Consider the following 900,184-nt stretch of genomic DNA (forward strand, 5'->3'; position numbering starts at 1 on the left):
TCTGCTGTAGTTTTCTATGGTTTTAATACAATCCTTTTCCTATTATAAAATCTTGAAATTACTTAGAAAATCATTCTGTTCACCAAACAGGATTCAATGATTTTTTTTCTGAAAATAATTTTCAGTAATAATTAGTTTCCCCAGTAGAGGAATAACAATTTTAATTAAAATTATTTTTAATGATTAACTAATTTCAGCTATATTACTAAACTGATAAAATTACCTCTGCCAAATTCAACAGGGAATAACTTTATAATGGAAAACAATACACCAAACCTTCATGAAATTAACCTTTATGAAGCTAAATTTGATAGTTCCCCAGAAAAGGCTCGTGCATTAACCTGGCCCATTTACAGTGACACAGACAGAATGTCAAATTTCTGTGATTCACTCATTGCATTGAATTTCACTTCCAGCTGGCAGCTGGTCTAACTGCACTGTTCATTTGCTTAATGCTTCCGCAGGGATCCCCCTGCCAACGGCATGGGTTCTATAACCGAAAAGCAACCTGAGAAACTGGTGCAAGAGCAGAGAACCCCCTGGTTTTTAGACATTGCAGTGGATGTTGGTAAAGAAAGCAAATAGGATAAAGAAGTTTAATAACTGCAAGGAATCAAGAAACCCTCCAGAAACTCACACAAAAGGCAGTGGACGCAGATATTCCTACAGATCAAAATCAGGAGTTAAGTATCCATGCTGTAAGTCAATGTACCAATGTGATTTGTCCTGATCAATGAATGCATCTCAGAAACAATGTGGCACATCATCCAATGTACCACCAGCAATAAATATCAGCACTCATTGGCTTTTCTTTTTAATGGAAAACCTATTTGACTATCCATGGTATTCAATATCTTCTGTTCCCTGTGCAGTTCCAAACCCTACCACACCCACCAAAACCATCAGCACTGTCTCAAGTCTACATGGTAGAAGCCCATACAGAGACTCTTATAAAACTTGTTGGACAGATTTTCTGCATTAGGAAAGGGTTATGAATCTCTAGCCTCATTATATCTGCTTGGTGAGCTTCAGACATGAACTGAATTTGATCCAGTAGACCAAACTAAAGCTTAAAATAGGCCCAGAGGCAATGTTAATGAGGCATGTTCATCTATTTACAGTCAAGGAATGTCTTAAAGCAGCAGAAGTTCAGGTTATCTTTTAGATATTGTAAATTCGCAAAGAAAAATTATTCAACACTTTATTGTCAAAGGTGAAAGTGTCAAAAAATAACTCAGCAGATCAAAGAGCATCTTTGGAGAGAGAAGCATAATTCAGAGGATGTCTTTAACATCTCTGAAAATGATCAAAGCTCGGACACGCAGATGCTACCTAAAATGGGAACTGAAATGTTCATGAACAATTGAAGCAATGGCAATGTTGTTTGAACAGACAAGAGTAGTCTGGCTAGTTTTCCCATGACTTGGAAAAGGCCCCCCTCTCTGCCTCAACTCCCCCCCCCCCCCCACTACAGTACAGTTTCTCGAGCTGATCCACATTGACATTTTTCATGGGCCCTGCTAATTAGAAACTGCACCCCTGCTAAAGTTATGAATGGCATTAAAGTTATACATGCCACAAATAAAATCAGAATAATTAAGTTTGCTGAGAATAAAACAAAGCTTGCAGAGCCATAGATAAATCATACACCACCAACTTGTCATATCAGAGCCAAGAGAGACAAGATCACAGTTCAACATGATTGTAGGGGAGAACAGGTTTGAGACAGCCTATTTTCACACCAATGTTAATTGCAAATCTTTTCAAGAAGGTGGTTCAATGTATTTTAAAACTCCAAATTCCAATCCTAACTCTTGCATGAGAGTTCGGGTTTAAATTTGCAGGGTAGACAAAGATTCACATTGAATCACTAATTCCCAATTAGCAGATTAGAAATTTAGCTTTCAGATAAATTCTCCAACACTACAGATACATCATGTGCTCACACTCCCTCATAAGAAGTAATCAGTCCTGTTAAGTCAGGCTCGAGAATAAATTAACCAGAAAGGCATGATCAGTAATAAACAGATCGCAATTGCTAATTAAAACAGAAAAGAACATTGGAAACATTCATTGAGTCATTGAATCCGACTGCACAGAACAAAGCCTTCAGTCCAGGTGGTGTTGTTCATGCTGACAAAGTTGACATTTTGGGCTTGCCTCATTTAGATGGTCCATTTTCTTCTCAACCCTTCCTTTTCATATATCTGTCCAAATGATTCTTGAAGGTTATAATTGTACCTGTTTTTATAGTTTCCTTTGGCAGCCTGCTCCAGATAGCCTTTGAGAAAAAAGTTGTTCGCCAGGTCAGCCAGCATCTGTGGAAAGAGAAATGGCATTAATGCTCCAGGTTAAAGACCTTAAAGACCTTTCATCAGGACTGAGTGTGGCTGCATTTTGAGTTCTCAATGCAATTGAAAATACCTGTATATTTGTGCTCGAAAAAAATTCTTACCTGCTTTCCAAATGTTGTAAACTTGGTTGGAGCAAATGCAGAATTTGCAAATTCAAAAATGATTTATCATAAAAAAGTAAGTCCAGGCCAGAGATAGTATTTGACTGCAAACAGCCCTGGTGGTGAGGATTCATGATTAGAGCCTTACCAGCTTCCATGACCATTTCAGAGACAGGGCCAGTCAGTTACGACTGAAAATGCAATGAGCTGTGTAGGAAATTAGCAATCAGTGTCCCCTTGCATTCGTTTGCCCAGAATACCACAAGAAATTGTGTCATTGACTGCACAAGGTATTTAATTTCATTAAACCTCCCAAGCTGTTGACTATTTCCAATCTCTATCATTCACAATTCATAGCTAACCTCATATACTCTGGACTCGCAGCTTCATGTTCATGGACACATTCCCCCTTTTTGGCTGTACAAAGTTCTGCTCAGTATGATATGGAGAGGAAAAGGTGTGTCCATTTGTTCTTTTATCGATAATGAAGACAATACTGCTAATCATTAGGATGGAAGTTGCTGAGGCTGCGACCAGTGGAAATGTTAAGTTCATCAATGATGGCCATGTCCTCATCTTTAATCCACAAGCGTTCATTGGAGCCAATATCTAAATGGGTAAATTTCCACATAGGTTTTCCAATCCACTGAACGTCTGACAGAGGAGCTGATCAGAAACCCAGCCAAACAGCATGAGGACTGCAGCAGAAAGAAAAAATGCTGAAAATTCTAAGCAGATCACTCAGCATCTATGACAAGTGAAGCATGGCATCCGTCTGATGAACGAGCGTCTGCCTGAAACAATCCCTGTGTTGACACACGGGAGATAGCGAATGCTGGAATATGGAGCTAAACACAATGTGCTGGAGGAACTCAGCAGTTCACGCAGCATTGGTGAGAAGAGACTTCCCCTCGACATGTTCCCCAGTCTTGACGAAAGGTTTCAGTTCAAAATGTCTACCATTCCTTTTTCTTCCCTGATACTGCTTAGCTCGTTGAGTTCCTCCAGCAGAGGGGTGATTCACGTGGCTGCACTCCGGCGCCAAACCAAGGAGCAAATTCTCATTCTGTTCATCAAGTCTCTGATCAGAAAACACTCTAAATGTAAGTAACACTAAAATCTGTTGGTCTACCAAGCAAGAGAACCAGATCATAGACATACTGTGCAAATAGGACTTAATGAATTCAGCAAGCCATAACATCGGGCTGAAGTGTACAACTGAAACCTGTGGAAAAGATTGTCAGAAATTGAGAACAAGGAACCAGAAGTGCGCTAAACATGCTATCATTCACGTAAGACTCAAAGCAAATCCAATCAGGCCTATGTTCTCAATGATTTTACTTGCAAATATACATTCTCTAGAAAATAAACTGGATTATCTGCATCTGAACCAGAGGAAAGTGAAGGGCTACAGATAGCTACAGAAACATGGCTCCAGGACTTCACTGGATACAGCAACCAGCTGGCGATATGTTTGTCTGATTGTTTCAGTGATGGTTGTGTACGGGTATTGTTTTTTCTAAGTGCCTCATGGTCCAGAGAAACTAACTTTTGTTGGGTTGTATGTACAATCAGAGGATAATAAATTTGAACTTAAACTCTGTTTATCTCTCCACACATTTTGCTCTTGCAAATACTGACTATGAATTCCATTGTTTCAAGCACCTTTGCCAGCATCAGTACATCCCAGCCAAACGCCGAGCATTGTTAAATTAGCGCCAGAACTTCAGAATTAGCTGAGCAGTATCCAAAAGTGCTGACAAAGGCCTCAGGCCCAAAACGTTGGCTGCCCTTTACTTCCTGTGGATGCTGTGTGATCTGCTGGGCTTCTCCAGCACTGTGTACTACACTAGACCCCAACATCTGCAGATTTACTTGTCTCCCTTCAGAATTAGCTGACATAAGCAAAATGGTAATTCAGCAAATACAATGCATGACTAAAGTTAAGTAACAGGAGCATAATGAAAAGAAAAAAGTTTGACTAACAGGTTTACCTTTAATCTGCATTGTAATGAATGTTGTGCAAGGTTCCCCTGTAGACATGAGCAGTTTTGACATGGGCATGAGACCAACTATCGATGAGACAACAGATGCTCTCAAGTGAAAAAGGCAATCCAGTTTTCACAAGCTTCCTGTCAACTTTGTTACCTGAAATAATTATGACAGCCTCCACAAGACACACTTGGGTTTTGGTGATCTAGTATTGGACAAAGAATGTCTCTCTTTATTGTTGAATTATACTGACAAATAACACTGTAATCATCCAGAAGTGACAACATAAACCTCTTTACAGGATCAATAATACAAGTTAATGATAATTCTAATTTCTACCAAATACCTTGCCAGTTAGTAGCAAGTCCTAAAAACCCTTAGCCTCCTTTGCCAGTAGAAAAACCTTTAAACCACAGGGATTTATTCTCTTTTTAAAATACTTCTATTGGTATATCAATTGAATGGTAAAATTATACAATGTGCTCCAAATTTTGAAAAAAAAATTGCAAATATGGTCATAATTAAAGATTTCTGAGGACATAATAATGAAATAAAACAACAACCAAAAACACAAAAGAAAAAAAAAGATTTTAAAAAATTCAAAGGTTGAAAATTGGCATGTATGAATCAAGTAACATTTGATTTTTTTTTAAATTCAAGGTTGAAAATTGGCATGTATCATTCTTGGAGAGGGACAACACACCACCACAATTCCAGAACAACATTAGGATTATAATAGTCGATAAATGAGCTCCATGTCTTTTGGAATTTAATATTTTAATCTTTGATAGCATCTTTTTTCTAGATTTAAGCAAGACCTAACATTTAGCCACTTTGCATGTGTAGGTGGGGTATTATCTTTCCATTTTATCAAAATTGCACGTCTGGCTATCAATGAAGTGAAAGATTAATATTTGACTCTGAATGGAAGCCAGTAATACATGATCCTCTTGATAATCCAAAAAGAGAAATTAAAGTGCAAGGTTCCAATTTTAAATTCTGAATCACTGATAGCGTTGGAAAAACATCCTTCCAAAATTTTTCTAAGCTAGGGCAAGTCCAGAACATTTGAATTAAAGAGGCAAAACATGTTTTACATTTGCCACATAAAGGAATTATGTCTGAATAAAAACGGGACAGTTTAACTTCAGACATATGCGGTCTGTGAACCACTTTAAATTGCAGCAAACAATGCAGTGCACAAAAGGAAGTAGTGTTAATCAAATTAAAAATAGAATCCCAAGCCTCAATGGAGAGTGAAAGGTTCAAATCGTGCTCCCAGGCATTCTTGATTTTAACTAATGAGGTTTGTCTTAAAATAACCACTTTGTCATAAATAAGAGATATTAAGCCTTTATAATAAGGTTGTAGTTCAAAACATGTATCAAGAACATTCACCTCAGGGATTACAGAAAAATCAGAAATATGTGATCTAACAAAGCACCACAGAGATTTCAATATGTAGAGCTTTTATCTTCTGCTATATTGTCTTAAATGAACATTACTGCTCATATTAAAGCCAATATATTTTCCTGCAGAGAAAATAAGAGGAAACACTGAAGCGATAACAATAGCCTAGTTTTCAGTGGTGTTGGCAATAACATTGCTTTGAGAAAGTTGAAATCTTTCTCTTTCACTGGGAAGAGACTTCAATTGGATTAAGTAAAGCTACATTGTTTATAATATGGTAGGATTGATTACACCCTCACTGGCATGTAGTAGGTCCTTTCTCTTAGCCTGAGCTCTCAGTTCATACCTGAAGCCAACTTTTTCTGTCACATCCCATCATTTGATAGTCCAATGGCACTAGTTAACAGGAGAGCAATGAGCCACAGTATTTTAATTTATAGGTCATTAACCACAGACAGAAGGAAGCTCCATTGTTTGTGGAAAGTATCCATAGCTTCCCAGTATTACCAGCAAACATGACTGTAATGGGAAGTACTTGTGTGGATACACTCATCAGTAAACTTCAAATCTGTAAATTTCAAACTAGAGTTGGGCCCTACTATGATCACATTGAGAAAATGCTTCATCACAGCTCATGTGGGATATGTGAACAGCTTTGACTGTATCTCACCTATGTCCTAGACCTCTTCTCTCTGCCAGACAAAGTTCCTCTGGCTCTCTCCTTCCACCCCTGCAGCCTCCACATCCACTATCAGATGTATCCATCCCTCTGGTGATACACCACTAGCCTACTGCAAGGGGCAACCTGTGTACCTGCAGAAGAGCACTGGAGGACAAGGCAACACCTGGCTGGCTGTCAATCAGCCGACCTGAATGGACCAAACCCTACCCGGTCAGCTGCCAATCACTCCCCGGGATATAAGTTAGATCTAGCCCTTCGAGGCCAGTCTCAGAGCTTGCAACAGCACTCTCACAGCCAACTCTGTGGAAGTTTATGTTGAATAAAGCCTGTAGAATAGACTTTATGTTTTGTGTGTTTGCTTCTTTTTAATAGCGCACCACAATTCCACTCTCTCCTGGAAGTTTTCCAGAGATACTGCTTGCTTCCTGACTCTCTGGTCCTCTCTTCCATCTCCACCAACCACTCCATTTCTCCTGGCATTTTACCATATAGCAACAGGAGATGCAACATCTGTTCATTCACTTCTCTGATTTAAGCAGTCCTTTGACATGAAGCAACGATTCACTGCACTTCATCTGTTCACAGCGTGGTCTCCTCTGCAGTGGAGAAACAAGCTCATCCAACCAAGCTTATTCTCTTCATCTGGAAGAGCTGTGGCTGCTTTGTTCATGGTTATGTTCTCGCAAAATGTTCACCTTTCTGCTTTGGCTTTTAGCATTAAGTGATTAATAGGAACACTATTATTCCCAAAAGGCTAATTTGCAGGTGCTAAAAAAATAATCATTTTTTGTTAAGGAGAATTTGTACCTATGACTGTATGGCTCAATACAACAATAACATCATGTACAAATTTGCTGACGATACCACAGTAGTAGGTTGTATAAAGTGAAGGGATGTGTCAGTATACAGGATGGTGATTGAAAACTTGCCCTCAATATTACCAAAACTAAGGAGTTGATTGTTGACTTCAACAAAGAAAAGCCAGAGGTATACAATCACATGTTTATTGGAGAATCAGCAGTGGAGAGGGTGAGTAAATTTAAGTTCTTGGGAGTCACTATCTCAGAGGATCTTTCCTGGGCCCAACATACTAATGGCATTGTGAAGAAAGCTCACCAGCACCTCTACTTCCTCAGGAGTTTGCGGAGGTTTGGTATGACACCAGAAACTCTTGAAAATTTCTACAGATGTGTGGTGGAAAGTGTGCTGACTGGCTACATCACAGTCAATACCTCAGAGTGTAAAATCCTCCGAAAGGTAATGGACATAGCCCAGGACATCACAGGCAAAACCCTCCCCACTACTGAGTACATCTACAGAGAATACTGCTGTTGAAGGGCAGAAGCAATCATCAAAGATCCACACCACTCAACCCATGCTCTGTTTTTGGTGCAGCCATCAGGAAAGAGGTATAGCTGCCACAAGACTCACACCACCAACTTCAGGAACAGCTGCTACCCCTCCACCATCAGACTCCTCAATGACAAATTCAATCAGAGACTCATTTAAGGGCTCTTACTTTGCACTTTATTCGTTTTCTTTTTTAAAATTCTTTGTATTGCACAGTTTACGTTAGTTATCTGTTTATAGATCTTGATTTGTTTACATGCATATACTGTGTACAGTTTTTTTTTGCACTAATTATGCTCTGCCCGCAGGGGAAAAAAACGTATCTCAGGGTTTGATAGTACAGATTCTATCACCAATGTGTATATGTACATAGTGTAGGATGTCTGTGATTGTCTGAGAGTGTAGCCACACCTACTGGCAAGTCTTAAAGGATTGCTCCTAGCCAGACCAAGTCATTCTGGACTGGTCGACTTACTTGTGATATGCTCCAGTCTTTTAGTTAATAAAAGCCTTGGTTTGGATCAACAAGTCTTTGGTTTTTTTGACACGCATCACACAGGGTTATATGGGATGTCATGTATGTACTCTTGACAAAAAATCAGAAATCTGAACACAAATGTAAGAAGATTATGCTTCAGCTGTAGTCCACATATAGAGTATTACGTGCAGTATTGGCCACCCTTTTTAAGAAGGATATTTAATGCATTGGAAGCGGTTTAGAGCAGATTTACATCTTTGAACTACTTCCAATGCATTAACATTCATTGAACACGAGGGATCTTTGTTGGGTAGTTTTAGACCAAATATTCTCTTCTTTGAATATATTTGGAACGATATGGTCACTTAAAAATAAGGGGCCACCCATCTAAAACCAAGACGAGATAAGAATGCAGACACGAGTTCACAATCAGATCACCTATTGAATGATGGAGAGGGCTTGAGGAACCTATTGATCTGCTTCTGCTCTTAATTTATGTGTCTTTATGTTCCTTTTCCTTCTCGTGGATTAAATTACATTCCTTTGTGTATCATCTCCACACTGAAGGTTTCCTGAAAAGCTAAATAAGTGAAATATTGAAAATTGTAAGTACCATAAAAGAAAAAAAATGAAATGTACCCAATCAATAGTCAAACCCCAGGTGAAAACAGAGAAAGGAGCGCAGCAACTCCCAACGATCAAGGTATGCCATCTATCAAATGCATCCTTCCCTACCTCAGGCAGAGACTGGAGATCCCATAATTGGCCTCGACTTCCATCTTCTAACAAAATAGCACTGATAAAAATGAAATCTTTTTGTTGCTCCACAAATTCGACCCAACCTTCTGAATATCTCCAGCATTTTCTATTTTATTTCAAGTGGATGCAAATCATCATCAACCCAGAGGGACCTGCTTAAGTAGAAAGTGAATCCTAATCAGAATCCTGAAGTGATTAAAGGATTTTAGTAAATTACATCTTCCAAGTAGTTCTGAAGTAATCAGTGGCCTTTACCTGTCACTGCAGAATTGCATGGTGTTTTAGTAATCCTGAACAACAATGTAATTAGTCAATCTGCAAAGTTGATTATGCAATTTGGACAGAATCAAGATTTCTGTCCACTCAAAAGATTTTGCTTAAATGGATGGTGGCTGCACTGCCCACTCACGGTCGATGGCTGGGGGACACCACGTCCTGTCTGAATGTGGAAAAGATTTGATATTCAGTTAATAATTCAGGTATAAGATTTCAGACGTTGTGGGGTCATTCATGGCTCACCTTCCCCCTTTATAATTTTTCAACATAGTTTGACTCTCTGACCTATATCTTTTAATTCCTTTTTTCTTCTCCCTTTGCTTTTATTTCATTGCCAGGTATATATAACATCAACAACGGTGGGAAGGGAACGGGTTGTGATTTTAAATTTTTTTCTTTTTCTCTTTCCCCTTTATTTCCCTTTCGCTTGAACATAATACACTACCCTGATTATGACGATGGATGTGTTTTTCAATTCATATACTTGTCTTTATGTTCTGATTATTTAATAGCCATGTATAATGGATTTTCATTGCATTTTTTTAAATTTGTATTATCTAAAACAAATAAAAACATATTTTTTTAAAAAAGCAAGTAGCAAGTTTTCCTATCAAAGCTTCTTCAGCAACTTGTTTGAGCAGATCAGTCAGTTCATATCCTCCCAAAAATTTAGAATCCCTGATCTTTGAAGAAGCACAGGCTCAAATTCAAGTCCATTCTAATTTATGGCTCTGAAAGGTCTTTAACAAATTTGCAAACTTCTTTCCAGATAGTCTGTGTTTCCTATTAGCATTACAAATGGATTAACTTTTACTATTTCGATGTCATCGCTGCGATGATTGTACCGATGTCAATTTAGCAAGAGTATGTATTAAAAGTAAGCTGTGCATATATTACGAGTAAATAATGTAAACCTTTGAATTATAAAGCAGCCTTATTCAGAAGGAAGGTAAAGAGAACAGACCTGGAAACAGAATCAAACAGCACTGTTTTTTAATGCTCTGTTGTTCAATTTCAATGTTTTTTTTTGCATGTAAATCAATGCAAATCACACGGCTCAGGAAATTCAATACTGCACCATTGTACTACAAATCATGATGTTAGAATGGCACCATACATGACATGACATTCATTTGGAGAGTTGGCAGCTGATGTTGGGTCATTTTTTTTCCTGCTTTTGAGGCATCATTAAGCACTCACGGAAAATCAAGTTTTCATAACACTGTTCGCTGCAGCCATTACCCAAAAGACTCAGCCTCTCGTCATTTATTCTGCAAAATTTCGGAAACTGCCTGCAAATCAGGAGGTGAATAAAACCTGCCGAAGTAACTTTGTGTGGGCTGTCCTGCAATCTCATTGGTTACTGTCTCCTTCCATGGATGCTCCTACAATAGTGCCATTGGTTATGCTGAAGGCACTGCCGTTTGCAGGAGAGATATCAGAATGGATGGGTCTGGGTGTACTGAGAATGGAGAAGAGGAAGGGCTTGTGTCTGCAGAGTCAACAGGAAGACACACTTCTCCCTTCAGTTCTCTCAGAAGCAATGTAGCTGGAGGGTAATGTTGTCTCAGTCAATGACGGTAGATATCTGTGACCTTCCCTTAGTAGAACATTCATCTGAGTACCTGCACCCAAAGTGCTAATGTTTCCGCCAACCTAAACTGCCAGCTTCCTGATAATTCCAGGCTGCAGCAGCTAAATTAGAGCACAATTCCCGCAATGCTCCTCTCTTCAGCAGTAAAGAGCAGCAAGGAGATCACTAATACTCCCTATTCCAGGAGAACAGGCCATCAGAAAGAGCGGATACGCAGATTATCTTCAACTCTGTATGTTGTATGAGGTTAATTAACAAGACATTAGAATCGATGCACCTTGCAAACTGTTTTCCATTGCAGTCTGCGTCTGGCTTCCCAAGGAACCTCACTGCTGGTTCGGGTCCAAAGAAAATACAGCTGCACAAATTTCCTCTGAGGGTTGAAATGATAAAAGGCAGGAAAGAATAATCCATTGACTCAGACAATGATATATAGGGAGAAACCACTAACATTAACGCTGCCTGACCCTGATCACCTTGCACCAAGCTCTAAGAAATTTCACTTTTCCCCTGCACCAGATTCCCCTTCATTGTCGATGAGGAACACCAAGGTTCTCTGGATTTTCACAAACTGAAACAATGAACACCTCCACTACTTTAACAATAGGGAATGACAAAGATCACCCAGAGCAAATCCACTGCACCACAACGCTCCACCATGTCAACATTTCTTTTATGACCCCATCTGAATTTGAAATGGTTGAAATTATTTGAAGAAAATATTTTAATTTAAAAACATTGAGATATCTGTGCCTGCGCAAGGGTTTCGTGGAGAGTGGGGCAATGTTGCAGTGTATTCCTCCTTCTCCTTTTCCTGCACCTTCTGTGGCATATTCCTCCTGTGTATTGAGGACAGGAGAAAGAGGTTAAGAGTGAAGGGTTAAGGAATATAGAGAAAATATTGTTAGATGGAAACCCCAGATAAATATTCATAGAATTCACAGTTCTCTGAAGGAGCCATAGAAGATTCCAGCACAGAAGTAGGTCCTTTGGCCCATCTAGTCTGTGTCAAACTATTATTCTGCCTGCAGCCATTCCTTGTCCCACCATACCCCTCCCACCTATGTACCTGTCCAAATGTCAAAATCAAGTCTGCCTTCACCTCATCAGTTGGCAGTTCATTCTACTCTCCTACCACTCTCTGTGAAGAAATTCCCCCTAATGTTCCCCCTTTTACTACTAACATGTCCTCTGGTTTGTATCTCAACTAACCTCAGTAGAAAAAGCCTATTTGCTTTAACTCTATCTATACCCATCATAATTTTGTATACAGCTATCAAATTTCCCTTCATTTTCCTACATGCCAGAGAATAAATTCCTAACCTGTTTAACCTTTCCCTATAACTCCATTCTTCAAGACATGTAAAAGATTCCAAAGAAAAATTCAAAATTTCTGCTCCAATGAAACATCCAGACCTGCTGATCCTTGGAACGAGAAGATCTACCTTCAGTTTGCAAGAACAGCTTCCTGCTGAGGCAACTTTTCCTGAATGCTAATTTTAAGATGCTGTCATGGCGATGTGAGATTGAGTATGTGATGTGTGCTTGAACCATCAGAGTTGTGTGAAAATGCTGAGACCATTAGGCAGCCAGGAACATTGTGGTAGTGGTGGTACAGCTGATGGCATTCTTGCATGTACAGGGGGAGGTGTGCATGGAACGGTTGCGAGTGAGGGGGTGCATGTCAGGGTGTGAGCGGGGTCTGCATGTGATGGGGATGAGTATGGGGCGGATGAGATGGTCTGTCTCTATCTCCATGTGTGCATCTGTGCAACAGTACATTGTTGCATTTGAAAGACATTTTGAGAGGTACATGGAGAGGAAAGATTCAGAGGTTTTGGGGCCAATTGCAGCAAACAGGACTAGGTTTGGTGGACAACTTGGTCACCATGAACATCAAGCCAAATGGCTTGTTTCAGTGCTCAAACTTTTCAGCTCTATATCAAATGAATGCTTAAAGTGTATCACAATGGTAACACTCTCCAAGTGTTCTGGACTCATACAGCACAGAAACAGTTTCCCTTGGTCCACCCTGTCCATGCCAACTATCAATGACTTATCTACACCATTCCCATTTACCAGTGCCAAGATTTGAAAAGTCAAATAAACTTCATCTTAAATTTCCTCTCCCTTGGCAATCCAAGTGTTCACCTAGAAACATCTTAAATTTTGTGAGAGTACAGACGCACAACCAGATATAACACATATACAGACAAATAATACATATCCAGGGCAAGTATTTTATCTACGAAAATAAATAAATAAATAATCCTGTGATGCAGCCGGCCAGGACACTCTCGATAGAGCTCGTATAGAACGTTGACATAATTGTGGCTGGTAGCCTTGCCCGCTTTAGTCTTCTCAGAAAGTGCAGACACTGTTGCGCCTTCCTGACAAATGAGGAGATGCTGTGTGTCCACGATAGATCACTAGTTAAGTGAACTCCAAGGAACTTGGTGCTCTCCTCTCTCTCTACTACAGAGTTGTTGATGTGCAGTGGAGGGTGGTCGTTCCTGGTCCTCTGACATCCACAATCATCTCTTTCATCTTGTCCACGCTGAGACCCAAGTTGTTACCTGTGCACCATTTCACGAGATTTTCCACCTCTTCTCTGTAGTGCGACTTATTGTTGTTGGTGATGAGGCCGACTACTGTTGTGTTATCTGCAAATGTGATGACACTGTTGAGTCTGGATCTGGCGATGCAGCCATGGTCAGCAGTAGCATGAACAAGAGTGGGCTGAGCACACAGCCCTGAGATGTGCAGTGCTCAGTATTCTGCTACTGACCCAGCCAGACTGTGGTCTTTCTATTTGGAATCCAATTACAGAGAGGGGTGTTGAGTCCCAGAGTGGACAGCTTCTACACCAGCCTCTGGGAATTGATCGTAATAAACACCGAGCTGAAGTCAATGAACAGCAGCCTGGCCAATCACAACCTCAGATATCTTCCATGGTTTGATCCCTATTAAAAGTGTAGAAAGAAGAATTTTATGAATTAATTTTATGCCTATACAGCAACTGCTCTTAATGTGCATTTTGGTCAATATTATCAAGAAACCCTATTGTCACCCAATACACACATACACTCCAATAGTACCCTAACACAAACATATACAAAAAGCAGGCTTTAGGTATTGTTTACTCCATATATTGTACAATACACCTTTTAGGGATTCATGGATTTGTGACTAACAAAGTAACTTTTATGTCATGGATCTATCCTAATTAATGCAAACATTAATCTTTTAGAAACACTGTAATTCAATTTCTATTTTATCTGCTTCAATCTTAGTAACACAATTCATTAGAGGGTAGAACCATTTTTCCCCAGGTTCTAGTGCTTGGCCTAAAGATTCAACTAGATAAGTTAATTGCCATTATAATTGTTCAGCAAATTAACCATGAAGACTGCACCATTACCATCCTCTTTTCGCAAAATTGCATCTGTAATTTATTTTGAACTTCTGTATGGTCCTTTGATCTAGGAGACAAATTTTGCTTGTTGTTTCAAGGCAGTTTTGTACTTTCAATTTACTATTGTGTGACTTCAATTGGACAGTTGATGAAACACCAAACAAGGAACCAATTATTTTTAAATTTGGAAGGAATACAATTGGTCATGTTCCTTAGGCACACAATTTTTTTTTAATCTTGTAGTTGATCCAGAACATCACAACTCTAACATTTTTACCTTCTTCTGCACAGACCCTTCTGTACTTTAGCCACAACACGTTTCTGCTAAAGATGTGAGTTTTTATTACATTCCTAACAGAGTTTTCGGTTCACTTTTAAAATGTTATTGCAGTTATTATCTTTTACAGCTTTATCAATTAGCAGGTTTCAAATATTAGCAGTAGGATTTATAAAGTTATTTTTGTCAAAAACACAATCTAACAAAAGAGATAAAAGCAGAAAATGCTGTGCAAATTCTGTCCCACAAAAGTGATAATTCAAGGTATGAAATATTACATGAAATTTATTTCTGCCTGCAAACAAAGAGACACCATTGGTATTGCCCATCGCCCCTTACAGTGTGAGGGGAAGAATAACAAAAGACAGTCCCTTCAGAGACTCCGAGCGTCCTTGGATTCGCTTCCAGCGCTCCCAGAGCCTCTGCAACTGGGCAGACTCCTGTTCAATCCATCAGCCACCTGAGCTCCAGTTCCAAAACTCCGATTTGATCATGAGGCCTTGAGTGCCTGAGCCCCTTCTGGAGCCCTTCTGGCCATCAGCACCCTCAGGAATTCTGGTCCCTCAATTGCAAGTCATCTGTAGCCTTTGTGGTTCCTTGGGCCTCTGAATCCCTCGTTGGTCTGCTGCCATGGTTACTATCCAATAGGGTCAATCAGCCGCTGAGTCCCTCACTAGTCTGCTGTCACGGTCAAAGTCCTGTATGGTCATCTCTGATTCTCCTTCTCAACGGTGAGTGTTCACCACATTTCTGGTGCCCTACACTAGCCTGCTGCTCCCCCGAATTCTGCAACCCCTCATGGTTGCTGCCAAGCATAGATGCCGCCATCCTAGGCACAAATTCCGCAGTTGCACGATTTGAATTTAAAATATTGCCAGCTTCTTTAACAGGCCATTTAAAACCTGCATGGAGCTTCTGGCATTAGTACCAGAGGGTTGGACCCTGCGAAGCACCACTATGTCTCCGCTCCCCGCACCACACCAGTAGCTTTGGCAGCGCCACTATTTTTTTTCAATGGTCATCTACAAGAGAGAAACTAACCATGTGTCTGTGATGTTAAATGGCATTGCCATCCCATCATCCACATCCTACAAGTTACTAATCACCAAAAATTCAACTCGAACTGTAACATAAATACCATGGATCCGAGAAAATGTCAGAAGTTTGGTTTCTTGTCATTCACCTTCTTACACCCAAAACCTTTCTAAAATCTACATAGCACATGTCGGAACGGTGATAGAATACTCTCTATTTATTTGGGTAGATGTAATTCCAACATCTTCCAAAATGCTCAACCTCATCCAGGACAGAGCAAGCCATTCACTGCCCCAAATATACAGGAAACAGGGTGGAAGGAGGTGTCATTCAGAGATGCAGGAGAGTCCGGTGTCACTAACCCATTCTCTGAGATGGAGCAAGGAAACTGAGAAAGGGTTTGGGAGAGTAAGAAATGGATCAGGTGGAAGAGATGACAGGAAGCAGTACCAAACACTTATCAAAGTAATCATGAAAGAGGCGAGGGAGGATGGCTGGGTGAAACTGAAGGAATATCCCACTGAGAGGACAAGAGCCAGATGGAATCCACTCAGAACTACTTAAATGAAGAATAGGATGGACTCAATACAGTGAAGCAATGAGGCATAAACTTGAGCCTGACAATTAATTAGTAGTTTCAATTAGATTCTGGACCTCAAAGCATGAGTAATACATATAATCTTTATTAATTTCTACCATGTAATCAGTAATATGACCAAAATCTACGCACAAACACATGATTTTAGCCCGAATCAAGCAATGGGCCACACACTTCGTGCTACATTAATCAATTAGGCATTCAATGTAGTTACGAGACAAGCCACCCAAGGCTGCTATTAAACTGGCTGCAGGCAGGTCTGGAGAACGTGAAGAGGGTTAATGAGAATAGGCCACAAGAGTCCATAGGAAGAAGTTTTAATGGTGCCAAGCCAAAACATTGTCTGACAATTTCTATCATGGATGCTGCCTGACCCATAGAGTTCCTCCAGCTTCTCATTGTTCACGCAGACAGTTATAATATTTTAATTATTGTGAAGGCAAGAATAATAGGAACCACCCCTCTGTTCTCCCACTAATGAGTTATCTCAAACTCCAGCATTATTGGATGGACCTTTAGGATTCTGGTTTGATTTGGTGGAACACCACAACCTGTCAGAACCATAGTATCCATATTTGCAGTAGGTCCACACCTAAAAGGAAAGCGTGGGGATTTGAATAGTGACAGTTCTTTCTGCTTTTTTAAAATTTATTTATTGCTCATCCTGTTTGAATTTTGAAAGCCTACAAATTTGGAAAGGGCTTAGGCTTTCATAGTTGGCAAATAAAGATGTATGCAAATTATTGGAAAGATTAAAGTAGATCTGTAGCCTATGGGTCTATTGGTCTCATTAAAATGCTATATTAGATTAATATAAAGTAACTAAAGTTTGAAGAATCAAGATAGCAGAGATCATGAAGGGAAGGGAATGAAGTGAGGGAAACAGGACACATGACACACAGGGACTAATATGCCAGTACCTCTGAAGAGAATTACATTGTGCAGCACTAACCCCGAAGATGAGCAAGGTCAACGTATGAGGACATCTGACAATTGCATAAATTTTGCATTTAGGGATGCATCCCACCGTAAACATTTGGTGCAAGTCACCTGTTCTAGAAGATGCCAGCCTTCTCCCCATTCTGGAAAGTGACACATGGTATGGACCTCTTTGAGGAGAAAGATGTTTGATGGAATCAATCTCTGTTTGTCATCAATGAGTGACAACATTGTCTGACTGGTTTAATGCAACCTAGATTGTATACCTAAAATGGATGAGGGGGGGGGTGGGGGGGTGGCTTGGGAGGAGGGAGGGGGGGGAAGAAAAAGGCACTGTATATGTGTGAAAAAGAAAAAGTGTATATCATGGCTAATGTGATTTATGGTGTGAAAAATAAAAAAAATTTAAAAAAAAAAGCAAGAAATCAATTGAACAGATCCAAATAATAATCTAACTGTTTAGCAAATAAAAAAAAACTGGCATATTTGCTTTATGAGAAGTAGTGTAAAACAGCAAAATGTGGTGCCTTGCTTATGGTCCTGGAAAATTCTTCAAATGTCAAAAGCAGAACTGCACATTAACCATTTAGACCCAGTCTGAAATATCCACCATAAAGTGACTGAAGTGGAATTCATCAAATGAATTCAATAGGTCCCACAGGAGTATTGCACATGGGATCACTTTCTTAAATAAATTGCAAACATATATAGACAAAAATAAATTACAAACAAAATGAGAAAGAAATGTTATTTGTCAACCAACTAAAACAATTATAACATGGGTATTCTGCCTGCTAAACTTTTAATTTTCATAGCAGCCTCAAAGAAAATGGATCATTACTTTATCTCTGTTATAAGCCTCAAGGCCTTCATCCATTTTACTCCACACTAAAATGAGGATGTTATTTTAATTGCCAGTTCAAACAGTTCCTCCCATACCTGGTACAGGTAGGTGGGGCAGCATCATATAGTGGGGAGGGTATGTAGTAGGGGTGAGAGGTTGAATGCCAATAATGGTGGAAGTTCTTCAGTGAGTCAAGGAAATAGCTACATGTTGAAGCTTCCCTTGTCCAGTCCAGAGGTAGACCCTTAAACAATATATTTTACACACCTACCTTTTTCGGGTCCAGATCTGCTTCATTATTGAGTGGCTCTGCCTCTCTGGCAGCTCGTTAAAACATTCCACTTTGACTCCAGTGATGACACAGGAAGCTGCCCATGTTTTAAAGGATCCTGTGAGCTGTGCCAATTATTTTCAGTGCCTGATCTGGAGAGGAGATGAAAATTGCAGCATGTGCTCTACTGCAAAATCCAGAGCGAGCAAATTTCATAACTTGAACAATTTTAAGTACCCCACCAGTCTGGAGTCTGAAAAATAGAATAACATCAACCCATTAATATGTTATGGAAGCTGCTATTGTAATAAGATGTTTTTGACCTAGAAAAAAAAAAGAAACAAGTAGAAAGGAGCAACATTATGTTTTCATAAGTGAAAATAATAGAGATAGAGTAAATGGCCATCACAGTGCAATCAACATTTGATCAAACCAGACAACATGTTCGGAAAGTAGATATGTTTACTGTTGTTGAGGGTCCATGATTTTCATTCATACTTTTAAAGTTCAAGTATTTGACAAGCAGAAATTCTATGTAATAATTCCAATTTAATAGAAATTTTAGAATTTAAAAATCTGTGACCCTGACCCTTAAAGATGGAAAGGACCTTATAAAAATGTTAATCCCTCGGAAGGCAGTTCAAATGAATATCACATGAATAGCACACAGAAAAGAACTAAAACAGTCATGTAAAAAAGGAAAATAACCTGATAATACTCCTTGTTGAGTCCCTGGTGATAGCTAAAACAACACAGCCAATAATAACAAAGTGGTTTTTTTGACTCGGTCATAATTTGCTGCAAATTAAGGAGCAAGACTAGATAGCATCTGGAAATTATAGGAAATTCTGCTTCATAGTAATTAATAATAGAGTCCAAGATGGACACACATTTCTGGTAAGAAATACACTAACATAGCAATGGAATTTGCCCTGATGGATACACACCTAACAAAATCCTCCAGTGACTACATGAAGAAGATCTGCATTAGAACACCACAATGATGTAACAATGTCACTGCAATTTTGTTTTGAATACCATACAGAAGCTGACAACCTCACAGAGCTGAAAATGTTCCTGAGAATGGAAGGTGCCTAAGAGTGCTATGTAAAAAGATTACAAATTACTTACAGGCCAATCGCTGGGTTATTTCTTCAGACTACTTCTGCAACTTTATTCATTTTTTTGCTGTTTCCTATATATTCCAAATGTTTGAATAGACTAATTCTGAGTAGTTTTTTTTATTAAATCTTAAAATATTTCGAGACTTGTGTAAACTCATTGAACATCTTGGAAGTGAATATAGCTGGGTTAAAGAGATTGTCCACAAGCATAGATCAGAACAGAGAAATGGAAGGAGGAGAAGAACTCTTGTCAGGTAGCAATATCCACCAAAAATATTAAGGCATCAGTTCTCTTACCCAAATTTCCTGTATCCTCAAGGACCCTCACCACCTAGCGCATGCCCACTTCTTACTGCTATCATCAAGAAGGAGGTATAGGAGCCTGAAGACGAACACCCAACAGTTCAAAAACAGTTTCTTCCCACTGTCATCAGATTTCTGAGTAGAACCACAGAACACAACAGCACAGTAAACAGGCCATTCGGTCCTTCTAGTTCATGCCAAAATATCATTCCGCTAATCCCATCGACCTGCACCAAGTCCATAACCCTCAAGACCTCTTCTATCCTTGTATCTATCCAATTTATTCTTAAAACGTGAGTGAACCCACGACGGCAGATCATTCCACACTCCCACCACTGAAGAAGTTCCCCCTAATTTTCCCCTAAATCTTTCCCGTTTCACTCTAAAGCCATGTCGTCTCATATTTATCTCTTCTGATCTAAGTGGAAAGAGCCTACTCGCATTTACTCAGTTTATACTCCACATAATTTAGTAAACCTTCATTCTTCTACATTCCAAGTAATAAAGTCCTAACCTTTCCCTACAACTCAACTCCCGAAGACCAAGCAATATCCTAGTAAATCTTCTCTGCACTCTTTCAATCTTACTGATATCCTTCTTGTAGTTAGGTGACCAGAACTGCATACAATGCTCCAAATTTGGCCTCACCATAACATCCCAACTCCTATACTCAATACTTTATGAAGGCCAAGATGCCAAAGCCTTTCTTTACAACCCTGACTACCTGTGACACCACTTTCAGAGAATTATGTATCTGTACTCCCAGATCCCTTTGTTCCTCCGCACTCCTCAATGCCCAACCATTTACTATGCATGTCCTACCTTGATTTGTCTTTCCAAAATGCAACACCTCACACCTGTGTGCATTAAGTTCCATCTGCCATATTGTGGTCCATTTTTACAGTTGGTCCAGATGCCTCTGCAAGCTATGAAAGCCTTCAATCTTAGTCCCATCAGCAAACTTGCTGATCCAAATGATCACGTTATCATTTCTTGCTTGATATAGACAACAAACAACAATGGTCCCAGCATTGATCCCTGAGTCACACCACTAATCACAACCTCCAGTCTGAGAAGCAATCATCCACTACCACACTCTGATTTCTCCCATACAAACAACTTCAATACCACTTTACAATCTCTCCATGGATACCTAGTGACTGAACCTACTGAACTAACCTCGCATGTGGGACCTTACTAAAGGCCTTGTAGACAACATCCACAGCCTTTCCTTCATCTAGTTCTTGTTAACCTCCTAAAAAAACTCTACAACATTCATTAAACATGACCTACCATGCCCAAAGCCACGCTGACTATCCTTAATCAGCCCTTGACTGTCCGAATACTTGGATATCCGATCTCTCAAAACACATTCTTATAATTTACCAACTACTGACCTCTGGCTCACTGGCCTGTAATTTCCTAGTTTACTTCTGGAGCCTTTTTTAAACAATGGAACAACAAGAGCTACCCTCCAATCTTTGGGCACCTCACCCATGGCTCAGGACATTTTAAACATTTCTACCAGGGCCCCTGAAATTTCTACACTCATCTCCATCAAGGTCTAAGGGAATATCACATCAGGCCCGGGCCATTTATCTACCTTTATTCACTGTAAGGCAGCAAGTTCCTCTTCCTCTTTAATCTCTATATTTTCCATGCCACAACTGCTTGTTTCCCTTCCTTACACACTATGCAAGTTTCCTGAGTAAATACTGATGCAAAAAAACTGTTTATGATCTCCCCCATCTTGTGAGGCCACACATATAGACCACCACTCGGATGTTCCATGGGACCAATTTTTGTCCCTTTTACTCTTAATATACTTATAGAAACCATTTGGGTTTACCTTCACATTATCTACCAAAGCAAGCTCATGTTTTCTTTTACCTTTCTGATTTCTTTCTTGAGGTTCTTCTTGCATTTTTTTTAACACTCCTCAAGTACCTAATTTGCTCCATGTTGCCTAAACCTGTTATACACCTCTCTCTTCTTCCCAATATATCCCTCGAAAACCAAAGTTCCCCAAACCTTCTAATCTGGCCTTTGATCCTGACAGGAACATACAAACTCTGTACTCTCAAAATTTCTCCTTTGCAGGTCCTCCACTTACCTCGCACATCCTTGCCTGTAAACAATTTATCCCAATCCATGCATTTTAGATCCTTTCTCATTTCCTCAAAATTGGCCTTCCTCCAATGTAGAATCTCTATCCGAGGTTCAGACCTATCCTTCTCCATAATTAACTTGAAATTATTGGGATTATGGTCACTGCACCCAAATTGCTCCCCTACTCTGTCTCATTCCACAATATAATATCCAGTATTACACTCTCTCTAGTTAGTACCTCTATATATTGATTTAGAAAACTTTCCTGAACACATTTGACAAACTCCAATCCATCTAATATCAAAGTCATTATGTGGAAAGTTAAAAATCACCTACTATCACAACTTTATGTTTCCTGCAGCTCTCTGCTATCTCTCTACAGATTTGCTCCTTCGATTCTCGCTGACTATTGGGCGGTCTATAATACAACTCCATGAGTGTGGTCATACCTTTTCCATTCCAGCCCTCTGGAATGTCCTGAATGAGTGTAGCTGTGATATTTTCCCTGAAGAGCAATGCTGCTTCTCCCCCTTTGAACCCACTCATCCGCCCCACCCACCCCGATTCCATCGCATCTAAAGCAACGGAAGCCCAGAACATTGAGCTCCCAGTGAATGGACAATTAACCACTATCTTATTTTTCTGCACTATTTTTTTTAAATGCAACTTATAGAAATTTTTTCACCTGTGATGCTGCTGCAAAACAACAAATTTTGTGACAATATATTCTGATTCTGATTTCAACGAGGACCAAAGCCTTCATTAAACAAATGAGGTCAGAGCAGAATCAGCCAGCTGCTGCAGCTACAACTGCAACCTGAGATGAGAGAGAGGCAGCATTGCCAGTAGTAGTTACAGTAGGCCTTTTCACACTGCAGAATTTCGGCAACCCTCCTGGGTCTTGGGTGAAGTTCCCAGGAAGGCTGCACCTCCTGGGTCTTTCACACCACAACCTTGCTTACCTAGAAAATTGGCGACTGGGCATTTTAAGCAGGTACTGCTCCCAGCAATGACATCGTGAGTTACTTGTTACGCACTGACAGGAAGTCGAATCACTCAGTTGTAATGGAGAATGGGATGAATTTACAGATGCTGGCCATACAGTTAGGAGGCAGGCAAGTAGACTGAACGTGGCATGTTGCAAACACTGGAGGAACAGGACTGCATATTTGCGAAATATACAATGATATAGTTAGAGGAGGAGAATAGGCAAGCTGAGTTGTCTGGTTGCAGACATAGGTGGATGGCTATTGTGTGCTTTTTTGAACACCAATTTAAAACTAGAGTAACATGGAAGATAGATAGAACACTGGGGCCTGTAGTCTGGGCAAACATCAGTTCGAAATTATATGATGTGGAGTGGCATGCACATTTCCGAATGTCATCTTTATATGCAAGCTCCGCAAGCCAGAATTTAAGTGCCAGGTAACAAACTTCAGAAGGCCTCTGGAACCTCAGGTCTGACTTGCCATCACCTTGTGGTGGTATGCCACCATGTGTGAGTATTGATCCATCAGTGTTCTGTTTGGTGTGGGAATATACACTGTATGGATGGTGGTTTCACAGGTGACTCTCGCTTTGAGGTCCACCTTTATGAAACTTTTCATACAGCTGCCAAGTGGTGCATGCCTGCAGGACACAATCATCGGGTTTGCAGAGAAAAATTATCCAATATGTGCTGGTCCCATCAATGGCACACATGTTCCTATAATTGCCTTACTGGAGGATGAATCATCCTACTACAAATGTGAGAAGATTTCTTTTGGTGAATTGTCAAATTTATTCAGAACCTTGGACTTTTATGAATGTATATACACCTAACACGGATGATGAGAAATTTATTCAAGATGCTTTTTTGAATTTGGTAGAAACAAATGGAAATATAATCATTGGTGGAGATTTTAATTGCTGTTTAGATCCAATTTTGGATAAATCTCAAAAATCTTTAATTAAAACAAAAAGTACTGAAAGAATTTTGATGTTAATGAAAGATTTGAATTTGGTAGATATTTGGAGAAAACTGAATCCAAAGGAGAGAGATTATTCATTTTATTTGTATTGATTTGACTCTTACTCTAGGGTAGATTTCTTTTTAATTTCGGCTCATTTGCAAGGAAGAATTGAATATGTTCAATATCAACCTAGAATTGTATCAGATCATTCACCATTATTGATGTCATGTTTAAGTTCTGATAAGATTGATTCAATTTATAGATGGAGATTTAATTCTTCATTATTAAAAAAATGTAGAATTTTGTAATTTTATGAGGAATCAAATACAAATATATTTAGATACAAATTCTAATTCATTTGATAATAAATTTGTCTTATGAGATGCATTAAAAACTTATTTAAGAGGTCAAATAATTTATTCAACTAAAATTAAGAAAAAATATCATAAAGAGGTAGATAAATAGAGAAAGAAATAGCAATTTTGGAAAAAAAATTACAAAAAGACCTGTCTGAGAAAAAGAGGATGGAATTAATAAATTTAAAAATGCATTATAATTCGATACAGATATATAGAATGGAGAAATTAATTGATAGGACTAAACAGAAATATTATGAATTAGGAGAAAGAGCACCATAAGGTATTAGCTTGGCAATTCAAATGGAACAACATCAAGAACTATTAATGCTGTTAAAAAGAATTCAAAAGTTACTTATAAACCGCAAGATAAATGATTCTTTTAAGGAGTATTATACCAAGTTATATACATCTCAGTCAGTAGATGATGAAGGAAAAATTAATGCATTTTTTACAGAAGATTCACTTCCATCTTTAAATTGTCAAGCTTGTAAGGATATAGATTCTCTGTTTATGCTGAAAGATGCTAGTAATGGGTTAAATTCTATGCAAAATTGTAAATCTCCAGGTGAAGATGGCTTTACGTGTGAATTTTATTAAAAAGTTTTAAAGATTTATTAATGCCTTTATTAGTGGATATATTAAAACAAGCAACTCAAACTTGTTCATTACCAGAATCTTTTTCAAATGATATACTACTTAAAAAAAGATAAAGATTTATTAAAACTAGAAGACTTTTAGACCTATATCTTTATTAAATGTTGATTATAAGATTGTAGCTAAACTTTTGGCTAATAGATCAAATGTATATTTATCTGAATTGGTTCATTTAGATCAAATGGGATTTGTTAAAAAAGAGATATTCAGCTGATAATATTGCTAAATTAATTCATTTAATTTATATTTCTCAGAAGAAGTCAGATTTAGCTTTAATTTTATCATTAGATGCTGAAAAGGCTTTTGATAAATTAGAATGGAATTATTTATTTAAAGTTTTGTAAAATTTTTAATTTGGATCAATATTTATTAACTGGATTAAGACTGTATAGAAATCCTTTAGCTAGAGTGGTCACTAATGGACAAATTTCTTCTTTCTCATTAACTAGATCAGCTAGACAAGGTTGTCCTTTCTCTCCATCATTATTTGTTTTGGCAATTGAACCGTTAGCACAATTAATAAGACAAAATGTTAGTATTAAAGGAATTAAAATCAATAAAGAGAAATATAAGAATAGTATATTTTTTGATGATGTATTAATCTATATAACACATCCTGAACATTTGTTATTTCCTTTATATAAGAAATTACAAGACTATGGAGAAATGCCTGGTTATAAAATTAATTGGGATAAAAATGAAGTTATGCCGTTAGTTGAGGGAGATTATGATCGATGTAAACAAATTGCTCAATTTAAATGGACACAAAATTCAATTAAATATTTAGGTATTAAAATTGATAGAAATTTAGATACTTTGTATAAGTTAAATTATTTACTGATATTTAATAAAATTAAAGATGATTTAAATATGTGGAATGATTTACTTATATCTTTAATAGGTAGAGTGAATTGTATTAAAATGAATATTTTTCCAATATCTTTTTCAATATCCTTTTCAGTCTATTCCTTGTCAAAAAAAATTTAAAGATCTTAATACAATTATTAGAATTTTTTTATGGAAAGGGAAAATGGCTAGAGTACCTTGGAGAAATAAATGGAAATTTGAACAGGTGTCTTACAACTTCCACATTTTCAGAATTATTATAAAGCTGCATAATTGAAATTTATTAGTGGAATGTTTGACTTAAATAAATCCTCAGATTGGGAAAATATAGAGTTAGCTAAAATTGATGAGAAATGTATGCAAGTATTTATTTATAAATGGAATTCAAAATTATTAATTGGTAGAGATCCACCAATATTGAAACATTTAATTGAATTCTGGAATAAAATTGAGATAGGTGGAAAAGGTAAGATTTCATCAAAAATATCTTTATGTCAAAATAAGCTTTTTCCTTTTACTGTTAATAATCAGTTTTTGAAGATATGGAATCAACTGTGGATTTAAAAAGTTGAAGATTGTTTTGAAGCAGGCAAATTTATATATTTTAATCAAATGAGGGAAAAATTTGAGATTCCTAATAATACATTTTTTTATTATCAAGTAAAAGCTTTTTTAACTGAAAAGTTAGGTCATAGTTTGGCATTACCTAGACAATCTACTTTAGAGTTATTACTCACTAAATTTATTTCTGAAATGTATAAGTTATTACAAAATAAAATGTTTAAATCAAATATTAATAAATCAAGATTAAAATGGGAAACTGATTTGAATAGGGAGATAGATGACAATGTTTGGAGGAATTTATGTAAAGATAATATGACTGAGTTACAAATGTAAGATATAGAATAGTGCAATATAATTTTTTATATCAATTATTCTTAACCCCTCAAATGTTAAAGAGATTTAATTTAATTTCTTCAGATTAATGTTTTAGATGTGGTGAAGAGATAGGTACTTTTTTTTCATTCGACTTGGACTTGTTCTTAAGTTAAGACCTTTTGGATACAAATTAAATTATTTTTGGAAAAAGTATTAAAAGTTGAACTTCTGTTTGATCCAATGTTGTTTTTATTAGGAGATATTAAGACAATTGTTTTAGGATTAAGATTGACTATGTATCAAATTGAATTTTTACATTTAGATTTGACTGTATCTAAAAAAATGTTTGGCTATTACTTGGAAATCTTATTTAGTTTTAGGAATGCAAAGATGGCATATTGAAATGAAATCTTGTATCCCTCTAGAAAAGGTAACATATAATTTGAGGGATAAATACCATTTTTTTGTAAAAGTACGGAGTCTATATTTAAAAATTCTTGATGTGAATATTTGAACTCTCAATCCATTCCGGTGTGGTGTCTTGGTTTCACAGCCAAATAATTGAATATATGTATAATTGATTATCTCCTTTCTTCTTTCTTTCTTAGTGGGTAGATATAGGGGTAGGAGGGTGGGTATTAGTGGGGAGGGAGAGGGAGGCCAGGGGGAGGGGGGGTGTCATCTGTATATTTTCTGTGTATGAATTTATTATAATCGGTTATTATGTTTTTTTTTTAAATAAATAAAATATTTTTTAAAAAAAGACTGTGCTGCAATAAAAAAATATATACACAGCACAGGGAATTTTGTAGCCCTGACTTAAATGTCATTTAACAAATATTTGTAAATCTTGCAATAATTTGTTAGACTGTGCTGTAATAAAAATATATACACAGTACAAGAAAATCTGGAGCCCTGACTTAATTCTCATGCCAGTATTGTATATAGGATGAGGAACGGGAGGGACTGAAAAATTCAATCTCTTCTACAGATTGAGGACTGCTCTCCTCCCCAGCTGCTGGATAGTACCCTTATACTGGGGTGGCAGATAGGTACTGAGGTTATTGAGCGGGGAGTTACACTGGATTGAATATGGTGGGTGGGCGTTGCTGAGAATGTGACAGAGGAATAATGGGGGGGGGAGAGAGTGGAAGGCAGATTTGAGAGGGCATGACTGTTGTGAGATAGAATAATTCATCAGGCACATCATTTCACACATCAATACAGCCAGCTCATGTATATTGTCCTGCACATTCATCAGCAGGCCAGCAAACCTGTCAATGCTGCATCCCACCGCACCTTGCCACTTGCCATGAAGACTCCAATACTGTTCCATCCTCCTCTCAAGCCTCCTCCATGCCTCTCAGGAAAGCACGCATCTCTGCAGTTACCTCCTGAGCCCGGGTGGGTCTCCTCTTCTTCCCCCTCCTCTCCAATCCTGCAGAGTAATGGGACACATGTGAAATGAGCCATATGACTCCTGCATGGATAGAAATACTGATCAAACACTTTGGGGGGAAAAAAGCACGAAACAGACATTTTGAATAAATGCTGTTCATGCACAATGCACTTTTACCGTCTTACTGATGTGCCTCTGTCCTTGGCATGTTGGTACCACATGAGGTGTCCTCAGTCCTGATGAAAAGTTTTGGCTCAAAATGTCAACCATTACTTTTCCCCAACTGATACTGCTTGACCCACTGAGTTCCTCCAGCTGATTGTGTTTGGTTGAAGAACACTGGTTATTGATTAAGGCTCGTGATGAGGTGAGAAAGGTATGCCATGTGATGATACATTCACTCACCTTGGGAATGTGTCACATCTTCTTGGACCAACACTCTTGATATTGACCAGCAAGCAGCTTGTTGTTTCTGCTGTTTCCCAAGCACATTGCTCGGCAGGCAATACAGCAAGAAATCCCTCGATTATTCCTATAAGTATGTTGCCTTCTGGGAACAGATTAAGTATGATTGGCAGATAGTTGATTGAGTTTAAAAAAATGGAATAATGTCTTTAAGACAAGTAGATTCTGACAAGAGTTAGTAGGTACATGATGAAGTGGTTCTTTTCTTTAGCTCATTTTTGGCTCATTAAGTTGGAATCGTCTCTCCCAGAGGACTGTGACAATAATTTCTTGAATATAATAAAAAGTGAAGTCAATAAATCTTTGAAGACAAAGAAAATTTGGGAAATGGGGTGTGGGTGTGAATGTGAAGATGAGATCACAAATCAACCATGCTCATTAAATGGTTGACAGTTTTACAGACATAAATGGCCTCTGTTGCTCCTTTTCCCTTTTATTTTTACATTCCTAAAGATGTTATACTCCACTCAATAAACAGAACATCTTCCTTTCTTTCAGAATTCAGATTTATTGTCAGAGTACATACATGACAACAAATTACAACCCTGGCATTCTTCTTTCTGTGGGCAAGGCACAATTACCACTTATTGGTCGTGCAAAAAAACTGTACACAACGCAAACACGTAAACAAGAACTGTAAATAGATTACGAGTGTAAACAAAGTGCAATAGAGAGAGAATAAAAAATAATCAATAAAGTGCACAAGTAAGAGTCCTTAAATGAGACCCTGATAGAGTTTGATGTTGAGTAGTCTGATGGTGGAGGGATAGCAGCCGTTCCTGAACCTGGTGGTGTGAATCACCTCTTTCCTGATGGCAGCAGTAAGAACAGAGCGTGTGCTGGGTGGTGTGGATCCTTGATGATCGATGCTGCTCTCCAATGGCAGCATTCCCTGTAGATGTTCTCAATAATGGGGAGGGTTTTGCCAGTGATGTCTTGGGCTGTATACACCACCTTTTAGAGGGATTTACACTCAGGGGTTTATATTCCCATACCAGACTGTGATGCAGCTGGACAGCACACATCTGTAAGACACATCTGTCTTACCAAACCTCCACAAACTCTTGAGGAAATAAAGATGCTGACATTCTTCATGATGTGTTGGGTCCAGGAAAGATTCTCTGAGATAGTGACCCCCCCCAAAAAAACAAATTTGCTCACCATCTCCACCTCTGATCCCCCAATGATCACTGGATTGTCTACCTCTAGTTTTCCCTTCCTGAAGTCAACAATCAGCTCCTTGGTTTTGGTGACATTAAATGTGAGGTTGTTGTTGGTGCACCATTCAGCCACATTTTCAATCTCCCTCCTGTATGCTGACTCATCGCCTTTATTTATACAGCAATGCCAAGCTGTAATTGATAAAGAGCATCCTGATGAATGCATCTTTGCTGTCCAGGTGTTCCAGGGCTTTGTGTAGAGCCAGTGAGATGGCATCCATCATAGACCTTTTGCTATGATAGGTGAACTGGAATGGATCCATGTCACCCCTCAGACAGGAGCTGATCTGCTTCAGCATCAGCCCCTTTCAAAACACTTCATCACTGTTGATGTAAGTGCTCCTAGTTGATAGTCATTAAGGCAGGTTCCTTTGCTCTTCACCTGAATACATTCGTAAGTTGATCCACACAGATTTTTAATACTCGGCCAGGTACTCTGTCTGGACCGGATGCTTCCCTTGGATTCACTCCCTTGAAGGAAGCATTGAAGGAAGCGTTTCCTTGGAAACGACAGGATGGGATCATCAGAGGATGTGGGGCTGTGGAGAGGTGGTTCTTTGCTGTTACTGTGGTAAAATTAGATGTAGAAGGCATTGAGTTCATCTGCCACCTGCTACCACACCTGATTTGGTTTGTAGCAGCTTGTGGCATTTCACCTTGTCACAGTTATCGGGTGTCCTCTATTGCTTCCATTTTCATCCAGAATCTCCATTTCATCCAAGAGATAGCTTTTCATAGGTCATACCTGCTCCTTCTGTATGGATCTCAATCTCCAGACTTCTGGCTGTTCTAATCTCTGGACCCTCTCTTTTTAGTCTCTGTCTGTATGAAGGCAAAAGGAGCACAGCCAGGTGATGCAACATGCCAAAGTACAATCTCAGGAAGGAACGGTATGCCTTACTTATCTTGGTGTAGCAGTGATCACGTGTCCTGGGACCTCTTGTACAGCAGATTACATGCTGATGGCAATGAGGCATGTGACCTCAGCAAATTACAGATTTCACTGTTCATGCAGGGCTTCTGGTTGGGGAAAACCCTGAACGATTTGATGGGAACACACTCAACCATAGCTGTTTTAATAAAGTCTGTAACAGCCCTGGTGTAATTGTTCAGATCCTCAGCTTAGTCCTTGAATACTGCCTAATCTGCTGAATAGTGGAAGTCCTGAAACACCTTCTGGCTGCTCTAATCTCTGGAGCCTCTCTTTTAAGTCCCTGTCTGTATGAAGGCAAAAAAGGAGCACAGCCAGGTGATGCAACATGCCAAAATACGATCTCAGGAAAGAACGGTATGCCTTCCTTATCTTGGTGTAGCAGTGATCACGTGTCCTGGGACCTCTTGTACAGCAGATTACATGCTGATGGCAATTAGGCAGGTTTTTCTTGACACAGGCCTGGGTGCTTACTCTTTCACAAATTTGGCCATTAAATCACCTGCCACTTCCTGCAGCTACAATGCGCCTCCCTCGAGTTACTCGCATAGTCTGACCTGCCCCTCCCCCCTTCCCCACCCACCCACTGTTGTCTGCAACTAATAAATAACATAGGTACAGCTAGCTACAAACACTAATTATCTGAAACAGCAGGGTACATGAATACAATACAGAAAATGTGTTCTGCTTAATTACCAGAATCCCCAAGTCCAGTTCAGGGTTTATCCAATTTAACATGCTGGGACCTCCATTTCCTTTACTAATGGAATTTTTATATTTCTTCTCTTCTTTTTAGGTACTGAAAGAAACTTCTCAAATTGTAGACCATTGCATGTTTTTAAGATCCCAAATCCTGTCAATCAAACTTTTTTGTAAAACTTCTCCAATGAAGCGATTTTCACAGTAGGCCAAAATGTAGCTATCCAAACAAATTTAAATGACCTTATGTCACTTTGAATCAAATACCATTGTGATTCACTTCATTAACTTTATTGATAACAGCTTTTCTCTGCCGAGATATTGGTGAAAATTATGAGCAGTCACAGCCAAAAGGGTTTTTATTCTGGCTGAAAGAATCCCTGATGTTTGTATGGATTGAACATGCAAACTGGTTCTCTCTCATAGAATTCCAAAGCCAATTCAACTAGCCTCAGTATTTCTAACCAGCAAACTTTAAATTGCTCCTATAAATGTTTATGATGTCTTTCATATATTTATCTTAATGATAGGTGTCAGCTGCGCAACAGTGAAAACACAGCAATTCAAACGGTTCAAACCCCAGTCCTAACTCCTAGGCCTTGGGAAAAATGGCGAGGTGGTAATGAGCACGACATCTGTCAACAGATGGTAAATCTGGAAACATCAGCAGGGATGCATCAATGACACGTTCTGCAGTGGAACCTCCATTAGATTTTTTTTCTTCCCTGCCTGGAGGTTCAGAAGGAGAAGGCTGGAAGTACATTGAATAGGAAAGTTTTTGATCTAGAACATGACATGTGGACTATTCCAAACAATGAGAAGATCTCCTATTCCACAAGGGTGGATGAAGTTCGAGTTTATTTTCATCTGACTGTACACATATAATCAGGTGAAACACCATTTTTCAGGACCATGATGTGTATGCATATGCATACATGCACAATACTTCTTCTTTGGCTTGGCTTCGCGGACGAAGATTTATGGAGGGGGTAAATGTCCACGTCAGCTGCAGGATAATATTTTGGAATCATTTACCCATTCCATTTATAAGGGACTCAGATCGCAGGATACAGTTCGACAATCTCATAGTCTATAGGAAGAAGCTCTTTACCTGCCTGATCTGTTGGATTTAGCAATTTCCACTCCCCTTCAACTGTTGTGCTTCCCACCCCAGACAAATCTAATTCATGGAAACTAACTGACATTACTTATAAATCTCAGGCATGGAGCCTCACATACGTAACATCTGTGAAAACATTTGGTATAGCTTATAATAATAGTCTCTGCAATAAAACCCTCCAGCAGTTTTCCTGGTGACAAGAGGTTGTGAAGTGTTTGGCTGATGGATGTTCATGGGAACCTTTGGTGATAGATGTGGTTTTCCATTCCTTCATATAAATATCTGTGTGCCAAATTCATCATTACAGATGATTCCTCATCCTCTTGCCTTTCTTATACATATTCTGTGAGTTAGGAAGTGGCCAAAATACCCTCAAAAGCAGCAGCCTTGTTTATGTGAATCCCAAATTCCCAGCTCTCTGACAGCAACTTTTATCAGGTCCACTCAAGAGGGATGGACCAGACCTCAGAACAGCTGGAGAGTGCAGATACATACTCCTACCTCCTTCTGGCCCATGATCACAACTACCAACATCAATTCCCAGTCTATCACAAAACACATTTTATCAGATCATCCTACCACCGATGCCCAAACCCTGCACTAACTGCAGGTCTGGATTAAACGTTAAGCACAATGTAGAGCTCGTCGAAAGAACCAAAGACTTGTTGATCCAAACCAAGGCTTTTATTAGCAAAAGACAGGAGCTCTTCACAGGTGGCCGACCAGTCTGGAATGATCCGACCTGGCTAGGGACACAACCCTTTAAGGCCCAGACAGTAGCTGCGGCTAAGCTCTCAGCCAATCACTGTAAGCACAGTCTAGATACTATAACTATATACATTGGTAATAGGTCTGTACTATCACACATAATAAGACATGTTTAGGGCACCAAGGGAAGGGAGCAACACAGAGTTCTTTCAAGTGCTGGATTTACTGTGGTGCAGCTGAACTAGGGCCCCCACAATAAACAGGAAGCTGATCAGAACAAAGGAGTTTCCATGTCCACACAGACAGGAGACATACCGAGTTATTTCCCCATGTCAATCAAAGTCAGACCTACCCACAAGTAGTATTTAAGTGAACATGGAGTTCACAAAACTAGTGACCCTATTGTGGACACAAAACATCTCCTCACTTGTCGGGAAGGCGCAACATTGACTGCACTTGCGGAGAAGTATGGTAGGCTGCTGCAGAGAAATGGATCAGAGTCAATACACAGGATCCAGGGTCGGTGCCAGAACAAGTTTTAGCAGGGGTCATTAGGGTAACCATGGGGGGGGCACAATCTGACTTTTGAAAACACACATGTGCGCCACTGCCGCCATCCCCCTCCCTCTCCCTCTGACATAACAAACATGCTGCTTTTATTGTGGGCTAGAGACTCTACACTACACTACATGCTAGTGACACTAGGCTGAGGGTGCGGGTCAATAGCCACAAGTGGGTGGGTGGGGGGGGGGTTATAGTACCTCTTTTGGAGGGTCAATGCTCGCGCGAATGCCTCTTGGCGCCTACCCTGACAGAATCATAAGAGTGGCAAAGAGGATGACTGCAGGGTTTCCTCCTCCTCCCCCCCCCTCCCCCCCCCGCCCCCCCCCCCCCCGCCCCACCCCAACGATGTGATCCACCAGGACCATTGCCTGAAAAGGTTGTGCAAAATCATTGAGGACCACTTCCATCTCACAAACAGTATGTTACAGGAGTATCAGAGCCACCAGTACCAGACTGAAAACCAGCTTCTTCCCATGGGCAGAGACAATGCTGAACAGCCAGGGAACTGCTCACATTAACCTTCCAAAAACTCACAGATTTACCAAACAATATTTATTTATTTATCTTGTATAGATGAAGACTTGTCCTGCCTATGTATTGCTTGTCTTTATATGTGTTATGTCTGGTTGTGTGTCTTTGTGTGGACCAGGAATCACTGTTTCATCATGTTGTACTTAGGCAATCAGATCACAATAAACTTGACTTCACTTGACTTGAGGAAAAGACACTTTCCAATTGGTTCTGTCCACCCCACCTAATGTCAAATGGGCCTACCTGGACCAGCTCCTTAGCCATTTGCAGGATAAAAACACAGCACCTGGTCCAGTTCACTCTCTTTTCCCCTTGAGACCATCCCTGAGCTCCACTCGTTTGCTAGTTGTGGGCAATACTGGAGGACCACTTATAAGGTGTATACTGATAAAGGTTGGGGTCTATTTGTATCATTGACGCAGGGGAGATTGTTGTGTCTTACCTGTTGTAAATTGCATCTAGACTAATATGCCTTTGCTAATTGGTGTGGCCTGCCTCCTTGTTGGGGGTGGGGTGGCAGGTACTGTTTGTTTTAGCCCTCTATGTACTATTGGGAGTTGCAATCATTAGTAGCCAATTTATATCCGATTTGCATAATACTGGGGGGTGGAGAGAGCGTGTGTGTGTGCGCGCGTGTGTGTATTCCTGCCCCCCACATGTAAATAAAAATAATGGGTTCGGTACTAACACGTGCCAAGGATTGACACTCTTTGTACCCTACAAATTTATATGCCTCATCACACCATCTGAGGAAGGGACCACGACCCGAATCTTTTCTTGTTTTATCTTTCTTTCCGCACATGGTGCTTGATGAGTTGAGTTCATCTGGCTTCTCAGTTTCTGTTTTCAGTTCCACCATCTTCAGTTTTATTTGTTAATGATAAGGACTTTATCACGATGCTCTTTAATGGCTACAGTTTGGCAAACTAATAAGCAAACTCCAAGAACAGGGCCTAGATACCCCACTACGCAATTAGATCCTGAATTTCCTTACCTTCAGACACTAATCATTGCGGATTGGCAAGAATATCTCCTGCATATTAATACAATCGTTCCCCAGAGGCTGGTGGAGAACCTGTCCTCACTGGGATTCAACACACCTCTCCATAACTCACGGCTGTGTACTCAGCCCATTCCTGTTCACACTACTGACCCATGACTGGATCACTTGATCCAGCTCCAACAGTGTCTTCAGTTTTGCAGATGACATGACAGTAGTTGGCCTCATCAGCAACAACAATGAGCCGCACTACAGAGAAGAAGTGGAAAATCTCATGATATGGTGCAAAAATAACAACCTGAGTTTCAACGCAGAAAAGATAAAGGAGATGATTGTGGGCTTGAGGTGGACCTTGAGTGACCGCCTTCCACTACACATGAATAACTCAGAAGTGGAGAGAGCACCAAGTTCCTCAGAGTCCACTAATGCGGTGACCTATCTTGGACAGACAACAAATCCTCACAAGTCAGGCAAAGCCTCCAACTATCTGCAGGAGTTTTTTTCAAGAGCATCCTGTCCATCTGCAGCAGAGTGCGATTTGGTTGCAGTAAAGCATTGGATTGGAGGTGATCCACAGGACATAAGATCAGCAGAGAGGATCACTGAGTTCTCCCTCCCTTCTTCTTCCTCCCCACACCCCCCCACTCCTCCATAATCTACCATTATTGTTGTGGAAGAGAGCACACAAAATCTTGAGGATAATTCTACCCCACATGCAGCATCTTTCAGCTACTACCATCAGAAAACAAAAGTATCAGAGCCAGAACCATCAGGCTGAGAAACAGCTGGAGATAGGGCTGGTGAGTCTGACATCAGTTGTAGGTAAGTTATTGGAAGGTGTTATGAGGGATTGGATATACAATTATTTGGATAGCCAGAAACAGATTAAGGATAGTCAATATGGCTTTGTACGTAGTAGGTGGTGTTTAACTAATCCTAGAGTTTTTTGAGGTGGCTACTAGAAAAGATGACTAATGAAAGGCTGTAGATGTTGTCTACATGGTCTTTAGTGAGGCCTTTGACAAGGTTCCACATAAGAGGTTAGTCAGGAAGGTTCATGTTGAAGTAGTGAACTGGATTCAACAGTGGCTGGATGGGAGAAGCAAGAGAGTAGCGGTGGATGATTGCTTCTCAGACTGGAGACCTGCGACAAGCAGTGTGCCTCAAGGATTGGTGTAGGGACCATTGTTGTTTGTCATCTATAACAATGATCTGGATGATAATGTGATAAATTGGATCAGCAAGTTTGCAGATGACACTAAAATTTGAAGTGTTGTGGACAGCAAAGAAGATTTTTCAAAGCTTGCAGAGGGATCTGGACCAGCTGGAAAAATGGGCTGAAAATGACAGTTGGAAGATAATGTAGACAAGCGTAAGGTGTTGCATTTTGGAAGGACAGAGCAAGAAAGGACATACGTGGTGAATGGTAGGGCACTGAGGAGTGCAGTGGAACAGAGGGATCAAAGAATACAGACACATAATTCCCTGAAACTAGCAGGTGGATAGCGTTGTAAAGAGAGCTTTTGGCATATTGGCCTTCATAAATTAAAGTATTGTGGAGGAGTTGGGATGTTCCAGTAAAGTTGTATAAAACATTGGTGAGGCCAAATATGGAGGACAGTGTGTAGTTTTGGTCAACTAACTGTAGGAAAGATATCAATAAGATAGAAAGAGTGCAGAGAAGATTTACTAGGATGTTGCCTGGACTTTCAGGAACTGAGTTATAGGGAAAGGTTAAACAGGATCGGACTTTATTCCCTGGAGCGTAGAAGAATGAGGGGAGATTTGATTGAGGTATTTAAAATTATGAGGGGGATAGACAAAGTAAATGTAGGTAGGCTTTTTCCACTGAGGGAAGGTGAGATACAAACTGGAGGACATGGCTTAATAGTGGAAGTGGAAATATTTAGAGGGAACTTCTTCACACAGAGAGTGAAGGAGTGCAGAATGAGCTGCCAGCTGAAGCGGTGAATGTGGGCTCAATTTTAACATTTCAGAAGTATTTGGACCGACCGGTACATGGATGGGAGAGGAATGGAGGGCTATAAACTGGGTGCAGATCAGTAGGATGAGGCAAACAAAAAAGGTTCAGCACATTAGAAGGACAGAAGAGTATTGTTACCGTGCTGTAGTATTCCATGGTTCTATGGTTCCTTCCCATAGGCAGTCAGACAGCTGGACAACTGAATGAACTGCTCAGGCAAATCCTCTGAGACTTTACTATTTATTAAATTGTGGCGACGCACATTTGCGATGACAAATCGGCCCCGCTTGTCATGAGCAGTCGGTGGGGCAACTGCGGCAAGGATGGTGTCGCGGGACCGTCTCTTCCGGTCCAGTCTGGAAGGTCACATATGTGCCTGCGTCACCAGGATGCAAGCACCGGACGTTAGGGGCAGGACCAAGAATATACTTAAAGGCTTCAGTGCAGAATTCAAAATAAAGCAGTTGTGATACTCGAGCTCACAGCCTGTTGTCTCAGTCTCTTTGCTGTGCTCACTCACAACCTGCTACAAAATAATATTTTTTTTTAATATACAGTGCCCTCCATAATATTTAGGACAAAGACTTTTTTCATTTATTTTCCCTTGTGCTCCACAGTTTAAATTTGTAATCAAACCATTCACATGATTAAAGTGAACATTCCAGATTTTATTCAATGTTATTTGTGTACATTTCGGTTTGACCATGTAGAAATTGGAGCACTTTTTAGGACGGGACTATGTATATCAGTCATGTTTAGTACTTTGTTGAATATCCCTGGCATGCAATGATTGCTTGAAGTCTGTGATTCATAGACATCACCAGGTGCTGAGTATCTTCTCTGGTGATGCTCTGTCAGGTCTCTCCTGCAGCCATCTTCAGCTCCTGCTTGTTTTGGGGGCTTGTCTCTTCAGCATATGGAAGGCATGTTCAATTGGAATTAAATCAGGTGAGTGACTTGGTCATTCAAGAATTTTCCAGTTTTTAAGCTTTGAAAAACTCCTTTGTTGCTTTATCAGTATGTTTGGGATAATTGTCTTGCTGTAGGATAAAGCATTGTCCAATGAGTTTGGAGGCATTTGCTTGAACTTGAGCAGATAAGTGGTTTCGAAACACCTCAGAATTCATTTTGCTACTGTCATCATCAACAAAGATAAATACACCAGTCCCTGTGGCAGCCATCCATGCCCAGGCCATAACACCCCCACCATCATGTTTCACAGATGAGGTGGATGCTTTGGATCTTGGGTAGTTCCTTTATGTCTCCACACTTTGCTCTTGCCGTCATTCTGACACAGGTTAATCTTGGTCTCCTCTGTCCACAAGACTTTTCTCCAGAATTCTGCAGGCTCTTTTAAATACTTCTTAGCGAACTGTAGTTGGGCCATCCTGTTTTTGTGGTTAACTAGTGGTCTGCATCTTGCAATGTAGCCTCCGTTTTTCTGTTCATGAAGTTTTCTCAGTGACATATCCACACCTGCCTCCTGTGCTTCTGATCTGTCAGAGGGGCATTTGGAGAATTTTCTTCATTATGATGAGAATTCTTCTGTCATCGGCAGTGGAGGTCTTCCTTGGAATACCAGTCCTTTGCAAATCCTGAGCTCACCAGTACACTCTTTCTTCTTAATGATGTTCCAAACTGTTGATTTTGGTAATCCTAAGATTTGGGTGATATCTCATTGTGTCATACTCGTTTTTCAGCCTCATCATGGCTTCTTTGACTTTGGCACAACTCTGGTCCCCATGTTGAAAAATGGCAACTACAGACTTCAAAGGTAATTACTAGCTTAGAAGCAAGCCTAGCTCTCTTATACCTGCAGCAAAGAAGCAATTAAACATACCTGAGTAATCACAAACACCTGTGAAGCCAAATGTCCCAAACATTATGGTGCCCAAAAATGAGGGGACTATGTATAAAAAGTGCTGTAATTTCTACATGGTCAAACCAAAATGTTTACAAATAACCTTGAATAAAATCTGGAATGTGCACTTTAATTACATGTGAATTGTTTGATGACAAATTTAAAATTGTGGAACAGAGGGTCAAATAAAGGGAAAAAAAAATCTTTGTCCCAAACATCATGTAGGGCACTGTATGGACATATATATGTCCTGCATGCATATCAATTGTCTGTATGTCTGGTTGAGTGTTTCCATGTTTCACACCAAGGGCCGTAGACGCTATATCGTTAGGTTGTACTTGTACTACTAGATGACAATAAACTTGATCATGTCCAACAGCATTGGAGCACCACAGAACTGTGTTCTTAGCTCCTGTTCTACTGGCTTTACACCTAGAACTGGGTGGCTCAATATAACAATATCACCATCTACAAATTTGCTGGTGACACCACAATAGTGGGCTGCATAAAAAGGAGCATACGGGGGTGGGGGGTGACTGAAAACTTGTCTGAATGGTGTATTAACAACTATTTTTCACTCAATGTCACCAAAACCAAGGAGCTGGTAAGAGACTTTAAGAAGGAAAATCCAGAGGTGTACAATCCAGTGATCATTGGGGCAACAGAGTTGGAGAAGGTGAGCAAATTTAAATTCCTTGGATTCATGATCTTGGAGGACCTTTCCTTGAGCCATCAGCTAATGTCGTCATGAAGAAAACACGCCAGAACCTCTCCTTCCTCAGGAGTTTGCGGAGGTTCGGTATGACATCAGAAACCTTAGCAAACCTCTACAAATGTGTGGTGGAAAGCGTGCTGACTGGCTGCATTACAGCCTGATATGGTTCCACTAATACCTCTAAATAGAAAGCCTTGCAAAAGGTAGTGGACACAGCCCAACACATCACAGGAAAAACTCACCACATAATTGACAAAGTCTACATGGAATTCTGCTGTCAGAGAGCAGCAGCAATCATCAAAGATCCACACCACACAGGACATTTTTTGTTCTTGCTGCTGCCATCAAGAAAGAGGTATAGGTGCCATAAGACTCATACCACCAAGTTCAGGAACAGTTGCTACCCCTCCTCTTTCAGACTCCTAAACATTAAATTCAATCAGAGATTAATTTAAAGACTCTTGCTTTGCACAGTATTTATTACTGAATTTTTCTTTTTTCCATATTGCAGTTTGTTCACATTTCTCATTTTTGTATTTGTATATTTTTATTGTAGTTTGGTGTTATGGATAAGTAGAAATTCTGCCTAGCCCGCAGGAGAAATTATCACGCATGTACTTTTGAAAGTAAATATGAACTTTGAATTTTGACTTTGTCACATACATTGTACATTGTACAAATTTACCAACATTCTTAATGTTGCAGCTGAACAGATATTTTGTAAGAAAAACCTACAATAGCAGACTTAATTTAGTTAAAAAGACCATACATAAAAAATATAAATAGTTTTTTCAAATTTTATTTTAAATTTTTTTTAAAAAACAAAATACAATCAAATAATAGCAAGAAGTTTTTAGATACATATTTAAAAAAAAACCTCCCCACCCTCCCAACCCTTCAGCTAGCTCCCTTAAGGGGAGCCAAATACAAAAACAAAACTGAATATAGAATATATAGAATATTTCAAAGTATTTTCAAATTCATATAGTCCAAATAAGATGACCACATATGAACAAAGAAAAATTATCATGCAAGTTACATGTAATTTTTTCCAACGGAATACAGGCTCTTAATTCATTATGCCATCGTACTATGTTAATCTCCACATTATCTTTCCAAGTACTAGCTACAAATTTTCGTGTTACAGATAACATTAAACATACAAATGCAATTTGAAATTTATCCAACCCCAATCCCTTGAAAGAAACCATAAACCCAACAAAAAAAAATCGATGGGTCTAATGGTAATTTAAATAATTTTTCCAAGACCAATCTAATTCCTTCCCAAAATCGTTGTACTTTAACACAAGACCAAACAGCATGTGAAAAAGTTCAAGTACATAATCCACAGCAAAAACAAGAGTCCGAATTACTAAACCCATATTTTTTCAATTTCTCTGGAGTCAAATATAACTGATGTAAAAAATTATAATTAACCATTCCATATCTTATATTCATCAATTTAGTTACACTGTCGTGACACATAACCTCCCAATTATCTTAAGGAAAAATATCATTTTCCCATTTAAGCCTAGATTTCTCCCATCCTGGTTTATCCATACTATCTTGTAACAAATTATACATATCTGAAATATAATCTTTCTTTGGTATAGAGGAAATCAAAGACTCAAATTTCATCCACATAGGTAAATTCATCTCTTTACCATAATTCTCTTTTATCAAAGCTCTGAGCTGATAGTACACAAATAAAGAATTTACAGATTTATCAAATTTCTCCCTCAATTGAGTAAAGGAAAGAAATTGCCCTTCTTCAAAGCAATCCTGAACTATCTTTATACCCTTAGAATTCCATCTCTTTAAATGATGATTAAACATTGAAAAGGGAATAAGTTGATTATGGTATAATGGAATTTTAATTGATAGTTTATCCTTCGACCCTAAAACCATATTTCTTTTACTCCATATCTTTAACAGGTGCTTTAATACCGACATATTACATTCCAGTAATAAATTCATATTCCATTTAAATATGAACTGATGTACCTCAACTTCAGAAATACAAGCCATTTCCACCTTCGCTCAACTCGGAGGTTGGTCCATATCCATCAATATACTAACAAATTTCAACTGAGCTGCTTCATAATAATTTTGAAAATTAGGTAATGGAAGACCACCCAATGCATATTTCCACATAATTTTATATAAAGCTACTTGTGCTAATTTCCCCTTCCATAAAAATTCCCGTACCATGCTATTCAAATCCTGAAAGAAACTCTTTGAAAGTAAACAAGGTATCGACTGAAACAAATATTGGATTCGAGGAAAGATATTCATTTTAATACAATTTACTCGACCAATTAACGTTAACGGAAGATCTTTCCATTTAATCAAATCCATTTTAATCCTTTTTAATAAAGGAACATAATTTAATTTATATAAAGATTAGTAATCTGCATTTACTGTTACTCCTAAATTTTTAATTTTATCTGACCATTTTAATTTTATAATATATTTATATTCTGAATAATCTCCTTCCCCAGCTGGTAATATTTCACTCTTATCCCAATTGACCTTATATCCAGATAACTCCCCAAATTTCAGCAAGCAATCTTGCAAATATTTCAAAGACTGTTCCAGTTCTGTCAAATAGACCAACACATCATCCCCAAATAAATTAATCTTATATTCATCATCTGCATTTCTCATCCCTTTAATCTTATCATTCTGTCGTATTGTCTGAGCTAACAGTTCAATAGCCAATGCAAGCAAGGCTGGTGATCATGGACAACCTTGCCGAGTCAACCGCGTTAATTTAAATGGTAAGGAAATTTGACCATTTGTCAATTGGTTGTTTGTATAAACCTTTAACCCAACCAATAAAATAAGGGCCAAAATTAAATTTCTCTAACACCTAAATTAAAAATTCCATTCAACCCTGTCAAAAGCTTTTTCCACATCCAGTGCAACCACCATTGGATGGTTGGGTTGCTGTCTAGATGTATTGACCAATGTAATCAATCTAAAAGTGTTATCAGATGCATTTTTATTCTTAATAAAACCTGTTTGATCTACATGTATCAACTGAGGTAAATATTTAGCAAGTCTATTCACTAATACTCTTGCCTTAATTTTATAATCTACATTTAGTAAAGAAATAGGCCTATATGAAGATACTTTCAATGGATCCCTATCTTTCTTTAAAATCACAGTAATTATAGTGCTCGATCAAGATTCTGGTAACATCTGATCTTCAGTTATTTGCTGTAGAACATCTCCAAATACCGAGGATATATCTTCATAAAATATTTTATAAAATTCAGCAGAAAATCCATCATCCCCCAGTGACTTCCTATTCGGCATCTCTTATATAGCTTCTTTAATCTCAAAATCTGTAAATGGAACTTCTAATTCCCTAACCTCCTCTCCTAAAACAGGTAAATTTAATTTAGATAAATAAGAATCAATAGAACCATCATCCTGCTTTCCCTCAGAAGTATATAATTGTTGATAAAATGAGCAAAACTGGTCATTAATTTCCTGAGGTTTATAGGTAACTATTGAATTATTTTTAACAGCATTAATAATTTCCAATGTCTGTTCTGTTTTTAATTGCCATGCTAACACCTTATGAGCCCTCTCACCTAATTCATAGTAATGTTGCTTAGATTGATTAATTAAACACTCATACTGATAAGTTTGTAGTGTATTATAATGTAGTTTTAACTTTGCTAAAGCTGCCTTTTTATTTTCTGTAACATTTTTATGAAATTCCTTTTCCAACTCAGTAATTTGTTTCTCCAATGTTAAGCTTTCTGCCAAATATATTTTTTTAAACTTTCGTAATATAACGAATAATTTGCCCACACAAATATGCTTTCAAAGCATCCCATAATACAAAAGTACTACTTTCTGTATTAATATTCTCAGCCAGAAATAAAGCAACCTGTTCCTTAACAAAAGTAACAAATTCTGGTTTCTTTAATAGCATTGTATTAAGCCGCCATCTATAAGACAATTGCACCACTTCTGGACTTGCACAGGAGAAAACAACCTAGAATGATCCGATGTGACCCAGCTTTTATATTCGGCTTGAAGAACTCTACCTTGTAAATGTGCTGATACCAAAAAAAAACCTATTCTAGAAAATGAATCATGTCTAAATGAATGAAAGGAGAAATCTTTCTCTGTAGGATTTATTCTCCTCCAAATATCAATTAAATTCAAATCTTTCATCAAGGCCCCTAATTGTATTGCCGTCTTTGATTTCCTTATACTTTTCTGAGACCTATCCAACAAAGGATCTAAAACACAGTTAATATCTTCCCCAACCAAAATATTTTCCTTGGCCTGATTTAACAAGAGAAAAGCATCTGACATAAACCTTTCACCATCCACATTAGGTGCATAGATTGACTTCCACAAAGTCAATGATTCAGCAAAATTTTACAATTCAACCTCAAAACCCTCCCTGCACTACCTTCAAAGGATTCTAATTCAAACGGTAATTTCTTATGAATTAAGATCGCTACACCTCTCGCCTTGGAATTGAAGGAAGAAGAAAATACATGACCAACCCAATGTTCTTTTTTGGTCAAATGTATCTCTTATAAAAAGCAATATCAACTTTCATTTTTTTTTATATATAAGCCAATACTTATTTACGCTTAATTCAATCCCTGGACATTAAAAATCACAAAATTCAAGTTAGACATTTCAGTAAAAATTTGACTATAAAATATTACTCCCCTCTCTAATTCCCTAAATATGCTAAACCTCCCCCCTATATAAAACTACCACAAAAACAAAAAAAATTATAAATTTCCCCTCAGTAAACTACTAAAAAGTAGTAACTTCCTAAAAATCTGGGTGTGGTTAAACCCACTAGTGGCAGACGACTATCAGGTCTCAATGTCATCCACATTCCCCCCCCCCCCCCAATCAGCCTTTCACAAAATAATTATACAGACAAATTCAACCCAACAATTCTAATCCCAATAATTGTTCCGGGTCTTCAATATCAAGAAGACTTTGCGTCAATTCAACCTTCTTTCCATTCTTTCTGTGTTTCCCATTCTTTCCATTCCCATTTCCATTTACCCTCCTTTTAGGCAACGATAATGGCAACTGACTATTTCCTCGCAAATCTGGTAACGAATTAGCAAATATTAATGCATCATGATCATTTTTTAAAAATTGAGACTGAAAATTCCCATAAAAAGCTTTAAGTACAGCCAGGTAATGAAAGGCAAACTTGTAACCCTTTCGCCACAACACTTTAGCTGAATTAAATTCTCAGTGCCTTCTAATAATTTATTGACTCAAATCTGCAAAGAAGAACACTCTGTTATTTTGAACCATCATTGGAGTCTGATTTCTCTATCTTGATATTTCAAACAACAAATCAAAATTGCCTTCGGTGGTTGACCTGGAAACGTTTTTTTCGTCAATGCTCTATGCGCTCGATCCAACTCCGAACCAAATGGAAAAAATTCCTTGCCCAGTACCTCAGGAATCCATTTCTTTAAAACCTTTACTGGATCTGAACCTTGCATATTTTCTGGGCGACCTACTATTTTTACATTATTTCTTCAACCTTGATTCTCTGTCGAGTCAATCTTCTTCAGTAATTCCTTCTTCTGAATCCCCAATCCACAAAAGAATCCTCCACTTTTTCCATTGTTTCTCTCTTACGATCCACTTGGTTCTTACATTCAAACTAAGCTTCTTCAATTTTAAAAAATATTATCTCGTACAGTGTTCACTGTTTTTATACATCTACTAACATCACTTTTAACTACAGTCATATCTTTCTTCATAGAGGTCATTTCTTCACACATATTGTTCACTTTAGTTTTAACTTCCATAAATCCTTAATTTATCTGAGTAAACATCTGCATTGACATATTTTCCATTTGATGAGCAATCCTTTCTAATATTGTAAACACAGAATCCAGTCCAAGTTCCATCACTTCACCTTGAGGCCTACCTTCTCTGGTCCCAGTCCCCATATATTCTTCCTGTGTGGATTCCAATAGTGCTGGGCTCTCCTCCTTTTCTGACACAATATTTCCTCTACCCATGCGGTTGCGGGTCTGGATACCCATCGACAGTGTGCCAACCTTGTCAGTCCGCCATCTTTCTGGTTCCCCCACAGCCACACTTTCTCTAATAAATCCTCAACTCGTGACGCACCGCGCATGCCCGGAAGAGTCACCGACCATGCAGGTGCATCCTCCGACACTACACTGCATGCCCCTAGACCACCAGGCATTACTGCGGGGCTCGTGTGTCTGTCGCCGCTCAGCCGATCCACCCGCACGCCTGGGCTCATGAGTCAGGGCTCATGAGTCAGGGCTGACCGAGCTTTCCCTCCCTCCCCTATACCCACCCCCCTCCAAAACCCATAAATATTCAACATATATGATATAATAAAACCATAAAACAATATCTTCAAACAAAGGAAAATAAACAAGAAAAATGCGTCATCTATTTATTACACACTGAATCTAGTCGTTTTGTCTTCTTATCATTTTAATTCTCATTCTAGGGGATGGAGGTTGTAGGCAAGCTCTTTCTGATATGTTCCATGTATGGTTCCCAAACTTGTTTAAACATTGTGACTTTATTTTTTAAATTATATGTTATTTTTTTCCAATGGAATACATTTATTCATTTCCATGTACCATTGCTGTATCCTCATGCTCTCTTCCATTTTCCAAGTTGATATTATACATTTTTTTGCTATCGCTAAGGCTATCATAATGATTTTTTTTTTGTACTTTATCCAATTTGAGGCCTAATTCTCTACTTCTTATGTTACTTAAAAGAAATATCTCTTTTTTTTTGGTATGTAACTTTTTTGTAATTTTATTTAGTATCTGATTTAGTTCTTCCCAAAACATATTCACTTTCGTACATGCCCAAGTTGCATGTAATGTTGTTCCCATTTCCTTCTAACAGCAAAAACATCTATCCAATAATGTTGAATCCCATTTTTAAAATTTTTGAGGAGTTATATACCCTGTGTAACCAATTATACTGTATCATGCGTAACCTTGTGTTTATTGTTCATAGTTCCAGAACATAACTTTTCCAAAACTTCATTTTTTATCTTTATATTTAGATCCTTTTCCCACTTCTGCTTAAAATTTCATTTTCCTTATCTTGCAGCTTAATGTACATGTTGGTTATAAATCTTTTAATTATCATTGTGTCTGTAATCACATATTCAAAGCTGCTTCCTTTAGGTAATCTCAAGCTGTTTCCAAATTTATCCTTTAAATATGCTTTCAATTGATGATATGCAAACATTGTACCATGAGTTATTCCATATTTGTACTTCAACTGTTCAAATGTTAATAAATTATTTGCCAAAAAAATAATTTTCTATTCTTTTGATTCCTTTTCTCTCCCATTCTCTAAAGGAAAGGTTGTCTATTGTAAAAGGGATTAGCGGATTTTGCATCAATAATAATTTTGGTATTTGATCATTCGTTTTTTTCCTTTCTAAGTGGATCTTCTTCCATGTATTAAGTAAATGATGCGGTACTGGTGAGTTTTTATATTTCACCAGCTTTTCATCCCACTTATAAAGTATATTTTTCGGTACCTTCTCCCCTATTTTATCTAGTTCTATCTTAGTCCAGTCTGGTTTTTCCCTTGTCTGGTAAAAATCTGATAAATACCTTAATTGTGCAGCTCTATAATAATTTCTAAAATTTGGTAACTGCAAACCACCTTGATTATACCTCTCTGCTAATTTATCTAATGCTACCCTTGGTTTCCTCCCTTTCCACAAGAATTTCCTTATTATTCTCTTTAGTTCATTAAAGAATTATTTGGTTAAAGGAGTTGGTAACATTTGAAATAAGTATTGTATCCTTGAGAACATGTTCATTTTAATGCAGTTTACCCTCCCTATCAACATTAGTGATAATTCTTTCCAATGTTCTAAGTCTTCCTGCAATTTCTTTATTAGTGGCTGATAATTTAGTTTGTACAAGTGGCTTAAGTTATTATCTAACCTGATCCCTAGATAGCGGATTGTTTGTGCTTGAAATTTAAATGGTGATTCTATTTTAAATTCTGTATAGTCTGCGTTACTCATTGGCATCACTTCACTTTTATTTGTGTTGATCCTGTACCCTGATATTTCTCCATATTCCTTCAATTTCTTATGTAATTCTTTTACTGATACCTCTGGTTCTGTTAGGTATACTGTGATGTCATCTGCAAATAAGCTGATTTTATACTCCTCCTTTATTTTTATCCCTTTTATTTTATTTTCTATTCTTATCAGTTTTGCCAAAGGTTCTATTGCTAAGGCAAACAATGAGGGGGATAGTGGACATCCCTGTCTAGTTGACCTACTTAATTTAAAGTGACTCGATACATATCCATTTATTGCTACTTTCGCCAATGGTCCATTATACAATGCTTTTATCCAATTTATATATTTTTCTGATAGATTTAACTTCTGTAATACTTTAAATAAGTAGTTCCATTCTACTCTGTCAAAGGATTTTTCTGCGCCTAGAGCAACAGCCACTGTTGGTTTCTTATTTCCTTGAACTCTGTGGATTAGATTAATAAGTTTACTATTTTTATGGTGTTCTGCCTACTATAATTTTCCAACATATCAATTTTCTGAGATAACAACTCTTGGGTTTCTTTAATTTTTTGTCACTTTCTTCCAATTTTTCTCTTAAGTCATTTACTTCAATTTCTACACCCGTTTCCCACTCTTCCACATTCTCTACTCTTTTCCCTTTTTCTGTCATTACCAATTCTAACCTTTGCATTTGATCTTTTGTTCTTTTCATTTTCCTTTTAATTGCATTAAATTCTAATGATAACCATTCTTTTAGTGATCTCATTTGTTCTTAAAAAAAAACTTTATCTATATTCTGTTCATCAGTTTTATCTTTTATTTCTCTTTGTCTTTGTCCATCAGTTTTATCTTCTATTTCTCTATGAAGATCTTGGTCTTCTTCTTCCTCTTCTTCTGTGTCTGTACCTGTGTTTGTGTCTTCTTCTTTGTGTCTGTGTCTCTTCTGTTTTCCCTGATGAGCTGCTTGTATCTCTTTGTCGGGCCTCTTCTTGCTGGGCCTCTTGTTGCTGGTCCTCCCCTCCTGGGCTGCTCATCTGTTGTGCTTCCTGACGTTGGTATTCTTGTCGGTCATCCCTCCGTCTATCTTCCATGACTGTTTCATCGCTCCCTCTTCTGCTGTCTTCCTCGTCCTCCAACTGGGAGCCCTGGTGTTGGGCGTCCCTCAGCTGTTCACACTGTGGCAACTAACTCCACTACTGAGCCCCCTCCCACGGGTGTCCTCTTTCTCCTTTGATTGAGCACTGTGCACTTTTGTTTGGCTCCGAGAGCCATTTTTGTAGTCCACCGGCTGGTGAGTCATGACTCCACAGAGCAGGCACTGACCTTGAGGGTTGGGTGCTCCTCACCACCACAGCGCCTTGTTCCTTCTTGCAGGTAAGGCCTTCTTTCTTCTCCGGTGACTTTTCTACTTCTTTTTTTCCCAGTTGTTCTTACTTTTTCCTTCTTGGAAGCCATTTTCTTTCTCTTCTCTGTATCTTTATCTTCTATTTCTTATATTTTATTTTTGTTATGCTTTGCTTTTTCCTAACTTTTTTCCTATTTTCCTGGAGAGGGCTGGTTTTCCCGACCGGCCACTACTCCATCACATGACTCCTCCTTAGCTAGGTTTGCTACCTTCTGGAAGCTATTGGGCATTTGAATTCACAAACCAGGCCAGGATGCAATCTGACAGTGTGCTTTTCTCAGTACATCTGTAGAAGTTTGATACAGTATCCGACAATATGCCAAAAAGTAGAGGCATTTGTGTACCTTCTTCAGGGCTTCCTCGATGTGCTGGCTCCAGGAGAAGACTTCTAAAATATGGATTTCCAGGAACTTGAAAGTTCTTTCTCTTTCAATATTTTTATTGCATGACAGTTTATGTTACGTTTTATATTGTATATAAATATGTTTTAAAAGATTAGAGAGAGAGAGAGAGAGAGAAGCTTGTGGAAAAATCACATTTTGAAGACGGGTTGTGAGTTCTTAGTTAAGTCTGGTCAAAGCCCTTGGGATCAATACAAGAGGAGATGGCTGGCTGTTTAATGTTGTGGTGACCTGAAAGAAAGAAGTTATCATCTGGAAAACCCTGATGAGGCAAGTTTCTTTGGCAAGACACTAAAGTGGTTGATCTGAAGGAATCAGTTGTGGGTGTCCAATGAGCAACAAATCTCTCTCTGAAAACTGACAAGAACCTTCCTGAGCAGTAACCATTTACCTTTCAAGCACCAAAGCCTGGTGAATTTCATAAATGTTAAATTTTGTGCACAGTATATGAATTGCCTGCAACCAGTGAACTTGGAGGAATGAGAAGTGAGATTGGACTGTAAATCAAAGAACCTTTTTGAACATACACACACATTTATATACACGTGTGCTTAGAATTAAAGGGGGTTAAGTTAGGTCAAGTTCATTTAAATAGTAATGAGTTGAAGTTTGATCCTGTTTTCATGTTTAAAGATAATTAAAAGCAACTTTTGTTTAAGTAACTATTTGTCTTGGTGAATATCCATTGCTGCTGGGTTTTGGGGTCCTCTGGTTCATAACATTTGAAATTGAAATTCCACATTAAAAAATACAGGGTACATAAAGAGACATATTAAAAGTGAAAAATAATACATTACTCTTAAATCATACCATTTCATCCAAGGTATCCTGCATTCTCAAACAAACAAAATATAGTATAGTAATATTTTATTATAAAATGAAAATCTAAACCCAATGCCAAAAACAAAGCTGTTCGGCAAACAGAGGAAAAAAAAAACTATTCCTTATCAGACTAATAAATTATCTTATTAACCAACACGTCTGCTTTAATATGAAATCAAAGATTTTGAAAGTAATTCAAAAAAGGTCCCCACAGTGTTTGAAAATTTAAATTCACATCAGAAGTTGAGCATCTAATCTTCCCTAAATTTAAACATGACAAAAGGTCACATAGAACTTGAAAGTTCTGACTCTCTCCATGTCCATGCAGCCAGATTAATTGTTTTTTCCTTCCCCAATGAACTGAAGACGTACATTTAGGCCCAAGGCTCTCATACTAATAACAAGTGCACCTGCAAGGCAAATTCCCACTGAGAGCAAGTTTTCAGGCTCTGTTCCACAATTCTGGGACTGCTGTAATCCACATGGTGTGCTGCATTCCCGAGAGGATTCAAGTGGATTCATATTCCTCACACCAGGTCATGCAAACTGCTTCTGACAGACCAAAGTGATGGCAAATAATGTTCTTCATCTGAAGACTGCCGCCTGCTTTCACATCAGCAATTTTTTTCTTCCTGCTCTGTAGCAAGTTTATGTCTATTCAAGGTACATCCCCGAATTCTGTGGTGTCAGTGATTCCCATCGGTTTTCTGACAATACAGTAGACATCTGAAAATCCAGACTGCTCAGGGATTGGGTCGGCCATGATTTTTGGCCTTTCCAGATTCTGGGGCAATATTTTTAGAATTAAAATTAATGAGGAATAAAAAAGAGATGAACAGTTAATTTTTCATAGCTTGTTCATTAACAAATACAGTATGCTTCAAAACAATCAATTTTAAAGAAAAATAAAGTCAACAAACGTGGTTGCTTGTTGCTGTTGTGCATCTGTGGCACTTACTCATGCACGCACACAAAAGCCCATTAAATTTAAAACATTTGAGAGTTTTTGAAAAGTCCAAATTTCTGGCATTCAGATTTTTGGACTTCTACCATAATCTTCATGGCATTTGAACCATGTTCCTCTGCACTTGTACAATTGAAAAACTTCCAACCACAATTACAGAGGAAATAATCTGCCTTGGCTTCTATGCTGCTCACATCCCCATCATAACTGAAGAAATTAATACAGCACTAACAAGCAATAAGTCTGGGATAACTGCCAGAATCTTTGGCATTTACCCAGAACTTCTTGATAACCGGGTCCAAAAGTAAAACTGTGCCTTGCCAAAATCCTTGACAATAGCCTGGCACAACTCCAAAGTCATCACTAACATGAATGCAAGAAACCCACCAGCCATCCCATTCTGAAAGGTAAGTTCTTTCCATGCAGTGCCTGACTTGCTGGATGTTTTCACCATTTTACTTCAGATTTCCAGCATCTGCAGTATTTTTTGAATTTCAATCCCAATAATCTTTTTGGTCCACAATCTACTATTTTAAATGGTTTTACCAGGTCATTCATAACCCAGTTAAAAAAACAGCATCTTGAATGAACAATCTTCAGAGGTAAGATATAATTCCAACCTGGCAGGGTGGGCTTTCAGAGGCAAATGAAAAGTAGAGATGACTCTGTGGATTTTAGCAGAAGACTCCAGTCCCACTCCTGAAGGTTTCACAAATCATCCAGTGATGCTGAAATCTCAGAATTACTAACTCCCTGATGCAAAACTCTAAGTTCTATAGATATGTTGGTGACTGCTTCCAGCAAAACTCAGTGGGCTGCTATGGGGGTCAGGACTTGATAAGTTTTACATAGAACATGGAACATTATAGTGCAGTACAGGATCTTCAGCACACAATGTTGTGCAGACCTCTGCAAACTTACTCCACACAACAATCTAATTTTTTCCTATGGCACACCCATATACCTCTATTTTTCTTACATCCATGTGCCTACCTAAGAGTCTTTTGTATTTCCTAATTATACCTCCACCATCACTCCTGGCAATTCATCCAGGCACCCACCACTCTCTGTAAACATGTATCTCTGCACTCACATTTCCTCTGGTATTTGTTAATGTTGTCCCAGGAAAAAAGATGTTGGCTGTCCACCCAAAATGAGTCCCTTATAATCTTATAAATTTCTCTTTAAGTCACCAACATTTTTAACACCTTTGTAGCATTTACCGAGAGGACCCGCCTCAAACCTAGAATTATATCCATACCAATGACATTGCTCTGCTGCCACAAGATCTACCCTTGATGAAGCAGGTAGGACACTAACAAGTGGACTTATGTTCCCAGGCCTGCTGCCTCTGGACCAATCCAGATAAAGATTGTTCCACCTAAACAAGAAGGATGTCAGGACAAAACTTAAGGATCACAACTGCAGACCACGGTTGACCCATGTATGTCATCCCAAATTCTTTAAATGAAGTATCTGAGGCCAGACTCTCCTGGGCAGCCCAATATCATCTCACTAAAACTGCCCAGAAACATAAAACAAGAGCAAATCTCATCCAGAATCTAGCTAGAATGCCATGGGGGAGAGAATGGTGAAGGCAATTCACTCCACAGTGTTTAGGCTCTACTGCAGAATATAACTGTCTCATGGTCACTCGGCCACCAGGTTCTGCATGGGCAGCTAAGAGATGCCAAGGTGACAGTAGCAGGGAGTGTTAAATCCATTCCAACTGGATTACCAGCTGCCATAATCCTCTCCTCCAATGGTAGGGAAAAAGAAATTAAGTGCACCATCCAGTGAGACTTGACAAACCTTTAAAAACTCCCGGGGAAATAGAGGCCAGTGTCCATGTTGTGTGCACAAATCTAATGCGCAAACCTACAGCCCAGATGGCACGAAACATCCATTGCAGGGAACAGATAACACATCACTTGACCCCACAGCAGAGATCACTGGTTTTCAACCTCAATGTTTTTCTTACACTATGGTAACTGAGAATATTTGTTATCATCTATCTTTTGTATTTATTACTGCTTTGACAATTTATAATATTGTCATTATTTCCTTTCTGAACTACCTTTTTGGCTGCAGCAAGTAATAATTTCAGTGCATATGTATATTGCACAATGTATATGACAATAAACTAATTGTACGATGTGAATTTTTTTTCAAAATTACTTTTGAAGCAGGTTGCACAGGTGAATTCCATTTTCTAAACATTGCCTGTGATTATGTTTCTGATCTCTTTGATGTCTTTCTTGATTATCTTATATCAGTGTGTATTGTTCCTTTTATTTTGCTGAGTGGAAAAGAATTATCACCACTCTTGATATTCTCATCTCAGATCATCAAGAAGATTTTGCTAAATTTTTTAGAAAAGACCAAAATATCATAGGTATTTAGAGCTACAGCTCACATTCATCGAATAGCCTTGGTGAATCACAGAATTGTAAAAGAGCTACTGTGTTGCTTAAGGCCAGTTAATCCATTGAATCTGTGTCAGCTCCATGTAAGAGGCATCCAGTTGGTCCCATAGATCAAGGCTTTATAGCCATTACCATTTATTTTGAAGCCTTGTTTTAAGCTTTGGGCAAAAGAGCAACCAAGCGTGGTTTTCACAATCAATTGAAACATAAAAAAAAACAATTTTAACATCCAACACTATCTGTTGAAGTATCAGCCTCCAGAAACAAGTTGGTGACAAAACAAAGGCATGGCAATAACTGTAATGAAAAGTACATCCTGACATCAATTCGGGGTTGTTTTTCCTGATAGTATAAGGAAGCTGAACAAACTTTGATATTATTTGTTTATATTAAATTCAATTATTATTTTCAAGAAAGGTTAAATTGTTGCGGCTGCAGCAAAATTAAATCTAGTCAATTTTCTGTAATTTTTTTTAATGCTAATTATTCACATTCATGAAATAATGATCATTCGTACTTTATAATAGAGGAGATTACAGTATATCCTAGCACAAGTCTAGTGCATCTAAAGGTACATCAACTGAATTTGTATCTCTTCAAGTAGCTTGAACTAAGCCATGATCATGGAATAAATAATTGGCATTTTACTTGTAGTTAAGGACACTTAATTTTACAATCTTGTCATTCAAGTGTCCTTAACTACAAGTAGAATATCATTCTCAAACAGGTCGGCTTTGTGTTTCTTGTCCTTTGGTCTCCATCAGTACTTTAACAGAGGTAACAAACATCAAAAATTTCAGGAGTACAATTGACCAAAATGGCAGTTGAGGGAGGAATAAAAGTTCTAAATTCCCATGCCCTTATATGTTACTTTGGTATGTGAGGCATCTTCCATATCTTGTGTTCAATAAAATGCAAGTACAATGAGAACTCAATATTTCTGTTTGTTCTAATTGATTCCCAATTCTGAAATCAAATTCATGTGATCACTGTAAAACTAGGATCTGTGAGATAAAAATGGATTGACTCGGTTTCCAGTGTCAAGTGCAAAATGTCTGAATAAAACCTCAAGGATGGAAAGTTCCATTACAATGTTAAATGAGTAGCAGTATGCATCTTATCTAAAGTACAAATTTACTAGCCAACCGGCTGTGGTAGGGAGAGTGAAAACTACCAAATTATAGGATGAAGTTTAGTTCTATTGTTAGGTCTGATGCTTTTGTAACTTTCTTTAAATTCTCATGATGTATTGAAAAATGTAAATATTGTCAAATTAAAAATAAAATCACTTATTGTATTTTGCAGGTTCAATCAGCCTACATCTGTAACTCTTGAAGATTGCTCTATTTGAGTAAAAAGTTTGTAGTTCTCTTAATTTTTATTAGAGCTGGAAAGATTAATTCCTTTCATTCCATGGAACATTTTATGACCGATTGTTCAGATTAAACTCCATCACCTATCTTTCGGTCTATTCTTATGTTGTAGAGCTCCCACCACAGTACAATCTTCAATCTTCCATCTTAATGCAGCTCTACAAAGAACCTGACAACACTAAGCCATACATCCTTCACAGGTCATGCAATCTCCTGCAGCCTAAGCTCTTAACCTGATTGTCCAAAGTTATGAATCACTGGAAAAACTTACGAGTTAAACTCAAATTTGGCTGCTTTCCCCAAAAATTCAAATTTAAATCAAACTGTAAGGGAAAAAAAATGAGGTCCCTTTGAAAGACATCAAAAATAACACTGAAAACATATAGATTTAGGCTTCATTTGAATTAAAAAGGTTTTTATATATCTGGTTTTCTTTGGTCTTTTATCAATCAGCAATTTGATTCTTGCCAATTTCTAGCAATTGATACTAAGATTAAAATAAGATTTGTGAACTCTTCTCATTTTTTAAAATCATCACCATTTTTATTAATCTGTTGAGTCATAAATCTGGAATCGTAATTATAGTTTATTGCCAAAATTGTTACCTATACAATAAGCAATTTTTAAAAACTGAAGCTTTGAATATTACTTGCTTGGAAATAAATATTAACATACATTTGTACATTGCATTGTTTTTGTTTGCCATTCCTCTGGCTCTGGAGTCGAGGAAGTAGAAACAAATAAATTGCTTTGACGCCAGAAATAATCACTGGTTGTTTAATTTTTCCCATGTTTCAATTAATTGAATAGCAGCAACTTATCTTTACAAACCATACAGAATCTGCTTAAAGGAAAAACAATTATAAAATATATTACACATTCATTAATTATGCCAATGATAACTACTTTTCATATGATAATTAGTTTAGTTTGATAATGTCTTTTTTCTACAAGTGAAATACCATAAATCTTTTCTTTATAAAATACAGGAAATATTAAAATAGATAAAATAGAACACAATTAAAATATGACAGTTAGGCTTAATTTTCATTTGTAAGTTGTATTTATTAAAAGATTAAATTAACTAAAAATTCTATGTTCATGAAGTAACACAGTATTGTTATTTAATAATGAGAACAAAGTGAAACAATGCACAAATTAAACATTTTAATTAAAATCATATATTTTTTAACTTGCATTCATATTCTTGTGTCATATTTTATATAATAAGCTATAATATGATTTGACTGTCTAATCCTTTTTTTGAACTTATATATGTAGAGCGCATCGCAAGAACCAAAGACTTGTTGATCCAAACCAAGGCTTTTATTAACTGAAAGACTGGAGCATATCACGAGTAGGTCGACCAATCCAGAATGACCTAGTCTGGCTAGGAGCAATCCTTTAAGACCTGCCAATAGGTGTGGCTATACTCTCAGCCAATCACAGTCATCCTACACTACAATCTGTCCATATACACACACATCCAAAGTCTCATCTTGACCTTCAGTGGCTCCCTCTCACACTCCACAGTACACAGCCCAATGACCACCCCTAGTCCACCTGCAGCCTCTCCACACTACAGGTAACCCCATCCCTCTTCAACTACCTTATATCAGACTGCAAGCCCATAGCTGCCAAGAGCAGGCACTATTGCACAGCCAACAGGGACTTCATTAAGATAGGAGAGGCAGCTTCTGGCAGAAGGTATCGTAGAGCCCAGCACCAATCCCTGGAGAGCTCGTCCTACTGGTAAAAGGGGGTAGCAAACTGAGGATGGGTTATTGATTATAGCCAGACCATAAAATGGTACACCCAACTGGAAGCCTACCTCCTAGCCCGAATAGCCAACATGGTCAGTCAAATAGCCTGCTATAAGGTCTTCTCGATAATTGACCTAAAATCGGCCTACCACCAGCTTCCTATCCACGCTCAGGATAAACCAAATACCACCTTCGAGGCAGACAGGTGCCTCTACCAGTTCCGCTGGGTCCTGTTTGGGGTCACTAACTGAGTCTCTGTCTGTCAGTGGGAGATGGACTGCATGGTAGACCAGCACAACCTAAGAGCAACCTTCCTGTACTTGGACAATATCATCATCTGCGGCCATGACCAGCAGGACCATGATGACAACATGGAGAGATTTCTCTGGATGGCCGAGGAGCTGAAGAGAAGTGTGTGTTCAGCACCACCTGCCTCGCCATCCTAGGTTACATCATGGAACATGGTGTCATTGGTCCTGACTCAGAACGCATGCGTCCTCTAACGGAACTGCCCCTCCCCCACCAGCTCAAGGCCCTCTGCAGCTGCCATGGGCTCTTCTCCTATTACTCCCAGTAGGTTCCCGTTTTTTGGACAAGGTCCACCTACTGGCCCAAGCCACCACCTTTCCGTTCCTCCCCAAGGCACAAGCAGCTTTCACTCACATCAGGCAGGACATCACCGATGCCACATTGCATGCTGTGGATGAGGACACCCCATTCCAGGAGGAGTGCGATGCCTCTGATGTTGCCCTCTTGCCACCCTCAACCAAGGGGGACAACCCGTGGCCACCTTCTCCAGGACCCTTCACAGTTCCAAGCTTGGGCACTCCACCATTGAAATAGAGGCCCAGGTGATCGTGGAAGTGGTCCGCCACTGGCGCCACTACCTGTCAGGCAGGAGGTTCACCCTCCTTACCGACCAACATACAGTGGCTTTCATGTTCAGCACCATTCATAAGGGCAAGATCAAGAACGATAAGATCTTGTACTGGAGAATCGAGGTGGCCATGTTCAGCTACGACATCTAGTATAGACCAGAGAAGTTCAACGACTCCCCCGACACCCTGTCCCGGACCTGCGCTAGCACACAGTGCGACCGCATGCAGGCGCTGCACAACACCCTCTCCCACCCAGGCGTCACGCACCTGTATCATTTCATTAAGTCACAGAACCTCCCCTTCACCGTCCAAGAAGTCAGGACCATGGCCGAGTCATGCAGGGCCTGTGCAGAGTGAAAACCATACTTCTTCTGCCCACCAAAGGCCCACATCATCAAGGCTTCTCGGCCCTTTGAGCAGCTTTGCATCGACTTTAAGGGTTCCCTGCCTTCCATGAACAAGAATGTCTACTTACTTGCAATCGTAGACAAATACTCCCAATTTCCCTTCGCCATCCCTTGCCCTGACACCTATACAACCACCATTATCAGACACTAACACAGACCTCCACCATGTTCACTATGTTCACACACCCAGCATTCATGAGTGAGGAGCTGTGCCAGTACATGGTAGTGTGAGGCATCGCATCTAGTCACATGACTAGCTACAACCTGAGGGGCAATGGGCAGGTGGAGCATGAAAACAGGGTGATTTGGAAGGCAGTCCTCCTGGCCCTGAGATCCAAAGGCTGGGCTGTTAACTACTGGCAAGAGGCACTCTATGCCATTAGGTCACTCTTGTGCATAGCTACTAATCAAAACCCTCACGAGCAGTCTCTTCTGAGTTTGTACTTACTTGCTGCTACCTCAGCACACCACACCTATTGCCCACTCTGGACGCAAGGACCTGAATAGTATGGTACTTCCTATCAGATGGCAGAAGGAAGAACAATTTTCATGAGGAGAGTTTGCCTTCCTTCACAATGTTTATTGCCTTTTGAGTGTTGTAGATGTCTTTCATGGTAGGAAGAGAGCCCCCAATGATCTTTTCTGCTAACTTCTCTATCCTCTGCAGGGTTTTGTGGTCAGAGGTGGTATGGCTTCCAGAACAGGCAGTGATGCAGGTGCACAGGATGCTCTCAGTACATCCCCTGTAGAATGTAGTGAGGATGGAGGGTGGGAGATGAACTTTCCTCAGCCTTCGCAGGAAGTAGAGGCACTGCTGGGTAAGATTTTCCACCAAGTGCACTCCAAGGAACTTGATACTCTTGATTACCTCAACGGTCGAGCCATCAATGGTCAGCAGAGCATGGTTTCCCCCGGGCCCTCCTGAAGACAACAACCATCTTTTTGAACGTTCATTTACAGGTTGTTGGCTCTGCCCCAGTCCATTAGCGACTGCACCTCATCTCTATACGCTGACTCCTCATTCTTACTAATAAGGCCCGCCACAGTCACGTCATCAGCGAACTTGATGATGTGGTTCACGCTGCGTTTAGCTGCACAAGTCATTGGTCAGCAGAGTTAACAGCAGTAGACTAAGCACACAGGCCTGGGGGGGGGGGGGGGGGACCTTGTGGTCAGTGTGATGGTCTTGAAAGTGCTGTTACTCATCTGGATTGCTTCACGTGTTAGGAAACTTGCATAACGAGCAGCAATAGACAATGAACCAGAGAGTGTTTAATTTTAAAACACAAATTTTATTTCTAACCCTTAAACTATAGTCTTAACTTTTAAACGATCCTTAACACTAAATATATCCCCAGCTATGTGCTCACATGTGCGTGATATATCCAGGACAAAATCTAGAAAGTTACTTCTAAGTTATTTCTTTTAAATTCAGTGTTGAAGTGTAGGCCTTTGAAATTTGATGCCCAGAAATAACGTTGAATTGATGAAAGACTGGAGTTGTAGCTGCTACAGATTCACTAATTCATCTTGCATTGCCTTTGAAGAAATGTCATCCATATGAGCTGTGGTCACAACACTCATGGTCCTTTTGGAGGGAATACTCAAACTGGGAGGTGTCCACGAAGCTTCCAAGACCCTGGTACCAGTCTCTCCAAGTAACTTCACTGCTAGTCACACTTAAAATGAAGCACCGATCAATCCACTGAAAAGGCCCAGTCATTCATAGAACATGCTTTGCCATGAATTTCACAAAATGGCTGGCCATCAGAGCTGCTTTCAAAGAGTTGTTTCCTCTCCAGCAGTCAGCATGGTTCTCTTTTGCAAATTGACAATGTCTATGCAAATGTATCAAATTCTGGAAGAGACTGTAGCCCCTTTCACACTTGCCAGTGATCCCAGGAATTAAATGCCATTCAGCTTTTAAAGTTGCAAGCGTAAAAACAAAATCTGCTCAACACCGGCATCAGATGACATCATCTCAACCCAGGGATTGCCGGCTTTGGCCCCTAGTACAATCTCCAACGTCTCCAGACACTGGCATTGAGATCAGGCAAGTGTGAAACGGGCAATTGCATTGCAGGCACTTCCTATTAAAGGTAGAACAGAGCAAACACTGGGGATAAACGCTTACAAGTGTGAAAGCGTTTAGTGTCCCAGTTAGGAGTGGTCTAGTGTGAAAAACCAAACCCCCCATTCCTATCCCCAGACACTGACGGCTGAAAGTATGAAAGGGGCTTTAGATAGGCTTTCCCTCAGATATTTCAATGTATTGAATTATCACTGGGCTGTGACTTGTGTTGCGTTTGTGTGAAATGTTTTAACTGTGACCATTCAGTTCCTCTTGTCTATATTATCCCTTACAGTGATAATCCCATTTTACTAAAACGAGAGCTCGTAATAGAGGTCTCCCCAACAGGAAGTCAAGAACCTATTTGGAGATGTTTAGGCCCAGGAGGCTCAATTTCCTTATCAGGAAGTGTTTACTTTTGTTTGCTGATAAAGGCACAAGAAGGACACCCCTGCCAAAAAGAGAAAGAGAAGGAAAACAGAGTCCTTTCAGAGACATCAAGTCTCTGTGGATCCTGCCAATTCCTTTGATGCCACTACCTCTTGTACTTTCATAACATCTAGCCTCTAATCTCTTCCAGCAGTGAGCCCAAGCTCCATACATCCAAGACACCCTCCTCTATCCATAGTTCGACAAAAGCAGTAAACACCCGAAGCATTTTCTCTTGCTTCATTTGTGACTGACAAATGTGATACTAAATCAACTGTAGTGACATAATTGCCATGATAATTTTGCTCTTGAGATAATAGCACAAGTTTATTTGAAGTTTGCTAGATTAATTTAAAAGATAATAAGAAATATTGAGTAAATATTGGCCATGCTTCATTCATATGCAAGTAGTTTAATATTTTATTTGTTTTTATATATAATTGCCATTGTTCTGGCTATACACATTAAAAAGTACAATTTCTAGTTTTCTATCAGCAATGTCCTATTGCATAGATTCTTATAGCTGGGCATATTTTAGTGGGGTGAAGGAATATTTTTGGAAATAATTAAAAAGTTGGTTTGAAAAAATAAACTCGTCATGTTGGTGTGAAAGTTGTGACTTGGCAACACTGTCAGTTCAACATAATTGTGGTAACTTCCAAGAAAAATCACTTTGTTTTTATTTTCATAACATGTATTTTTGCTCTTCTGATGTTTGCCTGTTGTTTCTCTTATTTGAACAATTGTTATCCTTGGTTAACATTATAATTATATTTTTTCTGACCGGTCTTATTATCATCTATTCCAAATTATCTCATTGGCAATGAGGATTCCAAATGATCTCAACAATCATGTCTCCATCCACACCCCTTTACATTTTTTAGTTCAGTAGTGAGTGAGGCCTGTATCTGTATCTATCTTTGTGCACTAGCATATGGGGGGGGGGTCCAGCCCAGGCACCAGCCTGAGGGGAATGCCAAAAATAGAAAAAAAAATTGGGACCCCAGAAAGTAAAGAATGAGGCTGGCGCCGTTTTGATGCACTCTCTGTGAGAAAAAATGTCAGAAACCACACTAGTGTTTTTTTTCCTATGTTTTTTTTGGGTCAGTATTCTTCCTTTGATTCCATCATTACTTTTATTACATTTTTCAATTCTAAGACATAATAAAATATTGATTAATCTGTTTCAGGAACCTAGTGCTGTTGTATATTCAAAATGAGCAGACCAAGCAAGCAAAAGGTACATCAATATTCAGTGGAGTTCTTGAAGTTTGGGTTTATACCTGCTGTACACGATGAACATGCACCTTTTTGCCTATTATGCCAACAGACTTTGGCAAATGAATCAATGAAAGCAGGCTGTCTTTGAAACTTATTTGAGGGTAAAACATACTAACCACGTCAATTCAAAACTGGAATATTTTAAATCACTGAAAAAGTTTGAAAATAGATCAAAAATCACTTCAATATTCGCTGCGCAAACTACAGCCCTGAATTGTACCCTTGAAGCTCGCTATGAAATTTATCTGCTGATAGCAAAATATGCGAAGAATCATATGATTGGGGAGGAACTGATTAAACCAATATCATTATTTCTCAAAACAGTTCTGCAAAAGCATGCCATTAAGTAATAGTACTGTCTGCAACAGAATAGATGAGAAAGGTCAAGGTGTTGAAAAACAGCTCATTGAGAAGTTGAAATCATACAACTGGTTGAATTTGCCAAATGGGACAGTGAGGCTCTATTATTTGCATACATGAGATATATTGACCAGGAAGAGTTTCAAGAAGAGATGTTTTGTGAATTGTTTGAAACAACTACTACTGCAGTTGCTATCTACAGCAAGCTCAAAAATTATTTGGATGAAAATGAAATATCAAAAGTAAACATTGTATCTTGTGCTGCAGAAGGTGCAAGTGCTATGATGGGTTAAAAAAAAGGATGTTTAAAATTAATAGAGGAAGAAAATCTAAATATGTTGGTTATGCATTGTGTTATCCACCGAGAAAACTTAAGTTTCCAAGAAAATTTCCCCTGATCTACAGGAGATGCTGCATTCTGTGATCAAGTGTATCAATGTCAAAGCTAATGCCAAATGTGAACATCAGTTTTGTGTCAATAAAAATGCAGAACATATGAGATTATTGCTTCACACTGAAGTAAGGTGGTTGACAAAGGGAAACTGCTTCAAAAGGTGTACAGAACTGTTTGATCTTCTCAGTGAGTTTTTGAAGGACAAACCTGAAATGAAACTCTTGGTAACAACAGATGGCAAAGCTTATGTGAGTTACTTGATGGACATTTTTGAGAAATTAAGTATATTGAACAAGCAACTCCAAGTAGCAAACATGATGCTCATTGATGCAAAAACAAAGATATTTGGACTCATGACACTTCTAGAATTATGCCAAAGTAATATTTCTGCAAGAAATTTTATTTAATTCTATTGGTGGAATAAGTGTGAGGTAACTAATGCTGCTACAAACGTCATTGTTGACCATTTGAAAATGTTGTTTACTGACTTCAATTATAGATTTTGTGATTTAAAGGCAATGGATTTTCCTTCTTGATTAACTCAGCCATTGCTGGTGGACTTATCTGAAGTTCCAGTGCAATACCAAGAGGAGTTATCTGAGTTGCAGTATGATGAATCTGTGAGAATTCTGTTCAAAGTGAAAGGAACCATTATGTGGCTGTCTAATGAGATCAAAAAGAAATACCCAAATTTGACTACTTTAGCAAGGAAACTATCGTTAACATTTTCCATCGTCTTGTTTAGTACAATGTGGCTTCAGTGCTGTTAGTGATTTGCTAAGAAAAACCACTGGAAATTACAAAATGTGGAGATTTAAGGTTGAAACTAGCAAAATTAGTCCCTTGAATCAAAAAAAAGCTGCAGCCAGCATCAGGGGCAACGTTCCCACTGAAGTGACGACAATTGTTGAATGTGTGTTTGAGATGGTTGACATATTGAAGTAGTAGTTGAATAGGAAATATGTGTTCCAGTGTATTCCCCACCTTAATTGCATTGAAATGCACTTGCAGTAAATTATTTAATTGAAACTTCTTTTGAATATGTAACTTTTTTCCGCTAATGGAGCGGTGTAAATTTTTTGGAAAAATTAAAGTGGGGCCTAGGGCAAAAAAGGTTGAGAACCATTTTTCTATTGTATACACTCTACAGAAACTAAAATAAGCGCAGTGGTCGTGCTCTAACTGGGAACTAGCTTTGACAGCAGCCTGACATCTTATTCCGTCCTTTAATCAAAATGTGCATGTATTTTGCAAGCTCTTTGCTTTTCCCATCTGAAAATCTACCTATCCCCCTACAACACTTTCCTCTCAACTCATAATGATGTCTCTATTTCACTTCCATAATTTATCTGTCTTTGTGGCTTTATAAAATTGGGAGCAGGATAAATCATTTTGGTGTTCTGCCATGGCAGGGTACGCAGAAGTCACTGCATGACCTGATGAGTTTCTCCAGCATGGTTGTGTACTGCAAGCAGGAAGCCACAGCAATTTTAACCACCATGTTACCTGCAAGAGCCAGCCTCAATATAAAAGGGCACTCATCAGTGTCAGTAAACCATAAGGGCAGCAATTTATCAGGCTATATCTTATGGTACATGAAGATTAGTGTTCGGGTTGCAATGTGAGCTACCAAGTGTCACTACGTGCTGAGATTCTTCCTGTGGTGATACAACCATTACACTGGCTGCACTCCTACCAGCCTACTGCAGGAATAAACCATTGTACCAGCAGGTAGGCAACCTGGGAGGCTGGTCACACCTGCAGCTGTCAATCACCAGCCCATATAAAGACTCGAGCCAGCCCCTTTGGAAGCAGTCGGGTACGAGGAGCCAGGAGTGTACAGAGATCTGGTGTGTTCAAGTTTAAGTAGATTAAAGCCTGTTGTACAGTCTGTGGCCTGTGTGTCTGAATTCTTTGCACAGCAGTGTTCACAATATAATCAGCTTGAAATTAAAAAGGACAATGGAGAAGTTCCTCACTATTGAGAGGCTGGATATTTACCCTCAACACTTGGACGCTCCAGCATACTTCGAGATCTGGAAGCATGCAATCATTTACACGGAGGCTAAGGTATACTTTTCTGGCTATCCGAGACTGCACGGAGTTTGAACCAGCAATGGCCATCGTGGAAGGCAATGTACCAGCTCCCAATGAACATACTCTACACCTGGTACCTGCTCAGCATCAGGGTACAGCAGCCAGGTGAGATGGCAGATGCTTACCTGGGGGCACTGCAAGAACTAGCACACCCATGCACAATCGAAGCTGGAGAAATGGAGCGATGCCTGCATGAGAGGGTTGAGATCAAGGGCAACTCAACAGAGACAGTTGGAGGAGAATAATTCCTCCCTAACCAGGATCATGGAAGTGATCCACTCCCTAGAAGCTGCAGTTCACCACATAGAGGTTTTTGGCACTCGCCTCCCCCATTCTCCTGCCTGGCCAATGTTGATGAAAGTAGTTGCTGAGGGGTCCCACGTGAAAGAGATGATCACCGCCACCGACAGTCTGCCGCTGTCAGACAGATGCTCCTGGAAGAACTGACCCATGAGGAACTCGCATTGCTCCCGATACACCAAGTGTGCCTCTCCAAACCCACTGGGAGCGCTGCAGTCATCCACGATCAACCGTGAACGCCTCTTGACCCTCTGGGTGCCCACATGTGCAAATACCGGGCAGCACCATTACTTTACCAGTCACTTCCACCCACACTGACAACGTCCCTTCTGGCCCAGTCACTGAACCACGCAGCTGCCATGTGCTCACCGCGGACTCCGCCATCTTTCATCGTCCAACTTCCACCAACACCAATGACATCACTTTTGGTCAGGTCACCAGAATACGCTGGTGCCATCATCATGGGCCAGCCAAACCCCACCCACCCAAATCCAGCTCTCTGTCTCACCGACCAGCCGACATGGTCAACACATGCACTTATGGAACCACACACTCGTCGCACCTCACGTTCCCAAAGATGCCCATAGACCACTACTCGCCACAGTTGGCTGGGAGCAGCAACTCTGACCCCAAGGCAGTCCTAGCATACACCACGCTATCGGAGGGCATTCCAGCATGGACTCAGGTGCTCGATGATGGATATTGCTGTCAATGGAAGGGTAATAAAATGCCTGCTTGACAGCATTAGTACTGAGAGCTTTGTGCACCCAAACATGGTCCCTACACTGGCACTCAAAGTATACCCAGCGAACTTCGCTATCGCATCCCAAGACAACTCCATCATATCTCTAGGGTGCTGCTCTGTGAACTTGTCAGTGAGAGGGGAGACATTCTAAGGGTTCAGACTACTGGCCATGCCCAAGCTCTGTGCCTTAGTTATCCTGGGACTAGACTTCCAGTGTCACCTCCACAGCCTCAACCTAGCCTTCAGTGGCCCACTCCCCTCATTCACTATCTAGCAGAAAGTCCAGCAACTCTCCATCCTACAGGTACCTCTCCATGGCTTTTCAACTACCTGACACTAAACTGCAAGCCCATAGGGGCCAAGGGCAGGCACTACTGTGCAGCCGACAGGGCCTTTATCAAGGTCAAGGTGTGACGTCTTCTGGCAGAAGGAGTAATAAAGCCCAGCACCAGTCCCTGGAGAGCCCAGGTCCTGGTCATAAAAGGGGGCAGTCCATTGATTTTGTGCCAACCCATGTATTCCTTAAAAAAAAGTACTGTACCCTGCCTACCCCATAACTCTCTATTTTTCTTTCATCTATGTGCCTGTCTAAGAATCTCTTAAATGACCATAATGTTTCAGCCTCCATCACTATCCCTGGCAAAGCATTCCCACAACTCTGCGTAAAAACTTACCCTGATGATCCCCTAAACATCCCTCCCTTCACTTTGTATGCATGTCCTCTGGTGTTTGCTATTCGTGCCCTGGGAAACAGGTTCTGGCTGTTCAGCCTATCTATGCCTCTCATAAGCTTGTAGACCTCAATTGAGTCTTCTCTCATCCTTCTATGCTCCAAAGAGAAAAAGTACCAGCTCTGCTAACCTTGTCTCCAATCCAGGTAACATCTTGGTAAATCTCCTCAGCTCCCTCTCCGTAGCTTCCACATCCTTCCTATAATGAGGTGACCAGAACTGAACACAATATTCCAAGTGGGGTCTCACCAGAGATTTGTAGAGTTGCAACATTACCTCTCTACAGTTGAATACAATCCTGTTATCAATGAAACCCAGAATCCCAATAGGCCATCTTAACTATCCTATCAATCTGTGCGGTGAACTTGGGAGATGTATGGATTTGGACCACATTATTAAATAAATGACCATTAACCCTTTGGTTTGTCCTTCCAAAATGTATCACCTCACACTTATCTGGATTGAACTCCATCTGCCACTTCTCCACCAAACTCTGCATCCTATCTATATCCTCTTGTAGCCTTTGACAATCTTCAGCTCTATCCACAACTCCTCCAACCTTCATATCATCAGCTAACTTATAGACCTACCCTACCACCTCTTCATTCAGGCCATTTATTTATTTATTTATTTATTTTTAAAATCACAAAGAGCAGGGGTCCCAGAACAAATCCTTGCAGTATTCCATTAATCGCTGTCAATTCTAGTATTCTAGGCAGAATACTTTCTTTCCAATACTACTCTCTGCTTTCTACCTGTGTTGTGTGTGGAGGAAAAAATGGCCTCCCTGGATGTCTGAAATGTGTGTACTGCAGCACCTGTCAGTCTAGGTTGAACTCTGGCCACCCATTAGTGCACACTATGAAGTTGGCTAATTTAAATCACCTAGGGTCATTAATGGTTAGATGCTCAGATCAGAACAGTATAAAACATTGATGCACAACACATTCTCTCTTTGCCTTGTGGTTCAAGCCCCGGACTTCACTCCATGCCAGGTCACTACTGTGGCTATTGCTGGAAGTGCCACAGGTACTGTGCACACTACACTGAAGTTGAGACATAGTACTGTAGAAGCCACACCCCTGTTTGTAGGGGAACCAAGTGTGTGTAAGAGTCTCTGTTTGTAGTGTGTCTATTCAAGTGTGTGAGTGTGTCAAGTACAAGTTCACTATTGTTGGACTCCAATCTAGGTCTGAGGTGAATGTTTATATCGTTGCTTAAGTGAAATAGTGGTTGAGTACCACTATTTGTCTGTTTGTCTCCCGTGTGTTAATTAATGTTAAATGTGATTGTAACACTCATGTCCACACTCATTTCTCTGTGAACTCAATGAACCTGAAACTCTTCCCAACACTACAATTGGCACAGCTAGCGGGTTCAAATAGTTTTGAATACACTTGGAGTCTTAACTATGTGGGAGTGGAAGATCGCACAATGTGGGAGGTCATGTTAACGGGTGTGGGTGTGGGTGTGGGTGTGGGTGTGGGTGTGGGTGTGGGTGTGGGTGTGGGTGTGGGTGTGGGTGTGGGTGTGGGTGTGGGTGTGGGTGTGGGTGTGGGTGTGGGTGTGGGTGTGGGTGTGGGTGTGGGTGTGGGTGTGGGTGTGGGTGTGGGTGTGCCGTCAGGTGCATGTGTGATTAGAGGCAGCAGAGAGTGACTCACAGATAGGGAACAGACCCCAGGACAGGATTATAAAATCCATCAGGAGTTCCGTCATTTGGCAGCATGGCTGGCAACCCACACCATGACAGTCAATTGGGTCAACAGTTGGGTCGCCCATGGTCTCCAACATGGAGTTACTGGGGTTTCCTGAGGCCGGGGGGTAGTTGTGGGGGAGCTCTATGGTTACTGATAGCCCTACTTAGGCACCAGTGGGGTATCATGTTTGAATTGAATAAACAGGGCACACAGAAAGATAAGGAAATAGAATCTCTACAGCATCACTGTTGAACTGCAAGAGGCAGTGCAGATTGCCCAACGGCAAATGACCAACCAAGAAATGGAGGCAGCTTCCAAGCTGATTGAAACACAGCAACTGCAAGTAGCTCACTGATCTGGCTTCCATTCTTAAGTCTTAAAACACAAGACCGAGCCCGCATTCACCGCATCAGATGGCAGCTCATTCCACACTTCCCTAACATTCCCTCAAATCTTTTCTCTTTCATCTTAAGACTATAACCTCTCGTATTTATCTCCCCCAATCTAAATTTAAAAAGCCTCCTCTCATAATCTTGTAAACCTTTATTATATGTCCCCTCATTCTTCTTCGGTCCAAGGAATAAAAGTCCTAACCTGTTTAATCTCTCTCTGTACTCAACTCCTGTGAGCACCCTTACCACCAACACCTGCAAGTAGGCAGTGCAAGGTCATCCATCAGGTGCCAAAGCCCTCTCTTGGCTTGCACATCCCACTCCTAGTTTTAAGTCTGAACTATTGTCCAGTGGGTTGGGGGGGTGGGGGGAGGGGATCAACACATGGTTGGCAGATGGATATGTGGGGATGGATTGTGATAACCATGAGGAAACTGAGTCCCACGACACACGTCCCCCTCCCTGGTGCCCGAGCCTGACCAGTGACTACACAGTTCCAGACCTGCATGAGGGCACCCTTCAAAACAGGGAAGTAGATGAAAATGGTGGACCTCAGGTGGGCACGTGCATGGTCACTGTGAAATAATGGAGACCCAGGACTACTCCACCAAGGAATTAACTGGGTTAGGAGACTGATACCATCAGTGGACAGACAAACACCTAGCCATACTGCTGCCATGGCTCTGGGATGAGGAGGGGGCCCAATGTCAACCTCTCTCATCAGGAGCACCCTGGGGAGTCTGTCTGAACAACAGATGATTGGGAAAGCCCTTGTAGGCACTGCCAGAAGGGGTCGATGATGGCATCACGCTATGGGAACGGGTGATAACAGCAGTCTGGGCCAGGTTCCCTGCCTACTAGAATGGGGCTTATATGGACAGTTCCAGTGGAGCACCATTGGCATGGGCAATGATCAAGGGCATCTTCAGGGGCACCCAAGGAGCACAAAGGTGACTGATGCCTTGATGGGCTATTTAGTCACCACCGCACCTTCTGAACTTAGAGGGGTGGTATTGCCTCTCATGGGACTGGCAACCAGGAAACAGTCCAAGAAGCCATTACCCTCCAGGAGGGATTGGAGTACACAGAGCAGGGAGCATCACCTCAAGTTTGCAGGAGTGAGAAGTTCAGTGACGTCACCCTACCGGTAACTCAGAGACATGCATGATCTCTGGACAGAGCATTGCAGGGGGAAGTCCCATGGGGGTGGAGCTTCCTGTGCACCATCCACTCCAACCTGGACCAGCTTCCCCTCTGATCTTCCCCCACCAAAGATGGCCCCTGACTATTCTATATTATGAGCTCTCCTAAACACCCTCCCTTACAGGAGAATGCCCTCCAAGCTGTTGTTCTTCTTGGTGTGAGGGTCTACGAAATGCTCAAAAGACTGCTGCGATCCCATCATTGATTTCAGCTAACACCACTCCAGCAAACAGCAAGACACAGCTTTTGTCACCTATTATGCAAAGAACTCTCAACAAGACAGGCAAGAGCTGTTGCCATGGAAACCTAAACTTCAGCATGGGACATTCAATTGCATCTATTGTTATTTGCATTTTAAATGGATTTTGTGTTGTTTTTCTCCTTTTTAATCACTCTGACTGTAGTAATGATATCTTTAAGCACACTCAGGGAATTGAAGTTACAATTTATAAGTAGTGTCACAGATTCAAAAATACAATTTATAAGTGGCGTGTCATTAATCAAACAATAGTAATAAATATTGTATATATTTTGTTTCATTTGAAAATAACAGCGTCACCCCAGAACTCCAATTAACAGAAACAGATACCTTATGGGGTGGGAGCTTTTATATAAAAATCATCAGTTGGCTAACTTTCAGTCCCATCTCCTCCTGGATCTCATTACAGGGATCCAACACAGGCACCTGTGACACCCATTTAAAAAGAGCTTGAGCAGGAATGACATCCTGGTGTCAGACGACAGCCCAGGAAAATGGGGTGCCCCAGGTACACCCTGGGGCACCCCATCTGCCAACCTGCCCTGTCTCACCATGGAATAGCACGCAACAGCCATCTAGGCACTGTGCTTAGGGAGCACCAAAGTGTGATGCCAAGGAGTGGGATGCGCAAACCAAGAGAGGGCTTTGGCACCTGATGGATGACCTTGCACTGCCTGCTCGCAGGTGTTGGTGGTAAGGGTGCTCACAGGAGTTGAGTACAGGGAGACATTAAACAGGTTAGGACTTTTATTCCTTGGACCGAAGAAGAATGAGGGGACATTTAATAAAGGTTTACAAGATTATGAGAGGAATAGGCAAAGTGGATGAGTAGGTTTTTTTTAATTTAGATTGGGGGAGATAAATACAAGAGGTCTTAAGATGAAAGAGAAAAGGTTTGAGGGAATGTTAGGGAAGTGTGGAATGAGCTGCCATCTGATGTGGTGAATGCAGGCTTGATCTTGTGTTTTAAGAATAAATTGAATAAATACATGAATGGGAGAGGTCTGGAGGGTTATGGAATGGAAGCAAGGACAGTGGAACTAGCGAGATGATGGTCGGCACAGACCAGAGGGGCCGATTGGACTGTTTTTTATGTTGTAGTATTCTATGCTATGTTGTAGCATTCTATGGTTCTGTTAAGAATCTTCTCCAATAGTTTGCACACCACTGACTTAAGACTCACTCATCTATAATTCCCAGGATTCTCCCTCTTACCTTTTTTTTAAAAAAAAACAAGGGGCTACATTTGCCATTCTCCAATCCTCCACCTCCTCCCCAGTGTCCAAAGAGGACGCAAGGATGATAATTACTGCTCAGCTGTCTGTTCCCTCATTTCCCACAGCAACCTGGGGCATATCATGCCTGGCCATGGGGACATATCAATATTAACGTTTTAAGAAGATGCAACACTCCCTCTTCCTTAATCTCCATATTATTCAGCACACAAGCCTATCTATTCCGATAACAACCTGATCAAGGTTCTTTTCTCTTATGAATACTGAAGCATAATATTCATTTAGGATTGCCCCAAACTCCTCTTCTTCCAAGCATAAATTACCTCCTTTATCCTTTAACGCCCCTTCCTTCATTCCTGTCATCCTTCTATTCTTCACGTATGCATAGAATGCCTTGGAATTCTCCTTAATCCTACATGCCAAGGCCTTCTCATGCCCACTTTGAGCTCTCCTAAGTCTTTCTTAAGCTCCTTCTTGACTACCATAGAACACATTGGCTTGGCTTCGCGGACGAAGATTTATGGAGGGGGTAAAAAGTCCACGTCAGCTGCAGGCTCGTTTGTGGCTGACAAGTCCGATGCGGGACAGGCAGACACGGTTGCAGCGGCTGCAGGGGAAAATTGGTTGGTTGGGGTTGGGTGTTGGGTTTTTCCTCCTTTGCCTTTTGTCAGTGAGGTGGGCTCTTCATAGAACACTAACAGCACAGAAAACAGACAATTCTTCCCTTCTAGCCTGCGCTGAAATATAATTCCACTAGTCCTACTGACCTGCACCCATTCCATAATCCCCCAGACCTCTCCTATCCATTTATCTATCCATATTATTCTTAAATCCAAAGAGTGAGCCCACATTCACCTCATCAGGTGGAAGCTCCTTCCACACTCCCACCACTCTGAGTGAAGAGGTTCCCCCTAATATTCTCACTAAAACTTTCCCCTTTCACCCTAAAGCTATGTCCTCTAATTTTTATCTCTCCTAATCTGTGGAAGGAGCCTACTCATATTTACTCTGTCTATACCCTTCATAATTTTTTAAGCAATCATCCACAACCAAACTCTGATTTCTCCCATACAGCCAATTTTGAATCCATTTTACAACCTCTCCATGGATACCAAGCGTCTGAACCTTCTAAACTAACCTTCCATGTGGGACCTTGTAAAAGGTCTTACAAAAGTCCAAGTAGACAACATCCACAGCCTTTAATATCTTTGAAAAACTCCATAAGATTAATTAAATATGACCTACCACACACAAAGCCATGCCGACTCCTTAATCAGCCCTTGACTGTCCAAATACTTGTGTATCCAATCTCTCAAAACACATTATTATAATTTACCTACTACTGATGTCAGGCTCACTGGCCTGTAATTTCCTGGTTTACTTTTGGGCCTTTTTTTTTAAAGAAACAGAACAACATGAGCTACCCTCCAATCCTCCGGCACCTTACCCACGCCGAAGGACTTTTTAAATATTTCTGCCAGGACCCCTGCAATTTCTACACTCGTCTCCATCAAAATCCAAGGGAATATCACATCAGGCCTGGGGTATTTATCTACCTTTATTCACTACCTTTATTCAAGCATTTCCTCTTCTAATCTCCATGACATTACTGCTGGTTTCCCTTCCTTACACACTATGCCAGTTTCCAGAGTAAATAATGATGCAAAAAAAAAAAACTGTTTAAGATCTCCCCCATCTCATGAGGCTCCACACATAGATGACAGATCTTCCAGGGGACCAATTTTTGTCCCTTACTATCCTTTCATTCTTAACATACTTGTAGAAACCCTTCAAGTTTACCTTCATGTTATCTGCCAAAGCAAACTCATGTCTTCTTTTTGCCTTTCTGATTTCCTTCTTAAGTATTTTCTTACATTGTCTATTCTCTTCTAGTGCCTCATTTGCTCCTTGTTGCCTATATCTGCTATACACCTCTCCCTTTCTCTTAACCAGACTGCTAATACCCCTTGAAAACCAAGCTTCCCTATGCCTGCCTGTTAATCTTGCCTTTAATCCTGACAGGAACATGCAAACTCTGCACTCTCAAATTTTCACGTTTGAAGGCCTTCCACTTACTGAACACATGTTTGCCAGAAAACAACTTATTCCAACCCTTTCTCATTTCCACAAAATTGTCCTTTCTCCAATTTACAATCTCAACTCAAGGACCAGACCTATCCTTATCCATAATTAACTTAAAACTAATGACATTATGGTCACTGGACCCCAAATTTTCACCTACACATACTTCTGTTACTTGACTGTTACCGTCTGGTTCCCTTATAGGAGGTCAAGTATTGCATGGTCTCTCGTTGGTACTTTTATATTTTGATTTAGAAAACTTTCCTGAACACATTTCACAAACTCCAAGCCATCCAGCCCTTTTACATTGTAGAAGTCCCAGTCAATATGCAGCAAGTTAAAATTCCCACTATCACAACTTTCTGTTTCTTACATCGGTCTGCTATCTCTCTACAGATTTGCTCCTCCAATTCTCTCTGACTATTGGGCATATTTAACACAACCCTATCAGTGTGGTCACATCTTTCCCATTCCTCAGCTCCACTCATGTGGCCTCTTTAGGTGAGCCCCCCTTTAGGGTGAGCCCTGTGGGCTGCCCTGTCTAAGCACAGTTATATTTTCCCTGACTAGCAATGCCACTCCTCCCCCTTTCATCCCTCTCCCTCTCCCTCTATCAAAATGAAACAACAGAACCCCAGAACACCGAGCTGCTAGTCCAGCCCCTCACTAAGTAATAATATCGTAATCTCACATGCCAATCCATGCCCTAAACTCGCCTGCTGTTCCAACAATTCTCCTTACATTGAAATAAATACCCAAGAACAGTTATATCATGTACCAACCTTTTATTGCTGTCGATCACAATGACCTTTATCCTCACATGACCTTTATCATACTCCACCTCATCTGCTCTAGCACTCTGGTTCCCATCCCCATGCTAATCTAGTTTAAACTCCCTGGAGCAGTACTAGCAAACCTACTTGCAAGGTTGTCAGTTCTCCCTCCAGTTCAGGTGCAAACTACCCCATCAGAGCAGGTCCCATCTTGACTCAAACAGAGCCCAATTGTCCAGAAACTTGAACCCCTCATTCCTCATTAGCCACGTATTTAGCTGCATTAAATTCCTAATTCCAGCCTCACTAGCACGTAGCACTCCTGAGATCACAACACTGGAGGTCCTGTCCTTCAACTTTGTACCCAACTCCCTAAACTCTCTTTGCAGAATCTCTTCATTCTTCTATCCACATTATTGGTCCCTACATGGATCATGACATCTGGCTGCTCACCCTCCCTCCTGAGATTACCAAGAACTCGATCTGATATATTGCAGACCCTGGCACCAGGGATGCAACAGATCATCCAGGATTCTCAATCTCTCCCACAGAGCCACTTATCTATTACCTAACTATCAAATCCCCTATCACTACTGCTCTCGTCTTTTCCCTCCTTCCTTTCTGAGGTGAGGGTCTAGTCTCAGTGCCAGCGACGTGATTACTACGACTTATCCCTCGTTGGACATCCCCACCAACAGAATCCAAAACAGTATAATTATTGTTGATGGAAAGGCCACGGGGTGTTCTGCACTGTCTATTCCCCTTCCCTCTTCCTGCCTCTTCAGGAGCTGAAGCTAGATGGTCCTTCAGCAGGTGTAGCCATCAGGGGTAATTATGGTGTTCCAGATTTCCCACATTCTACAATCATATACTTCTCATAAGCCCTTCTTTCCTACTTCCTACATCGAATGTATGCTAGTGGAATGTGTGTGTGAATATAGCACGAAGAATGTGAAAAGACTTTATACTGTTTTCTTTTGTATAAAATTTTATTGTGAATAAAGTTTATTTATGAAGTTAAAAAAGGGAGTTACATGTTTTGTTCTCACTACCTGGAGCCTAAATTAAGTGGCAAATGAAGGCCTGGTGGAAATCACATCCTGCTATGCCCCAAACTTAAATATCTGCACCCTGCTCTGGTTACTGCAAAGTGCCAAGAGAGTGGATTAGAGTCAGCCCATGGACAGAAAGAGAAATGGGACAAGAAGCTGGTCACAACGAGCAGGAGGAATATCCTGAAGGAGAATCTGTGTAATGAGACTGCTATAATTTTGTGAGATTAGTTATTTGAAATTTCTCAGCTGAGGCATTTGGATAGTCTCCAGCAATGTTTTATTTATTCTGAACCTTTCGAACTAAAGCAACTGTAGGACACATTTCAGTAGATTTGAATCTGGCTGCATGTTGGCTCACTCTTCCCATATTCTGATAATTACCTTGCTGAGGAGTTCAGAGACTCCTCCTTCATTTACTACAGTGGGTTTTGCTTTACTGGCTTCTAAGCTTCCTCGCTTTCTGGTGAAAAGCAATTTCTGTCTTTTCAGAATCTGCAACACCTCAGTTTTCCAACTTGGAAATGTCATTTGTAACTTCATGCCTCATTTCTCACCCTGACTAATGAGTTCATCGGGGAGAGCAGCAAGAGTTACAGGTAGTAATTTACTCTGATTTCCATGGCAATATTTAGTTTATGAGCTCCATACTTGGTCCTGATATGAATCCAATAACAGGACACAGACTGCGTCATAGCTGCTGGCTGGAAGATCATCAACTCGGTAAAAGATGGCCTTTGGTCTGCTGAAAATCTGTTGGCCTTGCAGCATACAGAGATCTCAGTGAAGAATTGCTGTCAACTGGCACATTCCAGGCTGTGGGACTGTGTGCAGCCAATGTGAAGGCTTTTGAGGGGAAGGACTACAGTTTTGGGCCTTCGTGCAATTCCTATTTTAAATACACAACAAATAAAGCCTTATATCTACAAATGAAAAAAACTATGGATGCAAAAAGATTTTGTATGAATTTCCTTTTCTACATAGTTTTATTGTGAATAAAGTTTATTTTGGGGAAATAAAATGTGGTTTTGATATGAATCCAATTGCTATCTCTCGCATGAATAATATCATAAAGCACTGATCATTTCAACACATTGTGACCATTTACCAAAACATTCATTCATAATACCCATTGATAGATTAAATATTGTTATCTCTTTGTTGAAATTTCCATGTAGCAGCACCAATTTCTGGATTGAATACCCAAATTCATGAAGTATTTTCACACATGCAACCTCTCCAATAATCTTAACAACTGGAGCAACAGCCTACAGATTCAAATAATATATCAAACCACAGGAGGTCCGTGTGTATTGGCAGAAGACCTGATGCTACTGTCATCCACAGTGGCTTCCTGAAACTGCAGAAGGGCCTGCAGCTTATCACTTGATTTAATACCCTTTGTGAAATCGCTTGGCATCTGACTAAATGCATTATGCACGCAGCAGTTAGTCTTCCACCCACAAAGTGGCTCCCATCTAAATGTAGCTAAATGTTAGTAATTCAATGATACATAGGCCTTTTAAAGTGAAGAAATAAGCGAGTGTAAAGGTGTATATTCTCCACCCTTACATCGCTAAACTTAGTTCCATAAAGCCTCCAAGGGCAGATCCAGCACTCGAACTCCTATCTGTCCTGAAGGTACAGTCACAAGTGAAGCACAGTTGCTCCATTTCATCCATAAAGGCACTGCCATTGCAAGTAGCTGTAAACAGGAAGGCTGATGATGTCGCAATTATGTCATCAGCCCATGATCCAGGAGCCACTGCCAGGGATCTCTTGGTGATTGGTGCTGGGGTTAGGGCTCCCTCCTCCCATCACCCAGACATATCCTCTTCCTGTTCCCCCTCCAACCCTCACTCCTTCACCAAGCCAGGCCAGAAGGAGGCAGACAAGTATGTGGCAGAGCCCAGCGGGGTGAGCCTCACTAAAGTCCGAGGCTGCTCTCGACATAATGTCAACTGCTCAATCTGCCTCCACACATTACCCCACTCCACTCACAATGCGGTAATTGGCAATGCATTTGCAGGCCAACCTCACTCCCTCACCATCCCAACAACCCCTCCTCACTACCCCAAGTAGTTCCTCCCAGTACTATAATCAGCACCCACAGCTTATCTGTAATGTATAAATGCCAGGGCCTGAACTTTCTGGTGATGTCATGAAAGTGGCCTCTGTGTAATTGACTTGCTCATTGAGAAACCCTCTTTAAACCAGCCATATACAAAATAAATACTGAGGCATATGCAATAATTCAAGTATTAATGATTAATTGAGTGTGATGAGCCGACGTCGGGTTAATGAGCACAGAGGAAAAGAGAGAGTGACGAATGAGGACAGATAAAGAAAGCACCCCACATGACAGTCGCTAAGAAAGAATCATTAATTCTCTCTGAGATCCCGAAGAACACAAAGTGGCCTCAAAAGATAATAAATAGAGGCTAGCAAGAGTGGAAAGATTTAACTGTTCAAATGGAAAAGCTGGAGGGGGAACTGAAGGAAATGGAGGACAGAGTAACCTCAACAGAAGACAGAGGAGTGAGACAAGAGGGTTATCAAGAATCTGTTACACAGAGAGGAGCTGGCGGCAAAACGTTTAGACCTGGAAAATAGGCTGAGACGCAAGAACCTGTGGATTAGACGGTATGCGACTGAGCTCTTAAAGAAATTGCTAGAACTGCCAGAAGACCGAAATATCTGTATAGAGAGAGCACATAGATCCCTTGCAGACAAACTGAGAGTGGAGCAAGCCCTACCAGAATCTATCATAGTCAGATGTTTAGACTATTACACAAAAAAATGTGTTGCAGCAGGCTCAGAAACAGCTGCAGGTAACATATGAGAGGGACAGAGTGTATTTTGACCAAGACCATTCTCTAGAAATTCAGAGAAAGGAAAAGGAGGTACAAACAGGTGATTAACAACTGTGGGAGAAAAACAGCAAAGCCAAGTCTCTATTCCTAGTGCAGATCAGGATTTTTCTAGACTTCAAGACACTGACTGAGACCCTGGAGAAGATGAGGATTCCCATCAGAATGGATCCCAGGGAGAAGCTGAATAGAGAACTGCTACAGGATTACTGGTCAGTTGTCAGTAGAGGAACTGGGGGCAGAGAGAATCATCAACTCCATTAGAGGAAGATCTTCACATTTTCCTTGGCATCACAGAAGAACTATAGACAGGTTTGAAACAAATACAGAAATGAGGATTGAATGGAAAATGAAAACAAAAGGCAGACAAGGAAAAAAAAAATATTCCAGGCTGGTATTTTATTTCTGTATTTTACTTAAAAGTAAAATCTAAGAGAGGGGCTGGAGGGGGATTTCACAGAACAGGGGGTTATACCGGATATTTACTTTATAACTGAGGATTCCTAAAGAGGGATTTTGAGCAACCTCATTTAGTTGCAACCACACAAAAAGTGGGCTCATTAAGGAGAGATCTAGTCACATCTCTTCTCCCCTGTACAAGGACCTGGTACACCAATTTATTCTGGGTGTCTAGTTGGATCAGTTAATTAGGAAGTACCTTTTTTCTCTACTTTTCTTGCATTAACCTTTTTGGCAAATATATATGGAGCAGTATTACAGCAAATTTTGTCTGAGATATTGCAATCATGTACAGGCCAACCAAAGCAAGAAACATAAATGGCAGCGTAAATTTTAGAATACACAAAGTTGGATAAAGATTGTAAGTTATAATGTTCATGGACTAAATCACTCAATAAAGAGGAGAAAATTCTTAGCCAACTTAAACATCTTGAATGTGGAGTGGCAATGATACAGAAAACCCATTTGGTGGACAATGAGCATAAAAAGATCAGGAGAGAGGCTGGTCCAGGTATTTAGTGCCTCCTATGGGAAAAGGAGAGGGGTGGCCATTTTGTTCAATGGGAGTACAGAAAAAGTGATTCAAGATACACTGGGGAGATATGTCATGGTAAACAGTACAGTAAATGGGAAAGATATATTGATTCTGAATATTTATGCTCCAATGGATGATGACTCCTCTTTCTTTGGAAAAATTGTGAATATAACTGCAAATAATGCTAAAGGTATGATCATTGTTGGTGAAGACTTTAATGCTGTTCTGGATGGAAGGCTGGATAAATCACCGATAATACACAAGCAATCAAAAAGATCTAAGACATTGAATAACATGTTAGGAGAGCTGGGTTTAGTAGACCCATGGAGACAAAAACCCAAAGGGGAGGGACTTTAGTTTCTTCTTGAATGTAGATGGGAGTTATTCATGCATAGAAATGTTTTGTGTTCCTAAACAGCATATGTATAAAGTAATAGAATGTAAAATAGACTCAATAACCATCAGTGACCACACACCTGTGGTAATACCACTATATTACTATTGGTTACCATCTATGTATGTATTGCTGGACTGCCTCTGTGCTGACTGTACCAGTGATTCCTCCCCTTGGAATCCCCTAATAAAGGTGGTTACACCTGGACCCCTCCCCCAGCAGGAGCTCTGGACTCTGGCCAAGCAACACAAGTGTACATACAATTTTAAGCAATTAAAAGCCTATCATTTTGGTAACTTCTAGTCTTTGAAGTTAATTGATATTGCATCAATTTTAACTGCTTAATTTTTTTTTCCTCATTTTGGCCAAGTTGCTGAGGCCAGACAAACTTGAAATCGATCCGCAATCGCCCGAAGCTTCGGCCAGGTTTGAACTCTGGCTACACTGCTTCAACAACTTCCTACTGGCATCTACCAAGGTCATTCAATCCAAAGAAGACAAACAGCGGCCAATGAGTCGCCCATTGTGTATACAGAATAGTCAAGATCTGCACAACATTCACAGCAGTTTTGGAAAAGCTGAAAAGGTCAATACCAGACACCTCCTGGCCATAGGCAAACAGCAACCCGGGGAATCTATCGACAAGTATATTCGGGCTCTGTGTGAGCTTGGGCAAAGCTATGGCTGAAGAAATGTCATGGCAGAGACTCATACAGACAAACTCATCTGGGATGCCTGTGTAGCAGGATTCCAATCGGATTATATTCACCAGAGACTGTTTGAGAAACATGGCGATCTGAATCTGCAGAGAACAATCGACTTGGCCAAAGCACTGGAAGTAGACATCTGCAATGTCTCTTGGCACTCTTCAAAGCTCTTGCAAATCCTCGGAGGCCCCAATATGTCCAGCATGGGGCAGAGTTCCAGTATTTCAAAGAAGATCTGTTTTAAAGTGTTTGTATGTGACCTGCTCCAACAAACCTTTCCCAATTTATCTGCCAAAAACATATCTATATGCTCTGTCACACAATGAACTGCCTGTCCAATACCAGAGACACAGAGTTTTATACTCCTTCGCAATGTGTCCAGTGAGCTAAGAATATCCATGGCCCAAACTCCCAATTGGCAGAGACCCACGGCTGTTGTAATGGCACAAAATATAAAAAATTTAAGACTTCTAATAAAGCCACAGCTCTCTGCGCACATGCTATGAGGTTAGATTTCCAATGCCAGCTCAGGAGCATCACTATGGAGTAAGATGGGACCCACAGTCCGCAACCACTAGTTCTTCAACTGCTCACCCTCTCCCCCACACCAGCCGGCCTGCAGGCTATCCACCCTCCAGGTTTCCCTCCCCCCTTGCTCCTGTTCACCAATCTCAACCCAGACTAGTTCATCACCACGAAGAGCAGGCAATATAGCTATGGGGACAAGGCTTTTATCAAGTCAGAAGTCCAATGGCTTCTGACTGAGAGGATTAATGAACCCAGCCCAAGCCCTTGGAGAGCTCAGGTCGTAGTGATCGAGTAGGGGAGAAAAAAAAAAAAAAATCACATGGTGATTGACTATAGTCAAACCATCAATTATTTCACACAACTGGAGACCCACCCCATTCCACGCATTGGTGACATAGTGAATCAGATCGGCCAGTACCAGATGTTCTCCACCATCAATCTTACCAGCTCTCCATACACCCAGAGGACCATCAGTACACTGCATTTGAGGCAGATGGACCCTTTCAGGGTCACAAATAGTGTCTTCATCTCTCAGAGGGAGATGGACTGAATGGTGGATGAGCATGGGCCACATTCACTATCTGTAGCCACGATCTGCAGCACCATGACAACAACTTAGCCAAATTCGTCCAAACAGCCAAAAGCTGAACCTCATTTCTAACAAAAACAAGTATGTATCCCACACTTCACACCTGGCTATCCTCTGATGCATTGAGGAACATGGAGTCATGGGCCCAATCCCAACCACATTATTGAAATATTGAGTAGAATAAAAGCAGTCAGACGTGGAAAGTAAAATAAAGGTACAAGAGTCAGTACATAAAAATAATAAAAAAGAACTCCTAAATGAATCAAAACAAAAAAGACACAAATTAGAGGAGCTTTTGACATACAAGGCTGGAAAGGGTAAAGGGGCAAAACTTTAGGTGAAATATTAAAGGATGCTTTTTCACTCAGAGTGGTGGCAGAATGGAATGATCTTCCAAAAGAGATAGTTGCAGCAGGGTTCCTTCTGTCATTTAAGAGAAGGTTGGTTGTGTACATGGATGTGAGGGGTTGGAGGGTTATGGGCGGAGAGCAGGAGGGGGAAGCTAGTGGAGTTGTTCAAGTGAACCGGCGTGGACTTGAAGGGCCGACATGGCCTGTTTCAGAGCTAGTTGTCTCTTGGCATTTCAGCTGCATAAAGAGTAAACTAATCGAGTGGCCTCCAAAGTCTTTCACCCAGCCTCAAGGAAGTTAGTTTCACAACCCAAAGAAATAGCAGAAGCATTTGCATCCTTTTCTGAAGAATTATAGGACTCTTCTGAAATCATAGATAAAGAGGGGAAGATAAAAACATTCTTTTCTAGATTAAATCTACCCTCCCTTCCCAAGAAGAGGCAGTAAAAATGACAGCATGAATAGAAGAGCAGGAAATAAAGGGAGTTATTAATAAACTAAAGAATAATAAGACCTTGAGGACTGATGGGATTCTGTGAGAATTCTACGTGTTATACGGAGGAGATCTCCGATTCTGGCTATAATTATGTCCTATTGGAAGGAAATCCTCCTAAATCGTGGACAGAGGGTATAATTTTCATTATTCATAAGGATGAGAAAGACCCCTACTAAGTGTGAGGTTATAGGCCAATAAGTCTTTTAGGTAATGATCAAAAGATACTTAGCGGTATACTAACAAAGAGAATTCAAAAGGTTATAACACAGTTGATACACCCTGATCAAACAGATTTATATCTGTTAAGATGGAGTCAATGACATCAGGCTTGTTCTTAACATTATGTCATGTGCAAAAGAAACATCAGACATTAATTTAGATGCATAAAAGTGTAGATTGGGTCTATCTCAACCAAGGATTAGATAAGACGGAGTTTCACCCAAAATTTATAAATTAAGTGAAAGTTTTATACTTAAAAGCCAAGGTCAAGAGTGCGGGTGAATGGATGTTGATCAGTTTTTTAGGTTAAAATGTGGGGTTCGGCAGGGAGAGTTTGAGTCTCCCACTCTTTGAAATATGCTTAGAGCCACTTGCTGAAATTATACAATGAGAGTTATATAAAGGGTATAAAAGATGATAGAGAGGTGCAAAATAAGATATCCCTATTTGCAGATGATGTCATGCTATATGCGACCGACCCGGTTTCTTCAGTGCCTCGCATGATGCAAGTTTTAAAAGAATATGAAGAATGTCTGGTTATAAAATTAATGACTCCATATAACCATTTACGGAGCGGAAACAGGCCATGTCAGCCTTTCGAGTCCGCACCGGTTCAAAACCTCCCGCTAACCGCCAATAACCCTCCAACCCCCTCACCTCCATGTACACATTGTTAGGTCTGCTTTGTTCATGAATGAGTGAGACAAACACCCAGACTGAGTCGAAATCAGGGTTCTTTGTTCTTTATTACCGGATTGTAACACTTGCAACTAACCATGTTAGTCGGAGAATGCATTCTGCCGTTATCAGCAAAATGGTGATTTTTTATACCCTTGGATACGTGCTTAGAACATCATCATATCATTACTTGTCCAATGACTAAAACTGTTGCTATCCTTTCCCTGCTAGCTTCCTGCCTCTCAATCCATCAATGTCTCTCTTATCTTGTAAGTACAAGGATGCATTCACATCTTGTAAAAGCCCTGTACAGGGTAACTCCTTACACATTCCCATCTCATGATGTTTTACCTTACAACATCCAACCTTCTTTTTAATGACAGAAGGGACCCAGACGCAACTATCTCATTCAGAAGTTCATTCCATTCTGCCACCACTTGCTGAGTGAAAATGCCACCTCTAATATTTCTCCTAAAGTATAGAATATATACGCATACAACCCAGTGAAACACAGCGTAGAACGATAAGAGGTGACTGAATAAATGTCTACAAGGTTCCAAATCAGAACCAATGATACTGTCAGGTACGTGGCCATCACAAATAGATAACCAGGTCAGGTTTCATTGGTATAGAGAGCGCTTCAGATACCCAAGCATTATTATTACTCCCTCCATCTTAAAACTGTATGAAGCCAATTATGGAAAGTTACTGAAGGAGATAAAGGCAGATATGCTCAGATTGAGAGATTCTCGCTATCATCAATTGGTAGAATTGAAACTGTTCAAATGAATGTTTTGCCTAGACTGCTTCTTTGAATTCCAATCTTTGCCAGTAAGAGTTCCTATGATAGCAATTAAAGCTCTTGACAAATTGATGTCAAGACTCAGATGGCAAAATAAGTAACCTAGAGTGAGACTAAAGACTGATTACCAAATCAAAAAGGGGACCTTAATTTGCCCAACATTAAATATTACTGCTGGGCAGCAGAGCTGAGGACCCTGATGACATGGATAACAAATGGTATGGAAATGGGTTGGGTGAGTATATAACACATTTCATGCCCCACTATTTCTCTAGAAGGGCTCCCATTCCTAAGCCAAGCAAATTGGAAGAAATTAAAAATAGATAATAAATGGATTAAATTCACAATAACCTTGGTTGGCTATTAAAGAAAATCTAATCCTTTTTAACTATATCCAGAGCACCAAAAATAGTAGCTATCCCAGAATTCCTACCTGGAAAACTAGACAACAGATTTAGCAAATGGGCAGATAAAGGGCTATTATTGTCGATCAGGTTTTTTTTTGGGGGGGGGAGTTGAAACCATATAAACATCTTCAGAGAAAATTTGGTTTGTCAGGGATGAATTTTTTAAAGATTTCTTCAAATGCAGAACTACTTACAGGCACATATGTAAAAAAAACCATCTACACTAGAAAAGATTTTCATGCTGAGTGAGTGATAAAGAAGAACCTGACAGCTCACTTATACAGATGGCTTCAAGATAACATAACAGGAAACAAAACAGAAATGGAAATAAAAATGAATATTTGTATTACAGATAAAATGTGGGAAAAGATGTGCCTTGTTGGACACAAGTTAACAAGTAGCCCTACCTAGAGGGAGTTTGAAAGGAAAATTAAAATGAGAGTATTTAAGACTCCTCAGATGCTGGTGAGATACAGAATTATATGGGGAGAATGTGGGAAGATTGGCAATCATACCCATAATTTTTGGGATTATCCCAAACTATATCAATATTTGAGAACTATTCAGGTGGAAATCATGGTGGTCGACCTATCTTTGGAGCCAGCATATTTTATATTGGAAGTGACTCCAGAGGATAACAGGTACAAAAACCAAATATGTTCACTTGTGGTGTTGTTTTAGAAAATAGAATTCTACACGTTCAAAATAAGGGGAGAGGAATGTTCATTCATTTCATATTTACTTCTCATAGGACAAGAAAGCACAAAGCTTCAACGTATTATGTTTGATTTACATAATTAACACATGCAGTGCCCTCCATAATGTTTGAGACAAAGACACATTTTATCCTTTAATCACATGTGCATTGTTTGATTACAAATTTAAAACTGTGCTCAGGAGTGAACAAACTCCACATTCCAGATTTTATTCATAGTTATTTGTATACATTTTGGATTGACCATGTAAAAATTACAGGATTTTTATTTTAAATACATAGTCCCCTCATTTCAGGGCACCATAATATTTGGGGCATCGCTATGTTATGTATATTAAAGTAGTCACGTTTAGTACTTTGTTGCATATCCCTGACTGCTTGAAGTCTGTGATTCATCGACATCACTCACCAGCTGCTGAGTGTCTTCTCTGGCGATGCTCTGCCAGGCCTTTCGTGCAGCCATCTTCAGCTCCAACTTGTTTAGGGAGCTTGTCCCCTTAAGTTTTCTCTTCAGCATATGGAAGGCATGATCAATTGGATTTAGACTGGGTGACTGACAGCCACAAGAATTTTCCAGTTTTTAAGCTTTGAAAAACTCCTTTGTTGCTTTAGCAGTTTTTTAGGATCATTGGATGGTACTTCATCCTACAGCTAAACAATGAATTTGGAGACATTTTCTTGAATGTGAGGAGATAAGATGTATCTATACACCTTAGAATTCATTTTGCTACTGCCATCAGCAGGAACATCATCAATGAAGATAATTGCACAGCCACACATGCCCAGGCCACAACACCCCCACCACTATGTTTCACCGATGAGGTGGTATGCTTTGGATCTTGGGCTCAATGTGTTGAGTCCTTTACACCTCAACACTTTCCTCTTGCCATCACACTAATATAGGTTAATCTTGGTCTCATCTATCTTGTCTACAAGACCTTTTTCCAGAATTCTGCAGGCTCTTAAATACCTCTTAGCAAACTGTAGTCTGGCCATCCTGTTTTTGTGGCTAACTGGTGGTTTGTGTCTCAGTGTAGCCTCTGTATTTCTGTTCATGAAGTTTTGTCCAACAGTAGTCATTGATACAACTGCATCTCCTTCCTGAAGAGTGTTTTTGATCTGTTGGGCAGGCTTTGTGGGATTTTTCTTCATTATGGTGAGAATTCTTCAGGCATCAGCAGTAGAGATCTTTTTTGAAAGACCAGTCCTTTGCGATTACTGAGCTCACCAGTGCACTCTTTCTTCTTAATGATGTTCCAACCTGTTGATCTTGGTAATCCTAACATTTAATTGATGTCTCTTACTGTTTTATTCTTGTTTAACAGCATCATCATGGTTTCTTTGACTTTCATTGGCACAACTCTGGTCCTCATATTGAAAATGGCAACTACAGACTCTAAAGGTGATCAAAAGCCTAGCTCTATTATACACGCACCAATGAAGCAATTAAACGTACCCGAGTACTCACAAAAACCTGTGAAGCCAAATGTCCCAACATTATGGGGCCCCAAAATGAGGGGACTATGTATAAAATGTGCTGGAATTTCTACATGGTCAAACCAAAATGTTTAATAAAATCTGGAATGTGCACTTTAATTTCATATAAATTGTTTGATTACAAATTTAAAACTGTGGAGAACGGGGGCAAATAAAGGGGGAAAAAAAGTTTATTTTTCCCCAAACCTTATGGAGGGCACTGTAAATTATTTGCTGGATCAGGGAGTTCACTTAATTGGCTAACCATTTGGAAAGTGGTACCACCTGCTCAAATTACAATACACCAATCCTAAAGGTTAGCTTTAAGCAGTAGAGTAATGGAGTCATTGACGAATACCACCTGCATTCAGGCCCTTCAACCCAGCATATCCACACCATCTATTAAACACCCCTTATACTCTAATCCTACCTCATCCCCATATACGTATATTAATAACTAGGATGAAAATACAGAAGGTATAATTTTGCAGGTAACTCAAAGATTAGTGGTGTTGTTGAGAGCAAGGGTAGTTGTCTGAAGCAGATTGTATGAAATGAAAAATTGGGTAGATGAAATTTAATCATGCAAGGTATGAAATAAATCCATTTTGGGAAGTCAAATTGGGGTAGTGTATATACAATAGAGCACTAAGCAATATTGATGAACAGAGGGACCTTGGAGTTCAAGCCCATCGTTTCCTGAAAATGACAACACAGATAGGGTGGTGAAGAAGGCAGATTGCATGTTTGCTTTCATATGATGAGGAACAGAATGTAAAAAGAAAATTATGGTCTTACATTGTATTGTTACAAAAGATTGGTTGGACCACACTTGGAGAATGGTGTGCTATTCTGGTTGATCAAACTGGAGGGAATGCAGAGGAGATTCACTGGGATGGTGCTAGGATTAGAGAACATTCATGATAAGAGAAAATGGATAGAGTGGATTTGTTTTCCCTGGAGCAAAGGAGGCCAAAGTGTGATCTGATTGATAGATATAAAATTATAAGAAACAGAGTCAAAATCTTTTTTCCCCATGGCAGGGGTATCAAATATTAAAGTACATAGTTTTAAGATGTGAAGAGTTCTAAATGGGGTTTAAGTAAGTTAGTTTTTTTTTAAAATATCACACAAGGAGGGGTTAATATCCAGAGCACAATGCCAAAAGAGGTGGTGGAATCAGATACAAACACTGTTTAAGAAACAGTTAGACAGGCAGTTAAATAGGAAAGGTACAGAAGGATACAGACCTAATGTGGACAAATACATTAGAAGATGAAAAAGCATTATGCTGTTTTACTCCATGGCTGCAAGGTTCTAGGCACATTTTCATTCAGCTCCCACCCAGATTCTATCACTCACCAACACACTTGGGGAAACTTACTGTAATCAATCAAACTGCATGTTTGGGATGTGGGAGGAACCCCACAATCACCGGGAGAACGTGCAAACGCCACAGAGGTGGTACACAAGGTCAGGAATGAACCCGTTTCTCTGTCACTGAGGGAATGGGTCTGTTGGCTGCACCACTGGGTCACCTGGTCCATGGCTTTCAATGATGAGATCTATTCACACAATGAATCTTCTACACACACGATGATCCTTCCATTTACACTCCCAGCCAATGAATAACATACTTACCTCTAGATGGATGATGGATTCATTATAAAGTGTAAGCAGCTGAAATTGAGACACTGCCTGCATTGGAATTAATTGGCATGACTAATCATGCATTGCATCCCCACATCTATTAGAGGAGCCATTAAATGTTGTGCCCATTAAACCCTGAGATTTATTTACATACTCTGATTTTGACTCCTTCCCAGAATGACTTCATTGCCAATGAGCCAGACAAAATTAGTGGAGCCCATGAATCAATTAATGGTAAAACAAGTATATTCATTCTATAAGAACACCCTTCCGTAGCCAAGCAGAGGTTAAAAATTCAATTAATTTAAAAGTTTTTAAATTTCCAAACTTTTTTTCTCCAAAAATATTTATTGAAAGAATAAAGTATCAAAATGACTGCAATTAGAAATGCAAGTTATTAGTAAGAATTTTTTTTTTACCACCTGGGCAACCAAGTCTGGCAGGGACTCTTGATCTAATACAATTCTACTAATAGCCTAAAAGCTTTATAGAGCTTTACAAGTTAAATCACAGCACTATGCAGTGAAGTACTGCCACCATTCAGAAGTTAATTAACTGAGCACTCTCCAGGGTAGCCATTAACAAAATAAAACTGATGTGATAGCTTATACTTCATTGTATAGCCTAAAGGCTACAAGCAATTGATCTACTCAGAGCAGATTCATATAACTTCTACTAGATTTTCCTGTTAGAATTTAAATAATGAAAGACAAAGTATTAGCTTACTATAATATGGGTAAATAACCTTCTCAATTACTTCTAGATTAACATTTTTTTTACAGCTCTCTTGATCTATATTAATGCTGGCATGGTAAACTTTCCTGCAAGATATAAACCATTGTCCATAGGAGACAAAGATATGTTGCCAACATTTCAGGTCTGAGCCCTTCAAGGAAGAAGCAGAATGAACAAAAACTAGGATACCCCACAACATAGACCATGCAGGCTGGGATAGAATAACAGAAGCTGTTATTGGATATGATAAGGGGAGATGTGAAAATTGATTATGCCTGTGTAAAAGGAGACAGGAAAAAGGGAGAGAGCTGGGGAGGGCAACGGAAATGAAGGAGGCAGAAATTTAACAAAAGCCAGAGAAGTGAATACAAATGCCATCTGGTTGGAGGGGGCCAGGTCAGAAGAGAAGGTGTGTTTTCTCCAATTTGTGGGTGGACTCAGTCTGACTGTGCATGAGACTATGGACAGACATGTTAGCAACAGAATGGGATGGCAAATTGAAATGGGTGGCTGCTGGGAGATCCATACTATCGTGGTGGACAGAGCGCCCAGTATTTCCAAAGTAGAGGAGACCACAACCATACAGTAAGTAGATGATCCCTGCAGATTCAAAAGTGAAATGTCGCTTCATTTGGAAGACCTATTTGGGGCCCTGAATGTTGGTGAGGGAGAATGCGTGGGCTCAATTGGAGCATCTCCTGCGGTCATAAGGGAAGTTACCAAGAGGATGATTGGTGGGGAGGAAGGAGTGGACAAGGGAGCTACAGAGCTACCTTCCTGTGGAAGGCAGAGAGGGGAGGGGAGGGCAATATGTGTCAAGTGGTGTGATCACGTAGTAGGTGGTGGAAATAGCGAGAAGGATGTGTTGGATGCAGAGGTTAATGGGGTGATAGGTGAGGACAAGAGGAATCCTGTTCTTGTTGCACATGGGGGAGAAGGGGGCCCAGGCAGATGTATGGTTAATGCAGGGTATGCGGGTGAGTACCAATTTTATGGTGTTAGAGGGAAAGCCACGTTGTTTGAAGGAGGACGACATCCCTGATGATCCAGCTTGGAAGTCCTCATCCTGGGTGCCTAGCCCCAGCCGGCACTGTCTGTATTCTGAAATTTCCTGTTTTTGCTCTTTCTGCTTATTCCTTGAGGGAGGGCTCAGAGCCAAAATGTCAGCAATAAATCGGTCTCCTATGGATGCTGAAAGACTGGCTGATTCCTCCAGCATTTCAATGCCTTTTTACTTCAATCACAGTGTCTGCAGACTTTCAACTTTTGTGTTTCACTCAGGTGTAAAGCATTTGTCTAATAGGTTCTATTTTCCCCCCCCCCCCAAGTTTACACTTGCTCACACACACACGTTAACAAATGAGTAAATTCAAGTAAAATCGAAAGCAGTCTTTGAAACAAGGATCTTATTGAAGACCTAACAGGTCTGTGGTTTCAGCATGCAGGATAGACCCAGTTAATTCCTCAGGATATCAGATTCAGTCCTGGCCTTGGATACTGTCTGCCTGGGATTTGTCTCCGAGGGCTCCAATTTCCTCCCGCATCTTGGGGATGTGCAGGTTGGCCACCTTACATTGCCCCCCTGCTGTACAAGTTCACAGTAGAGTAGAAAGGGATTGATAAAAATATATGGAGAATAAAAATTAGAATTAATACAGAAAAAACACGAAGCTGGAGAAACTCAGCAGGTCAAGCAATGACCTTTACATAGCAAAGGTAAAAATACATAACCGGCATCTGAACAAAAGAGTGAGGGGGGGGGAGAATTAATACAGGATTAGTTTAAATGGAGATTGATAACATGGATTCAATGGGCTGAAATACCTATTTTAATGTTGTCTCTGTATCTCTCTATGACTGGATGACAAGGACTACTTTCAGGAGTGTGAATCCAAGGAAGGCATCTGGTCTGGATGGAGAACCTGGGCGAGTACTGAAAACCTGTGGTGACCAACCTGCCAATGCATTCACGGACATTTTCAACATCTCACTTCAGCAGGGCTTGGTCCATTGCTCTCCTCACTTTACACCCATGACTTTGTGACTCGTTACAAAAATAACACTACCTACAAATTTGTTGCAGATAAGGTGATAGTCTATTATATAAAAGGGGGTGATGAGTCAGCATAGAGAATGGAGACTGAAAATTGGCTGAATGGTTTACTAACAATCTCACCAAAACCAAGGACCTGATCATGGATTCAGGATGGGAAAACAAGAGGTGTATGATCCAGTGATCATTGAGGGATCAGAGGTGGAAAGAATAGGCAAATTTAAATTCCCGGGAGTCACAATTTTGAAGGAAGTTTCCTGGAGCCAACGCTCGAATATCATCATGAAGAAAACACATCAGCACCTCTACGTTCTCAGGGGTTTGCAGAGGTTTGGTATGACATTGAAAACCTTGGCAAATTTCAACAGGGGTGTACTGAAAAGTGTGCTGACCGGCTACATTACAGTCTGATATGAGGGCACCAATACCTCAGAATGGAAAGCCTTGCAAAAGGTAGTGGGCACATCATGGATGCTACTAGATTCATACAATCAGATTCAGGGGCAGTTGCTATCTTTCCACCATCAGACTCCTAAACACAAACTTAATCAGAGACTAATTTAAGGGCTTTTACAGATTTTTTTTTTTTTTTTTTGCATTGCCAATAAGTAGAAATTCTGCCTATCCGGCAGGGAAATTAAAAAAAATGCAAGGATTGTATGTGAGGTCATGTATGTACTGATAATAAATCTGAACTTTGAATCCAAACACAGCAATAAGCAATAATACTAGGTAGCAAGACAACTTCTCATCTGCCTGTGCATACAATGGCTATATCATTCAAATTTGCCCTCAATACATGCTTCTTTAGCATGAGCTGAATTCAGTCTCTGAATAGGCTACACAATGCTTCAAGAATCTCAAACAATTTATCAAGTTTGAGCATGTGCATTAGGACCAAGCAAAGTGGTTCAATCCCCAGAACAGTGGTGCAAATTGGTTCATGAATCTAAAAGAAGGTGCAGCAGGTGTGAAGACAAAATGAGGAAAAGCCGAGCCTGGATGCGTCTTCATTTGGAAAAAGCTATTGCATTGATTTCTATCACACCGATGCCAATAGGATGATGAGTGTTTTAGTGCAATGTTTTTGGGTTGCTCACTTTGAACAAGAGAGACTTAAGGTGGGCAAAAAGGATGGATAGACACCAGTAGACTCTTTGGAGAAGAGAGGCAGGTAGTGGTTATTGACTGTCTTCTGTTCTAAATTAGCCACCTATATCAATATGGCTGAAAATGTTCAAAATCCCTTTTGCACTGCCAGACCAGGCCCACCGTAAATTGGAGGAGCAACACCTAATGTTCAGTCTGGGCAATCTCCAGCAAGATGGCATTAATATAGAATTCTCTGGTTCATGCAAGACTACACCCATTCTCCCTCTTTTCCCTGTCCCAGTCTGCTTTCCTCCAGCTCTCTACCCCTTCCCTATCCATTCAAGAACTATCCTGCTGCTATCTCTTGTGCCCTCTCATCCTTCTCCACCTCTTGCCTGTGAACTTGTGCTCTCCCTACCCCCCCCCCCACCATTTTATTCAGGCACCTGCCTACAATTTGCTCCTATCGTGATGAAGGGCTCAACCCTGAAAAGTTAATTATGTATCTTTATCTTTGCAAAATAAAGTAAAGTACACTATCTCTATATACTGTGTATCAGGTCTAATGTGGGTAATTACTTGAAACTATAATTTGATCAATGCCTGCAACCATTTTGCAACAGAGTTGTTGACAAAGTACATCAGAAAGGAGAGCAGAGATGGGCCTAGGAATACCTCAGGCTGCTCTATCATTGGATAAGATCATGCAGATCCAATCTTGGTCCTTCTCCTCCTATCCCTACCCACCTTTTTGAAATGTCTGTCAGTCTCCATCTTCAATTAGTTTGCCTACCCAGCACCCTGGACTATAGAATTCCAAAGATTCAGGATCTTCTGGGAGACGAAATTCCTCTTCAACTATATCTGAAATTATGCCAGTGAACTCTATTCACCATCATCATCCTGTCAGCATTCACCCTGTCAATCCCCTTCAAAAGCTTCTATGCTACAAAAAAGACCATCTCTCATTCTTCACCACTTACATTCACATGGAACCTCTTCATCCCAATAACCAACTTAGTGAATTGTCTCTGCCCTGCCTCTTATATAAAGCACATCCTTCCTTGACTATGTCAGCCAAACTCCTACGGGTCTCACCAGCACCCCGCAAAGTCACATCACTCTTTACCAACTTTTATGCTTTGTAGCTCTTTTGTAATAAAGGTCAACTTTCTGAATCATCTATCATACTTGTGTGCTAATCTTTTCTGTTTCATATGTCAGCACTCTAAATCTCAGGTGCCACAACATTCTGTGGTCTCATTCCATTCAAATTATAATTTGCTTTCACCTTCTTCCTCCAGTGGATAACCTCACAAATTTGCACGTTGTACTCCATCTGTTAACATTATTCCCATTCACTTAACCTTATCGGTGTCCCTTCACATGCTTTTTGTGTCTTCCTGTTTTTATTTCAGCATCAGGTTTGCCTTTGTACAGGCCATCAATATAGATGGCAAATAGATGCTGTAACTGTGCTGATTCCTGTGGTACCCCACTAGTTAGTGGTTTCTAATCCAAAAATGGACCAGTTAATCTGATTCTCTGTTTACAATTAATTAACCTCTCCCCAAGAAGTTCTGAGAGGACTGACAGGATGGATGCCGAGAGGATGTAATCTCTCAAGATAACTTGACCAGGGTATATTTTTTCAGACAGAAGCAATAAGGAATTTATTGTCTCAGAATATATTAATCCAAATACCAAGTACTTATGTGCAATGGCATTAGTATGGCTCCTTATCAAATGCTTTCTGGAAAAGACTTGATTAAAAAGCTTCAGTCACAGATCAATAAGCTTCAGCACTTTTAGTATTGTTCAAGCAGCTGCAGACTTCTTGTTTACCTCCTCTCTCATGTCTTTTTTGTGGACTGTGAGATATGGAAAAGGATAAAGAGGTTCTTATATAGGTTTGCCTTGAGCAGAGGCAAAACAGAGGATTCTTGGGTCTATGGGTTATTCGTATGCATGTAATACTGAGACGAGAATCAAGTGCTGTTCGATGATCATCAATTTTGGTCTGCCGGAAAATTGTTGGTGTTCCAGAACAACAAGATGACTGGACATCAATGCAGCCACTTGACATATTCCAAGTTGCAGGAGTGTTTGCTAATAAACATGCTGAAGCTTAGAACAGCCAATCCAAAGCCTTTGAGGGGGAAAATTGCAATCTGAAGTCCTGCTGCCACCATTTGCATTGGTGCTATGCACATAGTATTTACTAATTTGATGACACTATGAATGCATTGACTTGACAACGCATAAATGCATAGACTGGACAACACTATGAATATAAAGAAATCCATGTACTGTGTGCTATTTCTTGTATATATTTTTATGAATAAAATTAATTTTTGAAATAAAAACAAATCAGACAAGGAAAATGTATCAAGCAACTTCAGGAAAAGTGTAGCCAAGACCATCTTGAACTGGGGAGATATCTATCTATGGTACCTACTGAATGGTCTCACTATGATTTTCCATGTGGCAAGTCATTATGAGGGTCCTTCTGAATCTAGAGATTTTTTGAGGAATGGGATGAAACCTTGCATTAAGAAAATTTGACAACAGCTTTGGACCAATGTCACAGCAATGTCTGACACTGGTATTCTCTAAAATTGATTCTGTCATTAACCCATTGGTTAATGCCTTGGCTTGCATGCTATTGTGGATACAAATAAGAAAGATGAGTTTCCAAGGCATTCAGTGGTTCATCCAGATTGATATAGTTAAGGGATACAGTAAGGTTAATAAAGAATGTATAGTGGCTTGTGTTACTCCCCAAATAAATATACAATCCAAATAGAGGTACAACACACATGATCTTCTCTACAGGACAGCTATGGCAGAACTGTAACATTAAAGCTGCAACTTTGCCAAAAGGTGGAAACTTCTCCAAGTGAAGGCCAGGTTAAATAAATCAGGCCATCCTGAAAGAGAATTCACAGATGGGCAGCAGGATATGCTTTACCAGCTATTCAGTCTTATCTGGTATCTTACATTTCTACTTGTTTTTGAGTGCGAGTGCTTCATTTAATGTACATGTTAAGCCCCTACATTTAACTGATTCAAAAGCTTTGCACAATGAATCTTTTAAAAATCCAACACTAGCTACAATAAACTTACACCAATCATAGCATATTCATGCCAAATATATCGTTGTTATCTTAATTAATGCCCCGCTTGCAACTATATAAATTGTTTCTATATTTGGCAAGCACTGAAGAGGAGTTTGATGAAGTCTAGAGGGAAGGCAATAATTTCCTTTGTAAGATGGCCACCAAGTTTATTTCTCTTCCTTATTTTTGCACAAATGATCAGTGAAATAATAACATGGCTATTTAAATCAGATAATTCTTCACATTTCCTTTAGTTATCCATCGTACTTCTCATGACACCCTCTCCTGAGGATATGAGTTTTAAAGCATTAGGATTAAATTTAGGCAGACCACTGACACAAGGAAGAAAACTTGTGTGAAAGACTCGTCTTATGATTGCACTTTCCAAATCCCCGGTCAGGGCATCCCAAGGCACTTTTTGACCAGTGAAATTTTTCTGTAATGTATCCACAGTTAGTGACAGGAAATGTGAACAGAATCGAGCCAAGCTCTTGCAAACAGTAATTTGCTAACAATCAGTTCAGCTGCTTTTAAATACTGTTTCTAAGGGAAAATAATGGCCAGGAAAATGAGAATAAAGCCTTTATGTCTTCCTCAAAATAATAATATGAAATATTTACTTGGCAGAGGAGAAAGGGGTCTTGTTTAAAATTTTCTCTGAAAGTGAATACTACTGACCCACAGAAATCTCTGCATTGCACATCAGCATCAGTCCATTCTAGAGTGTTCAGTTCAGGTCATGAGAGTGAAAACAGAATTTGGAGAACAAACAGGAACCATATAAAGGTGCGTGTTTGTTCCATTTGCTTTAGCACTCAATAGATTTTAAGATAATGCCTTTCAATTTTGATTAGAAGGATTAGAGGCTTTCACATCTTGTGTACTGCATTAAGACATTTGATTTTGATCTGGATTGCTAAATGCAATCAGGCACTGTGCATGAATCGCATACTTTCAAAATGGTATTCCAGACCTGTGCACTTCTGCCGTGATCACATAAGGAAGCTGCCTGGTGAACTCTGCTTGGGAGCCTGAGATAGTGGTAGCCCAGCTATGAAGTCATTTTTAATTATTTTGTTTGTTGCTCTCTCACTCACAACTGCTTTCATTAACTCTAAAAAATTTTTAAGGCCATAGCCATTTTTCTGATTCTCTATTCCAGTTTCTGACCAGATTGAGGACTGGACCTTCCTCTCCTCTGTATCCTAATGTTTTAAAAGTTACCCCGCCCCATTACCAATCCTGACACTCCCTCCATTGTGCCTTCCCATTGAAATTTGTTTCTTGATGTGGTTCCTTTCAAAATTTCCATTAACCACCAACCCTGTATGTCTTTGTCTTTCCCTATCCCTCTTTCTCCCTTCCTCCAGCTCCCCACCCCCTTCCCAACCTTCTCCTATCAGTGAGCTACCCTCAATAGTCTCCCCATCACTTCTCATCTTTTTTTCCCTCTTCTGCCCTCCCACCTGTATCCAGCTAATACTTAATTCCTGTTAGCCTGTGCTCCTCCTCCTGACACTTTAATTTGAATAAATTTGGAATTTTTCTTTACAAATTTGTTTTCATTGCGACTTGCACCTAATTCAAGTGTTAATTTATTGGAACATATAATAGGAAGCAAAGACACGATCTCAAACTAATTGACACTTCTGAACTGCACCATTGTTTTCCACCTGGTTTGTTACACAGAATGCAATACAAATATTGTTGACTTTGATGGCAGAGAGACAGCAAGAGGAGAATGGTATTGATCTTCAGACTAATTTTGATTTTTTTTTCCCCCCATATAAACCGGTCTGGTATGTTTTCCTTCTCTATGTATTACAATTTCAATGTTTTCATTCTCCAATTACTCACATTCACTCACTGATCAGATAAACTTGTTTATAGCTTCACTCCAGTTTTACCTCAACCTTCCTACAGCTTAATTAGCTTCTTTTGTTTCCTGACAGATGTTTTCCACCTGAAACAGTAACTGTGTCTCTTCCCGTGGATTTAGCTTGACCTATAGAATGTTCTCATATTTTTCTCTTTTTAAAAAAAAAGATTTCCTGCATCTAGAGCAATGGTTCTCAACCTTTTTTTTCTTTCTGCTCACGTACCACTTTAAGTAATCCCTATGCCATAAGTGCTGTGTGATTAGGAAGGGATTGCTTAAGGTGGTATCTGAGTGGGAAGGGAAGGTTGAGAATCATTGCACTAGACCCAATTGTTACAGAAATATTTTGCTTGAGAAAAATTGTCATTGGCTCATTCCCTTTAGAGTTATGAAACCGTCCACATAACAAGTCAATTAGGTACGATCAAAACAGTGGTTTTCGACCTTTTTCTTTGCACCCATATACCACCTTAAGCAATCCCTTACTAATTACAGAGCACCTATGGCATAGGGAATACAAAATGCTACATGGGTAGAAAGAAAAAGGTTGAGACCCACTGATCTAGAGTTTTTTTTAAATATTTTAACTGAACTTATTCTCCCAATAATTCATCCCAAGTGATTCGACCGCCTACCTGTAATCGCACTGCATTAACCAATGAACTTACCACCTTGTCTTTGAAATGTGTTAGGTAGCTGGGAGGAAACCCACAGGGGGAGCATGCAAAGACCACACAGACAGCACCTGAGGTCAGGACATACAAGTGGAATTGGTATAACCATGTAATTTTCTCTATTTGAAAAACTTAACTTTGTAGCCAGCCAATAAAACAATCTTTACAATAAACACAATAACAGGGATAAAATTTATCACAAGAAAATCTTCCAAGGCACATAACAAAAGTATTAGCAAATCAAATCTTACACCACAAAGGAGGGCAGATAACTAAACGCTTGGTCAAAGAATTAGGTTTCAGGAGTGTCATAAAAGAAGTACGAGTTCAGAAACGTGGAGAAGTCGAGAGGTAGCACTACTGAGAGCACATCGCTCATTGAGATGATGACTATCAGGGATGAGCAAGAATTGAATAACTATGTGAGAGTACAGATTCAATCACCACTGTGTATATGGACAGATGGTAGTGTAGATGACTGTGATTGGCTGAGAGTGTAGCCACACCTACTGGGAGGTCTTAAAGGATTGCTCTAGCCAGACCAGGTCATTCTGGACTGGTCAACCTACTTGTGATGTGCTCCAGTCTTCTAGTTAATAAAAGCCTTGGTTTGGATCAACGAGCCTTTGGTTCTTTTGATGCGCACTACAATTTTATTAACTAAAAAGTTTTGAAGGGATGGAGGGTATGCTACGGCTGAAATGCCTCGACATTGACTTTAAGCACTGGGTGAGATGCTTCGAAACATACTTTCAGCTCTCTGACCCTGCCGTGATAGAGGACAACCATCAACTACTAATATTGATGACCATGGTGCCCCTGATAGTCTACCAGAGTGTCAGGTTGCGACCACTTACGCCGCAACCATGAAGGCGCTGAAAGGGCTCTACGAGCGACCGGTGAACAGGGTCTATGCTCAATACAAACTTGCTACAAGGAGGCAGCAGCCCGGTGAGTCCTATAGAGCTTATATTCAGGCACAAAGGGCAATGGGAAGGGACTGTGCCTGCCCAGACAGAACTGCGGTGGAGACAACAGACGATCTCATTCGGGATGCCTTTGTGGCCGAGGTTCGATCGAATGAGGTGAAGCAGTGTCTGCTAGAGCACAGGGGGAGAAAACCTAGAGGACATGATCCGGATCGCAGAGAAGATGAAGGCTGCAGTCTTAAGTATGGACATGTACTCTCGGGGCTGGACCCCACACTCTGATGTGAATAGGATGACCTCCCACTACCATACTACTGCCACTACACTGCCCGATGCAACCCCAAAGTTGGGGAAGGAAGGAACAAGCACAGCAGGTCCCAGTGCCCGGTGAGAAAAGCCAGGTGCCAGAAGTGCCTCAAAAATGGCCACTTTGCTGTAGTCTGTCACTGGGGCCTGGCCGCCGTCAAACACAGTGCCTCGTGTGAAGCCCAATCGCCACTCTCCATTTCAAACACTTCTTCCTCAGAGCTCTTGTCCAATAAGAGTGAGGACTCCACTACGAGGCTGCGCCTGACATCATGGGGCAGACACCGAGTGCGGAAGGTACAACCCACCCTCGCCACAAAAACGTTCACCCTACCTCACGAAGCAACGTCTGACCAGGCCCCAGCCCCAACATGAATAGCCGCCGGCCGGGGACCCGCAGCCGCCGGCCGGGGACCCGCAGCCGCCGGCCGGGGACCCGCAGCCGCCGGCCGGGGACCCGCAGCCGCCGGCCGGGGACCCGCAGCCGCCGGCCGGGGACCCGCAGCCGCCGGCCGGGGACCCGCAGCCGCCGGCCGGGGACCCGCAGCCGCCGGCCGGGGACCCGCAGCCGCCGGCCGGGGACCCGCAGCCGCCGGCCGGGGACCCGCAGCCGCCGGCCGGGGACCCGCAGCCGCCGGCCGGGGACCCGCAGCCGCCGGCCGGGGACCCGCAGCCGCCGGCCGGGGACCCGCAGCCGCCGGCCGGGGACCCGCAGCCGCCGGCCGGGGACCCGCAGCCGCCGGCCGGGGACCCGCAGCCGCCGGCCGGGGACCCGCAGCCGCCGGCCGGGGACCCGCAGCCGCCGGCCGGGGACCCGCAGCCGCCGGCCGGGGACCCGCAGCCGCCGGCCGGGGACCCGCAGCCGCCGGCCGGGGACCCGCAGCCGCCGGCCGGGGACCCGCAGCCGCCGGCCGGGGACCCGCAGCCGCCGGCCGGGGACCCGCAGCCGCCGGCCGGGGACCCGCAGCCGCCGGCCGGGGACCCGCAGCCGCCGGCCGGGGACCCGCAGCCGCCGGCCGGGGACCCGCAGCCGCCGGCCGGGGACCCGCAGCCGCCGGCCGGGGACCCGCAGCCGCCGGCCGGGGACCCGCAGCCGCCGGCCGGGGACCCGCAGCCGCCGGCCGGGGACCCGCAGCCGCCGGCCGGGGACCCGCAGCCGCCGGCCGGGGACCCGCAGCCGCCGGCCGGGGACCCGCAGCCGCCGGCCGGGGACCCGCAGCCGCCGGCCGGGGACCCGCAGCCGCCGGCCGGGGACCCGCAGCCGCCGGCCGGGGACCCGCAGCCGCCGGCCGGGGACCCGCAGCCGCCGGCCGGGGACCCGCAGCCGCCGGCCGGGGACCCGCAGCCGCCGGCCGGGGACCCGCAGCCGCCGGCCGGGGACCCGCAGCCGCCGGCCGGGGACCCGCAGCCGCCGGCCGGGGACCCGCAGCCGCCGGCCGGGGACCCGCAGCCGCCGGCCGGGGACCCGCAGCCGCCGGCCGGGGACCCGCAGCCGCCGGCCGGGGACCCGCAGCCGCCGGCCGGGGACCCGCAGCCGCCGGCCGGGGACCCGCAGCCGCCGGCCGGGGACCCTGTTTGCGTAACGTCATCACACAGGACTCCTCTGTCCCCAGTGCAAGTCTCTGCATCAATAACCCTTGACCAGGACTTCCCCAACCCCTCACAAAAGCTATGGAACTGATTAAAGTGCATGGACACTATACCATTATTTGACTCGGGGTCAACTGACAGTTTTATTTACCCAGACCTGACCCACCGTTGCAGACTGGCTGCACAGACAATTTCATTGGCGACCAGATCGCACTTGTCTGGGGTAAAGGGGTACTGCGCGGCAACCCTGAAAGTCCAGGGCATCACGTTCACAGACTTCAAATTATTAGTCCTTCCCCAATTGTGCACCCCTGCACTGCTGGGACTGGATGTTCAGTGCCAGGTTCCAAACAGATTCCCTGCACTTTGGGGGTGGGGGGGGGGGTCTCACGCTCCACTCTCTGTCTGTAATCACTCCACCCCGGAAGCCTCCTGCCAGCGGCAGCCCAAGCCACCCGCCCCCGCGCCCAGGGACCTCACCTGTAGTCTCTCTACCCTCCGAGTTGCTCCACCAGCACTTTTCGCAAACCTCACCCCTGGCTGGAAGCCTATAGCCACCAAATGCCAGCAATATAGTTATGAACACTGGAAATTCATCACAGGCGAGGTACGCAGACTACTGGACAAGGGCATTATCGAACCTAGCTAGAGTCCATGGAGGGCCCAGGTGGTGGTTGTTAAAAATGGGGAGAAGCCGCGGATGAAGGTTGACTACAGCCAGACAATCAACTGCTTCACGCTTCTGGATGCGTACATCCTTCCACAGATCATGGATATGGTGAATGAAATCACCAAATACCGCGTATTTTCCACCATTGACTTATGTTCAGCCTATCATCAGCTCCCAATCCGCCGAGAAGACCGACTTTCACGGTCTTCAAAGCGAATGGGTGGCTGTATCAATTCCTCAGGGTACCCTTTGGGGTCACAAATGGCGTCACGGTCTTCCAACAGGAAATGGACCGGATGGTGGACCATAACGGGGTGACTGCTACTTTCCCGTATCTGGAAAATGTCACCATCTGCAACCATGACATGGAGGACCTTGATGCCAACCTTGAGAAATTTTTTCAGACTGCAAGTCGGCTGAACTTAACCTACAATTTCGACAAGTGTGTCTTCCAGACCACTCGGCTCGCAATTCTGGGTTGTGGGCTGGAGAACGGGGTGGTTATGCCAGACCCTGACCACATGAGTCCCCTCGTGGACCCCCCCCCCCACCCCATACCCACAAGGCACTCAGACGCTGCCTGGACTTTTTTGCTTACTACGCCCAATGGGTTCCACACTATGCCGACAAGGCACGGCCTCTCATCAAGACCACCTCCTTCCCCCTGTCAACCAAAGCCAGAGCGGCCTTTGACCACGCTGCATGCCATCAACGAGTCCATTCCGTTCCAAGTTGAGAGCGATGCGTCCAACTTTGCACTGGCAGCCACTTTGAACCTGGCCAGCCAGCAGCCTTCTTCTCTGTCGAGAAGGAGGCCCAGGCCATAGTCGAAGCAGTGCGTCGCTGGAGACACTTCCTCACTGGCAGGCGCTTTACGCTGCTGACCGACCAGCGCGCGGTCTCCTTCATGTTTAGCAATACCTAGCGAGGCAAGATCAAGAATGACAAAAATCGCCAGTGGAGAATCAAGCTCTCCACCTTTTATTATGACATACTGTATCGGCCTGGTAAACTCAACAACCCGCCAGATGCACTCTCCAGGGGGATTTGCACCAACATACAACTGGACAGGTTGCAGAGACTCCACGAGGAGCTCTGTCATCCAGGGGTCACTAGGTTTGCGCACTTTATCAAAGAGGCTCTAAAAAGATTCTCCTTTACTTCTCTTCTTATTGGTGGGGTGCTACTTTGTATGCCTTTACAGCAGGCAAAAGTTGACAAATTTTCTGTATGTATTTATTACATGACAATCAAGGAATCTTGAAGTCAAGCCTAGCCAGTACTTCCACACACCTGGATGATAAATTAAATATGGCCCAAAAAGCTATTCTAACCCAATTAATTATACTTTAATTGAGCTGCAGGATAAATCTTCTGAAACCCTGTGTTCAGCTTTGAGGTTTGTTTCCACTCTGAACCAGGTCAGATGTTATTATCATAACTTTAATCTCAAACTATGGTTGTGTGACCATTTAGAAAGGTGAGCCCAAAAGCCAGTCTTTATACACAACTGCCTTACTAATTAGCTCTCGTAAAATGAGGAACAGCTGTTTAAACTGTCTCATGAGAGTTTTCCTTGGAAAAAGCAAAGAGAATAGAAATTATGGCACTTCATTGACTATACGAGATGAAATTTGACCCTACTTTTGAATACAGGGAGAGAACTATTTCTCAGTCCTTCACTGAGAATCTTTGCTTCTACCCTTGTAATTTTGTCAACTCCACTCCTGCCTCAGCCCTCACCTGAGGTTGAAACCCTCATTCATCATTAGGAACCAAAATTCAAATCCATTCCTGGCAGCATTCCACCTTACTCCTTCTGTAAAATTGAAGCCTTCCCAGTTCCGTCCCCTCACTTGCCCCAAATCCTATTTGCATGTGCCTGCTGTCTTGCTTTACCCCTCAGGCCAATAGTGACCTGATTTTAAAATGTTCATCCTTGTTTTTAAAGACCATTTTCATTATGCCCCTAAATCTGTGACCTCCTCTGGCCTTCCAACTCTCCAAGATCTGTGCTCTTCTAATGTTGGCCTCTTGTATGATTCCAGCCTTAACCACTCCATCAGTGCTCCAATTTTCATCTGCTTTGGAATTTGCCTCATCTACACCTCCACCTCTTCTTCTCACACACTCTTCACAACTTATCTCTTTCACTAAACATCTGTCCTCATATTTCCTCCCAAGGTTCAAAGTCAGATAGCAATTCCTTTGCAATATCTTGGTATGTTTCACTGTGTAAAAAGTGCTCTTCTTCTGACAATTTAATTTGCTGCTCTTCATGTAATTGGTAAAACAGAAAAATGGAAAATGCACGTCTAAAAAAAGCCTTAATCTCAAGTGAACTCCACCACCCCCCCCAACACCACCACAGTAAATAACTGTTGAAAGTCATACAATGAAACCTGCACTGAGGCTGAAGAACACACAGGCAGTGAGTTGTTGGTGACTCAAGGCAAGGAACCCAAGTAGGCTGCAGCTGCTGGCGACTTGCGGTCAAAGGACTCCCAACAGGCTGCGAACTGCTGGAGACTGGCTCAAGGAACCAATACAAGATATATATGTGAAATTTCTTCTTGCTAATCAACAATAGGAATTCCACATGCTTCAGAAACAGGGGTTGAGAGTTAAATTTCTTACAATAGCGGTACTTTTTCTTACAGCCTCAGCCACAATGAAATACAACCAGCTGCTGTGGAAATGATGGCAACAAATGAGTGCTTCCTGTAATGATGTGAGGTGTTTAGCAGAATCTTCCCAAGAGAGGACAGGAGCCTACACAAGCTACTGAAGAAATGCACATCAGGAAGCAGCCTCTTGCAAAGGGAGGAAGCTGTGTGGGAGTGTCTGTCAGGACCAAAGTGAATGCCTGGAACATTGAAGCCCCACACTGCTGCTAAATATCCCTTCCAGAACTGCATTGAAAAGTTGTTACCGTTCCAGGATCACACAGCTGCCTCCACTGCTGTCAAAGTCAGGATCATGTTCAGGGGCCTAGCCTTTGGATCCTTCCAAGCTGGGTCTGCTGAAAAAGGCCACTTTGCTGTTCACTGCTATAATGCAGAAATAAAAACATCTGCTACCAGCAAAGTGGGAACGCTTCGATTTTTGATCAATGTCGCATTTGCATTTGAGGTTTAGTTTTGTCTGACCTCACCTAAAAGGAGCATTTTTCCCGCAGCACCTGCTAAACATTTCCATACCAAAAATGACACTGGTTATATTGTGGTGCAATCCTTCAAGAATTCACTTTCTGAGATCAAAAATGTGAAGGAAAATGGAGAAGCTTCTTAGTGCCAACTGTTTTGTCAAATATCTCTTTCCGTTTTTGTTGCTAATTTCAAAGAAGAAATCAGAACCATGTTGTTTTGCTGGATTTTTTCTGGCATTTCAGGATACTTAGCTTTGAGAGGAGACAGCAAGGGATGTGGTGAAGGCAATTCCATTTTGGGCTGTAGAGAAATGAACAGCACTCTAAGACAACAGAAAAGATGCATCTGGGTCTGTAAATAACATTGAGTTTGAGCTTTACTTCCAAGAAGGTTCTTCTGTTAGTGAAAGCCTCCAGATATGATTCAGACTAATGTGGTTAAAGAAAGATAAACAAGGAAATCTACATATGCTGGGTTCCAGCACAGTGGATAAAAATGCCGGACAAACTCAACAAGTCACACAGAATCCACAGAAAGTAAAAGGCAGTTGACATTTTGGGCCTGAGCCCTTCTCAGGAGTGCCGAGAAACAGGCAGAAGCCTGAATAAAAATGTGGGATGGGGTTGGGGGGTGGGGGTAAGAGGTGGAGATCAATTTTGGTCATTGGTGGGGAGTTGACTGAATGAGGCCAAAGTGGATGACAATAAGACAGTACAAGGAAATGATAAAACCTTGATCAAGAAGGCTTCACAGTGGGGCAGCTAAAGGTGCCATTGGCTTACAGTTCCAGTGACCCTGCTTCAATCCTGACCTCTAGTAATGTTTGTATAGAGCTTGCTTGTCCTCACTGTGACGGAATGGGTTTCCCTCAACTACTGTAGTCATCTCCTGCATCCAAAAATTGTGTGAGTTGCTTAATTAATTGGCAGCTGTAAATTGATTCTAATGTTGTGGTGATACACTACCGGCCTACTGAGGGGGAAACCTCTGTACCTGCAGGAGTGTAAGGGGACAGGACAACACCTGGCCGGCTGCCAATCAGTCAGCCTGAATGGATCAAGCCCCACCCGGTCAGGTGTCAATCATCCTCCGGGATATAAGCCTGCGCCAGCCTCCCGAGGCCTCACACTGAGTTGCTGAAGCCACAGCCAGCCTGGCTCTGTGGAAGTCTTTGTGGATTAAAGCCTGTTGTTCAGTCTTTACCTTGAGTGTGTCTGATTCTGTCTAACAGCGCACCACAAATGTGTAGGTGAGTGATAGAACCTGGGAAAAGTTGATGGGAATGTGGAGAGAATATCTCCCAATGGTTAGCGCAAATGCTATTACAGCGCCAGCTGTCTATAAGGAGTTTGTACATTTTCCACATGTCTGTGGATTTTCCTCTGGTTTCCTCCCATCCTTCAAAGTGTTCAAGGATTGTAGGTTAATTGGTGTATTTAGGTTGCATGGACTCAATGACTATACCATGCTGTATATACAATTTAAAATTTAAATTTAAATAATGCAAGAAATGTGTAGGTTGAGTGTAAATGGATGACCAGCTTGGTCTCCACAGGCCAAAGGATCTGCTGCTGTGCTCTATGACCATGTCATATTAATGACTAGTGTTAACTCTCCCAGAAACATGCCCCAAAATTGATTAATGTGATGACTGCTGATGTGCAAACAACCTTCTAGGTCATTGTACAACTGATACAATAAAAGCTGGACTACAAAAAGAAATAAGCAAGGCACAAATCACCAGTTTTAAAGTACAAAGCTGTTACAGTCACACATAAAACAGGAGGATGAGGAATGGAAGGGATAATTGAATAAGAAGAGGAGACTATTGAATTAATGGGAAAGATATTAGATTTGAGGAGCATGAACAAGTGCACAATCCATCTGTTAGATACTACAATATCACATTTATGTGATTCACACCATGTTTCATGAACTGAAACCTAGTTTGTTCTTTAGAAACATCAACAGAAGAAGTTGCATTGGAATGAAAGCTGAGTTGCGACCCCAAAATCAACATTCCTTAGCTATATTTTAAAAAGTAAATGAATACTGGAAGCAAAAATGATGAAAAGATAATTTTTAAGTTCATTGCATTTAACTAATTGACTTCAACGGAGAAACATTCTTGGATTCCGATATGATAGCCTTCCATTCAGCCACTTGTTGCAAGATACTTCTGAAAACTCAGCAGATTCCCTCCTTCCTGCAGTCAGCTCTTGTGCTTGAGACAACGACTAGAAAATTTCTCCTTTCAGTGTTAGCTATGACCACTGACCCCTCATTCCCAGCTGACTCCCCCCAAAATAAAAATGATAAGGTCTGTCATACTCTGGAGACCTTATTTCATTTTTCCAGTCCAGAAAAATGTCACTTTCAGAGCTTTAAAATCTTGTGGACCTGTATCTAAAAGACTTGTATTAGTAACATTTTAATGCCCTTTACAACCCAATACAATACAGCTCAATATGTAGAATAATTAATTCAGGACACTAATTTTTGCCCTCGAGCTGCTGGATTGGATCTCTCAACCTTCTTGACTCCAGGGTAAGTGAGCTTCCATGAACGAGCAGCTAAAACTTTTGGAGCCGGAAATTCCATCACGTAACACAACAGATTTGCAATTACTTTCCATCAAACAACCAGTCTTTAAAGGTGATGAACTACAGTGCTGGGATAAAGCAGTTCTGGAACTTCCTTCCACTCCTACGAATAAACACAGTCCTAGAGATCATTATCTTTGAGATGGGTTTTCTTTTAGTTTTCTTAGGGTTTGCTTTCATCTTTCTGCTGATGAACAGAGGGTTCATGATCCACTGCCCAAATGATCTCCCTACTTTCCCCACCATTGCCTCGACTTTCAATTAATCCACAACACCCATACAATTTTGGTGGGGGAAAATCTGTAAAGTTGAAGTAAAAGGGCCAAAGAGAAAAGCCAGAGAATTGTTTTGACAATGAACCTGCATAGACATGATGAGCCAAATGACCTTTTCCTGCTTTGTAACAGCCCCCTGATTTAGTCACCTCTTTATAGGTCTGTATGTTTAGAAGGAGGTTAAATGTGCCATCTATGTCTAACTTTTAGGACCATAGAGCACTACAATGCAGAAATAGGCTCTTCAACCCATCTACTCTATACCAAACCATTGACCTGTACCCAGACCATAGCCCTTGCTAGCAGCTCATTCCACACTCACACCAATTTCTGTGTGAAGATGTTCCCCTTAATTCCCCTTAATTTTCTCTTTAAACTTTTGCCCTTTCACCTTTTCTCTTGTTCTTGTCTCCCGAACCTCAGAAAAAAAGCCTGCTTGCACTTACTCCATCTCTACCCCTCATAATTAATTTATACCTCTATCAAAAATCTCCCACAATATTCCAGTGAATATACATTCCAATCAGGACATCTATTTGCATACTTGTGGTAACTATCACAGCCTTAAAGTTGCTGATAATACAACATCTGCCAGATTTTGACAAATATGGTAGTTGATGCATCATATATTTGGAAGGCTCTTAAATTTCCCCTCCATTTCTCTCTGCATATCTCTCTCTCCATTTTCTTTTAGCATATCTCACTTTTTTCTTTGGTCACAGACAAATGCAGATCTGATTCCCAGCCACCAGACACAATGTCAACCAGATTGTTACCTTTCAGTTCCACAGTGAATCACAGTTCAGCTGCTCTGTATAGGGGCTGTTTAATTTCTCACTTCAACACCAGCATGTTTCTGGTGTTACCACTATGTGTGCAGGTGGATTTATGTATGGGCTGGCCCACCCCCTAAACTTGTGACTCCTCCCTCCCAGATATCCCCATAAAGACTGTCACACCCAAACCCCTCCCTCAGTACCTACCTTGGAATCGGGCCAGCAACATTCAAGCTGTGTAGACACTTTAAGGTGATTAAAGCCTATTAATCACAACTCTCTGTCTGATTGTGGTTGATTAGTAGCACAATTTAATCACCTTAATTTTAGACCAAGGTAGTACAGCGGATAGATTAGATACTGACCCTAAGGATCCGGGGGCCTCAACTAAATTCAAGCAGTGGGTACACTACCTCAACATTTTCATGAGGCGCAACGCTGTGCGAGGTGGGGAAGACAAGAGGGAAGTGCTCTTTGTTCAAGTTGGCCACTGGATTTTCCAAACAATGAGAGACTATGCTACTTACTCTGAAGCAATGGAGTTCCTGCAGAAGCAGTATCAGGCCCCAACGAACGTTACATATGCACAATTCCTCCTGGACAACCGAAAACATGTCGGGTGAGTCGATCGATGAATACATGCGGGGACTGTGGCAGCTGGGGCGAGCCTGCAGTTGCCCACCTCGAAGGCCTAATATGGGATGCGTGCATGGTTGGATTCAGCTCTGGCTACATCAGACAGAGGCTAATAGGAAAGGGTAATCAGAGACTGCAGGAGGTAGTGGACCTGGCAAAAGTGTGTAGACCTCAATCTTTCCCCAGCAGCATCACATGTGGCCAATAGCCGTCGCCATCTTGGACCTCCCCACTTCCTGCTCAACCACAAACATCATTTCTGGTGGCCAGGGACATATCAATGGGCCCTGGGGATGACAAGCCAGGGCGGCTCCACTTCCAGCGATGCAGGACAGAACCGCATGCGCGGCATGAGGGTGGCCATCTTGGTGAGCAACCCCAAACTAACACAGCAGTGATTCAGACAGCGACCACACACTCACCTCCATCATCCACGATCAAGGCAGTCTGCACCAACTAGCCAAAGCCATGATGAACGCTGAGGTAAATGGCCACCATACAAATTGTTTATTTGACACCGGAAGCACTAAGAACTTTATCCACCCAAGTACTGTACACCAATATTCCCTCATAGTGACCCTGAAGCAATGTAAATTCTCCCTGGCCTCCCAATCCCAATCAGCCAAGATCAGAGGCTGCTGCACTGTGACATGGATGGTGCGGAGCACCGAGTACAGGAATTTTAAACTCCTGATCATGCAACACCTCTGCATGCTGGTCAAACTGGGACTGGATTTCCAGTGCCAGCCACAGAGCATACACATGCAATACAACGGCCCCCATCCGTCCCTTACGGTCTGCAACACCAACCAGCCAAAACCCCCCGCCCCCCAAACATGACCTGTGGCCTCCCCATTCTCCAGGTCCCCCCACTGTCTCTGTTGGAGAACCTCACCACTGACTGCAGGCCGGTAGCCACTAGGAGCAGACAGTACAGCCCCAGGGACAGAGCATTCATTAAAGTGGATGTCAAATGACTCCTAGTGGAAGGAGTCATAGAACCCAGCACCAGCCCATGGAGAGCCCAAATAGTGGTGGTAAAGAGCGGAGAGAAAGAATGCTTGGTCATTGACTACAGTCAGATCATAAGCCGCTTCACTCTACTAGATGCCTACCCACTCCCCCGCATCGTCAAATGGTCAACGAGATTGTTCAATTCTAGGTTTTCTCGACCATCAACCTCAAGTCAACTTACTACCAACTACCAATCTGGCCTTCAAAGCAGGCAGCTGCCTCTACCACTTCCTCTGTGTCCCTTTTGGAGTCACCAATAGGGTCTTGGTCTTCCAAAGAGAAATTGTCCACGTTGTTGATGACTATGGAATCAAGGCCACATTCCCCTATCTGGATAATGTGACCATTTGCAGCCATGATCAGCAGGACCACAATGCCAACCTCCACAAGTTTCTCCGGGCAGCTCAAAGCCTCAATCTGACCTATAACTAAAAGAAGTTCATCTTTAGCATTTCAAAACTGGCTGTTCTAGGCTGTGTGGTGGAGAATGGCGTCATTGGGCCAGACCCGGACCACATGCACCCCATGCACCCCCTTTTGGAGCTCCCATTACCCCAGATCCTCAAAGCCCTGAAAAGGTGCTTGGGCTTCTTTTCCTACTATGTCCAGTGGGTCCATAATTACGCAGACAATGCCCACCCCCTGATAAAATCGGCCACCTTCCCCATGGCAGAAGCCCAAACGGCGCTCACACGCATCAAGGGCGACATCGCCAAGGTGGCAATGTGCGCTGTAGATGAATCCATCCCCTTCTAAGTGGAGAATGATGTGCCCAGCTTCGCCTTGGCTGCCACACTCAACCAGGTGGCCAAGCCTGTGGCATTCTTTTCCAGAACCCTCCAGGGCCCTGAGCTCTAGCACTCAGCCATCGAGAAGGAGGCCCAAGCCATAGTGGAACCTGTGCATTATTGGAGGCACTAACTGCCCAGAAATCCATTCACCCTGCTGACTGACCAACGTGCAGCAAGATGTTAAAAGGCCATCAGGTTTGTCTGGCAGAGGGGCATCAGAATCCAATCATTGGGGCCTGGTCACATCACAGGTTGGTCATGGAATGGAGGCTTTGAACCTGTTTGGACGTACAGGGCAGCAAAAAGTAAATGGTAATCATGGTAAACTTGCAAGATTCATGTATAGTCAACAGCTCACATTGATCCAGTTTCAGCAGCTACTGAAAAACAGTGATTTCACATCAAGTGAACAGCCTTGAAGTAAAATTTTCCCTGTCTTGTGTCTGAGAAAAACAAGGTAAATTATTTGCTTTTCCAGTTTAGCTCCTGCAAGCATTTTTATTTATTTTTCATAGCTACCCGTGGCATTGGTTGAAACCTTTACTGCTCTGAGTATTCCTCAGATTAACATCTGAGCAGGTCTTCAATTCTGATGATATAATCATCTTTTGGCAAATGTGAAATTAGTGGGAGTATTAAATAAATTGCACAAAGAAACTGTGAAATCAAAATTCTTTGTGTTAAAAGATGACTTCTGAATTCAGTAATTGCATTTTATTCATCTTATGTTTTCTTATGCTTAATAAATATTGAAGATGGTGCAGTTAAATTTTTGATTATTGAGTGATTTGCTTCTTATAAAAATGCTATTAAGCCTCTGCTATATTCAATGCAGGTTTACTGCAGCAATTTATGTAATCTACTTGCCATATATTTGCAAGGTAGTAAATCACCAAAACTTACAAAAAATGAATAAGCCACAAGAAATAATTACATTTAGAAAAAAAAGTCAACACATTAGCAATGGCAGGTACAACCGATCTGAACAACATCTATTAATATATTAATGGACTAGTTTTTATCCTGCATGGCTAAGTCAGACATAAGGAACACAGCTTCCAGTAGACGAAGCAGATGGTCAGCTGCATGAAGAAAATGTGCATCAAGTGTTCGCAGGCCTATTGCTGGAACAATTTCCAACAGAACTATAAGATCCTTTGCCTCCAGCAACATCATCCTTCTGGCAAATACCAAGATACCATCTGTATTCTGGGTTACTCAAAAAAGCAGTATTTCTGGATTATTATTCTTTTGAGGCAGAAGCCAGTTTTGTGAATTTTCAGGAAATATATAATCCCAGGAGATTTCCAATGACCCCATTCTGCATGCCTCCTGGACATATTCCGCTGTCTCCTCCCCAAGGGCTTTTTCTTTTTGATCATCTCACTTCATTCTACTGTCAGAGACTGGGAGGAAAACAGAAGTCACAAAGTACATTGGGATGGGGTTGGCTGGTTTAGGACTGTAGAGTTTGAGAAGACAAAAAAGAATTTTAAATCCCAATATATTTTCAACTTTCAGTGTGAAAGAAGGCATTTTCAGAAGGTTGAGAAGAGGTAGGAGTGAGTGGGAAGGTTAACATGAGGTTGCAACCATCACACTCTCAAGAGGCAGGCAAATCTACAATATCTTCTTCGACATTGCTGCCTTCATCTCAACAGGCTTTAAGAAATTTGTAGGCAATGTACTGCATTACTTGGAGGCCAGGGGGAATATGAGTGTTTCTTCAAGGCCCTGCAAACTTAATTCTGCACAATTAGCCACACCACAGTTCAGCAGCAATGTTTTTACACCTCTGATCCTACCCCTCTTTTCTTCCCCTCTGTTTCTACACTGTTTCTACCACTCTGCTTCAACTCCCGTGTGTCTACCCTCTGTTTCTGCCCCACTATTTCTACCCTTCTGTGTATACTCCTCTGTTGCAACACCTCTGACCCTTCTCTACTTTTACTACCCATCTGCTTCTACCACTCCATTTCGACCCATCTATTTCAACCCCTCTGTTTCTACCATCATCCCAATCCATCTGTTTCAACCCCTTGGTTTCTACCCCTCCATTTCTACCCCACTCTTTCTACTCATCTGTTTCTACCTCTCTCTTTCTATACTTCTTTTTCTACCCTGCTTTTTTCTCTTTGTTGCTACCTTTCTGAATTGACTCCTGTTTCTACCCCTCTTTCTCATCCACTGTTTCTATCCACATATTTCTACCCTCTGTTTCTACCCCATTGTTTTGACACCTATGTGTATACCCCTGTTTCTACTCCTCTTTTACTACCCATCTGTTTCTACCCCTCTGTTTAGATCCCTCTGTTTCAACCCCTCTGTTTCTACCCCTATTTCTACTCTGTTTCTACCCTTCTGTTTCAACACCTGTTTCTACACCTATTTCTATCTGTTTCTACTCTTTCTACCCTTCTGTTTCTACCCCTCTGTTTCTACACCTGTACCTACCCCTCTGTATATACACCTGTTTATACTCTTTCTACCCTTCTGTTTCAACTCCTATGTTTCTACTCTCTGTTTCTACCACTCTGTTTCTCTGTTTTGTACCCTGTTTCTACCCCACTGTTTTTATCCCTCTCTTTCTACCCTTCTCTTTTGAACCTTCTGTTTCAACTTCTCTGTTTCTACCCCTCATTTTGACCCCTCAGTTTTTACCCCTCTCTTTCTACCCTTATCCTTCCACCCCATCTATTTCTCCTCCATTTCAACTCCCCTGTTTCTACCCTTTTGCTTCAACCTGTTTCAACCCCTCTGCTTCAATCCCTCTATTTCAAACCCTCTATTTCACCCCTCTGCTTTACCCCGCTACTTCTACCCCTCTGTTTGTACCCTTGCTTATGCCATTCTGTTTTGATCATTCTATTTCTACCCCATTGTTTCTACCCTCTGTTTCTCTCCCTCAATTTTTATTCCTCTGTTTCTACCCCTGCTTTGTTCCCTGTTTCCATTCTTCTGTTTCTACTTTATTCCCTCTGTTTATACCTCTATGTCTCTTCCCCTCTGTTTCTACCCATTTCTTTTTTGTAATATTTTATCTATGATTTTAAATATATTTAACCATCAGCAACCATACAAAATATAAAACGTCAAGAAAACCCATCCCTCCACCATCCCACCTCACAGCCCCCCCCCCATATTAGTCTAAACAGAGAGAAGAGAAAACAACAGAAAGAAAAAAGAAACAGAAAAATCTCATTGTCAGTGTGTACGGTAAAACATATCGAGACATGATGGTATCACAATGTTAATATCTTTACAGAGGTCTGCTGGCTGGTCAGTAGTGATTATAACCCTATGGTGGTGCCAGTGAGGTACCTAAATATTCTAAATAGGGTTGCCAGATTTTTAGGAAGGTGTTATGACCCCTCCTGAGATTGTATGTAACCTTTTCAAGTGGAATGCAGTTGTTCATTTCTGAAGACCACCTAACATTGAGAAGATGGGAGTCAGATTTCCATGTTACTCCTCTACATTTCCTGGCCACACACAAGGCAATTTCTGTGAATTTAATTTGGAAATTAGTCAGTAATCTACTAACATTTGTAAAATTCCCCAGAAGACAAAGCTCTGAGTCTACTGGGAAAGTGACTGCTGTGATCTTATTTAGGATGTCACACAGGTCATTCCAGAAGGGTCTCGCGTTCATGCATAGTCAGATATGATGGAACCCACACCTAAAGCAGATCTCTGATAACTCGGGTTTATATTGATGAAATTTCTGTATGGTGAGGTACAGCTGATGGAGAAAATTATAATGGGCCAATCTATACCTGCCATTGACCGTAGCCAATAAACTTCCCTGACATAGATCTAACCAGAGTTGTTCATCAATTGTTATGTCTAAATCTGACTCCCATCTCACCCTAGATTTATGCAAACCTGCCTTTGGGTTCTCACCCATCAATAAAAAGTACTTTCCAAAAATAAATTTATGTACACTTCCTTCATTCTCCATTTCTCCATTTCATTGAGTCCTGGTAAAGTCAGGAAGGATCTTAACTTGAGGTAACAAATAGAAGGTCTTGTTGGGCAAGTTAAATTTCTTCTTCAACTGTTCAAGTGACATGAAAAGTCCTTTGTCATAGCAATCTTCCAGATGTTGTATCCCATTATAGTAACAGGCTACCAGAATCTTGTTCAAAGTTAATTCCTTTACTAAATTACAGACTTTATTAAAATCTTACAGCAAGGTTTAGGATACAAGGTAAACTGGGAACAAAGTGAAATTATCCCACAAACAAATTTTGATTCCACTGAGTAGCAGCAAACAAGCCCATTCAAATGGTCCTCAGGTAGCATTAAATATCTTGGAATAACAGTAGATAATGATCTTCAGAATTTATATAAACTTATTTACTTTCCGTTACTTAGTAAAATTGAAGAAGATTTCATTAGGTCGGTGAACTCTAATTGGCAGAGTCAACCACGTGAAGATGAATATATTGCCAAGACTGCGATAATTTTTCCAGTCCTTGCCCATTCCACAACCCAAACCTTTTTTAAAACCCTTAATAAGCATGTTGGCCAGTTTATATGGAACTGTAAAGTACCCAGAGTATCCATGTAAAAATTAACATGGGATGATGGATTTGGAGGCATCCAGTTGCCTAGTTTCAAAAAATATTATTTAGCAGCCCAAATTAAATTTATTTCTTCATATTTTGTGGGTGATGGTGCCCCCTCCTGGGTACAAATTGGATTGCACTGCCTTAAAGAGAAGGTCTACAATAATTTTATTTATAAATGCAATTCCAGAATTAAAGGCAACAGGACTGATAACCCCATTTTACGACATGTGTTTAGAATATGGTGTGAGACCTGTGGAGGTTCTGGACTGAAAAAGAGGATTGTCACCGAATACACCTTCAAGATAAAATGAACATATACCCATGACTTTGAACATCCCTCTATTTCTACCTCTCTGATTTGACTCCTCTGTTTTGACCACACTGTTTCTACCCTCTTTTTGACCCCTCTTTTCCAACCCTTTCTTTGAACTCCACAGTTTCTACCCCTTTGTTTTACCTCTCTGTTTTGTCACCACAGTTTACACCACTCTGTTTTATCCCTGTTTTTACCCCTCTGCTTTTACCCCTCTTTCGACCTCTGTAACACTCTGTTTCTACCCCTCTGCTTCTACTCCTCTTTCAACCTCTGTTTATAACACTCTGTTTCTACCCCTCTGTTTCAAAACCTCTATTTCTACCCCTTTGTATTGACTCCTCTTTCTACCCCTCTGTTTTGATCCCACTGTTTTGACCCTTCTGTTTCTACATCTCTGTTTCTGACTGTTTTGTAACACTCTCTTTCTACCACTCTGTTTTAACCCCTCTATTTCTACCCCTCAGATACTGCCTACCTATATCTACTTCTACCCCTGTTTCTACTCTGTTTCAACCCTCCATTTCTACCCCTCTTTTTCTCCTCTTCTATTTCTACCCTTCTATTTTTACCCCTTTGTTTCTACCCCTTTTTGTACTCCTCTATTTCTACCCCTATTTTTCTACCCCTCTTTTTCTACCCCTTTGTTTCTATCCATCTTTTGTTACCTTCTGCTTCTATCCCTCTATTTAAACCCCTTTCTTTCTACTCCTGTTTTCACCTCTCTGTTTTACCCATTTTGAATCCTGTTTCTACCTCATTGTTTCTACCCCTCTGTATCAACCCTCTCTGTTTTTACCCCTGTATTTCTACCCCTCTGTTTGTTTCTACCATTGTTTCTACTCCTCTATTTGAACCCCTCTACCTCTCTGTTTCTACCCGTGTCTACCTGTTTCTATCCTCTTTCAACCCCTCTATTTTCTCCACACTGTATCTACCCCTCTGTTTCTTCCCATCCGTTTCTACCCTTCAGTTTCTCGCCGCCTGTTTCTATCTGTTTTTTTTTCTGTAATATTGTATTTATCATTTTAAATATATTTAACCATAATCAACTATAGAAAATACAAAACATCAAGAAAACCCATCCCTACAACCCCCATCCCAAGAATGTCTATTTAAACAGGAAGAAGAGAAAGAATCATCACAAAGGAAAAGAAACAGAAAAATCCCATCATCAGTGCACATCGAGACATGATGGTATCACAATGTTAATATCTTTACAGAGGTCTGCTGGCTGGTCAGAAGCGATTATAACCCTATGGTGGTGCCAGTGAGGCATCTACCGTATATTTCAGCATATATGTCATGAAACACAAAAAATTTCTCAAAAAATGGGGGTCTACTTGTATGCCAGATATACTTTGAGACCTTAAATTCAGCTCAAAATCCAATCCACACTGATCCAGCATATGTCAACCCTTGCAAAACCGATTCGGCATATAAGTCGACCCTTGAAAAACCAAAACAAAGCTGACTGAATCAGATTTTCATTGAGATTTTTATTGAAAACCACAACACATTTAGAACCCTTCAAATTCACTCTCCCTATCATTGTCTGAAGCAAAAATGGCAGCAAGCTCATCCATACTCTCATTGTTTAAACAGTCATCATAAGGGTCCCAGTCTGTGTCTGGTGAGATGTTTTCAGCTTCGTCGTCAGTGTCCCACAATAAAACATCTTCCGTGCCATCAATTGCACAAGAGATAACGCACTTTTTAAATGATTTTATCACAGTCTCAACTTTAACTTTGTCCTATGTCTTTAGCACGAGTTACATAGCATACATAGGATTTCCTCACCATTTTTAAACTAGTTTTCTGCACTCAACATCCATGTCTTCCATTCCTCACGCACGTGGTCTTTGAATGGCTTGTTCAAGCAGACATCGAGAGGTTGCAATATAGATGTCAAACCACCCAGGATAACCACCATGTAAGTATGATGTGGGGCTAATCCACTTATAGTCTTCTCAGTTAAGTGGCTATGAAACATATCCCAGACCAACAAACTCCATTCTTTGCATAAGCTGCCTGGCCACCAGTTCCACACATTGTCTATTGATAGTTTTACACCATTTTCATCCATCCATACTTTTTCATGAAAATGTACAAAAATACCTGCAGGGAATTTCATTTTCCATTTAATTTTGCATTTGAAGATCACCATGGGTCTTAACTTTCTCTCGTCAGCCACCCACGATAACACCACAATAAACCTGCACTTTCCGTGGCCTGTACTTCTGGTTTTCACCATTTTAACTCCTTTCCATTCCACTGTTCTATTGCCTATCATGTCGAAATTCATGGGGGGGGGGGGGGGGGTTCATCCAGGTTTCCAATATTTGCCATTTCAAACTGGTGTTTCTGTGCAATTTTTGTTTTTTGGCACAATACCAGATTTTTCCTGTTCACTGTAGCCTCAAAATCATCGCTTAAGTTTGGATACAACTTGTAGTGCAAGTGTTCTTATTTTATTTCAAGTGACTATGGAGCAATCTTGCCTCTGTTCACATACCCATTTTCCAACTCTGGCCAATGAGTGATTCTTTTTCTCAAATGACATTGCCTTTTTGGTATGTTTCTTAAAGTTTCTTCCTTCTTCCTCCAATCTCTAACCAGCTTCTCATGCACATCAAATTCTCCTGCAGCAGCCCAGTTATTGGTTTTCTTGACCATTTCTATCACTTTCAACTTAAAGCTTGCATCATATTTTCGTCACACGCTGCATTGTGTTGATGGACCGTCCATGATAGTAATCACCTCCAGCCAACATCCAGCAGATCAATCCACACAATCTATGGAAATCAACGTATAGGCCGGTCAAAAGCGCATTTCAAGCATCACAAGCTTTGGGGGTTGATTTATACTCGGCACCTCAGGCAGCCAGAATATTGGGATCAACTTATACGATGACACTGGATGACATATACCCGAAATATATGGTATATATTCTAAATAGGGTTGCCAGATTTTTGGGAAGGTGTTAAATGTCCTCTCCTGAGACTGTATGTGACCCTTTTCAAGTGGAATGCAGTTGTTCATTTCTGAAGACCACCTAACAATGAGGAGATGGGAGTCAGATTTCCATGTTAATGCTGGCCACACACAATTTCCTGGCCACACACAAGACAATTTCTGTGAATTTAATTTGGAAATTAGTCAGTAATCTACTAACATTTGTAAAATTCCTCAGAAGACAAAGCTCTGGGTCTACTGGGAAAGTGATTGCTGTGATCTTATTTAGGGTGTCACACAGGTCATTCCAGAAGGGTCTCACATTCAAGTATAACCAGGCAGAGTGTAAGATGGAACCAATCTCGATCCCACTCCTAAAGCAGATCTCTGATAACTCGGGTTTATATTGATGTAATTTCTGTATGGTGAAGTACAGCTGATGGAGAAAATTATAATGGGCCAATCTATACCTGCCATTGACCGTAGCCAATAAACTTCCCTGACATAGATCTAACCAGAGTTGTTCATCAATTGTTATGTCTAAATCTGACTCCCATCTCACCCTAGATTTATGCAAACCTGCCTTTGGGTTCTCACCCATCAATAAAAAGTACTTTCCAAAAATAAATTTATGTACACTTCCTTTATTCTCCATTTCTCCATTTCATTGAGTCCTGGTAAAGTCAGAAAGGATCTACTCTGGAGGAAACAAATAGAAGGTCTTGTTGGGCAAGTTAAATTTCTTCTTCAACTGTTCAAGTGACATGAAAAGTCCTTTGTCATAGCAATCTTCCAGATGTTGTATCCCATTATGGGAACAGGCTTCCAGAATCTTGTTCAAAGTTAATTCCTTGACTAAATTACAGACTTTATTAAAAGCTTACAGCAAGTTTTAGGATACAAGGTAAACTGGGAACAAAGTGAAATTATCCCACAAACAAATTTTGATTCCACTGAGTAGCAGCAAACAAGCCCATTCAAATGGTCCTCAGGTGGCATTAAATATCTTGGAATAATGGTATATAATGATCTTCATATTTTATATAAACTTATTTACTTTCCGTTACTTAGTAAAATTGAAGAAGATTTCATTAGGTCGGTGAACTCTAATTGGCAGAGTCAACCACGTGAAGATGAATATATTGCCGAGACTGCGATAATTTTTCCAGTCTTTGCCCATTCCACTACCCAAACCTTTCTTAAAACCCTTAATAAGCATGTTGGCCAGTTTATATGGAACTGTAAAGTACCCAGAGTCTTCTTTGGCTTGGCTTCGCGGACGAAGATTTATGGAGGGGGTAAAAAGTCCACGTCAGCTGCAGGCTCGTTTGTGGCTGACCAGTCCGATGCGGGACAGGCAGACACGATTGCAGCGGTTGCAAGGGAAAATTGGTTGGTTGGGGTTGGGTGTTGGGTTTTTCCTCCTTTGCCTTTTGTCAGTGAGGTGGGCTCTGCGGTCTTCTTCAAAGGAGGCTGCTGCCCGCCAAACTGTGAGGCGCCAAGATGCACGGTTTGAGGCGTTATCAGCCCACTGGCGGTGGTCAATGTGGCAGGCACCAAGAGATTTCTTTAGGCAGTCCTTGTACCTTTTCTTTGGTGCACCTCTGTCACGGTGGCCAGTGGAGAGCTCGCCATATAATACGATCTTGGGAAGGCGATGGTCCTCCATTCTGGAGACGTGACCCATCCAGCGCAGCTGGATCTTCAGCAGCGTGGACTCGATGCTGTCGACCTCTGCCATCTCGAGTACCTCGACGTTAGGGGTGTGAGCGCTCCAATGGATGTTGAGGATGGAGCGGAGACAACGCTGGTGGAAGCGTTCTAGGAGCCGTAGGTGGTGCCGGTAGAGGACCCATGATTCGGAGCCGAACAGGAGTGTGGGTATGACAACGGCTCTGTATACGCTTATCTTTGTGAGGTTTTTCAGTTGGTTGTTTTTCCAGACTCTTTTGTGTAGTCTTCCAAAGGCGCTATTTGCCTTGGCGAGTCTGTTGTCTATCTCATTGTACCCAGAGTATCCATGTAAAAATTAACATGGGATGATGGATTTGGAGGCATCCAGTTGCCTAGTTTCAAAAAATATTATTTAGCAGCCCAAATTAAATTTATTTCTTCATATTTTGTGGGTGATGGTGCCCCCTCCTGGGTACAAATTGGATTGCACTGCCATAAAGAGAAGGTCTACAATAATTTTATTTATAAATGCAATTCCAGAATTAACTCCATTTTAAGACACGTGTTTAGAATATGATGTGAGACCTGTGGAGGCTCTGACAGGCAAAATCAACCCACAGAAAGCTGCTGGATGGATAATATTCCTAGCAGAGTGCTCAGGGGATGTGCAGCTCAGCTGGAAGATGTTCTCACCGACATCTTTAATATTTCCCTGAGAAGCGCTGTGATCCCAACGTGCTTCAAAGTCTCCACCATTGTCCCCGTGCTGAAGAAGTTGTCTATGTCCTTCCTCAATGACTACCTCCCTGTTGCACTCACATCCATAGTCATGAAGTGCTTCGAGAGGTTCTACATAGGGTAAATCAAGCTCCTGCTGCCTCCATCACTGGACCCCCTTGCAGTTCACATACAGATGTAACCGTTATATGGACAGTGCCATCACTACCGCCCTCCAACGAGCCCTCACCCACCTGGAAATTAAGGACTCGTATTTTTAATTGCTGTTTATTGACTTCAGTTTGCCATTCAACACAATCATACCTCAGTATCTGATAAGGAAGTTGAGTCTGCTGGGTCTAAACACATCCCTCTGCAATTGGATTCTTGACTTCCTATCAGGAAGACTTCAAGCAGCCGGATCGGTAACAGAACTTCCAAAACCATCCCACTGAGCACAGAGGCCCCCTTAGGCCTGCATGCTTAGTCCACTGATATTCACTCTGCTGACCCACAACTGTGCAGCTAAACACAGCTCTAACCACATCATCAAGTTCACTGACAGTACCACCATGGCCAGACTTTATAAGTAAGAATGAGGAGTCAGTATACAGAGATAAGGTACAGTCACTAACGGACTGGTGCAGAGCCAACAACCTCTATCTGAACATTAATTAAACAAAAGAGATGGTTGTTGATTCAGGAGGACCCAGGGGAACCACACCCCGCTGACCATTGATGGCTCAATCATTTTTCTTTGGAGTCCACTTAGCAGAGAACCTCACCTGGTCCCTTAACACCAGCTCCACAGCCAAGAAAGCCCAGCACCACCTCTACTTCCTGCGAAGGCTGAGGGAAGTTCATCTCCCACCCTCCATCCTCACTTCATTCTAAAGAGGATGTATCGAAAGCATCCTGTGCAACTGTATCACCGCCTAGTCTGTAAGCTGTACCACCTTGGACCATAAGACCCTGCAAAGAATAGTGAAGTCAGCAGAAAAGATCATTTGGGGCTCTCTTTCTACCATGAAGGACATCTACAACACTCGATGCAGGCAAAAGGCAATAAACATTGTGAAGGACTCTACACCCCACCTCATGTAAAGCGTTCACCCTTCTGCCATCCGGTCATTACATCCAGATTGGGCAACAGTTTTTCCCCCAGGCCATCAGGCCTCTGAATTCCCAGAACATATGTGGACAGTGTACTGAGAACTTTTACTGCATTTGTCTTAATATTTTAATATTTCAATGTGTTTAACTTCAACTCTAACATATTTATGTAAATATGCTCCATGGTCCTGGAGAAACATTATCTCATCTTTATAGTGTGAGCATGGTATGAGCAATAAATAAAGTTGACTTGACTGAAAAGAGCATTGTCAACAAAAGCACCATTAAGATAAATTAACTTATACCCATGACTTTGAACACCCCTCCGTTTCTACCCAATTCCACCCTTCTGTTTCTATCCCCCTGTTACCTCCCGTTTCTACCACTCTGCTCAACCACTCTGTTTCTATCCCTCTATTTATACCCCTCTTTTTCTTCCACTCTGTTTCTACCCCTCTGTTTCAACCCCCTCTGTTACTACTCCTCAGTTTCGACCGCTCTGTTTCTAACCTTCTGTTTCTACCATTCTTTTTCTACCTCTCTGTTACAACCCCTCTGCTTCTACCCCTGTTTCTACCCCTCAGCTTTGATCTCTCTGCTTTGACCCCTGTTTCTACCCTTCTACTTCAACCCTTCTTTATCTACCTCTCTGTTTCTACCCTTCTCTCTTCCCTCTATTTCTACCCGTTTCAACCCCTGTTTCTACCCTTCTACTTCAACCCCTCTTTATCTACCTCTGTTTCTACCCTTCTCCCTTCCTCTCTATTTCTACCCCTCTGTTTTTACCCCTCTGTTTCTTTTTTATGAATATATTATTTTAATTTTCACTGACTTACAAAATCCAATAAACAAAGTATTAATGTACATATGCATATCCAAAGTCCATATTTGTCCCAGCACCCACCCCCCTATCCACCACAGTGAATACATTCCAAAAACTTATTTCGATCCCACTCATTATGGGGCATATGACCCATATCAAGATCTGTAATGAAAGAAAATCACAATGACAATGCCATTCAAAGAAAACACTAAAAAGTAAAGAAACTCAAAAGAAAAAGAAAACTAAGGACCTGAAAAGAAAAGGGCAGGTGCATCATCTGCGCCAAGTCCTATTTCCATATTCACACCTCTGGCCGTACTGGAATAATTTAACCTTATCCCTATTTAAAAGGGGGTGGAATCAATCTCTCTGAGTACCAATGTACTGCAAGTAAGGCTGCCCTAATCTGCCGAATGTGTCATGTTTCCTCCTAGGCTTTATGTGATTTTCTCCAGGGGAATGCAGCTCTGCATTTCCATATTCCATCGTGTTGTACTTAGCTGGAATTAGGACTTCCACAAAACTGCTATACACTTCCTAGCTACCACCAAGGCAACCTTTACAAACAAAATTTGGAATTTAGAAAGTCTAAACTGCACTTCTCCAATATCCCCCAAGTGGAACAGCTCCAGGACCTTTGGAAAATCCACTCGTAATTTATTTTAGAATATCCCCGAGGTCTTCCCAAAAAGGTCTCACCTCTGAGCACAGCAGGTAAAATTGATGAAAGTTCCTACTTCCACATCATATCTAAAACACATTTCTAAAAACTCAGACTTTCATCAGTGTAGTTTCTGAGGTGTACGGTACAACTGGTGAAGGAAGTTATACGGCACAATCCAGTATCTGGCAATGACAATCCCCATCACACTGTTCAGACACAGATCCTGCCACCATTCTTTATTAATTGTTGCACCCAAGTCCGACTCCCAACTCTCCCTTGACCTTTGTAAGCCCAATTTCAGACCCTCATTTTGGAATATGTAATACATCTGAGAAATAAATTTACACACATTCCCCTTTCAAATTAGAATGTCCATGTCACTGCATTCAAGCAGGGTCATTGCTGGTGTAATAATAGCGATCATGGTTGCAAGGCAACAACCAATGCCTTACTTGGTTATACTTGGCTGCAACCAGGGGCTGACACAGAGCAGGAGACACACAGTATGCTGTATCTGTGATGGAGGCTTGCAGCCTCGTGGTGCTGTTCATATCAATTTTAAAGTCAAGAACATTTTCCTTCATCCATGTGTTGTCTTAAGAACTCACACGGGATATCCCCACCTTCCATCCAATACCTTGTTTTATCCTTTTCCACATCTGAAGTACATGTTTTAGGATGGGGTTATCAATTTCCTTTATTTCCTTTACATCCCATTTACAAATAAATTCTTCAGCTATCTCTTCACCTAATGAATGCAGCCCAATCTGCATCCACGCTGGAGCCCCTTCTCCCTCAAATAGCAAGACGATAAATCTTGCTTGGGATACCCAATAATATTTTTTGTCAGGTAATTTTAAATCCCACAATTTATAACCCTATGTTAACTTTTCCATGGAGATTCTAGCCACTTTCCCATCCCACTGAAACATCCTGACACACTCGTTATGCACCTTAAAAATAAAACCCCAAGGTAATGCAATGGGTAATGACTGAAAAAAATATTGGAGCCTTGGCATCACCTTCATTTTGATACAGTTGACTCTGCCCATCAATGTAATGGGCAGAGTCCTCCATCTGACCAGGTGTTCCTCAACCTTCCAGAGCAAAGGGATATAATATAATTATGTGTCCTTATCTACTTTGACCCCGAAATATTTTATGCCTTCCCTCGGCCACTCAAACTCACTGTAACGTTGATACTGATCATAATCCCCATTTGTCAGAGGCATAAACTTGCTCTTATCCAAATTTACTCTGTACCCCAAAATCTTCCTATCCTCCATTATGGTCCTCAGCCCAGCCAACAACTCCCTCTGGGATTGGTCAAATATATTAACACGTCATCAGCAAAAAGGCTGATTTTGTGTTCCACTTGGCCCACCTTGAACCCCCTTATGTCTGGATCCCACTAAATGGTCTCCACAAGAGGATCAATAGCTAGTATGAATAGCATCAGGGACAAAGTCTAAATCCAATTGATAAATGTCTGTCCCAGTCCAAATTTCTCCAGCTCCTTGAACAGAAAATCCCACTCCAGTCTGTTGAAGGGCTTCTCTGCATCCAAATCTATGGTCACTCCTAGGTCTGCCTTTGATTTGGCTAGATGTATAACAACAGTCTAGCGATGTTAAACCCCTCTGTTTCTATCCATTTTTACTCATTTTGAACCCTCTGTTTCTTCCCATTTCTATCCTTGTTTTGACCCCTCTATTTCTACCCCTCTATTTCTACCCCTCTGTATCTATCATCTGTTTATTCTCCTCACTTTCTGTTCCTGTTTCTACCCCACTGTTTTTATTCCTCTGTTTCTACCCATCTGTTTTGACCCCTCTGTTTCTACCCGTTTCTACCCCACTGTTTCTATCCCTTTGTTTCTACCCCTCTGTTTCGACCTGTGTCTAACCCTCTGTTTCTACTTGTCTGTTTCTACCCCTCAATTTCAAACCCTCCTTTTCTAACCATCTTTTTCTACCCCTGTCAGGTATTGATGGGTATTTGATTAGTTAGGGCATCAAGAGTTACAGGAAGAAGGCCAGGGAATGGGGCTGAGTGATAAGGATCAGCACATGATTAAATGGAAAAGTGGACCCGACAGACCAATTGGCCTTTTTGTGGCGCGGTATGTTATTTCATTTTTCTTTCTCATCAACGTTATAATGAAACATTGTTGAATGAAACAGCATTATTAAAGGACTTACTGTATTTACAGAGAGGAGAGCTGGATAATGTAGAGGTGATAATGTAGAGACAGGGGCGCGGTGCGCCTGTCTGACCTGGCTCCCTCCCTGTTCTCTGCACCCTCGGACATCCTTCCTCACTGTGTTATCCATTCCCCATGAAATCCCCACCCCCCCTCTCCCAACACATCAGTCTGTTCCTCCACTCTCCAACCACAGGTACCAGGAGAAAGGTCTCTTCCCAATTTATTCCCATGACCTCTCGTCCTTGACCCTTGTGGAGAGTTTGGCAGGTGGGTTAGCAGGAGCTTTACACCATCTTACCTGCCCATTTCCTGCTGTGGGAACCTGTGACAGCACCAGAAGGGGGAACTTCATTCTGTAAGCCCTCATTTTTGGTGGTTTATTTTTTTTGCTTTCAAATAATTTATTTAAAACAATAACAGAACACAAATGGACCACAATGCACTTCAGTTCCAAAATGTAACCCATTTTCATTCTTTCTGTGACAGAGCTCAACTTTAACCTGTGCCCGGAAGTGTGTGATGGGACAGAGTAGCAGGAGCTTCACTCTTAGTCCATCCCAATCCAGTGAGTGTGTGATGGGATGACGTGGAGGGAGCTTCACCCTGAGTCTATCCCGATCCAGTGAGTGTGTGATGGGACGATGTGGAGGGAGCTTCACTCCGAGTCTGTCCCAATCCAAGGAGTGTGTGATTGGACAATGTGGAGTGAGCTTCATTCTGAGTCTGTCCTGATCCAGGGAGCATGTAATGGGACAATCTGGAGGGAGCTTTACTGAGTTTGTCCTGATCCAGTGAATGTGTGAAAGGACAAAGCGGAGGGAGCTTCACTGAGTTTGTCCTGATCCAGGGAGAATGTGATGGGACAAGGCAGAGGGAGCAGGAAGGGGAGACACACATAAAAGGAATGTTTAAAAGTTGGGTGAATGGATGCCTGGATAGGAAAGGGCATCAGAGAACTGGGCCAAGTGCAGGTAGATGTCACTGTGACCAGGATTCTGTGTCACATGATCGCCAGTTTCTATTTTGAGGCCCGCAAATATTTGCAGCATTATCTGTTGTTACTTTAGATTTCCAGCAACTGCAGTATTTGAAAATTTCTTTCAACAGGAGAATTATATACTTAATGTCAAAGGTGGAAACAAGTCTTTTTTTAATGTTACAACTGAATGTTGAAAGAAAATCTGTGAATTTCTGAGATATATTGGGCAGGTCAGTTTCTGCAAAAAGGGAAACAGAGTAGATCATGGCTTTGCAAGATCATATTCATGCTTATTGTCACATATACCATGATGAAGCAATAGAAGTTCTTTTGCAAGCAGTCCGGTGAGGTATCTCATACATAGTGACATTAAGAAGGTGCATGGTGTGTTGGCCTCCATTAACCGTGGGATTGAGGTCAAGACCTGTGAGATAACATTGCTGTTCTAGATAACCTTGGTTAGACCCCATTTGGAATATTGTGTTCAAGCGCAACACCTTTACAGTGCCAGTGATCAGGACTGGACCGGAGTTTGAGTCCTGCACTGTCTCTATGGAATTTGTACGTTTTCCCTATGTCTGCATGGGTTTTCTCTGGGGGATCCAGTTTCCTCCCACTGTCAAAACGTACCAGGGGTGTAGGTTAATTTGGTGCAAATTGGGCGGCACGGATTCATGGGCTGAAATGGCCTGTTGTCATGCTGTAAGTCTAAATTTAAATTTTTTTAAATAACTTCTGCTCACCTCACTACAGGAAGAGTGTAGATGGTGTAAAGAGGATGCAGAGAAGATTCACAAGGGATGCAGCATGGATTGGAGAGCAGGGCTCATGAGGATAGGTTGAGTGAACTTGGTCTTAGCTACTTGTTGCTCCAATGAGAGACATTGATCGGGTGGACAGCCAGAGTCTTTTTACCCAGGGCCGAAATGGCTAACACAAGGGGACTTTGATTCAAGTTGCTTGGGAGTGAGAACAGAGGATGTAAGAGTTAAGTTCTTCACACAGAGAGTGGTAGGTGCATGGAAAGCACTGCTAGCAATGGTGGTGGAGGCTGGAGCAATAGGATATTTTAAGAGACTGTTAGATAGGTAAGAAGTTGATCCAATTGAGTCTGCTCCATTCTTTCTCTCCACCCTGGCTTTCTCTCCGTAACCCTTAATGCCCTGACTAATCAAATACCTGTCAATCTCTATCTTAAATACACCCAATGACCTCGCTTCCACAGCCACCTGTGGCAACAAGTTCCACAGACTCATGACCCCCTGACTAAAGAAATGTTTTCACATCTCAGTTTTAAATTCACACCCTTTTCTTTTAAAAATATTAAATTGCATATTAATATTAAATTAAAAATTAAATGTTTTAATTGTCACCGTTTTTATCCTGAAATTGTGCCCTCTTGTCCTCAATTTCCCTACTATGAGTGATTTTTCCGACAGGAGTTGGGGGGTTGGGGAAGAGAAGACAGTATGGCTGGGGTGGGGTGTGTCTTTTAATATTTAAATCTAGACATACAGCATGGTAACAGACCCTTTCAACCCATGAGCTCGTGCTGCACAATTACACCCAATTGACTGACAACCCCCCATACATTTTTTGAATGGTGGGAGCAACTGGAGGAATCCCTTGCAGATACAGGGAGAACGTACAAACTCCTGACAGACAATTTGTGATTTGAACTCCAGTCCCAATTGCTGATAGAACAGCGTTGTGCCAACCACTGCCTTAACTGCTGCACTAACCGGGCTGCTTTTCGGATGGAATACCAAAGCTTTGACAGGGTGGGGGGGTGGATGATGGACTGAGCCACGTTCACAACTCTCTGCAGTTTCTTGCGGTCTTGGGCGGAGCAGTTCCCATTCCACACAGACACACACCTTCGACATGATGCATTCAATGGCGTTCTTGTCACCAGTGTTAACGTTTTCATCCTACTGCAGTAGAAGCTTGGTTATTGGAACCATGCTCGTTAACCCAAAAGTCACCAGGAATTGTTGGTTACTGGAGCATGTGGTTAGTGAAGAGGTGGAAGCACTTGTAAAATGGTGCAGAGAGTAACAGTCTGAGTCTCAACACGGACAAGACAAAAGAGATGATTATGGACTTCAGGAGGAACAGAAGCGACCACCCTTCACTACACATTAATAGCTGGGTGGTAGAAATAGTAGAGTTCACTTAACATGTCACCTATCCTGGAGACCCAGCATCTCCTCCTGTCACTTTCTGAGAAGACTGATTTACAGGTTTAGACTGTGAAGACTGATTAAGGCTCATTTATAAATGATTGGATTCATGGAAATCCAACCATGCAAATTGCCTGGTACATTTTTAAGAGAATTTTTCATTCTGGTAATAATAAATGTTTCAAGGTATTTATTAATGATTGGACACAGTATATATTCTATTTGTTTAATTACAAACAGCATAAGATTCAAGATTCTTTTATTGTCTTGTAATAAAGCAGAAAACATATTACATGAAATTTCCTTTAGCCTGCCTTAAGGCAGACAAAGAGCCATTATTAATATTGCCCAATGCCCCTAACAATCAGAAAAAAGAGAAGCAATAGAATCCCTTCAGAGTCACTAAGTGATTATTCAATAAAATAAAATGAAAGAATTACAGTAAGTGAAAGTAGAGTGACATGACATAGGTAACTTTAGATGGCGGAAGTTTCTGACACAGAAATCAGCGAATGGGTATGTTACGAGTTCAGAGGACCCCAAAACCCAGAAGCAATTGAAATTCACCAAGACAAATGGTTACTTAAGTAAAAGTTGCTTTTAATTTTCTTTAAACAGAAAAAACAGGATCAAACTTTAACTTATTACTATTAACTTAACTTAACCCCCTTCTAATTCTAAGCACATGTGTATGTAATGTGTATATGTTCAGGAAAGTTCTTTAATTCACAGTCCAATCTCACTTTTCACTCCTCCAAGTTCACCAGTATCAGGCAATTCTTATACTGTCCACTGGTGCTTACAGGTAAATGGTTACTGCTCAGGAAGGTTCTTGCTGGTTTCAGAGAGAGAATTTTGTTGCTCTTTGGACACACAGAAAAAGATTTCCTCCAACCAGCCACTTCAGTGTCTCACTGAAGAAACTTGTCCCATCATGGGTTTTCCAAGTGATAACCTACTCTTCCAGGTCACCACAGAGTTCCTCTTGATACCCTAATTTCAGGAGGAACACTCTAGCCAACCGTTTCCTCTTGTAAGGACAACAAGGGTTTTCAACAGGTAGAACTCACAACCCGTCTTCAAAATGAGGTTTTAACAAGCCTGCCAGCTTGCAATATTTCAGCCTCAAAAGCCACTGCAGAACTCTCTCTCTCTCTCCAAAGAATCATTTTTTTTCTCTCTCTGTTTGCAAAACCACATGACCCTTCTTCGAATAGCAAACTGCAACCAGACAGATTGCTGGCACCACAATCAATTTCTTGAGCCTGGCCATCTGTTGTTTTAAAGACGATAGTCCATGTATTCCCCAGTCAGTCCAATAACACCTACTTGTGAAGTCTCCATAGGCACTCTTCAAAGTTTCTGCTTATGCATTTTTCATTTCAAATGAGATGTGAAATGTTAACATCTATTTGTGAACTGAGCTATACTAAACCTTCTTTTAAAAACATTTAAATATAATATAAACCATATCAGTTATCTTGCATGAACAGAACCCTTACAAAACCCAGGGACTGATTGCAATTAACTATATTATGTAATTAATAATCCAGATATCTAAAGTCAATCAAACATCATTAGGTTCAGTTAATTATATCAATTTGAAATAAAAAGTTAAAATCAAGAGTGAAATTTAAAAAAAAACTAATGTTGCAGAAGTTCTTGAGAGGATATCTGGTTTCCTCATCTGTTTTGTTCTATGTGACTCACAACAGCGTATTTGACTCTTAATTACTCTCCATAAAGGTTGAACAAACAGTTCAGTTCAACAGCAAATGGCATTTAATTCTGGCAGCTTCTATGATGCACTCATCCATGGATCAAAGCAGTTTATAGTCTTGCTTATGCTCAGCATAGATCGCAACCCAATCAAAAGATAACCACAGGTTTGGAAAACCAGTCTGAATAGTTTCAGAAAGTAGCTGTTCCACAAATTATGCTGGTCTGTCCAGGTCTTCCATTCCACAGCCTGGAACTTCCTCATGAGCTAAAAGCTTGCTTTGCACTGGTTTGAGTCACAAGCCACAGAACGTAGAAACAGGCCCTTTGGTCCACTACATCCATGCCAACCATCCAGTGTCCACCTACATTCATCCCATTTACCAGCACTTTGGTTCATAGCCTTTGGTGGCATAGCAATTTAAGTGCTCATCTAAGTACTTCAATGTTGTGAGGATACCCACCTCTGCCATCGTCTCAGGTGATGAAATCAAGGATCCAAGCATCTGAGTGAAAACTATTCTTCCTCAAATCACTTCCTAACCTGTTTCCTCCAGATGTGGATACCTTTATTATGAGGTACATTTTCATACTCTCTACCTTGCCATTTTGTTCCCGCTTTCACCACTCATTCTATTCACTGTGAATAAATCACCCGGAAGTGGCTTTTCCGTAGGTATTCCTTGTATTCACCCAGGACCCCTCATCCTTCAGAATCCAAATCCTTCTGGAGGAATGATGGGCAGAATGACCTCATTCTGCACTCTACTATTCAATTATGTTAAGCACGCACCTCAACATAACATTACAAGTACAAATAGGAGGCCTTATTTATTTTGCAACTTATCAAGAGGCAACCGGAAATTAAATAACTGATTGACAACAAAGATAGCGGCAAATGCTGGAATGAATTGTATATCTGTTGTCTGGAGAATCACAGGAGTGAGATATATCAGCTCATTGAGTGGTAACTCGCACTCAATGTTAGCAAAACTAAGGAACTGATTGTGGAGTTCAGGAAGGGGAAACCAGGAGAACACAAACCAGTCCTCATCGAGGGTCAGCAGTGGAAAGGATAAAGAAAGTTAAATTCCTGGGTGTCAACATCTCTGAAGATCTATCCCGGGGCCTTCATGTTGATTCAATCAGAAAGAAGGCTCACCAGAGGCTATACTTTGTTAGGAGTTTGAGGAGATTTGGTAGGTCACCAAATTTCTATGTACTGTGGAGAGCATTTTGACTGATTACATCACTGTCTCGAATGGAGGTGACAATGCAGAGGACAGGAAAAGGCTACAAGGTGTGAACTCAGCCAGCGCCATCATGGGCAGCAGTCTTCATTCCATTAAGAGGCGGTGTCTCTATACTGCCCTCTTCATACTGCTGCCATCAGCAAAGACCCTGACGAACACCCAATAGTACAAAAACAGTTTCTTCCCCTCCACCATCAGGTTTCTGAATGACAATGAACTACATACACCACCTCACTTTTTCTCATTTGCACTAATTTATTTTTTTTATAAATGTAATTTATAGCAATTTTTGCACCTGCAATGCTGCCATAAAACAATACATTTCGTGACATGTCACGACAATAAATTCTGTTTCTGATATCAGCAGCAAAGCTTAACATGGACAAAAAATACAAGTCATGGGTTTTCTTGAAGGAAACAAGACTGCACAAACTTGCATAATTTCAGTTCTTTCAACTCTAAAATGATTTCACTCTCCCATAGTCCAGTCAGAATACTTACTGTAAATTTCTCTTTTCACAAACATTGTCAACCATTAATGAATTTTCTTCTTTTCTTGTTACCAATCTGCCCACTACTCAAGCAGAGGTTATTTTTCCACCATCTTGTTCCCACTGGGTTCATCTCCTTTCCCCAGGCCCCGTATCGATAGATCGTACACTACTTCCTCTATCTTCTTCACATCATACTTTAGACCATCGTAACGCTTCCGCAGGGAGTCATTCTTCAGGTTGAGCAGACGGAATCCGGAATCCAACTCGTTGATGAAAGAGGAAATCCGGAGAGGCCGGGAGTAGTCACCTGCAGTGACGCTGTTTAGAGCTAGCCTTGACTGAGCCCAACAACCAGGAAAATTAATGGGAAATGGTGAGTTACATTGAACATTACAGCACACTGCAGGCTCTTCAGACCATGATGTTGAGCTGACCTATGTAAACCTACTCCACAACAATCTACTCCTTCCCTCCCTCACACCCATAAACCTCTATTTCTATTACATTCTTGTGCCTGTTTGAGTATTTTAAATGTCCATATTGTACCAGCCTCCACCACGGGCCCTGGCAATGCATATCAGGCATCCATCGCCCTCTTAAGTAAAAAAAAAGTAACTCCATCATCTCTCCTAAACCTTCCTCCATTTGTCTTAAACAGATTTCTGGTATTTGCTGATATTGCCTCAGGAAAAAGGTGCTGGCTGTTCACTCTATCTAAGCCCTCATGATTTTATGTACTGCTACCCTGTATTAAGTCACCACTCATCGTTTTTGCTTCAAAGAGAAAAGTTAACCCTGCTTCATGTGACACGTTCTCCAATCCAGGCAGCATTCTGTTAAATCTCTGCACCTTCTCCAAAGCATCTAGATCCTTCCCATAATGAGGTGACCAGAATTGAACACAATACTCCAAGCGTGAGTTATAACAGCCAGTTCCATGCTGGTTTTAATTTTCTCACTGTCCCTATGGTTAAGACCCTTCATATTTGGCACCCTCCCAACAATGTTCACCCTCTTTGCCCAATTCCCCATCCCAAAAGCCATTGAGGGTAGAGATCATGAAAGAGAAATGGTGGGAGAAAGGGAGCAATAGGAGAGGATGCAGCAGGAAGTTCAAGAGCAGAGAGAGGGGTTGCAACAGAAAAGCAAGAGAGGAGTGAGACGAGAAACATGGTGAGGAAGAGAACAGAGGGCTAGGGAAAATGGTCAGGGAATAGATGGAAAACATTGAAAGGAGAAACAAAGTGGAATGAACAGCAAAGTGAGAGAAAGGAACAACAGGAGAAGAGAGAACAAATATAAAGGGGGAAATGGGGAAAAGAAAGGAACAGGGTGGGGCACAGAGGAGGAGAGGCATTCATCCTTTCAAGAAAGAACACCAACATGCATTGACATTACAAAGAAAAACCTCAAGGTGTTGTTCATTGTTACCAAACAAAGAATTAATGTTCAGCCCTATACCAGGGCAAGAAACCTAAAGCTGGGTTCAAAGCGGGTTGGATTAAGGACTGTCAGAGTTGGAGAGGTTTTGGGAGGAAAATTCACAGCCCAGAGGCTGGGGAGTTAAAGGTAGAAGAACTAGTGGTAAAACAATTAAATGCTCAAGATGACAGTACTGAATCAGCTCAAAGATCTTGAAAAGGGGCAAGGGGGCCATCGACTAAAGGAGATTACAGAGTGTCTGGGAACGTGATCTGGTCTAGATGGAAAATTGGCTGACAAATGGAAAAGAGGCTGTTGGCATAAGAGAGTTTTACAATTTTATAAAAATTACTTGGAGTACAGACAGGTGGGATGGTCAAAAAGGCTTTTGACACGTTCTTCATCAGTCAGACTCAGAGTATTGAATATAAATCATGAGAGGTCATGTAACACAGGCTCCATTTGGAGTATTGTGTTCAGTTTTGGTCCCTGTACTGCTGGAAAGATGTTGTAAAGCTGGAGAGGGTTTAGGGATTTACAAGGTGGATGAAAGGACTCAGGGGCCTGAGCTATAGAGAAGCTGAGCCAGGGCTCTATTCCTTGGAGTACAAGAGGATGAGGAGTAATCTCATGGAGATGTACAAAATCTCAAGAGGAATAGATCAGTTGAATCAATGAAGTCTTTTGCCCAGCGTTAGGAAATAGGTAACCAGAGGACATAAGTTTAAAGTGAGGGGGAAGAGATTTAACGAACTGGAGAGGAAATTTTTATATATATACGCACAGAGTGTGGTGGTGAATGGAATGGGCTGCCACAGGATGTGATTGAGGCAGGTACTATTGTTTAAGAAAAACAAAGACAGACACCTTTATAAGATGTGCTTAGAGTGAGGATGGGTCAAACGTAGGCAGGTGCAACCAGTGTGAGTAGGACATTTTGGTTGGTGTGGGCCAAAACTGTATGACTATAACTCTAACTATTGAAATACCATTATGCCTGTCATTGAGTGGCAAAAAAGTGCACTCATGAGCAAGGCTTCATGCAGCAGCTTCAATCAGTCTTTGTGTGGCATTCCCATGAAGAGCTCTGTGCCTTACCAGTTCATTAGCTAGAATTAGCAGTCCTGATAGATAGTCCTCAATATCCAGATGGAAGCCTTTGTCTCGGTGCACTGCAACTGAATCCCAACCAGATACACGATTAGATGCAATATCTAATTATTAATTGTTTATCTTGAAAAACAAAAATCTGCAGACGCTGTGATTGTAGTGACATCACAGAAATGCTGGAGGAACTCAACAGGTCTTGTGACGTCCACAGGAGGAAAAAATATATAACTGACATTTATATATAACCATGATAATTGGACATGGATATTTGTCAGAGGGAGGGTGAGATGGGCCAGGGTGAGAGTTCACGTCGGAGGCTTGGTCCTGTAGGCTACCGGGGCTAGGGTGGGAGTTTGCATTTCTGAAGGCCATCCAATTATCACCTTTTGTCTATTAATCTGTGCTCCTCCCCTTCCCTTTCTTTCCTTCTCCCCAGCCTTTTAATTCATGTGCCTGTCTGCTTTTTCTCATGCCTTAAAGGGCTCAGGCCCAAAACATTGGTTATATACAAGAATCTTTACCTCCTATGACAGATGGGCCTCATTAACCAAGACTGCAAGACCTGCTGAGTTTCTCCAGCATTTCTGAGTTTTCATTATCTATTTATTGTCAATTTAACAGACCATGTTAAGACATACAAAGTTATCTAAAAAGCACTGGATGGATAAAGAGAATCCCCTTCCATTTTGGATGTTTCTTTCACACAGATGATGGTTGGAATCAGGAGCCTGATAGTGTGGTAGAGGCAGAGACTCCCTTAAGATTTAAGAAATATCCAGATAAGCACAGTAATAGATCCTTCCAGCCCATGAGCTTGTGCCCCCCCAAGTACACCAATTAAACTACAATTATCATATGTTTTGAAGGGAGGGAGGAAACTGGAGCAGAGAAAACATATGCAGACACAGGAAGAACGTACAAACTCCTTACAGACAAACCCGGGTCGCTAGCACTGTAATAGCATTGTGGCATGTCACCCCTTTGATTTGCCTTGACAAAGAAGGTCACGAGCCAAATGTTAGTAAGTGGGATGACCATGGTATGTATTGACATGATAGGCCGAAGAGCCTGTGATTGTGCAGTTCGACTCCATAGGCACTTTACTCAGGTGAGAAGTTGGGAAACACTTTTTTGTGGAATCTTAGAACATTTATACAAGTTATAGGTTGTTATATTTTATTGGTGTTAGATCTTTGGTAGGGTGGTATAAGGAGCCAAGGTAGCGATATGGAGTTAATGATTGACAGCACAAGCCCAAGGGGCTGAATGGCCTCCTCCTCTTTGTACTTCAGCAATTAAAAAAGATCCACAACTTTCACATGAAGTGACAATAAGAGATAGAAGCAGTATGGAGGGAAGTTTACGGGGGGGGGGGGGAGGGGGTTATAGATGCATCATAAATTCATCACACACTCATTATCCACTTATCTGGTCCAATTCACATGGTCTGTATAACAGTGCAACTGGCAGTTGTAAAACCCAGCTTTACATCCTCATACAGCACTAAATAAGATATGATGAATTAATCCCTATTGTGAATAGGCTTGCCCTCTCAACTCAAATTGCCATGATCATAAAGAAAAACCATTGTCCCCTATCTCTATGTAACTCTGTATCCACACATAGACAGGGGGGTGATGGCTCCTAGTTAATTGCTCCCTCAAACAGTGCACCAGAGAATCGACTTTCACAGAAGCCTGAGGAAATTTTGCATGCCCCAGGGTCTCCCACCAACTTTTATAGATTCACCATTCAGAGTATCCTGTGAGGAAGCATACCAGGTTGTTACAAGAACTGCTCTTCCCAATTTTTAATTCACACTTACAGCAGATAATATAATACTAATCAATAAATAAGACAATGGTGTAGGGAGTAGTGTAATATTAGACAAATAGTGCAGGACATGAAGAAAAGTATAAAAACATAAGGAATAGTGTATAGTTATTAAAACAGTAAAGGGGTGTCATCTTTTGCTAGTGTGAGATCTATTCATGAGTCTAATAATTAGGAACAAAACTGTCCTTTCATCAGGAGATTTGTGCTCTCAAGCTGATGTGTCTTCTGCTTGATGGAAGGGGAAAAAGAAAAGTGTAACCCAAATGGGATGGATCCCTTAATATTTTTGCAGCTCTCCTGAGACATAGGGAGGTATAGATGAAGTTGATGGAGGGGAGATCAGTTTGTGTGATGGCCTGAGCTCTCTTTACCACTCTCTGCAGAATGAGACCCATCCCATTCGGGTTACACTTTCCTCTTCCCCCTTCCATCAATCAGAAGACACATCAGCTTGAGAACACAAACCTTTGGATGAAAGGACAGTTTTGTTCCTGATTATTAGACTCATGAATAGATCTCACACTAGCAAAAGATGATGCCCTTTCACTGTTTTAATAACTATACTTTACACTATTCCCTATGTTTTTATACCTTTCTCTATACCCTGCACTACTTGACTAATATTATACTACTCCTTACACCATTATCTTATTTATTGATTAATATTATTATATTACCTGCTATACGAGTGAATTAAAAAATTATAAAATTTAATCATGCAACATGGTAACAGATCCTTCGGGCCCACAACACCCCCCCCCCCCCCCCCACCCCACCACCAAGTACACAGGATAACACAGAAAACCAAGCTTCTTACTGTATTTTTGTACATATAGCAATAAAGCAATTTATACATTCAATCAACAGACTGCCAACTTAAAGGAGGTGAGATGCCTTGCACGTGTTATTGGCACACCAGAAAAGCAACAGCAGAATTATGGCACAGTCGCTCAACATACTTCCCAGTATTCCTGCCACATCTTCCCGTGTCACCAGGGTTTCGGACTCCAAATAGACCACAAATGCAGCCAGGAAGATCAGGCGTTGCAGAACGAACCTCCAGTGCTCGTTGAACCTGGACAAAAAAATACTCAGCTTCAGAAACATGTTTTGGCCTCCCCTCAATCCATATCAATGTAGTGCTAACAAGCACCCAGAGAAAGATGAGGAATATGGATGTCTAGAGTTTGGATGCTGATCATTGGGACTAGGTAGAATAGTAGTTTGTGATAATAATAGAATAATAGTCTGGTATGGTCCTAAATATGGTCGTAGCCGAAGGGTGATAGTGGGAGCAAGCTCTAACTGCTACACAAATGCTCTTCATGGCGTGTGTCTCAAACAGCCTCTGGCTGAACAGCGGAGCTGTTCTCACTGACAGGAGAAGGGGGCAAAGGCGAGCCATTGGAGCCTTGAAACCAGTTGCTCTGTGCAGATGGGCCTCGTTAACTGCGGATGGTAACTCATCTAGGTGAGGGAAAGCTTCACTTTCAAACCTCCGCTGCCTTGTGGCTATACACACTCACGGGAAAGGCTTTGGGAGTATACCCTGAGGAAAAATCAAGAGTCAGAGTCCTGAAGGTGGCTGAATGCTGAACCCAGCCCTGGCACAGAAACTCCTGTGATGCTGCTGGCACCAAACTGTATCGACTTGCATCATTCCTTTGGACCTGTCATTGGCATGATGGGGGGGTGGGGTGGGGGGGCCACTGCATGAGCAACAGACGAATCTCCATATCAACTCTGCCCTGGCTTGTGGCCTGCAAAGGCCACTCCAGATTCACTTTAGGCACAGTACCCATGGCCAACCACTACCAATGGAGGCCACACACAGTCTGGTATACACCAGCTGGGTTGAAAGGCCTGTTTCTGTACTGTAGTGTTCTATAGTTTTATGATTTAAGATCTCTCCACAATAGTCTGAGACTTAATCTCACTTTTAAAAATAACTGGAAATGTGTAAGACTGGATCAGGAAAAAGTGATTAAATTTTAAATTTAATTCTTTTTAAACTTTTAAAATTTAGACATACAGGCCATTTCAGCCCATGAGTCTGTGCCACCCAATTAACCTACATCCCGATATGTTTTGAATGATGGGAGGAAACCGGAGCCCCCAGGGAAAACCCACAGAGACATGGCAAGAATGTACAAACTCCTTACAGACAGCACGGGATTCGAACCCCGGTCCCAATCACTGGCACTGTAAAGGCGTTGTGCTACATCAACCGTGCCACCTTAATTAACTTTTGCAAAAAGGGCTCAGACCTGAAATACTGGCTATATATCTTTGTCTCATATGGACACAGCAGGTCTTACCGAGTTTCTCCAGAACTTTTATGTATTTAAAAACTGTTAAGTCAACACCTTTCAAGGAAGTGTTCTGATGTTCTCATGTAATCCAATTCTACATCACGTTATGGAGGAACTCAGCAGGTCAGACAGCATCTGTGAAAGTAAGGGTCTGTCTATTTTGGACTGATTTAAAAACACAAAGCTGAAGAATCACAGCAGATCAAACAGTAGCAAAGATAAAGATACATAACCAATGTTTCAGGCTTAAGCCCTTCATAAAGGTATGAGCAAAATGTATGCAGGTGCCCAAACAAAAAGATTAGGGGATGGGTAGGATCACAGTCGCACAGGCAGGAGGTAATAGTGGAAGTGGAGGGGGGTGGCACATCAGCAAACAGGGGGAGGGGACACATCTGCAAACAGTGGGAGGGTGGATGGCTCTGTGAATTTAGATTAGACTAATGCTGAGTTATATTATTAATTCTTGCATGTGGCCTTGTGGAGGAGTGCTGAGAGGGTTGCAGAAGCCCAAGGTCTGTGGGGGTGGGTCATATGATGTGTGCTGCCTGGCAACAACAGTCTAGCTGATCATTTCCACTAGCCCCTGAAAATCATGTGACTTACAAGAGTGAGGGGAGCCAAAACTGTGAACCATGCCCGAGGGGAGGGGGACATGTCTCTGTGATTGGTCCACAATATGGTGCAACATGTAGATGGACATGGCATAGCTTAACGCTGATAGAATACTACTTACCACCAAGGTGGGAACTATTTTGAGATTGGTTTATGTCAGATAGCATTGGAGTACACAAATCCATGCATTTGTACGTTCGGGGAGCTCTTTGATCCTCTACAGAGGTGACGGACCTCCCACAGGCCTATATATTGATCAAAGGAAATTGGCTGAAGAAAACGAGTCCGAGTCCTTCATTCCCTGAGGGAGTATACTGCTGATTGAGATCTCACTCCAGAACATTGACAAGGTATTGTTACCAATCATACACACACCAGTGGAGAGTCGACATTTCAAATCGAGACTCCATTTCAGGATTTTATCCCAAAATGTCGACCACCCCTCTGCCTTCAAAGCCTCGTGTCTCCACTTATCCTTGGCATTGTGTCCTATATTTACTTACAATTAACATCATTAAAACATTATTACATTGGTGCATTGGATCTTGTGGGTGAAAATTAGCCACTGCACTTCCTACAACAGTCACAGTATTTCATAGACTCTAGAGCAATTTTGGATATCAAAACAAATGCAGTTTTCTTTTCAAATCATTGTACATCTCCACTAAGGCACTCCTTAGAGAAGTCTAATATTTCAGTTCTGCTGCAAGGTCTTTAACCTAAGCGCTGATCTCTGTATTTTCTCTTAAATGTTGCTGATGGATAGACTATTCCTTTCTGTTTTTTCCTACGTCAGCCTTCATTTCCAATCCATGACTAACCTGTAGTATTGGCCTGCAGGGAACTTGGTTTTCAGTTCTGCTAGATGTGTCTTCACAGTGTCAAAATATTCTCGTGCTTTTTGGCACTTCTGTGGTACTACAAGATAAAAATAATCAATCGTTTAGATTAATATTAATTTTTATTAATAAGGTTTCATCAGTTTAAAATGACAACGTTCGCTATCAATTCATCATTAAATCTCCTTTCACAGAAAAGCACTGACGAACCAAGGCCACCCATAAATTAGAGGAGCAACACCTAATGTTCTGTCTGGGTGCACACCAACCGGATGGCGTTAGCATCGACTTCTCCAGTTTCTGCTCGTCCACTTTCCGTTCTCCCTCTCTTCCTTATCCCTCTGTCTTCTTTCCTCTAGCTCTCCATACCCTTCTCTCTCCATTCAGCCACTCCCTCCCCAGTTTGCTGATGTGCTCTCATTCCCTTATCCATCTATTACCTCCTGCCTGTTGGACTCCTCCTGCCTCTTCCCCCCTCCCCCCCCAACCATTTTGTTCAGGTGCCTGCCTAAATTTTCCTCATACCTTGAGGCAAAAGCATAAGTTCACAATGTTAGTTCTGTATCTTTATCTTTGCTATATAAAGTATACTGTTTAACCTGCAGAGTTTCTCCAGTATTGTGTTTTTACTTCAATCACAGTGTTTGCAGACTTTCATATTTTACTCAAGTTCACTATCAAACTGACCCTTTCAAAGAGAAGGTGGGGGAGGGGGCTTCTCCTGTACAACATTTAAATCTTAACCAACATTTACCAAAGCAATTAATCTGATAATTAATACAGAGTTCTTGCGAGACCCATAGAGTCTCTGCCCCTTTTCCTGAATTACTAACTCGACATTAAAAGTGCTGCTCCGACTGCTTTCTGAGGTTATATAACATCTATCTCACATGGAAGTTGCAGCACAGAAATGGGCCTTTCATCCCATTGGTCCAGATTGGCCTTTATGCCCTATGCAAGTCTTCTGCATCCATCTCTCACCAGCATAACCCTCCTTATTTTCTGTGCCAAAATAATGTTTCTTTAAATAAATTCATACCACATCTTAGATCAGTTATACAATAGAATCAGAATTATGGTCATGTACAAGTCATGAAATTCTGTGTTTTGTGGCAGCATCACAGGGCAAACATACAGATTATAACCATCTTACGACATTACTATAAAAAATAAAATAAAACAATAACAACATTTATAGTGCACAAAAAGTAAGGCAGTGTCTTTAGTTCAGTGATTGTTCAGAAATCTGATGGCAGTGGGGAAGAAGTTGTTTTTATGCCGCTGAGTCTTTAGGCATGTGTACCTTTTTCCCAATTATAGCAGAGCGAAGAGGGCATGGCCTGGGTGGTGGGAGTCTTTGAGGCCAGAGGCTGATTTTTAAGACATTGCCTTATGTAGATGTCCTCAATGGAGTGAAGTCTGGAGCCTTTGATGTCACAGGTCAAGCTAACAACCCTCTGGAATTTATTCTTGTCCTAAGAATTGGCATCTCCATACTAGGCAATGTTGCAACCAGCCAGAATGCTCTCTGCGGTAAACCTGTTTACAAGAGTCTACGGTGACATACCAAACCGCCTCAGACACCTCACAAAGTATAGCCGCTGGCAAGCCTTCTTTGTGATTACATCAATGTGGAGGCTCGAGGACAGATCCTCGGAGATGCTGACACCCAGGAATTTGAAGTTCTTGACCTTCTCCACTACTGAGCCCTCGATGAGGACAAGTCATATTCCCCTGACTTCCTCCTGAAGTCTTAAAGTCTGGATTTCCAGATTGCTCGGGGATTGGGTTGGTCCGGATTTTTAGATTTTCCGGATTATTGGGCAGTACATTTAAAATTCAAATTTAAGGATAATAAATAAGAGATTAACAGGTAAATTTTGATAGTTTATTAATAAAACATTTTTCTATAAAATACAAAGTACAAAGAAATATTTATTTGTTCATTTCCACATCTGTGGCATTGACATGCAAAAGCCCGCTAAATTTTAAAAGTTTGAGAATTTTTGAAAAGTCCAGATTGTCGGCTGGCCAAACTTCTTGCATCCAGATTTTTGGACTTTCACTGCATTTGAGTGACTAGATTTAGTACTGTCCTCAGTTTCTCATGCAACCAGCTCCTAATCTCTTTACTACTCTGTGCGGAGATGCCACACATTATCCTACAGGGTGAGAATAAAAACAACAGGATTGGCATACTTTGGACTTCTCGTTCTGTCATTCTGAGTGCTGAAGCTGTGGAAAACCTGCCTCTATGCATCACTCATTGTCCAAACCAGTACCTCCTAAAGGAGGAAAGATTTATAGCCTGGTGTTTCTTTGCTGTGATGAAATGATCCAAGGTCATTTTTGACTGGCCAAAGCTTTTGCAATTGTTGCATAGAAGGAACTATGGAGTCGCAAATCACTGGCATATTATACCTGTGCAAATTCTCTGGAATTGAGGCACACTTGGTTTCTTTTCCCTGGTCTTTATTTTGTTTCAAGGATTTTAAAGAGCAAGAGGTCAGAATAGAACAAAAAGGCTAGGAAAAGGTAACAGGTCAGAGAAAACAGGAGAAGCAGGCACATGAAAAACAAATAGTGGATTTGAAGGAATTTTTTTTTAATAGAATAATTTATGACCTTTCCTTTCTTTGCCTCTCATACTTACTTTCTTTAAAGCCAGACATTTGATGGACAGTCTGTAGCAGGGTAAGAATCTCACGAGCTGTTTGTTCAAGGACTTGAACAACTTTTCTTATTTCCTAGAAATGTCAATAGAAATTAGAGAATGAAGTGAACACAGAACAGAGCAAATGTGCCCATCACCACAGCAAGCCGAAAGACCTGTAATTAGTCCATCCATTCTTCTTAACCTTATTATAGAGTCATGCAGCACAGAAGCACGCCCTTCAGCCCTACTCACCCTTCAGTTCTACTCGCTCTTCCTCACTTCAGTGTCTAGCTGAGCTAGTCTCTGAAAGTGTAAAACTGGCACTGCCGGAGCTGTACTCACTGGAATTTATAAGAAACGTATATAACTATGAAAGGCAGAGATGAGTTAGAGGTAGGTAAGTTGTTCCTATTAGTGGGGGAGACCAAAACTATGGGACATAGCCTCAAGATTCAGGGTAGTAGATGAAGGACAGAGATGAGGAGGAACTGCTTTTTCCAGATGGTGGTAAATCTGTGGAATTTTCTGACCATTAAAGCAGTGGAGGCTACCTCAGTAAATATATTTGACAAGGTTGGATAGATTCTTACATTGTAAGGTAATTGAGAGATATGGGGGAAAAGGCGGGTAGGTGGAGATAAGCCTATCATAAGATCAGCTGTGATCTCTTTTAATGGCAGAGCAAGGTCAACAGGGCGTTGGCCGATGCCTGCTCCTATTTACGTTCTTACGTGGACTGGCAATGTGGCCTATGACAGGTGTCATGTACTATGTATATTAAACTCCAATATTCTGAAGGGAAATTCACTGGATCAAGCTGAATCAGTGGGAGAAAATAGTTTTATTCACAGCAAGGTAGCCGATTCTCACCATTGAAACCTTTTTTATTAAAAATTAGACATAAAGCATGGTAACAGGCCCTTCTAGCCCATGAGTTCGTGTCGCCCAAATACCCCAAATTTGAAGGGTGGGTAGAAAATGAAGCACCCGAAGGAAATCCATGTTGACATGGGGAGAAAGTGCAAACTTCTTACAGACAGCACCAGATTCAAACCCAGAACACTGGCACCATAATAATGTTGCAGTAATCACAACAATCTCACCCAATTAACGTGCTACACCAAGCATTTTGGAGGGTGGAAGGAAACTGGAGCACCCGGAGGAAACCCATGCAAGTCACAGGAAGAATATTCAAACACCGGATTCAAACTCAGGTCTCTGGCACTGTAATAACATTGCACTAACCACGACACTAATTGTGCCAACTTGAGGATTCAACCCAAAACGTTGATCTTTTTCTCCCACTGATGCTGATCGACCCACTGAGTACTTCCTGCAGATTGTTTTTATCATCCTAGTTCGAGTTTCTCCGACTCTAATACTCATATTCGTTATGGAGGCACACAGGAGAGGGTAGCTGCTGGAATCTGAAGCTAAAGATGCTCTGTTGGAGGAACTCAATATCAGTGAGAGCAAAAGAACGGTTGATATCTTGTGCCAAAGTCCTTTATCAAAACTGGAGAAATGCAGTAGAGAAGTGGACAGGGTAAGAGGGGAGGGACAGGGGCCCCATGTGGGATTATTGAACCAGGTAATGGTGAAACATAACAGACAGAGGCAGTAGATTGGCAGATGCCAGACAAAGTGGGGGGGAGAGAGAGAGAGAGAGAGAGAGAGAGAGAGAGAGAGAGAGAGAGAGAGAGTGAGAGAGAGAGAGAGAGAGAGAAAGAGAGAGAGAGAGAGAGAAAGAGAAAGAGAGAGAGAGAGAGAGAGAGAGAAGAAAAAAAACAGCAGTTAGCGCAATGCCATTATGGTGCCAGTGACCCAGGTTTGAATCCAGAGCTGTCTGTAAGGAGTTTTTACTTTTTACCCATGTCTCTGTGGTTCCCTCCCACCCTCCAAAACGTATGAGGTTGTAGGTTAATTGGAGTTTTTAGGAGGCACGAGCTCAAAAGCCGGAAGGGCCTGTTACTGTGCTGCATGTCTAATTTAAAATTTAAATTGGGTCAAGTGGAGGAAGAGGAATGATTTTTTTAACCAAAATTATACTTAATTCGCAACAAATTTACAAAAAAAGAAAACCATCCAAAGTCTTTTCACACCCATAATATCATTCATAGCTAAATTTTCTCATCATTGTTACATTTGTTTGCTAAATATACCATTACCATCACTGTGGCATACTGTCATTTCTCCCTCCTCTGTTGTTTGAGGAGCTTCCCCTTGGTCTCAGCCCCCCAATGCCAGGTGACAGAAGGACTCTGTTGTCCTTCCCCACAGCACCCTCGCATTGGCTGCACCAAGCCTCAGTGCATCTCTCAGCACATACTCCTGCAGCCTGGAATGTGCCAGTTGGCAGCATTCCCTCACCGACATCTCCTTGTGCTGAAAGACCAACAGATTTTGGGCAAACCAAAGTGCATCTTTCAACAAGTTGATGGTCTCCCATCACTTCTGGATATCTGACTCTGTGTGCGTCCCAGGATCCAGCAAAGAGGGGGCATCTCCACTCCACTGCAGTCATCTCACAGACAATGTGCATTGTGGATGATGTACAAGAAGGATTTGACTGGGAGGGCTCCTCTCACCGCCAGCCAGGCCAAGACTTGGTGCTTGTTCATGAGCCCTGGCAATGAGGCATTCTTCCAGATGGCCTGGACTGTCTGCTCAGGTAACCACCCCACTGGGTTCATTGCGTCCTCATCTCTCAGTTTCTGGAGAACATTCCATACTGACTACTGCCTTGTGGTTACAGGTATTGGCCGAGTATGGCAAAGTCCAGCTGACTGGGATATTGCTCGGCAACCAAGCCAGGTTTATCCTTCGCTATACCTGGGACAGGTAGAACCTCAGCACATAGTGGCACTTGTTGGTGCCCTTGTACTTTGGTTCCACACACAGCCTGATGCAGCCACACACAAATGTGGTAATCAGGATGAGTGCCACTTTGGGTTCATCCTTGCACCATTATTTGGCAATGGACATGCCGATTGTTCAGACCCTTTCCATTTTGGAACCCCATATGGAAGCAAAGTGAAGAGGGCAATGAACCAAAGAGACCCCATCAGCCCACTACCTGATTTGCAGAGTTCCTCCAGCAGATTGTGTTTAGCTCATCGTTGTAGTTAATGCACATCAAACACACTAACTACAATTTGGCCCCTAGTCTTGCCAAAGATGCAACTTTAATACAAGCCTTTGGTTTTGGTGCCAAACATAGTCCCGATTTGCAAATTGGCTCTTGGGAGCAGGAGGCCTCGCCTGATTGGCTGCCAGCCCTCCAATCAAAGCTTCATGCCCGACTCCATGGACACCCACCTCTCTGATGTCCTGGTCGGCGGCCAGTGAAGCCTGGACCATGCCGAAGAGTTCGCTCACTGACATGACGAAAGCGGCGCCCAAAACCACGCCAAACAATCGACCCGAGACCCAACCGTCGCCGACTCGCCGCCGTCTCCTTCGCGCCGAACGATGTCGGGTCCTTCCACACGCCTCGACGCACGAAAAGCCGATCTCTACATCTGCCTGTTTTTTTTAAATATAAAGTTATCTTTAATTAATCATTATAATGTAATTATATAATTATAATGTATCTCCTCCAAAAAATGCGTCTAAAGATTCTTAAGGTGTTTTTATTTTGTAGTGTTTTTTTTAACCCAGCGGCATCGAGTTGGGCAGCTCAGTTCGACCCCTCCTCCTCTCTCGCCGTTCCGCCATTGTGGGAGTTGAAGGTTCGACCATGGTGAGTGCAATCAGGCGGCATCCGCCTCGACAGCGCCTTCCAACCGACAAATAATCGGCGGAGAAGGGGTCGTTGTAACTGTTGGTACTAGATTGGGGAGGAAATAACGATGAGGGTGGGTGGGGGGGAGATAGCGGCCGTGTTGTGTGCGGGATGACTGTCGGGCATTTATCCCTCTCTCTTTCCCCCCCACCCCCGACAGCCGTCCCACAAAACCTTCCGCATCAAGCGCTTCCTCGCCAAGAAGATGAAGCAGAACCGGCCGATCCCGCAGTGGATCCGCATGAAAACCGGCAACAAAATCAGGTGGGTGGCGGCCGGCCAGGATGGGTTCTGGGGACGACGTGCCCCCGTCTTCAGATTGGGTGGCTTTCTGAATTCAACCTGATTGTGGCTTGTTCATGTTAAACCAAGATGTGTCGTGAAAAACCTTTTGAGTCTCCGTACAGGGTCTGGACCAGAATTGTTGCCTCGCTGGATGCTGCCTGATCTGCTATTTCCCTTGAGCTAAAGCAAAGATCAAGAACACGACAGCACAAGAGCAAGTCTCTTCCACCCTCCTAGTCTGTCCAGAACTATTTTTCTGCCTAGCCCCATTGACCTGCAACCAGCCCATAGCCCTCCATACCCGTTCCAACCATGAACCTGTCCCAATTTCTTCTTAAATGTTAACATTGAGTCTGCATTCACCACTTCAGCTAGCAGTTTGTTCCACACTCCCATCACTCTGTGAAGAAGTTCCAGAATCAGAATAAGTCATGAACTTTGGTTTTTTTTGTGGCAGGATGATAATGCAAGCATTCATATAACCATTTTCTCAGCGTTAATTTTTTTTAAATAGTGCACAAAAAGGAAGATAGTCTCTTTGGTTCATTGCCCTCTTCACTCTGCTACCATTGGGAGTCTCAAGATGCGCACTCAACGGCACAAGGACAGCTTCTTCCTGCTGCCATCAGATTCCTGAATAATCAATGAAGCAAAGATGCTTCCTTTTCTTTTCGTGCACTATTACTTGATTTTTTTTTAATAGTAATGTCGTAAGATGGTTATAACATGTATATTTGAAATTCTGATTCTGATAATCGGTAAGGAGGAGACATTTCCAATTCGTACTGACTGCAATCTTCCAATGAGGAAATCAAGGATGCAGTTGCAGAGGGGAGTGCAGAGACCAAGAGTTTGTAGCTTCTTGACCAGCACTAAGGGATAATGGTGTTGAAGGCTGAGCTATAGTCGATGAAGAGCAGCCGTATGTACGATTCTTTCTTTCCCCTTTCACCCTTATCCCATGTCCTCTTGTTTGTATCTCTCCTATCCTCTGTGGAAAAAGCCTACTTTTACTCTGTCTTTACCCCTCATAATTTAAAATAACTGTCAGATCTCCCCTCATTCATCTATGCTCCAAGGAATAAAGTCCTAAATTGTTTAACCTTTCCTACTCACTTTTTGAAGTCCTGAGAACATCTTCTCTGCATTCTTCCAATCTTATTAATATCTTTCCTGTAGTTAGGTGACCAAGCTGCATACAATACACCAAATTTGGCCTCCCCAAAGTCTTGTACAACCTCACCAGAACATCCCAGCTCCCATACTCAATGCTTTGATTTATGTAGGGCTAATATGCCAAAAGCTCACTTTACAACCTTGTCTACTTCTGATGCCACTTTCAGGGAAGTATGTATTTGTATTTCCAGATCCCTCTGATCTACTATTTACTGTGTATGTCCTTACTTGGTTTGTCCTCCTACAGTGCAACATCTCATACCTGTCTGTATTAAATTGCATCTGCCATTTTCCAGCTGGTCCAGATCCCACTGCAGGCTTTGAAAGCCTTTCTTCCTGTCCATTTTTAGAAAAAAAATGTAGGTGGGCAAATCTTGATGAAAGGCTCAAGCCTGAAACGTTTGACCTGCTGAGTTTCTCCAGCACTTCAACCACTGTGTCTGCAGACTTTTGTTTCCCTCTAGCTTCTCACTGTTAACTACCAACTTTCTAGTATCTGCAGTTTCTTCGAGAAAACCTTTGTTTTTTTTCCCCAGAGGACGTGTACAAAATGAAGGGAGGAAAGTTTAGGAGAGATATCAGGGGTACGATTTTTAGAGTTGTGGGTGCCTGGAATACCTTGCCTGATGTGGTGGTGGAGCCTGAACCATTAGGGACATTTTAGAGACACTTAGGCTCATGGATGAAAGAAAAATGGAGGGTTATGAGGTTGGAAGCATTTAGTTTTTTTTTTGGTAGAAATATATTGGGTTGGCACAATATCGAGCGTTAAAAGGGCTGTTCTATGATTTGAGTGTCAACTTGAAAGATCAATTCATATTTAAAAACAAAAACAATTGGTATTGCAATTGTTAACCAATCGTCCAGGATATAAGAGTACAAATATAGTCTCAGTACTAATCAGGCTCTTGAACCTCCCTGTATTACCCTAAATCTAACGATAAACTACTCCAGACTAATAAAAAATCAGTCTTGATCAGGGGTTTTCACCCAAAATCTTGACTGACCTTTTCTGCTCATGGATGCTATCTGACCTGCTGAGTTCCTCTAGCAAATCTTTAATATTATCTTTGTCGTGCCAAATTGCAGTAATATAATTTATAGTATTGTTGATATCTTAAGTTCCTGTGTGGCTGCAGGAAGTAAGATTTTTGGTATGTCTGTACATTGTGCTCATGTACAGTATATGTGAATAAATTATGTTTTCTTTTGGGCCAAATACTAATCCAATCTAGTGCCATTAGCCTGTGTTAACCATTAAGCCTCTAAACCTTTCTTATCCATGTACCTGTCTGCAAAGAAAACAGTGAAAAAGCATCTTTTACCAAAGATCGGTTCTTTCAAGAGTTTGACAATAGTTAGAATAAGATAAAGGTATGAAACTGGGGGAAAATAGCAGTATATTAACTGTTGGGAAAATCATTCAACAAGGCGTTTAGGAAATCTTCCAACCAGGTTGACAGGCGTGCTTGTTTCATAGAACGTTACAGCACAGTTCTGGTCGTACAGCCCATGATGTTGTGTTATGTAAACCTATTCCACGACAATCTAATTTTTTCCCCGTGTCCTACCTATAACCCTATATTTTTCTTACATCCATGTGCCTATCTAAGTCTATTAAATATCCCCATTGTACCAGCCTCCACTACCACCACCCCTTGGCAATGCCTTCCAGGTACTCAACCACTCTTTTTTTTAAAAAAAAACATACCTCTGACATCTCCCCTAAATTTTCCTCCACTTGCCTTCAGCAGATGTCCTCTGATATTTTGCTGATGTTGCCCTGGGAAAAAGGTGCTGCTTGTGTACCCTATCTAGGCTCCTCATAATCTTGTATACATTAATTAAATCACCTCTCATCCTTTGTTGCTCCTTTTATTTGAACTTGTATAACAAGCAGGGGGGATTAAAATGAATCAATAATCTTGTATCCCGAAAACCGAACATTTTTTCCACGGATGTTATCTGCATACCAAAGCTCTCGTTTAGTGCCCAACATGACCCACCTCCATTCAGCGCCATGTCTCAGTGCTCCTACCAGTCAGACGTGCCAGGAGCTCAAGATCCCTGCTTCTGCCCGGAAGTCCGAGGCCACTTCTTTGACCCCAACGGCTGCTGGTCCCAGACTACGGTCTCTGCTCCTGCTGCAATCCTGAGGTCGCGTCTTGCCTGGAAGCTCAGTGACACTGGAAAAATTCTTTAAAAAGACTGCAACTTGAAGACGATGGTCACCATGTTTTCAGGTGTTTAGCTTAGTTTAAGCCAATTTATGTTTAAAGTTTTACTTAAAAATAAAAATTTTAAGTAAAACATACTGCTAGTAATTTTATGGACTACCTCACTTCATTATATTTTATTTCCTATAAAGACCAATAAAAAAAGATTGAAAATAAAATAAATCAGGAAATGTACAGGCAGTCCCTGGGTTACGAATGTCCAACTTGCGGACAACTCGTACTTATGAACAACTGAGGGTGGCTTCAGCAGTTCGTCGACTCTGGGAAGGAGAACGCTGTCTGATTTTTGAGACCGATTGTGTTGCCATTGACTTATCAAAATCAGTCTGTTAGCCTGTACTTTAGTGTAAGAAAATGCTCAAAGCCTTTTCAATGATTTAAAAGCTGAACGTAGGTACTTGCCTACAAATTCCACTTAAAAACACAAATTAGGAACTGATCTCGTTCATAACCCAGAACTGCCTGTATGGCATGAAATTTCCTTTAGTAGACAAAAGAGTCCCCATTACTATTGCCTGGCGTCCCTTGCAGAAAGAGGAGGAAAAGAGGGTCCTTTCAGAGACACTGAATATCTGCGGATTTGCCTCCAGCGCTTTTACAGTCGCACAGACCCCTGTCCTATCCATTGGTAACCTAAGCTCCATATGCAAAGTTCCAACATGATCAGGAAGTGTTCGGTGCCCAAGGCCCTTCTTGCCCTGAGCACCCTCTCAAATCCTGGTTCCTATAACCTGGTTCCCATGAACCAGTCTCCAGCAGCCTGTAAAAGTTCTTCGTTTGCAAATGGCCTGCAGCCTGTGTGGGTCCTTAAGCCTCTGAGCTCTTTGCGGATTCACTGCTGTGGATGCTGTCTTGCAGGGTGGTCTACTGTGCTTCTCAACTGGGGCTGTTTCTCCCTATTTTTGGTACCCTGCGCTGGTCTTCTGCAACCCCTCAAGGATGCTACCAGCACAGGCACTGCTATCTTTGGCACGAGAAAATTCTGTGATGTGGATGGAAGTATCTGTATGTTCTTGCAGATGAAATGAAGTAAGAATTTAGGTGCACCAAGTGAATAGGAAGACGAATGAAATGTTCTCTTTCACAAAGGGTATGAAGGTTGGCAAGTTTTGAAATAACTTTCTAGGATGTAGTAGCCTGTTCAGTTTTCTTATTTAGTGGAATATACAGTACTTAGACTGGAGGGAATCCTGAGAAGGTTTACTGGAATGAAAGAATTACCTTTATAAAGAACAATTGAGCAATCAGCGTGAAAAATTCTGATGGAGCTGAGAAGAATTTCTTTGTGGGGAATCTAAAACCAGGGGATGACAGCGGGCAAAAGTTAAAAGTATACAGTATCATTTATGTTACTAGCCATGAAAGACCTCAACAATGAAGACACTGTTTACATCCAGTACCGCACGGATGGCAGTCTCTTCAATCTGAGGCGCCTGCAAGCTCACACCAAGACACAAGAGCAACTTGTCCGTGAACTACTCTTTGCAGACGATGCCGCTTTAGTTGCCCATTCAGAACCAGCTCTTCAGCGCTTGACGTCCTGTTTTGCGGAAACTTGCCAAAATGTTTGGCCTGGAAGTCAGCCTCATCAGCCAGCTCCCCACCATGACTACCAGCCCCCCCACATCTCCATCGGGCACACAAAACTCAAAATGGTCAACCAGTTTACCTATCTCGCCTGCACCATTTCATCGGATGCAAGGATTGACAACGAGATAGACAACAGACTCACCAAGGCAAATAGTGCCTTTGGAAGACTACACAAAAGAGTCTGGAAAAACAACCAACTGAAAAACCTCACAAAGATTAGCGTATACAGAGCCGTTGTCATACCTACAGCTCCTAGAACGCTTCCACCAGCATTGTCTCCGCTCCATCCTCAACATTCATTGGAGCGACTTCATCACCAACATCGAAGTACTCGAGATGGCAGAGGCCGACAGCATCTAATCCATGCTGCTGAAGATCCAACTGCGCTGGGTAGGTCACGTCTCCAGAATGGAGGACCATCGCCTTCCCAAGATCGTTTTATATGGCGAGCTCTCCACTGGCCACTGAGACAGAGGTGCACCAAAGAAGAGGTACAAGGACTGCCTAAAGAAATCTCTTGGTGCCTGCCACATTGACCACCACCAGTGGGCTGATAGCGCCTCAAACCGTGCATCTTGGCGCTTCACAGTTCGGCGGGCAGCAACCTCCTTTGAAGAAGACCGCAGAGCCCACCTCACTGACAAAAGACAAAGGAGGAAACACCCAACCCCAACCAACCAATTTTCCCTTGCAACCGCTGCAACCGTGTCTGCCTGTCCCGCATCGGACTTGTCAGCTACAAACAAGCCTGCAGCTGACGTGGACATTACCCCTCTATTAATCTTCGTCCGCGAAGCCAAGCCAAAGAAGAAAAAAAGAATGTATTATTATGCAACAATAAAAGGTACCTTGAGTTTTGGAAAAGGGGAAGGTGGATAAATGCTCACACACACGTGAATATTTGCATTCTCTACTCTGGAGAGGCAGATAGTGGACTTGTAGGTAAGCAGTAAGGAATAGACAGGAAAGTGTAGTTGAATTTGAGATTGGCAAGCTGACTATATGAAAATAGAGCATTACTGCACAGTACAGGCCCTTCAGCCCACCTATGTTGTGCTGACCTGTGTAAACCTATTGCACAACAATCTAATTTTTCCCTCTTTTTCTTGTATCCATGTGCCCATCTAAGAGTATTTTGGTATTTTGAATGTCCCAATTGTACCAGCCTCCTCCACCACTCCTGACAATGCATTCCAGACACCCACCGCTCTGAAATTTTAAAAATATTTGCCTCTGGCATCTACCCTAAACTTTCTCCACTTGCCTTAAACAGATGTCCTCTGGTATTTGCTCTTGTCACCCCAAGATAAAGGTTTTAGCTGTCCACCCTACCTCTGCCCTTCATAAAGCATTAAACATTGTGAATATTTGTCTATCCTTTTATTAGCTTTTTCTCTGGTGTGGTAATTTATACTTGGTTTGTTAGCATATTTTGCATATCTCTGTGGCAAACAAGAATTCAATTGAAGTAAAACATGAAAGTCTGCAAACACTGGTTGAAGTAAAAATACAATGCTGAAGGGACTCAGCAGGTTAAACTACTTTATGTAGCAAAGATAGATACATAACCAACGTTTCGGGCTGGATCCCTTCATCAAGGAATGGGAAAATGTCGGTGAGCATCTGAACAAAATTGTGGAGGAGGGGTGGGGGAATTTAATTAAATCTTTATGGTATTTGCATATATGACAATCATCAAACTCTGGTTTCAGATAATCACCACCTCTATCACTCTCCCACCCATCTTCTTGTTACCTAGTTTCTTTTTTCCTCTCCATCTACTCCCATCACCCACATTTTCATCCCACTGGGTCACATGTCCCTTCCCTTTGGCAAGCATACTTCAATTATTTGGTTCCAATCTTCACCTTCCTTGTCAGATTCCATATTCTGCAGCTCTGTCTCCATTCTTTGTCACTATCCCCACCCTTTCCCACCTGCCAATCAACTCCTTCTGAATCCACCTATTGCTGGCCAGTTCATGCTCCAAATAATGGGTCACGACTGAAATTGTCCATTGTATTTCACTCGAAAGACGTTGCTGAATGCCTGAGTTCCTCCAACAGTTGGTGTTTATGCAGTCACTGTTTAAGACGATGCTGCCTAGTTACATAGAGGTTTACTCTTGTAAATGTTTGGAATTCTCAATTTTTTGCTGCTGGGTGTGTTCACTGCTGGACTGAAAAATACAGAAAAGATGACAATAAGATTAAATGAGTGCAGAGGAGATTTATGAGAATATTGTCAGTTCTTGAAGAAAGGTTTCTTGGAGCAGAGAGGAATGAGGTGAGCTATGACAGAGATATACAAAACTATGAGGGATATAGAGTAAATGCAAGTAGGCTATTTCTACTGAGGTTGGGTGAGAAAATTTAGGTTAAAGGCGAAAGAAAAGTTTAAAAGGACTATTCAAGAAGAGAGTGGTGGGAGTGTGGAACAAGCTGCAAATCAAATTGGTAAATGCAGCCTCAATGTAGACATTTAAGGAAAATTTGGACAGGGGTTTGGGTGGAGGTTAGAGGGACCAGGCAGAATAATGATTTGGCATCGGCTGGAAAGGATGAAGGGCCTGTTTCTGTGCTGACATGTTTTTATGGTGTATTGAAACTTTCTGGAGAGAGTTGGATAAATACTTGAAACCAGGGAAAGAAGAGGCACTGGGGGACAAAGCAAGTTAGTGTAGGACTAATATGCTATCTTTTTGGACTTGGCGGATACATTTGTAATTCCATCAATTTGCCTGGATTGCTCCCCCGCTGCCTTTGTTGAGTACATCATCGCCATCACAAGGTACCACGGTGAATCTCAATTCATGAAGGGATGGGACTGGCTCTAGAACATCAGGCAATAAATATTGGCTGTCAGCAGCTTGTTAATGTGTTGTTTACTGTTGGTCTTTGGGAAGGGAGCTGGCATTCGCGTTATTAGATTGAATGGGATCCTGTGCTATGCTTTAATATGATAGAAAGTGCACGTGGGGAGTTGGGAAGAAACTTGCAATCAGATACTGTGACCACTCCAGTCAGTACAGAAAACGTGCCTGAGAATGAAATATTCAACCTGTTAAATTCTAGCAATAGCTGTATTAGAAGTGGATAATATTGGTATGGTGTCTTTTGCATCCATTGGATTAGGCCATCCTGGCCAAAGATCCAGCCTGGCAAATCAGGTTTGAATGACGTTTTATATGAAGTTTCCTTAAAAGCAATGAAGGATAATACTCAATAATGACAGTCAGTCTGAACATTGCATTGAGTGTCCAACTATATCTACTTCACTCTACGTTTACTGAATATAAACTGTTCCAGAGGTTCATCCTAATGCAGAAACTTTGTTTCTGATCAATTGGCTTAATCCATAGGAAAGTGCCTGGGTGCAAGGCAGCTGGGTAGAGATGAGATACAACTTGTCTGATTTTTGTCAACTGGCTGAGGAAAGCTAGAGTTAAATGAGTTCCTTCACTGTGGCTTTTTTAAAAATCTTGCTCCAGGTCGTGAACTGTTGGCATCTGATTGATGGTGTAGATGGTGAGACTCTAGGCATGTAATAAATGCAGGTGCAGACCAAGCAATCTGTGGCAGTTGTAGGTGAATGAGTTTCTGTGGAGGAGGAAAGATGACCCTATCCTGCCATGACAGAGGGTTTCTTCTCCCCATAGATTTTGTGTGCACATTTCATAATGGGGACCCTGGCTTTATCATCTAACTATTCCGCCCAATGAAGTTTGGGCTGTCAGCTACACAGTTTTACATGGGGTGGGAAACTGAATGATTTCATTTTTTGGTTTTAATAAGAGAATAACTTGTCTGCAAGCAAGTCTTTTGGCTACATGAATCCAATTCTTCAGTGTGAAAGCAGGTCTGCAATTGCAGTGCCTCCTTCAGTGTTGTGCTGTCATTAATCCTGCTGAGATCAATTGCTGTCAATATGTTGTATTTTGTCTTGCCAACCCATGACAAGGTCAAACTTTTAACAGCTACATATCCATTAGTAATGCAAGTGTGTTCCAGTTGTATCTGGTCTTTCCTATTTGTTGCTTGCAATAGTTACATTTCCCCATTACTTCTGTTTGTAATAAAATTTAGAAAGATCCAAAACTGGCTTACCAACTGCTGTTTATTGCTCTTACAGGTACAACTCTAAGAGGAGACACTGGAGAAGGACCAAACTAGGCTTGTAATTCACCACCATCAAAAACACCTGTAATGGTTGATTTGTATCTTCTACCAAGTTGTGAAATTAAATCGCAGAGTTGATACATCACTGCAGGCCACAATCTATATTTGTTTTCTATTACAAAATAAAATTATTGAAATTTTTTGGCTGCTAATTGTGTGAATTCTAACAACTTTGGATGATATAGTTTCTCGGGTGTTTTGGTTCTCTGTTGCCTGGTTGAAAATCCACACTACATCCAGTACAGAAATTAGGTCTGAGGTTGCTATGTCATCCATGAAGCTGTGAGACTCCTATAAAGCTCAAGTACTGCAGCTATTGGAAATCTTAGCAGGTGAGGCAGCATCTGCAGAAAGTGTGTTGACATTGTTTTATTTCCTCTAGGACAGTGTGCATTCAGTTACTTTTTGGATCTAATGGCTTTTGATTCCACTTGCCTGCGACTGGAGTGACCCGAAAGCACCCATTTCCCTTATCCAGCCTCAATTTTGAATAGTACATGTGAATTAAATCTCTGCTCTTCCTTTTCCATCGAAAATGCATCCGACTGAGTGAGTGTTCGTGCCCTTAAATTCCTGACCCCTCTGTTGCTCATGTGTCTAGAATTGTGCATTTTTACCTGTGGCTCAGTTGCTGCATTAGAATCAAGAGCTGTGTGGTATAAGAACTGCTGTCATCCAAATATCAAAGTTAGCTATATATGGCCTTTTTGATAATAGCTTCAAAAATGTTCCCAATTACATAAAGCCAATTGGTTGTACATTTGCTTTCTTTATTAATCAGCTATTTTTAGTATCCTAAACAGACTTAAGCAAAACCCATTTAGAAATGAATCGGCAGAATCGCTCATGAAAGGCTTAGTTGCTGAAAAATTTGTCAACTATTGTTGCTTTCTAGAGTCGCTTGCTATTTCTCTGCATTTTCTAAAGTCTGTTTAATCTGATCTTTATTAAATCTCTTAATGAGCCTACAATTTTAATTGCAGTCAGTTACCTTGCTCATTGGCTTTTGTTTGAATAGTTCCTTGGCAATGTGATTGCAGACGGGATTTGAAATTATTTGCTCTCAATTTAGTCCTTTTGCCTCAAGAAATGTTTAGAAATGCAAAATTTCTATATTATAAAGCTTAATCTTGGGGAAGGATGTGTGGGGGAGGCCAAGAATACTGGAAGGTCAAACATCAACAGAAGAGCACAAGAGTTAACATTGAAGGTCAGTAACTTCAAAAGTTGGTTCTCCGTTGATACTTTCTGATGGGCAAATTATTTCCAGCATTTAGTCTACATGGTGCGCCATTTAAAAATCAGTGTTCACTTCGATTTGTGTTTCAAAAAAAAAAAATCACATTCTGATTTTTTTTTTGTTTCCACAGAGACCATTCTCTGGTCTGCTCTCTCCTGGCAAATTCTCCTAAAACACCATTCATCTGTCCCCTTGCCATCATCTGGGGACAGCCCTCACGAGAAGCAGAGTTCACAGGAACCTCCTTCAACTTGTATTCATGATGTGACAGCCTCCACATTTAGAGAACAAGTGAGACTAGTTTTGTAGTGCATTTGTGTTGACATCTCAAGGTTCCTGTTGTATGCCATTTTAATTCCATTCCATCACTGACCTGTCTGTCCTTGCCCTCCACCATTGCTTGAGAAAGGCAAAAACCAAAATAAAATAGAACATGGAATATTACAACACAATACAGGCCTTTTGGTTTGTGATATTGTGTCAACCTATACACACTTAACTAATCTTTCCCTACCTCACACCGATAATTTTCTTGCATCTCAAGTCTTCAATGTCCCTATTGTACCAGTTTCCACCACATTCTAGTCACCACTATTCGCTATGTATCTATTAAAAACATACCCCTGACACCTCCCTTAAACTTTCTTCTCTTCACCTGATATATTCTGGTGTTTGTTACTGACTCCGTGAACAAAAGCTATGCTCAATCTTGTAAATCTGTTAATTCACCTCTCATCTTTCTTCACTTCAAGGGAAGTTCAAATTTATTGTCAAAGTACAAACATGACATCATGTCCAAGATTCTTTTTCCTGTGCACCAGGCAGAATCTTTTTTGCATGACTGACAAGTAAAGGGATTTTCTTTTTTAAGTGGTGAGTGTGGAATTGGTTGCCTGAGGAGGGTGAGCCAGGTTCTACTGGAATGTTTTAGAAAAAAATTGGATGGATACATGGATAGGATGGGTTTAGAGGGATATGGAATTACACAGGCAGGTGGGACAGTGTGGTCAGCATAGGCAAGTCTGGCAAAATAACTTGTTTCCATGCTGTATGACTTAATTTTTTTTATTGGTTTTCACATGCAAAATACATAGGTACATGACAATGATAAATTAATGAGTTACAAATATAACAATGAACAAGGTACATAGGAACTCATGTTATTAATTGGGGAAAAAAGAAAAAACATTTCTAAACTAAGAATCAAACCCCACCCTATGAGGGCTGGCCAAGTTATAAGTACACTACTAATAACAATGGGGGTCAAAAAATAGATAATCTACAGATTTTGATAGTAATTGAAAAAAGGACCCCAAAGAGAGAGAAAGTTTAAATCCATTGTAGTAGTAGAACACCTAATTTTTTTTGGAGACACATGCCATCACATCTGACAGCCAGAGTATGAGGGGTAGCATCTTTCCATCTCGGCAAAATGGCCCTTCTAGGAATGATGGAAGCAAAAGCCACTACATGGAATTTTGAACAAGTCAATATTAAATCTATTAGTCCACTCACTCCAAAGATGGCAAAAAAAGCTAGGAGTTGAGTTAATATCAAGAACTAACGATAAGGTGCAAAATATCCCTCGCCAGAAATTAGAATGCTGTATTACTTAAGGACCTAGTCCATTAATACTGAGTTGCACAAAATTCTTGGGGTTTCCATCTCTAGATTTTTCTTCCACGTCCACATTAAACTACCTAAGGTATGGATATAAATATTTGAAAAAAGCAATAGATTGAAGGTTTTAGGGAACTGGCACAGGAGAGACAAGGCCAATATTGATCAGCCACAATATTGAATGGCTGGAGGTCTCTGCTGACCACCACTGTATCATCCTGCACTTGCTGGATAATGTTCATATCTTTGGTGCTGCTAAAGATATTTCTTCATTAATCTTATTTGATATTGGCAGGTTTGATATTGGCAGGAAGCATGCAAAAAAATAAAAAGACAACGCAAATGGGTTTTATTTTAAATAAAAATTATTACTTTATTATTTGAAAGAACAGAAGGCAATCGAAAACTAGTAAATGTCAGTCCAAGCAGTATGCATCATTCTTGCTGACATCTTGCATCTGATATTACAGCATTCACTGAAGGAATAAAATTAAAGGGTCTTGTGCAAATGGGGGAAAAAAAGCCCACGCTCCCAATTACAATAATTGAACAGCACACACACACAAAAGCAACGGTCACGTGAGAAAACCAACTCAGATTATTTTCTTCAGAGGGAAGGAACAAAGTAAAATAGAACTATAAACAAATCTTCAACATACATAATAGAATTAGGAATGGGGAAGATTGATTGGTTTCTATCTTATTGTGCTGGATATAAATAAGCAGATTTGGAAAGTGAAAGTTTGACAATGACTTCAAACCTAGTTTTGCAACCATCTTCGGATTTTCTAGCCTCAAATCTACTGAATTTAAAGTTCAAAAAAAATCTCCAATGACTTGAGTGTTAGGGGACACCAAAATTGAAGCTATATTTGATCACTTAAATCCAATGAACCATAATAGACAATTAAGTGGAGCCACAGGCACAGATGGAATTAAGGGAAAGTTATTTTTTTTTAAATACACAGGCCAGAAAAGAACAGATTGGTGGGATGATGTCTTACCATTGGAGGGCATTATTCATCATCAAAAATATGAACATTTTAAAGGGGTCAATAGAGAAAATGAAACTCCACCGAGACCAGACATTTTGCAAGGTGATGCTGCCACAAAACAATGAAGTTCAAGACTTTCTTAATGACAGTTTGATTTGGATTCCAAAGATTGAGCAATCAAGAGTGCTAGATCTACTCTGCAATGTACCAAGACTGCCTGTTGTGGCAGCAGAGTTCAGCTTCCAACACTAACAATTGCAATTGTAGAAAGTATTTGAGTGGTGGTGATTTTACTTTTTGAAAGATGCTTAAATGACAACAGAACCTCTACATCCTACACACCCCCTTCCCACCCCACCCCAATTTACTGATGTGATTTACAGCCAGAGATACAGATAATCATTGAAACCTAGCATCCTGGTGGTCTAAGTAATTCATCTGGAGTCATGAATATTACTGATGGATTCCTACAGGCACGGAGTTCCTCTCAACTCAGACACCTTTTAAGTGCAGCATGGGTGCACATCAGTTTGCTATTTACTATATTACACTGATTATGCAGTGGGCTCATTCCTAAACCTTTAGAATAAGATTAACCTATTTTTTCCCCCTCAACGACATGCCCGAAAATGTGCAATCAGATTGCATTTCCTACTCTGATGGCAGTGTACTGTTGCCATAATTAATTTGGGTCCAGGGAGAGGGTACAAAAGCGGGCTCAATAAGGAGTCACATTGCTCCATTTCAAATAACAGGTTGCAGAAGACACCTGCAAGTGTTTCACTTTACCTGTAGAACTGGCTAAAAAGAAAAGATTATAGTTTCCCTTTTGCTCCTCAACTCCTCAAAACCCTTCTGTAAACTTAGCATTTAGCTATAGGCTTGCAGTTTAGAGTCCTTGTAAAGTCCACGAAGGGGTGTGACTGCAACAGTTACTGGGTGGACCAACCATTCTAATGTTAACCTGACACATTGTGATCATGTAACACTGTTGATGGTGCAATGACCCTGATTGCTCAACGTATTTAGTTTAGGGAACAGGATGTGCTGTGGATTTGATGCTGATGGGGAAGAGGACTGTAGTTAGCTTCTAGAACTGCAAATAAATTAAGAACAATAATGAACACTAGGGAGAAAGGAATACATTTTACCACAAAACAGGCACAATGAGAGCTACAAATCCATAGAAAAACACAGGGTGTCACAGGACTGCGGATGTCACAGAACTGCAGTCCTGATGCATGCAACGATCTTGAATTTGTTGACATACCTTTCACAAAGCTTCATTGATAAAGGCAGAGTTGCTGAGCCCCATAATTTAATGCATAATGAACTCATACATTCACTGGACTATGGATTTCAACTACAAAATGGTCATGAATCCAGAACACAATGTGCTCAAAACACAATCAGCTTGATGCTTTACTTAATTCTTCCCCATTTCTGATTTATTGATTTCTAGTGAAGGGGTGGTGGTGGGGGGCAGTTGGTTAGAAGAATTCTTCAGTTTGTTTTTGGGCAACTTCAGGGCTCCATATTCACCATTAATTTTATACTCTTTCCCAACAATCTTCCTTTCCCTTCGATCAGAGCCCTGCAGCCAAAACTGACAAACCTAGCTTTATCCCACAAGCCTTTTCCACTGCTGTCCAAATGAATCTTTCACAATCGGTTTCTGGAAACCAAGCACCAGGACAAGTCACAAGAGTCCCGTTTTGTCGATGCAATACTATGACTGGCTGGGAAAGGAATGCTCATCTCAACTGATCAATACACATTGGTCCCACGACACTCAGATCAGACTATCTGCTAGTACAGGTGAATCCTGGACATGGCTATGTGTAAGTGAACTTAATGATGGACAGAGGCAGAGAAAGACAGAACTTAGGACTGGAAAAGAAATTCACACTTGATTTATTAATAAAGGTGGCAAGGAAGAGAGAAATAAACCAGCCCAGTGGGAGGCCAAGGGGGTAAAAGGGAAATCTCAGAGTACTGCATGTAGTGCAGTACTTCCATTGCAATATGTTACCTGCTAGATAGTATTCAGCACAATAACACAGAAACCAGTACACCTGCCTGGAAGTGTGGCCCAGTGGGCAAGCTTCAGAGCAATGGCTGCTGAAAATAGGTAGTGTGTTGCTGCGGGAGGGGCTGAGCCTGGGAGCCCATGTGGTAGCCTGCAGCCAACGACGCACTGACGGTAGTGTTCTGATAGGCAGACATGTCGGTGGTCAGGCCTGCTTGGCCCGTGTAGGAAGTGGCAGGTCCAGTTGAAACCTGCAGGCTTGTTGCTTGATTCAGGTATGTTGGTGGTGCTCCAGTGCTGTTGAACAAATTTTAAAAACATCATTGCCTGGTGAATGTGGGCCAAATATTCACAATTAAGAAAAATGTGGACTGGTACTTGGATGGAAGGGGTATGGAGGGCTGGGTGCAGGCCAGTGGGACCAAGCAAAATAATGGTTTGGCACAAACACAAAATGGAAGCCCCAAAGGGCCCGTTTTCTGTGCTGCAATGTTCTATTTCACTGCAAGTCCTGGATGGAAAGGAGATGATTAGATCATATGTCCAACAATTACATCCTTCTGCACATATAATTACAAGCTATTTGTTTAGTCATCATCTTGCTGCATTCTACTGGACAAACCAGCAAGGTGCACCTTTAATACTTGACTAAAACACAAAAATCTGTAGACTTGGCGGTTGAAGTAAAAGCACAATGCTGGAGAAAAAAAATACTGTGATAGCACTGATTTACCACACTTGCAAACAAATAAATACGTTCACTCATTTCTTTCAGACACCATGAAGTCGACTTCCTTATTATTCACTAGACAAAACATTGCATTCTTCAGCTCACCAAAAACCACCAACTAAACCCCTCTGAGCTTCTCATTGGCTCACTGTCACACGGGTGATCCTAACATTCTCACTCTCCCCCTCCTGTATCCGAGATTCATCATCTGTATGCTGACGCTCAACACACTTGCGCATGCGCACTATTACTCGCCCGTTGCATCATTTAGGTCATCAGCGGCAGCCGCACTGCTCCCGACGAAGGTAAGTACGCGACCATGACAATACACAACCAATATTTTGGGCTTGAGCCCTTCACCCAGATTCTGTTAACCTTTCCCATTAAATGTACACTCCCATATCTTAGAACCAGAACACAGGAACTCACTTGTCCCATCATTGGTGCCAGTTTGAAAGCACCAATTATACCAAGATTTATTGAACAAATGGCTCACTGCAATCTGAAATTTCTATCCAATATATGTATTGCTCTGCAACTCGGTGGATGGGGAAGCCCAAAAGTTGCCCATGTTGGAATCTTCAGCAAACAAACGAGCTGCTGAAGGGACTCAGTGGGTCAGGCTCCATCCATAGGTAGAAGTGGTCAACATTTCAAGTTGGGGGGTGATATTACATATATGAAGGGGGATGAGCCGATGAGCTAGAGAATTGGACAGACTGTGGGAGAGGTGTAGAGACAGATAGAGGGAGTGTCTACTAGAGGGGAAGAGAAAAGGAAGGAAGGAACAGGATAGGGAAAGGAAATGGAAACAGGAGAACTAGATAAAGGAGCGATTATCTAATTTTTTTTAAATCAACATTCTTGATACAGGTTTAAGATTTCCAAGGAAGAATATGAGTTTCTATTCCTCAAGTTCACATTTGGCCCAAGTCTGACAATGGAGATGGCAAATGACTGATGTAGTAATAGTTGGAGCAATTGGAAGGGTTGGCTACAGGAAGTTTAAGCCTAAACCTGCAGACAGAGCCCAGGTGCTTGGCAAAGTGGTCAACCCAAACTGAAGTTGGTCTCACCAGTATAGAAGAGGCTGAATGCAGTAGATCAAGTTGGATAACACGTATGTGAAGCTCTCCCTCACCTGGAAGGTCCATTTGTGGCTCTGGGGGAGAAGTTGTTTTGGGGGGTTAGAAAACAGGCAGTGACAATTTTGCATTTTCTGAGATGATAGTGGGCAGGGAGAGAAGAGCAGACAAGGGAGACTTGGTGAGATTGCTCCCTGTGGAAAGAGGTGGGGAGGGAAAATGTGGCAGGTGAAGTTGATGGAAATTTCAGAGGCAAATAGAGTGGAAAATGAAGACTACATGGGATTCTTGTTTTGCCTGGGAGAGGTGAGATGAGGGCATAAATACATACAAGAAAAGGGGAAGTGGCTCAGGCAGCACCCACAGAAATAAATGGTCAGTCAACGTTTTGGGTCAGGACCAGTCAACAAGATGGGGCCCCAAACTCAAAATTTCTCTATGAGAATGCTGAAGTTGTCCGACTGCATTTCTCACATTAGATGCAGTTAGGGGATATAATCATTAACCCATTAGAAGAGAACAGAAAAAAAAATCACAATGGAGTGTTTTTTTCCAATGCACTTTCCATTGTTCCTTATTCTTCTCTCCCTAGACCATATCAAGATCTACTCTTCAGATTTAAACAGAAGGTGAACTACAGTGAAGAGGCCAAGAGAACAAAGCTTTGGCTTCCATGATAAACCCCTGCATAAACAGAAAACCTCTGAAAAAATGACAGGACTCGCAGGACACAGCAGCACTTTAACGGGGCTGCATTCTCCAAGTAGTTTTCTGCAAAACTCAGGCTACATTCAGTGCTCCCAAGTCAGCACTGGTGCTTGAACCTACAAGGGCAACTACCTTACACCACGGGTAGATAGGGTTATAAAGAGACCCCTTGGCACGTTGGCTTTCATAACTCAAAGTACTGAGTATGGGAGTTGGGATGTTCTGGTGAAGTTGTACAAGATATTTATGAGACCAAATTTGGAGCATTGTGTGCAGTTTTGATCACCAAACTGCAGGAAAGACATGAATAAGATTGATAAGCGCCAAGAAGATTTACTCAGATGTTGTCAGGACTTGAGGAGCTAATTTACAGAGTAAGATTAAACAGGTTAAGTCTTTATTCCCTGGAACATAGGACAGTGAGGGGAGATTTGATAGAAGTATTCAAAATTGTGATGGGTATAGAGAGGATTAAATGCTTTTTCTTCTGAGGATGGGAGACAAGAACTAGAGGACATAGGTTAAGGGTAAAAATTGAAATGTTTAAAGGGAACATTAGAGGGAAGTCTTCATTCAGAAAGTGGTTAGAGTGTGGAATGAGCTGAAGTGGTAGTGAGCTTGTTTTGTCATTTAAGAAAAATTTGGATGGGAGAGGTATGGTCAGGATGCAGATCAATGGTTTATGCAGAATAACAGTTCTGTTGGACTAGATGAACTGAAGTTCTTGTTTCCATGCTGAACTATTCTATGGTTCCAGTTGAAAATGAAATCAAATGAGCTACAAAAGAAAAATGTCACATTTGTGTCTAATGGCAACCTACTGGTGATGCGATCCCAACATAGAATTTTGCACTGCTGTTTCCTACTCCCTAGACCACAGGAACAGAAATACTTGTTAATGTACATAGTGAGCACTTTTGGGGAAGCCAAAAGAAATGGGAGGTTAATCCTTTGCGAACACTGTACCTTAGATAGGGTGCTTGGTTAGCATTTGGGGGCAGTGATCTCAGTGCACCAATTTGATCTGGTCCTACACTGTAGCCCTGGCTTGCTGCCACCTGGGAGATGCCTGCAGTCATGTACGCCCCACTCTGAGACTGTCCTGGATACACCTGTGGAGAACAAAAGCAAGAGTTTTAGATCAACCTATCTAGAAAAGCAAAGCAGATAGTACTGCAGGGGTGATGGCAATTAGGTTACAGAATAAATAAACTGAGGATGTTTTATTGACTGAAAATTTGGTGTGGACTTCACAAAGGCTTCAGGTTAAGGACCATTGCTTTCCTTGGCTGAAAGGCTTTAGGATGTCCTGAGGAGAGTCATTCCCAACAAAAAAAACAAGTCTCTGAACTGCTCTTGTGATTGATTCAAACCCAGCAACAACTGTCAGTTGTGACTGTGACAGAGTATTTAGAGGTGGTTTGGGAGGAATTGTTAGAGCAGGTTGCATACAAACATTTTAAAACACAATTTTTGCAAGACTTTTGCAGAGTGCTATTTTGCAGAAAGCAACAAAGTAGCAACATTCAGCAGGGTGCCTGAGAGAGCATGTGATCTTTGCTGGCAGAAAAGAACAGCTTTGCTCTCAGAGAGGGAGAGAGCTGAGAGACACGGACTTCAGTTCCAGAGGGACAAGCTGGCAAACTTTGGAAGACTGCCTAGTCAAAGGAGAAGACTGGCTGTCTGAAAGGTGACCTGAAAGCAAGAGGATAATCTGGAGAACCCTGAAGGGGGCAAGTTTCGTCAGCAAGACTGATTAGAAAGGAATCAGGTGTGGATGACCTGGAACAACAGGAATCTCTCTCTCTCTCTGAAAACCAACAAGAACTCATTTGCCTGTTAAGCACCAAAGACTGGTGAACTTTATTAATACTAACTTCTGTGCACAGTACAAGAATTGCCTGCAACCAGTGAAATTGGACTGTGATCCATTACACACATCTACACTTTGTATTAGAGGGGGGAATTAAGTAGGTTAAGTAGGTTAAAGTTTAATTCTGTTTTCTTGTTCAAATATAATTAAAAACCACTTTTGGTTTAAGTACCCCTTTGTGTTGTGGTGCATATCTATTGCTGCTGGTTTATGGGGTCCTCTGGACACCGTAACAGTGACCTTCAGGCTGTTGGAGGGATGGACTCAGCAATAGTACTTCCACACATCAAGGACCAACTGTTGGATCCTAACTCGACAGGCTGAAATTGTTTGATTTTGGTGGCAAAATTATCAGTCCTTTCTTAAATGTTGAGCAGGCCTTGGTGCAAGCAGGGATTGGCTGGTAAATGCGCCGAGCAGTTACAAATGGAAATTCATCAGGCTCATGATGAAGCATTAATGACAGCTGAACACAATAGTGAATTCAACAAATTTGTGGCAGAGATACAAACATTCGTTTTTTCTCCATAGATACTGATTGCTCTGCAGAGTATTTCCAGCTTTCCTCACAACTCCACAAGAATAGGGAATTATTTTCCACATCTCACGGTTCCAAGACATTTTTCTCTCTTCTTTCATTTACATGGCACCAGACAGATCAGCAATATTTATATGGCATTCATTCCATGCTCAGTACAGAAACCTGGATAACAATGAATGTCTACCCCTGGACAGAAATTCCCCTTGTCCTCCCCACCCCTCTCTACAACTTAAAATACACTTATTTTCTCACTTTACTAGTTCCAATGGCTTGAAACGCTTAACCTTTTCTTCTCCATGGATATTTCCTTAACCTGTTGTGCATTTTCTTTTGCAGTCTGGGTTTTCAATGTTGGACTTTCAACATGCAAGGTCATTAAATGCATATTGAAGCTCCCCCTAAAATGTCTCCAAATGATTTCAGTTATAACATAGTCATATTTCCTTTCAATATTCTAGACTTTTAGAAAGGTAGATTGATAGTAAGGGTTTAGAGGGATATAGGCCAAGGGACAAACAGAACAGTGGAAACTTTGGCAAGACCGGAAACCCTGGCGAACTTCTACCAAAGTGTGGTGGAAAATATGCTGACCAGCTGCATCACAGTCTGGTATGAAGGAACCAATACCACCCACCCCCCTCCCCCCCACAAGCAGAACAATCTACAAAAGGTAGTGGACACACTATTACAGGACAACACACCCAAAACACTCCCCACCATAGAGAAATCATCACTGAATGCTGCCGTTGGAGAGAAGCAGCAATCATCAAGGATCCACACCACCAAGCACACACTGTTCTCGCTGTTACCATCAGAAAAGAGATATAGGTGCCATAAGACTCACACCCACCAGGTTCAAGAACAGCTGATACTTCTCCACAGACTCCTCAACAACAAACTCAATCAGGGACTCACTTAAGGATTCTTACTCTTGCACTTTATTGTTTGATTTTTCTCCTTCTCTGTATTGCACAGTTGTTCACATTTATTTTTTTGCACTACCCTTAAGTAGTAATTCTGCCTGGCCCGCAAAAAAAAAAATCTCAGAGTTGTATGCAATGTCATGTATATACTCTGACAATAAATCTAAATCTGATCTGAACTAGCTTGGATAAGCAAGGGGCCCATTTCCTTGTTCTCTGGCTGAAAAGCTGCCAAAGTTTTCTGGGTTCATTTCCAACAGAATCATCAAATTTGTGGATGATACAACAGCAGCTCTCTATCAGATTACAGAGAAAAGGATGAAAGGAGACTAAAATGGCACAAGAACAACAACCAGAGTATCAATGTGGACAAGACAGGGGAGTCACGTGATGGAGTAGTGGCCGGACGGTGAACTCCAGCCCTCTCCAGAAAAGTCGGGAAAAACAAGAGAAAACACAAAGGCACAGAAATAAAAGTTACAGAAAAGTGAGTATAAAGGTGGAAAGAAGATGGCGACAAAAAAAGAAAAGTCGAAAGCAACGGTAAGAAGAGAGGAAGAGAAGACAAAGGAAGAAAAAGGTGAAGGCCTTACCTGTCCGAAGAGGCCCGCTGCGGAGAGAGAAACCCGCTCCCTCAGGTCGGTAAATAATGGACTACAAAAATGGCTCGCAGAGCCGAACAAAAGTGCGCAACCGCGCATGCGCGAAACTTCGCGCATGCGCGATGCGAATGAAAAAAAACACACCGACGGGAGGGGGGACCAGCTGGGGAGTCGATCTCCACAGCCGGCAACGACAGCTGCAGAACACCTGCAGCAAGAAGAGACCACAGAAGACAATAGAAACAAGAAAGAAGAGGAGGAAAGGGCAACAAAGAAACAACAGATGGTCAACCCAGAGGAAGAAGAAGAGGAAGAGTATGGTGAAATAGAAGAAGAAAAGAGAGGCAAGGTAAAGGATATACTTGCTCTTATTAGAGGATACATGGAGTCATTTAAAGAATGGCAAACACAGGAATTTAAGGATTTAAGAAAAAGAATAAACAACACAGAGGAGAAAATAATTAAAATGGAGATGACCTTAACAGAAATGGGAAAAAAAATGGACAAGATGGAAGAGCGGGCAGTAGCAGCAGAAATGGAGGTAGAAGACTTAAAAAAGAAATTGGAGAAATCTAATAAAAAAACTAAAGAGACACAAGAACTACTAGCTCAAAAAATAGATACAATGGAAAACCATAACAGAAGAAATAACATAAAGATAGTGGGCCTTAAGGAAGATGAAGAAGGCAAGAATATGAGGGAGTTTATAAAAGAGTGGATCCCTAAGACCCTAGGATGTCCAGAACTACAGCATGAAATGGAAATAGAAAGGGCACATAGAGTATTGGCCTCTAAACCACAACCACAACAAAAACCAAGATCTATTGTAGTAAAATTCCTAAGATATACTACAAGAGAAAAGGTACTGGAGAAGACAATGGAAAAAGTAAGAGAGGGCAACAAACCACTGGAGTATAAAGGGCAAAAAATCTTCATTTATCCAGATATAAGTTTTGAACTCCTAAAGAAGAGAAAAGAGTTCAATACAGCAAAGGCGATTTTATGGAAGAAAGGGTATAAATTTATACTAAAGCATCCAGCGGTATTGAAAATATTTATTCCAGGACAGCAAAACAGACTATTCTCGGATCCAGAAGAAGCACGAAAATTTGCAGAACAATTACAAAAATAGACTGAGGGAGGAAGACGGGTAATGAGAGTTAAAATGATCACGACTGATATGTATGTGGGTAAAGACAAAAATAGACTGAGGGATGAAGACGGGTAATGAGAGTAAAAATGATCACGATTGATATGTATGCAGGTAAAGAGGTATAAGAGTGAATAGAGACAATGAGCATACATGAATGTATCTGTACTTAGAGGAAAATATAGATAGTATAGACAAGAATTAATAAGGGAAGGTAATGGAATAGAGAGAATAAGGAGGGAATTAAAAGAGGGACCTTTGTGACATATGAAAAGTGAAATCTTTTCTGGGGGAGGCGGGGTGGGGGGAAATAGCGGTCACTGCACAATCAGTTGACGCTTGCGAGTGGATTCGCAAATCCAAATGGAGAGGGGAGATGTGGTTGTCCGACAAGGGATAAAGGACAACTCAGGAGGTGAAGGGGAGATTGGGGATAAATAAGATAGAAATAGGAGAATAAGGAAAATGTTAGATGTTGTAGGAATGTTGTCTTATAAAGAGTTGAAAATAAGAAAACAGAAATGGAAAAGGAGGAAAGGTAATGATGGAAAAACGGAAAGAGAAGATAAACAAAATATAAAAGGGCTACGCTGAACTATATGTCTTTAAATATTAATGGAATACATAACCAAATTAAAAGGAAGAAACTACCAAATTTAAATGAATAAATGTATTCCATTAGAAAAAAAATAACATATTGGTTAAGAAATAATATTGAAATATTCGAACAAGTATAGGAGCCTTACATTAAATACAATAGCGAAAACCTACCGGGGACAAACATTACCTAAGTTGATGGAAGGAGAAGGAAAGAAAAGAATGGACTCAGTAGAATTTCTGGTGTAATTTTGTTGAATGACAACATTGTCTGACTGGATTAATGCAACCTAGATTGTATACCTAAAATGGATGAGAGGGGGGGGTGGGGGGGTGGTTTGGGAGGAAAGGGGGGGGGGAGAAAAAGTCACTGTATATGTGTGAAAAGAAATAGTGTATATCATGGCTAATGTGATTTATGGTGTGAAAAAAAAAAAAAAAAATTTAAAAAAAAAAAAAAAAAAGAAATTCATGTTTTCAGGACCTATTTTTAGCGTATTGGTGGATTTTCTCAGCAGTCTGTAGATTTCAATCACTATAGAGATTTTAATCAATCCAGATTGTCAGCTATAAATCGGATTTATATAAAGCATTTCTTGATGTATTGTAAAAAAAAAAAAAAAAAAAAAAAAAAAAAAAAAAAAAAAAAAATGTGGACAAGACAAAGGAGATGACTGCAGGCTTCAGGAGGACAAAGATTGACCATTCTCCACTATACACGGTTCAGTCGCGGAAACAGTGGAGAGAACAAAGTTTTATGGTGTGCTTACAAGGGATAACCTATGTTGGACTCAGTAGTAGGAAGGCGCTATAGTAAGAAGGCTGAGGAAAGCCTCATCTTGACATTTTACCAGAGCACTATTGAGAGTGTCCTGTCTGTATTATTGTGTAGTATGGTAGCTGCAAAGCATCAGACCAGAGGTCTATAGCCGAGTGAATCACTGGAAGACATTTACTGGGAGCGTTGTCCAAATAGGGCTCAAGGAATTATAGAAGACCCTTTCCATCCAGCTCACAGCATCTTCAAACCACTACCATTAAGGAGGTGGTACAGGAGCATCAAAATCAGGACCGCCAGGCTAGAGAATAGATTCTTCTCACAGGCTGAGAGACTGATGAGCAGTGTATTGTAACTGTGTAAATTATCGCATATATTTATATTTATTTTGATTATTTATGTAAATTTTATGTACCGTGTATTGTGTGTTTTTGTGCGTGCACCACGTCCCAGAAAGATGCTGTTTCATCAGGTTGAAAATGTACAATCAGATGATAATAAATCTGAACTTTTCTCATTGGTCTTTGGTACCAACCTGCACTGGCAGCGACCCAGATGCTTGAGTGTAGAAAGCCTGAGCTTGGGACTGGGTTTGAGGCTTGGAATACATGGAAGAGTACATAGGCACATCATTCATCAATTTGTTGTACAACTCCAGGGCTTCCAAAACTTTCACATTAAGTTCTGATAATTCAGAATGCTTCCTGAATAAGAGAACAAGATCACATGATAGGTGGACATTTTATACAAAGAATGGCCAAGAAAATACCACAGCAACTATTTATTGATTTCAAAATTTAAATTTTAGCTTTAACAAATCACCACAGAAGCCAAATCATTTAGGCAGTGAAAAGAACTATATGGATATTCCCATCAAACTTTGACCATGAACAGAATGCACAATAATTATATCTCTGAATATTATTTTTCGACAGATGTTACAAAAAAAAACATATGATGTTAACCAATTGGAATTTGTGTTCAAGTACAGTCCAACCAGTGCTGAAATATTTCTCAAACTAGCCTCGCTGTATTCTCTGGATTTCCCCTCCCTTCTGCTTCTAGTCTCAGACATCATTTATTCTCTTATACACAGCAATTTGACCAATCCAGAGTTTCGTGAAAAATTTGAAAAGGATTCACAATGAGAAAAAGTTAAAAGTGTTAAATGTTGGGCATTTTTGAAGGGTTCTGGACAAGGTTGAGTACTAGATTTAGTCATCTTGAGCAGAAACTGAGTACTTCAGCCTACGATTCCCACGCTGGCCCACACTGTTAGTGTGTGAATAGTTGAAGTAAAATACGAGATCAGGACAATTCAGTTGCTAATTACCCAAATAAGAATAGGTGCATGCAGAGGAGAACCCAGCAGGAAAGAATTTAACATCAGTGGATAGCAGTCTAAACATTGAAGTGAATAATCCAATTTTAAGATCAGAATAGGAAATGCTTCTCTTCCCGATGGTAATCCCTCAATACCCACGTAGCACCATCAGATTTCAGAATAAAGTATGCAATATTAAAAAAAACCAGAGGAACTCCAAGTCAAGAGCTTTTTGTCAAGAATTCACTCCAGTAGTTTATTTTTCAGGCAGCACAGTTAGTGCAATGCTATTACAGTGCCAGCGACCCAGGTTCAAATCTAGCGCTATCTGCAGGGAGTTTGTATGTTCTCCCCATTACCTGCATGAATTTTATCCAGATGCTCCTGTTTCCTCCCACCCTCCGAAACATTTGGGGTTGGTAGGTAAATTGGGTGTAATTGCTTCATGGGCCTGAAGGGCCTGCTACCATGCTGTATTATTAAAATTGAAACAAAATTTATAATTCTTGCTTTGAGGAGGGCAATGTCTACTACAACTATTCATAGTGAATGCAACTGTGTCTCAACACATTTCAGGAGATTTATTAATTTACATTTGGGGAGCACATGATGGAAGAAGAGATACCACAGGTTTGAATCTGAATGCCAACATCTGGCTAGCCCACATCAGGAATGGAGGTCATTAGAAAAAAAAAGTATTTTTTCTTTGCTTGAATCCTACCTGTCTATTTCTTCAAGCTTTTCATCAATAATTGGTCCCATTTGTTGACAGACATCTGGGGAAGAAGATACAAGAACAAATAAATCTGCAGGTCATTTCCAAAGTTTAAAGATAGAGAGAAAAAAAATCAAATAGGCTAATACACCAAGCTAGAGTACCAAATTTCTTGGAGTTCACTTAACTAGTGGCCTTTTGTGGACACTCTGCATCTCCTCACTTGTCAGGAAGGCTCAACTGCAATTGCTCTTCCTGAGAAGACTGAAGCAGGCAAGGCTACCGGCCACCATTATGTCAACCTTCAAAAGAGCTCTAGCAAGTATGTCCTGGTCAGCTGCATCACAGTGTGGTACGGTTGGTGCAGAGAAATGGATCTAAAGTCAATCCATAGGACCATTAGAGTGGCAGAGAGGATCATGGGTGTCCCTTCCCCCACCCCCATTGATGTGATCTACTGAGATCGTTGTCTGAAGAGGCTGCGCATAATCTTCGAGGACCCCTTCCACTCCACAAGCAGCATTTTTCAGCTGCTCCCATCAGAGAAGAAATAAAGGATTATCAACCAGGCTGAAGAACAGCTTCCTCCCAGGAGCAGTGTGAATGCTGAACAATCAAAGAAACTGCTCACGCCCACCATCCGAGACTCTCAGATGTACAATATTTTTTTTGTAATTGATGAAATACTTTTCCTGCATATGTATTGTTTGATCGGGTTGTACTTATACAATCAGATAACAATATTCTTGACAGAAAGGAAATCCTGAATTTATGGCCCCAAATTTACTATTGTATATACAGAGACAATTATTTTTATAAAAACAAAAAAAAAAAATCAGAGCAACACCTGCTCTTTTCATTTGACCTGGCACCCACCCACTCACAATTGCTCTACACATTCAGAATTGTTCGAAAGCTGCACCTGATACAAAAGCAGACCACTGGAACTTGTTTATTTAGTTTGCATTTCAGATACTAGAATCTTTCAGATTGTAATGCCACAGCTAATCAATAGATTGTTCATACAGTTGCATTACTATATACTATCACTGAGATAAGGTACTAGTGATTTAACCTGATGTTTCATCTATGAATGGGCCTTTACCAACATAGGGATTGCAGTGCCCAACCAAAACACCAACTATCCATTTGCATGGATGCTGCCTGACCATCTGAGATCCTCCAGCTTCTCCTGGTTGACACTTTAATAACAAAGTGCCGGTATTGAACAGGTATATAAACAGAAGCTCAGATACCACATAACCATTTACGGCACGGAAACAGGCCATGTCGGCCTTTCGAGTCCGTACCGGTTGACCAGGTAGAATGTAAAAAAGAACCTACTTCCTTATGAAACCTAAGACACCAGAACAGGAAAGAAAGTTTTTGTAGACAAGACCTAATTAAGATTAGAAGATCCAAGATGGATTTATCATGTGCAAATATATGTATTAGCACAATTGAGCATTTTTCTCTGATCAGCTAATGGGAAACTTTAACAGCAAATATGGAGCCATGTCCAACTGATAAACATAAGAAATAGGAGCAGGAGTAGGTCATCTGGCCCATCAAGCCTGCTCCACCATTCAATGAAATCATTGCTGATCCAATGAGAGGCTCATCTCCACCTACCTGCCTTTTCCCCCATATCCCTCAATTCCCCACTTCATAAAAATCAGTCCAATCTGAACTTAACTATATTTATTGAGGTAGCCGCCACTGCTTCAACCTTGAATTGAGATTTCACATAGCAGCCTGTACAAGACACGATCTCCAGAAATGACTGTGGGGAAAAAAATGATGAAATTGCCTTGAAGATTTTTGGTGGCTGAAGAGTCCCTAATTTGAGGACGTGGATTTAAAGAAACATCCAGACAGAGCAACGTTTTGCAACAGGTTGTTTAACGTCTAAACAATGGCTGGTAGGGTGGTGGGTAGAATTAATAGCAGCATTTATTAATAAATTGAATAAATAACAAAATTGCAGGGATATGGAAAAAAAAGAACTTAAATGTCAGCCCAAGTGGATTGTTCTTTAAAAGAATCTGTGGACTCAGCAGCCTTTCGATGCAGTAATACTGTGATTCTATGCTCTACTAATAGGTTTTATAGTCTCAGCATTTAATAAGATGTCAGATCTTACACCTCATCCAAGTTCCATGTCCAAAGCACATCAATCTCAGCTCTGAATATACAGTAAAAACCCCCAGTATCCGACACCTATTGGGATTGACAGATGTTGGCGAATTTGCCGGTTGCTTGGATACCAGAAAATGGGAATTTTAACTGTATTCCACAACTGATCCTCACCACCCAGGCCATACCCTTTTCTCACCACTACCATCAGGAAGGAGGTACAGGAGCCTGAAGACGAACAACTTCTTCCCGTCTGCCATCAGATTTTTGATCAGACAATGAACCAATAGACACTAACTCACTTTTTATACCAATTATTTTTAAATATTGTATTTATGGAACTGTTGATTTATTGCAATTTTGCACAAAACTGCTGCAAAATAACAAATTTCATGACATGTTCATGACAATAAACCCGAATCTGACTCATTCACAGCTCTCCAAGGTCACAGAATCATACAGCTCAGGAACAGGCCGTTCAGCCCAACTAGCCCATGCCAACCAAGTTTTCCAGTTGAGTGGTCTTATTTTCTGGCATTTGGCCTCCAACATTTTCCTACGAGTGTACCCGTTTAAATGTCTTTTTAACATCACAATTAGACCTGACTCTTTCATTTCCTCTGGCAGCTCATTCCATATACCCACCACCCTCTGTGTGAAGAATGGGTCTATCAGGTCCCTCTCAAACCTTTTCCCTCTCACCTTAAAATTATGTCCAAGGTCTGGACTCCTCTAACTTGCAAAAGAGACAGTGACCGTTCACCTCATCTATGTTCCTCAAGATTTTGTATCGATCTACAAGGTTACTCCCCTACTCGCCAGTGAAAATTGTCCTAGTCCATTCTGAGTCCAAGTAGAGAAAATTCAAAAGATTTGCTGCTCAACAAAATTTCTGCTCATCTCAATTCTAAATGGCAAAGCCTTTAACCCAAGAGAATTTCCTCTCACTATTGCTCTCAGTCTTGTTCCTCTCTACAGCAACACTCACCGTGGTGCCATGAACTAGGCTGTTGCTACTGTTCTCCTTGGGAGGCCATCCCTCAACCCAAGCTTCCTCAAAAACAAGACAAGGACATAGCCTCTTAGCCCATTTCCACGATTTATGGTTACCTTCTAAATGGAGCAACTCTGCTGAATCAGGTTGCAGATCTGTGGGAATTGCATTCTGAAGCAGCTGCAATACCTGGTCCATCTTTTCCTGCAAAGGCAAAACAATGTTTAAAAAAAAGTAGCAATCACAACCACCCAAACAGTTGTAAAACTTGCAGATTTAAGACTCGTACATGGACAAATACACGTTTCTAGAGCTACACTTCTCCAACATTAAGCGTCATCCAAATACTGCAAGCTGGTGAGTGAGGCTAATCTCTTTTTTTTTCAACTTTTGTTTCAGGCTCCTAAAAAAATGTATATGGCAGTGAATAGGATGATCCAAAACTTTAAAATGTCACCTCACAATCAGGGTCAGCTTTTACGCCGGGTCAAGTCCGAAACTTGACAACAAAGTTTCAACACCACCACCATCTTCTTGTCGCCTCCAACGCAATCTTATGTGCATCATGTTGGTTATCAACGATGTCTCAGTGCTTCCCTGCAGGGTGCATCCATCTATTCCGACTGCCGTTGGCTTTAAATGGCCTGTTCCAGGAGCTGACAGTGGTTTATTTTAAAATATGCTAATAAAGTTAAAACCTAAAGGGTAATTTGATATTAAAATATTAGGATTTGCTTTTAACAGCATCTACTGGTCAGCAGTAAGTGCAAGATTTGGGTTCATTTTATACAATGGGTATCGCTCAAAATCTACAGTTAGGTGGAAATTCAGGGGCTCTCCTACACAGAGTCATCCAATAAGCCGGCATTAAATGGTTGCTTGACTTTGAAAGGTCTAGTTTATTTCAATGTAATGAAATAAAAGGAAGATGATTGATCTATACGACACTTTGAACAAAACATTAGGGAGAGGTTCAGGAAAGGAATACAAGAGGTTATGGCCCAGGTCTTTCAGGCACAGGAGAGTGGAGGAAAGCAGGAAATGCAATGAGCAAAGTAGACAAAAGACTGCATATGATGGGTATGGATAGAGCAAATGTAACCAGGCTTTTTCCACTAAGGTTAGGAGACATTTATAAAAAAAAAAAGGACATGGGTTAAGGATGGGAAAGGGGAAAAGTTTAAAGGGTATATTCGGGGGAACTTCCTCATTCAGAGGGTGGTGGGAATATGGAACGTTGCCAACTGACTTGGTACGCACAAGCTCATTAAGGATGGGAAAGGGGAAAAGTTTAAAGGGTATATTCAGGGGAACTTCCTCATTCAGAGGGTGGTGGGAATATGGAACGTTGCCAACTGACTTGGTACGCACAAGCTCATTAAGGATGGGAAAGGGGAAAAGTTTAAAGGGTATATTCAGGGGAACTTCCTCATTCAGAGGGTGGTGGGAATATGGAACGTTGCCAACTGACTTGGTACGCACAGGCTCATTTTGATATTTAGGAGAAATGTGGGCAGGTATGTGGATGGGAGGGGGATGGTGGGCTATGGACTAGGTGCATGTCAGTGGGACAAGGCAGAATAGTTTGACACAGACTCGAAGGGCCTGTTTCTGTGCTATTGTGTTCTATGCTAGAATCTTGAGCAAAGTGGAGGGAAATGCAAAGTCTATATTTTAGGTCAAAACACTGCTTGAGGACTGCGAGAGGGAAAATGAGCCATATTAAAGAGAAGGGAAAAGGTCAGGAAAGTGGACTGAGTAGGGGCAAAGAATGATGGACATATGGAGCAAGGTCAGATACAGGCGGAGATAACCGTTGAAGTCAGGAAATAGGTGGAACAAAATAAGGGATAGATAGAAATAATAGGAGAGGGGAATAGTGGAAGGGGTGTGCGCAGCAGAGAAGGGGAAAAGAACTGGGTTACAGACAACAGTGGGTGGAGGGATGTTCGTAGAAAAGGTGTTGGAAAGAAGGGAGCATGTGAGAAGATTTCGGAGGACGAGAAGTAGAGTGAAATAGACTGAGGGGGGAGCAGGTTCATTGACATTGGAGAGCTCAATGTTCATGCCATTGGGCTGTGGACTACCCAGGTGGAATAAAAGGTGCTGTTAACTCTTATGACGCTTGACATGAAGTATAGTTGGTTGTGAAAGACACCAGAAGCAGAGCAACATCTAGAATACACATTCCTCTGGGAGAGAGGAAGACAAATGGAGAAAAATTAAGTACAGAAATTCAAATACAACCTGCTTACCTCATCTATGTAAACTGGCTCAGGCTCGGAAGGCTGAATGTCTTGTACTGGTGTCTCCTCCGGCACCATGACCTTCTCTGGAATTGACATAGAACAAATGGAAGTGCACAAATAATTTCCTCAGTTTTAAATGTACACTACACTACTCCAGCTGTGCTGGTCTGAAGACAAGCTCTCCAATTCTCAATACAAGGATTTTTGCATTGCCCATGGCGGGGCTGTATGGTTAGCACAATGCTATTACAGCACCAGTAACCCATGTTCGAATCTGGCGCTCATTTGTAAGGAGTTTAAACACTCCTCATGTCTGCATGGGGTTCCACTGGGTGCTCCAGTTTCCTCCCACCATTCAAAATTTGGGTGTAATTGGGCAGCACGGGTTTTAAATGGCCAGAATCAGCTTCTACTGTGCTGTAAATTAAATTTTAAAATGTAAATTTAAAGTCAACATATCAAATATCAGAAAGCAATCTCAACTCAGAGCGGGTTCACAAGTGATCGCTGATCGCAGATACAAAGCAGAGGGAGAGCACAAATCAGACAAGGCTTGGATGAAGCCTGGCACTACTGCATGAAGAATAATGAAATACCCTGATCTTAGACAGAACCAGCATAGACTTGAATGATTGTGCTGCGCTTTTCCAAGGTCTTCCTGCCTGTTGAATACATGATCCAATAAAACAGGGAAACTGCAGCCTCACTATTCCCTGCACATGCTACCAAATATTTTATTCACCTTGAAAAGATGAAAGATTCAGAAAATAAAGCACTCTATTCTCAAGTCCAGAATTACAGGAAACAAAGTGAAACACAAAAGTCTGCAGATCGAAGTAAAAACACAGAAATGCTCGAGGAACTCAGCAGATATCGCAGCATCCAATAGGAAGCAAAGATAGATGACTGAGATTTCGGGCTGAGAAGGGCTCAGGCCTTAAAGGTTAGTTATACATCTTCGGCTCCGATGAATGCTGCACATAGCCGAAAGAAATTGCAAGAAAAAACAATCAGGCACCCAGCATTCCATTGACCATCTGAACAGTATTTGTCAGAGAATTGAAATAGCTTTCATCTCAGTTGGGTGCAATGCTGTCGACAGCACCAGCAATTTGGACTGGCGTTTGAATCCGCACCGTCTGCAAGGAGTTTTTAAACTCTTCCCGTGTCTGTGTGGGTTTTCCCCAGGGTCTCCAGTTTCCTCCCACCATTCAAAGCGTACTAGAGTTGTAAGATAATTGGGTACAAATTGGGCAATGTGAACTTGTGGGCCAAAATAGTCTCTTACTGTGCTGTATGTCTACATTGAAAAATATTCAGAACAGGATAAGAAAAAACCTATAAACTAACTACTTTCTGTTAAAATCAAGGAGAAAGAATCAAAGGAAAAAACGCACAGCAGCTACACAGGAGATAACAGGTGTCAATCAGACCAATATGCAATTTAGAAATAGCAGAAAGTTCAATAGAATAAGAACAGTAGGAATATGGTCCCCCAAGTCTGCTTTGCCATTTAATAAGACCATGCATGTAATATTTTTACCCTGGAAAAACATTCCATCTACCCTATTACTGCCTCTTGCAATTTTTATAAACTTCGATCAGATCACCCTTTAGCCTCCAATAGAGCAAACAACTCCAGTTTTGTCCAAGCTTTCCTGACAGCTCATACCCTCTAATCCACATGCAGCATCCTGGTAAATCTATTTTGTATCTTTTCCAAAGCCTCCACAACTTTCCTGTAATGAGTCAATCAGAATTTAACACAAACAGTGAAATCCCAATTTTACATGTTCCAATTCTGATATAACGCGATGAGTCATTGGACCCCGATGTACATCGCTTAATGCTTGCGTTCAGTTCTTTGAGATAGGACGTTAAGCAAGCCCATTTAAAAAGATGTGGTACCAGGGATGGCCATCCTATGATGCATACAACAAAAGTGGAGCTGTGGATGATTAGAAGTGGCACGTTTAAATGATTAAGGTAAGTAATGTTTATCTTGTTTTTGAAAGATGACCTGCAAACTCATTGGCTTAAACAAATATTTTTCATGGTGGGGAAATTATGCAACATTTTAAAGACGACTCTGCGAGTACAAACTTTGCGGAGACACTAAGCGAGAGTGAAATACTGGGGATGAAGGGTGTTTGGATACCAGTCACAACAAACACCTGACATGCATCCCACAGAAAGCAGTTTTGGCAAACCTGGCAATCGGAAGGTTTGCGCAATGCGATTCAGGTTCAACAGTGAAAGATACCAAATCAGCCTTATGCCTCAGAAGCAGGTTCTCCTCTCCCACCACCCTACCCCCCCAGTCAATGTATTTGGGTTCCCCATTCCTCCCTCACCCACCTGCAGCACTTCCCGGGCCCATCAATATATCACCCCAAATTCCTGCCCTCTGGTAATCTATCACAATTGTCAAACTGCCCCCATTTCAACTGCAACCTGTATACTGCGTATATATACCCAGTGAAACCCTGATTTAGCACGACACCACTTTTTCTTTTGCGATGACATTTTATGGACCCCCCATGATCGCATTATAACAGGGCGACAACGTAATCGAAATGCAGCCTAACCAACATTTAATATAGTTGCAACATAACTTCCTTATCCTTGTACTCATTGTCACAACCAATCAAGGCACGCAACCACACACCTTCTTTATCACCCCATCTACTTGCATGCCCACTTTCAGGGAGCGAGACCTGAACCCCCAGATTCCTGCACATTAATGCTGTTAGGAGCCCAGCCATTAACTGCATACTTTTCCCTTCATTTGACCTCCCAAAGTGCAACATTCCACACTTGCCCAGATTAAACTCTGACATTTCCCTTCCATATCTGTTACTGAACTGTATCACATGAGGCAATCAAAGAATATTGAACTGCCATTTAAACATGTACTGTCCAATTACACAGATTTCAGATCAGATTCAAATTTATTGTCAGAACGTATACATGGCATCACATTCAACCCTGAGATTCATTTTTCCTGCAGGGGCAGCAGAATTACCACTAATTGATAGTGCAAACAAAATTGTACAGTGAAACATGTAAACAAAGAACTGCAAATAGATAAAAAATGTAAATGAACTGACTGCGCAATACAGAGAGAATAAAGTGCAGAAGTAAGAGTCCTTAAATGAGTCTCTAAATTAGTTTGTTGTTGAGGGGTCTGATGGTGGAGGGGGAGCAGCTGTTCCTGAACCTGGTGGTATGAGTCTTGTAGCACCTGCACCTCTTTCCTGATGGCAGCAGTGAGAACAGTGTGTGCCGGGTGGTGTGGGTCTTTGATGATTTCTGCTGTCTTCCAATGGCAGTGTTCCCCATAGATGTAGTCAATTGTGGGGACAGTTTTCCCCGTGATTTCCTGGGCTGCATCCACTACATTTTGGAGGGCTTTACCCTCAAGGGTATTGGTGTTCCCATACCAGACCGTGATGCAGCTGGTCAGCACACTTTCCACCACACTTCTGTAGAAATTTGCCAGAATTTTTGGTGTCATACCAAACCTCTGCAAACTCCTGAGGAAGTAGTCCCAAATTAACCTACAACCCATTACATTTTGGAGGGTGGGAAAAAACTGGAGCATTTGGGGAAAACCTTGGCAGACATGGGGAGAACATAAAAACTCCGTACAGGCAGTGTCAGATTATAACCCAGGTTGCTGGAACTGTAATAGCGTTTGGCTAACCACAATGTTAATCATGCCATCTTATAATATTCACATCTCTGCCAATTTTCATGTCATCTGCAAACTGACTAACCCACCCACCTTATTTTTCACCCCTCATTTATGTACATCACAAACAATAGGGGTGCACATAATATTAAGCAATTTGTCTTAATTTCAATCGAAATTGAACCATCTCTCATTTTGGAGAGTTCCATACTCTGCCAGCAAGGAAAATACAATGAATTTTGAAAGCAAAATATGCCAGGTGATTTGATCCAAACTCACTCCAAGCTGCTGGTATTATCCTTCGAAACTACAACCTTCTAACAGCAGTAACCCACATACCCACAGTCCTTCTTGCACTATACATCATGGTGAATATGTTACAGTAGAATATTGGTCAAGATACAAGTTTTGACTACAAACCCTAAACTACATGTTCATGTCCCACCACAGTATCAGATTAATTTAAATTTGACTAACTGCATACATGCATGTAATAATGATTATTAAATTATCTGAATAATTAATTTGATGGTTTTTTATAAATTAATGTTCTATTGGGGAGGAAATTAGCTGTCATTGTGGTATCTAGTTTATCCTGGACTCTAGTGCCAAATTATTTGACTTTTAACTGCCAGCAGAAAGTCCAAACGAGGTTCTCAATTCAGAGGGTGATTATGGATGCAAAATAAATGCTGGTCCTTTCACTAACTGTCCCACTCCATGGCTGAGTCCGTACAGTTCAAAGAAAGTTAGCCAATCCTTAACATTTGTAGATGCGATGATGGACTTTTGAGCTGCTGGACATGATATCAAACTACTCTTTGCAATTCCTGCTGAACAATCCACAAGTGGATTTTAAGAGCATCACCTGCTACAGTTGAGCATGAAGATAAAGACAAAAGAATTCACCATCTAACACATCATTAAGACAAATACGAAAATGATCAGTGAGATGCTGGCTTGGATACTCAAACATCAACCCACAACCTCAAAAATAGTCAACACCAAATTTCATAAAAGTCTGACAAATAAAAAGTGGCAATGGTCCCCACCCAAATGGTCCCCACCCAAATGGTCCCCACCCAAATGGTCCCCACCCAAATGGTCCCCACCCAAATGGTCCCCACCCAAATGGTCCCCACCCAAATGGTCCCCACCCAAATGGTCCCCACCCAAATGGTCCCCACCCAAATGGTCCCCACCCAAATGGTCCCCACCCAAATGGTCCCCACCCAAATGGTCCCCACCCAAATGGTCCCCACCCAAATGGTCCCCACCCAAATGGTCCCCACCCAAATGGTCCCCACCCAAATGGTCCCCACCCAAATGGTCCCCACCCAAATGGTCCCCACCCAAATGGTCCCCACCCAAATGGTCCCCACCCAAATGGTCCCCACCCAAATGGTCCCCACCCAAATGGTCCCCACCCAAATGGTCCCCACCCAAATGGTCCCCACCCAAATGGTCCCCACCCAAATGGTCCCCACCCAAATGGTCCCCACCCAAATGGTCCCCACCCAAATGGTCCCCACCCAAATGGTCCCCACCCAAATGGTCCCCACCCAAATGGTCCCCACCCAAATGGTCCCCACCCAAATGGTCCCCACCCAAATGGTCCCCACCCAAATGGTCCCCACCCAAATGGTCCCCACCCAAATGGTCCCCACCCAAATGGTCCCCACCCAAATGGTCCCCACCCAAATGGTCCCCACCCAAATGGTCCCCACCCAAATGGTCCCCACCCAAATGGTCCCCACCCAAATGGTCCCCACCCAAATGGTCCCCACCCAAATGGTCCCCACCCAAATGGTCCCCACCCAAATGGTCCAGGGACAAAGGGAAGCAGTATATTGTTGAGTTCAGCTTTGAGATTCTGTTCCACATTGCAAAAACCACCATCCCTTTGGTAGTCTTTCTTTTTCAAACTTTTTATTAATTATATTATAGGTAAACAATACACAAGGTGAATAAGAGTATAAAATCTCTTTGATAGTCAAAGATTAATTTCATTTTGATAGTATTACATCTTAATTATATGTCCATAGGGTTGAATATCCTACATCATTTTACAGGACAATAGTGCAATTCCAATGACCCAGATTCAGTCCTGGTCTTGGGACTTTACATATTTATTCTGTGACTGATGCGGGTTTCCGCTTAAATTCTCCTGTCTCTTCCACATGTTTTTTGGGATGTGGTGGGAATGGTAAATCAGTTGGTTGCTGTAAATTACTACTAATACAATGAAGAATAGGAGAATTAGGGAGGTTGAAGGGATGTGGAAAATTCGAGTGAGAATAAATGACAGTACAATAAATGGGGGAATGGGATGAAACCAAGCACTCCATCCCTCCTAGACACAGGAGGATGTGAAAAATAGGTAGGCAGGAAGACCACAAATGTGGTCAACTCTGAAGTAGCTCAGGATCCATGATTTAGGAAGCAATTAGGCTGAACAATAAGTGCTCTAGTGCATAAATAGTCAAATAATTCAGAAAGAATTCCCAAGTATCTGAATCACATCATCCAACTTCTTCCATTCAAGGAAGGTATAAACAACATATCACAAATTATCTATATATACTGCATGGAAACAGGCTCTTCAGCCCCACTCCTCCACGTCAACCAGATTGTCCATTCAACCTAGTCCGATTTGCCTGTGTTTGCCCCTCCAATCCATTCTTATCCAAGTACCCATCTAATTGTCTTTTGAACCTCTCATCTCTACATTAAAAGAATTCCACACTATTTCCTGGGATTTATCAGGCAATCCATTTCAGTATCCTTTAAGAAAGCATTTAAGGCACAGTATTGGTTCTCAGTGGGCCATGGCCCGCTGGTGAGCCATGTCATGTTTCCATGTGAGTCTTTAAAAATGTTAAATAACATACTTTAAATTAGATAAAGAGGTGTTTCTTATAGAGCTACCTTTGACTTGAAAATATTACTCAGTAATTGCCACTAGTGGGCCAGGACATGTTAGGCCAGAGGCCAGGTTGGCCTTAGACCAAAAAAGGTTGTTTAACAATTGACTATTTGAGCAGGCATCACACAAGGGTCTGTTGATGCAAGAACATCTCTCAAAGTTTATTCTTTACAACAGATGGCACTATCAATTGGCCAAAGAATGAATGTCATTATCAAGCCTTCCATTCAGTCACCAATTCAAGATACAAAAATGATGACAAGTTAATCCTCCTTACCTGGTTCAGGATCTGCATTCAGATTGGTTGACACAAAATTGGAAGGAAAAAGTCCAATACCCTTTTTGGTCTCTCCTTTCCACCAATTAGGGTCACTGCGCAAGAAAACAGAAGATGTACAATGTAAGTGCACAAGCCTGGAATATAAGGGAAGATGTAGAGAATGCAGATGATAGAATCTGAAGCAAAAAAACAAAATGCTGGAGGACAGACAGCATCCATGAGACAAATGGACAGTCCCCAAAGCAGGATTTTTGACTCAAAATGCCCACTTTCACCTCTTCCTGGTTCTGGGGGTTGGGAACCTTGCTGTACAAAATGGGACAGGGGCACACACACAAAAAAAAAATCACGTTCAAAAATAACTGGATGATCATGATGAGCTGCAAGCTGCAAAGCTAAAGACTGTGAAGTGGGATTAAGTTAAATATTGCTATTTAAGCATGCAGACCAAAAGGTAAATGATTGTCAAAAAGTCTCCATTGGTGCAAAAGAGAAGTGAATTAAATACTCAAAAAGCAATGAGGATCTGGATTGGAGTTGGACTAAGTGAACTTTTAAATAGTGGACACAAGGGCTTCCTTCCATGGCAAATGATTTTGTGAAACAGTTAAGATTGTGGGCTGAAGGGCCTGTGCTGTAATGCATAAAAGGGAGGTGTGCAATAGAAAATAGGCACATTGGGCCCTAATCCAACCTTAATAGAATTTATAAAGAATTAACAATCGACAAATCACAGCATTTTCAAATGGTACCTGTCATCTAAAATGGTAATTATTTCCCCCGCTTTAAAAGTAAGTTCATTATCTTCAACAGCCTCAAAATCGTAGAGGGCGCGGACCATGCGGATTTCAGTTCTGTGAGAGTTCACAGCACTTTCTGCTGATGGGTACAAAGATTTTGCCTCTGTCTGTTGCTGTTTCTGTTCTTGCAAAGAAATTTCAATAGCTATGGAAAAAAAACAAATCCGTAAGTATTTTGTCATATAAACCATACCGATATATTCTTTTATGAAACTAAATATTTTTTATTGTCAATTAAATCTAATTAGGTTTCTCGTTACAATAGCTCAGTAAACACACTTAGGTTACAAGCTTCAACAATGGAAGGAATAAACCAACTCTTCCCATTATAAATATTCTCACCCACAAGTGGAGTTGAAGAGAATGTTGGGGAGAATAAAAACTGGGATTAACGATTGGTCAGTGCAGACCCAAAGGTCCTGTTTGTTTGCAGTATCTCTCCAGGACTCCATGGACATTGATGGCTTAAATTACTTGGCACAAGCAAGTCCTAAATTACCAGATCCACACTTACCTTGAGGAGACTTCCTCAATGAAGGCAGCTCCATCATGGCTAGGAAGATCCTTAAATTCTTTAGAGCAGCGCCATAACTAAGCCTCACCAACAAAAATGCCAAAAATATCTAAGCCACATTCTCAGGTTCATTTGGCTATCAAAACAGTCAAAGGACTTTGAAATGTTGGCATAATTACATTTACACAACGAGGTTTAAATAGTAACTTGATACATCGGCGTACAAGATTAAGAGGGGCTTAGATGGAATGGACAACCAGTAACATTTTCCTGGAGCAGCAATTGCAAATGCCAGAGGACATCTGTTTAAGGTGAGTGAAGGGAAGTTTAGGGGAGATGTTAAAGGTAGGTTTTTACTCAGAGAGTAGGAGGTGCCTGGAATGCATTGCCAGTGGTGGTGGTGGAGGCTGGTACAATATGGACATTCATGAGACTCTCAGATGGATACAAAAAAGACTCCATGGGCAGCAAGAATGCTGAACGATCAAAGAAACTGCTCATACTAACCAACCAAGTTCTCATATTCACAAAACAATCTTTATTTATTTATTTGTATATATGAATACTTGTCCTGCATAGTCATTGTTTGTCTGTATGTGTAATATTTGGTTGTGTGTGAGTTTTGCACCGAAGTCTGGAAAATGCTATTTTGTCAAGTTGTACTTGTGCAATTAGATGATAATAAACTTGACTAGAGGATTACGGGTGTGAGGTAGGGAAAAATTAAATTGTTGTGGATTAGCTTTCCTAGGTTGGCACAACATTGTGGGCTGAAGGGCCTGTAACGTGCTGTATGTTATATGTTCAATATTGCTTGAATGATAAAATGTGCTACTGCAATGTATTTTATTTATATATTCTGCAGTTCTTAACATTCAAGTCAAACTGGTATGGGATTGGATTATTTGGAAACTACAACTTTCCCCAGATAGCAAACATTGTTGTTTCTAGTTGGAGCTCATTTAATAGAACCCAGAGTATGAGATGGAAGGACTCAGCAGATCAGGCAGCATCCATGAAAAGAAATGGGCAGACAACATTCCGGGTCGGGAATCTTTTTCAGGGCTAGTCTTTCCAGCTTCACATCGTTTGCTCAAGATTTCAACAGTTGCAGTATTTGTCTTTCTCCATCAGACACCACATCCATGCAGTTCCTCATAATAAAGCCTCGCTTTGGACACTTGCAATGCACCACAGCAGGCATTCCTGTCTGGTTAAAAAAATCTACTTTTCAAATTTAAAAACAGATTTAAGAGTATACAGACAATCACTAAACTGTAGTGGTCCAGAATATTCATAATAATCAAAGAAACAGAAGAAATGTTAGTATTAGTACCTCAGTGAACAGGCTTAAAAGAAAAGCAAATTTCAGTACAGCTGTACAAAGCTAATTTATAGGAGATCTTGAAAATTTTGCACAGTTCTGTATATCAAACTTCAGACTCTTTGAAAAAGCAACAGTGCAGATTTAACAAAATATTAAATTACCAACTAGACAGGAATTCCCTGAAATTGAGGATTAAAGACAATTTAAAAAGTGTTACAGGTTATATTTAAAGCCCCTTTCACACTTGCATTCACTAAATTAGCCATTCATTCAGTGTCCCAGGATAGGAATGGGGGTTTTGCTTTTCACACTGGGACACTGAATATTTTCACACTTGCATGGAGACATCCCCGGGGTTAGGACTGTCCTACCTTCTACTGGTGCAATTACTTGTTTCACACTTGCCTGATTGCAAGTGGGATTATACTAGGGGTCGAGGCCGTCAATCCCCCAGTGTGACGTCATTTGACACTAGCGCTGAGTTGATTTTGCTTTCACACTTGGCACTTTAAAGGCTGATTGGTCTTTGATTTCTGGGATCAATTGCAAGAGTGAAAGGGGCTAAATATTATATATAAATAGGTTTTTAAAAGAGATAGATTGCGGGGAATCAGGGAAGGTCACTTCACAAAGAGTAACAAAACCCATCTCATTTAAAATGCAAGAGCTTTGCTGAAGATTGACATTCAGCCACCAGTGACTTTTGCAAAGACAATGGAACTGCTTTAGAAAGAATTTCAAAAGCACATGCAAATGTAAAAGTCCGTTGTTGAAAACTCCATTTTGAAGACAGGTTGTGAGTTCAGCCTGTTCAAATCCCATGTAGTCCTGGCTAGAGTATTTCTCCTGAAATAAGGGAAACAAGAGGAACTCTATGGTGACCTGGAAGAAGAGGTTATAATTTGGAAAACCCATGATGGGGCAAGTTTCTTCAGCAAGACACTCAAGTGACTGATTGGAGGAAATCAGTTTGTGTCTGTCCAATGAGCAACAAACATCTCTGAAACCAACAAGAACCTTCCTGAGTGGTAACCATTTACCTTTAAGCACCAGAACCTGGTGAAATTCATAAATGTTAAATTCTGTGCACAGTATAAAGAATTGCTTCATACCAATGAACTTGGTGAAGTGAGAAATGAATGATTCGACTATTAAAGCAAAGAACTTTCCTGAACATATACACATTACATACACATGCGCTTAGAGTTAGAAGGGTGTTAAATTAATAGTGATAAGTTAAAGTTTGATCTTTTTTTAATGTTTAAAGAAAATTATCAGCAACTTTTTTTTTTAAAGTAACCATTTGCCTTGGTGAATTTCTATTGCTGCTGGGTTTTGTTGTCCTCTGGGTTCGTAACAAAGGTAATTTATACAACCAACAGAAACTTTGTTGGTGACAGAGTCTAGTTTAAAAAAAACAAATGTTAAAAAACTGCACATACGACAAACAGAAAATGCTGACTTTCTCAGCAGGCCAGGCCACATCTGTTGGAAGAGAAACAGGGTTAACATTTTAAAACTAATCTGAACAATCCTGACAAAGGTCACCAACCAAAAACATCAACTTTTTCTTCCACAGATGTGGCTTACCCTGCTGAGAATGTCAGGATTTTGGCTTTATTTTACTACAAAACCAAGTGAGAGCAACGTCATTCAGAAAGGAAGTTAGGAATCATTTATTCATACAGTGCAATGCACCAGCAACCCAGTTTTGAATCGGACAGTCTGTAAGAAATTTGTACATTCTCCCTGTGTTTGCATGGGTTTCCTCCTTCCCTGCAAAACTGTACAGGGCTTGTAGATTAATTTGTGTATTTGGGCAGCACAGCCTTGCGGACAGGAAGGGCCCATTTACCGGGCTGTAACTCTAAATTTAAAATACTCATGAATTAAAAGCACATCCAATTTAATTACAAATTTTAAACATTCAACAATATTTGGCTAGCAAAAGCCAAATTAAATGGAGCCAAGGAGTGCGAAAGATATGAATATTTAATTCAGCTATAATCTCACCATAATCACTGGATTATATGCAGTGATTCACGCAGTAATTAAAGTATCCTGGAGCACCCTACACTATGAGGAGGCTAAATGCCACCCATAATCTGAAATACACAAATGTGCTGAAGAAACTCAGCAGCTCATGCAGCATCCATAGGAGGTAAAGGATTCAGTGGTTTTAACCTTCCTTCACCTGCATGCAAAACCAAATGTTCCTTTAGTTAGAGTGGACCTTCTATAGTAAGCCCACAGACCACCAATGGAAAGGGTGGGGGATGATACTCTCAAGCCCCTTCCCAGAGAACTGACAGGATTTTTGTTTTGATGGATATTTGTAAATTTATTTTTGGTCATCAAATTTACAATCTTAAGACTTATTCCTAGTTTATTGTGTCAGTAACTCATCTTCAGCATTTCCTTGCTGACCACAGATTGCCAGTGGTTCACAGATCATTAGCTGAAAAATATTGATTTAGCAGGTTACTTGTAGGGTGATTCAACATAGAGCATATTACCCTCACTCAAGCGCAAAGTGAAGCAGTCTGTTAGTGGAGCAATGGAATCTTTTCCATATCAACATCTTGTGGCTTTACATGGATGCCCCAAGTTGAGTTGCAAGCATCCATTTTGCTAAATGCATTTGAATCTGGAATGCATTTAGACCCATGTCCTCCATTCCCTGTAAGCTCACAATTCATGTGGTGTCAAGTGTACAAATGTTGCTATCCACTTAAAGTTTCACAGGTATAATGTAGCAAAGTGTTTTAACTTGGGGGCAGGGAGCATTGCATGGACAAGCTGAGTCCCAATATAAAATCACGAGCCAAAACCCAAAGGCACCTAAGCAGCACATGAACAGATCGAAGATCCACCAGTTTGATAGGCAAGGGTGGGATGAAGAGTTCTAACAGGGTAAACTGCACAAACATCAGCTCGACAAACTTAAATGAGAAAAAACACCAGATAGATACTGTCAATGAGCCATCATAGAAGACATTACATTTTTAACTGAGCTAACTTCTGCATGGAAACATCAAACACCTTCTACAAGAGGTGTTTGAGTAATTTCAATTTTGAAAACAGACTTATATTAAAAAGCTCATATTGCCTTTTCAAAACAGAAACACTTTCATTTTTTTCCCCCCATGCAGCACACAGAAGTGCTGGAGAAATTTACCAGATTGTGCAGAAGCCAGGGACAGAAGGGTTCAGGCTCAAGCCCTTCTTCAGATGTGCTAAAAATTAGATAGATTTCCGATGAAGTGGGGGAAAGGGAAAGACGAAGAGCACAAACACAGCTGATGGTGGTGGGGGAGGGAGAGGGAGGAGAAAGTAGCTGAGAGGTGATGGGGAGGGGACAGAGGGCTGAAAAAGATAGCCTTCTGATGTGAGAAAGGAAGGGACAGAAGAGGTAGAAAGGGGACAGAGGGATGATTGAAAGTGAGAGAAATGGGGGAAGGGGTTTACCAGAAGTTGGAGGTCAATATTAATGCCATCTAGTTGGAGATCCCCCAGAGGGAATACAAGGTGTTGCTACTCCAATTTGCATGTTATCTCAACCTGGCAATATGAGTCCACAGATATATCGACCTTGCCAATTTCTGGGAAGACCCCTCTGGACCCCCCCCCCCGCAACTCTCCTCAGCCTTCTGACTCCATTCTTTGCACTTCCCCAGCCCCTTCCTTTCTCAGCCCTCCTCCCCTCATCTCCTCATCTCCATCTTCTTCTTCCCCTCTCACCTCTATCACCTTCTGGTCCATGCTCCTTCCTCTTACCCTCAAACCTCTTTATTTGAGCATTTACATGATTTTTCAGCGTACCTGAAGCACTGTTCCCTAAGCTGTGCACGTGCATACCTTCTGCCACCAGCACACAAAGGAAATTAATGTGCACACAAAAGGTTAGTTAAATAATGTAATAATTTTAAAATAATCTCTTAACTATATTATTTTATAGAATGCAATCATACTTGTAATATAATAAAACATGTCAATAGTTTTATTAGCCATGAGAGATAGGCTGTGCCCATTTTCAAGTTTACATTTGCACAAGCATTCAGCGCGCACATACTTTTGTCACAGGAAAAAAATTTGCACAACATAAGATTTTCGCGCATACTGACTGACCTGACAGGCCAGTAACATCACCTGACTATTGCTTTCCACAGATCCTGAATAACCTGCTGAGTTTCTCCAGAAGTTTTGTGCATTGCACAAGACCCTGGCACCTGCAGACTTTTTTTTTTAACTTTTTTCATTCAGCTTTCCAACACAACATCAAAAGCAATGAAAAGGGGCAGGAATAAGCCGTTCAGCTCAAAGTCTGTTCCACCATTCAATACCATCACAGTTGGTCATCTATTTCAATGCAGGCAACCCCCACCACGTCACAGGAGACAGGGCGAGTTCCCAGATATAGGCAACATTCTTATTTTCTGTAACATGAAGCCATGTCATATGTACATGCATCAAAAAATGAGAATTGAAAAAGTGCATTTTTTTTTTAACCTCACCATAAAAATTCTAGAGAGCAAATTTTAGAGTGATTTCTATTCCCTGAATAGCCATAACAAAGAGGTCACCTATTGCATTTATCTGCTCTTTCTCCCCATGAGCTTCGATGCCTCAAGTCAAGAAATGTTCTTCCTAAATTTATCTTATGAAGCAAGTTTGACCGAGCTAGGGTTTTCGTCTCTGGAACAACAAAGGATGAGAAGTATACAAGAGGGGCTTGGATAGGGTAGACAGCCAGCACCTTTTTACTGGGGAGGCAATTAAAATATCAGCAGACTTCTGTTTTAGGGAAAAGTTTTTAAAAATATAAATACAGAGGGCTGGGTGCCTGGAATGCATTGCCAGGTACAGTGGTACAATGGGGACTTTCAAACAAATCTGAGATAAGACGCATGGATGCAAGAGAATCCATTCTGGGTACGAGTTATAGAAAATTAGGTTGATGTAGAGTAGGTTTACATCGGTCATTGCAACATTGTGGGAAGAAAGGCCTGTACTGTGCTATTGTGTTCCATATTCAGAGATTTGGCCTTCACAACTTCCAGTGGCTGAGAATTCCATTGGTTCACCAGCTCTGAGTAAGGAAATTATTCCCATCTTATCTGTATCCAGTCTAAGGCCCAGATTCTGAACACCACCTGACAGGGGAGAATAAAATTCTTACTTCACTCAGCCTTGCATAACCAAATCAACTGAATACAGGTATATTCTACTTTATGAAAGTAGAGTATTCTTATGAAACCTTTTGTATGCCAAAATGGTGTAAAGCGAAGACCTATTCACTGCTATTGAAGGTTATTTTCATAAAAGTGAAAACCCATTCAAATCCTTTAGAAAAAGCGAACACAGCTTCATAAAAGTGAATTTTTGTAATTCATGTATTTGTAAAGCAAGGTATACCTGTATATACATTTTTTTAAACATTCAAAAAGATCCTTTCTCATTCTATTACATCCAATCTACTACTTCCAATAAACTTACAGAAAAAAAAAACATTCTCTATAGATTTTTAAGAACAAATGATTTACAATTACTTTACTCCTTACCTTTAGCTAGATCTATATCTTCGGTAGTTCTACTTAGAGACGTGCTGCCATTTTTTGATGAATTTGCAGTGCTCTGGCTTGGCTGTTTTAAAAAAAAATGATCAGCATTAAGTATTTTTCAAAGCACATTCTCTGCTTGGTACCTTCCATGTGTAGTTTGGCATCAATACCCATTTGCTCCATGTACATCCTTTCTTCAACTACATCAATTGTTTCACTGTTTTGGTATGATTTGGTGGGGGTTTTTTGGGGGATCTGAAGAAATTTCTACAAAAAGAAGCCTTAGTTAAGGGTGTCCAGGTCAACATTGAACCCTGACTGGGAAAATATTTTATATATGTTATTTCAAACTTTATCCAAATGTCACATAACTGATTCATCCAGTTGTGGGAACACACTCCATACTCCAAATGTAAATATGCATCCTGTTACTCACCCAAAGCATTCTCTTTGACAATTCAAAATTATCTTAGAGAGGCACATGGATGCAAGAAAAATAAGGGGTTATGGGTGTGAGGTAGGAAAGGATTAGGTTATTGTGGAGTAGGTAAGAACAACATCATGGGCTGAAGGTCCTATACTGCATTTGTTCTATGTTCGATAGTCAATCTATTTTGAGAATTCAATTTTACCTCCCACTCCCAAGAATTTATTAATCATAATCCCAAACTGCCAATTGTCCTACTTCCAACACAATGCTCCTGGACTAAAATTATCCAGCCTACCCTTTTCCTCTTCATCTCAAGATTCAACATTTATTACCTTCAAACAAATTGATAGAACCAAAACAATTTTCTGGTGATCACCTGTTCCATTTCATTCGCCCAGAGTGATGGCATTTTTTCTTGTCTCAGTCTCAAATATTATGTCATACAGGTATACCCCACTTTACGAACTCAAATTACGAAAATTAGTTTTTTTTACGAAGAAAGCAATGTTGGCTTCTATGAAAAAACGACCGGTGGATTTTATTTATTTATTTAATTTATATATACAGCATTGTAACAGGCCATTTTGGCCCAAGCTGTCACAGAGTGGCCGGCAGGGGTGGGAGAGGACGAGAGAAGTGGTCAAAACTCGCTGTCTCCCCAATTCTTGTAAGTGAAACTACATTGTACATACTTTATTTGACCTTATATAGGCTGTGTAATTATCATAACATATCATTCCTGCTTTGACTCTATGTCAGTGTTATTTGATAAGATTTGATGGGGTTTTTTTGGGTCTGAGTTAACACTCAAAACAATTACTCATAATTGCCTCTTCACTTTACACCATTTCAGCTTACAAAAGGTTCCGTAGGAACTGCCTAGTTTTGTAAAATGGGGTATAACTTTATATGGACCAGGTTTTTAAAAGCTAATCAAGGTTTGGCTGCTCTCTTGCCAGCAAGGAACCCAGACATTTGTACACCATTTTCCCCCACTATAAACATGTGGGGAAAACAGTATCCAATACAGGCTTCAATGCACAGGCTGAAGCAGATGTGAACTCGACAGCCCAAATTTCTACCCTCATACAAATATAGTGTTTAAATAGCAGAGGCAGAGCTCTGCTGAAGAAAAACTCAGACACAGACTTTTTTCCTTTAATTATTCTCATTTCTCTTGGGAGTCCAGCAAGGTCATGATGCTAAGAGCAGCAAAGACTGAAGGTGGCAGCTGGTCTTGACTGACAGGCAGGAAGAGGACAACTGTTGACAAATGAAAACCCCTGTATAATAATCTGTTGATGGGTCTGCAGCATAGAATATTACAGCACAGTCCCTTACATATACACATACATGTGTGTATGTGTTATAGAGAGAGACAGGCAGAGAGAGAGTGAGAGAGAGAGAGAGAGAGAGAGAGAGAGAGAGAGAGAGAGAGAGAGAGAGAGAGAGAGAGAGAGAGAGAGAGAGAGAGAGAGAGAGAGAGAGACACATTCCTGACAAAGCCCAGCTCCTGACACTCACCAGTTGCAGTCATTCACCAACATCCACTAATAATCTCTGATCCATTCTGCAGTTTGATATAATCACGTGCCCTTGCCCAGCTGTAGCCTACAACCTGCAAAGGCCTGCATTCATTCTCCCCAAGGACCATATTCCCCCGTGCTTCTTACCCTCATCTCACTTGCTCATCTACTCACTCCTTCCTTTTGTGACTTGTTGTCAAACATGGTTTTTTATTAAGTTTTACTATTATATAGAAATGCAAGCTGCAGAAGTTAAACATTCTAGTGGACACTTGTAACTTGGGAGAAACTCGATGAATTTTATTTACCATTTGTGGAAAAATAAACTTCTGGGTACAGTGCTTCCAAAATTCACAACAACCTCTCCTCAAAGGCCAAGGACATTATGAGCGCAATCAATGCCAACTTCCATCCAAGGTACACAGCATTATGACTTGAACACACATTTCTGTTCTTTTATGGAACTCTCCATAGCAAACTTCCACAGCATGATTGGATGAAGTTAGAGGCATCCCAACATCCTCAACGATAAAAGTCAAACTTTCCATTGATGTTTGTGTCCCAAGAAGGAACATTTTAAAGTACCTGAGAGCTGGATGTAGGAAAGGAGACCCCATCTTCTTTAAGTGCTTTGATGGTAGCAGCAATAAGACTGAGCTGGGGATCCTTGCTAAACTCCTCCACCCATTCCACCATTAATGCCTTAAGTTTCTCACATACTTTTGGATGAGCCTGCATGCAAAAAGTGAAGTACAGTTCATTATACTAAATGATTAGCATGTGAAAATTACTTAAACTGGTAAACATTACCACAAAGGACATCATGAACACGTTACTCTTCATTTTAAATTTTTAACATTTTTTTTTATATAAACAGGACGACAGAAGCCAATTCCAGATATTTAAACCCTTTCTGCCCAATTACACCCAAATCAACCTTTGACGTAGTACATTTTGAAGGGTGGGAGGAGACCAATGTAGACACAAGGAGAACGTACAAATTCCTTCGACAATGCTGCATTCAAACCTGGGTTACTGGCACTGTAATAGCGTCGCACTAACCTTGCCGTCCATATTGCATAAGATATCAACGTAGAAATATCCTAATGATCTTTCATTGCAGCCAGGTCCAAATGCCAAAGCTTGCTGCACAATAGGATTCTGAGAGCACCATTACCAGGACTCTAGCAGATCACCTCAGCAGCAATAACTACTGGCTAAGCTAACAATGCACGGTTTAATATATAGAGAGAAAACTTTGTACTTATTTGCATCTTTATAGCAGCAAAAAGTTCCAAATGACTTTAATAAAATGCATCATCGTCAAACAGAAATTGGTGCACATATCCAGTAATTTAATCAATGTAGCAAGTTTTTTTCCAATAAACTATTTTTTAAAAACTTTTTAAAAGTATAGGCAAAAGTGGTGAGAATTGCAGAGATTTTCAGGTAATCTCCTTTAGTATACAAATCTCTGCCAAGGCAATTCTTTCAATTTTGTGGTCAATATTCTCCCATTTGGTTTCCATCATCTGATCACTTCTTTGCCATTTGTGGGATCTTGTTTTGCATTAAAGACCATTAACAACTGCCTACAAAAATATATTTCCCAATGACTTTGCTACCTTTAAAGCACAAGAGAGTTGTGACATCACAGATCACCACAGATGCAACACTAATCCTTCCCCATTGTTAATTATAAACTACTCACAATTAGTTTTGTAACTTAACAAGCATATATCATCTCTCGATCCAGAAATAAGCATTGCAGAAGAGGATTGACTCTGCATACATGATCCCTGGTCTCTATCAGATTTCCTAAGACTTGAGGCTGAAGATGCTGGCCAACTTGTGGCCACGAGGTTAGGTTTGGCTCCAACTATTTTACATTCATAAGAAGAATAGATAGTCCGATCTACAGGTACATGCAGGAAGAGTTGGAACCTTTGCTAGGAAAAAAATAGGCAACAAGAAAACATTTCCTATTTTCCACATTGTTACTTTTGATGTTGAAAATACAAGATTGCAGTCATTTTGACAATTTTTCTTTATCAGCATGTTGGAACATAGATTGGAATCAAGAACATGGTTAGCAAAGCATTTAGCACAGTGGATCCCAAACAATTTTTGCTGCCGCCCTCTTGGTTCCCAGGCCACATCGCTAGCGCATCTCCCCCCCCCCCCCCCCCACCAATCTCACACACACATACATACAATGAACAATCACCTCTTTCTTGGTATTAGGTCTACTGCAAATTTAAAGTAACAACTAATCTAACAATATAAACAAGCATATGTATTTCACAAATAAAACTTAAAGTAAATCAATTTATTTAGCAATATGAAAGAGTAAATTTACACCACGTTGATATAACACGGTCAGTCCCTGACCTGTCGGTCCTGTGCCGAGCAATCACCATCACCGTCCTGGTCGGTCCTGTGCCGAGCAGTCACCATCACCGTCCTGGTTGATCCTGCGCCGAGCAGTCACCATCACTGTCCTGGTTGGTCCTGCGCCGAGCAGTCACCATCACCGTCCTGGTCGGTCCTGTGCCGAGCAGTCACCATCACCGTCCTGGTCGGTCCTGTGCCGAGCAGTCACCATCACCGTCCTGGTTGATCCTGCGCCGAGCAGTCACCATCACCGTCCTGGTTGATCCTGCGCCGAGCAGTCACCATCACTGTCCTGGTTGGTCCTGCACCGAGCAGTCACCATCACGTCCTGGTCGGTCCTGCACCGAGCAGTCACCATCACCGTCCTGGTCAGTCCTGTGCCGAGCAGTCACCATCACCGTCCTGGTCGGTCCTGCGCCGAGCAGTCACCATCACCGTCCTGGTCGGTCCTGTGCCGAGCAGTCACCATCACCGTCCTGGTCGGTCCTGTGCCAAGCAGTCACCATCACCGTCCTGGTCGGTCCTGTGCCGAGCAGTCACCATCACCCTCCTGGTCGGTCCTGTGCCGAGCAGTCACCATCACCGTCCTGGTCGGTCCTGTGCCGAGCAGTCACCATCACCGTCCTGGTCGGTCCTGTGCCGAGCAGTCACCATCACCGGCCTGGTCGGTCCTGTGCCGAGCAGTCACCATCACCGGCCATCACAGTCCTGGTTGGTCATCGTCCCATGAGGTCCCCGTCCCAAGCAATCCCCCCCCACCCCCTCCTCACCTGAGAGATAGCACATGATGAGTGTTGAGGTCTGGGTTTTCCGGAAATATTTGGTCCGCCCCCTTTTTCCTCACCACCCCCTTAGATCTTTCCACCACCCACTTTGGGAATCACTAATTTAGCACAATGCTGTTACAACACTAACAACCTGGTTTCAAAGCCAGTGCTGTCTGTAAGGACTGTGTACATTCTCCAGGCACTCCGGTTTCCTCCCACCCTTCAATATCTAAGGGGGTTAGATGTTAATTGCGAGGTACTGGCTCATGGGCCAGAAGGGTCTGTTACCACGCTGCAAGTCTAAAAATTTAAACAAACTACCACCATTTGACTGGGTGCAATGATTAGAAGAGTACAGAGGGGAAATAATCCTAGTAAGCACGTCATCATTCTGGTCAAAGTTTTGATAGGGCAGTCCAAGATTCTTCACACCACAACGTCATTCAATTTTTGTACTGAAACATGGTGGGCATGTAGATACACAATTAATATGGTCTGAGTCTACTGAACAATTTTGGCAATTGTAATTAATGCATTTTCTGTTTGTTCAGGCTTAGTACCTTAATTCACAATGCAGGGATTAAACAAAAACAGCAATATAAAATTACACATCAGTTGAATCAAATCATGCAGGGAATATTAATATCCACTTTTATTACCTTACTATATGCATTTAATAAACTTCCAGCTTCACTTGTGAAGTCACGAGAACATATTTCTAGGTGGAAAATCTTCCCACAGTTCGAGACACAGGCTCCTAATAACTGCAAAGTCATAGAACAGAGTTACTTTTAGTTCAGAACACAGATATTCATTGATATTTCAAGAGAGATTTATAAATGAGAACTTTTAAGTTTCAAGGTTATAAATACAAGCAAGGCACGGTTGGTGTAGCGGTTAGTAGAATACGGTTTCAAACTGTGACCTGGGTTCAATTCCAGCGCTGTCTGTAAGGACTTTGTACATTCTCCCCATGTCTGTATGGGTTCTCTCCAGGTGCGTTGGTTTCTCCCCTCCCTTCAAATGTATGGGGCTTGTAGATTAATTGGGATGTTTGGGCAGCATGGGTTTGTGGGGCAGAAGGGCAAGTCCAAAAAAAATTAAAACTGCATGCAAGAGGATCAGGAGAAATTAGATTGGGAGCAGATGTTGAAAGTCCGTCATTAATTCTGGCACAACTCTGCCAATTGGACTACCGCTGCACTACTGTTGTGTGGGATGGGAAAAGTTCAGTGGGTTTAAAGAATAGCAGGTCTGGACCAGGGTGAATGCAGAAATAATCTTTATTGAAATACACATAAGCGGATTGCAACAGGGATAACAGACCCAAGTATTCTCATCACACAGCACAGTGCAACCAGTCACATTGGACTGAACACTACCAATACTAGCAACTGGTTATACAGACTTACTATAACCAAGGACTACAATATGTTACCTGCCATTCCTTGCCTAATGTGGGCACAGCTCAGATGCAACCTACAACAGGATACAACAGCTCCAATCCCTATGTATTGAACCCCTGACCAACGACTCCTCCAGCGTTGTCCATGGGAGGGTTCATCTCAGGCAAGATGAGCTAAAGAGGAAGAGCTATTGCACGTGGTGGACTTTATCGTGCAGCAAGTTGGAGGGTCCAGCCCAGGTAATCACAAGGTGTTCAAAGGAATCAATGATCAGGTGTGTACCAATGGGTGGGCAGAGTCCAACCTTGATTGGCAGGGGATGCAACCTCTGACTAGGTTCCAGAGAGGTCATGTGACCCTCCACAATCTACATTCCCGCCAGGTTCCCAGTGGAGGTCACATGACTCCACAATCCACACTTCCACCGAGTTCCAGAAAGGTCACATGACCATCCATAAACCACACTTCAACCACTTACAAACTTACACCTTACTGTGAGGCAATGTCCACACTTGCATCATCAGAGCCTAATTATGATTCAGCAACATCATCAAGAACTCAAGAGTAAAACATAGGAGAACAAGTTAACTTTTTCCTTTGGCTGAATGTTACAGAGACTTATTTCAGAATTTAGCTATGGTTTAGGGAGATGGAAGAACTTTTTTTTTTAAATCTTAAATTCTTGACAAGGAAATTAATGTTTCAACATTGAATGGGCCCCCTCACCGTTAAAGCCTTCATTGCCACGTGTGGATTTTTGTGAGTTATTCTTTTCATAATCGCCTTCAGACAATCTTTTGGCCTAAGGTTAAACAAACAAGATTATGTGTTAAAATACAAAAGTAAATCATGATTTTTTAAAAATAAATGATAAAATCAACATACTGTTGCACTCAGCTGGAAAAGCTGAACAGTTGTTGCACTTCAAAGCCATCAACAGGCCAACTCAAATTTTCAATTTTTCAATTTCATCACTTGCTTGTTTAATCACACATCTCTAAGAATCTCAGTCTGATCAATGTGTAAAGGAAGTTTAATCACGTAAAATAAACACCTAAGAGACATAAAAACCTACAATTTATTTACATTTTAAATAATTGAACCAGTAAACCAGTCAATGAAATACAATCAGCATCAACCACAAGTTAAAAAATATATACATTTTAGTTAAAATATATACATACAATAAAACATCTGCAATTAAAACCAACAAACTATTCTACAATGAACTGTTAAAAAGTGCTGATTTTATAATCTGAGTGCAGTACTACTCAGCACTGTGATTCAATATTCAACAGTCACAGCTTCGTTTAAAAAAGCTCTTTTTGAGCTTTCTGGTGCACGATCGTAGGCTCCTGTAGTGTCTGCCTGATAGGAGAAGAATGAATAGAATGTGATTTGGATGTGTTACATTTTTGATAATGTTTCTCTCACTGTTCAGGCATCATTCCTTATAGATGTTTTTGATGGTAGCCAATTGGATTCTAATAATCTGTTGGGCAGTTTTCACTACAAGCTGGAGTGCCTTGCGATCTTGTGCAATACAATTCCCATACAACACTGAAATACCACATATTAGCATGCTCTCAATGAACATCACCAGAATCGTAAAGAAAAAAAAAGCTGTTTCAGAGATTGAATATTCAAGTATTTGGATAGACAGGGACTTATTTGGGATAATTCATATGGCTTTGGACATGGATATTTGCTTCTCAGACTGGAGGTCTGTGACTAGTGGTGTGCCTCAGCCGACCACTGTTGTTTGTTGTCTAGATCAATGATCTGAATGATAATGTGGTTAATTGGATCAGGAAGTTTGCTGATTACACAAAAATAGGAGACGAAGAACATTTTCAAAGCTTGCAGAGGGATCTGGACCAACTGGGAGATTGGGCCAAAAAAAAAAAAAAGGAGGTGGAGTTGAATGAAGACAAGTGTGAGGTGTTGTATTTTGGAAGGGCAAACCAAGGTAGGACGGACAGCAAGTGGTAGGATACTGAAGAGTGCAGAGGAGCAAAGAGATCCTTCAAGGTGGCATTGCAGGTGGACAGGGTTGTAAAGAAAATTTTTGGTATCTTTGCCTTTATAAATCAAAGTGTTGAGTATAGGAGTTAGATGTTATGTTGAAGTTGTTTAAGACATTGGCGAGGCCAAATTTGGAATATTGCGTGCAATTCTGGTCACCTAACTACAGGAAGAATATCAATAAGATTGAAAGAGTGCAGAGATATTTACTAGGATGTTGCCAGGTCTTCAGGAGTTAAGTTACAAGGAAAGATTAAACAGGTTAGATCTTTATTCCTTGGAGCGAAGAAGAATGAGGGAAATTGAATAGAAGTTTACAAGATTATGAGAGGTATAGACAGGCTGGTTGCAAGTAGGTTTTTTCCACTTAGATTGGGAGAGATAAATACAAAAGGTCATAGTTTTAAAGTGAAAGGGAAAAGGTTTAGGGGGAACATTAGAAAAAAGTTCTTCACTCAGAAAGTGGTGGGAGTGTGGAATGAGCTGCCATCTGATGTGGTGAATGTGGGCTCAAACTTAAGTTTTAAAAATAAATTGGAAAAATACATGGATAGGAGAGGTCTGAAGGGTTTTGGAATCGGAGCAGGTCAATGGGATTAGTGAAATAATAGTTGGCACAGTCCAGAAGGGCCGAATAGCCGATTTTCTGTGCTTATAGCATTCTATGGTTCTATTAGTAACTTCATGTAGAGAGTGGTGGGAGTGTAGAACTAGCAGTCAGCTGAAGTGGTGAATGCAGTTTCAATTTTAACATTTAAGAAAAATTTGAACAAGTACATGGATGGGATGGGTATGGAGGGATATGGACTGGATGAAGGTCAGTGAGACTGGGCAGAATAATAGTTCGGCAAAGAGTATAAGGGCCCAAACGATTGGATGGATGGACACCTTTTGAAAACATCAAATTCTGCCCTGACTTTGAACACATTTTACATAAATTAAACATAATCTTACAGATACTCAGAAGGCAACTCTAATTGAATCACTGCAATGCAATCAGATGCAAGAAAAATTATCACTTTTCTATTTTTCTTTAATCAGGCCAACAAAGTTATTTAGGGACTTTTATTACCTGTTCAGAGCCACAGAGACAATGCAACAAGGGATATACACAGTACATTTGATCCAAGTGGCTCAATTGCCCAATCTGAGAAAGTTTTCAAAGAGGATGTGGTTAAAAAGTGATTAAAAGGAGAAAGTAAAAGGCAAAGAGAAAATAAACTAAAATGCATTTTTCATACTGACCCATTTGGAGTTGTCCCAACACGATCACAGATATCCATAATGAGGGTCCAGTCTTCACTGGTATTATGCTCATTTGTGGCTTTTTCTGGTTTTAAAAAAGAAATAAGTTGCATCAAATGTACAGCACAAAAGTTAGCCATGCAGCTCAAATGATCAACAATGACTATTTCCATTTAAATACTGAAAATTCAGGGAAGTAGATTTAAGGCAGAGTTGAGGAAGAATTGCTTCTTCCAGAGAATGATGAATCTGTAGAATTCTCTGTCCAAGGAAGTAGTAGAAGCTGTTTTACTGAATATATTTAAGACACAGATGGACAAAATTAGTTATGTAAATATTGGTTATACATCTTTAACTCCTATGAACCCTGTGAGACATGCTAAATTCCTCCAGCATTTCTGTTTTCACTACAATCACAGCATCTGCAGAGCAGTATATATCAGTGGTGATTGATGGGTGGATATTAAAGGGGGGGGGTGAAGGGGGAAAATGGAACTAGGAGAGGGAAGGGGAAAGAGATGGGAAAGGTGTACAAAATGAGAAAAAATTGAGGCAGTCAAGAGTGCAAATGGGAGAACACCAGAATGTGGGTAATTTGAAATTGGAGAATTTTGCATTCACACCAGTCGTGTTCTTCTCCCACACAATGGCCTGGCCACCAAGGCTTCTTCTCCTTTTGTTCACCATTCCCATCCCATCCATCCTCCCTCATCTGTTTTCATTGGGCTTTGTGCAGTCTAGTGAACAAGACATGAGCTGGTTTTAGCTATTGAAGTGCAGCAACATTTTTGAATTAGCAACAATAGCAACTTACAGTTAAGTTCTTTTAATGCAGGAAAATATCTCAAACTCCTTTATAATATAACACAAGCTGCATCTACCAGCCTCCATTTCCATCCTTCCTCCATCTACTCTATACCAAGGTAACCAACGTTTCGAGCCAGGGTCCTTCATCAAGAATGTTTCAGGTCGATTCCTGACAAAGGGCTAGGCCCCAAAATGATGATTACCTTTTACACCCTGTGGATGCTGCGTGACCTGCTGAAATACTCCAGTGCATTTATATATTGCATTCAACCCCAGTATCTGCAGAATTTAACTCCTACTCTATACTAACAATCCTTCCTGTTTCCTTGCAGTCCTGATGCAGGGCCTTGACTGGGCAAGTCAACTTCACCTTTTATTTCCACTGATGCAGTTTGATCTTGTCCGAGATATCCCCACATTATTTTCTTTGTACAAGAGATCAAGACTTGAGAAACTTTTTTTTTTTTTTTTTTAAAAAATGAAAAATTCTTTGAACATTTCACGAAAAAAAGTGTCCAAACTGCTGACACCGTTCAAATGATGTCTTCACTGGGCATTCCAATTTACAGAAATTTTGCAATTAGAAAACCATCCTGATGACACAGCAATTTCATGACATAGCAGTAGAGAACCTGGGTAACCTCATTAAATATCAAAATCAAAGCAGCAATCCAATCATGGTTTGCGTCAAAGGGCACATTCAACAGGCATTCCAATGTCAATCAGGCAACTCAACAGCTGCAAGCCTCTTCCTCGGGGAGAAACAAAACTGTAGGAGTCTTGTCCTGTACAACATTAAATGGGGCCTTGTCAGCACATAAACGGGATCAGAGAAAAGCATCTCTTTCTAAAGGTAGCACTGAACATCAATTCAGGTAAATTTAGCAGGACAAGGAGCACGCACCTCACAAGGTCCAAGGCACAAGTCCGGGGTCAATTACTAAACTTCTGACACAGAGATAGATATTCTGAAGTTAACATCATCACTACTCTGTAGCAGTAAAACTCCTGGCATCCAGCAACTATGGCAATTGGTAGATGCCAGATGTGAATTTACAGATGCTTGAGATTGCATGTGACATGATTAGTAAATGGTGAGGTGTGCCAATTTTAAACTTTTTTTTCCTGTTTATTTTCATTAATTAATTTTTCCTAGTAGTTTGAATTATTGAATTTATTAAAAAGAAAACACTGTATTTAGTATAAAAACAAATTAAAAAATAAAAGTTCTGGATAAAAAGGGTTTTACTATATAACATTTTCTATAGATAGTAGGAGGGATTAATTTACCAGTTTTAACATACAAAAGTGCTGGAGAAGCTTAAAGAATGCTGTGTGACCCGACAAAGCTTCTTCAGCACCTTTGTGTGTTACACTACAACCACACCATCTGCAGACATTCTTATTTAATTTAGAATCTGAATTTATTGTCGTGGAACAAATCACAAAATTCATTGTTTTGCAGCAGTAACAGTGAAAATACTGCTATAAATTAATTTCAAAAATAAATAAATAGTACAAGAAAAATCGGAGGAAAGTGAGGGAGTCTGAAATTTGACAGCAGAGGGGAAAAGTTGTCCTTATGGAGTGCTCATCTTCAGGCTCCCATATCTCCTTCCTGATGGATGGATGGTGGGGGTCTTTGTTTACACATTACAGTTAAAGCATGTTGGAGAGTTTCTAAATTTTGCAAGGCATGGGGTGGAGAGGGTGTAGAAGGAGTACACCTCTAGTCCCTTGAGTATCATCTAGGTTTTGCTTGTGACGATCACATAAACAAGCACCTTGGATTAGGTCATGGATGGCCAGTGTAACTCTGCTTCCATACCTTCAGGAGAAGTCATCAAAGGGGCAGTGAAACTCATGCCATCATTTGATCTTTCACACTGGAACATTTATCCATGATATACATTGTATATTTCATGTAAAATCTCTGGGATAATAGTCGACAATATAATTTAATGCACCATTGGCTTTAGATGATTTTGATTAGAAATGGCAGAGAATTTTCCACAACGTAGAATCATAGAACACCTCAGTCTATTATTCTGCCTTGCCTCCTTGATCTGCATGCTGACCATCACCCTCTATATCCTCCCTTCCAAGTACCTACCCAAATTTTAATTAAATGTCAAAATTGAGCCCACATTCATCAATTCAGCTGGCAGCTTTCACACTCTCTGTGTAAATGTTCCCTTTAAACATTTCTCCTTTCACCCTTAACCCATGTCAAGGTTCTCTTTACAGTCACACAACAGTGCATAAAAAAAGTACCTCAGTGGAAAAAGCCTCCTTGCATATGAAAGATATGGATAATTTTGTCTGTCATAATCCTTGTAAATCATAGAACATTACAGCACAGAAACAGGCACTTCTAGGCAATGCTGAACTACAGGTGCCTAACCTTTTATCTGGTACTTTGAACATTGGCAACCTCGAAAAACTGACTCTCTTCTCAGTAATGAAAACACCCAACCACCTCCCTCCTAGCCCCCACCATCCGACCTTGCAGGCTGTTTGTCGCCCACCCCAGGCTTCCATTCGTCAACCCCCCCACGACCCCTGGTTGTCCGTCACACCCCCCCTCCCCCATTTAACTCCCGACGCAGCAGCAGGGGTGCAGCGCTGCCAAGCCCAGAAGGCAAGGAAGATCTCCATTGCTCCCACATTGAACCAGCTGCCACCTGCTTCTCTCCCACAGGTGCTCAAGGCCTCGAGCCACCTTTCCATCGAAGGTAAGAGAGGGCGGGGATGGGAACGTGGGTCTGAGCCAGTTTTATTTTGATATTTTACCTTTAAACAAATGCTAGTGATATTATGGTCTTTATAGTCATTATTTATCTAAATTTATTTAATACCCCGCACCCCCTGTTTTGTGAAGTTTTGAAACATCACATTTTCTTAAAGGGACCGCCATTTTAAAATGATTCCGAAATCCAGAAGATTCCGAACAATGGCAGGTGTCTGGCCCGATGATCCCAGATAATTATGTCGAACCCAGTCCATAGCTCTCCATACTCCTCCCTCCCATGTACCTGTCCAAATTCTTCTTCTCTGTACTCGTTCAATCTTGTTGGTTTAACTGGTTTAAACAATTCAAATCTGGGCCTGTTTCTGTGCTGTATTGTTTCTATGGTCAGTGATATGGCATTTAATAGCTTGTACAAAGGATGGGGGATACAGGAGTTTACAAGGATGGGGTAAGGACAAGGCATCAAAGGAATCAAAAGAATTTTCAATTTAAAGGACACACAAGAAAACTGCAGATGCTGGAATCTGGCACAGAATCTGCTAGAGGAGCTAAGCAGGTAGAGCAGCATCAATAGTAGAAAAAGAATTGCTGTTGCTTCAGGTCTCAATTAATGGTTGCATTGATGAAGAGTTTGGATAGAAATGTCAACTGAACTTGCTTGATCTGCTGAGTTCTTCCAGCAGATTTTGGTTTGTTAAGATTTGGGAGAACATAGGCTGAGCGAGGCAGGAAGGACAGGATACGTTAATGATTGCGGTACAGTCAGACTGTGGGAAGGATGGGAGGAAGAAAAATAATGGGAAATCAGACTCCTGGGATGGCAAGACTGAGTCACACAGTGAAGTATTTGTTAGAATTTAGAAGTACAAGGGACCTCTTTGATACTTGCAAATTCCTAATGGGACTTGGCAGTCTGGAAGCAGGAAAGATGTCCGCAATAATGAGGAATCCACAACGAGGGATCACAGCCTAAAGAGACAAGACAGCAAAAGAGAACTACAGATGGGGAGCAGTGAGAAAAATACCTTGATGAATGGCTCAGGCCCAAAATGTTGCTACATAAAGTGCACTGTTTACGAGTTTTTCCAGCACTATGTTTCTACTAAAGACAGGGACAGGTCATTTAAGGCTGAGGTAAGGAGAAATAACCACTTAAAGGGTAAAGAATCCGTGGAATTTTCTAGCGTAGAAGGCAGCTATGATCAAACTACTAAATATAGTCAAGGAGCTCAAATTCAAGGAGTAAGAATGGCTCAAGAGATTAGCGGATATGGACAGAAAGTAGGAGCACAACCATGAGCACACTGAATGGCAAAGCAGTTTCAAAAGACCAACTCCCACTAATCTCACCATTAATCTATTTAAATCTATTACTGAAGTCTAGCTCGGAGTTCCACATCCAGAAACAAGGTGGCAAAAGTGGATGGAAAACAGGGAGTTGAAGGGCATTTCTCTGCTGAACGCAGCAGGAGGTTGTACAGAGATTTACTAGTCTGAACAGACATCAGAAGGGGATGGAGTAGGAGTCAAGATTGCAGAGGTTATAATAAACACAATCACAAAGAAGCCTTGATAGTGGCTATACTTTATGAGGCATTTGAGGTGATTCAGTATGTCACCCAGGACTCAAAAACTTTGACAGGTGTACCATGAAGAACATTCTGGCTGGTTGCATCACTGTCTGGTACAGAGGTACCAACTCTCAGGTGTGACAGATTATAGATATGTTTTTGGGAGATAAATTGGAGCAGGTTTTTTTTAAGTGTAGGTCACGTACAAACACTTCAAAACAGATCTCATTTAAAATACTGGAGCTCTGCTCAAGCTAGACAGGCTGGCTCCAAGAGCCTTTGCAAAAGCTTTGAAGAGTGCCCAAGAGACTTCACTAATGGATTGTTGTTTTGAAAAGCCACAGATGAAAAAAACTCGGAGGAGTTGATTCAAAGCCACAAGCTGTCTGGGAGTGCTGTTTGCTGTTCTGAGGGTCATATGGTTTTTGCAAGCAGAGAGAGAGTCAAATAGGAGAGAGAGAGAGATCAGTTCTGCAGTTTTTGCAGTCAGCAGCAACAGATGGGACTGGAACAAGGCAAGCTGGAAAGCTTGTGGGAAAACCCCATTTTGAAGACGGGTTGTCAGTGCTTAGATCAGCCTGGTCAAAGCCTTTGTGCCTATGATTCATATAAGACGAGAGGACTGGCTGCCTAATATTTGATTTGAAATAAGAGAATCAAAAAACTATGATGACTTGAAAGAAAGAAGTTATCATCTGGAAAACCCTGATGGGGCAAGTTTCTTTGGCAAGACACTGAAGTGCTTGATTAAAAGATATCAGTTGTGGGTGTCCAACGAACAACAAATCTCTCTCTGAAAACTGACAAGAACTTTCCTGAGTGGTAACCATTTACCTTTCAAGCACCAAAGCCTGGTGAACTTCATAAACGTTAAATTCTGTGCACAGTAAACTTGGAGGAATGAGAAGTGAGATTGGACTGTGAATCAAAGAACCTTTTAGAGCTTACATACACATTTCATACATGTGCGCTTAGAATTAGAAGGCGGTTAAGTTAGTTAACAGTGATAAGTTAAAATGTGATCCTGCTTTCATGTTTAAAGATAATTAAAAGCAACTTTTAAGTAACCATTTGTCTTGGTGAATATCTATTCCTACAGGGTTTTGGCATCCTCTGGGCTCACAACACAGGACAAGAAAAAAACCAGAGGGTTGTTAACTTGGCCTGTGACATCTCAGGGACCAGTCTTCACTCCATCTATCCTCAGGACACCCATCACCCAGACAATTCCCTCTTCACTCTGATACTATCGGGATGAAGCTACAGGAACCTGAAGATGAGCACCCAGAGGCACAAGGACAGCTTCTTCCCCTCTGCCATCAGATTCCTGAATGAACGACTAGTTTACTTTGACTTTTTCTTGCACTATCTTTTATTTATTTTATAAGGTGGATTATATAAATATTTGCACCTTGACGCTGCTGCAAAACAATGAATTTTGTGGCATGTACATGACAATGAATTCTGAAATGGCAAATTCAATACCCCTCAATCTGACTAATACTCACTCAACAAGGATCTGAGACCCAAACAATTAACTATTTCTCTTCTACAGATGCTGACTGACTGGCTGAATAGAGTTTTCTGGCTTTGATTCAGAATTCTAGCATCTGCAGTTCGTTCACGTATATTTTCTCTGTTTAACACTCATTCAGTTGTGCAACTATATCATCTAGGGCAGCCATTCTCAACCTTTCTTTGGCTATGGCCACCTTAGGATTCTACTCAAAGTTTATGGGACCCCTTCCCTGTGAAACAGTCATGTTTTGGTTTCTTATCTCCTACTGACTATGCAAAAATGAAAAATATATTTATGTTTCATGATATGAAAGAATCCAAGGCTTGTACTTGAATGTGCTGCTACATCCAGGGTCATCATTGAGAAAGGCTGATCTAGAGCACAAGTAAGAGTCCAGGAGAACTGGAAAAAATAAATCTAGATGCCATCAACATATGGAACTAAACCCTGCTTCAAATCTTGAAGAGTCATCTGTGGAATAAGATTCTTGAGGTCTCCAGAATATCCATTGCTAGAAAAGAGTTCATTAATATTATACAACAGTAGTACACACAAACACGTAGCATAGTTATTCAAATGCGGTTGTGATACATTGAACAGTAATTTTTAAAAATATATACTGCACTGCTGAGGGCACTTACAAGGACATAAAGGGTGAAATCAAGGAGTCTAACAAGAAGTTAGAAATTAAATCTGGAAAACAGTCTTCAAGTCTTTAAAGGAAGATGACTAAGAGTTGTGGGGGGGGGGGGGAGAGGGGGGAGAGGGGGAGGGAGAATGAGTAAATTGAGAACAGATTTTTCTGAAGAATGAAGATGCCAAACTGGAATGTACCATAACATCAAAAGGACCCGAAGGAAAAAAAGGAACACTTCAAAACACTTGGAAGTTAAGCAGATGGCATCTAACTAAAAGGATCCAAAACCAATAGGTTGGCATTGCTCAGGTCCCCTCCAAAGAGGGCACAATTGACAAGGATCAGATAAACCATTATTTTATAAAAATGCTAAATCTCTTGGAAATGTGCCCCAGGTGGCAAATCCTTACCTATTAATGCAAATAAAGAATGTACAAGATGATACAGCTGTTATATCTTTCTACTTTAAAGCTGGAGAAAGATGTGCAAATAAAGACTCAATCTTTCATTAAGATTACTTCAGATATGAAGTTAGTACTCTAGTGAACTATACTGTCTCCTTATTCATTGAAGGGCTCAGGCCCAAAACATTACCTCTTATGAATGCTGCGAGACCAGCTGAGTTCCTCCAGCATTTGTGTGTTTGTACTGCCTCTCAGCACATTTCTCCAAAATAAACACAGTACACAATACTCAAGATGTGGTTTCACCAGACCCATGTATTATTGTAAAAATTGAACATTACAGCACATATCTTCCATCCCACAATGTTGTGCTGACCTATATAAACCTACTCAACAAACTAAACTTCCCAACATCACACCCATAACCCTCTATTTTTCCTGCATCATGTCTAAGAGCCTTTCAAATGTCCCTATTGAACCAGCTTCCACCACCACCCCAGCAATACATTCCACCCACTACTCTGTGTAAAAAAAGTAGTACACACAAACACACATAGACTGATGTCTCCCCTAAACTTTCCTCCACTCAATCTCAAGGTCAGATGTGATGTTATGTATTTACTCAAGACAATACAATACATAAATCTGAAATGTTCTTTGATATTTGCTACTCTCACTCGGGGGAAAAAGGTGCTGACTGTCCACCCATCTATGCAAATATTTCCTTACTTTTGGAGGCTGACATTAATCAGGAAGGCAGATGTACTTGCTATGCAACTTTCCATTAACTTTAATATCTCAGGATAATCCTGCAGGACATTTCATTTAACAGAAGCACTTCAAAAGATAAGGCACACAGGTGGCTGTAGTGATGGAGGACCAACATCCAGAGACTCAAGGTAATTGGCAAAAAAAATCCTGGGAAATATCTCCACGGGAATAAATTCCAGTCGATCTTTACATTGGAAGGGCGATAGAAACACTACAAAATGGGAACTGGATACACTCTAGGAAAAAAAAGGAAGAATCTAGACGGTGACAATTTGGGGGTAGTACGGGTGAAATGGGCCGAAGGGTGTGGTCTCACTCTGTGATCATCCCGAAAACTAAGAGAGAAATGGTCTGCTGCAACTCACCGACATCTTGATCGAAGGGGTTGTTGGCGAAGAACGGCATGCCTGGGGAATGAGGGGGGGGATAGCGCCGGGATGAAGGGTTCGGTACCGCAGGAGGCCGCAGGCAAGGCCTCAGACTCTCGCTCGCTCTAAGCCCGCAGCGCTCGCCCTTCCGCCGCCCGCTGCCGCATCCTCAGGCCCGAGGCCTCGTCCAATAAATTGCCTCCCACTTGAATTGAATCACTGCAACTCTCGAAAGTGATATTCCCGGGAATAGATCAGAATCTAAATGGCGTCACAGAAGGTAGCAGAAATAAAATAAATAATCACTCCGGCGGTGGTCATGTGATTCACTTCGTCTCCGCCCCGATCTGACGTTCGCCCCACGCACTCAGCCTCACCAGGTGGCAGCACCGGCAGATTCTCACTCAGCCGCACTCGGCGGCAGCATCGCGAGGAGAGTCGAAACCCGAGTCAAATATCGCACATGCGCGTTAGGAGCAACATCGCGGGTGTGCAAGGCGAGCGGGTCGGAGTGAGGCGCCAGTGACGTCCGACGCCTGATCACCATGGCGGCGGCCGCAGCGGCAGGGAGCGGTCTGGAGCAGAAACGTGGGGCTAGTGATGGGGCGAACAAGAGAAGGAAAGGCCCTGGGCCCATCGCCACCGCCTACATGGTCATTTATAACGTCGTGATGACGGCCGGGTGAGAACCGGGTCCTTTCTGAACCAGGTCTCCGATCGATGCTGAGGAGAGCCGGGTTAGGGACCATCTCCAAATCACCGTATCTTTCGCATCGTACAAACCACGATTCGGAGCTTTAGTACCTAATATCACAATATATCCTATCGATATTGACCAATCGGTGCTGATACTCTAAATGTAACGTTCAATTTAGAAGTGTTGTCCTCGTCTTACAATGCAGTCCTAATTTATAGAAGAGCAAAGAGAAATTAGAAGGACTCAGCGGGCCAAGTAGCATTCATGGAGTGGAATGAATGGTCAATATGTCGGGCGATAATCCTTTCTCACGACTGGGTCCCTCTGACCTCTCTCTGCTCACAAAATTTCATAACTTGCTGTGTTTGTGTTTCTATGAAATTTATGGATGGTCCCTAAATCAGCTTGGCATGTTGCTAAATCGGCTGTAGAATATTGGCAAAGGGCAGGCTGTGTAGCAAAATAAACTGGTTAAATATCGCAATCGATGTGAAAGTTTACCTTGCCACATAAACCACAATTGCATCATTGGGTGAGGAACTGTAAAGGGATTGTAAATACCTAAAGGTTAAGCTCCAGGTTGAGTCGATGGTGCAAAACCAAGGAGATGATTGTGGAAGTCAGGAGAATACGACCCAGTCCTCATCGAGGGCTCAGTAGTTGAGTGAATCAAGTACTTCAAATTTCTGGGTGTCATCATTTCCGAGGATCTGCCCTGGACCCTCTGCGTTGATGCAATCACAAAGAAGGCTCGCCAGCGAATATACTTTGTGACTTGTCTGAGGAGAATCAGTTTGCTACCAAAAACTCTTGGAAACTTCCACAGGTGTATTGTGGAGAGCATTCTGGCTGGTTGCATCACTGTCTGGCATGGAGGCACCAACTCTCAAGAGAAGAATAAACTCCAGTGGGTTGTTGACTCAGCCTGCGACATCACAGACACCAATCTTCACTCCTTCAAAGTCATCAACAAGAGGCAGCGTCTTAAGAAAGCAGCCTCTATCCTCAAAGGCCCCACCACCCCGGCCATGCCGGGGAGTCTAAAGATGAGTGTTCAGTGGCAGAAGGACATCTTCTTCCCTGCTGCCATTAGATTCCTGAATAATCAATGAACCAAAGACGCTGGTTTACTTTTCGTGCACTGTTATTTTTATTTTTTATAGTAATGTTGTAAGATGGTTTATAATATGAATGTTTGCTCTCTGATGCTGCTGCAAAACCCCGAATTTTGTGACTTGTTCGTGACAATAAATTCTAATTCTGAAGAAGGTGAATGCAATGTTGTCATTCATATCTGAGGAATAAGATACAAGAGCAGGGATGTAATGTTGAGACACTATAAGACATTGGTGAGTACTGTGTATAGTTTTGGGTGCCTTATTTGAGGAAAGATGTGCTAGCATTGGAGAGGGTTCATAGAAGGTTTAATAGAATGATACCAGGAATGAATGGGTTAGAATGTGAGTGATGTTTGTTGGCTCTGGGACTGTACGTGTTGTGAGTACAAAGTATGGGGAACGACCTGATAGAGAAGACTGTTTTGTCGGGTTGTACTTGTGCAATCAGATGATAATAAACGATAGAAACATTTTGAACAGGGTAGATGCAGCAAGCTTGTTTCCCGTGGTCGGGGAGTCTAGGACAAGAGGGAACAAATTCAGGATTAAGTGGTGTCAAATTAAAACAGATGCAGAAAAAATTATTTAGCCAGAGGTTTGTGAGTCTGTGGAATTTGTTGCCGTAGGTGGCTGAGGAAGCGAGGTCATTGGCTGTATTCAAGGCAGAGGCTGACAGGTATTTGATTAGTCAGGACATAAATTATTCCAGGGAGGAATCTGGGGATTGGGGCTGAGTGGGTGGATAGATCAGCTCATGATAGAATGGTGACGCAGACTTGATGGGCCAACTTCTACACTTATACATTATGAAATATCCAGCAGGTTGCTAGCATCCATAGCTAGCGTTTCAAGTCGATGGTTTGTTTATTATCTGTTCTTCCAGCATTTCTGCATTTTTTTTTAACCACAATCACAGTGTCTGCAGTCTTTCAATCTATTCATTATTTCCTAATTTTTCTATTTGGTTTGCTATTCCTAGAATAGGCAATTGTTTGCATTTTGACTATTCTTGAATTGTTGGACTTTCCTGTTGAGGCTGTGTAGGCACAAATTGCTGTCAAATCTCACTATCACACAGTAATCTATTAAGATTGTGCACCTACGTTTTTTTAAAATAGAAGTAACTTTTGTCCCTTTGCAGGTTTACATTTCTACTTTTTAAGACAGCAAATTGCTCTGACACAGCTTTGCTGGCTGCTAAAGTAAGCTTCCTACTGAACAGATTTGGCAGGCTCAGATGTGAAGAAAAAATAGAGTGAAACTGGGATTTGACCCAGACAGATGAAGGCCATATACTTGTCACTAACTGTGGGATGTGGGAGAATTGCTTGATTACCTGTTCCTGGATGTATTGGTATCTGCTGAAAGAGTGCAAATTCAGTAGCATTCTAACAGTTATTCCTTGGGGAAAGAGAAACTGAAATGTTTAGATTATTGCTATTTATAACTCTTCCTGCCACAGCACCTACATATAAAAATCTATCACGGTGCAATTATGTGACCATTTAAATGTGAAGGACTAACTACAAATCACAGTATGAGCACTCAGTATTAAGAGTAGGGGAAATGCATAAAAAAGATTGCTTTGTAAGGAGGAAAAAGGAAAGGAAATGCAAATATGTTGTATATTAAGTGTCATTCGTAACATTATTGCCAAAGGTCTTTACAAGTCATGCAAATGTTTGGAAAGGTAGCAAGCTTGCACAAAAATAATTCAAGACTGTTGCAATATAGCAAACTCCTGCAAAACAAAGGCATTCTTAGAGAGATAGTGTTTGGGAGGGGAGACTTTGGATTTGGAGAAATGTCCCTGTGTCTGGCAGCATGAAGTTCTGGGAAGCAAATGGGTATCTTGAAATTATGGTACAATTGTCTTTATTTCCCAAGCTGCCAACCTGAACTACGAAACAGACTAATTCCCTGAACTGAAAAGTGGCCAGTTTTCGCTACATTTCTACTTTATTTCCTGTATTTTCATCATTCAAAAAATCCATCATTATTATCATCATGCAAACTGACCTCCTCCATCAACTCTGTCAATGCCTTCTGTCTCAGGAAATTGTCAGCATGGTAAAGGACCCATCCCACTCTAGCTGGACTCTCTCTCCCTCCCTCCCTTAGATCAGGCAGAAGAGAGATGAAGTTGAAATGACTAAATTCCAAATTCAAGAACAGTATCTTTCTTGCTGTTAACATACTCTTGAATGAACCTCTTATTGGTAAAAGATGTACTGTTTTATGTCTGTGTTTATATCCTGCATTTTGTATTTGTCATACTGTACACTGCACTCTTTGACTTAGTGTAACAATGTCCCCTGCACTGTTATTTTATTATTGCATTACCTGCTTCACTTCAGTTCTGCTCTGTCTTCTTTTTGCTGCCATCTTTATGTAGCTGTACCCTCAAGTCCCTCTTCTCCAAAACACTCTGAGTCTTGCTGTTACCAGATTAAGTCCTGTCATGATTTGGTTTACCCAAATGCAGCACTTTGACCTTCCCTGAGTTTAACTGCATCTGCCATTCTTTAGCCCAGTTTCCCATCTGGTCTAGATCTGGTTGCAAACTGAGGTATCCTTTACTGTCCAGTGTGGCATCATCAGCAAATTTACCTTGCCCAAACACCCTTGCCCAAAACATTTTTGTATGCCTATATTACAAAAAGCCACAATCCTAATACTGAACCTTGAGGCTCTTCAGTGGTTATGGTCCTCTAGTATGAAAAAAAAACTACTCTCTACAACCATCTGTGACTCTTATCACTGAGCCAATTTTTTTTTAAAAATCCAGTTCATGAGTTGGCCTCCTCTCCTCTGTGCCCTAACCTTCCATACTATCCTACCATACGAGGACATCAAAAGCTTGACTAAAATCCATATAAATGATATTAATTACCTTGCCCTTATCTACTCTCTTTGGTAACGCTTTAAAAAAATTGTATCAAGTTTGTGATACTCTATTTCGCACAGACCAATCTATGCCAGCTCTCCTTAATTTTCCCAGGGCGATCCAAATATTGATAGACCCCATTTCAGAATCCTCTCCAGCAGTTTTCCCTAACACTGATGTCAAACTAAATTATCTGTAGTTATCCCAGGACACTGCACAACCAATTAACTGGGATGCCAGTGGAAAAGGGGGTTGTAGTCCTCCTTATTTCCATCTTCATTATGCTTAATGTATGCTAATAGAGAAATGTGCTCTATTTCTGTTTACTACTATATTTCTAAATGTAATACAGTACATTTCCGATTATCCAAAAACCACTTAATCGAAAATCTGATATCTGAAAAAAAATTTCGGCACAGCAACATTACATCAAAAGTTGGAAAAAAAAAATTCATCCAATGTGCTCATGTAGGGCTCTGACGTTCTGTTAGCCCCAGTTTGGTAACAGTAGAGCACAGAACTAGCTGGGAAGACAAATGCTGAACAGCTGGATGCCTGCTCAGAGAAGCAGGCTGGAATCTAGAGCCATCAGTAAGCAACTGGAGGAAGTCAATGGGTCAGGCAGTGCATGGGGAGATTGTCCCCATTTCAGGTAACTCCCTCCCCTCTGTCTTTCCATTTCTTCTTCACCCTCCACTGTACTTGGTTCCAAAGTTGGCTTTAGAACAAATCTAAATTGAGGGGCATTAGGATACCCATGGCGGTGGGGGGGGGGGACACTGATTTTTCGGCGGTGGAGCATCAGACCGGGGAAAGTGGTGGTAGTGGCAATGTCGGACCTAGGGGGTTGGCACCGACGTCAGATCAGGGGTGGAGTGGCGGCAACAGCATTAGACCAGGTGGGTGGGGACACAATAACTCATTTGGGGGGGGCATGGCCTGCAAATGCACCCCCCTCCATGACGCAAACCCTGCTTGGTTCTCCACTGTCCCGGTATCATCAAGGAGAGTGGCCTTCCAGGCAGGAGTGGGAACCTCAGGCTCCCGGGCAGGATCTGCATTGGCAGTATGGAGGTGTCGGGGATTGGTGGCACAAGAGGGGACCTTGGTCTCTTGGCAGGATCGGCAACGGCAGTGGGAGGTGTTGGGGATTGGCAAAAGCCGATACAAGTATTTTGCTGATCCTACTGAGCTGCTTAAAGCCATTTCTCAGTTATCCAAAAAATGCAGTTAACTAATATACGTCCGGACCTGAGCATTTCGGATAAGCAGAAACGTTTTGTATTTGTATAATTCCTCTGTTTGGCTCAGATCTGGATACTTTCATGCTTTATTTAGAAACTACTTCTGCATAAGTAGCTAATTAGATTGTTGATCATTGTGCCTTTAATGAGAGAGAAATTGTCTGTGCTGTGTGAGGAAAGATAGATTTACCTTTATTAATCAGGCCAGAGAATCTGACCCAATTATTTCTGCATTGACTGCAGCATCACTGACCTGATCTACTTTTTCCTCGTGCATTTCTATTTAGGAGTGTGCCGAGGGATAGCCCTGGCTCCAGTACTGCCATATTCTGCCTCTGATCCATTGCTTCAAATAAAGGAGACATTTTGTGTTCTTTCACAAATGGATTTGAGAACTTGTCACCAATCTCGAGTGCTGACTCAACCCTAGCTATCTCCCTTGTAATTTGGCTACAATCCAAAAAGACCTCAGGTGTGGCTTCAAGATATTACTAGGAACTTTATGCTAATATAAAATCTTGGAACTCCGTTTGTTGGCTGCCTTTTCTAGACAGCAAAAGATGGAGGGGATGGAGATTTGCGTGAATCTTTGAGCTACATTCATCACCTTCTTTCCTCTGGAGCAGAGAGCTCCCTCAGCGTGCTGTGATTCATCCAGCTAAGATGCTTTCGAAGAAGTACCTGTAGGAGCTTTTAAAGGGAATGGGAGTCATCCCAAGCATCCTTGGGCTTCTAAGGAAGTTGTGGTTTATATTCAAGAGCAGAGAGGTCATGTTGCAACTCTACAAATCTTTGGTGGACCACACTTGGAGTATTGTGTTCAGCTATGGTCACCTCATTATAGGAAGGATGTCAGGTAGCTATAGAGATTTACCAGGATGTCAGCTGAATTGGAAAATAAGTCATATCAGGCAAGGGACTTTTCTCTTTGGAGGGTAGAAGGATGAGAGGAGACTTAATAGAGGTCTATAAGATTATGAAAGGCATAGATAGGGTAGACAGCCAGCACCTGTTTCCCAGGGAAAGAATATCAGGAAGCATACAGGAGGTAGATAGATCAGCTCATTGAATGGTGTAATGATGACAGCAACCTTGCACTCAATGTCAGCAAAACCAAGAAGATGATTATGGACTTCAGAAGGAAGTCAGGGGAACACGACCCATTCCTCATTAAGAGCTCAGTAGTGGAGTGGGTCAATCACTTCAAATTCTGGGGTCCATCCCATCCCAACCCAGAAAAGTCAAGAGAAGAAAACAGCCAAAGCACTGCCTCCCGTGATGTTACAAACCATAAACCCCTGATGTATGTTTTATATCTTTGTGTGAATATCCTGAGTGTGGTGTAATTGTGATTGGTTGGAGAATAGGAAGGAAGGGAAAGGGAAGGAAAAAGCTTGAACTCTACAGGATATTTTGTATAAAATTGACAATTGTAAATTGCAATTGATACTGTTAATATTAACATTGACAATGTTGATAACTGATCTTAAGTTCGGAAAATCTTAAATAAAATATTCAAAAAAAACTTCAATTCTTGAATGTCAGCATCTCTAAAGTTCTGTCCTGGAGCCTCCAAGTTGATGCAATCACAATAAAAGGCTCGCTGGCAGCTATACTTTGTGAGGTGTCTGGGAGATTTGGTACGTCACTGAAAACTTCCACAGGTGGACCGTGGAGAGCATTCTGGCTGGTTGCCTCACTGTCTGGTATGGAGCCGCCAACTCTCAGTACAGGAATAAACTCCAGAGGGTTGTTCACTTGGTCTGCGATATAACAGGCACCAGACTTCACTTCATAGAGGACATCTACATAAGGCGGTGTCTTAAAAAAAGCAATCTCTATTCTCAAAGACCCCCGCCACCCAGGCCAAGCCCTCTTCACTCTGCTGCTATCAGGAAAAAGGTACAGGAGCCTAAAGTTGAGCACTCAATGGCCCAAGGACAGCTTCTTCCCCGCTGCTATCAGATTCCTGAATAATCAATGAACCAAAGACACTGCCTTACTTTTCATGCTCTACTATTTTTATTTTTATTTTGTTTATAGTAATGTTGTAAGATGGAAATATGGCGGCACTGCCAGAGCCGCTGTAGTGGCAGCACTTCCGGTGGTGGGGACCCATGGGGAGCGAGGGAGCAGAGATGTAGCGATCCAGCTGCCCAGTCGACTCCCCATCAGCTCCACGTGGGCTTTGAATGGCCTGTTGAGGGAGCCAACAGTGGATTTTATTTGAGATCACGCGACTGTGAGTCTGTGTCCAAGATGGCAGCGCCTATTGATCAGCAGCAGCTACAAGGGACTGCAGACTCGGGGGAAGTGGAGGACTGGAGCAGGGCACCAAAAAACAGGAAGACCAACCCGTGTCTGAGAAGGAGAAGCAGAGGGACAACCCACAGGAATGTGAGGGACCAGTGAGGGGAGCTCTGCAGTGAGCTGTTGGTGATTCAGGGTGAGGAACCCATGGTAGCTGCAGGCTGCTGACGGGAGACTCACGCCGGGCTGTGGACTGCTGGAAACTGCCTCTAACTGGCAGGAGGGATACCAGGTATCGGAACTGGCATGCGAGGAGGTGCCAAGGGTTTTGAAAAGTGTCCCTGACCATGTTGGAGGTTTGGATCTGGAGCTCGAGTTGCCAGTGGTTTGGACGAGACTCTAGGGAGGCTGCAGAAGCACTGGATGCAAATCTACAGACACTCTGTGACTCTGGGGGACTCTCTTTTGTTCTCTTTCTTTAACTAAGAAATGTAAGAGGGCCCTAGGTAATTTCTGCCTTGCAGCAGGCAAAAGTGAATTTCATGTAATAGGACACTGTTTTATTACTATGACAATAAATTGAAATTGGATCTTGGTTATAATATGAATGTTTGCACTGTGATATTGCCGCAAAACACTGAATTTCATGAGTTGTTCACGACAATAAATTCTGATTCTGAACAGTAAGCACCAGAGGACATATGTACAAAGTGAAGGCAGAGAAGTTGGGGAGAGATATCAGGGGTATGTATTTTTACGCAGAGAGTTGTGGGTTCCTGGAATGCCTTGCTAAAGATGGTGGTGGAGGCTGAAACATTAGGGACATTTCATAGACTCTTAGACAGGCACATGGATGGAAGAAAAATAAAGGGTTACAGGGTACGGAGGGTTTAATACTTTTTTTTTTAAAGGAATATATGTTGTAGCACAACATCAATGGCTGAAGGGCCTGTAGTGTTCTATGCTTTATCGACCATTGCATCAACATGGTTGTTCCTGCTTAGGTTGCTAGAAATGATTACTCCTAAGAACATGAAGCTACGTCTAGTCTCCGCCTCAGCAATTCGATCCCCACCCACCTTCCCCTCCCCTCCCCCAAAGTCTAAAATCTCCCTTGTTTTGCATTGAAAGAGTGGCCCAAAGCCACTCAACTATAAATCTCCTTCCTGTATTCCAAGTTGTTATTTAATATCTGGCCTAGGACTATGGTGTTGTCAATGAACTTAGAGTTGGAGTGATATGTACCTATGCAGTCTTGGGTGTAGAAGTACAGTAGAAGACTGAGTACACATCCTTATGGGGCACAGTGATCATAGAGGAGATATTATTTTCCAACTGTGGTCTGTTGGAGACAAGTGGGTTCTGAGGCCATGGTCTTGTAGATCAAGGATGAGGTTATGGGGGACAAGGGTATTGGAGGTGGAGCTATGGTTGATAAACGTTTGTTTGGCGTAGGTGTCCAGATGTTTTAGGGCTGAGTATTTGTCATGTACCTGTTTGGACGGTACACAAATTGAAGTGGGTAAAGACTCACAAGAAGGCTAGAGCTGATGTGAGCCACTTCCCAGCCTTTCAAAGTACTTCATGATGATGGATATCAAAGCCACCAATCAGTAAACATTTAGGCATGTTATTGTGCTTTGCTTCAGTCTTGGTCTGATGGTGGCCTTCTTGAATGCTCATTGATGATTAAACCATGTTCCATTCCATTCATAATTCCTCTGCAAGTGAAGCAACCAGTCAGGGATGGGTTGATGAGCCAAGTAAGATTAGCACCATTAAAAAATCCAGACAAGTTTAATGATGAAACTTGAAAAGTGTTGAATCCATTACTTTTGATGTTCAATGCAATTGTCAGGGCTGAGTTTTATCCCAGGGATACCCTTGACCACTCAGTAAATTCAGCAGGGTCCAACCTCCTAAATGCAGTGGCTCTGAGAGTTGATCAAAGCCTACGTATTCTGTGGCATATGCACTGTAAAATCTTTCCACCACCTGCAAGTACAAATCAACTCTCTCTATTTATGTGGATGCAGTTCCAGAATTTCCAAGAAGCTCGATGCCGACAGAACACAGCAGCCTGTTTGATTGGCATCCTATCAACCACCTTGAGCATTCATTCAGTCTACCACAGTAACTGCAATGCGCACCATTTTGATCATTCACTGCAATTACCCACCTTAGCCATTTAACAGCAGCTTCTAAATCAGTAGCATCTTCCATCAAGGAGAACAAGAGTAGCAAGACATTGGAAACCTCTCTACCTCCAGGTTTCCCTCCAAATCGTACGTCACCCTGACTTGGAAATGTATCGCTACCCCTTAATTATCATGATCTACCTGAGATGCATTTGAACAGGTACATGTGTACGATTTTAGTAAGTTGATATACCCTCAAGTCCAAAAGGTTGGTTATGTACAGCACCTTCCATAATGTTTGGGACAAAGACACTTTTTTTTTTTCCTTTATTTGCTCTGATACTCCACAGTTTTAAATTTATAATCAAACAATTCACATGATTAAAGTGCCCATTACAGATGTATTAAAGAGAATTTGTATACATTTTGGTTTGACCTTGTAGAAATTACAGCACTTTTTATACATTGTTCCCCCTATTTTAGGACACCATAATGTTTGGGAGATTTGGCTTCACAGGTGTATAATTTCTTCATTGATGCAGGTATACGAGAGCTAGGCTTGCTTCAAAGCTTTTGATCACCTTTGGAGTCTGAAGCTGCCATTTTTCAACATGAGGACCAGAGTTGTGCCAATGAAAGTCAAAGAAGGCATTATGAGGCTGAAAAACAAGAGAAAATAGTAAGAGACATTGTCCAAACCTTAGAATTACCAAAATCAACAGTTTGGAACATCATTAAGAAGAAAGAGCACATTGGTGAGCTCAGTAATCGCAAAGGGACTGGTACTCCAAGGAAGATCTCCACTGCCGATGACAGGAGAATTCTCATCATAATGAAGCTACAAACAGGAAAATTCTTGAATGGCCAGGTCAGTCATCTGATCTAAATCTATTTGAGCATGCCTTGCATATGCAGAAGAGAAAAGAGTAAAGCTACTCGAAACAAGCAGGGGCTGAAGATAACTGCCGTAAAGACTTGATAGAGCATCACCAGAAAGGATGCTCCGCATCTGGTGATGTCAATGAATCAAAGACTTTAAGTAGTCATTGTATGCAAGGGATATGCTACAAAGTACTAACCATGACTACCTTAATATACATACCATTGCTGTGTCCAAATGCGGTGCCCTGCAATGAAGAGACTATGTCCTATAAAATGCTATAATTTCTACACTGTCAACCAAAATGTACACAAATAGCATTGAATAAAATTTCCAATGTACACTTTAATCTTGTGAATTATTTGATTAAAAATTTAAAGCTGTGGAGCACAGGGGCAAATAAATCTTTTTTAAAAAATGCTTTTTGTCCCAGACATCATGGCGAGCACTGTATCTTTATCTTTATAAAGTGCACTGACCAGCTGAGTTTCTCCAGAATTGTGTTTTAAAAATTGAAATTTAGACATACACCATGCTCTATGCCGCCCAATTTACACCCAATTAACCTACAACTCCAGTATGTTTTGAATGGTGGGAGGAAACTGGAGCCTCCAGGGAAAACCCCCACAGACATGAGGAGAATATACAAACTCTTTACAGACCGTTTGGTTTTCGAACCCCACTGTAAAGGCATTGTGCTGACAGCTATGCAAAGCTGTGCCGCAATAGAGAGATATGGTCCAACCAGGAGAAAGGGGGTTAGCTCAGACAGAGCACTTAGTCAGAAAGGACTATTAAGGTTAAAACCTTGTGTTATTTGATCCTTAGTTAATTTTGTGCTTGTCTCTTTAATAGAACTATGGTTTGTAGTGTGACCATGGTGTCTATGATGTATTATGTTGTAATATCCGCCCACACTAATGACTTGCTCATTATTTGACAATGTGAAGGAGGCATGAGCACGAGAAATTTTTCCTTGAATTTTGTCACTTTAAATTTATTTATCTATATCTTCTGTGTATCTCTTTAAATACTATTGTACCTCTCTTTAAAGTTTGATCTTTATATACATTTTTTATCTCTATCAAACAGTAAATGCTTTGTTATTCATCGTTATGAAAGACTTAATGAATTAAAGCGACATAAAGCAGCAGCCACAGAGTTTGAATTATTGGATTAATGAGGTTTAAATTCGGAATATCATAGCTCATGCTTTTGGAAGGTGGTACTTTTAAATTAGGATATATATTAGAATAAGGAGAGTGTCGTCTATAAGGACAAGTTGGGCTGAAATTGTTTCTCTGCAGTAAAGCTCTATACCATCTTCCACAGGAATGAAGACATCTTTGCAGTCACTTCAGACCCAGATTTTGAATCTGAATGCAAAATGTGCTTGTCTAAAGCTCTTCTGCCCATATGCTTGCTTGTGCATCTCTTCATCTGTACTAATTGGACTCTATAACCTCACAGTCTCTACCTCTGAGCCTCTCATTTTAGATCCCTTTTGCCATCATTTTCCACCTTGTCTGAAATAGTGTCATTTTGTCTTATAGCATTGCTGTACCAATCCAGAATGTTGGTCTGGATGCTGTTGCATTTAAATTGATGGCACTCTATTGAATGGAGCTAGAGTTAGTCTGAGTTAATGGAAAAACTGCTGTTCTAGAAATGGGTAGTGCACTACAGCCAGATCTCTTTAATCCAACTTCTTGTGGATTAAAGCGATCTTTGCCTTGAAAGGTTTTGAGTCCTGTTTATTAAATGCTTCTTCTGTTGCTTCAGGTGGCTGGTCATTGCAGTGGGTCTAATTCGAGCCGGGGTGGCCCGTGGGACCTACCATGGTCTCTACTACTCCATCGAAAAACCACTGAAGTTCTTTCAAACAGGGGCATTGTTGGAGGTGAGTGTTTGCACAACGTCCCATGCTCTTCTCTGGCAGTGCACTCCTTGTATCACAAAAATTATCATAACATTTGGTTAACTTGGGTTTCAGCAAGTGTAGAATCTCCATCTCTGACTGTGGTCACTCCACTGATAAAGATGATACAAATTGCCACATTAAGGGGGGAATGCCTGTTACAAAAGTGGAGGAAATTATATGTTAGCCCCCTTCCACTGGCGACCCAGTTAATTGGCTGTGCAGTGTCCCAGGATAGGAAGTCCTTTGTGCCATTTCCACTGGGACATTAATTGCTTTTCCACTGAACACAATTCATTCCTGGGGATTGGAGTGTTCTACCTTCAACTGGAAACAGATGACCTTCTGCTGTCCCTTTACCACTGGTGTTATCAGCGTGCCAGCATCAGCAAATGCCGGGGATGTGAGTAGGGGTAGAGGTGGTTAATTCCCAGTATGAAATGATGTCATTTGGTGCTGACATTTGGACAGTCTTCTTTTTCCACTGAAGCCTGTCCCAGTAAATTCCCAGTTAATTGCTGGGACAGGGTGCCAGTGGAAAAGGGGCTATCAACAGTAGGTGAATGTGATTAGCAAGGACAGTATTTTTTTAAATTAGATTGTATTCACAATATAAAATATATGGTGCAAGGTCTTTTTACATTTGTAGTGTTTTAGTCATATGCACGTAAAGGAAAAGCTGCAATTTTTTAACATTCAAAGTGTCATTTGTATTTGTATTACAGTTATCATTAACTGTTAGTGTTAATCATTTATTGCACCAGTGCTCATCCCTCCTTTCCCCCCCCCCCCCCCGCGGTTTTTTTTCTATTCTGCTGTTTCGGGGGTTCCCTGCCAATCATTACCACATTTATCACCTTTCTTCAAATGCCCTCAAACTGAGTGACCAAATGATGGGTTCAGAACCATTCACGTTGCTGTGGAGTTGCATTTAGGGCTGGATAAGACCATAAATGAACTTAAATAGTTTTTTTTTAGTAATATTAGGCTTTTTCAGGTGCATTCTATGCTAAGAATGCACCTGAAGAAGCAGAAGCGGCCCTTTAAATTGCCGTTCAGGTGGCAGCATTTAAGGCGCAATGATGGCCACCTGAAGGACACAGCTGCACAGGATGCGGCTCTGAGCACACTCCGGGTCCTGCCCAGTGTCAGCTATGATCAGCAGCCTGACCCTTTAACATTTGCTTTCAGCCTGCTGCATTCAGGTGGCTGGGGGAGCCGCTGAGCTGATTATCCCTCTTGGAGGAGGGTCACGTAGCTCGCCTCAAGAGTGCCTCCTGCACATTCAGGTTGCCTCAAAACAGCCGCATATTGCCTAAACATGCGGCTTTACATGCGGGGCAATTGGCCACCTGAAAGTGCCTATTGGCAGCCTTGTGATCACTGTCATTGATACTGCATTTATTTATTTTAATACAATGAAACCCACAGTATCCAGCAACTATGAGGATTGGTAGATGCCGGATAAATGAATTTTCTGTTTGCTTGAGATTGTGTGTTGCGCAGTTGGTGAACTGACCACTAGGGGGTGCCATTTTTAAACTTGCTTTTTTTTAATCAATTTATTTTCTGCAATTTTTTTTTGCTGGTCACTTGAATTCCGGATAAAAGAGACTTTACAGTAATTCTAAGTTATTAGCTAATAGAATTACAGTAGTCCCCACCCCTTATCGGTGAGCGATATGTTCCAAAACCCTGAAACTGCAAATAGTACCGATATAATATGTATACACACACACGGTGTTTTTTCCTATACATACATACCTATGACAAAGTTTAATTTATAAATTAAGCAAAATATAGCAGCAATAATAATGATAAAATAGAACAATTATAACTATTTTTTTTAAAATAGTTACTTGAACACAAGCACTGTGATACCACAACAGTCGATCTGATAATTGAGGCGGCTACTAAGTGACTAGCAGGCAGGTAACATATACACCGTGGATATGCTGGACAAAGGGGATGATTAACGTCTCGCACTGCGAGATTTTGTCACACTACTCAGAACAGTGCACAATTTAAAATTTATGAATTGTTTATTTCTGGAATTTTCCATTTAATATTTTTGGACTGTGGTTGACTGCGGGCAATTGAAACTGCAGAAAGCAAAACCATAGATAAGAGGGACCACTGTATTAATTCGAATTCATTGCCATTTGAGGGGATTAGAACTTGTTTCTGGCACATTAGACCAGCAAACCAGTGGCTTGAACTAGACATTTAACAGTTGGTTCCCCAATCCATGTCTACTTTGGAACTTAATAATTTGTACAAGGTTCCGAAGCTCTATGGACAAGCACAAGATCTCTCAATTAATCACATTTCACAATGACCCCTTGTCAGATAATTGTTCTATGCAAGGTATCCTATCACCTTGAATTTCAGAGCTGTGGAAGAGACATGCTCTCAGCTTTATATCCTATTTATCTAACTGGTTTATTTTCCTCTTCTCCCATCTTACCAACCTGGACTTCATTAACCATGGTTTACCATATAAGATCAAAACATTCCATTTTCTACTTGAGCATCAGGGTCTCGTTAGAAGAACTGGGTTTTATTTGGAGTACACCAGAATGGAATTTTAGACAACATTTTCTAGTACCTTAAATTGATACTTTTCCTGGCATCTTTTGGTTAGTGTTCATATTTAGTTGTCAAAGTAACATCTTCATCTTTCATTTTCTTAAAGCAGCCGAACAATTGCTGTTCTTAGTAACTTTGATTCCTTGTTTAGTGTTAAATCAAAACAGTTGATTAAAAGTAGATAATGGTCAAATTAATAGTGTAGGTAGATGGTGATCTGGGTGGAGGGGGGGGGGGGGACTCTTTACTGTTGTGAATGGCTTTGGTTGGAAGAAATCCTGGCCTTGTAATGTTGCTGGGGCTACAGGCTGTGGGATGCACTAGTTTTTTAAAAGCTAAAAATAGATTTTATTGACAATAAATTACAAAATGAAAATAGTTCCAAGTCTCTTTGCACTTTTAGTGTCAAGACCATACATTCCCATCATTGTACATTTGTTACATTCACTCTCTACTTACACCATTGCCACCAGGTATTATACCTTTCCCCCACCCCACTCCTCTCCTCTGTTTGAGGGGCTTTCTCTGAGTCTCAGCCCCTGAATGTCTGGTGACAGGACTCTAGACTGTGGTCCTTCCCATAGAGCACTCGCATTAGCTGTGTCAAATTTATTGGGTCCCTCAGCAGGGGCTCCCACAGCCAGCAGCATTTTCTTTCCGATATCTCGATGTGCTGAAATACCAACAAGTTTCGGACAGACCAAAAGGGTCTTTCACTGAGTTGGAGGCATGAGTGCGCAACTACATTATCACCAATCAAAAAAAGTATTTGGAGGCAAACAATCTGAATTCCATTCATTGGTATGTACTGATAATATGAAGAATGTCTCCTTGAACTAGTTTAATAGTTGAGGGGAGAAAATGACTGCAATTTTAGAGTGCCTTTAACACAGTCAGATTAAATAAAGTACTTTTGATATAGAAAGAGAAAACAGGGGGTGTGGCAGAATATGACAAAACATTCAGATTCCAGCAAAACTGGAAAAGATTAGATTATCTTTTTTACACAAGAAGACAGAAAAAAACAATTTAAAAAAAAGCAACATTTTCAACCTGTAGTTATTGTGGGAATGCATAGCTGCAATGTGCCTGCATGTGAGATCTTGTGGCACTCAAACTTCTACTGAGCTTCATTTGACGTGCCAGAGGCCAAGATAGAAGTCGGAGCAGGAATGGAATTAGAGCAGAAAGTTCAGAGTCATGGTAGTGGAGCTGTACAGAGATGCTCAGCGATGATCTTCTGAAACAGTGCACGTGTGATATTGTGGAGAAATCCAGTTAATCCCATTGCCCTGCAATCTTCTCTTGCTGTGTATATTTTGTTTGTCTTGAAATACTCAAAACAATTATCTTTTGAAAGTTATTCCATCCACCATACTATCAAATGTGCATTAGATATCATAACCACTCAATCATAACTATCTTGTTGCAGCCAGATGGGTATATAAGATGCACCAACCACACTAGTATAAATTAAATTGCACAATATGCCAAAGACTAGATAGATATTCAGTGTTGCTGTTGTGAGGGGGAGGGGGAGTGATGTTTCAGTAGCACAGATAGATCCATTAGTTTATGTCTAAGGTATTACAAGACACTGGTAGCTGTTGGAAAATAAACTGTTCTGGAATCAAGAGGTGCTGGACTACTGCCTGAAGCCAGCAGTGAGAAGAGGCTGTGACCAGGGAGATGGTGATCCTTCGTGATATTGGCTACCTTTAGGGAGCATCTCAAGTAGATGACTTCCATGGATGTTGCTCCATTGAAAACATCTCACAATTGGACCATTGTAAACTCTCTTTTTCAATCTTTTTTTGTTTTTTATCATAAATACAATGAAGAAAAGGAAATTAAACTGAAAATACAATATTACATATGTATATGTATCAAGATAGAACAGGGGCCCCCAAACTTTTTAGACCATTGACCCTTTCATGGAATATTTGATCCCTCATTGACCCCTATGCATGAAATCCCAGTGCTGGACAGGGTGGCAGCGCTGGACCGGGAGGGGTTGGTGGCGGGGGTTGGCATTGCTGGACATCGGGGTGGGGATGTCGGCAACACTGGATAGGGGACGTTAACATGGGTACCGTATGTACTCGACTAACAGTTGATCCGTGTTAAATTTAACCCCCCCCTCTATTTTTGGTCTCCGCTGCACGCCCATCCATTTTCCCAATGTTCCAACAGCAAATCCTCATCCCTGATGCCTGCCCATCCGAATCTGCAGATCCTCACCACCGCTGCCCGCCCATCCGAAATCCAAACCGCAGATCCTCACCCCAACGCCCGCTAATCTGAACTGCCGACCACGGATCCTCGCCCCAATGCCTGGCCATTTGAACTCCCGACTGCAGATTCTGGCCCCAGCGGCCGCCCCAATCACCCGACTGCGGATCCTCACCCCGAAGCACACCCATCTGAACTCCCAACCACGGATCCTCACCCTGATGCCATCTGAGCTACCAATGTCCCAATCATGAACATACCACCCAGTCCAGCCATCCGATCTCCCGACACCATGAACAACACAGGTACTCATGAGGTCAAAAGATTGACCCATGTAAAAGTCTGCCCCGCTTTTTTCCCAAAAAATGGTCCAAACAATTTGATGATTACACATACTTCTTTCCGTCCTCCCATTTGCTCTAAATTAATTGAAAGGCCAAAATCAAATACAACATGGCGACCACCAAAGACCACTGTCGCGAGTTGTTGGCCAATGCTGCCATTGGCGCTATTTGCAATCGACCCTCCACCAGTGTTATCAACCCCACAGATGGTCCCATTGACCCTCAGGGGTTGATATCGACCACTTTGGAGACCCTTAAGATAAAACTTCAAACAGTCCCCACTCCACTGCATTCATTGAAGGCAGAAAATGCATCAAAAATATTTTTAATTTAAAAAAAAACACCTAATCTACTCTTTTTTAAAAAAAAGGAAAAATAACCAAAAAAAATTCTGATTAGCTTATCCTGAAGGTTACAAACAATTTGTAGCTTTTGATTCATACAGTGAATAAAAAAAAGACAAAGGTAAGGCTATATCTCACCTGGAAAACTCTCAATTAAAATAAAAAGTTCTACTTCAAGTCACCCTGGATCTTCTGTCAGCTATTAAAATGAATGTTATGGCATAAATTTATATAATTAGTATTACAGCCTAGTTTGCATTCACCAAATGATGAAATACCAGGCAGGCTTCCTTAAGGCATCTTCAGTGAATAGGGTGCTTACTGCGAAGTAGCCAAACTCTTGAACATATTTTGACATACTATAACTTAGTTTAAAAATGAGTAAAGATTTGCAAGTGCATTGCTAAATGTGTCTCTTTTTCTTCCCCCCCCCCCTCCCCCCACCAGATTCTTCATTGTGCTGTAGGTATGTATGTACTTCTCTTTAACCTGGGGATACAGTATGGTAACTTCTGGCCCATGCTGCCCAAATACTAAACCCATATGTTTTGGAGGGTGGGAGGAAACCAGAACACCTGGAGGAAACCCACACAGGTCACAGAGAGAATGCGTAAACTCCTTTTGGGCAGATTAAAAAAAACTTTATTTAATATTTTCAAAACAAAAACTTTTACAAAGTCCATAATATAAAAATGAAAACTACAACTATCCCACCCCCTTCCTCCCACCCTCAGCAACCCCACAAGGGAAGCATAAAGAAAATTTTAAAAAATACATACAGCAGTTTAAGATATTACTAAATTCATACATTTCAAATAAAGCAACCATATCTTAACAAAAAAAAATCATAATTATCATGCAAATTGTATGTTATTTTCTCCATATAAATACAGGACCTCAACTCATTACGCCCATGATTTACATTTATCTCAACTTCGTCTTTCCAAGAAATCGCAACACATTTAATTGCTACAGCCAATGCTAAATGTAAAAATGCTGTCTGAAATTTATCTAACCCCAAATCCATAAATGGAGCAGTATAACCCAACAAGAAAAAAATTGGGACCTAACAAAAATGGGATTTTAAACAAATTTTGAAGAAATTCCCTAATTTTATGCCAAACGGAATGTAAAAATGTTCCTACCATAATCCACATCTAAACCACAACTCTGAGTTACTAAATCCATATTTTTTTTCAATTTCTCAGGGGTTAGATATAACTGATGCAAAAAATTATAATTAATCATACTATATCTTACATTAAACAATTTAGTCACATCATCAAAACACATCGTCTCCCAATCGACCTGATTAATATCACAAATTAAATCATTTTCTCATTTAATCCTAGATTTATCTAAATTTATTTTATCCATAGTGTCTTGTAACAACACATACATCTCTGAAATAAAACCCTTATTTGAAAACTGAGAAATCATAAACTCAAATTTCGGTAACTCTTACAGGCAGATTTGAACCCAGTTCGTTGGTGCTGTATTAGCCTTGCACTAACTGTGCTGCCCTAAAACCATAATGTGGTGATATATAGAATCATGTATAGTGGACAATTTTTATAAAGTATCACCCTTCTAACATTCAGATTATAAATTAATAATACCCTTATGGATGAAGGATGATGTATACACTGAACTTTAGCCAAACTTTGCCAAGTAGGATCTGCTATATTTGTAATAACATACTTGTGTCCTGGTTTAGTTACTTAACTGAGGGGGACTGGATTCTCTAATGAAGCTGAGTCTCAAGGTTCTTATTCCTAGCGATTAATAATTTGACAGAATCAAAAAGTAAAGTTTGGTGCATTAATATACATGCAGGTTCACATAGCTTATTGCTGTAAGCTGGATGGTGCCTGAAAAGATGGTGTAACAATTTTCAATGATAACTTAATAAACGAAGTTGGGTGAACACATAGTACAACATAGGACCTTTGGCCTACAAAGTTTGCGATCATGGTTCCAAATTTAAATTAAATCTCTTCTGCGTGTATGTGATCTGCACCTTTCCATTCACTGCATATTCATGAGCATAAGATATGGGAGCAGAGGCTCAATGGCCCATCAAGTCCACTCCACCATTCTAACGTGAGCTGATGCATTTTCGCACTCAGCCCCACTCCCCTGCCTTCCAGCCATAACCATAACCATTGATGCCCTGACTATTTGGGTACCTATCAATCTCTGCCTTAAATACCACTTATTGGGTAAAGAAATTCCACCGCATCTCTGTTTTAAATGGGTGATTTTCAAACTTGGAATTGTGCTCTCTTGCCCAAGTCTCCCCATCCTTGGAAACAACTTTTCAAAATTCATAATGTTTCTGAGATCCCCACTCATTCTTCTGAATTCCAAGGAGAACAGTTCAAGAGCCATCTAATGTTCCTTATATGCTAATCCCTTCATTCCAGGAATCATTCTTGTGAATCTTCTCTGAACCTCTCCAATGCCAGCACATCCTTTCTTAAATAAGAAGCCCAAAACTGTACCCTGTAGATTGGTTTGCCCATGAAAGAGTGGATAGGTCATGTTGCAGCTCTACAAATCTCTGAAGGCAATTCATCAATCCATTCTCGGCTATGTCTTCAAATGCTTTGATTTCAACGTCTCCAATCTCCCTCTTTAAGAATCAACTGAAGAACTGATCTCTTTTGTTTGGATTTTTTGTTATCTAATGTCATTCCCTTGACTAGCCTTGGCTCATTTCATGGACGTTACTGTTCTTTTTCTCAACAGGAATTGTTCCATCTTCTGTGGTCCTGACAGGGTTCCAGGTGATGTCACGTGTATTCTTGACCTGGGCAGTTACACACAGTGTGAAACAGGTAAGGGGGGATTGAAGGGAAATGTCTGTGGTTGTATTTGGATAGGTTTCTGTTGCCCTTCCATTTATGATTGGGGGATACTTCTTGCCTGCTGTTTCTGGGGGAGAATGTTGTATTATACCTTGTTAGAGTGACTACTTTAACATGATCCATTGTTATTCCTGTTCTGCCTTGGAAGTAATAGAGTCACAGTATGTGGAAACAGGCTTTTCAACCCAACATTCCAAAATTTCCCACCCACCTGCCTGCAGTTGGCCCATATCCCTACAAACCCATCTGATCCATGTATCCATCCAATTTTTTCTTCAAAAATGAAACATTACCAGCCTCAACCACCTCCAGCAGCCCATTTCATACATTCTTTTGGGTTTTTTTTAAAGTTACCCTTCAGATTCCTAATAAATCTTTCTCTTATCACCTTAAATTGATGTCTGCTGATTAACAATTCCCCTACATCAAGACAAAAGACTGTGTTCACCTGATCTATTTCTCTCACAATTTTGTCCACCTCAGTGAGATCACCCCTCATCCTCCTGTGCTCCAAGGAGAAAAGCTCCAGCCTGTTCAACTTCTTCCTTTAGCTCAACCTTGTAACATCCTTGTATGTCTTCTCTGCACCCTCTCCAGTTTGACCACATCATTCCTACAGCACTGGGACCAAAACTGAGCACAGTGCTCCCAATGATGCCCCATCAATGTCTTGTACAGCTGGAATATGACCTCCCAGCTTCTATACTCAATATTTCAACTGTTGAAGGTGAATATGCTGCGTCTCTTTGACCACACTATCGGCCTGTGGTGTCACTTTCAAGATTCTACGTACCTGCTCTACAACTCTCCCCAGATCCCTACCATTCACTGTGTAGGACCTACCCATGTTAGACAACAAATTCCTCTGTATTAAATTCCACTGACCATTCCTTTGCCAACCATTCATCATCACCCTCTGCTTTCTTTCATGAAGCCAATTTTCTGTCCATTTGGCTATTTCTCCTTGGACTCAATGTGATCTAGAGCAGCCTACCATGTGGAACCTTATCGAATGCCTTGATAAAAATCCATTATCACACGCCATTGTGACTTGGAAATGTTCCACCACTGTCACTAGGTCCAATTCCTGCACCTCCCTCCCAAACAGCATTGTGATTATACTTCTACCTCAAAAACTGCAGCAGTTCTGGCAGGCAACTTATCACCACCCCTCCAGGTCAATGAGAAACGAGAAATGAAATGTTGCCTTGGCCTGCAAAGCCCACATCGCTTGGATGAATTAAAATAAAAATAGACATGTAGTTTAAAAAAAAAATTAAAAACAGAAAGAGTTTAACGGTCAGTGACGGTGTCACATTTATTGGAATGTCATCCATAGTTCTGTGAAAGTCACAGGTTCGGTTTAGCACAGACTTGTTCTCCTACTATTTCAGTAGATGGATCATAAACAGGAGCAGGAGTTGGCCATCTGGCCTGTCAAGTCTGCATTGCACCTCCATTTAATACTGTCATGGCTGATCTGGCAATGGACTCGGCTTCACCTGTCTATCTTTCCACCATAACTCTGAATCACCCCCCCAACAGTACAAAAATCTATCCATGAATAAGGCAGCTTCTTCTTCCTTCGACAGAGAAATCCACAGATTCACTACTATATGGGGAAAACCAATTCTTCTTCGTTTCCATCCTAAATCTATTCCCTCGAATCTTGAGCCTATGGCCCTTAGTTCTAGTATCACCTACCAGTGGGAAAAATCGTACCTGCCTAAATCTTCTCTATCCTTTTCATAATTGTGCAGTAAAACCTTTATTAACTGGCACCAATGGAAATTGGTAAATAAGTGAATTTTCCGGTTGCGTGTTGTGTGATTGGCGAACTAACAGCAAGACGAGCCAATTTTAAACATCCACATTTTTTACCTATTTATTTTCTGCAACATTTTGTTTGCTGGTTGCTTGAGGCTGCCGGATGCTTGAGTTCCGATAACAGGGGATTTACTATATAAGTTTCAATGCGATTCCCTCTCATTATTCTGAATTCCAATGAGTATTGCTCTAGACAACTCGATCTCTCCTTGTTGACCAACTCTTAATCTCTAGAATCGATTTGGTGAACCTCCTTGCACCTCCTCCAATGTCAGTGTATCTTTTTTCAATTAAGACTGGATCTGTCAGCTGCATTCCTAGTACAACCTGACCAGAGCCCTTGCAGTTACGGCAGGAGGTGCTGCACTCTCAGTCATGCCAACATTTGGATTTTTGTTTCAGCTGAAACCCCGCCACAGGAGAAATTTTTCTCTCATTCACTCCTTCCTTTGTTTTCCCAGGTTCAGAGTGAAGACAGCGTGCTCCTGTTCGTTGCAGCCTGGACACTGACTGAGATTGTGCGTTATTCCTTCTACACTTTCAGCCTGCTGAACCATCTGCCCTACCCCATTAAATGGGCCAGGTAACACCTCGCCAAAGAGGCCCACTTGCTCTGGCAAGGTTTAAATTCAGTTTAAGTCTATTTGTCACATTATACCTATTACAGTAAGGATTTTTCCATCCCAGTCATATCTCACATTCATACTAACATGCCAATGGTCGGATACTTAATAATACGGAGGAACAGATGGGCCTTGGGGTCCAAATCCATGCATCTCTCAAGGTTATTGCTCAGGTTGATAGGATAGAAGGCCTGTGGGGTGCTGAGCTTCATGAATAGGGGGTTTGTGTTCAAGAGTGGATAGGTCATGTTGCAGCTCTACAAATCTCTGGTGAGACAATACTTGAAGTATTTGTGTTCAATCTGGTCAACTCATTATAGGAAGGATGTGGAAGCTATGGAGAGGGTGCAAAAATTGACCAGGATGTTGCCTAGATTGGAAAACAATGAGGCAAGGATAGCAGAGCTGAGACTTTTCTCTTTGGAGTGCAGAAGGATGAAAGGTGACTTAATAGAGGTCTACAAGATTCTGAGAAACATAGATAAGGTGGACAGCCAGCGCTTTTATCCCCCAGGCTAAGAAATAGAAAACACCAAGGAACATCTCTACAAAGTGACGAGAGGAAAGTTTAGGGGAGACATCAAGGGTAATTCTTTTTATACAGAGTTGTGGATGCCTGGAATGTCTTGCCAGGGCAGATGGTGAAGGCTGAAACATTAGGAACATTTAAGAGACTCTTCTACAGATACTTGGATGAAAGAAAAATAGGGAGTTACGAGGTAGGAAGGATTTTGTACTTTTTTTTTAGTAGGAATATATAGGTCGGCACAGCATCGAGGGCCAAAGGGCATATATTGTCCTGTAATGTTCTGTTTTATGCTAAGTAGAAGGGCAAGAGCACAATTCCCTAAAGATACAATGTAAGGAAAGATAAATTAGCACCATGATAGGACTGGAGCAGGGGTGGCCAAACTGGAACTTGTGAGCCACATTTGACTTGAATACATGGCTTGCGGATGCAATTTGGCTGTGTAGTGTTAGTGGGCATGGCATGTGATTGTGGCACATGTGACTTTGTGGCAGGCAGTGGAATTAGCAGAGTATAAGTGTGATCCTCGCCACCCATCCAAGCTCCCAACTCCCCTGGACTAGAGTAAATTATGGGCACCTGCCTACATTTTGTTCATACCTTGATGAAGGTTCGAAACCAAAACATGAGTTATGTATCTTTATTTTTGCTATATAAAGTACACTGTTTAACCTGCTGAGTTTCCCTAGCCTTGTGCTTTCATAGCATGACAGCACTGTGGGGTTCATTCAGGTGCCTGAAGGCTGCAGGGCAGAAACTGTCTTTAAGCCTTTTGGTGGGTGGTTTCACACACTTAAGCCTTCTCCCCATGGGATGAGGGAAAAGTGGGCATGTCCAGGGTCTGATAGGCCTTTCAGAATGTTGACTGTGTTTCCTAGGTGGCGGGAATTATAGCTGGAGTCTAAAGAGTGTAGGGAAGTTTGCCTTGTGTTCTGAGCTGCATTCACTGCTTTATTTGTGGCTTGCACTGTATCGCTTTTTTTTTTTTTTTAAATTTTTTTATTTTTCACACCATAAATCACATTAGCCATGATATACACTATTTCTTTTTCACACATATACAGTGACTTTTTCTCCCCCCCCCCCTTTCCCACTGTATCGCTTTTTTGATGCTAAAATTGCTTATTTCATGCAGCCATTGGTAATTCAATTGATGCTGAGTGCATCATATCAAGAGGTAATGTAACAATTTTCCCCAAGTTTTTCATGGAAATTATTTTTATGGTGTCTTTGTGTTTCATTTCTCCATTTCCTAATTTTTTAGTAAACTCCAGGCAATCTCTCTGCAGATGGATTACCTGCCAAATACAATTGCATCTAGGTTTTCAATTTAATAATTTAATATTTTGTTTGTACATTCTCCCCCCCCACCATGTCCGCTTGGGTTTCCTTCGGGAGCTCCAGTTTCCTCCCACATTCCAAAGACTTGGGCAGTTCAATTGGCTCCATGAGTGTATTCGGGCAGCACATATGTTCCTGGACCAGAAGGGCCTGTTATTGTGTTGTATCTCTAAATTTAAAATCATTAATTTTTTTTCTCCAATATATGATGCTTTATTACAGGCTGACCATATGTTGGCTTCAGTACCTGGTGAAATTACTGGTGTTGTCTTATGAAATAACCAGCTGACACAAAAGTAACACCTCCCAGTAATTTATCATTGTCTAAGATCTTGCAGTGTCCAATCTAATGTTTCAATGGTTGCTTTGTAAGCCATTATACAATCATCCCAGACAAAATATTTGCAGTCTTTGAGAATTTACTTTTTCATTTGCATTTCCCCAGCAATGCCATGTTTAGAGTCACCACTTTTGTCCTGCAAATTGGAGAAACAGCACCTTGTATTCCATCTGAGCACTCTTCAACCAGATGGAAGTAACATTGACTTATCGAATTTCTCTTAAACTCCAAGTGTGTGTGTGTGTGTGTGTGAGAGGGAGAGAGAGAGAGAGAGAGAGAGAGAGAGGGGGGGGGAGGAGAGGGGGAGAGGAGAGGGGGGGAGAGGAGAGGGGGGGAGAGGAGAGGGGGGGAGAGGAGAGGGGGGGGAGAGGAGAGGAGGGGGAGAGGAGAGGGGGGGGAGAGGAGAGGGGGGGGAGAGGAGAGGGGGGGGGAGAGGAGAGGGGGGAGAGGAGAGGGGGGGAGAGGAGAGGGGGGGAGAGGAGAGGGGGGGAGAGGAGAGGGGGGGGAGAGGAGAGGGGGGGGAGAGGAGAGAGAAGGACATTTCAAGCCAGGCCTCCGCCTGGAGGCTGGGTACAAGCACGGAGGGAAACTTAAAACTTATCTTTCATAGAGCAGCCCTAAAAGGCTGCTCCAACATCGCATTCATGTTGAGTGGCAACTCATAACATCTCTGGATCTGATGGAGGTGGGGCAATTAGTGCTGTAGTGCCACCCGTCATAAATACACGGCAGAGCAATGGCCGTCTTCCCTACTCATAATCCTCCATGTAGCTGGAACCGCTCCAGCTGCGTCGGGGGTATTATGGGTTGGGAAGGTGGCCAGTGCTCTATGCGTTTTGAGCCGCAGAGTGCGACTTTGAAGGCTGAAGAGGCCTGGTGAGGCTGTCAAAGCCTGCACCAGCTGCCCCCAACAGCTCCCGCCAGCCCCCGCTGCCTTAAGGGGGTCATGGAGGGAGAGGGGTGAGTGAGGAGATGGGTAACGGGCTGACAGCATCATCAGCCCGCCCTACCAGCTGCTTGTAGCGGCTGTATATTCATATGGGACAGCAGAGCATAGCACTGAGTCAATTATCCTTCCCTGAGAAGGGTTGGATTCAGCGCATTCAGAAAGGTAAGTCTCTAGCCTTTACAGTTGGGCATTTTCCTTGCATGAAAGGGCTTAGAAAGAGACAGAGACACATATTTTATTTTTGTTATATATCTTTAGATCAGCTATTCTCAACATTTTTATCGCTACGTCCCCCTTGGGACTTGGCTCAAAGTTTGAGCCCCTTCCCTGCGAAGCACTCAAGTTCAGTTGGTTTCTTTCTTTTTCAATCTTTTTATTAACATTTCATAACACAGCATAAGGAGAAGAGAAATAACACAATTAAAATGGTAAAGTGGAATCCCGTTATAACGTGATAGTTAGGGTCCAAAATATCACATTACAAAAAAAAGCGGGGTCACACTAAATCGGGGTTTCACTACTGTGTAGAATATATACACACATCGATCACAGCAGCAACCCCACCACCCCTTCTGCTCATGGCAGCACTTACCCCCACTCCCTATTCACAGCAGCATTCGCCCCCCCACACCCCCCCCCCATTCTCAGCAGCACGCACAACCACGCCCTCATCAGTGCAATGAATTCCCCACCAAGATAAACATTACTGTACTGTACTTAATCATTTAGATGTGCCACTTCTAAACATCCGATGCGCCACAGGGTGGCCATCCTTGGTGCTGCACCTTTTAAAATGGGCTCACTTAACGTCCTATCTCAAAGAATGGAACTTTGACATAAAGGGGTCCAATTACTCATCATGTTCTATCCGAATGCGCGTTAAATCGGGTTCCATTGTATGTCCAAGTCTACACAGTAGAGGTATCATAAATTCCAAAAAGTGAAAATGTGACATATTAGAAATAATTCTCCTAACAAAGAAAACAGAGATAAAGAAATAATTATATATTTTTTAAAAACCCAACTATTCTACTTAAAAATAAACAACTGAGTGGCCTACCCTAGGATCTGTCAAATAGTTTAAAACGTAGCTCCGGTCCACTCCTACAGATAACAAAAATGACAAGAATTATATTGCGTCTGGAAAGGAAGAGTTAATTCATAGAATAACGCCAGTTATATACCATGAAAGTAATCATAAATGAAAGTAATATATAAATGGCTTCCATGTTTCTTCAAATTGAATAGTTTTATATAAAGTATGACTTCAGATTTTTTTTCTAGATTTAAGAAAGACGTAACATGAGAAAGCCATTGAAATAATGTAGGGGAATCAGTCTTTCCACTTAAGTAAAATGGCTCTTCGAGCTAATAGTGTCAAAAAATCTATAACTTGATATGTAAAAGTAGGTAAACAACTACATCTGAAATTCCAAAAAGAGCAGTTAAGGGGTTAGGTTATAATAGAATAACCAGTATCATTGATGGTTTTAAAAATCTTTCCAAAGTTTTCTCATTTGGAACGTGACCAAAACATATGAATCACTGAAGCCATCTCAGTATTGCATCTATCACAAGTAGAGCTCATATTAGGAAAGATGCGAGCTAGTTTATCTTTAGACATATAAGCTCTATGAACTATTTTAAACTGTATTAAAGAATGACATGCAAAAAGTGAAGAAGTATTAACTAGTCTAGTAATTTTTCCCCATGTTTCAGGAGATAATGTTGGTTGAAGTTCCGATTCCTATGTTTGGGACTGATCTCAAATTTAATATAAGAGTATAAATAGTACTAATTAAACCCTTCTGAAAGGGGTTTAACCAGAACAAAGTGTCAAGTAAATCTGGTTGTTGTAATGTTAGATAATTAGACATTATTGTTTGCAGGAAATTCCTATTCTGTAGATACCTAAAAAAAAAAATGAGTTTATGGTAAATTATATTTGGTAGAAAGTTGTTCAAAAGACATTAAACCACCATCATTGAATAAATCTACAAGAGATCATTTCTTTAATCTTCCAAATAAGGAAGGTTTGGTCCAGAGTAGATAGTGTAATAAAAATAATAATTAAGATATATATTAGCCAAGGCATAATTTTTAGTCCAAAAAACATTTGAAATTGACAGCAAATACTTAATTAATATTTAATAATTGGATTGGAAATATACCTACTGATCTTAGATAGTCAAAAGAGGTAATGCTGGTCCAAAAAAAAGCTAAGGAATATTCTGGACAGACTTCAATTCCAAATCTACCCAAATTGGATGATCAAATTTATCAAAGTAATAAATCTAAAAACATCATATAGTGAATATTAACTGTCCAATAGTAAAATCTCAAATTCGGTAAGGCCTTACCACCATCCTCCTTGGGTTTCTGTAAGAGAAGCTTATTCAATCTGGCCCCTTACCATTCCAAATATAAGATGAAATCATAGAATCAATATTATCAAAATAAGATTTTGGAATAAAAATTGGGACAGTTTGAAATAGATCATTGAAATTGATTACATAAACACAAAAAAATATATGATTTCAGTTCCTGGCCCACCACCCCACACCCATTAAATGTGCTGTGGCTGCTTTAGTTGTGCATATCCATGCCACCAGGGCATGCAGTTGAAATGAAAGAGGAATTAATCCTTGAAAATGAATATTCTCATTTGTTCACTGACTGATGTGGCCTGGTTTCTGTTCCATTCCACAGCTTTTGTGACAAAGTGAAATCTGTGTTTAAAATCCTGACAACAACCCTTCGTAGCTAAAAGTTCCCCACCCAAGCTGCCGTGCTTGTGTTTTTTTTTAGCTTTGCCTACTGATGCAATTTATTTTCTTTTTTTTTCTTCACAGCTTTAAGAATGGGGTGAAATGTATATAGAGGAAGGGTCCCCTTCATTCCACATAACCCACAGCCTCTCTGCAGGAGATGCTATAAGGCATGAACTTTTCAGTGCATATAATCTACAGAACTGTGGCTTTGTTTTGTTTTCTGTGTGTTAGCTGCTCACCTGTGTTAACTGGGGAATGTCAAAGTAATCTTCTTTAACTGTTGGCCTTGCCTTCAAAGTTGTAGTTTGACATTAACTGCGATTTAGAGCAATCCTATTGCCTTGTAGAAGTGTAAGTACAGAATCAATTCTGCACCTGCAAAATGCCTGCCAGGACTGTACAGCAGCAGGCTGCACTGACCTTTCGAGTGAAAGACAAAAGTCTGCAGACGCTGCGGTTGTAGTAAAAATACATGGAATTGCTGGAGGATCTATGGTCTAATACGTCGGTAGTATATCTTTACCACCTTATTGACGCTGAGAGATACCTGAGACCCTCCAGCATCTCTGTGTGTTTGTGCTGACTTTTCTGCCTGTTTGACAATTCAATAAGACCATGGTTGATATGATTTTATCTTCAATTCTGGCCGATCTTTATGCCCATCTGCACTAATCCCTTTTACCTGCATTGGGACCATATCTTTTTCTGTCTTGCCTGTTTAAGTATCTACCTAAATACCTTTCAAACATAGTAATTGTATCTGATTCTATCACCTCCTCTGGCAACACACTCCAGATATCAAATACTCTCTTTTAAAGCATCAATCCCCCTCAGATACTCTTTTAAAACTCCTTTCCCTCACATTTAACCTGTGTGCTCTTGTGTTTGATACCTTTCTCTGGGAAGAAGATTTTGTCTATCTACCCTGCCCCTCAAACTCAATCCTCGGCCTTGTTTGGCCCAGGGAAAACAAGACCAACCTATCCAATTTCTCCCATAATTAAAGTAATGATTAATGGACAGTTTTGGATAACAAAGTAATTCCTGAACGCTAATGGATTTAACGGATGGATGTTACCGTGAGAATTGCCTGCTTTGTACCTTGCCAAAAGGGAGACTGGAGTGTTGTCACCATTCCTGACAGTGATGCCCTATCTCTGGGAACCTGGGTGCAATGTGTGAGTGCACATAGATCTTCACCACAGGAAAAGAAGGCACTGTGCACGTTGCTCTTAACCCTGGGAGTGGGATTGTGCGTGTGCAAGCATGCAGGTCCTAATCTTGGGAATGGAGTGCAATTTGTTAGAATAATTTAATACACTGTGCAGTTTTAAGATTTTGACTGAAAGCTCTCCTCTACCTTTCCAACCTAGGTACTCGCTGTTTATTGCTCTGTATCCAATGGGTGTCACAGGGGAGCTGCTGACCATATATGCTGCTCTGCCTCACGTTCGACGTACTGGCTTATACTCTGTGACCCTGCCAAACAAATACAATGTCTCCTTCGATTACTACACAGTTCTGATCATGGTCATGGTCTCCTACATTCCGAGTAAGTAAACATGTTGGTTATTATGGCAATGTATGCAGACTGAGAGCTGGAAAGTGGGACCCATTTCGGTGAATCTCCAGTCAGCATAGAATTGATGTTTTGAGTGACCTACTGCCTCAGATTTAAGTGATAATTTGATCTGATCATGCCTATTGCACACTGGATCTCAGAGTATGATGCAATGCAGGTTCACTTCATTGTGTCTTTTGTGCCTTTTCATGTTCAAAGTTGCTGGCCTCCCAATGCCTCTTTCTTTTCCTAAAGCATACAAAGTTTGTTGTTCTATGCAGTTACCTTTTGTAGGGTCACACAAGAAATTACAAATGTCAGAATCTGGACCAAAACTTATTTTGCTGGAGAAACTCGGCAGGTCGAGCAGTGACAGTGGGAGAAAAAGACTAGTCAGTGATTGGTGATGACTTGAGAAAAGGTTCAGACCTAAAAGTGTCAACCATTCTTCAACTCCCACTGCTGCTGTTTGAACTACCAAGTTGCTCCAGCAGATTATGATTTCCTCCATTTCCCCTTCATTTTCTGTTTTTGGTATATTCTAAACGTGGAGTACAAAAATGTGACGTCGTGGAGTGAACAGAGGCGACAAGGATGACTCTGAAGCTTCCTGATACTTTAACTCTCTTCCCCTTTGTGGAGCATTGCAGGAGCTAATCAATTGGTGAAGCAACACTTCATATTCCATCTGGGCACATTGAAGCCTTCTGGACTGCTTTCCTCACAAAACTGCCTGAACATTGACGTTGCACTGTTTTAACTGCCCTTTTCCCTGTAATACTCTGTAACACAACATTTCACACTTCTGTTTCATTTTTACACCACCTGTTGTACATTGGAATAAGTTGACTTGCCTGGATAACGTACAAAACAGTTTTTCACTGTGTCCCAATGCAGGCAACAAAAAATTGTTCCATTTTTAAATTGAATCAAGATCTAATTTTATAATTTCAGACAACCATTTTTTTCACCACAAATATCTGTGTCAGTCTGCTACCTTTTGATCTGTATCCTATTCTCTTGGTTTTCCCCACCCTCCCATTCTCTGCAATGGAAAAACACACCCATTTTATCACCTTACCCATTCTTACAAAGCATCCGTGACCTGAAACATTAACTGATCTTGGAGGTTTTACCAGGATGTTGCCCGAATTGGAGAACATGTCTCATGGGGAAAGTTTAACAGAGCTAGGGCTTTGCGCTTTGGAGCAAAGAAGAATGAGAGGTGACTTAGAAGAGGTCTACAAGATTCTGAGAGACATAGATAAGATGGACAGCCAGCACATTTTTTTTTCCTGGGGCAACAGGAGCTGACATCAGAAGATATCTGTATAAAGTGAGGGGAAGAAGGTTTTGGGGTGAGTTTAGGTGCCTAGAATGCATTGCCAGGCTGGTGGTGGAAGCTGGTAAAATAGGGACATTTAAGACTCTTGGACAGGTACATGGATGCAAGAAAAATTGAGGGTTATGAGTATGAGGTAGGGAATGTTTAGATTGTTGAGTAGGTTTAGATAGGTTGGCACAACATTATGGGCCAAAGGGCCTGTTCTGTGCTATAATATATTTCTCCCCCATTTATGCTGTCAGACCTACTGGGTGTTTCCAGTGTTCTGTTTTTGTTTTAGATTTCCTCAATCTGCAATATTATTTTGCTCCAATTTCTCGAAATAATGCTTTGGTTTGCCTCAAGTTTTAATGTTTGTAATACCTTTAAATTTTTAGTTTTTGTGGGATGAAGGTGGAATGTCTAGAGAGGAGTACGTTGAGCAAAGACATTGGAGACACAAGCGGCTGCAGATGCTAGGAACTAGAGCAAAGGAAAGAATTGCTGGAGGAACTTTCAGGTAGCACCTGTGGAGAGAGGTGGAGGTTCAACATTTTGGGTCAAGACCTTTCATCAAGATTGAATGTGGAGAGAGAAAATGGCCAGTTAAATGGTAAAGGTGGAGAATGGGCCAACAGTGATTAGTGGACCAGGGATAAGACAGGAGTTAGGTGGGAGAGGGGCTTGGAGTTGGGAGAGAAGTGAGAGGTAGGTGGAAGAAGTCAGAGCAAAGGGAGGAGAGAAAAAGGGGGTACATTAGAGCTCGGTGGGAGAAGGAAAGATTGAAAGTGGAGACAACTGCTGGAAAGTGATTCCAGTGCTGGAATCTGATGTAAGGAAGGTGCTATTGTGAACAATTAAGAGAGAGATGAAGGACAGAGAACCAAGTAAGGAGGGAAAGGAGCTGAAAATGGAAAAGGAGCCAGAAATGAGAGTACAGGGAGTGGAAAGGAAGCACAGCGAGTCAAGGACACAAGAGGTAAAGTGTTTCCTGAAATTGGAAAATGTGACTGTGTCTTGGATAGTTCAGGAAACTTGAATTGGAAACGTGATCTTTCCCCCTTCTTGTGACTTGCTCTTTCTGATTCAGTTTTCCCCCAGCTCTACTTCCACATGCTTCGTCAGAGGAGGAGGGTCCTGAACGCTGCAGATCAGAGCAAGAAGAGTGACTAGCCACTGCCACTTCCTGGGGAAATAGGCACTGGTAGAAGGGCTTTTACCTCGAATCAAGATGATTGCCGTTTCCACTGGATTGTTGTGTCACTGTCTGTTGAACTCTGCCGACGTCTTTTCCATAAGGCCACTTTGTGACTAGTTTGACGTTAAGATGCTGTGTTCCCTGCGCTAGAATTTAGGTTGTTCTCCTAATATGTTGGGTCTGGAAGCAGTTGGAATAACGACATTTCAAGTTGGCATAAAGTGACCTGGGTAATGATGTTCTGCATATCAATAGCATTCCCTCTCTGTTGTGTAGAGTAGGGATGGCAGATTCTCCTAACCTCCCCTCTTCCCCACCACCCTGCAAACCCAGCCTAAAGGGAAGTGCATCTCACTCCCAGCATTTATTGAAAGCGTAAACCTTGCAGCAGCTGGTGAGATCTAAGAAATGTCTGTGTACTGAGGGAGCAGATCCTTTCTACCAATGAGTACTGCTGAGGAATAACCAGTGGGCATTCATTGTCACTTGCCCCACATCCCCTTCATGGCAATGCTACCATGGATGGAAGGGAGGTGAGGGAGAATCCCTCAAAGCAAAATGGACGTGAAGTGGTTACAAGGGCTGCCTGGCAGAGCTCTCTTTATGGTTTAAAGAAAAGCCAACTGTTATACAGAGGTGCTGCCTGTTGACCCAAGTCTAGTGTAGAGATGCCAGTTCAGGTATTATACATTCCTGGGGTCACCATGTGACCTTTTTCTTCCTGCTTCCACACTCCTGTATTTGATCATCTCAAAGGGCTGCACTTGGTGACAAACGTCTTCCTCCAATCAAAAAGTATCCTTTATTCCCCAATGGGTATTCCTGAGTCTGACTACATGACATTTTTATTATGGTTGACATCAGTGAAAAGTATTCTGAAATCCAGATCAGTCTTCTCAGTTGTTTTGCTGATGTCATTATTTTGAAGATTTAATTCCTCAGGACCTTGGAACATCTTCCAAGCTGATCATTGGTAAAACCTGGAGCTGTCTTTTGGATCTCCATTGCAACCTCTTCAATTTCTTTCCCCTTCTGCCTTTTCCCAACTCCCAGCAACAACCTTGTTTTGAAAATGTGATTCCTGTTTGCCCTTCTTATTTTGATGTCAGAATCAACAATTCACACCAAAGTACCACTTGGTTAGAAGGGCCTGACTTTTTCCATCAACCCCAAATAACATAAACCTTAAACGATCAGTTTACATTCAAAATGCACTGATAATTCCTCCCCAGTTTTTTTTTTATATATATATAAAGGACCTTGTGGGCTCTAACAATTTTTAACTGAAAGTTATGGAGCAAGTGAGGCCCAGCCTCTGCTCTTTTGTATATTGGGAACTGCTTTTTGTAATTAATATTTAAACTTTGTGTTTGGAATTTGCACCTTTTTTGCATGGGAGGATTTGTAATGAAAATTTTTGCAAGTATATCTTGGTAGATGGGTGGGGCAGGGTTTGGAAGTAACTGTGACAACTGAGTTAATCCTTTGGGAAATGAGCATGACTTTCATTGATGTGCGTTTTGTCTATAAAGTATAGTTCCTATTGACAGTGCATGTTTTGTTATACAACCACCTAGACTGCAGATGCAGGTTCACAAGGAGCAGGATATTTCTACTTTAACCTATTTTAACAGTCGTGTTAATAAAAGTATATCCCAGTTCCCGTGTTTCAAGGAAATGCCCTTGCATCAGGTCAAACGTGCTCAGGCCCATGTCATTAAACTCCCTTTCAATTGCAAGAAGGTTGCACTTTTATTCACAGGCAAGATGTTTGTGAAAATACAATCTGCATCCTTCTGCTAGAATTAATAACCTATACTTAAAGGAGGCACACATGAGTCTCTGGGTCTAGTTTGAAGTTGCACCATTTTCCACTTGGGATGCTTTCTGGTAGTTGAGGAAACCAAGTGTAAAGTCACCATGGCAACAATATTTCTTTCCCCCCCCACCCCCCCAAAAAAAATTTGGAAAACCTAGCAGAATTCTCATGATTTTTAAGACATACAACACAGTAACAGGACCTTTTAGCCCACAAACCCATGCTGCCCCATTACACCGAATTGACCTACAACCTCCATATGTTTTGAAGAATGGGGAAAAAACTGGAACACATGGAGGAAACCCACACAGTCGAGTGGAGGACGTACAAACTCCTTACAGAAAGCGCTGGACCTATTGTTCTATTGCTTCCCCCTTGAAATTGATTAGAGTGTATAAAATCAAAGATTAGGTGAATGGTCACAGTCTTTTTCCCAAAGTAGGGGAGTCTAAACCTTATGGGCATAGGTTTATGAGGAGAGGGGAAAGGTATGAAAGGAATATGAGAGTCTATCCCACAGAGGGTGGTGGATATATGGAACAGGCTGCCGGAAGAAGTGGTGGAGGTTGGGACAAGTATAACCATTAAAAGACATTTAGACATATACATGGATAGGGATAAGTAAGTAAGTACTTTATTGTTGTGAAAGAAAACGCAACAAAGTTTAAAAAGTGCAACTGTTGTACCAAACAATATACAAGAGCATATTAAAATCAGTGAAAGCAATAAAAAGAAGAAAAAAAGCACCATTAAAACAATACAAATACACTAAATGGCAGAGTTTATTCCCAAATGGCTCTGGGATAGAAACTGTTCTTGAGTCTGGTCGTCTGTGATTTAATGGAACTATATCATCTCCCTGAGGGCAATAAATCAAACAGATGATAGCCCAGGTGAGTAGAATCCTTTAAAATTTTAGCTGCCTTCCCATACAGCGAGATAGAAATAAATCCTCCAAAGGGGACATGGAAAATCCCATGATTTTCTGCGCCGTATTGATAACCCTCTGAAGATCCCCCTTATCTGTTGGTGTATAGCTGGCAAACCACACTGGGATACGGGGCAAATGAGGCTAGCTCAGGTCGACAACTTGGTTGGCATGGATGCAATGGTCTGAAAGGCCTGTTTCTATGCTGCATGACCAATCGTGTCTCAATGTGTAAAGCAAAGTTATAAATTTGACCACAAAAAATAACCAAAACAAGAGAATCCCATTGGCGCAGATTCATTAGTGCAGGTAAATCTTTATATGCAAAGAGCTCAAGCTCATTCCCACTACCTCACTTGGTTAGAGATTGGGGAATCTACAGATTGTGCGCAATTAACTCCCTGGCTGTGCATTTGTGAAGTTCATTTGAGGAAGAGAATAAAGGATTTTCAACACTAATGGAATAAATGCAAGAAGATTGGGTAGGAGAGTGGGTGAAGTATAGGTGGAGGTGTGAGGGGATAATTATTACATCTTGGCATTGTGAATGAATGAAGTTTATTGTCATATACAAAAGAACACGGTACAGATGAAAGTTTTTTGAATATTTTTTGTTTTTCCAAACTTAAACATCTACCGACATTATCAGTATTAATGTTAACAGTATCAGCATTGACTACAATTTACAGTGATCAATTCTATACAGTTTTCTGCAGTGTTCAAGCTCTTTTTATCCCCCTCCATCCCTCCCCCTACCTCTCCATCCCCCCACACCCTCAACATTTAAGACTTAACTAACCACAATTACATATGACGTTGAAGACACTCAAAACTAAGGTTTATCGGGGGTTTATGGGTTTGTCATGACATGGCAGCCAGTGCTCAGACTGTTTTCGTCTCTTGACTTTTCCTGGTTGGGAAGGGATGGGCCCCTACCTCCCTACCCCAAAACCGATTGAGGAATAGACGGGGAAAGGTAGGGCGTCCAGGCACCATGGTTCACACTATAATTGTGCTCCTATGAAATTTGGGTATGGTTGCCAAATTTTCAGGAAAATTTTGTATTTTTTTTCCTTTTGTAAGCAATTTTCTCCAGGGCAACACAGCCTTGCATTTCTGTGTTTGAGAGTGCAATGCTCAGGCAGGAGCCAGTATTCCAGGTAATTACGATGCACTTCCTGGCCACTGCCAATGCAATCATTACAAATTGAAATGAAACATGGACAGATTCATTGTTAGTCTTGTGTCTATTATGTTTTCCAACAGGAACAACTCTAAGTCCTGTGGGAACTCGGATGAAAGTCTTGCTTGCTGCAGCTTTCCACATAAAACACAACATAGAAAAGAACAAACTCCACATAATATAAAAGGTTGAGAGAAAATTAATAGTAATATCTATTCACTGTTAGCCATAGCACAAACATTGTGCAGAATCCATGATGCAGACAAACTGAGCAGCACCGTTAGCACAATTCTACTTCAGCACCAGAAACACGGGTTCAAATCTGCTGCTGTCTTTAAGGAGATGCTACGCTCTCTCCGTGTCTATGTGGGTTTTCCCTGGGTGCTCTGATTTCCTTCCATGTTCCAAAGATGCAAAGAGTTGAACTGTGAATGTATGGGTGGCGCGGGAACGTGGGCTGGAAGGGCCAGTTACTGTGCCGTGCCTCAAATTAAAAAGGTAATTAGAATTAAAACAAATCTCTCATATCTTTTAGTAGTGTTAAGGTGGGGTAGGGTGAAGTTCAAGAGTCTGAGGACTGTTGCTAAAAGCAGTGATTCACCACCACCTACTCCAGACCATTTTACCGAAATGATGAAGAACACATAAAATGACATGCAAGGTTAAAAGTCAAACATTGATACACCATATATATTCCGTATATACTCGTGTAATGGTCAATATCATGTAATAGCTGACCCCCATATTTTGGCACAAAAATCACATTTCACATATGACTTGTGTAAAACTTGACACCCCCTGTTTTTGCCCTGACCGCCCGCCCATCCGAGCTCCTGATGCCCTGAGCTCGGATCCTCACCTTGGCCACCCACCCACTGGAGCTCCCAATACCCTGACTGCAAACCTTTGTCCCAGCTACGTTTTCTCCCCCCCCCACCCGATCCAAGCTCCCAATGCCCTGACTGCAGACCCTCACCCCAGATGCCTGCCCATCAGAGCACCCAACGCCATGAACATGGACTTACCACCCAGTCCCAGCCTTCTGAGCACCCGATGCCTTGAACAGCACAGGTACTTACTGCAGTCAAAAGTAGTAGGGCCCCCCCCCCCCCTGACCAAATCTGACCTGAAAAATTGGTCCAAAAAACTCAACTATTAAAATCATAGAAAACAACATCACAGGAACAGGCCCTTTGGCCCATCTAGTCTGTGCTAAACTTATTTTACACAAGTGCATTTGGTAGGTCCTTCATCCCATTCTACTTGAAGACAGAATAAGGTTAAACAGGAAAGTCTGCAGACACTGGGATTGTATTGTAATACTTAAAGGTACTGGAGAAACTCAGCAGGTCATGCAGCGTCTACAGCACTGGTTCTCAAACCATTTTTCCATTTGCATACCACCTTATTAACCACAGAGCACTCCTGTGTCATCAAAAGAAAAATCAAGTGGTAAGTGCTCAACAGGTTAGGCAGCATCTGTGGTGAGGAATGTAGTTTATGATTAAGGTTGATGATTCACTGCTTGCATAAGTGGAGCTTCCAGCAGGGGAGCAATCCAAAAGGTTCTTCAGAGGAAGTGCAGCGTCAGAGGAAACACTTTGGAGCAGATGACCTAAACCATGTATGGAAAGAAGTAGTTCAGGGGGAGAACTCCAGAGGATTGATAGCTGAGTTATCCACTGTAAATTGTCCTGTTGCCCTGAGTGTGTTGGTGATTGGAGGGGGTAAGGGAAATGAGGGAAGAATAAAAATTGATGAGTATCGTCATACATATCTTACAATGTATGTATGCGCCAATATTCTTACAGCCGAACAGGTAATTATAAAGAAACTATAATAGTAAACTGATTAAATTCATATAAAACGTAGAACACTATAGCACAGTACAGGCCCTTCAGCCCTCAATGTTGTGCCAACCCATTTTTTTTTTTCATCCATGTGTCTAAGAGTCCCTTAAATACTCCTAATGTTTCGGCCCCCACCGCCATCCCTAGCAAGGCATTCCAGGCACCCACAACTATCTTTTTAAATTACCCCAATGTCTCTCCTAAACTTTCCTACCTTCACTTTGTATACATGTCCTCTGGTGTTTGCTCTTCCTGCCCTGGGAAGCAGGTGCTGGTTGTCCACCCTATCTATGCCCCTCACAATCTGTAGATGTCTATTAAGTCTTCTCTCATACTTCTACACTCCAAAGAGGAAAAAGTCCCAGCTCTGCTAACCTTTCCTTTTCCAATCCAGGTAACATCCTGGTAAATTTCCTCTGTGCCCTCTCCATAGCTACTGCATCCTTCCTATAATGAGGTGACCAGAACTGAACACAGTACTCCAAGTGTGGTCTCGCCAGAGATTTGTAGAGTTACGTGATCTCTCTACTCTTGAACTCAATCCCCCTATTAATGATGCCCAGCATCGCATCAAATTGTGCATTTGATAGCAAAAGCAAAAGAGGATTACTATAGGATTAGTGTAAATAGGTGGTTGATGGTCAGTACGGATTTGCTGGGCTCATTTCCATTCTAGATAATGCAGTTTTTCAAAAGGTTGGCTTCCTGAAAAAAATTGGGGATAATGATAGACAACTTCAAGCTAAATACAAAGCTAATTTCAGATTTGCTGTATCACATAGGAAGTTGAATAAACATTAAATTAACTTTGATTGAATTTAGCATATTTAGCCACAAAATGATGCTGACACATTGCAATAGTTCAACTGGCCTAAAAATGTTTTGCCGCTGATTTTTGTTTATACTCAGCATTTTTTTTTAAACTTTATTTAAGATTTTATAACATGAATAAAATAGAAAGTTACAGTAAAAAGATTAAACATAAGATCATAAAAATTACAATACTACATCGGCAGACTAAATAAACAACCCCCCCCCCCAAATTAGTACACAACATTAATGACCTAACTTAAAATTAGTCTAACCTATACTCAGCATCTGATGCCTCTCATGTCGGTGACCAACAATATTCAGCCAGCATTGATGGATTCCATTTGCTCTGGTACCGCTTTTCCATGGTTGCAATGTCATGGTGAAACCTTTCACCATGTTCATCACTGGCTGCACCAAGATCAGCGGCGCAGACGTCCAAGTGCAAATACAGAAAATGAATTTTCAACAATGTGCTGCACTTCATGATTTTGTCTGCTTGAAGTCGGTGAAATATGACAGGAAATCACAAAAAATAGGTTATATCTAAAAAAGGAAAGTGGGAGGAAAATTTTAAGGAGATTACTGTGATTAGCAGCCCAAAATCCATAATATACTGTACATACAAAAGTGTTCAGGAAGTGAATTCTTCATTGTCCAGTGATATTACTCTAACTGTGGTTTTCAAACTGTACCCTCCCCTAAACTCGCATTTCACCCTATGCTGAAAGTGTTCTGTGATTAGTAAGAGATTGCTTCAGGTGGTATGTGAGTGGAAAGGGAAGGTTGAGAATCACTGCTCTAGAGTCCATTGTTACTGAATATTTTGCTTGAGAAAAAATGTCATTGGTCCATTTCCTTTGGCGTTATGAAACCGTGGACGTAATGAGTCAATAAGGTACAATTAAAACAATGATTTTCAAACCTTTTTCTTTCCACTCGCATACCACCTTAAGCAATTCCTCACTAATAACTGAACATTTATGGCATAGGGATTGCTTAAGGTTAGATTGAGTTTAGAGAAGCATTTTGAAAAACACTGCTCTAACTTGATGAGGTTTGGACCTTGGGAACTGAAGCCATTGATGGTGAGGCAACTAAACTCAGCGATTGCCAAGGGAACAGAATTGGAGGAGGGGCAAGGTTCTCAGAGGACAGGAGAAGATGATTACAGAGCTGGGAGAGGGGTTTGCATAAGAAGGGAATTGGTGATGGGTTTGAAAATAGAGGTGAATATAAAAATCTGGGAAAATATATCCTCGCTTATCAATGGGTTCTACCTGCTGTCAGGACAGTGTGCAGGTAACCAAACCAGAAACACGGAAGGCTGAAGATGGTAGGAAACATATCTGGTTCCATCACAGGCTCTGACCTCCCATCCATTGGAGACATCCATGCGAGATGGTGCCTCAAGACAGCAACCAACATCTTAAAGGACCTCCATCACCCTAGTCACAACCTCACTGCTCCCTTTGGGCAGAAGATACAGAAGCCTGAAGACCAGTACCTCTTGGTTCAAAAATAGTTTCTTTCCAACAGCTATCAGACTCTTGAATCTCCCATTTTTACATTGATCAGGCAGGGGCTGCTCCAATACCACAAAAGGACTGTTTGCACTAATGCAAGTCAGTTTTCTTTACACAAGGATTACTGAATATTATCTATTTCATGTGTTTATTGTCTCTTTTAAGTTGATTAAATTAGTTTGCTATGCTAACTTTTCTTTATGGAAAAAATACCTTTTGGCTGCAGCAAGAAAGAATTTTGGTCCTTTCGGTACATTGTGCAATGTGTATGACAATAAACTCGTTATCATGATCAAAGCTCATTTTTATCATAGTTGCTGCTCTCTAAATCTTCTGGATTATTGGCAATGAATCCTTTTTCAAGGTTCTTTTACAGTCATGTCCCTAAATGCACAACATTTGTGACCTTTGTCCGTAAAGGAATAGAAGTAGACGCCACTAGTCCAGCACCCCTGCCAAGAAGAGAAAAAAGCGTAGTAGCGCAGTGCTATTACAGCCCCAGCAACGTGGGTTTGAATGCAACTCTGTCTGTAAAGAGTTTGCGTGGGTTTCCTCCAAAATGTATGGGGGTTGTAGGTCAATTGGGCGGCAGCGGCTCGGGGGCCAAAAGGGCCTGTTACCTTGCTGTATGTCTAAAGTCTATTCAGAGATACAAAGTGTCTGTGGAAACAAATGTAATATGGTTAGATTTATTTTAAATAACCACCCTAAAATGAGGCTGAATTCTGTGCTTCTAATGTGACCTGTAAGTGGGGATGTAGCCAGGGTCACAAAGTGGAGGGGAGGGGATAGGGAAGGAGTGGTGGAAGGTGTATTTGGGCACTCCAGAATTCGTGACTCTGTGGGTAAATTAATGACTGGCTGCACCGCCACAGAGTTGCCACTGGACAGCGACATAGGTTCCAATTAAAGCACAGCAAACATAAACAGACCTGATCCATGAGTCTCAACCTGAAACGTCCCTTTCCCTCCACGGATGCTGCTTGACCTAAAGTTCTTTTTTTTTGCTGCAGATTTCGTCACCTGCAGCCTTCAGAGTAAAAGACAGATTGTTATTATTTTTCTTCCACACTTTTAGATGTTTAGCACAGTAACAGGCCTTTCAGACAACGAGCCCATGCTGCCCAATTACACCCAATTAATCCACAACTTGTGGTACGTTTTGAATGGTGAGAGGACACTGAGCCCCTGGGGAAAGCCCACGCAGACACAGGGAGAATGTACAAACTACTTACAGACAGAGCCAGATTCGAACCCAGATCTCGATGGCTGGCGTTGTAAAAGCGTAATGCTAACCGTGTCATTAAAGTAATGAAAATATTCGACAGGCATTGAGTTGCAGGGGGGACTTGGTGGTCAGGCAGCATTTGTGGGGGGGAAATGGACAATCGATGTTTCGGATTAGTGGCCCTTTATGGAGGCTAAAGTAGAAAGGCGTGTTGTCAAGTGTATTAAGAAAAGGGAAGGTGATCAGAGAAAAAAAGAACAGGAGAGACGGGGAACCAGATAGAGGAGAGAGTTGCCCAAAAGTGGAAAATTCAGTATTAATGCCATTGGGTTAAAGGTTGTTAAGGGGACATATGATGTGCTTTCAAAACAGAATCGCTGAAGGAACTCAGCAGGTCTCACAGCATCCATAGGAGATAAAGATATATTATGGACATTTCAGGCCTGAGCATTTCTTCAACTTATGAGCAAAAACCAGCCTGCATAAAAAGGCTGGAAGAGGAGCACAGGTTAACAGGTAAGAGACCAAATTTGGACATGGATAGGAAGACAGGAGAGGAATGGTGAGAATTGATTGGGGAGGATGATGGCTCAGTAAATGAAGAGCTGGAGGAAAGGGGAAGGGGGGGGAGAGGATGATGACTCAGTAAATGAAGAGCTGGAGGAAAGGGGAAGGGGGGGGGAGGATGATGGCTCAGTGAATGAAGAGCTGGAGGAAAGGGGAAGGGGGGAGAGACAGAAGTAGAGGAAAGAGAAGGGAGGGCTAACGGAAACCAGAGAGGGCTGATGTAAATGCCATCCAGTTGGCGGCATTTGTGGGTGGTCTCAGTCTGCCAGTGTAAAAGACCATGGTCAGACATGTCAGCATTGGAATGAGGCAGACATTTCCCATGATGTGTTGTTCCTCGAGTTTATATTTGGCCTCACCCTGGGAATGGATGAGAGCAAGGTCAGACATGTCTCTGGGAATGGTGAGGAGACAAAGTGGCTGGCTGCTGAAAGTTCTCGGTTGGACCACAGACAGAGCAGGCGTTTGTAAATATTAAACATTGTCAATCTCAGGGTCGGCCAATGGAGAAACAAGCAGGCTGAGATCTTCCTGTTGGCTGGTAGAATGGAGGGGAGTATGGAGCAGGAGTCTTAGGCATTTTATACAACCTATGGCAGGCATCAGCTGGGTGAAGGCATCATGTGATCATGCCTCCAGGCAAGCACCCATCTGGACGTGGCATAGGAGAATGTGACCATGGCAGAAAATGTGACCATGGCAGCGGACCAGAGAAGGGCTTGATATCCAAAATCCATGCAGCGGCTGAAGGACCCAGACAGGCTGTGGACTGCTGGAGACTGGCTCATGAGAACCAGGTATCAGAGCTAAGATTCAACAGGGTACTGAGGGCAATGAGGGCTCCCATAGGCCATTGGGCGCTGAACGCTTCCTAGTCATATCGGAGGTTTGGATCTGGAGCTCAGGTTGATGATGGTTTGAACAAGAGTGTATGGCTGGAGGTGAATCCACAGACACTCAGAAATAAACAATTTAAAAGACAAAAATATGATACTGTATTTACACTGAATAAACTTGAAGGCATTTTACTTCATCTTCAGTCACATTCTTTGAAAAAGAATGCAAAAGGTAGTGGACACAGCCCAGAATTTCACAGGTAAAACTCTCCCAACCATTGAGAACATCTACAGGGAAACATTGCCGTCGGAGAGCATCAGCAATCATCAAGGAGCCACATCACTCTGCACATGGTCTGTCTCACTGTTACCATCAGGAAAAAGTATTCATTTTCAGAACTCCCTTGCTATTTTACGTCTTTTCACTTCTGCCATGTTTAATCAACTGAATTTAAATTTGAAACTTAACAGGTCCTTTCGGCCCACAAGTCCATGCTGCCTAATTACACCCAATTAACCTACACCCCCGGTACATTGTGAACGGTGGGGGGAAACCAGAGCCCACGGATAAAACCCACGCAGACATGGGAGAGAAAGTGGAAACTCCTCACAAACAGCATGGGATTTGAATCCAAGACCCAATCACTGGTGCTGTAACGGCACTGCACCAATTGCTAAGCGATCTGTGCTGCCCTACAGCGTAAACAATTTTTAAAAATGAGGTAATTTTTTAAACAGAACATTTTTTAACTGAGGTAAACATTTTCATCGATAAATAACATTGTAACAGTCAGTCCAGTAGTTGTCAAAATGGCAGTGACATCTAGTGTTGAAACTAAGAAGTACAATGTACAAACAGTGCAGTTTATTGTTTGAGACTATGATCTAACGGGCCACTGAAAAGTGGGCAATGGGCCGCAGTTGGCCTGTGGGCCTTAGTTTGGCAACCCCTGCTATAACCGAAGCTCCAGCAGCCTCCCTTGTTAACCTGGCCTGACGCATATGCAGTACTGAAAGAGTGCTGCCCTGTCATCTTATGGATGAGACGTTAACATGAGGGCTCGTGGCACCAGGGCTAGTGTCTTAGACCATGTTCAATGTTCAAATACAGTGTCTTTCCACGGCCATTAGACTCTTGAACCTCCCCTTGGTTGACTCACAATGGACTGTCCGCACTATTGCAAGTCACTTTTTGCATGAGGATCGTTGTAAATATTTATTACCCATCTCCTGTATTTATTGTCTCTTAATTTAATTCAGTTAGTTTGCTATTAATAGATTTTCTTTACAAATACCTGTTTGGCTGAACAAAGTAAGAATTTCAGTGCACATGTACATTGTTCAATGTGTATGACAATAAACTCCTTATCATTATCAATATTTAACCTTCTATAAATAAGGCATCACGGTTAGCATAGCGGTTAGTGCCTCGCTATTACAGTGGCAACGACCCGGGTTTGAATCTACATGGAATTCCCAGGGCATTCCAGTTTTTTCCCACCCTTCAAAATGAGAGTGGTTAATTGTATTTAGGGGTCACCAGCTCATTGGCCGGAAGGGCCTGTTACTGGGGCTGTTGACAATAGCAAATACTGGAGGAAATCTGTACAAGGTGAGTGGAGAAAAGTTTAGGGGAGATGCCGGAGGTACTTATTTTATTCAGAGGGTGGTAGGTGCTGGGATGTATGGCTGGGGCTGATGATGGAGGCTGGTGCAATAGGGACATTTAGAAGACTGTTAGGCAGGAACGTGGATGTAAGAAAATTAGAGGGTTGTAGGTGTGGGGAAAATTAGATTGTTGTGGATTAGATTGACAAAGGTCAGCACCACACTGTGGGCTGAAGGGCCTGTACTGTGCTCTAATGTTCAATGCCCTCCATGTTCTATCATGAATACTGAGATACACAGTGAAAAGCTTTGTTTTGCCTGCTATCTAAGCAAATCCACCTTTTTAATATTTTAATTTGAGAATTTTAAATCAACATTCAGTCAAAATGAAGAATAATTAAAAAGAAAAACCTCAATATCAATAATATTAACAAAATAATTCAAATATCGATCTGTTTGTCGATATTAAAGGTGAGAAAAAAATAAGAGTCGACCTGTGATTCAATTATTATAAAGAAAACTTACAATAATACTACAAAAATGCAAATTCAATGTTGATGTTGAACCAAAGGGAGAAAAAGAAGAACAAAATAAGAGGAACCTCGCACCCCCTCCCAGAAACAAGAAGATGAAGAAAAAGTAAGAAAAGAGAAAGAATAAGAAAAGATTGGTTTCGCAGAGGATAAACCCCACTCCCATTAAGGGACAGATAACCTGACTTATCTAGGGTCCTCAGCGCTGCGAGCACCTGGGGGAAGAGACAGGAGGGGGGAATCGTTAAAGATTTATCCTGATGTATCTTAGGTTTAAATTCCATATTCTTGAAAATGCATCATACCTGTTTCTGAGGTTAGAGGTGATCTTCTCCAGGGGATCACAATTATGTATCTCTACCTTCCAGCGAGCTAAACCTCATTGGGAATCAGATTTCCAAGAAACTTGCTACACATTTCCTGGCCACTGCTAAAGCAAGCTTTAACGAATTTTAATTGATACATTAAAACCTCGTTAGAAAACAGTAGTTGGGGTCCATGATTTTATACCGCGTTACAGCCGAGTCGCAGAAGAAATGCATATTAGTCAGAGTGCCCACAGATAATCAAACCCAAATATTACCAGTTTTCAAAGGATCTGCTATCTATAACAATTTCAATGAAAGAAGCAAGCACATTCTTTTAATATTGGAATTCTGAATTTTAATCAACTTATTTGTAAAGTTTGGGGTCCACAGACAGCCGTGCTATAAGCGATTCCGTGGATTAACGAATCGTGTTCTAACAAGGTTTCACTATATTTTGACAGCCTCATTTTAGGTCTTGTGTCTTCTAAATTCCCCAATCAAGGCAAGTCCACCCTTACTTAAGTAAAGCAAGTAGTGCAACTCTAAAACAAAAGGTTTAGCGTAACTTGGACAAAGGGATGGGTGTAGTGTAATGTAGTTATATAGTGCATGGGAGCTCCATTTAAGAGTCTTAAAATAGCAGGAAAGAAACTCCTCAAATCAGGAACATCGTGTTTTCAAGCTTGTGATTTCTGCCTGAGGAGAGTGTGATGGTGTGGAATGGGACGTTTAGTAAGCTGATGGCTTCCCCAGGATAGTGGCAGATGTAGGTGAAGTCAGTTTGGGGAGGGGTGTTGGGTTGTGATGGTCTAAGCTGCAGTCTCTTGCGGTCTCCCACTTGTTCATGCCCTTTCTCAAGTACAGTGTGCACTGCTGATTTTTAAAAAAATTTAGACATACAACATGGTAACAGGCCCACGAGTCCTTGCCGCCCAATTTACACCCAATTGATCTGCATCCTCCGGTACGTTTCGAATTGTGGAACCCCACGCCCCGGGAAAACCCACGCAGAAGTAGGGAGAATGTACCATCTACTTATAGACAACATGGGATTCGAACCCTGTTCTCGATCGCTGGCACCGTAAAGGCATTGCACTAACCGCTATGCCAACTACGCCGACAAATAGAAATTATGGCTAGCCCACAGGAGAAAGAATTTCAAGGTTGTATGTGATGTCATGTGTGTATTCTGACAATAATTTGAACTTTGTAGTTGGTTGCAACCTGCAGCATCTATTTTGGTTACTGTGTGGACATTTTACAATTGAAACTGTATTTCAAAAGTACTTTTACTTTTAACTATTGATATATCTCATGGAGTCTTAGGAAGATAGAGGGAGAAAGGCCCATTGTGGGATGCAGGCAGCAATGGCTGAGCTAGGATCCAAGCACGTCCCTATTTTCCCCTGAGAAGGTGGTAACATTGCAGATATGATAGAACATTACACCACAGAAACAGGTCATTTGGCCATTCTATTCTGCGATGACTATTATTCTGCCTTGTCCCACTGACCTATACCCCTCCATCCCCCTTCCATCCATGTACCTGTCCATATTTTTCTTAAATGTTAAAATTGAGCCCGCATTCACCACTTCAGTTGGCAGCTCACTCCACACTTGTAGAGCACGTCGAAAGAATCAAAGGCTTGTTGATCCAAACCAAGGCTTTTATTAACTAGAAGACTGGAGTGTATCACATATAGGTCGACCAGTCCAGAATGATCTGGGTCTGGCTAGGAGCAAACCTTTAAGGCCTGCCAGTAGGCGTGGCTACGCTCTCAGCCAATCACAACCATCCTATACTACAATATATACATATACACATTAGTGATAGAATCCATACTATCACATTCACCCCTTCTTTGAGAACTAACCCCGGGGTGAATGGAGGGCTGTAAAAAAAACAGGGGGAAAAAAACTGGTGGGAGGTTAGGGGCTGTAACGGTCAAGGGGCCTGATTGTCCGGCGTGACCGCCGTGGTGCTGGGATGGAGGTCGCTGGAGTCGTGTTACTGGCGGGCTCGATGGGTGCGGCCACCGCCTCGCTCAATTTCCCAACTGTGTTGTCGACAGGCTGGCCTGAGTTGGTGGGGTGGTGCTGATCCCTCTGTTCAAGCACGTGACCTAGGGAAGAAAGATTTGGAGGAGGTTGGGTTGGGAGCAATGCTGGGTCCGATCCGGCTTGGGTGAGACTGTGTTCTCCCACCCATCCGGGTACTCATTGTGTGCATAATGCGGGTTTGCATGGAGCAGCGTCACTCGGTCAACCAAAGAGTCGTTCTTTGAGTCGCAGGAGGACAGGTCCGGGAACCGTGACCCATGCCGTCATGGTTGTTCCCAATTTGGATTTCCTCGGGAAAGAGAACATCCTTTCGTGGGGAGTGGCATTGGTCGCGGTGCATAGGAGGGAGTGGATGGAGTGCAGGGCACTAGTGAGCACGTTCTGCCAGTGAGTGGTGGGGAGGCTTTTGGACCGGAGGGAAAGCGTAACCGCTTTCCAGACGGTGGTATTCTCTCTTTTGACCTGCCCATTACCGCATGGGTTATAGCTGGTGGTCCTACTCAAACCAATACCACGCTCCAGGAGGTACTGCTGCAGCTCAGCGCTCATAAGCGATGACCCCTGGTGTGCTGTGCAAGGCCTCTATGACTGAGGAGGCAGTCATGTCTGAGCAGGGCACAGCGACCGGGAAGCGAGAATACTTGTCGATCACCGTAAGAATGTAGGTGTTACAGTTGGTCAACGGTAGGGGCCCCTTGAAGTCCACGCTTAGACGTCCAAAGGGGCGGGTGGCTTTGATGATGTGGGAGTTCTCTGGACAGAAGAAGTGGGGCTTTCACTCAGCGCACACCGGACAGGCTTGGGTCATGGAGCGAATCTCCTCGACCGTGTAGGGCAGGTAGCGAGCCTTAACGAAGTGCGCGAACCTAGTGTCCCCCAGATGACAGAGCTCCTCGTGGAGTCTCTGCAGCCTGTCCAGTTGTATGTTGGGACAAGTCCCCCTGGAAAGCGCGTCTCATGGGTCATTGAGTTTAATTGAAGGTGGAGAGTTCTATTCTCCACCTAGCGATCTTTTCGTTCTTGATCTTACCTCGCTGGGTGCTGCTAAACATGAACGAGACCGCGTGTTGGTCAGTCAGCAGTGTAAAGCACCTGCCAGTGCCTCCAACGACGTACTGCTTCAACTAGGCCTGGGCCTCCTTCTCGATAGAGGAGTGTCGGCTCTCAGGGCCCTAGAGAATCCTGGAGAAAAAGGCTACCGGCCGGCCAGCCTGGTTCAAAGTGGCCGCCAGTGCAAAATCGGATGTATCGCTCTCTACTTGGAACATAATGGACTTGTCGATGGCGTGCAGTGTTACAGCGGCGATGTCCGATTTGATGTGGTCGAAGATCACTCTGGCTTCGGTTGACAGGGGGAAGGAGGTGGTCTTGATAAGTGGCCGTGCCTTGTTGGCATAGTGTGGAACCCATTGGGCATAGTACGAAAAGAAACCCAGGCAGCGTCTGAGTGCCTTTGGGGTGTTGGGGGGGGCGGGGTGGCAAGTCCACGAGGGGATACATGTGGTCAGGGTCCGGCATTACCACCCCATTCTCCACCACGCAACCTAGAATTGCGAGCCAAGTGATCCGGAAGACACACTTGTAGAAATTGTAGGTCAAGTTCAGCCGAATTGCAGTCAGAAAAAATTTCTCAAGGTTGACATCATGATCCTTCGTATCATAGCCGCAATTGGTGATGTTGTCCAGATACGGGAAAGAAGCTGTTAGCCTGTTCTGGTCTACCATCCCACTGGAAAACCGCGACACCATTCGTGACCCCAAAGGGTACCCTGAGGAATTGATACAGCCGCCCGTTCACTTTGAAGGCCGTGGAAAGTCGGTCTTCTCATTGAATTTGGAGCTGGTGATAGGCCAAATGTAAGTCAATGGTGGAGAACACACAGTATTGGCGATCTGATTCACCACATCTGTGATCCATGGGAGGGCGGTACGCATCCAGAAGTATGAAGCGGTTGACTGTCTGGCTGTAGTCAATCACCATCCGTGGCTTCTCCCTGTTTTTAACAACCACCAACTGGGCCCTCCAAGGACTTGAGCTGGGTTCGATAATGTCCTCGTCCAGCAGTCTGTGCACCTCGCTTGTGATGAATCTCCTGTCTTCATAACTATATTGTCGGCATTTGGTGGCTACTGGTTTCCAGCAAGGGGTGAGGTTTGCGAAGAGTGCTGGAGGAACGACCCAGAGGGTGGAGAGGCTACACGTGGGGCACTGGGGCGCAGGGGCGGGTGGTGTGGGCTGTCGTTGGCAGGAGGCCTCCTGGGTGGAGTGGTTACAGACAGAGCGTGGGGCGTGGGGTCCCCCCATAGTGCAGGGAAACAGTTCGGAGCTGGCACTGAAAATCCAGTCCCAACAATATGGGAGTGCACAGTTGAGGGAGGACTAACAGTTTAAAATCAGTAAATGTGATGCCCTGGATGGAGGGCAACAAGACTTGGTTTGAATCAACAAGTCTTTGGTTCTTTCAACGCGCTCTACAATTTTATTAATTAAAAGACTGGAGCATATCACATGTAGGTCAACCAGACCAGAATGTCCTGGTCTGGCTAGGAGCAATCCTTTAAGACCTGCCAGTAGGTGTGGCTACGCTCTCAGCCAATCACAGTCATCCTACACTACAATCTGTACATATACACATTGGAGATAGAATCTGTACTATCACAGCCTGCAGGTGGCAGTGTCCCCACATGTCACCCTTTCTCTGTGGTGAGGGAGACACAAGAACTGCAGATTCTGCGATATTCAGCAAGCTACGAGTTGCTTGAAGAGTCCAGCAGGCCAGGCAGCATCATGGAGAGAAATGGTCAGTCAACGAGTTGCTGGAGGAGTCCAACAGGCCAGGCAGCATCATGGAGAGAAATGGTCAGTCAACGAGTTGCTGGAGGAGTCCAGCAGGCCAGGCAGTATCATGGAGAGAAATGGTCAGTCAATGAGCTGCTGGAGAGATTCAGCAGGCCAGGCAGCATCCATGGAGAGAAATGGTCAGTCAACGAGTTGCTGGAGGAGTCCAGCAGGCCAGGCAGTATCATGGAGAGAAATGGTCAGTCAATGAATTGCTGGAGGAGTCCAGCAGGCCAGGCAGCATCATGGAGAGAAATGGTCAGTCAATGAGTTGTTGGAGGAGTCTAGCAGGCCAGGCAGCATCATGGAGAGAAATGGTCAGTCAATGAATTGCTGGAGGAGTCCAGCAGGCCAGGCAGCATCATGGAGAGAAATGGTCAGTCAATGAATTGCTGGAGGAGTCCAGCAGGCCAGGCAGCATCATGGAGAGAAATGGTCAGCCAACGAGTTGCTGGAGGAGTCCAACAAGCCAGGCAGCATCATGGGGAGAAATGGTCAGTCAACGAGTTGCTGGAGGAGTCCCGCAGGCCAGGCAGCATCATGGAGAGAAATGGTCAGTCAACGAGTTGCTGGAGGAGTCCAGCAGGCCAGGCAGCATCCATGGAGAGAAATGGTCAGTCAAAATTTCAGGTCGAGACCTTTTATTGAGACTGACAGCTAATATTTCTGGTCATATTTGTTTAATATTCATCGTGCATTTATTGTCTCTATTTTAATTTTTTACTGTTTAAACATTTCTTTACAAGTAGCTGTCTGGCTGCAGCAAATAAGAATTTCAGTGCATGTGTACATTGTACAATGTGTATAACAATAAACGTATTCTAATTATCACTGGTGACTGCCCTCGAAAAATGAGCCCAATGCATTTATTAATGTTCACTTAAGGGACATGGCACTGCCAACATTTATTGCCCATCCCTTGAGGAAACAGAAATGGTGAGCTGGATCGTGATCTGCAGTCAGGGTGGAAGTGACCACCCCCTCCCCACCCCTACCAGGCAGATAGTTTGTGATTCACACCCAGAAATAGCGATGTGACACTTTTTCTTCACAGCTTAGAAGGAAGCGATTTCATCCGAGTAACTGTGAATATTTAGAACCAGAGAACCAAAATACATTAAAGCACAAAAACAGGCCCTTCAGCCCTCCTAGACTGTGCCAAACTATTATTCTGCCTAGTCCCACTGACCTGCTCCCCATCCATATCCCTCCATTTCCCTGCCACCCATGTATCTGTCCATTTTTATTCTTAAATGTAAAATTGAGCCAGCATTGACCACTTCAGCTGGCAACTCGTTTCACACTCCAAAATTCTGTGTGAAGTTCTCCCAAATTTTCCCCTTAAACCTTTTCCCCTTTCACCCTTAACCCATGTCCTCTAGTTCTTGCCTCACCTAACCTCAGTGGAAAAAGCCTGCTTGCATTTACTCTATCGATATCCATCATTGTACACCTTTCCCTGCAATTCAAGTTCTTCAAGTCCTAGCAACATCCTAGTAAATCTCCTCTGCCTTTTTTTTTGCATTTATTGTCTCTTTTTAATCCAATTATGTATACCTTGTTATTTCAGTTGGATTTTTTTGGCTGCAGCAAGTAAGAATTTCAGTACATGTGTACATGTACAATGTGTATGATGTTATCATTAACAGGACCTTTGTTCAGAAACAATTTCATAAAAGAGCACCCCTGTCTGAAAAATTGACTGTCCATTTCTCCCCATGGATGTTCCCCGACCTGCTGTGTCAATGGGACAAGCTGTCAGAGTGGCCACGGCGATTTGCAGCAAATGCTTTTGGATGCTCTGAAAGAAACATGAATCGTGCTAGATAAATGGAGGTCTTCCTTGCAAGAAATCATCCGAGCTTTGGAACTGCTAACCTGAAACCAAGTGTGCCTGGTCTTTAGTGGACGTGCTGAGCTTTGTCTGGGGAGGGAGTGAGTGTTCAGCCTCTCTACACTGAATAGATGGAAGGAAGCATGGCCTCTGCAAATCTCTCTGCAGCTCAGGAGTCGCCTCCGGAAAAGATCCAGATGCCAAAATGCCAGAAGTTCAGCTGACCCAAACAAGGAGCCCTCAGTTCAGGAGCACCTTATATCATTTTCAATTGTCACAGGATTCAAAAACACTGGACAACAATTTTTTCATAGGTTTGCTTCCTGAAGTAAAATTGGGGATTATGAAAGACAACTTCAAGCTGAACACAAAGATATTTCAGATTTGCTGTATCTGAAGTTGGAGAAACATTAAATTAACTTTGATTGAATTTAGCATATTTAATCACATAATGATGCCGATACTGACCTAAACATGTTTTGCTGCTCATTTTCATTTGTACTTAGCATCTGATGCCTCTTGTGTCAGTGTCCAACAGTAGTCGGCCAGCATGGATGGATTCCATGGTTGTAATGTCCTGGTGAAACCTTTCACCATGTTCGTCACTGATTGCACCAAGATTAGCAGGGAAGAAGCCCAAGTGTGAATGCAGAAAATGAATTTTCAATGACATGCTGCACTTCAGAATTTTGTATGCTTGAAGTAGACTTAAAGTATGACAGGAAATCACAAACATAGGTTATATCTAAGAAAAACAGTCCATGATAGGAAAGTCCGTGATCAGCAGCCCAAAATCCACAAAGTACATCCAGACGTGTTCAGGAAGCAAAATCTTTGTTGCCAGTGAAATCAGAATATTTCTGGGGAATTAGTGAGGGTTGAGAACAACCATATGAGCAGAGTCCTAAGGCGACCATAGCCAAAAAAAAAGGTTAAGGATGGATGGTCCAGAACAGTGGTTCTCAACCTTTTTTTTCCTCTCATATACCATCTTAAGTAATCCCATATTACACAGAGCACCTATAGCACTTGAGGTGGTATGTGAGTGGGGAAAAAATATTGAGAATCATTGGTCTAGATTCTAGAACATGTATCAAGTACTGACTTGGAATTAATTCAGGACAGGCAACACTTCCTACTTCATCAGCTTCAGCCATCATGACGAGGATTCCCACCTGAAACGTTGACCATTCTTCTCCCACAGTCATTGCTCAGCCTGCTGAGTTCCTCCAGCGGATTGTGTTTTGCTCCAGATTCTAACGTCTGCCGTCTCTCATGTGGCTCCAGCCCTCCCTACTTCCAGCATTTGCTATTGTTATGAGCCCAAAGGACCCCAAAACCCAGCAGCAATAGATATTCAACCACAACAAATGGTTACTTAAACAAAAGTTGCTTTTAATTATCTTTAAACATGAAAACAGAATCAAACTTTAACTTATCTCTATTAACTTAACAGTCCAATCTCACTTCTCATTCTTTCAAGTTCTCTGGTTGCAAGCAATTCTTATACTTTGCCCAGAATGTAACATGTATAAAGTTCACCAGGCTTTGGTGCTCGAAAGGTAAATGGTTACCGCTCAGGAAGGTTCTTGTATGTTTGCAGAGAGAGATTTGTTGTTCTAGGATTTCCACAACTGAGGTACCACCATTAGTCACTCAATGTCTTGCTGATGAAACTTGCCCCATCAGGATTCTCCAGATGATAACCTCTTTCTTTCAGGTTACCACAGAGTTCCTTTCTGTTTCCCTTATTCCAAGAGAAACACTGGTCAGCCAGCTGTATAGCCATCTTACACTCTGGAGCTTTTGTTTTATATAACCATATAACAATTACAGCACGGAAACAGGCCAATTTGGCCCTTCTATTCTGCACTGATCCAAGTACCCTCCTCTAATCCCACTTACCAGGACCCTGCCCATATTTCTCCATCCCCCTCCCATCCATATACTTATCCAACTCTTTCTTAAATGACAAAATTGACCCTGCCTCCACCACCTTTCCCGGAAGCCCATTCCACAAAGTAACCACTCTCTGAGTAAAGAAGTTCCCCTTCATGTTACTCCTAAACCTTTGCCCGTCAACTCTCAACCCATTACCTCTTATATCCATCTCTCCTACTCTCAATGGCAAAAGCCTTTCCACATCAACTCTATCTATCCCTCTCATTATCTTAAACACCTCTATCAAATCCCCTCTCAGCATCCCTCCAAGGAATAAAGACCTAATTTGCTCAATCTCTCCTTGTATTCCAGATGCTGAAACCCAGGCAACATTTTTGTAAATCTTCTCTGCACTCTCTCTATCTTGTTAATATCCTTCCTATAAATCGGTGACCAGAACTGCACACAGTACTCTAAATTTGGCCTCACCAATGCCTTGTACAGTTTCATCATTACTTCCCAACTCCTATATTCTATGCACTGATTTATATAGGCAAGCATACTAAAGGCCTTCTTCACCACCCTATCCACACACGCTCCTACCTTCAGGGAACAATGCACTATTATTCCTAGATCTTTCTGCTCCATTGCATTCTTCAATGCCCTCCCATTTACCACATATGTCTTGCTTTGATTATTCTTTCCAAAATGAAGCACCTCAGACTTGTCAGCATTAAACTCCATCTCCTATCTTTAGTTCCAACAGCTTCTCCTGGCTGACACTGTTCAGTCTCCTTCTCCCTCTGTGACACTGAGACTCTCAAACTGCAAAAAAGCCCATGTGACTCTCTCTCTCTCTTGCAAAAAACACCAGACCTTCTCCAGCAAACAATAATCTTCTGGTTCATCTATTGTTTTTAGGTAAACAAGAAGCCATTAGTGACCTTTCTGTGATCAGTCCAAAACTCTACAAAGAGCTATCAATAGACATCATGTCTCCTGCTTGTTGCTTTAAAGACAATAGTCCATTTATTTCCACAGTTTATGTAAAGTTACTCATAATATGAATTCTCCAGTATTTTCAAATAAGATCTGTTTTAAAGTGTGTGTATGTAACTTGCTCTATCTCTTCCAATTTATCTCCCAGAAATATTCATAAATATTCTGTCACACTGTTCAAACTTTTGACTCCCTCAAGCTAAGGCAAGAACATCTTAGGGCAGCATGGTTAGTGTACCAGTTAGCGCACACATGTCAAACTCTGGCCCGCGGATTATATTTGGCCCGCAAGATCATTTCAAAAATGTATTAGAGGTGGCCCGCTGGCCGCCGCGCCAGTATAGCGCATGCACAGTAATACAACAAATCCCAGAATGGATTGGCGTCAGCCCGCTAATCGCCCCCACCTCCTCTGTTTACGTTGCAGGGTCTCACCGTGGACTCTGGTTTTGGGGCCTGGCCGGTGTCAGGGGAAGCCAAGGCCGCTTCCCAGCATCCGGAACTGGAGGCCTCGGGCCTGACCTCGCCAGGTCCATTGCCCACTCCCCCTCCCTGCCGCAGGCCGACCCGCGACTCACGGTGACGGGGCCGCTGATCCGCCAAGATGCCGCCCTGCAGCGAGAGCCAATGCCCCCGCTCCGTCGTTGTCCAACCCGATCGCCCGGAAACCCCGCCCTCCTGCACACAGGCCTGAGTAAGTATTATGAACTTTAATCTCAGGATAAAACGATCTTCCAATAGTTTCATGTCACAGTGATAAATATATTCCTGGTTAAAAATGGTCCTGCATCTGGATACAAGCTCATTAGGCATAAAACTTGAAAAGTGTGTAAATCAAAGGATATCTGTACCAATGGAAAAAGGGCATGGCAAATAACCCTGCTAGAGTTCATGCCCACAATCAGTCACCCATTTGATTGTTTCAGGAATCATGTTATTCTCCCACATTCTCAATAGCCCTCAGAGTTTGTACATTCTCCCCATGTCTGTGTGGGATTCCTCCCGGTGCTCTGGTTTCCACCCACCCTTCAAGTCATATGGGGATTTAAAGTCATTTGGGTGTAATTGGGAAGCACGGGCTCGTGGGCTGAAAGTGCGTGTTACTGTGCTTTATGTCTAAATTTAACCCATTAAGGGCCACGTTATTGTGTTTATTAACATCAGACTGGGTGAGGTGCAGGTAACATTCCAAGTGTCCCATAGGGGAACATTAATTGGAGGTCACATTTCATAAACACATAATAAATAGGAACAGGAGTTGGCCATCTGTCCCATCAAGCCTACTCTGCCATTCAATAAGGTCAAATTTTAGATTTATTGTCAGAGTACATACATGATATCACATACAACCCTGAGATTCTTTATCCTGTAAGCGTGAATCAGTAGTGCAATAAATAAACTGTACACAGCGTGAACATGTAAACAAATAATGAACTGTAAACCGATAACGAATGTAAACAAACTGTGCAATACAGAGAGAATCAAAAATAAAATCAATAAAGTGCACAAAAATCCTTAAATGAGTCTTTGATTGAATTAATCATTGAGGAGTCAAATGGTGGAGGGGTAGCAGCTGTTCCTGAACCTGGTGGTGTGAGTCTTGTGGTACCTGCACCTCTTTCCTGCTGGCAGCAGTGAAAATAGAGCGTGTGCTGGGTGGTGTGGGTCTTTGATGATTGCTGCTGCTCTCCAATGGCAGCGTTCCCTGTAGATATTCTCAGTAGTGGCTTTTGTCTGTGATGTTCCACTACCTTTTGGAGGGCTTTATGCTCAGGGATATTGGTGTTCTCATACCAGACCGTGATGCAGCTGGTCAGCACACTTTCCACCACGCCTCTGTAGAAATTTGCCAGGTCATACCAAACCTCCGCAAACTCCTGAGGAAGTTGAGGCGCTGAAGTGTTTTCTTCACTATGCTATTGGTGTGTTGGGTCCAGAACTTAAATTTGCTCACCCTCTCCACCTCTGAACCCCCAATGATCCCCATCATTTCTCTACAATGCAACAATGAAGAGTCAGCCTACAGAGAGGAGGTTAAGAGGCTCATAAACTGGGGCAAGAACAGCAACCTGAGTCTGAACGTTATCTAGACAAAGAGGAATGTGGACTTCAGGAGGGTGACAGTTGGCCATTCTGCACCACACATCAATGGTTCTGTCATGGAGGGAGTGGAAAGCACAAAGTTCCTTGATGTGCATATAAAAGACAACCTATCTTGTATCCACAATACCTCCTCATTAGTCACGAAGTAACACCTACACTACCTAAGGAGGTTGAGGAGGGCAAGGCTACTGGCACCCATCTTAACAGCATTTTACAGGCACACAATAGAGGGTATCCTGGCTACATCATTGTGTGGTACAGGTCCAGAAGTCAAAGCAGAGCATCAACAAGACAGCAGCCAAGAAGAACACTGGGTCTCCGTTTCCTTGCTTGATGACATTTACTGGGATCATTGCTTAAATAGAGCTCAAAGATTTATTCAAGACCCTTTCCTTTCATCACACAGTCTCTTGACCCACTACCATCAGGAATGAGGTACAGGAGCATCAAAATCAGGACTGCCAGACTGCAGAATAGCTTCCTCCGGCAGGCTGTGAGGTTGATGAACAGTATCCTGCAACCGAGTAAATCATCCCAGAATATTCACATATTTATTTTAAATTATATTATTATGTGTGTGTGTGTGTGTGTGTGTGTGTGTGTGTGTGTGTGTGTGTGTGTGTGCAGGATTAGTTTGTGTTGTGCATTGTTAATATGTGTGCACTGTGGTCCAGAGATGCTGTTTCGTCAGGTTGTATATGAGGCCAGATTATAATGAACTTGAATTTTGACACTGTGACTCAGTTCCTGGTAAGGCAGCAGAAGCAGGAGCCCACAGTGCTTTCCAATGGTAGTGTGGTGAATTCTTGAGGGTCTGTGCCCTGCAGAGCTGTGGACTTAGATCTCCGAAATGGGGTTCACTTTTGAGAGCATGAACATGATGGGCTGAATAGTCTTTATGATTTCAATGATTCGATGTTTTGACAAATTGTTTTGCCCACAGCCTTGCACATCACTGGAAACATCCGATAATCCTGCAAAGGATCATTCTAATGGTTCAGCATCTGTCTCAGTCTAGATTTTTTAGTTCAGATTTATTGTCAGACTTTATATACAACCCTGAGATTCTTTTTCCTGTGGGTGAGGCAGAATTACTATTTATTGGTAGTGCAAAAAACTATGCTGTAGAAGATGTAGACAAATAAAAAAAATGTAAACTAACCAACTGTGCAATACAGAGAGAAAAATAAACTCAATAAAATGCACAAGAGTCCTTAAATGAGTCTCTGATTATTGTTGAGGAATCTGATGGTGGAGGGGAGCAGCTGTTCCTGAACCTGGTGGTGCAAGTCATGTGACACCTATACCTCTTTCCTGATGGCAGCAGCGAGAACAGAGTGGGTGCTGGGAGGTGTGGGTCTTTGATGATTCCTGCTGCTCTCCAATGGCAGTATTCCCTGTAGATGTTCTCAAAAGTGGCTTTTGTCTGTGATGTCCTGAGCTGTGTCCACTACCTTTTGCAGAGCTTTTCACTTGGGGGTATTGGTGCCCCCATACCAGACCATGATGCAACTGGTCAACATGCTTTCCACCACACATCCATAGAAATTTGCCATGGTTTCTGATGTCATACCAAACCACCACAAACCCCTGAGGAAGTAGAAGTGCTGACATGCTTTATTTACAGTCATCCATGTGTTGGGTCCAGAAGAGATCCTCCGAGATAGTTAATTTTGCTCTCCCTCTCCACCTCTGATACCCCAATGATTTCTATATTGTATACATCTGGTTTTCCCTTACTGAAGTCAACAATCAGCTTCACTTGTGTATCCACAGGACTGATTTACTGCATCAGGTGCTCCTTTTGTGGCCTTCTCTACATCGGAGAGACTGGGCGCAGACTGAGAGATTATTTCGCTGAGCATCTTCTCTCCATCTGCACCAGTCACAGAGATCTCCCAGTAGCCAACCATTTCAATTGTGTCTGTCCATAGCCTTATGTACTATCCCACCAAGACTACCTGTAAATTGGAGGAACAACACCTGATTTTCTGTTTGGGCACTCTCCAGCCAGATGGCATTAACATCAACTTTTCTGGTTTCTGCTAACCTGCTCTCTCTTCTCTCCCCTCTTCCCTTCCCCCTTCCCTTCCCCCTTCCAGCTCTTCTCCCCCTCTTCCCCCTCCCTTCACCTAGCCATCCTTCCTCCCCTTGATCACTGCTGTCTCCTCCCTCTCTTCTCCACCTAACACCTCCTGCCTTTTCAACCACGCCTCCCCCCCCCCCCTACTCTTTTGTCGGACACCTGGAGACATTTTCCCATACCTTGATAAAGGTCCAAAACATTGGTTAGGTTTTTTTTACCTTTGCTATATAAAGGACACTGCTGAGTTTCTCCAGCATTTTTACTTCAACCACGGTGTCTGCAGATCTTTGTGTTTTACTTTCAACAATCAGTTCCTTGGTTTTGGTAACATTGAGTGTTGTTATTGGTGTATCATTCAGCCAAATTTCATTCTACCTCCTGTCATTGGTACAGGTTTGTGAGCACAAGAGGGGAGACTTGAGCCAAATTTGGACTGCAGCCAGAATGGGCACTGGGGTCAGGACTTGTGACCAGAGCTGGGGTCTGGAGTGTTTCTATGTGTCTCACTCCCTTTAAACTCACCGCATTCAGAGAAAGTTCAATGTGCTCATGATAAAAGAGTGTAAAAATATTGAAGTGATAGTAGGTATTATTTGGAGCAACATCCAGGGCTCTGGAAAATCTGATAATCTGGTGCCAGCAAGCCCCAGTGTAATTTCTTAGGATTACTGTAATATAATGCAGGAAAATGTATTATAAAATTTCAATGTACAAACTCCCAAAAGCAACAGGATAATCACGAAGAGCATTTAATTCAGTCATTTACTGCCTCATAGTACCAGAGACCCAGGTTCAGTCCTGCTCTCTGGTGCTGTCTTTGTGGAGTTTGCATGCTCTCCCTGTGACTGCGTGGATTTCCCTTGGGTGCTTTAGTTTCTATAGAATGGCAGAACACTACAGCATCGAAACAGGTCCTTCAGCCCATTTAGTCTGTGCCAATCTATTATTCTGCCTTGTCCCATCGACTTGCACCCAGACCATAGCACTCCATGCTCACATGTACACATCTATCTGGATTTTTCTTAAATGTCAAAATCGAGCCCTCATTGACCACGTCAGCTGGCAGCTCATCGCACCTGTCTATGCATAAAGAAGTTCCCCCAAAATATTCCCTTTAAAGATTTTACCTTTTACCCTTAATCTATGTTCTCTGGTTTAACCTAACCTCGGCGGAAAAAGCCTACTTACATTTACTCTATCTAACCCTCCTCATAATTTTGTATGTTTCTATCCAATCTCCCCTCATTCTCCGATGATCCAGGGAGCGTCTTCCTCCTATATAAATATCCCCCATAGTGCAGTTAAGTAGTGAAATCTTGGAGGGGGGTGGGGATAGTTGATGAGAATGTGGGAGCATTTTTTTTAAGAAACTAAGATTAATGTAAGATTAATGTAATTGGTAAAATAGGGTGGCGTGGTTAGTGTATGGTTAGCAGAAAGCTATTGCAACACCAGCCACCCGGGTTCAAATCCTGAGCTTATCTATAAGGAGTTTGTACATTCTCCCCCTGTCTGTGTGAGTTTCCTCCAGGTACTCACATTAAAAAGATGTACGAGGTTGGTAGGTTAATCGGTCATATTGTGTGGGTTCATGGGTTGAAAGGCCTGTTACCGTGCTGTGTCTCTTCATGACTCTATATAACATTGTTGTATGTGAGCGTAGATTTTAAAACATTACAGTACAGTACAGGCCCATCAGCCCACAAAGTTGTGCCGACCTTTGTAAACCTACACAACAACCTAATCTTTCTGTACATCACACCCATAACTCTCTATTTTTCTCACATCCATATCCCTATCTAAGAATCTCTTAAATGTCCTTATTGTTCCAGCCTCCAACATCAACCCTGGCAAAGCATTCTAAGCGCCCATCACTCTCTGTGTAAAAAACATCTCCCCAAAACTTTACTCCACTCATCTTAAACCGATGTCCTCTGATATCTGCTATTGTCATCTCTGGAAAAAGATGTTATCTGTCCACCCTATCAATGCCCCTCATAATCTTATACACCTCTATTCAGTCACCTTGCAACCTTTGTCACTCCAAAGAGAAAAGCCCTAGCTCTGCCAACCTTGCCCCATAAGACATGTTCTCAAATCCAGGCAACATCCTGGTAAATCTCCGCTGCACTCTTTCTAAAGCTTCCACATCCTTCCTGTAATGAGGTGACCAGAACTGAACGCAATGCTCCAAGTGTGGTCTAACTATAAGAAATGTTATGCAGATATCAAAATGCTCCAATGATTCTTAGTAGGATTTTGTCATATTTAACTAACATACAGTATGCGCAGCTGCCTGCTATTGGATGTGTCTGGGTTGCCTTAGGAACAGATGTTCAAAGATCAAGCCCTTAGATCCAACACTACATTCCCACACCAACATGTCTGTCCATGGCCTCATGCATCGTAAAATTGAAGCCATCCACAAATTTAAGGAATAGCACCTAATATTCGGTTTGGGCATTCTCCAACTGGATGGCATTAATATAGACCTCCAGTTTCCATTCGATCCTCTCTCTCTCTCTCTCTCTCTCTCTGTCTTTCTCTCTCTCTCTCTCTCTCTCTCTCTCTCTCTCTCTCTCTCTCTCCCCTTTGACTCCTTTCCTTCAGCTCCCCATTCCCTTCCTTCTCCATTCAGAGCTATCCCCCCTCCCCCTACCAGTTCTCAGCTTTTTTTTTCTCTTATGCCCTCCCTCCCCTATCCATCTATGTATGACCTCTTGCCTGTGGGTCTGTGCTCCTCCCACCTTTTTATTCAGGCACCTACCTGCTTTTTGCTCATACCCTGACGAAGGGCTCAGGCCCAAAAGTTTGGTTATGTATCTTTGCTGCATAAAGAATGCTGTGTGACCTGCTGAGTTTCTCCACCACTTCTGTGCATTAGACTTACTCAGCGGCAGTTCTCCTTGCCCTGCTGTGTATAATTGAGACATGGAGAGTTTTCAGTAAGAGTGCTGGAGACATATGAATGACAAGACCTAACAATATTCCCCCAGATTTCATGCAACTACCTCCACCCCACCCCCTAGGCCAACAGCTCCAGCATTAAGACACTAATGATGCTCAGCTGCCTCCACAGGGGATGGCACACCAATCAGATGTTTAGGAAATCAGAAATATGAGTCGGAAATGGTAGAAACACTCAGCAGGTCATTCAGCAGCTGCAGAGAGAGAAATGGAGTTAACATTACAGGAGCAAGGCAATATTTTGCATGTTGCTCTGATCAGATCTTTTCTTTCCAATTGACCTGCTCTCTCTCCTCTCCAAACTAACACTTCCAACCCCACTGACATTCCTCTTTGAAATCTTCTCCCAGGGTTTGCACGAACCCCTCATGATAATTCTACTCTCTGTGCTGTGTTTTACTCTACTGCAATTACGTTTAAGCAGACACGCTGGGTAGCACGCAAAAGAACCTTTACACTATACCTTGGCATGCACAACAATTAATGTAAACTTGAACTGGATACCGTTCATCAGAGAGCCGTTTAGTTTCTAAATTGCAGAAGAGGCAGAGAGGGGTGAATGGGGGTAAGGAACTCGCCCAACGCCGCATTCCAGAACTGGCTGAGTTCAGTCTCAACATTTCAATGACAGAATAAATGAATGAAAGATATCCTTGCAGCATTCTTGAGAAAATGGAGCATCGTCACCAACTTATGGGAATCCTTGGCCGGTGGCCAGTCGATAAGAACATCTGGATAACATTGACTTCATTGACTATAGCTCCGCCTTCAACACAGTAGTGCCAAATAAACTCATTCCCTAAGTCCATGACCTTAGTCTCAGCAGTTCCCCTCTGCAAATGGGTTCACAACTTCCGGTCCTGCAGGCTGCAATCAGTGAGGATTGATCATCGAGGCCAAGGCAAGGCCTCGCAAGTGTGTGCACTCAGCTCCCCACTGTACTTCCCCTACGCCCATGGCAATGTGGCCAGATAACTCTCCAACTCCATCTAGAACTTCTCAGATGACAACACAGCTGTAGGCAGGATCTCAAACAGTGATTAATTCAAGTTCAAGTTCTGGTCTTAGTATATTGTGCTCAGTTCTGGTCACCCCATTATGGGAAGGATGAGGAAGCTATGGAGAGGGGGCACAGGAGATTTACCAGGACTGTGAAAAGTATCTTATGAGGCAAGATTAGCAAAGCTTGGGCTTTTCTCTTTGAAACAAAGAAGGATGAGAAGTGACTTAATAGAGGCCTACAAGATTATGAGAGGCATAGATCAGATAAATAGCCAGCACCTTTTCCCCAGAGTGGGAGTAGCAAACACCAGAGGACATGTGTACAAAGTAAAGGGAGGAAGGTTCAGGGGAGGCATCAGGGGTAAGTTTTTTACACAGAGAGTGGTTGGTGCCTGGTATGCATTGCCAGGGCTGATGGTGGAGGCTGGAACAATAAGGGCATTTAAGAGACTCTTAGACAAGAGAACGGAGGGTAATGAGGTAGAGAGGGTTTCGTTGATATCTATAAAACACAGAATCATGGGCCGAAGGGCCTGTACTGTGCGATAATTATCTATGTTCTATGTTCTGTTTATCATCTGGTTATACAAGTACAACCCAATGAAACAACATTCTCTGGTCCTTGATGCAACATATCGAAAATACACAGCAGACTTAACACACATACAGACAAATGATACATATGCGCAGAACTTGTATTCAAATATTGAAATAAATAAATATTATTATTAAATAAATAGTTGAATCACAGAAGATTTGTATGAGGAGTTCTTCAGTCATTCAGCAGTCTCTCAGCCTAGTGGTGCTGGCACTGATATTCCTGTATCTCTCTATCTCTCTCCCAACAGGAGTAGCTGAAGATACTGTGTGCAGGGTTGTAGGGGTCCTCAATGATTTTGCATGCCCTCATTAGAAAACGATCCTGGTAAATCTCATCAATGGAGGGGACGGAGGAGGACCACAATGATCCTCTCTGCTGCTCTTATGGTCCTGTGGATTGACCTCCAATCCACTTCTCGACTGCAACCGTACTACACTAATACCATGCCATGGAGTTCCTGGAAAATGTTGACAGGATGGTGGCCAGTAGCATTGCCTGCTTCAGACTTCTCAGGGAATGTTTGTATCTTTCTGACAAGTGAGACAATGTTTCTTTTCCAGAATAGAACACTTCTAAAGTAATCTCTGAGGAATTTGGTGTTTTCCATTCTTTCCACTACCAAGCTATTAATGCGCAGTGGAAGGTAGTTGACCCTGATCCTCCTGAAGTAAATCCACAATCATTTCCTTTATCTTGACCATGTTGAGACTTGGGTTATTTATTATTCGTGCACTATTTCACAAGATTTTCCACCTCTTCTCTGTAATGTAACTCCAGAACAGGCCCATTCTCTCACAAGTAATTCCCAGGATAGAGAAAATGAATCAAAAGCATTCTTGGGAAAATGGAAAACCGTCACTAACTTGTGGGAATCCATGGCCAGTGGTCAGAAACATCTGGAGTTGGAGGATAGAAGGATGATAGAGTGACTAATGGCTGGGTGCCAGGACCACAAGATCTACCTCAATGACAGCAAAGTGAAGTGCTGGTCCAAGACTATCAGAAGAAGGGTGGAGTTTGTTCTCACATCAACACAATGGCCAACAATGTGCACCAGTGCCTCAACCTCCTCACAACCCTGAGGAATGTGACATGTCACCTGCTTCCCCTCAACATGTTCTACAGATACACCATTGAAAGCAGGGTCCATCACAGCATGATATGAGGACTGTTCCGTCCAAGACCGCAAGTAACCGCAGAGAGATGTGAATGTGCCTCAGACCACACCCCTCCCCTTGATCAAGTCTATCAATAACTCCTGCTGACTTGGAAAACAGAATCACAGCTTCAGAAACAGAATTTATTGTCATGAACATGTTGCAAAATTTGTTGTTTTGTAGCAACGTCACACTGCAAATATTGCTATCAATTTAATTTAAAAATAAATAAATTAGTGCCAAAAGAAGAGGTTCATTGTTTGTTCAGAAATCCGATGGCAGAGAGGAAGAGGCAGTCCTTGTGCCGCTGGGTGTTCATCTTCAGGCTCCTGTGCCTCCTTCCTGATTGTGGCAGTGTGAAGAGGGCATGGCCTGGGTAGACAGGGTCCTTGAGGAGAGAGGCTGCCTTTTAAAGATGTCCTCAATGGAATGGTCTAATGCCCATGATGGTGCTGGCTGAGTTAACAATCTCCGTCATTTTTTTTTTCTTGTTCCATGCATTGACATCCCCTTCTCAACAGTGGTGCAATCAGTGAGAATGGTCACAGTACACCTGTAGAAATTTGCAAGAATCTTTGGTGACGTACCAAACCTCCTTAAACACCTCACGAAGTATAGCCGCTGCTGAAGCTTTTTCGTGATTGCATTGACACAGAAGCCCCAGGACAGATCCTTAGAGATGTTGACACCCAAGAGCTTAAAGCTCTTAACGCTTTCCACTGCTGGCCACTCAATGAGGGTTGGTTCGTGTTCTCCTGATTTCCCCTTCCTGAAGTCGGCAATGGTCAATGTTTCAAGTTTGTCGAGACCTTATGAAAGGTTCTGACATGAAGAATCAATCATTTTTTTCTCTCCCACTGATTCTGCTTGAAGCACTGAGTTCCTCCAGCAGATTGCTTTTTATCTACAATCCTAAGGCTAATATGATTTCATCACGTTTCAATCTGGGCATTTTACATCTTTATGCTTGATGGTCAGTGCAGACTCAGTGGGATGACGAGATTGTGCCTCATCTGTTTATCTTTCAATGAGCTAGAACAGGGGAGGGCAATCTTTTACCATGGGTGGTCCATATGGTGTGTTAGTGATTGAACAACAGGCCACACTGTTGCCACCATAAATGAAATAAATTAATTAATTGATTGGATAGATAGATAGATAGATAGATAGATAGATGGATAGATAGATAGACAGATGGATGGAATGAATACAACGATGCATTTCAGGTCAGGGAAGGCATCTTCAAATCTGGAAATGCACCAAAAATCATGATTTAGTCATTAAAATGACACAATAAAAAAAAACCATAAAAGTCAAAAAGGAGAAAAATTAGTTACAATGAAAACAAAATAACTAACCCCAAAATAGACAACAGTGAGAGGGGAAGGATGTCACAGTGGAGAGGGGGAATAACACACAAAGAGAGGGGGCTCTCACGAAGAGAGAGGGGCGTGTCAGAGAGAGAGGATGAGTGACACACAGACTGAGGAAGTGACAGGGAGAGAGGGATTTATGCTCAGATGGGGGAAATAGTTGGAGAGGAGTCTCGCACAGAGGACGGAGGGTCTCCAGCATAGAGGGTGGGGGGTGTCTCATGCAAAAGACAGGGTGGAGTCTCACGCAGAAGGCAGGGGGTCTCCTGTGCTGGGGGGAGGTCTTGTTCAGAAGGTGGGGGGGTCATGCAAAGGGCAGGGGGTATTCTCATGCAGACGATGGAGGGGTCTCCAGCTCAGAGGGTGGGGGGTCTCCAGGACAGAGACTGGTGGGTGTGTATCCACAACAGAAGGCAGGGGGTTTCCAACACACAGAGAGCGGGAGTACGTGCATTGAGAGCAGGCAGGCAGTGCACCAAAAACAGATGGTCTGCTCCCTGAGAGCGGAGAACCGTCCACAAATAGGGGTAGTGCCGCGTAAAGATGGGGGGGGGTGGAGCTGAGCACAGATGGGGCGAGCCACACACTGGGGGGGGGGGGGGAGCCTCACACCGAGGGGGGCAGCTGTGCACCAGGCCAGAAAAACTTGGTTTGCAAGCCGAATCCGGCCTGTGGGACGTAGGTTGCCCACCCCTGAACAAAACATCCTAGCACAGTTCAGGCCCTTCAGCCCACAATGTTGTGCTGACCTACAGTATGTAAACCCATAACCCTTAACTTTTCTCACATCCATGTGCCTGTCTGAGTTTTTTAAAATGTCTCTATTGTACCAGTCTCCTCCACAACCCCTGGCCATGTTCCAGTCACCCATCACCTTCTGTGTAAATGATACCTCCCCTAAACTTTCTTTCCCTTGCCTTGTACAGATGTCGTCTGGTATTTGCTATTGTCACCCCAGGAAAAAAGGTGCTGGCTGTCTATACCTCTCACAATCTTCTAGACCTCTATTAAGCCACCTCACATCCTTCTTTGCTCCGAAGAAAAAAGCCCTAACTTTGTTAACCTTGCCCCATAAGACATGTTATCCAATCCAGGCAACATCCTGATAAATCTCCACTGCACCCTCTTCGAAGCTTCCACATCCTTCCTGTAATGAGGAGACCATAACTGAACACAATACTCCAAGTGAGATCTAACTTTTATAGAGCTACAACAATACCTCATGGCTCTTGAACTCTATACCCCAATTAATGAAGGCCAGCATACCATAGGCCTTCTTAACTATCCTATCAACCTTGAGAGATCTATGGATTTCAACCCCAAGGTCCCTCTGTTCTTCCACACTGTTTAGAATTCTGCCATTAACCAGGTACACCACCTTCCTGGCTCAAATGAGGGGAAATAGTGTCTGAGCCTGATTCACTGGAAGGAGCCCAATGCTCCAGTTTGCTTCTATATCGTGCATCATATGATACAATGTCTGATATCTTAGCTCCTGGCTCAGACCACATTTTTATGACTTTGTCTGTACAAGCTAAATAAATCTCAAAGTGCATGTTTGTCATTTACTGGCAATCCTGAGACTGAACATGATGGTGCAATGGTTCAGTTGTGGAAATCTCCGTGTCCTGGCCTTTATAGTTCATTTATTTTTCGCCATAATTATGATGTGCCTTTAGACTATCTTTCTCACAATGGGCCATGCCAGTTCCTGTTCGTTTTGATTAATTGTGGAAAGTGCTGGGCAGAATGCAGGAAGGGTTTGTTGCACGCTGACATATCACACACTCAGAACCATAGAACACTCTGGCACTGAAACAGACCCTTCAGCCTATCTAGTCTGTACCAAACTATTATTCTTCCTAGTCCTAATGTCCTGCACCCATTCCATATCCTTTCATACTTCTCCCATCCATGTACCTGTCCAATTTTTTCTTAAATGTTGAAGTTGAGATTGAATTCAGCTGGCAGCTCGTTCCACCCTCCGTGTGAAGAAGTTCCTCTTAATGTTCCCTTTAAACATTTCACCTCTCACCCTTCACCCATGTCCCCTTGTTCTTGTCTCACCCAACCTTAGTGGAAAAAGCTGCTTGCATTTACTACATTATTCTGAGGTTAAACCTGGAGCATTGCAACCACAGGAAGGATGTGAAGGTACTTGAGAAGGGACAGAGGAGATGCACCAGGATGTTGCATGGAATGAGAATTTTGCTCACAAGGAAAGACAGGATAGGCTAGAATGGAGGGACAACCTCCTCTCCAGAGAATACATCTGAGCAAAAAATCCTGCAAAAGGATTTACTCTGGTAAATCTGTGGAATTTGATGCCACAGGTGGTTGTGGAAGCCAGGTCACTGGGTGTATTTAAGGCAGAGATTGATAGGTTCTTCATTAGCCAGGGCATCGAAGGTTAAGAGGAGAAGGCCGGGCAGTGGGGCTGAGTGGGAAAATGGATCAGCTCATTTTTAAATGGCAGGCCAGACTCGATGGGCTAAATAGCCTATTTCCACTCTTATGTCTTATGGTGTTATGGACTCAGTCCAGTACATCACAGATAAACTCTCCCCACCATTGAGAATATCTATATGGAATGCTGATGTCGGAGAGCAGCAGCAATCATCAAGGATCCACACCACCCAGGACGCGCTCTGTTCTCACTGCTGCCATCAGCAAGGAGGTACAGGTGCTACAGGACTAGTACCACAAGGTTCAGGAATAGTTGCTACCCTTTATCTATCAGACTCTTGAATGGTAGACTCATTCAGAGACTGAGATGCCTGTTTTTATTAGTGTATACAGTATTTATACATCTGCATTTGTACAGTCAGTTTGTCTACCGTTCCTGAGGAAGACAGTTTACAGTTATTGGTATAGAAATTACAAAGCCTGGCCCACAGAGGAAAGAATCTCAGGATTGTATGTGATGTCATGCATGTACTTTGACCCTTACAGAAATGTGAATGGAAAGAAAAAGATTGAAAACCACTAGACCAATGGTTTTAAAACTGCCTTCTTAAACTCCCATTCTACCTTAAGTAATCCCTATGCCATAGTGCTCTGTGATTAGTAAGGGATTACTTAAAGTGGGATGTGAGTGGGAAGGGAAGATTGAGAACTACTGCTCTAGATCCAATTGTTACTGAAATATTTTGCTTGAGAAAAATTGTCATTGGCCCATTTCCTTTGGAGTTATGAAACCGTGCACATAACGAGTCAATTAGGTACGATTAAAACAGTGGTTTTTAAACCATTTTCTTTCCACTCACATCCCACCTTAAGCAATCCCTTACTAATCTCAGAACATCTATTGCATAGAGATTGCTTAAGGTGGAATGTGAGTTTAGGGGAGCAGTATGAAAATCATTGGTCTAGACGAACACTTGAATCACTAAGGTATTGAATGCAAGGGCTTAAAGCTCTTAAATGGGATTAATGTCGATAGGTCAAAATGTAGACAGAGACATGATGAGCCAAAAGACCTGTTTCTATGCTAGGCAGCTCTCCAAGGGTTTATTAAACATCTTCAACAATATAACGAATGCACTGAATCATTGAATGGTTTTCAGTTTAAGTTTTATTTCTAGCTTTGTTCCTTATAAAATGAGAAGGGCTCTTCTGTGAGCAATCTAATACACTATCTCTATCATTCATGCTGCCGTGTAAAGAACACAATTTACAGAGTATAGGGTTGCAGTGAAAAGGTCAATTAGCAATGAGCAAGAGCAACTTGAGAACACTGTTATGGGGTTCATTAAGGAGCCTGATGGCTGTGGGGATGAAACTGCCCTACTGCCCTTATGCCTATTGGTTCGCCATTTCACACACAACCTTCACCCCAATGGAAGGAGGAGAAGAGAATGGTGGTGTGATGGTCCCTCAGTGTGTTGGGACCTTTCCTCAGCAGAAAGATATCAGGCAGCATGGAGGGGAGAGTTTGCGTGATCTGAGCCACACTCACTTGATTAGCTACAACCCTTTTGTGATTCATTTACAAGCACTTCCAAGTTCCTCTACACCAGCCATTTTCAACTTTTTTTTTTGCAAATGTCTCCCTTAGGTCACTGCTCAAAGTTTATGGGCCTCCTTCCCTGTGAAGCAGTCAAGTTTTGGTTTCTTCCGTACTTCTCTCCTTCCGACTGCATAAAAAAAAATTATGTTACGTGAGGTGAAAATAAAACAAGGCTTTTACTTATTAGATGTGCCCCTGATGAGAATGGTTGCTCCACACAACAGTATACTGCAATCTCTCACTATTTAAACACTCATCTGATCTGATCTATTTTTCTCATTGAAAGATGGGTTGTGAGCCAGGTTCTGCTGCACAATTTTGTGAACCATTAACTGAAACAAACATAGAGGTCGATGGAAAACTCATCATGTCAGGAAGTATCTGCAAAATGAGAAATAGTAATGTTTTGGGTTTGTGACCCTTTCTTGGAGCCTGAAACCTTGACAGTTTGCAAAGAATTATGGGAAGGCCTACAAAGAGTTAATGGCTTAGTAGATTAGGCAGTCCACAGCCGCAAAGCATAGAATGAATGGAATGGGATGGGAGTATTAAGTAAGCGATATTGTGCATCTAAAAGCTGCTGAGTTGTAAATCACAGAAACTGCGAAGGACAGAAGTTGCAAAAACATTAGATGGTCAACAATAAAAAATACGTAAAACTGCAATGGACATCTGTCTAAAAGACTATTTAAGCTGTCCAAGGATATTGTATACTTTGAGTGGAGATCAGTGCAAACCAGAAGTTACATTGTTTACTCTTTCTTTGAACTCCCGCTAGCGTAAGACAAGAAGGAAATGATTGTATGCTCTTTGGTTCTGATGTTGATGGTTTTATTACAGCACAGGTCGACTTCAGCAAGTTTCTCTTTCTACACAAGCTGTCTGATCTCAAGTTCAAAGTTACTGTCACATTACACCTGGTACAGTGAGAGGGGTTCTTCCCCGAGAGATCCAGCAAGCCAACTCAGACATTCACAATGTAAAAGATAATTTAGCACAGAACAAGGGCAGCATGAGAGCACCATTGTGGAGATCATTCAGGAGACTGATGGCTGTGACAAAGAAACTATCTTTGAGCATGCTGATAATTTCCAGTCTTTTCTGTTGTTGCTGTTTTTTATTGCTTTCTTAAAGGACCCAATAAGTTGTGTTCTCTGCAATGAAGGAAAGTAAGCAGAAAGCATAATGAACTAAGTTTTACATGTGGAATCATGAAGAAGGCTCACCAGTGGCTGTACTTTGTGAGGAGTTTGAGGAATTTGGTGGGTCACAGAAGACTCTCATAAACTTCTACAGGTGTACTGTTGAGAGCATTCTGCAGGTTGCGTCACTGTGTGGTACGGAGGTGCCAACACTCAGGACAAGAAAAATTCCAGAGGGTTGTTAACTCAGCCTGCGGCATCATGGGCATCAGACTTCACTCCATCAAGGACGTCAACGAGGCATCCTCTATTCCCAAGGACCCCCACCCCAGGCTATGCCCTCATCTCACTGCTACCATTGGGAAGGAGGTACCGGAGCCTGAAGACAAACACCCAGTGGCTCAAAAATAGCATCTTCCCCTCTGCCATCAGATTTCTGAATGGGCAATGAACCACAGACACTACCAAAATTTGTCTTTTTCTTGCACTCTTTTTATTTATTTTGTTAAGTGGTTTATGTAAATATTTGGCACTGTGATTGCTGCCGCCAAAAAAAACAAACTTTGTGACCGTTCATGCCGATAAATTCTTATCCTGATTCTGGAATCAATGGATCATAAAGATATTGAGCACAGATAAAGCCCCCAGCCCACCTTTGGAAGGAAAAAAATAGCAGAGCAGATTATTGGAATGGTGACAGATTGCAGCACGCTGTGGTGCAGAGACTTGGAAGTGCATGTGCAACAGGTGATCAAGAAAGGAAATGTTGGCCTTCATTGCTAGAGGGTACTGGTGAGGCCGCACCTTACTCGTTCTGGTCACCTTACTCGAGAAAGAATATACTAGGTTTGGACCTGGTGCAGAGGAGGTTCACTGGGTTGATTCCAGAAAAGTGTGGTTGGTCTATGAGGATATTTTGAGTCACCTGGGTCTGTACTCGTTGGAATATGAAAGAATGAAAGTGATCTTCCAGAAAATTATGAATGGGATAGATAAGAAAAAGACAGGAAAGCTGTCCCCACTGATAGGTGAGACTAGAACGAGGGAGAATAGCCTCAAGATTCTGGTGAGTAGATTTAGAATAGAGGTAAGAATAAAATCCTTTCCCCAGAGAGTAGTGAATCTATGTGGAATTCTCTGCCCAAGGAAGCAGTAGAGGCTGCCTCATTAAAAAAAAGTATAAGACAGAGTTTGATAGATTTTTTCACAGATGGGGAATTGAGGATTATAGGAATTATAGGCAGGTAGGTGGAACTAAATTCACAACCAGATCAGCCATGATCTTAAGGAATGGCAGAGCAGGCTTGATGGGCCAGATGGCCGACTACTGCATCTATTTCTTATGCTCTTATGTAGCAGCCTCCATGCTGCCAGTCTTCTACTTCTCTTCCTTGTATCTGTGTCTCTTCTGACTTTCTTGTTGAGCTGCTTGCCTCAGTTTGTTGGGTGTTTTTTTGAATAGCTTCTTGTTGTTGGTCTTCTTCTTCTGGGCTAGTTATCTGTTGGGCTTCCTGTTGCTGATTTTCTTTCTTATCACTCCCTTTCCTGTTGCTTTCCTCTTCTTCCAGCTGAGAGTCCTGCTGTCGGGCATCTTTCAGCTGGTCGCACTGTGTAAGTTCATTCCACAGCTGCCCCCACCCCCGGTCGGTGTTTTCCTTTTCCTTGGTGTGTGCTTTGCGCACTTCTGTTTTTGCAGTCCCGCGGTCGAGAGGTCGCGACTCTTCAGGGTCGCCGCTAACCTCGGGAAGCGGGCTCCTCTCTCCATGGTGGCTCCCTGCCTCTTCATGCAGGTAAGGCCTTCTCCTTTCTCTTTCGGCGTCTTTCCTTTTTTTCCCATTGTTTTTGCTTTTTCCTTCTTGGGTGCCATTTTCTTTATTTTCTCCACACCTTTATCTTTTATTTGTTGTGCTTTGTGTTTTTTGAACTTTGCGTTTTCTTCACTTTATTTCTTCTTTTCTGGAGAGGGCTGGTATTCTCCTACCGGCCATTACTCCATCTCGTGTCTCCCGCTTCCATGCTGCCAGTGAAATGGTACCTGCCCCTCATCAAGTCTGATGTTAATAGACACCTCCTTGTCATTTTGGAGGAGGTCAAAAGTTTGAACAGGGATTGCAGGACAACACTCATGATGCTGGAAGTAGGGAGAGCTGGAGACACACAGGATGGCTAAAACTCCTGTTTATGTACACTGAACAAAGGTGCAGAGTTACAGAGAGAGCAAAGGCAACTAATTTTAATAATTTGGGGTTCATTCAGGAGCAAGAGTACTAAGCCACCAAGGTACAGTAACCTCCATCGCGAACTCTCACTCTGCTGCCAGCTGCCTGCGTACCAAAGCTCCCGATGCCTTTGACGTGGGTTTCCATCTCCATTTGGGGCACGGAATTATCAAAGTATGATCGTTATGTAGGCATGCGCCTGAACAAGAGGCCGTGCACAGATGTGTCATACTTTGATAAAGGGCTCAGGCCCAAAACATTGGTTATGTATCTATCTCTACTATATAAAGTACACTGATGAGTTTCTCCAGCATTGTGTTTTACCATTTTTATTCTTGCATTACCTGCTGTAGTATTCAGGGCTTGACTTGCATCAGGCAGAACAAAGTTTTTCCACTGAATCCCAATTCACGTGTCAATAGATCATCATAAGAAGACCATAAGAGTGGATGGCATCATTAAAGTCATCTGGACAATTGGAGAGTGGTACAAGCACCTAATTTCTGCTGGTTCAGATGACTTTAAGGATCCAGAGAGAAAATTCAGAAAAGAGTGTTCTTCCTCAATCAACTGCAAATGTTAGTCTCTGGCTTGCTACTGTTTGTAAGATCCTATCTGTCCAGCAACTGGCTGCTCTATCTCCTCCATGATAATCAGAAGCTGGCTACGTGCAAACTGGCCAGGGACCCTTCTGGAAGGCAAGATAAGGGAAAAAATAACTCTTTCTCTCTTCCTGTCTCCAACATGTCATCGTGGGATCAGTGTGGCGACACAAAGCTTTATAAGAGCTGTTTTCTGAGCATGGTTAATGCGTGCAGTTGGAGTAGAATGTTAACTTAATCAAAGTGCCTTTAATGTGGAGACAAAATGGAATGATGACATAAAGTGAAATGCTCGGAGTAAGACTGAATGAAGGCTCTGTGTTTTAAATTGATGTTTTGGAGTCTTGATATGTCAGATCCATATCAATTTATTTTTAGCTTTGGTTCAGCAGCACGCTGTGAGAAGACTGACCCTGGTCCCTTGAAACTTCTGAAGCTTGGAGAAGGTCCCAGAACTTTCTGAGGATGGTCTCTCCTCCACTGTCAATATGTCACTGATCAGTGCAAATTAGTTTGCATCTTGGGGATAGCTAGCCCAGAAAATCATAATCCAAAATCAAAGGAACTTGTTTTTATCCAGTGTCATGAAAGCAACATCAGAAACCCTGGCAATTTTTTACAGATGTGTGGCGGAAGGTGTGCTGACCGATTGCATCACAGTCTGATATGGGGATGCCAATGACCCCTGAGCGGAAAGCCTGCAAAAGGTAGTGGACACAGCCCAGGACATCTCAGGCAAAACCCTCCCCACCATTGAGAATGTCTACAGGGAACGCTGCCGTCAGAGAATACCAGCAATCATCAAGGACCCACACCACCCAGCACACGCTCAGCTCTTGCTGGTGCCATCAGGAAAGAGGTATAGGTGTCACACAACTTGCACCACCAGTTTCAGGAACAGCTGCTACCCCTCGACCATCTCTCTCCTCAACAACAAACTCAATTAGGGTCTCATTTAAGGAATCTGATATTTGCACATTATTAATTGTTTTTTTTTTCTCTCTGGATTGCACGGTTTGTTTACATTTATTTCTTTGTTTACATCTTAATGTATATTCTTGAGCACAAGAAGGGGTCATTCTGCCACTTCCACAGGAAAAAAGAATCTCAGAGTCGTATGTAATTTCATGTATGTACTCTGACAATAAAACTGAACTTTGGAAAAGAGCATGGATCTGCCTTCTTCACAACTTCACAGTGTCCAGTGGTCCCTCCAGACCAATCATGATGACATCACAGTCAAGTGAGTCCACCCTCATCTCTACTTTCTCAGAAGACTAAGGAAGTTCAGCTTATTCCCTGTGTTTCTCAACATCTTCTACAGACTTTCTGGATGCATCTCAGCATGGGACAAGAGCTGATGTGCTCGGAAGAAGCTGGAGAAGGTGGTGATTGTAATTCAGAACATCATGCAAATCTCCCTCCCTCTGTGGACTCCATTTGCATCTACTGCTGCCTGGAAAATGCACCCAATACACTAAAGAAACTCTATCTCCCACCCCAGACACACTCTTTCCTCCCATCTTCCATTAAGGAGAAGGTTCAAGAGTGTGAAATCATGCACCAATAGATAGTTTATTTCCCACAGTCATCAGGCTCCTGAATGAACCCCATAACCCGTGCTCTCATGCTGCCCTTGCTATGTACTCATCAGTTGACATCACTGTAACCCTGTGCTCTGCAACTGTGCTCTTACCCTGCCACTTTGTATGGCTGTGCTAATGTTAGGGTTGACCTGCTTGACTGCTCATGGAAAAACCTTTCTCACTGTACCTGGTATAACACGACACTTGCACTTGGCATGGCATGCATTTGATTATTGGTCCTCTGTTATGAAATTAAATACCATCACAAAGAATCTAAATTCAACCTAAATGCAGACAAAAATCATATCAATACTGGCAATGAAGGTACTGAATTGTTTTTAAGAGACCTCATGTTTCCTCTTCAGAGAAATCAGCTCTCATGTTGACCTCCTTTAAAATGGCGAGACTGCACTTAGCTAGCCACCTGTTCTGTGGACCACCTGCGATCCACCTGCAATGGCCAATTCGAGCTTCCATTCTCATGTCTTATTAACTCCCCTCCTCGATCCCACCTTGTCCTGCCTACCCTCGGCCTTCTCTATTGCCATCATGAGGCTAAATTCCAGCAAGAAGAAGAACAATATCGAGGGTTGAGAAGGTTGGGAAGGCTTACTTTGATGCTGGGATAACATTATATAGGTTGTAATGTGCTAAACTGTTCTTTATTAACACCTCATATTCCACCTGGGTACAGAGAATGTTATTTTCCAATTTCAGGTAGCCTATGTCCCCTGGGTTCCTTTCCCACTCCCACCAGAACCACAGAACATTGCAGCAAAGAAACAAGTCCTTTGGCCCATCTGGTATGTGCCAAATTATTCTGCCTAGTCCCATTGAACTACACCCAGACCATCACCCTTCATACCCCTCCCATCCATATATCTATCCAAAATTTTATTAAATATCAATATCAAGCCTGCATTCATCATTTCAGCTGGCAGATAGTTCCACACTCCCACCACTCTCTGTGTGAAGAAATTCCCCTGAATATTCTCTTTGAATATTTCACCTTTCGTCCTTAACCCATGTCCTCTAGTTCTTGTCTCTTGTACCTTTAGTGGAAAAGACCAGCATGCATTTACTCTATCTATATCCCTATAATTTTGTGTACCTCTGTCCTCATTTTCCAATGATCCAAGGCATAAACTCCTAACCCATTTAACCTTTCCCTGTAACTCATTTCCTGAAGTCCAAGCAATATCCTTTTTAATCTTCTCTGCACTCTTTCCATCTTATTGACATCTTTCCTGTAGTTAGGTGACCAAAGCTGCACACAATCTTGTTAGTCTTGGGAGAGGGAAGAGGGCGGAGAGCTGGAGGAAAGAAGACAGGGATGGGGAAGAGAGGGAGAGTGGGGAGTGGGCTAGCAGAAACTGGAGGTCAGTGTTAATGCCATCCAGTTGGAGTGTGCTGAGATGAAACATTAGGTGTTGCTCCTCCAATTTACTGGTGGCCTTGGTTGGGTAGTGCATGAGGCCATGAACGTGCATGAGGCCATGGACCAACATGTCAGTGCGGGAGTGGAGCACAGCATTGAAATGGTTGGCCACTGGGAGATCCCTGCCACTGATGGGGATAAAGCGAAGGTGCTCAGCAAAGCAACCTCCCAATTTGTGATTCATCTCTCCCATGTAGAGGAGATCATAATGGGAGTGCCGGATGCAGTAGATGGCTCATGCAGATACACAAGTAAAGTGCTGCTTCTTCAAGTAATAAAAGCAGGCTTTTCAATAAAGACTGAGAGAGAAAGGTGAAAGAATGGGAGGGGGAGGAGTCTATACCAACAAACTAAAGATGTTAAGGATATGATAAACAGAAGTACTTTGAAGAATGGCTCAGATCTGAAATGCTGGTAATACATCTTTACCTCCGATAGACGCTACTAGACCGTATGAGTTCCTCCGGCATTAACTGTGTTTTTTTACTACAATCACAGCATCTGCAGACTCCGTTTCACTCTACTCTTGTTCACAGTTGGAATCATAGAGTCATACAGCTTGAAAACAGGTCCTTTGGCCCGACTCATCCATGCTGACCAAGGTGTCTCCGTGAACTAGTCCCAATTGCCTGATTTAGCCCATAACCCTCTAAGCCCTTCTTGTCCATGGTCCTAAATAAAGGTCTTCTATGTTCTAATTGAAAATTGCATTTAAAACTCTCCTTTTTTCCCATGTGTTTATGGTGCAAGTACAAAGATTTGAAATGGATCTCTTTTACAAAACAAAGTGAGGGTTGCTAAGCATTTTAAACAGGTGATAAATTTATTTTGCTTAAACGAAATACAGAATAATAAACTGTCCGGCTGTCATAATAATTACCTGTTGGGTTCCTCACTTTCAACACATAATTTTTCAATATAGCAGAGGCAATGCAGCACCATTTGTGTGGAGTTTGCACATTCTCACTCCAATCTGGTTGCTCTGGTTTCCTCCCCCATCCTAATTACTCCCTGGTGCAGTTGAGTGGCAGAAGATTCAAGGTGGGGAGTTAATGAGCACAGGAGAGAGAAGAGGTTACAGGAAAAGTAATGGGGGAATAGGATTGAAGGGATTTCTCTGAACACTCTCACAGATGGCCTTCTATGTCATAAGCTGTTGAGAGGAATAATATCAAATGGCGGAGCAGACTTGATGGGCCATAGCCTAATTCTGATCCTATGTCTTATAGAATGTTAAACAAGAAAACTTGTAATTACATAGTCAGATTATATCTAGGGCAAGAAGATTTTCTGGCTAATAAGTATTGAGGGTCAAAAATTATATCTGGATTATAGACCCACGTTAAGATTTTTGTTCACTTTTGGTCACGGTATTTGAGAAGTTCAATTTAAATTTAAATTTAGACATACATCACGGTAACAGGCCATTTCAGCCCGAGTCCATGCTGCCCAATTTACACCCAATTGAACAGTGGAAGGAAACCAGAGCTCCTGGGGGAAACCCATGCAGACACAGGGAGAACGTACAAATTCCTTAAAATCCCAGGCATTGCACTAACCGCTTTGCCAACCGTTGGGAGTGAGAGGTACAATTATTTACAAGATATCATAAGAATGAAGGATTGCACCAGATCAAGGTTCCTTTTATTGTCATGTAATAATATATAAAAATTTAATATATGTGATATACTTCAACTTTTGACTTCTGTAAGGCAAACGAAGAGTTGCCAATAACACCAAAAGACTGGAGTTACTAGACGACAGGTTTTTATTACCATAAGACTGGACACATGTTCATGTTGCTGGCCTGATTCCAGGATTCGTACTGAGGGATGGGCTTGGGCGTAATTGCCTTTATTGGGGAATTCCAGGGAGAAGGAATTACAGAGATATATAACCAATGGCATAACAGCATCACAGTGGTATCACCACACATGAGCATTGGCTGGCACCCTTAACAATAAGAAAAAGAGAAGCAAAAGAGAGTCCCTTCAGAGACACTGAGTGTCTGTGGAATCATCTCCAGCACTCGTGCAGCCTCTGCAGCTACAGGCTCCTGTTTAAACCATCAGCAACCCAAGATCTAGGTCTAAACCTCCAACATGACCAAGAAGTCTTAAGTGCCTGAGGCCTTTCAGTAGCCCTTCTTGCCCTCACCACCCTCTCAAATCTCGATTCCAATACCTGGTTCCCATGAGCCAGTCTCCAGCAGCCTGCAGACTGTGGTTGCTTTGATCGCAAGTCGCCAACCGCCCTCAGCCTGTGTGGGCCCATCATCTGCTGAGTCACTTGCTAACCAACCGTAGCCAGGACCATCACGGACACTGACCCCACTCCTTGAATACATCTATGTGAGGCACTGCCTCAAGAAGGCATCCGACATGGGGGAGGAGTCACGCGATGGAGTAGTGGCCGGACGGTGAACTCCAGCCCTCTCCAGAAAAGTCGGGAAAAACAAGAGAAAACACAAAGGCACAGAAATAAAAGTTACAGAAAAGTGAGTATAAAGGTGGAAAGAAGATGGCGACAAAAAAAGAAAAGTCGAAAGCAACGGTAAGAAGAGAGGAAGAGAAGACAAAGGAGGGAAAAGGTGAAGGCCTTACCTGTCCGAAGAGGCCCGCTGCGGAGAGAGAAACCCGCTCCCTCAGGTCGGTAAATAATGGACTACAAAAATGGCTCGCAGAGCCGAACAAAAGTGCGCAACCGCGCATGCGCGAAACTTCGCGCATGCGCGATGCGAATGAAAAAAAACACACCGACGGGAGGGGGGACCAGCTGGGGAGTCGATCTCCACAGCCGGCAACGACAGCTGCAGAACACCTGCAGCAAGAAGAGACCACAGAAGACAATAGAAACAAGATAGAAGAGGAGGAAAGGGCACCAAAGAAACAACAGATGGTCAACCCAGAGGAAGAAGAAGAGGAAGAGTATGGTGAAATAGAAGAAGAAAAGAGAGGCAAGGTAAAGGATATACTTGCTCTTATTAGAGGATACATGGAATCATTTAAAGAATGGCAAACACAGGAATTTAAGGATTTAAGAAAAAGAATAAACAACACAGAGGAGAAAATAATTAAAATGGAGATGACCTTAACAGAAATGGAAAAAAAAATGGACAAGATGGAAGAGCGGGCAGTAGCAGCAGAAATGGAGGTAGAAGACTTAAAAAAGAAATTGGAGAAATCTAATAAAAAAACTAAAGAGACACAAGAACTACTAGCTCAAAAAATAGATACAATGGAAAACCATAACAGAAGAAATAACATAAAGATAGTGGGCCTTAAGGAAGATGAAGAAGGCAAGAATATGAGGGAGTTTATAAAAGAGTGGATCCCTAAGACCCTAGGATGTCCAGAACTACAGCATGAAATGGAAATAGAAAGGGCACATAGAGTATTGGCCTCTAAACCACAACCACAACAAAAACCAAGATCTATTGTAGTAAAATTCCTAAGATATACTACAAGAGAAAAGGTACTGGAGAAGACAATGGAAAAAGTAAGAGAGGGCAACAAACCACTGGAGTATAAAGGGCAAAAAATCTTCATTTATCCAGATATAAGTTTTGAACTCCTAAAGAAGAGAAAAGAGTTCAATACAGCAAAGGCGATTTTATGGAAGAAAGGGTATAAATTTATACTAAAGCATCCAGCGGTATTGAAAATATTTATTCCAGGACAACAAAACAGACTATTCTCGGATCCAGAAGAAGCACGAAAATTTGCAGAACAATTACAAAAATAGACTGAGGGAGGAAGACGGGTAATGAGAGTTAAAATGATCACGACTGATATGTATGTGGGTAAAGACAAAAATAGACTGAGGGATGAAGACGGGTAATGAGAGTAAAAATGATCACGATTGATATGTATGCAGGTAAAGAGGTATAAGAGTGAATAGAGACAATGAGCATACATGAATGTATCTGTACTTAGAGGAAAATATAGATAGTATAGACAAGTATTAATAAGGGAAGGTAATGGAATAGAGAGAATAAGGAGGGAATTAAAAGAGGGACCTTTGTGACATATGAAAAGTGAAATCTTTTCTGGGGGAGGCGGGGTGGGGGGAAATAGCGGTCACTGCAAAATCAGTTGACGCTTGCGAGTGGATTCGCAAATCCAAATGGAGAGGGGAGATGTGGTTGTCCGACAAGGGATAAAGGACAACTCAGGAGGTGAAGGGGAGATTGGGGATAAATAAGATAGAAATAGGAGAATAAGGAAAATGTTAGATGTTGTAGGAATGTTGTCTTATAAAGAGTTGAAAATAAGAAAACAGAAATGGAAAAGGAGGAAAGGTAATGATGGAAAAACGGAAAGAGAAGATAAACAAAATATAAAAGGGCTACGCTGAACTATATGTCTTTAAATATTAATGGAATACATAACCAAATTAAAAGGAAGAAACTACCAAATTTAAATGAATAAATGTATTCCATTAGAAAAAATAACATATTGGTTAAGAAATAAGATTGAAATATTCGAACAAGTATAGGAGCCTTACATTAAATACAATAGCGAAAACCTACCGGGGACAAACATTACCTAAGTTGATGGAAGGAGAAGGAAAGAAAAGAATGGACTCAGTAGAATTTCTGGTGTAATTTTGTTGAATGACAACATTGTCTGACTGGCTTAATGCAACCTAGATTGTATACCTAAAATGGATGAGAGGGGGGGGTGGGGGGGTGGTTTGGGAGGAAAGGGGGGGGGGGGGAGAAAAAGTCACTGTATATGCGTGAAAAGAAATAGTGTATATCATGGCTAATGTGATTTATGGTGTGAAAAATAAAAAAAATTAAAAAAAAAAAAAAAAAAAAAAAAAGAAGGCATCCGACATCATGAAGGATTGTAGTCAACATGGTGATGATCTCTCCTCACTGCTGCCTTTATGCAGAAGGTACAGAATCTCAAATTCTGGCCTGCTTGGTTTAAGAGCAGTTTTTTTCGGCCTAACAACTATCAGCCTCTTGAACTTCCCCATTCTACCCTAATCATATACTACTCTGTGACCACCGAAGATCTCTCAGCACTGCTGACATGGCACTTTTTTATGCAATTGCATCTGTGAATATTTATCTATTTTTTATTTTGAAATTGTTACCTTTTTTTCCCTAATGGCAAATAGTGTTAATTTAATTTATAATTTATAACGATGCAGGCAACGGTTAGTGCAACGCTGTTACAGCACCAGTGACCTGGGTTTGAATCCGGAGTTGTCTGTGTGGGTTTCCTCAGGGCGCTCAGGTTTATTCCCACCCTTCAACATGTCAGGAGTTGTAGTTTAATTGGGGTAATTGGGCCCTGTTACCATACTGAATTCTAATTTTAAAAAAAAAATTACATTTAAAAGTTTATTTGTTAGCGTGTTTCACTTACATATGTAGTTGTTTCAAGCCAAAATGTAAGTGCATCTGTTTATTGTACTTATGTATATGATAATAATCATCACATTTATAAGAAAAATGGAGGATTATGCATGTGAGGGTAGGGACGTATTAGATGGTTGTGGAGTAGGTTTCCATAGGTTGGCACAACATTGTGGGCTGAAGGGCCTGTACTGTGGTGTAATGTTCTCCATATATTTTTCATCATCATCACTTTCCTCAAGAGAGGAAACGGTTGGAGAGAACCCAATAGAATAAGATCTGCTGCTTGCGGAAGGCTACTTCCAGGTATTACCAGAAAAGGGAGCTGGCAAAGAAGTAAAACCAAAGGGAATTCAGGGGTAACCTTTCAATGGGCTAAACAGTGCAACACACAAACATGCAGGAGAGACTCAGCAGATCCTGCAGCATCTATAGGAAGTAAAGGGTGACCACCGTTATGGGCCTGAGCCTTTCATCAGGTATTAGCAAAAACTGGCAGTCACCTGATTAAAAAGGTGGGGAGTGGGGGGAGGAGGAGAGAAGGGAGGAAGGGGCAGAGGGAGGATTCCAGGTTAGAGGTGGATGTAGCTAGGAGGGTAGAAGCTGAGGGCAGGGCCAGTGCCGGGGGGGCATTCATGGGCATGGCCCCCTAAATGAGGTATTGTAACCCCCCCCCCCCATGTGCAGTATTAGCATCACCAGCGCCACTAGTCTCCACGTGATATAAGGATCCTGCTTGTCTGTTACTTCGGAGAGAGGAGGAAGTGGTGACAGTGATGGTGCACGGAGGAGGTTCATGGTAGGAAGGTAGGCACCACCACACCGCTCCTCCCCCCATCGCTGAGTGAGTTTTCGAACGTCGGATTGTGCCCCCCCCCTGCAGTTACCCTAATGACTCTCGTTTTGACGTTCTGGCACTGACTCTGAGTGGGGGAGATGGCAGAGGGTAGCTCTCTGAAAAGGGTGGGGAGCTGGAGGAAAGGCGAGAGAGGAATAGGGGAAGAGAGAGACATGGGCCAGGGGATTAATGGAAACAGGAGAAGTGGATGTTAATGCCGTCTGGTTAAAGACTGCCAAGGTGGAATATAAGAAGATGTTCTCTCCAATTTGCAGGTGTCCTTGATTTAGCACATTTAACACCACCGTTCGAAACATACCTGGATTGTAGGTTAATTGGGTGGCATGACTCATGCGCCAACATGACCTGCTACTATGCTGTATGTTTGCATGTCTAAAAAGAATTAGCAGCAACCTCTCAAGGGAGTGAGGACTTTCCATTGAGAAGATATGGTGAGAGGAAATAAAGTGTATGTGTGGTCATTTGTGGTCAATAAAGACCACCATTAATTCCCCCGGCAGCCAATTCTTTCCTATAACATCAAGCTCAAGTTTGCACAGACTTTTGGCATTGTTGGAGCACCAATGGAAAGATGAGGGGGGAGTGGAGAAGAGGGAGGGGACCATTCACAACTTCCGTAGCTGCTCCCATGTCACCTTCCTGCCTTAGCGCTGGAGAACCCTGATCAGGAACAGACCTCATCATCTTGGCCTACTTCCGCTGGGACAGATGTGGTGGGTCCCAACCAACACATCCGAGAGACTCAATGCCGATTTTAGGGAACTCTCCAAGTCTCCTGGAAATAACCTGAAACCCAACAATGTTCATTCAAGCTCAAGTATATTTTATGCTACACCTGGTGCAGTGAGATGGGTTCTTTGATGAGTAGTCCAGCAAGTTAACTCTAATATTTATATGGCAGTACAAAATAGAAGAGTTAGTGCACATTACTGTTTATGGTATTGCAGTGAAAAGATCAATCAGTACAAAGCAAATGCAGGCTGGCAACAAATTGTGAGGTTCACTCAGGAGCCTGAGTCTTTCAAAGGGTTCCAAAGCAAGCCCAGCCCCAATAATGGGAAACAATGAGTCAGAATTCAGATAAAGATCTAGAATCTGGCTTTTCTTTGGCTTGGCTTCGCGGATGAAGATTTATGGAGGGGTAATGTCCACGTCAGCTGCAGGCTCGTTTGTGGCTGACAAGTCCGATGCGGGACAGGCAGACATGGTTGCAGCGGTTGCAGGGGAAAATTGGTTAGTTGGGGTTGGGTGTTGGGTTTTTCAGTGAGGTGGGCTCTGCGGTCTTCTTCAAAGGAGGTTGCTGCCCGCCGAACTGTGAGGCGCCAAGATGCACGGTTTGAGGCGATATCAGCCCACTGGCGGTGGTCAATGTGGCAGGCACCAAGAGATTTCTTTAGGCAGTCCTTGTACCTCTTCTTTAGTGCACCTCTGTCACGGTGGCCAGTGGAGAGCTCGCCATATAACACGATCTTGGGAAGGCGATGGTCCTCCATTCTGGAGACGTGACCTACCCAGCGCAGTTGGATCTTCAGCAGCGTGGATTCGATGCTGTCGGCCACCGCCATCTCAAGTGGGATGAAGTCGCTCCAATGAATGTTGAGGATGGAGCAAGACAATGCTGGTGGAAGTGTTCTAGGAGCCGTAGGTGATGCCGGTAGAGGACCCATGATTCGGAGCCGAACAGGAGTGTGGGTATGACAACGGCTCTGTATAGGCTAATCTTTGTGAGGTTTTTCAGTTGGTTGTTTTTCCAGACTCTTTTGTGTAGTCTTCCAAAGGCGCTATTTGCCTTGGCAAGTCTGTTGTCTATCTCATTGTCGATCCTTGCATCCAATGAAATGGTGCAGCCGAGATAGGTAAACTGGTTGACCGTTTTGTGTGCCCGATGGAGATGTGGGGGTGCTGGTAGTCATGGTAGGGAGCTGGCTGATGGAGGACCTCAGTTTTCTTCAGGCTGACTTCCAGGCCAAACATTTTGGCAGCTTCCGCAAAACAGGACGTCAAGCGCTGAAGAGCTGGCTCTGAATGGGCAACTAAAGCGGCATCGTCTGCAAAGAGTAGTTCACGGACAAGTTGCTCTTGTGTCTTGGTGTGAGCTTGCATGCGCCTCAGATTGATGAGACTGCCATCCGTGTGGTACCGGATGTAAACAGTCCAAAGCCCACTGTGCAGCTCAGATGGCAAAGTCCTACTCAGCAACAAGATCGCCATCCTCAACCGATGGTCAGAACACTTCCAATCTCTTTTCAGTGCCAACCGCTCAGTCCAAGAATCTGCCCTGCTCCTAAGGCTAGAGCTGGATGAGGTCCTCACCCGGGAAGAGACATATAAGGCAATTGAACAACTGAAAAGTGGCAAAGCAGCAGGTATGGATGGAATCCCCCCAGAGGTCTGGAAGGCTGGCGGCAAAACTCTGCATGCCAAACTGCATGAGTTTTTCAAGCTCTGCTGGGACCAAGGAAAGCTGCCTCAGGACCTTCGTGATGCCATCATCATCACCCTGTACAAAAACAAAGGCGAGAAATCAGACTGCTCAAACTACAGGGGAATTACGCTGCTCTCCATTGCAGGCAAAATCTTCGCTAGGATTCTCCTAAATAGAATAATACCTAGTGTCGCCGAGAATGTTCTCCCAGAATCACAGTGCGGCTTTCACGCAAACAGAGGAACTACTGACATGGTCTTTGCCCTCAGACAGCTCTAAGAAAAGTGCAGAGAACAAAACAAAGGACTCTACATCACCTTTGTTGACCTCACCAAAGCCTTCGACACCGTGAGCAGGAAAGGGCTTTGGCAAATACTAGAGCACCTAGGATGCCCCCCCAACGTTCCTCAACATTGTTATCCAACTGCACGAAAACCAACAAGGTCGGGTCAGATACAGCAATGAGCTCTCTGAACCCTTCTCCATTAACAATGGCGTGAAGCAAGGCTGCGTTCTCGCACCAACCCTCTTTTCAGAACCTGGCTAGACAGTGCCAAAACCACAATCTTGCTCTCGACGTCACCAACACCAATGAGCTTCTTGTGGATTTTAGGAAGAGGGCGGCCCCACATCTGCCTGCATGGGAGTGACATTGGTAGGGAGGGTGGTTATTTTCAGGCTCCTGGGAGTTGGCAGACTTCTCCAGAAGCCAGCACATTGAGACAACCGTGAGAATGACACATCACCTCTACTTTCTGAGATGGCTGAGGAGATTTGGCATGTTATCAAATACTCTATCAAACTTCTGCAGGTGCACTGTGGAAAGTGTACTGGCTGGTTGCACCTCAGCCAGGTTTGATAATTCATATGTCCATGGAATGCAGAAGGTAGCAAACCTTGCTAAGTCCTCCATAGGCTCTGACCTCTCAGCCATTGAAGGTATTGATGTGAGGCACTGCCTTGAGAAGGCAGCCAACATCATTAAGGACCCCCATCACCCTGGTCACAACCTCTTCTCACAGCTGCCATAGAAAGAAAATACAGAAGCCTGAAGACTAACACCTCTAGGTCCAAGAATAGTTTTTATCCATGGCCTATGAGGTTCTTGAACCTCCTGGTACTACCCTAATGCTGACCATAAACTACTTCAGCACCCAAAAAGACCTGTCTGCACAATTGAAGCGCTACTCTTCTTTCTTCCACTGTCTGTAACGATGAATATCTATTTATCTATCCTTTAAATTTATTGTCTCTTTCCATACTGAGATAATTTAAATGGATAATGTTGAATAAAACACCACCTGACTAATCTGAAGTTGCTGTATCTTACATAACTGGCTCAGCAGTGTGAAGAATTTTGATACATATGTACATTGTACTTATGTACATGTATGACCATGAACTCATTATCAGTTTGCATTACCAAAAGGCAAAATATTTATTCTAGGTATGAGCCTTTCTTTTATCACCTTTATTAATATGGTGGGCAATGCACTTCCTCACAATGTTCATCTGAGGAATGTATTGCCAGGGGTGGTGATAGAGGCTGAAACATTAGGGGCATTTAAGAGACTCTTAGACAGGCACATGGATGAAAGTAAAATAGAGGGTTACGAGGTTGAAAAGGTTTAGTGCTTTGTTTTGGTAGGAATGTAAAGTCAGCACATCAAGGCCCCAAGAGCCTGCCCTGTGCTATAGTGTTCTATTATATTGGATACTTTACACCTACTGAACTATGGCCTTTGTCGAGGACCAAGGTCACTTTCTCCGGTTAGGCTTGAACCCATCCCCCACCTATAGTCACCATGCCTGACGTGACATCCTCCAAGTGACCTTGCACCCCGAGCTAATCATAAAGTAAGCAGACTTACCCACACCTGATTGGAGCCGTCTTTGCAGTATGTAAAAGTGTGATCCCACCTCAGCTGCAAAAGTAATAAGCTGAGACATTTGAAACAAAAAAAAAGAATGCTCCAAAGGTTACTCCAAGTCACTCTGCTGAACATCCATCTTGTGTACAGTTGACATCATGAATCTGCAGCTATTATAGCACTAACAACCTGAGTTCGAACCCAGAGCTGTCTGTAAGGACATTCTCCCCATGACCCACTTGGGTTTCCTCTGGGGGCTCCTGTGTCCTCCCATGTTCCAAAGACATACAGGTGCATTGGTCACATGGGAGTATTTGGGCAATGCGAGCTTACGGATCGGAAGGGCCTGTTACTGTGTTGTATCCCTAGGAAAAGAAAAATACATATATAAAAATTAAAGCAAATTAAGTATTTGGGTGGAAAATTATTTCCACTGGTTCATTTTATATTTAGTCGTCACTAATTAAAATTGACGTCATTTTGCTATCAGCAGTTTACCTGAAGGATTATACTCTTGCAGTTTTTTAAAATACATCCCCTTTATATCCTGCAGTGAGTTTCTCCCTTCAATTATCTTTTTCTTTCTTTATGCAATTGAGTGTGAACTTGTTTCATCTCCCCTTGTGGCTCATTTCCTCCTCATCAGAAATCAATCCCTGTTAATATTTTGGTCAAATCCTTTCTAAGCTTTTGTGCATTATTATTGACCATCTTGAGCTGATTTAATATGAACCCCAGCACCAAAAAAAATCAGAATTTATTGTCAGGAACATGGCTCACGAAATTCATTGCTTTGCAGCAGCATCAAAAAATAAATAAATTAGTGCAAAAAGAAGAGAAAAAAATAGTGAGGTAGTGCTTTTGGCTTATTGTCTGTTCAGAAATCTGAAGGCTGTCTTTGAACTGTTGGGTGTTCGTCTTCAGGCTCTTGTTCCTCCTTCCTGATGGCAGCAGTGTGAAGAGGGCATGGCCTGGGTGTGGGTGGTGAGGGTCCTTGAGGAGAGAGGTTGCTTTCTTGAGACACCACCCAAGATGGCGCTGGCCAAGTTCACAACCTTCTAGACTTTTGGGTTTCACGCTCACGACGCTCTGTAGCCTTTTTCTGTCCTGAGCATTGGCGCCTCCATACCAGACAGCGACGCTTGGGTGATTTTCTTTAGCTTGCCAGAGACTGAAGGTAGACCTATTAAAATTATGAGAGGAATTGAATGTTTTTCCCAGGGTGAAAATTTCAAATACTAGAAGAAATGTGTTCACATGTTTAAGGTGAGGAGTGGGGATGAGGATGGTCGGATTTTGACCCCCTTTGTCCAGGTCCAGGGAGATCCTATTTTCTTCAGCAAATGTGCCGTAAGGAATGGAGGACTCAGTCACTTTGTTTCCGGTACTCTTTTATTCCACACAAGCTTGGAAGGAGGTCCGTCACCCTCCATAGAGGATCAAGGAACTCTTTGAACACAAGTACCTCATCACAAGCTGACTTAACCAATCAAAAAACAATCTCTTCCCAGATGACAAACATCACCCTATCAGTTTTAATCTGCACACCATTCATCTAAATATTGAGTAATTTTGTGAACCAATCACAGAAATGGGTTCCCCCCCCCCCCACCGTTCCCCCTTTCCCCCAGGCACTGTTATTGCAAGTCACATGATCTAGGGAACTTGGCTGGGGTTGCCAGGCAACACTCATCATGAGGCCCCTCACTTCTCTTAAAACATTTACAAACCTCTCAGAATTATTTCACAAAGGACTAAGGAACATGTAGGGATTAATTAATATTGATCAATCTACATTGGTCTACACCAGACAGACCCTTATTTCCACAGTGTCATTTAATCCAAAGAGGAACGGATGCTTGGAAAGTGGTTACAGGAGTAGTGGTGGAAGCAGATATTATAGTAGCGTTTTGGAGGATTTTAGATGAACACGTGAATACGCTGGGAATAGAGGGATACAGACCTGGTGCAAGCAGCAAAGGTTTACTTTAAATTATGTGTTACGGCTCGAGATCCTGCATCAAGATTGAGGGTGGAGTGGGGAGGAGAATCAGGAGAGGGAGGAGCTCTAGGGTCACCTTCCTGACTAGGGGTGGAGGTGAATCGTAGTGACAAGATGGTGGAGAGAGCATTCCAGATCTAGATGGGAAAGGGACATCAAGGGATCTATCTCACCCTTTTCCATCTCCTCTTTATGCTGCCTACCTTCCCTCTCCATTCCACAGGACAGGAAAATAAAAATGCTCTGCATGCACAATATCCAAAAATATACACTGCTCCTTAGAGGTTGAACAGGTTCAGAAGTGGAATAGATTCTGCAGTAGCTGAGCTGGATTGAATAAGTCAAAACAAAACAATTTGATGTAGGATCTGAACTGCAGGTTTGATGGACGCAGAGTGTAATATAGGATGATGTGAACTATTTTGTAACCACTTCTCACTATAGTAACTGTAGTGCACCACTGTGGGGCATATGTATATGTATAGGAGTGTGTGTGAACAGTTTCCTGAGATGGTATAAGGCATCAGTAAGCAGAGTCTCCTCTGTTATTTGAATTTTGCATCTCTAAGTTCTTTAGGAAGCCTCCCAAGCAACTCAAGAGACATAACATGGTGTAAGAGAACAAGAATAAAGCCACACAATTGATTGTAAGTCACTGAAATACGAAGGGGAAGAAGAGAAAAAAATGGCTGAAGCCACAGCAGTTCACCCAGTGATGGACGGGGAGGCTGAAGACATTGTTGGATCATTTACAAATTTCAGCAGAAGGGCAATTTAGCATTCAAAAGGCAGTTTAAAAATGTAACAGCAGAGGAGAAGGTCAATTATAAACTTCTCTGGATAGAAGAGTGAGACCTTGACTTATTTAATAGCTGGGAGTTTACAAGAGGTGGAGAAAAATGATCCACAGTACATATTTGCAAAGTTTGCTTCTCTCCTTGAATCCAGGTCTAATCATAGAATTAAACACTATGAATTTGAAGGCTTAATGCAAGAGACTGATGAAACAGTTGATAACATCCTCACTAGACTAACAATTGTTGCTGCAAAATGAAGATTTAAAGATATAGAGAAAAGATTAGTTGATCAACTAATATGGGGGAGTGCCAATCCTGAAGTGCAAAAGGCTCTTATAGGGAAGGATAGCTTGAAGCTGGCCAAAGCTTTAGATACAATCAGAAAAGTCAAAACCTCCATGACCTGAAGGAAGTGCGGCAGACAACACCCCTTCAATGACTGAAACAAATGCCCCGCATACGGTTCTGAATGTAAAGCCTGTGGTAAAGCAAACCATGGGTGAAGATCTATAAGTCTGGTATTAAGAAAACAGTTATACCAGTGAAGAAAAAAGACAAGAAGAAGATCCACCACATAAAAGGAAACAACAATGAGGACTCCAACACCCAGATACTGGACATAGAATCCATTCACTTCACAAGATTTCGGGTGAGATGCAAGAAGGAAGCGAGTTGCAAACAAGGATCCAAATACAGAGGACAATCCAGAGCAAGCCTAAAGGTGAAGCTGGATACTGGATCACAAAGCAACATCCTTCCACCCAGACTCTACCGCTAGATGTTTCTATAGAACATAATAAAAGGGTATCCAAAAGATGGTGCATTGGAAACAGTAAATGTCACATTAATGGCCTATGGTGGATCCATGATCAAACAGCTAGGGAGAGCTAAGATCAATGGCTGCCATAAGGGAAAGAACATCCTCTGTACATTCTACGTAGCAGACGCAAACGGACCAGCAATTCTAGGCCTGGATAGCTGCCGGGAGTTGCAATTGATCTCTGTCAATTATGAGATACTGATGAAGAAAATATCCAAAAGGATCAACAGAGATACTCCATTGGAGAACCAACCACCAGTCACAAACAAGGCTGTGCCCATGAGCTTGTACCCAGAGTGCTTTGATGATTCAGTTGGATGCTTTGGAGACTTTGAATATCACATCACCATAGATTCAAACTGCAAACCAGTCATCCCTGCTCCAAGGAAAGGTCCACTAAAGCTTGAAAAGAAGCTGGAACGAGAACTGAAAGACATGGAAAGGATGCAGGTCATGGTCAAAGAGACCTAGTCGACTGAATGGGTAAATTCCATAGTGGTCAAAGAAAAACCAAGTGCTGCTTGAAACTATGTCTGGACCCTAAAGACTTAAACCAAGCAATTAAATGGGGTCACTACCCAACACTGACACCAGAAGACATCACAGCGGAACTAATAGGATCCAAAATCTCTAGCAAGCTAGATGCTAAGAATGGAGATGAATGTGAAACTAGATGACGAATAAACACTAGTAACAACATTCAATACTCCATTTGGCCATTACAAGTTCAGGTGACTACCTTTCTGCCTAAAGGTGAGCCAGGAAGTTGTCCGACAGAAAATCGATGAGGCCTACAGAGGGAGTAAAGGTGCTATCAACATTCAGGTTTTTGGCAGAGATGGAAAAGTTCATGATCTTTATCTACATGATGTCATGGAGAGAACAAGAGGAGCTGGAATCAAACTTACATGCATTGTAAAAGAGAAGGAATCCCAATTCTTCAGAATGGGGTAACTCCTGATGGGGTAAAGCCAAGCCCAGAAAAGGTTAAAGCCATTGCCAAGATGGAGCATCCAAAAGACAAAAAGGAACTCAGAAGTTTCCTTGGGTTGGTCCAATACACGAGTTCCTTCATACCACATATATCAGACTACATAGCAAACATCAGAGAATTGCTGAAGGAAGACGTGGAATTTCAGTGGTCACCATCACATCAGAAAAGTTTTGACCAGTTCAAAGAAATAAAATGCAGAGAAGTGGAGTTGAGATACTATGATAGAGAAAAATCCCTCATTTTGCAAGTAGATGTATCTAACAGAGGCCTTGGTGCAGCATTAGTACAAGAAGGAAAACCAATAGCTTTTTTTCCTCAAAAGGACAAACAACAGCAGAGACCAGGTATGCCAATATTGAGAGAGAAGAGTTGATGCTATAAAGAACACTAAATTTTTCTTTATCTTGAGAAGGAGGGATGTTATATAGTCAGGATAATGTGAACTATTTTGTAAACATGTAAGAATTGTAGTAGTAACTGTGGGGCATCACTGTGGGGCATACGTATAGGAATGTATGTGAACAGTTTTCTGAGATGGTGGAAGGCATCAGTCTCTTCTGCTATTTGAATTTTACATCTCTAAGTTATTTAAGAAGCCTCCCAAGCAACTCAAGAAACACAACACAGAGTATATTTGGGAAAGGTGCATTCCTTCACTGGTCCACTGGGAATGTCAGCCTCATGTACTAACAATGGGACTTTACAGTGCAGAAACAGGCCTTTCTAGTCTGTGCTGAACTAATATTTTGCTAGTCCCACTGACCTGCACCCAGTCCATAGTCCACCATACCCATCCCTTCCATGTACCTTTCCAAATTTCTCTTAAATGTTAAAATTGAGGCTGCATTCACTTCTTCATCTGACAGCTCATTCCACACTCCCACATCTCTCTGTATGAAGACGTTCCACCTAATGTTTCCCCTTTAATTTCTCTCCTTTCATTCTTAACCCATGTCCTCTGGTTTGTATCTCACCTATCCTCAATGGAAAAAAAGCCTACTTGCATTTAATTTATCTCTACCCCTCATAATTTTGTTACGGAATGTTCCGGAACTGCCAAGAACTGGATGCACTCGCCAGTTTAGGCCTAAGTTGTGCAGGTGAGGTTCTAAATGGTTGGTGATCTGGCTCACTCCATAAACTCAAGAGACACTGCTATTGCTGGCTATTTGGAATTGGTCTTGATCCAACAAATCAAGTTTATTGTCATCTGATTGTACAAGTACAATCCAACGAAACAGTGTTTTCTGGTCCATGATGTGAAATCATGCATACTCACAATCAGACATAACACTCATACATATAGACAAGCAATACAAATGCAAGACAAGTATTCACATACAAATAAATACAAGAGTCTTGAATCAGTTCCTTTGGTCGTTCAGCGTTCTCACTGCCCATGGGAAGAAGCTGTTCCTCAGCCTAGTGGAGCTGGTTCTGATATTCCTGTATCTCTTTCCCGTTGGGAGCAGCAAAAAGATGCTGTGAGTGACAAGCGTCCTCAGTGATTTTGAGTGCCATCTTCAGACAATGATCCCAGTAGATCATGTCAATGTGGGGGTGGGGGTGGGGGGGGGAGGGGGAAGCAGGGAGACTCCAGTGATCCTGTCTGCCACTCATGGTCCTGTGGATAGACCTCTGATCTGCTTCTCTGCAGCAACCATACCACGTTGTTGCGCAGCCAGCCAGGATGCTCTCAGTGGAGCTCCTGCAGAAGATTGAGATAATGGTGGTTGATAGCCTTGCCTGCTTCAGTCTTCTCAGGAAGTGCAGTCACTGTTGCGCCTTCCTGACAAGTGACAACATCTGCCTCACACAGAGCAATGCCCATTAAACCAAAGATGACCCTGTGTAAAGGACATTAAATAATGGGTTTAGATGTACAATACAGTTCTAATTCACCCAATATCCTTGAGGTAAACAATTGTTTTGCTCTGATTGGCTGCTGCTGGCTGGACACATCTCCTGAGACCGATCATACGCATAGCCCTTTGCATGCTCCCTATTCCATTCTGCCTCGATCAATCAATGAGGTTGATGTTTGTTCCAGTCAATAGTTACTAAAAGCCTGATAGTTTCACAACTCCAGTCTTTTGTGATTATCGATGGCACAATTAATCCTGATTTTGCACTGGAATATTCGCAGAATGATAGTATGATTGGTTTAGGATGGGAGTGAACTTGGAAACTGAGTCTAGACCAACACCCATTAGAGCCAATCCCCAGATCTTTTCCCAGGACCCTGCAAGTTATTTCCTAAAGTTCCTCCCCAGCTGCCTTTCGAGAATCACTAATTAAATTATCATCTAACAGGCAGTGAGTTCCAGAATCAAATTGGAAGAATCAGAATCAGGCTTACTGTCATGAACGTGTCATAAAATTTGTTGAATAAAACACGAAAGTCTGCAGACACCATGGTTGAAGAAAAAACACAAACTCAGCAGGTCTTATAGCAAAGATAAAGATATTTAACTAATGTTTTGGGCTTGATACCTTCATCAAGGTGTTACGAACCGTGCGTAATGAGCAGCAGTAGACAATGAACAGTCAGTGATTAATTTTAAAACACTAATTTTATTTCTAATTCAAACTTTAGTGCAGGTATACTAGTGTGCGTGTGTGTGTTTTTGTGTGTGTCCCAAACCATTACAATCGAGGCCAAAATCCAGAAAGTTCAGTCTTTTAAATTCTGTTTTGAAGTGTAGGCCTTTGTAATTTGATGTTCAGAATTAATGATGAACCGATGGGAAGACTGAAATTGTGGCTGCTACAGACTCATGAGTTCTCCTTGCATTGCCTTTGAAGAAATGTCCATCCACATGAGCTGTAGTCGTAATACTCCTGATCCTTTCATAGGCAAGACTCGAAATGGGCAGCCTCCACGAAGCTTTCAAGTCCCTGGTACTGATCTCTCCAAGTAACTTCACTGTTAGTCACACTCAAAATGAAATGGTCTCTGCAAGTGACCTTCACTGTTAGTCACAATCAAAATGAAGCACTTTTCTTCCCAAAAGATTCAGGGTCAATCCATCGAAAAGGTCCAGTCATTCACAGAACATGCTTTGCTCTGAATTCCACAAAAATGGCTGGACACGAGCTGTTTTCTCTTCAGCCGTCAAAACGGTTCTCCCTCGCAAAATCACAACATCTTTGCAAATGTATCGAATCTGGAACAGAGTGACAAACCTTCCTTCATTTCTTCCAATGTATTGAATTGTCGCTGGGCTGTGACTTGTGTTGTGTCGATGTTTGTGTGAAATGTTAAATGTTAACTATGACCATTCAGTTCCTCCTGTCTATATTATCCCTTACAGTGATAATCCCATTTTACCAAAACTGGAGCTTGTAATAAAGATATGAAATTTGTTGTTTTGTGGTAGCACTAATGTTCAGTTCAAGGTGCAAAATTACTATAAAATACAATACAATAAATACAAGATTTAAAAAAAAGAAATAACTAGTGCAGAAAAGAGAAAAGTGAGGTAGTGTCCATAGATAATTATTGTTTTCTATAAAATAATTTATTGCCACATCCCTTTGTACCTTTATCTCCCATCCTTCAGCTCCCTATCCCTTCCCTTCCTTCTCCTACAGAGAACTACCTTTTTTGGCCCACGGTCTATCACTTCTCAACTTCCTACTCTTCTACTCTCCCAGCTGCATCCACCTCTTACCTATTAGCCTGTGTTCCTCCCCCTTCCCTTTCTCCCCCAATCCATCTTTCTATTCTGCCATCCACCTGTTTGCCAGCACATCTGAAGAGTGGTTCAGACCTGAAAGGTAGACTGCCTTTTGCACCCTACGGACACTGCGTGCGTGACCTGCGGAGTTTCTCCAGCACTCCTGTGTACTGCCCAGATTTTAAGTTGTGTTTCTTTGTTGCCTGAACCTATCAAATCTCCTGACCTCCTGCAGTCTAGGAGGAACTACCTCATTGTTTATTTCCACTCTGAGTTCTTATGAGATCTTGCAACTGTCCTTTGAGACACTCAAAGTGCTATGACGAGTTACTAGCGAACTGGAAGGCATCTATTTTTCACTCCCTTGTGCCATGGCATGTTTTTGCAACATGCAAGTTATTTTATAAACACTTATTACTGTTGTTTATGTCTAAATTACAAGTGCAATCAATAACTGTCGTGAACCGAAGTCTTCCTTACATTAGTAGCAATTGTTGTATAACTTCTACCCTGTCATGGGCAAGTCGTACTGTTTAACAGGCCAAATATCTGTAACCTCATAATCAATGTTGGATAGTGTTACACAGGCACAAAGGATTTTTGCAATTCTTTTTAGAGATTAGATTTGCAACAAGCAGGCAGCATGGTTAGCATAGAGGTTAGCGCAACACTTTTACAGCACCAGTGATCCAGGTTCGAATCAGGCACTCTCTGTAAGGAGTTTGTACGTTCTACCCCTGTCTGCATAGGTTTCCTCCAGGTGCTCCGGCCTCCTCCCACGCCTCAAAATGTACCAGGGTCATAGGTTAATTGAGTGCAGCACAGGCTTATGGGCTGGAAGGGCCAGTGGTGATGCTGTATGTCAAAATGATTTATTTCCCTCCTATATGCTTCTTCATTGCCGTCTGTGATTCTACTGATGATTGTGGTGTCATCAACAAATTTTTAGGTGGCAGTCAAATTATGCCTAGCCACACAATCATGGGTGTAGAGTGAGTACAGCAATGGGCTAAGCACATCCTTAAGGTGTGTCTGTGTTAATTGTCAGTGAGGAGGAAACATTGCTTCATCGGCAAGATCCTCCACAAGCCACACACCATTATGAGGTGGAACCATATGACTGATCCATCATCTTCTCTTCAATGCCCTTTCCACTAAATTACAGGTGCTCTTCAACTTACAATGGGGTTACAATCCAGCAAACCCATCGTAAGTTGGAAAAAATTGTAAATCAACAAAAAATACTGCACCTGTAGCGGCCCATGGCTGTCACTGCTGGCCAATACAGAATACGCCATTCAAACACGGCAATCAAGCAGGCTGCACGAGGTGTCAGTGGTCTGTTCCCATCAGCCACTGCAAAACAGGGGCTGCCAGCCAATTGCCGGCAACGGATCGCAAAAGGGCCAATCGGCACTAAAGGCGGCACAAACCACACCCGTCGACCATGCTGCAGCAAAACGGGCTGATCGAGACAACCACCAACAGCAGATCGTGAGGACATCAATCAGAGTCTGAAGGGACACGGGTTACGCCCGTCGGACACATGGCAGCCAGGGTCTGCCTAACCACAACATTAAACATTCTTTGTCTCCACTGCTGCTGCTCGACCTGCTGAGTTCCTGCAGCACATTGGATTCCACTTTGGATTCCAGCATCTGCAGTTTCCTGTGGGTCTCTCCCTTCTATTCAGTCTGCATTCCCATCAACTTCTCCTCACGATTTAAAACTCACCTGCACACTGGGGGCTATTTAAAGTGGTTAACTAATCTACCAATCCACACACCTTTAGGATATAGAGGGGGGCAAACAGGAGCACTGGGGAGGGGGGTGGGTGGGTTTAGTAAACCCTCACAGTCATGAGGAGAGTGTGCATATTCCAGAGAGTAGCTGAGGCTGGGATAGAATCCAGGACTCTGGTATTATGAGGCAGTCACTGCACGGCTATGCTGCCACCTGTTACAGGTTGGAGAGTCAATACTCCCTTCTCAAGAGCAATTAGGGAACAGCAATAGATTCTGACCTTGCCAGGTTTAATAACAATTCATACACAGACAAAAAAAATCTAAAGTAGATAAAGAATTTCTGGAAGAATTCAGACACGACACTGTCAAAGGGAAAAAATGATCAGTCAACGTTTCATGTCAGGACCCTTTATCAAGTCTGTGTGTGTGTGTGTGTGTGTGTGTGTGTGTGTGTGTGTGTGTGTGTGTGTGTGTGTGTGTGTGTGTGTGTGTGTGTGTGTGTGTGTGTGTGTGTGTGTGTGTGTGTGTGTGCGTGCGTGCGTGCGTGCGTGCGTGCGTGCTTGCAAGACAGTGATATGTTTGCACAAACTATGCAAGTATTTTATATAGCTATATACAAAATAGTTTCTTTTTCTCTATAAAATGGGGGAAAGAAGCAGGGGGAGGGCGCCAGAGGTGACAGGGTTTTGAACAGAAGATGTAGGAGGTGGAGAGATAGGTAGAGGGAGGAAACATTAGAAAGGAAGGTGAGGAAGAGTAGTTAGGCAGAGAGAGAGAAATGTAAGGAGTAGGTAAGGAAGAGATGGAAACAGTGGTACCAGATGGATGGAGGTGGGGGTTACCTAAAATTAGAAAAATCTATATTCATGCTCAAGTTTCCTGCATCTGAGGTTTTTGTCTTTCTCACATGTGTCTGGTCGATGGAGATTCAATGATACAAAATTTAGCCATTAACGTAGATTATCCGGTCATGTTGCAATTTGTGGAACCTTGTGTGGAGAATGGCTTCTGTGCTCTGTGCATCCACGATTGCACTGCAAACAGGAAGGATAGTATTGCCTGTATTGTTTATTTATCACAAAATAGAAGGGTTTAACTCTGACCAGACTAACCAGCTATCTCCAGCCGTGCAGTGCATAATTTATAGAATATAGGATTGCAGTGTAAAGAAATTAACACCAAGTAAGGACAACATGATGGCACAGTTTTGGGGTGCATTCAGGAGCCTGATGGCTGCTTTAAGCCTGTTGGTGACTGCTTTCACACTCTTAAGCCTTCTCCTTAAAAAAGAAGAACATGCGTTCAGGGTGACATGGGTCCTTCAGTGTATTGGATGCCTTTTCTCGGCAGCGGGAGATGTAATCCATGGAGGAGAGCAAAGTTTACATGATGTCCTGAGTTGCATTCACCACCTTCTGTAGTTTTTTTTCTGATCTTGAGCAGAGCAGCTCCCGTTCCACGCTGTGGTGCTTCCAGTGAGGATGCTTTCAATGGTGCACCTGCAGACGTAGTTGGACAAGCTGAATGTCTTTAGTCTTCTAAGAAAGTAATGATGTTGGTGCACTTTCTTGACTATCTCATTTTCCAATTGGGCACCCTCCAACCGGTTGGTATTAATATAGTCTTCTCTGGCTTTCATTTAAAAAAAAACCACCCTCTTCTTCCCTGTCATCTCTCCATTCCCTATCTCCTTTCACACAGACATGATAAATTCTACCTAGTCCTTTATCATATCTAATTAACACCTATTACTGGTCTGGATTCCTCCCCCATTGTTTGAACTATGAGAATTTCTGATAAGATACTCCCTGAGTTCTGTTCTGACTGACTGGTCATATTTCGAAATACACTGTATCCATTTTAGTCATCCATTGGGAGCAAGGAGGTTACATCAGTGTGGTGGCTGGTAGTGGCTGTCGGGAGAGAGTGGAGTGCTGGGATTGGTGTGGGGACCGACAATGGGACTCTGGGAGAGAGTGGGGCAGCGAGACCAGTGCAGGGACTGTGAGGAGGCCATCGGGAGGGTCTCCCGACAGCTCGCCACCAGCCCCCAACGAAAGATGGCAGTGATGCTAAATTTATGATGTTAATTTATACAGAATTTATTTTTCGATCGCCTATACGGATGGTTGTAAAGCACATGGTTCATAGGTCAGGGATAGTCTGTATATCCTGCTTCTGTCCTTTCTTATTTTTCCTTGAAGAAGGGCACAGGCCTGAAACGTTGGTAATATATCTTTGTCTCCAGCTGATTCCCTCCAGCACGTTGGTGTGTTTACTGCAATTTCCTGACCGTCGTGTCAATGGGACACGATGGGACCAAGTGCTTGGGCAGGGCACGATGTAGATGGACCTGAGGATTTTGAGGGCAGGTTCCTCTCTAATGGCTGCCAATAAGTGTCAATGTGCTTTGCTTCTGTTTGGAATTGCTGAATGTGGGCACTGACAGCTGCTTCCTCATCTGTGGAACAACATTTTATCTTCCAAATGGGCACATTGCAGCCTGCAGACTCACTACAGAATTCTCTAACTTTAGGTAACTCACTTGTACATTTTCCCATACAGTCTGACCAGCTGAGCATGTCCCACAATGTTACCATTAACTGCACAGGTTAAGAAGCTTATCCAATTTTATCTGCTCCTTGATTCTGCACAGTGTAACCCATTGAGACAATTTCCATCTGTTACCATCCACAGAACACTACAGCACAGAAACAGGCTCCTTGGCCCATCTAATTCATGCAAAACTATGTATTCCACCTAGTTCCATTAACCTACACCTGCACCACAGCACTTGAATCCACCCCCCCCCCCATCTATGTAACTATCCAATCCTTTCTTAAATTTTCCCATCAAACCCTCATCCACCACCTCCACTGGCAGCTCATTCCACAATCTCACCACCCTCTGAGTGAAAAGGTTCCCTCTAATGTTATCGTTAAAAATTTCACCTTTCATCCAAATGTCCCATTTAAAAATTTCCCCTTTCACTCTACTTTTTGTCTATCCATAGCCCTCATAATTTTGTTTTCCTCAATCAAATTGCCCCACATTCACTGATGTTCTGGCAAATATAATCTTAACCAGTTTAATCTTTCCTAGCACTAGTGACTATCTGATACTTACGATCTTTCATGTTGAGTCCCTCAAACTATAGATTGCAGTATAGAAACAGGCTCTTCGGCCCTTTAGACTGTGTTGAAATATTTTTCTGTCAAGCCCCACTGATGTGCGCTCAGTCCATATCCTTCCATACCCTTCCCATCCATGTACCTGTCCAAGTTCTTCTTAAATGTTAAAACTGAGCCTGCATTCACCACTTTAGCCGGCAGCTCACTCTACACTCCCACCACTCTCTGTGTGAAGAGAACCATCTCATAGTGAAACCAAACACCATTTTTTCTCTTGCTTTCCCATGTACTGGATAAGGATCGTGGATCTGGAATGTTAACCAATATTCTCTCCTCAGATGCTGCCTGATTTGTTGAGTGCTCTCTGCATTCTCTGTTTATGTTTTAGATTTTCAGTGTCATTGATGCAGAAGAAACTATTCCCTGTATGTTTTTTCTCCATTAAATCTACCTTTTCTTTCTTTTCTTTATTTGGGCACAGGACAGGATGGAGAGGTCAATGGCAATTTGAGTCATACAGTTACACAGCACAGAAACAGGCCCTTCGGTCCACAATGTTATTTCCCACCATTTTTTGCTCATCTCCACGAATTCCAGTTGCCTGTATTAGGTCTGCTTCCTTCAATGCCTTGCTTAGGAGCAGCATTGGAGTTGAGCTGACAGGATGATGAGCATGGCAGACCACCAGCTGAAGGACCTGCACAGGCTGTGGGCTGTCGGCAATGCAGTCAAAGGATGGGCTGCTGGAGATGGGATCATGGAAATCAGGTATCAGGGCCAGAGTTCAAGGGGATGCCGAGGGAAAGAAAGGCTTCTGAAGGGCCTCAGGTGCTGAAGGCTTCCTAATCGTATCGGAGGATTGGATCTGGAGCTCGGGTTGCCAATGGATTGAGCAGGAATCCGTGTGGCTGCAGAGGCTGCAGGAACACTGGAGGCAAATCCACGGACACTCAGTATCTTTGAAGGGACTCTCTTTTGCTTCTCTTTCTCCTATTTGTTATGGGTGCCTGGCAATGGTCATGGTGACTCTTTGCTTGCCTTAAGGCAGACAGAAGTTTTTAATGTATTATTATGTGACAATAAAAAGAAACTTTGAAAGCTTATAAGCCTGCCTGGAATCTAAAATTAAAACAGATACATTTGGCAGATACGCAACTGGTCAGGCAGCATCTGTTGAAAGAGAAAGAACTGAGACCGAGACACAGTAGGGTACCATAAAACACCCACTTTATTAATCAGGAAATGAGATATCTCCGGGGCAGTCCTGGAGTACAGTTATTAAAACAACTGTTTAAACAAGTTAACGAGATGCAGCTGTGAAACACACACACACACACACACACACACACACACACACACACACACACACACACACACACACACACAACACCTCAATGGTGTTAGAGTGTGCATGGGCACTCACTACAACTTGGGAGTAACAACCCACAGGAAGGGTTTTGACTCCAGGTGAGGTGCTGTAGCAGTGGCTTGGTTTAAAGAGGGGGAAGTACACAGCTTCTAATCCCCAGTTAGTGGAGGTCTGTGGCTGCTCTACCAGCAACTACCCGATTGATGATGACATCCTGGTCAGCATGGGGGATTTCTATCTCTTACCTATGTTCCCCTCCGGATGGTGTCCAGCCGTGGCGACAGCGCCCCGGACCAACTGCAGGAGTTGATCACAAGGCAGAAAGAGCAGACAATGGGGGCTGTGGTTTAAAAAAACATGCTCTGAGGAGCCGGGGCTCCCATTGTACGGGGCCTGGCCAATGCTGATGCGTGGTCTGGCTGGTGGACGGGCACACACCTGGTTGGCCAGGTGGAGAGGCTGGGTGGTGCCTGACAATGACTGACAGTTCTGTGTGGCTTCCAAACTCAGCCAGACTGCTGATGCCAGTATAACATTCCACCCCTTCGAAAGCTATAAAGTGCTGGATGGGTGCATAGGCACCTTTTAACTTTGGTGACCCTTCATTACGATTGCACTATGTCATTTTAAAGATGGATGAGGCTGTAATACAAAAACAAGGACTTCAGATGCTAACTCTGGTTTCCTTGCTTGATCCACTGAGTATTTCCTGTGTTATTTTCTGCTTTTATTTCAAACTTCTTGTATCTCCAATTTTTTTGTAATTTAGACACATAGCACAGTAACAGGCTCTTCTGGCCCACAACTCCATGCCACCCAAATGCGGCAATTAACCTACGATCCCTGTCTGTTTTGAAGGGTAGGAGGAAACTAGAACGCCTGGAGGAAACCCACGCAGACTCTGGAAGAACGTACAAACTCATTACAGACGGTGCCGGATTTGAACTTAACCATGCCACCCAATATTTATGCTTTCTAATCTACAATTCCAATCTTGTACCTCACATGTACTGCGTTTCCAGTTTCATTTCTTCTGGTGCCATAAAATTTTATTCGTCTTCTTCTCTATTCCCAACTTTGGCTAAATGATTTTTTACCTTGTTCTATCATACACATTGAAGCTATGGCCAAGAAAGCACATCAATGACTCTACTTCATGAAAAGCCAAAGGAAATTCTCTTCTCTCTTCCCAATTTTTAGAGATGCTCCACAGAAAGTATCCTGTCCAGATGCATCAGAATCCAGGATGGGAACTGCTCTGCCCAAGACCGCAAGAAACTGCAGAGTTTTGAATGCAGCTCAGGTCATCATGCGAACTGACCTCTACTCTGTCAACTCCATCTATGCCTCCTGCAGTTTCACACAAACCAACCTCTCTTCCATTAACTTCATCTATCGCTCCTGCTGTCTCAGGAGGTATATTAAAAGACCCATCCCACCCGAGTCACACAGCCTTCTCTCCACTCCTGTCAGGCAGAAGTTACGAGTTTGGTAACAGACATCACCAGATTCAAGGACAGTTTCTTGCCTAATGTCATCATGAACCTCATTCACAAAATAATTCTGCCCTTGCACTGTTTTAATTGAACTTTAAATGTAGACATACAGCACGGTAACAGACTCTGTCAGCCCACGAGCCTGTGCTATCTATTAAATTACAACCCTGGTATGGTGGGATGAAATCAGAGCATCCAAAGGAAACCCACACAGACACAGGGAGAGCGTACAAACTCCTTACAGACGGTGCCAGATTTGAACCCTGGTCACTGGTGCTGTAGCAGTGTAGCTAACCGCTACGCTAACCATGCCACCAGAACTTTATCTCTGTAGCACTATTCTCTGCCATTTAGTTTTATTTTGCATAACCTGTAGTATCTGTGCAGGTGGACTTGCTTTGATAGCACGCAAAATTGAGCTTCCCCACTGTGTCAGGGCACTCGCGATCATATCAGGTAAACAAGATATCTTCAGGCACTGGGGTCGAAGTGCAGAACACTAAAGTGCAGCATCCATGGAGGCAAAAAGCAGCCGATATTTTGGTCCTGAGCCCTTCAGCAGGTGTGATGAGAATCAGGCAATAATGTAGAAGGGGGAGAACGGGAGGAGTGGAGATGAGCAGGTAACAATAGATGACTTGTTCCTTCAACACTATCACCTTCTCCTGCCCCAAGGGGCTGATTACATAAGAACACAAGCAGGAGTAGGTCTTCTGGCTTGTCGAGTCTGCTCTACCATTCAATGAGATCATGACTGATTTCATCTACCTGCCTTTTCCCCATATCCCTTAATTTCCCTAAAATTCTATCCAATCTTGACTCAAATATATTTACTGAGGTAAACTCCACTGCTTCAATGGGCAGCAAATTCCACAGGTTAATCACCCTCTGAGAAAAGCAGTTCCGCCTCATCTCCATCCTAAATCCACTACGCTGAATCTTGAGGCTATGCCCCCTAGTTCTAGTCTCCCCCACCAATGGAAATTACTTACTTACCTCCAGCTGATCTATGCCTTTCATAATTTTATATGTTTCTACAAGATCCCCTCATTCTTCTAAATTCCAGTGAGTACACTCCTAGACGACTCAATCTCTCTCATTGTTGTCTAACCTTTTGTCTCTGGAATCAACCTGGTGAACCTCCTCTGCACTATCTCTAAAACCAGTACATTCTCAGTACAAGACCAGAACTGCTTGCAGTGCTCCAGATACGGCCTCATCAGTACCTTGTACAGTTTCAACATAACCTCCCTGCGCTTAAATCCCTCAGGCAATGAAGGCCAACATTCCATTTGCCTTCTTGATAGCCTGCTGTACCTGCAAACCAACCTTTTGTGAAGCATGCACAACCCCTCCCAAGTCCTTCTGCACAGCAGCATGCTGCAGTTGCTTGAAATTTAAATAACATTCTGATCTTCGTTTCTCCTTCCAAAGTGGACAACCCTACATCTGCCAACATTGTACTCCACCTGCCAGATCCTTGCATACTCCCTTAACCTATCTCTCTCTATCGGCAGATAGACTTGATTGCAATGATGCTGTGCAGCACTTCTCTGCGAAGGGTTAATCAGAGCCTGCGAGCTCTTCTGTCAGGGAAGGGGGTCGAAGCACCGCCCCTTCGCCGCCGCAGTCAAACCTGATGAGCCACTGTGACGGCGTCTATCTGCAGCGCTCGGCCAATCAAGAGGCCGTCAAAACCCCTAAAGGGCGGACAGCAACCCAATGAGAGGGGGGAGGAGGCGGGACCCTCGTCCGGAGCCAGGCGGGGACAGTTGGCCCTGGCTCAAGTTAGGTTGACGGGCAGCACAAAGCGGGTGAGCAGAGCCACGATGACCATTTACACCGGATCGCTGGCTCCATTCATTACCAAATTAATTTAATTTTCATTGCTTTATTTATTCCAGTGCATTTCCACCACCATCGGATCTCTGGACCACCGGGGGGGGGGGGGGGGAGAAGATCAATTTTGAACCATTCTTATGGGGGGGGGGGTTGTTGGGTAAAAAGGATACCAGTGATATTTGCAGGCTGAGGTTTTTTTCCCTTTTGACATTTCGTTCAAAATTCAGGTGGAAGGAAAGGATTGATTTGAATCTGCAAACGGACACAAAAAAATCCATAAAAGTAACATCTGCTCATTCACAACATGCGAGTTTTGTGTTAGACACAGACCAATGCGTCTGTTGGTGACTGTTTCGCCTTGTTGCAGTCGCGACTGACATGCTGTGGGCTCGGTTTTTGTTTGCATTGGAGGGGGGGGGGGGGGTGGAACGATGCATTAAACAGAGGCCGAGCTGATCTTCCCCCACCCTCATTTTCTGCTGTCCATCGGCGTTCTACGTGAAGCACTGGTTCGCACTGCTCTCCCCCCCTCCACCCTCCCTCTCGCCTTCCCCCATTGCAAGAAACCACCACGTTTCGACCGCCGGCTACATTCGCTCCTCCCAGTGCAGGACCGACGATCAATGGTTATATTTCTTCCTCTCCCTCTCTCTCTCTTTTATAAGGATGAAGAACTTAAAGGGACACAGCTACTTCCTACAAGGCAAAGGGTGATAACCAGAGTGCAAACATTGCTTCCAGGATTACAAGGAGGGGAGTTTAAAAAAAACAGTCGCTGAAGTTGCTGGGATCCGATCCATTGACTGGGGAACTCGCGGAATCGGACGGTCTGTTGCATTGTTTCATTTTGCAAAAAAAGGGGGCTGGAATTCGCTGGCAGAATCGAATTGTTTCATTTGCAAAAAAAAAGGACAACTTTAATTTAAAGCTGCTCGCTGTTGGATCAGAATGGAAGCCACTCCCGGAATCTTTAATGCCTAATATTTATCTTACTGATGGCCGATGCAATTGCAATATCTTCAGATTGCTGAACGAGAAATTAAAAAATAAGGGCTGGAATTTGGAGTCTGTGGAATTGGAAGGGCTGAGGATTTGATCCAGAGACCGAGAAATATTCGAGCTGAAAGTTTGCGAAGTGGGGAGGGGAGGGGGGAGAAGGAAAGGCAGCGGCTGGAAAGGATGGCGAAGTAGCGGAGCACGGCCTTAACCGGGTGGGGAAGAGAGGGGGGGACAAGCGGCGGAGACAAAAGGGCTCTCGGGTGGCGGCATGTCGAGGGCGAATAGCGTGAGCCCGCCCGGCTTCGGGGCGCAGCAGCCGCCGCCGCCCGAGCACCGGGCGGCTTGGGTGGAGAACAGCAGCCCGCAGTCCCGAGCCAACGGAGCGCCGGGCTCCGGCCAGCGGTGGAGGGAAGCGAGCGAGGCGGTGGACGGGGACGGCGCCGGCTCGTACGCCGCCGGCAAGAGCTCCAGGATGAGCCTGAGGTCCAAGGCGGCTTGGCAGGAGGAGCTGAGCCGGGGCAAAGTGGTGGTACGTCTGGACGGCGAGGTGAGAGCCCGGTCGGTGGAGCTGGGACTGGACGAGAGGAACCGCCGACGGTTGGCCGAGTCGGCGTCCGAGGTGGAGCTCTCGTTCGCCGGCTGCTGCCACGGCGTGCGGCGCGTCCTGCAGTCCAAGAAGTTCCAGTCGGAGAAGCTGGAGCGTCTGTACCAGCGCTACTTCTTCCGCCTCAACCAGAGCAGCCTGACCATGCTGATGGCAGTCCTGCTGCTCCTCTGCGCCGTGATGCTGGCCTTCCACTGCGCCGCCGGGCCCCGGCACCTCGCCTACCCTCTGCTGCTCGGCGGCTGCATGCTCCTCGTCCTGCTGCTCGTCTTGCTGTGCAACCGCAACGCCTTCCACCAGGACCACATGTGGCTCATCTGCTACCTGCTGGTCGCCGTGATGGTGGCCGTGCAGAGCGTCGGGGTGTTGCAGGTCGAGCCCCGCGCCGCCTCCGAGGGTGTCTGGTGGACCGTCTTCTTCATCTATATTATCTACACCCTGCTGCCCATCCGCATGCGGGCGGCCGTCATCAGTGGCATCCTGCTCTCCACCATCCACCTGGCCATCTCCTGGAGGAGGAACCTGGCCGATTCCTTCCTCTGGAAGCAGGTAAGACCATCTCGCCCGCCCGCCGCTGTAGAAATGCTTTGCATACTTTAGATCGTCCAGCCGTTCGACCTGGGTCCGGCAGTGGGACGCGTGTCCGAGTGTGTCCCCAGCCAACCGAGCAATCAATGCTGCAAAGCCAGCCTTTGCATCTACTCAGACTTTCAGTCCTCTCAGTATCCAGGCTTCATCTTATGGAGCACCTTGCCTTGTAATTAAATAACAATCGGCAAGAGAAACGCTGACTGATGCTCAAAGAATGTGACCTATTGCAGATGTGGCCTGAGAGTTTTTTTGGTCACTGGAATGTTGTGGGGATGGGTTGGTTGAAATCCATTTCTAGGTTGTGGGGAGAAGGGTGGCATACAGTCTGTAAGGGAAGATGAGTGGGATTCTGGCATCCAACACACATACTGCTCTGTCTAATAACCTAGTTGGTCGGACTTGCTTGTTCACAAAACACACGGTGTGGAATTGCTGATGTGAGGTGTTCTGAGCATTTTTGTTCCCAACCAACCAGATGCATCCCAAAGGCTTTTACAAACCTCAGTCACTGCTCTATATCAAGAGGGAGAGAGTCCAGGCATGTCACCAAATGGTTTGTGTAAACGTTGGCTGGTCTACCAACTCTTTAATTGTTGAGTTGGATTAGGAAGGAGATTCCACTTGTTCTGTAAGAAACATGCAGAGATTTTCCTTTTGTTGATGCCTGTGGGAAAGGAATTGACATAAAACAGTAGGAGTGCATGTTGTCACTGCTGTGACACTGGTAAGCCCTGCAGTCGTTAGTCTGAATGAGCCGCGTGGTGCACCGCCCTGTTGTTCTGGCAAGATTCATACACCCTTGACATTTTTCTCCACTTCACTGTGATCAGCGCATCGCAAGATTATCAAAGTCTGCTTAGATGGTGGATCAGCCCTGTAGACGTATTTGCTTGTGCTCAGCCGTTCATGGAATGTGACCCTTACAGCTAGCTAGCTTAGTGGAGCAAGAGGCGCCCAATCTCGGGGTTGTGAGTTCAAGCCCCACATTATTTTTTTCTTGAATAGTGGAGCAGGTTCAACAGGCCAGATGGCCTACTCCTGTTCCCTGCTTTCTTGCAGCCCCATGTTGTTAGTTTCCCCACAGCAGACCTGGGGGTGGTGGGGGGGGAGGAATGTGGGGCAGGGCTCTCGGTTATCATATTCTTCCACACACCCTCTCCGCAGCACCCTCAGACTTTCAAGGATCCTTTTCAATTACAAACAGAGGGTCTTGCGACCTGGGAACAGTGATATAAAAGGGGAACTACTAAAAGGAGAAGTTCTGCCAAGGTACATGAGAGGAGCTCATGATGCTGTTTCTTGGTTTCATTTCACAGTAAGACCGGCAAAGTTGTTTTGCACCAATGTAATCTCTTGCAGTTTTCATGTCTATTCTAATTGGAATTTGTTGGTGCTAATAGATTACGTGAATCCTGCAACTTTCCACATGTTCTGTGTTCAGTTTTCTTAGTCATTAAGTTGGACAAAACAACACTAGAAAGTTGTTTAGAACAATAGACCAGCACAAAAAAACAGGCCCTTCTAGTCTGAAAACTATTATACTGCCGAGTTCCACTGATCTGCACCCAGTCCATCTCCCTCCATACTCCCATACATGTACCTATACAAATTTTTCTTAAATGTGAAAATTGAGCCTGCAATCACTTCAGCTGGCAGCTCGTTCCACTCTCCGTTTGAAGAAGTTCGCCGTAAACTTTTCCCCTTTCACCCTTAACCCATGTCTCTGGTTTGTATCTCACCTACAGTAACCCCAATGGAAAAAAGCCTACTTGCATTTACTCTTTCTTTACCCCTCATAATTTTGAGTACCTCTATCAAATCTCCCCTCATTCTTCTACTCTCCAGGGAAGAAAGTCTTAACCTGTTTAACCTTTCCCTGTAACTCAGTTCCTGAAGTCTAGGTAACATCCTGGTAAATCTTTTCTGCCCTCTGCAACATATTTTCTCTTTCCGCAAAGAAATATTCCCTATTTCTGTGAGAGGCGCTGGGTAAAGTGGTGATTCTGTTTTCCTTAAGGTTTGCAAAGTTAAAGAATTTCTGTATGTTACATTCTAAATGTAGCATTACGTGACCATAATGGAACCGTTACCCCTTTACCTTTATATTTGCTTAACCTGGCCTCAATCTTGAAAAAAAAACCTGCGAGGAATACAATTTAAACTGAAGTAAAACACGAAAATCTGCAGACACCATGGTTGAAATAAAAACACAGAAAGGTGAGAAACTTGGCAGGTCAACCAGTGTTTAAAAATACATCACTGATGTTTTGGGTCTGAGCCCTTCATCAAGGTATGGGAAAATGCCAGTAGGAATCTGAACAAAAGAGTTGGGGTGGGGGAAGGGTGGTCGCAAGGCAGGAGGTGATAGCGGTGGTGTATCTAGGTCAAGTGGCACCCTAGGGCTGCCACTGACATCGACCCCCCCCCCCACCCCTGTTTTTTAAAAAAAACATAAAAACTGCGACTACACACACAGGTTGTGGATACGGGTTACGACTTTATGAAGTAATGCATTTAGTTAGGATTTTATTCTATATTTTGTACTTTGTTCAATTTGTTCCATTAAATAAAACATCAATGAGTATTTCTTATTTTTATGTGATGCAGTATCTAAATAAATTAATAACAATAACACCCATCAATTCACAGGTTATTTATTCGGCGAGGTATTAATTGGAAAACCTCCGTGGGCGGCTGGTGGGGCTGTTGGCGGGCTGTCAGCAGGCGGCCATCAGGGCAGGGGGTGTCTGGTGGAGCTGTTGGGGGCGGCCGGCAAGCCGCCCGGTCTCTGAGGCCATTTGTCAGCGCCAGCAGCTCAACTTGGGATCAATGGGCAAAATAGCTGCCTTCCCTTCCCATAACCCCCATGTAGCTGGAACAGCTTTGCATTTCCCCGAGGTTGGCACTGACAGAGTGATTCCAGCTGCAAGGGGGATTATGGGTAAGGAAGACGGCCATTTTTTTCCCGTTGATCCTGCATTGAGCTGCTGTCAGGTGCTGCTTGCGTGGTGGAATGGCCCCAAAGTGGCCCAATGAGATGCCGGCCAGGAGCAGCGCTCCGGGGGACTCAAGTGAGCCCTGGCAGTGCAGGACTGTACCCCTGGGATAGAGATTAATTATTGGGCTAGGGACTCGTTTATTGGGCAGGTAAGTGGCGCCCCTGTTCTCTGCCCCACCTGCCATACCCGAGATATGCCTATGGGTGATTGGTGGAGAAGGGATGGAAGGGACAGCAGAGATTCAGAAGAGCAGGGATGGCTGGGTGAAGAGAGGGAGGAGAACTGGAAGGTGGGAGGGGGAAGAGGAGAGCAGGTTAGCAGAAACCAGAGAAGTCAATGTTAATGTCATCTGGCTGGATAGTACCCAGATGAAAAATAAGGTGTCGTTCCTCCAATTTGTGGTTGTCTTGGTGGGATAGTACATAAGGTCAGGGACAGACATGTGAGTATGGGAATGTGACACAGAACTGAAATGCTTGGCTACTGGGATATCTCTGTGACTATAGCAGACAGAGTGAAGGTGCTCAGTGAAATAATCACCCAATTTGTGCCCAGTCTCTCCAATGTAGAGAAAGCAACAAAGGGAGCATCAGATGCAGTAAATCAGTCCTGTGTATACACAAGTGAAGTGTTGCTTCATTTGAAAGGCCCATTTGGGGCCCAGGACTGAAATGAGGGAGGAGGGGTCGTCACAAGTGTTGCACCTCCTGCGGCCAAAGGGAAAGATGTTGGGGGTGATTGGTGGGGAGGGATGAGTGCAAGAGAGAGTCACTGAGGGAGCGGTTCCTATTGGAAGGCAGAGAGGGGAAGATGTAACTGGTGGTGGGATCCTGTTGCAAGTTCCAGAAATTCTGGAGGATAATGTGTTGAAGGCTGGTGGAGTGGGGTGAGGATGAAGAGGAGGGGGGTTTCTATGTTTGTTACATATGGGGGCAGATGGGGCCAAGACAGATAAATGGGAAATGGAGGAGGTGAGGGCTGAGTTAGTGATGGAAAGGAAGCCATGTTTGTTGAAGAAGGCAGAGATTTCGGAAGATCCAGACAGGAAGATCTCATCTTGGGAGCAGATGCAACGGAGATGAAGAAATTGAGAGAAGGGGATGGAGTCCTTGCAGGGGACAGGGTGTGAAGAAGTTTAGTCAAGGTAGTTGTGGGAGTTAGTGGGTTTGTAATATATGTTGGTGGAAAGGTTGTCTCCCGAGATGGAGACAGCAAGATCCAGAAAGGGGAGAGTGTCGTCTGAGATGGACCAGGTGAGTTTGAGGTCAATGTGGAAATTAGCTACAAAGTGGATGAAGTTGACAAATTCATTGCGGGCACATGAGGCAGCCCCGACGTAGTCATCGATGTATCGGAGGAAGAGTTGAGGGGTCTTGCCTGTGTAGGCTTATACCATGGATTCCTCCTCAAAGCCTACAAACAGGCAGATGTAGCTGGGACCCATCTTTTGATATGGAGGAAGTGAGATGAGTCGAAGGAGAAGTTGTTTAAGGTGAGGACAAGTTCTGCCAGGTGGAGAGGGGGTTGGTAGAGGATGACTGGTCGGGTCTCTGGTCCAGAAGTACTTTAAGTCCTTCAGTATGGGGGATGGACGAATAAAGGGATTGGACATCCATTGTGAAGTTGTGGTGGTCCAGTTTGGGCATCATTCAGTTAATGCAGTTTCATTTGAATTGAAATTGCTTGAGAAAGGATGTACTGACTTTGAAGACGATGCAGAAGAAGTTCACCAGCTTCAATTCCAGAGTTCAGCATAGACTAGATGGGACAATGGGTTTGCTTCTATGCTGCAGTGTTCTATGAGGAGAGATTGAGTTGACTGGGTCAGAAAAATAAGAAGGAATCAAGTAGAAATTATAAGAAGAGAGATAAGATAGAGGCAGTAAAGTTGCTTCATTGGTAGTGAGACTTGAACTAGTATGACATAGATTCGAGAGAGTAGGTTGAGGACGGAGATGACTAGGAACCGCTTTTTCCAGAGAGTGGTGAATCTGTTGAATTCTCTGGCCAAGGAAGCTTTGGAGGCTACCTTCTTAAATTTATTTAAGATGCAATCTGATAGATTTTTGCATACCATGAGGATTTTGGGGTAAAGGAAGGCAGGTGGGTGGAGCTGAGTCCACAGCCAGATCGGCCATAATCTTATTGAATGGAGGAGCGGACTCGATGGGCTGAATGGCCTGCTCCTGTTTCTTATGTTGCTTGGCACTCGAGTCAGTGGCTGGTATGCTGCGTCCAGTTCCTTTGGTCTTTCTTGGTCCTATTTTGATCTTGATGTTCTCAAGAATGGATGTATTTGTTGTGGTCAGGCAGAAAGAGAGGGAGAGAAGTTATTTCATGAATGAATTCTGTGCATTATGTACAGAGGTAACATCTCCCTACCCACTTCAACATTGATCCTCTGGGGGGAAAAGCAAGCTTTGCTTGGAAAATGTCTGAGATGGATAAATGTAGACCTTCCTCCTGCCCACATCAATGAGAAGATAAGCAAGTCATTCAAATATAGAAGGGTCATGGGTCACTCTCGCCTCTAGACATGTGAATGCTTCTCCATGAATTGCAAGATACCAATATTATTACTCCCCTTCCGAACCCATTGATGTTGAGGACAAATGTATTGGACCCCCTCTGGTCTAATCTAAAGTGTTATTATTTTGATATGGATAGGTCAGAGAGAACTAAATGGAATCCTTTTTATTCAATTAAGCGGCATGGTCAGCGTACCAGTTAGTGCAATGCTGTTGCAGCACCAGCCATCCGACTCGAATCCACCTCTGTCTTAGGGGGATTTGTATGTTCTCCCTGTGTCTTGTGTGGGTTTCCTCGGGGTGCTCCAGTCTTGCCTCCCACATTCCAGCGACGTACGGGGTTGGTAGGTTAATTGGCCACGTGGGTGACGTGGGCTAGAAGGGCCTTGTTGCTCATCCTAAATTAAATTAAAATTAATTTGCATTCTAAACTGTAATTTAAAGAAAGACATTTTGACTGTAGTATTTAAAAATGATAAACCTTGGTCTTTTGTGTTCTTGTCCCCTCATTTTGCAGTTTCTAACAGTATTCTGGCATTATTAGCCATATGCCTGATTAAATGTTTGGCTGTGGAAGTCTGCGAGGAAAGGTTTTTTTTAAGTGAACTCCGAAGCTTTAACGTACTGATAGGTCTTGTTTTCCCTCAGCAAGGAAATAATGAAGTGGTCTGATGCTTCATAAATACCACAATTATTGACTTTACAAAACAGCTGTGCATAAGGCAGGCCTGATGCCTGGCTCTAGGCCCCGATGCCATGGTGGGTTACTATAGAAACCTCATCTCTGCTTCTCAGTCTCTGAATCCTGCAGCAAAATAAGCATGTTCCTTTCTTGACTGAGGATGTGTGGGTGGGTAAGTATAATGTTAATGGTCTGCGGGGGTGCATGGAGAAACACTGGGATTGTCAGGTCAATACATGAGGGGAAAAATAATTCCCAGCCAATTTGATATATGTAAAAAAAAATTCCTGATGTCATTGGTGAATACTTTTGCTTATTTCACCATTTCTTTCAAGACATGTATGTTAGCTTATTTAAAGGGACATTGTTATCTGTAACTGAGTCATTTGCTTGCTGACACATGACATCAAAGAATAAATTACACCAACAATATAAATGACTTCTCATCCCCTTTTGTAGGTGTCACTCAAAGGGCTGTGGGCAGCAGCTGGTTGTAGTTCCTTCTGATCCACCTGCCCTTTCATAATCAGGAGACGTGTTATGGATTCACAGGAATGTGGATGCTCTCTGGGTGTTTAACACGCCCCTTCAAAAGTGATGAGATTTGTATTACACCATAAGACAGAAACAGGCAATTCAACCCATTGAGTCTACCCTGCCATTTCATCAGGAGCTGATCCATTTTCCCTCTCAGCCCTGTCTAATCAAGAACCTGTCAATCTCTGTCTTATATACACCCAACGACCTGGCGTCCACAACCACCTGTGCCAACAAATTCCACAGATTTGCCTGCCTCTGGCTGAAGGAATTCCAACGTGTCTATGTTCTAAGTAGACATGATTCTGTGAACCATGGCAGGGACAGGAAGGTCTCCCCTATCATGGTGCAACCTATTTAGCTCTTGCCAGAGAGATTCTTGGATAGAGATCAGCTTAGATGGGAACCATGCTACTGCTTTAAACAACCACCTACCTTCAACCATTACGCAGGAAGCGACAGTGGCCCCATTACTTTTGTTTGGGGCTTTGTGCGTGAAATTGATTTTCTTGTCATTTATATTTGGTAATTTGTTGTGTTCTGTGTGTCCCAAGTTCTAAATTTAGCATCTCCTTCTAATGAGTGAAGCGGGCATGCTTTGCTTTGAGAAAGTCCCCTTGTAGCATGAGTTGCATTCCTGTTTTCCACTGCTGTTTATGAGCATTATTTTTGCATGAACCCCTGTGATTCTAAATACAGATTTGGCTGGATTTGCCAAGTATGAATGAAGTCCTTGAAAAGGACTTTAGTTACAAAACATTACATTTGTTCTCCAGTCTACCCAGAAGCCACACAGTGGGAGTTGAGTCATTGATTTAAAAAGAAGAGTATGGATTTTAATTTAGTACATCGCAAATCCATTAAGTTGCTAGAGGGTAGGAGAGGGTGTTTTCTCCATTAAGCCAATGGATCCTAAAGGGTTGAGTTGATAATGTTGCATTAACAGTAAACCTCTGGTTCAGAGAGTTGTAGTTCTATGAAGCTGAGGGAGCAGGGGTGCTTTACAAAAGGCATTCTCAACTTTTTTTTTGGCTATGGCCCCTGACAGGACTGTTCTGAATGTTTATGGGTTCCTTTCCCTGTGAAGCAGTCATGTTTGGTTGGTTTCTTCCATACTTTCTACTGACTACATAAAAGATGTTTTGTGATTTCAGTCCATGTCCCTCCCCAGACCCCCACCTTAAATGTGCTGTGGCCTCTGCTGAGAATGGCCACTCGACAACAACCTTGCAGCCTGTGGAAATGGTAGGGTGCAGAGGCTGTCTGCCTTGGTGTCAGGAATCAGCCAGGCTGCCATTCCTTGCACCAGCTCTGCAAGGACTTTTGGTCTGTCTCTCTCTCTCTCTCTCTCTCTCTCTCTCTCTCTCTCTCTCTCTCTCTCTCTCTCTCTCTCTCTCTCTCTCTCTCTCTCTCTCTCTCTAGAAAGCTGGATAATTCTGGTATGCCCAAGCTCATGCTGCTGGAGATTTGGCAAGGGAGAACAGCAGAAAGAGAATAGACAAGCAATGGGGCACTGGAGGAACTCAGCAGGTCAGGTGGTTCCCACAGGCCAAATTGGCCAGTCAGCATTCCAGTTCAGGCCCCTTTAAGGAACCTTGGTAGATGGTCCATAGCCGCGATGTAGATCACCATTTCCGCCCTGTGATGCTGCCTGTCCTGCCGAGTCCCTCCTGATGCTCGTTGTTTGTCCAGGATTCCAGTATTTGTAGTTTGTGTTTTTCAATGGGGTAAACAATGTCAGAATGTTCCACTTAGTGTTAGGCACAGCAATCCCAGAAATGTGCAGCATCTCCAAATTAGACATTCGCCAGAGGATTTGCAACCTTGAAACCCATCCTGCATTTCTTGTCTGTGAATGAACAAGGTCCAATGGTGATGTACTCTCTACATTTCTGGAGAAGCAGTCACCACTGGATACCAATCCATTCAGTAGTTTCAGTGTTAATGCTTGTGACACTCTCTGTAATGATCTCTAAGGAAGATGCAACAACGAAGGAGGAGGCACATCCCAGAGCAAGCAATCCCATGTCCCTCCCTTCCTCATGGTTTGTCCCTCTTTCAGTCTCACCACTTCTCGCTCCTTCTGTTCTTTACATGTTTGCACCTTCCTTCCCCCTTTATAAATGTAATGTCACCTGTTCTGTATTGAGTCGCAACCCAAAATGGTCAGTCAAGACCATTTCTACCCATAGACACTGCCTGACCTTCTGAGATCCTCCACCAATTCATTCTTTGCTTATTCTTTCACACATCTATCACCTCCCTTTAACACATTTTACATTAGCCAGTATAGAGGGTAATTTATAGTAGCAACATAACTTGCAGACACTGGGGTCTGGTGCAATACAGAAGTGGTGGAGAAACTCAGCAGGTCAAGCAGCATCTATAGAGAGTAAAGGGTAAGCAGCATTTCAGACCTAAACCCTTTTAGTTCCTCTGGACGCTGCATCACCTGTTGAGTTTCTCCAGCATATTTTTGCATTGGCACATAGCTTGCCAGCACATCTTTGGAACATGGAAGGGAAGTGGAGCTGGTAGATAGAGCTGCTGCTTCACAACTCCAGCGACTGGGAATTGTCCGTATCGAGTCACTGTGTTGTCCCTGTTACTTTAATTTCTCCCTCCATCCCATCTTAAGGAAGAGCAGGCTGGTATGTACATTACAGACTGTAACTTGCCTCCAATGTTTAAAATTGGTACAGATTGGGGGAGACAGTGGGAGGGGATAAAAATATGGGATTAGTATCGGTGGAAGTTTGAAGGTCATCATGGATGTCTGGCAGCTCGTTCCACACTCTCTCAGCTCTGTGTGTCAAGAAGTTCCCTCTAATGTTTCCTTTAAATGTTAAACAATTTGAACTGTCATTTCACCTGTCACCCTTAACCCATGTCCTCTTGTTCTTGATTCGCCCAACCTCAGTGTAAAAAGCCTATGTGCATTTACTCTTTTCTGTGCACCTTGTAATTTTATGCACCTGTGTCACATCTCATTCTCCAACATTTCACTGAATAAAGTCCAAACTTATTTCACCTTTACCTGAAACTCAGTTCTTCAAGTCCTGGCAACATCCTCACAAATCTTCACTGCACTTTTTCAATCTTTCCTGTAGTTAGGTGACCAAAACGCCATACATTATCACTAACTTACACTGCTGGAGTTGGCATCGATAGCAGCTGTGTTAACTCGCCCATGGAAAGAACATGTTAAGTTTTACAGTATTGAAGGTCCCAGAGACACTGAGGTGTGGTCAATACCCTTATGTAGGAACATAACACACAGCACTGATGCCTGACATCCATATTAGAAGGCCTATCTGTTCTGGTGATGTCTTCTAAGTGTTGGTATTTATCCAGAAGTTGTGCCATCGGCCACATATACAGTTTGATTGCCCACTAGGAAACTTAGTTTTGAGTGAAATTCAAAAGAATGAAAGGTGGTCTGATTTAAAAACATAAAACTGAAAGATATGAATAAAATAGAAGCAGGAAAGTTGTTTCTGCTTGTACGTAAGACTAGAATGAGGGGACATCACCTCAAGTATCTGGGGAGTAGGTTTAGGACAGAGATGAGGAGAAACCTGCTTTTCCCAGAGAGTAGTGATTCTGTGGAATTCTCTGCCCAAGGAAGCAGTGGAGGCTGCCTCATTAAATGTATTTAAGATACAATCAGATTGAATTTTGCGGAGTAGGGGAATTAAGGGTTAATTTTTAAAAATGTTATATTTAAAATTAAAACAAAAATTAGACATACAGATCGGTCACAGGCCATTTCAGCCCATGAGCCTTTGCCGCCCACTTGTACCCAATTGACCTATACCCCCTGTATGTTTAGAATGGTGGGAGGAAACTGGAGCCCTTGGGGAAAACCTACGCAGGCACGGGGAGAATGTACAAACTCCTTACAGACAACACGGGATTTGAACTCCGGTCCTGATCGCTGGCGCTATGCTAACCGCTATTTTAACCATGTTGCTCTGTTATGGAGAAAAGGTGGGTAGGTAGAGATAAGTCCATGATTAGATTAGAATCATAGTAACATAAATACAGGCCCTTCAGCCCAAATTGTCCATGCTGACCTTTCTGGGATAGTTATATTTACTTGCATTTGGTCGTTCCAATATCTATTTCTGTCCATTTGTCTTTCGTGTCGATAGGATGTTTTCAGTCTTGGAAAAATCCTGAACTGAGAATTGAAAGAAATGGCACGGTTACTGTAGCAGTTAGTGCAGGACTGTTACAGTGCCAGTGACCAGTTAAAATACGCCACTGTCTGTAAAGAGTTTATATGATCTCCCCATGTCTGCATGGGTTTCCTCCGGGAGTTCCTGTTTCCTCCCACAGTTCAAAATGTAGGTCAATTGGGTGGCATGGGCTCATGGGCTGAAAGGGTCCTGTATATGTGCTGTATATCTAAATTTAAATTTAAATTTTCCCCTAGATCCTCTGGGAAAAGCAGGTTTCTCCTCATCTTTGTCCTAAACCTACTCCCCAGATACTTGAGGTGATGTCCCCTCATTCTAGTCTTACGTACAAGCAGAAACAACTTTCCTGCTTCTATTTTATTCATATCTTTCACTAAATAATCTTCAGAATATTTTGTAAATACTTACTCTCCACACCCACATATTTCATAGGTAAGCGGCACAACCAGTTTGCAAACAGAAAGTTCATACAAAGCAGCATTGAGTTAAGTGGCTGGTGACAACTCAGTAGTGTCCAGAGATGGAGAGCCATTGGCCATGTATCTCGGAGAGTGTGTCTCTCTTCTATTTCCAGGAGCATTGTCGCACACCAACTCTGGCAATACCCTCCTGCCTTCACACCCCTGATCAAGTCACTTGGTTATATTTCCATGACGCTGCCAGAGGTTCCAGGTTGAAGAACCACTCCAAAAGGTGATGTGCTGAAAGGACTTTGCTCTGTCGAATTATATTTTAGATTTATTGTCAGAGTACATATATGACATCACCTTTTGTACAACCCTGAGGTCCTTTTTCTTGCGGGCAAGGCAGAATTACCATTTATTGGTTGTGCAAAAAAACTGAACACAATATATACATGTAAACAAATAAAGAAATGTAAATAAACTGTGGAATATGGAGGGGAAAGAAATCAGTAAAGTGCGAAACTAAGAATCCTTAAATGAATCTCTGATTGAGTTTGTTACTGAGAGACTGATGGTGGAGGGGTAACAGTTGTTTCTGAACCTGGTGGTGCGAGTCTTGTGGCACCTTGACCTCTCTTCTGATGGCAGCAGTGAGAACAGTGTGTGTGCTGGGTGGTGTGGATCCATGAAGATTGTTGCACTCTCTAATGGCAGTTTTCCCTGTGGATGTTCTTGATAGTTGGGAGGGTTTTGCTTATGACGTGCTGGGCTTGTTAAGCAAAGCTCCGATTCCCTTTTTTTTGTAGATGTACACAATCCCATGACATTATTTTGAAGTAAATGTAGAGATGCTAATCCTCAGAATCCTGACCAAAACTTCACCCCAAACAACATTGATTGAAAACAGATTATCTGCTCATATCCACATTGTTGCTTATTGCGGCTTACTGTGTGCACCTTCATTATAACAGTAACTCCCCTTCAAGCATCCTTGTTATAAAGTACAGGTACACAATCCTTTATCTGGAACCCTTGGGGGACAGTGTGTTCCGAATTTTGGATTTTTCCCGATTTCGGAAAGCTAGATTTAAGCCCATCTGAATTGTGCTGCCATCTTTCCCCCCCCACCTGCCCGACACGCACTGCCGGTGTCCCCTCACCCGCCCCTCGCCTGCCCAACTCGTGCTGTAGTCTTCCCCCCTCGCCCGCCCGACCCGCATTGTCGTTCTCTCACCCGCCCAACTCGCGCTGCCGTCTCTCTTCCCACTTGCCAGTTTTTGGAGCTTTCCGATTTTAGATGTCTGGATAAAGGATTGTGTACCTGTACTTTGAAATGTCTTCGGCATACTTCATTAATGCAATCCAATTTTCTTTATTCTTATCCACTCTGCAATTGTGAATAACAGCTCAGGACTAATGTATGTTTCCCCTTTGTAACCTGAGGGTGTATTGGAATGGTTGCCTTGCCTGGTATCAATCAACACGGTGTTGTTCAAACACTTAACTGTGAACCCACCTGATCAGGACAAGGTGGGACAGAGTGCCTTTGGCTCTGTGACTTTGCTTAGAGGATAGTGGGCCAAGCAATACAAACAGAGTCAAATAGAAGAAATTATGCTTTTGAAGAGTTTGGGTGGTTAAAATAAGTTGTTGTGTGTTAGACTAGAGGATTAGGTACGGTTACCAAGGGAAATAGAGTTAGGGCAACTGAATGGTATTGTGATGTTAACCAGCCATATAAATAGAGCAGTTTTAAGAGAGTTGAATCTGTTTCCATTTGCTTGTGTATTTCGCCTGCTCACTTCTGAATCATGGCTGATGCATTTTTCCTCTCAACTCCATTCTCCTGACTTCTCCCCATGACCTTTGACACCGTTACTGATCAAGACCCCCATAAAGAACTTCCATGCCACCAGCTAACTCAGGCTTTTGCCATTATACTGCTGATCAGCTCACTTGGTTACATTTCTTTGTCTCTGCCAGAAGGTTCCAGGTTGAAGAAGCACTACAGAAAGCGTTGCGGTGACAGGGCCGTGTCAGCATAACCCCTCACATGTCGAAATAAATCTTCAGCAAAGCCTTGATTCCCTTTTGTGCAGATGTATAAGATCCCATGACATTATTTTGAAGAAATGTAGAGATGTTAATCAGAATTCTGGCAAAAGTTTCACCCCAAACAGCATCGATTGAAAACAGATTATCTGCTCATATTCACATTTCTGTTCATGGGAGCTTTAAATATACCCAATGACTTGGCCTCTACAGCAGTGTGTGTCAACAAATTCTCAACAGCCTCTGGTTTAGCCATTCTCAATGGGGGTTGGTGAGGGGGAGGTGGGCACAACACATTTAAAGGGGTGGGGGGGAAACCACAGACTGAAATCATCAAATTTTTTTTTTAATATGTAGTAGGTAGGAAAGAATATGGAAGAAACCAACTAAATTTGACTGCTTCAAAGAGGGGGGGTGGGGGGCAGTAAACTTTGAGCGTAGTCCTAGAGGTTGAGAATCTAGTTGAATTTAAAATAATTTTAAATTTAGCCATACAGCACGGTAATAGGCCCTTTCGCCCCACGAGCCCATGCCGCCCAATTAACCGACAAATCAGTACGTTTTGAATAGTGGGATGAAGCCAGAGCACCCAGAGAAACCTACGCCAGACACTGGGAGATGGTACAAGCTCCTTACAGACAGCGCTGATTTTGAACCCTGATTGCTGGAGTTATAAGAGCATTGCACTAACTACTGTGTTAACCTTGCCGCACCCTATACTAACTGTGCCGTAAATCTTCACTAAGCTAATCTACACTAGTTCCAAATTCCGGCCTTTTTCCCATATCCCCTCACTAATGAGATACTTGTCTATTTCTTCTTTAAAACCTCCCAGTGATCTGGCTTCCTCTGCTGTATGCGGCAGTGAGTTCCACAGATCCACGACCCTCTGGCTAAAGAAGTTCTTCCTAATCCCTGTTTTATATGGATAACCTCTAATTTTCAGACTATCACCCCTTGTCCTCGATTCACCCACCAAGGGAAACATCTTACCCACATCCATCCTGTCTAAATCTTTCAAAATACAAAATGCCTCTATGAGATCTCCTCTCATTCTCTTATACTCCAATGAATACAACCCAAGAGCTGCCTCGTATGTTAGCCCTTGCATTCCAGGAATCGTCCTAGTAAATCTCCTTTGCACCCTCTCCAACAACATCACATCCTTTCTAAGATAGGGGGCCCAAAACTGCACACAGTACTCCAAATAAGGTCTCACCAGTTCCCCACAGAGCCTCATCAAAACTCTTGAAATGAATGCCAACGTACCATTTGCTTTCTTCACTTCCAATTTCATCTGGTTTCCCTAGGTCCCAGGTCCCTTTGCACATCTGAGGTCTGAATTTTCACCCCATCTATATAGTATTCTACCGTTTATTTCCACTGCCAATATGTACAACTGTACATTTCTCTATGTTAAATCTCATCTGCCATAATTTTGCCCAGTCTCCTAATCTGTCTAGATCCTTCTGCAACTTTACAGTTTCTACTACACTTCCTACTCCGCCACCTATCTTGGTGTCATCCGCAAATTTGGCCACAAAACCATTCATATCACAATCCAAATCATTAATATAAATTGTAAACAACAGCGGCCCCAATACCGACCCCTGCGGAACACCACTAGTTACAGGCAGCCAAGCAGAATGGGAACTCTTAATTTCAACCCTTTGCTTCCTGCCTATCATCCACTTTTCTATCCAGTTTAATAACTTCCCTGTAATTCCATGGGCTCTCATCTTATGTAGCAGCCTAATATGTGGAACCTTATCGAAAGCCTTTTGAAAATCTAAATAGATAACCTCCACAGACTCTCCTTTGTCTATCCTACTTGAGATTTCTTCAAAAAACTCTTAATAGGTTGGTCAGGCAGGATCTACCCTTTAAAAAACCATGCTGACTTGGACCTATCCTGTCATGCATCTCTAGGTATTTCATCACCTCATCCTTGAGGATCGACTCTAATATCTTCCCAACCACCGATGTCAGACTAATCAGCCTATAGGTTCCTTTTTTCTGTCTCCCACCATTCTTAAACAGCGGAACCACATTTGCGACCTTCCTATCCTCTGGAATCTCTCCAGAGTCTCTCGATTTCTGGAAGATCATTGCCAATGGATCTACAATCTCCAAAGCCACCTCTTTCAAAACCTGCGAATGCACCTCATCCGGCCAAGGAGATTTATCAATCTTTAATTCATTTAGTTTGCGTAGCACAAATTCTCTAGTAACCCTAACTGAATCTAACTCTACTCCCTGAAGCCTCTGACTGTCTGGGATGTTACTAATGTCTTCCACGATGAAGACAGACACAAAATATTGATTAAGTTCCTCTGCCATCTCTTTATAACCCATTACAATTTCCCCAGCATCGTTTTCTATCGGTCCTATGTCAACACATATCTCTCTTTTATTTCTTATATATTTGAAAAAACTCAGTGTCGTTTTTAATATTATTAGCTAATCTCCTTTCATAGCTCACCTTTTCTTTCCTAATGACTTTCTTTGTCTCTTTCTGTAATTGTTGAAAGGAATCCCAGTCCTCTGATTTCCCACTAATTTTAGCTTCCTTGTATGCCCTCGCCTTTGCTTTTATCTTAGCCTTCATCTCTTTTGTTAGCCACAATGGTATCATCTTTCCTTGGACAAATTTCTTTTTTTCTTGGAATAAATCTATCCAGCATGCCTTTTATTACTTGCAAAAATATCTTCCAGTCCTGCTTTGATCCTCCAATTAGTTTGCTTTCCCAGTTTACTTGAGCCAGTTCCTTTCTCATACTACTGTAATTTCCTTTATTCCTCTGAAAAATTGATACATCTGATCATTTTTTTTTCTTTTCAGATTTTAAATTAAATTCAACCATGTTATGATCGCTGCTTCCTAGAGGTTCTGTGACCTTTAACCCCCAACGACCTCTGGTTCAATGCACACGATCCAATCCAGAACTGCAGGTCCCCTAGTGGGCTTCACAACAAGCTGTTCAAAAAGTGCTATTTCTTAGGTTTTCTACAAACTCTCTCTCCTGGCTTTCCTGTCTTTCCCAATCCCCAGCCATGTTAAAATCCCCCATAATTATTTTGATATTATCCTTGTGGCATGCTCTCTGTATTTCCTGCTGTAGCTCATTATCTACTTCACAGCTACTGTTTGGGGGCCTGTATATAACTGCTAATATGGTCTTTTTACCCTTGACATTTCTTAATTTAACCCATAATGCTTCTATCTCTTTTGACCCTATGTCTCTTCTTTCTATTGCCTTGTAAAGCTGAAGAACAGGAACACAATTGCACAGATTAAGATTTGCAGTGATGAAGATCAATTAGCACTGAGTAAGGGCAACATGAGAGCATTGCTGCGGGGTTCATTCAGGAGTCTGATGGCTGTGGGAAAGAAACTGTCTTTAATCCTTTTGATGAGGGACTACACACTTTTGAGCCTCCACCCCCCCCCCCCCAAACAATGGGAGGAGGAAGAAAATAATGTGATGATCCTTCAGTGCCTTTGCCAGGCAGCGGGAGATATAGATGGAGTCCATGAAGGGCGTGAGGTTCTGAGCTGAATTCATTCATCATCTTCTGTAGTGCCTGCTTCTCCGAAGGGAGTTCTGTAAGATTCCCTCTCACTGCTCCCCATCTGTAATCCCTATTTCTCCAAAGGGAGCTCTGGGATTCTCTCTCACTGCTTCCTATCATTAATCTCTACTCCTAAAGAAACTCTCATTCTCATTCACAGTCATCTGATCTTGAGCAGAGCAGCTCCTGTCCCATGCTGTGATGCATCCAGCAAGTCTGCTTTCAGTGGTGCACCTCTCATTTAATAAACGAGGTTAGCTGTTTACATATTCCTGCATTCTGCACTCACGTGAATGTAAGGGCAGCTGCACGCCTTGTATCTCATGGTCAGCTGTGGCGTAACTGAAAGAGTATGGGAGCAATGATGAACTCTCATTGTGTCGTGGATTGGCAACAGTGAGGGATGGGTCAGAAAGGCACCAAAATATGATGTATGTTACGTCTCATGAATGGCACAGATTCGGCCGCCTGGCTGCAGGACCACAGAGGCCTTGTGTGGAAGGACCACTCTCCTGGGTCCTGCGTGGCTGCCTCTCAAACACTTTGCAAGTGAATTGTTTAAATATGATTAGTATTGGGTAAGAAACATAGAGCTGCATGAGAGTCTGCTTTGGTTCCATGGCGCGGCGAACGTGCTGACGTGATGGCAAAATGAATGCAAAGAAAATCTTTGCAAGTTAAAATTGTGAATAAAAAGAATCAATGCAGCAGCATAAACTGAACTCAAGGCAGAAACTCTTGCAGAAGGAAAGATTATTGATGGTAAAAGTTGATGAAGTATCCGCTGCATAACTTTTACACGTTTCTAATATTTCATAAATTCTCAATGGGAAGTAGTATCCATTTAGAATTCCTTTCGTGTCTGTTTAAGAGTGAATTGCACCTTTATGTGAAATGATCACAAAGTTGACCTTCTCTACACTGTGAATACATCTGCCAAATACACTCTGGATATGCGGGCACAGTTCAAGTGATGGTGTAAGTGAGTTTAGAGGATATGTTGATTTAAAAGAATTGAGCATCCTGGTTTCTAACATGCAAGGTGTGGTCAAATTCGCTGATGACTTCTGTGTCATTTTTTGGTTTACTTGTTAACCAGCTTTTAATTGGTAATTTGCTGCAGGTTTTCTGATCCAATCACAGATTTCTAGAAAGGAAAAGTCAATGATTTTAAACCCAGGTGTTTTTCTTCATCAAACCTGACCTCTATTGCTCAGGAGAACAATTACTCCCCTCCTTCCCCCTGCCAGTCAGGCCTCATCCCAACTTGGCTCCTCCTCTCAGTTTTGTTCTGAAGCTCCTTACTCGACAGCTGTGCGAGAAGACCCTCCCTCACCCGTGTGGATGGCAGAGGCTGAAGAAGGCTCTCGGTTAAATGTTGGTGACGTGCTCTTGGTTGAAACCGTGCCAACGATGTCGGATGATACAAGTAAGTCCAACTCACAAGGAAGTGGTACACTGCACTCAGGGATTCTAAAGGTTGATGTGAGCACTGCAAGTTTGAAACTTTGAAAGGTCTAGTCCAACCAGCCCATGCTGGTTCTTGGCTTGAAATTTGATCTGCATTAACAGTTCAAATTTAAAGGTATTATCATCTGACTATTCATATACAACCAGACAAAACGGTGTTTCTCAGGACCACAGTGCACACACATATACATACAATATGCAACATGTAATAATCACATGTAGACCTAAAGATGTATATATCTTTAATAACCACAAATAAATATAATCTAAATACACTGTACTGTATAAATACATTCAAATTGTAGAACACTGTAGCCAAGAAACAGGCCCTTCGGCCCATCTAATCGGTGCCAAAATGTTAATTCTGCCTAGTCCCATTGACCTGTACCCGGACCATAGTCCTCCCATTCAAATGTCTAAACTAAGCTCGCATTCACCACATCAAGCTGGCAGCTCGTTCCGTGCGCTCTCTGCATGAAGAAGTTTTCCCCCTTTAAACATTAAACAAATTGAACTGCTATTAATTTTATAGCAATAAACAGGCTGCTCCAGGAGGAACTCGATGGGTCGGGCTGCATCTGGAGGCAGAGGGATGGTTGACGTTTTGGGTTGAGGGCGTGCATCGGTCCTGTGAGTACGAAAATAGGAGTAACACTTTTAGAGCAATGCTGTTACAGCACCAGTGATCGGGACGAGGGTTCGAATCTTGCACTGTCTGTAAAAGAGTTTGTAAGATCTCCCGATGACTGTGTGGGTTTTCCCCGAGGGCTCCGGTTTCCTCCCACCTTTCACAAACATACCGAGGGTTCTAGGTCAATTGGATGTAATTGGGCGGCACAGGCTCGTGGGCCAAAAGGGCCTGTTACCGTGCTGCATTTCTTCAAAAAAACATTGACCAGCTCTTTACCTCCGCAGATGTGACCTGATCTATTGAGCTCCTTCAACAACTCTTTTTTTTTCTCCAGCTTTCCATATCTGCAGTCTCTTTTGTCTCTGTTACTATTGATTTAACTTCCTCTCAATTTAAGTGATCTGAAACTTTTCATTTATAATTAATGTCAATAATAGGTTTACTTTCCTTTTGAAGGGACTATACCTGGGAGACGTAGGTGTTGGTGAGTCTCAAGGCAGAACATAAAAACTAGGAGCAGGAGTCGGCCATCTGGCCTGTCAAGCCCACTCTGCCTGCCATTCAGTAAGTTTGTGGTTGATCTGGCTGTGGACTCAGTTCTACTTCCCCACCTTTCCCAATTCCTTTTAATTCCTTTCCTATGCAAATATCTATCTAAATCTATCTGAAATATATTTAATGATTCCTTGGGCAGAGAATTCCACAGATTCACTCCTGTCTGGGGAAAAGTAGTTCCTCCTCATTTCCATCCTAAATCTCTGCCCCTGAATCTTGAGGCTATATCCCCTAGTTCTAGTCTCACCTACCAGTGGAAACAAGTTTCTTGCCTCTACCTTAGTAAGATATCTTGTCATTTCTTGGGGAGGTGAAGGAGGGTGATGCTATATATTTTCTAAAAAAATATTTAGACATACAGCACGGTAACAGGCCCTTTCAGCCCATGCCGCACACTTTGAATGGTGGAAGGAAACCGGAGCTCTTGGGGGGGAAAACTCACGCAGCACGGGGAGAACATACAAACTCTTTACACACAGCGCGGGGTTCGAACCCAGGTCCCAATCGCTGGTGCTGTAACAGTGTTGTGCTAACCGGTATGCCAACTATGCCATTCCTGATGTTAGGTTTTTGAGTTTTGATACTATATCTTTGTTATCAGGTGGTTGTGTTAGCAACCTGTCTGAACTAATATGACTTTAAATCACACTGTGGTAGTAAAGCATAGCAGTTCTGGCACAAGCATGAGCTAATGACAGTTCAAGTCCTCCACATCAATTGGAAAATTTAAAGTGGGTTAAAGATTTCATTAAATGTGGAATTTGAAAAGCTGATATCTGAGACCACAAAATTACCTGATTGTTCATTTATAATCTTGTCTGCTGCATTGATGTCTTGTCAGAAAGTGTGGACTCTTCATAGATCCTCTGAAATCATCTAACAAATGAAATGAGGAGACACAAGAAATTGCAGATGCTGGTATCTGGAACAAAAACAACCTCTTGAAGCAACTCAGCATGTTGAGCATCAGAGAACATTACAGCACAATACAGACCCTTTGCCCATGATGTTGTGCCGATCTATGTAAGCCTACTCAACAACAATCTAATCTTTCCCTACCTTACTCCCTTAACCTTCTTGCATCCATGTTCCTGTCTAAGAGTCTTCTGAATTCCCCTCTACCATCACTCCCGGCAATGCATTCCAGGGTACCCCACCACTCTCTGTGTAAAGAAACTTACCTCTGATATCCGCCATAAACTTTCATCCACTCACATTAAACAGTTGACCTCTGGTATTTGCACTTGTTGCCTCAGGAGAAAGGTAGGAGGGTAGAAAAGAAAAAAAATATCTGAGAAGCGATGAGGGGAGAGGGCCAAGGTTAGCTTGGGAGAGGGAAGGGACCAGGGTGGGGAGCTGGAGGAAGGGAGACACAGGGAAAGAGAGTTGGGGGAAGGGGTTAATAGAAATTAAAGGCCGATGTTGAAGAGTGCATCTCTATTCAGACTGAGGATTTGATCGAGCGATCCATCAGTTTGTGCCAAAATCCATACAATTGACAGGTGACAGAGACAGACCCAAAGTGCACAAAACGGGGGAAGGGTGTGGGGTGATGCTAAACACTGGTTAGGACCCAACTTGCACCAGTTCTGGTTACCATGGAAAGGTGTGAAGGTCTCAGAGAGGATGTGGAGGAGATTTGCCAAATTGGTTCCAGGAAAGAAGGGTTTCATCTGCAAGTTCAGAATGAAACAAATAAGTGTGTGAGGAAATTTCACAGAAGTGAACAGAGCCATGGTGAAAAATAAAATAGAGGAGAGTAGAATATTCATTGGCAGATAGATCTGGGATCAAAGGAGTGTCATAGAATTCGATAGCACAGAAAGCCCCTTCACCCCAACGCCCATGAGGGCTGTTTGCCAACATTCAGCCCATTATCCTTCTAAACCTTTCCACTCCATGGACCTTTGTGAAGATGTTGAACTTTACAATTTGCCACTTCCTCTGGCAGCATGTACCCACCACCTTGTGTCCCATTTACATCTTCACTCCTTCCCCTCAAGTCTGTGTCCTCTAGTTTTAAATTCCCCTATTCTGGAGGGAACAAAGAATGATTAACATTCCCGTTACCTGGAATTCAAGCAACTAGTAAAAAAATCACTGAAAATAAATAGGTAAAAAATATGAAAGTTTAAAATTGGCACCTCACTGTTAGTTTGCCAATTCATGCAACAGGAATCTCAAGCAACTGGAAAATTCACTTATCCAGCACTTACCAATCCTACCTATGAGGATTGGTAGGTGCAAGATACTGAGGGTTTTACTGTATTTACCATATCCATGTCCTTATGATTAAATAAACCTACATTTGCCCTTACCCTCCTGTGGTCCAGACAGAAAAGTCCCAGCCCATCTAGCTTCTCCTTATAGTTCAAGCCCCTCCCCAATCCCACCAACATTCTTGAGAATCTTTTCTGCTGTCTGAATATTAAAGTTAAATTATTTAAAAGAAAAGATAGAGAGGGGTTGTTAACTCAGAATAGTTCTGATGCAAAACAGGTTGATAGAATGGTTAATTAAAGATTTCAAGAACAAATTGGATGGCCACTTGATAGATAGTAATCTGCAGAGCACCAAAGAGGGACAGGGTGAATGAGACTGAATGGATTACACTTCTGAGATTCCCTCTGCTGGTAGGGAATTGATGGGTCAAATGGTATTTTGTCCTGTAGTAAATCTAGGATTCCAAGAAGAGGAAAGGCTCAAAGAGAGAAAGTAACAATTGTACAGTGGCTGAAAGATTAGCGGAGCTGGATTAGACCATAACTTTCATAATATTGCCTGTGAATTCTCTGATAACTCGAGGAATTGTCGTTAAGTGCTGCTGTTAATTGTCTGGTTAGTAGCTTAATTGGTCCCTGTAAATTTGCACGAGTGTAAGGAAGTCAATGAGAAAAGCATTTCAATGTTTCACTATACTCTTCTCCTACACTGTCTTCATAACATGACATCCTTCACTTTAGTTATCTAATATGTTTCCGATTATCTGAAATGCTTGAGACAAGACATATCTCGGTCAACCGGATTTTTAGGATATTCAGGAATTTTCTCTAAACAGACCAGTAGCATCAGTAGAACACCTTGTATCCGTGGTTAAACAACAGCAAATAACAACAGAAGATTTTTCAAGCATGAAATAATGTTTAATTCTTAACAAAAAAAAATGATCTCTGCTTCCAACAGTACACTGTACAAGAGAACCCCGCTGATTCCAAAGGCACCAACAACGCGACAGATCCCCACTGGAGCTGTATGTTTCAGCGGTACTATACACCAGAACGCCGTTGATTCCAATGGCACTAACAATGTGACTGACCCCTATCTGAGCTGTATCTTGGACCAGTACGTGAGAGCTCCGTTGATTCCAATGGCATCAGAGACCCACTTGAGCAGTTGGGTGAAATCTTGACCTTGCAGTTGTATCTTGGACTAGTACACAAGAGCACCATTGATTCAACGTGGCACTAACCACGCTTCAGACCCCCATTTGAGCACGGTGGGTAAAAAAAATTTCAACTTTTTTTCAAATCGTGATGTCATGTCTCACCTGAAAAAACTTTTGGATATTCGGAATCTTGGTTAATTGGTTTCAGTTAATCGGAAATGTACTGCATTGTGCACTACCTGCTCTACTTAAGTATCGGTTAATTTGCTCTGTACCCACTGCATGTGACAAAAAGCCATTGAATTCCATAGAGAATGTGGGGAGAATAGCATGGGATTATCAGTGGTCAGCATGGACTCAATGGGCCGAAGGGAATATTTCCATGTTGTATGACCGTTGCTCTCCACACAAGATACAGGATAAAGGGTGCCATTTGGCCCACTGAGTTTTCTCCACCTTTCTATCATGAGTTGATTCATTCTCCGACTCAGCTCTGTTCTCCTTCCTTCTCCCAATAACCCTTGATACCCTGGCTTTTCAGTTACCTATCAATCTCTGCCTAAAAAACACCCATGTTTACATAGAGTTGGATCAAACTTTCCTTGTCTCTGAAATCACATTTTATGTTACAGCCTTTGATTTCTCAAATTCTGGTTTCTTGTGCTCTCCCACTGTCTTTCACCCCATGACTGTACCTGTGCCTTGAGGTGCATGGACTCTTAAGATCTGGAATACTATCACCAGACTGCCTCTCTCTCTCCTAAATGGCTTCATAAAACCACCTCTCTGTCTATATCTGCAATTTGTTGCCTTGATCCTTCCTCGTTGTGTGTTAATCTTTCTTGATAAAGTTCTTCAGAAGCATTCTGAGAGGTTTTTGTTTTTTAAACTTGCTATTTGGATACTGATCCCTGACGTGGTATCTATCACCCACTGCTCAGATTAGAGCAACCAAGTTTTTTAAAAAAAAAATCATCTTATTGGATGTGGACATTGTTTGCAGCTGTCCTAAGAGAACAGGGTAATGAATCACCAAGGCTCGTGCGGTGAAGGACATGCAGTCATTAAGCATGGATATTTCACCACATTCAGCACATTATTCCCTGGCGTTGGAGGTTGAGCAGGGATCTTACTGAGGTCGATAAAAGTCATTAGGGACATAGATAGGGAAAATAGTGACAGTATGTTCACTAGAGTGGGAGAATCTAAGATGAGAGGGCTAACTATTTTGAAGGAGTGGAATTTGGAAAGGGCAGTTCTTCTCTTAGAGCAGAGGTTCTCAACCTTTTTCCCCCATTTGCATACCACCTTAAGTAATCCCTCACTAACCACAGCACCTATGGCATACCACTAACTTAGAGGGTGGTGGGCACATGGAACGAGCTGGCAGACGAAGTGGTGGAAGCAAATATGGAAGCTTAGGAAAACTACGTAGATGGAAGGGGACTGATGGGGTATGGGCCTAATGCAGACAAGTGGGACTAAAGCAGGAGGGCACGTTGCTCAACATGGACAAGCCGAGACTCTGGGCTTTGCTTCTCCACGATTCCAGACAGGCCCTTCGGCTCACTGAATCTGTGTCATTACCACCCATTTTGCACTAAGCACCCTAAGATGTTTTGTTCTCCCCACATTCTCATCAACCCTCCCCCTCAAGATTATCCATCTGCACATGAGGGACTAATTTGCAGCAGCCACTTAACTCACCAACTGGTGTATTTTGGGGATGTGACAGTAAACTGGAGCATTCTAGAAGGGGTGAATAGCCTGTTTACTGAGCTGTAAATGTTCCATGGTTCTATCTGGCTGGAACCTGCATTGAGAACGTGCTGACCCCACGCAGACGGCGGCAGAGATTGGGATTGAACCCAGGATGCTGCCACTGTGAAGCAACAGCTCTATCAACCGTGCCATCTGTTCCAACAACACTGCTGGGGGTGCTCGGTGTGTACCATTGTTGATAAAAATACAAGTCAGAGCGTTGTGAACTGGAGGTAGAGGAGTTCCCTTAAGTTTGCATGAAATTAATGTTGGTAGTCATCCAGTTTTCATGGAATATTAATTTTTTCCCCCATCTCCACAGATGCGACGTGACCCCACCCTGACCAACGTGTGTTTGCCGGCTCTATCTGCTTTTTAATTTCAAGGAATTTCGGACCTCTGCAGAGTTACATTGATGGTTTTGAACACATTGACATTGAGCTGCCAATCCTGATGCTTCAAGGACAGGTTAGGTCGAAATGGGAAAATGGTTACAATAGTACAGCTGAGAATATACTTCCACGCAGCTTTAATTAATGCATAACTTAAGGGCTACATATAACTTGATTGTTTGTCTATGCTTTGCATGAACCAAAATGATAAAATCTTGCCGTCTGAAGCTTCAATTATGAGCTGGCCATTTACTACATGTGCATCACCCTGTGCTCAACCTCGATGATAAACACTATTGATTCAGATCTCTTTGTCAAAGATAGCATGGTTGGGACTGCAAAGTAAAATCGTTCCTCGAAGCCCTTGGCCTCGTATACTGCCTGGTTGAGTTCACACGTAAATTGGAGGAACAAAACCTTGCAGTCTCCAACAAGACGTCATCATTATCGACCTCCAATTTCTGACCACTCCTTCCTCTCCCTCACTTTTCATCCTCCCTCGGACTCCTTTTACATTAAAAAATAGTTTAGACATGCTGCACGGTAACAGGCCCTTTCGTTCCACAAGTCTGTGCCACCCAATTGACCTGCAGCCCCAGTCCATTTTGGAGGGTGGATGGAAACCAGAGCCCCCAGAGGAAACCCACGCAGATATGTGGAGAACATGCAAACTCCTTACATGGTGCGGGATTGGAACCCGGTCGCTGGCGCTGTAACGGCGTTGTGTTAACAGCACTGCTGTTTTCAACCCTTCACTGATAGCTTCCTACCTCCAACTCTCCACCCCTTCCTTTCTTCCTTTCAGCTCCCTCAACCCAATCTCCTCTCAACTCCTTTCTTCCCCCCCCACCCGTCCATACTTGTATCCACCTCTCATCTGCAAGTCTGTGCTCCTCCTCCTCACCCACACCCCACCATATTTGGGCATCTGCCATTTTTTTGGCATCCCAGATGAAGGGCTCAGGCCTGAAACGTTGACTGCCTTTTTGTTTCCATGGATGTCGTGTGACCCGCTGAGTTCTGTCCACACTGTTGCTCCTCTGTCCTTGACTGAGTGTATTGACTGTCTAAATGTAGCTATCTCTTCCCCCGCCCCCCCGCAAGACTCTACTCAAAGTTTATCTGTCCCCTTCCCTGTGAAGCCCTCAAGATTTGGTTTCTTCCATACATAAAAGACACAAAACCTATTTATGGTACGTGAGGTGAAAAGAAAATAAGGCATTTAATGTGCTGTGGCTCCCATTGAGAATGGCTGGCCCAAAGGGAAGAGCAGAAGAGGTTGAAGGATTTAAGAATGTTGGCCGTAGAGAACAAGGATTTGAGAGGAGATCCAAAGAATGGCGAGCAGTTTCAAAAGAGTGAGGAGGGGGCGCGATTTCCTCCAGGACCTGAGTTGGTAACTTGATTTGATCAGTTTTTTGAAGCAGAAGAAGCTGTCTCAATCAAAGTATTTAAGACACAGACTTTGCATAGCAGGGGAATTGAGGGTTGAGGGGAACAAGCGGGTAAGTGGAGCTGAGTCCACAGCCAGATCAGCCATGACGGAGCAGGCTCGATGGGCCAGATGGCTGACTCCTGGTCCTGCTTCTCATCTTATTCAAAATGGAAGACAGAGGAGAATCCATTTGGTGCAGAGACTGAGATGAGAAGTAGCCATGCCCTCTCCTCCACCACATCTCAGTCTTTATTCTCCTCTACACACCCACGATCTCTTGTTTGTTTGCCTGGGCTCCTCCCCCTTTCCCTTCCTCCCTCCTCTCCTCTTTACTCACCCCACCCCATTTTTATACAGATGGCTGTCTTTTATTTCTTCTGTTATTCCTGATGAAAGGCCTAGGCCCGAACCGTGGGTTACGTATCACTTCATGTGGATATGGCCTGCTGAGTTTCTCCAGTACGTCTGGCCAACAAAAGAAGGCCATCCAATCCTTTGAGTCAAAATCGTGGCTGGTCTATTTTACCATCCTTTCCCTGCGCTATCCACACATCTCTTGATTGTTCTGAAATCTATTGAGAGACTAGTCGTGGCCAGAATTAACACGTACTTAAGTAAAGATGTGGAACTCTAATTCACCTATCATCCCAATCACTCCATGGCAGATGTAATATCGCTGGCTCTCCACTCAGCTCTGGATCACCTCGAAAACAGCAATTCATACATATGGTTGCTCTTCATCGACTACAAGTTAGCCTTCAATACCATTATTCCCTCAGTGCTGGTTAAGAAGCTACCAACTCTGCAACTAGATCCTTGACTTTCTCATCGGAAGACCACAGTCAGTACGAATTGGAAACAGCATCTCCTCCTCACTGATTATCAACAAAGGTGCACCCCAAGGATGTGTTCTTAGCCCACTGCTCTACTCATTAAACACCCATGACTGTGTGGCCAGGCACAATTCCAATGCTATCTACAAGTTTTCCAATGATACCACAGTTGATGGCAGAATCACAAACAGCAATGAGGAAGCATCCAGGAGGAAAAAAGATCAACTTGCTGAATGGTGTAATGACAACAACCTTGTGTTCAGCGTCAGCAAAACCAAGGAGATGATGGCGGACTTCAGGGCTCAGTAGTGCAGATGGTCAAGAACTTCAAATTCATGGGAGTCAACATCTCCGAAGATCTGTCCCGGAGCCTCCACATTGATGCAATGACAAAGAAGCCTCGCCAGTGGCTATGCTTTGTGAGGCGCTTGAGAAGGTTCGATATGTCACCGAAAACTCTCGTAAGCTTCTACAGGTGTACCGTGGAGAGCATTCTGAGCTGGTTGCATTACTGCCTAGTATGGAGCCGCTAACTCTCAGGACAAGAATAAGCTCCAGAGGATTGTTAACTCGGCCTGTGACATCACAGGCACCAGACTTCATCAAGAACATTTACATGAGGCGGTGTCTTAAAAAAGCAGCCTCTATCCTGAAAGACCCCCACCACCCAGACCATGCCCTCTTCACTCTGCTACCATCGGAGAAAAGGTACAGGAGCCGAAAGTTGAGCAATCAGCGGCACAAGGACAGCTTCTTCCCCATTGCCATCAGATTCCTGAATGATCAATGAACCTAAGACTCTGCCTTACTTTTCGTGCTCTATTATTGTTGTTTTTTTTTTTAATAGTAATGTGGTAAGATGGTTATAATATGAATGTTTGCACTTTGATGCTGCCACAAAACACCGAATTTCATGACTTGTTCATGTCAATAAATTCTGATTCTGATTTCCCTGTTATCTTCAGTGACTAAAGCTCTTCAGTGTACTCCTAATGGAGTGAAACATCAAAGTCTGCATATGCTGTGATTGTAGTAAAAACACAGAAATGCTGGAGAACTCAGCAAGTCATACAACATCCATAGAATTCCTAATATTCATTATCCTTTGAGTGAAAATCTTTTTTTCTTATTTCAGACGTATTACCTTTATTTTCAAATTCCATCCCTGGACTCCTCTGTAGAAATGTCCTCCCTACATTGAATACGCCAAATGTAATAATTTCCAATTAATTGTTACAATGTGAAACATATTACGAGAGCATCAAAATCGTGACTTCTGAAACTTTCTGAATGAACTCAGTGCTTCCTATAATCATATTAAGGTTGTTTTGTCATCCACAAGATATAGGGGCAGAAGTAGGTTATTTAGCCCATTGAGTCTGAATCATGAGCTGATCTATTCTTCCATTTCCCTGCATACTCCCCATATCCTTTGATACCCTGACTTCAGATACCTATCGATCTCTGCCATAAATACACCCAATGACCTGACCTCCATAGCAGCCCATGGCAGCAAATTCCAGAGGTTCACCACTCTCTGGCTAAAGAAATTCCTCCACATCTGTTTTAAATGGGTGCCCTTCAATCCTGAAGTTGTGCCCTGTTGTACTTGACTCCTCTACCATGGGAAACAACTTTGCCACATCTACTTTGTCCAGGCCTTTCAACATTCGAAATGCATCTGAGGTTCCCCTCATTCTTTTGAACTCCAAGGATTATAAACTAAGAGTCGTCAAACTTTACTTGTATCACTAATCCCTTCATTCCAGGAATCATTCTTGTGAATCTATTCTGAACCTTCTCCAATGCCAGAACATCTTTTCTTAAATAAGGAGCGCAAAACTGTACCCCGTACTCCAAGTGAGGCCTCACCTGCTTTATAATCATGATCTATGATCTCCCTTTGCTCCTTGTGTCTTAACCTGTCTCATGTAGTCATTTGCTTTGCACCTCCGTCATCACCATAGCCCCACCACTGTGATTGAAACCTATAAAGCCTCCACTTTATTCCTAGTTCTGAGGAAGGGTCCTTGACTCTAAAATTTAGGTGCTCTCTTGCTATGGATAAAACCCTTAGAAATAGGAGAGGACTGGTCCATTCGACCCACTGAGTCTGCTCTGTCATTCCATCATGGTTTATTTCCAAACCTTTTCAACCCCATTCTCCTGCCTTCTTCCTGTAACCCTTGATTCCCTTCCTAATCAAGAAGCTGTCTACCTCCATCTTAAATATCCCCAATGACTTGGCCTCCGCAGCCATCTGTGGCAACAATTTCCACAGATTCACTACCATCTGGCTGGCTGAAATCTTTCATCATTTGTTTTGTGAGGGCTGTATAGCTGTGAGATGTGCTGTAATTATGAAAGGCATATCTATGGTAGGAGGTCAAGATCTTTTATTCTCAGGGTGAAAATGTCAAATACTAGAGGGCATAGATTTAAGGAGAGAGAGAGGGGGAGGAATGTTTAAAGGAGATTTCCAAAGCAAATGTTTGACATGGAGAGTGGTAGGTTCCTGGAAGTGGTAGAAGCAGACATTCTGGTTTGTGTTTCACCTGACTTCAGTGAAAAAAGCCTGCTTTCATTTACTCTTCTTCTTTGGCTTGGCTTCGTGGACGAAGATTTATGGAGAGGTACGTCCACGTCTGCTGCAGGCTCTTTGGTGACTGACAAGTCCGATGCGGGACAGGCAGGCACGGTTGCAGCGGTTGCAAGGGAAAATTGGTTGGTTGGGTGTTGGGTTTTTCCTCCTTTGTCTTTTGTCAGTGAGATGGGCTCTATGGTCTTCTTCAAAGGAGGTTGCTGCCCACCGAACTGTGAGGCACCAAGATGCACGGTTGGAAGTGATATCAGCCCACTGGTGGTGGTCAATGTGGCAGGCACCAAGAGATTTCTTTAAGCAGTCTATACCCCTCATAATACCCCCATCTACTTTCATTCTTCGACACTCCAGGAAATAAAATCCTAACCCCTTTAACCTTTCCCTGTAACTTAGTTGCTGAAATCACAGCCACACCCAAGCAAATTTTCTCTGCCCTCTTTCCATTTTATTGATATAGGACTTATGTGAACATTATTGATTGTTTTTATTCTCTCCGTATTGCACAGTTGGTTTGTTTACATTCATTATCTCTTTACTTGTGTACAATTTCTTTTGCACTACCAGTAAATGATAATTCTGCCTTTCCCACGGATAAAGGATGTCATTTATGTACTCTGACAATAAATCTGAAATCTTTCCTGTAGTTAGGTGACCAAAACTGCACACACAATACTTCAAATTTCACCTTCCCATTGTCTTGTACCACTTTGCCATATCATCCCAACTCCTATAATTTATACTTTGATTTATGAAGGCCAATATGCCAAAACCTCTCTTTACAACCCTATCTATGCCTGTGATGCCACTTTCTGGGAACTATACATAAGGGCTGTTAAGCAATTGTTGGGATGCTTAGCTTTTTGTACTCATTATTAACACTTGTGCATTGTCCATTTAAAGGTTACATGAGCAATTGGATGAATAGTGGAAAGTTCAACATCAAATATTGTGGCTGTTAGCCAGACATGAGTGCTGAAGAAGCAACTTGGAGACACCTCCTGATCTCATCTCTGATCATCGTGAGTGGAAGCTGGAGCAGAGACTCGAAGAAAAATGGCTGCAAACTGGAGTAGAACAGAGGAAGAAGGTAAATGTGGGCATCCTGCTGCATCTGAGTGACTAGCTCCCTCAGTCCCGCTCCATGGAAGTGTTTGTGTAGGTGTTAGTGTTGGGAAAAAAACCTTTAAGTAATCAACTACTGGTAGAGGTGTGAGAGAGGGCTGCTGGGTGAGAGGTGTGGGAGGGGGGGCTGCTGGGTGAGAGGTGCGGGAGGGGGTGCTGCTGGGTGAGAGGTGCGGGAGGGGGGGCTGCTGGGTGAGAGGTGCGGGAGGGGGCTGCTGGGTGAGAGGTGTGGGAGTGGAGTGCTGGGTGAGAGGTGCGGGAGTGGAGTGCTGGGTGAGAGGTGCGGGAGTGGAGTGCTGGGTGAGAGGTGCGGGAGTGGAGTGCTGGGTGAGAGGTGCGGGAGTGGAGTGCTGGGTGAGAGGTGCGGGAGGGGGGCTGCTGGGTGAGAGGTGCGGGAGGGGGACTCCTGGGAGAGGTGTGTGGGGGGGCGGGTGGGCTGCAGCAGCCCTTTGAGTGAAGCTGTTCCCACAGCACTATTGAGTGGGAAGTTCCATGATTATGTATGTAGTGCTGATGATGAAATGGCAGAACATTTCCAAATCAGGAGAATGTGGGATGCAGGATGCAGAGGAAATATCCAGTAGGGTTGTGTTACCGAGTCATTGGGAGTACTTAAAGAGGATGACTTTTTTGTAAAGATCAGGACATTGAAGGACATGGGGATCTGGCACAGAGGAGTTGAACCCTGGGGCAATCCATCTACAGTCAGGGTGAATGGTGGGCAAGGTTTGAAGGATCTACTCCTGCTCCTATTTTCTTATAGTCTTACTGATTAATATCTAATGAAATTATAAAGTTCTACAGCACAGAATGGCCCTTCAGCCCAACTCATCCATGCCAGCCAAGCTGTCCACCTGAGCTTGTCCCATTTAAATTTAAATTTTAAATTAAATTCAGACTTACAATGCTGGTATGTTTTGGAGGGAGAGAGGAAACTGGAGAACCTTGAGGAAACTCACGCAGACATGGGGAGAATGTACAAACTCCTCAAAGACAGCACTAGATTTGAACCCCGGTTGCTGTCCCTCAACCTTTCTTATCAATGTACCTGTGGATGATAAGTTGTTAACATTAGTCTGCATTTGGTGTGGCAAACAAGTCTTGGTGACATAACATTTGCTGTCTTACCAGTTGGATGTGGGAAACTGATCTTTGTGCAAGCATCGTCAACATGAGAGTTGTCCTCGGGAGCTGGGAAATCGAACATTTCCAAAATACAAATCAATTGACTTAAAGAGCCAGTGCAAACACGATGGGTCAATTAAACCACCTTTCTGTGCATAACAGAATGGGGATGATTGTCCTGAGGTTATATTATGTGCTATATATACACTTCATTAATTTTGCTTACATTTTGTTTTAGACAATATGGTGACAGGCTATTTCGGCCCACAGGTCTGTACTGGCCAATTTACACCCAATTAACCTATACTCCTGGTATGTTTTGAAGGGTGAGAGGAAACTGGAGCCACTGGGAAAACATAAAAACTCTGTGCAGTCAGTGTGTGATTCAAATCCTGGTCCTGATTGCTAGCGCTGTGAAGACATTGCGCTAACTGCTATGCCAACCATGCCGCCCAATTAAGACACTTACTTGAATTAAATCTGATTTTATTAAAGGCCTTCACTTTTTCTGGTGTAACAGTTGCTAGTGTTACTTAGCACTACTCAGTGATGTCACTGGCATTGCTGATAATGGTATTTATTTGCCGAGACATGTTTGCCCTTGAGAAGGTCGTGAGCAACCTAAGACCACATACTTCCTTCTGGTAAAGTTACTCCCACCGAGCCATTGGGGAGGGTTTTCCTGGATGTGAACCCAATGGCAATGGAGAAGTTGCAAACCATTCCTGAAGCAGGAAGTTGTGAATCTCAGAGGGAAATCTGGAGTTGATGGTATTCCCATCTACTTGCTTCTCTGGGTGGTAGACATTGATGGCTTGGGAGGTTGTTAAAGGTTTTGGCAGGTTATTACAGTATGTTACCCTGGTGTGCTGCTGGCTATCAAATGAGCAGCCATGTCCTTTGTGGTGTTGAGCTGCATGCATCGAGAACATCGATCTATCAAGATGCAAGATTCCTTCATTGTCATGTAACGAAAGCAGTGTAATGCAACACGAAATTGCCTTTAGTCTGCCGTAAGGAAGACAAATTTGCCATTAGCAGAAATTGGCAGGTGCCTCTTACAGCTAGAGAAAGAGAAGCAAAAGAGAGTCCCCTTAGAAACATCGTAGAACAAAAAAAAAAGCCTCACAAAATAAAAACGCTGAAGGAACCAGTTAATGTTTGGGGGCAGGGACCCTTCCTCAGATCTGAGGGGATATTGGAGGGGTTTACAGTTTGTAATAGTGGAGGGGGAGAGTGAGGTCTAAGACTGGAGACTGTATGGAGTAGGTTAAGACATCATTCATCCAGGCAAGTGCAGAGTCTTGTTCACACTCCTGAACCATGGCTTTTCGATGGTGGAAAGGATTTGTTGCATCAGGATGGCCATGAAATACCTAGGTTCTGATGAGCCATTGTAACGACGATATTTTGTTCGGCTGATCCCAAGTTTATGGTTTATGGTGAGACCCAGAACATTGGTGCTGGGACCGTCAGCGATTAAAAGCTTTTTGATTGTCATTAGGAACTGATTAATCCTCTCTTGTTAGAGATAGTCATTGCTTGATGTTACTTTCCATTTCTCAATAAAAGCTCATAGATTAATTGAGTTACCCAACACAGCTCCAGGCCTCTTGGTTCAACTCATCTATGCTGAACAAGATGTTCATCCCATTTGCTCCTAACCTTCCAAATCAGTGGTTCCCAACCAGTGGGCTATGGGCCACTGGTGGGTCATGGCATGTTTCTATGTTTGTTCTTTTGTTCTTTAAAAATGTTAAATGAAATGGTTTAAATTAGATAAAGATGTGTTTCTTACAGAGTTGCCTTTGACTTGAAGATATTGCTCAGTCAGGTGGGCCTGAGACCGAAAAAGGTTGAGAACTACTGCAGTGTAAAACTTGCCTGCCCACACACTTGTCCAAAGTTTTTTTTTTAACCATTGTAATTGTACCCGCATCTAGCAGCTCCTTCCAAGTATCCCCCACTCTCTGTGTGGAAAAACATGCCTCTCAGATTCCCTTTAAATCTTTGTGAAACATGGGTCTGCAGACGCTGAGATAGTAATTAAAAAATGCACAAAAACACTGGAGGAATTTGGCCCATATTGCTGCGTTCACAGGAGGTAAAGATACATTACCGATGTTACGGGTCTGAGCCCTTTAAATCTTTCCCCTCTCACCTTAAACCTATGCCCTCCAATTTTCGATTTCCCCTAGCCTGGGAAAAAGACTGCCACCGTTCACCTTTTATCTGTGCAAATCATGATTTTACAAAAAGATAAGATCACCCTTCAGCCCCTGTCACTCCAGAGAAAACAGCCCCAGCCTATCCAATCTCTCCTTGTAGCTCTAACCCCGGCCACATCCTTGTGAATGTTTACTGAATTCCCATTGCTTAATCATATCCCTCCCATAATAGTGACCAGAGCTGCACACAATGGTAACGTGACGTCCTAATTCGTGCACTCAGAGACCCGACCAATGATGCCACACGTCTTCTTCATAGAACATAGAAATCTGAAGTGCAGTATAAGCCCTTTGGCCCCACAATGTGGTGCTGACTTAAAACCTCCTCTAACAACTGACTAGAATTTACCTACTGCATAACCCTTGATTTTTCTGAGTTCTGCATACCTATCCAAGAGTCTTGGGGAACTTTGTACTTGTCTTCCCAGGTCCTTTGTTCAGTAACACTCCCTGGGGCCCTTCCATTCAAAGTGTATACCCTGGCTTGGTTTAATTTTCAGAAATGTGTTGCTGTGCACTTGACTGAGTTAAGTTCCTTTCTACTATCCCTTTGCCTGCTTTCCCAGTTCATCTCGGATCCTGGTGCAACCTGAGACTGCTTTCTCCACTGTCTGCTGTGCCACTTTGAGGAGTTGTGAGTGTAATTGAATCTTGGCAAACATGCCCACTTATAATCCTATGATAGAAGGAAGATCGTGGATGAAGCAGCGGAAGATGAACTGGCCCCAGGTACTGCCTCCAGTACAATCTGGGTGGCATTTAGTGTTTTGCTGACAAATGGAGAGCAAAATTCATGAATCACAAGTAATGACCCACTAACAAAAATGTGAAGGTCGAACCACTTCCCTCTGACAATACAGAATAAGCTTGGAACACAGCACAGTACAGGCCCTTCAACCATCGATGTTGCACTGACCCATTTATTCCTACAAAGAAAAGTACTAAACCCTCCCTATCTCGTAACCCTCTGTTTTTCTTACATCCAACGTGCCTGTCTGAGTCTCTTAAATGACCCTAATGTTCCAGCCTCCACCGCCACCCCTGGCAAGGCATTCCAGGCACCTACAACCCTCTGTGTAAAATAAATAAATGTACCCCTGATGTCTCCCCTAAACTTCCCTCCCTTCACTTTGTTCATATGTCCTCTGATGTTTGCTATTCCTGGCCTGGGAAAAAGGTTCTGCCTGTCCACCCTGTCTCTGCCTCTCAGAATCTTGTAAATCGCTATTAAGTCTCCTCTTGTCCTTCTTCATGCCAAAGAGAAAAGTTCCAGCTCTATTAACCTTGCCTCATAAGACTTATTTTCCAATCAAGCTAAAATCCTGATAAATCTCCTCTGCACCTTCTCCATAACTTCCACATCCTTCCTATAATGAGGTGATCAGAACTGAACATAGTGGTCTCACCAAAGATTTGTAGAGTTGTAACATGACCTCTTGACTCTTGAACTCATTCCCCCATTAATGAAGCCCAATATCCCATTGAGCTTCTTAACTGAACTTGAGGGGCCGAATGCCCTTATCCAGTCCCTCTATTCCTTTGTACTTTAATCTTTCCGCATGGCAGCGATTTCAGTGTTCTGGACTCTGGTAGTTGTCGGTAATGGTCACGAATTGGGGAAGCCCAGTAGCCCAAGCATTCTTGAATTCCTTTTGCCAGATGTTAAAGCCTGGGCGAGGTAGTCCAGTCATCTTTCTGACTCTTTGGGATTGGTGCATGGATACACAAAGCTTCTCTGCGTTGAAGTCCAAAATTAATTGCCTTGGAACTGATTTTGATAAGTACACATTGTACTTTGCACATCATCTGTTTAACGATGTAGTTCATACCCTCCACCACCTTGCTCCCCTGAGGCCCTTGTAACTTTTCTGTGCAAAAATCATCCTTTGGTTTAGTACTAAATGAATTAATCTGTTGAAAGGGATGGACAATGAATGTATTCTTTTGGAAGAGCATGACTTTCATGGCTACTCTTTGAACATTTATTCTCTAAGCGAGTCTAGCCAAACACCCCAATCCTAGCATGCACCAGGCCTTGTTGTAGAAGGCCATAAGACATAGGTGCAGAAACAGGCTATTCAGCCCATAGATTCTTCCTCACTATTTAATAAATGGGCTGATCCTTTTTCCCACTCAGCCCCACTGCCTGGCCTTTGCCCCATAACCCTTGATGCCCTGGCTAATCAAGAACCTATCAATCTCTGCCTTAAATGCACCCAAACACTTGGCTGCCACAATTGGCTGTGGCAACAAATTCCACAGGTTCACTACTGTCTGGCTAAAGAAATTCCTCCGCATCTCTGTTTTAAGTGGACGCCGTCCATTCATGAGGTTCTGCCGTCTTATTCTAGACTCTCACCACGGGAAACAACCTTTCCATATCAACTTTGAAACATTTCAAATGTTGAAAGGCATGGACAATGAAATCATTCTCCTAAATTCCAAATAGTGCAGGCCAAGAGCCACCAAACATTCCTCAAAAGATAATCCTTTCATTCCTGGAGTCAACCTTGTGAACATCCTCATCCATGTTTTCCCTTCAGAGCAGTACCTCAAAGCTCTCCATCTTTGTAACTTCCAGAAGCTTGACGACATTGGAGAGAAAACAAAATGCAGGATCCATGAGAAAGGAAACTCAACACTTCAGGTCTGAACCCTTCGGTACTTTAGGTAGCAGAGAAGATAGGATAGGGCAGTAGATGAAACAAAGGCAGTTTCTCTGATGGGGTGAAATAAACGTTGAAGACCTCTTTCCAACAAATTTAGGAACAGAATCAAGCTATTCATCCCATCCAGTGCTCTGCTGCTGTTAGTGTAATGGTTAGCGTGACACTCTTCCAGTGCCAGCAATCGGGACTGGGGTTTGGATCCCGTGCTGTCTAAGGAGTTTGTACATTCTCCCAGTGTCTGTATGGATTTCTTCTGGGTGCTTCAGTTTCCTCCCACCCTTCAAAACGTAGAGGTTGTAGGTTTATTTGTGTGTAATTGAGTGGCCCGAATCAACTTCTACCTTGCTGTACATTTAAATCACAGTTGATATATTTGTTCCTCTCAACCCTGCCTTCTCCCCATAACATTTGATACATGTACTAATCAAGAAGCTATCGACCTCTGGTTTAAATCTACCCAATGACGGCCTCTGCAGCCGTCTGTGGCAACGAGGTCCACAGTTTTCACGCTGGAGAAAAAAAACTCATTTTAGGTTTATTATACTTCCCCCAGTTTCTGTCATGAGCAGCTATCTTGGGCCTAAAGTTGGGAATTCCCTCTCAGCACCTCCCTTAAAACCTTTATCTTTTCTTTTGACCAGCTCTCCCCAAGTTGGGTCGGTGACCTCGTGAGATGTGTGCTGGGTCGCTCTGTGACATTGAAGTTGTGACACAAATGCAAGTTGCAGATATTTTCCACTTCAGGTCTTTGGAGACGTGGTGCTGGAGTAGGGTCATTATAAAACTCATTGTGCAGCCTTTGATGCAGAGCCAGCTATTAGCCAACAGCTGAAAAAGCTTTGTCACAGTGAGTTTACTCTTCATATTTGTTTTTCAATGGATGCTTGAATATGTTGCATGGTTGTTAGCCTACATCAGAATGCATCAGTTTTTGATCTATGATTGTTAAGATAAGGATATCTTCTCATGTGGAACAAAATCCTAATGACTGAGCTCATTGTATACACTAGGCCCTAATCACTGTGATTGTGAGACAAATCTTGCTGCGTTTTTTTAGATTTCTTTATTTTTAACTTAGAATCTTGTTTTGTCAGAGTTTTAAAACTGTATCATCACAACTTGCACCAGCCATTCTCAATGGGGGCCACAGTGCATTTAAAGGGTGCCTACGGACTGAAATCACAAAATGTGTTTTGTGTAGTTGGTGGGAGAGAAGTTCGGAAGAAACCAACTAAACTCGACTGCTTCACTGGGAAGGGGCCCCATAAACTTTGACCAGGGTCCTAAGTGGGCCACAGCCAAAAAATACGGTTGAGAATGGGTGGTTTATACCAAACTTCAAGTTCCAAGTTTAAGATCCTCCGACTTTGCATATACAACCTGACCACAATGCATGCACATACAGACCAGACAATCGCATATTATATATGGATACATTATATATTATTATGGTCCTGTGGATTGGAGGTCAATCCATAGAACCATAAGAGTGGCAGAGGATCACTGGAGTCTCCCTCCCCTCCATCGACATAATCTGCTGGGATTGTTGTCTGAAGAGGGTGAGCAAAATCACAGCATCTTTCAGCTGCTCTCATTGGGGAAGGGATACAGGAGCATCAGAGCCAGCACCACCAGGCTGAGGAACAGCTTCTTCATTTGTACCAAACAATATTTATTTATATTTATAGATATATTACTTGTCCTGCTTATGTATTATTTTTCTTTATGTTTGTTATGTCTGGTTGTGTGTCTAGATGCGTTTCCCCAAGGACCGGAGAACACTATTTTGACAGGTTGTACTTGTACAATCAGATGACAGTAAACTTGACTTGATTTTGGGATCATTTACTCAGTTGTAGGATACTGTTCGTCAATCTCACAGCCTCCAAGAAGAAGCTATTCCCCAGCCTGGCAATCCTGATTTTGATGCTTCTCCACCTCCTTCCTGATGGTAGTGGGACAAAAATACAGTGTGATGGATGGATGGGCTCCTCAATAATTCTGTGTGCCTGATTTGAGCAATGCTCCCAGTCATGCACTCTGACTGCCCCGCTCTATAAGAGCAATGCATTCCAAATCCTATTTATTAGAGGGTAACATGTAGGTGGAGCAGTTGTGCATCAATAATTTTGATCCTGTCCCCTACTGCTCTGTGTGAGTTTTTGCTCGTTCACCCTGTAACCACTAGTTTTTTTCCTCCCGGGTGCTCTGCTTTTCATTTTCATCCCAAGGATGTGTTGGCTACTAGGTTACCCCTTTCAATTATGCCTGGCATACTCAGGTGGCATATGAACTGAGGGTAGGGGTGGGTTAGGAAGGTGAGGAAAAGAAAGTTACGGAGAAATGAGTGTCGTCAAGTTTATGGTCATCTGATTGTTCAAGTACAACCTGACGAAACAGTGTTCTCCTGTCCTCAGTACAAAAACACACAGACACACAACCAGACATAACACGCATACAGAGAAATAATACACACGCAGGACAAGTATTATATCTATATAAATGTGATAGTACAGATCTATCACCAATGTATATAGTGTATATAGTTACAGTATCTAGACTGTGCTTACAGCGATTGGCTGAGAGCTTTAGCCACGCCTACTGTCTGGGCCTTAAAGGGTTGTGTCCCTAGCCAGGTCGGACTGGTCGGCCACCTGTGAAGAGCTCCTGTCTTTTGCTAATAAAAGCCTTGGTTTGGATCAACAAGTCTTTCGACGAGCTCTACAATAAATAAATATTGTTTTGTACAAATGAGAGCGTCGGATGTTCAGTGTGAGCAGCTCCTTTGGGCGTTCAGCAATCTGACTGCCTGAGGAAAGAAACTGTTCCTTACCTTGGTGCTGATACTGCTGTATCTCTTCCCCGTCGGGAGCAGTTGAAAGATGTTCTGTGTGCAGGGGAGAAGGGGTCCTCAATGATTTTGTGTGCCCTCTTCAAACAGCTATCTCAGTTGATCACGTTGATGGGGGGAGGGAGATGTTGGGGGGGGTGGGGAGGTGTTCAGCTTTGTGGTAGTCTTGGAGTGAACAGCGTGGAATAACTCATCCACGCCGACCAAGTTGGGATTGGGTGGGGTAGTCCCATTTGCCTGCATTTGGTCTATATCATTCTGAAGTCTTCCTAACCACAAGTTTGTCCAAATGTCTTTTGAAGTTTGAAATTATGCCTGCTTCTTCTGTTTCCTATGGCAGCATATTCCAGATATAGACCACCATAGATCTGTCTAGAATCTATCCCCTCTCTTAGCGCTCAAATTCAAGGACCATCTACCCTGGGGGATACAAAATACTGTGAGCATTCACTTTATCCGTGCCCCTCATGATTTTATACGTATCTATTAAGTCACCCCTCAGGGAATAATGACCCAGCCTCTCCCTATAGCTCAAGCGCACTAGCCCTGCTACATCCTGCTGAATCTCTTGTGCTCCCCTTCCAATTTAATGGTGTTCCTCTCAGAGCTGGGTGACCAGAACTGCACACAGCACTCGAAGTGTAGTCTCATTAATGCCTCGTTCAACTGAATCACGAGGCCCCAAATTTGTACTCAGTGCCTGCACAATGAAGGCCAGCATACCAAACACCTTCACCCCCTTGTTCAGTTTAGTTGCAACTTGAAGGAAACTATGCACCTGTGCACTTGGTTCCACAACATTGTCCACTTGATGGACCAAATGGCCACCTTCTACATTATATAAAAATAATATTCATTAGATTAAAATATTTTATCCGGGGAGCATTGATGTTGAAGAGTGAGGACACACTCTTTACAGATAGACTTTGGAATGTGAAACCTTCTGCTTGTTGATGTAGTGGAGGCAGTTTTGATTGCAGCTCTCAAGAGGGAATTGGATAAGCATATAATGGAGAAAAGTTTACACTGCTCAGGAGGATTGTGGAACTAGAATATTGCTCCGAAGGAGAAGAGGAACATTTACGATGAGCTGAAAGCCTCCTTCTGCGCTGAACCATTTTACACAGTCCTCCAATGCCCTCAGTCCTTTACTGATGCAGCTGGGTATTTCCTGTAAACAGTGTCTAGGCTTTTGTAGGTTTGGTGCCTTTCCTTTGCTTTTCTATCAGAGTGAAGGGAAATGACAAGGTATAGGCCTGGGCCTTTAGTATTTCTGAAAGGTGTGAAGATCAGGACGTCAGCCAAGCAGAATTAGGACCTTGAGACTTGGACTTCGGTGGGGGATAGGGGATGGGTATATGGTAAGGATTATGATCTGGGGGCTATTCATTCATGGTGAAAGAAAATTGAAAATTCTCAAATGCAAAAGGGCCTTGGGAGTCCTCTTCCACAATACCCTGAAGGTAAACTTGTAGGCTGATTCTGTGCTTTAGAAGGCAAATGCAATTCATTGAGAGCAGTGGTTTTCAAACATTTTCTTTCTTCTCACCTACCACCTTAAGTAATCCCTATGCCATCGGTGCTCTGTGATTAGTAAGGGATCACTTAAAGTGGTATATGAGTGGGGGAAAAAAAATGGTTGAGAACCACTGCTCTAGACCAAAATGTTACTGAAGTATTTTGCTTGAGAAAAATTGTCGTTGGCCCATTTCCTTTGGAATTATGAAACCATGCACATTACGAGTCAATTAGGTACAATTAGAACAGTGGTTTTCAAACTTTTTCTTTCTGTTCACATACCACCTTAAGTTATCCCTTATTAATCACAGAGCACCTATGGCATAGAGATTACTTAAAGTGGTATGCGAGTGGCAAGAAAAAAATTGAAAACCATAAAGGAATGGAATATGAGAGCAGGGATGTGATGTTGAGACTTTATAAGGCATTGTTGATACCTCAGTATTGTGATGTTTTGGACTCCTCATTAAAGAAAGGATTTTTTGACATTAGGGAGGGTTCAGAGGAGGTTAACAAGGATGATTCTGAGAATGAATGGGTTATCGTATGAGGAATGTCTGACAGCTTTTGGCCTGTACTCATTAAAATTTGGGAGAATGAGGTGGGGGGATCTAATTGAAACATTTCAAATGTTGAAAGGCATGGATAGAGTAGATGTAGAAAGGTGGTTTCCCATGGTGGGAGAGACTAGGACAAGAGGGCACAACTTCAGGATTGAACAGAGATGTGGACAAGTTTATTTTGGAGAGTGTGTGGTATTTGTTGCCCAGGTTGTTGTGGAGGCCAAGTCATTGGGTGTATTTAAGGCAGAGATTGATAGGTTCTTGATTAGCCAGGGCATGAAAGGTTTTGGGGAGAAGGCTGGGTAGTGGGGCTGAGTGGGGAAATGGATCACCTCATGATTGAATGGTGGGGCAGACTTGATGGGCTAAATAGTCTATTACTGCTCCTATGTCTTTAGGAAGAAATGTGATGTCAAAGGGAGCTGGAAAGAGGAATATTTTAAATTAAAGGGCATTACCAGTCATGGGCTGCTCAAGGCAGTGAACTTAAAAATACAAGATGAGAATTGTCCTTGAGAAGATGTGGTGAGCCACTATGGTCTTTCCACTGACATTCTCCCACAGTGCTGTCACGATTTCGACCCAGCCACCATAAAGGACTGGTGATGAGATTTGAGTTTTACAGTGCAGAGACATTTCCTTAAGCCCAACTTGCCGATGCTGACCAAGTTTCTCTTTAAGCTACAAACTGGAAGAACTGGGACAAAAAGAATGGTCAATGTTTTGGGCCAGAACCCTTCACCAACAATGTTGTTTGCCTGAATTTGGTGCATATCCCTCTATACCATACCTCTCAATGTGGTATATTTCCAAGTTTGGAGACGGATGTTATAAAGGAGATGAATGGTCTTCTGGCAGCATGCTAAGGCTCAGAGCACGTAAACGTTTTTGAATTCACTCAAGGGACATGGGCTTCATAGGCTGAGCCAGCATTTACTTGTTCATCTCCAATTTTCCTTGAGAACATGTGGGGATGAACTGCCTTGAGCTCCAAGATAGAATTTTTTATGCTCATTGTTTTGTTAGAAATTTTGGACAATCTCTGATAATTCCAAATGATAATTGAGAAGAAACTTCTTTAAGAGAGCTGTTAGAATTTGGATGTCGTGATCACTGGGAATGTGTCAAACGTGAACGATACAAGTGTCTTTAAGGGCAAGTTGGATGAGAAGTAATGGGATTTGCTGTAAATGAGAAGACTTTGGAGGTTTTATAAATAAAAAGGAATGCCAACAATAACAATGACTATTTATATAGTACCTCTAACTGAGCCAAATATCCCATGGTTCATTGCAGGAGTATTATTTAACTAACCTTGTACTGAGAAACATTTGGAGGAGCCTGAACAAAAAGTTGATCAGGGAACTGGTTTCAAAAGAGTGTGGAGAGTATTTGCAGGGAGAATCCATAAGATGTGAGGGTGTGCAAATATTAGAAAAGTGGGGACCGACTTGGGTCTATTCTGCGGAGTGATCTTGTGGAAGTCTTCACATTTCTGTTGGGTTTTAATAAGGGTGGGTGCTGAGAAAATGTTTCTACTTGGGGAATGAGTATGGAGCTCGCAATGCTACAATAATTTTGTGTGGCTTATTAAGTTACTGTATTATTGAATTTATACTTTGTATTGATACAAATGATAAATAAAATTTTCAAAAAAAGAAATTCAGAAGAATGAGAGGGATCTTGTAGAAAAATATAAGACTATGTAAAGGATAGATAAGATAGAGGCAAGAAAGTTGCTTCCATTTGGTAGGTGACTCCGAGACTCTCATATTCATAAAACAATATTTATTTATGCGTATAGATGAACACTTGTCCTGTATTATTAGTCTATGTGTGTTATGTCTGGTTGTGTGTCAGAGGACAGGAGGACACGGTTTTATTGGGTTGTACTTGTGCAATTGGATGAGAATAAACTTGACTTGAGGTGAGACCAAGGCTAGGGGGTGTAACAATGATGGGGGGGAGGGGTTGGGGAATAAATCTGTGATAGGAGATGAGGAGGAACTGGTTTTCTCTGAGAGTAGTGGAACTGGAATTCTCTGCCCAAGGAAGCAGTGGAAGCTGCCTTATTCATTATATTTAAGAGATTTAGATCGATTTTTGCATGGGGGAAGTTAGGGGTCATGGAGAAGAGGCAGATCATCCATGATTTTATTGAATTGCGGACCAGGCTCGATGGGTCAGGTGGCCAACCACTGCTCCTATTTCTGATGTTCTTGAGGTGCATTTGAAGGACGAACTTGTGAAAGAGAAAGGTAAATGTAGAGAGATTTAGATGCAAGTCAGGACGAGGCTCAAGAGGGCTAGAAACTGGCAGGGCTGTTTGGTTCTGTGCTGCATCTACAGTGTAAGAGAAGATGATAGAGGATGAAGGAGGAACTTGAAAAGCTCAATATTTTGGCAGCTGAAGGCACGGCAGCAGTGCAATTAGGTTTGTGGGCAATTAAGTGTCCAGAGGTTGGCATGTGTCTTAAGAGTTGGAGGAGATTAACATCCCGCTCTGCTTGGCTGAATGGCTTGTTGAAGTCCTCCAAGTTCTACATTGGAAGCGTTTCTGGAGAGGGAATGAGAAACTCATCAACAAACACAAAATGAAGAGTCCTTTCCAAAGCCGCCCTTAAGACCTTTTGACGTGTATTTCTCTTGTATGTTCCCAGACATTCCCCATGTATTTATAGTTTGTCTTCCTGTGTTTACAGACTGGCAGGTGACCACACCTTCGCTTAGTAATACACGGAAGCAATAAAATGTCTTGGCTCAGTGTTAGATTGGTGCCTTGATTATTTCTTTCTATTCTCTTGCTCCTTTTCTTGAAGGTCTCATTTGCCCGTCTTATCTAATTATTTTGGATGCTTTTATATCCCACAGCCCAAGAATAGAATCACAGGAAGTTTACAACACAGAGTGGTGGGGGCACTGTTGCCAAGTTACCAGACAAGTGATCCAGAGCCTGGACTAATGATCCAGAGACATGAGTTCAATTCGCACCACAGCGGATGTGGAAATTAAATTCCTAGCCATAGCTGTATAGAGCATGGAAACATTAAATAGTTTGGATATGACAGTTAGCTACAAAATGGAGTCATAAGAGTTTTACTGCAGGCAAACAAGCCCTTTAGCAAACCTATCCATGCCTACTCAAGTTAATATTTAAATTTTGGTCCGGTAACAAGCCCTTCCTGCCCAATTAACCTACCACCCTGTAAGTTTTGAAAGGTGGGAGGAAAATGGAGCTCCTGGAGGAAACTGACTCGGGGAGAACATGCAAACTCCTTACTGACAGCGTGGGATTCAAACCCGTGTTGCTGGCAATGTAATAGTGTTGTGCTAATCACCTGGATTTGGTCTGTATCCCATAGCTTTGTAAATATGGTAGTTGGAAGGACGGATCTAAGGCAGATGAATGGCTCACCTCCTGACTTCCTGAGGCCTTTCATGGTCTACAAGTCAGAGGTGTGATGGAATGGTGGGATGGTTGGAGCTCCGGCATCACTGAAGGAGCTCAGTGCTGTCTCGAAAGCGTACCTGGCATGTTTGATGCCACACCCAGCTCCAGGTAGCAGTCATTTCCTCCACTGGGTGTGTGCATGGGTAATGCACCTACAAAGTGCACAGCTGATCCCCTCCAAGCCACTCACTGTTCTACCTTAGAATAGAACACATCTTTATGTTTCTTGTGAAGCAGGGTTGACAGAGCTAGGGCTTTTCCAACCACAGACGCTTGTTGTGAGCTTGAGATTAGCTGCCTGAAAGGGCAGTGGAAACAGATTCAATACAGAATTGGAAATATTACTTGGAGAGAAAGTAACTCCAGAGGGGGCATTGGGAACTATAAAGAGGAGAAAGAGGAAGAAGCAACACACACATCAATGGTCTCCTTTACTGCTGTACGATTTCATAGACATGACCGGTCTAATACAATCATGGACCCATGAGATGAGCAGTCAGCCTCGTGAGCTGAATCTATCATATGTACAATCATGACATACAGAATACATGGCTAATGGCAGGACTCGTAACAAGTAGAAGAGCAGGGAGATTTTCAGGTCCAGATCCATGGATTCCTTAAGGTCGGCGAGCAAGTTATTGGTTAGTTAAGAAGGCTTATGGTGTGTTTGCTTTCATAAGTTAGAGAATTGAGTTCAAGAGCTGTGAGGTAATGTTGCAGCTCTATAAAACTCTGGTTGGACACAGTTGGAGCATTGTGTTCAGTTCTAGTCACTTTATTCCAGGAGGAATGTAGATGCTTTAGAGAGAGATTGAAGAACACGTCACATGAACCAAGGTTGACAGAGCTTGAAGGAATGAAGGGCGAGAGATGAATTAATAGAAGTTACAAGTTTATGAGCATTAGATAGGATGGGCAGCCAGCACCTTCTCCTGAGGCAACAATAGCAAATACCAAAGACACCTGTTGAAAGTGAGTGGAGAAAAGTTCAGGGGAGACATAAGATATTGAGTGTTGGGTGCCTGAAATGCATTGCCAGGGATGGTGGTGGAGGCTGGTACAATGGTGACATTCAAAAGTCTTCAATGGGCACCTATATGCAAGAAAATGAGAGGGTTATGAACGTGAGATAGGGAAGGATTAGATTGTTGTGGAGTAGGTTTACATAAGTTGGCATAACATCATGGGCTGAAGGGCCTGCACTGCACTCTATTATCATGTTCTATATCACTGGTCCATGGTAATCCCTCATGGATCTGAGTTCTGGAACTCACTGTCCTGTGCCCCCTTTCTCTAGGTGGACCCCAGTGGTTTGTAGCTCAGTTTCAAGATTATTGTTGCATATACGCAGGATGCAGTGATGGAAGTCGTTTTGCAAACAAGCCAGTTAGACAGCTCATACAGAGTGCAGCAAGTAAGATCCAGAACTGCAGTTACTGTGTAGGATTGCCAGAGTGAAAACAACATTTAAGAGAGTAGAATTGGTCAGTAGAGTGGAGGGATGGAGGAGTAGAGAGGGTGTAGAACATGAAAGATGATCGGGCAAAAAGCTCGTAAAATACTTCCATGCTCCCTGCACTTTATTAGGGTCAATAAGGATGGACAATAATTGCTGGCCTTGCCCAGATGCCCAAAAAAATACCAAAATGGAACAAAAAGCATGTAGGAAATTAGAAAATGACACTAGTTATGAAATTGGGTTCTCTTGTGAGCCTTCTGGAATGTTCCTGCTGATTCATTGTTCTTTTCTTCATTCAAATTTGAAGACCTGTACACCCATTTGATAGTAGGCCTTCGACACGGTGAAAGGTTCTGACTTGGAGTCAGTTATTTCACCCTGATGAAATAGCACAGAAAGGTGGGGGGGGGGGGCACGGTTCGTGTAGTGGTTAGCACCAAGCAATTACAGCAGCAGCGACCAGGGTTCGAATCCTGCGTTGTTTGCAAGGAGTTCTCCCTGTGTCTGCGCTTGTCCCTCCAGGTGCTCTGGTTTCCTCTCACCCTTCAAAACACATACCTGATTGTATGTCATTTGGGTGAAATTGGGCAGCATGGGGGCTCGTGGGCTGAAAGGGCCCGTTACCATGTTTTCTCTCTGAAATGTAAAAAAAAAGTTAGAGATCCTTCAGCCCATCTTATTCCTGCTGACCAATTGTTTACCTGAAGTCGTCCCATTTGTCTGCCCTCTAAGCCTTTCCTATCCATGTACCTATCTAAATTTGGTACAATTATACCCACCTCTACCACTTGAGCACATCGTTCCATATCCCTACCACCCTCTTAATGAGAAAAAGGTGCCTTTTAAATCTTTCCCCTCTCACCTTAAATCTGTATCCCCTACCCTGAGAAAAGATCATGACTATTTACTTTATCTGTGCCCCACATCTATAAGATTCCTCTCCCCAACCCCCCACCACCGCCGACATAGCCTCCTGCACTCCAGAGAGAAAAGTTCCAGCCTATCTAGCCTCTCATAATTACAGTTCCTGTAACATTTTCATGCACTCTTTCCATCTTAATGACTTCTTGCTGAATATTTCCCAGTAATCTGTGTTTTGGTTTCGAGTTTACTGCCATACACATTGCATAATGAACAAATGCACCAAAATTCTTGCTGCAGCTGAACAGAAACTTTGTTTATATATATATATAAAAAAAACACCATCTACAATAAAAATTGTGTTTAAAAAGAGACAATAAATGCAAAAGGTAGCTCAAGGTTACTGTGGTGCACTGTTAGCCAGAATCAGACACACACAAAGATAAAAAAGACTGTACAACAGGCATTAATCCACAAAGGCTTCCACACAGCCAGGCTGGCTGTGGCTGCAGCAACTCTGAGTGAGACCTCGGGAGGCTGGCGCAGGCTTATATCCCGGAGGGTGATTGACACCCGACCGGGTGGTGCTTGATCCATTCAGGCCGACTGACTGAGAGCCGGTCAGGTGTTGTCCTGTCCCCTTACACTCCTACAGGTACAGGCCGGTGGTGTACCACCGCAGTTATTATTATCTGACTGTACATATACACCCTGATGAAATAGCATTTTTGCGCGCACACACACACACACACACACACACACACACACACACACACACACACACACACACACACACACACACACACACACTATAATCACATATATTAAAATATATATATTAAATAAATATATATGAATGTATTTATGTATATATTTGTGTGTGTGTATAATCAATCAATCTCTCAGCCTGCAGGAAAGAAGCTTTTTCCCAGCCTGGTAGTCCTGATTTTGATCATACTGAACCACCTCCTTGATGGCAGTGGGTCAGATATACTGTGTGCTGGATGGGAAGGGCCCTCAATAATTCTTTGAGCCCTATTTAAGCAATGCTCCCAGTGTATGTCATCAATAGAGGCCCCAGTAAATATTCATAGTTATTCTAATGCAAAACAAAAAGTGACTGCAATAATGCAGCAGTCCTTTTGTGGTGTCAGAGCAGTCCCTGATTAAGGGGAGGTTCAAGTCCCTGGGAGCTGTTGGAAAGAGACTGTCCTTGAAACAAGAGGTTCAACAGTCAGGTTGAAGTAACCTGAGAGGCAGTGAGGACGATTTTTATTCATGTATGGAAAGCCATTACAGTTTGTATCTCGCCTGAAAGTTTTAATTGAAATTACCCAAAAGATATTGGATAATGGAAAAGCTGTTTTTTTTTTTTTGTTGTTGTTGTTAGTATCTTCACCCCTGCTCAAACAGTCACACTGTGAGGGAGTTAGTACATTCTGAATAGAGGGTCTGTGAAGGTCAAGAGCTTTAGTGTTTCACTGACTAACAGTTTTTCATCAGTGTTAACCAGACAATTTGTTTAGTTCATTGTCAACATGTGGGAATCATATGTGCGGCTTCACTTAATTGCCTATCTCCTGTTGACCTTGAAAATAAAAAAGAAAAGAAATATTTGTGAAGATGCTCTTGACTTCAGAGCTGTTCAAATCTAAGATAATCCTTTTGACGTGTGTTTTACTAATGCCTCACAGGAAATGTAGCAGATAGTTTGTGCACAGAAAGCTCCCACAAACAACAATGTGATTTTTAAATAAATGACCTAGATGAAGAAATGGAAGAATGGATCAGTAAGTTTGTGGATGATCAGAAGGTTGGAGGAATTGTGGATAGTGCTGAATGTTGACGTAGGTACAAGAGGATGAAGATTTGGGTGGAAAAGTTGCATATGGAGATCAATTTGGATAAATGTGAGTGGCTGAGTATAGGGTCAATGGTCAGATACTTAGCAGTGTGGAGGAATGGGGGACATTGGGGTCCAAATCCATATATCTCTTGAGGTTGCTGCGCATATTGATTGGATAGTTAAGAAGGCTGATGGGATGCTGGGCTTCATTAATAGGGGGATTGAGTACAAGAATCATGTTGCAACTTTACATTCCTCTGCTGAGACCACACTTACAATATTGCATTCAGTTCTGATCACCTCATTATAGGAAGAATGTGGAAGCTATAGAGAGGGTGCAGAGGAGATTTACCAGGATGTTACCTGGATTGGAAAATAAGTCTTATAAGGCAAGATTAATAGAGTTGGGTCTTTTCTTCTTGGAGCGAAGGATGAGAGGAGACCTTTTAGAGGCTTACAAGATTCTGAGAGACATAAATAAAGTGGACAGCCAGTGCCTTTTTTCCAGGACAGAAATAGCAAACACCAGGGGACATCTGTATAAAGTGAAGGGAGGAAAGTTTAGGGGAGACGTCAGGGGTAAGATTTTTTTTAAACACAGAGTTGTGGATGCTTGGAATGTATTGCCATGGACATTTAAGAGACTCTTAAACAGGGACATGGATGAAAGAAAAATAGAGGATTATGGCATAGGAAGGGTTTAATTTTTTTTTTGGTAGGAATATATAGGTCAGCACAACATCAATGGCTAAAGGATCTCTACTGTACTGTAATGTTCTATGTATAACCAGAAAATTGGCTGAGGAATTGCAGATGCTGAAAATCTGAAATAAAAATGAAGCTGGAAGCACTCATTAAGTCAGGCAGCATATGTGGGTAGAGAAATGAGTTACTACTTCATGTAGGTGAAGAAGAAATAGTGCAGAGAACACTGAAATAACACCTTGGGTTAGTTAGCATTTAGTAGAGAGAGATCTTGGGTTTAAGCTTTCATGGAGAGATGGCAGCCCTTACTGTATCGCATTCTTTCAGGAAGGCAAAGGTAGTCAAAGCTGTTGGAGTGGCCTCCTCCTTAAACACTCCACACATTTTTACGAGCTATCTCTCCCGCACTTACAAATGCAGTAAGGATAGCATAATGCCATTGCAGCACCAGCGACACTGGTTCAAATATGACGCTCTCTGTAAGGAGTTTGTATATTCTCCCCATGTCTGCATGGGTTTCATCCTGGTGCTCATTTCCTCCCACATTTCTAAGACTACAAAGTAAGTAGGTTAATTGGTCAAACGTGTGTATAGTGGCGGCGCAAGCTTGTGGGTCAGAAGGGGCTGTTACCAGGCTGTATCTCTAAATTAAATTGAACTTATGGACAACAAATAAAGTCAACTATCATCAAACCTCACCCTCTACCCATTCTCCTGAGCATTAGGGTTGAGTCAAAAGATGAAGAGTGACAAATATCTGAAGATGGTGAGTGGAATTGGACTACGTTGCCTCAGATCATGGTCTGCCTGTTCCTGGGTCACCCTTTTTCTCTCTCCTAAGGGTAGGTAACAGAAGCCTGTGGTCTTCTACTCTGCACAGGACCTGTTCTTTAGTGTAGGCAGTTGGCTGCTCTGGTAGAATAGCTTCTACAGCTAGCACCGCTGGCTCTTGAAGCTGTCGGAGTTCTTGAATGTTTTTTGAGTGTCTATTTCAGACGTTCCAATACTCACTTTACTGCACAGACCATTGTGCTCAGTTCTGGCCATAGTGATATAGTCACGGGGAAGCTGATGGAAAATGGAGAAGAGGTGAAAGGGAATTTTGTGGGGAATAGGATTAATATGGTAGCTCTGAGAGCTAGCATCATTTTGATGGGCCAAATGACTTTCTTCTCAGTGGTAAGAGAATGTGGAAAATCATTTCAATGTTTATAAAACCATGCAAGGTTTGGGATGAAGGAGGATGAGACAATTAATAGAGGTCTACAAGATTATGATAGAAAGGGTGACAGCCAGTGCCTTTTTCTTGGAGAGACAGGACCAAACACCAGCGGACATTTGTATGAGCCGAGGGGAGGAACATTGAGTGGTAAGTTTATTACACAGAGTAGAGAGTGCCTGGATTCCATTGCTAGGGGTAATGGTGGAGGCTGGTACAATAGGGGCATTCAAAAGACTCTTAAACAGGCACATGGATGTCAGAAAAATAGAAGGTTGTGGGTGGGAGGTAGGGAAGGTTTAGATTGCTCAGTAGTGTATATGGGTCGGTACAATGTTGTGGGCCAAAGGGCCTATACTGACCTGTAATGTTCGATGTTCTAAGACCTTTTTACCTAATGCATGGGCAGAAAAAATTTAGAGCAGTGGTTTTCAAACTTTTTCTTTCCACTCATATACCACTTTTAAGTATTCCCTATAGGTGCTCTGTGATGAGTAAGGATTACTTAATGTGGTATGTGAGTGGGGTGGAAAAAAAAGGTTGAGTCTCTGCTCTAGACCCAATTGTTACTGAAATATTTTGCTTGAGAAAAATTTGTTATTGGTCCATTTGGTTTGGAGTTGTGAAACCGTGCACTTAATGAGTCAATTTGGTACAATTAAAACAATGGTTTTCAAACTTTTTCTTTCCACTTGCATACCACCATAAGTAATCCTTTGCTAATCTTGCTGCATGTGGGAAGAAGCGGTTCCTCATCCTGGTAGTGGTGGCTCTGATTCTATGTACCTCTTCCCCAACTGGAGCAACTGAAGGATGGGGTGTGCAGTGTGGAAGGAATTTTCAATGATTTACCACGCCCAGTAGATCACATCGATGGAGGAGAGGGAGACTCCAGTGATCCCCTCTGCCACTCTTGTGGTCCTGTGGATTGACCTCTGATCCATTTCTCTGCAGCAACCGTACCATGCTGTGATGCAGCCAAGCAGGACTCTCTTGACATAGCTCCAGAAGAAGTTTGACATAATGGTGGCTAGTTGCCTTTCCCACTTCAATCTTCTCAGGAAGTGCAGTCACTGTTGCGCCTTCCTGACAAGTGAGGAGATGTTGAGTGTCTACGATAGGTCACTAGTTAAGTGAACTCCAAGGAACTTGGTACTCTCCACACTCTCTTCACCACTGGGTTGTTGATGTGTAGTGGAGCATGGTCATTCCTGGTCCTCCTGATGTCCATGATCATATCCTTCGTCTTGTTGCTCTCGCACCATTTCACGAGACCTTCCACCTCTTCTCTGTAGTGCAACCTGTTGTTGCTGGTGAAGAGGCCAACTATTGTTGTGTCATCTGCAAACTGGGTGACTCTGTTGGAGTTTGATCTGGCTGAGCTCACAGCCCTGAGGTGTACCAGTGCTCTGCATAATGATGCTCTAGTAATCCCTTGGCGATGAGGGATTACCAAGGATGATTGGTGAGAGAATAGCGTGAGCAATAAAGGTTGCAATGTTGATGACGTGGGAATGTTGCTGTGAAGCTGGGCATTTTATTTTGGATTACACTGATCAGAATCAGAATTTATTGTTATGAACAAGTTACAAAATTCGATGTCTTGAAGCAGCCTCATAGTGCAAACATTCATATAAACCACTTTTACAACAATAAATTTTAAAAAACAAAAATGGTACATGAAAAGTAAGACCATGTCTTTGGTTCATTGAATATTCAGGAATCTGATGGGAACGGGGAAAAAGCTATCCTTCTGCTACTGAGTGCTCATCTTTAGGCTCCTGTACCTTTTTCCCCAATGATAGCAGAGTGTCGAGGGCATGGCATGGGTGGTGGGGGTCTTTGAGGCTACAGGATACTTGATTAAGACACCACCTCTTGAAGATGTCCTCAGTGGAGTGAAGATGTGCCCATGATGTCACAGGCTGAGTTAACAACCCTCTGGAGTTTTTCTTAATTGTTCTGAGAGTTGGTGCCTCTATACTAGACAGTGATGTGGCCAGCCAATATGCTGTAGAAGTTTTCAAAAGTTATCGATGACGTGGCAAATCTCCTCAAGCCTTACATAAAGCATAGCCGCTGGCGAGCCTTCTTCATGATTGCATCCTTGGAGACGTTCTTGACCCTCTACTACTGAGCCCTTGATGAGGACTGGGTCGTGTTCCCCTGACTTTCTCCTGAATTCCACAATCATCATTCTGGTTTTGCTTACGTTGAGCACAAGATTGTTGGCATGATGCCACTCTGAGTTGATTCATCTCCCTCCTGTACGTTTCTTCATTGCCATTTGTGATTTTGCCGACAACTGTGGTATCATCGGCAAATATATAGATAGCATTGGAATTGTGCCTGGCCACACAGTTATGGGTGTATAATGAGTAGAGCAGTGGACTAAGCACACATCCTTGAGGTGCGCCTGTGTTTATCATCAGTGAGGAGGAGACGTACTGACTGCGGTCTTCCGATGAGGAGGTAAAGGATCCAGTTGCAGTGGGGTATTACTTTATTTAAAATGTATTCATTTCCAGCATTTGTACATTGCTGGCAAAGCCAGTAGTTATGGCCACACCTCACTGCCCTTGAGAAGGTAGTATGCTAAAGTGGGTGAATGGTGCAGGGCATTATTAAAGTAAAGAAATCATATTACAGTTACATAAAACTTTGGTTAGGCCGAACTTGGTACATTGTGTGTAATTCTGGGAACCCCATTGCAGGAACGATATGGGGGCTTTGGAAAGGTTACTAAAGAGACTCCTAGGATATTGCCTTGATTGGAGGTCAGAAATGATCACCAGAGGTTGGACTACTTGGGTCTATTTCTTCTGGAGCATTGGAAGTTAAGGGATTACCTGATAGAAGTTTATAAACTTCTGCAAGTCATTAATAGCGTAGACAGTGAGAATATTTTCCCCCCCCAGGGTAAAAATATTAGATAACATGCTTAAGGTAAGAGGGGGAAAGGGAGATGTGCTGGACAAGCTTTGTTGGTGATGTGTCTATCTAGAAACCACATGACCATACTTCAAAAATGTCCCGGGGTTTATAGGTCAATTGGGTGCATGGGCTTGTAGGCCAGAAAGGGCTTGTTACTATGTTTTATGTCTAAATAAATTTATATTGGGATCAGAGGGTATATATCATCAATGTTTGATGCAGATATGTGGGCCATAGGTCCTGTTGCTGTACTGTTGTATATTCTATGTTCCAAGGTGTTTGGGAGGCATCATTTTGAACTGTTGTAAGTTAGGTAACTTTCCCTGGGTTGGAGGATCTGGTGCTCAGGAACTGGTAGATTTCCATGTGAAAATGGTGGAGCCTGCAGGTTGTGGTGTTTGCTGCTTTTGTGGTGGTGTTTCTCTCAGTCTGCTGCCCTTGCCCTTCAATGTCATGGGTTCCTAAACGTTATCATGTCAGATCCTGAAAACAATGGGTCACTACCTCCTCGAAGATCCCTCACGTTTAGGAAGACCAAGTTGCCTCGCCCTGATCCCGATGATCTATTGTGTTTTACTGGTTGCCTTTTGAAGTTTCAGAGACTTGGACTAATATGTTCAACAATGATCATGAGTTTACTGTCATATACATTGCACAATGTATCAATGCACTAAAATTTTTAGTGAACAGGTACTAAGTAAAGAAAAAAAACTACAAAACGAAACAACAACAACATACTAAATACTTTAATTAAAAAGACAATAAGAACACAAAAAATATGGATAATAAATATTCATGATTATCCTAATGTAAAATTGTTGAACATTTCAGCAGCTTTCAGCTCTTTAGCGAATTCCATTCAGGATGTGAAAACTCTCTTACAATCTGTGGGAGTTTGGACCAGCAGAGATGGGATTGGAAAGCAATGGAGCGTGGAAATAAATATGTGACCCAATCCATTTGCTAACCCTTTCCTGCCTGCTTCAGTATCCTCTCGCCTGACTTTTTCCCGAACCTTCTCCCCATCTCCTTTCCCCCTCCCATCTTCCCTAATGCCAGAATCTCCTGCCACCTCCTCTCTTCTACAGTCCTTACCTGTTTTATCACCTCTCCCTCTCCTGCTGATTGTTACCCCCAGGGCAAGTACCACTGATGCCCCTTTCACCCTCCCATCCAATCCGATATTTTGCAACTGCCAGACCACACCAACCAGGACAATCTCTACTGTGATCTTGTGGAGTGTTGTTTAGATGGTGGCTGGCAGCCTTGCCCTCTTCACCCTTCTTGGGAAATGTAGACGCTTTTGCACCTTCCCGACAAATGGTGTGGGGGGGGTGGTGTCCAGGATAGGTCGTCCTATAAATAGATGGCAAAGAACTTTGTGCTCCCCACTCTCCCTATGATGGAACCATTGACATGTGGGGAGTGGTCCTTCGTCCTCCTGAAGTCCACAATCATCTCCTTTCTCTTGTCCATTTTTGAGATTTGAGAGATTGTTGCTCTTGCACCACTGCTCAAACATTTCACCTTCCTCTCTGTAAGCAGACTCATCATTGTTGCCCCGGTTGCAACAGCCACGCACCCAAAGCTTGCAGCCAGGTGCAGACCCCACCCTCCCAACGCTCCCTTCTAGTGATGCCCAGCAGCAGTCACCCCCACACACAGTGGGCATGGGTTGGCAAGGAGGGCTGGATGTGGAGAGGATCCTTCCACTGTGACAGGGAAGGAATGCCCAGGGAATGACATACAAGAGAAACGGTGGAGAAATTCAGCAGGTCAAGCAGCTCCCGTGACCTGCTGAATTTCTCCAGCACTTTTGTGCACTACATTAGACCCTGGCATGTGCAGACTTTTTGCTTGGCTTCAAATTGAAGATCAACCAGAAAATTGGGACCCATTCGCTAATGATGTGCCACCGGGGTTACCCTGCTCCTGACACCGATGCCTTATTTGTTTATTTGTTATTATTCTACCTGCTGTATGAGTTTAATTGCATGCAGAGCATGCAAAATGAAGCTTTTGACTGTATCTCAGTGCATGTAATGGTAGTAAAATGAGAAAGTCTGTAAATGCTGGAGTTGAGTTCAATGCACAAACGCACTGGAGAAATTCAGCAGGTCAGGCAGCATCCATAGGAAGTAAAGGGTAACCAACGTTTCAGGCCTGGGCCTAAATGCAGGGGTGGGCGGAGTGAGGGAGGAAGAGGAGAACATGCTCTCAGGTTTTCCCTTCTACCCTACCAGCTGCATCCACCTATGACCATTTTTTTTTACCTGTTTTCTTCCCCCTGCCCCTTCCTCCCTGCTCTCCTCCCCCCACCATTTTATTCAGGCCCTGTCTGCTATTGCTTCTCCCTCACAAAGAGCCCAGGCTCAAAACATTGGTCACCTTTTACTTCTTCTGGATGCTGCGTGCCTTGATGAGTTTCTCCAGCACTTCTGTTTAATTACACACGGCGGCAAACCGCTTCAATTGAGTGAGCGGAGTTGTAAGACTGGGAAGCATTTTCCTTCATACTTCCCCCGCGTACGAACATCCCTGAATGATTGAAGTCATTCCAGAGGATCTTCAGTCTCCAGCCTGTTGCACCCTGCTCTGCATAGAATTAGACTCCTCCCAGAATAGTCAAAAAGCTGGGAACACCTTGTTCTCATTTGAAGCAGGTTTGTAATCTCATGACTGATAAATAAATGAGTTGCTACTAGGTTAGTGAGCCTGCGCTGTAATTTGGCTGGCTGAGTGGAAATGTTAAGTAGTTTGGATTGTATTCCAAATCATCCCTGAGGAATGATGTTTTTTTAAAAAGTCCATTTGTGTTCTCATGCCACGCTTTAGTGGTTTCTGTTCCAACTTAAAAATAGAACTCTACTTCAACTGGAACAAGGGTAGGGAAGGGGGGTAGATAGAGAGGGGCAGGTCTCTCATTGGAGAGCAGCGAGACAGTCCTGAGAGGTGTACCCGTGAGAGGGTGGCCCTTGTCAAAGGCTGGGGGCTTTTTGGCTGCGCAGGCAATAGTCTCAGACTTCGAATGCAGTGTTGGGGGATGGGGGGGGCCCAGGCCAGGGAAGGTAGGACACCCAAAGACAATGTGGCTGCACTTCTACAGGGAGTGCCTGAGAGGCCAGGCCAAATCCAGAGAATTATTTTCTCTGGTAAAGAGAGCCATAGTGTTCAACATCACAGAAACAGACCCTTCGGCCCAAATTGCCCATGCTGACAAAGCTAGTCCCATTTGCCTGCACTTGGCCTCATAACCCTCTGAACCTTTCGCATCCATGTACAGTAAAACCCAGGTTTCCGGAATTCAAACAAAAGAATTGATGAAAATAAATTTTAAAAATAGGAAAGAAATAGGAATAAAATAATAGGTAAAAATATGTCAATTTAAAATTGTTAATGTTCCCTGAGGTAATAGATCTTTGAAGATAGGAGCAAATAGCAGAGTACCTTGGTCGTGCTTTGGTCATAGCAGCTGTTTGAATAAAGTTGTGTGAAGCAGCAATAACGTTGCCCAGAATGAAGATGCTGGTTGATGCACTCACTGTTGGGATGACTCTCTTAAAGTGACTTCTTATCCCTGCTTAGTATGGGTCACCCTGCTCAGGCTTTATCTGGAAACTTGTGGGGGAGGGGGGTTGGGAGTTGGTCATTATCTATAATGTCATTGTTCATCTTTCTGGTGGCTCCATAGAGGGGAGGAACCTGCAGATGCAGCAACAGTTAAATGTTTTCAAAAAAATGTGACTGAAAATAAAGTAAAATGCATTTAGGTTTATACATTCATGCAAGTGAAATTGTTCAGTGTAACTACAATATAGTTTTTTTTAGTGTTTATTCTTATGCAATTACTCATTGTAAGAGTAAGACTCAAGCAACCAGAAAATACACTTATCTGTCATCTACCAGTCTCCATAGATGCTGGATACCAGGGGTTTCTCTGTACCTGTCTTTTGAATGTTAAGGTTGTCCCTACTTCTACCACTTCTCTGGCAGCTGATTCCATGTATTCACCAACCTCTGCTCCCCTCTCTCCTTAAATTGATGGCCTCTTGTTTTAGACTTCCCTGTCCTAGAAAAATTATTATTGAACTTATTTATGCCCCTCATCATTTTATAAGCCTCTATTAAATACCCCTCTCAGCGTCCTACCCTTTGGATGGAAAGGCCCAAGCCTATCTAGCCTCTCTGTATGAGTTAAGCCAATCTGAACTTGTAACATTCTTGTGTATCTTTTCTGCAACTTTTCCTACTTAATGATATATTTACTTCAGCTAGGTGACCAGAACTGTGCACATCCTGCAAGTCTGGACTCACCAATGTCTTGTATAGTTGTAACATGATGTCCTGTACTCAATGCCCTGACTGAAACTCTGGTTGATTCCAGACATGAGCAGGTTAGCCTATAGTGATAGATTGAGCCATCTGGGACTCTCTTTGCTGGGATTTAGAAAAATGAGAAGGGATCTTAGAGAACTGTATAAAATTATGAAAGGCATAGATAAGATAAGATAGAGGTAGATAAGCTGCTGAAGATCCAACTGCGCTGGGTAGGTCACACCTCCAGAATGGAGGACCGTCGCCTTCCCAAGATCGTGTTATATGGCGAGCTCTTCACTGGCCACCGTGACAGATGTGCACCAAAGAAGAGGTACAAGGACTGCCTAAAGAAATCTCTTGGTGCCTGCCACATTGACCACCGCCAGTGGGCTGATATCACCTCAAACCGTGCATCTTGGCGCCTCACAGTTTGGCGGGCAGCAACCTCCTTTGAAGAAGACCGCAGAGCCCACCTCACTGACAAAAGACAAAGGAGGAAAAGCCCAACACCCAACCCCAACCAACCAATTTTCCCCTGCAACCGCTGCAACCGTGTCTGCCTGTCCCGTGTCGGACTTGTCAGCCACAAACGAGCCTGCAGCTGACGTGGACATTACCCCTCCATAAATCTTCGTCCGCGAAGCCAAGCCAAAGAAAGAAGAAAAAAGAGATAAGATGTTTCCATTGGTGGAGGTGACTAGAACTAGGGACATGGCCTCAAGATTTAGCGTAGAGAATTAGGGCGGGAGATGAGTAGGAACTGCTTTTCCCAGATGGCGATGAATCTGTAGAATTCACTGCTCATTGAAGCAGTGGAGGCCACCTCAGTAAACATATTTAAGACAAGGGGAAAAGGCAGGTAGGTGGAGATGAGCCTGTCATCAGATCAGCCATGATCTCATTGAATGGTGGGGCAGGATCGACGGGCTGGATGGTCTACTCCTGCTCCTATTTCTTTTGTTTTTATGAAAGCAAGCCTGCCAAATTTCACCTTCACCACCCTGTAGCACCCTGTAGCTGCTTTAATGGAACTATGAACCTGTACCCCCAGTCCTCTTTGCTTTACATCACTCCCCAGGACTGAACCATTCACAGGGTAAGACCTGCCCTCGTTTGAACTGCCTTTGTGCTGCACCTCATATTTGTCCAAATTTCATCTGCCATTCCTTGGCCCATTTCCCAAGTTGATCTAGATCCCATTGTAATCTCAGATATCCTTCTTCACCGTCCACTTCACCAATTTTAGTATCATCCACAAACTTATTAATCATGCTGATTATTTTGACATCTGTCAATTTAATAGATAACAAATAGCAATGGACCCAACAGCAATCCCTGCGGCACACCACTGGTCGTAGGCCTCCGATCTGAGTAACAACCCTACACTTCCTCCTGTCATCAAGCCAATTTTGTACCCATTGCCCAGCCCACTCTACCTTTGACCCACTGGCCCAACATATCAACCACGTAGCACCTTGTCAGGGGCCTTGCTAAAGTTCAAGTAGAAAACTTCTTCCAAGCTACCTCATCAATCTTCCTGGTCATCTCATTTAAAAAAAAAGCATCAAATTCATGAGACACAATTTCCTTCCTACCCACAAAGCCATGATGACTGTCCAAAATCAATCCTTGCTTTTCCAAATGTAAATAGATCCTGATAAGTTTGCCTGGATTCTAGGGGCTATTTCAAGTCTCCTCCCAACATTTAGGCAGATTTATAGACAGGAAAATTATTCCTGATTCTTGGAATCTCCTCCAGTAACTTGCCCATGACTGATGTTAAGCATGAAGTACAGGCCTGAACTTCTCTGGTATGTCCTGAAAGCCCTTTTTAAATGAAGTCACAACATTGAAGTCGCTGAGAGTTACTGCTCAGAAGCAGCCCACTGTGGACACTGACTGTCAAGTACCCTATTCTTGTTCTACTTTCATCCCACAATATATTCTCTCTTCATTCCCATCAAATCCCCACAAATTCTTCCAATCTCCAATCCACCAGCAGCCAATTAATCTTATGCTTTGTTTCACTTCGCCCTGCAATTTTTGCCGTAAAGTAACATGACACCCTGCAATTTTGATGTATTATTGCACTACCTGCAAGTATGGGTTAACTTGCCTGGTCGCATGCCGGACAAAGCTTTTCACTGAATTCTGGTATGTGTGACAGTCGGTAACTCAATTTGACACCACCCCCCCCCCCCCCCATGACGTGGGAGGAAACCAGAGCACTCAAAGGGAACCCACATTGCCACTGAGAGAACATGCTAACTCCACACAGACATAAGAAGGTAAGAAATAGGAGCCATTTGGTCCTTTGAGCCTGCTCCGACATTCAGTGTGATCATGGCTGATCTGTCTTTTCCCCATAATCCTTAATTCCCTCAAAATTGATCCACCCTTGTCAAATACATTTACTGAGGTCACTGGGCAGCAAATTCCACAGATTCACTGACCTCTGGAAAAAGCAGTTCCTCCTCATCTCCGTACCTGCCAAAGTTTACAGGACATGTATATAAATCTACCACCCTGAGTCTCGTAATTCTAGTCCCCTTCCCCCACCCCCCCCCATCTCCCCATTGAAACCATCTTACCTACCTCCCTCCACCTTACTAAGCTTTTCATAATTTTATACTTTTTATAAGATACCCATTTCTTCTAAATTACAGCTGTGTTCAGCGCCAGATGAATCAATCTCTCCTCATAGGCTAACCCCTTCATCTCCAGAATCAACCTGGTGAACCTCCTCTGCACCGCACTGCAGACGACATCTGAGGTCAGGACTGAACTTGGACCGTAGGTGATGTGAGCCAGCAACTCTCCTCAGTGACCCACTATGCTACTTTCATCATTTATTTTTCACTCAAGGATGTAAAGTTTGCTGGTGGAAATCCTCTGAACAGATTGGACACTTGAATAAAATGTAGGATTAGTTTAAATGGGCACTTTGATACAGGCCGGCGCCAAGGGGGGGGGGCATTTGCGGGCATTGCCCCCCAAATGAGGTATTGTGTCCCACCCCCCCCGCCCAGAGCGCTAGCGTCATTAGACTCCAAGCGATGTAAGCAGCGCATTTGTCTGTTCCATTATAGGGAGAGGGAAGTGGTGACAGCGGTGGTACACGGAGGAAATTCATGGTAGGTAGGCACCATCCATCTCCACCCCCCCACCTCTGCTGAGCAAGTTTTCAAACGTCAATTTGTGCCCCCTGCGGTTACCCTAATGCTTCCTGATTAAACTTGTTCTGATGCTGAGCCTGACTTGATAATAAGTATGATGGGCTGAAGGGCCAGTTTAAAAAAAAATTACATTTTAAATTTAGATATACAGCACAGTAACAGGCCCTTTCGGCCTATGAGTCTGTGCCGCCCAATATGTACCCAATTAACCTACAACCCCCGGTCGGTACATTTCGAATGGTGGGAGGAAACTGAAATGGGGAGAATGTATAAACTCGTCACAGACACCACGTGATTTGAACTCCAGTCCTGATTGCTGGTGCTATAGCAATGTTGTGCTAACCATGTCTTCCATGCTGATTCTAAAGATTAACTGCAGAAGAGGGTCTGGAGTCCATATGGGACACAGTGAGTGAGAATACCATATTTTCCTCTTTGTAGGATGCCAGTGAACCAGGTTTCTATAAATGATAATTTAACATCTTCAAGGTCACTCTGACTAATAATAGTTATTCATTCCACAGACTTATTTAATCAGTTGGGTTTTAGTAATTACAGTTTTGGTGTGATTTCACAGTGTGTCCATGGATCATTAGTTGAGGCCGATGGCTCCATGTTTTCCCTCCCCCCTCATTCAGTCACCCTTCCACTCATTCACCCTCCTTGGGACTTTGAGAGCAGACGCACAATTGCAGGGTGGCTGCACCACAGAAGCAGCCCATTTGGCCCATCAAGTTCTCAGCAGCTTTTTCTCCACAGGATGATAAAGGTGGCATGTCGGATGTTTACCTTCATTGGGTGGGGTGTCGAGAGTAAGGAAGTCGTGTTAGTGTTATATATAAGTTGGGCCAGACTGCGCTTGGAGTTAAAACTATGAGGAGCATAGGTAGAACAGACAGCCAGAAACTTTACCCCAGGTAATACCTGCCAAAGTTTACAGGACATGTATATAATAGGAGAGAAAAAATGTTAGGGGCACTGTGCAAGACAATTATTTGACGTGTCCATAAGAGGTAAGAGCAAAATTAAGCCATTTAGTCCATCGAGTTGTCCCCCATTTGAATCATGGCTGATGTATTTTTGCTTGCAACTCCATTCTCCTGCCTTTTCTCCTTAACCTTATCAATCTACCCAATGGCTTGTCTTCTACAGCTATCTTTGGCAATGAATTCTCACCACCCACTGGTGGAAGAAATTTCTCCTCTAAATCTGTTCTCAAGGCAATGCCCTCTGGTTCTAGATTCTCTGATAGCTGGGACTATCTTCTCCACATTTGCTCTATGCAGCCTTTTCAATATTTAGTAAGTTTCAATGACAATTGCCCATTCTAAACTCCAGTGTCTCTAGGTGCAGAGCCATCAAACGCTCCTTTCATCCCTAAGATCATTGTCGCAAACCTCCTCAGAAGAGACAGTGGTAGGTGCCTGAAATTTTTTACAGAGGAAGTGGTGGACTTAGTAAACATACTAAAAGTGCTGCTGTAGGCTTCATAGCACAGGGCTCGCCAACTGGATCTGTCAGCAGCTGTAGCTTCTAGTTCTCTCGGCTGGATGTCACAGTAGTGTAGGGTTTCCTTCACAGTGTCTTTATAGTGCTTGCGTGGATGACCTTGAGGTCTCCTTCCGGTCTTCAGTTCACCAGAGAGCAGCTGATGAGGTTGTCCATTGCATCTGGACTCAATGCTGGTGGACTTAGCACAACCCAAGACCTCCAGGTTGGAGATTGCCAATGAATGCCAAGGATGGAACAGAGAGCCCGCATGTGAAACTACTCCATTTGTATGATGTGATATCAGTACAGAGACCAGGTCTCACATCCATATAGGAGAGAAGGGAACACCACAGCTCTCTAGACTTTCAGCTTTGTGGAGATGCGGACATTATGTTGATTGACTCTCTGATTCGCAGCCTTCCCAGAGCCCGCTGACCTAGGAGTCAACTTCTTTGTCCAAAGACCCATCATTCGAGATGATGCTCTCCAAGTATTTGTCACCTGGGTCTCATCAACTTCTATGGTGTTGGTGTTTGGCATGGACTGATTGAGTACTTCAGTCTTGTTCAGGTTGATGGTCAGGCCAAAGAGCGTAGCAGCGTCTGAAAATTTGTTTATCTATATATATATATATATATATATATATTATACATAATATAAATCTTCGCTAGGATTCTCCTAAATAGAATAATACCTAGTGTCGCCGAGAATGTTCTCCCAGAATCACAGTGCGGCTTTCGCGCAAACAGAGAAACTACTGACATGGTCTTTGCCCTCAGACAGCTCCAAGAAAAGTGCAGAGAACAAAACAAAGGACTCTACATCACCTTTGTTGATCTCACCAAAGCCTTCGACACCGTGAGCAGGAAAGGGCTTTGGCAAATACTAGAGCGCCTCGGATGCCCCCAAAAGTTCCTCAACATGGTTATCCAACTGCACGAAAACCAACAAGGTCGGGTCAAATACAGCAATGAGCTCTCTGAACCCTTCTCCATTAACAATGGCGTGAAGCAAGGCTGCGTTCTCGCACCAACCCTCTTTTTAATCTTCTTCAGCATGATGCTGAAACAAGCCATGAAAGACCTCAACAATGAAGACGCTGTTTACATCCGGTACCGCACGGATGGCAGTCCCTTCAATCTGAGGCGCCTGCAAGCACACACCAAGACACAAGAGCAACTTGTCCGTGAACTACTCTTTGCAGACGATGCCGGTTTAGTTGCCCATTCAGAGCCAGCTCTTCAGCGCTTGACGTCCTGTTTTGCGGAAACTGCTAAAATGTTTGGCCTGGAAGTCAGCCTGAAGAAAACTGAGGTCCTCCATCAGCCAGCTCCCCACCATGACTACCAGCCCCCCCACATCTCCATCGGGCACACAAAACTCAAAACGGTCAACCAGTTTACCTATCTCGGCTGCACCATTTCATCGGATGCAAGGATCAACAATGAGATAGACAACAGACTCGCCAAGGCAAATAGCGCCTTTGGAAGACTGGAAAAACAACCAACTGAAAAACCTCACAAAGATTAGCGAATACAGAGCCGTTGTCATACCCACCCTCCTGTTCAGCTCCGAATCATGGGTCCTCTACCGGCATCACCTACGGCTCCTAGAATGCTTCCACCGGCGTTGTGTCCGCTCCATCCTCAACATTCATTGGAGCGACTTCATCCCTAACATCGAATTACTCGAGATGGCAGAGACCGACAGCATCGAATCCACGCTGCTGCAGATCCAACTGCGGTGGGTAGGTCACGTCTCCAGAATGGAGGACCATCGCCTTCCCAAGATTGTGTTATATGGTGAGCTCTCCACTGGCCACCGTGACAGAGGTGCACCAAAGAAGAGGTACAAGGACTGCCTAAAGAAATCTCTTGGTGCCTGCCACATTGACCACCGCCAGTGGGCTGATATCGCCTCAAACCGTGCATCTTGGCGCCTCACAGTTCGGCAGGCAGCACCCTCCTTTGAAGAAGACCGCAGAGCCCACCTCACTGACAAAAGACAAAGGAGGAAAAACCCAACACCCAACCCCAACCAACCAATTTTCCCTTGCAACCGCTGCAACCGTGTCTGCCTGTCCCGCATCGGACTTGTCAGCCACAAATGAGCCTGCAGCTGACGTGGACATTACCCCTCCATAAATTTTCGTCCGCGAAGCCAAGCCAAAGAAAGACAATACTTTTATGAACCGTATTAATTATGAAAGCCAATTAAAAAGATTGGGGGGGGGGGAATAAAAGGAAATTGTGGAAGCAGATATGACAGAAGCATTCAGGACATTTTTGCCATAGACACATGAATATGTTGTAAAAGCAGCAAAAATTTAGGTGTATTAGGCATCATGTGGAAGCGATAAGCAGGTTAGATAAAGGAGATGCAGTGGATATTGTGTGTTTGGATTTTCAGAAGGTATTTGACAAGGTGCTGCACATGAGGCTCCTTAACAAGATAAGAGCTCATGGTATAACAGGAAACACACCAGCTGGTGGTATTCCAGTTTCTTTTTATGTTAAATTTAAATATAGAACATATACCATGGTAACAGGCCCTTTTCGCCCATGAACCTATGCCGCCCAATTACACCGAATTGACCTACGACCCATGGTACATTTTTGAATGGTGGGTGGAAACAAAAGCCCCTGGGGAAAACCCACGCAAACACATGGAGAACATACAAATTCCTCACAGCGTGGGATTTGAACCCCAGTCCTGATCACTGGCATTGTAACACCATTCTGCTAACCATGCCCCACATTAATATGTTGTAAATGAATGATTTAGATTATGGAATGAATGGCTTTGTGGCAAGGTTTGCAGATGACTCGAAGGTAGATGGAGGAGCAGGTAGTTTTGAGGAAACCGGGAGGCCGCAGAAGGATTTGGGTAGATTAGGAGAATGAGAAGAAAAGAGGCAAATTAAATGCAATGTAGGAAAGTATACAACCATGCACTTTGGTAGAAAAAAATAAACAGGCAGACTATTTTCTAAATACCCAGATGAAAAGGGACTGGGAGTCCTTGTGCTGGAGAGCCCGAGGTTTTGGGTTCAGCACAGACATTGTGGAGTAAAGGGCCTGTTCCTGCCCTGCCCTTGTACGAGGGCAGGATAGCTAATCCCCTCTCCTGTACTTCCTCTCCATAGGCCTACATATTCTCTCCTTTCTGGCATTGACCCAACTGGCTTTTGCATTTTGTACTTGAATCTCCCATCATGCTGACAGCAGCAGGTGCATTCTTGATCAGAACCACTCAATCTCTGTGCAAAAAATATTATTTTCATCCTACTTTTGTGTCCTTACTGAATTTTTTGTTCACCATTATTGTTTTTGGGCCTGGTTTTAGATTTCCACCACCCCCCACCTGTTTAAGTAAAGCACTTTTACTCTGTCCATGATTTTAAATTCCTCTGTCCAAAAATTTTGCAACCTCTTTCAAGGAGAACTACCTCAGCTTTACCACTCCAGATCAGGATTCTGCTTATTGTCATGTACACAAAACACACAGAAGCCTTTCCTTTGTTGGCCCTGTAAAGGTGCGCACATGTAACTTAACACTTTAGACCTTGGTTTTCAGGAACCATATACAAGTGTATATATGTATGCCTTGTCCCCGTTTCCAGGGACTGGTTTTATACCCAACCATCAGCTGGTTCGTACTGGTGATCGTACTGTAGTTATAACCTATGAACCAAATCCAGAGTACAGATTATAAAAAGTTAAAAATGGCCAGAGTCCAAAGGGTTAAACCCCCCATCTCTGGAATTACTGTGGTAATTTCATCGCACAACCTCTCCAGTGCATTTACTGTACACCCTTCATGTGGCCAGAACTGGACTCAATGCTCCAATACTATCTGGACCAGGAGTTTCCTTGCTCTTATCTTCATGGTCTTGATTTATTTATTAAAAGAAAACCTGCTTTTACAGCCACTTTCTAAACTTGTCCTTCTACTTTCAACAAGCAATGTACATATTTCCAAGGTCGCTGTTCTTTTATATTGTGCTGACCTATGTAAACATCCTGCACAACAATCTCAATTTTCCTTCCCTCCTTCACAGCCCACAGCTCTCCATGTGCTGATCCATGTCATTTGAATGTCATCATTCCTCCAGCCACCATCACCATGAGACCATAAGATAATGGAGAAGAAACAGACCATTTGGCCCATTGAGTCTGCCTTGCCATTCCATCATGAGCTGAACCACTCAGCCCCACTCCCCTGTCTTCTGCTATAATCTTTGATACTGTGACTATTTACATACCTGTCAATCTCTTCCTTAAATGCACCCAACGACCTGACCTTCACAGAAGAAGTTCCTCTGTTCCTCGGTTTTAAATGGACACCCTTCAATCTGAATTTGTGCCCTCATGTCCTTGACTCCTCTTCCATGGGAAACAACTTTGCCACATCTACTCTCTCCAGGCCCTTCAACATTCAAAATGCTTCTATGAGGTCTCCCATCAAACGTTTCTCATATATTCCCTTCATTCCAGGAAAAATCCTTGTGAATCTTTTCTGAACTCTCTCCAAGCCAGCACATCCTTTCTTAAACTGTAGCCCGTACTCCAAGTGAGGCCTCACCAGTGGCTGAACATCACATCCCTGCTCTTGCATGCACTCCTGGCAATGCATTCCAGCCACCCACCACTCTCTTGAGTAAAAGATCTGACCTCTCTCCTAATCTTTCCTCCACTGTCCTTAAAAAGATGTCCTCTGGTATTTGCTCTAAGTCGGGACTTTTCTCTCTGGAGTGTAGAAGGTGAAAGGGGGGACCTACAGAGGTTTATAAAATTAAGCAGCATAGATATGGTAAATCGTTACAACCTTTTCCCCCAGAGGTGGTGAATTTAAAAGTAGAGGGCATAGATTTAAAGTGAGAAGGAAAGATTTAAAAGGGACCTGAGGGGCACCTACACACCAGTGGTTGGTATAGGAGATGAGCTATCAGAGAAGTGTTAGAAGTGGTGACAAATGTTACATTTAAAAGACATTTTGGCAGATAGATGGATAGGATTTTTTTTTGCCTGTGTCAGAGAGATAAGGACCAAATACAGGCAAATGGCACTAGTTGGGTCAGAATGGACAAGATGGGCCAAAGGGTCTGTTACATTCTGTAGACCATTGTAACTTTATGGCTTGGAGTTGACATTGCCTTTTCCCATTCTGACAACACATCGAGTTCAAGTTTACCCACAACCCAATGAAACAATAACTCACCTGACCATGGTGCACACACAAAAATCATATGATTTGCTTAAAATTTCCTCGCATCCAATTCCATCCTTCCCCATCCACTATTCTGTTAATATCTCCTTGAAGTCTGCAGCTAAACTACTCATCATTCGGAACGATTAGCGTGACGCTATTACAATGCCAGCGACCCGGGTTTGAATCTGGCGCTGTCTTTAAGGGGTTTGTACATTCTTACTGTATTTGCATGGGTTTCCTCCAATTGCTCCTGTTTCCTCCCACCCTTCAAAACGTACGGGGGTTGTAGGTCAATTGCTTGCAATTGGATGGCATGGGCTCGTGGGCCAGAAGAGCCTGTTACTGTGCTGTATGTCTAAATTTAAATGTAAAATTCATTACACTTCTGAAAAAGTATATTGGATCATGATGGACCATTGCACTTGTTGGGCCACAACTGATTTGTGTCTAGTTCACAGCACCTCAGCTTGGGTAAGGTGTATGTGGTAACTGACTTGGTGCTTTGGATGCCTTCCCAGGAGCACGAATGTGATCAACTCTAATTATAGCATGTGTTAACAACAGCAGTGTCCTGCTAGGAACCTGGTGTGACCACTGTTGTGCTTGTTGCCATAGAGAAATCTCTGGGCCAGGGAGAGCGAGCTGTGCATCCAAGCAAAGAAAGCAGGAGATGATGTGGGAGACGTTAGGTCCAGGCTGTCTGTCAACACTTTGAACTGGCTCCAGCAATGGTTCACATTTACCGTGCAGCCACGAGGCACATGTCTCAATCACCCCCACTTCCCAGCTCCCCCTGCACCAGTCCACATGGGCACCCTTCATCAAGACAAGTGATGAAGGGCTCCAGGTTGAAATGTTGATTCTTTATCTCCCACTGATGGTGCTTAATCCACTAAGTTCCTCCAGTGTTTTCCTCCAGATTCCAGAGTCTGCAGTCTCACATATATCTGCATTGCATCTGACCTGTGTTGGTCCATCCATGTAAGAGTATGTTAGTTTATTATATATAGATACAACAAAATTTTTAGTAAAAACATAATGCTGAAGAAACTCAGCAAGTCAAACGGTGTACTTTATTGTAGAAAAGATAAAGATACATCAACTATGTTTCAGGCTTGAGCCCTTTATTAAAATTCTTAATTGCTGCAGCCATACACATACATAAGATACAAAACTACAATAGCACGAATTAAATGACCACAATCTGGCAAGATAGAAAAAGAAATGCCAAATATAAAAGATGCTTCAGTGGCAGACAGATCTTTTGGTGGTCCCGGGAAAGTTCATGGTAAGGGTTAGGATAGTACGTTTCAAGAGCTTGATGGCTGCTGAATTTTAAAAAAAACCAGTTCTTGAACCTCGAGGTGCAGGACTTCGGGCCTCTTTTGCCTGAAAGTAGCAGCGAGAAGAGGTTATGACTAGGAGACCCATGAGAGACTGCAGGTACTGGAATCTGAAGCGAAACACAATCTGCTGGGGGAACTCGGTCGGTCAAGCAGCATCAGTGGGAGAGAAGGAATGGTCAATGTTTTGGGTCGGAATCATTCATCAAGATTGTGACGAGATGAAATCACAATTTCATTGTGTGAGAGCTGGGTTCCAATCACAACAATACATTGCTTTGGTTCTCAATCTTTTTTATCCTACACTTACATAGCACCTTCAGTAATCCCTTATTACCACAGAGCTTCTATGGCCTCCTAGGTTGAGAACCACAGGCCGAGGCGGAAGTCTTTTTCACAATTCAGAGGGAAACATGCCTGTGTGCATTTGGATTCTTAACCAAAAATACTGCAGCGGGACAGCACTCAGCAAGGTATCAGTGTGAACCATAGAACACAACAGCACACTTAAGGAGGTACATGGACATTAAAGATTTGGAGGGTCGTGGGCTAAATGCAGGCAATTACCTGGTTGGTATGTACAAGATTCCAAGCTGTAGGACCGTATATAACTATGAGTTCTCTCTAAAGTGACCTGCTTCTAGTATCTCTCCCTGCCCTCTCCATCCTTTTTCTTATTTTCACTGGAAGCTTTCCTGCCACTAAACTATTATAAATCTATGCCAACATTGAGAGAGAAGATGGGAGAAATGGTGTGAAACGCAAACGTCTGCAGATGCTGTTCTGTGTAAAATAAAACACCACAGAAATGCTGGAGGAACTCAACAGGTCTTGCAGCATCCATAGGAGGTAAATATATATAACCAATGTTTTGGGCCAGAGGCCTTCTTCAGGGTATTTGGCACCTCAAAGAAATTTTAAAAATTTAGACATATGGCACAGTAACAGGCCAGATTAAACCCACGAGTTCATGCCACCCAATTTACACCCAATTGACGTACACCCTCTGTATGTTTCAAATGGTGGGAGGAAACTGGAGCCCTGGGGAAAACCCACACAAACACAGTGAGAACGTACAAACTCCTTACAGACAGCATGGGATTAGAACCCAAGTCCTGATAACTGGCGCTGTAAAGACATTGCCCTAACTGCTACGCCAACTGGGCCGCCGAAAGAAAGGCTTAAACTTGAAACGATGGATAAATATCTTCACCTTCTGTGGATGCTGTGTGACCTGCTGAGTTGCTCCAGCATTTCTGTGATTTTACTAGGAAGAACTGGTACTGTTTTGACTCACTATCTTATAAAAAATCAATGTGCTAACATCGTAGTTATTTTACTGCATTGGTAATGCAACGCTTGATGAGCAGAAAAATACATGTTTAAACACCACTATGGCCTTAAGGAATGAAATTTAGTCAGTTTATTGAAGCGTTCAGAAGAAAGAACTCTGCTTTTCATCAGGATTGACCAATCAGTGTCTCTCCACTGCCCTCGGAAATTGACCAGCAGGTTTACAAAACAGTGAGGCTTAGAAAGGGAATCCTGGAGCTCAGCCACCTTCTTCCAAAGGAGAATTCCATTGAATTGAACTGTTTATTGTCATGTGACAAGCTTGGCATTGCATGCTATCCAGGCAAGTCAACCTCAGCATATTACAGCAGGTAGTGCAGTAAAACGTATGTTATGTGAGCCAAAGATGCAATATTAAGTGTTAAAGGGAGAATTCCAGTTAAACTGTGCAAGAATCATCTTATCGGTAGTATATTATCAGGAAATAATTGACCTTTTGTGCAGCCAATCTGTCTCTGATGTAAATGCAGTCAGGATTTAAATTTTACACGAGGCGCTATATCAATGTGATAGTCCCACTGATTTGCATTGCTGCGCCTCTTGATCATCACGCTTCTTTTTCTTTCATTTAATCTCTTTTTTCTCTCCCACTTTTCCACTTGCACTCTAATAACTTTTCATTTTTTTAAATATTTTCTTCCTTGTTCATATCTTTCTTTCTGTATTCCCTTTCCCCTCTCTGTTTTCTGCCTATAGCTCTTCATTTCTCTCTCTCTCTCTCTCTCTCTCTCTCCCCTTCCCCTTCAGCCTACCTCTGTCTCTTTCTCCCTGGGTCCCCCCCCCCCCATCTCCTTGGCATATGACGACATGCCATACAATGGAGACAGGGATTACTCACCTGACAAAATTTTCATGAAATTATTAAATCCCTCTGCCTACCCTCATTCTACCTCCTTTCAGTTCAGTGTACTGGTATTGACACAAGGAGAAGTTCCTGATTGACGTAGCGACCAAAGCCAAGGCATTTCATTGGTGTGTGTCACATTTTTAAATTTAATGGAAAGATCCAGCACTGTCACCATGCCGCCTAAATACACCAATTACCCTACAAACCACACACAGTCATGCGCCGCATAATGTCTGTTCGGGCAACGTCTGACCGCATGTACGTCAATGGTCCCATAACGTTCAGAAATTCCGATCGGAGTTCAGGATGTAGCGGACGCAACCGCTTCCAGTATGTGTATCTCATGTCTCTTGTATATAAAGCAATTGCGCTGCCACGTGTATATTGGTACAGTACTTATCTAACCTACAATACATGTGTCTTGATATTCATAATAAATGCCTATGTTTACTGGCTTATGTATGTATTGTAGTTTCAATCGTTATTTTAATGTGCACTTTCCCTACTTATAAATAAAAGGTTTACCATGTAACTTTGTAGGCTTCGACTCATAGACAGCAGCATCCAATCTGGTGTATTGTGCATCTCTTAAGTGTTGTTGCTTTGCTAAGTATAATGTAGTGTTCACACAATGTCCAAATCGCATGATGACCTATTTCACAGAACGTATCGTGGACGTTAAGCAACACGTGACTCTTTTGAGGGGTGGGAGGAATGTGGTGTATGTTGATTTTGGGAAGGAATTTGTCAACGATTCCCCCATGGAAGACTAATCCAGAAAGTCGTGAGACATAGGGTCCATCAAACTACCTGGGTGGATTCATAAATGGCTTGCCTGAAGAAAACAAAATGTGTTCCAACTTGAGGTCAGTGACCAGTGGAATTCACAGGGATCTATTCATGGGCACATGCTCTTTGCGATTTTTGTAAATGACTTGGATGAAAAAGATGTGGAAGGATGGGTCAGAAAGTTTGCAGATGACGTGGAAGTTGGAGGTGTGTGAATATTGTTGAAGGTTGTCATAGATTGCACCAGGATATAGACAGGATTCAGAATTGGCTGGAGAAGTGGCAGATGGAGTTCAGTCTGGATAAGTGTGAAGTATTTTGGAAGGTTGAACTTGAAGTTGGAGTACATGATTAATGTTGGATTCTTAATGATGTGGAAGCTCGGGCAGAACTGACCGGAGGGCTCATCTACTCAGGATATATGGGTGGAATTGAGGAACAGAAAAGGTATTTTAGACCGCCCAAGAGTCAACAAAAATTGGAGGAGCAAAACTGTAGAGAGATAACAGACAGCTGCAGAAAATGCAAGGTTGTGATAGTAGGAGATTTTAATTTTCCACATATTGACTGGGATTCCCATAAGGTAAAAGGCCTGGATGGCTTGGAATTTGTTAAATGTATTCAGGAAAGTTTTTTAAATCAATATACAGGTACACAATCCTTTATCTGGACATCTAAAATCAAGAAAGCTCCAAAAACCGGCATTTTTTTCCCCTGGTGCTTGTACAGTGGAGGGAGAGAGAGAGAGACAGCAGCACGACTACATTGGGCAGTGGGGGGGGGGGGGGGTGGTGAGACGGCAGCGCGACGCTGGTGGGCAAGGAGGGAGAGAGATGGCAGCGTGACTAGGTTGGGTGGTAGGGGAAGAAAGATGGCGGCACGACTCGAGGGGGGAGAGAGTCGGCAGCGTGACTCGGGTGGACAAGGAGGGGAGAGAGACAGCAGCACGACTCGGATTGGTGAGGGGAAGAGAGACAGCAGCGCGACTCAGGTGGGCGGGGGGAGAGAGACGGCAGCGCAACTCGGGCACGGGGGAGAGACGGCAACGCGACTTGGATGTGCGAGGGGGAGAGAGATGCCAGCGCGACCGGAAGGGGGTGAATGTGGCAGCACAATTCAGGTGGGCTTAAATCTGGGCTAGCTGGCTTTTGTTCTGAAATCTGGAAAAATCTGAAATTCGGAACACACTGTTCCCCAAGGGTTCTGGATAAAGGATTGTATACCTGTATATGGAGGTACGAACTAGAGAAAGTGCAATACTGGATCTCCTATTAGAGAATGAAACAGGACGGGTGAAAGAAGTATGTGCAGGGGAACATTTTGGGTCCAGTGATCATAATGCCATTAGTTTCAAGTTAATTATTGAGGATAGGTCTGGGCCTCGATTTGACATTCTAAATTGGAAAAGGACTAGTTTTGAGGAAATGAGAAAGGATCTAATATGAGTAGATTGGGGATAAGTTGTTTTTAGACAATGATGTACGAGGTAAGGGGAAGACCATCAAAGGTGAAATTTTGAAGGTGCAGAGTTTGTATGTTCCTGTCAGGAATAAAGTCAAAGTTAACAGGCATTGGGAACTTGGTTTTTGAGGGATATTGGGGATCTGGTTTGGAAGAAGAGAGAGGTGTAGAATGTATAGGTAACATGGAGCAAATGAGGTATTTGAAGAGTATATAAAAAAAATTCAAGATAAACCTCAAGAAAGAAATAAGGAAGAATGAAAGATGACATGAGGTTGCTTTGGCAGACAATGTGAAGGAAAATACTAAGGGTTTCTACAGGTATATTAATAGCAGAAGGTAGTAAGGGACAAAAATTATCTCATTGAAGATCAGCGTGGTCGGCTTTGTAAGGAGCCAAAAGGCAGGGGAGATCTTAATTTTTTTTTCATTAATATTCACTCAGGAAACGGGAACCGTGTTGTGGGTAGTAAGGAAAATAAGCATTGAGGTCATTAACCTATACAGATTAAAGAGGAGGAAATGCTTGCTGCCTTAAAGCAAATAAGGGTGGATAAATCCCCAGGGCCTGAAAAGATAGTCCCTTGAACCTTGAGGGATATTAGTGTAGAAATTGCATGGACTCAAGCAGAAATATTTAAAATACCCTTAGCCAGGGTTTTGGTGCCTGAGAATTGGAGGGTAGCTCACATTGTTCTGATGTTTAAAGAAGGGTCCAAAATTACCCTGGAAATTATAGGTCGGTGAGCCTGTCATCAGTATTAGATATCTTATTGGAAGGTGTTCTAAGAGATTGGACATACAATTATTTGGACAACCAGGAACTGATTTGGGATTGTCAACATGGCTTTGTGCATGGTAGGTCATGTTTAACCAATCTTATAATAGAGTTTTCAAGGAGGTTACCAGGAAAGGTTGTAAATGTTGTCTACATGGACTTTGACAAGGTCCCACATGGGAGGTTATTCAGGAAGGTTCAGACACTAGATGAAGTAGTGAACTAGATTCGACAACGGCTGGACAGAAGCCAGAGAGTAGTGGTGGATGATTGCTTCTCAGACTGGAGGCCAGTGACTAGAGGTGTGCCTCAGGGATTGGTGGGACCATTGTTGTTTGTCATCTATAATCCATGATCAGAATGACACTATAATTGGAGGCATTGTTGACAGTGGAAAAAATGGTTTTCAAAGCTTGCAGAGGAATATGGACCAGCTGGAAAAATGGCATATGGAATTTGATGCAGACAAGTGTGAGGTGTGGCATTTTAGAAGGACAAACAAAGAAAGGACATGCACAGTAAATGGCAGAACACTAAAGGATGTGGTAGAGCAGAGGGATCTGAGAATAATTCCCTCAAAGTAGTGTCACAGATGAATAGGGTTGTAAAGAGAGCTTTTGGCATATTGACCATCATAAATCAAAGTATTGAGGACATGAATTGCGATGATATGTTAAAGTTGTATAAGACATTGATGAGGCCACATTTGGAGTATTGTGTGCAGTTTTGGTCACCTAACTACAGGAAAGATATTAATAAGATAGAAAGAGTGCCCAGAAAATTTACCAGGATGTTGCCCATGACTTCAGGACTTACAGGGAAAGATTAAACCGGTTAGGACTTTATTCCCAAGAGCATAGAAGAATGAGAGGAGATTTGATAGAGATATTTAAAATTATCGGGGGGGGGGGGTTAGACAGAGTAAATGTAGATGGGCTTTTTCCACTGAGGGTAGATGAGATACAAGCCAGAGGACATGGGTGAAAGGGGAAAAGTTTAGGGGGATCATGAGGGCGAATGTCTTCTCAGAGTTGTAGGAGCGTGGAATGAGCTACCATCTGAAGTGGTGAATGTGGGCTCATTTTTAATATTTAAGAAGAATTTGGACAAATACATGGCTGGGAGAGGTATGGATGTCTATAGACTGGGCGCAGGACAGTGGGACTAGGCAAAAAATGGGTCTGCACAGGCTAGAAGGGCCGAAGGGCCTGTTTCTGCACTATAATGTTCCATGGTTCTATATGGTTCAACAACAGAGGGATGTTGGGGTTCAAATCCATAGATCTCTCAAGATTGCCAAACAGCTAATAGGTAGTTAAAATGGCTAATGGTATACTGGCCTTCATTAGTCAGGGGATTGAGTTCAAGAGCCATGAGATGATTGATGTTGGAGCTCTGTACAACTCTGGCTTGACCACATTTGGATCATTTTGTTCAGTTTTGGTTGCGTTGTTACAGAAAGGATGTGGAAGCTTTGGAGTGAAAGCAGAGAGGATTTACCAGGATGTTTCCTGGATTTGAGAATGTGTCTTATGAGTCAAGGCTAATAGATTTAGGGCTTTTTCTTTGGAATGAAGAAGAATGCGGTAGTAGGCTTGGCTGTGTTGAGGACGCTGGGAGGGTGAAGAGTGATTTGGACAAGTTATGTGAGTGGACCAAGACGTGGCAGATGCAATATAATGTGAATAAATGTGAGGTTATCCACTTTGGAGGTGAGAACAGGAAAAAGGATTATTATTTAAATGGTATCTGTTTAGGAAAAGGGGAGATGCAGAGAGATTTGGGTGTTGCTGTGCATCAATCATTGAAAGTGGGCATGCAGGTACAGCAGGCGGTGAGGAAGGGAAATGCTCTGTTGGTGTTCATAGCAAGAGGATTTGAGTACAGGAGTAGGGAGATCCTGCTGCAGCTGTACAGGGCCTTGGTGAGACCACACCTGGAGTACTGCGTGCAGTTTTGGTTTCCTTATCTGAGGAAGGACATCCTCGCCATGGAGGGGGTGCAGAGAAGATTCACTAGACTGATACCAGGGATAGAAGGACATGCATATGAAGAAAGGTTGGATAAACTAGGCTTGTATTCTCTGGAATTTAGAAGATTGAGAGGGGATCTTATAGAAACATAAAATTCTTAAGGGTTTCGACAGACTGGACAAAGGTAGGTTGTTTCCAATGCTGGAAAAAAAACAGAACCAGAGGTCACAGTTTAAAGATAAGGGGGAAGGTTTTTAGGACTGAAATGAGGAAAAAATTCTTCTTTCAGAGGGTGGTGGATCTGTGGAATTCTTTGCCACAGGAAGTAGTTGAGGCCAGTTCCTTGTCAATATTTAAGTGAAGGTTAGATTTGGCCCTGGTAGCTAAGGGGATCAAAGGGTATGGGAAGAAGGCAGGAACCGGGTACTGATCAGCCGTGATCATATTCAATGGTGATGTAGGGCCAAATGGCCTACTCCTGCACCTATTTTTCTATGTTTCTACGAGGTGGCTTAATTGATGTCCACAAGATTATGTAAGCCATAGATAACCTGCATCATTTTCCCAGGGTGGGATTAGCAAACACTAGAGGACATCTATAGAAGATGAGAGGACAGAAGTTTAGGGGAGATGTCTGAGGTAAGTTTTATTACACAGAGAGTTATGTGTGCGTTGAATGCCTTGACAAGGTTGGTAGTGGAGGCTGGTACAAATGAAACATTTAAAAGACAATTAGAGAGGCACATGGTTGTAAGAAAAAAAAGAGGATGTGAGGGAGGGAAAATTTAGATTTTTGAGTAGTCTTGTATAGTTCAGCACAATATTGTAGGCTGAAGGGCCTGTATTGTAATGTTTTACGAAACCGGAGCACCCGGAGGAAACCTACCCAAACACAGGGAGAACGTACAAATTCCTTTCAGGCAGCGCCTGATTTGATCCCAGGTCGCTGGCACTGTAATGGATTGAGCTAACTGCTATGTTAACTGTGAACCCAACTCCACACATCCAGCACAGCATATAGTTGTCAAGGTTACAGGACATTATTTAGAAGAAATAACAAAAGGATAAAGGCAAGAGCATGAAATGAGGGAAAGTAAAGGCAGACAATGGAGTGCAGTTGTGAGGAAGCATAAAACCTTGCGGACCAGCGGGAGGGCAGCCAGCAAAGGATTTGCTCGATGACAGAGGCTGGGATCTCGGTGAATTGGCAGCTTGCTTGGTGCTCAGTATGTGTTCCCCGGATCTGGAACGCCAGTGGGCGGTACAGTTGGGACCCTTTCTCAAGACATTTGCAATCAGATAGCACCTTATACATTGATTTACAATAACCAATGTGTGGAACCAGGTGTCTGCTGACTAAAAGCAGTTTGTTTCTGGATAGGAGAATATTGATGCACTGCTCTCTCCTTCCCACTTTGCATCTCAGTAAATGATGGAATCTTCCCTCTTCTCCATGAACTCCATCTCCAATTGCATCAGAAAGGCAACCAATCTATTGAATGACCTGTCACTCCCTGGACAGGGAGTCCCATGGGGACGAAGCTTTCGAGCAGTGGTTTTCAAACTTTTTCTTTCCACTCACATACCACTTTAAGTATTCCCTATGCTATAGGTGCTCTGTGATTAGTAAGGGATTACTTAAGGTGGTATGAAAACCACTGTTTCAATTGTACCTAATTGACTTGTTATATGCATGGTTTCATAACTCCAAAGGAAATGGAAATGGACCAATGATCATTTTTCTGAAGCAAAATATTTTATTAACAATTGGGTCTAGAGCATTGGTTCTCATCCTTCACCCCCCCCCCCCCCCCCCGGACTCATGTACCACCTTAAGTAATTCTTTACTAGTCACAGAGCACCTATGGCATAGGGATTACTTAAGGTGGTATGTGTGGAAAGAAAATGTTTGAAAATCACTATTTTAAAGTATGAAAGCACACACCAACAGGCTTATAGACAGTTTCTTCCCTGCAGCCATCAGGCTCCTGAATGAACCCCACATTAGTGCAAATTCATCATGTTTTTGTTTTGCAATTCTATAATCCTGCAATGGTTCTCTTTATGAATGTTAGAGATAATCCTTCAGCCTGCTCGCAGAAGAATGCTTCTCACTGTGACAAATACATTTACTGGTTGAACCTCTATTATCTGGCACTCTGTGGTCTGGCAACTCCTGTGGACCAGCATGTTTTGAATCTGCCTCTGTTAGTACAACTCCTGATAGAATGCATGGGACTCAAACCCCGGTTCCAATCGCTGGCGCTGTAAAAGTTGAATCTGCCCCGATCGGGACTGGGGCTCAAGTCCCGCAATGTCTATCAGGAGTTTGTACCAATGACAGGAGATTCAAACTTTACAGCGCCAGCAATCAGGACCAAGATTTGAATCCTGCTGTCTGTAAGGAGTTTGTACTAACGTCCTGATCACTGGCAATATAAACGTGTTGTGCTACCCGCTACACTAACCGTGCCACCCCACAGTATTATTTCCCGTTTTAAGCTTTGTTCTGTTTTGATATGTTTACATGGGGGTGGGGAGGGAGATTCCCTTAGGGGTCAATTTCTGATTTCCGGCATTTTCTGTGGTCCAGCAATGGTCGGATTAAAGAGGTTCAACCTGTATTTTGTGGCAGGTTTGTTGATTTATTGCCATCTGGATGCACCTCTCTCAATTGTGAGCATTCACAATTTTGACTGGAACTTGTGAAAGTTATTGAAGTGAAGCCACCCAGTCAGTGCACCAAATACAGTTGTGACCTTGGCTAAACAGAGGTGGATCTGCGGGGGAAGGACATAGGAGGTTGGATGGGCGGGGAGACAGGTTAAGGCAGTATGAAATGGGGTGAATCAGCCTATCATTGCATTGCCTGCTGTTTAGCTGTAAGCCTAAAACAGTCAGCAGAAAAGTTTGACGAGATGATATGCAGGAGTTAAATATTCTGGTCAAAAGCCAAGATGTGTATCAACTTTCTTGTCTCCCAAAGGAAATAACATTTTCCAGCTCATCTGAAAGGCTTGTAATCTCGCCTTTCCTTATTTTAATTAACCACAGGAGAGGAAGAGAAAAAGTGATAACAAACAATATTTAGAGACCACACTGATACACATGCTTCATGATGAGGCAGGCTGTCACATTAACCTTAATTTCAGTCACTTGAGACGGTGCAAGATTCCCCCTTGTTAATTTTTTTAAAAAATTCGACATCCAGCACAGTAGTCAAGTCAACTTTATTGTCATCTTATTGAACAAGTACAATCCAAAGAAACAGCTTTCTCCAGTCCTCAGTGCAAAAACCTGAAGGCACACAACCAGGCATAACACACATAAAGAAAAATAGCACAATATAGCTATAAAAATAAATAAATATTGTTTTGTACAAATGGATGTTCAGTCCCTTTGGTTGTTCAGCATTCTCACTGCCCATGAGTAAAAAGTTGATCCTCAGCTTGGTCATGTTGATTCTGATACTCCTGTACCTCTTTCCCGACAGGAACAACTGAAAGACGCCGTGTGCAGGGTGGAAGGGGTCCTCGACGAATTTTGCAGGCCCTCTTCAGACAATGATCCCGATAGATCATGTTGATGGGCAGAGGGAGACTCCAGTGATCCTCTCTACTACTCTTATGATCCTATGGATTGACCTCCAATCCATTTCTCTACAACGACCATAACATACGTGATGTAGCTGGCCAGGACGCTCTTGATAGAGTTCCAAGAGAAGCCCATGAGCCCTTGTACCCAATTAACCTACAGCCCCCATAAGTTTTGAAGGGTGGGGAGAAATAACCCTGTATGTTTTGAACAGTGGGAGGAAGCCCACTCAGATATGGGGAGAAAAATAGAAACTCCATACAGAAAATGCCGGATTCACACTTGGGTCACTGGCATTGAAACAGCGTTGAGCTTACTGCTACGCTTTCCGTGCTAACCACATAATAGTTAATAGTTTATTGCAGTTTATCTGTGCAAGATGGCGTAGTGTGGCATTGCAACATTGGATCAATCGGGTGGAATTTACATTGCAACCGCAAAGCAGTTTTAGCTAAGGTAGCTGACGACAGATGCTAAATGCAATCTACCAGAGGAACTCGGTGGGTCAAGCTGCATCAGTGAGACCATCCCGAAATGTCGACCGTTCTTTTACTCCCACTGATGCTGCTGGACTTGCTGTTCCTCTGCCAAGAGTGCCTTTGGATTAACCACAGCAGCCCGCCACAATAGCGTGGATTTCCCAGTGGCTACCCACTTCAGTTCCCCTCCCCATTCCCTTGCTGACATATTCATCCATGGTCTCATGCACTGCCAGAAAGAGACCACATGAAAATTGGAGAAATAACACCTCATCTTTCATCCAGATGACAGTAACATCAACTTGTCTGGTTTCTGTTAAACCCACCCCCTCTCTTCTTCTCTCCACTGTGGCCTTTCACCCAGTTCTCTCTCTCTCTCTCTCTCTCTCTCTCTCTCTCTTGCTCTGTTTCTCCCGCCCCCCCCCCTTCCTTTTATCTCCTTTCAGAGTCAAAATCATTTCTCACCTTTCTTCTTAAAATATCAAATTAATACCTTTTGTTGGTCTGGACTCCTCCCTCTCCCATTCTTCAGTCTTTATTTTGACGCCTTCCTGTTTGCCTATATCTTGAAAAAAAGCACAGGCCTGAAATTTAATTTATTTAATTTAGACATACAGCATGGTAACAGGCCATTTTGGCCCACAAGTCTGTGCCACCTAATTTACACACCAATAACCTACACCCATAGTCCGTTTTGAATGGTGGGAGGAAACCAGAGCCCTTGGAGAAAACTCATGCAGACACGGGGAGAATGTACAAACTCCTTACTGACAGTGCGGAGTTCAATCCCGGGTCCGTCCGGTCCTGATCACTGGTGGTGTAAAGGTGTTGTGCTAACTGCTACACCAACTGTACTGCCCAATGTTGGTAGTATATCTTTACCTCCTGTGGACACTTGAGAGACTGGCTGATTCCTCCAGCATTTCTGTGTGTTTTTAACCAAAGCCATATTCACCTTTGTGAACTTGTATAAATTAAGCAATAAACCATTAGTCCTATCTAACCATTGTGACAGTGATCAGCCAGGAAGAGCACTAGTTTGTGTTTACAGTTAATTTAAGGACGGTATGGGAGCTGACACAGAGAGGAATCTTTGAAGAAGAATATCTTCAAATTAGATGTTGGTTCTGTTGTTTTGAACATCATTCAATAAGTTAGCCTCTCCTCCCTCAGCACTATTCGGTGCCCCAAAAAGTCCTTCCAAGTGAATATGCAGGTGGTCATCTACTGCATCCAGTGCTCCCATTGTGGTCTCCTCTACATCAGAGAGAATGGACACAAACTGGGAGATCGTTTAGTTGAGCACCTTTGCTCTGTCCGCTGTAGCAGCAAAGATCTCCCAGTTGGCCAACCATTTTAATTCCAAACATCGTTCTGACACCAAGTCTGTCCATGTTCTCGTGCACTGCCAAAACGAGGCCACCTGCAAATTGGAAGAACAACATCTGGGCACTCTCCAACCAGATGGCATTAACATCAACCAGCCTCTGTTAAGCCCACCCTCCCTCCCCCAATTCTCTCTCCTTCAGCTCCCCACCCCTTTCCTCTCCATTCAGAGAGCTGCCCCCTCCCCATCCCTCAGCTATATTCCCTTCTACCCTCCCACCTGTATCCACCTATAACCTCTTACCAGTTCACCTGCGCTCCTTCCCCTGTCCCTTCCTCCCTCCTCTCCTACCCCTCCCCCCATATTTTTATTCAGGTAACTGTCTGCTTTTTTTTATTCATACCTTGACAAAGGGCTCAGGCCTGAAACATTAGTTATCCTTTACTTCCTATGAATGCTATGTGACTTTTTGAGATTCTTCAGCACACTCATGTATGGCTCCTCAATTAGATGTTCATGGGATGTTCAAGTGTTGCTGTCTCACAGCTCTCTGGTGGCCCAGATTTGATGCTGACCAACACTGCTGCTTGTCAATCATTTCTCTGGTATTAACATAGTCCAGGGATCAGGGTTACAGCTGCCCTGCTCGAAGAAGGCGCCTGGATCTTCATCACAGGGTTCTTCCACTGATGACCCACTCCACTGAAAGATGATTCTTCTGATAATGCAGAATTCCCTCTGTGTCTCCCAGAAAATAAAGTTATTGTAATGGGTCAGAGATGGGTCAGGCAGGTGGAAGTGTAACAAGCAATGGGCTTGGCCTACGTAACCCAAGAATTTTAAATTTTGACATTTAGCACCATAACAGGCCCTTCTGGCCCATAGCCTTTGCTCCTTAATTACACCCTATTTTTGTTTAATTTTTCCATAAATATACATATCAAAATTTTCCATTTTTATATATATAAAAAACTTTCTTACAAAACACAACAACCCCTACCCTCCCACCCGCCTAACAGTATAAATTCAGTGTGAAGTAAAGATATTCAAAGTTTAATTATAAAAAAATGGTACAGTTGAGTTTAAAAAAAGTCTTCATTGGGGAGATCACTTATATTTTTATAATAATAGCACCTTTAAAAAAATTTTTAAAATTATATTTACGCCCCTATATAGTCCAAATATGGTTGCCATATTTTTATATCTAAATCATATTTGATCTTTAGATTATATGTGATTTTTTTTCCCCATCGGTATACAACTGTCATCTCTGTCTTCCATTGTGCTCTCTGTAGAGGGGAGTCGATTTCCATGTAATCTCAATACATTTCTTAGTCACAGCTAAAGCAATTGAGAAAGAGAGGGGAGAGAGAGAAAACAAGAAAAAGACAGACAGGGGTGGGGATCTGGAGGAAAGGAGACATGGGGAGAAGGAATTGCTCTGTCTCCTCCCCTGATCAGTTCTCAGCTTTTCTCTCTGCCCTGCTATCCTCTCGGTTGTTGGTCTGCATTCTGCCCCTTCCTCTCCCTCCCCCCAAACTTTTTATTCAGGCATCTGCCTGCTTTTTGCTCATGTCTTGACGAAGGGCTCAGGCCTGAAACATTGGCTATATCTTTGCCTCTTACGGATGCTGCAGGACCTACTGAGCTCCTCTAGCATTTTTGTGTACTTATCCTGCTCGTGCAACATCCTGCTCGTGCAACATGCTTTCCAGAGTATGGTGGAGTCTTTGGTGTGGACCCTGGACCCGAGCCTTCTGACTCAGTAGCTACTCAACTGTCTGGTGAGCCACAATCACACTAAGTTCCCACTTGGCTTATTGCATTGACAACTTAATTATTATGGAAGTAAGAAGCTTCAAGTTGAAAATGTTTAAGATAAGCCAGACTAACAAATTGATTACATGCTTGAGAGCAGGGCTGCATTTCCCTAAAAAATAATCATGCTTGCATTTATGGGTTTGACAGATATGTGAGATATGCTGAGAGAGTGCGCATTAAAGGTCAAGTTGATATCACCCCTCTAATAATGTTGCCCCTCTGATTCATGAAATACGAAGCTTTTGACAATCTTGTAAATTGATTTCTTGAATGTGTTGGCAAAGCTTCGCCATGCTCTGAGTGATCCACATTTTTCCACTGCCAGTCAGTCGCAACTGGCAGCCGACCAGGCAGTTAAGAGAGTCTAACTGCTGTCATTGTAATTACAAGCATTTACGCTTACTGAAGCCAGGAAGGCAACGTGTTGAATTGGATCGTCAGATATTCCAGGTCATCAGGAAGAGAAATGGAAATTGGATTGCCAAAAGAAAATTCTGATTACAAGACATGAAATGCCTTAAGAAAGCAGGACAGGGCAGATGTTGGGATCTTGTCGGAGCTGCTATATATGGACTACATGACCCATAATGGGAGAGGCTCAAACAAGAGAAGATGGTGACAATTTAAGGGGACAGCTTTAAAATCCTGAGACCCTTCTAAACTTTTTCATTGTAGGGATCTGGAATTCTCTACCCAGCAATATTGTGGAGTTTCGATCTTTGGAGGAGTTTAATGAGGGGGCAGATGTATTTTTGGAAGATCAGTGAATGTGGGAACCGGCACAGAGGAGGAAATGCGGTCTGCATCCGGTCAGCCGAAAGCGCGTTGAAAGGTGGGGCAGGATTGGCTTACTCCTGCTTGCTTATGGTCGAAGGTTCGCTGCTCAGATGCAAGGCAGCCTCCACCGTAACTTCCTTCCCAACTCATCACCTGCAGTGCCATCTTCATGGGCGTCAAGGTTAGCATGGCGATTAGTGCAACACTTCAACTGTACCAGTGACCTGGATTTTTGAATCCGGCGCTGTTTGTTAGGTGTTTCTACAGGTGCTCCTCGACTAGGCAACCCCATAATAAGTCGAAAAAAAAATCATAAAGTCGAAAAAGAATACTGCACCTACCATTTTTTTATAATTAAACTTTGAATATCTTTACCTCACACTGAAAAAACCATTAACGTACACAGCTGAAAGCACACTGGACATGAAAAATGTTTGAAGCATTGAACTAAAATTAATTGCTGGATGGCGGGGTTGCTAAAGCGACAGGGTCAGCATTTTCAGTTGTTTGCATGATCACTACAGAGACTGCGAGCTGTATGATACTCACGCGCAAAGCTGCCATCGCCCAGCATTGCGAGAGAGTAGTGTACCGCGTATCGCAAGGGCGGGAACAGATCATAATTTGAAATTGAAAGTACGGACTTAGACTTTCGTCGCTTTGAAAAAGTAGGGGATCACCTGTATGTTCTCCCCGTTTCTGAGTGGGTTTCCCCTGGGCGCTCCAGTTTGCTCTCACCATTAAAAAAAACATACAAAGTAATTGGGAAATTTGGAAGTCATGGACTCGTGGGTTGGAAAGGCCTGTTACCCTGCTGTATGTCTACATTCATGGGCAGCTTTGTTAGTTACTCTACTTTGTACAAAAATCAAGAAAAGACTTTGCTTCCATCCTGCCTTGTACAACTGCAGAATGTCTAAAGTACTCCTCAGACAATGGTGTCCCTCTTTGGAGGTGTAGTCACTGTAGTAATACAAAATCAAACCAGTATACTTAGCAGGGCAGGCAGTGTCAGTGGAAAGCAAACCAGAATCAATGTTCAAATTTATTATCATCTCACTGTACATATGCAACTAGACAAAACTGTGTTTCTCCAGACCATGATGCATATACATTCACAACACACGATAATTACAAATATAAAATAAATAAATAAATAAAACTTTAGATTTAAATTAATTTTTTAGAATGATTCACTTGGTTACTAGCCAGCCATCTCACAGCCTGTGGTAAAAAAGCTATTTCCTAGCCTGACAGTCCTGATTTTGATGCTCCTATACCTCCTTCCTGATGGTAGTGGATGACAGATACCCTATGTGCTGAATGGAAAGAGTCCTCAATTTTTCTTTGAACCATATCTAAGCCGTGCTCCGACTAAATGTGGTCAGTAGAGAAAAGGGAGATACCAGCAATCATCTTGGCTGTTTTGATGGTCCTCTCTTGTCTCGGTTTGTCATTACTGTGTTGCAAAATGAAGCCCTTTTGAAGCAATGCTCCTCGAAAATGTTTCGGGTCTATAACCATTCACTAGAAATTGATACTGTTAGAAAGCTAGGAGGGAAGATAGATATATTGCAATTGCTGCAGATCTGAAATGAAAGAGGATGCCGGAACTACCCAGCTGGCCAAGCAGAAACTGTGGAGGAAGAAAACCTGCGTGAATGTTGCATGTTAATGACCATTCATCAGAGTGACCAAGTTCAGGACTTAACTGAGAAAACCAGTTGTCTGAGATTGTTGAATTAGCGTTGAGACCTCAGGGCTGTACCATGCTCAATCGGTGGATAAGGTGGCACCGTATAGGCTTTTCTCGGGAATGTGAAAAAGGCCAAAGATAGTGATGTCATACAAACATACATGTTCTTCATCGTAAATAGGTCTACTCCTCAGTTTTAAACAGTGATCCCCAAATTCTAGATTCTCCAACAAGAGGTATAATTTCTTTACTCTGGTAAATTGCTTCCAATATGCAAACACCCTTCCTTAAATATGTACCCTCTTCTCTGGCCTCCTTGCGGGCAGAAAGACACGAGTTTGAAAACATGAACGTTGAGATTCAAGGCTAGTTTCTTTCCTGCTGTTGTCATTTTCTTGAATGGACCTGACAATTGTACAAGACGATGCTGTGCACTATTTAACTCTAATGATCTCTTAAATACTATCCCATCACTTCTGTGTCACTGCCACACTTTGTTTTTATTCTTTTGCTAACCGTGGAATAGGTATGCATTGCTTAATGTCGTTCGGGCAGTATCCCAGAGCAAATATGTCCGTGGTCCCATAATTATTCAGTTACTACAAGCGTCTGTAGCCATTTAGAAAAAGCAATAGTTAGCTATAGGAAATTGTATACTGTATACCCACACTGATCCAACTGCCCCTCTCTCTCCTCATAGCCCGTGTCAGTCCCCACTCTGATCCCACTGCCCCTCTCTCTCCACACAGCACTGTGTTGGTCCCCACACTGATCCCATTGCCCCTCTCTCTCCTCATAGCCCCGTGTCAGTCCCCACACTGAACCTTACTTACAATTAAAAAGTTTACAGGCACACTACAGTATCCCATATAGCTTTTCTAAGTACATAATATGGCATTTGCACAATGTCCACATTGCATTATCCCCAATTTCAGAACATATCGTGGACGTTAAGCGGCGCATACCTGTACTATGTTTGAATCACTTAGCATGCAAAACATTGTATCTCAGATAATAAACAATTTGACATTAAGGAGACCAATAGTCAGAATCAGAATTGATTATCATGAGCATGTCACAAACTTCTTTCTTTTGTGGTGGCATCTCTCAGTGCAAAAATTTTGATAATTCACCTCACAAGATACAATGCCCTCCAAAATGTTTGGGACAAAGACACTTTTAATTTATCTCCCCCTGAGCTCCACAGTTTTCAATTTGTATCAAAGAATTCACATATAATTAAAGTGGATATTCCAGATTTTATTCAAGGTGGTTTGTATATTTTGGTTTGACCATGTAGAAATTACAACACTTTTTATACATAGTTCCCCATTTCAGGGCACCATAATGTTTGGGGCATTTGACTTCACGGTTGTTTGTGAGTACCCAGGTATGTTTAATTGCTCCATTGGTGCACGTATAAGAGAGCTTGGGTTGCTTCGAAGCTTTTGATCACCTTTGGAGTCTGTAGTTGCCATTTTCAATATGAGGACTAATGAAAGTCAAAGAAGCCATTGTAAGGTTGTAAAACAAGTATAAAATAGTAAGAGACATCACTCAAACCTTAGAATTACCAAAATCAACAGTTTGGAACATCATTAAGAAGAAGGAGTGTACTGGTGAGCTCAGTAATCGCAAATAGACTGGTATTCCAAGGAAGACCTTCACTGCTGATGGCAGAAGAATTCTCACCATAATGAAGAAAAATCCCCAAATGTATGTCCGAAAGATCAGAAACACTCTTCTGGAGACAGATGTGGATATGTCAGTGATTACTGTCCACAGAAAACTTCATGAACAGAAATACAGAGGTAACACTGCAAGATGTTTGAAAAGTGCTGTAATTTCTACATGGTCAAACCATAATGTATACAAATACCCGCGAATAAAATCTGGAATGTGCACTTTAATTACATGTGAATTGTTTGATTACAAATGTAAAACTCGAGCATGGGGCAAATAAAGGAAAAAAAGTGAGTTTGTCCCAACCATTAGAGAGGGCACTGTATAGAATGAGTTAATAAAAACAGCGGAAGAGCCAAGGGAAGGCAGTGCCTGTGGTTCATTGTTCATCCAGGAATCTGATGGCAGAGGCATAGAAGCTGTGCTTGTGCCTCTGAACGCTCGTCTTCAGACTCCTGTACCTTTTTCTTGATAATAGCAGAATGAAGAGGGCATGGCCTGGTGGTGGAGGTCCTTGAGGAATAGAGGCTACTTTCTTAAGATACCACTTCTTGTGGATCTCCTCGATAGAGTAAACAGTGGTGCCCCTGGTATCGCAGGCCGAGTTAACAACCTTCTGGAGTAATTTCTTGTTCTGACCATTGCCATCTCCATACTGAACACAGTACTCCAGATGTGGTCTCACTAATGCACTGTATAATTGAAGCATAGCTTCTCTATTTTGTATTCAATTATCCTATTAATAAAATAGCAGTCTGTTATTTACTCATTTCCTTAGTGTACTTGTATATGAGCGAAGTTACCATGTCCCACAGCATCTGAGGAATTCATTCTTTCCATATTAACATTATAGTTTTTAAAAATTTTTCCTATCAAAATAAGGCAATTTTATATTCTCCTATTTGTCAATTTATTGTCCACACAGAGAATTAAAGTGGCAGGTAGTCGGAATCTCCAGGTCCTCCTTGTGTACATAATGGCAGCAGAGAGCGGGGGTCGACAAAATTATGATGGGTGTAGATAGAGTAAGTGCAGGCAGGTTTTTTCCTCCGAGGTTCGGCGAGATTAAAAAGTAGAGGGTTAAGGGTGAAAGGGGAAAAGCTTTAAGGGAACATAAAGGAACCTCTTCACGCAGAGAGTGTTGGGAGTGTGGAATGAGATGCCAGCAGAAATGGTAGATGTGGGCTCAGTTTTGATATTGAAGAAAAATTTGGACAGATACATGGATTGGAGGGATATGGTCCGGTTGAAGGGGGGGGGTGGGTGTCAGTGTGACGAGGCAGAATAATATTTTGCACAGGAAGCCAAAGGGCTTGTTTCTGTGTTGTAATTCCATGGCTATAATGAAAATAAGAGTTTATTATTAAATACATAATTGCAATTTACAGATGCAACTGGGTGGCATAATCTTATGGGCCGGAATGCCCTGTTACCATGCTGAATGTCTAAATGTAAAGACGCTGCAGATTCCCAGTTGTGTAAAGTATGCTATCACAAATTAAGTATAATTAGGATGCCACGATCAGAGGGAAAAATACGAAATAGAAAAGGAAGTGCTCTAATGTTCCATAGTTCCGACACAATCACCCATTTGGTGGTTAGGATCTCCATTGCAAAGAAGATCCCATCGAGGACAGAAAGAAGTGAAGAGAATTTGTGGATCAGGGAATACATCTTGGACAAAGTGTGTGGGATAAATTCCAAGGGCAATGATGCAGGTAGTAGTTATGCTGCCTCCCAGATCCAGTGACTTGAGTTCATCCTGATCTTTGGTATTCCCTGTGTGGAATTTCCACATTTTTCTGTAGCCATTTGGGATTTCCCCGTGTATCTCACATTCCGAAAGCATGGATAGGTTAATTGGCCAGTGTAAAATTGTCCTTGCTGCAGAAGGGGCAGTTATGGACAGTTAAGTCACAGTGAGTCAGCTGTGATTGCATTAAACACACCAAAATGCTGGAGGAACTCAGGTGGCCTTTTCACTGTCTGTAGGAGACAAAGATATATTGCCGATGTTTCGGGCCTGAGCCCTTCTTCAAGGAAAAATCAGAAAAGGAAGAACCAGGATATATCAGTAAGTCTCAGAATTCAAACAATAATGGAGGAATCCAGATCAACAAAAGGTGTTAATTGGATGTGATGAAGGACTAGGTAGAATTTATTAAGTCTGTGTGAAAGGAGACAGGGAATGGGGAGACGACTAGGGAAGCAGGGGGTGAGGGGGAAATTTTTTATCAAAAGCCAGAGAAGTCGATATTAATGTCATCCAGTTGGAAGATGAGGTGTTGTTCCTCCAATTTACAGGTGGTCTTAGTCTGACTGTGCTTGAGACCATGGACAGACATGCCAGAAAGTGAATGGGGTGGGAAGAGGTGTAGTTGAGGTAGATGTGGGGGTTGGTGGGTTTATAGAAGATGTTTGTCAAGAGTTTGTCGCCTGAGATGGAGTCAGAGATATTGAGGAAAGGGAGAGTGTTGCGAGAGATGGACCAAGTGAATCTGAGGTTGTGGTGGAAATTGGCAGCAAAGTGGATGAAGTCAATGAGCTCAACATGGGTACATGAGGCAGCACCAAAGTAGTCATCGATGTAGTTGAGGAAGAGTTGATGGGCTTACCTGTGTAGGCTTGTAACATGGATTGCTCCACCTAGCCAAAAAAAAGGCAGGTATAGCTGGCTGGAACTCATGAGGGTATCCATAGCTACCCCTTTAACCTGGAGAAAGTGTGATGAGTCAAAGGAGAAATTATTGAGGGTAAGGACAAGTTCTGCCAGCCGAAGGAGAGTGGTGGTGGAGAAGGACTGGTTGGTTCTATTGGCCAGAAAGAAACAAAGGGCTTTGTGGACTTCACTATGCGGAATGGAGATGTATAGAGATCTATGGTAAATATGAGGCAGTCGAGTTCAGGGAACTATATGTTGTTGAAGTGATGTAGGGTGTGTAATATGTCCTGGATATAGGTGGGGAGGAACTGGACTAGGGAGAGAAAAAAAAATCAAGGTAAACAGACACTAATTTGGTGGGGCAGGAACACGTGGAACATTGGGTCTGCTGGGACAATTGGGTTTGTAGATTGTTTCCAACCACTACGTCCATTTCTTCCTCCTACCCAAGATCCACAAACCTAATTGCCACACCGAATTGGTCTCCACTTACCTTGACTCTGTTTTGTCCCCCTTAGTCCATCAGCATAGCTTCAAGGAGACTAGTGGAATACAAGTAGGATATGAGGAACTGTCCTGTAGGTTTTTGCTTCCACTCACGAGGCAGAGGGAGCTTCAGGTAGAATACTACTAATAAAGAACAGTCCCTACAACCCTGCAGTTGCCCTTCCGTACTGCGCAGCAATGTCAGCCAGAATGTTTGTGCTTCAGACTCGAGCGTTAGCTCAGACCTAGAGGCTACGTTGTTTGAGAGGTGACTTAATAGAAGTAGATAAGGTGGATTGCCTTCACGCTTTTCCTGAGACATACTAGAAGACATTGGTTTTAGATGAGTGGAGGAAAGATTAGGGGCAATTTTTTAAAATTTTTTTTTACACACACAGATTGTGTGTGGCTGGAATGCATTGCCCGAGCTGATGGTCGAGGCTGGTACAATAAGGACATTTAGAAGACTTATGGATGTAATAAATCTTACGGGTTATGGGTGAGGAAGCAAACATTAAACTTTGTGGAGTAGGCTTCCATAGGTCAGCACAACCTTGTGGGCCGAAGGGCTTGTCCTGTGTTGGAATGTACCATGTATCTGGCAGCTACAAAGTAGACAGAGACTCTTATTTAAGATTCATCCATTGATGAAAGTATCAGAAGGAAGTGTCAGACAGAGAGACCAAAGGAAAAAGGAAGTAATTTGGCACCCTTGATATTTTGTGATTACTGTTATATCTACCATGAAAGTAAGCCGTACCTAGTTCAGCCTCAATAATGTTGAGTGAGACAGAGATATTGAGGTATGTGGACATTCTAATAACATACCTGCTGCTATTCAACAGCTGCAGCTTGTATAGAGATGGCAGACGTTTGGAATCTGGAGAAAAGTAGCAACCTGCTGGAAGAAAGAGGTTCTAGGGACACGGAGGGAAAGCAAGAATCACGGACTGCGGTTGCGTGATCAGCCATGACCCTATTGAATGGTGGTGTGGGTTCGAAGGGCCGGCTGGCTTTCTCCTGTTCTTGTTATTCTTTTAGCCAAAAGTCCCTGTCATAATGGCTTGGCTAAAAATCGAAGGGAATAACTGCAAATTTTGGAAATCTAAAATAAAACAAGAAAATGGTGGAAATAGCAGGTCAGACCTTGATCTATGGGAAGTGAAATGAGTTCAAGTTTACTATCATCTGACTGGATGTATACAATGAAAGGAGATAGCATTTCTTTGAACCATGGTGCACACATCCACAAAACTCTTGATAATCACATATAGACTAAAAATATCATTTAAAATAAATATATATTTTGGAATGATTCACTTGGTTACTGGTCACCAATCTCACAGCCTGTGGGAAGAAGTTATTTTCCAGTCTGGCCGTCCTGATTTTGATTCTCCTATACCTCCTTCTTGATGGTAGTGGGTTAAAGATACTGTGTGCTGGATGGAAAGAGTCCTCAATAATTAGCACTATTTAAGCAACATTCCCGGTAAATGTCGTCAATAATGGAAAGGGAGGCCCCAGTGATCTCAGTTGTTTTGATGATTCTGTGTATTGCCTTCCGGTCTGATGCTTTGCAGCTACCACAGGATGCACTCAATGGTGCTCCTGTAAAAAGTTGACAAGATGGGGACCGGTTGCCTTGCCCTCCTCAACTTTAGGAAGTGTAGGTGCTTCTGCACCTACCTGACTAACAAGGAGATGTTGTGGGTCAAGAATAGGTCGTTCTTTATATTTCAAACTAAGGAACATTGTGCTCTCCATTCTCTCCACGACGGAACCATCAATGTGTAATAGAGAAGGTTGATCTTTGTCCTTTTGTAGTCCACAATCATCTGATTTGTCTGCATTGAGACTCAGGTTATTGTCCTCATACCATTCTTCGTACTTTCCTCTCTGTAACCAGACTTTTCATTGTTGCCGATGAGACCAACTACTGTTGTATCATATGCAAACTTGATGATACTGCTTGATCTGAACCTGGCAGCGCAGTCATGAGTCAGCAGCGTGAACAATAGCAGGCTGAGTACACAGCCCTGAGGTGCACCTGTGCTCAGTGTGATGGGACTTGCAGTTTTGCTACCAACCCAGTAGACCCAGTTATCTTTCGGTCAAGAGGTCCAGAATCCAGATGCAGAATCCCAGCAAGGACAGTTTATCCACCAGCCTCAGATATAATCATGTTGAAATCTGAGCTGGTCAATGAACTGCAGCCTCTAGTTGGGACAGGACGGAGTGGAGACTCAACTCTGTGGTATCATACATGCACCGATTTGGATGGTGGGCAAACTGGAATTGACCTTATCACTGGAAGGTGCAAATTGATGTGCTTCATTACCAATTCCTCAAAGCACTTCATGATGGTAAAGGTCAGTGTCACTGGGCCAGTGCCAGTGTCCAGTTGGAAAGAAGGGAGTTGAGTCCCCAGCGAGGACAGTTTATCCCCCAGCTTCTCAGTTACAATGGTGTTGAATGTTTTAGGTCAAAGACCCTTCATCAGACCCCCTTGGCTGAAATCATGGCTGGGCAGCAACTTCAGCTTCTGTTAAAACTGATTTGAATGTCTTGAGAGATTTAAATATTATTAAAATTCATCGATTAAATAATAATTATTCATCTTTCCTTCAAATTCCAAATTAATTATGTAGATATGGATTAATTAATTAGATATGTAATTGTAACATTTAAAAGAAATTTGGACAGGTACGTGAATGGGATGAATTTAGAGCAGGGCTTCCTAAATCTTTTAGCTCACAGAACCTTTTTGGGGAGCACTTGGAAATCGTGAACCCCAATCATCAATTACAGTTTAAAGAACCTGGTATATACATAAGCATAGAAAGAAAGTAAATAAACTCACTATTAGCGGATTAACTTCCACCCGTGCCCAAATCTGAGCTTTAGTAAGGCCTCCCTGACCTTACTCCGCCAAGGTCCTGGGCTGCCCCTCACTCCCCACCACGGCCCAGTCTGCCCCCACCACCCATCGCTCCCCGCCACGGCTGCCCCAGCTGAGTCAGACACTGCCGGCCACGCACCCCTCCCGGACATGTCTTTCAGAGCCCCCTCCTTGCACACGCCACAAATCTTCATGCCACCACTGCCAGCTCCCAGAAACCACCATGTTGCGCCGACTCTGGCCCACGGTCACAGGCTTCACCCCTGTGCCTCTCCGCAGAACCAGTTTGGGAAATGCTGTTTAGAGGGATGTAGGCTGAATACAAGCAAAATAGACAATAACATCAGCATGGACAAGGTGAGCTAAAGGGCTTATTTCTGTGCTGTAAAACTCTGACTCAATACAAAAGTGCTTTGAAAAAATTGTAAATATGAAGCTAAATTAAATAGCAAAGCAATTACAGCAGTAGCGACGCGAGTTTGAATCCGGCACTATCTGTCAAGAGTTTGTACATTATCCCTGTGTCTGTGTAGGTTTCCACCAGGTGCTCCTATTTCCTCCCACCATTCAAAAAAAAAGTACCAGATATTGTAGATCAATTGGGTGGAATTGGACAGCATAGTCTCATGGGCTGAAAGGGCCTGTAATCGTGCTCTATTTTAACTTCTTGCTGTTCCTCCTACATGTGGTCCTGGAATGGTCATGAATAGGAGAGCTGTGTATTGGCCAGGACTGAGCTGAGAGGGGGTGCATGTAAACTGAGACGGGGAGAATCCAAGCAAAAAACGTGCTCTATTCTTGAACTCGGGGCAACACGTTCGCTAAAAGCCAGTATTCCAAAGGAAACATATGTTCCAGCCAAGCGGGTTTACCCAGTGAATCAGTTGTTATTCCTGTGGTCAAACTGCAGTGGTTATGAGTTTATACTCTGAGTTCAAATTCCAAAACCGCAGCTGTGGAACTTAAATTCAGTAAATAATCTTAAAAAAGCACCTCTCAGTCATGATAACCAAACCATTGATTGATGTAAAAAAGACATGTGGTTGACTATGGCCCTTTCCAAGTTCAACTTCATGGTCATCTGCTGAACATTTGCTGTCCTAAGTTAGTCTGGCTCATTGGATTATTTTTTGTCACATGTACTGTGTTGCAGTGCGAAGCTTTGAATTACGTGCTATCCAGGCACGTCAATTTCTTTGTGGTACAGCAGATGGTACAAAAAAACCCCATAACTTACAATAAAACAAAAGTAAAGGGTATCGTGTCCAATGAGACAAAAGTGCAGGATATAGCGTTGACAAGAAAAGCATGGTTGAACAGCACAACGTTCAGATTTATTGTCAGAGTGCACACATGTGGAACGGTTGGTGTAGCGGTTCGAACAATGCCTTTTCATTGCCAGCGATCGGGACTGGGGTTTGAAACCCGCATTGTCAGTAAGGAGTTTGTACATTCTCCCAGTGTCTACGTGAGTTTTCCCTGAGGTTCCGGTTTCTTCCCACCCTTCAAAATGTACAGAGGTTGTAGGTTAATTGGGTGTAAATTGGGCGGCACTGACTCGTGCGCCGAAATGGCCCGTTACTGTGCTGTATGTCTAAATTTTTTTAATTTAAATTTAAATTTTTTATTAAATTACATCACATACAATCCTGAGATTTTTTTTGTTGCCAAGCAGAATTTCTACTTAGCGGTAGTGCAAAAAAAAACTGTACTCAAGCAAGATGCATATAAAAAAGAGAGAAATATAAACGAAGGAAGTGCAACAAACTGTGCAATACAGAAAGTAAATGTTCAATAATAAATAGTGTGCAAAGTATCAGTAAATGAATCCTTGATTGAGCTAAGATGGCACTGTGTTTTCAAGCTTGTGCATCTTCTGACCAAAGTGGCGGGGGTTTTGTGGGGTGGAGGGGGGTGTGGTGTGTGGGAGAAGAGAGTGTCTCTTTTCATACAACTGGGTGCTTTCCCGAAGTAGTGGGAAGTGAAACTGGAGTTTGATAGGGGGAGATTGATGGCCTGGGTTTCATTCATGTCTCTGCCATTTCTTGCTCTCTTGGGTGAAGCAGTTCCCGTCCCGAGCTACGATTACAGGATGCTTTAAGTGATGCATCTATATGTGACTCCAAACCAACAAGGAGAAGTAGAATGGGCAATGATTACCACTGGTGAGACCTCATTTGGAGTATTGTGAGCAGTTATGGGCTCCTCATTTAAGAAAAGATGTGCTGACATTGGAGAAGGTTCAAAGGAGGTTCACTAGGATGATTCCAAGAGTGAAAGGGTTATCACATGAGGAACGTTTGACAGCTCTTGGCGTGTATTCGTTTGAATTTAGGAGAATGGGTGGGGGAGGGGCGATCTCATTGAAACATTTCAAATGTTGAAAGGCATGAACAGAGTAGATGTAGAAAGGTTGTTGTCCATGGTGGGAGTGTCTAAGACAAGAGGACACAACTTCAGGATTGAATGGCGTCCACTTATAACAGAGATGCGCAGAAACCTTTTCAGCCAGAGGGTGGTAAACCTGTGGAATTTGTTGCCACAGATGGTAGTGAAGACTAGGTCATTGGTGTATTAAGACTGAGATTGATAGGTTCTTGATTAGCCAGGGTATCAAAGGTTATGGGGAGAAGACCAGGCAGTGGGGCTGAGTGGGGAAATAGATCAGCACACGATTAAATGTCAGGACAGACTCGATGGGCTGAATGAATAGCTTATTTCTGCTCTTATATCTTAGGGACTTATGGCCATATCCTGAGAAATGAATACATTATGGGTAATGACTTTGTTGTTCTGTTTGCAAGGAATGACTAAATTCTATGGGTTATGTGGAAGGGGAGTTAACGTTGAAAAGTCTCATCTCATTACATTGAGCTCAGGTGTTAAAATCTTTTAAATGCTGAACTTTACTGAGAATAATTAATCACACTGTTAAGGTATCAAAGTATCACCTTAAATTGCATCCACCTCGATAATAAGTAGTTAGCCTAGTGCAAAGTCAAAATCCTCACCTTGCTTTCAATCATCTTATTGAGCCAGAGTTTAGACAGGAGTTAGGGGCGAGTGGAAAGAGCTCCCCTGACAATGGGGCATCATCCCAGAGCCGACGGAAAAAAATGTTCCACTGATGCTCATTTATTCAGAAGCATCACTCAGAAAAGTTAGCCAGATCACAGCATGAATAAATGTGCACTAATTTACTAAAAACAGAGGAATGCTGGAGGAATTCAACAGGTCTCGCAGCGTCCTTAGATTAAGATATATAACCGATGTTTTGGGCCTGAGCCCTTCTTCAAGGTAAGGTTCTTGAGGAAGGGCCCAGGCCAGAAATGTCAGTGATGTATCTATCTCCTATGGGTATTGCGAGACAGACTGAGCTCTTCCAGTGTTTCTGTGTTTTTACTATAATCACAGCATCTGCAGACTTTGATGTTTCACGAATGTACTTTCCATTCAATCCCATTGTAAAGAATATGAATGACTATTTCCTTTCTACCCATTCCTTTTGTCTTTTCACATTAATACATGTATGGAGTTCAAATCACACACCACCAGATTCAAGGACAGTGCTTTTCCCTCCGTTATCAGACTACTAAGTGAATTCGGCGCCCCACTCCTCCACTGACATGTCTGTCTATGGTCACGTGTACTGCCAAACCAAGACCACCCATAAATTGGGCACTCTCCAACCAGATGGCATTAACATCAAATTCTCTGGTTTCTGCTAGCCTACTCTCTGTCCTCCCTCCCTTCCCTTTCCCTTTGTCTTCTCTCCTCCAGCTGTCCAACCCCTTCCCTCTCCATTCACAGAGCCATCCCTCCTCTCCCTGTTTGCTCCCTTATTCACCTATTACCTCCTGCCTGTGCTCCTTCCCCTGCCCTCTCCCCTACTATTTTATTCAGGTGCCTGTCTACATTTTGTTGATACCTTGATGAAGGGCTCAAGCCCGAAACATTGGTTATGTATCTTTGCTGTATAAAAATACACAGTTTGACCTCCAGGATTGTGTACTTACCCATAAAATTGTGTTGTCTTTGCTTTGTACCAAATTATCTCTCTCCGTAACCCTGTATTTCTACAGTGCATTTTACTTGCTGTACTATGTATGAGAAATCTAGCTAGACTGTTTTCAAAGCAAAGTTTTGTTGGTTTGAAAATTAACATTTAGTATGTAGACAAATTCTCTTCCAATTTGGATAGAATGCAAGTGATTCATCCGTACCTGTTCTTCACTGATTCTACCGAATTTCAACAAATTTGCTAAAGAAACAAAATCCTAACTTTACATTGTTCAAATTGTGAATTGTTCCACATCGGAGAGGAAGAGGCCATCTCATTTGTTTTGTCTAATGCTTTTTTGTTAAGTATTCCAAAGTGAGGGGACTAATTGTTCACCATATTCACTTCAACCAACTCACTCAATTCCAAATCTGTGCTGCAGGCAACAGCATGTTTTACAGAGCTAATCACTTTTCTGTCGAATGTATTTATAGCTTGTATTTTGCATTCCGTCTGGATGGAATTGCTGAATGAAGGAATTAGCAACGATGCAATAAATGTGTTTTCAACCTGCTATTTTTACTCCACTTCATAGAAAATTCCTGTTAAGCAGAATTTGTTGCTGCCGGCACTTGCTATAGCGCTATCCCATTATCCGAACTCCAAATTACCACTCCTGAAAATAGGCACCCCGTCATTGCAAAATTTGATTTTCAAAGCAAGAGCAGGGTGTTTGAAGTGTAGTCAGATGAAGATAAGCCAGCAACCAATAAATGTACCACAGGCTTTGCATCAGGTATGAATTAAATGATCAGCCAAGGTGTTTAAGCTGTTGGTTGAGGGAAAGTTGTTGAAGATCACAAGCCTTGAGAGCAGAAATAGGCTATTCTAATCAGCCCATCAAGTTTGCCCTGCCATTCAATCATTTTCCCCGCTGCCTTAAATGCACCCAGCAACTTGGTCTCCACATCTGCCCATGGCAACAAATTCTACAGATTTACGATCCTTTGGCTAAGGAAATTCCTAAGTGGATACCCTCCCATCCTGAAGTTGTATCCTCTTGTCTATCATGGGAAACAACCTTTCTACATCTTCTCTGTCCATGCCTTTCAACATTTGAAATGATTCAGCAAGAGATCTCGTATCATTCTCCTAAATTTCATTGAGTACAGGCGAAGAGCTGTCATTCCCGGAATCATTATTGTGAACCTCCCATGAACTCTAATGTCAGCACATGCTTCCTTAAATGAGGGGCCCAAATCTGCTCACAATGCTCCAAATGAGGTCTCAGAGCCTCAACATCACATCCCTGCCCTTGTATTCTAAACAGGATAATGTTGCTGCATTCTTTTGGATCAGTGCCATGAGGCCTTCTATGCATTTTGTAAGAGGATAAAGGGGCCTCATTTTAATATTTTGTTTGAAAGGCATGTCTCCCTTAGAGTGAGGCCAAACATAAACTGCATGAACTCCTGAATAGTTATAAAGCTAAAGACGTTAACATCTCCCTTTCCAAATTTAGGTTGCCCTCACACCCATCTGGTTCCTCTGTCTCCATCTTTTCTTCACTGACTCCTATACCTTTCTAACTTTCACCCCTTCCCCTTCCCAGTGTTCTCTCCCTCTACCTGTCTCTCCACCTCTCACACCTATCCAATACAGTATCACCTCGGCTCCTCGCCCACCTTCTTTCAGATTCAGATTTATTGTCAGAGTACATACATGACTTCACATATAACCCTGAGATTCTTTTTCCTGCGGGCTGAGCAGAATCACCACTTATTAGCACTACAAAAAAAATCTCAAACATACACATCTAAACAAATGAAGTGTAAAAAAACTGTGCAAATACAGGGAGAGAGAAAAAAATTAATACAAGAAAAAGTAAAAGAGTCCTTAAATAAGTCCCGATTGAGTTTGTCATTGAAGAATCTGATGGTTTTGGGGTGGGAAGGGTTTTACCTGTGATGTCCTGGGCTGTGTCCACTACCTTTTACACTCAGAGATATTTGTGTCCTCCTACCAGACCATGATGTTGCCTCTCAGCACACTTTCCAACACACCTCTGTAGAAATTTGCCAGGGTTTCTGGTGCTTTCTTCACGATGTCTTTGGTATATTGGCTCCAGGAAAGATCCCCCAAGATAGTTTCTCCAAAGAACTTAAATGTTTACCTATTTTTATACACGATATCACCGCCCTTTTACTTTAGTCTTGATAAAGGGTCCCCACCAAAAATGTTGTCCGACCATTTCTGTCCATAGATGCTGCCTGACCCTCTGAGTTCCTCCTGTAGTTCATTGATTGCTCCTTTAGTACTGTACTGTTGGCATTAGCTCAACAGTCTTGGAAGGGACTTCCTTTCTGGCTCAGCGCTAATAGTTGTGTCCACGAAGGTATCCATTTAGATCTGGGTTGTAAGGATGGACAGTCTCAGAGTGAAGGTAGCAGAACACACCAATTTTGAGAGCACAGCAAACAGGAGTAGTAGTGTGCCAAAAGGCCTCTGAAGCCTTCTCCACCGTTCGATGATTGATATGTTTATTGATAAGCATAAATTATCTCAAGCGTAAACAGATGGTAGGAGAATGAAGGAGCAGTAACTGAGAAACGTAGGTGAATAAGATTCGTGTGAGAGCTAGCATAAAGATTTACTATGATGTTGCCTGGACGTTAGGAACTGAGATACAGGGATAGGTTAAACAGGTTAGAACTTTATTCCCTGGAGCATAGAAAGGTGAGGGTAGATTTGATAGAGGAATTTAAAATTATGAGGGGGATAGACAGAGTAAATGTAGATAGACTTTTCCACTGAGGGAAGGTGAGGTACAAACCAGAGGAAATGGGGAAAGGTTTAGTGGGAACATGAGGGGAAACTTCTTCACGCAGAATGGTGGGGGTGTGTTACAAGTTGCCTGCTGAGGTGGTGAATGTGGGTTCAATTTTAACATTTAAGAGGAACTTGGACAGGTACGTGGATGGGAGGAGAATGGAATGCTATGGACTAGTGCAGGTCAGTGGGACTAGACAACAAAAATGGTTTGGCACAGACAAGAAGAGCCGAAGAGGTCTGTTTCTTTGCTGTAGTGTTCTCTGGTTCAAGTTGATGGACTGATTGGCCTCTTATGTAACTTGGAAATATGTACAGCAGAACAGGCTTGAGATCTGAATGGCCCACTCCTGTCGTATTTCTTCTTGTCCATAACATCAACCCTCTCGGACCCACCAAGTCAATGGAAACCAGAGCCAGTGGAGAAAGAGAAGATCATTCAAGAAAATGAGATGAAGGAATTATGAGTATTCCATCACCACAATGGCAGATAGTTGAAATAAAATGACATTGGATCACAAAATTGAATTTTAAGATGGAGATAAAATGAAATGCACAGACTGCATGAATTATGTCAAAGAAGATTTATAAATGTGGAGGAAGCCCATCCCAAGCAGTTGTTCATGTGAAGTTCTGATGTCCTTCATCAAATTCCACTCAGCAATCAGCACTGGCTTCGCTGACTCAATTGCCCTGTGCATCCACCTTGAGGTGGATGTTATTTGAACCAGAGCAGAGGTGGTCACTGTGTAGAGCATAGAATAGAACAGCACAGTACAGGCCCTTCAACACATTATGTTGTTCTGACTTATGTAAAACTACTCCACAACAATCCAATTTTTCTCCACCTCACACCCATAGCCCTCTATTTATCTTAGAAAACAAGTCTTCAAGTTCAAGTTTATTATTGTTTGATTGCACAAGTACAACCCAACGAAACAGTGTTCTCTGTCATTGGTGCAAAATGTGCAAATACACAACCAGAAATAAGACACATAGAGACAACAACTCTTATGCAGGACAAGTATTCATATATACAAATAAATAAACATTGTTTCATCAATATGACCGTCTCGGATGACTGGTTCCTTTTGTTGTTCAGCAGTCTCTTTGCCCGTGGGAAGAAGCTGTTTCTCAGCCTGGTAGTGTTGGCTCTGATACTCCTGTATCGCTTTCCCATTGGGAGCAGCTGTAAGGTGCTGTGTGCAGGGTTGAAGGGGTCCTCAATGATTTTACATGCCCTCTTCAGAAAACAATTTCTGTAGATCTCATTGATGAGGGGAGGGGGGGGGATTCCATTGATTATCTCTGCCACTCTTACGATCCTGTGGATTGACCTCCGATCCTTTTCTCCGCAGTAACCATTCCACACTGTTCCCTAGGATGCTCTCAGTAGAGCTCCTCACCAATATGTGCCTCACCAATACTTTTTCTTTGGCCAAAGCCATTGTAATTACAATTCTGGTAACACTTTGGTGAATTCCACACCTTGAGGTTCTAAATATTTTTAATTTACACACATATCATGATACAGGCCCTTCTAGTCCATGAACCCACTCAAATGCCCCAATTAAGCTACAAGCCCTGTATATTTTGGAGGGTGAGAGGAAATCAGAGCACACAGAGGAAACCCACGCAGACATGTGGGAAAACTCCTTTCAGACAGTTCTGAATTCAAACCCCTCTCGCTGGCACTCTAACAATGTTGTGCTAACCGCTACACTAACTGTCCTGCAGTTTTTTCTTCCCCAACAGTTATCAGGCTCTCAAACCTTTCCATACTACTCTAACCATAAACTTCTCCAGGTCCATTGAAGATCTCTCTGAAATTTTGAAACAGAACATTTTATTAGCAAACAAATATTCAGGGAGTATCAGAGCCGGCACCACCATGCTGAAGAACAGCTTCTTCCCACAGACAGTGAGAACGCTGAACGACCAAAGGAATCTCTCACGCGAACCATTCAAGACACTCATATGTACAAAACAGTATCTATTTATTTATTTATTTGTATAGATGCAATGCTTCTCCTGCCTGTGTCTTCTTTGTCTGTATGTGTGTTATGTCTGGTTGTATGTCTGCGTGTTTTTCACCAAGGACCAGAGTGCTGTTTCATCAGTTTGCACCTAAGCAATCAGATCACAATAAACTTGACATATGAGAAATGTTTGATGGCTCTTGGATTGAACTCCTTGAAGTTCAGAAGAATGGGGAGACCTCAGAGAAGCATTTTGAATGTCTAAAGGTCTGTCCCTGGATAGAGTAGATGTGTCAAAGTTGTTTCCCATGGAAAGGAAATCTTGGAAAAAAGGGCACAATTTCAGGATTGAAGGGCGTCCATTTAAAACAGAGAAGCAGAGGAATATTTTAGCCAGAGAGTGGTGAACCTCTGGAATTTACTACCACGGGCGGCTGTGGAGGCCAGACATTGGGTGTTTTTAAGGCAGAGGTTGATAGCCAGGACATCAAGGATTACGGGGAGACGGCTGGGGAGTGGGGCTCAGTGGGAGACTAGATCAGCTCATGATTGAATGGCAGGGCAGACTCGATGGGCTGAATAGCCTATTTCTGTTCCACGTCTTGAGGTCTTATGACTGAGGGTGCTCTGTATCTGGAACGAGCTGAGGGAGGAAGCTACAGACGTGTAAAAGATGTTTGGATGGATATATGGATAGGAAGGGTTTAGATGGATATGGATCAAATGCATACAAATAGGATTGGCCCAGAATACCAAATTGGTCAGCAAAGTCAGTTCTGGTGGGCCGTAAGTCCTGTTACGTGATGTAGCCTTCTCACCCCAGCAGAGAAGCTATTTGGCCTGTGTTTGACTCCAGACTAGAGGGATGTAATTGACTGTTTGATGGCCTTTTCACATGTCCCCCAAAGTTCAGTTCCAGTTCAATTTGTGATGAGGAAGCATTGCTGAATATCCACATGAATAAACAAAATATTCACCACAGAGATCTGGTTATTATCACACGGTCGTCTGTGGGAACTTGCTGTGTTCATCGTGGTTGCTTGATTCCTCCCACATGGAGTACCAAATTAGCTGCATATCACATTGGAATACGGCTGTTCAAAAGCCGCAAGGTAATGCTGCAGCTCTATAAAACTGGTTAGTCCACACTGGGAACATTGCATTCAGTTCCTGTTGCCTCATTGCAGGGAGGATGTAAGTGCTTTAGTGAGGGTGCAGAGATGATTTAACAGGATGTTTCATGGTTTGGAGAACATGTCTTATGTCTCAAGGAAGGCATTTTTCTTTGGTCCGACAAAGGATGAGAAGTGCAATACACAAAGGTGCTGGTGAAACTCAGCAGGACACAAAGCATCCATAGGAAGTAAAGGATAGCCAATGTTTCAGGCCTGGGCCCTTCATCAGAAAGGGATAAGAGTTGACTTAATAAAGGTACATAAAGTTATAAGGTCTTTAGATAGGGTGGACAGCCAACACCTTTTTCCCTGACTGACAATAGCAGATACTAGACGGCTTGAGATGAATTTAGACATACAGCATGATAATAGGTCAATTGGGCCCTACAAGTCCATGCTGCCCAATTTACAACCCATTAACCTATACCTCAGTACATTTTTGAAGGGTGGGAGGAAACTGGGGCCCCCAGAGAAAACCCCACGCAGACATGGGGAGAATGTACAAACTCCTTACAGATAGCATGGGATTCGAACCGAGGTCTGGTCCCAATCGCTGGCACTGGAAAGGCATTGTGCTAACCAGTATGGAGGAAAGTTTCAGGAAGTGTCAGAGGTAGATTTTTTTGATACAGAGTGGTGTGGGCCTGGAATGCATTGTTGGTGGAAGGGGGGAGGGGTGGAGGCTGATACAATAGGGACATTCAGAAAACTCTAAGATAAGCAGATGCATGCAAATAAATGAGTTTAAAGTAGGGAAGGATTAGATTATTGTGGAGTAGGTTTATATAAATCAGCACAATTTATGGGTCAAAGAGCCTGTACTGTGCTGTAGTGTTCAATGTTAAGATTCATTAAGTGTTACAGAAACAGATTTCTTCATAGCTTATTTATGTTGGGATGTGCCAACATGGCCAATCATCCCACTGGAACACTCAATTGCGGACTGGTTAGATGAATGGTTTGATTTCACGGAGATTTGTGGCTCCATGGTTTGGTTAATCTTTGCTGCTAGTATATCATGAAGCAAATGGCATTGGTAGGGAATGGGTTGAGGTCCTGCAAAAAGAATGGAGGGAGTTAAGTTAAAGGGTTAAACAGTAGGACCTCCAAAATGGTAACTTCTGCATTATAACCAACGCTATGTGCCAATGAGACCAGGAACAGGAAGACACACCATATGAACACTGGGTGGCTGAGTGGTTGGTGCAGGAGGGAGGGGTTCAAATTTATAAACAACCGGGATCTCTTCTGAGGCAGAGGTGACCTGTACAAGAGGGACAAGTTACATCTGACCCAAAGGGAGAATGAATATTCTGCTGTGGGTTGGCTAGATGCAGTCAGGAAACTTTAAACAAGACTGGCGGGATGGGGGGGATTCCAGATGAATAGAGGGGGTCTGAAAGATATCAAAGTAGGTGCATTAATGTGGTATAGGACAAGAGTCAATGTAAAATAGGCAAACTTTTTTGTGTTTAGTTTAACGCAAGAAGACAGACGAGGAAAGTGAACTGACTTAGAGTATGGATAAGATATTAGACACTCCCTATGCCATAGGCGCTCTGTTCTTAGTAAGGGATTGCTTAAGGTGATATGTGAGCAGAAAGAAAAAGTTTGAAACCCACTGTTTTAATCGTACTTAATTGACTCGTTATGTGCACAGTTTCATAACTCCAAAGGAAATGGGCCAATGACAATTTTTCTCAAGCAAAATATTGCAGTAACAATTGGGTCTTAGAGCAGTGATTCTCACCCTTCCCTTCCCACTTACATACCACCTTAAGCAATCCCTTACTAAGAACAGAGCGCCTATGGTATAGGATTACTTAAAGTGGTATTGAGTGGAAAGAAAAAAGTTGAGAACCGTTGATCTACCATGTTTTCACCTTTCAATGTTCAAAATGATTCAGTGCAATCCCCTTTTTTTCTCCTAAATTCTAATGAATACAGGTCAAGAGCTGTCAAATACTCCTCATATGATAAACCCTTTCATTCCTGGAATTATCCGTGTGAACCTCCTTTATATGCTCTCCAATTTAAGAACTTCCTTTCTTAAACGAGGAGCCCAATACTACTCACAATTCTCCGAGGTCTCTCCAATGCCTTCTAAAGCCTCAACATCAAATCCCTGCTTTTATATTCTATTCCTCTAGAGATGAAAGCCAGCATTGCATTTCCCTTCTTTACCACCAACTCAGCCTGCAAGTTTACCTTCAGGCCAACCTGTATGAGGACTCCCAAGTCTCTTTGCATCTGGGTATTTTCAATTTTCTCCCCATTTAAAAAATAAACTGCTTGATTAATTTTTCTACCAAAGTGCATGACCGTACACTTCCAACATATTTCATTTACCACTCTTTTGCCCATTCTCCTAATCTGTCAACATCCTTCTGAAGCCTCCTACTTGCTCCTCTGTTATCTTCGTATCATCCACAAACTTGGTCACAAAGCCATTTCTTCCATCATCTAAATCATTACTATATAACATAAAAAGGAACAGCCCCAACACTGACCCCTGAGGAACTGGCAGACAATCAGCATATGATCCTTGTATTCCAACATGCTGCTTCCTCCCAATCAGCCAATGCTTGACCCATGTTTCCTGTTATACCATGGGGCTTTATTTTGTAAGTAGACTCATGTGCGGCACCTTGTAGAATGCCTTCTGAAAATCCATATACATAACATCCACTGCATCTCCCTTATGCAGCCTGCTTGTCACCTCTTCAAAGAATTCCAAAAGTTTCTAAGTTTGTCATGCAAGATTTTCTCTTAAGGAAACCATGCTGGCTTTGGCCTAAGCTATCATTTGTCTCCAAGTACTCTGTAACCTTATCCTTTATAATTGACTTCAACATCTTCCCAAGCACAAATGTCAGGCTAACCAGTCTATCATTTCCTTTCTGCTAACTCCCCTTCCCACCCCCCCACCCCCTTGAATAGTTGGGGTGAAATTTGCAAATTTCAAGTTCTCCAAGACCATGCCAGAATCTATTGATTCCTGAAAGATCATTACCAATGCCTCCTCAATCTCTTCCATTACTTCTTTCAGGACCCAGGGGTACAATCCACCTGGTCCGAGAGACGTATTCACCCTGAGAACATTCAGCTTTATGAGGACCTCTTCCTTGAAATAGTGACTGCAATCACTTCCCGTCCCTGATACCTTTCGACATCTAGTATGCTCTTAGTGTCTTCCACAGTTTAGACTGATGCAAAATACTCATTTATTTCCTCTGCCATCTCTCCTTGTTTCCCATTATTATTTATCCAGCGTCATTTTCTCCCCCTCCATCCGTTAAGAAGAAGATTCAGGAGAGCGATATCATGCACCACCAAATTCAAAGACAGTTTCTTTCCCGCCATTATCAAGCTCTTGATTGAACTCCAAAATAGAAGAATTATGTCTCCTTTGCTCCATCCCAACTGATCTCTTTCTGTAGCTTTGCTTCTCTCTGTGTCCTTCTGTACTATGTATAAGATGTCTAACTGGTCTGCTTGCAAAAATGACCTTCCATCACTACATTTTGTCATAAGTGACAACAAACTTGAATTTGAAGATGAACTTGATCCATGGAAGCAGCTTCTTCATTCAACAAGATCGTGGATGATCTGGCTGTGGGCTTTGCTCCACTTACCCACCTGTTCCTCATTACTCTTAATTCCCCAACAATTCCAAATAATTTGTGTGGTTCTTTCCCTGTTCTCGAGGTCCTGCCATTAACATAAGACCTAAAGATGTGGTAGCAGAAGTAAGCCTTTTGGCCTGTTGAGTCCACTTCACAATTCCATCATGAGATGGTCCATTCTCCCACTCAGCACGACTCCCCTGCCTTCTCCTCATAACCTTTATTACCTGACTATTCAGGTATCTATAAATTTAAATTTTAAATTTAGACATGCAACACTTCAGCCCATGAGTCATGTTGCCAAATTTACACCAAATTAACCGACCTCCTGGATGTTTCGAACAGTAGGAGGAAAGTGGAACCCCTGGGGAAAACCCTGCAATCATGAGGAGAATGTCCAAACTCCTTACAGACTGCACGGGATTTGAACTTCATTCTTGATGCTGGTGCTGTAAAGGCGTTGCATTAACTGCAATAACCATGACACCCTTCCTTTGACTTAAATTCACCCAATGACTTGGCCTCCACAGCCATTCATGGTAGCAAATTCTAGAGGTTCACCACATGTTCCTGCATCCTAAAGTCAACCAGATTCGTCGGTGAGTTTCCTTTAAGATGTCAGTCAGTGGTAGAGCATGGAAAGAACATAAGAAATAGTCGGCCATCCATCCCGTTGAGCCTGCACCGCCATTCAACAAGCTCATGGCTTATCTGATCATTGAGTCGACTCCACCTATCTGGCTTTTGCCCATATCCCCAAATTCCTTTCCAATGTAAAAATCTATCCAACTGAACCTTAAATATGTTTAATAAAGTAGCCTCAACTGCTTCCCTGGGTAGAGAATTCCATAGATTCACTACTCTCTGGGAAAAGCAGTTTTCCCTCATCTCTGTCTTAAATCTACTGTATTTTGAGGCTGTGTCCCCTAGTTCTGGTCTCTCCTACCAGGGAAAATAATCTTCCTGGGGAAGATCGTGAAAATGGGATTAAGTGTGGTCAGTGCTGAGTCGATATGCAAGGGCCTGTTTCTGTATGACTCCTATGGCCAAAATAGCTTTATTCTGAGCCATAGCTTGTGCATGGAGAACTTCTCCGTTCCAGTGCTCAGTCTGTGCTTTCCAGCTTTTCAAGCACACATCAAAGTTTATTTTAAGAGTGAAACATGAAAGTCTGCAGACACTATGATTATAGTCAGAACACAGAAATGCTGGAGGAACTCAGCAGTTCTCGCAGCGTCCCTAGGAGATAAAGATATATTACGTTTTGGGCCTGAGCCTTTCCTCAAGGAACTTTCCTCAGGGCCCAAAATGTTAGTAATATATCTTTATCTTTGTATGGATGGTGCAAAACCGACTGAGTTTCTTCAGCATTTCTGTGTTCTGAAAGTTTGTCATAAACCCTGGTTAGACCTTCCATCATTGCTTCCGTTGAGTTCCAGATCCCCACTGCTCTCTGTGAGGGATGTTTCTCCTCATTTCCTGTAAAATCCAGTTCAGCTCAAGTCTAAGCACACTGGATATCAGCCTCGTTGCCAAAGGAAATAGCTCCCTCCTATTCGTTCTGTTCTGCCCCCTTAGCACCAAAGGGGACATTCCATCCAGCTCTTCGACAGAATTATTCCCCTCCTCTGCTCTTTTCCCACAGCCTTGCAAACATTTTCTTTTCAAGTGTTTATCCAATTTCCTTTGGAATGCTACTCCTGCCCTCACAGGGAACATGTTCCAGATGAACAGGAGTCATAGCATTCAAAGATATTTCTTCAAGTTAAATCATCTGTCATTGTCATACTTTAGTTCCTATCTGCCTCATTTTTAACTCCAGTAAAACCCTTAATTATTTTGAACTCATTGTGGTAGAAGTTTGCCTGGATTCTAGGGGCTATTTCAAGTCTCCTCCCAACATTTAGGCAGATTTATAGACAGGAAAGACTTGAAAGAATGACCAGATGCAGGCAAATGGGATTAGCCCAGAATGCCATTTTGGTCAGTAGAGATGAAATGGGCTGAAGGGCTTGTTATATTTTGAACGTCTGCATGACTGCATGTTCCATGAAATCCCATTTGAGGTCTAAAATTTAGACCCTGGTGGAAAAAGAGAGCAACAGTGGATTTCAGGAAAGTGCACAGTCACCCAGCAATAGGACCACTGCCCATCATTATGTTTATTTTAAGGCTTCCACTTGGTCGCTGGGTCCTTTATTGGCTCAGCAACAGGCATCAATCCATGGATAGTGTTAAAGCAGGATTGAAATGGCCTTTTGGCCCATCATGTTCATGTCAGCCATAATATGTATCTACACCAATACAATTTGCCTGCATTAGGTCCTGATCCTTCTGTGCCCTGGCCACTGAAGTATTTGTTAAGTATGGTGGTTGTATGAGATTCTTACCACCCGTGTTAGAAAAACTTTCCCCTTAGATTCCTTTTTCTTTCCCCTCACATCCCTATGCCATCAGTGCTCTATGATTAGTAAGGGATTGCTTGAGGTGATATGTGAGTGGGAAGGGAAGGTTGAGAATCACCGCTCTAGACCCAATTGTTACTGAAATAATTTGCTTGAGAAAAATTGTCATTGGCCCATTTCCTTTGGAGTTATGAAACCGTGGACATAACGAGTCAATTAGGTACGATTAAAACAGTGGTTTTCAAACTTTTTCTTTTTACCCACATACCACCTTAAGTTCTTTGGCTTGGCTTCGCGGACGAAGATTTATGGAGGGGGTAATCCCTTACTAATCGCAGAGCACCTATGGCATAGGGAATACTTAAAGCAGTATGTGAGTGGAAAAGAAAAATGAATGAGAACCACTGCCTTAAACTGATGCCCTTGTTGGTGTTAACCTTGAAGTGGGAAAAAGATTCTGATGATCTACCTGGTCAACACCTCTCATGGTTGTATATACAATAAAACTCCTAGCAGCTGGCGTCTATAGGGATTGGTGGATGCTAGATAGTGTATTTTCTGGTTGCTTGAGACTTACTCTTGCGATGCCTAACTTATAGTCTGCATTAAGTTCAAAAGGTAAAAATACTATACTGGACTTACACTGAATAAACTTCACTTGCATGAATATATAAACCTTAAAGCAGTTTACTTTATTTTCAGTCACATTCTTTGAAAACATCTAACTGTCGCTGCACCTGCAGGTTCCTTCCCCCCCATGGAGCCACCCGAAAGAAAATAACATTATAGATAATTACCCACCACCCACCCCCCCCCCCAAGTTTACAGATAAAGCCTCTGACTGGGACCACTCTTACTATGCAGCCCTTTAAGAGAGTCACCCCAACAGTGAGGAACATCAACCAGATTTTCATTTTGAGCGGTGCCATTGCTGCTATGAGCAAACCATGACCAAGGCATGAATATTTGCTCCTATCTTCACTAAAGGTTTTTGTGTGTTACATCAGAGAACATTTACTTTTACAATTTTAAACATAAGTACGTTTATTTTATTATTTAATTTTAAAAATATTTTCCTTTTTGTTTGCTGGTTGCTTGAGTCCACCAGCTGCTTGAATGCCAGGGGTTTTACTGGACCTCTAACAGGTCACACCTGATTTGCTCCAGAGAGAACAAACTCAGTTTATCCAACCTCTGCCCATAGGTAAAGCTCTCCTATACAAGCAACGTCCAGTGGAATCTGCCGCATCATGTACTGTGCAACAACAGAGGGAATAGCACCAAAATGGCCAACTTAACCTTCTGACTTCTATGTTTATTGTCACAAACAAGTCATGAAATTCGGTGTTTTGTGGCAGCATCGTAGTACAAATATAACCATCTTACCACATTACTATAAAATAATAAAATGATAATAACAATAATGGTGCCCAAAAAGTAAGGCAATGTCTTTGGTTCAGTGATATTCAGGAATGTGATAGCAGCGGGGAAGAAATTGCCCCTGTGCTGCTGAGTGCTTGTCTTTAGGAAAAGGGCATGGCCTGGGTGGTGGGGGTCTTTGAGGATAGAGGCTGCTTTTTTAATACACTGCCTCATGTAGATGTCCTCGATGGAGTGAAGTCTGGCCCCTGTGATGTAGCAGGCCGAGTTAATGACCCTCTGAAGTTTATTCTTGTCCTGAGAGTTGGTGCCTCCCTACCAGGTAGTGATGCAAGCAGCCAGAATGCTCTCCACGGTACACCTATTTACGAGAGTCTTCAGTGGCATATCAAACCGCCTCAGACACCTCACAAAGTATAGCCACTGACAAGCCTTCTTTGTGATTGCATCAACGTGGAGGCTCCAGGACCGATCCTCAGAGATGAAACTCAGGTATTTGACGTTCTTGACCCTCTCCTCTACTAAGCTCTCGATGAGGACTGGATCATATTCCCCTGACTTCCTCCTGAAGTCCACAATCACCTCCTTGGTTTTGCTGAGGTTGAGCACAGGCTTGTTGTTACACCATTCCACGAGCTGATCTATCTCCCTCCTGTACGCTTTCTCATCATCAACTGTGGTGTCATCAGCATACTTGTAGATATGCATTGGAATTGTGCCTGGCCACACAGTCATGGGTGTATAGGGAGTAGAGCAGTGGGCTAAGCACACATCCTTGGGGTGCGCCTGTGTTGATGATTAGTTGGCCAAATTCTAGTTTATCAGTCACTTACACTGTACAATGTAACTTACTATGTATGGAACTGTGTGGAAACTATCACCCAGAATAGGGCATTTCCCTCATCTATCCACAGGGCAGTGGGTCATTTATTTGAGAACAATATGTTTTTGGATCTCAGGAGAGCCTAGGGTGGTGGATGCATGTAGGAATGTGAAACTGAAGCCAAGGATATATCATCCTGAATGATTGTGTGATCCACTCCTGGTTCTGGTTCATATAACCTTGCATTCATTTTACATGCAGGCGACACTGCATTTGATTTCATCTCACCCTGCATCAAACAATCCCATTCCCACCTTCCTTGTGGGATTATCTGAAGTGGATTTGACAGATGGAGGCAGAGAGAATGTTTCTCCTTGTACGGAAATCTAAAGCCAGGGAGAAGGGCTTCAGGATAAAAGGATGTCCATTTGGAATGGAGATGAGGAAGAATTTTCTCTCTGATTTTTTTTGAATTCTCTACCCTGGAGATCTGTGGATACTGAATTATGGAATATATTAAGGTTGCTACAGACAGATTCCTAAGAGAGCCAAGGGTTGGGCAGAACAACCAGGAGTGGAATTAAGGCCAGAGATCAGATCTTATCAAATGCAAGTGCTGGCTCTGGCCTTATTTGTTTTCTTCATGTTTTTGTTACCAGATTCTCCTGAAATATAAAAATTGAAAATACTGGATTGGATGCTGGAAATCAAAAATGAAGCAGAATGCAGGAACCAGGCATCTAATGTACCTGAAGTAAAACGTAAAATTCTGCAGACACCACAGTTGAAGTAAAAACTCAATGCTGTAGAAACTCAACAGTCAAACAGTGTCCTTTATATAGTAAAGATAAACATTTTTTAAAAGTACCTTGATGAAGGGCTCAAGCCCAAAACCTCAATTATATATTTTTTATCTTTGCTATATAAAGGATAGTTTGACCTGCTGAGTTTCTCCAGCATTGTGTTTTTATCCAAGGTACCTGTGTGGCTACAGCAAGAAAACCTTTTGACACATTTGTACATTGTATTTTTGTATCTGACAATAAACATAATCATAATATTTCATATCACATCACGTATTTATCATATTAGGCACTGTTAGCCTCACGGTTAGTGTCACACCATTACAGCGCCAGCGACCTGGGTTCAAATCCAGGAGTTTGCACATTTTAACCGTGTCTGTGTGGGTTTCCTCTTGGTGCTCTCGAATCCTCCCACCCTTCAAAACATACTGGGGTTGTAAGTTAATTGGGTGTATTTGGCTCATGAGCAGGAAGGGCCGATTATCGTGCTGTATGTCTAAATATAAATTTTAAAATTAAATATCACAATATATCATATATAATTTAATATAATTTCATATTATCCAATATGTCACGTATATATCATCATAATACATCATATATAGTATATCAGATCATATAATATGTCATATCATATCATTCAATATATTTAAAATGCAGATAGATTTTTGCAAAGTAGGGGAATTAAGGATTATAAGACCATAAGAGTTAGGAGCAAGAGTCGACCATCTGGCCCGTCGAGCCTGCTCCCCCGTTCAATGAGATCATGGTTGATCTGATGAAAAGCTTATTTCCGCCTGCCTGCCTTTCCCCAATATCTCTTTATTTCCCCCATTTTGTTAAAATCTATCCAACCTTGTTTTAAATATATTCACTGAGGTTGCCTCCACTGCTTCAATGGGCAGCGAATTCCATAGATTCACTATCCTCTGTGAAAAGCAGTTCCTCCTCATCTCGGTCCTAAATCTACCATCATGGATATTGAGACTATGTCCCCTAGTTCTAGTCTTCCCCACCAATGTGATTCTCTATCTTATCTATGTTTTTCTTAATTTTTTATGTCTCTATAAGATCCCCCCTCTCATTCTTCCAAATTCAAGCAAGTACATCCCAGATGACTCAATCTTTCTTTATGGCTAAAAGGCTGGTAGATGGAGATGTCCATGGCCAGATCAGCCATGATCTTATTGAATGGTGGAGCAGTCTATAGGCCAGATGACTGACTCCTGCTCCTATTTTGTATGTTCATATCGTACGATACAATATTAAAATACATCATATCTTACCATATAATTTAACAAAATATATTATCACGATCAAACACCCAGCAAATTAGACAGCACCTTGAAAGGAGATGGGGGTGTATTTCAGATCAGATGGGGGTGTATTTGACCCGAAACACAGATCCTGTCTCTCTCCACAGATGATTCCTGACCGGCGAAGTGATTCCAGCATTTTCTGTTGTTCTCCCCTTGCATTTTGTCATCAAGCTGTACAGTATGGAAACGGACCTCTGGCGCAAGCCATGCGCATTACCCTTCTGAGCTACGTCATCAGAATTACTCTCCTTGGGTTAGAGAGTTCCATGCTCTAACCATACCTGAGCTTTTCAGATTCATTGGTGACTTCCTTATATTTGCAGCTTGTGCTTTTGGACTCTACCCACACCGTGGACTGCATCCAGGATCAAAGGAGGCTGAACATCCAGTTCTCCTGCATGATCAATGGAAGGATCAGACAAGTCTTAAACGAGCACCAATCAAGCAGACAGCTTGTAAGTAATATCTCGGCGCTCCTGTTTCAGCGTCTGGGATCCCTCAGTTGGTTTACTGACCCTGTCTCCAAGTCTCTGCAAACCTTTCATACAAAGCAAGAGATTTACTGCTCTCTGTGTGTCTCTGCATTCCTCCAGCTCGAATGGTTACTTGTTATTTCCAGGTTGTATTGCCAACAATTGTTCACCGATTGAAATTACGAATGCACGGGCATGTCTGGCTAGCCAGTGGTGTAAGGGGTAGAAATTCTTGAATTGACCTCCCTCCAATACATGATGGCAGGGTTCTAACTGTGAATCTCCACACAAATCAGGAGCTACAATTTATTGTTTATTTGTTCAAAAGATTGTGTATTGTGCATTAGCAGTGTTTTGGATTTTTATATTTAAAATTTTAAAATGGGAAAATTTTGGACTGACTAACATTTTTCCAAACTTCAGAATTTCTGATCCATTTGGACACTTACCCTTGAGTTCTAGAATTATCTCCCCAGAAAAAAGTCTGTGAGCATTCACTTCATTCATAACCTGATTTTATATTCCTCCACAACCTAGGTTTAAAGAACAATAGTAGTGTTTAAGAAGCTTATAGACAGAATATACAGGGGATAGAGGGGATATGTATCATATGCATGCAGTGGAGATTTAATTTAATGGGCTTGTTGTTCAGTACAGCTTGTGGGCCAAAGGGGCTATTCCTGTACTACTCTGAGGTCTTACATTGCTTTGCAGCGATAGCACTGATTTAAACTAATTGATGGAAGGAGAAGATGGGATTTGGGAAGTGCTATTGCTCAGAGACAGGGGCGGGGTCTGAAGGGTTTGGAGTTCTGAACCTTTGGAGACTGTAATCTGAACATCTACAGATTAAGTCCTCCGCGCACCAGCATCAAGCTGCAAATTTGACATCCTTAATGGTAAAAGGTCTATATTAATGGCTGATCTTTTCATTTCCAGGTCTGGAGATAAATCTTTGGGTCATATTGTATCAACAGAAATACATCCCTGTCACTTGACTGAGTTGCTGTCGGAATTGTCATTCTTGATCTTTTCTTTAACCACCTCTCCCTATCACCCGGGTGTTTCTTGACATGAGTAATGCAATGGGATGGTATCGTTGCAGTTCACCCACTGGGCAAATGAATTTCTGTGTTGTCGTCTGACCTCCAACAAGAGGAGACTCTTCCAACATATATCTGATCCATGCCACGTGGAAGGTGGAGTCAGAAGGTGAAACCTCTCTGGACAATTCTTCTCACCTCTTCTGACAGTTAAGTGCCTGGATCTGTTTAGTTTCTCTGCTGTGGAGATTTCCCCCTTCAAGAGGCCTTCAAAGTAGCTGGAGGTGTCCAGACCGTGTTGCATCTGGTCAGATACTTGATTTGGTAGCTGAGGTATTACAAATGGAATTGAACATGGAACAATTATTGGGAATATTGGTTCATCAGACCTTGAGATGGAGGGAAGATCATTAATGAAGTAGCAGAAGGTGATTGGACACAGTCACGCACTGATGTCCTGGATCTGGGACATTCTCCAACAATCACATCCAAGTTTCTTCTTGACATGAACGATTGTAGATTCTTCTCTCTGATGCCTGTTGATTTCAGTTTTATCAAGATTTATCAACGTCACACTCAGTCAAACACCATCCTGGGCAGTCTGTGTTTCTCCTGATCAGCAAGACCTCTGGAGTTCTACCCACCTATCCATATTTAGCCCAACGCTGCAATTGGCTTGGAACTGAGAGAACTTGGCGGGAGCTAACCGAGCGGATTGTTGGTGAGTGAGAGGTGCTTTGTTAAGGCAGTTTGGCGAGTTTATAATTCACTGGCTTTTTATGGACAGAATGGGGAGCTCTTCTCGTGATCTCTTCATCATGTTAGCAGTCAGTCTGTAGTTCAAATGGTCATCAAATGGGCTAAAGGTGGGCATCAGTAAAGATCACAGTCACAGGAGACAAGTTGCTAAGTGGAGTTTTGTACAGTTTTCTTTCTCATGGCAATTGTTACATTTCCTGATCTGTTCACTTATTGTAAGTTTGACACATTTGGGCATTCAATATAGTGAGCTTCATGCAAAGTGTGATTTTCTTCACCATCTCAGCCAAATTGTTATGGGATTGTTGACCATTGCATTGCTTTGTACTGCAGCCAGAGCTTGAACCTGGTGTTCGGCTAACTGGAAAGGTTGTGAGTTTTCGTTCTGTCTCTCCAAATAGCCCGGGCATTGGTGACAGGAAAAAAAAAAAAATGTTCTTCTGGGGGTGATGAGTGGATTTTTGTTGGACTGTTGTTGGTGGTGAGATGGGTTTGATGGAGGGTTTCCCTACTGGTGGCTTGTGATGTGGTCTCCCCTCTAGTGGAGAACGACCTCCACTGTGACACTGCTAGTGACACTGGACATGGGTAAACCCAGCAGCAGGATGTAATGTTTTCAAGCAGAGAGTACAAATAGATAGAACATAGTACATTACAGCACTGTACTGGCCCTTCAACCCACAATGTTGTGCTGACCTATATTAATCTACTCCACAACATTCTGACCCTTCCTTACCTCAGACCCATGACCCTCCATTTTTCTTGCATCCATGTACCAACTTTCACCACCACCCCTGGCAATGTATTCCAGGCACCCATCACACTGAGTTAAAAAAAATTATCTCTATCCTTTCCCTTAAACTTTCCTCCATTCATATTGAATAGATGTCCTCTAGTATTTGCTATTGTCTCTCCAGGAAAAAATGGTGCTGGCTGTCCACCCTATCTAAGCCCCTCATAATCTTATACACCTCTATTAAGTCACCTCTCATCCTTCATTGCATCGAAGAGAAAAGTCCTTGCTTCAGAAGACGTATTCTCCAATCCCCTCTCTAAAGCATCTAGGTCTTTTCTGTAATGAGGTGACCAGAACTGAATGCAATACTGTACTCCAAGTGTGGTCTAACCAGGGTTTTATAGAGCAGCATGATTACTTCATGGCTCTTGACTCAATTGCCGACTAATGAAGGCCAACACATGATAAGCCTTTTGTTTGGAATATTTTATTTAAAATTTTCTCCATACATGTAGTAGTCAAATTTGATATATTAATACAAATTACAAATAGAAAAACAGTCTAAAACTACATACATTATAGTATATAATCCCCCCCCAAAACCTCCCTCCTCCTACCCTCAGAATAGTTAATATGAAAATAAAATATTGTTATATAAAATGAAAGAAAAAAAGGAGAAACTTTCAGGATCGCACAGAGGAATATCATCTAACATACATATTTAAACAAAATCTAATATATTTCAGAGGAGATTCTCATGGGTCTAGAGACACAGGAAGTACAACATTATAAATTTAAACCTAATATTTGAGTATACAGATGCCAAATTTGTAAAAACACAGCATATTTATTTCTTATATGTGATATTTTTCAAAATAAATACAACTTTGAATTTCTGCATTCCGTCTTGCCATACCCAAATGTGTATCTGATTTCCAAGTAACTACAATACACTTCCTTGCCATCACTAATGCAATTTTAACAAATTCTAATTGGTATACTGACAATTTTAGTTTAAGTCTTGTTCCTTCAATATTTCCCAATAAATCTGAGTTTTGTGGAAATACGCCACCTGTTCCAAAAAGTGTCTTAAGTCCAACCCAAAAGATATTACCTTGGAACAGGACTAAGATGAACGTAAAAAAGTTCCTATATCTTCACCACATCTAAAACATTGGTCCAATAAGACTGATTTCAATCTATTCAATTTTTGTAGTATAAGATATAATTGATATAAAAAAAATACTGAACTAATCTATATCTTACATTAATAATGTTAGTCATACAATCTCTGCAAAGATTTGCCCATCTTTGCTCGTCAACTGCGATATTTACATCCATTTCCCACCTCTCTAGATTTATGAACTCCATGTTTAGGAGTTCATAATTGTCATAAATAATATATTGTAGAAGTTAACAATTTCTTTCCTAATAAAAATTTCTACCTCACTACATCCAGGTAGCAACATAGATGGTCCTAATTTATCTCTCAAACATATTCTCAATTAGAAATAACAAAAAAGAGTATTTAGTGTTTTTCCCTATTTATTTGTCAATTATTCAAATTTAATTGACCTCTTTCATAACAATCTTCAACATGTATTATCCCCTTACAAAACCAAATATCTAAAAATTGATTGTCTTTTAAAAAAATATATAAGGGAATTTTCGGTCAAAGGCATCTTATACCAAATTCATCATTTTATTCCAGATATTAATCAGGTGTTTCAACTTCTTTTTCTCCAACCATCAATTTTGCATCTCATTTATATATAAATTCTTCTGCTTTTCTCTCTCCATTTTTATTCATTTCTATTTTAAGCCAGGCCGGTTTTTCTTCTCTTTCGAAAAAAGATGTAATAAACTTCATTTATGCCGCACGGTAATAATTTTTTGAAATTAGGAAGCTGTAAGCCTCCTAATTCATAAATCCATGTTAACCTTTACATTTCCAGAGGACTTTCCTTGTATATTTATTTAGTTCTTGAAAATAATTTGAGGTATTAAAATAGGCAATGTTTAAAAAAGATACTGTATTCTTGGGAATATATTCCTCTTAATACAATTAACTCTTCCTGCTAAAGTTATAGTTAAATTAATCCATTAAAAAAAATTCCTCAACCCTTTTAAGTAATGATAAATAGTTCAATTTATGTAAAATTTTCAAATTATTATCTGTACGAATCCCTAAATATTTAATACCATTTTTCGGTCCTTTAAACTGGCCCTTTGCCATTAAGTATAGTCTCCTTCTGTTCATGGCATAATTTTACTTTTATCCCTATTTATTTTATAACCTGAAATTTTCCCATATTCTTCCAATTTAATATATAATTTTTGTAAAGAGGTTTCATGTTCAGTCAAATATATCAAGACATCATCTGTAAATAAACTAATTTTTTGCTTTTCTTGACCAATTCTAAATCCTTTAATTTCCAAATCATTACAAATTGCTTCTGCAAGTGGGTCTATTGCTAAAATAAACAACGCTGGATATAAGGGACATCCTTGTCTACTTAACCATGCCAACTGAAATGGAGCAGATACTTGGCCATTAGTTATTACTTTAGCCTTAGGATTATTATACAGTGCCCTCATAAGCCTTCTTAACTACCGTATCAACCTGCATGTCAGCCTTAAGGGATCTATGAACCTGGACCTGCAGATCTCTCTGTTCCTTCACATGTTACATGTCATGCCATTAGCCAAGTATTCTGCATGTCATGATTTTACAGATGATAGATTCAGTTCAAATTTGGCCAACAAGTCCGTGCCACCCAATTTATACCCAATTAACCTACACCCCTGGTACATTTCGAATGGCGCTGTAAAGGCGTTGCGGTAACCACTACGCCAACCATGCTATGCCACTCAGCTGACTGTTCAACTCAAGGGAAAATGAGTATGGTAGCCCACTAATGTGTATGAAATCAGCAGTAAAGGAGACCATTGGTGTATTTCTTCTTCCTTTTTCTCCTCCTTACAGTTCCAAATGGCCCCCTCTGGAGGTACTTTCTCTCCGAGTACTATTTCCAATTTCTTATTGAATCTCCTTCCACTGCCGTAACAGGCAGTTAACCTCCACCTGGTTGGATCTGATAGGCCAAGAGGCCTAACTTAACTCTGTGCAGTACATCTCGGTGCAGCACGACTCTGTTTGCATGACTGTTATAGCACAGTAGTTGTGGGGAGTAGAGTTGATGGGGATGATAATGGTTAGGATGGGCTGATCGTTTTATTGAATGACTGCGCACTTCAAAGAAACATTACTCGGTGACTTCCTCTATAAAATTAGAAGTAAGTAGAATGCAGGAAGCACAGCGGGGGACAGAGTGATTGCACCATGATGTAGTGGCACCTGAATGATCCAAAAATGTATGGGGTTTGTACTTTAATTAGTGTATTTTGATGTCATGGGCCGGAAGGGCCTCTAACTGTGGTGTATGACTAAATTTTAAAAAAAATTCTCCTTCACCCAACCAGGTCATTCTGATGATGTGCACTTCCCACCAAAATGCCTCACCCATTTGGTCCCTTGAGTGTGAAGGCTGCATGAAAGTTAACACAAAATAGGTGATTGACTCCCATTTAGAATATTTACTCCATTATTCAAAAGGTTCCTTGGGTCTCTGAATTCCTGGGTGTCCAGTCACACCTGGCTCATTTTGTTTAGTTCCTTGGTGCCAGACTGGGACTTGAAAGCAAGTTGGAGCTGCGAGCACATCAACTATTGCGTGGGTACGACATTCACAGCTCAGCGTGAAAGCTGGCAAGTCGACAAGAGGTCCCTGCACAGGAGCTGAGAGAACTATCAACTCGTGTGAGGGGGGAGGGGCAGAAAATTCAGCCCTTTGAGCTGCTCCGATTCTTCAGTCTCCAATTGTCCAACCACCTACTCCTCTCCGTCTTGTCTGGCAGCCCTCAGGATAAATAAATTTCTCCTCTTTTCAGTCCCAAACAGGCAGTCGCTTCCCTGACACTAATCCTTAAAAATTTCCCAACAGTCCAGAAAAATCTATTGACCAAAAACCTGTCTATTTCAGGCCTGAATTTGAAACAGTACAGCATTAAAACATGTCCTTCAGCCCATCTAATCTGTGCAAAACTGTGATTTTGCCTAGTCTTATTGACCTGCACCTGGATGATAGCTCTCCATACCCAACCCATGCATGCACCTAAAATCAAGTTTGCATTTACCACCAGTTGGCAGCTTGTTTCACAGTCTCAATGCTCTCTGCTGAAGTTCGCCTAATGCTTGCCTTAAACATTTCACCCTTAACCCATGTCCTCTAATTCTTGTCTAACCTTAGTGGAAAAGACCACTATCTATTTAAAAAAAACAAAGGGAGAACGTACAGACTCCTTACAGACAGTGCCGGAATAGTATTACGCAAACTGCTATGCCAACCTATCCAATCTACCCTCATCAAATCTCTCCTCATTCTCTAATGCTCCAGGGAATGAAGTCCTAACTTGTTTAACCTTTCCCTGCAGTGTAGGCAATGACCACTTCAACCTCTCTGGAGCAGAGAATTCCATGTAAATCATACGTTATCAGAGTTCATCTCATGAGCACATGAATGAGCGGAGGCTATCGAGCTCTTCCAGCCTATCCCATCCTATCCCATCCTATTATCTATCAAGATCATATTCCACAATGAATATAAACCACTGTCAAAGATTTACTGGTATGAATGAAAGAGTTTCTACCCTTTCTGTCCTACTCCTTGTTTTGAATTTGTAAACTGGTGCCCCTGGAAGTTTTATGATGACGTAGTGTTTGGAGCTGACAATTTTGTTTTAGAAAAGAAATGAAAAAAGTGGGGGTGACACATAGTGTTTGGCACAACGTTGTTACAGCGCCTGCGACCAAGGTTCAAAATCACTGCTGTCTGTAAGGAGTTGGTACGTTCTCCTTGTGCCTGCATTGGTTTCCTCCAGGATACTCTGTTATCCTTCAAAGCATACCAGGGTTGTAGGTCAATGGCACCACGAGCCCTTGGGCCAAAAGGTGCTGCATGTCTTCAAAAAACTCTGAAGGGCTTGCTTCTGTGAGGTAAAATCCTCTGTCTTAGAAACTAGGCTGATAAATCTTCACCGTATTCCCACTGTGAAAAGTGCATCCTTTAATAGAAAGAAGAGCAAAACATTATGCTCTGAAGTTTTACCAAGGCCTTACATTATTGAAAAAGCGCTTCCCTATTTTTGTAATCAAACCCACAAGAAACTGCAGGACAAACTCCTCAGACCATCACAAACCCTTCCACCCCCCCCACCCCACAACAACTCCATCTGTATCTCCCATTGTCTTGGCAACACTGCCAATATATTAAGACCCCCCATCTCACACTGGCCACATACTCTTTGCTCAAACATTGCCCCCCCGCCCCCCTGCCCCCGCCACCAAAAAAATCAGGAAAAAGAACATAGGTGTGAGGTCACACTCCACCAGATTCAAGGTCATTTCCTACTTTTATGAGACTCTTGAAAGAACCTCATGACCAGTAAAATTATGTAAAACAAGAAAGTCTGCAGACTTTATCTCACCAGACTTTCCTCACCTTTCGATTCAGGTGCCAAACTTTTTTTTGCTCATACCTCAGGCCCAAAACATTGGTTAACCTTTAGGCCCTCTAGATGGTGTACGACCTGCTGATTTTCTCCAGCACTTTTGTGTATTGCACTAGTAAAATTATGTTGTTCTTATTCTGTTCCAACTGATCTCTCTCTTTTCAGCATCTTGGATAGACCACAGTTCTGGTCGCCTCATTACAGGAATGATGGCAAAGGAGATTTACCAGGATGTGGCCTGGATTGGAGAATGTGTCTTATGAACTATGGTTGACAGAGCTGGGGCTTTTCCCTCTGGAATGACGAAGGATGAGAGGTGACTTAATAAAGATATATAATATGGCAAGGGGCATAGGTAGACTGACATCGCCTTTGACAATAGCAAATACTAAGATGAGTGGAAGAAAGTTTAGGGGAGATATCAGAGGTGGTTTTTTTTTGTGCAAAGAGTGGTGGGTGCCTGGAATGCATTGCCGGGGGTGGTGTTGGAGGCTGGTACAATAGGGACATTCAAGAGACTCTTAGACATGCACATGGCTGTGAAAAAAAATGGACGGTTATGGGTTTGAGGTAGGGAAGGGTTAAATTGTCGTGGAATAAGTTTAGATAGGACAGAACAACATTGTGGGCTGAAGAGCCCGTACTGTGCTGCGATTTTCTATGTTCGCTGTGCTGTGTTTTACTCGTACTATGTATGCGACGACCAGCTGAACAGCTCATAAAACAGACCCTCTCGCTGCTATTTAGTATATGTGAGAATATTATTGAATTCTTGCTTGTTGAGCCTGTACAGTGGCCTTCAGTGATTGGTGTATCAGCCTCTCATGCCTCTTAGAACATCAGAACTACCCAATCATGGGGTGAAATGTATGCCCCAACCTCTGCAACAGAAGCGTAGCCCATGACAAATTGGACCATGCATTTTGATCCTGAGGATCTTTACCCCCTTTGTGCATGTGAAAGCATTATCTATGTGCCTGAAGTGCTTTGCTGGTGGTGTTGGTGGAGAATCTTCATTTTTCTCTCTCAGTGTTAACCCAGGAATAAAACCACACAGTACAAATAATTTGGTGGGTCTTCCAACTCTAAATATCGACCATTCTTTCTCTCCCACTGAGCTCAGTGAGCAACTGCTCTTCATAAGACATGGAGTGGAATTAGGCCATTCGGCCCAATGAGTCTGCCCTGCCATTCCATCATGGCTGATTTATTACCCTTTACAACTCCATTCTCCCGCCTTCTCCCCGTAACCACTGGAAAAGCCCACAAATTTTCAGAGACTCAAAATATCCGGAAATGATTGCGATGGAATCATGGAAAATTCTAAACAGAGAAGGATATTACAGGTGCTCATAAATATTGTGAAGATATCTGGATCCCATCATAATTCAGGTAGAGTTTCAGATTTTAATCACCCTGTGGGTAAAAAAAATTCTTCTTCACCCCTCTACCACCCTAGCCCTTAACTGTGTTGAAAGGGCGATATGGTTAGCGTAGGGTCAGCACAAATTACATAGCGGTTAGCACAATGCTGCTACAGTGTATTCAACCCAGATTCGAACACAGTGCTGTCTGTAAGGAGTTTGTATGTTCTCCCCAAGTCTGCTTGGGTCATTTTCTACATTCTCACTTGGACTTCTTCCCTGTTAATCTTAGTGCAGTCAGTGACGAACGTGATGGAAGGTTTCACCAGGATATTGTGACCATGGAAAAGCAGTATCAGGGCAACTGGCTATGCTGGCCAACTATTGTTGGACACTGACAAGAGAGGCATCAGATGCTGAGTACTAATGTAAATCAGCAGCAAAACATTTTTAGATCAGTTGAACTAATGAAATGTGTCAGCTTCATTATACACTTAAACATGCTAAATTCAACAAAAAATAATTTAATGTTTCTGTCACTGGGTTATTTCTCTTCTGAAACCGATGCAGAGAGCTATACAGCCTCGTTACAGGAATGATGTGGAAGCTTTTGAGAGGGTGCAGAGGAGAGCTGTACAGCCTCGTTACAGGAGTGATGTGGAAGCTTTTGGGAGGGTGCAGAGGAGAGGTATACAACCTCGTCACAGGAATGATGTGAAAGCTTTTGAGGGGGTGCAGAGGAGAGCTGTACAGCCTTATTAGAGGAAGGATGTGGAAGCCACGGAGAGGGTGCAGAGGAGATTTACTAGGATGGTGCCTTGATTGGAGAGCGTGTCTTATGAGGCAAGCTTAACAACTTTTCTCTTTAGAGCAAAGAAGGATGAGAGGTGATTTAATGGAGGATGACATTCTACAAGATTATGAGAGGCATAGATAGGGAGAACAGCCAACATCTTTTTCCTGGGCTGACAGTCGCAAATGCCAGACGGGACTTTTTACACAGAGAGTAGTGGATGCCTGGAATGCATTGCTGGGAGTGGTGGTGGAGGCAGGTACAACAGGGGCATTCAAAAGACTTTTAGGAACATAGATGTAATAAAAATAGAGGGGTCAAGTTTGGGAAAAAGAGATTGTGGAGTAGATACGTGGGTCAGCACCACATTCAAGATCAAGATTCAATTTATTGTCACAGTGATAAAGCTGCCATATTACGTGAAATTTCCTTTTGCCCGCTGCAAGGCAGACAGATTTGCCTCCAGAAGGAATTGCCTAAATGCCTCTTGCAATCTTACAATCAGAGAGAGAAAAGCAAAAAGAGAGTCCTCCCCGAGTCACCGAGTGTCCGTAGATTCACCTCCAGCACTTCCACAGCCCCCTAGCCACACTGAGTCCAGTCCAAATTATTGGCAACCTGAGCTTTAGATCTGAACTCTGACATGGTCAGGGACCCTCCAGAGCCCTCAGCATCAATACTTGGTACCCCTCCAGCCATTTTGAGCCAGTCTCCAGCAGTCCACAGCCCAGGGCGAGTCTCCTGACAGCAGTGTCCAGCAGCCCATAAATTCCCCAGATTCCTTGGGGGAGTCACGTGATGGAGTAGTGGCCGGACGGTGAACTCCAGCCCTCTCCAGAAAAGTCGGGAAAAACAAGAGAAAACACAAAGGCACAGAAATAAAAGTTACAGAAAAGTGAGTATAAAGGTGGAAAGAAGATGGCGACAAAAAAAGAAAAATCGAAAGCAACGGCAAGAAGAGAGGAAGAGAAGACAAAGGAGGAAAAAGGTGAAGGCCTTACCTGTCCGAAGAGGCCCGCTGCGGAGAGAGAAACCCGCTCCCTCAGGTCGGTAAATAATGGACTACAAAAATGGCTCGCTGAGCCGAGTAAAAGTGCGCAACCGCGCCTGCGCGATACTTCGCCCATGCGCGATGCGAATGAAAAAAAACACACCGACGGGAGGGGGGACCAGCTGGGGAGTCGATCTCCACAGCCGGCAACGACAGCTGCAGAACACCTGCAGCAAGAAGAGACCACAGAAGACAATAGAAACAAGAAAGAAGAGGAGGAAAGGGCACCAAAGAAACAACAGATGGTCAACCCAGAGGAAGAAGAAGAGGAAGAGTATGGTGAAATAGAAGAAGAAAAGATAGGCAAGGTAAAGGATATACTTGCTCTTATTAAAGGATACATGGAGTCATTTAAAGAATGGCAAACACAGGAATTTAAGGATTTAAGAAAAAGAATAAACAACACAGAAGAGAAAATAAATAAAATGGAGATGACCTTAACAGAAATGGGGAAAAAAATGGACAAGATGGAAGAGCGGGCAGTAGCAGCAGAAATGGAGGTAGAAGACTTAAAAAAGAAATTGGAGAAATCTAATAAAAAAACTAAAGAGACACAAGAACTACTAGCTCAAAAAATAGATACAATGGAAAACCATAACAGAAGAAATAACATAAAGATAGTGGGCCTTAAGGAAGATGAAGAAGGCAAGAATATGAGGGAGTTTATAAAAGAGTGGATCCCTAAGACCCTAGGATGTCCAGAACTACAGCATGAAATGGAAATAGAAAGGGCACATAGAGTATTGGCCTCTAAACCACAACCACAACAAAAACCAAGATCTATTGTAGTAAAATTCCTAAGATATACTACAAGAGAAAAGGTACTGGAGAAGACAATGGAAAAAGTAAGAGAGGGCAACAAACCACTGGAGTATAAAGGGCAAAAAATCTTCATTTACCCAGATATAAGTTTTGAACTCCTAAAGAAGAGAAAAGAGTTCAATACAGCAAAGGCGATTTTATGGAAGAAAGGGTATAAATTTATACTAAAGCATCCAGCGGTATTGAAAATATTTATTCCAGGACAACAAAACAGACTATTCTCGGATCCAGAAAAAGCACGAAAATTTGCAGAACAATTACAAAAATAGACTGAGGGAGGAAGACGGGTAATGAGAGTTAAAATGATCACGATTGATATGTATGTGGGTAAAGACAAAAATAGACTGAGGGATGAAGACGGGTAATGAGAGTAAAAATGATCACGATTGATATGTATGCGGGTAAAGAGGTATAAGAGTGAATAGAGACAATGAGCATACATGAATGTATCTGTACTTAGAGGAAAATATAGATAGTATAGACAAGAATTAATAAGGGAAGATAATGGAATAGAGAGAATAAGGAGGGAATTAAAAGAGTGACCTTTGTGACATATGAAAAGTGAAATCTTTTCTGGGGGAGGCGGGGTGGGGGGGAATAGCGGTCACTGCAAAATCAGTTGACGCTTGCGAGTGGATTCGCAAATCCAAATGGAGAGGGGAGATGTGGTTGTCCGACAAGGGATAAAGGACAACTCAGGAGGGGAAGGGGAGATTGGGGATAAATAAGATAGAAATAGGAGAATAAGGAAAATGTTAGATGTTGTAGGAATGTTGTCTTATAAAGAGTTGAAAATAAGAAAACAGAAATGGAAAAGGTGGAAAGGTAATGATGGAAAAACAGAAAGAGAAGATAAACAAAATATAAAAGGGCTACGCTGAACTATATGTCTTTAAATATTAATGGAATACATAACCAAATTAAAAGGAAGAAACTACCAAATTTAAATGAATAAATGTATTCCATTAAAAAAAATAACATATTGGTTAAGAAATAAGATTGAAATATTCGAACAAGTATAGGAGCCTTACATTAAATACAATAGCGAAAACCTACCGGGGACAAACAGTACCTAAGTTGATGGAAGGAGAAGGAAAGAAAAGAATGGACTCAGTAGAATTTCTGGTGTAATTTTGTTGAATGACAACATTGTCTGACTGGCTTAATGCAACCTAGATTGTATACCTAAAATGGATGAGAGGGGGGGGTGGGGGGTGGTTTGGGAGGAAAGGGGGGGGGAGAAAAAGTCACTGTATATGTGTGAAAAAGAAATAGTGTATATCATGGCTAATGTGATTTATGGTGTGAAAAATAAAAAAATTAAAAAAAAAAAAAAAAAAAATTCCCCAGATTCCTTGACTCAAGTCGCCAGCAGCCTGCTACATGCACTGGCCCCTCAGCCATAGAGCCCCCTCACTGGTTCACCGCCGTGGTCACTGTCCTCGCGGGTCATCTTCACTTCTCCCTCTCAGCTGGTGCGTGATCGTCTCGTCCTATGGTCCTCTGCTTCCCCAGAGTCTGCTGCCCCTCCTGTTTGCTGCCGATTAATAGGTGCCGCCATCTTAGGTGCAGACCCGCGGTTGCAGGATTTCAACTAAAACCACCGTCAACTCCCTCAACAGGCTGTTTAAAGCCTGTGCGGAGCCGACGGCAGTCAACTGGGTGAATGGACCCCACGGGAGAGCTGCTCCTCTGCTACCCGCAGATCTGCTCCAGTGGCAGCACCATCATCTTCACTCAACAAACAAAAATTGTGGGCTGAAGGGCCTGAACTGTGTTGTAATTTTGCATTTGATTAGCAGAGCAGTTTGCGCAAAGCTGCTACAGCAGCAGCAACGGGGGTTCGAATCCAGCGCTCTCTGTAAGGAGTTTGTATGTTCTTCCTGTGTCTGCATGAGTTTCCTCGGGTGCTCCAGTTTCCTCCCACCGTTCGAAACGTACCATGGGTTGTAGGTCAATTGGATGGCATGGGCTTGTGGGCTGGAAGGGCCTTTTACTGTGTTGTATGTCTAAATTTCTCTTCAATCTGAGGCGCCTGCAAGCTCACACCAAGACACAAGAGAAACTTGTCCGTGAACTACTCTTTGCAGATGATGCCGCTTTAGTTGCCCATTCAGAGCCAGCTCTTCAGCGCTTGACGTCCTGCTTTGCGGAAACTGCCAAAATGTTTGGCCTGGAAGTCAGCCTGAAGAAAACTGAGGTCCTCCATCAGCCAGCTCCCCACCATGACTACCAGCCCCCCCACATCTCCATCGGGCACACAAAACTCAAAACGGTCAACCAGTTTACCTATCTCAGCTGCACCATTTCATCAGATGCAAGGATCGACAATGAGATAGACAACAGACTCGCCAAGGCAAATAGCGCCTTTGGAAGACTACACAAAAGAGTCTGGAAAAACAACCAACTGAAAAACCTCACAAAGATAAGCGTATACAGAGCCGTTGTCATACCCACACTCCTGTTCGGCTCCGAATCATGGGTCCTCTACCGGCACCACCTATGGCTCCTAGAACGCTTCCACCAGCGTTGTCTCCGCTCCATCCTCAACATCCATTGGAGCGCTCACACCCCTAACGTCGAGGTACTCGAGATGGCAGAGGTCGACAGCATCGAGTCCACGCTGCTGAAGATCCAGCTGCGCTGGATGGGTCACGTCTCCAGAATGGAGGACCATCGCCTTCCCAAGATCGTATTATATGGCGAGCTCTCCACTGGCCACCGTGACAGAGGTGCACCAAAGAAAAGGTACAAGGACTGCCTAAAGAAATCTCTTGGTGCCTGCCACATTGACCACCGCCAGTGGGCTGATAACGCCTCAAACCGTGCATCTTGGCGCCTCACAGTTTGGCGGGCAGCAGCCTCCTTTGAAGAAGACCGCAGAGCCCACCTCACTGACAAAAGGCAAAGGAGGAAAAACCCAACACCCAACCCCAACCAACCAATTTTCCCTTGCAACCGCTGCAATCGTGTCTGCCTGTCCCGCATCGGACTGGTCAGCCACAAACGAGCCTGCAGCTGACGTGGACTTTTTACCCCCTCCATAAATCTTCGTCCGCGAAGCCAAGCCAAAGAAGATGTCTAAATTTATAAATTTAAATTTAAACATGGATCCATGTTATGATCAAAAGGAGCAGCCCTTCTCTGCACAATATACAGCATGCACAGTTTGAGTTGAAGAGGCAATAATCATTCTCACAGCCTCCGACTACCTGCATCCCTGGAACAAGAGCTTTTGCTATGCATTTAAACAAACTGAAAATAGACAAGATTACAGTGAGACACTCCCGGAACTGGGCAGTGCTGGGTCCGCATTGTGAAGGCCATCAATCATTAACGTGCAAGGAAATCCAGGAGTGAGGCAGGAGAGCCATCTGTCACATTAACTACACTCTGACACCTGGTGCTTAAATAAGAGAGACAGTATGCACGCTGAGTTTTTATGCTTACGTTTTTAAATTTTAACGATGGCACCATGGTAAAAGGCCCTTCCGGCCCGTGAAACCCGTGCTGCCCATTGCACCCAATTAAGCTGCAAATCCTGTTTGTTTTGGAGGGAGGGAGGTAACCGGAGCACCCAGAGAAAAGCCAAGAAGGTCACAGGGAGAACGTACAAACTCCTTACATACAGCAGGGGATTTGAACCAGGTTCGTTGGTACTGCAGTAGCGTTGCGCTATCCACTACGCTAACCGTGCCGCCCAGAGTAATGGATACATAGTTGTAATAGATGAGATTTCCATAGGTTACTTACTTATGATTGCATATATCTGTTTTGAAAGTCAGCCAGTCTGCTATTTTGGTGCCTTGCTGACTCATTTGGTCAATGAATGCTTCCAAGTCAAACATATGTATCTGGCAGTAACATTGAACAAAGGGAAATTGCCTAGCTAAGTACACTGTTCACACATCCAATCTGACTCGATACTGCCTAATCAGACTACTATCCATCAATAGGGAAGGGGATGGAAGGTGATATCGAGTAGCAGTCATTCTCCAGAAACACTCAGCTGCCATTAATATCGACCTCCAGTTTCCTTTAGCCCCATCCTGCCCCAATCTTTCCCCCTGTCTCCTTTCCCCCAGCTCTATAGTCACAGAATCACCCCTTCCCGTCCCAATCAATTTTCACCTTTCCTCTTGCCTGTCTTTCCTTTTTCCTATTGTCTGTTGTCCTGTGCTCTACCCCACTGCCCTTTCTTCCCTTCTCCCCAGCCTTTTAATTTAGACTCCTGCCTACTGTTTACTTAAACCTTGAAGAAGGACTCAAGTCTGAAATGTCGGTAACATATCTTTACTTTGATAGACTGTGTGAGAACTGCTGAGTTTCTCCAGCATTTCACTGTCATTCTCCAGAACCTGCTCACTCAGACCCAGTTTGGGTTAACCAACTCTACTTGACCCTAGCCTCATCAGGGCTGTTGCACTCTTCCAGACATGACGGAAGTACCGCTAACTTTATCATCACACGTACCAAGATAAAAGATGTTCAGCAAGCAAAACAGTCGACCCTCATCCAAAGTATAAACACTATCTATTACACGGTACAACATGATAATGTTTATTGTCAGAAATGTTGCACCCACACTGGAATTTTTACTTGCTGCAGCCAAGGAAATACATTGTAAAGCAAACGACTACAATAGTATAGAACCATAGAACACAGAAACTGGCCCTTCAGCTCATCTAGTCCATGCTGAGCTATAGTTCTACTTTGTCCAATTGATCTGCACCCAGATTATAGCCCTCCGTACTCCATACCATGGGCAGCATGGTTGGTATAGCAGTTAGTGCAACACCTTTACAGTGCCAGCGATCAGGACAGGGGATCAAATCCCACACTGTCTGTAAGGAGTTTATACGTTCTCTCCATGTCTGTGTGGGTTTTCACTGGGGGCTCTGGTTTCTTCCCACCATTTGAAACGTACTGGTGGTGGATGGGGGGGGATGAGGGGGTTATAGGTGTAGGTTAATCGGGCGGCACTGACTCGTGGGCCGAAATGGCCTGTTACCAAGCTGAACGTCAAAATTTAAATGTAATACCCCTCCCATCCATTGACAAGTTACTTGTTCAAGTATAATTATTTTGGGATGATTTACTCAGTTACAAGATACTGTTAATCAATCTCACAGCCTGTGGGAAGAAGCTATTTTGCTGTTGGACAGTTCTGATTTTGATGCTCCTATAACTCCTTCTTGATGGTAGTGGGTCAAAGATCCTGTGTGCTGGTTAGGAAGAGTCTTCTATAATTCTTTGAGCCCTATTTAATTAAAGATCCGAGTGAACATCGTCACTGAAGGAAAGGGAGACCCTTGTGATCTTTTCAGCCATTTTGATGATCCTCTGTATTGACTGTGTGGGTGGGTGGTAGAGTGTAAGGGGGGTATTGATAGATATCATAGGGAAAGTCGAGAGGATTATACTGTAGAATTGTTTGCAGGATGCTTGTAAATATCAGGACAACTGTAAAATGAGATGTTTTTAAAAGTGAGATGGTAGGAGTTCAGATACAGCATGTTCCTGTTGGGGTGAAGGCTTGCAAGCTTAAGGACAGTGGGATTAGATATTGAACACATCACTCCTAAACAAGATGAGCCCTTGGCTTTGAGATACGCAAGAAAGTCATTTGGTTTTTTGCAAAAAATTGAGGTTTGCATCTGAATCTCGGGCTGCCGATGAATCGAACAGGAGTCCGTGCGGCTGCGGGAGCGCTGGAGATGAATCCATGGACACTTAGTGACTCTGAAGGGACTCTCTTTTGCTTCTCTTTCTCTCTTACTGTGGGCAACATTAATGGCAACACTCTCTGCCTTAGGGCGGGCAGAAGGTAATATCACACATTCTGTACTACAGTAAAACCTCGTTAGAATGCAGTAGTTGGGGTTCAAGATTTCATACCACGTTACAGCCGAGTTGCAGAACAGATGAATATATGTCAGAGTGCCCTGCGCCGGCCGCCCCTCCCCTGATGTCCCGCACCAGCAGCCCCTGCCCCAACGTCCCACGCAGGCTGCCCCGCCCCGAAGTCCTGTGTTGGGGGGCAGGGGCAGCAGGGAGAGGGGTCTGTTAGGCCACGGGGAGGGGGCTGTCAGGCGCGGGGAGTTGGGTCGCCGGCTGATTGTCATCAGTCCGCCCCTTAGCAGTTTGGGGTCCACGGACATCCGTGCTATAAGCGATTCTGAGGATTAACAAATCACGTTCTAACGAGGTTTCATAGTATTACATAACAATAAAGGAATCTTTGACTCTTGAAATACTTATTGCGGAGAGGGCAGAATTTGCATCTTTAACACAGGTCAGTCCGAAAATAATGTTTCCGTTTCATGTATGGTGGTGCAATGAGGAAATAACAAGTAAGGAAAAGGATGGTTTTGTTTGTTACGAAGAGTGAAATCAGGAATACTACTTCACCCAACTCTTGTGTGCAAGTTTTATTGTTATTTCCCTGTGCCATGCCCTGCAGGTAGAGGTTTTTTGACCCGTTGTTCCAGGGCTAATTCTGCAGAAGAGAACTTGCCTCCTTCTTCCTTTAATTATTTACAACGCAGTAGAAGTCGATTCCAGCCATTGAAACCCATGATACCCATTTACCCTACGAACACTGTATGTTTTTGTAAGGTGAGAGGAAAGCAGAGCACCTGGGGTAATCCCACACAGTGAAGATGTACAAACACCTTACATGCAGTGCTGGATTTGAACCCAGGTCGCTGGCAGTATCATACCATACCCCTAACCGCTATACTAACCATCTTGCCTGCTTCCGCCACCCTGCTTCAGAATGATAATGATGAGTTTATTCTTAATGTACATTGTACAATATGCATTTGTGCTGCAATTCCCACTTGCTGCAGCCAGTTACTTGTTCAAAAACAACTGCAACAACTAAAGAACAACTACAATGGTATATTTAATTGAATTAAAAAGAGACAATAAAATCAGAAAAATAGATATTAAATATTCATGCCATACATTTCAGATTAAAGCAAAAAGTCCAACCACCCAGGATATTTTGAATCTACTTACACAGGTTACCAGACATCCATATTCCAAAGGGCCTTTGTAACTCTGAACCCCTCAGTAAAATCTCCCAATTATAGCTGCAACTAGACCACTGCTTCTGCAGCATTCCTATAAGAAGTCCTTCTGGGACCATCCCCTTCTGTGGCCCCTTCACTGTTTTGGCTTCCATACTAAAGTACGTGCCTAAAAGTGATGAACTGACGTCTTCCGTACATAGAGTCACAGAGCTCTACAGCACGGAAACAGGTCATTTGGCCCATCTCATCCATGATGACTTAGTTGTCTACCCAAGCCAGCCCCTTTTTACTGCAATTGTTGAATATCCCTCAAAACATTTCCCATCCAAATCTCTCTCTGAATGCTTTATGAATGCTGTTGTTAGCCTTGATTCTACCACTTCCTCTGGCAGGTCGTTTCATACACTCACCACCCCTTAGGCCCCCTTTAAATCTTTCCCTTCTCACCTTAAATCTATGCCATAGAACCATAAAACATTACAGCACAGAAACAGGCCCTTCACCCCTTTAGTTTGTGCCAAACTATTTTTCTGCCTAGTCCCACTAACCTGCACCCACTCCATAGCCCTCCATACCTCTCCCATCCATGAACCTGTCCAAATTCTTCTTAAATTTAAAAATTGAGCCTGCATACACCACTTCAGCTGGCAACGTGTTCCACAGTCTCACTGCTCTTTGTGAAGAAATTCCCCTAAATCTTTTCCCCTTTCACCCTTAACCCATGTACTCTGGTTTGTATCTCTCCTACCCTCAGTGGAAAAAGCCTCCCTATATGTACTCTATCAAATTTTAAATACCTCTATCAAATCTCCCCTCGTTTTTCTACACTCTGGGGAATAAAGTCCTAACCTGTTTAACTCAGTTCCTCCAGTCCCAACAATGTCCTTCCTCGTAAATTTTCTCTGCATTCTTTCAGTGTTATTGATATCTTTCCTATGGTTAGGTAACCAAAACTGCACATAATACTCTAAATTTGACCTCACCAATAACTTGTACAATTTAACCATAACAACCCTCTCAGTTCCCCATCCCATGGAAAAATAAAATGACTATTGACCTTATCTATACCCTTTATGAATTTATAAATGTCTATAAGATCTCTCATTAACCTCCTATGCTCCAGGGAGAAAAATCCCAGCCTCTCATAATTTAAGATGAGTAGTCCCGTTAGCATCCTCATAAATCTACACCTGGAGCCTTGACACCTAACTAAACTCAGCAGGCCATTTGGAATGGCATAAAGGCATGGAGGGAGGGTTATCTATCAATAATGCATGAGGATGTCATTGGGCTCAACAACAAGTACAGTCTCTCCGTCAAAACCTTGTTCTTAACTAGGACTTTTAACCTATCAGGAATCTTCACAGGTCAGGTAAAATCTGAAACCGTCACATAATATCTCCAGATGCTGGAGGCAAGTGCAATTTTCAACCTCATCGCATTTCAGCCCTGGAGATACCCAGTAGGTCATGCAGCACCCATAGGAAGTAAAATGTATACAAGAAGGCAGATTTTAAGGAAGGTCTCTTAAGGTAAAAAGAGAAGCACACACTTACTGACTCAATAATTCTCAAACGAATGATGCTGATCTGGGAGAGGATTATACACTGAATTATTTTCATATTTATTTGGCACAGAGCTAATTTCCTTTTCCCGTTCCTGCTCTTCGAGTGTCCTTTGAGTCTCTGAGGAACAATGCATTCTTCCTGGCCCAGTAATGCAATAGTACCTGGATGTGACATTTGTGTACTGAATTTTTTTTTATTGTCCCCTTGGTGCTTAATTAGTAGATGGGCTCTCATGAACGGATAGAAGCCTATTTCAAACAAATAGTTCATAGAGAGCTCGTGTGCATTTGTTTGGTCAGTATTAACCTCTCCACTATCCAAACTTAGATCGTTTTTTTTCCACAAGCCAGAGTTAAAAATAACCATGTTGTGATTTTCATCCTGGGATTCACTATCAAAACTAGCAATGGAATCAAGTTTCATCCAAGTGCCTTTCAGAAAGGAATGTGGTAATGGTTTACATTTAAAATTGTAATCTTATTTCAGCGGGGCTGTAGCTGTGATTCAGTTGCAAGTAGTGTTGATTCTGAGTCAGAAACAGAGGGTTTAGAGTGATAGGGTCATACAACACGGAACAGGTTCTGTGGCCCAACTCACCCATGCTGAACAAGTGGGCAATCTGGACTAGATTTATCTGAGAAATGTTCTGGACAATAAATTCTGATTCTCTTTCTAAACCCTTCCTAATCATGTTTTTTGAATGCCAGAATCGCATCATTCTTGTAACTTCCTCTGGCAGCTCGTTCCAGATATGGACCACCCTCTAAATGAATAAGTTGTCCCTCAGGTCTCCTAAATCTCCCCTCTCACCTCAAGCCTTTGCCCTCGAGTTCAAGGATCATAAACCCTTGGAAACAGACAGTGAGCATTCACTTTATCCATGCTCCTTGGTTTAGAATAAAGACACAGAAATGCTGAAGGAACTCAGCAGGTCTCACAGTGTCCATAGAAGGTAAAGATGTATTACCAACTTTGCATGTCTGAGCCCTTCCTCAAGGCCCAAAATGTCAGTAATATATCTTTACCTTCTATGGGCGTTGTGGACCTGCTGAGTTCCTCCAGCATTTCTGTGTTTTTGCTACAATCACAGTGTCTGCAGGCTTTTGTGTTTCACTCCTCGATTTTATAAACCTCTGTAAGATCATCCCTGAGCCTCCTGCTCAGGCATGTGAAGACTCTGCCTAACCAACCTCTCCCTATAACTCAAGCTCTCAGTGAACATCCTGGTGAATCTCTGCTGCACCTATTCCAACTTATCGATGTCCACCTCTCACTGGCCATTTGTAACTGTTGAGCGCAACATCTGCCACACTCTGGTGCAGTGGGACGCTCAAGTGAGATGTTCAGTTGAGACCCTTGCCAGTCCCTCATGTTCAAAGAAAATCCTGATGGCTGAGAGGTGACTTAATGGAGGTTGACGAGGTTATGAGGGGTATAGATAGGGTGGACTGGCTGTACCCTTTGCCTGGGGCGACAGCAGAAGATACCAGAGGACACCTGTTTAAGGTGAGTGGAGGAAAGGTCAAAGTAGACGTCAGGAGTACGTTTGTTTCCCCACAGAGGGTGGTGGGTGTCTGGAATGCATTGTCAGGGGTGATGTACAAAAGGAACATGAATGCAAGAAAAATAAAGAGTTATGGGTGTGAAATGGGAAAGGGTTAGATTGTTCCGTAAGTTTAAAAATATAGGTTAGCATAACATTGTAGGCTAAAGGGCCTTTACTGTGCTGTGATGCTCTGTTTAAAATCTTGAAGAAGACCAGGAGGTTCTCCTGGCTGTGCTGGAAAAGATTAGACTGACCCACATTTTTCCAACTTCAGAACTGCTGACTTCTTTCGATTCTTCTCCTGTGGTCATTTCTCTCTAGTCTAATGCAGCAAGCCTACACAGGCAAGGCCCATCAACACTTCCTCCATTGTATTGACGACTACATCGCCCCATGGTTGAAGTAAAAATACAAAATGCTGAGGAGAAGCTCACCAGGTCAAACAATGTCCTTTACGGTGGGGTGGTAGGTGAGGATGAGGGCGGGGCGGGGGGGGGGGAGTGGGGGAAAGATTCGATCTTCTGCAAGTGAGGTGTTGCTTCACGTGGAAGGCCTGTTTGGGACTCCGGACCATGGTGAGGGAGGAGGTGTGGGTGCAAGGATTGCACCTCCTGTGGGCACAGGGAAAGGTGCCAGGGGTGTGATGGGTGGAGAGGGATGAGCGCACGAGGGAATCACAGAGGGAGCAGTCCCTGGAGAAGATAGAATCCCCCCTTTATCCTCACCTACCACCCCACCAGACTCTGCATCCAGCACCACTTACTACAGGATCCCACTACCAGACACATTTTTCCCTCTCTTCCCCTCTCAGCCTTCTGCACTCCTTCCTCCCCACCCATTGCCCAAACAAGCCTTTCATGTGAAGCAACATTTCACTTGTAACATTTCAACATCCAGAGGACTTATTTACTGCATCTGGTGCTCTCTTTGTGTTGTTCTCTACATTGGAGTGACTGGTCGTAGATTGAGAGATCGCTCTGTACACAACTACAGCGACCTCCCATTCGCCAACCATTTTAATTCCGGGTCATACTCCCATGCTCACATGTCTGTCCATAGCCATATGTACTGCCCACCCTGACCACCCACAGATTAGAGTAACAACACCTTATTTTCTGGCTGGGCACCCTCCAGCCACATAGCATGAACATTGACTTAACTGTTTTCCATTAAATCTGCTTGTCTTTTCTTCCTCCTCCACCTTTCCTGTCCTTCCAGTTCTTTCACCCGCACAGCCTCACCATCCTCCCTCCACCTCATCGCTGCTGTCCCCTCCCTCCTTTCTCCACCTCTCATTTCCTGCCTTGCCACCCCACACCCCCCCTCACATCTTCCCCCTCCTACTCTTTTATTTGGACGCTTGCCACTATTTTCTCATACCTTGATGAAGGGCTCAAGCCTAAAATGTCGGTTATGCATCTTTGCCTTTACTACATAAAGGAGACTTTTCGACTTGCTGAGCTTCTCCAGAATTTTGTGTTTTTACTTCATTCACTTTGCAGCCTACATCCACCCCGATCTCAAATTCACTTGGCTCATCTCTGGCAACACTCTCCCCTTTCTTGATCTTTCTGCCCCCATCTCAGGAGACCAGCTTTCCACAGACATATTTTCCAAACCCACTAAGTTCCACAGTTAACTCGACTAAGCTTCCTCACACCCAGTCCCCTGCAAGGATTCTTTTGCTTTCTCTATCTCTGCCACATCTATTCCCCTAGTCTAATACCTTCTCTTGATATTTCCATTGCAGACTATCAACCCTGGTCACATCCTGTTGTCATTTGCTGCCTTTAGAAACCTAGAGTCTGGCTCCTCGAACAGTTTCTTTTCCAACAGCTACTGACTCTCGAACCTCCTGTCCCTACTCTGATCATAATACTACTTCAAGTTCAGCATGGAGCTGTCTGCACTACTGACACCCATACCTTTGCACGACAGGCCACCTGTGAATATTATTTATTTTATCTGCCCTTTATATTTATTATGTTTTACTTTCTATTCTTATGTGTTCATTATACTTAAATTGTTAAGACCATAAGACATAGGAGCAGAAATAGGCTATTCAGCCCATTGAGTGTGCCCCGCCTTTAAATCATGAGGTGAACCATTTCAATAGACAGTAGGTGCTTGAGTAGGCTAATTGGCCTGTTGAGCCAGCACTGCCATTTTTCAGATCATGGCTGACCATTCTCTGTTAGTATCCATTCCCTGCCTTATCCCCATAACCGTAAACTCCCCTGCCCACAAGAGCCTTATCTAACCGCCTTTTGAACATATCCAGCAAATCTACCCCTACCACCCTCTGGCAAAGCATTCCACAGATCCACATTTATTTGGGTAAAAAAATTTCTCCTCATCTCCGTCCTAAAGGGCCTTCCCTGTATTCTTAAACTATACCCTCTAGTCCGTCTCTCCCAACATTGGGAACATATAATCCATTTCCCCACTTAGCCCCACTTTGTCCCCATAACGTTTGATGCCCTGGCTATCAAGAACCTATCAATCTCTTCCTTAGATACATCCATTGACCTGTCCTCCACTACCGTCTGTGTCAATAAATTCCACAGATTCCCCACCCTCTGGGTAATGAAATTCCACCACATTTCTTTACTTAGTGGACGTTCTTCAATCCTGAAGATGTGCCCCTTGTCCTAGATTCTCCCTCCATGGGAAACAACCTTTCTACATTCAAGATGTTTCAATGAGATCCCCCCCCCCAATTCTCCTAAATTTCAATGTTTACAGGCCAAGAACCATCAAATATATCACTAATATACGAGTGAGTCTAAGTTATGGAATTCCTGTTATGTCTAAAGGGATCAAGAGAGTATGGAGAGAAAGCAGGAATAGATTTCTGAAGTAAAAATCTAACGCTGGAGAAGCTCAGCTGGTCAAACAGTGTCATTTATCTAGCAAAGATAACAATACAAAACTGATGTTTCAGACTTGATCGCTTCATCAAAAATGTCAGCAGGTGTCTGAATATAAAGGTAAGGTGGGGGAGGGGAAGCATGGTAGCAAAGGTAGGAGGTATAGGTGGAGAAGAAGGGGGTGAGGACACATCAGTAGGCAAGGGGAGGAGGGATGGCTGGGTGAACTGAGAGGGAAGGGGGTGGAGACCTGGGGGAAGGGAAGGAAGGGGGAAAGGAGAGCAGGTTAGCGGAAACAGGAAAAGTTGATGTTAGTGCCATCCAGCTGGAGAATGCCCAGATGGAAAAACAGATGTTGTTCCTCCAATTTACGGGTGATCTTGTTGGGATAGCTTTCTGAAGTAACACGATCAGTCAGGGTGGAACAGGCTCAAAGGGCTGAATGGCCTACTCCTGAACCTGCGATTCTAAGTCAGAAATGGAAAGATCTGCTTGTGATATTTATGGGACAAACAATGTAATTTAAAGCAGACTGTTTATTTCACTTCAGCAGATCACGGGGAGGGGAGAGCACACAGTCCAATCGGACACTGATAACCAAATGTAAACCCATTAACAGCTTGTCACTGCACTCCTGAATCAGTCTTCGTGCAGAAATGGTGGCAATTGTTCTCATGCCTTATCTTTGCGCGTGTCTCAGGGAGCTTTTCCTCACATGTTTAGTTTGGCCGCTTGGTTCTTTTATGTGGAATATATAGGGATCTGGGGAGTGTTGTGGAGCAGAGGGATCCAGGAGTACAAATCCTCGAAGGTGGTCAAAAGGTCTTTCAGCACATTGGCCTTCATCAGAGTATTGAGAACGGAGGTTGAGCGGTCATGTTGTAGTTGTTTAAGACATTAGTGAGGTAAAAACACTTAAATTCTGGAGGAGCTCAGTCAGTCTCACAGCATCCATTGGAGGTTAAAAAAAAATCACCGACATTTCGGGCCTGAGTCCTTCTAAAAGGTATAAGCAAAAAGCAGGCGGATGTCTAATTTAAAGACTGGGAGGGGGAAGTGAGACAAAGGGAAAGATGAGAATTTTGGCTCGCTCTGAAGGACAGAGGGAAGAGAGACAGGACTAGGGGAAAGGAGACAGGGGGATAAAGATGGGGGAGGGGAAGTTAAACAGAAACAGAGATGTCGGTGAGGCCCCATTTGGAGTATTGTGTTGTTTTGGTTGCCGTGCTGCAGGATCGACGTTGTTAAGCTGGAGAGGGTGCAAAGAAGATTTACGAGGATGTTGCCAGAACTCGGGCCTGAGCTACAGAGGGAATTTGATCAGAAAGGGACTTTATTCCTTGGAGTGCAGGAGGATATGGGGAGGATCTCATAGAGGTGTACAAAATCATGAGAGGAATAAATTGGGTGAATGCAGTGAGTCTTTTGCCGAGAGTAGGGGAATCAGTAAACAGAGGACATAGGTTTAAGGTGGGGATGGGGGGGGGGGAGAGATTTAACAAGAACCTGAGTGGTAACATTTTTACAGAGGGTGCTGGGTGTATGGAAAGGGCTGCCAGAGGAGGTGGTTAGTGCAGGTACTATTGCAATGTTTAAAAATATTTGGATGAATGCATAGATAGGATGGGTTGAGAGGGATATGGGCCAGCGCAGGCAGGTGGGACAAGTGTGGGTGGAACATTTTGGTCAGCATGGGCAAGTTGGGCCAAAGGGTCTCTTTCCACACTGTACGACTCTAATAGTTCAATGAAGCAGAATAACATACAGCCCATTTTTCAAGCAGTGGGCTTCAGTAGAGAAGGCTGAAAAGAAGCACCCTCCCCATTTACAAATTCTTTCCCTCCAAGGATTGAGATGAGAAATATCAGGATCAGCCCTCTTCATCCCCCTCCTGCCTTTTCTGCATTCAACAAAATCTTCCAGCTTCCATCTCGGGTACATCCCTGACCTCTCGGTGCTGCTTGTGTGGAATTTGCATGTTTCCTCCCACATCGCAAGGACATGGGAGGTTACCTGGCTACTGTAAACTGCTGCCCCCAGTGTGTGGGTTGGCGGTAGAATCTGGAGGAAGTTGATGGGGATGTGTGGAGATTAAAACTGGGATCACGGTAAATTGACAGCACAGATATGCTTGGCCAAAGGGTCTCTTCCTGATGTTTATGCACTATTGTCTTGGATCAGAGGAGTGATGGGAATAGCTTTTATTCAGTGATGATGCTCCGGAGAGCACTGCCTGAAGGAAGCAGATGGCAAAGATGAATCGGTCAAATATGAAGGCAAAGTGCAGGGAAAGTATCTAATTATGGAGTACGATTCAGTCCTTGCCCTGCTCCGGTTAGAACCATAGAGCACCAAAGCACAGAATAGGCCTTTCAGTCCTTCTGGTCTGTGCCTTGTCCCACTGAACTGGACCATTGCCCTTGTAATCCGTTCCATACATGTACCTGTCCAATTTTATCTTTAATGTCAAAATTGAGCCCACATTTACCACTTCAGCAGTCAGCTTGTTCCACGCTGTCACCACTCTCTACATGAAATTCCACTGAACGTTCCCTTTAAACTTTCACCCTTAACCCATATCTTCTGGTTTATAGTTCTCTTAACCTCTGGAAAAAGCCTGCTTGCATTTACTCTATCTATACAGTGCCCTGCAAGCTCACACCAAGACACAAGAGAAACTTGTCCGTGAACTACTCTTTGCAGATGATGCCGCTTTAGTTGCCCATTCAGAGCCAGCTCTTCAGCGCTTGACGTCCTGCTTTGCGGAAACTGCCAAAATGTTTGGCCTGGAAGTCAGCCTGAAGAAAACTGAGGTCCTCCATCAGCCAGCTCCCCACCATGACTACCAGCCCCCCCACATCTCCATCGGGCACACAAAACTCAAAACGGTCAACCAGTTTACCTATCTCGGCTGCACCATTTCATCAGATGCAAGGATCGACAATGAGATAGACAACAGACTCGCCAAGGCAAATAGCGCCTTTGGAAGACTACACAAAAGAGTCTGGAAAAACAACCAACTGAAAAACCTCACAAAGATAAGCGTATACAGAGCCGTTGTCATACCCACACTCCTGTTCGGCTCCGAATCATGGGTCCTCTACCGGCACCACCTACGGCTCCTAGAACGCTTCCACCAGCGTTGTCTCCGCTCCATCCTCAACATCCATTGGAGCGCTTACACCCCTAACGTCGAAGTACTCGAGATGGCAGAGGTCGACAGCATCGAGTCCACGCTGCTGAAGATCCAGCTGCGCTGGGTGGGTCACGTCTCCAGAATGGAGGACCATCGCCTTCCCAAGATCGTGTTATATGGCGAGCTCTCCACTGGCCACCGTGACAGAGGTGCACCAAAGAAAAGGTACAAGGACTGCCTAAAGAAATCTCTTGGTGCCTGCCACATTGACCACCGCCAGTGGGCTGATAACGCCTCAAACCGTGCATCTTGGCGCCTCACAGTTTGGCGGGCAGCAACCTCCTTTGAAGAAGACCGCAGAGCCCACCTCACTGACAAAAGGCAAAGGAGGAAAAACCCAACACCCAACCCCAACCAACCAATTTTCCCTTGCAACCGCTGCAATCGTGTCTGCCTGTCCCGCATCGGACTTGTCAGCCACAAACTGACGTGGACTTTTTACCCCCTCCATAAATCTTCGTCCGCGAAGCCAAGCCAAAGAAGAAGTGCCCTCTATAATGTTTGGGACAAACTCACTTTTTTCCTTTACATGCACCTGTGCTCCACAGTTTTAAATTTGTAATCAAACAATTCACATGTAATTAAAGTGCACATTCCAGATTTTATTCAAGGTTATTTGTATACATTTGACCATGTAGAAATTAAAGCAGTTCAGGGCACCGTAATGTTTGGGACATTTGGATTCAGAGGTGTTTGTGAGTACTCAGGTATGTTTAATTGCTTCATTGGTGCAGATGTACAAGAGCTGGGTTTGCTTCTCAGCTTTTGATCACCTTTGGAGTCTGTAGTTGCCATTTTTCAACACGAGGACCAGAGTTAGTCCAATGAAAGTCAAAGAAGCTATTGACTCTAAAGGTGATCAAAAGCTTAGAAGCAAGGCAAGTTCTCCTATTCCTGCACCAATGAAGCAATTAAGTATACCTGAGTAATCACAAACACCTGTAAAGTCTAATGTCCCAAACATTATGGTGCCCTGAAATAAGAGGACGATTTTTAAAAAATGCTGTGATTTCTACATGGTCAAATCAAAATGTATACAAATAATCTTGAAAAAAATTCGGAATGTGAACTTTAATTCCATGTGAATTGTTTGATGACCAATTTAAAATTGTGGAGCACAGGAGCAAATAAAAGAGAAAAGTGTCTTTGTCCCAAATGTTATGGAGGGAACTGTAGACCTCATAGTTTTGTATATAAAATCTCCCTTCATTTTTTCATGCTCCCCTGTAACTCAGATCCTCAAGACCTGGTCCTCCTTCCACTGTAAACTTAAGTCGTCCCCAGATTGAACCATTCCTAAGTGTTATCCCTCTTTGTTGAATTATGTATTCCTAACCACCTCACTCACTGTGCTGTTGACCTACCATCATTTTCACCCACTTTAATCTGGCTTCCATAAGAATGTAAGACATAAGAACAGGATTTGGCCATCCGACCTCTTGAGCCTGCTTTGCCATTCAATAAGATTATGGTTGATCTGACAGTGGACAGCTCCACCTGCCAGCCTTTTCTCTGAAAACCTTAATTTCAGATTTATTGTCAAGAGTATGTACATTCATGACATCACATACAACCCTGAGATTTTTTTTCTGCAGGCAAAGCAGAATTATGATTTATTGGTAGAGCAAAAAAACTGCAGCATATACATGTAAACAAATAAACGAGTTATTGTTGAGGAGTCTGATGTTGGAGGAGTATCAACTATTCCTGAACCTGGTGGTGTGAGTCCTGATTGTGGTAGTGAGTTATAGCAGTTAACGCAATGCTTTTACAGGGCCAGTGATCGGGACTGGGGCTGTGTGGGATTTCCCTGGGGGCTCTGATTTCCTCCCACCGTTCTAAACGTACCGGAAGTAGGTTAATCGGGTGTAAATTGGGAAGGATATACCCGTGGGCTGAAATATCCTTTTACCATGTTGTATGTCATAATGTATGTCATAATTTAAAATGTAAAATTTAAATTTTAAAACGTAGCATGTGCTGGGTGGTGTGTATAATTTCTCAACTATGCAAAAATCTATCGAACTCTGTCTCAGATATATTTAATGAAGAAGCCTTTACTGCTTCCTTGGGAAGGCAGTTCCACAGATTGACTACTCTCCAGGGAAAAGCAGTACTCCCCATCTGATGAAGAGCCCAACTTCTAATGGATGCTGCGTGACCTGCTGAGTTTCTCCATCACATTTGTGTATTCTCTTTCTCATCTCTGTCCTAAAATCTACAACCTTGAATCTTGAGTCTACATCTCCTGGTTCTAGTCTCACTGACTGATGGAAACAACTTTCATGCCTCCCCCTTAACTATCCCTTTGATAATTTTGTGTTTCTAAAGGATCTCCTCTTATTCTTCTAAATTCTAGTGAGTGTAGTCCCAGGCAACTTAATCTATTCTCATTGGCTAATCAATCCAGTGAACATCCTATGCACCATGTCCAAAGCTAGTATATCTTTGCTCAAGTAGGGAGACCAGAACTGTGCGCAACACTCCAAGTGTGTCCTTACCAGTACCGTGTACAGTTGTAGCAAAACCTCCCTGATCTTAATTTTAATTTTTAAATTTGGACATAGAGTATGGTAACAGGCCATTTTGGCCCATGAGTCCATGCCATTCAATTTACACCCACTTAACCTATACCAGTGGTGGGAGGAAACTGGAGCTCCCAGGGAAAACCCATGCAGACACAGGGAGAATGTACCAACTCCTTACAGACAACGCAGGATTCAAACCCCGGACCCAATCGCTGGCGCTGAACAGCATTGCTCTATCCACTATTCCAACCATGCCACCCTATTCAATTCCTCCATCAATGCAGGCCAACATTCCATTTGCCTTCTTAATTATCTGTTTCACCTGCAATCCAGCCTTTTGCAATTCATGCACAAGGACTCCCAAATCCCTCTGCATAACAATTTGCTGCAATCTTTCACGATTTAAATAATAATCTGATTGATTTTTCCTTCTAAAGTAGATGAACTTACACTCCACCTGCCAGACCCTTGCCTACACACTTAACCAATCTACATCTCTGTGCAGACTCTCCGTATCCTCTATAAAATTTGTTTTTCCACTCAATTTAGAGTCTCCTGCAAACTTAGATATGTTACAGTCACCTCTTCTAAATTCTTTATGTACATCGTGAACGGCTTTGGGGCCCGCATCAACTCCTTTGGCACTCTGCTCACCACTGACTGCCAACCAGAGAAATAGCCATTCATCGCAACTCTCTGCCTTCTATTGGTAAGCCAATTATTGTTAATACATTATCCCCAACATCATGCATCCTTAACTTATAGACAAGTCTTTTATGTGGCTCCTTATCAAACCTCTTCTGGAAAAACAAATATACAAAATTCACCTGCTCCCCTCTATCCACTGCGCTCGTTATATTCTCAGACCTTTTTTTAAGTGTGGTGTGACATTCACTGTCTTTCAATCTGCCTGAACCTGCCCAGAGTCCAGGGAATTTTGTTAAGTTATCACAAACACTACTATAAATTTCGCCATTTCTTTCAATACCTTGGAAAGCAGTCCATCAGGACCAGGGGGCTTATCGACCTTTCGACCCACTAGTTTGCTCAGCACTACCTCTTTACCTCCAGTGATTAACACTGACTTTGGCATGTTAGTTGTGTTTTCCACCTTGAAGACTGATACAAAATAGTCATTCAACGACTCAGCCTTTTCCATTTTCCAAATATTAATTCCCCATGTCATCTTTTTCATTTAATATAATTATAAATCTTTTACCTTTTTTTAATATTCTGTGCTCGTTTACTTTCATAATCTATCCTTTTTTGTTGCTTGCTAAGTGAATTTGTATTTTTAAAGGTTTTCTAATGTTCTAGTTTCCTACTACAGCCCATTTTGCCATATCTGAAAAGCTTGTGACCTGACGGTTTTCAGTTATTGGATTTTTTCAGTTAATGAAACAAAACTGATAAAACCCAAAAACAGCACAGTAGCACCAGCCACCGCCAATTCCTAACACCTCCCCACCACCACCAACACTCGGTCCCCAACACCTCCCCACCGCTGTCACCAATCCCTAAAACCTCCCCACCACAGCATTTGATCCCCAAAACTGCCCCACCACTGATTCCTGACACCTCTCCACCACCATCGCCAGTCCCCGACACTTCCCCCACCTCTGATCCTGACATCTCCCCACCAAGGTCCCCGTTCCTGCCTGGGAGCCTGCTCTCCTTGATGATGTCAGGACAGTGGAGAACCAAGTAGAGTGGAGGGTAAAGAAGAAATGGAAAGAGAGAGCAGAGGGGGTTATCTGAAATGAGGACAATGAGCGTTTTAATTTCTCCCCATGCGCTGCCTGATTTTCTGACTTCCTCCGGACGCTCACTGATTGCTTGAGATTCCAGCCTGCTATCCTGAGCCAACATCCAGCCATTCAGCGTCTGTCTTCCTGCCTGGTACTGAGCTCTGTTGTTACCAAATTGGCATCAACAGAGCATCAGACCCCCACATGGGCAAGTCAGGTGATACTTGTGATGTCATGTCGGCACCGAAAATTAGTTCGGTTAATAGAACTTTTTGGTTAATGGAATTTTGGAATGGGGAAACATTCTGTATTACTGTTGACAATTTTGTCCATATATGCTTTTAGTTAGATACCTTCCTTTATTTCGTGAGTGATCCAAGGCTGGCTCTCCCCACTCTTGCAGTCCTTACTTTTATCTGGAATATATTTTTATTGAATGCTGAAAAATCTTTGTGAAATTCTTCCACTATTCCTCAATTGTCCCAGTCTACGCTAGCCAACTCCTCCCTCATCCCGTTGTAGTCTCCTGTGTTTAAGCATAACACTGGTTTTAGGTCAAACTTTTGTACCCTCCATTTGTATGAGCAATTCAATCTACTGTGATCTCTCTTTACCAGAGGATCCCTTACAAAAAGATCATGAATTTTGCCTGTCTCATTGCACAGGACTAGATTAGTATAGCATGCTGTTCAAGGAAGCTATCACGGATGCATTCCATGAAGTCTTCAAGACTGCCTCAATCAACTTGGTTCACCCAACATCCGTGCCAGTTAAAATCCCCCATGGCAACTGTCATTCCATTCTTACATGCATCAGATATTTCCTGGTTTAATGCCTTTGCTGCTCTGATGTTATTATTTATGGGCCTATACACAACTCCCACCAGTGATTATTTCCCCTCCACTCCTTACTATTCCTAACCTCTACCCAGATGGATTCAGCATTCTGCTGCTTAGATCTTATATCATTCCTCACTATTGCCCTAATCTCATCCTAAATTAAGAGCTCTACGCCAACTCCTTTTCTTCCTGCCCATCTCAATTAATTACCTGATACACCTGGTTCTGCAATGTCGCTTTGACACTCTCATTAGTGGAAGCAACGCCTCCGCCCTTCCAACCAGTGTCATCTCCTTCAACCCCGCAGTTCCCTCTGCTCTCCAAATTGTTGCTTGTTCCCAGAGTTAATCACTTTCCTTTTGGCATCCATCCTTTTATCTGCTGAGCCTGAGGCATTGGAATTCCCTCCCTCAAGCTCCCTTTCTTCTTTTCAAAATGTTCTGTTTATTCATTCTCTGGATATGCACATGACTAGAACCTATGGTTAATTATTCATAAACCATATGGGATTTTTCAGCAGCTGGTACTTTTATCTTTGCAATTACTGAGGCAAACATTTTTTTTGTTAAAAAGAGTTTCAGATTTATTTAATTTGTTGAACTTAAACTTGAAATGATAGGGGTCAAACAGGATTTAAAAAAATATTGGCTTTCGTTCATACAGTTCCAGTCACCTGGGTCTGTCCTGACCTTGGCTACTGACTGTGTAGAGTTTGCAGGCTCTCCTATGGGGTTACTAGCAACTCCTTTTATCTTTCACCCACCCATTCTGAGGAGATGCAGGTATGCTATTTGGTTCCCAGAATTTACCCCCAAAATTGACTACATGAATCGATGATTGCATGGCTGCTGGGTAATACATGTCCTTATTTAACCAGCCTCCATCACTATCCCCAGAATGCAAAGCATTCTAGGCACTAGAATGACATCTCTCCTAAACTTACCTCCACTCACCTTAAACAGATATCCTCTGGTATTTCCCATGAACCACATAATCTCATACATCTCTATTAAGTTACCTTTAATCCTTGCCACTCAAAAGGGAAAAGCTCTAACACATTCATCCTTTCCTCACATGTTCTATAAGGCAAAGGAGTAGAAATAGGCTATTCAGCCAATCAAGTCTGCCCCATCATTCATTAATGAGCTCATCCATTTCCCCTCTCAGCCCCACTGCCCAGCCTTTTCTCCATAACCTTTGATGCCCTGGCTAATCAAGAACCTATCAATCTCTGCCTTAAACACACCCATTAACCTGGTCTCCATACCTGTCTGTGGCAACAAATTCCACTCATTTACCACCTTCTGGCTGAATAAATTCTTCCCAATCTCTGTTCTAAACAGATGCCATTCAGCCCTGAAGTTGGACCCTCTTGTCCTAGACTCTTCCACCATGGGAAACAACCTTCCTACATCTACTCTGTCCACGTCTTTCAGTGAAATCTGCCCTCATCTCCTAAATTTAAACAAGTAAGGCCAAGAGTCGTCAAACGCTCCTCATATGATAACTCTTTCATTCCTGGAATCATCCTTGTGAACCACCTTTGAACCCTCTACAACACACATGTCAAACTCAGGCCCACAGGCCAAATTTGGCCCGTGATATAATTATATTTGGCCCGCAAGATCATATCAAATATGTATTAGAGCTGGCCCGCTGGCCGCCATGCCAGTATAGCGCATGCACAGCTAATACTACAAATCCCAGAATGCTTTGCAAATGCATTGGCATCAGTCCACTAATCGCCCCCACCTTCTCTCTTTACTTTTATTAGCATCTGCGACCTGTCGCCTAACTCACATGTAATAAACCCCTTACGAAAAATGGCCAAACGAAAGACAGAAAACAGTACCTTTCAAGACAGGTGGGAGGCCAACTCTGACCCTAGAGTTTGATGAACTTGCATCTAAGAAGAGATGCCAATTATCTGGTTTAGACCCAGGTGCATCAGAGTAAATCACTGTAGCAAGCTAAGCTTGGATTAATATTTTCTTTGGTTAACTTTGGACTGTTCATAGTTGAAAGATTGGATTTTCATTGAAGCAAGTTGTTATTTTTTTGACTCGTTGGCTTGTGAAAAATAAATAGATTTAAAAGGAGCTTAAAGGCAATAGAGAAATATTATTTATTGAATATTTTATTTCTCATTTGTTAATGCTTCTTCTGGAAAGAGTTTAACCAAAACTATTATTAAACATTTATTTTAATAAGAAAAAGTTTAACATTACATATGTTGAAAGAAGAGAAAACATGCAGATGTTGTTGAAAATTTTCAGTAAATATTTAGTTTGGCCCACGACTTAGTCCAAGTTTTTAATTTTGGCCCTCTGTGAATTTGAGTTTGACACCCCTGCTCTACAACATCAGCACACCTTTTCTTAAATGAGGAGCCCAAAACTGCTCACAGTAATCTAGGCAACTTCCAGGTAATTCTCCTCTGCATTTTCTCTAAAGCTTCCACATCCTTCCTGTATTGAGATGACCAGAACTGAACACAATATTCCAGTGTAGTCTCACCAGAGTATTATAGAGCTGCGGCTCTTGAACTCAATCTCTCAACTAATGAAGACCAGCACACAAATGGCCTTCTTAAGCACCCTATCAACTTACACAGTAACCTTAAGGGGTCTATCGACTTACGTCCCCAGGATCCCTCTGTTCCTCTACGCTGCTAAGAATCCTACCATTAACCATGTACTCCACTTTCAAGCTCAACCTTCCAAACTTTTGGGTTTCTTATTTAAGGAAGGATGTGCTGGCATTGGAGAGAGTTCAGAGAAGAATAATTCCTGGAATGAAGGGATTAGCATATGAGAAACGTTTGACTGCTCTTAGACTGTACTTGTTGGAGTTTAGAAGTATGAGGGGGAACCTCATAGAAGAATTTTGAATGTTGAAATGCCTGGATAGAGTAAATGCTCCAAAGTTGTTTCCCATGTAAGAGAATCAAGGACAAGAGAGCACAACTCCAGGATTGAAGGACACCATTTAAAAAGAGATGCTGAGGAATTTCTTTAGCTAGAAATAGGTGAACCTCTGGAATTTGCTGCCACAGGTGGCTGTGGAGGACAGGTTGTTGGATGTATTTAAGGCAGAGATACATAGCTATTTGAATAATCGGGGTATCAAAGATTACGGGGAGAAGGCAGGGGAGTGGGACTAAGTGAGCGAATGGACCAGCTCATGGTTGAATTGCGTTGAGTTCTCCGGGCTGAATGGCCTACTTCTGCTCATATATCCTATGGTCTTGTGTATCATTTAACTTTTATACGGATTGAACTTTACCTGCCACTTCCCTGCCCAACTCTTGCATCCTGTCTATATCCCATTGTATGACAACCTTCTACACTATCTACAACACCTTACCTACAAACTTCATAATACACCACTACTTATTGGTCCATGTCATTTATAAAAATCACAAAGAGCAGAACTGATCTGATTGGTGACTAAGGCATTCCACAGAGATAATTTCTGGTCTCAGATCTGATCTCTGGAATACCACTAGTCACCGACCTCCAATCAGAATATGCTCTTTCTACTACCGTCACTTTTTAATTTTTTTAAATTTTTCACACTGTGAACCCTATCAACCAAAATACATCAAACATTTCCCTCTTAAATATACACAGTGGCATTTTCTCCCCATTTTTTCCCCCCTACCTTCCCTCCCCCCTTCCCACCCCCCTCCAAAATAAATAAACATTCAACATATACAATACAATAAAACCATTAAACAGTGTCATCACGCAATGAAAAATAAACAAGAAAAAGGTATCATCTACTTTTATACACTGGATCAAGTCATTTTGTCTTCTTATCATTTTAGGGGGTGGAGGTCCGAGACAAGTCCTCTCTTTTATGTTCCATGTATGGTTCCCAAATTTGTTCAAATAATGTGACTTTATTTTTTTAAATTATGTTATTTTTTCCATTGGAATACATTTATTCATTTCCATGTACCATTGTTGTATTCTCAGACTCTCTTCCGATTTCCAAGTTGACATTATACATTTTTTTGCTACTGCTAAGGCTATCATAATAAATCTTTTTTGCGCTTCATCCAGTTTGAGGCCTAATTCCTTACTTTTTATATTACTTAGAAGAAAGATCTCTGGATTTTTTTGGTATGTTGTTTTTTTGTGATTTTATTTAATATCTGATTTAGATCTTCCCAAAACCTTTTCACTTTCTCACATGCCCAAATTGCATGTACTGTTGTTCCCGTTTCCTTCTTACAGCGAAAACATCTATCTGATACTGTTGGATCCCATTTATTTAACTTTCTTCTTCTTTGGCTTGGCTTCGCGGACGAAGATTTATGGAGGGGGTAAAAGTCCACGTCAACCGCAGGCTCGTTTGTGGCTGACAAGTCCGATGCGGGACAGGCAGACACGGTTGCAGCGGCTGCAGGGGAAAATTGGTTGGTTGGGGTTGGGTATTGGGTTTTTCCTCCTTTGCCTTTTGTCAGTGAGGTGGGCTCTGCGGTCTTCTTCAAAGGAGGTTGCTGCCCGCCAAACTGTGAGGCGCCAAGATGCACGGTTTGAGGCGATATCAGCCCACTGGCGGTGGTCAATGTGGCAGGCACCAAGAGATTTCTTTAGGTAGTCCTTGTACCTTTTCTTTGGTGCACCTCTGTCATGGTGGCCAGTGGAGAGCTCGCCATATAACACGATCTTGGGAAGGCGATGGTCCTCCATTCTGGAGACGTGACCCACTCAGCGCAGCTGGATCTTCAGCAGCGTGGACTCGATGCTGTCGACCTCTGCCATCTCGAGTACTTCGACGTTAGGGATGAAAGCGCTCCAATGGATGTTGAGGATGGAGCGGAGACAACGCTGGTGGAAGCGTTCTAGGAGCCGTAGGTGATGCCGGTAGAGGACCCATGATTCTGAGCCGAACAGGAGTGTGGGTATGACAACGGCTCTGTATACGCTTATCTTTGTGAGGTTTTTCAGTTGGTTGTTTTTCCAGACTCTTTTGTGTAGTCTTCCAAAGGCGCTATTTGCCTTGGCGAGTCTGTTGTCTATCTCATTGTCGATCCTTGCATCTGATGAAATGGTGCAGCCGAGATACTGTATCATGTGTAACCTTGTGTTTATTATATTCTTCATAGTTCCAGAACATAACTTTTCCCATGTTTCATTTTTTATCTTTATGTTTAAATCCTTTTCCCACTTTTGTTTGGGTTTATAGCTTATTTCATCATTTTCTTTATCTTGCAGCTTGATGTACATGTTCGTTATAAATCTTTTAATTATCATTGTGTCTGTAATCACATATTCAAAGCTGCTTCCTTCTGGTAATCTCAGTCTGTTTCCCAATTTATCCTTTAAGTAGGCTTTTAGTTGATGGTATGCAAACATCGTACCATGAGTTATTCCATATTTGAACTTCAATTGTTCAAATGTTAATAAATTATTTCCCAAAAAACAATTTTCTATTCTTTTAATTCCTTTTCTCTCCCATTCTCTAAAGGAAAGGTTGTCTATTGTAAAAGGGATTAGCTGATTTTGTGTCAATAGTAATTTTGGTATTTGGTAATTTGCTTTTTTCCTTTCTAAGTGAATCTTTTTCCATATATTGAGTAAATGATCCAATACTGGTGAGCTTTTATATTGTACCAGCTTTTCATCCCACTTATAAAGTATATGTTCCAAAACCTTCTCCCCTATTTTATCTAGCTCTTTCTTAGTCCAAAATGGTTTTTCCCTTGTCTGATAAAATTCTAATAAATACCTTAATTGTGCTGCTCAATAATAATTTTTAAAGTTTGGTAACTGCAAACCACCTTGGTTGTACCTCTTTGTTAATTTATCTAACGGTATCCTCGGTTTCCCCCCTTTCCATAAAAATTTTCTTATTATTCTCTTTAGTTCATTTAAAGAATTTCTCTGTTAAGGGAATTGGCAACTATTGAAATAAGTATTGTATCCTTGGGAAGACATTCATTTTAATGCAATTTACCCTCCCTATCAACGTTAGCGGTAATTCTTTCCAATGTTCTAAGCCTTCCTGCAATTTCTTTATTAGTGGCTGATAATTAAATTTGTACAGGTGGCTTAAATTATTATCTAACTTAATACCTAGATATCGGATTGCTTGTGTTTGCCATTTAAATGGTGATTCTTTTTTAAATTCTGTATAATCCGCATTACTTCACTTTTATTTGTGTTGATTTTGTACCCCGATATTTCTCCAATTTCTTATGTACTTCTTTTATTGATATTTCTGGTTCTGTTAAGTATACTATGATGTCATCTGCAAATAAACTGATTTTATACTCTTTCTCCTTTATTTTTTATCCCTTTTATTTTATTTTCTGTTCTTATCAGTTCTGCCAATGGTTCTATTGCTAAAGCGAACAGTGAGGGAGATAATGGACATCCCTGCCTAGTTGACCTACTTAATTTAAATTGGTTCGATACATATCCATTTACTGTTAGCTTCGCCAGTGGTCCATTATATAATGTTTTAATCCAATTAATTTATTTTTCTGGTAGATTGAACCTCTGTAATACTTTGAATAAATAATTCCATTCTACCCTGTCAAAGGCTTTTTCTGCATCTAAAGCAACAGCCACTGTTGGCATCCTATTTCGTTGAACTGCATGAATTTAAATTAATAAATTTATAGACATTATCCACTATTCATCTTTTCAAAATAAATCCAGTTTGATCTTGTTTTACTATTTTTGGTACACAATCGACCAATCTAATAATTTTGCTATTATCTTATAATATGAATTAAGTAGAGATATTGGTCTATATGATACTGGTGTTAGTGGATCCTTCCCCGTGTTTGGTATTACTGTAATTATTGCTGTCTTACATGAATCTGGCAAGTTTTGTGTTTCTTCTATCTGGTTCATTACTTCCAGGAGGGGAGGAATTAATAACTCTTTAAATGTTTTATAGTATTCTATTGGGAATCCATCCTCACCAGGCATTTTATTGTTTGGCAGCCTTTTTAATATATCCTGTACTTCCTCTATTTCAAATGGTTTTATTAGTTTGTTTTGTTCCTCTTCTTGCAATTTCGGCAGTTCAATTTTAGCTAAAAACTCTTCTATTTTATCCATTTCCCTCATCCTCAGTTTGGTATAATTGTTCATAAAATTCCTTAAAGTTCTCATTAATCTCCATTGGAATATATGTAATTTGTTTGTCCTTTTTCCTTGATGCCAATACAGTTCTTTTAGCTTGTTCTGTTTTAAGTTGCCAGGCTAATATTTGGTGTGTTTTTTCTCCTAGTTCATAATACTTTTGCTTTATTTTCATTATGTTCTTCTCCACCTTATACGTTTGTAATGTTTTTTATTTTATCTTTTTGTCTCCCAATTCTCTTCTTTTTGTTATATCATCCATTGTTGCTAGTTCCTTTTCTGTACTTACTATCTCCTTTTTCAACTGATCTATTTCCCGATTGTAGTCCTTTTTCATCTTAGTTACATAACTTATTATCTGCCCTCTAATGAAAGCTTTCATTGCATCCCATAATATAAATTTGTCTTTCACTGATTCCGTATTTATTTCAAAGTACATTTTAATTTGGTGTTCAATAAACTCTCTAAATTCCTGCCTTTTAAATAGCATGTTTAACCTCCATCTATATGTTCTTGGTGGGATGTCCTCCAGTTCTATTGCTAATAACAGGGATGAATGATCAGATAGCAATCTAGCTTTATAATCAGTTTTCCTAACTCTCCCTTGAATATGGGCCGACAACAAAAACATATCAATCCTTGAGTATGTTTTATGCCTACTCGAATAATATGAGTATTCCTTCACTCTTGGGTGCTGCCTCCTCCATGTATCCATAATTTCATTTCCTGCCTTGATATAACCAGAAATTTGACCACTTTATTATTTTTGCTAGTCTTTTGTCCAGTTTTATCCAACATTGCATCCAAATTAAGGTTAAAATCCCCTCCTATCAATATATTCCCTTGCGTATCTACAATCTTCAAAAAAAATCTTGCATAAACTTTTCATCCTCATCATTAGGTGCATATATATTGAGCAAATTCCAAAATTCTGAATATATCCGACACTTTATCATTACATACCTCCCTGCTGGATCTATTATTTTCTCCTCTATTTTGATTGGTACATTTTTATTAATTAATATAGCTACACCTGTAGCTTTTGAATTATATGATGCTGCCGCTACGTGCCCTACCCCGTCTCTCTTTAATTTATTATGTTCCACTTCAGTTAAATGCATTTCCTGCACAAATGCTATGTCTATTTTTTTCAGTAAATTTGATAGCCTCTTCCTTTTAATTTGGTTATGTATTCCATTAATATTTATAGTCATATAATTCAACATGGCCATCTCATATCCTGTTTACACCTCATTTCCGCTTCCTCACCACCACCATCCACCTTTTCCCCATTTTCATCTCTCAGTTTTCCCTTTTTAAACTCAATGTATGACAACACATTTAAAACATAAAATACTTCAACAACTCCCCCATCCAATATTCCCTTAGCTCCAAATATCCCTCCCCCTGTCTCTGGGTTGCCCCTTATCCCTTGCCGGGCAACCGCAACTCCCTTCTCCATTTGGATTGTGAACCCGCTCGCAAGCGTCAAATGATTTTGCAGTGACGGTTATTCTCTCCCACCCAGCCCCCCCCAGAAAATACTTTTTGTTTTACACATATAACAAAGTTCACCCTCTTTTATTTCCCCCTTCCTTCCTTCCCTTCTCTTTCCCTTCTTTAGTTCTTACATATACATTATTTTTACATCTTTACATATATCTTATCGCCTTTCTTCATTCTTGTTATAACTCTTCATCTCTCCTTCTGTCCTGCAGGCATTCTGCAAATTCTCGTGCTTTCTCTGGATCCGAGAACAGTCTGTTTTGTTCCCCAGGGATAAATATTTTAAGCACAGCTGGATGTCTTAATATAAATTTATAACCTTTTTTCCATAGGATCGATTTTGCTGTATTAAACTCCTTCCTCTTCTTTAAGAGTTCAAAACTTATGGCTGGGTAAAAAAATATTTTTTGACCCTTGCATTCCAATGGTTTATTGTCTTCTCTAATTTTATTCCTTGCCCGCTCCAGTATATTTTCTCTTGTATATCTCAAAAATTTTACTAAAGCAGATCTTGGTTTTTGATTTGTCTGTGGTTTCAGAGCTAGTGTTCTGTGTGTCCTTTCTATTTCCATTCCTTCCTGTATTTCTGTCATTCCCAGGACCTTTGGGACCCATTCTTTTATAAATTCTTTCATATCTGTGCCTTCTTCATCTTCCTTTAGGCCCACTATTTTTATGTTGTTTCGCCTACTAATTTTCCAACATATACATTTTCTGAGCTAACAGCTCTTGTGACACTTTAACTTTTTTATCACTTTTTTCCAATTTTCTTCTTAAGTCATTCACTTCTGTTTCTACAGCCGTTTCTCGTTCTTCCACATTTTCTAATCTTTTCCCGATTTATGTCATGACCAGCTCTAATTTATTCACTTTTTCTTCTGTACTTTTCATTTTTCTTTTAATTTCACTAAATTCTAATGTCAACCATTCTTTTAATACTCTCATTTGTTCTTGAAATAAAAATTTATTTATATTCTGTCCATCTGTTTTACCTTCTATTTCTCTGTGCAGATCTTGGTCTTCTTCTTCCTCTTCTTCTGTGTCTGTACCTGTGTTTGTGACTTCTTTTTCTCTTCCTTGTATCTGTGTCTCTTCTGACTTTCCTGATGAGTTGCTTGTCTCACTTTGCTGGGCTTCTTGCTTGGCTTCTTGCTGTTGGTCCTCTTTTTCTGGGCTCCTCATCTGTTGGGCCTCCTGCTGCTGCTCTTCTTTCCTTTCACTCCCTTTCCTGTCATTTTCCTCTTCTTCCAGCTGAGAGCCCTGGTGTCAGGCATCCCTCAGCTGGTCACGTTGTGTTTGCCCGCTCCTCGGCTGAGCCCCCCTCACGTCGGTGTTCTCCTTCTCCTTAATAAGCGCACTGCGCACCTTTGTTTGGCTCAGAGAGCCATTTTTGCAGTCCAGCGATCGGGGAGGGGGGGGGTCGCGACTCTGCGGGGTCGTCACCAACTTTGGAGATCGGGCTCTCTTCTCCATGACGACTCCCTGTTTCTTCATGCAGGTAAGGCCTTCTCCTTTCTCTTCTGGCATCTTTTCTTCTTTTTTTTCCCTTTGTTTTTACTTTTTTCCTTCTGGGTGCCATTTTCTTTCTTTCTCTACAACTTTATCTTTTATTTGTTATGTTTTGTATTTCTTGAACTTTGTATTTTCTTCACTTTATTTCTTCTTTTCTGGAGAGGGCTGGTATTCCCCTACCGGCCACTACTCCATCACATGACTCCCCCTTCTACTACCATCTTATGCTTTCTGTGAGGAAGCCAATTCTGAATCCACATTGGCACATTTCCATGGATCTCAGGTCTCATGACTCTCTGGATGAGTTTACCAAAAAGAACCATGTCAATTCCCCGACTAAATTTCTTAGTTGCCTCCTTGAAAAACTTAGTTGGGCTCATGAGGCGAAACCTGCCCCCCTCACGAAGCTGTCCTGATTGTTGTTAATCAGATTGCGCTTCTCCAAATGCTCGTAAATCCTGCCCACAAGAATTTTTTCTGATTGAATTGCCCACCACTGAAGTAAGACTTCCCTATTAACGGTTATGTGAAAATGGTCACTTGTACGATTTGCATCAGAAATAGGAGCAAAATAGATCTTTTGTCTTTTTGAGCTTCATTTGCCATTCACCATGCCTGATTTTCTAACTCATGATTGGCCTTGATTGAAACCTATCCATTTCTGACACAGCACAATACAGCAGGTTGGAGAACTCTAAAGATGGGTCCCTCTCTCTCTCTCAAGTAGAAATTTTACTCCCTATCATAGTCATTGAATTTTAAGAAGAAGAATCATTTGTCATGAACATGCCATGAAATTTGTTGTTTTGTAGCAGCGTTACAGGTGAAAATATTGCTATAAATTACATTTTAAAAAATAAGTGCAATTTTGGTTCCTAAATAATTTTTTGATTCGCTTCATTCGGTTATACCGATTTATATATCCTCATCTAAACAAAGTTTTATTACAGAAACCTCTACCATCAGAAGTCTCTACCATCCCTAGATTCTATTACTGGGCAATCAATATACAATGTCTTATGTTTTGGTCATATTTTCATAATTATAATGACTGTATATTATGGCTGTCCATGGAGCTGAATTCCCCCCCAAAATTTCTCTAATTTAGTGCTTCTTAGCTTTTCACTTCTATTTCTTTCAATTAGGTTGATAGATAATTCCATTGTTAAGCATCCTCTGAGAATTTGGGCATAGATTAGAAAATATTTTACATTTCCTAATTTTTCTTTCTTAAGCCCTATTTTATCTCATCACCTTTTTTAACCTTGTTTGAATGATATTGTTTTTCAACAGTGGTGTAGAGCGGGTATTCTACGTTTTAAAGATCTTTTCATTGATGGCTGCTTTGGATCATTTAATCAGCTTTCTTTTTTTTTCAAAACTTTATTTATTAATTTTAACATATGAAGAAAGTAAGTAATTCACGTACATAAAAAATACAAAATAAAGTAATACAAGTAGAAAGTAACATAGTTAATACAATACCAATCTCGGCATCTCCTCCTAACAACTAAAAACTAAGGCTAAAAAAAAACTATTTTTAACCCCTAACCCCCCCTCCCCACCCCCACGATAAAGAGTGAAGAATTAATACTATTAGTATAATAAAAAAAAATAAAAAATATATATCTTTAAAAAAAGATCGATATATATAAAAAAACAAAAAAAATATTAATTAAGTATTAATTATTAATCCAAAAAATTTTATTATATAAGAATATATATGAAAAAACAAAAACAAAAAGAACTTAAACGAAAAAAAAACCAACTAATTTTAAAAAAAACTAAAAAAAGAAAGAAAAAAAGAAAACATTATATACAGAAAAAATATATAATTAAAAAAAAGTTTTTTTAAAGAAAAAAATGATTAATTCAAACTTATTTAAATTGTATATAATCAATAAATGGGGTCGACTTTAACTCATAAAAAGACATCTTATCTTGTATAGAAAAAGATATTCTTTCCATAACCAAACAAAACTTCATCTCTGAATACCACCTATCTAAAGACAATACATTTCTATTCTTCCAAGTAATCGCTATACACTATTCTTCCAAGTAATCGCTATACAATTTAATCAGCTTTCTGATACATTTAACTTGCCTAACACTAATTTTTTCACATATTTTATTTACAAGTCTGGCATTTTCTTCAGTCTCAAATTTCTGCTTTCCCTAGCGTGTCTGAAACAAATTTTGTTGATCACCTTTTTAGTTTTCAGCTCCTTCGTAAAAGTTTAATATCTATCACTTACGAGAAGCTATTACATTTAAAACAAGCCTCATTACTTAAAATTAAAAATACCTGAGAATGGGACCTAAATTTGACTATATCAGATGAAGATTGGGATGTTATTTTTAAGATGGATAATAGCTCTTTGCTATGTGCTTGCCATTGTTTATTGCATTTCAAAGTGGTATATAGGGCGCACATGTCTAAGGCTAAATTGTCTCTTATACGCTGATATAAGTTCTTGTTATGATAGGTGCAAGAGAGGAGAAGCTTCTTTAATTCATATGTTCTGGACTTGTCCTAGACTGGAAAAGTACTGGAGAGAGATCCTCCGCATCCTATCTTTAATTTTTAATATAAAATGAGTGCCGAATCTTTTGGTTGCTCTCTTTGGAATAACTGGAAAGGATGTTGTTGTTTTGTCTTCAGTTAAGAGTCGTACTCTTTCCTTTGTTTCTCGTTTGGTGAGGCAAGCGATTTTGCTTAAATGGATGGTTACTGCCGTGCCCACTCACGGTCGATGGCTGGGGGGACATCATGTCCTGTCTGAATATGGAAAAGATTCAATATTCAGTTAATAATTCAGGTATAAGATTTCAGATGTTGTCAGGTCATTTATGACTCACCTTCCCCCTTTATAATTTTTCAACATAGTTTGACTGTCTGACCTATATCTTTGCTTTAATTCCTTTTTTTCTCCCTTTGCTTTTATTTTAATGCTAAGTATATATAACAACAACAATGGTGGTAAGGGAACGGGTTGTGATTTAAAAAGAATTTTCTCTTTTGTTTGGATGTGTTTTTCAATTTATATACATCTTGATGTATCGATTGTTTAATAGCCACATATAACACTTCATAATGGTTTTCACTGTATTTTAAAATTTGTATTGTTTAAAATGAATAAAAATAATTTAAAAAGAAAAGTGAAAGAATGCTCTCCACAGCACACCTGTAGAAATTTGCAAGCATCCTTGGTGATACATCTAATCTCCACAAACTCCTCACAAAGTATAACTGCTGACAGCCTTCTTCACGATTGCAATGGTATGGAGACCCCAGGATAGTTCCTCAGAAATACGGGCACCCAGGAATTTGAAGTTCTTTATCCTACAGCACGATCAGGTCCTTTGGCACATGCCCATCCTTCCCAATTTAGTCATATTTGCCTGCACTCAGCCCGTATCCCTTTAAATCATTCCTATCTATGTACCTGTCTAAGTACCTGTTCAATGTTACCTTGTACCCACATCTACCACTCCCTCTGGCGCCTCACTCCATTTCTCCACCAGCCTCTGTGCAAAAAAAAAATACTCCTCTGGTCCCCCCTTTTAAATTTTCTCCTCCCACCTGAAATCCTTGCTCTCTTCTTTCAGATCCTCTCCCTCCACCCTGGAAAAAAGACTGTGAACATTTATCTTAACTCTGTCTCTCTGACTATTTATCTTATCTAGTCCTGTCATTTTTTCTGAGACTAGAGTTAAAAAAAATCTTTTCTCTATATCGGGGAGTCTGAATGCAGATTGGGGCATTGTTTGGTTGCGTACTTTCACTCTGTCTGCTGCATCAGCAAGGACCTCCCAGTGGCCATCCACTTTAATTCCATACACCATTGCCACATTGACATGTCTGTCCATGCCCTCATACACTGCCAAACCGAGGCCACCTGCAAATTAGAGGAATAACGCCTAATATTCTGTCTGACTCTGGGCGCTCTCCAACCTGGTAGCATTTACATTGACCTCCAGTTTCTGCTAACCCCATACCTTGTGTCTATCTATTTGTCTGTCTGTTTCTCTCTCACTCCCCCCTATGTTTATTTTTCTCCAGCTCCCTTCCCTTCTCTTCCAGTTTATTTTTTTGTTTTCCTCTGTCTTTGTGCTCGGTCACCTGTCCCCTCACTTGGTTCGATCCCAATGCTGCCACACCTCGTGGCTCCTCTATAGAGGTGCTTGTGTTACTGCTTTGGAAGCACCGTATAAATGCTTTGACTAAATTTATGCAAAATAAAAGCTTGCACACTGTGGAAAATCCAACCATGTGCTGAGACACGCCTTTCTTTGCTTCTAAAGATAAGTACACTGGCTTAATGAATAATGGATAGTATCTTTTATTTCATGGCTGTGGTTGTCAAATAATAAATGTTAAATGTTGATTAAACAAATAACAGATGTCATTCTTGCAAAGGACAAAGTCAGAGCTGCAAAGTAAACAGGTTGTTGCGAGGATGTTGATGGAGGGAGGAGGTGGAGACAGGGACAGATTATTGATACGTGAACAGGAGGACACTGCTCACCATCGTCGGCATTTGGGTCAGGTTGTCAATATGCTAATCTAATTGACCTATACCCCCGGTACGTTTTGAACGGTGGGAGGAAACTAGAGCATTTGGAGGAAACCCAAGCAGACATGGGGAGAACGTACAAAGTCATCACAGACAGTACTGAATTTGAACCTCGAACAGTGGCACTTCAACAGTGTTGCGCTAACCGCTATGCCAACCATGCCACCCCTACGGAAGAACTCAGCAGGCCTCTCTGCTCAGAGTGTAGTGCAATGTTTCTCAATCTTTTCCACTCATATACCACCTTAAGTCATCCCTTACTAACCCAAGAGCACCTATGGGATCCTATGTGAGTAAAAAATAAGATTGAGAGCCACTGGTGTAGTGCATTTAATTTTGCTGTTGACACTAAATTGAGTGGAAAAGCAAATTGTGCAGAGGATATGGAGAGTCTTCAGGGAGATATAGATAGGTTAAGTGAATGGGCAAGGGATTGGCAGATGGAGTGCAAAGTTGGAAAATGATGGAGTAGTGGCCGGTAGGGTAAAACCAGCCCTCTCCAGAAAAAAAAGTCAAAAGACAAAGCTTAACAAATATAAAGTATAAGAAATAGAAGATAATGCAGAGATGGCACCCAAGAAGGAAAAAGTAAGAACAGTGGGGAAAAAAAGAAGAAAAGTCACCGGAAAAGAAAGAAGAAGGCTTTACCTGCACGAAGGAACAGGGAGCCGTGGTGGCGAAGAGCGCCCGATCTCCGAGGTTGGTGCCAGTCCCGCGGAGTCGCGATCCCCCGACCAGTGAACTGCAAAATGACTCTCTGAGCCAAACAAAAGTGCGCAACTGTGCAATCAAAGGGAAAGGGAAACACCAACTGGAGGGCGGCTCAGCCAAGGAGAGGCCAACCACGGCGTGACCAGCTGAGGGATGTCCAACACCAGGGCTCTCAGCTGGAAGATGAGAAAGGCGGCAGGAGAGGGAGTAAGGAACCAGGAGAGGAAGAAAGTCGACAGGGTGAACGGCAAGAGGAGCAGCAGGAGGAGGCCCGACAGATGAGCAGCCCAGGAGGGGAGGATCAACAATAAGAGACCCAGTAAGAAGAGGCCTGACAAAGTGATACAAGCAACTCATCAGGAGAATCAAAAGAGACACAGATACAAAGAAGAGAAGAAGAAGACACAAACACAGGTACAGAGACAGAAAAAGAGGAAGAGGAAGACCAAGATCTTCACAAAGAAATAGAAGGTAAAACAGATGGACAGAATATAGATAAAGCCTTTTTTGAAGAACAAATGAGAGCATCAAAAGAATAGTTGTCATTAGAATTTAGTGCAATTAAAAGAAAAATGAAAAGAACAAGATAAAATGCAAAGTTTAGAACAGGTCATGACAGAAATAGGGAAAAGAGTAGAGAATGTGGAAGAACGAGAAACGGCTGTAGAAATGGAAGTAAATGACTTAAGAGGAAAATGGAACAAAGTGACAAAAATATTAAAGAGACACAAGAGTTGTTATCTCAGAAAATTGATATGTTGGAAAATTGTAGTAGGCGAAACAACATAAAAACAGTGGGCCTGAAGGAGGGTGAAGAAGGCACAGACATGAAGGAATTTATAAAAGGATGGATCCCGAAAGTCCTGGGAATGACAGAAATACAGGAAGGAATGGAAATAGAAAGGGCACACACAGCATTAGCTCTGAAACTGCAGAGACATCAAAAACCAAGATCCATCTTAGTAAAATTTTTGAGATATACGACAAGAGAAAATATAATGGAGCGGGCAAGGAATAAAGTTAGAGAAGATAATAAACCATTGGAATACAAGGGTCAAATTTTTTTTTTACCCAGACATAAGTTTTGAACTCTTAAAGAAGAGGAAAGTGTTTAATTCAGCAAAATCGATCCTATGGAAAAAAGGTTATAAATTCATGTTAAGACATCCAGCTGTGCTTAAAATATTTATACACGGAGAGCAAAACAGATTGTTCTCGGATCCGGAGGAAGCACAAGAATTCATAGAGCGTTTGCAGGATAGAAGGAGAGATGAAGAGATGTAATAAGAATGGTGATAAAGTATATATAAAGATGTAAAAACAATGTATATGTAAGAACTAAAGAGGAAAAAGAGAAGGGAAGGAAGGAAGGAAGGGATAAAAAGGGAGAGCTTTGTTATATGTGTAAAAACAAGTGTTTTCTGGGGGGCGTTTGGGGGGTGGGAGAGAATAACCGTCACTGCAAAATCAGTTGACGCGAGCAAGATCACAACCCAAATGGAAAGGGAAGTTGTGGTTGCCCGGCAAGGGATAAGGAGCAACTCAGAGAGGGTGGGGGCATTTGGGGTTAAGGTAATATTGGGTGTGGGAATTGTTGGAGTATTTTATGTTTTAAATGTGTTGTCATACATTGAGTTTAAAAAGGGAAAACTGAGAGATGAAAATGGGAAAAAGGGGGATGGAGGTGGTGAGGAAGCGGAAAAGAAGTGTAAACAAGATATAAGATGGCCACGTTGAACTATATGACTATAAACATTAATGGAATACATAACCAAATTAAAAGGAAAAAATAGATATAGCATTTGTGCAGGAAACACATCTAACTGAAGTGGAACATAACAAATTAAAGAGAGACTGGGTAAGATACGTAGCGGCAGCATCATATAATTCAAAAGCTAGAGGTGTAGCCATATTAGTTAACAATAAACACAGGGTTACGCATGATACAGTATAATTGGTTACACAAGTTATATATCACTCCTCAAAAATTAAAAGAATGGGATCCAACATTATCAGATAGATGTTTTTGTTGTTAGAAGGAAATGGGAACAACAATACATACCACTTGGGCATCTACGAAAGTGAATACATTTTGGGAAGATCTAAATCATATGTTAAATAAAATCACAAAAAATAACATACCAAAAAAATCCAGAGATCTTTCTCTTAAGTAACATAAGAAGTAATGAATTAGGCCTGAAAATGGATAAAGCGCAAAAAAAGATTCATTATGATAGCCTTAGCAGTAGCAAAAAAGTGTATAATGTTAACTTTGGAAAATGGAAGAGAGCCTGAGAATACAACAATGGTACATGGAAATGAATAAATGTATTCGATTGGAAAAAATAACATATAATTTAAAAAATAAAGTCACATTATTTGAACAAATTTGGGAACCATACGTGGAACATAGCAGAGAGAGCTTGCCTCGGACCTCCACCCCCTAAAATGATAAGAAGACAAACGATTTGATTCAGTGTGTAAAAACAGATGACGCATTTTTCTTGTTTAATTGTGTGAAGACATTGTTTTATGTTTTTATTGTATTGCATTTGTTGAATATTTATTGGTTTTGGAGGTGGGTGGGAAGGGGGGGAGGGAGGGTAGGGGGGAAAAAGGGAGAAAATGCTACTGTGTATATTTAATGAGACACGTTTGTATATATTTTGGTTGATAGGGTTCACAGTGTGAAAAATAAAAAAATATATTTAAAAAAAAGATTCAGGGTAGCAGATGTAGGACTGAGATTAGGAATAATTTATTTTCCCAGAGGGTGGTGAATCTGAGGAATTCAGAGTGCAGCAGTGGAAGCAACCTCAGTAAAAGAGAAGGTTGAATAGATTTTTACAAAATATGGGAATTAAGGGGAATGGGGACAAATTAGTTAAGTTAGGTGGAGATGAGCCATCATCAGATCAGCATAAAATGCTGCGGTACTCAGTAGTGGTGAAAATCTCTGCATTTTCCTTTAAGGAGTTAAGGAGTAACTGTTGTGATGCAGGAGACACACCTGCCATGTTTAGCACAACAAGGTCCCAGAAAGGTTCTGAAAGTTTTTGATACAAATCACTGATCTGAAACTTGCCTGACTTACTGAGATAGTTCCAATACTTTTTGTTTTTATCCCAAATTGAAATGTGATAATGAGCAGATAATTTGTGGTGTTGTGTGAGGATATGAATATTTATCAAGGCAGCAAGCAGAACCCTATTTTTCTTCAGATTATTTAGGACCATCTGTCCACAGAGAGCAAACAGTGGCTTGGCTTTGTGTGTCATCAAATCCTGACCTAAATCCTAGAACTATGATGCCAGGCCTATTTGGAGTCAGATGTAGAAAGGTTCGTTGATGGGGGAATTGATTTCAAGAGTCGCGAGACAATTTTGCATCTCTATAAAACTCTGATGAGGTCTCACTTGGAATATTGGATTCATTTCTGGTCATCTCATTACGGAAAGGATGTGGAAGCTTTAGAGAGGGGGCAGAGGAGATTTACCAGGATGCTACGTAGATTATTTTGCACAGTTTTGGGCTCCTCATTTAAGAAAGAAAGTGCTGATATAAGAGACAGTTGAAAGGAGATTCATAATAATGACTGTGAGAATGAAAGGGTTATCATATGAGGAACATTTGACAGCTCATTGAAATTTAAGGGAATGAGGGGGACCTCATGAAAACATTTTAAATGTTTAAAGGCGTGAACAGAGTAAATGTAGAAAGATTGCTTCCCATGGTGGTAGAGTCTAGGACAAGAGGGCACAACTTCAGAATTGAAGGATGTCCACTTAGAATAGAGATGCAGAGGAATTTCTTCAGCCAAAGGGTAGTAAATCTGTGGAATTAGCTGCCACATGCATTTGTGGAGGCCAGGGCTTTGGGTCTATATAAGGCAGAGATTGATAGTTTCTTGAATAGCCAAGGCATCCAAGATTATGGGAAGAAGGCTGGGCAGGGGGGCTGAGTGGGAGAATTGTATCAGCTCATGATGGAATGGCAGGGCAGACACGATGAGCTGAATAGCCTATTTCTGCTCCTATGTCTCATGGTCTTATGAATCTCTCTTGGCAAATAAGAGCATGATCAAATATAAGGGAGTAGAGCACTCAAGCCTGACCCACCATTCTATATGTTCAAGTCTGATCTTCCTCAACCTTATAAAGTCAGAAAGTCATATTGTACGGAAATGGGCCCTTCGGCCCAACTTGACCATGCTAACCAAGTTCTGGTCATGAGCTTATTGTTGTACACATTGTACCATGCACACCTGCACCAAAATTCTTACTTTTTGCAGCTGAACAGGTACAGTTAAAACCCTTGTTATCCAGAATTCAAAGAACTGGCAGTCTCAAGCAACCGGCAAGAAAATTGTGTAAAATAAATACGCAAAAAATACTGAAAAATAAAATTGGTGCGTCTCATGATTATTTCGCAAATCATACAACACACAATTTGAAGCAACCGGCAAATGCCATATATGCCGTTGTATAGGACAACTCTGAATAGGACTATCCAGAATTTCCACCTAAAAGTTTTGAATGATATCTTTTGAATAAGATCTGCCCCCCCCCACCTCCCCCCAAATATAGTACTTAGCACAGACCAGTGGATGATGTTAAAAGCCAAATCACAATATTTTAAGAACAAATGATCATTTAACGTTTTAAATATTATTTGGATATTTGAAAATAAACCAATATCAGCTCCTGTAACAGCCCATTTAAAGGCTGTACAGATCCGAGAGCAATGGACTGGGCGGATGCACTCCGTGGAGGAGCTCTGAGACTTTGCAAATAACTAACGGGGCATGCTCGAGATGGCATTGGAGCTGGCAGGAAGATGGCAGTGGTATTGCAATTTCGTCAACAAGAGAAGAATTTTAGATGTAAAACATGAAAATCTGCAGACACCATGGTTGAAGTAAAAACACAAAGCTGGAGAAACGTAGCAGTGTACTTTATATAACAAAGATAAAAATATTTATCCGACATTTCGGGCTGTAGGCCTTAAGACCCCTGCCGACATTTTTCCATACCTTGATGAAGGGCTCAAGCCCGAAACATTGGTTATGAAGAATTTAAAACTCTTTGTAAAGGACCATCCTTATGCTATGGTGAAAATATTAAGTTTCAGATTGTCCTATACATCCGCATATACAATACACTTATCCGGCATCTACCGATCCCCATAGGTGGCGGATAACAGGGGTTTTACTGCAGTTGTAAAGAAAACCTATGATACTACACTAATTGAATTACAATAAAATGGGCAATATCTTTGGCTTTGCTTCGCGGTCGAAGATTTATGGAGGGGTATGTCCACGTATGCTGCAGGCTTGTTGGTGACTGACAAGTCCGATGCGGGACAGGCAGGCGCGGTTGCAAGGGAAAATTGGTTGGTTGGGGTTTTTCCTCCTTTGTCTTTTGTCAGTGAGGTGGGCTCTGCGGTCTTCTTCAAAGGAGGTTGCTGCCCGCCGAACTGTGAGGCGCCAAGATGCACGGTTTGAGGCGGTATCAGCCTACTGGTGGTGGTCAATGTGGCAGCCACCAAGAGATTTCTTTAGGCAGTCCTTGTACCTCTTCTTTGGTGCACCTCTATCACAGTGGCCAGTGGAGAGCTCGCCATTTAACACGATCTTGGGAAGGTGATGGTCCTCCATTCTGGAGACGTGACCCACCCAGCGCAGTTGGGTCTTCAGCAGCGTGGATTTGATGCTTGCGGACTCTGCCAGCTCGAGTACTTCGATGTTGGTGATGAAGTCATTCCAATGAATATTGAGGATGGAGCGGAGACAGTGCTGATGGAAGCATTCTAGGAGCCGTAGGTGATGCCAGTAGAGGACCCATGATTCGGAGCCGAACAGGAGCGTGGGTATGACAACGGCTCTGTACACGCTGATCTTTGTGTGTTTCTTCAGGTGATTGTTTTTCCAGACTCTTTTGTGTAGTCTTCCAAAGGCGCTATTTGCCTTGGCGAGTTTGTTGTCTATCTCGTTGTCGATCCTTGCATCCGATGAAATGGTGCAGCCACTCGAGCTGGCAGAGGCCGACAGCATCGAATCCACGCTGCTGAAGACCCAACTGCGCTGGGTAGGTCATGTCTCCAGAATGGAGGACCATCGCCTTCCCAAGATCATGTTATATGGCGAGCTCTCCACTGGCCACCGAGACAGAGGTGCACCAAAGAAGAGGTACAAGGACTGTCTAAAGAAATCTCTTGGTGCCTGCCACATTGACCACCGCCAGTGGGCTGATATCGCCTCAAACCGTGCATCTTGGCGCCTCACAGTTCGGCGGGCAGCAACCTCCTTTGAAGAAGACCGCAGAGCCCACCTCACTGACAAAGACAAAGGAGGAAAAACCAAACCCCAACCAACCAATTTTCCCTTGCAACCGCTGCAACCGTGCCTGCCTGTCCCACATCGGACTTGTCAGTCACCAACGAGCCTGCAGCAGACGTGGACATACCCCTCCATAAATCTTCGTCCGCGAAGCCAAGCCAAAGAAAGAAAGGTGATATGTGAGACCCAATTGTTACTGAAATATTTTGCTTGAGAAAAAATTGTCATTGGCCTATTTCCTTTAGAGTTATTAAACTGTGACACAGTATTAGTAAATTAGGAACACTTAAAACAGTGTTTTTCAAACTGTTTTCTTTCCACTCACATACCACCTTAAATAATCCCTTAAAATCACAGAGCACCTATGGCACAGGGATTCTGTAAATTGGTATGTGAGAGGAAAGAAAAGGTTTGAAGACCACTGCTCTACAAGGTCAGCTTCCTGTCCTACAGAGAAAAAAATCTCCAGGATATCCAGTCTCTCCATATTACTCAAGCCCTCGATTCCCGGGAATTTCCTTATTCCTGCAAAGTTTCCATCCCCTGTAGCTGGGTGAACGGAAAGGAACGAGTTTCCCAGAACCATCACTATCCTGATCTTCCAAAAGGTAGATCTACTCCCTCTCTTTGTATTCCCAAATGATCTATTCCATCACCAACTTCTGCAATGGAGAATTTAGACATTCACCATCCTTGGTGAGAAGTCCCTACACACTCAGTGTGAAATGACTGCTTCCCAACCTTATCACGGTATCCTCTTGTTGGAGATGAACCCTGAAGTGGATATATCTCAACTTCTCCCCTGTCATACCACTAAAGGATTTGTATGTTTCAATAAGAGCACCATTCATTCTTCTAAACTAGAGAACTTGTTTAAGGGTATGCAATTCTGGTCTTTTTACTTAAGAAAGAAATATACTGTCTACAGTGTCATTGTGGAGGAAATTCATCTGGGTTATTCTGGCTTATAGGACATAAAACATAAAAGTACAGTACAGGCCCTTCAGCCCACAAAGCAACATTCTAATGTTCCCTTACTTCACACCTATAAATATTTTTCTTACACCCATGTGCCTATTTAAGACTTTTGAATGCCTCAGTGCCCATCTAATGAGAAGAGATTGTTTGCCATTGGGCTACATTAATTGGAATTTAGAAGGATGAAGGAGGATTTCCTAAAAACAAATAATTACGAAAGGGGCCATAAACTCAAGGTTCAGAGGAATAGATTTAAGATTGAGATGAGGAGGAACTGTTTCTTCCAGAGAGCAGTGAATCTGTGGAATTCTCATCTCAATGAAGCAGTAGAGGCCGCCTCATGAAATGTATTTATGAATTGGATGGATTTGGTTTTTGAATCATTGGAGAATTAAGGGTTATAGGGAGTAACAGGTGAATGGGGCTGATTCCACAGTCAGATCAGCCATGATTTTATTGAATGACGGAGCAGGCTCGACAAGCCAAATTTCCTGCTCCTATTTCTGATGTTCTTATGTTGCAGTGAGTGTTTTGGGATGGCAGGAACCCAACAGACTGTATAGGTTGCCCAGATTAAATGGGTTGGACGATTCCCTCTTTGCTTGGATGCCCTGGCAATATCCCATACCATCTATATTTCATGTGGCTCAACCAAAATGCCATTGATTGTTCAGCAACTGAGATCATTCAGTAATTAATGAGGTTCTTGTATTAAACTTGAGAACAGATGACTTTCTCTTGGAGTTTAAACTGAACACGTCTTTATTTCAGAAGCAAAACAACCTGCAGGTTGGGCAGATTTGGGCTTGGTTGACAAATAGTGGATCCAGCACCAATCCCTGAGAAACATCACCAGTCACAGGCCTCCAGTCAAGCAGGCAATCATCTACTACATTCTTGTTTCTCTCACAAAGCCAATGCCTAATCCAATTGAATATCTCAACCTGAATACCAAGCTACTGAAGCTTTTTGAGCAATCTCCCATGTGGGACCTTGTCAAAGGCCTTATGATGTCCATCCACTGCCTTTCCTTCATCAACCTTCCTGGTAACCTTAAAAAGCTTTATGTTTAGATATGACTGACTGCATGCAAAGCCATATTGAGTATCCCAAATCAGTTCCCGTCTATCCAAGTACTTACATATTCTGTCTCTTAGAATACCTTCCAATAACTTACCCACAGCCTATACGAAGGAGAGTGGAGGCAAGTTTAGGGAAGACCATTGGCTTAGGGATGGTATGCGGTGCTATGATGGAGCTTGATCCCCAAGAGGTTTGCCAGCTGTGACCAGAGGGCGGATGTGAACTGGGCACCCCTGTCGCTCGTCATGTGTGCCAGAACACCGAACCTGGAGATCCAGTGAACGAGTATGTTCCTGGCGGAGGATTCAGCACAAGTGTCTATCAGCGGGATGGCTTCTGGCCACCTTGTCGTGCGGTCAACCACCATCAAAACGTAGCAGATGTCCCTGGACCACAGGGTCCACGATGTCAATGTGTATGTATTCAAATCTCTTTGCCGGGGAGACAAACTGCTGTACCGGGCCTTTGCATGGTGCTGGACTTTGGAGGCCTGGCACTCCGTGGAGTTTCTCGCCATCTGGGCACCTGTTTCTTCAGGCCATGCCACACAAAACGTTCTGCCACCATGCGAACCGAGGTCTTGACCGAGGGGTGAGCCAAGTTGTGGACCATGCTGAAGGCCTGCAGTCTCCACTGTGATGGGAATACTGGGAGCATCAAGCCGGTGGACTTGTCGCAGAGCAGCATACCGGGGCTGTCCGTGAGTTTGAGGTCCTCAAGTCGGAGGCTCATAATGGCGGTGCGGAAAGCTTGTGTTTCTGCGTCCTTCTGTGCTAGCTGGTCATAGTCCAGGCTGGGGATAGGCTGTGGATGGTGGGCCTTGAGAACGCGTCTGCAACGACATTTAAGGGTGGTGTGAGCTCCTTACCTGCTCGGTGTCGGATGTCGGTGGTAAACTCTGATATGTAGGACAGATGCCACTGCTGGTGCACCAACCATGGATCCTTTGACATAGCGTGTGCCTGAGTGAGCAGTTTGTGGTCGGTGAAAGCGGTGAATGGCCTGCCCTCCAGGAAGCACCGGAAGTGTCCGATGGCGAAGTACAGGGCCAGAAGCTCCCTGTCGAAGGCGCTGTATTTTAGTTCCGGGGGGGCAGAGGTGCTTGCTGGAGAAGGCAAGCGGGCGCCACTGACCATTGATTGATTGCTCCCCTGACGGCTGTGGCCGAAGTGTCCACTGATAGTGCGGTGTGGGCGTCAGGCTGCGGGTGGGCCAGTAGGGTGGCACTTCCCAGGACGTCCTTTGTTGCGGTGAAAGCATTCTCGGCCTCTTCCGTCCATTCCAGGGTCTTGTTCTTGGCGATGATCAGTGCGAACAACGGCCGCATGATGTAAGCCACCCCCGGGATGAAGTGGTGATAAAAGTTGACCATTCTGGTGAATCCCTGTAGACCTTTGAGGATGTTGGGCTTCGAGAACTGGCCTTCAGGAAGGCTGCAACCTTCTCGGGTGCTGGGGTGGCCCATCCATGGAGATGGTATGGCCCAGGAACTGCAGGGACTCCTTGCCGAACTGGCGCTTGCCACGTTGACAGTGAGGCCGAACTCTGCCAGATGGGCGAATAGTGCACAGAGATGGACCTTGTGTTCATCGTGGTCCTGAATGGCGATGAGGATGTCATTGAGATAGATAAACACGAAATCCAGGTCTCTGCCCTCTGGGTCCATCAGCCGTTAAAATGTCAGGGTTGCGTTTTAAGGCAGAAAAATATCCACAGGAACTCGAACAGGCTGAACAGGGTGATGATGTCGTCGAGGTCGACGGGGATTTGATGGTAACCCTGTACCAGGTCGACCTTCGAGTATACTCGGGTGCCGTGCAAGTTGGCCGTAAAGTCCTGTACATGCGGGATGGGGTATCGGTCCGGTGTGGTCTCGTCGTTGAGATAGCGGTAGTCTCTGCATGGGCACCAATCCCTGGAAGCCTTTGGGATCATGTGAAGGGGGGAGGCCCGAGGGCTACCTGGCGTGCGGACAATCCCCAGCTCCTGCAGTTGGGAGAACTCCTCCTTTGCCAGTTGTAGCTTCTTTTGGGGCATCTGCCTGACTTTGGCATGGAGGGGGGGGACCCTGGGTTGAAATGTCGGGACGGATCCCTGGGTTGAAATGTTGGGGCGGACTCCGTGTTGGGGCTTGGAAGGAGTGAACTGTGGCTGCAGGATGGCGAGGAATTCGTCGAGCATGTGCGCATACTCGTCCTTGGGGGTGCTGATGGAAGCTATTCCCAGGTCGCACGTGTTTGTGGAAATGAACGGATGGATTGGAAGATGCGGGCATGTACCAAACACTTGCCTTTGATGTCCACCAACAGGCCGTGCACCCGGAGGAAATCAGCTCCCAACAGCGCTGTGCCCACCGAGGCCAATACAAATTTCCAGCGAAATCTGTCTTTGTCAATCTGAATCTGTGCAGTGCGTGTGCCAAAAGTCTTGATGGAGGATCCGTTGGCTGCCCATTGGGTTGGACCTCGTGTGCGGGTGCAGATGCGGGTCTCCAGGTCAGTCAGGGGAAGCACATTCAGTTCTGCTCTGGTGTCTACCAGGAACTGCTGGCCACTGGACATCAATCGCTTGCAGGCGGCTGTTCACGGGCCAGCAGCTGGCAGGGTCGTTGTGGGCTTGGGGCCCCCCAGCATTGATGGTAGAAACACCAGGTGGGGTGGTCTTCTAGTTTGTGCTTGGGGGTCACCTGTGGCCAATTGGGTCCTGGGCGGGTGACCTGGCTGAGGGCAACCTCGTTTTCATGCTTGGTCCACCAGAGCACATCTGCGTGGGCTGCAAATCTGCGTGTGTCTGAGAAATTCTCGTCTGCTAGCAGGAGTTACATGTCCTCCAGCACCTGCTCAAGGAAAGCCTGTTCGAACATCAAGCAGGGTCTGTGGCCCTCTGCCAGTGCCAGCATCTCGTCCATGAGGGCATATTCAAACTTTGCACGTGCCCTTTAAGGGTGGTGTGAGCTCCGCTCCTGCGTCGGCGGCGATGTCATCATGCCCGCCTGAGGCACGCACTTTGGCCTTAGTCACGAGGGACGAGATCCCCCGATGGCGCCATCTTTTCACAGCTTCCCCGCCGATGCGGCGATACAAACGGGGTGCACCGCCACACGTAATACATTTCTTAGTCACAACTAAAGCAATTTTGGAATTTAGTTAGCTTATTACTTATTTCAATAAAATTGCCCAGAAGTTAAAGCTCCGAGTCATCCACGAAGGCTTCATCTGTGGGGAAAGAAATGTCTGCTGCTATGGTTCTGTAAAATGGTGCCCTAAAAAAGGGACAACAGCAAGAAGCAAAGGTTTGCACAAAAATGCTGGAGAAACTCAGCAGGTCACATAGTGTTCTTTATGTAGCAAAGCTAAAGATAGAAAACCAATGTTTCGGGCTTGAGCCCTTGGTCAAAGTCTGAGCAAAAAGCAGGCAGACGTCTGAATAAAATGGTGGGGAGAAGAGCACAGATGTCATAGTTGGACATGGGTGGGAGGGCAAAAGTGGAAAAACCACTGGGAAGTGATGAGGGAGGGGGGTAGCTCTCTGAATTGAGAGGGAAAGGGGTGGGGAGTTGGAGGAAAGGAGGCCGAGGGATGGGGAAGAGAGGGAGACGGGAGGGCCTATCCATAACCGGAGAAGTCGATGGTAATGCCATCTGGTTAGAGTGCTCAGATGGAATATTAAGTGTTGTTCCTGGAACATCACCTGAGCAGACATGTGAAGTCATGTGTTAGACACCAAACAAGAGAGGGTAAATGGTTTAATTGTTCCAAACAGTTGTGTGATATACGCCAGAAGGCATGTGTCTCTTTGATCTCTGACCCCTGAAAGCATTCTTTTGTATGTAACAAACCATCAGGCAGAATGAAGTGCCTATAATATGAAGTGGTATTTACCATTAAAGAATACGTTTGATGAAATAGTTTAATAGCATTATGACACTATATAAATAACATTGATTATCATACCCTTCAGGGCATAGGATCTCAATTGAGAGATCCTACTATATTTTTAAAATTTAAATTTAAGCACGGTAACAGGCCATTTTAGATCGCAAACCCACGCTCCCCAATTGCACCCAATTGACCTACAAACCCTGGTAGATTTTGAATGGTGAGATGAAGCCGGAGCCCCTCGGGAAAACTCATGCAGACACGGGGGGAATATACAAACTCCTTACAGACAGCACTGGATTCGAGTGCTGGTTCTGATCTTTGGCGCTGCATTACACCAACCATGCCTACCCACTGATAGGTCTTTCTTTCCTCCTTAATTAGCTGCAGCCCTCAAGGCGACCAAAAATGGAGATTGAATTTGGAGGTAGTGGATAAATGACCTCCGTACTGTGCTATGAATATTTTGATTTGTTTGTCTTGTTTCCTGACTCCTTTTCAATTGGGTGGATGTTGTTAATATAGTTAGTGTAGCGGTTAGTGCAACTCTATTACAGTGTCAGCAACTTGGGTTCGAATCTGACACTGTGTGTAAGGTGTTTGTGCGCTCTCTCTGTTACCTGCGTGGATTTCCTCTGGGTGCTCTCGTTTCCTCCCACCCTTTAAAAAAATGTATGGGGTTGCAGTTTTATTGGGTGCATTTGGGCGGGACAGGTTTAAATGGCTGGAATCGGCTTCCACTGTGTTGTGAAAAACAAAATTGCGAGGAGTTGAGCAGCCAAGGAGGTGAACCTGAGATAATATCCCCATTGACAGTGGGGACATCTGAATCTTTCTGCAGCACTAATATCACGTTGAATTCACAAGCACAAGGGGTTGTTGATCTGACTGGTCAAGATGCATAGAAAGGGCCACTGGAGGAGGGCACAAGAGCAGTGGATCTGAATGGCCTATTTCTGTGCCGAAAATTAATTGCAGTACTTTGCACAACACCTTTGCACAAACTATTCACAGGATTAGAGAAATTTATGGTCCACCTAATCAACAGACCCCATTTATAATTTAGCTATAGATTCTAAGTTCATGGCCCTTCAGCCCATAATGTTGAACAAACTGAATGTATAATACCTATTCCACAACGATCTAATCCTTCCCAACTATACATCATCCATAACCCTCTATTTTCTCTCATCCATGTGCCTATGTAGGAGTCTTTTGAATAACCCTATTGTCCTAGCCTTTACTACTACCACTGCAATATATTTCAGGCACCCACCATTCTCCGTTTAGGAAAAAAAGGTATCTCTGACATCTCCCCTAAACTTTCCTTCCCTCACCTTAAACAAATGTCTTCTGGTATTTACTATTGTGGGCCAAGGGAAAAAAGGTGCTGGCTGTTCAACCCATCTGAGCCGCTCGTAATCTCAGACACCTTTATTAAATAGCACCTCATCCTTGATCACTCTAAAAAGAAAAGTCCGAGATCAGTCAACCTTGTGTCATATGATCTGCTCTCCAATCCAGGTAGCAAGCTGTTAAATCTCTTCTAAACTCTCTCCAAAGCATCTACATCCTTCTTGTAATGAGGTGACTGGAACTGAACACAATATTCCAAGTATGGTTTAACCAGAGTTTGTTAGAGCTGCAATACCTCTCAGCTCTTGAACTCAATCCCCCAACAAATGAAGGCCAGCATATCTTAACTATCCTATCTAGCTGTGCAGCATCCTTGAGAGGTCTATCGATTTGGACCCCAAGCTCCCTCTGTTCTTTCACTCTGTCTGTGAAGAATCCTGCATTAACTGTGTACTCTGGCTTCAAGTTTGACCCTCCAAAATGCATCACTTCACACTGATCCGGATTGAACTCTACCTGCCCAAATCTACATCCGGTCTATATCCTGTTTCAACCTTCAACAACCTTCTCGAGTTGCATCAATACCTCAGGGATGTTCCCAGAGTAAGGGTGCAGATTGAGGTGACAAACATGATTGACTCCTCTTGCCCCACCCCCACCTCCCCCCATTTTGTGGCTCCATTAGTATATATGCATTGAACTGAGAGGTTGTTGATTCAAGTTTCAGAGCAGAGATTTTCAGAGGCAGGTTTCTTTCTTTGGCCAAGCTTTTTTCACCTCCACAGATCTCTCTTTTGGCACTGTGTCCCATTTCTGTCACATGACACTCTTATACGGCTTATGGTTCACCTGGTAAACAGCACAGTGGCACAGATACAAAAGCCACTGCCTCATGCCACCAAACCCGGCATCTGTGTGTGGATTTAAACATTTTAAATTTAGACATACAGCACAGTAACAGGCCCTCTGACCCACTATCCTTTGCCACCCAATTAACCTTTAACCCCGGTATGTTTTGAACAGTGGGAAGAAACTGGAACACCCAGAGGAAACCCACGCAGATAAGGGGAGAATGTACAAACTCCTTACAGACAGCGTGGGATTTAAACCCCAGTCACCGGTGCTGTAACAGTGTTGCACAAACCGGTATGTTAACCGGGCCTCCCCCAAAATTTGCACGTTCTACCTGAGACCAGGTAAGTTTCCTCTCCCGGCCGCATTTCCCTCCCTCTTTCCAAGGATGGACAGCTTGGAATTTTAATTTACTGCTGCAAGTTGTCTATTGTAAGTAGGTGAGAGGTGGAATCTGCGGAGAATTGATGAGATTGTGGGAAAAATTATAAAAAGGAATTAATGTAAAATAAGTCATCATGGACCTATCTTGGGTCAAATAGCTTCTTTCTACTCTCAGACTCATCACCTGTAGGTTAAAGGCTGTTTATGAAAGCAATTTGCTTTACAACTGATTACTGATCGCTGAAAGTCAGTATTTCACAAAGTTTCCTCCACAAGACAGATCCTCCAACTTGCCTTCCCCAAATGTTACAAAATAAATTTGCCAGTCACCATTCTTCCATGGCTGACCCCTTTTAAGCTGAAGGGAATTGTTTTTTTTTTGCTTTTAATTTGTAGTGTTGGTTCAGTTCATTAGTTAAAGGGCATTAATCAGTTCTCCCCATGGGGTTTGCTTTAAATCAAAGACTTTGTAACTTGGACTGTCTTTTCTAATTAACACAGTTGGCCCAATTATTTCACCTGGCAGGGGGTCTGTTTCCTGGCCCCGAATTAATGGCCTTTTTTTTTAACGCCGGCCCACCGACCAGAGCATTGCTTCAACCTCGGCAACATGCCAACACCAAACATTGCCAATTCAAACTCTTTGACACAGAGTCTGACGTAAGGGCTTTGACCAGCATTAAATATGGGCCATAATTCCAAGTATCACAGAGCTCTTGGTTGCAAGGTTTCATTCCAGTATATTTTGAGAACAGAATTAAGCAAGTCCATGCTGGTATCTTTGAAAAAGGACATACACACACATTTATATATTGCCTTTCATGTCCCCCAAGGTATATAACCACCAATTAATTACTTGTGTAAAAGTACTGAGAATATTTGGTCAGGCAGCACCTATGGAAAGAGAAACATTTATGTTTTTTTACTCAGCTATTGTGTTCCAGGAAAATGATTCCCATTTTCCCGGAACTCATGCTGTGTAAAAAGCTCAGAACGGCTATGAGGGTGCCTTTCCTGTTCCGACATTTTACCACCTGGATTCCTTGTCAATTTCCCATAATGCCTGCAGTGTTCATTCCATGAACAACAGGCTAAGGAATAGGATGTTGCTGCAGTGGCATTGCAAGTCCTGCCTCTTTCCTTACGCACTTTTGGTGTGCTGTCTAAACTCGCATAAAGTAACGGAGACCTGTGACTCTGGATAATAAGATCCTGGACACCTGTGGCTGGAAGGGGATCAGGTGTATCGAGGATTGTTATGAACAGGGGGCAGCTTATGTTATTCGAACAGCTGAGGAATAAGTTTGATTTGACAAATAAAATTTTCTTCTGCTGTCTTCAGCTAAGTTCTTTCTTGGGACTGTCTATGGCCCTGCCCATGTGTAGTGACTTGGAGACTCTAATTCGAAGGGGGAATGTATCCAAGTTTATCTTTATAATGTATTTCCTACTCCAAAGTGAGGACCCGAAGCCAGGCTTACATAAGGCAAGGGAAAGGTGGGAGTCAGACTTGGTCACAACAATCCACTAGCAGTGCTGGTCAGACCTGTGTTGGGACAGCATGACAGCAGTTATTAATGCCAGGTGCAGATTGGTGCAATATAGTATCTTGTATCAACTGTACCTCACACTACAAAAATTACATAAATCTATTTTGGAAATGTGGTTTAGGTGTGGTGTGGAGATTGGACCTTATCCATTCAACCTGGCAGTGTACAAAGGTGAGACCCTTCTGGAGGACCTGGGGAACATTCTGAAAAAAAGCTACAAAAGTGGATTTTCCACAGGATTGTCCTGGGAAACATTATGGATGTGAGATTTAAACTGTCCAACTACCAAATTCAGTTTTTGAAGGTCATTTGTCAGTAGCCAGGAAGTGTATAGCGGTCACGTGGAACTCTGACTCCCAACTAAGTATTACATGATGGAATACGGAAATGCAGAGCTGTATTCCCCTGGAGAAAATCACATACAATTTAAGGAGGAAATATGACCCATTTGTTAGGGTGTGGCAACCCTATTTACAACACATTGGTTTGCAGATATAATGATACCCCTTCTGAATAAAGGAAATCCATGCCAATAGAGAAATTATTGAGATCAATGAAGTGGGTCATGATGCAGATGACATGCTCTTGTATTTTGTTCCTTATCTTTTTTATTTTAGGTTTCTTTGGATTTTTCTTAAGATCCTTTAAGGGTTTGTGACTTAATCAATAATTGTTCTTTTGAGTTTGTTTAATTTATATAATCTTTTTCTTATGGTATTAGGGTATGGGAAGGGGGGAGTAGGGTGGGGGTGAAAGAACAAACTGAATGTTATATACCATTGTTGAGAGAGATTGTTAGTTTGCATATGTGTGAATCTATGAAAATCAAAAATAAAATATTTTTTTAAAAAACGGAGACCTAGAGTTTTGGTCGTCGTGTTTGAACGACCTATGCCGAGATGTCAGATATTCTTTAGACCAGAAAAGTCACACAAAGTCTACCTAAAAAAAGATAATATTTCAGGTTGATGACCTTTCCGCAGAACGTGGACCCACTTTCACCTTGCATAATCTCTCCTTTTATCATTTAATCTCTCCTCCAACTCTATCCATCACATTTTCCCATTTCTCTTGGCTAACCTGCCCTTATTTAAAATTTAATTTAAAATTTAGACATACAATAGAGTCCCACGAATCCATGCCACCTAAATACACGCAATTAACCGACAATCTCCCCCCACCCCAAACAGAGGGGAGAAAACTGGAGCACCCAGAGGAAACCCACATGGTCACATGATACAACCTCCTTATGGATAGTGCCAGATTCTAACATGGGTGACTGGTACTATAATATCTTTGCACTAACCGTTGCGCTAACTGTGCCACCCTATTCCCTGCTACTTGTTATCATTCCACATTTCTGATGAAAGGCCATTGTCCTGAGATGTTAACTCAGCCACTCTCCCCACAGATGCTGCCTGACTTGTTGAGTATTTCTGGTATTTCATATTTTTATACTAGTTGTTGTGATCTGAAGTGTTAAATCTCCTTTGTTTTTCTCTCTCATCAGATGCTGTCCAACCTGTTGAGCAATTACAGGATTTTATGACAATGATATAGAATTACAGCGACATTTAGATTTTGTGTGGTCACTTGGAATTTGGGAACACAACAGCAATTTTTGGGCAAAACAGATCAGGTAAACTGTCTTGTGATGTTTACATAGGGATAAATATTGACCACAGTGCCTTATAGCTCCAGTGACCTGGGTTCAACCCTAGTCTCTGGTGTGGTCTGTGTCGAGTTTGCATGTTCACTTTGAGGTTACGAGCTTTCCCTCAGAACTCCGGTTACCTCCACGTTCGAAAGAGGTGTTGTTGAGCGGGTAAATTGGACCTTGTGTATAGTTGGGGGTGCTGATCAGAATCTGGGGAGAGTAAAATGGGATTAAGATAAACTTGAATGGGTTTGTAGTTTATTGTCACATGAATCAGGAGAAATCTTGGTGTTTTCATGCTATCCAGGCACGTCAGCCAGTCCATAGCACAGCAGGTAGTGCAGGAATAACAATACTGTGGTAGAATAAAACTAAAGTGCAGGGTGTAGTGTCACATAAGTCAAAAGTGCATGTTACAGTAGAGATATAAGAGAGTAGAATAATTGCAATGAAAGTAGGAGAGAATCGGTTAGGAACAGCACCCAATGAGACCATAAGACATAGGAGCAGAAATAGTCTATTCAGCCCACTGAGTCTGCCCCGCCATTTAATCATGGGCTGATCCATTTTCCCACTCTACCCCACTGCCCGGCCTTCTCCCCATAACCTTTGATGCACCCAATGACCTGGCCTCCACAACTGCCCGTGGCAACAAATTCCACAGATTTACCACCCTCTGGCTGAAGAAATTCCTCTGCATTTCTATCTTAAGTGTGTACCCTTCAATCCTGAAGTTGTGCCCTCTTGTCCAAGACTCTCCCACCATGAAAAGCAACCCTTTCTACACCTACTCTGTCCACATCTTTCAACTTTCAAAATGTTTCAATGAGATACTTCCTCATTCTCCCAAATTCTAATGAATGCTGGCCAAGAACTGATAAACACTCTTCATATGATGATCTTTTTATTCCCAGAATCATCTTGGAAAACCTCCTTTATACCCACTCCAATGTCAGCAAATTCTGTCTTAAATTAGGAGCTAAAAACTCCTCACCAATTCTCTATGTGTGGTCTCACCAATGCCTTACAGATCCTCAACATCGCATACCTACTCTTCTATACTATTCCAATTGAAATGAAAGCCAGCATTGCATTTGCCTTTTTCACCACCATTTCAACCTGCAAGTTTACCTTCAATGTTATTTTGCACGAGAACTCCCAAGTCTCTTTTCATCTGGGTATCTTCAGTTTTCTCCCATTTAAAAAATAGTCTGCTTGTTTAATTTTTGGCAGGCTCCGGTGCCATTTTGAAATTCTCGGTGTAAATCAGTGTTTGGTGGTTAGTGGGTTGAAGGAACTGTTTTCATGCAGTGCAACTGTGATCCTATTAGACAAGAGATTGGGGAAAACTTCATTCCCCAGCATCTTACAGTATAAAATAGGCCCCACAGAGCAGACCAAATGTAACATCTCACCTCTGACATGGCTCTTCAAAGTCTCACCGCCCTGGGGTCTTGCATGTAGAACCATCGTCACCTCCCAAGACCTTCCCAAAGTCAATCACGGTCCTGACCCATGTGCCAGCAGAGCTGCTGCCTCGTTGTGCCGGAGACCCAGTTCCACTTGCAGTTTTCTTGTTCGCCCTGTGATCGCATGGGTTTCTTATGGGTGTTGTTGCAGGGTTAATTGCCCATTGCCAATTTCCCATTACATACAGGTAAGTGGTAGAGGCTGGGAATTGTTGACGAGAAAGCAGGGATATTTAAATAATGGATGTGCAAGTGGATGGTGGAATGAAGGATGTGTTTCCATGCTGTTTCTCTCCATGATGAAATGGAACATTTCAGCGCAATAGAGGCCCTTTGGCCCACGATGTTGTGCTGACCTATATAATTCTACTCAACAATCTAAACCATCCCCACCTATTTTTCTTGCATCCATGCCCCTGTCTAAGAGTCTTTTAAATGTCCCTATTGTACTAGCCTCCACCACCATCCCTGGCAATGCATTCCAAGCACCCACCACTCTCTGAGTCAAAAACTTAGCCCTGACATCCCTCCTAAACTTTCCTCCCCTCACCTTCTACAGATGTCCTCAGATATATGACTGTAAATCCTGGAGCTCTCCCCCAGTGCACTACCCTTATCAGAAGGACTGGTGCACCTCAAGAAGGCAGCTTACTGCCAACTCCTCAGGAGCAATTATGATGGGCAATACATCCTCACATCCAGAGATGATGTCCAGTGCCGAGGTTTGGTGGTTGTGGATGAGGCAGCTCAGGCTGTCACAAACCAGCAGACGCAGCCTGCAGGAGATTGAAGGAGTGCACAGAAGATTTACAAAGTTGTTGCCAGGACTTGAGGAGCTGAGTTGCAGGGAAAAGTTAAACTTTATTCCCTGGAGAGTTGGAGAATGAGGGGGCATTTGGTAGAGGTGTGCAAAATTACGATGGGCAGAGATGAAGCAAATGCAAGCACACCCTTTCTACTGAAGTTAGGAGAGGAAAGAACTAGAAGACTCTGGTTAAGGGTGGAAGGTGACATGTTTAAGTGTAATATTCAGGGGAGCTACATTCAGATGTGGAATGGAGTTGAGTGCAGAACTGGAAAATTCAGGTTGGATTTCAACATTTAAATAAACATTGGATAGTACATGGATGGGAGAGGTATGATCTAGGTGCTGGTCATTGGGACTAGACAGAGTAATACATTGGCATGGACTAGATGGGCCGAAGGGCCTGTTTTTGTGGTGCATTGTTCGATGGTTCTGTGGAGAATGGGGCACATAACAGTTTCAGCAATGTAAAGCAACAAGGAATCTGCTGGAAGAACCCAGTGGGAGAAAAGGAATGGTCAACATCAGAACATGATGAACTGTCCCGGCCTGAAACCTCAGCCATTCCTTTCCCCCACTGATGCTGCTTGACTTGCTTAGTTCCTCCAACGGATTGTTTGTGGCTCCAGATTCCAGTGTATGCCGTCTCCTGTGTGTCTTCAGCAATGCTAAAGTGGATAAAACAACTTTGGAAGGAAGGTGTCATTTGAATGACTGTCAGAGCACAGCCTGGGTGTCTGCCAGAAGTCGTAAACCCACTCCAAGTGGGCTTCACAGATGCAGGATTGAACTTTGAGGAAGTTTTGTCAGGGGATGTGGTGCAGTTATTTGGAATTGGTGAGTTTGTTTAATTCATTTGCTCAAACAATTTCAGCTTTCAGAGTCATGGCATGATGCAGTATGGAAAAGGCCTTCAAGTCTTACTTGTCCAAGTTCCAAGTTCAAATTTTTAATTTGTAAACATTTTTTTAAAAATTAGACTTAACAGGCCAATTCGGCCATCCAATTTACAGCCCATTAGTCTACACCCCAGTACGATTTTGAAGGGTGAGAGAAAACCGGAGCCCCCGAAGAAAACCCACGCAGACACGAGGAGAACATACAGACTCCTTATAGACAGTGCGGGATTCGAACCCAAAGGCGTTGTGCTAACCACTACGCCAACCGTGCCTTTTATGATCGTCTGACTGTACATATACAACCCAGCATTTCTTCGGACCACGGCACACACACAATACACGGTGCAAAATCACCACAATCTAAAATTATAATATAAAATAAATAGGTGTAAATACTGAACTCAGATTCATTCTGAGAGACTCCAAGGGGTACAGGATGCCATTCATCAATCTCACAGCGTGTGGGAGGGAGTGATTTCCCAGCCCGGCAGTCCAGATTTCTCTGTTGTTTCTGACCAGAGCTTGTCCCTTGTGCCTGCATTTGGCCCATATCCCTTGTTAGAGAGGCCATATGGTCCCTGCCAGTGTTTGCTGATTCCCAAACTATCCACTCCCATTGACTTCATCCACCTATTGCTTTGTTCTTTTGTTTTTTCCAGCTGATATTCAGCTCAGCTAGAGCTTCACATTCCACCACTTTATAGAACATGGAAATCTACAGTACATTACAAGCCTCTTGGCCGATATGATAATCTACGCTAACAACTGTCTAGAATTTCCTGAGGTTCTATGAACCAATCTAATAGGCTCTTAAAAGATCCTATTGTATCTGCCTCCACCAACGTTGCTGGAGATGCATTTCATGTACCTTCCACTCTCTGTTAAAAACCTACCTCTTACTTCCCCCTCCCCATGCTTTCTCCCAAGCACCTTAAATCTATTCCCCCTTTTGTTAGTTATATCACCCCTGGGAAAAGGTATTTGGCTATCCACATGATCAGTGCCTCATCATCTTGTACATGTCATTTAAATCATACCTCATCTTCTGTCGCTCCAAGGAGAAAAGACCATGGTTCATTCAACCTATCCGCATTAGGCATGTTCTCCAATCCAGACAGCATCCTTGTAATTCTCCACTGCACCCTCTCTATAGCATCCACAGTCTTCCTGTAGTGAGGTGACCAGAACTGAACACAAGATTCCAAGTGGATGTAACTAAGGTTATATTACCTCACGGCTCTTGAATTCAATCCCATAGTTAATGAAGGCCAGCACACCATATGCCTTCTTAACAACACTGTCAACCTGACAACACTGTCAGGATATGGTAGATAAAGGAGTAGATTTAGCACAGGGTGGTGCGACTGGTAGTGCAGCTGCCTCGCAGCAATGGTGACCCGGGTTAAATCCTGCCCTCAGCTACTGTCTGTGTGGATTGGCTTGTCCAACCTGAGACATCCGGTTGAACATAGACTAGGGAGCATGGAGCAGTCCAGCGCTGGAACAGGCCCTTGATGCCAGGGCTGTCCACAATGCCAACCAAAATTAATCCCATGTGCCAGCACAATTTCCCTTTCCTCCATTGCTTGCCTGACCACGTGTCTATCCAAATGCTTTGCCAATATATCTGCTTCCACTAACTTTCCCCAGCAGCATGTTCCATGTGAAACACACTTGCCATGTGGAACACACTTGACTTGCAAATCTCCTTTAAACTTTCTCACCTTAAAGCTATGCCCTTTAATACTTGATACTTTCACCCTGGGAAAAAGAGACTCTCTACCCTATCTATGCCTCTCATAACTTAATAGTCCTCTGTCAGTTTCATTCTACATCCAAGGATGGGAGATTGGTTGGTTAATTGGCCACAGTTGACAGCCCTGAGTGAGGGGTAGGATATAGAGAGATGGGACGGGAGTCAATGAGAACATGGGGAGAATGGAAAGTGCAATTATAGTGTGCCTGACAGCTGCCTCGGACCTGGACTGAAGGGCCTATCTCCATGTTGAAATACTCTCTGAGTCTCTTGATACTTACCCCTTTTTGTAATTTGTTTTCAAAACAGAGCCACTTTAAAGTCTGAGCATCACACAGTGTGGAAACTGGCCCTCACCCGAAATTTCCCATGTCGACCAAAATGTCCCACTACACTAGTTCCACCTGCCTACGTTAGCCCCATATCCCTCTAAACCCAGTCCATCCATGTATCCATCCAATTTATTTCTTAAGTGTTGAAATATCCCTGCATCAATCATCTCTGGCAGTCCATTACAATCACCCACCAACCTCTGTGTAAAAAGTTAACCTTCAGGTTCCTTTCAAATCTCTGCCCACTCTCACCTTACCGATTCCCCCATTCTGGGCAAAAGATTTTCTGCGCCCACCCGATCAATTCCTCTCGTGATTTTATAAATCTTGATGAGATCATTCCTCATCCTCCTGTGTTCCAAGGAGCAGAGGCCTATCCTCCTCAGTCTCTCCCCATTAGCTCAGGCCCCTGAGTTCTGGCAACATCCTCATAAATCCTCTCTGCACCCGCTCCAGCTTGACAGCATCTTTCCTGTAGCATGGTGACCAAAACTGAATACAATACTCCATATGGGGTCTCACCAGCATCTTATACAACTGCAACATGACCTCCCACCTTCTCAAATCAAATACTCTGACTGATGAAGGCCAATGTGCCGAAAGGCTTTATGACCACTCTATCAACCTGTGATGCCACTTTCAAGGTACAGTGAAACCCCTTGTATCTGGCACCTATGGAGATTGTTATATGCGGGGTAAGTGTACTTCCCAGTTGCTTGAGAATTTCTCTTAAAATGCCTAACTAATACACCTGAATTAAGAATAAACAGTTTAAAAGACAAAAATACAATACTGGACTTAAACTGAATAAGCTTCACTTGCATGAACCTTAAAATAATTTTACTTTATTTTCACTCACTTTGAAAACATTTAACTGTCACTGTACAAAGCCACTTGAAAGACACACATTATAGATTATTAGACAACAGACAATACATTAGAGATAATTACCCCCCCCCCCAACCCCAGTTTAGAGATAAAGACTCTGATCGGGGCGACTCTTACTAAACAAGGATAAGGAGACACTTAAAGAGAGTCATCCCAACAGCGAACAGCATCAACCAGTTCTTCAACCTGGGCAACGCCTTTGCTGTTTCACTCAACTTTATTCAAACAGCTGCTACAAGCAAAGCACAACCAAGGCCAGGGGCATGGCCCAAAGATGCCTTAAAAGGGATGATGGTGGAGGCTGAAACATTAGGGGCATGTTGACAAGCACATGGATGAAAGAAAAATAGAGGGTTATGGGGTATGGAGGGTTTAGTACTTCTTTTAAGGAATATATGGTTTTAGCACAACATTAAGGACTAAAGGGCCGGTAGTGTGCTGTAGTATTCTATGTTCTCTGTGGTGGTAGGTGAACTGGTTAATGTCCCTTGGTGAGTGTAAAGGGCAATGTGAAACAATGGGGTAAATGGGCATGTGAAAGAGAGCATCTTGGAGGTGTGCAGGGAACTAAGCAGAGAGGAAATGGGACTCGTGGCAGGGGAGCTGGCATGCGTTTGATGGGCTGAATAGCCACCTCCGGTGTGGCTATAATTGGGGCCAAGGTTGATGATGTTAACGATGCCTTCTTTCTCTGATTCTGGAAGTGTTTAATTGTGGAAATCTATTTCCAAATTGTTTTCAACAAAGCCACAGTCCAAGGGAAGTCCCATTGATTTGACAATAGATGCAAAATCATTTTTACCTTCCAACTGTATGTGACCCACTTCACAATGTTCACTTCCTCATACATGGTAACCTGAGGAATGCACAATTTCCATTTTAATGAGGCAGTGCTGACTGCTTTTGCCGAAAGCCAAGCCTTTCATGCCATCGGCTACTCATATGAGTTCCTGATGATAAACACCATCTGCTGGAGGAACCCAACAGTTGAGCAGCAGCCGGGGTAGAAACAGAATGGTTGATGTTTCGGTTGGTCTAGGAGCCTTTGTCAGGACTGGAGATACGGGGCAAGCTCATTCTTTTTCTCCCACTGTTGCTCCTTGACCCACCGAGTGCCTCCAGTGGAGTGTGGTCAGCTTCATCATCCAGCATCTCCACTCTCCTGTGGAACTGACAGGGAGTCTGCCGGAGGACCTGAACAGCCTGCTGATGGTGGAAATCTAGAACAGTGCAGATGGGGGAGGACTAGATCGAGCTCCTCCAGCACATCTTTCAGTTTAAAAAATAATTTAGGTAACAGGCCATTTTGGCCCCACGAGCCCATATGCTTGCCTAATTACACTTAATTAATCTCCAACCCCTGGTTCGTTTCGAACAGTGGGAAGAAACCGGAGCCGCTGGAGTAAAACTTACACAGACCCGGAAAGAACATACAAACTCCTTACAGACCGTGCTGGATTTGAACCCCAGTTCTGTGACAGCGTTTCGCTAACCACTACACCGTCCATGCTGTGTTTTTTGTCTTCTACAGGATGATGGCGCTAGTTTTACTGACCCTTAATCCTCTGCTGTCCCAACTTAAGCTCACCCCGAGCCATCAGTGCTTGTTAATTTTCAAATTCTCTTGTCTCTTTTTGAGCCACCGTGTTATCTCCCATCCTACCGCCCTAGAACTGCCATGGTTCCCACTCCATTATTTCTCCCTTTTGATGATCCCCAAATTCAATGTGTCCACCACTAGTGGTCCTCAACACTGGGACACTCCGCTCCCAGCTTTTGTCCATTACACCAAACACACGACAGTGTCTAACTTATCCTTCTATGAACTGTCTTGGGATGCCCTTAGAGGCACTAACTCTGTCTACTATACAGAAGACTAAAGGAAATTTTGTGTAATACCACATGTTCTATTTTATTTCATGACAGTAAAATAATCTTAAATAAATAAATGGATGTTGTGCCATTTTTGTTATCCTCTTGACCACCCCAACACATTGTCTCCACAGATCCGCTTTGGTTTCGCTACCTTCTGGTGAGGACTGTCTCTGACAAGATTGAGGGCCAGATATATTGCAAATAGAGGGCCGATAATACTTCTCAGATGCTCTCTGGAGTTTGCTTTGTGCCCCAACATGATCCAACTTTTTCATCTTCTCAATCATTTTCCTTTCAACTGATTCAATATCCTTTAACTACTGCACTGACCAGAATTGTACAAAGTATTTATGGTATGGTCAAATTCTGTGAGTAATGTCTGCAATTATGTCATTGAAACAGTGCTGAGATTTCAGGATCTAGTGACATGTTCAGTCCTGAATTCCAGTACTATCAGTGAGTGGTTTGCCTGTTGTCCCTGTGAGGGTTTCCCCCACCTTGCTAGGCATTCCCATTTGCTCCGTCAGCCCATAGATGTGATCATTGATGGGTTAGTTGGCCACTGTACATTAATGTGATGTCAGTGGGTGGTGTGACATGTTTATTTTTATTCATTCACAGGATGTGGGCTTTGCAGGCTGAACAGCATTTCATTGCCCATCCCCACTGCCCTTGAGAAGGTGGTGAGGGGGTTCTGTCGTCTTGAACAGCTGCAGTCCTTGAAGTGCGGGTTTGCCCACATGCTGTGAGTGAGGTTTTTCCAGGATTTTGAAGAACCAGGCCCTTAGGACCAACCTGCCCATGCTAACCAAAATGTCCCACCCACACTTGCCTGCAATTGGCCCATATGCTTCTTAAACATTGCAGTAGTACCTGCCTCAACCACCTCTGCCATCATGTTCCATACACCCACCGCCCTCCGTGTAAAACAAGTTGCCCTTTAAGTTCTTCCCCTCTCACCTTAAAACCCTTCCCTCTATTTACTGGGCAAATTTGACACACTTACCTGTTATGATTTTGTCCACCTCTGTCTGATCACCTCTCATCCTTCTGCGGTCCAATGAATAAAGCCTGGCGTGCTCAAACTCTCCCAATAACGCAGGCCCCTAAGTCCTGGCAATATCCTCATAAATCTCTGCACTCTCTCCATTTTGACAACATCTTTCCTATAACATGGTGACCAAAACTGAACTCAATACTCCAAATGGGGCCTCACCAATATCTCCTACAACTCCAACATGACCTGCTAACCTCTAAACTCAGTACACCAACTGATGAAGGCTAATGTGCTGAAAGCCTTTTTTGGTCACCCTCTTTACCTTTGATGCCACTTTCTAGGTATTCTGAGACCCCTCTTCCTTGCAAAATTCCCAGATCCTACCATTCAATGTGTAGGTCCTACCCAGTGAAAAACGGCGATGTATTTTCAAGCCAGGGTGGTTTGTGGCGTGGAGGGCAACTTCCAGGTAATTTTACTGTTATTTTGCTGCTAGAGTTTGTGGGTTTGGAAGGTGCTTATAAAGGACTGTTGGTGCGTTGCTGCAGTGCATCCCATCAAGGTGGTATTACTGCCTTTTGGTGATGAAATCAGTGAATAGTTGTGGATAGAATGTCCATCTGGTGCACTGTTCTGTACTGTAATGCTGTTGAAGCTTCCTTCATCAAGGCAAATGAAGATTATTCCCTCACACTCCTGACTTGAGCCATGTGGATGTTAGCAAGTAAGATCATCAGCACAGGATTCCTGGCTTGACCTGCTCTTTTAAACACATTGTGTATATGGAACCGTAGAACACTGCAGCTTAGAAACAAGCTTGTGTTGATCTATTATTTTGCTAAGTCTCAATGACCTGCATATGAACCATAGTTCTCCATAACCTTCCCATCCATATAGAACACTACAGCACAGTACAGGGCCTTCAGCCCTCGATGATGTGCTGACCCATATATTCCTTTTAAAAAATGTAATAAACCCTCCATCCATGTGCCTGTCTAAGAGTTTCTTAAATGCCCCTAATATGTCAGCCTCCTCAACCATCCCTGGCAAGGCATTCTATACACCCACAACTCTCTTAAAAACTTACCCCTAAACTTCCCTCCTGACACCTTGTATGTATGTCCTCTGGTGTTTGCTATTCCTGCCCTGGGAAACAGGTGTTGGCTGTCCACCCTCTCTATGCCTCTCAGAATATTATAGACCACTATTAAGTCTTCTCTCATCTTTCCTCGCTCCAAAGAAAAAAGTCGTAGGTCTGCTAATCTTACCTCATAAGACTTATTTTCCAATCCAGGTAACATCCTGGTAAATTTCCTCTGCGCCCTCTCCATAGCTTTCACATCCTTCCTATAATGATGTAACCAGAACTGAACACAATACAGTCTCACCAGAGATTTATAGAGTTGCAACATGACCTCTCTATACTCGAACTCAATCCCCCTATTAATGAAGCCCAGCATTTCATAGGCCTTCTTAACTATCTTATCAATCTATGCGGTGACCTGGAGGGATGAATAGATCTGAACCCCAATGTCCCTCTGTTCATTCACTCTCTTAAGTAATCCACCATTAAACCTGTACCCAGCCTTCTAGTTTGTCCTTATCTAGATTGAACTCCATCTGCCACTTTTCTGTCCAACTCTACATCCTGTCTATATGCCCTTGTAACCTTTGACAACCTTCAACTCCATCCACAATTTCTCCAACCTTCATATCATCTGCAAACTTACTGACCCATCCTTCTGCCTCTTCATCCAGGTTGTTTATAAAAATCACAAAGAGCAGGGGTCCCAGAACAGATCCTTGCGGTACTCCACTAGTCACCGAGCTCCAGGCAGAATACTTTCCTTCCACTACTACTACTCTGTTTTCCACCTACAAGCCAATACAAGACCAATCCAAATTGTTCTTAAATGTCAAAATTGAGCCCACATACACCACTTGAGCTGGCAGCTCATTCTATACTCACATTCCTCTCTTCATGAAAAATTTCCACCAAATTTTCCCTTGAAACATTTCCCCTTTTACCTTTAACCCATGTCCTCTAGTTCCTGTCTCACCTCCATGGAGAAAGACCTTGTGTTTCTGTATCCATCATAATTTTGTATGCCACTATCAAATCTTCACTCATTCTCCGATGCTCCAGGGAATAAAGTTCTAACCTGCTTAAGCTTTCTCTCAACTCCTCAAGTCCCGGCAACATCCTTGCAAATCTCTGCACTCTTTCAATTTTATTAATATCAATCATATTGCTATGGCTCTTCCAGTTCAGTTTATCGAGGCTGGTAACCCACCAGGATATTTTCAGTGGCAATTCTGTGAGGCTGGATTTCCTCTGGTTGGATGTCATTGTCTGACATTTGTGTGGCATCTATCTGGACCATGTAGTGGTCAGTTCACAGCTGTAAGTTTATGTCCAAATCTGGGCAATAGGTTAGTCTCACGATTAGACCTATGCTATTACAGCGCCAGCGACCGGGTTTGAATCCACCATGGTCTATAAGGAATTTGGTATGTTCTTCCCATGACTGCCTGGGTTTCCTCCAGTTGCTCCTACTTACTTTCACTTTCCAGAGATGTACGGGGCTAATTGGTCACATTGGTGTAATTGGATGGCGTGGGCTTGTGCACTGGAAGGACCTGTTACCCTGCTGGATCTCTAACTTTAAATTTAATTTAAAAGCAGGATATGACGGTCCTCGAGAGAATGGGGTAAAGGACCTGGGGTATGTAGTGCTATCCCAGTGGGGCAGGGCAGGAGTGAAGATCCCAAGAGCTTACCAATCGCATGCTGCTTCCAGGTGCACAGACAAAGGGAAGGGCAGCGGGTAACAAGTTTCTCCATCCTACTCTGCCCCAATGACTGAGTACATTGCTGCACAATGTCTGCCTTCTGGGGTGTGCAGACATTGGGGAGAGGGTTCAAAGGAGGCTCACAGGGATGATTCCAGGAATGAAAAGATTATCAATGAGGATCGTTTGTCAGCTCTTGGCCTGTACTCTTTGGAATTTAGGAGAATGAGGAGGGAGGTCTCATTTAAACATTTTGAATGTTGAAGGCGTTGGCAGAGTAGATGTAGTCAGGTTGTTTCTCATGGTTGGAGAGCCTAGGACAAGAGGATACAACTTCAGGATTGAAGAGTATCCACTTAGAACAGAAATGCATAGGAATCTCTTCAGCCAGAGGGTGGAGAATCTGTGGAATTTGTTGCCACAGGCAGTTCTGGAGGCCAGGTCATTGGGTGTATTTATGGCAGAGATTAATAGGTTTTTGTTTAGCCAGGGCATCAAAGATTAAGGGGAGAAGGGTGGGGAGTGGGGCTGAGTGTGAAAATGGATCAGCTTATGATTGGTGGGGCAGACTCAATGGGCTGAACAGCCAGTTTCTGCTCCCATGTCTTTTGGGTAGACATCTAAGACTTTGTAACTTTATTCCGTGCGAGAATTCTCCGTGGTCTTCCTGAGCCAATGTTATTCGGAGCAGACCATGGGGGATGAATTCCCACCATTACAACATCCAGATGGATCCAGGTTATGCACACAAGGTGCTGGAAGTCTGGGAAGCTGCTATAAAAATGCAGTTTAGCTTCCTTTCATACTGAAAATTTTCCTGGAGGCATACCAGGTGATTAAAAGGCAGCACGGTTGCTCTAGCAGTTAGTGCAACGTCTTTACAGCGTCAATGATCGGGACTGGACTGGCATTCAAATCCCACACTGTCAGAATTTTTACGTTCTCCCCAAGTTTGCATGGGTTTTCTCTGTGAGCACCGCTTTCCTCCCACCATTCAAAATGTACAAAGGGTATAGGTTAATGGGATGTAAATTGGGTAGTATGGACTAGTGTGCTGGAATGGCCTGTTACTGTGCTGTATGTCTGTATGTATGGCCTGCCAGCATGATAATGAACAGAGATTTCACCTTCAGGGTTGGACGGGAGATGCTGAGGGGTTCTCCTTGAAGTGCGGAAAGGTCACGAGATTTGAGAGGGGTAGACAAGATATTAATTGGATAAAAGAGATTAGCTATAGGGAAGTAATAGTTTAAGGAGTACAAGGCCAATATAAAAATTGGGGCAAAAGGGAGGGGAGGGATGGTATGAGGAGAAACAATTTTTTTGTGGTAAGTAGTTATGATTGGCATCTCAAAGCTTGTAGGGGCAGTGAAGATACTCTTCATTGGTCTAGAATTGGGAGCTTTCAAGAATTGATCGACACAAATAGAGTGATATATATAAATTATATTGTTGTGGAGTAGTTTTACATAGGTCTGCACAACATTGTGGGCTGTTCTGTAATGTTCTATGAAAGGTTTGGGAAGTTTGCTTTATGTGCCAAGGTATACTTGTAAATTACCTCTCTGATTCACTTGCAAAGGTATGTCCCTTGGATGCAATACCTGAAGGAAACCTGGCAGAGTGGACTCTGTAAAAATACAGTAAGAGCTGGAGAAGCTCAGCAGGTAAAGATATGTAACTGACATTTCAGGCCTGAGCCCTTCCTCGTCTAAGTAAAAAGCAGGCAGGTGTCTGAATAAAAAGGCTGGGGAGAAGGGATGAAAGGGCAAGGGTTAGAGCCCAGCACAACAGACAGAAGGCGATAATTGGACATGGATAGGAGGACAGGAGAGAGGAAAGGTGATGGAGATGGGGTGCCTCTTAATGCAGAGCTGGAGGAAAGAAGACAGAGGGAACGGGTAAGAGAGAAAGAGAGTGCAAGGAAAGGAGAAATAGTGATAGAAAGGGAGAGATGAGATGAAACAGGAAAGATAATGGAAACCAGAGAAATCAAAGTTAATGCCATCTGGTTGGATGGTGTCCAGATGGAATATGAGATATTTGTGAGTGGTCTGGCAATGCATGAGACCATGGGCAGTTACCCGCATTTGGCCCATATACCTGTAAGTTCTTTCCACATCTACAATTGTTCCCACCTCCAACACTTCCTCTGGCAGCTGTTTCCAATTAGCCCCCACCCTCTGTGTGAAGAAGGTGCCCCTCGGATCCCTTTTAAATCTTTACCCTCTCACATTAAATATATAGCCTTTAGTTTTTGATTCATCGACCTTGGGGGTAAAAGTCTATGACTATCTTACTCATGCTTCTCATCTTTTTATTTAGACATGCAGCAGGGTAGCAGGACCTTCCGCCCCATGAACCCATGTCCCCCAATTACCTCAATTAACCTACAACCCCTGTACGTTTTGAAAGGTGGGCAGAAACTGGAGTGCCTGGAGCAAACCCATGCAGACACGGGGAGAAGGTACAAACTCCTTACAGACAGTGCCGGATTCGAACCCAGGTCACTGACGCAGTAATGGTGTTATGTTAACCACTATGCTAATCGTGCCGCCCAAACCTCTCAGGTCTGCAATTAGACATCTACTGTACAGAAACCAAACTAATTTTATAAACTATTGTAAAGATTGTCAGTATATCATTGTCAGTATATCATCAAGAAAATCTGCATGGAACGCTGCCATCAGGCAGCAGCAGCGATCATCAGGGAACACTCTGTTCTCGCTGCTGCCATCAGAAAAGAGGTATAGGTGCCATAGCATGCGCACCTCCAGGTCCAGGAGCAGCTGCAGCCCCTCTACCACAAGACTTCTCAACAACCAATTCAATCAGGGACTCACAAAGAACTTTTACTCTGTACATTTTTATTATTGAATATTTACTTTTTCTCTGTATTGTTCCCGGCCTGAAGTTGTTCCTGTATGTGATATCGTGTATGCCCTCTGACGATAAATCTGAACTTTGAATTTGAAAATCATTGTATAATGACCTTTGTGCTTTTGCTTGATTAAGACAGAAGGAACAGAGATATCTTACAATGTGTCACCGTTACTTCACACTGCCTTAGAAAACCTGCAGAAATCTAAAGAACACAATTGATGAAAACAGAAAAGATAAAACCTGCTGAGAACATGTATCCTTGAGAACGGTTGTAAGGGTTTGATACCCCAATATTAATGTGACATGTGATCCTGCCAGACCTTTCAATTGCCTTCACACATTTTCTTGTATAATTGAATGTGTTTAATTCTCTGTTGCCTCTTCTAGGAGCTTTTGATATTTCAGTGACTGGTATAACATGCAAAAGATGGTTTCATAAGCCCAGGTCATTTTTTGTTGAATTGAAGTGTAGTTAAGTGAAAAATTCATGTCAAACCAGAGAGCAAGTAAGTTCTCAAAAGTATATCAAGAACCTAACTGTGGCTCTGCGCCCTCAAGCCATGGTCAAGCAGAGTTACCATGATTTTACTGAGATTGATTCTACTGATAAGAACTAGGAAGAATGTGCAAAACGTGGGTGTGTTCATTTGTATGTGTAGGAGGCTACGTCTAAGAATGTATTGTGAGTCATGGCGAATTCTCAAGTCTCCTGGTCTCCTGGAATCCATTCCATAAACCCCGTCCTTGGTAGCATCCTCTCTCAACACTGACCTCTTTTGTCAATGTTAAGATCATTTCTTACTTGGAGTCAGTTTTGCTTGGTTATGCCTTTCTAAAGAGTGGCTTTGGGACATGATGCGGCGTTTCTGCAGATGTAAATTGGTCTTGACAAAGGCCTGCCTTGAGGAGGATTACAGGGCAGGGACGCAAGGCGACAAAGAATCGCACAATTTAAATACTTGCACTCACCTACCCTGTCTGTCTTTTGTAATTGCTGCTTAGTTTCTGTGTATAACCTGGACATTAAAATCACTATCATTGTGTTGGTCATCTGGCCTATAAGACCCGCAACTTCTGTCATGCGGTGAAAGACTTATCAGTGAAGTAAATTTTGTTGTACAACCACCAGTATTTCATGCTCATGTCAAGCAGGCGGTCTCCTGTGCCACATAAAATCTACAATGCTCAGAGAAGGGGGAGCTGGCCAGACCGACCCAAGAAGTCTTGCAGTAAAACCTCAATGAGTAGAGTCAGCCTTTTGTCTCTCTTGATTGCTCCAATACAGTGTACTGCTGGGAGGAACCTGAAGGGATGGTCAGGCCAGCATTGTACTTCAGGTGGCAAAGGGAATCGACTGATGCAAAATGAGAGGGTTTTTTTTTTTGCTTGGGTGGAAATTGGAAAGCAAGCGTTGGGGGAAAAGAAACATACTCAGTTTAGTTGTGTCAACTAGGTGCTAAGTTGAACTGCCAGAACTTGGCTCTCCATAAGAACACCATTCTGTGTGTTTCTTGAGCAATTGTACATCATTTAAGGAAAGGGCAGCTGGGAAGTTTTTGATTTTTGCCTCTGTAAAACATTGTCCAAATCCTTTGGCTCAGAGGTGGGCATCATTCTTGTAAAAAAAAGTGGGGAAACTATGTGCATTCATTCATGGGATGATTTCCACCAAGTCAGAACCTTGCCACGACTCTGCTGGGCTCTGACAACAGTAAACCAGATTAAAGAGCACAGATTGTGAAGCAGGCTGATTATTCAACCGTGTTAGATTAATACATGCCGTATCGTTGTAAGCCTCTCTCTGCTGTTTCATATAAACAGGAGTCCAACTTACTGCTATGAGCAGGCAGATAAGAATTTGTACTGATTAGCAGTCATAACTTCAGCAGACAAGGCTTGTGTAAAAGCAGTTTTTAGAGCAGTAAACATGGGCCATCAACTCTACAATTTGCCTTTAATTTCTGCCAAATTTATGTGGTCATCAGGGAGAGTCCTTTTAATCCTTTATCACCAAAGCAAAAGAGTCTTTGACTGCATAACAGATCAATGCCTTCAGTTTGTTTTCACTAGCGACAGAACATGGAATGTTCTGTAAGGGAAAAGTAGGCATGGTGAAGGTCAGGTTTCTTCAGCATCCAGATCCTGGATGTTGTTGACTGAGGTTCTGTGTCATGTGTTATTTGTGCTGTCTTTGAGAAGGCAGTGGATGGCAAGTTACAATGAAGCTGATATGCTGGGGATTGGTTCAGTATTGGTTAGTGGTAACTGGTGATGCCTGGCAAGATTCCCAGGTAATTACGGGAATCATGAAGGTCGTTACTTTGCCACAAGCTTCAGGAGCGTGGGATCTTACCCCACATTGACATCCATTGAGTGCTGTGAACTTGATGCAATCCAGCTATTCATACAGTCTAAATCTACTGTAATTATTTCAGGGGAGTAATTGCAAGAGTACATATCCTTTTATTTATCTTATAATGACTCAATCGAGTTCTGGCGCGCAATGTATGAAGTCTCATTCCTTTAGCTTGTGAGTTGTTTCAAGAGCTTTCTCAAAGGATGTGTTTTTCCTGCTTTTATGTCCACTTCCCTCTTCTCTCTTCCCCTTTCTGTACAGGGCCCCATTTAATCCACCCTCTCAGTCAAGTCACTGCGTTTGGACTGAACCCCCCCCCCCCCCCCAATCTCGTTTGTGAATGAGTTGCTCTGTTATTACCTTGGCTCTCAGATGCTGTGCCTCCCTCCTTCTCTCATCAGTTTCCACACTGAGAGACTTGAAGGGCAAAAACATTTTGCCCAAGAGCGCAGCAATGATTCTAACAATGCATACTCTGTCAAATGCTCGGCTGGGGCAAGTTTTAGTCACCTTATCATTTCCATAGAAGGATATCTCTTGCATGTAGACATCTGTGTTCCAGCATCTAATGGCCATCAAAGCCCCGAGAAGGCAGGGGGAAATTATCCTTGTGCCATGTCTCATAATTTCACCCTAATCTACAAGGTTAAGGAAACAAGCCCCAAGCAAGATTCATGAAGGAAGCAGGAAAGCCACAATGACTCATGCTCACCCACAGGATCCAAGAGAGGTTAACCTGCTTGTTCTTTTCACTGCTGCGTGCTTACAATTCCAAGCAGTCAAGGCTGATCGTGGCCAGCATGGTAGTTTAAGGACAATTAACATTGGGTCACAATGCCTGCTTTACTTCTTTCCTTGGCTTGGCTTCGCGGATGAAGATTTATGGAGGGGGTAAAAAGTCCACGTCAGCTGCAGGCTCGTTTGTGGCTGACAAGTCCGATGCGGGACAGGCAGACACGATTGCAGCGGTTGCAAGGGAAAATTGGTTGGTTGGGGTTGGGTGTTGGGTTTTTCCTCCTTTGCCTTTTGTCAGTGAGGTGGGCTCTGCGGTCTTCTTCAAAGGAGGTTGCTGCCCGCCAAACTGTGAGGCGCCAAGATGCACGGTTTGAGGCGTTATCAGCCCACTGGCGGTGGTCAATGTGGCAGGCACCAAGAGATTTCTTTAGGCAGTCCTTGTACCTTTTCTTTGGTGCACCTCTGTCACGGTGGCCAGTGGAGAGCTCGCCATATAATACGATCTTGGGAAGGCGATGGTCCTCCATTCTGGAGACGTGACCCATCCAGCGCAGCTGGATCTTCATAAGCGTGGACTCGATGCTGTCGACCTCTGCCATCTCGAGTACTTCGACGTTAGGGGTGTAAGCGCTCCAATGGATGTTGAGGATGGAGCGGAGACAACGCTGGTGGAAGCGTTCTAGGAGCCGTAGGTGGTGCCGGTAGAGGACCCATGATTCGGAGCCGAACAGGAGTGTGGGTATGACAACGGCTCTGTATACGCTTATCTTTGTGAGGTTTTTCAGTTGGTTGTTTTTCCAGACTCTTTTGTGTAGTCTTCCAAAGGCGCTATTTGCCTTGGCGAGTCTGTTGTCTATCTCATTGTCGATCCTTGCATCTGATGAAATGGTGCAGCCGAGATAGGTAAACTGGTTGACCGTTTTGAGTTTTGTGTGCCCGATGGAGATGTGGGGGGGATGGTAGTCATGGTGGGGAGCTGGTTGATGGAGGACCTCAGTTTTCTTCAGGCTGACTTCCAGGCCAAACATTTTGGCAGTTTCCGCAAAGCAGGACGTCAAGCGCTGAAGAGCTGGCTCTGAATGGGCAACTAAAGCGGCATCATCTGCAAAGAGTAGTTCACGGACAAGTTTCTCTTGTGTCTTGGTGTGAGCTTGCAGGCGCCTCAGATTGAAGAGACTGCCATCCGTGCGGTACCGGATGTAAACAGCGTCTTCATTGTTGGGGTCTTTCATGGCTTGGTTCAGCATCATGCTGAAGAAGATTGAAAAGAGGGTTGGTGCCAGAACACAGCCTTGCTTCACGCCATTGTTAATGGAGAAGGGTTCAGAGAGCTCATTGCTGTATCTGACCCGACCTTGTTGGTTTTCGTGCAGTTGGATAATCATGTTGAGGAACTTTGGGGGACATCCGATGCGCTCTAGTATTTGCCAAAGCCCTTTCCTGCTCACGGTGTCGAAGGCTTTGGTGAGGTCAACAAAGGTGATGTAGAGTCCTTTGTTTTGTTCTCTGCACTTTTCTTGGAGCTGTCTGAGGGCAAAGACCATGTCAGTGGTTCCTCTGTTTGCGCGAAAGCCGCACTGTGATTCTGGGAGAATATTCTCGGCGACACTAGGTATTATTCTATTTAGTAGAATCCTAGCGAAGATTTTGCCTGCAATGGAGAGCAACGTGATTCCCCTGTAGTTTGAGCAGTCTGATTTCTCGCCTTTGTTTTTGTACAGGGTGATGATGGTGGCATCACGAAGATCCTGAGGCAGTTTACCTTGGTCCCAACAAAGCTTGAAAAACTCATGCAGTTTGGCATGCAGAGTTTTGCCGCCAGCCTTCCAGACTTCTGGGGGGATTCCATCCATACCTGCTGCTTTGCCACTTTTCAGTTGTTCGATTGCCTTATATGTCTCATCCAGGGTGGGAACCTCATCCAGCTCTAGCCTTAGGGGCTGTTGAGGGAGCTGGAGCAGGGCGGAATCTTGGACTGAGCGGTTGGCACTGAAAAGAGATTGGAAGTGTTCTGACCATCGGTTGAGGATGGAGATCTTGTCGCTGAGGAGGACTTTGCCGTCTGAGCTGCGCAGCGGGCTTTGGACTTGGGGTGAGGGGCCGTACACAGCCTTTAGAGCCTCGTAGAAACCCCTGAAGTCGCCAATGTCCGCGCTGAGCTGTGTTCGTTTGGCGAGGCTAGTCCACCACTCATTTTGGATCTCCCGGTGTTTGCGCTGAAGATGGCTGCATGCGCGACGGAAGGCTTGTTTCTTCTCTGGACAGGACGGCTTTGTAAGGTGAGCCTGGTGGGCAGCTCGCTTCTTTGCCAGCAGCTCCTGGATTTCCTGGCTGTTTTCGTCAAACCAGTCCTTGTTTTTCCTGGAGGAGAAGCCCAGTACCTCTTCAGTGGATTGCAGTATGGTAGTCTTCAACTGATCCCAGAGGGTTTCAGGGGACGGGTCCGTGAGGCGGGTTGCAACGTCGAGCTTTGCTTTGAGGTTTGCCTGGAAGTTTCCTCTCGCTTCGTCTGACTGCAGTTTTCCAACATTGAACCTCTTTCTGGGGGCTTTATTGTTCCTGGGCTTTGGCTTGAAGTGAAGGTTGAGCTTGCAGCGAACCAGCCGGTGGTCAGTGTGGCATTCCGCGCTAGGCATGACCCTGGTGTGGAGCACATCTTGTTTGTCACTTTCTCGCACCAGGATGTAGTCCAGGAGGTGCCAGTGTTTGGATCGGGGATGCATCCAGGTGGTCTTAAGGCTGTCCCTCTGCTGAAAAAGGGTGTTTGTAATGACAAGTCGCTGTTCTGCGCAGAGCTCCAACAGGAGGCACCCATTGTCGTTGCACTTGCCGACGCTATGCTTGCCCAGGATTCCTGGCCAGGTTTCTGAGTCTTTGCCGACACGAGCGTTGAAGTCGCCCAGGATGACAACCTTGTCGGCTGTAGGGGTACGTTGGATGAGGTTGCGCAGGTCGGTGTAGAACTTGTTCTTTTCTGCTGGTTCCGCCTGGAGGGTTGGAGCATAGACACTGATGAGGGTGATGTGATGCTTGTTTTGAAGTGGGAGTCGCATGGACATGATTCGGTCCGAGAGGCCTGTCGGAAGGTTTTCGAGTTTGGAGGCAATGAAGCTCTTGACCATGAAGCCTACACCAGATAGGCGTCGTTCATCCGAAGGCTTGCCAGACCAGTAGAGTGTGTAGCCCGCGCCGCGTTCTTGGAGGCTGCCTACATCTGCCAGGCGGACTTCACTGAGAGCGGCTATGTCGATGTCAAGTCTGAGGAGTTCATGTGCAATGAGGGCAGACCGACTTTCAGGTCGGTGGCTGTCAGCCTTGTCTAGCATGGTTCTGATGTTCCAGCATGCTAGCTTGAGTTTGTGAGCATCTTTTGAGGGGGAGGACGTGGAGGGGGAGGACGTGGACCTGTCCTCGGGCCTGCGCAAAGGAGCTTTTAGGTGGAGTGCAGTGCGCGCAGTACTGGCCCCACCCTTTACACCCATGGTTCGTGTGCCGTGGCCGAGCAAGCTGGGACGTGGCAGCGAGGTCCTTGGGTCGTAGGTTTTATATCGGAGTGGCCTTCTCCTATGCAGGTTTCTTAGAGTAGTGAATGTATGAAGTTCTCTGCCCAAGGAAACAGTACAAGCTGTCTCATTAAGATCAGCTCATTTCACCAAATATTGGCCCTTAAGCATTGAACAAGACAAAAGTATATCTTTTCAAATGTTGGTGATCCCTTTGTCCTCTGGACTTCATCACCACTGCTAACTTCCACCATTGTAACACTTCTAGGTTATTTCCAAAGCCTTCATCCAGGCCTTTGTTAATATTTAACATGAATATTCCAGTGACTTGCCTCCAAGCTCCTTAAAAGAAGATGAAGAAGTATCAAGGAGCCTGGAACTGGAGTTTAGAGATAGATAGGGTGGTAAAGAGATCTTTGGGCACATTGATCTTCATAAATCAAAGAAAAATTTGGACAGGTACGTGGATGGGAGGGCAATGGTGAGGTTTGGAATGGATGCAGTTCAGTGATACAAGGCAGAATAATAGTTTGGCACAGACTAGAAGGGCCAAAGGGCCTGTTTTCTGTGCTGTAATGTTTTATGGTTCTAGAAGGATGAGGGAGAATCTTGTGGGGACAAATAAAATTATGAAAGGAATAGATAAAATAGAAAGGGAGGGGGGTTGTTTCCACTGGTAGGTGAAACTATAACTGGGGTCATAATCTCAAGATTTGAGAGAGTAGGTTTAAGACAGAGATAAGAAGGGATTGCTTCTCCCAAAGAGTAGTGAATGTATGAAGTTCTCTGCCCAAGGAAACAGTACAAGCTGTCTCATTAAATGTATTTAAGACACAGTTAGAGTTTTGAAGAATAGGAGAATTAATGAGTTATGAGGAACAGGTGGGCAAGTTGAGCTGAATCCACAGCCAGATCAGCCACAATCTTATTAAATGGTGGTGCAGGCTCGATAGCCCAGGTGACCAACTCCTGTTCCTATTTCTTATGTTCTTACCTTCTTAAATCCGAACATCCCAAACTTCCTGTCCGACTACCTCACTTTGTCATCAAATCCCCTCCATGTCTTCAACCCTCCCAGTCTCTGGAATCCCTGCCAGTATGTCATCCTCTGGGATCTCTGCGATCGTCCAACGATCATTTTCCAATTCATTCTCACTTGATTGAATATTCATATCTTGAATTGCTGAGGTTCTGCCACCTCTTCATCTGTCTCTCTGAAAGAAACTCCTTAAATCTTATCCTTTTTTACTTTTGCAAATCTATTTTTTAATGTGGCAGTGACATTTTTTATAATTTTCCTCATGAGATGCATTGTATATTAAACTCATGATTTAATGGCAGTATTTTGTACTTATGTGTGAACATTGGGTGAGCCTGCTGGCCTTCTGGATGATGTTCTTGGTGAGTGAATGCCTTATTATTCATTATCAAATGTCTAGGACAGCAGTGTGGCAGATTGGGAAGGTAACTAAGTGGCAAAAATGGGATCAGGTTGAACCAATCAGACCAAACATTGGTCTAATTGTTTGATGAACCAGCAAACAGTTGTGATAAGAACATCTCAATGGAATGATCATATGCATCAAGTTTGAATCAATGGTAAAAATGTATTGTTTGTCTGTATGTGTGTTATGTCTTGATGTTTTGTACTGAAGACCGGAGAGGGCTGTTTCATTAGGTTGTACTTATAACAATAAACTTGACTTGACTTGTAAAGCACATTTCATGGCTTTGAAAGTTCAGACTTGCATCAAACAAGTTATGATATTGCTCCGTTTTTAACCCATGTTTGCTCTTCCTCTTTCAGTTGGTCGCCAATGTGCTGATCTTCTCCTGCACCAACATCGTTGGTGTCTGCACCCATTACCCAGCTGAGGTGTCCCAGAGGCAGGCATTCCAGGAGACGCGAGAGTGCATCCAAGCGCGACTACACTCTCAGAAAGAAAACCAACAGCAGGTGAGGAACTGGACACTGTCTCCAAAGGGGATGTGTGGTTGCTTGGCTAATGCCCTACAGAGAGAAGACGAGAACATCTTTATTTAGGAGGGATCGGCAAGAAAGAAAAGGGGGTGGGGTAGTATTGATGGTGAGAGAAGGGACTGACACGATTGACAGAAAGGATATCAACTCGGAAGATGCGGAATCTATATGGGTAGAACTGAGGAATAGCAAGGGGCGGAAAACGTTAGTGGGGGTGGTATATAGGCCTCCAAATAGTAGTGTAGAGGTGAGGGAAGGCATTAAAAGAGAAATTAGAAAAGCGTGCAATAAGGGAACAGCTGTCATCATGGGAGACTTTAATTTCTTGAATGTTTACGGGACGGTTATCTAGACCAATATGTCGAGGAACCAACTGGGAGCAGGCCATTTTAGATTGGGTATTATGCAATGATAAGGGGCTAATCAACAATCTTGTTGTACGAGGCCCTTTGGGTAGGAGCGATCACAATATGATCAAATTCTCACTCGACATGGAGAGTGATGAAATTAAAACCGAGACTAAGGTCCTGAATTTAAATAAAGGGAATTATGATGGTATGAGACGGGAGTTGAGTAAGATTGATTGGGTGGTGTTTATGGGGGAGTTAACTGTGGATAGACAATGGAAAGCATTCACAGATTTAATGGAGAAATTGCAAAAATCGTTTTGCAATCGTTTGGCCAAAAAAGGTGACTCAACCGTGGATAACAAGGGAAATTAGAGACAGCATTAGGTCCAAAGAGAGAGCATATCAATTGGCCAAAAAAAGTACCACAACCGAAGACTGGGAGCAGTTCAAGATGCACCAAAGGAGGACAAAGGGATTAATCAAGAGAGCAAAAATAAATTACGAAAATAAGCTTGCGGCAAATATAAAAACCGACTGCAAAAGCTTTTATAAATATGTCAAGAGGAAAAGATTGGTGAAATCCAGAGTAGGTCCTTTGCAGTCGGAATCAGGGGAATATATAATGGGGAATAAGGAAATGGCAGACCAATTAAATTCTTACTTTAGTTCTGTTTTTACAAGAGAGGATACAAATAACCTCCCAAGGATGTTGGGAAACATAGAGACTAATGCAAGGGAGGAACTGAAAGAAATCAGTATCTCTAAGGACATGGTCTTGGGGAAATTGATGGGATGAAAGGCAGATAAATCCCAAGGGCCTGATAATCTACATCTTAAGGAAGTGGCCATTCAGATAGCAGATGCTTTAAGAATTATTTTCGGAGGAGTCACGTGATGGAGTAGTGGCCGGTCAGGGAATTCCAGCCCTCTCCCGAAAAGTTTAAAAAAAAAACACACAAAGCACAAAGGTACAAGATTAAAATTTATAATAAAGTAAAAATAAAGGTGAGAAGAAAATGGCAGCGAAGAGAGAAAAGTCAAAAACAACGGGAAGAAAAGAGGAAGAAAGAATGTCGGAAGAAGAAGGTGAAGGCCTTACCTGTCCGAAGAGGCCCGCCGCGGAGAGAGAAGCCCGTTCCCTCAGGTCAGTGGAGGTCCCGGGCTCGGGACTACAAAAATGGCTCGCAGAGCCGAGTAAAAATCCGCAACCGTGCATGCGCGACTCCTCGCGCATGCGCGATGCGCATGAAAAAAAACACACTGACGGGAGGGGGGAGCAGCTGCGGAGTCGATCTCCACAGCTGAGAGAGACACCTGCAGCACAGCAGCAGGTGAAGAACACAGACAATAACGACAACAAGAAAGAAGAGGGTAAAAAGAAAACAAGGAAACAACAGATGGTCAATCCAGAGGAAGAAGAAGAACAGAAAGAAGTGGAAGAAGAAGAGAAAGGCAAGACAATGGATGTATTTTTTTTTAAAGAATATATGGAATCAGTGAAAGAATGGCAATTACAAGAATTTAATGAGATAAAAAGAAGAATTAAGAATGCAGAAGAAAAAATGAATAAAATAGAAATGGCCATGTCAGAGATAGGAAAAAGAGTGGAAAATATGGAAGAACGAGAAACAATTGTAGAAATGGAAGTAGAGGAATTAAAAGAGAAATTAGAAGAATCTAATAAAAAAGTTAAAGAGGCACATGAGCTGTTAGCTCAGAAGATAGATATAATAGAAAACTATAATAGAAGAAATAATATAAAGATAGTGGGACTTAAGGAAGATGAAGAAGGCAAGAATATGAGAGAATTTATAAAAGATTGGATCCCCAGGGTCCTAGGAAGACCAGAATTACAGGAAGAAATGGAAATAGAGAGGGCACATAGAACTTTAGCCCCGAAACCACAACCGCAGCAAAAACCAAGATCCATTTTAGTAAAATTCTTAAGATATACAACAAGAGAAAATATATTGGAGAAAGCAATGAAGAAAGTAAGAGAAGACAAAAAGCCACTGGAATATAAAGGTCAAAAAATTTTTTTCTATCCAGACATAAGTTTTGAACTCCTGAAGAAGAGGAAGGAGTTCAATACAGCAAAAACGATCTTATGGAAAAAAGGATATAAATTTATGTTAAAGTACCCAGCGGTACTTAAAATAGTTATTCCAGGGCAACAAAACAGACTATTCTCGGATCCAGAGGAAGCAAGGAAATTTGCAGAACAACTACAAAACAAGCAGAGAGATGAAGACATGTAATGAGAGCAAAAATGACCACGAACTATATGTGTGTGTGTGTAAAGGGGTATATGTGTGTATATATATATATATATATATATACATGAATGTATCCGCATTTAGAGGAAAATATATAGAGTATAGACAAGAATTAATAAGGGAGGGAAAGAGAATAGAGGGAATAAGGAGGGAATTAAAAGAGTGACCTTTGTTACATATGAAAATTAAAATCTTTTCTGGGGGGGGCTGGGTGGGGAGGAGTTACGGTCACTACAAAATCAGTTGACGTTTGCGAGTGAATTCGCAAATCCAAATGGAGAGGGGAGATGTGGTTGCCCGACAAGGGATAAAGGGCAACTCAGGAGGGGGAGGGGAGAATGGGGTTAAAGAAGTTTTAAATAGGAGAATAAGGAAAATGTTTGATGTTTTAGAAATGTTGTCTTATAAAGTGTTCAAAACAAGAAAGCAGAAATGGATAAGAAGGAAAGGTGATGATGGAGAAACGGAAAGGGAAGATAAACAAAGTATGAAATGGCTACGCTGAACTATATGACTTTAAATATTAACGGAATACATAACCAAATTAAAAGGAAGAAACTGCTAAATTTACTGAAAAAAGAAAAAATTGATATAGCATTTGTGCAAGAAACACATTTAACTGAATTGGAGCACAAGAAATTAAAGAGAGATTGGGTAGGACATGTAACAGCAGCGTCGTATAATTCAAAAGCAAGAGGAGTAGCTATATTAATTAGTAAAAATGTGCCAATTAAAATAGAAGAGGAAATAATAGATCCAGCAGGGAGATATGTAATGATAAAATGTCAGATATATTCGGAGTTTTGGAATCTACTCAATGTATATTTACCTAACGAAGAAGATCAAATGTTTATGCAAGATATTTTTTTGAACATAGCAGATACGCAAGGGCACATATTAATAGGAGGGGATTTCAACCTGAATTTGGATTCAAATATGGACAAAACTGGGAAAAAAATTAACAGAAAGAACAAAGTAACCAAATTTATAATTAAATCGATGGAAGAAATGCAACTTTTGGATATATGGAGGAAACAACACCCAAAGGAAAAGGAATATTCATATTACTCGGGTAGACATAAAACATACTCAAGAATAGACCTATTTTTGTTATCAGCTCATATACAAGATAGAGTAAGAAAAACAGAATATAAAGCTAGAATATTATCGGACCATTCACCCTAGATATTGACAATAGAGTTAGAGGACATCCCTCCAAGAACGTATAGATGGAGATTAAACTCCATGCTACTTAAAAGGCAGGATTTTAGAGAATTCGTTGAAAGACAAATTAAAATGTATTTTGAAATAAATACGGAATCAGTGAAAGATAAGTTTATACTATGGGATGCAATGAAAGCGTTCATTAGAGGGCAAATAATAAGTTATGTAAGCAAGATGAAGAAGGACTATAATCAGGAAACAGAGCAGTTGGAAAGGGAAATAGTAAATATAGAAAAAGAATTAGCAATGAAGGAAGATGCAACTAAAAGAAGAGAATTGGCAGATAAAAAAATAAAATATGAAACACTACAAACATATAAGGTGGAGAAGAACATAATGAAGACAAAACAGAAATATTATGAACTAGGGGAAAAAACGCACAAAATTCTAGCATGGCAGCTTAAGACAGAACAAGCTAAGAAAATGGTATTGGCATCAAGGAAAAAAGACAAACAAATCACATATAATCCAATGGAGATCAAGGAAAGCTTTCGAGAATTCTATGAACAATTATACCAAACTGAAAATGAAGGGAAAGAAGGGAAAATAGATGAATTTTTAACTAAAATTGAACTACCAAAATTACAAATAGAGGAACAAAATAAATTAACAGAACCAATTGAAATAGTAGAAATACAAGAGATAATAAAAAAATTACCAAATAATAAAACACCAGGAGAGGATGGATTCCCAATAGAATTCTATAAGATTTATTAATTCCACCCTCCTGGAAGTAATCAACCAGATTGATAAAACACAAAGCTTACCAGATTCATGTAAAACAGCAATAATTACAGTAATACTAAAGCAAGGGAAAGATCCACTCGCACCAGTGTCATATAGACCAATATCATTACTTAACACAGATTATAAGATAATAGCTAAACTATTAGCAAACAGATTAGCAGAGTAATGGTAAATCTAGACCAAACTAGATTTATTAAAAAAAGACACACAACAGACAATATTTGTAAATTTATTAACTTAATTCATGCAGTAGAAGGGAGTAAAGCGCCAACAGTAGCAGTTGCTTTAGACGCAAAGAAGGCCTTTGACAGAGTAGAATGGAATTATTTATTCAAAGTATTGCAAAAATTCAGTTTACCAGAGAAGTATATTAATTGGATTAAAGCATTATATAAGGGGCCATTGGCGAAAGTGACAGTAAATGGATATATATCAAAGCAATTTAACTTAAGCAGGTCAACACGGCAGGGATGCCCACTATCACCCTTATTGTTCGCGTTAGCTATAGAACCACTAGCAGAATTGATAAGAACAGAAAATAATATAAAAGGGATAAAAATAAAAGACAAGGAATATAAAATCAGTTTATTTGCGGATGATGTTATAGTATACTTAACAGAACCAGAACTATCAATAAAAGAATTATATAAGAAATTGAAGGAATATGGAGAAGTGTCGGGTTACAAGATTAACGTAAATAAAAGTGAAGCAATGCCAATGAATAATGCGGATTTCTCAAAATTTAAGAAGGAATCACCATTCAGAAGGCAAATGCAAGCAATAAGATACCTAGGTATACAAATAAATAAAAATCTCGGCCATCTATATAAACTCAATTATTATCCACTAATGAAAAAATTACAGAACGATTTAGAGCATTGGAAAGATTTACCATTAACACTAATAGGAAGGATAAACTGTATTAAAATGAACAATTTCCCAAGGATATTATACCTATTTCAGGCATTGCCAATACACTTGACAGAGAAATTCTTCAAGGAGTTAAAGAAAATAATAAGGAAATTTTTATGGAAAGGGGGGAAACCGAGGATAGCACTAGATAAATTAACAGAATGGTATAAACAAGGAGGCTTACAACTGCCAAACTTTAAAAATTATTATAGAGCCGCACAATTAAGATACCTATCAGATTTTTATCAAACAAGGGAAAAGCCAGATTGGACTAGATTAGAATTAGATAAAATAGGGGAAAAGATACCTGAACACATATTATATAAATGGGATGAAAAATTGGTACAACGTAGGAGTTCTCCAGTATTACATCATCTACTCAATATTTGGAAAAAGATTCATGTAGAAAGGAATAAAACAAATTATCAATTACCAAAATTAATATTGACGCAAAATAAGTTACTCCCTTTTACAATAGATAACCTTTCCTTTAGAGAATGGGAGAAAAAAAGGATCAAAAGAATAGAAAATTGTTTTTCAGGAAATAGATTATTATCCTTTGAACAAATGAAAGATAAATACAATATAACTCAAGATACAGTGCTGGCATATTACCAATTGAGATCCTACTTGAAGGACAAATTAGGAAGCAGTCTGAGTTTACCAGAGGGAAGTAACTTTGAAAATGTGATTACAGATACAATGATAATCAAAAGATTTATAACAAATATGTATATTAAACTGCAAGAAAAGGAGAATGAGGAAACAAATGGTAAAACTAAACAAAAATGGGAACAAGATTTAAATATAAAGATAAAAAAGGAAACATGGGAGAAGTTATGTTCTGGAACGATGAGAAAGACAATAAATACGAGGTTATGAATGATACAATATAACTGGATACACAGGCTATACATTACACCTCAAAAGTTAAATAAATGGGACCCAACAGTACCTGACAGATGTTTTCAATGTAAAAAATAAATGGGAGCAACAATTCATGCAATCTGGACATGTGACAAAGTAGAAAAATTTTAGGAAGATCTAAACCAAATATTAAATAAAATTACAGAAAACAATATACCAAAAAATCCAGAGATCTTCCTCCTAAGTAACATAAAAAACAAAGAATTTGGAATTGATTTGGATGGTGCACAAAAAAGATTTGTTAAGATAGCTCTAGCCGTAGCAAAGAAATGTATTATGTCAACCTGGAAATTGGAAGATAATTTGAAAATACAACAATGGTATATAGAAATGAATAAATGTATTCCATTAGAAAAAATAACATATAGTTTAAGAAATAATATTGAAATATTTGAACAAATATGGGAGCCTTGCATGAAACACAATAGAGAAAACCTACCGGGGACATTCACTACCTAAATTAACGAAAGGAGAAGGAAATGAAAAGAATTGACTCAGTGGAATTTCTTGTTTATTTTTATTGAATGACAACATTGTTTGACTGGTTTAATGTATCTTAGATTTTGTACTTTAAATGGATGTGGGGGAGGTAGGGAGGGTGGGATGGGAGGAGGGGGGGGGAGAAAATGGCACTGTATATATTTGAAAAGGAAAATGTATGTATCATGGTCAATGTGGTTTATGGTGTGAAAAATAAAAAAATTTAAAAAAAAAAGAATTATTTTCCAGAACTCGATAGACTCAGGATCAGTACCCATGGATTGGAGGGTAGCTAATGTTACCCCACTATTTAAAAAGGGGGGTAGAGAAAAAGCGGGGAATTATAGGCCGGTGAGCCTTACATCAGTAGTGGGCAAAATGATGGAATCCATTATTAAGGATGTAATAGCGGAGCATATGACTAGCAGAGAAGGGATCTGACGGAGTCAACATGGATTTACAAAAGGTAAATCGTGCTTGACAAATCTATTGGAATTCTTTGAGATGGTGACAGGTAAAATAGATGGGGGAGAGCCAGTGGATGTGGTGTACCTGGACTTCCAAAAGGCCTTCGATAAGGTCCCGCATTAATGACTGGCTTACAAAATCAAGGCTCATGGGATTCGGGGCAAAGTATTGATATGGATTGAGAACTGGCAGGCAGGTAGAAGACAGGGAGTTGGGATAAATGGCTCGTTTTCTGATTGGCAGGCGGTGACCAGTGGGGTGCCACAGGGATCTGTACTGGGACCCCAGCTGTTCACAATTTACATTAATGATCTGGATGAGGGGATTGGATGTAATATCTCCAAATTTGCAGATAACACTAAGCTAGGAGGGGTTGTGTGCTCGGAAGAGGGGGTCAGGAAGCTCCAGTGTGATTTGGATAAATTGAGGGACTGGGCAGATACATGGCAAATGCACTACAATGTGGATAAAAAGTGAGGTTAACCACTTTGGTAATACAAACCGGAGGGCAGATTACTATTTGAATGGCAATAGATTAAGAGATGGGGAAGTGCAGAGAGACCTAGGGGTACTTGTACACCAGTCTCTGATAGCGAGCATGCAGGTACAGCAGGCGGTTAAAAAGGCAAATGGTATGTTGGCCTTCATATCAAGAGGGTTTGAGTATAGGAACAAGGATACCTTACTACAGCTGTACAGGGTCTTGGTGAGACCACACCTAGAGTATTGTGTGCAGTTTTGGTCACCTTATCTAAGGAAAGATGTTCTTGCCATGGAGGGAGTGCAGTGGCGATTCACCAGGCTGATACCTGGAATGGCAGGAATGACTTATGAGGAAAGATTGCGCAAATTGGGATTGTACTCGCTGGAGTTTAGAAAATTGAGAGGGGATCTCATAGAGACATATAAAATTCTGGCAGGACTGGACAGAACGGATGCAGATGGGATGTTTCCAATGATGGGAAAATCTAGAACCCGGGGCCATGGTTTGAGGATAATAGGCAAACCATTTAGGACCGAGATGAGGAGGAATTTCTTTACCCAGAGGGTGGTGAATCTGTGGAATTCATTGCCACAGAGGGCAGTAGAGGCAGGTTCAATAAATATATTTAAGAGGGAATTAGATATATTTCTTCAGTATAAGGGTATTAAAGGTTACGGAGAGAAGGCGGGGACGGGGTACTGAACTTTAAGATCAGCCATGATCTCGTTGAATGGCGGAGCAGGCTCGAAACGTCGAATGACCTACTCGTGCTCCTATCTTCTATGTTTCTATTAAGTCAATATTGATGTGGCAAGACCAAGTGCTCATTTCTTTGCTGTGACACATGCCACAGGATATGGAAAAGCAGTTTATTTGATTACATCTTGAGAAGCTTTACTAAGTTACAGACAATAATGAAAGACAAACTCTTTTATATGTGTGCAAATGTTGGAAGAGAATGCTGAACTTAACGAAGATGCCTCAGATGGCCAAAAGCCTTGTTGGGAATTGTCTCCCACTATCAAAAATGCAGAATGGCTACATGTTCAGACAGTAGAGGTTTAAGGACATGGGATCTTCAGATTGTGTGGTGAAGATTAAGTGTGCCCATGGTGGTCATGTAGGGTGACTTACCATGAGATTAGAGAACAGTACATCACAAGAGCAGGACCTTCAGACCACATATCTCCACCAAACATGATGTCCAAATTAAACTAAGTGGAGGTAAACAAGAAAATCTGCAGATACTGGAGTCTAGTGCAGTCCACAAAAGCTCTGGAGAAACTCAGGAGGTCACATAGCATCCATAGGAAGTAAAAGGCAGTCGACACTCCTGACAAAGTGCTCAGGTCCGGAACATCAACCTCCTTTTAGTTCCAGTGGGCATTGCGTGACCTCCTGAGTTTCGCCAGCACTTTTGTGCACTAATCTAAATCTATTCTGCTTTCTCATATCCCTGGCCTTCTTTCCCCTGCATACACGCGTCTATTCAGATGCTTAAACACTACGATCATACCTGTTTCTACCTGCCAGCCCGTTCCAGGCATCCAGCACTCTCTGTGTTAAAATATAAACTTGTTCCACACATCTCCCTTAAACTGCTTTTTCCCTAAATGCATGGCCTTTCGTGTTCTGGTAAAACCATCTGTTCGTTTGAGTTGCCAGTAAATATAGGCCAGGACACCAAGAAGAGCTCTCCTGCTTAGTCTATGGGATTTTTAAAAATGTCCATATGATACAAATCTAAATGGAGTGACAGAACGCAAGGAGACCTCAGGGGTATAGACTGGTTAAGGTGATGGTGGAGGAAATATTATGTGGAAAGACATGAGCTAATCTATTTTAGCAGTAAAAGTAGAAAGGCAGAATGCACTATAAATACTGTAAAATTCCATTATACCAGACTTTGGTGATGCCAGACTGACAGATTTTCCAGATCTTTGAATGTTATTCTGTTTATAACCCCCACACTTCTAGAGGCATTACAATAAGATGATAATAAGTTTTCTGGTGAATCTGATAAGATTAAAGAGAATGTGGGAAACTAGGAATGCAAATTTTGGGAATGAGAGAAGGTGGGACCTGGAGAATTTTGAGAATCTTTGAAAATGGGACCTGGAGAATTTTGGGAATGTGGGAAATTGGTAGCTGAAGAATTTTGCGAAAGTGGGAACTGGGTCCTGGAGAATTTTGAGAATGTGGGAAATTGGTACCTGGAGAATTTTGGGAATGTGTGAAAGTGGAACCTGGTGAGTTTTGGGAGAGTGAACACTGAGGCCTGGTGAATTTTGGGAATGTGGAAAACTGGTCTCTGGTGAATTTCAAGAGAATGTGAGAACACAGGAGCAGGAATCGGCCATCTGGCCTGTCGAGCCTGCTCCACCACCATTCAGTAAAATCAAGGCTGATCTGGCCGTGGACTCAGCTCTATGACCTCCAATTTCCCTCCTATTCAGAAATTGACCCATCTCTCTGTGTTTTCAATCAGGAATCCAAGGCTCCAAATGACTTTCATGGGAACTGGGGCCCTGCTGAAATTAAAGGGAGCTGAACACCTCTACTTCTGAATAGACAGATAGCAGAGCATCATTAATTTACTGCAAGTTGTAAATTAAAACATGTTGGAAAGACTTGGGTGGCCTTGTAGAAAAATCAGTGCAAGTTAACATGCATGTTCAACAAGCAATTAGAAGGCAAACGAAATGTTGACCTTTTATGCAAAAGGATATCAATACAAGAGTAGAGATATCTTGATCCAATTACATGGAGCTCTGTTAAGGCTGCAGTTGGAATATAAGAATATATTTGCCACAGAAGGAATGAGTTGTTCCAGACTTTATGAGAGATTAAGATAACAGCTGTGCCCATATTCTCTGGAACATGGAAGAAAGAAACTTTGTCTCCATGAAGCGCTTGATAGGAGAGAAAGAATGGGTGACCTCTGTCTTAATTGGAGAGTCTAAAACCAGGGATCACTGTCTCAAAATAAAGAAGATTTTTTTTCAACCAGGGGGTGGTGAATGTCTGAAAGATAGCACATTTTTGGATGTGAAGAGAATCAGATTTATGTAATGCATTGCCAGGGGTGGTTGTGGGGGCTGGAACATTAGGCGAATTGAAGAGACTCTTAGATAGACACATAGATGGAAGAAAAATAGAGAGTTATGCAAAGGGAAGGTTTAGTTTTTGGTAGGTTTTGGAAGGGCCTGTACTGTGCTATAATGGTCTATGTTCTGTGTAACTTATAGAATGCCCCAAGAATTAGGGTTTGTGGAGTAATTGCCTACCATCTACATTAAAGGCTTGGAAGGAGGGACAAATATAAGTTATCCATGTTTGTATATGACATGAAAGTAAATAGAAGGCATGCTGCCATGAAGATATTTGGACCTTTCAACAAGATGTAGGTCCTAATGGCTAGTCATGATGTAGATGGCCCCATACAGTTTTAAATGGCATGTAGAAAGGATCAACAGTGGTTTGTTTTAACATCAGCAAGCCCACGGAGGTCCGTGCACAAGCTGGCGGCGCCCATGCTTGGTAGCAGACCAGGAAGCTTGAAGGACCATCCTGGGGATCAGTGGACCAATACAAGGCACCAAAGCAGGAGAACATCCCCGCCTGCTGAGAAGGAGAAGCCTGGGAGAGGACCCAACGGGAGGAGACTACAGCAACGAATCAGCAAGGGGCTTGGTGGGAACCAGGGATCGGGACCAGGATTCGTGAGGGTTCCGATGGCGAGAACGGCTCCCGCAAGACATTGGATATTAACAGCTTCCCAGATGAGTTGAAGACTGGGAACCGGAAGCAGGGTAATTACTGGAACAGACAAGAGGTCATGGGAGCGCAAGAGGCGAATCGATGGGCACTCAGTGTCTCTGAAGGGACTCTCTTTTGCTTCTCTTCCTCATATTCGAGGGGGCTCTGGGCTAGTGCTGTCTCTTCGTCTTTTCGTGAAAGGATTAACAGCTGGAAAATCATATATTTATGTGAGAAAGTGTGAGATCATGTACTTTGGTAAGAAGAATCATAAGGCAGACTATAATTTTTAAATTTAGACATTTAGCACGGTAACAGGCACTTTTGGTCCACAGACCCATGCTGCCCAATTACACCCAATTGACCTACAACCCCTGGTACATTTTGAATGGTGGGAGGAAACTGGAGCACCCAGGGAAAACCCACGCAGTCATGGGGAGAACATACAAACTCCTTACAGACAGCGTGGGATTCGAACCCTAGTCGCGATCGCTGGCACTCGCTAACCTAAATAGAAATAAACTGCAAATGAGTGACAGAGCAATCTCAATTGATTTCTGCATAAAACACAAAATGTCAGCATGCATGTGTTGGGAAATGGTAAGTTGGGCTTAATTGCTTGGGTATTGGAGTTTTAAAAGAAAGATGGTTGCAATTGTAAAAGGAGTTGGCCTGACTCTACCTGGAACATTGTTTGGTCCCATTATTTAACTGACATTGGTGGCAATCCAGAAGAGCCAGAAGGTGAATTTTTGGAGTAAAATGAAACAAGGAAGTCTGCGATGCTGGGGTCGAGTGCAATTCACAAACCTGTTTCTCCAGCACATTTGTGAATTGCACTCGACCCCAGCAACTGCAGACCTTGCTGTTTAACTCCATTCAGCTGCTCCACTGTGAGTCTCTTTGAGGGATGCCTACCCTGAAAAAGTACAAATCCTCTCTTTCATGTGAGTAAAATTATAATTTTAATTGTTAAATTTAGACATGTGGTATGGTAACAGGCCTTTCCCGCCCATGAGTCCATGCTGCTCAAATACGCAAATTTATCTACAACTCCCGTACGTTTTGGAGGGTGGGAGAAACCAGAGCACCCTGGGGAAACCCACACAGACATGGGGAGAATGTACAAACTCCACAAAGACAGTGCCAGATTTGAACCCGGGTTGCTGGTACTGTATTAGTGTTGCGCTAACCGTTACCCTAACCAGGCTGCTTCAGTTTTGTGAGAGTCTCTCACTGTTTCCCTTCTGTTATGCAATACACCAAAGTGCTGGAGAACCTCAGCAGGTCATGCAGTGTCTGGTGTATTTTGTCCTTTGGTTTATTGCGATACAATCACAGTGTTTGGACACTTTCTTGTTGAACTTCCCCTCTGTTAAGCCTGCTGTTCTCAAGCTCTATGACAATGTATTCAACCATACTTGCTTCCACATCCACATGTTCTTCCTAGCTACCTTCCTATGGATGCTGTGTGTTCTGAAGTTCCTTCAGTATAACCATATAACTGTTTACAGCACGGAAACAGGCCATGTCAGCCCTTCAAGTCCGTACCGGTTCACTTGAACAACTCCACTAGCTCCTCCGCAAACTCCTGAGGAAGTAGAGGCTTTCTTCATGATGCCATTGGTGTGTTGGTTCCAGGAAAGATCTTCTGAGATGAAAAAGGATTTATGACAAAATCAACTTTCAAGCATTTAAACTTAGCTGCACCCTTCACCGTTTTTCAGAATTCACAGTTGTTTCCTGATGATTTCTTATTCTTCAGGAGAGGAGAGAATTCTTCAGTTCAGGGTAGAAACTATTTGGGCCATGTTTGTGTATTGTATTTAATTCCTTGGATATAACGGTTGTCCTATCAGAAACATCTAAATACTTCGAGTTTAGAAGAATGAGGGGTGGTGTAAGATTCAGAGGGGATCAGGTAGATGATGAGAGGGGTCATAGCTACAGGATAAGGGGATGGGGGTTTAAAATGGTGGTGTTTTGGAAGTGTTTCTTTGAGAGTGTGGTGAATCTTTGTTCTGCAGCCTAGAAATTTGTGAAGTCTAGAGTGTGGATCTATTTGAAGAGAAGATAGTTACATTTTTGAAAACACAAGAAATTCAGGAAAACTGGCACAGAAAGAAATTTCAGGAGTTTCATCTGAATTTAATAAATGCTTGAAATGAAAGATATGGTTGCCCCAGGAGTAAAGCTATTCTCAGCACCTGTGGAGATCCACTTGGAAAAAAACATGAATTTGATTTCTGCACAGAAGAAAATCGATTGAAGCTTCTTGGCGATGGGATTGGCGATGGCCTGATAACTGACATTGGAGAAGGTCAATTTTATTTCCCAAACCTATTAGATAAGTAGATGGAACTGAGAAAAAAAATGGAGGGTTATGCACTTGGGAAATTCTAGGCAGCAGCTAGAGTTGGTTATTAGGTCAGCACAATACTGTTCAGAGAAAATAGTCCACTGTGGCCACTGGAATCACAAGCACTGACGTCACATGGCCAGTTCAATGCCTCTTGGGAATTGTAGTGTCACCATAGTGCCGCTACCCCCCACCCCCCCACGACCACCAGAACAAGCAGAAAGGTTTATCTATCTTTTAGGTTGTCGACCTCTGTGAAGGACTGTTTGCTGCTGCAGTGGGGAAGACTTGTCCACATGAGCTGGTATGTGGTGGATCCTGTAGGAAGTCGCTGACCCTCTTAGCGACGGCCTGGTCCAGGGCACTGACAAGGTGGTAATAACGATTGGTGTCCAATTCGACTTTGCGAAGGTGAAATTGTGCTTCAGCCTGTTGGAACCAAAGTTTGGGCTCAGCTGTCCAGAAAGGTGGTAGCTTCACAGCAACGGCTGTAGAATCCATGTTTGTCCAAAAATACGTTTTTGGTCTCATCGGGGTCACTAATTGTGACCAATAGAATCACAGTGGACACAACAAAAGACGTTTCTAGAGAGAATCAAACGGATTTACTCTTCATCACGTGCGCAACCTTTCAAAACCCAGAATCAAGTGCTTGACATGCGCTAACATCATCTCACACTGATGTCACATGGCTGGTTCGATGCCTCCTGGAAGTTGTTGTGCCACCATAGCACCGCTACACCACATTTTTGTTTATTTGTTCCAAATTCATTTCTGAAGCCTCAGAAAGGGGTGGATGTAGCTCAGAGCATCACACAAACCTTCCTGTCCTCCGTGGACTCCACCTACAGCTCCACTGCCTTGGAAAGGTAGCTACTGCGGTCATCAGGTTCCTGAGTGAACCTCACACCATGCTGCCCTTGCTTGGTGCTAATTGATCTACTCTTCATTGTATATACTGTAATTTGTGCTTTTTACATGGAGGCATGACTGTTAGAGATAGTCGGTTAAAGTACTCACAGTAAAACCCTTGAACAATATGTAAGAAAAATACTGAGTTATTGTGGGACATATGGAAAAATTAGATTGTTGTGGAGTAGGTTTACATTGGTTGCGCTGAAGGGCCTGCAATGTTCTATGTTCACTGTACCAGGTAAAATGTGACAAATAAACGTAAATAAATAAATAAATATTCCTTTTGCTTATTCATGCCTGAATAATTTAGATATTTTTATGTACTGCCATCTAATATCAATAAACTGAAGCACACAAAGGTTTAGTGAGTGTCTGCATTATGCTAAACACCTGAATAATTCAAATTTTATGTTAAAATTGATACAACTAACAAAGGCTTCTTGGAAACCTTTTGAGCATCTGGTAAGGGATCAGACAAGAAAATCATTTGCAGCCCTGCTACCCTGAAAATGCCTGATCTCGGAAGCTAAGGAGGCACAATAATTGGATGGGAGACCATGTGGGAATATCAGGTGCCATAGGTTAACTGGAATGCATTGCCAGGGGTGGTGGTGGAGGCTGGTACAATAGGGACATATACAAGACTTAAGATAAGCACGTGGATGTGTCTCAAAATCTGTTGTTTTGCTGCAGCAGTATTATGCATTACAGGTGCAAAATTGCAATAAATTAGGTTTCTTTAAATACAATACTTAAAAATAAATAATTCGTGCAAAAGAAAAAAAAGCGAGATAGCGTCTATAGGTTAATTATCCATTCAGAAATCTGATGGTGGAGGGGAAGAAGATGTTCTTTGTAACCTTGGATGTTCGTCTTCAGACTCCCATGCCTCCTTCCTATGGTAGCAGTGAGAAAATGGCGTAGCCTGGATGGTGAGTGTCCTTGATGATCGAGGCTGCCTTCTTTTTTTAATTTTTTTATTTTCCACACTATGAACCATATTGACCAAAATACACACAAACATTTCCCTCTTGAATATACACAGTGTAATTTTCTCACCTTTTTCCCCCCTCCCCTCCCTCCTTGCCACCCCTCCCTATCCACTAAACGTCCAACATATACAATACATTAAACCCATTAAACAATGTCATCACACAATGAAAATAAACAAGAAAATTGTGTCATTTACTTTTACACACTGGGTCAGTTCATTTCGTCTTCTCCTTCTGTTATTTTAGTGGGGTGGAGGTCTGCGGTAGGCCCTCTCTGTTGTGTTCCATGTACGGTTCCCAAATTTGTTCAAATACTGTGACGTTATTTCTTAAATTATATGTTATTTTTTCCAATGGAATACATTTATTCATTTCTATGTACCATTGCTGTAGTCTCAGGCTCTCTTCTGATTTCCAGGTTGACATTATACATTTTTTTGCTTCACCTAAGGCTATCATAATAAATCTTTTTTGTGCTTCATCCAAATCGAGGCGAAGTTCTTTACTTCTTATATTACTTAGAAGAAAGATCTCTGGATTTTTTGGTATGTTATTTTTTGTGATTTTATTTAATACCTAATTTAGATCTTCCCAAAACTTTTCCACTTTCTCACATGCCCAAATTGCATGTACTGTTGTTCCCGTTTCCTTCTTACAGCGAAAACATCTATCTGATACTGTTGGATCCCATTTATTTAACTTTTGGGGTATGGTATATACCCTATGTAACCAATTATATTGTATCATGCGTAACCTCATTTTTATTGTATTTCTCATATTTCCAGAGCATAGCTTTTCCCATGTTTCATTCTTTATCTTTATGTTTAGATCTTGTTCCTACTTTTGTTTGGGTTTACACCTTATTTCATCATTCTCTTTCTCTTGCAGTTTGATGTACATGTTTGTTATAAATCTTTTAATTATCATTGTGTCTGTAATCGCATATTCAAAGCTGCTTCCTTCTGGTAACCTCAGCCTGCTTCCCAATTTGTCCTTCAAGTAGGTTTTCAGTTGGTGGTATGCAAACATTGTACCATGAGTTATACCATATTTGTACTTCATTTGTTCAAAAGATAATAATTTATTTCCCAAAAAAACTGTTTTCTATTCTTTTGATCCCTTTTCTCTCCAATTCTCTAAAGGAAAGGTTATCTATTATTTTATCTAGCTCTATCCTGGTCCAATATGGTTTTTCCCTTGTTTGATAAAAATATGATAGAATCTTAATTGTGCTGCTCTATAATAATTTTTAAAGTTTGGTAGCTGCAAACCACCTTGTTTGTACCATTCTGTTAATTTATCTAGCTCTATCCTCGGTTTCCCCCCTTTCCACATGAATTTCCTTATTATTTTCTTTAGTTCATTGAAGAATTTCCCTGTTAAGGGAACTGGTAACGATTGAAATAGGTATTGTATCCTTGGGAATATATTCATTTTAATTAATTTACCCTTCCTATTAGTGTTGGTGGTTAATCTTTCCAATGTTCTAAGTCATCTTGTAATTTCTTCATTAATGGCTGATAATTTAATTTGTATAGATGGCCTAGATTATTATCTAGCTGAATACCTAGGTATTGGATTGCTTGTGTTTGCCATTTAAATGGTGATTCTTTTTTAAATTCTGTATAATCCGCAGTATTCATTATTCACTTTTATTTGCGTTGATCTTGTACCCCAATACTTTTCCATATTCCTTCAATTTCTCATGTCATTCTTTTATGGATAATTCTGGTTCTGTTAAGTATACTATGACGTCATCTGCAAATGGACTGATTTTATATTCCTTCTCTTTTATTTTTAATCCCTCTTATTTTATTTTCTGTTCTTATCAGTTCTGCCAAGGGTTCTATAGCTAACGCGAACAGTGAGGGAGATAGTGGACATCCCTGCCTAGTTGACCTGCTTAATTTAAATTGGTTTGATATATATCCATTTACTGTCACCTTCGCCAATGGTCCCTTATATAATGCTTTAATCCAATTAATATATTTCTCTGGTAGGTTGAACCTCTGTAGTACTTTGAATAAATAATTCCATTCTACTCTGTCAATGGCTTTCTCTGCATCTAAGGCAACCGCTACTGTTGGCATCTTGTTTCCTTGTACTGCATGGATTAAGTTAATGAACTTACAGATATTGTCTGTTGTTCGTCTTTTCTTAATAAATCCAGTTTGATCTAGTTTTACTATTTTTGGTACACAGTCGGCCAATTGTTTGCTAATAGTTTAGCTATTATAGCCTGCAGCTGACGTGGACTTTTTACCCCCTCCATAAATCTTCGTCCGCGAAGCCAAGCCAAAGAAAAAGATATTCTGAGTTGAGTCGAGATAATGGAGATATTGGATATTGTTATTCTCTCCCACCCAACCCCCTCCAGAAAAGACTTTTATCTTCACATATAACAAAGCTCACCCTCTTAATTCCCCCCTTACTTCCTTTCTTCCCTTTTCTTCCCCTCCTTAGTTCTTACTTATACATTATTTTTCTTCTTTATATGAAGTTTGTTGTCGTTCTTTGTTCTTGTTACATCTCTTCATCTCTCTTTCTGTCCTGAAGGCATTCTGCAAATTCTCATGCTTTCTCCGGATCCGAGAACAGTCTGTTTTGCTGCCCCGGAATAACTATTTTAAGCACCGCTAGATATCTTAACATAAATTTATAGCCTTTCTTCCATAGGATCAATTTTGCTGCGTTAAACTCCTTCCTCTTCTTCAGGAGCTCAAAACTTATGTCTGGGTAGAAAATTTTTTTTTGACCTTTGTATTCCAGTGGTTTTTTTTGTCTTCTCTCATTTTTTTCATTGCCTTCTCCAGTATATTTTCTCTTGTCATATATCTCAGTAATTTTACTAAAACGGATCTTGGTTTTTGTTGTGACTGTGGTTTCGGGGCTAATGTTCTGTGTGCCCTTTCTATTTCCATTCCTTCCTGCATTTCTGGCATTCCCAGGACCTTGGGCATCCATTCTTTTATAAATTCTTTCATATCTTTGCCTTCTTCATTTTCCTTATGGCCCACTATCTTTATATTGTTTCTCCTATTATAGTTTTCCATTATATCCATCTTCTGAGCTAACAACTCCTGTGTTTCTTTAACTTTTTTATCAGTTTCTTCCAATTTCCTTTTTAAGTCGTTCACTTCCATTTCTACAGCCGTTTCTCGTTCTTCCACCTTGTCTAATCTTTTCCCTACATCTGTTATGACCAGCTCTATTTCACTCACTTTTTCTTCTGTACTTTTCATTTTTCTTTTTATTTCACTAAATTCTTGTGTCAGCATTCTTTTAATGCTTCCATACATTCTTGAAATTTTTTAAAATCTATGTACTGTCCATTCACTTTATCTTCTATTTCTCTGTGCAGAGCTTGATGTTCTCCTTCTTTTTCTTCTGTGTCTGCTCTAGGGTTTGTGTCTTCTACTTCTCTTCATTGTATCTGTGTCTCTTCTGACTTTCTTGTTGGGCTGCTTGTCTCAGTTTGTTGGGTATTTTTTTTCATGGTGTCTTAATGTTTGTCCTCTTCTTCTGGGCTGGTTATCTGTTGTGTCTCCGGTTTCCTTTTTTCATTCTCACCTCTCCCATTCCCGTTATTTTCTGTATCTTCCCGCTGGGAGCCCTGCTGTCGGTTCTTTCTCAGCTGTTCGTGCTTTTGAGTTCCACTCCACAACTGGTCCCCCTTCCGTCAGTGTTGTCTTTGTCGTATTCCTCGTGCATGCGCGATTCCTTGTGCATGCGAGGTTGTGCACCTCTGTTTAGCTGCATGAGCCATCTTTGCAGTCCTGTGTTCAATGGGTTGTGACCCTGCAGGGTCTCCACTGACCTCAGGGAGTGGGCTCCTCTTTCAATGGCGGGTCCCTGCTTCTTCGTACAGGTGAGGCCTTCACCTTTCTCTTCCGGTGTCTTTCTTTCTTCTTTTATTCCTGTCATTTTTGGCTTTTCTTTCTTTGTGCCATTTTCTCCACACAGTGTCTGGGGCTTTGTTTTTTTCCTCACTTTTTTCCTTCTTTTCTGGAGAGGGCTGGTATTCTCCTCCCGGCCACTACTCCATCACGTGACTCCCTGAGGCTGCTTTCTTGAGACACCGCCTCTTAAAGATGTCATTAATGAAGTGAAGACTAATGGCCATGATGGCACTGGCCTAGTTCACAAACCTCTGCAGCCTTTTCCTATCCTGTGCATTGGCATGTCCATACAGTCAGTGATTTAACCAGTTAGAGTCCTCTTCATAGTACACCTGGTGAAATTTGCAAGCGTCTTGACGACATAACAAATGTTTCCAACCTCCGCTTGTGAGCCTTCTTCATGATTGCCTCAACATGATGGCCCCAGGATAGATGTTCAGATGTTTTGACACCCTGGAATTTGAAATTCTTTACCCTCTCCACTGCTGACCCCCTCAATGAGGACTGGTTTGTGTTTTCCTGATTCCCCCTCCTTAAGTCCACAATCAGTTCCTTAGTTTTGCTAACATTGTGTGTAAGGTTGTTGTTGTAGCACCACTCAACCAGCTGATCTCTCCTGTACACTTCCTCATTGCTGTCTAATTCTGCTGGTAACCATGGTGTAATTGGCAAATTTGTTGATGACATTTTAATTGTTCCTAGCCACAAAGTCATGGGTGTAGAGAGAGTAGAGCAATGCAGCCTTGAGGTGTGCTTGTGCTGATTGTCATTGAAGAGGAGATGTTGTTACCGATCTGCATTGACTGTGGTCTTTTGATGAGGAAGTCAAGGATTCGATTGCAGAGGGGGCTGCAGAGACACAGGTTTTGCTGACCAGTACTGATGGGACGATGGAGTTGAAAGCTGAGCTGAAATCGATGAAAATCAGCCTGATGTATATGTTACTGTTGTCCAGTTGATCCAGGGCTAAGTGGAGAGCCAATGAGATTGCAACTGTTAAGGAACGATTATGGCCGTAGGCACATTGCAGTGGGTCCAGTTCTTTTCTTAGGTGAGAGTAAATTCTGGCCATGGCCAACTTCTCAAAGCATTTCATTACAGTCGAAGTGAGTGCTACTGGGCAGTAGTCATTGAGGCAGCTCACTCTGCTCTTTTGAAGCAGGTAGGAACCTCCGACTGCAGCATTGAGAGACTGAAAATGTCCATGAACACTCCAGTTTGTTAATTGTCACATATTTTCAGTACTCTGACAGGTAAGCCATAAGGGCCTGAAGCTCTGTGAGGGGTCACCCTCTTGAAAGATGTTCCGACATTGTCGTCTGAGACAGATATCACAGGGTCGACAGCTTTGCGTTGGTACAGTGGCATTCTCCTTTTCAAAGCGAACATAAAAGGTGTTCAGTTCTTCGGGGTTATGAGTGTGAAGTTGGGAAATAATAGGTTGTGGTGGCACACCTGGTGTAGCAGTTAGCACCACACTATTACAGTGCCGCTATTTGCCTCGGCGAGTCTGTTGTCCATCTCGTTGTCGATCCTTCCATCCGATGAAATGGTGCAGCCGAGATAGGTAAACTGGTTGACCGTTTTGAGTTTTGTGTGCCCGATGGAGATGTGGGAAGGCTGGTAGTCATGGTGGGGAGCTGGCTGATGGAGGACCTCAGTTTTCTTCAGGCTGACATCCAGGCTAAACATTTTGGCAGTTTCCGCAAAACAGGACATCAAACGCTGAAGAGCTGGCTCTGAATGGGCAACTAAAGCAGCATCGTCTGCAAAGAGTAGTTCACGGACAAGTTTGGACTACACAAAAGAGTCTGGAAAAACAACCAACTTAAAAACCTTACAAAGATTAGTGTATACAGAGCCGTTGTCATACCCACACTCCTGTTCGGCTCTGAATCATGGGTCCTTTACCGGCATCACCTACGGCTCCTAGAACGCTTCCACCAGCGTTGTCTCCGCTCCATCCTCAACATTCATTGGAGCGACTTCATCTCGAAGTACTCGAGATGGCTGAGGCCAACAGCATCGAATCCACGCTGCTGAAGATCAAACTGCGCTGGGTAGGTCATGTCTCCAGAATGGAGGACCATCGCCTTCCCAAGATCGTGTTATATGGCGAGCTCACCACTGGGCACCAAGACAGAGGTGCACCAAAGAAAAGGTACAAGGACTGCCTAAAGATATCTCTTGGTGCCTGCCACATTGACCACCGCCAGTGGGCTGATATCGCCTCAAACCGTGCATCTTGGCGCCTCACAGTTCGGCGGACAGCAACCTCCTTTGAATAAGACCGCAGAACCCACCTCACTGTCAAAAGACAAAGGAGGAAAAACCCAACACCCAACAACAACCAACCAATTTTCTCTTGCAACCGCTGCAACCATGTCTGCCTGTCCCGCATCGGACTTGTCAGCCACAAACGAGCCTGCAGCTAACGTGGACTTTACCCCTCATAAATCTTCGTCCGCGAAGCCAAGCCAAAGAAAGATTACAGTGCCAGCGACCTGGGTTGAAATCCGCCACTGTCCATAAGGAGCTTGTATGTTCTCCCTGAGTTCACGTAGGTTTCCTCCCACATTCCAAAGATGTACTGGATTAGTAGGTAAATTGATCATGTGGGTTTCGTTGGATTGAGGGGGCTCATGGGCTGGAAGGGCTTGTTACCATGCTGTATTTCTAAATTTAAAAAACAAACTGATAGTAGAGACGCTATCACCAATGTGTATATGGACATATGTACAGATGGTAGTGTAGGATGACTGTGAATGGCTGAGAGTGTAGCCACACCTACTGCCAGGTCTTAAAGGATTGCTTCTAGCCAGAAAGATCAGGTCATTCTGGACTGGTCAACCTACTTGTGATATGCTCCAGTCTTTTAGTTAATAAAAGCCTTGGTTTGGATCAACAAGTCTTTGGTTCTTTCGACGTGCACCACAATCTTATTAAAATTGTATTACACAACTAACACTAATATGATTTGGGCAGTGGTTCTGGTGTATGGGTTGTCAAATGGCTGGCACAGTAGTGCTGCACTTGATGTTATTCTCTCACAACTTCAGGGATCTGGGCTTGGTCCTGGTCTAGGGGCTATCTATGCGGAATTTGTATGTTCCATCTGCATCAGTTGCTCCTGAGTGCTCCAATTACATTTCAAATTCCAAAAAAATAGGCTGTGTAACTGTAAATCACCCCTTAGTACAGAGAAATGGAAAAAGATTCACAAGATGTTGGAGCAGAACTAGGCCATTCAGCCCATCGAGTCTGTCCCACCATTTAATCATGAGCTGACCCATTCTCCCACTCAGCCCCAAGGCCTGGCTTTCTTCCCATAACCTTTGATGCCCTGGCTATTCAAGAATCTGTCAATCTCTGCCTTAAATGCACCCAATGTCCTGACCTCCACAACTGCCTGTGACAGCAGATTCCACAGATTCATCACCCTCTGGCTGCAGAATTTCCTCTGTTCAAGGAGACACCCTGTAATCTTGAAGTTCTGCCTTCTCATCCTAGACTCTCCCAACATGGGAATCAACCTTTCTACATCAACTCTATCGATGCCTTTCAACATTTGAAATGTTTCAATGAGATTCCCTCTTTATTCTCCTAAATTGCAACAAGTACAGGCCAAGAGCTGTCAAGCGCTTTGCATATAATAACCCTTTTATTCCTGGAGTCATCTTAGTGAACCTTCTCAGAACTCTCTCCAATGTCAGCACACCAGGGGTAAAACAATTAGTTACAGGGTACAGGACAACAGGAGAGAAATGGGATGATGGGGTTGTACAGTTGGGAGACATCTGAGACCCAATGGGCTAAATAGCCTGGTCTTCTAGGAACAAAAGAGGCAAAAAAACCATCTCAAGTCTGCAGCCTGCAGTCCATGGCCATTCCCTGACACCAATGATATTCGGCGTGGTCTTGTGCCATAGCTAGTAGAGATACTACCTCACGGTGCCAGAGGGCTGGGTTCAATCCCTACATCAGGCCAGATGAGATGAGAGTTTATTCTTGTATATCTGAATACAATGAGTTTAATGTACAGGTATATCTGTGTGGAGCTTGCATGCTCTTGTTGTGAGTGGCTGGCTATTTTCCTGGCTTTTTCCAATGACCTGATTCCCTTCCTGATGAAGAACCTAACTATTCCTGTCTTAAATATCCCCCATGACTTGGTCTCCACAACTGTTTGTGGCAACAAATTCCACAGATTCACAATTCTCTGGGGAAAGATATTCATCCTCACATCTGTTTTTGTATTTTGAGGCTGTGACCTCTGGTCTCAGACTTCCCCCACCAAAGGAAACAACCTCTCTACATCCACTCTATCCAGGTCTTTCAGTATTTGGAAGGGGTCAGTGAGATTCCTGCATATTCTTCTAAACTCCAGCTAGCACAGTCCCATACTCCAAACATTCTTTTGTTCCAAGGATCATTGTGTAACTCCTCTGGACCCCCTCCAATGCCAACACATTAGATATGGGGCCCATAACTGCTCGCAATTCTGCTAGTGCAGTTTGACCAATGTATTCTAAAGCCTAAACATTAAATCCCTGCTTTTACATGCTGTCTCCTTTGAAGAAGACTGCAGAGCCCACCTCACTGACAAAAGATAAAGGAGGAAAAACCCAACACCCAACCCCAACCAACCAATTTTCCCTTGCAACCGCTGCAACCGTGTCTGCCTGTCCCGCATCGGACTTGTCAGCCACAAATGAGCCTGCAGCTGACATGGACATTACCCCTCCATAAATCTTCGTCCGCGAAGCCAAGCCAAAGAAGAAGAAGAAGATATTTATGTGTGAGAGGGAATAGATATAAAGGGACCTTGGGGAGGGAGGGCGTATCTTCTTCATTGAGAGTGGTGGGTGTGTGGAATGAATTGCCAGAGGAAGTGGTGAAAAATGGGAACCATTGTAGCATTCGAAGGACAAGTACAGTACATGCATAGAAAAAATTTAGAGGGAGATGGGCTGAATGCAGGCAAATGATCTAGCATGGATAAATTGGGCTGAAAGGCCTGTTTCTGTGCTATTGAACTCTATTTGTAACTGTATTTATGTATTGTGATTAGTCTTTTGGGATTAAAGATGATGTCCCTGATGAATTAATGCCTTCCTATTCATTACCAGATGTTTCGAACGGCTACGTGGTCAAACCCAGAATACATGCAAGGGTGCATGTAACAGATTGGGAGAAGGGGAACTCTTCAACAAAAATTTGGCCAGATTGGACCAGTTGGTCAGGAAGGATGTGGAGGCATTGGAAAGGCTACAGAAAAGGCTTACCAGATGCCTGTATTAGAGGGTGTGAGCCTGGAGAGCTTCCACAAATTCCAGTTGTTTTCTCAGGAGCATCATAGGCTGAGGGGTGACCCGGTAGAGGTAATCAGAGGTATCGATGGGGTAGCCAGTCAGTTTATTTTCTTTTCCCCAGGGTGAAAATATCACATGCAAGAGGAAATGTGTTTAAGGTGAGGGGGGGGGGTGTTTAAAAGAGATGTCCAGAGCAAGTTTTGAAACCCTTTGGACTCCGGAAATACACTATACTTCAGACTGAGTCCATGGGTTTACAGTACGAACACCAGAATGAACCAGCTGGTAGTTAGGTATGAAACCAATCCTTGAAAACCGTGACACGGAGTATATGCACTTGTTGGTTAGCCCTGAAAACCGGGACACATAGTCCAAAAGGTTATTAGATGCCTAGAATGTACTTCCAGGGGTAGTGTTGGAAACAGATAGAATCGTAACATTAAAGAAGTTTCTAGATAGAAACATGTACTGTATGTGCAAAGAATAGAGGAAGATGTATCGCATGCAGGCGGAAGAGTTTTAGTTTAATTTCGACAATGTTCAGCACAGTCGTGTGGAAGAAAGGGCCTGTTCCTGTGCTGTGCTATGTTCTATGTCCTTCCAGTTGTCATTATTCACAAATAAGAGGGAAAATGTTGGAGAGAAACGTGTTGTCCTTAACTTTGCAGTCTGCCTAACTATTGTTACTGCTCTCCTCCCACCCAAAACACAGGAGCGCCTCCTGTTGTCTGTGCTGCCGCGCCACGTTGCCATGGAAATGAAGGCCGACATTAACGCAAAGCAGGAGGTCATGATGTTTCACAAGATCTATATCCAGAAACACGACAATGTCAGGTATGTTAAGCCACCTTGGTGACAGACGTTTACCATTGCCTGTGTTATCAGAAGCACTGCACTTTATGGAGGAGTTGTAACACACTGCAAATACAGCAAAACCTCTGGTATCCAGCACCCACGGGGATTGGTAGGTGCTGGATTAGTGAGTTTTCTGGTTGTTTGGGACTGTGTTGCATGAATGGAGAACTAATGACAAGGCTAGCCAATTTTAAACTTCCATTTTTTTTAATTTTCTGCAATTTTTTTTGCCGGTTGTTTCAATTCCAGATAACAGGGATTTTACAGGATAACATTGCTGAAAACTTGAGAGCTGAGAATATTGGCGAGCAGGAGTAGAAAAATGCTGGAAACACCTCAGCTGGTCAGGCAGCATCTATGGGGAGAGAAAGAGTTATGGAAATGTCTAGGATCCTTCATTAGAACAGAGAAAGAGAAAATAAAACACATGAGTTTTCAATAGCAGAGAAGGAGGGTTGGGAAGAACAAAGGAAACATTTCTCATTAGGTGAGAACAGACATCGTGACTTTTCCTCTTTCCATACATGCTAGCTGATGACTAAGTGTACCCAGCATTTTCTGTTTTTGATTTCAATTTCCATCATCATATTGGTGAACAGTTGGATCTTGCACCGGAGACAAGAATGCAGTTGTATCTCAGTACTCAAAAGTGCTGGAGAAACTCAGTAAATCACATAGCATTCCTTATGCAGCAAAGATACACAGGCCACAGTCAAGAAGTGGATATGGGTGGGAGGAAGGGATGGTAGCTCACTGAATGGAGAGGCAAAGGGATAGGGAGTGAGACAGGAGAAGAGCCAAACGGAAAATATTAGGTGGTGTTCCTCCACTTTGTGGGTGGTATCAGTTTGGCAGTGCACAAGGCCAATGTAGTTGTATCTGCAGGCCTCAGTATTGGGACCACCTCTGCCTTTGATCTATGTTAATAACCTGAATTCCAGTACTGTAACAAAACTGGGAACTGCTTTAATGTGCAAAGCAGTGAAGGTGATGCCAATAGGCTTCAGGAGGGCATGTTCAGTGAAATCAAGCAGGAAAGGGCAAATTGGTGCAACTTGCTGGGAAAATGAGAGACTTTAATAAGATCGTCCCTGGCTTACGATGGTCTGACTTATGATTTTTCAAAGTTTGAATCCATACAGTACTTTGAATTTTGGCTTGGCTAGGCTATGATGTTCAGTGTCTCCCGACAGTGTTGTATCCCACTGCCCTGCTCTCTCCCCACAGCCCTGTGTCAGTTCCTACACTGATCCCATTGCCCTGCTGTCTCCCCACTGCCCCGTGTCGGTCCCCACACTAATCCAACTCTCTCCCCACAGCCCCATGTCAGTCGCCAAACTGATCCCACTGCCCTGCTGTCTCCCCACAGCCCCGTGTCAGTTCCCACATTGATCCCACTCTCTCCCCACAGCCCGTGTTGGTCCCGACACTGATCCACTGCCCTGCTCTCTCCCAGAGTCCCATGTCAAACCCCAAACTGATCCCACTCCCCTACTCTCTCACCACAACCCGTGTCAGTCCCTACACTGATCCGTGTGCCCCGTTCTCTCCCCACAGCTCCATTGTCAGTCCCCAAACTGCTCCCACTGTCCTGCCCTCTCCCCACACCACTGTGTCAGTCCCAACATTGATCCCATTGCCTTTTTATGACTTACAATGGAAGTGCCAGAATGTAACCCCATTGTAAGTTGAGTGCTACCTGTAATAATTAGAAATTCTATCTGTCTGCAGACACAAGAATTATCAGGTTTCTATGGGATGTAAGTATGTGCTCTGACAATAAATTTAAACTTTGAATAACATGGTACAATTTTCCAGGAATGGGAATTGGAGACCAAATGTAGCAGGGCAGAGGAGGTGCTTGAGGCAGGCACTATGCAACATTAAAAGAAATCAATTGACGGATGCATGATTAGGATGGGTTTTAAAGGATATGGGCCAAATGCAAGCAGCTGGGAGTAGTGTGGGAGTTACCTTTTGGTCAGCAAGGGCAAGTTGGGCTGATGGCCTGTTTCCACACTCTATAACAAGCCAATGTGGCAAAATGTTGCAGGGCCGGAAACCTGAAATAAAGCAGAAAATGCTGGAAACACTCGGCAGATCAGGTAGCATCTATGGAGAGAGAAAAAAAGATTCAATATTTCGATCAAAATGTTAACTGTTTTTTTTTTCTCTCTCTCCAGTTGATGAGCATTTGCGGCATTTTCTATTTTAAAAATAATATCATCAACTCCCAGGCTGTAGAGTACAGATCAAGGGGTTTGTATTAAATCTCGTGTCAATCACTGTTCAATATCAGTTACTACCTCCATTATATTAAGGCCTTACAGATGGTTCAGAAGAAGAGAAGTGAGTTGAATTGGTTGTTGTCTTGTGTGTCAGGAGGTAGCCAAAAGCTTCGTTTTGCATGCTATCCAGGAGAGTCAACCCATGCAGCAGGTAGTGACAAATAAACTAATAAAACAGTGTAAGGCATAGCATCACACAATAAGTCAAATACTGTAGTGCAGCGTATAGAGAAAAGTGCAAAAATATAGAAAAGTTTTAAAAAAAACATAGTGCAGGGCATAGAGAAAATGCAGTTAAAAGCAGTACAAAAACATTATCTTTTTCCTGTGGGAGTTCTATTTTAGTGTTTGGTAACAGTCGGGTAGGATATATCCTTGAACTTGGAGGTTTGTGTTTTTCAAATACATGTATCTCCTGCCCGACAGAAGGAGAGAGAAGAGAGTGTGACCAGCGTGGTGTGTTGGTCTGTTGGCATGGGGTACAGACAGAGTCGATGGAGGGTATGTGAGATGGCCTGCGGAATCTTGTGGTTTTGGTCAGAGCTGTTCCCGTCCTGAGCTGTGATGCATCCGGTCAAAATATCAAAATGCATGCTGGTTATATTTGACCAGAATGGCTGTAGATTATGTGGAGAGACCAGAGAATCGAGGTAGTTTTCCTGAGAGCAGAGAAGCATTGTAGATAGAGCAAAGGTGGGGTTGTCAGCCAGCATCTTTATTTTCCAGGGCAACAATAGCAGACACCAGAAGACATCTGTACAAGGTGAAGGGAGGAAAATTTAGGAAGATGTCAGGGATAAATGTTTTTACAGAGAGTAGTGCATGCATTGCCTGGGGTGATGGTAGAGGCTGGTATAATAGGGACATTTATAAATCTCTTGGACAGGCACATGAATGCAAGAAAAATAGTGGGTAATGGGTGTGAGGAAGGGAAGGTTGAGATTATTGAGTAGGTTTATAAAGGTCGGCATGACACTGTGGGTCAAAGGGCCTGTACTGTGCTGTGACATTCTATGTTATACTGTATGTGCAATACCCAAAAGTAGTGGGGAAACTCAGAAGGTCATGCAGCTCTTCTGTGTATAGGGATGCTTCGTGGCCTGCTGAATTTCTCCAGCATTTTAATGGACTGCATTTGATTACAGCATCTGCAGATTTTCTTATTTAACTCCATTGAAGGATATGGTTGCCATGGAAAGGATAGATTCAGTATATTGCTTCTTGAAGAGGTGGGAGAGCAGGCAATCATCCTGTGAAGTTAAGAAGAATGATCTTACTGAAGCATACAAGATTCAGAAATGCTTCTTTAAACCTGCAACAAGATATTCACTCACTTCACTATGTGATACTAGACAACAGTCATCTAGTATGAAACACAGAAGTCTGCTGATGGTGAGATTGTAATAAAAACGCTGAAATAGTGGAGGAACTCAGCCAGTCTCACCGTGTCCACAGAAGGAAATGATATATAACCAACATTTCTGTCCTGAGACCTTCGTCAAGATGTGAGCAAAAAGCAGACAGGCATAGAAACCTCTCCCACTTCCACTGACAGCTCCTTCCATATACCCACCATCCTCTGTGTGAAAAAGTACCCCTCAGGTCCCCTTTTATACCTTCTCCCTTCACCTTAAATCTTCTCCCTTTCTTGGGGAAAAAACCATGGCTATTTTCTCTTCACGCCTTTCCCAGGTTCACCCATCCCCCTCTGGTCCCTGTCCAAACTTTCCCAACCTCTCCTCCTATCTCCTTTATCCACATAGGATTTCAACTCAAAACATGGACAACTCCTTCCGCCACCCCTCCCCACCCCCACTGCCCCTGACTGATGCTGCTCGGCCCACTGAGTTCCTCCAGCACATTGGTTTTGACTCCAGATTTTGGTGTTGCGGTATCTTGTGTCTGAAACATACTTGAGCCAGTCCCGTGGTTTGCAGAATACAAGATACAAGATCTGTTTTAGCATCATGTAATAATACAAAAAATGTAATATACGTGAAATTCGATTTTGCCTGCCATAAGAAAAATAAAAGAGTCACCATTAGCATTGTAATAAGGGAAAGAGGAGCAAGAGAAAGTCCCTTCAGAGACACTGAGTGACCTTGGATTCCTGCAGCCTCTGTTGTCTCAGACCACTGTTTGATCCATTGGCAACCCGAGCTCCAGATCCAGATCTAATATGATCATGAAGTCCTCAGAGCTCGAAGTCCCTCGGGAGTCCTTATGCTCTCAGCACCCTCTTGATTCCTGGTTCCGAGACCTAGTTGCCGTGGGCCAGTCACCGACAGCCTGCAACCTGTGTGGGTCTTTCAGCTGCTGACTCCCTCGCTGGTCTGCTGCCGTGGTCAGCTCCCTGTAGGGTTGTCTCCCAGGATTCTTCTTCTCTGTGGGGGTGGGGAGGGTTTCTGGTGCCATGCCAAGGTCCGTTGCTCCCCCCTCCAGGTCTGCTGCTGCCGAACACAGACACTGCCATCCTGGGCACAGACCTCTGTGGTTTCAGGATGTTAAAAAAAACACCATCAGCTCCTCTAATCTGCTGATTAAAGCATCGCGAGCAGGCAGTAGAACCTTGCAGAGCAGTGATGCGTCTCCGCTCCCCGCACTCCTGGGTCCACACCAGCAGATCCACCAACACTGCCATTTCTTTGGATGTGGACAAGGGAATGGAACATATTGGGAGGTAGGCGTAGGTGGGGGTGGGGAAACACAGAGAATTGGAATCAAGAGTCACAGTGCCCTACTGATTTGTTGAGAGTGGTCACTATATTACAAGCACCCCGGTTTGATTAGCAACTCCCAAGAACTTGGAGCTCTCTGCAAAGCACAGCCTGCACACCTGCTGTGTGTGCGCCCAATAACACAGTTGAACTGAAAGTACTAATCAATGTGCTTAGAAACAGCTCAGAGATATTTTACATTCACTGGGCTGTAGTTGAAACAAATTCATTTAAATCAGGGCAGTCCAGAAGCAACATCGCAATTTAGGTAATGAGTATTTTTGTGGCTCTCTGCCTGTTTTAGAAAAGAAGGAAAGCATTTAAATACTATCTAACAAGCCATCACAAAGCACCTTGCTGCTATTAAAAAGTAGAGTCCCACTGTTTCAGAGTTGGAATTGCAACAGCCATAGAACCCTTACAGCCCATCTCATCCATGCTGAATTATTATTCTGCTGAGTCCTATCAATCTGCACCTGGTCCGTAGCCCTCCATACCCCTCCCATTCATGTACCTGTCCAAATTCTTCTTAAATGTTAAAATTGAGCCCGCATTCACCACTTCAGCTGGCAGCTTGTTCTACAATCCCAACATTCTCTGTGTTCACATTTGTGTATTGCACTCGACCCTAGACTCTGTAGATGTTTTTTGTTTGATTGAGTACGTCTGGTAATTCAGAGAATCTTTTAGCATAACACTGGAGTGGCAACTGATAGGTTGGCGTAGGGGGGTCAGGAGTGGAACTCGAACCCATAGCCAGCCTTTGGACGCAGGAATAAAGGGACATGCTGCACAAAGAGATCACCATGTCTGCTTCCAATCATTTTAAATGAGCAAAGCATTTGAATAATGAGCAGCCTATGTAAACAGCTGAAGTAGTTTTGTAATTTGTGGTTTTAAAGGAGTTTGCACAAAAGCTCTGGGGGTTCATGATCAAAGCAAGGTCAAAGTGATGATTGAAAATTTCTACCAGTTGTTTTTTAGAGATTCAGGAGTGAGATGGGTTTCAACAGTGGATGATGATCATGGGACAGTGGAGCACAGGGAACAGGCCAACATTCCTCACGGTCATGGGCACACATTTTGCTCACTTTTGCCCGCCTGAAGGCATGCAAAGTGCCAATGCAATAAGAGAAAGAGAACCAAAAGAGAGTCTCTTCAGAGTCACTGAGTGTCTGTGGATTTGAATCCTGCACTCCTAAGACCTCTGCAGCTGCTCCATCTCCTGTCTATTCCATCGGTGACCCCGAGCTCCCAGTTCCTAACCACCGATACGATGAAGAAGTTGTTAGCACCCGAGGCCCTTTCGGGAATCCTGCTTGTCATTGGCACCCTCATGGATCCCGGTCTCGATACTTGGACCCAGTGAGTCGGGCTGGTGTGAGTACTTCAGCCATCGGGCCCCTTGCTGCTCCGCTGCTGGGGTCTTCTCTGTAGGGTTGTCTCCCAGCCTTCTCCCCCCCCCCCACCCCCCCCATCCAGGTTCCTATCCAGATTTTTTTTTTATGTGACAATTGAGCCCACTTTCACCACTTCAGCTGACAGCTCGTTCTATACTCACACCACTCTCTGTGTGAAGAAATTCCCCCTAATGTTTTCCCTAATGGAAGACTTCATCCTGGGAGCAGATACAACAGAGACTGCAGAATTGAGAGAAATGAATAGAATCCTTACAGGATACAGGGTGGGAGAGAGCAATCGAGGTAAGTGTGGGAGTTAGTGTATATATATATAAAATATCTATAGATAGTTTGTCTCCCGAGATGAAGTTTGGCATAAATGTAAGAGGCAATACCTCAACCAGAAGACTTCTCTGCACTAGAGGGTCTTAAACCTTCCTGCTTGAACCTGCAGAATGGGAATTGAAGCAACAAGTTCCAAGTCCAGAGGAAGAGTGCTAACCATTGAAGCAGAGCTGGTGTAGCTTCTCATTAAAGCTTTTCCCCAAGATGATTAATCTGTATACACCTCTTGGCAGCCACACAGCACAAGGCAGCCAGGTTCTTTTGAGACTGGTGTCAGCACAAGGAACAGGTCCACGAGACATCAGGGTGTGAGGCGTTGATTTGTTCACCCACAGATATTTAAGCAGGTTGGAAACAGCTACAATGTCCCTTGTTTAAAACCTGTAACTTAGTCTGGACCAGAGATTTTTCCTTATGGTCTCACTTCCCTGTTGTGACTTTAATCCATTCCAACATCTAAGGGTTGAAGATCTGCTCCCATTGGGAAGACGATGTGGAACAAATGTAAGTGCGCATTCAGCGCCATGCTCTGGAGGTTCACAAGGACGATTCCATAAAAAAAAGGTCTATCAGAGGAGGAGAGTTTGACAGATCTTGGGCTGTACGCATTGGAATTTAGGAGAACAAGAGGGGAGTTCATTGAAACAATTTGAATGTTGAAAGGCATGGTCAGAATAGATGTAGAAGGATTGTTTCCCATGGTGGGAACATCCAGAACAAGAGGGCACAACTTCAGGAATGAAGAGCATCCAATTAGAACAGAGTGCGAAAGAATTTCTTTAGCCAAAGGGTGGTAATTCTGTGGAATTTGTAGCCTCAGGCCAGCTTATAGGGTGTATTTAAAGGTAGTATCTCACTGGCGGAACATGGTTTGTGTTCTCACCAAAGCGATGTCTCCATCAGTCGTGGCGACTAATGCTGTCCGCGACTGGAAAGACGTCTCCGCGACCTCTCCGCGGAGTTGCCGTGACCTCTCCTCAGTCTCCTTGGTCTCCAGCAGGTCGCAGCGACGTCGCAGAGATGTCTCCCCAGTCGCGGACAACATTAGTTGCCGCGACTGATGGAGATGTCACGGAGACCTGCTGGAGACTGCAAAAAATTCTCCAGCAAAATCGAACATGTTCGATTTTCCGGTGACTCCCCGGAGACCTGGCTAGTCTCCAGGAGACATCGCGGAGACTCGAGTCACCAGCAGGTCTCCATCTAGTCTCCAGGCCAGTGAGATAGGCCCTTAAGGCAGAGATTGATAGATTTTTGATTATCCTGCCCATCAAAGTTTATGGGGAGAAGGCTGGACAGTGGGGCTGAGAGGAAGACTGGATCAGCTCATAATTATATGGCAAGGCAGACTCAATGGGCTGAATAATGTATTTCTGCTCCTGTGAATTATAGTCTTAATATCATTCCCAAAACTCTTGAGTTCCCTCTTCATCCCTGCTAATGGTCACATATAACATAAATCATCATAGTCTTTTCCCCAGAGTAGGAGAGTCTAAAACTAGAGATATAAGGTGAGAGGAGAAAGATGTAAAAGGGGAGCTGAGGAGTTTTTCATGGAAAGGGTGATGGGGGAAAGGAAAGGGCTGCCAGACGAAGCGTTAGATCTGGGTACAATTGTAGCATCAGTGGGAGAAAAAGAATGGTTGACATTTTGCGCTGAAACCCTTCATCGAGACTTTCCCTTTATTATTTAGAAACATTGACTGTTTTCTGCCACCAATGCTGCTTGACCCAGCTGGGTTACTCCAGCAGATTGTGTTCAGCTTCAGCTTCAGATTCCAGCATCCACGGTTCTCTCATGTCTCTCAAATATCTCTTTATCACATCGCAGCTGAGCTGAAGGCCTGTCTGCACTCTTAGGTGGAGGTTGTGCTTGGCTGATACTTGTTGATGTTATATTTCATCTTATCTTTTTATTGTCTCTTTTAATTTAATTCAGTTGGTTTACCATTATAGTATTTCTTTATGTTCTGGCAGCACAGTTAGTGTAGTGTATTACAGCACCAGTGACCAAGTTTGTTCTCTGTAAAGAATTTATATGTACTCTTGACTGCGAAGGTTTCCTCTGTTCTCCCCGTGACCTCGTGGGTTTCCTCCGGGTGCTCCAGTTTCCTCCCACCCTCCAGAAATGTATGGGGGTTAATTGGTCACATGGATATAATTGGGCGTCATGGGCCAATTTAAAATTTTTGAAAAATATATACCAATTCAGCTGCAAGTAAGAATTTCGGGCAATATACAATGTGTACGAGAATAAATTCATGACTGTTGTTCGATATGTTGATCCATGACTAGTTGTGGGAGCTGTTGGCAGCTCCTGCAGTACCCCTGTAAAGTGCTTTAAAGCTTCCTGAGACAGAGGGTTTTGTAAAATGCATGTCTTCACTTTCTATGCTCAAGTGATCCATTCTGGCTGGCTATACTGACTGACGTTAATTGCATAGTTGGACTTTATTTTCTTCAACAAGCTCATTGAAAAATGCAGTGAGAGATCTATTGAATAGAACAACTTGTTCTCTATGGACATTCAGCTGAACCGATTGCAGCTTTATAGTTGTGGTACGTGAGATTGATGAAAGTACTTTCTAGAAACTCTTGGTCGAGGTTCTCATCGTTCGAACTTGGTTGTGCCAAAATAGTTTGTACAATGTTAAAAAGAAAACTCCTTTCAAAGTGAACATGAATTAGCAGAATTACCCTATATGAGGGAGTAATAGTCGATACCATATAAAAGTCCACCCCAAACACATACTCTCACCTTGGCCCCAGCTGCCCTCCCATCCAAGCTCCCGACACCTCAACCGCATACTCTCGCCTAGGTTCCGGCTGCCCTCCCATCCAAGCTCCTGATGTCCTGATCGCAGACTCCCCTTGAGATACTGGCTACCTGACTTCATCTGAGCTGCTGCTGCCCCAGGCAACGCAGGTACTCACTGCGGTCAAAAGTAGTATGCGTGTAATAGTCAACCCCCTAAATTTTACCCTAAAATTTAGTCCACAAAATTCAACTATTATATGCCAATCGATGTATGTTCATTTGGATAGAAAACAAACAAAGGTGCAGGAATCTGAAACAAAATAGAACAGCTGGAAGAAATCAGTCAGACAAGCAGCATCTGTAGAAAGAGAAATGTTCCCTTAGTCTGGATCGACTCATGGAGCACGGAAGCAGGTCATTCAGCCCAGCAAGTGGTTGCCTAGTTTGGACAACATGTCTTACGAAGCAAGGTTGACAGAGATAGGCCTTTTATCTTGGAATGACGAAGGATGAAAGCTGACTTAATAAAGGTATATTAGATTATGAGGTGCTTAGATAGGGTGGATAGCCATCACCTTTTTCTCTGGGCAGAAATAGCAAATACCAGAGGACATTGGTTTAAGGTAAGTGAGGGAAAATTTAGGAAGGATGTCAAAGGTAGGTTGTTACGCAGAGAGTGGTGGGTACCTGGAATGCATTGCCAAGGGTGGTAGTGGAGGCTGGTACTGTAGGGACATACTAAAGACTCTCAGATTGGCGCATGGTTCTAAGAATAATAGAGGGTTATGAGAGTGAGGTTGGGAAAGATTAGATTGTTGTGGAGTAGGTTTACATTGGTCAGCACAGCATCATGGGCTGAAAGGTCTGTTTTGTGTTGGAATGACCATGTCAACCATCATCCACCTATTTACATTCATCCCACCTTTTTCTCCCTACATACCCAGTGAAACACTAGGGGCAATTTACAGCTGGCAATTAATCTACCTTTCCTGTGTGGGAACAGCCAGAGGAGTTTTATGAGGATGGAAAAACTCCACAGACAGTGCGCAAAAATAACCCGGTTCACTAGGGCTGTGAGATTCTCCTGAAGGGAAGCTTTGTTTATTTGTCTTGTTAATCAGTCAAATTATCAAGGTATTGGAATAGCTCATGGACCTAATGCTTGAGGTATCCTCCTCAACAGAAAGCTCAAAGATTGTTTAAAGTGAGCATAAAGGCCCCAAGGCTTTGGCTTGATAAAAGCCATCAAACACTTGTCATAAGAATCAGAATTCAGATTCAGAATTTATTATCATGAACAAGTCAAGAAATTTGTTGATTTTCTGCAACAAATATTGCGATAAGATTACATTTAAAAATAAAAAAAAGTGCAAAAATAAGAGAAGGTGAGTTAGTGTCTGTGGTTCATTGTCCATTCAGAAATCTGATGGCAAAGGGGAAGAAGCTGTCCCTGTGTCACTGGGTGTTTGTCTTTAGGCTCCTGTGCCTCCTTCCTGATGGAAGCAGGGTGAAGAGGGATGACCTGGGTGGTGAGAGCCTTTGAGGATGGAGGCTGCTTTCTTAAGACATCACCACTTGTAGATGTCCTCGATGGAGTTGAAACTGTTGCCTGTGGTGGTGCTGGCCGAGTTCATTACTCACCACAGATTATTCTTGTCCTGTGCATTGGTACCTCCATACCAGACAGTGATGCATTCAGTTAGAATGCTCTCCATGGTATACCTGTGGAGATTTTCAAGAGTCTTCGGTGACAAACCAAATTTCAAATTCCTCACCAAGTATAGCCGCTGGCAAGCCTTCTTCGTGACTGCATTGACATGGAGGACACAGGACAGATGTTCAGAGATGTTGCCACCCAGAAACATGAAGTTCTTAACTGACACTTCAATAAGGACTGATTTCCCTTTCCTGAAGTCCACATTCACCTCCTGGTTTTGCAGACATTGAATGGAAGATTGTTGTGGCACCACTCAACAAACTGATCTCTCTCTTTGTCTTGATTCTGCTGAAGACTGTAGTATCATTGGCAAATTTATAGATTGCATTTGAATTGTGCCTGGCCACATAGTCATGGGTGAAGAGCAGTGGTTCTCAACCTTTATCTTTCCACTCACGTACCACTTTAAGTATTCCCTATGCCATAGGTGTTCTGCGATTAGTAATGGATTGCTTAAGGTGGTATGTGGGTGGAAAGAAAAAGTTTGAAAATCACTGTTTTAATCGTACCTCATTGACTCGTTATGTGCACGGATTCATAACTCCAAAGGAAATGGGCCAATGACAATTTTTCTTAAGCAAAATATTTCATTACCAATTGGGTCTAGAGCAGTGGTTCTCAACCTTCCATTCCCACTCACATACCACCTTAAGCCATCCCTTACTAATCACAGAGCTCCTATGGCATAGGGAGTACTTAAAGCAGTATGTGAGTGCAAGGAAAAAGGATGAGAACCACTGGTGTAGAGTGAATTGAGCAGTGAGCTAATCACTCTTCTTTGAGGTCTGCCTGTGTTGATAATCAGTGAGGAGCAAATGTTGTTTCCAATTTGTACTGACTGTTGTGGTCTTCTGGTGAGGAAGTCATGGATCCAGTTGCAGAGGGGAATGCAGAGGCCCAGGGTTTGGATCTTGTTGAACAGCACTGAGGGTATAATGGCAAGTAACGTGAATATCCTCAGAGATGGGATTGCAGGATGGTTCCTACCAAGATTCCCACCATCACTCCTTGCCACTCTCAAGTTCTATGACCATGTTCTCACCCAGACTCACTTCCAAAGCCACATATCCTTCCAGGCTACTTGCTCTGCGCCATCTGGTGCAACAGCTCCAGTTCCAGGCCTCCTAGTTTGACCCCCACTAAGATTTCTCCATCTGTAGGATGCATTTCCCTGTGAGCATTTCCTTGCAGTGAAATCCTTTTAATCAGTCATGGAGCAAACTATCAGCTGCTGGAAGCAATCATTGGACAGAAATGATCAGTCAACATTTCGGATATGGATCCTTTATCAAGACCATTCGTCTCCACAGATGCTGTCTGCCCCACTGAGTTCCTCCAGCATCTCAATGTTTACTCAAGATTACAGGGCGGCAAAACGTACTGGGGGTGTAGTTTAACAGGGCGGCTCCGAATCATGGATCCTCTACCAGCACCACCTACGGCTCCTAGAACGCTTCCACCAGCGTTGTCTCCGCTCCATCCTCAACATCCATTGGAGCGCTTTCATCCCTAACGTCGAAGTACTCGAGATGGCAGAGGTCGACAGCATCGAGTCCACGCTGCTGAAGATCCAGCTGCGCTGGATGGGTCACGTCTCCAGAATGGAGGACCATCGTCTTCCCAAGATCGTGTTATATGGCGAGCTCTCCACTGGCCACCGTGACAGAGGTGCACCAAAGAAAAGGTACAAGGACTGCCTAAAGAAATCTCTTGGTGCCTGCCACATTGACCACCGCCAGTGGGCTGATATCGCCTCAAACCGTGCATCTTGGCGCCTCACAGTTCGGCGGGCAGCAACTTCCTTTGAAGAAGACCGCAGAGCCCACCTCGCTGACAAAAGACAAAGGAGGAAAAACCCAACACCCAACCCCAACCCACCAATTTTCCCCTGCAACCGTGTCTGCCTGTCCCGCATCAGACTGGTCAGCCACAAACGAGCCTGCAGCTGACGTGGACTTTTTACCCCCTCCATAAATCTTCGTCCGCGAAGCCAAGCCAAAGAAGAAGAATAGACAGCATGCTGTATGACTAATTTTTAAAAAAATTTGAAATGTAACATTTACGAAGTTGAAGAGGTGAATTTGAATGTAAAGGGAACCGTATACAATTAATGGCAGGACTCTTAATATTACTGATGGGTATCGGGGGGCTTAAGTCAACAGTTCCCTGAAGGTGGTCCAGCCAGTGGATAGGGTATGGCATGCTTTCTCATTGGTGGAGCATTGAGCATTAGAGTAAAGTCTTGTTGCAGCTGTATCAAACTTTAATTAGGCTGCACTTGGAGTATTGTGTGCAATCTGGTCACCCCACTGCAGGAAGGATGTGGAGGCTTTGGACAGGATGCTGCTTGGATTAGAGATTATGAGCTATAAGGATGTTTTCTCTGGCGCAGAGGACAGTTAGAGTCTTTTATTCCCAGGATAAAAATACTGGAGGACAAGTGCTTAGGTAAGGTGGGGGAGAGTTTAAAAGAGGTGTGTTGGGCAAGTGTTTTACACAGAGTATGGCTGTAGGCAATAGTGGTGGGAGCTGATAATGAATCAGAAGCTTTCAGATAGAGGCATGAAAATTCAGGTATTTGAGGGAGTAAAACACAAAACTTTGCAGACCTCCATCATTGAGGTAATGCAGGTATTAGAGGGAGACAGATCATGTGGAAGCAGAAGAGATATAGTTTTAATTTGGCATCTTGTTCAGCACAGACATCATGAACAGGAGAACCTGTTCATTTGCAGCAAGGTTATTGAGCCCTGATAGATGTTGGTCTTGGAGCCTTTATGGTTCTGGATCAGTCGGGCAAAAAGTTGTGGGTTCAAAGCCCACCTTTTCTCCAAAATTGACCTTATTAATACTCTTAGGGGTTTCCAACTCTAGAATGCTGAACTCTCTAGAAATTAAAGCTTCTGTGCATTTTCCACCACGACTGTTAAGGTAGGAACGGGGCAGCACGGTTGGCTTACTGGTTAACGCAACACTGTTACAGCACCAGAGATGGTGACTGGGGTTCGAATCCTGCTCTGTCTATGTCTGCGTGGGTTTTCCCCAGGGGCTCCGGTTCCTCCCACTGTTAGAAACATATTGGGGATTGTAGGTTAATTGGGTGGCACAGGCTCATAAGCCGCTTAAACCCTACTATTGTATCTGCGTCCACCATTACATCTGGCAGTTTGTTCCAGGAATCTACCATACTGCAGTTGCAGTGGTTTCAGAGGCTGGACATTATAGGTGGGTATAGGTTGAGGTGGGAGTAGGTCGTGCCCCGTTCCCGTCCCCTTTGCCCTCGTGGGCGCCCTCTCTTACCTTCAGTGGAAAGGTGACTCAGCCTCCAGCACCTGGTGAGAGAGAAGCAGGCAGCAACTGGCTCAATGCAGGAGCAATAGCTATCTTCCTTACTGATGATTCCCCCATCCAGCTGGAATCGCTTTGTGAACCCCTGGCTCTGGCTGAGCGATTATGTATAAGGGAGACATTGCTCCTGCATTGAGCCGTCACCACTTTTTTCTCGTTGTGAGCAAGTGTGTCGCTCAGGTGAACTCTGGACTCGAAAGCACGGCACTGCCATGTTTGGAGTTAGATGGGGGCAGGGGCGAGGGACGGCCAGAGGCAGGAGGGAGAGGGACAGCTGGGGGCAGAAGGGTGAGGGACACCCAGAGGCCAGGGGCGATGGACAGTTGGAGTTAGGAATCCATTTTTGCGGAGTGCCTGCAGTCAATTTAGACTGCAGCTGCTCTGTAAAAATGAGTTGGGGTCCTGGTGGAAAAATTATGGGATGGAATTTACTTAATAAATTCCGTCTCAACATTTTTACACTGCCAGTAGAGCAGAAGATATGCAAAAATGTTCTGCTTCTCAGCAGCTGTGTAAAAGTGCGTAAAGAAAGTCATTAGGAAAGAAAAGGTGAATTATGCAAGGAAGTTGGCAAATAACTTACAAAAGGCTACTGAGATTTTTTAAATATATGAAGAGTGAAAGAGTCACGGGTAGATATAGGACCGATTGAAAATGATGCTGGAGAAATTATAATGAGTAACAAATAAAAGAATATTTTGCGTCAATCTTCACTGAGGAAGACAATAGCAATATACCTAATAGTCAGCGGTCTCAGGGAATAGAATTAAGTTCATGAATGCCAGAAGGGGCACTTTGCATATGTGTGAATTGAGGGAACAGTCAGTTCTTAAGTACGAGTTGTCTGTAAGTCGGACTTTTGTAACATGGGGACTGCCTGTAGTTGCCACGTGACTTCCGTCCCCTAATACTCAATGCTCCAACCAATGGAGATAAGCAAACCGTATGCTATTCGAACACTAAACCAGTGGTGCATCATACTTGTGAGGGAGGAGGCTGGTCTGACAATCTGCAACACCTCAAAGGATCTGTTACATGAATGATATATTTTGATTTAGTTTAAGATCAAGTTTATTCATCATCTGATTGCACAAGTGCAATCTGACGAGAGCATTCTCCAGTCCTCGGTGCAAAAACTCGCAGACACACAACCAGATATAACACGCATACAGACAAGCAGAACAAATCTACATATATAAAAATAAATGGTGTTTCATAAATAGTAGAGTCTCAGAGGGTTAACATGAGCAGTTCGTTACTCGTTCAACAATCTCATTGCCTGGAGGAAGATGCAATATTAACAAATTTACAAAGTGATATTGCTCCATTTGAGAATTGAGAAGGTACGGGACAATTTTTTTACGCAGAGTTTATGCAGGAACAGGCTGCCGAGAGTAAGATTCAATGGTAGCATTTATTGGGAAAACATGAAAATCTGTAGACACTGTAGTGGAAGTAAAAACACACAATGCTGGAGAACCTCAGCAGGTGAAACAGTGTCCTTTATATATAGCAAAAGTAAAAATATATAATCGACATTTTGGGACTTGAGCCTTTCATCAAGGCATTTAATAAACCCATGGATGTGAAGAGAATGGACGGATATCAATCATATGTAACAGCTGAGTTTTGGTTAGATTTGGACATCATGGTTGGCACAGACATGTGGGACAAGTAGCTTGTCCATGTGCTGAACTATTCAATGTTCATTCCAACAGCGGCAACAGAGGAACCATCTCAGTGGATATGACATTCTTTAAAAGCCAACATTTGCAATGGGACTGATAATTAGTTATTTGAAGGGTTAAAATTACCTAGTCCAGGTCTATTATTGGAAGTTTTCACACATAGAACACTCACTAGGCCGTTAATAAAATCCTTTGAGATGCCTCTGTGAACACTTCCCTCCCCCAGTCCCCCCGCCCCACCCCCACACAATTTCCACTTTCCCTCTGACCACAATCGGGATCTGGAGGTTTGTGAAATTTGATGACGACTGAGTACCTTCCTTCACCCCTCTCTATCTGTTGCAGCATCCTCTTTGCAGACATCGAAGGCTTCACGAGCCTAGCTTCGCAGTGTATGGCTCAGGAGTTGGTCATGACCCTCAATGAGCTCTTCGCCAGATTCGACAAGCTTGCAGCAGTAAGTGATCACTGACTGAACAGTCATGCTCCTTTCCAGCAGTTGCCTGACTGTCATTAGTCGTCGAGCCTTAAAAGGAAAGCTATTCTACAGCATCAACATTTCTTGTCTGAACTTGAATTTCACTGGCATATTTTATTGGCCTTCGGACTCTCATTCATTTTTTCCTTTCCAGGAGAACCATTGCCTGCGAATCAAGATCCTGGGTGATTGCTACTATTGTGTGTCAGGCCTACCTGAGGCTCGGGCAGACCACGCTCACTGCTGTGTTGAGATGGGGGTGGATATGATTGAGGCCATCTCGTAAGTATCATCACACTTGCTCACCCTTACATGCCGGATTTCACCACAAGGAGATCTGTCACTTCCTGGGCTCTTTTGTAGCTGATTCTGTGACCACCCAAGAGACAGAATAAATGGGTCAGGTCAATGTTCTTCTGAATGTTTTGGGCCGAAGGGTCTGGTTCTGATCCTAATAATCCAGTGACCTCTTTTATATTCAAATAATTTGATTTGATGGAAGTCTCCCTGCGATGCTATTCCTGTTCACCCACTCAGCAGCCTCCTGAGGTGGTAGAAGGAAGTTTGAGGCACTTCCCAAAACCTGAGCTGTTAATGGAGATATCATTGCCTCATAACAGCCCACACTGACCCCTCTCTCATACCAGCCCACACTGACACCTCCCTTGTCCCATCCCCACACTGACCCCTCTCTCATACCAACCCACACTGACACCTCCCTTGTCCCATCCCCACACTGACCCCTCTCTCATACCAACCCACACTGACACCTCCCATGTCCCATCCCTACACTGACCCCTCTCTCATACCAACCCACACTGACACCTCCCATGTCCCATCCCTACACTGACCCCTCTCTCATACCAGCCCACCCTGACCTCTCCCCGTCCTCATATTGACCCCTCTTTGTCCCATCCCTAAAGACCCCTCCCCAGCCCCATCCCCACACTGACCACTCCCCGTCCCCAAACTGACCCCTCGCTTATCCCCACACTGACATCTCCCATCATGTTCCCACAATGATCCCTACCCTCCACACACTGACAGCTACCCTGTCCCCACTCTCACCCCTCCCCCCTTTTGTCCCCCACACTGACTCCTTGCTCACCCCCACACTGACCCTGCCTTTGTACAAAGAGTTTCCTTATCTACAGTGAAACTCACCTTTTGAAGAAGATATCTCATAATTACAGACAATTTGCTCATTAATTTGGCTGGCATTTAAATTTGAACTTGGCCCAACAGGGCCAAGCAAAAACTCTGACAATAACTTCCCAATGTCGTGATCCCACTGCACCTCCTTCATGTGAACTATGGCTCATTCCTGTGGCTGATGGATCGTGTGGCTGATGTCAAGCACACTGCAGCCTTTCTTCTGAATCACAGTCCTTGTTACTGGGGCCTGACTTGTAAAGACAGAGTGGACATGCCAGGATTTTTCTATCCCTACAGCATAAGTAACTGATCATATACAAATATATATAATCACAGGCCATAAATGAAGCAATGGTTCACAGCTATTTCCCCAGGTTAGGAATGGTGTAAACTAGACCAGAATTAGTCATCTTGGTTTGTATATTAGGGTCAACTTACTAGACCTATCAATCAATACAGAGGAACATTAAAATGGCCAAGAAGATCACTGGGCTCTCCCTTTTCTCTAATGACAACATTCACTGGGACCGTTGCTTAAATAGCACTCAAAGAATTATCGAGGATCCCTACCATCCAGTATCTTTGACCCACTACCATCAGGAAGAAGGTAAAGGAGCATCAGATTTAAAAAAAAAATTTAAACATAGAGCACAGTAATAGGCCATTTTGGCCCACAAGTCTGTGCTGCCCAATTTGCATCAAAATCAGGACTGCCAGGCTGGGAAATAGCTTCTTCCCACAGGCTGTGAGATTAAATTTAAATTTTTAAATTCAATTTTAAATTAAATTAAATTTAGACATACAGCAGAGTAACAGGGCCTTTTGGCCACGAACCTATACTGTGTACGTTTTTTGATCGGTGGGAGTGGACCAGAGCACCCAGAGGAAACCCACATAGACATAGGGAGAATGTACAAACTCCTTGTAGACAGTGCCAGATTTGCAGTCTGGTCGTTGACACTGTAACAGCATTGTGCTACGCAAACCGCGATGAACAGTACCCTGTAACCTTGGGTCTCTGATAAATTTATTGAGTAAATTATTTCGTTTCTGTTATATTTTTATGTACGGTATATATGTGATTATTATGTGCTAAAATGTGTGTGCACTGTGGTCTGGAGAAATTTTATTTCATCTGGTTGTACAGATTTTATTTAATTTGGACATATAGCACGGTAACAGGACATTTCAACCCATGAGTCCTTGCTGCCCAATTTATACCCTATTAACCTACACCCCCAGCACGTTTTGACGGTGGGAGGAAATCGGAGCCCTCGGAGAAAACCCTCACAGACACGAGGAGAACATACAAACTCCTTATAGACAGTGCAGAATTCCAACCCTGTCCGGTCCTGATTGCTGGCGCTGTAAAGACATTGTGCTAACTGCTACATCAACATGCCACCCATGATATTAGATAATAAACAAACTCTTGAACTAGAACGTGTGGATTTAAAGTGAGAAGGCAAACATTTGAAATGGACCTGAGGCATTTTTTCACAAAGTTGCTGGTGGGTGTGTAGAACGAGCTGCCTAAGGAAGCTGAGGGTGGGGGGTGGGGGGAAGAGTTGTGATATTTAAACAATTGAATAGGAAAGGTTTAGAGGGACATGGATCAAATGCAGGTAAATCGAACTAACAATTTGGCAACCTGGTTGGCATAGATTACTTGAGCCAAAGGGACTGTTTTAGTGCCATATTACTCTATCCCTCCATTGCTCCATAACTGACTCCTTTCCTCTCGCCCTCATCCAAGTCCTTGTTATTTAGAGTCTTGACTGTTTATGACCCACCCGGCACCAATGCTCTTAAGTCTAATCTCTGTAAACATTTGGTTATCTTTAATTAAAAAGGTATCAAATTGGTTGGGTCAAATTCTACTCTTTCAACAGTTTACTGACTCTGTGATGACAAGGAAGGGTGCAGGGCAGATTTTATCATCTGTGTGCTGGTAGTGGTCTTGTTTCCTCAATCTGGGCAGTCGCAGACTCTCAGAATCAAAGGTCAGGCATGTGGTGGCTTTTGGAATGAGACTCAGCTGGCGGCTTTGTCTCTGGTCTCTGACCCTAAGGTCATGGGTTCGAGTGGTCTCAGCTGTCTTTTCAGCATTCAGTGATGTGTTACACACTCCAACATCTGCAGTCATTTTGATTTTTGGTCTGGTCATACTACTCTCTGTGTCCTGGGTTCTGTTTACCTTCACTACTGATGTACAGTGACTCCTGGAATATAGTGGCCCCTTTTTAAAGTTATCATCCTCGTTCCTAAACCCCTCTTACGTTCACTCTCTAATCCTGTTCTCTGTCTCTGTAATCTTCTCCCAGCCTTACGTTCTTCTAATTCTGACCACCTAAGTATGCCCAAATTTCAGCACTTTACCAGTGCCAGCAATTTGAGAAATTGCAAAGCCAATTAGGGGTGTGATTTACCTTACCCAGCAGATGGTTAATCGTTGGAATTCTCTACCCAGGAGTGCTCTGAAGCCTCAGTCAATGAGCATACTCAAGATAAGGAAGGAGTTCAATATAAGTAAAAATCAAACCTGGAGAAACTCAGCAGGTCCAGCAATGTCCTGTACATAGCAGAGGTAAAAATACATAACCGACGTTTCAGCCTTGAGCCCTTCATCAAGGTATGGGGAAAATGTCCGCAGGCGTCCGAACAAAAGAGTGAGGGGAGGGATAGTCACAAAAGCATGAGGTGATTGGTTGAGAAGGGGAGGAGGGGACAGCAGTGATCAAAGGGAGGAGGAATGGCTAGGTGAAGGGAGGGAGGAAAATGGATAGGGGAAGGGAAGGAGGAAGAGGGGAGCAAGTTAACAGAAACCAGAAAAGTCAATGTTAATGCCATCTGGCTGGTGAATGCCCAGACGGAAAATCAGGTGTTGGTCCTCCAAGTTGTGGGTGGTCTTGGTGGGGATACTACATAAGGCCATAGACTGACATGTGAGTATGGAGTGTGACACAGAACTGAAATGGTTGGCTACTGGGAGGTCTCTGTCTCTGGTGTGGACAGAGTGAAGGTGCTTAGCGAAGTGATCTCCTAATCTGCACATTGTCTCTCCGATGTAGAGAAGGCCTCAAAGGGAGCCGCGGATGCAGTAAATCAGTCCTGTGCATACACAAGTGAAGTGTTGTTTCTTTGAAAGCTCTGTTTGAGGCCTCGGACTGTGTTGAGGGAGGAGGTTTGGCCGCAAGTGTGGCACCTCCTATGGCCACCTGGGAAGGTGCAGAAGGTGGGGAATGATGAGTGCACGAGTGAGTCAGGGAGGGAGCAGTCCTTACAGAGGGCAGAGAGGGGAAGATGTGTTTAGTGGCGGGATCCTGTTCTAAGTGCTGGAAGTTTCACTTTCACCAGACCGAAAATCAAAACGACTGCAGATCCTGGACTGCGTAATACATCACTGAGTGCTGGATGCACTGAAACATCAGCATTTGGAGTTCAATATATTTGGGAAGCCTGGGGTTTGTGCAAGCAATTTTGCTGAGTTAAAAGAATAGCCTGAATAGCACGAGGGAGTGAATTGCTTTCTCCTGCTCCTGTTTCTTATTTTCTTAAAATGCCGCTTAAAGCTTTCTATGAGAGGTAGAGGTGGGGTAAACTGTAACAACCTTTTCTCATATAAATTTTGTAAATCACTTGGAAGAAGTGGAGAGTTGGGTCAATACATTTGCAGGTGACACCAGGGTTGAAGGTGTTGTGCATAGTGTAGAAGATTGCCATAGCTTACACCACGATTGAGAGAGGATGCAGAGTTGGGCGGAAAAGTGGCAGATGGAGTTCAATCCAGATAAATGTGAAGCGATGCAGTTTGGAAGATCGAACTTGAAGGTGGAGTAGGTGGTCAATGGTGGGATTCTCAACAGTGTGGAGAAACAGAGGGATGTAGCATTCCAAGTTTGTAGATCCTTCAAGGTTGTCGTACAAGTTGAAAGGGCACTTAGTTAAGGATTGAGTTCAAGGGCTGTGAAGGAATGTTGCAGCTCTATAAAACTGGTTAGACCACACTTGGAGTATTGTGTTTAGTTCTGGACACCTCATTACAGGAAGGATGTAGATACCTGGATTGGAGAGCATATCTTTTGAGAAAAAGTTGGGCTTGTCGCTTTGTTGTGACAAAGGTTGAGAAGTGGTAGAGGTATATAAGGTTATTAGGAGCTTTATTAGGGTTGACAGCCAGCACCTTTCTCCTGGAACGATAATAGCAAATATCAAACGACATCTCTGTAAGGAAAATTTAAGGAAGCTGTCAATAGTACATTTGGTACGCAGAGAGTAATGGGTGCCTGGAATGCATTGCCAGGGTGATAGTGGAGGAATCGACTCTTAGATTGGCACATGGATGTAAAGTGTGAGGCAGGGAGAAATTAGATTGTTGTGGAGTGGGTTGAAATAGGTCGTGGGTTTAGAACATCCTGGGCTGAAGTGCCTGTACTGTGCTGTAATGCTCTATGAATGTCAGAAACAGATAAAACGGGAGGGCAAAAATTTACAATCAGGGGCCAGAGATTTAATAGGGATCTGAGCAGGTAGCAGTGGCAAGGGGCAACCTGCTGGAGGAACTCAGCAGGACGAGTGCATCAATGAGAGAAACAAAAAGGTTGAAATTTCAGGCCAGAATCTTCAAGACAGGTTCCATCAGAATTCCTTTTTTCCCTACTGATGCTGATATATACCTCCACCACTCCTCAACCTTTGTCATTTCAAAGAGAAGAGCTCTAGCTCTGTCAATCTTTCCTCATAAGACATGTTCTCCAATCCAGTGAACATCCTGGTGAATATTAAAAAAACTCTAGCCCACCTCCAGCATCTAGGTGATAAAATCTGCCCCACACCCTTCCTTGACAGAGTCCAGACAGTAAAAAACTATTGAAGCAGAGCAGAATTTGACCCAGAAAACCTGGGTTTTAATTTGAAGTGTTTGTGCGTTCACTTTCAGCTTTGGAATGTTTTCAGTTATGAGCCCTTGAGCTGTAACTTCTGTGCTTTAATTCCTAAAAGTCAGCTGCATGTTTATAGTGATGTGCAGGACAGTTTGTTTCATTTATAAAGCACCTTTCAAAGCCAGAGAATACGACAATAAATGGAATCCTCTCTGAAACCTGTTCTCTGTTACAATGTTGGTCCTGTTTATGAAGAACATAATCCCTCCACCAGCGAAGGAATGAAAGAAAAAAACAACCCACTTCAGTGTTTCTGGTCAAAGGATAAGGCAAGCTGGTGCAGTAGAACAGTACAGCACAGGAACATGATGTCCAAATCAAACTAAGATGCCACTGCTTGCAACTGATTGATATCCCTCCATCTTCTTCACACCTGATCAATATCCCTCCATCACATTTATGTGTCGGTCTATAAGCCTCTATTGTTACTACTGCATCTGCTTCCACCACTACCCGTGGGAGCCCGTCCAAGGCACCCACCAGTCTGTGTACAAAAACGTGTCCCGCACATCTCCCTCAAACCCTCCCACCACACCCTAAATGCAAGGCCTCTAGCACTTGATGTTTTTACCCTGGGGAAAATATTCAGACTGTTTACCTGATCATCTGCTACTGATTTGCAAGGGGGTGAAGAGGGGGAAAGGGGAGGAAAATGGACAGTTGGCGTTTTGAGTCAAAATCCCGTTCAGGGCTGAGAAAGGAGAGACGGTATTAAAGATGGGCAGAGAGGTCAGTAGGTGGCCGGTGAAATGAGGAAAGGCGAAGGATGACAGACAGATGCAGACGGGTGGGGTAGAGATGGGAGGCAACCATAGAACAGTGCAGAAACAGACCCTTTGGCTCTTCTAGTCTGTGCTGAACTATTATTCTGCCTAGACCAAATGACCTGCACCCAGACTAGAGCCCTCCATACTCCTCTAATCCATGTACCTATCTACATTTTTCTTAAATATTAAAATCAAGCCCGCATTCACCACTTCAGCTGGCAGCTCGTTCCACACTCTCACCACTCTCTGGGTCAAATTCCCCCTAATGTTCCCTTTAAACATTTCCCTTTCATCCTAGCCCATGTCCTCAGTGGATGAAGCCTGTTTGCATTTACCTTGTCTAAACCCCTCATAATTGTGTACACCTGTATCAAATCCCCTCTCGTTTTTCGAACTGCAGAGAATAAAGTCCTAACCTGTTTAACCTTTCCCTGTAACTGAGTTCCTCAAGTCCCAGCAACATCTTGTAAATCTCTTCTGCACACATATTGATATTTATCCTGTAGTTAGGTAACCAAAAATACACACAATGCACCAAATCTGGCTTCACCAATGTCATATGTAGCCACACATATGTAGTCAATGACGTAGCCACACCAGTAAAAGGAAAGGAGAGCTGATGTGTGGACAGAAGAATTTCTGTGTGGGAAACCTGCATGTGGTTTGAAATAACTTTTTCTTGTCCTCGCAGGCTGGTGCGGGAGGTGACGGGAGTGAATGTCAACATGCGTGTGGGGATTCACAGCGGCCGCGTGCATTGTGGGGTGCTGGGACTCCGCAAGTGGCAGTTCGACGTCTGGTCAAATGATGTCACCTTGGCCAATCACATGGAGGCAGGAGGCAAGGCTGGGTAAGGGTCACCTCTCAGTATGGCAGAACCAGGGCAAAAAAGTAGGACCATCAGCAATGACCATGTAACCCTCCCTGACCCCCACTCACTCCACACAGGCCAATGGCAGTGGTCATTTCTCATTTCCATACGATGTAAATTACAGATGTTCAGCAGTACATGTCCTGACCATTCCATGCTCTCCCTCCAGATGTGTTGCTTTCATTTAACCTTTCAGATCTCTCAAACTATGGATGGAATAGTACTAATCAGATGGCTCTGTTTTTTTCTCTCTCCCTCTCCCTCCCTCTCTCTCTCCTTTTTTACTCCCTCCCTGTCTTTCTCTCACTCTCTCCTCCCTCTCTTTCTCTCTCACTCCCTCTGACTCTCCCTTTCTCTCTTCCCCTCACTCCCTCCCTCTCTCTTTCTTTTATTCTCTCCCCTTTCCCTCTGCTCTCTTTCCCTCCTTCCCTCCCTCCTCTCAATTCTCGTTTTCCACTCTCTCTTTTCACATGCTGACACTACTCTCTTCTCATTCCATTCCCCCTCTTTTTCCCTTCCTCCTCCATAGATTCACCTCCCTTTTGAATGGCCAACCCCTTCCTTTGGGACAGTGACCTGTGACATCACAGACGCAGGAAACATCTTCCTTAACTTGTTTAAGAATTTTTTATGTTCCAATGAGATCATCTGTTATTCTTTGAAAGTTGGGAGAGACCAAACCTGCTTAATCTCCCAAAAAAAAGTACAAAAATAACGTCTGCATTGGAAGAAGGACAAACACTGAAGGATAGGGATCCCTGGTAATTGGTTAACAAAATTAATGATAATGTTTACGTGGGAAGTAGCTCATGTGTAAGAATGTAGTGGATCAGGGAGGCAGATAACTACAGCCCTGTCCGTGATGGTGACAGGGATGGCAGTAAAGGCACAACATTGGAGGAGGTAGTGTGGTACCTCCCTCTCACTGAAGAGACTTTCCTTCCTTTCCTTTTCCCTCCTTTTTAATTGCAAGGCAGCAGAAGAGTGTGGCGACTCCATGCCAGCCTTCGATCAGCACATAAAAGAAACCCTCTCACCGCATCCCGATACATGTGACAGGGATAAGTAAATGCATCCCTGCACACTTGCCACCCAGAATTCACTGCCCGAAAGAGCAGAGCAGCAAACTCAGAAGTGGCTTCAAAATACAATTGGAAAAATACTTGAAGGAAAAAACTTCGAGCCACGAAGGGGAAAGCAATGGAACAAGAAAGTCTGCAGATGCTGGGGTCAAGTGCAATACACAAACATGCTGGAGAAACTCAGCAAGTCACACAGCATCCACAGGAGGTAAAGGGTAACTAATATTTCAGGCCTGGGCAAAAACAGACAGGCGTCTGAATAAAAAGATGGTGAGAGGGGGGAGGAGGAGAGGAGGGAGGAAGGGGGGGGGCTGGGGAGGTGCACAGAATAACAGGGAAGAGGTCATATTGTAACTATGGGTGTTGGTAGGTTCATGGAAGATATCTGTAAAGGGCGGATCTCCCAAGAAGGAAACAGAAAGATCAGGAAAGGGGAGAGCATCGCCAAAGATGGCCTAACAATTTGAGGTCAGGGTGACAGTTAGCACAACCTGTTAGCTTGCGCTCCTCTCACAGCACTTCTTCTCTCCCCTCCTCGCTCCTTTCTCCCCCCATCTTTTTATTCAGGGGCCTGCCTTTCTTCACGAAGGTCCCAGGCCTGAAACGTTGGCTATCCTTTACTTCCTGTAGATGCTGCCTGACCTGCTGAGTTTTTTCAGCAGTAAAACATAAAAGTCTGCAGACATCGTAGTTGAAGTAAAAACACAAAGCTGGAGAAACTCAGCAGGTCAAACAGTGTCCTTTATGTAGCAAAGATAAAGATACAGAACCAAAACTTCAACCTTGAGCCCCTCATCAAGGCATGGAAAAATGTTGGCAGGCGTTCGGATGCCTGCTGACATTTTTCATACTTTGATGAAGGGCTCAAACCTGAAACATTGGTTATGATTCTTTATCTTTGCAACATAAAGTACACTGTTTATGTTTCTCCAGCACCTTAGTCTATTGTGAATGGTTCTGAATTATGTTTGCAGAATGAACTCAATGGATTGAATGTGATTTTTATCAGAGAGGAAATTTTATTCCCTTTTATATAAAAGGATTACAGGATTGCCTTGTAACAAGGCTCACCCAAGACACCTGGACAAGCACTTAGTTGCTGTTTTACCTTGAGTGCTTGTGTTCAATGGCATGTCCTGTCTGCGCTGAGATGTAGAAACTGGGATCAAGCTACTAACACATCTGTCAGCAGCAGTAAAAACAGCTGTTGTTGCTCTCTTTATCCTGGGGTCAAGGGAGAGGGAAGCGATATCACCTAGAGCCTGATCCACACAGTGTATCTCCTGCTCGCCCCCTACTAGCCAGTTTCTTCCCCATTCCCCGCCACTTCCAGCTACCCACACAGCCCTCCCACCATATCTCCCCTCTTCCACTGTTCCCATCTGGCCCTTTTATAGTTTCACCAATCTCTTTCCTCCTTTGAAGTTGTTGACTCAAGAAGTCATAGAGTTCTATCACATGGAGACAGGCTCTTCAGCACAACTCATCCGTGCCAACCAAGATGCCTTGCTGAGTTTGTCTCTTTTGTCTGCGTTTGGTCTGTGTTCGTCTAAACCTTTCCTCACCCTGAACCTGTCAAAATGTCTTTCACACATGGTAGTTCTATTCAGCTCCTTCACCTCTGACAGCTTGGTCCACACACCTTCCACCCTCCATGTGAAACAGCTGTCCCTCAGCTTTGTTGGGCATCTCTTCTCTGCTCTCTGCAGTGGCAAAGATCTCCCATTGGGCAGCCACATCATTCATTTCCCATTCCCATACCGACACGTCTGACCATGGCCTTGTATGCTTTCGGGTTGATGCAAATCGGAAGAAGGATTGGAGGAACAGCACCTCATATTCCGTTTTGGTCATCTCCAGCCAGTCGGCATGAGTATCCACCTCCAATCTCTGGTAGCCTCCTCCTCTCCCAACACTTTCCCTTATCTCTCATTCCTCCTCCTCTCTTCCTCTTACATCTCCTATCTGCCCATCACCCTCCATCTCTCACCACCTTCCCTCCTATCAAAGTGCGTCTTTCTCAGCCCCTTCTCCCATTACTTCAAAGATCCTTTCTCTCCACTCCCAGTCTGTGCTCCTCGCCCTCCATTTTATCCAGGCATCTGGCTATCCCTGATGAAGGGTTTACAGCCTGACTGCTTCCATGGATGCTCCCTGGCCTGCTGAGCTTCTCCAGCACTTCCTTTGTGTGTTGCTCTGGTTTTCAAGCCTATGTATTAAATATCTCCTTGCCTCAAACCTACTTTTAGATTCTTCTACCCTGGTAATAAAAAGTCTGTGATTTTATAAACCTCCTCAAGGTCATTCCTCAGTTTCCTTCATTCCAGGGAAAACAACCCCAGCCTATCCCTTCTCTCCATGTAACTGCAGTGGACAAAAGCACTGGCGAAACACAGCAGGTCTCGCAGCATCCATAAGAAGAAAAGGTTTGGGCCCGAGCTCATTGTTAGGAATGGCAATGCTCCTGAATAGGGTCCAGGCCCGAAACGTCGACTGCCTTTTACTTCCTTTGGACGCTGCATGGCCTGCTGAGTTTCTCCAGCACTGCTCTTGACTCCACCATCTACTGACTTTCGTGTTTATCTACATATAACTCAGCGTCCAGTCCCAGCAAAGTCCTTGTGAATCTTTTCTGCACTCTTTACTTAATCACTTCATTTTTAAAAAAAATATTTTTATTGGTATTTAATATGTAACCAATTGAGCAATACAATTACACAGTGTGGAATACATTTAAAATATAGAAAAAGGATTTCAAATGTGAACATAATTCAAAGGACCAACACACATTGGTAATAGTGTAGTAAAATATAACATCAAATTAAAAAAAAACACCCAAAAGAAAGAGAAAGAAAGGAAAGAAAGAAAAAATAAAGTTAAAAAGTTCTTTTTGAATGAATTATAAATTTCTTCCGTTTCAAAAGATAAAGGAAAAGGATATAATTGTCTTTCCTTTATCTTCATATTGATAACAGTGGAGCAAAGCCATTATCTGTTATATTATCCAGTTTAAAAAAGAAAAAAAAGAACCCTGAACTAAAAGGAAACAAAGAGGGACCCCGCCCCATAGTTCAAATCCCCTTCCACTATGCAAGGGTAAGAAATGATATGTGGACATCGAGTGATGTCAACCTGGAACTCGACACCACATGCACTTTGTTCTGATATGATGGCAACAGGAACTGCACAAAATACTCCAGGTGCAGTCTTCCCAACATTGTGTGCGGCTACAACATAATGTCACAGCTCTTGTACTCCAGGTCTCAACCCATGGCATACACCTTCTTCACCACCTTTCATCTCGATCTTGTTGTAACCTTAGACAACCTTCTTCACTGGCTATCGCACTGCCAATTTTGGTGTCTTCTCCAAACTTACTAATTCCACTCGACAACAACAAGTTGTTTCAAAACTTTTGCTTCATGAAAAAAAATAAGAACGATGAAGCTGAACCCAAAGATAATTTCCAATTTTCTGTATTACGTAGGAAACTGGAGAAGCATTATATTAACTTTTATTGAATTTAGCGCATTTAATCGCATAATGATGCTGACACATTGTGTTAGTTCAACTGACCTAAAAATGTTTTGTCGCTGATTTTTGTTTGTACTCAGCATCTTACGCTTCGATCCATCAGAAACCCAAGCTCCAGATCTAAACCTCTGACACAATCAGGAAGCCTTTAGCGCCCAAGGACACTTCAGGAGCCCTTCTTGACCTCAACACTCTTTCAAATCCTGGTTCCGATACCTGGTTCTCATGAGCTAGTCTCCAGCAGCCCACAGTCTGTCTTGGTCCTTCGACTGCAATTTGTACAGGCAGCTTCTGTGGATCCTTCAGCCACTGAACCCCTCGCTGGTCTGCTGTTGTGGTCACCGTCCTGTAGGGTTGTCTTCTCTGCTTCTTCTTCTCAACAGGGGGTCTTCTTCCAGTTACTGGTGCCCTGCACCAGTCCACTGCCCACTCACCCCTCCCCAGAGTCTGCAAGCCCTCAAGGCCACTGCCAGCACAGGCTCTCCCTGTGGTTGCAAGATTTTAAATTAAAACACCATCAGCTCCTTTAACAAGCTGTTTTAACTTTGCACGGACTGGGCGGTTGGTCCACGCTACCACCACCAGTAGTCCTGCTGTTACAGCAGCTCTGGCAGCGCTGCTATTTGATGTAATGCTCACCATAGTTTCCTGGCTTGTCCCATGATGTATCTGCCATATTCCCAGTCTGTACAAATTCTGAGCCACTTCTCTCCTTGCAGGCGAATCCACATAACCAAAGCCACGTTGAACTACCTGAACGGGGATTACGAAGTGGAGGCAGGTTTCGGAGGTGACAGGAATGCTTACCTGAAGGACCACAACATTGAGACCTTCCTCATAATGGGCTGCAGCCAGAAACGGGTAAAGCAGTGTGAGGAGTGCCAGTCTACCCCTCAAACTTACAGCAGATTTCAATTTAGTTTGTTGATTTAATTTAGAGATACAGCACAGTAACAGGCCCTTCCAGCCATGAGCCCACACCGCCCATGTGACCAATTAATCTACTAACCCCATACATCCATGGAATGTGGGAGGAAACCGGAGCACCTGGACGAAACCCATATGGTCAAGCTCTATGGCTTTGGAAAGGGTACAGGAGAGATTTACCAGGATGCGGCCTGGATTAGAGGATATGAGCTACAAGGAGAGGTTGGACAAACATGCATTGTTTGCTCTGGAGCATCAGAGGCTGAGGGGTGACCCGATAGAGGTTTACAAAATTATGAAATTATAGGTTCGACCAGGAGTCCCCAACTTTTTTAGACCATCGACCCCTTTGTGGAATACTTGATCCCTCATCGGCCCCCAGGCATGGAATCCCAGTTTGGACGGGGAAGTGGGGGGTGGTAGTGGCACTGGACAGAGTTGGTGGGGGGGGGGGTGGGTGGCAGTGCTGGATGGGGGAGGGGCACTACCAAAAGTACAAGGAACATATACATCTTTTTTCCATGTTCAGTCCGTCCTCCCATTTGCTCTCAACGTTTTCAACGGCTGAAGCCAAATACATGGCAGCCACCAAGGCCTGCTCTCAAAAGAGGTTGACCACCACTGCCATAGGCACTATTTTCCATTGATCTGCCCCTGCTTTCCACTGCAAACGTTCAATCAAACTCCCCTCCCCCAGGCATTATCGACCCTCTTTCAACCCCCTGACATTTATTGACCCCCTTGGATACTCCCAACAATCACCAGGGGTCATTATTGATCACTTTGGAGACCGCTGGGGTAGAAAGTCAGAATCTTTTTCCCCAGGGTAAAAATAAAAGTCACATACATATGTTTAAGGTGAAAGGGGGAAAATTCAAAGGAGATATGCAGGGGATGTATTCCACCCAGAGAGTGGAATGGGCTGCCAGCGGTAGTGATGAAAGTAGATGCTATAGTAGTGATTAAGAGACTTTTGGATAGACATGTGCAGGGAATGGAGGGAAATTAAGTTGTAGCATAAAATGGGCACCATGTTGGTGCAGACACTTTGGCCAAAGGCCCTGTTCCTGTACTCCTTTCCACCCTCCAGTTCTTGGACAAAAGTGCTGTAGGTGATGAACTCTTCTCGGTGCTTTCTAAATACCATGTGGAGTTCTGACTTGAACACCATTCTAACCAGAAAGTTTCAGAACTAAGTGGGCATTGGTATCCCCTCTCAGTGTCCTGAAAAACGAAAAATAGTCAGTGATCTGCTCACTACCAGTCAGATGAATAGAGTTAAACAGAAAAGTGCAGCTGCTGGAGTTGAATGCAGTGCATGAAAGTTCTATACAAACTCAGCAGGTCGCGCAGCATCCTAGGAAGTAAACGGCAACCAACGTTTCAGACCTGAGCAAAAAACAGAATAAAAAGATGTGGATGGAGGAGAAGAGAGAGGAAGGGGCTGGAGCAACAAGCTAATAGGTCAGTGGTTCTCAAACTTTTTTTTTCACTCTCACACCACCTTAAGTAATCCCTTATTAGCCACAGAGCTGTGGTGTAGGATGCCATGGGTCCTCTGTGGTTAAAGTGGTATGTGAGTGGAAAAAACAGGTTGAGAAATACTGTCATAGATGGATACAGGTGGGGAGGGTAGAAGGGAATAAAACTGAGAAGTGATCAGAGAGCACAGCTCTGAAGTACAGTCCGACAATTTCTTTCTTTGGCTTGGCTTCGCGGACGAAGATTTAACCCCTGTACAACTACACCCAGTATTGTGGATAATTCAGTAACTCTCTCAGACCACTAGCACGTGGGACAAATGACCGTGTGCCACAGGATGAAGTTGGGGTCGTGCCAGTGAGTGGTGTCTTGGGCCTTCTCGATGGGGGCAGCTCAGGTGGTCGACAAGTAGTGGCACGGGCGACAGGAGCTATTGAGATGGTGGCAGCCTTTGGAGGTGACACCGAGATTGTCTCAGTCCCAGAAGAATTCACGTTGTCTCCCCTCTTGTTCAAATGGCAGTTCTCAGCAAGCTGCAAATGTCACAGATGGAATTGAATTAAATCATTTTATCTGCTGCAGATGAGATAATGAACAAAGTAAAATCCTCTCTGCTCGCCTCTCTCTAGACATTATTTTTAGGTTTTTATTTTCATTTGTAAAGTTCACATTGAATGACTCACTGAGGCACCTGACTCCAGCTGGGTACTAAAGTTTCACACATCAATCCATGAGGGTTGACACCAATGGATAGAAATTAGTTCCTAGCTCCTACCAAGGGAGGCAGGGGCTTACAATGTCATCAGCTAATTGTTCTAGTCCCCTTCTGATATTTGGTTACAGTTCTAATACACAACGACACAGACGAAGGCCACTCATCCATTGGATCTATACGACTCCCAAGAGAGCCAGTAGTTCCATTCCCCATTATCCTGTAGCTCAATATAGTTCTCTTTCACATGCAGAATCAGATTTATTGTCATGAGCACGTCACAAAAGTCGTTGTTTAGCAGCAGCATCACAGGGCAAACATTTATATAAACCACCTTGCAAAATAAGTAAAAATAGTGAAAAAGACTAAGTAAGGCTGTGTCTTTGGTTCATTGATCATTCAGGAATCTGATGGCAGCAGAGAAGAAGCTGTGCTTGTGCCACTGAGTGCTTGTCTTCAAACCTTTCTCCCAATGGCAATAGAGTGAAAAGGGCATGGCCTGGGTGGTGGGGTTCTGAAGACAGAGGATGCTTTCTTAAGACACTACCACTTGTAGATGTCCTCTATGGAGTGAAATCTGGTGCCCGTGATGCCACAGGCCGAGTTAACAACCCTTTGGAGCTTTTTCCTGTCCTGAGCATTGGCACCTCCATATCAGACAGTGATGCAGCCAGCCAGAATGTTCTCCACGTTACAAAATTTGCAGGAGTCTTTGGTGACATACTAAATATGCTCAAACTTCTCCCAAATTATAGCCACTGGCAAGCATTCTTCGTGATTGCTTCAACATGGAGGCTCCAGGATAGATCCTTAGAGATGTTGACACCCAGGAATTTGATGCTCTTGACGCTCTCCACTGCTGACCCCGTCGATGAGGACTGGCTCATCTTCTCCTGAAGTCCACAATCACCTTTCCTACCTGCCCTTGCTCCCCACCAAAACTAATTTCCCAACCCAAACATTTGTAGGATAAGAGAACATAACCAGAGCACCCCAGAGTATACTCCAGCAGTCACAACGTGGACAGCACTCTCCACACAGATAGCACAGGATGTCAGGATGAAATGCCAGACCTCTGGAGCTGTGAGGCAGCAGCTCTAACTGATGCGCCACTGTTCCCCCTCATTTTCTCCCAATGGCCAGAGGCGGATTTCAAGACAACTGTTCATTGACCAGGAGTTTACCCAGTGGACTCTTTGTAAAGGAACACAAAATCCTGGAATCATGGACAAACAGTGAGAAGCTGGAGGGATTCAGCAAGTCAGGCAATGTCCATGAGTAGAAATGGTCAGGTCACTGTTGGGATCCTTTAGAATACACAGCACAGGACAGGCCCTTCGGCCCACAATGTTATACCAACCTACATAAACCTTCACAACAACCTAATTTTTCCCTACCTCACATCCACAACTCCCTCTTTCATCCATCCTCCACTACCACCCCAACAATACATTCCAGGCACCCACCACCCTCTGATTAATAGCACTGATCTCTAACATCTCTCCTAAACTTTCCTCCGCCCACCTTTTACAGATGTCCTGGTATTTGCTATAGTCGCCCCAGCAAAAATGTGCTGGCTGTTCACGCTAACTAAGCCCCTCATAATCTTATACACCTCTATTAAGGCCTGCTTCAGCACTCCAAAGAAAACAGCCCAAGCTCTTACTGAGACTAAAGTAAGATGGGGTGATATCAAGTATTTCAAGGAAGGATAAAAAAGAGGGAGGGGAAGCTGGGGAGGGCTTGATGTGATGGGGTATGGGACAGAAGTTGGAGAGAGGAGGAGAGACTGGTAAAGGGAGAACCATTCAGAAGGAGGTAAAAGTTCAAGAGAAAAATAAGGAAAGATTTGGGTAAAAATAAAGAGATGACAATAATGGAATCAGATAGAAGTGAAGGGTTACCTAAAATTTGAAAAATAGGTGTTCGGGCTGTGAAACATGAAAGTCTGCAAACAATGTGATTGCAGTAAACACACAAAAATGCAAGAGGAACTCAGCAGGTCACGCAGCATCCACAGGAAGAAAAGATAGATAACCGATGTTTCGGGCCTTAGTTCTTTGAGGTACCAAATATTTTGAAGAAGGGTTCAAGCCCGAAACATCGCTTATCTATCTTTACCTCCTGCGTGACCTGCTGAGTTCCTCCAGCATTTTTGGGCAGATTTTTATGCTGCTGGATTTAATGTTGACCAGGAGGGTTATGATGACATTCTTCAAGTTAATATTTTGCTTCACCCTGGTAATGAATGAGGCTAAGGACAGATATGTTTGTATGGGAAAGGGAAAGGGAATTAAAATCATGGGAGTTTTAGCTTAGGCCAACAAACACACTGCTCATCGAAGCGGTCTCCAATTCACCAGAGAATTGTTCTTCCAGCAGCTGGGTAGAGGGTGGCAATTGAACTTAGCCGATCCAAAACATTATCCCAATTTCATTGAGTTTCCCATGGTGGGAGAGTCGCGGACAAGAGGGCACAACTTCAGAATTGAAGGCCGTCCACTTAGGACAAAGATGCAGAGAAATTTCTTAAGCCAGAGGATGATAAATCTGTGGAATTTGTTGCCAGAGGTGGTTGTGGAGGCCAGGTCATTGGGAATTGATAGGTTCTTGATTAGCCAGGGCATCAAAGGTTACAGGGAGAAAGCCAAGCAATGGGGCTGAGTAGGAAAATAGATCAGCTCATGATTGAATGGTGGGCCAGACTTGATTGGCTGAATAGCCTATTTCTGCTCCTGTCTTAAACTTAAGGGCTTAAGGAGTTTTGGATATCCAGGGAATCAAGGATTTGGGTCAGGAGGGAGTGGCTGACACTATCTCATTGAATAAGAGAGAGCAAATGAGGGGTTAGCTGGCTTATCCCTGCTTGTAGAACATTGTACAGGCCTTTTAGGCAATGCTGACCCTGATGCCTATTTAAAGTAATGCCATCAGCCTGTACCTAATTCCTGCCTGTTTCTGTGGCTATCTAAATCCCTCTCAAGCATTGTTATGACATCTGCCTCTACCACTTCTCCTGGCAGTGCATTCTAACCACTGGATGAAAAAAATCTTGCCTCATGAATATCTTTTAAATTCCGTCCCCTTTTCCACACCCCACCCCCACTATTATTTAAAGTTCTGCCCTCCAGTATTTGACATTCCTACCCTGGGTAAAGGACTCAATCTCAAGATTCTGGATTCTTTTATTGTCACGGACTGCTAGGCAAAGTGTAACGATAGATGAAATTTGTCAACCTTTGCCTGCCGTAAAGGTATACATAGAGGCGCCACTAACATAGCCGGCATTCCCCAGCAACGAGAGGGAGGCCGTAAAGGTATACATAGAGGCACCACTAACATAGCCGGCATTCCCCAGCAATGAGAGAGAGAGAGAGAGAGAAGCCAGAGTCCCTTCTGAGACCCTATCAAATGTGTAAATGCCTTAAGGTTGACTCTCAGCCTTTGACGCTCCGGAGTAAACAATCATACTCAAGAGCGGCCATGCTCAGCCTGGCTATGGTCCCCTCAGGTTATTGCTCAAGGTTTATGGGCCCCTTTCCCTGTGAAGCAGTCTAGTTGGTTCCTTTTGTACTTCTCTCCTATTGACCGTGGGTCACCTGGGGGTGGGGGGGGGGGGGGAGCTATATGGCCCCCTTTGAGAATGACTGCTCTGGAGAGTATTAGCTGCAAGGAAGAAGTTGATCAACATCTAGTCTTTCCATATAGATTTTTTAATTTTAGGCATACAGCACGGCAACAGGCCCTTCCGGCCCATGAGCCCATGCCGCCCAAATACACCTCATTAACTTCTAACCTGGAGAAAACCCACACAGACATGGGGAGAATGTGCAAACAAACTCCTTACAGACAGTGGCAGATTCAAACCCAGGTCATGTAATGACGTTGTGCTAACTGCTACGCTAATTGTGCCATCTCTTCTGTACCCTCTCTAAAGCCCCCTAAAGTGTGGCATCCAGAACTGTACAAAATGCCCCAAAAGCACCCTCACTAAAGTTTTGTTCATCTTACAGTTCTTTTATTCTCAAAAACCTGATGTGAAACGTTAACTCAGTTACAGATGGGCTAATGCTGCTCCTGCTTCATTTTGACTGCAGAAGGAAGAGAAAGCAATGATTGCGAAACTGAACCGGACACGGTCCAACTCGATATCCAACCTCGGCTCACCATGGAACATGGAACGTCAGTTGTATAACCACATCTCCAAGGAGATGAAGACAATGGTAAGGAGAGAGTTTGCATGCAATCATCAGTCACAATTGTATCAAGTTCAGTAATCTTTGTGACCTGCACAGAAGCCATTCAGCTCATTGAGCCTATGCTGACACATAGAGCAGTCCCATTCTCCTGCTGCAAAAGTTGATGGGGTGGTGTAGAAGGTATATGGTATACTGGCCTTCATTAGTTGGGGGGTTGAGGTAATGCTGCAGCTCTATAAAACTCTGGTTGGATCACACATGGAGTATTGCATTCAATTCTGGTTGCCTCATTATAGGAAGGTCGTGGAAGCATTAGAGATTTAATAGGACGCTGTCTGGATTGGCGAAAGTGTCTCACGAGGAAAGGGCTTTTCTCTTTGGAGCAAGAGAGGATGGGAGGTGACTTAATAGAGGTGTATAAGATTATGAGGAGCTTAGATAGAGTAGACAGCGAACACCTGTTTTCCATTGGCCTATACCAGAGGACATCTTTGGAACATGAGAGGAAACCTGAACAGTTGGAGGAAACCCACCTGAAAAATGTATGAACTCTTACAGACAACAGCAGATTCAAACTTGGCCACAGAGCTGCGCCTAAGGTTTACGGCCAAAGGCTGGTACATTAAAGCCATTTAAAAAAAATGGAGGATTATGGGCTATGAAAAAGGGAAGGGTTTGATTAGTGTAGAGGAGGTTTATATAAGTTGGCACAACATTGCGGGCTGAAGAGCCTGTACTCTGCTGTACTGTTTAGTATTCTGTGTAATTATTCCTTGTAACCAATTCTCCCCACATTCCCATCAACTTCAACAGACTTTACCTGGAGCTATTCCACAGTGGTCAATCAACCCACAAATCTGCAGCTTTTGGGGATATGGGAGGAACCGGGAGCACCCAGACAGAACCCAAAGGGACACGGGGAAAGCGGCGACTTCACACTGGAGATCAGTACTGAACCTAGTTTGTTGGACCTGAAGGCAGAAGGCAGCATCGCTACCAGACTGTACCACCATCCAAATAGCATTGCGATATGAACCAAATAATAAATTCTTGGTGGCCTTGGCTGTGGGAGGCGGATTTTCCAGGTTATGGGAATAAGCTCCCTTGCCCTTCTTTGATAATATGACTATGGTTCCTTTCTGATTCCCTTGCGTCCTTGGTTTAGTATCTCCAGACATTACAGTGCTCCCTGGGGGCTGTATTGGAACAACTTCTCAGATTATTGTGGTCAAATCTGCAGAGCAGGACTTGAACCCACAACTTTCTGACTCAGAAACAAGAGTGTTGTCAACAAAGCCATAGCCAGGGAAATGATTATTGTCATGCCCTCTGTAAAATTTCCATGGCCAACATCTGTGATGTTCTCTGGAAACATGGAAGGGCCCATGCTTCAGAAACTGATCCTTTTACACCATTTTCGACCTGCTTTCCTCTACCCCTCCCCCCTTGCCTTCCCCTCTCCAGTTCTCCCCCCTCCCTTCACCCAGCCATCTGTTCTCCCCTTGATCACTGCTATCTCCTCCCTCCTTTCTTTACCTATCCTCTCCTGCCTTTGTGACCACCCCTTCCCCCTTTCTCTTTTGTTTGGATGTCTGCCAACATTTTTCCATACCTTGATGAAGGGCCTCAAGCCCAAAACGTCAGTTATGTATTTTTACCTTTGCTATATAAAGGGCACTGCTTGACCTTCTCCAGCTTTGTGTTTTTACCTCAACGATGGTGTCTGCAGATTTTTGTGTTTATCTTTTACACCATGTGTTGGAAAACTGTAGCAGTGAAACAGCACCAAGTGGAATTTATAATGGGAGTTATTATAACCCATCGAGCAATCATGCATGCAGACAATTTAAGAAAATAAAACATTACAGGACATTTTATTGGAACATTGAGTCACATCAGAACATTTTCAATGACCACAAGGGAGTGTTAATAAAGAGCTGTATGGTGGGAAGATTTGGGGAGGAAAATTCCAGAGTTCAGGATGCCAGAAAGTCAAGATGCTTTCACAGAGCATAAGATACTGCTAAAGAGATGATTCCTTTCAAACTTTGCAATACTATTACACATTCCTTGGAATGACAGAGGATGAGGCGGTGACCGGATAGAGATCGCTGTACAAGATGATTTAATTTTTATTTTAATTTTAGACATACAGCACGCTCCGTAAATGGTTATATGGTTATGGTGAGAAGCCCGTGCCCCCAAATACACCAACTAGCCTACAATCCCCAAACGTTTTTGAAAGGAGGCATTGATCATGTGGTTGGTCAGAGGCTTTTCCCCAGGGTTAAAATGGCTAAGACAGGGGGTATAGTTTTATGTTGCTTGGGAGGAAGTATAGAGGGCAATGCAGGAGGAACGTTTTTCACACAGAGAGACCTTGAAACATGGGCTTCGTTGGTGGAGAGGGAATGGGTGTGTACAGGGATTATGATCTGGGGGCAATTCATGGTGAGAGAAAATTAAAAATTCCTAGGCGCGAAAGGGACTTGGGAGTCCTTGTGCAGGATACCTTGAAGATAAACTTGCAGGTTCATTCAGTGATGAAGAAGGCAAACGCAATGCTGGTATTGGTTTCAAGAGGAATAGAATATAAGACCAGGCATTGGTGACACCTCACTTGGAGTATTGTGACCAGTTATGCCCTGGAACACTGGAAAAGAATACTGAATGTGATAGTACAGATTCTATTACCAATGTGTAGATGTACAGATTGAAGTGTAGGATGACTGTGATTGGCTGAGAGCGTAGCCATGCCTTCTGGCAGGTCTTAAAGGATTGCTCCTAGCCAGACCAGGTCATTCTGGACTGGTTGACCAGTCTTTTAGTTAATAAAAGCCTTGGTTTGGATCAACAAGTCTTTGGTTCTTTCGACGCCCTCTACACTGAAGTTGGAGTGATTTCAAAGGAGGTTCACTGGGATGATTCCTGGAATGAAAGGTTTTGACAGCCTTTACATGGAATTTAGGAGAATGAGGGGGATCTCATTGAAATATTGAAAGGTGTGGACAGAGTAGATGTAGAATGTTTTTTTTCCCGCATGGTGGGAGAGTCTTGGACAAGAGGGCACAGCCACAGGATTGAAGGGCACTCAGTTAGAACAGGGATGCGGAGGAATTTCTTCAGCCAGAGGATGTTAAATCTGTGGAATTTGATACCACAGGTGGTTGTGGAGGCCAAATCATTGGGTCTATTTAACGCAGGAATTGATAGGTTCTTGATTAGCCAGGGAATCAAAGGTTACAGAGAGAAGACCAGGCAGTGGGGCTGAGTAGGAAAATAGATCAGCTCATGATTGAATGATGGGCCAGACTCGATGGGCTGAACTGTCTGATTCTGCTAGGATGAAGAAGGACTCTGCAGTAGGTGACTGATCTTGTAGAACGTGTTTCCACGCGCCCATCCAGCATCATTTATTGCTTCTGACAATTCCATGCCTGAAGCAACACATTTTAAAGGAAGTAGATCAAACCCATAATTTAACAGCAGAAAGTTGATTAAAATTGGAGGGTTAAAATCCTGCACAGAATCAACTCTGGCAGCATTTACTGGCTGTTTCACAGTGGCAACCTAGCCATTTGTGATCATCGCTGTCAGGCTTGTTTAGATCAGGAGCAGGCCGATCCATCTGCACTCGCATTCAGTCTGTGTAAATCCAGCCAAGGTTTGTGAACAGGCATTTGATGAGGTGTCTGAGACAGTGAATCTGCTGACCTATCAATCTCTATTGCTGGGTATCTTGGGTTTATGTGACAAAAAGCTTGATCTGCAATGATACAGCACTAGTACACAGGGCAGATTCAAAGTGCACAAATCAATTATTTAAAAATAATTCATTAAATTTTTAAACATTTTTCAATTTAATATTTTACATTGAAATTTAGTCATGCAGCATGGTAACAGGCCATTCTCCCTCACTGTCATTCCTTACCAGTGAAATGAATGAGCTTGGTGTTTCGATATGGCTGGTTCCCTGGTGTAATTATTAGGGCAATGAAGCAAGGGTGGCATGGTTAGCGTAGCGGTTAGCACAATGCATTTACAGCGCCAGCAACCCGGGTTCGAATCCAATGCTGTCTGTAAGGTGTTTGTATGTTTTCCCCGTGACCTGCTTGGGTTTGTTCCGGGTGCTTTAGTTTCCTCCTACCCTTCAAAACTTACGGGAGGTTGTAGGTTAATTGGTGTATTTGGGGGGCACGGTCTCGTGGGCCAGAAGGACCTGTTCCCATGCAGTATGTCTAAAACAAAGTTTTTTTTTTTGTTTTTTTTTAAATTTTTTATTTTTCACACCATAAATCACATTAGCCATGATATACACTATTTCTTTTTCACACATATACAGTGACTTTTTCTCCCCCCCCCCCCTTTCCTCCCAAACCACCCCCCCACCCCCCCCCTCTCATCCATTTTAGGTATACAATCTAGGTTGCATTAAGCCAGTCAGACAATGTTGTCATTCAACAAAATTACACCAGAAATTCTACTGAGTCCATTCTTTTCTTTCCTTCTCCTTCCATCAACTTAGGTAATGTTTGTCCCCGGTAGGTTTTCGCTATTGTATTTAATGTAAGGCTCCTATACTTGTTCGAATATTTCAATATTATTTCTTAACCTATATGTTATTTTTTCTAATGGAATACATTTATTCATTTAAATTTAGTAGTTTCTTCCTTTTAATTTGGTTATGTATTCCATTAATATTTAAAGTCATATAGTTCAGCGTAGCCCTTTTATATTTTGTTTATCTTCTCTTTCCGTTTTTCCATCATTACCTTTCCTCCTTTTCCATTTCTGTTTTCTTATTTTCAACTCTTTATAAGACAACATTCCTACAACATCCAACATTTTCCTTATTCTCCTATTTCTATCTTATTTATCCCCAATCTCCCCTTCACCTCCTGAGTTGTCCTTTATCCCTTGTCGGACAACCACTTCTCCCCTCTCCATTTGGATTTGCGAATCCACTCGCAAGCGTCAACTGATTTTGCAGTGACCGCTATTTCCCCCCACCCCGCCCCCCCCAGAAAAGATTTCACTTTTCATATGTCACAAAGGTCACTCTTTTAATTCCCTCCTTATTCTCTCTATTCCATTACCTTCCCTTATTAATTCTTGTCTATACTATCTATATTTTCCTCTAAGTACAGATACATTCATATATGCTCATTGTCTCTATTCACTCTTATACCTCTTTACCCGCATACATATCAATCGTGATCATTTTTACTCTCATTACCCGTCTTCATCCCTCAGTCTATTTTTGTCTTTACCCACATACATATCAATCGTGATCATTTTAACTCTCATTATCCGTCTTCCTCCCTCAGTCTATTTTTGTAATTTTTCTGCAAATTTTCGTGCTTCTTCTGGATCCGAGAATAGTCTGTTTTGTTGTCCTGGAATAAATATTTTCAATACCGCTGGATGCTTTAGTATAAATTTATACCCTTTCTTCCATAAAATCGCCTTTGCTGTATTGAACTCTTTTCTCTTCTTTAGGAGTTCAAAACTTATATCTGGATAAATGAAGATTTTTTGCCCTTTATACTCCAGTGGTTTGTTGCCCTCTCTTACTTTTTCCATTGTCTTCTCCAGTACCTTTTCTCTTGTAGTATATCTTAGGAATTTTACTACAATGGATCTTGGTTTTTGTTGTGGTTGTGGTTTAGAGGTCAATACTCTATGTGCCCTTTCTATTTCCATTTCTTGCTGTAGTTCTGGACATCCTAGGGTCTTAGGGATCCACTCTTTTATAAACTCCCTCATATTCTTGCCTTCTTCATCTTCCTTAAGGCCCACTATCTTTATGTTATTTCTTCTGTTATGGTTTTCCATTGCATCTATTTTTTGAGCTAGTAGTTCTTGTGTCTCTTTAGTTTTTTTATTAGATTTCTCCAATTTCTTTTTTAAGTCTTCTACCTCCATTTCTGCTGCTACTGCCCGCTCTTCCATCTTGTCCATTTTCTTTCCCATTTCTGTTAAGGTCATCTCCATTTTATTTATTTTCTCTTCTGTGTTGTTTATTCTTTTTCTTAAATCCTTAAATTCCTGTGTTTGCCATTCTTTAAATGACTCCATGTATCCTTTAATAAGAGCAAGTATATCCTTTATCTTGCCTTTCTTTTCTTCTTCTATTTCACTGTACTCTTCCTCTTCCTCTTCTTCTTCCTCTGGGTTGACCATCTGTTGTTTCTTTGGTGCCCTTTCCTCCTCTTCTTTCTTGTTTCTATTGTCTTCTGTGGTCTCTTCTTGCTGCAGGTGTTCTGCAGCTGTCGTTGCCAGCTGTGGAGATCGACTCCCCAGCTGGTCCCCCCTCCCGTCGGTGTGTTTTTTTTCATTCGCATCGCGCATGCGTGATTCCTCGCGCATGCGCAGTTGCGCCCTTTTACTCGGCTCAGCGAGCCATTTTTGTAGTCCATTATTTACCGACCTGAGGGAGCGGGTTTCTCTCTCCGCAGCGGGCCTCTTCGGACAGGTAAGGCCTTCACCTTTTTCCTCCTTTGTCTTCTCTTCCTCTCTTCTTACCGTTGCTTTCGATTTTTCTTTTTTTGTCGCCATCTTCTTTCCACCTTTATACTCACTTTTCTGTAACTTTTATTTCTGTGCCTTTGTGTTTTCTTTTGTTTTTCCTGACTTTTCTGGAGAGGGCTGGAGTTCACCGTCCGGCCACTACTCCATCACGTGACTCCCCTTGTCTAAAACAAAGTTGATGCGACATTTATTGCTGCTGATTCAAATCTCCCGGAAGGCAGGTTCAATCCTGACTGCAGCTGCTGTCCGTGTGGAGTTTGCTATCCAGGTGTTCCAGGGCTTTGTGTAGAGCCAGTGAGATGGTATCTGCCTTAGACCTATTGCTGCGCTAGGCAAATTTGAATGGATCCATGGCGGCACTCAGACAGGAGCTGATATGCTTCAACCCAAGTCCCTCAAAAGACTTCATCTCTGTGGATTTGAGTGCCATTGATCGGTTGTTATTTAGGCAGGTCTCTTACACTCTTCTTGAACATTTGATGCCTGATTGTAACAAATGGGTACCACACCCTGTCTGTGAGATGTTGAAAATATCCATGAATATATTGGAAAGTTAGAATCAGAATTTATTGTCATGAACAAGTCACGGCATTCGATATTTTGTGACAGCATCATAGCACAAACATTCATAATTATGAATCACCTTACAACAATAAATTAAAAAAAAATAGTACATAATAAGTAAGGCAGTGTCTTTGGTTCATTGATTATTCGGGAATCTGATGGCAGTTGGGAAGAACCTGCTGTTGTGCCATTGAGTGCTCATCTTTAGGCTCCTGTACCTTTTTCCTGATGGTAGCAGAGTGAAGAGGGCATGGCCTAGGTGGTGGGGGTCTTTGAGGATAGAGGCTGCTTTTTTAAGACACTGCCCCATGTAGATATCCTTGATGGAGTGAAGTTTGGTGCCTGTGATGTCACAGGCCGAGTTAACATTCCTCTGGATTTTTTTTCTTGTCCTAAGATTTGGCACCTCCATATCAGGCAGTGATGCAACCAGCCAGAATACTCTCCACGGTACACCTGTAGAAGTTTACGAGAGTCTTCGGTGACCTACCGAATCTCCTCAGATACCTCACAAAGTGTAGCCGCTGGAGAGCCTTCTTTGTGATTGCATCATCGTGGAGGCTCCAGACAGATCCTCGGAGATATTGATACGCAGGAATTTGAAGTTCTTGACCTTCTCCACTACTGAGCCCTCAATGAGGACTGAGTTGTGTTTCCCTGACTTCCTCCTGAAGTGTACCGTTTGTGATTCTGCCAACAACTATGATGTCATCAGCAAACGTAGATATGCATTGGAATTGTGCCTGGCCACACAGTCATGGGTGTATAATGATTAGTGGAGTGCTCCTTTGTTGATCAGTGAGGAGGAGACGTTGTTTCCAATTTCTACTAACTGGTCTTCCGATGAGAAAGTCAAGGATCCAGTTGCAGAGGTGGGTACAGAGGCCTAGTCAGCACAGGTTTTCAGTACTCAGCTGGCTACCCCTTACAGACCAGATCCTTTCCTTGGATTCGCTCTCCTCAGATACTGACAGTAGAGGATATCAGGAGACATGGGGGTGCTCAATGATTCTTCCTTGTTCTGGTGGTCAGATCGGGTGAGGAAGCCATTTAGCCCATCTGGAAGTGAAGCTTTGCTGACTCCTCCTGGGTTTTTTTCCTAATATTTTATTTAAATTTTTCTCCATACAAGTAAGAGTCAAAGATTAATATAATAATACAAATTGCAAAAAGAAAACAAGCTCAGCGAACTACATAAATGATGGTATATATCCCCCAAAGAACTTTCCGCCCCCCAACCCCTCACCCTCAAAATAAGATTTAAACAGAGTTCCTTAATACAATTCCAAAGAGATTTTCACAGGCCCTAATGTTTGAGTATACAGATTTGTAAAATTTAGCATATTTATTTCTCAAATTATATGTAATTTTTTTCCAAAGGAATGCAACTTTGAATTCCTGCATTCCATCTTGCCATACCCAAACATGTATCTGATTTCCAAGTAACTACAATACATTTCCTTGCCACCGCAATGCATCTTTAACAAATTCTAATTGATAATATTAACAAGTTTAGTTTAGGTCTTGTTACTTCAATATTTCCCAATAAAAATAAATGTGGATTTTTGCAGAAATACAACACCTGTAACTTGAGGCTGCTATTTTAAGACCCCCCTCATTCTCTGAAATTCCTAAATAAGGATAGATTTCACAGTTGGAGTTAGTGCAACAAAAAAAATGTTTCAGTTATGTAGACAGATCTTCTGGTTGTCCCAGATCGTTTATGGTTTGGGTTAGAGTAGTAAATGGAGGTTCAAGATCCTAACAGCTATTGGGGATAAAAAAAATCTCTTGAACAGGTTCGTCAGATTTCTGTCCCTTCAGTTTCTGATCCTTCTGCCGAAAGACCAGCATCTGTGGAAAGGGAAACTTAGTTGGATTGAAGGGACTTTGGCCTGAACTGTCAGCTCTGCCTTTCCCTGTACAGAACCTGCCTGACCTGTGGAGTGTCTCCAGCACTCTATGTTTTTAACCGCAGTTGACATCCGCGTGGCATTCCTTGTTAAGCCAGTAACAAGCTCTGATCCCGTCTTTCAATGTGCCAGTGATGTGGTGGCGATTTTTTTTTAAAGACTCATTTAGCTGGGTGTTGCCGTGGAAACCCGTCTCAGCAGATCATTGCTGTGTGAGAGCTGTGAGGTTAGCTGCCACTGTTTAATTGCACTTCAATCATGGATTTCAGAGACAGCTCAACGCTGATTCACAGATGTGAAAAAGAAATGTGACAGGGACAGTAACAGGAGTGTTGAACATTTTACCTCTGTTTGTGTGGATAGAACAAACTCTGTGCATCCTCTATCTCTACACTCCATTTAATCCGCATAATTGATGGAAATCACTACAAACAAGATATCGATCGTGAAGTAAAACACAGAAATCTGCAGACACCATGGCTGAAATAAAAACACAATTCTGGAGAAACTTAGGAGAGATAATGCAGGAGAATCTCAGCAGTAAAGCTTGATAAAGGGTTCAAGCCTTAAATGTCGGTTATATATTTTTACCTTTGCTGTATAAAGGACACTGTTTGACCTGCTGAGTTTCTCTGGCACTGTGTTTTTATCAGTTGTGAATGCTGATGTTGTTATCATTGGAATTTCACTGGTCTAGTTGGACTGATAGGGTCTGGACTAAACTACAGAGCAGCAATCTCAGCTAGTGTGGTGTTGGGTTTGTTGTATCTCAGATCAAAAGCCACACTGAGGTCTTGCCTCCAGTGATACTCAGAGTACAGTGGGGAAACCATAGGCCATAGGAGCAGAAGTAGGCCATTCAGCCCATCAAGTCTGGTCCATCATGAGTTAATCCATTCTCCCATTCAGCCCCACTCCCCTGCCTTCTCCCCATAATCTTTGATTCCCTGACTATTCAGATACTATCAATCTCTCCCTTAAATGCACACAACCTAGTCAACCCAGCCCCCCCCACCCCACCCATGGTAGCAAAAGTTCCAGAGGTTTACTAGTCTCTGTCTCCCTCATCTACTGCGTCCGGTGCTCCTTCTGTGGTATCCTCAACATTGGAGAGACAGGACGTAGACTGTGAGTGAATTTCGTTGAGTGCTTTGGCTCTGTCCGCTGCAATAGTGTAGACCTCCCAGCTCTCCCAGTGGCAATCCGTTTCAATTTCTCATCCCATTCCCATTCCGATGCCGACAAGTCTCATGCACTGTCAGACTGAGACCACCTGCAAATTGGAGAAACAACACCTTGTATTCCGTCTGGGCACCCTCCAACCAGATTGCATTAACATCAGCTTCTCCGGTTTCTATTATCCCCACTCTCCTATTTATCCCTATGTCTCCTTTCATGTAGCTCTCTTGCTCTTAACTTTTCCCACTGTTTCCTTTCTTCTAGCTCTGTATTCAGAGAACCACTCCCTCCCCTGATCAATTCTCACCTTTCCTTTCCAATCCTCCTATACCTGTCCAATTATCGTCCTTTGTCTGTTGGTCTGCACTCCTCCCCCTGCCCTTTCTTCCTTTCTTCCCAGCCTTTTAATTCAGTGCCTGTCTGGCTTTTTGCTCATACCTTGAGTAAGGGCTCAGGCCCGAAACATTGGTTATATATCTTTACCTCTGAACGCTGCAAGAGCTGCTGAGTTCCTCTAGCATTTCAGTGTTTTCACTAGAGCTCTGAATTAGGTATCACTGTGCCATGCAAAGGACTAATTTTGAAGCTATTCCCAGTGTCTTAGCCATGACTTAGGAGGAGAATTGGGCCATTCAGCCCATCAAATCTGCTTCACCATTCAAATTAGAGCTGATGTATTCTGGACCAGTATTTATCATCAAACAGCGTCAAACGAGGGAGACTACCTGCTCATTATATGTCGTTTGTTGGATTTTGCTCTCTCCATATTGATAGGCTTGTTTCAAATTCCTTTTCTTTCTCTATTATGGCATGAGGTTATTGAAGGAGCTATTCAAATGCCATTTACCTTATACTGCACCTGCCACATTGTAGGATAATTAACAGGCGTGTTGATCAGTTGCCAGCAATATCACCTTGTGATAATTTACACCAGCCTTTCTCAAATAATTTATCCCCTTTCACACTGCCAATTCCGTGTGGGTTGACCATGTCTATACCCAGTAATCGTATGGTGTGAAAGATCCCAAACCGGCAGGGCGAGTTAAATTAAACTGGCCTCTGATACTTGGTAGGGGCTCATTAATCACCTTCTGGCAATGTGAAAGTACAACCTGCTCTTGCATTGTCACCGCTGGAGGACAGACCCCACCCCCCCCCCTCTTAAATTGCCGGGTTACCAATTAACCAGGTAAATCATGGTGCAGTGAGAAAGGCTCCCAGGTTCAGCAGGCCCGGTAAGTTTACCCGCTACCTAGGAAGCTTGGCAGTGTAAAAGGGCCTGTATACGATCCCCCTGGAGGCTGTGGCACATTTAAGTAATAGCCGTGTTTTCTTTCCCCTAACGTAACAAGTTTGTGTGTTTTATATCGTGGGTAGAAGTACAGAAGAAACCAAAACTTGACTGCCTCATGGGGAAGGGGGGCCCTTAAACTTTGAGCAGAGTCTGAGGGGAGGTCATATCCACAAAAAGGTTCAGAATGGCTGATTTAAACAATAAGCAGCTCACACTAGTAGGTAAGAACCGGTGGATGGGCTCATAGTGACCTTAACCCGTGAAGATGTGAAAGCCATCATCTGGTCCATTGCAAATTTGGCCACTGGAAAGGTTCTTTGAAGCAAAGCTTTAGCTGGTGTGGATGGCAACTCAAATACAGTGAAGCCATCAAATTGTATGCATATAGTTGGCAGGAGCCCTGACATTCCTAACGTGGGAGTTCAAATCCAGCTTACAGTGACGCGTTCTTCAAACTTAGAAATAACATCCTACAGTGGCTAGTTTTGGAAGAGTTACCAGTTCCCAGCGAGCATGAATCCAAATTTGGAATATCTGACAGTCTCATTTTCATAGCTCATTTCGTGGAATCATTACAGCACAGAAGGAGGTTGTTCAGCCCACCAGGCCCATGCAGGTTGTTAGTGCAACAATCCATTCAATCCCATTCCCCCAACGTCCTGCATACACCCAAGTGCCCCCTCCCATTTCCCTTTAAAATCACAGGAAAGCCAGAGGTGTACAATCCAGAGTTAATTCGGTGATCAGATGTGGAGAGGGTGAACAATTTTAAGTTCTTGGGAGTCACTGTTGGAGGATCATTCCTGGACCCAACGCACCAATGGCATCATGGAGAAAGCACGTCAGCACCTTTGCTTCCTCAGGAGTTTGCGGAGGTTTGGTAAGACACTAGAAAGCCTGGAAAAATTCTGCAGAGGTGCGGTGGATAGTGTGCATCACGGTCTGGTGTGAGGACATCCGTATCCCTGAGTGTAAAGTCCTCCAAAAGGTAGTGAACACAGCCCAGAACATCACAGGCAAAACCCTCTCCATTATTGAGTATGTCTACAGGGAACATTGCTGTCGGAGGGCAGCAGCAATCGTCAAAGACCTACACCACCCAGCACACACTCTGTTCTCAGGAAAAAGGTATACGTGCCACCAGGTTCAGGAACAGCTGCTACCCCTCCACCATCAGACTCCTCAACAATAAACTCAATCTGAGACTCATTTTAGGACTCTTACTTGTGCACTTTATTGATTTTCTTTTTGTTCTCTCTGTATTGCACAGTCAGTTTGTTTACATTTGTTAGCTGTTTACAGTTCTTTTATTTGTTTACATGTTTACGCTGTGTGCAGTTTATATTTTTGCACTTCCAATTAGTGGTAATTCTACCGTGCCTTCAGGATAAAGAATCTCAGGGTTGCATGTAATGTCATGTATATACTCCGACAATAAAACTAAAAGCTGACTCTGGTTTCTATGTCCACCAACTTTACAAACAACATCTGCAGGCCAGTCAAGAAACTGTCGAGGAAGGGGCATGTTTGAGAATTCCGGTCGAGTTGAGAACCTTCAATGCCGTGAACTTCATCAGTGATGGACACAAAGGCTGCTGAGGTAGATCTGAGCCTCACCATTTAGTGAACTGAAAATGGCACTAGTTGAAGCAGAAACCAGATAAAGATAAGGAGCAAAAATGAGCCAGAAATATAGTCTGACCGTGAGAGGGGTGCGATGAGGCTCAGGTGGAGCACAAATGTCAGCAGGCAGTGAATCAGTTTAATGTGATGAAATGCGAAAGTCTGTGGATGGTGTGATTGTAGTAAAAGCACAAAAATGCTGGAGGAACTTAGTAGGCCTCGCAGTGCCCATAGGAGGAAAAGGTATAATCTCTGAGCCCTTCTTTGAGCAAAGAGTAGACAGGTGTCTGATTTAAAAGACTGGGGGTGGAGGGAAGAAAGGGCAAAGGGAGATGGAGAGGCTAGCAGGTAAAAGGCCATATTTAGACATGGTGAGACATGGTTAGGAGATAGGATGACTGTGAATGCAGAGCTGGAGAAAGGAAGACTGAAAAGGAAAGGGAGAGACAGAGCTAGATGGAAGGAGATGTAGGGAAAGCAGGGGGAGGGCTAATCGATGTTAATGCCATCTGGTTGGAGGAATATGAAGTGTTCCTCCAATTTGTGGGTGGTCTCAGTCTGGCAGGGCACAAGTCCATAAACGGACATGTCAACAAAGGAATGGGACAGAGAATTGAAATGGGTCATTTTAAGATCAGTTGAAGATTTAAAGATCGGTTTAATGGCTGGTTTTGTTGCTGTAAAACACTGCAGAGACTTCGGACTGATACAGATGTTATTAAATTGCACTGACCCAGCCTCCTGAAAAATAAAATGAACTATAAGCCTTTGAAGGGATTTCATTTGCTATTTTTGGTAAATCCCTTGAAACAGTCGCAAATTACATAATTGTTGTTCCAATGAAACTGCAGAGGACTCCCGCTGTGTTCTGTAGTGCTGAGTGCCAGCAGTTGCCATGACAACTGCTTAATCTGTTTGAGGCAGTATCTATGACCATGGTGTACACTTTCATTCTGTATCCAGTATCAGGCTGCTTGTGCCTGCTTCACCTTTGGGTGCTGTATGCTCAGGAGGAGTGGACTGGCCTTTATTTTATTTAATTTTAATTTAGACAAACAGCACAGTAACAGGCCCTTCTGGCCCACAAGCCCATGCCGCTCAAATACATCAATTAACCTACAACCCTGGTCGGAGGGAAAACTACAGCACCAGAGGAACCTCACATAGACAGAGGGAGAACAGGCAAACTCCTTAGTCTGCACCGGATTCATACCTGGGCCACTGGGACTAACAGCATTGCACTAACCACTCTGCTAACCATGCTGCCCACTTACAGCACTTATATACAGCTTGACTTGCTGGATAGCATGAGAAACCAGGTTTCACACTACCTCAGTTCATGTGACCATAAACTTGAGAAGATTAGGACTGTATTGTGTGGAATTTATAAATAAAAGTTTTTTTTTGACTGACAAACTCGTACATTTTTGGTGAGATATGGAGATGGACGTATTATATTGGGGATTCAAGCTCTTAGCTTTAAGTTCCCAGGAGTAAACCTGTCCACCCACGTCAATGTAATGGCCAAGAAAGTGCACCAGCACCTCTATTTCTTCAGAAGCCTGAAGAAATTCAGCACCTCACCTGCATCCCTTAACAACTTCTACATGTGCACTATTGAGAGTGCCGGAAACTGCTCTTCCTAAGAACACAAGAAACTGCAGAGGGCTATGGACATAACTCAGACCATCAAACACACCGCACCCACCCCCTTCGCCTCTCTGTCAACTCTATCTGGAATTCTCGCTGCCTTGGAAAAGGAGCCAACATATTAAAAGAATCATCCCACCCTGGCCCCTGGACATCCTCTCTCCCATCAGTAAGAATATTTACGACTGTGATTGCGCATCACCAGATTCAAGGAAAGTTTATTTCCCGTTGTTATCAGATTTCTGAATGAACCCCAAAATACAGTAGAAGTCCTGAAATGCAGACTACCCAGAGACTGAGTTGATTCAGAGTTTTGGATTTTCCAGATTCTAGAGCAATACCTCTGTGGCGCTTGGACAGTGCACACATGCAAAAGCTAAGCATTTTCGAGAAGTCCGGATTCTCAGATAGTCCGGATTTCAGGTGAGTTTTTTGAGAAGCCTGGATTCTCGGATGATCCATATTTCAGGCATCCCGATTTTCGGATTTTACTGCAGTAAAATTATGTTTTCCTTGTTCCGTAACAACTGATCTCTTCGTGCAGCTCTGCGATTCTGCACCGCATCTTGCTGTGCCATGTATGTGATGTCCAGCTTGACTGCTCACAAAATAAACTTTCTTACTGCACTTTGGTATACATGACTATAAACTTGAGCTTGAAATTGCCCAGTAAGCCATTTGTTTCAGGGGCAATTGGGGGATGGTTTTTGCCAATAGAATGGTCTTTCCCTTTCAAGTATTTTTCCAATTCTATTTAGAAAATTAATCATTGATTCTTCTTCCACAAGCTTTTCAGACACCATGTTTATTAAGCTACTGAATTAGGATGCAAATTCTATTTTTCATTTATCTTAAAATTTACTGAGCTGTTTCATATATAAAGGAATGAAGGTGTCTGCCTTGAAAAGTTCTTGTGCCTTTTTCCCATTACATTATTCAGGTTGATAAAGTTTGGAATATTGTCTCAGTGCTGCAGACCCAGGTTGAATCCAGAGCTCCGGTGCTCTCCGTAGGGAGTTTGCACTTTCTTCCTGTGACCACATGGGTCTCCTCCACTGGCTTCCCCCCAACATCACAAAGACGTGTAGTTGGTGGGTTAATTGGCCCATGGTACATTGTCCACAGTGTGCAAGTGAGTGGCAATATCAGAGGGAGGGTTTGGGGAGAGTTGTAGAAAATGTTTGGATAAGTGTAAATGGATGGCAGGTGGTCAGTATGAATGGAAAACTGAATGGCCTGTTTCTGTGTGGTATCTCTCCAGGAGAGACTCCTTCTCAGTTTGGTGTGAGGAATGTTGAGAGCACTTCATGAAGAAACAAGGGGAATGTTCCCAAGAGTATAACTACATATTTATGAAGGATCTAAAATGTAATGAGGTGTGTTCAGAAACCTGAAGAATGAGGGGTAAACCTATTAAAACATATTGGAGGGGGTCATGATAGGGTAAACATAAAATATGGAAGAATCTCAAACAAGAAGACATGGTTGGAAAATAGCGGGCTATCATTTCAAATATATGTATATGAACGTGTTTAAACAGGGTGGTAAATCTCTGGAGTTATTTACCCCTTAGAGTTCTAGAGCAGTGGTTCTCAACCTTTTTTGGTCTAAGGCCCACTTGGCTTCTGGCCTAACATGCCATGGCTCATAAGTGACAATGACTGAGCAATATTTTCAAATCAAAGATAGCTCTGTAAGAAACACATCTTTATCTGATTTAAAGTATTTTATTTAACATTTTTAAAGACCAACATGGAAACATGCTGTGGCCCACCAGTGGACCATGGCCCACTCGTTGAGAACTTCTGCCGAGGGGCAAGAATATCGGAGTTTGTACAGATTCAGATTTCAGATTTATTGGTCAGAGTACATGCATGTAATAACACACAACCTTGAAATTCTTCTATATGCAGGTGAAGAAAATTACCACTTATGGGTAGTGCAAAAAAATACTGTACAGTGTATACATGTAAACAAATAAGGAAGTATAAACAGATAATGAATATAAACAAACTGACAGTGCAATATAGAGAGAATTTTTCAAAATCAATAAAGTGCACAAGTAAGTCCCTGATTGAGTTTGTTGTTGAGGAGTCTGATGGTGGAGGATTAGCAGCTGTTCCTGAACCTGCTCGAGCGAGTCTTGTGGCTCCTGTACCTCTTTCCTGATGGTAGTAATGAGAACAGAGCGTGTCCAGGGTGGTGTGGATCCTTGATGATTGCTGCTGCTCTCCGACGGCAGTGTTCCGTGTTGATGTTTCTCGATGCTAGGGAGGGTTTTGCCTGTGATGTCCTGAGCTGTGTCCAGGAAGGCTTTATGCTCAGTTGTATTGATGTCCCCATACCAGGCTGTGATGCAGCCAGTATGCTTTCCACCACACATCTGTAGAAATATGCCAGGGTTATTAAAGCAGTGGTAGAGAAACGCATGAAAGACCAAGTGAATGAGGGAATATGGAACAGGCACGTGAGTTGGTTCCCAGCGCAGATTATCTGTAATCACGTTGAATGGTGGGACATATTTGACCGACTGAGTTTCCTCCTCTTGCTCCTATTTTCTGTGTTCTTGTGTGGAAATCTGTTAAAGTTACCATATGTGAGACCACTGACAGAGTGGTCATGTGTTTGGATTTGTAATCCAGAGGCACAATTAAGTTCAAGACCCATCTTAAATGCAGTAAATTGTATAAAAAGCAATCAGTAACTGTGGCTGAAATGACCAAATTGTTGGAAGAAAAAAGAACACATCTGCTTCTCTCCTGACTTTGAGGGAAAGACTTTGTTTTATTTGTTCACTCTTGTCCTAAAATTTTAACTATTCTTTGAAATAGCCTAGCACCACCTTAAGTGGGGCAGTTAGGGTTGGGCAATCATTGCTGGCTTGGCTGACTACACCATATCCTATAAATAAATAAAACTCAGTTTGCCTTGAGTTATATTACAAAATAGATTATACTGAAGTTGCCAGCTCTTATTGAACTACTGTACATCCTGATTTTCTTAATCCTTTCTAAATTAATTAAGCGATAATTGTGACTAAATCCCTGAGCAACTACTACAACTGTTCCCAGCTGAAGCCTTATTAATATTGCTTGAATGTTCCTCTGTCCTTTCCTGAGTCTCCTGTGGTAGCTTTCCATGTTCCACAGACTTGAGCTTAGCCAAAACCCATCCATCAGTGCCTTTCACAAAAGTGCTGGAGAAACTCAGCAGGTCACACAGCGTCCATAAGAGGTCGGTGACCAACGTTTCAGGCCTGATCCCTGAAGAGGGGCCAGGCCCGAAACGTCAGCTGGCTTTTATTTCCGATGGATGCTGCGTAATCTGCTGAGTTTCTCCAGCACGTTAGTGTACTGCACTTGATGCTCAGTGTCTGCAGATTTTCTTGTTTAAAACTGTCATTGTCCCAATAGGGATGAGAGTTTGTTGTCTTATACTTAACTACAGAGTGCAGGTGGAACAAAATCTTTGCTTCAAGGTTCCTTTTATTGTCGTGTAATAATACATTAAAAATGTGCTATACAGTATATAATGTACATCAACATGACTGTGATAAGGCAAGAAAAGTGTCACTTTTAGCATTGCCTGGTGCCCCCAACAACAGAGAAAGAGAAGCAAAAGAGAGTCCCTTCAGAGACATCGGGTGTCCGGGGATTCACCTTTAGGCCCTCCTGCAGCCTTTGCAGCTGCACAGACCTGTGTCCCAACCATCGGCAGCTCGGGCTTGAGATCCAAAAAGCTCCAACACAACCGGGAATCCTTCACCGCACAAGGCCCTTTGGGAGCCCTTCTTGCGTTTAGCACTTTCTTGCTTGTTGAAACAGCACCTGATTGTAAAATACCATAATTTATCACATGAGAAAAAAAAGATAAATATAAAGGATAGATAAATAATCATAGTTGCAGTTAGTGCAGAAAAATATGATGTTGCAGTTGTGCTGGCAGGTGATTGGTGGTCCTGGAGTAGTGTTATAATTAAAGAAGTACAGGGAGGTTCAAGAGCCATTGGATTAAAAACTGTTCTTGAACCTGGAGGTGATGGATGAGGTGTCTGTACCTTCCACCAAAAGGAAGCAATGAGAACAGATCGCGAACCAGGGTCCTTTATAATGTTAATAGAACATTACAGCACAGTACAGGCCCTTCAACCCACAATGTTGTGCTGTCCTATATAACCTACTCAACAAATTAACCCTTTTCTACCTCAGACCCATAACCCTCTATTCTTACATCCATGTGCCTGTCTCAGAATTGTTTAATTGTCCCTGATGTACCAACCTTCACCTCCACTACTCTTGTTAAAAAAAAACCCTGACATCTCCCCTAAACTTTCCTCCCCCTCACTTTGTACAGATGTCCTCTGGTGTTTCTATTGGCTGCCGTCTTGAGGCAGCGCCTCGTAGATGTCTTCATTGGATGGGAGATCGTTGTCCATGATGGACTTGGTTTGGTTTGCCACTTTCTGCAGTCTTTGCATTCCTGGGGAATCGAATTACCAAACCAGGCAGTAATGAAATCAGTCAGTAAACTTTCCAAAGAGCATCTGTGAAAATGGTTTGACTGATTATGACCTGCGGAGGTGATTGTTTAAATCCAACTCTTCACAGTCTATGTCAATAGCTTGGTTGAAGGGCTCAACTGTAGTATTTCCAAGGTGATACTAATGAGGTGGGATTGTGAGTATGGAGGAGGATATAAAGGATGCTTCAAGGGAATACAGAAAAGCAGATTGAGTGGGCAAGAATAGATCAGCTGGTGTATATACAATGTGGTGTATTCATTGTCAGACACTTTGGTATGCAAAGCAGGTTACAGGTGCTCCTCAACTTAGATGTGGTTACGTTTTTGCAAAACCATCATAAGTCAAAAAAATCATAATTGGAAAAAGAATGCACTGGCGGTGCTGTATCAGACCCCCCCGCTGACCCCGCTGCTCTGGTGCCTCCTGACAGCATTGTGTCATTCCCAACAGTGCCCCTCTCCCTCTCTTTCCATAGCCCTTTTATCATTCATAACACTGATCCCACTGCCCCGCTCTCTACTCACAGCACTGCATCAGTCCCCACCCTGATCCCACTGCTCCACTCCCCCCACATCCCTTTAACATTTTCAGCACTGATCCCACTGCCCTGCTCCCTCTTGACAGCACTCTATCAGTCTCCACACTGATCACACTGCCCTGCTCTCCTGACAGCACTGTATCAGTCCCAGACTAATCCCACTGCCCTGCTCTCCCTACAGCCCTTTATCATTCCCAGCACTAATTCCACTGCCCCGCTTTCTCTCGACAGCGCTGTATCAGTCCTAACACAGATCACAAGGCCCCGGTCTCTCCCGACAATGCTAGACCAGCTCCCATACTGATCCCACTGCCCTGCTCTCTCCCCACAGCTCATTCCCAACACTGATCGCTCTGCCTCACTGTCTCCCAACAGCGCTGATTCAGTCCCAGCACTGATCCCACTGCCCCGCTCTCTCTCGACAGCGCTGTATCAGTCCTAGCATTCATCCCACTGCCCCGTTCTCTCCCAACAGCACTCTATCAGTCCCCTCATTGTTCCCACTGCCCCGCTCTCTCCTGACAGGGCTGTATCAGTCCCTGCCAGCTTTCCGATTGAACAAGGAGCGATTGACCAAGGAGGCTACAAAGAATTCACCTTAGAGGAATTATCAACTTTTATTGGAAAATCAACAATGCTTGTGATTACATTCATGTATTACATGAAAGTACATAAATGACAGTTATACCATTGTAACCGAAAAATTTAAAGTTGGACCATTGTAAGTAGAGGAACATCTATATTTGTTAAATAGTGAGAGGTTAGTATGGTTGATGGTTAAATAAAACTAGATATAATAGTCACAGGCCATCTGCAAATTGGAGGTACAACAGTCTCCAACCAGATGGCATTAACATTGACCTCCAAGTTTCCATTAAACCCTTTCCCTTAGTCTCTCTCTATCCCTATCCCTCTCTCTTCTTTTATCCAGCTCCCCACCCCTTTCCCACTCCATTCAGAGAGTTACCCTCCTTCCATCTCTTCTCAGCTTTTTTTTTCCCTTCTGCGCTCCCGTGACCTCTTACCTGTTACCCTGTGCTCCTCTCCTCCCTCACCTTTTTGTTCTGCCTGTCGTTGGTCATACCTTGATGAAGGGCTCGGCCCTGAAACCTTGGTCAACTTTTACTTCCTACAGGTGCTGTGTGGCCTGCTGAGTTTCCCCAGCAGTTTTGTGTATTGCACTAGACCCCAGCATCTGCAGATTTTTGTGTTTGACAAATGTCATGTTAGCGTTTTAAAAGATGACTTACATACAGGAGGTAAACTTTCTTATTGTAATTGGATGAGGTTTTGGTGAGATGGTCCCTGGAGTGCCAAATACATATTAGGCTTGTTTACTTAAAAAAAAAGATATACAGTGTTTGTACAGCTAGAATGCTGCAAATATTGACCAGACTGGTTCCAGGGGATGGCTGGTTTGCTGTATAAGGAGAGAAAAGACTACCTCAAAAATGTCCTCCCCTTCATCAATTCTATCTACACTCAGAAAAGCAGCCGACATATTAAAGGACTCATCCACACCCCGCCCACATACTCTTCTCCCTCTTCCATCAGGTTCATGAGTGTGAGATCACTCACCACCAGAATGATTTAAGGACAGTCTTTTTTCCTGAATGAACCTCATGCAAGTATAATAATATTGCCCTTGCTTCATTTTTTCCAATCCTTCTCTATAATTCTGTAATGTGTTTTTATTTAAATTTTAAAATTTAGACATACAGCACATTAACAGGCTCTTTCAGCCCACGAGCCCTTGTCGCCCAATTACACCCCGTTGATCTAAACCCTGGTGCGTTTTGAATGGTGGGAGGAAACCAGAGCAGAGGAAACCCACAGAAACACGGGGAGAGCGTAGAAACTTCTTACAGACAGTGCAGGATTCAAGCCCTGGTCATTGGGACAGTAACAGCGTTACACTAACCACTATGCTAACTGTGCCTTCCACTTGCAGCATTTATGGCCTGACTTGATAACACGAGAAACATTCTTTTATCCTGTTAATGTGAAAATAAACTTGACTGAGTAAATTAGGGCTGTATTGTCTGGCATTTATAAACAAGACTTAAGGGACTTGACAGACTAGTTGTACAACAGATGTTTCTCGTGGTTGTGGAGTCAAGGACTGGGGGCACAGCTTCGAAGGAGGGATATGCTGTTTGAGAATGAGCCCATGATAACTTTTCATTTAGAGGACAGTGAACATTTGGATGAATACAGAGGCTGAGTGATTGTATTTGGACAGATTTCTGGACAAAGAAAAAAAACCAAAGCATATGATTGGCAGAGCCAGTCTCTGACTCCCACTACCAACTTTCCCTATACTCATGCTCTTTTAAATTTTTAAATTAAATTAGATATACAGCACTGGAACAAGCCAATTTGGCCCGTGAATCCATGCTGCCCATTTTACTTTCAATTAACCTATACTCCTGTACATTTTTGAAAAGTGGGAGGAAACTGGAGCACACAGAGGCAATCCATATGAAGACAAAGGGAGAATGTACAAACTCCTTACAGACAGTGCGGGATTCGAACACAGTCAGGTCCCAATTGCTGGTGTTGTAAAGGCATTGCTGCACTAACTGCTAGACCAACTGTGTCTTCTGTCCAGTTCTCCCCCATCCCACCCCAGAATCCTGTTTTTTCAAGTTTTTTCAACATTTATCTTGTTCTCTTATGAAAGCTGCATTGAACCTGCACCCTTGTCGGAAGAGAATTTCACACCCTTTCCTGAGCAATAAAGCCCTCCCCTCCTATTGTGGGTTTCTGAGCTTTAGTTGTTCAATATTCTCAGAACATTGATTCTCTTCATTAACAAGGAACATAGACAATGTGTGGAACTGGTGGCCAGGCAGTTTACGCAAAGAACAGAGTTTGCTGGTCTGGGATATGTTTCATAGCCACTTAACTGAAAAGACTAAAAGTAGATTAGCACCACATAATACTTGCATGGTAGTTATCCTGGGTGGTTTGACATCTATATTGCAACCTCTCAATGTCTGCTTGAACAAGCCATTGAAAGACCATGTGTGCAAGAAAGACATGAATGTCGAGTGCAGAAAACTAGTTTACAAAAGGCGGGGCAATACGTGCTGCATCACTTGATGTGCTGTGTAACCTCGTGCTCAATGCACGAGACAAAGTTAAAGTAGAGAATGTGATAAAATTGTTTAAAAAGTTGGGTATCTCTTGTGCAATTGATGGCACAGAAGATGTTTTATTGTGGGACACTGACGACAAAGCTGAAACCGTTTCATCAGAAACAGACTGGGACCCTTATGATGACTGTTTAAACTGTGAGAGTATGGATGAGCTTGCTGCCATCTTTCCTTCAGACGATGATAGGGAGAGTGAATTTGAAGGGTTCTAAATGAGTTGTGGTTTTCAGACAATGACAGTGATTTTGAAGGGTGCTAATTTTGTTGTTGTTTTCAATAAAAATCTCAATGAAAGTCTGTCACAGTCGGGTTTTTTTTTGTTTTTCAAAGGTCGATTTATTCACTGGATCTGCACAGATTGGATTTTGAGCTGAATTGAAGGTCTCAAAAGTATATCCGATGTATGTTGACCCCCATTTTTTGAGAGATCTTTTTTTGTTGGTTTCACAACTCGGCTTATTCGCCAAAATATACGGTATATTAAAATAAATATCCTTAATAAATAGTAGAGTCATGGAGAGTTGTTTTTTGCAGTCATTCAGCAGTCTCACTGCCCATGGGAAGAAGCTGGTTCCTCAGCTCTGGTTCCGGCTCTGATACTAAATATAAAAATTTTAAATTTAGCCATACAGCATGAATTGACCCTTCTGCCCCATGAGCCTGTGCCACCCAAGTACCAACTGCATAGCATTAACATCAATTTATCTGTTTTCCTTTCAACCCCACCCCGCCGCCTTCTTCCTCCATCACCTTTCCCCCAGCTCTGTCTCTCTCTCTCTCTCTCTCTCTCTCTCTCTCTCTCTCTCTCTCTCTTCTCCCTCTCTTCCCTTTTCCCTCTGTCACCTTTCACAGACCCAAAATCAATTTGCACCACTCTTGGTTTGGACTCCTCTATCTACCAGTCTTCACTCTTTATTCTTACGGCCAAAACATCAGTAATATATCTTTGTCTCCTATGGGCACTGCGCTACTGGCTGAGTTTCTCCAGGATCTCTGTGTGTTTTACTACAATCACAGCATCTGACTTTCCTGTTTCACTCCACCAAAATACCTCAATTAACCTATAACCACTGTATGTTTTGAACAGTGGGAAGACGCCAGAGAGCCTGGAGGAAAACCCATGCAGATACGCGGAGAATGTACAAATTCTTTATAGACGGCACTGGATTTGAACCCTGGTCGCTGGTGCTGTAATAGTGTTGTGCTAATTGCTCCGCTATCTGTGTTGCCCATGGTTACTTCTGTATCTTTTTCCTGACAGGAGTAGCTGTAAAATGCTGTGTGCATGGTTGTCGTGGGGGGTCCTCCATGATTTTGTTTCATTTAGACATACAGCATGGTAACGAGCCTTTTTGGCCCACTGCCCAATTGCACCCAAGATCTGGTACGATTTGAACAGTATGAGGAAACCGGAGACCCTGGGGAAAACCCATCCAGACACAGGGAGGACATACAAGCTCCTAACAGACAGTGCAAGATTTGAACCCCTGTCCTGATCACTGACGCTGTGACAGTGTTGCACTAACTGCTACATTAACCATGCCACCCCTCTTTATGTAAGCCCTCTTGAAACAACGATACTGGTAAATCCCATCAATGGGGGTGGGGATGGGGGTGGACCCCAGTGATCTACTGTGCCACTCTTATGGTCCTGTGGATTGACCTTTGATCTGATGCTCTACAGCAATCATACAACGCTGTGAAGCTGCCGGCCAGGACACTCTCAATAGAGCTACTGTAGAAAGTTAACAGAATGGCGGCTGGTAGCCTTGCCTGGCTCAGTCTTCTTGGGAAATGAAGTCACTGTTGCAGCTTCCTGACAAGTGAGGAGATGTTGTGTGCCACTAGTTAAGTGGACTCTGCAGTACTTGCACTCTCCTCTGCTGCTTCAGGTGCCATTAACTTTATTGATGTTCGATGACAAGTCTGCAGATTAGGCATCGGAATTCAGACCAGCAATGGATTCCATCTTGAGACAGTCAGGAAGGCTCGATTTAAATCCTGGGAAAATTTTGCAAAATCCTTAATGCTTTCAAAGCATACGGGGCTTTTAGGTCAGTTGGGTGTAATTGGGTGGCATGGGTTCATGGGCTGGAAGGGCCTGTTACTGTATGTCTAAATTTTTTTTTCCATGTTCTATTCCTTGTGTTTGATCAGCACAGTTGTTCAGGGTGGGTTGTAGAAAATGGCTCCAGCAAGTTGAATTGAAGAGCTGATTCACAGAATGGTACTAATGGTTAAAGCAAATCATTCCACCAGTTTTAGTGTCATCCACAAACGTACTGACCACAATCCACTTTTCCAGAGTATCACTGTCAATGTTGGGTGTCTCTTGGTGGCCTACTTAACTGTGTCAAAAGGTGAAGGCAGTGAACCTCTTGAATTTGCAACCATGGGCATATGTGGAGGGTGTATTTAAGGCAGAGATTGATAGATATGTGAATAGTTAGGGTATCAAAGGTTACGGGGTGAAGGCAGAGGAGTGAGGCTGAGTGGGAGAATGGATCAGTTCATGATGTAATGGTGGAGTTGACTCGACAGGCCGAATATCCTACTTCTGCTCCTACATTGCCCTCCATAATGTTTGGGACAAAGACACTTTTTTTTCCTTTATTTTCCCCTGTGCTCCACAGTTTTAAATTTATAATCAAATAATTCATGTGTAATTGAAGTGCACGTTTTTATGCAAGGTTATTTGTATACATTTTGGTTTGATCATGTAGAAATTACAGCACTTTTTATACATAGTCCCCCCCATTTCATGGCACCATAACGTTTGGGACATTTGGCTTCACAGTTTTTGAGTAACCAAGTCTTCACTCTTATGTTTAATTGCTTCATTGGTGCAGGTATACAAGAACTAGGCTTGCTTCTAAGCTTTTGATCACCTTTAGTCTGTTGTTGCCATTTTTCTACATGAGGACCAAAGTTAGTCCAATGAAAGTCAAAGAAGCCATTACGAGGCTGAGAAAGAAGAATAAAACAGTAAGGGACATCACCCAATCCTAAGGAAAGCCAAAGTCAACAGTTTGGAACATCAATGAGAAGAAAGAGTGGACTGGTGAGCTCAGTAATCGCAAAGGGACTGGTATTCTAAGGAATACCTCCACTGCCGATGCCAGAAGAATTCTCATCATAATGAAGAAAAATCTCCAAACGTATGTCCAATAGATAAGAAAGACTCGTCACAAGGCAGGTGTGGGTGGATATGACAATGATTGCTGTCCTCTAAAGACTTCATGAACAGAATACAGAGGTTACACTGCAAGATGCCAAGCCACAGAAAGGATGGCCAGATTATAGTTTGCCAAGAAGTATTTAAAAGAGCCTGCAGAGTTCTGGAAAACGGTCAGAAGGGTCCAAGTCCCACTGAAAAGATGTAGTGTGATTCTGGGCAGCACTTTGGGCAGGTTGTACGGTTAGGCATCTTTTGAACAGGACATTTAGTTAACCATCCTCTAAATGGCCACAATTCCAGGATTTAAATCAGAGAGGTGGAGGAATTTCTTTACCCAGTGAACCTCTTGTGGACAGATAAAACCAAAATTAAACTGTGTCAGAGTGATGGCAAGAGCAAAGTGTGGAGATGTAATGAACTGCCCAAGATCCTACCACCTTTGCCACGGTCTCATTATTAAGTTTGCACATTACACAAAAATTGGTGCAATTATAGATAGTGAGGAACGCTGTCAAAGCAGGATATAAAACAGTTGGAAATTCGGAAGGAGAAATGCCAGATGGTCTTTAATCCGAATAAGTGTCAGGTATTGCATCTTGCAAGGTCAAACGCAAGAAAAAACCGTGCAGTAAATGGTGTGATGCATTGATGTACTGAGGGAATTAGAATCAGTTTTATTTTCATGAACACACTTCATAAAATTTGTGGCTTTGTGGCAGCAGTATTGTGCATTACAGATGCAAAGATTGCAATAAATTATAATTCCATAAATTAATAAATAGTGTAAGTGTGGGGGGGGGGTGGGGGGATGAGGTTTATTGTCCATTCAAACATCTAATGGCAGAAGGGGAAGAAGCTGTTTTTGCAACCTTGGGTGTGCGTCTTCAGACTCCATAACCTCCTTCCTGATGGTAGCAGTGAGAAGAGGGCGTGGCCTGGATGATGAGGGTCTTTGATGATAGAGGCTGATTTCTGGAGACACTGTATCTTAAAAATATCCTTAATGGAGTGAAGGCTAATGCCCATGATGGCGTGGCCAAGTTTACAATTCTGTGGTCTTTTTCTTGGGGAGCAAGTCCTTAGCTCCCTGAAAGTGGTGACTCAAGTAGATGGTCAGAGCACAGTTAGTTTAGCAGTTAGCGCAATACTATTGCAGCAGTAGCAATCTGTTTCAAATCCACTGCTGTCTATAAGGAGTCTGTACGTTCTCCCCGTGACTGCATAGGTTTCTTCCGGCCACTCTGGTTTTTTCTTACATTCCAAAAACGTACGGAGTTAGTGGGTTACTTGGTCACATGGGTGGAAATGGATGATGTGGGCATGTGGGCCAGAAAGGGCCTGTTAATGTGCTGTATCTCCATGAAGTATGAAGTAAAAGTTGGAAATGTTTCAGCTGTGTGAAACTTTGATTTGTGTGAAGTTCTGGCTGCAAGCATGCATGAAGGATGTGGAGTCTTTGGAGAGGGTGCAGAAGAGGTTCACCAGGATGTTGACAAGATTGGAGTGTATGAGCTGTGAGGAAATGTTGGCCAGACTGGATTGTTTTCTCTGGACTGTCAAAGGCTGATGAGGCAATCTCATAGACATTTATAACAGGCATTGACTGAGTATTTTTCCCAGAGTGGAAATACCAAATATCAGATGACATAAATGAAAGGTGAGAGGGGCAACATTTAAACGAGATAACCAGTATCGTGAACTCAGCCAACCGCCATCATGGGCATCACTCCATTAAGGACATCTTTAAGAGGTGGTGTCTCAAGAAAGCAGCCTCTATCATCAAGGACCCGCACCACCCATCAGGAAGGAGATACAAGGGCCTGAAGATGTACACTCAAGGTTACAAAACAGCTTCTTTCTCTCCACCATTAGATTTCTGAACTTTTTCTCTTTTTTTTCACACTATTTAAACCAGGCAAGGTTTTACACAAAAAGTTAGGTGCCTGGAACTCATTGCTAGGGGACGTGGTAGAAACAGAAACTATAGTAATGTTTAAGTGATATTTAGACAGACAAAACTATTGGGAATAAAGGGACATAGACCATGTTGAGCACAGTAGAGTGTCCTGACTAACTGCAACATAGAGTGGTATAGTAGCAGCAAAGCATCATAACGGAGGTCAGTACAGTGGTTGATTAAAACTGCTGAGATCACTATGGTCTCCCTTCCCTCTGTCGACGATATTTACAGGAATCAGAGCTTAAAGAGGGCTCAGAGAACCACTGAGGACCCTTACAATCCAGCCCACCATATCTTTGTGACATTACCTACAAGGAAGAGGTACAGGTGCATAAAAACCAGGACTACCAGGCTGGGAAACAGCTCCTTCCCACAGGTGGTCAGACTGTTTTAAAAAAAATATATATTTATAAATTTAGAACTACATAAAAGAATACACATGATTAAAAATAATACAGATCAATACAAATACATGTGGCATATGAAAAGAAAAAAGAAGAGGACCCCCTATATACACCACCCTTCCACCTCTATCCCCCTACTAAAAAAGAAAAAGAAAGAAGGGACAAGAGACCCTTAACAGGTGGTCAGACTTGAACAATTCTAGAAATCCACAAATTACTCTTTATTCTTATTTTAATAGTTTTGTGTATATGTCGTTTGTGTGTAGGATATACTGTGCATGCACTCTGGTTTGGAGATGCATTGTTTCATAGAACATTGAACACTACAGTACAGTACAGGCCCTTTGGTCCTCAATGAGCTGACCTATATGTTCCTACCAAAAGTAATAAACCCTCCCTACCTCGTTACCCTCTATTTTTCTTTCATGCATGTGCCTGTCTAATAATCTCTTCAATGCCCCTAATCTTTCAGACTCCACCACCATCCTTGGAAAGGCATTCCAGTCACCCACAACTCTCTGTGTAAAAAACTTGCCCCTGATGTCTCCCCTAAACTTTCCTCCCTTCACTTCTGGTGAACACCTCTGGTGTTTGCTACTCCCACCCTGGGAAAAATATGCTGGCTGTCCACCTTATCTACGCCTCTCAGAATCTTTTTTTTCCAAATTTTATTTTATTAGCACATGTATCAACATTACATATAAAACTAGAAAATTCTATATATTAAAATCAATCCATGCATTTTTATCATTTTCTTCCCCCCCCCTTTCCTCTCAGAACCTTGTAGACATTTATTCAGTCACCTCTCATCGTTCTACGCTGTGTTTCACTGGGTTGTATACGTATATATTCTATACTTTAGGAGAAATATTAGAGGTGGCTTTTTCACTCAGCGAGTGGTGGCAGAATGGAATGAACTTCCGAATGAGATAGTTGTGTCAGGGTCCCTTCTGTCATTAAAAAGGTTGGATGTGTACATGGAGGTGAGAGGGTTGGAGAGTTATTGGCGATGAGCGGGAGGTTTGAGCTAGTGAAGTTGTTTTAGTGAACCGGTGCGGACTCGAAAGGCCGACATGGCCTGTTTCCACTCCATAAATGGTTATATGGTTATATGTATATATACGACCACATTTCAGCATTTAAAAGCATCATCCCCTCAAACATGGTCAGCAAACTCCAGCAAACCTGGAATTTCCAGACCACAATCAGTAAAAATCAATAAGAACTTCTCCTCCACAATCTCCATCAGTACCAAAGCACCAGAGAGCTGTTTTCTTAGCCCCTGCTCTACTCACTTTACACCCATGACTGTGTAGAACAATAACACTATCTACAAATTTATCGATGATACCACTGTAGTGGGTTGTATAAAGGAAGGGGATGAGTCAGTATACAGGATGGAGACTGAAAACTTGCCTGAATGGTGCACCAACAACTACCTTATACTCAATGTCATCAAAACTAAGGAGCTAATTGTTGACTTCAAGAAAGGAAAGCCAGAGGTAGACAATCCAGTGATCACTGAGGGAACAGATGGAAAGGGTGAACAAATTATCTCGGTGGATCTTTCCTGGATTCAACACACTAATGGCATCATGAAGAAAGCATGTCAGCACCTCTACTTCTTCTGTAGTTTGCAGAGGTTTGGTATGACACCAGAAACCCTGGCAAATTTCTACAGAAATGGTAGAAAGTGTGCTGACCGCCTGCATCACGGTCTGGTATGGGAACACCAATATCCCTGAACATAAAGCCCTCCAAAAGGTAGTGGACACAGCCCAGGAGATCACAGGGAAAACCCTCCCCACTATTGAGTACATTTACAGGGAATGCTGCAGTCGGAGGGCAACAACAATTAATAAAGACCCACACCACCCAGCACACGCTCTGTTCTCACTGCTACCATCAGGAAAGAGGTATAGGTGCCACAAGACTCGCACCAGCAGGTTCAAGAACAGCTACTACCCCTCAATGACAAACTCAATCAGAGACTCATAAGGATTCTTACTTGTGCACTTTATTGATTTTATTTTGTTCTCTCTGTATTGCACAGTCAATGTGTTTACATTCATTATCTGTTTACAGTTCTTTTTAATTGTTTATATGTTTATGCTGTGTACAATTTATTTTTTGCACTCCAAATTAGTGGTAATTCTACCACGCCCAGAGGAAAAAGGAATCTCAGGGTTGTATGTGATGTCATGCATGTACTCTGACAATAAATCTGATATATACAAGTAGATAGAAATGAACTTGAATGTGCAGGCAGATAGGATTTTTTCGATTAGTGTCATGGTCAACGAAAATAAAGCTGCTGTACTGTTCAGTGTAAAATGAGATCATACAATTCAGCACATCCTTCTCTTTCATTGATTGATTACTTATGATTAGTAATTTTAGCTAGGAAGGGTTTTAGAACCAGACCTACACTGAGCAAGAGCAGAATCCTCAGAAGAAAAGAGGACCATATTTCCTTGAAGCAAGAGCAGGTCACTCAGCCTCTTGTACTTACTCAGCTATTAAATAAGATCCTGGCAGATCATTTATCACAGCAACACTTTCTACACTAATCCCTCATCCCACGCTACTCCTTAGTATCTAAAAATATTAACTTAAAAGTTAACCAGTCGACTGGAATAATTGTTGAGACACATGAGAGATTGCAAATGCTGGCATCTGGAGCAAAAAAAAACTAACAAAAGAATGATTGTCAAACTTTCTCTCAAGATATTGGGTGCAGGCTAACATTCTAAAGCATGGAGAAGTTGTTGGGCAACTGGGGAGTGGTGTTTTGCAGGTGAGACCTCAAATCATATGTGCCCTCCAAGGTTGATATGAAAGATACTATGATTCTTTGTTGAAGATCACAGGGATTATCTTCTGCAGTCCTGACCAGAACCTGGCCAGAACAGATCAACTGTTCTTTTTCTTATCATGGTTTGTGGGATGTTGTTCAGCACATTACCTTTCTTCCATTGATGACAACAGTTAATGTCATCCATTGATGCAAAATGTGATTGGATTTCAAAAGAATCTACTTTAATACAAGTGAATTCTTTTTCTTTTTTTCTTTCCTTCTCCCTTCCTCCCTCTCTCTCCCTTTTTTGTTCTTTTATTACTGTCTCCCTTCCTCTCGTGTCCTCTTTAATTCTATCACCCTCTCTATCTGTCTTTCTCCCTCTTCCTCTCTGTTTCTTGTTCTCACTTTCTCTCCCTCTCACTCTTTCATTCTCTCCCTTTCTGATATTTTCCTCTCTTTCCCTCTGTGTTCCTCCTTTGCCCCCCTCCCCTGTTCTGTCTCCCTTTGTTTCTTTTCTCACTCTCCCTTCCTGTCACTCTCTTTCATTCTATCACCCTCTATCTCTCTCCCTCTTCCTCTCTCCTTTTGTTTCTCTTTCGCTCACTCTCTCTCCCTCTCTTTCAATCTCTCTCCCTCTTTCTGTTTCTCTCTCTCTCTCACACACACACACACACACACACACACACACACACACACACACACACACACACACACACACACACACACACACACACACACACACACACACACACACACACACACACACACACACACACACACACACACACACACACACACACCCTTTTACTCCCCTCCTTTGGACAATGTATGAAGGGATATATTATGAGAGAAGACCAGGTTGGTGGGGGATGGGTGAGAGAACAGATTTTCAGAAAAATCTAGGAACAAAATCAAAGAAGATTAAAAAAACATGTTTGGCTCCTGAACCATAAGCATTTACAATATGAGAAAGAATGGTTTCACAAACTTGGAGCAGAAGCCTTGTTAACAGTGTCAATGCTTGTTCTCAGTAACTAGAAAGTATTCATTTGAAAGTATAATACAATGCCATCAAGAGTTACTGAACAATGTTCTGGGCAATAAATGAGATTTGTTTAAGCCGCACAAGGTTTCTTTTTGAGACCACAGTGGGCTCCTCATGGACTGTGGTAACCTACAGGGAGATTATTAAAGGGCAAAACTCAAAAGCTAGCCCAATAAAACCTTCATGATCTGGTCCTCAATAAGTCTTGGAAGCTGAGTTCCTCCAGCTTCGTGTATGTTTCTCTGAGGGCAGTGAGAACTGTCAATGGTGGGGCCAACTCAAGGGGCAGATTTTCCTGATCCCCTTTTGTTTACTTGTGTTGTCACGAATACACGTGCACCAATGATGCAGAGGGGGACATCAAGGTCGTTCCAAAATTCAAGAAGTGAGAAAACCGTGGAGACTTGCAGAGCTGAGGAAGGAGGCAGAGATAGGGAGAAAAGGGTTTAGTTTCACATAATGCAGTCATTGAGCATTTATATGCAATGCAAGCAGGTTTAAAGGGCATCCGGACTTAGAGAGATGAAGGATACAGTAACGATGACACCGGCAGGATCACAAACGGCAATGAGGAAGTTTTCAGGAAGGAGATAGATCAGCTAGTTGAGTGGTGTCATAACAACAACCTTGTACTCAATGTTAGCAAATCATAGGTACTGATTGTGGATTTCAGGGAGAACAAAACCAGTCCTCATTGAGGGGTAAGCAATGGAGAGGGTCAAGAACTTCAAATTCCGGTGTGTCAGTATCTCTGAAGATTTGACCTGGGGCCTCCATGTCGATGCAATCACAAAGAAGGCTCACCAATGGTTTTACAGTACTTAGTGTGGAGTCTGAGGTGATTTGGTATGTCACCAAAGGCATTTCTACAGGTGCACATAATAGGGGAACTAAAGGATATGGGGGAAAAGGCAGGTAGGTGGAGATGAGCCTGTCATCAGATCAGCCTTGATCTCATTGAATGGTTGAGCAGGCACGACAAGCCAGATGGCCGACTCCTGCTCCTATTTCTTGTGTACCACAGAGAGCATTCTGAATGGTTGCATTAATGTCCAGTATGGAGGTGCCAATGCACAGATCGGGAAAAACTCCAGAGAGTTGTAAATGTGGCCAGTGCCATCATAGCATTAATCTTGACTCCAATTAAGACATGTACAAGAGGCAATGTTTTAAGAAAGCAGCCTATATCCTCAATGACCCTAACCACCCAGGTCATGCCCTCTTCACACTACTACCATCAGGGTGGAGGTCCAAAAACCTGAAGATGTGTACCCAGCTGCACAAGGACAGCTTCTTCCCCTCTACCATCAGATTCCTGAATGGACAATGAATGACAGACAGTGCCTCACTTTCTCCTGTCTTTTTGCACTATTTATTTATTTTTTAAAAATGTAGTTTATAGTAATATCCCTACTGTAACACTGCTGCAAAGCACTAAATTTTGTGACACTTTCATATCAATAAATTCTGATTCTTCTGAAGCAGAGAACAAGGAAAGAGAGAGAGGTGCTCGAACTAAATAAAACATTTGTTGGATCACAAGCAGAGTGCTTGTGTGTAGTCTGGTCTCCACAATACAGGAAGGGGTGTGTGTGTGTGTGTGTGTATGAAAGATCTTTACTGTGACTCCATCGTATGAAAGGTGGAATCAGAATAAACAGCCCAATTTCCCTTAACATAGAGCTCAGTAACTGGAAAACTGGATTTGGTTATTTCTGGAAGGATTAGAGTGGAGTTAAGAACAAACTCTTTCATCACTGATTGGTGACAGACTTTATACAAAGCACCTGAAGGAAGACTTGAAGACTTGTAGCTAAAACACACTCTGCTGAGGGATCTCAGCATTTTGAGCACCATTCATAGGAGAAGAGGAATGGTGAAGTTTTGAGCTCTGGCACAAAACATTAATCGTTCCCTTTCTCTCACAGATGCTGCTTGACCATTGACTTCCTCCAACAGACTATGTTTCACCTCAGGTTGCAGTATCTGCCATCTCCTGTGTTTCTCAACTTGAAGGCCTTTAACCTGCACATCTATGAACAGAGATCTATGAAGTGGGTTTAAAGTCCATTTTGGGCAGACAGATGCAATGGGCCAAGTGGTCTCCTTTGTGCCATAGGTTTCTGTGTTTTGGATATGACCCACAGGAAAAAGTATCTCAGGGTTGTATGTGATGTCATGGACGTACTCTGACAATAAATTCGAACACTGAACTTTGATGATGTACTTTACAAGAGTGGGAGATGGAACTTGTCCTCAGAGACTCTGATTCATCTTTAATTTGTCTCATCTTTTGTTGTAACAAAAACAGACACTACCAGTAAACGCTCAGCAGTTCAGTCAGTACCTGAGGGGAGGGAAACAGAGCTAACCTTTCATCAATTGAATGTTTCAAGTATTTTTTTTGTTTAAGATTTCTATCTTTGTTAAGTTTTAATTTGCTTCAGTTTATCTTCGCTTGTCATTAGCACACGAATCCAGATGTTCGTCGGTCAACATTAATACGATGTTTTTTCTCTCTCTTCACATTCTCAGGGTATTGTGGACTACATGGCAAAAGACAAGTAAGTCAATGCTTTTTTTCCCCCAAGAATATTTTTACACTATCATCAGATTTTTAAAAAAAATAACCTTTGTAGACCAGTGTTTTGTGTCAAAATATATGTAGAAGTTGTGCATAGATGGATGGTTCATGGATCTTAGGCTCCATTGACTTCTGTATTCACCCCATTAAAAACAATCTGCATGTAACTGAATAGTTTCATACAATAAATGTCCAGCCTATGCTCAGTGTCGAGTTAAGTATTTGCTGGTTGCTCAAGATGTTCTCAGGTTATGTTTTTATAACAGTGATACTCAGCGCAGAAGGAGGCCATTTGCACCATTAGGGTTATTCTGGCTCTTTGATGGAGTAGCCCCACCCTCCTTTTAAAACCTCACAAACTGTAAGTCATTTCTCTTCATTTACTCTTGAAAGCTCCTGAGATATCTGATTCGACCAGACTGTGAGTTCCTCATCTAAACAGCTGCTGCCTCTGTGATCCCTAGCAGTCCTCAGTAAGTTCTCGATGTTCAAACCCCACTCTGGCAAAATGTAAGATTTGCATTTGGTTCACAGCCTGCATTTTTTATTAAATAAATTCGTTGGTTAGTATAACCACTGCAGTTCATTGCTGGCTTACAAACAGGTTCCATTTATACAGTCCCCACCATAACTCAGAAACTACACAAAATCACTCAGTGGTCAGCAATGACCGGATGGGCAGAAAAGACTGTTTCTATGCTGTACTTGTGACTTCTTCATTTTGATGGAGTTATGATGGGGCTGGAATCTGGCTGAAAAGAAGATTTTAGGCTCACTTGTGAATTCTCATTGAATTCTCCCACCTGTTGATCAAGGCCCCCCAAAAAACTTTGCAGATACAGGAAATCTGAACTAAAACCAGCAGACGCTGGGATTACTCAGCAGGTCGGGCGGCACTGTTGGAGAGAGAAACAGAAATTACGATTCATGAAAAAGACCTATTTGAGATCAGAGTTAGTATCATAGAAGCGTTACCATAGACTGGTCCTCAGGACTATGGCAGGTGATTGACCTATAACATTAACTTTGTTTCTCCTTCCACAGGAGTAACTGGGAGAGAATTCAATATTTTTATTCAGTTGCCTGCCTGTATTAGCTTCCACCTCATGAATGGCCCAGGCCTGAAATATTGGTTACCCTCTTCTTCCTATAGATCAGTGGTTCTTAACCATTTTTTTTCCACTCACATACTACCTTATGTAATCTTGACTTACCACAGAGCACCTAAGGCATACGATGCTATGAGATATCAGTGATTTTCAATTTTTTTCTTTCCACTTACATGTTACCTTAAGTAATCCCTATGCCATCAGTGCTCTGTGAGTGGTAAGGGATTGCTTAAGGTGGTAAGTAAGTGGAAAGAAAAAGGCTGAGAACCACTGCTCTAGATGCTATGTGATGTGCTGAATTTCTCTAGCACCTTTATGCATCACGCCCGACCCAGTGTCTGTATTTAATCTCCACCATTATCACTCATCTCCCCCTCTGTACTTTGGTTAGATATTGGTTACCCTTTACTTCCTATAGATCAATGGATCTTAGCCATTTTTTTCCCACCTACATGCCACTTTAAGTAATCTCTATGCCATAAATGCTCTGGCATTAGCAAGGGATTAGTTAAAGTGGGGAAAAAGGTTGAGAACCACCGCTCTAGACCCAATTGTTACTGAAATATTTTGCCTGAGAAAAATTGTCATTGGCCCACAATGTGAGTGGGGGCAAATTCAATTCTAAGTACATGCTCATGAGGGTGACCCTGCCTCTCATTTCCTTTTACTCTACAAACCATTCTCAAATCTTTTAGGACTCTGCTCAACATTTGTAGCCCCCTTCACTGTGAGGCAGTCAAGTTTTGGTTTCTTCCATACTTCTCTCCTACTGACTACATAAAAAACCCCAGAAAAAAGCATTTATGTTACTCGAGGTGAAAAGAAAACAAAGCTTTTATTTCAAGATTCAGGATTTAGAGGGTGCGGATTGGGATAATTTATTTTCTGGGAAGGATGTAACAGATAAATGGAGGATATTCAAAGAGGAAATTTTGAGAGTCCAGAGTCGGTCTGTCCCTGTGAGGATTAAAGAAAAGATTAGAAATTATAAGGAGCCTTGGTTTTCAAGGGATATTGGGAATTTGGTTCAAAGGAAGAGGGATGCTTACAATAGGTGTAGACAGCAGGGAATAAATGAGGTGCTCGAGGAATATAGAGTGCAAAAGAAAATCCTAAGAAAGGAATTAGGAAGGCTAAAAGGTGATACGAGGCTGCTTTGGCAGGCAAGGTAAAAATAAATCCAGAAGGTTTCTGCAGCTACATTAAAAGTGAAAGAATAGTGTTTGATATAATTGAGTCCCTTGAGGATCAGAGGGGTAGGCTATGTGAGAAATCAGAAGAGATGGGGGAAATTTTAAATGATTTCCTTTCTTCAGTATTCACTAAGGAAAGGAATATTGAGCCAGGTGAAGTAAGAAAATCTGGTAGCGAGGTCATGGATAATATACAGGTTAATGAGGAGGTAGTTCTGGCTATTTTAAAGAGACTGAGGGCGGATAAATTTCCAGGTTCTGACAAGATATTCCCTGGACCTTGAGGGAGGTTAGTGTAGAAATAGCGGTGTCTCGGACAGAAATATTTAAAATGTCATTAGCCACGGCAGAGATGCTAGAGGATTATTAGGTAGCTCATGGTTTTCCACTGTTTAAAAAAGACTCTAAAAGTAAATTGGGTAATTATAGGCCTGAAAGTCTGATGTTGGTGGTAGGTAAATTAATGGAGAGTGTTCTTAGGGATAGAATTTACAATTATTTGGATAACCGTGGACTGATTAGGAGTAGTCAACATGGTTTTGTGCGTGGTGAATCTTATCGAATTTTACAAAGAAGGTTGATGAAGGGAAGCTGTGGATGTTGTCTGTGTGGACTTTAGTAAGGCCTTTGACAAGGTTCTGCACAAGAGGTTAGTTAGGAAGGTTGAAGCATTAGCCATTATGTTGAAGTAGTGAAATAGATTCAACAGTGGTTGGATGGGAGATGCCAGAGAGTAGTGGTGGAAAATTGTTTGTCAACTTGGAAGCTGGTGACTAATGGAGTCCCTCAGGGATCAGTACTGGGTCCATTGCTGTTTGTCATATATATTAATGATCTGGATGAGATAGGGCGGTAAACTGGATTAGTAAGTAATTGAGATGATACTAAGATTGTGGACGGCGAGGAAAGTTTTCGAAGTTTGCAGTGGGATACAGGCCAGTTAGAAGAGTGGGCTGAAAGATGGCAGATGGAGTTTAATACTAATAAGTGTGAGGTGCTACATTTTGTAGGAAATATCAGCAAAGGTTATAAATGTGAAATGGTAGATAATTGAGTGCAGTAGAACAAAAGTATTTAGGAATTCTGGTACATAATTCCCTGAAGTGGAGTCGCATGTCAATAGGGTGGTGAAGAAAGCTTGGCATGTTGGCCTTCATAAATCAGAGTATTGAGTACAGGAGTTGGGATGTCATGTTGAAGATGTAAAAGGCATTGGTAAAGCCAAATTTGGAACAATGTGTGCAGTTTTGGTCGCCGAATTATAGGAAGGACATCAACAAAATGGAAAGAGTGCCCAGAAAATTTACAAGAATATTGTCTGGGTTTCAGTGTGTTACAGGGAAAGGATAAACAGGGCAGGACTTTACTCCCTGGAGTGTAGAAGATTGAGGGGTGATTTGATAGAACTATTTAAAATTATGAGGGGGACAGATAGAGTAAAAGGCTTTTTTCATTGAGAGTGGGGGAGATTCAAACAAAAGGACATGAATTGAGATTGAAAGGGGAAAAGTATTGGGGAAACTTGAGGGGAAATTTCTCCACTCAAGAGGGTGGTGGGAGTGTGGAACGAGCTTCCGGCTAAAGTGATAGATGTGGGCTCGATGTTAATATTTAAGGAAAAATTGGATAGGTATATGAATGAGAGGGATATGGAAGATTATGGGATGGGTGCGGGTCATTGGGACTAGGTGGGGAAGGTGTTGGCATGGACTCGAAGGGCCGAATTAGCCTGTTTCTCTGCTGTAATTGTTATATGGTTATGGTTATTCATTTTTTATAAATCAGAATATGTGATATTACACAAATTTCCTTTAGTCTACTGTAAACCAAAGATTCTCGATCAGCAAAAATTTTCCAGCAGTACTCACAGCCAGAGAAAGAGAAGTCTCCGCTGGTTTTACTTAAATGTGCTGTGGCCCCTGGGGGGTAGTGTAAGGCCCCTATTGAGAATGGCTACCTTTTACCACAGTAGTGCAGAGGCACTGCCTTGCATCCCAGGTTCGATCCCTACCTCCAATGCAGTCTGTACACCTTCTCCCTGTGACTGCATGGGTTTCTTTCCTCCCCCCCACCCAGGTGCTCCAGTTTCCTCCCACATCTGGAAGACATGCTGGCTGGTAGGTTATTTGGCCACAGTAAATTACTCCCCAGTTGGGGGAGGGGGAGGGGCGCAGGAGAATGGATGGTGAGGGAGTGTTAATAGTATGAGAGAGAACATAAGTTACCGAAGAATGCAAGGGGATGGGATTGATGGAATTTCTCTGAAAGCTAATATGTTGATGGGCTGAATGGTCTCCTGATTACTGTTCATTGAAAAGTGTACAAATCAGCACCATCTGTACAGAGTTTGTACATTATCTCCATGATCTGCGTGGGTCTTTCCTGGGTGTCCAATTTCCTCCCACCCTCCAAAATCATACAGTTTGTAAATTAATTGGGTGAAACATTGCAGTAAAACAAACCAAAATGCTGGAGGAACTCAGCTGGTCTTTTCAGCGTCCATAGAGGCAAAGATATATTGCTGACATTTTTGGGCTGAGTCCTTCTTCAAAGAATGTCAGAAGCAGGAAATCTCAGAATTCAGATAATGCTGGCTGCTGGGAGGAAATTCAAACCAACAAAAGGTGTTAATTGGATATGATGGGGCATGAGATAAGAATTTATCATGTTTTATCATGATGGAATGGAGAGACAGAGATAGGGGAATGTGATGGCGGGGTGGAGGGGAGAAGTGAGGGAGGTGGAGTTTAACGAAAGCCAGAGAAGTCTATATTAATGGTATCCGATTCGAGGGTGCCCAGTCAGAAGATGAGGTGTTCCTCTAGTTTGCGGCTGGTCTCAGTCTGGCAGTGCATGAGACCATGGACAGACATGTCTGCAAGGGAATGGGAAGGGAAAGTTAATTAGGTGGCACAGGTTTCATGGGCTGGAAAGCCTTCAAACGTGTTATATCGATAAAATTAAAATTTAAAATGTACAGACGCACTGACTGCAATGGCTGTTTCTCACAGTTCACATGACACAGAGGAGAAAATGCTCCCAGCTCTGTGCAATGACTTACTAATGCACCAGCCCTTGGCAGTGAGCTGGCAGTTATCTGATATCTTTGATCTTTATTTGCTTCTCCAAACCTCAGTAACAGGAGCACATGTACAGGTGTGATTGGCACAGATTCAGGATGTGACCAAAAACTTTATAGCCAATTGCTTCTGAAGTCACGTCACTGTTGCATAGAGTTTAACAGGGTCTCAGGAACAGCAAAGCAATAAAGTGTCAGGACACAAAGATTGTTGCAAACATCCTCAACGTGGATTTGAAATGAAGAAAAATAGGGACCATGTGACCCTTTAAGCCTGCTCCATCATTCAGAACAATCATGGTTGATACTCTATCTCAATTTTATAGTCGTAGATCAGAATAGCACAAGCATAGGCCCTTCGGCCCACATGTCTGTGCCGAACATGATGTCCTCTTAGTAATTCTGCTGACCAGCATTTCCTTGCCACAGTTATTCAAGTGCTTGTAAAGATACATGTTCTTGATACTGCCCCCTCACCCCTTCCTGAAGCTCCCAGCAGTCATTTAGACTCAGAGTAGTTTACTGTCACCAATTAACCCGTCGAATATCACATCTGTGGGAGGAGTGGATCACCCAAGTGAATGACGCACAGTCAGAAAAAGAACATGGAGACTCCAGGGGGACAGCAGTGGGGAAACCAATGAGCCTGGGTCACTAGGGCTGCATACACCCTGTGCCTTTCATCATTTTTTTAAACAGCAGTTCCCACCAAATGCTACACCTCCAATATCATATACACTCCTCGTATTATTAAAAAATCCACACCGCATCCCACGCTTATTTTAAAAGCAATTGATCCCCTTTATTGATTGGTCAGGAGAACACAGAATGGCAGGCACTTGGACCTCTCGGACCCTGCAGTAAAAGTGGATAGTAGCACACTAACTCACCAACTGAGTGGCTGGTGAATTATTCCAGGAAGAATCAGCCAATTCAAGAGGAACTTTGAGGCAACCTATTAGAGTGGGTGGGTCAAGAACAAAAGTTTGCAGAAGCTCTGGAGTTGTACGCAGAATTAATTCTCATATTTTCAAATCAAATTCTAAAGCAGATCCATTGCCTGAATGCACATTGTAATCTAATAGTTAGTCATTTTCCATTTCATTCTGCACCACATGAGCATAATCCACTTTGTTCAAACGTAACCTTGCAACTCTGTAATACATTGCGTGCTCACCTCTGATCCACGTCGAAACGGTTCCAAGTTAAACAGCCCTGCAACTGGAATGTGCCAGTGATTAAGTATTTGGCATACTTTGTATTTCCTTGTGACACCATTTTGGCCCATGATGCCAGCTTGTCAGCACAATCCCATTCCCAAAGAGTAACGAGTTTATTAACATAGAACAGTACAAGCCCTTCGGCCCACAATGTTGTGCTGACCTTTAGACCCTGCCTCTCACATCACCCTGCACTTTAAATTTCTCCATATGCTTGTCCAGTAGTCTCTTGAAATTCATCAAAGTACCTGCTCCACCACTGACCCAGGTAGTTCATTCCATGCACCAACCACTCTCTGGGTAAAAACCTTCCTCTAACATCTCCCTTGACCTTCACACCCATTACCTTAAAGCCATGCCCTCTTGTATTGAGCAGTGGTGCCCTGGGAAGGAGGTGCTGGTTGTCAACTCTATTCCTCTTAATATCTTCTATACCTCTTATCATGTCACCTCTCATCCTCCTCTCTAAAGAGTAAATACCTAGCTCCCTTAATCTCTGTTTATAATGCATGCTCTCTAAAACAGGTATCATCCTGGTAAATCTTCTCTGCACCCTTTCCTACGCTTCTATATCTTTCCTATAATGAGGTGACCAGAACTGGACACAGTACTCCAAGTATGGTCTAGCCAGAGTTTTGTACAATGTACAATGCACAAAAGTTCTCACTGGCTGCTGCCACACAGGTACATAAGAAACACCACTACAGTAGGAGACATTAAATTGCCAAAATACTCAGAGGTAGGAAAAGAGAAAATGAATGTAAAAGACTTGAGGAACTGAGTTACAGGGAAAGGTTGAACAGGTTAGGACTTTATTTTTCTTGGAGGTTGAGACCAGTTTAAGTTGAAGTTTAAAGACTGAGAATAGAGCAATAAAACAAAGGTTACGAATCAACCTTTATTATCATGAAATACTCCAGAATATTGCACAAGAATATTTATCAAACTGAAAACTTATCAGCTAGCTTCATTGCCAAAGTTTTTTAAAAAATTCTGGGGGGGAACGTTTCAGGCAGCATCTGTGGGGGGAGAAATATTGTCGACGTTTCAGGTCGAGAGACAAATCAGGACATCATCTCAACCCTAGCCGTCGTCCATTCCTTCACCCTCTGCAGATGCTGCCTGGCTTGCTATGGTCCTCCTTCAGGTTGTTTTTTTTTGCTCCATGTGCCAGTATCTGCAGTCCCTTGGTGACCCGACAACAGAGAAAATCTTGGGTCAAAGAGGTAGCCCAAAGTTTGGTCAAAGAGAGAGGTTTTATGGGGCTAATTAAAGAGAGACACCAAGGCAAAAATGTTCAGGAAGTTAATTCCAGAGGTTAGAGTTTCATCGGCTGAAGCCATGGGAGAAGAAAGAATCAAGAGGACATTTCTTATCCATTTTACAGCTTTGGCCTCAGAGCGCCCTCTGCTGCCCACTGCAGCCATACTCAGGATGAGATGAGAGTTGATCTATAAGATTGAGAGTGCAGAGAAAATTTACAATGATATTACCAAGACTCGAGAGGAGCTGACTTACAGGGAAAGGTTAAATAGGTGAGAACTTGATTCTTTCTGCGAGTGTCAGAGAATGAGGGGAGATTTGATAAAGGTACCATATACAAAATTATGGGGGGGTGTAGATAAATCCAAGCAGTCTTTTTCAACTGAGGTTAAGTGAGGCAAAAACTAGAGGACATGGGTTAAGGGTGAAAGGAGAAATCTTTAAAGGGAACATTTAGAGAGAATGTCTTCACATAGAGAGTGGTGGGAGTGTGGAACAAGCTGCCAGCTGAAGTGAAAAATGTGAGCTCGATTTTAACATGTAAAAAAAATTTGGATAGGTACCTGGATGGGAGGGGTATGGTGGGATATGGTCCAGATGAAAGATGATGGGGCTAGGCGGATGAATGGACTCGGGCCAAAGGGCCTATCCAATGATACATAAGTACAATTAAAAACACAATACTAGAGACTCAGCTGGTCGAAAAGTACACTTTATATAGCAAAGATAAAGATACTTAATGTTTTGGGCTTGGGCCTTCAAGGTAGCCTTGATGAAGGGCTCAAGCGTGAAAAATTGGTTATGTATCTTTACCTTTGCTACATAAAGTACCTGCCGAGTTTCTCCAGCATTGTATTTTTACTTCATCCCAGATGTCTGCAGATCTTTGTGTATTACTTACATTCCTCCTGTGGCGGGGTGACCAGAAAAGTGGGAAATTACCAGACTAGAAAAAAATTCCATTCTATTGTCCTGGCTGTGATAAGGGTGAGACATGAAGATGAATTGAGATAAAGAACCAGTTATGTTACTTTTGGATGATCATCCATCTGTACATCTCCCTTGCTCTTTCTTTCAAAAATGTTTTCTCATGCAAGAAAATGCTCTATCTCCAATAAGGTGTTATCTTTCTCAAAGGACTTGCAGCTTTATGTTATGGGAATCAATGGTCTGGTCACACGAGTTCAAATCCCATCATGGGAATTAAAACCATTAACAAATTACAGTCAGAATATAAAAGCCATAATTTCAACTGAATTGTTAACTGATGAGAATCGAGATACGTAGAGTAGTACAGCACAGTACAGACCCTTCAGCCCACAATGTTATTCTAACCTATATAAAGCTACTCCATAGCAACCTAATTTTTCCCTACTTCACATCCACAACCCTCAATTTTTCTTACATCCCTGTGACTATCTAAGAGCCATTTGAATGCCTCTATTGTACCAGTCTCCACCACCATCTCAGCAATACATTCCAGGCAACAGCTGCTCTCTGCGTAAAAAATTCCATTCTATCGCCTGGCTGTGATAAGGGTGCGACAGGAAGATAAATTGAGATAAAGAACCAGTTTCGTTACTTTTGGATGATCATCTATCTGTACATCTCCCTTGCTCTTTCTTTCAGAAGTGTTTTCTCATGCAAGAAAATGCACTATCTCCAACAAGGTGTTATCTTTCTCAAAGCTTTATGACATCTCCCCTGAACCTTCCTCCACTCACCTTAAACAAATGGCGTTCAAATCAGGCACTGTGTATAAGAAGTTTGTACATTCTCTCCATGTCTGCGTGGATTTCATTCGAGTACTTGGGTTTCCTCCCACCCTTCAAAACATATCAGGGGATGTAGGTCAAGAAGTAAAACATGAAAATCTGTAGACACTGTGGTTGAAGCAAAAACACAAAGCTGGAGAAACTCAGCAGGTCAAACAGTGTCCTTGATACAACAAAGATAAAGATACATAACCGACATTTCGGGCTTGAGCTCTTCATCAAGGTATTTTTCAAGGGGTTGTAGGTCAATTGGGTGTAATTGGCGGCACGGACTTTTGGGCCGAATGCACCTATTATGCACCCTGTATGTCTAAATTTAATCTTAAACATTTTAAATTTAAATTTAAATTTAAATCGAATCACCATGATGTTGTAAACTGGAACAGCCTAGCAAGCTACTAACTTCAGGAGCATTGAAGGATAAGATCACTTCTCCTGACTGAATTGCAAAAGAACATTGAGGTAGGCCAGTGATTCTCAACTTTTGTAAGACTCTGCCCAAAGTTTATGGGCCCCTTCCTTGTCAAGCATCATTTACCTTGAAGAAGGGCTCAGGCCCAAAACGTCAGTTATGTATCTTTTCCTGCTATGGTCGCTGTGAGACCTGCTGAGTTCCTCCAACATTCCTGTGTGTTTTATGACTGATTTTGTCCGTAGTACCCCTGCAGCTGGGAGGTGGGAGATCCTCACTTTCCACCCTTTTCCCAAACTTTGTTAGAGCCTTGAACTATTCATTATAAAAGAGCAGGAGATGGCCATCTAGCCCATCTGAATCTGCACTGCCATTCAATAAGATCATGGCTGATCTTACCCACATGTTCCCCGTAGCCCTTAATTACCCTATTATCCAAAAATCAATTTATCCATGTCTTACATATATTTAATGAGGTGGACTTTACCTGCTTCGTTAGGAATAGAATTCTACAGATTCTCCACTCTCTGTGAGAAGTAGACCCTCCTTGTCTCTTCAGTCCACTCCCCTGGTTCTTGAGGCTTTATCCCCCTGGGTCTAGTCTAACCTGCCAGTGGAAACAACCTCCCTGTTCCTATTTTATCTTTCATAATTTTAAACTCACACTTCTAAACGTCAAGCTACTTATGACCTGATACTTTCATTCACAGAATCACTCTGGTGAACCTTCTCTGCCTCACCTCCAAAGCCAGCACAGTAAAACCCCTAGTATCCAGCAGCTATAGGGACTGGTAGATGCTGGATAGGTAACTAATACACCTGCATTAAGAATAAACAGTTTAAAAGACAAAAGGATGCAAAATGTAAAGTAACTTGAGAAAAATCATTATTGTGGACCTTAATTATGTAACCAATGAACCGATCCATTTCCCCCCAATTTAGTCAGGTAATTTCCGTAACTTACAAAATTTACATTTGAACCCCGGTTATTGGCGCTGTGACAGCATTGCCCTAACCATGCCGCCATCATAATTAACCCCCCCCTCCCCTCCCCCAAGTTTACAGATAAAGCCTTAATAATATACTAATAAAGATAAAGACTTACTCGACAGGAATAGGGAGACACTAGGAGAGACGCCCCAGCAGCAAGCAACCTCGGTTGGCTCTTCATCCTGGGCGATGCTATTTTATTCCAACATAACTTTTTAAAAACCTTATTCAAACAGCTGCTGCAGGTGGGGGACGACTGGACGCTCTGCTGACTGAATGTTTGTTCCCATCTTCACCAGAGAATATTTACTTTTCCAAATTTAACCTTATTTCAATTTTCTTTTAAATTTATTTCATGAAATTTTTGCCAGTTGCTTGGGATTGCCGGTTGCTTGAATTACGGATAACAGGGATTTTACTGTATATCCTTTCCCAAGTAAAGAGACCAGGACACCAAATAGTTGGTGCATTTTTATTAATTAGAATATCTACCCCTCATGCCTTTGAGCCAAAAGAAGATGATATTATTTGTCCCACCCATCCTCTTTTTAATTTATCATGTTTCAATTTGTTAAGATGTGTTTCCTGCAAAAAGATTATATCCATTTTTAATTTCTTTAAGTATGCCAAGACCCTCTTCCTCTTCACCCGTTAATATTAAGACTAATAAATTTATTGTTTTAACAATACCATTTTTCACACAAATACTGTATAACAATAAAACATTTCCAATTTTCTAAATACTGTCATAACATTTCCCTTTTAAGAGACATTTCCAATACGTACATTTCCCCTTTAAGAAACACACACACACACACACACACACACACACACACACACACACACACACACACACACACACACACACTCACACACACACACACACACACACACCCTAGATCTTACGGTGACACTGGCCAACAGTATACGGAAGCCCACAAAATAAGCCCCTGGATTCTTCCAAAGAAGAAACCCTCCCTTTAGTGCCATCTTTTAAAACTGCTCCTCTCCCGGCACCATCTTCCCCCCCAAATCGGAGTTCCCACCTTGCTACTTTTTTTACCATTCTTCTATCTTTTCAGAGCTCTCCATATAAACCACAATTGTTTTTCTTTTAATAGTGAAACCCCAGTACCTTGTTCATTTGCAACAGAACCCTCCTGTTCTTAAAATCAATCCTTCTGGCCTTGAAAGCCAATATCCAACTGGCCTTCTTGATCACCCGCTGCACCAGCAAACTTTTGCAATTCATGCACAAGAATTTCCCACGTCTCTCTGGGCAACAGACCTTCCCTATTGATCAGTTGGTGGATTTTTCTTTTTGTACTCTCCTGTAGTAGAAGCATTCAAGAGAACATGAACCCGGAGGAGGAAGTGGACGAGTTTCTGGGACGAGCCATTGATGCAAGAAGCATAGATCGCCTGCGTTCTGAACATGTGCGGAAGTTTCTACTGACTTTCAGGAAACCGGAGTTGGAGAAGAAGGTGAGTGTTGGCATGCGGTCCTCACCCCAGGCCACCCACGGGGCTGGGGCTACACACGAGCTGAAGCTCCCTTTCCTCACACTGTGGTTCTGTTTCATTCTTGGTCATAACTACAAACACCTGACTGCCGACAGTTCCAGAGACAGCACCCCTCACATTGATGCATCTGAGCACAATGGGACATTTGACTGTTTGAATCTCTCTACTTCCCCATCACCTCTCTGTCAAGATCATGGAGTTATTTATACCTACCGTCTTCCCCATCTACATACAGTCCTCGAGTTATACAGCAAAAGAACAGGTCCTTTGGTCCAACATACATGCCAACCAGGTTAGTCCATTTGCCTGCATTCGACACTTTTAACCTTTCCCATCCATGTAAGACCAAATGACGTAGGAGTTACCTGAAACTAGAATTTCAATGTTCATGCCTGAGCACCACTAAGCTATTCAGCCCATTGAGTCTACCCCACTATTTAATCATGAGCATGAACCGATCCATTTCCCCCCAATGCCCGATCTTCTCCCAATAACTTTTGATGACCTGGCTAATCAAGAACTTATCAATATCTGCCTTAAATACACCCAATGACCTGGCATCTACAACCACCTGTGGCAACAAATTCCACAGATTCACCACCCTCTGGCTGAAGAAATTTGTCCACATCTCCATTCTAAGCAGACACCTTTCAATCCGGATGTGTCCTCTTGTTCTTGACACTCCCATCATGGGAAGCAACCTTTCTACATCTACTCCATCCACATCTTTTACCATTCAAAATGTTTCACTGAGATGCCCTGTCATTTTCCTAAATTCCACTTGCCAAGAGCTGTCAAATGCTCCTTGAATGTAATGTACCTCTCTAAGATGTGGCATTTGCCTACATGAGATCTGTTAGAAGGGCAGAGCCGGAGCATGGCCATGCTAAGGAGCTGAGCAGGTGTGCCTTGAAAGATCTCTCCACAAAAAGTATTAAAAGGATGGTTAGAAAGCTCAAAACCAGAATTTTAGTGTCAAAAATAAATAAAACTAGTGCTAAACGACCAAGGCAACCAAAAGCAAAAACAAGAAGCAACAGCTCAGCCAGAAACAATGAGTCTGATGAGGAGTGACTTAGATGGGGCCTTGGGACCAGATGAACCCGGCAGAGCTGGGGGGGTCAGCCCAAGATATAACCAACACAAGTTGGTTTCATGAGTGTGGAATCAGTGATGAGAGGCATATAATGGAATTCAAAGAAGTCGTGGAAGATTTAATGAAACAAATGACTTGTTCAGAGGCTGAGCCGGACAAAACATAAGACAGGCTGAAGGCACTGGAAGAAAAAGCAAAAATATGCGACGCAGATAAAAATGGATCGATCATATGGGAAATTTCTGTAGACGTAACAATGTAAGAATCATTGGACTGAGAGAAGGAATCGAGGGGAAAGACGTGGTGAATTTCTTTGAAACATGGATCCCACAAATTCTGGGACAAAACAAGTTACAAATTGAAAGGGGTCACCGGAACCCTTGGACCCAGAAGAACTGGCGAACAGCGACCACGACCAGTCCCGGTAAGACTTTTAAGTTACTGGGAGAGAGATGTGATCTGAAGAGCAACATATGAATATTCAAAAAATAATAATGGCCCATTAGTGGTGGACAATGCAAAAGTAATGTTTTTCCTGGACTTCTGTTAAACAAAGAAAGAAATTTGACTAAAAGAGACAGCTGTGATCTAAAACTTTAAATATTCAATGATTTACCCAGCAACATTGAGGGTGGATGTCCCAGAAGGTTATTGATGAATTTTCAAGAAGTGGAAGAATTTTTAGGAAAGTTATGAAGAGATTAAAGTTTCCAGCTGAGAGGACTGAAAAGACCATTTCAAAAAGGGACTAACTGAAAGACGTATCTTTTTATTTATATTAGTAATACTGAACTGTCTTGTTTTCACTATTAAAAGAAAAACCATTGTGATTTATATGGAGAGCTCTGAAAAGATAGAAGAATGGTAAGGAAAGTAGCAAGGTGGGAAATCCGATTTGTGGGGGAAGATGGTGCCGGGAGAGGAGCAGTTTTAAAAGATGGCACTAAAGGGAGGGTTTCTTCTTCTTTGGAAGAATCCGTGGGCTTATTTTGCGGGCTTCCAAATACTGTTGTCAGTGTCACCGTAAGATCTAGGGTGTGTGTGTGTGTGTGTGTTTCTTAAAGGGGAAATATACGTTTTGGAAATGTCTCTTAAAAGGGAAATGTTATGACAGTATTTAGAAAACTGGGAATGTTTTATTGTTATTCAATATTTGTGTGAAAAATGGTATTGTTAAAACACTAAATTATTTGTCTTAATATTAACGGGTGAAGAGGAAGAGGGTCTTGGCATACTTAAAGAAATTAAAAATGGATATAATCTTTTTGCAGGAAACACATCTTAAAAAATTGAAACATGATAAATTAAAAAGAGGATGGGTGGGACAAATAATATCATCTTCCTTTGGCTCAAAGGCATGAGGGGTGGATATTCTAATTAATAAAAATGCACCAATGTTAGTAGAAGATACTTCCATTGAAGCCGGAAGGTATATATAATGGCACATTGCAAAACTCGTGGGGAAGCATGGACATTTATGAATATTTATGCTCCAAATTATGATGATGAAGCCTTTGTGAAGGATATCTTCTTTAAAAACAGCAGAGGGAAGACAAAATAGTTGGAGGGGATTTTAATTTTTGCTTGGACCCAGTATTAGATAAATCAGAAAGAACAATAAAGTTGGTGAAAGCAGCAAAAAACACAATTTCATCTATGAAAGATTAAATCTATCGATGTATGGAGGCAATTAAATCTCACAGAGAAAAACTACTCTTTTTACTCAAGGGTGCACGATGCACATGCAAGGATTGACTTAATTTTAATGTCTGCCCAGTTAAAAAGCAAAGTGATTAAAACAGAGTATCTAGCGAGGCTTTTATCAGACCATTCTCCATTAATATTAACTGAGCAATAATGGAAAAGCAAGAGAATGTGTACAGATGGTTCTCAATACTATATTGCTTAAAAGAACAGACTTCTATAAAGAGAAATATAGAAATATTTTGTGAAACAAATCTGCCATCTACTAACAATAGTTTTCTGATATGGGAGAGGCTCAAAACATATTTAAGGGGACAAATTATTATCCTATACAAAGAATCTTAAGATGGAACATATGGCAGAAGTTAACAGTTTGGAGAAAACAGTTAGAATTAGAAAAAAAAATCAAAGAACAGGACTATAAGAAGAATACCAATAACTGGAGAATAAAAAGCTAATGCAAACATATTGGACAGAAAAAGCTATACTAAAAATGAAACCCAGCATGGGTTTGTAAAGGGAAAGTCATGGTTGATGAACCTTGTTGAGTTTTTTGAGGAGGTGACAAAAAAGTGGATAAAGGTAGAGCAGTTGATATGATCTATTTGGATTTTAGTAAGGCTTTTGATAAGTATGTAAGGTTAATAAGGAAGATTCAGTCACTAGAGATTAATAGAGAGATAGTGACATGGGTTCAGAAATGGCTGGAAGATAGACAGCAGAGAGTCATGGTGGACAACTGTCGGTCAGGATGGAAGCCTGTGACAAACGGGGTGCCTCAGGGATCGGTGCTGGGTCCCCTGTTGTTTATCATTTATATTATTGATTTGGAGGAGGGTATGGTTAACTAAGTAAGCAAATATGCAGGTGATGTGAAAATAGGGGGAGTGGTGGATAGTGAGGAAGGTTTTCTTGGATTACAAAAGGATTTGGTTTGTTTGGAAAAGTGGGCTGAAAGATGGCTGATGGAATTTAATGTAGACAAGTGCGAGGTGCTGTATTTCAGAAAAAATAACCAAAATAGGACATATGCAGTTAAGGGGAGGGCATTGAGGTATGCAGAGGAACAGAGGGACTTGGGGTTTATGGTACAGAGTTCATTGAAGGTGGATTCCCATGTAGACAGGGTGGTTAAGAAGGCATATGGTATGCTGCCCTTCATAAAACATAGTACAGAGTATAAGAGCTGGGAAGTGATGCTGCGGCTGTTTAAGGCATTGGTGAGGCCAGGTTTGGAGTATTGTGTTCAGTTCTGGTCTCCAAATTATAGAAAGGATATAGATAAGGTGCAGAGGGTGCAGAGAAGGTATACAAGGATGTTGCCTGGCTTACAGCATCTAGAGAAAGATTAAGGAGACAGGGACTTTATTCATTGGAATGTAGATGGCTGAGAGGGGATTTGATAGAGGTATTTAAAATTATGAAGGGAATAGATAGAGTAGATGTAAATAGACTCTTTCCCCTGAGGGCAGGGGAGGTTGGAACAAGAGGGCATAAGTTAAGGGTAAAGGGGCAAAACTTTAGGTGAAATATTAAAGGATGCTTTTTCACTCAGAGAGTGGTGGCAGAATGGAATGATCTTCCTAAAGAGATAGTTGTGGCAGGGTCCCTTCTGTCATTTAAGAGAAGGTTGGTTGTGTACATGGATGTGAGGGGTTGGAGGGTTATGGGCGGAGAGCAGGAGGGGGAAGCTAGTGGAGTTGTTCAAGTGAACCGGCGTGGACTTGAAGGGCCAACATGGCCTGTTTCCATGCCGTAATCAGTTAATATGGTTAGTTAGTTATATGAGTTGGGTGAATGAGCGCTCAAAGTTTTAGCTTGGCAGATTAAAACAGAGGAGTCATCAAGAATGATAAATGCTATGAAAACAGAGACAGACACTCTAGTGTATAAGCAAAAAGAAATTAATGACATTTTTAGAACAATATTACACAAAATTATACAAATCAGAATTACTAGGAGCTGGAAGAATTTTTGCTGAATGTCAAGCTTCCAAAACTAGAAGAGAGAGAAAGGATAAAATTAGATATTCCCTTCACAAAGGAATAAATTGAAAAGGCCATGGCACTCTACAAGCTAATAAATCACCAGTGGAGGATAGATTTCTACCTGAATTTTATAGACAATTCAAAGAACTATTAATTAACTTTTGATGGATGGCCTGGATCAGGAAGTGGAAACACAGACCCTCATGGAATCTTTCTCAACTATGATTATTACAGTGTTACCAAAAAAAAGGAACCCACTAAAAACTTAGTCATACAGACCCATTTCCCTGTTAAATGCTGATTATAAGATACAAGCTAAAGCATTGGCTAATAGGTTAGATCAATACTTGCCAAAACTGGTACATACCGATCAAGCAGGATTTGTTAAAGGAAGGTATTCCTCAAATAGTCTAGGAAGATTATTTAATATAATACACATGGCAAAATCCAAAAGAAATCTAAAAATTACAGTCTCCCTAGACACAGAAAAAGGATTTGACCGTTTGGAATGTCCCTTTTTATTTAAAACAATGGAAAAATTTGGTATAGGCAGAACATTTATAAATTGGTTTAAAAATTTATACCATAAACCACAAGCTAAAATAATAACAAATTATCAGTTGTTGGCAGTGTTCCCCTTGAGTAGATCGAGCAGACAGAGATGACTCCTGTCCCCAGCACTTTTAATTTTAACGATTGAACCACTGGCGGAGATTATAAGAAGGGATCCAGATATAAAGGGCTTCAAAATTGGACAAGAAGAGCATAAAATTAGTCTATTTGCTGACAATGTGCTACTATACCTATCAGACCTGGCTAATCTTTGGAAAAATTACAAGAAACCCTAGAAAAATACAGAAGAATATCAGGCTACAAAATAAAAATGGATAAATGTGAGATAATGCCATTAACAAATTTTGAGCATGAAAAATACCAAAAAGGAAGTAAATTTAAATGGAGAACAGATGGAATAAAATATCTTGGGATAGCAACTGACAATAACTTGCAAAATCTGTACAAACTAAATTATCTTCCTCCTCTTGGGAAGATAGAACGAGACCGACAGAAATGGAGAGACTTACTGATTACTTTAGTGGGAAGGGTTAACTGCGTCAAAATGAAAGTGATGCCAAGACTGCAATATCTTTTTCAATCGCTGCCTATTCCATTACCTAAAAATATTTTTAAGCTACTAAACAACTGTATTAGACAGTTCCTGTGGAATAATAAGGTACCAAGAATTGCATTGGAAAAACTGACATGGGATCATGGACTGGGAGGATTTAGACTTCCAGATTTCAAAAAATATTACTTAGCTGTATAGGCTGGATTTCTCACAGCCTTCTTCACTGAAGACAACCCCCCGTCTTGGGTTCAAATGGGAATGTACTTAAAGGAGGAGGGGGAAGAAAAGGACTTTATCTATGAATGGAAAGTCATATCAATAAAGAAAAAGATGGATAATCCCATTCTAATACATATGATTAGAACGTGGCAAGAAATGAATGAAAGTATAGGGGAAAAAATAAGGATATCAATAAAATCACCATTGTGTAAAAATGTGTTACTGCCTATGAACATGGGCAATAGGATATTAAATTCATGGTATGACAAATGTATAAGATATATTAAGGACTGTTACACAGAAGGAACTCTTATGGCCTTTGAATAATTAAAACACAAATAGGGAGTGGCCACTGGGACCTTCTTCTGTTTTCTCCAGCTTAGATTGTTCTGAAGAGAAAGATGGGGATCAATGTTGACCCCACCGGAAATTATTGACACTGAATGAATGATCTGGATGGGGGATACACCCAAATTTATAACAAAAATGTACTATGCTCTCCAGAGTGAAAGTGCAAAACCAGGGTTGCAGAGGTCAAGGGATAGATGAGAGTTGGACTTGGGTGTGGTGATTTGAGAAAGAAGCTGGCCAGATTGGTGTGAGAACAGAATGACATCAATTATAAATGCAAGATATGGATTGGTTCAGTATAATTTTTTAAACCAATTATATCTTACCCCACAAAAGTTATACAGATCAGAAGCCAAAATTTCAGAGATGTGTTTCAGATGTGGGACAGAGACAGGAATTTTTCTACATGCCACATGGTCATGTGTGAAGATGAGGCCATTTTGGCAAGAAATCGCAGAAACATTAACCAGGATAACAGGAATGGCCTTCATGGGTAACCTGGAGTTATATCTATTAGGTAATTTTATGGAAATAAGTGACAAATTTACCAAATATCAAATCTCATTTATAAAATTAGCATTGGTGGTAGGAAAACATGTATTGTGATCACTTGGAAGTTTGACTCCCCTCTACGATGGACTGTGAAAATGAACACCTGTATACCTATGGAAAAAAAATCACATATAACTTAAAGAAAAAATATGATACTATTGTAAAGGTCTGGCAGCCAAAATCAGTAATAAAAAGAAAAGGTTATAAAAGTAACTATTATACATACAAAAACGTAGTTTCCCCAATTGCACTCTAAATATTTAAAATATATGTAAGTTCTCAGTATGTTTGGGGGGAGCATGAGAGGGTGGGACTGTTTTGTTTTTGTTTGTTCTTTGTAAGAAAAAGTTTAATATATTGTATACTTTAAATGTTACTATGTATATTTTTGACAAAATATTAAAAATAAAATATTAAAAAAAGGGGCAGAGCCAATCTCATTCATCCAGGAATGATAAGAAATTGAAAACCAACATATTGGTTGCCTAAAACCATTGGATGGGCTGAATGGCCTCATTCTGCTCCTAATTCTTGTAGTCTATTCAGAGGATGGTGAATCTGGAATTCTTTGCCACAGGTGGCTGTGGAGGCTAAGTGATTGGATATGCTTAAAGCAGAGGTTGATAGGTTATTGATCAGTAAGGGTGTCAAAGTTATGGGGAGGAGACAGGAGAATGAGGTTGAGAGGAAAATTACATTAGCCATAATTCCAATGGCAGAACAGGCTCGATGGGCCAAATAGTCTAATTGTGCCCCTATGACTTCTGGAATTAATATTGAATTTTCTGATGTCGGGTAACACCCACCCCCATCCGGTGTCACTTCAATCTGTTCTTTACCTCCTGTTGTATACTTTTCTCTAAAAACAACCCCTCCCCCAATCCCCAGCACTCTGAAGGCATTACGCTAAATGCCATGCTAACCATGCTGCCCTGTTTGGATGTAGTGTTTTCCTGTTTACATGCTGTTCTGTTCCACAAATTATCTTTACTTGGCATGATCAGGATTTGGAAAGTTGATGGATGATGATTTCATGAATAATTCTCGAAGAGGATTGTGAATGCGGGCCTTGGTTTGTGGGTGAATGAGAGGGGAATGAGATGTGTTCCTATGAGGAACCTGCACCAAGGCACATACTTTTCATGGCTGAGGGGCTTCCAGCTGTGGTGCTGTGAACATGCTAACTGTCCCTCTCATTGTCTCTTGCAGTACTCCAGGGAGGTGGATGACCGATTTGGTGCCTACGTGGCCTGTTCTTGTCTAGTCTTCCTCTTTATCTGCTCCATCCAGATCATCATCATACCCCAGTAAGTTGTGCTTATTTACATTTTTAAATTTAGACATACAGCACAATAATAGGCCCTTCGCCCACGAACCTGTGCTGCCCAATTACACCAATTAACCTGCACTCCCTGTAGGTTTGTGGAGGGTGCAAGGAAACCAGAGCACCCAAAGGAAACCCGTGTCTTCTTTCTTTGGCTTGGCTTCGCGGACGAAGATTTATGGAGGGGATAAATGTCCACGTCAGCTGCAGGCTCGTTTGTGGCTGACAAGTCAGACACGGTTGCAGCGGTTGCAGGGGAAAATTGGTTGGTTGGGGTTGGGTGTTGGGTTTTTCCTCCTTTGTCTTTTGTCAGTGAGGTGGGCTCTGCAGTCTTCTTCAAAGGAGGTTGCTGCCCGCCGAACTGTGAGGCGCCAAGATGTACGGTTTGAGGCGATATTGGCCCACTGGCGGTGGTCAATGTGGCAGGCACCAAGAGATTTCTTTAAGCAGTCCTTGTACCTCTTCTTGGACACAGGGAAAACATACAAACTCCTTACAGACAGCACCGGATTGGAACCTGGATCGCTGGTGCTGTAGCAGTGTTGCGCTAACCGCTATGCTAACTGGTTGAGTGGTTAGTGTGCCTGCTGCTTTACGTATTGCAGTTTGCACACAAACCTTCCCCCACCTCCCCTCCCTGACTCCTCAATGGGACAACCTGAGTGGGGTGGGTGGGGAGGGTTGGGGAAAAGGAAGATATGGACCATCCTTCAATGACATGGGCCTTGGTGGACTTGAAACTGGAAATCCACCATCCGGCAGACCTTCCAACTTGGAAATTGAGTCCAGACCCCAGATAAAAATTAAAGGATGTGACCAGTTAATTGGTAGAAGTACAAAGTTCTCTTCCAGTTAAAGCATTTAACATTTGAAGTTAACACTAACATCACAATTCTGCTGTGATTTTTTTTAACATGCTGAAAGAAATTCCCGATAAGAATGGAGTAGATTACTAACAGTTAATAAACAATGGTGTGGGGCTCACAGGATGCCTGTCTGGTAACACGACCACTTCCCCAGTGGCGTATTTAGTGTTGGCAGTTGTTGGTACTGCTCTGAGCTGTCAGCTGCTGGTGCTCGATGTCCAAGCGCTCGACTGCAGACAAGAAAAGGCAAATTAATTTGCCATGTTGAGATGCAAAGGCGACCGATGCAGTGCAAGGGCACAGCTGTTTGTCTAAACACACGGGGACTAATGTTTGTTCTTCTTCTCTCTGAGCAGCTCCGTGCTGATGCTGAGCTTCTACCTGTCCTGCTTGCAGATCTTGGCCTGTGTGCTGTTTGTCTCTACCATCTACTGCTGCGTTAAGGTGAGCAACCACATGTGTTCTGCCCACTCTGTGTCATCGAGTTATACAGGTTGGAAGCAGCCCATTAAGTCTGCACTGACCTATCCAGTCCCCTGCTTACCCAAAGAGGGTTAAGTGAGTGGCAAAGGGTTTGGTAGATGGACATTAATGTTGGTAAACGTGAGGTTATACATTTTGGAAGGAGGAATGGAAGATAAGAATATTATTTAAATGGAAAGTGATGCTGCCATGTTGAAGGATATGGGAGGGATTGTGCATGAATCACAAAAGGTTGGTTTACAGCTGCAGCAGGCTATCAAGAAGACAAATGGATGTTGGCCTTCATTGCAAGAGAGATTGAATTTAGGAGCAGGGTGGTTATCCTCCATCAGCCAGCTCCCCACCATGATTACCAGCCCCCCCACATCTCCATCGGGCACACAAAACTCAAAACGGTCAACCAGTTTACCTATCTCGGCTGCACCATTTCATCAGATGCAAGGATCGACAATGAGATAGACAACAGACTCGCCAAGGCAAATAGCGCCTTTGGAAGACTACACAAAAGAGTCTGGAAAAACAACCAACTGAAAAACCTCACAAAGATAAGCGTATACAGAGCCGTTGTCATACCCACACTCCTGTTCGGCTCCGAATCATGGGTCCTCTACCGGCACCACCTACGGCTCCTAGAACGCTTCCACCAGCGTTGTCTCCGCTCCATCCTCAACATCCATTGGAGTGCTTACATCCCTAACGTCGAAGTACTCGAGATGGCAGAGGTCGACAGCATCGAGTCCACGCTGCTGAAGATCCAGCTGCGCTGGATGGGTCACGTCTCCAGAATGGAGGACCATCGCCTTCCCAAGATCGTGTTATATGGCGAGCTCTCCACTGGCCACCGTGACAGAGGTGCACCAAAGAAAAGGTACAAGGACTGCCTAAAGAAATCTCTTGGTGCCTGCCACATTGACCACCGCCAGTGGGCTGATAATGCCTCAAACCATGCATCTTGGCGCCTCACAGTTTGGCGGGCAGCAACCTCCTTTGAAAAAGACCACAGAGCCCACCTCACTGACAAAAAGCAAAGGAGGAAAAACCCAACACCCAACCCCAACCAACCAATTTTCCCCTGCAACCGCTGCAATCGTGTCTGCCTGTCCCGCATCGGACTTGTCAGCCACAAACGAGCCTGCAGCTGACGTGGACTTTTTACCCTCTCCATAAATCTTCGTCCGCGAAGCCAAGCCAAAGAAGAACAAGGTGCTGGTGAAGCCGCATCTGGAGTACTGCGTGCAGTTCTGGTCTCCTTACTTGAGGAAGGATGTACTGATTTTGGAGTCAATGCAGAGGAGATTTACTAGGTTGATTCCAGGGATGAAGGGGTTGGCCTATGAAGAGAGATTGTGTCATCTGGAGCTGTACTCGCTAGAATTTAGAAGAATGAGAGGGGATCTTATAGTGTTGTGGGCTCAGAGGATCCCAAAACCCAGCAGCAATAAAAATTCACCAAGACAAATGGTTACTTAAACAAAGGTTATTTTTAATTTTTTTTTAAACATAAAAACAGGATCAAACTTTAACTTATTACTATTAACTTAACCCCCTTCTAATTCAAAGTGCATGTGTATATAAGTTTTAAAAAGTTCATTGATCCACAATCCAATCTCACTTCTCACTCCTCCAAGTTCACTAGTATCAGGCAATTCTTATACTGTGCACAGAATTTAACATTTAAAAATTTCACCAGGCTTTGATGCTTGAAAGGTAAATGGTTACCACTCAGGAAGGTTCTTGTCGGTTATCAGACCATTTTTTGCTCATTAGACACAAACTGATTCCTTTCGATCAGCTACTTCAGTGTCTTGCCAAAGAAACTTGCCCCATCAGGGTTTTTCAGATGATGACCCCTTTCTTTCAGGTCATTACAGAGTTCCCTTTCTGTTTCCCTTATTTCAAGTGAAACATTATACAGCCAGCCATCTCCTCTTGTATGGACTACAAGGGGTTTGAACAGGCTGAACTAAAAACTCACAACCTGTCTTCAAAATGGGGTTTTTCCACAAGTTTGCCAGCTTGTCCTGTTCCTGACCCAGCTGCTGCTGCTGAACAACTAAATTCTCTCTCTCTCTCTCTCTCTCTCTCTCTCTCTCTCTCTCTCTCTCTCTCTCTCCCCCCACCCCCCCAACCCAACCCCCCACCTCAGAGAAAAACCTGTTTGACTCTCTCTGTTTGCAAAACCACACGACTTTCCTATAACAGCAACTGCATTCAGACAGACTGCGGCACCATTCATCTGTTGCTTTCCAAAACAATAATCCATTACTCCACAGCATGTCCAATAACACCTTCTTGTGAAGTCTCTATAGGCATTCTTCAAAGCTTTTGCAAAGGCTCCTGGAGCCTGGACTGTCTGACTTGAGCAGAGCTTTGGCATTTTAAATGAGATCTGTTTTGAAGTGTTTTATCTGTGTGTGACCCAACCAAAAACCCCACAATTTATCTTCCAAAAGCATATCTATATAGAATAAAAAATATAGCATAATCTGTGACAATAGAAGCATATAAAATGAGGAAATCCACAGATAAGATAGAGGTAAGTAAGTAATTTCCATTAGTGAGGGAGACTAGGATTCAGGGTAGTAAATTTAGGATGAAGATGAGGAGGAATCCTTCTCCCAGAATGTGGTGAATGTGTGGAACTGGCTGTCCATTGAAGTAGTGGTGGCTACCTCAATAAATATTTTTAAGATAAGGCTGAATTTTATACAGCTCAGCCACAGACTATTTCAGCCCACAAGCCCTTGCAGCCCAATTGCATCCAATTAATCTACAACCCCTGGTATGTTTTGAATGGTGGGAGGAAACCAGAGCTCCCGACAGAAACATACGCAGACACGGGGAGGACGTACATAGAGGGAGAATTAAGGGATATGGGGAAAAAGCCAAGTAGATGGAGATGAGCCTATCTTCAGATCTTATTGAATAGTGAAGCAGGCTCGATGGGCCAGATGAACTACTCCTGCCCATATTTCTTAAATTCTTATGTTTCTTAAATCCCATTTTTAAAAATTCTCCCTACTCTCCCATCAACTTACTTTTGATACCTACCACTCACCAAAATACTAGGGGGAGTTTGTAGCAGACCCGAGTCTTTGGGATGTGAATGGAACCCGGAGCACCTGGAAGAAACACAGGTGGTCACAAGGAGAACATGTGACTCCATGCAGACGACACCCGGGTCTCCGGAGCTTTGAGTTTTGTAGTCGAAGAGCTAGTTTTTCCTCCAGTCTCTCCTTATCTATTATCATTGGGATATCTTTCGTGTCTTCCACCTTGAAGAGATTCCCTGCTGTTTCTCTATCTCACATTACTAATCCCCCAGGCTCATTCTCAGAGGGATCAGAGTTTACTTTGGCTACTGTCTTCCTTGTCATACATTTGCAATTTAACAAATTATTGTCATCACAAGTACCGAGATACAGTGACAGATCTTTGCATGCTGTCAGACAACTCAACCCATACCTACATCCAACAAGGTTAAACAAAAAAATTAAAAGTGCAGAATACGATTTTATGGAGAAAGTGCAGATGAAACAAGTGCAAGGGTCACGATGAGGTGGGTTTGTGAGATCAAGAGCTCGTCATTCACGTGTGAGAGGTCTGTTCAAGAATCTATTAATAGAATGTGTCCTTGAATCTGGTGGGACGTTTCCAAACTCTGTTATCTTCCGCTTGAGAGGAAAGGAGAGTGTGACCAGGAAGGGATGCGTCCTTTATTATGTTGGCAGCTTTCTCAAAGTGGCAGTGTTGATTATGGAGGAGAGGCTGGGTTGCTTGAAGGCCTGTAATGTGTACACAACTCTGCAATTTCTTACGACCTTGGGCGGGGCAGTTTCCATACTAAGCTGTGATTCATCGAGTTCATATTCTTCTATGGTACATCCATAAAAAATTGATAAGTATCATGTGGATCTACCAAATTTCATTAGGCTTCTGAAGATGAAGAGGCATTGATGTGCTTTCTGAAGAAGCATTGATGCACTTTCAGTAAAGGCACTGGTTTGTTTAATGTAGAGGCATTAGTGTCTTTTCTATAAAGGCATTGGTGTGTTTACAGTAAAGGTATTGGTGAGTTTTCTCTAAAGACATTGGTATGTTTACTGTAGAGGAATTGGTAAGTTTTCTATAAAGACATTGGTATGCTTTCTGTCCCCTCCCTGGCTTCCTACGCTCCAGGCAGAAAATTCTCTACTTATCCAGCTTCTTCTTTAATTCAAGCCAAGTCTTGGTTAGATTCTTGTGGATCTTTTCTGCACCCTTTCCAGCTTAATGGGTGATCAAAACTGTGCCCATTGCTCCCAGTGTGGTCTCACTAATGTCTTACCCTGTTGTAACTTGATGCCCCCATGTTCCTGAACCTACAGCCCTAACCAATGAGGGAAAACATGTCAAACACCTTATTCATACCCATGTTGCCACTTTCATGGAACTATCCACCTGTACCCCCAAGTTTCTTTGTTCTACAAAACTCCCCAGGCCCTACCAATAACTGGGCAAATCTTGCACTGTGTTAACTTTCATACCTACATGTTACTCCTTGAATTTGTCCTGGTTAAATTCCATCTGCTATTCCTTGGCCCACTTTTCAATATCATCTAATCCAGTTGTAATCTTACATAACTTTCATCACTATTCACCTCTCTCAACCTTTTTTTAGGCTACGAACCCCACTTGGGACTTTGCTCAAAGTTTGTGGGCCCCCTTCCTGTGAAGCAGCCAAGTTTTGGTGTTTTCCGTACCTTTCTTCCTACTGACTCATAAAAAAACATAAAAATATTTATGTTACATCAAGTCAAAAGAAAACAAGACTTTTATTTAAAAGTGACTATAGGGCCCCCATTGAGAATGGCTGTGCGATACTACCACCTTTAGTATCATCTGCAAATGTACTGACCATAATCCACTTTTCCACCATAGGGTATGACTGTAAATGTTGGGTGTCATTTAGTGGCATTCTTGTTTCTGTGTCAGGAGGTGATGGATCCAAGTCCCTCTGAAAAGACACAATGTGAATATTCAGGCTGGGTGAATCAGGACAAGACTTGGGGAAGGCAGTACTTTTAGGCATCTTCTGAACAGGATATTTAACTAACCATCCAGGATTGAAGTGTACTCATTTAAAACAGGGATGCAGAGGTATTTCTTTAACCAGAGAGTGGCAAACCTCTGGAATTTGCTACCATAGGCAGTTGTGGAGGCCAAGTCATTGTATTTCAGGTATCTGAATAGTCAGGGCATGGGGGAGAAGGCATGGGAGTGGGGCTGAGTGGGAGAATGGATCAGATCATAATGGAAGGATGGATGGGACTTGACAGACCGAATGGCCTACTTCTGTACCTATATCTTATGGTTTCTCTCTCAGGTGAACATTAGAGATCCATTGTCTCTTTGTTGAAAAAGAGCAGGGCATTTTCGGTGTCCAAGTCAATATTTATCTTTCAACTTGCACCTCCAAAAGAATTATCAGGCTTTTGGATCTGAGACCTTGTACCCCAACACTTGGTTCACGACCAGTTTTTGTTTGGTGTTTCTTCTGTGTAGATGCTAGGAGTGGAGCCACATCAAAAGCACACAATAAAAATTCCCACCAAAAACAAGACTAAAATCCCATCAGAGGTCTAGGAAAGGGGCTTAACCTCACCAGCCACCTCCCCAACCCCTTACAGGTGGTCTGTGGGCTTGTTATGTTCATTGAACATGACAGCTCATTACAGGCCCTTCAGCCAACCTTTGTAAACCTACTCCATAACAATCGAGGTTTTCTACCTCACACACATTAACAATGGCGTGAAGCAAGGCTGTGTTCTCGCACCAACCCTCTTTTCAATCTTCTTCAGCATGATGCTGAACCAAGCCATGAAAGACCCCAACAATGACGCTGTTTACATCCGGTACCGCACGGATGGTAGTCTCTTCAATCTGAGGCTCCTGCAAGCTCACACCAAGACACAAGAGCAACTTGTCCATGAACTACTCTTTGCAGACGATGCCGCTTTAGTTGCCCATTCAGAGCCAGCTCTTCAGCGCTTGACGTCCTGCTTTGCGGAAACTGCCAAAATGTTTGGCCTGGAAGTCAGCCTGAAGAAAACTGAGGTCCTCCATCAGCCAGCTCCCCACCATGACTACCAGCCCCCCCACATCTCCATCGGGCACACAAAACTCAAAACGGTCAACCAGTTTACCTATCTCGGCTGCACCATTTCATCGGATGCAAGGATCGACAATGAGATAGACAACAGACTCGCCAAGGCAAATAGCGCCTTTGGAAGACTACACAAAAGAGTCTGGAAAAACAACCAACTGAAAAACCTCACAAAGATAAGCGTATACAGAGCCGTTGTCATACCCACACTCCTGTTCGGCTCCGAATCATGGGTCCTCTACCGGCACCACCTACGGCTCCTAGAACGCTTCCACCAGCGTTGTCTCCGCTCCATCCTCAACATCCATTGGAGCGCTTTCATCCCTAACGTCGAAGTACTCGAGATGGCAGAGGTCGACAGCATCGAGTCCACGCTGCTGAAGATCCAGCTGCGCTGGATGGGTCACGTCTCCAGAATGGAGGACCATCGCCTTCCCAAGATCGTGTTATATGGCGAGCTCTCCACTGGCCACCGTGACAGAGGTGCACCAAAGTAAAGGTACAAGGACTGCCTAAAGAAATCTCTTGGTGCCTGCCACATTGACCACCGCCAGTGGGCTGATAACGCCTCAAACCATGCATCTTGGCGCCTCACAGTTTGGCGGGCAGCAACCTCCTTTGAAGAAGACCGCAGAGCCCACCTCACTGACAAAAGGCAAAGGAGGAAAAACCCAACACCCAACCCCAACCAACCAATTTTCCCCTGCAACCGCTGCAACCGTGTCTGCCTGTCCCACATCGGACTTGTCAGCCACAAACGAGCCTGCAGCTGACGTGGACTTTTACCCCCTCCATAAATCTTCGTCCGCGAAGCCAAGCCAAAGAAAAACACATTCCAATCTATTTTTCTTCCATCCATGTTCCAGTCGAAGAGTCTTTTAAATATCCCTATTGTATCAGCCTCCAACACCACCCCTGGCAATGCATTTCACGCACCCAACACTCTGTTTGAAAAGCTTAACCTCTGACAATTCCTCTAAACTTTGCTCCACTCACCTTAAACCAATGGCATCTGGTACATTGGAGAGGGTTCAATGCAGGGGACGGAGGGATACGTGTCAGGTGCCCAAAGGCAGAGCTTTAGTTTAATTGGATCATCATGTTCAGCATAGACACAGGCCTGTTCCTGTGTTGTACTGTTCTTCCCAACCTCACCACCAACAACCTTCAACATAACCCACGGTCCCCCAGTAATCCATAGAGCACTGAGCCAGGACAGTTCAGGTTTCAAGCTACTTTTGGGGTTTCAAAGACGAACCTCTTCCCTCTCCTTGTGCGGCCTTCCTGTTTAGTTTAAAGTTGAACTCCATTCACTGCTTGTTAGTAGATGAAGATGTGTAGATGTTCATCAGGTTACAAAAGCAGAACATCCCTGTTGCAGGGAATCCAAGGTGATAAAACGAGAAGAACTGGAAACGTTAGGTCAGGATAAAAAGAGCAGGTTTCGGATGAATGACCTTGCATCAGATAGGCAAAATGTTCAGCTTTCGGTTTGTTATTTAAGGAGTGGATTTGTTTCACTGACACCTTGTCCTTTCAACGAAGTTAAAATTAGTAATGTTATCTGGATCTGTGTTTGTACAAGTTCAGGCAAGCATAGTCTGTGTACAAATTGCAAACTCCTTCCTCTCCTTGACTGAGTTGTTGAAGGATTGTAATTTCTTGCAAGTGATCTCCCACATTATGGAGAGATTGGGTTCCTTGACCTAGGACTCCAAAGGCAGGATGGTGGAGAAGCTGGGGGTGCTGTGGGGAGAATAAAATGGGGTTCATATGATTGGTGCCATCAACAGACGGGGCCAAGAGGGAGTTGTGTGGCTGAGGGGGAGAAGTGAGGCTGAGGAGGAGAGGTGGGGCCAGAGGGGACATGGGGCAGAGATGGACAGGCAGGGCTGAATGTTAGGCGGAGCCAAGGGGGAGTGGCAGGGCCGAGGGAGAAAAGGTTAGGCTAAGGGGGAAAAGCAAGGTAGAAGGGGAGGTTGGGCCAAGAGGAAGAGGTGGGGTTGCTAGGGACAACGGGGGCCAAGGGGGAGAGGCAGGGTCAAGGGGGAGAGGCGGGGCAGAAAGTGAGAGTCAGGGCCAAGAAGGAGAGGTGGGGCCAAGATGGACAGGCCTGGCCAAGGGAGAGAAGGAGCCAAGAGGGAGAAGTGCTGCCAAATAAATAATTTGGATGAAAATTTTGGTCTGATGTGTAGGTTTGCGGATGACACAAAAATTGGTGGAGTTGCGGACAGCGAAGAAGGTTGTCAAAGGACACAGCAGGATGTGGGTCTCCTGGAGGTCTGGGCAGTGGTGTTTAATCAGGACAAGTGTGAGGTGTTCCATATAGGGAGGTCAAATGTAAGGTCATGTATTCTGTTAGTGGCACCATTGAGGGATCATGGGGTGTGTACATTACTCCCTGAAAGTGCCAACACAGGAAAAAAGGGCAATATAGAAGGCTTATGACATGCTTGGTCAGGGCAATAAATACAGTAAAATGCATCTGAAATTCAAGCCACCTGCAGCCTCAAGATACTGGCAAAAAAAAAGGAAAATAAATAGGTAAAAAATACGCAGGTTTAAAATTGGTGCCCTATAGTGGTTAGTTCACCAATCGCGCTACACACAGTTTCAAGCAACTAGCCAATAAACATCCAGCATCTACCAATCCCCATTGGTGCCGGATACTGGGGGTTTTACTGATTAAACATAGGAAAGTCACATTGCAGCTGTACAAAACATTGGTCCGGCCACATTCAGAGTATTGCCACTGCATGACAGGAAGGATGTGGAGGCTTCGGAGGGGGTGCAGAAGAAGTTCACCAGGATTTTGCCAGAATCAGAGGGTAAGAACCAACAGGAGAGGTCGTACGAACTTGGATTGTTTAATCTGGAGCTTTGGGCAGGAGGGAGTTGCTAGATGTGGCCAGTCAAAGCAACCAACCAATGCAATTATCCAGAACCTCCAGTTCAATTTAACACATCGAAATTCAAGCCTTTGTACTGCTAATCAATGAACTGATGTCATGAGTTAGACCATGGTGATTGGAAATATGTGGACTCTGGTCATGTTGCTTATTTAGAACAACTCGTGGTAAGATCACTTATTTTGAATTAGTAATAAAGGTTACATAAACACTGACTGCAGTATGAGTCAGCCAGTACCTGGGACTAAAAACAGAAAATAGGTGTGTTTACCAGAATCAGGATGATGATTCTGATTACACTGGTGTAGTGTTAGGAAGAGTATCAGGTTCGGTGGGTTCACAGAGAGACGAGTCTGGACACAAGTGTTTCAATCACACGTAACTTTAGTGAACACATGGGAGACAAATGGGAGAACGTTAAATGGTACTCAATTACTATTTCACTTATGCAACGATATAGACATTCATCTCAGGCCTCAGCTGGACTCCGACAATAGTGAACCTATTCTTGACATGCTCACACACTTTTATATACACCCAGTTCCCTGTACCAACAAAGGTTCAGCTCTCTGCAGGTATTAATCTATTGCAATACTACTACTTAACTTCAGTGTAGTGCACACCTTACTCGCAACATGTCCAGCGATGTCCACAGTAGTGACCTGGTATGGAGCAGCGTCTGGGCTTGGACCATGAGGCAGAGAGAAAGAATGTGCTGTGCGTTGGTTTACATACAGTGCTAATCTTTGCTGCTAGCCAATAATGATCCTAGGTAATTTAAATTAGCCAACAGCAAGGTGTGTACTAATGGGTGGCCATAGTCCAACCTTGATTGACAGGTGTTGTGACTTCTGAATAAGTTTCAGATGGGGAGGACATGTGACCACCCACAATGCACACATTCCAGACTGGCAGGGAGGCCATGTTTTCTCCACGCACAACAATTGGACAATGAAGACTTCTTGAAACTTTTGGGTGTACTTTATGGATTTTGGGCTGCTGATTACAAAACTACCTTAAAGTTTCCTACCACATAGTTTTTTTTTAGCTATATCCTATTTTTTGATTTTTTATCATATTTTGTCTACTAATATATGCCCCACGAAGCAAGCTGTTTTGGTCAGTCTATAAAAATGCAGGTGCTATTGTTGTCTTAGGCCTGGGCATGCTTCGTCAGGATGGATGCATGCAAGCTATAAAAGCAGCACACATATACAGATGCTGTGCATTACATTGATGTAGATTGAATGCAGGCACATGTTCTTCAGGCAATCACATAGTGAATGTACTTAACAACAGCATTTATTGTCTTCAGGAAGATTCAATACAGCAGAAATGTCTCATCAATGTTGCAACAGCTGTGATACACTCTGTTACATTTGTGGCGAATATATGGTTAATAAATTCAATAAAAGTTAATGTTTCTCCAGCTTCCTTCGTGATACAGCCGATCTGAAATTATCTTGGTGTTCACCTTAAAGTTATCTATCATAATCCCCAATTTTTTTCAAGGAAGCAAATCTTTTGAAAAAAAATTGTTGTCTAGTGTTACATTTAATGTGTTCCCCAGATGCATTTCACTCCTTAAATCCCAATTCTCTGTTTATTTATTATGAAAAGAAGGAACTTCAAATGGTGCCCCTGTTTTGAATGGTCAATGGGAATCAGAATGTAGAACACAGACCAGTCCCTTTGGCCCTCAATGTGTTTTGACCTATTTCATCCAACTCCACATTAATCTAACCCTTTCCTACCTCACAGCTCATAACATTTGAAGGTCCATGTACCGATCGAAGAGTCCTTTAAATGCCCCTATTGTCCCAGCCTTCACCATCACCCCCAATAATGCATTCCAGGCGCCCACTATTCTCTGTTTAAAACAACTTACCTCTGATATTGGCCCTAAACATGGGGCGGCACATTTGACGTAGCATTAGCGCAATGCCTTTACAGCACCTGCGATCGGGACCAGGGTTCAAATCCTGCGCTCTCTATAAGGAGTTTGTACATTTTTCGCATGTTAATTAGGTGCATGTGGGTGGCACGGGCACGTTGGGCCGAAATGGCCTTGTTACCATGCTGTATGTTTAAAAAACAAACCCCTCCACTCACCTTGAACAGATGTCATCTGGTATTGGCCATTACTACCCTGGGAAAAAAAGGTGGTGGCTAACCATTTTATGCCCCTCATTATCTTATTCTTTGGCTTGGCTTCGCGGACGAAGATTTATGGAGGGGGTAAAGGTCCCCCTCTTATACACCTCTCTTAAGACACCCATTATCCTCTGTCAGTCCAAAAAACATGTCTACATTTTTCCTCATAAAACATATTCTTCATTCCAGGCTCTGAATACAATACTAACCAATGTTTTATGCAGCTGCAATATTGCCTCATTATTGATGAACCCAAACCCCAACTAATGAAGGTCACCGCACCATGCGCCTTCTTAACCACCCTATCAATTTGCGTGGAAACCCTGAGGGAGTAATGGACCTAGATCCCAAAATCCCTCTTTTCGTTCACACTGCTAAGAATTCTGCCTTTAACCATGTAATCTGCCTTCAGGTTCGATCTTCCAAAGACAAAATGCAGAGAAATGAGAGAAGTGCAGTTAAAATAGTGCAAGGGCATCATCTTGTTATGACATCAAAATAGTTGAATGCTTAGGAAAGTCATTGAGCATTTGGACCTTGAGCTTCATAGTGGCAACACAGGTAGACAGGGCAGCGAAGAAGGCTTATGTCATGCTTGCCTTCATAGATCAAGCCAGAGAGTATAAAAGTTGTGATGTTCTGTTCGAACTGTACAACTGACTTGAAGCATTGTATACAGTTTTGGTTACTATAAGTTTGGAAAGACAGGGGTTCCTGAATTGGAAAACATTAGTTAACAGACAAAATTGAATAGGCTGGGCTTGTTTCTGGAGTAAAGAAAGCTGAAGGGTGACTTTATAAAGAGATATGGATTATGAGAGGCATACATAGGTTAAATAGTCAGAATCTTTATCCCACGAGGGCATAGGTTTAAGAAGGGTGGTGATTTAAAGGGCACGTTTTTCTCACAGAGAGTGTTATATGTCTGGAACACTAGTGTTTTTCAGACAGCAATGTTGAAAAAAAATCTGTGATAAATTAACATAATTACTCACCTTGTGGTCATTTACACTGCACCCCTTAAGTTCCTGTGTGCATTAGTCCTGATGGTTTTATGTGGAGCAACGTGACCTGAGTCATCAGCTGGACGTCAAATTCATGAGGTGAGTTTTGCGGTGTGGTTTAGGTTATAAGCTTCCCCCCAAAAAGTAGTAGTGGTCCTGCAGGATAAATTGTGGTGCAGGAATTGACTAAAAATTCCTGCACTTTCCTTTTTACATTGCCCATGTAATGGCAAATTTTGTTGATTGTGCTATTACATGCCTTCAATCTAAAAACCCTATCTGACCGAGGAGGTAGTAGAATCAGATACAATCACTATGTTTTAAGAAGCTTTTAAAAAGATACTGTAAATGTTAATCTCAATGGAGTTCCAACCTAAAGGATTGACTGACCGCTTCTCTCCATGGGTGCTGCCTGGTCTGTTGAGTTTCTCATTGTCTTCTTTTAGACAGGCACTTGGATTAGGCAAGGCATAGATGCGGGAGCTTGGTTCAAATTATCCATTGTCCCTTTGCCTCCACAAATGCTGTTCGACCTGCTGAGTTCCTCCAGTAGATAAGATTTTTGCAATAGATTCCAGCATCTGCAGTCTCTCGTGTATGCAGGCATTTAGCACCTCTTTCTGTAGAGTTCGCAAAATCTACAATCTACCAAATTTACAATGCGTGCCTGAAGATTTCCGCATCTGGCTCTGATCAGAGGATTTTTTTTAAATGCATTGAGTTAGAAGCATAGAACACTACAGCACAGAAACAGGCCCTCTCGCAGATGTAGTCTGTCCCACTGACCTGCACCCTGACCTTTTCTCTCCATACCCCTCTTATCTTTTTTTTTTAAATTTTTTATTTTTCACACCATAAATCACATTAGCCATGATATACACTATTTCTTTTTCACACATATACAGTGACTTTTTCTCCCCCCCCCCCTTTCCTCCCAAACCACCCCCCCTCTCATCCATTTTAGGTATACAATCTAGGTTGCATTAAGCCAGTCAGACAATGTTGTCATTCAACAAAATTACACCAGAAATTCTACTGAGTCCATTCTTTTCTTTCCTTCTCCTTCCATCAACTTAGGTAATGTTTGTCCCCGGTAGGTTTTCGCTATTGTATTTAATGTAAGGCTCCTATACTTGTTTGAATATTTCAATATTATTTCTTAACCTATATGTTATTTTTTCTAATGGAATACATTTATTCATTTAAATTTAGTAGTTTCTTCCTTTTAATTTGGTTATGTATTCCATTAATATTTAAAGACATATAGTTCAGCGTAGCCCTTTTATATTTTGTTTATCTTCTCTTTCCGTTTTTCCATCATTACCTTTCCTCCTTTTCCATTTCTGTTTTCTTATTTTCAACTCTTTATAAGACAACATTCCTACAACATCCAACATTTTCCTTATTCTCCTATTTCTATCTTATTTATCCCCAATCTCCCCTTCACCTCCTGAGTTGTCCTTTATCCCTTGTCGGACAACCACATCTCCCCTCTCCATTTGGATTTGCGAATCCACTCGCAAGCGTCAACTGATTTTGCAGTGACCGCTATTTCCCCCCACCCTGCCTCCCCCAGAAAAGATTTCACTTTTCATATGTCACAAAGGTCACTCTTTTAATTCCCTCCTTATTCTCTCTATTCCATTACCTTCCCTTATTAATTCTTGTCTATACTATCTATATTTTCCTCTAAGTACAGATACATTCATGTATGCTCATTGTCTCTATTCACTCTTATACCTCTTCACCCGCATACATATCAATCGTGATCATTTTTACTCTCATTACCCGTCTTCATCCCTCAGTCTATTTTTGTCTTTACCCACATACATATCAATCGTGATCATTTTAACTCTCATTATCCGTCTTCCTCCCTCAGTCTATTTTTGTAATTGTTCTGCAAATTTTCATGCTTCTTCTGGATCCGAGAATAGTCTGTTTTGTTGTCCTGGAATAAATATTTTCAATACCGCTGGATGCTTTAGTATAAATTTATACCCTTTCTTCTTCTCTTCTTTAGGAGTTCAAAACTTATATCTGGATAAATGAAGATTTTTTGCCCTTTATACTCCAGTGGTTTGTTGCCCTCTCTTACTTTTTCCATTGTCTTCTCCAGTACCTTTTCTCTTGTAGTATATCTTAGGAATTTTACTACAATAGATCTTGGTTTTTGTTGTGGTTGTGGTTTAGAGGCCAATACTCTATGTGCCCTTTCTATTTCCATTTCTTGCTGTAGTTCTGGACATCCTAGGGTCTTAGGGATCCACTCTTTTATAAACTCCCTCATATTCTTGCCTTCTTCATCTTCCTTAAGGCCCACTATCTTTATGTTATTTCTTCTGTTATGGTTTTCCATTGTATCTATTTTTTGAGCTAGTAGTTCTTGTGTCTCTTTAGTTTTTTTATTAGATTTCTCCAATTCATACCCCTCTTATCCATGTACCTATCCAATTTTCCTTAAATATCAAAATCGAACCCACATTCACCACTTCAGCTGACAGCTCATTCCAAACTCCCATCACTCTCTCCATGGTTCCCCCTAATGTTCCCCCTAGACATTTATTTCACCTTTTACCCAGGTCGTCTAGTTCTTCTCACCTTTTTTTTCCCAGGGTAGTAATGGTCAATACCAGAGGACATCTGTTCAAGGTGAGTGGAGGGGTTTGTTTTTTAAACATACAGCATGGTAACAAGGCCATTTCGGCCCACGTGCCCGTGCCACCCACTTGCACCCAATTAATGAGGAAAAGCCTACTTGCATTTATCTATGCTCCCAATAAATTTGTAAACTTCTGTCAAATCTCTCCTCACTCTCCAACACTCCAAACCTGTTTAACCTTTCCCTGAAACTCATTTCTTCAAGTCCCAGCAACATCCTTGTAAATCTTTTCTGACAATGGTCATCCTTGTGACCTGATCCATGATGTTCACCAAGGTGGTCTGGGTTAGTTCCAGGTCACAAGTTCACAATACAGCAAGCTGATACACCAAGTTCCAGGAAGGGAGAAAGAATGAGAAGCACTGGGTAGCAATACTTCAAGGTGAAGTGGGGAAGGGTTGTATTGTAGTATTTGCGCTACGCAAGCATGAAAAAGAATGACACGCACACCAAAGCTTTGAAGTCAAGACTGGTTTATTGCACTGGCTATTGTGTTTATATGGGCCCCAGGCATTGGTGTCAGGGCCCCATGTCATTAGAGTGCCAGCCTGGGATTGGTCAGCGTTCCTGCTCCAGTTCCCCGTCTTCCTGCCATGCGAGGAGTCACCTGAGATGACAGCTGGTGTCAACCCCAGCTTTCATTCGTTGGCCATTTTGTGGGCTGGTTCACATCTCCGTGTACGGGACGCTACACGACCCCACTCCAGAACTGACAATTAGGGCATTGTCCGTTGACTTAAGCGGTCTGCCCTTGCGTCACAGGAGAAGAATGGAGACCGTCTGGTTGCAGTCCAGATATGCCAGTTTCAGGCGGTCGACGGTAAAAATCTCCTCTTTACCGCTGATGTCGAGGACAAAAGTGGAGTCGTTGTCCCTGATGACCCTGTCGGGCCCCTCGTAGGATCATCGTAGGGGCGGCCGGTATGCGTACCTTCGCTTAAACACATACTGACAAAATCCTTAGATCCCTGGGGATGTTATGTTTGGATTGGTCATGTAGTGGGGTTGTTGTGAGATCAGGGACCCCAGTTGTCGCCGCATGTTCTCAAGGGCGGCCGCAGGTTCTTCCAGCCATTTGTCGGGGGCCAGGAGCTCCCCCGGGAATGATTAAGGGTGCACCGTAGACCATCTCCGCCGCTGGGGCGTTGAAGTCCTTCTTCGGAGTAGTGCGAATCCCCAGGAGGACACAAGGCAGTTTGTCCACCCAGTTGGGACCCTTGAGCCAGGCCATCAAAGCTACCTTCAGGTGCCTGTGAAACCACTCTACTAACCCATTGGCCTGAGGGTGATACACCATGGTGTGATGGAGCTGTGTCCCCAGGAAGTTAACCAGCACTGCCCAGAGGTAAATTGTTACCCCCCCCACCCTCGTTTGAGGTTAGGTGCTTTAGGACACTGAATCTGGACAACCATGTGTTGATGAAACCTGGCGCAGGTTTCTGTGGTGGTATCAGCCAGCGAGACCGTTTCAGGCCACCTCATGGCGTGGTCAACCATAGTCAAGAGGTATCTCACTGCATGGGAAACTGATAACAGTCCCACTATGTCAATATGTATGTCGCTAAACTTGTGCCGCGCTGGTTTAAAGATCTGTGTGTTGTGCCTTTGTGTGAGTCTGCACTTTGGAGGATTGGCAGTTTGTGCAGGTTTTGACCAACTTGCTGAACTGCTTACGGAGACCGTGCCAGATAAACCTGCCAGCCACCATCTTGACCATGGCTCAGATTGTGGGATGCACCAGGTTGTGGATGGCATTGAGATGGCCGGTGTCACCCCCAGGTCTGCGTGGTCGCCATGTTCATCAGCCATTTTGCGAGTTGGTCTGTTGTCTCCTTGCGTGGGCCGCTACAATATATACAGGTGTATATATAGATGGAGATATTTATATCAAACATACAATATAAAATAAATATTTTGGAATAATTTAGTTTCATTTATAAGAGACCCATGGGGTTACTGGATACTATTCATCAATCTCACACCCTGTGGGAAGAAGCTATTTCCCAGCCTGGCACTCTTGATTTTGATGCTCCTATACCTCCTTCCTTATGGTAGTGGATCAAAGATACTGTGTGTTGGATGGTAGGGTCCTCAATACTTCTTTGAGCCCTATTTAAGCAACACACCCAATGTCATCGATAGAGAAAAGGGAGACCCAGTTATCTTCTCAGTTTCGATGATCCTCTGTACGGTTTACTCAGGTAGAGTGTTCCTGAGAAATAGTTTGTAAACCGAAAATTCATAAATCAAAGACCCATTGACTACTATTGGAAGCAATTTTCTTAAAAGCAAAAACCGATTATAAACCCATTATAATTTCTTTGTAAAAGCAAACATGGGTTTCTTAGTATAAACACATTTTCGTTATTTGAGTATTCGTAAACCAGGGTTTACCTGTATTGAGTTCTGGTCGGATGCTTTGCAGCTATCATATCGCACAATGACGCAGCCAAAATAGGACACTCTCAAATTTAGATAATTTATTTTATTTTAATTTAGATAGATATTTTACGCGTAGGATAGTGGGTGCATGAAACAATTTGCCAGAGGAGGCAGGTACTATTTCAGGAATCATTTTGATGGATACATGGATGGGTTTAGAGGTTTATATTGCCAAGCGCAGGAAGCCGGGGCTTGTGTGGGTGAGACATTTGGTCAGTGTCGGCAAGTAGGGCCTGTTCCCATGATGCTATGACCTTGATTCTGTAACTGTACCGACATGTACACTATACAGTTTTAGTAAAAGGACATGAAAATTACAAGCTATAGGCTATTCAGGCCTGCGTGGGCTAATTGACCTCCCTCTTTTTTCTCTCAGTGGCATTTTCCTGCACTGACTGGATCTCTTGATTCTTTCTTCTTTCTTTGGCTTGGCTTCGCGGACGAAGATTTATGAGGGGGTAAATGTCCACGTCAGCTGCAGGCTCGTTTGTGGCTGACAAGTCCAGTGTCTGTTGTTAAACAGGAAAGTCTGCAGATGCTGAGGATTTAGTGCATTACATAAAAGTGCTGGAGAGACTCAGCAGGTTACTCAGTATCTTTAGTATCCAGTAAACATAATGCTTGAGAAACTCAGCATGTCAAACAGCATTCTTTATATAGCAAGCATAAAAACATATAGCCAACATTTCGGGCTTTATCTATATATCCGTTTACCCTTTAATTCCTCTGGATGCTGTGAGACATGCTGAGTTTCTCCAACATTTCTGTGTATTGCAACCACCAACTTCTGTCTTGAATACACTCAGTGACTAAGCCTCCAATGCCCTTTTGATTAAGGAATTCCAAAATTCACTGCTCCTCAGTGTGAAGAAACTGCTGCTCATCTCTCCCTTGAATGATTAACCTTTTAGTTGGAGACAGTGACCTCTGATTCCTGGTGAAATGTCCCAGGAGGGTTTTGCATTTTCAATAAGATCTCATATTTCTAAACTCTACAGGGCACAGGGTAGTCGTTGCCCTGGAGATAGGGAAGAACTTTCTGATGGATATCAATTCAGAATTTTTAAATTTAGACATACAGCATGGTAACAGGCCCTTTTGGCCCACAAGCCCATGACCCCCCAAATACACCTTTTTGAAGGGTGGGAGAGAAACTGGAGCACCCAGAGGAAACCCACACAGACAGGGGGAGAACATGCAAACTCCTTACAGACAGCGCCAGATTCAAACCCGGGTCATTGGTGCTGTAATAGCGTTACACTAACCACTACGCTAATTATACTGACGGGCTTGCTTTGAAAGCAATGTATAAAAGGTTCACTTGAAGCCAGGATCAGTTACCTACTGACTACAACAGAAGGATGCCATTCAATGCTTTAGACCCATTCCAGCTCCTGGCAGAGCTGCCCTATCAGTTCCACTCCCATCTCCTTTTCGTTTTCCCTTTTTACATGTTCCCTCTTACGAGCCCATCATCTCCCCTTCCATTACTTGCTATCTCTGTGATGTTGACGGAAGCTGGAGCACCCAAATGCAAGCCCACAGGGTCAAGGGAGGATACGCAAATTCACCGCCACAGACCCAAGGTCAGGATTCAACCTGGGATACTGGGGTTGGGAGGTTAACTTTTTGATTAGTGGAACAAATGTGATGGTCAATATAATCCATTCCTTGTACGCTTTGGGAATGGAAAAACTCAGCAGGTCAAACAATATCCTTTATATAGAAAAGATAAAAATACATAATTGACATTTCAGGCTTGAGCCCTTCATTAAGGTAATACTTTGATAAAGGGCTCAAGCTGTTATGTATTATGTCCAAATTCTTATTAAATGTTAAAAGTGAGTCCGCATTCAGCACTATTCGATAGTTAGGGGGACAGATAAGAGGTTCTGTTGGAGAGATGGAGAATCCTGGATGGCCTGTTGCCTCCCTAGTTTCGGGGTCCGAGATATCTTGGATTGAGTTCTTGGTAATCTCAGGTGGGAGGGTGAGGAGCCAGATGTCGTGGTCCAAGTAGGGACCAATGACGTGGGTAGGTAAGAAGGATGAGGAGATCCTGCAAAGAGAGTTTAGGGAGTTAGGTGCAAAGTTGAAGGACAGGACCTCCAGGGTTGCGATCTCAGGAGTGTGAGTGAGGCTAGAAATAGGAAGCTAATGCAGCTAAATACATGGCTGAAGAGATGGTACAGGTGGGATGGCTTCATGTTTCTGGACAATTGGGCCCTGTTTCAGGGAAGATGGGACAGGATGGTTTGCACCTGAACTGGAGGGGGACTAACCTTGTGGGTAGGTTTGCTAGTGCTGCTCTGGGAGGTTTAAACTAGATTGGCAGCGGGATGGGGACCAGAGTGTTAGAGCAGATAGTGAGGTGGAGGAGGATAAAGGTCAAGCGAGGACTGCAGGTCTAGACAGAAACCAAAGGTTTGTACATGATAGAAATGTTCTCAGTTGCATTTATTTCAATACAAGGAGAATTGTTGGAAATTCCAACAAGTTTAGGGTGTGCATTGACATGTGGGATTATGACATTATTGCTATTAGTGAGACTTGTTTGGAGGACCGGCATCTCAATGTTCCGGGGTTTTGTTGTTTTAGACGTGATAGAGGGAGAAGGATGAAAGGGGGAGATGTGACACTGCTAGTCAGGGAAAATATCACAGCTGTACTTAGACAGGACAGCCCACAGGGCTCGTCTACAGAGGCCATATGGATGGAGCTGAGGAACAGGAAAGGTGTGACCACATTGATAGGGTTGTATTATAGGCCACCCAATAGTCAGAGAGAATTGGAGGAGCACATCTGTAGAGAGATAGCAGACCGATTAAAAAAAAACAGAAATTTGTGATAGTGGGAGATTTTAACTTGACACATATTGACTGGGACTCCCATATTGTAAAAGGGCTGGATGGCTTGGAGTTTGTCAAATATGTTTAGGAAAGGTTTCTAAATCAATATTTAGAGGTACCAACAAGAACGGATGCTATATTTAATCTCCCATTAGAAAACCAGACCACTCATGTGTGGGCGAACATTTTGGGTCCAGTGACCATAATGTCATTAGTTTCAAGTTAATTATGGATAAGGATAGGTCTGGTCCTCAAGCTGAGATTCTAAATTGGAGAAAGGCCAATTGTGTGGAAATAAGAAAGGATCTAGGAAGAGTGGATTGAGATAAGTTGTTTTCTGGCAAGGATGTGTTCAGTAATTGGAAGGCCTACAAAGGCAAAATTTTGAGAGTGCAGAATTTGCATGTTCCTGTCAGAATTAAAGGCAATGTTATGAGGCATAGGGAACTTTGGTTTTCAAGGTAAAACTCTGGTAAAGAGGAAGAGAAAGGTGTAGAGGAGGTATAGGCGACAAGGAGCAAATGAAGTACTAGAAAAGTATAGAAAATGTAAGAAAATACTTTAAGAAATCAGGAAAGCAAAAAGAAGGCATGAGGTTGCTTTGGCAGATAACGTGAAGGTAAATCTGATTCTACAAGTATGTTAAAGGGTAAAAATTAGTCCTCTAGATGATCAGAGTGGTCATCTATAGCCCCTTTTCAACTGGCATCTCAGTTAATTGGCTGTGCAGTGCCCCGGGATCATAACCCCTTTGTACTGTTTCCATTGGGCCACTTCACTGGGACACTAATTGCTTTTCCACCAAACACACGCGTCTCCAGGGATTGGAGTGTTCTACCTTCAACTGTAAACGGGTAACTTTCTGCTGTCCCTTTCCCATTGGTTTTATTAGTACGCCGGCATTAGCAAATGCCAGGCATATGAATAGGGGTAGAGACGGTTAATCCCTAATGTGAAATGACATCATTTGACACCAGCATTCAGATTCAGACAAATGTTCCTTTTCCACTGGACCCTGTCCCAGTAAATTTCCAGTTAACTCCTGGGACAGGGTGCCAGTCGAAAAGTGGTTTGTGTGTGGAGCCTAATGAGATGGGGGGAGCGATCTTAAACAGTTTTTTGCATCAGTATTTACTCATGAAACTGGCAAAGTGTACAAGGAAGGAAAGGAAACAAGCAGCAGTGGCATGGAACATATAGAGATTAAAGAGGAGGAGGCGTTTGCTGCCTTACAGCGAATAAAGGTAGATAAATCCTCCAGGCCTGACATGATATTCCCTTGGACCTTGATGTAGATGAGTGAAGAAATTGCAGGGGCCATGGAAGAAATATTTAAAATGTCCTTAGCCACAGTTGAGGTGCCGGAGGATTGGAGGGTAGCTTGTGTTATTCTGTTCTTTAAAAAAGTTCCAAAAGTAAACCAGAAAATTTCAGAAAGTTGCCTAGAATGTAGATGAAGGAATTTCTGTGGAGTAAGATATAGTTGATGTAAAATATTATATTGTACCATTCTATACTGGACTTTAATTGTGTTAGTCATACTATCTTGAAAAACTTCTAACCAAGTTCCTCTTGAATATTTATTTTTAAATCTTTCTCCTGTCTTTGCCTTGACTTGTGAACTCTTGATTTATACATTCCTTTTTGAAAAATTTAAAGATTGAAATAAATGTTTTAATATTTATATCTATGATTAATTGTTCCAAATAATTTTGTTCATGTAATATCAAATCTGGACCTAAATTTTCTCTTAAATATGCCTTTAATTGATAATAAGAGAATATTGTATTGTTTTGTATTCCATGCTTAATTTTCCCACTCAAAGAGTGGTGGGAGTTTGGAACGAGCCATCTTCTGACGTGGTAAATGCAAGCGCACTCTTTTTAAGAATAAATTGGATAGATACATTAATGGGAGAGGTCTGGAGGGTGATGGAATGGGTGCAGATCAGTGGGACTAGAGAAATGTTTTGGCACAAACTAGAAGGGCCAAATGGCTTGTTTTCTGTTCTGTAGTTTTCTATGGTCCAGCTGACAGCTCATTCCACATTCCCACCACTCTCTGTGTGAAGAAGTTCCCCCTCATGTTCACCCTAAACTTTTCCCCTTTCACCCTTAACCAGTGTCCTCTGGTATGTATCTCACCTACCCACAGTGGAAAAAGCCTACCTACATTTACTCTGTCTATACCCTTCATAATTTAAAATACCTCAATCAAATACCCCCTCATTCTTCTGCACTCCAGGGATTGTTTAATTTTTCCTTATAACTCAGTTCCTGAAGTCTGGCCAACAATCCAGCCTTTTCAATAGGTTTCAATGAGATTCCATCTCATCCTTCTCACTCAAAGACCCAGAGCCTTCAAATGCTCCTCGTACATTAACCCTCTCGTCTTCTAGGATCATTACTGTAAACCTCCTATAGACCCTCTCCAACACCAGCACGTTCTTCCTTAGATATAAAAATGGACACTAAGTTCCATGAGTAGACTAGTTTGATCAAACTCACTCGACAAGTGTTGTGATACTGATATCTCCAGGATGCTTGGGGGGTACTGAGTTATTGAGAATGTCCCAGCTTGCGATTGGTTGATTCTTGGATTCCACCCCCCCCCCCCCCCCAGGAACTGGGAACTGGGGTGATTGAGCAGGAAGGTAGTTTAATATCAAATATCAACCAAGTAAAAAGAACAGAGCATGGTCAAATGGAACATGGCCTAATCCTGTTCTTATTCCCACATTCCAACAATCAAGCCAAACTCTGTTTTAAAATCAAACTTTGAAGGCCAAACAACATATGTGGAAAGGTTAGCAGCAGGTTGAAGACCTTAATCAGGCAAAGGGCCTTTGACCTGAAACTCCCTCTACAGATGCTGCCTGACCTGCTGAGTGTTTTAAGGATTTGCTGTTTTTATTTCAGATTTCCAACATCTACAGATTTTTGATTTTCATTTCCCATTGAAGTCACTGCAACTTTTTAACTAATGCTAATCTGCTTTCCAGACGAATTTCCACTAACTTCTTTTACCTTTTCATCAAAGGTTTTAGACTTTTGATCACATATTGACAAGTTTTAACAAAGGTTATTCGACCTAAACATTAACTCCACCCCCCCTTTCACGTTCTCCCACTCTCTCCCCTTTCTATTTCTCTTTCCTTTTCACTCTCTCTCTCCCCTTTCTCTTTATCTCTTTCTCTCTTCCCTCTCTCACCCCTTTTCTCTCTCTTTCCCACATTTCCCACTTTCTCTATCTCTTTCTCTCTCCCCCTCATTCACCTCCTTTCTTTTTACCCCCTTTCTCTGTCTCTCCCTCTCTCTACGCTTTATTTCTCTCTTTCCCCCTCTCTCCCCTCCCCTTTCTCTATCTATCCTCCCTCTCCCCTTTCTCTCTCTCGCTTTCTATCTGTATATCTCTCTCTATCTATCTCCCTCTCCCCTTTCTCTCTCTCGCTTTCTATCTGTATATCTCTCTCTATCTATCTCCCTCTCCCCTTTCTTTCACTCTCCTTCCATAGATGCTGCCTGACCTGCTGATAATTCCTGTTTTTGTTTCAGATTTCCAGCATCTGCAGTTATTTTATTAATTTCTTACACCTGTTTTGCCTGGGCCTGCATAATTTTCTCAGCACTGGACATCAATATTACTTCATAAGCCGCTACAAAGAGGGGGGGGTGGGGGGGTGGCTTGGGTGGAGGGAGGGGGGGGAGAAAAAGTCACTGTATATGTGTGAAAAAGAAAAAGTGTATATCATGGCTAATGTGATTTATGGTGTGAAAAATAAAAAAAATTAAAAACAATAAGCCGCTACAAAGAGATTAACATATTCAATAGAGTCCACTCCGCTGTGAAATTTATTCCACAAACTGTTCCCTTCTCAATTAAGTTCTTGCCTCCTCACATTATGGTTTAAGTTAAGAGCTGCCAATTTCTTTCTTCCTTTGAGAAAAGCTTCACTCCTGCAGTGAATTACATTAGTGCCGGGTCATTTCAGACAATTCCTCGTCTCCTGCACATTATGCTTCTCAGTAGCTTTCACAATCACAGTTGTCACAGTTGGATCCTCGACTTTCTCAATGCCTCCTCAGAGTTGTACAGAGCGCTCCTAAATTACACTAATTAATGACTCATAAACATTAGGGGGAGCGGAAAGGATTAAGGAAGTTGCTGGTGATTTTGTTTCATTTCACAAAACAAAAATGGGAATAGAGAGAGAGAGGATAACTTCTTTCAACTATGCAACCTCTTGATCCATTCAGTTAGGGTAACTCTTTACCTTTTGTCGAGAAGTAATATGGTTGTAGGAGTTACAATCCAGTGCTATTTATCTGCAAGAGTTAAACCAACCTCAAGGCATAAGTTCAACCCTACCCTGCCAGACGTTCACATATTCTGGACTTGATGAGGATTACAAAGCAGGGAGAGGCTGTTGACGCCACAATGTTCATTCTGTAGCAATAGTGTCCGTAATGATATAGAACATAAAACATAGAACATTACAGTACAAAACAGGACCTTCGACCCTCGATGTTGTGCCGACCCATACATTCTTTAAAAAAATAGACTAAACCCCCCTACTCCATAACCCTTTATTTTTCTTCCATCCATGTGCCTGTCTAGGAGTCTCTTAAATGCCCCTCATGTTTCAGCCTCCTGGCAGGGCATTCCAGGCACCCACAACTCTCTGTGTAAAAAACTTACCCTAATGTGTCACCAAAACTTTCCACCCTTCACTTTGTACAGATGTCCCCTGGTGTTTGCTATTCCTGCGCTGAGAAACCGGTGCTGGGTGTCCACCCTATCTATGCCTCACATAATCTTACAGGCTTCAATTAAATCTCCTCTCATCCTTCTATGCTCCAAAGAGAAAAGTCCCAGCTCTGCTAGCCTTGCCTCATAAGGCTTATTTTCCAATCCAGGCAACATCCTGTAAAGCTCCTCTGTACCATCTTCACAGCTTCCACATCCTTCCTATAATGAGGTGACCAGAATTGAACAAGTGTGGTTTCAACAGAGATTTTTAGAGTTGCAACATGACCACTCGACACTCGAACTCAATCCCCTGATTAATGAAGCTCAGAATCCCATAGGGTTTCTTAACTCTCCTATCAATCTGCTCGACAACCTCAAAGGATGTATGGATTTAGACGCCAAAGTCCCTCTGTTCATCCTCAAGTAACTGACCATTAACCCTATACTCAGCCTTCTGGAATGTCCTTCCAAAATGCATCACCTCACACTTATCTGGATTGAACTCCATCTGCTGTGTACTTCTATACCTCTATCATAGAGGTATAGAGGTACACAGCATGGCAAAAGGCCTTTCAGCCCAACTCATTCATGCCAGCAAAGTTGTCCACCTAAGCTGATTTTATTTGCCTGTATATGGACAATATGCCTTTCCTATCTATGTGTCTGTCCAAATGCCTTTGAAATATTATGATTTTACCTCTTCCTCTGGTAGCTCGTTCCACATACTCAACACCCTCTGTGTTGCAAAGGTCCCCTTTCATTCTATCCCCTCTTACCTTAAATTTATAGAACACAACAGCAAAGAAACAGGGCCTTCAGCCCATCTGGTCTGTGCCAAGCTATTATTCTGATCGACCCATTGACCTGCACCCAGACCATATTCCTCCATACCCCTCCCATCCACGTATCTGTCCAAATTTGTCTTAAATGTCAAAATTGAGCCTGCGTTCACTTCAGCTGGCAGCTCATTCCACATTCCCAACACTCTTTCCATGAAGAAATAACACCTAATGTTCCATTTAAACACCTCACCTTTCAACTTAATCCCATGTCCTCAGGTTTGTATCTCGCCTCACCTCGGTGGAAAAAGCATACTTGCATTTACTCTTTTGAAACCTCTCATAATTTTGTAAACCTCTATCAAATCTCCTCTCATTCTCTGACGCTCCATGGAACAAAGTGCTAACCTGTTTAACATTTTTCTGTAACTCAGTTCCTCATATCCCGGCAACATCCTTGTAAATCTCTCTATACTCTTTCACATAGTGTTGATAATTTTCCAGTTGGAAGACCAAAACTGCACACACCACTCAAAATTTAAAGTAAAAGGGAGAGAGGTGTGTGTGTGGAAAAAAACTGACACCATTCACAGTATCTGTGTTCCCTTTATTTGCGAGACCTGTTTCTCATAGACGCACGTGTACACTCCATTCTGTCATTCTCTCCTAAATATGCCTCTAGCTCAGCCATTCTCAACCTTTTTTTTGGCTATGGCCCCCTTGGGATTCTGCTCAAAGTTTATGGGACCCCTTCCCTGTGAAGTGGTCAAGTTTAGTTGGTTTCTTCTGTACTTCTCTCTTACTGATTACATATAAAGTGTTAAAAAATATTATGATTTCAGTCAGTGCTCCCCCCCCTCCCACTGCCTGCTTTAAATGTGCTGTGACCTCCAGGGTGGCCGTATGGCCTGTGTTGAGAATGGCTGCATTGATTCTTCGATAACAATTGAAAACCATGCAGTTCAAAGCCAATTGTGATGGAGCATGAATCACATAAAATAGTTTGCAGATGCTGCAGGAAATTGTGAAGGGAAATGGGATGTTAACCTTCATAGCCAGAAGAATTGAATATAAGAGGAAGGGAGTCATGCTGCAACTGTACAGGGTACTGAAGAGTTTGCACTGCACTATTGCATGCAGTTCTGGCCTCCTTACCCAAGAAGGCCTTTGGAGGCAGTGCAGAGGAGATTTGCCGGATTAATTCCAGAAATGAAGGGGGTTTAACCCATGAGGAGATATTGAGTAGCTTGGGACTATACTCATTATAGTCAGCATAGTGGTTGGTGCTACACCACTCCGGGGCCATTGATGATTTGAATTTGGCGCCGTTTGTAAGGAGTTTGTACATTCTCCCCGTGTCTGCATGGGTTTCCTCCTGGTGCTCCAGTTTCCTCCCACCCTGCCAAACATATGGGGTTGTCGGTTATTTTGGTATTTGGGCGGCACGGGCTTGTGAGCTGGAAGGACCTGTTACCGTGCTGATTGTCTAAATTTAAAAAGATTAAATCAGTGTTCAGAAGGATGAGGGGAGATCTTATAGAGACATTTAAAAAAATGGATAGGATAGATAGAAGCAGGGAAGTTGTTTCCACTGGCAAGTGAGACTAGAGCTCAGGGGCATGGCCTTGATTCACAGAGTAGATTTAAGTCAGATAAGGAGGAATTGTTTCTCTCAAAGAGTAGTGAATCTGCAATTTTCTGCCCAAGGAAGCAGTAGAGGTAGCTTCGTTACACATATCTAAGATACAACTGGATAGATTGTTGAACAATAAAGAAATTATGGGTTCTGGGAACAGGTGGTTAAATAGAACTAAATTCATGGACTGATCAGCCATGATCTCTTTGAATGGTGGAGCCGGCTCAATGGGCCAGATGGCCAACTCCTGCTCCTATTTCATATGTTCTTATGTTAAATAGAAGCTCTTTTTTTCCAAGCAACTCCATGAATAAATTAATTTTTAACAAAACTAACCATTTTGTTTCCATAAAACATAAACACATGGACAGCACAGGAACAGGCCCTCGATGTCTGTGCCGACCATGCTACCAAATTAGACTAATCCCATCTGCCTACACATGGTCTGAATCCCTCCATTTCCTGCCTGTTAATGTATCAGCCTAAACGATTCTTAAATGTCACTATTATATCTGCTTCGACCACCTCTCCTGACAGCCCATCCCAGTTACCTACCGCACTCTGTGGAAAAATAAAACTTTCATCTCCTTAAACTTTTCCCTTCTCACCTTCATCCTGCACTCTAAACAGAGAACATTACAGCACAACACAGGTCCCTACAGCCCACGATGTTGTGCCGACTCAGCAATCTAAACCTTTCTTACCTCGCACCCATAACCCTCTATTTTTCTTGCATTAGAGATGTGCCTGTCTGAGTCTTTTTAATGTACCTATTGTAACAGTCTCCTCCTCCGCCACCCCCAGCAATGCGTTCCAGGCACCCACTACTCTCTGGGTGAAAAACAGATGTCTCCCCTAAACTTTCCTCCCCTCACTTTATTCATATATCCTCTGTTATTTGCTACTCCTGCCCCAGGAAAAAAGGTGACATTTTCATGGTGGTTGTGTGAGAGTGACTCTATCTACCTTATTTGTACCTCACATAATTTTATAAACTCTCTCAGGCCTCGTGACACGAAAACAATCCAAGTTTGCCCAACTGCTTCTTTTAGCTACACCAACCATGCCATGGGGGAGCACAGTTGGCATAGTGGTTAGCCAAAGCCTTTACAGCACCAGCGATTGGGACCGGGGTTCAAATCCCGTGCCTTCTATAAGGGGTTTGTGCGTTCTTCCTTTATCTATGTTGATTTTCCCCGGTGGTGTAGGTTAATAAGGGCAGCATGGACTAGTGGGCCAAAATGGCCTGTTATCGTGCTATATGTCTAAATTTAAATTTTAAATAATTAACAAATACTCTCCAATCCAGCCAACATCCTGTTGAACAACTTCTGCTCTCTCTCTAAAACCTCTACATCCTTCCTGTAATGTGGCAATTAGAACTCAAAGTTCAAGGATCTCATTTATTGTCAGAGTACTTACATGACATCACATATGACACCGAGATCTTTTGTACTTCAAATGTGGCCAAACCAAAGTTTTCATGGCTGCAAGTTGACTTGCGTTGTTTAAGAAAGGATGTGCTGACATTGGAGAGGGTTCAGAGAAGATTCACAAGAATGATTCCTGGAATGAAGGGATTAGCATATGAAGAATGTTTGATGGCTCTTGGACTGTACTCCTTGGAGTAGAGAAGAATAAGGGGGGGGGGGGGTCCTCATAAAAGCATTTCAAAAGTTGAAAGGCCTGGACAGAGTTTTCCATGGTAGAGGAGTCAAGGACAAGAGGGCACAACTTCATGATTGAAGGATGCCATTTAAACAGAGTTGCAGAGCATTTTCTTTAGCCAAAGAATAGTGAACCACTGGAATTTGTTACCACTGGCAGCTGTGGAGGTCAGGTCATTGGGTGTATTTAAGGCAGAGATTAACAGGTATCTGAATAGTTAGTGTATCAAGGGTTACGGGGAGAAGGCTGAGTGGGAGAATTGATCAGCTTGTGATGGAATAGCGGAGCTGGAACATTCCAGCACAATACAGGTCATTTATGCCCACGAGGTTATGCAGACCTATATAAGCTACTTGGTCATTTAAACCTTCCCTACCATGCATCCATAACCCTCTATTTTTCGTCCATTCATGTGCCTGTCTGAGTCTTTTTAATGTCCCTATTGTAACAGTCTCCTCCTCCGCCACCCCCAGCAATGTATTCCAGTCACCCACTACTCTCTGTGTGGAAAACAGATGTCTCCCCTAAACTTTCCTCCCCTCACCTTGTACATATATCCTCTGATATTTGCTACTCCCACCCTAGGAAAAAGGTGCACTCGTATTTGACATTTTCATGGTGGTGGTGTGGAGGTGACTCTATCCACCTTATTTATGCCAAATGTAATTTTATAAACTTCTATCAGGCTTCATGTCAAGAAACCACCTTCATCACCACACTGTGCACATGCTATTACCAGGGAGCGATAGGCATACACCCTGAGGTTCTTCTGTACATCCTTGCTCCTTAGAGTCCTAAGTGTTTCAAAATGAAGGGTCACCCATTTCAGGTGGAATTTAGGAGTATTTCTACCTTGGAGAACAGAGTCACTGAATATATTCAAGGTGGAAGTTGACAGAAGTTTGAACTATCAGGAGATATGGTGCTGGAGAAACTCAGCAGATCACTCAGTATCCATGGAAAGTTAAAGGCTGTCAGCGTGTGGGGCCTGAGCCCTTCTTCAGGAGTGCTGAAATTCTGGAAGATGCCTGAATAAAAAGGTGGGAGAAAGGGGGAGGAACACAAGCTAACAGGTGAATACAGGTGGGAGGGTAGAAGAGATTGAAGCTGTGAGGTGATGGGGAAGAGGGCAAGGGCCTAACAAAGTTATCTCTCTGATAGGGGAAGGGAAGGGGGTGCGGAGCTGGAGGAAGGGAGACAGAGGGATGAGGGAAAGAGGGAGACCAAAGCAAGAAATTAATGGAAATTGGAGATTTCGATCTCAAAGCCATCAAGTTGGAGAGCGCCAAGACAGGGTATCAAGTATTTCTCCTCCAGTTTGCGGGTGGTTTAAACCTGACAGTACATAAGGCCATTGACATACATGACAGTGTGGAAATAGGATGTGGAATTGTTGGATGGCCACTAGGAGGTCCCTGCTGTTGGAGTGGACAGAGCGAAGGTGTTTAACAAAACAATATCCCAGCCTGCGACTAGCCTCCTCAATGTAGAGGAGACCACATTGGGAATATCGAATGCTGCAAATTACCCCAGCGGATTGATGGGCGAAATGTTCCTTCACTTGGAAAAGACGATTTGGGGCCTTGAATGGTGGTGAGGGAGGAGGTGTGGGTGCAGCTGTAGCACTTTTTATGGTCACAGGGGTAGGTACCACGGTGGGGAATGGTGTGAAAGGATGAGTGGATGAGGGAGTTGCAGAGGAAGCAGTCCCTGAGGAAAGTAGAGAGGAGAGGGGAGGGGAAGATGTATCTGGTGGTGGGATCCCATGGTGATTTGAGGATATTATGGAGAATAATATGTTGGATGTGGAGGCTTGTGGAGTGGTAGGTGAGAATGAGTGGAACCCTGTCCTTGTGTTGGTGGTGGGGTGGTGGAAACCAGGGCAAATGTATAGGAAACAGAGGATATGCCAAATGGAAGGTGCAGGTGGAAGGGGTCTGGTTGGGTCTGTTATTAAGAAAGAAGCAGGCAGCTTTGAGACCTGTTTATGGGGGATGGAAGTGTATAGGGACTGGGCACCCATGGTGAGAACGAGGTGGTCAATTCCTGAGAAATGAAAGTTGTTGAAGTGATGGAAGGCATGTGAGGTGTCACGGTTGTAAGTGGGAAGGGACTCGTCCAAGGGGGACAAAATGGAGTTGAGGTAAGATGATGCCAGCTTGATGAGCAAGAGCATTCAAAGACAATGGGTCTACCAAGGCAGTTGAGTTTTTGGATCTTGGGTAGGAGGTCGAATCAGGCAGTGCGAGGTTGAGAAACAATGAGGTTAAAGGCCATGGAAAGGAGATGACCAGAAGCGATGAGGTCAGTGATGGTGTAGGAAGCAGAGGCCTGCTCTTTCATAATGGAGTCCTGTTCAAGGGGTAAGTAACAGAAGATGTCTGAGAGCTGTCATCTGACCATGGCAAGGTAGAGATCTCTGCGCTGTGTGGTGTATGGAGAGAGAGCAGGAAGCTGGTGTGGAGCCTGCGATTGGATCAGCAATGATCTAACTGAATGACAGGGAAGGGTCGTTGGCCTAATGCAGCTCATATTTTTGTTATGTTCCCAACAAAGCGTCACTAAAAGGTTAATAAATCAGTTTCTGCTGTTAAATTAGATCATGAGAGATCTTGCTGGCAGAGGGGAAAATGTTACTTTCATGTAAACAATTAAAATCACCCACAGGAACCAGCTGACCTGACTGATTGCCAATCTTTCTCTCCCCCCAGATCTTCCCTGTCCCACTGCAGCTCCTGTCCAAGAAGATCGTCCAGTCGAAGATGAACAGCACCATTGTTGGGGTCTTCACCATCTCACTGGTCTTTCTGTCGTCCTTTGTCAACATGGTATGTAGAGCTGGCCGCATGTTTGCAGCATGCCTGATTCCCATGGATAAGAGGCACCTCGTTGTCAGATCCATAGAATAAGACATGAGAGCGGAATTAAGCCATTAGGCCCACCGAGTCCCCCCCCCCAACATTCCATTGTGGCTGATTTCTAATCCTCTTCGACCCCATTCTCCTGCTTTCTTCCCATGACTCTTGACTCCCTTCCTGATCAGGAACGTAGCAACCTCTGACTTAAGCCAAGTTTATTGTCATTTGATTGCACAAGAACAACCCGACAAAACTGTTTTCTGGTCCTTAGTGCAAACACACACAGACATACAACCAGACAGAACTCACATACAGACAAAGAATACATATGCAGGACAAGTATTCATATATATATATATATAAATAAATATTGTTTTGTGAATATGAGAGTCTTGGATGGTGATTGGAAGCAGTTCCTTCATCGATGAGGACTGGTCTGTGTCCTCCTGATCTCCCCCTCTTGAAGTCCACAATCAGTTCCTTAGTTTACTAACATGAGTGCATCTCAGCCAATTAAATGTAGGAAGCATTGTACTGTAAGAAAGACGGTAACCAAAGTGAACCGCAGAGCCCACCTCACTGACAAAAGGCAAAGGAGGAAAAACCCAACACCCAACCCCAACCAACCATTTTTCCCCTGCAGCCGTTGCAACCGTGTCTGCCTGACCCGCATCGGACTTGTCAGCCACAAACGAGCCTGCAGCTGACGTGGACTTTTACCCCCTCCATAAATCTTCGTCCGCGAAGCCAAGCCAAAGAAGAAACCAAAATGAGCACAGCAAGATCCCAGAACAATCTGTCAACAACCAAAGTAACGATGGAGGTGATAACTTTTGGCTAGAATGAAAATGTCCTGCTAGTTTGGAGTCCAGAATCCTTTGAATTCTTCATGATAAAGAAAATTAGGCCTTAGTGTGATTCTTCATTCAAGAGATAGCCTGAATTGGGATGATGTTAAAGCATTTTTTCAGTGTTAATTTCATTGGATTTTGGTCAGCGTTTTAGTCTACCCCTCGTTGCTTCAGAAAGCACAGTAGTGGCCCACCTTCTTGAGCCACTGCAGTGGGATATGATCTACCATAATGCCTTTGGGGGAGGGGAACTCCAGGATGTGACAGTGAAGATCTGGTGAAGTATTTCCAAGACAGAGTGGTGTGGAACTTGACAGGAGATCTGCAGATGGCAGTGCTCCAATGCACTCAAATTTTATTTACAATGCGGTAGAAGCCAATTCCAATCATTTAATCCCTGTCACCCAATTACAGACAAATTAATCTGCATCCCTGTACGTTTTGGAGGGTGGTGATGAAACTGGAGCATGGGGAAAATTACGCAGACACAGAGAGAACGTACAAACATCTTACAGACTGCGTGGAATTCAAAGAATATAAAGTGTTGGGGGGGTGGGGTGGGGGAGCCTGGACAGAATGAAGAGTCGGAGACAATTCTTTTGAGAAGAGTAGTACAGAAAGAGAGATCACGTGTATAAAATAAAGGAAAAGAAACAATGATGTGACCAACACTTTTCCACACAGTGTGTGCTGCAAGCTGAAGTGCATTGCCTGCAGATATAATGGAGGTAGATTCTAAAGCGGCCTTCAAGAAGGATCTAATTAAATATACAGCTATGTGCCGCTTAACATCCACGATATGTCTGTGAAATGGGCATTATGAAATGTGGACATTGTGCGAACAGCATATTTCTGTATATACTTAGCAAAACTATATAGGATACTGAACTTATGATAAATTAAACCGTTTAATTTTTTCCCCAATTTTTATACTTCTATGTAAACTCTTTATTAGCCTATATCACACACAATTTAACAAAGAGGATCCTGTTCTCAACTTCCTCATGGTGTTCCACTGGAAGAGTTTCATGTCAAATAACCTCCATTGATGACTGTCATTCGGTAATCCCTGCAGGACCTGGCTGAGGCTTGTCTTGGGGAGTTGTTGACTTCTTCAGGAATATGTCCAGTGTTATTTGCCTAGTTTGCCTTTTCTTTTCTTCATAAATTTCTTTATATGCTGCAAACGCTGTATGAGCATTCCACTCTATCAGCTAACAGGTGAATGCAGGTGGGAGGGTAGAAGAGATTGAAGCTGTGAGGTGATGGGGGAGAGGGCAAGGGCCTAACAAAGTTATCTCTCTGATAGGGGAAGGGAAGGGGGTGTGGAGCTGGAGGAAGGGAGACAGAGGGATGAGGGAAAGAGGGAAACCAAAGCAAGAAATTAATGGAAATTGGAGAGTTCGATCTCAAAGCCATCAAGTTTGAGAGCGCCAAGACAGGGTATCAAGTATTTCTCCTCCAGTTTGCGGGTGGTTTAAACCTGACAGTACATAAGGCCATTGACAGACATGACAGTGTGGAAATGGGATGTGAAATTGTTGAATGAAAAAAATCATTGTTTGGGTCCGTCTCTTCAGCACTCTTCTTCAACAAGCTGCTAAAGTCTGAAAAGAATTTGGCTAACCCCTTAAACAGTGAACCTCTTCTGCACCTGTTCTTCTTCTCCTTCAACAGTTTCCTTTTCCCTGGCCTCTTCTTCAGTTCCAGTTATATCCGCTACATCCCATTTTTGCGTTCTCTGATCGGGATTTATGAACTCCACTATAACCTTGTCGGACCACGGATGTATATGTGGTTGGACATAGCCCAATCAGACATTAAGCTGCACACATCTGTATTATAAAATGTTTATTGTCATACAAATGGGTGGCACTGTTAGTACAATGCTATTAATGTGTCAGTGATCCGGGATCGAATCCGGCGCTGTCTGTAAGGAGTGTACATTCTCTCTGTGTCTGTGTGGGTTTACTCCGGGTACTCTGGTTTCCTCACACCTTCCAAAAACATCTGGGGTTGGTAGGTTAATTGGGTGCAATTGGATAGCACCTATTTCAATTGCCAAAATTTGCTACTACCGTGTTGTAAGAAAAAAATTTTTAAAATTTTTTATTTTGATTATTCCACGTACATAGACACTGAAATTCTTACATACTACAGCCAAACAGATGTTTGTTATAAAAAGCTACAAAAGTAAACATAATTAAACTTAATGAAGAAATAAGTAAGAGAGAGTAAATATTCCAAGTAATCCTCGTGCAAAGAATAGCCAAGCAGTCCTTTGGTGGTGTCAGAGCAATGCATGATAAGAGTAACAAGGGCTCAAGGGTCTAAGAGTTGTTGCAACAAAAATGTTCTGGAATCTAGAGGTGCAGTTCTTCAGGCTTCTGTTGGAAGGGCTAGTGGTTGGAATTGAGCAGTTGCTGTGGCAGAGCGATGGTGTGGACAAGATGGGCCGAATGGTCTCGGCTGTAACAGTTCACTGACTGTAAGCTAGCGCAAGGACCCATAAAATATTTTTCCAATTCCTGACCTAGCTGTTTGCAGAGAAAAGCAGAAAAGTTGCAAAGTTGCACCCACGTTTCTCTTGATCAACATAATCCGTGACATGCGCTTCTGCTGAGCATGTAATACTGACCCAGATTGTGCATAGCACCTGGTCTGACTGAATCTGATGCTTTATCAGAATGGACACCTTACCCATTTCAGGCCAGGTAGGCAGGTTCTGGCTAAGCTCCTGCGGAGCAGGGTCTTTGAGCTTCCCTCCCCAGTATTTGCATGAATAGCAAATGAAAAAGGTTGAGTGTTCTCCATGTTTAACATAGAACATGGGATATTACAGCTTTGGCCACGATGCTGTGCTGACCTATGTAAACCTAATCAACAAACTAAACCTTTCCTACCACACATCAATAACCCTCCATTGTTCTTGCATCCATGTGCCTGTCTGAGATTCTTTTAAATTTAATGTTCCTATTGTTCCACCTCCATCACCCACCCTGGCAATGCGTTCAAGACCCTACAACTCTCTATGTAATAAACATGATGTTCTGTAAATATCAATCTTTATTCCACCCTTTTAGATCACAGGTATTGGCTTGGGTCAGTTAGGACAAGATTTCCAGGGACTGAGACATTGTACCCCACAAGGAAGGGGAGAAGGCAGGCGACAATGGGAGTAAAACTCAAGAGATCTGCGGCCTTAAGGACGTTAAGATTCTTTAACTATTTGCTATGGTTATTTTTCTTCCAGTTTGTCTGCAACACCCAAGATCTACAGAGCTGTGTGGCCAAAGAGTTCAATACCACCCCGAGTAATGTCAACGCGTGTTTCATTGTCAATTCGTTCTCAAACTTCAGCTTGGACTTGGATACAACATTCTGCAATGGCAAACAACCCAGCTGTAACTTCCCTGAGGTAACGCTGCCATATTTCAACAGCCATTGAACCTCATGATTCAGGTTGCGACCTTTCAGCCTCTGATCCCACCCTCAATCCTTCGGTCACCAAAACTGCTCCATTTCTATTCTATCAAAATCCCTTCAGACCTCTGAGAGATCTTGGCTCTGTAATGAGGTGAAAGTTTTTCCATGTGATTGATCCCTCTGTAATCGACTCTGCAAGCAAGCTAGACCTCCCAATTGCCAACCATTTGAATTCCCATCACCATTCTCATGCAGACATGTTTGTCCTCGGTCTCATCCGTTGCCAGGATGAGGCCAAACATAAGCTTGAGGAACAACAATCATATTCCTCATGGACAATCCTTAAACTCAATGGCATGAATATCAATTTTTCCCATTTTAGGTAACTCCCCACCTCTTTCTCGTTCTATTTTCCATCTCTTATTTATTAAACCCACTGGTTATTGGACCACCACCTTCTCAAGGCAAATGAGGTTTGGGGCAATAAATGGCAGCCTCACTGGCCACCCCACACCCACTCAGGGAACAGAGAAATATTAAGATTATCAGAGTACCTACATGACATCACATACATTTTCCTGCGAGCCAGGCAGAATGACCACTTATTGGCAGTGCTAAAAAAAACCTGACTCAACGTACTCATAAACAAATAACAAAATATAAACAAACTGACTGCAATACAGAGAGGGAGAAAAAAAATCAATAAAAGTTCAATAAACAGACCCTTCGGCCCATAGCTAACCTGATGGCGAATTTAAAATAAAATTCTGTTGCTTGCATCTGACACATACACCTGAATATTCACGTTTATCAGCAAGCCTCTTAAAATCTACTCTTGTACCAGCTTCTACCACTACTCCTGGCAGCCCGTTCCACTCACTGTGTAAAAAAAAACTTTCCTCGCAAATCGCCCTGAAACATTACCATCCCCATTCACTTTACGTCAAGTGCGTGACATTTTACACAGGATAAAAGATCATGACTGTCTACCTGATCAATACCTCTCATAATTTTATAAACTACAATCAGGTCTCCCCTCAGCCTCCAATACTCTTAACAAACTATTCTTAAACTATTCCCCCCCCACCCTGGTGTGTATGGATGCTCTTCCCTGTGAAAAGAGAAATGTTTGTTTCTCTGTACTTCTCTCTTACCAACTACATAATAAAAATTTATGTAGCATGAGATGAAAAGAAAACAAGGCTTTTATTAAAATGTGCTGTGGCCCCTGGTGTGGCCATAGAGACCCCCTTGAGAATGGCTGCTCTCGATTGTACTGCTTCTTTTGTACAAGGGACTTGATTCTGATTAACCCAGAGCAGTACAGAGCTCATTGAAGGAACACAATAAGTCATTCAGCATCCATGGGAAGCAGTGGGCAGTTTACATTTCAAGCTTGAGAGCATGGAACTAGGCCCTTTGGACCAACGTGCAGATGCCAACCAAAGGTTCCACCTGCCTGTGTTTGGCCTGCATCCCCCTCAACCAATCCTATCGATGTATCTGTCCATTTTTTTCTTAAATGTTACAATAGTACCTGCCTCAACTACCTCTTCCATCACCCACCACTCTGTGTGTAACATAGTTACCCCTCAGGTTCTAATTAAATCTTTTTCCCTTCACCCCGCTCACATTAAACCTATGTCCTCAGGTTACTGATCACTTTACTCTCTCTCCTTAAACCTATGTCCTCTGGTTACCAATTTCCCCTACCCTGGGCAAAAGACTCTCTGTGTTCACCCAAACTATTCCTCTCACTTGACAAAGGGATCAGGCCCAAAACACCAACTGCGTATTACTTCCTATGGATGTTGCATGACCTGGTGAGTTTCTCCAGCACTTTTGTGTACTCTGCAGACTTCTTGTTTGCTGCCCTGGTTAACCGGTTTATCTCTCCCTTTGCCCAGTACTTCACCTACTGCGTGTTGCTCAGCTTGCTGGCCTGCGCAGTGTTCCTGCAGATCAGTAGCATCGGAAAGCTGTTGCTCATGTTGACCATTGAGCTAATCTACGTCATCATGTTGGAGGCACCTGGAGTCACCCTCTTCGACAACGCGGACCTGCTGATCATCGCCAACAGTCTGTGAGTAACAATTGCCTTACATTTGAGTGAATTGAAGTGAGAGGGATAGATTAGCTGGGGCATGATAAAGTGTTGGTTAAGATCGCCAGAAATCTAGAGGCCTTGGTTGATGAAACTCCGTCTCTGAGAACATCAATTTCCAGTGGTTCTCAACCTTTTATTTTCCACTCACATACCACCTTAAGTAAATCTTTACTAACCACCGAGTATCTATGACGTCCTATGCCATCAGTGCGCTGTGGTTAGTAAGGGATTATTTTAGGTGCTATGTGAGTGGGAAAAAAAATGATTGAGACCACTGACTTGGACAGACAAGCAATGGGTCAGGGTTGCAGTACTGGGAACACAGTGGGGAGGTTACACACAGAAACTCCTTTCACGTGCTACCAAGAGTCACAGAGTTATGCAGCATGGAAACAGACCCTTCAGCCCAACTCAGCCCTGCCACCTGAACTAGTGCCATTTGCCTGCATTTAGCCCATATTTCTCTAAACCTGTTCCATCCTCGGACCTGTCTAAATGCCTTTTGCACGTTGTTAGTGCACCCGCATTCACCACTTCCTCTGACAGTTCATTGCTTACACCCTCGACCTTCTGTGTGAAAACGTTTCCCCTCAGGATTCCCTCTCACCTCAAATCTATGCCCTCTAATTCAAGGCATCCCTATCCTGGGAAAAACATTGTGACCTGTTGTCTTTGCAAGGACACCCCTCAGACTTCTACAATCCAGGGATAAAAGTTCCCAGTTTATCCAGCCTCTCCAGGCCTCCAGTCCCGTCAACATTTTCATGACACCTTTCCACACCTTTCTCAGCTTCAGGGATGTTGATGGAGATACACATTGGCTATGACCCATCGAAGCCACTCTGCCCATCGTGCTTGCTCCACCATTCAATGCTATCATGTTTGGTGCTCTCTCTCATTGCCATCCTGTTCCCTCACCATTCCCATTGTTGACTTTTGCATCTGGAAATCTTTCTCCTGAAATATATTCAGTGACTCGGCCTTCTGATTTGGAAAGATTCCACAGGTTCACCACTCTTTTGATTTGAAGAGGTTTCCCCTCATTTCAGCCCCAAACCTACCAGGTGACCTTAGTTTGTGCATATGGACTCCTCCTGTTCACCTTTGCTCGAGAACTTCAACATCCACCAGAGAAGAGGTGGTGACCCAGTTTAACTCGTCATCCTGAGGGCAGACACTTCTGTCAGTGAAGCAGCCCCTTGGCAGTGCACGTATCTCTTTGTGTGTTGTGGGGACAGGAGAATTTGAACACTTCTGAGTCACTGGTGATGATGGCGAGATGAGAATTTCAGATCAGATACTAATTATTGTCATGTCTTGAAAGGGAAATGTAATATTACACAAAATTACCATTAGTCTGCCATAAAGCAGACAAAGATTCACCCTTAGGATTGCCCAGTGTCCCTTTCAGGTGGTTGTCAAGGCCAGGTCATTGGGCGTATTTAAGGAAGAGATTGATAGATTTTTGATTACCCAGGGCATCAAAGGTTACCTCTCAAGTGGGTGTTGAGGGCAAGAAGGGCCTCAGGCCACAACAGAGGTTTGGATCTGGAGCTCAGATTGAACAGGAGTCTGTGCAAATGCAGGGGCTGTGGGAGCGCTGGAGACAAATCCACAGACACACAGTGTCTCTAAAGGGACTTTTTTTTTTGCTTCTCTTTCTTTGATTGTTAGGAGTGCTGGGCAATATTCATGTCGACTCTTTGTCTTTTACGAAAGTTGATTCTGTCATGTAAATTACGTTTTCAATATACACAAAATCCCTGTTATCTGGAATTCAAGCAACCGGCAACCTCAAGCAACCGATAAAGAAAGAAAATCACAGAAAATAAATGTGTAAAAAATGCGGGAGTTTAAATATTTCAACAGAAATAAATATAAATATAGTAAAACCCCTGATATCCAGCACCTACAAGGGTTGGTCGATGCCAGATAAGCTAATTTTCCGGCTGCTTGAGACTGCATGAATGGAAAACTAACGTCAAGGCATGCCAATTTTAAATTTTCATATTTTTTACCCATTTATTTTTTGCAATTTTTTTTGCCGATTGCTTGAATTCCACCAAGCAGGGATTTTACTCTTTCTGACTGGAATAGAGATCTGCTCAGCTTGATGTAATGGAATTTACAGAATGTTTGTTTAAACTTTCCCAGTGATTGTCACCAGATGCATTTGGGATCATTTGGGTTTCATTCACATTGCTTCAACTTCTTTAAATTTTTACTAACCAGTTCTTTCTTTCACCCCCAGTGCCTCATCGAATGAAACATGGACATGGTAAGTACTGTTTTGAGCCTAGTACATTGACGACAGAAATTAAGTGGCAGGTTTAATTAGAACCCTAGAACATTACAGCACAGAAACAGTCCCTTCTGCCCTTCTAATCTGTGCCAAGCTATTATTCTGTCTAATCCCACTGACCTGCACCCAGTCCATAGCCCTTCATTCCCCTCCCATCTATGTACCTGTCCAAATTTTTCTTAAATGTTAAAATTGAGCCTGTATTCACCACTTCAGCTGGCAGCTCATTCCACACTCCCATCACTCTCCGTGTGAAGAGGTTCCACCTCATGCTCCCCCTCAACTTTCCATCTTTCACTCAACCCATGTCCTCTGGCTTGTATCTCACTTAACCTCAGTGGAAAAATCCTACTTCATTTACTCTACCCATCATAATTTGATACACCTCTATCAAATTTCCCCTCATTCTTCTACATTTCAGGGAATAAAGTCCTAACCTGTTTAACCTTTCCCTGTAACTCAGTTCATGAAGTCCTGGAAACATCCTAGTGAATCTTCTCTGCGCTCTTTCAATTTTATTGATATCTTTCCTGTAGTTGGATAACCAAAACTGCACACAGTACTCCAAATTTGGCTTCACTAATGTCTAATACAACTTTACCATAACAATATATTCAATACTTTGATTTATGAAGGCGAATATGCCAAAAGATCTGTTTACAACCTTATCTACCTATGACGCCACTTTCAGGAAATTATATACCTGTATTCCCAGATCCTTCTGATCTACCCCACTTCTCAATGCCTATCCATTTACCATGTGTGTCCTATCTTGCTTTGACCTTCCAAAATGCAGTGCCTTGTACTTGTCTGCATTAAATGCCATCTGCCATTTTTTAACCCATTTTTTCCAGCTGGTCCAGATCCAGCCTTCCTCATTGAAAGCCTTCCTCACTGTCCACTGCACCCACAATTTGTGTCATCTGCAGAAGAATATGCAGAAGTTGATGTTTATCTGTAGTAACAGGATATCAATGCTCAACTAGTACTCACATGTAAGCAAGCAATGAGGAGCTGGAGGGTCAGGGACCATCTATGGAGAGAAGGATCCATAAATTACTGATCCATAAGTTGAAGCTGAATACTTGCATTGGTGATCAAATGCTCCACTAACTGAGTCCACTGTCCTGCTTATTTACTGCCTGCTGTCCATTTCACATAATCACAGTGATGTGGTGTTCTTAAACGGTTAATGCAACGCTCTTAAAGTGCAGAACAGTCAGTATTTCTCTGTACCTACACGTCCAAGGTTAAATCAAAACCTTCCACTCTGGGCTTAACTTTCCACAGATGCTGCAACACTCCCAAGGATTGCGAGAAAGTTCAGGCAAAGTAATGTTGCTGTACTTATGTGATATATATTCACCAAACTCCCCCAGGAATAGGTAGGGCTTTATCTGGCCGTCGTAGGTAAACTTTAAATGGCACGGTGTACCCAAAACACCTAACATTGAACTTCAATATTGTGGGGTCTCATTCCTTCAGATTCAATCATTTGCGATTTTAACAAATTCAAGCATTTTTATTTTAAATGACCTTTTCTTTCCATCTCATTTTTCTCTTTTGCTTTAATTCCTGAATGTTAACCTCATTTACATTTATTTCAGATTTTATTCTAATCTGAGGTGTTTAACTTTGAGGCTTAACGTGAGTAGGACCTACACAGTGAATGGGGGAGGATTTAGGGGAGTGATGCAAAGCAGGGATCTAGAACTATGTGCTCATAGCATGTTGAAAGTAGTCAAAAAGGCTTTCGGCACATTGGCCTTTATCAGTCAGTTGTTGCTGTTGTATAAGACGTAAGGCCCCATTGGGAATATATTGTTCAGGTTTGGAAACTGACCTTCGGGAAAGATGTTGCCAAGGTGGAGAGGGTGCAGGGAAGATTTACCAGGATATTGCCAGAACTCAGGTGCCTGAGCTATAGGGAGAGGGTGAGGAGGCTTGGGCTTTATTCCTAGGAGTACAGGAGGATGAGAGGTGATTTCATACAGGTGTACAAAATCATGAGAGGAAATACATCAGATGAATGCAGAGAACATTTTAACCAGAGTAGGCCGATTGGTAACCAGAGGACATAGGTTTTAGGTAAGGGGAGAGAGATTTAACAGAGGCCTGAGGGGTAACTTATTTTACACAGGGGTAGTGGGTGTGTGGAATGGGCTGCCGGAAGAGGTGATTGAGGCAGGTACTATCGCAATGTTTAAGAGAAAATTAGATGGATGCGAGGATAGGGTGGGTTTAGAGGAATATGGGCTAAACGTGGGCAGGCGGGACTAATGTGTGTGGGACATTTTGGTCAGTGTAGGCAAGTTGGGCCAAAGGGCCTGTTTCCACATACAATGACTCTAATTAATATTCAAACCGGCACTGGAGACACACCCGAGACCGCAGAGGTTGGAATCTGAATTAGAGCACCATCTGCTGGAGGAACTCAGCGGATCGAGCAGCATCAGTGGGAGAAAATAAACAGTCAATGTTTTGGCCAGAAGCCCTTTATCGCTGAAGGGGTTTAGCTTGCAACATCGACCATTCTTTTTCTCCCACTGATGCTGCTTGATCCACAGAGTTCCTCCGGCAGATTGTTTAAACTGCACTTCCTGATTTAGATGCTAAATATCTCACATTTTAAACTGATAGTAGAGGAGATAGATGTGCAGTTGCTTCCCTTGCCTGCAGACTGCAGAAGATACAGTGCTATTTTATCTTGACTGGACCAGCAGAATTCAGTGTAAAGCCCCAAGCATAATTGTGATCAAGTGAAATAATTAGAACATAGAACATTACAGCACAGTATAGGCCCTTCAGTCCAAGGTGTTGTACCAACCAATGTAAACCACTTCACAGCAATTTGATTCTTTCTGACCTCACACCCATAACTCTCTATTTTACTTACATCCATGTGCCTGCCTAAAGGCTTTTTAAATATCCTTATAGTATCCGCCTCCACCACCACCCCCCCCCCCAACAATGCACTGTAGACACCCACCACTCTCTAAGTAAGAGAAATACCTCCTCCTAAAATTTCCTCCACTCACCTTGTGCAGATGTCCCTGTGGTATTTGCTAGTATCATCTCGGGGTGGGGGGGTGCTATCTGTCCACCCTATCTGAGCCCCTCATTATCTTACAGGCCTCCATTAAGTCACCTCTCATCCTCTGTTGCTCAATGTTCATATCAACAGTGAGAATGCTAAACGACAAAAGGAATGGCTCACACTAACCATCTGAGACTCTCATTTGTGCAAAACAACATTTATTTTTATGGATATAATACTCGTCCTGATATGTATTATTTGTCTGTATGTGTGTTATGTCTGGTTGTGTTTCTGCATGTTTTATACTGAGGACCAGAGAACGCTGTTTCTTCGGGTTGTTCTTGCACAATCAGATGACAATAAACTTGGGATGACTTGATTTTGCAATTCACTGCCTTCATCAATAGTTATTTATTTCTCTCATACATTAGTGTGATCTCATGATGAATGAAATTTACTTTGTTGTAATGCTTGCTAAAAAAAATCAATGTAGGTGGAAATTAAAGGCCAACACCATTATAGTGGACATTTAATGTTTTTCTCATGTTAATGGGATTATGTGCAATGCACAGTTTAGTACAGAGTGATTCAGCCAATGTGGTCTTACCAAGACTGACCCTCTTCCATACATCTGATCCCACAACAAATATATCCTTCTTTTTATTTTTCCCTTGAGATCCTGCCTACCCTTTTTCTATTTGATCTGGGCATGCCCATCCCTAACTGTCCTGGTACTGAGAGGTTTGCAGAGTCAACCTCAAAGACTAATCCAAAACCTTTAGGTTATTCGTCTTGGCTTCAATAACAGCAGAACAACTTGCTTCTCACAGGTGCTTAAAATAACCTATCGCTGTCAGACCAGAGAACAGTACAGGCCCTTCAGCCCACAATGCTGTGCCGACCTACTCAACAATTTAACTTTTAAATTTAGATCTCAGATATATTGTCAGAATATATAAATGACATCACCTACACCCTGAGGTTCTTTTTCCTGTGAGCGAGGCAGAATTACCCATAACCCTCTCTTTCTTGCATCCATATGCTTATCTACGAGACTTTCAAACGTCTCTAAGGAACCAGCCTCCACCAGCACCCTTGGCAATGCATTCCAGGCATTCTTGGAACGATGTTGTACTGGCTAATATTTATCCCTCAACTAACATCGCAGATTATTGCTTATTTACAACAGCAAAGAAAGAGGCCGTTTGGCCCATCAGATTCCAGCAGAGGATATTCCTTCCTCTCCATTACCCCTGCAACTTAATTTTTTATCTTTCTCTTTGATTTTTCCTGCCACTCTCCCGGCCCTGAGGCCTGACTTACAGTGGGGTCAGTTGGTTAGTTAGGTTTATTGCCACTTGCAAAGAGATTACCTGTGAAAAACCGCTTCTGCGTGCTAGGCAGCCCGGTCACAACAAATATGAACCATGGATTATGTGTGGGCAAATGGGATTGATGTGAGTGATTTTTTTTAAAATGAATGTAGCCCCTTTTAGTTACTGGTTATTTATTGATGCGTCTCCTTCCCTAAGCAGTTCGTCGAGGCTCTCGAAGGTATCTCTGAAGATCATGACTCCTGTTATCATCACTGTGTTTGTACTGGCCCTTTACCTCCATGCACAGCAGGTGGAATCAACAGCCAGGCTCGACTTCCTTTGGAAGCTGCAGGTAGGTGTCCATCCATGCACTTAAGGCCACTGAGCCATCGAGCCCCCTCAAATGTTGAAACCCCTTTGCTGTTCCCCGCATGGCCTGTCGTCATTCAGTGACATGGGTGCAGCTTCCCTGACAAGCCTCCCAAGTGGCCAGACGTTCCGACAGTCACGGGTTTGCCCCTTCCTAAGGGCTTCGTCCCATGAGCTTTCTTGTCTCAGTTTTCAAAGCTGCATTTTTACCAAAATTTTCTGCTGTCCTCTGTATCCCTAGTTTAAATTTAAATTTAGACATACAGCCTGGTAACAGGCCATTCCTGCCCAATTACACCTAATTAACCTACAACCCCTGGTACATTTTGATGGTGGGAGGAAAGCAGATCACCCAGAAGAAACCCATGCAGATACGGGGAGAACAGACAAAATCCTTACAGACAGCACCAGATTTGAACCCCGGACACATTAATAGCGTTGTGTTAACCATTCTGCCACCCTGATATATAGTGGATTGTCCATTCTGTCCCTGGAGATGCACAAAATGGGATAAATGTAGGTTAGCAATCAGTAGTAAGCAGAGTGCCGCAGAGAGTGGTGCTGGGCCCACAACTGTCCACGATGTACATGAAGTATTTGGGAGAGGTGACCAACTACCGTATCTAAGTTTGCTGATGACACTAAATTGAGTGGAAAAGCAAATTGTACAGAGGATGCAGAGAGTCTTCAGTAAGACATAGATAGTTTAAGAGAGAGGGGAAGGGACTGGCAGATGGAGTACAATCTTTATAAATGTGAAGTAACGTGAGATTATCTATTTTGGAAGGAAAAATAGAAAGTCACGTTATTTAAATGGTGAAAGATTGCACCATGATGTTGTAGAGTCTTGGGAGTGCTTGTGAATGAATCGTAAAAGACTGGTTTTCAGGTGCAACAGGTGATCAAGAGGCAAATGGAATCCTGTCTTCAATGCTAGAGGGTACTGGTAAGCCACAACTCGAGTACTGCATGTGGTTTTAGTCTTCTTACTAGAAAAAGGATATACTGGATTTGAGGTGGTGCTGAGGTTCACCTCTGTATTTTTCACACTATGAACCATATTGACCAAAATACACACAAACATTTCCCTCTTGAATATACACAGCGTCATTTTCTCCCCTTTCCCCCCCTCCCTTCCCTCCCTCCTTCCCACCCCCCTCCCCACCCACTAAATGTTCAACATCTTTTCTTTCTTTGGCTTGGCTTCGCGGACGAAGATTTATGGAGGGGGTAAAAAGTCCACGTCAGCTGCAGGCTCGTTTGTGGCTGACCAGTCCGATGCGGGACAGGCAGACACGATTGCAGCGGTTGCAAGGGAAAATTGGTTGGTTGGGGTTGGGTGTTGGGTTTTTCCTCCTTTGCCTTTTGTCAGTGAGGTGGGCTCTGCGGTCTTCTTCAAAGGAGGCTGCTGCCCGCCAAACTGTGAGGCGCCAAGATGCACGGTTTGAGGCGTTATCAGCCCACTGGCGGTGGTCAATGTGGCAGGCACCAAGAGATATATGTATTGTATATGTTCAACATATACAATACATTAAACCCATTAAACAATGTCATCACACAATGAAAATAAACAAGAAAATTGTGTCATCCACTTTTACACACTGGGTCCGTTCATTTCGTCTTCTTCTCATTCTGTCATTTTAGGGGGTGGAGGTCCATGGTAGGACCTCTCTGTTGTGTTCTATGTATGGTTCCCAAATTTGTTCGAATACTGTGATGTTATTTCTTAAATTATATGTTAATTTTTCCAATGGAATACATTTATTCATTTCTATGTACCATTGCTGTACTCTCAGGCTCTCTTCTGATTTCCAGGTTGACATTATACATTTTTTTGCAACATCTAAGGCTATCATAATAAATCTTTTTTGTGCTTCATCCAATTCGAGGCCAAGTTCTTTACTTCTTATATTACTTAGAAGAAAGATCTCTGGATTTTTTGGTATGTTATTTTTTGTGATTTTATTTAATGCCTGATTTAGATCTTCCCAAAACTTTTCCACTTTCTCACGTTCCCAAATTGCATGTTCCCGTTTCCGAGGTTCACCAGGTTGATGCTGTAGATGAGGGTGTGAGCCTGGGAGGAAGTGATTCAACCATCTGAGAATATACTCACCTGTGCCGCCCAATTACACCCGATTAACCTACAACCGCCGGTAAGTCTTGAACGGTGGGAGGAAACTGGAGCACCCAGAGGAAACCCACGCAGACACGGGGCGAATGCACAAACTGCTTACAGACAGTGCCAGATTCAATCCCAGATTGCTGGCACAGTAACAACATTGTGCGAACTGCTACACTAACCATGCTGCCCCATGTTATGTTCTGAGGTTGTGAATCAATGGAACCCTCTTCAAAATATGATGGAAGCAGAATCTTCTGAATATTTTTTTCGGCAGAAGTGGGGTCTTGACAAGCAAAGGGTGAAAGATGACATATTGAGGTTGTTCGCTTATTGAGTGTTAACGGTTAACTCCCTCCCAGTTGGGAGTTGTTTAAACCAGTTCATCGGATGTATTGAAAAGCGTTGTGACCCTATTGGCTAAAGGAATCAAGGGAGAAAAAGCAGGAACAGGATACTGAAGTCACATGATCAGCCATGATCGTATTGAATGGTGGAGCAGGCTCGAAGGGCTGAATGGCCTTCTGGTACTTCTATTTTCTTTGTTTATATAAATGGTGACGCTGAGTGGCCTTCTCATGCTCCTAATGCATCCCTTTGAATGGAGAGTCTTCATGGATCAGCCTTCTGCTGTGACCATCAAACTGCTGGCAACAGTGCCTCTGTGTGGTGTATACTCAGTAGTGCAGTTCATTGAGGAGCTGCCTGTCCAATTGACCCACCCAGCATGGAGAGACGTCGAAAGAAAATCTGGAAGTTTAAAATAGGAGAATATGCTGAATCATTGCAGAAAATCACCCGTTTGTCTGGAAAATAGCCTCAATGATTGAAGTTAAATCAGGGAACTCCCAGTGCCCAACCACTTTAATTCCACATATCATTCTTTGTGCCGACATGTCTGTCCATGGCCTCGTGTACTGACATATTGAGTCCAGCCCAAATTGGAGGAACAATATTCTGTCTGGGCACTTTCCAACCAGATGGTATTAACATGGACTTCTCCAGTTTCTGTTAACCCCCTCCCCCGAGTCTCTCCCTTTCCCTATCTCTCTCTCTCTCTCTCTCTCTCTCTCTTTCCCTCCAGCTCCCACCCCTTTCCTTCCCTCTCTATTCAGAGATGCTACCACTCCCCCATCACTTCAGCTTTTTTTTTTATCTTCGCCCCTCCCACCCATATCCATTTATGACCTCTTATGTGTTAGCCTGTGCTCTGACCCTGCCCCTTCCACCCTCCTCTCTTCTCCTCCCCCCCATCTTTTTATTCAGGCGCCTGTCTGCCCCTACCTTGATGAAGGGCTCAAGCCCAAAACGTCGGTTACCCTTTAATTCCCTGGATGCTGTGTGACCTGCTGAGTTCCTCTAGTACTTTTGTGTATTACAGCTTTTTTGATTGGCTGGAGGCGTCTCATTTGAAATTTGTCGAGGAGTAGGGAAATTTGTTTTGTGTTGCTCCAGTGCAATAACTTAAAGCAGCAGGATGGACTGTAATATTTGTGGATCATAACACACTTAAGTTATCTCACTTAGTAATGGTAACTGGCCTCCAAAAATGAGCCTAGCATTTATTACCTATCCCTTAATGCCCTTGGTGTGAAGGTGGTGAGCCAGTTCACGAAATGCATTCAGGGTGGAGGTGACCACACCCCCTCAAGTGGGAAGAATATTAGCTGACTGGCAGGAAGCAGAGAGTAGGGATCATATTCTAGTTGGCTGCCAGTTATTCCACAGGTGTCAATGTTGGGGCCATTTCTTTTTATGTTGGATATTAATGATTTGGATTATGGAATGAATGGTTTTGTCACCAAGTTTGTGAATGATACAAAGGTAAATGGAGGGCCATGTCGCAAACAGGGAGGCTGGAGAAGGACTTTAAACAGATTAGGAGAATGAGCATAGAAGTGGCCAATAAAAGACAATGTCGGAAAGTGTATGGTCATGCAATTTTGTAGAAAAAATAGACAGGTAATTATTTTCGAAATGGATTGAAAATTGAAAATATCCAGAGTTCTTTGCAGGAGAGCCTAAAGGTAAAGGTAAACATCTTATTGAATCAAAGGTGAAGAAGTTGAATTGCAATGCTGGCATTCATCTCGAGAAGAATAGAATATAAGTAGGGATGCGATGTTGAGGCATCTTAAGGCATTGGTGACACCCCACTCAGAGCATCGTGAGCAATTTGGTTTTGTCAATTAAGAAAGGATGTGCTGATGTTGATGAGGGTTCAGAAGAGGTTTACAAAGATGATTCCAGGAATGAAAGGTTTATTAAATGAAGAGTGATTGACAGCTCTTGACCTGTATTCATTGGAATTTAGGAGAATGAGGGGGTGGGGGTCTTAATGAAACATTTCGAATGTTGAAGGGCATGGACAGAGTAGATGTAGAAAGGTGGTTTCGCATGGTGGGAGAGTCTAGGACAAGAGGGCACAACTTCAGGATTGAAGGGATGCAAAGAATTTCTGTTGCAAGAGGGTGGTAAATGTGTGGAATTTGTTGCCACAGGCAGTTGTGGAGGCCAAGTCATTGGGTATATTTAAGGCAGAAAATGATTGGTTCTTGATTAGCCAGGGTACCAAAGGTTATGGGGAGAAGGCCAGGTAGTAGGGCTGAGTGGGTAAATAGATGAGATGATTAAATGATGGGGCAGACTCTATGGACTGAATAGCCTCATATGTCTTATGGTCTGATAAGAGGACTGCTCATGAAATATATTTAAAACGTAGATAGATTTTTGCATAGTGGGGGAATTGAAGGTTATGAGTAAGTGAAGCTGAGTCCACAGCCAGATCACCCATGATCTTATTGAATGCTGGAGCAGGTTTGATGGGCCAAATGGCCTTCTGCTCCTATTTGTTATTGTATTATCTTCTACTGTATCCAGACAATTGGGAGGAGCTGTTGAACTCTATAAGCCCATACATTTTCGGAAAGTGGGAGGAAACCTGAGCACCTGGAAGAAACCCCCACAGACAAGGGGAGAACGTACAAACTTCTTACAGATAGCACTAGATTTGAACCCAGGTCACTGTCACTGTAATAACATCGCGGTGACTATCCCACACGTTATTCAATTCCAGCTGCTCTGTGAGGGGACTTTCACTAGAAGTACTATAGCAGATCCAGAAGTTGGTTCACGATTGCCTTCGTGGCTCTTGGGGACCTTATGCTGCCCAATTACATCCATTTGAATACAAGTCACATTCGTTTTTGGTGGGTGGGAGGAAACCAGAGAACTCGGAGGAAACCCAAGCAGACAAGAGTACAAACTCTTTAGAGGCAGCACTGGATTCGAACCTTGGCTGCTGGCACTGTAACAGTGTTCCGCTAACCTTTACACTAAATGTGCCATTAGGGATGGGCAATAAATGCTGGCCTCACCAGACAATAAAAAATTCAGTTAAAAAAAAAAATTGTTTGTTCAAATGTCCATAATTTTAAATTTGCATTTCACATAATTTTAAGAAACCTTGGAAGTTTCAAACATGCTAAATGCACCTTTGCAATTTGACTTGTGTAGGCTACGGAAGAGAAGGAGGAAATGGAAGAACTGCAGGCATATAATAGGCGGCTCCTACACAACATCCTGCCTAAAGATGTCGCTGCCCACTTCCTTGCCCGCGAAAGGCGCAATGATGAGCTATACTACCAGAGCTGTGAGTGCGTGGCTGTGATGTTCGCCTCCATCAGCAACTTCTCTGAGTTCTACGTGGAGCTGGAGGCCAACAACGAGGGGGTGGAGTGCCTCCGCCTCCTGAACGAGATCATCGCTGACTTCGACGAGGTAAGTTGCCGACAGGAGATACTGGGTAACCCGGAGTGAGGGCTTATCCTCCTTGAAGTGCGTGAATGAAACCTCGGTGAATCAGAGGTCTGCAATCTGTGGAGAAATGGAGCAACACACTGGAGGAACTCTGGATCAGGCAGCATCTGCGGAAAGCAATGCATAGTCAACATATTGGGCCGAAAACCCTTAATCAGGAATAGCAAGAATCAGGTGGACATGAAATAAAGTGATGGGAAGTGAAAGGGGAGGGGGAGGAAGAGGGAGAATAGAATGGGCTGGCAGGCACAGGTTGCCAAACAAGTCAATAAGTTGGTTAAAACATGTGGTATGATAACCTTCATTAATTGGGGGAATTAAGTTCAAGAGCCATGGGTAATGCTCAGGTTAGATCACACTTGGTTGCCTCATTAAAGAAAGGATGTGGACACTTTGAAGAGGGTGCAGAGGAGATTTATCAGAATGGTGCCAGGTCTCGGGAGCCTGAACTACAGGGAAAGGTTAAGCAAGTTGACAGAAGCTTTATTCCTTGGGTAATCTCATAGCGGTGTACAAAATCATGATAAGGACTAGATCGGGTGAATACAGAGTTTTTTTGTCCAAAGTAGGGGAATCGATAACCGGAGGACATAGATATAAGGTGTGTGTGGGGGGGGGGGGGGGTGGGGGGGGAAGGGGAAGAGATTTAACAACAATCTGAGGGGTAACAGAGGGTGGTGGGTGTTTGGAACAGGCTGCCGGAGGAGGTGAATGAGGCAGGTACTATAATACATGGATGGATACATGGAGAGGATGGGAACTAGTGTGGGTCAGAATAGGCAAGTTGGGCCAAAGAACCTGCTTCCACATTCTGTGACTCAATGACTAAAGGAGGTAAAGAAGGAGCTTGCAGATTCTAAAGGACACAAATTTAAAGTTGGTTGGGGGGAGGGTTGGGGTGGGGGGTGCTTAAAGGAAATGTGCGGGGCTTTTTTTTCAGAGGGAGGGGTCGGTGCCTTTTCTGCAAAGATACAGAAAATGTTATAGGTCCATGGCAGATCAGGAAGCATCTGTGAAGAAGGAAACAGGTAACTTTTCAGCTTGAAGGCTCTTCTCAGAATCTGGTGAATAGAATTCTGGTGAAAAATTATGAACCTGAATGGTTCATTCTGCTTCTGCGCCCCTGCACCACCACCCCCCCCCCCCACCCCCCACCCCCTCATTCCCACCTCAATGCTGCCTCACCAGCCAAATACATTCAGCATTTGATTTTAGATTCCCAACACCCACTGCCACAAAACTACCAGTTCCTACAGAAATTCCGTCTGGGTGCTCTCAAACCAGATGGCATTAACATAGACCTCCAATTTCTGTTGACCTCCTCTCCTGTGTCTCTCTCTTTCTCTCATCCCTCGGTCTCCTTTCCTCCGGCTCCCCTACCCCTTCCCTTCCTTCTCCTATCAGAGAGTTACTTTCTTCCCACTCCTCCTTCTCAGCTTTTTTCTCATCTACCCTCCCACCTGTATCCTCTTTACCTGTGCTCCTCCCCCTGCCCCTTCCTCCCTCCCTCTCCTCTCCTTCCTGCTCCACCCACCTTTTTATTCAGACATCTGCCTGTTTTTTTTCTCAATCCTGTCAAAGGGCTCAGGCCTGAAACATTTGTTATCCTTTACTTCCTATAGATGCTGCGTGACCTGCTGAGTTTCTTCAGCACATTGGTGTATTGTTCAGTGATGTCCTTCCGAAGCAGAAAGCTGCTGTCCTTATCCTCTCTTGCCTCTCTGGGAGCCAAGGATGGGATTGATTCATAATCCTCTTTGAAATGGTGCAGATAGCCATTCAGTTGTAGGTGGTGACTTATAGCCACCTTCCCAGGAACAGCCATAAATTCTGGACGCTAACGTCGCCCAGAGCCCTGAAACAAATGATTAAAAATAAGAGTTTTACAGCACGGAAATAGGCTCTTCGTCCACATCAGCCAAGTTCTCTACCCAAGCCAATTCACCTATCGCCTGATAACCTGTGGTCCTCCCCTCCCCATTCCCTTTTATTTGGGTGCCTACCTATTTCCAGCTCTTCCTCATGAAGTGTTTCAGCCCAGAACATCTATACTTTCACAAAGGCTGTCTGACCCACTAAGTTCCTCCAGCAGTTAATGTGTTGCTACAGTTTTCCAGCATCTGCTGTCTCCTTTGTTCATCCCTATTCATCCCTGATTGTCCTTTATCACTTTCCTAGCCATGCAACTGCCTACATGGCTTTTAAACATACACTTGTACCCATGTCTTTCATTTCCTTTACCCACAACCCTCTGTGTGAAGAATATGCCTCTCAGGCCCCATTTAAATCTCTCCCCTCTGGATTCCACAGGACAACAATTTTTTTTCAAAAGGATTACTTTCTGAAAAAAAATAGGGGATTTTGGTAGACAACTTCAAACTGAATGCAGATAATTTCATATTTGCTATTTCACGTTCTAATTTGGAAACACATTAAGTTCACATTAAATGAATTTAGCATGTTTAATCACATAATGATGTCGACACATTGTTTTACTTCAACTGATCAAAAAAGTGTTTTGTTTGTACTCGTCTTCTGATGCCTCTCATATTAGTGTCCAGCGATAGTCAGCAGCATTGATGGATTTCAGTTGCCCTGATACCTCGTTTCCACAGTCGCAATGTCCTGGTGAAACCTTTCACCATGTTTGTCATTGACTGCACCAAGACAGCAGAGAAGAGGTCCAAGTACGAATGCAATAAATGTTATTGTTAAGTACTCTCACTATTGCTAATGTCTGAAGGACATGTGGATGGAACAACATGTGTTCAATGTAATGGACAGCATCTGTGCATGTGAACAGCTTTTATAGTCTGTCTGCATTAATCCTGACTAACCATGCCCAGGCCTAAGACGACATTTGTAGAGCACTACAGTGAGTGCATGCCCAGGCATGCACGGACTGACCAAAGCAGCTTGTGTTGTGGGCAAAATACTAATAGACTTAAAATAAGACAGGAGATCACAAAAAAGGTTATAGCTTTAAAAAAAAAGGTATGTGATGGGAAAATGTTGAGATGACTTTTATGATCATCAGTCCAAAATCCATAAAGTACACCCAAAGTGTTTAGGAAGCAAAATCTTCATTGTCCAGTGTTCCCTTACACTGGGGAAATAAAAGCCTATTTATTTTATCTACACCCTCCTTACGATTTTATAAACCTCTACAAGGTCTCCCCAACCCTCCCCCCACCTCTGACATTCCAGGGTGAAAAGTCCCAGCCTACCCAGCCTCTCCCACCAGTCCCAGTAAAATAGAACTCAAAATCTGTAGGGAACAGTGGAGAGAGTGCAGCTCTGCGCACCTGATGTGAGATGGGGGATGGTGGGACGGGGTTAGTTTGAGGCAACTCATCCAGAGTCTCATTTTTACAGTAAGCTATTGCTTGACTCACTGCAGATCATCAGTGAAGACCAGTTCCGTCAACTGGAGAAAATTAAGACCATAGGCAGCACATACATGGCAGCGTCTGGACTGAACGATTCCACGTACGATAAGGTTGGCAAGACACACATCAAGGCTCTAGCGGACTATGCCATGAAATTGATGGACCAGATGAAGTACATCAACGAGCATTCATTTAATAACTTCCAGATGAAAATAGGTAAATTGGGGAGGACGAAGGGGTGCGGGGTATGGTGGGGAGGGTGGGGGGGGGGGGGGGGGGGGAGGTATGGATTATGTTGGGGAAAAGTGTCCAGGTTTTGGTGAGGGTGCAGAGGAGATTGACCAGAATGGACCCAGGATTGAGGAGACACGTGAGGAATCAGAGTTAATCTCATTATGGATGAAAAAGTTCAGAGAGCCATTATTGGAGGCTATTATCAGTCGCAATGGTTTCTACACTAATGCAAACAGGTTCTAACTTCTGGATTGTCAATAGCCTGAGGACACTGGAGGTATTAAAGGAGGAGATAGGATTTTAGAGTTAATAGACTTCTGCCACACAGAAAAAGGCCCTTCAGCCCAACTTGTCTGTGCTAACCAAATTAGTCCCACTTGACTGTTTCTCTATCCCGCTAAACCTTTCCCATCCATGTACCTGTCTAAATGTTATTTGAATTTTACAGTAGTCATCACTTCCTCTGGAAGCTCGTTCCATTTACCCACCACCTTCTGTGTGAAGAAGGTGCCCCCAGATCCCTGTCAAATCTCTCTACTCTCACCTTAAATCTAAGCCATTTCCCCCCCCCCCCCACCTCCCTTGATGCTGGTATCCCCTCCCTCTCTTATCCACCTATTACTTCCTGCTGTTGGGACTGTGCTCCTCACCCTGCCTCTCCCCTCACCATTTTGTTTGGGTGCCTGACTACATTTTGCTGATACCATGATTCAAGCCTGAAACATTGGTTATGTATCATTATCTTGTTTGACTTACTGAGTTTCTCCAGCATTATGTTTTTACTTGAATCACAATGTCTGTAGACTTTTGTGTTTTACCTAAATCTCTGCTCTCCACTTTTAGATTCATCTACTCTGGACAAAAAGGCGAAAATAATTTACCTTATCTATGCCCCTCATGATTTTATAAACCCCTAGAGGATTATCCCTCAGCCTCCTACGTTCCAGGGAGAAAAGTCCTAGCCTATCAAGTCTCTGTACCCATCTTAGGATGGTTATAGATGGAGTAAATGAAAGTAGGGTTTTTCGACTGAGGGTAGGTGAGATTCAAACCAGAGGACACGGGTTAAGGGTGAAAGGGGCAAGGTTTAGGGGGAACATGAGGGGAAACTTCTTCACACAGAGAGGAGTGGGAGTGTGGAACGAGCTGCCAGCTGAAGGGGTGAATGCGGGCTCAGTTTTAATATTACGAAAAATGTTGACAGGTACGTGGCTGGGAGGGGTATGGAGGGCTATGGACTGGATGCAAGTCAGTGAGATGAGGTACAATAATAGGCACAGACTAGAAGGGCTAAAGGGCCTGTTTCAGTGCTCTGATAAGTAAAACGTGAAAATCCGCAGACACCGTGGTTGAAGTAAAAACACAATGCTGGAGAAACTCAGCAGGTCGAACATCAGAAGTAAAAGACAAAAGTCTGCATTTGATACCTTGATGAAGGGCTGAAGCCCAAAATGTTGGTCATGTATCTTTATCTTTGACAAAAGACAAAGGAGGAAAAACCCAACACCCAACCCCAACCCACCAATTTTCCCCTGCAACCGCTGCAACCGTGTCTGCCTGTCCCGCATCGGACTTGCCAGCCACAAACGAGCCTGCAGCTGACGTGGACATTTACCCCTCCATAAATCTTCGTCCGCAAAGCCAAGCCAAAGATAAACTATACTGTTTGACCTGCTGAGTTTCTCCAGCAGCATGTTTTTACTCTGTGCTGTATGTTGTATGGTTTCACGATTCTCCTTATAACTCAAAAATCAGGGGATTCAGAGCTCGAGGGAACTAACACAGAAGAGGAGTTGACTCCTGGACCAGATCACCCATGAGAATTTTAAATCTTGGAGCAGAATTGAGGGGCCAAGTAGTCTATTCCTACTTGTATTTTCTTATGCTCCTACACAGATTTAACACACCTGACAAGAACTAATGAGGAGGATTTTTAGGCAACAAATTGAATAAAATTCTTATGGAGTTTGGGAGGGTTGTTGTGGGGTTTATGTTTCTCCTGGCTAGAATCAAAATGGGCGGTGGTGGGGGGTGGGGTGGTAACTGTTCAGGATAGAGGTCATTATAAATTCCTGCTCCCAGTGGGGGGGGGGGGTGGTTAATCTTTGGGATAATTTATCCTCTAGAGCAATGGAAGCTCAGATGCTAAGTATAGATTTTTAACTATTAAGGGAATCAAGGTTTGTGGAGTTAGCACAAGAAAGGGTGATAAAGTAAAGGGTCAGCAGGGATGGCAAGTCAGGCTGAATGGCCTACCTCTGCTTCAATTTCTTTTGTTATTCTGAAGGAATAGTGAAGGCAGAGTGTAAGTTTGAAGGGGAAAAAGAAATTGCAGGGTTTGTGGGAATGTCAGGGAGAGAATCATATTAATCTTTCAAAGAGCTAATATGGGCAGGCTGGGCTGAATGGCCTGCTTCTGTGCATGTCATTACTGAGTATTCCCCTCCTTCGACAGTCACACATTGCAAAGCATGATTTGAGGGAAGTTAAAACGAGAAAGTTTGCAGATGCTGGGCTTGAGTGAAATGCACATACGTGCTCGAGAAACACAGCAGGACCTGTTGAGTTTCTCCAGCATATTGGTGCATTGCACTCAACCTATTCCTGACAAAGGGCACAGGCCCGAAATGTCGGTCACTCTTTACGTGAATGTTGCATGACCTGCTGAGTTTCTCCAGCATGTTTGTGTATGCACAGGATTTGAGAGGAACATCTTTCAAAAATGGTAGGGCTAGGGAGCTCACTGGTTGAAAGTACTTAATAAGGATCTGAAGAGTAAGAAGCGCCAGGATTATGGAATAAGATCAGTCTGTTTGCAGATGACACGCAAAGTTGGCATAGTGGTTAGTGCAACGGATTTACAGTGACAGCGATCAGGACGGGGGTTCAAACCCTGTGCTGTCTTTAAGGAGATTGTACATTCTCCCCCAGTCTGTGTGGGGTTTTTCCCGGGTGCTCTGGTTTCATCCCACCGCTTGAAACGTACCGGGGATGTAGGTTAATTGGGTGTAAATTGGGCAGCACAGACTCATGGACTGAAATGACCTTTTACCGTTCTGTATGTCTAATTTTACTTTTTTTTAAATTGGTGGTACAATAAGCCACTTAGTTCAAAGGCAAATTGGGATGATGTTAAAAGTCAGGTTCAAGTTTATTTATCATCCGATTAACCATATAACCATTTATGGAGCGGAAACAGGCCATGTTGGCCTTTCGAGTCCGCACCAGTTCACTGATTTTGTGCGCCCTCTTCAGGCATTGGTCCCAGTAGATCTTCATTCAATAACGATTGATTGTACAAGTACAACCAACGAAACAGTGTTCTCCGGTCTTTAGTACAAAACACTGCAAGCACACAAATGAGATGTGAACAGTAGGTGTATACAAATATTAAAAGATCATTGTTAAATAAACAGTAGACTCACCGAGGGTTTGTATGTGCAGTTCATCGGTCATTCTGCAGTCTTACTGCCTGTGCAAAGAAGCTGTTTCTCAGTCTTGTGGTTCTGGCTCCGATATTCCTGTATCACTTTCCCAATAGGAGTAGCTAAAAGAGGCTGTGTGTGTGATGCAGGGGTAGATGGTTGGGGTAGGTTTTGAATAATATAAATTTCCAGAGGGAGTAGTAGAGACGGGTTGTACAATCAAAAGATATTTGGACCGATAGATGGACAGGAAAGGTTCAGAGGGATATTGACTGAACACCAGCATGAACAAGTTGAGCCAAAGGGCCAGCTGCAGAACTCTATGACTATGGTTTATATCATTAGTTTGCAACCTTTTTTCCCCATCCACAGACTGCTTCATGTTCCCTTTTACTTTATTTGAGCTATAACAAAGCCACAGACCCTCAGTGGAGGGTGGTCCTTGCTGACAACCTTGAGCCCCTTCACAGACCACCAATGGGATTAGAGTTTTGTTCTAGTGGAAGAAACATTTCAGAATTTTTTACTTCTTTTGATGTCAAATTTTCAACCTGGTTTTACATATTATAGTACTGTACTTATTTATTATATCAGGCTTTTTTCCACTGAGGTTGGATGAGGACATGGGTGAAGGGTGAAAGGTGAAATGTTTAGAACATGGAACATTATAGCACAGGCCCTTCAACCCAAAATGTTGTGCTGACCTACTAAAATTTTTTTAAAAAATTCTCTATCTCATAACCCTCTATTTTTCTGATAGAACAAAAAGGGAAACATTAGGGGTAATTTCTTCAAGCAGAGAGGAGTGAGAATATGGAAAGAGATGTCAGCTGAAGTAATGAATGCGGGCTTCATTTTGACATTTAAGAAAAATTTGGATCAGTACATTGTTGGGTCGGAATGGAGGGATATGGTCCGGGAGCAGGTCAAAGGGACAAGGCAGTATAATAACAGTTTGAGTGAAACATGAAAGTCTGTGAATGCTGTGATTGTAGTAGAATAAAAATTGGCACAGACTAGATGGGCCAAAAGGCCTGTTTCTATGCTGTTATGTTCTATGGTTCTAATATTAGCCTTGCCATGTCCCCGAGGACTACCTCTCACAAACTCATAGGCCACCAGTGCTCCACGGACCACTTGTTGAGATAAAAACACAGAAATGTTGGAGGAACTCAGCTGGAGTTCCTCCATCCTTAGGAGGTAAAAATATATTGCATAACTAATGTTTCGGACCTGAGTCCTTCTTCAAGGTACCTTTATGGACACTGCAAGACCTGTTGAGTTCCTCCAACATTTCTGTGTTTTTACTACAATCACAGCTTCTGCAGACCTCGTGTTGCACCCCACTTGTTGCGATATCCTGACTTCTGTAATATTGGGTGCACACTCTCTTAAGATGTACATCTCGTAACACCTTCTCTCGGTATTTCTCTACAAATGTTTCAATGTAGAACTGAGTAGACCTGGTTTGCCTGAACGTCAGCAGAAAGCATGTTGCCTCTCACAGTAAGCATTTCTAAGTTATTAAAATTAATCGCTCACTATGGTCCAAAACCTCCTGTGAGTAAATGGAACCACGAGATGGTACTGGGGTGAAGGGAAGTGGTTCAGTTATATGTCTGAGAAAGCAGAGGAGATTTGAAGCTCTGTGTTTTTCTGATTAGGACTGAACATTGGGCCTGTTGTAGCTGGAGTTATTGGAGCACGCAAGCCTCAGTACGACATCTGGGGAAATACTGTCAATGTAGCAAGTCGAATGGACAGCACGGGAGTCCCGGACAGAATTCAGGTAGTTCTGAATTGAATTGTTTCTTGTCATGTGGATTCAGGGGCTTATTAATGCGGTGTGTTTTCCTATACGAGTCTATTAGCTATGGCACTGTGAATACCCTCCAATAAACTGCTGGTTTCTGTCTCTTCAGGTGACTACAGATATGTACCAGGTCCTGTCAGCTGAAAGCTATCGCTTGGAATACCGGGGACTGGTCAAGGTCAAAGGCAAAGGCGAGATGTCCACATATTTCCTGAATGAGGGTCCAAGCAGCAGTTAGCGACAACAAGCGCAGTCACAGAGAACTCTGCTCATCAAACATTTGGAAAGCCTTTGTCGTGTTCATGATACTGAGGGATGGGCTGCGGATCTGTAACGTTATAACAACCTCTGAGTGATGTTATCGACCCACCCCCACTCCACCCACCACCACAGCACGGCAGGCAGAGAGGTTCTCAAACACTCCCCACCCACCCAACACAGACACACAAATTAGCAGGAAAATCTGTCGGGACAAGTTAGAGGCCGTTCAGCCCCCTAGCACCTGACCCCAAAGAGAGATCAGAGCCGATCTGCATCATGACCTTCACCACCCAGCTTGATTCCACGTGTTGAAGGCACCATAACCTTGACACCTCTGGGCGGGATGGTATCCTATTGGAGAAGTGTCCTCCTCCTGTCAGACAAGCTGAAAAAGTGTGTTGAATACTAAGCCTTCCTGGAACTTGACGTGGCAAGAACAATGCAGAAGCACACACGTGGATTGACACGTACGTACACTTTTACCCACCCAGATGCCCATATTTGAGGACACACACTCACAAATAATTCCCTCACAAGACACAGGCTCTTTGGCATTGCCAGCTTTTAATGCTGACTCACTTTCCCCTATTGCCTTCCAGCTGGTGATGGGGTGAGTTGTCTTCTTGAACCATCACCCATGGCAATGGTACTCCAACGTTGCTGCCATGACATTTCCAGAATTTGGATCTGGTGATGATAAAAGAGTCATAATATATTTCAGTTCTGGATGAATTGTGACATAGCTGGCACTGTTTCCGTCGCCTTATTCTGCTCGGTTGTAGGAACTGTGGGTGTTTGGAGACATTGGCCTAACCTGAGCAACTGTCACGCTTTTACAAATACTTTGTGCATACACTGTGCACCCGCAGTGGAGGGAGTAACTATAGGACGGTGGATCAGGTGGTAATTAAAGGGGGCTCCTTTGAACTGGATGGTATTTTGTTTCTTGGGAGTTGCTGGCATGTGCACTTAACCAGGCAAATGGGGGAGTATTCCATCACACTCCACATGTTTGCCTTGTAGATGGTGGGAGGGCCTTGGGGTATCAGGAGATAGGTCACTTGCCTTGTGATACCGAGCCTCCAGACGGTTGTTGTTTCCACACCATTTACGGGGGCTGGTTCAATTATGTTTTGTTGAGTGGTAAGCTTCAGGTTATTTATTATGACAGGATGATCTTGCTCAAAATTAAGCAGATTCCCATGGATTGGAAATGGGAAATTGTGCTACAAAATGTTCTTTGCCAATTATCAGCCTGTGCCTGAACTCTGTCTGGGTCTCAGTACATGAGGATATGAACCGTTCCATTATATAAAGTGTTGTGAGTGAAAATGCACATGGTGCTGTCATCAGTAATCCCTTTTCTAATCATATGATGGGAGGAAGGTCATTGACGTAGCAGTTGAAGATGGCGGGGCCAAGGACGCTTCTCCGAGGAACACCTGCAGCCATGTCCTGGGCTTGGATGATTGACCTCAAACAGCCTCTAACATCCTCTTTTGAGTGATCCAACCAATTGGAATGAACAGAGTGGTACAGCACAGAAACAGGCCCTTCGGGCCTCAATGTCTGCGCCCAACATGATGCCAAATGAAACTAAAAGTTCAAAAGAGTGTTTTCCTCTTAATGCTCATTGACTTCAGTTTTACCAGGGGTGCCTTGATGCCATACAGTCAAAAGCTGCCTTGATGTCGAAAGCAGTCACTCTCACATCTGGAATCAAGCCCTTCTGTCCATGTACAGTGATATGGGGTCTGGAGCCCATAGTACTTGGTGGAACCCAAACTGATCATTGGTGAGCAGGTCATTGGTAGCTGCTGCTAAATAGTCTGTGGATGCCACCCTGTATCGTTCTACTAATGATTGAGAATAAACTATTGGCACCAGGATTTGCCAGATTGTATTTGTCCTGCTTTTATGTAGAAAGGTCTCACAGGACAAGTTGTTCACTTTGTCACCCATGTTTAGCTGTGCTGGAACAAATTGGCTGGTGGTCTGACCAATGCTGTGGGCCAGGTCTTTCGACAGTTGCAGCCAGGATGTTGGCTGGTGCCATACCCTTGGTGTCCAGAGCTCTCAGCCTTTTGTTGACATCACATTGGGTAAGTTGAATTGGCCAAAGATTGGTTTCTGTGACAGACACACAAACAAACACACACACACACACACACACACACACACACACCTGTACCACTGTGACAGTACAAGACATCAAGACATTTGGCTAGTTAAAATAAGCCCAGATTTCACCCTCTGTGTACTCCACTTGTTCATTCAGCTGCTGCACCTTCAGTTGCCCAGACAATGGAGGGAAGAGACAGTCCCACCATCACTATGAAAAGAGAAACCTTCCTTCTGCAGGACATGGATAGGGGAGTGGGTGAGGGGGTGTTGGTGGGGGAGAAAGAAACACTTTCAAATCTACCCCCCTTTTTTAAGAGAATTTGTAATATTACTGCAAGTTTAGCAGAGAACTAGAATTCTATATTTTGTAAAGGTAACAGCAAACGCTGCGTACACCAGTGTATCTTATTCTGATCTATTAATGCCATTACAAGCACCAACTACAGCACCCTCTCTGCGTAATTCACTGTCTCTTCCAGCTACGCATTCACCTTGATTTGCAATGAGGCTTTGTTGCATGCAGAAGCCAGCTATCTCGCCCACCCTCTCCAATGCTATTCGCACTACCGCCCCACACCCCCTTCCCTTTGTTTGCACAACCCCCTCCTTCCTCCCCTATTCACCCCTACATTCTTGAAACAATATCTGGTTCTATGGGCCGATGAACTGCAGCATTACAAGGACTATAAGGAGCAGGCCCCGCGATCAGGGATCAGCCACATTTGGCCAACAGAGAGGGTCAGTTCTGGGTCTGTGACAGCAGGAATGTAATTGGTAAGATAAACTTCAGTGATTTATAAGAGGGAAATGCACTTTTTTAATCCACATCTTGCAGACATTATGGTAATTTCCCATGGAAATTAAAATGTGTTCAATAATTTATTATAAACTGTATTAAACAAAATATTGCTTCACTGCAAAATGTCTGATGTATCATTTGTTAGGATGTTTTACTGTGGAATTCGGGATCAATATGGAGAAAATGTTGCTGTTCATATGCAAAATGTGTCCTAAGACATTAACAATGACCTGCATTTCTATTGAACCTTGAATGTTGAAAAATACCCCAAGGTACTTCGATGAAAAGTTAGCAAGCAAAGTCTGTGGCTACATAACAGTTTCAGCGACCACAGTTCCAACCTTACTTCAAGCACTGGCGTAAAACACGAAAGTCTGTGGACACCATGGTTGAAGTAAAAACACAATGCTGGAGGGCAAACAGTGTATTTTATGTAGAAAATATAAAGGTACATAACCAACATTTCGGGTTAAGCCCTTCATCAAGATAGGAGTAGGGAGGAGCACGGTCCCAGAGGTAATAGGTGGATAAGGGAGAGAGGGCACACCAGCATTCAGATGGCTCTGTGAATGGAGTGGGAAGGGGGTGAGGAGCTGGAGGAAAGAAGACAGAAAGAGAAGGGAATGAGAATGGAGAGCAGGATCAGGAGAAGTCGATGTTAATGCCATCCCGATGAAGAGTGCCCAGACGGAAAGTCTAGTGTTGTTCCTCCAGTCTTCAGGTGGTCTATGGAGTTTTCATTTTCTTTTGCATGCATGGGTTACCTAGAACATAGAACAGAATAGCACAGCAACAGACCCTTGGCCTACATGCCTGTGCTACACATGATGCACAAATTAAACTCAAACTCTCTATTAGCACATAATACTCATCCCTCTATTCCCTGCATATTCACATTTTAACTGGAAGTCTATTAAACACTACCTCTGTATCCGCTTCCATCACTTCATGGCAGCTCTTCTCAGGCACCTATCACATTCTGTAAAAAAAATTACTCTGTACTTAGCCCCCCCCCCACCTTAAACACATAGAGATAGGAGCAGAAATAGGCTATTCAGCCCAACATGTCTGCTCTGCCGTTCAATCATGAACCAATCCATTTTCCACAGCCCCACTTCCCAGACTTCTACTGATACATTTGATGCCCTGGCTAATCAAGAACCTTTCAGTCTTTGCCTTAAATACACATATCTTCTATTATCTGGTATTTCTACCCTGGGAAAACTATTCTGACTGTCATCCCTTTAAATGCCTCTCATAATTTTATAAACTTCTATCAGGCCTTCTTTTCTTGTTTCTTTCCACATCCCAGAGATGTGGGTTGGGAGGTTAAGTGACTACTGAAAATTGCCCCTAATATGCAAGTAGGTGGTAGAAACTAGCTAGAGTTTAGTGGGAATGTGCAAAGAATGCAATGGGATTTGTGTAGCTTTAGAGTAATTAGGAGTTTGACAGATAATGTGGGCTGATAGTGGATGACTAAAACATCCCAAGGTACTTGAAGGGAAAGTTAACAAAGAGGTGTCCATGTTTGTCTTAAATGGGAGCTCCCGTATCCAAGTCACAGCAATGACAGTCCCTTCAGGGATCATGTACCTACATTTTCCAATCCTCAACCTTCTATGCGATGTTTCAAATGCTCATCCAAATGTTTCTTCAATGTTGAGAGTGCCTACCTCCACCAACCCATCAGGTAGTGTGTCCCTGATTCCAACCATCCTCTGGGTGAAAAAAAATCCTCAAATACCTCCAAGTCTCCCACCCTTAATCTAAACCACTTGGGCTCACTATTTATCCTATCTACACCCCTCATAATTTCAGTCTTCTTTCACTCCAAGAAAATAAAACCAGCCTTCTTCTTTTCTCCTCATAGCTGAAGCACTTAATCCTAGGCAATACCCCGGTGAATCTCCCGTGCACCATGTGCAGGGTAATTTCTTCCTTCTCAATAATACAGTCCTCAGTGGTTATTCCACAAAATCAAACATCCTCACCAGATTCACCTTGTCAGGACCCCACAAGATTTTATACATTTCAATCAAGACCTTTCTACCTCTTCTAAGCTCCTGCAAAGACATTAGCTTGTCCAACATCCACCTTGTAATCTTACCTGGTAAAACTAGATACTTACAAATTTTAATTTAAAAAAAAATGAGTCATACAGCATGGTAACAGGCCTTTCCAGCCACAAGCCAGTGTTGCCGAATTATACCTAATTGACCTCCAACACCATCCCCACCCCCATATGTTTTGAAGATTTAACATCTTTAAGGTGACCTATGGCCTATATAATTGAAGATAAACCTTTTCCCTATATTCAGAATAATGTAACATAAGTTATAACATTCCCATTATGCTACAACAGGTACTGTAATCCAGAAGTGAAACATTAAAGTCTGCAGACACTGTGATTGAAGTAAAAACCCAATGCTGGAGAAATTCCTGATACCTTGATGAAGCCTGAAACATTGATTATGTATCTTTACCTTTGCTCCATAAAGTACACTGTTTGATCTGCTGAGTTTCTCCACCATTTTGTTTTTGCTGGATATCCAGAGCCCACAAAATAAATTCCAATTGAAAACAAGATAGGAGATTTGGCTAGAAATAGCATCTTGCAAATCATAAAAACTTCAGACTGCAAACAAACTTTTCCTGCAATGTATCTTCCACAATTTAGTCTTCCTCCAGTGTTCATACTTTCATTTCTTATTCTCTCACTCTGTCATTTTACTGATGTTGATTGAAGGATAAATATTGTCCACTACATCAGGGTGATCTCCCCAGCTTTTATCTTAGTCTTATGTTCACCTGACATTTTTGAATGGCATCTCATTCAAAAGGGCAATCTCCTCGCAATCATTGTATTGGGTCAGATACACATGTCCATTGGATTGGCTGATCAGCTCTGTTACCTCCATCAGCCTAGAATGTAGAACATAGAACACTACAGCACTACAGCCCTTCAGCCCTTGATGTTGTACCAACCCACATATTCCTTAAAAAAAATGCTAAACCTTCCATACCTCATAACCCTCTTCCATCCATGTGCCTAAGAGTCTCTTAAATGCTCCTAATGGTTCAGCCTCCACCACCATTCCTGGCACCCACAACTCTGCGTAAGAAATGTATCTCCAATAACTCCCCTAAATTTTCCCTCCCTTTACTTTGTACATACAATATGTCCTCTGGTGTTTGTTATTCCAGCTCTGGGGAAAAGGCGCTGGCTGTTTGCCATATCTAAGCTTCTCATAATCTTGTAGATCTCTATTAAATCTCATTCTTCTACACTTAACAGAGAAAAGTCCCAGCTCTGCTAACCTTGCCTCATCAGACTTACCAGGCAACATCCTGGTAAATCTCCTCTTCACCCTCTGCATAACTTCCACATCCTTCCTATAATGAGGTGTCCAGAATTGAATACAATACTCCAAGTGTAGTCTCACTGGAGTTGCTCATGCAACATGAGCTCTCAACTCGAACTCATTCCTCTTACCTAGCCCCAAGACATCAACACATATGTACTGAATGGCAATGCTGAAGGCCTTAAGCAGGAGTGGGCAACTTTTTAAAAAAAAAACTAACATTTCACCAAGTATTCCTTATGCCATATGTGCTCTGCGATTAGTAAGGGAAGTGAGTGGAAAGAAAATGTTTGAAAACCATTGTTTTAATCATACCTAATTGACTCGTTATGTGCACGGTTTCATAACTCCAAAGGAAATGGGCCAATGACAATTTTTCTCAAGCAAATTATTTCAATAACAATTGGGTCTTGAGCAGTGGTTTTCAACCTTCCCTTCCCACTCACATACTACCTGAAGCAATCCTTTACCAATCACAGAGCACTTATGGCATAGGGAATATTGTGAGTTTTTAAATGAAGGTTGCCCACCCCTGGACTTCAGGATCACTCAAAGATTGTTTCTCTGTAATAGCATCTCACAACTAACAACAGACACGGAACTCCCCAGAGGTCACAAAATAGGAGCAGGTCACCTGCCCCTTACATCTTATCCACCATTCAGTATGATTGTGGCTAATCTACCCCAGGCTACAACAGCACCTCTTCTCTTACAACAATCTTTCAACAATGTACCTCTATTTAAATACTTCAAATGATCCAGGTGCCACAATCTTCTGGGGTGTAGAATTTATAGCAAATTTGCATACACATCATTAACAACTGTCCTTAGAGTCAGTTTTACAACACAGGAACAGGCCCTCTGCCCAACTTTCCATGCTGACTGTTTACAACCTTACCTGATACCATCTTTCTCTGCTCTCTTTAAATCTATATCCTCTAATTTTAGGCTCCCCTATCCTGGGATAAAGACAATGACATTTGGTAATGTTTCACATTCTCCTTTTATGTTTGCTGCAGGAGGTTCCATTCACATGTCTAAACTCCGGAGGTTGTACCTCCCCAAGACTAAAATACAACCCTTAGCATGGTTCCATGATCATTTGAAATATGCAAGTCTACAGACTCTGTGATTGTAGTAAAAAAATACAGGAATGGTAGAGGAGCTCAGCCGGTCTCGCAGCGTCCATAGGAGATAAAGATTATTACTGCCTTTTTGGGCCTGAGCCCTTCTTCAAGATAGAGCAAAAAGCAGGCAGGAGTCTCAATAAAGACTCTGAGAAAGGGGGAGGAGTCCAGACCCACAAACAAAAGGGATACGATAAGAGGAAAGGTGAGAATTGATTTTGGCTCTGTGAAAAGAGACAGAGAGAAAGAGAGAAAGCAAACACTAGAGGAAGGAGACAGGGGGATGAAGATGGTGGTGGTGGTGGTGGGGGGGGGGGGGGGTGGTGTTGCGGTGGATTTAACAGAAAATGTCGATGTTAATGCCATCAGGTTGGAAGGTGCCCAGACAGATGAGGTGACACCATCACAGTTTGATTTATTGAAGTGTCATCCTTTGGACCACAAGGTCGACCCTTTCAGGTATACATTGAAGATCTCTGAATTATATTCTAAAGAAGAGCAGGGAAGTTGTCTCCAGTGACTAGGTCAATGGGTTTATCAAAACAGTTAATCTATACATTTCTGGTTGTGCAATGTTGCGTACAAATTGCGATTATAGTCTTTGGGTTGTAAAGTAGGGCTGAGATTTTGAGACATTATAAAAGTAAATGTCTTAATATTTATTCACAAACCATTACCAGATTGTTTTCACTCATGCTAAGAGCACAAGATCATTTTACTACCAGTATTTTTCTATAATTATGTAGGAAATGTATATTATTTCCTGCTATTCTGTATCCACACAACTCAATTGCCCAATGTTTGGCACCTTGCCACCTGAACAGCAATTAATTAATCGCCTTGTAACTAATATTTTAGAGCCTAATGGGCAGCACAGTTAACTTAGCCATTAACGTGACACTGTCACAGTGCCAGCGACATGGGTTTGAATCCAGCACTGTCTGCAAAGAATTTGTATGTTCTCCCCATGTCTGCATAGGGTTTCTCCAGGAGCTCTGGTTTGCTCCCACCGTCCAAAACGTACGGGGCAGTAGTTTAATTTGGGTGTCATTGGGAGGCAGGGTTTAAATGGCCAGAATTGGCTTCTACCATGCTGTCAATAAAATTAAAAATAATTAAAATTTAGTGCTTCACCCACATATTTTTTAATCTATTAGTTATTTGAACAATGGCATGAGTCATCTATGTGCAAGAGCACTGCTTTTTACACTTCATAATTGGCTATACTCGTCAGTTTTCCATTACACAATATGAATTTTTGTACATTTAGCTTTGTTAGTTTAAAATAGTTTTGGGGTAATGCAAGTGTAATTTAATATCATAAATAAACCAAAGTTAACCTCCATGTAACAAACAGTAAGTACTTCAGTAATATTAGGCTTTATAAAATGTTTTGCTTTGCACACAATATGAAGTAGCCATGTAGAAACAGCTAAATTGTGTGATATAGTATGGAATACATCAAGTCCAACTTCCACAACCTTTCTTGCTTGTGAATTTATCCAATTTTACACTTTTCTAATAAAAGATTTTAAGATTCTAGTAGATCTATTTCATAATGTTCATGCATCAATTTTTTAAATCCTTGCCCACAAGATTTAATAGAGGGATCAGAGAGACAGGCAACCACTTGGTCCTCCAGAAGGTAAAATCAGGGTCAAAATTTAAACAGGTCTATTTCACTGGTACCTCTCCTCTAAAGTTCTGCTTGGCCAGATGATTAACCACAGCATAAAGTAATCACAGGAATAATTAATAAGCATCAGGGAAATGATAGAGTCCCAAGGTTGACAGTGGAAGAAGTCCATCAATTATATTAGCTCAGTTAGAACAATTTAATTGCTAACTACAGTATGTTTCAAATTATCCAGCCAATTCATCATCTAATGTACGATTTCCTCCTTGATCTTTAGAACTTTCACTTTAGTCATAAATCTCTTGTGAGAGACTTTTTGAAACTCAAGATACAAAGAGGGTCAGTCACATTACCTCAGAGAATTCCACTAAGCCTATTAGAGATGACCTGCCTCGCATGAACCCACTTTGGCTGAGATTTATTGGCTCTACTATTGTCAGATCTCTTGAATTACTTTCTTTGTAACAGGCATCATTTCTCTCATTACAGATGCTGATCTCACAAATCTGTATCACAATTTTTTTTCCATAATTCATCCCACTAACTTATTAAAATATTAATCCTTTTTCAGTTTTTGTTTTTAAAACAATCCATATCATTTTATGCAATTTAAAAAAAAAATAGGTCAATCTGTTTCCTCTAAATTTGGATCCATCCCTTCATTCATGTTCGTTTTGATTTAAAGAAAAATATAAATAAACACAAAATTCATGCAGTCATTTTATTAAAGGAGGTATTATTTTAATAGACAGCAGAAAATCATGTAGATCAAACACTGAAGTAACTCTTCAATAAACTCGACACAGCTCTCTTTTATTCCTCGAAGTTTAAAATGAACCAATATCTACTGTTTAACAAACTAACACATTTCCCAGTGTAAAAGGAATAAAATACTGAAGCTAAAAACATGCTAATTTTTTTTTTACTGTTGACATGCCATTCAAGCTTGCTTTGTAAGCTTCATTCAATTGCTCCATTGTCTATCCTGGAAAAATTGGGGGAAAAGTAAAGATGAAATTAATAGCAATACATTAGGGTTCAGAAATAATCTAAAGATAATGCAATAACACGAGATATTTCCATGCATTGGAAATAGAGTTTAATGCCTGTAATAAAACACATTAGATTAATGGTTATGCATTAAATTTGAAATTAACCAAATGTGTAACCTTAATAATAGGATAATAAATTTGGGATGCATGTGGAATTTAATAGTTGGAATACACTGTATACACGCATGAGATTAATACCACTGTAAATAATTTCATATAATAATTGAGATAATTTGGTATAAATAAATGAAAAGATCAGTGTGATCTATTGAATATAGTGTAGGAATGGTTTTAGAATAATGGAAAAACATCCAGAGTGGTGATAAATTGTATATAAATATGGGGTTTAAATGGCAAAGAAATGCATTAAGTAAAAGAATTTGAACTTCCTAATGGAGCAATAAAATGGATATACTTGGAGAATTGGACTGCAGTTATGCACAGATTAATGGTGATTAAATAAATAGGAACATGCAGGTTATTGGCTGTGTAATAAATTGGATATTAAAGCAGTCCCAGAAAATCTAGATTATGGAAAGGCTAAATTTGCTTATCCCATCTGAACAGCTCAAGAATTTTGGTTAATCACTTAAATGCTCATTTATCTAATCTTTTGCTAATCAGCTCTTTGCTTTACCACATCAGCATTATTTAGGATTTTTAATGGCCCAACCTCCCGCAATTTTGGCAGGCGCAGGTGTCAGGTACCACTTAGAATGTCACATTAGAAATGCACCAGGTTGCAAGGTTTATAACTCTCCTATCACTGGTTGATTATACAGGGCAACGAAGTGCAGTGATGGAATAAACTGAATACAAATGCAGCATTTAATTATAGTAGTATATTATTACTGAATTATAAACAATTTCTGTACAGCAAATTAATATAAATGTACTGTTTAATTTCAGTGTAATAATTTACAAATTAATTGTCTATAAATGAAGACTATAAATGACTATATAATTACACTATAATAAATTGGAGATAAATAGAGAAGTTAATGGTAGTACAATAAATAAGGAGTAATGCAAGAGATTAATGGAGGTGAATAACATTAGAAATAGAGTAGGTCATTCAGTTCCTCGAGCCCACTCTGCCATTCAACAAGATCATGGCTGATCTTCTAACCCAGCTCTATTTTTTCTGATTTACTCCCATGTACTCCTTGATTCCTCTAATAACCAGAAATTTATCAATTCAATTTTGAATGGAATAATAACCATCTCCACAGCCTCACAGGTAAGAGAATGCCAAAGATTTTCCATTCTTTAAGTGGAGAAATTGCTCTTCATTTCAGTTTGAGTTTACAGACTGACCCCTCAGCCAGGAGAATGATCCTCTCCATTTCTATCTATCACATTCTCTATAAAATTTAGCTACGCTTAACATCATCTCTCATTTGTCTGAACTCTAGAGAAAAAAGGCTTGACTGTATATGACAGAATCAGGTTAATTATCAGAAAACTTGTTGTTTGGCAGCAGCAGTATTGTGTAATACAATTGCAAAATTGCTATAAATTACATTTCTTTAAACATACTAAAATAAATAATTGGTGCAAAAGAGGAGGAAAAAAAGTAATTCAGGAACCAATCTGATGAATCTTTGCTCCACCTCCTCTGTTGCACTCATACTCTTAAGCCATGAGACTAAATCTACATAATATTCCAGGTGTGATCTCAACAAGGAGCTACATCATTGTATTCATTTACTCAAAGCCTCTTGTCATTAAAGACCATCACACGAATTGCCTTCTTAATTAATTACTCACCTTTTAGCTTATGTACAAGAATAGCTAGATTTCTGTCTTTATCACTATTCTCATTTCCACTTAATTTGCTTCTTTCAGAAAACTTGAATATTATATATTTGGTCCCCTCAGCAAAATTGCAGTTATACTTTGTGAGCAACTGGGATCCAAGCACCAATCCTTGTGACACCCCATTTATAATAACTAACCAGTCTCTGAAGGACCCATTTATTACCACATTATTTTATATCAATTAACCAATTCTCAAGCCATGTCTGCATTTAACCAGTTCCACATGATTAATCTTGATCATTTAACCTGTGTGGAACTTTATTGAAAACCTAAAAATCCAAATGTAATACATGCACTAGTTCCTCCTCATCTATTCAATTTTATTTTGACTCTTCAAAAATATTTTTATTTTCAAAGCCCTGATATCATGTTCTTGATTATTGATTCAGCATTTTGCAGACTATCAATCTAAGACTAACTTGTCAATACTTACTTGCTTTTTTTGTCTTACCTTGGGATCAATTTTGCTAGCTTGTAAGCTGCAGGAACCATTTGAGACTCCATTAAATATTAGATCATAACCAGTGCACTCAGCATCTCCATAACAGTTTTATTCAAAACTCTGGGATGTGCATAATCTCGAGCTTAAGTTTCATTAATTTTAGGTTAATTAGCATTTAACCAATTTCCAGTAACTTTCAGTTAGATACTATATACACGCAGAGGTTGTATTGTGTTAGATCATAAGATATGAGAAGAGGCAGGCCATTCAGCCCATCAAGTCCACTTTGCTATTCCATCATGATCTGATTCATTCTTCCACTCAGCCCCACTTCCTTGCATTCTCCCCATAAGTTTTGATTCCCTGACTATTTGGATATCTATCAATCTCTGCCTTAAATACATGCAAAGACTTGGCCAGCACAGCTGCCAATGGTAACAAATTCCAGAGGATCACCACTCAATGACTAAAGAAATTCCTCAATATTTCTGTTTTAAATGAGTGCCCTTCAATACTGAAGTTGTGTCCTCTTGTCCTAGACCCACCCCCACCCACCCCCACCCACCCCCCAACCCCGCCACCATGGGAAACAAGTTTCCTACATCGACTCTGTCCAGGCCTTTCAACATTCAAAATACTTCTATGAGATCTCCCTTATTCTTCTGAACTCCAAGGAGTACAGTCCAAGTGCCATCAAACACTTCTTTTATGCTAATCCCTTCATTCTAGGAATCAATCCTTTCCAAAGCCAGCGCATCTTTTCTTAAATGAGGAGCCCAAAACTGCTCACAATACTAAAAATGAGGTCATACTACAAATGTGCCTTATAAAGCCTCAACATCACATCCCTGCTCTTAAGGAGTAAATTATCAATTGCTTAAATATAATTAATATGCTAGTTAAAAATAATTATGCCAATATAAAACAAAGTCAAAATATTGACAAAAAGATTGGTGGCTCTAATTTGATTTTTCTTTATGCTTCCAGTTCCAGTATAGTCTATGAGTCACGAGAAACTCCAGATGTTGGAATCTTGAGCAAACAATGAGAACTGGAAGGACACAAATGAGACAAACAGCATCCAGAGAGAGAAATGGTCAGACAATCTTTCAGGTCAAGACCCTTTCTTGAAACTAGCTCCACTGTTTCTGCCTGTCCTTCATATTCCCATTCTGCTAACTAACCCATTCTAATACTTATTTTTACACTCATCACCTCCCCTCCCAGTAGTCTACACCCCATCCCCTTTGACTGTCTCATTTCTCCCACTTTCATCTGTATGTATTCCTATTACCTCATGCCTCCCGCCCCCCAGCCCTTTCCCCCTCTTTTTAATGTGAACCATCGCCCTTTCCCACATTAGTTTTATAAAGGGCCCCAATTCAAAAATGTGAATTTTTCTCCATAGATGCTGCCTGACCTGCTGAATCCCTCCAGCTTCTCTTTTTTTGCTCATGCTTCTATTAACTTTTGGATTTGATAGATACATTCTTTGACATGAAATCCCATGTGTATCCAGTTGGGAGCAGTCTTTTACCATTTCTACAGTAACATCAAAACAAATATCAAGTAATGATGATCTGATGTACCAGTTTCACATTTCTCAGATGGTTTAATCAACATCCGAGTGTAGAATTAATGAATGAAGGGTGCCCATCTGTGGAGTGCATTTTTTTTCTTTCTAACTCAACAATATAATTGAAAAGCTTGTAAAAAGACAGTTTTACTCAACTTCCAAATATGAAAAGCTTTATTTTGCCTATTATGCTGTAATATTCATGGTTTTATATCTGTCATCTTTTGTACACTTAAAGTGGGGCTGAGGGGTAAAATGGTTCAGTTCATGATTGAATGGTGGGGCAGAATACCATATTTCTGCTCCTATATCTTAATGGTGTTAAAGTGAGCAGCTAAAGGAATGCACTGCTCAACCAAGGCAACCGTAAAATGAAGAAACAACATCTTGTATTTTGTCTCGTCATTAAACGACATTAACATTGACCTCCAATATTTGTTAAAGCCCTCCTGAGTCTCTCTCTTTTCCTTCCCCTCCACCTATCAGAGAGCTTATTCCCCCTATCACCTCAGCATTTTTCTCTTCTATCCTTCCACCTGCATCTACCTATAACTTCTTACCTGTTAACCTGTGTTCCTCCCCCACCCCTTACTTTCTCCTCTTCCTCCTTTCCCACCTTTTTATTCAGGTGTCTGTTTTTCACATACTTTGATGAAGACCTCAGGCCTGAAATGTTGGTTACCTTTTATTTCCTATAGATGTTGTGTGACCTGCCAAGTTTCTGTAATGCTGCCAAAGGAATACTGCTGAGTTTGCACTATTGGGATGATTTAAATTTATTCCCATACTTTAACTATTCCTTCAAGGCTTAGATGAAAATGTTTCAAAATTTGAATGTCTTTCAATGAGTGAATATTGCTAAATGTCAACTGACATCACCAATTAACATTTCTAACATATAATAAACATTAAAAAATGCAGGTTACAGAGAATCCAATCATTTCATCAACTTATGTGCACATGGTATGCAATGGAATTGAGCCATCAACACTACTTTATATAATTTTCCCTTGACTATTTTAATTTAGTACTGATGGGATTGGACATAGTTACCTGCCTCAGATTCAAAGTTTGAGAACATCAATATTTTCTACTTGTATATCTCCAAAAACTATAACAGTGTCAGGCTTCCAATCTTCTAATCGATGTGGGTAGTCCAGGATGTGTCTACCGTTCACAGACACCTAAATAAAGAGTTTTTAAAAGATGCCTTAGATCTTAAAAACAAGGTACAAAATTATCACTTAAAATTGGATCCATTTGCCACTTTTGGATGTACAAATAGGATATTAAGACAATATTTGTCAGGTTTGATCATGAGAATAATTATTTCAGGATCAAAAAATTTCCATCGGCAAAACAGTATGTGCACCTCCCTGCATAATTCATCTTAGCAAGGTTGATGTACACCTGGCAATTATATTGGAGGTTCTGGAGAAACCTATATGGTAGAACATGGTAGTGCAGGTGTGAACTCCCTAGACTGTACAGTCTGGCCTATCTCTGACCCTGTAACTTCTCCCTGTAAGACTGCCAATAAAGGCTGACAGCCCAAGTCTTTTCCCTCCATACCAGCCTTGGATTCGGGCCAGCAGCATGTCGAGACATGCCTGATGTTTCAGGATATTAAAGCCTTTAATCACTCACTTCAAGTCTGCTTATGGTTATTGATTATGCTGCAATTTAATATCCCGATTACTTGCCATGGAAAAGGCAATCTGAGTGGAGAAGCTGAAGACCGACCCCAGGGATCTAGAGGCCTCTGTCAAATTTGATATGTGGATGCACCGCTTAAAGGCCTACATGAGGCACCATGAGGTCACTGCAGACGACAAGTATGATCTGCTATTTTCACTGGTGGGCCACCGTGCTTACCAAATAATATGGGACTGTGAGAAGTACGATGACACAATGGACCTAATGTGGCAGCAATACAGTGCCCCGATGAACTCTATGCTCACCTGACACCAGGGCCCCAGTGAGTCCGTCAACAACTTCGTGAGGGCCATGAGGGAGGTGGGATGAGTCTGTGAGTGTGTAGACCACTGTGGTCACATCTATCAGGAGGAGCTCATCCGTGATGGGTTAGTGGTCAGGTTTCACTCAAACTACATCTGTGAGCAACTCCTGGAGAAGGAGATTTGGACACTAAAGGAAGTCATGAGGCTGGCTTGATTGTTTGAGACAGCCCAGAAGAATGCGGAGACCTACTCTGCAAGCCACAAGGCCACCAGGTGGGAAGCACGGGCACCACCATCTTGGGATTCAGGGACCCTGACTGCCCCTGCCATTGCTGAGCACAAAAGGCTCAATTACTGCGGCCAAACCAAGCACCTGAGGAAGTACTGCCTGACCCTTAGTGCGACCTGCTCGAACTGCCAAATGGGCACTATGCCAAAGTTTGTCATTCTAAACCTCCCATCAGCAGCGCCACATGTGGCACGTGACCCGCCTCACCATCTTGTATCGACCCACATCCAGTGTAACTTCCAGCGGCTGAGAACCAAACAACAGGGAACAGGAGAAAGACAACGTGAGATGACATCACATCTGGTGTCTCTTCTGATCTCCAACACGTGTGATCCATAGGGGCGGCCATCTTCGGGATCTCCAGGGCAGCCATCTTGGTGGCAGACATCTCAACATTACAGCATAGCGACTTCGACAATGAGTAAACTCAGGCCTCCATTGTGCTGAACCAGAACAGGCCACACCAGTTGGTGCGATCCACGATGGACATTGAGGTAAATGGGCTGCTGATTCGACATGGGAGCAATGAAAGTTTTATACACCCAGGCATGGTCCAAAGCTATTCCCTTGCAGCATCCCCTGAAAAGCTCTAGTGTCCAAAACCAACTCCATGGCTTTGAGATTAGTAAGGGATTGCTTAAGGTGGTATGTGAGTGGAAAGGGAAGGTTGAAAATCACTGCTCTCGACCCAATTGTAACTGAAATATTTTGCTTGAGAAAAATTGTTATTGGCCGATTTCCTTTAGGGTTATGAAACCATGCACATAATTAGACAATTAGGTATGATTAAAACAGTGGTTTTCAAACTTTTTTTTCCCACTCACATACCACCATAAGCAATCCCTTACTAAGAACAGAGAACCTATGGCATAGGGAATTCTTAAAGTGGTATATGAGTGGAAAGAAAAAGGTTGAGAACCACTGATATGGAAATAGAAAGAGTTAGTGTTTCCAGTCAAAACAAAATATTTGGCTTTCACTTGGCACTTCCATACAAAGACATGAGCAAAGATGCAAGACACTGTATAAATGCAGACTTTATCATTCTAGTTGGCCATCTATCATGCTATCCTCCTAAAAGCTGTACAAAGATTTAAGTATTGATTAACTTGTAAATGAAAAAGTAGGTGGCAATGAATGGATTAAAACATAATTCTATGAATTTTATCTCACATTGACTCGAATGATAAAGCCAGTCCAACGCAGCATGAGCCACAATTACAAGCATTAATGTCTGGTGAAATTGTTGCTGTTCAAGGGAATATAAAGACAAAGTCCAATTATTATTCCAACTTGCTCCCCACTGCTCTCAATTTGGTTCTTTCTCACAAAACAAGTGATAGATTATTAAAAAAAATTGGCAAAACGATACCTGGAAAGAGTTGCTCCACACCATAAATACCAGCTTAAATGATGAACCTCTAGAAGCAATCTTTTCGTACTTCTCACCCTGAAATCCCCATCCATCGGGTCCCCGAGAATTAAAGATGATTTTTTCAAGTTCCTCTTTAAAGCGAGGATTGAAATGGAATAAAATGTCGGCATCAGGATGGTCACCTCTCTGAAAATTGACATCAAATCTAAAGAAAAGATATTCTTCGTAAGAGGACACAGTGTTGTTGATTGCAGAGCATTGAAATATTAAACATCATAATGGGCACTCATTGCAGTTAAACCTTAAATTGCATAAAAATGAACATGAATAGCTTGTGCTAAAAAAAATCAAATATTATTTTTGTTAGGTCTTTTATTTACATGATAACATGTCTTGTTAGTTCATTTGCTTTTCTTACTAACTCATGATACTCTATTCTTTGATTATTAGCTATTGTGATAGTACAGATTCTATCACCAATGTGTATATGTACACATGTACAGATGGTAGAGTAGGATAACTGTGATTGGCTGAAAGTGTAGCCACAGCTACTGGCAGGTCTTAAAGGATTGCTCCAAGCCAGACCAGGTCATTCTGTACTGGTCGACCTACTTGTGATATGCTCCAGTCTCTTAGTTAATAAAAGCCTTGGTTTGGATCAACAAGTCTTTGGTTCTTTCGACACACACTACAGCTATGAAACTTGCAAGTACTGAAAATTAATCAGGAATTAAATAAATACCAGTGTTGAATAAAAATTGGTCAAAGTGTATGATTTTTGAAGCCTTTAAATATCTAAAGGTGTTTAGCAGTTAGCTCAAATCTCATCACCATAGGCAAGAAGACTAAAATAAAGCTATTGGCAGAAAACTCTACAAATTTGGCATCCACCTCATGAGTGCTGGAGTTAGGAGCCTGCATGGAGGGTCCATGAGTGAGTGCTGTGAGTAAACATTATCTATTTACTTATTTATTAAAGTCAGGAAAGGAGATGGCAGACTATGCAGGCATGTGATGTCGGGACAGCTGAGAGGGAGATTTGAAAAGATGAGGAATTCTTACCTTGTTTCTTTTTGAGTTGAAGTCAGGAAGCTGCAAGAAGGGTCTATGAGTGAGTGTTGTGAGTTAGCCATTTTTATTTATTTAATTAGTTATTTTTAAACATCAGGAAGGGAAAGGTGAGACTGTACAGGCATGTGATCTCAGCACAGCTGAGAGGGAGGTTTGAAAAAGTAAGGAATTCTTACCTTGCTTCTTTTTGAGTTGGAGTCAGAAGGCTACAATTGAGTTAATTGATTAGGGCTGGGGAGCAATTGAGATAATAGATAAGTACCTATAAAAAGAGGCACAGCTGTTAAAGCAACCAGTGATGGAGTAGCTCAGAGAGGGACATTGTCTCAAGTAGCTTCATTGAGTGGTGGTTGAGGAGGTGTTTGGTCCCAGTAAGGTAAGAGTGGTAAATTATGCGAGTTAGTTAAATGAGGAATTGGGTAATGCAGGCAACAGTTAGGGCAGTCCAGTGTTCTGATTACAGGACGTGGGAAGTCAGGGACAACACATATGTTGCAAGAGGTGCACCCACCTGCAGCTCGTGATAAACTGAGTTAGGGAATTGGAGCTGCAGCTGGATGAACTTTGGATCATTGGAGAGGCAGGGATAGAAAGGAGTTTTAGGGAGGCAGTCATTCCTAAAAGTCAGGAGGCAGGCAGTTGGGTGACTGTCAGGGGAGACAAAGGGAAGAGGCAGAGAGAGTAGAGCACCCTTAAGGCTGTTCCCATCAACAATAATTATACTGTTTTGGATACTGGTGGTAGGGATGACCTCCCAGGAACAAGATGTAGTGATCATGTCTCTGGCACTGAGACTGGACCTTTGCCTCAGAAGGAAGGAGGGAGGAGTGGAGTGAAGTAGTGATATGGGAATTTGATAGTTAAGGGGACAGATGGGAGGTTCTTTCTGGGAGATTGAGTATCTTGGATGGTCTGTTGCCTCCCTGGTGTCAGGGTACAAGATATTTCTGATTGACCTACTAATTATAAGGAGGGAGGGTGTGGTGATCCATGTAGGAATGATGTGGGTTAGAAGGGTAAGGAAGACTTGCTAAGAGAGTTTGGGGATCTAGGTGCAAAGATGAAGCACAGGACCTGCAGGATAGTAATCTCAAGATTACTATCTATGCCACATTCTAGTGAGGTTAGAAATGGGAAGATAATGCAGCTAAACACGTGGCTAAAGAGATGAAGCCCTTCCTTCTGCACTATGTTTCTGTATAATTGGGCTCAGTTCCAGGGAAAGTGGGATCTGTTCTGACAGGATAATTTGTACCTGAGCTGGAGGGGGAACTAATATCCTTGCTAGTGCTGTGCTGGGGGGTGGGGGAAGGAGTTTAAACTGGATTTGCCGTGGGGGGGGGGAAATCAGTGATATAGCTGATGGTGAGGGGTAAGGGTCATGTGAGGACTGCATGTAAAAACAAAGAAGAGGTTTGTACATGATAGAAATGATCTCAGATGTACCTATTTCAATGCAAGGAGTATTGTTGGTAATGCAGATGGACTTAAGGTGTGGATTTGAATGTGGGATTATGACATTATTGCCATTTGTGAGACTTGGTTGCAGGAGGGACAGGACTGGCAGGTCAATGTTCCAGGGTTCTGATGTTTCAGATGTGATTGAGGGGGAGGAGTGGAAAATATCACAGCTGTGCTAAGACAGGATGGCACTGTGAACTCTCCTACGGAGGCCATATGGGTGGAGAGAAGGAACAGGAAAGGTGTGACCACACTAAGAGGCTTGTATTCTACACTGCCCAATTGTCTGAGAGGATTGGAGGTGCAAATCTGTTGGGAGGTAGCAGACCATTGTAAGAAACAGAAATGTGTGGTAGTAGGAGATTTTAACTTTCTGCTATTGAATGGCACTCCTATACTAAAAAAGGACTGCATGGCTTGGAGTTAGTCAAATGTGTACAGGAAAGTTTTCTAAATCCATGTATAGAGGTACCAATCAGAGAGGATGCAATACTTGATCTCCTATTAGGGAACTAGGCAGGTCAGGTGGCAGAAGTATGTAGGTGAGCATTTTTAGGTCCACTAACCATAATGTAATAAGTTTCAAGTCACTTGTGGATAAGGATAGGTCTGGTCCTTGAGTTAAGGTTCTAAATTGGAGAGAGGCCAATTTTGTGGAAATGAGAAAGGATCTTGGAAGAGTGGATTGGAATAAGCTGTTTTTTTTTGCAAGGATGTGTATGGCATGTGGAAGGCATTCAAAGGTGAGATTTAGAGGGTGCAGAATTTGCAAGTTCCTACCAGGATTAAAGGTAAAAATCAACAGGCATAGGGAACCTTGGTTTACAAGGAATTTTGCTGATATGATTAAGAGTGAGGTTTATAACCAGTATAGGCAACAAGGAGAAAATGAGATGCTTTCAAAGAAAATGTAAGAGAATACTAAAGAAAATCAGAAAGGCAAAAGAAGACATGAGGGTGCTTTAGCAGATAATATAAAGGTAAATCTGAAGAGTTTCTACAAGCATATTAAGAGTAGGAGGATAACAAGGGACAAAATTGGTCCTCTAGAGGATCAGTAGTCAACTATGTGTGGAGATTCATGAAATGATGGAAACTTAGTTTTTTTTTGCATCAATATTTACTCAGGAAACTAGCATAATGCATATGGATGGAAGGGGAAACAAATTGAAGGGTCATGAAATGTGGAGATTGAGGAGGAGGTCATTGCTTCCTTGAAGTGAATAAAGGGAGACAAATCCTCTGGGCCAGATATAATATTCCCTTGGACTTTGAGGGAGACCAGTTTTGAAATTGCAGGGGCCCTGTCAAATATGTTCAACATGTCCTTAGCCACGGGAGAGGTGCCAGAGGATTGGAGAGTAGTTCATGTTGTCCTACTGTTTAAGAAGGCTCTAAAAGTAAACCAGCTAACTATAGGCCAGTGAGTCTGACATCAGTAGTAGGTAAATTATTGGAAGGAGTTCTGAGAGATAGGATATATAGGTATTTGAACAGCCATGGGCTGATTAAGGACAGTCAGCATGGCTTTGTGTGTGGTAGGTAGTGTTTAACAAATCTTCGAGTTTGCAAAGAAGTTACCAAGAAGGTAGATGAAGAAAAGGCTGTGGATGTTGTCTTGGCCTTTAGTAAGGCTTTCGACAAGGTCCCACATGGGAGGTTAGTGCAGAAGGTTAAGACACTAGGTATACATAGAGGGGTTGTAAAGTGGATTCAAAATTGGCTTTGTGGGAGAAAAGAGTGGTAGTGGATGGTTGCTTCTCTGACTGGAGACCTGTGATGAGTGGTGTACCTCAGGGATCTGTGTTGGGATCATTGTTTGTGTATATCAATGATGTGGATCATAACATGGTAAATTGGAGCAGCAAGTTTGCTGATGACATAAAGATGGATGTAATGGAGAGTGAAGAATATTTTCAAAGCTTGCAGAGGGATCTGTACCAACTGGGACGATGGGCCAATAAATGGATGATGGAATTTAATGCAGACAAGTGTGAGGTACAGGTATTGCAATTTGGAAGAGTAAATCAAGGAAGGACCTACACAGTAAATGGTAGGGCACTGAGGAGTTCAGAGGAGCAAAGTGACCTGGGATACAGGTACATTGTTCCTTGAAGATGGTGCTACAGGTGGTCAGGGTTGTAAAGAAAGCTTTTGGCATCTTTATAAATCAAAGTATTGAGTATAGGAGTTGGGATGTTATGTTGAAGTTATACAAGACATTGGTGAGCCAAATTTGGAATATTATTTTGGTTGCCCAGCTACAAGAAGGAAATCAATAAGGTTGAAGATTTAATAGGATGTTGCCAGGTCTTCAGGAGTTGAGTTACAGGGAAAGATTAAACAGGTTAAAACTTTATTCCTTGGGATAAAGATGAGGGGAGATTTGATAGAGGTTTACCAAATTGGGGGGGTATAGACAGGGTAAATGCAAGTAGGCTCTTTCCACTGAGATTAGGAGAACTAAATATGAGGACATGGCTTTGGGGTGAAAGGTTTAGGGGAACCACTCAGTGGTGAGAGTATGAAATGAGCTACTATCTGATGTGGTGGGTGTGGTCTTGATCTTGTTTTTAAGAAGAAATTGGATAAATACATGGATGGCAGAGGATTGGAGGGTTATGGAATGGGAGCAGGTTATTGAGACTAGCTGAATAATGGTTGGCACAGACTAGATTGGCTGAATGGCCTGTTTTCTGCACTGTAGTGTTCTATGGTTGGAACTCAGCAGGTCTTGCAGCATCCATAGTAGGTGATGATTTATAACCAACGTTTTGGGCCTGAGCCCTTTTCAATGTATGAGCAAAAAGCAGGCAAATGTCTGAATAAAGACTAGGGGAAGGGAAGAAAGAGTGGTGGGGAGCACAGGTCAACAGACAAAGTGATAATTGGACATGGATAAGAGGAAAGGCAAGAAATAATTGGGGAGGGATGATTCTGTGAAAGCAGTGGTGGAGACGACAGGGAAAGAGAGCAAGACAGCTAGAGGAAAGGAGAAATGGGAATGGGGAAGGGGAGAATGGGGTGGAGAGCTAATGGAAAATGGTGGTTGATGTTAATGCCATCTGTTTAGAGGGTGTCCATATGGAATATTGAGGTGTTTTCCCTCCAACTTGAGTGGTGTGCATTCACAGAGCCACCCCTCCACAATCATCACCTTTCCTCTTCTGTCATCCTATCTGTTTACTTTTTGTCTGTTGGCCTGGACTACTCTACCCTTCTGTTCCCCCCCTCCCCACAACCTTTTTATTTGGCTGGCTGCCTGCCTGCTTTTTACTCGTACCTTGAAGGGCTCAGGCCCAAAACTTTGGTTACACAGCTTTACCTCTTTTGGATGCTGCAAGACCCGAGTTCCTCCAGCATTTTTGTTTTGCTACAATTGCAGTGTCTGCAGAATTTTGTTTCCACCTCATGAGAAACAGTTAGCAAACTGCCAGCCAGGAAGCATCAAGAAGTACAAGACTCCTACATCCTCATGTACATCCAAGCCTCCTGACAAATGCATAGGAAATCCCCAGCAGTTGCAAACTGAATTTGTGGGATTTTGCAAAAAAATCTGGGAATCAGATGGTGAAATAGTTGTTCACTGTCATGACTCTATGAAAATAGCAGCAGCTTTTGGAATAAATTCAATGTGTAGTTCAATGTGGAAACCTATAAATTAATGTTTGTGCTTCATGCTCCTCCAAAGAGTTTGTGCATTTACAATCTTGACATAATCTTCATAGATCAACACGTTTGAAAATTTCAAATATTTACAGTGCTCCTTGTTATGCACTAATTGAAATTTCTCATTGTACCTCTATTCTCTGCAACTGTGCTCTTGCCCTGCCTTTTTGAATGGCTGTATGAATGTTAGAAATGGCCTGTTGGACTGGTTACAGAAGAACACTAACTACCAAATATAATGAGACAATAAACTTCAATCTTAAAACATCAGCTGCAATAATCCTTGAAATGTCCTTTTTTAAATAAAGTTAATTTTTCAAGTGATAAAGCAACCAACAACTTAAGAACTTAATTATAATTGAATGTGTCCAATATATTCCAGATACAAAATAATTGAGATGTCTCACATTAATAAAAATCAATAAGGCATTCAAATTTCATGCATGTGTTATTTACATCTCAAGTATTAATATAAACAAAAATAATGGTCACGTTACCTAAGTGGATCATTGGTCAACTTTCCCTTAATAACTACTATTGATTCTTCGCTTAGTTCTTCATCAAATTTTGCAGTACAAGGAACAATCTGAAATACAAGAAGGGTAGCACATAAACATAGGCAGGAGGAAGAATATGCCCTATACTATTGCTTAATCTAGAATGTGCTTTTAGTGGTCCTTGGTCAATCATCATCATCCAGGCCAATCCCTCTTCACCCTGCTACCATCAGGAAGAGGGTACAAGAGCTTGAAGATGAACACCCAGTGGAACAAAAACAGCTTCCCCTCTGCCAACCAATTTCTGAATTGACAATGAACTACAGACACTACCTCACTTTCTCTTTGCACTAAATTATTTTAAATGAAATTTATAGCAATGCTGCTGCAAAACAATAAATTTTGTGACCTGTTAATGACAATAAATTCTAATTCATTCAATTCTGTATAACACTTCCAATAATAAACATTGCTGAAATATCTATAAATCATTTTAGCCAAGATTTTAGTTTCTTTAAAACTAAGGTGACAATAAAATGTATGATGAGGAAGCAAAATGGCAGAAATGGATGCATCAGTTAGGGTGCTCCTAATTTGTATAGTTGTATGATTTTATTTGCATATTGATAAGTACTTTTTTAAAAAAATTCAAAATTATCTTTTTCGTAAATTAGAATAATGTGGCAGCTCGTCTACAAGGAAATTGAACTGACTCAGGAAGTCTTGGGGACTGTGATGATGTCACCTTTGGCTATGCATGGCACGGTGGTGACTGGGAGCCTGGGGTCTTGTAAAGTGCATGGGTCCAACAGTAAATTGTTGTTTTCTGTCTGAACTCAGTGATTCAGTAACCACATTGGTGACCCTGACAGGCTTTTGGACCCAAAATGGACAACTCAGTAGTTTACCTCAAACTGCCGTGTTCTGGACAAATGAACCAGAAGTGTGGTTTGGACAAGCTGAGGCACAATTCCACATTTTCCAAATAGTGGCAGATGCCTCTAAATACGATGAGATAAGCACCCTCAACCAGGAAATGGAAGGTCAAGTAGTTAACTTTCTCTGTGATCCACCAGAACATGGCAGGTATCTGATTCTTAGACCTATTTCTTGGCACGTATGGTCTCTCCTGACATGAGCAAGCTGCATGGCTCCTGCATGTGAATGGCTTGGGTGACCACACACTGAGTTAATGGCTGACATGTTGGCACTGGCAGATAGTCATAAACCTTGCTTGCTCTTTGAGCAAATATTCTTAGAGCAGATGCAAGAGGATATCTGCTTCATGTTGGCTGCTGAAGACTTTGCAGACCCCCGTGCAGTAGCTGCCCATACAGCTGTTCTGTGGCATGTGAAGCAGCAAGGTGGGCACCCCACTGAAATTAGTGCTGCGTCACACCCAAAGGCCCAGGGTCTACATGTCCCTGTGACGACACACACAACCCCGAATAATGAAGACACTGAAACACTCTTGGTGTTTTTATCACCAACAATGGGGTCTGCAGTGCGTCATGTGGGCTTCTGGGAAACACCAGGGCCAGTTGCTAATGGCAGCTGGCTACAGTAAAAGCCTGCTTTATGTATGAGATGAGCTCTCTAGGTGCAAGTTTCTGGTCAACACAGGAGCTGAAATTAGTGTCCATTCCCCAACTGGCTATAATACCTGTACCAGGAGTGCAGGTCCAGTTCTCATTGGCAGTTAACAAAAGTACGATCCACACGTTCATTATGCGAACCATACCCTTGTGGTTTGGTGGCAACAAATTCTGCTGGAGGTTCACACTGGCTGCAGAATTTCTCAGAGCTCACTTGTTGCTGGTAGATTTAAAGGGGTGCAGGCTGATGAATATGAAAACCTTCAATCTTTCCACCTAGGTGAAGTCAAACTACCCACCCCACATTTGGACTCAGTAGTGTACTCCACTAATGAATTTGCCATGGTTCTTGTGGAGTTCCCGGACATCACTGCCAGAGTTCTCCATGACCGCACCCAAACATGGTGTCACATATCATCCTGACAAACACCTCCACTTCATGCCAAAGCCTACTGACTACTGTCCAGTTGCGCCTGGCCAAACAAGAATTCCTTCAGATGGAGGAAATGGGGATCATGTACAGGTCCAACAGCCTGTGGGCTTCCCCACTTCACATGGTAGCCAAGACTACAGGAGACTGGAGACCAGGTGGGGATTACAGGCAGTTCAATAATGCCACCATTGCAGACCAGACCTTTACCTCTTATACAGGAGTTTACTACAAATCTCCATAGGGCCAGGGTATTCTCAAAGGTTATTTTGGTATGAGGGTATCATCAGATCCTGGTGAACCCACAAGACATACACAAAACTGGCATCATAATACCATTTGGTCTCGGAGTTTCTGCGTATGTTGTTTAGCCTTAAGAATGCTGCGCAGACATTAAAACAGCTTATGGATGTGGTGGTATGAGGAATGAACTTTCTCTTCATGTACTTGGATGAAATCACCAGCCACTCCCACAAAGAGCAACTTCAGCACTTGCATTTACTCTGCTGCTGCCTACAAGACTTCAATCTAACAATAAACCTCACAAAGTGCAAATTTGGGCTGTCCTCAATTAAGTTTTGGGTCATCAGATCAGCAGCCAGGGTGTCCTCCCATAACCAGCCAAAGTGGAGGCCATTTGCAAATTCACAAATCTGCTCACAGTCAAAGGCCTACAGGAATGGTCAATTTCTACCACAGCCCAGATCATGAAGCCCCTGTTCAACCTTGTGTTCATAAAAGCTAAGGATTTGGAATGGATAGAGGAGATATTGACAGCGTTTGAGAAAACAAAAAGCACCCTGACAAAGGCAACCCTGCTGTCCACCTGCGAATGGACATGCTGACTGCATTGACGGTGGACACATCAGATTCAGCAGTGGGTGGAGTATTGGAGCTGAGCATCAATGGACACTGGAAGCCTCTTGCATTCTTTAGTAGGCACATGTGACCCCTGGAGCTAAAATATAGTCCTTTTGATAGGGAGCTACTGGCACTGTACCTGACCTTTCAACGTTTTTGCTATTTTCTGGAGGGCAGGGGCTTCACAATATTCACGGACTACAAACCACTAAAAAGTGTTGGATTGTGGTCAGCCCAACAAAAGTGCCAATGCTCTTGTATATCAGAGTTCACAGCAAGGATTAAGCACTTCTCTGGTAAGAGTAATGTCATAGAGGATGCACTGTTCTGCTCCTGCATTCAGGTATTGCGATCCCCACCTCTGGGGGTTGACTATATGGTGCTTGCTGAAGGACAACAACAAGATGAAGAGATTCCGTCATAGCAAACTGCAGTCACTGGTCTGTGCCTCGAGGATATTGCCTTTGGACCTAAAGGAACGACTCTCCTTTGCGATATGTTCATCGGTCAGCCTTGCCCCATTCTCCCTGCTGCCTGGAAGACAACGCATTTTTGACAAACTTCACAGATTGGCACATCTCTCAAGTCACGTGATGGTCCACCTGGTTTCTGACATTCATCTGGCATGGACTCCGGAAGCAAGTTGTCTACTGGGCTAAGACATGCATGGACTGCCATACGGCTAAGGTGCAACGACACGTGAAGGCTCCACTTCAACCTGCCGCAATGAAGGTTTGACCACATGCACATTAACATCATCACCAAATCCTGGTGTCACGTGAGTTGATATACCTGTTCACCTTTGTGGACAGGTTCACTACGCGGCCAGAAGCAGTCCTGCTGTCAGATTCCTTCACTAAGCCTTGACCCAAGGCACTTGTATTTGCTTGGGTGTCTTGACTTCCCTCCCACGTCACCTCCGACAGAGGTCCTTAGTTTACCTCTGCTCTATGGGACATGCGATCTCGACCGTTGGGAATACAGCTCCATCGCATGACAGCCTACCATCCGCAGTCCAACAGCCTGGTCAAAAGATTCTACGGGCTCCTAAAGGCTGCATTGATAGCTTGCCTCCAGGGACCAAACTGGGCAGATGAGCTATGCTCATACAGACTGTACCCAAGGAGGATCTCCAGTCATCATTGGTGGAATTGGTATACGGGGGTCCATTTGTTGTACCTGGAGGATTCGTACCAGCAACTAGAGGATAGGAAAAGCCACCCTTTGAAGTCCTAAACAAACTGTGGGAGTGGCTCTGCAAACTGGCCCTGGTTCCCATGTCACAACATAGTATCATGTCATCTTTCGTCCCAAGAGATTTAAAAAGTTGTGTTTGTGCGTAGAGGTGTCCATGGACAGCCCCTGCAATGGCCTTGTGAAGGTCCATTTAAAGTACTGCGGCATAATGGCACAACCTGTGTGGTGGACAGAGGTGGAAGATCAATTGATCGCCTTAAATTTACACTCCTAGACTTGGACAAGCCTGTAGCAGTACTACCAGCATGCAAATGAGGGAGACCTCCCAAGCACAGCAGAAAAGCAGAGACAGCAGCATTAGTGCCTCTGAAGGTGGGGTGGGGGTGTGGCCATGTGGGGGCTTGCCTGGCAGGAAATCAGACCAGTTTGGGAAGCCTTGGGCTATGCATGGCATGGGCATGAATGGGAGCCCAGGGTTTTAAAAAGTGCGCAAGTCCAACGGTAAAATGTTGTATTCCATTTGAACTCAACTTGACTACAACTCTTCATTTTGCACTGCGATTTAGCGACCACAATAATAGCAATTTCATATTAAAATAAGTTGGACATCTGACTTTAAGATAATCTATCTGTTAAGTCATCTTTATTCTCATAAGATAAATTCTAAAATAGCACTGAAATGATTGGAACCAACTACATATTTTGCTGGGACAGACACGATTACTTTTGTGAATTAACAGTGAGACAGATTTAGACCTTTTAGTACCTTGAGATTATTCTGCTGTTCAATAAATTTGTGGCTCTTCAATCTCACTCGAGCTTTTTTTATTTTCCCATAAATCTGGATCTATCAATCTCATGTTTGCAACTAACAATTGATATGGGATTTACAAAAATGCTGGAAGAACTCAGCAGGTCATGCAATCTACATAGGAGATTGACGGCATACAAGAACCACATTTTTCCCAAAAAAATTGGCTCAGAAATATCCCCAGAGTCTTATATGTGAAGCTGAAATTCAAGAAGCCCATGGAGGTGCTGTGACTTTCCAGGAAGCAGGCCCGCAGCTTCACGGGCTACCTTCCCTTTGGGTGGCTCATGCTTTCTGGAGCTGCCACCAACCCTGGTGAGAAGGCCAACCACAGCAGCCCCTGCCTGGCAAGGTGCAGGAGGAACCTGTTCACCAACTTAACCATAAATACACTAAAAAAAATTTCTTAATATTCCTTGCTGAAATGAGGGGGAGGGTGGTGGTGGTCTTGTATGTGCACGGGTCTTGTATGCCGTCAAATACAGTAACATAGCATGAAGATGGGCTCAGGACTGAAACATTAGTTTTTTTTTTTAATTTTTAAAGTTTTAAAATTTAGACATACAGGCCCTCCTGGCCCACAAGACAATGGCATCCAAATACCCCAATTAACCTACAACAATTGTACATTTTGAAGGATGGGAGGAAACCCATGCAGACACAGTGAGAACATATAAACTCTTTACAGACACTGCTGGATTAGAACCTGGGTCACTGGCAATGTAACAGCATTGAGCTAACTGTGCTGTCCTTATCTTTACCTCCTATGGACACTGAAACCTGCTGAGTTCATCCAACAATTTTGTGGATTTACTGCAATCACAGCATCTGCAGACTTTCATATTTCAGACCTGTTATGGAATTTATTTGCTTTTGTAAATTAATCCAAATTCCTAGCTGGTGTAATTGCTATTTAACATCACACCTTAAAGCTCTTGTTTTTTTTTTTAACAACCCCCCCCCCCCCCCCCAGACTCCTCGACTAGCAAATAATTTATTTCCATACACCCCGTATCTTGAAAAATTATACTTTTGCAATGATATAGAAGGACAAACATCTCAATGCCCTTGAATTTATCTCCAAAGCATATTCTAAGAAAGGAATTATATGAGCTACCTTATTCCTAAGAGGATGGTCATTTGGCAGTATTCATGATGCTCCTTGGAATAATTTGTTAAATCATCTTTTATTCTCATAAATTAGCGTTTTCCAAAAATTACCAATGCTGACTTGAAATGACAACTCAAGTCAAGGGAACTAAAATTGTTGTCATGAGATTAGGTGAGGTGAAGCTACTAAATAAACATCACCCATGGTGCTGGAAAAATCAAATAGGGTTTGACTCTCAAAAAAAAATGTATGATGAAATGGTTGATTAACTGATTTTCCAGTACTAAAGATGCAAGGCCACATATCAAGTGAGATATTCAGCTGAGCCCCCAACTGTCTGGATAATCTCAATTATTTTCTGGAGAATGCTAGCACTCAAACAACATCTTTCAAATATTAGTAAAAGAAGAAAACTGATGCTTGAAAACTGGAACAATGCACAAAATGCTGGAGGAACTCAGCAGGTCAGGCAGCATACACAGAAGGCAATAGACAGTCAATATTTTGGGCCATAACTCCATCAGGAATTTCAAATATTGCCTGCTCATCAGATTAATGGTTGTGGGATCTTCCTGTATTCAAATAGGGTTGGCATTTAAAACATTATCACAATGTACATGTCTTCAACAATATAGCATTTTGAGATATTCTGAGATTGTGAAGGTCAAAAGATAAATATACAATTTTCTCCTTTATTGTATAAGGACAAATCCTAGTATTTAATTTTCCATCTATGAAAGTTGCTAATAAACTGAGATGGTATATTTTTAAAGTTCTTGTGTATCCTGTCAAATATTATTGTATAGGTTGGAAGAAAATTAGTACTTTTATGAAATAGAGATGTGATGAGGTGGAAGAGTTCAACTCGGCAGCAGTCAATATTGCAAAAGGTTTACAAAGCATATTGAGTCTTTGACTGGTATCTCGACTTGACTGACACCTCATGATTGCAAGAGGGATGGATGGGACTGAGTTTGTCAGGTGTGTTTAAGAAGGATTCCTGACACAGTATGTGGACCAACTGAGGAGAAGAGAGGCCAAACTGCATCTAGTTCTGGATAATGAACCTGGTCAGGTAGAGGACCTCTCAGTGGGGGAGCATTTTGGTGAGTGACCACAGCTCCCTTAGCTTCAACATAGCTATGGAAAAGAATAAAAACAGACAAAATAGTGCTTAATTGGGGAAAGGCTAATTGTGAAGGGATGAGGCAGGAACTAGTGAGAGTAAATTGGAAACAAATGTTCAAAGGGTGAAAGCACAGATGTAATGAGGAAATTTAGGGACCACTTTTGTAGGTTTCAGGTTAGGTTTGTCCCACTGGGACAAGGGAAAAATGGTAGGAAAAGGGAACTGTGGCTGATGAAACAGGTCAGGCAACTAGTTTAGAGGAAGAAGGAAACATATGTTAGATATAGGAAACCGAGGACTCATGAGAAATATATGGTAGCCAGGAAGGAGCTTAAGAAAGGACTTGGGGAGAGCTTGTAGGGGGCATGAAAAGGCCTTGGGAGGGAGGATTAAGGAGAACCCCAAGGATTCTATACATGTGTGCAAACAGAAGGATGATGAGAATGAAATGGGGCCACTAAATGATAAAGGAGGCAACATGAGCCTGGAGGTGGAGGAGGTTGGGGAGGTTCTAAATAAATACTTTGCTTCAGTATTCACAAGAGAAAAGGCCTTGATCAGGGTGAGGTTGAAAATGAACAGGCCTGTGCGTTGGACAATGTGGAGATTAAGGAATAGATTGATGTCCCCAAGGCCAGATACGATATACTCCAGACTGCTGTGGGAAGTGAGATTAGAGATGGTTTGGATAGTAGCTATGATCTTTGAATCCTCTGGTCGCAGGGGAGGTGCCAGAGGATTGGAGAATGGCAAATGTAGTCCCCTTGTTTTTTTTTAAATTAATAGGGAGAATCCTGGGAATTAATCATGGGTGAGTCTTGAGTCACTGGTGTGCAAACTATTGGAAAGTATTAATAGGATCTATGAGCATTTGGAGAAATACAGTCTACTCAAGGATAGTCAAAAGAAATTGAAAGTTGGGCAATAGATATGGTCTACATGGATTTTAACAAGGCATTTGACAAGGTCCTCCACGAGAGACTCATCCAGAAAGTCATGAGATCAATGGAACCTGAATCAATTGGCTTGCAGGAAGAAAGCAGAAGTGATGGAAGGAAAGTATACTGCCTCGAGGTCGGTGACTGGTGGAGTGCTGCAAGGATCTGTTCTGGGATCCCTGCTCTTTGCGATTTTTAAAAAAAGATCTGATGAAGAGGCGTAAGGATGGGTCAGTAAGTTTGCAGATGACACAAAGATTGGAGTTGTGGATGGAGCAGAGGGTTGTCGGATTACAAAAAGGCCATAGACAGGAATACAAAGTTGGGCAGAAAAGTGGCAGATGGAGTTCAATCTGGGCAAGTGTGAGGTGATACATTTTAGAAGGACAAACCAGAAAGCTGAATATAGGGTTAAAGGTCAATTACTTAAGAGTGTGTATGAACAGAAGGACCTTGGGGTTCAAATCCATACATCCCTCAAGGACGCTGCACAGTTTGATAGGATAGTTAAGTAGACCTATGGGATGCTGGGCTTCATTAATAGGGGGATTGAGTTCAGGAGTAGAGAGGTCATGTTACAACTCTATAAATCATCCTTAGAGAATTGTGTTCAGTTCTGGTCACCTATAGGAAGAATGTGGAAGCTATGGAGAGAGTATGGAGGAGATTTACCAGGATGTTGCCTAGATTGGAAAACCAGTCTTATGAGGCAAGGTTAGTAGAACTAGGACCTTTCTCTTTGGAGTGTAGAAGGATGAGATGAGACTTAATAGAGGTCTACTAGATTGAGGGACATAGATAGGATGGACAGCCAGCACCTGTTTCCAAGGGCAGGAGCAGCAAAAACCTGAGGACAAATGTAGAAAGTGAAGGGATTAAGTTTAGGGGAGACATCAGGGATACATTTTTTTTTTAAAGTTGTGGATGCTTGGAATGTCTTGCAGGGGATGGTGGTGGAGGCTGAAATATTAGGTGCATTCAAGAGTCTCTTAGGCACATAGATGAAAGAAAAAGGATACTGAGTAGGTTGGGTTTAGTACTTTTTAAAAAAAAAAAATGGGCTGGCACAACATTGAGGGCCTAAGGGCCTGCACTGTGCTGTAGTGTTCTCTGTTCTACCATCTGTAATGTGGGTTTCCCAGAACAGGTATCTGGACTGGATCTATCTTCACCTGTGTGCCTGAAAAGGTACAGAACTTCACTTTAACTCAACAGTTAAATACTAAAAGGCAACATCAAATCAAAGACAGTTAGGGCAGTATCATCATGCAGCTAGTAAAGCTCATGCCTGACTGGGTTCAATCCTGATCTATATTGTCCCCATGGAGTTTGCATGTTCTCCCTGTAACCACGTGGGTTGTTCTGGGTTCTCTATTTCCTCCAGCATCCCAAAAATGTGCATTGATGGGTAAATTAGCTACTTATGGAAGAATGAAGGACTCACTTCTGTGCTGTGCAAATTGGTTATCTTAAAATTGTCCTTAAAAGTACAGATGCATGGTTGAAACTGTCAGAGGGTTGCTATTGGTAATGTGGGGAGAATAAAACTGGCCAGGTTACCATCAGGGCAGATGATACAAAAGTTGGAGGTGTTGTGGATGATGCAAATATTGCAAATTCCATTTTGTGAGCAGATTTCTTGTCACATTTTTCTTTGTTGGTGTATTTGAAAAATTGGTATATATGAAAAATTGATGCATTGTGGACCACAACTCTTGTATGGAAGTGAGCTGCATCTGTTGTCCTTTCAATGTTGTCAGCAGCCTAATGAGCCTTTAACCTTACTCAAGTGTTTCCTTTGCTTAGTGACCCCATCATATCATCACACAGACATTAAACATATAGAAACCCACCATATAGAGACTTGGGGTCCTCTGATGCTACTGCAGGACTTGTAGATTCCCTCTGGACTGTCTTAAAATTGCAAAATTGGAATTCAACTATATGCAAAATTTGGGCATAGTCTGCAGATCAGAAGGCTGCATGTTCGAATCACGTCAGGGTCCCCACTTGTAACAGCACTGATTTACCACAGCTTACAAATAAAGAATATACTCACTCATTTCTTTCAGCACACCATGAAGTTGACTTTCTTTTTATTATTCATTAGACACAACATTGCATTCTTAAACTCTCCATACACCACCCAGCTGAACTCCTCTGACCTTCTCATTAGCTCACTACCACATGGGTGACACTTTTACTCTCCTATCCCTGCATCTGAGATTCATCACCCTTATACTGACGCTTAATACAGCCATGCCTGTGCATCGCTTACGCCATCAGTAGCAGCTGGCATCACTCCCGACGAAGGTAAGTAGGTGACTGTGGCAAATGTTGTCATAGACTACAATAGGATATAGATGGATGCAGAGCATAAAAACATAAAGTTGATCCACTTTGGTAGACTGGACCTGAACCTATAAGGTTAATGGCAGAATTACGAGTGTGGAGGAATGGAGAGATCTTTGGGTCCAAGTCCATTGATGCATTAAGGGTGATTAAGAGCTGGCCTTCAGTCGTTGGGTGGATAAAGTTCAAGAGTTGAGGTAATGTTGCAGTTCTATGGAATGTTCTGTTCTGGCCGTCTCATTATAGGAAGGATGTGGAAGTTTCAGAGAGGGTGCTGAAGAGATGTACCAAGATACTTCCTGGATTGGAGAATATCTCTTAAGGTTAAGGGAGCTAGGGCTTTTCTCCTTAGAGCAATGGAAAATGGGAGATGACTTAATAAAGATGAGGTGCAGAGTGCATCTGAGCCAGTATCTTTTTTTCAAGGGCAGGACATTTGTTTAAGGTGAATGAAGGTAAATTTAGGGAAGATGTCAGAAGTAATTTTTTTTTTAAAAACACTATGGAAAGTACCTGAAATGCACTTCCAGGGGGGTTCTGGTTACAGCTGACACCACTGAGACATTTTTTTAAACAAAAGCTTAAAAAAAAATGGGGGATTATGAAATGTAAGGGGTGGGGATGGGGGAAGACAAGGATTACATTGATCATGGATTAAATTTATATAGGTTTACACAATACTGTGGTCGAAGGGTCTGCATTGTGTTATTTTGTGTTGCCTTTTAATCAGTCTTTTAGGCAGCGTGTTCTTAATCAAAACATGCTACCCAAGAAATATTCTCAACAGCTGGTCTCTTTTTTAATGAACTTTGATTCAGGCAACAAACCCTCCTGTCTCTCCCAGACTACGCTATCATGACTGAGTGCTTACCTTGGCACCCTTTTGGCTGGGAGTTTGCTGTGCGTGAGCCTCCAATAAATGCTGACGCTGATTTCAAACTAATTCGCACAATATGAAATGCTTTAAGTAGCTGTAATACTTTGACAAAGCTATCCAATGATCTTCTAAAAAGAGGCCAAGCAGGGGTCCAAGAAGGAATTGGATCAGATACAATGCAAGCAGATCAGACCTCCCCTCAAAGCATGCAAGCAAACCCACCAGGTTGGTCTATCAAATACTATTTTTATTAGGCCAGTGGTTCTCAACCTTTTTCTACATACATACCACTTTAAATAATCCCTATGCCATCAGTGCTCTGTGATTAGTAAGGGATTGCTTGAGGTGGTATATGAGTGGGAAGGGAAGGTTGAGAATCAATGCTCTAGACCCAATTGTCACTGAAATATTTTGCTTGAGAAAAATTGTTATTGGCCCATTTCCTTTGGAGTTATGAAACTGCACATAATGAGTCAATTAGGTCCGATTGAAATAGTGGTTTTCAAACTTTTTCCACCCACATACCACCTTAAGTAATCCCTTACTAAACACAGAGCACCTATGGCAAAGGGAATACTTAAAGTGGTATGTGAGTGGAAAGAAAAAGGTTGAGAACCACTGTGTTAGGGCACCTGTACATGAATGTGTGCATATATGAGTACAGCAAAGGCCCTTTGGCCCAGTATGTCTGAACTGACAATAATACCAATCTACATTCTCATGATCCATACCCCTGTCTCCATCTAAATGTCCTTTATTGTTTTTGTATCTGCTTCCACCATTTCTTGTAATAGAAACTTGCTTTCTAAATCACCTTTGAACTTTCACCCGCTCAACTTAAATCTATGCCTCCTAGTATCTGACATTTCACCCCAGACTACCCACTCTGTCTGTGCATCTCACAAACTCATCCCCTCCCCCAAGCTTCTGACACACCAAAGAATCAACCCATATTTATCTGACTTCTCATCACAGGGTGGCATGGTTAGTGCAGCAGTTAGCACAATGCTGTTACAGCACCAGTGATTGGGGTGCAAATCTGGCGCTGTCTCTTAGGAGTTTGTACATTCTTCCTGTGTTCTGTATCTGTGTGAGCTCCTCCAGGAGGTCCGGTTTGCTCCCACCATTTAAAAATGTACGGTGATTGTAGGTTAATTGGGTGTAATTTGGGTGGCATGGGCTCATGGGTCAGAAGGACCCATTACCATGCTGTATTTCTATAATACAGTTCTTAACTCTCTTAACTCACAAAAACCAAGTACAAAAAAAAGATTAGAAAAATCCAGAAAGATATGTGGTATGCATGCATACAAATACACTAAATCAAGAAAACAGGCATGTATACATACAATCAAGGCTATATGAAGAAAATATGTAAGAGTGTACACACAATAAATAGTTAGAAAACAGTATTTCTACACAGCTACACAAAACATTCAGCAGGTCAGCATCTAAGGAGAAAAAACAGATTTAATGCTTCAGGCCCCAGACTCTTCCTCAATGACCTGAACTGGTAAGTCTGTTCCTCCAAACCCACCCTGTGTTTTCTGCTTCAGATTTCCACCATCTGTCTGACACAAAGGTACAGTCGATATGAATTGTACCCTTGAATATTATGAACTTACATTATAATTTATAGAGGCATTTTAATTTATGAGGGGTCTAGACAGAGTAAATGCAAAAAAGTCTTTTTTTTCCACTGAGGGGAGGTGAGATACAAACCAGAGGACATGTTTAAAGGGTGAAGGGGGAAAGGTGGGAGTGTGGAATGAGACCCACCAGGCCTCGATGACTTTGATGGTGGCATTTGCATGGATATGAATGTAGCTTCCTGTGAGGGAAGAAGCAAAATGGTTAATTAATGCAGGTCATTTGAGCCTGCATCTGACACAGCTGAAGTGGTGGATGCAGGCTCAATTTTAACATTGAAGAAGTTGGAGAGGTACATGGATTGAAGGGCTATGGACTGGGTGCAGAACAGTGGGACCAGGCAGAATAATAGTTTGGCACAGACTAGACAGGCCTGTTTCTGTACTGTAATGTTCCATTTTGATGCATATCTAAGCTATAATATTATGTGGCTAACACTTAAATGTTATGTTTGAACCAGTACGCGCATTGAAACTAGATCTACTAAACACACATTTGACATTGAAAGTAAATGTATTGCATCTAATGATGGGTGTGCTTCTAGTTAGGTCTAATTAAAATGTTGATACCAAACTATCAACGCACTGGGCGGTGGAGCTTGAGGAGGTCCATTCTGCGTTGGAACCGGAACGGCGGCGGTGCTGAGGCCAGCGGGGTGTTAATGGGCGACGGCAGTGCTGAGGCCAGCCGTCAGGGCGTGGGAGGGGGTTGCGGAGCGCGAGACGGTTAACGCGCGCAGCGGAGGTGCTGAAGCCGGTGGGCGGTTAACGCGCGAGGCGACGGTACTGGGGGCGGCTGGCGAGGAAACCCGTGAGGTTTGCCCTTCGCTCCACCAGGTCCGTTCGCGCATGCCTCCTTACGTTCCATTCCCTGCTTCCGATTGGCTCGCTGGCTCCGCGTGCTGACTTTTCCCGCCTTCCCCTCCAACTGACGAGCGCTAGTTGCGCGCGGACTTGAATCTCTTGCCTTTCCTTCCATCGTTCTTGAAACCAACAGTCTCCTCGCCAGTCATCAGCAATAAAACTCCGAGAGGAAAGTGCATGAAGAAAACAGTCTTGATTGGATCAACCACGTTGTTCATCCAACTCCGTCTCCTGGACAGTTCAGTGTCAAATGTAATGACATTGGACATCAACGATGGCATGCAGATAATCAGATATAGGCTTCTCTGGATGAATTGCCAACTGAGCCAGGTTAATGCTTACAGATGTCTGGCCACGTAATCAGTCTGCTGAAAGAAAGGGCTGAAGGCTGAATTGGAGCTACCACACTCAATGACCTTGGAAGTGGGATTAGCATGGACGAACGTGGCTGACCTGCTTTCTGTGGGGGCCTGAAGCAAAATGGTTAGCGTTGACCAGTCAAGAACTTCCTTGGTGAATGGAGCTGTACTGCAATACCTGGAATAGGAAGCAGACATTCCTCTTGGAAGAACATAAGAAATCGGAGCAGGCCATCTGGCCTCTCGAGCCCGCTCTTCCATTCAGTGTAATCATGGCTGATCTGATGACAGACTCTATTTATGAAGAATTGTGTATGCTTCATTAACCACTTTCTCACTTTAAATAGCTTCAACGTCTGCCAGGATCCTTGCATTCCTGCACCCCTTGTGAAAAAAACTCTCTGTTACCCTGCCCCTCTTTGTTCTTAACAAAATACATCGCCTCACATGAAGCCAAAACTGCCAAGTATCTTCTCACACCACCAGGCAATTTACATCCTCAAGCAATTTATCAATGTACTCATAGCAAGTTTTGTGACATCTGCATGCTTAAAAATTGTGTCATGTACCCTTAGGTCAATTAATATCAATCAAAAGAACCAAAAGCTGTGACACCATCCTTGGGAATAGCACTATTGCATTCTTCAAGTTCAAAATACAACTATTATCTGACTTACATAAACAACTTCATATCCATGCCATCAATGTTCTTTATAGTGTACTTTAAATTTACTGATGCTTGATCCCAGAAGACCAAGTGGACCACATTGACTGCTTTAATTTCATTGACTCTATTCATCTCATGTCAAATCAGTGAAAGACTATTTCTTTTTCAATTTTTTAATTAATTTTAAGGAAATAATACCAGATACATATAAAGTTCAGGTAAAAGTAAATTAAAATTACAGATAGTGAACAATGGTAAACAAGATACATATCCATGTTGTCAATAAAAAAAGAAAAAAAAACTATAATGTAATTTCTAATCCTGTTGCGAAGTATTCTATATTGAGCTACTATAGACATCCGTGTACATGTTGTGAAATCGCTGTAAACATTGTTGAGTTGATGTATATCCCTGGGAAGTCGATGTACACATTGGAATCTAGTGGAAGACAGACATCTCCAGGCTTGTATGTTGAGCTTATATACTGCTTCTGTCTCATGGACCAGTAAAAAAAAATCTGTGTTGAATGCAGGTTAATTTCCCACATTTTCCACAGCACGTCCACCATTTTGGGAGCCAGTTTGCTTGCTAGTAAGTGGGTCACCATATGACCCCTCTTCCCCCCCCCCCCCCCAAGAATTGGAAACCCTGCTGTGGACCACCAAAGTCTGTATATTTTTTGTTTGGGCTGCCTTCCTCTCCATCGAGGCTCCTGAACCACAACTTGTGTGACAGGGTATTTAGAGGTGGCTTGGGAGGAATTGCTAAAGCAGCTTGTGCACAGACACATTTTGAACACAGAATTTTTGTAGGACTCTTGCAGAGTGCGTTTTGCAGAAAGCAACAAATTAACAATGGCAGGAGCTTGCCTGGGAGAGCATGTGATCTTTGCAGGCAAGGGACAGAACAGCTTTGCTCTCAGAAAGGGAGGGGGTGAGAGAGGAGACACTATCTGTTCCAGAGGGACAAACTGGCAAACTTTGAAAGGCTGCCTGGTGAAAGGAGCAGACTGGAGGTCTGAAAGGTGACCTGAAAGAAAGAGGATCATCTGGAGAACTCTTAAGGGGGAAAGTACCATCAGCAAGACTGAGAAGGAATCAGTTGCGGATGTCCTGGAAAAGGAATCTCTCTCTGAAAATCAGCAAGAACCCTCCTGAGTGGTAACCATTTGCCTGTTAAGCACCAAAGACTGGTGAACTTTGTTAATGCAAAGTTCTGTGCACAATACAAGAATTGCCTGCAACCAGTGAGATTGGACTGTGATCCAAAGAACTTTTCTAATCTTAAATATACGTTTCATACACCTGTGCTTAGTATTGGAGGTGGGATTAAGTGGGTTAGGTAGGTTAAATAATAATTTAAATTTTAATTATGTTTTCTTGTTCAATTATAATTAAAAACTACTTCTGTTTAAGTAACCCTGTGTTATGGTGCATATCTACTGCTGCTGGTTTTTGGGGGTCTTCTAGACTCTGTAACAATTGAAAGAGCTTCCTCTTTATCTTTGATGTCCAAAATGTACATCAAACCTTTGCATCTTAGTATCTTGAAAGGATTCTCATACAGACACTGAAATGGTGTTCGGTGTGCTCATTTCTGTACAAGAACATACTTGCAGTTTTGGACCTGGCCTGACCACGTTGAGATGTCGGTATGGGCACTAAAGAACTGAGCTTTTTGCATAGCTTGCTTAGGACCGCTGCAGGCATCTCCTCCTATCCTCGTAAGTCTGATACTAATTTTCCTGGAACCATCAGGGTCATGCCATAGACCAGCTCTGCCGATGAGGCACCTATATCATCTGTAGGTGCAGTTCATATGCCCGAGAGTTCCCACGGCAATTTGACAATCCAGATAGGTCCCGACAGATGTGCTGTAAGGGCTGATTTCAAATGCCCATGGAACCTTTCTACTAGTCCATTGGATTGTGGGTGGTTATTCAGTTGTGTGGTGCATCTTGGTTCCAAGCAGGGTGGCCATTAGGCTTGATGAGAATTCAGCACCCCATCAGATGTGATGACAGACCGAAACATGCTATCGAGGTGGAAATGAGGGCACTGGCACAGATATCATGTACCCTTAGGCCTGGAAAGAAGGGGGAATTGGCACGAAGCCTGCTTGATATCAAGAATCTGGAACAATCTTTGGGATTGGAATCAGTTACATGAACTTGAATAAGATGATTAACTATGGGGAAGTTCAGCTGGGGGGGGGGGGGTGTGTGTGTGGATGTCTCTGATACTTTCAAAAGTCACCTGCCACTAGTGGGGTTATCCAAACCCAGTTAATTGGGGAGTTATTGCTGTAGTTTTGAGAAGTTTTTTTAATGTATTTTTTTTTAAGGTTTTTTTGTGTTTTTATAAAAGGGAAGTTTTTTTGTTTAAACAAAGGGAGCCTTTTTTTATAATTGTTGACTCTGAGTTTTGAGAAGTTTTTTTTAGTTAAATATGACTAATTTGAATTTTGCAACTTTTAATGTATAGGGTCTTAATAACCCAATTAAGCGTGTGTTAGCTTATATTAAAAAAGATGAAGGTGGATATTGCTTTTTTACAAGAAACACATTTAACTGAGAAAGAACATTTGAAATTGAAAAGAGATTAGGTAGGTCATGTGATTGCCTCTTCTTTTAATTCCAAAGTGCAAGGAGTGGTGATGTTGTTTCATAAGAAGATACCGTTTGAACTGGAATCATTTTCTGAAATAGTTGGTAGAGTTTTAACAGTAAATTGTAAGATTTTTGCAGAATCATGGACGTTATTGAATGTTTTATGCACCCAATGTAGATGATGAGCAATTTATATCTGAAACTTTTTTAACATTTAACCAGGCTAATTAAAATATATTAATTGGAGGAGATTTTAACTGTGTCTTGGATCTGCTATTGGATAAAACTCCAAAAAGTGTAAAGAAATTTAAAATGGCTGTTCAGTTAGTGTCTTTGATGAAGGATTTGAATTTGGTGGAAATTTGGAGAAGGTTAAATCCACAGAGAAAAGATTTTTCTTTTTATTCATCAAGACATGATTACTTTTCTAGAATAGATTTGTTTTTAGTATCAGCACATTTTCAAGCTCGAATTATTCAGGCTGAATTTAAGAGTAGGACTGTGTCCGATCATTCTATGCTATTCCTATCTTGTGCCGGTTCTGAAGTTATGCAGTCACCTGACCAATGGAGATTTATTGAAAAAACCTGAGTTCATTATCTATATTAAAGAAAAAATTGCTTCTTTTCTAATTATAAATACTAAATCAGTGCAGAATTATTTTATTTTATGGGATGCTTTCAAAGCATATTTATGGGGTCAAATTATTACCTATTCAGCAAAAGTTAAGAAACAATATTTGGCAGAAGGCTTGACGTTGGAGAAACAGATAACTAATTGGAAAAGGACTTCCAAAAAAATACTACTGAAGATAAAAAGCCGGTATTGACTAAGTTGAAACTTCATTATAATACATTGAATTAACCGCTCAAACTGATATGTTTGCAAAGGTCTAAACAGCATTATTATGAATTAGGGGATAGAGCCCATAACGTATTAGCTTGGCAGTTGAAAACTGAACAAGTTTCGAGGACTATTAATGCTGTTAAAAAGAATTCAATAGTTACGTATAAACCTCAAGAAATTAATGACAATTTTATTTATTTTATCAAAAATTATATACTTCTGAAGGGGTTCAAGATGATGGTTCTATTGAATCCTTTTTATCTGCTTTGGATTTGCCAGTTTTAGGAGAAGATGAAGTGAAAGAGTTGGAGTCTCCATTTACAGATGTTTGGCTATGCCAAATGGGAAATCTCCTGGAGATGATGGGTTTACTGTAGAGTTTTAAGGTGTTTTATGAAGATTTTTCTCCTGTATTTATGGAGGTACTTCAACAAATAACAGATGAGCAATCATTACCTGACTCTTTTTCAAGAGCGATAATTACAGTAATTCCAAAGAAAGACAGAGATCTGTTGAATGTAGCTTCATATCAACCAATTTCTTTATTAAATGTTTCTTTCTTTGGCTTGGCTTCGCGGACGAAGATTTATGGAGGGGGTAAAAAGTCCACGTCAGCTGCAGACTCGTTTGTGGCTGACAAATCCGATGCGGGACAGGCAGACACGATTGCAGCGGTTGCAGGGGAAAATTGGTTGGTTGGGGATGGGTGTTGGGTTTTTCCTCCTTTGCCTTTTGTCAGTGAGGTAGGCTCTGCGGTCTTCTTCAAAGGAGGTTGCTGCCCGCCGCCAAACTGTGAGGCGCCAAGATGCACGGTTTGAGGCGATATCAGCCCACTGGCGGTGGTCAATGTGGCAGGCACCAAGAGATTTTTTTAGGCAGTCCTTGTACCTTTTCTTTGGTGCACCTCTGTCACGGTGGCCAGTGGAGAGCTCGCCATATAACACGATCTTGGGAAGGCGATGGTCCTCCATTCTGGAGACGTGACCCATCCAGCGCAGCTGGATCTTCAGCAGCGTGGACTCGATGCTGTCGACCTCTGCCATCTCGAGTACTTCGACGTTAGGGATGTAAGCGCTCCAATGGATGTTGAGGATGGAGCGGAGACAACGCTGGTGGAAGCGTTCTAGGAGCCGTAGGTGGTGCCGGTAGAGGACCCATGATTCGGAGCCGAACAGGAGTGTGGGTATGACAACGGCTCTGTATACGCTTATCTTTGTGAGGTTTTTCAGTTGGTTGTTTTTCCAGACTCTTTTGTGTAGTCTTCCAAAGGCGCTATTTGCCTTGGCGAGTCTGTTGTCTATCTCATTGTCGATCCTTGCATCTGATGAAATGGTGCAGCCGAGATAGGTAAACTGGTTGACCGTTTTGAGTTTTGTGTGCCCGATGGAGATGTGGGGGGGCTGGTAATCATGGTGGGGAGCTGGCTGATGGAGGACCTCAGTTTTCTTCAGGCTGACTTCCAGGCCAAACATTTTGGCAGTTTCCGCAAAGCAGGACGTCAAGCGCTGAAGAGCTGGCTCTGAATGGGCAACTAAAGCAGCATCGTCTGCAAAGAGTAGTTCACGGACAAGTTTCTCTTGTGTCTTGGTGTGAGCTTGCAGGCGCCTCAGATTGAAGAGACTGCCATCCGTGCAGTACCGGATGTAAACAGCGTCTTCATTGTTGGGGTCTTTCATGGCTTGGTTCAGCATCATGCTGAAGAAGATTGAAAAGAGGGTTGGTGCCAGAACACATCCTTGCTTCACGCCATTGTTAATGGAGAAGGGTTCAGAGAGCTCATTGCTGTATCTGACCCTACCTTGTTGGTTTTCGTGCAGTTGGATAAGTTGGATAAATGTAGACTATAAAATAATAGCTAAAATATTGGCAAATAGACTTGCTAAGCATTTATCTTACTTGATACATGCTGACCAAGCAGGTTTTTATTAAGAATAGGAATGCTTTGGATAATATTCTTAGATTGATTACTTTGATCAATGCGTTGAGGCAGCAGCCCAACCAACCAATGATTGTTGCACTTGATGTGGAAAAAGCATTTGATAGGGTTGAATGGAATTTTTTATTTAAAGTTTTAGAAAAATGTAATTTTGGACCCTTTTTTACTTGTTGGGTTAAGGCATTATATAAAAATCCAGTTGCTAGGGCGGTGACGAATGGCCAAACTTCCTCGTCATTTAAACTATCACGTTCAACATGTCAAGGTTGTCCATTATTACCAGCCCTATTTGCATTGGTCAAGGAACCATTAGCTCAAGCAATTAGGCAAAATACTAATATTAAAGGGATAAAAGTTGCAGAAGAGGAATATAAGATTAATTTATTTGCCGATGATGTAATTATATATTTAACACATCCAGTACAATCTTCGAAACGTTTGCAAAAGTGTTTGGAGCAATATGGAGTATTGTATGGGTAAAAAGTAAATTTGGATAAGTGTGAAATATTACCAATCTCAGGTGGTGATTATAATGAGTGTAAACAGATTACAAAATTGCAATGGTCTGATAAGATTAAATATTTAGGGGTAATTGTTGATGTAGATTATCAGTCTCTATATAAATTAAATTATGTACCATTATTGAAGAAGATTAAAGTGGATTTGAATAAATGGAAAGATATTCCATTAACACTAATGGACCTGGTAAATTGTATTAAGATGAATATCTTTCCACATATTCACTATCTTTTTCAATAGATGTTCACTTCCATGTTCATATCCATGTTCACTTCCAAAATTATTTTTTCAGGATTTGAATATGGGGGTAAGGACATTTTTATGGAAAGGAAAGTTAGCTGGAATAGCATTACAGAAACTGACTTGGAAATATACCTTAGGAGGACTTCAATTGCCTCATTTTCAAAATTATTATGAGGCTGCACAATTAAAATTTGTTAATAGTATGTTAGATATTACACAACTGCCTAGCTGGGCTAAAATCGAGTTAGCTTGTATTTGAGTTTCAGGTTCATCAATTTATATTTAAGTGGAATTCTTCTTTATTATAGGGATATAATATGCCTATTTTAAAACATTTATTAGGGATTTGGACTCAAAAGAATTATAGGTTCGAGGGGTAAGATTTTGATCCAAACTCCATTATATCAAAATAGGGTTATTCCTTTATCAATGAATAATATGTATCTAAAGACTTGGGACTCTGAAGGTGTAAAGGTGATTGAGAATTGTTTTGAAGAAGGACAGTTTCTTTCTTTTAATTAATTGACTTAGGGAAAAATTTGGAATACCATTAATTTCTTTATTTGTGTATTATCAAGTCCAAGCTTTGGTAAGGGATAATTTTGGAAGAGAAATGAAGCTACCTGAATTAACAAACATTGTGTTTTTGATTCTGCATACGTTAAAAAAGGATTTTATTTCTGATATGTATGCTTTGTTACAAGATAGTATGAATAGACCAAATTTAAATAAATCTAGACATAAATGGGAAGAAGATATACCTCAGGAGGATTGGGAAGTTATGTGTCAAGATGGGGTGACTAAATTACTTAATGTAAGATGTAGTTTAGTTAATTATAATTTTTTACATCAGCTATATTTGACTCCTGAGAAATTGAAAAGATACGGATTTAGTAATTCGGATTTATGTTTTAGATGTGGATTACTTATTGGAACATTTTTACACGCAGTTTGGCTTTGTGATAAAGCTCAACCATTTTAGGAAAAAAATTAAAAATTAATTTAAGATTAAATTGCCATTAGACCCAGAATTTTTTTTACTGGGTTATATTGTATCTTTGACTGGTTTGGGGTTGGACAAATTCCAGATAGCACCCCAATTGGGAGTGGTGGCTCCTTCAATGGCGACTTTCACAATAAAACCTCCAGAACCCTTTGACTTCTCAAAGCCACTGGAGTGGGAGAAGTGGATAAGGAGATACAAATGCTTCAGACTGGCAAGTAATTTAAATAATTCCTCTAAAGCTAACCAGGTGAATACACTGGTATACTGCATGGGGGATGAGACTAACAATGTGCTACAAGGCCTAGACTTAATGGGCGTGCAGCGGCAGCAGTACGATGCAGTACGGAAAGGGTTCAATTATTATTTTGTGCCTAAGAAGAATGCAATTTACGAATGGGTGAAATTTAATAAGACTGCAGCAACCTGCAGAGTCAGTAGATGCGTTCATTACAGCCTTGTATGGACTAGCAGAGAACTGTGAATATGGAGATTCATCACTGTTGGAGAGGATGCAACTAGGCAACTCATTAAAGCAGTCACAATGGCTAGACAGTCAGAGGTGATAAAGCAACAGCAAACTGACTTATGAGAAATGTGTGCAAGTAAACGAGCAGTAGACGCAGTGCAATTTAAGAGAGGAGGACAGCAGAAGTCTAAAGGCAAAGGGCAGATACCAGGACAGCAAAAAGTTAAAACAATACGCAGAGCAAAGAAGAGCACAATACCTGCCCCAAATGTGGAAAACTACCGTTGCACCCAGCATTTCAGTGCCCAGTCAGGAGTGCAGAATGAAATAACTGCAGCAAATGAGGACACCCACATGGTGAATGAGGTAGCGGAGGATGTGGACAGATTGTTCCTCGGAGAAATAGGATCAGGCGAGGAGCCCTGGATGGCCGGTATTAATGTAGGAGGCAACAAAGTGACCTTCAAAATCGACGCAGGGGGTGATGTTACAGCCATTCCCGAGCAGGTGTTCAAAAGAGTTATACCCGGAGATGGCAAGCTAGGAAAAACACAGAAGTCATTTTATGGTCTGGAGGGAGTGAAATTAATGGTCCTGGGATCAGCAAAAGAAACTCTCTCATACAGAGAGAGGAGCACCACAGAAGAAGTGTATGTGGTGAGAGATTTACAAGCGGCGCTGTTGAGCAGACCAGCTTTGGTGAGACTCCAGCTAGTGGCCAGATTGGATGCCCTAGATCAGAAGACGGTCAAGAAGGCATACCCCAAACTTTGCGATGGACTCGGGCTAGTACAGAAGCCATATGTCATTAAACTCCAGTCTGATGTGAAACCATTTTCATTGAAAGTACCTCGAGAGAGCTTGAAAGAATGGAGCAGCTTGGAGTTATCAGACGCAAGGAGGAGCCTACAGAGCAGTGTTGCAGCCTAGTGGTAGCACCAAAAAAGAATAAGGAAAATGTTTGCATTTGTATGGAGTTGATATCCTTGAATGGATCAGTGTGCAAAGAAATGTTTATACTTCCTTCAGTGGATCAAATCCTAGGCATGCTCATTGGTGCACAATATTTTACCAAGTTGGATGTGAACATGGGATTTTAGCAAATTCCTTTATCCAAAGAATCAGCTCTCTACACAACATTCATCACACCATTGGAACCTTACTATTTCAACTGCCTACCCTTTGGTATTTTCTCTGCCCCTGAGCACTTCCAGAACAAAATGGTGACTGAGGTTACCACAGGCCTGGAAGGAGTTGTCTGCCACATGGACGATATCGTCATTTGGGGGGACCATAAAGGACCTACACAATGCAAGGGTCTATGCAGTCCTAAAATGAGCAGAATGTGGCAGTGTAGTCATGAGTCAGCAGTGTGAACAGTAGTGGCCTGAGCACACAGCCCTGAGGTGCTCCAGTGCTCACTCTGATGGTACCATCCCGGTAGACCCAGTTGTAGTCTTTCAGTCAAGATGTCAGAATCCAGATGCAAAGTCCCAGTGAGGAAAGTTTATCCACCAGCCTTAGATAAGATCATGTTGAAACCTGAACTGAAGTCAATGAACTCTAGTTGGGTCAGGACAGAGTGGAAGCTCAAGGCTATGGCATCATCCATGGACTGATTTGGATGGTGGGCAAACTAGAAAGGACCTTGTCACTAGAAGGTGCAATTTGATGCATTCCATTACCAGTTCCTCAAAGCATGATGGTCAAGGTGAGTGCCACAGGACAGAAGTCATTTAGTCCAGAACCGTCGCTCTCTTGGGCACTGAGGTGATGATGACTTCTTTGAATCCTGCAGGGACAGTGGGCTGCTGTGGTGAGATGTTGAAGATGTCTATTAGGACCTCCAGCAGCTGGGCCACACAGACCCTCAGCACCTGACCAGGTATGATATCTGGTCCTGCTGACTTGCATGTGTTCACCTGGATAGGATCCTCCTCACCTAAGCCATGGCTATGTAGGGTGAGAGGAGGCTTTATTTGGTGTAATTTTGTTTTTCTCATAAAATTATGTATAGGTTTTCATCCTGTCAGGAAGGGAGGCATCCTTGTCATTGACCCGAGAGTTGACTTTTAATCAGTTATGGTTTGAATTCCCTACCACATGTTTCTGGTGTCTGTATATTCTCTGTGTGTACTTTGCCTTCCTGATTCCCCGGAAGAATTCATCCCTTGCTGATCTAATTACCGTCTTGTCACCTGGCCTGAAGGCAGGATCACGAACTCTGATCAATGAACAAATCTCTACATCTAGCCATGGCTACTAGTTTGCCCTGGCTGTGTAGCATTTAATTACCATAACATCCTCATTGCGCTTGCCTGTGTAGCTAGTCACTGAGCTCATATTGTCATCAATGTTTAGGTGGTCATTGTAGGTGGCCACCTCCTTGAATTCACTCCAGATTGTGGTTTCAAAGCAGTTCTGCAGAGTTATTGTGCTTCCTCTGGTCATGTCCTGTTCTTCCTGTGAACTGGTTTGACTCATTTTTAACCAGTGGTCCATATGCAGGAATTAGGAGAATGGGTCTGAGGTCCAAGTTTCCAGAGTATGAAAAATAATAACAAATAAAGTTGATTAGATTTATTGTTGTTTTAAAAAAACATTGACTGATTTTGAGGCTTCATAAGAGTCAAATGGATCATGTATGGGCCAGTTCACTTTTACGTACTGGTTTACAACCTCTTTGGCGTCACCAGATGTTTTAGCTGTCAGCCTGCAGGGAACAGTTTGAAATTCCTTTCAAAAGTTATTGGTGGAGCAGAAGCATAGACCAGAGACCAGGCCTTTTTTCAGCATGGGCTGAAGAGAAACAAATGATGTTTACATAACAAAAGCACCAGCAATTAGTGATCTCCGGCTTGACATTTAATGGCATCACCATTGTTGAATTCCCCACCATCGATATCCTGTGGGTCACCATTACCAGAAACTCAGCTAGATCAGCCACATAATTAGTCTTGGGAGACCAGGCTTTCCACCAACATGTATTACAAACCCCCTAACTCCAAAACTAACTGGACTACACTTTCTCATACTCTGTCTCCTGCAAGGATTCCATCCCCCTTCTCTCAATTTCTCCATCTCTGCCACATCCGTTCCCAAGATGAGGTCTTCCAGCCCAGCTCTTCTGAAATGTCTGCCGCCTTCAACAAACGTGGCTTTCCCACCACCACCATCAACTCAGCCCTCATCTGCATCTTCTCCATTTCCCACTCATTTGCCCTGGCCCCCTCTGCCCCCAGACACAACAAACATAGAATCTCCCTCATCCTTACCAGCCTCCTCATCCAACTGCTGGAATTTCTGGCACTTACTACAGGATCCCACCACCAGAAACATTTTTCCTTCTTCTCCCTTCTCTGTCTTCTGCAGGGACTGCTCCATCCATGATTTCCTTGTGCACTCATCCCTCCCTACCTATTCCTCCCCTTGGCTCCTTTCCCTGTAGCCATAGGAGGTACAACACTTGCACCTACACCTCCTCCCTCACCACAATCTGAGGCCCCAAACAGGCCTTTCAAGTGAAGCAACACTTCACACATATCCACAGGACTAATTTACTGCATCTGGTGCTCCCTTTGAGACCGACCGGTTGCAGATTTTCAGATCGCTTTGCTGAGCACCTCCACTCAGTTCTGCCATAACAAAGAACTCCCAGTAACCAACCATTTCAATTTAGAGTAACACTCTTATGCTCATATGCCAGACTGGGCCTTATGTACTCTCCCATACTGACCATCTGGAGAATGGAGGAAAAACCTTATTTTCTGTCTTGGCACTCTGCAGCCAGATGGCATTAATATAAACTTCTCTGCTTTCTGCTAACCAGCTCGCCTTTTCTTTACCCTCCCCCTTTCCAGTTTTTCCAGTTCTACCCTCCCACCCACCGAAGCATACTGCCTCCCCCTCATTGCTGCTGTCCCCCTCCCTCCCTGCTCCACCTATTATCTCCTGCCTTTGCCATCCCCCTTTTTTGGCCCCTCCCCATCCTTTTGTTTGGGTGCCTGCTGACACTCTTTCATACCTTGATGAAACCCAAAACATTGGTTTAATTTTGCTACATAAAGGACACTGTTTGACCAGCTGTTTTAATGTAATTTGTCTAGCTTCAAGTGCAGGTCGAAGGCTAATGCAAATCAGGAGTGTGATGGAATGCTCTCCACTTACCTTTAGAACTCTCCTCAAGCTCAAAACCATCCAGTATAAAATGGTCTGTTTGGCTGGCACCCCAACCTCCACCCTTTCATTCAAGGGATATGAGCTCCACAGGCTGAGACAGCATTTAATAGGCCTTGAGAAGGTGGTGTTGACCTATCCTCTTGAACTACTGGTCCTTCATCTTCACTGAGTTAAAATCCTGGAATTCTCTCCCTAACAGCACTATTCTTAGACGTACAGCATAGTAACAGGGCCTTTCAGCCCACAAGCCCATGCCACCCAATTATAGCCAAATGACCTACAGCCCTGGTATGTTTTGAATAGTGGGAGGAAATCAGAACACCTGGAGAGAACACATGCAGGCACAGGATTACATACAAATTCTTTACAGACAGCACAGGATTTGAACTCCAGTTTCTGTCACTGTAAAGACTTTGTGCTAACAGTTACGCTCACCATGCCACTTGCTTAGGAAGCACCTTAATCAGAAGAACTTGTGATTGAAGACATCTCTTCCTCAAGGACGATTGGGAATGGGTAATAAATGCTGGTGATGTTCAGATCCAGAATATGATATTGTGATGGCTTCTCCACGCAACAGGCAAACCAGCTCATGGGCAAGTCCGCAGCAGATCTGACTGTGAGAGGTGCGGGGCAAGCCCACAGCCTGGTGATTTATATCATAAAGGTCCCGGAAGTTGCAAGTGTCATCAGGTTCCAAGGGATTTAAATGCATGCAAGAATTCCATTAAAGTTAGTTGTTTCAACTCACTTTCAACTCTGCGTAATTCTTTCACTCGCTGCATGTCTAGTTCGACTATATTTGGACCCATGACTAACCCAAGCAGGAAGAAAGCAGTTTCACTGAAAATGTTGACTTTCTGGACCTCGCAACCGCAGGTCTGGTTTGAACAGGCTGAAGCCCAATTCCAGGTCAGGCAAATCATCTCCGACCTTACAAAATACTACTATGTGATCGGTTCACTCGACTAGGAAACAGCAGGCCAAATCATTGTCTTCCTATACTAGCCACCAGCACAGTTGCTCCACGTGGACAGCCTTGGCGAATGCACCCCATTGGCCTTAATAAATGAGATACTGGCACTAGCAGACGGCCATAAGCCAGGTTTACTGTTTAAACAATTCTTTCTTGAGCAGATGCCAGAAGACATCTGCCTCCTCATCATTGATGACGATTTCAGTGAGCCACACGAAGTAGCAGTCCACATAGATATCCTCTGGCACAACAAGCAGCATGGCAGGGTCTTCGTCGACCAAGTTGCAGCGTCCCACCCTAAGGCCCGAGCCTTCCTCACACCACCAACTAAGCCAGTGAAGCCCACCGTAGGGAATGACCCCAGTTTGGACCGTTGGTAATTTTTACCACCAAAAGTGGGGTTCAGGAGCCCACTATTACCACCCACCCTGTTTTTTTTTTTCACGAAACGCAAGGGCTATGTGTTGCTAATGGCTACGGTGTCTGGCCACCGTGATAGTCTCCTTTACTTATGGGACCAACACTCCAGGCAAAAGTTCATCATAGCCACAGGAGTGGAGGTTGGCACCTTGTCCCCCTTAAGTCACGAACCTGCACCGGGAAGTCAGGACTGGTTCTCAGCGTTGCCAACAACAGCAGTATTAACACATGCGGCACACGAACCATCCCACTACAGTTCAGGTCCAGACATTTCACCTGGTCATTTATGCTGGCAGCCGTGTTGCAGCCTTTATTGGGTGCAGATTTTCTCTGGCCACACTGCCTCCTAGTGGACCTCAAGGGATGGTGCCTAGTCAATGCCAAGACCTTCCAGACCTTCTTGCTCAGCGAAGCCAATTTACTTCCCCACACCTGGACTCTGTGACCTTGTCAGGCAATGAATTTGCCAGAATGGTAGCTGGAATTCCCAACCATTATTATGCCACAGTTCTCCACAAACACTCCTAAGCATGGTGTACAGCACATTCTCACTCAGAGACCACCAATACACACCCGAACACACAGGCTCCCTAACAAAAAAACTCCAGCTCGCCAAGAAGTTGTTCAGGAAAATGGAGGAGATGGGGATCATCTGGTGCTCAGACAGCCCATGGGCCTCTCCATTGCACATGGTGCCCAATCAGCTGGAGGATGGAGGCCATGTGGCAACTGCAAAAGGTTCAATTACATCACTATGGCCAACCGCTACGCAGTGCCTCACATTCAAGACTTTACAGCCAATTTGGATGGGGCATACATCTTTTCTAAGGTCAACCTGGTCCACGGTTATTCACCAGATACCCATCCAACCTAGTGCTGTCCCCAAGACAGCCCTCATAACCCTGTTCAGCTTATTTGAGATCCTGCGGATTCCTTTTGGACTCAAGAATGTGGCACAGATGTTCCAGCAGCTCATGTACTCAGTAGGGCATGGCTTGGATTTCATCTTCATTTCCTGCTTTGCGGAAACTGCCAAAATGTTTGGCCTGGAAGTCAGCCTGAAGAAAACTGAGGTCCTCCATCAGCCAGCTCCCCACCATGACTACCAGCCCCCCCACATCTCCATCGGGCACACAAAACTCAAAACGGTCAACCAGTTTACCTATCTCGGCTGCACCATTTCATCAGATGCAAGGATCGACAATGAGATAGACAACAGACTCGCCAAGGCAAATAGCGCCTTTGGAAGACTACACAAAAGAGTCTGGAAAAACAACCAACTGAAAAACCTCACAAAGATAAGCGTATACAGAGCCGTTGTCATACCCACACTCCTGTTTGGCTCTGAATCATGGGTCCTCTACCGGCACCACCTACGGCTCCTAGAACGCTTCCACCAGCGTTGTCTCCGCTCCATCCTCAACATCCATTGGAGCGCTCACACCCCTAACGTCGAGGTACTCGAGATGGCAGAGGCCGACAGCATCGAGTCCACGCTGCTGAAGATCCAGCTGCGCTGGATGGGTCACGTCTCCAGAATGGAGGACCATCGCCTTCCCAAGATCGTATTATATGGCGAGCTCTCCACTGGCCACCGTGACAGAGGTGCACCAAAGAAAAGGTACAAGGACTGCCTAAAGAAATCTCTTGGTGCCTGCCACATTGACCACCGCCAGTGGGCTGATAACGCCTCAAACCGTGCATCTTGGCGCCTCACAGTTTGGCGGGCAGCAGCCTCCTTTGAAGAAGACCGCAGAGCCCACCTCACTGACAAAAGGCAAAGGAGGAAAAACCCAACACCCAACCCCAACCAACCAATTTTCCCTTGCAACCGCTGCAATCGTGTCTGCCTGTCCCGCATCGGACTGGTCAGCCACAAACGAGCCTGCAGCTGACGTGGACTTTTTACCCCCTCCATAAATCTTCGTCCGCGAAGCCAAGCCAAAGAAAAAGAAGAAAATATGTTATATATATATATATATAATATATATATATATTTATATATATATATGCTATATATATATAATTAATACGGTCTCCCAGGCAGAAGGGGAGTTGATGATATGCCAACTTGAAGTCAATGGTCGAAAAGACCCGGTATTGGGCGACCTTATTGACCATATCGGCTATCCTGGGAAGGGGATATGCATCCAACTGTGTGAATCGATTGATGGTTTGACTGTAATCTATAACCATCCGGGGCTTGTTCCCACCCCTGACAACCAAGACTTGGGCTCTCCAGGGACTGGAGATAGGGGCAATGATCCCCTCCGACAGAAGTCGGCGAACCTCTGCCCAGATGAACGCCATATCCTCGGAGCTGTAGTGCCTACTTTTGGTGGCTATGGGTCTGCAGTTCGGGGTTAGATTAGCAAATAATGATGGAGGGGACACCCAAAGGGTGGAAAGGCCACAGGCTGATGCTAGGGAGCTGAGGGAGGGAGGGGGGGTCAGTGAGTGGTGGGTTGTACACAATGAGTGGTAGTTGTGGGCCACCGAACACCATTGTTACACTATTGAACTGACTTTGGAATTCGAGGCCAAAGAGGATCAGCACACAGAGCTGGGGCATGACCAGCAGGGAAAAGTAATTGTAGTGTTCATTCCACACCATCAGAGATACAACACAGTACCCACAGATGTTAGTTTGGTGGTCCTTGGCAGCCATTGATATGGAGCCGCTCGTCAGCCAGACAGGGAGCGAGCACCTGCGAGCCACATCAGGGAGAATGAAGCTCTCGGTACTGCCACTGTCAAAGAGGCAGTTAATTTTGTGCCTATTCATCTCTATCTCCATCATAGACTGGGCGCTCGGATGAGGGTTGGCCTGGTTCAGCATTATCGAAGTCAGGAGCGAAGAGATGGTGGTGAGGCTCGAAGCACAAGATGATGGCCTCTGTGTTGATCACGCGATAAATGCTGCTGAGGTCGAAGGAGAAAATGGAAACTGTGCCTTCAATGAGGGCGGAGTCACAGAGCCAGACGGAAGTGATGTCAGCGAGGTGGGCAGTAGCGATGCTGTCTACATGGAGGGCGGGGCAGCAGCAGGTAAGATGGCATTCCTCTCTCTGCGCACATTGTTGGCACTGAAAGTAAGGGTGGAACCTGCTCGTCGGTCATGCACGCCGTGCTGCTTCGTTGGGAGGTCCTGGCTTTACAGACCTGCTGATAGTGCCCCATCTTACTGCAGACGGAGTAGGAGGCACCTTTCACGGAGCAGAGTCATTGCTTTGCTTGCCCTCAGAAGTAGCATTTCGAGTGCTCGGCCGCAGCGATTGGGTTGGCAGTTCCAGGTGCAATCGCCCAAGATGCTGCCGTCCACGATGCGCACGTGGTGGACCCAGTTTTTCCCGCGATCAATTCTGCATGGTGCTGAGCCAAATCTAGGTTTCTGGTCAATTGCACAGCCCATTTCAGTGGTAGTTGGTCCTCTTCACGCAGATGCTGCCTAATGTAATCGGACCTCAACCCCAACACACAGGTGTCCTGGACCAGGTCTTTTACGCACTAGACCATCGGCACAGGAGCCGCGGGTCTTTTCCTAGCATGAACAGAGCATGAAGGAAGTTTTCTACTGACTCACCAGGCTGCTGTTTTTGGGATGCCAGGAGATAGCTCAATGAGGTATACTCGCGCTCGCTTCGGTTTGTAGAGGGTCCGGAGTTCAGCCATCGCCTCAGTGGATGTCGCACAGCTCTTTATGGCCTGAAAAGCTCTCTGGCTGACTCTTGCATGTAGGACCTTTAGCTTTTTCTCATTGGAGTCCACCAAATCAGGAGCGGCCTCGAGAAAGTTATTGAAGCAGCTGATCCACTGCTCGTAGTATTCCGATGTTCCTGGGAGTTGGGGGTCCACTTCCAACCGATCGGGATGCAACAGTTTCTCCATTACTGGAGAGACACTTTTGTGTGTATTAAATTGATAGGCTCTATCAATAACCACAGAGTGATGGACTTAAGGAATGATAGGCTTTAAAACACACAAGACTTTGGCTGGCCCAGATCCAGGTACAGGAATGCCAGAAAGAGGGAGGTAGTTTGACCTTTATGGCCAGGGCAAAAGGGGAGGAGACTTAGGGGATGAGTCATTAGTGGGTGGGCCAGCCTTGTATGTACAGTAGCCGGTAGTGGAGGAAAACATATCAGTATAGGTCTTGTGGCACCTATATCTCTTTCCTGATGGCAGCAGCAAGAACAGAGCATGTGTTGGGTGGTGTGGATCCTTGATGAATGCTGCTGCTCTCCAACATCAGCATTGCCTGTAGCTGTTCTCGATAGTGGGGAGAGTTTTGCCTGTGATGTCCTGGGCCGTGTCCACTACCTTTTTGGGGGCTTCATGCTCAGGGATATCAGTGTCCCCATACCAGACAGTGTTGCAGCCGGTCATTACACTTTCCACTGCACAACTGCAAAAATGACCACTTTCCATCACACATCTGTAGAAATTACTACTTTCCACCACACATCTGATCCTTACTTGTGGTAAGTGAAATGGGGATCCTGACAAATTTGTATAAAGACTTCCAATGGGCTTAATGGATTAAGAAAGCAGGGCCCATTGACTACAGAACAATGAATATGAGATTTGATTAAAATAGTTAAAATATTCATTTAGATAGAATATATCCATGAGGTTAAGGAAGACCAAGGGATATTCACCCAAATTGTACATGCATAAAACTAGGATAGGCAGCAAACTCCCTAATTTTTTCATGAAGCCTCTGGAGCAGTGGCTATTTGCACAATGACCACAGACAAATGGTCAAAATGGGCTTGAATAAAACCAGTATGCTGGAGAGCCACAATGACATAAGGTAATCAAGAGCTTGGTTTAATGCCTGTCTTAAATATAGATTGAACGTGACAGAGAGAGGGAAACGTGATGTTTATAAAGTCATTAAATCAGGAGGGAAGTAGAAATAAATCTGTTAGTATGACATTGACAGCATAATGATCGATTAGATTGTGCAATCCACCCATGCACTTATACAAAAGTGCAGAGTACAAGATATAAATAGAGTGAATTGCAGGTAGAATTTTGACTATGATAGGGGTGTGAGGTGCTGCAAGATGACCAAGAATGGGAATTAATATACTTGGTTAGAGAAAGATAGAGAGGAAAAACCCTGACATCTGCTTTCTCAAGGGCAATTGAAAATGGTAAATAAATGGTATATTTTTTTCAGTAATGCCCATATTCCATGCATGAATAAACATTGTGGAAATCTGTCTTAATTCATGTTATATTATTGCACTGTTCAAGTCAACTCATAACAGGTTAACTCCCAGAGCTCTACTGCACTTTGCTTTAGCATTAAAGCTGAGTGATGTGGAATAAAGAGGGTCACTCTAGATTCTGGGAGTGTTAATTGAGAAGTAATGGGAGCCATTCATTGAATGGAATGGTGATAGATTGGTTCCCAGAGAAGATCAGGCAGGCCAGCAATAAAATCATTTACTTTTGGAGGTTACTGTGGGTTTGAAGCAATGTGAAAACCTCAGGGACCAGTTAGCTAAAATTGGAAACATCTCGGATGTAATTTGATGTTACGAAAATAAGGGCAACATTGAATGTACTTTCGCCACTAAGGTCATTACATAACTCAAAAATAAATTGCTTCTCAAGTCCATTTCAGGCAGTAACGTATGGCTTGCATTTATTTCTCTCACTAAATATACATCAATAATTCAGTTTGAAATAGCATTAATTTAGTGTGCCAATGTTAATGCTCCAGCATTAAAACTGATGAGGACAGGGTTTGCAGCTTAGAAAATCAAATGGCCAATTATACTTCCAAAGCTTTGTGACAACATTGATTAAGCAAATGCAATAGTTTCTGCAAATTTCCCACTGACTGCATAAAACTGAGAGGCCCAGAAAGGGTGATAAGGAAAGAACAACTTCCTTAACAAAGAGTGCTGGAACTCACTGCCGGAAAGTTTGATGAAGGCAGAAACTCTCATCATGTTAAAGAACCAGCCAGGATGCACAGCTTGTGCATCATGTGACAAAGCTCCACAAATGTGAAATATATGTTGGTTTCACTGTTAAGGTTGAGAGTTGTGGATGTTTGGAATGCCTTGACAAAGATGGTGGTGGAGGCTGAAACAGGGGCATTTAAGAGACTCTTAGATGGACATGGATAAAAGTGAAATTGAGGGTTATGGGGTAGGGTGGGTTTAGTACTTTTTAAAAGGAATATATGGGTTGGCACAACATTGAGGGACAAAGGGCTGTAGTGTTCTATGTTCACGGTATTGCTTTTGGCAACAGTTGACCCATCTGTTAATCAGGGCCTGGCTTCGAAACTCACATGCCCAGAAATGAAGAAGGCTCCACAAAGAGGCAGACACAGTGAGGTCCCTCAAACGAATCCACCTTCTGTCCACTGAAGACATTTATGCAAGGTGATGTCTCAAAAAAGCAACCATCATTATAAAAGATCAACCTCCCCAACTCTCACCACAACACCGTCGTCATGCTCTCTTCTCGCTATTTCCTTAAAACAGAAGATACAGAAGCCTGATGCCCAACACCTCCAGAACAGTTTTATTCAACGGCTATAAGGGTCTTAAACTTCCTGATTATCCCCTGAACAATAACAATGCTAAAAGACCACAAGTGATGCAACATATTCTGCACTATGGATAACACAAAATTACTGGAGAAATTCAGCAGGCCACTCAGGGTTTGACAAGGCCATTGGTTTGCGGGTTGTAGGCGACGGTGTGGTGCAGCTGAACGCCTGGGAGAGTTGCTAGCTGTGTCCACAGTGTCGATGTAAACTGGGCCCTTCTGTCAGTGGTAATGTGAGCTGGTGTCCTGAATCTCACAATCCAATGCATGAGCAGTGCCTTGGCTCAGGAATCAGTCAAAGTGTCTTTTAGCGGGATGGCTTCTGGCAGATACTGGGCATCCGGCAGACCAACAATGTTGACATGTATATGCTCAAACTGCCTTTTTGGAGGGTGGAACTGATGGATGGGGGTCTTCATGTGTCGGTGAACCTTGGATGTCTGACACTGAGTGCAATTGTGGTCCAGCTGGGCAACCTGCTTCCTCAAGCTGTGCCATATGAACCACTCTGCCATCATGCGGGCTGTGGTCTTTATGGAGGAGGTCATGGGCGGCATGGAAAACCTGGCTGTGGCATGACCGGGCGCAGTGAGCCAGTGGAAATGTTGCACAGCAGTGTGTTGGAACTATCCAGCAGGCTGATGTCCTCAAAGCAGAGACCAGTGATGGGTGTGCGGAATGCATGAGTTACCACATCCTCTTTTTGGGCCTTCACCCAGTAGGACGTAGTCCAACCCAAGGGACAAGGTTTGGATGGTGAGCTGAGAGAGGTTGTTGGCCACAACGTTGTCCTTACCGGAGTGGTCCTGGATTGAGGTGGTGAGCTATATGTACGATAGATGGCATTGCTGACGTGCTGACCAGGGATCCTTGACCATAGAGAAGGCATGCATGAGGGGCTTGTGGTTGGTAAAAACTGTGAATGGCCTGCCCTCCAGGAAATAGCAGAAATGTCTAATGGCAAGGTAGAGTGCCAGGAGCTCCCTGTCAAACGTGCTGCATTTAAGCTCCAAGGGGCGCAGATGGCAACTGAAAAAAGGCTAACAGCCTCCACTGAACATCGATGGACTGTTCAAGGACACCCCCCGATGGCAGTTGCTGATGCGTCAATGGTGAGGGCTGTGGGCACATCTGATTTGGGGTGTTCCAGCAAGGTGGCATTGGCCAGGGCATTTTTAGTTGTGGTGAAAGTGGCGTCGGCCTCCTCTGTCCAAGCTATGATCTTGCTTTAGGCCAACATCATGGCGAACAGGGGTGCATGAGGCGTGCTGCCCCTGGGGTGAAGTGGTTGTAGAAATTAATCATCCCAGTGAACTTCTGTAGGCCTTTGAGGATGTACTGGTGTATGGCTGTGACTTTTTCCATTGATGATGTCGCCCTGTCTGCATTGATAGTGTGGCCCAGGAATTGTATGGAATCTTTCCCAAACTGGCACTTTGCCAAGTTGACTGCGAGGCTGAAGTCGGATAGGTGCATGAAGAGTCTGCAGAGATGATCTTTGTGTTCTTCATGGTCCTTGCTGGAGATTCTGCCCATTGCATCCATCAAGCACTGGAAAGTTTGCACCACATTCTTGAGGTCAAACGACATGCGGAGGAATTCAAAGAGTCCAAATGGGGTGATGATGGCTGTCTTCCCCAATGTCATCTGGGTGAATGGGGATCTGCTGATAGCCACGCACTAGATCGACCTTTGAGAAAACCTTTGCGCCAAACAGGTTGGCCGTGAAGTCTTGTGTATGTGGGACTGGGTAGTGATTGGGTGTGGTGGAGTCGTAGAGGCAGCGGTAATCCCCGTAGGGCCTCCACCCACCTGAGGACCTGGGGTCCATGTGAAGTGGGAACGCCCATGGACTGTCAGACCTGCAGACTATGCCCAAATCTTGCATCCGAGAAAATTCTTCTTTGGTGAGTTGCAGTTTATCCGGGGGAAATCTTCTGGCTTTGGCATGGAGCGGGACGTCCTGAGTCGGGATGTGGTGTTACACCCTGTGCTGTGGCATAGTGGAGGTAAACTGTGGCCTGAGGATGGATGGGAATTCATCCAGGATGCGACTGTACTCGTCTTTTGGGGTGCTCACCATGGCCATTCTTGCGTTACGAGTGTTAGATGCTTTAAGCTGGATGGTCTGTAATGTCTGGGCATGGATCAGGCATTTGGCCTTCATATCCACCAGCAGGCTGTGCACTCGTAGAAAATCTGTGCCAAGGAGTGTTGTGTCCACAGCGGCGAGCATGAAATTCCACCAGAGAATTTCTCTGCTGAGTTGTATTTGGATGTCACACTTGCCAAAGGTCTTGATGGTGCTGTTGTTTGGTGCCTGGAGGGTGCTCATGGACACGTTCGTGTCTCCAGGGTGGTTGGCAGGATGACTGAGTTCAGCGCCCGTGTCGACCAGGAACCGCTGGCCACTAGCCTTGTTGGTGACGTGCAATAAGCTATTGGACGTTTTCTGAACATGAGCAGGGTTGTCTACATTTTTGCACTTCTGCCCCCCAGCATTGGTGGTAAAAACACCAGCTACTGTTTGGTGCCTCTGATGGTTTGCTATGGTGCGGTTGTGCTTGGTTCTGGTGGGGTGTGGTCTGCTGACCCTGATGGGAACGAGCCAACTGGTGGACTCATTTTCATGTTTTGTGCAGTTGTCATTTGGCATCTGTTCCAGGAAAGCCTGCTCAAACATGAGACATGGGTTGTGACCCTCTGTTAGTGCGAGCATCTCATCCATAAGGCGGATGGTGCTCTGTCTCCTAAGCCATCCAGGTGCATCAGCCTGGCAGCGCACTGTCGTCTGGACAGGCTGAAAGTATTTCGGAGGAGTCTTGAGGGCTGGATATTTATCTTCCTCCAGAGGGTAGTGCATCAGGTCATCCACCCTGGCCGTGGTCTCTTCGTCGAGGGAGTTGAAGACATGGTAAAACATTATTGAGTCAGAGGTAATCTGCCCGAGGTGAAATTACACTTCTGCTTGCCCGAACCAAGTGCGTGGGTGAAGCGTCCACAAGGTTGGTAATTTCAAAGCAGTGTCCATGGCATAGAGTCCAGAATCATCTGGGCTTGTCGGGGTCACCAATTGTAGCAGTAGCTGCAAGGGGAAATGAAATAAGGAGACTGCACACTGTGTCACTTGCACATCCAATGGTTTATTTAAAAAAGCCCACACTGCTCCTTATAAGGTGACCTGTAAGTCCTGTCCTCACACAGGCAGTGATGTCATGGCACAGCAGAGTCCACATGCATGGCCTGCTCAATCGTGGAAGAAGGCTCACCTGATGGTGCCATCTTATTGCAGCTGCTGCACTGCCATGACCGTGACAATGCGGAGCCGGTTCGCCTGCGTACAGATATGCGCCGCCACAAGACACATCTTTTGGTTTAGAAGAGACTTGAGGAAGTTTTTTTTCACCTTGAAGGTGGTTGGAATCTGGGTAAGAGCTGATAAAAGAGGCTATTTCCACAACATTTAAATATCGAGAACATTTAAATCAGCCATACTCAATGGCCCCCTGGAGGTAACAGGACATTTAAGTAAAAGGGTTTTTCTTTCTCCCTATGTACAAATAATTTTTATGATTATTTTATGTAGTTGGTGGGAGAGAAGTATGAAAGAAACCAGAACTTGTCTGTTTCACAGAGAAGGGGACCCGTAAAATTTGAGCTGAGTCCCCCGAGTGGGGGGGGGGGTGGTGGGGGGGCTGAGAATGGTTGATTTAAATTGACAAAGCAAAGAAAGCTCTGATGTAGGATAAGGGATCAGTATAAATAGGTACTTTATAAACAGTATGAAAAGGGTGAGTTGTTTTCATGCTGTCTGACTCTATGACACCAAATCTAGTTGGTAGCACTTTGTACCTCAATATCCTTTTAATGATGTGAAGATCACAGCATTGCACAGAAAGTTTCATTCAACTAAAGTTTGAAGTAAATTTAACAAATTTCTTTTTTCAATTATTTTCTGCAGAAATAACTAGTGACACTCTGACGAAGGATCTCCGATTTGAAATGTAGATGCTGTTCCTCTTCTCTCAGATGTGGCTTGACATGCTAAGTATTTCCAGCATTTTCTGTTTTTATTTTGTAGACAAGCTGTTAATGGTTAGTGCAGACTCAGTAGACTGAAGGATCTGTTTTTGTCTTCCATTTTTCAATGATTTAATGAATCTTCAGGGTATGACAGGGATATATAAAATTGTGCACGGATTATTTAAAGTCGAAGAAAGCTGTTTTTGAGTAGTGGCTATTTCAAGATGAAGCACACCTGAGGGCTGTGTACTCAGACCGCTCTTGTTCACGCTACTGACCCACAACTGCATCACCAGATCCAGCTCCAACAGTGTCATCAAGTTTGGAGATGACATGACAGTAATTGGCCTCATCAACAACAATGATGAGTTGCACTACAGGTGAAAAATCTTCTGATATGGTGTGAGAGTAACCATTTGAGTCTCAGTGTGGACCAGATGAAGATGATCGTGCACTTCAGGAGGATTAGGAACAAAACCACCATTCATTACACATCAATAACTCTAGTGGAGAGAGTAGAGAACATCAAGTTCCTTGGAATCCACTTAACTTGTTGGACATTCAACATCTCCTCACTTGTCAGGAAGGCACAACAGCGATTGCACATCCTGAAAAGACTAAAGCGGGGAAGGCTACTGGTCACCATCATGTCAACCTTCTGTAGGAGTTCTATTGAGATCAGAGGTCAATCCACAGGACCATAAGAGAGGCAGGGATGATTACTGGAGTCAATGCCCCTCCCCCTCATTGATGAGATCTACTGGGATCATTGCTGGAAGAGGGTGCACAAAATTATTGAAGACCCCTTACACCCCACACACATCTTTCAGTTGCTCCTGTCAGGAAGGAGTATCAGAGCCAACATTTGAGGAACAGCTTCTTCCCATGGGGGAGTAAGAATGCTGAACAACCAAAGGCACTGCTCACACTAACCACCTGAGACTCTCATATTCATGAAACAATACTTATTTATTTGTATACTTGTCCTGCATATGTATTCTTTGTCTGAATGTGTGTTATGCCTGGATGTATGTCTGCTTGTTTTGTCAGGTTGTACTTGTGCAATCAGATGATAATAAAATTGACTTCACTTGGCAGAATAAAATTCTGGGGCATAAGATACAAGGGAGGATGAGAGAGCAATCATTAAATCAGACAGATTGGGATCTGAAATTCATTGCTGTAAGGTTTATGAAAATTGCCTTTGAAGAGGAATCTGACAGGTATTTTAAAGGAAATAATTTGTCAATCTGTGGGGGGAAAAAACAGAATATAGGGCTAATAGGTTTGATAACTAAGAGCTGGCATAGACTCTGAGGTGAATGGCTTCTTTCTGTGTACAACTTTTTGGTGCAAAGTTGCAAGCTGGAAGCTCAGTCATATTGGACTGAGATGACTTTTTAAAAAACTTGAAGAATTGTGGATGTTTGGAAATCTCTTCTCCCAGAGCATGAAGGGTGTTCTACAGCAGAGCATGATAAAGGCAGAGAGTTAGAAGTTTGGACACCTGGAGGATCATAGATATGGGGATTATCAGTGAAAGTACCCTTGAAGCAAAATATCAGCCAAGATAACTGAATGTTTGCGCAGATTCAAAGGGAGCATATTTGGCCTCCAACTGCTTCTTTTTCTTATTAAACTGAGTCCATGATAATTAAACTCTCAGAAGTTAAAATACATGCAGCATCAGCGGTTTTGAACTATCTAAACTGAGCACAGACATACATTTTAAAAAAAAGATTAGTTAGGTTGGATTAAACACAAAAAAAAGCTGCATTCATACAGGACTTCTTATGTTATCATGATGTTCAAAGTGCTTTATAGCCACTAACATTGATTACTTCATTAAAGGTTCTTATGCAGCTGTACAGTGCTTTTATGAATCCTGATTTCTAAAACACTATAAATTAATATTCTTTCTATCTAACCCAATCCACTGAATGCCCAATGTCTTTAACTTTATTTTTTATTATAGGTAATCCCATTAGTTTTAAATCTTTCACAATCATTTTTGGTTCTGCAAGCACCCAACATTTTGCACATCAAAATTCGTGAAATCGTACTGTCAGAAAAAAATATTCTTGATACGAAGCAATGCCTCTCTTTTGAAATTAACATCTTATTTTCAAATATCTGCAAGGCGTTACTCCCTCTCCCTGTAATATCTTCCAACCCTATGATCTTCATCTGATCTTACAAATGGAAATATTTAACGATTAGTGCGGGCTCCACTGCTATAAGCTCAGTAATTTCTTCTTTTAGGATATTCTTTAAAAATCCATCTCCTTCGCCAACCTATTGTTAATTTTCTCATAATGTAGCTCATTGACAAATTAGATTGCCCAGGCTTCTCTAGTTTATGCTGGGCCTCATTCTGGCAGTGGGGAAGGCCAAGGACGGACAAGTCAGTGTTGAATGGGCATGCAACCGAGAGCTCAAATTCTATGGTTCCATCCTCTCACCCCCCACCTCCTTACACGCCCCCAACCTCCTCAGCTCTCTCATTCTATCACTATTGTCAGAGTACATCACATACAACCATAAGAAAAGATTATTTTTCCTGCAGATGAGGCAGAATTAGCATTTATTGGCATTGCAAAAAATCTGACAACATACACGTTTAAAAAAAAGAAATGTAAACAAAGTGACTGTGCATTACAGAGAGAAAGAGAAAATAAATCAATAAATTGCAAAAGTAAGAGTCCTTAAATGAATCCCTGGTTGTTGAGGAGTCTGATGGTGGAGGGGTATCAGCTGAACCTGGTGGTGTGAGTCTTGTGGCTCCTATACCTCTTTTCTCACAGTAGCAGCAAGAACAGAGCGTGTGCTGGGTGGTGTGGGTCCTTGATGATTGCTGCTGCTCTTCAATGGCAGCATTCCCTATAGATATTCTTGAAGGCGGGGAGGGTTTTGCTGTGATGTCCTGAGCTGTGTCCACTATCTTTTGGAGGGCTTTCTGCTCAGGGGTATTGTTGTCCCCATACCAGACCCTGATGCAGCTGGACAACACATTTACCACCAAACATTTGTATAAATTTGCCAGAGTGTTCTCCACAATCTCCTGAGGAGGTAGAGTCGCTGATGAGCTTTCTTCACGATGCCATTTGTGTGTTGGATCCAGGAACAATCTTCTGAAATAGTGATTTCCAAGATCGCAAATGTGCTCACCTTCTCCACCTCTGATTCCCTTAAGGATCACGAGATCACTCTGGTTTTCCCTGCCTGAAGTCAACGATCACCTCCTTGGTTTTGGTGACGTTGAGTGCAAGGCTGTTGTTGGTGCTTCTACATCCAGGTTTTCAATCTCCATCCTATATGCTGACTCATCGCCCATTTTTATAGAACCCACTACCCTGATATCATCACCAAATTTGTAGATGGTGTTGTTATCGTACTGAGCCACGGTCATAGTGAGTAGAGCTGGGGACTAAGAACACAGCCCCATGGTGCACCGATACTGATGGAAACTGTGGCGATGTTCTTATCAATCCTCACTGATTGTGGTCGAGGTGAGGAATATTCTCATTAGATACCAGCCCTGGGAGCCTTTGCCACTGCTTACCACCCCACCTTCTATGACTCATCATCTTCTACCAAACCCTTTCCTTTCTCTTCCTATTCCCTCCCTCCCCTCCACCAGTGTCTGACATCTGCCAGTCAACTGTGTCTGTTCATCATCCTTTACTCCTTCCTGGTTTACCACTCCCCTATTGACCCATGTCCAACTCCTCCCACTCTGTCTTCATTGCACAAACTATTTCCTTCTGCTGATGCTGCTCAATCCAAAGTTCTTCCACAGATTTGTGTTTTGTCAAACAATAGTTCTGTTAAATGTCAAGATTTTTTTTGTCATGTAATAAAATGGGTGTAATATTACATGAAATTTGCTTTAGTCTGACTTAAGGCAGACAGATTCACTATCAGACATTGCTGGGTGCTTCTTACAATCAGAGAAAGAGAAGCAAGAGTCCCCAGAGTCACTGAGTGTCCATGGATTTGCCTCCAGTGTTCCTGCAATCTCCACAGCCACACAGCCTTCAGTCCAAACTATCAGCAACCCGAGATCTAGATCCTAACCTCCAACACTGCGTCCTTGGCACCCTCTCTCATGCTGTTTCCGATACCTGGTATCCCTTCAGCCAGTCTCCAGCCTGCTGTGAGTCCTTTGGCTACAGTCACCAGCAGCTCGCAGCCTTGTGGGATCCTCACCTCGAGTTGCCAACTATCCACTGCCTGCGTGTTCTTTAACCGCAGAGCCCCTCACTGGTCCGCCGCCATGGTCACCGTCCCGTAGGGTCACTTCCTCTGCTTCTCTTTCTCAAACAATTAGGGGGGGGGGGTTGGTTTCTCAGTTTTCTGGTACACTGCACCAGTCCTCTGCTTCTCCAAAGTCTGCAACCACTCGAGGCTGCTGCTGAAGACGGGTGCTGTCATCTTGAGTCCAGACCCGTGGTTGCAGGATTTTAAAATAAAACACCTTTGGCTCCTTTAACAGACTGTTTAAAGTCAGTACAGAGCTGTCAGTAGTTGGAATGGGTGGTGGAATCCTGTGGAGGACCACTGTGTCCCCTCTCCTTGCTCCCCATGGGTCCGCACCAGTGGCAGCACCACCAAATTTTTGTCTGTCTTGGGGAAAATTGCTAAAAGGATATAAATATACTTTGGATTTTGGCTAGCATGGCAGAATTTCTCAGTCTCAATGGGTATCAATGTGATGCCCACCCAAATATCACATGCAAAGGAAAGCAGGTCCAAACAATTTACCACTTCCTAAGTATCAAGCATAGATTTTCATGCTTAAAACTTGGTACAAGATTTGAACAATTTTTTACATTTAAATTTTGTTTCTTTTCCATATATATATATATAAAACTCTCCAATATTTTATATATATATATATTTATGTATTTATTTATTTATTTATATAAAACTCTCCAATATTATATATATATAATATATATATAATATATATAAATATATGAAAAACATTTTCTTCAGAAAAAATTTACAAATAAAACAACCCATTCCCCCTCCCCTCCCTTTCACAATATAAATTCATACACCATCAGGTCAGGGCTCACATTTATGTTGATCATCAAATATTCTATATGGGGAAATCATTTGCATTTATATTTTAGAAGCATTTATTATTATCCTTTTAATTATTGTATTTATAATTACAATCCAGCCCCTATATGATCCAAATATGGCTGCCATATCTTAATAAAAATGTCATATTTGTTCTTTAAGTTGTATGTAATTTTTTTCCATAGGTATGCAACTATTCATCTTAGCAGTCCATTGTGCTACATGTAGAGGGGAGTCAGATTTCCAAGTAATTGCAATATATTTTCTTAGCCACTGCTAAGACTATTTTAACAAATGAAATTTGGAATTTATTGCTTATTTCAATAAAGTTGCCCAAAATATAAACCTCTGGGTCACTTGTGAAGGTCACCCCTGTCTTCCTTGTTAATATTTCAGTAATATCCTACCCGAAAGGTCTCACCTTCGCACAAGACCAAGTAGAATGTAAAAGTGTTCCTATTTCTGTTCCACACCTAAAACCCATCTCCGATATTTCAGATTTTGATTTATACAACTTCTGTGGTATGAGATATAATTGGTGTAGAAAATTGCACTAATCTGTACCTTACATTTATAATTGATGTCATGCTATCCAAACACCAATCAGACCAACATCTTTCCATTATTTCAACACCTAGATCTGACTCCCATCTCTCTATAAACCTGACTTCACACTTTTATTCTGGAGAGCATTGTACAAGTTAGTTATAAATTTAGGTGTATTCCCCAACCAAATCATTCATTCCATTGCATTCATTTCAAGTGGGGCCAAACTTGGTCCCCATCTTTTAGGAATGATCTTAGCTGGAGAAAACAAAAGATTGTCCCATGAGCTACTCTATTTATTTCTCAGTTGCTCAAAAGACATGACAATCATCACTCTATCTTATTCCTTTATTATACCATGAATTCAATATTTTGTCACCCAGATTCATAGCAGCAATATATTTTTACATAATGATGTTCTTAATGATATAACTGCTTTTTAATACACTAATTTATTTCTTGTCATATTCTAATCATATGTATTAATATGATTAATATCCACCATTTTTGTTATTAACATTCCACTTGTTATAAAGTCCTTCACTGTTTCTTCTTCTATTGAATTCGATCCCATTTGAATCCAAGAAGAGAGACTGTCTTCTTCAAAAAAAAGATAAAAATCTTGCTTGTGCTGATAAATATATTTCTTAGAGTTCAATGTTAGCTTTTCCAATGAAATTCTCAGCACTTTGTGTTATGTCATTAACCAGTAGAAAAGAAAAGACACTTCAATAGGTTAAATTTTAACTCTATATTTATTAACAAAAATTAACAAATGCAGTGTCTGCCTGAAATTAACCCACTTTAGAACAGAACTAAATATCAAACTGTGTGTGTGTAAACCCCAGACAATACTGTATGTGCCCAACAATTCAAAATACAAAGTAAAAATCCCCCAAAACCCAAACTTGCTCAGTCTTGTCAGGAAAGTCAGTCAAAACAAAAAACACCATCCTTAAAGTTGCTTCTTAACATTCAAAGTTCAGTTCTTCAACTGAATAACGAGGTCATTCAAACTTGAACAGTGAAGATGACAAGAGGGTGTGGCACCACAGACTTACAACTCTTCCTCAGGTCTTGGCACAACAGGCTTTCCAAATGGCTCTTTAACTAGAAGACATGAAGTGATTTCCTCTGTCACATTCTCAACCCAGAGAGAACCGTGTCTCTGAGTCTCTTTCTAGACTAGACTGGTGAACTCTCTCATTTCCCTTTCTCCAGCTTCATCCTGCTGATCTCTTATGACTCCTTCACATTGCTGCAATTAAGCCTTTTTTTCCCACCTTCTCTTACCTGTGTAGCCCGACCGTGGCCAGTTAGCACAGTCTGTGAAACAGAAAGCTGCAGAAGAAATCCATTTCTTAATGTCACAGTCCACCATCCAAACAGACATAGCCCAGAACATTTATTATTCCATAAGAATTGCCTTATGTAATTATTCAATAATTTAAATAAATTTTTAGGTAGTGCAATAGTCAACAATTGAAAAAGATATTGTAATCTTGGGATCAGCTTCATTTTAATACAATTTACTCTTCCCACTAGAGTAATCAGCAGGTCTTTCCAAATCTTTTTCTAAAAGAGGAGTGTAATTAAATTTATATAAGTTCTGTAAATTATCTGTCATTATTTCTAAATATTTGATTCCATCTACCATTTAAATCTCCTACCTTTTTGATTCCTTTTATAATCAACATTTTTCAATAGGATTATCTCACTCATCCATATTTATTTTATAACCTGATATTCGTCCATATTTTTCTGTTGTTTGTAATTTTATCAAGGATTCAGCTGGGTCTGGCATATATAATAGCACATCATCAGCAAATAAGCTAATTTTATGTTCTTCCTGTTCAACTTAGAAGCCCTTAATATCCAATGGTTCAATAGCTAGGATAAACAGTGGTAGAGATCATTATCTACTCAATCTATTCAAAGGAAAAAATACTGACATCTGATTGTTTATTTATAATTTTGGCTTGTGGTTTATGATAAAGAATTCTTAACCAGTTTCTGCCTATACTGAAATGTTCCAATGTTTTAAATAAGAAAGACCATTCTAATTGATTGAATGCTTTTTCTGCATCTAGGGTGATGGTTATACTTGGAATCAACTTTGATTTTGCCATATGCACTATATTAAATAGTCTATTTAGATTATTCAAAGAATATCTTCCTTCGATAAATCATACCTGATCTATATGTATTAATTTTTGTAGCTATTGTACCAGTCTATTAGCTATTGCCTTTGTCAGTATTTTATAATCATTAAGCAGTGATATAGGTCTATATGATGGAGTTTTTAATGCGTCTCTACCTTTCATCGGTAGCACTATAATTATTCCAGTTGAGAAAGATTCCAGGAGGATCTGGGTCTCCAACACTCTGTCCAATACATCCATCACAAGAGGTATCAATAAATCTTTAAAAGTCTGTTGAACTCAGGAGGAAACCCATCCTCCCTCGAAGATTTGATAGCTTGTAAAGTACCCAAGGCTTTCTTGATTTCTTCTCTTGTGAAAAAAGACATCTAAATTAATTTGTTCTTGATCTTCTAATTTTGGAAGTTCAACATTTGTTAAAAATTGGTCCATCTCATTTTCATCTCCTAATAATTCTGATTTGTATCGTTTCATATAATAGTGTGTAAAATATTATTTCTTTCTTTTTGATATATATGTTATAATATCAGCCTCTGTTTTTATTGCATTTATCATTCTAGATAACTGGCAAGATAAAACTTTTTGCTCCCATTCTCCTAATTCATACTTTTGTTTGGTTTTTAATATATTTCTTTCCATTCTATACATTTGTAATGTGTTATATTTCAATTTTTAAATTCTCTAATAGTCTATATTTTTCTTGTGACCCTGTCCTCTGATTTCCTTTTCCAATTTCATTATATATTTCTCTAGACCATCCAGATCTGTAGCATATTCTCTCAAGATTTTTTGTATAGGAAATAATTTGTCCTCTAAGATAAGCTTTAAACATATCCCATATTAAAAAAAAAAGCTATTATCAGTAGAAAAAGGTTAGTTTCACAGAATAGTTCTGCCCCTTAATAAACTCACAAAAATCCTTCTTTTCAACAGTGTGGCATTAAGACACCATCTATACACAATTTTTGTTTTTCCATTATTGCAATAGTTAAAGTTAATGGTGAATTATCTGATTAAAAAGTCTCACTAAATATTGTTTTTACCACTCTACTTTTTAACTGAACAAACATTTAAAACAGATCAATCCTTGTTTATGAATCATGTACTCTTGAGTAGAATGAATAGTTCCTTTCTATGGGGTTAAGCTGCTTCATATATCAATCCAATTTAAATCCTTCATAAAAGATAGTGTGGCTTTTGCAGCTTTTACCTTTGTTAGTGTTCTGGTTGACTTATCCAGTATTGGATCTAGACAGAAATTGAAGTCTTCTCCAACCAGTATATTTTGTCTTCCCTCTGCTGTTTTTAAAAAGATATCTTTCATAAAGGCTTCATCATCATAATTTGGTGCATAGATGTTTTTTTGGACAATTTTATTGAATCATGATGCAGATGTTAAACATAAAATTAATGAATAAAACTTTTTAAAAAGGCACAAAATACATACATGACATTTAAAAAAAAACTAATCCCCTAAACCCCCCCCCACCCCATCCCTAACCCACCCATCCCTTCCCATCCCCCCCCTAATCTACCCTGAAGAAGAAAGAAATAGGAGATCATATAACATAAAAATTCATCAGTTAATTATCATGGTTTGGAGCAACACCACTAACTTGCAGAAAGGGGATTTAATAATTCAACCCCATATAATCCAAATATGGGCTCCAAGTTTTTTTTAAAAAGTAATAATTATTACATTAATTATGTTATTTTTCCAATGGAATACAAGACCTCATCTCCAACATTTTGAGCCACACCTAAAGCCAATCTACAAAAAGCATTTGAAATCTATTTAATTTCAATTCTACACTAATCCTCTTAATATTACCCAACAAGAACACCACAGGATCTAATGAAAATTTCACTTTCAAAATAACTTCCAGAAATTCATGAAATTTATTCCATCTCACATAACCAAGTTGAATGTAGAAAAGAACCTACCTCCTTATGACATCTAAAACATAAATTTGAAGAAATAAAATGTATTTCCTTAATTTTTCTGGAGTTAAATATATTGATGAATAAAATTATAATGAAACAATCAATACTTTACATTTACAATTTTAGTCTACTATCCTTACATAAATTCATCCAATCATCCTGAGAAATACATATACCTCAATCTTTCTCCCATTTAAAACTAGATTTATGAATCTTAAGCATTTTATTCTGTAATAAAGCATACATCTCAGATATAAATCCATTCTTACCACACTCAGCAAGTAAAATTTCAAACTTAGATCATCTGGGTAACCGTAAAGTACGTCCAAAATCATCCAACAGAAAGGCTTTAATTTGATATTAAGAAAAAAATGTATTTGAAGATATATCCTATTTATCTTTCATTCTTTGAAAAGAAATAAAATATCCTGCTTCACAACAATCTTGTACCAATTTAATACCCTTTTGATCCCATAACTTCAAAAGTTGATTATTAAGTGTAAAAGGGAAAGATTTATTTTGATACAAAGGAGTTTTTCCTGAAATCTTACCTTGAGCACCTATGACCTCATTTTTTAAATACCATAAATATATTAAGTGTTTCAAAATAGGTAAATTATAATTACTCAATAATTTAGGATTCCATCTATAGATAAACTGATCCATCTTCTTCTCACCAATTAAAGATAGTTCAATATTAGCCCATATTAAAGGTTTATCTATTTCAAGCATCCTATTAATACATTTCAATTGTGCTGATTCATCATAATTTTGAAAATTAGGAAGTTGCAAGCCTCCTAATTCATATTTTCAAGTCAAATTTTGTAATGATACTCTTACCATTTTATCCTTCCATAAAAAATTCCTCACCAAGGCATTTAAATCCTTTAAAAAAATTTTGAGGAATCTTACAAGGAATAGACTGAAAACATTTTGAATTCGAGGAAAAATGTTCATTTTAATACAATTAACTTGTCCTATTAATCTAATCGGTAAATCTTTCCACTGATACAAATCATATTTAATTTTAAACAATAAAGGCAAATAATTCAATTCATATAAATGACTATAATCACAATCTACCTTAATACCTAAATACTTAATCTGATCTGACCATTTACATTTCATAATATACCTACATGAAGAACAATCCATTTCAGATAAAGGCATAATCTCACTCTTTTCCCAATTAATTTTATAACCTGATACCTCACCATACTGCTCCAAACTATCATGTAAGTTCTTCAGAGAATTCAGACGTTCTGTTAAATATATCAAAACATCATCTGCAAACAAATTTATTTTAATATTATTATCTTGTTTAATCACTTGAGCCAAAGGTTCAATGACTAATGCAAAAATAGAGCTGGTGACAAAGGGCAGCCTTGTGTAGTCAATCAATCAACATAAAAGGTGAAGATAACTGTCTATTTGTCACAACTCTAGTAAGAGGACTTCTATATAAAGCCTTAATCCAACCAATAAAAAGGGGCCAAATTTAAATTTTTTCAAAACTTTAAATAAAAAAAAAACCTCCACTCTACTCTACAAAGGCCTTTTCTGCATCCAAAGAAATGACCATTGGTAGGCTAGATTCCTCCCAAGAAACATCAATTAAAGAAATCAACTTCAAAATATTATTTGCCAAATACTAATTTTTAATAAAACCCACCTGATCCAAATGAATAAATCTGGAAAATATTTAGCTAACCGGTTAGGCGGAACCTTTGCTACAATTTTATAATCAACATTTAATAAAGAAATAGGTCTATAAGACCCTGCTTTCAATGGATCCCTATCTTTCTTAAGAATAATTGATTTAGAAAAAGAATCCAGAAAAGAATGAACCTCTGTTACCTGCATCAATACATCCATCAATAAAGGAATTAATAAATCCTGAAATTCTTTATAAAATTCAGAAGTAAAACAATCATCCCCTGGAGACTTCCCACTAGGCATAGATCAAAGTGCATCTATTACTTCTTTAGCAGTAAAAGAAGCATCAAAAATCCCTAATATCCTTATCACTCAAAAAAGGTAAATCCAAATCAGAAAAAAAACTATCAATTTTAGCCTCATCCTCCAGTACTTCAGAAGTATACCATTTTTCATAACATTTTTGAAATATATCATTAATTTCCTGAGGTTTATATGTAATCATTAATTTATGTCTTATAGCATTTATTTTTCTAGAAGCTTTTTTTTTTAACTGCCAAATTAATACTTTATGAGCTCTTCCCCTAATTCATAATACCTTTGTCTAGTTCTCTGTAATAATTTCTCAAATTTATGTTTGTAATAAATTATATCATAACTTTCTTAGCTTCCATAGAATTTAACTGTAAATCCTTTTCCAAAATATCTATCTTCTCCTCCAGTCTACTTACTTCAGCTACATGTTGTTTCATAATTTTGGCAGTATAACTAATAAGCTTTTAAAGCATCCCATAAAACAAATTTACTATTAACTGAATCCATATTTATTTTCAAAAAAAGCTGTATAAAATTACAAAATTCAACATTTTTCAACAACAAGAATTAAATCTCCACCGATAAACATGATCAATTCTCTCTGAATCAGCACACATTATTAATAACAAAGAATGATCAGACAAAATCCTACTCTTATATTCAGCCTTCAATACCCGGCCTTGCAATTGTGCTGATGCTAAAAATAAATCTATTCTAGAATAAGAATCATGTTGAAATGAACAAAACAAAAAATCTTTCTCTCTAGGATTTAACCTTCTCCATATATCTACTAAATTCATATCATTCATTAATGCCATAAATTGTTTAGTCATTTTAGTCCTAATTAGTGATTTTGGAGATTTGTCTAATAATGGATACAAACAACAATTAAAATCACCTACCGTAATTTTTCCATATGCCTGACTTAAATTAAGAAAAGAATCAAACATAAACTCCTCATCATCTATATTAGGAGCATAAATATTCATTAAAGTCCAACACTCAGAAAAATTTTTACAATTAACAATCAAAAGCCTACCAACTGACTCAATAACTGATTCCAATTTAAAAGATAACTTTTTATTAATCAAAATAGCCACTCATCTTGCTTTTGAGTTAAACGAAGACACTATAACTTGTCCAATCCAATCTCTTTTCAATTTCTGATGTTCCTTCTCAGTCAAATATGTCTCTTGAAAAAAAGCAACATCAATCTTCAATTTTTTAATATACACCAACATTTTTTTCTTAATCAGATTATTAAGCCTGTTAACATTAACAGTAGCAAAATTTAAATTAGCCATCATTACAAAACATTTCAATAACCACCTCACCACACACGGTGAAGCACCTCCCATGGCAATCACACAAAAAAGACCAAATGATCTCCTCAAAGAAAAATGAAAAGGAAGAAACCCCATATATAAAAAAGACAAACCAAAAAAAAAACTGTATTACAATATTACCCCCCTCAATTATACAGGAGTGACCAATGCCACAAAGAGGCTGATGACTTCGGAAGAATCAGTAGTGAAACCACCTCCCCCAAACAGAACAAAAGATAATATAAACAAATCATTTCAAGTGTGATATGCTTCCTCCAAATCACTCTTGACTTGGTCATCATCAATATCAATCATCTGCTGAGATTCCTTCTCTCACCTTCCATTCTTCCTCTTCCGAACTAGAACAGGCTGTTGAAGAAACCTTTCTTGACTATCCATCCGCCTGTTTGTTATCCGATAGAGAATTAGCAAATGTAAGAGCTTCAGCATGTAAGAGACTTTGTCTCCATTTAAAAAAAAAACTTTTAAGAACAGCAGGATATCAGAAAGCAAATTTATATCCTTTCTTGTACAAAACAACTTTAGCTGAATTAATTCGTTAATGACATTTAATAGCAGCTTGACTCAAATCAGCATAAAAAATACTATTATTTTTAACTACTAAAGGGCCTTGATTACTTCTCGCATTTGGAACAGCGACTCTTAAGATCAATTCTTTATCCTGATAGCATAAACATCTAATCAGGATACAATGTAGAGCTTGACCTGGAAGAGGTTTCCTTCTTATCGCTCTATGAGCTCTATCCAGTTCCAGACCATTTGGAAAATATTCTTTTCCCAAAACTTCAAGAATCCATTTCCGAAAAAAATTGAACCAGATCCGGACTTCAAAATCTTTTGAGAGACCAACAATTTTATCATTATTCCTTCAACTTTGATTCTCCAAGGCATCTATTTTCTTCAATAAATCACTTCTCTGGATTTCCCAAACAGTGAATGAATCCTCCATCTGACCCATCTTTACATTATTCCACATCATTCTTATAATCAAGAAAATCCTCTTCAATCTTATTAAATTTATCTTACACTTTCTCCACCACTTTCAGACACTTTGCCACATCCAACTTAATAGAAGATATTTCCCTCTTCATTGATGAAAAACCTCGACCCATCTGAATTGCCAAATTTTCAATCTGTTTAGATACATCAATTTGTGAAGTTGGATCTGAATAGTGAGGGACAGATTTAAACTTTAAAGCCTGTTTAACTATGGGCCTACCCTTATATATAACGGTTTCTTCCTCCTCCATATCTTGATAAACTTCTTCTTCCAGTTTTCCAGTATCTCCTTCTTCCGTTGATGCTGAAGGCATTTTAGCCCGACTGCAAGCACGGACACCCCCCCACCCCCCCACCCATCAGCCCAGAATCACTGGGCCAAAGGAAGTCTGGGTCCTCTGCAGTCTGGGCCGCACTCGATGTAACGCGTATGCACGGTTGCTCCTCCTACTCCAGAAGAGGATGATGTTGGGTGCCGGCACCATCTTTGTGAAGTCAGCGCTGGAGTGGAATGAATTACCAGAGGACTGCCGTTGTACTCTTGGAATCTACTCTGGAGGCTCCACTTTGAAGGTAGGCCCAAATTCTTCTGTGCTTGATGGCTGTTTAGAAATTGGTTTTTTTTAAAGCTACTTGTGGTTTTGATTTCCTCACAATTGCTTCTGGGATGTTTCAGCAATATTTTCAGAAAAAATTTTAAAGACGGGCTTTTAATATTTCTGCCAGGGGGAGGAGTCTCTCCACGTCTTCTCCCTATGCCATCACACCACGCCCCCCCCCCCAATAGATGTTCATAAACATAAATGATTCTGCATAAATGTGCCATTACAAATCATCCTGCTTGGCCAGTCAGTGTCTCTTCTATTATTATTGGCATAAAATTACTACTCCTCTTGCTTTTGAGTCAAATGTAGAGAATTTTACTTGTCCCACCTATCTTTTTAATTTAGTATGTTCCAATTTTGTAAGATGCATTTCTTTTAGAAAGGCTATATCTGCCTTTAATTTTTTTTTTAGGTGTGCCAAGACCTGACTCCTTTTCACCATTAACATTAAGACTAATAAATTTTAAAGTTCTGTCCCCATTGATTTTTTTAAACAAATATTTGATTTGATTTTCGATTGTTTAAATAATAGTGATCTTTCACATATAATGTCCTTGCCATGATGGTAATATAAACAGGAAACACCAAAAGCCCACACAATCTTGCAAGGAAGAAGAACCCCTCCCTTTAGCACTATCTTTTATAGATACTCCTCTCCAGGTGCCATTCTCCCCCTGAGAATGGAGACTCCACCTTGCTACTAATTTTCCCCAGTTTTCTTTTTTTTTCTGAGCTCTCCATGAACATTTCAATAAAATTTACTTTTCAATAAATAGAAGACAGTTTTTAAAAAAAACTTTTACTTAGTCCCATTGTAAACATTCTTTACAGTCTTCCTCTTTGTAACCTCCGCCTTTTCATGAACCTTGCAGGAAGTCTTCCACCTCATTCTTAGCTTAGTCTTGAAAAATCATCGATTACCTTCTGCTACCTCAAATATTTCAAGTGTTTTGAATGCAGTGGTCTTTTTACATCATCAAACTCCTTCCTTTGCTTAATCAAAGTAGGACTAAATTCTTCAAAAAATAGCACTTTTTCATGGTCAATCTTGGACAGGCCATTATTTTGCTTAGAGTATTCATATGTGGTTCCCAGAATTCTCTCCCCTTCCTGGTAACTCAAAAGTCTTACCAGGATCAGTTGTGGTCACTGATCGCCAGCTCTCTTGAATCCGAGGGTCCAGTGAGCCCTTTTAATATGTAGTTTTTCTCTGAATTTGTCTTCTCCCAGCACTTGTGGAATCCATGATTTGAAGAAGTTCACAGGATCTCCTCCTTCAATTCCTTCTTTCAATCCAATAATTCAACATTATTTTATCTGCTAAGATTCTTCCTGAGGTTGATCTTGTCCAGCAGACCTTGTCTATCCAACTCCCATTGCTTTGCCTCTTCTTCCAAAGCTTTTAGCTTATCATGTGTTTTTACCAAGTCTATTTCTGCTTGGGTCATTCTTTCAGCTATGTCTTTCATTACATTTTCAATGCCAATAAATCAGTTGTTCAAGTTTTGCATTTTTTCCAGGATAATATTTAGTTCTTGTCTTGACTCCTCAACTCTGTTGGCGTCCACCAATTCTGAGGCCACTCTTATGCCGCTGTTTTTCGGGCTTTCACTCAATGTTCCTGGCTGAATAGAAACTTCTTCATTTTTTGTTCTTGGCTTCCTTGGTTTCTCAGTACTTATTTTGTGCATTCTTTTTAAAAGTGAAAAATTCTTAATTTAAAATTTTAATCATCTTTTTGAAACTCTTCACAGAGAGCTTGATCAAAACACATTAAGTCCTTTGCAATGCCATGCCCCACAGGAATTGAACAAATTGATAGATTTCAAATACTTCATTAGACCAAGAAATACCTCTTTGATGACTTCTCTCTGATCTACATTTACATTCTGTAAAACACCAAAGTCTGCAGACAAGTGGTTGAAGTAAAAACACAATGCTGGAAAAACTCAGCAGGTCAAACAGTGTACTTTCTGTAGCAAAGATAAAGCGACATAATCTTTTCAGGCTTGAGCCCTTCATCAAGGTATGAATGAATGTTGGCAGGTACCTGAACAAAATGGTAGGGGAAGAGGAGCAGGGGAAGGATCATGGTCCCAAAGGCAGGAGGTGAATAAGGGAGGGAGGACATACCAGCAAGTAGGGGGAGGAGGAATGGCTCTGTGAATGGAGAGGAAAGGAGGTGGAAGAGCTGGAGGAATCAAGGGAAAGGGAGAACAGAGAGTAGGCTAGCAGAAACCGGAAAACTTGATGTTAATACCAATTGGTTGGAGAGTGCCTAGATGTAAAATCAAGTGTTGATCCTCAATTTATGGATGGTCTTAGTGGGATAGTACATGAGGCCATGGACAGATATGTGAGCATGGGAGTGGGGCATGGAATTAAAGTTGTCAGCCACTGGGAGATCCCTATCACTGATGCCAACAGGGTGAATTTCATATTCTCTTGTTTTTGTCTCAAAGCATTTGTCTTTGCTGTTCTATTTAATACTTTACTGGTATTTATCAAATTCCCTCTCAGCTTTCTCTCTGAATCAGAGAACTTAAAACTCCTCTAGTCTTTCATCATTGCCCACTCTCATCAGGTCAGGCTGTCTCTCTGGAAAGAGAAACAGTCCATTTTTCTGGCTCATGATCCTTCTATGCAACTGGATTTCCCTTCTCTGTAACCTTTCAGTTAAAGAAGCAGTGATGAAAGTCACGTAGAGTGGCACATTAATATCTGTAAGCCTCTGTAAGATGCTGTGATTCCAAAATCAATTTGCATTTTGTAATAAATTTACCATATGTGACAGCATATTAAAATCCACAGGCAAGACCACCACACCCTCTTCCCTCCATTTCAGCTGGTCCCACAGCCTGCTCTCTCCTGGCAGCCCGTTATCAGTCCCCATGCTGGACCCGCTGCATGCTCTCTCCCAGCAGCCCATTGTCAGTCCCCGTGCTGTTCCCACTGCCTGTTGTCTCCCAGCAGCCAGCTGTTAGTTCCCGCGCTGGTCCCACTGCCTGCTCTCTCCCAGTGGCCCGTCAATCAATGCTCTGGTCCCACTGCTCTGCACTCTCGGGGGAGCAGGATGGTGGGACCAGTGTGAGAATCTCCCAGTAGCCCTCCACTAACTCCCACACTGATTAATAAAGCCCAGAATCCCATAGACCTTCTTAACTAGCCTATCAAATTTAGATTGTTTTCTCTGGAGCATCAGAGGCTGATGGGGTGTTGTGGGAAATGAATGAAGAATGTTAAGTGATTGGAATACACTGGCAGGGATAGTGGAGGTAGCAACTATGATAGTAGTATTTAATTGGTGTCTATGTGGACACATTAATAGGCAGGAAATAGAGGGATATGGATCATGTGCCAGTAGCAGAAATTTAGTTTAATTTGTAATCATGTTCAGAGTAGATTGGTGGAAGAAGCTGATTGGAGCAAGAGAGGTCAAATGACCTGAGAACCGGCAGCAGTTAGAATTTAAAAATAGGGAAGGCAGCAGCTAGAAGATGGATGGAAGAAGAAGCTATCCCTAAAAAGTGAGGGACTGTGTAGTGGAGCAGTCATGCTTTGGAGAGAACAGTTAAGAGGTGATGAATAGTAAGGGTTGAAGTCAGAAAGGGCCACCCTATTTGAGGAACAAAAAGGATTCAGCAGGTAGGCACAGGTAAGGGCAGGTTTTTAGATATCTTATGTATATGTTCCTCTAGTCATAGACAGTGGGAATGGCAGCCAATACAGGAGAATACTCCTGTTGCAAAATGTGGGTCATCAGGGAAGCCAGCAGTATCCCTGATGACTTCATCTTCGAGAAGTGCATCCAGCTGCAGCTCCAGACAAGCCGTTAAAGAATTGGAGCTGGAGATTAATGAACTCTTGATCATTTGGGATGCAGAGGGGGTGAAAGAGAGGAGTTACAGGGATGTAATTACATCTAGGAGCCAGGAGGAAGGTAGATGGGTGACAGGAGAGGGAAAGGAAACAGTCAGGCCTGTGGCCATTCCCCCTCAAGTATACCATTTTTGATACTATTTGGGGGGTGGGGGGAAACGACCTACCAGGGTCAAGACATATAGATCAGGTTTCTGGCATAGAGTCTGGTCCTGTGGCTAAGAATGGAAGGGAGAAGAGGCGAGCTGCAGTGATAAGGGATTTCATAGTTAGGGGGACAGATAAGAGGTTCTGTGAAAGAGATTGAGAATCCTGGATGATGTGTTGCCTTCCTGGTGCCAGGGTCTGAGATATCACAGATTGAGCTCACAGCATTCTCAGGAGGGAGGGTAAGCAGCCAGATGTAATGGTCCATGTAGGGACCAATGGCGTGGGTAGATAGAGTTCAGGGAGTTAGGTTCTAAGTTGAAGGACAGAACCTCCAGGGTAGTGATAATAGTTAACACGTGGCTGGCTAAAGACATGGTGCAGGAGGGCTAGCTTCAGGTTTCTGGATCAGTGGGCTCTCTTGCAGGGAAGGTGGGACCTGTTCCGACAGGACAGTTTGCATCTGAACAGGAAGGGGACTAATATCCTTGCAGGAAGGTTTGCTAGTGATGCTCTGGTGGGTTTAAACTAGATTTGCAGGCGGAAGGGAACCATAGTGCCAGAGCAGATAAGAAGAGTGGAGGAGGAAAAAGATGATATTAAAATTGCATGCACTGTAAGAAGTCAACGGGTTGAATGCGGTGGAAATGTTCTCAAATGCATCTATTTCAATGCAAGGAGTATTGTATAAAAGACACACGAGCTTAGAGTGTGGATTGGCACATGGAATTATGACAATGTAGCTATTAGTGAAACTTGATTGCAGGACGGGTAGCTTAATGTTATGGGCTTCCATTCCTTTAGACATGATAGAATGGGGGGGGGGGGGGGAGGGAGAATGAAAGGGGGAGAAATGGCATTGCTTAGGCAGGACAGACTAGAGGGCTCATCTACTGAGGCTATATGGGTGGAGCTGAGGAATGTGAAAGCTATGACTACAATCATGGGTTGTATTATAGACCACCCAATAGTCAGTGAGAATTGGAAGAGAAATCTGTAGAGAGATAGCAGACAGCTGCAAGAAACACAAGGTTGTGATAGTAGATTTTAACTTTCTACATATTGACTGGGATTCCCATACTGTAAAAGGGCTGGATGGCTTAGAGTTTGTCAAATGTGTTCAGGAAAGTTTTCTAAATGAATATATAGAGTTGCCAACAAGAGAGAGTGCAATTCTGGATCTCCCATTAGGGAATGAGACAGGACAGGTGACAGAAATATGTGTAGGGGAACATTTTGGGTCCAGTGATTATAATGCCATCAGTTTCAAGTTAATTATTGAGAAGGATAGGTCTGGGCCTCAGATGGAGATTCTAATTTGGAGAAATATCAAATTTGAGGAAATGAGAAATGATTTATAATGCATGGGTTGGGATAAGTTGTTTTAGGGCAAGGATGTGTGAAGTAAGTGGAGGACCATCAAAAATGAAATTTTGAGAGTACAGAGTTTGTATGTTCCTGTCAGGATCAATGGCAAGGTTAGAAGGCATAGGGAACCTTAGTTTTTGAGGGATATTGGTGATCTGGTTTGGAAGAAGAGAGGTGTATAACAGGTATAGGCAACATGGAGCAAATGAAGTACTTGAATATTAAAATATTTAAGAAAAACCTCAAGAAATAAATCAGGAAGGCTAAAAGAAGATGAAAGGTTGCTTTGACAGACAATGGGAAGGAAAATCCAAAGGGTTTCTACAGGTATATTAGGAGCAGAAGGATAGTAATGGGGAAAAAATTGGTGGTCACCTTGAAGATCAGAGTGGTTGGCTTTGTATGGAACCAAAAGAGATTGGCGAGGTTTTAAATGTTTTCACTCAGGAAAAAGGGCACAGAGTCGTGGGAAGTAAAGGAAACAAGCAGTGAGGTTATGTAACCTATCTAGATTCAAGAGGAGGAAGCGTTTACTGTCTTAAAGTAAATAAGAGTGGATAAATCCCCAGGGACTAACAAGATATTTACTCAAACATTGAGGGAGACTAGTGTAGAAATTGCAGGGGCTCTGGCAGAAATATTTAAAATGTCCTTAGCCAAGGGCGCAGTGCCAGAGGATTGGAGGGCAGCTCACGTTATTCAGTTTTTTTGGAAAAAAAAATCTCCAATAGTAACCCTGAAAATTAAAGGCCAGTGAGCCTGTAGGAGGTAAATTATTGGAAGGTGCTCTACCTCTAAGAGATTGGATATACAATTATTTGGAAGGCCAGGACTGATTAGTCAACATGGCTTTGTGCGTGGCAAGTTGTGTTTAACCAATCTTGTAATTTTTGAGGGTATCAGGAAAATTGATGAAGGAAAGGCTGTGGATGTTGTCCACATGGACTTTAGTAAGGCCCTTCACAAGGTCCTGCAGGAGAGGTTATTCAGGAGGTTCAGATGCTAGGTATTCCTGATGAAGTAGTGAGCTGGATTCAATAATGGCTGGATGGGAGAAGCCAGAGAGTAGCAGCGGATGACTGCTTCTCAGATTGGAGGGCTGTGACTAGTAGTATGCCTCAGAGATTGAAGCTGGGACCATTGTTTGTTATGTATATCAAGGATCTGGATGGTAATGTGGTAAATTGGATCAGTGAGTTTGCAGATGACACTAAATTTGGAGGTGCTGTGGATGGCAAAGAATGTTTTCAAAGCTTGCACAGGCTGAAAAATGGCTGATGGAATTTAATGAAGGCAAGTGTGAGGAATTGCATTTTGGAAGGATAAACCAAGGTAGGACATGCACGGTAAATGGTAGGGAACTGAGAAGTGTGGTAGAACAGAGGGATCTGGGAATACAAATACATAATTCCCTGAAAGTGACATCACAGGTGGATAGGTCAGTAAATCGAGTTTTGGCATATTGACCTTTATTAATCAAAGTATTGAGTACAGGAATTGGGATGTTTTGTTAAAGTTGTATAAGACATTAATGAGGTCAAATTTGGAGTATTGTGTGCAGTTTTGGTCATCTAACTACAGTAAAGATATCAATAAGATGGAAAGAGTGCAGAGAAGATTTACCAGGATGATGCCTGGACTTCAGAAATGAGTTACAGAGAAAGGTTAAACGGGTTAGGACTCTATTTCCTGGAGCGTAGAAGAATGAGGAGAGATTTGATAGAGGTATTTAGAAATTATGAGGGGGATAGACAGAGTAAATGTAGATAGGTTTTTTCCACTGAGGGGAGGTGAGATACAAACCAGAGAACATGGGTTAAGAGTGAAAGGGGAAAAGTTGAGGGGGAACTTTTCAGACAGAGTGGTGGGAGTGTGGAATATGCTGCAAGCTGAAGTGGTGAATGCGGGCTCAATTTTAACATTTAAGAGGAATTTGGTCAGGTATATGGATGGGAGAGGTAAGTAGGAGTAGGCAAAAAAAAATGGTTTGGCAGACTAAAAGGACTTGTGCTATAGTGTTCTATGGTTCTAAACATCAAGGATCTAAGAGCTTGATACTGTGCTATGCAGTTCTATTTCCTAAAATGTTCATGCAATTTTTATTCTCAACAGATGTTTACTAAGTTTGTTTAATTGCTATCTATTTTACTCTGAACATACATGTTAACTTCATCAGTTATCAAAAAGTTCTCATTTTGAGATGGGGGACTGAACTTTGTGCACTTACACCATTCCAGTCCAAAAGTCCAGATGCCAGAAATCCAGACCACACAAGAATCTGGACCTCAAAGCCTTTTGGCTTTTATGTGTGAGGGTGTGCAAGCACCACAGATGCATCAAGCGACCAAGCGGAAGTTGTGCAAATGAACAAAAAATATTGTTTTTGTACTTTGTATTTTACATGAAAAAAATAGTTTTAAATAAATGATCAAAATTTATCTCTTTATTTTCCTTAAATTTGAATTTTAAAAGTACTGCTCAAGAATCCAGGCCAAGCCAATCCTCGAATAGTCCGATTTCAGGACTTTTACTGTATTCATGTTTTTTGCCAATAATCGTATTTTCCTTTGGACATTAAGAGCTACTTTTGTCTTCACACTATAATCTGAATAGAAATAAGTTGCTTGTAATAAGCCTTGTGCATCTTTGGGCCCTAATGTTTTTTTACATGCTCATTACTTGAAAATGGTAAATCCTCCAAATTCTCTTGTGTGGAAGGAATTTTTTTTTTTTTTTGACATGCAGCTCTTTGGATGATGCCATTTAGATTTCCACAAGAGAATGATGATGGTTTTATTTTGTGGGATTTCTGCATGAAGGTAAAATCAGTCCGTTCAGAGGAGCCAATTGGAATGTAAAATCCAAAATGCAGAACAAATCCAACATCATCCATCACAATTGCAGTGTGCTAAAGAGAACCATGGCAAATGAAAATTCATGAAGCATGTGCAAACACAAAGAACAGTGCTGAACGAGTTCTTGCGGGAAGGAATCAAATGCTGAAATTACCTTGAGAGAAAGTAGGAATTAAAATGAAACCCCTTTCAAAAGAGGTAAATGAGAACCAATACTAGAGCAAAAGAAAATCAAACCAAATATAGAAAAAAGTACAAGAGATCTGAATGATAAGAAAATTAGCCAGCAAGCAAATTAGAAATGGTTAAAAAAAAAGAGCAGGAGTTGGCCATCTGGCCTGTCGAGCCTGCTCTGCCATTCAATAGGATCGTGGCTGATCTGATGATAGGCTCATCTCCACCTACCTGCCTTTTCACCATATTACTTAATTCCCTTACTGTGTGTATTTTAAAAAAAATCTATCTACCTTGTCTTAAATATAATCACTGAGGTGGTGTCCACTACTTAAATGGGCAGAGAATTCCACAGATTCTCCACCCTCTGGGAAAAGCATTTCCTCCTCATCTCCATCCCAAATCTACTACCCTGAATCTTGAGGCTATGTCCCCGAGTTCTAGTCTCGCCAACCAGTGGAAACAACTTGCCTCCCTCTATCTTATCTATGCCTTTCATAATCTTATACATTTCTATTAGATCCCCTCTCATTCTTCTGAATTCCAGTGAGTACAGTCCCAGGTGTCTCAATACCAAAGATTTGGAGCACTTTACCAAAAGGGTGAATGGTGAAGCTGGGTTTTGGAACTGCATGTATGCAAGTACAGGTGGCATCAGTAGTGTGAGCAGAGGAGATACACAAGAGGCTGGTATCAGAGTCTTATTGCAGAGTGGTGAATCTCTGCAATTCAATACCCCAGCAAGTACTGGAGGTAAGCTCACTAGAAGTATTTTAATTGGATGTGTAAGTTTGAATGATCAGAGAATTGAAGGCTATGGTAATCTGGAACAGAGGATAAGTTGAACCCTGAGACTTAAATGCCAAGGGTTTGTTAAAAGCGAATGAGAAATTAAAATTAGTAGCATGGTTAAGAAATGTCCAGTGGGATCGAGTGACAATAGCTTCTGTTTTCCCCAGTTGCTACTTGGAGAAAATAGCAAGTCATCCAAGGTTGTACATTGGACAAATAGTTTGAACAAAGATGGTGCAGGACTCGAGAAAAGGTGGCAGGGGGCACCTGCTGATATCAGATTGTGCATGTTAGGCTGTTGCTGGATAGACACACCAGGCAGGTAATCAAAAAGCACTAGAAGTAACGATATAGGAGTGTGCAGAGAAACACTTAACAGAAGTGATCTGGCCATAATTGAATTGATAAGATGGAAAAAAGGGCAGTCTCCTTCATCTAGGCATTGTTAAAGCATTGTCAGCACAATGTGGTTAATTCAGTCAAAAGCTGCAGACAGGCCAGGGATGAACAAAAGAGTATCAGTACACATCCAGGTTTTTGATTTTCTTTTCCACTGATGTGCCATAGAACAGTACAAGCCTTAAGACTCACATATAAACCTAACCCACAATCAATTTATCCCTTCCCTCTCTCAAAGTCCATAACCCCCTATTTTTTCTCTTACATCCATGTGCCTACCTTTTGTCCCTACCCTTACTATTTCCCCCCTGCAATGTATTCGGGGTACCCACCACTCTGCAAAATACCCACATCTGATATCTCCCCTAAACCTTCCTCCATTCACCTAAAATAGATATCCTCTGGTATTGTTGATATAGAAATCTGATAAAATAATAGAAATAGAATGACCGACTCCATTTTGACATTTAAGAAAAAATTTGTACAGGTACATGGATACGAAACTAAGCTGAAAAATAGATTGGCTCTGGCTCTGTAATGTAGTTTTCTGTGGGTCTACAAAGATAACTAGATAGTAAAATATAAACGTGAATATTAAAATCTAGTTCAACTTAAAACAGATAAACTAATGCTCCTCATGGCACACATCTCAAAATGTCAAGGGAGATCAGAGGATAAAAAAGGAAAGGTAAAATTTCAGAAACTGGTGTATGTGGGAGCTGGTATGGAATCATGGAAATGTATGTCAAGGTGAAGATATTCATGTCCACACCAAGCAAGAGACATATGAATTTCTACCTCTTAGCAACTACCAATCCCCCTCCAATCTTGCAAAAAGGCCAATACAACCCACAAGTTGGTCTTTAACTTGAGTAAAAGGTCATCAGGTACCTTTGTATATCAATTTTTCACTGTATAAAAATATTGTTTTTTTTTCCTACAGGTGGATCACCTCACAATTAATGTGTTTTCCTAGGTCTGGAGAGATTTTCAACCTTGTTCCTTTGTACAGATTCTGCCTGACCTGCTGAATATTACCTGCACTTTCAGTTTTTATTTCAGACTTCCCCTATCTGCTTTTTATAAAAATACTTTCATTTATTGGAACTTGGTGTACCAGAATGAAACATCGTGAGGATGTGGAGGAGCCCTGCAGAGATTATAGTCAAGATCAATAAATATTCTGGATGGATTAAAACATGAAAAAATGTAGACATCCATTTTGGCTGTCAACAAGTAGAAAGAAGAAACAAATCAAAAGTTTAATTCTATATCAGCTATTTTTGTTTGCTATTGATGTTTCAGATGCACTTCAGAACAACCAGAAATTCATATTCCCAGCAAATATACAAAAAATACTTTTTTAAAATCCTTCAAACAAACTCCATGAATTTTATATAGGGCATTGGGCTTCACTCTTTTAAGACAAAGGTTATTGCTTGGTTGTTTTCATCCAGCTTGAGCCGATTTAGTGGGAAGGCAGTTTCTGTGGCAAAAGACCTGGAATGGAAGCTCTTTCCACCTGTCTGAACTAGTCTACTTTGCAAACCCCCCACTGAACAATTGAGGCACCCAAAATAGATGCCTAACAGTCGCGTGTAAAACAACACACTGAAGTTGGTTCTAGCGGATTGAAACTTATTGCAACAAAAACTCCTTAGCGTCAAAGATAAATAGGTGCTCCTTTGATTTATTATTTTTCGTAATGTTCGTTGGTTCACTAATATGAGATCCCATCTGCGCACGTGCAGCTAATTCATCTGTTTGACTTGCAGCACGGGCATCATTTTGAGCACTAACAAAAGTTTGAAAAAAGTCAGTATATTGTGTTTAAGACAATCCGACCAATGAATGGAGGCCAAGCGCGAACCCTAGGGAGGCTCTTCCTTGAAAGAGGCAAGCTAAAAGCGATCCAGGGCACCTGGTGGGAGGTTCCCGGGCCCTAAGGTGGAGGAGGAGTGCAGCAAAAGGCCTCGAGCTCAAAGTGCTCCTACAGTGCAATTGAAGCACTGAAGAACCAGCGGGCCTGCCAGGGAACAATCAACCTGCTGAGAAGCAGCAATGCTGACCTACCTCTGTTAGGGATAGGGCAAGCTGATCTACCTCTGTTGGGGGTGGGATCAAGTGACAGCAGCCTACCCTTGTTGAGGAAATAAGGAAATTGAGTCCCTAACCCTCAATACACTACTCCCATTGGTTGGGATGAGAGACAAATTCCATCAATCGCAGCAAAATTTGCAGTACCGAGGGGCATTGGTCAACCCCTCGATGAAGAAATATCATATCTGGTATCTAATGTCTTAGAAGAGACAGTGCTAGAGGGCTCAGTTAGAAAATACCCTATGCCCAGCCAATTACCTTGTGCTGATATACCAAAAGTAAACCCTGCAATATGAGACAATTTGAATGTCCCCACGAGAGCCAAGGCCATGAAGCTGCAAAGATTACAGGGCTCTCTGGTTAAAGGTATCACTGCGTTTGCCCACTGTCATCAGATATAACAGAGGCACAACAAGATGCGCTGGGGTTGCTCTCCCATGCCAATTACGAACTTAATGCCTTCTGGAAGGAGCTGATAAAGCCTGATCTATTATGTTTGCTATGCTCATTTATGTAAACCCACTAATCCTGTCACTAAATTTCTCTTTAGTGATGATCTGAGTAAACAGGTGAAGGACCTGAATGAGCAGCAGAAGGCAGCAGCTGGAGTGGTTAGAGGCTCGAGAGTACAAGCAACTGCTGTTTCATCCCTATCGTAGGTACGCAGGGGTCTTTAAGAAATGATATTCCTCTCAGGCGCATCACCACGCAGGCATTTTTTCTTAGGGCAATATCCTCTGTAGAGACAGCAGAATTTTCCCACCCAAACCTCTTCGCAGAGGTCGAGCCAGATTGTACAGCCATGCCAAGTGTACCAAAAAAAATGAGCACCACCACATATTGCTGAAACTGGTTTTCTTCCGGCTCAGAAAGGAGGGTCATATGGTGATGGGTTACTTAGATGGTACCATCGTGATTGGCAGGTCCACGGGCGAAACATAAGAGAGCAGTGAATGCCACTACGGCACTGCTGCAGGAACTGGGATTTATTATACACCTAGAAAATCAAGTCGTCAGCCCAACCAGAGATATTAAATTCCTCGGGTTCCTCCTAAATACGGAATCTTTGTAAATAACCCTGCCTGAAGATAAAAAGGTGGAAATTCTACAGGCTTTTAGTGCTTTGATTGCAAAATCACGCCCCTCTATAGGGAAAGTAGCAAAAGTAATTGTGAAATTGTTAGCTGCTTTCCCAGCTGTTCAATACGGTCCACTAAAATAAAGTACAAGCCTTAAGGGCCGGCAGGGATAATTTTGATAGACTTATGAGCTTATTGCACGAGGCTAGAGCAGAAATTACATGTTGGACAACAAATGTATCTCAGGCTTATTCCATGATAGAGATTAGAAAGTTTGATATGGAAATCCAATCAGATGCTAGTGGTGAAGGATGGGGCGCCATAGACTTAACTACCTCTGCTGGTGGCAGATGGACTATTCAAGAGATTAGACTGGCATCAGCATCTGGCATTAACTTTCTAGAAATGTTGGCAGCTCAGTTGGCCCTGAAGTCTTTAGGTGCAGAGAAAAGGGGTATACACGTGTTGATGAGGTTAGACAACACTTCAGCAGTAGCATACCTGAATAAAATGGGAGGTTTGAAGCCCACATCATGTAACTAGCTCGCAATACAGAAGTGGAGTTGGTGTATCAAAAGAAATATCTGGATTACAACTGCATAATTGCCAGGGTGTCTGAACTATCAGGCGGATTTGATATCTAGAAAGTTCCATGATAGAGCGGAATGGATGTTGGGGGGGAAAAGAGTTTCAATCTGATAGTACAGAATTTTGGGTTGCCAGAGATCTGTCTGTTTGCATCTTGTTTAATACCGAGATATGTATCCTGGTTGCCAGACCCCCAGGCAGAAGCCATAGACACCTTTAGGATTGATTGGGCAGAACTGAATTTCTATGCTTTCTCCCCTTCTGATTAGTAGCTAAATGCTACTAAGTTCAGGAGGATGGGGCCACTGGTCTCCTGGTGGTGCCAAATTGGCCTTCCCAGCCTTGGTTCCCAATGCTGAATTGGATGCTGCTATCCAACCAGTATCTCTCCTTCCCCATCCTCTCACTCATCTCGATCTCTTATGTTGCAGGATTGGTGGGAAAAGCTCAGCATAAAAGGATTGCAGCCGAAAACAGTGGACATTATCTGTGCTTCATGGAGAAAGTAAACTCAGAAGCAAATGGCAATTGTTGTTTTAATGAGTTTAAATGTTAATTAAATTTCAGTTTCAGATGTTTTGCATTTCTCACTGATTTGTTTTATGTTCAGGTATCCAGCCAAGAGTGCTTTGGTGGCCTTCCTAACTCTACGAGACACCGAACACTCTGTTGGGATTCATCCCCTGATTTCAAGATTTATGAAGGGAGTATTTCACTTGCATCTGCCTACGCCACATTATCATGCCATCTGGGATGTTAAAGTTGTGTTGGATTTGTTGTGAATTTGTATCCATCATACACTTCGGACTTGCGTGATTTAGCACAGAAATTACTCAAGCTTGTAGCCTTGACTTAGGCCCAAAGAATACAGACTTTAACTTGTTTACACTTGGACTATATCATTTGGGAAAATGATTTTGTTGAATTTCATGTTCATGACTTGTTGAAACATAATAAATCTGGTAGTGTGGGAACAAAGTTTAAATTGTACGCTTATCAAGAGGATGAATGATTATGTGTGGTGTGGTATCTGAGACAATATATTGAATGTACTCACGATATCAAAGGGGAAGAGAGATTCTTGTTTGTTTGTTACAGGAAACTGCATCAGCTGGCATCCTCTCAGACCTTGGCCAGATGGCTTAAGAGGACCATGAGGATGGCTGGAGTGGATACCACTCGGTTTGGGGCTCACTCAACTGGAGTGGCAGCTATGTCCACTGCTGATAGAGCATAAGTCCCCATTTGGGATCTCATCCATTAGGCGGGATGGTCAAATGAAAGAACATTTAACAGGTTTTACAATAAACCTCTGAGGACGGAGGAGAAACATTTCACTGCAGTAATCTTGCAGGCTGATGATTGAATTGTGCCACATACGGGAGGTCCATTGATCTACCTTATGGTCTTTAGGGCCATGCGAGAAAGAGACCACTGAGGCTTGAAATCTCATATTAGTGAACCAACGAGCATTACGAAAAATAATGGAGCATTAAACGAGAACTTAACAGTTCGAAGTTTGATGATTATTATTTGAGTAATGGGAGAGGTGAGATAATATGCCTCCTCGCCCTCCTGTAATTACTTCGAACATTGTTAAGGTAGTTTCTAGTGTTGCATGTACGCCTCACAATAAAATGCTCCTTTAACAGAATTATACCAGTGGTCGTCTTTTTCAAGATTCAAAGATTCACTGCATGTCCGCAGATGGGATCTTGTATTATCCCACCACTCCCATTACTCAAATAATAATCATCAAACTTCGAACTGGTAAGTTCTCATTTAATGCTCCATTTTATTTCATTTCATTCAATTGTATTGAATGTCCTATCAATAAGGCTATTGCTTCACTACTTATTTGAATCACCTTCCCTATCAGGTAGAATTTCAGACCACAACTGCTCTCTGGATGAAAATAAAATCTTCAGCTCACTTAACTGAGGAAATTATCTTCAATTTATGTCATCTATTTATTGATTTCTTTGCCTAGGGAAATAAATCTTTCATGCTTCTTGAGGATTTATCTCAGCTCCTCAGGATTTTAAACACAATTAAATCTCCTCTCAGTTTACATCATTTCAAAAAGAACACCTCATCTTGTTAGTCTCTCCTCATTACAAAAAAAATTCCAACCCTACATATATCCTTGGAAGTTTCCTCTATAATTTATTTTGGTATCACATATCATTCAAATGTCACAACCAGAGCCACAGAGAATCATGACTTTGCCTATGCGGGTACTTTTTTTTAAGACATCCAGCAAAGTAACAGGCCATTTTGGCCCACAAGCTCATTCTGTCCAATTAACCTACACCCCCAATACATTTTGAACCGCGGGAGGAAACCGGAGCCTCTGAGGAAAACCCACAGACACCAGGGGAATGTATAAACTCCTTGCAGTCAATGCAGGATTCGAATCCAAGTCCTGATCACTGGTGCTGTCACAGCATTGCGCTAACTGATATGCCGACCATACTGCCCTAACACATACCTTGGCCAATACATCAAGTATTTTTATGCCTTCTTAAAACAGCTTCACGAAACATCCTGTACATTTGGTGATCCATGGACAAACTCCAAGATCCTGGTTTGTCTGGACATTATCTATTAATTGTATTCTTCTTTGGCCAGAATAGATGATTTGCTCAGTGGGCTCCTTTCTGTGATGTAAATGTCCATCAGTCTTGCAATACTCATTGCTCACAGTAGTTGAGCCTCATTCATTGATGTTTTGAAGCTATAGATCATCTAATGGCTTCAGATACTTGCAAGGAGAGACCTCAAAAGGTTTGCCAGATTAATTCCTGTGACAGGGCAGCATGGTTAGAGAAGCAGTTAGTACAGCGCTGTTAGAATGCCAGTGATTGGGACCTGGGTTCAAATCCTGTGCTGTCTGTAATGAGTTTGTATGTTCTACCCCCTGTGGCTCCAGTTTCCTTCCACTTTTCAAAATGTACTTGTGTTGTAGGTCAATTGGGTGGCACGGCCTCATGGGCCTGTTACCGTGCTATATATCTAAATTTAAAAGACACTGAGCCTATCAGATGAGGAAAGTCATAGTCTAGAGCAGCTGCTCTCACCTTTATTTTGACTATGGCCCTGTAAGGTCTCTGCTCAAAGTTTATGGGCCTCTTCCCTGTGAAGCAGTCAGGTTTAGTTGGTTTCTTCCATACTTATCTCCTATCAATGATTATCTCCCCCCAAGTATGCTGTGGCTCCTGGGGGGCGAGGGGTTGTACAGCTCCCGTTCAGAGTGCTGGTCTTGAAACAGGAGCAAAAGTCTTAAAATAAAAGGGTCAGTCATTCATGATGCAGATGAAAGGAAATTTATCAGTGAATCTTTTGGAATTCTCCAGCTCAGTTGCTGCTTATATTTGAGGCAGAGAGCAACAGACTATTAAATGTTAATGTAATTGAAGGCTGGTGCAAGACAGGAGTACTGAACAACTGTAGTCTAATAGTGGAGCAAGCACAAAGAATTGGATGGCCCACTCCACGGACATCCACTGATAATTAATTGACTTGAATCAATTCGCAATGAGAACCATCCAACTGATGTTGCTGTATATTGGCTACCTTCCCTGGGTCATTCTCAAGTCTTTGGAGAAGGATAAATGCTGAGGAAATGAGTATGTAAATTGCATATTTATCCTGTAAACATACAAGTTGGATACAACAGAGAGCAAGGCAAAAGTGGAACCCAAAATTGGATCCCAAGGGCTTTGTTATCAGTGCATTTAACATGTTTCATCTCTAACCATTGCCAGTTCAAAGCTCAACATCTTCCCCCCACAAACATAACCTGCACATACATTTTTTATGGGAGGAAGCATTTGGGGTAACTGGTTTCTCTACAAGTTAAGGTGCCTAACCTTTTATCCACGATTAGGAACATCAGCAACCTCCAAAAACCAGCATTTTTTCGGTAATGAAAACACCCAACTACCATGCTCCTAACCCCTGCTGTCTGACTGTCTCCCTGCCTGTCCTCGGCCTTCCATCAGTTGGTCACCCCCCATGCATGTCTGTGGCCCCCATTTAATTCCCGACACAGCTACAGGGGTGCAGTGCTGCTGAGCCTGGAGTTCACTTGAGGCAGTGGTTGGCGATGGCTCAATGCGGGAGCAATGACCATCTTTGTTACCTCTAATTCCCCACGCAGCTGGAACCACTCTGCCAGCTCCAGAGTGGTTCCAGCTGCAGGGGGATTATAGGTAAGGAAGATAGTCATCTCTACCACTGGTTGCTCGGGGCTGAGTCATCCTTCTACTGAAGGTAAGAGAGGACGGGGATGGGGGTTTGAACCAGTTTTATTTTATTTATCTAAATTAATACACACACCCTCTGAATCCGGAAGATTCTGAACAACAGCAGGTGTCTGGTACTGACAATCCTGGCTAAAAGGTTAAGCACCTGTATGAATTACACATTTTATCTCATTAACTTTCTACAAAATGTGGGAACATAGTTACATAATATATTTAGTTATTTGCATATGTTACAATTTTCATAAAAGAGATATCACATCCTCAATTAAAGAAAGTCAACTGGAAAATTGTTCAGATCCCAAAAAGGTAATACTGTGACACCAATATAGCCTGGAATCCAGAAAACTCCTTCTTGCATTGTCTTATGAGTTGGAATTCCCAAATACAGGTAATCGAGGTATAAAACTGATGGATTAATCCCGACGATCAAAATAATATTTAAGAGGTACAGTACACACCAGTTTTCAACACCCTTTATAACTACATTTTTTAAAAAGGCCCAAGCCACTGCAAACGTGAGAAAATGTGAAATTGATGCTACAAGTACCAGACTTGGTAGCATCTAAGGAAAAGAAGCAGACTTCAATAAATTTCCAATCAAAATGAATGGTTTGCACATTTATTGATTTCTTTTTTGCTCCATAGATGCTGCACATACAAAACATATGGGCATCATCTACGGAACAATAAAAATCAACAATAAATGTACAAACCATTCATTTTGATTGGAAATTTATTGAAGTCGGCTTTTCCGCAGATGCTGCCTGGTCCAATACTTCTATTTGAGATACAAAATGGTACTGATGAGGTGGCTGGGCATTGCTCCAGATGCAGCATCTCGACCAGAAATATTGACCATCTCTTTGTCTCCACGGATGCTTTGTCCGACCTGCTGAGTTCCTCTGGCAGTTTTCATCTTATGGCAACAGATTTAAGTAATCCCTCACTAATCACATCGGATGCCATAGATGCTCTGTGGTTAGAAAGGGATTACTTAAGGTGGTATGTGAATGGGGGGAAAAAAGTTGAGTACCATTGGTCTATTTCCACAGCACAAAAGGAATTGCAGTTACAAAGCACATTTGCAAGAAATCTGAAATAAAAATGAAAAATGCTGGAAATACTAAGAAGGTAAATTTGCATGTGTAGAAATGGCTAATATTTCAGGTCAATGTCCCTTTGTCAGAACACAGAAGGAGCTCTCCATCACTGCATATTTCCAGCATTTTCTGTTTATATACTCTACAATCGTGGAAAGGCTTGGAGTTTTACAATCCATGAAGTACTTTGGGCAAATGGTTGCTGTTGTAATGAAGGAAAAAGAGCAGGGAAATCTGTGCACAATAAATGATCAGATAAAGTGTTTTTGGACAGAGTGTTTGGTGAAACATAATATAGGGCGAACTCCCTGATTTTGATCTGCATGGGAACTCTTGCAAGCACTTGGGGGAAGCACTGCACCGATAATGGTGCAGGCCTTCACAAGATAAAGGAACAGAAGTAGGCCATTCAGCCCATTGAGTTTGCTCTGCCATTCCACCATGAGATAAACCATTATCTCATCAAGTTCCAATTTCTGGCATTTTCCTGATATCTCTTGAAACCCTATCAATCTCCTCCTTAAACTCCTTCAATAAACGAGCCTCTACAGGTGAATATGGCAACAAATTCCATAAATCCACAACCCTCTGGTTAAAGAAATTTCTCCTCATGTCTGTTTTGCCCTCTTGTTCTGGACTTGCCCAGCAAGGGAAACATCTTATTCACATCTACTCTGTTTAATCTTTTTAGTATTCAAAATGTTTCTGAGATCCTCTCTCATTCTTCTATATGCCAATAAATAGAGTCCAAGAGCCAATAAATGCGTGCATTCCAGGAATCATCCTTGTAAATCTTCTCTGAACTCTCTCCAACATCAGAACATACCTTCTAAGATAAGGAGCCCAAAAACTGCACACACTACTCCAAACGAGGTCTCACCAGTGCACCATAGAGCCTCATCAACACCTCCTTACTCCTATATACTATTCCTCTCGAAATGAATGCCATATTCGATTCGTTTTCTTTGCTGGTTAACCTTTAGGGTATCCTGAATGAGATTTCCAAGTTCCTATGCACTTCTGAATTTTGAATTTTCTCTCCATCCAAATAATAATCTGCCTGTTTATTTCCTCTTCTAAAATGTACAACCGTACATTTCTCAACATTGTATCTCATCTGCCATTTCTTTGCCCACTCTCCTAAGCTGTCCAAGTCTCTCTTCAACCTTTTGGTTTCTTCAACACTTGCTACTCCACCACCTATCTTCATGTCATCTGCAAATTTAGCCACAAAACCATTCAATCCATAATTTAAGTCATCAATATACATTGTAAAACGAAGCGGCCTCAATGGAAAACCACTAGTAACTGACAACCAACTAGAAAAGGATCCCTTTATTCCCACCCTTTGCTTCTGCTTTTCAGCCAATGCTCCACTTAATCTCTTTCCTGTACTTCCATGGGATCTCATCTTATTAAGCAGCCTCTTATGTGCCACCTTAACAAAGACTTTTTGAAAATCCAAATACATAACATGCACAGCCTCTCCTTGTCCATCCTATATGAGATTACCTCAAAAGATTCCAATAGGTTGTTCAGGCAAGACTTTCCCTTCATGAAACCATGCTGGTTGGACTTGTCATGCGCTTCAAGGTATTTCATAACCTTGTCCTTGAGGATCAACTCCAATAACTTTCCAATGACCAATGTTAGTCTAACAGGCTTGTCAATTTATTTTATTTTCTGCCTCCCTTTCTTAAATAGTGGAACTACATTTGCGACCTTCCAATCCTCTGAAACCATGCCAGTTTATTGATTCCAGGAAAATCATTTCCAATGCCTCCACAATCTCCAAAGTCACCTCCTTCACAACCTGTGAGTGCACCTCATCTGGTTCGGGAGACCTGCCTATTGTTAGTCCATTTAATTATCCATGATAATTTCTCCAGCATAATTTTTGATCCTATATCTAGCCTTGTCTCTCTTTTACTCTTCATATATTTAAAAAAAACTTAGTATCCTTTCTTACGTTATTTGCCAACTTTTCATAATTCATTCTTTCTTTCCTAATGACTTTCTTTGTCATTTTTGTAAGTTTTTAAAAGTTTCCCAGTCCTCTCTTTTCCCATTATTTTTTTCTTCCTTGATTTCCCTCCCTTTTGGTTTTATTTTAGCCTTAACCTTTCTTGTTAGCCACCTTTGTGCTATTTTTTTCCCCATTCATAATTTTCTTTTTTTCTTGGAATATATCTATCCTCTACTTTCCTTATTTCTTGTAGAAATATCATCCAAATCTGCCCTGCTGTCCTTTCATCTAGCTTACTTTTCCAGTCAGTTTGGCCCAGTTCCTCTCTCAATGCTCTATAATTTCCTTTGTTCCACTGAAATATTGACACATCTGATATCAGCTTCTCCTTTTCATATTTGAAAAAGAACTCAGTCATATTATGATCACTACTTCATAAGGGTTCCATTACCTTTAGTTCCCTAATCACCTCAGGTTCATTGCATAGGACCCTATCCAAAACCGCTGATCCCCTGAGGGACTTATTGACAAGCTGCTCCAAAAAGCCATCTCGTAGGCATTCTACAAACTTTCTCTCCTGAGATCTAGTAGGTTTTCCAATCCCCTTTCATGTTAAAATACTCCATAATTATTTTGACATGCTTTTTCTATTTCCAGCTGTAACTTGCAGTCCACCTCCCAGCTGCTGTTTAGTGGCCTGGGTATAACTGTTATTAGGGTTCTTTTACCCTTGCCATTTCTTAACTCGACCCATAAGGATTCCACCTCTTCTTTCTAGTGATTTAATATCATTGCTTACCATCAGGGCCACAACACCCCCTCTACCTGCTTATCTTTCTTATATACTATGTACCCATCGACATTCAGCTCCCAATCACATCCATCATTAAGCCATGTCTTGGTGATGGCCACAATGTCATATATTTAATCTGTAACTGTCCAACAAGGTCATCTACTTTATTTCTAATGCTCCGTGCATTTAGGTACAGTCCCCTTAGACCAGTGTCTGTAACCGATTTTGCTGTATTTCTATTAGACAGCGCCTGCTCTTTTGTCATCTTTGCTGCACAGTATCTTTGACTTTTTCTACTTTCCTCTTTCTCGACCTTAATACCCTAGTTCCCTTCCCCCTGCGAACTTGGTTTATACCTTCCCTGATAGCTCTATTAAACATCCCCACCAGGATATTGGTACCCTTTGAGTTCAGGTGTATCCCATCTTTTTTGTATAGGTCATACCTCCCCCAAAGTAGATCCCAATGATTCAATAAATTTGAAAACCTGTCCCCTGGATCAGTCTCTTAACCACAGTCATCTGCTTTATTCTGCTATTCTTGCCTTCATTCGCACACGGTACAGGCAGCTATCCTGTAGGTCCTGCTTCTCAATTTTCTTCTTAACACCCTCCTCTTTTTCTATGTAATTGGTACCAACATGTACCAAGACTTCTGGCTGCTCGCCCTCTTTCCTCAGAATACTCTGGCTCCGATCTGAGACCAGGGAGGCGACACACCCTCTGGATATCCCTATCGTGCTTTCAGAATCTCTTGTCCTCCTCACAATGGAATCCCCTCTAACCACTGCATTTCTCCTTTCTCGCTTGACCATGGCACCAGGCATGGTGCCAGAGTCCCGTTTTTCATGGTCTTCCTGTCAGGCCAACCTTTCTAACAGTATCTAAAACAATATATCGATTTCTGAGGGAGACTGTCACAGAGGTGCTCTCTACTACCTCTCTATAGCTACTATCAATTACCTCCTCACTTTCCATAATTAACTGAAGGTCATCAAGCTGCAGCTCCTGATCCCTAACATGGTCCTTAAGGAGCCGCATCTCTGCACCTGGTGCAGATGTAGTTGTTTGGGAGGCTAGTCGTCTTCTGATGTTCCCACATCTGGCACCCCAAGCACAATACTAATCCAAGGTGAATACTGCTAATGCTACTGTCAGATATCACTAAATAAATATACCTGTAACTGAACCTTTTACTATAATTCTCACCTGTTATCTCAATTGCTCCTTCCCCCTAATCAACTAATCTTTCGCAGCCTCCTTACTCCAACTCAAAACAAATCAAGGTCAAAATTTCTTACCTTTTTAAACCTCCTTGTTCTGCTGGGCTGATGTCAGATGCCTGCAAGTCTTGCATCTCTTTCCTCAAGTTTAAAAAATAAAACATCTACCCTCTGCTAACATTAATCTGATTACACACGCAGCCTCCTTACTCAAACTCAAAACAAATCAAGTCAAAAATTTCTTACCTCCATCCTACATGGCAATTATCAATTTAGATTATGTGCTCTAGTCCATGAAGTTGGACAACCAAAGAGAACATTGTGACTTCACTGCATGTCCTCTGCACCCCATTCATTGCTTTCTGCACAGAACAGAAATGAACCTTAAATAAAAAATACAATTTTGACAAAAAATGGTTTCATACCAATTAAATATGAAAAAGATATCAAGGCATTTTCCAGCTTCGTGTCAGTTGCCCAAGAGGGTTCCTGCATATATTACAGCACATGGAACTTCATCTTCATATCAGTAGCTTTGAGTGTCAGCATTAAGCCGTATTTCTGAGGAATTCAAGTGCACATTTCCTCATTTGGCCCATGATGGATGCCCTAGTTCTTTTTGGGTTCTTTGGCCCCATGTTGTCCTATGCTTTCCACGGAACCACCTTCTATCATTAGACTCTTAGACATTGTAGTCGGGACCCTTTCCTTGTGGTTGTCTCATCCTTGTCTGCAGAGTTGAAAAGGCAGCCACTGCTACATGAAACAGAATCTGCCAGGTATTACGATGCTCGTGCAGATAGAGATTGCAAAGACACAGTATACCAAACATCAGGAATGATTTCAGATCCCTCTTTTCACTGTAGCATGACAACAGGTAACACTGAAAGAAAACAAGGATTAAAATTAATTTTAGAACCTCAGTGCAAATATGTCTATTACAATACTCCTCAATGGAAAGTTTTTGATCAGTAACACCAATGCTTCTTTATTTCAACAGGAAAATAAAATCAGCCTGAGAACCAACTTTAAATGACTCCAAAGGTTCAGCATTCAAATTATAAGAGGTGAATAAGCCAAAAATGTAAATGCTGGAGAAAAGATACCAGGTACATTTGTTCAGTCATATTAAGATTCAAGATAAATTGCTCAATTTTAAGCTGATAGGCAAAACCACAAATTAACTACTGGCAGTGACTCAGCAGGGAGGATGGAAGATAATAATAGACTGTTCAGAGATGACGTTAACAAACAATCTGTTTCTAATGCAATAGATTCTCCATGTGGTTGAGGATACACGAGACAATGTTCATTTCACCCAATGAGTACTGCACCCATATCTGAGGTTTCCTGATGGACTCAGAGGGCTTCAAATATCTTTGCAATGTCCTTCCTGCAGGAGTGTGAATGCTCATGCATGGGGAACATTAAAAACCAAGACTGATAGGTACCAAGAGGACTAGGGAATTAAAAAAAAATTTTTTAAATTAATTTAATAGGAATATTGGGAGATGGGAAGGAGTTGAAGAATAGATGTTATCAAATGTGAACCAGCCTCCAAAGATCATGTGATTTACTCCAGGCCCTTTGGCCCACCATGTCTGCACTGAACAAGATATCAACTAATTGCACCTGCCTGCACATGGTCCATATCCCTTTATGCCCTGGCTGCTCAAGTGCCTGTCTAAATGCCTCTTCAATGTTATACTTGCTTCTACCACCTTCCCGGGCAGCAGGTTCCAATCACCTAACACTCTGTAAAGTAAAACTTGTCTTGCAAATCCTCTCCCCCTCACCTTAAATCTATACCTTCCAGTATTTGATGGTTCTATCCACACTTCTCATAATTTTATAATCTTTATCAGATCCCCGTTCAGCCTCTAGCACTCCATAGAAAACAATCCAAGTTTGTCCAACCTTTTTTGCCCTTGGACCCACTTTAATTTAAAAAAAATGTACACCCCACCATTAGCGGAAAGAAGTTACATATTTGAAAGAAGTTTTAATTAAATAATTTACTGCAAGTGTATATCAATCCAATTAAGGTCAGGAATACACTGGAACACATATTTCATATTCAACTATAACTTCAATACGTCAACCATCTCAAACACACTTTCAACAATTGTCGTCACTTCAGTGGGAACGTTGCCCCTGATGCTGGCTGTATATTTTTTTTGATTTGAGGAATTAATTTTGTTAGTTTCAACCTTAAATCTCCACATTTTGTAATTTCCAGTCAGTTTCTCTTAGCAAATCACTAACAGCACTGAAGCCACATTCTACTAAATAAGACGATGGAAAATGTTATCAATAGTTCCCTTACTAAAGTAGTCGAGTTTGGGTATTTCTTTTCGACCTAGTTAGTCAGCTTCCTTTCACTTTGAACAGAGTTTTCACAGATTCATCACATTCCAACTCCTCTTGGTATTGCACTGGAACTTCAGATAAGACCACCAGCAATGGCTGAGTTAACCAAGAGAGAAGATCCACTGGCTTTAAATCACAAAATCTATCATTAAAGTTACTAAACAACATTTTCAAATGGTCAACAATGACATTTGTAGCAGCATTAGTTACCTCACACTTATTCAACCAATAGAATTGACTGAAATTTCTTGCAAAAATATTCCTTTGGCAAAAATTTAGGAGTGTCATGAATCCAAATATCTTTGTTTTTGCATCAATGAGCGACATATTTGCTACTTGAAGCCGCTTGTTCAATGTACTTAGTTTCTCAAAAATGTCCATCAAGTAACTCACATAAGCTTTGCTATCTGTTGCTAGCAAGAGCTTCATTTCAGGTTTGTCCTTCAAAAACTCGCTGAGGAGATCAAACAGTTCTGTACACCTTTTGAAGCAGATTCTCTTTGACAACCATCTTACTTCAGTGTGAAGCAATAATCTCACGTTCTACATTTTCATCAACGCAAAACTGAAGTTCACATTTGGCATTAGCTATGACATTGATACACTTGATCACCGAATGCAGCATTTCATGTCGAACAGGGGAAACTTTCTTGGCAACTAATTTTTCTCGGTGGATAACACAAAGTACAACCAACATGTTTGGATTTTCATACTTCATTAATTTTAAACATCCTGGGGTTTTTTTTACACATCACAGCACTTGCACCATCTGCAGCACAAGATACAATGTATCCTTTTGGAATTTCATTTTCATCCAAATAATTTTTGAGCTTGCTGTAGATATCAACTGCATATCTAATGATTCACAAAACATCTCTTCTTGAAACTCTTCCTGGTCAATATATCTTATGTATGCCAATCTTCTTTGGCTTGGCTTCGCGGACGAAGATTTATGGAGGGGGTAAAAAGTCCACGTCAGCTGCAGGCTCGTTTGTGGCTGACCAGTCCGATGCGGGACAGGCAGACACGATTGCAGCGGTTGCAAGGGAAAATTGGTTGGTTGGGGTTGGGTGTTGGGTTTTTCCTCCTTTGCCTTTTGTCAGTGAGGTGGGCTCTGCGGTCTTCTTCAAAGGAGGCTGCTGCCCGCCAAACTGTGAGGCGCCAAGATGCACGGTTTGAGGCGTTATCAGCCCACTGGCGTTGGTCAATGTGGCAGGCACCAAGAGATTTCTTTAGGCAGTCCTTGTACCTTTTCTTTGGTGCACCTCTGTCACGGTGGCCAGTGGAGAGCTCGCCATATAATACGATCTTGGGAAGGCGATGGTCCTCCATTCTGGAGACGTGACCCATCCAGCGCAGCTGGATCTTCAGCAGCGTGGACTCGATGCTGTCGACCTCTGCCATCTCGAGTACCTCGACGTTAGGGGTGTGAGCGCTCCAATGGATGTTGAGGATGGAGCGGAGACAACGCTGGTGGAAGCGTTCTAGGAGCCGTAGGTGGTGCCGGTAGAGGACCCATGATTCGGAGCCGAACAGGAGTGTGGGTATGACAACGGCTCTGTATACGCTTATCTTTGTGAGGTTTTTCAGTTGGTTGTTTTTCCAGACTCTTTTGTGTAGTCTTCCAAAGGCGCTATTTGCCTTGGCGAGTCTGTTGTCTATCTCATTGTCGATCCTTGCATCTGATGAAATGGTGCAGCCGAGATAGGTAAACTGGTTGACCGTTTTGAGTTTTGTGTGCCCGATGGAGATGTGGGGGGGCTGGTAGTCATGGTGGGGAGCTGGCTGATGGAGGACCTCAGTTTTCTTCAGGCTGACTTCCAGGCCAAACATTTTGGCAGTTTCCGCAAAGCAGGACGTCAAGCGCTGAAGAGCTGGCTCTGAATGGGCAACTAAAGCGGCATCATCTGCAAAGAGTAGTTCACGGACAAGTTTCTCTTGTGTCTTGGTGTGAGCTTGCAGGCGCCTCAGATTGAAGAGACTGCCATCCGTGCGGTACCGGATGTAAACAGCGTCTTCATTGTTGGGGTCTTTCATGGCTTGGTTCAGCATCATGCTGAAGAAGATTGAAAAGAGGGTTGGTGCGAGAACACAGCCTTGCTTCACGCCATTGTTAATGGAGAAGGGTTCAGAGAGCTCATTGCTGTATCTGAACCGACCTTGTTGGTTTTCGTGCAGTTGGATAATCATGTTGAGGAACTTTGGGGGACATCCGATGCGCTCTAGTATTTGCCAAAGCCCTTTCCTGCTCACGGTGTCGAAGGCTTTGGTGAGGTCAACAAAGGTGATGTGCAAAACTCTGCATGCCAAACTGCATGAGTTTTTCAAGCTTTGTTGGGACCAAGGTAAACTGCCTCAGGATCTTCGTGATGCCACCATCATCACCCTGTACAAAAACAAAGGCGAGAAATCAGACTGCTCAAACTACAGGGGAATCACGTTGCTCTCCATTGCAGGCAAAATCTTCGCTAGGATTCTACTAAATAGAATAATACCTAGTGTCGCTGAGAATATTCTCCCAGAATCACAGTGCGGCTTTCGCGCAAACAGAGGAACCACTGACATGGTCTTTGCCCTCAGACAGCTCCAAGAAAAGTGCAGAGAACAAAACAAAGGACTCTACATCACCTTTGTATGCCAATAACAGAGCCTCATTGGCAGATTCATTCAGTTATATTGAGAACTTTTGTGATTTCAACTTCTCAATGAGCTGTGTTTCAATATCTTGATCCATGTCATCTATTCTGAAGCAGACAGTACTATTCCTCAATGGCATTGCTTGGACATCTTTGTCATCCTTTTGCAGAACTGTTTTGAGAAACAATGATATTACGCGTTTAATCAGTTCCTCCCCATTTGTATGATTCTTCCAATGTTTTGCTATCAGCTGAGAAATTTCATAGCTAGCTTCAAGGGTACGATTCAGGGCTGTAGTTTGCGCAGCGAATAATGAGGTGATTTTTGATATATTTTCAAACTTCTCTTTCAGTGATTTAAGATATTCCAATTTCAAATTGACATGGTTAGGATGTTCTACCCTCAAATAAGCTTCAAAGATGGCCTGCTTTTATTGATTTATTTGTCAAAGTCTGTTGGCATAATAGGCACAAAGGTGCACGTTCAACCGTGTACAGCAGGTATAAACCCAAACTTCAAGAAATCCACTGAATATTGATGAACCTTTTATTTGCTTGGTCTGCTCATTTTGGATATACAACAGCGCGAGCTCCCTGAAACAGATTAATCAATATTTTATTATGTCTTAGAATTGAAAAATGTAATAAAAGTAATGATCGAATCAAAGGAAGAATACTGACCCTATAAAAAAAAAGGAAAAAAAAAACACCAGCACAGTTTCTGACTTTTTCCTTGCAGAGAGTGCATCAAAACTGCGCTAACCTCGTGCTTTACTTTCTGGGGTCCCATTTTTTCCCAGATTTTTAGCATCCCCCTCAGGTTGGCACCTGGGCTGGACCTCCCCATCAATACGCTAGTGCACAAAGATACATAGAGATACAGGTCTCACTCACTACTGAACTCCTAAAAGGCTATGGATGGGGACATGATTGTTGAGATAATTTGGAATAGATGATAAATAAGACCGGTCAGAGAAAGTATAATTATAATATTAACCAAGGATAACGACAGTTAAAATAAGAGAAACAATGGAGAAAGAACAGAGAAACATCGGAAGAGCAAAAACACATTAATAAAATAAAAAGAACAAAGTGATTTTATTTGGAAGTTACCACAATTGTGTTGAACTGACAGTATTTCCACGTCACATCTTTCACACCAACATAACAAGTTTATTTTTCAAACCAACTTTTTAATTATTTCCTGAAATATTCCTACGCCCCACTACCCACCTTGAGAATCTACGTTCCAGCTAGTACTCTCCACTCCATGAAACATCCTGGTGAATCTCTTATGCATCCTTTCCAAAGCTTCCATATCCTTCCAAGAGCGGGGTGACGAGAACTGCACACAATTGTCCAAGTGTGGTCAAACAAACATTTTACACAGCTGCAACATGACCTACCAATTTTTATCCTCAATACCGTGACCAACTAAGGCAAGTATGCCATACACTTTCTTATCCATACCCTATCCATTTGTATTGACACTTTCAGAGAGCCATGAATCTGCCCCCAAGACCTCCATGTACATCAATGCTTGTAAGGGCTATGCTATTTACTTTAGACTTTCCTATTGCATTTCACCTCCCACAATGCAAACTTATCTGAATTAATCTCTGTCTGCCATTTCTCTGCCCACATCTTGTTTTCAATATTATATACTTCTGCTCTAAAATTATATCTATATTAAAGATATCTCTGGGAGCAAAGTAACAATCTAGATGTCATTATAGAAGAATCAGATCTTGCCTAAGTGGTTTGGTAATGGCTTACTCTAGATACAACCCATGCTACTCCCTTGCCCATGATCAGAGTTTAATAGCTGTCACAGAATACAAGCAGCCAATTTTCAACATCAGAGATAAATATAGGCAGGATAAATATACAAGACAGCAAAGCTGGAGCTTTTTAGTTTGGATAACAGGCAAGGCTATTTTCTATCAAATTACCAAAGAAATATTTAATTGTACAAATCTCAACCTCATGCTATATCATGCTACAGATAACTAAATGAAGGTTGTATTTGAGCTAAATAGCACAGTACAGACCCTTTAGTCCAACTCACCCATGTTGTCTACCTGAGCCTGTCTGATTTGCCTACATTTAGCCTGTATCTCTCCAAGTTGTTCCTGTCCATGTACCCTTCAAAAGGCCCTTTAAATGTTGTTATTGTACCTGCTTCTCTCACTTCCCAAGGTCGCTCATTCGACATACCCACCTGCCCATGTGGAAATAGTTACTTACCTTGAACCTCTGCCCTCTAGTTTTAGACTCCTCAGATTTCATTTGCACTCACTTAGAAACTAATCTCCAAGTGATTGTCAACTTGTTCACTAGTGCATGAGGTTAAGGGCCAAACTCTCTTCATCAACAAAACTAAAGTTTTCTACCAACTTGTACATGCTGCACAACACAATTCTCCAACAACAAAGGGCATGTGAAATCCTGGATCCATCTCTCCCTGAAGATGAGCTCAAGACAATGGAGCAGGAGGAGACTATTCAATAGGATAATGGCTGATCTCCTACCAAAACACCATTCCCCTCTCCTATCTACATATTCTGTGGTTCAATTCTCCAAGATTCTTCTTACTGAATCTCTAAACGTACTTCGTTACTGAACTGCCGCAGCTCTCTGGGGCAATAAGTCTAAAGATTCTTCATCCTTTAAGTGAAGAGATTTCTGCTCATGTCAGTTCAAAATTACCTACTCCACCATCCTACCTCTAAACTCCTTAGCTTGTGGAAATGCTCTATCATTATCTACCGCATCAAGTCCTCTGAAAATTTCTCAGGAGGTGGTAGCATTAGAAAGAGCTCAGAAGAGATTCACCAGGACTATGCCTGGAATGGTGAAAGTGGAAATGTTGGGTCTATTCTCATTGGAACACAAGAGGTTAGGGCCTAACCTTAGAGATTTATATAACTGAGTACAGAGAGGGTAAGGTCAGAATCTATTTTCTAAGGTGGGAGGAGTGTAAAAGTTGAGGGTACAGGTTTGAGGTGTGAGGGTGGTGGCTATAGCAAGCTGCCAGAGGAAGTGGTACATGGGTATAATTATTGCATTCCAAATGCATTTGGCTATGAATTTGGATAGGAAAGGAATAAAGGGATATGGGAATAATGTGGGCATATGGGATTAGTATAGACAAGCACAATGGTGAACACAGATGAGTTTCTGTGCTGTACAATTCTGACCTTAATTTTATTGGGTGACAAGCTTCATTATTGCCTTCGGTGCACCAGCACAGCCTTTGGCCATCTGAGAATAAGGACAATTTTCAAGCAGCTCAGAGTAAATTGTGACTTCAGATACTGTCTTTGTAGAGTCTGTATGTTTTTCTTGTGAGTGCACAGGTTTCCCCCCAGGTTCTCCAGATTCCTCACATATCTCAAAGACATGCTGGTCATTTGGTTGACTAGTCACTGCAAATTGCCTTAAATGTACCTGGGTGATAGAAGAACTGGGGGCAGTTAATTGGCATGTACGTTAATAGGAAATAACATGACAATGGGGAGGGTCTGAGAACCAGCAGAAACCTGATGGGCAAAATGGTCAATCCAACAATAAATGCATGGACTATCTTAGAGCACTGATTTTCTGAACTTATGAGACACCTCAAGGCTCTACTGTTGTCTCTGTAAAGTTCTTAGTATTCACTGATAGGAAAAGAAACCAACATTAGCATCCAGTCACAGACCAACGTCCCCAGGATTGAGACCTAAAATGTACTTGGTTAGATGTGGATAGACTATTTCCGTTAAGAGGAGGAAAGATTAAAACAAGAGGACATGAGTTAAGAATTAAGGGGCAGAGGTTTAGAGGTAACATGAGGGGGAACTTCTTTACTCAGAGAGTGGTAGCCGTGTGGAATGAGCTTCCGGGAGAAATAGTGGCGGCGGAGTCAATTGTATTATTTAAGAAAAGGTTGGACAGGTATATGAATGAGAAGAAGATGGAGGGTTATGAGCATTGTGCAGGGAGGTGGGACTAGAAAGGGGTGTTTGGTTCGGTGCGGACTAGAAGGGCCTAATGGCCTGTTTCCGTGCTGTAATTGTTATGTTATGTTATGTTATATATATCTCCACTGGACAAGACAGTTCACCTGCATGCCTGACACCAGACTCCAGAACAAAGCAATCTATTCCAAGCTCTACTATGGAAAAGAAATGATTTAAGAGTGTCTTCAAACCTCCTTGGAAAAATGAAACATCTAAATGAACTCAGTGGAACTCCTGGTCCATGCCTGCTTAAAGTGAAGGAGAGAAGGAACATTTGGGATGGCACATAGATCAATCACTCAAAGGTGGAATAAGTGCAAACATTGCCAACAACACAAGCTGTCCTAACTCCCACATAGGCCATCTCAGAACCAGAAACAAATTATCCTTCTTTACAAGGATAATTTCTGATAATTTTCTAAGGGAATAAAGATGACCCATTTCCCTAGTGGAGAGATAAATTATGAGGTACCATGGGTTTTAAATAATTGGTGGAATTATTTGAAGAGAATTAAGGATGTTGAGTTGTTGGTGGCAGTATGATATTCTCCACAGGAAAGGTGGAAGAGGCAGAAACTGCCAGGACATTTAAAGAACACTTGGTTGTATATTTCCTAATTGTTAAATTTTGTCATCTACCAGGCTGCATGAGCATGAGTTCCTTACTGGTTAGCACAAACAATGGGCTGAATGGTCTACTATGCTGTCAGTTTCTAATTATGTGAAACATCATGTCTTTAAGACCTGACAGTAAACTGGCTGCAAAGCTTCCCTGGCAAAAATAATTGTATTGCAAAGGGATTCATTGTTTTTTTAAGATAATGAGAAAGAAAAAAGGCTTTATAGGAATGTTAGTTTATTTATCTGCATCAGAGAACATCCTACAATGTAGCTGGCAACAGAAAGATTCATGAAGTGAACTAAAATGTCTGTTATAAATGTTCCAAAATAAACTTCACCGCCCTGCAAAAGTATAATAGAGATAAGACTTAAGAATGCAATAAACTGTACTTTCAAGGAAGACAACTCATCGACTCTTAATTTCATCCTTCCAGACAGGCCTTTCCATTGTAGGTTCTTACTATTCATGAATGCCCTTTATCACCCTATTCTTCTTGTCAATCTGCTCAATCACACAGTCCATCAAAAGAAAACAAAGTAAACTTATCGTTCCAGTAAACATCTCGTGGTTTATCTCCCATTCAGATACATTTAAAATTAATGCTTTTACCAAATGGAAATCCCAAAATTTACATTTTAGTTTTTCCCCTCACTCCAAGATTTTGAATCATCCATATATTCTGTAATATACAGCGAACTGCATAATTTTATTAATATATGAAACTCACAATCCTACTTAAAAATAATAAAGCAACTCATTCGGTAAACGCTTTCTGACAGTTAAATGGATATATCTGAAAAAATCATATTTTATTAATCGGCTTCACTGTTGACACAGAAGATACAAAATAACATTTAGAGAATCCATGTATTCGAACAGATGAAAGTGAAGTTTCTTCTTTATGTACCTTATAAACTACATATATTATTGTTATTGCATTTAATGGGTTTGGCAGTGACTTTGAGGGATAACAAAGAATTCTCTTCTTTCTTTCAATAATGCAATGGGACTATTCAAGCCAAACTAAACAGAAAGATGAGTTCTAGTTTTGCATTTCATCCAAAATGCAGGACCCCAGATAAAAGGTTGGTTGCTGGGGCCAGTAGTTAAAAAAGCAACCAATTTTTAATTCAAGTTAAACAAATCTTCTATACCACATAAACATAATTCAAACTCTGCTGTCAACATCCCATATCATTGTATTATTCATCACATCTTTGCTCACTGACATCTAGAGGCACCAAATTTAGCAAGTGGTTGCAACATTCTCATTCCTGTGTTCAAATCTGTCATGGTCTCAGCCTCTCCCTGGTCAGTACAACCCTCTGAAAAGGCTGATCTTTTAAGCCAGTGGTTTTCAACCACTGTCCTAAGCATTCCTGATTTTAGTCTCTTCACTTGTGGCAAACGTGCAATCAGCTGCCTTTGCCCAAGGGATCCAAATTTCTTATCCATATTGACAAACTTCTGAATGTACATTAAAACCTACTTAAAGACCCACATCTTACTACATCAACATGTGGATCAATCTCACTGAGTGCTCACACTCCATGAAGCATTCCACTACATTAAAGTTATATGAATGTAAACTGCTGTTGATACTGGAACATCAATGATAACCTGCTACGTACAAATACGTTATGTAGTTGGCAATTCAATACCACTAATAAATAGATCTATAAGGTACTATAGTAACTGATATTCGAACAGCTTAAAGAGTTAGATGTAACAAGGAACTGTGGGATGATAGTCTCCATGTTTAGCTCTCTTAAATAGCACTCAACCATCATGGCTGTTAATTTAAAAAAAGGTGGGACACATCACCATGTGCAAAGACAGCTCCCCTTCTCCTTGCAATAAAAAAATTCGATAAAACTATCAACTTTAAGGGATTTCTCCAGAGTTTTGATTATTAAGTCAAAACTTAGCAACAAGCTTCCAAGTGCATCAGATGTCTCTCCACCCAAAAATGACCTGCAAAATCTACTTACAATCAGGAACCCACCTGATACAAACATGCAGCGGTGCCAATGAGAAACACAGCAACAATATTCAATTCTTCTTCATCATCCTGTTTAAGTTAAAAAAAAAGATTCATTATTCAAAGCACAAGAAATCATTGAAAATCAAAGTAAAAAATGCTGATGCTGGAAATCAGAAATAAAAATGGAAGATGCTGTAAACATTCAGCAGAATATCTGTGGAAAGACAAACAGAAACATTGACTGCTTGTTTTTCCACAGATCCCATCCAATCAATATCTGACGTTAAGATGTTGCAGTCTAATTCACATCCGAGATTCTTCCAAACAGGCAGTCCAATTAGTATCATTGCTCAGTAATACTTGATCTAGAGTGAGCAGTTTTTGCTGATTTGTTTTGTATTTCTTTCCAAGACAGACCAAAACAAAAAAAAATGGAGAGAAAGGTACAAGGAACCAATATTAATCAATTTTATTTCAATTAAAAAGTGTTACATAAATAATACAAGAAGTGATGGGAAACTGTTGGGTCAGTACAGGTGCCCTTTCTCCAGATGCCTCACAATCTCAGCTAGCCCCCAAAAATCTGCTGTTGAGGGTCTCAGGCCTTCTTACTGAACATAAAATCTAATAGCAAAGTAACATCTCATTTCAAATCAAATTCAAAAATGATGTTAACAAGGTTTTATCAACTAGAACGCTTGGCTAGTCAGGAGTAAAGAATCCAGATTTTTTTCTTCAGTTGGATTTGTAGGATCTACTTGAAGTGTTTAGTGCCAATACAATACACAGAAGTGGGTGAGTGTTCCACAGAACAAAATCCACAGGTAATATACTCAACCTTCAATTCAATGTTTGCAGTTCTTCTTTTACGATGAGGCAGCTTTCTTACTTTCAAAATGTATTGCAAGACAAATGATGCTCTCAGTTTATCTTTCTTCTGTCTCTTTGATTAGCAGGGTACATTACGATGGAAGAAAGGTATGAGGATCCTACACAGAATTAGTGCCCTTGGGCAAGAGAGGCACCACTCCTGATTGATCTGTAATGGCCCTGACTTTGCAGCAAACTCATCCCCAATGTCCTCTACGATATTCTAATGTTTACTATCACTTGTACCAAGATACAGTAACAAATTTTGTTTTGCTTGACTTCCAGAAGTCAACCTGTGCTCGATTACAACAGTTAGTGCAAAATAAAACACAAGTGCAGAGTATAATGTTACAGAAAAAAGTTCAGTAAAAAGAGTGAATATTAATCTGCACACAGCATCATCCTGTTGGGAAAGAGATACAGGAGTATCAGAGCAAGAATAAGCAAGCTAAGAAACAGCCTCTTCCCATGGGCAGTGAGACTGCTGAATGACAAGCGAATTGTTCATACAAATCCTCCAAGACTCTACTGTTTATTTAACAATATTTATTTATATATGTGCATATGCACCATTTGTCTGTATGCGTGTTATGTCTGTATGTATGTCTGCATGAGGACCGGAGAACTCTGCTTCGTCAAGTTGTGCTTGTACCATCAGATGATAATAAATGAACTTAGACCAATGAGAGGTTCATAAAATATCTGACAACAGCCTCGATAGTCAGAAGGGAAACCGTGGACAGCTGGTCTCAGTGTGGACCCCCTCGTTAGCATGTTACTTGGAAAGAGAAAATGAAAATAAAGTGTAAAGAAAACCAAGCAAAGCAATAAATACTGTGTGCAGATGGTACATCACTTCAGCAGAGGGCCCAAGTGACACCAGAGCTTCATTCTTCACCTGTACAAAAAAAATCATTTAATTATCCTGAGTGAGTGAAACCATTACAGATTACTTTGCGTTAGCTTTAAGTATTTATCTGGTTTATTACTAATTCCTTTTATACTCCTAAAAAGCAGACCACATTACTTGAATCCTTTGAAGCCTACAACAGCACACTGAGCAGGATCACTGAGATGCAATGTTTTGAACCTTCGAGCCATGTAATGTGAAAATGTAGAATGTTTTATAGATTTAGTCTTAACTTAATGAGTCAAACTTCTGTGGCTTATTGCAGTTTACCACCATCTGAATAAAGAGATCCATTTTCATGAACTGTGGAGCAACATACCAATTACCAACGTGCTGAAGCTTAGGAGACTTGTGCCAGCAATTTTACACATGACAAAGTATGGATTGACTGAGAAAGCCCTTGGGGAATGGCATTGAGCCAAACATTTCTCTCCAGCAGAGAATGGAGAATGCAGTTGTGCCAAATGATTCTAGTGGATTTGCCTAGTGGCCATTTACAATGGCACATCAAGGACAATGTGCTTGGCTGCAACCCAGACAAGGATTACAGAGCAGTACAGGTGGAAGAGAAACTAACAGCTTCTTTGTCAGAAAACTCTCAACCGACTCTGTCCTCAGTTGCTCCCACTCTAATTTGCTATGTATGAATTATTTGTCTGGATTATACATGCACGATGTTCACTCTATGGGGGTAAGAAAGCTCACATCAATGTGGCACACAGAAATGTAATTCGTTCTATCCGATTTAACTCATGATGGAATAAAGGTTACCAAAATAAATCATGCAAGCTTGTGATGATGACTGTGCAGTGCCAGTCACACAAAATTAACCGTAATGCAAGGTCACAGATTCAAGGAGTTTTACAGGACAGAAACAAGCTCTTTGGCCTAACATCCATGCCAACCACCTCAGCAGGTCCCATTTGACAACATTTGGCCCATATCCTTCTCAAACTTTCTTATACATGTACCTGTCTAAATGTCTTTTAAATTTTGTAATTGTACCCATCTCTACCACTTCCTCTGGCAATTTGTTCCACATACCTGCCATCCTTTATTTTATATTTGAAAAGCTCCTCAGGGTCATTTTAAATCTGTCTCCCTTATCTTAAATCTATGCCATTCAGTTTAAGATTTCCTGATAGGGCAAGTTTCTTCAGCAAGACACTGAAGTGGCTGATTAAAAAGGCGCAAAACAAATTTCTCTTTGAAAACTGACAAGAACCTTCCTGACAAAGACCTTTCTAGCACCAAAGCCTAGTAAACTTGGAGGAATGAGAAGTGAGATTGGACTGTGAATCAAAGAACTTTTCTAAACTTACACACACATTACATACATGTGTGCTTAGAATTAGAAGGGGGTTAAGTTGGGTTAGTTAAGTTAATAGTGGTAAGTTAAAGTGTGATTCTGTTTTCATGTTTAAGGATAATTAAAAGCAACTTTTATTTAAGTAACATTTGTCTTGGTAAATATGTATTGCGGCTGTGTTTTGGGGTCCTCTGGGCTTGTAACAATGACTTATTGGCTCATTTGTCAACAAACCATTCCTTATTTTATCTATTTTAAGACAATCAGAATAAGCTAAAAGACCTTTGCAAAGAAGAAGCAACTACGTATTTTGATTTTGTTTACCCTTTCTATGATTTTTGAAAGTGAATTCATCTCAAATATGGCAATCTGCTAATGGAAAATTTGATACATTTTTTAGATAGGTCACATTGCAAAACCCATGTTAAATATTCCTAAGAATGCAAGAAATAACAGTGAAACAAGAATATAAATTTACAATAATCTTTTTTGCCTGGAATTATAACCTCAAAATGTGCCTCTTTCTCCTACTTCTCCCCTGGATCAAGAGCCAATAAAATTCATCCTCAGTTTGTGGGTTACATAGGAGGCTCATTTACCTTTGAATTAGATAGTTTAAACTTTTTCAACCACATTTAGGATCACTTTAGATCCAAGTCTGGTAATTGCACTACTTGGTTTTTCTAAAGATATAAAATTTTTTTATTGTCTAATCAAACACAGGTTATAATATTCTCCACTTTATTAGCAAGAAGAGCAATTCTGTTAAAATGGAAAGATGAGTTCCCACCTACACATAATCAATGGCTATTGGATATTATGTCCTTTTTAAATGTGGAGAAAATCTAGGCATAATGTCATAAAAATTAAGATTTCTTTTGATAAGACTTGGGGCCCATTTATAGCTCACTTCCATAATTTGACTAATTTGGTGCAATGATGAATCTCACTGGGCGAGATCATTTAGATCCCCTGAGGCTACTTGTTCAGATTTAACACTACATACAATATGAATTTTAACCTTGATTGCTGTGGGTTTGAATTTTTTTTTTCTTTTCATTTTTTCTTACTTATCTCTTATAATACTGTATGTATTACCATTTATTGGATTTAGAATTAAGTAGTATTGCGACTGAACCATGTTATTTTATATATAAATCTGCAAAAGTTTCATTACAATTGATTTACTGCTTTTTTTTTGTTTGTTTTTCTGATAAAACTCAATAAAAATAATTTTAAAAGAAATGAATTAGGTAGTTTATAGATTCATCCCACTGTAGATCTTAGGATCTAAAAATCTAAGGGAGGTACCATCCTTCAGATGAGACATTAAACCAAAGCCTCATCTTCACATGTAAAGAACAAAAGATCTCATGTTATCACAAAAAAAAGAGCAGATACATCTGTTGTTTCAACCTCTCTCAATCTCTAACCTAAATTTACTGCTCAATAACACATTCCAGTACAAGTAACTTGCTTCATGCTACCAGTAAAACATAAAAGTCTGCAGAGGATGTGATTGTAGTCAAAACACAGAAATGCTGGAGGAACTTGGATGGTCTCGCAGCGTCCATTGGAGGCAAAGGTATCTCCTTACTGATGTTTCAGGCCTCAAGGTATGAGTGAAAAAAGATGGATGTCTAAATTAAAGGCTAGGAGGAGAAAAGGGGAAGAATGAGAGGTGGAGGAGTACAGACCAACAGACAAAAGGTGTTAATTGGATATGACGAGAAAAGGTGAAAATTGATTTTGGCTCTGTAAAAGGAGACAGGAGAAAGAAGATGGGGCGTGAGGAGGTTTCTAATCACTCACTATTCATTCATTTTCTGGAGTTGTGTACTGTGGTCAAGGGCAGCATTTACCACCCACAGTGGTCTCCATGAACTGTTACAGTCCTAGAGTTGAAGGTGCTCTCATGGTGCCATTAGGAAGGAAGGTTGAATAAATAGCAATATACTTCTAAATAAGAATGGGGTTCCACTTGCAGCTACAGGTGGTGGTGCTCCTGAGGGCCAAGTGGCCTTGTCTCTCCTGATGATTGGACCTTCAGTCCGTTGCAGCCTGCATAAATTACTGCAGTGAATGTGGTAGAAAGTATACATAGTCCTAATGGTACATGAAAGGTCAATTTTCCTAATACGTTAACTCTTATTGCTCCACAGATGCTGCCCAGCTTGCCTGGCATTTCTAACATTTTATTTTCCTACTTGGAAATATCCAGCATCTGTAGTGTTCCACTTTCATTTCCAGGAACAGGGGTTGGCCTTTAATCCTCTAAAGGCTATTCCAATATTCAACAGGATGACAGATGATCTGTTGCTCAATTCCATATTCTGTTTTTGCTCCATGCCCATCAACATCTTTGAATAATAACAATCTACAAAAGTCGATGCAAAACTCATAACCTTGCTCTATGGTAGAATGCAATCTAATTAACCTCTAACGCACTAGAGTACATGCATGGATAATGCTTGTTTCATCTGCACACTTTAAATGAGCAGTGAAAACATTACTGCCTACTCAACTGTTTTCAATACTGTATCTGCATTTTATTATTAAATTAAATCAATATCATTCAGGTGTTTGAAATAATACTTTATCTGATTAACATGATCTTCATAAGCATCAGTTCATAAATTGAGCAGATTGAAATCCTTTTCATCTCTTCCAATGAAAGTTACTTTCTAACTTTTATCATTTAAGAGAAGATTGGATGTGTACATGGATATGAGGGGGTTGGAGGGTTATGGGCAGAGAGAGGGAGGGGGAAACTAGTGGAATTGTTCAAGTGAACCAGCGCGGACTCGAAGGGCTGATATGGCCTGTTTCCGCGCTGTAAACAGTTATATGGTTATAAATAAAAGGCAACAAAAACAAAATTCCCAAACAACTAACCAATCCCGTGTTTCACATTACAGGTAGTCCTCGAATTCCAACCTATGCGAGTTATGTCCAACCGCACATACGAGCAAAATTTTAAAAAAACTTTATTAAAACTATTGTACAAGTTCATATTTTGCATTAAAAGTCCTGTGTACAGTGGTCCCTGTTCCCCAATTTATGACCAAACCCAAGTTACAACCAATCCTTCCAACACAGTCTTAGGTCAGGGACTACTTGTAGTTGTTTTAGATCAGTAGACTGCCATAGCATGTAATGTATCTGAATGGAGCCAATAACCAAAGGTGTACAAATCACATCTAACACCATCTCTGATCCTGATAATACTCAAATATTTCCATTTACAAGTGTTAATCATCTTGCTGCTAACTGGGTTTACAAATAATTCATCAGATGTTATTTTTTAAAAACATTTTTAAACAAACAGCACAGTAACAGGCTTCTAAATCCACAAGCTTACGCTGCCCAAATATCCCAATTAACCTACAAACCCTGCTCATTTTGAAAGGTGGGAGGAAACCCATGCAGACACAGGGAGAATGTACAAACTCCTTGCAGACAGTGCTGGATTCGAACCCTGGTCGCTGTGCTAGGTTAATAGCTATGGGGAGGATTCTTCTGATAAACTTCCAACCTTCAGCCCTATTTTAGTTTTATTAACCTTGTCCCCTCTTTATTTCAGTTTTATGCAAGTTTTCTGATTTGTTTCAGCATTTTGAGTACTGTATTCTTGATCACATCACTTGAAATGTGCTCAGTTGTATACATTTGTGTTCATAAAGTTAGAATGGAGTCTGAGATTATCTGCATCATCTCTTTGTGAGGCCTTTTCAACACTAATTTACTTTTGGCTGTAAAATGACAATAAAAAACTCGATTCAAAATTCCTCTTATGCCAATGCCCTCTGATTAGTTTCTGTGAAGTTAAAATAACACTCCCTGGCAGCCCCAATGGTCGCCAGTGATTCCACATTATTGGTTGCTTTTTTTAATTTAAAGATAACCTTGATTAGAAGGAGGGCTTAGATTAGATTTAGCTTTAGTTTTTGTTTCTTTTTTCCCTTTATTTTATTTGTTATTTCAATAAATGGGCTTAACATGGTTACATAGATCATTTCAATCAAATATTGTTGAGGTGCTATGAGCAATTATTGATGTGGTTTTATCTACTTTTTTTTAAATGTTTGCTTACTTGTATACAAATGACTGACTATGTAACTGTCAATTCTGCATTTATATTAATATGTTAAACTCAATAAAAATATTTTTAAAAGAAAGAAAATAATACTCCCACTCCATGGACTTCAGAGGCTGGAATCTGGAGCAAAAGATAAATTGCTGGAGGAAATCAGGTCAGCTAGCGTCTGTGGAGGGAAATGAAGAGTTGACTTTTCCATTTCCCTCCAGAGATGCTGTTCGACCTGCTGAGTTCCTTCAGCAACACATTTCTTTTTGGTCAACTCCATTCAGCTTTTCCTTGCTTAAACAGCTTGTCATCTCTTGAGTGCAAATTGTTAGTTACCTTATTGACCATACCAAGAAAAGTCAAAATTCTTTCGCTGCCTTCACTTGTTATATGAACTCAATTACTTAAGAACTTTTCCTTTAGCTATGTACTCACGTCCAAATTGAACAAGCCCATCTTTATAAAACTGAATTTAATTCAACATATTGGCCTTCATCTGTGCTTAGACAACATTTTCTAATACACTGAAGAACAACTCCAGTGATGTTCATAATTTCCTGCCCAATAGACATTTAACCAAATTTTTACTTTAGGTTCACAATGTGACAAAGAAATTACAATTTGTGTTTACAGCTTAGTAACACTCTACCTTAAACTGAAATTGAAATATTTTTGTGTTTTGAATGTAATCAGATCTAACTATTCCCAAATGCTGAAAGCAATTTGATAGAAGGTACTCTGAATAATAAAAGGACATCAAGCAAACAAGCAAAACTAGATACTTTAGATTCATTTACAGAAAAGGTAATCAGTACTTGTCAAATGACGTGGAGTTTCATTGTAGCAAGTAGACTACACTGGGCTGACAACATAAAACAATCTGGTGAGAACTCATTGCCCAATTCAAGCCCAGGAACTTTATTTTTCTTTGATGTCAAGAAATTGAGGGGCTCAGTACAATGATAAATTAACACAGAATTAAATAATAATGTGGATAATGAAGTGAAAAGTTGAGAGGGGCTCAGGCTCCATAAGAATTGTTTTCTTTAGTAATCCTGCATTTAGCATCTTTACATTAATTACATTGTATTTTAAATATTACCCTCTCTTATTTCTCGACCAGCTGTAACTAATAGTCTCTCCTCTTCAAATTTAGGTTAAATGTCCATTTGGTTTTTAATGAAAAATCATTTAAATTAATTTGATTTGCAATTTAGTGTCGTTTGCTCTTTCCAAAAACTCACAAAACCCTTCAGGCTCTTTGCAAAAGGTTGCATTTAAGACAATTAAAAAGTCAATACTTTTGTTTAAAGTGGACTTAATTCAAATGGATAGACAATGTGATTTGCATTCATTAATGAATGCTCACAAGTAAAACACAAAGGTCTGCAGACACGAGACCATTTCATGCCTGGCCTCTGCCAGGAGGACGTCTACAAGCTCGGAGGGAAAACTTAAAACTTACCTCTCATAGAGCAGCCCTAAAAAGCTGCACCAGCGTCGCATTCATGATGAGCAGTGCCTCGTAGCACCCTCTGGATTCGATGGAGGCAGGGTGACTAGTGCTGTAGCACCTCCCATCATAAATACGCGACAGTACAATGGCTGTCTTCCCTACCCATAAGCCTCCATGGAACTGGAACCACTTTGTGTTTCCCAGAACAGTTCCAGCTGCTTGGGGGAATTATAGGTAGGGAAGACAGCCCCCACTGCCTGGACGGCTCCTGCCAGCTGCCCCTGCCCTGACATCTCCTGCCCACTGCCCCTACCTTGAGGGGGTTATGGAGGGAGAGGGGTGAGTGGGGACATGGGTCATGGGCTGACAGCATCATCAGCCTGCCCCTAACCAGCTGCTGCACATTCCAGCCAGGCAGGAGAGTGCTGTGCTCTGGTGATTATCATTCCCCAAGAAGGGTTGTATTTGGCACCTTGGAGCCGACCACGGCGCATTTGGAAAGGTAGATCTCTGGGTGTAAGAGTGGAGAACCTCCGCCTTTACAGTTGGGCATTTTTCCATTGCTTAGAAGGGTCTATTGTGGTTGAAGTAAAAACAGTGCTGGAGGAACCCAGCAGGTCACCTCACTGACAAAAGGCAAAGGAGGAAAAACCCAACACCCAACCCCAACCAACCAATTTTCCCCTGCAACCGCTGCAACCGTGTCTGCCTGTCCCGCATCGGACTTGTCAGCCACAAACGAGCCTGCAGCTGACGTGGACATTTACCCCCTCCATAAATCTTCGTCCGCGAAGCCAAGCCAAAGAAGATATAACTAATGTTTCAGGCTTGAGCCCTTCATGAATGATCACAAACTGTATGTAAAATAGGTATGGGTCAGGAGGATAGTTTTTGCAATATATATCAAATATAGGCATTCACCTTTAACAAAAAAGTACACAACCACTCGTAACCAAGAGGTCTTGGGATGCTGGAAAACTGGAACACCACACAAAATGCTGGAGGGATTTAGTGGGCCAGGCAGCATCCATGGAAAGGAACAGACCATCAACATTTCCGGCCAAAAGCAGGAATGGCAAGAACTGTGCGGATGCCCGGATAAGAGTCAGGTCCTGGGAGAAGGAATGATGGGGGTGGGGGGAAGAGAAAGGAGCTAAAAAGTGATGGGGGAAGGGGCAGAGGGGTGAAAAAGAGACACTCTGATTGGAGAAGGGATGGAGGTGGGGGCTTAAGGAAGGACTGTGTGATTAAAAGGTGACAACAGTTCATGATGACGATTGAAAAAAAAACATCTTCTGCACCTTCATTCAATTCTAAGACATGTTACAATTTGTACTTCCTGTGCAATTCAGATTAATATAACACATTGGATTTCAACAGACTCACTTATTTTCTTGGAACTGAATGAAAACAATTGCTCAATAAACTTAGAAGTAATTACATCAGAAATATTTAATCTAATGTCAGCACTCGGTTGCAGTTATCAGCCATCGCTTGCCTGTACTTAATAAGGTTACTTGAGCTTGAAACCTAATGAGAATTCTCTCATCAGATCACTCATTTTTCCAGAGTCTATTAATATCCTTTTCTCAATCCCATTTCACAGTAGGAGCAGAACTCTGACAATTCTGTTCTAGCTGTGCATTATCAGTTGCACGAGAACAGCCTGGGTCAGCTCAATTTTTCTTGTTACCAGCCCTGCACAGCACTGTTCATTGCCTCTTGGGCAAGGGTGAGAGAAAAGGAACATCAATGTAAAAAGGTGCATGCTCACCGTGTCCTTTAAATGAACATGAAAGAGGTTTTGCATTAAACTTGAAGTTTAATTAAGACAGGAAACATACTGACTGAAGGAAATACTGGACATCTCACCTGAAGTAAATTTTCTATTGCATGAAATCCACGGATTAGATTAAAAGCTCCGCATAGCAGACTTAGTAAACAAGATATGATTCCTGGCAGCTTCACTGGTTCCAGTCTCTGATTTGGAGCTGTGGCAAAAAAAACCCACTATAAATCTATTTGCGTATTACAAGCTCGAACAGAGTGTGCCATGTGCTGACATGTACATTGGTTTGGTAAGAAATATTTGTCAGCCCCAAATTTATCAGCACACAATGAGGCACAAGCCATGACTTGGATTTCCAGTTTGCTTGAGTTCACTGGCTTCAATCAGGAAAACACATGCTGAAGAAAATTTGACAACATTTCAGCAGAAGGGCATTTTGAAGGTTTGCAATACAATTTCTTTAAAACTGTAATTGCCAGCAATTACAGTAAAACATGGTTACTCAGGGTTTTACATGGGCCAAGTACAGTTCCATCCTTATCTGATATTTGGAGTGGATCACTGGAGTGAGTAGAATGCAAGACGTCATAGTTTCAAGGTTCACTCGCCTTTAATTCTTGTAAAACAAATAGTTTTTTTGCCCTTACTCACTTCAGTGATCAGCACTGGACATCAGAACTGTACTTGGTAATTATGTCATATAATGAAGGTCAACATTTCCCACCAAAGAACATTACATGAACATTACATTAAGTCTGCAGACACTGTGATTGTAGTAAAACACACACAGAAATGCTGGAGGAACTTGGCCGGCTTCACAGCATCCATAGGAGACAAAGATATATTACCAACGCTACAGGCCTTCTTCAAGGTATAGGCAAAAAACAGGAAGGCGTCAGAATAAAGAATGGCAGGAAGAGGAGTCAAGACCAACAAAAGGTGATAACTGGATATGGTAAGAATTAATTTTGGCTCTGTGAAAATAGATAGAGGGAAAAGGGAAGAGAGAGAGAGACAGAGCTGGGGGAAAGGTAATAGGGAGAAGAAGGAGTGGGGTTTAAGCAGATACCGGAGAAGTCAATGATAATGCCATCTGGTTGGTGGATGCCTGGACAGAAGATGAGATGTTGTTCTTCTAATTTGCAGATGGTCTCAGTTTGGCAATGTATGAGACCATGGTTAGACTTGTCTGCAAAGGAATGAGATGAGGAATTAAAATGGGTGGCAACTGAAATATCCCCACTATTGCAGCAGACGAGCTTTAATTCAGCTGAATGTAAAGTCTTCAAAGCATAAAAGTAAACAATTGATTTAATGTGGTTGCAACCGATTTACTTTTTGAGAGTAAATCATTGATTAAAGAAAGAATGTTGGGTGTCATAGATATAAAGAGGAGCTGCTACAACTGGCAAGGAAGTCACTAATGAGAAACTCTATGATAATTGTCAAAGAAGCCAAAGAGATGTCTGTAGCTACAGATGATTGCAAATACCTTCCCAGACATTATTTTAGTAGCACTGCGCTTGCAAATAAGATGTAGTCTGTAATACATGGAGTACAGTTAAATTGTGGCTAGATCATTACTGCAGCATCTAGAGACTTAGATTAATGATCCACACCAGGAGTTTAAATCCACTGCAGTAGCCAGGGAATTCAGTTCATGAAATAACTCCTGCATAAAAAGTTCATGACAGTAGAGATGCCACACAAGTATCAGATTACCACAGAAACTCATTTGGTTCACAAATTTCCTTTGGGATAGAAAATCTCTAGCCTTATGACATTTAACTTTTCAATAAAAAGTGGTTGACTGTGTAATGGCCTGGGGGGAGGGGGGGGGGGGGTGGAGGGAAACTTGGTTTGGTAACAATTAAGATTGGATGAAAAATGCTTGCTTGGTCAGTAACATGCCATGAAGGAAATTACAAAAACCTGTTGTTTAGTACTTGAACATTCACTAAAAACATAAATTGTACACTATAATTTCAACTTCTGATGCATTGTTCATTTTATCCTGCCCAGTTGTTACAATTGTGGTCCAAACAGAAATGTTGTTTATATCTTCCCTCCACACATATCTAGAACATATAATCACATTAATGCGGCAAGCTCATGGTTCAATTTATTGTCATGTTCACTAAAATTCAGTCATTTCCAACCTTTTTATGGCTCTGGCCCCTTAGGACACTGCTCAAAGTTTATGGGCCCCCTTCTCAGTGAAGCAATCAAGTTTAGTTGGTTTCTTTCATACTTCTACCTACAACATAAAAAACATACAAAATATTTTGATTTCAGCCTGTGGCCCCCTTTAAATGTGTTGTGGACCCACTGTGGGGGGAATATGGACCTCCATTGAGAATAGTGCCCTACATACACGAGAATCTTTCCTCAAACAACGTGTTGCCAATGAATTCAGCACCATTATTAAAACAAGGAGATTCAGATCTGAATCAGAAAAAGCTCAAGTGAAACATGAAAGTCTGTAGACGCTGTAATTTTACTAAAACAAAAATGCTGGAGGTATTCTGCAGGACATGTAGCGTCCATAAGAGGTAAAGATATATAACCATTGTTTTGGGCCTGAGCCCTTCTTCAAGGTATGAGTAAAAAGCAAATTTAAAAGTTGAGGAGAAGAAGGGCAGGGGAAGGACCAACAGACAAACTGTGTTAATTGGACATGGATAAGAGGGCAGAACAGGAAAGGTGAGAATTGATTGGGGGAAGGGGATGGCTCTTTGAATGCAGAGCTGGAGGAAAGGAGACAGAAGGCCATTTCATGTCGGGCTTACCCCTTGAGAATGGCTACGGAGCGGATGGAAAAATGGGAATTTGCCTAAAGAGCTACTCCAGTGTCCCATTCATATCCAGAGGTGCCTTGCAGTGCCCTCCGGATCTGACGGAGGTGGGGCAACTGGTGCTGTAGCGCCACCCGTTATAAATACGCGGCAGAGCAATGGCCGTCTTCCCTACCGTAATCCCCTATGCAGCTGAAACTGCTCTATCGTTCCCAGAACAGTTCAAGCTGCATGGGGGCTTATGGGTAGGGAAGACAGCCATTGCTCTGCCACGCTTTGAGCCATAGGGAGTGGTCCCGAAGACTGAAGCGGGTCAGTGTGGCAGTCCCAGCCCACACCGGCCACCCCCGACAGCTCCCGCTGACAGCTCCTGTTGCTGAGATTATCCCTCTCAGAGAGGGGTTGAAATATGTGATTCGGAGACTGCCTCCGCACATTCAGAAAGGTAGATGATTATACGTTTTGCTGGAGTTTCTCCGCCTTTACATCCTGACTTTCGGACTATCTGAAATGGCCTAGAGGGAAAAGGGAAGAGAGAGGTAAAAGGCCCTTTCATGCAGTGAAAAAGCCCGACTGTAATTCGGGATTCTCTCCCTTTATGTCAGGATTCTTAGCTCTATGACTGTGCCATGGCCGGCTCCGACTGCAATCCCTGATAGGGAAGGATGATCGGTGGAGCATTGCGCTCCACCACCTCACATGAATGTACTGCCGCTGCAAACTGCTGGCTAAGGGCAGGCTGATAACAGTGTCAGCCCATCACCCATCTCCTCTCTCTCTCCCACCATAACCCACTTAGGGCAGGGTGGGCCGGCGGGGGCGGCGAGTGGGAGCTATTAGGGGGCGGCCAATGTGGGCTGTGATAGCCCCACTGGCCACTCCTGCACCTCACCACGCCACTTTGGCCTTTGGGGCCGCTTGTCAGCGGCTTAAAACGTGGCAGAGCAATGATCGTCTTCCCTCCCCATAATCCCCCACGCAGCTGGAACCGTTTTGGGAAACAGAATGATTCCAGCTGCGTGGGGGATTATGGGGAGGGAAGACGGCCATTGCTCTGCCGCACTGGGACCTACGATGCCATGGTCCCAGTTGCCCCGCCTCCACTAATTCCAGAGGGTGCTACGAGGCGCCGCTCAACATGAATGCGATGCAAGAGCAGCATTTTAGGGATGCTCCATGAAAGGAAAGTTTATATTTTTCCCTCCGCGCTTCTAGCTAGCCTCCAGATAGAGGTTGGCATGAAAGGGCCTAGAGACAGAGCTAGAGGAAAGAATTAAGAACAGATTGGGGGGGGGGGGGGAGGGGAGCCTAAAAAAAAGGAGTCAATGTTAATGCCGTCTGATTGGAGGGTGGCCAGACAAAATTTGAAATGTTGTTCCTCTAATTTGCAGGTGGCCTCAGTCTGGCAGTGGTTGAGACCATGGACAGACATGTCAGCATGGGAATGGGGCAGGGAAATGATAAGGATTGGCACTGGGAGATTCCCACTATTGCGGCGAACAGAGCCAGAGTGCTCATTGAAGCTGGAGGACAAGGTTGTTACATCTTGGACATTCTGTTTCAAGCAATAGGATCACAATGGGGCTGATTCTGCTGCATTCTCCCTTCTAATTCAAGGCAAAATTCCCTGCTTCAACACAACTGTACACATTTATGGTCTCATCACTGAAAGTAAAAAAAGCATTCACTGTCAATCTTTAATAAACTTCATAATGATCTGATAAGTTGATTTGTCATTCACGAATACAAACCTCAACACTTGTGAACTTGAAGCTCTTTCTATGGCAGTAAATAATGAACAGCCATCACATTTCAAGGGAATATTTCTCGCAATCATTTTAGTTCTACTTCCATCAACCTGAAGGCAGTACATTTTATGACAGCACATAGAATTCAACCTTATCCTTTTGTGCTGTTGATCAAGCACTGCAGCATGTGTTCAGATAACCATTCATCTCACATAAAACAAGCTATCTCACTGGTAGCCATCAATATTCATCATCGCAAGGCTAACATTTTAACATTACTCCCAATTTGATGTCAGCACAAATTTCATGTTAGTCACAAGTGATTAACTCTCAATCCAGATCTGCTAAATATTTGTTTGCAGAGTGAAAGGTTAATTCACCTAATATGCCTGAGATTGTCTGATCTCGGAAGCTAAGCAGGCTCAGGACTAGTCAGTGCTTGGAGGGGAGATGGCCTAGGAAGACCAGCTGCTGTAGGTTTCTCTGAGGGGCACTGGACAAAGTGGTGACTCTCTGTTCCTTGTGGTAGACAAGAGTTAAAGAATTTAATGTATGTTACATTCTAAATGTAGAATTATGTGACAACAATGGAACCTTCACCTTTTAACCATATTTTTATTACAGATAATGAAGTCCTTCCCAGCTGAGCTGTTTTTACAGATACTAAACAACCATTAAAGTATTCTAAAACAAAAGCTAGAAAATACAAATTCTGTGCAAGTCCCAAAATGCGATTCAAAAAATACACAGGGTTTGACATTTGGAAAATAGGGATTTTGACATCAGGATAAAAGTCACACAAATACTGGACTTGGACTTTGAAGTTTTATATTCAAAAACATTTCACTTTTCACATGATGTTTGCATTTTGTTTCCAGTATTTTAATGTACTGTAGTTATTAAGCCCACCTCACTGACAAAAGGCAAAGGAGGAAAAACCCAACACCCAACCCCAACCAACCAATTTTCCCTTGCAACCGCTGCAATCGTGTCTGCCTGTCCCGCATCGGACTTGTCAGCCACAAACGAGCCTGCAGCTGACGTGGACTTTTTACCCCCTCCATAAATCTTCGTCCGCGAAGCCAAGCCAAAGAAGACATGGAACAATAATAAATAGGAGCAGGAGTCGACCAACACAGCCCGTCGAGCCTGCCACATCATTCAATAAAAAGATGGATGATCTGGCTGTGGACTCAGCTCCACCTATCTACCATTTCCTCACAATCCTAAATTTCTCCAAAGATGCAAACACTGTCTTAAAATATCTTAATGAGGCAGTCTCTAGTACTTCCTTAGACAGAGAATTCCACAGATTCACTACATTCTGGGAGAAGCAATTCTTCCTAAATCTTCCTAAATCTACTCCCCTGAATCTTGAACTTACTTTTCTGGTTTTATCTTGTCTATTTTTATCCCTTTCATAGTTTCTATGTTTCCATAAGATTCACTCATTGTTTGGAATTCCAGGGAGTATAGTCCAAGGCAACCCAATCTCTCCTCTTAGGTGAACCCCCTCATCTCCAGAACCAACTTGATGAACTTCTGCTGCACTGCCGCCAAAGCAAGTCTATCTTGTCTCAAAAGGACTAGAACTGTAGCACGCAGTGCTGCAAGTGTTGTCTTATCAGTAATTGCTGGGTTATCAACTCTATTAAAATAAAACAAAATTAAAACCCAAGGCAATATATTAACCAATGGGCTGAAAAATAATGGAAAAAAAAACCCATTAAACAAAACCATGAAGATTTGGAAACACATGGAAGACTGTTGATGCTGGAATCTGAAGCCAATCATAATCTTCTGGAGAAACTCAGCAGATCAAGCAGCATCAGTGGAAGAAAAAAAACGGTCGATGGTTCGAGCTGAAACTCCATCAAGACCAAGGAAAGTTATGACAGAAACAATGTGAAGAAGACAGTGTAGAAAGGGTGGCACAGGGGTTCCGCATGGAATTGCTGAACTGGGCAGAGGCAGAGGACTAGTAGATGCCAGGCAGAGGGAGAGAGCAGCAAGAAGAACAAATGGGTCAAGTGGAGGAAGATGAGTCATACAGGGTGAAATGGATGATTAGAAGACAAGAGGCTGCAAGTATTTGAATCTGAAAGTGTAAAGAGAGAGCAGATGGAACCAAAGGGGGGGGTGTGGGAAGAGCAAAAAGCGGAAGAATCAAGTGAAGGGTAAAGGTACCATATTGTTACACAATACTACATTTAGAATGTAACCGTCATGAAATTATTTAACTTTTTTCTTCAGTAGTGAGGAGATGGGTGGAAGGGGGAGGAACCAAGGAGGAGGGGGAACAAAAAAGGAGAGATTGGGAAGAGCAAAAGGGGTGCAGAAGAGAGAGAAGACATTACCTGACATTAGAAAATTCTATATTCATCCCAATGGGCTTCAGACTGTCCATGTAGAATATGAGGTATTTTGCCTCACTCTGGCAGTGGAGAAGGTACAGGTTGGTGTTGGAATGAGAATGGAGTTAAAATGGCATGAAACCAGGAGTTGAAGATGGCTATTGTGGACAAAACACAAATGGTCTCTGTCCATATTTGATCTCACCAATCGAGAGGAGGCTGCATCAGGAACATCAAATTCAGCACATAAGGTTAGTGCAAGTGCACATGAGGCCTTGCCTAACATGGAAGGGCTGTTCGGCTACCTGGATGATGGTAAGAGAGGAAGTGTCAGAGCAAATTTATGTTTTCTGCAGTTTGAAGGGGAAAGTATCGGGGGTAGAGGTGGGTGGACAGGGATAAGCAGACAAGAGAATCAAGGAGAGCGTGAGCCCTGTGGAAAGTGGAAAGGGATAGGGAGGGAGGGGTAGATGTGTCTGGTGATAGGGTCAAGTTCCAGCTGGCAGAAATGCTGGAGGGTGCTGTGCTAAATGCAGAGGCTGGTGGGATGAAAGGTGAGGACGAGTAATTCTATCCTTGAGGAAATGTGGGAGATGTCTCCATGGACCACAAAGGCAGTTAGCATAGAGGGCAGCACAGTTAGCGTAGCGGTTAACGCCACGCTGTTACAGCACCAGCGATCTGGGTTAGAATCCAGCGCTATCTGTAAGGAGTTTGTACCTTCTCCCTGTGTCTGCTTGAGTTTTCTCCAGGTGCTCTGGTTTCCTCCCACCCTTCAAAACATACAAGGGTTGTAGGACAATTGGGTATAATTGGGTGGCATGGGCTTGTGGGCTGAAAGGGCCTATTACCTTGGTGTATATCTAAATTTAAAATTTAAAGGGGAAGGCATGCTATGTGAAAAAAGAAGGACATTTCTGATGTCCTGGAACGAAAGGCCTCATCTCGAAAGCGGATGGCATGAAAGCAAGAGATATCAGGGAAAGGCATGGAGACTGAGTGGGAGGAGGTGTAACTGTGGGAGTCGGTGGGTTTGTGATGAAGGTAACTTTTCTCCTGAAATGAAGAGAGAGGGATCGAGAAAGGGGAGAGAAGTATCAGAAATGGTCCATGAATTTCAGAGCAGGGTGGAAGTTAGCAGCCAAGTGCAGAAAACACCCCCAATGCAATCAATGTAACAAATGAAGAGTTGGGGGTGGTGTTGGGTAGGTTTGGAACAAAGACTGTTCCACATAGCCATTAAAACTGCAGGCATAGGTGGGACCCATGCGAGTGTCCATGCCTACACTGATAATTTGAAGGAAATGACAAGTGTTGGAAGAGAGGTTATCAATGGCAAGAACAAGTTCTGCCAGGTAGACGAGAGTGGTTGTGGAGGAAAACTAGTCAGGACATTGTTGAAGTCCGAAGCAGAAAGCTTTGAGACCTTTCTAATGGGGGAATGGAAGTGTATGGATCCTGGACATCCATGGTAAAGACAAGACAATGGGATCCAGGGAATCAAAAGTTGTGAATGGTATGGAAGGTATACTGGATATTTCTTTCTTTGGCTTGGCTTCGCGGACGAAGATTAATGGAGGGGTAATGTCCACGTCAGCTGCAGGCTCGTTTGTGGCTGACAAGTCCGATGAGGGACAAGCAGACACGGTTGCAAGGGAAAATTGGTGGGTTGAGGTTGGATATTGGGTTTTCCCTCCTTTGTCTTTTGTCAGTGAGGTGGGCTCTGCGGTCTTCTTCAAAGGAGGTTGCTGCCCGCTGAACTGTGAGGCCCCAAGATGCACGGTTGGAGGCGAGATCAGCCCACTGGCAGTGGTCAATGGGGCAGGGACCAAGAGATTCCTTTAGGCAGTCCTTGTACCCTTTCTTTGGTGCACCTCTGTCTCGGTGGCCAGTGGAGAGCTCACCATAGAACACGATCTTGGGAAGGCGATGGTCCTCCATTCTGGAGACGTGACCTACCCAGCGCAGTTGGATCTTCAGCAGCGTGGATTCGATGCTGTCGGCCTCTGCCATCTTGAGTACTTCGATGTTGGTGATGAAGTCACTCCAATGAATGAAGAAGGTAGAGACTGGACAAGTGGAAAGAAGATGGAGTCAAGATATCAGGAGATCAGTTTGATGGGGTAAGAGCAGACGGAAACAATGGGCTTGCCAGGACAGTCCTTTTTGTGGATCTTGGCTAAGTGGTAGACGCGGGAAGTGCTGGGTTGGGATACCATCATGATGGAGGCTGCGGAGAGGAGATCTGATGCGATAGGATCTGTGACAATGTGGGAGACAGTGGCCTGGTGTTCATTGGTGGGATCATGGTCCAGGGGTAAGTATGAAGAGGTATCCGAGAGTTGATGTTTGAGTTCTGCAAGATAGAAATCAGGCATCTTCCATCTTTCAATGTTAGAGCAGACCTGATAGGTCAAATGGCCAAATTCTGCTCCCACAACCTTAGAGGATCTGCCAATCCTCTGCCTCTGTCACGTTTCATCTCTGCCTGAAACATGACATAAATAGGCTGATTGGTAAGATAATAGACCCCCTCACAAAAAATATGGCAGAGCTGTGGATAGTGAAGAAGGCTGTCAAAGGTACAGGAGAATTTATTTCAGTGAGATATGGGCAGATGAAGTTTAATCCAGGTAAGTGTGAGGTGTTGGAATTTAACCTCCAAAATGCAAGGACCTTTAGAAAGAACAGAGGGCTTTTGGGATGCAAGTCCATAGCTTCCTGAAAGTGGCAATGCAGGAATTAGGATAGTAAAGAAGATACTGCATATTTTTCTTACTTTGTTGGGGTATTGAGTATAAAAGTTGGGAAATCATGTTACAGCTGTACAAACCTTTGTTTATTTAAGGCCACATTTAAATTGTCATGTTCAGTTCTGGTTGCAATATTACAGAGAGGAAGTGGAAGTTTTGGAGAGGTTCAGAACAGGTTCATCAGGATGTTGTCTGAATTAGAGAGTAGGAGTTATAAGGAGAGGTTTGTCAACCTTGTTTTCTCTGGAGAGTCAGAGAGATGACCTGATAGAAGTTTATACATGAGAGACATAAATAAGGTAGACAGCCTTTTTCCCAGGGTGGAAATGTCGAATACTAAAGGGCAATGGTTAAAGATGAGAGTTGGGGTGCAAACTTTAAAGAGGAAAGCTTTGTTTTTTTTAAATTCAGAGAGTGGTAGGTGACTGAAGTGTGCTTCCAAAAATGCGGAGGGGGGGGGGGGTGGGGGGAGGCGGCAACTGGTGTGAAAGCACATAACATAATCTTAAAAAGATATTCAGACAGACCTAAATGGAGAGGTATAGATCATATGCAAGCAGATAATTCAGCATTACGGACAGAACTGACATCATGGGCCGAAAGGCCTGTTCCTGCGCTAAGAACATAAGAATTAGGAGCAGGAGTATGCCATCTGGTCCATCGACCCTGCTCCACCATTCAATGAGATCATTGGTTGATCTGATGGGCTAATTTCCACAGTGTGCTGCACTGATCTTTGTTTTAAAATGCTGAGTAAAGAAGGGAAGATTGAAAAAGGAAAAGCTTGTAATCAATGAGAAGGAGAAAAGAACACTAGGAATGACAATAACAGATAAAAATAATGATAATGAATTAAACATTGGACTGAAAGTGGCACAAATCAGTGTCAAAACCTGAAATTGCTCAGCTTGGCATAGAGACTGAAAGGATGCAATGGAATGGAATGTGTCTTGTTGAAAGATGAAATGAAGCTTTTCCAAAGGGTAATTAATGTGAACAGAGGAAATGGAAAGTGCAAGTCAAGTTGAAGCAGCGGACTTTCTGATATTTATTTCCAACAAATTTCATAAAAACAGAGTTTTACCTATGCCCTTGTGGGGGGAAGGATGTGGATGTACATTTCCATTGGCTGTTCCAAGATCATATACTGTAAGCTGATGGGCTGGCCGCAGTTTAATCTCTGTCTGCATGTCAGCAAGGTTTATCCTTGTAGATAAAGACCGGGGATTATTATACCTCTGCTTGGTCTTCTGGATAAAATTATCTGGAGATTTAAAGCAAAAACAATTTGAGAAATAACTATCAAAACCAAACAAATGCAGATCCTGGAAATCTCAAATAAAAACAGAAATTACTGGAAACACTCAGGTTAGACCACACTGGAGAAAGATGAACTAAGTTAATGTTTCAGGTTGGTGACTTTTGTTTTAAAAAAAAATCTAGAGTGTAGTGCCATGGAAATTCAAATTCAACAGGGCAATGAATGTGTTTAAGTTAATTTCTAGGATGTATTTCTTATTCCAAAGTGAGGGCCAAAACCCGGGATTACACTGGTCAAGGGAAAGATGGGAGTCGGACTCGGGTACAACGATTGATGAACATTGGTGGGAAGACTTCTGTCTGAATAGCATGATGGGAATTGTCAATGCCAAATACATGCTGATGCAGTACAATTTTCTGCATCAGTTATACCTCATACTGCAAATAAAAAAAATCAATCAAAATCAGAAATTTCAGAAATGTGCTTTAGATGTGGTATAGAGGTAGGCATCTTTGTCTACTCCACCTGGCTACGTACAAAGGTAAGATCCTTCTGGGGACATTCTGAAAAAAAAATTACAAAAGGGGACTTTCCACAGGATCTGGAACTATTCCTTCTGGGAGATATTGGTGAAGTGCAGTTTGGAATATCCAAGCACCAAATTCAATTTGTGAAGGTCACTTTTTCGGTAGCCAGAAAGTATATAGTGGTTCTGTGGAAGTCTGACTCTCAACTTAGTACTGCCCAATGCAATATAGAAATGCAGAGTTGCATTCCCCTGGAGAATATTACTCATAACTTGAGGAAGAAGTATGACATGTTCATTGAAGTATGGCAGCTGTACCTGAGGTACAGAGGGGCACAGATGAGATCTATATCAACCACACCCCCCACCCTAAGTAATGAGATAAGATACAAGCCATCCCACAAACTGCCAGGTAAATAAAGGAGAACATGAACTGGGGTTGTGGCACAAGGCAACATGTGTTTTAATTTTTAGTTTTATTTTTATTGTTTATCCTTTACAGTTTATTTAACACCCAGAGTTCTTGATCTTTGAGGAAGGTTGTGAATCCCGTCCGTGCTTGGCTGTTTTTCTTTTGTAATTGTGTGTTTGTATAAATTGAAGGAAGAGGGGAAGGAAGTAGGGGAGGGGGAGGGAAAAATACTGGACTCTGTAAATTATATTGCGTAACAAGAAAAATGTTTAGTTTGTTTGTTTGCATTTGCATGAGTCTTTGAAAATAAAATATTCAAAAAAAAGTTAAAGACAACTGAAGAGGGCTCGCAAAATCATTGAAGACCCCCATCACCCTGCATGCAGCATCATCCAGCCACCCCTGTCGGGAAAGAGATACAGGAGTATCAGAGCTTGAACCATCAGAATTAGAAACAGCTTCTTTGCATGGGCAATGAGACTGATGAACTACCTATACAAACCCTCTGAGACTCTACTATTTATTTAACAATATTTTAATGTACAAGACCACCGCCAGTGGGCTGATATCGCCTCAAACCGTGCATCTTGGCGCCTCACAGTTTGGCGGGCAGCAACCTCCTTTGAAGAAGACCGCAGAGCCCACCTCACTGACAAAAGGCAAAGGAGGAAAAACCCAACACCCAACCCCAACCAACCAATTTTCCCCTGCAGCCGCTGCAACCGTGTCTGCCTGTCCCGCATCGGACTTGTCAGCCACAAAGGAGCCTGCAGCTGACGTGGACTTTTACCCCCTCCATTAATCTTCGTCCGCGAAGCCAAGCCAAAGAAGAATTTTAATGTATGTATCTAAATTCTGCATATGTATAGTTTGTCTGTATTTATGTTAAGTCTATGTGTATGTTTGCCTGTTTTTGCACCGAGGACCAGAGAGTGCAATTTGGTCAGGTTAGACTTGCAAAATTAGGTAATAATGAACTTGAACTTGATACATATTGAGATGCCATCACTTGGAGAGGTCAGAAAATATGTTGGATAGCATGTTAAAAGTGCGACAAGGGATGGGAGCATTGACCTCTGTAAACGACATATAATGGAAATAAATTTTGAGGGTTGTCTGTTTTGAAAAGGATTCTCTACAAACTCTCATGATTGTTGGGATTCGAGGTTCTCGTAAAGAGAAAAAAAACACCATTTATGGTGGTTGATGTTGCTACTTGTAATTTTCTTGTTAATGTGGTTTATATTCATTTTACCTCAAATGGACAGAAACATAGTGCAGCACGGATATTGCAGCAGTTACACTATTACAGTGCCAGTGACCCGGGTCCTAAAGTTTGTACAATCTCTCCGTGTCTGTGTGGGTTTTCTCTAGGTGCTCTGGTTTCCTCCCACTCTTCACAAATATACAGGGATGGTAGATTAATTTGGGGGCACGGGCTCATGAGCCGGAAGGGCCTGTTACTGGGCTATATGTCCAAATTTAATCCATAATGTGATTTAAGAAGCAGCCCTTCAGCCACATGGGGCAACAGGTAGTTAAGGAGGACAAACCCAATTTTTCTTTCCCTGTGGCAGACTCCAGGGAGATTCCTGCTATAGTTAGCCTGCAAATTAAAAAGCATGAAACTCAGGATTTCAAAGGATTCTTCAAACACAAATATCAATGATAAGAGGCCTGGACTTCATCTGAAAGCACCCTCTCTGGTCCAGTCTAGAAAACGACATAAAACAAGTGGAAAAACAAGGCCTGGAATAGATCATATCCCCATTTAAGCTCTAAAAATTGAGAGGGATTTCAGGTACAAATTCAACATTTGATTCCCATTTCCAAAGGGGACATGACTCTCTAATTGTAAGCCCTTTCATGCCAGGCTTCCACTTGAAGGCCACTACAAGCATGGAGTGAATACTTAAAACTTACCTTTCATGGAGCAACCCTAAAAGGCTGCTCCTGCGCCGCATTCATGTGGAGTGGCACCTCGTAGCACCCTCTGGAGCTGATGGAGCCGGGGCAACTGGTGCCATAGCGCCACCTGCCATAAATAAATGGCAGAGAAATGGGTGTCTTCCCTCCCCAAAATTCCCCACACGGCTGGAACTTCTCTGTGTTTCCCAGAACAGTTTCAGCTGCATGGGGGATTATAGGTAGGGAAGATGGCCATAGCCCTGCTGCGTTTTGAGCTCCAGAGAGTGGCCCCAAAGGCCAAAGCAACTCGGTGAGGTGCCGGAGCGGCCAGCAGGGCTGTCACAGCTCACACTGGCCGTTTCCTGATGGCCCCTTCCCCGACAGTCCCCGTTGGCCGCCCCTGCCTAACGGCCTCTGCCGGCTTCCCTTACGGCTCCTGCTGGCCGCCCTTGCCCTTACGGCTCCCACTGACCTGACAACCCCCGCCAACTGCCCCTACCCCCACGGCCCCCGCTGGCTGTTCCTGCCTTGAGGAGATCGTTGAGGGAGAGGGGTGAGTGTGGAGATGGGTAGCGGGCTGATGGCATCATCAGCCCGCCCCTAACCAGACGCTTGCTGCATCTGTACATTCATGCGAGGCGGGGAAGCGCAGAGCTCCACCGATTATTCTTCCCCAGGAGGGATTGCAGTCGGCGCCTTTGAGCCAACTATGGCACATTCAAGAAGGTAAGTCTCCCAATGTAAGGGCGGAGAATCTCCCCCTTTATAGTCGGGCTTTTTCTTTGCATGAAAGGGCCTTGTATCTGAGAAAGAAGACAAATCCCATTAAAGTAAGTTATCCGATGTGACAAACATGTTATATCCATCTTCCAAGTTGGTTCTCAGATAAGAGAAAGACTGAATTCTACAAAGCATAACTCCTATGATTAGATATTCAAGAGAAGTGTTATACATTCATTATTCATTGTATATTATTCCACAATTTACTGGAAAATGATCAACTACATTCTGGTCTCAATTAAACATGTATAGCCTCAATCATCTCCAATTTTTTTATAAATGAGAAAGGTTTGATGGATATGCAAAACCTTACAGTAACAAAAATGATAAATTATATTTCATGTAATAAAATTAGATTAACATTTTCCAAAGTGTATCATCTTTCTCTCAGTAATATGGAATTAACACTTTTCAAGTCTTTCCAGTCCACAAATTAGCAGTTTAGAAGGGATATAATCATGACTTCCATCATCAGACAAGCGATTTATTAAAGCCTGGATGCTCACCAAATTCTATGAAGGAGTATGGCCTGACAGCAGTGTTAATCCTCATTGTATCATATAAAGTAATGAATTCTCGTTGCAGTTCATCCAAGAAGCAGAATGAGAGCACATTTGGGTAATTTTCAGAGCAGATCATCATATACCCCACTCCTAATGAACTTATGAAACTGAGGAGAGAAAAGACAAATTAATTGGATCTGTAATAAAGAAAATAATGAATCAATTACTTTGATGAATAATTTAGTAAAATGTACATTACAAAAATCACACTATTATACATTTTGCTGATCTATTAAATACAAATGATTCTTCTGAAAAAAGCACAAAATCATAATTCAACGACACTCTAAAATTTTACAAGGCTCTTAAACGCAACTTAAAATCATAAAACTTTTAAATCTCATGAGCCGTCCAATCTAATTCTACTCTCCTTTCAACATTTCAAATAACAAGGATTTTACTTTAATAGCTGACAATAAAGTTTACACAAAAATCATCTTCCTTATAGAAATATATTCCAACCTTACTGACAATTCTTCTTTTTCATCTAGATATCATAACTTGCAGTAGGTCTCACTGAACCAGGAAATATTCTAAAGATGGTCTAAACACACTTGCTTTCATGCGAGGTCACCTTCAACCTTCTCAGCACTACTGAAAACCTCAAACTCAAGTTTCTCCCTCTAAACATACCACAGCATGAAAAAAGCCCTTCAGCCCAACGGGCCCATTATGACCAAAGTGTTCCACCCATACAAATCCCTCCTGCCTGCAGTTGGCCCACATCCCTCCAAACCTATCCATGTATCCAAATTTTACTTCAGCATTGCTATAGTACCTGCACCTCCTGCAGCCCAATCCATACACCCATCACCTTCTATGCAGAAAAAAAGTTACCCATCAGGTTCACGTTAAATCTCTCACCCCCTCATCTTAAAATCATGTTCTTTGGTCAACGATTGCTCTGCTCTTCGTTCACCCTATCTATTCCTGTGATGATTTTGTGCACCTGAATGAGATCACCCCTCATCCTCCAAAGTGTCAAGCCCCAGCCTGTTCAACCTCTCCCTATAGCTCTGCCCCGAGTCCTGGCAGCACCCTCTCTAGCTTGATGTTGTTCCAGAAAACTGAACACAATAGTCCCAGTGGGGCCTCACAACATCATGACCTCGCAACTTCCGTACTTAGTAGATTGAATGATCAAAGTCAAGGTGTGGAAAGCATTTTTGACCATCCTATCAACCTGTGATGCCATGTTTAAGGTGCTACATACTTGTACTTCTAATTCTCTCTGTTCATCAACACCAGCAAGATCCCTACCTCCCATTTACACAACCATGCTAACTATTCCTAAAGAGCCCTTGTCCGTAATGCCTTGTTCATAATGCCCTCTATTAACTTACCAACCACAAATGTTAGGCTCATATCAAATGAATTTTATTATTTTGTACACACATGCCCATCCCTAAATGATCTTGAGCAGAGATGGTGACCTATTTTCTCAAATGCTAAAGTTCTTCTGTCAGTAGCAGGCCAGCTGTCTATACTGCATCTTTTTCATTGTTATTATATTATTATTCAACAATGCTCTCAATACTTAATGTGGAAGCAAAGCTTAATGTTGGAAAACAGTGCAAATGGCAGGGCAATTCTTATCAAACATTTTAAAGATATGTCCTGCTAAACTGTAAGGACAACTCAGATGTCAAATGAAGGAATAAGGCTAGTTTTACAACATCATGCAGACTATAAAAGCAAAATTCATTGAAAGCTTAAAGAAAAAAAGATTGCATCTTTGTTCACTGCCAACCCTGACAGATAGAGATCAGTACTTTAGCCACAGAAGTACAGTACAACTCAAATGATCCAAAATTAGATCCTCTGAAATCCTCATTTATTCAATTTTTAAATTTTTTTTTGAAAAACAAGGATATCCAAAACAAATCAGAAATCCTCATTTATCCAAAATATTTTCGGAGCCGAGCTGACCTCACAGATTGCAAAAATTCACTCAACATGAAATTAGTAACTCCCTCCCCTCTCTCTCTTTCCATTTCTTTACCTTCCCCTATTGACTTTTCTCTTCAACTCTCCCTCTCAAACTGTGTGCCGTTGTCTCCCAACCACAAGTGGTCAGAAAAACTTCTTGTCCTGGCGTCATCAATGAAAGTGGCCTCCCGGGCAGGAGCAGGACCTCAGTCACAGTGATGTTCTATTTCCTCCCCTTCCCTCCCTCCCTCCCTCCTTGGCACACCAGAGCTCCCGATGTTGACTCCGAACCCTCCCCTTGACCTACTACTGCACACGCACACTGTACTCCCAGGTTTGTGTGTGCGGTAGGCCCAGGGGAGGATTCAGAGTAGGGACTTGGGTGTCGGAAGTTCTAGTGACTGAGGAGATAAGATTCTGCGATTCTGCCGTGTAATGGATAAATATTGGGGGGATTTTGGTAAGATTTAGAGTAGGTTACATAAAGACACACATTTTAAAACAGGTCTTATTTGAAAGACTGAAGAATTCATATTCAGTAACAATACAGGATCTTTGGAGACTTTTATGCACATTTCACAGGTGCTAATTGAAATGACATAATGAAATGAAAGACCATTGTTTGTTGGAGACAAACTGGCTGTTAAAAAGTACCTACAGTGTGTTCACAGAAAGGTCACACCTGGGTTTTGTTTATCGAAGACAACACCTTGACCAAGGAGAACTCCTGTTGTTTGCTGAAGAAGGTGGGGGTTTTGCAAGTGAGAGAGTCACATGGGTTTTCTGGGAGTCTCAGTTGGAGAGAGAGAGAGAGGGAGGGAGAGAAAACAAGCCCACTCAGCTAGAGTGTGTGACACTGAAAAGAGACTGAGCAGTCACAGCTGAAACAAACCAGGAAGAGCTGGTTGGAAACAGAAAGTTTCAGAGCAGTGGATGGCTGGAAGTGCTATCTGTCTGATGTTTCTCTTGGAATAAGAGAAACAGAAAGGTACTCTGTGGTAGCCTGAAGAAAGAGGTTTCCATCTGAAAAACCATGATGGGGCAAGTTTCATCAGCGAGACCTTGAGGTGACTGATGGTGGTACCTCAGTTGCGTAAATCCTGAACAACAAATCTCTCTCTGCAAACCCTACAAGAACCTTCCTGAGCGGTAAACATTTACCTTTCGAGCTCCAAAGCCTGGTGAATTTTATACATGTTAAATTCTGTGCACAATATAAGAATTGCCTGCATCCAGAGAACTTGGAAGAAGGAGAAGTGTGATTGAACTGTGAACCAAAGAACTTTTCTTAAATTTACATGTGCGATTAGAATTAGAAGGGGGTTAATTTGGGTTAGTTAAGTATAGAGATAAGTTAAATTTTGATTCTGTTTTCATGTTTAAAGTTGATTAAAAACAACTTTGTTTTAAAAACTACTTGTCTTAGTGAATGTCTATTGCTGCTGGGTTTTGAGGTCCTTTGGGCTCATAACAGTCGACTCACCAGTGAGTGTTCCACCTGCCTGGGAAGCCTCCCTGGGATCAGTGACAGTAGTGGGGACGTGTTGGGGATTGGCGGTGGCGGTGGGAGGTCTCAGTGATTGACAGTGGCGTTGCGGCCAGCATTTTTTCAGTGAGAATTAAAAATTATTTTAATCCTTAAGAAACCTTCCCTTGTTTGTTGTTGTTTAAACATTGATACAAGTGATTTGCTGTTGCTATTTAAAAAAAACAGTTATCTGAAAACAAACGTTTACATGACATAGGCCTGGTCTCAACCATTTTGGATGATCGGGTTGTACTGTACATGATTGCGAACAGACAAAGTATATAAAATGGAAGGAAGAGTTTTTTTAAAAATGTGTGAGAGAAGAAATTCCATCCCTCCCTTGTTCAGAAATTTATATCATCTTTACATTACATTGCCCACAATTGAAAGCTGATAAACTAATCATGGCTTCAGTTGATTTGGATCGGACAGAGGAAAGAAAGTGAGTAAGTGGATTGATGGAAACTTACCCCTTGACATCCTCTCTCAATGTTTATCACTTCTGAACCATCATATGGCCAAGAAAAGTTTGTGGATATTTTTTTTTTTTTTTTTTTTTAAATCGGCATACCTCCAAGCCAAGAACTGATGGATCAATAATTGCCTAATATCTTAATTTACAAATAACAACATTTGCGTCACCAATTGCTGTACTTTAATGTGGTCCACGGTAAACTATTGCTGCTTCAACCTACACAGCAGTACCCTAAATATTCAATATTGGCTGTAAGCCAGGATTCTTGTACGTTAAATATAATTCTTAAGTTTTAAAATTACACCATCAACATCAATCTGATAACGATCTCTGATGCACTTTTATTTTATTTCAAATAAAGTGATTTCACCTTGTAATCACCTTGTAAAATAGCGCCAGAATCTAGTCAAGGTTTATCTTTCCATAGGAATTAATAAGAACAGGGATAAAACTCCACTCTGCTCCAAACATATTTTGAAGATGGTAACCTCGATGGTGGAAATGGCATTTGGACCCAACAATGACCAACCCAAGCACACAGAATGTAGTTTCACTGAAAATGCTGACTTTCTGGACCTCGCAACCACAGGTCTGGTTTGAACAGATTGAAGCCGAGTCCCAGGTCAGGCAAATCATCTCGGATATGTGGTCAGTTCACTCGACCAGGAAACAGCAGGTTGAATCATCAACTTCCTACACCAGCCACCGGTTGTGGACAGATAGGAAACAATCAAGGTGCTCGTGATCTGTACTTTTGGTCTCTCCCGCCAAGAGCATGCAGCATGGTTAATTCACACAGACATCCTAGGTGACTGCGTGCCATTGGCCTTAATAAATGGGATGCTGGCACTAGCAGACGGCCATAAGCCAGGTCTACTGTTCGAACAAATCTTTCTCGAGCAGATGACAGAAGACATCTGCCTCCTCATCGTTGATGATGATTTCAGTGACCCACACAAAGATGTCCTGTGGCACATCAAGCAGTATGGCGAGGCCTCCATCGACCAAGCTGCTGTGTCACGCACTAAGGCCAACAACAAAGCCAGTGAAGCCCGCAGAAAGGAGTGACCCCAGTTCAGACCATTGGTGTTTTACCACCAAAAGTGGGGTTCAGGAGCCCGCCGTGGCCGCCCACCTTGTTCCTTTCCAGGAATCGTCGGGGCTATACATCGCTAATGGCTACAGTGGCTGGCCATCGTGATTGCCTCCTTTATTTATGGAACCCAGCTAGACCACACCATGGCCTATCATCCACAGCCCAATGGACTATAAGAGTGTTTCCAACAGCACCTGAAGTTGACCTTAATGATGCACCTCCGAAGCCCAGATTGAGTGGAAGAACCCCTATGGGTGCTACTTGGCATCTGCATGGCTCCCAAAGAAGACTTCACCACGTCTTCAGCAGTATATGGCACCCCAATGGCAGTTCCAGGCGAGTTTGAGCCACAGGAGACACCCGCGGCAGTGCTCACAAGACTCCAAGACAAGGTAGGAACACCAGGTCCTATCCCAACCTCACGCCATGGCCTGACACCTTCCTTTGTCCCCAAGGACCTCCAGGATTACGATTACATCTTTATATGCAGGGGTATGCATCGGATTCCACTCCAGTGGCCGTATGAGGGCCCATACAAGGTGGTGTGTCAGAACTGAATCACGTGCATCCTCGACATGAGCAGCCATGAGAAGACCTTCATCATTGACTGCCTAAAACCAGAGCACCTAGACCTGGAACACCCTGTGACTGCGCCACCCCCACACTGATGAGGTCGGTCACCCAAATGCTGTTTCTGTGGGGTGGGGTCATGTGGCAGGCGCCCAAACAGGCAAACCGGCTCACAGAGTCGCGGCACATCCGCAGCAGGTCTGACTGTGAGAGCTCCGGGCAAGCCCACAGCCTGGTGGCTGACGTCTCAGGAGTCACAAGCGTTATTGGGTTCTAAGGAATTTAAGCGCACTTTTGACTCTGTGTGGTTCTTTCACTTGCTGCATGCCTAGTGTGACTACGACAGGTGCATAGAAAAGTGGTGTCACAGGTACATAGGATGGCCAAAAAGGCTTCCAGCATATTGATCTTCATCAGTCTGAGTATTAAGAATAGATGTTGAGGGTCACATAAGATGTTGGTGAGGCCCCATTTGGAAAAACACTGTCACTTGCACTGTCTTTGAGAAATGTTTCACTCCATTTAGAGTACTGTGTTCAGAACAGCTGGTGCTGACCCGCGAGAGTAGGGAATGGTGTCACAGCACTACGTGGGGTTCAAGCACCCCGACCAACTGCCATTAGCATCATAAAGGCTTTAAATGGCCTGTAAATGGAGCCAATGGTGGTCTCAACTTCCTCATTAGCAGACCCCAATCAATGAGAATGGGCAACATCACATCCTCCACGCTGACCTTTAACACTGGCATCCCTAGGTTGCGTGCTTTTTCCCTACTGAACTACCTGTACAGCCAAGTTCGACTCCAATTCAATCTAAAAATTTGCTGACAACATCACCACTGATGATCAATCACAATACAGAATGGAGATCGAGAATCTGGTTGGGTAATGTCAGAACGATCTTGCTTTCAGCATCTCCAAGAGCAAAGAGCTTATTGTGAATCTTAGGAAGGAAAGGGAATGCACACCTGCCCATAATGGGATGGAGGTGGAGCATGTTGGAACCTACAAGCTCTGGGAGTCCAGAAGTCCTCTCCTGGAGCTAACACACGGAGAAAGCAGAGCAATGCCTATACTTTCTGAGAAGATTGGCAAGTCCTTGAATACTTGATCAAATGCACTGCAGAAAGTACTGACTGGCTGCATCACAGACTGGTTTGAGAAATTGACTGCCCAGGAATGAAGAATGCTCCAGAAGTTAACAAACATGGACAGCCTTGTCACAACCTCTGACCATCTACATGAGGCGCAGCTTCAAGTACGCAGCCAACATCATTAAGGACCCCATTACCCTGGTCACAGCATCTCCTCACTGTCTCCTTTGGGCAGAAGGTGCAGAAGACCAGCAGCTCTAGTTTCAAGAAGGGTTTCTTTCCAACTGCTATCAGGATCCTGAATGTCCTCTTGACACACTAATTAGGGACAGCTCCAACACCACAAAAAGACTGTCTGCACTATTGCAGTCACTATTTTTGCATTAGGATAACTGAATTTTTTTGGAGATGCTGTGGTTTTTTTTAAAACAAAGACCCTGTTCAGCTGCAGCAAGCAAGAATTTTGGTGCACATATTCCTTGTACAACTTGTCTAGCAATAAACTCATATGAACAAAAGAGTAGAAACCAATAGGAGCAGAATTCAGGCTGGCACAATTCATTCAAGATATCGTCGCTCCAGAAGCTGGATTTATGTCTAACTGTAAATAGAATGAAAAGCTCATTTCTCTAATGAAAGGAAGAGTCAACTAGTTCCAAGTTGGAATGGAATTGCAGTGGAGAACTGAACATGAGAGGCAGAATGCTCACCCTGCTCCAAAATACTGTAAGTGGTGCTCTGTGTGTTGATTATGAGCCTATGCATGAGGTGGGTCTAGGACATTTTGGCCCTCACAGTTTGATGCCCACAATTTGGCACCGGACATTTTGGCAGCTATATTTTGACCCTCCCGCCACACTCACCCATGTTCTGGCTGATTCCGTCCTGCCACATTGCCTGAACCCCTGGCATTACAGAAACCGCTCCCTTGGCCAACAAGGATTTTTCGCAGCTTTGTGCGATATAATTATTAAAAACAGTTGAGGAACAATCAAAAACAAGGGCTTTTGGTAAATCATAATGATAGATTTATTATGCTTAATTCATATAATGGAATATATAATTAATTCAATTATTATTTGCAATATATGATTATTTGTATATTAAGTATAACAATAAATCCCAAAATATTGTTTTCCTCTCCCTACAGATGCAGACTGACCAAAGGGCCTTGTTTCACTATAAGCTATGAAGGCCCTTCTTTGCCCGAGGAGCAGTTTTCTAGGAGGAGGGAATTTCTGCAAAGCCATGGATTCAGGCAGTGTTGCAATGCCAGGGATTCAACGCTGGGGCCAAACTGTGGGCACAAAAATGTCCGATTCCGGCATTGAGACATAAAAAAAAAAGAGAACCCATTTCATTCATGTGGGAATGTGAACTGGAAGACAAAAAGAGGAACATCCAAGCAAATGACAAGTATTCCATTCCCTGTCAAAATACAATCACGTTGAACAATAAATACTCATCGAAGGGAAACTGGAAGATACTTATTGATTAAAGCCAAAGATTTAAAAATCCTTCTTACTAAGTAGATAGAGGCATTCAGGCTTATTATCATCTGATTATATACATACAACCTGATGAAACAGCAGTTCTCCGGACCACAGAACACACATAATACATAGTACTTAAACACATATGTACATAAAGTCACAATTTAAAATAAATTTACATAAATATTTTGGGATGATTTACTCGGTTACAGTATATTGTTCAATCTCACAACCTGTGAGAAGAAGTTATTCCCCAGCCTGGCAGACTTGATTCTGATGCACCTGTGCCACCTTCTTGATGGACGTAGGCCAATGATGCTATGCGATGGATGGAAGGGGTCCTCAAAAATTCTTTGAGCCCAATTTAAGCAATGCTCCCAGTAAATATCATCAATAGAGATTCCCATTTCTTCTTGGCCATTTTGCTGATCCTCTGTATTGACAACCAGTTCAAAGCTTTTAGCTACTATATGACACAATAATGCAGCCAGACCAGACGGTCTCAAATGCACTCCTCTAAAATGTTGAAACAATGGGGCTGGTAGCCTTGCCCAACTCAACCTCCTCAGGAAGTGTAGGTGCTGCTGTACCTCCTGACGATTGAGGAAGCGTTGTGGATCCATGTTAGTTTCTTCTTTACATACAACCAACGAACACTGCTCTCAACTCTCTCTCTCTCTACAACTGGACCATTGATGACCTTTGTCCCCTTGAAGTCGACAATTAGTTCCTTTGTCTTGTCCACGTTGAGACTCAGGTTGTTATTCTCACATAATTTTATAAGCCACCTAAGCATCTTTCTGAAAGCTGTCTCATTGTTGTTAATGAGACCAACTACTATATCATCTGAATATTTTATGATTCTATTAGAACTGAATCTGGAAGTGCAGCCGTGAGTCAGCAGCATGAAGAGAAGTGGGGTGAGCACACAGCTAAGAGGTGCGCCAGGGTTTAGCATTATGGGACTTGAGGTGCTGCCTCTAACCCAGACTAAACTGTGGTCGTTCAGTCAAGAAGACCAGAATCCAGTTCAGAGAGGTGTTGATGTAGAGGGGAAGATATTGAACTATACAGCATAGAACAGGCCCTTCAGCTCACAATCTTGTGCCTCTATAACCCTACTCCTTGATAAACCTCCCCTAATCCTAATTTCCCTACTGTATCAGCCTCCACCACTAGCCCTGGCAGTGCATTCCAGGTATCTACCATTCTGTGTAAAAAAAAAACCTACCTCTGACATCTCCCCTGATCTTTCCTCCACTCAACTTAAACTGATTCCTCTGGCATTGGCCATTGCTACCCTGGGAAAAAGGTGGTGGGTATCCACTCTATCTTTGCCATTTATATACCTCATTTGAGTTACCTCTCATCAAGAAGAAACCCCCTGATCGCTCAACCTTTCCTCATAAGACATGTTCTTTAATCCTTGCAGCATCCTGGTATATCCTTTTTAAAGCTGTCACTTTAGAAAAATAGCAAGCTAGCATAAAGAAATTTTGCTGAACTGTGAATGAAACTCACAGGAGAAAATCGTTCAGCTCACCAGTGTTTCAAATCTAATTATTCCCACTACTCACACTTCCCCAATAGCCCAATAAATTCTCTCTCTCCAAATATTGATATGTTTTCCTTTTTCAAGTTACAAATAAATCTGGTTCACCCTTCAAGTAGTCTGTGTAAAACAAAAGAATACCTCCTGTGACCTCTGGTTCTTCTGCTTACAACTATAAATCTCTTTTGATTCCTAATCCTTGTGCCATCTGAATACATTATCCTTGTTAAAACATTCATCTCGATCAAGTCTCGAAAACCATCCTTCTTCCACTAAGAGCAATGTCAGTGTCTCCCTCATGCAAGCCCAGCAGAAACAGAAAGATTTCATATCCTTCCACAACTATATTTAGAAATAGAAACTATTTGGCTGAAGGCTCAACAATACAAAGATATTGTCAAATTTCCTTTATAACCTATACCTTTATTCATTAAGTCAAAACCGCAAGTACAGATGGGGAAAACAGTAAGGAACTATTGATACACAGAAATATTTAGGGGTTTAAATCCAGAGTTCACTGAAAGTTATATGACAGGCAGATAGAATAGTACAAAATGACATTAAGTAACCTTGACTTCATAGGCTGAGGCATTGAGAATTGAAATGTCATATAGCTGTTGTACAAAACATTGGTAAGATTGCACTTTAGAGTATTGTTACAATCAACGCTAGGACTTTCACCAGGACATTATCTAGAATGGAGGGCTATACAAGTAGTCCCTGGTTTACAGTAGAAAAATGTCAAATTTTCAATGTTTTAAAGAATATTTCAAGATTTTCCATAATATTTTGAGGTATTCATTAAGAATAGCATACAATTTATGTTTCATTAATTATGGGCAGTGATTGATAAAATGCAAGAATTATAGCAAGAATATGCAGACCATTATGATGTGGGAAAGTATAGAAAATGACTACAATATACTGAAAAATCAGCTTACGGGCAGTACTCAGGAATGGAATCCTTGCATAACACACGGACTGCCCTTTGTTATATAGAGATGATGGATAAGGTAGGTTTATTCTGACCAGAACATTGGAGATTGAAAGGTGAAGGTTTATAAGACTATAAGCGGCATAGATAGGATATTTATCTAGAAACTTTTTCCCAGGGTAGGAGGGTCCCAAGGAGGTTTAAGGTGAGAGGAGAGAAGAGTGATGAATATCTGGAATGAATTACCAGAGATTGTTGTGGAGATAGATATAATTACATTTCAACGTGTCGAGGTGATCACGTCTCTGACACAGAGGCTGGGCCCCCAGCTCAGAAGGGAAGTGGGGAGAAGAGGAGAGCAATGGTGATTGGGGATTTGTTGGTTAGACGTGGATAGGAGGTTTTGTGAACGAGATTGAGGCTCCCAGATGGTATATTGCTTCCTAGGTGTTGGAGTCAGGAATGTATCTGATCAAGTTCATAGCATCCCAAGTGGGGACCAATGACATAGATAGAAGTTGGGATGAGGTCCTGAAGAGGGAATACAAGGAGTTTGGAAAGAAGTTAAAAAGTAGGACTTCAAGGGTGGTAATCTCAGGATTGCTGCTTGTGCCACACACCAGAGAGGGTAGGGAGAGGAAGTTGTGGCAGATGAATGCGTGGCTGAAGAGTTGGTGCAGGGGTCAGGGGTTCAGATTTCTGGATCATTGGGATTTCTTCTGAGGAAGGTCTAACCTGAACTGGAGGGGGACCTATATCCTGGCAGGCAGGTTTGCTAGAGCTGTTGGGGAAAGTTTAAACTAGTTTGGCAAGAAGGTGGGAATCAGAATGTGAGTGAAGGGTTAGGGTAGAAGGGAACCAGAGTGTTAGGGTCGAGAAAGAGGAAAATAGAAAAAAGTAAAAAATAATGTGCAACAAAGAAGACATAAAGGACAGGCAGGTGGAAAAAAAAACAGGATAATTTGCTGTACAATAGAAATGCAGCAAAATTGGTAACAGATACTAGTCTGAGTGTATTAAACGCATGGAACATTAGGAATAAAGAAATGACCTAGTTGTAAAGCAACAGATTAAAATATATGACATTGTGGCTATCACCAAGACATGGCTTAATGGTGGATGTGATTGCGGGCTGAATGTCCAAGGGTACACAGTGTATAGGAAAGATATGCAGGTAGGTAGAGGGGATGGTGTGGCCCTGATAGTAAGCAATGATAATTAAATCACTAGAATGAAGGGAATATATGATCAGAAGTGGTAGAATCCTTATGGACTGAGTTAAGAAATGGCAAGGGTAAAAGGACCCCAATTGCAGTTATATACAGACCCCCAAACAGCACCCGGGAAGGGGACTACAAGTTACAGCTGGAAATATAAAAAGTATGTCAGAAGGAAAATGTCAAAATAATTATGGGGGTTTGAACATGAAAGAGGATTGGGAAAGTCAGGAAAGTACTGGATCTCAGCAGAGAGAGATTGTAGAATGCACATGGGATGGCTTTTTGGAACAACTTGTCGATAAGCCCATCAGGGGATCGGCAGTTTTGGACTGGGTGATGTATGTATGTAAGTGAGTCAGTTAGTAAGTGAGGAAGTCAGTCAGACAGTTAGTAAGTAGCCTTTATTTGTCATTTTAAACCACCTCACTGACAAAAGGCAAAGGAGGAAAAACCCAACACCCAACCCCAACCAACCAATTTTCCCCTGCAGCCGCTGCAACCGTGTCTGCCTGTCCCGCATCGGACTTGTCAGCCACAAACGAGCCTGCAGCTGACGTGGACTTTTTACCCCCTCCATAAATCTTTGTCCGCGAAGCCAAGCCAAAGAAACCAAACAGCAAATGCAGTGCACAATTTAAAAAAAGACAAAATAGAGAAGGTGTAATGAACCTGAGGTGATTAAGAGAATTAAAGAAAATGGAACCTTTAGGAAGTATGATTGAGTTCAGTTTCAAGTTTGAAAAGCTGATATCAAGTGGGTCAAAATTTCAGTGGAATAAAGGAAATTATAGTGGTATGAGAGAGGAACTGGCCCAATTTGACTGGAAAAGTAAGCTAGATGGAGGGACAGCAGAGCAGAATTGGATGCTATTTCTACAAGGAAGAAAGAAAGTACACGATAGATATATTCCAAGAAAAAAGACCGTGAATGTAAAAATGTGGCTAACGTGAGGTTAAGGCTAAAATAAAAGCAAAAGGAGGGCAAACAAGGAAGCTAAAATTAGTGGGAAAAGAGGACTTAGAAACTTTTAAAAACTTTAAAGAGACAAAAAATGTCATTAGGAAAGAGAAGATGAATTATGAAAGGAAGTTGGCAAATGTACAAAAGAATACTAAAGAGGTTTGTAAAATGTATGAAGAGTAAGAGACATGGCTATATATAGGACAGATTGAAAAGATAGATGCTGGAGGAATTATAATGGGTAACAAAGAGATGGCAAAGGAACTAAATAGTATTTTGCATCATCCTTGACGGATGAAGACCATAGCAATATACCTGATTATCAGAAGTCTCAGGGAATAGAATTAAGTACAGTCAAGATTACTAGAGTAAGCAAAATGGAATAAAGATAGATAAGTCTCCAAGACTAGATGAGATGCACCCACGGGTTCTGAGGGAGGTGGCTTTGAAGATTGTGGAGGCATTGGAAATGATTTTCCAGAAATCAATAGACTCTGGCATGGTTTCAGAGGATTGGAAGGTCACAAATGTAATTCTGCTGTTTAAGAAATGAGAGAGACAAAAAATGGAAATGATGGGCCTATTAGTCTTACGTCTGTGGTTGGAAAATTATTGGAATTGATCCTCAAGGCTGAGATTATGAAATACCTCAAAGTGCATGATATGATAGGTCCAAGCCAGCATGGTTTCATGAAGGGAAGATCCTGCCTGACCAACCTATTGGAATTTTCTGACATAATCTCAAGTAGGATGGACAAGGGAGAGGCCGTGGATGTTGTATATTTGGATTTTCAAAAGGCCTTCGGTAAGGTGCTGCATAAGAGCCCACTTAATGATAGTCCATGGGAATACAGGAAAGAGATTGAGTGGAGCATTGGTTGATAGGCAGAAAGCAAAGGGTGGGAATAAAGGGATCTTGTTAATGGTTGATTGCTGGCTACTTGTGGCATTCCGCAGGGGTTGGTGTTGCTGCTTCTTTTTACAATGTATATTGATGATTTAGATTATGGATTGAATGGTTTTGTGGCTAATTTTGCAGATGACACGACGATAGGTGGTGAAGTAGGAAGGGTTGAAGAAAGCAAAAGGTTGCAGAGAGACTTGGACAGCTTAGGAGAGTGGGCAAAGAAATGGCAGATGAGATACAATATTGATAAATTTACGGTTGTACATTTTGGAAGAGGAAATAAACAGGCAGATTATTATTTGGATGAGGAGAAAATTCAAAATCCTCGTGCAGGATAACCTAAAGGTTAACCACCAGGTTGCATCGGCAGTACAGAAAGCAAATGCTATGTTGGCATTCATTTCAAGAGGAATAGTGTACAACAGTAAAGAGGTGTTGATGAGGCTCTATGGTGCACTGGTGAGACCTCATTTGGAGTAGTGTGTGCAGTTTTGGGCCCTTTATCTTAGAAGGGATGTAATGATGTTGGAAAGAGTATAGAGAAGATTTATCAGGATGATTCCTGGAATGCAAGGGCTAACATATAAGGAATGTTTCTTGGCTCTTGGAGTGTATTCATTGGAGTATGGAAGAATGAGAGGGGATCTCATAGAAACATTTTGAAAGCTGAAAGGATTGTACAGAGTAGATGTGAATAAGATGTTTCCCTTGGTGGGTGAGTCCAGGACAAGAGGGCACAGAATTAGAAGGTATCCATTTAAAACAAAGATGAGGAGAAATTTTTTAGCCAGAGGGTCATGGATTTGTGGAGTTCATTGTCAACCACTGAGGGAGTTTAAAGAGGAGATTGATAAGTATGTAATTAGTCAGGCTATCAAGGGATATGGGAAAAGGCCAGAAATTGGAACTAAATGTGAGAATGGTTTAGCTCAGACCTGCAGAGCAGACCTGATGGACCAAATGGCCTACTTCTGTTCCTTTATTTTGTGAAAGGTTTGGACAGGTACATGAGTAGGAAAGGCACATGAGGCCAAATGGGATAAGCTCATATGGGCATCACAGCTGGCATAGATGTGGTGGGCCAAAAAGACCTGTATTGGTATGAACTGTTATGATTCTGCAGCTTTCTTAATTGGCTTCATTGTCTTTAGTCATCTACAGTACTCTCTGGTGCCTCTGTTCATCTAGACCTTTTTAAACTTTAATTTTTGTATTATATTTCCTCTTCTCATTGTCCTTCTGAGATGTATCACTTCATTCTGAATTATGCCTTTCATGCCTTTCTCTCTCAGTCTTTCAATGTCTTCCTGAACTCTCTTGTTTATCATTTAATATATTTTCAAGATCAGTCAGGTGTAAACCTTGAAATTATGTTGTTTAACCAAATCTAACTCATATCAGAAAAAGCAGAGGTTCTAGTATCAACTTCTAAGATAGGCTCCAGCTTAAAAAAAAATCAGGAGCGACATGGTTGGCATAGTGGATAGCGCAACGTCTTTAGTTAATTGGGTGTAAATTGGATGGTATGGACTCGAAGGCCAAAGTGGCCTGTTACCGTGTTGTATGATTAAATTTTAAAAAATTAAATTCAATTGTTCACCATTGTTCTTCATTTTGCTGTAGTCAAATTTGTATCTACCCCTTTAATCCCACAAGGTATATTTTTTCTGCTACATAATTTCCCAAACATCTTTTGAAACTATACACCTGTCGAGTATAATTGCAAAAATAATGCAGATGTTTGAAAGCTGAAAGAACATAAAAAAAATAATAAATACTTAGTTGGACATCTGTGAAGAGAAAAAAGAATAGACGTTCAGGGTATATCATATTTCCCTACTCACCTGTATATTAAGAAATAGTGAATGATTGACAAATATCAAGCATGAATGACCCCATGCTTGAGTAAAATTGCTGTAAAAGTTCGTGTAACATAATTTTCCTTTAACCTAGGGGCCATAAGAACAAACAAACAAAAGAAGAAATGGGCCAAATGATCTCTGGAACCAGCTCTGCCATCCAGGGATAGTATCATAGGTGCAGAAAGGATGTCATGGAGATATCGTCTACTGAGTCAGTAGTGGTGAGGGGTGGGGGGGTGGGGTGAGGTGATCAGAAACAGAAAAAGAGCTATAATCTTATTGGGAATATTCTTATAGTCTCCCAAAAAGCCTCCAGGCCATTGAGGAAAAGATAACTATGCAGATTATGGAAAGGTGCAAAAATAACAGCATTGTTGTCACAGAGGACTTCAATTTTTCTAATAGTGACTGGTACTGCACAGACCTCATTAATCAAAAGGTATCTCTCTTTCTGGTGAACAATGAAACAAAATATTCATTAAGGAACTCTTCACCCCCAGGTACATGTTCCCCCACCTTTAATGCTGGAGTGGTCCGACCACCACTCTAATCATCCTCTTTTTCTTCATGTACGTGAAGAGTGCATTGGGATTTAAATCTTTATTGCAAATCCTGTCTGTTATTAAATTTCTTCCTGCCTACTTTATAGTTCCTACAATCCCTGCTTGAATTTTGCTTCCTAAACATTATGCATGCTTACTTCCTTTAGCATATTATCCTTTCCCAATCTCAGTGGGACAAACCTATACAGAACCTGTATAAGTGGTCCCAAAACTTCCTTCACCTTTTCTGTGGTGCATATCCCCATTTATTCTCACAACTTCCTGCTGAATACCATAGTGCTCAGCCCATCCCCAATTAAACACTTACCCATATTGTCTGCTCTTATCCTTAACCCAAGCTACGCTAAAGGTCAGGGAGTTGTGGTCACTGTCTCCGAATTGCTTGCCCACTGACAAATCGGTGACCTGATCAAGTTTTTGCCCAGGACTACATCCAGTACTGCCTATAGATCGAGTCAGCCTGTCCATATACTGTGTCAGGAATCCTTGGACATGCTTAACAAATTCTGTCTCATCTAACCCTGATAGGATACATCCTGGGTTATGACAGGAAGAAATTGTTGGCACATTGATGATGATCTTTGTGTTCTCCCTGGCCATAGATGGCCAGTGGATCATGTAGGTGCCAGAGGATTAGAAGATGGCAAAACTTAGCTCCTTTGGTCAAAAGAGGAAAAATGGAGAATCCTGGGAATTATAGATCAGTGAGTCTTACATCAAAGGTGAGCAAATCATTAACAAAAATTCTTCAGGACAAAGACATACAAACATTTGGAAAAACATGGTCTTATTACAAGCCTAAATGAGCTTTTTTGAGGAGCAAACGAAAGAAATTGATGAAGGTAGGGTAAGGAACGCGGAGTATATAGATTTTAGTTAGGCTTTTGACAAGGTTCCCCATGGTAGGCTCAAAAGGAAGTCATGAATCATGGGATCCATGAAAATTTGACTGCATGGATTTGAGATTGGAGCCCACAAAAGGCAGAGTGGTAATAGATGGTGGGTATTCTAGAGGTCACTGACCAGTGGTTGAGGACCCCGCTTTGTGATTTTTCTAAATGTCTTGGTTGAAGAAGTGAGGTGGGTGAATCAGTAAGTTTGCAAATGACACAAAGATTGGAGATAATGTGGATCATGTAGGTTGCCCTCGGTTACAATGGGATATATAAAGGATGCAGATTTGGACAGAGAAATGGCAAATGAAGTTGAATCTGGAAAAATGAGAAATTATACTTGAAGATGGATCATATAGTTAAAGGCAAGATCCTGAACAGTGTGAACGAACAGAAGGATCTTGGGTTTAAGTCCATAGATCACTCAAGGTTGTCACACAAGTTGAAAGGATAGTTAAGGCGGCATGCATCGAGTTGTCCTTCATTAGTTGGGGGATTAAGGTCAAGAGCCATGAGGAAATGTTGCAGCTCCATAAAATTCTGGTTAGACCACGTTTCTGAGTGGGTGATGAGGAGATTTATCAAAATGCTGTCTGGATTGGAGTACATATCTTCTTCATAAGGCTGAGCAACCTATGGGTTTTATCTTTAGAGTAACAGAGAATGAGTGGTAACTTAATAGAGGTATATAAGATTACAAGAGGTCAACAGCCAGCACTTTCTCCTCCCACCCCCCCCTCCCCCCCACGCCCAGGGCAACAATGACCCATGTCAGAGGACACCCATTTAAGATGACTGGAGTAGTTTAGGGAAACATCAGAAGCAAGTATTTTTAAACACAAATAGTAGTTGGTGTCTGGAATGCACTTAAGAGGCTAGTAGTAGAGGCTGATACAATAGGGACATTTAAAAGACACTTAGATAGTCACACGAATACAAGAAAAAATGGAGACTTCTATACTGTGAGGAAGGGAAGGATCAATTGATGTAGAGTAGGCTTACGTAGGTCGGGACAACATCGTGGATCAGATGTTGTGTTTTTTTACCATGTTGTAATATTCTATGAGCCTTAAGCTCACGGCTGGCCCAAAAGACTGCAGATGTTGGACTGTGGAGCAAAAAACAATCTGTTGGAGAAATTCAAGATAAATGAATTGTTTGCATTTTGGGTCGAAACATGAATCTTCAACTGTTCATATCTAATATATTTTGTGCTTGTATGTCTGTTTTCCATGCAAATCAATTTGGAGCACTCTCGAAATGTCCAAGGAGTTGAATGTCATGACCATACTGAATTTAACCTTTAAAGTCAAATGAACTTCAAGTTTTTTTTGACCAGTTTATGCTGACTTGCATTACTGTTTATCATGCAAGTATTTACTAGCACTGACTTGTATTACTGTTTATTAGAATTGTGGCAACATTTGATGCTGAATGTCATGACCACATTGAATTTAACCTTTAAGGTCATATGAAGTTCAAAAGTTAAAAAAAAAACAACACAAATTTGCACCAGGGACACCTCAATTAGCTACAGTGCTGTGCATCAATGTACATTTAGAATAAAAACAAGTGACCAAACCCATTCAATATGGGCCCAAAAAAAGTGAAGCAACATTGGCATAAACAAAAGAGAAAGCAAAGAACATCAGTCTCGCCTCACTGTTGATGCTTCCAGACATGCAAGGAGCAGGCAACAGGAAACAGAACAGCAACAATACGCCCATCTCAGTTCTTAGGCATCCAGATAGACAAGGGGCAGGCAGTGGGAAACAGAACAGCAACACCAGGCCTGCCTCAGTGCTCACGCCTCCAGACAAACAGAACAGCAGCAATACACTTGTCTCAGTGCTCACTTTATTGTGAAGCCCTTAGTTGAGAATTGTTTGTTTATGTTTTGCTAGAAGTCAACTTTGTTTGAAACTTGTATCTCTGTTACAAAGACTATAAATGTTGTGCTTGAAAAAATATATTTATGCAGAATTACCATGAAGTTTTTTCAATATTTTGTTTCAATCACGAAGTCAACAACTGAGTGTTTTATTTCCGGTCAATGCTAGGTATACTCCTCGACTTACGACGGGGTTGTGTACCAATAAGCCCATTGTAAGTAGAAAAAGCGTAAGTCAGAAAAGAATACTGAATCTACCGAACATCATAGCTTAGCCTACCTTAAATGTGCTCAGAACACTTACTGTAGCCTGCAGCTGGGTAAATTTATTTAAAACAAATCTTATTTTATAATTAAATGTTGAATACCTTATTGAAAAAAAAACAATGTTCAATCATAAAATGTAGCACCAGCCAAAGCATACATCAGCTGTTGCAAGAGAACCAATAACGACACTCACACCAACACCATCATGCGGTGAACTGTGAAACTACAGTACCAAGAGACTATGTAGAGGTACAGTATTTTCATAGAATGCATTTCGCTATCGTACCATCGTAACTTCAAAAAATCGTAAGTTGAGCCATTGTAAGTATCTTTTTATATATACAGTAAAACCTCGTTAGAAAGTGGTATTTGGGGTCCAAGATTTCATACCGTGTTACAACCGAGTCATGGAAAAGATGCATAAACGTCAGAGTGCCCCGCACCAGCCACCCCTGCCCTGACGTCCCATGCCGGCCACCCCTGCCCTGAAGTTCTATACCGGAAGACCCTGCCCCGAAGTCCCGCACCTGACAGCCCCATCCCCTCTGCCTGACAGCCCGCCTCCCCACTGCCCCTGCCCCGACGGCATGGGACATCGGGGCAGGGACGGCCGGCGCTGGACATTGGGGCAGGGCAGGTGTGGGACGTCGGGGCAGAGGCGTCCCGTGCCAGCTGCCCCTGCCCTGATATCCTGCGCCGGCCGCCCCTGCCCCAAAGTCCCGCGCCGGGGAGCAGGGGCAGCGGGCAGGGGGGCTGTCAGGCAGCGGGGAGGGGGGCTGTCAGGCAGCGGGGAGGGGGGCTGTCAGGTGCGGGGAGTTGGGTTGCCGGTTGATTGTCATCAGCCCGCCCCTTAGCAGTTTGGGGTCCACAGACACCCGCGCTATAAGCGATTACACATATTAACGAATTGCGTTCTAACGAGGTTTCTTTCACACACACACACAATTACATACATATATAGATATACCCTGTGTGTGTGTGTAAAAATATGAATACTTGTCCTACATATTTATTATTTGTCTGTGTTATCAACCATGAGAGTTTACATGTGTCATTGCTGTTGCAGTTTATGTACTAAAAGATGAAAATGCTAAAGTAGCCATGAAAGACCTCAGTACTGCTATTAGCAAGCTATGGACATTGCATCTTGGGACTTTAATCAGATCAATCTATGAACTGTGCTTCCAAGATTTTACCAAAATGTTTCATGTACCATGAGGGGAAATAAAAATTTAGATCACGTTTATACAGATGTGGCTGATGCTTACAAAAGCCCTACCCTCCCTCACCCGAGACAGTCTGACAATTCTTCATTGTTTCTGTTTCCCAAGGATAGCCCAGTTATTAAACGTGTAAAACCCACTATGGCGACTTCAATCCAATGTATAGTCTCTTGAAGGCTAGGTGAGACACTTGTTCGTGACTCATTTCAATTATTTCCAATACAAATCCAGATCCTTAATTTAACATTTAAACTGTTAACTATCTTCTTTAGCATTCGACGAAATGACTATAAATATCATTTGCATTAAAGTTCCGTGAATACAGAATGCTAACGGTCAACACTCTTCTCTAATGTCGCCAATTAGCAGCATACATTACTCCCAATTACCAGCATACATACCATGCATGCTCCAGTCAGCACTCCGATATACTAATGCATTGTGCACACTCTGGAACTTGCACATGCGCACAATAACAAAAATGGCCACGGAAAGTCAAACGAACTTGGACGGACACCTCTGATGACCGCACAGGGATCAAGGGACACCAACCTAACAAGGTATGTAAAGGAATTACTAATTTTGGCTCCTACACCCACAATGAAGACTATTAAGATCTGGCTTGAGGGAGATGACTTTGTTCTTCAGCAATATTTCCAACATAGATTGGAGGGTGTTTGCTGCCCATGCTACCTCAAGCTCTCAGATCAATACAGATTTACAGTTAGTTCCCAACGTATGACCTATGCGACTTATGACTATTGTACATACAACTGAATTTTAAAAAAATTATTAAAAAAATAAAATTTACAAGGTTTATGTTGTATTTTACAAACTATAACAGGGATACAGGACATTCAAGAGCCAAAATGTGCGTAGTTACCTTGTTAGTCGGTGTTCTGGGGTCCCAGGGCTGGGCACAGCCACCTTGATTCCTGTGCAAATGCACCAGTCTTCGGTTGCCGCATATGTGGTGGGTTTGTATATTGGAGTTTGGTTGGCGCATGCGTAAGAGTTAAGGATATGATTTCAATATCGTCAGGGCGCTTAACTCTCATGCATACGCCTAACAAACTCCATTACGTGAACCCATCAAAGGCTCATGCATGTGCCAACTGAAGACTCGCGCATGCGCACAGGAATCAAGATGGTCGCATCCAGCCCTGGAACCCTGCAACACCGACTAACAAGGTAAGTATGGACCAGAATGTGGAAAGATTCACCAAGGTTGAATGACAAATTCAAGCAGCTTTAAGTTGTTATCGTCAAATCTATGATGAAAAAAGATTTGATTAAAAAGTTTACTTTAAGATTCCGATTCTCCATGTGCGCAAGCAAAATTCCAACTTACATCCATTTCAAGATAATGACTGATTCTTCAGTCCCCACTATGGTTGTAGGTTGGGGACTACCTGTATGTACAAACTCTGTCCTCGAGTACATCAACAAGTATGTGGATAGAGTGAAATCGCAAAAATTAAAAAAAAAATTTTGCTAATCAAAAATCATGGATGAACAGTGAGGTTCACCTTCTGATCAAAGACAGAGATTTAGCCTTCAGATCTGGAGAATAGAAAACTTATAGCTCAGCCAGGGCCAACTTAAGGAGGGGAATCTCTCAGGCTAAACATGCACACAAACAAAAGATCGAAGAGCATTTCAGCTCCTCAGACCTCTGGCACATGTGGCATGGCACTTTCTTTGATTAATAAAGAGTGATTTCTGTTTACTTTATTTCTTTAAGTGAAAAATAGATTCAGAATAATGGTGAACATCTAGGGGGGAGAGGTGAGGGGTGTTGGAACTGATATGGACTGACTAACATCCCCCTCCATTTTACAGGTTGTGATCTACACAGATGGTTCGATGTTAGTCAGTCCATATCAGTTCCAACACCCCTCACCTCTCCCCCCTAGATGTTCACCATTATTCTGAATCTATTTTTCACTTAAAGAAATAAAGTAAACAGAAATTACTCTTTCTCTATTAATATTAAATCACTCTGTTAATATTAAAGCTTAAAGTATTTAATATTTTACTCATTAATATATAATGTCGTGTATTATTTTAAACAACATTAACGGGATGAGGGGGGTGTTATTTTTATTTTATTTTTTACTCTTAATATTATTGGACTCTATAATTATGTATTGATAAAATCTGGGTTTTTTTTCTTTTTTTTTTCCACCTGGATTTTCTACATGTTTTATCATGATAGAAAATAAAGGTTTGAAATACCAAGGAGTTGAGAGAAGAGAGGTGAAGGGGAAGTATTGTTTGAAATTAATTTTAAAATATATTAATGAGTAAAATATTAAATACTTTAAGCTTTAATATTAACAGATTTAATAGCCAAGTGAAAAAAAAAGAATATTGGCACATATTAAGAAAATGAAAGTAGATGTAGGTTTTTTGCAAGAAACTCACTTAATTGAAAAAGAGCATCAGATGTGTGAATTAGATTGTTACACATATAATTTTAACCTTGCTTGTAACCTAAATATTATAACCTTGATTGTAGAACAAATATTATAACATTGATTGTAACACAAACATTATTAATCAGATTGTAGAACAAGTATTATGAATTAGATTGTAGACCATATGTTAACTTGGGAATTTACTAATGTACGGGGGGTTAGCTAGTTTTTTGCTTGGGGGCAAATGGGATGAAACTTGTAAACGGGCAATGGGATCGGGGTGATGGATGGGGGGTGTACGCAAAGGAGGTTTGGGGGAGCCCTCGCCCACCAGCCGAACTACCCTGTGAACAGAACCCGTATAGAGCTTGGCAATAATAGGCGAACTAATGTAACGCGGTGGTAGCATAGTCAGGGCGAGATTGTCCTCTAAAGAGGACAAAGGAGGGATTGTAAGGTAAAACATCATGAGATGGGAATGTGTAAGGAGTTACCCTGTGCAGGGCTGTAACAAGAAGGGGAGGTGTCCTTGTACTCCTGTTAGGTAAAACATCATGAGATGGGAATGTGTAAGGAGTTACCCTGTACAGGGCTGTAACAAGATGTGAATGCATCCTTGTACTTACAAGATAAGAGAGACATTGATGGATTGAGAGGCAGGAAGCTAGCAGGGAAAGGATAGCAACAGTTTTAGTCATTGGACAAGTAATGATATGATGATGTTCTAAGCATGTATCCAAGGGTATAAAAAATCACCATTTTGCTGATAACGGCAGAATGCATTCTCCGACTAACATTGTTAGTCGCAAGTGTTACAATCCGGTAATAAAGAACAAAGAACCCTGATTTCGACTCAGTCTGGTGTTTGTCTCACTCATTCATGAACAAAGCAGACCTAACAGATGTTAAAAAGAGATGGGGTAGGATATGTTGCAGTTTCCTCATTTAATTTAAAAGCAAAGGGAGTAGCAATTTTAATAAACAAGACTCTTCTGGTTAAAATGCAAAATGTAGTAACTGATCCTGCAGGGTGATATGTTAAGGTACATTGTCAAATCTTTTTTTTTGGAAAACTGGACATTTATGAACATAATGTAGATGATGAAAAATTTATACAAGAAACATTTCTTAACTTAATAGGTGGGGACTTTAATTTTTGTTTTAATCCAGTCGTAGATAGATCAACAAGAGCAATTTAATAGATGCATAGAGAAGAATACATCCATGAGAAAGAGACTATTCTTTTGTATTCAAATAGACATTATTCTTATTCCAGAATAGATCAGTTTTTAATATCTGCAGATTATAAGGCAAGAATTTTATCTGATCATTCTCCCTTGTTGTTGACAATAACAATGTTGGATAAAGAAGAATTAGTTTACAGATAGAGATTTAACTCTGTTATTAAAAAGTTAAGACTTTTGTGATTTTATTAGACACAAAAAAGATCCTTTTTTGAGACCAACTCTAATTCGGTTAATAATAAATTCATTTTATGGGACGTAATGAAAGCGTATTTAAGAAGACAAATAATAAGTTATACTTCTAAAATCAAGAAGGAATATATGAAGGAGGTAGAACAGATAACAAATTTAGAAAAAGATTGGCAAAGACAGATTAATGAAGAGAAACGGAGATGTCTAATTAATAAGAAACTTCAATTTTATAATTTACAAACATATAGGACAGAGAAAGCGATAATGAGAACTAAAAGAGATAATATGAATTAGGTGAGAGAACACCTAAGGTTCTTTCATGGCAGTTAAAAACAGAATAAGTATTGAGAACAATTATTGCAACTTAAAATTATCTTAATTTAATTATAAACCTCAAGAAATTAATAAAAAATTTAAACAATTTTATACAAAGTTAATCAAGTTAGAATCTCAAAATGATGACAATAAAATAGATATTTGTTTTGTCTCAAATAAATTTACCAAAATTAAATTTGGAAGATCAAAGAGAACTGGGTGCTCCCTTCACCCCAATTGAGGCGAGAGAAACACTGAGCTCATCACAAAGTAATAGACTTCAGGAGAAGATGGTTTCCCACCTGAATTTTATAAATAATTTAAAGATTTATTAATCCCCCTTTTATTGAGATTTAGGACAGGTGGCGAAAACACATACTTCACTGGAATCTTTTAACACAGGAATAATAACTGTAAAACCAAAAGAGATAAAGACCCTTTAAAGCCATCATCATCTAGACTTATTTCATTATTAAATGCAGATTATAAAATAGTAGCAAAGATATTAGCGAATAGGTTGGCCAAAATTTTACTGAAGTTAATAAATATGGATCAAACTGGATTTGTTTAAAAAAAATAAAATCAGCAGATAATGTAACCAGATTACTGAGTATAATACATCAGCACAAAAGAGGTGAGTTAAGTGTAGCAGTGGTTTTTAGATGCAGAAAAAGTGTTTTTATTAGAATGAGACTTTTTTGTTTAAAGTTCTTGAAAAATTTGGGTTGGGATAAATATTTGCAAATTGGATTAAAGCTTTAAATAATAGACCAAAAGCTAAAGTCGTAACAAATGGGCAGATATCTGAACCTTTTCATTTAACTAGATCTAGTAGGCAAGGGTGTCCATTATCTCCAGCTTTATTTATTTTAGCAACTGAAGCACTTGATCTGACCCTGATATTAAAGGTTTTTAAATTAATCGAGATCAGCACTTTTTTTTTTTACATTCTACATGGTCATGACCAAAATTGAGACCGTTTTGGATAGAATTAGTAATATCTTTTGGAGCAAATCACAGGAGTTAAATTTCCACAGAATCCAATATTATTTTTACTGGAAAATGTTTCAAGGGTAAGACCAAAATTTAAATTGAATTTATATAAAAAAGAAATTGCAAAAGTTGCATTAGCAGTTGCAAGAAAATGTTTAGCAGTGACATGGAAATCGGATTTTCATAACATGCGGAAATTCATTCCTCTTGAGATTACATATAATTTGAGAAATAAATATGATACTTTTTTGAAAATTTGGTACCCATATTTACATATTGTAGGTATAAATTTATAAATGGTTTCCCTAAACCTCGTTAACTCCTTGGAATAAATAAACAAATAACATTGAAAAAGGTTAGAATTGAAAGACAACCAGGTCTACTTTTTTCTTTCTTTACTAATTATACTTGTTCCATCTCTCTTTCTTTTCTATCCCTATTGGGGGAGAGGGGTTGGGTTTTTTATTTATTTCTTATTGGGGGTTTTATAAAACCATCATGTATAATGGATTTTATATGATTACACTATTATATTTTGATATGAATACATGTATGGAAAAATTAAATAAAATATTCAAAAAAGATTAGAAGGGTATATCTAAAATAATACACTACAGGTCAAGAGCTAGATCAGATTAGCAGAAATAAATCAGTAAAACACAAAAGTCTTGACTGAAGTAAAAACACAATGTTGGAGAAATTCAGCAGGTCATAACCATTTACTTTATATAGCAACATTTTGGTCTTGAACCCTTCATAAGGTATGAGCAAAACATAGGCATAAAATGGTGTGGAGGGGTACAGGGACACAGGCAGGAGATAATAGGTGGAGAAGGGAGGGAGGGCACAGCAGTAAACAGGGGGAGGGGGGCTGGCTCTGTGAATGGAGGGGGAAGGGATTGGAGAGCTGGAGGAAAATAGCAGAGGGATAGTGAAGAGATGGAGAATGGGAAGTTGTCCAGCAGAAACCAAAAAGTCTATGTTAATGCCCTCCGGATGGAGAATGCCCAGACAGAATATTAGGTGTTGTTCCTCCAATTTACAAGTGGGCTTGGTTTGACAGAGATAAATCATGTACTGATATTGAGAAAGTCCACTTTATGCAGTGCAACATTGTATGGAAATAGATCAAGGAAAAGTACAAAGGAAAATGTTTTACAAATGATTAAATGATTGAAAGTTTAAAGTATAGATGGGTCTTCAACACTGCTTTGTTTGAACTTTAATGACACATGCAAAAGGAAGAGATATGAATTAAGCATCAACATTAGTCCACAAAACTCACAATTAAAAATAAAGGTATTTAGGATAAGAAAAAATGCTCTTCTCAGCCTGTGCTTTCATTTCTGGGTTAAAGATGTCATCATCTTCATTCATTTCCCTGTATGGTAAAACCACATTTTCAGAAGCTCGAGGCCAAATGCAGATGGTACTAGGAACTGCAGAAAAATGGATTTATGAAACAACGAGAAATAGTTTCCAGAGGCACATACCTCCTGAATAATTGTTAAAGTTGGCTTTGTTTCATTTTATGGCAGCAAACAAAAGCAACTTTAACATAAATTTACACAAAGTGATAAATAAGGGGTCAAATACATATCTAATTCACTGCCAACTATTCATCATTACATACAATTTACAAACGACAGCAAGCGATCCATGTGCGATAAAGCACAACTGACTCTTTAGCTGACATTGACCTATACAGACGTTTGAACACAGTGCTTTACAGAAGATATTAATTTCCATTTAGGTTTACACAGCTTTACTCTACTTGTTAACAACCAATAATATTCCTCCTCATTCTGCAAAACAAACACAATGTTAGTTTTTCTTTCCTGAAGTTGAACAATAAATGGTGCATTTCGAGGTGGGAAATGGCAACGCCTCAGTGACATAACTTATAATGCATACTAGGCTATTTAGTCCGGTTTCTGTATGTGGCTTACAATCAAATGTTTGATGGGTGTAATGTTGTGCCATGTGATTCTGCTCTCACTACTTAAAACCAACCATCCTCAAACAACTCTTAATCCCTACAATGTTAGCTCTCAGCAGTCATAAAAATGTACATACAAGTCCACACAGAGACTTGAGGACATAATCTTACATAGACAGGTACGTGAATGAGCAGGATGCAGAGGGAGATGGAATTAATGCGGGCAAGTGGGATTGACATGATTAGTAAAGCCACAGTGGGCCAGATAGCCTGTTTCTATGCTGTACAACTTTATGAAACACTACATGAAAAAAGTGATAGAAATATGGAACTTTCCTTTGCAAAGAGCAATTGATATTTGCCCAACAGTTCATTTTAAAGCCAAGGTTAAACAGCTTCTTTTCCATTATACCAAAATCAGGGCTAAATCCTATCCCTGCAAATAACATCAACAAAATTCAATTAAACTTTGCCTGATTAACAAAAATGACAATTTTGAATGGAATTCTCTGGCTGCAAAGAAACATTTAAAAACTGCTTCATTTTCTTCTCAAGTAAAGAGGCCAAGGAAAAGTCAACTCACTGTATATTGTAATGTTCATCTTTTAAAGTACATCGATCAGGCAGGTGGCTTAATTTTTTTGACAGAACTTTCAAGTGTTTCTTGTTTTCCTGTACTCCTTTATTATGTTCATAATCTGTTGAAGCAGAAAGTGGAAGGCCATCTCGAACACGAACCACTGAAGCAAACAAGACCATAGACATTTCTGGTTGTCTCAGCGATGCTGAAAAACATTGAAGGAAATGGTTTTGACAAATTACTACATTTTAAATGTCACTTCCAAAATATTATATTCAAAATTGGTGAGGCAAGGTTAAAATATCCTGGTAAATTACGATATAGTTATACATTTGTCTAAAGAAATAAAACTTGTTCAACCATAGAATGTTAAACAATCTGCCAATGTACAGAGCTATATAAAGTGGGTTCCATCAACATTTTGCTTAGATGTTACATCAGACATTGATGCCAGCTACTTACTGCAAATGCAGTTCTTAAATTGTCACCAGTTTCCAATCTATCCTTCAGATGTCCCTGCAATTTCTCATTGAGCTGCACAGTAAAGAAGGTGCAGCATTCAATGCCTTGAGTTCTCTGAAGCAGCAGCTGATCTCAGCAGCACTGCTGATTTGACAGTACATTAATTGAAACTGCTGCAGATCTACAAGACGGACAATATCCGTGAAGAAAACAGGTCCTTTGTCATGCAGGGTAGATTGGAAACATTACAGTGCCTTTCCATTCTACAGGTACTAACAGTCATATATCATGTATTTCTTTTGGATTCTAGCACATGCCATTTCAATTTTTTTAAAAAACTGCCTTGAACTACTTTTTGGCCTCACTACCCAGTAGAGAGAAAGGGGGATCAACAAACCACAGCTAGAAGTTTCAGAGTGGGAAGACCACAGATTCTATGGTTCGAGTGATAACTCAAACTTGTCTTTTGGCTTAAGTAAAAGGAATAATAATTTAAAGGAGATAATCACTGGCAATAGCATAAAAACATTTATGCTGATTTCAAGGAATGAAAAGACTAATGGGAATAAAGTAAACTAAAAATGATAGATATCCAAACGTAATATAGTCCAAATTATTCAAGAGCACAGTAGGAATAATGCAAAAATGTTTAATCAGTAACTAATTAAGCTACCGTATTTGACTATATATAGGACCCACTGGCATATAGGACCACCCACCATTTTTAGCATGAGATTGTTTTAGTATATTTACCTTCAATCACCTCGATGGAAAACCTCCAGCCTTGATTGGCCGAGATGATGAAGCCTCCAGCACACGAGCAACAGCAGCAAAAAGTCCTCTTGCCCACCGCATGCTGAGGCACAGGCTGCTTCCCCCCACCATACAAATGCCAATTGATTGACAGGACCCACAGACATGCGAGGGCAGGAGAGAAATAAGCCAGGGCAAAGGGCAGGGCTCAGGCCCACCGTCATGGGGAGCAGACAATAGATCGCTTGCTTTGAGGGGAACACTGAGCCTCAGGTATCAGAGTCCATGCTGAGCCTTTGTTTGACGAGCATGGCTTCCCGAACAGATTAAATAAGACGCGGGGGTGGCAATGAGCAAGCGCGGGGGCCATGCTCGTCAAAGCCTGATCATAGAAGTCCAGTGCATCTCTCACAGCACCGTAGGAGAGAGGGAGTGAGAGGGGGAGAGAGCGAGCAGGATCGAGTGAGTGGACCTTCTTACCGGGGGAAGTGAATGGCAGCGGTGACTCCGGAAAATGCAGGCCACCCAAGGGAAGGTGGTCTGCGAAGTTGCGGGCCCATTTCCTGGACAGCCGCAGCACCTCTGTGGGCTTCTTGAAGCTGGGTGAGTAGTTTGAGCGCTTTCCTCCTGACGCCATCTTGGGGAGGAAAGCCTCCACTAGGTTTGCATTTCGGTGCCCAAAATGGTGGCTCCAAAATGTCACCTTTGCATATAGGACCCGGAGTGGTTTTGAGGGAAAAAAGAGGGGTTCTATATGCCGTCAAATATGGTACTTAATTGCTTTATCTTTAAGCACTGTTAACACCAAGAAGTTTTACAACATTTTTACAAACTACAATAACATCTGAATAAATCTACTGTACATTCCATTTGTGCACCATGTGTAAATCTGTGCCTTAATTAATCTTTCCACTATATTAAAACACATTTTTACTGCTCTGCTGTCAAACTCAAATTTATCACTTGAACTTTTACATTTCAAAAACAGCTGGCCAACTAGAATTAAAATGTTGTGGACTAAAATAATATTCGCCTTTGTCACAAACTTTGTTAAATTGCCTGGACCCTGACTCCATTTCTGTTCCTGGCAGGTATCTGAAAGAAAGCTCACCGTTCCCAACTTTGTTGTCACATTTGCCTCCGAGCAGAATTTCAGAGCTCACATTTATTTCAACACTAATTCCATTGATTTACACCTCTGTTCACATCAACAATTTTGCCCCTATCTCAGCTCATCTCATGCTGATATGTCCATTCACATCAGAGCTAACTGATCCAGCAAATGAAGTGAGTGCTGCACCAGAGGGATCAATGGGATCTCTAAATTTTATCATTTCTATTAATGACCTGGATGAGGGCCTAAAGGTTTGCTATTAAATTTGTTGATGACACACAAGAGGAAAACAAGTTTAAGGCAGAAGTATGAAGATTCTTGACTGGTTGAGGACATGAAAGGTTATTGGGGTAGGTGGGAATGCAGGGCTTAGGTTCCAAACATATTAAGATTCAAGTTTCAAGATTTTTTTTATTATTGTCATGTGCACATTACACAATTTTTTAAACACTGAATTGCCGCAAAGACACCCAAAGAGGTGGCCTCTTGTTCGCATGTGTTTCACCAGATGCCCACAACATGCTCTGGAACAATGAGAGCTTCGCAAGATAGTGAGAACATGCTGAAATGTTATCCAGGGCTCAAAAAAAATATCCACAAACTCATAGAAATCACTGGTCTGTGACCAATGGGGATGGAAGATCAGAGAAAGTGTTAGTGGGAGTTTGTGGAGGCCATTTCGCAGATGGGAGCTTGAGGAGCCGCCGTTCTGGCGGGAGGGGCCGCCGTTCTGGCGGGAGGGGCCGCCGCTCTGGCGGGAGGGGCCGCCGCTCTGGCGGGAGGGGCCGCCGCTCTGGCGGGAGGGGCCGCCGCTCTGGCGGGAGGGGCCGCCGCTCTGGCGGGAGGGGCCGCCGCTCTGGCGGGAGGGGCCGCCGCTCTGGCGGGAGGGGCCGCCGCTCTGGCGGGAGGGGCCGCCGCTCTGGCGGGAGGGGCCGCCGCTCTGGCGGGAGGGGCCGCCGCTCTGGCGGGAGGGGCCGCCGCTCTGGCGGGAGGGGCCGCCGCTCTGGCGGGAGGGGCCGCCGCTCTGGCGGGAGGGGCCGCCGCTCTGGCGGGAGGGGCCGCCGCTCTGGCGGGAGGGGCCGCCGCTCTGGCGGGAGGGGCCGCCGCTCTGGCGGGAGGGGCCGCCGCTCTGGCGGGAGGGGCCGCCGCTCTGGCGGGAGGGGCCGCCGCTCTGGCGGGAGGGGCCGCCGCTCTGGCGGGAGGGGCCGCCGCTCTGGCGGGAGGGGCCGCCGCTCTGGCGGGAGGGGCCGCCGCTCTGGCGGGAGGGGCCGCCGCTCTGGCGGGAGGGGCCGCCGCTCTGGCGGGAGGGGCCGCCGCTCTGGTGTGAGCTTGAGAAGGCCATGCATGACAAGTAGAAGCATAGAACAACCTACCCAGTCTATAAAGCATTAACTACTCAATGTGGCAGAGTCAGATGATCCTACCATGGCTACTTTATCCCCTTTGGAACCCAGAAATTGTTGTGGTAGAATGTCATCCTCAATCTTAAGGTACTGCCACAAAGATTAAGAAAATAAGAAAATGGACCATTCATGCATTCCAACAATGGAGACTGATAGAATTAAGGGTCTGTAAAACTAATTGTGAACACTGCTTAGAGAGTTTCAGTGCCAACTATCAAAATAATACAGGCCAATGCACAAAAGTTATGGAGAGTCTCAGGAGGTCATGTAGCGTTCTTTACGTAGGTAGCAAAGATGTGTAACCAACATTTTAGGCTAGAGCCCTTTGTCAAGGTACACATGCAAAAAGTAGGCAGGTGCTTCAATAAAATGGTGGGGTAGGGACAGGGGGAGGAGTACAAACCCACAGACAAGAGGTCAAAGGTGGATATGGGTGTGAGGGCAGAAGATAAAAAACCTGAGGGAATAGCTCTGAATGGAGAGGGAAAGGGTTGGGAGCTGGAGGAAGGCAACAGAGGGATAGGAAACGAGAAAGAGAGGAGGTAGGGGCCAAATGGTAACCAGAGAAGTCAATGTTCATATGATCTGGTTGGAGTGCCCAGATGGAGTATTAGGTGTTGTTCCTCTAAATTGCAGGTGACCTTGGTTTGGCAGTGCACGAGGCCATGGACAGACATGTCAACATGGGAGTGGGGCATGGAATTGAAATGGTTGACAGTGGCAACAACCCTGTTCCTGCAGTGGACAGAGCAAAGGTGCTCAATGAAACCCATCTCCCAGACTGTGTCCACTCTCTAATGTAGAGGAGAAACAGGCAGTTCTTTCATATTACTTAATGATTGTAGTATGGGAACAAATCATTCTTACTTATTTTCAATGATACCACTTTATCATCTACTTACAATCTTTATACAAAGTCCGAATCCAAACTACACGTTTAAATTTCCTTACCTTTAAGTTGTTAAATTCAGTTTTTAACGTAACATTCAGCTGGCTATCCTTAAACCAGCCGCAAAGTTCCACAAAGCTATTAAAGGCATTCATGTTGCAATACTTAAACTAAGTTCTATTGTGCAGCCAGCTGCAAGTCACTGTAAAACTGCCAAGGCTATTAAGACCAACAGCCTGAAAAATTTACTAGAAACAGCCTTTGAAATGCTTTTTTTCTACCATTTCAGGAGTCATTAATTCTAAGCACACACACTTAAACAGTAACAAACATTTGAACAGGAAAGATCATTCAGCCTCTCTATCACATTCCACCATCTAATCTGATCAAGGCTGATCTATATCTCAATTTCATCCATCCATCTTACCAAAGATTTGTCAATTTCAGTTTGGAAAACATTAATGAACCCATCATAAACTCCAGATTTTCAAATCTAAGCCTGACATTACTTCGGAATGGGCTCGTTTTATTTTTAGTCCTGTAGTTGCTGTAAACCCCTCCAGCAGAAAGTACTTACATCAATGAATCCCCAAACATCACAGGCTGTGGAAAAACCTGATGAAAGTTTACAAAATTATGAAAGGCAGACGTAGGGTAGAAAGTCATTCGTTTCCCCAAGAAATATCAAATTCAAGACAAATACGGGGGAAGGGAGTAAAGTTTGTGGAGATTTCTGAGGTATTATTTTCAAGCACAAAGTGATAGGTGAACGGAACATGCTACCCGGGGAGGTGCTAGAAGCAGATACCACAGCAATACTTGAAAGGCACATGAATGGAAAGGAAACAGGCAGATATAGACCACACATTGGATTGGCATCATGGTCGGTCAAAGGGCCTGTTCCTGTGCTGAACTGTTCCAGGGATCCTTTACCATTTCAAGCACTTCTACCAGATCTCCTAAAAACTTCTATTCTCCAGAAAACACATCCAAGATCGAAGCAATTTTTCAAAATGAATTACCAGTAATTAACCATCACATCAAATGATCATTCCAAAAGCATATTTAATACCTTGTCTATGTCTTTCTTACTGGGTGACCCACTTAGTGAGTGTCCCAAGGCAAGGCTATAGGCCAACATCATAATCTAATTGAATTCTATTCCCATCAAACAAGCACCTTTTCCCCAGGATCGGAGTAGCAAACAGCAGAGGACATCTGTGAAGGGAGGAAAGTTTAGGGGAGACATCAGGGGCATTTTTTTTATACAGAGTTGTGAGTGCCTGGAATGACTTGTCAGGGATGGTGGTTGAGGCTGAAATATTACAGGCATTTAAGAGATTCTTAAACAGGATGAAAGAAAAATAGAGGGATATAAGATAGAGAGGGTTTATTTTTTTTGGGTTGGCACATTGTGGGCTGAAGGGCCTGTACTGTACTGTAATGTTCTCAGTTCTAGGTTAAGTCAACATTTGGCAGCTCATCCATGCTCCAAGCCAACCAATGTCAATGCAGTGCACAGCACGTTTAAAAGGGTGCACAAACTGAAATCAGAAATTATTTTTTATGTAATTGGTACAAGAGAAGTACAGGAGAAATCAACTAAACTTGACTAAACCACAGGGAAGAGGGCCCATAAACCTTGAGCAAAGTCCTAAGTGGGCTATGGCCATAAAAAAGGATGAGAATGGCTGCTTGAAGCTGTATGATTTTCAGAATTGCAAATATCTTTTTCATTTTTCTGGTGCACAGCATTTAAGCAAATAACACTTCAAATATTTGCACTGCATTGATGTAGAAAGTGAACAGGCAGAATCGAATCTGTTGATGCCAAGAGTACCATATATATCTTTCATCCTTCTCCAAGCTCTGAAGTCAGAATTCATTATGTCAAGTTGGCTGATCCTAGCTGCATCCTGAACTGGAATTTCAGAGATCAGGAGTTAAGAGAGATAGATAATGCCAGAGTAAAGGTCATAGAGAAAGTATAACATCAGGGTCGAAATGCAGATTGAGGGCTGCAACGTGCTTCACAGAGGTATGTGAAAGACAGGAGATATTTCAAGCGTGAATGAGGAATTGTAATGTTATGTGTCTTCATGTTTGTGCTTCTCTCTCTATAGATACTGCCTGAACTGCTGAAATGGTTGCTTTCATTATACACATAGGGTGCATGTACAGTGCAGGGAGGAAGGACTTGAGGAAATATGTTGAGGGGTAGGAGTGGAATGGGGAGGGGTGATAAAGGGAGGGGCAGGGGTGGAATGGGGAGGAGGTGGTAAAGGGAGGGGCAGGGGTGGAATGGGGAGGAGGTGGTAAAGGGAGAAGGAGTGATAGGGGAGAGGGGTGGGCAAAGAATGGGGGTAAGCGCAACTAGGAAGGGGACAGGGTTTGTGATGGGAAGGTTGGAGGTAATCAGTGGAGGGTTTAGAGGTAATCAGGGATTTCAGAGGAGTGGGAAGGGGTTTGAGGATCAGGTGGGGTCCTGGGGGAGGGGGGTCAGGCCAGGTGCTGGGGAGGGGGGTGTCAGGCCAAGGCCAGAACAGAGGCATGGTCAGGTTGCCCAGTTAGGATGGGCCTATAATTTTGAGGGTCCTACTCCCTCTGGTAGAGGCAAAGGGAGGACCCTTTGCCTTGGTAAAGAATATTGATAGTAAGGGGGGATCATTTAGAACAAAATATTAATATTTTAAAGATTCATAATATATTAATATGGATAAATAAATCCAGATAACTGAAACAAACTTATGTTACAAATTTATTATATATATCTTGCTGTGACCACTCACACAAAATATATCTTTTCCCATTCTTCTCACAACCGCCACAAGGCTCGCTGTACATGTGCACCGCCTGGGAACAAGTGATCGTCTCTGCCTTGCTATGAGTGGTAGCTCAATAGAACTTGTCTTCCCTCATCAGTTTCTTCTTGCTCATATATTTGTTGTGTGTGATTGGTTTATCAATAGATATCTGCATTGAGTCTGTGCAGCACCCACATGCACTCACGACACAACATATCTCTTTATTATATTTCAAGAAATTTGGCTTTGACAGCAGATAAATGTTGTCACTTTGAATAGTCAGGCCTGTGAATAGTTTCAATGTTGTTGATAAAATATAGATGATTATGTTTTAAATTAATTGTTTCATTATTAGTTTTGTTGTTTAGGGCTGTCTTGTGCCTTTTTTTCAATCATTTTTATTTTGTGTTAACTGTTAATGCAAAATAATTGTATGCTAATATATTTTATATTATGTTAAATATAATAGACCTGCAAAGTTTAGGAAAATCTTCTAGGTCAGTAATTTTGCTACCACATAGTAACCAAGAGATTTTACAATATTGGTAGGAATATTTTATTTTTAACCAATGTTAAGCAAGTAAAAGAACAGAAAAAATACACACTTAAATTAATATCAAAATATTACTACAAAAATTATATAATCATTTGCAGAAGCAAAATTATTGACCAAGAAGGTTTTCACAAAGAAAAAGAAATGAAAGCAGCGCAGCAAAGAGAAAGCGAGCCAAATTGCAAGAAGAAGCATCAAAAAGTCACTATCAATTATTGACTTCCTAGCTAGACGTCACCATCAATGTGAATCAGAGAATGACCACACTGATCCTGATAACCAGGTTTTTGGACCGGCTACAGATACAGAAGGTAATACTCCCAAAGTAACTGATGATAAACAGATAAGAGCAAACAGTGGAACCACAATTGCCAACTGAAGCTGATAATAATGAAAAAAGGGTCCACAGCTAGAAAAGTCTCCACTTCACAAATCGACATTGGACTTATTGATGAGGAATAGAATGGACACTGAATAATTTCTAAAAATTCAGGACTTTGAAATACCAAATGATGTTCCCAAGGATAAGGGTAATCACTCATTTCCAAATTTCCTTTTTACAGTAACACTAACAAATGAAGAGAAATATAAATGCATAAATATAAACACATCTCCTCCTATCTACCCCTCTCACAGGACCCCACCACGGCTCATCAAGCCACTGTTTCCAACTTCAACACCTCTGGCCACCTCCCTCTCATGGCTGCCAACCTCATTGTCTCCCATCCCCGTACTGCTTGCTTCTACCTTCTACCCAAGATACACAAACCAACCATCTGGGTAGACTCTTGCCCTTCTAAACTAGTTTAATCTTACAATGACGATCTTTTCTCTCCTGGTCCAATCTCTACCCACCATCTCTACAATGACTTCAGATTTCCCAACTGGACCACTTCATGTTCACAATGGATGTCGAATCCCTTTATACCTCATTTCCCAAACAGGTTTGAAAGCACTTCATTTCTTTCTGGACCAAAGACCTGACCAGTCACTCTCTACCACCACCCTGCTCTCTGTCTGGTAAAATTTATCCTTACTTTAAATAACCTCCTTTTAACTCATCTCACTTCCTCCAAATCAAAGGAGTAGCCATGGGTACCTGCCTGTTTGTGGGCTCCGTGGAGCAATCCATGCTACAAGCCTACACAGGCAAGATGCCTCAACTCTTCCTCGAGTATATCGATGACTATATTGGAGCTGCCTCATGCACGCACAATGAGTTTGTCAACTTCATCCACTTTACGGCTAACTTCCACCTGATCTCAAACTAGCGTGGTTCATCTCCAACAACACTCTCCCCTTCCTGGATTTCTCTGTCTCCATCTCAGGAGACAGGCTTTCCACCAATATATATGACAAACCGACCAACTCCCACAACTACCTTGACTACATTTCCTCACATCCTGTCCCCTGCAAGGATTCTATCCCCTTCTCTCAATTTCTCCATCTCCATTGCACCTGTTCCCAAGATAAGGTCTTCCAGTCCAGATCTTCCGAAATGTCTGCCTTCTTCACAAACGTGGCTTCCCCTCCACCACCATCAACTCAGCCCTCATTTGCATCTCCTTCATTTCCCACTCATCTGCCCTGGCCCCCTCTTCTCCCAGATACAACAAGCAGAATACCCCTCATCCTCACCAACGACCCCAACAACCTCCGCATCCAACACACCATCAGCCAGAATTTCTGGCACTTACTACAGGATTCCCCCACCAGACACATTTTTCCTTCTCCTCCCCTCTCTGCCTTCCATTGGGACCATTTCCTCTGTGATTCCCTCATGCACTCATCCCTCCCTACCTATTCCACCCACCCCGGCACCTTCCCCTGTGGCTGCAGGAGGAGCAAAACTTGTACCCACACCTCATCCCTCACCACGGTCTAGGGCCCCAAACAGACCTTACAAGTGAAGCAACACTTCACTTCTATATCCACAGGACTTATTTACCGCATTCGGTGCTCCCTTGTTTCCTTCTCTGCATCAGAGTGACCGGTTGCAGATTGCTTTGCTAAGCACCTCTGCTCGCTCCACCACAACAAAGACCTCCCAGTAGCCAACCATTTCAATTCTGAGTCACAGTCCTATGCTCACCTGTCTATCCATGGCCTTATGTACTGTCCCACCCTGGCCTCCCACAGATTGGAGGAACACCACCTTATTTTCCATCTGGGGACTCTCCAGCCAGATGGCATTTACATCAACTTCTCTGCTTTCTGCTAACCAGCTCAACTTTTCTTTCCCCTCCATCTTTCCAGTTTTTCCCTCCCTTCCCCCTCCACCCACCCAGCCATCCCTCCTCTCCCTCATCACTGCTTCTCCATCTATACCTCCTGCCTTTGCCACCCCACCCCCATCCTTTTGATTGGAAGCCCACTGTCACTCTTTCATATCTTGATGAAGGGCTCAAGCCTGAAATGTTGGTTATGTATTTTTACCTTTGCTACATAAAGAACCTCGTGGTGCCATCATCATCACCCTGTACAAAAACAAAGGCGAGAAATCAGACTGCTCAAACTACAGTGGAATCACGCTGCTCTCCATTGCAGGCAAAATCTTCGCTAGGATTCTCCTAAATAGAATAATACCTAGTGTCGCCGAGAATGTTCTCCCAGAATCACAGTGCGGCTTTCGCGCAAACAGAGGAACTACTGACATGGTCTTTGCCCTCAGACAGCTCCAAGAAAAGTGCAGAGAACAAAACAAAGGACTCTACATCACCTTTGTTGACCTCACCAAAGCCTTCGACACCGTGAGCAGGAAAGGGCTTTGGCAAATACTAGAGCGCCTCAGATGCCCCCAAAAGTTCTCCAACATGGTTATCCAACTGCACGAAAACCAACAAGGTCGGGTCAGATACAGCAATGAGCTCTCTGAACCCTTCTCCATTAACAATGGCGTGAAGCAAGGCAGAGTTCTCGCACCAACCCTCTTTTCAATCTTCTTCAGCATGATGCTGAACCAAGCCATGAAAGACCTCAACAATGAAGACACTGTTTACATCCGGTACCACACGGATGGCAGTCTCTTCAATCTGAGGCGCCTGCAAGCTCACACCAAGAAACAAGAGTAGGTCACGTCTCCAGAATGGAAGACCATCGCCTTCCCAAGATCGTGTTATATGGCGAGCTCTCCACTGGCCACCGTGACAGAGGTGCATCAAAGAAGAGGTACAAGAACTGCCTAAAGAAATCTCTTGGTGCCTGCCACATTGACCACCGCCAGTGGGCTGATATCGCCTCAAACCGTGCATCTTGGCGCCTCACAGTTCGGCGGGCAGCAACCTCCTTTGAAGAAGACCGCAGAGCCCACCTCACTGACAAAAGACAAAGGAGGAAAAACCCAACACCCAACCCCAACCAACAAATTTTCCCCTGCAACCGCTGCAACCGTGTCTGCCTGTCCTGCATCGGACTTGTCAGCCACAAACGAGCCTGCAGCTGACGTGGACATTACCCCTCCATAAATCTTCGTCCGCGAAGCCAAGTCAAAGAGAAGAGAGAACAAAAATACTTAATGAGCAGTTTGAAATGGGCCTACTTTCCCATCTTGTCTGGGCCTATTAGCAGCTTGCAAAGCCTCAGCCTGGGTGCTGGGATGGAGGAGTCAGTCCAGGTGCTGGGGAGGAGGGGGGGGGGGATGGGAATGTATCAGTCCAGGTGCTGGGGAGGAGGTGGGGGGGAATGTGTCAGTCCAGGTGCTGTGGAGGAGTGGGGGATGTGTCAGTCCAGGTGCTGGGGAGGAGAGGGGGGGGGAAGGGATGTGTCAGTCCAGGTGCTGGGGAGGAGGGGGGGGATGTATAAGTCCAGGTGCTGGGGAGGAGGGAGGGGGGATACGTCAGTCCAGGTGCTGGGGAGGAGGGGGGGCGGGGTTGGGAGAGATGCGTCAGTCCAGGTGCTGGGGAGGAGGGGATGTGTCAGTCCAGGTGTTGGGGGGGGGGGGGGGGGAATGCATCAGTCCAGGTGTTGGGGAGGGGGGGGGGGAAATGCATCAGTCCAGGTGCTGGGGAGGGAGGGGGATGCATGTCCAGCTGCTGGGGGGGGGGGGGGGGAATGCGTCAGTTCAGGTGTTGGGGAGGAAGGGGGGATGGTATGTGTCAGGCCGGGTGTTGAGGAGGAGGCTATGGAGTGTGGGTGAGGCTGCAGGGACCAGGCACCGGGTCGGCCTGGGGTGACAGCGTTCCCGGTGCAGGCAGCCTGGGGCTGAAGGAAACCCCGCTGTTGATCAGGGCCCACGTCCCGTGCCCCTTACCCCAGAGGCTCCTCCGCCGATCCAAGGCTTCCCGGGTGACTGGTTGCTCGGCCAAGGCTTTGTCGTACCCAAGCACGGCAGGCTTCCCGCGGGGGACGTGTTCCTGAGGCCGTCTGGGGGTACGTGGGTCACCCGACGCCGTGTCAGTCAAAGACCTCAAGCCAAGGATCCGAGCTTCCTCCAACAACCAACTCCACGCAGGCGCACTGTACGCACGACTGACATTCGGAAGACGCACAGGCGCAGTTGTCCCCACGATCCGTATAGCGCATGCGTGTCTCGTCTCACTTGCTCATTGCTGCTCCAACACAACCCCACTCCGACGAATTTAACGCAATGCGCACGCGCAATTATCCAGCCGGCTGACGGGCACCGAATGGGAGGATCCGTCTTTGCAGCTGACACGCGTGTGCTCCTTCTTAGAACCCACCTGTCAATCACAAAGCCCCTGAAATGTGTGGACGTGGCGCGCCCATAGTGATCTGAAGACTCCCTGCAAATCAAGTTACTAGCGTAACGTAACTGATTTTGGCTGAGTTCATTTATTAATGAATTATAATGGACTATAAAAGTGTGTGATAGTAGGAATGGAAGATGATGTTAACTTCAAGTTAAAATAAGATGTCAGATACATTGTCAGAGTACATCCAGACATCACAAAATCCTGAGATTCTTCTTCTAACCGACCAGCACAATTATCACTTGTTCTTTTCTTTGGCTTGGCTTCGCGGACGAAGATTTATGGAGGGGGTAAAAAGTCCACGTCAGCTGCAGGCTCGTTTGTGGCTGACAAGTCCGATGCGGGACAGGCAGACACGATTGCAGCGGTTGCAAGGGAAAATTGGTTGGTTGGGGTTGGGTGTTGGGTTTTTCCTCCTTTGCCTTTTGTCAGTGAGGTGGGCTCTGCGGTCTTCTTCAAAGGAGGTTGCTGCCCGCCAAACTGTGAGGCGCCAAGATGCACGGTTTGAGGCGATATCAGCCCACTGGCGGTGGTCAATGTGGCAGGCACCAAGAGATTTCTTTAGGCAGTCCTTGTACCTTTTCTTTGGTGCACCTCTGTCACGGTGGCCAGTGGAGAGCTCGCCATATAACACGATCTTGGGAAGGCGATGGTCCTCCATTCTGGAGACGTGACCCATCTAGTGCAGCTGGATCTTCAGCAGCGTGGACTCGATGCTGTCGACCTCTGCCATCTCGAGTACTTCGACGTCAGGGGTGTAAGCGCTCCAATGGATGTTGAGGATGGAGCGGAGACAACGCTGGTGGAAGCGTTCTAGGAGCCGTAGGTGGTGCCGGTAGAGGACCCATGATTCGGAGCCGAACAGGAGTGTGGGTATGACAACGGCTCTGTATACGCTTATCTTTGTGAGGTTTTTCAGTTGGTTGTTTTTCCAGACTCTTTTGTGTAGTCTTCCAAAGGCGCTATTTGCCTTGGCGAGTCTGTTGTCTATCTCATTGTCGATCCTTGCATCTGATGAAATGTGCTAAACAAAACTGTGCACTTGTAAACAAATGAACATACTAACCACTTTGTAATGATAGTGATCATGTTTGCAAGGCCACTAGCAAAGCCTTGATTATAGTTCCTGTTTGATTAGACTTCGATACATGATCACTATCAAAAAAACACACCAATGCCCCTACTTTCTCAAAAAACTGAGGAAATTCAGCATATCCTCATCCCCCAACAACTTCTACTGGTGGACCATCGAAAGCATATAGCACTTGCTGGATGCATCATAGAACACTCAAAATCAGAAGAAGCTACCAAAGCTGGTTTGGAACATAATGCAAACTTATTTCCCCCTCCAAGGACTCCATCTGCATCTCTCTCTGCCAACAAAATAAAGGACCCCTCACTCCTTGAACACCCTGCTCCCTCGTCCCATTGGGGAGAAGGCTGACGAGGTGCACCAACAGGGTTAAAGACACCCTTGCCGCAGTCAGCATCCTGCCCTTGCTTGTTGCTAATTGATCTTCCCTTTTCGTTATCATCCTGTACACTGCCCTCTTGACCTGGTGTATGAATACTATAGATAACCTGTTAATTAGCAGAACCCTTAGAACTGCAGCACAGAAACAGGCCGCTTCGACCCTTCTAGTCTGTGCTGAACCATTTTTCTGCCTTGTCCCACTGACCTGCACCCTGGCAATAGCCTCCATACTCCTCCCATTCATGTACCTGTCTAAATTCTTTTTACCCTTCAAACTCCTCTCAGTGTACATGGTGTTTTTGTGACAAATAAAAAAAACCACAATGATTTTATAGAGCTGGAAAAAAGGGTGTGGAGGAAGGATCAAGGCAAAAATAACGGGAATTATGGTTTGTAAAACCAGATCAATGCCAATGGTTTCCTTTCTTCAAATATAGACTTTGAGGCCTTCACCACTTTCTCAACAGCTGTGAAGGAAGAGTTATAAATGCTATCTTGGCCAGTGATGCTCTGATCCTTGAAGTGGAGATAAAAGAAAATGTTTGAACTTTATTGATTTGTGCATTTCAGGACCACTGGGGAAGCCAGCACTACTGGATGTTCCTGGGAAGTGTCCCAGGCGAAATGGGACAGATTTCAGTGATCATTATTTCAAAAGTTTCAGGATACTAAGGTAAAAACAGTCACTTGGAAAAGAACTAATTGAAATGGAGTAATGCCTGATCTGGAGAGGCACTGGAGACTGCAGATGCTGGAATCTAAAGCCAAACACAAACTTCCAAAATAACTCAGCTGGAAGAAACAGCATCCATGGGAGAATGGCTGATGTTTCGAGCCAAAGCTTTTCATCAGCATTGAGGAAAGTTGGAACAGAAGTTAGAATATCAATAAGATAGAAACAGTGGAGAGAATATTTACTGCAATGTTGCCCAGACTTCAGAAATTGAGTTACAAGGAAAAGTTAAACAGGTTAGGACTTTATTCCCTGAATGAGGGGAGATTTGATAGAGGTATTTCAAATTATGAGGAAGATAGACAGAGAAAAATATCATAGGTATCATAGGGTAGGTGAGATACAAATCAGAGAACATGGGTTAAGGGTGAAAGGGGAAAAGTTTAGGGGGAACATTAAGGGGAACTTCTTCACACAGAGAGTGTTGACAGTGTAGAACATGCTGCCAGCTGAAGTGGTGAATATGGGCTCAATTTTAACATTCAAGAAGAATGGGTAGATGGATGGGAGAGGTATAGAAGGCGATGGACTGGATGCAGGTCAGTGGGACGAGGCAGAAAAATTGTTCGGCACAGACTATAAGGGGAGAAGGGGCATGTTTCTGTACTGTAATGTTCCATGGTTCTAAGTAGTATAAAGAGGACAAGATGGGAGGGGCACTGTATGGGATTGGTGAACCAGGTAGAGGTGGATCTTGAGGGACAGAGGACAGTCCAATGCCAAAGGGAGAGATTGTATTAGAAAGGAAATCCCTTACAATACAGGAGTGTTGACAAGTTATCCCATGGCAATATTTCAATAAGAAATTATTCCAAGTGTACTGAATAATATTTATCGTACTGAATAATATTTATCTTGCATTCAAAATCATTGCAGAGAAATATCTGGTCTTTTTTCCAACTAGTCACCAGTAAATCGCTACTTGAATCCTTCTCTTCCTGTAGCTTTCGAGCATCCTGAACCCATGGAAGGCAAGTGTAAATCAACATATTTTTGTACGCAATTCAGTTCTGAAATGAAAATTGCTTCTGAGTTATGTGAGTAGAGTATCTGAATGCATTGTTCCACCCCTGCCATTGTAGGTTTTGTACATCTGACAGGCAGTTATTCATCCATTACTGGATTTGCCAGCATTATTTAACACCAATGAAGTAAACTTGATTGCATTTTTCTGAAAATAATAAATGACCAGTTTCCAGCTGTCTGCTGGCCTCTTGCTGCCCCACCACAATTGTGGAGAGGCGAGGCCCATTTCATTGCAGATCACAAAACCTCCCAGGTGCGTTCTCCACTCAAGGACAAATGTACATCAGGTAAGTAAAGAGGAAATAATGTTGGGGATTTTTATCCCTGCATAGGATGTAGGAATTATTGGCAACCACTTACCCGTTTTTAATAGCCTTGAATTAAGTAGCCCTATGCAACATTTTCATGGGCTGTTGACAGCCAGCCTCACTGCTGTGGCTCTGGAATCACAGCCAAGCCAAGGGTACTTGTACAATAAACCCATACTTTGCATAACTAATTCCAGCTTTTTGGTCCAGATTTGTTTAATGTACTGAATGTAAATTCCACAGCTGCAATGTTGAGATTTGAATTCATATTTCTGGGTTACTTAATCATTGTTGTAACGCTCTGGTACTGCATCTTCCTTGATCTCCTATGATGCTTAATGTCAAATGATACAACAGACTGAGTCCCAACAACGATAAGACAAAGTAGATAATTGTGAACTTCAGTAGGTCGAAGGGTGACCATTCTCCATGCAACATCAATGTTTCCATTGTGGAGAGAGTGGAGGCCACAAAGTTCCTTGGTGTGCACAACAACTCCTCCTCATTAGCCAGGAAAGTGCAAACCTTCCTAAGGAGGTTGAGGAAGTCAAGGCTTCTAGCCCCCATCCTGATGTTTGACAGAAGCATATTTGGCTATCTTGCTGCATTATTGTGCAGTACGGTAGCTGCAAAGTATCAGATCATTAGTCGATACGGAGGATCATCAAAATGGCCAAGAATATCTCTGGAGTCTTTCATTTATTGATGACATTTACTGGGAGTGTTGCTGAAATTGGGCTCAAAGAATTATTAAAGATCCCTTCCATCCATCACACAGAATTTTTTTTTACTCATTACTATCAGGAAGGTGTTATGGGAGTTTCAAAATCAGGACTGTCAGGCTGGGAAATAGCTTTTTCCTGCAGGCTGTAAGATTGAACAGTATCCTGTAACTGAGTAAATTGTTCCAAAATATTTTTATTTTATATTACATCTTCATGCATATATATATATATATATATATATATTTATGTGCTGTGTATTGTGTGTGTGTGCAGGTATGTAGACCATTGTCCATATAAATGCTACTTTGTCTGGTTATATATGTACAGTCAGATGATGATAAATTTGAACAGAGAGGAACTAGGGATGTGCAGGAAGCCATCATAGAAAAAATGCAGGAACACGAATGGACTGGATGAAGGAGAGGAAAAGTCAGGGGAAGATTTAAAAGTGAAGAAGAAAATTTCAAAACTGAAAACTGGAGAAGCCTGTTGAATGTGTTGAGATTCAACCACCTAATGGTACAGTTGGATGGGTTTGGTCTTGATTTGAACTTCAGCCCCAAAGACCATCCTGGCAGGGATGGGGGGTACAGAGGATTTGATGATAGACAGAGAAAATCAGTTCTCTGAACTGGAAACGAAGCACAACTTAAGAAGTGCTTAAGAATTGGGCAAGGACAGAGAGACACCAAATAAGAATCTCCCGTACTAGACAACAAGTTCCCTTATGGTAGTCTACAACTTAATGATATGAACACTGAATTCTCCAATGTAAAGTAATCTGGCTTCTCTTCAGTCCTTTTCTCCTTCTCATCAATCTGGATCTTCTCAAACTTCCCATCTTCCCACACCACCCAGCCCCATTAGCCAGTTCCTTTTCTCTTCTTCACCTTGCCCACCTGTCCACACACAGTATCCTCTTCTGGGTGCTATTTTTCGCTTACATGGTTCCACCAATTACTTTCATTCAGCAGCTATTTTCATTTTCAAACCTCCCCCCCGCCCCTTCGCCTTTAATCTCCTGGCTCCATTTGCCCGTTTTTGTTTCTTTTTTCTTTCTCTTTTGCTTCTACCGATCATTCTCCTGACTGTGCCTCATAACTCCACCCCTCCCACCTGGCGTTATTGGGAGTCATCCTTCACCCCTCTTTGGTCCATCTGTCCCTTTTCCTCAACTGTCTATTGCTTTTGATGGTGCATGACCTGTGGAATTCCTATAACGCTTTGGGGTATTGTTCTAGATTCCCCACCATCTGTAGACTCCTAGTTCACCTCCTCTTTAATACTGCCCATCTGCTCTCTCCTTTCTCAGTCTTGATGCCAGGTTTTGATCCAAATCATCCAAATTAAATTCTTACTTTAGTTCTGTTTTTACAAGAGAGGATACAAATAACCTCCCAAGGATGTTGGGAAACATAGAGACTATGCAAGGGAGGAACTGAAAGAAATCAGTATCTCTAAGGACATGGTCTTGGGGAAATTGATGGGATTGAAGGCAGATAAATCCCAAGGACCTGATAATCTACATCCTAGGGTACTTAAGGAAGAGGCCATTCAGATAACAGATGCTTTAAGAATTATTTTCCAGAACTCACTAGACTCAGGATCAGTACCCTTGGATTGGAGGGTAGCTAATGTTACCCCACTATTTAAAAAGGGGGTAGAGAAAAAGTGGGGAATTATAGGCCTGTGAGCCTTACATCAGTAGTGGGCAAAATGATGGAATCCATTATTAAGGATGTAATAGCGGAGCATATGACTAGTAGAGAAGAGATCGGACAGAGTCAACATGGATTTACAAAAGGTAAATCGTGCTTGACAAATCTATTGGAATTCTTTGAGATGGTGACAGGTAAAATAGATGGGGGAGAGCCAGTGGACGTGGTGTACCTGGACTTCCAAAACGCCTTGGATAAGGTCCCGCATAAACGACTGGCTTCCAAAATCAAGGCTCATGGTATTGGGGGGAAAAGTATTGATGTGGATTGAGAACTGGCTGGCAGGTAGAAGACAGAGAGTTGGGATAAATGGCTCATTTTCTGAGTGGCAGGTGGTGACCAGTGGGGTGCTATAGGGATATGTACTGGGACCCCAGCTGTTCACAATTTACATTAATGATCTGGATGAGGGGATTGGATATAATATCTCCAAATTTGCAGATGACACTAAGCTAGGAGGGGTTGTGTGCATGGAAGAGGGGGTCAGGAAGCTCCAGTGTGATTTGGATAAATTGAGGGACTGGGCAGATACATGGCAAATGCACTACAATGTGGATAAATGTGAGGTTATCCACTTTGGTAATACAAACTGGAGGGCAGATTACTATTTGAATGGCAATAGATTAAGAGATGGGGAAGTGCAGAGAGACCTAGGGGTACTTGTACACCAGTCTCTGATGGCGAGCATGCAGGTACAGCAGGCGGTTAAAAAGGCAAATGGTATGTTGGCCTTCATATCAAGAGGGTTTGAGTATAGGAACAAGGATACCTTACTACAGCTGTACAGGGCCTTGGTGAGACCATACCTGGAGTATTGTGTGCAGTTTTGGTCACCTTATCTAAGGAAGGATGTTCTTGCCATGGAGGGAGTGCAGAGGCGATTCACCAGGCTGATACCTGGAATGGCAGGAATGACTTATGAGGAAAGATTGCACAAATTGGGATTGTACTCGCTGGAGTTTAGAAGATTGAGAGGGGATCTCATAGAGACATATAAAATTCTGGTAGGACTGGACAGAATGGATGCAGATGGGATGTTTCCAATGATGGGAAAATCCAGAACCCAGGGCCATGGTTTGAGGATAATAGGCAAACCATTTAGGACCGAGATAAGGAGGAATTTCTTTACCCAGAGGGTGGTGAATCTGTGGAATTCATTGCCACAGAGGGCAGTAGAGGCAGGTTCATTAAATATATTTAAGAGGGAATTAGATATATTTCTTCAGTATAAGGGTATTAAAGGTTACGGAGAGAAGGCGGGGACGGGGTACTGAACTTTAAGATCAGCCATGATCTCGTTGAATGGCGGAACAGGCTCGAAGGGTCGAATGACCTACTCGTGCTTCTATCTTCTATGTTTCTATCTACTATCCCTCCATGGGATGCTGCCTGACCCACTGAGTTCCTTCAGCAGTTCTTTTTTTTAAAGCAATGGATTCAGCATCCGCAGTCTCTTGTACCTCTACCACAGCAATCCTGCTTGTGAATTTTTGGAGGGAGGCGGCAGCAGCAGGATTTGTAAGTTTGAGAATTGTGTGGTTGGAGTCTGTGAAACGAAGATCTCCAGAGCAAACTGAAATCAGCGGCAAACAGCCAGCCTGATGTTTACCAATGGCACCATGTTCCATTTGGAGATACAAGCTGCTAGGCTGTTGTCCTTGCCAGGTGGAATCCAATTTGTCAAACGGCCCCCATCATGTGAATTAACAATACTCTGCTCTTTAGTGAACAAAGACTTTTTAGCTGAAGTTGATGTGCCGATCTTTGAAACTAAAAGCACTGAGGTGGATGAGAGGCAAGATTCAGCTGAATTTACGTTCTAATGAATAAGAGTTCACAGAGCAGGAGCAAGGTACCCGAGGAACAGGTCACTTTATAATTTGTTGATTGAACAGAAAATACTGGAGGTCCTCAGAAGCAGGGTTTTTTTTGGGCATTTTCAGATTCCTACCATTTGCAGTATTTTGCTGTCACAAATCACTGAGACAGACTAAAAAGGAAAGAATTTTGCAGTATTGCTCTGAGTTTTTCAGAAGGCATAAACTACAATGATGCAATGGAGTACTTTCATTGTGAGAGCTCAGTGTGGATTTACCAGAACGATTCTCAAGTGATACCATGAGGGGAGAATGAGAAGGTGGCCTCATGGCGACCTGCAGTAGAGGAGGTGAGGAGAATGTTCTCCAGTTGGATATGGGATCAGAGAAGTTTCCACACTCCAAAGGGAATCTTTGGAATTTACTTTTCCAGTTGGCAATGGATGGCCAGTTGACAAGTATTTGTTTTTAACAACATGGTAGAAGCTGATTCTGGCCATTTAAACCCCTGCTATCTAATTTGGTAGAGCCAAGGTTGAGGTGAATATATATATATATTTTGTTTCATGAGCAATCAAGGGATATTAAGATGAGGAATGGGGTAAAAAAGAGAAAGTAGAAGATGGTGGAGCAGGCTTGTGCATCCACTTGGCTGATCAGCCATGTTGGTCTCATCAGCAACAATGATGAGTTGCATTACAGAGGTGGCAAATCTTGTGAAATGGTGCAAGAGTTAACTTGAACATGGACAAGACTAAGGCGAACCAAGAACGATCACCCTCATCAATAACTCTGTAGTAGAGAGAGTGGAGAGTACCAAGTTCCTTGGGGTCCACTTAACTAGTGATCTATCATGGACACACAACATCTCCTCATTTGTCAGGTAGGTGCAACATCTTGAAGCAGGCACGGCTACAAGCCACTATCATGCACACCTTCTACATGAACTCTATTGAGAATGCCCTGGCCACCAGCTGCATTACAGTATGGAACAGTTGTTGCAGAGAAACAGATTGGAGGTTAATCCACACAACCATAAAAGTGGCAGAGGGGATCACTGGGGTCTTCCCCCCCCCCCCCCCCCCCCCAAATCTATATGATCTAGCGGGATTGCTGTCTGAAGAGGGCATGCAAAATCATTGAGGACCCCTTCCATCCCGCACACAGCATCTTTCAGTTGTTCCAGTCGGGAAAGAGAAACAGAAGTGTCAGAGCCGGCACCACCAGGGTGAGGAACAGCTTCTTCCCACGAGCAGTGAGAATGCTGAACAATCAAAGGAACTGCTCACAGTAACCATCCAAAACTGTCATATTTATGAAACAATATTTGTTAATTTATTTGTATGCATGAATACTTGTCCTGCATCTGAGGTGCTTTGGTACGTCACCAAAGTCTCTTATAAACAGGTGTGCCATGGAGAGCATTCTGGCTGGTTGCATCACTGTCTGGTATGGAGGTGCATTATGTCTGGTTGTGTGTTTGCATGTTTTTGAAACGAGGACTGGAGAACAATGTTTTATTGGGTTGTACTTGTACAATTGGATGATAATAAACTTGACTTATTCCAATTTGTTAAATTCAACAGGATACTGGTTAGGATTCTGACTCTTGATAGGTAAGGAGTCATAATTCCCCAGTTATCAGTTGAATGCAATGGCTACCAAATACATGGAGTGGCACAAAGTACAGGGTATATCAGTGATGTGAATGAGATCAGGATTTTTCTCCCTGAAGCAGGAAAAGTTGGGAGTGATGAAGGGCTTTAATGTATGAGACAGTCAGTTTCTGCTGGCAGGAAAGTTGGAGCAAGAAGATGGAAATCCAAAACAATCCCAGGGAATGTTGGAAGAGCTCAATAGGTCAGCAGGCAGAAGAACAGGGTCCACATGAGGGCGATCTGGCCGTGACACCATCGATTGCTGATCTGGCTGGCTGGGCAGGTGTCTCCCTTCCATCACAGCTCCACATACATCCCTTCAGAAGCTCAGCACTTGGTCGCAAAGGATGGCCCCTTGAAGGTTAGCATAGCAGTTAGCACAACGCTGTTACAAGACCAGCGACCAAGGTCTGTAAGGAGTTTGTATGTTCTTCCCGTGTCTGCGTGGGTTTCCTTCGGGTGTTTAGTTTCCTCCCATTGTTCAAAATGTACCAGTGGTTGTAGGTCAATTGGGTATAATTGGGCTGCATGGGCTCGTGGGCCATGCTGTACATCTAAATTTAAATTTAAATAAACATTTTGGGTGAAGGAGACTTTGTCAGACGAGAGCAAATGAGCTTTAAAATATGGCAAGGGAGAGGGGGTGGAGGTTTTAATTCAGGTCTTGAAAGTAAATGTTACCTCGACAATATCATTCACTTTGTTCTCTTTATCTCCTCTCTGCAACTTAAAACAGAACTTCTCCAGTTCTGATTACAAGGGTCATTCACCGAAATGTCACCTTTCTCTCCGCACAGATGATAGATTGAATACCTCCTATTTTTAATGCGCAATTCTATATTGGTGAACAATATAGGGGCTGCACGATACTGCTATCGGGATTGGGGTTTGTATCCCGTATTGTCTGTAAGGAATATGTACCTTCTCCCCATGTTGGCATGGGTTTTCCCTGGGGGCTTTGGTTTCCTCCCACAATTCAAAATGACCTGGTGGTTGTGAGCCAATTGGGTGTAATTAGGTGGCACGGGTTCATGGGCCGAAAGGGTCTGTTACTGTGCTGCATGTCTAAAAATTTAAATTTAATATGAGACAAAATTAACACATCAAGCAAAGGTAATAAAGCAAATCTAACAGGGAATGGGTTCAGGTAAAGCTAGCAATTTAAAGTACAGTACCCAGTCAATTTTCCTCACTTGGTGAGGAAGGCAACACAAAATAAAAGGACGTGTTTGGAATTCCTTGAATTTTTCCCCAGAGGATATCTATACAAAGTGATGAGAAGAAAGTTTAGGTGGGGTGTTTTGTTTTCTTTTTATTCATTCTCTTCTTTAGCTTGGCTTCGCGGACGAAGATTTATGGAGGGGGTAAAAAGTCCACGTCAGCTGCAGGCTCGTTTGTGGCTGACAAGTCCGATGCGGGACAGGCAGACACGATTGCAGCGGTTGCAAGGGAAAATTGGTTGGTTGGGGTTGGGTGTTGGGTTTTTCCTCCTTTGCCTTTTGTCAGTGAGGTGAGCTCTGCGGTCTTCTTCAAAGGAAGTTGCTGCCCACCGAACTGTGAGGCGCCAAGATGCACGGTTTGAGGCGATATCAGCCCACTGGCGGTGGTCAATGTGGCAGGCACCAAGAGATTTCTTTAGGCAGTCCTTGTACCTCTTCTTTGGTGCACCTCTGTCACGGTGGCCAGCGGAGAGTTCGCCATATAACACGATCTTGGGAAGGCGATGATCCTCCATTCTGGAGACGTGACCTGTCCAGCGCAGTTGGATCTTCAGCAGTGTGGATTCGATGCTGTCGGCCTCTGCCATCTCGAGTACTTCAATGTTCGGGATGAAGTCGCTCCAATGAATGTTGAGGATGGAGCGGAGACAACGCTGGTGGAAGCGTTCTAGGAGCCGTAGGTGATGCCGGTAGAGGACCCATGATTCAGAGCCAAACAGGAGTGTGGGTATGACAACGGCTCTGTATACGCTAATCTTTGTGAGGTTTTTCAGTTGGTTGTTTTTCCAGACTCTTTTGTGTAGTCTTCCAAAGGCGCTATTTGCCTTGGCAAGTCTGTTGTCTATCTCGTTGTCGATCCTTGCATCCGATGAAATGGTGCAGCCGAGATAGGTAAACTGGTTGACCGTTTTGAGTTTTGTGTGCCCAATGGAGATATGGGGGGGCTGGTAGTCATGGTGGGGAGCTGGCTGATGGAGGACCTCAGTTTTCTTCAGGCTGACTTCCAGGCCAAACATTTTGGCAGTTTCCGCAAAACAGGACGTCAAGCGCTGAAGAGCTGGCTCTGAATGGGCAACTAAAGCGGCATCGTCTGCAAAGAGTAGTTCACGGACAAGTTGCTCTTTTGTCTTGGTGTGAGCTTGCAGGTGCTTCAGATTGAAGAGACTGCCATCCGTGCGGTATAAGTAGGCTTATAGAGGTTGGCAAAACATTGTGGGCCAAAGGTCCAGTACTGCGCTGTAAAATCTTATGCTCTATAAACCTGTGCTGATAGTCCTTTTAATATATTGTAGCAGCCTGCTGTCCGGGACACGATCTGGTACACAAGATGGCCGACGAATGCGGTGACTGCACAGACCCCACGGGGGCCAACGACCTTCATCCCAGGTGACCACCTGCATGGTGGGAAACAACGAGCAATGGTGGGAATACTGACCAATCTGAGGCCTGCCCTGCTGTGATGTCACTCCTGTCATCAGCAGCAGGGAGAGAATATAAGCAGAGCTGCCAGTGCAATAAACCAGTCTTTGACTTCGACTTCTTTGGTGTGTGTCATTCTTTCTGCACTTCTTGGTAGTGCGCAAGCTACATTGGTGAGTCCAGTAGGTCCAACCGCCAGTTGGGACCGAAGATGACGGACCTGGCGGCTCTTCATGCGGTTTCGTTGAAGCTGCAGTGTTCTGGCTGTTGCAGTCACATGTGTGGTTTGAAGAGGCCGAGGCCCAGTTCCACCGCCGACAGATCAGTGCCAACAGTGGTGAGCTTGCTTGACCAGAACACGCCAGCAAGAGTCGTCGACTTCCTGAGGCAGCCTCTGGACCAAGGCACATACAATGCCCTTTAAGATCTATTAAGCTGCACCTTCAGGCTTTCATGGCACGAGGGTGCTGCCCGATTGTTGCACATGGATGGATTGGAGAACAGGGCCGCATCCGCCCTGATGAGCGAGATGCTCAACCTTGCTGAGGGACACAGGGCTTGCCTGCTCTTCGAGCAGATTTTCCTGGAGCAGCAGGCCGAAGGTATCAGACTTTTGCTCGCTGTTGAGGATTTCTGCGAACCCAGGAAAGTCAGAGTCTGGGCGGATGTGTTCTGGAGAGCGAAGAATGAAAACAGTGCTTCAGTGGAGCAGGTCACTAGGTCCCTCACACAGCCAGCAACAAGGCTATAGCAAGTGGAGAGGCAGGTGGACCCCCACCCTCCCTCCCCACTCAACAGTACTGTTACTATCACCAACAATGGGGTGCGGGGACCCAATGATGCCGCCCACCCTGCACGTTTCAGAAACGCCATGGCCCACCATTGTTAATGGCTGTGGTGGTTGGCCAATGTGACATCCTTCTCCACGTGTGGGACTCTCTGCCTGGAAGGCACTTCCTCATTGACACCGATGGTGATATAAGCATCCTCTCTTCGGCCTACACCACCTGGAACAGCAAGCCGGGCCTGGCAAGAAGGTAGCGAACAGCACCACTATATGAACTTTCAGCACCCGCACCATTCCTCTCTGGTTTGGCAGCAACTGGTTCATGTAGACATTCATGATTGTGGCGGTGGCACAACCACTCCTGAGAGCAGACTTCCTGCGAGCCCACTGCCTGCTAGTGGTGGTGTTTGGTGCACGCCAGGACTTTTCAAACAATGCCGTGGGAAGCCAAGTTACCTACCCCCCACCTCGACTCCATTTCTTGGTCTGACAACACATTTATGTGGATCTTTTGATCATGGCACCAGTTTCCCTCTGTTGAACCAAGGCACAGGGTAAGGCACCACATAATCACTGAGGGCTCCACACCAGGGCGCGCCACCTCCCCCCCTTCACCGAGAAGCTCACCCTCACCAAGGAGGAGTTTTTGAAAAAATGGAAGAGCTGGGGATAGTGCGGCATTCCAACAGCCATTGGGCCTCCTGCTGCAATATAGTACCGAAGGCAGCAAGAGGGTGGAGGCCATGTGGTGACCATCGCCGTCTCAATGAGGCTGTCACACCGGACAGATACCCCGTGCCCCATATCCAAAATTTTACCGCTAACTTACAAGGGGCCTGGGTATTTTCAAAAGTTGACCTCATCAGGGGCTATCACCAGATCCCAGTCCATCCCAATGACATCCCTAAAACTACCATCATTACCCCATTTGGACTTTGAGTTCCTGAGAACACAGCTCAGACCTTCAGGAGGCTGATGGATGCGATGGGCCGGGATCTCACTTTTGCGTTCATCTATCTGGACGATATTCTCATCACCAGCCGCAATCACACAGAGGATGCAGCCGATCTAAGGTGACTGTGTGCCCGGCTGCAGAAATTCGGACTAACTATTAACCTTGCTAAGTGCCAGTTTGAGCTGGAAATGATCAACTTCCTGGGGCATCAAATCAAGAGGGACAAAGTGAAACCCTTGCCCGAGAATGTAGAGGCTGTTCAGCGCTTCGCCAAGCCCCTCACAGTGAAGGGGCTGCAAAAATTCACCAGTATGATTAATTTTTAAATCATCTATTCATACCAGCAGCAGCCTGAATAATTTTCTTACTTGTGGCGGAGAAAAGTAAAGACATTATCTGGGATAACGAGGCTTCGGAGG

General features: G+C 42.3%; 7 protein-coding genes, 4 long non-coding RNA genes and 1 other non-coding gene across 21 annotated transcripts; 6 read left to right on the forward strand and 6 right to left on the reverse strand.

The window, feature by feature from the left end:
• Nucleotides 1-131,983: 131,983 nt before the first annotated feature.
• On the reverse strand, nucleotides 131,984-146,531 carry tsn (translin). Its single transcript, XM_069934781.1, has 6 exons — nucleotides 146,351-146,531; nucleotides 143,030-143,123; nucleotides 140,359-140,455; nucleotides 137,570-137,685; nucleotides 134,763-134,842; nucleotides 131,984-132,580 (listed from the first exon to the last, which is right to left on the reverse strand). Exons 1-6 carry the CDS (start codon nucleotides 146,414-146,416, stop codon nucleotides 132,338-132,340), a joined length of 696 nt encoding a protein of 231 aa, XP_069790882.1. The 5' UTR covers nucleotides 146,417-146,531; the 3' UTR covers nucleotides 131,984-132,337.
• A 139-nt stretch (nucleotides 146,532-146,670) lies between these two features.
• Nucleotides 146,671-156,434, forward strand: rpl39 (ribosomal protein L39). Its single transcript, XM_069934782.1, has 3 exons — nucleotides 146,671-146,774; nucleotides 146,977-147,080; nucleotides 156,236-156,434. The coding sequence occupies exons 1-3, from the start codon at nucleotides 146,772-146,774 to the stop codon at nucleotides 156,282-156,284; spliced, it is 156 nt and encodes a 51-aa protein (XP_069790883.1). The 5' UTR covers nucleotides 146,671-146,771; the 3' UTR covers nucleotides 156,285-156,434.
• LOC138762566 (small nucleolar RNA SNORA69) lies at nucleotides 155,956-156,088 on the forward strand. The gene has a single exon (XR_011356964.1). It is a non-coding gene; the product is annotated as a small nucleolar RNA SNORA69 (small nucleolar RNA).
• Nucleotides 156,435-159,489: 3,055 nt separating the features above from the next.
• On the reverse strand, nucleotides 159,490-212,910 carry stam2 (signal transducing adaptor molecule (SH3 domain and ITAM motif) 2). Its single transcript, XM_069934778.1, has 14 exons — nucleotides 212,293-212,910; nucleotides 203,467-203,551; nucleotides 200,923-200,998; nucleotides 199,450-199,554; nucleotides 196,215-196,361; nucleotides 193,674-193,755; nucleotides 186,224-186,416; nucleotides 185,469-185,563; nucleotides 178,578-178,654; nucleotides 176,439-176,526; nucleotides 173,199-173,253; nucleotides 171,689-171,857; nucleotides 165,656-165,801; nucleotides 159,490-162,463 (listed from the first exon to the last, which is right to left on the reverse strand). The coding sequence occupies exons 1-14, from the start codon at nucleotides 212,330-212,332 to the stop codon at nucleotides 162,244-162,246; spliced, it is 1,578 nt and encodes a 525-aa protein (XP_069790879.1). The 5' UTR covers nucleotides 212,333-212,910; the 3' UTR covers nucleotides 159,490-162,243.
• Nucleotides 212,718-316,130, forward strand: hacd2 (3-hydroxyacyl-CoA dehydratase 2). 2 transcript variants are annotated; one of them, XM_069934779.1, is made up of 7 exons: nucleotides 212,718-212,977; nucleotides 225,292-225,409; nucleotides 231,384-231,402; nucleotides 233,688-233,776; nucleotides 236,095-236,216; nucleotides 243,560-243,738; nucleotides 315,541-316,130. In XM_069934779.1, the coding sequence occupies exons 1-7, from the start codon at nucleotides 212,841-212,843 to the stop codon at nucleotides 315,717-315,719; spliced, it is 843 nt and encodes a 280-aa protein (XP_069790880.1). In that variant the 5' UTR covers nucleotides 212,718-212,840; the 3' UTR covers nucleotides 315,720-316,130. The 2 variants fall into 2 exon arrangements, with proteins under 2 accessions (XP_069790880.1, XP_069790881.1); XM_069934780.1 differs by lacking the exon at nucleotides 315,541-316,130 and adding an exon at nucleotides 246,162-254,682 and having other exon boundaries at nucleotides 212,735-212,977.
• A 4,125-nt stretch (nucleotides 316,131-320,255) lies between these two features.
• Nucleotides 320,256-710,713, forward strand: adcy5 (adenylate cyclase 5). Of its 4 annotated transcripts, none has more exons than XM_069934774.1 (22): nucleotides 320,256-321,918; nucleotides 527,584-527,733; nucleotides 553,574-553,695; nucleotides 570,323-570,434; nucleotides 570,610-570,737; nucleotides 578,012-578,170; nucleotides 583,527-583,668; nucleotides 590,026-590,151; nucleotides 625,022-625,050; nucleotides 637,449-637,596; nucleotides 645,881-645,978; nucleotides 647,218-647,305; nucleotides 679,050-679,166; nucleotides 679,840-680,019; nucleotides 683,301-683,465; nucleotides 685,381-685,556; nucleotides 687,832-687,858; nucleotides 692,452-692,587; nucleotides 698,243-698,506; nucleotides 701,946-702,150; nucleotides 707,258-707,382; nucleotides 707,516-710,713. In XM_069934774.1, the coding sequence occupies exons 1-22, from the start codon at nucleotides 321,034-321,036 to the stop codon at nucleotides 707,642-707,644; spliced, it is 3,711 nt and encodes a 1,236-aa protein (XP_069790875.1). In that variant the 5' UTR covers nucleotides 320,256-321,033; the 3' UTR covers nucleotides 707,645-710,713. The 4 variants fall into 4 exon arrangements, with proteins under 4 accessions (XP_069790875.1, XP_069790876.1, XP_069790877.1 ...); XM_069934775.1 differs by having other exon boundaries at nucleotides 320,257-321,918; nucleotides 692,455-692,587; XM_069934776.1 differs by lacking the exon at nucleotides 679,840-680,019 and having other exon boundaries at nucleotides 320,258-321,918.
• LOC138761879 (uncharacterized) lies at nucleotides 342,324-512,856 on the forward strand. Its single transcript, XR_011356558.1, has 9 exons — nucleotides 342,324-342,616; nucleotides 344,777-345,089; nucleotides 347,062-347,207; nucleotides 352,902-353,088; nucleotides 359,787-359,992; nucleotides 437,378-437,509; nucleotides 438,467-439,291; nucleotides 504,339-504,467; nucleotides 512,641-512,856. It is a non-coding gene; the product is annotated as an uncharacterized lncRNA (long non-coding RNA).
• LOC138761881 (uncharacterized) lies at nucleotides 553,904-578,452 on the reverse strand. 2 transcript variants are annotated; one of them, XR_011356561.1, is made up of 3 exons: nucleotides 578,260-578,452; nucleotides 555,691-555,779; nucleotides 553,904-554,071 (listed from the first exon to the last, which is right to left on the reverse strand). It is a non-coding gene; the product is annotated as an uncharacterized lncRNA (long non-coding RNA). The 2 variants fall into 2 exon arrangements; XR_011356562.1 differs by having other exon boundaries at nucleotides 555,691-555,828.
• LOC138761880 (uncharacterized) lies at nucleotides 652,140-654,922 on the reverse strand. Of its 2 annotated transcripts, none has more exons than XR_011356560.1 (2): nucleotides 654,748-654,922; nucleotides 652,140-652,340 (listed from the first exon to the last, which is right to left on the reverse strand). It is a non-coding gene; the product is annotated as an uncharacterized lncRNA (long non-coding RNA). The 2 variants fall into 2 exon arrangements; XR_011356559.1 differs by having other exon boundaries at nucleotides 654,486-654,922.
• A 6,712-nt stretch (nucleotides 710,714-717,425) lies between the features above and the next one.
• On the reverse strand, nucleotides 717,426-745,654 carry LOC138761882 (galectin-8-like). 2 transcript variants are annotated; one of them, XM_069934785.1, is made up of 5 exons: nucleotides 745,469-745,654; nucleotides 731,933-732,021; nucleotides 725,232-725,439; nucleotides 722,667-722,793; nucleotides 717,426-717,703 (listed from the first exon to the last, which is right to left on the reverse strand). In XM_069934785.1, the coding sequence occupies exons 1-4, from the start codon at nucleotides 745,493-745,495 to the stop codon at nucleotides 722,674-722,676; spliced, it is 444 nt and encodes a 147-aa protein (XP_069790886.1). In that variant the 5' UTR covers nucleotides 745,496-745,654; the 3' UTR covers nucleotides 717,426-717,703; nucleotides 722,667-722,673. The 2 variants fall into 2 exon arrangements, with proteins under 2 accessions (XP_069790886.1, XP_069790885.1); XM_069934784.1 differs by having other exon boundaries at nucleotides 722,663-722,793; nucleotides 745,469-745,651.
• Nucleotides 723,592-800,045, forward strand: LOC138761883 (uncharacterized). Its single transcript, XR_011356563.1, has 5 exons — nucleotides 723,592-724,353; nucleotides 770,509-770,595; nucleotides 797,496-797,604; nucleotides 799,044-799,117; nucleotides 799,223-800,045. It is a non-coding gene; the product is annotated as an uncharacterized lncRNA (long non-coding RNA).
• A 2,197-nt stretch (nucleotides 800,046-802,242) lies between these two features.
• sec22a (SEC22 homolog A, vesicle trafficking protein) lies at nucleotides 802,243-885,669 on the reverse strand. Of its 3 annotated transcripts, XM_069934786.1 has the most exons (7): nucleotides 885,466-885,669; nucleotides 873,242-873,443; nucleotides 845,042-845,205; nucleotides 840,733-840,912; nucleotides 830,082-830,200; nucleotides 819,599-819,664; nucleotides 802,243-808,844 (listed from the first exon to the last, which is right to left on the reverse strand). In XM_069934786.1, exons 2-7 carry the CDS (start codon nucleotides 873,421-873,423, stop codon nucleotides 808,644-808,646), a joined length of 912 nt encoding a protein of 303 aa, XP_069790887.1. In that variant the 5' UTR covers nucleotides 873,424-873,443; nucleotides 885,466-885,669; the 3' UTR covers nucleotides 802,243-808,643. The 3 variants fall into 3 exon arrangements, with proteins under 3 accessions (XP_069790887.1, XP_069790888.1, XP_069790889.1); XM_069934787.1 differs by lacking the exon at nucleotides 819,599-819,664; XM_069934788.1 differs by lacking the exons at nucleotides 873,242-873,443; nucleotides 885,466-885,669 and adding an exon at nucleotides 863,177-863,275.
• Between the last annotated feature and the right edge of the window lie 14,515 nt (nucleotides 885,670-900,184).

The sequence above is a fragment of the Narcine bancroftii genome, chromosome 4 (genome assembly GCF_036971445.1).
Source record: "Narcine bancroftii isolate sNarBan1 chromosome 4, sNarBan1.hap1, whole genome shotgun sequence".
In the NCBI taxonomy this organism is placed as follows: domain Eukaryota; kingdom Metazoa; phylum Chordata; class Chondrichthyes; order Torpediniformes; family Narcinidae; genus Narcine; species Narcine bancroftii.

Coding starts and splice junctions, on each gene's coding strand:
- tsn (XM_069934781.1), bottom strand. CDS start 146,416: ATGTCAGTGAGCGAACTCTTCGGCATGGTCCAGGCTTCACTGGCCGCC. Junction 140,456..143,029: donor AATGTCTGGCTTTAAAGAAA/GTAAGTATGAGA, acceptor TTTATCTTGTAG/TACCACAGAAGTGCCAAAAA. Junction 137,686..140,358: donor CCTGCAGGCCAATACTACAG/GTTAGTCATGGA, acceptor TTTTTTGTCCAG/GTTCAACGAGCACTGGAGGT.
- rpl39 (XM_069934782.1), top strand. Junction 147,081..156,235: donor AAAACCGGCAACAAAATCAG/GTGGGTGGCGGC, acceptor TTGCTCTTACAG/GTACAACTCTAAGAGGAGAC.
- stam2 (XM_069934778.1), bottom strand. CDS start 212,332: ATGCCGTTCTTCGCCAACAACCCCTTCGATCAAGATGTCG. Junction 203,552..212,292: donor CCCCTTCGATCAAGATGTCG/GTGAGTTGCAGC, acceptor TTTTAAAACCAG/AAAAAGCCACAAATGAGCAT. Junction 171,858..173,198: donor AAGCTTGAAGAAATAGACAG/GTAGGATTCAAG, acceptor TCTCTTATTCAG/GAAGCATTCTGAATTATCAG.
- hacd2 (XM_069934779.1), top strand. CDS start 212,841: ATGGCGGCGGCCGCAGCGGCAGGGAGCGGTCTGGAGCAGAAACGTGGG. Junction 212,978..225,291: donor AACGTCGTGATGACGGCCGG/GTGAGAACCGGG, acceptor CTGTTGCTTCAG/GTGGCTGGTCATTGCAGTGG. Junction 236,217..243,559: donor TACCCCATTAAATGGGCCAG/GTAACACCTCGC, acceptor TTTCCAACCTAG/GTACTCGCTGTTTATTGCTC.
- adcy5 (XM_069934774.1), top strand. CDS start 321,034: ATGTCGAGGGCGAATAGCGTGAGCCCGCCCGGCTTCGGGGCGCAGCAG. Junction 645,979..647,217: donor CAGATCATCATCATACCCCA/GTAAGTTGTGCT, acceptor CTCTCTGAGCAG/CTCCGTGCTGATGCTGAGCT. Junction 692,588..698,242: donor ACTTCCTTTGGAAGCTGCAG/GTAGGTGTCCAT, acceptor TGACTTGTGTAG/GCTACGGAAGAGAAGGAGGA.
- LOC138761882 (XM_069934785.1), bottom strand. CDS start 745,495: ATGGACCTCCTCAAGCTCCACCGCCCA. Junction 732,022..745,468: donor TCCTCAAGCTCCACCGCCCA/GTGCGTTGATAG, acceptor CTTGTATTTCAG/ATTGTTCCTTGTACTGCAAA. Junction 722,794..725,231: donor TGTGGAGCAACTCTTTCCAG/GTATCGTTTTGC, acceptor CTCTTTATTTAG/GTGTCTGTGAACGGTAGACA.
- sec22a (XM_069934786.1), bottom strand. CDS start 873,423: ATGTCTATGGTCTTGTTTGCTTCAGTGGTTCGTGTTCGAGATGGCCTT. Junction 840,913..845,041: donor ATACTCCTTCATAGAATTTG/GTGAGCATCCAG, acceptor TTAAATCTCCAG/ATAATTTTATCCAGAAGACC. Junction 808,845..819,598: donor CCGCTGCATGTTTGTATCAG/GTGGGTTCCTGA, acceptor GTTTTCTTTCAG/TGTTACCTGTTGTCATGCTA.